Here is a 989,955-nt window from a genome sequence, read left to right as displayed (position 1 = left end):
CCCCACGTCAGCTATGCGTGTTTTGGGGGCGCAATGTAGTGTTTCGGATACGATCCGCCCTTGTGACACCTAGAATGCTACGCTCCATTGCTCGCTGGCAAACCTCCAATTTGGACTTCTGAGTCTCAGTGAGTGACCATGTTTGGGCACCGTAGGACAGGCAGAATACACATGTCAACGCCAAGCAAAATGAAATTTTATTTTGTCAACACAAAGTTCAAATTAGAATGGAACAGGAGACCTTTTTATAGGTCTCTGGGCGGCTAGGGGATATATTCTCTTGAATGATCCAATATAAATATATTTTTACAATAAATTTTGGCTCGTGATACAAAACAACAGAAAACAAAAACCAGTACATATTTCTTATCCACGTGCACGTAAAAAAAACAAAGGGTAAAGAAAGTGTCAGCCGGTTCAGCACATCGGGCCGACAGACGGGCAAACATACAAGTGTATCCGAAGCCCCGCGCCGGCTGGTGCGTGCGCCCGTCTTGGGGTTCCGTAGACAGGTTTTTATGGGTTTCGTTTGTCCCTATCCGTCATCATTTCTGTTTGTGAGAAAGACACAAAATTTTAAAAAGTGTTAGAGGTCGCGAAGTTTTATGAATTAGGGGACCTTTCATACGAGTATGTGTGTGGTGACCGGAAATCGTGGACCACAACCATGAGTTGTGCTGTATAGCCTCCTAAGACCCTGCGTACGATTTTTTGTACATATTCCAAAACTATTTTCAACTTTCATTGAGTAACTAAGGGTTCCAAATTCAAAAACAAAACAAATGCTTCTGGGTCTCAGGACAGGACTCTCAGGAGGATAGAGCAGAAAAAAATCGTTCTTGAATTACTAAAAAAATTACTGAAAATTAGGTCAATATCCTTATCATATACAGACAAGACGTTAAACTAATGAAAAACAATCCTATGGGATAAGTTTAACAACTCCACTTTCGAGTACCTTAGACAATAATCCGCTTCGCGCTTCACCGCCCACGCAGAACTTTAGACGCCATAATCTGTTTAAGAACCTGTTGATTACTTCAACCTTTATGCACTTTTTATTACACTTAAGTGCAGGAGTGCAGCACAGTTCACTGTGAAATACGATGCATTTTACAACTGGAAATATGCTTTTTTTAAAAGGCTGTAAAGCCAGTAAATTAGAATAGGAGAGAAGAAAGAAGAGACTTGCGGCGGAAGATATGGCCGTCGCGCGGGATTTAAGGTTTTACCTAACTCTGTAAATAAACTGTTTAAATTAAAATTGTATACTAAAATAATACTGTCGTGGTATGCAGATAATATACGACATCCTATTACGGCCTACACCATAGGGTTAAAGCGGAAAAAATTTACTTATAAGAGAATTTACCTTACTTTTCATTAAGACTTCGTTGGCATGATTGTTTATATCAATGCCAAATTGCAGCTTTCTAGCCTAAATAGGTAATCCATGAGCAAAACGCGGACGGACAGACGGACAGTCGGACAGTGGGCATGGCGAAATTATAAGGGTTCCTAGTTGACTATACCGAACCCTAAAAATGTTGATAACTGTTGACTGTATCCTTTAGTTTTAAATAACGATTTCTTGAAAATAATCTAAATAATGACAACTGTACTTCACATACAAATTCAACAGAAAATAAAAAATAATAAAAATACGTAACATAAAACATTTCAATTATTCCATTCGTAATCATATTCTTGATTACATATAAAACATACAGTAAATGTATGTCTTGATTCGTTTATCAAGTTTATAGATGTATTTGATACCGTTTTACGATCTTTAATAATAGCTTGTGGTTTTGACTTGACATGAGTAAATTAAGTTGTGAGCTGATGCAGATTTTATGTCATACTAAATATAGGATGTTGCGCTATTTAATGTTCCAGCTACAAAAAGTATTTTTCACCACACCAGCTTGCAATGGCTCTCTTTATTCTTCAAAAACTGATAAGAAATTTGCATTTTATCCACAAGAGTGGCAAAACAATTTGATGCAAATTTTGTAAGTATTTGTAGTTTTTATATTACGTATGTACGTACTTTTCTAAAGTTATATTTATATGACAGTTAAAAACAGCAGTGTTACCACAAGACATTCTTAGCATTAGCACTAACCTGGCACACGCAAACCTAGCTCAATGGACTAGGTACAAAGAGCTACACAGCTTATATAATTATACATGCGCAGAACACCTAAATGTGTTTGGAAGCGGCCAAAGGCACAAACGAAGGCACAGACAGGACGTTAATAGGATTTCCTTTCACTAAACTAACCCCAAAACCTCCTATGTCACTATGCAACTCAAGCCGACTTACGCCCTTTTTGTATTAACTAGCGTAGTAGTTGTATTATGTATATGTGCGCGCTTGGCCAGAGCTAGGGACGACATTGTGGGGTATAGGTGGAATAAATAATTGCTCCGAGTAGCTAGTTGCGGAGGTAGCTTTTAATGAATAATGCTTTTAAATTAGGTCATTTTGACCGCCATACATGTCTTCAAATTTTAGTTATAATATTTAGTATTCACTTTGACTAAATTATTCAATGCTCCATTAACGGCGCTCATCAATTTTATACCTACTGCATCGGACTTGAATTTTACTAGATGGAAAATTTCCCATATTATAATATAATATCTGGGACACCGAGCTTTGCTCGGAATACATATAAATACTCAAAAATGCGTGTTTTTCCCAAGATAAGACCTCGCTAGATCGATTTTGGGAATGCAAATGAACGTCATTAAATATCATAACATACGGAATCAACTCAATATTTGCATCTGATTACTTTGCCCCACATGTGGATAAAATATCAGTTTTTGAACAATCAAGAGAGCCTTTACCAGCTGGTGTGGTGATAACACATTTATACAGTAGTTTCAGTCAGTATCTAGTCTCTATTAGCTAGTCTAGGCATCTAAATTGCATTTTATTTTCACTATGTTCTTATTATGTATGTCTATTGTCTGTGTGTTTACGACTAAAAACTATTATATTCTAAACCATTCTATTCTAAATGTAGGTAGGTATATGAACAAGATCTTAAGAAGCAATGCATAACCAGTTTGGACTCGTGCGCATCCAAGCATGCATTCATGTACGCGGTTAGTCGCCACACTGCGTTTGTGGGCCGCGTGCGATAATGCATTTGACGTGAATGCATTATGATTAGGGATGTACCGACTAGTCGCCGACTAGTCGGGAAAGCCGACTATTCGGCCTCATTTGTAGTCGGCGACTAGTCGGCAAAAATGGCCGATTAGTCGGCACTTCTTAAGTGAGAGAAAAACAGGGCAAAAAGAAATAAACAGCACATATTTTCATAAGCTTTTTACCTATTTTACCCAAATTTTTATTTAGGGTGCTAACAAAAACTTTTGTTCGAAATTATTGACCTTGTGGTCGCTTTTTTATGTCCGATTGTGCGGTCGCCGTATGAAATATAACCTTAGGATTTTTTTATTAAATTTTTTAGCGTTACTATATGATAAATAGCGCGACGAAAGGGTAAAAGGATTGTTTTTTAGTGCATTTGAACCGAACTTAAACCAAACTAATGATCTGGCCGACTAGCCGACTAGTCGGCCGACTAATCGGCCATCCGAGCGCCGATTAGTCGGCTAGTCGGCCAAATCAATAGTCGGTACATCACTAATTATGATTATGCATAATATCTAGGTACTGATGGTATTCGATGTTCAAGCGGCGAAATGGAAAGCTAAGACATCTATTTCCCAACTATAAATGTTACAAAATACAGAGTTAATTTATGTATTATTTTGGAATAAGTTACAATACAACAAACAAAATATTAATGAATTTGACGTGAATTCACTATGATTAGTTTCTGCGGCTTAAAGATGTGTTGAAGCGGCATATGAAGAGAGCTCATATAGAGCTAACGACATGGGAGGCACTAGCTGGTGACCGTCCACAATAAAAGCATACTGTGCAGACGCACGTGCGTGAATTTGAAGCCAGGCGACGCACAGAACTCGACACTAAGCGTGACGAGCTAAAGGCCAGACCACCTGTGGCCATCACATATAATTACATCGGAGGGGTGCTGACCAGCAGCGAGTGTGGCCTGACTCACATTTGCTGGAAAGTTTGGCTATGTCAGTCACCTGAGAGCGCACCAGCGACGCTCTCAGCGGTAGAAAGCAGTCGCTGTGGCCGAAAACAGCTAGGAGAGATGATGATGATGATATGGCGTAACTTCTATTGTAGGTATGGCGGCGGCTAGGTTCTTGTGACGTAAATGCCAAGTATTTTTACTCGTAACCAAAGACCCCAGGTAATGTATTCTGCTGGGTAAACATTGTTTTTATTCCCTGTATGACCCATTTATTAAAACCTTCCCCAGAAATGACAATAACGCCGTACGCCATCAATACCTTACGTGATCCCAGGTGATGGCTTACAGACCACTTGTCTACTAGATTAGGTATAGGTTCTCAATTAATTTTGTAGAGAGACTTGCTTGTAAATGAAGACATCTGGCGTGTTGTTCTAGAATCTAAAGATGACAAAGTGAGGAGATCTGTTTCCGATGCTCCCAGGTGTCGCGATGCAGAGTTTAACCCTTAACGAACTCTGTAATCTGTATTAGTTGAAGCATGTAAGAAAGACGCAATCTTGTCAATTGGAGTTTTGATTGAAGACGATTGTCAGAAATTTTGACTTGCGCCACCGACTGATCGCTCTCATTTTTTCGTATATTATCTACCCTCAATTCGGCAGGATTGAAGAAGACATCAAGACACCCAAACACACACACACACACACATATATTCCTATCCTATTGATTATTCATTAATAATACTTCAATCGTCAATTACGTATGATAAGTTGCATCTGATTGAGAATTGAGATTGATCATTTCGGGGCCTATACGGAGGACCGAGAGTCTCATAAGTCATAACCGATTCAAAATACGGAGTCGTTACATTATGACACAATACATTATGACAATGATGGATGGATGGATGATTGCCTGATTGGTGACAAGAAGCTAACGGGTAAGCTTCAGTATTTGGCCCATCGGCGGAAAGTCGCCAGTCTGTCGGTATTCTACAGGTTGCACTTCGGGGAGTGTGCTCAAGAGCTACACGAGCTTATTCCACCGTCCCCATTCTACCATCGGACTTTTAGACGCACGGCCGGTTTCCATCCTTACTTGGTAGATATTCCACCAATTCGCACGAAGCGCTTTGCTTCCTCGTTTCTTATGCGCACTGCCAAGGAATGGAATTCCTTGCCGGCGTCTATATTTCCGAGCTCATATAACCCGGCAACATCAAATCAAGGGTGAACAGGCACCTTCTGGGTAGGCTCGCTCCATCGTAGGCCACATCTTCGCCTCGGCTAATCTGTGGCCATGAGTAAGCCCATTTATAATATATAGACTTAAAACTTTCTGGGAAACAAACTGACCCCTATATTTTGATATACGATGTGTCGATGTGGAGTCTGTGCAAAATGGTCCAGGCGATGGCCCGACCTCATTCCATCATTGTCGTCGCGTTGGCAGTGCATACACTGTTACTTAGAAGATTAATGCCAGATGCTAAGAAGGAGGTTATGTGTTTCACCATTAAATTTGAAAGTTACGTCTAAGCTAACTGCACCGACTTCAATAACACAAAGTGAATGTCATTATAAACGTCATATTTTCATAGAAATTTGACATGAATTATGACATTGTCGCACTTTGTCATTGCAAATACCATGCATCTATGAAGTTTGATTGACTTTGATGTTATTGCGGTGCTGCGGGTGTCCATGGGCGGCGGTATCACTTACCATCAGATGATTCGTCTGCTCGTTTGCCTCCTATATCATACAAAAAATGATCATACATATTGTCAATTTTGCCAAAAATAGAAAACCTCGACTAACTTTTCTAGATATTCCAACAGCAGATAACGTGCATTTTCGAATCTTTTGTGAGTACTTTTTGATCGCACAAAATCCTTACATCTACAAAATATTGTGTCTAAAAATCAAACACCTAAAAGGGTCAAGTATTGAGACACGCAATAGCTACCCTATGTTGAACTCCTAAATAGAAGAAAATGTTACAATACAGAGCTCTTCGACACTGGTTACTTTATTATGTAGTCCACGTGGAAAAAGGTCGTAAGTGCAAAGATATTCCTAAGCAGATACGGCCTTTTGCTTTTGAAGATTGTATAGTGAACAGAATTCCTTTCCAAGTGCGCAGCGAAGCGTAAAAGATCGTGTTATACTCAAGGAATCTTCTGTATGGTATAGATAGAATATTGTAAATAAACGCAAGGGATAAAGGACTAAAAGTATATGTAGGTAAAGTCCAAAATGGAATGGTGACACGAACAGAGGCCTAACGATTGAGTGAATGGTGATAATTCCATGCATTCTATTTCGACCATTAGGAATTCTGGTCGGATAAGAAATACTTATGAATTGAATAACAACTTCTGATACCTATTTCCGGCGACAATAATAAAGTCTTATTAACCCCTAGAGCGCAAATAAGAATGTTTAATTGTTAACTGTATTTAATAGTACATTATTGTCGAGGTTCGGAAGTAGCTACTTGCAGGCTGAGGATTCGTTTTAAACGGACGACCTTGGGAGTCCGTTTAATTGAATCCGAAGCCAGCAAGTAGCCTTCCAGCTGAGTCATATATAGTGCTTTTCTCAAAGATGGTGCAAGAAATAGAAATATTTTACAGAAGCAACGTTCTAATTTTCACAGAAAAAAGTAAAACCATTAAAAAGATTTGCTTGCCGCCTTAAAAAAAAACGAAGTGTATTTTTCTGCTGAAAATACGCTAACGTATTTGAGACACCTAAATAGTCGCGGTACCAACATTATAATAATAAGTGCTGATCATCTGTTTGGCTGTTTAATGGACCTATGCCTTCATTTGATATGGCCATTTAAAGTTTTAAAAAGTTTGGAACTCGTTAAATAATGGAATTTGTGTGCAACATTGCAGTCCCGAAATCGAGAATGCAATGTTTTTAACTTTTTAATTTTTTGAATGACCATAAAATACGCACTTCGCGACCTATTTTTTAACCGGCAACGTCGACTTTGACGTCCATTTTTGAGAAAAATAAATTATTTAAAACCCCAGGTTAATCTTTACTTTATGGACCGTCGATTTTTGGGGTGGGGAGGGGGGGGAGAGGGCTACCCCCAGTCCAACCCCCATGGCGCGGAACCCCATGGTTATGGAGATATCCATGGTTAAAGTTTGTATGGAATTACCATGAAATAAGGGATTACAGCAAAATTTGAAGGGGGAGGGGGTGAGGGGTGAGGGGGGGCGCGCTTCGCCCGAAGGCCCGCTTCGTCGCCCCTGAGGTCGCGAGCTGACGAGACCATAGCTCGCTATTTGGTCTCGGTCGCTCTCTGACCTCGGGGCTACTCCGCGAGCCTTCGACCTCAGCGGTGAAGCTGTTGGATCTGGGGGTAGCTCCGGCGCTGCGGAAGAGCAGCCCTTCCGCCCTCGCGTGACAAAGCACGCTCACTGCACTCGGCTCCGCAGCTTCGCCTCAGCCGCTCGCCTCGCTCGTTCCCGCGCTCCGTCACGGCGGGCGAGGGCTGCCCTCCCTCCGCGCCTCCGTTTTTGGAATTGCTCTCTAGGGGTAGGACAGACAAGCCCACGTGGATAGTGGGGTGCTCTGATTCGGTTTTTAGTGACCTTGAGATTCTGGTGACCTTGAGATTCTGGGGATAAAAAATTTGGTGACCTTGAGATTTTGGTGACCATAAATTTCGTGACCTTGAGATTTTGGTGACCTTGAGGATGGTGGTGTGGTATAAAAGGTAATATAAATGAACACAAAACAGCACCTTTCGACATCTGCTATGACATTACTCCTTTATTTCATAGTAATTTCATACAAACTTTAACCATGGATATCTCCATAACCATGGGGCTCCGCGCCATGGGGGTTGGACTGGGGGGTAGGCCTTTGCACCCTCTACCCCCCCATACCCAACACTCCCTCCAAATCGACGGTCCATAAAGTAAAGATTAGCCCATTTAATAAACCGAAAGGAAGTGTGAGTTAATATGAATCGAAAGGAACTATAAAGAGTTGCACCGTCCGCACTTGACAGACTGATCAACGTCACCCGGCGCGCCGCGGCGGTTTACTATGAAAATGTCCATAAGTACAATAAAAGTTAGCGAACTCTTTGACGATGACAAACTGTTTGGTGCGACCGACCCTAAGTAATATCACAGAATAAGTAATAGTATTATCATACAGAACGGACACGCACCGCCCCGCCCCGATTCGGATTACCTCGCCCGCGACAGGCCGCGACATGAATGTGTGCGTAAGTCGCTCTACTGAGATTCCGTCAGGATTCCGTCAGAAACTCAATGACGCGTGTACAGACGTGCCGCGCACACATATAAACGCAAATCATTTTTGATGTATGGCGTGTCCGCCCTGTGGTAATAGGTAACTTGACTAAGACGTCACATGCCTGTTTTATGATTTATTAAGTTTTCAGTCAAACATCCTATTCTATATTATTGTACATTCTATATTTTGAAGACAGCTTGTGAAGTGACATAAATCGTGAATCCGCCGTATGTATAAAGGTCTTTACCTCCGGCACAGGGCGGACACGCCATACATCAAAAATGATTTGCGTTTATATGTGTGCGCGGCACGTCTGTACACGCGTCATTGAGTTTCTGACGGAATCCTAACATGCTCTCAGTAGAGCGACTTACGCACACATTCATGTCGCGGCCTGTCGCGGGCGAGGTAATCCGAATCGGAGCGGGGCGGTGCGTGTCCGTTCTGTATGATAATACTATTACTTATTCTGTGCCTCCGGTCTATTTCCACTTTCTGTAGCTTCGAATACCAATATTAAAATATATCTCGAAAAAAGCTACATTTGACAGCTTTATTTATACATACATACCTTCCTGTTGTTTAAATCCTTTTAAAGCTTAATAGCCTGAAGCAGATTTAGATACGATGCTTACCTGTAAAAAAATGTTTGTATTTTAGTAAAGTAAACAATAAAAAACATATTTAATATTATAAAAATTCAAAAGAGGATCTAAAGCATTATCTTATATGTGACGTTATCTATGAAAAGGGACCTTATTGTCGATGGCGCTTACGCCATTATTATTAACGATGCTTCGAGCGCCATCGAAAATAAGGTCCCTTTTCATAGATAATGCCCCATATAGGTACTGTCCAAGTCCAATAAATCAAATTACCCTACAATCGTGTTAATCTACATAACATCTAAATTTAACATACTAACTAGGTTATTTTAATAAAATTAAACGAATAATTCAACGAACATTTCGTTACCAAAAATCTAATTAGGCAAAGTTATTATAACAACATTTCTTATTCTCAATCATCTGCCGGATATTACACAACTTGGTAATAAACATAAGAATTAAAGCTGATTAAGTTTACTTTACTCAACTGATTTAAATATCTTTAGTAACCGCATGTACCCTTAATTTAAACCACTCAACCAATTTGAAAAAACACAAAGCCCTTTACTAAAAATGTCGTAACTGCCTATTATTTAAAAATGCAGATGCGACTTTGTTCTCTAAACCCACAGATGTATTTGAATGCCTTTGAAAAAAAATTGTGGACAGACAAATGGTAAAAACGGCAATAAAATGGTAACAAATGTTAATGGTTAGATAAAACCCGGTTCTGACCCCTGGGGTGCCCGGCCTTACTAATTCATACGGACGCAGCGTGAGACAACATTAACTAATGTCGTTTTAGTTTTAAAATTGTAGTGATGGAATATAATTCAAAAATTGATGGCCCGTTGAAGACAGATCGATAAAGACGGTTTTAACGTAAATGGGGCATCTATGAAAAGGGACCTTATTGTCGATGGCGCTTACGCCGCACAGCGTCGCGCGGCATTGTATTTATATCGGAGCATCTTTAATAATGGCGTAAGCGCCATCGACAATAAGGTCCCTTTTCATAGATAACGTCACAAATAATGGCCGGAATGTCATCGAAATTCTAAATGTCACAGCGTATCAACAGAAGTTTTGTACAGTTATTAATGCCGAAAACTTAAATGTCAACGTTATACGAACAAAAGGTAACTGTTTAGACAAAAACGATGTTAACATTTTATAACCCATTATCTTTTTGTAATAAATATAAGTTGTTTTCGTCACAAAAAATGTCCCTTTGTCTTTTATTTCAGAACGAGTATTCGGTAATATTCTAATACGCTAGTAGTATTATAATATGATAATCTAAATACATACATTCAAATCACATTCCACATTATCGAATATGTGTATTTGTTGAATAATTTCGTCATATTTTGCTTATGAAGAATTCCTGAAGAATTGATGAAGAAGTCCTGAGTATGATAGAAGAAAAGCGATGCTTATTAAATACAATAAGAAATAGGAGAGGCATGATGGTAGGACACCTGATACGGCATGACAAGTTTTTCCTGAACATCTTGGAAGGCAGGATAGAAAAGACAAGAGAAGAAGGGAAACCTAGAATAACTTATCTTAGCCAAATAAAAAATGATACATCGTATGAGGAAATTAAAAGACTGGCACAAGAAAGGAATGATTGGCGATTACTCCACCGACAAGAGCAAAGCTCTTAAGTTATGATGATGATGATGATGATGATGATTTTGCTTATGAAATATTGCATGTAGAAAAATAACAATACATTGTGTCTGATTAGGTATAGTGTAGGTATAATGAGACGAGTTTTATGTAAATATGTAGTTAATCTTGAAAGTATTTTTTTAGATAATTAATATAAAACTTCTCAACAAAACGAAATAAAATCTGTTATTCACAGAATTACGAATTAAATGAACTTTACAAAGGATACCAAACTAATTATTTACCGAAGAATGTAGCAAGTTCTTTCAGCGGGAGTGATGACCTTTGTGAAATATCTCGCAGAAAATGCAGATGTTTGGAAAAGTTGAAATTATGGCTTGTTTACCCGCGCTTTGACGGGTTAACTGCTTAAGTGAGTTTTTCTTGCGGGTTTAGTGTTATAGTCTGACAAAAAAGAATAGGAATTAAAAAGTGGCAACACTGTAGTGTCGCCCCGTTTTTTATATAGGTACAGATTGATTTGAAAGGGACAACACTACAGTCCTTTGCGGGCCACTCACACACCTGCCGCAGGGGCAATACCGGTCGCACGGCGGTCGGAGCAATTTTAGGCTGTTTTCTACACACTAGCCTGCCACTCAGCGTGTAAGTGATAGTCCCGCTGAACGCACGTCGACGAAAATGGCTCCTGTGTTATCAAACTGACTGGAATTGCCCCAATCGTACTACACATGTAACAACCTAGCAGGGCGGTAGATACAATCTAGGGAGCTAGGAAGGTCTTGCGCCCCTGCCGCCCTGCTGCAGGCCCAATCTAAAAATTGCCCCTGCTTCTCTACATACATCACAATTAAGGCAATGATATTATATAACCATAGATAGATTATACTCATACTTGAGGAGCACAAAAAATACTTCCATATTTATTTCTGTACCTACGGAGAAATCTGTTATTTTTTATTAATTTTCTCATTCCATCCATCTTTGTCACACTCGTTGTTAAACATAAGGTCGTCTCTTTCTCTTTCAGTGTGCGGGAGCTCGTTAGCACGTGCACATTTCTCGCTTGTCCAGCCGCGACTAAAGGCAACTTGTCCAATTTGTCACAAGTTAAGCGCTTCAATTTTGGAACGCCTATAACCTATCTTGAGTTATAAATCATTGAATTAAGGAGGCAATTAAGGGTCCAATTCCAATATTGCCCCTGCGGCAGATGTGTGAGTGGCCCGCTTAAATTTCTACTCTTTTTTGTCAGACTATAAATTATGTTATTTGAAGGCAAATAAAAGAAAACGTGAAACTACTTACTTCAACGTTCAAGGTCGTTCAAGGTTGGATTTTGGAATTTAAAAAATATATTTTAAGTTCTAAATAAGTCAGGAATTTTTAATCAAGGGTGATACCTATTAAGTTGAAAGTTTAACTACTTTTACATGGTCAACGTTGCGGGTGGATCTGGAAGCCTAGTCTATACCTATAAATATAATCCGATATAAGGATTAGCTAATCTAAACATTATTCTATCACGTTCTACAGAAAACGCACATTCAATATACAGTTTAATTTGCTAAAAACGCGCTTTGATAATATAACCGTAATTGAAAATCACTTAAGTTAATAAATTAAGTGGCTTCAGCCTTTTAGTGAAACGAATTATTCTGTAAAATAAAATTAGACCGTAAATAAAATATTTAAGTGTGCTTTTAATATATTTAAATGGCGAGAAAGGATTATATAACCTAACTAGTTATATCTGTTATAAAACCCTGGCAGCTCAAACGATATAATAAAATTAATTATTGTGAAATAAAATATGTACCTAGATAAAAGAAAAAGGTTTAGTTTCGTTTAGATATAGGTATTAGTAGGTATATGGAGGTATACATATGTCTGTCAATATTGTCTTTAGCACAGAATAAATAATAGTACTAAGTAGGTACAGAAGACTCACTCTCTAACAAAACGCGTCTGTTACGATCAGGACAGATATGGCCGCTAGGTGGCGACAGCGCCACGCGCGGCTTATGGCTAACCACCAAAATTGGTGTGGAACGGATGTACTTAATGTAGCTACCTGTTGCAAAGCGTGATTATTTCACGAAGACAGGACTGAAGACACTAGAACTTCTTAGAACTGAAGACAGGTCTTCAGTTATAACGATAATAATTCGTGAAATAATAAAATAAACGGATTATGTCGCGTATAATAAATTTAAAAAACATCCCGAAATTACGAGCTTACTTGTGACAAAACACAAAGCAAATCATTCTTCCAACGCGTTATGTTTATGAATATCAACATTGTCAACTATTAGCAACTGTGTAAATATGTAAAACATTATTTGACATATTGCCACAACCCGTAAAGTCAAAGCTAGTTAATTTTAAAACACATTTAAAACACATCTAATAACAGTGCAATACAAACAACATTGTAATTTTATTTTTACAACATAAATAACTACATGAAACGGAGGCGTAGCGACCCAACATGCAACTCTTGTTACAAAATTACGACTACCTACAAATTTACCTAACAATTTCATAAAATAGCTAATTATACGCTACACCTAGCACTCACAAAGGGTCAGGCAGCAATTCAGTCTTTAAAATAGCGTTTTAAAACACAGAAAAATCAACCCTAGCTCTTTAAATTAGGTCACTAAACAACACGCGCGTAATGTAGATACGACTTTACGCTCCACAACAGCGAATGAATGCGTTTCTAAGGGATGTTCAGATGCAACGTTTTCGTTCGTTCTAATATAATTTAACTCTATTTCCTGTAGACGCGACTTTAGACTTTATATCCATAGAACTTAAGTACATTTTTGAGTTTCTTATTTATTTTTGACGCCGTTTCACTGAAGGACGGAGAATGCTTTTGGGACATCGCCATTGAACCCGTGTTTGGTATATCCGCCCTTTTTTCCAAGTACCAGATGTGTACGAACCGCTCCATTGTGCTCAGTACTCGACTGGCTGCCCAATTATGTTGTTAATTTTACAAATATCGACCTTTGAAATGGAACACGCTGAGAATAATAAGCTATTATGGCGGATGAAAAGTTTCCAAGATGGCGGCGCGGCGTAAAGTGTCAGGTTTCCAAGTGAGAATTAACACAAAGCCTTTTTGATGTTTGAGATTTTAATTTGCGAATTCCTACTTTAATGCGACGAATAAATGTTTTATTGCAGAGCTATTTTATTGGCGAATAACACTCCGGCTAAGTGTTATGGGCTAATTATGTTTAATATATTCAAAACCATTCCGTTGAGTGGCATCTTGTTTTGAATAAAGACGAGTAGCGAAGTGGGGTTTGATAGAATTGCGAATTTAATGAAATTTGTATGTTTTTAATGTGTTTAATTGGTGACAAATTAAAACAAAAACAGTAAAAGAACGTCTATAGTATTTCATTCGGAAGTTACAATGGTTAATGAAATGAAAATCAAACGATTTTTTTCATTCAAGGATGAGGTTGGTACTTGTCTTAAAAATAGAAATCTGGAAAAAACGATTTTCGGAAGAGACAGTACACTCTCTCTTGAAATACACTTTAACAAATATAAAACTATGATGTAGTAAACAAGGCACGCATACTAGAAGAAAAGAGAACTTAGCAGTAAAAAACAACTTAAGTTGTACAAGTCGGTACATATATAAAATACTAGTAGTTTATGTGACTGCTACATAATGAAACGCATTAAAATACGAGTGTACACTGTACGTTTATCAAACGAATGAAGTGAGTTTCATATAAGGATCACACGAGTAGTAGATATGTCATCTTATCACAGATAAGAAATTTGTTGTAATAAAACAGTTTTATCTTAATTTTAGCCGTTATTAGCGGTTTTTGAAAGCATCATAGAGGGTTTATTATATTTGTGTAAATAAAATATTTTATAGGTAATTTAAAATGGAACTTCAGTAACATTTAGGGTATTCTTTTTAATTTTATTTTAATCCAAACGTGCATCGAAAACGAACAAATGTATTCAACAAACATTTCTCACGGAGCGCGGAGCGTTAAAAATAAAGAAATAGAATAAATACATCACATCAATCTACTTAAGATCAAATAGATGGTGTAAAACAAAAAGATTCTAAAAACACACATCTCATTAAAATAACGTATGAGGTACATAACTTCTAATCGTTGTTCGTTTTGTATAAATGTTTGTTTCGTTTCAAATAATCGTGATAAAACGATAACACTTAAAACTAAATGTTTTTAGATTTTTGCTTAATGTTCATATTTTTAAAAGACATTCGCTCACTCAAGCCGTGAAAAATTGTCATTCATTTTTAAAACCGAATACACTCACGGCATGAGCAATGCCACCATCATTTTATATAGGTATGTATAATTAAATCGCTTTAAAAAAATACCATGCAAAAGCGCTAAGCTAAAAGTATAGCGATTTATAACGAAACAAACTGAAATCATCTCAAAAATAAAGTGAAACTGTCATACTTTAAAAAGTCCCGACAGACGTGACAAATTGCTTTTAGCGTTGTTTAATGTAATTTCCCGCGTTACTTTATAGAATACCGTAAAATGGTTAATTTCCTACAAAAAGAGGGTATAATCTGTATTCCGAGTGAATACTTTCGTTGAAAAAGGAAACGCAAAAACTATTCAGAGTTAAAAGCGGTTTTTTCTCAACCTAAGGACTGTTTCAATCTGATTAAGCATTTAGCTAAGTTGCCATTCGTTTAATGTTTTACAGTACATGTGTATTAGAACAAATTAAATTATTTTCAGAAGATATTTTAATTTGTTTTTATATCAAGTAGACACACTACTATATAAATTATAAACTTTAAATAAATGTCATATACTAAGAAAAGGAATCGAACCAGCGTCCTCTGCTATCGCGGCAGAATGGCACAGGCACCTGCCGCGATAGCAGAGGACGCTGGTTCGATTCCAGCCTGGGGCACTGGAGGCCTTGGTCACTTTTTCTTAGATATGACATTTATTTAATGTTTATAGTACATGTGTACTTTCCCGCACTAGTGCGGAAATAAGCACTTTCCGTGGCTATGTAAAAAATTTAAAGGGGCATAAGTACTGAAAAACGTTGTACGGTACACGTGCGAATAGGTGATTCGCAACTCGTTTCGATTCAAAACACGACCGAAGGGAGTGTTTTAATTTATCACCACACGTTGTGAATTTCCTACTTTCCGTACTTGTATCGTAAATTAAGAATGGTGGTAAATAAATGTATTGTTCGCGTGATATTTTGTCGGACAGGCATGGAGAGTCGCCATTGATCGCGCGAGTAGGGCAGTATGTGGCCGGAGCGAGCAACATCGCGGCATAGTCTGGCCGAGCTATATCAAAATGAAATTGTAATACCAAAACACGAATTCCTTTATAAATTATTTATTCAGGATTGTCTTTCAGAAAAACTTTTCCCTCGGGCCATTATCTCCACGCACGTATTTTTCCCCGAAGGACAAATGCTTTAATCAAGAAGGCGTTATCAATTATTCATAGTGACAGAGGACGATCCAATTAACCCTAAACCAATAGATCTAATCGATGTGTGCTACAGAACACGTGGGAAAAACTTGCGAAAATGTATCTTAAAGTTGAGGTGCCAAGCTTCATTTTCCTTTGCGACGTTTCGTGGTTTTATTTGAAAAACGGTGTACATGCGTTGGGAAAGATACAAAAAGCAACCTTAAAAGTAGAGGTACTGAGTTTATTTTTAAATAGAACGTGTCAACAGAAACGTGCAAGCCTATATGATGTTAGTGATTTTGGATTTTAATAGTATAGAGGTAGAAATGCTTTTTGATTCAACAATATGATAGTAATGAAATGATAACTCACTTGTAAGGTAATCATTTATTTACAAAAAAGATACTCATACTCATACTCATACTCATTTATTCATAATATTATTATATATTACACGTCACAATTTTATTTACATGAGATAGATTACTAGGTTGTTATATACAGATATAGACAGATATAGGTGTAGATATATACAGTGTATTACTAAAAGAAATTAAAAACTAGCTTAAATCTAAAATAGGCCCTTGAGGCATTGTACCAAGGATGCTGGCGACATTTCCTCGCTGTATCGCAATGCTGATACGTTGTGCGAGGTAGCCGCCAGCTCTTCGGTCACCAGTTACGTCAACCAGACGCTTCGCGATTTCTGCGAAAAACTTATGCGCGCTGGGACCCCATGGACCTAGAGTTTCAACTCCAAATGGTACAAAATGGTACTCTCTACCGAGGCTCTTATATTACGTTTTAAAATTTCGGCGCTTTCCGCCGCCCCGCCCGCTTTTACATTAGTCCGTTGGAGGTGGGACGGTGCCAGTGTGTCTACGCAGGTAGCATCCCACACTAACATCCGTCCCAAGCTCCAAGGAACCAAGGACACCCCATCGGGCCTCTTGCCATCGTCTCTGAAAATGCCAGTCGGCTCAAGAAGAGCAGGCACATTGATGGTGGCAAGAGACCGACGGATTATGTCATTAAGCGACGCATGTCTCGAAAAGCGTCCTGCACTTTTTTGACAAGATAATCCATAGTGTCCCAGTCGGTCCACGTCCGTGCCACAAGAGCATATGTGTGGCGTACACACCGAAACCCCAAGTCGCAAACCAGTCGCCAGTCTAAGGGAGGCCGGATCCAAGAAAGTACCAGTATTGGGCGAAGGATTGGCATGTAGCCAGTAACCGGCTTCCCGGGCTCCGACCGCCAAAAGCCTCGCGCGATCTGGACCTGTACAGTTGTTTAGCAGAGTATTGTAAGCTAAATCACAGTAAACATTATCCCAGCTCCTTTGTGAATTTGGGTTGTCTGGAAATTGTTTGCCTGGGCAAGCAATTTTAAAAGCATTTTTGGCGTCCTCAAAGCCCGCAATCTCACAGTTTGTGGGCAAAGCCCTTAAGATATTTCCTGTGAGACCAGACGTGCTATGAGTGGACGCCAAAAAGGCTGGGGAAGCCACACTGGAAATTTTGCGAATTCCTAAACCTCCAAACCGAATAGGGAGGGACGCTTGAGACCAGGAAGGCTCACTTAGCTGAATGTTTGGAATCGTCTCTAAACTAATTTTGATCAAATCATCTATAGGCGACAGTAAATTTTGATGTTTCCAAAAAGGATAAGGTAAGGTAATAGATATTTTTCTTTTGTTTAAGATTTTCTAATGTAACACGCTGTTGCTATGTCGTGTCGCATTGTCGCATTTGTATCTTCATTAGGACAGGGACTTTGGAAGGCCCTGACCCTCATTTCATAAGTAAGAGGCACAGATGGTCAAATCATAAAAAAACTTCCTCGAAACAATTTCTAAGAAAATCCAACTCTTTTCGCATCACAAGAAAGCCTGCACGTAATTAATTTATCTTTTTAGGGTTCCGTAGCCAAATGGCAAAAAACGGAACCCTTATGGATTCGTCATGTCTGTATGTCTGTATGTCCGTCTGTCCGTCCGTATGTCACAGCCACTTTTTTCCGAAACTATAAGAACTATACTGTTGAAACTTAGTAAGTAGATGTATTCGGTGAACCGCATTAAGATTTTCACACAAAAATAGAAAAAAAAAACAATAAATTTTGGGGGTTCCCCATACTTAGAACTGAAACTCAGTTAATACGTCATAAATCCCCTAAATACGGAACCCTTCATGGGCGAGTCCGACTCGCACTTGGCCGCTTTTTTTTAAAACCTGCCCGCCCAAGGCCAGGTGATCTGATATCTTTTATAATAAAGACCCTTCTAGAGTGGCATTCGAAGTTCAGATATCAGAATGACATTTGAATCATGTTACATATTTAGCTATCGAGCGTCTCACCCACGCCAATACATGATACATAAATATACTACAATCAGCGATATTAAGTTTGTATCAAAAATGTAGTTTTTTTACATAAAAAAGAACTTAATTCATATTTACTGTTGTGAATAACCTATTACTTACATACTTACCTAAGTACCAAATCATGACCAAAACTCAAAGACAAAATTGTAACCAAAAATAGTACATTTTGTATCTCATATTACACACGAAACGAAATAAAACGAACCCCCGTATATTTACAACTGCGACGCGACAATATTATATTAGAATGTGAAATATATTGCAAAAGACGAACCATTGGAAAACGGGTCTTATTAAAAAGGAGTAAAGTTCAATTTTGTTCAGATATAAATGTCGTTTTTATACGTTGGTCGATCACCTTTATTCAATAAAGTTACCGTTATAGTGCGCTCCCGAAAAGGCGAAAAATCGTTCGATATAGCGGTAGATTGACAGGTATATTGTGAGATTTCACTTCCATACCCTGTCACTTGCGTTTTCACTCGTCCATGTGACCTGGAGCTGACGTCCATAGGCTGCGATGACCGTTTTCCATTAGGCGGGTCGTACGCTGCTTAGCCATTAAAGTGGTATATATAAAAAATAGTAGGGAAATTTCGGGTCCTCCGATTTTGTTTTACGGTTAGACTAGCTAGGTTCCAAAGGTTATCTGGAAGAGATCGCTCTTAAGCGATAAGACCGCCTGTTGTTGTCTTTGTTTATGTTCCTGCGGGCTCAGCACGGTTCCATTTTTATCGACTATCACTATGCCCGTCACTTTCGCACTTACATACTTGTTAGAACGTGACAGGCACGGTGATAAACGATAAAAATGCTACCGTGCTACTAGGGCTGTACATTTATTGTAAACTACGTGAGGTTACAATAAAGAGTATTGTATTGTACAAGTAGGTAGTAAGAAGGGATCCAGGAATGTTTTGACATTTCCTGCCGTAATGCAGTCGGCTGCATTGCAGCGTGACATTACTGCCGACTGCATTTCTACCGAAAATGTCAAAATCGATGTTAATATTCGGATTTTTGACACTTGCGGTAGCAATGTCCCGCCGAAACACGGCAGCTGTAATGAGGTGCAGTTTAAATCCGAACGGTATCTCTAGAATGGGGTTGGCAACTGTCAAAGGCTTGCATAGATGGCGCCATCGTAGCTTGCCCCCTTTTTTATAAGATTTGGCTTAAAGGGCTGGCATCCAGGGCATTAAAAAAAACAAAGATTTGACACAATTCTAGGAATTGACAGGGCAATCTATGATGGCGCCATCTGCTAAATACTTCGACCGACCAACCCCATTCGTTTATCCCTATGTGATTGTGTTTCTTATCTATTATGTGATAAAAGCTCTAAAGCATTTGAAGTGATACCGATTCTAAGGCATTAGTCTACGTAACACAAGCTGCGAGACGGACGCCACACTTACTGCACTTAGTGCTCTATAACACGAATGTTTCCAAAGGAATTGTGATATACGAGTACGTACCACTTTTAAAGGCCGGTACAGACGGACTGCAACACGACTGCAACTTGTATGGGAACTGCACGACAACTGCAACGTTATCGAGCAGTCGGTAACGTATCGGCCTAACTTTAATTTATGTAATATAAGTGGTATGTAATGTATGTAAGTTACTAACACATTATATTATAATAATTTGAGTTATATAGGTACGTCCCACTGCTGGGCACAGGCCTCCTCTCATGCGCGAGAGGGCTTGGGCCTTGGGCTATAGTCCCCACGCTAGCCCAATGCGGATTGGGGACTTCACAAAATGCCGGGACAACGCAAAGACGATGCTGATACAATACAACACAACAGTAACGTAAATACCTACATATACAACTGACGCTAAGAGCAGCTAAAGTGGGGATATCCGTCTTCAGTGCGTTACGCAAGAGTTATGGGACCATCAGTACCACTTAAGGTACTAGGTGAGATGAACATTACGGCCCACTTGTACCATTCCACTAACCCGGGGTTAACCGGTTAAACCTGGAGTTACCATGGTTACAATTTGACACTAGGTTAACGGTTTAACCGCTTAACCTCGGGTGCAAGGGAGCCTAAGGAGTAAGTTCGCAAGGACGTAAGGGCCTCTTAGCCTAGTCGGCAGTGACCCTGCCTACAAAGCGGGGGGTTTGAATCCTTGTAAGAGCATTTACTTGTGTGTGTTTTCAAAAAAAATTGTTCCTAAATTATGGATGTTTTCTATAAGCTTTTCTTTTATAATTTTTTCATGTTAGTGAATTATTCTATGGCATGTTTATTTATCAAAATTGTAAAATTATTAAAAAACAGAAATGAGCAACAACAATAACATGGCGCTAGTGCAGGGTGGAGGTAGACGGGTTAGGTAGGGCCGGAAGGGCACCGTCATTGAAACCGAACAAATGTTGGGTGGATTTGAATCTGTGCCACAGGGCGGACACGCAATACATCAAAAATCATTTGCGTTTATATGTGTGCACGGCACGTCTGTACACGCGTCATTGTGTATGTGCGGGTAAGTCGCAGTACTGACAGCACGCCAGAAGTCCGCCAGATTCATGTCGCGGGATGGTCGCGGGGAGAGGTAATGCGAGTCGGGGCGCGGGCGGTGCGTGGCCGTTCTGTATGATAATACTATTACTTATTCTGTGTCTGTGCCGTGTCCCACGGATACACATGCTGGTGGCTCGGATTATAATTTGGGATTCTATAAAGTAGCGCGCGGCGCATCCAACTATCGTGTCGTGACCTCTACTCATGCAATGTTAGTGCTTGAAAATGAAGACCTAGGCTCTAAGAAACATAACAAATGTTATTATGACTCACGACAGTTTAAATTCGAAATTTAAAACACTCCATACCTATAAATCCACCCCGATTTAATTTAAGATTGCAAACGTGTTGAGTAAGTTTTAAGCATTTCAATTCTAAGGTATTAATTACACAATTACCCTGAAATAGGGCAAGTATCACATGACATATATTATACATTCTCAGATAAAAACTTTCAGACCTGCCCCAGGTGACAGCTACTTAAAGTTTTATTTCTCCCAAGAGTCTTTGTATTTAGTTCCAAAGAAAAATAAAAGCGTTTTCATTTATAGATATACTGCTTTGAACTTACTGTGTGACCTAAAGCTTAAAAGCTAGGTATTGTACAGGTTTCAGAGCCCGTACCATGAGTCACTGACAGTGTCATAACTGACTTATACGCTATCGAAAACGTAATTTACTTTCTTAAGTGCGAGTACGAGCGAGGTATAGAAAGTAAAACGCTCTCGATGGCGTTTATGTCAGTGCCAAACTACATGATGGTAGCCATACTGTACTTTTAGGTTAGGAGGTTGGAGACACCACAACTTTGAAATTTTTCTTTATTTCAAACTCGCAACTTTTGGAGTAATAATGATGATGTGGATAAAAACTATCCTATGCTCTTCCCCGGACTTCAACCATACCAGATTTCATCAAAACCGGTTTAGCGGTTTCGGACAGGGTTTCTTTCGCATTTATGATATTAAGTATGGGTTTAGTTTATTTGCATCGCCAAAAAAGTACAATTGGCTAGTTTGACGGGTGCTAAACACATTATTTCAGCAATAAATAAAATTGGAAAGTAAGTAATTTGCAATCGCGTGTCGATTAGATATGAGCGCCGCGCCGGCGCGCCGCCGCCGCCGACAAAATTTTCGCGCCGCCGCCGCCGACGCTGCGCTATCGGCGTGGCATCGGCGTGACCTTGGTAGTTGCTACTACTTTCGGAATCAGATAATATATTTTTAATCGAGTTTAGATCATTAACGGCGCCACTTCGAATAGTTTATAGGCATTCAAAAGGTATTTTAGGCCCATATAATTAAAAAATATTGAAGGCAAATGCAAACTTATCTGTCTAATAACCGCGCTACTAGTCTTGGGGAAACGAAATTAATGAATATCAATTTTAACATCAATATGCTAGTAATAAACATACTGATTTCCTTCCATTTTTATTGTGGAACGTTCCACATTACAATTTATAGATTGTATATATACACTAGACATATGTCAATCACAATGAAAAAATTAACTGTGATCAACTCTGGCTAACGTGAGACTCGAACCCACATCTTTGGATTACCGATCCAATGCATAACTAATTTTGCCAGCTAACCATCTGTCATTTACCGCGAATTTAACCATTGCAAGCATGGTTAAACGTCTTTAAAAGGTATTAAATGGGGTTAATTTTGAGATATTAAGCGTTTCCACGTCCAAATGTCCGGAATCGGGTCTCAATTAAACATGGCCACTGTTCAAATTTCAAGCTTTGCTCTCTCGCAGCTCAATCTTTGGCCTTGCATCGCTCGCATGGAATTAAGCCGCTATCTGAACCTGCAAGTTTTTGGCCCTGTTTGGAGCTCAACTTTCGGCCTGTTTTAAAACGCTTGAGCATTGGTCCTTATCCGATCTTAGCTCCATTGTAGCTGGGCCTTTGGCGTCGCACGAATGCGCCCGCAGGAAAGCTCCAGATCTTTAACACTATGGCTTCAGTCTTTATCGGCCTGCGCCCTCGCTCTGCTCTCTTGGAGCTCGGCCTCGTACAGAAGCGCGCCGCAATCAGTCAGCCAAGTTTACACTTGGCGTTCGATTCTTAGCTGTATGCTTACCTGCAGCTCATCCTCTGGCCTCGCATTGGGAGGCGTCGAAATCAAGTCTTCGGTGTTACATGGAGCTTGGCGTTGGGCCTCACTTTTTGACATAAATCGGTTTTGTTGAATCGATATTGGTTAATGAAGGAGCTCGATTTTCTTTGGACTGACGACAAGACGTTTCCCTGATACAGTCAATCCGCAATTTTTAACTTAGCACAAAAGATAAGGGCCTCGCTAAGATCCTCCGGCCAGAGCCTCGCCAAGATTAAGACCGCCTCTGTAGCCGCGCGATACCGCTTATCTACAGTTTATACGAAATAATTTTTTTTCGTACCATTATTCAATAAATTATCAAAAAAGCGCTGGTGGCCTAGTGGTAAGAGCGTGCGACTTGCAATCCGGAGGTCGCGGGTTCTAACTCCGGCTCGTACCAATGAGTTTTTCGGAACTTATGTACGAAATATCATTTGATATTTACCAGTCGCTTTTCGGTGAAGGAAAACATTGTGAGGAAGCCGGACTAATCCCAATACGGGCCTAGTTTACCCTCTGGGTTGGAAGGTCAGATGGCAGTCGCTTTCGTAAAAACTAGTGCCCACGCCAATTACTATGATTAGTTGCCAAGCAGACCCCAGGCTCCCATGAGCCGTGAGAAAAATGCCGGGACAACGCGAGGATGATGATGATTCAATAAATTATCCTTGAAAATAAAAAAATGCATTTATTTCATAACTTTCTTACAGCAAAAACATGTTTTTTCGGTAAAATTTTGGTTTGAATTCTTTTTTCATTAATCAAAGGTGTTTCAAGGCCACGCCGCCGATTCGCCGCCGCCGCCGACCAATTTTGACCGGCGCGCCGCCGCCGGCTATATGCCTATCGGCGCTCATATCTAGTGTCGATACACTGTATAAAATATGAAAAATGGGAATAATCGCCACCAAGTGCCCCGGACTCGCGGAATCTACTTTTCCGCACACGTGCGGAAAAGTGGTGATTTTGTATTAGTGTAAACATAAAAAAACACTAAGGGTCGGCTGCACCAAACTGTTCGTATCATTAAAGAGTTCGCTAAATTTTTATGTATGGAAAGTTTCATAGTAAAGCGCCGGGGCGCGCCCGCTGAGGTTGATCAGTCTGTCAAATGTGGTTGGTGCAACTGGCCCTTATAGAGTAAAATGTAAATCAATGTACTGACCTGAAATAACAGATTATAAGCCTATTAGACGTCCAAATTCATAAGCACACTTAATGAGCACATTTGTGTGTTGATTACGGACAGACGGACGGACGGACAATACGCAATCCTGCGTAGATTAGAACCGGGAATCAGTTGGAGCTGCAAATCAAATTCGATTCCTGGTGGACCCTTGTTTGTGCCGCGTTTGGATCGGACGAGTAACTAGCTTAGTATTGTATACAAGTTCACTCATCTGCTGAAATCACGGTACTACGGGCAGTTATCACTTATCACGTCAACCGAAAGCACAACGGTCCGTACAGGACAGTTATACTGTCCTTATGGCAATTATTGTAATCGACTAGACAGTTACTTTTTTAAAGTCAACGGTTATGGTCTCGCACAGGCAGCACGGCAGTCATCACGCCAGGCTAAAAGCTCAAGTTGAACGTTCGCGCCAATTTGTATATATAACTAAACATAGACAGTAACTGTCATCAACTCAATGTCTGTGGGCTCTTAAAGGCGTCACGGGCAGTTGTCACATCACACTGAAAGCTCAACTTTCTCGTACACGACAGTTACTGTCTTCAAGTCCATGTTTGTGGTTTGTGGTAAAGGCAGCACGACAGTCATCACGCCAACCGAAAGCGCCGCAAGTGTGCGAGTGAATTCATTACGCACTCCGCCATTACCATACTGTCTAATACAAAATGGCGGCCTACTACTTTAATGTTCACATTTTGAAATTCGAATAATAATTGCTTATTCGTCTTTAATATGGTCCCTGTGTTTTCATCCTCCATGAAAATGGAAGCACTGGTGAGCTAGCGGTAAGAGCATGCGACTTGCAATCCGGAGGTCGCGGGTTCAAACCCCGGCTCGTAGGTACCAACGAGTTTTTCGGAACTTGTGTACGAAATATCATTTCATATTTACCGGTCGCTTTTCGGTGAAGGAAAACATGGTGAGGAAACCAGACTAATCCCAATAAGGCCTAGTTTACCCTCTGGGTTGAAAGGTAAGATCGCAGTCGCTTTCGTAAAAACTAGTGCCTATGCCAATTCTTGGCATAAGTTGCCAAGCGGACCCCCGGCTCCCATGAGCCATGGTAAAATGCCGGGACAACGCGAGGAAGATGAAGATGATGATCCATTTTGAATTTTGACCCGTTGGTATCATATTTAAACACTTGTTACTTGAACTTACTGTAGCGTGTATGTACCTGTGTGTAATTAGAATCCTCTTTACCTATTGCCTATTGGTGTGACTTTAAACCACGCTTACCTGAAACAAAAAAGAAACATGAATACAGAAAAGTTAAAAATTAAAATCGCAGAAAAAATCTTAAGAGAAGTCGCGCGTCAATTACAACGCGTCGCCCCGTAAAATCTGTTCTAGACATGTCTAAACTTATCCCCATGTAAAAGAAAAACACAAAAATAACATTTGGCTATGCACTTAACATATTAGACACACTAATTAGACAGCAAGACACTGTCACTCTTAATCTAAACCTACATTTAACTCTGTCCGAAATTTCTCCATTTTACCAAAAAATCACGTTAAAAAATCTCCATGAAAAATAAGTGCTTGCATTTAAATACTAATAGCGTTCGCTTTTATTTAAGTTTAGTTCAAACATTCATATAAGAATAATACGGAGACACAGGTTTCAAGTAAGCTACGAAATAACAATCCGCAAATGAATATCTTACTCACAACTGTACCTTGGTATAGTCAGCTTGGTGTTTATATCTTATACTGGGTTATGGATTTTTTTATTATATACGAAACGAGAATCGCCTGATGGTAAGCAATTGCCGTCGCCCATGGACACCTGCAACACCTTTTAAGATGGGAGTATACCTACGCTCTGTTTTTAAGCTTTGAAGGTCGTTTTGACGTCTAGTTTTGGCTGTAATTGTAGTACATATTCTCTTGAATCTTATATCTTATCTATTAAGCTACTAGTTTTATCAGCCCGATTAGATTTCTTTTGTATTTACCTATTTTTATCACGATTCGCCGAGCACAGTTTATCCCCAATTTTAAACCCCGTATCCCGCCGCCGACTGTACACTACCCAACAATAGGTCTCAAATGCACCCCGCACATGTCATAATGAAAAATAAACACAGCCGAATTAAATTCATGGTTGATTTAGGTGCTGTGTAAACAGAATGGGAGGAGAGATTAGAACTAGTTGGTATAATAATATAGTTTGGGGTAGAAATATGTTTGGATTGCATATAGCTTTGTCTTGCCCTGAGGTTTTTGTTCTTAACTTTTGGGCGCATCTGTTCGACTGGCAACCGTTTTAGGGTGCAACCAAACCAAATGGACTGACTACGATCTTATATTACCATATATTAGGTACTCCGGGGAAGCGCTGAATCTTCCTCTTTTACTACAATGAAGGCATAATTAGAGTGACAGATAAAAATGCCCGCAATTTGCGAACTTCGATTTTCGCGATTATAGCCCTGATAACTTTCTGACAGTGCGAGCGGTATCGTCTCGCCAATGTTTTTTGTAAGATAGTATATTATCATAATAATTAATGTAAGCATGCTGGTGCTGTAAGTAAACAATTAAACATATTTCACCTTCAAATCAAGGGTGAACAGGCACCTTCTGGGCAGACTCGCTCCATCGTAGGCTACGTCTTCGCCTCGGTTAGTCTGTGGCCATGTTCAGTAAGCCCATTTTCAATAAAAAATATATATATATTTAAGTTTTTAAAATGATACTCCCATTTTTGTAAATGTGGGCGTCATGTCGAGCTATTTTCGCATCAATAAATAATTGCACATTCTGCAATTGACCTGAAACCACATCAAATTGTTCACATATGCACATTGTTCATTAATATTTGTGGCATTATTATGGTGATTATAGTAAGTTTTACTAATTATAAGTAAAATTGTGAGGGTTCTTTCATATGTCCTTCTGCTCGGTAATTGGTATAGGTGGTAATCGGTATTGGTATTAGTGGTAATGATACATAATTACATGTAACAACTTTGTATTAAGTAACACGATTTTGAGGGGAATGTTTTACTAATTATATAGTCGGTATATGACTTTAAAATGACAATATTTCACTGAAGAAAACGTTAGGTTGAAAATGTGAGAAATGTATTTGGTGTACAAAAATTTAAACATAAATATATTTAATGTGTATCTATTATTATTTGGTTACGCTTCTATTATTCAATTGGCCTAGAAGAATTAAGTTCCTTATTTGTAAAAATATAATATGAATAAATTAATAAGAAACGTTTCGTAAGACAAAGATAGGTTCGTTTTAGAACTTTATAATAGTATTGTAGGTACAAGATAATTATCCATAGCACTTTAAAAACTATTAGGTTGCGTACATACATAAATATTAAAATTTAATGTACAAAAATCGCTATAATCTCAATAACTTTCAAAAGAAAATAAAGCTTTACTTACCATTTGTTCATTCAAGCGAAATAAATGTAAAAACAAACATAATCGACAAAATCTTAATAGTAACCAAACGCAATATTTTCTGTTCAAATTGAACGTTCTTTAGCTCTGCGGTAAAGAAAACAGGGGTGGTATGAATGCATTATTATTCTCTATTACATATAACAAATGTGCACACAAATTGAAGTTTAAAAGGTCGTATCTGCTTGTATGAATGTTTAATAACGTTCTTATTAGGAAATCCAATATTCATTCAAGAGAATATTAGATTGTGAGTCTGATTTAGTATTGTTTGCTGAGTAGTACGGTAGGAAGGCCGAAGGAATGATGGTTAGATGGTATATACTTATTAGTAATCTTATACAGGGTGGTACTTTACTATGATCTTTGCTGAAAGTACATTGTTATCTAATTAATTTTCAATCAATTTATTATCATTTTAAAGCTAGGTTAAGTAAAACAAAAAGACATTAATAATTAATTATTTTACTACTATTACATTCCCCGTTTTTGTAAAAGTTCTTCGTTCTGTTCCACCCTGTATATTGCACGCGGCTTATACGAGATTAGAGATCCTGATTTATATATAACTAAGCATTGTTTAATGATTTTGTAGGTACCTACTATTTACCAACATCATAAAAAATATCCAACACATTTTAAAATCGATTTAATTCATGATCGATATAGCAAATATCCTGCATTGGCCGAGACATACTCGTATGTGATGACAAAATTGTCTGCCTTTGTTTTAAAATACCATTCGGTTATTTTATAAACAATGTTCAGTTAATATTTTATTAAATTACTAGCGACCCGCCCTGGCTTTGCATGGGTTGAAAGTTGAAAAATTATACATAAACCTTCCTCTTGAATCACTCTATCTATTTAAAAAACCGCATCAAATTCCGTTGCGTATTTGTAAAGATCTAAGCACACATAGGCTAACCGTCTTTGGAATTCACTCCCTCTAAATATTAGACAAGCTACTAGTAAGTTTTCTTTCAAGCGGATGTTACGTAAGCATTTGCTAAAGCAAGAGTTCGAATAATATCCATCATTATTTTATAAATATGTGGTAGTTTATATATATTTTATTTATTTATGTAATTTATAAGTATAGTTTGCTTTTTTTTAACTCACTCAATATATTTTCTCTCTCTGCACCAATTGAAGGTATCTCTGTTTGGCCCTATGGTTGACTGGTAGAGAATGCCATTTGGTATTAAGTCCGCCATTTGTACATTGTTGTATATATTTTGTGCAATAAAGTTTAAATAAATAAATAAATAAATAGGGACATACAGACAGTGGGAAGCGACTTTGTTTTATAGTAAATAGTCTGTCTTTTGCCATTTTATTTAAATATGTACCTACCTAATTCAAAAGCGTGAACCTATATTTGGCGTTAAATTTTGTTGTTACCTAACTTTTGTACTAACCATTCCATACCCCGATGTTTATTTTATTTGCAGTTGCGCCGTTTTACCCCCAGATGTGGCATTGTTCGCCGAAATTGGATGCTCGATGGAAGTATTCACAAAGTCGTATATTACACAAATGTGCAATATAATTGGGGATGAATTGGGATAAGGTAATACGATTCTCTTTTAGAAGTAGTTTTGGGGGATAATAGGATAGTAAAATAATTATGTAATTCTTGTTATAATACGTTTGGGGTCATAAAATAACTAGCTAAAGTACCTATATTAAATATTTGGTGGATAACGTTTTATGTCGTCTATTTTACCAGTAAAAGAAGTCATATCATTAAGAAAAAAATAATACTTGCATGTCAAAGGCTACTTAGAGATAAAATAGACTAGACTAATGATATGGGTATTATAACTACTAAAGGAGCATACTTTTGTATGGGTATGAACTATGAACTATAATTTGAGAAGGAGAGTACTTACTTAGCTGAAAATAGTTATTAACGATACAAGTGCGAAAAATAGGAAATTCGCAACGAGTAAAAGGGGAGGTTGCGGCAGGGGGAGGGATTGGGACGCTAATGTGCGTAAAGCATCATACCCAAAGGTATCATACTACATTCATAAAAGGCTGGCTATAATTTGTTTGTCTTTCCCATACATTAGAACACAATTTAACCGAATCATAGGCGAACCTTGACACCGTAACGCCGTATCTGAATATCCTTTACACGCATATAAGACACTAGCTGTTGCCCGCGACTTCGTACGCGTGGATTTGTATATTGGTGGTTATATATTTCTACATTAGCTTAGAACATTGTGCAGCAAGTGATTGCGGTAGGACGGTTAATCATTTGTTAATTATTAATATTATACAACGCATGAGACTTTGTCTTTCACAACCTACGAAGTTTCAAGCCCCTAACTGAATAAAATTGTCCTCGATATAATCCCTCTAAACCCCCTTAGAAGATTTTCATGTCCTCTATTTAATAAAACCTACTACCTAACTACCTATTTACGAAGTTTGAAGTTCCTAGCTTTAAATAAAATTTGAACCCTATACAAACTTTCAACCCCTTTTTAATCATTTTAGGGGATGATTTTTTAAAAGCTGAAATGATTTTTCTTGTATTCTAATAATATGCCTTTATACAACGATTCAAGTCCCGCACTCAAAAAAATGTTTGGCCTCCAAACAAATTTTCAACCCCTTTTTCACCACCTCGGGGGATGAATTATCAAAATCTCTGAAATTAGTTTTCTTCTCTTTTGATAAAATACATTTTTACAAAGTTTCAAGTTTGTAGCTTTAAATAAAATTTGAACCCTATACAAACTTTCAACCCCCTGTTTTAACCCTGTTAGGGGATTAATTTTACAAAACGCTAAAATAACTTTTCCTGTCTTCTAATAATATCCCCAAATAGAAAGATTCAAGTCGAGCGTTCGAAAAAATGTTTGATATCCATACAAACTTCCAACCCCTTTTTCACCACCTTAGGGGATGAATTTTCAAAAACGCTGAAATTAGTTTTCTTGTATCTTAATTTAATACCTTTTTGCAAAGTTTCAAGTTCCTAGCTTAATATAAAATTTGCATCCTAAGACGAACTTTCATCCTCTTTTTATCCCCCTTAGGGGTTGAATTTCCAAAAAATAGCAATTACTTTCTTGTAATCGGCTATTATGCCTTTCTAAGAAGTTTCAAAGCATTTGTAATGGATTAAAACTTTCAACCCCTTTTTAATCCTGTTGGGGATGAATTTTACAAAACGCTGAAATTATTTTTCCTGTATTTTAATAATATCCCGAAATACAAAGATTCAAGTGCCGCGTTCGAAAAAATGTTTGATATCCATACAAACTTTCAACCCCCTTTTTACCACCTTAGGGGATGATAATTCAAAAACGCTGAAATTAGTTTTCTTGTATTTTAATAACATATATTTTTACGAAGTTTCAAGTTCCTAACTTAAAATAAAATTTGAACTCCATACAAACTTTCATCCCCCTTTTAACCCTGTTAGGGGATGAATTTTACAAAACCCTGAAATAACTTTTCCTGTCTTCTAATAATATCCCCAAATACAAAGATTCAAGTCCCGTACTCTCAAAAATATTTCATCTCCGTACAAACTTTCAACCCCGTTTTTACCACCTCGGGGGAAGAAGTTTTTAAAACGCTGAAATTAGTTTTCTTGTTTTTTTAATTAATTACCTTTTTACGAAGTTTTAAGGTCCTAGCTTAAAATAAAATTTGCACCCCAGGACAAAGTTTCATCTCCTTTTTTACCCCCTTAGGGGTTGAATTACCTAAAACGTCGCAATTCCTGTTTTTTGTCATCGGCTATTATGTCTTTCTAAGAAGTTTCAAAGCATTTTTAATGGATTCAAACTTTCAACCCCTTTTTAACCCTGTTAGAGGATGAATTTTCAAAAACGCTGAAATTACTTTTCCCATCTTATAATAATATCCCCATATACAAAGTTTCAAGTCCAACACTCACAAAAATATTTGATCTCCATACAAACTTTCAACCCCTTTTTCACCACCTTGGGGGATGAATTTTCAAAAATGCTGAAATTACTTTTCCTGTCTTATAATAATATCCCCATATACAAAGTTTCAAGTCCAACACTCACAAAAATATTTGATCTCCATACAAACTTTCAACCCCTTTTTCACCACCTTGGGGGATGAATTTTCGAAAACGCAGAAATTAGTTTTCTTGTTTTTTAATTTAATACCTTTTTACGAAGTTTCAAGGTCCTAGCTTAAAATAAAATTTGCACCCCAGGACAAAGTTTCATCCCCTTTTTTACCCCCTTAGGGGTTGTATTACCTAAAACGTCGCAATTCCTTTTTTTTTTGTCATCGGCTATTATGTCTTTCTAAGAAGTTTCAAAGCATTTGTAATGGGTTCAAACTTTCAACCCCTTTTTAACCCTGTTAGGGGATGAATTTTCAAAAACGCTGAAATTACTTTTCCCGTCTTATAATAATATCCCCATATACAAAGTTTCAAGTCCAACACTCACAATAGTTATTTGTACAACAAGAGATCAAAGTTTGATATTTCTTCGAGTGCTTATTTTGAGTCCCGTGCAAGCGAAAGATTCTATAATAGATTCACGAGCGTAGCGAGTGAATCTAATTTAGAATCTTGAGCGTAGTAAGGGACTCAAAAGCGCACGAGATGTAAATAACTTTGATCTCGTGTAGTACACAACATTTTTCACCTCAGCAGTGAGAACATATTAGTAAACCCGAAAAATGTATTCCTTCTTCATCACTTACCTCTATTCACTCATGTTTTCTTAAGATATACCAACAATTAAATTTTCACCTCAGCAGCTCGAACAAGGGTACTTTGCTACTTAAAAACAGTGAGCAAAATCGCATTTTGCTCACTGAGTGAGCAAAATCGCATTTTGCTCATTTTGTCTCACTCAGTGAGCAAAATGCGATTTTGCTCACTGTTTTTAAGTAGCAAAGTACCCTTGTTCGAGCTGCTGAGGTGAAAAAATATTTGATCTCCATACAAACTTTCAACCCCTTTTTCACCACCTTGGGGGATGAATTTTCGAAAACGCAGAAATTAGTTTTCTTGTTTTTTAATATAGTACATTTTTAAAAAGTTTCAAATTCCTAGCTTAAAATAAAACTTGCACCCCATACAACCTTTTATCCCCTTTTTAACCCCCTTAGGGGTTGAATTTCTCAAAATCGCTTCTTAGCTCTTATACATTTTATAAATGCAACCTAGTGTCCAAATTTCAACTTTCTAGCGTTTGTAGTTTCGGCTCTGCGTTGATGAGTCAGTCAGTCAGTCAGTCAGTCAGTCAATCAGTCAGGACACGTGCATTTATATATATAGATTATTCTACAGAACGAAACTACCAAAACCTGAACGACGTAACACGTAGTAAGGGGGAAAAGTTGGGGAAAATGGCGCTAGAGGCAATAACTGGTCGACTGTACCCACGTGACATTCGCAGTACAACGAGTTGACAGCCCTGGATGTGATATTTGTTTATTAGGATCAGCAACAGTAGATACAATTTACATACTAAGTATAAGTAACATACTAAGAGACATTTATTATTGATCCGGCTAGACCCCGGATTCTTGTCGCGATCACGTGACAAAAGGGTGATTTGGGGAGTAAATGGAATGGTAGAACAAGATAATACTTAAATTATAAGATAACATAAAAAAGTACGTCATATTTTTTTGGTATACAATTATTTCGTCCCACTGTTCCATTCAGGAAATGGTATATATAATATGTGTATATATTAGAATTAACTATTATCAATGATAATAGTTATCTTATAATTTAAGTATTATCTTGTTCTACCATTCCATTTACTCCCCAAATCACCCTTTTGTCACGTGATCGCGACAAGAATCCGGGGTCTATAATGATCCCCCACTTAAAGGCAATCACAGCATGCATTAAGTATTATAATGTTTAATTTAAACCGTAAGTTAACACTCAGAAAAATACTAAGTATAAATTACAATAATTTAGAATAATTGCCTATATAATACTAATTAACAAAACACCTACTTAATATTAACAATAAATTTTCGACACTACGTAATAAGACATGACTGTTTAAATTAGTTTTCGGCAAAAAATTTCATTTTTGGTACAAGTTTTTATCGCTGACTAATTTTCTTTCCACAGACAACTAATACTCATCTAGACATTTCTAAAAACCCCAAACACAATTAGGTTGCAAGATTTGACCCGTACAAATATACAATGCAAGTTAAGTAAAAGCTTGTAAAAATTGGGTATTTTATGTAAATATTGTAATATTTCCCTTTGGTATTCAACCCCCAGTTTTTTCAATCGTGACTTGCCGTAAAATTCTTTTGACTGTGAAGAATTGCTTTAAATATTTGTGTGTTTTAAATATTACACATTAAATGCCGTACCTAAACAAGTACTTTCCCATAAAAACAGCCTTCTGTACGTAGTTCATACTAATATTTTCTTTGTGATACGACTGGGTGATGCGTATTACAGCAAAATAAGCGAGTTAACTATTATGAGTTGAAATTTATTATCGCAATAACTACTATTAGGGCAAGATACGCTCCTATGTATCAAGTTCTTAAGATTAGGTACTATGGGCTGTTGTTTTTCATTTTATTTTGTTTACGTGTGTGAAGGAGAAAGTATACCATATACTTGTTAGAGTAAGATAGATTTAGTTTTGTTAATTACAAGAATACATCTTCTAAAATCGGTATTTTCAGGCCGTTAACCATCACGGTTAATCATCGGTGTACCATCTTCGTCGCTTAACCCTAAAACAAAAACAGCCAACTCATCCAGCGTATTAAGGGTCCTAGCGCGTAAAGTTTTGATAGCAGATGCTCCGACATTTGACGACGGGTCGGCCCACTTTTATTTAGCTTTCATTTTCCGAACCATAACACTGTTTTTTAACTGGGGCTCTATTTTTATGGCAAACGTTATTGAATGGGTATCGTTATCGAAGATCGTGATATACATAGCCTATTGGCTATATAGTACGAGTAGGTATATACGCGAACCCATTACGCATTACGCATACGCGATGAATTCGTGAAGTGACTATTTATGGTTGTATAATTCCACACTTTTACTAATGTTTTATTTTTATCATATTTTTTGACATGTAAACCGGTTTTATCAAAAAAATTACTATGACTATGACATTAATTATTTCAGTATGAAAATATGACCCAATTTCACATTATTTTGCCATGTCAGGTGCTACTAAAAGTAGGATATTAAATACACAAACTATAAGAATAATAATTTCTAAGGTGGCTTTTCTGTCAATATTTTGATATAAGTACTTATAAGTATTTCTTCGTTGTTGCCACAGGTCTGAAATCATCAGCCGTTGGACAAAATGATCTCCACAACGACTTGTTTAATAACATTGTTCGAGACCTTCCCACGCTGACAACGAGACCCTCAACAGTCACTTTTTACGGCTTTTTAGGGTTCCGTAGTCCACTAGGGTTTCGCCATGTCCGTCCGTCTGTCCGTCCGCTTTGCTCCGCGATCGTTAGTGCTAGAAAGCTGCAATTTGACGTATTAAAACGTACAAAGCGTAAAGTCAGTCCTTTATGCTTGTAATGTACATGTTTTTTTTATTATACTGTTAGCCTATTTGGTGTCCCACTGCTGGGCAAAGGCTTCTCCTCGTTTCCTGCACTCGACCCTGTCCTCGGCATGGTCCCGACCATTTGGGGTAGAATGCGTCCAAGTCGTCCCGCCGTCTCCTTTTTGGTCTGTCTGAACCCCGGCCTGCACCCCTTATGATGATGAATGTACATGATACTTACTAATAATCCCTATTATAGGCTACTATTGTGACAGAATGGTAACTACATAACCCTTCATTGAGCATGGCCCGACATGCCCTTGGCCGATTTTTATGTTTATATTCATACAACGTTTCCTTTTTTGCAAATTAATAGTTAAATTGGAACTTCCCTTACATTTACATCCTGTCTAACGTGTGATTAGATTTGACATTTGACAGTAACCATCTGTTGTCACGGATGGTGACCATTCTAGCGTGCGATCGACTATTTGCCCCTTTTTAGAATTCCGTACCTCAAAAGGAAAAAACCGTAACCCATAGGTTCACTCGTGCGTCTGTCTGTCTGTCCGACCATCCCCCCCCCCCCCTTTATCTCTGAAACTACTAAGTCTAAAATTTTGAACAAAAAAATACACAAAATAGTTCTGTACCTATAGATGACAGGAAAGCCTATTAGAAATGTGCAGTCAAGCGTAAGTCGGACTTAGTGTACGGCAATCGCGAGTCCGACTCGCACTTGGCCGGTTTTTATCAATTAGTTATGGTATTTTAATATGTATTTAAAGATCAGTAAATAAATATTATACGACTATATATTTCATAAGGCTTTTGTTGTGTTGTGAGGAAAGTAAGGGAAATAAATAAAACTTCTGCCTCATTTCGTACGTAAACACATTACAGCCCTAGGTTGAAATACTTGAAATTTAAGATTTACGGACCGCATTGCCTACCTACGTGTTACACTTTTCACGAGCAAGTGTTATGAAAAAAATCTAGTTCTAGATAACAAGTTTTCTGCTATGCCCCATCCGGGTTTCATAATATGACGTGTATATTTTTGTATACTTATGTTATTTAGCATGAATAAATAAAATGAAAACACATTTTTACAAGAGCCAACTTTGCCAACTTTGCGACTTTTCATAAGGCTTGATTAATAATTAATTGTTATTGCCAGTTTGATTAATTCAATTAAATCATTAATTTATGGCTTTCAAGTTGTCAAATATCAATCAATCGAAGGCTTCGTAATCGCTTTTGTGTTCCAGGAAATTAATATAATAACGCTCACAATGCACAAAGGTCGTAAATGACAGAAAAACATCCTGAAACCAGTTTTGCTCTTAGCTGACCTTTTCAGCTTGTAATTTTGTAAAGTTAGTAATAATTAGAGAACAAATAGAAAGTTTATTACCTGTATTAAATGTTCAGAATTTACACATTATTAAATTGTTCAACCGGACTTATCGCGTGTTTAAATTTACGGGTACAACGCCGTCTCCGAAAGGTCGGAGGTAAATCTTAAAACTTAAATACGAGATTAAGTCCCGTTTAACAATTTAGAAATTAATTAATATGTCGTTCTAAATAAAAATATATCTGTGTAAATATGTAAAGTTATATGAAAATCAAGATCAACATTTCATATAAACTCATATCCGGGTCAAAAACATTTTAGAAAAAAGTCACTTCCGTGGACAATATAATAAAAAGTTAACGACTCTGGTACATATATGTCCCGTTTTTCTTATTTTCAGTCTCAAGTACTGAAAAATGTATCGTTGTAAAAGTGCCGCGTAAAAATTTGCTTTACATACCCTTAGCGATGTCTACATGAAAGACGAAAACGAGTTTGTATATGTATATAAAATGTGTATGACCCATCCCTTTACGTTGTGGGCTACTTTCCCACTTACAGTTATACCTACACTTACACCTACACTTATACTTACACTACACTTAACTAATATTAATACACTTATATAAAACATAATATTAATATATACACATATTTATTTACATACATTTTATAAATTTATTTACATTTACACAATAATAATATACACGTTATATTTACATATCGTCCGTCAATTCTTGACGGTGCCAACAAGTCGGGTGCAATGCAAACGCGCACCGCGATAGCAGTCCTTTGTTCAGAGCGGCCGGTTTTGAGACCCGCTCCGTGCCGGCCGGCCATCGCCGCGCCCCGCCTCAGTCTATGCACAGCACTGACGCGAAACGCATGTCGCTTATGACCGCTAGACGCATTACGTTCGCTATCGCTTTGGCTTTTGTTTACGCTATATTTTCTATTTCTATATTTCTTCCGTACTGTTACCTTCTGTGTTTCTATCCTCCGAACTTTGGACATTCCTTCTGTGTTGTATATATTATTGACATTATAATATTTATTGGAGAAAGTGGGCGTTTGGATTACTGTGGCTGAGATACGTCACGCACCCTATCTACATTCCCCATACTGGTGACCCCTGAAGAACACAGTACCAAGAGGATTTTATCAGAAAACCGTACGTAGAAGTGTCGAGTAAAATAGACAAAGGAAATACCGCTATGTCGCTCATCACACAAGTACCGGCGGAAGTGCCTGTTTCCACTGCACCATCCGTCACAACTGCGCCTACCGGTTCCACTACAACGACGACTCCGTCATCCGAAGTTTTTAGAGTCGGAGTTCGACTTCCACCTTTTTGGCCGGAGGAACCCGCGATTTGGTTCTCGCAGGTTGAGAGTCAGTTCGACATAGCCGGCATCACCAATGACCTGACAAAGTTTCATTATGTCGTTAGCCAGTTAGATCGACAGTTTGCAAAGGAGGTCAGGGATATTATCACCAATCCACCGGCAACTGACAAATATGTTAAGCTGAAGAGCGAACTCATCAGTCGACTGAGCGATACTACCGAGCGACAGATCCAGCAACTCCTGCATCATGAAGAGCTGGGAGACCGTAAGCCTTCTCAGTTCCTGCGGCACCTGCAGGCTCTGGCAGCTAAGCGCATATCGGACGACGTTTTACGCATGATGTGGACCAACAGATTACCCGCGAGCATCCAAACTGTCCTCGCAGGGCATCCAGATGCTTCGTTGGATATTATCGCAGACCTTGCTGACAGGGTCCACGACATCGGCCCACGCTGCGCTTGTTCGTCGCAAGTCGCTTCTGCAGGCTCCGAGCAACCAGGCTCCAGCGGTGACGCCTTGGCAAGGGAGATAGCTGCGCTCAGGAGAGAGGTTCGAGCCTTGAAGATGGACCGTGAAGGAGGAAGATCCCGCTCAAGGAACCCCAGCCGCTCCAGAAGGCAGAGTCGTTCCAGCACCAGGTCCCAATCCAGTTATAGGAAATTTCCCATCTGCTGGTACCATTCTAGACATGGCGAAAACGCTAGCAAGTGCGTACAACCCTGCGACTACAAGAAGTCGGGAAATGCCACGGGCAGTCGGTAATGGCGACTCCTGACCGCCCTGTCACATCGCGTCGCCTGTTTGTCACCGACAGAAGGTCGAAGCTGCAGTTTTTGGTCGACACCGGTAGCGACCTCTGCGTCTTCCCCAAGTCGTTACTGCGCGAGCGTCGAGCACCGACGGGGTACAACCTCTCCGCAGCCAACGGGACACCCATCGAAACCTTCGGTTACGCGCATCTTAACCTGGACCTTGGACTTCGACGCGACTTTCCGTGGCGTTTTGTGGTAGCCATGGTTACTAAACCAATTATAGGGGCAGATTTTCTAGCGCACTATAATTTAATTGTAGATTGTGGTGGTAAGAGGCTAGGGCGTATTATAGATAACACTACTAGCTTGTACGTTAATGCTGTGTCTGCTATTAATACTAGTGATATATTTTCTGTAAAGGTCATGAACGGCAGCGATTCCTGCTATCATCAAATATTGTCACAGGAATATCCTGAGATCACCCGACCTGCTGGCATACACCGCACTATACCACACAACACACAACACCACATCCGCACCACTCCAGGTCCCCCGGTATCCTGCGCTCCGAGACGTCTTGCCCCAGACAAGCTGAAGGTGGCGAGACAGGAGTTTGAAGGTATGTTGGCTAGCGGCACGGCACGACCATCAGAGAGCCCTTGGTCTTCACCACTGCACCTGGCGCCTAAAAAAGATAATGGGTGGCGCCCCTGTGGTGATTACCGTCAGCTCAACGCCCGTACCATCCCTGACAAATACCCCATCAGGCATTTGCATGATTTTACCCACAGCATATCTGGTTGTAAGGTCTTTAGTACCATTGACCTCGTAAAGGCTTACAACCAGATACCTGTATGTCCGGAGGACATACCGAAGACGGCCATCACTACACCCTTCGGTATGTTCGAATTTCCGTATATGACATTCGGACTCCGGAACGCAGGCCAGACCTTTCAAAGGTTCGTGGACGAGCTGACACGCGGGCTGGACTTCGTCTACTGTTATTTGGACGACTTCTTAGTCTTTTCCAGAGACGAGGAACAGCACAAACAGCACCTACGTGAAGTTTTTACCAGACTCCGAGACTACGGCATGGTTATCAACGTGTCTAAGTGCGTTTTTGGGGCTCCACAGGTAACTTTTTTAGGTTACCTGATTTCGGAGAGCGGCACCAAACCCTTAGACACGAAAGTCCAAGCCATACGTGACTTTCCACCACCCAAGGACGTCAAGCAGCTGAGGAAATTTTTGGGTATGGCCAACTTTTATAGGCGATTCCTGCCACATGCCGCTCAAATCCAAGCACCTCTCAACGCACTCCTGGGTGGAGCAGTCAAAGGTTCCAAACCCATCAACCTGACCGGCGATGCTCTGAAGGCTTTCAACGAGACTAAGGAAAGCCTATCCAACGCAGCGTTACTTGCTCATCCTGATTGTCGGGCTAAGCTGGCGTTAGTCACAGACGCATCAGACGTGGCACTTGGTGCGGTTTTACAGCAGCAGCTACAGGACCAGGTATGGCAGCCGTTGGCTTTCTTCTCCCGGAAACTGAGTCCATCCCAGACCAAATACTCGCCGTATGATCGTGAACTGCTTGCGATCTACGAGGGTATTAAATATTTCCGGCATATGCTAGAGGCAAGGCACTTCACGATCTATACTGACCATAAGCCGATCAGTTTTGCTTTCCACGAGCGGAAACATACCTGTTCGCCTAGGCAGTTTAGGCACTTGGACTACATATCCCAGTTCACAACCGACATAAGGCACATATCTGGCAAAGACAATGTTGTGGCCGACACCTTATCTCGGATTGAAGAACTGGCGATACCACTCGATCTTTCCGACCTAGCTAGATCTCAAGTGTCCGATCCCGAGCTCGCTGAGTACTTGACCTCGTCATCACTGCGCTTGGTAAGAATGCCATTCCCGGGTAGTCCAGAACCCTTGTACTGCGACGTCAGTACGCCGACTCCCCGACCATTCGTTACCAAGCAGTACCGAAAAGCCGTTTTCGACAGTCTCCACTCCTTAAGTCATCCTGGTGCCAACACAAGTGCTAAGATTGTAGCCCAGCGTTTTGTATGGCCCAGCGTAAGGAAGGACTGCCGAGACTGGGCACGAGCTTGTGTGCCATGTCAACGGTCTAAAGTGAGCCGTCATGTGTCTGCACCTCTAGGCACATTTGAACTCCCTCGGGCTCGCTTTCAGCAGGTACATATTGACCTAATCGGTCCTCTCCCTGTTTCACAAGGCTTCCGCTATTGCCTGACGGTCATAGACCGCTTTACGCGGTGGCCAGAGGTCGTACCAATAGCGGACATCACGGCGGAGACGGTGGCCAAGGCTTTATTGGCTGGCTGGATATCCAGGTTTGGATGTCCAGTAGATATTGTCACAGATCGTGGTCGACAATTTGAGTCCACACTGTTTCAATATCTATCCAAGGCCATCGGCTTCCAGCATAGACGCACGACCGCGTACCATCCAGCATGCAATGGCATTGTGGAACGCTTCCACAGGCAGCTCAAGGCCGCCATTACATGCCATGCTGACGCCAATTGGTCCGAGGTATTGCCTCAAGTGCTTCTCGGCATACGCAGCGCCTTTAAAGAGGACTTACAAGCGTCCTCAGCCGAAATGCTCTACGGCGAGCCGCTGCGACTTCCAGGCGAATTTTTTGACCCAAGCGTACCCGGTACCACTGATGTCACCGATTTTACCGCACGGTTACGCTCATTCGCCTCGAAGTTGAAGCCTACGCCAGCTTCACGCCACAGCAAAGACAAGATCTTTGTGTTCAAAGAGTTAGCGACAGCTGAATTCGTCTTCCTCCGCGAAGACGCTTCACGCGCTCCTCTAACGCCTGTATACTCAGGCCCGCACAAAGTTCTGGAGAGAACTGATAAAGTTTTTAAACTCCTCATTAAAGGCAAACCTGTCACCGTGACCATCGACCGATTGAAACCAGCGCATTACCTGTCCCAAGACTTGAAACTCGCTGATCAGGGGTCGACCACACCTGCCGCACCAGAACACATCCTGCGCGGGAGGCAGCATAGTGACCCTGGGCCAAGTCAGGCTAACGTGCCTAGAACTACTCGTTCGGGAAGGCAAGTACGTTTCCCAGATTATTATCGCCCTTAACCAGGTCTCTGGGGGGGAGTGATGTGGGCTACTTTCCCACTTACAGTTATACCTACACTTACACCTACACTTATACTTACACTACACTTAACTAATATTAATACACTTATATAAAACATAATATTAATATATACACATATTTATTTACATACATTTTATAAATTTATTTACATTTACACAATAATAATATACACGTTATATTTACATATCGTCCGTCAATTCTTGACGGTGCCAACAAGTCGGGTGCAATGCAAACGCGCACCGCGATAGCAGTCCTTTGTTCAGAGCGGCCGGTTTTGAGACCCGCTCCGTGCCGGCCGGCCATCGCCGCGCCCCGCCTCAGTCTATGCACAGCACAGCACTGACGCGAAACGCATGTCGCTTATGACCGCTAGACGCATTACGTTCGCTATCGCTTTGGCTTTTGTTTACGCTATATTTTCTATTTCTATATTTCTTCCGTACTGTTACCTTCTGTGTTTCTATCCTCCGAACTTTGGACATTCCTTCTGTGTTGTATATATTATTGACATTATAATATTTATTGGAGAAAGTGGGCGTTTGGATTACTGTGGCTGAGATACGTCACGCACCCTATCTACATTCCCCATAACGTTATTTCAACATTTGCGTAGAAAGAGAAAATTTAACAGGGATTTGTTAAGTTTTATGAGTATAAACGGGCCAGTCTTTAAACTACAGCGCAAAATCCCAAATAGTAAACAAACGTCGCCATTCCGGTGGCCTGTTTATACCCATCAAACGACTATAGGCCATAAAGCGATCACTTCCAGTCAACAGTTTGTAAAATAAAACCGAACTGAGCCGCCATTGTCATGCAAATCTGTCCCGCGGAGGCTGCGGACTAGGGATTCTTACAATGTTGACTTTTGACGTAAAATCTAACATGGAGACACAATATATACAGTAGCGCAATATAATAGCAGTTTATTTATACTAGAGTAAACTAGACTACTGTAAGACTAGAGTATATTGGGTTATACATATCTAGAAATAGGTAATAGATAGTCATGTTTTGTCGGAGAAGCTACCACCAGTGGCTTATTATTATTGAAGCTGAGTGGCGCACCCAAAAAATTCTACAATTTTATGTAAGTATCACTGTATTTTACTTAGTCAATTTCTAGTCAGTAACTTAACCTAAAATTAAAATGTACCCCGCAAAAGTCTCAACTCGCAGAAAAGTTCTGAATAAAATAACTTCATGTTTGACCCCATTTCTTCGTTTTCTCATACTGCTAAATCATCCGGTCGCAAAAGTTGTAGAATTCATTTCAAACTATACGTTTTCGGAGTCAACACCAGAGTTTTCGACGAATATATGAAATGAGCATGTTTGGTAACTATATACTTTATAGCGATGTGACAAGTCCACTTTTTTTTTCAATTCGAATCATTCGAATTGATTCGGCCGCTGATTCGAATTGAAACTCGAGTTGACTCGACTCGAGGATTCGCGTGGTTCGCGACAAGGCCATATTACCTATGCTTTTCAGCTCCATCGAATAATTGCTGAAATTGTACCAAGGAAATAGAGCGAGTTATATAAAAGTAAGTAAGAAACCACACTGTTTCCGAATATTAAAATTAGGTTGAAAGAACTTTATTTCTCAAAGAAATTTACATTTCGCTTAATGAGAAAAATTACATAAAATACAAGTACCTATATTTATTTTGAATTACAACTGTTGAATTACCACACTATTAAAATTTTAAAACGTTAGAGTTTTGAACTAAAAGTAAAAAAAAAAACATTCGTCCTTTCAACCAGTAAGGTAGAACGTAAACAATCTTCGTAAATGTTTGTGTATCTAAGAATCCTTTGATCGTTAAAATACCGAAGTCCTCAAAAAGGACGGAATGTATATCCCACCTACATGGTCTTGGCAAAACGCATAGTTTGTACATATCCCGAATAAACCGCCCTTTTAGATATTTGACCTATTTTCCCTAATGTTGACTCACAAACAAAATCGGGAGCGGCATTTTTATTTTAAAATATGTTACGGTTTTGATATTGATACAACTCGCGCTGATTGGTGCACGCACATTGCAGTAACAGACGTTAGCCAATATGTCAGTTTGACTCTGTTAAGGCAGTCGTGGTAAGGCTACTAAAGAGATTTTCTCAAGGGACTATTATGGGCAAAGATAATTTAGTATAGAAGCGGATTGATAAAGTAAATTTTGTAGTCACATCCATCGCTCGAAAAGATGGCGCACATATTTTTGGCCTATACTCATGTAAATGGCGCCACTTTTTGATGTTTAACAAATTTAACACATATCAGGGAAAGAATAAGGATCAAATTCAAATGGCGTTCTAAAAGTTTTAGTCATGTGTCGAAAGATGGCAGTAAATTTAATGTGGCTACAAAATTTACTTTCACAATACGCCTCTATTTCAAATTCTCTTTGGTATGGGGTTCTTCGAAAAAATTGTCTCAAAGAAGAGGGGTCGTCAACGCCCGTGCGACTGCAGGCGTCTATAGTAGGTTACGGAAACTGCTTCCCATCAAGCTTCTAGGTATATACCTGTACGGATATGATGGTCGTTTTTGTCTACGTGACAGCGTGATAAAATAAAAATATAAAATAGCGTCTGTCACTTTCTATCCCGCGGTGTTAAAAAGTGACAGTTATTTTATCACGTGGATAAAACCATCCATAATACGCCAACCGATTGCCATTGACATAATGATATAATAATAATAATAATAATTTGAGCCTATATACGTCCCACTGCTGGGCACAGGCCTCCTCTCATGCGCGAGAGGGCTTGGGCTATAGTCCCCACGCTAGCCCAATGCGGATTGGGGACTTCACATACACCTTTGAATTTCTTCGCAGATGTATGCAGGCTTCCTCACGATGTTTTCCTTCACCGAAAAGCTAGTGATAAATATCAAATGATATTTCGTACATAAGTTCCGAAAAAGTCATTAGTACGAGCCAGGATTTGAACTCGCGATCTCCGGACTGAAAGTCGGACGTCATATCCACTCGGCCACCACCGCTTCCGCATTATTATATAAAGAGAGTGAAAACACGAGTAACCCATTTAATAAACTGAAAACGTAAACAGAAACACCGAGCATATTGCGAAAACTTTTCCCATCCTTAAACGCAAATTTATTACGTTTGCGGAAAAATCCCGCAATTTCCAAACAATAAAACGAAAGTGTCGGGAGATAAATAATTTAATTTGTTTGTTGAGATCCAATATCCCTGAAGATTGAGTGTATCACTTCAAATATTCATGGCTTGTCTATTCCCGTGTGTCTGCGATCGATGAGGTTTATTTGGAAATGCTGCTTTTATATAAGTAGGACATTTTTTTCAACCCCATATACAGGGTGACATCATCATTACTGATGATGATAAGCAAAAATGTGTCAACCCACATTCATTTTGCAATAATATGCCAACTCAAAAAATTGACGCTTAAAGTTGACATTTTATTGCAAAATTAATGTGGTTTGACACATTTTTGCTAAACAGCATCCCTTAAGAGTTATTCTCTTGTCGGTGGAGTATCTTCCAGCATTTCTCTATCTTGCGCCAGCCCTTTGAAACTCTTGCGGCAGAGTGGCGCTCTTGTGTCCGAAAGATCCTTTTTGGGTCACTGAGTCAGTGAAGTAGTAGTAGTAGTATGTTAAGTACCTATACAAACATGTTCTTAGTCCCAAAATTCAGCTACTACTTTGTATGGAACGAGTGATCTGTTTTAATGTATGAACTTAACATAATTTACGAAACCTACAAATGCATTAGGTCGAAAACTAGATGGGCTTTATCTAACGGGCTTAAACCTTCTAGGCATGTAGCCAACTGTCTCAGACTATTACCACAGATTACAACGTTACGAGAATTACGCCACTTTAAAAAACCTAAATCATTGTAGAGTAGATATTGATCTGACAGGGTCGCCATGTAAAGATCGTGTCACGTTCTAATAGGTATATTGATACTAATTCCAGCTAATATTTTATGCTAACTACACCATAATTTCCAGTTCTACATCGCTATGTACACTTGTTGCAAGCTAAAGTGAACGCTAATTACAGAGATTGAGAGGTAAAATCACTTTGCTCTTTACACAATAAAATTTATGATTATAACAAACTTTCATTTGCCATATAAAGAAAAGAGATGCAATACGAAAGTTTTAAGAAATCCTGATAACAAACCAGGAAGTAAATTGTCAGCATCGATAGTAATGATTAAAAAAAACTTAATATGATAAGCGTTCCTCGGTCCTAATACATACAAATTATCTTCATTGAAATTTAAATTATAATAAATGGAATAGATATGTTTCTGTTTTGCTTCATTCGATTATAAAACAAAACAAAATCAATTCTATTTTCGATTACCGTTGGTTCAAATTTGACTGCCAATGTTTCTTAGGTCAAAATGAATGTGACATAGCATATCTACAAACCGTTTATACATCTGTGCATTCACTAGCCTAATGTTGAGAATGTCAGCAGAACAGTGGCCAGATTAAAAAGTAATTTACTCGGCTTTTTGGAGTTTTTAAACGAGTGGTTTAACAAGGGGAACGGTGAAAGTTCGACCTCTGCTGAACGGTGGTTCAACGTTAGTTTTTGTTAATAAAATGTCCTGTCATAAGAAAACTTGTTTCGGGTGTAAATGGAATACGGACTAAATTTCAAGCCTCTATTTATGTCCATTATAAGTCTATTATGTCCATCAGAAGAATAAGAATAGATAGTGGTATTTAATGCCTTAGACCGAAAGGGAGTAAGCGCAATAAATTCATATTAAATATATTAAAAACGGGTCACTCACGTATTTTAAGTCGAAAAACGCTCGACGTGAGTGACTCGTTTTTATTATATTTAATATGTCTTTGTCTCACGGAAGTTTTGTTATTAAAATCGCAATAAATTCCATTCATTTTCCGTTTTGTTCTTATCACGTTAAATGTACATTCGTAATTCGGAACGGACTGGAGCTAAACCGGTGCATAATTTATTTAAGAAAATGCGTTATGATGATTTGCGGGACCTACAGCACACTTAGCGAATTAGGAAAGCGGAAATCCAATTAAAGCCTAAAGGCTTCGTCACACAGGCGCGTTTTCCGGGCGGGGCATGAGCGGGGCGCGCCGTTTTTACATATAAAACGCTCATGCCCCGCTCACGCCCCGCCCGGAAAACCCGCCTGTGTGACGAAACCTTAAGCTTCGCTTAATAAATTAGGAGGAATGGAACATTTTGAACACGGAATATTGAATGGAATATAATTTAAAGTAAAACTTTTGGAACCCGTTCAGAATAGTTTCTTCATTCTAAATGATCGAGCTTTATTTTATTACTATAGTGCGCCTTAATAAAATAATAAGTTTTTGGCAAAAATTTCATTTTTAGTACAAGCTTTTATCGCTGACTGTACTTTTCTTACGACAGACAACTAATACTCATCGAGACAATTCTAAAAACCCCTAACACAATTAGGTTGCGTTGTTTCATCACAGAGTTCCTATGGCCACCTCCTGCCTCCATCATCAGATCAGCTCGATGGTACCATAATATTGCATTGTCACCCGACTTACAAAATTTCAGCTCAATCGGAAACCGGGAAGTGGATCAAATTTAACTTGCAAGATTCCATTACATAGTTACATACAGGTCGACCTAATAAAAGTGTGTTAAAAACAGCACAGAAATACAACAAGATAGACAAATGGCAGTGCTATCGCTAAAAAGCGATTTCTTCCAAACTTTGTATTTAAAACAAAATAAATGCATGACAGCATTGTTTAATTTTATACTGCTATGATATGAAAATTATACATGTTTTAGTGATTTTTTTCTATCTAACCTAACCTAACCTTTTAAGAAGTCTGCCCTTGCTTATATAGTCTAGTTTCCGTGTGATTTTACCATGGACATTGCCCTTGATTAAAATGTGTAATTGTAAGGCCTGAGTGGACGCTCGAGTTGGGCGTGCAGCGGGGCGGGGCGTGCGGCGTGCATGTTAAACAAATGCAAGCGTATAGGAGCGGCCTTAGTGCACGCTGCTCAAATCACCTGTGAGCTCGACGCCACGCTGCACGCCCCGCCGAACACTCCGCTTCGAGCGTCCACTCAGGCCTTACACTTATAGGGTGAAGTCAAATATATCAGCATCGAATCGCATTTAGCTGGATGATTTTGGACTCCTCTTCTCAAGCGCAATACGTGTTGCGGTCGGTCTTTAAACCGTTACTAATAATAATAGTTCGCCAATTCCGTTTGCTTCAAGGAATTAGAAACCCGCAATACCATACACAAAGACAAGGCGGTGCCGATGTTCAAGATTCTGCGAGTCGGTCAACCGAAATCAAACCGATCCTATTTAGAGTTGTAACTAGCGACCCGCCCCGGCTTCGCACGAGTTAACAAATTATACAAATATACACGCAAACCTTCCCCTCTATACAGGGTGTTTTCTGTAACAGGAGCAATAAATTAAACTGTCGGCTGTACTCCTCAAACTGACCAACATTTGTTCAGCAACTTTTGAAAATAACTCGTGTTTTGATTTTTATTACACTTTAAAGTTTATTCTAACTTAGAATAAACTTTAAAGTGTAACATAACAAAATTTGCAATACGTTGCGTCTTAGAATTTCTAAGACGCAACGTATTGCAAACTTTGTTATGTTTAAAGCGTGACAAGCAACGTCAAATACACTGATGTCAGCGTATATTGAAGGCAATATTTATTTTGTATGAAAAAGAGGAAGTCTAAAGGATTCATTATTTTTAAAAGTTGCTGAACAAATGTTGGTCAGTTTGAGGAGTACAGCCTTTAGTTTAATTTATTGCTCCTGTTACAGGAATCACCCTGTATAGGTGAAAACCACATGAAAATCCATTCATAGTTTTTGAGTTTATCGTGACAGACAGACGCGGCGGGGGACTTTGTTTTATAAGGTGTATTGATATTTTTGGCACATTTGGTCCGGGGTATAATCAGAGTGGGGAGGGTTATATTTTTTTTGTTAGGTTATTTAGTTCTACTCATTCTTAGGTTTATTTTAGTTTATAATTTGTTTGTTTACTCAATATATTTTGATAAGGGTGTGGTTCAATTTCTAAGAAAAAATCCTTATAAGTTCCAGTATATTATTATCCTTACTAATACATATTAATATTACCTCCTAATAAACGCGAATGTATCTCTGTCTGTTACCTCTTCACGCTTATACCGATAACCGATTTAGATAAAATTTGGTATGGAGATATGTAGTTTAAGGCCCGGTGAAGGACATTTAACAAAATGTGACAAAATTTAGAAAAAAAAACCGTAATTGATTATGATTACGTAAGGTTTTCTCAAAAGGTTTGCAAAAATGATTAACACATTATTATTCCGCATAGGATTAACTCAAAATATTGTTTCGACACACCTATTTCCAGTATTTACACCCAAAACCGATTAAATATCTTAGACAGCCAATATCGAAAGGTTACATAACCATCATGAATCGATTTACATTAAAATTAGCTCAGGAGGCCGTTTCTGTTGAATTAAATTTGTAATGTCAGGCGTGGCTCGCTCCGCGATTTAATCAAGTCGCTACAAGTACGTACCTACAGGTACATGCGGCCCACACCAATTTTGGTGTCTGGCCATAGTAGTTGCCGCGCACCGCTACGGAACGGAAGCCTGCTCGTGCTTGCGCCACCTAGCGGTCATATCTGTCGCAATAGACGCGTTTTGTTAGAGAGTGAATCTTCTGTACCTAGTACTATTATTTATTCTGTGGTAATGTATATTATACGACCTTGAGCCGAGTTATGAGTCACGACGCGCACAAATAAGTTCGAACGAGATACCTAATGAAACGACGGATTGCTCGCTCGCGAATGGTGTACGCGAAATGCTATCACAGTCGTCTTATAAGACATCGCTCGCACTTGTTTTTGAAGTGAAAACTTCTTTAGCGGCGCTGTGCACTTTTTGCGATGGGGAAAAAATGTTAAACTCGTAACAGGTGTCACGTGACCGTAAGACGTAAGACGGACACGTGACCTGATCGAAAAACTGTTCCTTCAATATCATTGAGTTTTTCTTTACTGATTTAAATGCCATCTAGTGAGTTTCGATCTAACTGGTATTAATATAACTCGAGCACTAACAGTGTTGTGCTTAGGGGTTTCAAGTAATGCGACGAAATAACGCTAGATGGCGTTAACCTTAATTATACATAGTGCTGCAGACATTTTGCAATATTGATTGAGTTTTCACTTCTGCCGGCACTCCCCGAGTGCAACCCGTTGTTTTTTTTTTAATGCTATATGGGCAAAATGAGCAGACGCCTGATGGTAAGCAATTATCCTCGCCCATCAACACCTGCAACACCTGGGTTGTGTGTTGCGTTGCGGGCCCTGATGTAAAAGATAAAAGATAGTTTATTCAAGTAGTAGGCATATTATAATGCACTTATGAACGTTAAATAAAGCTACACCGTGCACCGGCTCCAACCCTACGCATCTCGCCTCGAGAAGATTTAAATCCCTCAACTGGTGGAGTAAGAAAACGCTTTGGTTGTAAGTACGCTCTTTTCTTGTTTGAAGGTCGTAAGATGCCTAATCAGATTGTCAGAACGGAATCGGCCTTTAGTATTAATCCCTCCGATTAGTTAGTGGGAATGACAGAAACTAATAGAAATTGAGATGTTCTGGGACCAAATCCGGGCTTTACTGAAACAAGCATCGTTATTATATCTAAAGCTAGTTTGCACCTGCTGTTTGGTCTGCGTTGTATTTCGATAGATCATAGTTGCTTAAACTATCACCATGGTTAACAGTACAATTTGACACTGGGTTAACGGTTTAACCGGTTAACCCCGGGTTAGGTTAGGTTACACGGTGCAAGTGGCGCTTAGACAATTAAGGAAAATTGATTGACCGCGGCGCATTTATAGTAAATGTATAAAACCCCTTTTGATATGAAAAATATTGAAAAAATCCAGCAATACAGTCACCTGCAATAATATGTTACTCTTCGAAGGCCGCAAAAATATGTGACCCACTCCTATGGCTCTACAAAGAAGATCGTGTCACATATTTTTACGGCCTGAAGGACACACCGAAGTGTGTATCATATTATTGCAGGTGACTGTACCTAAGTAAAAAGATAGATAAATTTATAACCAAACTCAATTTACTTTTTATACTTTCTAAATATATATAAGCCATAACAAATGAACAGATTGTCTAGCTCAAAATTACTTCTAAAAAATTCATTCGGATTAATAACGTTGTTATCTTTTGCGATCCGAAATTAAATGTCACATTTATCACGTAAAAATAAATAACGTTTTTAGAGTTCCGTACCCAAAGGGTAAAAACGGGACCCTATTACTAAGACTCCGCTGTCCGTCCGTCCGTCCGTCCGTCCGTCTGTCACCAGGCTGTATCTCACGAACCGTGATAGCTAGACAGTTGAAATTTTCACAAATGATGTATTTCTGTTGCCGCTATAACAACAAATACTAAAAACAGAATAAAATAAAGATTTACGAGCCAACAGGAGTGGTCATTTCTCCATACAAACGTACTCGACTGTTTCCTCCGTGGGTTTTGAAGCTAGAGCAATGTTTTTTTAACACAGATTAATATTGTCAATATCTGTGTCGGACCGTTTTGAATTTTTTTGATATTTTTGTTTTTTAAGGCGATAGAGCCCTTCAAAAATGGCCTAATTGACTATGCCGCAATGAGAGGCGTGGTATTCAAAACTGATATCCATTAGACAAAAAAGCAAAACGGTCCGACATAGATAATTTCATAATCATTTAGATTTCCAAATTTGGTTACGATCGGTTAAGTTTTGGAGGAGGAAATAGTCGAGTACAAAACCTCGATATTTGAGATTTTTACGCAGGATTTTTCGCCTTGTCCTTATCGCACTAGTTTTAGGAGCCGCTTCCGTTAGCGAGACGGGTATATTTACCTAAAATATTTAAATCTCAGCTCCTGTTGGCTCTTAAGTGGGGCTCCCATACAACAAACGTGATTTTTGACCGAAGTTAAGCAACGTCGGGCGAGGTCAGTACTTGGATGGGTGACCGTTTTTTTGCTTGTTTTTTGTTGATGGTGCGGAACCCTCCGTGCGCGAGTCCGACTCGCACTTGGCCGTTTTTTGATTTAGGTATTACCTCAGGATAGGCATTATTAAAAAACAGACAGACGGATATGATATGACAGCTCGTGATATTGGTAAATAAATATATCTGAAACCGTGTATGGTATAATGTGTCATAATATTATGCGTAAACACAGTATTATAGTGGTTAATTGGACACTTGTAACCGATACTCAGTTTATGGAAATTGGTTATTTGATCTTTGGCAATAACGTCCCGATGTATTTTAGGCAAACCACAAATAGTGTACCCATATAAAACAAAAATTAAGATCTTTACCTATTCTTCAGTTTAGACATTCATACTATCAATACTTCCATACTAATAATATTAGGTATAAATGCGAAAGTGTATTTGTCAAACCGATTACCGAGGGATACAACAATTTCTTAAAAAAGGACTACCTAAGACACACCTAAGAGACTTTTATCATTAAACTTTTACTTGCGAAATTAAAAGAAAATATTTTCGACGTTGAGTTAGTACCTAGGTACTGTTAGGCTAGACTCGGCTAGTATCTAGGACAATGGGTAAAACAGTGAAAAGCGGCCCAAGTCGCCCGTTTGCGTATTACCAGGCGTTCGACGTTCCGACCCACGTGGACATTGTTTTGGAAACGCTTTTGCAATCTGCTCGTGTTTGCTTCCAACAATGGCGAAGAAAGAGTGTTGGACGCAGAACTGTTGGTTCGGGTAATTCCTATTGGCTTTTTGAAGTGAAAACTTCTTTAGCGGCGCTGTGCACTTTTTGTGATGGAGAAAAAATGTTAAACTCGTAACAGGTGTCACGTGACCGTAAGACGTAAGACGGACACATGACCTGATCGAAAAACTGTTACTTGATTCGAGTTCTTCTTTATTGATTTAAATGCCATCTAGTGAGTTTCCCTCTAACTGGTATTAATATAACTCGAGTACTAACAGTGATGTGCTTAGGGGTTTCAAGTAATGCGACGAAATAACGCTAGATGGCGTTAACCTCAATTATACATTGCACTAGTCATTGAGTTTTCACTTCTGCCGGCACTCACTGAGTGCAACCCGTTGTTTTTTTTATTTGAATTAGGGAAAAAAGAGAAAGTCCAGGATTGCCGGTTGTCGATAAGGTTGATTTCAAAATGAAGCTATATGGAAATAGCGCCAAATTGACAACCAACAATAAGTAGTTTTTGGTTGAAAATGGCACAATTGACTTCTTAGCGACGGACTAAGCTGTATTAATAAAGATATATTCTTAAAAATATGTTTTATTTTTAACTAGCGACCCGCCTCCGCTTCGCACGGGTTAACAAATTACGGGTTAATTATTATAAACCTTCCTCTTGAATCTATATTAAAAAAACCGCATCAAAATCCGTTCCGTAGTTTTAAAGATCTAAGCATACATACATACAGACAGACAGCGGGAAGCGACTTTATTTTATACTATGTAGTGATTGACGTTCGTCAATAAACGATTTTCATAATAAAAATGTTATTGCCATCTAACCGACGGACTCTTAGTAGTAAAGATATAAGTATACTTATCCTTAAAAATATGAAATTTCATTTTTTAACATACCACTTTAAAATATTCAAAATAAAAAATGGCGGTGCCTCCGAACACAGGCAATTATTTGCTTACCGGGCGGGTCCATCCCCTAAACCATGGCCATGTGTGTTTTAAAGAAATAAAGAATTTTGTATTTGTAAAAAAGAAACCTAAATAATAAACTGTTAAAAGCGCATTCGGCATCATACCTCAGTGCTCAAGTTATTAAGAGTAGGGTAACCACGATTCGCCGCCGCAGCAAAGATTAAAGTTTGCTCGCCGCTGATTGCGCCGCCGTTGCTCTTTATTTGAACGCTGCACTCGCGGGTACAAGTAGGGTGACAATTATAGCCAAAATAATGGGATATTTTTCTTGCTGTTTATTGTGATGATGGTATCCTGTTATCCCTCATAATGGACATAGGGCTCTCAGAAGGGATTTCCATTTTTCGCGCTCCGCCCAGCCGAGGCCAACTGCTAGTAATTTATATTTATTTTTATTTTCTTGATCGCTGAATACGAATGGAGTCGAAAAAAGTTCGTAATAATCTGCCGAAGCTAACTGTGTATAGACTTAGCAGTACCAGACTGTAGAGTGTCCTATAAAAGTCAAATATGATGTTTACAGTGCCATTTTCATTTGTCACTTAAAATTGTGTGCAGAGTTATCTAAGACGGGCCGAATGAAAAGTAAGTACACTTCGGTTCTACGCGTCATGTGTCTCAACTAATGTCACTTAACCTCTTAAGGCCCAACTATACAGGAAACATCCCCAAAATAACATTAGATTTTAGTTAGAGGGAAAATTGAGCGAAACCGAAGAAATGCAAATCTATTCTTGAAAATGATTTAAATTTCATCGAACTTAATAAGCTATATCAATGACCTCGCCCACCCACCTTAGAGTAGGTAAATTGCAATGGAAGTGGTTGAGAATGTAATTTATATATATACGAGTATATGAAATGAAAATCAAGCATATATAATTTGCGCGAGCGGAATAGACAGGTGTACGAACCATCCGAATAATATTATCCTAAAAATGTATTAAACTATGGTAACCCTAAATAATAAGTATGTCCAGGTAGCGCTGACGGCTGCAGAAGGAATTGGCTGAAACTCGTGCAAACACCCGAAGCCTTAGCGAGCGGTGTCTAATATTACAATAAAAATATGTCTGGGAAGTTATGATGAAATCGTACTGTATGTACCTACGTTTAAACCCTTTTCTGGGCAATGTATCTTACAAGATTATTATATTTATTTATAATGTTATTTAGCTTACCTATCTATTGAATAACTTACGGGTGCTTACACTGCTTACGGGTCGAATCGTGGCCAAAATATTAAGAACAACAAAAACCGGCCAAATGCAAAAAAAAGTCGGACTCGCGCACGAAGGGTTCCGTACCATAACACAATTTTTGATTCCTGAAAGTCTTAATAAGTTAAAGTTATGTTAGGTACCTATATGATATATGTAATTCTGATGTTACAATCTACTAGAAACAATGCACTGAAATGCAATATTTATTTAGCTAATAACTCAATAAGCGTGACAATAATAATTAATATTAAAAACACCATTTCTCATCTGCAAAACACTAATTAAAATATTTAATTTATTTTATAACGGGAACAAATCAATTTAAATAACTTAATACATTCTAAAAAATATATACAGTGTGTATATTTTGTCCGTACCATTACACAATTTTTTTTATTCCTGAAAGTCTTAATAAGTTAAAGTTATGTTAGGTACCTATATGATATAAATCTGATGTTACAATCTACTAAAAACAATGCACTGAAATGCAATTTTTATTTAGTTAACCTGTCAAATCCCACGATATGACGTCACCATAAGCGTTCTGGCTCATATATGAGTCGTGGGAGCTGACAGATTAATAAGCGTGACAATAACAATTATTATTAAAAACACCATTTCTAATCTGCAAAGAACTAATTAAAATATTTAATTTATTTTATAACGGGAACAAATCAATTCAAATAACTTAATACATTCTAAAAAATATATACAGTGTGTATATTTTGTCCGTACCATTACACAATTATTTTTATTCCTGAAAGTCTTAATAAGTTAAAGTCATGTTAGGTACCTATATGATATAAATCTGATGTTACAATCTACTAAAAACAATGCACTTAAATGCAATTTTTATTTAGTTAATAAGCGTGACAATAACAATTATTATTAAAAACACCATTTCTAATCTGCAAAGCACTAATTAAAATATTTAATTTATTTTATAACGGGAACAAATCAATTCAAATAACTCAATATATTCTAAAAAATATATACAGTGTGTAAATCTAAAACGGACAATAAAACAAACCAGGCATAGAATTTACCCGTGTAATCATGGATATAGAAGTTTTTTAAGTTACTTACACTTAATTATGACCCCGTAATTAATTTTAGCAAATTCACCAAGCAGCAAATTATTTTGTTAGTACATACTAAAGAAGCTGTCAAGAAACAAAAATCTAGTGAATCGATGTGAGGTAATTTAATGTATACTAGCGACCCGCCCCGGCTTCGCACGGGTAAAAATTTAACAAATTATACACCAAAACCTCAAGAATTGATAAGTGGAAACCGCATGAAAATCAGTTCAGTAGGTTTTGAGTTTATCGCAAACCTAAACAGACATACAGTCAGACAGAGAGACGCGACTTTGTTTTATGAGGTGTAGTGATTGATTGTAAGTTGATAAAATAATGTAAGCCAAATTGATGTTAAGGAATAACGAATATTTCAATTAAATACTCGTACACAAAAATAAATAAATTTTACCCGATCAAAACACGCGCATCGAATGCGCAATTTTATGGTATTGATTGGAAACGCTCAGATTACTTTAAAATTAAAAGCATTCACTTTGAAAATCAGTGATAACGCAGCCTTCATACGCTACACACGTCGCAATGGTGATATTACACACATTCAACGCGAAAATAACTCTTATTTCCTTCGTAATATGGACGGAAGTGGGCGCAGTTGGTGAAAAAGCATACGAAGCTTGCAAAGACTATGGAAAAACGATGCTGGAATGTCATAATGTGTACTATCCAACGTCCAGAGTAAGAGTGCCAATAGACTTGTTGCTTTATCCCCACATGGTATTAGTAGGGTTTCGGCAACCTGGTAAAGAACATGATGAACCAGCGTGGAGATGCGGAGGATCCATGATCAGTGTCGACTGGGTGCTGACAGCTGCCCACTGTGCTGAAGACCCTACAAGTGGACCAGCATCAGTTCTCCGAATAGGTACAGCTACTTTTGAATTTGACGAAGCTAAAGAATTGGAACAAGAGAGAGAAGTAGCGAAGATCATCGTCCATCCTGACTATAAACCTCCATCTAAATACCATGATATAGCTTTAATGAAAGCTAAGCTACCTTTTGTTTTGAACAGGCATATAAGAATAGCCTGTTTACCGACAAGCGAAGAAATACCAAAATTAAAACTAACAGCAATCGGTTTTGGAACAACGTCATCGGGGTCGGCAAAGGGCAGTCAAACGTTGATGAAAGTAGATGTGGATATAGTGGAAAATTCAATTTGCAATAAGTCTATGAAGTTTATGATAAAAAGGAAGATTATAGCTGATGGGATTACTGATAATCAATTATGTGCAGGGGACTATTTACATGGAGGGAAGGATACGTGTCAAGGGGACTCAGGGGGGCCTCTTCAGTATATGCCAGATAGAGTGGATTGTGAGAAAACCTTTCCCCTCCATACTGTGGTGGGGGTGACCAGCTTTGGAAGGGATTGTGGGAGGAGAATGGCCCCGGGGGTATACACTAGGGTGTGGAGGTATATAGAGTGGATAGAGGGAATTGTTTGGCCGTAATAGATTCTTAAGTGCAAGGTTAAAGAAAACATGTTACCGTGGGATTATCAGGTGTTCGAAATTATAGTGATGTAAATATTTCCGACACGCATTTGATGTGATTGACATTTATATGTGCACCGTTTTAGAAAAAAAACATGGAAATGATAGAATCGAAAAGAAATTGTAAAACATATGAACGACTGGCTTGGTATTTGTCACATAATTTAAATAATATTAATTAAATTTGTTTTATCTAAAAAAATACTTAAAATTACTATAAATAATGTAAGGTATAAATTGTTAATATGAGGGGGTTTTTTAACGAGAAATAAAGGAAAATTAGTTTTTGACATGTCTTGCAATTTATCTCATTTACCTATTGCTAAACTGTTCAAGTAAAGTGAAACAAAAACATTGACATAGATATCTAGGGACTGGCTTTACGGGCAATAATAATGAGGCATGACAGGCTGTACAGCGGTGTGAAATCGCTACAACGCGATTGGTTGATGATGATGAGTTCGCATCACGCGCGCGATTGGTTGACGAGTTCGCATTACGCGCGCTATTGGTCGCAAGTTGCGACTCGCAACTAGTCGCGTTAGACTGCACGATTGGCTGGAAGTCGTGGGTAGCACCGCTGAACTAGTACGATGACTAGTGCCCCATTAGTCCGTCCTTAGATATTATACGTCAATTAACAAAAAGCTTTAGTACGTAGAAACCTTTAACACCTAAAATACTGCCTAAAATGCATTTCATGCGACATCTGTAAAATACACTAACCGTTTTACATACATGTTAAGTCTGAAGGATATGAGACAAGAAAATACATATAACACATTCTTTCCATCGCTGAAATATGCAAATGGTGCAGTTGTCTCTGCATGCATTTTACACTTCCAAGCAATAATATCGTGTTACTTGAGAACGTTTTGTAACTTTTGAAATAACTACCTAAGTTTATTTTTATGAAGTCACTTGTGGGCGTTTTTTTTAAAGTTGTCCCCTACACTTTTTTTTCAAATTTGGGATTTTTTATGTTATTTCTACTGAGAATCACGAGCTCTTTCTATCCTAATAGGAGAAAAAAAGTGTCCCAAAATTTCCATACATTTTTCGATCTTTCCATTCTGCGACCGCCATACAAAGTCTATGAAAAATGGTGACGAAATGGAAATAAAAACCTTAGGACACTTTTTTTCTCCTATTAGGATAGAAAGAGCTCGTGATTCTGAGTAGAAATAACATAAAAAATCCCAAATTTGAAAAAAAAAGTGTAGGGGACAACTTAAAAAAAACCCCTCGTATCGTAATATACTATTATATACCTACCTACATTCCTATTGCACATGTGAGTATGATTCATAGTTTAGTTATGAAATACTACAGTATAGGTATAGGTACCAGTAAAGTTAGGTTAGAATTTTGTTGCCGGCACATATTATACTTATGAAATAATTGTGTTTAATAAATATATTTAACAATTTATATTTATATTTACCTAGTTATAAGTTTGTAAATTTCTGTATCTAAAAGTGTTCCAGAATAAATGTTTGTACCACCAGCAATAGATATTTGGAAATTGATCGAAGACATTTAAGCGCTAAATTAATATTATTGTATCTTACTAAAATTTTAATTCAAGAGCCGTAATTGGCTGAAAATAATTCCTTTATAATATTAAGAGCACTTCCTTGTTATATAAAATCTAATCGAAACAACATTTAATATAAACCTTTGAAAACCAAATATTGTAAGTAATATTATAATCTTCAAAATTGATCCTTCTCAAATTATCAATAAGGTATTTTTTTCTTCGTCTTATATTGGTCACTTAAGTCATTTTCGTTTGTGAAAATTGATATTTAACAAAGCTTTAGCTGAAATTCTGTATGGCTTAATTCAGTACGGTTGGCAAAAGCATAACAGTCTCACCTGCGACAAAACCTGAGCCAAGTTTTGTCAACCTTGAAACCGCCTGGGATCGGGCCGGCGATTGTGCGATCGGTGGGAAGGAAATTGTATTTTATATACCTATATTATATTAACTACAATATCGCGCAAAAGGTTAAATCTACTCTCGCAAGTACGTTGCCGGCATTTAAGATGGGAGTACGCTTTCGGGCGACAGTTCATTTTACAGTTCCGATCTGATCTGACAGTTCGAATCCGGACCCCGCCACTGGAGGGCTTGGTCACTTTTTCTTTGACATATATTTAAGTTTATAATAATTATAATCTATATGTCTGACTACTTAGAAAACGCAAACAAAATATACTTAAAACAATCAGATTAGTTCCAAAAGTAGTTTATTTTCGTGATTTTTTATCGATAAGATGCGCCCTTTCTACTTTTTTTCTATTTAGCCCTAAGGCCCTTTGATAATAAGCTTTCTTTCTGGAACCAATATCATCTACAAACAAGAATTTCTCCGAAAACCTTCAAAAAACCTAATCAAAGATTTCTTTCTAAAAACAGACGATGTTCATTGAACTCAAACTTCCAAGGCAAAGAGCATTATGGGAAAATAAGCCATTAAAGTTGGGATCAAGTTTAAAAGTCATCTTATTACACAAAAACACAATTTACAACGTACACGAAAATACGTAATATTCATTTAAACTTCTCTCGTCGCCTGTAGACGGATTTCGGGTGCTGTGCGTACGGAATACGACACCAGAGAATAGACAGTACTATTTAGGGAATAACTAGTACAGTCGCCATCAGATATATCGGAGCGGTTAAGGCACTCACAAATATCTGAGCACGCCTCTATCGTCAGGGCGTTAGAGTGTGTGTTAAGATATTGTGAACACCTTGGCCGCAACGAGGGAGGAAAGTGAAATTTTGGAAACGAGGGTGGTAGGTAACTAAAGACTCGAGTTTGCAATATTCTTACCCCCAGAGTTACACACGTTTTTCATCACACTTGCGAAGAGAAAACAAATTTTAAGCAAAACAATTGTTAAATACGGTGACATTGAAATTGTTAAGTACGGAGAGTTAAAAATCATAATAGGAAACCAAACTCATAAATGAAAAGCATGAACTGAAGCAAGTCTGCCAAAATGGCAATGACAAATCCGACTAGTGGTCACTGGTAATTTTCAACAATAGGTAATGTAAACATAGTTTTCTTTATAACTTTTATAAGAAGCTTGCGTTTTTAATATATTTAATATGTCTGTGTCTCACGGAAGTTTTGTTATTAAAATTACCTAGATATAAGATCATAATTCAAAGAAAAAATTACATTAAAATCAAGGTACTTACTCTTAAAACTAAACACTACTACTAAATATTAATCTAAACTAACAACTAACAAGTAACCTACCCACCAAACTCGCCCCGCGCCCCTCCAGACGCAAAGGAGCCCATCACGCTCGCCGCGTTGCCACGCTGAACCGCGATGGACAACCTTTGCATGAGGAACGACCCGGAACGAGGATCATGACCACTCTGTCTCAAACGCCTGCCCACTAAGCTAAACTTTTATAAGTGTATAGTATTTATACTAATATTTAATAACATTAATCTTTATTGATCTGTCTAATTGTTGTACATATTTATTTGTTGGTTACTCTGTTTTTGCTAGTTTTCTAAACAAACCTTACATCATCCGCTAGATCCAGTTGTCTCACTGCAGAAATACACTAAATTATGGCTTACCTGTAAACAACAAAAACATAAATTAGTAACCGATCCATGTATTATTTATACAAACATCTAGTCTAGGACGAAGATTAATCTTAGTCACGTATTATGAATCAAACATGGCTCTTTGCCTTCAAAGGCAATCTGACTTTATTTACTTGAAGTTCCGATTATATCAATCAATCAATGGTTAATTCATGGCCTTTAATAAATAAATATAATGTGATAGTCTTATACAAATCGATCTAGTCTCATAATATGTTTATAAGTAGGTACAGTGAGCGTCAATAATAGCGTAAGAAACAACGAAGTTTCTGCCATTCTCGAATCATTTCCAAATAGGGATATATGTACAGTTGGCGTTTAAAAGTCACAATATAGATAAATTGACGCGTAATCAGATCCGCTACTATACGTGAGCTTAAATACGTTCGAGTTTTGAGGTTATAAATTGTATGGAGATGCCAGCTGTCGTACACAAACTACGTGAAAAATATTAAATTGTAACCTACACACTGCCAGCAAATTATCTCATTCCCTATTCATATAATTTAGGTTATTATCACTACACTTTATAAAACAAAGTCCCCCGCCGCGTCTGTCTGCTTGTAATTATGTTCGCGATAGTCAAAAACGGATTTGCATGCGGTTTTCACCTATCAATAGAGTGATTCTTGAGGAAGTTTTAGGTATTATTTGTTAAGGTTTTGTGTAACCCGTGCGAAGCGGGTCGCTAGTAAAGTTGTAAAAACCGTAGCCAACCAACCCACATCTGTACGCCCACGCCGTCCCTCAAGTTAACAATCCAGTCCCCCTTTTTTATCGGAGACAATTTTGGGACCATTTTTTATAATTGCCAATCTGCTCCGGGCGATCCGAGGTCCGGGTCGATTAAGATATTTCGTATTTAATTAGTTTTTAAAAACTCTCGAGTAGACGAGTCTGCGAAGTTGGGATAGCCGGTTTTTATTTGATCCTCCTAAAAATCCGTATTTTACCGAAGAAAAATTTGTTAGCTTAGTAGCAGTAGAGTGCTCGCTCCATATTTGGCGTTCCTTACTTATTATAATTAACAATAAGTTGTATGGGATATAGTAAAACGTATTATTGATACATTTTAAATTCAGTTAAAACTTTATAATAACTGTCAGTTTTATCTATGTTATTATTCAGTATTCTATTTGTAATAGAACTAATAGGTAAATACAGCAGTGTTGAATTTATATAGGTACAGTTTCACTACATAATTCCATAAAAAAGCGGCCAAGTGCGAGTCGGACTCGCCCATGAAGGGTTCCGTATTTAGGCGATTTATGACGTATTAAAAAAAAACTACTTGCTAGATCTCGTTCAAACCAATTTTCGGTGGAAGTTTACATGGTAATGTACATCATATATTTTTTTTAGTTTTATCATTCTCTTATTTTAGAAGTTACAGGGGGGGGGACACACATTTTACCACTTTGGAAGTGTCTCTCGCGCAAACTATTCAGTTTAGAAAAAAATGATATTAGAAACCTCAATATCATTTTTGAAGACCTATCCATAGATACCCCACACGTATGGGTTTGATGAAAAAAAAATTTTTGAGTTTCAGTTCGAAGTATGGGGAACCCCAAAAATTTATTGTTTTTTTTCTATTTTTGTGTGAAAATCTTAATGCGGTTCACAGAATACATCTACTTACCAAGTTTCAACAGTATAGTTCTTATAGTTTCGGAGAAAAGTGGCTGTGACATACGGACGGACAGACAGACGGACAGACAGACAGACATGACGAATCTATAAGGGTTCGGTTTTTTGCCATTTGGCTACGGAACCCTAAAAATGGATTATTTATTACTCTTTTCAGTACGGCTTGTTTCTTTAACAAATTTCAAAAGTATACTCGTAGTCCCATCCAGAAGAACGCATGCATACATGTAGGATGTAGGTAAGGTAGGAACAACTTTCCGAGTGGGTCTTTCGTCTTTTTCCCACATTTGCGTCCCATTGCAGTTTTTCACTGTAGAAAAACGACGGAAGTTACAACAAAACTGCAAATGAACGAAATATTTTCCATTAAATCGTCTACAATAATTGAATTTAAACTATGTTGCTTGGACTTCAAGTTTTCATGTTATCCGTAGTGCAAGTTTCCTCACAGTTTTTTTCTTCGCCAAAAAACTTAAATATCAAATTACTCCTGAAATCCTACCAACTTGATTACTGATATGTACATAAGTCTAAAATTTTAAGTAATCTTAAAAAAAACAGTCATAAGTAAAATTTTATTTTTAAAGTCTGTCAGTTACATTTAGATCGATGTAGTGGAAAAGAAAAAAGACTCGTTTAAACATTTATTTCGCAAAATAGAAATCAGTATGCAATTATGCATTAATCTCGCAAATTAATCACTTTTTTCTAATCCCGGGCGTAGTTGTGCAAGAATTCCGGAGTTACCGCGGAATTCCGCTAAGCTGCGCGGTAAACAGATTCTTTCTGAATTGTTGGCGGAAGATTGTTTCGAAAACTTACCGCAATGGGTTTAGAGGTATCGTTTTGTAATGCCTTTGATATATTTAAAAAGTAGGTAAATACAATATTGCGACCAATTTTTTATTTTTTTTGAATTGCAATTACAATATTTGTATTTAGCATAAAATATTTACGTGTATAAATAGTGACGTTTGTGGGTATGTATTTAATAAGGTCCATACGTTGAATGAAACGCTATTTTGGACAACTACTTATAGGGCATATAATACGAAGAAATGGAAAACAAACGTATTTACGAATAAAAAATATTTTTTTCATTCAAACTAATACAGAAAACTTGTAATAATAAAATTTGTAATAATAAAACTTAGGTATACTTCAACTTGAAGATCCTAAATACTTTACTAGAGATTAATTCTATTTGACAAAAAAAGGAAGAGGATTTCGTAAGCATAACATATCATGTGCTTAATAATGAAACTTTTTAGGCGGTTTTTACCGGACAGCAATAATGTAGATGCGGTTATGTCACAGGAACTTCAACCATACAGAACCGTGACTTAGGTTATATCTTATATGGGGCATTATCTATGAAGAGGGACCTTATTGTCGATGGCGCTTACGCCGCACGGCGTCGCGTGGCCGCGTATTTATATCGGTGCATCGTTAATTATGGCTTAAGCGCCATCGACAATAATGTTCTTTTTCATAGATAACGTCACATATAACCATATATTGTTGTCTTAATTAGTATCCACAACACAAGCCTTATTGAGATTAGAGGGACTTAGTCTACTTGTGTAATAATGTCCTATAATATTTATTTACCCATTGCATGGTTGTTTGTTACGCGCCAATCCTTTTTCCGCTACGTTCGATTGATCTTTAAGGAAAACCTTATACAAAATTACAAATACTGTCATTTCCATGCAGAAGTTACTGCTGTTATTGGATGTAAAAAAGGTAAAAGATGCAATAACATCTCGTCATAAAAAGCGACAAATTGAACCTATACTTACTTTCCAGAAGTCATATTTATATTTTTGACTGAGCTTCGTCTGTCAGTCTGTCAGTCATTATTTCAGCTGCTGAAGCGTAAACATTTAATAAGTAGCGGTAAACGAATTCACTACTTGTAGATCGAAATGTAAACAGATTTTTAACGGTATCATCACGTCTATTTCTAGAAGATGGACTTTGATATTTCTTTTGGATATACTTGAGCCTTTAGTTTTAGATTTTGATCGTTACTTTGTTACTTTTGAAAGTTTTGAACATAAATAATAATCAACAACCCTTTTAACTCTTGTTAGGTAAGTACATATGTATGTAGCCAACTTTGTTACTATGAAGTTACTAGTTAAATAAAGTAATTTTGACATAAGATTTTTTTTATTCAGTACCAAGCCGAGAACTACTAAATACCGTTGTATTGCGTTGCTGGACGCCTGAGCGCAGCAAGGAGTACTAGGCGTGAGATTTCTTTTCAGAGTTAATTTTTCCTTTAAGACCAGCTTCTGCTATCATATCTTCTGTGGTTAGGTTTTTGCAATACCATATTTTTGCCTCGGCCGCATTTCCGCTCTGAAACATGTTTATTTTCATGCTTTTGGACTGAAGCCGGGTGTCCATTTTTTCTATGACGCTTTTATGCTTAGTGAAAAACCTAAAAGTGCTTTTTAAGCTTTGATAAACGACTTTGCGGTATAAATGACGATATTACTGCGCCAAAATTAGTAATTCAACGTTAGTTTTTAGTGAGGGTAATTTTTAGAACTAAAATAAGGTCAATGTGGCTAATTCCGTCATAGGGGCTATTCCGTCTACGCGAGTGTACATTTCTTTGATTTTCAATCGCAGGAAAAAAATCGCTGCTTTGTCGATTAAATTATCAATTTTTTTCGTTGTTCGAGTAAAACGTGGACGGAATAGTCTCTATGACGAAATTACTCACATTGACCTTAGGGGCTATTCATAAATTACGTCATTTCAAAATGGGGGTTGTCTGGACATCGGATGATGGTAGCATGATGTAGGAGGAAACGGGGTCATTCGAAGCATGATTTTTGGATGATTTTAGGGAGGGTCAAAAATCGTCAAAAATAGATGACGTAATTTATGAACAGCCCCTTAATGGTATTTTGTTAATGTCAGATAAATTCAAAAATCAGCCTTAATTCCATCAACTTCGAGTCCATTTTCGCTATTACCTGAATTCACCTCATATACTTAATTATGAAGTGAATTCGGGTAATAGCGAATTTCCAGCACTCTCTTCGAAAACAGAAACATCTATCGGTTCCTTGCAAACTACTTGAAATAACAACTAAGTAACTATAGCTAAAAACTTATCTAAAAAAATGGCTATTCATTTAAAATCCTCATAAAATGGATTCTCGAACAATCCGCGGATGATTGAAAAAGTTTAATTCCGAACAGTTCCGACACTTCGGTCTCTCTATCTATATTGGAACCTTGTCAAAGGAACTTGGTACAGGATGGAAAAAGTGGAAAAGGCTCATTAGGTTGCTATTGGAGTGGAAAGTTTTAGGTTTTAATAGAACGGGGAATTGCGTTGTGTAAAGTTTGCATTTTTAATTAAATACCTACACCTACTTAAAACGTGTTGTACGTGGTCATACTGAAAGTTTCTGGATTCTGATCTGATTGATTTATGGTTTTCCCATAGAAAACGTCGACATCTGATCAGCCAAAATGTATGAAAAAGTAAAATAAAAATTCGGGATTTCGGGGTGCCGTAATAAAAGTAGCTCAGTTTAGCGAGTAGAATCGAGCCCTGGATTTAAAGCCCCATGGTCAGAGACACCCTGTATCAGACGACTTATTTTTTCTAAGTGGCCAGTCCAGGAATTTTCAGTATGCCCTAAGTATGTTTTTGTATGTCAGGGATTGGAGCCAAGAATGCCAAGATGACAATAGTTTATTGTCTACTAGCGACCCGCCCCGGCTTTGCACGGGTTAACGAATTATACATAAACCTTCCTCTTGAATCACTCTATCTATTAAAAAAGCGGCCAAGTGCGAGTCGGACTCGCCCATGAAGGGTTCCGTATTTACGCGATTTATGACGTATTAAAAAAAACTACTTGCTAGATCTCGTTCAAACCAATTTTCGGTGGAAGTTTACATGGTAATGTACATCATATATTTTTTTTAGTTTTATCATTCTCTTATTTTAGAAGTTCGGGGGGGGGGGGACACACATTTTACCACTTTGGAAGTGTCTCTCGCGCAAACTATTCAGTTTAGAAAAAAATGATATTAGAAACCTCAATATCATTTTTGAAGACCTATCCATAGATACCCCACACGTATGGGTTTGATGAAAAAAAAAAATTTGAGTTTCAGTTCGAAGTATGGTGAACCCCAAAAATTTATTGTTTTTTTTCTATTTTTGTGTGAAAATCTTAACGCGGTTCACAGAATACATCTACTTACCAAGTTTCAACAGTATAGTTCTTATAGTTTCGGAGAAAAGTGGCTGTGACATACGGACGGACAGACAGACGGACAGACAGACAGACATGACGAATCTATAAGGGTTCCGTTTTTTGCCATTTGGCTACGGAACCCTAAAAACCGCGTCAAAATCCGTTGCGTAGTTTTAAAGATCTAAGCATATATACAGTCAGACAGACAGCGGGAAGCGACTTTGTTTTATATTATGTAGTGAAACAGACCATGACATTGGTCATGCCCAGTACCCGTACCACTTACTTTACTCTGACCCGTACATGAGTCACTGACAGTGTCAAAACACTTATATCTGACATAGAGCTAGACCAAGAAAAGTCTGCAACGAGTTTGATAGCACACGTAGTGTAAGTATTATTTATACGTCATAATTTCATAGAATTTGACGTTTAAAATAACACTAGCACCGCGTGTGCTACTAAAATCGTTGCAGACTTATCTTGGTCTAAAAGAATGTTGGTACTGTTGGTAGACCCTTTAAAAGTTATTTTACGACGAAGTTGTTAGTTTTCTTCAAATATTATCCCTAGAGATACTCATTACTGCTTTTTCTACGAATCACTGTCAACGAAACTACAAAATAAATATTATCTCTCTCGAAAAAACTTGAAAAAGAACTGAAATTCTGTAACAAGCTTTTGGTAATCTCGCAAATAAGAGTATTCTAGGTATTTCGTTTACAATGAAATAGGGTAAAATGTGCAATGTCTCGGAATCCCTTTTGGTGTCTGAGCGCAGATTACATAAGTATAAACTAATGGCGTTATTCAGAAACGGCTGCTAACTTAATCAGTTAATGATCGTCGTTTGTCGCTATCTGTCGTTATGCCATAGAGAGGGACAAACGATGATCATCAGCTGATTAACTTAGCAGACGTTTATGAATAACGGCGTAAGTATGTAAGGTTATTTACGGTCTTTATGGTTGATAGTTTATTCATTTTTAGGGTTCCGTACCCAAAGGGGACCCTATTACTAAGACTCCACTGTCCGTCTGTTTATCAGTCTGTGACCAGGGTGTATCTCACGAACCGTGATACTAGCTATTTACAGTTGCAACTTTTACAATTTTTACATATTATGTATTTCTGTTGCCGCTATAACGACAAATACTAAAAACAGAATAAAATAAATATTTGAGTAAGTACTATACAACAAACGTGATTTTTTGCAGTTTTTTTTACTCTAATATTCGTTAAAATGCTGCACTGGTTTGCGAGTTTTACGTCTGACCGCATGATAGTCACTGGCCAGCCAGCTTTTTCAGGGGAAATAGTTATAGACCGCCCGAATTGAAAGCGAGGACCTACAACTACGTATAATAATAGTAGAAAAAAAAAACCAGAACTACTACCTACTACCAAACGTCCTATCTAGCAATAAGGAGGAAAGAACATGGAATAATAACAATAATTTACATATTACATATCTAAGGAATTTTCTGTTATTTCACGTAAGTAACATATCTGCTGTAATAACGTACCTTAGTAATCTATGCTGAGTCAGACATTTCTAAAACTTTCTTTAAGTAGCAGTTACCAAGATTGGTCTTGAAATGAGTACCGTCTTATAAAATAGTGAGACATCCCTCCTCTTAAATATAGTTAGGTAAATTACTTTTGAAAAGTTTTAGATTCTATGTTTTGATACCATAAGGTCTTATGGCTTAATTAATTTATGGATATTGTTTAATCATATATCGTATTGTGTAACTTTCTGCACCTGATATATAGGTATACTAAAAAATATAAATATATACATAGTAAAAAAGAGATTTGTCTGTCTAGACAAAAACACTGATATGTATATTTTCGTATTATAAAATTCACTTCCAGGTTCTGCATATGCGACCGGAAATGTAATATTGTATCGTCAGAACTAAAAACTTATGATAACATTAGACCAAGATAAGTCTGCAGCGATTCCGATAGCCCAGACTGTGCAAGTGTTATTTTAAACGCCAATTTCTATGAAATTATGACGTATAAAGAACACTTGCAAAGCCTGTGCTGTCAGAATCGTTGCAAAGTTGTCTAAGTACACACTCTAGACATTTTTTAAATGTCCAGTTTAAAAACTACGCCAATAGAAGTTAGGTAGAGACATGCCAAGTGTCATCCATTCCGAGTCTCTTTCAAACTAGCATTCAGCCAGTTCAGAATGTTCAGATGCCTTTCAAATGTCGCCCGTTTTTTATCAAATTGGTCGTTTTTACGGCGCTGCGAAAGTGGTCAATTTGTAAAAGGATTCCGAGGGATAGATTCAGATTTTATAAATTATATAACTACTGATTTGATACGTTCTCAGTTTTTTCATTGGTGTGGTGGTAAATGATTGGTGGTGGGAGGTAATAGAGATGGGTAATTTGAGATTAATATAATTTTAATATGATATTTTATACAGACGGGACGGATACAGTATTTGAGTTTAGGGTAAACTGTAGTTTGTTTACTTGTGCACAAGAATACATTTTCCAAGAATCTGAAAACAGATTTTTGATGTTTGTGAAAGATACATAGATAAAAAAAACCGGTCAAGTGCGAGTCGGACTCGCGCACGGAGGGTTCCGCACCATCAACAAAAAACAAGCAAAAAAACGGTCACCCATCCAAGTACTGACCCCGCCCGACGTTGCTTAACTTAGTTAACTTCGGTCAAAAATCACGTTTGTTGTATGGGAGCCCCACTTAAATCTTTATTTTATTCTGTTTTTAGTATTTGTTGTTATAGCGGCAACAGAAATACATCATCTGTCAAAATTTCTACTGTCTAGCTATCACGGTTCGTGAGATACAGCCTGGTGACAGACGGACGGACGGACGGACGGACGGACAGCGGAGTCTCAGTAATAGGGTCCCGTTTTTATCCTTTGGGTACGGAACCCTAAAAACAACCATTTTTATGGGAGTTTGTACGTACCTACGCACCTACATTTTTCAAATAAACATAATTTTTTCTATAGACAAATTGGTTTGCCCGACTATATTCAAAGGGGTATTACATTTTTAACGTAGAATTTATAAAAGCCTGAATACGCCTACGAGAGTTAACGCATTTCACTCCATTTTAAGAAGCTTTATAGTTCTAGTGCCATTAGATGGTTTTAAAACGAGGGAGTACCTAATAAAGATTGTAAAGTGTGGAATATTGCCTTGTGACTGGAATTGATTGAAGGCCAGTTAAGGATGACACACGCTAGAACGGTCCGGGTCCGGGCCGCGGCTTCCGACACTTCATTGATGGTTTCTATAGAAAACTGGAGTGTCGGACGCTCGGCGCGGACCCGGACCAATGTCTAGCGTGAGTTATCCTTTATCCTTACCAAAAACGATGCCATTACAATATATAGTCTGGAGTTAAATTAAACACAAGTCGTCTCCTTCACGATTTTCGTAGACATCTCTTCTAAATACCTAAAACTGGTATGGATGTGTTCCTCGTGGTCTCTAGAATACGAATTGACCGGTTTTAGTTTATGGAGAGGGGGACGTGTCGATAAAAAGGGGGGGAATGTGGGCGGCCAACCAGCATTGATATTTGTTCACATCTTGAGTCCTATGGGACCGATCGGTTCGTTTCAGGTGTCGTTTGAAAGAGTATTAAACGTGCTATTATTGCTTCATAATAACTGTAGTCATAACTGTAGTCGTTTAGAAAATATTTTAAAATATATGATTTTTTACCGTGCATAGATGGCATAAGTACTGACAAAACATGCGTCTAACTCAATAAATTATAACTTTACCGCAATTAATGTTATTACAAAATATACGAGAAATTTCATTAGCTTTCTAAAAACATAAGGTTTATTGGTGTATGGTATTATATAACCATGTAATGATGAATTTTGTTCAGCATGGGTCACTACGCACTATAGATGTAGCTATTCTAGAGCCAGGCTGTCTTTAGGTAAGAAAATAGGTGCTAAGTGTCGCCTAATTGTTTGTTGGGATTTATATGACGGTGCGCAGTGACCCATGCTGAACAAAATTCATTATTACTTGGTTATATAATATCTTACACCAATAAATCTTATGTTTTTGGAAAGCTAATGAAATGTCTCGTATATTTTGTAAATACATTAATTGCGATAAAGTTATAATTTATTAAGTTAGAACCATGTTTTAGCAGTACTTATGTGCATGCACGGTAAAAAATCATGTTTTCAATTATTTTGAAAATGACTAAAGTTATGACTACAGTTATTGAAAACCAATTATAGTACGTTTAATATTCTTTCAAATGGTATCTATCACGAACTGATCAATAAAAAAAACCCGAGAAATAATGAAAAGTTGACGCCGATCGCCTGCCATTTACGTGACGGCGCTTAGTGACCCATGCTGAACAAAATTCGTAATTACTTGGTTATATAATATCATACACCAATAAAACTTATATTTTTGGAAAGCTAATGAAATTTCACGTACATTTTGTAAGAATATTATTGGAGTAAAGTTATAATTTATTGAGTTAGACGCATATTTTATCAGTACTTATGCCATCCATGCACGGTAAAAAAATCAAATATTTTAAAATATTTTGTAAATTACTAAAGTTATGACTACGGCTATTAGAAACCATTTATTGTACGTTTAATAACCTTTCAAATGGTACCTATCAGCAATTGATCAATAAAATAGAACCCGAGAAATAATGAAAAGTTTACGTCGGTCGCCCGCCATTTACGTGACGGTGCGTAGTGACCCATGCTGAACAAAATTCGTTATTAATTGGTTATATAATATCATACGCCAATAAAACTTATGTTTTTGGTAAGCTAATGAAATGTCTCGTATATTTTGTAATAAAATAATTGCGGTATTGTTGTAATTTATTGAGTTAGGCGCATATTTAATCAGTACTTATGCCATCCATGCACGGTATAAAATCAAATATTTTAAAATATTTTGTAAACGACTACAGTTATGACTACGGTTATTATGAAACAATAATAGCACGTTTAATACTCTTTCAAACGACACCTCACACGAACCGATCGGTCCCATAGGACTCAAGATGTGAACAAATATCAATAATGGTCGGCCGCCATCTTTGCCCCCCTTTTTTTCGACCCGTCCCCCACTCCATAAACTAAAACCGGTCATTTCGTATTCTAGAGATCACGAGGAACACATCCATACCAGTTTTAGGTATTTAGAAGAGATGTCGACGACTTTTCTCGAAACAGGCCGATTTCCACCTGTCTAATACGAGGGGTGATTGGAAAGTTCACGGCCTAAGTATGAAATCAAATCCAAAGATTTTATTTAATATTTTTATTTCTCTACGTAGTCCCCGTCGAGCTCTTTGCACTTGTTCCATCTGGATTCCAAAGCCATTATACCACTTTTGAAGAAACTTTGCTCCAGGCCTTCAAAATAGGTGTCCACTTCTGCTTGGACCTCGTCGTTGGTAAAAAATTTCTTACCGCCCATGTGTTTTTTTAAATTTGGAAATAGATGGAAGTCCGATGGTGCCAAATCAGGCGAATAAGGCGGGTGGGGCACTAATTCAAACCCATAGTTGTGAATTTCTGCTATCGATTTTATTGACGTGTGCACACGTGCATTATCCTGGTGAAAGAGAACTTTTTTTGTCAACAATCCAGGTCTTTTTACTTTCAGATCTTCTCGTAATCGGCGCAAAAGGTTGCAATAGTAGTCCGAGTTTATAGTGGTACCTTTCTGGAGATAGTCAACCATTATTACTCCCTTTGCGTCCCAGAAGACTGATGCCATGACTTTATTCGCCGACAAAATGGCCTTTGCCTTTTTGGGTGGCGGAGATCCAGCACGAACCCACTGCTTTGATTGCTGTTTAGTCTCGGGCGTGTAGTGATGGACCCATGTCTCATCCATAGTAACATATCTGTCCAAAAAGTCTTGAGGGTCAGGTTCAAACAAGTCGAGACAGTCGCGTGAAATTGTTAGACGAGTGATTTTTTGTTCCACTGAAAGGAGCTTCGGAACCCATCTCGCCGACACCTTTGAAAAACCTAATTCGTTGACTATAATGTTTTGGGTTCTTTCATAGGAGATGCCTACGATGTCAGCTATTTCCCTTACTTTTAATCGTCGGTCTTGCATTATCATCTCGTATATAATTGCCACATTATGTGGATTGGTCGCAGTGGTTGGTCTCCCGGGGCGAGGGTCATCTGCGATATTGACTCGTCCCCGCTTGAATTCAGCTGCCCACTTTTTTACTGTCGTATATGATGGACAGGATTGCCCCAATGTACACTGCATATCTTCAAAAATTTGTTTTGGAGTCAATCCTTTTTTATGAAGATATTTAATTACAGCACGTTGCTCCAAATTGTCCATTATGAAAAATCTGTTGACTCTTATTTTTAAATCAGACGTATAATTTATTTTTACAATGTCTTACAATTCAAATTTCGCGGGATGACAACTGAATAATGACAGTTCAAAATGGCGGCAGAAAAAAATTAAAAAGGTTTTTTTTTAATGGTCAGGCCGCGAACTTTTCAATCAGCCCTCGTATAACCTATAACAAATGGTGTTAGGTATATATATGTTAGGTAAGTACCAGTGGCGACGCGTCAAACATATCCATAGGCAAGCCGGGGCTAATTTGGCTTACCAAACGTCCAAAAACAGGCAAGCCGGTGGGAATCGGCTTTTATGGACGCGCCGCCACTGCACAGATGACGCAGAGTCTAAATCGTTGAAGATAAGACATTGAAATTTGAAACACTTATTTTTTTAATTATTGTAGAAGTGTAATAAGAAAGAATATCTGATCTTAATAGTAGTTATACTTAATATCGCTGACACGTCTATAAAAGCTGCAGCATGCACAAACCCTATGATTAGTGCATTCGTTTGAATCTAGGTCATCGGAGTAGGCCGAGTGCATGCGATTACTGAGGTTTTGCGATACCCGGAAGTAAATATGATGCGTAAATTGCTAGCAACATATATCCTTACGTGTTTAGAATAAAATAAAATATAATAGAATCTGTCTTCGAGGTTGGTTAAAAAATTAAAAAAAAGAAAGAATATCGTCAAAATAAGTTTAGTAAAACGAATTTCGTCTTCGAAACGAATTTCGTCAAAATGAGTTTAGTAAAATTTTACAGAAAGAAAAGAATACTATCAGTTATTCATTTTATGTAAAGACAACAAGTTTCCCTCCCTGAAGAGATCCCTAAAAGGGATAAGTTCGCCTTTGTACAAATGATGTGTTTTTTCTTGTTTTGTACTCCTTAACTTGCTCCGGTTTATTTAGGTACTAGAGAACTAAGGCTGCCTGTCCACTAGAGCGGAGCAAGGCAGCGGAGTGGTGAGCGAAGTAAAAATCCACCAATAGCCCAAAGAGGAGCGGAGATTAAATAGATAGATAGATAAAATGTTTATTGGGATGCTGCAACAACACACAATTTACAAATAGGTAGGTAGGACATTACAAACTGAACAATACTAAAATATGTACAAAATTTTATTAAGAAAAAAAACTGAATTAAATTCCATTAAAATTTAAATTAATTTAAAACCGGTCACTTACGTATTATTAAGTAAAACTGGATCGAAACATGTCGAGCTGTTCGACTTAATAATACGTGAGTGACTCGTTTTAAAATAATTTGAATACCGATGTTTGAGTCCCACGGGAGTTGTATAGTTAAAATTGAAATTCTATTGGTGGATTTTTAACTCGCTCACCACTTCGCTGCCTCGCTCCGGTCCAGTGGACAGACATCCTAAGTCAATTATTAAGTACTAAGTATTAGCGAGCCCAAGCCTAGTCCTCAGGGCACAAACCTTTGAACTACAAATTACCCATACAATTACCGTAATCATATTACACCCGCGTCACCCTAATTTAACAACACCTGTATCTGATTAAACTGCAAATCAAGTTAACCATAACTTGGCAGAACTGTAATTAGAAACGGCAAATGCGTCCCAATTAGTTAGTCACCAAATCATTAATGCAATTTGGAGAACGTGGTAAGTATATTGACGGAGATGCAGGCCGATTCGGATGTGCACTGATATCAGAATTATATTTGAACTAGCGACCCGCTCCGACTTCGCACGGGTTAACAAATTATACATAAACCTTCCTCTTGAATCACTCTTATCTATTAAAAAAACCGCATCAAAATCCGTTGCGTACAAGCGAATCGCTCGTAAATAAGATTCAAATATAATTCTAGTTCAGAGTAGTAAGCTAGCTATTAATTTCTTTTAGTAATGCCACTGTAAGTATATATCTTGTTATTAGTATGGGTGCGGCCAAATAAGTGGCAACTCAACAAGCCGCTTTTCATACATTAAAAAAAATCATTTCATTTTCTTAACATAACCGGTTCGGCACTCGGCGAGTCCCACCATGTCTGATTGCATGATAAGACATCTTTTTCATTGTATCACTACATAGTATAGTTTGTAGCTTTCTAATAGAGCCCGAAGGCTAATCCTATTGTCTATTGTTAACTAAAACCGCTCGTGCCACGTGCCACAACCACCTGCATAAAAAATCGGTACTTCGGTTACTGAGTGCCGGCGAGTCGAACGCTACAGAACCAGTCTAAAATGTGTCATCGAGATGCGTAACAAAGGCGCGTTATCGGAGAGCGCACCTACACTGGTTTTTTGAGCGTTGGACTAGCCCGCGCTCAGGTGCCAAATAGAATAATTAGGACCCTTTTTTGCAGGTAAGTAGCACGGGCGGTTTTACTGAACAATAGACAATAGGATAAGCCTTCGGGCTCTACTAGAAAGCTACAAACTATAAACAAAGTCGCTTCCCGTTGTCTGTCTGTCCGTATGTATGCTTAGATCTTTAAAACGACGCAACGGATTTCGATGCAGTTTTTTTAAATAAATAGAGTGATTCGAGAGGAAGGTTTATGTATAATTTGTTAACCCGTCCGAAGCCGGGGCGGGTCGCTAGTACTTCATAATCGTTTCAGCCAAACTTCAGAATGTCCGCTCTCATCTTAACTCCGTGACCAAGAAGTCATAGGATTCGCATATATTATTAACTTGCGCGGACATTGTTGTCCGAAACACAGCTATAACTATCTACATACATTATGTATATGATTTATGAGTCGTTGTGTATTTAGGTAGAGGAATAGAAGCAAATAAACATATTTGTAACTAAAAGAACGTTGCCATAACTGGGGTTTCAGCTAAAAACACCCAAAAAAAGCTGACACAAAAATAACTGTTTAATTTTTTCAGCACCCGCCGGTTTAGTATCCAGTCAGCTTTTAAAAAAGCTAGATCGTGTTTTTTATACAACCTTTTTAATCAAAGTAAAATGGTACAGTTTAGCTGCGTTGTAGAAATTGCAAATAAACGATTGAAAGATTTATGAAATGACAATCACATACATCTCGAATCTAGGGTTGACGACCTCTGTTACACGCCTATAGATCACGTTATACGCTTACCAACCAGCGGGCCGTTTGCTTGTTTACCATCGTCGAAGTATAAAAAAAACACCGAAATCTCATTAGGTAAAGATTTCGTATTTACCTAATTCTTGGCAAACAACAACCTTTACACCTGTATAGCTGTACCACAGAATAAATATGTGACGTTATCTATGAAAAGGGACCTTATTGTCGATGGCGCTTACGCCATTACTAAAGATGCTCGTATATAAATACAATGCTGCGCGACGCTGTGCGGCGTAAGCGCCATCGACAATAAGGTTTTTCATAGATAATGCCCCATATTAGTACTATGTACAGAAGGTTCACTCTGTAACAAAATGCGTATATTACGACAGATATGACCGCTAGGTGGCGCAAGCGCCCAAACGTCCGTTCCGTAGCGGTGCGCGGCAACTACTATGGCTAGACACCAAAATTGGTGTGGGCCTCATGTACTTGTAGCGACGCGACGAAATCGCGGAGTGAGCCACGCCTGGTAACGCAGGCTTCGTAATTTTTTATTATACTTTTATTATAAGTTTTAAGAATCCTTATTCCTACAAGCGAGCGTTTTTTGCAATCTGTTACCATTTTCATTCAAGATTACGACGTAACTATTAGTATTCATTCAAAAACTGATAACGTACTTAAATAATCATTTCTTAAACTAGCAAGTAAGACCGTTCAAGTTGACATTTTCTCTTTTTAAACCTAAAATAAATGAGTTTTCTTGGGAGGCTTTTTCAAAATTTGCAGTGATTGCACTGTCGTTTCGGTTCTCAATTTTGCAGTAAACAAGAATCATTTGGTACATGAATGATTACAATTCAATTCACCATATCATGTACGTGGAGCTAACGGTATTGAAAATCAAAGATTCATTTAAAAAAATTGATAAAATACCTTCCGAACTTTCTTCATTTTTTGGGTGAAAACAGGGTTACATTATATTTTTTTATCGCAAATTGTACTTTTATTTTGCCCTAAAAATAATATTATAGCAAACTATAACTATACGTTAACCCATAAAAAAATAATCATAACTATAGGACCTACCTTGCCGTAAATTTATATTATTTTAAAACACGTATAAATCACGCTGCACCGACGCCGCACGCTCAGTCTCCGCCGAGGCGGCTTAGGGGACGGACCTGTGCTCGATCGTCAGGCGTTCGGTGACTATGGTGCGTTCGTAAACAGCCAGAGAATTCCGAGAAGTGCTGTATACTGCGACTAGATAATCTTGATACAAATAAGTACATTTTTTACACCATATTTAATTTCAACAACAGACTCTCGCTAGGTGATAGGTTTTCAGTGTTACTTGAATACTGGTTAGGTTTTGCATTATTATTATACCCGGACGACCTGGATAATGTCCAGGTTCTCATGATGGAGTCAGGAGTTGGTCACCGAACTCCTAATCTACTCATCATAACTCCATCGTGTTTGGGCGCATTCGATTTGCCTTGACGAGCACCATCTATCTAGATGAGGTCCAGGTTCTCATGATGGAGTCAGGAGTTGGTCACCAGAACTCCTTATCTACTCATCATAACTATATCGTGTTTGGGCTCATTGATAGCTTTGCCCTGACGAGTACCATCGATCTAGATGAGGTCCAGGGCACAGGGCTATATTATAGTTCTTACGAACAGATACTTATCTCTCAAAGAAAACTCAAATGCCTACCGTTTTAATACCTACACAAAAATACAATGGAATGACCTTCAACGCACCGCTCCCCGCACCGCGCGCACCGGCACAAAGCTAGGGTTGCCGACGCTTAGAAATGATTTTACAAATAAGTACCTACCTACTTACCTAAACTATAGATTGTATGAAAGATACCGATGATATAAGATAAAGAAATATAAGTTTTATTAATTGTAAAATAACTATGAGCAAGATAAGTTGCAATAAGTAATTAATAATTATAATATTCCTTTTATCATTATGAATTACTTATAAATTTATTTTATTATTCTCTTTATTTATCTTTTGTCTTAAGTTAGGGTTTTTTTTCCTTATTTTATTATTTATTATGATGAGTGACTGCGAAATATTTTAAAAGGTCATATCTCCCTACAGTAACCGTAGTGTTTACGCCGTTTTATAAACCGCGTAAACACTACGCGGTTTATAAAACGGCGTACTACGTAGCTTGCGACTATCGTAAAAAAATTTGGTATAAGTACTTATATTGAGAACGTCTAATAGTTACTTTTCCTATCAATCGGTAGAGCAAACACGGATTTTTTTATTAGTTTTTTTTTGTTTCTGCATCCATCCACACTACAACATGGTTATTTGTTCGTGAAGAAGACATTTCTTTCGCATACATTTTGGCATATTCGAGCGCTGGCGACCAACTAGCTTGATTTTCTACCGTGAACGGGAAGAGATTCGTAGGTATAAATCCGTGCTCGCGCGGAGAGTTCCATAGGCCTGAGCGCCTACCGCGAACCACGTTCGACGTGTTGCCTCTCTGTCGCACTTGTAAATTCGTACGTAAGTGTGACAGGGAGGTAACACGTCGAACGTGGTTCGCGGTAGGCCCTCTGTCCAGGGTATCTTGATGGAGTGGAGCGGAGATGGCATAATATAAATAATCGGATTTCGATATTGACCCCGACGAGGCCATCAAACAAAAAAAAATGTGGAATGTAGTCAATGGTATCATGGTTTTAAATAAAAACAGTGACTGGTTTTAACAGATACAGGGCCAGTTGCATATCACAAATAAAGAAACATGTTTATTTGCAGTATGGACGGGCCCCGACTTTCCCCTAAAAACAGAAATAGTACAAAAAGACGACAATTTGTGGGCAGCAAAAATGTAAACAAAACTCATGGTTTGTCATGGTTTGTAAAAAAAAACAACGGGTTGCACTCCGGGAGTAACGGCAGAAGTGAAAACTCAATGACTAGTGCAAAATGTCTGCAGCACTATGTATAATTGATGTTAATGCCATCTAGCGTTATTTCGTCGCATTACTTGAAACCCCTAAGCACATCACTGTTAGTACTCGAGTTATATTAATACCGGTTAGAGGGAAACTCACTAGATGGCATTTAAATCAATAAAGAAAAATGCAATAACATTGTAACAGTTTTTTGATCAGGTCACGTGTCCGTCTTACGGTCACGTGATCTGTCGCGAGTTTAACATTTTTTCCCCACCTCAAAAAGTGCACAGCGCCGCTAAAGAAGTTTGAAAATACAACACTACTGCAATGACGAATATTAGTAGTAAGGTTTATTCGGGTAATTCCGAAAATCATTGTAAAATCACTCATATTCCGTTGTAGTAAGAGTCAGCTTTCGGAATTATCCGCCACTATTCGTTCATTCGGAAATACCCGAATACACCTTATTCATAAGAAGAGTGATTGTCACAATAATTCCATGCCAGAGGTAAATATCGTTATTATTTACTCGCCTCTGGTTATATATTATCCCAACACATACACTCTATTGCCTACTACCATGCTTATAAAATAAAATAAAGAGTGCCAATATAACGCTAAAAATAATGTTACTTTGCAATTAAATTGAAAAGTATCAATATTATTCTTGCCTGCGTTGAAACGCGCTTAACGTTGCCGCCCGGCGCGGCGCTCGCGTACCGAGCGCCAACGCCATCTATCGAGTGTTATTTCGCGAAATCGGTGAACGCTCTAAGGAATAAGGCCTCTTAAGTTAATAAAAATAACCGTCACGAATCGTACCGACGGGCTGGTATCCCGGAGTCGCGAGTTCGAGTTTCGCCCGATAAGTGAGTTTTTCACACAATATGCATGAGTTACTCCTAATGTATTTAAACCAACAATTGTTCAATGAAACCGCAGCTTAATCAACTGCATTGTCAGATTAAGGTACAGTTTCGCTGACAATAACCTTGTATTGTCTATTTGGAAATTCAGTATTAACCCCTTAATGAGATAATGCAACCAAAGGATTTAATTATAGCGTTCAATGGGTTAATAATGCCACTGGGACAAAGGACAGTGGAATTTAGCTACTAAATTTAATTATCATTTAATTATCTAAATTCTATGATCGTGGGTGCATCCTTTGGTGCACTTTGCATATAAAGTTATACAAAGCGTAGCAGAAATCAGTACAAAAAGCACTTGACTTAGCGGAATGAATCTGAGCTAAATTGCAATAAATTTTACAAGAGAGCAATTATTGTGGTTTAACAGGGGCACATTATAAATAAAAGTAAGATATGACCGCTAGGTGGCGCAAGCGCGAGCAAGCGCCCGTCCCGTAGCGGTGGGCGGCAACTATGGCTAGACACCAAAATTGGTGTGGGCCGCATTTACTACTTGTTGGTATGGTGCCTGCGACGAAATCGCGGAGTGAGCCACGCCTGACAGGGGTCAACAACAACATGAGGGTATGCTAATATATATTTATTTTCGAGCAAACGAAAGATTCTAAAATTGAATTCGAAAAGTGGAATCTTGAGAGTTGCGAGAGAGCAAGGCGCAAACTTTGCTAACAAAGGAAACACAAAATTAACGATCAAATTAAAATTGTATAATTATCATCAGAATTAATAGGACAAAAAAAAATCACAACGTTGAAATACATATTGACAACGTTAAATCCGCATAAAAACACTCAGATTACAATAATTCCATTCGCACTCAAAACACCTGCATATCGATTCGATGAAACAAACAGGCACATCACTAGTAAGCCGGTGCAAAACGCGCGCTATTAGTGATGCGACATCACGACCGCCGGATTACGATGCATCGGATTTAATATCGATACACTGGCGGACACTGAAATCGGTCAAACAGGAAATATATGTGACGTTATCTATGAAAAGGGACCTTATTGTCGATGGCGCTTACGCCATTATTAACGATTCTCCGATATAAATACAATGCCGCGTGACGCTGTGCGGCGTAAGCGCCATCGACAATAATGTCTCTTTTCATAGATAATGCCCCATATCTTTATTAGGGCTCATTTAGACGGTGCGCGAACTCGCATGTGACTCGCAGTTTCATTACATTTCGTCATTTGATCGGTTGGCTGAATTGATGTCACCTCAATGGTCCGCAATGTAACTTAAATCGTATGTACGAGTTCGCGCGCCGTCTAAATGAGCCCTTAGAGTTATGACAACTCGGATTAAGCTAAAATGTAGTGTGTCAAAGGACCGTCTCCTTTCAAACATAGACATAGATAATCATACTATCTTTGTCTTACACTAGTAGTAGCACCCAAAAGAAAAGGATGAGTATAGTGTTTATGCCCCTATTTACTGACAAATTTGTTTGACCATCTATAACAATAATGCTCACTCAAAAAAATATTAAGCAAAACATTTTTGAATATTCTATAAGTTTTCTTATTTCTTACAAAACCAACTTATGTTTTTTTGAACAAATAAAATCAGGGTATGATAAGGCCAATTGTGGTAAATGCAACTATAGGATAATTGTGTCTATTACTTAACTCTCGAAAACTATTGGTCAGGTCAAGCCCTTATCAGTTGATGCAGGAAGATGGAAGCTCTTTTAATTCACATTGTTTAAAAAAAATAACTGAAATAGACGCGATAATCCCATATTTGCACTTATCCCGTTCGACCTAACTACAGTATGTGTGTGTACAAAAAAAAACAATTTAATTATTGTTTAAATATATTTATGGTTTTGTAATAATGAGTTTTATGCATATTTGCAAACAATTGTAATAGATTATCGGAAAGAAGTATATATTTCTGCTCCGCTGCTCTACTGTATTCATCTAACTTTAAATTTGTATCCCATTCTTTCGGCAATCCTTCATTTTTTACCATAGTCATCAGTTTATCTATCACATGCTCTATTTCCAAGTCTTCTCTATAGATATCTCTTTCTTTATCTAGCAGTATGTTACCTAAATTTTTCCAATATTCAAGCGGACAATTCTGGACGATTATATTTGCTGTGTTATTTATAGCGTGATGATGATGGTTCGCTGAGGTTTTTACTGGTACTGTCATAGCCTTGTTCATCTCTCGTACAAGAAAGCTCCAAAAAGAATCAAAAAAATTATTATTTAAATTGCACCTCTTTTTCCTTATTGTAATATGGCCCTTTGCTCTGAAGCTAAGTTCTTCTGGCGACAGTTTCTTCACACGACTTTTTTGAATTGTCTTTACAAGATTATACAATTCTGCTCGGTGCATTTTGGGATCATGAGGGACTTCGTTAGCACTCAACCAGTTTATAATGTCCTCCTTTGACAGGTCACTAACAAGTTTATCGTCGTCGTTACTTAAAACGTTTTCTTGGAAAATTATTACGCTTTCTTCTGACAGTTGGGGTAAAAGTTTCTCTTCTATCCAATTCGTCATATACTCCTGGCTATTCCCGAAACAGTAGATATAGCCCAAGAGACCTAATGTTTGCGACGCTGCTATAATATACCGAGTTCTGGCTTCAATTGTGTCTTCTCTGTAACTAAATTTACCCTGGTTTAGGATCAGGTTTATCTTGCCTATGTACACTATGTCTTTCTTTTGTTCCCTATACATCATCTTTGTGTATAAAAACCTCTGTCTCTCTACGACTGTTTCTGGTTTTTCGACTATGATGGAAGCCTTTGTTCCTGGTAGCTGTATAAAAGTGAAAAACTTCTTATAACCTTCGTAGTCTAGACAATCTTTCGCTCCTGTAGGTATTTCTAGGAGTTGCGTGTAGTTTTCTAACAGTAGTTTCCGTATGTTGTTATACTCAAAATTGTGTATCATTAGTTTTTGTTCTCTTAACCAATCTTCAAACTTTATTGACTTATTGTCGAGAGAATTTACAGCCGTTAAAGTTTCTTTGGGTACTCCAGTAAGCTTCTGGCACTTGATTAAGTGAGGAGTCTTATCTTTCCCAGGTTGTCTATTAGGTAGTTCACATTGTTTGCTTACATTACTGGCTATGTCCATTTTTTTCTGTATGTCCTCTTTTTTAAAATCAGTTAAATGCTTTTCAAAAAGTTCCAACGTCATTTTTGCTGCCATTTTCATCAACTGAAAAATACAATTAAATTAATTACATATAATGTAGCCAATAATGGTAAAAAATCAATGTTATGTTTAAAATCAAGAGTTGTCACACTGTGCAAGACGTGTTAAAATGCAACAATAAAACAAATTAAGAATCGGGACTTTATATTTATATATTGTTGCGTAAATGTACCATTACTTACTGGAAACATTCCCAATAGTTGCCAACTATCTTACTTACAAGGAACGCAAGTTAACCTTTTGAACGCCACAGTCGGCAATTGACGTCAACGCAAAATCGTGACAACGACGCCAAAGACGCCATTTGCCGTCGATCGTTTTTTGATGAAAATCTACTGAAAAACACCCCACTTTTAGATTGGCATTATTTATTCACAAAACTAAATTTTACCTCCGTGGTGTCAGTGGCACCGCAAATGAATGGCGCGTTTGGCGTTCAAAAGGTTAAAAATGGGCTGTAATAATTGTAATTAGCACATTTGGGCGTTTTTTTTGTTGTCCCCTACACTTTTTTTTTCAAATTTGGGATTTTTTATGTTATTTCTACTCAGAATCACAAGCTCTTTCTATCCTAATAGGAGAAAAAAAGTGTCCCAAAATTTCCATACATTTTTCGATCTTTCCATTCCGCGACCGCCATACAGTCTATGAAAAATGGTGAGGTAATGGAAATAAAAACCTTAGGACACTTTTTTTCTCCTATTAGGATAGAAAGAGCTCGTGATTCTGAGTAGAAATAACATAAAAAATCCCAAATTTGAAAAAAAAGTGTAGAGGACAACAAAAAAAACGCCCATTTACCTTGTACCTAGTTAACGCGCTTTACCCTAACTATAATAGTACATTACGAATATTACGATACAGGTGCGAAAATTAGGAAATTCGCGAGCGAAACGCACGATAAAATAATTAAGTACATTCGAAACTAAGTAAAAAATAACTAAATTTCTTTAACTAAAAATTATTCAAACACCGCTTCTTCATACAAACGTGGTCCCCATTTTCCTCTCTGGATATTAACATCAAATATTCTATTGGTAAATTTATTCTATTTGGTATATATTTTGGTATTTCCGCAATTTGGTAAATTAACATTATTAACCACAGCAGTGCCCGTTCGTTTGTTTTAATTACCTATTAAAAGCTTTTAAATTTCGTAAATGTAGTTCAAACGAAAGGGCATACCTATGGATAATAAGTTAATAACCTACAATAAATTAGGTTAAAATAATTTCCATACAGTTAATATCCAGCGGTGAGCAAAATGGGGACTACGTTTGTATGGAGAAGCGTTTATCCGCTATCCTCTTAAGATAAACACAATTTAAAACATCAAAAGTATCAAAAAGATAAAAATAAATAAATAATCACACACTACTCACCTATAACCGCCAATAACCTCAACAGTACTACGCCCGTACGCAGCGCGCGACCAATTCAAAATGGCCGATCCGACGCGACGTCCGCCAGGCCGCTGACCTCCCCCCCGCCGGCGCGCCGCCCGCCCGCGCGTCTGCACCGATATGTGCTCGACGAATTACGGTGCGCCGATTTGACTGTGACTCATGATTTTGATGTGGGATTTTTTTTATTGAAAAATCAGTTCAATGCACAAAACAATTAAATAAGTAGCATTGTACATGTACTGTATTTTTTTTATTACAATGATTGGTAGTATTAATTAGTAGTCAGTAGCTGCGTAGGGTTAATTACACGGTTCTTGTATAATGAGTCAATACTATATAAATATAAAAATGATTTAGATCGATGGTTTAGGCATTTCGAATTATTATAATCATTTGTACTGAGGCATACTTAGTTAATATCACTTGACTTAACGGAGTTAACGGTTTTTTTTTTATGTACCGTAGTATAGTATTTTATTGCAAGTATTAGCGAAGAACTCCGTTTTAGTTTGGGCATAAATACTTTCGTATGTCTGCACGTTCTCCTCTGCAGATTGTATTTCTCAACAGATAATCATGAAATTTTGTGAGCAGATTAGATAGTTAAATAAATAAAATGTTTATGTAGTTTTGTTTTTTGGAAATTGTTGACATTGGCGGAAATGTGCATAAAAAACTTACTTGAGCGCCAGTAAGGTCTTAACTTCTTAAAACTGTAGTGAGTTCGTTGTAATAAAGTTTTTTATTTATTTTAACATATTTTCGCGAAGAAGTGTATAAAAAAATTACATACACAACATTTACAATCATGTACAATATAATTTCAGAATTTGGTAACTATTATAAATGCCAAGCTGTTACGAAATGTTAGCTCACATTTACTGAGGTTCCTAAAATCAGTATCAGTTAAAAGACGCACTATAATTCGTCGCATTTGCAATAGCCACACCAACGGCGCACTACGTTGCGAACTCGAACGCGCGATTATTACTATAATCCTTTCCCTCTCTAACGTACGGAATAACAATATCCAATTCATGACGACGCTGCGGCTTCTCCGAGCTCAGTTGCGCGGCGAATGCCGAACGTTTCGGACGTTGAACGAGTGACGTTTTCCCATAGACGCGTTAGCTGTATAAAATGGAGGCGGAACCGAGTTCCTCGACACAACCGCCAAGTTATATTAATGTAGAATTTCGAAATAACGCGAGCAATATCGAATCGGCCCGATTTCTCCAACGCATATTGGACAAATCTAGACAAGAGGATATGTTCGTGAGACCCTTGACCGACCCTTTCGAGCGCACATATTTCTACACCGGCCTCGATAGAAGAATTATACGTTTCCTCAAATACGCGGATACACAAATCATAGAAGGGAAGGACATTGAAAGATCTGTAATACATGAGCGATTGGTTGCTATGTATTTGAACTTATCCCGTCTTAGTTTTCAGAGTCTAGTAACTATACCTACAACGAAGAATCTATTCGCAGGTCTGTATGGAAAGATTCCTAAGTACGTTGATATTCGTACGTTTCGCAAATACTTGGCCAAGTTTGAATATGTTTGGTTAAGGATATCCACAGGATACATTGTAATGGAGAGACCTAGCGTCACATTTGAAAGATACTATTACCTGAAGGACATAATGCGATATCGTGAAGAGATCAGAGAAATTTTCTACGTCGATGAAATAGTTGTGACAAACAGTTCTAATCTCTATCCATTTAAAAAATACAATAGTCTGTTGAGAGCAGCTGCAAAAGCAAATATAAATGTATCACAAAGCGTTTTATTAAAACACATATACGCTGTCTCGAAGACTGGAGTCTATGCTATGAAGACTCTGGATGATTTCACCTCATCTAACTTTGCCAGTTGGATAATAGATGATTTATTACCACTGTTGCCAGAGAAAAGTGTTGTTGTAATACAAAAATACGATCACCATGATGACGTTATTAAAAAACCTACGTTATACAGTATAAAAGAAGACATGATAGAATGGCTTGAAAGGAATAACGTACCTTTTAAAGAAGATATGTCAAAATGTGTACTGATGTCTCTAATAGACACCTACACTTCTGAAATTGAGGAGTTCAGTGTTATTGAAAACTCACTAAAGTCAAAAGGTCATCAGTTGCTCCGTCTGCCTGTCTGTATTGAAGACATGACTCCGGCTAAACACCTCTTCGATTTATTAAAACTGAATGCCCACAAAGTTAAAGCAAACGTCAATTTAATTATCGAAAGTGTCCCTCAACCTATGTTAGAGGAGTATGACAAAAATATAGCTGATGTAGAGAGAGATACAATGCAGATAGATATGAAGATGGACGAGGTCTTTGATAGTGTTGTAAAAGGCTTACGATTTAAAGATGAAGATTCCGAAGTGCCGCTCAGTGATAGTGATTGAAAATCACATATAACTTTTTTATTTATAAATTTACTTATATGCCTTCGTGATAATTAAGTGTCACTTTTAACCATGCGTTTGAAAGAGCATGCTGTAACGTAGACCAATGCAACCGTCATGTCCGTACCGATTAGGTATTTTGTCTGTATTCCATACTGATTTAAGATGTATTCGGGTATTTCCGAATGAACGAAAGTGGCGGATAATTCCGAAAGCCGAAATCTTACTACAACGGAATATGAGTGATTTTACAATGATTTTCGGGATTACCCGATTTCCGGAATTACCCGAATAAACCTATAATTTTTCCTGGGAGTGAAACATAATTTTGTTATTATTTCATGTCCAAGTTTTTGAGCTAATATTATATGATGTGCTTTACATCGAAATACATTTTACTGCCTTTTTCACAAACCTGTTTGTTTTAATTACTCTAATATGTAGGTACTTCTCTTTTTCTTCCCTGTTCTCTGGTTATTTAGAAAGCAAAATATAACCAGGTGTATCCCGTAAATGTATCCGCCACTGCACTGCACTGCAATGATTTTAATTGAATAGCGATTGGGCGGCAAATATTATACGCAGTAAAAGTTTCCTTAATCCCGCTTATGTATTGCTGGATTATCTTTTCTATCTCTCGATCGGATGCGGTTCGATTCCCAGTTGGGGATGTATTTCAAATTACGAGAACCTCTTTTTACATGTTGCATAATATTTGCTTAGTTATTTTTTAATGTGTTGGTTTTATTTATTGCAAAAATAACTAGTAATGTCGAGGCTTAATAGTCAACACGCTCTGTTTATTGTGAATTCAATAAATTCTATTACTTGGTGAAATTATTGTTTTAATATTTTACTTTGGCGAAGTGAAGTTATGATTCCCTACGGAAGATAAATATTTTTGCCAACCCTGATTTTAAACGCAACATTGATAACGGCATTTGCTATACAATCAAGTGTAAAAATATGGGTGCACTCATCATACTCAAAAATATGTCCCATTCCCATAGCTCTTACGTCAGCGAATGTGAACTTTTTTTTTCTGCATTATTTTTCTCTGTGTACACTAACCTTTAGGCGACTAGCCTAGCGGTAAGAGCGTGCGACTTGCAATCCGGAGGTTCGGGTTCGAACCCCGGCTCGTACCAATGAGTTTTTATAAACTTATGTACGAAATATCATTTGTTTGATATTTACCAGTCGCTTTTCGGTGAAGGAAAACATCGTGAGGAAACCGGACTAATCCCAATAAGGGCCTAGTTTACCCTCTGGGTTGGAAGGTCAGATGGCAGTCGCTTTCGTAAAAACTAGTGCCCACGCCAATTCCTGGTATTAGTTGCCAAGCGGACCCCAGGCTCCCATGAGCCGTGGCAAAATGCCGGGACAACGCGAGGAAGATGATGATGACACCTTTAGGCTATTAAGATGCATTTTATTAACACTCCTATGGATTATGTTGGTCCGAAATAAACAATTGTTATTTTATTTTTTATGGGACATATTTTTGAGTTAGTTGCATGCACCCTATTTTTACACTTGACTGTACAAAGAGTCTGTTCGGAAAGAGAATGTCGTGGAATGTATTAAATCTACATTCCCCGACTCTTCTCTTTCCGCAGAGACTACCTAGTTTTAATTTTATTTTAAAGTCGGGTGTTAAAATGGTCCCGCCAAACGCAGACCACATAAATGGGGTAACAGTACCTAGAACTGACAGACCATTGATCAACGGCGATCGTTCACACGCGGCGCTGATTTATCGTCACTTTGTCCATGTGGGTCAAACCGGGGGTGCAAGATTTTTACCGGCTTTCCCATTTTAATCCGTTTTAATTGTATACGCTGTCAAAGTGGCTGCCATGGCCAAAATCGGCCGGAAGGATCATCATCATTATCACGTTCTGGGCCGAATTGCTTACCAAAATAGACGGTATCCTCTAAGCTCTGTTTTTCTAGTCATATAGCGGCCATCTCCATACAAAATAATACGGCTAAATATGGATGTATTTTGTATGGAGACGGCTGCTATATGACGGGACCGCTATCTTAGGACGCCAGAGTTCTACCGCACCCCTTTTGCATCTTATATTATCTTCGCCAAGCAATGTAGTCCCTTACATTTTGGTTGGTATGGTTATTTTGTAACGTATTCAATATTTAAATATATAACCGAGTCAATATAATCAATATAAATGGCTTTCAGGCTCCACTCGCAGTTTGCAGTATTTTTTTGTTGGTACAGTTCCGTCGTTGGCGAAAATTCTAAAGGCCCGAATGTATATTTAAATTACGCTCCTAAGTAATTCTTTTTTTCGAGTAATCACCATTTTTTCCATACCGCTCTCAGTATAATCAAACTAATTCTGAATATCACTAAACATCATCAAAAACTAGTATATATCCTCACGAAAACAATAACGCCAATACAAGTTACTTGTCGACAGAAAATTAAACCGCTATCTTCTCTCCAATCAGGCTAGGAATCAAAGAACGTACGATAGATACTATTGTTTCAAACGCCGCCATTTTTGCCGCTACACCGGATCCGGAATTCCGGAAGCATGGCATCCGACCAGAGTAGGGGTGCATATTTGCGGTGATTCTGGAGCCCCGGGCTCTTGGGGTCACCTATTGGAATTTTGGATTTACATTTCTTGTTTATAAATATTATTTGAATTTTTATTATAATCCCTCTAAGGCAGGGATCGGAACCGGTTTTTTGCAAAAACTTAGAAATAACCATATTTTTCGAATTATTTTATACTCGAAATGTAGGACTCAGTTGTGTTTTTAGGTTACGACTTCGTATTATTAGATTGCCCAATTAGAAATGAAGTAATTAGCAAAGAACAAAAAAATACCGTTTCCGTTCCCATACAAAAAATACCGGTATCCGATCCCTGCTCTAAGGGATTCCCTCATGGGATAAGTTCGCGTTTGTACCTACCTCAATTTCTTCCCTGTATGCGCTTGTTAAAATGATTAAGACCTACTACTAATACTGCAACCTTATAGCCGAGTTAGACCAAGACCAAGAAGAAGAGGTTAGAAAAAATAAATAAATGGCAGTTAGATTCAGAACAAGACAAGTCTGCAACGATTTTGATAGCACGCCCAGTGCAAATGTTATTTATACGTTATAATTTCATAGAAGTTTGACGGTTAAAATAACACTAGCACTGGGTGTGCTATCAAAATCTTTGCAGACTTGTCTTGTTCTGAATCTAACTGCCATTTATTTATTTTTTATTCACACACACACACACACCCGCGAACACACACACACACACACACACACACACCCTAAAAGCATAACTCTTACACCTTCTCACCCTCTCTCACACATAATTTTAATTAGGTTTAGTTACTGTTACCTACTCTTTTGTAAGCCCCAAGATACAGGCTCAGCCTAGTGCATGCTGTATTTTATTATAAATAAAGATTATTCTTATTTAATAGTCAGCAAACGAGAAGGAAGATAGGAAGAAGCGAGCGAGTTGTTCTCTTAGGTATTATTGGTGTGCCATGTATGTAAGAAGTGATTTGACTGATCTGGTAGTAAATAGGCAAATCGAATTATTAGGCCATCTCGACTGCTCAGAACGAATTTGCTATCTTTTTCCTTTCCTTGCTATTTCAAAATTTCCACAAGTAGGTATTATAGCTGGTCAAGCAAATCTTGTCAGTAAAAAAGGCGCGAAATTCAAATTTTCTATGGGAAGATATCCCTTCGCGCCTACATTTTTCAAATTTGCCGTCTTTTTCTACTGACAAGATCTGCTTGACCCATTCATATACAACAAAATATGTAAGAAAATTCCCTTGCAAGAATATTCGGGTATTAGAGAAGCAAAATTAAAATTGCAAACTTGGCTCAAAACCCTTTATTACGAGGATATCGAGAGCTTACTGAGTGTAATTCAATAAAAAAAAACACACACACACAACGCCCACACACATATATGTACCTACTCTTATCTGCTTGACTTCATCCGAAATTGTATTTTTATGACCTTTTTTTATGACTTTATATAATTATTTTAATTCCTCGATTTATTTATATTCATGACATTTAATTAATTATTGCAATCCCACGATTTAATTATCCTTTAGCGACATTGAATCAATTACATGTGTTATAGATTGAAATCGAATGTACTAATAATAATCATTTCACTTTATTTATTCGAAAACTGCATGTTGTTAGCTATTAAGCACGTAAGGTTAAACTGTAAGTGTTAATTGTATGCAACAAATAAATAAATAAACTAAAGTACAGTCAGCGATAAAATCTTGTAAAATATATACCTACTCTTACATACACCCGAACACACGGACATTCACTTCACTTACTTTGTATTATAATTAGTGTTAGATTGTTAAATAAGTGTTTAATTAATTCTATTTTTATTTTTAGTTTCCATTTTAACTTTATTCTTATTCTTAGGTTATTGTATATTTTCGCGCATTATGTGATTTATGTGTAATTTGTAGATTTATGACTGTAATCTGTAATTTTATCTTCTGTTTTTGGTTACCTACGATACAGGCAAGCCCTAGTGTAGGAACCAGCTCTGTATGTAATGTGAATATGTTGGGTAAATAAATATTCTTATTCTATATTTTATCTTCTGGAACAACTGTTTTTTTTTTCAAACCCAATTTCGAACAAAATCGAACTCCAAAATCCACTCCACAACACTTTATCTCCAATTCAGAGGCATTCAATGAATCAGCCTTAACACTTGATTTATTTATAGTTTGTACAAAACTCCATCAATCACTGAATCCTAAGAAATCCTTAACCGAACCGATCTCGGGCACATGTCTTACAAGGCCAATATAAATTGAACTCGATATACACCTTAAATTTCCACTAAAAGTTCCTTTTCTGTTTGAGGTGAAAGGGGTGAGGAGGCTCTTTAAAAATTGGTCGGTCGGTAGTGTCGCAACAAGATCGCAAGGTAATTGTGATCATGAATCAATCCTATCTCTATATCTCCCAAACAAATGACGATTGGTTGAGCCTTCCAATGTCTTTAATATACATTGCTTGTTTTGTAGGTTGGGGAAAATTTGTTTTAGATGAGAATCAGCATTGGATTGAGCGTTTATGGATAGTATAGTAATTTGGTGGTTTTGTAGTAAGTGTATCGATGTTAGGAAAGCAATAGTTTAGGGAAGTAATAAAGGAAATTCCGGGCAATTTTCTTATAGGCCTTATTGGTTGTAAATGTGTCTGCAAATGCCTCTTGCCTTTGATATATTATATGTTATTGGAATAATATATTCTGATTGGATTATTGTTCGCTACATTGGCTAACATTAACCTTAATTGTTGATCAGGGGAGGAAAGTGACTAATTCCTGACCTCATTTTGTCATATTATTTCACAGTTATTGTGATATAATATATCAACAACCGGTCTGACCTAGTGGGTAGTGACCCTGCCTGTGAAGTCGCGGTCCTGAGTTCTAATCCCGGTAAGGACAGATATTTGTTCCTGAGTTTTGGGTGTTTTCTATATGTTTATGTATTTGTATATTATATATATCGTTGTCTGAGTACCCACAACACAAGCCTTCCTGAGCTTACTGTGGGACTTAGTCAATCTGTATAAGAATGTCCTATAGGATTTATTATTAATATTTAATTTCACAACAACATCAAGAAATCAGTCAGATGAAAAAAGCAAATAAACTCGCTCGCATTTAAAGAGTAGCGTAATAAAACATGTAACTAAAAGAAATCTTAGAAAATGGAAATATGTGGTATATTTCACCCGTATGGTTGAACATTGTTGTATTCAAAAATGTATCTTTAGAAATTCAGAAAATGTATTTCAAATGTGACAGCCAGGAATGCATGTCGCCCCAACGCACCCTTGAACTGAATTTCATATTTAAAGTTGGGGCGTGTCGCGTGTGTGAATTTACGGTATTTGACGAGAAATATTAGTTCGTAGAGTAAATTTAAATCTGTGAGTTCATCTATAGGTAGGTAGTAGGTAATACTCGGACATTGCAATGGTAGGTGTTACCAAAAAAGTCGAGGTGTTCAAAACGATCTTGACGCGACTTTATTGTTAAGTGAATAAGAGCGTGGTAATTTTGAACACCTCGCCCGCTTAGCAACTATTTTATCAACTCAATGCAATGTAGTAGGTAATTTTGATTAATATTTTGCAGTTAGTATTTTCCTTGTGTTGGTGTAGTGAAAAATTTTGTGTTTCACTCGGTGGCAAAGTTTGTTTAACTCTCGCAACGCTCAAGATTCTATTATCGAAGCACCCGCTACGCTCGCGGTTAAATTTTGGAATCTTTCGCTTGCTCGGGTATCAATATTAGCACGAAGGGTTAAACATTTAAACAACAACTTTACCCGGGGCCCTTGTAACACAAATAACTATTAACTTAAATTTACCTCGGATGTTTAAGAAGTGTGATGAAAAATAAATAATAAATGGATATTGCGATATATCAGATGATTTGATAAAAACGTAGCACTTTCAGCGGAGTCAGGTCTGGTAGGGTATCGCTTGTCGGGCTGGGGGTGTCGCTCTATTTGCTAACATTAATAGGGTTGCCACTACGCGACTAACCTAAAAGTACCTACAATTCAAAACTATGAAACTATCAAAATACAACTATCTTAACCATTTGTGGGTCGCTTTATTTGCTAACATTAATGGGGTTGCCACTACGTGACTAATCTAAAAGTACCTACCTACAATGCAAACTATGAAACTATCAAAATACAACTATCTTAACCATTTGTGAAGGTCTTTCATCATCAGCCGCCTTCTCTCGAATGGACTTCTTCGGAAATAACTACAAATGCCCAAGTCTTTAAATAATTACTTTAAAAAAATAACGGCTCTAACGATTATTAAATTATACAACGGGACTTAATCGCGTATCTAAGCGTTCGTCATTAGTAAATGTAAGCGTAAACGAATATCGACAGTCGATAAATCGAATATCGTTAGTGTTGTGTGTCGACAGAGTGACATCCCTAGTGCGCAAAACGTTCAAGCGGATAAACAAGACCAAGTGCGGGTAGTTCGAAAAACTCGCGCGGTTAGACGATGCTGATGTCAACTTAAGCCAGTCTTCTCCGAGACCACGGGGACAACGCCGTCCTCGAAACGTCGGAGGTAAATCTTAAAACTTAGATACGCGATTAAGTCCCGTTGTATAATTTAATAATGTGTAAAAATCGTGAAAGTTTAAATCAGGGCTCTAACGATTTCGATGAAATTTGCTATATGGGAGTTTTCGGGGGCGAAAAATCGTTCCAGCTAGGTCTTATGTCTGGGAAAACGCGCATTTTTTGAGTTTTTATATGTTTTCCGAAGAAAGCTCGGTCTCCCAGACATTTGTCTTTATGACAAAAGTCAATACCTAAGTGTTGTTTTTGAATGTTAAGTGTAATGTTTCTAAAGTGGATTAATTCTCTGGAGGCGCCCATTGTTGTACTTGGTGGTGTTATTTTTTGGTGGGTATAAAATAAAAAGTTGGTACGAGTATTTATGTTTTGTTATGTCACACTAAACCTTTCGTACCTAGTATGTCTTCACACTGATCGGTGCATCCCTACATTTAAATTAAGCATGTCAACATAAATGCATGTATTGAAAAATTTGAAAAGCGAAAGTTTTACCGAAAGGTACATGAAGTTCTAATCGATTGATTTTTTGAAATGTTAATAGTTTCAGCACAATAACAATTATGGAAAATGAGTTTTATGCGTAAAATTACATTAGGGCAATCAATTATTATGCGACCCCATATAGACCTTATAGGCAATTGACAACCCTAGGTCCGCCGCGAGGTAGCACTTTTGCGCCAGCTCCACGGCTAGCCTAGATTTATTGTTTTTATATATTTCTGTTCTATATTTCTATTTCACACTCGGATTCTCCCGTATTATGTTTAAACGGAGTTATTTATGTGTCTCTGTGCGCTTTGAGATACGGATTAAGTTAAGTAGCTTTGTCCTCTTTGTCCCAGTGTCCTTTATGATCTCGCTAGTGACCCGCCCCGGCTTCGCACGGGTTAACAAATAATACATAAACCTTCCTCTTGAATCACTCTATCTATTTAAAAAAACCGCAACAAAATCCGTTGCGTAGTTTTAAAGATCTAAGTATACATAGGGACAGACAGACAGCGGGAAGCGACTTTGTTTTATACTATTTATCTATTTATGTAGTGATGTCCTCAACACCCACACTAGAATATGTCTAGAGTATAGTTTTTTTTCTACTGACAATTTATTTGCCAGATTATAGGGTAAAGTGAGGCGAATCGAATCAGTCTAAAAAAAATCTGTTGATATTCAAAATATTGCCTCTGTCTAAATAATGTTAGTCTTCATGCAGTATGTGTACCTATGTATCTCTGCAAATGTTTTATTGAGGTTGTGCAATAAGAATTGAAATGATTTGTATTGTATTGCTTATGACTGGCATTTCAGGCTAAAAGGAGATGCAGGGGGAGGTGCAATTTTAGTGCGCTCATATCAATGCAATAGTTCAAATATACGGCTTTTTCATCTTGATCCAATTCGCCCTGTAATCCGATTCACCTCGGTCTACCCTACACGAAAAGCTCTTAGGTATCGCGAAAAATACTCATTGATTTCTGAAAGATTAAATGCTATATTTATTAGAATGGCACTTTAATACTCCGTAATACAGTTCAAGATCTCCTGTAAATTAGTCGGCCGAATATAGGCCAAGGCGAAACAAAGTTTTGAGTCATTATTTGTTACAAGCAAACTTTCAGGAGTTTATTATAATGACACTTCTTGGAGACACGAATTAACCTCATTTACATGCCTTGGGCTTATAGACGTTATTCATAAATGTCTGCTAAGTTAATCAGCTGATGATCGTCGTTTGTCCCTCTCTATGGCATAACGACAGATAGGGACAAACGACGATCATCAACTGATTAAGTTAGCAGCCGTTTATGAATACGCCATTAATATATATCGTAATCTCTGGTTCTATGTTGAGGATCAACATATAACAATTGAAAATTGACCGAGGCTTAGCGAAGGTCTTCGTTTTATTTGGACAAAAATGCTTTCGTATGTCCGGATGTTCTCTGCAGGTCAATTTCTCAACCGATTCCCGTGAAATTCGATTTTTCTGAGCACGGTCTACCGCGACAACTGAACTTCGCAAATTGCGGGGATCTTCCTCTTTTATTTTCATTAAGACGTAATTAGAGTGACAGAGAAAAATGCGCGCAATTGACGAACTTACGATTTTCGCGGTTATAGCCAAGGTTCGGTACCAGGGATGTCGCGGATGCAGATTTCTTGACATCCGCGGATGCGGATGCGGATATTTTAAGCCGCACATCCGCGGATGCGGATGCGGATGTTAAGATTAGGTACTTAGAAAACGTCAAATATTACATTTTTAGTATTTTTTATTAAAAAAAAACGAAACGTTTAGTATTCGAGCAAGAATATAGGTGCGTTATATTTAATAAACAGTAACTTGGCCGACTTTTCTGGATCTAGATGATTTCGTTATAGGTAAATGACGAAATTACCTAGCACTTACGCCGCCGCTAAGACGTTCCTGTACCGACTTGTTCGACATCCGCATCCGCATAAGCTCCGCATCGATTTTATGCGGATGCGGATGCAGATGCGGATGTTGAAAATAATGCGGAAGTTCCGCGGTTGCGGATGCGGATGCGGATGTTCGCAACATCCCTGTTCGGTATTTAGATAGACTTTTTCTGTCGTTTCTTTTTTGCAAAAAAATATTTTTTAACATTTACTTAATTTGTTAAATAATATAGCCATTAATATGTTCCCCTCAAAACCAATACGTCTATCTATTAATCCGAACAGAAACTCCCAACAATATTTCTGCAAGTGGCCATTTTTCTACAAACTTAATATTTCAACGCCTTGACGTGGGTCGGAACCGTTGCCTAAATCCCTTCCTCTTATCTTTACTATATATTTTACTCTAACTTGAACTCTATTGCGTAATTAGTAAAGTACATTTTTAAATGTTAGTGTTTTATAAGATGAGAGGTCTCGTAAGTAGCGGTTTATATTGTAGGTTAGTTTGACAGGTCTAGTGGGGTTGGAGGAATTTTGTTTGTTATTTTTCCCGGGTGTTTTTAGTTCGATGTAGGGAAGCCGGGGGCTTAATGTAACAGGGGTAAGTAGTAACGCTCAATTTTGACGGGGAATTAAAAACATTTTAATTTGTTTTTTTGCTGAATGACTCTCTTATAACTCGAGGAATAACGTAAACACCGCCATTGCCCCGCCAGAAATCGAAGCGAGTGGATGTATATACGAGCTCTGTTTCAACCAGGTATTGAAAAAAACTTACGGGGTAAGTTGTAACAACTCCCAGTTTTTCAAAAATGTTTTACACCAGACACGTGTAAAACATTTAAAATTATTTTGTAATCGGAATTAGTGCTTAGATAAATACTTTACTAACCCTCATACTCAGAATCATAAAATTATACATATTTTAGACAATACAGGCCTTTTACCTAAAACTGTTACAACGAGCCCCCCGCTCCCCTATTGTAGAGAACTGATTTAATCCGCTTGTAGCTTACGAGGTATTTTTATACGTTTTGTTCTTTACCGTGGTTTAATTGTTTGTAACGGTTCTTCAAACAAAAACGTCACTTTTGACAGACATATCCGATCCATATCGTATCTTTAGCAAATTTTTGTCGTACCTAAAAGTTCGAATCAGGGACCGAGAAAACCGAAATTCGCAAATTGCGGGGATCTTTCTCTTTTACTCCCATTAAGACATAACTAGAGTGACAGAGAAAAAATCCGGCAATTGACGAACTTCGATTTTCGCGGTTATAGCCCTAGTAAATTAGTTACACAAATCGTGTCAAAGACCGACGAAGAGAAGAATCGTGTCGTAAATAAAGCGTTAAGCTTTCAGCAGGCGTGTCTCACTCCGCGATTTCGTCGCTTTGCTACAGGTAGCTAAAAGTACATCCGTTTGGCCCCAATTTTGGGGAAAACCATAAGCCGTGCGTGGCGCTGTCGCTACCTAGCGGCCATATCTGTGCTGATCGTAACAGACGCGTTTTGTAAGAGAGTGAGTCTTCTGTACTTAGTACTATTATTTATTCTGTGCTTTCAGTTAGAAATTATTATCTACAAAATAAATCTTGAGCACCATCGGGGACTCGGGATAAAATATGTAGTAATAAAGTACCCGAAAGGATACCTTATATTTTGTCCCGACATTTGAGATTTACGCCTAATAATAAAGGCATTTAGGCGTAGGTACCTTAAGGTGCCGACAGTTACCAAGTAGCTTTTTTATTGTTTTGTATTTTTTTCATACACTTAATCGTTTTTAGGGTTCCGTTCCTAAAGGGTAAAAACGGGACCCTATTACTGACTCCGCTGTCCGTCCGTCCGTCCGTCCGTCCGTCTGTCACCAGGCTGTATCGCACGAACCGTGATAGTCTGTCTAGCAGTTGTAATGTTCACAGATGATGTATTTCTGTTGCCGCTATAACAACAAATACTAAAAACAGAATAAAATAAAGATTTAAGTGGGGCTCCCATACAACAAACGTGATTTTTGACCGAAGTTAAGCAACGTCGGGCGGGGTCAGTACTTGGATGGGTGACAGTTTTTTTGCTTGTTTTGCTCTATTTTTTGTTGATGGTGCGGAACCCTCCGTGCGCGAGTCCGACTCGCACTTGGCCGGTTTTTTTTTTCGTTATAATTGGATACAAGTGCTTTGAATAACTTGTCATTCAGGGCAGGATAAATACGAAATCACAACTTAAATCTATCAAAAAAGTTAAATAGTGTTTTTTTTTAATAAATTAATTGTTACACCTCTGAATTTCTTAACAAAAGTTAAAAGTTTAAAAATTCATAACTCGAAAACTACGAAAAATCTGCTAACATACATATTCTGATAGCCCACGATGAGAGGAATAAAAAAAATTTTTTGGACCTCGAGCTTTGGACCATCCTGTATATCTAAACGTTTAAAAAACACCCTGTATAAGTCTACAGGCTATGCATGTGCACACATTGGTTCGTTAGACCATCCCAGTGCAATTTGTCGCCGGAAGCGACTCCCGCGCCACTCGAGAGCGACTAGCTCAGCAATTCTCCAGTTTCGGACACATCTTACAAATGTATGCATAAAGACAAAGTGCAGAAATATCATAATTTATGTAAAATTTCTATGAAAATATCACCTTTATAATGACACTTCCACTTTGTTCTATTAAAGTCGGTGCATATAGTTAGCGTAGACGGACTTTTTGCGATCAAAGTCTAAGTCAAAATATACTTTATTCATATAGACCTAGCAACAAGCACTTATAAATCATAACTAATTATATTTTTTCCATACTCTATAACTAGCGACCCGCCCCGGCTTGGCACTGGCACGGGTTACAAAAAACCTTAACGAATTATACACCTAAACCTTTCTCAAGAATCACTCTAGTAATAGGTGAAAACCGCATGAAAATCCGTTCAGTAGTTTTTTGAACATACATACACACAGACAGACGCGGCGGGGAACTTTGTTTTATAAGATGTATTGGTACAAGGAATCTTCACTATAAACATATGCAATCTTGCCATACACGTATACACTAGCGTACAAGCTAAATGGGTTTCTTACATACATATAATTTATCTACTAATAGTGCAATCGAACGCTGAGAGCGCGATAAAATACAACGGGAGACCGTGGTGCGAGGATCGTAAATAACTAAACTCGTTTATATCACGCGACAACGATGACAACACGATAAGGTTACGAGTGTTACGACAAAATACAGACTACAGGAGATCGTGGTGCGAGAATCGTAAATAACTAAACGTGTTTATATCACGCGACTACGAAGACGTTGCGATAAAATTACGATAAAAATTTTCTCGAACTTATTGCCCGTATAGTGTAGGTACCTATACATATTTTTGGCATTAGTCCGTATATCGATATTTTCCGACGTGACTGTACCTACAAGATAATATTTAATTACATATTTCAACGAATCAAAACTCGATCAGTGAGTTCTTATACGATACGACTGATATGTATGACTAAGTACCTACTTAAGCGTCCCTGAGACTCCATTTAACTATTTCTACAAGAACAATAAATATTGCCAGCGGAATTCATTATATAAATGAATAACTTATGTCTGCATTGTAGAGTCAGATAATCCAGTTTGGACACAGTTTTTAAACGTAAAAAACCTTTTAAAGCTATAAGTAATATAATAAAATAAGATAAGAATCGTACACCTGTCGTATCATATAAACGACACAAACTACTACTACTTGTGCTCGGTTTAAAAAGCTTTCGGCAAGGATCGTCGGAAATTAATGGGTGCTTTGTAATTGAAAATAAACTATTATTTTATTCAAAAAAGATAGCAAGTTTATTAACAGTTCGTTTAAATGCTACCGCAGTTTAAATAAGTGTTTTTAGCTTGCGTTTGGTTATTAGAGCATTGTTATCGCAGCTTATTTTAAACTCGATTTGTTCTTTGATAATTGGTGAATGTTAGGAAGGTTTTAAAAACAATGGTGTGTCTAGCAATTCTAATTAGTGTTTTTTAAAGTGTTTCCGGGACTCGCTTGATACTATCTAAAATACATACATTAGAAACTATGGTTTAATTACAACTAGCTTGCCATAATTATTCATATTCACATTAAGTTTTCATTGTGCTTGTGACAGCTCTAACTTCAGCAATTTATATCTTCAAAATACCTATTATTTTGGGCAGAAATTATGACTTTCAGCCCAGTGTACCAAACTATGTATACCTAGTTCAGTGCACCAAGGTGAATGAAAAGGTAAAAGCTCCAAGGCCTATATAATAAGAATGTATGCATGTAAACACTTTATCACTACATAGTATAAAACAAAGTCGCTGCCCGCTGTCTTCTGTCCCTATGTATGCTTAAAACTACTTTAAAACTACGCAACGGATTTTGATGCTGTTATTTTAATAGATAGAGTGATTCGAGAGGAAGGTTTATGTATAATTTTTTAACCCGTGCGAAGCCGGGGCGAGTCGCTAGTTGTATATAAAAGTCACTAACATAGATTTATAGTTTTGTTGAGCCTTGTACTAACAATAATGTGGATTTTTTTATTCGAAATAAGAATATTGAATTGAATTGAATAAGACAGGTTAAGATACAATTTCGTACAAAAGCGATATAGAAGCCTATAAGCTTATAATCCTCTTCATGAAAACTCATGTGGTTAATTAAGAAATGCTTTATTCTGTAACAAATATACTATCAAAAATAGCTTCAGTGTATAACCGCCTTATATCCAAGAGCAAGTATCTAAACACATCGGGTAAACATCAACCCAACTTGCGCTGGCAATACCGTTACAGCGCAACGGTTATTTTTAAACGAATTCGAAAGTGCACGGAACCAAGTTCCAAATTCAAATAGATATTATGGCAACAACCGCGTCATTACTCTTCGCGAGTGGCGACGTTCGAATACAGCTTACACGATACAGAAAGATCTATTTATTTATTTAAACCTTATTGCACAAAAGGCGGACTTAATGCCAAAAGCATTCTCTACCAGTCAACCTTAAGGCAAAGCAGAGAGATTGTGGGCGGTGCAACTGCTACTACTACTAACAAAATTCAATATAAACCGCAAAGCTAATTTAAAAAATTTAACACACATATGCAAGTACATCAAAATATACACGATACATATAATATAAATACATATACCTAACATTTAAATATATACAATAAATATATAAATTATATAACTAAAACTAGGAATCCTTCACTCTACCAGCAAAGAAAGCAGCGTAGTACCAGCATTTTGTCTACGATTCGGTTCAGTTACGGCGGTAGTTATTTAGTTTTCCAATATTTAATTTTATTTATCAGCTTACGATGACATTAAATTGTGTGTTAATATTATCAATTATATCACTAATTATTTTTTGAATTAATATAATGGGTAATGTATTTATTTATCAAAAATGTAAAATTATAAAAAAACAGAATGAGCAACTACAAAAACATGGCGCTAGTGCAGGGTGGAGGTAGACGGGTTGGGTAGGGCTGCACCGTCATTGAGACCGAAGAAATGTTGGATGGGTTTGATTGAATAGTTAGTTATTTAGTTGGTGAAGACGGAGCCCTAAGGGCTTAAGACACTTGATATAGCCAAGCGGCAAGCTTTCTTGAGCTTACCGTGGGGCTTAGTCAATTTGTGTAATAATGTCCTATAATATTTATTTATTTATATAGCTCTTTAATTAATTATTAGTTTATTACTAGTGTTTTAAGCGGCTCGAATATCTTTTTGGCTTACGATTAAATAGAATACATTTAGAACAGGTTGACTACCTGTGACTACGAGTGCTGGTCAAGGGCTCGAAAGTCTCTAATCGTTCGGATGTAATTATACTTTAAAACAACCCTTTGAAATTGTTATATTTCTATTATTTAAAGTTCAACATTAAAAAAAAGATATATGGTAATAGAATTATTGTAATTGCTTTAAACTTTTGACAGTAAAACTCAACTGAATTTTTTTATAGCACAGCTATTTTAATATTTTAGTACAAAAGCAAGATTGTTGTTTCGGGCGGAATCTCTTAGTAAAAGTTGTTCAGTAGATACATGTAGGAATTGTAGCTAAAGGTTAAAAAATAATCCTGTAGGAAACATTGTTCAGAACGAATTTTCTGCTCCAATCTACTCTGTAATCCCGATATCCGCAAAGAGGAGGGCCACAGCAAACTTAGATTCAGATATATCACTACATAAGTCCCCGCCTGCTGTGATCGCAGAAACGTATGCAATTCGCTAGGTAAGGAATATCTGTACTTATCTAGTTTGTACGAGGAAACTAGGCTCTCTCTGACTATAACCTAGAAAATGACCTAGAAAAACCGGCCAAGTGCGAGTCGGACTCGCACACGGAGGGTTCCGCACCATCAACAAAAAATAGAGCAAAACAAGCAAAAAACGGTCACCCATCCAAGTACTGACCCCGCCCGACGTTGCTTAACTTCGGTCAAAAATCACGTTTGTAGTATGGGAGCCCCACTTATTTTATTCTGTATTTGTTGTTATAGCGGCAACAGAAATACATCATCTGTGAAAATTTCAACTGTCTAGCTATCACGGTTCGTGAGATACAGCCTGGTGACAGACGGACGGACGGACGGACGGACAGCGGAGTCTTAGTAATAGGGTCCCGTTTTTACCCTTTGGGTACGGAACCCTAAAAATGGTCTTACTAAATGGTTTTAGCTTGTAAGATTTTTATTATTGTATGGATGTTAGTTTGTAAGGTATAGCTGGTCAAACAAATCTTGTCAGTAAAAAAAGGCGCGAAATTCAGATTTTCTATGGAACGATATCCCTTCGCGCCTACATTTTTCAAATTTGCCGCCTTTTTCTACTGACAAGATTTGCTTGACCAAGTATCTATGGGCCTTAGTTGCCTGATAATATATGACATTTAATTTAATTTAATTTAAAGACAACGCGAAGAATACATATGTATATTCACTAAAAAAAATTACTTAGTAACTATTCGATTTTTAGTTGGCTACCTACTAACGTTGTGTTGACCAAAGTCTGAAATAAACGATATTTTATTATTTAGTAAAATTGTCCTTTGCTCGGTTCTGATCTGACGCAGCCAGCTCGGAATTTTATTCAATGTTTACTTCCAACGGCGAACAATCGGAAGAGTTGAAATTTCCCTGCATTTTCATACGGTCGCATTTTCCCGGGCTTTTTACTTTTAAACTGAGTTAAAAGAGAATAAGTTTTTGTTGCCAAGCGCTACTTGCACCATTCCACTAACCCGGGGTTAACCCGTTAAAGCTTGAGTTACCATGGTTACCAGTGCAATTTGACACTGGGTTAACGGTTTAACCGCTTAACCCCGGGTTAGTGGGATGGTGCAAGTGGCCTTAAAGCGGTTTTTATAATATCTTGATTTATGCTAGTTATCTATTTTCTTTCGACTTAAGGATGACTCACGCCAGAACGGTCCGGGCCCGGGCCGAGGGGTCCGACGCTTCGTTTTCTATGACGGGTCATCGGTTACCATGTGATGCTTTCTATAGAAGTCGAAGTGTGAAGTTTGAATTTAATATAGGTATTATAATTTGTTTTCATATTTTTTTCACGATTAATACACTTTCCCGCTTAAGACGCTCTTTCGGTTCGCTTCTTAAGAGTCTTTTACTGTATTTCATGTCACTGTACATTTTTATTGAAATGTAAAATACCCTTTAGGGTAACATTCCCTTTCTGACCGCAGCTGCACTACTGGTAAGTGGTACTGAACGCGTCGCTGTTACTGTCAATTTCCATAGTAAAATGAACAGTAGTGCAGCTGCGGTTGGAAATGGACTGTCACCTTAAGGCAGTGGTTGTTAACCTCGGGGTAAAACTGGTATTTTACGGGGGTAATAAGCTAACCTAATATAACAATACAACAAACGTACACGTTTAATTTTTATTACCATTGGGAGGAGGGGTAAAATCAGGTTTCCTCTAGTCATAGGGGTGACCGGACTGAAAAGATTAGAGGAACCACTGCCCTAAGGCCTACGTGAAATTTTAGATTTTTGAATTAACGAACGCTTAATTCCTCAATTTTAGCACAGGAATTATTAAAGTTTGGCTCATTTGAGCTAAATCCGGTTTAATGTATTAGCATGAGTATTATGTGGCTGGACGCAATTATGTCATTCACTAAATTATTCAGCTGTTGAACGGTTGAATGGTCACGGAAGCACTCACACCGAAGCAATTTAAAAAAAGTTAACCATTTCTGTAACTTAATAAGTTTTTTTGTCAAAAATTACATTTTTGATACACGCTTTTATCGCTGACTGTACTCTTTCAACAAGCATTGCATAACTAGTTAATTTTGCGTAGTATTTTCTTTTATACATATACGGGCATTATATTTAACTCGACCAGACATTTAAAACTATGACTTATTAACACATTCAGTGCCGAAAACCCAACTATTGGGTATTTTATGATTTCGTTCCCAGACCGGACGACCCGATAGTCGGGACCGTGGGGCTTCGCACGGGTTAACAAATTATACATAAACCTTCCTCTTGAATCACTCTATCTATCTGAATGGGTTAAAAAAACCGCATCAAAATCCGTTGCGTAGTTAAGATCTAAGTATAAGTATATAGGGATAGACAGACAGCGGGAAGCGACTTTGTTTTTAGGGTTCCGTACCCAAAGGGTAAAAACGGGACCCTATTACTAAGACTCCGCTGTCCGTCCGTCCGTCCGTCTGTCACCAGGCTGTATCTCACGAACCGTGATAGCTAGACAGTTGAAATTTTCACAGATGATCTATTTCTGTCGCCGCTATAACAACAAATACTAAAAACAGAATAAAATAAAGATTTAAGTGGGGCTTCCATACAACAAACGTGATTTTTGACCGAAGTTAAGCAACGTCTGGCGGGGTCAGTACTTGGATGGGTGACCGTTTTTTTGCTTGTTTTGCTCTATTTTTTGTTGATGGTGCGGAACCCTCCGTGCGCGAGTCCGACTCGCACTTGGCCGGTTTTTTACTATCTAGTGAAGGGGCAATGCGGTGTGAGAGAGGGTTAAATTTATTGCGGTGGCATTAGTCGTGTCTGGCTAATTTCACCTAATTTGGCTCTCGCGGGGCGATCTATTGCCACCGAATTACTGAGTGTGCTTATGCTTAGACGCCATTATGATTTTTTTTTATTTTATATTAAAGGAAAAAATGCCAAAAAGTTACGCTTTCGGCAGGACTTGAACCCGCATCCTCCACAATCCGTGTGTTGCTCTTAACCAATTGAGCTACGGAAGCCTACCAGGACGTCGCAAATCTTTCCATTCCTTCCTTTATGCATACACGCCTTTGGGATGGCGTATAGCGACATCTACCGAAAGACGATTACATCTTTTAACGGCACCGGCTTTTTTTATGTTAACGTGTTTTCCTTTATGCCTAAAACATTGTGCTATCGTTAAAAGACACTCTGCTTAATAGGTACTAAATTAAATTTCATGTCAAACGAGAGGTTTCGTTATTTAATAAAAAAAAATCTAATACTTCAACTTGAAGGTACGCGGAACAGTTCGTATTTAAAGACTTCAGTATTATAAAATAATAAATACTTATCTACATAGAAAACATCAATAACTCACGAACAAATATTTTTAATAAACACAAACAAATATACCCTTACCGGGATTCGAACCCGGGAAATCCTGGGTCACTACCGACTACGCTAGAAAGCTGTCAAATCCTAAAACCTTTTTTAATCAACTGGGTTACTGTATAAGGTAAGGCGCCACGGAATTTAAGCAAAATCAAGATTTTAACATTATCTATAAAATTATAAATGATACTCTTGTAAAACTAACTAAAAATTTACAATGATTTAGTTTTATCGTTTAGTTATGATATTCAAGTTATTTTAAAGCACTATAATAGGTACAGAAAATTACTAATAAGTTGGGTGTAATGTTACATTTCTTGTGCTACTTTTGTGCCTAAATAATGCTTAATAACATTTGAACTCTTGCTTAATAATATGTAACCAAACTTATTCATAAAACAAGTTTATAATTTAGGATTTGCCAGTTCCAATTTATTTCAACTTGTAACCTACTGTAACATCTAAATAACTTTTATAATTTAATAACTAGACACCGACACTTATTAATTAAGACATTTATTAATATAATTTACGAAAATTAAATTCAAGTGGCAAGTTAATACTTCACTTGTCTTACAAAACGGATTAACCATTCAGAAATGTCAATTATATCTAGATATTCTGTAAAATAAAATGTTCTAAATCTAAATTCTTGACTTAAAGAAACTGAGGATTATTTACATGACAATAAACAATAAATATTTATTTATTTTTCTGAAGATAAAAATGGTTTCTTGAAGGTTGTCTGGAAGAAATCGCGTTTTAGCGATAAGACCGCCTGTTGTTTACCTCTGCTTGTGTTTCTGTTTCCTTTTTGTATTGTTTTCTTTTATTAAGGTGTGCAATAAAGAGTATTTTTATTGTTCTTAATCTTAAGATCGTCACCTAGTCAGTGCAAATTTAGCGTGGTCGGAGTTTTTTTTATTAGTTCAAATTTACAAAGAAATAAACTGATCAAAAACGATTATAATATGTGACGTTATCTATGAAAAGGGACCTTATTGTCGATGGCGCTTACGCCATTATTAACGATGCTCCGATATAAATACAATGCCGCGCGACGCTGTGCGGCGTAAGCGACATCGACAATAAGGTCCCTTTTCATAGATAATGCCCCATATTGGCTCAAGCTTATAAAATATTCAATTCGTTTATATTTATGACTAAGCTAATCAGACTTGAGAAGTTTTATAACGTTATTTTGTTTTGACATTTATTCGACTTGAGACATTGGACGGAAACATTAAAATCCGTGTGAAATAAATCTATGTTAATTAATTAAATTATGTGTCTAGGGATTGGCGCGCTAAGTAAATTATTTTTAGATTCGCCATTCAATATAAAGATAGGTACAAAGCAGGTTTATCTATTTTTAATTAATTCATTTCGATATTAGAGTAAAGTGTTTTTAAAGTTCTACAATTTTAAATGTAAAGAGTAAGTAACGCGTCTTGGTTTACCGACTTAAAACTTGACTATTTATTTGCGCAACCATGAATTATACCTCTGTAACACTATCATATTAAAAGTAAAGACATAATTATCGCTTCTAGTTTGATAATTATCTATAAAACGCACTTTCATTTCCGCACCTCAACTACGTGACGCCATAAATGATCCCTAACCATGATTACACCAATTTTATTACACTCCATAAAACTCCTACACTGTATCATAAAACTAACAATTTTAATGAGTTATGAACAAAGAATCTAATATCACAACTTTTTCTTCCACAAAAAAGTTTACTCAATTAACAGTTGGAACCGTGTCGCTGTCAAAAAACGCAAGAAACTAGTATATAACAGCCGCATTCCTACAGTTTATTATTGCGACAAAAGTTCAAATAAAACAACTCGACAAGGCCGAAGAAAATTAAGTACTATTATTGACTTGTACTCAGCAAACACAATCAACGACGGAAGGACGACTCTTTACCATAAAACCTAATATAAAACGACTTCCTGAAAACTACGTCATTCATTCCTCGCTCGCAACGAAAGCTTAAACCTAGCGAACTGTGTCCAGCGCGCAATGGATAGTGCTTTTCCTTATTTTCCAATGGTTGTTGAATAGTGGAAGCGCATGGTATAGGACTTAGATCTAATAAGAGGAGGTGAGACATCTCAGGGCGAGAAAAATCTCGCGGACAATGCAGTGCATCGCCTTCAAAAGGAGCTTCGGATCGTACGATGCGGCTCAAGAATGGACTGGATTGTACGGATAACAAAGCGTATTAGGTTATATATAATACTAGGAAACTCGATATCTGATAGCTTGGATGTCGGAATTATTTGGAATCCTTTTTAACTTAAGAAGCCACGAAATTAGAAAAGATATGGCGCGCCACGCGAATTCGCCGCGGAAGAGTGGCCGTCGGGAGGGTTTTTAGCATTTATCTCAATTACTCTGTAAATATAATTATTTCTGTTTAAATTTTTACTCGTTAGATCCCTCTATTAAATTCCGACGTTTCAGCTGAGCTGCACCAGCTGTGGTCACGGAAAGACTGACGTCCCAGCAAATGTCAATGGAGACATAAATAAAACAACACTGAACTACCCGAAATTAGATTATAAAAATGTTCGGGGTAGACGAAGAAAATTGCAGCTACCCGTTGAAGTTGACGTAATACCCGTTGACATTTGCTGGGACGTCAGTCTTTCCGTGACCACAGCTGGTGCAACTCAGCTGAAACGTCGGAATTTAAGGTAAAAACAATGAAATTATATCGCGGTAGACCCGTTTGTGTAATTAAATATATGTACAAAACGCGAGAATTTAAAGTGTGTCACGAATCCATAAGGGTTCCGTTTTTTGCCATTTGGCTACGGAACCCTAAAAATGTGTAAAAATTAAATAAAAAATCTACGATTTTGCATTAGCTTCCTCTTAACACGGGCCATACGCTTGTTTAGCCACATGGTGGTTGATATTAAAAAAGTTCGCGCCGTGTTGTACCGCGTTATATGTCCAGGCCACCTACACACGGCACATGGCTTTATTTAATAAATGGCAATCGTAACGAACTCAGAATAAAAGAGCAAAAGAATACGAGACAGTGTCCCTGTCCAGCTAAGTCGAAAAGCAAATTCGACGTAGTTACGTAATATGCTTATTATAGCACGGGGTGTCGTAATGGAGTACCAGATGTACTGTAAAAACACATACCGAATCTGTAGCCACCATAGAACATATTAAAGAGGTTAAAATGGATATCGCGCGCAGTTAGTATCGGAACCGGTGTCGCCGCTCGTTCCTCTCCACATTTACTAACACTCGCGCAACGGTAGTAAAAACTTGTGTGCGTGGTGAATGGATACGCCTCCTTTAGACAGATTTGATGTCTGGCTTCTTAATCTGAAGGTTATTGTGGCGCAAAAGGCATGTTTACTGCGTTTTTCGATCGGCGCGGGCGAGTAGCATGCAAGCGTTTGCTCAAAACCGCCGGCGACACGTACCCTGCTCGCATCGCCATTCTAACTTGTTCTGTGGTAGCCACCATATAGTCAAAGGCCGTTTGCTTCTAACGTATATTTCGCCAACGCAGCAAAACATACCACAAATATAAGTAACTCGCTTATAACACAAAGACATATGAAATGAAATCTCCGCTGTGGTAAATAAGGAAATGAACCAATATTTGTCACGATGTTATCGCTAATCATGTCCGACGTTTTCCTTCACGGATATATCCGTGTAAAGAAATAGGTCATGTGGATCGAGCAGTGTTGTGGATAACGCTCATTTCGAGGCTTAAAAACTCGAACCTTTAAGACTCTCGAGGCTTAACGCCTCAAAGGCGGCAAAGACGATTTCTTACATCCATACGCGTAAAATAAATAAACACAATTCTCAAATATAGTCGAGTCTTCAAGACTTTTACGAGTCTTTAGGGCTCCAGCCTTTAAGCCTAAAAATAAGCGTTATTTACAACACTAGGATCGAGAGGAAGTGTCGTAGGTAAAATGCCTTAATGTAATTTACTCATGTAATATTTATTACCTATTGTCTTCTCAAATGGAAGTTTCTTCTGCGAGCCCTGTCCCTAATGAGGGATAACAGGAATGCATCATCATCATCATCATCATTGTCTTCTCAAATCATAGAATTTGAGTATGAAAAATAAGGTTTTTTTAAAATTCTGTCGGTCCTCTTCTACTTTTGTTGATTTTTTTGTTATTTATTTCAAGACGAGGTAACCAAAAGGCGAATTAGATACATACGTCTTAATTAATATTAATATTATTATAATTAATAAACTTATAGTGCTAAATTTACATTTCAGCTATCCATATTACACTTAAAACAACATTAATGAGCAAAAAAGAAAAAAATATTCTAGACACGACTTCGCCATTTGAAAGTTCAACCGGAAATCCTTTAAAAACTGTCGCCGACTATAGTTCGTTTTTTTCAGCATTAGAAAGAACTTGAAAGAAGGTATGTGATTTTGACATGTCTTTTAATTGAAAAACACTTTTAAAAAATCAATAACTTATACTTATGAAAGCAGAAGACTATAAAAGATCGTATTAGATTCATAATTGTTACATATTTGCTGTAACTTATTTTTAAAATGTGTTTTTAAATTAAAAGACACATCAAGATTGTTTACCTTATTTCTAATGCAAAAAAAAACGAAGTATATTGAATTACTTTTTTGTGACATTGAAGGACATTCTATAGAAGCCAGTTTCTCACCTTTTAAATAAATAAATGTAGTATCCGTATCGCCAAATAGTTTTCAAAACATACCTGAAACAGAAATAAATAAACATTAATTCATTGTTACTATAATATTATTAAGAGCAGATGATTTAAATCTTAAACTTCTTTGTGTGATATGTAGCAGTTTTTATTTGGTTCAGGTATTTTATTTATCAACCAAATTACATAGTCAGTTAGACCAAACATGCAAATTATGAGTTGCAAATATACTTAAAACTAATTACATAGTAGAATAAGCTCATCACTAAATTTAATTAACATTAACAGTTGTGGGCGTAGATAGCTAGCTATAGCTCACACTGGCCGGCATATATTTGCGGCATTTGCAGTAGAAACTCTGGGACCGTGGTGCCCAGGGGCCCAAAAACTAGTTCGGCAGCTTTCAAAAAAAATGTTCGAGGTCACCGGGGACCGTAGGGCTGGCTCGTTCCTCGCCCAACGGATCGGCATAGCCATCCAAAGGCGGAACGCAGCCAGCCTTATGGGAACCCTTATATTATTATTGATTTGAGAATTACAATTATAATCTAACAGGGATCGGACCTGGGTGATCTAGCCTAATATATGCATATTGGGCTAGGTCACCCACATTATTTTTATTTATTTTTTAGGTATTCGTTTTAGTTTTGTAGGTAGTTTTAATTTTAGGTTACTTTTTATTGTAAGGGCGTAGATTAGATATTGACTCTAAGTGATGATGATGTCCTCCCAGACTTATCCAACACCTGGACAAATAGGGGCTACCGCGAAAAGCGAAATTCGCAAATTGCGGGGATATTTCTCTTTTACTCCAATGCAGGCGTAATTAGAGTGACAGAGAAAAATGCCCGCAATTTGCGAAATTCGATTTCCGCGGTAATAGCCCAGGTAATATATAAATTCTGACGTGCATGGGCACGAACGTGACTTGCGAAACCGGGTTTTGTTTTAAACTAGCGGGCTGTTTGTATGGTATGGTATGGTATGATATGGCCACAGATAGGTAGTAAATTTTCTCCTCGCTTCGCTTTTCGCCGCATTACCTTTATAATTGATTCAGCTAGACTAACTACATCAGTGATATTAGTTACTTTGCAACCTGTCTAAGTAATATTCTTTATAAAATAGCAAACATTACCAAAGGGGAAGTTAATAAAGGCAACAAACAGAGCCTCCGAGTCAAGATAACATCAGAAGACAATGCCCGTACATAATTTATTATAGTCAGGCAAAAACGTTGCGGCTAGGCCTCAAGTTAAACTACCGGTTGATACTCAAGGCTGGAGAGGATTAAAAATGTACAAACGTTGTGGGTGTAACGGTTGGGATTTAAAACACCAAAGTCCGAAAAATGCACAAAAAACTATATTATTCGAATTTAAAACGGAAAGTAGGTACACATATAAAAAAAGAGGGCAAGAGACGTGCGGCTGGCGCGGAATCTAGATCGGAACCAATTCGGGTTGTTCGGAGATGCACCCCGGCTCCCCGCACCTCTCTCAGCTCTTACACTCTCTAACGCATCTTTGCTGTCGAGACTGCTTCGGGTGGCGTCCGTAGGTGTTGGACAGCTTTTTCGCTACCGGTTGTTACCTATCCAACCCCGCAACACCTAGCCTGAGGGCCTACCGCCAACCACGTACGTGTTGCCTCTCTGTGGCACTTGTAAATTCGTATGTAAGTGGGACAGGGAGGCAACACGTCCAACGAGGTTCGCGGTAGGACTGGTGAGCCCGTTTGAGCGGGGCCAGGTTTCGGAGCCGCAGTGAAGGCTTAAGGGGCCCACTGATTAACAGTCCGCCGGACGATATCGGCCTGTCAGTTGTTCGGAACTGTCAACTTTTTGTTCTAACTGACAGGCCGATATCGTCCGGCGGACTGTTAATCAGTGGGCCACTGTAGGCTGGCGTGTGCGTCGTGCCTGTGTTGGCGTCATCCGAGTGTGTGGTGTGGTGTTTTCTTCTTCTTCCTTGTGTAGGAAGGCTATAATTGATATCTTTCTTTATGGACATATGATTTCCCGCGTAACATGCCATTTTAGATTGCTCCACATATTTTTCTCCGCTTCAGGCGCTTTTTTTATCATACCCCCAGAATATTCTTAAATTTTACTATAGTTAGCTGTCGTGTCCGTCCGTGTGTCAGCAGGCCAAACTAAGTAACACCCCTCGTCACGCGTCAAGCGTAAACCGCGGAAGGGGTGGGCAGGGCCAAAAATTGGTTTTCGGCTCGCCTGAGCGTTTTATTAATTGGTTAAGGGATGCTTTTTATTAACCGCCGCGGGTATTAAGTTTTGTTTTGTATTTTGTGCGGTTGTTTTGTAATTTTGTATTTACGGCTTTTAATGCGGAATGTTGGTGATGAAACAGGGTTTAGGTGGTAAAACTTAGATAAATATAATTATATAGGTACCTACGTATGAAACTAACAGTGACAGAGCCCGCGTGAATGCCGCAACAGTAATGCTGCTGCAGTCATAATCTGAACATCACCTTTAGAAATAACTTCTCTAAAAAAATGGACAATCTTGCACAGTTAGACCTAGCCCTAAACTAAGCAAAGCTTTTTTTTGTATTTACTAGGCGACGATATGCATATAAATAAATTGATACTTAGACACAAAGATTACATTTATAACTCAGGGACATTCGTGATGAACACACAAGTAAGGGCCCTTACCCGTAACCTTCTAAGTCCCCGCATACAAATTATTGTACATATTCCAAAAAATAATTTGAACTTTCATTGAGTCACTAAGGGTTCCAAATTCAAAAACAAAACAAATGCTTCTGGGTCTTAGGAGGGTAATTTGAACCCGATTTTCTTCGGTTACAGAGAAATCTATCAACCACCCGGTAAACAATTTTTTTTGTAACTTAATCTCAAAGGCAGAAGGAGAGGGGGGGGTTTGATATCTTCAAAGGTCCCATAATAGATTGAGCAACGTTTTGGAAGATTAAACGGCGCCGATTCTCAAATAAGCGGAAAGATCCGAGATCGTACCCTCTGACCCGATATGAAGAATCAATGCTTGTTTTCCTTGTCTGATGATATGGGTTTGATAGAGAAAGAGTTTATGACACCTTATTTTTAGTAATTTATTTAATAAAATATTTCTACTGGTATTTTTTGTAAGATGACGTAGAATAAGCCCCCACATTTGTGTACCGATTTATAGTTTCAAGTTTAAGCAGTCGTTTGAGGGTTTACTACGGGAGTGCGACACACGCTTGTGCGAAGTATTGTTAGTGCGACGTATGATTAGGCGATGTACGATTGTACAACATGTCATTTGTGGGAACTATTGTTCGTGCGAAACATTATTAGGCGATGCACACTCTAAAAAAAATTTGGTTGGCCCTATCAATATCTTGATAGTCGTAATCAAGCATCTTGATTCCATACGAGCCTAACAAGAACTTAGACACATCAAATAAAGTAATTCTGATTGCTATTACTATATCTATGTAACTGAACCAATTAAGATCTTGTTCAATATTTACACGAAAAATAATTATGCTAACTAATTGATCCTAGCAAGATCAACTAAGGGCTTGATAATTATTATCATGATAAGTTACTGTACCAACTAATATAAACAAGTCAGTTTAACTAAGATGTAGGTCAATATTAACATGAAGAATTACTGTATTAACTATTTGACCCAAATAAGTTCAACTAAGAACATGATTACCTCGACTAATGCACCTTATTAGCCTGAACTAAGATATTGTTAAATTTGAATCTCAATTGTTTAATCATTTCAACTAAGATGTAAATCAATGTTAACATGAAGAATTACTGTATCAACTATTTGACCCTAATAAGTTCAACTAAGAACATGATTGCATCGACTTATGCATCTTATTAGCAAGAACTAAGAAATTGTTCAATTTGAATCTCAATTGTTTAATCAGTTCAACTATGAAGCTTGTCTAGTACAATATACCATTCTTCATCAATTGTACTAGTACAATAAAACACAACAACAAACAACAAGCTTCATAGTTGAACTGATTAAACAATTGAGATTCAAAAGTAACAAAGTAAAGTTTTATGAAAAGGGGGTAAATGAATAAAACAAAAAATATATATAATAAGATGTTATTTATTCATCTAAACATTTAGAAAACTAAACGTTTTACATTTAAAAATCGAACTTTCTTTTACATAACTTACATATATGTATATTATAATTAACATTTAAAACGGGCTACAAATATAATGACCGTTTGGCGTACAACCGTCGATTTCCCCCTTATGGGTATCCGTTGGCGGCAGGCTCGGGGACGTCTGTCGCCTACACGAGGGTCCCTGTCCCTGGGATGGCCAATGCGCAAAAAATGGCGCACTCTTAGAGAAGTAAAGGGAAACAGTTCCTCCGAAGTCGAGTCCGCAGTTCGGACAGCCGCTGGCGGGGTTTCGGAAGCATGGTCCCGATCGTTTCCCGTGCCTCGCCTTAAAGCCTTGAGGCGGCCAACAGGGGTTTTACTGGGTAGACCTGGGGTCTCATTAGTCCACAACAAGGATTCCCACATAACCATCCCGGCCCGTCCCCGCGTCTTTTATTCCCGCCGCCGCGATTATCACTTGCTCCATGTTGCACATACACTATTATACATTAGGTACACAAAGCAAAGGTAACACGTTCACTGTTCCAGGCTTGCCGTGAAATAAAGGCACAAGTAAAGTTTATTTCGTTGACGCGTACTTGAATGACTAAGTAGTTGAATGTTGAACGTCGAGGCTGAGACTGACTCCCCACTCGCACGGTCACAGGCGCCGCAGGGGCGCGGGCGGGGAGGACCGCGGGTGCACCGGCGCCCCCCTACTTATCTCTTGATTGAACGGATTAACTGATTATTTAATTTAATTATGAAGAAAATCGATTTAACAAATAATTCTTAATAGAATGGAATATTAGTTTCGTAATTAATACAATAACTTGATCATAATGGGATTGAATGTTTTATCTTCGTTGTTCTAAATATTATATGTTTAGTTGATTAAAATACCAAGTCTTATGTAAATCAACAAAGAGAAAATAATCACATAAACTATTAAAATGTTCATAACTATTAACATATTTATCTGTTTTAATTAATTTGTTAAGGATTGAATCAACCTACATTACATAATTATGCCAACAAGTTAATGATAGATGCAAAGTATACAATTGTTAGGATTAATAACATACCTACTTTATTAGTTCAATCACAGATACACTTATTGTTTTAAGTAATCAGGTTTCTTTGATTTATATAAGATCGTTATTGTTATAATTAACTTAACGTCAACTAAGAGAAAACTGCTCTTAGTTGGTCTTCATTTTTTAGAGTGCACGACTATACGATGTGCCGTTTGAGCCAATATCGTTTGTGCGAAATATTCGCGTTTTAACCGTGGTCGCACTTTATTTTTATTTATTTTTACCACAGTCCCACCGCACTAAGTGTTTCTTTTCCAAAAATATTTCCTTCACAACTTAATTAGACGGAGACCCGCTTCGCGGGGCTCCTATTTCTGGGCGGTTTGCCCTTCGGGCATCTGAAGCTACCTAACCTACCTTCTACCTACCTATATTTCCCCCAAGTGTAATGTTTTCACGGAGGTCATACTAAATCAATAGGTAGGTTAGGTTCGTTAGGTAGCTTCAGATGCCCGAAGGGCAAAGCGCCCAAAAATAGGAACCCCGCGAAGCGGGGCTCCGTCTAATTCAATTGTGAAGGAAATGTTTTTTGAGAAGAAACACTGAGACCATGTTAAAAATAAATAGGTACCCGTAGACCCACAAATACTGTCGTGCTCTAGAAGTATAATATTGTCGAGCCGTAATATGTCGCACAATTTAACTTCGATCAAAAATACTGCCGGACTATATTTTGGTCGAATAGTGACATGTCGCACAATATCACTTCGGAGAATTGCAGTGTCGTTAAAAAAATATTGTCGCACAATCATGCATCGCACACTTGGGGTCGCACTTATGTAATAATCCCGTCGTTTGAACAGATTTTTAACATTTCTACGCCTACGAGCGATACTATATATTTAAATAATAATGCCGATGATGATGATGATCTTCCGAAAGGTAGCCAGTTCGAGTCTTGCCCGAAACCGTGAGTTTTCCTTTAATATAAAAAGATTGGTTAAAGTTACTACAGTACAAACAAACCGCCATTATCTAAAAAAATTAAAAAAGTAATGAAATGAATCCATTTGTATTTGTATATGCATTTTGTATTTTTAATATATTTTCCAGTTCGTTCTCGTGAGCCTTGTTGCAGGAACTTGTTATTTTTAAATACTTTAGGTTTTAAAGGGCTCGGAATCGTACGAAAGTACCTTTGGGCCAACCTGTACAAAAATGTTTGGGATGAGATATGCTCCCGAAAATAAACCGCTGGTGGCCTAGCGGTAAGAGCGTGCGACTTGTAATCCGGAGGTCGAGGGTTCAAACCCCGGCTCATACCAATGAGTTCTTCGGAACTTATGTACGAAATATCATTTGATATTTACCAGTCGCTTTTCAGTTTAGGTAAACAACGTGAGGAAAACGGAATAATCCCAATAAGGGCCTAGTTTACCGTCTGGGTTGGAAGGTCAGATGGTAGTCGCTTTCGTAAAAACTAGTACCCACGCCAATTCCTGGGATTATTTGCCAAGCGGACCCCAGGCTCATGAGCCGTGGCAAAATGCCGGGACAACGCGAGGAAAATGATGATAAGATATGCTCCCGAAAATAACATTATTCATGTTGTTATCGCCGCCATCTTGCCGAATTGGCACAGATCCGTCGGACGTTAAAATTCGCTCCAACGGAACCTCGGATTCAGATTTATGCTAGCTCCTGCATAAATTGCAGTTGCCTGCTAAATGTATCCATTACACGTTGACACTTTTTAGGGGGGAGTTCCCCTTGTGCGATTATGTGGGGCAAAATTTTGACGTTGCGCTGGATAAACGACCACATAGACCATAATTTAATTTAGTATCTTTTAGGATGTTTTAAAACTTCGTATTTATATTCATCGCATGTCGTATTGTTTCTGAAAGTGAACCATTGAAGACGTGCACAAGATGCGTTTACCTTTAAATGAGCAATTCTTGTATCGGGATATCGGAAACGGTTCTTAACGATTTCAATGAAATTTGCTATATGGGGATTTTCGGGGGCGAAAAACCGATCTAGCTAGGTCTTATTTCTGAGAAAACGCGCATTCTTGAGTTTTTATATGATCCCAGATATTATATATAATGCATTTTTGACTCTATATATCTCGTTTAGAGCCAAAACAGTGCTAAATTGCGTGCTGTATGCGATTCGCTAGCCGTTTGCGGCATTTGAGATTAAGTCATGACTACGTCGTTTTCAAAACGACTTAATTGCACGTCAGTCGCACTGTCTATAGTTCATATCCCGTTCAAAACACTAAACACCTGTCATCGAGGTACAGAACGACAATCGTGCGTTAATCGCGCGTCAATCGCAACATCGCGTCGGTACCCTAATCCCCCGTGCCCTGGCCGCGGTCCAAGCCAGCGGCCGCAGATGACGGCGCCGCACTCGTTATCGCACGAGTCTCACCCACACAACTATGACCAGAACCAGCGTTTAAGGGAAGACGGATTCGTACTTATAGTTTTCATTCGTAAACCTTATCGCAGCTTTTCCAGTAGTCCGTTAGAGGTTTTCCAATACTCAGTTAAAAACCACTTCGCTTATTAAGTTTTTTTATATTATATTATAAATGGGCTTACTCATGGCCACAGACCAGCCGAGGCGAAGACGTGGCCTACGATGGAGCGAGCCTGCCCAGAAGGTGCCTGTTCACCCTTGATTAGAAAGGTTGCCGGGTTATATGAGCTCGGAAATATAGACGCCAGCAAGGAATTCCATTCCTTGGCAGTGCGCATAAGAAACGAGGAAGCAAAGCGCTTCGTGCGAATTGGTGGAATATCTACCAAGTAAGGAAGGAAACCGGCCGTGCGTCTAAAAGTCCGATGGTAGAATGGGGACGGTGGAATAAGCTCGTGTAGTTCTTGAGCACACTCTCCGAACCTGAAACTTTAATTATTTTATTCTATTCTTCCTGCCCTTATCCCACGGTATGTGGGTTCGGCACAACATATTTTTCTCTTCTATTCTTCTCTATCTTTCGCCACCTCAGCACTCACTCCTTTCCTTCTCATATCCTCTTTCCCACCATCCGTTGTTTTTGGGGCTACCATTCGCTCTCCGTCCAGCAATATTCATCCCTCACATTCTTTTGCCTATGTGGCATTCATCATTACATACAGCAACGCTGACATAGTAACTAACATCCAACGGCCTAATAACTAGTAGATTTAAAAAGACTCCGCAGAATTTTCCGGTCGAACTTGCATAAAAATCGAACGATCTGCAATCAGTTCAAAAACTTGGAAAACAACTACGAATAACTAGAACAAAATGGCCGTCCACATTGAAGCGTGCTCGAACAAATCAAGCAAACTGTAGAATAAATCTTACAAAAAGCTTTACCGACGAAGCATTTTATAATTTCCCCGGGCCTGGGCCTTATAATGGGAATGTTTATGTTTCTTGCGACACTGGGATACAAGGGAAAGGCGTAAATAACGACGCTGTGACAATTCTATGCAAATCGGGCGTGCGAAATGCGGGTTACGCTGGGGGTGCACTGGCGAAGGAAAACGTCCGGAGAAAAGCGGTGGCGGTAGTTAGAACACTAGAGTATGTGGTTTTATAATTTATAAGGTATCATCTTTTTCGCTTTTTCCCGGATTTTTGCCGCGGCTCACGGGAGCTTGGGGTCATGGCATCTAATCCAAAAAGTTGATTGAGGCACTAGTTTTTATGACCTTAACCCTTACCATACTAACTCAGCGGAGAACCTAGGCCTTATTGGAGTCAGTTCGGTTTCTTTACGATATTTTCCTTCACCGAAAAGCGACTGGTGAATATCAAATGATATGTCGTAGGGATTATTACATTTTACATTTTGAAAAAACACACGACAGTGTATCCCCAGCTTAACAATTTTGCTCGCAGTCAATACAACAGCTCTGAGCAAATGACTTATTTATGCACCGCGGTTCCGTATGGCCCGGGCCGTATTTGTTGCCGAATTTATATGGCCCGTGATTGGACCCTTTCGGGGTGCCGTCGTAAGATCTAGGATAAGGGACGTCAAATGATCGTAATGTTTAGTTATAAACTTTGGTGGGAGATTTTCAAGATCATTTGATGTAAACAAACAGTACTGATATTATGATAAGGAATTGATATGCTTTATTCTGAAACCGAACTTCTGATTTAGGACTTCTTAGGTAATGCTGCCGATTACGGTTGCAGTAATGCTGCTGACTGCATTGCTACTGATTTTATTATTAAAAGCTTTTATTTAACTTGCAATGTACCTATGTACATAAATATGTAGTTATCTATGTATTAACTATGTTTGTACGGGTCAAATCTTGCAAGCTAAATTTGAACCACTTTCCGACTTCTAATGAAGCTAAACATTTGCATACATATGTAAGTCGGGTGACAATGCAATATTATGGTACCATCGAGCTGATCTGATGATGGAGACAGGAGGTGGCCATGGGAACTCGGTGATGAAATAAAGCAAAGTAATTGTTTTAGGGTTGTTAAAATTGTCTCGATGAGTGTTAAGAAGTTGACTGTGGAAAGAAAAGTACAGTCAGCGATAAAAGCTTGTACCAAAAATGTTTTTTTTTGCCAACAACTGCACATATGCAGTACATATTAGTATTCCGCCGAATAGTAAGCAATGTTTGACTTATTTCCGAATATTCGGTAAAGTTGCCTTATGCGCCGAATGCCGAATAGTTGCCGAATATTCGTCACAACTCTAATACAAACTTTCACATTTATAATATTAGTAGGACTGTACGGCTACCATCAGTTTGGCACTGACAAAAACGCCGTCGAGAACGTAATTTACTTTCTATACATCTAGCTCGTACTCGCATATTAGTGCAAACGAGATGTATAGAAAGTAAATTACTTTCTCGATAGCGTAAATGACAGTTTTGACACTGTCAGTGACTCATGGTACGGGCTCGTCCTATTCTGGATAAGTAGGATTATTACCAGGTGGGTATGCGACTGACCCATGTCCTCGCATTAACTATGATGCATCATTAATAACATGTAATAACTTGTTATTTTATTGCTAATAACCTAACGGGCATCGAACCTGCTTGCCGTAAGCGACCGGGAAATATTTCTTGCCTTGAGAGTTTGATATCTGTTGATTAATGTTTAATTAATCGTTAATTGTGAGATTGCCTTTATTGTACCTATACATATAAAGTCAATGTGGCTAATTCCGTCATAGGGACTATTCCGTCCACGAGCGTGTCGTTCTTTGATTTTCGATCGTAGGAAAATAAACATTTTGCTTTTGATTGCTGAAACTAAAAGCAATCGCTGCTTTGTCGATGAATCTATCAATTTAGTTCGTTGTTCGAGAAAAACGCTAATGGACGGAATAACCTCTATGACGGAATTAGCCACATTGACCTTACTTCTGTTTTTAAGAGTCACAAAAATGTATTCAAGAGCTTCGTCTATATATTCATTATTCCATCATTGGTTAAATACTGAACAACTTTTGCTATAAGCCCAACCACAAAATCGCGAAACAAATTCCGCTTCATACATTTCAGAGAACCAGTATTTTCTGGTTAAAAACAGGTAATGTTATTTTACTGGTATATAATATTGTACCTACCAAATAAAATTTAAATTAACAGAACTTATCAACCAAAAATTTCTGAAAATGTTATACGTTCAGTCGTTTATTTTACAGTTTCAGGGAACTATCAATTATTGAGGTGTTCCATTTTCCCGATTCTTCCGAATCATGGAACAACACCAATATCCGGATCATTTGTTCCGGATATCACGCGCTGGGGCTCGATTTGACGTGTTTTGATGACTATTCGCCACATGACCAAAAATATATATGTATGACCTTATTTTTATAGCAATGTAAATATGCAAAAATAGGATAGGCACGTATGGAAAATCCATGGATGCTCATATTATAATGAGTGGCATATTCTAATAGATAATAGCATGAATAAAACAATTTAAAAATTATGAGTGTAAATTTTTCGAAACGTCGGATATATTTTAAAATCATCATAAGTACGCGTAATAATCCGTCTAAATACTTTTATTTCATATATAACTATCGCGGTAACCGTAGACAATATTATGCATATTTTAACTTCTAGTTTAAATGCAAAGTGTCCCAATATTAATATAAACACAAGTGCATGTGTCGGGTGCACTGCATTCACTGCATAGCAAGGCATAAACTGCATGGTTATAGTACTAACACAGATGCTATTTTACTATCTGGAATAGACTTCTAAGTTTATCTCAAAACTACAGACACATGAACCTAGGCGCCGCCATACAATGGAAAGCTCATTTTAAAACAACATTCTGAAATATCATGACGTAAACATTCAAGTACAGTCACGCTCCGTGATCGTTACGCCATTTAGGGTTCTAGCTAAATTGGACATTCCATAGCGTAAGTATGGGGGCGTTTTTTTTTTTGTTGTCCCCTACACTTTTTTTCAAATTTGGGATTTTTTATGTTATTTCTACTCAGAATCACGGGCTGTTTCTATCCTAATAGGAGAAAAAAAGTGTCCCAAAATTTCCATACATTTTTCGATCTTTCCATTGCGCGACCGCCATACAAAGTCTATGAAAAATGGTGACGGAATGGAAATAAAAACCTTAGCACACTTTTTTTCTCCTATTAGGATAGAAAGAGCTCGTGATTCTGAGTAGAAATAACATAAAAAATCCCTAATTTGAAAAAAAAGTGTAGGGGACAACAAAAAAAAACGCCCAATTGGAACTACCAATTTGGCTAGGACCCTAAATGGCGTAACGATCCCGTGTGGTGACCTGGTGACTGTACCTTTAACCATTTTTAGCAATGAAAACTAGGTGGGCCAAATTTTTTTTCGTTGATAAGTTCTTCACGCTTACGCCTGTCGTAACGACGACAGACATCTCACAGCCGTATTCTAACAATAACGTCACATATTAGATACTAGCGACCCGCCCTGGCTTCGCACGGGTTCACAAATTATACATAAACCTTCCTCTTGAATCACTCTATTAAAAAAAACCGCATCAAAATCCGTTGCGTAGTTTTAAAGATACATACGGCACAAGAAGCATACATACGGACAGACAGCGGGAAGCGACTTTGTTTGTGGTTGAAACGATACGTTTCTTCAAACAAAAACGTCACTTTTGATACTTGTTTGACACTGACATATCCGATCCATATCGTTTCTTTTCTATATCTAACATTTGACGTATCTTATTGTTCGAATATGGCTGTCATACGCTACGCTACGTGTGCGGACTTGTTTGAGATTGCACTGATTGCTCGCAGCGCTCTCGTTCTACGCGCGTCTTACGCCACGCTTACGCCGACGCCTCGTGTGCTGAGAGCCTTAAGCTCAGAATAATATAACCCTTTTGGATTTCCTGCATCATATCCAGAATTCTAAATCCTTGTTTTTATGTTTTGAGAGCCACAGCGGACTTCCACTTCCTGTTCTTATGTGGAAGCTTTTTACCAGCCCCGGCGGGTTTTGCGCCCAAATTAATATGCTCCAGTCACATTATGACGGTAGTCGTGGCCAGTCGTGGGACTTGCATTAGACAGGCTGTTCCATTTTATATTTCCTGACTTTGCATTTGCAAAGCAAAACTCAAGTAAGTATATAGAATAGTAAAAACGCTTTTAGAAGCTCTTGGTTTGATTGAGGCCATAAGACAGAAAGTACAGTCGCCATCAAATTGAAGATTATAGTCAAATTCGCCAAATATATCGTAAGAAATCTTTTTTACCATAGAAATAAGAGGGTTCCAATATATTTGGCCACATTGGCTGTCTCTATCTATTTGATGCTGACTGCTATTACTACGAGCGATAGTTCACTGGGTGTATTTATAGGGTTATATTATATACCCTAAATTTTTATGTTGCTGTTATTTTTAACAACCTGCCCTGCCTGCGATTTGGTTCACGTACAGACATTAAACTGTACCCATGCTATTACTATCTGTATGGTAATTTTTTTCCAAATTTGTTCAACCATTTTTGTGGGATAAAGGTACAAATATCCTAACATTCAAAAGTACTTTCACATTCATAATACCTAAAAAAAAATTTAGGATTATTATTAAAAGATATACTTTACCTGTAATGCTAAATCTAATACCTTTAAACGAGCAATTCTTGTTTATTTATTTATTTATATATATATATATTTCGGGGATCTCGGAAACGGCTCTAACGATTTCGATGAAATTTGCTATACGGGGGTTTTCGGGGGCGAAAAATCGATCTAGCTAGGTCTTATCTCTGGGAAAACGCGCATTTTCGAGTTTTTATATGTTTTCCGAGCGAAGCTCGGTCACCCAGATATTAGTGTTATTATACATCGAGGGATTGACAGACATACAACGCGTGTTTTCATTTGTATAAAAATATGCTTAAAAAGAAGCAAAATAAACATCAATCGATTTAAATTACTACAAAATAGCCACTACAAAGCAAAATAAGTTAATTTGACGTAGGCGATAAAAAATGGCTGAAAAAGCGCTCATAGTACCCAATCACGATCCTTTCAAGCAATGATTATAAACTATGTCCACACGTGGGTTTAAAACGCTAACTTTATCATCCTCCTATCTCCCGCCTTCGTGCCCTTGAAATGTAAACCTTACGTTAAGGACATAAAGTCTTCAATCCAATGCAAAGTAATATAGATTGAGAGTTAAAGAGAATTATTGGAAATGGCGAGCGGATACCATGAATGCCTAAGGATTGAAATAGCATACAAAAATCGGCTACTATCGGGATCTCAGGCATTTTAACCATATATCAGTGTAGATAAACGAGTGTGTGACACGCGATGTTTTTTAGGTCATTTCATGACAATGTGTTTAAATAAACTTAGGGCTAGTGATACATTTGAATTTTATGTTTATTTTAAGTTTTATCGATGTGAGGGCACGCCATGTTGGATGTCAGTTGCATTTGTTTAATGTCAACATAAAAATGTATATTTAACATAAAGGTAACAGTCCATTTCCAACCGCAACTGCACTACTGTTCATTTTACTATGGAAATTGACAGTAACAGCGAAGCGTTCAGTACCAGTAGTGCAGCTGCGGTCAGAAATGGAATGTTACCCTTAAGGTGATGTTCGGGTGTCAAATGCAACTGCATTACTGTTGCGGCGTCGTTTCTGCGTCAATTTCCTTAATAATATGAGTGACGTTCGCCGCCGCATTGCCGTAATTATGACGTTCATTACGTCACTCATTTTGATGCCTAGACGTCACAGCAGGCATCTGCAGTCGACTTGTGAACGTCACCTTAAATTGAATTTACTTTACTTGCTTAATTCTTGGAACATACATAAATGTTATGAAATTATAACGACGTTCCAAAGAACGTTGCTGTTATGCGCATAACGTTTAACGGAGTAAAATTTATTTCACGAATTAAGATGCCAAAGTAATCTACATTCTCAGTACAAGTGCACCGTCTTTACTCCATTCGTTCCACTATTAAGAAAATCTAAAGACCGACATAAAAGCTTTATGAACCAATTCGAACTAGTTTCCAAGAATCCTGTTTTAAAAAAGGTCGTAAGCGCCAAGGATTTCTATATAAAATACGACCTCTTGGCACGATAGTAAGACGGAAGGAAACAAATCCTGTGAGAGCTTGCAAATTTATTTTTACCAATAAAGCTATAGCCCAATCTGAGGAGCAATCGGGGAAAAACGGGGAAATCTCATTAAAGAGCTGTTTTCATTCGATAATAGGGTTGGCGCGTCGGAGTTTTCTTTATATTTTCTATTTTTTAGGTACAGAAGTTTGGACGAGAACGGTTTCACTCACTGACACCGAGTGAAACCGTTGTCGTCTAAATAGTTTAAAATATGTTTCACAAAAGTTTAACCTCGATTAGGTACAGAAGGTTCACTCTCTAACAAAACGCGTCTATTACGAAAGATATGAGCGCAAGCGCGAGCAGGCGTCCGTTCCGTAGCGGTGCGCGGCAATAACTACTGCTAGACACCAAAAGTGGTGTGGGCATCAATGGCATCATGTACTAGTAGCGACGAGACGGAATCGCGGAGTGAGCCACGCCTGCTAAAACCCACTCATCTCATACTTAATAATAGTTACAGAGTGGGATCCACGGAACACCATAGATGGTGCAGGCATACCGAAAAGGAAATGCGTCAGTCGTTAATTTAGAAGTATTACGCTTTTTTCTTGGAGGTGTAAAGATCGGATCCGTCCGAAAATATAGTCTGTGCGCATAAAAGATAAGAGTCGTGAAATGTATGGGATCCAATACATTCTACGAGTCTTCTCCTTCCGCACAGACTCTACCGCAGAAATTATTCACCATATACATAAGTTTCTTGAAATTAGTTTTTAGTGCACTGCCAACCCTCCAACGGAGACAGCACAGACGGTCTGAGTGAGTCCTCCGCGGAATAGGCTTCGAGATATTCTTTTTACACTAATTATTCACACGATATAATCGAATACGCGAATAGACGGAACTAGTACAAAACTGTACCTAAATAGCATTTATAGCACCGGCTCCGGGTCATTCCTTATGCGCAACGCGGCGAGGGTGATGGGCTCCTTTGCATCTGGAGGGGCGCGGGGCGAATTTTGTGAATAGTTTTTGACGTGACCTAACTCGAAAGAGACATACCTACTCCGCCTAAACCGTTAGTTTAGGTTAAGATTTTTGTGATTTTGTAAGTTTAAGCTAGTTATAAACATATTTTTATATTTGTATTGTTGTAAAAATATTTTTGTATCTGTTTAAAGCACTGGAACGTAAGAGTCATCCAGAAAATACATTAGAATCCGTTTTTTTTTCATGATCTAGGTATCTAGAAGGAAAACGAGCACAATTAAGCGAATACAATCCGCCTATACATATACGCCTTCCGGAGCCTTAGGGCTCATTTAGACGATGCGAGAACTCGCATGCGAGTTTCATTACATTGCGGGTTTTGATCGGTCGGTTGAATTGGACGTAATCAAAAGTCCGCAATGTAACTAAAATCGCATGCGAGTTCGATACCGGCACGATATCGGCCTGTCAGTTAGAACATAAAGTTGACAATTCCGAACAACTGACAAGCCGATATCGTCCGGCGGACTGTTAATCAGTGGGCCCCTTTAAGCTCCAGAGGTACAACAAGCTCGGAATAATCAAATAATAAATAATTGTAATAAGTGGTGAACGGTGTTGGTCACACATACTGTAAACAGTGTTAAAAATACTTTATATTTAAGCCTTTCTTTTAGTGACTGTTTGTTTACCTAAATACATTTAAAAAAAAATTAAAAATACTGTCACTGCAACACTAGAGCCCGTACCATGAGTCACTGACAGTGTCAAAACTGACATATACGCTATCGAGAATGTAATTTACTTTCATACATCTCGTTTGCACTAATATGCGAGTACGAGCGATATGCATAGAAAGTAAATTACGTTCTCGACGGTGTTTATGTCAGTGCCAAACTGATGGTAGCCGTACAGAGGGGAGGGGTTAAGGTGGGAGTACCTATATATTTTTTAGATTTGAAGGTTTAAGTTAACTCTGCGTCGAATATGCAGCAACAAAGTCTAGTTTCCTAGTTTCCGATCTAGGTTGGAAAGTCAGACGGCATCGGCAGTAACTTCAACTACGAGTACTAAAAAACAATTATTTTTGAAATTTTAAGAACTTAAAACTTAGTACAAAATACTATTCCAAACCACTATTTAGTAACCCAGTTACGAAAAGATAAATGCCCCGTTCGGTTAATTTAAAATCAATTGTTCCGGCAAATACCTGGGGTGCTAATGGACCTGCGGGCCCATTATAGACCATTACGACATCACGGGGGCCGAATAAAATACTAGTAGAAACCACTTCAGGGCTGCATTTACACCGAAGCGAATTTGACATAAACTGTCCGAATGTTCGACCTCTGAGGCCCAAGATACACTTGTAAGTTTTAGAATAGAATAGAATATAATTTATTCGTAAGCACAGACAATACATAATATGAAAGAAAACACAAAATAAGATCGAAGTGCCACGAAATGGCCTCATCTCAGCATGTTGCTGGTGGCTTCCAGCGCTGGTCTTCCGATGAGACCATCAAGTGAGAAGAATCACGGAGGGTAACAGACAAGAAGAAAAAGACATCAAATAACGTACTGTGAACAAATAGTAAAATAAAAGTTACACAGAAGGAAGATACAACATAACGACTATATTAAATTAAATTAAGACTATTTTATACATATAAAAGGAGCAAGGGACACAGCTATACTGCTAGCTATGCTATATATATGAGAGATGAATATCGTTATCTTATTCTAACAAAGCTTTGTCCATACTTACGTAAGTAAAATTTACAAGTGTATTCGGGCCTGAGGATACGTAGCGAGGGATGTGTTTGTCATGAACCAATAGAAACACTTCATTTACCTATTCTCGCTCAGCGCAGCTTTAGTGGAAACTGCTCAGCGGAGCGAGGTTTTTACACAAAACAAGTGAAGGTTGTGAGCGAGGAATGTGTTGCGAGGCGCGGACGCGAGCGAAAAACATTAAAAAGCTCCGCTCCCGCCTCACCGTACCCCTCGCTACGCCGAGCCCCCTTGCACAGCTTTGGTGGAAACACGTACTTACAGCCTAAAGGAAAACACTGCGGCTAAGCGCTAACGCTATACACGTGTAACGCCCCTCAAATGACATCCGTGCGTGCGACTGAGGACTAAACACGAAATCGAAAAGGACACGGTGTAACAGACGTCCTCGGTAAATCGCCTCCATTAAGCTGTAAACAAATCGAAGGATCACGTACGGCGGCCATTACTTGCGGCTCCTGCAAATCAGGCGTGAATATACGAGCGGCCCGGGAATGAGCACCTCTGCCGGAGTTTTGCTCAGGCGCGTTGGGCGTTTTTAAAAAATCATCGGGCGTTTTCTCGTAATGCATGTTAATTATAAGATGTAATTTTTTTTTTGAAAAGATGTGTCCCGCTGAGTTTGTTGCCGGTCCCATATTGGGATACCCTCCTCCAATTGAGGGGGGATTTAAATCTTCTCGGGGCAGAGGTGTAGTGTTGGAGCCGGTCGACCTAGCTTTATTTGACGTTCCTAAGCGCATTGTAATTATGCCTACTTGAATAAACTATCTTTTATCTTTATCTTTTATCAAATGAAATATGAGACCATTCGAGAATGATGATGACAACTGTTCAGACCAACTTAGGCTAGAATTAATAGGTGTGCTGGCAATAATTCTAAACCTAGTAAGGATATGATGGAAATTGTAATCGAGATGACAGCGTGATAATAAAAGTGTCTTTGACTTTTCAGTCGCACAGTGATAAAACTGTATAAAGTGTCATTTGCTTTGTCATGTAACCATCAGCGTCTAACAATTGTATCATTTTTGGAAATTATCTACTTAGTACAGAAAAAAAGGTAAAACATTTGAAACCGCTAAATTCTAAAAGATGTACATGTAAGATATAATTATATTAGTATTATAATAAATTGCCTCTATAATTTGCTATAGAACTTCGACTACTAATGATTAAAATGTATAGCAAATGTCTACTGAAGGTTTAAATAACAACATCAAGTGAAAAAGATTACACGGATATTGGTTTTTAAACAAGTTCCCTTCATAATTTGCTACAGCACTGCCCCTACACCAATTCCATATGCATCGGTAGTAAATCATGCATGAATATAAGGAAATGAGCATTCCACGCCGTATCCTATTGGGAGGATGTTTTCCTTAAACTCGGATGTAAGGCTGTGTGTTGAAACATGCGAATGCGTATTTAACCGACTTTATAACGATTTGTATAAATAAAGAATTTTCTCTTTCGATACTCCGTTGTGAAGAAATCAAATATTAAGTGACGCGCTTCTATTGACGTGAATTCGGGTGGCAACTGCTTTTTTAGGGTTCCCCAAAAAGAAAAAAGTTTGGCTTCTCTAAGAAGAGAAAGATTTCAACTGCAACTGCATTACTTCTGCGATGTCGACACGGGCACAGATTATATAATAGTTCTACACGGGCCCGGTAACTGTCAATTACTTACCTTTATAAAAAGTAACGTTCGCTAAGTAGAGCATTCAAACAAATTTCGTTTTATCAAGCAAATTAACGGCGCAGCAGTAATGCCGCAACAGTAATGCAACAACAATTGCTATCTAAATGTCACCCTTACTTGTTTTTGTTGGTCTCGTTTTCAATCTCAGGTTGAAAAAATTTGCAGCTACTGAGATAGTCCTAGCATACTCATAGAATGTGTGTTCTCCAGAAACTTTCTTCCTCGCACAACTAAACAGTGGAATGAACTGTCGCTTCAGGTATTTCCGGACCGATAAGACCTTCAAGAAAAGACTTCTTTCTTAAAAGCCGGCATCGCACTTCCAACCCCACTGGCGGGTCTCCGTTACATAAAAAAACCGACCAAGTGCGAGTCGGACTCGCGCACGGAGGGTTCCGCACCATCAACAAAAAATAGAGCAAAACAAGCAAAAAAACGGTCACCCATCCAAGTACTGACCCCGCCCGACGTTGCTTAACTTCGGTCAAAAATCACGTTTGTTGTTTGGGAGCCCCACTTAAATCTTTATTTTATTCTGTTTTTAGTATTTGTTGTTATAGCGGCAACAGAAATACATCATCTGTGAAAATTTCAACTGTCTAGCTATCACGGTTCGTGAGATACAGCCTGGTGACAGACGGACGGACGGACGGACGGACAGCGGACTCTTAGTAATAGGGTCCCGTTTTTACCCTTTGGGTACGGAACCCTAAAAAGCCAAAAGCTGCCTGCATCAAGTGACACACTTCAGCAAACTAATATCAAGAATCAATATAATACACATATTACACATGCAAGGATTGGTTCCCATTGAACGTCGGAATAACCCATAAAATGCCCGAATTATGATAATACCCATGGGGTGATGTATCAAATGCCGATAATCTTTATGACATTTTGATGGACTGTCGCCAAGTATGGACGCCTATTTTATTTTTCTATTATTAAGGGAAGTTAGGCTCGATCTAACTAGCTAAGTTATTTTACGGAAAGTCCCCATTTTACACCACTTGGGATAAAAATTGATATTTTTTTTTCTTTTGTATATATCGCAAGAACTCGTTCTTTTAGAAATAAACAACAAAAAAGTTCAAAAGAAAATGTGGTCTCCGTAAATGGCCCCGGTGCAAAAGAATAAGTGCAAGTTGCACCATCCACACTTGACAGACTGATCAACGTCACCAGGCGCGCCGCGGCAGTTTACTATGAAACTCTCCATACAATATTTAGCGAACTCTTTAACGAAGACAAACAATTTTGTGCAACCGACCCTAATTGAAAATATGGGTGCTCATACACAATGTGGCCAAATTTAGTACTGGACTTACCTAGCAATTAGCATGTTAGCACAGAATAAATAATAGTACTAAGTACAGAAGACTCACTCTCTAACAAAACGCGTCTGTTACGATCAGCACAGATATGGCCGCTAGGTGGCGACAGCGCCACGCGCGGCTTATGGCTTTCCCCAAAATTGGGACGGAACGGATGTACTTTTAGCTACCTGTAGCAAAGCGACGAAATCGCGGAGTGAGACACGCCTGATGTTAATTGACTCAGTGTACAATCGCTCTTAGAAGTAAGGAGACCCACAGGAGACCTAATGTCCTCGACAAAGTTTCCAAAGTAAAGAGCTAACGAAGAAAAAAGCAAAAACGAAACGGCTAAGGAAAACTCTGGTCAAGATTCTTATTTATTATAATGTATGTTTGTATATAGTTTTATTACACTCGAAGGCCCAACAAAATCCGACTACGCACCTCAAAACCAACCAATAGCAACTATAGCAAGCAGAATACGAGCGAAGATAATAACAGATACCAATGTTAGCTTGCCAAAGAGATTACGTGCCTTATTTGTAGATGGTTTAGGTTGAAATTGGCTTGGTTGGTGAGGATAGCTGGAGCTCATGACCAATAAAAGCTCGCGATGGGCCGCAAACTGTTATAATCAAGGATATAGGTTTATACCCAACTAACAAATTGGTCATAAGATCTGAACCTTTTACGACTGATTAATCGTAGATGCGTCGTAAATAAGCAAGGTTTACAACGTGACGTTGTATAAATGTCATTTATACAGCACTTTAGTTTTAAAGCAAATTGTGCTTAAATCACAGTTGTACAAACGTTTGTATAACATAGTAATAAAGTTTTTATACGACAATTTAGTCATTGTCGTATAAAAGTTTAAACCAAGATCTTTTCCCGGATTTACAACTTCAATATGACATCTTACAGCACTTTGGTCATAGAAAAGCTTTATGACTGACTACTGTACAATTAGTCATAATATCAGCTTTTTACAGCTGTTAAATTGCTAAAATGCCATACAACAGTCATAAACACGACCGTCTTATAGTTAAAAGATAGGGATTACGACTTATAACTGTTAAGTTCTCAATACAGTGTTGATACGCAGAATGTTAAAATTAGATTGGAAAAAGTGGAAGCAGTTCAAAAGGAGCGGTACTTATAGACGCAAGGTTCGTCAGAATTGTGCTTCTTTACTTACTAGCACAGACATAACTTCAAAACGGTTTGTTTCGCCTAGTAGTGTAAGTACCCAGCACCTGCAGCCAAGAGAAATAAACGTACCGGAGAGTGATGGTTCCGTAGATAATTTTTTTATTGAACGTACGTGTGATGAGGATTTCCATGAAAAAGAGAGTATTGTAAGCGATGATAGTAGTGATAATAACGAAAATGATAGTCAGAATATTATTAAAGATTCAGAATTCCGCGCAGAAGTGGCTAAATGGGCTTTAGAGCACAATATCCCGCATACTGCTCTAAAGGATTTATCTTGTATTTTATCTAAAAGACTGCCACACGTATTACCAAAAGATCCAAGAACACTGCTAATGACAAATAAGGAAGACTTGAGTATTACAGTTGTGGATTCTGGAAATTATTGGCACAACGGATTACTACGTCCCTTAAAGGAACGTTTGGAAAAGATTAGTGATGTGCCAGACAATATATCCCTAAATATTAATATAGATGGATTGCCAATTTACAATAGCTCGAAACATCAGTTATGGCCAATACTGTGCAACATTTATGAAATTCCCTGTTTACCAGTGTTTGTTATAGGCATATATGCCGGTGAAAATAAGCCCACTGATTTAAATGGCTACTTTAGTTGTTTTGTGGCTGAAATGAACGGTCTTGAAAATGGCTTAATAATTACCGACAAAAACGGATTGGAAAAAAATATTCAAGTGAAAATAAGGGCTTTTCTTTGCGACTCACCAGCTAGAGCGTTGATAAAAGGTAAATTATATTATTACATATATATTATTTTACATACATACTGTATAAAAACTTCACTAGTGATTTATTTTATTGAAATAAATCACTAGTGAAGTTTTTACCTATACCTAAATTTTATTTCTCGATACAGGCATATTAATACTTATGTTTCTGTATGAACTTGTTAGGTATACTTAGTTTTTATTTTATTTATTTCACTCTGCAAACTTGTATAGTTACTTATTAATTCTTTTTTATTCCGAATTATTTAAATTGGTAATTAATTTTGAGTTATGTTTCAGGAGTTTGCAACTTTAATGGGAAAAATGGCTGTCTGAAGTGCACTGTATTAGGCGAATATTCACATCGAAGCCACACCGTGATATTTACCAGAGTGGGCTGCCCAAAACGAAATAATGAAGATTTTCGCTTAAAGAAGTATGGGTTACACCACAAAAGTGACTCGCCTCTACTTCAACTACCCATCGACATGGTTGAAGATTTTCCTGTCAGTGATTCACTGCACCTTATCGATCTAGGAATCATGAAAAGACTGTTAACCGGCTGGAGGGATGGCAATTTTGGCACGTATGTAACAAAGTGGCGTGCCCGAGATATCGAAACAGTTTCTCAGTTTCTCTTAGGTTGCACCCTACCCAAAGAAATACACAGGAAAATGAGAGCTCTTAATGTATTAGCTTACTGGAAAGGGTCAGAGTTTCGCTGTTTCTTATATTACTTGAGTTTCATTGTCTTGAAAGATGTATTGTGTGGAGAAGCTTATCATCACTTTTTAGCCTTCTTTTGCGCCATAACTATATGTTCCAATGAGGAACATTTCATGTTTCTTCGCTTAGCCGAGCAGCTCTTATTTTTCTTTTTAGAACACTTTAGAGATTTATATGGAGAGGAATGTATGACAAGCAATATTCATAACTTGTCACACATTATTGATGAAGTACAAAAGTTTGGTAAACTTCAAAATTTTAACACTTATCCTTTTGAAAATAAACTCAACCAAATAAAGCAATTAATAAGACAGGGAAATAGCCCACTTGCTCAAATCGCAAAACGTTTAAATGAAAAAAATATTATTGAAATAGAAATGATAAGTGGTATTCAGAAAACAATCCCGTATATTAAAGTGTGCAGAAGTAAAGATGGTCCTATTACAGTTCTTTTTCTTGAAAGTTTTATTTTGTCTACACAATGGCAAAATAAGTGGTTTTTGACAACTACAAATGATGTTGTCGAAGTAAAATCAATTAATAACAGTGAGGATGGTAATATTTGTTTGACTGGATGTTCTATTCAAAATCTCCAAGACGTTTTTAAAACACCAGTAAAATCTTCATTATTTCACATATATAAATGTGCAAGTGACGTTATAATAAAACAAAAGAAAGTTTACCAATTATCTCATATAAAATGTAAGCTTGTTGTGACTAATTATAAATCAGAGTATTATTTTGTACCTTTGTTACATACACTGTAATTTATTTAATAAACAGTTAAATTTAAACAATCACGATTATTTTATTTATTTAGCAGTAACGAGTTATTATGTCGGTGGTGGCACGCTTTTTAATACCAAATTAAAGTAGATTTTTTCTTTGCTTTAGATAGAGGTTCAACGTTGACGTAGACGACGCACTTGATAAATAAAATAAACATATACTTGGTCAAGCAGATCTTGTCAGTAGAAAAAGGCGGCAAATTTGAAAAATGTAGGTGCGAAGGGATATCGTCTCATAGAAAATTTGAATTTCGCGCCTTTTTTTACTGACAAGATTTGCTTGACCGTCTATATCTGCGAGAAAAAAGAATAAAAAAAGTAAAAAAAATTACAGTAGGTATGTTAGTAGTATGTAGGTATGTATGTTAAATTACAGTAGTATGCAAAAGCGTAATCTGCAAAACGTAATTCAAGACCAAAAAAAGTAAGAAATGTTGCCACTTTTTTACTAGCGCTTCTTGTATTTATGTAAAAATATTATTTTAATCGTAGGAGTAATATTACTAATAATAAATAAATTATCTTAGCATGATTATTTATCAAAAGTAATTAACTACCTATTTTACAAACAAATTATTGCAGTGGCAACATTGTCTTACTTTTTTTGGTCTTGAATTACGTTTTGCAGTATAGTTCTATCAATTTACTAAGGAAAAATAAATAGTAAGGAAAAGAAACTGCTGGATTTTTTACTGTATTTGTTTATTCAAAATTATCCGTGGCCTACTTGCTCACTTCTTCACACTCCCTTATAATCTAAATAATTGAAAGACACAGTCGCCATCAAATATATTAATGATATACACCCTGAAGTTCAGGGTGATCAAAAGCAACTGAACATGGACTCTGATAACACCCAGCCCCTCTAGCACATCTTACAATGCCACTTCGATCGCGCGCGATAGAGAATACCCGTCTCTTTTTAAGTGTACTATAACCTGAAAAAGAGGGTAGTCCCACTCGCGCCGCTTCTCGAGTTGCGCGGTTAAGGTGGAGGTTCGCGCCGCGACATAAACAAGCGACCGAGACAGAAGACCGCGACCGGAGACCGAGACCGTCACTTGACGTTAGGCAACGTATAAGCGACAGTTCGCGAAGAGACAGAGACTCTCGCGTCTCTGTCGCCTGTATCTGTCTCGCGAGCGAACTGTCGCTTATATGTTGCCTAACGTCAAATGACGGTCGCCGTCTTCGGTCACGGTCTTCTGTCTCGGTCGCTTGTCTCTGCCGCGGCGCGAACTTCCACCTTTACTAGAGGGGCTGACAATTGAGTCGTGTTCAGGTTTTTGTGAGTAAATAATTCGCTCCGATATATCTAATGGCGATAGTACTTAACTTTTATTAAAAACAGATATACTTACATAAAATAAAACTCAAAAAACAACTATTTGGGTAAACTTTAAACTCACAAACAAAACCCATATTGTGGAAAATTAGAACAATGCTAACAAATTTTATAAATCAATAAGAATAACTAAATTATTGATGGACAATTGTCTCATACAAAAATATTGTACACCTATGTACTAAATGAACATAAAAAAACTTTTTTTTTAACAGAACATCCTTGTCACAATGTTGACACCGTAGGTTAATAATGGAAAGTTGGAAAAAATCGAACAATTTTTATAAATCAATAAGAAAAACTAAATTATTGATGGACAATTGTCTCATACAAAAATATTGTACATGTAAGTACTAAAGGAACATACAAAAACGTTTTTTTTTTAAACAGAACATCCTTGTCACAATGTTGACACCATAGGTTGATAATGGAAGGTTGGAAAAAATCGAACAATTTTTATAAATCAATAAAAAAACTAAATGAATATTTTAAAAGTAGACTCACCATACAGCCAGCAGCAGAAGTTGCTAAGCGGGCGATGTATTCAAATTGATCTTGACGCGACTTTATTGTTAAGAGAATAAGAGCGTGTCAATGTAATTTTGAACAGCTCGCCCGCTTAGCAACTTCTGCTGCTGACTGTACAAAAATAATGGAATGAAATGGATATATACTGAGGGGACGTAAATGAACTTAATTTTTTTATAACAAATCACTATCATCACTGGAATTATTGTCTTGGGTAATTTTATGCGGATCTTGGTCGGATATGTTTGCTGCATTTACTTTTGTTTGTTTAGGTAGATCTGACAACGCTTGAATTTTTTGTTTGGTGCCTTTAGGCCTATTTCTACTAGTAGAGGCTCGAATTTGCTTGCAATTACTCCGGGAGACAGAGTTCCGCAGGACACTTTTAAAAAACATCGTACATTCCTTTTTTGTAAAGTGCTTGTCAGACATTCTGACTAAATCGAAAAAGAAATCGAATATGCGTATGTAAGCTCGAAAACATATCTTTGGTTCTTCTGTTTTAGAGCCTCCAGTCCAAGAACACTGATTCATAAACTCCCTACAAAATATTAAGTCAACAAATATGTATGCATTGTCAGCTCCTTTTCCTTTCTCTCTACCACACACCACAGAAAACTTTTTTACTAGTTCTGCTTTATAAGTAGCATCCTTTAGTTTCATTTCTAGTGTCTCAGCCTCTTCTGCGCTAGTGATTAATTTGAAATTTACTTCCTTCGTTTCAGACGTGACACACTTTTTAATTAACTCGTCGAATTGCGTACTAAGCTCTACCGTTTTAAGAAGAATGTGGTTTTGGTTTTCGCTTAACAGTTGTTGGTTTTGTAGAATTAATTTCTGGTTTTCTAATATTTGTGTCAAAGTTTCGTTTATTTTATCTGTGGTTGTTCCTAATTGTTCTTGATGTGGCGTGGTATGCAGTAGATAATTATAAGTTTCATCATTCATCACCACTTCTTGAGATTTGTTGAGTACTTCGTCTCTAGGTGATAAGAAACCTATTTCTATAGTATTCGGAAACGGCGACTGCTGGGTAGCAGGTTGAGCTGTTGAATTTTCGCCTCTTTCTGGAGTGATAGGATACGGAAACTCCGATACATTCGGCTGGCCGGTTGATATTGTGGCATTTGATGGTGTAAGCGTTGGATTTTGAGTAACTGTTTTCATTACCGATGCCGGACTTTTAATACGTGAACTTTGTTTCTCATAATCCTGAAAATTAAATTATAATATTATCTTTACAAACATAGGAAATCACAATAAGCGGCTTGTATGTGGGATAATTTGTAGTTTTTAGCTAAATAAACATTAATTATATAAAATATTAGTACACTTAAGGGAAGTACGGGCTAGTGCTCGTCACTCCATATAAAAAGTTGCATTTCGAGCTGCATCAGTCGCCTAATCTGCAAAACGTAATTTAAGACCAAAGTAAGACAATGTTGCCACTGCCATAATTTGTTTGTAAAATAGTAAATTCCTTTTGATAAATAATCACGCTAGGATAATTTATTCATTAGTAATTTTACTCCTATTATTTAAAAAAGTACTTTAATTTACTTATTTGTACATAAATAGAAGACGCGCTAGTAAAAAAGTGGCAATATTTCTTACATTTTTTGATCTTGAATTACGTTTTGCAGTTTAGTTACTTTATTATCCTATTTATGTGAAAAACTATTTAATCTCACCTGATTTGGGAGGTGGAAATAGGGGACTACCGCAGCTTGAAATGCAACTTTATATATCAAGCGAACGCCATAATTACATTTCTACTCTTAGGGCTGGTGCCCACTAGTGTTTTTGACGGCGGTTTCTCTGCGGAGCGGGAATTCGGCATGCTCGCGGCGAGTACGGAAAGGTATCTCTGCGATTATTTACCGCCTTCAAGCCACCGCGGTGTCGTCGCGTAGGTGCGATGTCACCGCAGCGGCATGACTGAGACCGTAAATTTTCTACGCGTGCACGATTCCGCGGAGACACCACCGCCAAAAATGCCAGTGTTCACAGGCTCTTAGTTCCTGGGCTACCCAGGCGCTAGTTTCACGAATCTAAACAAACGACAGATACTCACCTCTAAACACTCTAGAGCCAAATTATCGAAGTTTCTGTTATGAAATGTTGTGGGCTGAAGCTTGTGAAGCCTTCTTTTTTGTTTAGCTGGACCTGGGTCTTCATTTTCTGTATCTGCATAAGGTTCAGTGTCCGAGTAATCGCACATTCTCTCTATTTCTTTTTCTGCTTCTTCATGTGATTCTATGTGTCTCCTTTTAACAGTGCAACGTGATTTGAGCCAGTTGTCTTCCGGACCATTATTATCATTTTTTTTTAATTTTTCAGCGTTTTTTTTAGGCCACTTCAAAATCCCATTATCCTCCCAAGTATCTGGAATGCTGGTTAAAACAGATTTCCCCTTTTCCACCGTTTGCACTATTTTATACGGCATGGCTGAAATCATGAAAGCAAAATATGAGCCAATAAGGAAAACGTCAGTGTGCTCGACTCGCTAGTGCCCATTAAATGACACCTATCACCTTTAATGGCATTGACATAATTCTAAAGATGACATGTATTGGGACAGCGTCGAGCTCAAGAACATCTATCTTAGTAATTAAAATATGTAGTAGGACGACGATGAACCGGATCATGCCCCTAGGACAAAGGGGAAGGGGGTTTTCACGTCTAGCTGAGCATTTCTCAAAAAGTTTGTACTTATAACTATTTCGATCACATCTTAGATTTCTATAAAAATTGGTATGCTGGTAAAGTACACGAATCTGAACAACTTCCACCATATTTTCCAAAATGTCCCAGAAAGTTTCTATGAAACATTCCTTTTTTTTACCAAATGTGTAAGGAAATCTGGTAACAAAACAGGAATGTTTCATAGAAACTTTCTGGGACATTTTGGAAAATATGGTGGAAGTTGTTCAGCTTCGTGTACTTTACCAGCATAGGTACCAATTAAAACCAAAGACATATGTAACTTCGTATAAGATGAATAAAGTCTAAGGAAACAACGTGCCTCGGAAACAAGAAAATGTCATTCTCGGATAGATGCCGCACACACCTTTAGCCTAGTCTCGGCTAGATGGCGTGACGACACCGTTTCATATTTAACAATTTTAACACATATGTAGATATCAGTGAATGAACATGGATCAAAATGATATAAAAATAATAAAATCATTCATCATTTATCCATATGTATACATTTTTTAAATCCATAAAATCATTTATCCCTATGTATACATTTTTTTGATAATTTTATACGTTTTCATTTTGAGTTATAGTCGTGTGTGTGTGTGTGTGATGGCAGTAAATTTACTGTGACTACAAAATTTACTATGACAGGACCCCTCTAAAACTCTAAAACAAAAAGAATAGATTACTATCTATTCTCCTCTTCTTCTTCTTTCTTAAAACGGTTCTTTTTGTTAAAACGGTAGAGCTTAGTGCGTAATTCGACGAGTTAATTAAAAAGTGTGTCACGTCTGAAACGAAGGAAGTAAATTTCAAATTAATCACTAGCGCAGAAGAGGCTGAGACACTAGAAATGAAACTAAAGGATGCTACTTATAAAGCAGAACTAGTAAAAAAGTTTTCTGTGGTGTGTGGTAGAGAGAAAGGAAAAGGAGCTGACAATGCATACATACATATTTATTGACTTAATATTTTGTAGGGAGTTTCTGAATCAGCTAGTGTTCTTGGGCTGGAGACTCTAAATCAGGAGAACCAAAGATATGAACTTTTTGAGAATTGCTCAGCTAACGAGTTACAAATTACAAGCGGTAAAAGTCTGTTTGCATCGAGACGTAAGTATTGATAAAAGACTTCCGCTAATATTTTTTTAACTTGTTGCTTCATGAAACGGACCACTGGTGTTGAAGAAATAGACATTAACCTTTATCTAAGTATATCAAGATTCCTAAAAATACGTAGGTATGTTGTATTAGCGATTTGATCGATGCTCCACAGCACATCTACTCCCCACGCGTCTCAGTCGCCAACTAAAACACGTCCTGACAAGCGCTGAGCGCTGCGCACTAGGGTTGCCAACTTTTTTTTGGTGGAATACAGAATTTTCCAGAATAAGGCATCAGGACTATAGTACATTTCAAAAAAATATAGTACTATACGTTTAATGGGAAATATAGTATTTCAGCGTACTATATATTTTTCCAAAAGTATATAGTACGGAGAGCCAAAATATAGTACAATTCTATATAATATGTAACGGTGCGTATAACGAAACGTTATGGCTCCTCTACACGATGGCCCAACCTATTGATCCAATATGTTGGGCGAACGTGTAGAGGGGGTATTGGTGTCGGTTGGCTTATAGCGCGCGGGATGGCGATTTGTTGGCCGTGGTGTCGGTTTTTCGGCCACACATCAAAGGGATTGCGCAAGCGATGGCGGTACACATCTACACGTGGCCGAATCCACAGTGCGTACTCGAACGCTGTCGAGTGCGGATGTTTGTGCTCAGTATCAATTTTCGTTTTTTTTTTTTATTAAAATGACTAGTACGTGATGGCCTCGTTATGGAAGTAATGAAGGAATAGGAAATTTACGCAGACAGTACATTTACAATTTAAATAAATAAATATAACAATACATACTTATACTTAAATAAATGAATATTAGATACATATCTAACTGTATATAGTAAGTACCTACATTGCACAATTTGCACAGCTATGTTGGTAAGCAAGTAACAAAATTAAATAAAAATTATAATATGCTCTAAAATAATTTAAGCAAATTATAAGGTAACATGAAATTATAAAAGATATTTAATTAATTTAATTCTTTAAATAAAATCTAACATTAATTTATTTTCGGGAAGTAGGTATCATCAAAAAACTCTTGCAGCTACTAGGACATTTTTTTGAATTACTTTATGATGCAACGGCTAATGCTTCCACGTCCATCTTGGAAACCAGTTAGATCGGTACTGAATGTGGCCATCGTGTAGACAAGGTCATCTCGTTGGTGCAGCGCTCGGCCATCGTGTAGAGGAGCCATTACACTATCAACCTTCATACTATTTCTGGCACCATACAAATTCAAAATTACCTTTTCAAATTCAAACCCTATTCCAAATTCCATTCAATGATTTTTATTTTCAGTTCGATGACATACTATCTGATCGATCAACATTATAATTTATTCTAACATACTGTACTTCAGTTTCTAAACACGTCCTAAAGTCTTAAAACTGCGATTTTAATAGTGAAACGTAATACATAAATGCTGTGCGGTACTATAGTGTTTGTTTAGTGGCCCTGCACACCTTCCAGATACCTACATTATCATCAAGGCACATATTGTGCCTTTTTATTTACATTAATAAATACCCATTCGTCCTAGATCCTGCCTTTGACTTACTATCATCCCCGTGAGGCTCCATCCACCTACCCCCTCACATAATATAGTACGGTTGGCAACCCTACTGCGCACTGTCCGGCGCCGGCTGTCGCAAAAAGGGCTCCTCTACACGATGGGCCAACGCCGGCCACTCCAAGGGACGCAGCCATGCGGTAGAATGAGATAGCAATATCAGTTGCTGCCTCTAACGCATAAATGCGTCCTTTGGAGTGGCTGGCGTTGGCCCATCGTGTAGAGGAGCCATTAGAATTTATTTTTCTCGTGGAATTACCCATGACGGCTTGCCGTTCGCTCACATCGCACGCGATAGAAAAAAATGGCCATGGCGTCGGGGTTGCGCTATGCGGTGAATCTTCTGTACGTAGTAGGTACTATTATTTATTCTGTGGTATAAACACCTACGTTACGATTGGATCAACTATACAGGGTGATCAATCCAAATGGGTCAGTATGGAGAAGTCAGAAACTATGAGAGATAGTGAAATCTGTTCTTAGGAACCATGGCATCGATTTTAGATTTAATAATAATGGCATTCAATTTTTTTTAAATCCATCATACATAACCGGGATTCGAACCTGGATAGAATAGAATAGAATAGAATAGAATAGTTTATTTGTGTAAAAAAGGGTATAAATCGATGTTACATAATAATTGTTTCCAATCCTTAATTTACCATAATACATGGCGTACAAATATTCTTAAATTACTATCTAAAAAGTCGGCCATTTTGAATTTTTTTAATGTAGTTTGTTTTGTCTCGGGGCCCTCTATGATATTTGGTCGAGCACCCCCCACCTGTCACGCATCTTATAAACGTATAAGTTGTCATACAAACAAATACTACACGCGATTACATAAAGAATATTGACCAGGGTCGAACCCCGGTTATGTATGACAAATTAAAAAAAAATTGAATGTTATTATTCTTAAATCTAAAATCGATGCCATGGTTCCTAAGAACAGATTTCGCTATCCCTTATAGTTTCTGACTTCTCCATACTGACCCATTTGGATTGATCACCCTGTATAGACTAACTACCCTAACGTTAACTGCGTTATGTAATATCAATATCGCTTTACATAAGAAGTGTGCTTACCACGACTTTAAAATTTACATTAGAATAAATACTCGTTATAGCGTCTACGTCAACTTACTGTCATGTCAGTCTGCATGCAACTGTAGTTTACGAGATGCAAACGTAAAATAGTTTACTACACAGCAACTATGATAGTTAGGTCTGAGTACATAGGAGACGGATACGGACATAAAGCCAGCCGTATGCCTGCATGCCATTGTAATATAAAAAAAGTTACATAAATCAATAAAGGACACGTACCATTAAAGAAGACGAGCGACGTTAGTGTTTTGATAACTCGCAACAGATACTACATTCATCGCTAGGATAATGATCATATATAGCGAAAACTTTGCAGTGTTGGCACCAAAAAAAATTAAACCGAATAAGCATTCTTATCATATTATTATTTGTTACGACAAAATGTTCAGGAATAGTTGATACCGTTGGGAAACCACAATTTATACATTTTGCATTTTTTATAAAATGCGTTACATGCCAGGGCCATCTTAATTCAATCAGTAATTCGAAATCTTCTTTCTTTAGGAAAACGTCGACATCCATAAAACCCCTCATTTTTTTTTGTTATTCAATCGTTCTACAAAAAAAGACGAATTACGGTTATTTAAAAAATAAATATCATTTTAAAACTTTTTGAGACATATTCATATTCATTTATTCATAAAGGCATATTCATTTCTCCATATATGAGTGTTTTTAGGTTCACCATGCAGGTTCACCAGGGAACCCTGAATTAGGGCGATGGCGGCCGTATCGTGTCGGCGTACGAGTGTTTAGTCGTAAACTAGTGTTTTTAGTTATAAATGAGTCATATAACTAATCAGAGATAAAAAAATAATTAATTTATTAAATTTAATATATTAAATAAACAATATTTAAAGGGGGCATTAAAAATTTCTTACAAAACCTAGTAACATTCATCGAAAATATTATGTTCGCATGCGTAAATGCGTGCGTCTGATTTGTTATACTTACCCATTTTAGTTACACTAGTAGATGTCATAAAGTACTTAAAATGGTAAAAAGTATAATACTTACTGTTTTTCTTGAATTGTTTGACCCGGCGTTCGATCCATACATTGATAGTACACAAACGTAGTTATGTTATGATTGAAACTGCTTCGCTATTGCACTTCACCGACTCATTTGTCGTACAAACGTCTGCGTTATGATCACTATACGAGCAAATGCACTTACAAAGCGAGAACTTACGATACTTTTCCGACTAAAGTGTCGTTTAATATATTTTTTATGACCGATGTAGGACTAAATGTGCTTGCTTATGACGATTGAGTGACCACTCTACGACTATTTAGCCATAAAAACTGCGCCAAAATCCCGTCATTTAAACGTTTGTATGACTAAAATTGCATACCATCAAGTTGTATGAAAAACGTTTGTACAACATTTATATGACTAATTTTTGCTAGTTGGGTAGAAGAGTCTTCACCGTTTATGTCACCTGGAATACCACCAGACCAGTGTTTTTTTAAACTATTGACACAGTATTTCACGACACGACTAGGGTTGACATATGAAAAATGGAATATACTGACAAAAGTCCTTACCTCACCATAAAAATCCTGACATTTCCTAGACGGTAATTTCCTCAAAAATACGCCCTTATTCCATAACCATTCGTCAGCCATCAGCTCGCCACAATACGCTGTAGTAGCATAACCTTCTTTGAGCAAGCTTCTAAATAGGTACCCTAAGGTTGTCTGGAAGATATCGCTCTTTAGTGATAAGACCACCTGTTGTGTACTATAGTTTATTGTGTTATAGTTTAAGTTTTTTTCATATTAGTGAGCAATAACGTTTGTCCATTAAAAATAATAATAATAAAGAATATTTGTATTGTACTTAGTGATGGTTAGTTGTGGTTTCTAAAAAACCCTGACACTCACCATATCCCTCGCAATCATGACAAAGGACCAAAAATCCTGACATTTCAGGTTTCAGGGGAAATCCTGACGTACACTCACGACTAGCCATTGAGAAATCTTTGAAAGAGGCCGTGTTCAAGAAACGGTCTTACAGATACGATGAAAATTTGTACACTTCTAGTATTTAGTGGACCTATGTGCAAACTCGTGTGGTTGTTATTAAAAAGGGCCCAGAACAATCAGAGAGAGGCTCGGCGCGCTCATTCCGGATCGTATCCAATTACGGCGAGGACTTACGGCAGAAAGAGATACACTTGTGTAAAGACGAAGCACAAGGTGTCATTAGATATTAGGTGTATGAGGAACTTTGTAGAAATATATTCTTTGAGTAAAAGCTAACGTAATCTAGTGCGTAAAAAGCGTAAAAGATAACGTAAGCTAAGGTAGGTACAATAGGCTACATTCCTACTAGTCAAATCAGCTTCTTTTTTAGAACTGTCAAAACGATTTGCTAATATGGAATTTATATGAAAACGAATGTAGTGACGTCACGGTAAACTCACCTACTTTTTATATTTCAATCCGATTTATTAAAAACATATTGTGTTTAAAAATAGCTGCTGTCTATGTTTTTCTAATAATTATCTGGTGCTTTAATTATTTCGTTCACGGTTTGAAATAATTTATATTAAGTACAGGAAACATCCCTTTTACTTTTTGTACTAAAGTTCCAAGAATCTCATTGCCATTGGTACCAAGCTCCGTGACGGTGAGCCATTTAGGGATCTAGCTAAATTGGACTTTCCATAGCGTAAGTATGAAACAACCAATTGAGCTAGGACCCTAAATGGCGTAACTATCGCGGAGCGTGATAGTACGAGCCAGGCTTCGAATCTGGACCTTATAATCTCCCATTCTCCTCATCACAATAACTACATAGTATAAAACAAAGTCGCTTCCCGCTGTCTGTCCCTATGTATGCTTAGATCTTTAAAACTACGCAACGGATTTTGATGCGGTTTTTTTAAATAGATAGAGTGATTCAAGAGGAAGGTTTATGTATAATTTGTTAACCGGTGCGAAGCCGGGGCGGGTCGCTAGTCTGTTTATAAAATCCGATAGCCGTTACAGAAAAGTTTTCAAAACGAACTCGAATCTTTTAAACCCAGCTACGTTGTTGCATCAAAAGCAATATCAAATACAATTTAGCAGGAAAAGTGACCTATTTTCTGACTGCCGACTACTGAGGCATGAATAAAATTATATTTCCACTATGCCAAATAGCATTTTCCGCAGGATCTACCGTTTTACGAGGGAATTGAATCAACTGATTTGGTTAAGCAAGAGTACTCCAATCAACGAGTTCCTTTTTCATGTAAATGCAAAAACAAAGGTCAAAACCATAAACAATCATACCTATTGCAATATCCATTCTAAGTTAAATTTAACCGCTTATTGGTTTCTTGATCTTTCGTGTGAGACAATTTGTAAAAAAAGGCGTATAGTACGATGACGTTAGCACGGTAAAACTACATCTTTATATACACATACAAAACCTTACATACCATGTACATGTACACATGAGTAGGTACACAATGCCACCTAGTTCTTTGAACATCGTAAGTTGTTCGGAAATGTCACAAGCGTTTAACTGACAGGCCGATATCGTCCGGCGGACTGGTAAATCAGTGGGCCCCTTTAGATGCCTGATTATAAAGATTTCATTGTCGAGATTACCGTACCTCGTTGATCGGTCTACAACAAACCGGCGTAAAATATAAAAGGAACCGAAATTTAAAAATCGAAATCAATCCGAAACTTAAAACGTCTGAGGTTCCCCGGGGATCATTTCATTATCCCGATTTAAATAACAAAGGAATATATATCAGGAATTTTAGGAATATCGGGACGTGGCTTTCTAGTTGGTTCAGATCGCAAATTCAAACTCAAAGGAAAATATACGGAAAAGTGGAAACACTAGTTTTTTCCCGGGACTTTAGCTAAGTAAAGGCCTTTAAATAAATAAAAAATAATCTATACCTTTTTAGCCCGGTCAAATCTTAAATTAGTAGGATAATAAATTTACTTAATTTTTCCCGGCTATAAACAAATTGGAGTATGGCCTTAATTTGAGATTAAAGTAGATTAAACATCAAGTTTCCTCAATCAAATTTTATGAATAGCTAATAAGTTTATAATATTTTGATATAATTTAGAAAAACTATAATCCAATAATTGACTTTTAGAATAAAACTCCTGTAGAGGAATACAGGTTGGCCCAACATAGTTTGGTTGATTGATATTTTTATTATGAGCATAGTTATTGTTGATAATATTAACAAAACTTTGCGTTTGTGTATCCAATTCTGTTATATGACTGTAGTTTTAAATTTTAAGGACATGTTGTAAAAGACGTATTAGTAAGAAAATTAATCCTAAAAAAATTTCAACGTAGGGCCACCTCGATAAAAATGTGATGATGTTGGGAGTTTATTTTTCAAGTACATTAAACCTTATTTCTTTACCTTTCCGTCGGTATGATATATGGCCGTCAGATTGTATAATATGTCGGCCGTCGGCATCATTATAGCGTGACGACGCACTTTCAGAGATCGGGGTCAAATGAACCGAAAATTGGACAGGCGAAAACACGCAATTTTCACCGCCTTAAAGGATGACTCACGTTAGACCAAGCCGTGTCCGGGCCGGAGCTTCCGGCGCTTACTTTTCTATGACAGATGACAGGTGATCACGTGATTGCTTTCCATAGAAAACAAAGCGCCAGAAGCTTTGGCTCGGACACGGCCCGGTCTAAGCTGAGTCATCCTTTAAAGATGACTCACGGGCCGTACCCGGGCCGACGCGTCCGACATGTCATTTTCTATGACGGCTGATCGGTGATCACGTGGTGCTTTCCATAGAAAACGAAGCTCCGGAAGCTTCGCCCCGGTCCCGGCCCGGTCTAGCGTGAGTCAGCCTTTACCCATTTTATAAGACTCAGCCGAAAACACCAGTTTTCACCGCCTCAGCATATGCTACGTAATAATAATATCCTATAATATTTATTTATACCAATGCTAAAACATTTGTGAACACTATCCTAAACTTTGTTCGAAATGTTTCAACGCGCACAATGTTTCCAATGTAATGAAATGCTGTTAAACTGCCCCCAACAAAGTGCGAAAGTTGCAGTTTCCAACACACGCCAAACTAAACTACAATTAAAACAACAATACCTCAATTCACGCCCAAAAATGACCGGGAAAAACAATCTCGTTACATGATTTACAGTGTAAGCTTGTACAGTAGGACATACAGTATACATACATCATTGGAGGCGATATTTTTTATTATTGTTTTGGTCTTATGTGTACTATTAACGCTTGGCCAGACACCGAGCGCGACGCAGCGCCGCGTCCGCGCCGCGCGACCGCGGCACATGCTAACAGGTTACTGACGTCAAACAGACTGCGTCCCGCCGGTATCACGCCCCGCTTCTGTCGCGCCCCGCGCCGCGCGGCCCCTTGCGTCCGCGCAGCGCTGCGCCGCGCGGACGCGGCGGGACGCGGCGGGCCGCCGCGTCGCGCTGGGTCACATCAGTCGGATCGGACGTTAGGCAGCGAGCGGTGGCGCGCGGCCGCGCCGCGTTCCCGCGCGGCCGCGCCGCGTTCGCGCGCGCGATGAGGGCGTGTTGAGAGCGCGGTCCGCGCGCGCCCTGTTTGAACAGTCATCGCGTCGGCATCACGCGGCGCTGCGTCGCGCTCGGTGTCTGGCCAAGCCTTTAAGTATATTTTGGCATGAGTTTAATCTATTGGGTAACATAAATTGCGGGTAAAAAATAGAACTTTTGTTTAAAAATAACTGCTATCTATGTTTTTCTAATAATTATCTGGTGCTTTATTTCATGCATGTTGTGAAATAATTTATTTTAAATGCAGTATAATACCCTATCGTAGGATATACTGACGAGGGTTCTTAGTTCCAAACACCAGAGTTTTAAATTTTAAAGACATTGAGTACCTATCAAAACTCATAGCATCGTGAAAAGGTCCACAGGTAACTACGGGTCTACTGTACTCTCCTGTAGTATAAACTAACCCCCCCGGGGGACTGAATTTAATCAACCGCGTAGTTTGCGAACCTATAAAACACTCAGGTGGGCGCAGGGGGGATTATACCGCAGGTTGGGCCCGGTTATTTGGTGACACTAAACTCTAAAGACATGTCCTACAAGGCTCGCAACAAGGAGATTCGAAAAAATTACAAAAAAAACGCCATTTAAATAAACCAATAAGGAACAAATCAAATTACTTTATGAAATATATTTTTTTTTATAGATTACAAAAAAACGCAATTTAAATAAACCAATAAGGAACAAATCAAATTATTTTATGAAATATTTTTTGATTTGTGTTTTTAAATACATAGTCAGACTCAGCGCCGGCCCGAGCACTCGATCAGGGTAGAGCGAGATTAAGTTTTGGCGCTCCATGCTCAGTATTAGGTTCCGTAGTTACCCGCCCGTTTTTTCTAGATATTTGTTTTCACAGTATTTGCCATTTTGGCGCCCCTCTACCATTTGGCACCTAGAGCGGCCGCTCCACTCGCTCTACTCTAGATCCGGGCCTGGTCACACTACTATTATATATTATATCACTACATGGTATAAAACAAAGTAGCTTCCCGCTGTCTGTCCGTATGTATGCTTAGATCTTTAAAACTACTATAGAGTAGAGATAGAGTGATTCATTTGTTAACCCGTGCGAAGCCGGGGCGGGTCGCTAGTAAATTATAAACTGAAATATATCATACACTAAAGAAAAAGTGGGTGGACTTGGTCACTTTTTCTTTAGTGTATGATATCTATTTCAGATTATAATTGAAATAAACCGGCCAAAGGCGTGTCGGACCATGCATAATGGAGGATACCTTCCAGTGGCGGCGCGTCAAACATATCCATAGGCAAGCCGCGGCTAATTTGGCTTACATATTTCCTTTACAACTCTGCTCAAACGGCCAAAAACAAGCAAGCCGGTGGGAATCGGCTTTTATGGACGCACCGCCACTGATACCTTCATACAATTCAAAATAGCGTTAGGTATTTACGAGCGGATTATTTTCAAAATTATTTCACTAGATCAAAAACGATATATCGAAAAGACCTATCGAATAATGTGCTAGGTACATATACGTATGTTATCACTTAAAGTTTTCTTTCGCATTTAGGTACATATAATATCAAATTTTATATATTTATAACCACTTTTTCTTCTGCGCGTTGTCCCAGCATTTTGCCACGGCTCATGGGAGCCTGGGGTTTGCTTGGCAACTAATCCCAGGAATCGGCGTGGGCACTAGTTTTTACGAAAGCGACTGCCCTCTGGCCTTCCAACCCAAAGAGGGTAAACTAGGCCCTTATTGGGATTAGGCCGGTTTCCTCACGATGTTTTCCTTCACCGAAAAGCGACGGGTAAATATCAAATGATATTTCGTACATAAGTTCCGAAAAACTCATTGGTACGAGCCGGGGTTTGAACCCGCGACCTCCGGATTGCAAGTCGCACGCTCTTACCGCCTAGGCCACCAGCGCTTTATATATTTATAACCTAACTATTATAAAACAACTTACCGTTGTCAGTACCTCAACCTCAAGACTCTTGTTTTATTTAGACCACTACACCACTTTCAATTTGGTTGCACAATAACCAGCATATTTAGAACTCTTCAACGTCTTGTATATAACTTAAGGATGGGTCAGGTATTTCTAGTCAAACAACAGATACCTGGTATCTTAAGGCTTCGTCACACAGGCACGTTTTCCGGGCGGCGCGTGAGCAGGGCGCGCCGCTTTTACATATAAAACGCTCACGCCCCGCCCGGAAAACGCGCCTGTGTGACGAAGCCTTTAATGTGCCTCTAATATACAAACATAAGCTGAAGGACTTGTATTTTTGTTATGTTAGCACAATAGCGGTTAAGGGATAGATTACATAATCATAACTATACCAGATACATCACTAAAAAAATGTTTGAAATTAATAAACGATCCCATGCCATTTGCTTAGTGTTTCGCAATTGATTTTGGCTCTCGACAAGTGTAATTTACAGGGTATTTTAGATAAGATTGTAATGTAACAAAACTTAATAAAAATGTATGTCCTTGCAAGAAATACGAGTAAACTTGAAGACTAACTTTCATTAGCGATAACAATGAACCTGACATAACGCTGATAGACCGAACGCAGCCTCGGACGTGCTCGGCAACGTTACCAATGTTACCATCCCCCAATACCATGATGGGAATCTCGTGAAAACCGAGAAGGACAAGTCCAGTAGGTAAGTGCGACTTGAATTCCGTGCGATTACTTATTCTGTGACTTGGTTCACAGGAGAACTGCCATGTGGGATGTTGATTTGACGATCACTGTCCATGTCAGACTACATAATATCCTTAACTTTAAGCTTGATGAACAAAAATAGTTAACGTTTGTGGCACATCTCACTTCTGTTATGGCATTAAGTCATCTGCGTATCTGAGATTGTCGTTGCGAGGAAATGACATACAGTTTAACAGCTCGGATGATGTCGGGAAAAATGGCAACCGGAAGTGTTATTGCGTGGAAGTTTTTAGGTGTTCCCTTCCAGACATGCGTGTTTTGACCGCGTCGGTGGCAAACAAGGATACGGCCCGCCTGTTGGTAAGTCACCGTAGGCTATGGACGTCTGTATCCAGGGGTGTTACATGCGCGTTGCCGACACTTTAAAACCCGTACGCTCCTTTTTATGATGATTCTTTAGTCCCACGACCCCACCACCGAAAAAACCTCCAAAACTACAATTACCTACTATTGGAAAGAAGCAATTGTAAATAAGGGCCCGGCCACATGTCAGCGGTGCGGCGCCGCCGCCGCCGCGCGGCGCGGCACCGCAGAAATCTGCGGCGCCGCAAACCGCTCTGCGGCGACGCCCGCCGCAACGCAAAATTTTGCGGTGCCGCGCTGCGGCGCCGCAAAGCGGTGCGCGGCGCCGCGCGCGGTGCCGCAAAGCGGTGAGTTTCGCCGCGCGCGGTGCCGCCGAGCGGCGTGCGGCGTCGCAGATTTCTGCGGTGCCGCGCCGGTATTTTCTTTTGAAATGATTTGCATCTTCATTCATTATACGAAGATATGGGTTCACCCAAAATTTTCTTTTCAATTGCTTTTTTATTTCTGCGCCTTCTTAATAGCGCTGGCAGTACACCGAGAAATTCAGTAAAATGCTGCAAATGATGTTAAAGGTATGAAAATCGGTACGATTGATCTTTAGGACATTTGAAACAATTTGACCCGAAGCACCATTAAATAAAAAAAGCGGCCAAGTGCGAGTCGGACTCGCCCATGAAGGGTTCCGTATTTAGGCGATTTATGACGTATTAAAAAAAAACTACTTACTAGATCTCGTTCAAACCAATTTTCGGTGGAAGTTTACATGGTAATGTACATCATATATTTTTTTTAGTTTTATCATTCTCTTATTTTAGAAGTTACAGGGGGGGGGACACATTTTACCAGTTTGGAAGTGTCTCTCGCGCAAACTATTCAGTTTAGAAAAAAAATATATTAGAAACCTCAATATCATTTTTGAAGACCTATCCATAGATACCCCACACGTATGGGTTTGATGAAAAAAAAATTTTGAGTTTCAGTTCGAAGTATGGGGAACCCCAAAAATTTATTGTTTTTTTTTCTATTTTTGTGTGAAAATCTTAATGCGGTTCACAGAATACATCTACTTACCAAGTTTCAACAGTATAGTACTTATAGTTTCGGAGAAAAGTGGCTGTGACATACAGACGGACAGACAGACGGACAGACGGACGGACAGACAGACAGACATACATGACGAATCTATAAGGGTTCCGTTTTTTGCCATTTGGCTACGGAACCCTAAAAACGAGATGAGTTATCTTTTTTTGTATGGAATTTGAAAAAACTGTTTTGAAACCTATCGTGTGTGGTATTAAACGAAAGGGCTTTCTGAGCCGATTCCAAAAATATCATATCGTTACATTTCAGTCATTTTTTTTAATTATAATAAAAATAATTTTCAAAACATACCAAGTTTGGGCTTCTCCAGATACAATACCGTTCAATATTTTTTTGTAAAATATACCTCAAATTATACCTAATATCGTCATATCTAACCCTAAGAAAGCAATTTTTAAAATAATTACATGAAATATGTTTTTTTTTAATTTTCAATTTTACAAAGTATGATCTATGAATCTCTCAATTAAATATTTAAATAGAAAGCATAAAATTAATATAAGTATAAAAGTGGTGATTACACGAAGTATCGTAAAAGTACCAAAAAGATACTGCGTGTATGCACAAATACTTTTTTGGGGAATAGACTAAAGACTTGTCTTGACACCTATAACATAGGGGTTTAAAGGTGTGTGTACGACCTTTTAAATGACAAATAAAGGTACGGGAGTAGAAAAAATTAAAACAAATATACTAAATGTGTGGAAGTGATGAACTACTGATAATCTTCAGATGAGCGACAATGAAATTCTTCGTGTAACTCGACAGCTTTATTTACTTCTCACAGTATTTGTAGGATAACAGCAATTGACGATAAGAAAATTAACAACTCCGCTCACGATAATTGAACTAACAGTATTTACATATTAAATAAAACGGTTAGACAAAATCATCAGAAAATAAATCTTTTTCGAGACAGCTCACTGACACACAAGTCAGCAAGGCCTACGCGATTGCGCGCATCGGCCAGTGCTCGCCACATGGCTTCCCTCCAGAGACCGTCACTACGGGCGAGTGTAATCACGGAACCTTACTGTACGGCCAGAACGTGTTTGGATAATTTTTCTATTTACATGTTCACTGTCAACTTTATCTTGGATGGTAGGTTCTTTAGGACGAGTGCCGTCTTCCAATATATAGGCTGGCTTAAGGCGGTCAATCGTAACCGTGACGGTTTTGCCTTTTATCAAAAGCTTGAAAACTTTTTCGGTTCTTTCTATTACCGGATGCGGGCCTGTGTACGCTGGCTGCAGAGCACCGCGCATCGGCCAGTGCTCGCCACAAATGTAAATATTTTCAAAATTGCTTTATTAGAATTAGATATGAGGATATTAGGTATAATTTGAGGTATATTTAACAAAAATAGTAGTTTATGTGACTGCTACATAATGAGAGGCATCAAAATACGAGTGTGGGTTTAACCCTTAAATTGGCATTGTGCATCACCGTGTACAATAAAAAATCCTGTCATAAATATATCGAATTTTCTAAGCTTTTATTATCAGAAACTACTTAATAATGATGTTATGAATAGTACTAAAATATGTGATATGGCAAAAATTTAAAAATAACGTCACTATCAAAAAATCTGATCAAAGCGGCGACGCTCGTCAGTACCTCTTATAAGTTTTATTGAATTTTCTGTGTGCAAGTTATGATTATTATGTTTTGTGTTTTATAAGAAAATGGTAAAGTAGTTGAATAATTGGTCATTTTGTGTGCATAAGGCATAATAATAAAGATAATCACTGGTAAATAGGAATGTACACCACAGTTACCGTTGACAAGTTTGTAAAGATGTACTTACATTCAACCACGGTAACCACCGTGTACGTTGCCATCTACACGGTAAATAAACATAGGTAACCACGGTGTACATTACCAACTTATCTGTACTTAACTTCTGTTTTGAATCTAACGATTTTGCGTGTCCTTGTTTATTTAAAATATTTTTAAACAGTATGCTTTCCTTTCTTTGTCTGTAGTACTTAACACTGTGTAGATCGCATAAGATTTAGGCTTTAATTCCCGTAAAAAATGCATGTTCTGATGATGAATCTGACTGATTCCGATGAGGAGCCCACACGCATTCACACAATTCTATTCTGACGATAGCGGGTCTCTATAGTTTCCCAAAGAAATTTAAGTCATAATGTATTGTTGGTCCGCATTTTCGTTAGTCATAATTTGTTTGGTTCAGACACGCGTTACTTTTCAGGATTGCTATAAAACAAACCTAACCTATATATAGGATAACCTTACGAAAGTCCTGAAAAATTAACGATTTCAGTTTTATGACTAATGAAAATGTATATGACAAACAATACATTATGTCTTAAAACTTTATGTGAAACACAGGGACCCCCGATAAATAATAATAATCAAGCACGATTTAATTCTGAAAGCACGTTGATTGTCTTTCGACCATATTAGACGAAGTTCTACATTCTCCATCTACAGTTATTTATGATGCCTTTCCCACATTAAACTCTGTACAATCTGTAGCCACGCCATCTACCTTTACTTGAACACTCATCGCCATTAACTACTAGGGTAACAAGAGCTTCATATAAACACGTGAAATGTACCAGCCTGAAAAAAAAAAACAGAATTAGATACAGCTTTAGGTTACCTACTTTTAGAACTTCCGGTTTGTGCTATTCGAAGGACGTTGTAAAGCGACGAAGATTGGTAACCGATGAAATGAAAGTTGAGAAACTGTGCAATAACAAAAAAAATACAAATTATTGTGAAATAGAGTCCTACAGACAGTCTTTGGTTTAACAACTTGGGGCATTTTCCTGAGAGTGGACCGAAAAATGTACGCTGCAGATACTGCAAGGAGGGAAAGACGAAATTTTATTGCATCAAATGCAATATGCTCCATTATTTCATCGTTGGAGAAACAAAAAAACTAAATTGCTTTTGATAGTAACACACTAAATGATGTTTTTTCATAATAATTTACATTAATTTTTATATAATATTTTACTGTCTTCTTGGCAGCGGTAACCAGCGTGTACATACAAGAATGTTACTTTCCTTGTTATAAAATTGGCAACGTGCATAGTGATGTACATAGATTTTCTGAAAAACCAATAATACTGGATTTTTTTAAACATTTTTCTGTAGACCCCCAGACGGTATTAAATAAAGGTATGCTACTATATTACTTGTTTTTACAAATTTTTACTCTTGCCAATTTAAGGGTTAAGAAACGAACGTTAGTGAGTTTCTTAATAGGATCACACGAGTTTTAATGCCTAATTATGTACAGTTACATACACTACTTTATCTAAACACATACTTAAAACTAATTAAAAGATAAACTGTACGCCAAATGACGGTGAATGAAAACTTTTTTCACGCATGTCACGCATCCATAGTTTTTTTTAATTCCTAGACAAAAGAATAGAGTTCCTATTCTCATGTCACTCGAGATCAAATATCGTGCGGTTAATATTAAAAAATATACTAAACTGACGTTTCATATCGATAACTGTTTTAATATCTATGGATACTAGAATAGAGACCCACTTGAGTTTTGACTGCTGTTCCAAATTTAAACTCATAACGATACTAAAAATTTGTAACGTTATAACTACTTATAACATTACAGTACACATTTTCCTACTACCATAGATAAGAAAGTTCTCATAGTAAAATTGGTTGTAATAAAGCTGGTCATTTCCTACGGTTTCTGAACGCATTATAGAGCACTAATGACATGTGTGTAGATAAAATTTTTAACGGTATTGTATCTGGAGAAACCCAAACTTGGTATGTTTTGAAAAATATTTTTTATTATAATTTAAAAAAAATGACTCAAATGTAATGATGTGATATATTTTTGGAATCGGCTCAGAAAGACCTTTCGTTTAATACTACACACGATAGGTTTCTAAACAATTTTTTTTAAACAAAAAAAAAGATGACGTCATAACTCCTCTCGTTTTTTTTATTCTCGTTTTTTTTATTTTTTTTAAACGAAAAAAAAGATGACGTCATAACTCCTCTCGTTTTTTTTTATTTGTTGGTGCTTCGGGTCAAAATTGTTTCAAATGTCCTAAAGATCAATCGTACCGATTTTCATACCTTTAACACCATTTGCAGCGTTTTTTGGCGAAACGCTATCGCTATAACAACAGCAAGAGCAGAAAACGTGTGAAGGAATCCATGTCTGATTAAACAACTGGTAGTCGAATTTTATTCTTTACTATGCAGCGTGGCATCGCACGCGGCGCCGCACGCCGCTTGGCGGCACCGCGCGCGGCGAAACTCACCGCTTTGCGGCACCGCGCGCGGCGAAACGCACCGCTTTGCGGCACCGCGCGCGGCGCCGCGCACCGCTTTGCGGCGCCGCAGCGCGGCACCGCAAAATTTTGCGTTGCGGCGGGCGTCGCCGCAGATTTCCGCGGTGCCGCGCCGCGCGGCGGCGGCGGCGCCGCACCGCTAACATGTGGCCGGGCCCTAAGAGCGTTATTCTGATTTTGTAATTAGTTAAAGTTTTGACTTACGACCTACGACCTACGACTTACGACATACGACCTTGGCTCGCAAAGCATCTCACGCGCACGAATAAAAGTTTAGTTTCCTTTTGAAGTCGAAAAACACAACCGACACTTAAACGTACTCGTATATTCATACACTTTACATATGTCACGTACTAGTATGAATACTAATTCGTACACAACACACGTCGCAGACGCTCCGTGGGATGTGCGGTCATCTACAATTCTACATTGTATTAACATACACACACACATGCACAGGGGCACACAAACGAGAGGCGTATAAACATATATTTTGGCGCCGTTTTTGAAAAGCTTGCAACTTGTAATGCAAGCGGATGTCACTTTTTGACAGCTTTTGTTAGAAAGGGACTTCCACTTGTATTACAAGTTACAAGCTTTTGAGAAACGGGTCCGGTTTTCGTCATTGAAATGGGTGCACATAAAAAAGTGATCTAAGTGATAATATACTATATTATAAAATATAACGATGGGAAATTAATTAGGCTTTGGTTAGGTTACTTATACTTCACCACATCAGCCATATTTTCTAAGTCCGCGACATACCTGAAAACAAAAGAAAAGTAAATTAATATACAACATTAATATTGTAACATATTGAAATAGAATTACATATATAACATTCATCATTAATTATGTTACTCGAACTGGACTACATAATGTAGATGGTATAATTATATGTACTCTGTTCTGTATAAATACGCAACGTACGAGTACAACTTCTATACAAGCACCCTACAAAACCCGAAAGCGACTTATGGGGCTCACTGATTAACAGTTAGGGTTGCCAGATGGTCGGGATTCGGCGGGATTCTCCCGATTTTAGCATGTGTTCCCGATTCCCGACAAAGTGAAAATTGTCCCGAAAAACTGCTTCACGTTATAAAACAATAATTTCAAGTTCCGAACTGTCGTCGAGTGAGCAAGCGACCCGCGTCGAGCCCGTAAGCGCGCGCGGGGCGCGCGTGGTGAGATTGGGCAATGGGCAGAGCAGCTGACGTAGTACCAATAATGTAAAATATCGTTGTTTTTAATACATGTGTATCGTTGTTTTAATTTAATTTGAATGGTTTTTTTCCCGACTTAAGGCCCAAAATCCCGATTTTTTTTTATTTTTTCCCGATAATAGCGCCTTTTGATCTGGCAACCCTATTAACAGTCCGCCGGACGATATCGGCCTGTCAGTTAGAACGAAAGTTGACAGTTCCGAACAACTGACAGGCCGATATCGTCCGGCGGACTGGTAATCAGTGGGCTCCTTTAATTTAAAAAACTAATACAATCAACAAGTTTTGAAATTCACTAGTAAATCTGCTTTGGTTGCCTTTATTTTCCGAAAAAATGGAATGTAGAGTATCAAAATGATTGTTGTGAAGCACTATTTAGTTAGGTGGGCGTTTTTTTTTTGTTGTCCCTTACACTTTTTTTTCAAATTTGGGATTTTTTATGTTATTTCTACTCAGAATCACGAGCTCTTTCTATCCTAATAGGAGAAAAAAAACCGGCCAAGTGCGAGTCGGACTCGCGCACGGAGGGTTCCGCACCATCAACAAAAAATAGAGCAAAACAACATGACAGACGTGACAGACGGACGGACGGACGGACGGACGGACAGCGGAGTCTTAGTAATAGGGTCCCGTTTTTACCCTTTGGGTACGGAACCCTAAAAAGTGTCCTAAGGTTTTTATTTCCATTCCGTCACCATTTTTCATAGACTTTGTATGGCGGTCGCGGAATGGAAAGATCGAAAAATGTATGGAAATTTTGGGACACTTTTTTTCTCCTATTAGCATAGAAAGAGCTCGTGATTCTGAGTAGAAATAACATAAAAAATCCCAAATTTAAAAAAAAGTGTAGGGGACAACAAAAAAAAACGCCCAGGTAGATTGTCTAGCAAAATAAACAAAAATCTCACTTAATCCAACAAACCCAGTTTCAACGAAACCCTCTTCACGTATCTTAAAGGAAGAAAAATAACGAAAAATCACTCGAAGAGACCCAAAAAACTAGACCGGCAAATTGATTTTGCTCTGTAGGTCAGCTTAAAGCAAAGTGTATGAAAAAATATGTATCCAGGGTTCCGTACAAAGCATGTCACATGCAAATGTATGCGGGGCCGAAGTATAAGCGGAAGCGGATATGAAGTGATGAAGATTTTTTTTATTTTTTTATTTATTTAATTAAGGTTTACTAACAATCATTTACACCAATGCCACAGAATAAGTAATAGTATTATCATACAGAACGGCCACGTACCGCCCCGCCCCGACTCGCATTACCTCGCCCCGCGACATGAATCTGGCGGACTTCTGGCGTCCTCTCAGTAAAGCGACTTACCCACACATACACAATGACGCGTGTACAGACGTGCCGCGCACATATATAAACGCAAATGATTTTTGATGTATAGCGTGTCCGCCCTGTGCCAATGCTTAACATTAACTTACAAACATATATCCTTATTGAGTAATGTAATAATCACTTAAAGGTAAACTGCACATGCGACAAAGTTGTGATTGATGCCTAAAAGTAACAACAGTGGGTACGTATCCTAAACAGTGACACTATTCTTTACTAAGATAAGACCTAAAATAGGTTTCTGCCATCACGGAAACAGGAGCACATGAAATAGGAGCGATATGTATGTTTTACCATTACTGGCGAAGTGTATTTTTGTATGGGATTTTAAACAGCGCGCCAAGCGGGACGTTTTGGATACCCAACATCCCATACAAGATGACACTTAAGTAACGCAAATGCGTACGTCACGTCACGTCATTACATTTACACTAGGGGTTCTGTACTGCTACCATCAGTTTGGCACTGACATAAACGCCGTCGAGAACGTACATAATTTCTATGCATCTCGCTCGTACTCGCATATTACGAGATGTATAGAAAGTAAATTACGTTCTCGATAGCGTAAATGTCAGTTTTGACACTGTCAGTGACTCATGGTACGGGCTCTGAGCTCCGAACTTAATGTGAGGTTACGATGATAATATGTTGACAGCTCCCATTTTATATATAAGAATATAATCGTCCCTCAAAAAAGACTGACTTGCAGCACAGCAGAATAAATTATTCGCACATCAGAATACTGTTTTGTTATAGAACCATTTCTATTTGCAGTAGTTGATTTTCATTGGGAGTAAAATATGTAACACATTAAAAAGGTTAACAACCACTGAGTTAGGGCATTGCCTTAGAATTCAGATCTCCGCTTCCAGGAGCGCCACACCCGCGGGTCCGAATTTAAATTTCAAACGGGGGCTTATTCCACGAAATGCAAAACGCTACCGACGCCTATCGGCCGACATGCCAAGCTGTGTGTTCTTATAGCTTAGCGAGGAAATATCTCAAGACGGTTTAATTGTCAATACTTGTATTTGAAGAAAGTCGTCCACTGCCGCTCCACAAGGGATACCTGAACTCAGGTACCTATTTCCAAAATAGTTTTCTCCAGTGTATAATCGTACTCTTAGAAGCTATTACCATATTCACGAAATTGACAAATCGCGAATAAAGTGTCTCATATGTGTACCTAATAGGTATACCTAATGTTTATAGGTTAAGTAACTTATTTTTTTTTAATATTGTGTGTTCTGTATTCGGTGTTGTGGCAGTAAATACATCTTCTTCTTCTCATAGAAATCCCATCGAAAACGTCGACAAGCGCCGTTCATTGTAGCCCCTATGCCTATGTCCGGCGGCTAGGGTTGCCAAACTCACTAGAATAAAGCTGGAAACAAATTATCGGACGCGCGCGACATAAAAGTGTGCACAGTCAGGAACATTCAGCGCGCCAGATTTCTGACGGATGTCCGAAGGCTCAAGGTTACGTCCACGGCTTACCTCCGATAGTTTGCACAATTCAGTGTATATTCATTATCTAGATACCTATGAGCCGCGTCCGTCAGCCGCGTCCGATAATTTGTTTCCAGCTTAAGTATTCTAGTAAGTTTGGTAGATTTTTTTAACCACATTGACCTTAGGTACTTACCTAAGGTCAATGTGGTTAAAACCGTCTATAAGAGAAGACCGTCAACTAGCTTGACTCACGCTATCTAAGCGTTGCTAACACAGAGTCAGGACTTAGGTCCGTTGTATGTGCCAAGGCGGGAATTTCGCCAGCACTCCGTTTTTCCAGAAATATGGGCCTGTATGTCCGCATCTGTTTGTCAGCTTAATAATTCTAATCTGTCCTTTCTGTTCCAGAGATTTAACATTGGTAAACTAATGCCCACAATTTTAATAGAAAAACTAAGATTTTAGCCGATTTAAGTACTAATAGCAAGGCATTAATTAATTCGTTTATTCAGTTGAGTCATGAGTGTGGCCACCACCAGTTTGGCACTGACATAAACGCTATCGAGAGCGTAACTTACTTTCTATGCATCTCGCTCGTACTCGCATATTAGTGCGAGCGAGATGTATAGAAAGTAAATTACGTAGACGGGTATAGGTCACTGTTACACGTCATATTTTCATGTGAACTCTTGATAGCGCGATGTAGAACTTCAGACACGCGTTACCGTGCCATCTAGCGTGCAATTCAAACAACAAATTATCTTAAGATTGAACAATAGGAATATAAATCAGGTAAACCTGTGCAAACACCGCTGTCAATACCGTAAGGGTCAACACACACTGGGCCAATTAAGTGCCAAATCCGACCCTCGTCATGGGGAGGAAATTGCCACTAAACCTCCGTGCTTTGATGAAAGGTTTTGTTCGTAAACTCAAGATCTTTAAGTGCTTCTCAAGAATGTTAATCAATTAGTGAATATTGGGATTAGATAAATAAACATAAAATCTTCTTAAGGTGTAACTCAACTCCTGGAGTTTGACAGAAAACTCGAAGGTGTAATTTAAAACCATTTTTAAAAAAGCGGCCAAGTGCGAGTCGGACTCGCCCATGAAGGGTTCCGTATTTAGGCGATTTATGACGTATAAATAAAAACTACTTACTAGATCTCGTTCAAACCAATTTTCGGTGGAAGTTTACATGGTAATGTACATCATATATTTTTTTTTAGTTTTATCATTCTCTTATTTTAGAAGTTACAGGGGGGGGGACACACATTTTACCACTTTGGAAGTGTCTCTCGCGCAAACTATTCAGTTTAGAAAAAAAATATATTAGAAACCTCAATATCATTTTTGAAGACCTATCCATAGATACCCCACACGTATGGGTTTGATGAAAAAAAAATTTTTGAGTTTCAGTTCGAAGTATGGGGAACCCCAAAAATGTATTGTTTTTTTTTTCTATTTATGTGTGAAAATCTTAATGCGGTTCACAGAATACATCTACTTACCAAGTTTCAACAGTATAGTTCTTATAGTTTCGGAGAAAAGTGGCTGTGACATACGGACGGACAGACAGACGGACAGACGGACAGACAGACAGACAGACATGACGAATCTATAAGGGTTCCGTTTTTTGCCATTTGGCTACGGAACCCTAAAAATGGCTTATTAGTAGAGTCTTCTACAGCATGAAAGAATTTGACGCTTATGATAATAGTGTATGAATGTATTCGTTTTGTTATTTAGTTATAGGTTAGTCCTTAATATATTGTACGTCCGTGATGGATAGACTGTTGGTTTCTAATTGTATTATGTCAACATCTTTGTACACAGTTATACATTAAATAATATCTTATCTTATCAATTTACCTACAAAAATTGGGGCATCATCTATGAAAAACCTTTCTCAAGAATCATTCTGTTGATAGGTGAAAACCGCATGAAAATTCGTTCAGTAGTTTTTGAATCGCGAACATACATACACACAAAGAGACAGACGGGGTGGAGACTTTGTTTTATAGGTGTAGTGAAACATGTTGTCGGGTATTTTTCAAGCCGTTTACCTACTACTTACCGATATTAAACTTAAGGACAAACGAGCAAGCGACAACTAAACTTAAGGACATTTATATACTTACTATACTGAAAACACGACAAACCAGGTATTTGTAAACAGAGATTTATGTTTTTCAAATAAAAGAAATAGAAATAGTGTCTCTTCTCCTAATGTAACCCGAAACTTTTTCAAATCTAAAGACCAGTAAAGAACTAGGTACTTTAAGGAAAAAAAAAATTACGTACCTGCAACACAGATTCCTTAAATTTATCACCAGGCCTCGGAGTTTTTTTAGCACGGTAAGACTAAGGAGAGCTATGGAGTCTTTGTTAACATTAAAATTAAGTTCATACTCATACTCATCCTCATTAATTAAGTACAAGTAAATTATGTACAGCTCTAGACCTAATAAATATCAGCGATCATCACAATAACGAAATACGTAACTATATATTCATGACATAATGTGACATCTGATTTACTCATACACATATTTAGGTAAAGAGGTTTAATCATAAGTGGCCTATCACTTAAAAAAGTACTTAAGACATGCAACCTATGATTATAAACATTGGTAATACGTATTCGACATATTAAAACGATATTCCATAGATATTAAAACTGTTTATTATTCATTAAGGTTGATATAGAGCTACAATATTTTAGAATAGTTATGCGTTACTCTTCCTTACGTCTACAAAACAGTTCGTTCACACATAATGGGCAGTATAAACGTCGTAAGTCGCATTCATGGGCATCATTTTCAAGACACCAATATCAATATCTTAACAGTAATTATAGTATGTAGGTACGTTAAGTACTTAAATAAAATATTGGAGCGATGACACTGCAATATGGGTAATATAATAATATTAACATACACATATACATATTATATTATTGGGCATCATTTTCAAGACACCAATATCCTTATCTTAACAGTAATTATAGTATGTAGGTACGTTAAGTACTTAAATAAAATATTGGAGCGATGACACTGCAATATGGGTAATATAATAATATTAACATACACATATACATATTATTACTTTTTTATAATATAACATTTAATTAAATATATGTAAACAGAATTAATTACATATAAGTAGTCTAAGTATTTATAAAACGATTCGGACGAACTTAATTAATGAGGATGAGTATGAGTATGAATTTAATTTTAATGTTAACAAAGACTCCATAGCTCTCCTTAGTCTTACCGTGCTAAAAAAACTCCGAGGCCTGTTTATCACACATACCGTGTGAACGTACATATTATTGCAATTTGTGTCATTTGTGTGTGTTTAAAAGCCCCCCTGATTAACAGTCCGCCGGACGATATCGACCTGTCAGTTAGAACAAAAAGTTGACAGTTCCGAACAACTGACAGGCTGATATCGTCCGGCGGACTGGTAATCTGTGGGCCTCTTAAGATAGAGCAGTCAAGTAAAACGTATTAGCAAATGTAATGTAACCCGAATAAATCTTTCGGAGGGACAGACGGACGGACAACAATCCGAAACAATTAGGGACCTCACGTAACCAGGGTTGCCACAACAGTAAGTTTATGCAGTTAATTTTCGTTGCCACTGAGGAAATCTTAGTTCATTTTAAAAAGAAGAATGGCATTTCAAATATACATTTAAACAGTGTTTTCAATAAAACATGATGGTGTATTTTCTTTACATTCTTTAAATTTCTTATAATAGGTACAGTCAACAAAATCCGATCCACTTCTTACCTCGTCAGATTGACAATCAATATGAAAGTCGCTAAGCACCTTATACTATTGTCACTATGACAAAGTACATAAGTACCGTCAGTCACTGACAGTGTCAAAACTGACATACTGACGTAGGTAATTTACTTTCTTACTATACATCTCGCTCGCACTAATATGCCAGTACGAGCGAGATGCATAGAAAGTAAGTTAGATTCTCGATAGCGTTTTAAAGTCAGTGCCAAACTGGTGGTAGCCACGCATAATTATAATAAAATAAGAATCGCTATTTTACTCCGTGAGTGACAACCCTACACGGGTCGGTCGAGATGAGTGTCTAGTTTGATAACTTTGATAAGACTTGGACTGAACGGTTAATTAAACATGTTTGGGCTGCTGTCAAGACTGACATACTTACATATAAACTAGTACCCAATTAAACAAACGGGTTTATATTTTTATGTTTTTCTATACCTACTTATACGTAAGTACCTCCTTACTATTGTATGTTAGAAGAACTGTTGTAAGGTAAATATATACATTCGCCATCAGATATACGGAGCGGCTAAGGCGCTCACAAATATCTGAACACGCCTCTATTGTCAAGGCGCCAGAGTGCGTGTTCAGATATTTGTGAGCACCTCGGCCGCTCCGATATATCTGATGGCGACTGTACCATATGTTACTAACATGCTTAGTAGACAGCTTTTTATGAAAGGGTTTAACTAGGTACCACAAAAATCATGTTTTGTTAATTTAAATACCATAAAAGCCGGACTTGCCATCCTGAGCCTGTTTACGATTTTTGAGAAACATAAGCACATAGGGTCAATGCGCTAGTTTCCGTCCATGCTCTAGTTTTCGTCCACTTGACAGATTCGCAAATATATTTGTTTTTTTAATTTACTACTTACTTCCGAAATATAATTTTTATGTAGATAGATACCTACATTGTTTTGACATTAAGGATTGCAATACGTACAAACAAATTTGTGCAGCAATATCTATAGGTTTATATTCAAATTTCCTCAAGTGGACGAAAACTAGAGCTGGACGAAAACTATCGCACCTACCCTATGTAGCTGTGTGCATAATGTGCATTTATCATTATCATTCACCTCAACTGTTCTGCCGACACCTAAAAAGATTTCGAGGCTGAATAGGTATTTAGGTAAATATAAAATTATATACAATATAGACATACATATAACTATTTGTAGATATAAGTACATTAACATACTTACAGTCTTACATTGTTTGATTGAAATCATTTAAGACTTGTCATATCTTTAAACATAACTAAAATAAAACTTGTTTCCGTAAAAGTGTGAGACCACAAAACGTGTCCAAAATAATAACCCGGTGTTTATCTGATTGTCATCCCACAAAATAAAGTAAATCGCCAACAAAATCTCCAAACACGATCTTTAACCCAAAACAAATCGTTAATATAATAATGAATTAATATCGTATAAACAAAACAATAACATATTCAGTTAATAATGAGAAGAGCTTTGTAACTAAACACCTACTTAATATAGGAGAGAGATAGACGCATTGAAACGTGAAAGAGCGAACGAGATAAGCATATGTTTGGTAACTTCGTGCGTGCGCGCATCCGTGTATTCCTATAGTGGTTGAAATCGCGCAGACTAGTCGAGCGAAATAAAATCTAGCGTAACATGACCTCGAGTTCCGTATTAGCAACGCGTAAGCCTAGAGCGCGCTTATACTGGACATCTCACTCGCTAGTACTCTGTTAGCGATTACAATAAAGCTCAGACACGGCGTCGTTAAAGCGAGATAGCATCGCGTTCGTCGTGCGAAAGAAAAGGAAGGAAGGATAGTGATTCATTGGCTTTTATCTTGTACAAACACTTCGACGCACAGTTTGATTAATTAGCGGCTGCCTCACTTGGTCGGGTCGGTATATTATGCGTGTTTGAACGCGCAGCTTGCGTTGGCGTAGCACTAACGAAGAACACGCATTTTGGGTATTTAATAAAAGCATTAAACGTAATGGAGGTTTAATTCAAAACAGTTAACAAGTTTAAAATATTGTTTTTCTTTTGGACTATTATATTTTAATGAGTTATGTAGGCGCACTGTAGGCGTTTGTAAACACAGTTAAAACAATCATTTTACCATGTTAGACAGTTAAACACAGTTAGCTAACTATTTGAAATCCTTATTTCATCAAAATTGCCAGTAAAGAGTGTTGCTGTTCGTAATATTAATGGTTTTTTGATCGGAATATTCCGATTGTAAATAAAATACAGCATTTCCTTCTTAATTCCCCTTTTTAACCTTAACCCAATCAAGATGAATGTCAGTTGTAAAAAAAAAGTATCCTCCAACTCTATTATTATTATTCGAAGGAAACGCACCCAGTCAAGAGCACGATATTTATGAACATTATTATATTAAATCAACACCCTGAGTCTTATAATTACGGCATTAGAGTCCAATTTTGATCTTATCCTCACGAGAAGCAATAATATATCTCCTTTCTCACATCGAAATGAGCAGTCTGTTTATCAAAACCTGCGTCCAATATTCTTATCAATTACATTGAATATCATTTTACGATAAATCGGTTACATTAAATACATAGCTTTCGGCTTAAGAGATATAATCCCGATTTATTTAAAAGTTCCCTTCATTGTAAACATTTGTCATTTCGACTATATTATTTTTTACACATTATCCTTTGAGAAGAGTGTGTTTAAAACATTTACAGTACACGTGCTACTTTACCGCATTAGCACATTACGCCAATGTCGAAAATTTAAAGGGCCATATCATATGTAGGTACTGTAAAACGATGTCGATTTAAAACACTCGCTTCGGCCGTGTTTTAATTTATAGCCGCTCATTTATATTTTCTATTTTTCGCACTTGTATCGTAATATACTATCGTGGTTTTCTGTAATAATAAATGTGTTTCAGCAACCTATTCATATGAGAACATATCTTTAATTAATTACTTAAGTACTGTAAGAAACTTTACAGTTTAGAACACTCAAATAACGTTTAAAGACCTTTAAATAAACATTAAAGTATGAAATACTTGTAACCGGCGGAAAGGTCAAAGAAAATTAAACAGAACTAAACTTAATTATATGAGTTATGAATATATTATGCTAAAACAACACAGGGAACCTTTTAGGGTCTGTTACTCAAATATTCAAATTAAAATTACCAAGATTTACCTACTGAAAATCATTCAAGAACAAAAGTATTTTCAATAAAATTTAAAATTTTTGTAGAAACATTAAAACGACAATGACATTTTTGATTTTCATGTAAATTTCTACACACAAAAAAAAAATCAGCATTACATTGGCATTTTTATTTACAAACAAAATACAACACAAATACAATTCTACAAACAAAAACATCTAATCACTTGTAATTTTAGACGAAATTGTTCTTCAAGCCTCTTTGAATTTATTAGTCACTATCACTAAGTTGTACTTCTGAATCTTCTGCATCTTTCAAACGTACTTTCTGGAATGCAGCCACAACAGTATCAAAAACCTCATCCATCCTGATATCTGCTTTTAAGGTATCTTTTTCTGCATCTGCTACATGAGTGTCGAATTTCTCAAAAGTTTCCTGAGGTACACTTTCCGCTATTGTCTCCAGTACTTGATCATTGTCGTTCACTTTACGAGCATTAATTTTTACTAACTCGTAGAAATGTTTTGTGGGAGTCATTTCTTCAATACATTTAGGAAGTCTAAGTAATACGTGACCTTTCAACTTCAGTGAGTTTTCAATTTTACTGATTTCGTCGAACTCAGAAGTGTAGGTATCTATTAGGTCTACGAGCTCACATTTTGACATTTCTTCACTATAAGGCACATCATTCCGTTCAAGCCACGCTATTATGTCTGATTTTATACTGAATAACGTTGGTTTCTTCATAACATCGTCATGATGTTCATAGTTTTGTATTATTACAACGCTTTTCTCAGGCATGACTGGGATTAGTTCATGTATCACCCAATTCGCAAAGTTACATGTCGTGAAATTATCAATAGTCTTCAAAGCGTAAACTCCAGATTTCGATACAGCGTAGACATTTTTGATCAAGGCTTTTTGGATTATCTCTATGCTCGCTTTTACTGCTGTTTTCATCAATTTGTCATATTCTTTAAAACTGTAGTAGTTACAAAGGCCGGTCGAAACTGTTTCGGCAACGTAGAAGATTTCTCTGTTTTCTTCGCGATATCGCACTATGTCTTTCAGATAATAATACCTCTCAAAGGTGACGCTCGGTCTTTCCATGACAATGTTTCCTTTGAATATTCTTAGCCATACATATCCAAGGTTGGCCAAGCATTTGCGAAACATTCGAATGTCTATGTAGTGAGGTATCTTCCCATACAAAGCTGCGAATAGATTCTTTGTAGTAGGAGTAGTATCTGGTCTTGGGGGTAGACGGGACGCGCTCATATAGAAAGCAATGAGGCGCTCTTGTATCAACGATCGCTCGATATCCTTAATATCGGTTGCTTTTAAATTGGTATATTGTGTAAAGAATATTCTCCTGTCAAGTCCAGTATAAAAATGAGCGCGGTCAAGATCGCTGACGAAAGTTTTACAACTTACTTTGCCCTCTTCTTCCGATTTTTGCAGTATTCGTTTGAGGAAGCGGGCCGATTCGATGTTGGTGGATCTATTTAGGAATTCTTGATTAATAACACTGGACAGGGCTTTTGATGAACACGGTTGTGCCGCCATTTTGTGTTAGTAACGCATCTTATACGAGCCGTCGCGCGTTTAACGTCCGAATGGTTCGGCGTTCACCGGGAAACTGCGGGGCGCGGGACGGGACCGAGGGGCGTTGTCGCGATGTTGAGAATACGTGCGCGTTCGGTCTGGCAACGTAGCACGCAGCCGGTTTGACTAATGTAAGAGCGATGAATTTCAGTGCAACCACGGTGCAATTTTTTCCGCAACCAATCTGTCATAATTATTAATACTTATTGAATTTATAATAAGGTAGGTAGGTTCCTACGTAAATAAGTGTCCTTAATTATTATTATCAATATCTGGGTGACCGAGCTTCGCTCGGAAAACATATAAAAACTCGAAAATGCGCGTTTACCTGACCTAGCTAGATCGATTTTTCGCCGCCGAAAACCCCCATATAGCAAATTTCATCGAAATTGTTAGAGCCGCTTCCGAGATCCCCGAAATATAGGTATATATAAATAAACAAGAATTGCTCGTTTAAAGGTATTAGATAGATAGCAAAATGTTACGTAAAACCTGAAAGTGTCTATTTCAGAAACCATTACTTATTACAGTTATTACAATAGAAAATAATAATATTGACATACGCAGACTTAGCGCATATTTTCGCACTAATTTATGAAGTTTATGTATTAAATTAGTATTTATTTAATTTGTCAGCTCCCACGGCTCATATATGAGCCAGAACGCTTATGGTGACGTCATATCGTGGGATTCGACAGGTTAATATATTAAAAACGGGTCACTCACGTAAGTATTTTAAGTCGAAAAACGCTCGACATGTTTCACTTCGTACCGAGAAGTGTCATCAGGAGCTTGCGTTTACGGTGACGGACCGGCGCCAGGGCTCGGTACCGATTTTTTTGTAAAACCCAAAATAGCCCAGTATTTTTAATTATTTTATGCACTTTACGTCGGCATGAATCATGTATTTAGGTAACACTAATTGTCCCATTAAAAATGAAATAATAAACCAAAGAACGAAAAAGAACGAAATACTTAATACCGGTAATTTTTGTATGAAGAAAAAACCGGTTCCGAGCCTTGACCGGCGCAGATTTAATATGTCTGTCTCACGGAAGTTTTGTTATTTAAATTAGTATTTGTATGAAATTAACAAATGCGTCCTCAAATATGTCGCAGCAATAAATATCAAAAATTAACAGCGAGTAAGGAATAAAGGTTGATTAAGTAATTAAGTAAAACCACAGGTATGTTAAATATACACGAATGTATTTCTAACAATTATCATTACTACTAAAACGTAAAAATAATGTTTCACTCATTGGAATCTTTTTATGAACAGTATGGGTTATATACAAAATTGAAAATAAAATTTTAAAGACAATGTCCTTTTTTCAATCGCGTGGTTCTAAACAGTGACACTTAATTATCAAGAAGGCATGTATGTAAACATAAAAAAAGGTTTTTTCACCTCAGCAGCTCGAACAAGGGTACTTTGCTACTTAAAAACAGTGAGCAAAATCGCATTTTGCTCACTGAGTGAGACAAAATGAGCAAATTGCGATTTTGCTCACTCAGTGAGCAAAATTCGATTTTGCTCACTGTTTTTAAGTAGCAAAGTACCCTTGTTCGAGCTGCTGAGGTGAAAATTTAATTGTTGGTATATCTTAAGAAAACATGAGTGAATAGAGGTAAGTGATGAAGAAGGAATACATTTTTCGGATTCTCTAATATGTTCTCACTGCTGAGGTGAAAAATGTTATGTACTACACGAGATCAAAGTTATTTACATCTCGTGCGCTTTTGAGTCCCTTACTACGCTCAAGATTCTAAATTAGATTCACTCGCTACGCTCGTGAATCTATTATAGAATCTTTCGCTTGCACGGGACTCAAAATAAGCACTCGAAGAAATATCAAACTTTGATCTCTTGTTGTACAAATAACTATTGTATTGTTCAATCACTATCACTGAGCGGCACTTCGGAATCTTCATCCTTAAATCGTAGGGTCTGAAAGCCTTTTACAACACTATCAAAGACCTCGTCCATCTTCATATCTATCTGCATTGTATCTCTCTCTACATCAGCTATATTTTTGTCATACTTTTCTAACGTAGGCTGAGGGACACTTTCCATTATTAAATTAATGTTTACTCGTACTTTGTGGGCATTCAGTTTTATTAACTCGAAGAGGTGTTTAGCCGGAGTCATGTCTTCAATACTGACAGGCAGACGGAGCAACTGATGGCCTTTTAACTTAAGTGAGTTTTCAATTACACTGAATTCGTCAATTTCAGAAGTGTAGGTGTCTATTAGAGACATCAGTTCACATTTTGACATATTTTCTTCAAAAGGTACGTTATTCCTTTCAAGCCATTCTATCATGTCTTCTTTTACACTGTATAACGTAGGCTTCTTAATAACGTCGTCATGGTGATCGTATTTTTGTAGTACAACAACACTTTTCTCTGGCAACAGTGGTAGTAAATCATCTATTATCCAACTGGCAAAGTTAGATGAGGTGAAATCATCCAGAGTCTTCATAGCATAGACTCCAGTCTTCGAGACAGCGTATATGTGTTTTAATAAAACGCTTTGTGATAAGTCTACATTTGCTTTTGCGGCTGTTTTCAACAGACTGCTGTATTTTTTAAATGGATAGAGATTACAACTGGTGGTCAAAACTATTTCATCGACGTAGAAAATTTCTCTGTTCTCTTCACGATATTGCATTATGTCCTTCAGGTAATAGTATCTTTCAAATGTGACGCTAGGTCTCTCCATGACAATGTATCCTTTGGCTATCCTTAACCAAACATATTCAAACTTGACCAAGTATTTGCGAAACGTACGAATATCAACGTATTTAGGAATCGTTCCATACAGAGCTGCGAATAGATTCTTCGTTGTGGGTGTAGTTCCTGGACTCGGAGTATTGAGAAGACGGGATGAGTTCAAATAGAAAGCAACCAATCGCTCATGTACTGCAGATCTTTCAATGTCCCTCACTTCTGTGATTTGTGTATCCGTGTATTTGAGGGCAGGTATAATTCTTTTATCGAGGCCGGTGTAGAAATACGTGCGTTCCATAGAGTCAGTCAAGGGTTTAGGCAACATATTCTCTTCCCTGGATTTGTTCAATATGCGTTGGAGGAATCGGGCCGATTCGATGTTACTCGCGTTATTTCGAAATTCAAAATTCATATCACTTGGCGGTTCAGTCGAGGAACTCGGTTCCGCCTCCATTTTGTACAGCTAACGCGTCGATGGGAAAACGTCACTCGTTCAACGTCCGAAACGATCGGCATTCGCCGCGCAACTGAGCGAGCGAGCGCCGCGTCGTCATGAATTGTTATTCCATACGTAAAAGAGGGAAAAGATGATAATAATAATCGCGCGCGTTCAAGTTGGCAACGTAGCGCGCAGCTGATGCGGCTATTGTAAGCGCGACGAATTAAGGTGCATCGATTAGGTTGTATATTATTATATGTATATTATTTTTAGTGAACTCAGTAAATATGAGTAATCATTTTATATTAGCCTGGCATTTAGACAAGTATAATTAATGTATCTAGTAAAAACCAAATATCAAACTAATTTTCTGTAACTACCTAACAAAAAAAAAACTGAAAACATTTTAGGTCTAAGTATTATTTTACAAATTAAAACGTTTATATCATACGTTGTCATTTATAACCATTATCAATGGACACCTTAACTTCTACGTTAACCCATCGTTCTAATTCAAATGCTCTAATATAAAAAATATTTGCATTTTTCAAACCGCCCCTATACATTTATAACAAAAAAACGAGTACCTACTTCTTTCTGGTCTTCAACTCAGTTATGCAAACCGATAATAACTAAGTATGCCACAGTACAAATTATTAACATCACTTGGTATACATAAGCTCTTCATATAAATAACTACATTTTTACGATTAACTAAAATACACACATATATGGATAATTGGATATATTATACCTATTGAATCATTACAAGAACTGTAATTAACACCACGCAACTACTACTAATTTATATTACCGAAAATTGTTAAAAATATCACCATACCTATTTATCTACTACCTACAGGTATACTTATATTGTCCAATAAAGTGTTTCTTAATAAAAATAAAAATCATGAGTCACAGTTAAAATCGGCGCACCCTAATTCGTCGAGCAGCCACCAGAACCGATGCGCGAGCGGCCGCCGCGCCGGCGGGGGGAGGTCAGCTTGCACCGGGCGTCGGCACTCGGCAGCGGCAACGTCGCGTCGGCCATTTTGGATTAGTCGCGCGCAGCGTACGTACGGGCTAGTAGTACCGTTGGAGTTATCGGCGGTTATTGGTGAGTAAAGTGTGTGATTTTCTTTAATTTAGCTGTTTTGTTGTTTTAAATGGTGTTATCTTAAGAGGATAGTTGACGAACGCTTCTCCGTACAAACGTAGACCCCATTTTGCTGCTTGGATGTTAAATTTATGGAAATGATGTGTACACAATTTATTGTATAATAATGAACGGGATTCTTCCATTATTAGTAGGTATTATTCGAAGATTTATAGTTAGCTGTTTAGTAAAGAATCGCCGTTTTTTTAAGTCAGGCAAGGAATGTCATGCATTGTTGAAGAGGTTGACAGTTATGTAACTGCTTGGCAAAAAAGAGTAGAAATTAAAAAGTGGCAACATTGTAGTGTCGTCCCTTTCAAACCAATTTATAGTATAAGCACAGAATAAATAATAGTACTAAGTACAGAAGACTCACTCTCTAACAAAACGCGTCTGTTACGATCAGCACAGATATGGCCGCTAGGTGGCGACAGCGCCACGCGCGGCTTATGGCTTTCCACAAAATTGGGGCCGAACGGATGTACTTTTAGCTACCTGTAGCAAAGCGACGAAATCGCGGAGTGAGACACGCCTGGTATAAGAAACCGGGACGACACTACAGTCACTTTTTAATTTCTACTCTTTTTTGCCATGCTGTAAGCAAGATTTAATTCGTAGCCTTATGTTTTGTGTGGGATTTAGAACAATTAGGACAGCGCGGCAAGCGTTTTGGAAACTCGAAATCCCATACAAAACGACAATTAACGGAAACGCGTACGTCACGTCACGCTTACGAATGAAATTTACATTTACCTATATTTAAATACATCTATCGAATATTAGGTACCTTTAAACGAGCAATTCTTGTTTAGGTACTTATTTATTTATTTAAATATTTCGGAGGATCTCGGAAACGGCTCTAACGATTTCGATGAAATTTACTATATGGGGGTCTTCGGGGGCGAAACATCGATCTAGTCAGGTCTTATCTCCGGGAAAACGCGCATTTTTTAAGTTTTTATGTCTCCCAGATATTAGGTACCTAGTTAATTGCTTATACTTTTTTTTTAATATTTTTGCATTATCGATTGGGAACTACTTATAACAAATATTTTTTTCATATTTTCAACTTTTGGTCAATATTAAGGCTGTATTCGAACAAAACTAGTGGGGAGCATATGTTTATAGTTTGGGCCTTTACGCTGGGGCTGGGCTTTTTAATTTTTTTTTAAATACCTACATAAAATAGTTATTTACCTACCTATAGATGACAGGAAAACCTATTAGAAATATGCTGTCAAGCATGAGTCGGACTTAACGTAGCGTGACGTAGCTACCCTTGGAACGCGAGTCCGACTCGCACTTGGCCGGTTTTTAAAATAACATTTTAATTTTCTATTATTGATCAATTTGATCATGTCATGTTTATTTGTTTCAGTTGGATGAAAAAATGGCAGCCGAAATGACGTTGGAACTTTTTGAAAAGCATTTATCTGATTTTAAAAAAGAGGATATACAGAAAAAAATGGACATAGCCAGTAATGTAAGCAAACAATGTGAACTACCTAATAATAGACAAACTGGGAAAGATAAGACTCCTCCCTTAATCAAGTGCCAGAAGCTTACTGGAGTACCCGAAGAAACTTTAACGGCTGTAAATTCTCTAGAAAATAAGTCCATCAAGTTTGAAGATTGGTTAAGAGAGCAGAAACAAATGATACAAAGCCACAATTTTGAGTATAACAACATACGGAAACTACTGTTAAAAAACTATACGCAACTCCTAGAAATACCAACAGGGATAAAATATAGTCAAGACTACGAAGGTTATAAGAAGTTTTTCACTCTAGTACAGCTACCAGGAACAAAGGCTTCCATCATAGTCGAAAAACCAGAAACAGTCATGGAGAGACAGAAGTTTTTATACACAAAGATGATGTATAGGGAACAAAAGAAAAACATAGTGTACATAGGCAAGGTAAACCTGATCCCAAACCATGGTAAATTTAGTTTCAAAGAAGACAACGTGGAATCAAAAACTCGGTTTATTATAGCAGCGTCGCAAAAGTTTGGTCACTTGGGTTATATCTACTGTTGCGGAAATAGCCAGGAGTATATGACGAATTGGGTAGAAGAGAAAATTTTACCCCAACTGTCAGAGGAAAGCGTAATAATTTTCCAAGAAAACGTTTTAAGTAACGACGAAGATAAAGTTGTTAGTGACCTATCGAAGGAGGACATTATAAACTGGTTGAGTGCTAACGAAGTCCCTCATGATCCTAAAATGCACCGAGCAGAATTGTATAATCTTGTAAAGACAATTAAAAAAAATCGTGCCGAGAAACTGACGTCAGCAGAACTCAGTTTTAGAGCAAGGGGCCATATTACAATAAGGAAAAAGAAGTGCAATTTAAACAACAACTTTTTTGATCCTTTTTGGGGCTTTCTTGTGCATGAGATGAACAATTCTCAGACAATACCAGTAATAAAAACCACAATGAAGAGTCACCAGCACTCTATAACTAACACAGCAAATATAATCGTCCAAAATTGTCCGCTTCAATATTGGAACAATTTAGGTAACATACTGCTAGATAAAGAAAGAGATATCTATAGAGAAGACTTGGAAATAGAGCATGTGATAGATAAACTGATGACTATGGTAAAAAATGAAGGATTGCCGAAAGAATGGGAGACAGATTCAAAGTTAGATGAATACAGTAGAACAGCGGAGCAGAAATATATAGTTCTTTCCGATAATCTGTTAAAACTGTTTGAAAATATGCAAAAAACTCAATTATACAAATCATTAAATATATTTAAACAATAACTATGTTGTTTTTTTTTCACACACGCGCACATCACGTACTTAGGGAGCGTTTCCACCAGAGATGTGCGAGGATTCATAGCGAGTAGCGAGGGATTGTGTTTTTTTTAAGAACCAATAGTACCACTAGTATCACTTCATTTAAGTACCTATCCTCGCTCAGCGTAGCGCAGCGATCTTCGCTTGTCAAAACATACCTTTATATCATTGACAATAAACGAGACCCTGCTTAATGGATGCTACATAACACCATCCAACAAAGGCCTGTTGGGAGGTGTCTCGAGCCCAGAGATGTACAAAATGGTTTTAAAAAAGCATTTAAATACAAAATGCAAAATACTTTTCAGATTTACTATTTCAAATGCAAAATACCAAATAGTTTTGCGTTTTGTATTTCAAATGCTAAATGCAAAATAGGTATTTTCAAAATACTTTTTCAAAATAAAATACCTTTTGACCAAATCTCAGATATTTTTATTTATTTTAGGTATTTATCATGAGAATAGCCATAGAATAGATAATGTTCGTCATTTTCGTTTCACATTGACACTAGTCAGACATAATAGCCGGTTTAGACTCTCGTGGCTCGCAAGCTCGTCGAGCTAATATAATTTAAACACTAACGGCACGGCATAAGGTTTATAACCGAATGACAAGCCGAATGCGAGTGTGTCGAGGCGAGCCACGAGACGCGCCGCGAGCCGAGCCGCGAGTCTAAACGGCTATAAGGCGCGCACTCTGACCAAAGAAAAAAAAAGGGCGCGCATGGCTAGCAGACGCCTCTATCGGTCAAATTCGGCAATACAAGCGTCATTCGTTCTTTTCATTGTGTTTGACTGGAAATGTTGGCTAAACTTAATCACAAAGTATTTTGCATTTTGAAATGAATATTAAAAATGCAAAATACATCTCGAAAAGTATTTCAAATAAAATACAAAATGTTTTTTACTAAAAGGCATTTAAATGCAAAATACAAAATAGGTATTTTGCATTTTGTATTTGCATTTTAAATAGAAGTATTTCAAATAAATCGCATCTCTGCTCGAGCCTATCTCGAAAATATATAGATACCATAGAGAAACCAGGTGTTCCTTCCAATAATTATGGTTACTATGTGAAGCAATCATCTTTGAATTAATCTCATACCTCGCCATTGCAAAATGAACCCTAACATTAATTAAATAAGGTTGATATTACAAATGCGGGGCTTATCTTTAAGGGAGCGAGCCGTGAGTAGGATGGCCTTCAACCTTAAGTATTAAGTATAGTGTGCGAGATAATAAAGGGTTTAAATTAAAGCGTGATAGTGGCAAATGCGTACGGTTCGGCTGGTGGTAAGTGGTCGTCGTAGCGTATCTTTCGTTGAAACAGTTCTTGCGTTAATTTAATAGCTGGGCTTTAACCGCGAAAATCGAAGTTCGTAAATTTCGAGCAACTATCTCTGTCAATCTAATTACTACTTTATTGAAGTAAAAGAGTACGAAATTAGCGAACTTCGATGTTCTCGGTAGGCCCTCTGAAACGACAACTTGCTCGCTTCCATTTAGTATGTATGAGAGACGAGTATAAATATGTTTAAAATAAAAACTGTACTGTGGTGTGGTGGATTAAAAAAATTGTTCGCAATTTTTTTACAACGATTTTATATAAAAATTAAAAAACTCGAAGCGATAACAGGATCGTAATGGTACAGTCGGGTTCATAAATACGTATCTACACATTTTTCACTTTATTGAAATGGACTAAGTTAAGGTGATGAAGTGTATATACATATTTATAAACTCGACTGTACCTGTATTTTCTTAAATGAAATATTCTAAATCCAATCAAGACATGGCACAATTTGCTTTCTCAATCATATTTTACTTTGTCATGTTTCAAAACGTTCTTGGAAAATCGTACTTTTGCAATATTATTTTAAATGAAAATTCTTCATGGCTATTTACGGCATAAAGATAAAGATAAGATAAAAGATAGTTTATTCAAGTAGGCATAATTACAATGCGCTTATGAACGTCAAATAAAGCTAGGTAGACCGGCTCCAACCCTACACCTCTGCCCCGAGAAGATTTAAATCCCCCCTCAATTGGAGGAGGGTATCCCAATATGGGACCGGCAACAAACTCGGCGGGACACATCTTTTCAAAAATAATTACATCTTATAATAATTAACATGCATTACGAGAAAATAAGGGAAAAAATACAATTTAAATTACTATAGAATTCATGCAATTATACACATAAGGTGTAATAGAAATTTGATTTAGAAAATATACATATGTACATGGAATCATACAAAATCGTAGCTCTTTCAGAAAACATATCAAATTCTTACAAAAGGAAAAGAAAATAAAGTTATTAAAAGAAATGGGAAAACATATTATATAAATCTGATTGATTATTATTAATTACCAACATATAATATTTGATGTGCTTTCCTGCTTACCTGAGCTGTGTCACCTATAACTCTATACATAATACAATGTTTTTAATTGCTACTACTTTTTATTAGTTAGTTTCTGGTTTGGACCATGCATGTTTGTCTGTCAAGTAGTCCTCGACTCTGTAATAAGCTTTTAACATCAATGACTTTTTTAAGTAATTCTTAAGAGCTGGAAAGGGTAATCTTAAAGCATTCTCAGGTAACTTGTTATAAAAATGAATGCATTGCCCAACGAATGACTTTTGTACTTTACGGACACGAAACTTTCTGATAGCAAGCTTATTTCTATTTCTAGTGTTAAAGTTATGGACATCAGAATTCTTAGTGAAGGAGTCTAGATTCTTAATAACATAAATAATACTATCATATATGTATTGGGAAGCTACAGTTAAAATATTAATTTCTTTGAAAAGTTCTCTTAATGATTCACGCGCTCTTAAGTTATATATAGAACGAATGGCTCTCTTTTGTAAGACAAATATAGTCTGTATGTCAGCTGCTTTGCCCCAAACCAGAATACCATATGACATTACACTATGAAAATAACTATAATAAACAAGGCGAGCTGTTTCAACCTTAGTCAGTTGTCTAATTCTCCTCACGGCGTAAGCGGCCGAACTTAATTTGTTAGCTAGTGTTCCGATATGAGGACTCCATTGTAGATTTTTGTCCAATGTTAAACCAAGAAACAGAGCTTTATCTACCATCTCTAAGCATTCATTATTCAAAAGTATTTTAGTATCGACTGGTTTAACATTCGGCAAAGAAAATCTAATACATTTGGTTTTCTTAGCATTAAGAAGCAAATTGTTCATAGTAAACCAGTTAAGTACATTAACGAGTGTGCTGTTAATTACACTATAATCGGTAGATTTCCGATCAACCTTAAAAAGTAATGATGTGTCATCAGCAAAAAGAACTATTTCACAAAGATTTTCTACTATACATGGCAAATCATTTATATAAACCAAAAACAGGAATGGACCCAAAATAGAACCTTGCGGCACTCCTAATTGGACTACAGCTCCGCTAGACTGGGTTTTGTTTACAACAACTGTTTGTGTTCTATTGCTAAGGTAAGAAGACATAAAGTTTAGGGCATTTTCTGACAGACCATAGTGTTCTAATTTCAAAATGAGCGTTCCGATAACCCACATTAAACCCTAAGGTCTTAGACTTAATCACTAAAAATGGTCTTAATCTATCTAACTTTAATCGGGCAACCTTCTAAGGCACAATGGTATCTTAAAATTATAGTCTACACTAACTTGCAGTTTCAACGTAAGGTATTATTAAAATGCAAGGTAAAATCAACTTTATTGTAGTGAGATAAAGTTGGGTTTGATTTGAAATTAAAGAAGTCATAAGTCGTTTTTAAAGCAGGTTGTTTAGTAAAATCAAACGTGGGAAATATGTGTACTTGGGGGAAAATAATTGATGCAATGAATTCACAGTAGGTATAATAATAATATATAATTCAAAACTTATTTCATTAAATATAATAGTAATAATAAATGACATCAAATTTCTCCAAATGGCCTCTACGTGTTGGATCTATATCCCCACGCACGCCTTATAATTGGCTGGGCTCGAAAGACCCGAGAGTTTTAAAACGGTGATACAAATAATAATTTGAGCCTATATGGGGCATTATCTATGAAAAGGGACCTTATTGTCGATGGCGCTTACGTCGCACAGCGTCGCGCGGCATTGTATTTATATCGGAGCATCTTTAATAAAGGCTTAAGCGCCATCGACAATAGGGTCCCTTTTCATAGATAACGTCACATATACGTCCCACAGCTGGGTACAGAATGGGTCATTAAATAAAGCATTGAAAATTCAAAGTATTCTAAAAGCATAGGCCTTTGTAGAAAATATCGATAGGTTTAAAAGTGGACAAAATACTGTCTTGGGTGCTTTGCTGGCTATCGATGAGGTCTTGGTGGCTCAGATGGCAGAGCGCTGGAGTATCGATCCAGAGGCCGTGAGTATCACCCAAAACAGTAATTTTTCTTCTTTTAAATTTATTCTAAGCTTCGATCGCAGACGTTTCTGCTTGTTAAAAATTAAAAATATCGATAGGTATTTCTCAGTGATAACACTGATGACATTGCTTAGTACAGTCGCCATCGCCATCAGATCTATCGGAGCGGCCATGGTGGTCAAAATTATCTGAAAATGCACTTTAATCTCTTGATAACAGAGGTTATGTTCACCGTTGTTGGCTGCTCTGATATATCTGTTAGCGATTGTACAGTGGGCCAAGAAAGTGGTCTACCGCCCTACGGTTGAGGTTCGTTTGAACGTCATGAGACAACAAGGTCGATTTACTTTAACTCCGTTAGAAAAGTCAACCTTAGCGATCGTTAGATCTCGCAGAAACCTTTGTCAAAACTGGTAGACCACTTTCTTGGCCCACGTACCTACCATAAATAAATCCCTAGTGGCTAATAGTTTTGGCAAAAATAAATACATGAGGTAAGTAAGTACATTGAACTATGTAGGTACTTAGGTACTTAAAATCAATTTCCTTTTTTTATGTTTTTGAAATATACTTAGGCCTACATATGTGCATATTACTCGTACATATATAGTTTTACCTTAAAGGGCGGAGTCTCGGCTATTCCATTACACGTGTAACTATGCATAACAAATGTATAACTTTCTTCATAGCAAGACAGCCTCAGGAAGCTAAGGATATGAGCGTTTCAGAGAAATGTGTGCAGGTTATAACTAAGTATGTATAGCTCAGGAACTATTTCCTGGAACACTTACTAATGCTAATAACTTGCTCTTACGGCACAACTTTATATTGCTTTGAATGAATAGCTTCGCTGTTTCTAGTGTACGTGTAAGGCCTGAGTGGACGCTCGAGTTGGGCGTGCAGCGGGGCGGGCCGTGCGGCGTGCATGTTAAACAAATGCAAGCGTATAGGAGCGGCCTTAGTGCACGCTGCTCAAATCACTCCTGACCTCGACGCCACGCTGCACGCCCCGCCGAACGCTCCGCTTCGAGCGTCCACTCAGGCCTTACACTAAGGCCCTTAAGGCCTGAGTGGACGCTCGAAGCGGAGCGTTCGGCGGGGCGTGCAGCGTGGCGTCGGGCTCACAAGTGATTTGAGCAGCGTGTACTAAGGCCACTCCTATATGCTTGCATTTGTTTAACATGCACGCTTCACGCCCCGCCGAACGCTCCGCTTCGGGCGTCCACTCAGGCCTTCTTACACTTACACTCAGGGTAGTAGGGTAGTGTGGGTAGGCGTCTGCGCGCAGCGTCACACTGTTTGTGAGTATGCGAACTGAGTATGCTTCGTCACACGGGCGCGTTTTCCGGGCGGGGCGTGAGCGGGGCGCGCCGCTTTTACATATGGGGCATCTATGAAAAATGAAATAATGGCTTAAGCGCCATCGACAATAAGGTCTCTTTTCATAGATAACGTCACATATAAAATGCCGCGCTCGGAAAACGCGCCTGTGTGAAGCCTTTATTGGAAATATTCAATTCAGATAAATTATTGCCTTGGCATCTTTTCTAAGAAGGTAATTTCATATATTTCGCCTGACAAAGGTAAAATAAAGATTTAGGCATCTAATTTCAATTTCATCTTATTGAAATGATCCTACAAGAGCCTCTATTCACAGAACAAGCCCCTACTTAAATTAAATTTAAGGATCAATTTAAATTCCACGACTACATACCAAATTTAAATGGGAAAACAATTTTTCAGTTGACTTAACTCTTATTGGAACTGCTATCTCATAACGACATAATTCGCGAATATTCTCGAAAAATCCGTTATCCAAGCGCTAAGCATACATAAAATGCAAGTCCCATTTTTAAAAATTCCATAAAGATTCACAGGCGAATTTGGACTTTAAATCCAACGCGACTAAGTTGAATTTGAGTTGATTTGCAAAATGCACCGAATTCTACAGGCTTCGATTAGGATTCTTTAATCGAGTAATGCCGTCTGCTTTTCGCGTGCCATTCAAATAAGAGCCTTATTACACGTGTAAGTGAACTTACTTTACTTCGGTGATTAAATTCGTCCACCAGTTTTAGCTTTAGAACGTCGCAGTTACAATTGAAAATTACCGTCGAAGTTCTTTTGTCGTCGCGATGGATTTGGAACTTTATTGTTATCGTGAAAAGGTTTTGTTTGGCTTGTGTTTGTTATAAGATGTTATCCCTTAGGCATGGGTAAGTCGGCTTAGGAAGTAAGTTTTAATTAACCCAAGGTATTGGCGATGGCGTATCTGCGATGCTCGGCGGAACACAGGTTTCAGTTCTTGTGTTTCGATGGGAGCAACAAAGGTTTTGCTTAATTAGGGAGATCGGGATCATTTGTTTATTTATTTGGTTTGTTACGGGTTTTAAGGGTTTTGTCTTGTTCGCTTGTGGCAGGCAATTTTTAAGAGGAAAGCTAACTATTTACAACTATCACTAGACTAATAGCCCAGTAAGGATAAGGATTTGCAAAGCAATTCATTGTAATAGCCTAACGGCGTTATTCATAAACGTCTGCTTAGTTAATCAGCTGGTGATCGTCGTTTGTCCCTCTCTATGGCATAACGACAGATAGGGACAAACGACGATCATCAACTAATTAAGTTAGCAGCCGTTTATGAACGCCATAAGTATATTACTTTATTCTCTTTCGATACTTTTCTATAATTATATGCAATAATTTAAATTAAACTACAGTAAGCATATAAATTAAACCATATATTAAGGCATCCAAATGAAGATACTCACAAAATCGTTTCTTACATTGTATTCGTATATGAAACTACACATCTGTAACCCGATGTGTTATAATTTATGGTCTTTTTCTCGACTACATAATAGTCTAGGTCTCGTTCGTAACTATCCAAACACTGGTTTTTCTCTAAACCCTCCTTGGAAGTCATAGATATTAATTTATCAATTATTTCTTCTAGTAAAAGATCTTCGCGGAGAATTCTTTCTTCCTCTATTTTAAAAGTATCAAACATCTTTTTCCGTTGTTCTACAGTGCAACCTTTTAAGGCATCTATTAATCTACCTACTTCGCCTTTTGAATTTGCTCTTGATCCTTGATCTTGCATATGTTTTATTAAAGGTGTAATGACACTTAAATTTGGGAAGCCTTTTTGTTTACGCAACACTTCGTGTCCGTGCGACTTTATAATCTCTTCCAAAATAACTTCTCTTTCTTTCGTGAATTTATCTACGAGTGTCATTAATTCAGCTTTACGCATGTTTTCTGCAAAGGGAACTTTATTTACGTTTAACCAATCTTTTATCTCATCCTTACTGTTAAGTGCGTCAGGAAATTGATAATCGTCCACTTCTTTATTCATCTTTTCTTCAACTACCACGACTGAGTTTTTCGGCAACAGCGGTATCAATTCATCTTTAAACCAAACGTACAAATCGACTCCGGGCGCTGATGGATAGATATATGTCGCAGCTTTAATTAAAGAGTTTTCTGTAATTGCTGCAATGCACCATTTGCGTACTTGTTTCTTGGGGATGTTCCCATGGTTGTGGTAAATATTGTTATAAAATTCTTCTATATAAACTATGTATTTGTTTTCTGATCTATATTGTCTTAACTTTTTGAAATATCTATTTCTATCAGCGACTCTTTTCGGATGCTCAGTAAGTATGCTATTTTTCGTTCCTGGTAGGTTTCTCCAAATAAATCCGTGATTTTTGAGAGAATAATTTAGAGTTTCGTCATGACAAAATATAGTTTTGAGTTCCAGATCGACAATGAGATTTTCCTTCGTCGGGATATCTTGTTTCTCAAAGTAATGTTCTATTAGGAATTCTCTGATGTCCATGTATGAAAATTTGTTTCGATCTTGTTTGAGTAACATTTGCTTCTGCAGGTTAAATTGCTGAAGATGTATAAATTCCCCGGTTTTCATGGTTTCTATTCGATCATTGAGTTTATTAAAAATGTTTTCATGTATATCGAGAAGAGTAGCAGTAGGGGCCACGGTTAGTTTGATAGGCATTTGTGTGTACTTATATATTTGTTCTGCCATCTTCATTTTTATTCGCAAATCAATCAAATGCGCGTCTTTTACCATTTGTTCCATATGATTAAGTTGAACTTTTTTCATTTTGGTCTTGTTTTAACCTGAAGAAAATAAAGAAATACTTACTGTATAACATTATAAAATAAGTTTTTGGCAAAAAATTTTTTTTAGTACAAGATTTTATCGCTGACTATACTTTTATTCCCACGGGCAACTAATACTCGTCGAGACAATTCTGACCACCCAAAAACAATGAGTATGCGTAATTTTATCACAGAGTTCCCAAGGCCAGCTTCTGTCTCCGTCATCAGATTAGCTCCATATCATCGTAATGTTGCATTGTCATCCGATTGACGTATGCATAATTTCAGCTCAATCGGAAATCGAAAAGTACAAACATATAGGTACTAACATGGCAAGTTAAAAAAAGCTTGTAATAATATTTGTAAAAAGGCCGATAATCGAATAGTCGCCGGAAATTCGTAGCATATTTAATAAATACATAACTTAAACTTCGTTAGCCTAGATGCAATTACAACAGGCACACTCACACGCACACAAACACACCTAACATATCATATGTAAATACATAATGATGTTTTAATACATACATACATATCTTTTGTTAAAATGCCAACTAAATAAAATACTGCATGGTACCTACCTACATACTTACATAATATCTTAAATATCACAACGAACATATATATAAACGCCAGCGAGCGAGTGCTTGCTTATGAATACAATCATCAATATATTCCATTATAAAGGAATGTTCTATGCAAAAATCATTTAAATACAATAAAAAACACGTTATCAACATAAAATAAACAATTAAACACAAAATCTCACCTAAATTGTCCGTAATAAGCCAACGGAGCGTAGAAACGCAGGTCCACCTAGAAACGGCGCTGGGCGCAGACTAATCTGTGATGGCGTCGATCGTTGAATATGAGGGGGTGAAGGCGGCGCAGGGGGAGGAGCGAGGTAACGGGGTCGGCCAGTGGAGGCATTTTATGGCTCCTCTACACGATGGGCCAACGCCGGCCACTCCAAGGGACGCATTTATGCGTTTGAGGGAGCAAGTGATATTGCTATATCATTCTACCGCATGGCTGCGTCCCTTGGAGTGGCCGGCGCTGGCCCATCGTGTAGAGGAGCCATTACAGATGGTGCCAGCATACATTTTACCTGTTACTTATCTAATCCAATAATCACGCGAATAGTGACTGTTATTTTTATTTTTATTTATTTTATGGTCTGGCCCTAGAAAAAAACTAGAAACATGACACCTCGAGTTAAGCGTCGGTATTGATTCATTACACATTATAAAACAAACTCCCCCGCCGCGCCTGACTGTGTGTCTGTATGTTCGCGATAAACTCAAAAACTACTGAACGGATTTTTATAGATGCGGTTTGAACTTGTCAATAGTGATTCTTGAGGAAGGTTTAAATTTGTTAAGGTTTACCCGTGGGGCGAGTCGCTAGTTAGATATATAGGTATGACACAACGGCAGCGTAGTTGTCATGCCGTACTGTCAGAATGGCAAAAATATCTGTCGTCTGAACATCATATATTTTTAGTGAAGTTTATTTATATGATAAAACTAAACCATCTTGTCAAATCTACAACCGCTAGTACTGAATTTTCATCTTTCTCGGTACAACAAGTACTGTTTTGACTGACGTAGCATGACAATACAAACGTTTCCGAAAAAATACGATGGAAAACAATTATTCACTACTTGCATCTGTATTATGTAGCAGAATTAAATATTTATGCAAAAACAAAACCATGTAGCCGAATCAACAACAAAGATAAACTCAATAAAGTTTATTATACCTAACTATACGATATTTCCGGAAAGTATGTCAAGGCCATTAAGAGTATGTAATACTCAATTATAAATAATATAAAACCTGTCGCCAAATAAACCGCAACATTTTATCCTCAACCGAACCCGAACCCGCTACCAATAACTCACACGCACAACGCGTCATATCCCACAGTTATTAGAACTATAAATCTGAGTTAGACCACGGGTTATTAACCCCTGAATATTAGGGGCATTATTGAAGACGACTTAAGCGCCATCTTTTGACGAAGACATTACGCTCTTTTTTAGTAAATACATATAATTGAAGCGACGTAAGCGCCATCTTTTGTTGAAGAAAGTTACGCTCTTCTTTGTAAAGCAATAACGCTGAAATGGTTTTGTGAAATGACTTGGTTTTGTATGTTTGCAAAGATGAAAGAAAAAGTTTAATTTTTATAGCTTCTTCAAATTTACCACACCCTTTTAGGCGAAGCAAAAAATCGTGAGGAAACGTGCATGCGGCTATCATAACCGTTATAAGTTTCTACAAGAACAAAATAAGTGCAAGTAAAATATAAATATAGTACCGTAAAATGGGGTTCGCGGGGAGTGTTGGGTTATGAATGGGGAGAGAAGGGATGAAAGGGGGGTGAGATGGCATTTTAAGGCTACCGCTACAAAAATAATGTATTCCAATTTAAAATGGAGCTATAGTAATACTCATAATAAAAAAAAAATCGATCCAACAATCTTCCAAAATCACCTTTGTATGAAAACCCAACTCACCCCAAATACGAGGGACTACGGGGTGAGGTGGGTTTTCCTGTTTATCGTCAAAGTTATGCAATGGAACTACCCAAAATAAAATAAAAACTAAAATACAAACATCCGGAACACTTATTATAAACACCATTCAGTTTGCATATGTAAAAATAAAATGTTACCGAGGTTTGAATGTCAGTTTTGCACCTACTCACCCCATTTTTCGGTAAACACCTCTATAATGGACGTGGCACCTTCTACTTTTGACAACACACCTCGCCCGATTAGCAACTTCTGCTGCTGACTGTACCTAACTCAAAAGTCTCAAAACAACGTAGCTTCGAAACTAAAAATAGTAGAGTTACCAATCTACTATTTTTTTTTACAAGGGGGTGAAAGGCACACATTTCTGCCGAGGTAGTTTGGTGCTCGAACGCAGTGAGAGCGCCAATAGTTCGAGGCTGAAATGATGCCTTTTACCCGAGGTAAACACTCTACTTTTCATTTCGAATACGAGGAAAGTAAAATGCATGAGTTTTTTTGAGAAACATGACTAAGTATAACTTTTTATAGTAGGTACATTCCGTGAGGCCCTTGAGGGTACTTTCAATTAACAATTTAGGCAAAACTATCGTTATTTATGGAATGGGGAGTTAAATATCAGAATGGAAATTGTATAACAAATTCGTGTACTTAGCCCTTTCAATTGCTTATCGTAAAAAACATTTAAAAAAATCGTACTTGGAACGTAAAATGCTCTAGTGCAGAAACGTATCACTTTCTGCACACCTAACAACAATGACCCTCTTTCAGAGCATGAGAATGAAAAATACATTCCCAATTTACCTTTCCCCATCTCACCAACGTCACACGTCCGTTTCCACGTCACTGGACCTTCAACTTGGCTAAGCATGTTACCCTGAGGTGAGGGTAGTTGTAACTTTGTTAAGGAGTTTTAGAAATTTCACTTGAATGTTTCGGGCAAGTTTGCGAGTTAAGCCGGTTTGGAGGGTTATGTATTTTGTTAATTAAATAATAAACATGTACATGTAACTACGAGGCGAATTATTCTCCTAAGACACTGCGTAGGTACAATCTTTTGTATATATTCCAAAAAATATTTTGAACTTTCATTGAGTAGCTAAGGGTTCCAAATTTAAAAACAAAACAAATGCTTTTGAGTCTCAGGAGGCTATATGTAGGTACAGTCACCTTCAATAATATGTTACACAACGAAGGCCGCAGAAATATGTGACTCGATCTTATTTGTGGAAATAAGAGCGTGTCACATATTTTTGCGGCCTCCGAAGAGTAACATATTATCCTCCTAAGGCCCAAGGTCGTACCTATAGTACCTATTCAGTTCGATGTAATTTAAACCATGTTCTCCAATTGAACAGGGTTGCTTTTGCTTTGGTTCGTTCAATTTTCAAACAACGCAAAATCAACTCTATTTGCTACAGATTATGTTATAAGAGGATATTAGGTTATCTCCGAAACTACTGGGTCTAAAATTTTGAAATAAATACACAAAATAGTTCCTCACCTATAGATGACAGGAGAACCTATTAGAAATGTGCAGTCAAGCGTGAGTCGGACTTAATGTACGGAACCCTGGAACGCGAGTCCGACTCTTACTTGGCCGGTTTTTGTTAATCTATCAAATAATGGTCAGATACTTTCGACGCTTACAGTTTTATTATTTATTAGTCTGATACGTTATTTAAGCTGACAGTACACGTACGAACTCAGGCCTTTCCGTAATCTATCTAGGCATACTAGGCTTAATCTCACGGCACTACGCTTAATCGGTACCTGATCGAATTTCCCTAGCATTCTCAAGGGACTCCCTAGTCCTGTTAACAAGCTAACTTAGTCTGCCTGTATGGCATTGGCATATGTCCTTAGTACCCACTTGTAGGCCAATTCGAACGTAAACTGATATTAGAATGACATCTTAACTGATATCATTCAGTGATCGTGCACTTGCTAGTCCGTACATGAACTGGCGCGGGCGAATCGCGATACCTAAATAACACGATTCAAATAACAGTTTCGATTCACGGTTAGTTTCACCAAACTTAAATCGACCGGGATATGAACCGTGATTACCTACGATTACGATTCAAATATCATTCTGATGTCACTGTACGTTCGAATCGGCCTGTTGTTCGAGTTAGATATACTTTCAATAATCTATTTTTATGTCAGAACTAGATGACAACTATGAAGCGTCTGAACCTTAAGTTGTGGACCTTAAAGGTTCCGTCACACATGCGGGTTTTCCGGGCGGGGCGTGAGCGTTTTATATGTAAAAGCGGCGCGCCCCACTCACGTCCCGCCCGGAAAACTCGCCTGTGTGACGGAACCTTAATTCTCCAGAGGTCTAGTTCGTAATAATTTGTTAACAAGATTCTCCCACAGGAACCTCATTATTTATTTAGGTAAGTAGCTAACGTATCTAGTCGTGGCACAGATTAAATAATAGGTAGTACTAAGTACAGAAGACTCACTCTCTAACAAAACGCGTCTGTTACGAATGTTACGATCAGCACAATATGGCCGCTAGGTAGCGACAGCGCCATGCGCGGCTTATGGCTTTCCCCAAAAGTGGGGCCGAACGGATGTACTTTTAGCTACCTAGAGCAAAGCGACAAAATCGCGGAGTGAGACACTCCTGGTCGTGGTAGTTTTAAACGTATGAAAGCGTTGGCAGTGTAACGCCCAAGATACACTTGTAAGTTTTACATACGTAAATAGGGACACAGCTATACTACAGAATGAGAGATGAATATCGTTATCTCATTCTAACAAATAGCTTTGTCCCTACTTACGTAAGTAAATCTTACAAGTGTATCTCAGGCCTTACGGTAATAAGGGCGTCCGATATGACTCCCCAAGTGAGTCGTGTCAAAAATGCCGTTTCCTCACCGAAAAGCGACTTGTAAATATCAAATGATATTTCGTACATAAGTTCCGAAAAACTCATTGGTACGAGCCGGGGTTTGAACCCGCGACCTCGATTGCAAGTTGCACGCTCTTACCGCTAGGCCACCAGCGCTTCTGAAACTTAAGTATTTAATAAAGTAAAATCTGAATAACTTAAACGTGCATGTACTCATCTTTAGTTTTACTCATCTTTAGTTTTACTCATCTTTAGTTTTTTTTCCAATGTCCAGGATATTGGAAAATACACTGACTTAGTCATTAGACGCAGCACGAACTGAATTAGTTGCACGAACTTCGTAATAGTATTTCGTAATAGTGTAATCTTGGGCATATCATGAAGTGGCGGCGTTTCATGATCTGGCGGGTTTGATGATCGGTCGCCAACATAAACATGTCGTGCGCATATACTCAAAAACCGGCCAAGTGCGAGTTGGACTCGCGCAAGATGGGTTCCGTACCATTACACAAAAAACGAAGAAAAAAAGCATGTTTGCTGTATGGGAGCCCCACTTAAATATTTATTTTATTCTGATTTTAGTATTTGTTGTTATAGCCGCAACAGAAGTATCAAGTGAAACTTTCAACTGCCTAGCTATCACGGTTCATGAGTTACAGCCTGGTGACCGAGAGCCGAACAGTCAGACGGACAGCGGAGTCTTAGTAATAGGGTCCCGTTTTTACCCTTTGGGTACGGAATCCTAAAAACGATTCCGTACTATGCCGCATCTGCCAGAATCTGCCAGTGCCTGTGAGCTACAGCTGTTATACGTTATACCTAAAGCCAATCGACTTGCGATCGAGTTACCCTAGTATCCCCTAGAGGCTCGTACTAATTTGTTAACAAGGTTTAACCAAGCTAGTAGGTAGTATTAGTTGTGTTATCACAAAATATTGATATACTTATGTATGACACCGTAAGATTGGGAACCCGTTAGTTTACAATCTAACGTAGGTTAGGTTAGGTTAGTTTATAATCTCCCTACCGTCAGTCTGTAATTTAACTAGCGAGATTATAAACTGACGAGTGTTTACAATTTTACGGTGACAACTCCAGCCATATATACAAATGGGTTTTCAACCAATTATTATTTATTTATTTAACCTTTATTGCACAATACATGAAGATACAAATGGCGGACTTAATTATATTCATTCATTGGCATTCTCTACCAGTCAACCAATGAGAACCAGAAAGATTAAGTTAAGTGTCTTAAAATAAATGAAGTTTTAACCAAAACTAACTATGTATAGATTACCTAATAACAGCCATACTCTAAGTGTGTTCCGCGGAACCCTAGAGTTCCGCGACACCCCTGCAGGGGTTCCGCAAGAATTTAGAACACTATGCTTTAGTCGCCTCGAAAAATTTTACTATGCCGCCACCGTATTGTAGGGTTCCATCAAATATTTCGCTTTCCAAAAGGGTTCCGTCAAAAAAAAAGATTGAGAACCGCTGGATTAATATATTGATAAACTTACCTACACATATACTTATTACTTATTCGGGCGCACACGCCTCATGTGTGTTCCGAACAGAAAATTAGACTCTATCTAAGAGAAAATGTCACATGTATGTCTAGTGTCACAGACGCACAAACATTTCTACCGGTCTAGCATGAGTTGCGTTCTCGCGCGCGACTCCATACATCTTGCGCGACTTCAAGTATGGACTCGTGCGCGAAAACGCAACGCTGCGTCTTATGTATGGCCCTGGTCTCCTATTTTATGCTGTACGCGGCGTCTGGCGTCAGCGTCAACGTTTTTGAACAAAAAAGACGCTGACGTCGACGTCTAAAACAGACCACAACAGTACATCTCTATAGTAAGCATCGTGACGCAGACGCTGTAAGCGGCCGATGGCGTTTATAGGAGACCAGGGCCTAAGCGATCAACTAGCGAACACAATGCGGCGCGGCGCGGCGGGCTCACGGCGTTCGCGTTCGCAACGAGATCGTCCACGTAGGACACTTCTATAGGTACCAATTGTACCAAAGAATTGATTCATCCCGCGCCGCATCGCTTCGCTTCGCGTTCGCGTGTTGTTCGCCTATGTAGTACGCTGCGTAACTCATAGACCGCCATCTCTAGTTAAAGCCAATCGAGTTCAGATCGAGTTGCCCTAGTATCCCCCGGAGGCTACTAATTCGTTTACATGGTTCGACCGACTGGGTTCCTAACTAATGTGACGCGTCTTCGAACGTTAACTTATGCGTTAGCGTTATTACGTGCTGTGGCGATGGCAGAGTAGAAAGAGTAGTGTAACTTTATGAAATCTTTGCTAACATTGCTGGCTTGTACTTGACACAAAGGGTACGTTCGGTTATGGTTGAAGAAAGCTACACATCCCTACTATTATAAATGCGAAAACAACTCTGTCTGTCTATCTGTCTGTTTGTTACCTCTACACGCTTAAACCACAGAACCGATTTAGATGAAAATTGGTCTGGAAATAGTTTGAGGCCTGAGCCGATCATCACCCCAAGCAGACGACGTCGCGGTCAGAAGCTAGTAGTACAGTTAGCAGCAATAGTTGCTAAGCGGGCGAGGTATTTAAAATTACCTTGACGCGCTCTTATTCTCTTAATAATAAAGTCGCGTCAAGATCATTTTGAACACCTCACCAGCTTAGCAACTTCTGCTGCTGACTATAGGTACATAGTTATACACATGTATCATTTCAATTTTTGTCGTGCTTGTGATAGCACTGACAGTGACAGCTGATAATCACTACATAGTAAAACAAAGAACAAAGTCGCTTCCCGCTGTCTGTCCCTATTACTACGTAGTCTACGCTTAGATCTTTAAAACTACGCAACGGATATTGATGCGGTTTTTTAGGGTTCCGTACCCTATTACTAAGACTCCGCTGTCCGTCCGTCCGTCCGTCCGTCCGTCCGTCCGTCCGTCCGTCCGTCCGTCCGTCCGTCCGTCCGTCCGTCTGTCACCAGGCTGTATCTCACGAACCGTGATAGCTAGACAGTTGAAATTTTCACAGATGATGTATTTCTGTTGCCGCTATAACAACAAATACTAAAAACAGAATAAAATAAAGATTTAAGTGGGGCTCCCATACAACAAACGCGATTTTTGACCGAAGTTAAGCAACGTCGGGCGGGGTCAGTACTTGGATGGGTGACCGTTTTTTTGCTTGTTTTGCTCTATTTTTTGTTGATGGTGCGGAACCCTCCGTGCGCGAGTTCGACTCGCACTTGGCCGGTTTTTTAAATAGATAGAGTGATTCAAGAGGAAGGTTTATGTATTATTTGTTAACCCGTGCGAAGCCAGGGCGGGTCGCTAGTTCTGTATAATTTGTGACTTCACACCGTAAAATTGTACCAAAGTGACTACATATACAGTATACATCTGTCACGCGTGAGTAAAAATAAAAAAAACTCTGTTTGTGTTTGTGTGTTATTATCTATCATATTATGTACAAAATATTGAATATAAAGAGAAAAAAAATATTTAAGGTAAGAATTGGTTTAAGAATCATATAGGTATTACATTTTGCATTACATATAGGTATTACATCATAAGGTAGTACATTTTGAATAATTCGAGACACACTACTTCTTTGTATATACTCTGACAACAGTATGCGTTTCGGAACAATAATATGGTTACAAGTTACCCATCGATATATATCATATTATGTGAAAAAGACGTACATTTGTTTGATTAAGTTATTGAGGGTCTTCTTAACCGCTGACATCGTAAGCGGCTTGGGACCCGCACACTTTTACCCGATTATGGCAATTCCGAAGTGGGTTATGATTTAAGCAGTTAATGTATTACTAGCGAATTTACACAAAACCTTTACAAATTATACACCAAAACCTGCCTCAAGAATCACTCTATTAATAGGTGAAAACCGCATGAAAATTTGTACAGTAGTTTTTGGGCGTATACACCTATACATGTTTTTGGCACTTTGTTAGTATCGATATTTTCGAACGTGACTGCACATAGTGTATGTACATACCGAGAAACATTACCGACCCTTCCTCAGTCGGTTAAAGACCCCAAGTTCATCGACCTAACACAGTGCCCTAATGACAAGATTGAAACACGATAATCGTGCTATAGGCCTAAGTCCTCTGGGCTTGTCGTTAGCAATCACTGCGGGGCTAGCACGATAATTCAGTGCGTGTTGTGTACTACTTAGGTAGAAAGAAGTAGGTAGGTTAGGTACATAAACTGTTTAGACACCACGGTTTAAATCACTTGAATTTTTAGTCGGCGACATGTTTCGGGCCCGTCGGGGGTCCTTCTTCAGGATCGATAACTCGCGGCGGCCGCACTACGTGCACTGACCGTTGTCGTCTGAAACAGTTTAAAATATGTCTAGATAGATACAGATAATAACAATAAATAAAACAATGAAACGTTTAAAACATTGCAGGTGTAAATTTAACTGTACAAACGCCTTAAGTTTCTCAGCCATAGCGGGCTAAAGATCGCAAATAAAAGAGTAAATAAAAGATAATAATTTATATTCGTACATAAATAGTCTGTGGCATAAAGTATATTATAAGAGAAACAGGTGATGTCAGGACCGACACGCTCTTTGTCTTCTTGGATTTTGGTACACTGGCGGACACTGTCAGAGTTAAAGGGCCCATTGATTAACAGTCCGCCGGACGGTATCGGCCTGTCAGTTAGAACAAAAAATTGACAGTTCCGAACAACTGACAGGCCGATACCGTCCGGCGGACTGTTAATCAGTGGGCCCCTTTAAACCCGTATAGGGTTGCCACATGAAAACACGGAATATCCTGACAAAAGTCCGGAGATCACCCTAAAAATCCTGGATCAAAATGTTACCAATTTGTAAAATTTTGTCTACTCCTGATGTAGCTTCCACAACATTTAGTCATTTATATATATTGATTTGTCATGTACCTATATAAAATAGGCACGAAAAACGTTATCGCCCTACCTCTGACACTGTTTCAATGGTCTGTAATAGACTTTAAGGCCAATGATGATGATATAAAATAAGGTGTTTCATTTATATAAAGTCAGTTAGTTCATGACACCTTGAGAGGGCACATCACACTAGTTAGGATAATCTACAAGATTACATAATAATCATTGTCTATCCAGTAAGTAAGCAGGTAAGTAGTTGCGTACATGGAAAGGGCAAAATTCTAACTATAAGTTTTACTTTTTATATGTCATCCATTGATATGTACATATGCCATACGATAAATAAATAATCATGCCAATCATTAGAAAAAAATAATGATTCTCTACCAAAAAGCTGTCTAACTCCTAATAGTGGTCGCATTTTCCCGTTGCTGTGTCGTAACACTCGTAACCCATTTTTGCATGGTATGGGAACTTTCAACTGACGAACCATGATATTGACGAACTGAGAAATGGACGAACGGAGACCGACTAGACGAACGGAGAATCGGACGAATGGTGCAGAATTGAACCAGTTCACAGTAGACACTTAACACGGCCGCAAGTGTACAAATACAGCTGCGCACCAAAATTTACAATCACAGATACGGGGCCGGATTTTATTTGAATAATTTAAGAGGCATCGCGCGCCCGACTCACGATCTTATCGCTAAATAGCGTACACACCCCCTTAAATTGCGGATGTGGTACTTGTTAACATTCGTGGGCCCATTGGAGGTATGAAATCACATACAGGGTGAATCTGCTGTTTTATAGAAAACACTGACATATGATTTGTCTGAATGTATAAGGCAGCAAAGCAGATTTCTTTGCGTTTTCGGGGTTGGCCCAATACTAAAAGTAAATGTTGTTGTTAACCTATATATTCACCCCTCTTTCCGAACAAACAAACCTTCTTGAAGAACTTTACTTTCATTCTCAAGCACTAAAATGGAGATCAATCATTCAATTTAAGTATTGACTTACTTGACTTATTGTCCTATGTCCCCTAGATGGGGCAGAGGGCGTCCACATTTAAGTATTACCTAAGTTTAACGCAATAATTTTGTTTTTTGGTTAGAATTACTAGGTATCCCTACCTACATGGTATACTAAAAATTTCAGCTCTCTAGAATTATCCAGGCCGAAACTACGAGGGTTCGAAAATACGACGAAACGTGCCGGGATAAAGATATGCACTGCCTTTTGCCCTTTGTCTCGTCTTCGAAACAGCTAAACTGTGGAACGAACTATCACCTGACTATACTGGACTGTATTTCCGGACCGATACGACCATCAAACCTTCATGAAAAGAGCACACTCCCATCTTAAAGTCCGGCAACGCACTTGCTACCCCTTTGGTATTGCAGGTGTCCGTAGCCGAGTTGTCTGCTCGTTTGCCTCCTATATCTTAAAAAAATATCTAATAGCCGTATTGGAACAATAAGATACGTCAAATATTAGATATTGAAACGATATGGATCGGATATGTCAGTGTCAAACAAGTGTCAAAACTGACGTTTCTTCAAACAAAAACGTCACTTTTGACACTGACAAATCCGATCCATATCGTTTCAATATCTAATATTTACTATGTCAATTGTGTCATGTCATGTGTTTGTCTGTGATGTCCATAATATTTGTTTGTTTTAGGTTCCCATCAGCCTATCCTTCCACAAAAACCAAAACAACCGAACATTCTCGTTGCGCAAGTCAAAAGCTTACACCTCGACATTGGCAGAATCCAGCTTGCTAAATTTAGCGAGGAGTAAAAGCCATTATAGGGAAAGAAAAAAAAAACTTGTTTTACGTATCTTATTGTTCCAATACGGCTGTAAGTGCCTAATGATGACTGAAGTCTGAACACAATTTAAATATTACCGCATCCACACCGCACACATCCCAGTCCAAACGTTGCCATACCAATAAAAACTCCCGCCAAGGTGTTGAAGCAAATGACGTTTAAGCTGACAAAGAACAGGGTAGATCCGAGATTAGGGCTCATTCTGATATCGGGGAATAATTTAATAATGCCGGCGAAAGGGTGGAAATGTTAATTTAATGAGTGAAGTCTGTTTTATTATGGGACTATAGCTTTAGCTTGGGACTTAATTTCAGGGGTCCTAGCCAAGATGACATTGATCTCCAAACGAAAAAAAAATTGTATCGGGAAGACAGATAATACAATTTCGCGTGAGTGTTTCCATACGTTATTTAAGTATAGATTTTTTTTTATGATATAGGAGGCAAACGAGCAGACGGATCACCTGATGATAAGCGATTACCGCCGCCCATGGACACCCGCAACACCAGAAGGGTTGCAAGCGCGTTGCGGGCCTTTAAGATGGGAGTACGCTCTTTCTTGAAGGTTTGAAGGTCGTATCGGTCCGGAAATACCGCAGGCGACAGTTCATTCCACAGTTTGGCTGTGCGAGGCAGGAAGTTTCTGGAGAAACGCACAGTTGAGGACTGCCAACCATCTAAGTGGTGAAGATGGTAATGTTGTCGCGTAGGGCGATGGCGAAAAGAAGCGGCAGGGATTAATCGGCAGGCGGCAGGGAATTGGCATTTTCTATCAATGATTGTCGTGTTGGCTAGGCCCCCAGCCCGGTTTTTGTTCCCAGGATGAAACACCTAACCTAAGTGATGTTCCAAAATAAAAACTACTTGTGCCTATGCGTAATATCATTCCAATCCATTAGCGGTTTTTGCATTTGTGTGACAAATAAAATTTATAAATACTAATATAATAAATTGTATGAATCTACTAGCTGTTGCCCGCGACTTCGTACCCGTAGATTAGTATATTTTCCCCATACAAACTTTGGACCCCCATTTCACCCCTTTAGAGGATGAATTTTGAAAAATCCTTTCTTAGTGGACCCCTAGACCTTATAAGGAACCTACTTGCCAAATTTGGACTTTCTAGTCCCAGCGGTTTGGGCTGTGCGTTGATTTAAGTCAGTCAGTCAAGTCTTTCACGTTTATATATATATATATATATATACATATATATATATATATATATATTAAATCTAACTTTTTAACCAACAAAAATAGGGAGATTAGCAATGTGTTCTGCATTGTTTTGTGTGCTACGCCAAGTTTTAAGACCTTATTTTCCATAGGAAAAAAATACTCAAAAATTTAAGTGACCTAAATTTCATGTCCTAACCTGTAAAAGCACATCGATACTTAGGTTAGTCGTAAAAGCCATATATTAATGAGGTTTTTATACCCATTTAATAAAAAAGTATAGACGGGCACAATGTTTAAAGGCATTGTAAAAGTTACGGCCATTTTAGTACCGTGTTACTTTTACTAATTCTATTATATTCAAACTGCGGTATAAAAAGTTCATATCTGGGCTTAGCGAATCATACATTTTTTGTCTCACAAAACCTATATAGAGTCGACCTAAGGTAATTTGAGATATTATGTGACATTATGTGTGTGTGGGTGTGTGTATGTGTGTGTGTGTTATGTGATATTATGTGTGTGATATTAGTGTGTGTGTGTGTTCTTGTCACCTACAAAACTTCATTTCGGCGTTTGTCGATGTTTGATTGTCATTTTGGCTAGACCTCCTGGTAGGTAAAGGGTGGTAAAGGCCTAAAAGTAGATATGTACTTAACAGTAACATATACATAATTTGAACATATCGTATAAATCTCGAACATCTCGTGTCGACTATTTCACGATAATCTTACTTACATTAACACAATACATACATCTTCCACGATATTGACAGCCTATCTTACCTGAAAAAAAAAAAACATAAATATAAATAACTCAAACTCCAAACAACTGAAATAAGTAACAACCGTTCCTCAGATTACCAATTTCCCCGCGGAACCCTAAAAATAAATTTCTATACAAAGAAACACATTTGTTACTATCACGCGATGTTTTGGGGTATAATGTATACTTGTCACAGAATAGAACAGAGTGGCCAGTCCTTACAAATTGTGGACACTTGTACAGTCTTCACTAGGGCTCATTTAGACGGCGCTCGAACTCGTATACGATTTTAGTTACATTGCGGACCATTAAGGTTACATCAATTCAGCCGACCGATCAAATGACGCAATGTAATGAAACTCGCATGCGAGTCCTCGCACGGCTCGCACCGTCTAAATGAGCCCTTACAGTCGGTTGCACCAAACCGTCTGTCATTGTTAAAGCGTTCTCAAAATGTTATTGTATGGGAATTTGCATAATTCTCCGTTGAGTGACGTTGATCAGTTTGTCAAGTGTGCAACTGGCCGTCAAGCCGCCCAGACATCAAAACTTATATCTTATAATAGTTATTATTAAGCTTTATCATTAAATAAATTGCACGTTGTATGTGCACCAAAGGAATGTTTACAATCAGCTGGAGTGAGTGGAGTGGTATACTCTTGCACGACTGACGTATTGTAAATATAAAACCACCCAACTTTAGTCCAAAACTGCACCTATGGTCCACAAATTCAACATCAATACCAATATCTCACTTGGATTTTTTCCCCTTTTATAAAAATGTTTAGTATACCTGTGACATGTAAATAATATTCGAGTTAGTTTTTTACTATAGTTGAGATCTTTTGGACTATAGTGCAAGTTAGCACGATGTGACATAATTATATGGTACCGATACCGCTTGTGGTCGTACAAAGTATACCATCTGTGCTATTTACTCTATGTCCTAGGCATAACGTATACCGGTATAAATTACATCGTTACAATCTATTACAGGCGTTTAAAAACGCGCGTACTATAACCTCTATCCGCCCAGAGACCTATAAAAAGGTCTCCTGTTCCATTCTAATTTGAATTTTGTGTTGACAAAATAAAATCTCATTTTGCTTGGCAAGGTTCGACGTACGGGCAACTAGAGGTTAATGCGATCGTTCGTCATACAAATATGGGCTTAATTCGTGTTAAAGTGTGTAATTGATTATGATTACCGGTAACGTTCAGTTATGGATACGTTTTGAAGTAGAAACAAAGAGGCATAAATGAAAAAAAAAACCGGACACCCAATGTACTACAACCGCCCCGGCTTCGCACGGGTTAACAAATTTATACATAAACCTTCCTATTGAATCACTCTATCTATTTAAAAAAACCGCATCAAAATCCGTTGCGTAGTTTTAAAGATCTAAGCGTACATAGGGACAGACAGACAGCGGGAACCGACTTTGTTTAATACTATGTAGTGATTTAGACTAAAATCAGTTCCTAAAAAGCTCCGCAATAAAATAAGGCAACCCATCCATTACGGGATGACTGCGGGCTAAAGCTGTCCATTACCGAATTGAGCTAGGCCGCATTGCAGTGCCTAAATCAACCCAACGCACTAGAATCCTAGCGTGCCACTCATGCTTATAGTTTCAACGCTGTCAGACTAGATTTTTAGATGCCTTTCGCTAAATAGTTTTCGTTTCTGTGCTACTTGTAGATAGGCAAATAAACTTTTAGACCGACGATTTCAAGTCTCTGGCGTTACCAGAAATCTCTCGAGTTACCAAGAAAGCACGTTTCCAATTTAATATTTGTCTACATTTTAGGTCTATCGAGAGATTGTTTTAACGTATAACATACCTAAAATAGGTATAACATTGAAATCGAGTAGGTACTTAACATATAGCTACTTTAAAATAACTAAAAAAATTGGAAGCCGATTAATTACGATTAAGCAATAGCATTCCTTAAATTTTTTATCTACCTATAAATATAAAGAACATTAATCAATCAAAAACTAACCTACATCAACATCAACCTCCACCATTTGCAATCGGTCCGCCATTTTGTTATAAATCACTTTACACGGCCAAGAGCGCTTAAGACCCCCCAATTAGGGTCTTCCCTGAAATTAGTGTCAGCGTGAGGGGAGGGACGAGTTATTACTTTTAGGGGTCATACGAGGGGCAAGACGTGTGTACGATCAAGGTCAACCTTCGGACTTTGTGGTTGGCGATTAAAATACTATTTGATGATGGTTTAATAGTAAAACGGGGGTGTTATAGGTTTATCTCGGTATCAGATTAAAGAACGAACGGAAGCTAGGACTTATTAAGTATACTTATTTATTTACCGACTTTAATGGGCGTTTTTTTTTTGTTGTCCCAAACACTTTTTTCAAATTTGGGATTTTTTATGTTATTTCTACTCAGAATCACGAGCTCTTTCTATCCTAATAGGAGAAAAAAGTGTCCTAAGGTTTTTTTCCCATTCCGTCACCTTTTTTCATAGACTTTGTACGGCGGGCGTGTAATGGAAAGATCGAAAAATGTATGGAAGTTTTGGGACACTTTTTTTCTCCTATTAGGATAGAAAGAGCTCGTGATTCTGAGTAGAAACAACATAAAAAATCCCAATTTTGAAAAAAAAAGTGTTTGGGACAACAAAAAAAAAATGCCCTAATATCGACGCCTCGCGCGTCAGAGCAAGTAGGTACTTAGTTTGGGTTGTTAGAGCATGTCAGATGACAATGTTCCTAGGTATGTACAAATACTTAAAAGCTTGTGTTCTCTTTTTTCTTAGTCGGGTTGTCTTTGCTCGTCACTGGTAACAAATGTTTAGATTATCATCTGAAATCTCTCAAAATACCTTACCATTTTGATGGCCTTGGTAAAAAGTGCAAAAATACCGCAAAAATCTCTATTTTTCACAAAAACGCTCGTATTTCCCGAAAACCTGAGAACCCCTTCAGCCGTATATCACTCATTGTACCCTCTCAGCTCGTAAAAACGTTTTTCCTTTCAATTTGGCGTGTTCTACGAAATTCTTTAATTAATCACCTCTATTATTTACCTTGCGAGGAAGAGTTGATTAATGAAAGGATTAAAACATCGTCTACGTGAATGTAAGGTTTTGTCTTAAAGGTGTTCTGGCAAAGATAAGAGGAAAGGGGACAACCGTTACTCCCTTACTCCGCACAAACGTAGTCGCCATTTTCCTCTCTGGATATTGACATTGTATTGACAAATCTGTCACTGCAGAGCGGGAATTAGACTCTGATCTGACTGAATTAGATCTGTCAAGCAAATCGGTATCCAATCATAACATTCTGTACGATAAATCTGACGTACCTTACCTACCTATGTTTATATTTGCACGTACATCCCTAAAAATTGTGACGTCAGACGTGTTACATATTTTTTAAAGATAAACCTAACGAAAAGGTAATCCATAGATCAGATAAGACCAGGAAAAAACAGAAAAGACGAAACAGGTCAAGTCAACAAACGAAATATATTTGTTGTTAGAATTTTGTACGAAAATTTTCAGCGGAATGGAAAATTCATTTCTCCCTACTTAGTAGGATTTGGGCAAACATGTCTCATTTATTAAAATTATTCCGGCGTTCCCGTAGCGAATTTCCGCTGTTTGCGAATGTATTTTAGTCTTTAGTGATATTGTGTTGATAGGAGTTATACCAGGCGTGTCTCACTCCGCGATTTCGTAGCTTTGCTACAGGTAGCTAAAAGAACATCCGTTCGGCCCCAATTTTGGGGAAAGCCACAAGCCGCGCGTGGCGCCGTCGCCACCTAGCGGCCATATCTGTGCTGATCGTAACAGACGTGTTTTGTTAGAGAGTGAGTCTTCTGTACTTAGTACTATTATTTATTCTGTGGTTATACAGGATGTGTTTGACGTTTTATACTCTGAGAGGAGAATATTATTGAGCTGTTCAGTATGAGCCCTTATTACGGGTCTAACCGAAAAAAAATCTGCTGTGTCATACATTGCTGCAAATCAGATGTTTTTGCTGTTTTTTTTTTCCGCGATTGACCATAATTTTTTTTGATATATAATCTAAATATCCAACCTATAGAATATGTCATAGTCTTTTTTTGCTATTTTATTTAGAAAAATAGTTTCGTATAAAATATAATATAACATACTAGTTAGCGCTCTTTGGCTAGAACGACTTGCAAAATACGCACGTGTTATTATTCAAATTTGTAACATTTTAATTCTGCTAGACAGAAAGTATTTACAGTAGAATACAGAAGCTTAATTTATTAGGTCAAGAGAATTCCCAATTCGATTCTATTTGAAATAATCTTAGAAAGTGTTTAAGTAATATCAAGGATTCCTTTGAGTCAAAGAAATACTAGTACAAATAAATTAATAGTAACTATTAATGTTTACTTATCTTTCGCTCTACAGAGAATCGATTCTCACTTCAAAGGTCCTACCGGGATTTTCTCTTTTACTCCAATGAAGGCGTAATTAGAGTGACAGAGAAAGATGGCCGCAATTTGCGAACGTCGATTTTCGCGGTTGTAGCCCTGTTCCGGTTTTTGTATTGCACACAAAAAATGGAACAATCAAATTGGCAAAGTTAAGTCAAATCAAATCAAGCCAAGTCAATCAAATCAAAGGTGAACAGGCACCTTCTGGGCAGGCTCGCTCCATCGCAGGCCACGTCTTCGCCTCGGCTAGTCTGTGGCCATGAGTAAGCCTATTTATAATATAAAAAAAATCAGATAAAATATTTAAAACTTCATATTTGCCAATATAAAAGTTAATTATAATAAATGGCGTGCAGTATGATATAATAAAAGGTAATTAAAGAATAAAACCCTTTATCTTTTGTGACGGTTTATTACGGCGGCGCCGAAAGGTAGCCCGACGTGGATGTAAGAAAACTTCGATGCCTACGGATGTTTTTGGTAACTTTTCTTATAGTGACTGGTATAGTTATTAGCCACTACATAGTAATTGGCCACTCTTAACAATAAGACTTCTAGTAGTAGTAGTAAACTTTTTATTGTACAAAAAGACATATTAAAAATAACAAAAAAAAAATTAAGAAGTAGGTACAAAGGCGAACTTATCCCTATGAGGACATATTTTGGCTTGTTTCTTTCTGATTTGTCTAAAATTAAAAAAATAGTGATTTTGAATCTTGTATATCGGCAATTCGCACTGCTAAAGTTGAGACTTGAGAGGCAGTAACTCTGTATGCATCACATATGTATATAAAGTGTCATTCTATGGATCCTGCTAACTATGTAAACAACCGCCATATTGATGCTGTCAAAAAATACGAATTTACTAGTGACTTTTGTTTACGTAGTTAGCAAATTCCATAGAATGACACTTTAGTTTAGATAGATAAGTACTAAATTTTTCCTTTCATTGACAGAACAATATACGAGACTTTTTTTTCCAAAGTAGCGCCGATATAGGGTAATTCACCAGTCACCGGCCAATAACTGGCCATCCTAAACTAAAAATGAATTATATTCACATATAAACATAATTCATTTTAGTATAACTTTTCAATAACTGGCCAGCCTTCAATTAGTAGCCACCTTATACTAAAATGAATTCTGTTTAAAGGTGAATGGAATTTATTTTTAGTTTAGGGTGGCCAGTTACTAACAGGTAGCCAGTTACTGGGGAATTAGCCTATTTGTACATTTTAAGCTCTCGAAAACCAGAAGATTAACAAAATGCCACATCAAAATTGCCACCTTTCCGCGCTCGTTGCCATTAGCGCCCTTTTTAATATCCATTCAGGACGAGGGTGCCCTTCGCTCGAGGAGTGGCATTTATCCATATTCTACCCAATGTGGGCCAGTTCATAAACTACGGCAAAGGGCGGTGAAAGGTCCCTTTTGTTAATGTGTGTCTGATATTTTGGGTAAATCTCGAACGGTTGTAAGATATTTTACACCCTGGGGGTGAAGATTTTTTTTGGCTTACTCAATATTTAGAAATTGACATGTCACTTAGCGCCGCTTGCACCATCCCACTAAACCGGGGTTAACCGATTAAATCGTTAACCCAGTGTTAAATTGTACTGATAATCATGGTAATTCCAGGTTTAACGGGTAACCCCGGGTTAGTCAATGGCGCAAGTGGCCCGTGAAGTCGTGATTTTGCATCGCTGAACAATTTTTTCATAGAATTAAAAGAAAAATATACATAATACATACATAAAATATTACAAACAAAGTATGTATACCATAAAAAAAACTAATCATAATATCAGAAACTCGACCTACTTAATGAAATATCTGTCGTTTTTGCCTAATTTTATTTAATTAGATTAAGATAAATTAGGACTGAAAAAATCTTGCTTCTAAATTCTTTAAGGCCTATTTAAGCTGATCTTCTTCTTGATTTATTATTAAAAATGTAAAAAAAAATGTTTACTGAATCAGAAGAAATCTTTTTAAAATATCAAAGATAATATTTTATTCATGATCCATTTTCAGTTATTTATCGTAAAATATCGTATATTTTTCCGTAAAATAACAATAAACTCATAAAATTTTATAGTGTGGGAGAAAAATACACTGGAATTATTTTACAAAAACCAACACAATATAGTCATTATTAAAATGTAATCGTTTGCGTTAAGCTAGCAGGTCCCGAGGCGCTATCTAGGTCTCTATTAACATTCTTTTTCCCGTCATCGCCTCTTGAGTCTTAATGAATTATTCAGGGCGTGATCCGTGGTTTTTCTGTGTGACCTCCCGATCTGTGATGTGCGTTGTCTGAGCAGTATCTTTGACGAGATTAATCAAACTTAAAAAAAAATTGATCCGACTCGTACGGGTTTTTTAAAGACATTTCACTCACGATTCACACAAAAAATACATCATTAAAAATTGTGTAATGTACCCTTGGAATGCGAGTCCGACTCGCACTTGGCCGGTTTTTTAACTATGCTATCTGAAGCTACATAAACTAATTTCAGAACTAGATATACCTTATCCTATTGTAAGTTCGAAGTTTCAGAGCAATCTGTAGTGGTTTTAAAATGAGAATGTAACTACGTTTGTATGGAAAATCGAGCTTGCCAGGGACTCTTAAGCTTAGTGTGGGACTTGGTCAATCTTTGTGAAATTGTCATATAAGTAATCACTACATAGTATAAAACAAAGTCGCTTCCCGCTGTCTTCTGTCTGTATGCTTAGATCTTTAAAACTAGGTACGCAACGGATTTTAATGCAGTTTTTTTAATAGATAGAGTGATTCAAGAGGAAGGTTTACGTATAATTTGTTAACCCGTGCGAAGCCGGGGCGGGTCGCTAGTAATATATATATTTATTCATTTAAAGCGCTGGTGGCATAGCTGTAAGAGCGTGCGACTTGCAATCCGGAGGTCACGGGTTCAAACCCCGGCTCGTACCAATGAGTCTTTTGGAACTTATGTACGAAATATCATTTAATATTTACCAGTCGCTTTTCGGTGAAGGAAAACATTGTGAGGAAACCGAACTTATCCCAAGCCCCAGGGTCTAGTTTACCCTCTGGGTTGGAAGGTCAGATAGCAGTCGCTTTCGTAAAAACTAGTGTCCACGCCATTTCCTGGGATTAGTTGCCAAGCGGACCCCAGGCTTCCATGAGCCGTGGCAAAATGCCGGAATAATGCTAGGACGATAATGATGTATATTTATTTATTTATTTCCACCAAGCCTTGCTAGCACAACGCACATAGCTGGTAGCAGTTAGTTTTTTGCGCGGATAGTTATCGGACGGGCGCCGAATATCGCAGATTCGATCCCGGACCCTCACCGCCATTGTTTTGGCATTCATTGGCTGCCACAGACTAGTCTAGCCAAAACAATTTTGTTTTTTATACTGCGAGTTTTGACAAGTCTGGTTAAGCTAATTCTGCGACGTTAACGTAAATGTGTAAAATTATCATATAACGCAGAAAGAGGACCTTCAGGGAGGACAGGAGAACGAGGAGGAGAGGAGGAGGAGGATGAGGAGGCGGGAAGAGGAGGATCTAGAAGTTGATGCCGATATCGCCCTCTACTTCAGCTGTCACAGATGCAGTCACAATTACAGGGCCTATTGACGTTTATGGTGACACTACCATACTCTGCTACTGCCCAGTGCCACCTGGGGAACCAAGTGAGAATCGTTGATGGAAAACGCCGAAACACAAATAATGCAGAACTGGGGGCCTACCGCGAAAACCGAAATTCGCAAATTGCGGGGATCTTTCTCTTTTACTCCAATTAAGGCGTACCTAATTAGAGTAACAGAGAAAGATGCCCGCAAAGTCGCTATTGGCGACATGTTGTTTCGATAAATAATGCAATGTAGTAACGTAACGTGACTTTCCGTAGTAGTAGTAGTAGTAAACTCTTTATTGTACAAAAAGACATTAAAAATAACAAAAAAATTGTAAGAAGTACAAAGGCGAACTTAAGGCGCAGTATCTGTCATCACGATATATTTTTCTCGATTGGCGTTTGTCCATGTATGGTTGTCATCTTGGGCATCTTGGCTAGGCCTCCTGAAATATTTCCAGAAATAAAACCCTCATTTGCTCAACAGCAGGGTCTCCTGCTGTGTTACTCTGTGGCGTCGCGAGTCTAGATTATACTTTTAAATGCCAAATTTGGCAGCCACCTACCTCGTTAGACTTCGATTTGACGAGCGCCATTACAATTGGTAATATACCTTTGCCAATTCGCAAATAGAGGCCAAGAGCTTAACTGACGAATATATTTCAGTCCAATGTGGCGAAGACCGTCTGTGAGGTAAAACCGTCTGTATGGTTTTACGTCGCTTCTAACTCTTGCGGTCGTCTCGTACACATACTCCACTTAAAAAAGGAGGGTAGAGAAGAAGAAGCGAAGCTCTTCCTTTCTGACAGTATCTGAGCGAAGTACGTATATAAATACTCATACTCATACTCATATTTTATTAATAATATAAATTACAGGTCAGGCTTACATGACTAATCTACATTATAGGTAGATAAATCTATGGAGTTTTTGCCCTATGACGGTCAATCCCAACCAAACATGCCGGTCTTATCCACATCGATCTTACCTACCAATTTCTAAAAATCCTCGCAGATGGTATTTGTCTAACAAAATATGTTTTAAACTGACAAATAGTTACACTATATTTTAAAAGAAAAAGCAATGTAGGAGGGTCCGGATGCCTTTTAACAAGCTTTTATTAGGTCGACCTGGTATGTAATGTAACTATGTAATGGAATCTTGCAAGTTAAATTTGATCCACTTCCAAATTTTGCATACACATGTAAGTCGGGTGACAATGCAATATTATGGTACCATCTAGCTGATCTGATGATGGAGACAGGAGGTGGCCATAGGAACTCTGTGATAAAACAACGCAACCTAATTGTGTTAGGGGTTTTTAGAATTGCCTCGATGAGTATTAGTTGTCTGTCGTAAGAAAAGTACAGTCAGCGAAAAGCTTGACCCAAAAATGAAATTTTTGCCAAAAACTTATTATATTATAAATGGGAGACTTGAACTTTTATTATTAAACTCTAGCCACGTAATTATTTAGATAACAAAAACAATGTGAATGTCAATTTGAGTCAAATTAAGACGAAACAGGAGCTGAGATTTAAATATTTTAGGTAAATATACCCGTCTCGCTAACGGAAGTGGCTCCTAAAACTAGTGCGATAAGGACAAGGCGAAAAATCCTGCGTAAAAATGACAAAAATCGAGGTTTCGTACTCGACTGTTTCCTCCTCCAAAACTTAACCAATCGTAACCAAATTTGGGAATCTAAATGATTATTAAATTATCTGTGTCGGACCGTTTTGCTTTTTTGGCCAATTGATATCAGTTTTGAATACCACGCCTCTCATTGCGGCATAATCAATTAGGCCATTTTGGCCAATTTTGAAGGGAAAAATATCAGAGAAAGCAAAACGGTCCGACACAGATATTGACAATATTAATCTGTGTTGAAAAAATAATTGCTCTAACTTCAAAACCCACGGAGGAAACAGTCGAGTACGTTTGTATGGAGAAATGACCACTCCTGTTGGCTCTTAATACTTTTGTACGGCTATTGAATTTCAAATCTTTACTTTAATAACAACCTAAATTAAACATTAAAAAGATAAGTTTCTTTGAAGACCAATCAATTTAAAATTTTAATAATGTACTTACTTAAAAGAAGCTCAGTAGATAAAGAGAAAAAATATTAAATTAGTGTTCTAAGAAAATGGCTCCTATTTTTGGAATTAGCTTAATTTAATTGTCAAAGAAACCAATTTCACTCCAAATTGCAATAACTACAAAACTAGAATTTAAATTAATTTCACAGAAGATAAAATATTAAAACTTCTATTCCGTAAGAAAATACAAAAGAGAACTATTTCCAACGTTCTTTTAAATAAAATATCATTCTGCAATCCTGTGCTAAAAGACGTAAATACGAGTTATTTCAAACGTGTATACTGCATTTTTCTTTTGAAATAGAGAGATATCTAGGAACAAGGGAGGAAACATTTTGAAAACATTTCCTTAGATAGAGGTATGTATAATGTTAAGGGCAAAAAATATTGTACAAACATTAATATCATACCACTGATTTCAACTTTCACGATTTTTACACATTATTAAATTGTACAGTGGGACTTAATCTAATACTTAAATACGCGATTAAGTCCCGTTTGGTGCAATAATAGTATTTTTTACAATGGTGATATAATGGAGAGCTTTTCAGTCGAGTACCGTGTTTAAGGTACGAGATTGAAAAGCTTGATTATATGACTATTGTATACAATACTTTTTCCACGAGTCAACAAAAAAAATACTTAAGTTAGTAGAAGAATCATATATGTATGTAGGTAAAAAAACCAAAAGTATACCTACAGCTAAGATGCGCGAGCAGCCGCGTTACCTTCATACTCGTACGCGACCCGGCCCCCGCGCCCCGCGCCCCCGGCCGGTTGGTCAACGACACCTTCTCGTAACTCATGAGGCCCTGGTACTTGCTCCGCGCTTTCGATTGGTCAATTTCATTATAGTTGACTAAACTGTATCGAAATGAATATTATAGTTGAGTTGGGGTCCCATAGTGAAAAAAATATGCGATTTCACTTTGGTATACGAAGTCTTAATTCAAGCATTGCAGTCGACGAGTAGAAAAAGAATATTTATTTACTTAATACTCATATGTGTATGTTGAAAACAATAATATTGCTTTGCTATTTCGTGATATTTATTTGCTATATCATGGAAAAAAGCAAATGAATTGTTTGTTTTAATCAATGTAATTTATTTGGATATCCATAAAGTAATTAAATGATTCAATAACTTATGTATATGCTACCGCAAAAACAGGTTTTAAGTAAAACGTGTTTTCCCTAGTCAAAACTAGTTTCACATAACGCTGATATGAAAACTAGTTATAACTAGGTTGACGAAACTTAAAGTCTGCGGAAAGAGAAGAGTCGTGAAATGTATGGGATCCCATTTTTCAATCAAAACTTAGATTTCACAAAGTGCCTCGGTAAATACTAGTTTTTTTTTATACCACATCGGTGCATACGGGCCGCCTGATGGTAAGTAGTCACCGTAGGCTATGGACGCCTGCAACTCCAGAGGTGTTACGTGCGCGTTGCCGACCTTTTAAAAACCTGTACACTCCTTTTTTGAAGAACCCCAAGCCAAGCCAAGTTTAAGCAGTATGCTCGATAAAAAGTCGGCGTTTAATCGTCAAAATGGAAAATTGATTTGATTAAGGAGGTAGTCCTTCAGTTCCGTTTTCTAAAATGCTTACACCCGCAATGTGTGCGCGTGTGTGCCTGTGTGTTTGTGTGTGTGTGTGTGTGTGTGTGCAACGAGGATCCGAAGGCCGTGTCGGAACGGCCGGCTGGGGTGCACTAACAGTTATAAGAATGGGTAAAACTGCCTTAGATATTATTTGTTCGCTGTAAGAGAGTGCGACACAGATCTTTTTACCTGTGGTCATTCATTTGACTTATCAAAAAACAATCGGATAACCAGACTCCTAAGACCTCCATCCAGACTTATAAGTAGGTTTATTGTTGTTGAACCATTTATTTTTCCAGTGACAACGCTTTTTTTTAGAAAATTATCATATTAGCAGGTAAACTACATATGTCAGCGTAGTGAAGTCTCTCTATATATGTATGTAGGTCAATAAATCGTACGTATTTAAACTTGTAACTTAACGCTTATAATGAAATAATATACATAGGTACATCTATAAATTGACGTTACAAAATGTTACATTAATTTGTAACTTATTAATAAAATTTGCTAGTCGCTAAATAAATCGTACGTATTTAAACTTGTAACTTAACGCTTATAATGAAATAATATACATAGGTACATCTATAAATTGACGTTACAAAATGTTACATTAATTTGTAACTTATTAATAAAATTTGCTAGTCGCTAAATAGGTATATACTTGTTGTCGCTTTGTACCATGGAAATCGATGAAAGTTACCTTGTAGTTGTTAGAAAAAATTATGAATGTCCTAAAGGGGCCCACAGATTACCAGTTTGCCGGACGGAACTGTCACCTTTTGCGTTTAAGTTACAGGCTGATATCGTCCGGTGAACTGGTAATCTGTTGGCCCCTTAAAAGGTGCACCAGTATATGTCGAACGAGTTGCCCGCAGTTAAGGGCGCGCGGAGCATAACCGAGTAATTTTCGAACACAACGGACCGTGTTCCTACACGCCTCACGCGGTACATCTATAAATTGACGTTACAAAATGTTACATTAATTTGTAACTTATTAATAAAATTTGCTAGTCGCTAAATAATCGTACGTATTTAAACTTGTAACTTAACGCTTATAATGAAATAATATACATAGGTACATCTATAAATTGACGTTACAAAATGTTACATTAATTTGTAACTTATTAACAAAATTTGCTAGTCGCTAAATAGGTATATACTTGTTGTCGCTTTGTACCATGGAAATCGATTAAAGTTACCTTGTAGTTGTTAGAAAAAATTATGAATGGCCTAAAGGGGCCCACAGATTACCAGTTTGCCGGACGGAACTGTCACCTTCTGCGTTTAAGTTACAGGCTGATATCGTCCGGTGAACTGGTAATCTGTTGGCCCCTTAAAAGGTGCACCAGTATATGTCGAACGAGTTGCCCGCAGTTAAGGGCGCGCGGAGCATAACCGAGTAATTTTCGAACACAACGGACCGTGTTCCTACACGCCTCTAACGCATCCGAGCCGCGTTTGCTACTTGCCAGGAGAAGTACTGGACAGGCGAGTTACTTGCCCTTCGACTCCGGACAGTGCTACACGCATCGAATGCATCTGAGCTGCGATTGCTACTTGCCAGGAGAGTTACTGGACAGGCAGGTTACTTGCTCTCCGACTCCGGACAGTGCTACACGCATCTAATGCGTCCGAGCCGCGTTTGCTACTTGTCAGTAGAGTTACTGTTTAGGTAAGTTATTATCCCTCCGACTACGGACAGTGGTCCTCTAGGCGAGTTATTGAGTTGTCGAAAGGCAAGTGACTCGCCTGTCCATTGGCAAAATGACAAACGAATGCGGTTTCATACGTCCCTAAGGGCCTAACGCCAATATCGAAAATCTTTAAATGCCTCTCCATCCCTCGAATATGCAAGAGCGATAGAGAGGCATATAGCGAAATTTCGATTTTTGTTTTTCGGAGTACGACCGGAACACGGTTGCCCCGCCAGTGTGAATCTATAGATTTTATAAGTAGATTTTATTATTTTTATACACCTGGGGACCTTTTCTCAAAAGCTTGTAACTTGTGATACAAGCGGATGTCACCTTTTGACAGCTTTTGTTAGAAAGGGAAAGCTTGTAACTACTTGGCGAAATGTAAGTATCTACACTAAAATATGTAAAACTATTTCAACTTATATTTGAATAAGCAACTATATCATTAAGTTATTTAAAACCAACACAATCAGAACTCAAGTTATTGCCAACCATTTTGTGAACTTCAATTTAACAATGCATTTCCGTCTATTATTCTAATTCCACGTCAAGTAGCGTAATTAGAGTCTAAACGAGGCATTAAGGCGAAGCTCTAAGAAAGCAATTTGGTCCGAGATAAGCACTGTAGCCTTAATTGCCCATACAAATGGTAGTTTTGTAACACTTTGTATGTTGGTTTAATTCGTGGTTTGAATGTTCTAAAGCAAGTTTCGTTGACAATGTGTGTTAGCTAGGAGACCTAGTTTCGTTTAGAAGTCTAGTGTGTCTAAGTGTGCAGATTAATTATAATGGGAGTAATAATGAGGTTGGCCGGTCGAACAGATGTGTTTTACAGATGGCGCCAGCATGGCTTGCCCTGCCAATCCCTAGAATTGTGTAAAATTCTTGTTTTTTTATTCGAAATTGTATGGCCCGGATGCCAGCCCTGTAAGCCAAATCTCAAAGGGGGCAAGCTATGATGGCGCCATCTATGCAAGCCGTTGACAGTTGCCAATCCCATTAAGGATGTTTTTTTAATAGTTTGGAATGCGTCTTTGGCCACGCCCAAACTATTTTATTTATTTATTTATTGCCAGGCAATTTTGAGGAAGTGTAACAATACCTAAACTTGTTGATCCCTACGGCGAAACATGTAATCTATTGAAAATAAATAGTTATTTACGATACAAGTGCGGAAAAGATGAAATTCGAAACGAATGGCGATAAATTAAAACACGACCGAAGGGAGTCTTTTAAATCGACACGAGTTGCTTATTACCTATTCGCACGTGTATCGTACAAAGTTTTACAGTACATATGGCCCTTTAAACTTTTGACATACACACGAAAAGTGCTATTTTACGCACTAGTGCCATATGTACTGTAAAATAAATTAAACAAAGAAACATAATGGCGGCCCAAAACAGGAAATATAAAAAACCAGTAATGAAGTGAAAAGGCCAAGCTCACCCCAATTTTAATATTTCACATTAATCTGTTCAAAACAAATCAATCATTCTTTATTCTTCGTCGGAAAAAAACTCCGTTTACTTAGGATTTGTTTGATTTATGGAAGCGCAATAATCTAGATATAATTAATATTAATAGTTGTTTTTCTAACGGACATTAGAATATTGATATTAATTGAAAAGACGTCGATGCAAATGTTTTTTTTTTTTCAATTATTATTTCTTGGTCGATGGAATGGTAAGAAAATTTCATTAGAATAGAATCCCCACTGAATTATAAATGTAAATGAAAGTAACTACCTACTCAATCTGTCTGTATATCTGTTACCTCTTCCCGCTTAAATTGCTGAACCGACTTGAGGAAATTTGGCATGGAGATAAACTGAGGCCCGGGGAAGATAGTTTTTATCGATCATCATCATTATCATTCCACGCAGACGACGTCGCGGGCGCAAACTATAGTAAAGAATCATCATAATTTAAGAGCATGACTCCTGTTGGTAGAGTATGCGCCAGTTTTCGTGTTCCTCGGCCAGGTTCTTTAGGTTACAGGGAGGGAGACACGACACTTGCCTTTGCTTGAGTGACATAAAAATTATACAATCGTGACAATTTTTTAGTAAGTACCTATACCTACTCAATGTACCATTTACTTGGATCGTGACATTATTTATTAGAATATGATACACTGGATATTTCAGCTATTACATACTATTATGTATTGTATTACTATACAAGCACCACAAAATAACTGAAGTAAAACGCAATGCAGCCACATGGAGTGTCGGTTTGCAATGCAAACATTCACAATGCTTGCCGAGAGGCGAATCGGGTAGATTAAATAAACATTGGGAATTTGGGACAATCTGATGTGGATCAAACTAGTTCTAAAATAAACAAGATATCAACACTAGTTGACGATATATGCGAATATTATGTGGCGATAAATACGACTAGGTGCCAATCACTACATAGTATAAAACAAAGTCGCTTCCCGCTGTCTGTCTGTCCCTATGTATGCTTAGATCTTTAACACTACGCAACGGATTTTGATGCGATTTTTTTAAATAGATAGAGTGATTCAAGAGGAATGTTTATATATAATTTGTTAGTATTTAATAGAACACATTTTACTAGGTTACAAAAAGGTATGTACAAGCGAATTCCTTCCTTCCTCCATGTTGATTTTCACAAACTTGCATATGACTCTCGTATTTAATTTTGCAATGTATAAAACAGTGCCATTACTTGGATAATGACAGACAACGCAAAACCATTAAAAATTTTTACCAAAAAAATTAAAACTTTGAAGTTTGAAACATTATACATACCTCAAACGTTATACCTAGAGCCTAAAGTAATAAACGGGTTTTCGATTTAAACGTCTGAAAAATGGGATAAGTTCGCCTTTGTACTTTAAATTAATATATTATCTTTTGTAACCTATTTGTAATTCATAGAATTTTTTATTTTTACTTACTGAAAATCGTGTTCAAAGTTTTTATCGACTAAGCGTACAAAGTTTCAGGCAGAGGCGAGTGCTATACCTACCAATAAAAAAGCGGCCAAGTGCGAGTCGGACTCGCCCATGAAGGGTTCCGTATTTAGGCGATTTATGACGTATTAAAAAAAAACTACTTGCTAGATCTCGTTCAAACCAATTTTCGGTGGAAGTTTACATGGTAATGTACATGATATATTTTTTTTAGTTTTATCATTCTCTTATTTTAGAAGTTAGGGGGGGGGGGGGGACACACATTTTACCACTTTGGAAGTGTCTCTCGCGCAAACTATTCAGTTTAGAAAAAAATGATATTAGGAACCTCAATATCATTTTTGAAGACCTATCCATAGATACCCCACACGTATGGGTTCGATGAAAAAAAAAAATTTTGAGTTTCAGTTCGAAGTATGGGGAACCCCAAAAATTAATTGTTTTTTTTCTATTTTTGTGTGAAAATCTTAATGCGGTTCACAGAATACATCTACTTACCAAGTTTCAACAGTATAGTTCTTATAGTTTCGGAGAAAAGTGGCTGTGACATACGGACGGACAGACAGACGGACAGACAGACGGACAGACAGACAGACAGACAGACATGACGAATCTATAAGGGTTCCGTTTTTTGCCATTTGGCTACGGAACCCTAAAAAGGAGCACACCTTATAAAAGTGTAAAATAGCTCGTATTACGTTAGTCGTATACTAAAATTATCGTGTAATGACCCTTAAGCGCTTCAGCGAACAAGCGATCGGAATAACACCTTAAACCAGCGACATTTCGTTCAAAAATATTTACACTGAGCTCAAAAACTACGCGAAAATTCCATTATACCACTCCACGAACATTGGATATTATGATTATTTAACGTGAAATGAATCCTTTTGGGAAATAACGTCTTGCGAACGCTGAAAATTTGATACACTTGGATGAAGGTGGAACGAGTACTTGCTATGCTAAACTGAACTTTAAGAGCTGCGAGATAAACTTTAAGATAGTCAACAGAAGTACAGTCGTTAATGTCGTTATCAACTCCGAGCGGCCCAGGTGCTCAAAAATATCTGAACAAGCACTTTAAAGTCTAGATGAGGATTTCTATAATTATATTTGTGAACATCTCGGTCAATTCGATGTATCTGATGTCAATATGAAATCAAATTGACATTTGCAAAACTCGAAAGACTTTTGATTTCACTTCAACAAAACTCATTCCCGTTTTGGAAAAGTGTAATCACAGAAAGTTTGTTTCATAAACTACTCGCGCAACCACTTAACTTAAATTTATTTACTTTTGAACTTTTCAACAGTTTAATTATTAACTTGGCCGGTTTTATGTGACTTGGCCTCGACTCTACCCGCTTGGAGTTTGCGGGTAAATTAGTGTATTTTGAGATTTTGTTGTTGAAGTTAGGATTTAAAATACGTCACAGATGTTATAGGGTTCGTCTAATCCGGCGGCTTAAACTCAGTAATCGTTGGTACTAAAAATCTGCAATTTGGCATAGGCACTTAAACATAAGTTTAAAGACCTCTAGCCCAGTACGAAACAGGAGGTCCCAGGCAGTGTTGGGCATTCAAGAATAAAATCATTATTTGAATAAGAAATCGTAGGAATAAAATCATCTCGATTTTATTACCGTCAAAAATATTCAAATAATTTTGATCGGGAATAATTCGTATGAGAAAAAATAGAATGAGAATAACTTATTGTTAATCAAATAAATATTATCATGATTTTTATTCGAAATAATATTCCACGAATAAAAATGAAGTCTGGGTACTGATTTGGTTATTAAATTAAAAACAAAAATTGTCATCTTGGCTAGGCACCTTGGGTGCGTAGCCAACATGCCAATCGTTTGCGCTACGACAACGCTATCTCTGTCTCTCTATCGCACTAATATGTAAGAGTGATAGAGAGAGACTATACGCAACTCTACGGAGCGTTAACGTTTGGTATGTTGGCTAAGCACCCTGATCCGTATAGCGGAGTTCTTTAATGGGTACTGTACCTAAACTAAAGTAACAAATATCAAATCAATCCGACTTTTAAATAGAAGGGTGAAAATACTGAAAATCAACTTACAAAGTATAACCGACTGACCTACAGAAATTAACTTAATTCTAAATAACATTTTAATTGAATAAAATATTATTTAGATTAGTCCTACTTCTAGAATAATTATTCCGTTTTTTATTCCGCATTTAAAATAAAAGTCACATGATTTATTCACCTTAATTTTATGCTAAAATAACTAGTGCAAAAATTATTTTAATTCAAATCGATTTGAATAAGAATAAAAATGTTGTTTTTAATCTTATTCTTATTCAAGTTAATTTTTGCCCAACTCTGGTCCCAGGTCAAAATCCTGGTAAGAGAATTTATTTGTGAGTTTATCACCGATATTTCTTTTTGAGTTATGGATGTTTCTAATGTAGGTATGTAAGTATTATTATACTTATTTTATATTAAGTTATTACATATATCGTCATCTATTAGTTAGTACCCACAACACAACTCTTATTGGGCTAGGCCGATTTGTGTAAGATTGCCCCATAATATTTATTTAAGTGGTAAAATAACGAGAAAAAAAAAATCAGCGACGTTTTAAATAAAATTAAACTATATGCCATACGAGATCAGAGATATTATAATACGAATTTCAAATTTGTAACCATTTCAAAATGCGCGGACTGGGTTCCCAATTGAAGAGTGGTTTAAATATTTTCAACACTACATACAACTCGAAAACATTCCCCAAATGTTTCCCTATTTCACGTCCGTAAAATTGTGTTACCAACGTCATTTCATATTTTTCTGTGATGAAACGTACCTCTAGAGGCAATTACGGGACTCAATGAGAGTCCTCAGCTCGATTCACGAGCCAAAGTGTCGACTTCTGTCAATTGTGATTAAGCCAGGCGTTCAGTTTTAACTTGGCGTGTTTTTACAAACGTGTTTTAAGGGAATTTTTGATGGTGATAATGAACGTGTTGTTGTGAATTGGTGCATTACAAGTTAAAATAAAGGTAAGTTGATACATTTTTAGGGGTCCGTACCCAAAGGGTAAAAACGGGACCCTATTATTAAGACTCCACTGTCTGTCTGTCTGTCACCAGGCTGTATCTCATGAACCGTGATAGCTAGACAGTTGAAATTTTCACTGATGATGTATTTCTGTTGCCGCTATAACAACAAATACTAAAAACAGAATAAAATAAAGATTTAAGTGGGGCTCCCATACAACAAACGCGATTTTTGACCGAAGTTAAGCAACGTCAGGCGGGGTCAGTACTTGGATGGGGCGACCGTTTTTTTGCTTGTTTTTTTTTTGCTTGTTTTGCTCTATTTTTTGTTGATGGTGCGGAACCTTCCGCGGTTTTTTAGCATTAGAAAAAGACTACGCGATCTAGATGTGTCATTTAATTGAAAAACGCTTTTTAAAAATCAGTAACTATTACTCATGAAAGCAAAATAATCTAAATAATCGTATATGATTCATAATTGTTACATATTTGCCGTGATTTATTTTTCAAAAGTGTTTTTCTAATGCTAAAAAAAATAACTATAGTAAGCCTTCCTATGAAGCCGATAGTCCTAGATTCAAATCTCAACAAGCGAATTTTTGTGTATTCATATTTGTTCCTGAGTATGGATGTTTGTAACAAGAGCCTTATTATAATATTTAAAACTTTCGCGTTTTGAACACATTAACTCACACTTATAGACGGGTCTATCGCGAATTTATTTTATTACCCTTTATTTACCGACGTTTCAACACAGGTTTCACTGGTCGTGGTCGCGGCTAACCCGCGATAGACCCGTCTATACAAGTGAGTTAATATAATACGAGCCTTATTAATTTCACTGTGGGGCTTAGTCAATTTGTGTAAGAATGTGCCATAGTATTTACTTTTTATTTTATTTTAATCAAAACAGCGAGAAAGTACCGGCCGAATCGCTAATCTATACAGTGTGTGGCCTATAACGCGGACGAAAAATTAAAACGTAGATTCTACTCCTCAAACTAGACAATGTTTGTTCAGCGACTTTTAAAAATAACTTGTGGTTTGTATTTTAAAACACTTTAAAATGTAATCGAACACGCAATGTATTACGAAATTGATTATGCCTGTACAGTGACAAGACTGACGGGCAATGTCAATTAGACAGAATTTAAAGTACATTGAAAATATTATTTAGTTTGTTTGAAAAGGGGACAATTTTAAGACTACATAATTTCAAAAAGTTGTTGAACAAAAGTTTTATTGTTTGAAGAGTAGAATCTACGTTTTAATTTTTCGCCCGCGTTATAGGCCACACACTGTATAAAAGGCTCTAATTTTTAAAATAAAAGAACTTCACTCTTGTCATTTACGTGACATTTAATAAACTCCCATTACAACGTAGTGTAGTAATCAACATTTCTCTTTTGATCCCAGTTAAGTAATGTTAATAAAAGCTAAAAACAAAACAGTACAAAGAGCAAAGGCAATCAGCAAATTCATCCGATTCGGATACAATTAAGTGAATCCGACTGTCCGGAATAGATAGCTAACATAGTTACGAATTCGACTGTACATGCATTTTGTATGGCGACGGACAGAGGGAATTTTTTAGTGTCAAGTTAGGGATTACCTCATTTAGACTCCTCATTACGAACAATGGTTACCACAGTAATAAGGAATAAGTTCGCCTTTGTACTTCTTACCAATTGTATGTTATTCTTTTTGGACAATAAAGAGTTTACTACAACTACTAATACTACTATAACAATATATATTGCTGCTCTTTTAACGCAGCATTCCGATTGTGAAAGCCTTGCTGTGCACCAGTGTACCATTTCAAGATGTTGCATGCAGCGGAAAACGGGCGATGTCACTGTCAATTCGATCCCTTTTATTGGGATTAGTTGTCAAGCGGACCCCTAGTAAAGTAGTGAAGTAATGTATAACCGCTCCAATCGCGACAGCAATGCGGGAACGTTGGTAATTTATAAGGGCAATTGAAATAGCATCGCTAGGTCCCCGTTATACGCAGCGTTTTACAATGTAATACTTTCTCAGCCTAAATTTAAACTTGTAAAGTGTCATTCTATGGAAAACTATGTAAACAAGCCGCCATATTAAAATTGACTCTGAATGTCTGAATGTCAATTTACTAGTGACTTTTGTTTACAGAGTTAGCAAGCAATGACACTTTAAATACTAAATCGCACGCCATTCAGTTGAACCCTAAGGTTCGTATTTCATCTGTACAATGTCTTGGTCCAATATTTATTTACGTCTCACATTTTGCTTAATGAGACAGTTAGACGCAATGCACATTCGACAAAGAAATTGGACAAGTGGAATACGACCCTCACACAATCTTAAACTGTTTACCGATATCTGTAGACGCGGGGTTGTAAAGTTGACGGTGTGAACGATGCAGGTAGTGACCGCAAGTCTTCTTACGTGCTCCATCTAACATAAAGTGATCTGTGCGTCAAGTAGATAGCTATACGATTCGATTTTGATCAAAGGCGGCGAAAAATGGGAAATTTTTGCATGGATACCTTCACAAAGGCCGCACTGACCTTATATTCCAGTTGTGTCAAGCATTCGCCTCTGGAAAACCATTAAAAGTTTTATTTTACTACTTGATACTTATCGTTAGCTGTCTCGATTTGCCAAACATTGCCAGATTTGAAAAGCAATCCTTTACCAAACAGCTTTTGTGTTATAGTAAACTAGCCCGCCCCGGCTTCGCACCGGTAAACCTTAACAAATTATACACCTAAACCTTCCTCAAGAATCACTCTATTGATTGATAGGTGAAAATCGCATGAAAATTCGTTCAGTAGTTTTTGAGTTTATCGCTATATTAACACTTCCACAGTAATTTTTCTGGGATAAAAACTATTCGATCTTCTTTCCTGGGAATCAAACTAAACCAAATTTCATCTAAATCGGTATAGCAGTTAAATCGTGAAGAGGTAAGTTATTTTTGCATTTAAAATATTTTATAGTTTGTCAAGGGACTGTCTCAGTTCAAACAAAGAGTGAGAGAATCATACTTTGTCTTACACACTAGTACTAGCACCCAAAAGAAAAGGATGAGTATAGTTTTTTGTTCTTATTTACTGACAAATTGGTTTGACCAACTATAGTATGGATGCTTACGGTATATATGTACTTAGGTATATGATAAAATGATGTTGGTTTGACGACTCGTGTTTCACAAGCGATGGAAATATATCTGGAATGTCCAGAAAAATACGTGACTAATTTTTCGCTTGGAAAGCTGTTAGTCCAGTCCAAAAGGCAATGTGAAAAATGTTTCGAAAATATGGAAAACTGTGAAAACTTTTCCCCTTTCATTCTTTCATTTTCGTGTAACTCAAGGATGCTAAACTCATTTCTGATATTTAATTTATATGATTTCATATAAATCATTTGAAAAAATTTAGAAAAAAAACTTGGTATTTTATTTTTTTCCGAATAAATGCCAAAATTTTTCTTGTCATGTACGCCTCTCTTCGAATAACATCTCTGTAACTCATGACCAACAATAAATATTTGATTGATTGATTGAGCTTTGGCAGATACGATCGAGGTGAAGTTTTGCTTTAAAAAGGTTGTTTTTTTTAAACTTTTGAAGTTGTTAAAACACGCCACCATCTTTTGTTCTCTAAAACATCCCGAACTTCGGCCATTTCACGAAATATGATTATAATATTGTCATTGGAGAGAAACCAGTATGGTATTGGAAGCGGGCCAACATTTGAGATACGGTCTTCGAGAGCTTGTCGGTCGCTGAGAAAAGGGTGGGACATGCTGCAGGGATGTTATTCCCAAGTCGATCTATGTAAAGGGGTCAACTGATTACCAGTTCGCCGGACAATATCGGCCTATCAGTTGTTCGGAACTGTCACCTTTTGCGATTAACTGACAGGTTGATATCGTCCGGCGGACTGGTAATCAGTGGGCCCCTTTAAGCAGGGGTCACAAGCTAACCGCCCGGGATAAAGTAATTATAGTAAACTTCCAAAAACTTAGGCACGCGAAAAAAACACGGAGATCCCTGTCTCCTTTAAGGACTTTTGCCTTAGGTTATTTTCTCGCAGCTGTTTTTTTTATCAAAGGTCAGCTGAAATCTTGACGCTTAAATTATTACCTTCTGTGATACGAAGTTCCCAGACGTAAAATACATATTTTTTTCCTATTTCAGTCCGTTCAGAGTACGTTTCAGTAAGTTCAAGCAGATTAGCAAAGCAAAACAAGGCAGCTAAACTGTGGAATGAACTGTCACCCGCGTCATTTCTGGACCGATACTGCCTATCTTTAAGGCTGCACTTAAAAGGCACCTGCTAGCCCTCTGATGCTGCAGGTGTCCATGCGCGACGAAGATTGTTTACCACCTGGCGATCCGTCTGCTCATTTGCCTCCTATATTTGAATATATTATAAGTTGAATTTTTAATAATATCTGGTGGTATAAACCAGTTCGACCAAACTTTCATCTTGCCTGTGCTATGTATACGATTGGAATGGCATCAGGAGTTAGAACGGTGCAGTTTATCTCTCGTATAAAGCATTGTAACATCTGTAAGTGCGAAAGAGAGAACCGCCATTCGTTGTGATAAGTGGTAAAATGTGAGACAAATATCACCCACTTCTTTAAGTTTACTACAGTATCGATGTTTCGAAATTTTGTTAAAGCCAGCGACGAAAATATATGGATAGACGAAAGTCTTAGTACATTTTTGACTTCGAACGACGCTCCATATGATGACATTTTATCTGATGTACTTATATCACTGACAGTTATGTCTCCCTGTATATAAAAATTGTGTTTGAAAATTACACAGTAGGTACAAAAAAAGTTGTGATTGGTTAATGTAATTGTCATGTAATTGTCTATTTTCACATTCAGCAAGTATATTTTTTATTATTTTTTCGACATCAAACCTCTAAAGCCGTATTTGATCCTTCAAAATCGGATCTAGATTTAACAATAGACATCAAATAATGATGAGATCAGGGAATCAAAACTTCGCTACTTGGCCTACTTATTGCTTTGGGGGATACATAGCAGAATGTCCAAGGTAGATAACGTTTCTATTTTCCGTGTTCGCGGTAGTCCCCTAGTCCTTTACAACATTCATCAAAATGGCGGCCAATGAATAGCAGTTTAATCACGGCTTAAGCTGTCAGTCTCTAAATTCAAATGGCGGCCAGAACGGTCCGGACACGATAAAAACGGGCGCAATGACAAATGTGGGTCAGTAGCGACGCACCCGCTCCCGGGGGCACAGTGGATACAATACAGTAACCCCCTTATTTATAAACTGTACAATGTGATAGTCAGAAAACGAGCAGATGTGCCGCCTGATGGGAAGCGGTCATCGTCGCCCATGGACATAAGCCTACATCACAGGAGCCTACTTAAGCGTTGCCGACCCTTGAGAACCCTAAATACCCGCTTCTTGATCGCCCTAAATAACCCCATGCCATGTCGTAGTGCAAAGAAAATACCTCAGGAGGCAACTCATTCCACATTCTGCACGTTTTGGGAAGAAACGAGCGAGATGCCCGCTTATTCTTGGTGTGCCAGGTATCTAAGCAGTGAGGATGAACTTTGCGCCAATGGCGGGAGATGCGGTGATAAAAATGAGACGATGGCACCAGATCCAAAAGTTCTTCGGAGCATTCCCCATTGTATAGACGGTAGAACATGCAAAGAGAGCCAACGTCTCTCCGAAGGCTAAGAGGTGAATGATGAATGAATGATTCACGGTTTCGCTCTCACAAAAAAAAGTTTAATCGTATAGTCGAGTTCACTTTTGGAACGTCGGCTTGTAAAGATTGTGAACTCGACCGTCCCTACTGTAACTTGCTCCCATATCGCGAGATGTCAAATACAGCGGTGGTCGGAACCAACCGTTTGAAAAAAAGGAAAATGTAATACACTATTTCTAGAGCCCGTATCGATATACTAGCAACAATTGACTGGAAATGAACTCTATATCTTTGGAATAAGGTATACGTATTGCCAGTAACAGTATCGATGTAGTACAGGAATTTATTGACGCGAGCGTTTTGTAGATTGCCTTTTACTCTGAATGTTCCATCTTGTTAATCTTTCAATGGCGATTTGGGTTACTTTTTTACCTTATCTGGAACGGTTATTTAAAAGTGGAAGCAGCCTGTAAACGTACCACTGCTGGGCACATGCCTTTTTTGAAGCACGACGATCTATAAACAGAAATAGAAGTCATATACTAAAGAAAAATTAACCAAGCTGTCCAATGGCGTATGCCGGATTCGATCTGGGGCCCGTTTCTCAAAAGCTTGTAACTTGTATTACAAGCGGATGTCACTTTTTGACAGCTATTGTTAGAAAGGGACTTTCACTTGTATTACAAGTTACAAGCTTTTGAGAAACGGGGCCCCGGTGTTTTCAGCTTATGCGGCTAACGTCCTGGACCTCCGTCTAGGATATTAGTTCGTCTTTTTTAGCATTAGAAAAAGACTACGCGAACTTGACGTGTTTTTTAATTGAATAACGCTTTTAAAAAATCAGTAACTAATACTTATGAAAGCAAAAGAATGTAAATAATCGTATATGATTGATTCATAATCGTTACATATTTGCCGTGACTTATTTTTTAAAAGTGTTTTTCAATAACAATACGCGTCAAGATTGTTAAACTTTTTTCTAATGGTAATATAAAAAGATAAAACTATACCCGGTCACGGCGGTACCTACCCGGTAATATATGCAGTCTTTGAAAGAACATGTGTCTTTAACCAACTCTGAGGGCAAGTATTACGTGCTTGCACCTCCTATACGAATCCCTTACGGAATTACAATATAGAGAGATATGGTGGCTCTCCCGAACTACCCATTGTTCCACAAACAAACCTTTCAAAAACCCGCACCAAAACTAATCCAGATACAATTCCCCATGCGATAGAACCGTCCGAACGCCGTGCAAGATAAATCTATCAATGCTGTCGAACTAACACCAAAAAGAACTACACACATGTAAAGATATACAGTGTGTAATCCTATACGGGCGATTAATTAAACCAGATATACCCCCTTCTGCATAAACGCGCTAGAAACCTCTTAGCTTAGCTAATAGGTAATCGTTTGTCCTTATCTGTGATTTTGACATATGTTTATGTAGGTACTTACCTATTTGTAAGAAAGGGATTAAAACATAATTTAACAAAATCAGGCCCGTAAAGTTTTATGAATAAAGGGGCTAGAATTTAACTGTGAAATCATTAATTAATAAGTTTTTTTAAGTTTAAGTTACACTTAAAAAAACTTATTCTCTCGTGTTTTTTTTATAATTTACTGAGTAGCAATGTACCTACTGCAAATATTACGAGATGTGTGAAGATGTGTTGATGCAATCGTCCTTTTTGAAAGTACATATATGCTGGTATTTACATACAACATTTCTCTAACTGTTACTAACATGTAAAAAAATATCTTATCATGAACCATTTTATTTCGCCCCTTAACTTAATTTAAATGGCAACGCCATTTTTAAAATTGATATAAATGCTTTAAAATTGAAACAAATATCTCATAAGCCTGTAAAAATTTAATAATATTGTAAATTCAGCCAATTTAAATTGAATCAGAATGGGCTTATTAAAAGTTAACGCGTTGTCGCAGCGAAACACACGATTAATCCTTGTACAGTCGGATAAAACTGGCACGTTATATTTTTAATAGCTCTTTCGGGTTCAAGACATAAGCGGTAGCGATTTAATCTTCGTGGTAACATCGTAAGAAAATTATCCTCCGTACTAAGAGATTATACAAAAAATAAATAACCTACTAAACTACATTTAATCGCGGTAAATAAATACTCGTACAAACGTAATTTTAGTAACTATACCTTTGGTGCACATTTTCAATACTTTGGTATTGTTATTTAGTAACAGCAACGTACCTGAAATCAAAAACGCAACGCAATTAGTTGATGCAGAAAGTAAACTAAAGGAATAAATAAATACAAAAGGACAAACATAAAATCATGTTTCCATTGCCGGACGCGTGAACGCGTACGTTAGAGGCAGAGCGCAGATATACTATACATAATTGGCGCTACAGTATCTCGCGGCGAGATAGACTACCCGTCTTTTTCTAACTATGTTAATTAAAGTGGGACGGGTAGTTTATCCCGCCGCGAGATACTCGCCAATCATGTGCTAGCCCGGCTGCATTTAAAAATGGCGTATCTCTAATTCAATCGATCAATGTTATATCTTATAAGATCAACGTTAGATAAGTTAAGATCTTTGATTATGTAAGTCAAGTTGTTGGACAAATGACCCTTATTTATTGACATTACTGCTTAACGAGATCGCCATAATAGAAAACTACGAATCTTAACACTTGTACCACAAAGTAATGGGAATTGAGATAAATAACTCTATTTGTCTCGCTCGGCCAGCCTCCGGCTCGTAGCGAAGTCACGTGTCACCCTTAACAGGCTTCGGCCTGAAAAAAGTAAGAAAGGAAATTTTCAGCCAGATTTCATAAGTTTCACTCTTGTAGGCGTTGGATAATAATACTTCTTCCTCGCGTTACGCCGGCATTTTGCCACGGCTCACTCTAGCCTGGGGTCCACTTGACTAATCCCAAGAATTAACGTAGGCTCTAGTTTTTACGAAAGCGACTGCTATCTGCCCTCCAACCCAGAGGGGAAACTAGGCCTTATTGGGATTAGTCCGGTTTCACCGAAAAGCAACTGGTAAATATCAAATGACATTTCGTACATAAGTTCCGAAAAACTCATTGGTACGAGCCGGGGTTTGAACCCGGGACATTAGGATTGAAACTCGCACGCTCTCACCGCTAGGCCACCAGATAATAATACTACTTTTCCATAAAAGTGGTATTGAAAATAACTAAAAGACAGGTGATTTTATAACAAATAGTTTATGTTTGTGAGGAATCTAAATTGCCTGGCAATGATTTCATTAATTAATTCAAATCCAGACGGTAACACTTAACTTTGGTAACCCTTCACAATAACGACAATCAGCAGCGAATGACTTCCTAAATATCCCAATTTTCTTGTCTTTCCATAACGTAACACTGTCATTCAAAAATTAACCCTAAATTTTTAAACTCAAGGTCCAATTTCGGCCAAAGATCAGCGTACCATAAAATAATAATGGCCGAAATGCGCACACTAAATAGCCGAATCAAAAACCGAAATTAACTGTCAAATGTAGAAAGAAATTATGGAAATTAGGCTTTGTGATTGTGGGAACCTCTTGTTCGTATTAGGAATACAAATATTTGACGTTCGTTTTTGAAATGGTAATGTGAATAATGAGGTAACACTATAAACAACAGGAGTTAGCAGGAAACCTTAGAAATGTGCTCCATACAGAGTGGATTGTGACATACCTACACAAAAATTGTGAAAAAGAATGATGGTAAATTATTTAAAAACAAATAAGTTTCTGACAAGAAAAAACACATACTAGTGTGAAGCAACGTAAAAAGTACACTTTGAATAGGTACAGTAAAAATATGTTTAGATAGTTTTGCTTAAAATGGTCGCTGGCAAAATTTGAGTTTGGAATATAAGTATAAATAGTAACTACCAAAGGTCTTTCTTAAATATACCTATTTAATATTCGACTCCAAGCCTCAGTTAACGACCAGGTAGACCGCAGGGGACAGATCTGGGGCCACTTACGACACTTTGGTTGATAGGTGGGTAAGTTTTATTTATTTATTTTATTAGTTTTAATTTATTTAGTTTATACTTAATTTTAATAATAGTTTATAAGTTTTGTTATTGAGAAAATTATATTAACTTAGATGTTTTCTTGGTTCGCCAAAGCAAATACTTCTTATCATAAAACTATTTACTCGTAAGTGGTATCCATTACAAGGCTTTTGACATCAACTTAAGTTGAATGAAAATATCTCCGCGAATTTCTCACTATTTAGGACGTCAGTTTAAAGGTCGTCACACAGGCGAGTATTCCGGGCTGGGCGTGAGCGTTTTATATGTAAAAGCGGCGCGCCCCACTCACGCCCCGCCCGGAAAACGCGCCTGTGTGACGAAGCCTTTAGAAGTCCGGTCTCAAGTCTTAAATAAAATGAGAATTTTATTAATCAAGTCGCCTACGTAAACAAAGTAATAAAATGAAGGAAGATCGTACTATGTACAAACAATTTATTAATTTCCCTTCAGTCTTCGTAAGGGGTCAAAGAGTTCACATAAAACAGATAAATTGTAAGATTAAGACGAAACAGGAGCTGAGATTTAAATATTTTAGGTAAATATACCCGTCTCACTAACGGAAGCGGCTCCTAAAACTAGTGCGATAAGGACAAGAGACACTTTTTTGGCTAATTGATATCAGTTTTGAATACCACGCCTCTTTGTGGCATAGTCAATCAGGCCATTTTGGCCATTTTTGAAGGGCGCCTAGCGCCTTAAAAAACAAAAATATCAAAAAAAGCAAAACGGTCCGACACAGATATTGACAATATTAATCTGTGTTGAAAAAATCATTGCTCTAGCTTCAAAACCCACGGAGGAAACAGTCGAGTACGTTTGCATGGAGAAATGACCACTCCTGTTGGCTCTTAAGTACCTATACGTAAAATATTGAACACAAAAGGTCAAAATGAACATTCAAGATTCGTCCTAAAAATGTTGTAAGTAGTTTATAATCTGAAAAGACTAAATACCACTCGTAACATACTTTAAAAAAACACCGCTTTTCCTAGGTTTGTTATTGTATCTTATATAAAAAATTGTGTAGAATTTTATCAAAAACTTTACGTTTAAATTAGAATGTTCCATCTTAGCTCTATAACACATTCAGTGCCAGCGACTCGCTAGGGGAGTTACGGTTACGGTTTTTCCCGTGTTATCGGCTACGCTAGCTCGCGCTGGCACTGAATGAAAGCCTAAATATGACCTTGAATGACAATTCGGACGGACGGACGGACATTCGGAAGATTGCGGGTCACTTCTGGATGAGATTAGCTCAGGACCGGGACAAGTGAGGCTTATACGCAGTGGCGTAGCTAGGCGTGGGAGAAGTGGGCCGTGACGCACGGCCTCGCGGCCCAACGCACGCGCGGGGCCCCTTCGGGCACAGTGAAAGAAAACGCCCACGGCTAAATTAGTTCACGCTACGCCACTGTTTATACGGCCTGGCCACGACATTTCGCAACTGCCTTGGGCTAAAGCTTTGGTTTCCTCCGATAGCGGTGCCGTCATATAGTGGCCGTCTCCATACAAATTACGACGACATCCATATTTAGCCGTATTATTTAGTATGGAGACGGCCGCTATATGACGGCACCGCTATCCTAGGAAAACCGATCTTAAGGCGATCACCGTAGGTTAGAGCAAGACACAGCGCTCGGACCTTTCTTTCCCACCTATGGTTTTCGCCTTAGCCGAAGTCAGTCGCGTAATGTCGTGGCCAGGCCGTAAATACTTAGCAATGGGCGATAAAATGCTGATATGATGATGATAATGATGATGCTGATTAGATTTCTCGATTACAGTAGTCTGGAATATTATAATATAAAGCAAAAATCCCTAATCAAACGGCTAACGTAGTCATCAAAACATAATTATAGCTACACTCGAGTTAATTCGCATCCCTTGGTCCGTAAAATTGTCGAGCAAAACTCCCGCTCGAACTAAAAACGACTTAAGCGCCGTTGCACTTCTAATACTTTACGTCATTCTTACGCTAGCGGTCATGAATGAGATCCTTTTCAAAAAGACATATGTGTTATATGAAATGTGTGCACATACGTCGTTTTGTAATGCACGTAGATTCAATCCCAGGACAATGCGGCTTAATTTTAACTCGGAGTTACCATGGTTATTAAAATGCAAACAGCCCTTTAAGGATAAAATATAAAAAATAATATGGTTTTGTCAACTGTTCCGAGAAATTGTTTTGTTATTAGGTTATTACATCGTGATATACAGGATAAGCTTGAACACCGCAACTTATTTTAATAAACCTGCGCATTTAGGGAGTTAACAATTTTTTTACGAGAATCGTACGTAATATTTATCGTCAATCGTAAGTTATCGTCATCTAGTCCCAGTACTACCAGGCGTGGCTCACTCCGCGATTTCGTCGCTTTGCTATAGGTAGCTAAAAGTACATCCGTTCCGACCCCAATTTTGTGGAAAGCCATAAGCCGCGCGTGGCGCTGTCGCCACCTAGCGGCCATATCTGTGCTGATCGTAATAGACGCGTTTTGTTCGAGAGTGAGTCTTCTGTACTTAGTACTATTATTTATTCTATGGTAGTACCTAGTAGTCGATTTGTGTAAGATTTATTTATTTATCTATGTTATTGAGTAACGCCTGTACCAATATTGGAACATAAACTAACCACACTAACGCCATCTGACACCCGAAATCCAAAATGGCCGAATTCATTTGTCGGAAGCGCGGGCCCGGGGGAAATCGCGCTTTTATTCTATCTATCTGTCTTCCGAAACAATATTGGGCGCGTCTACGGTGTATCGGCTTTGGGGGTACGAGGTGAAATGGTTTCGGGACAGCCAGGTGAGAAAATAAGTTTTTGTCAAAAATTTCATTTTTGGTACAAGCTTTTATCGCTGACTGTACTTTTTTTTCCACAGACAACGAATACTCATCGAGACAATTCTAAAAACCCCAAAATCAATTAGGTTCCGTTGTTTTATCACAGAGTTCCTATGACTACCTCCTGTCTCCATGGTACCATAATATTGCATTGTCACCCGACTTACACACGTATGCAAATTTTCAGCTTCATCGGAAACCGGGAAGTGGGTCAAATTTAACTTGCAAGATTTGATAACAGACTGACAGACACCGGGACAGGTGAAAGTAAATAAAAGCTTATAATAATAAGTGAGCAGGCTGTGAAAACAAAGGTTCCTTCAGAAAACAGTAAAACAGTGACGAATGGAGCTCGACGATAGAGTGATAAAAGTCCGTTCACTTACGGTCATCAACAACATTTTTATCTGAGATAGTCTGAGAGCCTACTCGCGTACGTCACTGTCATTAGCTAGTAAATATCTAGTCATCATGACTGTAACCGACCAGGGCAGGATTACGGCTTCAGGTTCGTTAAGCATGCAAAAGATTTGAGTACCGTGCATTGAGGCCGTGACAGTTTTTTTAAACTTATAACTGCTGATGAATACCAGAACGAATCTTTAAAGCCTGTCAGTTAAACGAAAAAGGTGACAGCTCCGAACAACTGACACGCTGATCTCGTTCGGCGAACTAATAATCAGTGGGCCCCTTTACGACACTTAGGTTGCTAAGATAAGTTAGGCTTAAACAAATGCTTGAGGTAAAGTGGAACAGATCATAAGGACCATTAAATGATCAACAGACCTCGCAATTAGAGTGTATACCCGTGTTCGGACTAATTCCACCTAATTGTCTGGTTTATGGATGGCCATACCAGCGTAATAATCCATAACTGATTTTGTGAAATGTCTCATAAAGATAGTATTTTTGAAAATATACTTACTACATAAGAGCGTTAGTACTGGTAGTCTGGTAAGAGGGTGCGTCTTACAATCCGGAAATCTCGGGTTCAAACCCCAGGCCCCGGCTCGTACCAACGAGTTTTTTCGAACTTATTTAAGATACCTATTATCTATCATTAGATACTTCCCAGTCACTTTTCGGTGCAGAAGACATTGTGAGAAAATCGGACTAATCCCAATAAGGCCTAGTTTATGGTTTTTTCCTAGGATTGGAAGTTCAGATGGCAGTTGCTTTCGTAAAAACCAGAGCCTAAGCCAATTTTTGGGATTAGTTGACGTCGTTTCCCATGAGCCGTGACAAAAAGCCGGAACAACTATAAGAAGATTATGTTTACATAATTTATTTATGTTTAAAAAAAATATGCAGAACCCTCTATTCTCAACGCGATTCCATCCTACTTCTCCCAGTCGGTGTGTATTTCATATCTACAAGGGGATTGCTTTTATAGCATCCACGGCAAACTGCAAGAAAGCATCGAATTTATCGCTTTACCGTGTATCGCTGTCGATAAATCCTGTTCTGTCTGTTCGACACGTGTTTAGAGTCCGTCCGACTTTGAAAGAACAAACTGTGGTGTGGACACACTTTGTTCATTAACATTAGTATTGGCAATTAATTGTCTGGTCATCACCCAAAAAATTCTGACCATTTACCGAAACCTTGGCCAGACCAGACATATGGTCATTTATCTGGATAGAGACAGCAATGGACCGGCAGGCGTAGAAGTACGTAGAAGAAGCCTATGTCCAGAGATCTCAACGAGTGGTCGAAGGTTGTCTAAAACCAGGGTGGAAAGGGATCACTAAATCGTTGCCCAACATTAGGAGACTATAATGTAACATCTCCGCACACTAATTAAAAACTCCCCATTCAAAACTCCACAAAACAACTCCTTACCAACACACTTCCACAATCAACATAAAACAACAAAGTTAATTAGCGACGTTCCTCCAGTAGCGTCGGAAACAATGGCACGTATAAATCTGCGGTGTTGACACCTTTTTGCCGTCGGTACTGACTTATAGAGGAGCCTCTGTTATTCATTATCGTATTGGATTACCTTTCGCAGCGGCGAAGGAAAACTGGTAGTTTTTATGAGAATGTATTACAATATATTAACTTTATCAGCCGTGCTATGCCCAGGTTTACTTTTTGGATTCATTTAACAACAGAAAACGGTTGAGAGAATGATATCCTCAGGTTCGAATCTCGCAGTTTTACCGCTTTACTTACTATGGAAGTTGTATTTATCAGCAATTTACTAATAACACACACGGTCCGCCATTATCGTCCGTAATCAAGCACCTTAATGTAGCTACTCAAAACGCCAAAAAACCGCAAACCCAAAAAATGAAAAAAGATGACTAAATAGCCCGGATTTATCAATCAAAGTAAAATTGCGTCAAATATTCCGATACCGATATGAAATTTCAATATTTTTTTTTTTATCTTATGCTCTTAAAGGAATAATACTCATTATGAAAGGCCTTTTACAATAACACATTCGTAATCAAGCATCTTGTGCTAAAAAACCGCAACGTCAACCGCAAACCGCGGCGCTGCGAAGCTGATTCACGCCGCCATCAATGTAAAGCTTCGTTGCGAGCATTTTATTTATTCTGTATAAAAAAATCCTTAAAAGAAGAAACTGCCTTTTATCCCTACTAATATTATAAACGCTAAAGTAGCTCTGTCTGTGACCTCTTCACGCTTAAACCGCGGAACAAATTTTGATGAAATTTGGCATGAAGATAGTTTGAGGCCCGGGAAAGTATCTACATAGGATAGTTTTTATCAATCATAATCATACCACGCAAAGACGCAAAAGCAAGTTATCAACAAAGGCCTTTTATATAATAACACATTCGTAATCAAGCATTTTGTGCCCAAAAAAACCGCAACGTCAACCGCAAACCGCGGCGCTGCGAAGCAGATTCACGCCGCCAGCAATGAAAAGCTTCGTTGCGAGCTCTAAATTGCTTTTTGCAGTATTAGCTGGGATGATATTACGACTGCTTACGATGTCAAAGGCTTTTGTGGAACATGGTTATTATTTAATGAATGAAAATACTTAGATACTTGAATAAGTAAATAAGATAACAGTTTTGAATAACACGGTTCGTTTAACTAGACTTATATCGACCGGGACATGGACCGTGATTACCTTTTCTATTGTTGACCGTGAACAAGATGCATGTAACTGCGTCGAAATGTCAAGAGCTCGAAAACTATACAAAAGGTGATTCACGGTCCATATTCCGGTCGATATGTCTAGAAAATAAGATAAATTGGATACCTACTAATACCTTTCTATCTGTACGAATGCATGCAATTTCATATCCTACTGGGTTCTGTAACACAGGACATCGTAACTCAGAACCCATGGGTACGAGTATGAATGTATCTTATACGTGTTTTTTGTCAACAAATATTTCTATTTCTATTTCTGTTCTTGGTACGAGTATTTTCGGGTAGAATGCGTCCAAGTCGTCCCGCCAGATGGCGGAGAAAGATCCTTCTCAGTCTGCCTGCAGCATCTATATTCTATGGTGTTCCGCGGCTCCCACTCAGTAACCATTAGCCATTATGTTTTTGTAAAATATAAGCTTGAGCCAAAATAACAAAACACGTGTCCATTATTTTTTCATGTTCTCCAACATATATTGAAACCAGTAATTAACTAGCAATTTGCTTGAACAAAACTCTCTATAGAAGTTAGAGCGTTTTGCCACAATTCAGTACTTTGGAGGCCAATTTCTCCCAGTAAGTTGAGTATGGGCAGCTAAAAAAAAATACGTGTCGGTTATTTTAGAGTACTCTATAACATATATAAAAATAAATCAAATCGGAGCCGGACAGTTGGGTACCCTTCCTTGTTAATCAGTTGATGATCGTCGGTTGTCCCTGGGAGAAACGATAATCATCAGCTGATTAACTAAGCAGACGTTTATAAATAAGGGGTATATGTACGACTCGAGTTCTAGAGCGAATTATTATTTAATCAAAAATACACACGTTCTCATACACAACTCACCTAAAATCGCTAGGCAATGGCAACTCAGACATTCTGAATTAGTAGGTTTACCATCGCGCCGATCTGATTGGCTCGCTTATGTTGCGCCAATTTTGCCCGAACATTTCTACATGCCAATCCGAATATGATTTCTGTATTTGGTGGATCAGGATTTAATTTGGTGTGAGTGTGTTTAGTGCATTTTATACTTTTGTGAGTCAGAGTGGATCCATGATGGATTTCTGCTAGCGATTACTAGTGTGTTAAATTGTTTAGTTTTTGACGAATTGCCGGATGGCAAGCAAATCCGTTTTTCCACTAACTTAGCTGTACTTAATCAGCAACAAATTATATACCTTTTAACTCACATTTATAGACGGGTCTATGTATACGACGGGAATATGTGTTCAAAACGCGAAGGTTTTAAATATTATAATTATACTCGTAGTTACTAAACCAAACCTACCTCGTTCGCTTGCATTCACACGGACCCATGATCTTATTTCCCACCATAAAAAGTAAAACTTCCAATCTTCATTGCTAAATTTCTAAAGTTTTCATAACTTTTATTACTACCAGTATAGAGTCGTAAATAAAATTTACGACGATTCAAACCGTAAGTTTAAAAAAGATAATTCGCGGAGTCCGAGGAGTTATTCGGCTAAACTCTTTTATTAAACGTTATAAGAGGTAACAGCGCGTAACTGAAATCTGAATTACACGGGACGTCGACCAGGAAAGCGGGTTTAAGCTGGGAACAGGTGGGAACAGAGAAAACACTTACGTTGAAAAAACGCGCAAGGTAATTATTTTAACCATTTTTAGGACTCCGTACCTAAAAAACAAAACGGATCACTCATGCGTCTGTCTGTCTGTCTATCCGACCATCCCCCCGCCCTGGCCACTTCTGCATCTCCTCTTCTCTCTGCTTCTGCTTCTCCTTTCTTCTTTTCTGGGCTTTGGTATTTTTTCCTTCGTATACGACATTTATTTCGGTTTATAAATAATAATTCGTCGGCGTTTTCCGAAAAAAGTGGGCAATCTTCACAAATCTACTCTGCGATGCTGGAATTAAAGGGTTTAGGCTCCCCGGAGATTGTCACACTTTCTTGCTCATAATGAGCGACAGGTCGGATAAATGTATGTTTGTTTACATTTACTCCACCAGAATTAACAAGGTGTCGGAGATTTTAAGGCAAAGCCGGCGTTTAAATGGAATTGTGAGCTTTCTTCACGCTTACATGTTTATGTACATAATTATTTTATCAAAAGTTTGATGTAATTAAATTATGTATAAATTAATCAGATTTTGCTAAATATTAAGCGGCTTGCTGTATTTATAATTAGCAGAGTGTGCATTGGATTGGACCAAATGGCGGGAAAGAGTAAGCTTTTGCCCAGCAGTGGAACACTCTTATAGATTATAAAAAAAATCATAACCCTTTTTGTTTTGCCGTAGTCGGATAAAAATCCTTCCCTGCAGTGTCAAAGCATTTCCCGTTGAACGAGACTGCGACAGGGGTTCTGTCTTTAACAGCTGATATTATCTTAGGGGATGATAAGAGTTTTCACTGAACTGTTTATTTGCTGAAGGGGAGGCGGCCGCCTTTAACACCGTGCTCATTAGTGAGTATTTGTTTGAATAACAAAAATAACTAATCATTAAAATCACTACATAGTATAAAACAAAGTCGCTTCCCGTCTGTCTGTCCCTATGTATGCTTAGATCTTTAAAACTTCGCAACGGATTTTGATGCGGTTTTTTTTAATACATAGAGCGATTCAAGAGGAAGGTTTATCTATAATTTGTTAACCCGTGCGAAGCCGGGGCGGATCGCTAGTGTTGAATAGAAAGGGTTCCATGTAAGCATGAGGCAGCACACCTAGTAATTTTTTTTTACGTCGCCATTTTTGTCAGTTGATTGAATCAGGCTCGAAGGATCAAAAATACCAAAACAAAAATGTGGAACGCAAGGTGATAGGTATTCATAAGTGCGACATGTATCAGTCCGACAAGAGGAAGGTTTATGTATAATTTGTTAAACCGTGCTAAGCCGGGGCGGGTCGCTAGTCATATAATAAATCTTAAAATAAAAAGTTTGAACTCCGACTATACTACGACTGATTTTTACGCTTTAATTTAATTTGCAATGTTTGTATGTGTTCAAGTCAAATTTGGTAAGCTAAATTAGACTCACTTTTATTTATGACGAGTAGATTGAGCTGAAACTTTACATACAAATAATGGTACCATCGAGCTGATCAGATGGTGGACACAGGAGGTGGCCATAGGAACTCTGTGATAAAACAACGCAGCCTAATTGTTTTTGGGGTTGTAACAATTATCTCGATGAGTATTAGTTGCCTGTTTAAAGAAAAGTACAGTGTTTAAAGAAATGCCGATCGGCCATTGGTCTATATAGTCATCGCAGTCGATGTAGGCTCTAAAGTCTAGACTACCTCCTAAAAAACCTCTTTAGCAGCTGCAACTATCATCTGCAAAGATTCATTTCATTTCATTTATTCAGTATTGTAATTGTCATGTACATTTAGATGTTACATAATATAGAATCAGATCATGACACCCTGTAAGGGCACACAATAATATGATTATTCTATTGTATTCTATAGGCTAGTCTATAAGGTAACATAATAACATTTACTTATTCGTAATCTTTACGCCGGACCCAATATCATCGGCGAAACGAAATCCCACAGACTTCGCTGGTTCGGGCACCTATTGAGAATGGGAGAGGACCGGGCTGCCAAGAGGGCGTACTTGGGAAGACCGACTGGTGGCCGCCCGGTAGGTCGGCCCAGATGCCGCTGGGGAGACAGTGTGGAAGCGGATCTGCGTCAGCTTCAAGCCGATATTTGGCAGGAAACGGCGCAGGATCGGGAAAAATGGTGTGCTCTCGTTTCGGAGGCCAAGATCCTCTTTGGGTCGCTGAGCCGTAATAGTTAGTTTAGTTAGTTTATTCGTAATCTTATTGTGTAGGTTGTATAGGTAATATTTAATAGGCTAATGGTAAAAGTTGTCAAATTGCATTTTTAGATCCTAATTTCATCAGTGTCAATAACTGATGCTGTGGCCAATGATGATGATGACCAATGATGCCAAATGGGGCCGGGCCAATGGTGATCTTGTATCAAAAATGATAAATTTGACAAAAAACTTATTTTAAACGTCGACTCGTAAGATTGACGGTGTGACAGTCGCCCAACGTGACAGAGTTGGATGTGACAAAGGAAAAACTTTATTTACTTCCTCAACCATGTTTTTTTAGTTTCCTCTCAAAAATAGGTTAAGAAAGAATTAGTGTAAATCAAAGGTTCGGAAGTCCTTGACGCTTCAGATGCTTTGCTTGAAACGATCAGAGAAAATCTTTTAAGTTTGAGTTTTTTTCAGTTTTTTGTTTTTTATCTGTAGCGAACTAAGATAAACGTACTAGTGCTCGATATGCGAATGCCTAATAGATGACACCCTGCTGTCACCTCTATTGACAATGACTTAAGTTTCAAGATGACATGTACTGGTACCGCGTCGAGCATCAGTAAGTTTACCTTGGTTTTTTTTTCTACGACTAACCTGTAATAGGACATATTTTTCTAATATATGAAGATCATAAAATAACCGCATACTATTTTGTTTTCCCATGTTTTGATAAGGACTCCGTTACTTTTAATTACGACCGTTCTTTCATCGCACATCTGCGTTTGAAGACCATTAAGATCTCACCTTTCAACTCCCCAGGTTCATAATTACCCGTATTTTGCATTCAAAACAATAACCAGGGTTGCCAACTTTGAGGGCTATCAGAAACAGGGCTGTCAAAAACAGTAATACACTTTTACGCTCGGGAAGTTTTGATAGATTTTGTGAGATAAATTTGTTCTTATTAAAGGGATTTACGAGTCAATTTTCCTTGATTTCGGGTTTCATAGGGGTTGGTTCTAGGTAAGTCTGCACTTACTTTTAACATGTTGTACTCCTTAATTTTTTTTTTTTTTTTTAAATAAGACAGGTACATTTAATTTACACTTCAAAAATATAGGTAGTTAACTGATTAAACATACAAATTATAAACTAAAATAAACCTAAGAATGAGTAAAAGTAACTTAACAAATAAAATATCACCCCTCACTCTGATTGTCTCCCGGATCAAATGTGCCAAAAATACTGGCCGCATTACCCCGCTGAATACTAATTAATTTATATCTTTTTGATTTAATTTTAACGTACCTGAAAAATTAAAATATGTATAGACAAAAGTGATTGAATAGTAGGTATAATTATTAAATGAGTAATCTGTAAATATAGGTTATAGGTTATAGGTTGAATGGTCAATAGGTACGGTCATTTTAGTAAGGTCAGGTGGTGTAATTATAGACACGGGTAAAAATAATACTAGTGTTTAACACTCAACAACTTATTGTACCTACTTCATTCCTAATATTCCATTTAAAAAGAAGCCTTGAGTGTAGACTTCTTTTATATAAGTATATACCTGGAATTTAAAAACAGAGCGTAGTTCCTTAAATATAATTGTTTTCAATTGCCTATAAGGGATTAAGGTACAGTATACGAGGCACAAAACCCAAAAATACAGCAATTTGCTAACATAACCATTGATTACTGGCAACAGCTGTGCGCAATTTATTATATCTTAATCTCAACCCCGTCAGGCGTGGCTCACTCCGCGATTTCGTCGCTTTGCTACAGATACCTAGCTAAAAGTACATCCGTTCCACACCAATTTTGGTGGCTAGCCATAAGCCGCGCGTGGCGCTGTCGCCACCTAGCGGCCATATCTGTGCTGATCGTAACAGACGCGTTTTGTTAGAGAGTGAGTCTTCTGTACCTAGTAATATTATTTATTCTGTGACCCCGCGGCAAAACCGCATAACCACCGAAATATAGAAATACACAACGACACAGTGAGCAAAGATATAAGATAATGAGCTTAAGAAGGCGCTTATAGAAAATTGTAGTTCTTATACTGAATATTTATACATTTCACGTCAAAGCTAATTACCGTGAAAAATAACCCGTAAACTAGACTGTTTGCAAGGGCTTTTCAGTCAAAACCTTAAAGTTTCCGTCAGACAGGCGCGTTTTCCGGGCGGGGCGTGAGCGAGGCGCGCCGCTTTTAAGCCCCCTCCACACTCGTGCGCGAATCGCGGCGCGAAGCCACGAACGCGAGTGTGGAATCGATTTTCGCAAATAGCGAAATCGACACACTCGCGTTCGCGGATTCGCCCGCGATTCACGCACATAGTCTGGACTGTCTGGAGGGGGCTTTACATATAAAACGCTTACGCTCCACCCCGCCCGGAAAACGGGCCTGTGTGACGGAACCTTTAGGGATCTGATAAGCAAAACTCTAAACAGAAGTATATTTTCAGAGTAATGGAGAACAAAGTTAAAAAAAATTGTCTCTTAAACCTGTATATTGTCAATATGTACTTTTAAGCGTTTTAAAGTACAAGTGATGAGTACCTACAAGTTTCACCTGTGAATTGTGATGAAAGTAGAATATTTTTATAGTAACATTTTGTTTATTAATTCTCATCTATAAGATCATCCTTATCCTATATCCTAGTACCATCTTGAAAGAGTTAAACATGTATTCTTTTCGTCAAAATTCAGCCATAAGGTTGTAATTTTCAATACATTTTCTGCTTCACAAAACAAACAATTTGCGAACGCAATCTTTGATTACCACAACATCTGCGCGCTATTTATTACATCTTAATCTCAACACCCCGCGGCAAAGCCGCACAACCCGCGGATTCCAAAATTCCATCCGTCACGTCAGTGTGACGTCATAATGGCGGCAGTCACTGCTCATATCCTAACAAATGATTGTGCAAGACGAATGACTGAGTGAGGTGCGGTGGATTAAGTTTGCCCCGGTAGCGTCTGCATGAAAATGAGTCGATTTAGTAGAGATGCAACGGATAGTAGTTTGGCCGGATACCGGATACCGGATATCCGGCCTGGACACTGGCCGAATATCCGGTATCCGGCCGCCGGATATTTGGCCGGCGGTACTATACCTATATTTTGAGTTTTGCAGGTGCGCGTCGTGCAGGTTTCGACCTGTTTCGTAGTGAACGTTCGCGCGGACACATTTCTAGGATCGTAACGTAACGAGTTTTATCATGTCATACAAATTGTGATACATAAGTATCACAATTTGCCTTTGATGCATTTCCAATACTAAAGACAAATAACTGGTTTTTTAATATTATCAAACTTAATTAAAATTGTTTTATTAAAGAAAATATTAAGTTAATATTGTTTTAAAAAAATATACTGATTCGATTATGACCGTGACTGTTTTTTAGATTCCATTTTTTACCCCAAAATGTGTTAATTTTACTATCCGGTATCCGACCGGATAGTAGTTCACTATCCAGTATCCGGCCGGATACTAAAATAACGGCCGGATAGGCCGGATACCGGATAGTAACCGGATATCCGGTGCATCTCTACGATTTAGAATGTTTCCGAAAATAAGATGATGACCTATCCTATCTATTCCTATCTATATTTAGATGTACCTATATTTAACAAAAACTATAAGAACTCAATAACACGTACCTAGAACTTTGAATTCACTGAGCTAACAGTTTTGTAATTTGACATAAGGAGTTTGCTCTAAATTAGCGTCCAATTCCAATACAATTTAAAATTCATAATAGGTATTTTCTTTTACCTACTTATTAAAATACTAGTGATATAAATGCCAACAGTACAAGACGAAATCCCGTCGTAAGCAGTTTTGGTCAATATTAATCACAACTTAAATTATAATCATTTATTTACAAAAATGATAATTACAGTGTTATTACTAAAAGAAATTAAAAACTAGTTTAATTCTAAAATTGGCCCTTGAGGCATTGTACCAAGGATGCTGGCGACATTTCCTCGCTGTATCGCAATGCTGATACGTTGTGCTAGGTAGCCGCCAGCTCTTCGGTCACCAGTTACGTCAACCAGACGCTTCGCGATTTCAACTTAAATTGAGATCCAGTAGGTATACCTACGTAACTTTTGGGAATACACTACTTTTTTTCTGTGTATGACCAATTAAGACCGCAGTAAAATATGAAGACAATTCAAAAACTGACTCCTTACTAGTGGTCCAATCATATATGAATCTGTCTAATGTAATGCTCACTTAGTTACTTTTCTCGGGAGACTAGATAATAAAATTATATGGTATCAAATGAAGTAACGCAACAGAACAGTAATTTCAGCTGACTTTACTATTATTTTAACATAAAACAAATAGCAAAACCCTTTTTCTGCTAGTATTTTTTTCTGCTAACGCTCTCTCTGCATTGAAGAGGGAAATCCGAAGAAAACCGAGTTTACCTCGCAATCTTTGATACAGAAAAAAATGATATTATAAGTTACCGCCTTTTGCCAGCTTAGAGTCGAGGCTTTTTGCAGGTGACAGGGCTCTTGGAAGTTATTATAAAATGCTAAAGAGAGGGGTTTCTTTAAAGAATAACATGTTAAAATGCTAACCTATCAATATATTACACAAACAGATTACTTGCTTTACAATAAAATGATTTTCATCAACATGAATGGAATGGAATTCCTTGCCGGCGTCTATATTTCAGAGCTCATATAACCCGGCAACCTTCAAATCAAAGGTGAACAGGAACCGTCTGGGCAGGCTCGCTGCATCGTAGGCCACGTCTTGGCCATGAGTAAGCCCATTTATAATATATAAAAAAAAAACAACTTATTCCCTCAGTAGCCTTACCACGACTGACTTTATGACTTAGCAGTATCAAACTGACATATTCGCTAGCGTGTGCGCAACTTACTTTTTATGCATCTCCCTCATACGCATATTAGTGCTAAACTGATGGTAGCCTAATAGGTGCCTATCTGACAGTCTACCTATGGAAGTTCACGTTTTTCCCGTGCCGTGCGGTTGTCATATATTACTCCAGGCATCGGAATTTTCATAGCACGGCAAGACTAAAGTGAGCTATGGTCTATAGAGTCGATATTAACATTAAAATTAAAGGTATACTCATCCTCATACATACTCATTCAGTGATTACGCCTTAAAATACCTTTATAAACATCTTAAGCATTCGGTTCTAAGTCCATAATTTTATTTTATTTTTAAATTATAATCTCCACGTACGTAACGGAAGCGAAAGAGGTATTTCAGGATCGTAGCAAGTGGAAATCCGTGGTCTCTGCCTACCCCTCCGGGAAATAGGCGTGATTAATGTATGTATGTATGTAATCTCTACGTTAACCTAGCAGAATTTGCAGATGTAGAAACGTTTCTTTACGATGTTTTTCTTTACCGAAAAGCTACTGTTACACAATGACAAAATAAATGCAAGGAGACTGTTGGTTCAATTCCGGCTTGTTATCCAATGACTTTACCAACGTTAAGTAAAATAAATCATATATAAAAAAATGTTGACAGCATATATTAGGCAACAGGTCAAATATAAATCTCACATGACTTACGTTTGACATCCCTATCCTTGACTTAAGATAGACACGCACGACGCGCGACGTCGTGACTATACCACCAAAATACACACACAATAAACCGACCATTGATTTACCTACCTTATTTAGGCGCAATAGCGTTCACTTTCATTTAACTATATCTACCATTGTTAACCTCTCTAGAAGTAGTAACAACCTTTGACTATTGCTAGTCCTTATTTCGATGTATTAAGGTTCAAGTTCAGTTGACCGTGTTCGATGTATACCTCTTTAATGCTGTGTCTGGTTTGTTCATGAAATATTATTTGACCTCAACGATAGCGGATTAGTCCTTAACCGTACGTAGGGTTAAGGTTATAACGGTAATACTTTTAGTTAGGGTCACTTGCATCATTCACTAACCCGGGGTTAACCGGTTAAACCTACAGTTACCATGGTTACCAGTACAAATTGACACTGGGTTAACGGTTAAACCGGTTAACCTCGGGTTAGTGGGATGGTGCAAGTGGCGCTTGAATTTATACTGATACTAGCCTCAACCACAGAATAAATAATAGTACTAGGTACAGAAGACTCACCCTCTAATAAAACGCGTCTGTTACGATCAGCACAGATATGGCCGCTAGGTGGCGACAGCGCCACGCGCGGCTTATGGCTAGCCACCAAAATTGGTGTGAAACGGATGTACTTTTAGCTACCTGTAGCAAAGCGACGAAATCGCGGAGTGAGCCACGCCTTTTTTTTTTAATGAGGGGAAATGCTTTACGCATACCACCCGGCGCGGGGACGAGCCGGGATGGTTATGTGGGACTCCCTGTTGTGGGCTAATGAGACCCCAGGTTTACCCACTAAAACCCCTCTGTTGCCGCCTCGCTGCTATACGGCGAGGTCCCAGGAACGCCGAAGTACTCTTCCGCAACCTCGCCAGCGGCCGTCCGGACTCGGACCCGACTCTTGGGGAAATCACCCCTTCACCTACTGCGCTCGTTTGAGCCACCCCTGCCTCAACGCCTTAACCCAATGACTTTAGACGTGTGTCGATAAACTGCCTCCTATCGTTTATTTATTACTACCGTAATAACTGTGAACCCCAGCTTAACCCGTAGGTGATAAAAACGAAGACGAAGTTAATCTTTAATCTTATGCCAGATAAAAATGATATCACATCATATGTCAAATACCATCCAGTTAGCAGTTTTTGCAAAATAGAGCACCATCAAAACATACGAATGCCGCTAATAACGAACCTCAAATGTGGAAGACATTTAAGGTTCGATATTAAAATTTCGTGAGACATATTTTAAACTGTTTATACGACAACGGTTTCACTCACTTGAATTTTTAATCGCTATTGCACTGATCGCGCACGAGTTGCAGTCGCCGCGAGCACTCGAGCCTGAGGAAGGACCCCCGAAGGGCCCGAAACATGTCGCCAATAGCGACAAAAAAAAATTCAAGTGAGTGAAACCGTTGTCGTATAAACATTTAATGTTCGTTATCAGAGGATTTCGTTTTCAAGTCGTACGTATGGATTCTTAGACAAAATAAATCTTAATTCAAGAGTTTTTATCAAATCAGCAATCCCAGGAATCAAACCCGCTCAAACTAGTTAAATCAAATAATCTAAACTATCAAAGGCAAAGATCAAATGTGGTTCAATGTTCTTTAAATGAATATTAATGTTCGCCATCTTGGATCGTAAAATTATCATTTTTAACAATTGAAACTTGTAACTCAACTTACAGATGACAATCAACCTTAAATATAGGTTGTGATGATTCAAATCGCAAGCGTGCGTAAGAAATGTAGTTAGGTACTGTAGTTTTACTATCTTTTTAATTGTACTTGTGGTCTATTTGGTGAGAAAATAGGCAATTGATGTCTTCATGATAAATCTGACAGGCTGTAAAAAGGAGCAGAGTACGAGTAACCTATGATGTATGATGTATTTAATAAAGAACATTACAGTTTTTAAAATAGTACATTACGGTACAAGTGTGAGTGGAAGTGGGAAAAGTAGGAAATTCGCAACGAGTGGCGATAAATTGAAACACGACCGACGGAGTGTTTTAAATCGACACGAGTTGCGAATTACCTTTTCGCACGTGTATTGTACAATGTTTTACGTTACCTATCGCACGTATTGTGCCAATTACCGTACCATATGTACTCTAAAGGATTTTTAAAATTTTTGAACTTTGTATGCCGATCCGAGAAAAAGATGTGCTTAGGAATAGTATATTACATTACATACCTAGGGCAGTAAAGTACGAAATGTCTTTTCCTGCCTCGCTTCGTCGTCACCTCGGCCGACCATTCGATGTGATCAGGCTTCCTAGTCCCTGGTGCAGACTTAATTATACGGCAAATGATGATGATGGAATTTCCTTTTGCAGAGTTGCTCCTTTTGACTCACAGATTGATTTAGGAAGGGGAGCCAATCGAATTTTTGATACAAAATTTTGACTTCAGGGGGGGTGCCCCCCGAAATTTGTAAAAAATAAAGTTTTGCTATTTGGTCAACTTTGGTATCATTTTCGTGTAACTCAAGGATGCAAAATTCATTTCTGATAATTTATATTGTTTCATATAAATAATTTGAAAAAAAAATGAAAAATAAAAATTTGCCATTTTTTTTTTGGAATAAATGCCAAAATTTTCTTTATTTTAATATATACACAAAAAATAAAAATTTCATGAAATAGCCCTACTATTCCTCGTTATAAAAAGTGTACATATGGAATATTTATTTAAAAAATATTTGAAGAAAAAAAAAATGTAGACCTACTTTCGACCACAAGCTCACCGAATAGTATACAACGATGTATGTTACAGCTATTAGAATTACGGCGTTTGATGATGATGAGATACCTTTTAGCATAATGAGTCCTTGGAAGCCTTAGATCATTTTAGAAAGGAGAGCCACCTTGATTTTTGGTACTGTCGGGATGAAAAGGTTTGGGTGATTTGTCCCATAAATAAATTATGCAAGCACCTGTTTAGGCTTCTGCAATAAGTTTGGTGACATTCTTGAGTAAATCAAAAGGAAGAAATCATTAAGGTGATTAAATCTTCAAAATACAAAATAATGTAAATATTGACTAATATTTACATTATTTTCCTCCGTATAGCTAATATGTCCCTTAAATCGGATTAGGTTGTGCACCGAGCATAAGCAATGTTAAAGAGTGTAAACAAATATATAGGTAGTAAAATCTTTAGAATACGAAATAATGTAATTATTAGTCCATTTCCCTTTTTTTTCTTTTAATTTTCTCGATAATGACACCAAACTTAATGCAGAAACCTAAACAGGTGCTTTCATAACTTTATGATTGTATGGGACAAATCACACCCCACCCTTTCATCCATACCGCACCAAAAATCAAGGTGGCTCTCCTTCCTAAAATGATCTAAGGGTTCTAAGGACTCATCATGCTAAAAGGTATCTCATCATCATCAAACGCCGTAATTCTAATAGGTGTAACACACATCGTTGTATACTATTCGGTGAGCTTGTGGTCGAAAGTAGGTCTACATTTTATTTTTTTTCCTCACATTTTTTAGAAATATATATGCCATGTGTATATTTTTATAACGAGGAACAGTAGGGCTATTTCATGAAATTTTTATTTTTTGTGTATATATTAAAATAAAAAAAATATTGGCATTCATTCGTAAAAAAAAAATTGCAAATTTTTATTTTTTTCAAATTATTTATATGAAACCATATAAATTAAATATCAGAAATGAATTTAGCATCCTTGAGTTACACGAAAATGATACCAAACTTGACCAAATAGCGAAACTTTATTTTTTACAAATTTCGGGGGGCACCCCCCCTGAAGTCAAAATTTTGCATCAAAAATTCGATTGGCTCCCCTTCCTAAATTAATCTGTGAGTCAAAAGGAGCAACTCCGCAAAAGGAAATTCCATCATCATCATTTGCCGTAAATCGCAATGCGCGTGTGCGCCAGGGACTATCCTTATCTGGCCTATAATATATAGTAGTGACTATTTTTACGGGAAGCGGCAACTTTGTTTAACGCAGTATACAGAAAGTTGAAGATTTTCGCACGGAGAACAGAAATACTTATTTGTATGGGAAAGCCTCCAACAAGGTTGTGCTGTCCAAGAATGCAATGACAATGACACATTGGACGAGAATAACCCACGACCTGTCGTCGTGGAGATCTTTGTCTGTCTTTGTCGCCATATTTTCTTTCGACAATTTTCGCTCAAAACCTCTCCAACTAAGTAAATTCATATTTTCTTAATGAGCTATCAAAAAAATAGCAGACGCTACTGGTGATCTTAAGGCTTCGTCACACAGGCGCGTTTTTCGGGCGGGGCGTGAGCGCTTTATGTGTAAAAGCGGCGCGCCCCGCTCACGCCGCGCCCGGAAACGCGCCTGTGTGACGAAGCCTTTAGAGCTGGCAGCTTCCTCGCACAAATATTAAGTATTGCGATACAGCGAGGAAATGCTGCCAGCATTTAAGGCACCATGCCGCAGGGGTATATTTAGTTTTTAGTTATTTATTTTGTGATTAGTTTTTAGATTTAGTTTTTAAGTTTTATATGTTAATGTTTTTGTATGTTTACCGAAAATAAATTACTATTTAGTGAATTCATAATTAATAAATAATAATACCTACACGCCTAATAAATTGATAGGCTATTGAATAAATTCGACATCAAACATTTCTGAGAACTAGTCTTCAATTTCGCCTCAAATATTATTATAGTACTTCAATAATTAAATTACGTTTCTAATCAAACTACATAGTTTGTCAGCGAATTTCTATTTAATATCAAAGCTCTTAGTGAATTGAAGCTTCGATCTAGATTCTAGAATGTGTAAGTTGGGTGTCAGCAGAAATATTTTCAACAGGGCTGCAAGTCTTCAGATTTACAAATAGTTGAGATAGTTTGCTAGGGTTGGCAGACTGTAATAAAACTTTTATTCGCAGAATATAAGTAATGTTTGGAAAAGAAGATAAATTTTAATTCAGTATCACGAAATATCTCGTATATTCCGAGAACCTCGATACAGGTTAAAATTCAGAGTTGATTATTTTTAAAATATTTTTGATGTGCGTTTAATCAAGTGGAGTAATCTGTTTTATAATCATGAAATATAGTTGTAGTAAAAGTACGTGAATACATTTTACGTCAATATTGTGTTTTTTTTTATATAACAGTTTCGTTACTTAGACATAGACAAAAAGCAAGCAAGGCGGAAAAGCAAGTTTTACTCGAGTTTTGCGCTCACTCAGTGAAACACCCTGATTAGATAGATCATTTATTTTCGATCCAGTGACAACCCTAAATAGTTGCAAACTATCGTTACGTTACGCAAGCGAGTGTCGGAAATAGGCGATAACAATCAATTTATCTTATAACTATCAATATCATAGTTTGTTGACGAGACGTTTGTCTTCCGGGATTTATTGTAATGTCCATGGCCAGAAATTATGGGCTCGATTCGGATTTTGAAACAGATATCTATAAGATATCTTTTAGACATCACCAAGATACGATAACGATATTTTTAGGATCTAACCTGTCAAATTTGACATTTCCGCGATTCTGGAGATACTCGAACGATTTCCGCAAGATATGACTTAGAGATCCAATTCACATCTAATAGATATCTAACTCTATCTAACGTAAAAGTGACATTGGTTGCCCGAATTGAGCTGCAAAAGAGAACTAGTTGAAATCTAAGCTATAACGTATCTAGAATGGATCTAGTACGTGTCGTCTCTTGTGAATATCTAGAAGTTCGAATACGGCAGTATGATCGTTGTTCAATATTCTCATGTCAAGTTACTTTAAGTGACACCATAACCTCTTCAAGGGTCTAAGAAAAATACTCACTAACATGTGTGGGTATAAGTTTTATTTTATTACTTTTTATTTGTTTACTTAGTTTCTAGTTCATTTAAAAATATTCCAAATTATACTATAAGTTAATACCTAAACATATTAGAAAAAAAATGCGACAATTTTTTTGTACTTTGATGTCATTTACGTCATTTCAAATGGGGGGGGGGGGTCTGGACATCGGATGATGGTAGCATGACGTAGGCGGACACGGGGTCATTCGAAGCATGATTTTTGGATGATTTTAGAGGGGGGGGTAAAAAATCGTCAAAAATACGTGACGATAGATGACGTAATTTATAAACAGCCCTATTGAACTTAATATGAACAAATTTATTTGATGGCTACTAAATCCCAGCGCATATTTTTTCCTACACATATTCGCAAATTACCTTACTTATTCATAACACAACATCGTACAGGGTTCGAAGCCCGGCAGGGGGCGTGACGATCGTAATATATGACTTTCCGCCCTAACACATGTACGATAACGGATGTTTTAAGCGTGGATTAATGACCAAGGGAGAAAAATAACGGATTTATTTAAATAATGAATAAGTTACGCCTACTCCAATCAAGAATAACGATTAAATTTAAAGTTGATCTGATTATCAGCGTTTGCGCAGACCTGTTTACCTGTTTAAACTCAAAACTATAGTTCGTTTTTTTTAGCATTAGAAATAAGGTAAACAATCTTGATGTGTCTTTTAATTGAAAAACACATTTTAAAAATAAGTTACGGTAAATATGTAACAATTATGAATCTAATACGATCTTTTATAATCTTCTGCATTCATAAGTAAGTAATAGTTATCGTATTGATTTTAAAAAAGTGTTTTTCAATTAAAAGACATGTCAAAATCGCTTACCTTCTTTCAAGTTCTTTCTAATGCTAAAAAAACGAACTATAAGTTCATAAAACTTAGCAAACCTTTGTTAAATTTTGTCCATTTCTAACAAACACAAATGTCAAAATGACAGATAAGGGCAAACGATTATCAAGAGCTTGTTAGACTTAACAATCGTTTATGAATACGCCACAAATATTTACACTGCTACCACGAGTTGCCATTTGACATTTACGTTAGCGACTGCGTGAACTCGATCGCATTCCCTCTCTATCGCACCAGTACACCAGTGCGAGCGAAATAGACTGCGATCAAGTTTACGTCGTCACTAAAGTACGGTTATTTAATAGTTATTTACGATACAAGTGCGAAAAATAGGCAATTCGCAACGAGTGGCGAATTTTAAAGCACAACCGAAGGGAGTATTTTGAATCGACACGAGTTGTGAATTACCTATTCAAAGGTGTATCGTACAACGTTTTACAGTACATTATGGCTCTTCAAATTTTCGACGTAGTTACGTAATGTGATTATTATAGCACAGGGTATCGTAATGGAGCACCAGATGTACTGTAAATGTGTATTATCTACATAAAGAAATAGTTCCAGAGCTCTCAAATTAAAGACAGACTGCCGTATTCGAACTTCAAGATATTCACAAGAGACGACACGTACTAGATCCATTCTAGATACGTTATAGTTTAGATTTCAACTAGTTCTCTTTTGCAGCTCAATTCGGGCAACCAATGTCACTTTTACGTTAGATAGAGTTAGATATCTAATAGATGTGAATTGGATCTCTAAGCCATATCTTGTGGAAATCGTTCAAGAGTATCTCCAGAATCGCGCAAATGTCAAATTTGACAGGTTAGATCTTAAAAATACCGTTATCGTATCTTGGTGATGTCTAAAAGATTATCTTATAGATGTCTATTTCAAAATCCGAATCGGGCCCATAAGGTCGATATTCCAATAACAAGTTAATATGTATAACACTTCCTTTAGGCATAAACATGTCAATTTCAGTTTGTTTCCAATTTTCCTCATTTCTCCAAAATAAAATCCAATTTTTCCTCAGGAAACAACATTAATTAAATCTATTGATTTCAGACATATTTAATGAGGAGGAAAGTATAGACTTTTAATATCAAAGCGATGTGTACTTTGTGTAGCCATCAAAGAAACGGATCTTTTGAGGGTCGCTGCTGAAAACAGGTACGTAACAACAAAAATATAAATAGGTTTAACGATTCCCTTACTTACATTATTTTATCGTGACCTTACTTATCTGGATACTATTATAGCGACCCGCATTCGCACGGATTAGTTAAAATTAATATTAAACCTTCCTCTTGAATCACTCTATATATTTAAAAAAATCGCATCAAAATCCGTTGCGTAGTTTTAAAGATCTAAGCATACATAGGGACAGACAGCGGGAAGCGACTTTGTTTTAGACTATGTAGTGATTGAGTATAACTGTAATAGTGTAAAATCACCGTTATTATAGTTCGTTTTTTTAGCATTAGAAAGAAGGTAAGCGATCTTGACATGTTTTTTTTATAAAAAAACACCATTGAAAAATAAGTCACAGCAAATATGTTAGAATTATAAATCATATACGATCTTTTTACATTATTTTACTTTCATAAGTAATAATAAACTAATTGTTTAAAACGTTTTTCAATATGTTTTAATAAAAAGTCACGCCAAGATTGTTTACCTTCTTTCTAATGCCAAAAAAAGAACTAGGTATAACACGAAATAACTAATATGCTTTTCCCTTCCGTTCAAAGCGCGAATCTCGAAAGTATAATAGGGCCATTTTATTTAAAGTTGTCCCCTACACTTTTTTTTATTTGTGAAATTCTATGTTATTTCTATTCAGAATCACGAGCTCTTTCTATCCTAATAGGAGAAAAAAAGTGTCCCAAGGTTTTTTTCCGATTCCGTTACCATTTTTCATAGACTTTGTATGGCGGTCACGGAATGCAAAGATCGAAAAATGTATGAAAATTTTGAGACACTTTTTTTCTCCTATAAGGATCAAAAGTGCTCATGATTCTGAGTAGAAATAACATAAATAATCCCATTTTTTTTAAGTGTAAAACTTAAAAAAAAATGGCTCAATAACTCTAACCTCTATTTGTAGGTATTTGTATGTCGTGCAGATAATCTACTTCAGTATGCATAAACTGCTCATATGTTATAACAATTCGACTTTTGGATATAGTTAGGTAAGAAGGCCTAAACTACGTTTATATAACGGAAACATAAATATTTTATGTTCATGTTTATTGAACTTGAAATTGCATTTTATGCGTAATAAGGAACAAAATACTATTACCGTTAATTACTTAAGATTCTAGGGAGTGTCAGTCATTAGGTAATGCTAGCAATCCCAGGTCACAGGCCATACGCAATTTATGCACGTAATGAAACCTGATTTTTATCACAAACTAAAAATCGACTCTATTCGTAACGACATATAGTTTAAATCTGATCGGAGGTTCCGTGAAACCAGAAGTGTGAATCTAATTGGTTAGAAATTGAATCTAATGGGCTTTAGAATACGATTTGTTTTTGAGTGATTAAATTAGATCTGCCGTGTTGCATTCTTTATCTTATCAAGCGATGGGGAGCCCAACCTTTTTATGCAATATAATGTCCGCCTGTCTGTCAAAAGTCCGTATGTCTTAAATGAATTTGCAATTGTAATTGTGCTATGTAATCCTCTTACTTATAGTATATCAATTCCTTAATTAAAAAGGACACTCCAGACTTATTATTAATAGCCAAATGTTTCTCACGGCAATCATCAAGCTGTGACATAGTCGTAATTTTATGAATATCTTAAAATGTCTTATGAAAACTGTTTAGATCAAGTAGTTACGTGAAAATATTTAGGACTCATGAGTTTTAAAGAATATTTTCGTGAATAAAAAAACCTGTTTCAACTGACTTCAATAACAAGAACTAGATTCTGTATTCGGATGTAACTATTTAAAATAAGTTTTTGCCAATAATTTCATTTTTGGTACAAGCTGTTATCGCTGACTGTACTTTTCTTTCCACAGGCAACTAATAGGTACTCATCGAGACAATTCTAACCCCAAATACTATTAGTTTGCGTTGTTTTATCACCCAGAGTTCCCATGGCCACCTCCTGTCTCCATCATCAGATCAGCTCCGTCATCATAATATTGCATTGTCATCCGCTTTACGTATGTGTGCAAAATTTCAGCTCAATCGGAAATCGGAAAGTGGGTCAAATTTAGCTTCCAAGCTGGGTCAAAACCCACACTAACTAACAGGTCAAGTTAAATAAAAATAAAAGCTTGTAAGAAATAAAATAAGAAATAAAAGGACATGCTTTAAAGACAGTTACAGTTAGTTAGACTGTTTTGTTTCACCGTTTGTCTCGCTCTTTCGATAACCTAGCTGACCTTTCATTGCGTGCGTTCGAGCAGGTTTTTGTCTCGCATTTCAAATTTAAACCCTCCTCATTTACACTTTAGGTTGAGTTTCGACTATGTGCTGTTAATTTGATTTTGTATGGGAGTGGTGCTTGACAGTTACGCTTTCGTCTGAAGATGTGTGCCAAGGAGGAATGTGTCATGCGTTGTGTTTGTTTACCGGTCTCCGACTTTGTTAAGAGAACTTAGAAATGTATGTTAACAAATAAAAATAAATAAACCTATTACAATTCGTCAGGTGACAAGCAAAACTCACTAAGTACCACCACAAGTTCATAGCCACAGTGAACCATATTAGTACGAAAAGAAGGTTAATTTTTGTTTAAATATTTTATAGTAGGTAATTAGTGACTTTTGCTTGTCACCTGACGACATCGTATAAAAAGAAACTCCCCATTTTTGAAAGTCGGCTTAATATGTAACCTGTGTCATCCAGACTTCATAAAAAACCGACCACGTGCGAGTCGGACTCGCGTTCCAACATACACATGTACTTACATACATTAAGTCCAACTTACGCTTGACTGCACATTTCTAATAGATTTTCCTGTCATCTATAAATAAAGAACTATTTTGTGTGTATTTTTTTTCAAAATTTTCGACCCTGTATTAGTTTCGGAGATAAAGGGGGGGGGGGAATGGATAGACAGACAGACGCACGAGTGATCCTATAAGGGTTCCGTTATTCCTTTTGAGGTACGGAACCCTAAAAAGGATTGTCACCAACAAATACTACAATACATACTTACCGACATACATACATCCTTCTATTTAGCTTCGCCGTTGTCAAGGAAAACCCACGCGATGAATTTTTCGATCCTAATTTGGTCCCAACTCCAGCAACAAACTGTCACGCGTATCATATTAAAGAAGAAGATGCGACAATATTAAAGAAAGCTGTCAGTCTCACTTATCTTTTGTTGTCTCGTAGATACCTACGCAACAGAAAAGTAGATAATATAGTCTGTCCAACAGGATATGTCAGTAGCAATGTAAAGCAAACTAAAGTATGGTATCCCTAGGAAACGAACTAAAAGCAGCAATGTACCTCGAACAACTTGGAGGATATAATCAAACGGAGACGCCATGTCTGTAATTTTCTGTACAAAACAGTCTGCCGATTTTTGCGGGGGAGGGGAACGTCAAATGTATGCGTAACGTAAAAATAGCCATGTCAGATAAACGTCAGTCCATACATTGTGTATGACCGTTGGCCGCCTATTTTCGACAGAGGGGAAAGCCTGTTAATGGCTACTCCGTTTAGTTGTATCCTCCAAGTCGAACAACGATGAAATGTGAACAAAACAGTTCCACAGATAAGATATAAAATAAATGACACGCGATTTTCGAACAATTCAAACGTGGTGTTGCTAACCCGCGATTTTTTAAATTTGCCGAATTATTATACTGAAAAGATTAGCTTGACCAAGTACTTACATATAAATACCTATTAGCTAGAAATTACAGGCACTAAAGAGGATGCCGAAGACCGTGCGAAATGGATGAGGAAAAAAACGAAACCGGACCTCAAAACTGCACTGTGAAACCACCCAAAAAAAGGTCGGCAACGCGCATGTAACACCTCTGGAGTTGCAGGCGTCCATAGGCTACGGTGACTGCTTACCATCAGGCGGCCCGTATGCTTGTTAGTATCCCTAGGACGCTCAGAAGTTAAGGATTAGAGTTGCTACGGGACTTGGATCCAACACGCACCACCACTTCTGTCAACGCCTAGTGAGTCACTTTGTACCCCCACTTGCGTTAGGTGTGACGTATGCGCCATAAAATATTGCAACACTACATCGAGCGTGCATAAACTACAGGGGGCTGCATAGGAGCCTTCTTCTTCTTCTTAGTCAGATGGCGAGGCGTAAATGTGAAGTTTATGCTTCCAATATAGCCCAGAAGATGGCAGAACCTCACATAAACGAGTACTCACCAAAAAGGAACGGCCCCACAAATCAATGGGCGGACTGTACACAAATTTATGACTCCAAATATTTGTTTGGCAAACTGTACGCGGTAAATAAGGCTGTTCTGAAACAGGTGTAGGGTGTAGGAATTAAAGGTTTGCTGGGTGATTCACAAAGCATTTTCAATTAATCGAATTTTATTTTTAGTCAGTTGCGCCTAGCACCCGTACCATGAGTCACTGACAGTGTCAAAACCCACATATACGCTCACGTCTACGTAATTTACTTTCTATACATCTCGCTCGCACTAATATCGAGTACGAGCGATGCATAAATAGAAAATAAGTTACGTTCTCGATAGCGTTTAGCAGCGGAGGTTCACTTCGAAGATCGGCTACGTCAGCCATCTTCGGGCGCACGAGCGCCGAACTAACTAGGAGCTATGGCCGAAATCTGCCGGAAGGATCATCATCAGCGTTTATGTCAGTGCAAAACTGGTGGTAGCCATATAGGTGTCCATTTTCAAGCACTCACAGTACATGTAAGTACATCGACATGTCGTACACGATAGCCGCGCGCCGCGTACATTTTCTCTTGAACTAGAACATGGCATAACTTGTCTTTGAGTCAAAACTATTTGAATCGTAGTTTCTCTGTGAAATCAAATAGGGAATGAGGAGCTCCGTATTAGAATTAGACCATCCACATAGTTCAGATATTTTCCACATCAAAACGCACGTAATGTGTGGAAGGTACGTCATGCCTAGTAGGTAAAGTTAGTCTAAGTTGACTGCACAGTGCCGTAGCGTTCATAAAACTCTGAATCCCACCGGCTTGCCTAAATTGAGATTATTATTATTATTAAAGCCTTTCTTATACGAACTGTTAACATTTCATTTAACCATCATATGTGTATATATATTTCTACATGCATGTTCGTAAGGTCTTTTTGACCTAGGCCTCTTCCGAATCGCCTTTTTCTAATATATTTAAGTATTTGTCCAACATTCTCTTCCATTCTTGTCTATCTATTGCCCTTTCTTTCCAGTCTTTTCCTATTGTTTCTATTAGGTCTTTTTCCCATCTTGTTTTTGGTTTGCCCTTTTTTCTTTTACCAATTTTTGGATTCCAATTTGTTGCTTTTTTTTTTTTTTTTAATTGTATTATTGTATTTATATTATTGAAATAAAATTAAATTTAGGATTTGTTGCTACTTTTGTCCATCTGTTGTTTTTCATCCTGGCGATGTGCCCTGCCCAATTGTATTTTTGTTTCAGTATATGTATTGCCGCATCTATAAATCTTGTTCTTCTTCTTATCTCTGTGTTTCTAACTCTGTTTGATAATTTTATGTTAAGGACACTTCTCTCTATTGACCGTTGACATACTTGAATTCGTTTGATGATATCTCCTGTGAGTGACCATGTTTGACTGCCATATGTAAGACAGGGTAGAATGCATGCGTCGAAGGCTAGTTTTTTAAGTTTCATTGGTAGTTTCTTCTTAAATATATCCTTCATGGACCAGTACTTCTTCCATGTCTGTCCAATTCTTCTTGTTATTTCTTTGTTTGTGCAGTCTGTGAAAGATACCTGTTTTCCAAGGTATATATACTCGTCAACATATTCCAGTGATGTATTCTCTATCTGTATAGTCACTTTTTTTGAGTTGGTCATAACTTTAGTTTTTTCTTCATTCATTTCTAAACCTACTTGTTGACTTTGTGTATTTAATTCTTGTAGTAATATACTGAGCTCAGTTGCACTGTATGCTAATATTACCAGGTCATCTGCGAATCGGAGATTTGATAAATATTTGTTGTTTATCTTGATGCCTTTTTGTCTTTCTTCCCAGTTTAGATTTTTGAATATTTCTTCTAAGACCGCTATGAACAGCTTTGGTGACATTGGGTCTCCCTGTCTTACCCCTCTGTTGATCTGTGTTCACGGCAAATCGCCTAGAATCCATAGCTCAATGTAATTAAAACATATAAAGATGGAAAGTCATTCAATTCGATATTCATTCACCGTTCACCAGTCTAGTCACTGACTGGAAACGGGCCCTGTTCAGAGCCGAAGCTTGAGGCGAGCGCACGCGCCGGAGCGCGCAGGTGAGAGCTGGTCGGTCATACCAGCCCGCCATGTTGTCAGTTAAAAGCCTAGAATATTCCTGAGCCGTGGCGGCCTAGGGTAAATAGTAATTTCGTGTTAGTAATAAGTATATATAGACTTAAGGTGTCCGTGGTATTAGAAATATAAGCCAGTCAGTAAATTCAGTGCTTTTCATTATCGACAACACGTGCACCTAACCTGAAGCAGGTTCCATCATCGTCCCCAGCCGCTAGAGCAGCGGCTGGACTTCACACGGCTGGCCTGGGTGCTGGCGACGGCAGCGGCGCGTTGCCGGAGGCTCCGAGGGGCTGCTCACTGCTACGAAGCCACGTGTCTCCAGGTCAAGAGTATGCGGAAGGCTAAGTACTAGAGACAGCTGAGGCAGTTCCAAGAGTCCTGTTTATATCTATGGCCGTATTCGGGGAATCGGTCTCCATGATCATGTAGCCCACAGGAAGGGTTGCAGGTATCATGGTGGTGGCCCAGTTAAGGTGCTGATGCCGTCATCATTTTGGTGGCCCATGTGAGGGGACCGCCTTTGTAGTGTTCATTTTGGTGGCCCATGTGAGGGGACCCGCCTTTGTAGTGTTCATTTTGGTGATCCCATGATGGGGAAAGAATCAGCACGATAAACAGAAGTCATCAGCACGAAAAAGAAGGATCAAGAAGAAAAAAGAAGGTAACATATCAGCGCGATATTTCAAGGTTAGAGACAACGCCGAAGGTCATCGACGCTCGTCTACGAAGGGAGAAGCGCCGGAGCGGTCGGAGAAAGAGAAGTCATATTCATATTTATCATATTTGTTAAGATTAATCAAGATTTCAAGAAATCAACGCGGGTTGTGCGGTAGGCGGAGAAAACGGCGGGTTACGTTACGTAACACGGCGCACACGCCGCGTCGGCATTTCATCGAGTCAACATAATATCATCGCCTCAAAGTAGTCATCGTGTCAGCATTATTTCATTTTTGTCGTTAAATTCAGTGATATCGGAGCCCGGTGCGGTTGGGTATAATATAGTGCGAAATCTCAATCACAAAAGTGCAAAGTCAATTGGATGGGCGACGGCCATCTTTAAATTCGGAAAGTGCGTTAGAACTGGAAAGCGCTCGCCACGCCATCCTCGGTTGGTTCCGGTCACGTATGCGGTTAACTCTTCATTCATCGTTCGATCCGTTCATCAGTTAAAGACTTTAAGTGTTCATTTCATTCGTTCAGCCATTCAATACTCATTCGTTCCTTTCATTCTAAACGTCATTTCAAGTTGTCAACATCGATCTGTATTGATCGTATTTCGTATTCATTTGAAGGCATTTAAATTGTTTCAACTGTTTCAAGTTAAAATCAGAGTTAGTTGCAAGTGTGACGTAATAATAATCATTCATTCATTCATAGGAAATACTCGTAAGTATTTGTAGCAATGTCTCAAGTTAGTTCAAGTTAATTAATTATAGGTTATCATTCGATCGCGAAGATTGAGTTTATTTCAAATCATTTATAAAGTTGTTATTGAGACATTGTTGACAAAAGGAATGCAGCTGCTTGTATTCGAGGAATGCAATTACGCCGCGTCATCAAATATTTAAATTCAGGTGAGTTAAAACTGTTTATGTTATCAGTGTTTATGTTCAATTGGAGTTTAATAGGATGGTTTTCCTATTATCTTGTTCGCACGTCGTAGGTATTTACGAGTCGGCGGTGTTATTCTGAGAGAATAATATTCAGTTGTTGTTTACATTTAGGTTGTTCAATTTATAGGTTAGTTAGTACCTAGATATATTTACTTACGTTGTCAATCAACGATCATTGTTAGATATTTATATTGTTTGCCTACTATTGTAGTTAGTAGTTGTCAGATTCGTAATTCATATGAAAGTTAAGTCGTAATAGATTGGTATATTTACGTTTGGTTTAAATCATAGTAAGTAGGTATACTTATATTCAGATTTCGATTTAATTGTAAACCGAGGGTCAAGGTTTGCAATATATAGGGAATCAATTCAAGAGCTGGAGAAGTGAACCAGCTGTCATTGAGTAGTCAAAACTTATTTGTTTTTGATAATATTTCAGAGGTTGCGTGTCAGAATAAGGACGTTGTTGAAGGAGCAACGCGACAGTCACTTGGAGTGCTGCTTGCTGCCAACTGGGAGTGGCTGGTCGAGCAGTGGAGTGAAGCAGGAGGTGCCACCTGCGGTGAATGGGGGAGCAGATACCTGTGCAGCTGGTCGAGCGCGGAGGCCGACGCCACCAGCGAGGTTCCGGTAGTGGACCGGGACTCGGGAGTGGAGATCAGGTGAATCTGTTACCGTATTATGCTCATGCTGCTCGAGTGATAGCAGCGTTCAGTACAAAGTGCCTGAGATCTCTAGACCAGGTGGTCTCGAAGCGGAGAACCCGGTCAGGGAAAGCCGGTACTTGTTTCTGGTGCCTATGCGATCATTGTGAACTGGATTGTATGGAGCGCGACTGGTGCGCTTATTGTCAGTTGTCAGCGCATAACTTATTGCTGTGCGACGGGGGCAAAGGTCACGCCGCCCGCCACGTTAAGTAGGTAGGTACATCAATTAGTGAAATCGCAGGGTAAGCGGTAATTCAATTCAAGTTGTTATTTAAGTATAATTATTATCAGGCTCGAGTTCCGGAGGAGGAAACTTAGAGGCCGAAAAGTGCGAGGCCTTCTCACAAGTCGAATCAGTAGGTCAGCTGATCGGCTAGTCATATAACGCGACCTGGGGTAGGTACGCGCGCGCAAGGAGCGCTATCAAATGTTTCATTCATTATATCTATGGGATAGATAATCAAGGGTCAATGTGTGAAGCACACTTGAATAGTCAATTATATTCAATTTCATTATTATGTATTGATCATTAGCATTGTAGTTATAGTCATGTATGTATGAGGTAACAAAAGTTAGTACCTTATAGAGATATCAAGCTTAGGGATTCATTTGGATTCATCAAGGCTTAGTCTGGATGACCCAGATTATCAAGGAAAATGTGTTCAATTATATTTCAAAGATACTCACTGACATTCCAGGTGTTGAGAACAACAGCACCTGCTTCGGTCAAGTCTGATGGAAGTCACGCAGACTCGTCCATCATCATCATCAGCGCAGCAGGAGGACTTCAGTCAAGGACAGCAGTCTCCATGCGGCCTGACTCAAGGGAGTCTTGGAAGTTGGAAGGTGGAACCGTCCGTAGGACAGACGGAGCACCCCAGCAGATCACGAAAGAGAAAGGTCGTATACTTTCCTTACTAAAGGCTTGCCTAGAGGCAAAGATATGGACAGCTGCCGCTGCTGGCAGACAGACCAATGCTTGGCGATCCCAAAGCCCTCGCCATGCTCTGGATTCATTCAGAGGAAGCAGAGTGTACCTAGAACCCAGTTTGCCGCAAAACAGGGAGCATTCATGTGAGAGATGAGCTACTAGGACACAGGCACATGATGATCAGGAAGTCGTGGATGCTTCGCAGCGATAGGCGCTATCAGCTGTTACGAAAGCGGCGTCCCAGGATGTACAGGTATAAAAGTTTGAATACTTATGCCTATGGACCTGCCAGGACTCAGGCAGCTACATCACATCATGTCACTCAAGAGACATGGGAGATATGTCTACTGTCAGGAGTCAGCTTATTCAATCCACTTGTCAAGGTCAGTTCAGATGTAATGCGAGATTGCAAACATATTCGATTGCCGAGGGAGCGACGAATATTTGCTCCGTTCTACATTCAATAGCGACGGAATAGTGAGGACACGGATCATTGGAACATATGTTCACGAATACCTATTACAAGGAAGTTGTATGGTATTTGGAAAATCGTTCATTCGCGTCGGAGGACGGCTGCGTAAATGAAATCAGCTGTTGGAACAGCAGGTTCATTGAACTCGGTGTGTCACGACTCAAATAGGACTCGTCATGTTTCAAATGGGACCCTGCCCATTTATATTTATATTTCAGAATAAACATTCTGGATTCGTCGATGCGACGTCAGATTTATCGTGTAGGTAGTCTGCGATTGTATGTCATGTTTCAGATTCAATGCTACAGTTCCAACCCGCTAATGGCAGATTTGACCTTCTACTAGTTTAGAGTAGTCGTATCAATATGCTTACTCAGTCAAGGCTTAAAATTGTATTTTTCATGTGTTTAGATACCGGGAAGATACATCTCAGGCTCGTGTCACTGCTGAGCCTCGAGGTTGTCGTTGTGGCGTTCACACGGTTTGTCATTCGACGAGGGTGCCCACCCTTAGTCGCATCAATACAGGTACAAGGTTCAATTTCATTTATTCGTTTAATCATTTTTTAATCATCTAATTATTGCTCGATATTTACTTTCAATGTTCGTCACGTTTTCAACTCAACTCACATTCCAAACTATTGTCGAATGATGCTGTAATCAATTAGAATTACTTCAATCGATTCAATGTTAACATAACGGTGTGTTCACCTAACTGTCATTAATTTTCAATGTGTGTTCATATGACTTATGTTAATTTTCAATGTTTTGTTTATCAACTATGAACTGTCACCCCCTCCCAAAGCATAGAAGCTATGTTAACTAGTGATTCAAGGGTGCAGAATGTATTGTCAAATTAGTCAATTTGTAATTCAGAGCGGTAAGATTAAACCGACTCATTTTCAACTTGTGTGTATTAACTATAGAGTATAGTAACTTGTAAGGAATAGTTCATAAGTCATTTCTTTGATTTCATTGCTCATGTTTATTTAATATTTAAGTATGTTCTTCATTCAATGGTGGATCAATTTCATTATTCAATTGTTTATGTTCATTACTAGTACTGATTGCTCTATCATGTGTCAACTTGGTTACTTATACTATGTCATTTGCTTATGTGATCATCATTATTGTTATTATCAATAAGTTAGGGAAACTTTTGATAAAAGCTCATGTAATCGCTCAACTCTGGGGGCCGCCCCGCAGGAATGTTCACGGCAAATCGCCTAGAATCCATAGCTCAATGTAATTAAAACATATAAAGATGGAAAGTCATTCAATTCGATATTCATTCACCGTTCACCAGTCTAGTCACTGACTGGAAACGGGCCCTGTTCAGAGCCGAAGCTTGAGGCGAGCGCACGCGCCGGAGCGCGCAGGTGAGAGCTGGTCGGTCATACCAGCCCGCCATGTTGTCAGTTAAAAGCCTAGAATATTCCTGAGCCGTGGCGGCCTAGGGTAAATAGTAATTTCGTGTTAGTAATAAGTATATATAGACTTAAGGTGTCCGTGGTATTAGAAATATAAGCCAGTCAGTAAATTCAGTGCTTTTCATTATCGACAACACGTGCACCTAACCTGAAGCAGGTTCCATCATCGTCCCCAGCCGCTAGAGCAGCGGCTGGACTTCACACGGCTGGCCTGGGTGCTGGCGACGGCAGCGGCGCGTTGCCGGAGGCTCCGAGGGGCTGCTCACTGCTACGAAGCCACGTGTCTCCAGGTCAAGAGTATGCGGAAGGCTAAGTACTAGAGACAGCTGAGGCAGTTCCAAGAGTCCTGTTTATATCTATGGCCGTATTCGGGGAATCGGTCTCCATGATCATGTAGCCCACAGGAAGGGTTGCAGGTATCATGGTGGTGGCCCAGTTAAGGTGCTGATGCCGTCATCATTTTGGTGGCCCATGTGAGGGGACCGCCTTTGTAGTGTTCAATCTGGATCTGTCTTCCTATTTTATCTGTTTTTACTCTGGCTGTACTTTTTTCATAGATCTTTTTTATGACCTGTATGTAGACTTCTGGTATGTCTTGATTCTCTAGTGCCTGCCATATAGATGTATGGGTAATCGAGTCGAAAGCTTTTTTAAAGTCGACAAATCCTATATAAAGCGGTATCTGGAACTCGGTGTGTTTCTCAATTATTTGACTTAGGGTCTGAAGGTGGTCTGTTGTGGAGAAACCCTTCATAAATCCGGCTTGTTCCGGTGGCTGTTTATTATCTAAAATAGGTGTGAGGCGCTGTAGTAGTGTCATTGAAAAAATCTTGTAGATATTAGACATTAGACTAATTGGTCGGTAGTTTGATATGTCATGTGGGTCTCCTTTCTTGTATAGTAGGGATATATGTGCCTCTGTCCATTGAGTAGGTATTTGTTCATTTTTTTCTAAAATTTTGTTAAATATTTTTGTTAGTGGAACTGCTATTACTGGTTTCATCATATGTATACTTTCATTTTTGATATTATCTGGTCCTGGGCTTTTATCTTTTTTAAGTTTATGTATTGATTTTTGTATTTCTTCAACTGTGAACGGATCTACATTTTGATTTCTCTCTTCATTTTGTTTTCTAGTTGTCTGGTTTGTCTGTTTTAACGAGTATAACTCCTCATAAAAAATTGTGGCAATTTCGTTGATATCCTTCCTGTTGGTTTTTTCTTCTCCTTTTCTATTTTTCAGTTTTGGCATAATTGGTTTTTCTTTGTTTAGAATTTTTTGTGCCTTTTTTATTGTTCCTGATTTTTCTAAATTTTTTCTAATGACATTTAATTTGTAGGTTTTGATGTCTTCTTTTATTTTATTTTTGGTAATCTTGTAAAGGTTTGACAGTTCTTCTCTTTGTGATTTCGTCTTGCATTTTGTATATCTTAAAAGTTGACGTTTTTCTATTAGTATTAGTGTGTCTTTTGACAAAATATTTCTATCCAGTCGTCCTGTATTGGACTTTCCCGCTAAATTTTCTTTTAAAACATCCTCAAATTTGTTGTAGAGTTCTTGCACGGGGTAGGGGCTTTGTCCCGTAAATATGGTTTCCAGTTTTTGGTGTATTTTTCCCCTGAGTTCTGCTAGATTTTCTGGTGGTGTTGTTATTAGAGTTCTGTTAAAGTTTTTCCTAGATTTACGAAGTGTATCTATGCATAAAGTGGCTCTTAGCATTCTGTGATCGCTGTTATGTTGTAGGTTGGATATGACTTCACAGTTTTTGAAGTTTTGTTGGAAATTTGTCGTGATGTAGTCGATCTCGTTTCTTGTGTCGCTTCCAGGTGATATCCACGTCCAGCGTCTACCATTTTTCTTTTTGTATAGTGTGTTAAGGACTTTCAGTTGATTTTCCATTGCAAAGTGAACAAGTTTGTCTCCTCTTGGGCTTCGAGTACCATACCCAAATTTTCCTAAAGCTGCACTTTCCTCTGGTTCTGTCTGCCCTATCTGGGCGTTGAAATCCCCTAGTAAAATTATGTTTTTGTGGCTGTTGGTCATAGCTTCTTCTATATTTTCATAAAAGGTATTTATTTCACTATCACTTGATTTTTCCATCGGAGCATACACTTGAATTATAGAAAAATTGAATTTGTTAATGTTCAGGTCAAGTGAGCATACTCTTTCTGAGATGTATCTGAAGTTTTCTACATAGCGGTTTATGTGCTTTTTAACCATGAAGCCTACTCCTCTTATTCCTTTATTTTCTCCATAGCTGTATAGTGTATAGTCTTTTCTTTCAGCTATGTTGTATCCCATTCTTCTTATTTCCGCTAGGCCTATTACGTCCCATTTAATGTGTTTTAAGGCAGATTCTAATTCTATCAGCTGTTCTTCTTTAGAAAGTGATCTAGTGTTGTAAGTGTTGATATATATGTTTTTTATATAGTTTGTTTTTTCCTGCGATTTCGGAAGGTTGTGGTCGGTAACCCCCACGGTGACCAGCCGGCTTGGGGGCGGTTCTTGTAGTTGTTTTTTATGATTGTGTTGTGTGTTTCCGGCTGGTACTCGGCATGTCTTCGGGTCGGTCTGAATGGGCGTCAGAGAGTGAGTTTGATCTTTGACGCAAGTACTGAAAGGTATCCCACCTCCTTATTTTTGAGTTGTCTGACTTGTTTTTATTATCACTAGATTTTGGGCTCGGGGATTCAGATCTCTTCCTCTTCTCGTTTTCATTGTCTTTCTTATTGATGTTTCTGTTTTCCTTCTTTTTGAGTTGAGCTTCTTTAGACAAGTCCTGTGTAATGTATGTGTTACATTTCATCTTTTTCTTGTTTTTTAATATTTGCACTTTTCGTTGAAGAGTTGTTGTAACCAGTAGAATGGGTCTGATTTTTCCATCTTGTACTTCTCGTTTTCCTAGTCTCTGCATTCTATTAATTTCATCTTCTTTCAGATTCACATCAATTTCTTTCATGGTGGATATTACAAGCGTTTTCAGTTCTTCTTGAGACTCGTCCTTCTGTTCTGGGAGCCCGTGTATTAACAAATTATTTCTCTTTCCGTTTGTTTCTAGGTTTTCTATTTTTCTGTTGAGTATTTCTATTTCGTTTTTAAGTTTTCCATTCTCCTCTATGATCGGTTTGAGTTTTTCATCCACTTTTGCCATTATTGTAGTTGTAATGTTTTCCGTAATTGTTATTGTTTGGAGGTTAAGTTGTTCCTTCATCTTTTCGAGTAAAAGTGACATTTCTGATGTCAGTTGCGCACACATCTTGACGTAAAACGGAACGTTTTTCTTTGTTGTTGAACAAAACGCAGTTGTGCTACGATGTTGGTACTGCTTTTTATTTGCAGATAACCTCACTTTTTCTTGAGATGATATTTGTAATGATTTATCGCTTAAACCGATGTGTTTCTTCTGCACTTTGGTTGGTTTATGAGCACAGTCACACGGATAACTTGGAATTCACTTTATTTCTACCAGATAGTAACTATTTGCACAGTTTTTGATTTAAAACACGGGAGCTTCACTCTCAATCAACTGACGTTTATAGTACCGGAACCGGAATCTTGGAAAAAATTGAGATAGATAAGATAAAGATAAAAGATTTTTATTCGTGACGATCACTAAACATGTACGGGCATGTACAGACAACAACAACAGCAAGAAAAGAAGAAATCAATAAGTGCTGCGCATCAAGAAATGGACCCAACTCAGCATAATGCTTGCAATAAAAGCCAGCGCTGGTCTTCCGTAGGGCCCATTCGGAAACTTCAATTAATCTCAAAGAAAAAGTCTGCAGTAAAATTATTTTGGCAATGCCAGCCAAAACTGTAAGTTACAGGTATGTCTTCCGGAGATATATATTGGCATCTCGGCAGACCCATCTACCGGGCCACCGATGGTGATCCTTAATTGGACATCAAACTTATACACTCTAAAAAAAATTTGGTTGGCCCTATCAATATCTTGATAGTCGTAATCAAGCATCTTGATTCCATACGAGCCTAACAAGAACTTAGACACATCAAATAAGGTAATTCTGATTGCTATTACTATATCTATATAACTGAACCAATTAAGATCTTGTTCAATATTTACATGAAAAATAATTATGCTAACTAATTGATCCTAGCAAGATCAACTAAGGGCTATGCCAATAAGTTAATGATAGATGCAAAGTATACAATTGTTAGGATTAATAACATACCTACTTTATCAGTTCAATCACAGATACACTTATTGTTTTAAGTAATCAGCTTTCTTTGATTTATATAAGATCGTTATTGTTGTAATTAACTTAACGTCAACTAAGAGAAAACTGCTCTTAGTTGGTCTTCATTTTTTAGAGTGTACTGGTGGATTCAATGCGTTTTAGAAACTTTTTGAATAAACCAGAGTTTTACAATATTAGCGCGGAAATAAATATGGCCGATTTTTGCTGTAAATGGCTGAAGGCTTAGCCGAGCAATGTTAATTTCAGTGTTTACAGTATTTCATAACAGTACAAGGGTTATTATGGACATGTATAATGATGCTGATGGTAGGTAGTTAGACTAGTTAGGTACGGTTCCGCGTGTGGCTCCCACTGATTAACAGTCCTCTCGACGATATTGGCCTGTCAGTTAGAACAAAAAGTTGACAGTTCCGAACAACTGACAGGTCGATATCGTCCGGCGGACTGGTAATCAATGGGCCCCTTATAATCTTGTGTTCGAATCCTGGCTAAAAGGTTAAAGACTCTTGGAACTATTTTCGACGCGTATAAAGCCTGTATGCCTAGCACATGGTTGGCGCGACAGTATCTCGCGGCGAGATAGACTACCCGTCTTTTTCTATGTTAATTAGAGAGGGACGGGTAGTCTATCTCGCCGCGAGATACTGTCGCGCCCGCCGCCGTAGCCCGGCTGGTATACGATGTCCGTAGCCTATGGACTATCGCAATATCAATGGTGTCAAATGAGATTCGTATCCCTATACTTACATCATCATCATCCTCCTAGCGTTTGTCCCGTACTGTGACGGGGTCCGCTTTCCTACTTTTCTCCTTCCACTTCGCTCTATCCCGGACATCGGTTTCTGCCAACCCACAGGCGTTTAAATCTTTGGCGATGACATACCTACTTAAAATGTTACACAGCAAATACAGTAAAATTTGGTCCAGCAAATTCAGTACACAGAAATCGGTTCAAAAATATCCTCCCTTAATACCATTCACCGAGCCACATATTGGCTGCATTTAGTATTTAGAGGTAAAAATCCTCCAGAATCGGGAACGGCCACTCCGAGGGCATTAGCGGTGCAATCTTACCGGTGCAGCCGTTATTAAATTCAGCTTTTGATTCCAATATTTATGTTTTGCCATTTTAGTTGAGGATTTGATCATACGAGTGGAAGCTTCTGGTTGTTGAGTGTGGATGGGAATGAAACAATGTTGTAACGATTTCGAACAGTTCTAAATGTTTAGTGTTCTTTAAAAACCACATTTTTGTTTGCTTTCGGAGCGATTAACTACGAGTATTACCAAATATACCATTAAGTATTACCAACTATATAATATTCACTTTAACAAAAAATGGGTCGTGATCGATTTGAAATACTTATCCAATGCCACCATACACCAATAAAACACTCCTACGTGTAGGAGAGATACCCAATTTTTTTTATAATTTTAGTTTTACTATTTTTCGGCGTGATGAAGCACCGATGCCAAATAGGGGCTTCTAGCACTAACCTTTAGTGAGCTAAGTCACGGATGGGCAGACGGACAGACAGACGGACACGGTGAAATTATACTGGTTCATAGTTGACTAAGGAATCCTAAAAATTCTCAGTCCCATTGAAAACATCGACATCTGAACAGCTGAAATGTATGAAACATTTTTTTTTGCCGTATCAGGTTGGCAGTACACATTTCCTCTACAATAATTCCCTTTAGAAAGCCCTCTTACAAGCATAACGGAGAATTTCTGATTTCCCAGTTATGTCAGTTCTGCAAGTCGCCCCGGGCCGGTTGCACAGTGAGCCAGTTCCTCGGCAATTTGTACTATACGAGTACGTTCTATACATAGTACGTATACACGCCAAGGGGATATGGGTTGAAGTAAACCATGCGTTAATGTGTTTCGAGATGTGAATGTTTTTTGTTTTTATTTTAGTTACTAGGCACGTTAAAGATTCCATCCAGAGCCCGTACCATGAGTCATTGACAGTGTCAAAACTGACATAAACGCTTTCGAGAACGTAATTTACTTTCTATACATCTCGATTGCACTAAATTGCGAGTACGAGCGAGATGCATAGAAAGTAAATTACGATCTCGATGACGTTTATGTCAATGCACTGACCATCCAGCCTCTAGACATAGCATAGTCGCGCTACCCCCTCTGCCACACATACGGTAGCGTTACTCCATCTTCGAGTCACGCCTACACCGCTTACTTCAGTCGGCGGACCGGGCTCGGTGTAGAAACTTCGGTAGCTCGAAGAAGTTTTTGCTATCAAAAATGCATTATTGTTGTGTCAAATTGTGTGGCAAGAACACTAAAAACTCTGGTGTACAAAAAAATGGCATTTCATTTCACAGGTAAGCCGATTTTTTAGAGATTTGGATAAAAAAATATTTTAATTTAAGCGTCTCATCAAATTTGACAGCGCTTGAAACTCGATGACGTCTTTTAAGAAAGTCTCTTTCTATCGCGCTGCATCCGTATACATCCTTTCTTGTCTTTTATTACGTGACATTCCTAAGCCCAAACTAGTGATGTCCATATCCATAGAATGTGATTGTTTACTATTGATAAGGTAATTCAATTCAAATCGCATAGGTATTTGCGAAAAATTCACTATAAAACAAATAAATAATATGAGAAGTACACTTACGGTCAGGTACCAATTTTCCCTTGAACATAACCGATATTGTCAATTCAGCACTACATAGGTACTCGTATTACTTTTAGCGATTATAAAAACATTGCAAAAATTAATCACAAGACCAATTTTATACAAAAACACACGGTTGCAATTTAAAATGCATTATTTTGATTCCATTTTTGTTGAGAATAGTGGGCGCCGGTTTAACTTTTTAATTTTTGCTTTTTTTCTGTGTACGACTGCCAACATGGCAATGATACTTGAACATTCGGCCAAATAATTTAAACCTCATTTAGTTAGATTGTGTTAAATAACATTTCATTTACATAATAACAAATCAATATTTGATTTAAACCATGTAATAACTCTTAATAGAATTATACAGGATGTTTTTAATGGGTGGGTATAGTAGGATACCGCGAATACAGGGTGGATTTTCTTTTTGGCTCAGTGAGGGCAGCTACCAGATCCCGTACTGCTACGAGAAAACGGTCTTAAGAGACCTTCCCTCGATTTTAAATTAATGAAGATTGGCATTTACAGATTTTGGAAAAAACATACAGGATACGAGAAAAAGGTAATTTTTGACAAACTTTTTTTTATGCCAATCGATCCCATTCCTATTGAGGATCAAAAGCTTGTATGGGAGCAAAAAAAAATTTCATGCTAGAAAAGCCACAAATCGAGGAAAACTTTTCCCATAATATTTGAATGAAAATGAAAACTTTTATTTTTCACATGCTACTTTTGTATGCCAATCGATTCCATTCCTATCCAGTATCAATAGTTTCCTAGGGGTCGACTTACGGTAATGTACTAAAAAGCCACAAATTAATAAAAACTTTTTCCATACATTTACTAAGGAGAAAATGTGAAATTTATTATGGGAAAAGTTTTCCTCGATTTGTGGCTTTTCTAGCCGGAATTTTTTTTTGCTTCCATACAAGCTTTTGATCCTCAATAGGAATGGGATCTAATTTGAAATCGAGGGAAGGTCTCCTAAGACCGTTTTCTCGTAGCAGTTCGGGATCTGGTAGCTGCCCTCACTGAGCCAAAAAGAAAATCCACCCTGTATATAAAGCCGCAACCCGAGTGATTAATTGACATAATTGCTCTCCCAGAAGGGGGTTCCTGGGGTATTTGACTTTGATACGGTCGTATAGAGGGGGTGGTTTGGTGACTTCCAGAAAAATCCGACTTTTGGTCTACCGGATTATCCGACTTTTGGTCACTAAACGGTGACAGATACGTGGGAGATGCTCGACCAAATGTCATAGAGGGACGCTGACAGTTTCTGAAGCCGCCATTATTTTTTCAAAATGGCGGATTCAAAATGGCGATCATTTTTCAAAATACTCCCAGCGCGCTAAAATTTTGGTCACGAAAACTCGGGGTCACCTAGCTGTATTCCTATGGATTTTTTTTAATAAAACCAATATGGCGGTAAAAATGGCCACTTATTTTTTATGAAAATCTTCAAAGGTGAGAGATAGGTGGGGGGTGCTCGACCAAATGCCATAGAGGGCCCGAGACAACACAAATTGCATTTAAAAAGTTTCAAAATGTACTAACTAACATAAAAACACCTTGTAATACCATGGTTGCAATAAAGAATTATGATTATGATTATGAAAATGGCCGTCTTTTTTTTTCAAGTTGGTCTGAGCGCGTTGAGATTTGGCATGCGGCGAGCTTGGGGGCCCAAGATTAGTATGTGAATTATTTTTTGAAAACACTCAAAATGGCGGCGGACACGGGCAAAGGAAAATTTCCAAGTAGGTTAAGCGAACCCGAAGGGCGAATATCAGGCTGGGAGGCCGAAGGCTGACCCGCCGAAGGCCCGAAGCCTTCACCCCGACTCCCAAGCGTGCAACCCTCAGTAATTTAAAGCGAGGCCGAAGGGCGAGCTGCGTGAAGAAGTGCTTCCAAGCAGGGATGTTGCGAATATCCGCATCCGCATCTCGTCTCGTCTCGCGCTTCTCTAAATCCCATAAGACGCCTTTTTACCAATAGTTTATTTTTAAATTAATTATATAAAGCAGATACACCTGCTAACGAAACCACAACGTTATGGGTTAATGTTTTCGAATGAACGAATCAACATAGCATTCAAAACATGCTTGCATATTATTACTGTTATTACATTATTGACCGTGATTGACAATGTTATTATTCAACGTGTCACATCACTAGCGCCCGGCAGATATTACTGTCTGACGCCCACGTGTGTTTGAACGGACCAATCACGGCACGGGACTCGCTCACCTCGTCCCCCGCACCCCTGTATTTTTGGCAGCATCGGTTTCATGAAAGAATTGGCCTAAGTTGAGTCTAGAGGCTGGATGGTCAGTGTGTCAATGCCATACTGGTGGTAGTTGTACAGGTAAGTTTATTTTTGATGCTTTTGACTTATAGCCATTCAGTCAGATAGGGATACCTGGGGCCAATATGTCACTTTTATTTATTTTCCAAAATAAAGCATTAAATAATATGTTATCGAATTAATTTCGTCTTCGTCAAGTATGTTTATTGATTTTGAAAACTGCTTGAGGCGTGAGTAATCTGTAGTCAATGCTTCAGTTCATCAACTTCAAACTTCAAAAGTATGTTCTTATAAGATTACCTAAGTACTACATTTTGCAAACACAGCCACCCGACACAAATCTTTGCACTTAATGTTATAATTCGTTTTTTACAAACTTTTACTTAGCTTCACCCCGTATATTTGTTGTGATAGGTATATGTTTGTTACAAATACGTCACACTTTATTAACTACAGCAATATTTTCTTTTATCACAGGACAAGTCCCATACTTGTCCCAAATTATTAAGCAACATAGCCACCCTACAGCCCGGTCACGAGCGCCAGTCACGGCTTCATCTCCATTCTCCAATCATAACTATAAACCAGCTAACTGCGCATCGCTGTTTAAACTACGCTTAATTTTTACACCTGGACTTTTAATTGTTATTATAGCCAATCTTTTACTATTTTTCACAAGCTTGTTTAACGTGCACTGTTCCTATGAAATAAGGATCTTACGTTTAAGTTATGGCTATGCGATTGAGATGCGAAATTTACACTCGTATGCAATGTTATTGTATACAAAGGCCCAATTGCACCATTCCACTAACCCGGGGTTAACCGGTGAAACCGTTAACCCAGTGTCAAATTGGACTGGTAACCATGGTAACTCCAGGTTTAACCGGTTAACCCCGGGCCAGTTGAATGGTGCAAGTGGCCCTAATTTTGTTCTGATGATAAAGTCCAAAGTAAGCTAGGAACTGAGTGATAAAAACATCACTATATTAAGTATTGAGTTTGGATTATTTAGACTTGCTATAAGTAGATGCCTCAGGTATTATCAAAAAATCCGACCAAGTGCGAGTCGGACTCGCGCACGGAGGGTTCCGCACCATCAACAAAAAATAGAGCAAAACAAGCAAAAAACGGTCACCCATACAAGTACTGACCCCGCCCGACGTTGCTTAACTTCGGTCAAAAATCACGTTTGTTATATGGGAGCCCCACTTAAATCTTTATTTTATTCTGTCTTTAGTATTTGTTGTTATAGCGGCAACAGAAATACATCATCTGTAAAATTTTCAATTGTCTAGCTATCACGGTTCGTGAGATACAGCCTGGTGACAGACGGACGGACGGACGGACAGCGGAGTCTTAGTAATAGGGTCCCGTTTTTACCCTTTGGATACGGAACCCTAAAAAAGGCATTGTAATGTGTTCTCTACATACAATACATTAAAAAAAACTCTCAATCCGCAGCAATAAAGGCAATGACAAAGTCAAAAAGTAAATAAGAATTGCTCCCGAGTGTATTAAATGGAGATTTCCCGAAAAGCGACAAACGATTCGATTTCCCGTGGAAATAGTGGGAATGAAATAAGGTCAAGTTCAGGATTTAAGGACTCGGGCAAGGGACAGTCCCTTTTATGCGATAAGCGGCGCGTAGTCTAGTGAAAACAGTAGGGGTTTTCCTTAAGACAAATTTAGAGAAAAACACTAATATTGAATAATTTTACGGTTTAGACTTAAAACGATTATTCAATTTAAGTATAATTATAGTTCTAAATACACATTATTAAATTGTACAACGGGACTTAAAACTTACCCTTTGTACAATTTAACCTTTTAACCGCCAGCAATTTTTGATCGAGCGTGCTCGTGGCGCCACCGACAGTAATTGTACCACGCAGAGTAAGGTTGGCATAGTTACGGGAGTTATAAATGTGCTGTAAAAACCAAATCAGATCTTTGTCTTATTTATCAGACTGTGGCGAAATGAGCTGGATATGTAATGTCTTATATATCAGACTCTGGCGGTTAAATGGTTAATAATATAATAACACTTGCAATAAAAAATAAATAATATATAGTTCTAAATTATGTATTTCTTATGACACTTGTCAGGTATCCGAAGGTATTTATTTTGGTCACATATTGTTGTAAACCGTCCTAGAACTATTTTTCCGAGGTAATTTTATCTTCAACCATTTTGGTGAAGCGTCTCAAAAACCCTACTTTTCTTCCTTCACTAGTACCAAAGGTCGATATACTATTCATGTTGTCAGGCAAGTGGATTAAATGATTTTATCGCGCGACTAACGTAGCTGAAAATATATACACTTCTTTTCATTCGTCACTCTTTTCACGGCATTTCAGTACTAACTATATTGGGGACTTTTGATAGATTAAGTAGACGGTGAATAAATTCTCGTAAATTCTGGAACGATTTTTGTGTTTTTGAAACTGGATTTGATTTATCAGCTATATCCAATACAAATCATACCAAGTGTTGGTAGGAACTCGAGTCGAGAGTGTGTCTGAATTTGAAGAACTCAGCTCGTTTTTACGAGACTCTGCGCTTTAAAAACTTCTGAGTCTTTTAAGTCCTGAGTCGAGTCCTTTGTTTGAGTCTTTTTAAGAGCAACTCAAAAGGACTCGAGCCTCCGAATAAAGACTACGTGAATTTTTTTATCGGTTTTTCTAAATAACAGTAAATAAGTTAGGCGTTACTGTATGATATTTGTACCTAACCCACAAATTGGGGCATTATCTATGAAAAGGGACCTTATTGTCGATGGCGCTTACGCCGCACAGCGTGGCGCGACATTGTATTTATATCGGAGCATCGTTAATAATGGCGTAAGCGCCATCGACAATAAGGTCCCTTTTCATAGATAACGTCACAATTATACATAAAGACAATTCATTTCGAAATTGTTCGTAAAAAAACGAGAGTTCTCTAAAAAGGACTCAAATCTCAACAAAAGACTCGGGTCTCTATGAAGTTGGAAAGAATTCGAGTTTAGACTTGATTATAAGAGTCGAGTATTGAAGCAGAGGACTCAACTCAAGTCCTACCAACTTTTATTATGTCTGTCTATCAATGACTTCCATTATACTAGACTCGCTATTCCAAATTATCTGAAAATAACTCTAAATAATGCACTGTCCATGCTCACTAATGTTTTTAAATCAAAAAGGCCGTAAGTAACTTTAAGATGAATATACTAAAGACGTTTTAGAAAACCGGTGTTGTCGTTAGAATGGAAATCGAATCAAATAATTTATTTGACAAATAGGAGAACGGCATTCGTTAATTTATGGTTTCGCGGAAGAACAATCGTAGGAGTTAGGATGGGGCCTGAACGGTAGCGGAGCGGGGAACCCATAGGCGGAGCGACTAAAACCATAAGCGAAGCGATAAGAATCTCCAACTCAGTTAAAGAGAGTCACGCTAGAGTTTAAGCTATTTATTTAAAGGTTTAGGTAAGACTACTTATTCTCATAATTTATTTAAGATATTTATTTGAACAGAATAAAGTGAGGGAATAACCGTCTTGGGTGAGGCTTGAACTCATAGCCTCTGGATCGATATTCTGGAGTAATTTTTCCACTTAAATTTATTCTAAGCTAATAGTTAAGCTAATAAGTTCGCAGACGTTTCTGATTGTTAAAAATTAAAAAAGTGAGGGAGTGCAAATGATAATTATGCAGAGTTTGGTTCGACTCTAATTAGGTATGATTTCAAATACCTACTTGACTATAATTACCTAAACCTTAATTAGACATCGCGAACCCCCTTGGCTCCGTCATTTGGAATAAAATCCACAAACTGAATCAACATAATAAATCTATATTACTATCAAACCTTCTCACAAAATTTCTCGAGAATCGGTTGAGAAATGCGACCTATACAGAGGAACATCAGGGGCCCGTTTCTCAAAATCTTGTAACTTGTAATACAAGCGGATGTCACTCTTTGACAGCGTTTGTTAGAAAGGGACTTCCACTTGTATTACAAGTTACAAGTTTTTGAGAAACGGGTCCCAGGACATGAAAGCATTTTTGCCCCAAGCTGAATCGGAGGCGACTGCTTTCGCTCGTATCTTTGCTAAAAACTGTATCCGTACAGTATTTTAGTGTTCCGTACAAAACTTTGTTCACGGAACACTTATAGGCTCATTTTGGTTTGGTCTTGCAAATCGGTTATTTTGCTTAGGCCCACCTGCACCATACCACTAACCCAGGGTTAAACGGTTAAACCGTTAACCTAGTGTCAAATTGTACTGGTAACCATGGTAACTCCAGGTTTAACCGGTTAACCCCGGGTTAGTGGAATGGTGCCGGTGGGCCTTATACATGTAATGTTTCCTATCCGCTACAAATGTAACGTGGCCTTACCCACTGATTGACAAACACGCAGACATTGTTAGTGGAGATGCTCTTATAATTAAGTACAGTCAGCCGCTGCGGTTAACGGTCGTTAGTGACAGCTTGAATAAAACGCAGACAAGTGTACTTGCCCCGGTTTAGGTAGAGAGAAATGTAGGATTAGATGAATTTGTCTCAGTATACGTTTCTCTTTCTTTATTTGGGTTAGTTTTATTATTTATAGAGAATGATTAGGAATTAGGAAATGTGGAGGCGCTAGAATATAAATTTATATCAAATTTATTAAAAATTATGATGCATTCTTATATTATACATATTATAAAGGATCTATGGTTCAAAATTCATTATGGCCATTATTATACCTGTTGAATATTTGCCGTATTTTTTTTATCTTATGCATATAACGACTTGTCATATTTATTGTACTTATTGACCACATTAACATTAAAATAAAATGTGTATAAATTACTTTCGTTTCGTTTTAAAAAGGGTAAACTAGTTAATGATTCCTCTTTTAACGAACAGTAATTGGATCCTTTTTTGTTGGAATATCACTTCTAATTTTTAATAAGTTTAATTCCCTATTCCGTCACAAGCTCGCCCTCAATCCAAAACTATTTAATACTTACATATACCTAGAGTCTGTGCGGAAAGAGAAGAGTCGTGAAATGTATGAGAGCCAATACATAGCGTATAGTACAAATTCAAGTCCTTTCTGCAGCACATATTCTCTGTTAACCGATGAAACGAGAATTTAGCGCTATGTGGAATGCAAACAGACAAACAACCGACTGAATTAATCACAGAAGACTGGTACAAAGCGGGAATTCAATAGTGGCACGAGTAATAAGACTGTTTAGTCATTAATCGTAATGACAGGAGTAAAAAGAGGGATAACAAAGCGAGGTCGGGGGTTCTATGGACTGTTTAAGTGCAAGTTTTAGTACCTAAATATGTGCATTTGGTCATTATTTTTGCTTCGTATGACATGGATTTGTCATAGTTTTTGTTTCAGTTTTAAGAGCGAACTTAGCGGTCGCCATAGGTTATGCTCTCATTTTAAAACGACTTTCGAAAATAACATGAAATTTGACATGAAGTTTTTGTTGCTAGAAATTGATTTTCTTTGTATTGAAATTTCTAATAGAGCGAGAAATTTGAATGCAGCGAATATAAATGTTGTGGCGTTGTCATTTTCCTTGATAATGACCAGGCGTGGCTCACTCCGCGATTTCGTCGCGTCGCTACAAGTACATGCGGCCCACACCAATTTTGGTGTCTAGCCATAGTAGTTGACGCGCACCGCTACGGAACGGACGCTTGCTCGCGCTTGCGCCACCTAGCAGTCATATCTGTCGTAAAATACTTACGGGTTTTGTTAGAGAGTAAATCTTCTGTACCTAGTAGGTACTATTATTTATTCTGTGATAATATCTATGAGTGACGGAACGATCGTCATAATCGCGGCAGTAATGCGGCGACGAACGGCGAATAGATTGCTAAGATTTTGTAAACTTTCGTAAACTCGGAACTCCCCTTAAAATTTAATGAAGTCCTCTCTGGCTCTTGAAAATTGTCAACAACTCCGGTCGTGTGTGTCCTAACTCGAGTGTGATCTCGAGAGCACGCTGCCCTGAGCCGTGAGGGCTTGAGAGCGAAGCGGAGTTTCTAAACTTGAAACTTTATACTGTTTAAGTAGGCGTAACGTTTATTAAGATGAAGATACCTTCGGTGTAACTACTGATTTTAATTAATTTCTTAAACGCATTGTATAAAGGTACGACTACTAAATACTAATTGTCATGAAATATTTCACACTATATCTACAGGTACCTATTCACCTATTTAAGCTTCCATCTTGAGCACTTCTCAAGTTCGCACCTCACGTGACAAGAATGCACAGATAAAATAATTTCCACGCGACAAACCCTGGAAACATGCAGACTCGCAAGCAAGCCGTCTGCATGTAAAGCGACTGGCGCTTGTTTTACGGTTAATTTAAACTCGTCCGGAGACACGTACGTTTACATATAGGGTGGGGTTCACTGGGTACCTTGAGTTTTGAACTAAGATGGGATTTCTTACATTAAGCCAGCCTTATAGTGGTTCACGACATCGACACTTGCTTTCCAGAGTTCTCGCATAAACGCATTGCTGACACTTGAAAAATCTGTACACACATACTGCTGTAGTTTTCTGAGAAAATCCTCTTCTCTAGGATCCTCTTCTCCTCACACTAGACCGCCTGATTAATTTTCACATCCTAGCAATCACTTCAACATAATTATTTCTGATGCGACCGTTCCTAGAATCCAGAGCGCACCGTATCCGTAATTCACCAAGGCTCTGGCTTGCTGCATGGTATGTGCTGTGCATAGTACAGCGTGAATTTTAGAGTGCACATTGTAAACGATAACTACGGCAAGGTGACAAAGAGTGGCCTGACCTTTATGCAATCGATGAGGTCACACGATACACGCGTCAAACTCCAAGCCAAGGCTTGATTAGGAAGAAAAACGGCCAGTGTGACAAGCGCTTCAACTCAAGCGACTTATCATCAGATCAGAACCACTAGTGTAAATTTCATTCGATAGCGTGACGCGCTTATGTCTATTTTTGTATGGGCTATTGAACAGCGCTCCAAACGGGACGTTTTTAAACTCAAAGTCCCATACAGAATGACACTTAACGAAAACGCGTAGGTACGTCACGTCACGCTGTCAAATGAAATTTACACTAGGGTTACTGGTTTCCACATAAAAAAGTATGTTTAAGAAAATAGATAAGTTACAAGTCGAGCATACTCCCGCGGCGGTACAGTCGGCGAAAAATGCCCGCGCATTCGGCAGACATACGAGTACAGGCGGGAACAGCGCAGCTGTTAACCCTGTTCGTTTATTCTAACCGAGGCGGACTGTACAAATATTTCTAGAAACAAGAAAATACACGCTACACGCCCTAGGTTAGTATGTAGTGCTGTTAGTTATGGAAAAGAGAATAGATAGTATAGAGGGGTCCTGTCATAGTAAATTTTGTAGTCACAGTCAATTTACTGCTATCTATCGACATACGATTAAAACTCAAAATGAAAATATATAAAACTATCAAAAAATATATATACAGGGTGCCCAGTAATTAGTGGATAACCTTCTAACCACCGACAGAGCACCTTAGGCTGGTCCAGAAAATGCACTTATAGGTCTAGTAAAAGTTTCGTGGTTTTCGAGATAATCGAACTTTTCTGTCTTTTTTAATGGCTAGCTCCATACTTCACTTTAATCACAATCTAGGCCATATCTTTGTCTGTAAAGATGTAATAAGCGTGTGTGATACCATTTTAGAATCAGTATTAGATAAACTATTTTTAAGAAAGTTGGCCATTCTGTTCTCCATACATTTTTTTTTTCACCACAAACGATCAAACATATTGAAATTTTTTAAGAAAAAATTGATTGGATTTTTTTGTGTGGCTACCATAAAGCGACAACCATAGGTGGTAACGAAAGGTCCGATCGCTGTGTATCGCTCCAACCTATGGTATTGACATTGAGCGACTTGCGACGGTGGCAGCGATAACCATAGGTTGGAGCGAGACACAGCGATCGGAGCTTTCGTTCCCACCTATGGTTGTCGCTTTATGGTGGCCACACAAAAAAATCCAATCAATTTTTTCTTAAAAAAATTCAATATGTTTGATCGTTTGTGGTGAAAAAAAAATGTATGGAGAACAAAATGGCCAACTTTCTTAAAAATAGTTTCTAAAATGGTATCACACACGCTAATTACATCTTTACACACAAAGATATGGCCTAGATTGTGGTTAAAGTGAAGTATGGAGCTAGCCATTAAAAAAGATAGAAAAGTTCGATTATCTCGAAAACCACGAAACTTTTACTAGGCCTATAAGTGCATTTTCTGGACCAGCCTAAGGTGCTCTGTCGGTGGTTAGAAGGTTATCCACTAATTACTATTGGAGGTTGCATATGTACCTACTGGCACAATATGTTGTAAACCTATTACTGTCTACAATTCGAATGTAATGTCAGTGTCTTGAATATAAAATATATGGATTCTACCCAAAAACTAGCCTTGACTATCTGTTCCACTTATTCTGCTGAAAACCAAGAGTATGGTTCATTAGAGCAGTTAGGTGTTTCATATGTGTTATATGTTTTTTAAATGTTTTGTGATAGGTAATAGAATAATTTTCTAGTTTTTCTTTATATGCGTTTTAATTTGTTGGCGGATTTCTATGTTTGTGTACAGTCAGGCACGATAGTTTAGAATATAAATTTTATTTTATGTACCGAGTACAAACGAGTACAAAAGTAATTATGTTTGTCCGTAATAGTTTAAGAGGGCGTATTGGAGGTTGCATATGTACCTACTGGCACAATATGTTGTAAACCTATTACTGTCTACAATTCGAATGTAATGTCAGTGTCTTGAATATAAAATATATGGATTCTACCCAAAACTAGCCTTGACTATCTGTTCCACTTATTCTGCTGAAAACCAAGAGTATGGTTCTTTTAATAATTACTGGGCACCCTGTATATGGATAAATGATTTTATTATTTATATATCATTTCGACCCATATTCTTTCACTGATACCTATGTGTTAAAATTGTTAAATATGAAACGGTGTCGTCAACGCCATCTAGCCGAACATAGGCCATCCATCCAAAGGTGTGTGCGCCATCTATCCGAGAATGACTTTTTCTTGATTTCCGAGGAACGTTTTTTCCTTAGACTTTATTCATCTTATACGGAGTTACATGTCTTTGGTTATGGTGAGAAAGTAACGTTTGTCATATATGAATATTATGAAACATGTGTTGTAGTTGATCAGTCGCGATTGCGAAGCACGTCTCGGTTGACTGTTAACCTTTTCGCCGCTTTTGACTTGATATTAAAATACATTTATTTAGTGTCCCACACGCCGAGTCGAGCCACAAGTCGAGGCTTTGGTCAGTTGACACCTTATTCAGGGCTCCTTTAGATGGCGCGCGAACTCGTATACGATTTTAGTTACATTGCGGACAATTGAGGTGACATCAATTCAGCCGACCGATCAAATGACGCAATGTAATAAACTCTCTCGCACCGTTTAAATGAGCCCTATAATTCATTGTTACGGCGAAATGGTTAGCCCGGATTGAAGCGATTCTCAATCGTGGTTACCGTTAAGAGCCAACAGGAGCTGAGATTTAAATATTTTAGGTTAATATACCCGTCTCGCTAACGGAAGCGGCTCCTAAAACTAGTGCGATAAGGACAAGGCGAAAAATCCTGCGTAAAAATCTCAAATATCGAGGTTTGGTACTCGACTGTTTCCTCCTCCAAAACTTAACCAATCGTAACCAAATTTGGAAATCTAAATGATTATGAAATTATCTGTGTCGGACCGTTTTGCTTTTTTGGCTAATTGATATCAGTTTTGAATACCACGCCTCTCATTGCGGCGTAGTCAATTAGGCCATTTTGGCCATTTTTGAAGGGCTCTAGCGCCTTAAAAAACAAAAATATCAAAAAAAGCAAAACGGTCCGACACAAATATTGACAATATTAATCTGTGTTAAAAAAATCATTGCTCTAGCTTCAAAACCCACGGAGGAAACAGTCGAGTACGTTTGTATGGAGAAATGACCACTCCTGTTGGCTCTTAATCTAGTTAGAAATTTTGAGCATAGCTGGTTTTTTAATTAGGTTCAGCCTAAAAACTTCAAAGGCTGCAACATCGAAAACATTTTTTTCTCAGTCCCAGTTATTTCAAAGCCCCAAATTTTAAGTTTAAGACTAGGAAAACATACCTACAAGTCTACATATAGACGTACCATAGTTCTTTGTCTTAACCCTATATTTTAGTTACCTAATTTATTCATGTGCCAGTGCCAAGTTCTGGTGCCAACGCGATTCTTTCGCCCCTATTCACACCAACGAAGCTCTGGAAAACCAACACGACGAGTATTTTCCGAATTATTCTATTTTCGTTACGCTCGTGACGAATGGCGTTGCCAAAGAGGGTAAGTAAGATGCTAAAGCGTAAAGCTGTCTTTAGATTTTGAGTAAATTTGAGCAAGACGCAAGTCTCAGTCGGGCTGACATCGTTGTTAATAATTAACCCGTCTAACGCCTTGTCCCGTATACGTCACAGACAATTTGAACTTTAATTTACAATTTCAAGGTCAATTTCAGTAGCAAATTTTAGACACGGGCACAGAATAAATAATAGTACTAGGTACAGAAGGTTCAGTCTCTAACAAAACGTGTCTATTACGACAGATATGACCGCTCGCTATGGCGCAAGCGCGAGCAGGCGTCCGTTCCATAGCGGTGCGCGGGAACTACAATGGCTAGACACCAAAATTGGTGTGGGCCACGCCTGACACGGACGTTCGAGGTACTAGAAACAGATCAATGATCACTGACATTGACAAGGTTTTCAGATTGTTCATCCGACAGACTGCATACGACCACAAGGAACTAAGATGTAAATACACAGTGCCTTTTCATATCTATTTCTTCACTGAATATTTTTTACCTAATTTCTGTCATCTATAGGTAAAGAACTATTTTGTGTATCTTTTTCAATACGAGTGATCCTATAAGGGTTACGTTTTTTCCTTTTGAGGTACGGAACCCCAAAAATTAAGAAATATCCTTAAATCCGATTGATATCCGTTTTATTATGCTCTGACATTCTCTGACATTTCATTTTACTGTATTTAACTTTAACTTTTAATTTTTATTATGATTATTTGATTGTTTTATATTTTTTACTTAATTATTAATTATTTTATTTATGTATTATTGTTTACAATCTGACGATCTTTTTGTGAATTCATGTTATTTGGAAACATTTTGACATTGTTAAATACCATGTAATTTCCAATAAGAAATAAATACATCTAATCTAATCTAATTTATAAACTGAAAAATAATATTGTTCTTCAAATTTTCTATAGGTGTCCAAAGTCAATTAACATGACAAGTTGAACTTACCTTCTGTTATTTATTTGAAAATGCATATAAAAATGTTTTAGTTCCATCGTCTGCACAATACCTATTGAACATTGAAAAGCTTCTATTTTCCTCTCAAACTTGTTTGAACAAGTGCCCCTTAGTCCCCAGGTAGTCAAGTTGTTAAAGCTTAAAGTTCGAGCTATGTTGCAACACTAGGCGTGTCGAATCGGGCCCATGGCTGTGGGATTAGATGGAGGTGGTAACATAAAGTGTTGCTATTAAATCTTAATGACAGGTAATTTGACGGACTATAAAAAATTCTTCTATTCTATTCGTCTTTATTTCCAAGCTCATATAACCCGGCAACCTTCAAAGGTGAACAGGCACCTTCTGGGCAGGCTCGCTCCATCGTAGGCCAAGTCTTCACCTCGGCTAGTCTGTGGCCATGAGTGAGATTATAATATAAAAAGAAATTACAAAAGAAAAATAAAACATTGTATTAGCAACTTACACAAATGTTTTTTGTAGGTAAGTACCTTCTAAGGTGGAAACAAAACATAAAAAAATCACCGCCTGTACTACGTTTTTATAGCATTAGAAAGAACTTGGCAGAAGTAAGCTTGTGGTTCCAAATCGGTATCATTATTAAGTACCTAATTATTGACCATGCTACATTAGATAATTTCAGTTAAAATATATTTATTTCTCTAAGATTATAAACCACTTATACGAGAAACAAACAAAGTTTTAGTAATATTAACATAAATTACAGGTAATCCATAAACGAGCATAACATTTTTTTTAAATAAAAATGGATGTCGGTATTTTTAAATTCACTTAATTCTAACAACTTAGTAACATGTTGGTTAGCGACAGCATTTCATTATTATTAACAATTAAAGAGTCTGATGAAAACTGCACGCGAAAAATAACAACGGGTTGCACTCAGGGAGTGCCGGCAGAAGTGAAAACTCAATGACTAGTGCAAAATGCACTATGTATAATTGAGGTTAACGCCGTCTAGCGTTAGCGTTAATTACTTGAAACCCCTAAGCACATCACTGTTAGTACTCGAGTTATATTAATACCAGTTAAAGCGAAACTCACTAGATGGCATTTAAATCAATAAAGAAAAACTCAATGACATTACATGTAAGTTTTTCGATCAGGTCACGTGTCCGTCTTACGGTTCACGTGACCGTCTTACGGTCTCGAGTTTAGCATTTTTTCCCCACCTCAAAAAGTGCACAGCGCCGCTAAAGAAGTTTTCACTTCAAAAATTATAGTAGTTATAGCAACTGGGCGAGATTCGGCTCCAAAACATCGTTCAACTAAACTTGCTAATTCTGTCACATTGCTGACCAATCCGTTTATTTTATATGCAGTCTCGAGAAAACAAAAATACTAATTTACTCAACGTGTATCATTTAATTAAAAAAGATCCAGAGGATACTCGTGCAATCCAATGTTACCAATGACCACATGATTCAGGAAACTCGAATCACGAGTCCAACTAAGGCCATTTAAGCCACGACCGCATCCAACGATTTCGTCATTGAATGCATTAAGCTTCGGTAACGAAGATCACTTTGGTGCTAGGTGGTGCATGTAAGACTTGAGATCAGCACAGATTTGCTTTCATAAAGAAAATATTCATGAAAACAGCATATTTTTACATAGGTACAACCTCATACTTGTAAGCCTTGTTTTTGAAAATTACAATAAGTCATACCACAATATATCATTTCAGCATCAGTATAAAATTGATACAACAGCAGGGTGGGTAAAAACAGAGTTAGAGGACGAATGGCTCATGCCAGTTGCATCCACGTTTATCTGCACTCATGGGTTTTGAGTACTATATCCCACCTAAATATTTAAGGTCGTGGATTCACACCCGAGCTCGTACTAATTAAGTAGTTTCATAAGAGTTACACGGACCTAGCCGTTGCCATAAAAGCGTTGTGAGTATTGCGGATTGAATACTAAAAATGGATCGCCGAGCAGAGCAGCGTGCATTTACTTAAGTTTTAAGCTTTATTGAAGCTTAAAGCTAAAGGCATCACTTAGTAGGTACCGTAAAGCACAACTTCTGAAATAATTTCGGAAAATGCGGAAAAGGTTGCGCACATAGCGAAGACCGACATTCAGATAATGTTAATTTTCTTCTTTTTATAAAAATAAGTAATTTTGGTTTTAATATCATAGTTTTTTTCATCAAAATTTTGCACCGGTAATCATCCAGTGGACACAAACAAATACATAGATAGGTGTTCGTGTTGTGAACCTAATTGATTCGTGTTGGTTGAGCTGAATTATGCAGCAAATGGGCCATTTTATTTAAAGTTGTCCCCTACACTTTTTTTAATTTGTGAATTTCTATGTTATTTCTACTCAGAATTACGAGCTCTTTCTATCCTAATAGGAGAAAAAAAGTGTCCCAAGGTTTTTTCCCATTCCGTTACCGTTTTTCATAGACTTTGTATGGCGGTCTCGGAATGGAAAGATCGAAAAATGTATGGAAATGTTGGGACACTTTTTTTCTCCTATTAGGATCAAAAGAGCTCGTGATTCTGAGTAGAAATAACATAAAATTTCCCAATTAAAAAAAAAGTGTAGGGGATTCTTTAGAATCGGAGTCTAGAACGACAATCAATGGTCGTCTAAGATCGTGATTGCGTCATCATACTGATGATTGTAATGATGGGAGCGGGTAAAGGAATTCGATTTTGCATCTAATTGCCGATTGTTGATGATTTTAGCTACTGCATTGATTGTTTTATAATGGTGGGCGATCATTGTTCTTAAATCGATTTGAATCTTAGCTACTTTGGATATTGGGTAACTATTACTGGAGGCGTTTTTAAAACCATTAAGCATTGATATATATATCTCAGGACTAGCCTTACGGGCAATAAGAATGGAGCATGAATGGGGCCAGTACAGCGGTGTGAAAACGCTGCAACGCGATTGGTTGATGAGTTCGCGTCACACGCGCGCGGCTCGCAATTGGTCGCAACTAGTTGCGTTACACTAGGTACACGATTGGCTCGAATTCGTGAGTAACACCGCTGAACTAGTACCATTTTTAGTGCACGAATGGCCAGTCCTGAGATACATGTCAATGCCATGAAGTTAAGGATTAAAATTTAGAGCTTTTTTAGCAATTTCAATTTTCAAATCACTTTGAATGTGAACTGAATGTGTTCAACGTCTAATGTACCTACAAGTACCTATTTTATACCTACCTCCTTTTCATCGAAAACTTGATAATTTTCAGTCAATCTACATACTCAAATCTACATTTTTGCATAACCACCTTGTCAGTAGAAAAAGGCAGCAATTTAAAAAAAATGTAGAGGCGAAGAGTTTTAGATTAAAAATGTATCAAACTATCCACGCTATTTCATATAAAATGTGTGTGTGTTACTTTCGGGTCATATAGGTACATACAAAAAGTCCAGTCACAAGATAACTTCTTTAAACATTTACCTACTTTTGGAAAAGCTCTAAGATAACAAATTTCCATAATCTATCAAATTAGAATCAAGTCGATCAAAAAAACAACCTCGCAAAAAGGCAAAATCTTTTCATCAATCTAAACATTTCAAAAAAGCCCTTCCATTCACTCGTCTCTCATTCATTCGTTCATCGGAGCTAAATGCAAATGTAGGGAAAAAGGTTCATTTATCAACACTTTACCGACTGAGTTTCCTTATCTTTAGCTGAGACTGGAAGATATTTTTTGTAAATAAAGTAAAAAACGATCGGTTTCAACTTCTAAGATTTCTCGTGGATTTTGACAGGAGATAATAAAAAAGCGGCCAAGTGCGAGTCGGACTCGCCCATGAAGGGTTCCGTATTTAGGCGATTTAAGACGTATAAAAAAAAACTACTTACTAGATCTCGTTCAAACCAATTTTCGGTGGAAGTTTACATGGTAATGTACATCATATATTTTTTTAGTTTTATCATTCTCTTATTTTAGAAGTTACGGGGGGGGGGGGACACATTTTACCACTTTGGAAGTGTCTCTCGCGCAAACTATTCAGTTTAGAAAAAAATGATATTAGAAACCTCAATATCATTTTTGAAGACCTATCCATAGATACCCCACACGGTTGGGTTTGATGAAAAAAAATTTTTTGAGTTTCAGTTCGAAGTATGGGGAACCCCAAAAATTTATTGTTTTTTTTTCTATTTTTGTGTGAAAATCTTAATGCGGTTCACAGAATACATCTACTTACCAAGTTTCAACAGTATAGTTCTTATAGTTTCGGAGAAAAGTGGCTGTGACATACGGACGGACAGACAGACGGACAGACAGACGGACAGACAGACAGACATGACGAATCTATAAGGGTTCCGTTTTTTGCCATTTGGCTACGGAACCCTAAAACCGGCCAAGTGCGAGTCGGACTCGCGCACGGAGGGTTCCGCACCATCAACAAAAATAGAGCAAAACAAGCAAAAAAACGGTCACCCATCCAAGTACTGACCCCGCCCGACGTTGCTTAACTTCGGTCAGAAATCACGTTTGTTGTATGGGAGCCCCACTTAAATCTTTATTTTATACTGTTTTTAGTATTTGTTGTTATAGCGGCAACAGAAATACATCATCTGTGAAAATTTCAACTGTCTAGCTATCACGGTTCGTGAGATACAGCCTGGTGACAGACGGACGGACGGACGGACGGACGGACGGACGGACGGACGGATAGCGGAGTCTTAGTAATAGGGTCCCGTTTTTACCCTTTGGGTACGGAACCCTAAAAAGAGCCCTTACCATGAGTCACTGACAGTGTCAAAACTGACATATAGGTACGCTATCGAGAACGTAATTGACTTTCTATACATCTCGCTCGCACTAATATGCGAGTACGAGCGAGATGCATAGAAAGTAAATTACGTTCTCGATGGCGTTTATGTCAGTGCCAAACCACAGAATAAATAATAGTACTAAGTACAGAAGACTCAATCTCTAACAAAACGCGTCTGTTACGATCAGCACAGATATGGCCGCTAGGTGGCGACAGCGCCACGCGCGACTTATGGCTTTCCCCAAAATTCCCCAATTTTGGGATGTACTTTTGTACCGAACGGATGTACTTTTAGCTACCTGTAGCAAAGCGATGAAATGCAAACGGGGGTAGCCACATATGTCAGAATGGGTAAGTGTGGCATACGGCTAAGTGTGGCTGGACTTCACATTGGGGACTGTTTACACTTTGATGAATGTTAATTGTTTTGTTTTTTTGTTTAATGTTTATTCTAAGTACATTTCATACTTGCGTTTAGTGGCCGCCATGGCCGTAATCGGTCGGAAGGATCATCATCATCATTAGTGGCCAATGTATATCTTTAAGAGGATCTGCTCAGCCGGGCTAGCACATGATTGGCGCGACAGTATCTCGCGGCGTGATAGACTACCCGTCCCTCTTTTATTAACATAGTTAGAAAAAGACGGGTAGACTATCTCGCCGCGAGATACTGTCGCGCCAATCATGTGCTAGCCCGGCTGGTTACATAATACGAAGAATTTACGCAGGCACTAATTTTATAGAAACGAAATATACCTATAATAAAAAGAAGTTAGAGCACATGAAGTTTTACATATATAACTTTTACTCGCTCTATTTCCATCGTATAACAACTTTTAGCAACGAAAACCAGTACCAGACATAGATATATATGTGACGTTATCTATGAAAAGGGACCTTATCGTCAATGGCGCTTACGCCATTATTAACGATGCTCCGATATAAATACAATGCCGCGCGACGCTGTGCGGCGTAAGTGCCATCGACAAAAGGGTCCCTTTTCAGAGATAATGCCCTATATGTTACATAAATGTTCATGCCAAGTCTCATGTAACTCCAATTGTATGGGAGCGGTTTTTTGGCGGTGGTTTCGTGTGACTCCTTATTAAACCCTCCACGTCAATTCTTAACACATACAAGAAAACACTTGAACTATTACTAACCCTTATTAACAAGGCAAGTGATACCCCACCTACTTCAGCGGTTACATGTGTTCCATTTGTCACAACTCAGACGGTTGAAGGGCCCTACAGACCCCTATACCCCTGTTCTTAATACGGGTGCAAGCGAGTGTGGGGGGACCAGTGTAAAATGACCTTGAGATCCGACTTTCATGGAAATCCGACATCATGGAAGCCGGATTGAAAAGCACGACATATCTTTACAAAAATAAGATTCGAATCCAAAATACCTTCGATTCCTAGCTACAATAAGCTAGCTAACATTTAGCTGATCCGATGATACAGTCCAAGGATATAATATTGAAAACTTTCGCGTTCTGAACACGTATACTAACTCACATTTATATTATACAAAAATACTAACGTATACCTATCAATAATGTTTTAATGTTTTCACTTGTCTGTTTTACGTAACCATCTAAAAATAAGTTACTGACAAAAAAAAATACTTCGTCTAATTTCCGTGTAGGGTTTGCACGACGGATCCGAAATGTATGGGAATATCCGCGGATCCGGATCTAGATCCGGATAATTCCATACATTTCCGATCCGGATTGCAAACCCTATTTCCGTGTCTATCGAGTACTCGAGGCCTTTCTTATGAGCCTTAACTTAATGTATTAATCTGGATATCTTTGGACTCACATTAACTCACATTTATAGACGGGTCTATCGCGAATTTATTTTATTACCTTTATTTACTGACGTTTCGACACAAGGCACGACCAGTGAAACCAGTGAAAATTGGTTTTGTGAGCCTTCAAATCGCCTGTGCTTGGCAAGAAATAGGAATAGCTCGTGATCAGAGCGTTATTTGAAACTGAAGGACCCGTCAAGTGCCTGCTGCATAAGGTTTTGGGGGAGAAAAGAACTCGTAGCATTGTAAGCACATAAGATTTGTCTGTCAATGGTCTGGGGACATGACTTCACATATCGATTCCGTCTTTATTGCATTTTTGACTTTGAAGGAGTTAAAATCGGGGTCCCTTTGTTTCCCATAAAGTTTTAAGTCATAATGTACATACTGTTTGTCATATTAATCATAATTAGTCATAAAACTGAAACGGTTAACTTTTCAGGATTTTCGTTAGGTTATCCTATAGATAGGTTAGGTTAGGTTTGTTTTATGGCAATCCTGAAAAGTGACGCGTTTCTGAACCAAGTGAACTAACGAAAATGCGGGTAAACAATACAATATGACTAAAAACTATTTGGAAAACAATTAGAACTATTAAATAGAGACCCGTTCAAATCTTCTGCACAAGAATTAAATTGAAAATTGAATAAGGGATTCTTATAAATTCGTGTTTTCTGCGGATCTACAGAAATATTTTCGATTAACTTAGATACTTACATACCGCATTATATTTGTTGTAGATGTCATCGTGAATTGCTTACCTGTAAATAAAACAAAATATTAAAATAAAATTAAAATTAAACAGAAACGATAACTCATATTTATTTTATTTTATTAGTACAACATTCACACAAAATCGGATAATAATTGTATACAAACAGCTTTTGGGGTCCAAACGTGTTAATTCAGGTGGGTGTAAAAACGCTAGTTTGTGGGGTCTAAACGACCCGAAAGCGGGTTAACTGGTCATTGAGGGTAACGTTGGGGGGTGTAATGGGGGTAAATAAATAGTGTTCATTAAAGCATTTACGCGTCCTAATTTGAAATAAAGTGTTTGTGTTTCTCTTGGGTGCAAAGTTTGTTTAACCATCGTGCCTTCACATTTCACTTTACGAACCACTCGCAACGCTCTCGTGGTTCAATCTTGCAATCTTTCGCTTATGGTTTAAAAATCTGTTATGCCAGCCACCTGAGAGTTGACGAACGTCGCCGTGGTTGAAACCGACCAGGACAGTATGATGATGATTAGCACGAATAGTTAAACTTGTTTGCCCCTTGTAAAACATATAACTATTTTATATTCAAGAGTAATCAACAGCCTATTTGCTTGTCTCTGCCATTGTTAGGCGACTTTAAGACACTTTTAATTACGAATTAATAACAGCCCAAGAAAAAGACATTCACTCCGCCTCGGAAAATAACTTTCAGAACTCGACTTATAAAATTTAAATTTCCAAGTCCAATTTGAACTTGAAAACACCCATTTCTCTTTGTAATCCTGTCAATAAATAAGTCAGTCCGAAAGTTCACCTCATCAAAATTGTATCCATTTCAACTCAACTCTTATTTATATCTGCATCTATTCATTAAGAGTCCGCTTTACAATTCTCATTATAAAACTTTCCGTAGACGGAGACAAAACATCATTAATCTTGCGTCTCGCTCCTTCATTATAACTTGCTCCGCGGTGATTTATTCGCGAAGTCTGGGGAATTTTATTTCGCGACCCCTGGCTATGGGACGTGGATATAGTTCCGAAAGAATACTAGATATGTCATGTTTTCATAGGACATTCTGGAAAAAATGTTATATTATGTTCCACCAAGTTAAGGCTTAAATAAAAAATATATACAGTGGTACTACGTATTCTTATTTTTTAAAGAAATCTACTAAGGTAAATAAAACTTGTTTCGTGGTAATGTTGAGGAAATATCCATATAAAGTAATTGTATCTAATAAGCTCGCAATAATATGCGAGTACGAGCGAGATGCATAGAAAGTAAATTACGCACACGCTAGCGAATATGTCAGTGTCAAACTGATGGTAGTCGTGCTACTCCATTTTAATTAGCGCTTTCCAGCTAAATTATAGGGTCTCTTAGGTTTCACTTGATTACTTAATCTCTATACTCTCCACCTATGTTAAACTAAGTCGGTTATGGCTAGACCATAAGAGTTGACAGATAAGAAGATGTGGTCTTTAAGTCAAAAACTGTGTTTTCATAACACGTCAATTTCCACGTGTTTACGCGTGATACGCACACATTCATACATATCCCGGATATATGTATGACTCAACTGACAACGGACTGAGCGGTGAATGGCTCAAACCCGAAAATAGGTATAGTATGAATTATCTGAGATGATTTTTTCGGGCTCGAGCACTAATCTGTTAAACAAAAGCCTTTGTTTCTTTTAAGAGCGGTCTTCAGCACGTGCCAAAGTAACCATGTCGTTAAAAAAGCAACTATCGTGATAGTATTAAGGTTCAAATTTATGTGACAGCTAATTCTGAGAACCATCAGGGTGGTCTTTTCTTTGGAGATAACTAAACGCGTTATCTCTGTTTCATGAATTTGAACCATATAAATAGAATGGTAAATTTGCTTTTTAAACGGGTTTGTTCCCGTTACTTATGTAGGGTCTATTAGCAGTAAATAGATGTAAGCACTGCATAAAGGAAACAATACCTTTTGTAGACTAGGGCCCGAGCCCGAAAAAATCATCTGAGATATAATATATTATATATATTATAATTCATACTATACCTATGCCGCGCGCCGCATGCGTCCAGTCCACGGCCTTATAAATAAATTTCCAATCCGCATTGGGCTATCGTGGGGACTATAGCCCAAGCCCTCTCACGCACGAGAGGAGGCCTGTGCGGCACAGGCTGTGCCCAGCAGTGGGACGTATAAAGTCGAAGGATACTAGTTTTAATTGCAACCTCTTCTAGACAACTATGTCCGTGGCAAGTGGGGCATCTGATTAGTCTTTTATCTCAACTCGAGCTCTTAAAACTGCCGACAATCCTTCTGGCCGAAATGTGTTTACAGAAAAACTTACTTTAGGATGCCTTTGTTTTTACCGACTTAGGAATAGATAAAAAGACGGTTAATATGCATCTACTGTAGGACCTATTGTTAACTATCAGTAACTAAATAAACAAGCAACAACGGTTGCACTCCGGGAGTGCCGATAGAAGTGAAAACTCACCTCACTATGTTACCGACGCCCGGTAACACGATACATACGTTTAGCGGAGGTATTCTATTTATTTATTATATATTATTATCATTCTCAAATAAGATCACACTTTTTAATTGACATGTTTATTTACATACTGCCATGACAACGTCAAATTATTTTAACATAGGTAAAGAGTCTTGAAAAGGAGTCCGCAACATAAATGTCAAATAACATTGAGTTTTTCTTTATTGATTTAAATGCCATCTAAATTAAGAGTGGCCACCTTACGCCCCTTACGGTCACGTGATCGCCTTACGCTGTCTCGAGTTTAACATTTTTTCCCCACCTCAAAAAGTGCCCAGCACCGCTAAAGAAGTTTTCATTTCAAAATTTGTTTAACATTAATAAATTAATGAGGCTTAATGGGCCCACGGTAATCTGACCACGATATCAGCCTGTCAGTTAAACGCAAAAGGTGACAGCTCCGAACAACTGACAGGCTGATATCGTCCGACGAACTGGTAATCCGTGGGCCCCTTTACGCGAGTGCAACCCAACAATCGGTATTGGAAAAGGTCACATCACTATAGCGCGGCAAGGACTGACAGATGAGCATCGCCAAAATGGCGGCGTCGTAGTGGAGTTTCCCAAGTTATGTCTGTTCATTATTGTATTAAATCCTTTATTTGATGATAATTATTGTATTATAGTTGGTCAAACCATTTGTCAGTAAATAAAAACCAAAAAACTATACTTATCCTTTTCTTTTGGGTGATAGTGTAAGACAAGGATAGTATGATTATCTCTGTCTATGTTTGAAATGAGACAGTCTTTTGACAAACTATAGTTTAACACTATTTAGTAATATTTTATTCCCATTTTGTTTAACATAGCCTAACGTATATTTTAATTCGTTTGCTAAAAATAGAACAAATCAGCTTGAGCTCTGCAATTTGCTCGTACATAATTTGCAATTAGGCAACAAAATAAAAATCAACATGACAATGCGACTAACTTCATTAAATCTATACCCTCTTCAATTCCCCCGGCTTTCCTGAAAAATGTCGCCAGGGTTGCCAGTTTCAATCGTAAAATACTGGTAAAACTTTAAAGAATGCGTAATTCATATATCGGTTGATAGCAATTTGATTTTTTTTTCCGCCGATAGGTGTTTAAATAGTTTAAAGTGGAAATCGCTCTTGTTCTCTGTATTCCTGTAAACTTAAACCGCCATTATTAAATTTCTTTAACTGGCCGAGCGTTAGGGTGTGCGTTTCAGATTGGACAAAAATTTCGTATGTCCATATGTTCTCCTCTGCAGGTCGTATTTGTCAACCGTAAAAATTTAATTTCCAAACCTGCAAAATTATAATTAAATATATTTTTTGTCGATTTGTATTTCGGATTTTTTTCAAAATGCGTAACCATTGGTGTTCGCGAGATCTACAGGTCACAGAGCCACTACTATTTATTGACATGACACGTAGAACTAAAAGGAACTAAACTTAAGTTTAAACTTATCTTTAATAGATATTTAATTTTTCATTTATTTACAAAACATCCTGATATTTGAATATTGATAGTCAAAAAAAAATCTACATTCCTGGCAAGTTAGGAAAAACTCAATTCTGGCAACCCTACGGGAAAATAAATTAGCATGCGTAGATTGAATTGTCAGGAGTTCCGTTAAGTCTTCTAATTCGGGGAAGTTCTGACGTTTTTATTTTTTTCCTGTTTACGCCAGGTCTGGGGAAAACAAGTGTCGTCGTCCGTTTTTATATCTAGTTTATAGTGCATTGAAAACTTAGAGTAAAGGGAGACAAATGGAATGGTTTTGTATACATGTCGTAGTCAGATCGTATAATCCGCCGTTTTACATTACGGCTAGCCGTTTTACAAAACAGGGGCGTTTTGAAATGCGGCGGTTCGACGATTAGCCGGATTGTCATTGCGATACGTTCTTCAATAAGGCGGCCTACGTTTAGCCGCATCGTATCTACTATTTATATTGCAGAGTGACCAGTTCTTTCGGTCGCCTACGTAACCGGAGTTTGACAATGTTTGCAATTTAATTTATTTTTACCATGGTCCCACCGCACTAAGGAAGGAAATGTTTTGGCAAGCGGGACTCCTATTTCTGGGCGGTTTGCCCTTCGGGCATCTGAAACTACCTAACGAACCTAACCTACTTACTTACCTACCTACGCTTTTTTCCCCAAAGTGTAATGTTTTCACGAACGTCTCACTAAATCAATAGGTAGGTAGGTTAGGTTCGTTAGGTAGCTTCAGATGCCCGAAGGGCAATCCGCTCAGAAATATCCGTCTAGTTAAGTTGCGAAGGAAATGTTTTTTGAAAAGAAACAGTCCGACGAACTCCAGATTTGATGGACACCACAGCGTTTTTCATAGTTTGTTGTTGTTATGTCAGGCAGCGCCACGAGTGTTAAAAATGGGAACTAAAAACTGTCAAAGCGGCGTCTAATGACTCGCTGTATTACATTACGGCTAGCCGCGTTGAAGAACGTATGGCGCCGAATATATTCCGGCGGATTTTCATTCAGCCGCATTCAATCCGGCTAATCGTCGAACCGCCGCATTTCAAAACGCCCCTGTTTTGTAAAACGGCTAGCCGTGATGTAATACGGCGGATTATACGATCCGACTGCGACATACATACAATCAGAGCTGCATTTTCAGATTTGTATCAATGCGATTTTCTTTGTGAGATTACAGATATGAACAGTTTTGAATGTTTCACGGTTAGTTTCACTAGACTTATATCGACCGGGATATGACATAATATCCCGATATGGTGTAATATCAAGAGCTCGAAGACAATACAAAAGGTAATCACGGTTCATATCACGGTCGATATAAGTCTATTATAGACATGAACGTTTTTTTTATGAAGTTCGTGTTTTCCTCAGGATGTTTCAAAGTTTCTAGAAATTCAAAGATGTATGTGAAGTCGGCAAGCGCCGACCGCCATAGGTACTTCTACCCTTGGGACGTCATATTTAAAGTATAGTCTATATAAACGTGTTTAGTCTCGCATTTCTGTCCTTAATTTAGGAAAATTTGCCAGGAAAATTTGAAACGAAAACATCTCCCACATACCTCAATTATCTAAAAAGAGGAAAACTCAACCCAAAATGCAGGGGTAGAAACGTTTCAATTTTATAAATAAGCAGGCATAAGTATCAATCGCGGGCCCGTAATCGGACCTTTGGAATTGCTAACCTAAATCTTGGGTCCGAGGATCGAGCGGTTTTGGATGATGTGGGGTGTGCTAGGAGCTATTTTTTACAGCAACATATCTAAAAATCGTGTACACAAACTACGGTAAATCGTGTGAAAAACTCTGTATTTTAAAAGTTAGTTAAACATTTCGTCTTTGTTAATCGCGTTATAAAAGCAAATCGGTTGTCAAAAATGAGGTGTCATTGACTGAACATTTATGAAAGTTTTTATACAGTATCTATATATCTATCTCTCTAATACCTTTAAACGAGCAATTCTTGTTTATTTATTTATTTATATACATATATATTACAGGGATCTCGGAAAAGGCTCTAACGATTTCGATGAAATTTGCTGTATGGGGGTTTTCGGGGGCGATAAATGGATCTAGCTAGGTCTCTGGGAAAACGCGCATTTTTGAGTTTTATATCTCCCAGATATTTATACTTTAAGGGAGCGGTTTTAAATAACCTGATGCTTTCTACACATACATAGTGGCGTACATAAGCTAGTAAAGAGAACTTTTCTTAACGAAACAATTCGCTTGTACAATATTTTTATGATGTAAGCGACATAAAGTTTTACGAGCTGCCTGTTACAGTAGATGGCGTTCCCGAAACGATTTTAAAAACTTTATAGCGGCGCTTAATACTTATATAAAAAAACATTTACTTTAAGGGTTCTGGAGACGTCAATTCTTGGGATTAGTTTTTAAGCGAAGCCCAGGCTCCCATGAGCCGTGGCAAAATGCCGGGATAACGCGAGGAAGAAGAAGACTTTAAGGGTTCTGGAATCTTTCAATAATTGTAAAAAAAGTCTTTTTTTATAACCATGACGTTGTTAAAAAAGTTTTTAGGTAAGAGATCACAGCAACCAACCAATGGACTTTTCTCTTGTGCGTTGTTAAAACTCCTGTTACATGTCATAAACCCTTATTGCTTTTGTCTCTTCACGCAAAAATAAAAAAATCATAAGTTGAAAAATTCTTATTAGGTTGAATAAATCAAATATGGATATTTATTGAAATAAAATTGTACAGCATTACAGTAAATCGTGTTAACTATCAAAATATGTAACCAAAACCAGTGATGTATAACCATAAGACGAACTCAACTTAATAATACAAAATTAATAAGATTATGCAACGCTACGAAGGCAATTTCTGCCCCTCGAACACGCCACAACATGTATAAAACAAATTGGTCCCACAAAACAGGGAACCCCAAATCTGATTACGCACTTAGGTGGGATTTTTTTTTTAAATTTCGGTTATCTTTATTCATATTCGCTTGAAAGAGCTTATGTTATTAGTTAAGTTATGTCGTTTACGCCATTTTTTTCGTGTTAAGTTTGGAATAAGGGGAAAATTGGTACATTAACGCCGAATGAATAATTCCGGGACCGCCATGTTTTCAGTGCTAATTTGAATAAAAAATGAGAATTCCCGAGAAAATGCTATTTTTTTTTATGCGGGTGCTTGCATGAAAGTGTCAATAAAAACAACCTGTATGAATGCATAATAACTTTTTTATATTCAAGAACGCTGTAAACTGTTTAACATACATAAGAACTTTTATGATTGAAGATTCTGTCCCTCCCCACTAAAAATGGTAGAGAATGCTGTGTGGCATTAAGTCCGCCTTTTGTCACTGTATATTTGTAACTGTGCAATAAAGTTTCAAATAAATAAATGAAAAGGCACGACTTATATATTAAAAGTGCTCGTGATTCTGAGTTTTATCTCTGAATCATTTTTTCTACTTTGCCCTAAGGTTGACTGTTTTTGGGAATTCCTCATAGTATTAAGTTCGCCTTTAGTACATTAAGTTTTGTTATGCAATTAAGATAAAAAAAATACAACAATATAAATAACTATTTAAGTTTAAAAAAAAGTAAACCCTGCTAATCAAAAGATATTAACACCATTTTATATGCTAAAAATGCCTCACATAACTTTTGGAAAGAGCTGATACTCTTCAAACTGCTGAATCGATTTTAATCAAACATAGCTAAAGACTACCGCAAGGAAACTCGCTTCCACATAAAAACCGCATCAAAATCGGTCCATCCGTTTGAGAGCTACGATGCTACATACAGATAGACAGACAGGCATTGGCGTCAAACGTATAACACCCCTCTATTTGCGTCAGGGGTGGTGGATACAGGAAGGAAAATTTGCAGTGGTGCAAAGATAATTTTCCCGGATTCATAAGTTCAAAACAGTGGCCACCCTACTCGCCTGACCTAAATCCAATGGATTATAGTTTGTGGTCAATCTTAGAGACAAGGGCCTGTGCTACTAAACACAAAAGTGTAAACGCTCTAAAAGCAACACTTACCAGAGAATGGGAAAAAATATCCTTGGAGGTGCTGCGGCATTTTGTTGAAAATTTTAACAAACGTTTTCGTTTGTGTATCAAAGAGAAAGAGACTATTTTGAAGACAATTAATTTATGTTGCTTAAAAAGAGTGTAGTTTTAATATTTAACTTATTTCGTACTAGTTACGTAAGTACTTAATAAAATAATTAGAAAAAAACCGGCCAAGTGCGAGTCGGACTCGCGCACGGAGGGTTCCGCACCATCAACAAAAAATAGAGCAAAACAAGCAAAAAAACGGTCACCCATCCAAGTACTGACCCCGCCCGACGTTGCTTAACTTCGGTCAAAAATCACGTTTTGTTGTATGGGAGCCCCACTTAAATCTTTATTTTATTCTGTTTTTAGTATTTGTTGTTATAGCGGCAACAGAAATACATCATCTGTGAAAATTTCAACTGTCTAGCTACCACGATTCGTGAGATACAGCCTGGTGACAGACGGACGGACGGACGGACAGCGGAGTCTTAGTAATAGGGTCCCGTTTTTACCCTTTGGGTACGAAACCCTAAAAACGTTGTCAACGTATTTTTGGGCCACCCTGTAATATTTATCTAAAAGAGCTAAATTGAGTGACGGCGTGGGCGTAACTTGGAAGTATATAAAATCACTGGTTTCCTTTTCAATGCCAAGTCATTAGAGAAGGGTAATGACATTTATCCTGTCGAGATTTTCGTATCTAAAAATATCTATATTATATATCTGAGATAGGTATATTTGGAGTATTTGTGGTGTATGTAAAAAGCGGCCAAGTGCGAGTCGGACTCGCCCATGAAGGGTCCCGTATTTAGGCGATTTATGACGTATAAAAAAAAAACTACTTACTAGATCTCGTTCAAACCAATTTTCGGTGGAAGTTTACATGGTAATGTACATCATATTTTTTTTTTAGTTTTATCATTCTCTTATTTTAGAAGTTACAGGGGGGGGGGGGACACACATTTTACCAATTTGGAAGTGTCTCTTGCGCAAACTATTCAGTTTAGAAAAAAATGATATTAGAAACCTCAATACACACAATACACCACACGTATGGGTTTGATGAAAAAAAAAATTTTGAGTTTCAGTTCGAAGTATGGGGAACCCCAAAAATTTATTGTTTTTTTTCTATTTTTGTGTGAAAATCTTAATGCGGTTCACAGAATACATCTACTTACCAAGTTTCAACAATATAGTTCTTATAGTTTCGGAGAAAAGTGGCTGTGACATACGGACGGACAGACAGACGGACAGACGGACAGACGGACAGACAGACAGACAGACAGACAGACATGACGAATCTATAAGGGTTCCGTTTTTTGCCATTTGGCTACGGAACCCTAAAAAGCAAGCTAGCGTAAGGGCGTTCATCCGTGTACAAGTTAAATATTTTGACCCCATTTCATATAATAACATAGGTAATTAAGGTGACGGTAGAGGTGGGTAAATTTTCAGATTCTGTCAATTTACCCCATTTCACACACAAGCGCACTTCACGCACACTACCTCACTTTACTGGGACAGGTCACTGACCCATCAAGATTTTTTTTAAGATAGCGTTTTGAGTTTAGTGGCCTCCTTTTAGGAAAAGCGTTCCATTGAAAGAAGAAAGAGAAACAATACATTTAATCTTGCTTTCCTTGTCTGTTCATGTCACACGTGACGTATTTAAATTCTAATAATTCATTTGGTTGTTGACAATTTTCTACATTATGGCTTTGTCGAGATACGCGTTTTCTAAAGTTAAACCGAATTAAACCAGATGTCATTAAGTCAGATGTAAAATTTTATTTACTACTCTATACGACTTTTCATAAGGCTCAAAATCAATTAAATGAGAATTTAAATAAATAAAGTTCCGGCAGGGTGCAAAATTTAATTAAGGCGGACAAAATAAAATTTGAAAATATATGGAAACAGTGTTGGCTAATGTACCCCTAATATCTTTACCGATTTACTTTTATGTGGTATATTCGCCTTTTGTTTCACTATTAAATTAATACAATTAAAATAAAAAATATTATACCGGTATTCCACCGGTATTATTTCAGTGCTGAAGCGATTATCTTCGATCGTAGCCTTGATAATGTAGGTGTTGATAGTTACTTACGGCGGTAGGAGCGGCAATGAACCCCGTGCAGAGTAGAACGTGAGGTGCGTTGGGATAAGTGCATATATCTACTTATAATTCTTTGGCTGGTTGGTAACCCTCTATATTTTATTTTTTGTTTTACTGTTATTAGGTTAAGGGAGTTTTAGGGAGTGAAAAAAAAAATGATTTTCGTTTTATGCGCTCGCGTGATTGCCGATGGATTATAATTAGACAAAAGAACTTGTTTTCCACGCATCGAATGTAGATCCCTATGACACTTCCTCCAAGTCTTCTCCAATAATGTTTATACCGTATTTTAATTACCTACCTTAAATGTTACATTTCTAAATATTTTTTTTGTGCTATACATACTTCAAAAAAATCGCTCGAGGCCTAGCGGTAAGAGCGTGCGAATTGCAATTCCGGCTCGTACCAATGAGTTTTTCGGAACTTATGTACGAAATATCATTTGATATTTACCAGTCGCTTTTCGGTGAAGGAAAACATCGTGAGAAAACCGGACTAATCCCAATAAGAGCCTAGTTTACCCCCTATGGGTTGAAAGGTCAGATGGCAGTCGCTTTCATAAAAATTAGTACCCACGCCAATTTATGGGATTAATTGCCAAGCGGACCCCAGGCTCCCATGAGCCGTGTCAAAATGCCGGGACAACGCGAGGAAGATGATGATGATGTGACACATACTTCCAAAAAAATCTACAAATATTTTACGTGACAACTGCTTATAAGTAAATATTATGTAGGTACACTTATATAAAGTAGAAAATATCTTATAGGTACATAATATAAAAACCGATCATGTACGAGTAGGATTCACTATGGGTTCCACAGTTACACATTTTTATTGCATATTTTTTGTTTAAGACCAACTCACCTATTATAGGACATAGGTCTTCCATTAATCTTTTGGCGTTGAACTATTTTTTGTATATGTATTTATGTAATACAATTCTGAGTTAGGTTATGGTACATTTTTGCTCACCTACTTATAATTATCTATTATATCTGATATGTCACATGATACCAAAAATCGCCGCAAAGTTAAAAGTTCATTTATTTACGTTACTCATCTTCGGATCACCGACTTACTACTTCCTTACTTGACATATGTGTACTAAATTTCAATTGAACTAGTCCAGTAGTTACGGTGAAAATTGGCTTTAACAAAATGGCAGACACACGAGTGATCTTATAAGGGAGATTATTTTCCTTGAGTGAATGGTATGCATTTACCCCAATGCACCTCACGTTCCACGCGGCGCGGCGTAATCTGGCCCCTATTTCACCACGGTGACAGGTACGACAAAAACATCACTGTTATTGACGCCATAGGCATCCATGGACTACAGTTACCGCTAACACTGATTTAAACTTTCACGATTTTTACACATTATTAAATTGTACAACGGAACCGCAAAACGTTCAAGCGGATAAACAAGACCAAGTGCGGGTAGTTCGAAAAACTCGCGCGGTTAGAAGATGCTGATGTCAACTTAAGCCAGTCTTCTCCGAGACCACGGGGACAACGCCGTCCTCGAAACGTCGGAGGTAAATCTTAAAACTTAGATACGCGATTAAGTCCCGTTGTACAATTTAATAATACAGTTACCGCTTACCATCGGGCGGGCCGTATTCGTGTTTGCCACCGTCATTGTACCTATTATTAAAAAAAAACTTTATTATATCGGATAAAACAGACATTTCTCTCGCGAAAAAATCTTGTGACAATTGTCACAAGATTTTTCAAAGAATTTTCGGTAAGTCTTGACAGTTGCCGTGTTTCTTGTGACAATTGTCATTAGCTTCGCAAAATAAGAATTTTTTAGTGGCAATATAATGGAGTTTATTTATTAATTAAAATGTTGGTGGCAAACAAGCACATCGCCCGTCCGATGGTAAGCGGTTACCGTAGCCTATGGAGGCCTGTGACGTCAGCAACAGTGATGTCGACAACTGTCGCACCTGTCACCGTGGTCGTGGTGAAATAGGGGCCAGTTAAATTGTTAAAAAAAAAAAAGAAACCGAATAATTATATCGGACTACCGAATTTTCACGAGAATCAGTTGAGAAATGTGATATGCAAAGGAGAAGAATTCGGACATACGAAAGCATTTTTGCCCAAGTTGAAACGGAGACCTTCGCCAACGCTCGGTCAATGATGGTTTAGGTACAGCTAGCTGCAGAGAAAAGGTACCACCCCTGCATACAATTATCTATCTGGTCGTACCTTTTCTCTGCAGCTGACTGTACACCTATAAAAATGGTTGTCCCTGCTGTAATTTTATACCGGTACCGTACTTTGTATTTCAACCGGTATAGTTTTACCTTCAAAACGAACCGGTATTGTATAAATAATAGCGGTACCATACCGCTTATACCGTAAAGAAAGCATGATGCAGTCTCTGCTTTGCACAATTATTGTGTAGACAAAATTCTTATAATCACCGAAACATACATACCTACGCACATAATGTCATTGAAATAAAACATTGTTATTTTATAGTAAATTTATATAATACTCGATATATACACATAACAATAACCAGACCGCAGCGGTATTAGCCTGTAAGCTTCATCTCTTGTCTCCAAATCCGCAAAAACTAGTTAGTACTAAATGCTGGTCTTGCTGTTATTTTATTCTTGAAGATTATGGCTTGTTTCTTGATTATTGAGAACAGCACGTAATCGCACACATATAGACGGAACGAACGGCAACAAAGTAGGTGTAGACACTAAGACTTTCAGGTATTAAACGAATTACGCTTCGTATTAATAGGTAAGTAATATTTAAATGAATATATAATATTCTCTAACGTAAATACAAGATTACAATTGACATCAAATGTCATTGACGTACAGAAGTCATATACTTTTTTTTAATGACGCAAAATTGATACCAGCATAATGAAAATCAATCCCAATCAGTAAAACGAGTCTTTAAACTTTTTTCATTTTAAGCGGGTTTTGAAGGAACAAGTTACTTAAATTCAATTGTAATCGTATTGTTTTAGGATAGTTTACTGCTGTTTTCGATCGTTACGACCTGTAAATAACAACAAATCAAATTTTAAATAAATTTATTTACCCTATTTTTTGAAATACAATTTATCTACTGGTATACATTTTCGTATGCGTATATGATGAAATGTCTAAATAATGTCAAAAACGAGCTACGACGACGTACACGTCTGCTTCGATCCAAGGCCAGCGGCCATCTGACTCGAAGAAGAATTTTGAGTGATGTCGTCAATGTATGGAAATTGTACGAAAGTTTACATTTGGGATTGAATTTCTGTGTTGTATTTGTGAGTAAAAATATAAGTAGATAATAATTTGCTAGTTTGTAACGGTTCAAAATTCTATGGTAACATTGACCTCGTTATGATACTACTGTCGACATCTAGTGGCGGAATAGCTGTCGTCACGGATTAATTTTAACGCCATCTGTTGGCATCCAGAGATACTCGATCAGGTGAAAGTCAACTATATTTCTATATTGTTTATGGTTATTATTTTAACTTTAGATATCTTCTTTAGAGTTTAAATATTTAGGTTTAATAGTTCGAAAATATTGACACGCAATATAATTAGTCTTTTAATTTGTTGTTTTCAAATATTGTTTGGGACATCGCTTGCTACATGGCAAAATTTCTCGACTCCGCGTCATAGACGCAAGCTTTAAAAAAGAATGAAAGGAAATCGATTGTCGAACGCGATCCTCTCATCACTTGAGATCCGGCGGCATGTGAGCGAACAGCGTCGTGGTCTGGAGTCAATTCGTCCTGGGAGGCATCCCTTAAAAACATGCACCCACACTTCGTGTAGCAAGCACACACAAGCATGGCGTCGTGTACCGTGGTTCCTTGAAGGGCCAAATTAAAACTTATTTTTATACACACAGACAGTTTCAATGAAAATCCGGCTTTGATGCCGGTCTATCCATCTACCTATCTACCCATCCACCCATCGGTCCACTCCGTTACTTGGGCACGCTTACTCTTTCTCCGGGCACGTGTCAATGCTGGATGCCGCTGTAGCCTTGGGCTCGTGGTCCATGCTGCTCACCGCGACCTTGGCGTGACTGGGGAGTCAGCCAACTGGACGCGCGCCGACGGTTTCGACGCGTGTCACCGCGACTTTTGGCTGCATCCTCGGCACGCCACTGGAACAGCGTGGCCACGGCTCCACTGCCTTCTGCTACAGACACGTGACTCAGATGTGGTCCAATCTAATCTCTCAGTTAATTTTAAAACTTTAGCAAACACGACAGTGGCCTCTCTATAGACTTTGAATGCTCGGTGCACACTTCAGTGATTAGAAATTGATAAACTTTAATGTAGACTGCGTAACCAGTCTACTGTAATACGTAGGTTGCCCTGAAAGTTTCGGGAATTGGAAAAAATACGCGTTTAAATGAAATAAAAGTACTTTTATTGTTTTTCAAAGTATTCTCCTTTGTGTTTAATGCACTTTTTCATTCTCTGAAACCAGTTTTCAAAACAGTTATTGAACTCTGAACTGGGGGTTGACGAAATGGCCATTTTATAAGCGTGGACTGCTTCTTCCGCGGTCTGAAAACGCTAACCACGCAACCGATTCTTTATTTTCGGGAAAGTAAAAAAATCGTTGGGACTTAGGTCGGGGCTGTACGGAGGATGGTCCAGTAATTCGACTTTTTCGCCCTTCAGATAGTCGTTTGTTTTCTGAGCAGTATGAGGGCTGGCATTATCATGGTGTAGTATAATACGGCGGTTAGGGTTATTTTTTCGCAGTTCAGCAAAAACAATCGGTAAACAAACGCCTATATACCAATCGCCATTGACAGTTCTTCGATCTTCAAGAGCAATAGTCGCCACGTGACCCGATTTGGAGACAAACGTGGCTACCATTTTTTTGATCGTGCTGCGAGAACGAACAACTTTTGTTGGCTTCGGCTCGTCTTCGTAAACCCATACTCGAGATTGGTTTTTGGATTCAGGCTCATATGCGTAAATCCATGACTCGTCACCTGACACAATACTAAAAACGGCAGTTGAGCTTCCTCCATTAAATCTTTTTAGGGTTTTGTGGCACCAATTGACACGGACCGTTTTCTGCTCGTCAGATAACAAGTGAGGAATCCACCGGGAAAACAACTTCCGCACGCCCAACTCTTGCTGTAAAATAACTTGTACCTGACTCATTCCAATGCCTAAAGTCTCCTGAATTTCCCGATATGTAACATGCCTATCTTCTTTTATCAGTTGGCGAACAACATCGATGTTTTGATCGGTAACGGCAGTTTTCGGTCGACCCTCACGTACGTCATCCGCAAGAGACACACGGCCACGTTGAAATTCCGAATACCACCTGTATATTGTCGTCTTCGAAGGTGCTTTACTACTAAAAGCAATAGTCAATCGGTCTCCACATTGTTGTTGTGTTAATCCACTTTTAAAGTCATAATAAATCATTGCTCTAAAACTTTCGCGGGACAGCTCCATTTTCACCAGCGACTCAACGACTTTAAAAAACAATTGAAAATAGAACATTGTTTTTTTTTTCTAAGTGGCCAGTGTTTTCGAATAATGAGACTATGCTTGTAACAAAGAGGTATAACACATGTCAAATATACGTTCCTAAGTATGCAATTCCCGAAACTTTCAGGGCAACCTACGTAGCATTAAGCTTAGATACATAATAATAGCGTAAGGTTATCCTTTGTACTACCTTCTTATACTAACTGATAGTTTTTTTAGAATACATAACTGTCTCAAGCTCAAAGAAATAGTTTACTTTATCTCATTCTAGCTTAACCTTTTTTTTGTACGCTGTACAGCGTGCTGGCGCCCATACCTAGTTATAAATACGTTTAGTAAGTATATTTCTTAAGGAATTTCACAGACGGGTTGTGTGACAGCAAAGCGTCGAACCTACGATCCCTGAGAAACACCACCGATAGTCTACAGCTCAACAAAAGTGACAAAACCTGTTACAATTTTGGCGCCCAACGTGGGGCTACGCTTTCGCTTTTATATTGCTGTCGCAGTCTGTGGATTCTGAAAGAAATCCTTTTTTTTTTGCTATTTTTTTGAGCTCACTAATGCACTGTGCACATCTTCAATTTTAGTTTAAGACGCCATGGTTTGTTCTGCTTGCTTGCCTACAACTTATTTAATACTTTGACCTTTGACTATGTATGTCAACATAATATATTAAAAGCTGATAAAGCTATTTTCTAATACTACAACTTTATAAATTGTGATACTTTTTGCTAAAAACAAGAAACTGTATTTTTTCTTTTTAATTTTGATTATGAAACTCTCTAAACATTGACTACTCTGTACCAATCTGTACCTAAATTTTATCTCAATGATTTAATAATAACTCTGTATGTAAGACAGACTTATATAAATAACTACTTACTGTTTGCTCAAAGATGCACTAATTTTTTTATGTAAAAAGAGACCACTGTTAAGTAAAACTTAAAAACATTATTTTTTCAAAATGCACCAAGCGACAACACTAAAATTAATCTGCCTCCTTTTCCCTCAAATTTGTTGGTCGCTGGTAAATTTCAGGTCTGCAGAAGTCGTTGGTGGGTTATACCTCTCATCGTTGTCTCGCAGCCGTCTCTGGTCTTCTCTGCACAGGTCATCTCCACTCGAAGGTCAAAGTTAGTTCGCTCTGTCTCACTTTAACTATTCTTATATTTATTTATTTATTGCTTTATAGGCCTTGCAATTTAGGGCTAAAGCGTTCTATTTTTATTACCAATACTTACTGAAAGTGAAGCTACTTTCTATGTTCTAACATAAGAACTCTGTACATTTGCTAGTACCTACTATAGTCATTTATGCAAATACCTACTTAATTATATTTTTTTTGTTAAGGAAACTTAGTTCTTAAAGTAATTTCCATTACCGCCTTACTTTTTCTTAATACTCTGAACTTACTTACTATAGTTAGGTCTAAGAAACTAATTTTTTTTTTTTTTCCTACTAGAAGTAATATTTATAAAGAAAATGTTACTCATCTCTATTGTGTTCTAACATGAACATAACCGTACTCGATACCTACTCTTAGCTTTAGATATTATTTTTATCTTACTTTAATAGGTATGTTATAATTTTACCATATTTTTCTAAGCCGTTGGTATACTGTAAACAAGACAACTTAAATATTAATTATAGGTGTAGTTATTCTCTTAAGAAACTTATCTCTTTTATTTTAAGCGATATTCAACAAAGGAATATTGCATAGGTATTTCTCTCTGTTCTAAAATGAACGCTGTACTATTGCCTCTCTGCAAAGTACAAATACCTACTTACTCTTGTAAATACTGTTTACTTAGAATACTGTTAGGTTAGGTCTCACTAAACTTTATAACTTTGCTATCTAAATGTTCCATGAACATGGTTGTAAACAAAACAACAATGCAGGTTATTTAGTTACTTTAATATCACTACATGTTTGAATAGTTTGGCATGGAGCCCACTGTTTACAAAACAAAACATATCTAGGACTTGACTTTTTTATTCCCCATAACTCAATAAAGTGTTTTTGTTATGTTGGATTTCACTTTGAACTCTTCTATGGCTGGTTTCAGTTAGGAAGTATACTGCTGGCTTGTAACTATTGCTTTTTGACATCGATGTTTCGTTGTTGAAGAGATTCGGATATGACTTCGTCTTTTGATGCTTAAGGCGTCAGCTGATTTCCTGGATTCTTGAGTCTTGAATTGAAGGTCAGTTGTTCATTTAATAAAGTGATGTGATAAAGTGCTTTGTGAAGTGAAAATGGTGGTTATAAGTGCAGTGATGTGTTTATCCATGTTCCCTTGAACATTGGAGGAAATTTCGGTCCCATCTGGAGCGAAATTTTTCATTAAGCACTTATATATAACCTTCATTTTCGTTTCTTTTGGCGCTTATGACCTTTTGGAATGGGAAGCCTATACGTCAAGCTATATGCGTTCCGTTTCACGTAAAAACCTAATTGCATCTGTGATCAAGGGTTGGTTTTATGTGTCTTATATTGTGAAAATAATTTCATGGTGTGTTCTTACACATTTTGACACTAGAAAAGGGGAGACTGAGGCAATTCGGTGCTCATCTCTTTTAAAACTCTAATTTTTTGTGATGACTTTAAACTTTAATTGGAAATTGAAGATTTCTGAGTAGGTACGTTCTGCTTGTTGTGCACTGTTTTCTCTCTCTATGAACAGTGTACGGGGATATTGTTTTCACTTCTGTTGGAACAAATTCTGAAGGACAAATACTTACGTAACTTTATTTCTTGATAAAATACTTGACTCTGAATACTTCTCTTTGTATCTCTGATAGGGGACGGAAGTCTTCGGTGTGTTTCTACACATTTGGTACAAAAGGGGAGATAGGGGAAAATGTACTACCGGTTTCGACACTTAGAATAATTTTGTAGTTTATTTTTAATTAGGAACGGGTTTGACTGCTAAGTCGCGGTCTACTTTATTTCATGCATTGGATTCTCGCTTGCGGTCCGTGCATGGGGAGTTCGTGTTATTCTGATGCACATCTCCATGAAGTCGACAAGGGTCGAAATTTTGTTTTCTTCCTGTCTGTACGCCCCACTGTGGTGTTCCTGCAGTCAACTCTTAGCTTTTAGTGGTTGTGGTGTAGGCAAAGCTCGGACGTGCACCCCGCTTAGAATTTTCTTCGCTCGCTGCACCGCCGAGATTTACTCTCCCAATCTTCTCGTTAGTCAATAGTTTCTTGCATGTTAGGTATAAACATATTATAACTTGATAGTTAGCGTTGCATATGCCTCATGGCATGGTGAATATAGTTAGTAGGGTATTAAAAAAAAAAATGTAAGTTAAACATTTTTTTTTTATCTAAGTTAGGTGGTAATGTAACGGTTCAAAATTCTATGGTAACATTGACCTCGTTATGATACTACTGTCGACATCTAGTGGCGGAATAGCTGTCGTCACGGATTAATTTTAACGCCATCTGTTGGCATCCAGAGATACTCGATCAGGTGAAAGTCAACTATATTTCTATATTGTTTATGGTTATTATTTTAACTTTAGATATCTTCTTTAGAGTTTAAATATTTAGGTTTAATAGTTCGAAAATATTGACACGCAATATAATTAGTCTTTTAATTTGTTGTTTTCAAATATTGTTTGGGACATCGCTTGCTACATGGCAAAATTTCTCGACTCCGCGTCATAGACGCAAGCTTTAAAAAAGAATGAAAGGAAATCGATTGTCGAACGCGATCCTCTCATCACTTGAGATCCGGCGGCATGTGAGCGAACAGCGTCGTGGTCTGGAGTCAATTCGTCCTGGGAGGCATCCCTTAAAAACATGCACCCACACTTCGTGTAGCAAGCACACACAAGCATGGCGTCGTATACCGTGGTTCCTTGAAGGGCCAAATTAAAACTTATTTTTATACACACAGACAGTTTCAATGAAAATCCGGCTTTGATGCCGGTCTATCCATCTACCTATCTACCCATCCACCCATCGGTCCACTCCGTTACTTGGGCACGCTTACTCTTTCTCCGGGCACGTGTCAATGCTGGATGCCGCTGTAGCCTTGGGCTCGTGGTCCATGCTGCTCACCGCGACCTTGGCGTGACTGGGGAGTCAGCCAACTGGACGCGCGCCGACGGTTTCGACGCGTGTCACCGCGACTTTTGGCTGCATCCTCGGCACGCCACTGGAACAGCGTGGCCACGGCTCCACTGCCTTCTGCTACAGACACGTGACTCAGATGTGGTCCAATCTAATCTCTCAGTTAATTTTAAAACTTTAGCAAACACGACAGTGGCCTCTCTATAGACTTTGAATGCTCGGTGCACACTTCAGTGATTAGAAATTGATAAACTTTAATGTAGACTGCGTAACCAGTCTACTGTAATAGCATTAAGCTTAGATACATAATAATAGCGTAAGGTTATCCTTTGTACTACCTTCTTATACTAACTGATAGTTTTTTTAGAATACATAACTGTCTCAAGCTCAAAGAAATAGTTTACTTTATCTCATTCTAGCTTAACCTTTTTTTTGTACGCTGTACAGCGTGCTGGCGCCCATACCTAGTTATAAATACGTTTAGTAAGTATATTTCTTAAGGAATTTCACAGACGGGTTGTGTGACAGCAAAGCGTCGAACCTACGATCCCTGAGAAACACCACCGATAGTCTACAGCTCAACAAAAGTGACAAAACCTGTTACAAGTTTAGTTATCTAGCTTTCAAAATCACACAACAACTCAATTACTGTTAAAGGCAAAACTGTAATGCGTGTTGCTCAAACGGAACTCCATATTTTGATTTTTGGATACTTTTAGTGTCGATTTGTAGAGAATTACAGCAAATAAAAAATATTATGCCGTGAAGAGCCGGTACACGGCTTCTTCGTGAACAAATTTACGTATAATTTAATGCAGTTATTAAACCTTTCTTGAACAAATTGATTGCACAAAGTGAGCTCTAAATCGAAAACGTCATATACCGTCCCCTTAAGTAATAGTACTGTATAATTAATTAACACCTAAGTACAGATAGACTCCTTAACTCAAAAAATCTTTTTAATTTAAGACTAGTAAGTATCTATGCATTTCATTTAGCACCGACAGCAACAGTGAAGAGATAGATCGCAGAATTAATATCAGCTGGAGAAAGTTTTGGAGTTTCAAAGAGCTCCTAAAGGGAAACTACAACTTAAACATGAAAAAAACAGTGATGGACACATGCATCTTACCTAGTCTCACTTATGGCTGCCAAACATGGGTGCACACAAATAAAAACAAACTAAAAGTTAGAACCTGTCAAAGAGCGATGGAAAGGAGCATCCTAAAAATAAAACTAAAAGAGAAAGTTAACAGTAAGCACATCAGATCCAAAACAAATGTCATAGACGCATTAGAGTTCATACTCAAGCAAAAATGGAGATGGACCGGCCACATAGCCAGGATGACAGATGGAAGATGGACCAGCAAAATCACTAAGTGGCCAGGACCGTATGGGAAAAGAACAGCAGGAAAACCCAAAACGAGATGGTCAAAAGACATTATAGACATAGCCGGTGAAAATTGGGCAGTTAAGGCCAAAGAGCGAGATAAATGGAAAAACATGGAGGAGGCCTATACCCGCCAGGGGTCCTTAATATAAAATATATATAATGTAACTAAATATATTTAAATTAGAGATTAACACATTTAAGGAATAAAAAAAAGGCTTTAATAATAATAATAATAATCGATCTATCATCACTGACAGGACTATTGTAGCCAATAAGCCTGACATTGTGATAATAGATCGATCGCAGCGCCGGGCCGTGCTCGTTGACATCACCATCCCCCATGATGAGAATCTCGTGAAAGCCGAGAAGGACAAGTCTAGTAAGTACCTAGACTTGGCTCACGAGATAACCGCCATGTGGGATGTTGATTCGACGATCATTGTCCCGATAGTTGTTTCAGCGAACGGTCTAATAGCGAAGAGTCTCGACCAACATCTTGAGAGACTCTCGCTAGGTGGTTGGATCAAGGGTCAGATGCAGAAGGCGGTGATCTTGGACACGGCGCGGATAGTCCGCCGGTTCCTCTCTCTGCAGCCCTGACCACCGGCAGCTTGGGCCTTGCCCCGCTGCTGGCGGCACCCTAGGTTAGGTTTTTTATAATATGTTTATAAGTATTTTGTATTGTTTTTGTAAGTGTTTTTGTATTTTATTTTTATATCCATATTATAAATAACCTAATCTAAGAAATTAAATGAATAAAGGAATAATAATAATAATAATAAATCCCCCATGATGAGAATCTCGTGAAAGCCGAGAAGGACAAGTCCAGTAAGTACCTAGACTTGGCTCACGAGATAACCGCCATGTGGGATGTTGATTCGACGATCATTGTCCCGATAGTTGTTTCAGCGAACGGTCTAATAGCGAAGAGTCTCGACCAACATCTTGAGAGACTCTCGCTAGGTGGTTGGATCAAGGGCCAGATGCAGAAGGCGGTGATCTTGGACACGGCGCGGATAGTCCGCCGGTTCCTCTCTCTGCGGCCCTGACCACCGGTAGCTTGGGCCCTGCCCCGCTGCCGGCGGCATTCTAGGTTAGGTTTTTTATAATGTGTTTATATGTATTTTTTATTGTTTTGTAAGTGTTTTTATATTTTACTTTTATATTCATATTATAAATAACCTAACTTAAGAGGAAAAATAAATAAAGAGAATAATAATAATAACGAGAACTGGCGCAAACCTGTGGTACTAAGTACTGCGAATCGCAAGGCGGCATGGGAGAGTAAGGTGCTACACGGGCGGTTCTACAAGGCCCTCACGGGACCCGATGTGGACCTGCTCGCGTCGGTGAACTGGTTACGATTCGGGGACCTCTTCGGAGAAACCGAGGGTTTTGCCTGTGCAATTGCGGACGAAGTAATGATGACGAACAACTATCGGAAATATATCCTGAGGGACGGTACGGTCGACATTTGTCGGGCATGCCGCCGTCCCGGAGAGTCACTCAGGCATATCATTTCCGGTTGTTCTCATCTTGCTAACGGCGAGTACTTGCACAGACATAATCTCGTAGCCAGGATTATTCACCAGCAGCTTGCTCTTCTATACGGTCTTGTGGACCGCGAAGTACCGTACTACAAGTATTCACCTGTGCCGGTTCTCGAGAATGGCCGTGCCACGCTCTATTGGGATCGATCTATTATCACTGACAGGACTATTGTAGCCAATAAGCCTGACATTGTGATAATAGATCGAGCGCAACGCCGGGCCGTGCTCGTTGACATCACCATCCCCCATGATGAGAATCTCGTGAAAGCCGAGAAGGACAAGTCCAGTAAGTACCTAGACTTGGCTCACGAGATAACCGCCATGTGGGATGTTGATTCGACGATCATTGTCCCGATAGTTGTATCAGCGAACGGTCTAATAGCGAAGAGTCTCGACCAACATCTTGAGAGACTCTCGCTAGGTGGTTGGATCAAGGGTCAGATGCAGAAGGCGGTGATCTTGGACACGGCGCGGATAGTCCGTCGGTTCCTCTCTCTGCAGCCCTGACCACCGGCAGCTTGGGCCTTGCCCCGCTGCTGGCGGCACCCTAGGTTAGGTTTTTTTTTTATAATATGTTTATAAGTATTTTGTATTGTTTTTGTAAGTGTTTTTGTATTTTATTTTTATATCCATATTATAAATTAACCTAACTTAAGATGATAAATAAATAAAGAGAATAATAATAATAATAAGGTGGACTCAGACCGAGCTGGATGCCCTGGATCGGAGGGTCCGATCACTGCTCACCGCGCATCGCATGCTACACCCACGCTCGTCAGTTATGAGATTGTACATCCCACGGAAATGTGGAGGCCGAGGCTTCCTAAACGCCAAGGATCTCCACAACCGCGAGGTGTACAATCTCAGGAATTATTTCCTTAACAACGACTGTGGGATACATCGTGATGTGGTGGCAGTAGACAGGAACCTCACACCGCTCTCCTTGGCAAACGAGAACTGGCGCAAACCTGTGGTACTAAGTACTGCGGATCGCAAGGCGGCATGGGAGAGTAAGGTGCTACACGGGCGGTTCTACAAGGCCCTCACGGGACCCGATGTGGACCTGCTCGCGTCGGTGAACTGGTTACGATTCGGGGACCTCTTCGGAGAAACCGAGGGTTTTGCCTGTGCAATTGCGGACGAAGTAATGATGACGAACAACTATCGGAAATATATCCTGAAGGACGGTACGGTCGACATTTGTCGGGCATGCCGCCGTCCCGGAGAGTCACTCAGGCATATCATTTCCGGTTGTTCTCATCTTGCTAACGGCGAGTACTTGCACAGACATAATCTCGTAGCCAGGATTATTCACCAGCAGCTTGCTCTCCTATACGGCCTTGTGGACCGCGAAGTACCGTACTACAAGTATTCACCTGCGCCAGTTCTCGAGAATGGTCGTGCCACGCTCTATTGGGATCGATCTATCATCACTGACAGGACTATTGTAGCCAATAAGCCTGACATTGTGATAATAGATCGAGCGCAACGCCGGGCCGTGCTCGTTGACATCACCATCCCCCATGATGAGAATCTCGTGAAAGCCGAGAAGGACAAGTCCAGTAAGTACCTAGACTTGGCTCACGAGATAACCGCCATGTGGGATGTTGATTCGACGATCATTGTTCCGATAGTTGTTTCAGCGAACGGTCTAATAGCGAAGAGTCTCGACCAACATCTTGAGAGACTCTCGCTAGGTGGTTGGATCAAGGGCCAGATGCAGAAGGCGGTGATCTTGGACACGGCGCGGATAGTCCGCCGGTTCCTGTCTCTGCAGCCCTGACCGCCGGTAGCTTGGGCCTTGCCCCGCTGCTGGCGGCACCCTAGGTTAGGTTTTTTATAATGTGTTTATATGTATTTTGTATTGTTTTTGTAAGTGTTTTTGTATTTTATTTTTATATCCATATTATAAAATAACCTAACCTAAGATCAGAAATAAATAAAGTGAATAATAATAAAAAAAAAAAAAAAAAAAAAACCGCTCTGACAATGACAGACGTCTCGTAAATTTTATTTGCTATAATTATATTTTTATACGTTTTTATTGTTAAAACTATTGTGTATTTTGCCATCAAATGAACCTTTGACCTGGCTAAATATGTGAAAACATAAAATATCCACTATAAATACGTGTGACTCAAATTATATTCACACGCCACGGACATGACATTTGTTTGACAAAACGGTCAACACAATATTACAGCAAACGGTAAAAAACGTATGAAACAATGATTACGAGGAGTCAAAGACGTGCAGCGGAGTCAACCAACAACGCACGCCCACCACCCCCGCCCGCCTCGTCCAGTTCCTCGTCCACACCGTCGTCAGGCGACGAGTTCGCAACGGCGCCTGACACAGACGGGTCCAGTGACGAGAGCGGGCCGCCGCCGCCGCCGCCACGACCACCTGCGCGACGAGGGCGGCCACCGCTGCCGGCACGCTTGGGGCCTGCGGGACATCCTGCCCCGCCCACGGCTCCCGCTGCCGGTGGTATAGTGCGACGCATGCGATGGACTCGAGAAATGAACGAGAATGTCATGCGCGCCTATTATGGGGCTACAGAGGGGGGAACACAGCTATCCGCCTATCGTTCAAGAATACTGCCTCTGTTTCAGGCTCTTGAACCTACCATCACCGTGTCGGAGCAGCGATTATCGGATCAGGTGCGCGTCATTCAGAGGCTAAAGCGCCTGGATGACGCGACACTTGATCGGCTTCGCCAGGAGGCTCTCTCTGCTCGCGCGGACTCCACCTCGGTGCGAGATCTGCCCGCCATGTCGCCGGATCCGGTGCCCGCACCCGACCTGGCACCGGGGGCGCCACGGGTTGATTTTTGCACCGATGAGGGGGATTTCGCGAGTCAGAATGTGAGTACAACTGCTAATGAGCAACTGAGGAGGACTTTGGAAGAGGCGATTACGCAGTATCGTGCCACAACCAACTCTAGGCCCCGATTACCACGTCTGCCTATGAATAGACGCAATCTAGCGCTAATGGGAGCCCTAAACGCTTTACTAGAGCCACATTTACGGACTAGTAAAGATTTAGATGATACGCACTCAATCATGTACTGCGGAGCCATCGCGGCGTGCCGTGTTGCTCGAGTCAAGTTTCCGGACGCTGAACGTGCACCTAGGACCGTCGGAGGTGTCCCTGCATGGCAAGCGCGGATTGAGCGACGTATCAGCTCGTTTAGGACTCTCATCGCAAAGCTGATCTGCTTCAGGGGGGGCAACAATCGCCCCCGAGTAATGCGCTTTATGAACCAGGCGTTCGCGGGGACGGATATCAGGCCCCGCGACTACATGGCCAATGTCACAGAGCGCATCGACTTTCTAAAGCAGAAAGTCTATGCATGGGCAAACCGTATTCGCCGCTACAGAGAGCGTGTGGATCGATTCCAGCAGAATCGCCGTTTTCAAAGTGACCAAAGGAAGGTATACCGAAAGTGGGAGGAAACCAACCTTCGTGCGTCCGACACGCAGCCACCGGATGCTACTGCCATGACTGACTTCTGGCGTAGCATCTGGTCGGTGCCTGTCGGACACACCGAGGGGGGTTGGATGAGTGTTGTCGAGCGTGAGTGCGAGTCCATCGAATCCATGGGGGCAGTCACCATCAGCCCCGATGACGTGAGTTGTGCCATCCGCACGGCCCAGAACTGGAAAAGTCCTGGGCCGGATGGATTGCACAACTTCTGGCTAAAGTGGTTCCGATGCTCGCACTCGCGCTTGGCAGCACAATTTCAACAAGCCCTCGAGCTTGGTTCTCTCCCACCTTCCTTAACAACTGGTGTCACCTTCCTGCTCTATAAGTCCGGTAGTACCACGGAAGCGAAGAACTACAGACCCATCACATGCTTGCCTACACTATACAAGCTCCTTACATCCATTTTGAGAGCAAAAATCAACGCGCACATTGTCGCAAACAATATTCTGGCTTCCGCTCAAAATGGATGTAGGGTTGGGTCCCGTGGTACTAAAGAGCTCCTCCTCATAGACATGACCATCTGCCAACAAGTCCGGCGGAACAGGGGTGCCTTCTCAGTCGCTTGGATTGACTATAAGAAGGCCTATGATTCGGTGCCTCATTCATGGCTGGGGAGGGTCTTAGAGCTTTATAAAGTTGATGCAGCTTTGAGAGCCTTCCTAAGCGCGTGTATGAGGCAGTGGACCACAGTCCTTCGTCAACCAGGAGGCGGAGATGACCGCCCTGGCCCGCAGGATTTTATAAGGATTGAGCGAGGAATCTTTCAGGGCGACAGTCTGAGTCCCCTGTGGTTCTGCCTAGCTTTGAATCCCCTCAGCACCCTGCTGAAGGATTTGGGACTAGGTTGCCGGCTCCGGAGTGGGGGTGAAGTCATTTCTCACCTTCTGTACATGGATGACCTCAAATTATTTGCACCAAATAGCCGAGACTTGTTGGAGCTACTGAAAACCACCGACGTCTTCAGTAGTGCCATCAACATGGAGTTTGGTGTCGATAAATGTGCGGTTATGCATGTACAGCGGGGGAGGGTTGTAAATTCAACAAATTTACAACCTTCTGAGACAATGTCTTTCAGATCTATCTCTGAGTCAGAAACCTATAAATACCTTGGTATGTCACAGTCGTTGGGTATTGAGGACGAGGGTATTAGACGGTCGGTGAAGGAGCGCTTTTTCAGTCGGCTCACAAAAGTCCTTAACAGTCTTTTGTCAGGAGGCAACAAAGTGCGCGCCTTCAACGCCTGGGTAATGCCCCTGCTCACATACTCCTTTGGCATACTAAGGTGGACTCAGACCGAGCTGGATGCCCTGGATCGGAGGGTCCGATCACTGCTCACCGCACATCGCATGCTACACCCACGCTCGTCAGTTATGAGATTGTACATCCCACGGAAATGTGGAGGCCGAGGCTTCCTAAACGCCAAGGATCTCCACAACCGCGAGGTGTACAATCTCAGGAATTATTTCCTTAACAACGACTGTGGGATGCATCGTGATGTGGTGGCAGTAGACAGGAACCTCACGCCGCTCTCCTTGGCAAACGAGAACTGGCGCAAACCTGTGGTACTAAGTACTGCGGATCGCAAGGCGGCATGGGAGAGTAAGGTGCTACACGGGCGGTTCTACAAGGCCCTCACGGGACCCGATGTGGACCTGCTCGCGTCGGTGAACTGGTTACGATTCGGGGACCTCTTCGGAGAAACCGAGGGTTTTGCCTGTGCAATTGCGGACGAAGTAATGATGACGAACAACTATCGGAAATATATCCTGAAGGACGGTACGGTCGACATTTGTCGGGCATGCCGTCGTCCCGGAGAGTCACTCAGGCATATCATTTCCGGTTGTTCTCATCTTGCTAACGGCGAGTACTTGCACAGACATAATCTCGTAGCCAGGATTATACACCAGCAGCTTGCTCTTCTATACGGCCTTGTGGACCGCGAAGTACCGTACTACAAGTATTCACCTGCGCCAGTTCTCGAGAATGGTCGTGCCACGCTCTATTGGGATCGATCTGTCATCACTGACAGGACTATTGTAGCCAATAAGCCTGACATTGTGATAATAGATCGACCGCAACGCCGGGCCGTGCTCGTTGACATCACCATCCCCCATGATGAGAATCTCGTGAAAGCCGAGAAGGACAAGTCCAGCAAGTACCTAGACTTGGCTCACGAGATAACCGCCATGTGGGATGTTGATTCGACGATCATTGTCCCGATAGTCGTTTCAGTGAACGGTCTAATAGCGAAGAGTCTCGACCAACATCTTGAGAGACTCTCGCTAGGTGGTTGGATCAAGGGTCAGATGCAGAAGGCGGTGATCTTGGACACGGCGCGGATAGTCCGCCGGTTCCTCTCTCTGCAGCCCTGACCACCGGCAGCTTGGGCCTTGCCCCGCTGCTGGCGGCACCCTAGGTTAGGTTTTTTATAATATGTTTATAAGTATTTTGTATTGTTTTTGTAAGTGTTTTTGTATTTTATTTTTATATCCATATTATAAAATAACCTAACTTAAGACCAAAAATAAATAAAGAGAATAATAATAATAATTTTTGTATTTTATTTTTATATCCATATTATAAAATAACCTAACCTAAGATCAGAAATAAATAAAGTGAATAATAATAATAAGTATCTATGCATGCATTTTTATGAAATAAATAGATTAAAGAATTTTTTTACAAAAAAATCCGTTTTTTTTGTTATTTTAAACTAAGGATGTACCGACTATTGATTTGGCCGACTAGCCGTCTAGCCGACTAATCGGCGCTCGGATAGTCGATTAGTCGGCCGACTAGTCGGTTAAACGGCCAGATCATTCGTTTCGTCTAAGTTCGGTTCAGATGCACTTAAAACAATCGTTTTACCCCTTTCGTCGCGCTATCCATCATAATATTATAGTACCTAACGCTAAAAATTTAAAACCTAATCCTAAGGCTATATTTCATACGACCACCGGTCATTCCAATGTCAAGCCGTCATTCGAACAAAATTTTTCATAAGCACCCTAAATAGGAATTTGGGTAAAATAGGTGAAAAGCTTATGGTAATTTGCTGTTTATTTCTTTCTGCCCTGTTTTTCTGTCACTTATAAAGTGCCGACTAATCGGCCATTTTTGCCGACTAGTCGCCGACTACAAATGAGGCCGGATAGTCGGCTTTCCCGACTAGTCGGCGACTAGTCCGTACATCCCTATTTTAAACTCGAAAACCCTCCGATTTTATGAAAGGGGCGATTTGGATTCCTCCAGAATCTTAAGTAGGATTTTCTTGGCAAATCGCCACGAGAATGATGAGTAGTGAAGTTTTCAATAACATACGCTCACGAATGCAATTTTGGACAGGTTAGCTCGGGATTCTTGGGATACTTTCCAAATGGCATGATGTGATTGACTTTTGAAATCCTGTTTACCAAACCCATATCATCACTACATACGTAGTATAAAACAAAGTCGCTTCCCGCTGTCTGTCTGTATGTATGCTTAGATCTTTAAAACTACGCAACGGATTTGCGGCGATGCGGCTGTTTTAAATAGATAGACTGATTCAAGACGAAGGTTTACGTATTATTTGTTAACCCGTGGGAAGCCGGGGCGGGGCGCTAGTACCTATTATAATATACGCCCAGAATTAGTTGACCGAAGCGTAGCGAAGGTCTACGTTTTGACTCGGGCATTTTGCTTTTGTATGTCCGGATGTTCTCCTCTACAGGTCACAATTCTCAACCGATTCATGTGAAATTTTGTGACCAGATTCTATGAGTAAATAATTTTTTTTTGTCGATCCCGTTTTTGGAAATTTTCAAAAATGGAGGAGTTGTGATACCTCGCGCTTAAACAAATAGTCGTATTGATATCATAAGAGTATTTTCTTTTTGAGACATATTTACATAGTAAATGGCCCAAAAATGCAGAAAAATTGTATTGCTGGTTTAGGCGGTATTTAGATATTTAGTTTGTACTCGAGAATGAGTAGCCGAATTTCGTCAGCTTAGCTAAGAACTATCATGGCGCATTTTGTAAACAATCGCTTTTTTTTGTTTGCACACAGAAAGTCTGGGTTCGATCCCCAGTAAGACATACCTTTTTGTATTTTTTTTTTCACTTAAACTTCGTATTTTTTTTTATAAATTAAAATCTTTGTATTGTTGATTGATCAAACCGCTGTGTGGCGCTGTCATCGTGCACGGTCCCAATAAACTATGCTCGCGAGATCTACAGCTCACAGAGCCACTAGTTTTTGGTCTAAACTCCTCGTGGTTACGTACTCTTTCTCCTACTAATTTTAGTGAGTAGGAGGGAGATTTTGTCAGCGACCCGGCGATTCGAAAACTCAATATGGGTTGAAAATTAAAATCATATTTTGAGTATGAAGAACTAATTTGTCACTAACAAAATATTACGCATAATTTAAAATTATTATGAGAGCTCAGATATTCAAGGTTTTTTCTAATTAGCCTCCTTTTACTAATGGATATAATTATATAGACGTACAAATGCTGTGTATGATGTATGCACCGTTCAATGGTGTGCGTGTTGTGGCCGCACACACAGATATATACAATTCTTTTTACTTTCAACATTGATATGATGGACGAATGGATATGACAAAACTATTTCAGAATTTTGTTCACAAACTTTGAAATCTCTTAATAATTCAAGAAAAAAGACACTCAAAACATTTTATAAGCCGCTAAAATAATTACAAATCCCATAATATAACAATGACGAAAACGAACTTTAAATAACCTAATCTCCTAACCTGCTTAATATTCTTAATAACCACTCATTCCAACCGTCACTTTTAAATTGCCTCAATTTTTCCATAGATAAGGTAACTTTGCCCGCTCCGGGGTAATTTTGCCCGCGTGCCCTAAGATTGCGCGTGTCAGAGACAGTGTTAAATCGCCCGGTTATTTCGACCATCCGGCCGTTAACCCTTACAACGCTAGCATGAGGCTTGGCAAATTTATGACAATTGCAACGTGATAGCGACGGGATAGGCAGGTAATTTAATCCGTGTAATATAATATAATAAACTTTAAAGAAGGTATTTTAAATAAGAAGGTTGACAAAGAGAGTGTATAAGGGAGAAGTAGAAGTTGGAAGGGGTAGACCTCGGCGGAGTTTCTCTGATCAGATCAGGGAAATCCTGAAGAAAGGCCAGGTCAAAAGCGAGCGTGTATGAGGAATATTATGAAAGTAACGGAAGCGAAAGAGGTATGTCAGGATCGTAGTAAATGGAAATCCGTGGTCTCTGCCTACCCCTCCGGGAAATAGGCGTGATTATATGTATGTATGTATGTATGTATTTTAAATACCTAATTATCAAGTTTCAAGTTGCAAGTTTCTACTTTGCCCTTATTACCCTGCCTATGGTAATAATATAAGTACAACTGAAAATTAATGAATATGAGACCTGTTTTTGTAACTTACTAACTTAAACCTTTCAAGGTTTTAGTTGGGAGTCTGCCCTTGCAAATAAAGTCTAATTTACGTGTGTTTTTTATGTTATCCTCCCTTAATTATAACGTGTACAATTTTCATATAAAAACTACAATTTTGCGTCAGCCCCGTGCAATGAGCCGCGAGTCGTCGTCATGCTAGGCCCCTCGGGCCGAAGTTCCCGGACAGCAGATAACGATTTAATTAAGTCTTCATTTCCTTACCCTTGGCTAATACCTACTCCAAACAATCTAAATCTAGAGTCACTGGATCTCTTCGTACAATCGCCATCAGATATATCGGAGGGGCCAAGGCGCTCACAAATATCTGAATTCTGAACACGCACTCCAGCGCCTTGACGATAGAGGCGTATTCAGACATTCGATTTGTGTCGTGTGTGTGTTGCGGGTGTCCATTGGCGACGGTAATTACTTACCATCAGGCGATTTGTCTACTCTTTGCCTCATATATAAAAAGAAAATCCTTTGATAATCCATACTAATCCGTACTAATATTATAAATGCGAAAGTGTGCCTGTCTGTCTGTCTGTCTGTCTGTTACCTCTTCACGCTTAAACCGCCGAACCGATTTAGTTGTAATTTGGTATGGAGATAGTTTGAGTCCCGGGGAAGGACATAGGGTAGTTTTTATCCCAGAAATCACTCTTTAAGAAGGGGGGGTGGAAATTTGTATGGGAAATCGATAAAAAGCAGATTGGGTAAAAATAAGCTACCCAAATTACTAACTCCACGCAGACGAAGTTGCGGGCAAAAGCTAGTATAATAAATACCCTCTTATATGACCTAATTTACCTGTCACTTTGAAAAAAGCGGCCAAGTGCGAGTCGGACTGGCCCATGAAGGGTTCCGTATTTAGGCGATTTATGACGTATTAAAAAAACTACTTACTAGATCTCATTCAAACCAATTTTCGGTGGAAGTTTACATGGTAATGTACATCATATATTTTTTTTAGTTTTATCATTCTGTTATTTTAGAAGTTACAGGTGGTAAACTGTGTGTCCCCCCCGGACACACATTTTACCACTTTGGAAGTGTCTCTCGCGCAAACTATTCAGTTTAGAAAAAAATGATATTAGAAACCTCAATATCATTTTTGAAGACCTATTCATAGATACCCCACACGTATGGGTTTGATGAAAAAAAAATTTTTGAGTTTCAGTTCTAAGTATGGGGAACCCCAAAAATTTATTGTTTTTTTTTTTTTATTTATGTGTGAAAATCTTAATGCGGTTCACAGAATACATCTACTTACCAAGTTTCAACAGTATAGTTCTTATAGTTTCGGAGAAAAGTGACTGTGACATACGGACGGACAGACGGACAGACAGACAGACAGACATGACGAATCTATAAGGGTTCCGTTTTTTGCCATTTATTTTTATTTTTATTTAAATAGGTACAATAACATAATGCAGGCAAACAGCATTGTAACATATTTCTCACATAAGCAACTTATACATTACTTACATTACGATTATAATTGTACACAACATTATCATGGAATAATTATTAAGCTAAATACAAATCTTGACTAAGAAAATCTTCTGTTAACAAAGATAATAAAAGAATATAGTATAGTACAATAAATAGTTAACACGATAAAATAATAAGTATTTACTTACAATTTTGGGACAACAAAACATTTTTGAACCTAGGTAAAGAAATGTCTAAAATATCTAAATCAATATCCAAACGATTATATAAACGTTAAAAATTTGGCTACGGAACCCTAAAAATGGCCCTTTAACAGATTGCTTTAAAATATTTTTACAACCACCAGTTTAGCATGGAAATGTTCAATTTAATTATCATTCAGTGCAAAATTATACGTTCCAGGGATATTCAACCTTTTTTGGGCTGACTGTGTTGTCAGGAAAAATACCATTTGGAATTCAACGTTTACTTAATGTAAAGCGACTGACGTTTTCAGCAGACTTCAAATTTAGTATTAATTTAAATTGAATTACAGTTATTTTGAATAGTTATAGCATTTAAAGTGCCAGCTACTTTATTTGCATTAAGGGGCGTTTTATTGCAATTGTGTAATGTTTTTTATTAGGTATATTATTTTTAAATTCAATGTTTACTACACTCACACTAAAAAAAGCGCTGGCTTAGCGATAAGAGCGTGCGACTTTCAATACGGAGGTCGTGGGTTCAAACCCCGGTTCGTACCAATGATTTTTTCGGAACCTATGTACGAAACATCATTTGATATTTACCAGTTGCTTTTCGGTGAAGGAAAAACATCGTGAGGAAACCGGACTAATCCCAATAAGGGCTAGTTTACGCTCTGGGTTGGAAGGTCAGATGACAGTCGCATTCGTAAAAACTAGTGCCTACGCCAATTCTTGGGATAAGTTGCCAAGCGGCCCCAGGCTACCATGAGCCGTGGCAAAAGCCGGGACGACGCGACGCGAGGAAGATGATGATGGTATATAATAGATAAATACTTACAAAACAGACATAAACTCAAGAAAAAATATCTATGATAAACACATGTCATGTAAATGCCCTTACCAGGATTCGAACCGGGACCTCCTATACTGCGTAGGCAGGGTCACTACCGACTAGGCTAGGCGGCCGTTATATTTTAAGCAGTCTTAACTTAATCATCACATATCTCCATAACAAAACATTTCCACTCGCATTTATAATTTGCAAACCCTACACATGTCAACGTAACATATGCCAGCGTTTAGGATCCTTATCTAACATATTAGTGTTATGTTGGAAATGGGGTACTGTGGGGTAAGGGGCATTGAGGTAAATTCGAAAGCGGAGTAATTTTTAATATCTATACCACACCAGAAGCATTCCATACCTTAAGCCCGTCACAGACGGAGCGATAATATCATTAAATATATTAATAGGTATATTAGGCATACCGTAAGATACCGAAATATATCTAAAAGTATAACTAAACACCACACACGACAACGATACCAAAATATATATCGCTCTCCATCAAGCACCTACATTGCGAGAGAGACGAAATATACCAAAATATATCGTAATATACCGAGTTATAACATCTTAAGGTATCTAGATGCCTTGCTATAAGATTTATTTATTTATTTATTTGAAAAATGTTTACATGACCTTACAGACAGATCCAATGCGCCATGAAACTTAACATTAACATATACAACGCAGGTACATATAGCTATTACGAATAACAATAAGGTACACACAAACAATTACAAATAACACATTCACAAATCACTACAGTCCCTTATTACATCTACAATTACACCTTAACGGATGTAGGCCTCGAGATTTGGTAGATATCGCATTATACCAAAATATATATTATAGTTTCGTACGTGGTCTCTGTCAAATAGTACGTAAAATATTATCGCTCCGTCTCGTCTGGGACGGGCTTTATCAACACTAAAGGTGATGTTCGGATATCAACTTCAACTTGTATCTGTAAATTTCCATGATAATTTGAGTGACTTTCGCCGCATTCCGTCACTCATTTAAATGAAATTGACATACAGCGGCGAGAGCAACGAATCAAAATGTCACATTTACGCTACTGCAACGCATCATGGCATCTTATTACAATAAAGTGCTAAGGATTCAGTAGCTACTAGTAATTTTCCACATTATCCCGCTTTCGCACTTACCCCAAGGCACCTTAAATTCATCACTCGTACGAGATTCTTGGGAACCAAGCCTACTGAGTGCGTGTGATATGCTTCTACGTAACATTCGCGTAATGGCGTATATCCTCAATTATTCTACTTGTAAAATCGACCTTAAGTCTATCACATTAAAGTCGGCTTTCAAATGATCTTGGAAGTGGAGATGAGTGCTTTTTGAATGATAATCGTTTAGTTAGATAAGGCTGTGTTTATTCGTGTTGTATATTCAACACAATTCATGCGAGATTGCACGACTAGGCAAAAGGCGTTATTCGTTTTAAAATCAAACATGAAATAGTATGCAAAGGCTCTCCTTATTTTCCAAAAACTGATGAGATAGTTGCATTTTATCCATAACTAGCGACCCGCCCCGGCTTCGCACGGGTTAACAAATAATACATAAACCTTCCTCTTGAATTCCTCTATCTATTAAAAAAACCGCATCAAAATCCGTTGCGTAGTTTTAAAGATCTAAGCATACATATAGACAGACAGCGGGAAGCGACTTTGTTTTATACTATTTATGTAGTGATAAGGGCACAGTTATTAATTAAATGCAAGTTTTAAGTTATTTGCTCATGTTGGCTGATATAATTGACTTTTTGTGAGGTGATGATGTTTAATTGCGTTTATTTGGGATTACTTTGTAATATTTTACAATTCGTATTAACCTCAATTGAGGAGTGTCTTTTCAAAAGGGTTTATTTTTTCTTAGCGGTACTTCTAGAGAGAACCTTGCTCAAGAAAACTTAAGGTCCAATTTAGAAATAGATTCCCAGAAAAAATAAACCCTTTTGAAAAGACACTCCTCAATTAGTGCATGTGGTACCTAATTTTTTTATGTTGCAGTCGGTAACAAAGTTTGAGTAACCACTATTAAGTACAAATTAAGATATGCATTTCGTATAAGTATAACAGAAGAATTGAGCACGAGAATCGATTTATTGATCTTGAACGTGCCCATCAAATATTACCCTATAATACAAATCACAAGAACAAAAGAAAAAAAGCTGTAGTAGCGGAAGTTGTAAAAACAAGGACCTCATCATCAGACAGTTCTGACCAAAATCTTCACATGTTTACAATAAAGTGAACAAACAACTTGAAATTTACTCGAAACATTATTATGTATGACTGCAAGAGAGAAAAGTTACAAATTGGCTGAAGACCTTAACCTACGATGAGACAGAGACTACTACATTGAACTTGACTGAAATATCACACAAACAGACAAGCACACACGCACACACACACACCCACACCCACCCACCCACACACACACACACACACACACACGCGCGCGCGCGCGCACACACACACACGCACACACACACACACACACACACACACACACACACACACACACACATAGAGAGGAATACATATACATTTCTTTTTTGGATTCTTGTACCTATCATAAGTCTAGATTAAATGTAAGTAGTAGCTATAAGCTAGAATTTTAGCCAGTAAATTAGAGTTAATTACCTTAGCATATGTTATATTATAATAGTTATGTCACCTAAAGGAAGAGCGGCGCCACCCAACACAGGCATTTTTGCTTACCGGGTGGCTCCATCACTGTACATTATAAACAAAGTGTATCTTATGTAATAAAATTTTTTTGAATTTTTTGAATTTTTTTTTTGAGCGTTCTATACTGTTTTCTATAGGCGGTACTTCGGGCTACGGACCTATAAAAAAATCAGCGTCCGACATAATGTAAAACATATATGTAACTAAGTAATTATAACACAAAGTACACGCACCTCTAATTTCTTACTGATTGAAAAAACCCAATTATTTAACAAAACTCCCTTCTCATTCATATTAATTAACAGACTCACCTTACAATAGACTCCCCAAAGTCAACCTATTCCCTAAGGACAAAAACAACGCATTCATTCCTTTAATATAAATCCAAGCCATTCTAAAATGTACTTTAAGGGTGAAGACAGAGAGTCCAAAATCGAACAAGCGTGTTCAATTTAAGTCAGACTTCCCTTGTGTCATGAGTAATGATAATGACAGGCACTGACTTAATATAAAAGAAATAGACACACAATGCAGAACAAAAACGTCAAGAAATGTGGATCCCAATGACGTTTCGCACCATTTGCATTGATGATAAAAACGCTTACGTAAATTTTGAGTCAAGATAAATGTTTCGTACAGAAAAGAGCTTAATGTCGTAAGCATTAAGTGTCAAATTTGCAAACATAAGTACCAACACTGTTAAAAAATTTAGTCCGATGGCACTAAACGTAACGTATTTACGTCAAACAACGTCAAACGAGAATAATGAACGAATGGAGTCACTTTGGTACACTTTAATATGTATTACTGTACAGGAAAATATTAAAATTGAAGTAATAAATAAAACAAATTTAATTTAATCGGGAGCTCAAATAAAATTAATTCGTGGTTCAAATTCAAACAAATTAAATTTTTAGTTTGTAAGTATACGTCTTTAAATACTAATTTCCTTGAAATAAATTCTACTTATTAAATACCTGTGTATTTAAGATCTACATTTACTCATAGCACGGGTGCACGGGGACATTTAGATACTGATTGGATTTTTTTTACCTATATACTTTATAAAAAAAATCCTGTGGTTGTCACTGTGTTCCGACAGGTTTAGCATTTACAGTTAGTCGATATGTCGGAGGCAGATCGTAAAATCGGCCATATCGAGATATTCCTAGGCATACCATGAAACGCCGCCATTTCATGATCTGACTAGCGACTACCAGCCATATCGTTCAAACATCAACGTTTGACGATTTGCCTAGCGACGTTTAGGCATATCAAATAGTAGGGTGTGACATTCCTAGGCATATGAAATGTCGGCATTTCATGATCGGCCTAGCGCGACCATCAGCCATATCGTGCAAACTCAAGGGGTGATATGCCTAGGCAGATCATGAAACGCCGGCATTTCATGATCTGCCTAGCGACGACCAGCCATATCGTGCAAACCTCAAGGGGTGATATTCCTAGGCAGATCATGAAACGCCGGCATTTCATGATCTGCCTAGCGACGACCAGCCATATCGTGCAAACCTCAAGGGGTGATATTCCTAGGCAGATCATGAAACGCCGGCATTTCATGATCTGCCTAGCGCGACCATCAGCCATATCGTGCAAACCTCAATGGGTGATATTCCTAGGCAGATCATGAAAAGCCGGCATTTCATGATCTGCCTAGCGACCACCAGCCATATCGAGCAAACCTCAAGGCCCAAAACCACCAGTGGCAAAAAATGCAATTATTTTACGATGCGATCCGTATGAATGAAGCTAGAAATTCGACGACATTTATAAGACATTTTATAAGACAGATCGTGATATGCCTGAGTTAATTTTAGTCAGATCATGAAATGGCGGCGTTTCACGATATGCCTAGGAATATCTCATCAATTATTTGACGATGCGCCCGGTATGAAGCTAGGAATATCAACGAATACATTGGTCTGACCGATCTGCCGCCTCTTTTATAAGGCAGATCGTGATACGCCTGGGTTAATCCTAGTCAGATCATGAAATGGCGGCGTTTCATGATATGCCTAGGAATATCTCGATATGCCCGATTTTACGATCTGCCGCCGACAGATATAAGCCCTTATTGGTGGTGTATATGTCGGAAACAGGGAAATGGGCCAAACACACAAGTGCCGTTTTGCCTTGTTTAAAACTGCATCACCCCTATCTCTTGCTATAATTAAATAGCAGTCCACTTTGCACGTCGCATAGGTTTTCTTGGAAATCTTCAATTTAAGTTTGGCACCATTCGTACACTTTTTAGATTAAGATTTTTAAAAATGTTGGTTTTAAAGGGAGACTATTCCTTCGGCCATTATGACATAGCAGATACCTTTCGCTACTTATTAAAAAAATTAGAAGTGAGTAAATTTTACAACAAAAGAGCAAATTCAATTTTAGTAGAAGTTGTCAAATGCCCGAATCTACCCCTCAAAAGGGGCAGGTTCGTACATAGGTCGGGGAACATTCAGACAGTGCGGGGTAGCTTAGTACATGTTAAATAAAACAGCAAAATAAATATCAAAAATATTTTAATTGCCGTTTTAACATTAATATTGTAATTAACTAAGTGACAAAATCTTCTATCAATAAAAACAAATACCTCTTCTAGGTAAAAAACCATGTAGAGAAAAAACACAACACAGTGTAAACTATACTAATTATTTATCATTTTTAATGTAATTATAATCAGTCAACAAGAGATCAATCTTAGGAACCTTCAGTTATTTGATGCATTAAGCATCTAGTAATCTAGTACAAATATTTTTATATAATTATTGTGTGGGTACCTACCCTAAGTACTAATTATTTATCATTAGGTAATCTAATCAGTCAACAAGAAATCAATCTTAGGAATAGTTATTTGTATGCATTAGGCATCTAGCTATTTGGTGCATTAGATATAAATGCTAGGAAATCTTATTATCTAATTACTGGACATTAAATCGAGTCATATCAATAGGAAATGTGTATAATCTCGAGGTTCTGGCCGTAGAGGCTCCTGGAGATTTCGGGTCAGGAAGAATTAATGCGACATCAGAAATGTCCACGCTGTGTTCGTCTGCAATATTTGGAAACACAAACGACCAGGACAATCCTGGTTTTTTTCTCAAGTACGAGACCTTTAACTCCCTTTCAGAATAATGGTTGATGACTTTTGCTACGTAATAGACAATCGACTTCTTTTTTGCAAATTTCACCAATATAAAACAATTATCCTTAATCGTTTCAGGCAATACAGCAGCATCATAATCTTCTCCTATATTTTCATCTGAAGAACTATCTAATACAGATGTCGAACTTTCCTGCAGACTAACTTCCGATTTTTCAGACTCTGAATCACTGCTTTCTTCTTTTTTCTTTTTCGCTTTTTTAGGCTTTGATTGTGCGGTAAGTTTTAGAGTGCGTTTTATTTCTCTCGCTTGAGCTTTTCTTTCTTGTTCTATTTTCTTTAATTGCTTTGCATTATGCAGGTCTTCCAGTCTATTTTTTTCAGGTGTATCGGTGTAAATTCTAGATTTTCCTGGTTGTCTTCCCTTAACCGCTTTTTTCTTTTTTTCAGCCGTAGGATAAGGCCGAATTATTGCTGGTGTAATTGGACTTGGATTTTCCTGTGACCCAGAAGCCACAGATTGAACTTCATGTGCTCGAGGAGGAGTTTTCTGAGTGACCTCAATTTCTGGTGTAGATCTTACTTGAAGTTCAGGTGTTTCAGAGGTTACTTGCGGGGGGGTCTGAGGTGTAGTAGCTGCTTCTGTGTGAACATTTTGTTGTAACTCGTTACTAGAGGCCTGCGGTTCTTGCATCTGTTGGTCAGTAATCGAGCTATTACCAGACGTATACACCTTAATTGGTGCAAAATCTTCGTCGCTGAATGCCAACTGGTTGAAAGGCCATATCCCTGGCGAACTAAATGCACTCGTGATATTCTTAGCAGTGAACGCCTCAAAGTATGCTAGCTTGGCAATTTTTGGGATATTGTAAATGGTAACCGTTTTACCTGGATTTGTCACGTGCCAATCATTGAAAGCTGTTTTTAATTTGGACTTAAATGGCCCAAACACTGCAACGTCTAAGGGTTGCAGCTTGTGAGATGTGTGTGGTGGGAATGACAGATAGATTATACCATTGTCTCGTGCGTAGTTAATCGCTGCCAAACTTATGTGACTTTCATGATTATCACACAATAATAGAATTGGATTTTCTTTTGTACTCAGTGTATGTTTCTGTATATGCTTCAATACTTCTACAAATATTTCAGAATTGATCCAACCAGTTCTATTTGTAGTCCCAAGACTACCTTCTGGAGCTCCTTCCATAAAGTGGTCTTTATAATGTACTCGAGGAAACACAAACAGTGGAGGAATGGTGTTTCCACTCGCTGAGATAATGCCGCCAAATGTAACCAGCTCACCTCTTTCTGCGGAGACTATTTGTCCGACTTGCCTTTGTGTCTTTGCAGCTAACACTTTCGGAGTATCTAAAACAGTCGATATACCAGACTCATCGAAATTAAATATACGATCTGCAGTAAACCTGTGTCTTTCATATACAGTTTTCAAATTATCGAAAAACTCATTTACAACTGTTTTGTTGAAACCAAAAGCTCTGGCAGCACTTGTGTTTTCCGGTTTTCTTAAACTTAAACGATTATTTCTCTTTCGAAATCCATGGATCCAGTCAATACCTGCCAATCCAGTTTCATCCCATTTAGGTGGATATTTTCGTTTCAATGCTTTGGCATACTGATATGCCAGTGCTCTGACTTGGAGTAGTGTGAGCCCGAAATGCATTTTCGAACTTTCTTCAATGTATTCAATCAACTCTGACTCTTCATCGTTAGAAAAAACTTGGTAACTTGTGAATTTAGACTGATATGTATGGTTCGGACCAACCTCATCACTTTTGTTCTTTATTTTCTTTACTCGACTTTCCAAAGTTGAAGCTTTAACATTGTGTTTATCCGCTGCCTTTCTATACGACAATTTTCCTTCTAAAACATCTTTTATTGCCTGTACCATATCATTTTCATTTACTGTTGTACATCTTGTGTTTTTTTTCTTATAATTCCGCACCATTTTTGCAAATTTTCTGAAATAAAAAAAAACTTGTTACTAGGGGTACATTCGTACAGTCATGATTACGAGTGAGGGTACATTCGTACGCGTATGAACGTGCCCCAGATGTAGGCGTACGAACCTTCCCCGAAGGTCAAAAATAAAATATTTTTACCTATACAGAAAGCATGCAGATAAATACGCAAAATGTGTACTTTATTATGAATATGATAGTAATTACTTACCGTTGGATAATAAACTTATGGAATTTGACACTTCACTTAAGCACGGAACATCCGAGAACATCGATAAATAAATTACTTTGGGTGCGTGAAAACACATAACGTCCTCTCGTGTCGCTCGCGGTGGCCGCACTGACGGCTAACTTCGTGTGATACAGGTCGCTACCGGCACCTACTCACACACACAAAGCCGCACAGATACGGTTGTCCTAGTACGCTGTAGTAGTGACTGTACGTAGGTTCCCCGTGTACGAATGGTGCCAAACTGCCCCTATTATTTCTTATGAATTCCATATAAAAATATAAAAAAATATTGACCTCACATCGACTCAATAGAATTTTGTTCCTTGACATCCCTTCTTTGGTACTAACAAATTAATTTATTCAAAACCATAAAATTACCACCAGATTACATAAATTATGTAATGCTATCCAAAGAACTAACCGAAAGAAATACATTCCATCCGTTTTCCTTGTTTTATCATTGTTATTTTTACATATTTTAACGGCACATTTCGTAATTGTTGACAACTTCACATTTGAGCGTTTCAAACAAGACTAAACGAAAAAGTAATGCATGATCTGTTTTGACATCACTTTTGTGGGGCCATTTTTGGCGGCTGATTGGGTATCCAGTTCTTTATACTATATCAATGATGACAGGTAGTCATTCGTGTAAATATGACAAGGTGACAATGTTATTTGGGCAATGACAGCGTTTCAGCTAAATGAGTAAGTCGATTTAGGCTGTAATGTAATTTATTTGCCGTGTGTAAGGCCGATTTTGGTGTGTAAACTGTGTAATTTTTAAATTTCCGTTAGTATACGGTTCAAAGTCGTAAGTATTACATGTATTTCACAAAAAAAGAACATAATAAGTTTAGTATGTTGTCAGGAAGAAAACTTGATTTGTACTGCTTTTTAGGGTTCCGTACCCAAAGGGTAAAAACGGGACCCTATTACTAAGACTCCGCTGTCCGTCCGTCCGTCCGTCCGTCTGTCACCAGGCTATATCTCACGAACCGTGATAGCTAGACAGTTGACATTTTCACAGATGATGTATTTCTGTTGCCGCTATAACAACAAATACTAAAAACAGAATATAATATAGATTTAAGTGGGGCTCCCATACAACAAACGTGATTTTTGACCGAAGTTAAACAACATCGGGCGGGGTCAGTACTTGGATGGGTGACCGTTTTTTTGCTTGTTTTGCTCTATTTTTTGTTCATGGTGCGGAACCCTCCGTGCGCGAGTCCGACTCGCACTTAGCCGGTTTTTTTTATTGAGTTGCGCAATAAAGATTATCGTTATTTTGTTACATTATGTTATGATAATTTATCTACACACATGTCATAAACCCTGTATGATGCTTTCAAAATCCGCAAATAACGGCCACTGTTTGTTACAACAATTGTCTTATCTGTTTAAATAAATAAAGGAAAAAAGGGCATTATCTATGAAATAGGGACCTTATTCTCGATGGCGCTTACGCCGCACGGCGTCGCGCGGCATTGTATTTTAAATATCAGAGCATCGTTTACAATGGCGTAAGCGCCATCGACAATAAGGGCCCTTTTCATAGATAACGTCACTAATAATAACAAAATCGTTTTTGTCATTATGTTACGAGTACAAGTATGTTATATTAATTTAGCTACGCCTAATTACTAACATACATTATTCTAATTTAAAAATACCTGCACTTGTTTTTGTTTTAATCGCTGCGTGTTGTTCTACAATAAAAGGTACATATTACCGGATAGCACACTATATACTCATTCTTAAACGATGATCTAAAAAAAACTCCGAACCAAGGATCCCTTTCCTAGGGAACGACACATAAAACTCTAAACAAACATACTTAAAAAAGCTGAAACGCAACTCACTCGCGACCCATCCGTTCGCGTTAGCAATAATTAAATTAACCGAGTGAAAGAATGAACGAACGGTGCGGAGTGACGAGTCATTCGTTCATTGTTATTTAACTTGATTAAAATGATGCATTTTTGTTAGCTTTGTCTCTATTTAGGTGATATAAGTTATTTTACAATACATATGTACTTTTCGTATGTGAAAAGTTTAAAGGGTCATATGTACTGTAAAACGTTGTACTATACACGTTCGAATAGGTAATTCGCAACTCGTGTCGATTTAAAACACTCCCTTCGGTCGTGTTATAATTTATCGCCACTCGTTTCGAATTTCCTCTTTTTCGCACTTGTATCGTAAATAACTATTAGTATAAAAAAGCTTTTTATTTGAAATAAATAGAAAAAAAAAAGTTTTTTTTTGTTATAGTTACCTGAGTTTACGGTATCCGTCTTATGAGTGAGTGTAAGACTGTATTTTATGACATCCTACCGATAGATATAAATCTCAACATGATCTCCAAATTTATGTCATCTAAAAGCAATAACGGCTCAAATCCAATAATAATGAGAACCTTAAAGTTTGGGCCCGTCTCATAACAAAACTGCCACACTTAAGGGGAATTAGAGAGATCCTATAAAGATTGCCTCAAAACGCCGTTCGATCAAAATCCTTTAGGACGCGGTTTAAATCAGAAGAGTTGCTACAAAACAGAGTTGTGTTGATATTTTTAGATGATTAAATTTTAAATACTCGTTTGTACAGTTACATAGGTACACTGCTTTATCTAAATTATAAGCTCTCTGTGATGTTTTTAGGGTTCCGTACCCAAAGGGTAAAATCGGGACCCTATTACTAAGACTCCGCTGTCCGTCCGTCCGTCTGTCCGTCTGTCACCAGGCTGTATCTCACGAACCGTGATAGCTAGACAGTTGAAATTTTCACAGATGATGTATTTCTGTTGCCGCTATAACAACAAATACTAAAAACAGAATAAAATAAAGATTTAAGTGGGGCTCACAACAAACGTGATTTTTGACCGAAGTTAAGCAACGTCGGGTGGGGTCAGTACTTGGATGGGTGACCGTTTTTTTGCTTGTTTTGCTCTGTTTTTTGTTGATGGTGCGGAACCCTCCGTGCGCGAGTCCGACTCGCACTTGGCCGGTTTTTTAATTTTTAACAAGCAGAAACGTCTGCGATCGATGCTATTAAGCTTAGAATAAATTTAAAAGTGGAAAAATTACTGTCTTGGGTGAGACTTGAAATGGATATGGGGGAAAGATTTTCTGGCTATGGATGAGGTCTTGGTGGCTCAGATGGCAGAGCGCTGGAGTATCATCTATCCAGAGGCCGTGAGTTCAGTAATTTCTCTATGATGTGTTTAGGAACCGCATGTTACGACAGCTTTTCCGGCATTTGATTACACTGTTCACAATCGACATTTCATTTCGAAGTCAAATCAAATTCCTTTGTTTTTCAGAGATGTCCAAAATTGAAGGCCATTATTAATTGATATTGACGTTAATATTAAAACATTTTCACAGATAAGAAATTTGTTGTAATAAAACTGTTTATTTTTTGCTGGCCGTATCATACCTAGAAGGTTTATGATATGTTTGTTAGATAAAACAGTTTTATCCAAATTTGGCGGGTTTTTTGTGTACATAGGAAAATTAGGAAACCTAGAACTGTTTTATATGTAACTCAAACCTAATTCAAATCGCTAGCTCTTCCAATATACACCACATTTTCACAAGAACATTAGACATTGAGGAGACAATAATCCAATTTATCTGGCAAAGTCGGCGGAGTCGTAAATTTGCCTCAAACTTTGTAAAAGGATAGCCCCGATTTGATGGAGTATGGAGTTCGCCCCGTGTCAGTGGCAGTTCGTGTCAGCATCATTCATTATCCCTTTAATAATGTGTAAGTCGGTGAAAAGTTAGGTAAGTTATTATATTGGAAACGTAGGGAAACACCTAATTTTACTTAGTATTAAACAAGCTTTGCTTAAACGCTTTTGTAGATTAAAAATTTATTTACTATTAAGTTGTAACTTATTCATAACTAGCTTCTGTCCGCGACTTTGTCCGCGACTTTGTCCGCGTGAAATGATGATAAGTTACGTGACGTTATCTATGAAAAGGGACCTTATTGTCGATGGCGCTTACGCCATTATTAACGATGCTCCGATATGAATACAATGCCACGCGACACTGTGCGGCGTAAGCGCCTTCGACAATAAGGTCCCTTTTCATAGATAATGCCCCAATTAATGATAAAAAAACTATCCTATGCCCTTCCCCGGACTTCAAACTATCTCCATACCAAAATTCATCTAAATCGGTTCAGCGAATTAAGCGTGAAGAGGTAATAGACAGACAGCCAGAAGTTAATTTCTCATTAATATTAATAGGGATAAAGTTTACTATATTTGTATAATACAACCAATTATTAATAGGTAGACAAGACATCTATGTACAATAATATATGTTTTTAGGTTCCCGTAGTAATTTTCATTACATTTCAAAGTTGGAATGGCACCCTTGAACGAATTCTTAGAAGAGTCGAATTCGAAACCGTTTTAAGTATAGGTTATTAACCGTTAGACAACTCACGGACGGAGTTCTAAACTTGTCAAGGTCAATCTTACAGCTTTCAGGATCGGGTTGTACTTTAGTCACAGATCATTTGATCTCTAGATGAAGGATACAAAGCACAACCTTTAGGCTAACATTTTGCACCGTGAGTATAAAAGTTTGAGGGTAGGATGACACGGCGCGTCTTATTAAAGCTTACAATTTTGATTCTGCCTTACATCAAAATTGTAAGCTTAATTTTTTTTTTTAGATGAATGTTACTTCAGAGCATTTCCTATCATTTGTACACTCTTTAAGATTAATTAATATATTTTAATTAGTTTTTTTTTAGTGAGTGTGAATATTACAACAATTTTATACATATCGACCTAGTCCCAGAGTAAGCTTCATAAGGCTTGTATTTTAAATTTATAATGTAATTTTTGACGATCATGATGAGAAGATAAACATAATTTTGACGAATATAGCAGTGTAATTTTCATCTTGAAATAAAGAAATCTAATCTAATCTATTGTGGGCACCTACTATACAACGATATACTATATATACATATAATTATATTACATACGTGATACTTATAAACATCCATAACAACTCAGGCACAGAATTAAATATTTGTCATTATCACATAAATAAATGTCCTTAACAGGATTTAAACCTGGGTCCTGCTGCTCCGTAATTATTGTAAGTACCTATAAGTATGATTATTTGTCTGTAAGTTATTATATGTGTCCATGTCAAACTTTAGATGCCTGTTTTTTATCGTAAACCAAAATAGATGCAACCGAGTGCCTCAGCAAGCAGCATATTTTACAAATAAAACATGCCGAGTGGTGGACGCTAATTTCGTCATTAATAAACACTTCGTTGAGTAATTGAAGAGGTTTGGCTAGCATAGACCGTGGGAACTCACCTATGATGTGGTATGCAGCTTCTTCAGGTGCCCCCTGTGCCCTGTTTATCAAAAGCTTGTAACTTGTAATACAAGCGGATGTCACTTTTTGACAGCTTTTGTTAGAAAGGGGCTTCCATTTGTATTACAAGTTACAAGCTTTTGATAAACAGGGTACTGGTCGTGGTTCCTTCGATTATGAAATGTAGTAATCTCATAGGCAATCTCTCAAGCTATTACGGAGCGAGCAGATGCGGCGCGTTTCGATTATGATCGTTGAGAAGAGTATGGCAACACTCGAGCTTCCAGTGTTGCGTGCTTTTAGAAAAGCGTTCAGTTTGTGTCTTATCCCGTTTGGAATATTCTAGTCGATTAAGTATTAACCGATTTGAAAATAATAAAAAGAAAATACGTAGTATTTGTGTGTACATATAGGTACAAAAGTACCGAACACACCTCACATTCACGTGGAGTCTATAAGTAGTCTATGGTTTAACTTCAATAGTCTGTTTTGACGAGGGTTACGGGATTGGATCTGAAAATGCCCGCATGTGTTTGAGAAAGCTGATTTTGCTAAAACACTAATTTTATTATAGAAAGTTAGAAATAAATGGAATTGCTTGTAAGATTTGATAAACTACAATTAAGTTAGACACGGTGTGACTTTCAAGAACGTTAGGAACGTATTTTTACTGAAATGTTAAATTAAAGTCACTTTAAGTTGAAATGACTTAAAGTGAGAAGATTTAAAGCAGTTTACAAATGTACAAGTTGTGTAAAACGAACGCTTCCATATTCAAACAAAATCTTCCTAGAAAAAACCGGCCAAGTGCGAGTCGGACTCGCGTTCCAAGGGTTCCGTACATTAAGTCCGCTTGACTGCACATTTCTAATAGGTTTTCCTGTCATCTTAAATATTTTGTGTATTTTTTTCAAATTTTTAGACACTGTAGTTTACGAGATAAAGGGGGGGAAAGGTCGGACAGACAGACAGACAGACGCACTCGAGTGATCCTAAAAGGGTTCCGATTTTTCCTTTGAGGTACGGAACCCTACGACAACAATGCCCACAGTTACTTAAAGTAATCCTCCACTCGATAACATATCGATAAAGGGAGCCACTTACATGGCCTAAGTGTACATCATCACCAATAACGTGGCGTCAATTGGTCCCTTATGAGGGTCCTCAAACTTTCGGACATTACTTACTCGTATGTTTCTCCAGTCTTATTTACTTTACATATCACTGCATAGTATAAAACAAAGTCGCTTCCCGCTGTCTGACCCTATGTATGCTTAGATCATTAAAACTACGCAACGGATAGTCCGGTTAAGCTTGTAACTTGTAATACAAGCGGATGTCACTTTTTGACAGCTTTTGTTAGAAAGGGGCTTCCATTTGTATTACAAGTTACAAGCTTTTGATAAACAGGGTACTGGTCGTGGTTCCTTCGATTATGAAATGTAGTAATCTCATAGGCAATCTCTCAAGCTATTACGGAGCGAGCAGATGCGGCGCGTTTCGATTATGATCGTTGAGAAGAGTATGGCAACACTCGAGCTTCCAGTGTTGCGTGCTTTTAGAAAAGCGTTCAGTTTGTGTCTTATCCCGTTTGGAATATTCTAGTCGATTAAGTATTAACCGATTTGAAAATAATAAAAAGAAAATACGTAGTATTTGTGTGTACATATAGGTACAAAAGTACCGAACACACCTCACATTCACGTGGAGTCTATAAGTAGTCTATGGTTTAACTTCAATAGTCTGTTTTGACGAGGGTTACGGGATTGGATCTGAAAATGCCCGCATGTGTTTGAGAAAGCTGATTTTGCTAAAACACTAATTTTATTATAGAAAGTTAGAAATAAATGGAATTGCTTGTAAGATTTGATAAACTACAATTAAGTTAGACACGGTGTGACTTTCAAGAACGTTAGGAACGTATTTTTACTGAAATGTTAAATTAAAGTCACTTTAAGTTGAAATGACTTAAAGTGAGAAGATTTAAAGCAGTTTACAAATGTACAAGTTGTGTAAAACGAACGCTTCCATATTCAAACAAAATCTTCCTAGAAAAAACCGGCCAAGTGCGAGTCGGACTCGCGTTCCAAGGGTTCCGTACATTAAGTCCGCTTGACTGCACATTTCTAATAGGTTTTCCTGTCATCTTAAATATTTTGTGTATTTTTTTCAAATTTTTAGACACTGTAGTTTACGAGATAAAGGGGGGGAAAGGTCGGACAGACAGACAGACAGACGCACTCGAGTGATCCTAAAAGGGTTCCGATTTTTCCTTTGAGGTACGGAACCCTACGACAACAATGCCCACAGTTACTTAAAGTAATCCTCCACTCGATAACATATCGATAAAGGGAGCCACTTACATGGCCTAAGTGTACATCATCACCAATAACGTGGCGTCAATTGGTCCCTTATGAGGGTCCTCAAACTTTCGGACATTACTTACTCGTATGTTTCTCCAGTCTTATTTACTTTACATATCACTGCATAGTATAAAACAAAGTCGCTTCCCGCTGTCTGACCCTATGTATGCTTAGATCATTAAAACTACGCAACGGATAGTCCGGTTAATGCGGTTTTTTTTAATGGATAAAGTGATTCAAGAGGGAGGTTTATGTATAATTTGTTAACCCGTGCGAAGCCGAAACGAGTCGATAGTTTGAGATAAAAGGCATAGCCATAAACATGATAAACCAAGTTCAGGAAATATTTTGCATGAATTCTAACGAAAAAAACTGTGTAACTTATGACATGGTAAACCCGTGCGCTTTTAGTATCACACGTGTGATACTAGCTTCAATTTGGGTCGTAGCGACTCAGTATCAGACGTGTGTTACTACAGATCAATATGGGTAAAATTTTGCATCAATTTGTTGTATGATGATCGTTCAACGGGTTATCAGTCCTCAACTGATTGGCCTTCAAACCTTCAAGAAAAGACCATAATTCGCTTTTAAGCGATAAGGCCGCCTGTTGCTGCTTAGCTCGTAATGTTAATTGTAATGTATTTAATATTATTTTAACCGTGCACAATAATAGTTATTTACGATACAAGTGCGGAAAAGAGGTAATTCGAAACGAGTGGCGATAAATTAAAACATGACCGAAGGGAGTGTTTTTAATCGACACGAGTTGCGAATTACCTATTCGCACGTGTATCGTACAACATTTTACAGTACATATGTCACTTTAAACTTTTGACATACGCACGGAAAGTGCTCTTTCCCGCACTAGTTCGGGAAAGTAGCACCATATGTACTGTAAAGAATATATATTTGTTGCGAACGCAACCTTTATATTTGTATAAAATCTCAATACCTATATTCCTAATGCAGTAGCTATAAACGCGGCCGTCGGGCTCGGCTAGATTCGGAAGCTTTTTCTTAAGCACCAATAGGAGCGCTCCACATACTTTGTACCGCGGATCGCGGCCAATTAGAGGCACCTAAATTTAAACCACGTTTTGTACTGATCAAATATTGCAAATCACTCTCTCATCAGCCTTCATACAATAACTACACCACTTCTACATTTAACCGTTTTGGCAAGAACCCTTGTAAACCAGTACCTTTGGAAGATTACATCAGTTTACTTTAAATCGAAGCTTTTTTTCTACTACTACACTACCTACTACTTCCAGGCCGGCAACGCACTTTACAACCCTTCTGCCGGTGTCCATGGGAGACAGTAATTGCTTATCAACGGGCGATTGCTCGTTTGCCTTCTATTTCATAAAAAAAACGTCAAAAGTTTCCTCCTTAATACGACAGTCGATAACACATCGAAGGATAATGAGAGCCACTTATACGTCCTTCTAAGTGAACATCGTCACCCGCCGATGTACATTTGAGAGATCGTTGCGTCAATTGGCCTTATGAGGGTTCTCAAACTTTCCCTTTTTATATTTCTTATTTTTTTGTCAACATCCTACTTTTTTAGGGTCCCTACCTCAAAAGAACAAAACGGCACCCTTATAGGATCACTGCGTCTGTCTGTCTGTTCGACCCCCCCCCCCCCCTTTATCTCCGAAACTACTGGGTCTAAAATTTTGAAAAAAATACACAAAATAGTTCTATACCTATAGATAGATGACAGGGATGACACCTATTAGAAATGTGCAGTCAAGTGTGAGTCGGACATAATTACTTAGTTTCAGATCCCTACGGGTTTTTTAAAGAAATTTCATTCACGTTCCACATAAAAAAATACATTGTTAAAGTTGGGTAATATACGGAACCCTTGGAACGCGAGTCCTTCCTTTTCATAATTGGGGCATTATTTATGAAAAGGGACCTTATTGTCGATGGCGCTTACGCCGCACAGCATTGCGCGGCATTGTATTTATATCGGAGCATCGTTAATAATGGCGTAAGCGCCATCGACAATAATTCTTCCGTTTAGCTTTATCTCCCAAATGTATCCAAAGCAAGAAGTACGGTGTCAGGTTGAATAACTTATCGTTATATTGATGCATGATATGCATTTGTTTTTAGGAAAATCGGGCTTCCTCATTAGAATGTTGTAAACATTTTATTTGGTAACTCTGGATTATCGCTCCAATTCGCGTGTGTATTTTAAAATAGAAGTACATTTACATGCCAAAACATTGCAGGTAAAGTTAAAAACATCGTATTTAGCAAAAAAAAACTTTTATTCCCAATAAAAACGCCACTTACGGAACACCGAACTTTTTTGTCCAAATCAGAAACAGACGCGCCGTTCAAAAGTTTGAGCACCCCTGGCCGCGGCTGTCAAGCGACCGCGCGCCGTGATTGGCTGGAATTGACCGGCAACTAATCGACAGGGCTCGACAGCCCTCGGTCTTGTTTTACAACGTAACAAACGCGCGACAAAAGGTTGATTGCTTCTGGAGTTGGAATCGAACGATATTTTTTTAACTAGTGTACCTATATTCGACAAAATTTACCTTTGCAGAAAGCTTTTTTTATGATATAGCAAACGAGCAGACGAATCGCCTGATGGTAAGATATTACCGTCGCCCATGGACACCTGTCACTATAGAAGAGTTGCAAGACTTATAAGACGCCCTTGCGTTTCCAGCCTTTAAGATAGAAGTATGAAAATTCTTGTAATATTATAGACAAATTATCACAATTCGAAATGTACTATTGGATGATGACTAAATTTCTAACCGTTTTAGCACGTGTTATGTTCCTACTTAATAATTCAAATATATTTATTTCACTAATCCATACACGAGGCACAACATGGTTCACATTACACAAACAAATTTAATAAGCGTACAAAATTTTGGCGACACGTGTATGTACATAGCATAGATTACTTTTCACTAGATCTTGCATGATGAATCAGTTTTTGTGCACTGTTTTTCCACGTTACATCGTTGGAATATACTTGTACAAGACGTTCACCTCTCACCTAAATACATACGGGACAATCTTACAGAAATCGACCTAGACCAACAGTAAACTCCATAAAGCTTGTGTTGTGGGTACTAGACGACGATATACATAGGGTGGTCCAAACCTTGACGTCCAAAAATTTTTTTAGATTCCTCACATCGTGGGCTATCAGAATATACCCCATGTATGTTAACCCCTTTTTTCGTAGTTTTCGAGTTATGATTTTTTAAACTTTTAACTTTTGTTATGAAATTACGGGGTTCCCATACAGGGTGGCTAAAAAATAACTGCATTCCCGTTGCCAGGGAGGTTTTGGGATTATACTGAGCAAATTTTACTATGGGACCAACACCGAAATCGTGAAAAAAAAATTTGGCTTTCATACATTTTGGCTGTGGTCCATTTTCTATGGAAGGGTAAATTTTTTTTTAAGTAAATTGTATGGGAACCCCGGAATTTCATAACAAAAGTTAAAAGTTTAAAAAAAGATAACTCGAAAACTACGAAAAATCGGCTAACATACATGGGGTATATTCTGATAGCCCACGACGTGAGGAATCTAAAAAAATTTTTGGACGTCAAGGTTTGGACCACCCTATAATAGATAGATATAGATAAATACTTAAATATAAACAAAAACATCCATTACTCAGGAACAAATATTTGTGTTGAAAACACAAAGAAGTGCGCTTACCAGGAATCGAACCCGGGACCTCCTGCTTCTTAGGCCCGAGCTACACTTGTAAGTTTTACTTACGTAAGTAGGGACAAAGATGTTTGTTAGAATGAGATAGCGATATTCATCTCTCATTCTGTAGTATAGCTGTGTCCCTACTTACGTAAGTAAAACTTACATGTGTATCTTGGGCCGTAGGCAGGGTCCTCGCAGGGTCACTACCAAGTAGCTAGGCTAGGGGGCCGTTAGATATATCTATTTCATGATTATGATAATAATAAGTGGTGAGCACGAGTCATCTTATGCTCTATCTAGTAGTAAATAGCGATCGACTAAGTACATATTAACATCAACATATTACAAATATAATTCCAAATGTATGCCTTTATACCTAATATACTTATACCATAGAGATAAAATTCAAAAACGTATGTTTATATATTCATGACTCATTTTTCATATTTTAAGCCTCAGGTGATAGGAATTAATTAATGTTTTAATTATAGGAATCATTAATAGCGTTTCAACACTGTAAAATAAATAATCATAAAGCATAATTTAAATTGTTTTGACAGGATATGCAAACCTATTAATTATTTAGGATTAAGGTATTAAAATATTTACATTACAATACAAATCCTCTTTATTGCACAACCTCAGAATAAATGTACATGGAAACACAAATAATACATGAAGACAGAGGTAAACAACCGGCGGTCTTATCGCTAAAGAGCGATCTCTTCCAGACAACCTTTAGGATATTTGTTATTGATAATAGGATAAAATCAAAAAAGCCAAATTTGTAACTCACTGTATATTTTTGTAGAATATTATCAGAGATTACGTTTTACTAGAGACCACTCATAGATACTAATTTAGTACTTTACGAGTAAATGAAGTAGTTACCTACTTACATTTAAAATATTTAGGCAGTTAAATTACTATTTTAATACAAAAACAGAGAAATACTTTTAGCAAAAAATTTGGCCAAGATATAGGGTTGGTTAATTACTATGCATGACCCAAAAATGTTCAGATTGTAATAAAAAAAAATCTAAAACCTCCATATCAAAGCCGTTTAAAAAAAATCTCAAATCTCATCTGTCCCTAACATGTCAATCAAAAACCGGCCAAGTGCGAGTCGGACTCGCGTACGGAGGGTTCCGCGCCATCAACAAAAAATAGAGCAAAACAAGCAAAAACCAACAAGCAAAAAACGGTCACCCATCCAAGTACTGACCCCGCCCGACGTTGCTTAACCTCGGTCAAAAATCACGTTTGTTGTATGGGAGCCCCACTTAAATCTTTATTTTTTTCTGTTTTTAGTATTTGTTGTTATAGCGGCAACAGAATCAGAATCAGAATCAGAATCTTTTTATTTGTATCTTTTTTTTAAATCTTTTTTTGTTGTATTTAAATACATCATCTGTGAAAATTTCAAATGTCTAGCTACGTGGTTCGTGAGATACAGCCTGGTGACAGACGGACGGACGGACGGACGGACGGACGGACAGCGGAGTCTTAGTAATAGGGTCCCGTTTTTACCCTTTGGGTACGGAACCCTAAAAATCACCAATAAGTACTACTAATAAACGATCTCCAATACACATACTTATCGTTCATTAACATATAGTAGCAGACAACTAATGGGTCATAAAATACATGTCGTAAAATAAATTGGTGGCTCATATTCTAAATATTGAGGTCGTTGGTACTTTCATATGATTTCTGCTGCTAGTGAGAGCAGGTCACAGCTATCTGTTAGAGTGAGAAAGTAATATCAGGTACTTACCCAATATTACCTTACAGTAAGGTCAGCAGCAGAAGTTGCTAAGCGGGCCAGGTGTTCAAAATGATCTTGACGCGACTTTATTCTTAAGAGAATAAGAGCGCGTCAAGGTGATTTTGAACACTTCGCCTGCTTAGCAACTTCTACTGCTGACTGTACATATGGTGCTACTTTACCGCCCTAGGGCGGGATTAAGGGCAATACGTGCCTATGTGAAAAATGCCTCCAATGGAGCATCAGATATTTTTGCACGGCTGCCCACAGTCATATATTTATGCTGGTGACTGTACAGTCATACATTTGCAGCACACAGTCAGCAGCAGAAGTTGCTAAGCTGGCGAGGTGTTCAAAATTACCTTGACACGCTCTTAGTTTCTTAACAATAAAGTCGCGCCAAGATCATTTTGAACACCTGGCATACTTAGCAACTTCTGCTGCTGACTGTACTCATAATAAAACATTGTTTATAAACGTAACTTTATAATAATGCAGGTATCTCATTCATTATTTGATTAAATTTTCTTAGCGAGAAAGTTTAATGAATAGACTCCTGACATTCAGAAAGTAAGATCGGCATTCACACCAAAAACTCAAAAAGTCACTCCATTCCATTTCACCGCCCAAGTTAAAAAAAGAATAAATATAAAGCAATTAAAATGTCACCTCGAAACAAAACTTTTATTCCACAAAATTCCGTAAATTTACGCAAAAACCTCTTAATTCCGTTAAGTGGCAAAACAAAGTTTCCCTTTTTAATGAGAATTCCTGGCAATGAATCACGTGGACAATGATCATTAATCATTATTTTTTTGCGATGACGAATCGTGATTTTTATTCGCCGGTGTGAATTAAAAAGTCTGATTGAGGAACTGAATCATTGTCATTGGAACGTCATTGAGGCCGATTCGGTTTTTGTAATTTGATTAGATTTTCATTATTCACATAATCCTAGCCCCCCTAGGCCCCCATACAATCGCCATACAAAGTTACGCTCTCAATTCTCATTTTAAAATTACATTCTGAAATCACAGTCATTAAATTTGACATGAACATTCAAGTAAATAAATACCTATAATACAATAGGTATCCATGTCTGATACTAGTCTTCGTTGCTAGAAACTGTAATACAACAAAATATGATATAAATACTTAAACGTTCATGTCAAGTTTCATGTTATTTCAGCTTGACCTTTTAAAATTAGAGCGAAAATACGATTGTATCGGCTTTTTGGCGGGTTCGTGTGATTCTTCATACGACCTTGACCGTAAGCACAAGCGATCAGACCAACTATCATGGTCGCATTTTTATCACCTGTAACATATATATCACATACTATATTTGTTAGAACGTGACAGCCATGGTGACAAATGATAAAGAGCCGGCCATCTTAGCCCTACAGGAGTCGTCTCATAATTTTCGGATTTCGCTCGCACTTATTAGTGCACGTGAGATGCCTTATTACTTAAATGACAAGTTCGTATCAAAATGAAATTATAACCACATCAAATGGTTAATACAGAATCGGTTCTATTGTCACGGTTGTGGTCGGGTGTGACGTCACGAAACCATTTGTGTAGTTCTGAGAAGATAGAAGCTATTAGTGTTTTATCAAATATTGTCGATGATTCATTATCATTTGTTACTCTGCTACTTTCTTTTGTTCATCGTCAGGTTAAACGATCTGTCATCATCATCATCATGGCGGCCTTTTGGTGATCCAATCTTGGATGTAGGCCTCTTATGCCCGATTCATCCAGTCCCGACCTCCGTGTCGTCGGATGTTGTCCACCCAGCGCTGCGGTGGTCTACCGCTCCCTCGGGTGCTCTAGGCCTCCATTCCTCCATTCATTGTCCAGTGACTCTTACGACCTGTATATTTGCCTCTTAGGCCCTTAATTGTTGCACACTGCAGAATTTAATTACACAGGAATTTCCTACAGTGAACTTTCTGTTGAGGTTTTCACAATAGAAATCTGTACTCCTAGTGTACAATTTCATTCGATAGCGTGACGTGACGTACGCGTTTGCGTTAAGTGTCATTTTGTATGGGATTTTGAACAGCGCACCAAGCGTGACGTTTTGGAAACGTCACGCTATCGAATGAAATTTACACTAGGGGTTCTGTAAAAAATGTTAATGGTTAGGTATTTCATAGTAGCAGTAACAACACAATATTACCTATACATTCTCTATAAATAAAAAACTTATACATCTATTTTTTCTATTAATATTGAATACGAACAAATATAGAAAACCAATAAAGAAGAAACAATAACACAAATGTACCGAACTATCTCACTTTACTAATATAATATATCATCCATCACATATGATCTATATCTGTGAGATTAAACATATAAAGAAAGGCACATTATATGATATAGTGTATGTGTGTGGGTCGTAATTTTTTAGTATCACTATCATGGTTTGGGGATCGTAAAGGGTGTATCGCTTGTAAGTAGGTTTATAGTGAGATAGTGTTTGCTAAAATGTTAATAGCAACATAAGATAAGTGTCCACATGATAGAAAAAGTATACGCGGGTTTTTTTATCTGTTCAATTACTTAGAAACCAACGGACAACGCACAACACTGATTTAAACTTTCACGATTGTTACACATTATTAAATTGTACAACGGGACTTAATCGCGTATGTAAGTTTTAAGATTTACCTCCACTTAACACCAGCCAGATTTAACTTAAGCCAGTCTTCTCCGAGACCACGGGGACAACGCCGTCCTCGAAACGTCGGAGGTAAATCTTAAAACTTACATACGCGATTAAGTCCCGTTGTACAATTTAATAATAAGACAACGCACAACTTTAAACGGTTCTGGACGACTTTGTCACCTATTTCGTCATCTTTTTAAATCATAGGATACAATTCCTAAATCGTCACTTGCCTATCAGCCATATTCGAACTTAACGATACGTGAAATATAAGATATTGAAACGATATGGATCGGATATGTCAGTGACAAACAAGTGTCAAAAGTGACGTTTATTCAAAGAAATACTCGTACGTGAATTCAACGAGTACTTATGTGCGTCCATTTGAAGCTATTAAGTTATTAGTTTATTTGCATATCCCTTTCATGAATTGTATATCCATATCAATATCGTAACCTAACAAAGTTCACAAGCCAAAATTATCCATAAATTAAGCCTCCACAAGCTATTTAAATTACATCATACTAATTCATAATAATTATAAACAAACCGACATTTAAGAACAATCTATTTGATTAACGATAAATCATTTTTCATCACATCACCATCATCTTATTTAGAAACGTAATATGTCACATTTCCTATAAAAATATACCTTAGAGCCTTGATATTCATATTCTTTATTCACAATATTTAGGTATATTATTACATGTCATTTTTATTTTAATAGATTGTATAATACGCCTATATACCGGCCGAAACCCTATTAAAAACAACACAACTCCGTAAAAATATATAAAATATAAAACAATCTAACTTTTCCTCCCGTCCCCAACTTCGCCAATTTTATTTTTATTCTGAATATTAACTAAAACTTCCAAATACTACATTTTAATTACCTACTTAGACTTACCTACCACCTACGCTCATTATAGTTTTACCATCCCTTTTTCAATAAACTAGAACTTTGATAACGGGTTTTGTGTAAAAAATAAGCACCAATCGCAGTAAAGTACACTTTACGCACAAAAAAAACCGGCCAAGTGCGAGTCGGACTCGCGTTTCAAGGGTTCCGTACATTAAGTCCGACTCACGCTTGACTGCACATTTCTGATAGGTTTTCCTGTCATCTATAGGTAAAGAACTATTTTGTGTATTTTTTTCAAAATTTTAGACCCAGTAGTTTCGGAGATAAGGGGGGAGGTATGGAATGGTAATTTTTTGCCTATTTTCTTGAATAACTGCGAAACCATTAATCCTGAAATTATTAAAAAAAATATTTGTGATTCTTACAATTAGCTCTTTCATTTGATATGTAACACGATATAGTTTGAAAAACTTTATTTTATAATTTTCTCATTTACCCTCCAAAAATGGCCTCCATATTTAATATTCATTTGTTTACCTTATGTCCATCTTTGGGTCATAAACTTACATATGTGTGCCAAATTTCAACTTAATTGGTCCAGTAGTTTCGGAGAAAATAGGCTGTGACAGACAGACGGACGGACAGACAGACGCACGAGTGATCCTATTAGGGTTCCGTTTGTTCCTTTTGAGGTACAGAACCCTGTAAACACATATGAAAGAATGTAACTTTAAATCCTCTTAATACTTTTTGTTTCCAAACGGTTCCTTATGCTAATATGTTCGTTATTTGCATAAAACAAATCTCAGTGGCCAATTATATTTTATTTATAATTACTTAAAGCGCGGGAGGTCTTGCCTGCGGTGTGGCAATATATTATTTAATTTAAGAATCGTAAGATATATATCTCGTTTATATGATACCATATATCTTGTCCAAATTACGCCGATTAGAAAGGGTTTTTTATTCGTTTTGGAATACGCCTCAAGGCATCAGTTTAGTTACATTACTGATAGGACAGTGTGGCTACCATCAGTTTGGCACTGATATAACCGCCATCAAGAACGTAATTTACTTTGTATGCATCTCGCTCGTACTCGCATATTTGTGCAAGCGAGATGTATAGAAAGTAAATTACGTTCTCGATAGCCTATATTATGTCTTATCTTATCTTATCTTATTATTTTCGGGGGCCCTTACGGATACACTTCGACCCATAGGGATCTTTTGTGCAATTACCCCCTATATTATATTATGTCATGTTAATATTATGTCAGTTTTGACACTGTCAGTGACTCATGGTACGGGCTCAGGCAAAATGGGGACTACGTTTGTATGGAGAAACAGCCGTCCCCTTTCCTCTATTAAAGTATTCTCAGACATTTTCTCGTTCCGTCCGACTAGATTAAGTGTGCAGCTAACTGTACAACTGCTCCGTTGTCTTAAAACACTGCGAATAACCTTTAGCATGAGCATCGCTATCTCTGCATCGATAGCGATAAGAAACGATAAAGATACGACAGCGAGACGATAACTGGAGATATCGTGATTGCCTTTCCTTGTAGCGGCGTAATGGCTTTTCAACAGATTCTTTAAGGCTTTGCTAATGAAAAAAGTAGTGTCTTAATAACCATTGGCAATGTTTTGCATAAATATATTGACCCCTTTATAATCGTAAAGCTGCCAGCTTAAAATTTATAAATACACACTATTCTTTCGCGAAAAAACTTCGTTACCTACCATTTAAGCGCATGTGAAACGTAATGTTCCCTATCATTTCGATTACATATTTATACTAAAAGGTAGTTTATTTGTGTTTTTTCTGTCTCTTTTTGATGATTTGTTTTGTTTCCGCTACCCAAAAGTTGTCTGGAAGAGATCGCTCGTTAGCGATAATACCGCCTCTCGTCTGCCTCTACCATTAATCAATAAAATTATTATTGTTTTTCTATAAGCTGTAATTTTAACTGAGGTGTGCCAATAGAGTATCCATCTATCTTTTTAAACAAAGGTCAAAATATAAAGAATTTTTCTCTAAATCTACTAACATCTGTACAAAATCCTAAAAACATATTTCAAAAACGTCCGTCCATTTCCATATACCAAATAAACTTGAACAAAATGCAGTTCGTATTTCGCTAAAATAAAAAGCGCGGTGAACCCGTAAGTGGTTCGAATGATTTTAATACGACCCATATCGGACTGTCTGCACACTCTCTAAATGGATGGTTTAGGGTTGTACACATGTACACTGATGCTTGTACCCGCTACATTAATACCAAAATAAGTTTTTCGTTTAAAATGTAATTTTTGATACATGCTTTTATCACTGACTGGCCGTAGACATTCTCAACACAACCGGGAACGTGCTCTGTTTCCAAAAACAAAAGTCTTGAAATTCTAGCTGAGACAACTTATTTATATAGCTTGTTTCATTGCTATCTAGTCGCTAGTGTGCGGTAAGTTAAGTTTACCGTAGCATTACCTTACCTATATTATTGTATAGTTCTTTTACCATTACTTATCATTAACTATTTAGTTACTTCTGTTGTTTCTCCAATAAAGAAAACAAAAACAAAATAGTCATCGGGTCCATTTTAGCAAACCAAAACCCCCAAACCCGGAAAATCTAAATGGTCGCAAACTGTTGTATCAGAGTAATTTGGTTCTTAGAAAATAAAAACTATGTACTTTTTCACGACTTGTGACTTGTGACTTTGCTGTAGTTAAGTAAAGAGCGTTTTCCAACGCCAGTGTGCATACAGGGGTGTTGCGAATATCCGCATCCGCATCCGCAACCGCGGAACTTCCGCATTATTTTCAACATCCGCATCTGCATCCGCATCCGCATAAAATCGATGCGGAGTTTAATGCGTATGCGGATGTGGAACAGGTCGGTACAGGAACGTCTTAGCATCGGCGTAAGTGCTAGACTGCTAGGTAATTTAGTCATTAGCCAAAAAACCTATTAGAAATGAGCAGTCAAGCGTGAGTGGGACTTAATGTACGGAACCCTTGGAACGCGAGTCCGACTCGCACTTGGCCGATTTTTTGAAATAAAAATTACTAAAATGTAATACGTATTTGACGTTTTTTATGTACCTATCTTGACATTCGCAGAGCCTTTAAAATTCCGCATCCGCGTCCGCGGATGTCAAAAAATCGGCATCCGCAACATCCCTGGTGTGCGTTGGAGTGGGGTGCTAAATTAAATTCCAACGTACACATACACAATAGGAATCCTGATTTCTTTCCTCCCTCTCAGATATTCTAATAAATCTTAGAGGTACAGTCAGTCGCGGATGTTACTGTGCTTTCTCAAACATGCGTGGAAACATCATGCGGGTAATTTAGTGAGACGCGCTAGCAATGGATTTTTATACAACATTGCCGGCCTAGCCAACCTCTACCTACGACATTGCTGCACAGTAAGTTACTTAGACGTTCAGGACCGTCGTACATTGAACTCTTACGAGTAAGGGCCACTAGCACCATTCACAAACCCGGTGTTAACTGGTTAAACCTGGAGTTTCTATTGTTACCAGTACAATTTGACACTGGGTTACAGGTTTAACCGTTTAACCCTGGGTTAGTGGGATGATGCAGTTTATTGGTGATTATTAGTTTTAAACTCGTTTCCCCGCATTTGTCAAGAAATTCTCGGCTTGAAATCGGATTGCTAGCCTTGATTCCCTACTCTATAACTACATACCTGTCTATAACTACTATTGGCCGTCAATTCCTGTAATTTCCCGGACTCTTCAGTACTGTACTATTAATACATTGTTGTCGTAATTCGTAAAATGGAAGATAAAAATGGTAATTTATAGAATAACAAGCTGCCTGTTTCACGCTCCGTAACCCGTGAGCTAAAATAAGCGGAAACATCCTAAGTAATAATACATTTCCTTAGTATAAATGTAGAATATTGTATTCTTCGCGGAATTACATCAGTTGGTTACTTTCCAAACAAAGGGAATGTCGCTGCTGTGATATTTATGGATTTGCTTCAGTACCTTAAATACATTTAATAAATATAAACAATACATTTATATAATATATAAGTATTGTACTTACTATTTATATTAGTATACTAGCGACCCGCCCTGGCTTCGCACGGGTTAACAAATTATACATAAACCTTCCTATTGAATCATTTTATCTATTAAAAAAAACCGCATCAAAATCCGTTGCGTAGTTTTAAAGATCTAAGCATACAGACAGACAGACAGGGAAGCGACTTTGTTTTAAACTATGTATACAAAGTAACGATGCAAATTTTAAGTTGGTACCTCAGGTTGGCTGGTGAAATTTACTTTTATAAGTAAGTGATGATTTTGAATGATAGTATCGCCTCTTAATACCCAGAGTCAGATTTGCAGTTTTGAATTTGGAACCTTCTTCTATTCCATTATAGTTCAAAATTTGATTTTAATTTGTCCTTTAAAGGAACTCTGGACTTAGGAGTTTAATAGCGTTCATTTGGATTTGATAATGTTTTAGGTACACCTTAGTATTTCTCTAGTGTTGATCTGATAATTTTTTTAGGTTCACTTGATACCAAAGTGCCTTGAAATATTCGGTGGTAACACGAGGTGTTAAACAACAACTTTACCCCCTTGTGAAACAAATAACTAAGTATTAAAACATTGTAAAGGAACCTATAAGTTACAAAACAAACCAGAAAAAATGGCTGACCGTTTTTCTATTACGCTACATTTTATCGTGGGAGTCGACCTAGCTACACATTTTTCATATAATCCCAATTTGTCCCGACTCTCGACTGTTTCAGGCCGGAGGGTAGATCGGGGAAATTTGTCTCCATTGAAAAACTTTCGATGCTGTAACCCGATATTGTTATAACGCCTTGCTATTTATCAAGTGTTCCGTTTGGCCCCCGTGTCCTCGGTTTAGGGGGCATACGGGTGAGTAGGTTGGGGAGATTTGTCAAGGTAGATGTAGAGAACTAAATGTCCGAGCTTAATGCAGGGGGTCGGGAAAAAAATAAACTGGGTCTTAAAAAATCTATGAAAATCGTAAGTTGGTCTGTCTAAATTATCATATTCAGAGTTAAGTATGAGGTTCTTCAAAAAAGGAGTGTTTGTGTGTGAGAGAGATATTTATCGCACGGTACAGTACCATCAGGCGGGCTGTATAAAAAAACATATTGTATGTATTATAGACGTACAATTTACGTATCCAACGATGCCAATACCGTTTTTGTGTTTTTGCCTTGCAGTTTCCTAAAGGCTTGGCCAGACACAGAGCGCGACTTGGCGCGACGCAGCGCCGCGTCCGCGGCGCGTGATGCCGACGCGATGACTGTTCAAACAGGGCGCGCGCGGACCGCGCTCTCAACACGCCCTCATCGCGCGCGCGAACGCGGCGCGGCCGCGCGGGAACGCGGCGCGGCCGCGCGCCACCGCTCGCTGCCTAACGTCCGATCCGACTGATGTGACCCAGCGCAACGCGGCGGCCCGCCGCGTCCCGCCGCGTCCGCGCGGCGCAGCGCTGCGCGGACGCAAGGGGCCGCGCGGCGCGGAGCGCGACAGAAGCGGGGCGTGATACCGGCGGGACGCAGTCTGTTTGACGTCGGTAACCTGTTAGCATGTGCCGCGGTCGCGCGGCGCGGACGCGTCGCTGCGTCGCGCTCTGTGTCTGGCCAAGCCTTAAGAGTCTTAAAAAACTCCTGTTAGATCAAATCAAAGATTCTATATCATCTTTATCAATTGTTTATAGAGTACAGTAGCGTCCTCGTAGCTAACTTGAAAGCCGTGAATAATAAAAATATGTAAATACATATAAATAAGTTTTTAACTTTAAAAAAAAACAGAGAATTGTGTATTTAACAAGTTTGTCAGTCTGTACGTCCGTGTGTCACACCCTAAGGAAGTCCGTGACGTATATCGCCATCATCAGCTGCGTGATGAGCAGACGCGACACGCATCGTTGATTTCTACCTACGTACGATATGTTAACATTCATACAAAGTTTGGTGGGTACAGAGCTGACACGGGGTTTTAGAAATAATGCTGGCTTATAAAACACTAGCGATCCGCCCCGACACCGCACGGGTTAACAAATTATACATAACCCTTCCTCTTGAATCACTCTATCTATTAAAAAAACTGCATCAACATTCGTTGCGTAGTTTTAAAGATCTAAGCATACACAGGGACAGACAGACAGCGGGAAGCGACTTTGTTTTATACTATGTAGTGATAGTGAAGCAGTGTCCTTCTAGACGCCATAAACATGTTTCTTTTGACTTGCTAAGGTTTGTTTTGCCTTTTTAAATTTGTATTAAATATTGCAAAAATAATCACTACACCTTATAAAATTAAAAGCAAATTAAAGGGGTAGCAACTAGCCCTTATTAAATATTAAATGTGTATATACCTACTTATAAATAATACTAACCCTTAGCTTTAAGTTTAATTTATTTGTTTTAATTTTACTGTTTGTTACTAACAACTATGAAGTCTGTTCTTCGAAATAAAGATATTTTATTTATTATTTATTTTTATAAAACAAAGTGCGCCGCGACTGTCTCTATGTGTTTTTGTATGTTGGCGATAAACTCAAAAACTTCTGAACGGATTTTCATGCGGTCTTCACCTATCGATAGAGTGATACTTAAGGAAGGTTCGTGTATAATTTGTTAACCCGTGCGAAGCCGGGCGGGTCGCTAGTGTTATATATATTGATCTCCTATCCACATGGTATTAGTTTAATAAAGTTGTAAATTCTGACAAGGTGATAAAATACTAGTAATAATGGATATGAAAATGAAATACACGAATGAAATACAAATGATTTTAGTTGTTCCTGAATGAATTTGTGAATTTATTACGTATTTATGCACGTCTCAAGTAGGATATCTATTTTTAAAATACAAAAGAAAAACACGTAACTCCAACAAAATTATATAATCTATATGTCAATAAATAAGGTTAACATTTATAACTCTGTCATTATTCGCAATTTCCTTATGTCAAAACGACTAGGAATTTAATTTCACCTTTTAATATATCCTCAAATGAAATAACGTCAACATAATCGCAATAAATTATCATTTCCTACCGTTTACAATTGTATACTAATAAGCATAATAAGCGATAACTTCTCATATTAAAAAAACATTAGTCGTCTATGACATATGACAAAACCAACATATCTTGAACTCTAATATTACTATTCCGTTCTCCCTAGTAGTTCTGACTCAATAAAGGCGCTAAAGGGGAGGGCGGGTCAAGAGACACCGGTCGTTTTTCTACACAATGCGTACGCCCCCGTATAATATATGAAGGGAATTTTATTTAATATCGTGTTATTGATTTATTGCCTGAGTGAACGCCGTGCCATATTGCCCGAGTTTCCCCTTTAGCTCCGTTGAGCGTGTTTTGGTAAATTGTTGTTATTTGTTATTTTTCATATGGATCAGATAGGAGTGGGTTAAGGTTAGAGAGAATATATACTATTTATATATCTATAGGTGGATTATAGTAATTTATGTCACTGCTACATAATGAAAGGCATTAAAACACGAGTGCGGGTTTATGAAACGAGCTGAAAGCGAGTATCATAATAACATCACATGAGTGTTTGAATGCTTAGTTAAGTACAGTTACATACACTGCTTTATCTACATATATTACGTTATCTCTTTATGATAAAAAATGTAAAATGGAATTGAAATAGTTTATTTCATTGGTGTTGGTATGGTTGTAAATGTGCATGGTTGTAAAAAAGTATGGTCCATATTTTGGTATGAAAAAAAGTCTTTTATATAATATACATACCTATAGGTATCTACCACGTTCCTAGATTTAATCAAAGTATTTCGAAAATCGGCCTTTTCCCAAAATAACTTCAAAGATAATGAATAGAAATTTCCGACTACCCCTTAATTGAATCCGACCGACGGAGCAAAGGCCTAATTGTAACTTCATATTGTTCAAATACTTACAAGGGTTGTTTCTTAGGGGTTAAATTGTAATTTCTTCACCCTTTGGGTGGAGTTTAGTAAGTAAAGAAGACTGGCAACCTCCAGCAACGCCGTGAGAATCGACTTGTAACTGCAATCATTCTCTATAGATCCAAAATGGATCCCGCAGTACCCGCAACATAAGCCTTCATGAGCTTACTGTGGTAAGAATGTCCTATAATTTTTATTTATTTATGTTGGTTGTTCGTCTTGAATATTTACTAGTCCCTGCTTTGGGTAGGATAGCTATTAACTGAATCGTCTTGCGGATAATTTTGTTCAAGAAATGGCATTACTTAAGTACAGTCAGCAGAAGAATATCAATTTTTAGAAGTTGCTGAACAAATGTTGGTCAGTTTGAGGAGTACAGCCTACAGTTTAATTTATTGCTCCTGTTACAGGAAACACCCTGTATACATGTGTGTGTTTACTAGTCGTTAACATCCATGTCAAAACTTCACATATTGCAAAAAATCTGCAGGCTTACGATCCAACCATCCGGTTTATTCTAAGATAAAAAGATAAAGTTAAAAGATGTTTATTCGTGACGATCACAAAACAACGGACATGTTCAGACAACAACAGCAAGAAAAGAAGAAATTAATAAGTGTGCATTACGAAATGGACCCAACTCAGCATAATGCGAGCTATAAAGCCAGCGCTGGTCTTCCGTAGGGCCCATTCGGTGATGCCACGACAGATAACATATAAAGCAACATATTAAAACACTACAAAGGTACACAAAAGGAATTATTAAGAAAATAAACAAAACAAAAAAAGGAAAAACATAAACATAGACAAAAATGTGTAGTTACATAATAAGACGCAATGTTTTGCAAATTTTGTTATGTTTAAAGCGTGACAAGCAACGTCAAACACAATACTGATGTCAGCGTACATTGAAAATAATATTTAATTTGTAGGTATGAAAAAGATAAAATCATTATATAGAAACACCGGGTATAAGGACCCAATGAAATGAGCGTACTCCCATCTTAAAGTGTTGTAGACCATGGCAGACGGTTATTCCTGTCCATTTTTAAAAATACTGAAAGTACTTATCAGGTTAAGCGAAGATAGTGCAGGATTATTAGCAATTGTAAGTACCTGAAACAAAAACGTATGCATTTATCAAAAAAAACTTTAGAACTTATACAGACCCAATATTTAAACACGAGTGCCTACATATCACTACGTAGTATAAAACAAAGTCGCTTCCCGCTGTCTGTCTGTCCAAAACCGTTGGCTGTTAAAACTAGGCAACGGATTTTGATGCGGTTTTATTTAATAGATAGAGTGATTCAAGAGGAAGGTTTATGTATAATTTGTTAACCCGTGCGAAGCCGGGGCGGGTCGCTAGTTATGCAATATTTCTGCTGCAACTTAACCCCTCGTATGAACGCGGACCCGAAAAATAATAACCGGTATAAGGTCCGCCATAAGTACCTATAGGACTATACCTATAGGTACACCTATGTGTATATCTAGAAATGGTGTTAATGTTGTTTCGCATCCAGTAAGTGTGTAGAGTGGATATGTTTTGTTATTCATTGGATTCCGTAGGTTGAATCAAAACGCAACTTGTGCGAAGTAAGGCTGGGGCCGAACAAGACGCGGTTTTACATTTGTGATCAAGACTAAATACTTATGGCCCGTTTCGGATTTTGAACTAGATATCTACTAGTAGTTCGCCCCGAACTGAGAACTCGCGGTTAACCAAAAATTATATAGCGATTGACTTTGTTGCACCTACTTAGGTACTCGTATAGTGCGACATAAAATAATAGAAAATAAATGAGGGCGCCACTTTCTACGTACCTGTCACATTTTTGACGTAAAATGCTTACACATGACAACAATTTAGTATGGACATTTTTGAGTTCCATTTTATTTAATTTCTACTATTTTATGTCGCTCTATAGGCGGCAATGGATCAAAGATCGCGTGGATTTATTGCAAGGTCTGTGGAGCCTTTAACTGATTGATTTAAGCAAAGATTAATATGTATATATAGTTGGCCAAGCAGATCTTGTCAGTAGAAAAAATGTAGGCGCGAAGGGATATGGTCTCATAGAAAATTTGAGTTTCGCGCCTTTTTCTACTGACAAAATTTGCTTTTTTGCATCAATTTTGAAGCGCCATTTACAAGTTTAGCGTTAAGTAATATAGATGGCGCTATTGTTTCGAATAAAGGGCTTCGTATACGGCTGTCCCTCCCCTGGATTTAAGTCACCACCATAGAGATTAAAATAAACTGTATCTGTGCTAAGCCGAAATATTTCTTGTCAAATGTCACATACATATATTATGTTTATTCTATTTTATTTTTATCTTGCTAATTATTTCAAAATGGTAAATTTAAAAACGATATTATAAAAGTGTAAGTCGAGCACTTTCATTTGATACTAAACTCGACCATGTTTCTTGCAAAAAATTGACCAGAATAGCAAGACCCCTCACAAACAGCTTTTTGGCCTTCTAAGCTCTTCTAGCTCAATAACCTCTTGATCGGGCCTGCTCATAATTTAATGACTAAAATATAATGCCCTCGACTACACGTTTACCCAATTTAATTTAAATTAGGACAAATTTACTTAAGTTATTGAGTATCAAACTATCTTCTGACAGTTCAGCTTAAAAACATCGAAATGCCGAGACGTGCCGCTAGCCAGCCGCGTGTTCAAAGTCGAATGTAAGAACTTCGCTTCGCTTCGCTCGCTCGTTCGATTAGACATCACAAAGATACGACAAAGATATTTTTAAGATCTAGCCTGTCAAATTTGACATTTCCGCGATTCTGGAGATACTCTTGAACGATTTTCACAATGTCTAAAATGTCTCGTTATGTATTTTATATTATATATATTATATATATTTTTAGATCTCAAAACGATTTTGAAACGATCTTTAAACGATAATTTAACGTAAAAGTGGCATTGGTTGCCCGAATTGAGCTGCAAAAGATATCTAGTTGAAATCTAAACTAGTTGGTATCTAGTACATATCGTATCGTTCTCTTCTCTAGAACGGATCTTGTTTTCCGAATACCGCGGTTAAATGCAATCAAATCGTATTTATGGTGTCAGTTCTTTTGCTTAGGAAGTTTCATCGAGGCACCTTAGTTCTAAATATAATAATCAAAACAACCGCTTCTGTGGATTTAGGATATAATATTTCACTTACCTGTCAGAAAACAACTACTTTGACCGTTTTTCCACATTTAAGTAAACAGTGAAAAGTCGTAGGTATATTATTAGGAGTGGCTTTAACAAGAAAAATCTCAGAAATTCAGCCTTTTCCAAGGAAGTAACAAATGTATACATTTACGTATGATATCACTATCACTACACCATATAAAACAAAGTCCCCCGCCGCGTCTGTCTGTTTCTCTGTATGTTTGTTCGCGATAAACTCAAAAACTACTGAACGGATTTTCATGCAGTTTTCACCTATCAATGTAATAATTTGTTATGGTTTTGTGTAACCCGTGCAAAGCCGGGGCGGATCGCTAGTTTTAGATACTCATAAAATATTTAACAAATTGTAGACATAACTCACTATCCAAGCCGCTCTATCTTGGGCCCGGTAATGTTAGCTTATAGTTTGTCTTTAGTAACATGTACTCCTACATTGGCTTCGTTGCCTATTCGGAGTGGCGGAATTGGCATACGGCGCGTGCGGGATGTGTGTCTTCCGGCCTTCCTGGCATCGGCGGCGGGGGCCGTGGACCTTGTCACTAGGATTTTATCCATAGATGGTGGCAAGGCGGAAATACCTTTCGCTTCCGATGCGTTGTCGGCCTGGGGGGCTCTCAACCCGGGTGTGTCAATGCCTGAACAGCCGTTCTGTCAGCGTTTGTGGGACGAAGTCGGCATTAAGCGTCTGTTTGACCGTCTTTTGGAGAAGGCTTCTGGCGCGGATAGAGCCATGCTGAACGCGGCTTCGGCACCGGAATCTGGGGCTTGGTTGCACGCCCTTCCCTCCCCGAACTTAGGCACCCTGCTCGACAATGACTCGCTGCGGGTGGCCGTTGCTCTTCGTCTGGGCTGCGATGTTTGTCAACCACATCTATGCATCTGCGGGTCCATGGTGGAGAGCAGCGGGCACCATGCTTTGAGCTGTTGCCGGTGCGCGGGGAGGTTCCCACGTCACCACGCGTTGAACGACATTGTTCGAAGGGCGTTGGTGTCAGCCAATGTCCCGTGTGTGCTGGAGCCGCCGGGCGTTAGTCGGTCAGATGGCAAAAGGCCGGACGGTTTAACTCTGGTGCCGTGGGAGAAAGGGAAGTGCCTTTTGTGGGACGCCACCTGCGTCAGCACATTTGCCGCCAGTCACCTTGGCCGCACTGTGCGGTCGGCAGGAGCAGCCGCTGAGCAGGCGGCGTCCCTAAAGAGGGACAAGTATTCGGGGCTAACGAATTACTTTTTCGTTCCTCTGGCTGTGGAGACATCTGGGTGCTGGTGCGCGGAGGCGAAAACCTTTCTTGGGGAGCTGGGGCGTCGCTTGCAGGAGAGAGGCCTCGACCCCCGCTCCGGGTCGTTCCTGGCGCAGAGGTTGTCCATCGCGGTTCAACGCGGAAACGCAGCAAGCGTGATGGGCACCTTTGCATCGGGGGCGATGCGGGGTGGGTTGTTTGATTAGTTTTTATGAGTAGGTTTAGTTGTATTTATAGTTAAGGTTATTTCTAGTATATTTCTTAGTTTTAAGTATTTTTGGTGATTGTGTCTATTTATCTTTAATGTTTTTTGATTGTAATGTTGATAATTAACGAAGACATATCCTACATAAGTGAAACAACTCCGCCTTAAGTCCGCTGCAGCCTTATCTTCCAATCCACCTTTCCCGATATTCCCCACGGACATCTGCCCCAAAAACCTACAATTTCTTCACGCATGTGAATTTTTTCTTGTTTCCTTTGTCGCTTCTGTTTTCTTGACAAATTATTGTTATTCCATTGTAAGGTCATACAACAAAAAAAATAAAATAACTCAATTTATTCTTGGAAACCATGCTTAGGGATAAACAAAACTTCATTTAAAGATTTCACATCAAATTGTCTTTAAACGTAAGCATTATACAATCTAGGTCTACTTTAGGTCTTAGCTAGGTCTAATTAGATTGCACAAGTATTATCAGTGTAAAACAGATGTAATGAATAATTCTTTTCCTTCGTATTTCCTCGGGAACGTTCGCATTATTGCTACTTCAATCAACCTCAGTACTTTTTGTACCGAGACTGACTGAAATAGCAAGACACGTTCGTACGTTTCCGTGAAAATACGAAGGAAAATAATTATGCACCACATCTGTGTGTTCGTTTGCAGAATCAATGTTGTGTAAGTAAACGTATATTTATACTAGTGCTCGACATGCTAATACCTAATAGATGACACCCTGCTGTCACCTCTATTGACAATGACTTAAGTTTCAAGATGACATGTACTGGGACCTCGTCGAGCACCAGTACGTTTACCTTATTTTGGATTTTAAAACGTACAATAAAACAGTTTATCTATAAAAATACACAAGACATTGACACATTAAGGCCGTGCATCGAAAAATAACAGGATCTTAGAAAGGTGGCAGTGGCTAGCCCCGGAAACAAACAGTAGTGATTTTCGGATATATGTTTCTTGACTATATGATAAGACATTTCGTAGTAGTCGAAACACGAATGCTTAAAATTTTCTCGATAGAAAATAAATCCAAACTTACGTGTTCATTTTTCGGTTTTAGCTTCGTGCAACTAGAAAACACATCCATATCCAGCACAATCCACCTTACAGCAAAGGTTTTCATCTCGTCTTAACTTTCAAAGAACTAAATATTAACTTATTATCCTTTACCGATGGATTTATTATCGATTTTTGATTTTATGAATTCAACAGCAAACGCCCATTTTACGCAGTTCGGTTTCTCTTTCTGTCATGCGTCAAAGTCATAAATGCATTCTTTATGCCAGTAATGTTAGATGGCCGTCGTGCCTCAAAGAGGTAAGACCTATGTCACTTCGCGCAGCGCTCCGAATTACGTAAAATTTTAATATCCAATAAACGTTGAGTCGTAACTCCATTGAGTAGTAACGGAATCGGAGGTAAACCTATGATGGTGCCTTCTTACAGGCCTATACGTTACGCATGTGTGCGTGTTTGCTTAGCTACGTCATGCTACGTCGAAATCTATATTCTTTGTCAGTTACAACGGGTTAGGAAATTTCGACAGATATTGAAATGTATCGGTAGCTGTTTGGTATTTAGCCATCAGAATCTAACCGTAACTTTTTGCTTTATTTTTGTTTGAAAATAAAATATCTATAAGAATATATTTTTTGCTTTTTTTTCTATTGTAATGATAAAAATAAATCTAGTATGTTTCATGCTCAAATAATTTAAAATAATTGAATAAATATTAAAAACTAATTGATATTATTCGTTTTAATTATTATATTATTAAGTTTGTTTGAATAAAATATTTTATTTCAATAATACGAAAAGTTATTATATTTAAGTACCACTAAAAAAGGTCTCTACTTACAAAAACTCACTTGCACGGGCCCGAACCCTTGCTTCGAACCCGTGACCTCCGGTTTGAAAGTCGCACGCCACTACAATTTCACATAAGTAATTAACAATGACATGATACTGTGGAAAAAGTGAATATTACAATGTACTGTGTTACTATCATTTTATAGTTTATTTTGGCTTGACAAGGAGGAATGAGAAAAACGTGCAAAGCGAGAGGATTAAATCTCTCTGTCCCTTTCTTAAAGTAGCCAATCCTAATTATGACATCTGTTTTGATATTAATTCTTTGAACATAATTTGTCGATGTTCTTTTTTATATCATCGAGAAAGATTTTTATTAAAAAAATGTGTTGAATTTATATGTTTTATTTATGTTTTTTTGGCATAAATTTCATTACTTTTGACAAATTTTGATTGTGATGCTGATGACAAACGATTTGATGTGATGTGTGAAACGAACCATGTGATCAACGATTTATCTAATAAAACTTCATTTAGTCGAAAAAAATAGTTGTCTACTACCGGGTGGAAAAAAATTATGGGCCCTGGAGGGAAAGTGCCTTAAAACCTTACGTTTGCTCATTTTACTTAAATGAAACATTATTGTTTTTTAAAGAAACAACTGCATTCAAAGATTTTTGAAGTGAAAACTTCTTTAGCGGCGCTAGGCACTTTTTGAGGTGGGGAAAAAAATGATAAACTCGAGACAGCGTAAGGCGATCATGTGACCGTAAGGTTTAGATGACCAATCATTTAGATGGCATTTAAATCAATAAAGAAAAACTCAATGACATTACATGAAAAAGGTTATAATCTTGTACGGGCTGAAATACGAGGATCTCGCAGTATTATAACTTTATATCACTCAAATATAATTCAATAAAGCTACATCTTGATGAAATCGCTAATAAAAGTGAACTCTAGTACTGGTGAATAAAACTCAAAATATCGTGACCAAATATATTTAGACGCGAGGTCTGCAAGGTAACTTTACAATTTCTATTCGAATTTTAAACAATTAACGCTATAAATTTGAATTTCGAATTTTAAACAAGCTCACTGACCAGCAATTTCGGAACCAAAAGTTTTCAATAGAAAGGAGGATGGGTCAATTATACATAGTGCTGCAGACATTTTGGACTAGTCATTGACTTTTCACTTCTGTCGGCACTCCCGGAATGCAACACGTTGTTTTTTTTTAAATTCGCTTAGTCGCGCCCGGGAATCGAACCTACCTTTTCCACACTGTATAAAAGAACACAAATGCTTTTCTTCTGGTAACTTAAATGTTCTATCTATCTTGGTGATATGTCAATGCAATCAAATAATCTGAAAAAATAATAATAACCCAATTTATGAATTCCGTTCCTTCAGAAAAATGCGAAATGTACGTACAATTTTTAGGGATATCGCACTTTTCCCAGAGACAAATTTAGTTGGCTAAGACACATTTTCACTGATTTGGGGTCTGTACTAAAAATCTAACATAATATGATAAGGACTTAATCGTTTTAAGCTCAAGAGTGAGTTTTCCAAAAGCTTTTTCTAAAAATTATGTCTTTATTAACGTTAGGAGTGCACTGCAGCATGTCAAATGTATGCCAAAATGTCAAGGGAGAGAACAATAAATTAAGTTTAAATTCCACTTCCACTCATCAGCAAAGTGATATAAGTATATCAGCAGTTTAAAGTTATTTTAGATTACAAAATTAGCGCATCAAAAAAATCAAAGTGCATAGAAAAAAAGTCTCCTGAGTCATAATAAAATTGATGTCTCTTGGGTCACTAGAAAAGTCACCAGGGAGAACGATGACCCAAATCACATTTAAAAGAAAATGTAAATTTTGTGTACTACCTACGAACATTTTTCAAAAAACTATGTTTTTATAACATATTAGACCCAGGATAGATCTAATACCTCTTTTCGTACCCCGGATAAAATGGTCGGCGACTAAAAAAGTAACTGAAACGTTACGTTATTAGGTTCACGATGCCGCGTTGTACCCTTGCCTTCGTTGCGATATGTTTGGTAAGTCAGGAGACTTAAAAATGATTATGGGACATATTAACAAATATTTTTTTGAATATATATTAGTTTTAGCGGACTTTAATAATTTACCAGTTAAATTAGATGTAAATACCTTTTTAGTTAATCGTTAATATGATATATTAGTAGCAGTAAAACACTTTATTGTACAAAAAGACACATAAAACATGAAAAAACACACATCCTTCGTATATGGTAGAATATATTTTTCACACTTATAAGTAAAAACCAAAACCGATACGCGATTGGGATACGCTCTTTTTGTATGGGATAAAAAAAATTCTCCTGGGTCACCAAGAAAAATCGACATATTAAAATAATTCAGTTCGTTTTTAAGTTCTAGTCAGATTGACTTTTTGGTTATTTGAGATAAATTACAATAACGCTTAGATTTGAAAAACATGATTTTCTATTTTGTTGCGATCGACCCGGGTAATAAAAATACGGCGAATTTGAACTTTTGTTTGTTGTCGTTGTAAAATGTATTAAAAAATAATGTAGGCACCCCTGACAATTGAAATTCAAAATTATCCAGAAAAAGCGGCCAAGTGCGAGTCGGACTCGCCCATGAAGGGTTTGGTATTTAGGGGATTTATGACGTATTAAAAAAAACTACTTACCTACTTACTAGATCTTGTTCAAACCAATTTTCGGTGGAAGTTTGCATGGTAATGTACATCATATATTTTTTTTAGTTTTATCATTCTCTTATTTTAGAAGTTACAGGGGGGGGACACACACATTTTACCACTTTGGAAGTGTCTCTTGAGTTTCAGTTGTTCTAAGTATGGGAAACCCCCAAAAAAAATTTTTTTTTTCTATTTTTGTGTGAAAATATAATGCGGTTCACAGAATACATCTACTTACCAAGTTTCAACAGTATAGTTCTTATAGTTTCGGAAAAAAGTGACTGTGACATACGGACGGACAGACGGACAGACAGACAGACAGACATGACGAATCTATAAGGGTTCCGTTTTTTGCCATTTGGCTACGGAAACCTAAAATTGAGTGTTTCAAAAAGGCACCCTGTATTCCTTACATACCTAAATAATCTCTTATTCAATAAAACATATAATTACTAAACACTGTGATTTATTTCAAATAAATGCAAATCGATCGGATAAAAGATATTAATACCTACCTATACAACAACGAATACGAGTACAGTCAGCTGCAATAATATGTTACACACCGAAGGCCGTTTTGCGGTATATGTTAGATCTTATTTGTAGAGCCTTATGGCGTGTCACATATTTTTGCGGCCGTCGAAGAGTAACATATTATTGCAGGTGACTGTACCTATGAAAAATTCGAGGGTTAAAAAGCATTTCAACCAAAGCATTTATAATAATAACGACCATGGACGCCTGCAACCCCAGGGTTATTGTAACCCCATAACAATAAGGTTGAAATTTGCATTTAGTGACCGCAAAGTCAGGTGAGCGTAATCAAGTAAATCTGTTTTCATCATATTTTATCAAAAATAATCTCTTTTCTGTTCTTGTGCTATTTTCTTATTATCAATACTCTTAACTTATATGCTATATACGCTGCTGCTTCTATGATGTTAACATCTTCCAAAACAACAATAAATATGCAGGTTTATGAATTAATTATTTTATTGTTTGCTATTATGAACAAGTAACAACGCCATCTGTTTCAACTTTTTCCGAATTTATGTTTCTGGCCGACCGCAGCGACCACGTATAATGGTAGTTAACTTCTGTAACGTTAGATGGTGCTAAAAGGTCACACAAACTTCACGTGCGGCGCGAAGCGTTTCCATGTGTGCGTGTTAGCGGGGAGGGAAGAACTAGCGGGCGTGGTTTACGAAGCGCCAGACGCGGCTGCAGTAGGCCCTTAAGAGCGGTTTCGCACTACGTACGTCCGGACGTACGAGCGGATTCGGATCGGACTTAGTGCGAAACCGCTCTAAAGCGTCAAATCTCAGTGTTTGGGACCCTGCGCATAACAAACAGACGAGCAAACACCACAGAGCCTCCGTCAATATTGGTATGCGTTACCCTTGTGTTTACATTCAGTTGATTCTTAGAGAAAAACAAATGTTTATTTGGGAATCGTTGGAATTGAAGGAAGAATATTCTAAAATATTCTAAATCATGTGTGGCGTCTCCTCCAACTGTCACTGTCGACGACTTGCCACATGATTCTAACATATGGCGTTAGGGAGCTAAACCCTAATTTGGTAGAAACCTACATCGCACTTACGGAGTTTCAAATGTCACTTACTATCAGGGATCGGATACCGGTATTTTTTGTATGGGAACTGAAACGGTATTTTTTCGTTCTTTGCTAATTACTTCATTTCTAATTGGGCAATCTAATAATACGAAGTCGTTACTTAAACACACAACTGAGCCCTACATGTCGAGTATAAAATAATTCGAAAAATATGGTTATTTCGATGTTTTTGCAAAAAACCGGTTCCGATCCCTGCTTACTATATTGGCAAGGTGCGCAGTCGGTGGAGGGGGAAGTGGCGCTGATCGTCACAAACACAGGTAATCTTATGGAATGTCTGACATTAGTACTAGCGGCAGCCGCTTGGACTAATTTTACTCCATAAAATTTAACGTAGAAAGTCTGCCAAAATGAGGGCAGCACCAGTCGTGCACCTAGCGAATACACTCCTTCTGATTACCTCTTAGATGGACTTCGGTCCCCAGGCATAACACTCGCCTGGAGCTACTCTCTATTGCCCTCTCTCTACCTTCACTAAACATGTATAACCCATATATGTTACGCAACACCACACAACAGGCCCCAGGGGTCTATAATGACGCTCCTTGTTAATATAATTGGATCGCAAACTTGTCCTAATGACGTTTTGGTAATTAGATAGTACCATGTTTAACGCGGGGGCATGGAATTTGGCTTTGTTACGCGTAATGTATGGTAAATACGTTTAATTTTAATACGATACCTGAAGTCATTTGTACCAAAGGACTGGGTTCAATCCAATTAAAAATACAGTAACGATTTTTTCACGTAAAAAAGTCATTATGGGTCTGTTCCAAATCCACATACTGACATACCTATTAGAAAGGGCAATATATATTTGATGAAATTTCAGGTAAGGTTAAGTTATAGTTTGTCAAAAGACTGTCTCTTTTCAAACATAGACAGAGAATTATACTATCTGTCTTACACTAGTACTAGCACCCAAAAGAAAAGAAAGAGTATAGTTGTAGTTGTTTTGTACTTATTTACTTACTGACAATTCGGTTTAACAGCTATATTAGGTAGCTTTTTTTTACTTTTTTGCACGCCTGGTTCAAAAGTTAGTGGAGGGGGGGGAGGGGGTATTCACTGTCCCTTTTACACACAAATTCCATAAACACGCTCTTAATAATCTTAATGTGTTTTTCAAAGACCTATCCGCGTTTTATATAAATGATTGTAATTGGCTAGCCCCCCTGAAAAGTTTGCCGACCTCCAAGTTAGGACAGCGCACAAAACAATACAGAAACGGCCTATTTCCCAGCCAAGGCAGTAAACAACTTGCAGATAATATTCCCGGGTGTCAGTTCTTGTTACTTATTAATTTACGGCCCGTCGAGTCGCGCCTTTAATTAATTATCGTGTTATTTCAGCCCTTATTTATTAAATCTGTATTTCCTGTTCATTGTAAACTTAGATCAACAAATATTACATTAGTTTTATTTTTTTCGAATGTAAACTTACACCATACAAGGAACTTATGCGTACTTACTTATGGTGTTATTCATAAACGGCTGCTAATTAGCTGAATCAGTTGATGATCGTCGCTTGTCCCTATCTGTCGTTATGCCATAGAGAGGGATAAACGACGATAATCAGCTGATTAACTCAGCAGACGTTTATGAATAAGGGTATTTCCATTTCTGACCGCAGCTGCACTACTGGTACTGAACGCGTCGCTGTTACTGATAATTTCCATAGTAAAATGAACAGTAGTCTAGCTGCGGTTGCAAATGGACTGTCACCTTAACGCTGTTAAAAGGTAGTTCGGTTATAACTAACAGCAAAATAAACTATGAACTACTATAAACTATACTTTTGATGCTGACTGTACTACGTAGTCGACACAGCCGCACTGTTCGAGTCAGGATTCGAACCCACGACATTCTGTTTCTAAGTCGCCTTAAGGCGTTCTCTATAATTTCCGATTTAAGAAATAAAGTAATGTTATTGTATGTGATACTTAAAACATTAAGCAAATAAATATTACATTTAATATTACAAAACCTCTCCATATGACAGATTGACAGATTAACACATGCAACCTGACAGGCGGCGAGAATTCGCTGTCAAGTGCGATTTTGCAGTAATTAAGTGATTGTTCTTCGTATTTTCGACATAAAGTCATTTTTGTACAATTTTAAACCATATTTTATACGCATAAGGTCCAAATATGGTAAGTCAAGCGTTGCTTGCACGAGTAAGGTTTTAGTTTTTTTGTACCATTTTGAACCTAAATACTATAGCATAAGGCCCACAGTAAGTTGAGTGTTTGTATGAGGATGGTTTTTAGGTTTTCGTTGGGCGGTTCCGTATGTGATTGATTGGGTACTGTAAGAATAAAATAGTATTTTTAAATTATTTCCGTGAAAGGAGGTTGCGTTTGATGCGTTTTTTTGTTTAATTATTATGCAAAGTGAATTAAAATTCAGGTCGTTGAGGCAGTGATTTTTTTTGCTACCACAGTTAAGGCCAGAGCACACCGGGTGCGTGTGCGCAGACGTGCATGTACACGTGTCTGTTTGAAGTATAGTAGTTTTTGGTTGAAGAAATGTTACTTTTTACACTGACAGATCAATCAGATCATATACTAGCAAAAAGCAGAGCTTTGTAAGGGCTCGCGGAGTTTTTCTACCTAAACGTACCGGACCGCGACTTTGATCCGGTCCGAGGCCTGTTCCATGTTCAATCGAGTGGGTACGTAATAAGTCCGTTAAGGACGCAGCTATAAGTGAGAGCAAGAAAGAAATATACCTACTAATTGGACCCCGGTCGCTGTCCGGTACGCCTGTCTGTTACAACTTTTACTTTGTCTATTAAAAACGTGTCCAGACGACAAAATCAAATTGCCAATATCATCCACACGTAATATACAATTTCATAAGCGCTTATTACATCCTACACGGTTGCCCAGTACTTTTTGTAAGGAAGCCAACTGGCTTTCCTACATAATGTTGGGTCAGCGAGCCAATGTCCTTGAATTTATTTATGCGTCCACACCACACAATTGAGCGTAAAACTATCCAGTCTGGACACCTACTGGCGGTAATCATGCTGCTCCGCACATGAACTCACGTATAATTTGCTCTCTTAAGTGCTCATCAAGCTCTATCTTGGGTACTACTCTCCTAAGTGCTCTTCAAGACGGGTGAGATGACCAAAACATCGTGTGCCTATATTGCAACAAACCTGAGTTCCACTAAATACTGCCAGGGTTCAGCTACAGCTCTAATTTGGGTATCCCCCAAGTGCTCAAAAAAACGAGTCGGATGACCAAACCAGCGTTTGCCTATGTTGCACCAAACCTGAGTTCCAATAGGTACTGCCAGAGTTCAGCATCAGCTACCTTGGGTACTACTCTACCAAGTGATCATCATGACGAGTCGGATGTCCAAAACAACGTGTGTCTATGTTGCACCAAACCCGAGATCCACTAGGTACTGCCTGGGTTCAGCATCAGCTCTATCCTGGGTACTACTCTCCTAAGTGCTCATCAAGACGAGTGAATTGACCAAAACATCGTGTGCCTATATTGCAACAAATCTGAGTTCCACTAAATACTGCCAGGGTTCAGCTACAGCTCTATTTTGGGTATCTCCCAAGTGCTCAAAAAAACGAGTCGGATGACCAAACCAGCGTTTGCCTATGTTGCACCAAACCTGAGTTACAATAGGTACTGCCAGAGTTCAGCATCAGCTACCTTGGGTACTACTCTACCAAGTGATCATCATGACGAGTTGGATGTCCAAAACAACGTGTATCTATGTTGCACCAAACCCGAGCTCCACTAGTTACTGCCAGGGTTCAGCATCAGCTCTATCCTGGGTACTACTCTCCTAAGTGCTCATCGAGACGAGTGAGATGACCAAAACATCGTGTGCCTATATTGCAACAAATCTGAGTTCCACTAAATACTGCCAGGGTTCAGCTACAGCTCTATTTTGGGTATCTCCCAAGTGCTCAAAAAAACGAGTCGGATGACCAAAACAGCGTTTGCCTATGTTGCACCAAACCAAACCTGAGTTCCAATAGATACTGCCAGGGTTCAGCATCAGCTCTATCTTGGGCACTGCTCTCCCAAGTGCTCATTCTGACGAGTCGGATGTCCAAAACAGGGTGTATCTATGTTGCATCAAACCTGAGTTCCACTAGGTACTGCGATGGTCCAGCATCAGTGCTATCTTGGGTACTGCTCTCCCAAGTGCTCATCAAGACGAGTTGGATGACCAAAACAGCATGTGCCTATGTTGTATTAAACTCGAGCTCCACTAGGTACTGCCAGGGTTCAGCATCAGCTATCTTGGGTACTGCTCTACCAAGTGATCATCATGACGAGTCGGATGTCCAACCCAGTGTGTGTCTATGTTGCACCAAACCTGAGTTCCGCTAGGTACAGCCAGGATTCAGCATCAGCTGTATCGTACTGCTCTCCCAAGTGCTCATAAAGACTCAAGACGTGTCGAATTACTAAAACAGCGTGTGCCTATGTTGCACCAAACCTGAGTTCCACTAGGTACTGCCAGGGTTCTGGGTCATTATGTTGAACTGCACGTGCACGCCGACGTTGCAATTGGCGTGCAGTCGGCGTGCAGTTTCCATACAAGTTGCAGTCTGGGTGTAGTTTGTTAATACAAACTTCAGTGATTTAGGGCCGATACAGACGGCCTAATATGCTTAAGTATCTTTATTTATAATTTTGGCAGTTCCAAGCAATAGTAACACTAAAACTGTTTCTCGAACTGAAAATACCCGATTTAAGTTTGCTAACACAACATGACTGATCAGTTCATCGACGTCACAGAACAGAACATACGAGTAAATTGACCTCCGCAGTGAATATACAGCAAGATTGAATGTTCCAGTACTCAGAGAAACTTAATTGCTAAATTGGGAATCAAACCCAGCGAAGCGAGATGGGTCAGAATCCAAAATTTTAACCGTTTTTAGGGTTCCGTACCCAAAGGGTACAAAACGGGACCCTATTACTAAGACTTCGCTGTCCGTCCGTCCGTCCGTTCCTCCGTCCGTCCGTCTGCACCAGGCTGTGTCTCATGAACCGCGATAGCTAGATAGTTGAAATTTTCACAAATGATGTAAGTATCTCTGCTGCCGCTATAACAACAAATACTAAAAATAAAATAAATATTTAAGGGGAACTCTCATACAACAAACACGATTTTTTGCTCTATTTTTTGTTGATGGTGCGGAACCCTCCGTGCGCGAGTCCGACTCGCGCTTGGTCGGTTTTTAGGGTTCCGTAGCCAAATGGCAAAAAACGGAACCCTTATAGATTCGTCATGTCTGTCTGTCTGTCCGTCTGTCCGTCTGTCCGTCTGTCCGTCCGTATGTCACAGCCACTTTTCTCCGAAACTATAAGAACTATACTGTTGAAACTTGGTAAGTAGATGTATTCTGTGAACCGCATTAAGATTTTCACACAAAAATAGAAAAAAAAAAAAAATTTTTGGGGTTCCCCATACTTCGAACTGAAACTCAAAAAATTTTTTTTCATCAAACCCATACGTGTGGGGTATCTATGGATAGGTCTTCAAAAATGATATTGAGGTTTCTAATATCATTTTTTTCTAAACTGAATAGTTTGCGCGAGAGACACTTCCAAAGTGGTAAAATGTGTGTCCCCCCCCTGTAACTTCTAAAATAAGAGAATGATAAAACTAAAAAAAATATATGATGTACATTACCATGTAAACTTCCACCGAAAATTGGTTTGAACGAGATCTAGTAAGTAGTTTTTTTTTATACGTCATAAATCGCCTAAATACGGAACCCTTCATGGGCGAGTCCGACTCGCACTTGGCCGCTTTTTTTGTATTCATCGTTGTTAGCACATAGTACATTAGCACGAATTTTAATTTGTAATTTTTCTAACAGATGGCGCTAGTAGTAATACAAAGTGTTTTTCCTTTATTTTATTTTTTTAGGTTTATAAAATGATATTTTTATGTTTGATAACACATCTAGACATGAATTTAAATTACTATGTTAAATTTCAAACTTATAAGTGCGATAGTTTTTCCGTAAAGTGTACCACAAGAATGCATAGTTTGTCGAATAGTGATAGGGCTCGCTTCGCTCGCCCTAATAACAAGTCACAATCAAATTCATAATCTGTTATTACAATCAGCATACGTCTCAGGGATGTCACCAAAGTACGTTTATTTATTTATTTTAATCATTATTGCACAATACGTGAAGGTACAAATGGCGGATTTAATGCCTTAAGGCATTCTCTACCAGTCAACCAATGGGCCAAACCAGAAAAAGATTAAGTAGGTGCAGTGTCTTTTAAAGTAAATGCATCGTATTTCTGTATTGTACATGTTTAGTACGGATACTACAAATATTATAAAATAACATAGCATTATTGCAACTGATAACTTACGTCCAAGAATAATTGTTTATTACCTGTTAACGTATTTGCATACACGGAACCCTAATCTCCCGCTGAGTGATTGCGGGTCGCGGGTTCAAACCCTGACCCGCCTTTCACTAGTGATGTAACATTTGTGTAACCGATATGCTTATATTGGAAACATATTACAATTAGACGTATGTATATGTTTATTGTTATTTTGTTAGTAACAAATGTAACAATTATGTCACGCTGGTTTAAACTTTCACGATTTTTACACATTATTAAATTGTACAACGGGACTTAATCGCGTATCTAACTTTTAAGATTTACCTCCGACGTTTCGAGGACGGCGTTGTCCCCGTGGTCTCGGAGAAGACTGGCTTAAGTTGACATCAGCATCTTCTAACCGGGCGAGTTTTTCGAACTACCCGCACTTAGTCTTGTACAATTTAATAATTATGTCACGGTCAAAATTTGCGTGTTTATTAAGAAAGGATTCTGGATATAAAATACAGGGTGGCCTGTAGTGAACACAAACGACTCATTAGCAATTGAAAATAAGTTTTAATTGGAAAGTATTTTTTTATTAATTTGATTTTTATGTGTGTCAAGGTAAGCCGGAAACTTCTTACTTTAAAAACTACTATACTTACACACTTTTGCTATGTGTATTGTCAAGAATAATCTTTTAACATATACTATGATGTTTTCTTTTGCTTACAGGTAGATCGATCATCAAATTTGATAAAGATAAAGATAAAAGATAGTTTATTCAAGTAGGCATATTACAATCCGCTTATGAACGTCAAATAAAGCTACACCGGCTCCAACCCTATACCTCTGCCTCGAGAAGATTTAGTAAAGACTACTATTCCGTTCCACCCTGTATACTTTTGACTTTCCACTATTTACATAATATTGAAGAACTGGCACCAAAACTGCACACGGTACCAATAAAGTTGATAAAACCACCAATAAATTTATATTCGACAAATATTATGGGAGATTCAGATAAATAGTCCAGGGTCTATTCATAAGAATTAAGATTGACCCCATATCTCATCCACTGAAGCTTCCCTTATGTGATAGTTGTAAATTCTCTTTTATATGACCCTTTTTAATTTAAACAAATTCCAACCTTAAAACTAACCTTTAAGGTTGATTTTCGAATGTTCGCACGATGTAATGGCCGTTACAATGTTACGCAAATTTGAACTGTGGAACTGTTGGAGTAAAGTTTAATTCAGTTTGGAGTGAGATGTTGTAAATTAAGATGAAGATTTAAGCTTTTAGGGAAAGAGTAATTCCGTTTTCTTGGGAATATTGACGGATGTTTTAACAATTTTACAGGTTTGTTAGCTGAAAATCCATACTAATCCATACTAATATTATGTTTGTCTGTTTGTCTGTCTGTCTGTTACCTCTTCACGCTTAAACCGCTGAACCGATTTAGTTGTAATTTGGTATGGCGATAGTTTGAGTCCCGGGGAAGGACATAGTGTAGTTTTTATCCCAGAAATCACCCTTTAAGGGGGTGAGAAGAGGGGTGAAACTTTGTTTGGGAAATCGATAAAAAGCAGATTGGGTAAAAATAAGCTGCCCAAATTACTAACTCCACGCAGGCGAAGTCGCGGGCAAAAGCTAGTTGTTTATATTTTCGATTGAAATAGGGGGAAGGGGGGCATAGGTATTCGGTTCTGACTAGAATCTACCGAAGGGCGAAGGATATACCGAATAATATGCCCTTAAACGGATTCCCACTGTTTTTGTTAACCTTGTACAAAATAAACAACTTTTTCTACTCCAATTAGAATTGAATACCCATACTTTTATATACCCAAAATTTGTCAACTGGGGAACAATACAAATTAATTTATGAAATATTTTTTGAATTTTGTTTTTAAGTAACTAATAGATGTCATATATATTTATGTAATAATGAAAAAGTGACCAAGCTCTTCGGGTAGCCGATGTTGAAATCAAACCAGCGTCTACAGCTTACTATGCTAACGTCCTGACCACTAGACCAGTGGCCACGGCGGTACCCGTCCCGCCTTCAACTCTAATGGCGAGCAGTGTGTGCTTACACCTCCTATACGAATCCTTTACTGGATTACTGTATAGCGAGAGAATCGGTGCTGCCATCTATCCAACTAGGGAAAAAATCAAACTATTTTGATTTGTTGTGAAATGTGTGTGGATTTGGTCACATTTTCTTTGGTTTCCGGTATCTATTTCAGTTTAAAACTTGTTAAAAAAATTCAGTTTACTCGGGCCCACGGTGTATATCCAAGCCCTAAGTGTAAGGCCTGAGTGGACGCTAGAGTTGGGCGTGCAGCGGGGCGGGGCGTGCGGCGGGCATGTCAAACAAATGCAAGCGTATAGGAGCGGCCTTAGTGCACGCTGCTCAAATCCCTTGTGAGCCCGACGCCACGCTGCACGCCCCGCCGAACGCTCCGCTTCGAGCGTCCACTCAGGCCTTACACTAAGTCATCTCGCCTCTACAGACGGTACAATAGTAATTTTTCGAGTCATTGACTCCTTTGTTCCCGGTAATTAGGGGAGGCGGGGCTTAACGGTCGCTGATCGCGTATTAATAATTATTGTCCTGATTTGTCCCGGTCTCCTCTCGCTACTGTATTGTGACTTTGAATATGAAATGTTGTGAGAAATTAAGGTCGCTTTGAAATAACACAAAGGAATATACCAGACAAGTATTAAATAATGGAAAATTTCTGCAAAAGTAGGTATGTTTTTTTAGTCATTATCGGAGTATTGGAATGAAAGAATCTCAGGTACGCGATTAGGTACTCATCACTACATAGTATAAAACAAAGTCGCTTCCCGCTGTCTGTCTGTCCCTATGTATGCTTAGATCTTTAAAACTATACGCAACTGATATTGCTGCGGTTTTTTTTAAATAGATAGAGTGATTCAAGAGGAAGGTTTATGTATAATTTGTTAAGCCGGGGCGGGTCGCTAGTTATTTATATTCGTAATTTACTCACTGTTGGACATATGCCACGCCATTATACTTAATGTCATTGATGGTTGTAATAAGGTTCACTTTTAACTATTTTGGATTTTTGGATTTAAATAAATCAGAAAGACGTGTGATCTTGTACGGGTTTATTAGGCGACTAAAGGATAGATATACATAGAAAGAGAAGGCAGGAATGTAATTGAAAATGCATGCATAGGGTTCAAATTTAACACAACATACCGCCCACCAAAAGGACACTTACGTCCTTTTCATAACCTTACAATAGTACAATTTAAATTGAATCAAATTGACATTATAAAGTTTCAGTATCAACGGGCAACGCACATAATTTAGATATAGATCGTTTCACTATAGCACTACCGGATTTGACACTGTACACTCTAGTAAAACCGTCTTCAGCAGGATGTTTGTCCATGATGCGGCCCAGTGACCATTTGCCTGGAGGTAAGTTATCAGTTTTGATAAGCACTATATCTCCTATTTTAAACTCTTTCTCTTTTTTCAGCCATTTAGGTCTTTGTTGCAGTCTGGATAGGTACTCATCTTGCCATCGACGCCAAAAATCTGCCAACAGTTTCTGCGTGAGTTGCCAGCGTGACAAGGTATGTATTTTACATTCTTTATAATCTGCTGCTGGAACAACGATAGGGGCTTCGCCTATTAAGAGCGCTCCCACAAGGAAAGTCGAAATAATGCAAAATTGATGATATTCCTCGATGACATTCAGTACTTTACGCTCATTATTAGAAATAATGAGTACTTGTTCCAGTAAAATCGTCTTCTTATCTTTAGGAATTACTTTGTAAATATTAGAAAAAGGACTTATTAAATTAGTAATGATTTTTTTTCTGATGGTCGTTTCCGAAAAACCACGTCTAGTACTGAATTGTCAGCTCGTATTTGTAAATGTTGAGAAGTTTACTCTGGTAAAGCTGGCTATTTTGTATTACTAATACCCTGTACTTTAGGAATTACTTTTGACATTTTTCCTAAATACCTTTTAGAAAGAGAAAATCGAAGAAAAACAAACTCAATTTTCTCTCCGAAACAAGTGTCAATTCCTACGAAATTCTACTTAATATCGAAGTAATTTTCATACTCAAGCAATCTGCAGCGTTTGCTTATACTGTTGGTATACATTAGTGTTTATGAAATTCTACTATAATTTTTTGGCAATTTTTTGAAAACGACTCTAATATTACCGATGACGCGCGGTCGTGAGCTCAGTGCCGCGGCAGAGCTTGTAGAGGTAGGACGTGTGTCGGTCGGCTCCGCACGTTTACAACGGCGTCGACGAGGTTTTTTATCGTTGTGTGCGGCAGGCGCCGTGTAAAATGCTATACAGTGTGCGTGACGCTGCGTGTAAACGGCGACTGAGAAACTTTGATCCTACTACTGTGTATTTGGTTTTATATAGTATAGTAATGCAACCGGACCGCATTAAAAATATTTGTAATGACCTGATATTTTATAGGTACTAAATGAAAAAAATGGCTGAATTCAAATGTTTTTGATGACATCTCAGAATATACATATATAGGTCCACATCCACAGTATAGGAGTCTGATGATGGAGCTGGAAGGTGGTCAACGGTACCAGTCAACCACGCAACTAAACCACTTCGTGTTTGGGCTCGTTTGATTCCTCTCAACGAGATCTTTGACACAAAATATAACTCAGGGTCTGATGATGGAGCTGGAAGGTGGTCAACGGTACCAGTCAACCACGCAACTAAACCACTTCGTGTTTGGGCTCGTTTGATTCCTTTCAACGAGATCTTTGACACAAGATAGAACTCAGGGTCTGATGATGGAGCTGGAAGGTGGTCAACGGTACCAGTCAACCACGCAACTAAACCACTTCGTGTTTGGGCTCGTTTGATTCGTCTCAACAAGATCTTTGACACAAGATAGTACTGAGGGTCTGATGATGGAGCTGGAAGGTGGTCACCGGTACCAGTCAACCACGCAACTAAACCACTTCGTGTTTGGGCTCGTTTGATTACTCTCAACGAGATCTTTGACACAAGATAGGACTCAGGGTCTGATGATGGAGCTGGAAGGTGGTCACCGGTACCAGTCAACCACGCAACTAAACCACTTCGTGTTTGGGCTCGTTTGATTCCTCTCAACGAGATCTTTGACACAAGATAAAACTCAGGGTCTGATGATGGAGCTGGAAGGTGGTCAACGGTACCAGTCAACCACGCAACTAAACCACTACGTGTTTGGGCTCGTTTGATTCCTCTCAACGAGATCTTTGACACAAGATAGAACTCAGGGTCTGATTATGGAGCTGCAAGGTGGTCAACGGTACCAGTCAACCACGCAACTAAACCACTTCGTGTTTGGGCTCGTTTGATTCCTTTCAACGAGATCTTAGACACAAGATAGAACTCAGGGTCTGATGATGGAGCTGGAAGGTGGTCAACGGTACCAGTCAACCACGCAACTAAACCACTTCGTGTTTGGGCTCGTTTGATTCCTCTCAACGAGATCTTTGACACAAGATAGAACTCAGGGTCTGATAATGGAGCTGGAAGGTGGTCAACGGTACTAGTCAACCACGCAACTAAACCACTTCGTGTTTGGGCTCGTTTGATTCGTCTCAACGAGATCTTTGACACGAGATAGAACTCAGGGTCTGATGATAGAGCTGGAAGGTGGTCAACGGTACCAGTCAACCACGCAACTAAACCACTTCGTGTTTGGGCTCGTTTGATTCCTCTCAACGAGATCTTTGACACAAGATAGAACTTAGGGTCTGATAATGGAGCTGGAAGGTGGTCAACGGTACTAGTCAACCACGCAACTAAACCACTTCGTGTTTGGGCTCGTTTGATTCGTCTCAACGAGATCTTTGATACAAGATAGAACTCAGGGTCTGATGATGGAGCTGGAAGGTGGTCAACGGTACCAGTCAACCACGCAACTAAACCACTTCGTGTTTGGGCTCGTTTGATTCCTTTCAACGAGATCTTTGACACAAGATAGAACTCAGGGTCTGATGATGGAGCTGCAAGGTGGTCAACGGTACCAGTCAACCACGCAACTAAACCACTTCGTGTTTGGGCTCGTTTGATTCCTTTTAACGAGATCTTTGACACAAGATAGAACTAAGGGTCTGATGATGGAGCTGGAAGGAGGTCAACGGTACCAGTCAACCACGCAACTAAACCACTTCGTGTTTGGGCTCGTTTGATTCCTCTCAACGAGATCTTTGACACAAGATAGAACTCAGGGTCTGATAATGGAGCTGGAAGGTGGTCAACGGTACTAGTCAACCACGCAACTAAACCACTTCGTGTTTGGGCTCGTTTGATTCGTCTCAACGAGATCTTTGACACAAGATAGAACTCAGGGTCTGATGATGGAGCTGGAAGGTGGTCAACGGTACCAGTCAACCACGCAACTAAACCACTTCGTGTTTGGGCTCGTTTGATTCCTTTCAACGAGATCTTTGACACAAGATAGAACTCAGGGTCTGATGATGGAGCTGGAAGGTGGTCAACGGTACCAGTCAACCATGCAACTAAACCACTTCGTGTTTGGGCTCGTTTGATTCGTCTCAACAAGATCTTTGACACAAGATTGTACTGAGGGTCTGATGATGGAGCTGGAAGGTGGTCACCGGTACCAGTCAACCACGCAACTAAACCACTTCGTGTTTGGGCTCGTTTGATTACTCTCAACGAGATCTTTGACACAAGATAGAACTCAGGGTCTGATGATGGAGCTTGAAGTTGGTGACCGGTACCAGTCAACCATGTAACTAAACCACTTCGTGTTTGGGCTCGTTCGATTCGTCTCAGCAAGATCTTTGACACAAGATAGTAGTGAGGGTCTGATGATGGAGCTGGAAGGTGGTCACTTGTACCAGTCAACCATGCAACTAAGCCACTACGTGTTTGGGCTCGTTTGATTTGTCTCAACAAGATCTTTGACACAACATAGTACTCACAGGGTCTGATGATGCAGCTGGAAGGTGGTCATCCCAGACACGAAGTGGTTTAGTTGCATGGTTGACTGGTACCGGTGACCACCATTCAGCTCCATGGCATCAGACCCTCAGTACTATCTTGTGTCAAAGATCTTGTTGAGACGATTCAAACGAGCCCAAACACGAAGTGGTTTAGTTGCATGGTTGACTGGTACCGGTGACCACCTTCCAGCTCCATTATCAGACCCTGAGTACTATCTTGTATCAAAAATTTTGTTGAGACGAATCGTTTGATCACACAGCTCAAACACGAAATGGTTTAGTTGCATGGTTGACTGGTACCGGTGACCACCTTCCAGCATCATCATCAGACCTTGAGTCCTATCTTGTGTCAAAGATCTTGTTGAAATGAATAAAACGAGCCCAAACACGAAGTGGTTTAGTTGCATGGTTTACTGGTATCGGTGACCACCTTCCAGCTCCATCATCAGACCCTGAGTATCACCTAGTGTCCAAGATCTTGTTGAGACGAATCAAACGAGCTCAAACACGAAGTGGTTTAGGGGTCATCCATTAATTACGTCACACGTTTAGGGGAAGGGAGGGGATCAAGAAAATGTGACATGTTGTGACATGGGGGAGGGGGGAGTCACAAACATTGTGATGTCACTTTAGCCTCATCAGTAACCGAAAATTAATTTATATTTTTTTATTCGTTGTACAGTTCAATAATGAGATTTTGGATGTAACTTTCGTTGTGTTATAAAATTACTAATATTTATATGTCGGAGCGAGACACCAGAACGACATATTGCAGTGTTACAGTTCATAGCTTTAAACGCCTGTATAAAGTCGATTAGCAATGTTTGGCTACGTATTATTTGCTTGTAACGAAATAATAAAGTTGCGTAGTGAATAACGCCACCATCTATTGGCGTATTGTTGAACTAAAATGACAGGTAGAAGGCTTTGGAACGTCAAGATGTGTATCTTGAGTGAACGTAGGCACGAGCAGGCAATTTTGTCGTTATGTTGGTAGACTGGTCAGGCAGGTTTACCAACTTGAATTGGAGGCGGGAGCGGTTGGCTCCGCCGCTGGAACTGGCTTCCTTCTTCTTGATCGGACCGCACTAGAGATCGGACGTTAGCCAAGCTCGTGCCTATTCGCTACGTTCCTGAAGGCTTATACCTGAAGGATTATTCTGAAAGCTTATAGATTCTCACGTTCTTTAACCGTTTCGTAAGTGTTTTATTCCAAGTGTTATTTTGATTTCTTATGTGCCATTATAAGCTTACTTTTGTAAAATAAAGAAACTATGTGTTGTTTTGAAAAGATGTGTCCCGCCGAGTTTGTTGCCGGGTTAAATCTTCTCGGGTCAGAGGTGTAGGGTTGGAGCCGGTGTAGTTTGACTTAAATAAAGATATGAACGATTTCATGTGATCTTTTTATTTTTATTGAATCCGATTCCATCGTAAGATCGTTTAGTTATTTTGATTATTTAGTACTGAAATATAGTAGACACTAGTATGGTTAACGAATCCGAATGTTTATTTCATGCACCGGTAGCATACCTACTATTTTGGCTGTGAAGTAATACATCGAGGTACCATGCCCACCACCCGCTATCAATAGCCCCACACAATTAGCCCCCCTCTCCCTCTTCGACATATATATCAAAAATATTTTTTTATTAAAAAAATTATGCCGAGTTAATATTGTCGATTTCGTTGAAAACAAAATTGCCTAAAATGTGACGTCACACCAGGGGGGTGGGGTTTGCAAAATGTGACCAAGTGTAACAAGGACGGGAGGGGTAAAAAAACCTAGAAATTCGTGTGACGTAATTAATGGATGATCCCTTAGTTGCATGGTTGACTGGTACCGGTGCCCACCTTCCAGCTCCATCAGCAGACCCTGAGTCATATCTTGTGCCAAAGATCTTGTTGAAATGAATAAAACGAGCCCAAAGGTTTAGTTGCATGGTTTACTGGTACCGGTGACCACCTTCCAGCTCCATCATCAGACCCTGAGTATCACCTAGTGTCCAAGATCTTGTTGAGACGAATAAAACGAGCTCAAACACGAAGTGGTTTAGGTGCATGGTTGACTGGTACCGGTGCCCACCTTCCAGCTCCATCATCAGACCCTGAGTCATATCTTGTGTCAAAGATCTTGTTGAAATGAATTAAACGAGCCCAAACACGAAGTGGTTTAGTTGCATGGTTGACTGGTACCGGTGACTACCTTCCAGCTCCATCATCAGACCCTGAGTATCACCTAGTGCCAAAGATCTTCTTGAGACGAATCAAACGAGCCTAATCATGTTACTACATGGTTGATTGGTATCCGTGACCACCTTCATCATCATCATCAGGCTTCATCATCAGATGCTTAGTACCAGCTCGTTTCTAAACCCTCGTTGATACAAATTAAAGGTTTTATTATATAGCTAAAATAGTTTCACTATACAACCTATACCATATGCAATGGCGAAAAATGAAAATAAGCGAGTACCTAAGTAAGTACTTACGTATAATTTCTTTTTAGTAATAATGACCTACATAAGTATGTATATTTGCACTGGATTTAGTATTTTCGTACCAAATAACATTTTTAGGACTTTGATATTAAAGTACAGTTAGTGTTGTTATGGTTGATTTCAATATGCTTCACGATCGGATCAAGAATGTTTAATCCATCATTGTTAGTGCGACCGAGGGAAAATGCGGTGGAACGGATCGGCGTACTGAGCTCGCGGGGCCTGCCGCAGCGCGTAAAATACCTAAACTCGCTCATCCCCGAAAGGTAATAGCACTCTTAAGAAATGTCCTGGGGTGAGTATTTCAGCGTTTTCAGGATCTGAGTTATCGAGTGGGCATAGGGGCCGGGAATTCAAACAGGCTTCAGTCTCGTAAAGTACCGTCGTAAATTCTTCAAACGTCAGGTTTGTTGTCAGAACTCTCTTTAAATGGTATTTTATGGACTTGACGCCGGCCTCCCAAAGGCCACCGAAGTTAGGGCTGTAAGCTGGAATGAAGTGCCACTGTGTGCCTTCGATTGCAAGTGTCTCTGCTATTGGTCCGGTAAATTTCAATTTAGCTTCATTCCAGGCTTCAACAAGTTCTTTGTTAGCACCTACGAAGTTTCTACCCTGGTCGCTCCACAGGTGAGTACATTTTCCTCTTCTAGCGACAAAACGTTTGAATGCTGCTATGAATGCTTCTGAGGTAAGGTCTCCAACCAGTTCAATATGAATTGCCTTGACGGCCATGCAAATAAAAATAGCTATGTAGGCCTTCACAGTTTTTCCTCCTCGGCCTTTAGACGTCAATATCTGGTATGGCCCTGCAAAATCTACTCCACTGTGTAGGAATGGTCTCGAAGGAGTGACCCTCGGCTCCGGTAAATCTCCCATGATTTGCGGCTTCGACGTAGCATTTTGTTTTGCACAAGTAAGGCATTTTTGAATATGTTTCTTGACTAAGGACTTAGCTCGCAATATCCAGTACTTAGAACGTAAGTAGCATAGCATTTCAGGCAAAGTGCCATGAAGCGTTCTTGTATGTGCATCAGCAATTATTAGTGGCACTAAAGCGTTCCTGTTTCCCAGAATGATAGGATGCTTTCTGTCTTCGTCTATATTTGCATATCTGAGGCGACCGCCCACCCTGAGGACCTTGTTTTCATCTACGTATGGGGCGAGGGATCTTAGGGAGCTCTTTCCTTTCACTTGTTTATCTGATGTCAATCTTTCTATTTCTTCTTGATACTCTTCTTGCTGTACCTTTTTTATGCAAATATTCATGGCGTTTTGTAATTCCATTGTAGTAATATCCTTATCAATGCCATCTGGATTTTTCTTGCAGTTTAAGAATCTTAGGCAATAGACAATACCTTTAAGTAGTTCAGTTAGGTTATCAAAATCTCCAAATTGTGTACTCAGTGCCTTTTCTTGTCTTTCCAGGTCTTCAATATTCAGGTAAGTTTGAATTTTCTGTACCTTTATTTCTTCATCTGTTGTAAAATCTTCTTGTTTACTAATATTTATTTATTTTTCAGATAACCAGCTCGGGCCGTGCCACCACAGATCACAGTTCTTAAGTGTGGTCAGCTTCATCCCTCTTGAAGCGATATCTGCAGGATTATCTTTAGATTGCACATGGTACCAGTGTTTGTTGTTTAGGTTCTCAACGATTTCTACAACGCGGTTGGCTACAAACGGTTTCCATCTATTGGGTTCTCCACAAAGCCAAGCGATTACTATCGAAGAGTCGGTCCATGCGAACATGTTTGTTGTTGGTATTCTCATCGCTTGTCCAATTTGTTTCATGAGTTTAGACAGGAGTAACGCGCCACATAATTCTAAGCGCGGGAGGGAGATAGTTTTCAAAGGTGCTATTCTCGTTCGTGCAGCGATGATTTTGGTTGTTATTTTGTTCTCGCTTTCAACTCTTATATATACGACGGCAGCGTATGCTCGCATAGATGCGTCGCTAAATCCGTGTATCTGTATCTTTTCTTCTTCCGAGTCTGTTGTGCCAAGCCATCTATCCATCTTTATATCTTTGACATTTTCAAAATCATCTCTTATCTGTTTCCATTCTTCTTCGAGCTCAGGACTGACACATTCGTCCCAAGACACTTTTTCAAGCCATAACCTTTGCATCAGCATCTTCGCCATAACAGTGCTTGGTGCGATCCAGCCTAGTGGATCAAATAGCTTTTGTACATCTGATAGTATCCCACGTTTAGTTATCGTCTTTGGCATTGGTGATAGTGACAAGTTGTATTGAAACTGATCTGCACCAAGGTTCCATGCAATTCCAAGTGCCTTTATAGTTCCATCAAGGTTCAGTTCTATCTGTGCATTCGCTGATCTTTTATCTTCATCGATAGATTTCATAAATTCAATGTTATTAGAGGACCATTTCATGAGTTGAAATCCGCCTTGTTTCAGGATGCGTGTTACTTCTTTAGCTATTGCGATCGCTTCCTCAGCGGTTGCTGCCCCTGACAGCATGTCGTCCATATAAAAGTCTTCTTTTATTGTTTTGATTGCCACTTCGCTGTGCTTGTTTGTTTGTTTACCAAGTTGTTTCTCTTCTTCATCAGTAGCAATCTTCTGAAGTGTTTTGACCGCTAAGTATGGAGCTGGAGCGGTACCGAAAGTGACTCGAAGCATACGGTACTCTTTTAACTCTTCAGACTCGTCTTGTCGCCAAAGAATGCGTTGGTAATTTGCGTCCTCTTTTGTTACCAATATTTGGCGGTACATCTTCTGGACATCTGCCACGAAGCAAACTCGTTTCAGTCTCCATCTCATTAAAAGATTTCTTAAGTCATCTTGTAGTTGTGGGCCTATCATCAGTTCATCATTTAATGAGACGTTGTTTGATCCTTTGCAGGAGCCGTCAAATACAATACGTGTGCGCGTGGTTTCTTTATCGTCGCGAATTACAGCGTGGTGTGGTAGGTATACCGATTTATCTTCTTTTTCCTTTTCAGGTACTTCTTCTAGATGTCCTTCTTCAAGGTAATCATTAATACCCTTTATGTATTCTGTTTTCAGGTCCGGCGAACGCTTAAATCTTCTTTCTAGTTGCATGAACCTCTTTGTAGCTATCTCTTTTGTATTACCATCAAGTACTTTTGGATTCTCAGTCTTAAATGGCAGTTTCACAATGTATCTTCCTTCTTGGTTTCGAGTGACTGTTTTTTCATAGATTTCTTCACATAGCTGTTCTTCCTTGGTATATTTTCTCTTGGTGTCTGTTTCTATTTCCCATAGAGACTTCAGTGTGTCTTCTATATCGACCTGATGGTGCATGACGAGGTAAGAATCTTCTTGTGATGTGCTATCACTCTCTCCAAAAAGAATCCAGCCCAGGTCAGTCTTTTGTGCGCATGGTGTACCTGGTGGACCTTTGACTACTTCTGCTTGCAGTATTCTAGCGTATACTCGGACCCCTAGCAAGAGATCTATGGGTCCCGAGTTGTTGTAATTAGGATCCGCTAGCTGTAATCCTTGTAGATGAGGCCATGGTTGTTGAACAATATGCTTCTTAGGTAACTTCCTGGTCAGCTGTTTCGACATTACATAAGCCTTAACCGGTAGGACAAATGTTTTATCCCACTGTGATTTTATTTGTAGCTCACAGACGTGGTTGATTTCTGCTCTCATGGAACCCAAGCCCGTGATGCTTCCCCTTACATGTTGTCGGTCAAGCTTTAGTAGTTGAGCCGCTTTCTCGCTTATAAATGATTCTTCGGAACCCTGGTCTATTAGCGCGCGCAGTGGAATGATGTGACCTTGATTGCTTCTTGCTTCCACCACAGCAGTCGCTAGTAGTGCTGAATTCTGTCTAGTATTGAGATGTAACGCGATCACTGTGTTTGCTTGCACTTCTTCTATGTCTTCTACAACATGTAATGATGAAGCCAGTGGTTGTGAGGGACTCGTAGGGGCCACAGGCTCAGTCTGCTTTAGTTGATGTAGAAGGGAGTGATGACGTCGGTGACATATTCTACAGGACACAGGTACTCGACATTTTGATGCTGAATGCCCTGGTACTAGACAGTTGTAACATAAGTTGTTATTCTTGACATATTCGCTTCTCTCCGTAGGTTCCATCTTGGTAAACTCCTTGCAGTGACATAATGTATGACTTTCTTTACACATTACACAACTCCTGTTCTCGAAGGTAGGTGTGGCAACATGGCATGTACTTCGCTCCTTGTTTGACTTCACTTCTTTTGTATTATTCGTAAGTAGTTCCAGTGTACGAAACTTGGCCTCTAGAAACTCCTTAAAATCGTTCCACTTCGGTAAGGGTTCAGAGTCACTCTTATACGCATGCTCTTCCCAGTCTTTATGCGTCTCTGGGTCCAATTTCTGAACGAGCAAAAATATCACAAGTGGATCCCAAGAGTCAACAGAAACATTCAGGTTTTGAATGTTGTGTAAGCACTCTGACGTTGTATCTAGGAGTATTTTCAGTTGAGCAGCTGATTGTGTGTTCATTTTACGCTGGTTAACCAATTTCTTCAAATTATTGTTCAAAATTAATCGTTTGTTGCCATACCTTGTTTTCAGGATGAGCCATGCTTGTGAATAATTATCAGACGTAATTTGAATGTGCCTCAGTAATGACGACGCTTCAGCAGTAACACTTGTCTTCAAATAATGTAGCCTTTGTACGTCACTTAACATCTTGTTGTTATGCACGAGTGATATGAATAAATCCTTGAACGCGGGCCACTCTTCGTAGCTTCCACTAAAAGTAGGTAACTCGATCCGCGGCAAACGTACGAAGTTGTTTTGTGTTCCTGCTATAGCATAGCTGGAGTTAGCAACAGAAGTTTCCATCAAAGTTTCATGCATTAAACTTGCAATTCGGTCCATCAAATCTCCTCTGAGTACGTTGTACAAATCTTCGTAAACAAAGAATTCTTCGTTTAAAAAGTATGGTAAAACACCCCTTTGTTCCGTAGGTGTAGCCTTGACCAACTCTTGGTGACTGTGGTTAAACGTAGCCCAGTATTCGTCAATCATTTTAAGCCGAGACTCGATGTAACCCTTGGTTAATCTCTCCTTAGGGCATTTCTTTAGGTTAACTTGTGTTTTCCGAAGCACTGTAGCACTATCCTCAAGCACAGCGAGTAATTGTTTTTGTTTTTCAGTCATTGTTAACGATAAAACACTGCAATTTCACGTACAAGTCTATTAAAACGCCGTTATAACTTTTAGCAATAAAACTTGTTAATAATCAAATAAACTCATTAGTTTGAGGTGCAATTCGTTAGCATCTGCCGGCTCCTTATCTCTGGAATGCGGCTCGCTATTGTTCTCGCCGCCGGGCGGCCGGTGTCCGATGCACTAATTGATCCGGTTCGATTGCGACCATATGATGGTTGTAATAAGGTTCACTTTTAACTATTTTGGATTTTTGGATTTAAATAAATCAGAAAGACGTGTGATCTTGTACGGGTTTATTAGGCGACTAAAGGATAGATATACATAGAAAGAGAAGGCAGGAATGTAATTGAAAATGCATGCATAGGGTTCAAATTTAACACAACAGTCATTGTCATTGGTGTAAAATAAAAATAAACATTTGGAGATATATTAAGGCTTGTACTATGGGTATTAGGCGACTATACTTATGGGACGATATCCCTTCGCGCCTACATTTTTCAAATTTGCCGCCTTTTTCTACTGTCAAGATCTGGTTGACCAAGTATATATAGATACATACCTACACAGATAAATTATGCATGTTATAGTTATGGAACTCATGCACAAAAGTTCGTGATAAACGCACAAATAAATGCCCTTATCGGGATTCGAACCCAGGACCTCCTACTCAATCTGTTAATGTTTTTAACATCACGCACATGGGGTCAGACACGATCATGACTCGAGAAAGTTGCAAAATACTAATGATTAGAGATGCCCCGAATAGTGGTTTTGGCCGAATACCGAATATTCGGCTCCTCTATCGGCCGAATAGCGAATATTCGGCGACCGAATATTCGGCATGACATGCGAACATTTTGAGTCGCAATTATTATGAAAACCGATCGCTAACAAAGCTCAACGTTAGATGACTTTAGCTAAGATATATTTTTGTTGAACAGCATTAATGAATAGAGTCAAACAAAACAGACTCATGATAAAAATAAAATGTTTTTAAATCAAAAAATGCTCAAAAAAGGGTCTTCGTATTTAACAACTTTCCAAGAACACATTTTAAATATACCTACATAATTTTTGGTTATTTTTACTGTGCAATTTTTCTTTTTAAGTAGGTGCAACAGATATTCGGTATTCGGCCGAATAGTAGGCAACATTCGGCCGAATACCGAATATTCGGCAAAATGGCCGAATAGGCCGCATACCGAATAGTTGCCGAATACTCGTGGCATCTCTACTAATGATTCTCACTTTCCAAATAATATACCTACAATTACCCAATAAGAGCAAGATGGTATGACCCTTAACCTCTGCTGTCTCGCTCTAACGATTGCGGAAACGATTTGTCAAGCGTATGCGCAAGTATTACTATTGTTTAGCGCGGCCGAGTCGATTTTTTTACCACGGCGGTGGCAAACAAGCATAAAACCCGGTGGTAAGCGGTCACCGTAGCCTATGAACGTGAGCAACACCAGGGTTGTTGCACTTGTTACATGTCCGTTGCCGACGATTTTCCTGTCATCTGTAGGTAAATAACTATATTGTGTATTTTTTTTTTTCAAAATTTTAGACTCGGAACTTTTGGAGATAAAGACTGGTCATTTTTTGCTTATTTTCTTGAATAACTTCTTAACTGTATATCATTAAAAAAAATCTTACAATGAGCTCTTTCATTTGACATGTAAATGTAACGTAATATATTTTGGAAAACTTTATTTTTTAATTTTCTCATTACCCGCCCAAAAGTGGCCCCCGTGTTTAAAATTCATTTCATTACGTTACATGTCCGTCTTTGGGTCACAAACTTACATATGTGAACCAAATTTCAACTTCATTGGTCCAGTAGTTTCGGAGAAAATAGGCTGTGACAGACGAACAGACAGACAGACGCAGTGATCCTACAAGGGTTCCGTTTTTTGCTTTTGAGGTACGGAACCCTAAAAATAGCCCTTGTCAATAACATGTCGATCAGATATCCAGACATAGATCCAATTGGTCTGATGCATGTTTATATATCTAGTAGATCTGATCAAACGATTCTATATGGACACTTAATATACACCGTGAGCTCGAATAACCCGTCAGATTTTAAAGATGTATTCTTGACCACATTTAAAGACTAAAATTTTATACTTACAACAATTTTTGAAATCGACCGTTTTAGAGAAATTGACAATTCTTGTGAAAATTTGTATCTGTAATAACTAAAATAAGATAAAAAGATAGTTTATTCAAGTAGGCATAATTACAATGCGCTTATGAACATCAAATAAAGCTAACCGGCTCCAACCCTACACCTCTGCCCCGAGAAGATTTAAATTCCCCCGTAATTGGAGAAGGGTATCCCAATATGGGACCGGCAACAAACTCGGCGGGACACATCTTTTCAAAAAAAATTACATCTTATAATTAACATGCATTAAAAAAATACAATTTAAACTACTATCTCTATACATAATACAATGTTTTTAATTGCTACTAGTTTTTATTAGTTTATGGTTTGGACCATGCATGTTTGTCTGTCAAGTAGTCCTCGACTCTCCTAATAAGCCTTCAACATCAATTACTTTTTTAAGTAATTCTTAAGAGCTGGAAAGGGTAATCCTTGGGTAACTTGTTATAAAAATGAATGCATTGCCCAACGAAGTGAAAAACGCATTTTTGGCAGCCACATTTTGTTTAGACATACCTACTGACAGACATTATAGTTTTAAACTTGCAAGATGTACCTGTAAATAAAAAAAAACTTTACTTATTCGTCGTAATGTTTTTTTGCCAAGATGTAAAATAAATAACGTGTTGTGTGGCAGAAAACAACACACAACAAAAAAAATGCCGAATTTTACCAAAAGTCTTAAAACATTATTAACTTTATTCGGTTTGTGTTTCTGTTTTATTTTTGTATTGTTTTCTTTTATTGAGGTGTGCAATAAAGAGTATTTGTATTGTATTGTATTATTACCTACCTCAGGAACGCGTGGTTAAAAATCAAAAGTCAAAGTCAAAATATACTTTATTCATGTAGGCCTAGCAACAAGCACTTATGAATATGTTGGGTTTTTCGTGCCCACGGTGTATAAGCATTAGTAAAAGGTTATCGAGATGAATGGATTTAAGTTAAGATGGGAATAGATTAGTTTATGTCAAATAAGATTGGTATCTGTGTAAGACGAGAACTAGGACCTTTGATCTTATAGAACGTATTTTACCCACTGTAGGACTGAGCTGGAACGAGGCCAAGACGGTTGCTCAAGATAGGAAGGCGTGGAAGGATCTTGTGGAGGCCCTAGGCCTCCAGGGTGCCCTAGGACACCAACAAAAACCTATTAACTATGTACTGACGATATTTTATTACAGACATACCTACTATTTATATTGTAATTTTAGCTCAAGAACATAATTCTAGACATTGTATTCGATTATACTTAATTTATCCTGTTAGTATGTACGTTAGTTTGGGTTAACCTTGGGCCGTGGTCAAACCATAGAATTAGAATAGACAAGAACAACTGTCAATCTTCAAAAGTGCGACCAAAAATGAAATGCAAGTGTGTGCGTAAATTGTCTATGTGAGATCAAAAATAGTGATGTCATGTTACAACATATTAATAATCCGTCGGTGTTTAATTGCTTTATCGACTACTTTTTCAAATGTGTTATTTTAAACGTTAATATTCTACGACATTATGATGTATAAAATAACACCTGCACTGCGTGTGCTATCAAAATCGTTACAGCCTTATCTTAGTCTAACTCTTACTGTGTTGGAAAGTGAAGTTTAAATTTACTGCTAAACATCTGCACCTTCAAAAAGGGTATAACAATCGTTATTATTTGAAGTTGGTTATAAAGGTTAATATCTTAATTATGTCTTGTGAAGAAATGATTACATAGCTATTCATATACCGACAAGTTATCGATACTGTCATCTGAACATTTTGTCAAGCCCTAGCGTAAAGTAACAGTTTATGTTTTTACACAAAATATTTTAAATTATTGAGTAATATGATAAAATATTAGCACACAAAGGAAGAAAAACTTATAATCAACTGTATAAACCGGCTTCTTACACTTTTTATGCTGTTAATTTGACAAAATATCGTTAAGAAAATTTCGCTCGGAATATCATTATTCCTCTGAAATGAGTATTTGCTAGGTTTATTTGGCCCCGTGACACTGAAATCTGGTACACTACAACACACTATCTTCATTGTATGACTTTATCAAATAGTTTTCTTTCGAATTTGTGTATATTTTTCAAATTGAAAATTACGGTGATACGGTCTTGGCCGTCCGCGGCCGTCGTCAAACTCAAAAATGGTCACGTTTTCTCATTTGTAGTCTGACTCTTTCGCACTAATGCGATGTTCATATACGTGATGGCTTCCCTTTCGCACACTTCAGCTGTCTGTCAAGCGCGAGCGCGAGAATGACAAGTCTGTGGGTCAAACTATTAACATTTCTGGAAAATTATAAAAGAAACCTAACCTAACCTATCCTGTTCTACACAACCTATGCAAAATATTTTTGAAAATACTTTCTGTTTCAGCTGGAGAAAAATTATGCGAAAAGAGTTTTATGCGTAACATTACCTACATTAGGAAAATCAATTATTATGCGACAAGATACGACCCCTCCCCACATACCAGTCGATATATCTTTTTAATATTTAAGCTACCAATTGAGTATTAACAGATACTCAACAGCAACATTTTTAAAGCGAGACTCAAAAGCTTTCTTTAAAAAAAGGCATATTATTCTGTAACCGAATTCGTAGCAGATGGTAACATTTAATAAAATAAAAAATGTTTATTATTAGGTATGATTGACATTTTATCAACTGGACCGTATTGTCTGGGCCCTGGGGGCACGGCAGTGCCCCCGCCAAGTCGAGCAAAACAAAGAGGCACGGCCGTACCATCCCTTTCTCGAAGCGATTCAGGCCATTTTCGACGTCCTGTAATTTTGTGCTGACTAAAGCTAGAACCATGAATTTTCAGTGAGTGCCTCCTGGCACTGACTAAAATAACCGACTTGGTTTCACATTAGGTACACATCTCAAAACTTTTTTGTAGTAGAAGAATTGCGTTGCGAGACTTGATCTTTTTACATGTAGGTAATGTTTTTTTCCTTCATATTTACTGATATGACTGTTAGTTTTGAGAATTTTATTTAATTGCATGTTATTTTTAATTTTGTATATATCTGTTATTAAACACAATGTATATTGTAAATTAATGAATAAAATGAAAATGAAATGATACCGACAAAACTTAAGTACCTATACCGGCAGCCAAACTTCCTTCAAAATCCGATATCATAACTAACATGAATCCAAAATAAGCGTGAAACCGGTAAACGTTCGAATTTCAAACCTCGCGACCGTTAAATCGGAACGTCAGCGCAAATCCAGTCGCGGCGAACTCGCAGCCAGATTTTTATTGCTATCTGTGGTATTATAGATTCCCATACACTAGATTTCGTATCATCATCATAACATGTATTAAATGCCAACCATGGTATTACAAGGTGTTATAACATTATGAAGTTCAACATGGACCCTGCTAAAGCGAGACAAATCTTAAAAATTTACGTACCAATAAAATATTACAATGACCAGTTAAAACGAATACATCGTGAAGTTCAGACCAAAGCATTAAAAAAGAATATTAGATAAAGAACAAGAAAAACATTTAGCGTGTTATAAGTAGGACAAGTTTACTTAGATCTCTACATTCTCTACCTACAGTATAGTTGGTAAGTAGCTTCGATATGACAGGCGAAGATGAGAGCTAAATGATTGGACCCATGCAAAGTTGCACACTACTACAATTTTAGGCATGTTCTTTATAGCTTTACATGTACCTATATTCATACGAGCGTGAGTTATCTTACCTTATATATATCCCTGTTTCGTATAACAGAGAGTTCGTTATACCTATGTCAACGATGCCCCAATGACGTTCGAGTGTGAGTGAACGTAAATTGGTCCAATGACGGGCGTTTTAAAGAGCCTTCAATATCAATAACAGATTTCTATAGTTCAATCAGGTCTCCCTGCTCCATCTAGTATGGCACAGCGATCAATGGAACGTATTCTAGACACGTCCCGATCCTCAAATCCGAATCGGTGGCGGTATTCGGAACGCACCCGGGGCGTTCTTTTTTCCAAATTTGAAATTTGAACTCCGCCATTCTTGACTGCCATGATTTATGGGCTGGGCGTGCGTATGTGGTAATTTGGTTTAAAATATTAAGGGGGAGTCTGCTAGTTAAGTGGGAAAGTAATCGAGTTAATGACAGCAAAAAATAATGGGAAAACGTACACAAAAGTTGGAGAAAGAAGCGTATTCTGTACATGGTAAGTAATTAAATTAAAAATATAATTATATTTCGTCTCAGTCAGATCACAGACAGATATTGATCATTTCATGATCACTTCACTTCATAGTATGGTTAAGTTAGGTTTGGACTGAAATGATTACCACATATCATGAAATGATTGCCACTACATCATGAAATGATCAATTCTAAGATCTGGCCACGATAGCGATACATAATAATAAAATTACAATTATGAAGTACTACGAGGTCATCGCAGCCTATGGACACCTGCAACTCCAGAGTAACATTCGCGTTGCCGACTGTACAAGCCTGTACATTGCTTTTTACCCAATAAATTATAGATAAAATTATAACTTCCTACTTACTTCAGTATTTTGGATAAACTGAGATTTTTGTCGTGCCAAAGAATATTAAATTCCACCATACGAGTAATATACATACCTGAAATAAAAAAAAAAACATGTTTAGATTATAATCAAGAAATAAAGCAGACTAAAGAGTAAAGAAACCTCCAAAAACAAACCCACTCTAAAGCGAATTTTTTGGTCAAACAACTCGTTTGCCCTTAAGCATCGGTCTTGAGAAAAAGTAATAATGCATTTAATGAGGCATTTTTATTCGTTTTTCCGGTTTCAAGCTGCCGGTAAAAAGTTTATGCTGTGGCCAGCCTCCGCCACTTTGTATGGAGGTTTTATTGCCAGGTGCCAATAAAAAACCTTGATTTGATGTCTCATTTATTCATGAATCTAGGATATAACTGGATCTGGCATGAGGGGTGGGGGGAAATGACCGAACGGGATAGTCTTATGTATCTTTCAGTAGGAGTAGCAACGAAAGCGCTATTATTGTTTGTCCTTGTTACAGTCTCACATTTTTTTTTACACCACCTATTCGGAAAAGAGCTTTTTATTCCCTGCTAGGAGGGATCAAAGTGGCACTTTTCCTCCCTGCTAGGAGGGATCAACGTAACAAGAGTCCATCAACGTGCACACTAGCGCCACTGCAAAAGAATCGTGATTATTTAAATTTAACGAAATATATTTAAAAAAGGGGGCCGCTACGCACTTTATCTTGTATTAAAGTACCTTTTGAATACATCAAACTAGTTTCTATGTTGCTGGATTCGTCAATCTATAAACTCAAAACAAAAACGGCCGTTTTAACTTAGGACGCATATTGATGGGCTCTTAAATGATCCCAGAGCAGATCAAAATAACCAATTTATTATTTTTATTAAAATTAAAATTAAACTAAATTACACAACAAAATGTACATAATTATGTGCGACACCACTTATTGTATGATTACCATCACTGTATGTAACTATGTAGGTACTATAATATCAAATATCTGGGAGACCGAGCTTTGCTCGGAAAACACATGAAAACTCAAAAATGCGCGTTTTCCCAGAGACAAAACCTAGCTAGATCGATTTTCGCCCCCTAAAACCCCATATAGCAAATTTCATCGAAATCGTTAGAGCCGTTCCCGAGATCCCCGAAATATATATATGTACATATTACATAATATAAACATAGGTATAAGTAAATAAATATGCAAGAATTGCTCGTTTAAAGGTATTAGATAGATAGATAGATTTATTTATTTACAAATAAAACATTTTGAATGGAGTTGATATTATACTCAGTATACCTAATTTTATTTAACAATAACTTTCAAGTGAATTGAATTGAATCATAGATAAATAACTACCTACTTATTTTATTTGTCTATGATTGGGTTGAATTAGAATTAAACAGTGGCCCATTAAAAAAAAAAACAAATTTAAAAGTTAAAACAAAGTAGCGGCTCACAAAATACACTTATGTACGTTCCAAATTGTGTTAAAATATATCTAATAGTTTCCGAGTAAAATGGCTGTGACAAACAGGCAGACAGACAGACAGGACGAAACTATTAGGGTTCGGTTTTTGCCATTTTGGCCCCGGAACCCTAAAAATAGTCTCGAGACGACTTCGCCATTTTGAATTTCCCGTCACGTCATAGACCCATATTATCACGGCCATCATGTCAACTTGCGTTGTAACACAAGTCGGCATAGTGTCAGCGCTTGTCGACGGATGACTAATCTACATTGTCTATGTCTATCTGTGTTATCTATGGCGCATTTGCTAGAGAATGGTTAAACGCGTTTCAAGACTAGTTCTTTAATAGCTGCACATTTAATAAACAAAATAGGAAGTAAGCTCCAAATATGCTAAAAAATGTCCAAATAGATTCTGTTTTTCCAGTTTTTACCTATTTTTGGCTAGTGTAGAACATTCCCGAACCCAAAATCCGCATGCGATAATAAAGGTATCAGTATTACATGGTAATGAGCAAAAACCTAAAAAAACTTGAAACGACTTGAAGCGTCACTTGCACCATTCCACTAACCCCGGGTTTGCCTGTTAAACCATGGTTACCAGTAAAATATGACACTGGGTTAACGGTTTAACCGCTTAAGCCCGGGTTAGTGAGATGGTGCAAGTGGCGCCAAGTTAAAGTTCCGGACTTATCATTGACCTATTTTATCACGGCCATCACGTCACTTGCGTTGTAACACAAGTCAGCATAGTGTCAGCGCTTGTCGACGGATGACTAATCTACATTGTCTACGTCTATCTGTGTTATCTATGGTGCATTTGAGAGTCAATGAGTAACCTTGCGTTTCACTTGCCCAGACAGCTATTGTTCTTTTTTTAAAAGCTTTTCGAGGGTACACTGTGAACTTGGGCATTTTAGGGTTTCGTTAAGAATTACAATACAAAGAAAATGTTTTATTGTAATGTGTTATTTTCAATTAATTCAATGGTAGGTATAATTTAATTTTATATAAATGCTTATATGGTTGTCAATAGGTATGTACTCTTTAGTGGTTTTATGATTTCTATAGGTACATCTAGCCAAATTCAGGTATTTATTTCAAGCCTTGTAAGAAATAAAGCACTAGTTAATTGTTTCAGCAGGTCAGAAAGAACTAAAAAGAAGTGTAAGCATAGGTAGGTATAATAATTCGTGCCCTCTGGTACTACGAAGAATTTACTATACTAATATAGGACTATCTCTCTATAGGAATAATATGAATCTAAGACTTCAATGATAAAGTTTTTTTTTTAATTGAAGACTTCGATGATAATGTTCTTTTTTTAAATATTCCATGAAAATCCTGAAAGTTTAAATAAAAACTAAAAAGAATCCACTATTGAAAGTCGTACTACGAAAATGCTAAGATTAAAATTCCTAGAATAATTCTTAAGTTCGCACAGTTCGTGTTCTTATAATTAAGCTTGACCTTTAGGTATCGATACCATCTACGAAATAATGCAACTTGATGCATACCGAACAACAATGGCCTAAATGTATCGCATTATAAATTAGTGTTTCTTCGTAGTTATGATTAATATGGTCAATATCTTCACTTAAAAAAAACCTTTTCACACCACCTATTCGGAAAAGAGCTTTTTCTTCCCTGCTAGGAGGGATCAAAGTGGCACTTTTCTGTTCTAGCACTAGTTAATTGTGGCTTTGTGAAACGAGCTGAAAGCGTCATAAAAACATCTCACAATAATTATATACACTGCTTTATCTACACACATGTTATTTCGACCTTTAGGTATCGATACCATCTACGAGATAATGCAACTTTATACATACCGAACAACAATAAGGTACTTAAACAATCTTGACGTGTTATGTCTTTTTATTGAAAAACACTTTTGAAATTTTTCAAAAAAAGAATTCAAATTTTTTCAAAAAAAATTTTTTTTTGTGACTTATTTAAGTCACGGCAAATGTGTAACAATTATGAATCATATATGATTACTTATTTACATTATTTTGCTTTCATAAGTTACTGATTTAAAAAAAGCGTTTTTCAATTACAAGACACGTCAAGATCGCGTAGTTCTAATGTTAAAAAAACGAACTAAAGAGAGACAAAACACGTGTCGAGTAGTGTTCTTTTTGGTGGTGGTTTGTTATATTTATTTACTTATTAATTTTAGTAACGGTATTTTTTACGTGCAAAAAATACACAAGCACTGATTGACTAGCACGCACGTCATCTTTTCGCGGATTAGCAAAGTAATACTTTTGTATTATTTAATAAAATAATTCGCTTTGTTCCCTAAGTTGAAATAAATAGCTAGTGTCATAACTAAACTGCAACAATTGGCTACTTTCCTACTAGTCACATCAGCTTCTTTTTTAAAACTGTCAAAACGATTTGCTAATATGAAATTTATATGAAAATGTGTGTAGTGACGTCAGAGTCAACTCACCTACTTTTTACTAAATGACTGTGTCACTACACACATTTTCATATAAATTTCATATTAGCAAATCGTTTTGACAGTTTTAAAAAAGAAGCTGATGTGACTTGTTGCAGTTTAATTATTTACTTCCATCCGATTAATTAAATAGAAATTGTGTTTAAAAATAACTGCTATCTATGTTTTTCTAATAATTATCTGGTGCTTTATTTCGTGCACGGTGTGAAATAATTTATTTTAAGTAGAGGGAAGTACCCAATGGCTGGACGTCGTGACAGCGGACATGCAAGGGAACAATCTCACACCTAAGGATGCCGAAGACCGGGCAAAGTGGAGAAGACTGTGCAGGAAAGCGGACCCCAGGGTTCCAGGGGCTAGCGCCAGCGCTAGGCCGGGAAAACGCTAGTTTGAAGAAGAAGAAGAGGAAAGTACCCAATTAATGTGTATTTTATTACACGTATTCGTGTGAAGCCAATCTCTAAGCTCTATAAAGTCATTAATCAGTAGATTTATTGTTTGGTTCAGTCGAAGGCTAGAAGATTGAATAGTGCTTCAACAATGGATTGTAAGTGGGCGGTGTATCTTGGTTGGCGTACACTGCAACATTACTAAAAAAAAACGTTTATTCAGAAATCTTGCTTACAACTAATTACATATTGGCAAGGTGCAAAGTCGGTGGAGGGGGAAGTGGCGCTGATCGTCACAAACACAGGTAATCTTATGGAATGTCTGACATTAGTAACTAGCGGCAGCCGCTTGAACTAATTTTACTCCATAAGATTTAACGTAGAAAGTCCGACAAAATGAGGGCAGCACCAGTCGTGCACCTAGCTATAGAGAAATATAATAAGACAAGAGTGCTCACTCCATACATCAGTTAGACTATTAATTTCAGTGTCTACATCTAGCATCGAGTAGCGGAACTATCAGTACTGCTACTTGACAACAGATGTAGCACCGACCGGAAAGTCTTATCTCAACAGCATAAGACTTTCCGGTTGGTGCTACATCTATTGTCAAGTAGCAGTACTGATAGTTCCGCTACTCGATGCTAGATGCTAATAGTCTTTTTGGTACTAAAACTGATGTATGGAGTGAGCAATCTATGTACATATTTTTTTCTCTATGACCTAGCGAATATTCTTCTGCCAAACCACAGAGTGGTTTGTTGACAGACGAAACTCCTTTAGGTATGTTTATGCAAGCTAGGTAGTAAACTATGTAAAGCTTTTTAGAAATAAAGTAAGAAAATATATTTAAACTGCACTACGTAGAGAAAAAGAAGACAGGCAGACAAAAAAAACATTGGAAGCTAAATAGTAGAGATGCCACGAATTCAACTATTCGGTATTCGGAATATTCGGCCACTTTGCCGAATAGCTTAATAGAAAAAAGCCCTCTTTTGAGTCTATCTATTGTAGGCAACTACGGAACCCTACATTGCGTATAACCCAGTATGTTTCTAACCAGTTTTTATAACACAAAATAAAAATAAATTGCTATTAGCAATCAAACTTAATTTCGTATGCCCTTGGGTACGACATAGTGGAACAATTTTCCTTTTTTACCATCATATGCAATATCATGTTGTGTACACCTATGATCGACGAATAAAGAATTTGTACATATTTGTATTTGTAAAAATTATATATGTATATGAACCATGCAAATCGCAGCCAACTAAAATCTAAATCCAATTCAAAGTGTATGTTTTGCAAGTATGTAGATATGATGTGTATATATGTCAACGTAAAATTGTAAACACTCGTCATATTATAATCTCGCTAGTTACATTATAAAACGACGGCAGGGAGATTATAATCTAACCTAACCTAACCTACGTTAGATTATTAACTAACGGGTTCACAATCTTACGGTGTCATATACGTACTTAAAAAAAAAAATTAATTTGATAGGATGCAGTGTAACATGTGAATGTTGACACGATTCAGAAAACATTTCGTCGAACAATATTTCGTAAGCGCTCGCGCACGCTATTGTATGGTAAGCGAACAAGCTACACCGATCTACGGGGCTATTCCATTCGCTTACCGAAAATAACGCTCAAGTTTACTATCATTTCGAGACCCATTATAACTGTAAATAAATATCACAGAATAAATAATAGTATATGCGTCTATTACGTTACGACAGATATGACCGCTAGGTGGCGCAAGCGCGAGCAGGCGTCCGTTCCGCAGCAGTGTGCGGCAACTACTATGGCTAGACACCAAAATTGCTGTGGGCCGCATGTACATACTTGTAGCGACGCGACGAAATCGCGGAGTGAGCCACGCCTGATAATATTGGTTGCCAAAATAGACGGTGGGCCCCGGGTAGTAGGTACACCGATCAATGGGGCAGCTTGCTTACCAGCATTCCAGCTGTTTAGCGAATGCTGGTGCTGGTGAGCCAACGGACTATTGTCATTGCGACACCGACACACACTACACAAACACCGCATTAGAGCACTGCCACTGGATTTTATCCTTCACCATTCTATACTATAATCATCATCATCATCATATCAGCCTTTTATCGCCCACTGCTGAGCATAGGCCTCTCTTCGAGTACGCCACTTGTCCCGGTCCTGAGCCAATCTCATCCAGAAGTGACCCGCAATCTTCCGAATATCGTCCACCCAACGAGCCAACGGACGCCAGGCACTCCTTTCGTCTATTCTATAAAATATTTAGGCCAGGTAAATTCGTTAACATTTTTAGCGTTAGTTCAAACGATATGTCAAAATAGATATTAAAATTGAAACATCATTTATGCGTGTATGGTCAAATATACTTCATGTCCTCTTTTATTAATTGACTTAAAATTATCATTTCACCTACTGTTAGAATCTTCAGTACCTACCTAAATACCTACTCGTGTAAACCACCGCCTACACAGTCCGCAGCAGAAGTTGATAAGCGGGCGAGGTGTTCAAAATGATCTTGACGCGGCTTTATTGTTAAGCGAATAGGAGCGTGTAAAGGTAATTTTAACACCTCGCCCGCTTAGCAACTTCTGCTGCTGACTGTACCTGTATATACACCGTGTCTTACCAAGAAATTTAATATGCGACGCTCTGACCACAACAATGTCGATGCAAGCAATTTTGTCACCCGCCTCGTAAGTTTACGACATAGTACAGGGAAAACAGTAGTCGCACAACATTTATACTAAGAATAACTTGAAAAAGCCAAGAGAAAAACAATGTATGGTCTTCGAGCTCTCGATATTTCGACGCAGTTACATGCATCTTAACCCGTGAACAAGATGCATGTAACTGTGTTGAAATAACGGGAGCTCGAAAACCATACAAAAGGTAATCACCGTTCATATCCCAGCGAAATCTAGTGAATATCAGTGAGATTTACGACATTTAGAGGTGACTTTATTTTATATAGGTATGTAGGTATTATACCTACTTAACAAAGTGTAATTTTATTTTCCACCATAGCCGGATATTCTGTGTTGGTTTAACTACCTATAAATATTCAAGAAGTAACCAAAACTACCCATACAAAAATTGCAAATGTTATTTTGGCTAGTCCAGCTGTGGCCATGCGCCGTTAGGGCCTGTTTGACACAGTAAATAGTACTTATGTAGTTCATACAATTGCTTCTGGCATTTAGTGGTAAATGTGTGAACTCGCACTAAACACTAATCAATCTGTAAACAGACCTTTACACACCTTACACATCCATTCATCCTGAACTTCGTGCCTCGCACAGCTAAACTGTGGAATGAACTGTCGCCTGCGGTATTTCCGGAGCGATACGACCTTCAAACCTTCAAGAAAAGAGCGTACTCCCATATTAAATGCCGGCAACGCACTTACAACGCCTCTGATGTTGCGGGTGTCCATGGGCGGCGGTAATCGCTTAACATCAGGTGATCCGTCTGCTCGTTTGCCTCCTATGTCATTAAAAAAAAACCATTTTATTTTCGTAGATAGACTACTCCACTTAAAACTACTCTGACTACATATTAGCAACGTGCCTATACCTGTGTAACTATCTGAGGTAACTATAGTCTTGTAAACTGCTAGCTTAAACAATGTGGAGGCGGGAATGAAGATTGGACGTATGAAATGTTGGGGGCACAATTTGGACCTCTATATACACCGTGGGTCCGAATAAACCGACGGACTTCTGAGATATAAAGGTGGAAAATGTCACAAACTGTTGTACTGTTATTTTGACACTTGTGTTTGTTAAAAAGAGATAAAACTTAACAGAAGCTTGCAAATTCTAAACTGAATAGATGTCATATATTATTTAATAAAATAATTTGATTTATTCCCAAAGTTGTGTGAAGCTTGGTTTTATGTCTTGTTAGATATTCGGGTTAGCGTACGAAATATTTTTCACTAGTCATAATATTTAGGGTTCCGTAGCCAAATGGCAAAAAAACGGAACCCTTATGGATTCGTCATGTCTGTTTCTTTAAAGGGGCCCACTGATTAACAGTCCGCCGGACGATATCGGCCTGTCAGTTAGAACAAAAAGTTGACAGCTCCGAACAACTGACATGCCGATATCGTCCGGCGGACTGGTAATCAGTGGGCCCCTTAAGACAGACTTTGAGTAGTGGCTCACGAAAAAATGTAAAGAGATATGAGCTTCAAGTCACCGTTATTTGAAAAGAACTTCTCTTATAGAGTCTGTGCGGAAAGAGAAGAGTCGTGAAATGTATCGGGACCCATACATTCCATGACTCTTCTCTTTCCGCACAGACTATAATAACATAATAACATTTACGTTGCCAAAAAATAAACTCTCTCTAAAAGAGTTCTTATTCAGGTATTTGGAAGCTTTGGGGCTAAAAGTGGTAACTAACAATACTGTATAGATAACATTAAAAAAATTACATCACGGAAGAACTAGGAAAGGTATGTAGAGTTAGACCAAGATAAGTCTACATCGATTTTGATAGCCCAGACTGTGCAAGTGTTAATTTAAACGCCATCATATATGAAATCAACCTAACCTTCAAATCAAGGGTGAACAGGCACCTTCTGGGCAGACTCGCTCCATCGTAGGCCACGTCTTGCCCCGGCTAGTCTGTGGCCATGAGTAAGCCCATTTTTAATAAAAAAAAAAAAAAAAAAAATTATGACGTTTAATTAACATACAGTCTGTGCTGTCAAAATCGTTGCAGTCATTGGTCTAACTCTAAATAATCATTTACATTTTTCATTTTTTTGATAATTGAATAGAAGTATTTTGAAATAACTTTAAGGGTCGGTTGCACCAAACTGTTGCCATTGTTAAAGACTGCACTAAATTTTATTGTATGGAAAGTTTCATAGTAAACCGCGCGGGCGCGCCGGCTGACGTTGATCGGTCTGTCAAGTGCGGATGGTGCAACTGGCCCTAAAAGGAACCTATAGCCATTATAAATACTATACATTTAATATTCGAGCACCGCACAAGCCTCACCTTGTATCCAATCCGGCCGTACGAAGGGACAAAGCTTAAGGCACCTCCACACGCGCCGTAATTTCGGCCAATCCGGAGCAACGGATTTGCAGTCCCTTTGAGGCCTTGGCCGGGAAATAATTGCATACAGCATGCGACTGTGGTAAAGTCTGCTGCAGTGAATTATCAGTACAAGGTGGCCCAAAAGTATTTAGACTATTTTTTTTACTGTGGCATATTGTTCATAAACAAACGTTTGCGTTTGTGTGTCAAATCTAAACTTTTTGTCAACGTGTTTTTGGTCCACATGTAAAAATCTGGTGGGGGAGGAGGGGGGTTAAATAATTACGTTGCTTTTTATTTTTTACTGACTGCTTTTTTTTTAATCAAGAATCTAAACGGTTGGATCGTTTACGACAAGTTTTAAGGACAACAAAAGGAGTTTTTTAATTTCCACCATACGGGAGACATCAGCACCCAAAAAAAAAAAAAAAATAAACGTCGACATGAAAACCCTATAAAAAAAATTTCAGTCCTTAAAAATTCGATACCATTTACGTTTGTTGAAACTAATCTTAGCTTGCTTAACAGCAAGCATTTTTTCCTTTTTATTATACAGAATGACACAAATTGACATGACTATTTCGAGACTGGAACTGGCGACCATAATAGGCAGGTTGACTGGCAGACAATCTTTTTTTATGTGTCAGCGCTGTAGCGGAATAAAGGACAGCTTTAAACGTGTTTCAACAATGATAGAATAGTGAGTAGAGTTTTTAGAGCACTTAACACAAATAGGGAATGAAAAACTTTAGAAATACGGGTCTGTCTTTTAATGTAATTTCCTGAACCGAAATAGAAAATTAGAGGCATACGTATTTAGTGTTCCGTACAAAACTTTGTTCATAGAACACTTATTTCTTCTTTGAGAGAATACTAAATAATCTTATAATATGATAGTTTATTCCGTTTGGATCTAAGTGAAACAACATGGTACTCATTCATTCAGCCAATGAGGTGTAGGTAAAATATTGTTATTCTATCCATGGAACTATGTCATTTGTGTTTTTTTGTTTATATTTATCTGGTAGAATAAGGTCTGGTAAAATAGACTATTGCACCTTTCCCATTTTTAAATAAAATTAATGCTAAATATCGAAAGTTTAAAATACTACATTTTCACGTTAGTCATACATACACTGACTAATAATAACGATTACATGAACTAGCACTCAAACTGAATTTCAATTGCCAAAACCACAAACGTTTACCGATGACTAACTTTTGCGATTTCAAGTGCGTACCATCGTCATGTAATTGACTGACTGATCGAATATCTTATTGCTTAGAACTTAAGGTCTATAAGTGGTTAGTTAACTGTTGTTGATAGTACAAAACGATTCGTGGAAGTACTTTTTCCTTCTAGAAAGTTTAGTTCAGGGTTTTTTGACGCGACAACAGTAGTTTTAAATTCATGATGCGTCATTACACATTGAATCTGATTTTATTTTTGGTAAAGTACTTTTTGTAAGTACAATTTTGAATTGGCACATAAATAGTTTTCAAATAATTACATACGATACTTATTTCCCCAGTGCCGCATGTTTTAATCCAAAAACTTTTTAGGGTTTCATTTCGTTTGGAATATTCTATTTCATTTTTCTACTATTCTAAATTAGTTTTTTTTTCAATTAACCATTTAGCTATTTTTTATTGTTTTTATTGCCGAAATATCTGTACTACGTGCTATGGGACATGCGTTCGCGTGTTTATAAGTAGAGTCTGTTCGGAGAAAGGAGTACTGGAATGTATTGAGCCTACATTCCACGACTCTTCTCTTACCGCATAGACTCTATTTCATGTAGGTAGATTTGCAATTTTTAAACAACATTAGTAAAGCATCAGTAAACTAGAGCGTGCCAATGACTATTTTCTAAAAAGATTAAGCAAAACTATAAAACGAATAATCACCAAAAATCGCACCGAAACGAATCTCTTTCAAATCTCACTTCAGATTGCTTTTTAAAAAGTCACATAGTAAAAACTGGCGGTTTCAGACTTATTGTAATATCCAGGCAGAACTACGATTTTACCTTAAGCCATTCTAGCATTTACGGCTCTAGATATAATCCCCATCGTAACGTGAAAAATGAAATGGACTTCAGGAATGAATGGACCTTAGTTCGCAAATTGCCGGCATCTCTCTTTTACTCCAAATAACGCGTAATTAGAGTGACAGAGAAAGATACCTGGCAAACTTCTGTGTTCGCGGTAGATCCTCAGATTTGCTAACAGAAAATTCAAAAATCATTAATCGCTCTAAAATGGCCATCGCTTTGCATTTTGCCGACGCTTGGTAAAAAATCCTGTTTTAATATTTTATGTTCTGTGTCTCACGGAAGTTTTGTTATTTGTCAATTATCGATAAAGGGGGATTGATTTATAATTATATCTTCATATCATTAGCGCCGTTTTGCTTGTCGTCAATAAGTACATTTTTGCTCGAAAACGGCACTAATATAAATACACAATATGTATTGCTGTTAATATACGTATCGGCAGGAGAAATGAGGTGATTTTTTTTACACACACAGGCGACATTGACGGAATTAGCCATAATTACATAAAATTTTGAAAAAAAGTACACAAATTAGTTCTTTACCTATATGTAGATGCAGGAAAACATATTAAAAATGTGCAGTCAAGCGTGAGTCGGACTTAATGTACGGAGCCCTTGGAAAGCCGCCGGTTTTTTTTAATTTGGCGGTTAAATTTGGTATCGTACGAAAAAATTATACGAATTTCAAAACATGAATATGAAATTAATCCGATGTGTCATGAATGCACTACATACGGTTCCCAGAATTTCAGTTAATATTTCCTCAATAAACACTATCCTCCCGTTAGAATGACATAAGTATGCGAATGCATCCATTCATATAAATATTTCGTCGTAACACACGCAAACAAATATGCAAATCTGAAACTTATTCCCGCGACATAAGAAGCGTTTTCCCGGCATGTACTTTAGTACGATAAGTTATTTTATATTGTTAAAGGATTTTCGCATACAGTCGCGAAAACAAGTGCTAAACGGCAGCAAGCATACGTTTGTTATAATTCACACTTCTACTCTAAATGTAGAACCACATGAGGGCATCTCTTTCATTCACTTGTAATAAGACAGAGATGCTAATTAGGATCTATGAAGACCGACATTCGGTTAGTATGTTTGATGTTTCTATAATATGTGTACTAGTTTTCTTTGTCAGGAAATGGTCTAAATATGATTCATAGAGATGCGGTGTCTATGTTCCGTATATAAAGACGTGGGAAGTGAAACTTAAGAAGTTATTTGTTATTTGTTCTAAGTTGATCTACAAACTCAGGTATGCTAATTAATTTTAATAACAAAACTTCCGTGAGACAAAGACATATTAAATATATTACAAACGGGTCACTCACGTATTTTATACGTGAGTGACCCGTTTCTAATATATTTAATATGCTAATTAATCTTAGAGTTACGAATACAAACGATTAGTTACGATGAGTTAAGTGTTTTGAAAAAAAAAGAACACCTAATTATATGGAACAGTAAAAATATGCCACGCGTATACTTACATCTTGTATTAAACATGAATCGCATGAAACATAACTGTAAGGTCATTTTAAATTTAAAATTGTTCATCATGTAGCCAACCGATCATTTCATGAAATGATTGCCACATCATGAAATGATCAATTCTAAGATCTGACCACGAAATATACAATGCAGATAAAAAATTCCACACTAATCATTAATAAGAAATAAACAAAACCCAAACAATCTGTGTAACGACCGCTTGCGCGATATACGAATCGCTCCGTACGACCAGCGCCATCTCCCGGACGATTTGTGAAACAACGTTACGCGGTGCAATCCTTGAACTGATTCTTTCAATCCACATGTCGGTCTACGGGACACCTCGAAATTGTCCGTCACTGCGGATGTCGGGTGTCGCGAGACTGGGAAAGTGTCAGACCTGTCGATCTAGACTAGACTTTCCGACAGGAAAGATGACATATTGTTGAATCCGATCGGGGGAAGTATGAATTGTCGATCAATTGGAGATTTGTCTATATTGTAATCAGTATTTAACGTTTAACATGTGGCATGCCTACTTTTCGTTTTCATATGTGTCGACGCGTTTAAAATAAGACGTAGGTTAATTCGCCATTTAGTAACTGGCCACCCTAAACTAAAAATTACTTCTATTCACCTATAAACATAATTCATTTTAGTATAAGGTGGCCAGTTATTGAAGACTGGCCAAGTGGCCAGTGGCCAGTTATTGAAACCTTATATTAAAATGAATTCTGTTTATAGGTGAATAGAATTCATTTTTAGATTAGGGTGGCCAGTAATATGTGGCAAGTTACTGGCGAATTACCCTACATAGAATTTATAGCCTGATGTATTAATTAATATAAGAAGAGTCAAGTTTTAAAATGAGATGATAACAGCGATAACTACATGTTTACAAACAAGATGTAGGTACACACAGCTGGCTACTACGCGCAGTACGGCAATTTAATTATACAAATTCAGCGATTCGGCAAAAGCTTTTCATTGAAATTCGAGCCAAAAACGTCAACCGCCATCTATTTCGATCATGTTATGCAAAACTTAACGAGCTTCCATCCAAACCAATACGGCAATAAACAATGCTGTCGTATTCATTTTATTTCAAACCTGACTATATTTAATTTCTGTAAAAATTGACTTTTAAATCCGACATAACTGAATTTCCACTTTTCTGACAATCTTATTAATATATTCTGTCGTTGACGAACAAAAAACCGTCTAGTCGGGTTATTGGCGTTTATACTTTTTAAAGCGCTGAATAATTAACTTGGTATCAAAAATATTTTATTGTGCTGTCAATGTTCGGACTTGGCGTGTTTTTTTACGTCACGATGCATTAAGTTGTGAGTGAAAATACATCGGACATGGACAGACTTGGCATGCAAGTCCCGAAATTCAACTAGACATTTTAATTAAACACGTTCAATTATTCGTTTTTCCGGAAAGCTTTTCGGCATGATTTATTGAATAAATATCATGGCTAACATGTTTTTCACTTCACTAGGACTGTACTTATATTGGTACAGTCAGCAGCAGAAGTTGCTAAGCGGGCGAGGTGTTCAAAATTACCTTGACGCGCTTTTATTCTCTTAACAATAAAGTCGCATCAAGATCATTTTGAACACCCCGCCCGCTTAGCAACTATTGCTGCTGACTGTACCTACATATGTATGTAAATATCCAAACTAAATATATTTTAATATGGATACTGCCTTAGAAATAATACATTTGAACTATTTTGTAATACATAATCATTTTATACGTATAGCCAATGTTGGCCAAGTTTGAAAAGAGCCTACACTTGATAAATCATCCTATGAGTTCGCACTTCGAATAATAAAAATGCCAACACCATTTCACAGAAATAGGTATTAGCTAAACGAACACGGAGTTTCCAGAAAAGCGCTAAAATGGAGAGCTTTTTAATAAAGCAAGTACCTCGTCGACAACGCATGTTACAAACTTTGCAGACAACCTCCAACCATCTAAACTGTTTGCATGTAACATTTGGACGAAGTTGCGTAAAATAACTCGCTAACAGGTGCCCGAACTTGACGTGCAGCTCTCCCGGGCAACTATTCGGGGATGTCGCAAATTTTGGAGATGCTGTGACAAAAGTAGAATTAATACAGTTTAGATGCGTGAATGTATTTTATACTTGGTCAAGCAGATCTTGTCTGTAGAAAAAGGCGGCAAATTTGAAAAATGTAGGCGCGAAGGGATAACGTCCCATAGAAAATTTGAATTTCGCGCCTTTTTTTACTGACAAAATTTGCTTATCCAGCTATAATTGTAAATACTCTAAAGAAAGAGATGCAATTCTAGTTACTGAGTCAGCTCGTGATTATAGCATACTAGCTTTTGCCCGCGACTTCATCTGCGTGGGATGTGGAATGATGATGATTGATAAAAAGTACCTTATTTCATTCCTCGGGCTTCAAACCAAATTTCATCTAAATCGGTTCAGTGGTTTAAGCGTGAAGAGGTAACAGACAGAGTTACTTTGCATTTATATTATTAATAGGGATAATATAACGAAACTGGACGTATTGTTTCTAATTAATTGTTCATATCATTTGTTTTTATGCAGTATATTTTGTAATACTTACATTACTTACATTCCCACAAAATTAAAAGGGGAATGCTATCACTCTTCGGTCACAAAACCCTAGAAAGTACAGTCAAATTAAGTTAAAACAAAAAATAACGAATCTACATCGAATCTTCTTTATCACGGCACCGGCCAAGCATGAGACGCGTTTGCGAAGTTCGTGCAACTATGTACGTACGTACAAACAGCAACAATCCTAACTGTACATCGATGGACCTTATCACTAAAGGCATAAGGTCCACCGATGTATAGTTGACAGTGTGGGCGATGGTATACTTGCAATCTGACAAACTGTCGCTGTCTCCGTGAACGGCGCATAGAGAGGCCATTTTAACAGGTACATTAACAACCCTGTGAAATATCAAGCTTAGAATAGATTTAAAAGTGGAAAAATTACTGTCTTGGGTGAGACGTGAACTCACGGCCTCTGGCCGTCACTGGGCTCTGGCTTTTTCCACTTTTAAATTTATTCTAAGCTTAATCTGTCAGCTCCCAGTGGCTCATATATGAGCCAGAACGCTTATGGGTGACGTCATATTCGACAGGTTAATAGCATCGGTCGCAGATAGAGTTTGCACGACGGATCCGAAATGTATGGGAATATCCGCGGATCCGGATCCGGATAATTTCATACATTTCGGATCCGGATTGCAAACCCTAGTCGCAGACGTTTCTGCTTGTTAAAAACTAAAACTGTGAAATATCCTTCGTAACTCTGAAAAAGTGACTGTTAAGCTCGATTATCAAAATTCAACTATGAAATTCCTCTAAACACCTTCAATTGATTGTACCTTTTGTTTCCTTGTGCTTCTTAAGACTTGACATTGGTCAAAGAGAGATAGAATATAAACACGATACGTAGGGGATACGTGTTACAATTGGTGCTATGACCAGGATCTACAAACTACAAAGACAAAAAACTTTTTTAGTATTAGAGTTAGACCAAGATCAGTCTACATGTCTACAACGATTTTGATACCATACGCAGTGCAAGTCAAAATCGTTGCAGACATATATCTAGGTCTAACTCTAATAGTTAGCGTGTTATTATATACCTACGAATATTGTTCAGTTTTTACTAGAAATGGTATAACAATGTTAGAAATGAAGTATTTAAAAACCGATCAGCTCTTTCAGCAATTTCCTCCGAACGATTTTTACCGCGGCCGACGCGAGCGTTCTGGCGTATTCTGATTTTAATAATAGGTTAAGAATTATATCTGGATTAAATATGGATCTGACCTGTGAGTGTCAAAAGTGAGTACCAAATCCAGATCTGATTCTTAACCTAATTTTAAAATCAGAAGTGTAAGGCCTGAGTGGACGCTCGAAGCGGAGCGTTCGGCGGGGCGCAAATGCACGCGTATAGGAGCGGCCTTAGTGCACGCTGCTCAAATTACTTGTGAGCCCGACGCCACGCTGCACGCCCCGCCGAACGCTCCGCTTCGAGCGGCCACTCAGGCCTTACACTTAGCTGTACGAATGCACTTGCAGCTCGACGAACTTCCGAATGCAATAAAGTTTTTGTCACGGTATTTGTTGGCAGTACGTGCCTCTATTAAAGCGTTGTGTTCACAATAACGTTGCTAGTTATGCAGTTGGTTTAGGAATATCGATTTAAGCGTTTGCTAGATTCACAAGCAGTATTCAACAAGGAAACGTTTTTGGAACGCAATTTTTAGGGTTCCGTTCCTCAAAAGGAAAAAACGGAACCCTTATAGGAAGGATCACTCGTGCGTCTCTCTGTCTGTCCGACCGTTTTAATCTCCGAAACTACTGGGTCTACAATTTTGAAAAATACACAAAATAGTTCTTTACATAGACGACAGGAAAACCTATTAGAAATGTGCAATCAAGTGTGAGTCGGACTTAATGTACGGAACCCTTCGAAAGCGAGTCCGACTCGCACTTGGCCGGTTTTTCTAAAGGGTTTTTATTTAATAAGTAATAACTAGACTTATAATGTAGTAACTAAAAACATTGTTATTCGAGTATTTAAGAATAGTGCATTGTGTACCTACCTGAACTGAACGTGTAAAAACTCTTTAAAGCCCAAACCTTAAATGAACTAACTATACAAGCTTCATAAAACCCTTTCAAATTAACCAAGCAATGATGCATCTAAAATCCCAATCCACCCCAATTCCAACCTTAACCAACCCACATAAGACACAAATCACCCTGTCAAGTGTCGCTAAAGGCCAAGTCCACATGACGAGGCATTTTTTCCTTCGCGACACGACCCTCAATTAATTAAAGTTTGGATGGGGATCGTGCCTTATCTGCGCATATGTGGACACAGCTTAACGTGTGTTGGAAAAATCTAGATTTATATGAGTCATTTAAGGGAGGGGAAACCGAAAAGTTGGGAGTTATTTTGGCTTATTAAAAGTAATTAAAATATCATTAAAAATTAACGTAACGTAAATTCGATTAAAGAGAAATTTGCGCGAGTTTTAATGGGTTTTTAATAGCATTTTGTTCGGCTTGTCTCTATTAAACTTTACGGATTTTTTGGTAGAATAATTATCGCGCTTCGATCATTTGTTTTTTTTTTAAGTGACTTGTACCTTTAGCAATGTATTTTATTCCGTAAATAGTGGTGACAATCATTTAAATATTCCTAATTGTTGTTTTGGATACCTTTTAAGAGTTGTATTTAATAATACGTTATTCTAGTAAAATAACATAAAAGCTACAAACTACTACTACTAATTTAAGTTACTATACTACATTTAGGAAAAATTATAACGGAATGAAAAATCTTATTTCGCCTATTATTAGGGTCGAAAGAGCTCAAGATTCTAAGCAGATTGAAAAAAAAACCAATTAACTAAAGTGGTGGTCAACTTAAAAATTGCCATTTTCTACATGTATGTTTTCTTTGCAATAAATACTTAAAATCATACTAGCCACGGTCACAAAGTACTAAAGTAGCAAACGATAAACCTTGAATATCAGTCCGTCTGTTCGCACAAAGCTCCTAAACGAGTCGTTAATCAGCCGTGTCCCTGTCGCCGGCTGTCCGTCACGAGGGGCATTACTCATCGGAGGCATTCTGCTCATTTTACTCTCTTGAGAGGAAAATGTGTTCAATCATCCAGGTTTTATAATAAGAAAGTTTATTGATTTATTTGATGTCGATAGCAGACATTAATTGCTGTTAGTAGTTAGTACCGCACGCTGCAAAAGTGTATACCCAATTTAAGAGGAAAAGGCGTTCCATTAGTCATTTCAATAAGAATGGATATTGATTTATTTGACGCCAGACATATGATCGTATAACCTTTAATAAACATTAAGTGCCTGCTTACATAAATAACTAACTTTACTTTAATTTAATTTTTCTGGTTTGGCCCATTGGTTGACCCATAAATATACAGTCCGCCGCATGGTATGCGGTCACAGCAACCTATAGAAAAACTTATACGTAATGATTATTTAAACGAAAATGATTACGTAGTTTAAACTAAACAGAAATACAAAGAGGAATCATCATGATACTTGGCCGGTTTTATAAACGAATGCCATCACTATAATGCCTCTTCATAAACCCAAATTTTCCTCGTTTACGTCCAACGCTTTCCACGAAACCTTTGTTTTTTTAAACCGTTTATTTCTCGGCCATAAAAGTTGTTCAGCCAGTCATTGCTGGCCCTCACTGCCGACATAAAATTGCGAAAGCTACGAAATACTTTCTTTGTCTGTGTATCTGTATATGTAATAGTTAATGTTGTTTAGGTTTGTGCTACATTTGTTCTAGTTTTCACTGGTGTATTATTTTACTATGTTTTAATATTTTATTTATCCTTTTTAGAGAGATCGCTTTTTAGCGATGTGACCGCCTGTGGTTTAACTCTACTTCTGTTGCTGTTTTCTTTCTGTATTTTTAGGGTTCCGTACCGCAAAAGGAAAAAACGGAACCCTTATAGGATCACTCGTGATTCTGTCTGTCTGTCCGTCTGTCACAGCCTATTTTTATTGAGGTGTGCAATAAAAAAAAGCATTTGTATCCTCGAGTCCTTTATATACTTAGAACAAATTCAAAGAATTTAACATTATTCAATAAGGGTCTGAATTTAAAAACAAAATAAAGCCTGAGTACTAAGGACATACAAATAAAATCAACAGAAACATATATTTACAGAGAAGACACATATATTTTACAGGACTAAACACTAAAGTTAAGGAAGTAGATTTACAATTAATTCTGTAAATCACAATTAGATAAATATTTGCCACGAACATTTAAAAAATATGCCATCATGTGTTTTCATGATCATTATCATCATTGAAATAAAATCTATGCAAATATTTCTGCAGTTGGCGCATATCAATGTACCTATTACCTATTCATAATAATATGAAAGAATAAGAAAAGCTTTTGCACGTATTTTACAATAATAAAAATGTACAGAATAGCCCTCCAATCACTTTCATACAAGCAATGCATAGCTCCATATTGAGCAAGACACATTGTCCGCCATTTTGAAATCCACACCGCATTATCTGTATCTTAATCGGTATTTATTGTTTTGACATACATGTCGATTTCTATGTTATACACTCAAAAGGGTTTATGTTTATTGTTTTTAAACCGCACTTACTGCCTTTTAGAAATATAAAGTAACTTCACAACCAAAAAATAGTAAATGCATCTTTTTAAAGCGCACTTACTGCTTTTTAGAAATATAAAGTTTGAAGTTGAGTTGTTAAACGCAGGTTTGGAAGGTGATATATTGGTTCTTGATTAACGATCAGATAATGTCGATATTGTATGTTTAAATATGCGCTTTGACGTTGTCATTTACGGTACCACGCGTGTAGTGACAAGTGTCAAATTGTCATAACAAAAATTAATCGATGGTTTTTAGTAACTGTCGTCTGTCAAGGCTATCTAACTTAACAATGTTGTTAAACCCTTCTAATATAAGGGCGAAAGTAACTATCTGTCTGTCTGTTACCTTTTCACGCCGCTGAACCGATTTAGATGAAATTTGGTACCTATGGACTATGGAGAATTTGGTACCTATGACTTAAAACTATTTGGGAAGCAATAGATACCCTTTCATCAACATTGCACGCATACAAAGTTGCGTGCAGAAGCTTGTTAAAAATATATTTTGCATATAAATACTATCAAGTTTAGGCTGCCTAGTTTCCTACCTAACCACCCAAGCACAAAAGTATAGACAAAAACAACTCCCTTTTTCGTTTACGGTTGAACGTGAACTTCACCAACGTTCACTCTCGAAAAGCCAGCGGAGCGTAGTTTATTTATGTAATAATTAATAAAATGTACGGGCGGCGAACCCATTGTTTTGGTTACAAGATTATCGCATTAGGTGATTTACTGAGAGGCGGGCTTAATGTCATTAATCTCCATCTTGCTGGACGCTGGGAGGGGTCCCCGTGACAAGATTGAGCGTGTTAAATAACCTAGTAAGTGTAAGGCCTGAGTGGACGCTCGAAGCGGAGCGTTCGGCGGGGCATGCAGCGTGGCGTCGGGCTCACAAGTACTTTGAGCAGCGTGCACTAAGGCCGCTCCTATACGCTTGCATTTGTTTAACATGCACGCCGCACGCCCCGCCCCGCTGCACGCCCAACACTCAGGCCTTACGTACACTTACACTATCCTGCACATAGAACTAATTTCTTCGATTTTTTTTGTTAGCCTTGTTTAGTGTCCCACTGGTGGGCAAAGGCCTCCCCTCCTTTCCTCCACTTAACCATCTCGTTTGTACTTTCCCGCCAATCCGGATAGAATCCGTCCGTCTTCTTCTTCGTCTTTCTCTTCGGTTAAATTTAATTAATTTCTTCGATTAAATTTAAATAATTTTAGATAATTAGGAACAAAATTGCATTTCCTTTCTTTCGTTAGATTTCGATTTAGTGTCCTGCTGGGCTAAGGCCTTGTTTTTTCAGTAGAACTGTACAAGAATGTTGATGAAAGGGCGTAGATTACGAAATAACGCGGTAATCACGACAAAACTATATAAAATCAAGCGAAGGAATATATAGACGTTGTTTTGTTTTCATACCTATAAATTAAATTCTAAATCTAAGTAAAATATAGAAACAAATATTTAGTAAGCAATCTCTACTAATATTAATGCGAAAGTAATTCTGTTTGTCTGTCTGTCTGAATTCAATTCGATGAAATTTGGTATGGAGATATGAGGCCCAGGGAAGGGTATAGAATAGTTTTTATCGATTATCACCAACATCATTCCATGCAGATTTGCGTGCAGAAGCTTGTTATAAATATATCATGCAGACTAAGTCGCAGGCAAAAACTAGTACCTATCTAATAAATCGCTACCTTCTGTGACTTGGACCGCCTCTTTAAAATTCGGAATCTCAGTACAAATGATGACACGCAATATAACTGATGCGGTTTCGCCGGTAAAAATATCGCTCTAATGGTTGTTCTGAATAATTACGCCGACTGTACATCCGCTTGCGTAAGTAGTTAAGTACACTCGAAGCGAGAAAGCGCGTGTTGCAAACTCCGTGCATGTTTAGTAGGTGATGAAAACAATAACTGTATTTTTAATGATTACTCTGATTGATCAATCAGAGTATAAAGGGGCCCACTGATTATCAGTCCGCCGAACGACATCAGCCTGTCAGTTAGAACAAAAAGTTGACAGTTCCGAACAACTGACAGGCTGATAACGTTCGGCGGACTAATAATCAGTGTATCGGTGTTTATTCTAATAATTAATCGATTTTTGGGCTAGAGAGTATTCAGTCACAAATTCATAATAATCTACTATCCCCTATACGCGGAACACATATTTTATCGTTATTATCAAACACATACATCATTTTATCGTCAGTTATCAGATCCGCTCCCATGTGAATGATTTCCATAGCACCATCATGCTCTTAATTTTATACGCTGCACCGATCTCTATCGGCTGCAACGTGCAATTTTCGCTCATTGTCTGTACCGGTATTAAATTCGAAAAGTACCGGTAAAGTGTAAACTAACACAGTAAGATATCTTCCAAAAATTATGATACGCGTCCATGCTTAACCTTTTCGACGCCGTGTCAAACACAAAAGCTGTCACGCTGACGCCACGTCACCGAAGTGTCAAAACTGAAATTGAACTTTATGCATATGCACGTAGGTCTATGTTGCTCTGTGGTCTGTGACCGATTAATCGGCCTTTGGCGTTGAACCTACGGTGCGGATATATCGGTCATTGGCGTCCAAAAGGTTAAAACAGGTTTCAGTCAGTGATAAGGTAGCAATGAGCGAAGCGATTTTTTTGAAAGGAACCTACATTTCATTTTCTTTTTTTTTGCGCGGAAATTCAGTTGACGCTAGACTTCTCCTAATTCAATCAAGTAAATCCGACCTAGCAGTATGATAACAGCACCACGCTTAACTGACCATCGGCGAACCAAACCACTAAACTGTGGAATGTTCGTTTTGACCTTTTACGCACACGCAACTCTAGTGTTTAAGGTGTCCATGCATCGGTGACGGTAATTGCTTACCATCAGGCGGTTCGTTGATAAAGTTAATAAATGATCAGATAACAAAGTTGACTATGATATATGAGTATAGATATACTTGATCAAGCAAAACTCAGTAAAAAAAGACGCGAAATTCAAATTTTCTATGGGCGATATCCCTTCGCGCCTATCCTTTTTCAAATTTGCCGCCTTTTTCTACTGTCAAGATGTGCTTGACCAAGTATAGTAACCTATTCTATGCTCAAGAATTGCGCATGAAAACGTGTTTGAAGTTGGACTACTCTAGGTGTATAAACTCTGACACCGGTATTAAAGCATCGATGATATCGCTTTGGCCATGTTTAAATTTTAAATTTGACGCAGTGACCTACATTTTATATGCATTCAGGTCCCAATATTTGAATGAAAACCTGAATACGATTGGCTAAAAAACCACTGGAAAATTGGTATCTAATGACGATTGTTTTTGAAAATTGACCTTTGTAATAATGAGTTAGATCTGTTTCAATTTCCATGAAAATTTTTGATAATAGAAAGCAATTATGTCGTTTATAATTTTTATTTAAAACATGTTTTTTATTAGATCAATGGGTATTAACAAAAAAAAATTGTAAAACGAGTTAAAAAAAATAGGTACATATTATCTATTGAATGTGCTGTTATAGAACATTGACAATTTGTGTCATGAATTAATTATATAAACCTTTGAAGCACTTACTTTTTCACAATAAAATAACTAACCAAATGTAAAATTAATTTACACAAAACCATATTCCATTCAACCTCATTACGGCAACAGCTGTTTTAAATTACTCCACATCGTTACCGCAAAACCAAACATTTTAATAAACACAATTCATCATCAAACTAGTTTAAACCAACCAAATACGCGTTAAATCCTTACCTCACACCGCAACGTAATAGTAAAACAGTTCGTAAAACTAAACAAGCGTAAATGTTTACAAGACTGCCAATAAACCTAATTATACTTGTATAAAATGATGCTATGAATACTGCAGGAACTATTAATAGCGGCCGTCTATTACACCATCTCTGCAGTCGTCAGAGATGGTGTAATATAGACGGCCGCTGGCCTGACGGCCTAGTGGGTAGTGGCTAGGGTTTGCTCCCGGGAAATACCGGTACCGAAAGTACCGGGAATTCCCGGGATTTAGAGCCAAGCAAAGAACCGGGATTTCAAAATTAAAATCCCGGTACTCCCGGGATTTTCGGGACTAAAATTTCCGGTACAATATTTAACTGCTTTCTGTTACTTAGCATGAAATATCATGTTTAATAAAGAAAATAAATATATTTTATCAATCTAAGGCTGATGGTAATACTTTTACGGCTGACCACTACATTAAAATAAATAAAAAAAAAGTCAATGGGTTTGACAATGCCGACAATATAAAATTGCGTAATTTGATACTTTAAGGGCATAAATGTTTGTACGATAAATAATTTTATACGAACAATTAGTTATATCATATTTGTATACTAACTACGAGTAGAAGCAAAAATAGAGACAATTTTGTAATTAATAAAATACTACTTTTAATTCAAATTCAAACACGGTATAAGAAACTCACATATGATAACGATATTTTAAATGAATTAATAATTCTGGCTGAATAATTTCTTGATTTGTCGTATTGATAGTTCTGTTATTATATGTTCGAAGGTCCACCGCCCATTTTGAACGCATGCGAAAATTATCAATTTTTTTTATCCTTTTTCACAAAACGTCTTACATATTTAAAAAAAATCATGATATTGCTGAGCCACAATTCAGTTTTTCCCAATCAACAAAGATAGTAAAAATATCATGTAGTTTAGGAAAAAAAAACAAATTATATTAATGATTGTGTGACGACACATTAAAGTTAGTTAAAGACACATATTATGGTACAAAAGAAGTGTGTACCTTCACTGTGCTACTTTTTTATTGTTTTAAAAAAGATTCGTGGTCGTTTTACGCTTTTTTTTTACTGAAAATTGATGTGAAAACTGATTTTTGAAGGCAGTCCCGAAAGTACCGAAAATACCGGGAAATCCCGGTTCCATTTTTGCCCGGTACCGAAAATCCCGGTTCTTTTGAACAGTACCGGTTCTGCAATCCCTAGTAGTGACTCTGCCTGTTAAGCCGCGGTCCTGGGTTCGAATCCTGGTAAGGGCATTTATTTATGTGATGAGCACAGATATTTGTTCCTTAGTCTTGGGTGTTTTCTATGTATTTTTGTATTTGTATATTATATATATCGTTGGCTGAGTACCCACAACACAAGCCTTCTTGAGCTTACTGTGGGACTTAGTCATTCTGTGTAAGAATTTCCTATAATATTTATTTTATTTATTTATTACACCATCCTGTAACAATAAGTCATTGTTTTACTGGTATTAGGCAGGTTTTGGCCCGGTTTTTTAACCCATAGCCCAGCATTTAGTTTAGTCCATCGCTTTCACACAAGTATATTATTATTTGTTATTATATTTATGTTATTATTTGTTCCTAAGTCTTGGGTGTTTTCTATGTATTTATGTATTTGTATAGTAGGTATCTAGGTATATTATACATCGATTGTCAGAGTACCCACAACACAAGCCTTCTTGAGTTTACTGGGACTTAGTCAATCTGTCTAAGAACGTCCTATACTTAATGTTTATTTATTTATTCCTTTTAGTTTTCAAATGAAGCACGTCAGTTTCCACCCACATACTCTACCAGCTAGGTACCATAGTTATATTTTAGACGACGAAACATTCTTTCCGGTATGCAATAGGGCCGGCAAAAACTGAGCTTTACGAGTCCGACCTACATCGTAAACCGCCAAGAAAAACCAACGGATGTCTAACCCTGTTTCAAAGGGCATTTCAAATGTTTGCGGTTTAGTTAATTTGCTTTCAATGTTTTTTATTTGCCGGATTTAGACTAGTACCGTTTACACTGTTAACTGAATGTAAAGCTTATTGCGAGCTCATAAGGTCCATCGATGGTTAGTTAAGAGTGATAGTACAGATTCTACCTATAGGAAGTGGTTGTTTTGCTGATTTTTATAGTCTGAAGATTCTTTGATTTTAATAATTTGTTTATTTAGATAAGTGTTTGATGTGTGCGCACTTAATAAACGAAGAATTTAATTTGCGCAGTACCTATACGTTTTTCAATAAACACTAGGTAACACGCTCGCGGCCCACTTGAAGGTAAGTGAGCCATTTTATTTAAAGTTGTCCCCTACACTTTTTTTTTAAATTGGGATTTTTTATGTTACATATTTCTATTCAGAATCATGAGCTCTTTTGATCCTAATAGGAGAAAAAAAGTGTCCCAAAATTTCCATACGTTTTTCGATCTTCCCATTCCGTGACCGCCATACAAAGTCTATGAAAAATGGTAACAGAATGGAAAAAAAAAACCTTGGGACACTTTTTTTCTCCCATTAGGATAAAACGAGCTCGTGATTCTGAGTAGAAATAACATAGAAATTCACAAAAATTCTCAAAATTAAAAAGAAAGTGTAGGGGACAACTTTAAATAAAATGGCCTGGCAAAATTAGCAGTGTAAAATGCGCGTTGCCTAACGGTGATGTTCCTATGTCAACTGCAGTAGCTGCCGTTGCGAATTCGTTGATTTTCTTCAAAAATATTTAATATGTGTAGCTTTGTTACACTCTAAAAAAAATTTGGTTGGCCCTATCAATATCTTGATAGTCGTAATCAAGCATCTTGATTCCATACGAGCCTAACAAGAACTTAGACACATCAAATAAGGTAATTCTGATTGCTATTACTATATCTATGTAACTGAACCAATTAAGATCTTGTTCAATATTTACACGAAAAATAATTATGCTAACTAATTGATCCTAGCAAGATCAACTAAGGGCTTGACAATTATTATCATGATAAGTTACTGTACCAACTAATACAAACAAGTCAGTTTAACTAAGATGTAGGTCAATATTAACATGAAGAATTACTGTATTAACTATTTGACCCAAATAAGTTCAACTAAGTACATGATTACCTCGACTAATGCACCTTATTAGCCTGAACTAAGATATTGTTAAATTTGAATCTCAATTGTTTAATCATTTCAACTAAGATGTAAATCAATGTTAACATGAAGAATTACTGTATCAACTATTTGACCCTAATAAGTTCAACTAAGAACATGATTGCATCGACTTATGCATCTTATTAGCCAGAACTAAGAAATTGTTAAATTTGAATCTCAATTGTTTAATCAGTTCAACTATGAAGCTTGTCTAGTACAATATACCATTCTTCATCAATTGTACTAGTACAATAAAACACAACAACAAACAACAAGCTTCATAGTTGAACTGATTAAACAATTGAGATTCAAATGTAACAAAGTAAAGTTTTATGAAAAGGGGGTAAATGAATAAAACAAAAAAAATATATAATAAGATGTTATTTATTCATCTAAACATTTAGAAAACTAAACGTTTTACATTTACAAATCGAACTTTCTTTTACATACCTTACATATATATTATAATTAACATTTAAAACGGGCTACAAATATAAGGACCGTTTGGCGTACAACCGTCGATTTCCCCCTTATGGGTACCCGTTGGCGGCAGGCTCGGGGACGTCTGTCGCCTACACGAGGGTCCCTGGGATGGCCAATGCGCAAAAAATAGCGCACTCTTAGAGAAGTAAAGGGAAACAGTTCCTCCGAAGTCGAGTCCGCAGTTCGGACAGCCGCTGGCGGGGTTTCGGAAGCATGGTCCCGTTCGTTTCCCGTGCCTCGCCTTAAAGCCTTGAGGCGGCCAACAGGGGTTTTACTGGGTAGACCTGGGGTCTCATTAGTCCACAACAGGAATTCCCACATAACCATCCCGGCCCGTCCCCGCGTCTTTTATTCCCGTCGCCGCGATTATCACTTGCTCCATGTTGCACATACACTATTATACATTAGGTACACAAAGCAAAGGTAACACGTTCACTGTTCCAGGCTTGCCGTGAAATAAAGGCACAAGTAAAGTTTATTTCGTTGACGCGTACTTGAATGACTAAGTAGTTGAATGTTGAACGTCGAGGCTGAGACTGACTCCCCACTCGCACGGTCACAGGCGCCGCAGGGGCGCGGGCGGGGAGGACCGCGGGTGCACCGGCGCCCCCCTACTTATCTCTTGATTGAACGGATTAACTGATTATTTAATTTAATTATGAAGAAAATCGATTTAACAAATAATTCTTAATAGAATGGAATATTAGTTTCGTAATTAATACAATAACTTGATCATAATGGCATTGAATGTTTTATCTTCGTTGTTCTAAATATTATATGTTTAGTTGATTAAAATACCAAGTCTTATGTAAATCAACAAAGAGTAAATAATCACATAAACTATTAAAATGTTCATAACTATTAACATATTTATCTGTTTTAATTAATTTGTTAAGGATTGAATCAACCTACGTTACATAATTATGCCAACAAGTTAATGATAGATGCAAAGTATACAATTGTTAGGATTAATAACATACCTACTTTATTAGTTCAATCACAGATACACTTATTGTTTTAAGTAATCAGGTTTCTTTGATTTATATAAGATCGTTATTGTTATAATTAACTTAACGTCAACTAAGAGAAAACTGCTCTTAGTTGGTCTTCATTTTTTAGAGTGTACACAAACGCAAATGTGACGTCCCACGGGTAAAGGTACCTTATGGCCGTTGGCGCTTACGCTATTATTAACGCCGCTCCGCCGCCGCGCGCTATTATTATTGCGGCGCTATGCGACATAAGCGCCAAGTGCCATAAGGTACCTTTTGCCGTGGAACGTCACAAATGTTTGCTAAAATTATCAAGAATATGCGGCAGTAAAAAAAATTTTTCCAAGTAATTTTTAGCCAACTGTAGTGATATTTTGGCTAATTACAAACTAATAAAGGAATACCTGTGAATATAAACCTGTATTTCAGGACTAAATTATCTTAATTGAATTGTAAGCCTGTGTTTAATTTACATTTCCACATAATGTACTAATTCTGCTCCTAATTTCATAATTGTTAGTACTCCATTTATGTAAATGACAATAAATTAACGCTAAATTAGAGAACGCATGGTCGCGTCAGAATTTACCAAAGGGTAGTAATTGACTTTAAATTAAATTGAATTCGAATTCATTCGATATGTGGTTAGGTAACAAAAGTGCTACTTTTTGGTAATTTATATGTAAGTTAGATGTATAAGTATTGAGTAGTATTTTTTAACACCAGACTCCCAATCGGACACAACACAGGCGTCTTTTCAGGTTTATTATAACCGGAATTCAAATGGTTTGAGTATCCAAACTCAATCCGTTTCGACCGAAATTCCTTTTTGGAACTTATGCAAAATATATAACTTAAAATATTGACTAAGTAACTAACTGGCATGTTGTCGAAGGAAAACATCAAAAGCGCATACTGAAGAAGACAAGTGTTTAGATAATTTTGAACACATCGCTTCGCCTTTTCTGCTGCTGACTAGGTATATAAGAGCTAAAATGAAGTTAAGCGACTATATAACTCTTAAATTTACCGCGTCACATGAAAATCAATTATCCATATCCAATAAGTAAAGGTACGGCTTAAGCTGACTTCTCGGGATAGTTAAAAGTTCCCGTATCGAACTAACAAGCCGGTTCCTAATACCTAACGGATTTTGCCTCAATCTATTTGGCTGTCGGTGTATAATGGGATTCTAGACCGAGAGCCGACAAGTAAATCCTGCACTACGTTAGGCATTATTTAGAACTAGCTATACGGCGGCTTCGCACGGATTAAAAAATATACATAAACCTTCCTCTTGAATCACTCTATATATTTAAAAAAAAACCGCATCAAAATCCGTTGCGTAGTTTTAAATATCTAAGCATACATAGGGACAGAGAGCAACGGGAAGCGACTTTGTTTTATACTATGTAGTGATAAAAATATGTGAACGGACACAAGCTCAGGGGGTAGAGCCAAGATGCCAATCGCTACGCTACCAAAACGAAACGCTATTTGTCTCTCTATCGCACTAATATGTAAGAGTGACCTCATCTTGGCTAGGCGCCCAGGAAAGGTAATCAAGTTATCATATAAGAAGATAACCATCCCAAATTAAACGCACATACACATAATTACGAAAGGTCAACGAAGATGACGCTGCAATTAAATAAGACCTAATTGAGTGGTGTGTATTCATAATTTCCAATTACAGGATTTGAATTAAAATAACAAATTAGGAAAGCAACAAAAATACACTAGTGCACGTAGACTAGACAACAACCTTACAGATTGTAATATTTAAGTAATCTCACTTGTAATTTTATATAAATATAGATTATCCCATGTATCAGAACAACACTTAACGTAAAATGTATCCACGAATGTCGTGTCGGTACAAACCCGATAGGGTTTCACGGCACTTTTCTGTTTGATTTATTATAAGATTTTAGTATAAATTAAATAAAAAAATAAAAAAATAAATAAAGATAGATAGAATACTCTTTATTGGCACACCTCAGTAAAAAGATACAAAAGATTGTTTGTTGTTCTTTACAATTGATTAAATGTACAGGCAGACAACAGGCGGTCTTATCGCTAAAGAGCGATCTCTTCCAGACAACCTTTGGGTAGCGGACTTTGAGGGTTTGGGCTTTGGGTTGGTTTGCTTTGGGCAGATAGGTCGGATTCTTATCATAATTACGATTCTTAGCGCAATTGACAGTTTTTAATCCCATCAACATTAATCCCCCTGGTCTCTATTTTATGTAGGTAATGTACTAAGAATACCTACTTCAAGTCCGTCTCACAGACTATAATAATTTAATGGTATCTACGAGAAAAAATTGGATTACATTACGGTTATTTGATTGAAATTTGAGCCTAGAAAATATACATTAGCAAGCAACCGAATATCTCCGCTTGTATCAAATATAGATACAATTTCAATATTTTGCCTTGTAACGGTAAGAAAGAAGCTTTTATACTTGATATTAAAGGTTGTGAAATTGCAGGATTTTAAAGATCACCAACAAAATATAGCTACATTATTCATGAAGGCCTAGCAACAAGCACTTATGAATACCTAGTAAGTAGTAAGTAGGTATTAAATTAAGTACATATATATTATCTTAAGCTATCAGAGCAATTTATTGATGTTAATTTATTCCATAATAATATTGGATTATTATACAAATCTGTTTAAGATCGCAGAGAACAAGAGCACGACTAGTCGTTGTGGATATTCGTGACGTCCTTTATCTAGGGTTACCACATGAAAAATGGAATATTCTGACAAAAATCCGGACGTCAGCTTGTAAATCTTGACATTTCCTGGATGATCATTTCTCCAAACCCCAATGGTATCATTAAAAGCAGTAATTGAGTACGTGAGAAAGATAGTGTCACGAGAAGCGAAAACATGACTCCTGACGTCACAGTGTGAACTCTGTACGTACTATATCATATATGTGATCCAGGTCGTACAGAGAAGGGGATATTTATAGCGACGTAAATAAAAATCAGGCTCGATTCCATTCCATCATGATCTCATTACGCGCAGATGCGTGTAAAATTGCGGGGATTGCCTCACGGCGTTTAGATGTTCGGGGGTGGTACACACCAATGCGTAACATGATACATTTTTGGATTTCACGGGCCTATAAATACCGGTCTTTTGTTAGGCTTGCGTGGGGATATAGATACAACACGTAGAGGCCCTTTGGAGAGCTTTAATGTCATGTAGAACGCCTGCTGGGACCCGTTCACAGGTGCAACAATAGACTCCCATGAACCGGTCTCAGCAGGCATTGGGACTATTGTAGAAAAAGTGAACAGTATACCGGACTATGGATTGAAGCTTGGGTGGACAATGAGACTGGGTTATTGCAAAGATGTCGGACACCTGCCATAACAATGTTAGTACACGTTATCGAGGCAGGCAGTGACTCGCCGCTTACTAGATGGGCTCCTGAAAATGTCGTCGTAAAGACGACATGATAAATTATTATTATTTGGATACTGTCGTGTCCCACTGCTGGGCAAAGGCCTCCCCCCAATTTCTCCACAAATCTCTGTGATCTTAACATGATCCATAGATACCATTTTATACAAAATGGTTTTCAAGCATCAGCTATGGCTGCTTATTCTGGGAAATAAATTAAACGTTCTGTGGTTAATACAATTTTTTCTATAATGTTAATATCCAGAGAGGAAAACTATTGCGTTTGTTTACAGGAGCGGTCAGGTGACGTCTAAATTAATACTTTAGCTGTTGGTCTTTTTGCTTTATATAGATACTAGCGACCCGCCCCGGCTTCGCACGGATTAACAAATTATACATAAACTTTCCCCTTGAATTCCTCTATCTATTAAAAAATCGCATCAAAATCCGTTGCGTAGTTTTAAAGATCTAAGCATACATACAGACAGATATACAGACAGCGGGAAGCGACTTTGTTTTATACTATGTAGTCATAAGGGCACAGTTATTAATTAAATGCACATTTTGAGTTATTTGCTCATGTTGGCTGATATAATTGACTTTTGTGAGAAGTGATCACTCTATCTATTAAAAACCGCATCTAAATCCGTTGCGTAGGTTTAAATATCTAAGACAGACAAACAGCGGGAAGCGACTTTGTTTTATTTATACTATGTAGTGATATCAGTGAGACACTTGGATACATAGAAAGGTACACTTACTGAAATCATATAAGATTTCTGTAATCCGTTTGCTTTCAATGTCATTATATAGTTAAACACTTATAATATTTACTCACTGAAAAGTACACAACAATGCACAGCTCCAATACATACCTGAAACAAAAAAGCCAGTTATTAATTTAAACGGTAATACAGATGATAATAAAATTATGCGAGTGTATTAACATAAGCCACAGTTTGATGCCCTAAGCCAAATTGAAATAAAATGAAATATCGTTTAGTTTAAATAAAGATCAACCAACACAAATAACTGTTACCTATTTTATAAAGATGTTGTTCTACGCTGAGAAAGTGCGAGGAAATTTACAATATTAGAACTTGTAGCAAAAATGATCAGTCGTATCATAATATATCAGACTCTCTGAACAATTTATAAAAACATTCTGAACATCAACAGATTTAATCGGGATTATCGAGTTGTTTCGGTGAGTGAAACCGTTGTAATCTAAACAATTTAACAACAGATTTGATTTCAAAGAAATTGCAGTATATTTTCATTCGTTTCGGTGTAAAAGACGGCCAAGATAACGCGTTTTATTACGTGTGAACGAAAATTTGACACCGCTCTCGTGACGTGAGCACCTGACGATAGCCAATCCAGGTTCCAATCAGTTCGCCTAAGTGGGCGTTTTTTTTTTGTTGTCCCCTACACTTTTTTTTCAAATTTGGGAATTTTATGTTATTTCTACTCAGAATCACGAGCTCTTTCTATCCTAATAGGAGAAAAAAAGTCTCGCAAAATTTCCATACATTTTTCGATCTTTCCATTCCGCGACCGCCATACAAAGTCTATGAAAAATGGTGACGTAATGGAAATAAAAACCTTAGGACACTTTTTTTCTCCTATTAGGATCATATTAGGATAGAAAGAGCTCGTGATTCTAAGTAGAAATAACATAAAAAATCCCAAATTTGAAAAAAAAGTGTAAGGGACAACAAAAAAAAAACGCCCGACTATAGGCGTATTCAAAATTTTGGAGCACCTTGGTCGCTCCGATATATCTGGCGACTGTACTTTTATTGGTATACCTAGTATTTTTTATTTTATTAACAGTTATTTTACAGATGTTCCAATAGGCAGGTTGACCGTAGTTAAATTATAATAAATAAATAATAAAAATAATAATCCATAATATATTAGTCGAACACGTACATGCAGGAACGTGTAATTTAGACTATGTTAGTACTTAACTTATTAACCTATCTACCTACTTTACATTTCGTGTAGTTAAATTATACACCATGTGTGAAATATAAATTATATATAATTTTAAAAACGTAGACCAGCAATATTTTTTTGACACAGCTTTTATTTAATAAATCGGAATGAATTACAAAACGGTAGGTAGGTAATTTAATAGTGTATTTTTTGTTTTTCTTAATAAACTCTCCATAATGGCACTGCCAGGCTTTGTTGCTGCCAGAGCTTAGCTCAGACGGATTCATCAGTCATCACTCAAGTATCGCACGCCTATTGCAATGCAAGTTTTATGTTACAGTCTCGCTGTTCACAAAAAGTTGTCATAAAACAAATGACATCAGTCTTCCAAAAAACACGGTCATCCCCCGTATTCCTTCTTCGATTGATTTAGTAGTTACGCATAATATTACAACTTTAATTTTGCCGTCGGATACAAAGTACACTACATTTCAATGCGTACAACGAGACCTAATCTTCTTAGACGCCAGCGCCACGCCTAGCAGCATATATAAGTTTGTGTTGACTTGTATATAAAAACATCAATTCGCATGCAATGTCTATAAAGTGGGGTCATTGACCGGACTTTAGTGTCCTCTGGCCAGTGTTTACGATGCATGAATAATATAGGAAAATATTCCGTTTTTATATGACAGAAATAAACTGCAATTTGTATGAGTGTGATGAAGTGTAAATATCTAGTTTCATTGGTTTCGTTATGATTGCGTAAATAGCTTATGTTGACAACTCGACACGGAGCCATATTCAATTTAACTATGTAGTTATTTGTTCTGGTATTGTTATGTTATGATAAGATTTTGTCACGACTAGGGACCCGATTCGGATTTTGAACTAGACATCACCAAGATACGACAACGATATTTTTAAGATCTAGCCTGTCAAATTTGACATTTCCGCGATTCTGGATTCCACAATGTCTAAAACGTCTCGTCATGTATTTTTAGATCTCAAAACGATTTAGAAACGATCTTAATACGATAATTTAACGTATAAAAGTAAAATTGGTTGCCCGAATTGAGGTGCAAAAGATATCTAGTTGAAATCAAAACTACCAGGTATCTAGTACATATCGTATCGATCTCTTCTCTAGAACGGATCTTGTTTTCCGAATACCGGAATATATGACTATAGCAGTGCATTTCTGCATACACCAACCGCAATGAAAACCGTAACATTAATGCGCTCATGAAATAATATATGTTTTTCACGTTCAGTCGGAAGCAGAACCCCTAGTGTAAAATTTGCATGGTCCATAGACAACGTTTTTTAATTTGTGAATTTCTATGTACATAATTTCTACTCAGAATCACGAGCTCTTCGTATCCTAATAAGAGAAAAAAACTGTTCCAAGGTTTTTTTCGCATTCCGTTACCATTTTTCATAGACTTTGTATGGCAGTCACGGAATGGAAAGATCGAAAAATGTATGGAAATTTTGGGACACCTTTTTTCTCCTATTAGGATCAAAAGAGCTCATGATTCAGAGTAGAATAACATAAAAAATCCCAATTTTGAAAAAAAAGTGTTGGGGACAACTTTAAATAAAATGGCCCCTATATAGGTATATATATAAATATCACAACTCTTAAACTTTTTGAAACAACATCTTAAAAAATAATGTAGTTGATTTCACAATTCCGTCATTGTCTTTTAAAAGGGCCATAAAAAGTGTTTCACGCCTTTCAAATTCCGGTCGACCAATTAACAGACATTTTTATAAAAACAAATAGAACGGAACAGTATGCTTCGCCATAATGAAATACCTTTGTCAGGCGCCATCTTGGCATAGCTGTCAAACCTCCATTAAACTACAAAAGCGAATTTAGGAGCTGAAAAAATATCAGTCCATTCTCACAAAGGGGTGAGTAAAATTGACAGCTAAATTGATCATAGAAAAGCCTTTGACACAGTTTTGTAGGTGCCTGGTTTTCCGGCGAATGGCGCGACAAAAAGTGACCGGAATCCGTATACATGTAGTGGAGTGGAAACAGAGAGTTATGAGAACTGGAAAGCCCTTTTGCGGTGCAGTATTTTCAGCCAGCAGAGTATTTGAAAAATCTTAGGGCTAAATTACTCTTGGAGGATATAATCAAACGGAGACGCCATGTCTGTAATTTTCTGTACAAAACAGTCTGCCGATTTTTGCGGGGGAGGGGAACGTCAAATGTATGCGTAACGTAAAAATAGCCATGTCAGATAAACGTCAGTCCATACATTGTGTATGACCGTTGGCCGCCTATTTTCGACAGAGGGGAAAGCCCGTTAATGGCTACTCCGTTTAGTTGTATCCTCCAAGAAATTACTTGACAAAACGGTTACCAAAAATTTGACTAGAAATCTTGAGGCCTTTCTCTAGTAAACCTCGAAAAAATCACGAACATAGGTCCTTAAAACTAACGCACCTTAAAACAATTTGGAACAATTTTTGCACAAAAGCTGAGCTGTGATTACCTACTGTAAATTTCATATCAATAATGTTACTTAAACAAGTTAGAAAACTACCTATAATGTACCTATGTAACTATGTATGTTTGTACGGGTCAAATCTTGCAATTTGACCCACTTCCCGGTTTCCGATGAAGCTGAAAATTTGCATACGTGTGTAAATCGGGTGAAAATGCGATAGTATGGTACCATGGAGCTGATCTTATGATGGAGACAGGAGTTGGTCATAGGAAGTATGTGATAAAACAACGCAACCGAATAGGGTATTTTCCTGTATTTAAAATAAATTATTCCACACCATGCATGAAATAAAGCACCAGATAATTATTAGAAAAACTTAGATAGCAGTTATTTTTAATAAGCACAAGTCTTATTTAATAAATTGGATAGAAATATAAAAAGTAGGTGAGTTGACCGTGACGTCACACCAATACCAAATTAGCAAATCGTTTTGACAGTTCTAAAAAAGAAACTGATTTGACTACATAGTAGGAAAATACCCTATTGCGTTTGTAGTTTTTAGAATTGTCTCGATGAGTTGTCGATGTGTTGTTGTTGTTGTCTGTGGAAAGAAAAGTACAGTGAGCGATAAAAGCTTGTAACAAAAATGAAATTTTTGCCAAAAACTTATTTATAATAAATTATTTTACTCCTACTTCTACTAATACCACTTCCAGTATATATAAACAACGTCCGTCTGTCCGTCCGCTGGTGCGTAAACTGGCCTACATCATCCCAGAGAGGTGGACCGCTAAATTAGCCCAGGCTGACCAATGGAAAGATTTTGTTTAGCCCCGTCCTTAGGACTTGTTGGCTTTTCCCCTTCAAATATATTTAGCAGAAAACTTGTCTGTGATATACTTGTAGCACAAAATATATACGAGAAAGTTGCTGTAGACATAACAAAATTTAACGAGTCGGATAAATTTCTAAAGCGGCTCACTGATTAACAGTCCGCCGGACGGTATCGGCCTGTTAGTTGTTCGGAACTGTCAACTTTTTGTTCTAACAGGCCAATACCGTCCGGCGGACTGTTAATCAGTGGGCCCCTTAAGACTTTATCATAAAACTTTGTAGAACTACGTTTTATAACAGCTTTAAAGATAAAGTAAGACAATTAGGCTTTAAATTCCGTTTATTTTATGATGTCTACAGAAAAGACACATAAGCCGGGAATCACCGCACCGGCGATGGATTTTTGAAAACATTTTTTGACCACATTTTAGTAAAAATAACTTTACTTTTCCTGAAACAGGCATTGCTTGCCTCGCATTACTAGACAGCCTCGCTTGCGTTACGCATCTCTTATCACACTCGGCAGGCAAACTACGAGTAATTTCCCGCCCTATGTAAACGGATAAATTAATATAAAAGCTTATTACAACTAATTTAGGAATTCACATCCAAGCCAACTAGGCAATAAAAATCCTAGGTTACTAACTACGAGGGCTGTTTGATAAGTACCCGTTTTCCAAATGTATTAATATCACGGGCCGAAAATATGTATACAATCGTTTTAAGCCATTTTTCAGAGGTGGGAAAATTTAAAAAAAAACAGCATTCTTTTGTTTTTTTCTCATTTGACAGCGATTCAGTGAAAGCGTGAACTTAAAATTGTGAAAATGGAGAAAGAGCAGTATCGGTCTGTAATTAGATTCTTGTTTTTGGAAGGAAAAACATGTGATGAAATAAAAGTAAGAATGCAAGCGGTTTACCATGAATGTGCTCCTTCTATGACAACCGTCAGATACTGGTTTAACGAGTTTAAGCGGGGGAGAACAACCGTCTTTGATGAGGATCGCCCAGGCCGCCCAATTGAGGTGATGACTACAGACGATATGGTTAAGAAAATTGAAAATATCGTTTTAGCCGACCGCCGAATTGAACTTCGAGAAATCGTTGATGCTGTAAATGTTCCAATCGAGCGGGTACAAAACATATTAGAAGAAAAATTGGGTATGAAGACAGTATCGGCGAGGTGGGTGCCGCGTTTACTCACGGAGGAGCAAAAACGGAACCGACTGACTACTTCGGAGCAGTGTTTGGCCGTGTTCAAACGTAACCCGAAGGAGTTTCTGCGTCGTTTCGTGACCGTAGACGAAACGTGGGTCACCACTACCCCCCGGAAATGAAAGGGCAGTCGAAGCAGTGGATTTTACCGGATGAACCTGCGCGAAAGATAGCAAAAATCGTTCCATCGGCTGGAAAGGTCATGGCGACCGTTTTTTGGGATTCGCAGGGTATTATACATATTGAGTTCTTAGAAAAGGGGAAAACGATAACAGGGCAGTACTATGCCAATTTATTGGATGAATTTGACGCTGGGTTGAAGGACAAACGACCCCATTAAAAAAATAAAAAAGTACTGTCTCATCACGACAACGCACCAGCTCATTCGTCTAGAGTTGTGATGGCTAAATTAACACAATTACGCTACGCCCTATTGCCTTACCCCCCGTATTCTCCAGATTTGACCCCATGCGATTTATTTTTGTTTCCCAACCTGAAAAAATGGCTCGGTGGTAAGCGATTTGGATCAAATGACGAAGTCATTGCCGCCACAGAGGCCTATTTTAATGACTTTCCGAAATCATACTTTTTGGATGGTTTATTGAAGCTTGAATATAGGTGGAACAAGTGTATAGAGTTAAAAGGAGACTATGAAGAAAAATAAATGCATATAAACAAAAACAACTGATTATTTTTTTCATAAACGGGTACTTATCAAACAGCCCTCGTATAAACATAGGTTTTAACTGACGCGTCTAGACGTCCTAATAAACAAAGGTGGGGCTGTGCACATAGCCTATGTGGCATATAGGGGGAGAAGCAGCCCTATTTTGAATACTTTACGGTAATGTATAGATAGATAGGTGACAACCCTAAATGAATGCTTGAGCTACTGTACGGTTACCATCAGTTTGGCACTGACATAAACGCCGTCGAGAACGTAATTTACTTTCTATACATCTCGCTCGTACTCGCATATTTGTGCAAACGAGATGTATAGAAAGTAAATTACGTTCTCGATAGCGTAAATGTCAGTTTTGACACTGTCAGTGACTCATGGTACGGGCTCTGTATTCAAGACATACCTACATGTATATTCATATATGCGCTTCGGGTCGATGGCACAGTACAGAATGAGTACATTACGATACAAGTGTGAAAAGTAGGAAATTCGCAGTGACGATATATTGAAACACGACCGAAGAGAGTGTTTTAAATCGACTCGAGATGCGAATTACCTTTTCGCGCGTGTATTGTAAAACGTTTTGCAGTACATATGGCCCTTTAAATTTTTGACATAGGCACGTACTGTCCTTAACGCTCCGTTAACGATTTTAGAGCCAAAATGTAAAATTGATCCCACCAAAAACATTTTCATGTAAAATGTTGCCAAGACGAAACCATAAGGCTCGCACTGACAAAAAGTTATCTCTTGTAGAGCCAAGCTTCTAACTCTACAAGCCCTAACTTCACAAACTCTACACCTTAGTCAAAATAAGTGGCTTGACCGTTTCGCTACTGTCACATGGACGTAAGGTGAAAAATGTATTCACTATTCATTATTTTTTATAATACAATAGTTCTTGGAGTAGCGAAACGGCCAAGCCACATATTTTGACTAAGGTGTAGAGTTTGTGAAGTTAGGGATTGTAGAGTTAGAAGCTTGGCTCTACAAGAGATCTGATAACTTTTTGTCAGTGCGAGCCTTATGGTTTCGTCTTGGCAACATTTTACATGAAAATGTTTTTGGTGGGATTTCACTTCTTTTCGTAAGTTGCTTCCATCCACTAATTTAAATGGTTGCGCGTGTGATTTAAGGTACTATTAAAAATCCTGAAATACGTACCTCGGGGCATCTTTTATACAATCTGCTTTTTACTGATTCTCCATACAAACTTCAACCCTCCTTTTCCCCTAACGCCTTTTCCACCCCCTTTTCACCCTTACGGGGTGATTTTGGGGTTGAAAACTATTCAATGCCATTCCCCATTACAAAAACTATCTACATACCAAATTTCAACTAAATCGGTTCAGCGGTTATTGATTTCCCATACAAAATTCCACCCCCCTTTTCCCCCTTAGGGGCAAAAAATTTCAAGTTTTGGAATTATTTTGTTGTTTGTATCCTAATACTATCTTACATACCAAATTTCAGCTTCCTAGGACTTCAGGAGGTTTTGATGATCAACAGTGAGTGAGTGAGTCAGTGACGAAATTGGGGTATTTTAGATATTAATAAAATCTTAAGTATAAGAGCTATGCAATTGAAATTTTTTACGTTTAATAAGTCCACTATTGACATCATATCCCGAGAATTTTGTTTATCTGGTATAATCCAAACCCAAGTTATGAGGGTTCAAAAAAACGACGAAGCGCTTCGAGAAAAGGTAGGTAGTGCCCTTGCGCTTCGCTTTGCTCGTCTTGGCGGGGGCACTACCGTGCCCCCAGATAGATTTAGTCGTTGAAATTGTACTCCTTTTGTTACGTAATATCTAAATAACAAGTATTGGTTTCTATTAACACGTCTTCTCATCTTGCCTTTTAATAATAAGGTCCCGAGCGTGCGTCACCGGCAATATATGACGAGAAGGGGCAGTTTTTAAAAATTCATCAAAAAATTATAGTTATAAATTATAAAAAATGATGTATAAGAACAGTTTTTTTTATAAAAAATGTTGTAAATTGTTTGAGTGTCAAAATTACGTTAAAATTAAGTCGATTTTCACGAAAAATGTTCACTTGTTTTGAAGTAATTTCTGGAGAAAATTGATTTCGTCTAACTTTCATTTACTCTTGTTCAATATCATATAACAAAAATGTAGTCTATGCAAGTTGGAGTACAGGATATGTGTAATACAAAATTACCATTTTTAGCAGTCCAAACTTTACGAAATTTACAAATAAGATCGACTAAATCAGTGCTTTACGCGCGTTTACCTAAACGTCCATCAGAAAAAAAATCATTACTAATTTAGTGAGTCAGTTTTCAAAAAAATGATCTGTACAAATGCAAGATAAGAAGACGTGCTAATAGATACCAGTACTTGTTATTTCTATTACGTAACAAAAGGTGCACAATTTCATCGACTAAATCTATCAATTTTACATTTTTGCGATTAAAATCGATACCGGCCTCTTAATCGCGGGATAGGCTTAGAGCGGTCTAGGACGGTAAAGTTGCACCATATGTACTGTATTAGTAGATTGTGTCACATGGGAGCAAAATTACATAGGTATTTACGGCGAAGGCGTACTTTCTATATTATAAATCCGAGAGTAGCGAGAGATTCTAAAATATAATTCTGAGCGTAGCGAGGGATTCAAGTGTGTCGTCCAAGATGGAAATAATTTTGCTACCATGTGACGCATACTGCTTTCCATATCACCTATGAGGAAATGAAGTTTAAAAATATAATTTAAGCTAAAAAAAAATGGTATGCAGAAAAATATAAATATTGTGTCCTAGAACAGAAAAGTGTTACTTTGGTTCCTCCTAGCAGGGAAGAAAAGTGCCACTTTGATCGCTCCTAGCTGGGAAGAAAAAGCACTTTTAATTCTAGGCTCATTAAGGTTAGTATTAGATACATTTATCAGGTAAAATATCTCTCTCACTTTATCTAAAACGAAAGTAAACACAAACGCGCACTACATCCATAAATATTTGTTACTTTTTCCATCATAAAATCCATACATATAACACTGATAGCGATGTTTGTCTGTCACCAAACAAACAACACGAAACTATGGAGTGCAAATATTATCACTGAGGCATAGATCATAAAACAATTAAATAGATATACCACTACAGAAGACTTGATGTATTTTTTGCACGTGTTTCTCCAAGATTTACGATTGAAAACGTTAGAAATGAATGTTTTAATTAAATAAAATAGGTAAATAAGTAAATATTGTTTCTCTGGATATTGGACTACACATAAACACGCACGCATGCACGTACAAACACACACACACACACACACACACTTTGGCTTTGAACTTTGCTTTTGATTACATTTCCTAACTCTATTTTAACTAAACTATTTTTATACTTACCGAATAAAAAAATAGACTTTAGCGACTTTTAAGATGGGACTGAAATATCTGCTGGTATTACGTAATCTATAACATTCAAATACGCAATCGTAATCTAGTCAGGGTAGGAAAGAATAGCATGTCTGCCCCTCTGTTAAGTAATCTACGATTGCACACGTATAGTCGGCTAAGTTTAGTTAGCTTGCACTGCCGACTACAAAGCAAACTCTAACTTATGCACCGTGCACGCTATTGCACCGGATGCATTACAAGACGCATGTGAGATGCATTATGTCGGCCAAAGGCAATATTCGGTTGTTATTGTCCATAGAACTCCATTACCAATGGTGTGCCTATTTTAACCCCGTTACCAACCAGCGGTTGTAGCATTTTTTTTTTAATTATAAATGGCTCATGGCCACAGACTAGCCGAGGCGAAGACGTGGCCTACGATGGAGCGAGCCTGCCCAGAAGGTGCCTGTTCACCCTTGATTTGAAGGTTGCCGGGTTATATGAGCTCGGAAATATAGACGCCGGCAAGGAATTCCATTCCTTGGCAAGGAAGCAAAGCGCTTCGTGCGAATTGGTGGAATATCTACCAAGTAAGGATGGAAACCGGCCGTGCGTCTAAAAGTCCGATGGTAGAATGGGGACGGTGGAATAAGCTCGTGTAGCTCTTGAGCACACTCCCCGAAGTGCAACCTGTAGAATACCGACAGACTGGCGACTTTTCGCCGATGGGCCAAAGACTGAAGCTTATATACCCGTTAGCTTCTTGTCACCAATCATCCTCCTGGCTGGCATGGTAGGACTTTTATCACCTGTCACTACGCCTGTCACTTTCGCACTTACATACTTGTTAGAACGTGACAGACATGGTGCTGTGACATGGTGACATGGTGAGAGCCGCTTTTTAACCCCGTTAATCCACGCGTTATAAGACCTCCTATTATGAATGTTTTTATCCACGTGATAAAATAACTGTCACTTTTTAACACCGCGGGACAGAAAGAGACGGATACCGTTTTATGACGCTGTCACGTAGACAAGAACGACCATCATATCCGTACTGGTGAGGTATTCAATTGCACAACTTGTTAAAGCTTAACGCACACACACGGCGGGCGCGGGCGTGAGCGAGCAGATCACTTTGTATGAAAATTTTCATACAAATACAAGTTTTCTTTGCTCTTAGAAAGAAACATGCCACCCCACACTAGCGTCGGCGTCTAGTCTACTCTATGGCTGCTACTCGACGCAACGTTGGCGCAACTGCGCAGCGACGCCATTTTCCAAAGCCCTGACTAGACGCCGACGCTCAAGAGATGCTAATGTGGGCTCATGGTAGCCATAATTTACTAAATTTGAAAATTGGCTAAGTCTGTCGGTATTCAAGTGAGACTAACGAGGCAGACTAACGAATATACACATTTTCGTACATGTACAAAGTATCCAAACGCCCTTTACCTTAAAAACGTACGCAAATGTAACGCAATCACTCAAAACCAAAACGTACTAACTCCACATACCATTTCTATTAAGTCATCTTTATCGGGTAATAATAAGGTTGATTTTTGAGTGGTTTACTTAAGGTATGGGGTGCGTTTTGGAGTTGGTTAAGGGTATGTCTGGATGCACAATGGCGAGGGTCCTTAGGAAGTCACTTCCAGGTGCCGAGTACTGCCGTAAGTGGGGTCCAAAGTAGAAGAGGTTCCGTATTTGAATTTGAAGTCAGTGGGGATGGCCTTAAAATGCCAGTAGATGGCGCTTTCAGCAATTTATTAATCAATTGATACAAGGAATTTGACAACCGGTCAAAACTCATACCTAAAGCGTTATTCAAACCAAATGCGAGCAGACGCGTTAAACGGCTAAATTGATTTAAAATGGCCGTTTTACCACTATTTATGACTATAAAATGGACTTATAGACGGACAGGGGAGTTCATGTCTCAGTGTAAGATGCGTGGCGAGGGATGTGTAGGTATGATAAGAACCAATAGAATCAATAGCTTTAGTGGACAATATACACATCCCTCGCTACGCATCTTAGCATATCTCTGCTGGAAACGCAGTCTAACTTCCTTGGTAATCGCGCGCGAACTATACCTTTTATCTTTAGACTAGCGACCCGCCCCGGCTTCGCACGGGTTAACAAATTATACATAAACCTTCCTCTTGAATCACTCTATCTGTTAAAAATAACCACATCAAAATCCGTTGCGTAGTTTTAAAGATCTAAGCATACATACAGACAGACAGACAGCGGGAAGCGACTTTGTTTTATACTATGTAGTGACTAGTACTTAAGACGATCCCGCTGTAAGCCTATGCCTCATACGCCCGTCTAAAGGGCCCCGCAAGAGGGTGGAAAGAGTTGCGCGTGAAAGATTAATCTTACATGGAAACTGTTTCTTTTTCACTTCCCCCGACGCGCCAGATTGACTATTCGGCACATTTGCCTTAACGCGCCGTGCATATTTGAAGATATGTTTATTTTCAAAGTACAAATTAGAAAAAAAAACCGACCAAGTGCGAGTGAGGGTTCCGTACATTCAGTCCGACTCACGCTTGACTGCACATTTGTAATAGGTTTTCCTGTAATCTATAGGTAAAGAAGATAAAGGGGGGGGGATGGACGGACAGACAGACAGACGCACGAGTGATCCTATAAGGGTTCCGTTTTTTCCTTTTGAGGTACGGAACCCTAAGGCTTTAGGATTTAGCCAAGAAAATAAAACTTATGTATATACAATAAATAAAGCCCTTGAGCACTTAAGTGGCGTACACACCCGCCGCCAAAAGCCGCACCTATACAATTTAAGGATGACTCACGCTAGACCGGACCGGGGCTGGGCCGGAGCTTCCGGCGCTTCGTTTTCACGAAAGCACCACGTGATCACCGATCAGCCGTCATAGAAAATGACATGTCGGATGCCTCTGCTCGGCCCGGGCACAGATGAGTGATCCTTTACGCTGTCATTTTAAACGTCGTGCTTAAATTACATGAAACTTGACATTAACTTTTACGTAACATATATCTATGTCTGGTACTAGTTATCATTGTAAAAAAATCTACTGAAAATTTTGTATATAAAACTTCATTATCATTAGCATTACTCTTCTACTGACACGGACTAAAAATTGCAGCGCAATCATACACCGGAAAATGGTGTAAAGTAAATCATCTACACAATAATCCACAATTTTTATTATCATCAGACATTATAAAATTCAAGCAGCCATATTGTAAAATTAACCACAACAAGCCATAAACGGCGCCATCAAATTTCCTCGCACCCATAAATTCGGGAAGGGTTCACCAAAACACGCTCCGAACGAGATTTTCGTAATATTTTCTATATTTTTCGGTTGCCATCGTAAATTTCCATTCAGCAAGCCCCGAAAACCATAACTATATCCGAAACCCGTTTCGTTGGTTAATGATGATGACCAGCAATATCCCGTTGTGGATTTTGTACGGTTCTGTTTAAATTTAGAGGCAAAATTGAGGATATACATACAAAATGCCACCGACGAAGTCTGACTACCGAGGCGGTAACTTACCTATCGTGTAGGTCGTAATTATTGTTTGACTTGAAATGCCTGTATGTATACTATGTATATTTTTTATTTAACCTTTATTCCACATCAATAAAGGTACAGAAGACGGACTTAATTCCTTGTGGCATTCTCTACCAGTCAACCATAAGTCTAAACAGAAAAATGTCAAGCTGGGTGCTGTGAGAACTGTTTAGAAGCAAACAAGTATTACAGGATACATAACTATTCCTTAATGTTATCATAATATAACAAATAAATACACATAATCATATGTGTGCTAAAAGACATATCTACTTACCTTCTAAGAAGTCTAACAAAACAACTTAAACAACTAATGAAGTTTTGGTGCTGTATAATAAGCATTTTAGATAAGTCTAACTTGAAGCTTTAGTGAGTCTTAGTTCCATGGCTTATAATCCTTACCCAAGATACGAAAATAATGGTTTGATTGCAACAATTTATCCGACTAATTTGTCATTTTGTACCAAATTGATACAAACGCAGTATTGGGTAGAAAACACAGACCAATAAATTGTCATTTTTGGAGCTGTAATTTAAAAAGAGATTAAGTTACAGCGAATAGTATGCTAGAAGTGTTAGGGCTCATTTAGACGGCGCGCAAACTCGTATTTACGTACGATTTTAGTTACATTGCGGACCATGGAGGTTACATCAATTCAGCTGACCGATCAAACGACGCGATGTAATCAAACTCGCAACTCGTTCTCGCCCCGTCTAATTGAGCCCTTAAGAGCCGAAAGAATGGTCACCTTTTTGAATACATCACCTTATTTCTGCTTCTAACCAAAAACTCACCAACCATAGCTCAACTTCTCGTAAACGGAACCCTAAAACATGGAACCCAAATTGACGGAACCCTAATCGACGGAACCCTTTCAATACCCACATTAGTCTAGTTTGAAGCTGGCCACGCGCCAGCCGTTTAATTGATTCAGGGTGCGCGCCAAATTGTGGCCGCGTTTGTTTTGTATTGGTTAAACTGCAGTTTTTACGATATAGGTCATAGCTTTAACGGTAACGTGGAATACATGCATGCATATTGACACATAGGAAATAAAGGCTTCGTCACACAGGCGCTTTTTTCGGGCGGGGCGTGAGCGGGGCGCGCCGCTTTTACATATAAAATATGCGCGTTTTATATGTAAAAGCGGCGCGCCCCGCTCACGCCCCGCCCGGAAAACGCGCCTGTGTGACGGAACCTTAAGACCGCCTGTTGTCTGCCTCTACATTTGCGCCTGTTGTGTGCCAATAAAGAGTACCTATTCTATCTTTCTATCTATCACAAAATTTGTTGGCATCTATCAGCCACGGACGGCCCTGCTGGACATGCCTGCCCTGATAAAAAACCCTATAATGATCGCCACAAACTGCGGTTTGCTTTAATTTCTTTGTATTACAATTTCTAGCATACTTAGAAAAAAAGTACCTACCAGACAGATATATGTTACTTAAATGTTTATATCAAATGTCATCTTATGTATTTCAGAATGTCGTTTAAAAATGAGAGCGTAAATTGTACAGTCAAGTGTATAAAAAATGGGTGCATACAGCTTACTCAAAAAAGTGTCCCATAGATCTTAATTCGCTGACATAAAAACTATGGGACATATTTGAGTATGATGAGTGCACCATATCTTTTAACTTGACTGTAGGGCAGCAGCTAGGTTCATGTGACACTTAAGACTAGATTGCAAAACACTAATTTCCTTCACCAAATATGATTGAATATTTAAAATTGTACTTAAATGAAAACACAGAATAAAAAACGCAAAACAACCTGTTTTAAAATTTCGTTAAACTAATTTTTTTTAAGCTTTCATCTAAATTTTGCAAATTTTCAACTTAATTTACCTTAAAACTAGCCCCAAGCTCGACGGAAGCTGAATTTCCACAATAATGGGGAAATTGCATTTTATAGAATAGCTTGAAGCACCGTTAATTGCATTTTCGTATTAGGCGCTTCATAAACAGAGGTACTACGTTCACATAACTCGCTGCGAACTCGATCCTTTCTTTGACAACGTGAGTTTGAGTCGATGAATCGTTCAATGAATTGCGAAAGGCAAAATATGTAAAGTTCATAAAGTTAATTGATGATATGTAAGGATTAAGGATGAATTTGTAATCAGCACTTTCAGCTATATATTTGCGGCGTTAGGAGTTGAAATCCTGGGGCTGTGGGGCCTAGCGTAGGTACATCGCTTCTTTATGGAGTTAGCAAACCGCCTTATAGAGGCTTCGGGTGACCAATATTTCGCTAGACTTAGAGCATTAAATAATATGGGGCTTTATCTATGAAAAGGAACCTTATCGTCGATGGCGCTTACGCCGCACAGCGTCGCGCGGCATTGTATTTATATCGGAGCATCGTTAATAATGGCGTAAGCGCCATCGACAATAATTTTCTTCCGTTATTTATGTTTTTTGTCTGATTAACCAATAGTAACGCCGCTTATTGCCGGCACTCAAGCGTCGCTATTAATTTCAGTTTGTTCGCCACCAGTAGATTACTGTCTATTGAGTTACAAACAAGCCGTAATATAGTTTATGAACGGGTAACGAAATATTTTCAAAAACAAAACTTGTTTAAAGGCTCCGTCCGTCTAAGGCCCTTCTCTCACGAGGCTACTCTCAAGCGATTTGTGTTTCGTACGCGTATCCTACGCGTCGCTTGTGAGTACCCGCCATATTTATTTCCTACGTTTCGCACACGACGAGACGCGTCGACGACGCGTTTGATATAAGTCGCACGCTACTGTCTTGCTGGTCGCACGCGACTCGAGTCGTATACGCGTTGTATACTCAAGATGGCGGCGGAACAAGTTTTTAATATAAATTTCGTTCAAGAGGTGGAAAATAACCATGTTTATACAATTATAAGCTGCCTGATTATGTAAGAAAAGATATGACAGAAAAGGCGTGGCTTGAGATTGGAAAAAAAATCAATTTGACAGGTCAGGAATTATATTTTTATTTCAATTAAATCATAATTAAATGTATACACAATAATTGGACGAATAAAGAATTGAGAATAGAGAAGAAGATTGTCTTCATCGCTGGAGTCACTAGACATTGTCGTACGAATGTTGTTCCGCAAATGATATAAAATAGTCTCATTTGCGTAGCACCGTGTGCGGAAACGAGTAGCATACCAGTAGGCGATCATGGTTTGCATCTCAGTCGCGTAGCTTTTGAATAGTCTCGTGAGAGAAGGGCCTAAGAGGACTACAAGTAAATCGAAGTCCGCAATGTGAATTAAGTTTAGTCCGAAGAGGTGCAAGGAGAGTTATGTTAAGTTAAAATTAGATCAAGATAAAAAAAAGATCCCATTATTATTATTAGATTTTCATTTCATTTCATTATTAAGCCGCTAATAATTTTACAAATTTAAACTGTTAGAAAAGTGTGAAAGGAGTTTTTATCACTGTGACATTTGTCATGGAAATATGTCTATCACGCGACTATGTCAAAAATACAGTTTATTCAGTTTTCAACTTTTCTGACGGTCAGAAGTTTTAGGAGAAAACTTAGGCAGGCGGTTTCACTAAATAGTACGAAAAATATGTAAAAAAAACCGACATATCATACAAAAAAGCGCCAAAAACATCTCCCCATTCACCCATTCACTACCCCGAACGCAGGTAGTAATAAATCTGCAACTACCCACAAATGGCGGCACAACCTGCGCAAATGAAAGCCTCCTTCGCACAAAGCGGAGTGTTTCCGATGCTTTTCTAGGGTTCCGTAGGCCTTTAATTTATAAATTGTCTTATTCCTAAACTATTCATTTTGAAAACTTTAAAGTTTCGATATAGAAGCTTTCTTACATAATACAGAAGTTTTCTGACCACGGTAAATATCTGTAGTAGTTGAGTGAAGATAGTAATAAGAAATGCAATGGTTTTATGTAAATATTTCCATTGTTATAGCCGGTTTAGACTCTCGCGCGAGCCACGAGACGAGCCGCGAGCCGCGCCACGAGACGCGAGTGTAAGCGGTGGGCTCGCGGTTCGTCTCGTGGCTCGCGCGAGAGTCTAAAAGGCTATTTATAAATAAATAAATATTATAGGACATTTTTACACAAATTTTACGCCAACGAGTCGCATGTCTATCGGTGTTCTATCGGATGCATTCTGGAGAGTGCGCACAAGAGCTGCATGACCTGATCCCACCTTCCCCTTTCCATCATCGGACGTCCAGGCGCGGGGAGCGAATGCACCCGTTCGTGGTTAGTTTCCCATTTGTCCGCACAAAACGATTTGCCTCGTCTTTTTTGGTAAGGACGGCTAAGGAATTCATGGAATACGCTCCCGTCATCTGTATTCCCTGAGAAATATGACCTCGGTCTCTTTAAAGCTGAGTGAATAGGCTATTACTGAACCGGTGAGCTCCATCTTAGGCTCTGTCTTCACTTTCCATCAGGTGTGTCTAGAGCCAATCGCCGATCAGTTTATCATAAAAAAAAAACAAATCGACTAAGCCCCACGGTTATACACATACATACACACAAATCACACAATTATTGTTGTTATACATTGAAAACGTAAGTGACATTTCACACTTCCACAGCCGCCTTACATTTTGTAAGATAATAATTATTTTGAACGTCAAATACTGTTGTAACAACAAATACCACAATACCACATGTTAGTAAACATAAATACGACAAACCCATACAATTTCGAGCGTGTTAAGTAAATACTAGTACTTAAACTAATTTAAGAATTTCATCGTAGTCTAAAAATATTTTCATGTACGGAACCCTAAAAACGTATGAAAGCTCTCGCTATTCCATTTTTTTTTGTCTAAAACCCACAAAACTGACGTCAAACGTATACATAAGCAATGTTTTTTCAGCTGGAAAAATAAAACGATGTCGTGTTGAAATAACGGTCGTATCGATTTGAAAACGCTTAGATTGGGAAAATGGGAAAACAAATTGTTTTTAAAGTCTATACCAGTGATGCTGGATAATCTGTGCTCTAGATTAACAATGGCGATACTAGGTTATTTGCATGCCAGCTAAATGTTGGCAGTATAATATAAAATATCAGAATTTAAGGAAGATATTTTCTATATTTGAATTTTGGCGTAAATTCCACATTAGTTACACACTTACTTATTGCGGAAAATGACAAAAACACTTTCTAATCGTCATTGGAACTTAATGTTTAGACTATTTTGATTATTTTTATTGGTAGTCCTGTAGTACCGTGTCAAGATGATAATCGTTGATACATAAAGCTAATTAAAACTTTAATAATGTACGGAAATAGTCACGTATTACGTACTTCATAGCATCTCTCATCCCAATATTCCCAATATTTTTATTTTTGTTTGGCGTATGTCGTTAGACACTTGTTATCTTAGCTAGCCCCCCTGGGGTAGTTATAACAGCGTTTCTTCAGTTTTCCATGTTGTCACAAGCAATAACACGAAGCTAAAAGCCGTGCATTTGACCTAAAAATTCGAAAACAGTCATTTCATGCCAACACCGAGCAGCGTTGTTCGAAAAGGCGTAAAGGCATTGTATGAATTGCGACATACGCCCTTACGTATGCGGCGACAGTAAAAACCTTTGTTTAAAAAGGCGTAAAGGAACTCTGCTTTGGAAAGGCAAGAAGTCGTATGTCAAAAATCAACTGTGAGGCGGCGTTCCGTAAATACAAATACTTGAATTTTGTTTTTTTGATTGACTAGAATACTTAATCTATATAAATAATGTGCCTATTGAATAATAAAGAGTTTCATTATGTAGGTATTCATTAAGTCAGTTGATCCAGGAACAAGGACCACATTGCAATAATAACTAATATTATGAATGAAAAACAGTTGCCTTTCATTACCTAACTAGATCTATATCACAAACAATATTTGGATAAGTTTAATTTTGAAAGAGGAAACGATCTTTAAACATCAATATTTTTGTACAGACGGCTAACTCAGCTTCAAGAAAAGAGCGCACTGCCGCTTTAAATACCGGCAACGCACTTGCAAGCCTTGGTGTTGCAGCCTGCAGGTGTGCCTGTGGACACACAGTACTTGCTTACCATCAGATGATTCGTCTACTCGTTTGTCACCCATTTCATTAAATAACACAACATGTTTGCTAACGAAACACATATGGACATACGACCGTTTAGCGTAACAGTACCATACGTCGTTCGTAGTCGGTTAAGCCCTTGCGTGGGGTTCTGTCAAAGGTGGCGCCGTCAAAAGTGTACATACAATGAGCGCCGAGGTGCTATTCTCTAATGAAGGCTTGTCACAGTAGATATGGTTGAAACAGTAAGCTAATTTACCCATTGTCCAGAATGCGTTGTAATAACCATCATTGGCAAGCGGACCTTAGCAACGCGCGTTATTATTCAATTAGGACCTCAACTCAAGGTTTAGAAGCTATATCGGGCGCATAAAAATTCTGCTGTTAGAAACATCACCAGTTTTCACTAAATAACTAATCATAATTATTAAAAACTATTGTTATATTATCTTAGAACCAGGGAATAGTAATTTAGATTGTGATTAAAACAAAACTAGACTAATTTAGACTCTATAGTTAGAATGTGCAATTTTATGGAAGTTTATTTATTTATTTATCCAAAATTGGAATTTTTTTAAACCTGACGTAGGTGAGATTTAAACTCGCTCATATTTTAGTTCTTTACACACTTGAGAAAAGCGTTTCCTTTTCCTCTTGAGATAGTACGATAGATGGTTATCGCTTTCTTTTTTAACCCCCGACGCAAAAAGTTATACGATTGTTATACGTTTGACGCCAATATCTGTCTGTGGCATCGTAGCTCGCAAACAGATGAACCGATTTCGATGCGGTTTTTTTACGTGAAAGCGAGTTTCAGTGCGGTGGTTCTTAGCTTTGATAAAAATCGATCCAACAGTTTGAAGAGTACCGATTTGCGTATAGGGTTTTGTTTTATTTTTAATTGAATAGTTATTAGCTCATCGTCCTGTTAGCGGGAAACCGCTAATGCAGAGTGACATTGTTTGAGAAGCAAAATGTAGAGAATACTACTGATTTTCACCTGTGTGCTATACTTTCGTACACAGGTACCGTACAATCGGATGTAAAGGCGTATTGTGCATTTTCGAAAATTGGAATGTTTGCACGTCTCTATTGTTTGCATTCATAATGACTGCATTGAAAGCTTTTCTCTGGTTCTGAAAATATCTGGGAACTGCTTTCCCGTTGTCGGAAACCAGAGATCTATACATTTTGTGGGATACAGGGGCTACCTAATTCATATTCATATTCAATCATTTATTTGCATAAAAACACATAGAAATGCATGCAAATAATTTTTAAAACAGAGATCAAAAATAACCAAAGCAAATCCCATGGCTTTCAAATAGAAATTATGTCACTCTTGGTATAACACCGTCCGATTTTAACACGTTCAAACCTATTTTCAACCTTTTTGCCTTTAGATTCAGATTTGATTGTGCACTTTTTTCCTTTTATGACTTTGTGGTATTGAAGTTATGTCCCCAATAGATTTGGTCATTGAGATAAAGCATCGGGGGTCCATAGCAGTGGTTTTCCCGAAACGCCTCAAACGGATGGCATTCAACGGGATGAGACACGCTTCGACGCGCGGTGTCTATACACTGGGGTTGTACGGGTTTATGCAACAGTGAGCTAAAGAGATAATACAAAATGACCGCTTACTCATTCAATGTCCAAATGATAGATAAAATTGGATCAATGTCAGTTATGTAAAACTAACACAAATATCACATTTTTGGCAAAGTTTCGTTAAGTACAGTCACCTGCAATAATATGTTACACTTCGAAGGCCGCAAACATATGTGACACGCTCTTATGGCTCTACAAATAAGATCGTGTCCGATATTTTTGCGACCTTCGTTGTGTAACATATTATTGCAGGTGACTGTACTATACATGTGTCTTAAGTACCCTACCGACTTTTTATAAGATCTTTTTAAGCCCAGTGCAACTCCTTGTATTGTATAATTTTTTAGATTTATTACGAGAAAAAAATATGGAAGAAAATATTAAGTTCTGTTTTTAGCACATTCGTGCATGTAGGTACATGGATAATACAACGTGATCTTTTTTAGGGTTCCGTACCCAAAGGGTAAAAACGGGAGCCTATTACTAAGACTCCGCTGTCCGTCCGTCCGTCCGTCTGTCACCAGGCTGTATCCCACGAACCGTGATAGCTAGACAGTTGGAATTTTCACAGATGATGTATTTCTGTTGCCGCTATAACAACAAATACTGAAAACAGAATAAAATAAAGATTTAAGTCGGGCTCCCATACAACAAACGTGATTTTTGACCGAAGTTAAGCAACGTCGGGCGGGGTCAGTACTTGGATGGGTGACCGTTTTTTTGCTTGTTATTCTCTATTTTTTGTTGATGGTGCGGAACCCTCCATGCGCGAGTCAGACTCGCACTTGGCCGGTTTTTTTTTCATTCCTCCTAAGGGTCAATAAAATTAATAGTAATACTACTCGCTATCCTCCTCAGCCGTATGTCCAACAAAGGGTTTAAGGTACCCTTTTTTGTGAAATTAGATTGCATCCTTCTATACTGAACCCTTCACTTTTATTCCCTCGGGCATCCCTATTCATCTGTCAATAGTACGATGGACAACCCTGTATTGTGTATATAATTAAGTTTTCCATACAATATAGGTGTTACATGGTCTACTGAGTTTTGTAAAGTACTCTGGTTTTGGCATATTCTGTTATCATTGAAATTGATTTCCTGGTACGATTGGTATTTTGGGGTAAATTTAACGGTGTAGTGACTTTTTTATAGTATAAGAACTATAAGAAGCAAATAAGCATACGAATCGCCTGATGGTAAGCAATAACTGTCGCCCATGGACACCTATAACACCCGAGGTGTTGCAAGTGCGTTGCCGGCTTTTATGATGGGAGCACGCTTGTTTTCCTTGAAGGTTTTGAAGGTCGTATCGGTCCGAAAAACATGGTGACATTTATAAAAATGGAGATGAGTAAGACGTGGAAGTTTATTCATCCAAAATTCATCTGAATAGAAAAAGATGGACTAATGTAAACGTACCAATACTCGACATGCTAATGGCCAATAGATGACACCCTGCTGTCACCTCTATTGAAAATTACTTAAGTTTCAAGATGACATGTACTGGTACCGCGTTGAGCACCAGTACGTTTACCTTATACTTGCTGAATATAAATGCTAAAAAAGGAATGAAACTGCAAATTTTCAGCAAAGTTGTCACACGTGAATACGTGCTGGCAGTATTTCACGTTTAAGTTAAAGTTAAGCTAACTATACAGTTAATGTCACACAATGGTCCGTTTATCAAACGGGTAAATTATTCAGACGCTACGGTTTGGCTAAATAGAAGCTAGGTGTGTATATAGGTTTATTATGAACTAGCGACCCGCCCCGGCTTCGCACGGGTTAACAAATTATACATCAACCTTCCTCGTGAATCACTCTATCTATTACAAAAAAAAACGCATTTAAATCCGTTGCGTAGTTTTAAAGATCTAAGCATACATAGGGACAGGCAGCGAGAAGCGACTTTGTTTTATACTATGTAGTGATACAATACAATAATTATAAACTGTATAGTGTAGTGTAAATATATGGGTGCACAAATCATCTCAAAAATATGTCCCATAGCTCTTATGTCAGCGAATTAAGAACTATGGGCCATATTTTTGAGTAAGTTGTGTACACCCATATTTTTACACTTGACTGTAGGTACAGTCCGCATCCACAGCAGCGGATGTATATGCCACCCTGCAATACTTTTCTAAATATACATATATTTCTACAGTTCGCATTCAGAAGTAGAGGGTACCTATCTGAACGTCTTATAGTTTTTTTTTCCTAGACTATCTGAGTGTCCCACTGCTGGGCAAAGGACTCTCCCCTTGATTTCCACGACTCCCGATTTGGTGTTTCCTCCGGCCAGTTGTTCAGGAAGAAGTCCAGGTCATCCCGCCATCTCCGTTTTTACCTACATATCACTACATAGTATAAAGCAAAGTCGCTTCCCGCTGTCTGTCTGTCTGCTTAGATCTTTAAAACTACGCAACCAGTGTTGTAAATGGTATATACTGGGAAATGCTTTAGAAGGACGGCGAATGAAACACACGTAATTCGAGACTGACATTTATTTGTATCTGCCGGTAGGCGGCAGAAAACCAAAGTACCCACATGTATATACAATATACAGCATTCTCCCCTCATAGTTTTTTTATAATTTAACAACAGCTGTAAGTGAGAGAACACAATAAAAATGACACCTATACCTAATATATATAATATATCAACTAAACACCTTTTATACGCTACGCTAAATGTACCTACAGAAGTACAGACATAAGGAGGAATATTTATATATATCTCAATTTATATACCTACAACTAGTTGTATATCGACACACACGTCGACAAGTAGGTATACAAAATTGAACCTTATGACTATGAACAAAAGGAACATCCTTAGTCGTTTACTACAATTGTAAACGAAAGGATGTTAACGGTGATTACACGGTGGTTAAGTATTAACTTCATATTTAAGGCTAACAGATACATGAAAGTATTAAGTACTTAAGCATTACAATTTTTAAGACTAAGTATAACAAATACAAATATGTATATATTGTGTGTCTAAAAGTGAAACCGAATGGTCTAATCTATTTCAAAACCAAATCTTTGTGGTGGAACGCGATTCCTTTTAGGTCTCGGCACGCGGGTGTCGTCTGGTGGCGGTACATGCGGTGACCGGGTCGGGGTGCGCGCGCCCTCGGGTGCCGCCGCGGGGCTCGCGGGCGCAGGCGCGGGCGACCCGTTTGGCTCCACCGGCGCAGGAGTTGGCTCAGAGGCAGGGCCCGATTCCGTAGCGTAGCTATCGATAGCGACATCGTTAGCTTCATCTGGCACGATCGAGTAATCGCGGTGCAACTGGTCTACATGTTTTTTATATACCTTACCGCCGCTACGAATGTAATACGTTAATGGACCGACACGTTCGCATACGGTACCGGTTTCCCACGCAAATTTATTATTTTTATATAACTTAAAATATACCCGATCTCCTACGGCGAATTCTCTCAAAGAACCTTTTTTATAGTTAATTTGCGCAATTTGTTTACGTCGCACCGTCTCGTTAACAGTAGGCCGCAGAAGGTCAAAGGTCGTACGCACCTCCCTCTTTAACATTAGACTCGCCGGTGTTTTCCCCGTTATCGTGTGTGGGGTCGCTCTGTAAATAGATAGGAAATCTTCCAAGGCAGCATCCAGATCAACGTTATCCCGCATAGCTTTTTTTAATGCCGTTTTAACAATTTTTACGCAGTTTTCGGCGCATCCATTGCTACTAGGTTTGTAAGGTGTCACTGTAATATGTTGAACGCCCTTGTTTTGCAAATAACACACAAATTCATTGCTATTGAACGGCGGCCCGTTATCGGACACGAGTTCGAGCGGAAACCCGAATTGACTAAAAACATGACGCAATTTAGCGATCGTGGATTTGGCGGAGGTACCCGGAACGCGAAACGCTTCGATCCATTTCGAATGAGCATCTACCATAACAAAATAATATAACGTATTATTTGTCAATGAAAAAAAATCGCAATGCAAACGGTACCACGTTTCTTGCGGCCATACCCACGGATGCAGGGGCGCCGGCGCGGGCGCCGCGCGCTCCCGTGCGCACGTGTCGCACGCGCGACACACGCGCTCGATGTCGGCGTCGATGCTAGGCCAGTACACATAGTTGCGCGCCAAACTCTTACATTTCACCATACCTTGGTGAGTTTCGTGCAATTGACTTAATATATGGTCACGTAAACTAGTCGGGATGATTACACGATGCCCGTATAAAACACAACCTTGCTCGACGCTCAAATATTGTCTTATATTGAAATACGGCTTAAGGTCTTCGCTGTTACAGTACAACCAATTTGTTTTAATCGCGTTAGTCAGTTGTTGTAAAATTTTATCCGACGCGGTACTCTTCGCGATGTTTTTGTAGTTTATCGGCGCCGAGTCTTCTACAAAATGTAGGTACGTATCGACACGTGATCGGATATTATCATCTGGAACCGGTATTCTGGACAAACTATCTGCCAAGCAGTTATGTTGTGTACCAATGCATTTGACTTCATAATTATATGCGCCTAATATTACTGCCCATCTTTGAAGACGGCTCGCTGCCATGAGCGGTATCCCTTTTTTTTCGCTAAATATTGATGCCAACGGTTTACAATCCGTGACAAGAGTAAATTTTCTGCCAAAAATATAGTCGTGAAATTTGGTTACCCCAAAAATAACCGCTAATCCTTCTCGACAAATCTGCGCGTAATTCTTTTCGGCGGCGCTGAGCGTGCGCGATGCGTGCAGCACGGCGTGCTCGCGACCATCGGGGCCGCGCTGCGCTAGCACAGCGGCGACGCCGCCTGGCGCCGCGTCACATGTCACCGACGTCGGCCGTGCGTCGTCAAAGTGCGCGAGCACGGGAGCCTTCGCCAGTAGCCGTTTTACCTTTTTGAATGCCGCGTCGCACGCCGAGCTCCACACAAACTCGTTCTCCGTTTTTAAGAGTTCGTATAGGGGACTCAATATGTCGCTCAGGTTTCTTAAAAATTTACCATAATAATTTACTAAGCCTAGAAAAGCTTTTAACTCTTTTACATTGGTAGGCAAAGGTGTATTATTAACTGCGTCTACCTTATTTACTTCTGTATGTAACCCGTCGGCGTCAATAATATACCCGAGATACGACACAGACGTTTGAAAAAAACTACACTTATTTGGAGCAACACGCAAACCGCAATCTGACAAAATACTGAAAACTTTTAACAATCGTTGCCAGTGGTCTTCGAAGTCTACACCCGACACGTTCAAATCATCTAAATAACAAGTAACATACCGCATTCTAAATAATTTATCCATTATTCTTTGAAACTTGTTTGGGGCACACTTAATACCGAACGGTAATCTATTATAACAAAACATCCCGTGTAACGTGACTATAGTACATAACTTTCTCGAATTTTCATCTAATTCGATTTGCAGATAGGCTTGACTAAGATCAATTTTACTGAAATACTTCCCGCCCTGGAGTGACGAAAATATGTCATCGATGCGCGGAATAGGGTACTTATCATCGACTAAAACCGGGTTTACCGTTGTTTTAAAGTCTCCACAGAGCCGAATGTCCCCATTTTTCTTGATGACCGGCACCACGGGTGTCCCCCAGTCACTCCACTCCACGGGCGAGATGATACCCTCGCGCTGCAGCCGCGCCAGCTCGGCCTCCACGGCGGGTCGCAGCGCGATCGGCACGGGCCGAGGCCGCCGCCACACGGGCGTTACGTCACTATTTATATCTAATTTTAATTTAGTTTTGTTAAAAGTGCCAATACCGTCCGCAAAAACGTTCGGAAATAATTTTACTAGTTTCGCACAGATATCCTCACTACTGCGTTTTACGTTCACAGAGTTCACGTTATTGTTATCATTTATGCGCGGGAAGTCTATACCGAAAGCCCTCCACCAATTACGGCCTAGCAACGGTGGACTGGAATTATTATCGTAGACAACCAATTTTAAGCCATGTACGGTTTGGTTACCGAGTTGTACCGTACAAATAATTTTACCTTTTGGTTTCACCTTATGACCACTGTACATTGTTAAATTCGACTCATATGGGTATAGCTTACAATTACCAAAATGTTCCTTATACGTACTAAAGGATATAACACTAATAGCGGACCCTCCACCTTCCATCATTAAAGAAATATTATTGATGTTTACCTTAACCATCCACTTAGTATCCGGTTCCGCATCGGCGTCGCTCAGCTGATAGACTTGTAGGGGCCCGTCCTCAGAGTCAGACCCATCCGATTGCAGTCCATCGATCCCCTCAGTGACAACGCGGTGTACTCTCTTGGGATCTTTTCTAAAACGACACATTTTGGCGATATGACCTACATCACCGCACACATAACACTCACTATTTTTAAACGAACACTGCTGCTCTGGATGCCGTCCGTCACAACGATAGCACTGTCCTCCTGCGGATGTCGACCCTCCTCGGCCGTGGTCGCCGTAGCCTCGACGCTGAGGCCTGTGGCGCGAGCCTCGAGCCCGCGCGCCGCCGCCGCCGCCTCGCTGGCGCGGCGCGCCGCCACCGCTGACCGCGAACACGGGCTCCGCTTCGCCGCGGTTGCCCGACGCGGTTGCCGGTTGCTGAGCCAGCCCCGCTGGCTTGGAGTCTCGAACGGCCGCCTCCAGCGACAACGCCAATTCCGAGGCGCGTTTGAACGTGAGCCCGTCGTCCTCTGTGAGCATTCGCTGTCGAATGCGCTCGCTTTGTAACCCGTAAACAAATTGGTCCCGTAAGTTTTCCTTCAAAATGTTGTTATCCGTAAACTTACAATGCTTACTCAATTTCTTCAATTGTACGAGGTACTCGCTTATGGTTTGACCTTCGGTTTGTTTACATGCCCTGAAGATCATTCGCTCCGCGATTATTGACCTTTTTGGTGAAAGATGTTCGTCAACCAAGGTTACAATTGTATCGAAACCAACCTTTTCGGGCGTCTCCGGGTAGCACAGGTCTATGATTAAATCTAAAGGCTCGGTGCCCACTACCGCAACTAGGTATTTCGAAAAATCCGCAGCTTTTACATCCTGTAAGGTGAACCAGGCCTTCAATCTGCTGACGTAGGTCGACCATACGTCGACATTCATTTTAAACTCTTTAAGGGCACTCAGGTCAGGTTTTTTATCCACAGCCATGATTTTTACACTTAAACACTTGCTAAACACCCAAATTTAATAACCGGACTCGTCGCCAAATGGTATATACTGGGAAATGCTTTAGAAGGACGGCGAATGAAACACACGTAATTCGAGACTGACATTTATTTGTATCTGCCGGTAGGCGGCAGAAAACCAAAGTACCCACATGTATATACAATATACAGCAGTAAATAACGCTTATTTTTAGGCTTAAAGACTATTCTAGATATTTGAGGATTATATTTATTTATTTTACGTGCATGGATGTAAGAAATCGTCTTTGCCGCCTTTGAGGCGTTAAGCCTCGAGAGTCTTAAGGGTTCGTCTTTAAGCCTCGAAATGAGCGTTATTCACAACACTATACGCAACGGATTTTGATTCGTTTTTTTTTAATAGATAGATTCAAGAGGAAGGTTTTTTTATAATTTGTTAACCCGTGCGAAGCCGGGGCGGGTCGCTAGTAAGCTATATAAAGATATGTCTCTTTTTTGTTAAGCTGATAGAGAATAGAATACTCTTTTGTCTAATGTTTTATATTCTCCGGAAAACGTTGAGAATAAAATATTTTATAAATTGTGTTATTCCCAAAAAAAAGCCGTGAGTCCACGTTCATATTCCAATATTTCCGCGTATATTTCCCAACACATAACTCATAACAAACGGGCTCCATGTACCGACAAATATGTACATATATAAATCAGTCAGTGCAGGCCCACTATATCAAGTAACGTGAATTATATAGGAAGCAATGTAGCAGGCGCGCGGATTAACTGCTAGCCTGGCTTCGAGTAATTTTAGGCAAAACTATAGAGAAATAACTATCTAAGCTTATAGGCAGAAGAGGCTAAAAAGATATTTGAAGTGAAAACTTTTTTAGCGGCGCTGGGCACTTTTTGAGGTGGGGAAAAAATGATAAACTCGAGACAGCGTAAGGCGATCACGTGACCGTAAGGGGCGTAAGGCGATCACGTGACCGTAAGGGGCGTAAGGCGATCACGTGACCGTAAGCCCCGTAAGGTGGCCACTCATAATTTAAATGGCATTTAAATCAATAAAGAAAAACTCAATGTTATTTGACATTTATGTTGCGGACTGCTTTTCAAGACTCTTTACCTATGTTCAAATAATTTGACGTTGTCATGGCAGTATGTAAATATAAACATGTCAATGAAAAAGTGTGATCTTATTTGAGAATGATAATTATATAATAAATAAATAGAATACCTCCGCTAAACGTATATATCGTGTTACCGGGCGTCGGTAACATATTGAGGTGAGTTTTCACTTCTATCGGCACTCCCGGAGTGCAACCGTTGTTGCTTGTTTTTATTTGTTATAGATGTTTTCAAACGGTACAATACTATCCCATAAGTAGACATGTAAGAATACTATAAGGTCTATAAGGTTCAACGGGGCTGGCATAATCATGTACTTAACTGATTTAGACTTATTTAGGTCCCTAAATAATAAATAAAATAAAATAAAAACCGGCCAAGTGCGAGTCGGACTCGCGCACGGAGGGTTCCGCACCATCAACAAAAAATAGAGCAAAACAAGCAAAAAAACGGTCACCCATCCAAGTACTGACCCCGCCCGACGTTGCTTAACTTCGGTCAAAAATCACGTTTGTTGTATGGGAGCCCCACTTAAATCTTTATTTTATTCTGTTTTTAGTATTTGTTGTTATGGCGGCAACAGAAATACATCATCTGTGAAAATTTCAACTGTCTAGCCATCACGGTTCGTGAGATACAGCCTGGTGACAGACGGAGGGACGGACGGACGGACGGACGGACGGACGGACGGACGGACGGACGGACGGACGGACGGACGGACGGACGGACGGACGGACAGCGGAGTCTTAGTAATAGGGTCCCGTTTTTACCCTTTGGGTACGGAACCCTAAAAACTATCTAAGCTTATATAATAAGTTGTATGGGAGGTATGGTAACAGTTAAACCCACTTAAAAATTAAGTTTATCTTATTAAAAACAAGTTTCCGCAAAGACTCCTTAAAGTTGGAAAAGTTCTCGAAAATGTATCCAAGACATAACAAGAAAAAAGGCTTACGGCATTAAGTCCGCCATTTGTACTTATTTTTCACTTTATTTATCTTTCATCTTAAGTTAGGTTTTTTTATAATATGAATATAAAAGTAAAATATAAAAACACTTACTAAACAGTAAAAAATACATATAAACACATTATAAAAAACCTAACCTAAAGTCTATTTTTTTATTCGGTAGACTGAAATGACAGTTAATAGTATGAAATGACATTTCATGTTCATACAATTAGCTGTCATTTCAGTCTACCGAATAAAAAAATAGACTTTAGGGTGCCGCCAGCAGCGGGGCAGGGCCCAAGCTGCCGGTGGTCAGGGCCGCAGAGAGAGGAATCATAATCATAATCATAATCATAATATTTATTGATAATATAAATTACATGTCACATTTTATACAGTGTATAAAGATTATAAAGATGTATAAAGGAACCGGCGGACATCCGCGCCGTGTCCAAGATCACCGCCTTCTGCATCTGGCCCTTGATTTGTATTGTGCAATAAAGTTAAAATAAATAAATAAATACTTTAGGAATGGAATGCTTCGCTCTCCTCACAAAAAATGTGACGTATACTTAGGTACTTAATGTGTTTTACAAAGTAAACTGGTTGAAAAAGAGTTCCATGTGGGTCCCGCAACCCGAAACTGTTGGAATTAGGTAGGATTCACAACACAATACGTTGACTAACCTCCTTACATTACTCTGAGGTACCATTGTTGTTTTTATAAACAAAATGTCACTATGAAAATAAACATAGAACTGAAGATACGTTTTTTATTGTAACAGAAACTAGGGGTCTAACCAAGATAATTGATAGGAAACACCAACACTGAGAAAATGAAATGGCTAGAAATAAATAAGTGTTTGCTGTCTACAACAGAGTGACTTGGCTCGGAGGGAGCCTGCAAAGTTCGTTGTTAAAATCAAAGAAGTCAACTAGGTTAACGTAAGTTGGTAAAATGATACAAACCAGTTGGTAAAATTATGCAATTATAAATTTATTAAAAGTAAATAACACGCGTTTGAAAACAAATTAGTACTTGGTTAAAACAACCAAGAACGTTTAGCAATAATTGCTTGTTTGTCAATTACAAAGCTTTATTTCGCATTTTAAATAAGTTTGGTTGTAGTACATTTTAACGAAGCCAAATTAGTACTTTGCTAACGCTTATTTTTTTCCGTGAACGAAACTTAAATAATGTATGGAAATTCTTGGCATCAGGCCCTATAGTCCACGACTATACTCTCAAAAGTAAAGCGAAAAATATAAAGAATTCCCCAGTGTATGTTTTGTACCGGACGGCGAAAAGACTTAACTGCAGACAATGGTCCATATATCACAGTTACATTATTCAGACTCGAGTTAAACCCGAGTTAGATCTAGTACGGGTAATTACTGCTGATGTCTTGGCTGGATTAATATTCATAAGATTCTAGGTTTAGCGCAACTTAGTACCTACATTACTTAGCTTGGGATTTCAGTGCATTTCCCGACTTATTTAGTAACATACCCGAGGAAATCGATACTGCGTAAAAAAAACATTTGTTATAAAATTTAAATTACTAGCGACCCAAGGCTTCGCAAGGTTACACAAAACCTTAACAAATTATACACCAAAACCTTCCTCGAGAATCACTCTATTGATATCGAAAACAGCATGAAAATCCGTTCCGTAGTTTTAGTTATAATGGCAGATCAACCAACAATCTAAACCATTAAAGGTACTTGATAATGATGATGATGTACTCCTTTTATCACTCACTAGCGACCCGCCCCGGCTTTGCATGGGTTAACAAATTATACACAAACCTTCCTCAAGAATTACTCTATCGATAAGTGAAAACCGCATGAACATCCATTTCGTAGTTTTTGAGTTTATTTAGCGAACATACAAACACACAGACAGACGCAGCCAGGGACTTTGTTTTATAAGGTGTAGTGATTAGGGAAATAGGGCTCGCAGAAGAATTAAAGGTACTTAGCGACTTAAAAATCAGCCAAAGTCAAAGCATCAATAGATAACAAACCTACCGCCATTTCATTTTTGACTAAATAAAAATCGATAAAAAATTAACGGCACGTTGCCAATTTCCTATTCAAAATAAACATGCTTAGCCAAAACAACAAAAACAAACCCTGCCAAATTAGCACCGGCATATGTACGCCAAACCACAGTGTTTTTCCTTTTAACCCTTTCGCGGCGCCGACCGCGCAGCGTGTCGAGCAATTATTAATAAACAATTAAAAATTCCGGATTTGGATAACGACGAGCAAAAGTTCGGATGTAAACAGAGTTTGTCAACAGGGAGGGTTAAGGGACACACGGGCCACGAGGATGGCGAACTAAGTGACGAAAGTGAAAAAAATACTATTTTGGGTGAGACTTGAACTCACGGCCTCCGGATCCATACTCCAGCGCCCGGCCATCTGAGCCACCAAGACCTCATCTATAGCCAGCAAATCTTTCCACCATATGGGTGAAGGGGACCCTAGGCTCACCCAAGACTGTAATTTTTCCACTTTTAAATTTATTCGAAGCTTAATAGCATCGTTCGCAGACGTTTCTGCTTGTTATTAAAAATAAAATAAGAGACAAAAATAAGAAAAAGATATGATAAATCACAGAGTAGGTATGGTATCGGACAGAATGATTACGGATAGACTGTGTCGTTACATATAGAAGATTTTTTTCGGTAACAGCCAAGGCATTAACTTACAGCAACTTGCAGCAAAGCACTTACATTTTAAGGCAGACCAATAAGTATGTCCTATCGTATGAAGCAAATTACGTACCTGAAACAAAACATGATAACTTGGTTAAATACGAGTATATGATACAAAAATATACTTACAGCGAATAAGTACGTAGAGTCAATAAGGACGCGTTCGGTAACCGTATAGATGGAATAACCGCCTTACCTTAAGCATTTCTTTGTGATCTGAAGGATACAATGACATTTCGTGACACTCTATTTTCACTATCTTCTTTTTGTGTAATTATGTGTATTGTCTGTGTGTTAACGAATAAAAAACTATTCTATTCTATTATACACGTTCGAAACTTCAGGACATAAAAATAAATGAAACACTTCAAACTCTCGCGGTTTTGTACATGTATTTAGTCATTTGTAATGTGTAAAGTCTAAAGCGATATAATTTCATTTTTTTTTACCTTATCCGACGTTTCAACTGGGTTTCACCGGCTGTGGTCACGGATGAATGACGTACAACACATTATGTATATCGCGTTAGAACATAAGTTACTAAAAAAGAAATAAAAATAGACGAGTGCGACTTTATTTATGTGTGTGTTACTCTATCTGTCAGTGTGTCCCACGACAACGACTAAGGGAGTTTGAACAAAATAAATCCCTTAAACGATGGCTGCTTCGGCATTAATTAATCATCCAATTACAGCCGGCCGTGAAAGGGTTAAGATTTGATGTGTCGGAAGATTCTGGAAGACGGAGACATGTTTGTTTTAACCCTTCATTTGAATTGTTGATTGAGTTTGTATAAGAGGGTAGGGAATTATAACGGAGCGCTAAAGTCATTAGGTATTTTATTTACAAACAGTGTGGGTACCACGAGTTTGGCACTGAGAACGTAACTTACTTTCTATGCTTCTCGCTCGTACACGCATTAGTGCGAGCGGATGTATGGAAAGTAAATTACATAGGCTTTAGCGTAAATGTCAGTTTTAAAGTGACTAAAGAGTAAGTAAATCGACAATCGCGACAACGATTCAGCAACAGCGACAAAGCGACGACAGCTGCGAAGCTGTCATTGTCACTTGTCTTATCGTAAATATATTTTTTCTACTCCCGTACTTTATCTGTCATTTAAATGGTCGTGCACACACTTTTAAAACCCTACCTTATAGTTGTCAAGACAAGTCTTTAGTCTATTCCCCAAAAAAGCATCTGTGCATACACGCAGTATCTTTTTGGCACGTTTTCGATACTTCGTGTAATGACCACTTAAATAATATTGTATGAAATACATTGTTGCCAACCTTATTTTAAATGTCATCTCTGAAAAATAACAGAACCATAGACATGTTTTTTTTTAATTTCATTCATTCTTTTTCCGCCCGTACCCTCCATTTTACCTACTTCTTGAATGAAAAATATTTGTTATTATAATTTTATTTCAAAGTAACTGCTTGGTCGTAGAAAAAGTATTGTATGCAACGTTGTTTAACTGAGTCAAAAAATACTCGTCGCGTCCTTATTAACAATTTTCGGCTTCGCCTCAAATGGTTATTCACGCCTCTCGCCTTTTATGACCTCTCTTAAACAACGGTTGCATAAAATACTATATAAATATAAATAGATCTCAAAGGGTTCAACAACTTATAACCCGACAACGACAAAACTTCTCAAGCAATATGTCACGGCACCGACAACTTGAAACTAACGCGGGAAAGATTTTTAATATTGCATATTGCCAACAAAAACAACAATAAAACTAAGCAATATGAATAAACCGTAACGACCTAAGTCTTAAGCGCTTCGGGTGAGCTTTTAGGGTTCCGTATGAAAGTTCTAGTTTAATCGAGTCAGTACCCTATAACCTGTAAAACTAGCACTTCATTTCTTTTAGAGGTTGTATATTTTTATTTCTATTTGTCATCGTTACTTCGTTTCTACTCATTTCCTCATAGGTTAACTGGAAGAGGTCGCATTTAGGGATAAGTTCGCCTTTGTTGTATTTGTTTTACTCTGAAACTGTGTATCTTGTGTTTCTATCTTATACTATTGTCAACTGTGACAATCATCATCGTCGTCATATCAGCCAGAGGACGTCCACTGCTGGACATAGGCCTCCCCCAAAGAGTGCCACAATGACCACATGAACTGTGACAATATGGTACTGAAATTAAACTCCTTGGCCGTATTAATCTCTGTACCTTCTGTTTTTTTACTAATGAATGTAAAAAAAAACCTACGGAACCTATAACCCGCTCGCCTGCGTCACCCGCCCCAGTTTTTCGCAGCGTCCCCAACTTCGCCAACTGAGGCGTAGTTGTCACATCTGCCGCTGAAACTGATTCCACTTCGGCAAAGTTGCAGTAGGGCACACTAGGCTAAATGTCCATATAATGGGTTGGTGACAATTGTCATTGGAACAGCTGAACAATCTGGCCAACGTTTCGTATCGTGTGCGACAAAAATGGAATAATTGAAACCTGTTCAAAGTCCGTCCTTCGTCATCCATTTAACCTGATATAAATTAAATTGTATCAACTTGAGACGCTAGGCTAGGACGACCATATTTGATAGAAAGAGACGTGAGACGTAATAGAAAGAGATAAAACGTAAATTAAGTAGTTCAACTAAAAGCGAGTGATCTTAGTTGTAATCTTTTGTGTTCCGTACAAAACTTTGTTTACTGAACACTTATGGGATCACTTCGGTCTTGCAAATCGGTTAAATGTGTTTTTACTGTTTATTTTTTGTTGATGCTATTATACGAATTTCCTCTTTGTCAGTAGGTACACGTGTATAATATGCAAAGAGAATAAACCGTTTACCAATATGCTAAAGTGCAAATCTACTGTAAGGCTTTCGTAACTATACTCAAACCTCGGAACTTGTTACCAAGTTGCCTTTCAAGCTATCGCCGGTAACTTAGTTGCATTGCATTTCACTCATTGGCTTGTCTTTTAAACTTCTTCGCCGATTCCTTCAAAATCAATTCAATCGAAATTAATTAAGATTCAAAGTAAAGTTTTCGTAGACGTGAATGGGGTTGTATTGTGGTGTGGAACCTGGCCTAGGGCTTCGTAATTTTTTTGTAGTGTGTGTACTATGCCTCACCCACACACGTACGTAGTTGTAGTATATAGCATGTACGCGTTATTTTAACAGAATATGTTCGTATTTAGACACCAACAGTTGTATTTGTCGCCACTCCTTACATGGCGATCCTGCCAGTGCGGCCTCGTGCTGCACACATGCTATTATGTACTACAACAACGTACGTGTGTGGGTGAGGCATAGTACATACACTACATTTTCTTTAATATATAATATCTATATCATTTATAGTTTGTGACTACTTAAAAAACACAAATTAAAGATATTTGTTAAAACAATTTCATTTGTTCTCAAAGTTGTGTTTTCGTAGCTTGTTTCGTTTTAGATCACTTCCAGTTGAGTGAATTGAGTGCCATTTTACCCCGAATTTAAATTAGGAATACGTAAACGTACTAGTGCTCGACATGCTAATGCCCAATAGATGACACCCTGCTGTCACCTCTATTGACAATGACTTAAGTTTCAAGATGACATGTACTGGTACCGCGTCGAGCACCAGTATGTTTACCTTATAAAAGTTTTAAGGTTTTACTCGGCTCTGGTATTGCAGCTCCCAAACAAATAGGTAACTTAAGAAGAATTGCAATTTATTTAAAATACGAGACAGTTACCTTAGGAATTAATGAAAAACTCTTTTATTTCCTTCGTACCGCCCAAAATTTCTGTAACAAATGGTAGCTTTAACATTCTCTTCTTTTCTTTTTTTTTAATTTTTTGCAATAATTTCCCGGTGATAAGAGTGCTATCACTAAGTAGTTTAAAGTGTCTCATTAAATCCACTTACTTTAATGCACACAGAAAACCGTGAACTGATACTTATAGGAAATTTCTAAAACAGCAAAATCGTGATAGAACTACGAACACTGCAGTTATAATATTAGTTAAAATAAGTCTTGGTACAAGTAACATTAATTTTAGTAAATGTCACAATGGCTGAAGAGCGTGTGTTATAAATCGAGTGGGATCGTGTCTGCAGTCGCACGAACAATGCTGGAATCAAATGATATGTCGGAAGAGGATTGAATGTAGGAAACTATGTAGTTCAGCAGGCGTATTATGAATAGCTTTATCGGCCGAAAGCCTCAAAGGTCGCAAATATGTCACACTAGGTAGTAGTAGGCAGTTTGGGGTGGAAACCCTGGGGCCGTGGGGACCTAGCGCGCGTCGCGTCTATGAGGAGCTGTCAAAGAGCCTTATAGAGGCTTCTGGTGACCAGAGGGCTGGCCAATATTCTGCTGATCGTACCACTACCGATGTGTTACATTCCCAATGAAGCTGACAGTGTTAAACTGACATATAGGTACGCTATCGGGAACGTACCTAATGTACTTTCTATACATCTCGCTCGCATTAATATGCGAGTACGAGCCAGATGAATAGAAAGTAAATTACGTTCTCAATGGCGTTTATGTCAGTGCCAAACTGGTGGTAGCCACACTAGTTCTAAAACTTTAAACTAACTCGATATACTCTAATAGCCACTGCAAAATCCCCCTTATCCCCACATCATAGAAGTTATCAGTATACATGGACCGCGAGCAAAACATAGTTTATTTAATAGGATGCTACTGTGAAACCTCGATATCGCGGTCCTAAAGAGAAACATGAAAAATGCTGTAGACGAGTTTTCGCTTGGAAGATGTTCAGTGTTCCTGCCTGCCTGTGTTCATGGGCGACAGTTGTTGCTTACAAACAGGCGGTTCGTCTGCTCGTTTGGCTCCTACGTCAGAAAAAAATTTACATCTAGATAATCTTGTAAAACATTTGAGACTTCATACATCACGCGTAACTTTACATACTTATGTATGGAGTCCCGTCAGACTCAGTAAGACGTGCTTAACTTGCCAAGGCTCACGGTGTTTTTCAACTTAGGTACTTCAGTAGGCCTAGCACATGATTGGCGCGACAGTATCTCGCCCACGAGATAGCCTACCCGTCTTTTTCTGTATTAATTCAACACAGAGACGGGTAGTCTATCTCGCGGGCGAGATACTGTCGCGCCAATCATATGCTAGCCCGGCAGCTAAATAAGGTTACAATTTTAATTTCATAACTTTTGAACTGTCAACACAGGTCCTCGTTATCGAGGTTCTACTGGCGGTTGAGATGTTCTGGCACAGATATCCAGTATTCAGTAGCATAATAATAAAAGTGGAACGCTGGAAGTTAGTTTGACCAACTCGCTAATTTTCCCGGAAATGCATTGAAAAGATCCCGCGCAAACATGAGTTTAGAATAGTTTTAATAATATTACTGTAACGGAATTTAAACGGAGTGTATTTTATGGCTCCTCTACACGATGGGCCAACGCCGGCCACTCCAAGGGACGCAGCCATGCGGTAGAATGAGATAGCAATATCACTTGTTCCCTCTAACGCATAAATGCGTCCCTTGGAGTGGCCGGCGTTGGCCCATCGTGTAGAGGAGCCATTAGGTTTATTGCAACTTGCAACCCTGTTTGTGGATACATGATGCTTTTCTACAAGTTTTTAGGGTTCCCTACCCAAAGGGTAAAAAACGGGACCCTATTACTAAAGGTGGAGGTTCGCGCCGCGACAGAGACAAGCGACCGAGACAGAAGGCCCGAACCTCCACCTTAAGACTTCGCCGTCCGTCCGCCCGTCCGTCTGACACCAGGCTGAATCTCATTAACTGCGATAGCTAGACAGTTGAAATTTTGACAAATGATGTATCTCTGTTGCCGCTATAACAACAAATACTAAAAATAAATATTTAAGGGGGGCTCCCATACAACAAACACGATTTTTGTGCTCTATTTTTTGTTGATGGTGCGGAACCCTCCGTGCGCGAGTCCGACTCGCACTTGGCCGGTTTTTATTTAACTTGCAATATTTGTATGTTCGCTCGGGTCTAATATTGCAATCTAAATTACGTCCCAATTCGAAAAATGCATATTAATCATTTCGCATAATTGTTATTGTGCTGAAACTATTAACATTTCTGAAAAATTTTATAAGAAATAACCTAACCTAACCTACCCTGTTCTACACAACCTATGCAAAATATTTTCGAAAATACTTTAGAAAAAAACTTTGCTGGAGAAAAATTATGCGAAAAGAGTTTTATGCGTAACATTACATTAGGACAATCAATTATTATGCAACGAGATACGACCCCATGTAAGTCTAGTAATAACTTGTTACTTATTTTATTCTGGATATCCCGATTTCTTATATTTCACGAAGCTGTGGTCAACAGTGCTCGAGTGAGGCACAGATTGATGACGTCATGCGTCCACGTCACGGCGTGCTCGGTTACGTGACATAGGAATAATAATAATAAAATGTTTTGTCTACACATATCATAAAATGTTTTTTCATCACACTCGCTCAGTAAATGTAGAATTGCTTAGCGGGAGTAATAGAAAAAGCGTTTTCCCTAGGGAGTAATGAAGTTTCTAGTACCATAATCAGGGGTCGGACAAAAAGTGCGGATGACGTCAAACCACTTATAGGATGATTTCAAATAGTATTTTTGATTTTCATAAACAATTATCACTTTTCATTTATCAACCTCTTTATTAAACGATATCGCCACTTGAAATGAGTAAGTACGTTTTTGACTGACACATTGTCAATCAGATGAACAATAAATTGACTTCGTTATTGTTTAGCTATTGTATCTTCACGATTATATTTAGCTAAAATTTATATTTACTAATGTATAAGAAAACGCTCTAAAATGTCATCTTTACTCGAATATTGTGGCAAGTTTCGTGAAATTTATTTTATTCACTACATCACCCTACCACCTGTATTATTAATTCCATGGATTTGTTTACGATTATTTTGTTACTTCATTAATACTACTTTGTTACTACATGTCACACGGAAGTTTAAATACAAACTCAAACATCATCCTGTGTGCAAGATTACGTCATTTTTACGTCATCCGCACTTTTTGTCCGACCCCTGACCATAATGAACAGTTTTTTGTCTTTATACTTCATTTTTGTATCGCAAGTGTGATGAAAAACATTGTGTGTAACTCGGGGCGTAATAATATTGCAAACCGTCCGGCAAGCCGTCGCGATTTAACTTACTCTCGTTTGCAATATTTAACTTACGCCCCATGTTGCACAATGTAGTATTATTGAGTTAAGTTAAGGGGCCCACTGATTATCAGTCCGCCGGACGACATCAGCCTGTCAGTTAGAACAAAAAGTTGACAGTTCCGAACAACTGGCAGGATGATAACGTCCGGCGGACTGTCAGTGGGCCCCTTAATAATAACGTCAATATCTTTTATTCTGTAGAGAGCTTAAAATATGTGATTAGTAGAAGCAGCGTATGTAACTGTACATAATTAATTTAGGCATTATGTACCGGTCACATAAAGTACTATTATTGGCCACTACAAATAAACAGTACAGAGTAAGAGTGGAGTATTAAGTGGTAGATTACAACAGGCAGACTTATCGCTAATTAGCGATGTCTTCCAGACAACCGGTAGTGAAACGGCGAACATAGTTGTCACACATGCACACACACACACGTGTAAACCTTATTTCAAAGACTTTTTTTCTAACCTTTTTTATATCCAGCTAATCGTCATGAAACGTAATACCTCCCCAGCCTTTGTATCACACGAAAAGAATAGCCCCCCGCCATACAAGAGTCGATTACCGGCGACGGAGACGTATCGAATACTTTACACATGTGTCGAGCGGTAAAGAATAGGGGCCGTAATTAGGGGAAGCGGTCTATTGAGTGAAAAACCGCCGGTGGCCTAGCGGTAAGAGCGTGCGACTTTCAATCCGGAGGTGGCGGGTTCAAACCCCGGCTCGTACCAATGAGTTTTTCGGAAGTTATGTACGAAATATCATTTGATGTTTATCAGTTGATTTTAGGTGAAGGAAAACATCGTGAGGACACCGGACTAATACCAATAAGGCCTAGTTTCCCCTCTGGGTTTGAAGGTCAGATGGCAGTCACTTTCATAAAAACTAGTGCCTACGTGAATTCTTGGGATTAATTGTCAAGCGGACCCCAGGCTCCCATGAGCCGTGGCAAAGGGAAGAAGAGGTCTATTGCCTCCTTGGGGGGTATAAGTGATGGTATGGGATATAATCGTCGATCAAGGCAAGGTGATTGTGAAAAAAATGGTTAGTCAATGTTTTTGAGTTTTTAAGTAGCAAAGTACCCTTGTTCGAGCTGCTGAGGTGAAAACTTAATTGTTGGTATATCTTAAGAAAACATGAGTGAATAGAGGTAAGTGATGAAGAAGGAATACATTTTTCGGGTTCTCTAATATGTTCTCACTGCTGAGGTAAAAAGTTTTGTGAACTACACGAGATCAAAGTTATATTTATATACATCTCGTGCGCTTTTGAGTCCTTTACTACGCTCAAGATTCTAAATTAGATTCACTCGCTACGCTCGTGAATCTAGTATAGAATCTTTCGCTTGCACGGGACTCAAAATAAGCACTCGAAGAAATATCAAACTTTGATCTCATGTTGTACAAATAACTATTATTCATGTAGGCCTAGCAACAAGCACTTATGAATCGTAACATACTTATAAATTATCTTAAGCTAATTATCAGAGCAATTTATTGATGTTATTATTCCATAATAATATTGGATTATTATACAAATCAAATTTAACACAAATTTAAGAATTACAAAGCCTTAATTTAGAAGGGGCGTAACGTAAAGGAGAAACTGAGCGACGGAAGAAATGTCAATCTCGCGCAGAATGCCGTTGCCGGGATGGCTCACGCTAGACCGGGCCGGGCCCGGGCCGAGGCGTCCGACATGTTATTTTCTATGACGGCTGATCGGTGAATCGGTGATCACGTGGTGCGTTCCATAGAAAACGAAGCTCCGGAAGCTCCGGCCCGGCCCGGGCCCGGTCTAGCGTGAGTCATCCTTAACGGTTTCCAGAAAAAGGTGTACAATTTAATTTTTTGTTTAAAGTAACAACTTATGGGTTATTTCGAATTACGAATGTCTATTTTGACTGCCAATTTGACAAAAAACTGTTTTTTTTTTCGACACTTTTTATTCTTTTTAATCGATAAACCTCGTGAATCTGAGAAAAAATAACCCATAAGTTGATGGTTCTTCAGGAAAAAGTTAGTGGGGTACTTTTAATTGAAAATGTCCATAACTAGGTAGTGAAAATAAATGAAAATTAGACATATTTTCGTGATTTATTATATCGTACCAACTTTTACCTATTAATTTTTAGCTTGGAGTCTACCCTTGCAATTGTAGTCTAGTTTCTTTATGAGTTTTTTCATTGCATTATGCCCTTTATTAAAACGTGTAAAAATTCAATATAAAACTACAATTTTGCGTTAGCCTTTTAAGTTGTTTCCATGCGCAAGCGCAATACCATTGCATTTAGGAGTGAGAATTGATACATGCCGTAAACAAGGATTAACGACCATGCACATAGCCAATGCAATTCTTAGTTACCGAGGGAACAAAAGGCTTTATGGCTTTTGAATTCAGTTATTAGGTCTGTTATGTTTGTTACCCTAATCAACGAGGACTCTTGAAGACGCCGACGGTAATTGTTTGAATTATAGATATCAAATGGGGGTGTGAAAAAATTATGGTCGTTAAAAACGGGAAAGGTTCTGAGACCACCACAGTTGTTGTTGAAGGTAAACAATATCTTATTTGTGTTTCTTTAGTGTTAGGACTAACAAAAATGTTAAAATAACTGTTTCAGTTAACCGGTTATGTAATGATTTAACAGGTGTCCTAAAATTTTCACCAACTTTTACACAAATAGTTACAAAAATTCGTCTTTAAAAATCAATCAACCCTAAACTGCAACAGATGTCATATCCCTAGACCATCAAAGACGCTCGCCCTCCTGTTCGATTCCAACCTCAGCCACCTTGGTCTTGGTCACTTTTTCTTTAGTGCCCACTAATTCAGTTTATCACTACATACTTACATAGTATGAAACAAAGTCGCTTCCCGCTGTCTGTCTGTCCCTATATATGCTTAGATCTTTAAAACTACGCAATGGCTTTTGATGCGGCTTTTTTTAATAGATAGAGTGATTCAAGAGGAAGGTTTATGTATAGTTTGTTGACCCGTACGAAGCCGGGGCGGGTCGCTAGTAATTTATATAAATTAGTGTGACTACTTAAAAAACTAAACCAAAAAAATACTTTTAATCCCTAGTGGCCATTACGCCTAGTTAAATTAGAAAAAAAGATATTTACAGTACATAGGGGCTACTTTTCCGCACTAGTGCGTAAAATAGCACTTTCCGCGCGTATGTTGAAAGTTTAAAGTGCCATATGTACTGTAAAACGTTGTTCGATGCACGTGCGAATAGGTAATTCGCAACTCGTGTCGATTTAAATCACTCCCTTCGGTCGTGTTTTAATTTACCGCCACTCGTTTCGAATTTCCTCTTTTTCGCACTTGTATGGTAAATAACTATTGTACTTTCACTAGTTGCCATTACGCCTAGTTAAATTAGAAACCCAAAGGTATTTTTATTGAATTCAACCGTTAAACCGTTGTCGTCTAAACAGAATTAAAATGCCTCAATGATTGGACTACGCCTGCTTTCATTGGCGTTTAATGCAGTATGAAGTTGTTTGATTGTTGATTGTATTGTGCAGTTTTAATCGCTAGTGGTCATTACGGAGAGTTATAACCTCTAGCCGCCCAAAGACCTATAAAAAGGTCTCCTGTTCCATTCTAATTGGAAACTTTGTGTTGACAAAATAAAATTTCATTTTGCTTGGCAAGGTTTGACGTATGGGGTTAAAGTTTTTTACGGTTTATAACATTCAAATGTATATGAGAATACTGCAACAATTGATTTGATATCGTAGATAATTTACTCTTACTCGTAAAACAAAGAAATTGAAAAAAAAATTACGTATGACTCACCATCTGCTGATGATGATGATGATGATGATGATGAAAAAAACTATCCTATGTCCTTTCCTGGGCCTCAAACTATGGCCATACTAAATTTCATTCAAATCTGTTCAGCGGTTTAAGCGTGATGAGGTAACAAACACACATGACAGACAGTTTCTTTCGCATTAATAATATTAGTAGGGATATACAATTGTTTACACTAATTTATATATTAAAGGAACAAATTGAAAAATTTACGCTTCCGGCAGGACTTGAACCCGCGACCTTTGCAATCCGTGCATTAATCAACTGAGCTACGGAAGCCTACCAGGACCTCCTTTCCTTTTTTTCTTTAATATAAAATTTTTGTTTGTTAAAAATTGGTTAAGTGTATATTTTTTTCATTCTTTCAATAGAGCACATCTTCTATAACATACAATCCGAAGCAGAAGTTATTAAAATTAAGATCCAATATTCGTCACAAAATTGGACCTTAAAATCTAATTAAGGTCGGATTGCAAGTGTTTATTGCGAGGCATTATCGCGGCAGTAAATCCGGCTCGCAGGACCAATAAAACAGAGAAGCGAAACGCAAGCTGGCTTTATAGAGTGCAGGGGCACTATTTCACGTTAAATAAGCCCTCATGTTGAATATAAAGGCTTGCAAGTACATAATAATTAATAAAAATTAGAAAATAGTTTTCTTGCATCGCCACTTTTGTGAGTTGATTAAATCCGGCTCGAAGGCCCAAAAATATTTAAAGCAAGCTAGCTTTATAGAGTGCAGCGGCACTATTTCACGTTAAATAAGCCCTCATGTTGAATATAAAGGCTTGCAAGTACTAATTAATAAAAATTAGTTTTTTTCCGTCGCCAATATTGCGAGTCGATTAAATCCAGCTCGAATGCCCAAAAATACCTGAAAAAAGGCGAAACGCATGTTAGATTATAAGTATTTTACGTTAAATAAGTCCTCATAACATCACTACATAGTATAAAACAAAGTCGCTTCCCGCTGTGTGTCTGTCTGTCTGTATGTAGGTATGCTTAGATCTTTAAAACTACGCAACGGATTTTGATGCGGTTTTTTTTTAATAGATAGAGTGATTCAAGAGGAAGGTTTATGTATAAATTGTTAACCCGTGCGAAGCCGGGGCGGGTCGCTAGGGTTGAATAGTAAGGGTTCCAAGCAAGCAGGCACCTAGTTTTTTTTTTTGCGTCGCCATTTTTGTCAGTCGATTGAATCTGGCTCCAAGGACCAAAAATACCAAAACAGAAAAGCGGAACGCTAGGTGATATTAGTGGTACGTGTATAAAGTTCCACAAATAAATAAAAAATCTCATAGTGTGATAGTGCTAACTCATAATCAAATATTTCGACTTTACTTTCAGGAAATATACGGTCTTCAAATAATCTCTCTAGGTATAGAATCTCTCCTAGGAAATTGGATATACACTGAGTAAATAACTACTACTTTTTGAAGCACATTTGAAACGGATAGGGTCTTTCTTTCTAACGGCATCACTGGCAATGGCATCAGTGTAGGGTGCAGGTTAGGTACAAAAAATACTCAGGTAAAAAAAATGTTTTGAATTGTTCCGACCGCCCCAGTCTGTGCAAAGCCAATAATCCCCAGGGGTTCCAAGGACCATTGACAAAAAAAATGTTTTTTACTTACTACAAATAAAGATACTTTGTTTTTACAAGCCAGCTTTATTTTTCAAAGCACCGCCCAAATAATCACGGGCACTGACAAATAAAAGATAATTCGCAAACTTTTTAATTCCCGAATTATATAATTGACGAAGCAAGCTGTGAAATTGACAAATTGGTTTTAGCGTGGAGGAGTCGGGACCTCGGAACAAACAAGTATTCGCGTTGGTAAGGCTGTGGGCTTAGCATACGATAAGCGATTATGAAAGTTTGGATTTTATTTGACCTGCCGGCGATTCACTAATGACTATCATAACGCCTAAAAACCAGAATGTTCGACGAAAAAGATGAAAAAAAAGACCAGAGATGAAGTAGACCAATCGATTTGTCAAAAATTATCCTAACCAAGATACAGTGCACTTAAAAATTACTGTATGCAATGCATACATACTATGCATGCCAATCACATAAAACGGACCGAGCATTTTAACTCCACGTGAGCCTTAGATACCAACACAAATGTATACCTGAGAAATATTTCCCAATGAGGATACAGCAAGAGTAAGGTCGACTGCATGGTGTTTTTGGGTTACATGCTAAAAAAATATTTATATTGTTTTTGTTCTAAGATATCGAGAGTTCCATTTCTCCAAGCTGATGCGTCAGGTAGAATGATAGAAAAGGTGACAAAAATGGATGATCGACAACGCAGTAATTGCTTGTAGTTGCTGAAACAAAATCAGACCAGCTATCATGGTCGCATATTTATCACCTGTCATGCTATCCGTCACTTTCGCACTTACATATTTGTTAGAACGTGACAGCCATGGTGACAAATGATAAAGAGCCGGCCATCTTAGCCCTACAGCAGTCAAAAGCAGATATGTGCTCTGTTTCCTACGGTAGAAAAACATAAGAAAAATACGCTTGTGTACGGAATTTCCCGCAGACATATTTGCTATCGCCGCCGTGACTATTATTTTGATTTGAGATAACGCTAATTAGCTAATCAAGGCATTAAAATGGTCATGCCCGCTGCTTGTGTGGAAAGTCAAAAGTATGTAACGTACGTGTGGATGTGTTTTCTAAGTGTGGCAGAAGAATGATCTTGCCCGCTGCATGTTTGGCCCCATCCTACCATGTCGCCGCAGCCGCTACATTTGTCTCATTCAAATTCGAGTTACGACACCTAATGCGCCGCTACATCACCCGCCCAACTTTGATGAAGAGTTTCTTACACAAACATTCTGTGTGGAACGTCAAAAGTACGTGGAACGTACGTGTGGATGTGTTTTCTAAGGTTCAGCAGTAGGCAGGGGTAACACGAATTTGCGTGTGTGCTTAAAAATCAAATTAAAAAAAGCGGCCAAGTGCGAGTCGGATTAGCCCATAAAGGGTTCCGTATTTAGGCGATTTATGACGTATTAAAAAAAAACTACTTGCTAGATCTCGTTCAAACCAATTTTCGGTGGAAGTTTACATGGTAATGTACATCATATATTTTTATTAGTTTTATCATTCTCTTATTTTAGAAGTTAGAGGGGGGGGACACACATTTTACCACTTTGGAAGTGTCTCTCGCGCAAACTATTCAGTTTATAAAAAAATGATATTAGAAACCTCAATATCATTTTTGAAGACCTATCCATAGATACCCCACACGTATGGGTTTGTGAAAAAAAAAATTTGAGTTTCAGTTCGAAGTATGGGGAACCCCAAAAATTTATTGTTTTTTTTCTATTTTTGTGTGAAAATCTTAATGCGGTTCACAGAATACATCTACTTACCAAGTTTCAACAGTATAGTTCTTATAGTTTCGGAGAAAAGTGGCTGTGACATACGAACGGACAGACAGACGGACAGACGGACAGACAGACAGACATGACGAATCTATAAGGGTTCCGTTTTTTGCCATTTGGCTACGGAACCCTAAAAAGGTCAATGATCATTGAATTGAGTTTCAGCAGAATAAGTAATTGGTGAGATTGAAGAGTTTAGAAGACTTAGCTGCGTGCGACTGATTTGCATTAAAAGCAGTGCGTAAAAATGACATTTTGTCTTAAGGACCTTGTCACCGCCATACAAACGAAGTTAAGTTACGTTCTCATTTTTACAGACCTGGCAAATAATTATAGTCTAAATAAAATTATTGAAGAGGCCTACCAAATGGTAGGCCTCTTAAATTTTCATTAGGCGACCGTTTCTTTGATTAGTGGAATTTGAGCTTTTGAAGTTTTTGGCGTCAAAAACGTTCGTTAAAAATACTACTTTCTCAGTGCTTTATCTAGAGCCCCTTTGCCGGACGTTGCACCAAACTGTACAAAATTACAGTTCGTAAACCATAGTAATCAGCCAGATTAGCAATGGACCATTGAGCTATGCAATTACTCTGTAACGCCCGTCCATGTTTTTAATTTAGTACGCTGGAGTCTTGTTAGAATGGAAGTTTAAGAGCGGTGTACCATACAAACGGTTTAATTATTGTTTCAAAATAATGGTAGTTCAAGAAGGCCTAACGGTTGTCGATAAATAATTTTGTTATCATATAAATATTTGGTGATTGCTATGTTTTTATGTCAGATTCTAACATCCTGCAACTATTAAGGTGAATATGTTGCGAATATTTACTATTTCCTTTTTTCCATTATTTCATTTAGCCAAATCATAGAAATCGCAACAGCGTTTCTCATCTTTCCTGAATATTTATTTTAGTAACCTAACATAACCTAAGCCATATATTATGCCAATTATAATTATTTTGAACGTTGGTTTGCCAACCCAAATATTCTGCGATAAGTTGATTCGAAAACAAAGCGAAATGAAGTACAGTCGCCATCAGATATATCGGACCGGCCAAGGTGTTCACAATATCTGAACAAGAACTCTAACGCCTTGACAATAGAGGCGTACTCAGATATTTGTGAGCACCTCGGACGCTCCGATATATCCGATAGCGACTGTATATGAGAGCAGCCTATACCGACCAACCCTGTAATGGCTCGGCCACGATATTGAGCGACTGGCGACGGCGGCAGCGACAACCATAGGTGGGAACGAAAGGTCCGATCGCTGTGTCTCGCTCCAACCTATGGTTATCGCTGCCGCCATCGCAAGTCGCTCAATGTTGTGGCCGAGCTGTAAAGCATATTTTGCAGACATTTAGGAGTAGGTAATTACATCAATAGAACTTATTATGTTTTCACCAGTAAGGTTAAAATATTGTAATTACATTGTCTTTGTATGGCTGCCGTAATAATCAAGAACCCATACAAACGGTACAGCGAAACGAAAGTTCGTGAGAACCCAGCGTACTCTCGCTTTCTCCTTGTTTATTTTTAATATTAAAGTATTAAAAATAATGGTTCAATCAAGTCAGCTAGTTTTGCCGGCAAAAGCAATTAAAATCGTATTCGAGTCAACAATAATTTTCTAAACTAATGCTTGACTGTAGAAAATTCAATTTGAAACAAATGCTTAATCAAAGTATGCAATGATTTTCTTTTATTTACTTTCGCGAGAGCTCCTAAACTTTGAAATGAAAAGGTATAAATCTACCTATATATTTACATACGTAAGTATATCAGATTAAAAGTGATTGTGAAATCCACCTCTGTTTCATTTATTTAAGACATCCCAGGTTTTTTTAGAATTCCTCTAGTATAGAACAAGGTATGAATCTACCTATACATACGTATATCAGATTAAAAAGTGATTGTCAAATCCACCTCCGTTTCATTTATTTAAGACATCCCAGGTTAATTAGCGACGTCACCTCAACCGATATACACCTGCCAGACGCCCGGATCTAGATAGTATGGCAAACTAAAACTACACAGGCTTCGTTGCTATTGACCATTATCCGGGGCTAGTTTTTTGTGTACTAGCTCGCAACAATGCGCATTTGTTTGCTAGTAACTTGAACTAACAAACGCACGCTATTGTCAGCTCGTTATTAGTTAATAGATTCCAAAAAATGCACGATGTCACAACTCTCCTGTCACAACTCACCTCGGGTCACCTACGGATCACTTTCGGCGCTCATCAAAGACAAGTCATCACATCATAGTTTACATCAGTAGTTCCGCTAACTATCATTCTACACGCCCGTTTTTAAACAAACACACTAATGGTTGTGTTTACTCGACAAATGACAATGTCCAGGGCTGGAAGATAGGCGTATCACTATGCCCGTCACTTTCGCACTTACATACTTGTTAGAACGTGACAGGCATGGTGACAAACGATAAAAATGCGACCGTGCTACTAGGGCAGGGCTGAAAGGCTGTACAACATATGACAAATGAAAGAGATTTAGTAAACAGATATCTTAATTTTAGTCGTTTCTCTTTGTATATTATGTATGTTTTTTCCCTTTTAATTGATGAAACATCAAAGCGATTCGTTAGTATGCATTAGAAATGTAGGTACTCACATTAAGTAACTTGTTTTGATTGTAATAACAGGTCGTGTCCTATCCATAACAATTCCAGGCGGTCTAGCATGAGTTGCGTTCTCGCGCGCGAGTCCATACTTGAAGTCGTGCTAGACGTATAGAGTCGCGCGCGAGAACGTAACTCATGCTAGGTCTGATCAAATTTATCTTATACCTTTTAATACAATTCTTGTTGGCAGTGGAGACGTCCGGGTGTTGGTGTGCTGAGGCCAAAATTTTCTTGGGTGAATTAGGGCAGCGTTTAAGGGAGAGAGGTCATGACCCTCGTTCCGGGTCTTTCCTGATGCAGAGGCTGTCTATCGCGGTTCAGCGTGGCAATGCGGCGAGCGTGATGGGCACCTTTGCGTCTGGAAGGGCGCGGGACGAGTTTTTTGACTGAGTTATGGCTTTGTTGAGTTTAGTTTTAATTTAGTTTATAGTTTAATGTATTTTTGATGTAAATTTGTTAATTTTCTTATTATATAACAAATAACTACTGATATAAATAAATATTTTTAAATAACAATTTAAATAACATCCTAAAGGAGGACTATGTCAACCCCGTTGTCTTAATAAATTCAGTATTAAAACATTCATTTCTTAATGTTAAAAATTCTTGTTTGTTTATTTATTTATATATATAATTCGGGGATCTCGGAAACGGCTCTAACGATTTCGATGAAATTTACTAATATACGGGGGTTATCGGGGGCGAAAAATCGATCTATCATTTTTGAGTTTTTACATGTTTTCCGAGCAAAGCTCGGTCTCCCAGATATTAACCTATTATTGATTGTAAAAATATGCAGATTAGATATTTAGAAATTTTTCCGGTTTGTCAATTTCCTACAGACCCCTAAAATCGTCCGCTAGACAGACAGACGCACTATATCATCGTATTTGTTTGTTTGCAACCACTAACAACTTCCGCTGCACTGCTCTAATTGCCCGACCTAGTTAGGTTTCTTGTTATTATTTATGTGTATGTCTGTCAGAATGTCCTGAACGCTTGATTTAAATATGTACGTACTAAGCGGATGTGTTGAACTCGTAATGTGGTTAACCCACTTTTCTTATCACACGTTGCTAGATTACGGTCTCCTGAGTCACTCTTAAAATTCTAGGTTTTTCAAATTTAAATGAAACAAACTTGCATGTTATGGTAGATATAAGACCTTTCCATAATGGGACATCTACTGTGCATGTTAGTAGAACAGAGTACAGCAGTTCTTCTAACAATCTATGCTACTATTGTCTCCTCGCTGATGGGACAGAATAACAACAAGAAATAGTTGATTGACCCACGTATTACATATAATGGTACGGACGGAACCCTTCGTGTTTCGAGTCCGACTCGCACTTGGCCGGTTTTTATAGTTATATTAGAGATTCGATGTATAATGACAGCTTAAGAGAGAGACACCACTAGCGTCTTTTGAGCGTCGGCGTCTAGTCAACTCTATGGCTGCAACTCGACGCAACGTTAGAGTCGTTAGAGTTACGTATAGAGTCCGTATTTGAAGTTTTTACGAGGTTCTGAGTTTAAAAAACTTCCGAGTAGGTATTCCGACTTAGATATTACCACACACCACATGTCGCCTTTTGTACAGTGTGTTTTCTTATGTGCAATAAAGATTAAATAAATAAATATTGACACTTACTTTCACATTTTAAATAATATTGGTAGGGAAAAGACGGCATATTGTTGTGTACGTGATGATAACCTCTTCATATTACGGCGCATAACACTTTTCTTACACCAGATTCGAGATAATATTTTGCTCTAACTCTCTCTCTCTCGATTGCAAAACGTGTATCTTTAAATTATGAGTGTGAAACGGTTAAAAATTCTACACTTTTAAATAAAAATAGCCCCAAAGTGCTCATGAATTTTATTCAAAAGCTTCTTTACTCGTAAAGCTCACTAAATAAAGGGAACGGGCGAAGAAACAATGCGTTAAGAGGCGAGAGGCATAATTCCGTAGTTATTCAAATTTGGACGATAACTGAGCGGTGTGGAATACCGCGATTTTGTGCTGGAAGCGGGGTTAAATTACAATTTTAACCGGCAAGGCCATACTAATATTATAAATGCGAAAGTGTGTCTGTCTGTCTGTCTGTTACCTCTTCACGCTTAAACCGCTGAACCGATTTAGTTGAAATTTGGTATGGAGATAGGTTGAGTCCCGGGGAAGGACATAGTGTAGTTTTTATCCCAAAAAACACCCTTTAAGGGGGTGAAAAGGGGGGTGGAAAGTTGTATGGGGAATCGTTAAAAAGCAGATTAGGTAAAAATTAAATAATTTACCCAAATTACTCCACGCAGACGAAGTCGCGGGCAAAAGCTAGTAGTTCAATATTAGCATTTTTAGGGCTGAATTTTGTAAAGTGATAAGTGAAAAATTACGTCTTACCTCCAGAGAGTTTTGAAGCCCCAGTCACAGAATAAGTACTTAATAGTATTATCATACAGAACGGACACGCACCGCCCCGCCCCGATTCGGATTACCTCGCCCGCGACATGAATGTGTGCGTAAGTCGCTCTACTGAGATTCCGTAAGGATTCCGTCAGAAACTCAATGACGCGTGTACAGACGTGCCGCGCACACATATAAACGCAAATCGTTTTTGATGTATGGCGTGTCCGCCCTGTGCCCCAGTATTCCTAGCAAAAAATTCGGTTGGGTATAAGAACGGATAGTACCAATACATTTTTAGGGTTCCGTACCTCAAAAACAGAACCCTTGTAGGATTACTCGTGCGTTTGTCTGTCTGTCCGACCATTCCCCAACTTTATCTCCGAAAGTACTGGGTCTAAAATTTAGAAAAAAAAATCACAAAATAGTTCTTTACGTATAGATGACAGAAAACCTATTAGAAATGTGCAGTCAAGCGTGAGTCGGACTTAATTACTTAGTTTTTGATCCGACCCCTACGGTTTTCTTAAAGACACTTCATTCACGTTCCACATAAAAAAATTGTTAAAAATTGGGTAATGTACGCAACCCTTGGAACACGAGTCCGACTCGCACTTGACCGGTTTTTTATAGAGGAACCGTAAGAATACCTTTTGCACTTTCTTTAGAAGCAAGGCATAAGATGCTTTAAAGTTCCGTCACACAGGCGCGTTTTCCGGGCGGGGCGTGAGCGGTGCGCGCCGCTTTTAGATATAAAACGCTCACGCCCCGCCCGGAAAACGCGATTGTGTGTCGGAACCTTAAAGAGCCGCATGCGGCGCGTGAGCGGGACGTGAGTAGTTTATATGTAAAAGCGGCGCGCCCCGCTCACGCCCCGCCCGAAAAACGCGCCTGTGTGACGGAACCTTTATACACCTTATACGTAAACCGACGCACAACATTATTAGCACCTCGTCAACAATGTTCATATCCATCCAATCTTGGAGTAACGAAGTCTGCATAACTTGGGACAGGCGTGTTTTCATTTCATAACCTAGTTACAATATTAACGCGCTGTATTACGTTCAGAGAAGAGAATAATACAACTTCATATTTGGTACCTATTAAGTGCCTAAGGGCTCATTTAGATGGGGCGAGAACTCGCATGCGAGTTTATTTACATTGCGTTTGATCGGTCGGCTGAATTGATGTAGCCTCAATAGTCCGCAATGTAACTAAAATTGCATGCGAGTTCGGCCTAAGGGCTCATTTAGACTAGGCGAGAATTCGCATGCGAGTTTCATTACTATCCGTTAGATCTGTCTCAGAATCCGGAAATAGTTTTATTTCATGAATAATTAGCGCGGTAACCGAAGACAATACAAAATCGAAATACAAACTCTACGACTGCGTATTACTTGTTGTAAATTAAAAGGTATAGGTACTTAAAGTATTTTATCCGTTTGAAGTTCTGAAAAGACTGGCTAAGTCCCCGAAATCTCGTAAACGCTTGTAATATTTAATGTAATTCATTAGTCGTAATAAATCCGTTCTTTAATCAAAGTTTTATCAACGACCAACCGAGTCCGGTGAAAAAACGCGCTGACTAATGCCGGTCATCCGTCTTCGGAAAGTGCTGTCGCGAACGTAGATACTTAGTTCGGACAACCAGAATTCTAACTTTGCATTTTTTAGGGTTCGTACCTCAAAAGAAAAAACGGAACCCTAATAGGATCACTCGTGTGTCTGTCCGTCCGTCTGTCACGGCCTATTTTCTCCGAAACTACTGGACCAATTAAGTGAAATTAGGCACACATATGTAAGTTTGTGACCCAAAGATGGACGTATAACGTAAATAAATGAATTTTAAATATGGAAACCATATTTGGGGGGTAAAGGCCAAGCCACACCGGATGCGTGTGCGTGACGTGCACGTACACGTACGCGTCCCGCTGCGTTGTAGAATACGAAAACACATAAGAGAGGACACACCGCTTGCGTGACGTGTGCGTGACGTGCGCGTATGCGTGACTTGCACGCAACGCAGCTCCGACGAGACAAACCGGCTGCGTACTGCGTGCACGCGTCCACGTAGCGGAGCGGCAACGTCGCTTCGTTGCGTGCAGTGATGACGTTGTGTTTAACTGCGATCCCTATGAGAGGGCGAACCGAGCAGGTTCGGACACGCACAGCTCGGTGCTGCATAGGTGCTGTGCGTGTACACGCGCAGCTAGCTTGTATTTATTTACAACTCGGTCGGTGCGCGTGCTGGTTTTTAATATGGATTCAGTGATAAAAGAAAAACTAATTAAAATGTTTCGTCAATACGAATGTATATTTACAACATAGCACAAAGATTACAAAAAAATACGTCTTATATAAATAATTTGGCCTGTGGGAACAAATCGATGTTAGGTATTAACCAGGCATGTTATATGTGTAATAATTGCAATGGCGGCATTAGGTGAGCTGCTTCCATTTGCAACGGGAGTCACATGATGTAGGTACTGTCGCAGGAGTATTTTATTTTACTGCACGCATGACTGAGCTGCAGCGTGCACCTGCGTGGCGTGTGCAGCACACTGCGTGGCGTGCGCTGCGTGACGTGCGCGTCACCCGGTGTGACAGGGGTGCTGCGCACGTCACGCAGCGCACGCCACGCAGTGTGCTGCACACGCAGCCGGTGTGGCTCGGCCTTAAATGTGAAAATTAAAAAATAAAGCTTTTCAAACTATATCGTGTTACATATATAAAATGAAAGAGCTCATTATAAGAATCTTAAATATTTTTTTTTTTATAATTTTAGGATAAATAGGTTAACAGTTATTCAAGAAAGGCAAAAAATTACCATCCCCCCCCCCTTATCTCCGAAACTACTGTCTAAAATTTAAAAAAAACCACAAAATAGTTCTTTACCTATAGATGACAGGAAAACCTATTAGAAATGTGCAGTGAAGCGTGAGTCGGACTTAATGTACGGAACCCTTGGAACGCGAGTCCGACTCGCACTTGGCCGGTTTTTTAGTAGCCTTCCTACTGTAACTTAATCAAACTCTTTGAAAAATAGGCCGCAAAAGCGCTTTTTGGCAACATTTTTGTTGTTAGAACGAAGGCCTTTACTAATGAATTAAATCAGCTTTTTGAAACATGTGATCAGCCAAAATGTATGCAATAGTAAATTTTGGGGTTCGTCTCATAGAAAAGTTGCTCATATGGTCATATGGAGCAACTTTTCTCTGTAGCTTGGACAACTAGAATTCGACCTTTGAATTTTTTTGTAACCTTCCTATTCTATTTTAATCAAATTCTAACTTGGAATATAGGCCACAAGAACGCTTTTTGACCACAAATCCCTACTAATATTAAACCTCTTCACGGTTAAACCGCTGAATCGATTTAGGTGAAATTGGGAATGGTAATAGTTTGATGCCCTAGAAAGGACATGGGATAGTTTTTATCAATCATCATGATCATCATCCCATGCAGACGAAGTCGCGGACATAAGCTTGTTTTAGATAATACAATAGGATATAAGAGTACGAGGGTCTTTAGTGATGAGTCAAATGCTCAGTATGGGTTAAAAAAATATGTTTGCAACTCCAGGGCTGTCACAAGAGCGTTGTCGACTTTATAATACTATACAAGAATGGAAGACATTACCTTAATAACGTTTCTGTCCTCCAGCGCCAGTAATTAGTACGGGGCGAAATGAGACGGAAAGCGACAGTCGTTTGTTTTAAAATGGCGGAAAATTAGTGACAGTCGCAGCTGAAAACACTGGAATACTTTTAATAGGGATCCGTTTGTACCAGTGTTGTGAATAACGCTTATTTTTAGGCTTAAAGACTCGAGCCCTCAAGACTCGTAAGTCTTGAAGACTCTACTATATTTGAGAATTGTATTTATTTATTTTACGCGTATGGATGTAAGAAATCGTCTTTGCCGCCTTGAGACGCCTTTGTCGTGTTAAGCCTTGAGAGTCTTAAGGGTTCGAGTCTTTAAGCCTCGAAATGAGCGTTATTCACAACACTAGATTGTACTTTTCATCTGGCATTTGAGCCGAGGCGACTAAAACTATGTTCAAGGATAACAATAACATTTTTATTGCAATCTGTATCAAAATGCGACGACTATGTATGTTATAATATCGTTCCAGAAGGTCCCAATTTCATAGTCCAAAATTAATGACAATATCTTCGTTCAGGAGTGAATATTATTTCAATGTTGTAGTTCTATGGCAAAATCCATACTAATATAATATTATAAATGCGAAAGTGTGTCTGTCTGTCTGTTGCCTCTTCACGCTTAAACCGCTGAACTGATTTAGTTGAAATTTGGTATGAAGATAGTTTGAGTCCCGGGGAAGGACATAGGATACTTTTTATCTCAGAACTCACGCCTTAAGGGGGTGAAAAGGGGGGTGGAAATTTGTATGGAAAATCTATAACTCCTGAACCGATTTAGTTGAAATTTGGTATGGAGATAGTTTGAGTCCCGGGGAAGGACATAGGGTAGTTTGTATCACAAAAATCTCCCTTTAAGGGGGTGACAAGGGGGATGGAAGTTTGTATGGGGAATCGTTAAAAAGCAGATTGGGTAATAATAAGCTACCCAAATTATTAACTCTACGCAGACGAAGTCGCGGGCAAAAGCTAGTATGTTTATAAATTGAAGAAATCACATTGGTGTTTATGTTAAATATAGTAATTAATAATTATGTATTGAACTTGTGGACTATAGTTGAGATATTACTGATATGTGAGTATGCGGTTGACTGGTAGAGAATGCCTTATGGCATTAAGTCCGCCTTTTGTACTGTAATGTTTTTCTTTTGTGCAACAAAGATTAAATAAATAAAATAAATAAATATTACGGTACCTGAAGAGAGTATATGCAAAATAATGTGTTAGTGAATGTTTTAATTTAACTAAGCCTCCAACTCAGATTTATATAATAAAGGTCACTGTTACAGCCCAAAGGCAAAAAAAGCAGTGAAAGAACACCTGAACTCTAATTACAGTTCTCTAATTAATAAGGACAGTTCACAACTTGATCGCGAACTTCGCAGGATTTGGGGACTTCGTAATGACAAGTCAAAAATGGCAGTCATTAAACATTCAAGTTTCATTGTCGGCCGGGGCTTTTAGGCTAATCAACGAGGGAAATAAAAAGTTTGAAAAAATAAGGGTTGTTTTTAAAAGTGGATATTTTATTTGTATTCTTCATTGGCCAATGGGATGCAAATGCTTGTCCATGCTTGAAAGTATATATGTATTGCACTAAACAAGTTTACACGAAGTATACATAACAGAGTAAAATATGTTAGTATAGGTAATATGTACAAAGGCGAAATTATCCCTAATAGAGATCTCTTCCAGCTAACGTTGAGAAAATGAGAGACGTTTGGAGTCGTATTTTACTGTAATTTAATACGATTTGGACGGTAAGAACGAAAAATCGAAGTCATTCGACTAATTTATGATAGAACGTGTTTAGAGTAGTGATGTACCGACTATGGTTTTGGCCGACTAGCCGACTAATCGGCGCTCGGATGGCCGACTAGTCGGTTAATCGGCCAAGTTCATAATCGTTACTTCCCGATAAAGATTACATTCGTATGGCTAATGTAGTAGCTCGGCCTTTTTTGCCGACTAGTCGCCGACTAATCGCTGACTACAAATGTGGCCGGATAGTCGGCTTTCCCGACTAGAAGGTACATCCCTAGTTTAGAGAGACTTTATTAAGTTTATCGTGGTCGGATTTTCAGGAGTTAAATATTAATCAGAAGTACAAAGTATATACTGTGTACAAAGTTTGTTAACCAAAGTTCAAATTAATTATTGTGGTAACCTGATAAGGGTTCAGGTTTTGGAAGAAATAATATTTTAAAATTTTGGGAGTAATTTTAGTCTCAGGTCCGTAATAAGTACCTATTTATGTTAAGGGCATTTTTCTCTTCTTTTTTTTTAGAAAAAATTGTAATCTGTATCATGTATCATCTAAGTATGTATAATATATACATACAACATACATATAATCACGCCTATTTCCCGAAGGGGTAGGCAGAGACTACGAATTTCCATTTGCTACGATCCTGACATACCTCTTTCCGCTTTCGTTACTTTCATAACATTCCTCATACACGCTCGCCGGTTTAGGGTGCTCTTGACCTGGATTTCTTCAGGATTTCTCCGATCTGATCAGAGAAAGTCCGCCGAGGACTGCCCCTTCCAACTCCCTCTACATATAGAGTGATAAGTAGCGTTCAATGACTTCAATTAACGTCCGAAAGTTTTTAGGCAATAGGTTTAGAGAGATCAAATTGGTGTCAGTAATCGTATACAGGGTGGTTTCAATCAGTGTCCATAAATCGATATTAAACTTTCGTGAGACATATTTTAAACTGTTTAGACGGCAACGGTTTCACTCACTTGAATTTTTAGTCGCTATTGGCGACATGTTTCGGGCCCTTCGGGGGTCCTTCCTCAGGCTCGAGTCCTCGCGGCAGCTGCAATTCGTGCACTGAGCGCGCCGCCCGCCTCGTCGCTCGTTGCGCGCGCGCTTACAGGACGGGGGGGGGGGGGGCGCGGTGCACTCCGCAGCCGAAGTTGTCAGGTGAAATTCAAGTGAGTGAAACCGTTGTCGTCTAAGCAGTGTCCATAGATGTCCTAAAAACTAGGTTATGCTCACCTCCATCCTCAGGAATGTTGAGCAACTTCTTGGCCCCAGGGCTAGGCCCGCGGACCGCCGACAGCGCCCTCTGAAGCGTCTCGCTCATCTGCTTCGAGGCCCCACATTGCACTAGGAGCACTAGCACGCAACACTGCAGGATGCAAGGCCGGCCCATCTCGCATTGCATGGACTAGAGGCTCATGCTAGGCTGGCATCTGGAATAGAAAAAAATGGTTATGCTTGGTCTAGCTAATCTTGTTAGAAAAAGGCGGCAAATTTGAATCGCGGGTTAGCAACACTACGTTTGAATTGTTCATGTACATTGCTGCTTTTTGTTCGTTTCCTAGGGATACCATACTTTATTTATTGCTACTGACATATTTTATCATTCGTCATACTTATCTATACGTCGCATCATTCATCATAAAAATTTCACGTACAGCCTCAAAGATAGGCTTATAGTTTGACCTAAACCAAGAAAATATAAATCGACATGCAATTTAAACCGGAGATTTCCATTGCAAGAAAAATGCAGTTATATTTCAATCGTCAAAGGCATGCCGTCGTTTAAACGAAATACCTTTTTTAATACCAAAAGGTCGTATCGTATTACGAAGTTCATTACACATAAGAAATTTTATTTTAACAGCCTATACCAAAAGGTCGTATAATATTACGAAGTTCATTTGCAGATAGGACATTTTGAGGTATTTTTGTGGTTGCTTATATTGATTTCTTGCCAATTACGAGTAGATGGACTAGTTAGAGTAGTTAGACTGTATATTTGTCTAAGCATGCAACGTGTTTTATTAGTTTTTTACTGGTTTGTTGATAGTCAAAACAGACTAAAACGGACATGATGAAATGATTAGATACAAAAATCAACCTGAATGAAGTCGATATCAAGTTTCAATTTTGATAGTTCATTTTCATCATAAAAAAATTTAACTGTTATAAATTATACACTTTGTAAACATATTTTTATTTCGTCCTGTATAATTTCAATTGACCTCTCTATAGCTTTTTTAGCTCTTTATAGCTTTCAATAATTATTTAGCTCACAAGGAACCAAGTTGAGGTTTAAATAAATATTTTCCGTAACTACTTAAAAAGCTTTCAAACTGAAAGTTATTAGCAATTTACTAATGCGACCATGTAATGATTAGTATTTTTTGCAAAAAATAACAATTATGGAAGTAAAATAATATGTAAATAAAACGATTTGTAAAAATAAGTATTGGATTTTTATTTTTGAGAAAATCATAAAAGTCCCTTGAAGATCGAACAGTAATCTTTAAGTTTCCAAAACTTAAAGATAACATTATATCTATAATAATATAAATTGACTTAAGTAAGCCTAACCAGTAAGCTCAAGAAGGCTTGTGTTGTAGTTGGTACTCAGACAACGATATATATGTCGGCGACGGATGGTCCTAATGGCGGTGGGCGCGTGGGGGTAGTACCTAGATGTATTACTTCACAGCCAAAATAGTAGGTATGCTACCAACGCATGAAATAAACATTCGGACTCATTAACCATACTAGTGCCTACTATTATTTCAGTACTAAATCATCAAAATAACAACGATCTTACGATGGAATCGGATTCGATAAAAATAAAAAGATCATATGAAATCGTTCAAATCTTTATTTAAGTCAAACTACACCGGCTCCAACCCTACACCTCTGACCCGAGAAGATTTAACCCGGCAACAAACTCGGCGGGACATATCTTTTCAAAACAACACATAGTTTCTTTATTTTACAAAAGTAAGCTTCTAAAGGCACATAAGAAATCAAAATAACACTTGGAATAAAACACTTAGCTAAACGGTTAAAGAACGTGAGAATCTATAAGCTTTCAGAATAATCCTTCAGGTGTAAGCCTTCAGGAACGTAGCGAATTAGGCACGAGCTTGGCTAACGTCCGATCTCTAGCGCGGTCCGATCAAGAAGAAGGAAGCCAGTTCCAGCGGCGGAGCCAACCGCTCCCGCCTCCAATTCAAGTTGGTAAACCTGCCTGACCAGTCTACCAACATAACGACAAAAATGCCTGCTCGTGCCTACGTTCACTCAAGATACCCCTCTTGACGTTCCAAAGCCTTCTACCTGTCATCTTAGTTCATCAATACGCCAATAGATGGTGGAGTTACTCTCTACGCAACTTTAGGATTCCGTTACAAGCAAATAATATGTAGCCAAACATTGCTAATCGATTTTATACAGGCGTTTAAAGCTATGAACTGTAACACTGCAATACGTCCTTCTGGTGTCTCGCTCCGACACGGCCGTCCTGCGTTACACACGTCCTCGTGTGTGGGTGTATGCATTTGATACTGAAACAAAACATACAGCACAGTATCTCATCGCTCGGTCATTCCTGACCAACAATTTGGGTCTCACTCAAATTACTATTAAAATCAAACTTTGTTTTCAATCAAACCAGAAAAAATAATTGTTCTAAATTACTTTAACAATCCTCAATTCTCTAGTCAAAAATAGTCCATCGAGCAACGACTAAATAAAATAATCATCAGTAATCATCGCCGCTATCTAACGGATACACTCCAATAATCATCGCCTCCATCTGGCGGATACTCTCAAATTTATGTGAAAACAAAACAATCCCAAACATCAAAAACACAAATCACAACAGCTCTAATTAATGAATTAAGCAACGGCTCGACAGTATCACTACTATTGTCGTCAATATCAATTTACGGGGAAATTATCTGGCATAAAAAAAAATTGGTCATATGTGATCTAAATTTTTGTAAGACATCTTAAAATAAATAACATTCTGAATTGATAGTTCCAATTTTACTCGTATGAACACAGTACATAAACGGGAATTCATTTTTAACAAAACAACACCAGTCCTTCGGTGCATTGCCAGTCCTTCGGCAGATACCAGACCCTCGTCAGAAGTAACCATCTCAGCCGCGTAAGTGCTACTCCTCGCAAAGAGCATTCTGCACATAAAAAGCAGACCACGTGCACCTCTTACATGCTCCGGCACTTCTGATGCGGTCACTAAACAATACCCAGTCCATCCGGCATACTTTCAGTCCATCGAAAGCAAAACAGTATTGCCCAGTCCATCGGGCGTGCCTTCAGTCCATCGAAAGCATGACAGTATTGCCCAGTCCATCGGGCGTGCCTTCAGTCTATCGAAAGCAAAACAGTAGTGCCCAGTCCATCGGGCGCAATTTCAGTCCTACGAAAGTACAAGCTTTCAGTCCATCGAAAGCACAAAAAAAATGTTAAGAGAGAATCCCGAAAAGAAAATAAACACAGGCGTTACAATCATGTAACTCAGAATTACTGACACTATCAGCGTCAACTGATCGACTGAAACTGAACATTACTGATCAAAATAACTGAAAATCGCTTTTTACTTTAGCTTTTACAACAGAAACTCGCTCAAGAGTTCTAAACAGATGTAAGACAGCTCAAAATAATCCCAACGAAATGGGAACTGCTCACCAGCTTAATAAAGTATGATGCACGCGACCAAGTCAAAGGTGGTGGCGGTGAGGTCCAACCCAAGCACGGAGGCTGATCCTTTCCGCTTGCCGTTGCCGTTGCTGCGGCAGATTGCGAGAGACACGATGTGGTTCAACATAGCTGGCTGTTACTGAAATCATCATTTGCACGGTATCAGGTTTATCATGTATGCAGGCTAAACTCAAAAGGTTTATGAAATGCAAGGTAGCAGACACAAAAACATGTTTCCAATGTACACGGGACTTCAAAAATCTCAGAATAAAATTTAAACTTCAATGAGTGCGTTTTATTTCATTCTATGAATAAACAAACACGTGTTCCAAAAATAAGTAACACGGTAAAATGGGCCAATACGAAAAGCGACAGCTTATTAGTTACGTTCGACCGTTATGCTTCGCCATTACACTCAAAATAAAATTCACTAATAAACAATTAGAACGAAACCTGTCCTTTTATTTCCAAATCTCCAGTACAGAAGATAATGCACAGCTGCTTCTGTGTCACGGGCGTAATGGTGTCTGCAAGTTCGCTCGGCTCTGGCTGCAGGACACTGTAACATTAATTTTCATATGCGTAGCTCATGTTTCCATAGTATGCACGATTTGTGATCTATCACGGCATTACGAGCAATAATTTGTCGCAATTTTATTAATTACTAAACGTTACAGGGTAAAGATTACATAATCCTTGCATTGGCAAATCAGCAGGATCAATTTCTAACGGTGCATTGTATTTTCATGAAAAAAAATATTTTTTTGAGGGTAGATGCACAAGTGAGCGATGAAATAATATCACGTCGCGACAGCCAATATTTGATTTTAATTAACAATATGGATTTCACATCAAAATAACTTAAGATCACTTAGATTTCAACGGATTTTAAAAATTAATTGTATTTTCAAATCAATTATTGAGGGTAGATTCACAAGTGAGCGATGAAATAATATCACGTCGTGATAGCTAATACTTGGTTTTAATTAACAGTATGGATTTCAAATCAAAATAACTCAAGATCGCTTCGATTTAAATGGATTACAAAAATTAATTGTAAAGAAACGTGGCGATACCAGAGATGACGTCACGTAAAGACCGCTATGCTCGACTGCCTCAATCATAATTCACAGTTTCACAATAATTCTCACCAAATAACAATGAATTACACTCACCATTCAATCAAGGTTAGACACGTGAGCTTACCATTACAAAGTGTCCAGATTATGGAATGTAGGTCACCAGAAATACACCACGCTCCCAGGTGGCTGTGTAAGCAATACATGAAACTCCGCATCCATCCCACTTGCTGATGTCGGCGACGGATGGTCCTAATGGCGGTGGGCGCGTGGGGGTAGTACCTAGATGTATTACTTCACAGCCAAAATAGTAGGTATGCTACCAACGCATGAAATAAACATTCGGACTCATTAACCATACTAGTGCCTACTATTATTTCAGTACTAAATCATCAAAATAACAACGATCTTACGATGGAATCGGATTCGATAAAAATAAAAAGATCATATGAAATCGTTCAAATCTTTATTTAAGTCAAACTACACCGGCTCCAACCCTACACCTCTGACCCGAGAAGATTTAACCCGGCAACAAACTCGGCGGGACATATCTTTTCAAAACAACACATAGTTTCTTTATTTTACAAAAGTAAGCTTCTAAAGGCACATAAGAAATCAAAATAACACTTGGAATAAAACACTTAGCTAAACGGTTAAAGAACGTGAGAATCTATAAGCTTTCAGAATAATCCTTCAGGTGTAAGCCTTCAGGAACGTAGCGAATTAGGCACGAGCTTGGCTAACGTCCGATCTCTAGCGCGGTCCGATCAAGAAGAAGGAAGCCAGTTCCAGCGGCGGAGCCAACCGCTCCCGCCTCCAATTCAAGTTGGTAAACCTGCCTGACCAGTCTACCAACATAATGACAAAAATGCCTGCTCGTGCCTACGTTCACTCAAGATACCCCTCTTGACGTTCCAAAGCCTTCTACCTGTCATCTTAGTTCATCAATACGCCAATAGATGGTGGCGTTACTCTCTACGCAACTTTAGGATTCCGTTACAAGCAAATAATATGTAGCCAAACATTGCTAATCGATTTTATACAGGCGTTTAAAGCTATGAACTGTAACACTGCAATACGTCCTTCTGGTGTCTCGCTCCGACATATATAATTTACAAATACATAATTAAATACACAGAAAACACCAATACTTCGAAACAAACATCTAGGCCATATCCGCTTCATTACACCAATAAATACCTACTCATATATACCGGGATTCGAACCCAGGACCATCGGCTACATAGACAGGGTCACTACCAACAAGGGCAGACCGGTCGTCGGATACATCACATACATATTTACTTACATAAGAACATTGCAAGTTAAATAAAAGCTTGTCACGATACCTAATCACTAGATTGTATACCTTCTATTTTTATAAAGATAGCTCTATTTACCAATACTTAGGGCTAATATTTGCTTTCCCATCCAGGTCTTATCGTAGAGTCAACGTAGAACAAACTTATAAATGAATTGAACGTATTTCTACCTACTGTGTGTCTGTCTGATAAATATATTTAACTTCAATTCTAGCTATTAGAGAAAAAACATATACATACGTTTAGCTTTTCGGACTTTAAGATACGTTAAAAATTTGCTATGGATCGGATATGTTAGTGTCAAAAGTGGAATAGAAAATACCCATGACTCAGAAACAAATACCTGTGTTCATCGCACTAGTAAATGCCCTTACCGGGATTCGAAGCCAGGACAATCGGCTTCATATGCAGGGTCACTACCGACTACGCCAAACCGGTCGTTAAATAGCTTTATTTTAATAAGGACCAATGCATACATCTAGAAAATTAGACAAGAATGTAAGACTTTAAACTCTCGCGTTTTGTACACATATTTAATCACACAGACGGGTCTACCGCGATATAGTTTCATTGTTTTTACCTTAAATTCCGACGTTTCAGCTGAGTTGCACCAGCTGTGGTCACGGAAAGACTGACGTCCCAGCAAATGTCAACGGAGATATCATAAAACAACACTGAACTACCCGAAATTAGTTTATAAAAATGTTCGGGGTAAACAAACAAATTGCAGCTACCCGTTAAAGTTTGATGTTTATTATGTTTAGACAAGAATATAAAAAAAGCTGATTATACTGAGTTTTTAGCCGCTTGTTTAGCTACATTTTTAGCCACTGACAGCCCACAGCCCTCAGCTCACAACAAGACAAGTCTAATAACCCTTTAAGTACGAAATACTAAAGTAGATACTAATTCACTACCACTTTGGAAGGTAATGATAATGATATAAAAATATTTAAGTGGTGCGCTTGAAACGGTAACGCTAACTAAATATTATTTTTAAAGTATTGCAGAACCTTTGTTCTTGGCCCGTGTAGGGTGGCTATTCTTTCGATTTATTGAGGATATTCCTGTAACTTTATAAAATAATGCTGAACGGAAAAGTAACAAATGAGGAAGTTTTAAACAGAGTCCGAAGAAAGCTGTTCCAGAACCATCAAATAGAAGAGGAAACATGATGCCCTAATGAAAACACTTTCATAGGTTTTATTATACATATAAATGTACATTTGCAGTACAACTTGCAATGTGCAACTTTGCTTTAACTTTTTACGGTCGCATTTACGGACGCGACGTCGCAACTGTCACAAGTGGTGATTTTGTACAAAATAATTCACGCTCGAAAAAAACGGCCCGGTAAAAAATCCTTTCAGAGTCGTTTCAGAGCACTAAAACCACGTGTATATTTGATATAACCACATATTTGAATAACACACAATCATAAGCTGAAATATGCTGTTATATCAAGCACACACGCTGCATTATATTATACTAGCGACCCGCCCCGGCTTCGCACGGGTTAACACATTATAAATAAACCTTCCTCTTGAATCACTCTATCTATTTAAAAAAATCGCATCAAAATCCGTTGCGTAGTTTTAAAGATCTGAGCATACATAAGGACAGACACACAGCGGGAAGCGACTTTGTTTTATACTAAGTGATGCAAAAAAAGAATGATTTTTAATTTTTCATGGAAACATGGTGACTGTAGTCGTAAGAAGTTCAGCTCAAAGGGGCAATTTCTAGTTCATTTCATTGCGAACAAACGTCTTCTCAGTAATTTTAATATTTAACTTCTTAGAATATGTAATTCTGAGCAATTCCATTAAAGGATACTACGGTTAAAAGATTGCAGAAGCAACGATTTAATACTTTTATGTTTTTAATGTATTTTATGATGAGTTCCTTATTAAATAACTAACCTATCCTAGGTTAGGTTATATTGCCAATTTGCCACAATTAGATAGGTAGTAAAAACTCCCATGAGACTCAACGATACCTGTACCACTACCACCAGTTTGGCACTGACATAAAAGTCATCGAGAACGTAATTTACTTTCTATGCATCTCGCTCGTACTCGCATATTAGTGCAAGCGAGATGTATAGAAAGTGAATTACTAATGTATAACAAACTGTATTTCAAAAACGGGTATAAATATTAACGTGATAAACATTGGACAGAGCCAAGTGGAGGGAAAGAGGGGAGGTCCCAGCAGAGGGACACACTAATAGGCTATTTAAAAAAAAGTGAAAAATAAAGTACAGAGCCCGTACACCATGAGTCACTGAGAGTGTCAAAAATGACATTTACGCTATCGAGAACGTAATTTACTTTCTATACATCTCGTTTGCACTAATATGCGAGTACGAGCGAGATGTATCGAAAGTAAATTGCGTTCTCGACGGCGTTAATGTCAGTGCCAAACTGATGGTAGCCGTGCAGTAGCCTTAACAATTCCCCGTTTGCATATTCTCGTTAATTAAATAATTATACAGGGTATAGATTTATTTCATTACATTTTTGTACATTTTTTCAAAATGGCGGAAAAATGGGTGTTCGCGAATTCTAAAGCGCATAGAGCGACTAGTTCAACCCGTTTACCGCACACAGTTATACGATAAGTAAATTGACAGTAATAAGAGAATCGAGACTATCATGTCATTCCGGGAATCCGTGATACGGGAATATGAGCTTGCCTGTACGGAGAAAATGATATTTACCTATTATTATCGTGTGGGGTATTTGAGTCATGGACAGATTTTCGAATAGGGAGTATTACTGCAATGTTTTGCCGCCAGAGTGCAGCACTAGCGACTTAAGTATACCATAGAGTAACTGATACATACTGTACCACAGAATAAATAATAGTACTAAGTATCCACATTATTGTGATAAACTGCTCGTTTGATATCTATTTTACTAGATTTTTTTTTTTTAGATAGTACTAAGTACAGAAGTCTCACTCTCTAACAAAACGCGTCTGTTACGATCAGCACAGATATGGCTACTAGGTGGCGACAGCGCCACGCGCGGCTTATGGCTTTCCCCAAAATTGGGGCCGAACGGATGTACTTTTAGCTACCTGTAGCAAAGCGACGAAATCGCAGAGTGAGACGCCTGACTGTACCTTAAACTGTTTTTTGACAGGTTTTCACAGACAATCAAATATGACATTGATACATCAAGGCGGTTTGTTTACAAAGGGCCTACCGGGAAACGCGAAATCGAAACTCAGCTATCTGCCTCTTTATCGCTCAAATATGCAAGAGTGATAGAGAGGTTATATAACAAAACTTCGACTCTCTCGTTTGCGGTAGACCCTAAAGGGGCCCACTGATTACCAGTCCGCCGGACGATATCGGCCTGTCAGTTAGAACAAAAAGTTGACAGTTCCAAACAACTGCCAGGCCGATAACGTCCGGCGGACTGGTAATCAGTGGGTCCCTTTAGATTGTGACTTATTGTGGGAGTGGCGCCCCCTACGCAGACTTTTGCGTAATATTCCCTATTGACCGAGCGTTAGCGATGGCGTTTCAGCTTGGGCAAAAATGCTTTCGTATAACCGGATGTTCTCCTCTATAGGTCGCAATTCTCAACCGATTCTCTTGAAATTGTTGGTATTCGATCGTTTTTTTTGTCGATTCTGTTTTTGAGGTTTTCAAAATGGCGGAGCCGTACATTTATTCAATTTTAAGTTCTGATCGCGAGGTCTACAGCTTAAATTGACCAGCCTCTTAGCCTAGTCGGTAGCGATCCTACCTACGAAGCCGATGGTTTTAGGTTTAATTCCCGATAAGTGCATTTATTTGATGTTCCCTACCCACCTTAGTGAGCCCACGAGCAGGGCGTTCCAGGTTCGAATCCTGGTAAGGGCATTTATTTGTATGAGATCCAATATTTGTTCCCTACCTACCTTAGTGAGCCCACGAAGCAGGGTTCCAGGTTCGAATCCATATGGTATGTATGAATCCATTTGTATGTGTGTTTATTCACACTCATATTTCACATATTTGTTTCTGAGTTATGTCCTTACATAAGTACCAGGAACCTGCATATTACACTGCAGAGAATTCATATTTGTGCAGTTTTCAAGGTAACTTAATGTCATAGGTATGAAATATATTAAAATAACCAGTATAATGTCCGATGTAAATAATGATGTTAATGTATTCTTTTTTTAATTGGTACTAAATACTAATATCGAAAATCGATAATGTTAAGCTTTTTATTTAAGAATGTCACATTAATTTCTCTTACGTGAACGTATGCAAATGATGAAGATTTTTGGTGCTCTACCACTTTTATATCGAATAACAATATATCATCATGATAATTCTAAACAAATCTAAAAACAACTTTTTGCATCAGATACTAGCCCTGGTTACTGTTTTTGAACTAAAAACTCGGGAAGTTAGTTCAAAATGAACTAGTCTATAAAATATCATAACTATTACCTACATCCACATATCGTCTAATACAATAATCGTACATAACATTTAAGCATCTCTATAAAAAAGTATAGCATGGTATCAACACTATCAACTTGCACCCCTCGAGTAAACAACTGGCATTCACAAAATGCCGTACATACCAAGAGAAAACATCCAAACTCCGAATGGCAATCCAACACAGAACACTATACACAACACATTAAACACATTTACACACAAAAATCACTGTTTAACTAATTATAAAAATTTAAAAACACAAACGGGAATGCAGACCGCAACGCATCATACCGCGAACGGGCCAAACTAACCTAAAAGATTCTAAAAGCTGCGTTCGGAACATAAAATTTGACCGGCGATAAACGCTCCATACACCAGAAGCGCAGTGCTCGAAGCTCAAATTAATTGCGGATGGGCAAATAGAAATCAAACCGATTTCAATCTTATTCCGTTTGCATAAAGATCGTCGATAAGTTTGACGGCTGATTGACAAGTTTGTGAATGAAGTAGAAACGGAACGCATCCTTCGTATTGTGTTTTCTACCTGCGCTCGTCCCTTTTTTTTCTCACCGGCCAGCACGTGGAGCCCCCTTTGACAAACTTACGCGTGCATTTTTAAAACAAAGAATGTGAGATACTTCTTTGGAATTATAGTCTAAGTTTGAATAGTTTAACTGCAATGTAAGTTTGTAATTTATTGCGAACTATCAGGGCGGTGCAGAGAAATGCGATTCAACTAAATATACAGTTTGAATGCAGTTCTAGGTATTAATAATGTAGTCCATGGAATTTATTTAGATTGAACACTATGTATAGTTATCATAGAGAAAAACAATACACTCTTTTTGTTGTTTGGGCAGTCGTGTAAAAAATTAAGCTCACTTATTTCTCTATGACTATATTTAGATACAGAGTAAAATTGATTGAATTTTCCTGTTAGAGTCGTTATTGAATGTCATTTATAATAAGCTTTAGTTGCATTAAATAAAATTATACATGGATGTTTAACGGTTCAGATTTATAAAAAAAGTTTCAAGTCAGACAGCGTAATGGTAAAACACTGTGATTTGCACTTTTTTATACTATCACGATTTTTACACACTCGTAATAATAATAAATATTCTTTACTCAAAGTAAACAAAATTTAGAAGAGATTTACAATGTAAATAAAGGTAGCAATAGGCGGTCTTATCGCTGTAAGCGATTTAATAAAACGGGACTTAATTATAAGCGATTAAGTCTTGTTTTAGTAAATACATAATAAAGCGTACATGTAAAAAAAACACAATTACAAATACATACATAGGTATATTTCATTAAAAGCGTACAAATACTCTCTAAGTATCTCTACTTCATAAAAAAAGTTGATTTACTGCTAAAATATCATAAACACCTACTCGTATGTACATGTACGATGATACGTCCAAAAGTAACAATCTCGAAACAACCAAAACAATGTATTTCTCAAACAAAACTAATCATATAATGTCGTTATAACCTAACTGTAGTTTGAACTAACAGTAATACGGTGAACTATGAACTAGTTAAAACTCTGGTCAGCGAGTAATCCGGAGATAAGCAACAATGAATGTTTGCTACTATGTGACAGTTACTGTGCTTTAAACCTGAAATATAACGACGCTGATCAGGCCAATTCGAACGTACAGATGATATCAAAGTGACGTCTAAATAATATCATAGAGAGACACACATACACACAGCGATTAAACTAATAACACCCCTCTTTTTTCGTCGGGGGTCAAAAACAAGTAGACACAATCAGACTCAAATAAGCATTTCAAATCATATTAAATATATTTCAGAAGAGTTTGACTGAGCGTAACACTCACAGAATCAGTGAGCTAGCTCAGTAAGTGTGAGTGGCTGTGAAGGTAAGAGTGAGTGTATTTGCACGCTGCTCGAAAAGGAACTTCTTAATCCGTTTCAGGGAAAGCGGGATAGGCCACCTGTCACACCGAAATGGTTATTTAGTACATTATTTATTTCTTGCGTGCATCTTGTTCGCTTTCGCGCTAAATGAAATGAAATGAAATCTTTTATTTCAGGCAACTAGTGGCCCATACATAAATACCTTAAAAACTAGCATACATATTATAAAAGTATAACTAAACATTACGCAACCCCGCAGTGTCAGGGAACCGGCCGCGGAACCGCCGAAACTTGACACCCTTCGGCCAAAACTCTTCCTTGGTGAAGGTCACTAGATGTTCAGTCGGAACGATCACCACAAACGAATTAAAATTCGCATTGTGTCGAGATTCCAACTTCGCGACCTTCAGGATGAATCCGGGTTTTGCTTTCACGTACTTTACGATATCATCGACCTTCGTAAGGTAGTGTAGACGGGGCACATACAGCAGCGTCGACGGTGTTGCAGGAGGCAGCAAATGGTTGGGTCCGGTCGGTGCGGTACCGCACTGATTCTGACGAGCTGGTTTCCTTCTCTTCTCCACCTTTTTAAAACCATCTTCGTCGCATCGTGACTCCCTTAGAGCTAAGCACTGGGAGTGGGAGCCTACCGTTAGGCGAGTGACTTTCTTGCTACGATCCTGACATACTTATTTCGCTTCCGTTACTTTCATAACATTCCTCATACACGCTCGCCGGTTCAGGGTGCTCTTGACCTGGTCTTTCTTCAGGATTTCCCCGATCTGATCAGAGAATGTCCGCCGAGGTCTGCCCCTTCCAACTCCACCTTCTACTTCTCCCTTATACACTCTCTTTTTTTTAACGGGCCTTAGACGTGTACAAGTCTCGGAATAATAAACCAACAGGAACCGCCATTAACAGGCGTTCCCCTCTGCCAAAAGTCGGCGGCCGCCGGTCAAGGAGGTTATATAAAACTAGTTGCCATACGTCATACGCCATTCAGCAAACGTCAGTCTAAGCGGAATGTTAGGAGCAGAAAATGCCGAATTGTAGCGTTTTCTCCTGTAAAAACCGATCGGACACATCTAGCGTACTTAAAGAACACGTTTCTTTTCATATGTAAGTACTATTACATGTAAATATTATCAAATAGTGCACTAATTTAGCAAAAAACTAAAAAACATTGTCAGTCTGAAAGTGATACCACTTCATGGTACTAGATCTAATTTAGGGTAATATTTAAAGAAGACTTTCTAAATATTCATTAGGTATACCTAACTTCTAATTTGCGTTGCTTATTATTATATAATTTATATAACACATTATTTTTCTATGACACCTTATTTTTATATCAACATAATCCATTCAAAGAAATAAATGGTATAAATCATAAGTAACGTGATATTACCGATCTGGTCATTGTGCTAGTTTCCGTCCATGCTCTAGTCTCTAGTTTTCGTCCACATGACAAAATAAATAAAAAATAGCAAATTAAATATCAAATATGTTATTTGCTGATCAGCAAATAACATATTTGATATTTAATTTGCTACTTGCCAAATACATTTTTTATGTAGATAGATACTCGTATATTGTCTCTACATTAAGGATTGCTTTAAGTCCAAATTTTTGCAGCAATGTAGATTTATATTCAATTTCTTCAAGTGGACTAAAACTAACGCACCTACCCTACTACTGTTTGAAAATTCATTTTTCTCTTAGTTTCTATCGTATATTTTTTATTCTACATGTCCAATATTTGTATTGTATTTTATTTATTTTAAGGTATTTACTGCCGTCATTTTCCATAAATAGGCACTTTTAATTTATTACTCTGGTATCACTCTACCATAGTTAGCGATGGGACACCATAAAAACCAATATCGATAAAATCTATATGAACATTATAAATATATTGTTATTTTGATTTATTTTTTTAGATTTCCGAAAGATGCAATAAATTTTAAACATAAGTAGTTTTCAGCTTACCAAGCCATCGAAAACCTAAAAATATTGCAATATCAGTCACGTTTTAAAGTTCTAAGAACTGCATAAGTAAGTTTGTAATTCCATATAAATATATGCTATTACAAAGTTACTGTTGCAGTTCCTACAAATAGTAGGTAAAGTAAAGGTACACTACGATGATAACCGACTTGGTTTCACATTAGCATTACATCTCAAAACTTTTTTGTAGTAGAAGCGTTGCGAGACTTGCACCTTTTTAGGGTTCCGTACCAAAAGGGTAAAAACGGGACCCTATTACTAAGACTCCGCCGTCCGTCCGTCCGTCCGTCTGTCACCAGGCTGTATCTCACGAACCGTGATAGCTAGACAGTTGAAATTTTCACAGATGATGTATTTCTGTTGCCGCTATAACAACAAATACTAAAAGCAGAATAAAATAAAGATTTAAGTGGGGCTCCCATACAACAAACGTGATTTTTGACCGAAGTTAAGCAACGTCGGGCGGGGTCAGTACTTGGATGGGTGACCGTTTTTTTGCTTGTTTTGCTCTATTTTTTGTTGATGGTGCGGAACCCTCCGTGCGCGAGTCCGACTCGCACTTGGCCGGTTTTCACATGTAATGTTTTTGATGGTTATAATTGACTAAAGCAGACAGTTAAAATTCAGTCAATAAAATATCGACAATATTATCGACAAGTCCCTCGCACTTTTACGTTTACTTAAAACTGACATCATCTCGTTCACGGACAGGGTTGTCTGTGTTTGTTCTTGTATTTGTGTGAATATAGTTTATGCTAGTGTTTGATAATTTTGTCGTGTGCGTGTGTAGCGACGCATGCAAAAAATGCATTAGTGTTTACATTATTTGTGTGCGTTCCTCGCCCCCCGCGCCGAAAACGGCAGAATTTTTCACATAGAAATTAGTGCGTGTCACCACTCCATATTGGATTATTCCTCCGAGGTACAAGTACCTGCTTAAGCTTTAAAATAACCTCCCCAAAGACTGCCTAAAGAATAGAACAGAATTATTTTATTCGTAAGCACAAACAAACGAGACATTACATAATATAAAAAAACATATAATCGCCTCATATCAGCATGTTGTCAGCATGTTAAGGTTTCGTCACACAGGCGCGTTTTCCTGGCGCGGCGTTTGCGTTTTATATGTAAAAGCGGCACGCCCGGCTCACGCCCCGCCTGGAAAACGCGCCTGTGTGACGGACCGTTTAAAGTTGACATAATCATCTTCTATTAGCTGCGCGAGTTTTAAATTACCCGCACTTAGTCTTAATAGTGCAGTACGGCTATAGCTCTAATAGCCGTTGTACAAGATATTATTGCAGGTGTACGGTGTGACAGACGGTCTCGGGCTGCAAATTGCATACGGCTGCATACGGCTTCGCGGTGTAAACGGAGCCAGTTGACATTATAAAGGCTTGCCAGACGTGCATCACATCCGCTCGTTTTAAGTTGTAGGTACACCCCATTCCAAAAGTATGGAATAAGGCTTTAAAAAAAGCGGTTTATTTATTCTATTCGTCCCAAAGCGTAAAACACATGCTAACATGCTAATCCATACTAACATTATAAATGCGAAAGTGTGTCTCTCTGTCTGTCTATTACCTCTTCACGCATAAGCCGCTGAACCGATTTAGTTGAAATTTGGTATACAGACACTGAGTTCCGGGAAAGGACATAGGATACTTTTGGGGATGAAAAGAAGGATGGATAAAAAACAGATTTGTTTGAAAAGTAAGGTACCCGAATTACTTATTCCACGCAGACGGAGTCGCGGGCAAAAGCTAGTAATATATCAGATGCCTGCAAAACTTATTCAAAGTTAACCGACAAGCTAAAACAGCTAAAAATAGCTAAAGCGAGCTACGTACGCCACTAATTTCTAGTCGGGATTAGTACTGCACGAGCAAAACACGGCCTTAATTTGTCGCAAAAGGTTGGCCACCCATGGCTTTGCTAAGCTATACCTACCTCGTTTTCGAGAAAAAACATTTAATCTGCCTATTTCTATAAGAACAGTTTTAAAATTAGAGTTAATGATTGTAATGAGACTAAGGGGCTATTCATAAATTACGTCATTTCAAATTAGGGGGGGCATATTCAAATAAGCATGATTTTTGGATTATTTTAGGGGGGGGGGGTCAAAAATCGTCAAATTTTTTTGACGTAATTTATGGACAGCCCCTAATGAGTAACTTATTAACATAACACTTAATGTACATACCTACTTCAAAACCTATTCTCAACCTCATTAATTCTATTCCAAAGAGCGAGCAAAACGCTATTTTTAGGGTTCCGTAGCCAAATGGCAAAAAACGGAACCCTTATAGATTCGTCATGTCTGTCTGTCTGTCCGTCTGTCTGTCCGTCTGTCTGTCCGTCCGTATGTCACAGCCACTTTTCTCCGAAACTATAAGAACTATACTGTTGAAACTTGGTAAGTAGATGTATTCTGTGAACCGCATTAAGATTTTCACACAAAAATAGAAAAAAAAACAATAAATTTTTGGGGTTCCCCATACTTCGAACTGAAACTCAAATATTTTTTTTCATCAAACCCATACGTGTGGGGTATCTATGGATAGGTCTTCAAAAATGATATTGAGGTTTCTAATATCATTTTTTTCTAAACTGAATAGTTTGCGCGAGAGACACTTCCAAAGTGGTAAAATGTGTGTCCTGTCCCCCCCCGTAACTTCTAAAATAAGAGAATGATAAAACTAAAAAAAATATATGATGTACATTACCATGTAAACTTCCACCGAAAATTGGTTTGAACGAGATCTAGTAAGTAGTTTTTTTTTTTATACGTCTTAAATCGCCTAAATACGGAACCCTTCATGGGCGAGTCCGACTCGCACTTGGCCGCTTTTTTAAAGTCCCCAGTCATTTCTGTTAATAGGAGGGATGAACATTATAGAATCTGTTGAGACTCCATGGAAAAAAAAACGAGAAGTCACCGGCAGCCTATAGATACAGGGCTTTCCTTAAGGTATCTCTGATGGAAGCATGTGGATAGCAAAAAGCGAGCTACGCCACAAATTTTTAGTCGGGATTAGTGCTAAAAGGCCTTAACTTGTCTCAAAAGGTTGATAACCCATGGCCTTTGCTCATGGCTCTTTTAATTTTTTTAATTTTTGGTGGTTATAAATAAATCGTGCTATATCTGCCCTGTGTATACCACTACCACTCTAGCTGTGATTAGAACCACTAGTCAAGAGATATATTAAGCGTAATAGTGTGCGCTAATCCTAAAGTGTAGCCTAAAAGCGGGTCCACCTAGCCCGGGACAGACAAATTAGATAACACTCTCGTAGCTGCGTGTATCCTGGATACGGCAGCAAATTGTAAAATAGGGTATTTGACTACTTTTCTTTATTTATTAGCCTATTAGTGTGTTCCACTGCTGGGCAAAGGCCTCCCCCCTTTCCCGCCACTTGACCCTGTCCAATGCACACTCACGCCACTCCACACAGAATGTATCAACTTATCACGGTTGTCCCGCCATCTCCGTATAAATAATAGTACTAGGTACAGAAGATTCACTCTCTAACAAAACGCGTCTATTACGACAGATATGACCGCTAGCTGGCGCAAGCGCGAGCAGGCGTCCGTTCCGTTGCGGTGCGCGGCAACTGCTATGGTTAGACACCAAAATTGGTGTGGGCCGCATGTACTTGAAGCACTTGTAGTGACGTGACGAAATCGCGGAGTGAGCCACGCCTGCTACTAGTCAAATCAGTTTCTTTATTCGAACTGTCAAAACGATTTTGCTACTATGGAATTTATATGAAACATAGCATGTGACGTCACAATCAAATTACCTACTCTTTATAGTTTTATAAGGGTTTTAAATTAGAAACTGTGTCTAAAAATAACTGCTGTCTACGTTTCTTTATTAATCTTCTGGTGCTTTATTTCATGCATTATGTAAAATAATTTATTTTAAATACAGTCAAATACCCTATAATATTATGATAATAAGGGCGTTTTTTTTTAAGTACCCTACACTTTTTTTTCAAATTTGGGATTATTTATGTTATTTCTACTCATAATCCCATTCTATCCTAATAGGAGAAAAAAAGTGTCCTAAGGTTTTTATTTCCATTCCGTCACCATTTTTCATAGACTTTGTAATTTGTATGGCGGTCGCGGAATGTTAAGATCGAAAAATGTATGGAAATTGTGGGACACTTTTTTTCTCCTATTTGGATCAAAAGAGCTCATGATTCTGAGTAGAAATAACATAAAAAATCCCAAATTTGAAAGAAAAGTGTAGGGGACAACTTAAAAAAAAGCGGCCAAGTGCGAGTCGGACTCGCCCATGAAGGGTTCCGTATTTAGGCGATTTATGACGTATAAAAAAAAAACTACTTACTAGATCTCGTTCAAACCAATTTTCGGTGGAAGTTTACATGGTAATGTACATCATATATTTTTTTTAGTTTTATCATTCTCTTATTTTAGAAGTTACAGGGGGGGGGGACACACATTTTACCACTTTGGACGTGTCTCTCGCGCAAACTATTCAGTTTAGAAAAAAATGATATTAGAAACCTCAATATCATTTTTGAAGACCTATCCATAGATACCCCACACGTATGGGTTTGATGAAAAAAAAATTTTTGAGTTTCAGTTCGAAGTATGGGGAACCCCAAAAATTTATTGTTTTTTTTTCTATTTTTGTGTGAAAATCTTAATGCGGTTCACAGAATACATCTACTTACCAAGTTTCAACAGTATAGTTCTTATAGTTTCGGAGAAAAGTGGCTGTGACATACGGACGGACAGACAGACGGACAGACGGACAGACAGACAGACAGACAGACATGACGAATCTATAAGGGTTCCGTTTTTTGCCATTTGGCTACGGAACCCTAAAAAGGCCCATAAACGCCCTTCCACAAACTTTAAATCCCCGTTCGTCTGTATACGCCACACTAATGAATCTACACTCGCTTAACTGAATTCCGAATTCGGCCAGTCAGCAATATTACCCAATTATAAGTGTTCGTTGTTCGAAACTTCTGCCTCGTGTTATATTTAATTTAAAGTTGTTCGATACTAAGTTAACTGAGTGGCCAGTTGCAACTTTTGAAGAAAATATTGGTATTTTTTAGAAAAGTAAAAATATTCGATTTTTTTCGGTAACCTTAATTTATTGAAATTGACAAGTGCGGCTACCAACAGTTTGGCACTGACATAAACGTCATCGAGAACGTAATTTAGGTACTTTCTATGCATCTCGCTCGCATATTAGTGCAAGCGAGATGTAAAGTAAATTACGTTCTCGAAAGCGTTTATGTCAGTTTTGACACTGTCAATGACTCATGGTACAGGCTCAGCCGGCCTAGCCAAGGTTACAATCGCTATCGCTTCGCCATCGAATCGCTTTGTGTCTCTCTATCGCTCTTCCATATTAGTGCGACAGTGACAGTTGCGTTTCGATCGCTACGAAGCGTAAGCGATTGGCATCTTGGCTACGCGGCCAGTTTGGCATTGACATATATAAACGCTATCGAGAACGTAACTTACTTTCTATGCATCGCGCTCGTACTCGCATATTAGTGCGAGCGAGATGTATAGAAAGTAAATTACGTAGACCGCGTAGACGAGAGCCTATATGTCAGTATTTAAATTCGTAAAACCACGGAGTAAAACCATTCATACAACCAATTTTAAAGGGCCGTAAAACTTTGAACTAAAGCCGGATTACCACCGTTAAATCCTTGTATACGAAGCGCAGCAACAGCTGAACTCGGGGCATAGTTCCGAGTTAAAGTTGAGCAGGTTAACCTAAACTGTACGTATTGCAAGTGCAAAGCCAGCTACTTCCTGCAGAAAGGTCGATATTGGTCTATCGACTTATATTTGGCCCTTAAAGGGGTGCACTGATTATCAGTCCGCCAGACGATATCGGCCTGTCAGTTGTTCGGAGCTGTCACCTTTTGCGTTTAACTGACAGGCCGATATCGTCCGGCGGACTGGTAATCAGTGGGCCCCTTAAGAGTCACACGAACCCGCCGCTAAAAAGGCGCTCCCATACAATCGAAGTTACGCTCTTATTCAAAACCGACAAGATGAAATAACATGAAACTGGGCATGATCATTTAACCCATGGAACGACCACCATACAACAAATTAATGCAAAGCAATTTGACCTATATTGATCTGTAGTAACACACGTCTGATATTGAGTCTCTACGACCCAAATTGAGTTAGTATCACACGTGTGATACTAGGGCGCTCCACGGGTTAAGTAACATATATTATATGTAACAATATCTGGTATTAATTTCTCGTGTAGAACTTTTGCGTGTAAAACGTTTACTCTAGCAACGAAAACGATTAAGTACTAACTTAAGTATTAGCACAGGGCAGACACGCCATACATCAAAAATGATTTGCGTTTATACGTGTGCGCGGCACGTCTGTACACGCGTCATTGAGTTTCTGACGGAATCCTGACGGAATCTCAGTAGAGCGACTTACGCACACATTCATGTCGCGGCCAGTCGCGGGCGAGGTAATCCGAATCGGGGCGGGGCGGTGCGTGTCCGTTCTGTATGATAATACTATTACTTATTCTGTGGTATTAGGTAACTATTAAGTATAAGGTACCTACTAAACATTTTTTGACAACGTATTCTTGAAAGAAGGTGAATTTTTCCCAGAACAAAAAAGTCATGCAACTAAAATTAAAACGCATTCACATACCAATTATTCCAAGCATAATATTGAACCAGTCTAAGTAACGTACCATGTCTATTTGTCTAATTACCATAGCACGAGCCTCGACTATAAATTAAATTGCATTTATATGTAAAATGCAGATTTCGAGTGCCATCCAGACATTCATTATGGGTGTTTGTGGAGCAATCAACGGTATTGTATCGTAATCAATATATCAATTGTGTTCAATTACGGACACATATTTGAATAGACCCCGAATGTACCGTAAAACGTGAAACTAAACACCCCGACGCGTATGTGACGTCGCATAGTGATTTCTTATTGGCAAGGTGCGCAGTCGGTTGAGGGGGAAGTGGCGCTGAATGTCACAAACACAGGTAATCTTATGGAATGTCTTGACATTAGTACTAGCGGCAGCCGCTTGAACTAATTTTACTCCATAAGATTTAACGTAGAAAGTCTGCTAAAATGAGGGCAACACCAGTCGCGCACCTAGCTAATAAGGGCCGATACAGACGGACTGCATCCTGCCTGCAATTTGTATAAGAACTGCACGCCAACTGCAATTTCGGCGTGCAGTTCCCATACAAGTTGCAGTCTGTCTTTTATTTTATTTTTTTTATTTATTTATTCTATACTAAAATCTTATAATAAATCAAACAGAAAAGTCCCGTGAAACCCTATCGGGTTTGTACCGACACGACATTCGTGGATACATTTTACGTTAAGCATTGTTGTGATACATGGGATAATCGATATTTATATAAAATTACAAGTGAGATTACTTAAATTCTACAAGAGTCTGTATCGGCCCGTAGTCTCATTAAAAATCATCACATACTTTTAAATGATGGTCATAAAACATATAAGTGGTGGTGATAAGTTTATAAAATGCATATATATGTTAGTCTGTAAGGTATTTGTAATATGGGCCTTTTTGCCTGATTTAGATTTGTAAATTAATAAATAACTATTAGACCTATTAACTGATTGACATCTTTACCTACATATTTTTCATTCAGTAAAGTTAGGCATATTATGAAAATTTGTATTTATTAAGGCAGGTGAACGAGAAATATATAGCGGACCGATACAGTGTTGTGAGCACAATGCTTGTTTTATATTTATAAATAATTTTAATTTTAATATAGTCGTTATGTTGTATCTTCTTGCTGTGTAACTGTATTCTTATTTAACTATTTGTTTACTGTACATTATTTTTATGTTTTTTTTGTTCTTGTCTGTTGCCTTCCGTGATTCTTCTCACTTCGTGGCACTTTAATCTTATTTTGTGTTTTCTTTTTTATTGTGTATTGTCTCGATTGTTTGTGCTTACGAATAAATACTATTCTATTCTAAATACGATATCTATATAAGATAGAAAACATTGTAAGGCAACAATGCATTCAACATGTCTACCATAAAACTACGAAATTATATTTTGTAAAGTTAAGAAATGACAAATTGCACATAATTGAGTTAATTTCTAGGTTACATTTTCCAAGAAAGAAGAACAGGTGCGTTTGCGTGGTCTACTAAGTATATGTCTTTGTTAGAAATGTATCAATTGTGTCCAATAGTAGGGAGCCATCTTATTATCATAATTTATTGAAGGGTGCGTGGAGTTGATTAAGGCTTATACAGGTTGCTCTTAAATCTCTTAATGTCAGTATCTTGAATCAAACGTTACGTTTCATTTGATGAAAGGGCACGTTTTCTTTGTATGTCACATTTAGTCTTTGTGTTATAAAATAAAGAAAAATAAAACCGGCGAAGTGCGGCCAATCATAAACTCATTGACAAGAGTCACGAAAAATGTGACTTTCGTGATCATTTGGCAACACTGCTTAACATACCCCAAGGATCAGTCCCACTTTTTGAGTTAGTTAATCGAGATTTTGAGATTGAATACTTTTTTGAAAATGTACTAGTACCCTAGAAATAGAAAGTACAAAGGCGCACTTATCTCATTAAGTAAAGTTTTTTTCGTTCGTTTTTACGTTTTTAGATTATATTATTTTACAGGCGTTCACTATTAAATTATTACTACTTCACTAATGAATATACTCTTAAGGCAAATTCGCCCAAATATAAACTAATAATAGCACCTTCGTAGTAACGACCCACTTCCCATACTATCCCTTATCATAATTAATGTTATCTAACAAGATATGATGGAACAAATACCGGCACTGACAAGACATTGATGGATCAGGCCTTATCCACTAGCTTTTCATTCCAAAACCAACCCTAAAACAAATATACAGGGTGTGTTTTAGCTTGGTGCAGGAGGCTTATAAGTTTTGATGTTAAGTGGCTTAGTGCCTTGGATGGTTACTGGCCGTGACTTTACGCTACTTTAAGGTAATGAGGGTGTGTTTAGGCGTAAACTGTGGAAGCCAAACTAATATAAAAGCCAAGGTATTGTTAAGTAATGTGGCATAAATAAATAGCATAATATAGCACCTAAATAGCACTATATATACTGTAAATAAGAGTATCATAGTCATGCCATAAAACTTATTTAGGTGGCTGCGCACACACAATACACACCCTGAAAACCCTTTTTGAAACTTATTCATAAAAAGGCATCCCGCGCACCCTTCTAACTTATGCACACATCGGATTTTGCGCAAAATACCGCTGTTACTGAAGGGCGGGGTTGATTTAAAGAAAGTAAAAAGCTATTGTCCAGAACTACTTTATGTATAATGTCACAAAAAGGGGAAACACATAGAAAACACAAAAAACATAGAGGAAAGAAACTTATTATCACGGGATTTTGGCGCGCAAATTACTTATGTAAGTACGTGTTATCTCTCGCTATGCGCCGCGAAGACTAGTTTATACGCGTCCGCGCACCGGCCGACGCGCGGCGGTGCGGGGTGACCTTCAGCTAGGTGCGGTACCCCTCCCTTCCCCTTGCTCGTCTTGTCGCAGCACGACAGAGCACCGGGGAACGGAGCGTACTTATTATTATTTATTTAAAACTAAATTTAAAATCGGACAGTCGTGCTACTTAACATTACCACCCCCCAGTTGGAGACTTCAATCGACAAATGTACCGTCTGTAGGTAGCACGGCTATTCGAACAACGGGACGACGCAGCGTCCCAGAGGCCGTTCTTATATCTACCACACGCACATGACCATCACTTCCCGGAAACACTTTGGTTATTATGCCACGGGGCCACATATTACGCGGCTGTTTGCCGTCACACAACACCACTACATCACCCACTTTGACGGAGTCCGTTGCCGTCGTCCACTTCTGTCGTCTCTGAAGTGTGGGCAGATATTCTCTGGTCCACCGCCGCCAGAACATCTCGGCCAGCGCGTTCGCCTTCTTCCATTGGCGGCGAGCATTGACGTCAGAGGGATCGAAGGTCGTCATGCGGGTCTCACCCGTCGCTGTCCCAAGCAGGAGATGGTTTGGCGTGAGTACAACCGGCTCGTCGTGATCAGTTGCTACATACGCAAGTGGCCGACTGTTCACGACCAGTTCCGCTTCCAGCATGGCGGTGTGCAGAACTTCTTCAGATGGCGCACGTTCCTTCAGTATGGCATGAAGAGCATTCTTCACGGAGCGAATGAGGCGTTCCCACGTACCGCCCATGTGTGGAGCTGCTGGTGGGTTGAACCGCCATTCAATGCCCTTAGACAAGGCCTCACCTTGAAGTCGCTCGGCGTTCAGGCTTCGCAGAGCGGTGCGCAGTTCTCTGTTCGCTCCTACGAAGTTTGTGCCGCAATCACTTAAAATCATCGCTGGTTGCCCGCGGCGCGCTATCAAGCGGCGCAAGGCAAGTATGGCAGAATCACTACTGAGCGACGCAGCCAACTCCAGGTGAATGGCGCGTGTAGCCAAGCAGGTAAACAACACGCCCCACCGTTTCTCCCGGCGCCGTCCAATTGTGATCTCCATAGGACCGAAGTAATCGATCCCGCAGTTGACGAATGCTCGTCGTGTCGTGGTAAGTCTTACGGGCGGTAAGTCTCCCATCTTCTGTGGTTTAGGCCGCGCGCGCTGCACGCGGCAATATTGACAGCGCGCAACGACTGCCTTTACAGTTGGGCGAAGGCAAGTCACCCAGAACCTCTCTCTCAAATTGTTGACGACGGTTTCGTGGTTCGCATGCAGCGCACGACAGTGATAGTGATGTACCAGCAGCCGCGCGCTACGACAGCTACCTTGGAGGATAATCGGGTGTCTCTCGTCGAATGACAACTCAGTTGACGGCCCAAGGCGGCCCCCGACGCGAAGAAGTTCATCCTCGCCGATGACAGGATCCAGCTTTAGCAGGCGGCTGGACCTAGGAAGCGAACGTCCCGCCTGCAGCGCGCTCAGCTCATCAGGGAAAGAGCGAGCCTGCGCTTGTTTCAATAGAACCCGCTCGGCCTCCTGCAGGATGTCCATAGTTAGTTCGTCCGCTGTTCGCCGCTTACCTCGACACGCGCGTATAAATGCAAGCACGCGTGCAGTGACGCGCACAGCCCGTGTCCATGTGGAGTAGCGTGCCACATCGATGAGCTGATCTGGGCTGGTCTCAGCTGCCAAGTGCGCCCTCTCCAAACGCTCAGGATCAGCGGGGGTTTCGTCATGGCTCCAGCTCGGCCATGGTACCTGTGGATTACAGAGAAAGGGGGGACCCGAAAGCCACATGCCCTTGTTGTTAGGCCAGTCCATCCTGGTTGCTTCGTCAGCAGGATTAGACTCTGAAGGAACCCAGTGCCAGTCGCCTCGCTTACTTAAATTGTCAATTTCTGCTAACCTATGCGAAACGTATCTTTGATAGTCGCGTGCGTCGGAATTAATCCACATAAGAACTGTTTTTGAGTCAGTCCAGAGGTACAGGTTGGTGATAGCGAAATTTAGTTCAGATTTTATTGTCACTGCCAGTCTACATGCTAACACGGCGGCCTGTAATTCCAAACGAGGAATGGATACTACCTTCACGGGGGCCACGCGTGCCTTTCCCCCCACCATAGTACATACCCTATTGCCGCCATTGTCAGTAGCAACCAAGAATCCCACAGCGGCGTACGCTTTTTCGCTTGCATCACCGAAGACATGAAGGTCTACCGCCGCTGTCCGCTGCAGACCGTACCATCGCGGTACGGCAACGGCAGATAGAGCTTTCAACTTACTGAGCCATTCAAACCAGATAGCGGCCTCCGTGTCCTTGATGCACTCGTCCCATAAAATCCCCGACTGCCAGACGCGCTGCATCAGGACTCGTGATTGTATCACGCAAGGGTAAACTAGTCCGAGTGGGTCAAAAATGCTCATAATAAATCTGAGAAATTGACGCTTGGTAGGTTTGATCTGACCGTCAACCAACTCCGCCGGCAAGCGTTTAAACGACAGATCGAATTTCATACAGTCGCTTGCCGGACACCAGATCATACCTAACGTGCGTTCGTTTTCCGACTTGTCTAGTTTAACACGACCCGGCACTACAGCTGGCAGCTTTTCACTCAATTCAGGTGAATTTGTCACCCACCCCCTAATATCAAAACCACCAGCTCGGTGAATGTGGGTGACGTCAGCGATCAGCTGTTGTGCCGTGTCTATCGAGTCAACACTATCTAAGTAATCGTCTACATAGTGTTTATTTTTAATAGCTTCCACCGCCGCAGGATGCGTATTTGTGAACTCCTCGGCATTTTTATTCAACACGTAAATCGCCGACGTAGGACTGCAGGTGGCGCCAAAGATCATAGAGTTCATCACATAAATTCCAGGGTCACTAGATCGGTTTTGGCCGCGCCATAAAAACAGCTGCGCTCCCTGATCGGCCTCGCGAATTTTTACACGCATAAACATGTCAGCAATATCGGCGGTGAAAGCTATTTCACCCGATCTGAATTTAATCAAAACTCCTAACAAAGAATTCATTAAATCAGGTCCACTTAGTAGGTTATTATTCAAGGACACGCTCTGATAAGTGGCGGCACAATCAAATACGAGTCGAAGCTTGCCGGGTTTATTCGGGTTCGTGACTCCAAAGTGTGGCAAATACCAAACGGGACTCGCCTTAATACTGTCAACTTTCCGCGCGTAACCCGCATCTAACAATCTATCTATTTGCTTAGCGTATTCGGACGCAAATTTGGGGTCACGATCCATTCTTCGCTCAATCCCGGCAAGTCGTCTTAAAGTGTAGTTATAGTTATCGGGCATTTCTACATGGTCATGGGCCCACAACAAACCTACTTCCCACTGCTGGGCATTATTTGACACGCGACGACATGTTTTGTTTAATATTTCTAAAGCGCGTTCAGAATTCGAGTTGGCACGTAACATATTAGAAATACCTATAGCTTCCAATTCGAATTGGGCCTTCACTAACTCATGCAAGTCATTATTGTCATCAAACGCGGTCATGCAGTTGACGGATTCAATCTCGCTATCACCAACCCCCCCACCTAACGGGCCATGGACGGCCCAGCCTAAGTAGGTAAGTGAAGCAACCGGGCGACCGGATTTACCTTCGCGGATCTCCCTGCCGACGATGAGACGCCAGTTGTCCTGCCCCAACACCAGCATGGGTTTCGCATCCCTCATCTCTTCGCAATCCAGGTCCCGCAGGTGTGCGTTTTCTCGAAAAATGCGCGCCGGTACAGTTTGTGTCGGCAAGCTAAGGTCCCGCATCGTACGCACGGAAATGTCATGATTGACACCATTCGGGCCACGCACTATCACTTTGATCTTGCGAGAGTTATCGTCTTTAGCAAAATAGTCACGCGCCATCCGTAAATTCAGCGGCACTATAGGACCGTCTACACCAATCGCGAATTGATCGTCCAAAACCGAGCATGTCGCTCCATCGTCCAATAGCGCGTAAATGCAATGTTCCTCTCCTGCACTTGTTATAACAGTCACAGGTATCACTTTTAATAAGGTACTCGCACTTATTTCACCAACATTCGTCAACGTTTCATATGTCTCTGCCGCCGATACTTGAGACGCCGGCGCCGATGGCGGCGGGTTAGGCTGTGGCCCGACCGCGGGCGGCGTAGCCTTTTCTACGTCTTTATGTAACAAGTCGTGGTGAGAATAATTACACTTATTACACCGCTTTGCACGACAATACCTACTTGAGTGTGTTTTCGAAATGCACTTGAAACATAGTCTATTTTGTTTGACAAGGTCCCAACGTTCATCAGTAGGCAAATTTTTAAAATCGGTACACTCACTTAACTTATGATCCGCTTTACACTTAACACACAGGATTTTATTGTCTTTGTGTTCAGTCTTAGACACTGTCGCGATTTCCACTTGAGTATGTACTCGGTGAGTCGCTCCGCCCGCGCGCACTGGGACCGCAGCCTTATCGCGCCGACCGGCGGCAGCGTGGGGTCCGGCGCGCTCGGCGTACGCGGCGGCGCCGGCGCGGTTGGCGGGCGCGATGTTTATACTTATCGGGGCGTAATACGAAGACGCGCGTGTAATTTGACTCAGGAATTCAACAAACATACTGAGGTTTGGGCTAACTCTTAGATCGACGCCGCTATCGATGTCCATGTTCATAGCAAATTCGCCGTATTGCGCTCGTTGATACGGTGTTAATTTAGTTAGCAATTCATTGACCAACTGTGGGTTGTTTAGATAACCCTCTGCCCGTATATTTCTTAGAATTGAAACGCAATTTCGTACCGTCGTTGTAAATTTGCGAATTTCGCGTCCGTCTTCGCTAAGTTTAGGCAATTCACGCACTTTTTTCAACGCGCACTCCAAAAGACGAGTCGGATGTCCAAACTCATCTTTTAGCGCTTTCATTACCTCTTCTGGATCGGTGGCTGTTCGTAGCAGATCTTGTACGGCGGCCTTTGCCTCGCCGACAAGCGCCACTCTAAGGCGCGCCATATTTTCGAATGGTTTATAGGCGTGAATTTCATTCGTACATCGATAGGCCTTTTCAAATCCAAGCCAGTCCGAAGCGTTACCGTCGTACGTCGGTATCTCGTGCGCTTGCCGCGGGACGTGTCTCTTCTGACCCAGCTTGCTGATGGCCTCCGCTAGTCGATCAATATCAGATAGAGGCTGGCTCTTCGGTAGCGGCGGCAGCGGCTGGGGTGACGGCGTGCGCGGCAAAAACGGTGCGGGCGCTCGGGACAGGGCGGCGGCTTCGGACTGCGGCGAAGCCGCCCGCGGTACGGCACGGGACGGGGCGTCGAGGGGCGTGTTGTCGAGCCAGCGCGTCACGCGCGCCGTCACCTCTCCGCTCGCAACACTGGGCGCCGCCTCGTCCTCGTCCTCCTCCTGCATCCGAAGGTCGGCCATCTCCAGGGCCAGCTTCTTTTTAATAAGATTTTCTTTTATTTTGGCCACCTCAAGCTCCGCTTTGTACTCAGCGCGTAAGCGCCGTGCATTGAGGGAGGCCTGGCTTAGTTTCGAGTGTTTCGACGTGTAGCTGGCCACGCTGGCGTCACTCCTTGGCCGCACCGTGACCTCTGTTGCCGGCGTCTTCAGCCCCGACGCCGTCGGCGGTAGTTCACCGTGGCCTTTCTGACCACCCACCGAGGGGGCACGCTCTGGCTGCAAAGATGGCACGTGCTGTGATACGTCGACACCCGACGGAGTCCCCAATCCCGAATCTGGCGGTTTCTCCAACATCGCTCTAGTTTTGCTGCGTGTTCTCCGTTTATTCTCACTCATAGCTAAATAATTTCACTTATCCGAACTCGTAGGACCATTTGTTACTGAAGGGCGGGGTTGATTTAAAGAAAGTAAAAAGCTATTGTCCAGAACTACTTTATGTATAATGTCACAAAAAGGGGAAACACATAGAAAACACAAAAAACATAGAGGAAAGAAACTTATTATCACGGGATTTTGGCGCGCAAATTACTTATGTAAGTACGTGTTATCTCTCGCTATGCGCCGCGAAGACTAGTTTATACGCGTCCGCGCACCGGCCGACGCGCGGCGGTGCGGGGTGACCTTCAGCTAGGTGCGGTACCCCTCCCTTCCCCTTGCTCGTCTTGTCGCAGCACGACAGAGCACCGGGGAACGGAGCGTACTTATTATTATTTATTTAAAACTAAATTTAAAATCGGACAGTCGTGCTACTTAACAACCGCATTTCTATAATTAATTCGGACCGCATTGTCATCCTGTTTGATATTTCCAACTGCCGAGAAAGTCATCGCCTCAATAAACCGTTGATATTCATACAAATGATATACGGCCCAATTCGAACAATGCTTATAATAGTAGGCAACAGAAATACATCTGTCAAAATTTCAACTGTCTATCACGGTTCATGAGATACAGCCTGGTGACATACAGACAGACGGAAAGTGGAGTCTTAGTAATAGGGTCCGTTTTTAGGGTTCCGTAGCCAAATGGCAAAAAACGGAACCCTTATAGATTCGTCATGTCTGTCTGTCTGTCCGTCTGTCCGTCTGTCCGTCTGTCTGTCCGTCCGTATGTCACAGCCACTTTTCTCCGAAACTATAAGAACTATACTGTTGAAACTTGGTAAGTAGATGTATTCTGTGAACCGCATTAAGATTTTCACACAAAAATAGAAAAAAAACAATAAATTTTTGGGGTTCCCCATACTTCGAACTGAAACTCAAAAATTTTTTTTTCATCAAACCCATACGTGTGGGGTATCTATGGATAGGTCTTCAAAAATGATATTGAGGTTTCTAATATCATTTTTTTCTAAACTGAATAGTTTGCGCGAGAGACACTTCCAAAGTGGTAAAATGTGTGTCCCCCCCCCCTGTAACTTCTAAAATAAGAGAATGATAAAACTAAAAAAAAAATATGATGTACATTACCATGTAAACTTCCACCGAAAATTAGTTTGAACGAGATCTAGTAAGTAGTTTTTTTTATACGTCTTAAATCGCCTAAATACGGAACCCTTCATGGGCGAGTCCGACTCGCACTTGGCCGCTTTTACCCTTTGGGTACGGAACCCTAAAAAGACCTAAAGACCAGGTTATACTAGTTTATACACCATTTGACACAACGCGTTATGAACGTGCCTCCTGAATATTTAGACGGCCACAGCTGTGGGACCGTGGCTCATATTTTGATTCACTGGCCGGATCGGCTGACAGACGCACTGACAGCTGACGACCGTACATAAGATGTCTTTTGATAGTAACTTATCGTCCCGTGGTCTGTTTAGTTTGTTTACAATGGAATATATCGCTATATGTATCTACAGATGAAACGGCCAAGAATCATATGTAGACTAGCGACCCGCCCCGGCTTCGCACGAGTTAACAAATTATACATAAACCTTCCTCTTGAATCACTCTATCGTTGCGTAGTTTTATAGATCCAAGGTCCCTATGTATGACTAGGGTTTGCACGACGGATCCGAAATGTATGGAAAGATCCGCGGATCCGGATCCAGATCCGGATAATTTCATACATTCCGGATCCGGATTGCAAACCCTATGTATGACCGACAGCGGGAAGCGACTTCATCAGTCAAACATTGGATAAACAGAAAGATTGAGTTGGTATAAAGTCTTTATTACAGTTATATACTCAGGCATTTAAACACTCGTGTTATGAAACACGCTTCCAGCTCGTTTCATAAACCCACACTCATATTTTAATGCCTATCATTATGTAACAGTCACATAAACTACTATTCTGTAGTCATTGTCAAACTAGATCTAGCGTCCATGTGTCACCGTATAACTACGTAGAAACGGTATCGAGAAGCAGTTGCCCATAACCCGATCTCGGTCATGTCACCCCCCCCCCTGGCAACCCTCCAGATTTCATCCATGAGCTATTTAGATTTTATCGTAACTCCAGTGGAATTAAATTTAGTGCGTTATACAGGATTATGGCTGTTTAGTTGTGGAGAGAGTTATCTGTACGGATAAGAGAAATAAGTTTTTGGCAAAAAAAATCAATTTAGGTGCAAGGTTTTATCGCTGACTGTATTTTTCTTTCCACAGGCAACTAATACTTAACGAGACAGTTTTAACAACCGCAAACATAATTAATTTTCGTTGTTTTATCAGTTTTATCACAGAGTTCCAATGGACACCTCCTGGCTCCATCATCAGATCAGATCCTTCATCATAATATTGCATTGTCATTCATTGTATGTATTTCAACTCAATGGAAAATCGGGAAGTGGGTCAAACTCAAATTTAGCGTCCAAGATATTAAATTTATTGTATTTCAATAATCTCATTTGTAATTTTATACAATGTATGTCTATCCTATATGTATTACAACATTTTTTAATGTAAAAATGTATTCACGAATGTAGAGTCAATATAAACCCGATAGGGTTTCACGGCACTTTTCTGTTTGAATCAATGTAAGATTTTAATTAAAAATAAAAGCTTTTATAAATGAGAGACGTGCGGCGGTAGCACGGTCGCATTTTATCGCTTGTCACCATGTCTTTCACGTTCTAACAAGTAGGTATGTAAGTGCGAAAGTGACGAACATAGTGACAGGCGATAAAAATGGAACCATGCAGCGCCCGCTGCCCATCCCATTGTCACCTCAACGTAGTCATTACCCGGTAAACCTTAGGACGATTGTCAGTAGACACCGCATGTAGCACTAATGACCTCTTTCGAGTTGGCGGCGCGCCAAGCGGCGACAGGAGGAAACCTATTAAGATGGGGATGTAAGATGGATACAGCAACTGCATGTTACCTTCCAGGACATTTAACATTAACAAGTTATTTGAATCTCAAATAAATACGCCAAGCCAGAGAAGAGACTATCTTATGATTAAAATTTAAACCAAAAGTTTCGAGTGCTGTCTATGGACTAAGTGACAACCTGCTGGCTGGTGTGGGTTAGCTGGAAGAGATCCCTATAGGGATAAGTTCGCCTTTGTACCTTTATTTCTGTAAATTTTATGTAAATCTGTGTTGTGTACAATAAAGTGATTACTATTACTACTACTACTACTACTACAACCTAAAATAAGTGTTCCGTGAACAAAGTTTTGTACGGAACACAAAAAAGTATTGGTTAGTCATTTTAAAATGTATCATCATACATTACGTGATTACAATATTACGGGAAGAGTATTCAGTACACATTTACCTGAAACAAAAGGATTTTTATTAGTAAACAATAAACATACAAACTCCAAGTAAATCAGACTAAAACCCTGACCTCATTTGAACAATATCAACAACTCCCAGACCAGGTAACAAAAACAACCATTATACAAACATAACCTATATACCATCACACTGTTAATATAGACCTTATTGCAAAGCCATAAGCTCGACCACTGGTCAGTTAAAATTGATGATGTACATACATAACATAAACATGATAGTTTAATATAAACAATGATTTGGTTGCCAAATGTGACGGGCGGCGAGCCAACTCGGCCGACGGTTAGCCTAAAGGGCTAAATTAGCAAACCGACTGACTTAATATACCCTTCTAGATAATACTGGTTAACTATTATGGAGCAAGTTAATGCTTCCACACGCGACTTCGGCCGTTTGGAAGTAATAACATTTTTGACCCCATTTCCAGCATCTTAGGTTCATTGGTTGAATTTTAAGTATCCTTCATACTCTTCATAGATAGAGCTTCTTTGAAAGTGTTTCAAATGGAACCGATTGCAGCTAGATAAAGCTACAGCACACACTATCCGCTCATCGATCGACCCGTTCGCGCATTAGCCACAACACAAAAAGGTCCCTCCTGTCTTCACAACATCACAAACTACTCCGGGACCTAAAAATAAAACCTCCACATAATGCCTCGCGCTACTTTTTCCATGTGAAACGTAATCAATCTTCCACCTGGTCTTGTGTACCGACGTAAATAGTTAGCTAACCTATTTTAAACCGTAATGCAAGGAGATTAGGTCTAAGAATGATCAGTTGCTGTTAGTACTTGGTTGTACGAAAGAGGGTGATTTAGGTTGGCGCCTGTGTAACATAAGATCTGTAAAGCCGGTGGTTAGTTCTTTGGTAAATTCGCGTTTCTGTTAAGTACTAGTAGATAATGCTGATGGTTTACTAGATTGCTGGTTTGCCGTGTGGTGGCCGGCTTTAGAATAGCGCCAACCCTCACATGGGATAAGGGTGTCGTACGAGGCGACTAAGTCCACAAACGAAGCAAAAAGCTGTTTCGTCACAGGGGAGATGGACCTCTTAGCATTGGCTTGCAATCCATCTAGGAGAAGGATACTCCAAAATTATATCCCGGAATGGAGTTACCGTAAGGCGCGAGTAGGGTCCAACCTGAAATAAGCGGCACATTCCTGCAGCCGACCTGCCTCCACACGTATTGGCTCGCCTTTCCTGTGGGTTGAGACAGTGAAGCCGAGAGGGTAAAGCAGGTGCTGGGCATCCCTGCGTTTCCTTAATTCCGTCCCAGGCGGTGTTAAGTCTGGAGAGGTCATTGTCTCTCCGATTTGCACCATAAATCGTCTGCAATAGACTAGATAACTGTCCAGGATCGGTGTCAGTGGAAGAATATGATTCAAGCTCTGCACCCCAGCAGAGACTGACAGGATAAAAAGAAGAAGAAGACTAGATAACTGTATAGAAGGCAAAACCAACATAATGAATATCTAATAAGATAAGTCAAACGCACATCGCGTGCCAAATGATTTGACAAACATGTTGCTTAAGTGGCCATTTCGAAGATTTGTAAAAGGTTTTAGTTTTAATACTTACTTAGGTACTTTTACTCTTTATATGAGAGATTAATAATGTTGATATATGAGATTTGAACATATTATCTATACTTACTTACCTACATTTATTTTTCGATTTGCCTCACTAGGTGCGATTTGAATCCTAAATGTAAAAAAATCCCTGACATCTATATTATTTTTCTTACACGAATACATAGCTTTTACACGTATTTGTACCTATATTTTTACCTGTCACTAAAACTACTAAAAACTTTACTCTGCCCAATGCTCATAGCACAAAAATAAAACTAACAAAACGAAAAAAACATGAATAATTCAACAACATTTACATACATGGCCGACTCGCGTGCAATGGAATAATAACTCAGCCGTTTAATTGACAAGGACGTCTGTCTGTCTGTCTGTGATGTGCATGGTTTATTTTTAAAGTCGGCTTTTTAATTAGGGCCATAGATTTTTGCCTACGCATTGAATTGCCGCCATCTTGGATCGTGATGAGTGACTGACTGACTGATCCTTCCGGCCGATTTCGGCCATGGCGACCACTACGACTCCTAGTTTGCTCGGCGCTCGTGCGCCCGAAGATGGCTGACGTAGCCGATCTTCGAGGTGAACTCCCGCGCACATTGAGGGCACGTGAGGACACCAGCCACGTAATGGTAGCTAATGGGAGCAGGCTGGCGCGTTTTCAGCTCGTCGCGCTTAGCGTCGAGGTCAACTTTACGTTGCTCCTCGAAATCGCGCACTTTGTTCTGCACCAGCCTGCGCCACTCAGGACGCTGTGCTGCCAAACCTTCCCACTGAGTGATGAGTAATGGATGCAAGACAGTGAACTTAATGATTTTAACCAGTAATTTTATGCTTTTTCTTTGAACTTTTGTTTATTGCTTATGAAATGAGAAATGAAAACAACACATGATACTGTCAACGTTATTACTCATACTCATACTGATTTATTTGCAAAGCCATTTTCCACGTCAAAAATAAAAACATAATAATAACATTAGGAACAATTAGAAATGTACATACATAATTAGTATTAGTACTACCTACACATTATGGTTACAATACCTATAAATAAGTATTACAGTTAAATGTCAAAATTAAAGTAGGGAAAAATAATTAAAATTTATAATTTATACTACATACGAGTATAAGGATTCCTCGTAATTGTATAACGGGCGCTCAGCTAGCCAGGATATTAAAGATATTAATTACCTAGTTTAGAATAATTATCCACTTATACCATTTTTACCTGTCTGTTTAATTCCAGTCTTTCAACAATCACTTGATTCACTATAAATTACGCAATCTAAACCGTTAACTTGCATTTTCATGTCACAAATTCCTAAAATAAAAAAACCGAAAAACCGCTTTTTTCCGCAACAATATTTCCCCGCTTCAAGCCCGCGAACAAGTTTAAAGCACACATTATTATAGCTTAAAGCTTAGATCGCTTGAACCGACTTCAAAATAAAAGACCTCGGGTGGCGGTGTTCTTATTTTAGCTCGGTCTAGGGTTGGACTAATTGCTAATCTATCGATCTATTGAAACTTTCGGTCCTTGGTCGTCAGACATCAAAAAACTAGTAAAATAAATTTCTACCAAACTAGTCTGGCAACCTACGAGCTGGCGCATTTTTTGCGCAAAAACTCATCCTCACTGTGCAGAGAGAGAACGCGGCCAGTGTCCTGAGAACAATTCCTCAGGCTAATTTAGATTTAGACGTATAATCTCTGTTTAAATCTCTGTTTTAATAAATGTTACATGAACCTATCGATGAAAGTAATCGATTGATTTAAACTGTCGATATAAAATATCTGATATTTGTTTCTGTGACAACAAGAAATACTAGTGCCCTCAGCACACGGCGTCGTAATGTAAGAGAAGCGTAAGTGTTACGACGCCGTGTGTTGAGGGCCTAATAGGGTAAAGCTATATTACATTACAACCTTACGCCATTTGTTAGTATATGGTAAATTGTAAGGAAAATACCATGCTTGTTTGGGCCTACTTTTTTATCTATGGTTTAAAGTTATCAATACCGATACGTACCATCCCTAACTTATGCATGACGCGGGATCGCTCATGATTCTTTGCTGACTTCTCCTTTACCTACTTTTTTATCGATGTTTACCGACAAATCCCATCCCTAATCTGCATCCAATCGTACGCATGACGCGGGATCGCTCAAGAAAGTATGCCGACTGTTCCTTTATCTAAACGTTAACAATAAAGTTATCGATATATGTCCCATCCGGCCATCCATAATCTGCATCAAAGCGTGCCCATGACGCGGGATCGCTCAAGATTCTTTACTGACTGCCCCTTTGTCTACCTTCGTAATCGATAATTTAAATGCACTTCACTGTACGCCTTGCTGGTACACTGGAGAGCATTTTATAGCAAATTGAACGGTTTTAAAATATTTACTTAAGCTAGTAAATAGATTTTCAGTTTTTATTTTGTGCCATGGCTTGCTTCTCAGAAAGAACGCCGATTTCGCACCTACGGACACGTAACTTTAAGATAAAGATAAAAGATTTTTTATTCGTGACGATCACAAAACATGTACTAACATGTACAGACAACAACAGCAAGAACAGAAGAGAACAATAAGTGTGCATCACGAAATGAACCCAACTCAGCATAATGCTAGCTATAAAGCCAGCGCTGGTCTTCCGTAGGGCCTTTAGAGGTTACCAACGGCTTTTATCTATGTAAAATTAAATTACTAAGGTAAGAATAAGAAATAAGTCAATAAAATACAAAAATTGTGCCCAGGTGACCTTGTAACAATAGTTTCGGGATTTGATGCAGAGAATGCAATTTTACTCAAAAAAGATTTGGATAAAATGGTCGACATTTTCAGAAAAACAATTTCACAGTAATTCCGGACAACAATGTACGTAGTGGGAAAACAAGTAAACATTAACACAGTAAATAACAAACTCCAATTCAACCGTATACCGTATCACCTGTATGTTTGACAGACGTATCAAATGGAAGTGCATCAAAGGAAGCATAATCAATACAAGCGGATCAGTTTGGCCTAGTTTTGAAATTATATCTGCATTATACGAAACGTGTGGGGCGCAGAGTAGATCGCAGAGGGGACGGTGCGGAAAAAAACGCTGGTAAGTTTTGAAAATGTCTCGAACTAAAGAGTCTATTTAACAATGTCAACAACATTCAATAAACTTAATTTTAAGCCTCGGAGCCTCAGTCTCAGTTTTCAAGCACTAACAGTGCTGAGCACCGGTCACGTTGCACACGTTGCGCTAAAGCCTATTTAAAAAATCTGTGTATTTTCTTAAGCTCTTCAAAGTTAGGTCCTGGAAACGAGAATCTCATTTGGACACTAATTTGTACTATGTACAGTAAAAGAAAGTGACGATTGGTTTATTATGCGTCATCATCGTCATAAGACTCATAAGCTCGACCACGGCAGGTTTGCTGCAGGAACTAATTTGTAGAAGTTGTTGTAACGTTTTTGATTTTGGCGCCGTGTCAAGTTTAAGGGACAATCATCATCATTAGATGAAAGACGTCCACTGCTGGACAAAGGCCTCCCCCAAGGATCTCCACAACGAACGGTCATTCGCTGCCCTCAATCAACGGTTTCCCGCGACTTTAACCAGATCGTCGGTCCATCTAGTTTAGGGCCTTCCCACGCTGCGTCTTCTGGTACGTAGTCGCCACTCGAGAACCTTTCTCGGCCATTGGTTAAGGGACAATGCCTTATATCATAAGTCAAATTGCGCCAAAAGCGGCTCGGCGGTTTTCGAACCAAGTGGTTCTGCTGACATAATCTATGTAAAGTTATTGTGGAAACTTAAACCGCAAATACCCTATCGGAATGGAGTTCCATTTTGCAGTATCCGTGATTGATCCAATGATTCCCACTCGGTGAGCTCGAACAAGGTAGGTAGCTTAGGTAGTTTGTCTACTTTGTCTATCTAACTGTGAACTTTTCTCACAGTTTGAAAAGGGAGTTTTAAAATAGTTGGACAGGTTGGACTACAAGTGCACGTGTAAGTAGTTTCGTTTGAAGATCAATATGATTGACGCCCTATCATGTTGGGTTTGATTGTTTGACCTTATTATGGCACATTTGTACAACGTGACATGACCACATGACCTGTTAAGTTTAAAGTTAATTTTATTCGATAGTGTGACGTGACTACGTATGATTTTGTATGGGATTATGAGTTTCCGAAACGTCCCGCTTGCATGGCGCGCTGTTCAAAATACCCTACACAAATAGACATAAATGATATACTACAATATATTTTTAAATCCGAAATAATCCGTTACAACACAATTAAATTAATTCCAAGCTACTTTACTCGTGGAAATAATTAAGAGCTCTCATCTCAACCTAAATTACTAAATTATAATGTTGTTACAAAACAATGTTCTACTCTAACCTCTCATTAAATAGTTATCATAAGTAACTCGTAGTTATTAAATAATGCTATTACAAAGTGTAATAATAGCAAAAATATAGGTACTGCATAATAACAAATATGTAATAAAAATAGCGTACATGCAAGTGAGTCATGGCAGGCGTGGCTCACTCCGCGATTTCGTCGCGTCGCTACAAGTACCTAAAAGTACATGTGGCCCACACCAATTTTGGTGTCTAGCCATAGTAGTTGCCGTGCACCGCTACGGAACGGACTGCTCGTGCCTGCGCCATCTAGCGGTCATATCTGTCGCAATAGACGCGTTTTGTTAGAGAGTGACGAGTGAATCTTCTGTACCTAGTACTATTATTTATTCTGTACTCATGGTACGGGCTCTGTAGCAGGCGCATCGTCATGTCAAAATGTCATCACGTCTCATAATTATTCCTCTAAATTATTATAGCATACACGAGTCGGTTTAGTTCGCGGCTCGTTTAGCATAGACCAACCATGGCAAGGAAGCCATCTGTCACGACTGTCATATATGTGAACTGTAGCGTCGCGGTGACACGGTGTGGTGTAGGGTGACTCTTGACACCTGTAATTTTTAATATACGAACACACGACATAATACGCTATTCCATGTTTTCCCATATTTACCTAATTAATTAATTTCGTATCTATACTCAGCATCAAAAGTAGCGGATCAACTTAACTAAAAGCACAGAATAAATAATAGTCTAGGTACAGAAGGTTCACTCTCTAACAAAACGCGTCTATTACGACAGATATCGCTAGGTGGTGCAAGCGCGAGCAGGCGTCCGTTCCGTAGCGGTGCGCGGCAACTACTATGGACAGTCTAGAAAAGTAGACACCAAAACTGGTGTGGGCCGCTTGTACTTTAAGCTACACGACGAAATCGCGGAGTGAGCCACGCCTGCAAAATGACATATTAATATCACTATACCTTTGTAGAACAATTCGACTGTAGCACATGCTTTTCAACGCGAGGTATTCGTTTGCAACTTGGCATGGAAAGGCGTTTTCGCGCGGTCATTCACTTTCGTTTCAGTAGGTACCCGTTACTCGTCCTTATAGAACATACTGAGTAAAATTTTTACCATTTATTTACTTCTATGTACTTATAAGTTATGAGAGAGGTGAGAGCATTATTTTTTAAACAATTAATTAATACCAAAGTCTCTATTTTATAGTTTCGTCTGATTTCTTATGTATCTATATGTAATCTTATATGTTATTTAATTATATATTTATGTATATATTATACCTACTTATTTTTTATATTACTTGCATTTGTTTAGTTGTATGAGTTGTGTAAAAGTACCTACTTTGTCTTGTAAAATTTACAACATGATGTTGTACCGCCTACAAGTTATGCGGCTTTGACTGGTAGAGAAACTAGAGAATGCCTTGTAGCATTAAGTGCGCCTTTTGTAGGTTTGTATTTTCTTTTGTGCAATAAAGATTAAATAAAAAATAAAATGTGGTGAAGACCAGCATGTAAAATTTATTGCTGGGATGACCGTCATAGGTCATAAGGCAAGAATGAATGAATTAATGAAATCCCAATCCTCGTATGTATTGTCAGGCGTGGCTCACTCCGCGATTTCGTCGCTTTGCTACAGGTAGCTAAAAGTACATCCGTTCCACACCAATTTTGGTCGCTAGCCATAAGCCGCGCGTGGCGCTGTCGCCACCTAGCGGCCATATCTGTGCTGATCGTAACAGACGCGTTTTGTTAGAGAGTGAGTCTTCTGTACCTAGTACTATTATTTATTCTGTGGTATTGTATACGCACGTCGCTCAGAAAAAAGAGATTCACTCATACAGTGTCATTCTATGGAACTTGCTAACTATGTAAACAAAAGTTACTAGTAAATTGACAATCAGAGACAATTTTAATATGGCGGTTTGTTTATGTAAACAAACAAACTATGTAGTTAGCAAGTTCCATAGAATGACACTTTACTATTCTACCAACCTTCTGTAAGTGTAGAAATTGTACAAGAGTTAAAATCGACGCCACAGCTTGTAGACGGTATTTAGGAAGTCATCTGTCAATTCTGTCATAACTCTCATATAAGTCGAACCAAGCATTCAGCGCGTGCCAAAACCTTATTAAACCCTCCGACAGATTTATGGCAAAACAGACTTATGGCCTTTGTAATAACGTGTCATTTGGCTAAACGCGAATGTACTATCTGTCTGGGAGATTTATTATAGGGCAGATCATTGCCAAATAGACTTGTATTTCAAAATACACCTTAGCTCCATTACTATTGAAACCTATAATTTTGAGAAAACAAATCAAGTTGTTTAAATTGGCGGTTATAGTACATTACAAATACTCAATACAAATACTAAAATTGTCAGTGTAACTTATTTTTAACGAAGTCTAGGTTGCGTTGCTGTATCACCGTCAACTTATTTAACAATGCCAGCTATGCCCAACAGCCTGGCTTAAAAAAACCGGCCAAGAGCGAGTCGGACTCGCGCATGAAGGGTTCTGTACCATTACACAAAAAACGGCATAAAAATCACGTTTGTTGTATGGGATGGGAGCTCCACATAAATATTTTATTTTATTCTGTTTTTGGTTGCTTTATTTGTTGTTATGGCGGCAACAGAAATACATCATCTGTGAAAATTTCAACTGCCTAGCTATCACGGTTCATGAGATACAGCCTGGTGATATACAGACTGACGGACAGTGAAGTCTTAGTTATAGGGTTATAGGGTAGGGTTGGGTAGGATTAACGGTTTTTCTTTACAAAACAGTTGTCTTTATCTAATGCCTAATATGGTAGTGATTGATTCTCTCATTATTAGTAATTACATAGCTGTTTTGTACAGAATTACCGTTGTCTAAGCCAGGAAGGTACGCATGTGGCGTGGTCTGATCTCAAAACATCTTCGAAAGATTCCAACGACGGCTAGAACCTTTCATTCGTTTGAATATTATTTCAGAAATTCGTCTGAACAAAGGTCATTGCTCTGATCACAAGAGTTATATTTATAATATAAGCAGTAAAGAGAACTTTATCGGTGTTATAAACAACGCAAAACTACATGAGGTCCGTTTAATGCATGTGTGGTCCACAGATTTTAGCGGCTACATTAAAATTTTAAACGGTCATTCGACCGGTTAATAAGTGTCTTTAAAAAAACCATTTATAGGTATGAGCCGTTATTGCAAATAATAAAAATGCGTGTGTTTGAGTAATATTTTATATTATAATTGACAGAAATGTGGACTAATACGAATACAAATCTTTTACAAATTGCTCAGTGCATAAGTGCAGTTTATAGTGTTGAGTCGCTCACTCGTGAGGCACCTCATTTGTACCACTCATTTTGTTAATTTGTCGCAGTACTTCGTACCGCAAAAATGTCTTACTTCACTCCTCTATTCATTTTACTTGATTCTAAAATTATCTTTCTCCTAAAAGTTCTATTCTTAACCTCCAGAATTGCACTCCAATTAAATGTTACTATTTATTTATTTATAAAGGAAGTGATGAATACATAAATATGTATATAAATTAAATATTTTTGTCGCCGTTGGAATTAATGGAATAGTCGACGCTGAAAATATGCTAGTACCTCACCTCATTTGAAGTAAGACATTGTAACACCTCATTTTAGAAAATGAGGTACTCATACAAACTCATTTTAAATTGATGTCCTACCCATCACTAGCAGTTTATAACTTTACTGCTCATAGTGCTCATCGAGACATTACACCGAATCCAAATGACTATACGTTATTTTAGTACATAATATTTCCTACTGCCATCTTCGTCCTTCATCATAGGACTTCACTCGAGAATTTTGAAAAATATACCTACTCACAAAAACAATTTCTAAATGTTGATGCCGAAAATTCGCATAGTTGAAACTTTTTGTAACAGGCAGTTTTATCGAAACATTTTGCACTCACCGCGAACATATAAAACGCGTGTAATTGCTACTAAATGAGGCATTTTAGTTTAATGCGCGTTCGTAGAAGTTTTAAAATACAATGACACATACATCAAACGACCCGTCACACTTGAAATCAACAAGCGCTTATTTTAACGACTGAGTCAGCCGAGACAAGTGCTGTGAGTCATCTGTTTGCAATGAATCTGTGATGTTTATTATACAAATATTATAAAGTTTATTTTAGCGACTTATGTTTTTGGAGAGTTGTTTTAAGATGTCAAAATATGTCAATATAAATATTAGCAAATGATATTAATGCGTCGTTAAAAGTCACATTCAAAGAAACAGTAACTTATATATGTTTAATAAAAGAGAAAAAGGGTAACTAATATTTTAAGAGTGTAAAACATTAATGCCATAACGCCCATAACAATGTAATTTTATGTGACAAATAAGTCGTTTGACATTCGTTTGTCATTTATATTTATATGTAATAGTAAAATTATCCCTCGCCAAGCTGAAGTGGGTCTGGGCGGGACACGTTTGCCGTATGCCGGATAATTTGTGGGCTAAAATAACAACCAATTGGGTCCCACATCAAACCTGGGGTAGCGGCAAACCTCGACAGCGTTGGCGAGATGACCTTGACGCCTTTGACAGGAACTTGTTGGAGACGGGTCAAGGCCAGGATACGTGGAAAGGTAGTGGGACACTTTAGGCTCATATTAAATAAATTATAAGTGCGAATTTGTAATACAGTGAAATTATATTTTTTCTTTTTTTCGGATTTTTAATTATTAAAAGAGTTTGAGAAAATTTGTATGAAATCTGGTTTGTCTGGCTCCTAATTTTTACAATAATCAAAAAATCTAAAAGTCAAACGTAGGGGCGTCGCTATGGTTAATATACATCAAATTATATAAAAATATTTTCAACAATGTCAATATCCAGAGAGGAAAATGGGGACTACGTTTGTTTGGAGAAGCGGCCCCCTTTCCTCTTAAGGGTCTTTAAGTATAAGTATGCAGGTTTACTTACCTTTATAATAAATTTTACCTACACCACAAAATATTAATCCAAAGCCGAGTTTACACTAGCACGGCCATTTGTCTTTCAGAGCACCTTGTTGGCTCAGATAATAACTTATAATGTAAACATACCCTTGTTGAAACATGCCCTTACACCCTTCCGCGAAGCCTTTGTAGTTGCCAAAGGAATTTTGCCTCTATTTATTATGTAAACAGTATTTAATAAGGTACTGGAGCAACACGTTGTGTTTTGAAAATAGTTATACATTACTAGCTTTGCTTTTTAAATTACGAGTAGTACACCAGCAGTTAAAGTACAGCGCCTGGATAAAATCTAATGCCAATAATTTTGAGCATAATATGTTTAATTGCTTACACCAGTTAACAGGCAATTCATTAATTTTCTCATTTCAACCCCCCTTTTTAAGGGATGACTTCCGACTTGGAAACTATCCTACTTTTTTTTTTTTTTAAATGGGCTTACTCATGGCCACGGACTAGCCGAGGCGAAGACGTGGCCTACGATGGAGCGAGTCTGCCCAGAAGGTGCCTGTTCACCCTTGATTTGAAGGTTGCCGGGTTATACTTATGGCCTTCTTATTCCGCGGGACTCAATATCTTTGCCAAATTTAAACTAAGTTCAGCGGTTTAAGCGTAAAGAGGTAACACACAAACAGACAGACACATTTTCCCATTTATATTAATATTAGTATTGATTTGACGGAACAGCCTTATATGCCATATATGCGAACAAAAATGTCTGCCAAATTTTGCGAGGACATGAAAAAATAACACATGAAAAGAATACTTTTTCTTCAACTAAAAATGTCACTTCCAATTGATAACAAGATACCTATCAGAATAGACTTCCAGCACGTCTGTTTGGTGCGGGTTGGCGCGCTGCATATGCGGCTTAGCGCGGCTGAAGCTGATATACAGCGTGTTCCATTCCGGAGATAAGCTGAGCATGAATATTAAAGTCGACCGGGCCGCCGTCACACCGAAGGGTAATATTATACACATCACGGACGTTGCGAACATCCCATCCTCATCCGAAACCGCGGAACTTCCGCATTATTTTCAACATCTGCATCTGCATCCGCATCCGCATAAAATCGATGCGGAGCTTATGCGTTTGCGGATGTCGAACAAGTCGGTACAGGAACGCCTTAGCGGCGGCGTAAGTGCTAGGTAATTTCGTCATCCTATAACGAAATCGTCTACATTCAGAACAGTCGGCCAAGTTACTGTTTATTAAATATAACGCACCTATACTCTTGCTCAAATACTAAACGTTTCGTTTTTTTTTTAAATAATAAAATACTAAAAATGTAATATTTGACGTTTTCTAAGTACCTAATCTTGACATCCGCATCCGTGGATGTGAGCCTTTAAATATCCGCATCCGCTGATGTTAAAAGATCTGCATCCGCAACATCCCTAATACACATAATCACTACGTAAATAAATGTATTTTCTTTCTTTCTTCTTTCTTTCTTACACCACACCTTATAAAACAAAAGTACCCCGCCGCGTCTGTCTGTGTGTTTCTATGTTCGCGATTTCAAAAACGAAAAAAGAGGGGTGTTATATTATAAGCTATTTATCTGTATTTCCGAAATGATGTAAATTTGCTCGTTTAAATGATAATTCTACTAAATGTAGTATCTAGTATCCATCCCATATATGTATTAGTATACTTATTTATATAATACTGGATTGTTCGTTTCTCCTTGCACCGTCTTTTAGTGTTTCTGTTTGGCCCTATGGTTGACTGGTAGAGAATGCCTTCTGCCATTAAGTCCGCCATTTGTACATAATTGTATATCTTTGTGCAATAAAGTTTAAATAAATAAATAAAAGAATTCTGTAGGTTACGGTGTGAGTGGCGGTCCCGAGCATCGAATAAAGCAGCCACTTTGCATTTTCGCGCCCGCTGTTTGACTAACGCGTTTTTTAAACCGCTCGTGTGATTAAATTTTGGCTTCGCCGGCTCCGAAAAATAGACCGGAATAGTGCGAAATAGGAGTTTAGGGCTAGTTGGAGAGAAGACGGATGAGAGATTTTGAAATGTGTGATGGTTTTTAGGGTTCCGTACCCAAAGGGTAAAAAACGGGACCCCTAATTACTAAGGCTTCGCTGTCCGTCCGTCCGTCTGTCACCAGGCTGTATCTCATGAACCGCGATAGCTAGACAGTTGACATTTTCACAAATGATGCATCTCTGTTGCCGCTATAACAACAAATACTAAAAATAAAATAAAATAAAATAAATATTTAAGGGGGGCTCCCATACAACAAACACGATTTTTTTGCTCTATTTCTTGTTGATGGTGCGGAACCCTCCGTGCGCGAGTCCGACTCGCACTTGGCCGGTTTTTGATAAATACGGACGCTCTTATTGTTCCGTGCTACTATGTATTTCTATTTATAATAAATTTTTTTTATATGTAATCGAAGGAGATGGCGGCAGGACCTTGACGTCTTTCAGAAAGGTTGGCCTAATATTACAGAATAAAATAATAGTACTAGGTACAGAAGATTCACTCTCTAACAAAACGCGTCTATTACGACAGATATGACCGCTAGGTGGCGCAAGCGCGAGCAGCGTAGCGGTGCGCGGCAACTACTATGGCTAGACACCAAAATTGTTGTGGGCCGCATGAACTTGTAGCGCCGCGACCAAATCGCGGAGTGAGCCACGCCTGCTAATATTGCCATAGACCGAAACGCGTGGAAGAAAGAGGGAGTCTTTTGCCCCGCAGTGGGAGACAATATACAAATCAAATAAAATACATAGATAACTTTATATAGTTGAAGAAATATTATTTGCACCGATGAATGCTATCGCTAATAGCTCTTTTACAATAACAAAACAATTATGCTAATATTAACACATTAAACTTCATTTTGCACGTAAAATGACCATCATTAAGTTATAATCCGATTTTATACATTTTAAACTACCGCGAAAATTCTCATAAAACAACGAAAATTAGTTGCTCCAATCAAATATAAATTATCCGTAAATTATAGAAAATTTAACTACTACGTTATTACAATCGCATAGTCGAGTTTATAACTTTTTGGGAACAAATCAAATTATTATTTATAAAATACTTTGTTTTGTATTTTTTTTAATAGTCACACTACTATAATATGAATTATAAACTGAAATATTTAGACTCATATATTAAAGAAAAAGTAACGAAGCCATCCCAGTCTGTAGCTATCGCGGCTAAAGTATTTTTCAAACTCGATGGGTACGCTGACAGATATACTATTTTGCGAGGTATGGCATTTTTTTAGGTAATAAATTATATGGAGATGACACCTGTCCCTGTCACCCTACCCATCAAGTATGAAAAATACTTTATCGCCATGAACCCCTAGGACACCTCGCCACTGTCGCTGGTAAAAAGCGGTTCACCCGTTGTTCTCTTGGCTTTTCTTTTGTTTAATATTTAAATATCTGGGAGACCGGGCTTTGCTCGGAGAACATATAAACACTCAAAAATGCGCGTTTTCCCAGAGATAAGACGTAGCTAGATCGATTTTTCGCCCCCGAAAATCCAATTAGCAAATTTCATCGAAATCTATAGAGCCGATTCCGAGACCGCCGAAGTATACATATGTACAAGAATTGCTCGTTTAAAGGTATAAGTTGTTATTTTTTTACTATAACACAAAACACTAACATAACAGCCAAAAAACACTAGACCTACTCATAATATTGTGTTCCTGCCGCGTAAAGTGTAAGGTTGCCAAACCTCTACCGAGGGTGCGGGGCGTTAGTCAGCAACGCGCATGCAACACCTCTGTAGTTACAGGCGTCCATAGGCTACGGTGACCATCAGCGGGCCATGTGCTTGTTTGCCACCGACCAAGTATAAAAAAAATATGTACACAGGCGCTCAACTCGACTCATCTACGCGCATGCAAAGTGAATACTCATCCGTATAATTCGCTTGGAACTAGTGTTGGGGTCATTAGTGTATCGAATTACCGTAATTCTAGTGCTGGGAATTAATTTTCCAATATTTAATTATCGTTTGGTAAATAATAAATGGCCAATGTAGTCTTGCTGGTATGATAAATAGCTGTTTGAATCAGGAAGTCAAAATATACGGTATTTTGACGAGTTAGCATCTCAACGCAACATACGTATACGTAGTCCCAAACCCTTTTTAATAAATCTTATATTATACATTTAAACGAGCAATTCTTATTGTATATTTATATATATATATTTCGGGGATTTCAGAAACGGTTAACGATTTCGATGAAATTAGCTATACCTGTGGGGGTTTTCGGGGGCGAAAAATCTATCTAGCTAGGTCTTATCGCTAGGAAAACGCGCTATTTGAGTTTTTTATATGTTTTCCGAGCAAAGCTGGGTTCCCTGATATTTTGCTTAAAAAGAAAAGTATACCTATTCTATGCTATTTTACATGATAAAAATATGTACCTAATAGAAAATCGAAAATTCATCATCGATCCATCTAAAATTCTAAATCAATGAACCTATACAATAGAAAATTAAATAAAAATCCCCAAAACTGGGTTTTTACGCAACCCATATCGATTTACCGGACTCAAACCCGCGACCCCACGCTCATACCACTAATCGCTATACAATGAGCATAATACAGTACAGAACCCCAAAATCTAACGCACGTCATAAAAATGGGGGCACATGTAAAAACAGTCCAAGTTCGTAGAGACATAACGAGACTTACGCCATTTTGGAAAAGTTGGAAATATGACAAGGGTCCGAATGATTAGTCATTGTTTAACTTGGATTTTTGTAAAATCAAAAAAAAATCAACTTTATTGCAAAGTAATAAGAGCTATATTTTTTATGTAATTTGATATATTATTATCTAAAGGTTTTTTTTGGATCAAGTATTATTGATTTTATATGAATGGGCATGCAGATGGTCTTACTAAAGGGCGTACGATGTGCATTGAATAATATTTAAGTACCTGAAAACAAAAGATCATTATTACTTATTAGTATGAAGGCTACAGAACCTACAAAAAAAGGCGTTATTATATTTACCACAAAACGTAGACCCGTACCAGAAAACGTTCACAAAAATATGATATTCCTAATCCGTAATAAGCTTTTAGTTTTTCTTAATTTTTAAGCCAATTTTTTAATATGAATTATTAGCGTTTCCCACATTTCTTCGCGGCGAATCTGCTCAATTCCTACACTAAAAGAGGCAAAAATATGTACAACGTAAAATACAAATTCCTTTATTCATGAAACGAAGAAATACATTGATAAGATTTCAATATACATTTAGAGGAGAAAACAGCTGAAATCGTAGTTTTTGTATGGATAAAACACTAGCAAGTATCTTACTTTCTTTTTATAAACATACTTCAAACATATCTGTTCCATAGATGGCAGCAATAAACAAAAAGTATAAAGTTACATCTCCATAAATACTCGCTTGTTAAGTTGACTGAAACATTTATTTCACACAAATATCGATATAAAAAACCATTAAAACAAAAGGGCCTTGTTGCAACAACTATAATCAATAATTTATTCACTTTTAATGTGCGGTGAAGTGTATGCGGCATATGGGCCAAGTTTCGAACAGTATGGCAAATAAAAATAAACTATGAATCGTGGACAGTTATGATTTTTGTTTCGTTTTTACGACTGTTACCAAAAATGGCGTAAATAATTGGAATATAAGTAAAATATCTTAAGGTGTTTAAGCCGACTATCGCGTATATATTATAATACACGATACTTTTAATAGAAGGTCATACATTTGTCTTGCATTCTGGAATTTCTGGATATTAAATATCTATATAGATATTTATATAGACGTATGATGAGTAAGCTAAACTAACATAAGGCCTAAATAAGCCTCCAACTAAAGGTGTTCTTGAAATTATGTAAGTAGTTCTATTTGTTGGGAATGGGAAGGATCTCGGATAGCAATCGCTTTTGAATTAGCGAGAATTACGATCAAACTTGGCTCTAGTCTCTCCCAATCACATTATCAGATACATAAAGGGTTTTTATTACATCTTCATTTCTCAGAACTAAATTGGATGTCTGTATGCGATACTTGATACCTCTGAAGATGTTATATCCACGATTACTTTCACAAGGTCGCATCTCATCCAAAAAAAACACAGAAACTAACCTTATTGATTAAATAATAAGGTTCATTTTAAAATGTATTTTTTCAGATATAAGTGGTACTTAAAAATATGTGACGGTACGGTATATTTTGTTTTGAATAGCGATTTTATGTCGTTGATTATTTTCACAAGGTCACTGCTTATTCTACATACATTTTAAAAAATGTCCCGTAGTGGCTAAAGAATAAAGTTCATTTTAAAATACCCCTTTTGAGACTTAAGTGATAAAATTATATGTCAATATGAATTTTGTTTTGAATTGAGGAGATATTTGCGTGTAGATATTGTGTTTTACGGCCGAATCGAAGTGCGTGTTCAAAAGGAATTCAATGTAAAATCAACTTTAATTCTTCAAGACACACGAACGTAGCCGCCTTCATACAATCCAAGTTACGCTCTCATTTAAAACCACATTTTGAAATATTATAAAATTCGACATGAACATTCAAATATCATTAGTACTATTTTTCTTTGCTAAATATGTATTGTAATATAAAGAAATTAGAGCGAGTAGCTGTTTTACATACAAAATCTTACTCGCTATATTTTCTTTACATAAATATTAACAATTTCTAGTCATAATGCCATATCAAAATATTTATTTTATGCCACATTCATGAATACCTACTTCGATTCTGATACAGCTAAAGAATTTAATTTCCGAACTATTTCGTAAGTACCCTGTCACAGTGACAATAGTATGAGGTCCCTAGCGAATTTCATACTGATTGTCACTGTGACAAGGTACGAAAAGGGTCAGAAATTAAATTATTTACTCTACTAAAAAATGTTTAATGTCCTCTATGGCAAGTTTCCCGGACTTCCCCTACAAAGTAATTTTGTATGCAGTCCCCAAAGTATATTCTTAAGGCCTCCCTAACATCCGGCAAAAGTGAGTGTACGATAAGTAACAAAAAACACCCCCGACGCCATTAGAATAGCAAAATATCGAGAAATAAGACAATATCCAAGTTCATGTCGGTACATGACGAATGGAACTAATGATGGGGCAGAGACGATGCTTGAATGTTAATGGTACAAGCACAGACATATAATTAAACAGAACACGCAAGCGTGAGCTAACAAACTGCTACAGCTGAGCCACGACAGCGGCAGGCGGCAGGCGGTAGCAGCGAATCGTCATGGATATTCACCGCTTATTGCAGCGTTTTTTCATTTTAATAATAGTATTTTATGCAACCGTTGTTGAAGAGAGGTCAAAAAAGGCGAGTGGCGTGAGTAACAATTTGAGGCGAAGCCGAAAATTGTTAATAAAGACGCCACGAGTATTTTTTGACTCAGTTAAACAACGTTGCATACAATACTTTTACGACGACCAAGCACTTACTTTGAAATAAAATTGTAAATTAAACAAATATTTTTAATTCAAAAAGTAGCAAAAATGGAGGGTACGGGCGGGAAAAGAATGAATGAATGAATGAAATTTAAAAAAAGCGGCCAAGTGCGAGTCGGACTCGCCCATGAAGGGTTCCGTATTTAGGCGATTTATGACGTATTAAAAAAAACTACTTACTAGATCTCGTTCAAACGAATTTTCGGTGGAAGTTTACACGGTAATGTACATCATATATTTTTTTTAGTTTTATCATTCTGTTATTTTAGAAGTTACAGGGGAGGGACACACATTTTACCACTTTGGAAGTGTCTCTCGCGCAAACTATTCAGTTTAGAAAAAAATGATATTAGAAACCTCAATATCATTTTTGAAGACCTATCCATAGATACCCCACACGTATAGGTTTGATGAAAAAAAAAATTTTGAGTTTCAGTTCTAAGTATAGGGAACCCCAAAAATTTATTGTTTTTTTTTCTATTTTTGTGTGAAAATCTTAATGCGGTTCACAGAATACATCTACTTACCAAGTTTCAACAGTATAGTTCTTATAGTTTCGGAGAAAAGTGACTGTGACATACACGGACAGACGGACAGACAGACAGACAGACAGACAGACATGACGAATCTATAAGGGTTCCGTTTTTTGCCATTTGGCTACGGAACCCTAAAAAATATGTCTATGGTTCACTTATTTGTCAGAGATGACATTTAAAATTAAAATTTTAAAAATGACACAATGATGAAAGAGATGACATTTAAAATTAAAAAAATAAATAAATTAAAAAATTAAAATAAGGTTGGCAACACTGTATTTGATTCAATATTTTTTAAGTGGTCATTACACGAAGTATTGTAAAATCGCCAAAAAGATACTGCGTGTCTGCACAAATTCTTTTTTGGGGCATAGACTAAAGACTTGTCTTGACAACTATAAGGTAGGGTTTTAAAGGTGTGTGCACGACCCTTTAAATGACAAATAAAAGTACGGGAGTAGAAAAAAAAATTTATGATATAGAAGGCAAACGAGCAGACTAATCGCCTGATTCCAAGCTATTACCGCCGCCCATAGACACTCGCTACACTAGAAGGGTTGTAAGTGCGTTGCCGGCCTTTAAGATTAGACAGCTCTTTTCTCGGTTTTAAGGTCGTATTGAACCGAAAATAGGCGACAGTTCCACAGTTTAGCTTGTATTTTATAATTGCATTGTCTTTATATTATCCTAACCGGTTTACTGGCAACAAGTTCCCATGGAAAGACATAGCTGAAGCGGTATTTAATACATACGGCCCAATTCGATACAGCTCTATCAGTGTCAAAAGTGACATTTCGTCAACCAAAAACATCACTTTTGTCACAGATATATCGGTATCGTATCGCTTTGACATCTTATAGGCATTGTTCGAATTGGGGCGATAGTAAGTTGTTCAAGTTAGTGTTCATACAAATAACGGCACATGCAATGTCTAAATTTAAAAGTGGGTAAAATTACTGTCTTGGGATCCAGAGGCCGTGAGTTCAAGTCTCACCCAAGACAGTAATTTTTTCCCCTTTTAAATTTATTCTAAGCTTAATAGCATCGAGCGCAGACGTTTCTGCTTGTTAAAAATTTAAAACATGCAATGTCTATTCAGACGTAATATCTGTGGCCAGGAAAAGTATCGGAATCAGTAAGATAAATGGAAGTTTGGTTGATGTGGTATTTAATAGCAGTTCGGTTCGAGTTTGGAGGGCATTCCTTATTAACACAACAACTTTGCTTTTGTGTGCTGAATAACTAATTTTTTTTTCGTGTATTAAAAAGCTGTAGGGTTCCGTAGGTATCTTAAAAGGAGAAATGAAAACTTTTATTTATAGGATAACTTTGTTATCTGTCTATCGTCATTCAATACTTCCTCAAAAACTCGTGAGTATCGAGAGAATAAATGTCGCATAATATTCTATAAAGAACCATTTTTTTAATAATTTGCAATTAAATACAAAAAATAATAATTCGATGTAAAGATGGGTCCACATGATCAAACGCGACTTTTTTGCAACTTGGTCAAAAGTTCTTCTTCTTTCTCGCGTTGTGCCGGCATTTTTGGCCACGGCTCATGGGAGCCTGGGGTCCGCTTGGCAACTAATCCCAGGAATTGGCGTAGGCACTAGATTTTACGAAAGCGACTGCCATCTGACCTTCCAACCCAGAGGGTAAACTAGGCCTTATTTGGATAAGTCCGGTTTCCTCAAGATGTTTTCCTTCACCGAAAAGCGACTGGTAAATATCAAATGATATTTCGTACATAAGTTCCGAAAAACTCATTGGTACGAGCCGGGGTTTGAACCCGCGACCTCCGGATTGCAAGTCGCACGCTCTTACCGCTAGGCCACCAGCGCTTTTGCAACTTTTGACAGTTAAATAAGCCCTTTTACAATATGATAAGTTTTAGCCAAAAATATTATTTTTGGTACAAGCTTCTATCGCTAACTGTGCTTTTTTGCAACAGGCAACTAATACTTATCAAGACCGTTCTAAAATCCCCAAACAAAATTAGGTTGCCTTGTTCTATCACAGAGTTCCTATGGCCACCTCCTGTCTCCATCATCAGATCAGCTCGATGATACCATAATATTGCATTACGAGTATCACCCGCCCTACATAGGTATGTATAAAAATTTTAAGCTCAATCGGAAATCGGGAAGTGGGTAAAATTTAGCCTACAAGATTTGACCCACTTTAACTAACATACTAACAGGGCAAGTTAAATAAAAGCTTGTAATGAGTCTACTCAGAATCGACATTTATGTACATCGTTTGACGGTTTTTAAGGTTCCGTCACACAGGCGCGTTTTCCAGGCGGGGCGTCAGTGTTTTATATGTAAAAGCGGCGCGCCTCGCTCACGCCCCGCCCGGAAAACGCGCCTGTGTGACGAAGCCTTTAATGTTTTTTTTTTATATTTCACTAGCTTAGAACCCCGACTAGCTGTTATTAGAACTCAAAAACAAAAACAAAGCACAAAAAGCCTATTACTCTCGTGAACAATTTCATTTGCCTCTATCGGATAAAATACCTTTGTGAAAAGCAATTATACAATTTTTCCGTCCGACTGTACTTGGCTAGTGCTCGGATTAGTTCGGCTACGAATCGAAAAACGAGGCTTTGGATTTAGTTTTCGCAGATTTTGTATTTCTGACCTGAGGGTACTGCGAAAACCGAATTTCGCAAATGATGGGCATTTTTCTCTGTCACTCTAATTACACCTTCATTGGAGTAAAAGAGAAAATCCCCGCACTTTGCCTCCTCCCCTCGTCCTCCCCTCTGGAGCTGGCGTGGCTCACTTCGCGATTTCGTCGCGTCGCTACAAGTATCTACATGCGGCCCACACCAATTTTGGTGTCTAGCCATAGTAGTTGCCGCGCACCGCTACGGAACGGACGCTTGCTCGCGCTTGCGCCACCTAGCCTAGCAGGTCATATCTGTCGTAATAGACGCGTTTTGTTAGAGAGTGACAGCCATATTCGAACTTTTAAGATACGTCAAATACTAGAGATTGAAACGATATGGATTGGATATGTCAGTGTCAAACAAGTGTCAAAAGTGACGCGTTTGTTTGAAGAAAGTCACTTTTGACACTTGTTTGACACTGACATATCCATTCCATATCGTTTCAATCTCTAGTATTTGACGTATATTAAAGTTCTAATATGGCCGTGTATCTTCTGTAAGTATTATACCTAGTACTATTATTTATTCTGTGCCTGGAGGCGTACTCTAATTGTAATAACAGGTAAATTTGACCTGAATTTGTTACCAATGAATATAATCTGTCAGTATGAAAAGTGACGTTTCTGACTGAAATCTTGGCGTTAGGGAGTTTTATTTTATTTTATTCAATATTTATATAAGTAGCTAAACAAAGTATTATAGGTACCAAGGTTGTTGCGGATGCAGATTTTTTGACGTCCGCGGATGCGGATGTCAAGATAGGTACATAAAAAACGTCAAATATTACATTTTAGTAATTTTTATTTCAAAAAACCGGCCAAGTGCGAGTCGGACTTGCATTCCAAGGGTTCCGTACATTAAGTCCCACTCACGCTTAACTGCTCATTTCTAATAGGTTTTTTTGGCTAATGACTACATTACCTAGCAGTCTAGCACTTACGCCGATGCTAAGACGTTCCTGTACCGACCTGTTCCACATCCGCATCCGCATTAAATCCGCATCGATTTTATGCGGATGCGGATGCAGATGCGGATGTTGAAAATAATGCGGAAGTTCCGCGGTTGCGGATGCGGATGCGGATATTCGCAACATCCCTGATAGGTACAAGTAAAAGTTATGAAGTATATACGTGTTTATTTAAAAACGAATACCTCACTATCTCAAATACCGCAACCAAGCAAAAAGCACACGTTAAAATACTCAAAGCTAAAACGTAACATATACCCACAAAACTATTATACTAACTTCTTTTCGTAGACGGGACAGTCGTCAAACTTAATTGAAAACGGCGCTAGGGACCAATTCCAGTGGAATAATTCAGGCGAACTGTACCGTGTTTTCATTTTATTATTTCTACCCGAAGAAGTTTTCATAGAAATGGTTAATTGACAGAATTTTGCTCCTTTTTTGGTTATTTTCCTGAACTTATAAAAAAACCAGCCAAGTGCGAGTCGGACTCGCGCACGGAGGGTTCCGCACCATCAACAAAAAATAAAGCAAAATAAGCAAAAAAACAAGCAAAAAAACGGTCACCCATCCAAGTACTGACCCCGCCCGACGTTGCTTAACTTCGGTCAAAAATCACGTTTGTTGTATGGGAGCCCCACTTAAATCTTTATTTTATTCTGTTTTTAGTATTTGTTGTTATAGCGGCAACAGAAATACATCATCTGTGAAAATTTCAACTGTCTAGCTATCACGGTTCGTGAGATACAGCCTGGTGACAGACGGACGGACGGACGGACGGACGGACGGACGGACGGACGGACGGACGGACGGACGGACGGACGGACGGACGGACGGACGGACGGACGGACGAACGGACGGACAGCGGAGTCTTAGTAATAGGGTCCCGTTTTTACCCTTTGGGTACGGAACCCTAAAAACTCTACGCTAAATCCACTATCACCAGTCCGCCGGACGATATCGGCCTGTCAGTTGTTCGGAACTGTCAACTTTTTGTTCTAACTGACAGGCCGATATCGTCCGGCGGACTGTTAATCAGTGGGCCCCTTAAAAAAACTATTTTATGCCGAAAATACCTTAAATAATATTGGAAAAGAGCTATACTTTTCAATCTGCTGGATCGATTTCTAACAAACTTAGCTAAGAACCACCGCAAGGAAACTCGCTTACACGTAAAATAAACCACATCGAAAACGGACCATCCGTTGGAGAGCTACGATGCCACAGACAGACAGACATTGGTGTCAAACATATACCATCCCACTGTTTGCGTTGGAGGTTAAAAACTGTAAGTTCATAGTGTCAAAAACGCTTATAAGTCTTATGGCGTAACCTGTCAATGCAACCGCAACCTACATGCATTCAAACAGGGTTTAAATTGGCTCGCTAGCGTTTAAAATATTGGCGTGTGAGTGACATTTTTAAATTATAACCTATGTCGTTTAAAGGGTATCAAGTTTATTAATATAAATTACTAAAAGACATAGAATATAAAACTAAAACTAACTACAATTAAAATAACTAAAACTAAAAATTAAAAATACCTATCAAAATTTGGTGCCCTCGGGAGGGTGCCCAATACGCAGGCAGCGTTCCCGCGCTGGATTGCGATTGCAATTCTCTGCGCGAGAAAGCTGCCCGCGCGGGGGTCGCCCGTTGCCTCCCTCAGCCGTTTCCCGAGCGCCTTGTGGAGTATCTGTGCGCCTCTGCCCCACGAACCAAGCGTCTCGACGCCAAATGCGACAAATTCGTATTGAGCGCCGAGACAGCTGTATTTGGCTGCCTTTTGACGCTCCCGAGTGTCCGCCGCCGCGCCAGCACGCCTGCTGGTCGATGGGACGTAGGACGCCGCTAGCGTGTCAGCGCAAGTGGCGTCCCATACCAACGCACGACCCATCTTCCAGGGAATCAGTGACATCCCGTCAGGGCGCTTACCGTCGTTCCGCACTATTTGGGGCTCCAGAGCGGCGGGAACGCCGGCACTGACGAGCGCCCTTCTCAGGATGTCATTGAGGGCGGAATGGCGAGACAGGCGGCCGGCACCCGAAGAACAGGCGAGCCCGTGGTGACCGAGGCTATCTACTTCAGATCCACATGAAGCGCAGTTGTGGTCGGCACAGACAGCAACTCCTAGCCGGAGACCAGCGGCTATGCGAAGCGTCTCTGGATCTATAAAGGTGCCGGTGTTAGGCGAGGGATACGCGTGTAGCCACTGACCTGACTCTGGCTGAGATGATGCCAGAAGCCTCGCTCGGTCCCTGCCTGTAGTTGTGTCCAGAAGTGAGTTTAGCGTAGAGACTGAAGCTATGTTATCCCAGGCCCTTTGTATCTTCGGTCGAGACGGAAAATTTTGACTCGGTCCAGCTAGCCATGCATTCGAGGCCTCAACCAGGCACGCGATCTCGCAGTTTGTAGCCGTAGAGGCTTTGAGAATATTACCTGCAAGATCGGAGGTGCTATGAATTGAGGCCAAGAATGTCGTTTAAAGGGTTATTACACATCATTTCATATACCTACTCCTAGGTTACAAAATTGACATAACCGTTTAATGTCAAATAGCTTTAGATTGGGAACACATACTAATATCAATACTCCAAAAGGAAAACCCACAGGGGATAAAAACAAAACGAAGCAAATTTGCACCTAAAAATATTCAGCAATACCAATATAACACTTTACATATACACATTTTCGCAAACTCCTATATTAAATACAAAAATCATCCTAAAAGAAATCTTGTTACTCGAGTTTAAGATTCATTTTCGATTGAATGACAACGTGTTAAAAGATTCGGGTAAAAGTGGGAAAGGTGGCTATTACGCACCGCATACAATCCCGGGTGCGTTCCGGCCCAATATTTCCTGGGTATCAAATTTCATCGGTATACTGGGACGAAACTATCAGATTACTTTTGGGGGTACTACTATTGCATGTCGAGAGTTTTTTCGATGAGAGTTAGAGGCGAGTTCGAAATAGTTGTTGATGTAAATTAAATATCCTTCGCAACGCAATTGTCTGAATAAATAAACCGGTCAGTAGGTAAATACAACCTGTCCCAAAAAAAATAAAAAATAAAAAAATGTAAGGATTTGTTTTTAACCCGATTTTTTGATGTTGGGGTGAAGACCGCCAGGCTAAAGTGGGACTGGGCTGGACATGTCTGCCGGATGCATGTTGACAGATGGGCCAAAATAGCCACTAGCTGGCATCCCCAGTGTAGTCGAGGCAGAGGCAGACCGAGAAAGAGATGGCGGGACGAATTGGATGCATTCCAGCGGGATTGGCGGGATCTTGCTCAGCACAGGGAGGATTGGAAAAGGAGAGGGGAGGCCTTTGCCCAGCAGTGGGACACACACATAGGCTAATAAAAAAAAAGGATTTTAATGGAAATTTTGGAGTTAGGGTCATGTTCCTTTTTTTTTTAAGTGTACATGTTAATTCAAAAGTTCCTAAGTTTACTGCCTTATGTGTTGTGTGTAAATCCTTTACCTAGTGTTACCGGGAAATCTGTATGCCACTGTTTTTGGGATGTCCCTATCAAAATGAAAAGCCATCGAAATGCAATACCATGATTGTTTCGCTAATTAACATTTCAGGCCAAAAACGGACGGACGGACTTGGTAAAAGTAAAAATACACACACACACACACACACACCAAAAAAAACTATAACGTTAAAAGAAATCATAAAACTTCCTCGATCATAATTCACTCAACTACCCTTGGTGCCACAATGAGATGTAAATCGTAGCATTATCGGCTGAAGTAAACCTCCCGATCTGTTATCGAGTTATCCCAAAGTGGATTACGTTCGAGAACCCTTGGTAACTGAGGTTAAAGGGTTGCGAAATAAATATAAGGTAAGGTGGATTGGGTGCTGTAGTTTTTGTACTGTCAGCATATCCATAGGGAGGAGGGGGGTCCGCTTGGCAACTAATCCCAGGAATTGGCGTGGGCACTAGTTTTTACAAAAGCCACTACCATCTGACCTTCCAACCCAGAGGGTAAACTAGGCCATTATTGGGATTCGTCCGGTTTCCTCACGATGTTTTCCTTCACCGAAAAACGACTGGTAAATATCAAATGATATTTCGTGCATAAGTTCCGAAAAATTATTTGGTACGAGCCGGGGTTGGAACGGGACATGACATTCTCTAGGTTTTTAATGAGTAAAAAAACACTCAAAAAGTAAGAAGTGTCTTCAAACATGTCGTTTCAGGACAGCTTTGAATTCATCACCTCAATAAACTCACCACCACTTCAGAGCATAAAAATAAAAATCCAACGAAAAAATCTTAATATTCCCCAAACGATCCGCGGTAATACTTCTAAGAACTGTAAAGATATTCCGGGGAAAAGGTTTAATATCCCGGTGTATGTGTTATTCCCACAATCCGGAAACTTTTGATCCCGGGTAAGCCTTTACGACGCATATACAGTATAGTCGGTTAGTATTAGGGAGGATCCCCGGGGACGGGGCATGTACCGGTTTGTTTTGGTACGTGTACCGGTTGTTTTAGTACCCTCACAAGTAACCAACTATGTATTTACAGCGGCATCGTATACCTATTTCATAATATTTGCATTATGCCCAACCAAGTCTTCTTCTTCCAATTTCCGTCTTCTTATTCAAAATGTTATAACGCTTATTTTACCTTTCCAGCTGTCCGACTCTGGAACTCTTTACCAGTAGGCATTAGACGCGCTCAATCTCTTGCTGCTTTCAAAAGACTACTTAAAGAACATTATTTATCTCTCCGGTTTGTGTAGTTCATACCTACATAGTTATTGTTACTCTGTGGCTGCCATGCTGCTGTCATATTATTTTATATATATTTATATGTATGTCTATTTGTATTTCGTATATGTGAAATATTGTGTATGTTTATTCAATGTGATTGTGTGTGTAAACGAAGGCTCCATAATGTTTTTTTGCAACATCTACTTTTTCGATTATTTCTCTGTTTCCGCTACCCAAAGGTTGTCAGGAAGAGATCGCTCTTTAGCGATAATACAGCCTGTTGTCTGCCTCTACATTTAATCAATTTATCTTTTCTTTTGTTATTTTTTACTGAGGTGTGCCAATAAAGAGTATTCTATCTATCTATCTATCAAGGCCAAAAAAATTAGAATTTTTTGAAATCAAATTGGTGGTACGATTTTATTCCATTCGGCATTGAGTCTCTACAAATACCTGTTAAACTTGTCCTTTTATTCATATGTGAATCAGCTCGGTTTTAATTTCAATATGAACATACAATATAAATGATCTATAATTGGCCTACCTTTACATTTTCTTCGAATAAATTTAAAATTTTATAGTTCATGTTTTGCCAGTTTCATCTTCTTTTAATTGCAGTGTACCACTTTCAAACCGGTACACTTTCCCACCCCTACACTAAGCAATGCGAGCATGAAGGGGGAAAATAAGTATGTAATGCGAAAAGGTAGATAAATATGTAAATAATGATGATACTCGTAATATGATTATTGTGAACGAGACGTGGTGCCGTAAGCAGATTGTAACTTTGATCTTACGCACGATCAAAGTCGAACGACAAGATGGTAAAATTATACATCCATCAGATATATCGGAGCGGACAAGGTGCTCATAAATATCTGAACACAGCCTTGAAAATTATAGTCGTCAAAATTTCCAAGAAAAAATAATGAACAGACTGGAATTATAGGACGTGAGGTTTCAAAACTTAGAAAAGGTGACTCATATTTTCTAAAAACGCAGGCTCGCAGACTTAAGCAAGAGCATAGTTCTTTTAATGTATCGTTCTGCCTAATGTTTTTAATAGACTTAGATTTTATTTTATTTTAATTTAATAAAGAACTCATTTTAGTTTATAAAGTTCCTGTCCAGTGCTTTCGAAACCAAGTGGCCTTAATCGAGAACATTGGGCGTAATTCAGAAGTTCCGTACTCAAATTTCTACTAATTCAAATTCCACGCAATAATTTTCATACATTATTGGCGTCTACAAACGTTTGTTATTTCGCTATGCTTGGTATCTAAGTAAAATACAAGAGTATATTTTAAAACAAAGCCTTCGTCCCTTTTGCAACCACATGTAAGCCTCTCTGCGATGGGGTGGCCAGATGTCCTGAATTTTTAGGGACACCCGGATTTCCAGCCCTTGAATTCGGTCGTCGCGAAATTTGAGAAATCTAATGCGGTACAGTACATTATTCTGAATTTTGATTATTAAACAACAATACCTTATAACTGAACACGCGATGCGTAACTGTATAATGACTACCTACGTAAGAACATAGGTGATTTTTAAATTAGAAGGTTATTAAAAAATGTATTTTAAAGTTAATATTTGTTAATGTAATGTGGTAGGTGTGTAGGTTTTAATGGAAATATAAATATGTTAGCTTATATTGATTTCTAGATTTCCTAGCAAATTATTTTTTGTCCCAAATTTCTAAACTATACCTATTCCTATTTTAGAATGTAGGTGTTCCATAAAATAAGAGGTCCGATCTGGTAATCCTATTCTGAGAGTAATTAAACCACTGTTTTTCTTGAGATATTAAGAAGGTTTTTTAAAAATGAGGCATATCTACATATGTCCAAGTAGGCACGTATCCGGGTATTACCCTACTCTTGTCCCGTAAAAAAGAGGTCCGGTCCGATCTGGTAACCCTACTCTGAGAGCAATAAATGCGGATATGCCCGGGTCACAGGATAAAACTAAAACACCCGGATTTAAAGTCCGGGTATGAATTTATTCCCGAGTTCCGTGGAAAGTTGAGTGGGAAACGGCTACATACAGTTATGAGTGTTTTATGTTCGTTCTAAGTTTAAAAATAAAATATGCGGTCGTAAGTTCAATAAAAATAAAGTCTGTTGTAAACTTGGAGGATACAACTAAACGGAGTAGCCATTAACAGGCTTTCCCCTCTGTCGAAAATAGGCGGCCAACGGTCATACACAATGTATGGACTGACGTTTATCTGACATGGCTATTTTTACGTTACGCATACATTTGACGTTCCCCTCCCCCGCAAAAATCGGCAGACTGTTTTGTACAGAAAATAACAGACATGGCGTCTCCGTTTGATTATATCCTCCAAGGTTGTAAACGCATAACTCTGCGTAGAGGGCGTCACTAGCACAGTATACTGAGGGTCTACCGCGAAAAATAAAAATCGTAATTTCGTTACCAGCCTCGCTACCACTCTTGCATATTCGAGCGATTAAGAGGCAGATAACGAAATTTAGATTTTCATTGATATACAGGGTGTTTCCTGTAACAGGAGCAATAAATTAAACTGTAGGCTGTACTCCTCAAACTGACCAACATTTGTTCAGGAACTTTTGAAAATAACACATGTTTTGATTTTTATTACACTTTAAAGTTTATTCTAAGACGCAATGTATTGCAAATTTTGTTATGTTTAAAGCGTGACAAGCAACGTCAAACACACTGATGTCAGCGTACATTGAAGGCAATATTTATTTTGTATGAAAAAGAGGAAGTCTAAAGGATTCATAATTTTTAAAAGTTGTTGAATAAATGTTGGTCAGTTTGAGGAGTACAGCCTTTAGTTTAATTTATTGCTCCTGTTACAGGAAGCACCCTGTATATTAACGAAACCAAACCAACTAAGAGTAAATATATAGTAAAATCAGTATGTTTTAAACTTAGTCTGGCGGTTTTTAGGTATCCTACGTCGGTAGGCTACAACCGCAGACTTCCTTTGACTGAAAGAAGCCACTAGACCTTTAAAATCCAAGATGGGATAGAAAGATATTAAAAAATCTTTAAATGCGGGTTCGAATCCTGGGAAGGGCCATAATTTGTGTGTTTATCACACATATTTGTTCCCGAGTTATTCAATACTCAATAATAAAATTGCAATTTCACGAAGTAATGTGTGTGGATGTTTTCTATGTATTTATATAACGTAATGGACCCTATAATGGACGTGGAACCGGTAATGGGACATAAAACCACAAATCCTCTAAAATAAGTATGTAAAAGTAGTTTATAAACACTGGCAATATTTTACCATAAATAAGAGTCATAGAGCTGTTTAAGTTTGACTTTTTATTAATTTCGGTTAATTTTTAAGAAATTGGCGCCAACACAAAAGTTGTCGTGTCACTGGAAAAAATAACCAGTAAGAATTCTTAACAACTTCGCTAAGAGAGGTGAGTTCATATATTAAATTGTAATTAATTATTACTTGGTGTAAACTAGAATGTGTTTTGTTAATTGCATTTACCATGAGATAAGGTATACAACACATTATGTTGTGACTCTAGAGATGTATAAAAAATAGTAGTATTTTGCCCAATCCCATTATAGGAGCTGTAAAACTGCATACCTCCTATGATGGGATAATTTACATAATGATGCTTGCCATGGCGTAATTTCATGTTTAAACAATACAGAAGTATAATGTAGTTACTCGTACGAACTATGTCAGGAGGTCTTCTCGGACTTCGGATAAATTAATATCGTTTTTACAAAATTTAATTTAACTTGCCCTGTTAGTTTGTATACAGGGTGGATTTTCTTTTTGGGTCAGTGAGGGTACCTACCAGATCCCGTGCTGCGACGAGAAAACGGTCTTAGAAAACCTTCCCTCGATTTCAAATTAATGAAGATTGGCTTTTACAGATTTTGGAAAAAACATACAGGGTGCGAGAAAAAGGTAATTTTTGACAATCTTTTTTTTGATGCCAATCGATCCCATTCCTATTGAGGCTCAAAAGCTTGTATGGAGCTAAAAAAAATTCCGGCTAGAAAAGCCACAAATCAAGGAAAACTTTTCCCATACAATTTGTATGAAAATCAAAACTTTTATTTTTCACATGCTATTTTTCTATGACAATTGATTCCATTCTTATCTAGTATCAATAGTTTCTTTGGGGTCAACTTACGATAATGTACTAAAAAGCCACAAATTAATAAAAACTTTTTCCATTGACCCCAAAAAAACTATTGATACTGGATAGGAATGGAATCGATTGGCATACAAAAATAGCATGTGAAAAATATAAGTTTTCATTTTTATACAAATTGTATGGGAAATGTTTTCCTCGATTTGTGGCTTTTCTAGCCGGAATTTTTTTTTGTTCCATACAAGCTTTTGATCCTCAATAGGAATGGGATCGATTGGCATCAAAAAAAAAGTTTGTCAAAAATTACCTTTTCCTCGCACCCTGTATGTTTTTTCCAAAATCTGTAAAAGCCAATCTTCATTAATTTGAAATCGAGGGAAGGTCTTCTAAGACCGTTTTCTCGTAGCAGCACGGGATCTGGTAGCTGCCCTCCCTGACCCAAAAAGAAAATCCATCCTGTATTAGTTAGTGTGGTTCAAATCTTGGAAATGGCATTTGAGCCACTTTCGGATTTCCGATTGAGTTGAAATTTTGGATACGTATGCAAATCGGATGACAATGCAATCGGGTGACAAAAATGACTAATAACTAGTTTTTTGCCAAAAACTTATTCCCTATTCCAATATCTTATACTGATAGGGTATGCCCATTATAGGGGGCCCATTACTGGATCCACGTCCATTACCGGGGTTCCATTACTGGAGCTTTGGTGTCCATGACTGGAGAAAAAAACCATACTTTTAATTTATTAATTATGTGGAAACTAACTGCAGTATCTTTGATACAACACGCCTGAAACATGAAAGAAGGATAGGATATTCATCTTTTAACAAGCTAAGCGGTAGAACTTTTACATGTATCAGGGAAATATCACAAATACTCAAAATTTCCTCTTAAATGTCCCATGACTGGTGCCGTTACTATATACCTATGTATTATATTTATCGTCGTTTAGTATATACCCACAACACAAGTTATTGAGTTTAGGTACTGTGGTAAAATTGACCTAATATATTTATTTATTTAAATGCTGTACATACATTTTATGCTAAAATTAGAAAATATATCCAAGTTTTATATTAAATACAGGAGTAAATAAACATCAAACGAATAATGTCCCTCTGAAGCAAAAAAACAGTGTTTTGTTACGATTAAAATAAACAAATAAACAACGTATAGTATTAGTATAGTATCAGGATTTACAAAGTAGTTTTTTTTAACTCTACAAGTACCTATGTAGGGTTTGCAATCCGGATCGGAAATGTATGGAATTATCCGGATCTAGATCCGGATCCGCGGATATTCCCATACATTTCGGATCCGTCGTGCAAACCCTATACCTATGTAAATTAGTATAGTTTCTGGCCTTTTTTGAATATCTACATATGTAAAGATAAATAAAGATCCTAGAGATAGTTATGACTATGTATTAACAGTATAAGTGTTTTGGCATATCTAGAGCTGTAAACATATACCTGTATTTATTTAAAGAATAAAGAATAAACAACGTAAATAAAAATTGTTAAAACGTAAAAACTGTTGCCAAATCCTTTGACAGAAACAGAGAATTAAGTTTCATAGGTATCGATTGAAACTGTGATACCAATCGTGAAATGGACAACATTTTGTAAGTATTTTTATCAGAGTTTTACAGTTAAAATGTGGAAAAAATACAATACCTAGAAATTCCCCACTTAATACAGAAATGTATAAAAATGTTGCAAAGAGAAATGTTAAATGATACAACTGAATGAATGAATTAACTAGTAAAATAATAAAATATATAGAAATATTGTATACGGCTAAAGTCTGTGCGGAAAGAGAAGAGTCGTGGAATGTATGGAGCCCAATACATTCCACGACGCTTCTCCTTCCGAACAGACTCTACATACCTACTTATATATTATGCAGCACGATTTGACGCATTCCAAAAAAAACTGGTATAATATTGCCAAAGACCGAGATGCGTGAAAAAAAGAAGGACCCCGGTGGGGAATTATAGTCTGTCAAGCCGGATATGTCAGTAGCAATGTAAAGCAAACTAAAGTATGGTATCCCTAGGAAACACACATAAGCAGCAATGTACATCGAACAACGACGAAATGTAAACAAAACAGTTCCACAGATAAGATATAAATGAAATGACACACAATTTTTGAATAATTCAAACGTAGTGTAGCCAATCCGCGATTTTTCAAATTGGCCGCCTTTTTCTACTGACAAGATTTGGTTGACCCAGTATATATGCTAACATCAAAATCATACAAATTAAAATTCATGATGACATTGCCAGATTGCCACAATTTTAGCCATATTCGAACTTCAAGATTGACACTGACATCATAGATTAGTATATGTTATTACAGTGACATATCGATCCATATCGTTTCTATATCTAACATTTGACGTATCTTAAAGTTCGAATATGGCTGTCTGTCATTGCAAATAACAAATGATATTGCACAGTCGAGCAATAAGTCATTTTACCACGAAACGCGCAATGAGATAAATCATGCGCGTATCTTCTCACCCGATTACGTATCCAGCGAACCAAAACATTCAGCGTTTGTAACCTATTAACCTGCGTGGAACGAAACACATACATCACGAAATACGAAGTACATTTAACCACACAACAAGGGCACCACACCATAGCAAACGTGGCTCACTCCGCGATTTCGTCGCGTCGCCAGCAGGCAAACCTTGGCTTATTGGTGATACTTGGTAATTCGGTGATACTCCGTTATAATCTTACACAGTTCTCACTATGAGGAAATGCGAGCTATAAAATCGTTGGCAGCTGTCAGTTTGGATGCTTGCAATCGGGTTGGCAGCGATTTAATTGCTTACATTTCAGCATTGTAAGCTCTGCGTAAGATAACGCATTATCAGCGAATTACCAAGTATCACCAATAAGCCTAGGTTTGCCCTACATGCGGCCCCCACCAATTTTAGTGTCTGGTGCCATATTACTTGCCGCGCACCGCTACGGAACGGACGCCTGCTCGCGCTTGCGCCACCTAGCGGTCATATCTGTCGCAATAGACGCGTTTTGTTAGAGAGGGAATCTTCTGCACCTAGTACTATTATTCTATGACCATAGGCAAAGGTAGTTTGCTATAACAAAACTGTAACTTCATGGCCAGATTCTTTGCTTGAAATGCACACATACAAACATGAGTTAGCGTGTGCGTGCAAAATTGAAAATCGGCTTGTTATGAAGTCACAGTTTTGTCTTTAGCGAACCACGTTCGACGTGTTGCCTCTCTGTCGCACTTGTAAATTCGTACGTAAGTGTGACAGGGAGGTAACACGTCGAACATTCGCGGTAGGCCCTCTGAACAGTCAACAATTGATATGTGCATCTCTTTTATTAAAACGAGACCTATATATACATTTTTACGCCTATATTTATTTCTAGAATAAGATAAAGCAAACTGAATTGACACTTTTTAAGTAGACTAAGTTCCTGTAAAGCAACTGAATTTCTACCCAGGTTTTGTTACATATTATCCGTAACGTATCTATGTTCAATATACATACTTATACGTATAATATCAATATCACACAACGGATGCTAGCGGTTGACAGGCTTCTTAAGGGGAGAATGGGGTTAGAGTTTCAAAGTCAGTTATGGGATGAGGGTAGCATGTGATACGTTAAATTAACCACAAGAGTTTAGAGCATTAAGGTGCTAAGGTTCAGAGAGCGGAGTTTTTGAAAAATCGTACCGCTTTTTGATCTCGACTCAATACGGTTTCCTAAAATGTAATCAGCGATCTTGAGGATTTTCTCTAGTGACTTCATCGATCCGAATCCTGATTTTTTGACTTTTCTTCGATAGGAAAAAATCCCGAATATAGGTCGAAAATGCACTTTTAAAATTTGCAACAATTTATCACTTTAAGCTAAAAAATATGAATATTGCTTATAGAAATGCGCAATTTTATCTGGGAACTGATTGAATGAGCCAAAAACATGATTACCGCGGACATAATATTTATTTATATTTATAGACAAATAACTTCCAAGACCGGTGATCACGTGGTGATTTCCATAGAAAACGAAGCGCCGGAAGCTCCGGCCCGGCCCCGGCCAGGTCTAGCGTGAGTCATCCTTTAACTGCATTGTCTACTTACGAGTAACATGCCAATACGTCTACCCACTCCTTCTCAAGTTACGCCATCTAACTATTGTTGTATTATTTGTTCATGTGACGTGCTTCTTAAGCATTTTAATAAAGGTTTTATAGTCTATTTATAAGTAGGAAGATTAGGTTTCCTTTCAAGTACCTAAAAGGTTTATGTGGGACGAGATAACGCAAGAACAAACAACAACACTCTAAAGTGTCCATCGGTAGACCTTATGCCTTTTGTAATAAGGTTTCCGAACTGTCAATTAACAGTGTGGGCAATGGTACAGTCAATACCTATCGTTTTTTAGGGTTCCATACCCAAAGGGTAAAAACGGGACCCTATTACTAAGACTCCGCTGTCCGTCCGTCCGTCTGTCACCAGGCTGTATCTCACGAACCGTGATAGCTAGACAGTTGAAATTTTCACAGATGATGTATTTCTGTTGCCGCTATAACAACAAATACTAAAAACAGAATAAAATAAAGATTTAAGTGGGGCTCCCATACAACAAACGTGATTTTTGACCGAAGTTAAGCAACGTCGGGCGGGGTCAGTACTTGGATGGGTGACCGTTTTTTTGCTTGATTTGCTCTATTTTTAGGGTTCCGTAGCCAAATGGCAAAAAACGGAACCCTTATAGATTCGTCATGTCTGTCTGTCTGTCTGTCCGTCTGTCTGTCCGTCCGTATGTCACAGCCACTTTTCTCCGAAACTATAAGAACTATACTGTTGAAACTTGGTAAGTAGATGTATTCTGTGAACCGCATTAAGATTTTCACACAAAAATAGAAAAAAAACAATAAATTTTTGGGGTTCCCCATACTTCGAACTGAAACTCAAAAAATTTTTTTCATCAAACCCATACGTGTGGGGTATCTATGGATAGGTCTTCAAAAATGATATTGAGGTTTCTAATATCATTTTTTTCTAAACTGAATAGTTTGCGCGAGAGACACTTCCAAAGTGGTAAAATGTGTGTCCCCCCCCCTGTAACTTCTAAAATAAGAGAATGATAAAACTAAAAAAAATATATGATGTAAATTACCATGTAAACTTCCACCGAAAATTGGTTTGAACGAGATCTAGTAAGTAGTTTTTTTTTTATACGTCATAAATCGCCTAAATACGGAACCCTTCATGGGCGAGTCCGACTCGCACTTGGCCGCTTTTTTGTTGATGGTGCGGAACCCTCCGTGCGCGAGTCCGACTCGCACTTGGCCGGTTTTTTTTAGCATTAGAAAGAACTTGAAAGAAGGTAAGCGATCTTGACATGTCTTTTAATTGAAAAACGCTTTTTAAAAATCAGTAACGATTACTTATGAAAGCAGAAGAATATAAATGATCGTATTAGATTCATAATTGTTACATATTTGCCGTGACTTATTTTTAAAATGTGTTTTTCAATTAAAAGACACATCAAGATTGTTTACCTTATTTCTAATGCTAAAAAAAACGAACTATAGTAGCGAATAAGAAGTCTGCGTCAAAAGTACGAGTATGTAGAATTGTTTAATAGCTTTACAAAGAGAAATTAATGTAGGACTCATAAGTAAAAAAAGAGCTGACCTTTTTAGACGCATTTTTGGTTTTATTTAGGATTCGTTTATAGTTTTATTTTAAATATACATATGTTATTTTAATATATATGTCACCGTAAAATTGTAAACACTCGTCATATTATAATCTCGCTAGTTACATTATAAACTGACGGTAGGGAGATTATAATCTAACCTAACCTAACCTACGTTAGATTATAAACTAACGGGTTCACAATCTTACGGTGTCATACTCATATATAATAGGTGCCATGCTTTTAGTGTCAGAAATAAGATTACTCGATCTAGGTGCGATTATGGCGGACGAAACTTTTGTAGATTTTTATTCCAATAGGTACCTGAAACAAACAATAAAACAAAATTAATATACATAGGTAATAAAAAAGAACGCAGACTTGGAAACTACAAATATCTTGACAATATGAAGCCTATTATAACTCCTAACAAAACATTTCTATCAAAACAAGAATTTATTCCACAAACATCGAGAATAGGCTTTCAACAACAAGCCTTGTCTAGACTCATTACCAAGTTTCAGGCCGTCTAACTACCCTCATTGTTAGCCTAGGTTACAAAGGTTATTATATTCTAGGTTTAAACCAATTAACCGTCGTTCCAAAAGTTATTGAGAATCGGCTCAAATTAAAAAAGTCAGAACCCCTAGTGTAAATTTCATTCGATAAGTGTGACGAGCGTTCGCGTTTGAGTTACGTCTATTTTTATATGGGATTTTGAACAGCGCGCCAAGCGGGACGTTTAGCAAACTCAAAATCCTATTCAAAATTACACTTAATACAAACGCGTACGTCACGTCACGCTATCGAATGAAATATACTAGGGGCCCCAAAGTATACAGCTCTTTTGTGGTGCGCGTGTCACGACCGCTGCAGGGGACCATCGAGTGCGCCGACTTCTGGCCGAAGGGTGTCGTGTTTCGGAGGTTCCGGGGCAAACTGCCGAATCCGATACAAGACCAGACGATTCAACAGAGCCACGACGTTTTGTCGCCTAAATAGTGTTTAGTTTTTTAAGTATTTGTAATATGGGCCTTGTTGCCTGATTTAAATTTCTAAATAAATATAGCGTAAAAGATAACATACTCTGCTCACAGGACAGAGGCATGTGTACACTGCTTGTACTGCTTGATTTCTCTAGGGCATTTGACTGTATCCATATAGACCTGTTACTGTCAAAGCTCAGCTATTATGGATTCGATATCAGTGCACTACGTTGGTTTCACAGTTATCTCACTGAGCGGCACCAGTATGTAAAACTATGCTCAAATGATGGAACAACTAAATCCTCGGCAAACATGGCCCTCGCAAGAGGCGTACCACAGGGATCGATACTCGGCCCGATCCTGTTTATTTTATATACAGCAGACATCAGAACTCGCATTACACACTGCAAATATCATATTTATGCAGATGATATTCAGATATATATTGCTTGTAAACCATCAGAAATTGATAATGCTATACAAAAACTTAATATGGACCTTGCTAATATAGCGTCTTGGGCATTAGACAATAATTTAATGCTAAACCCATCTAAAACAAAATACCTTATCTTTGGCACCAAAAACCAGTTAAACAACATCAGACCCACTACAGATGTAATGCTATCCGGTGAACCAATAGAAAGAGTATATGAGGCTCGAAATCTAGGCTTAATCATGGACAGCCAACTGAGATTCGAGAAGCATGTTGCTCAAACTGTTAGTAACTGTTTCTACAGACTTAAACTACTCTATAATATTCAACCATTTATTAATGAAACCTTACGCATTCAATTAATTGAAACACTTGTTCTGTCCAAACTAAACTATATGGATTTGGTGTATGGCCCACGTCTCCTATCAAAAACAAAACGACTCATACAGAGAGTGCAAAATGCCTGTGCTCGGTACTGCTTCAATATCCCACCAAGAGCCCATGTTACCCCATTTTTGAATAAACACAATATTCTAAAAATGCTGCACCGTCGCAAGCTTCATCTGGCAGGTCTCCTTTTTGGCGTAGTAAAAGACAAATCCCCATCATATCTGTTCGAGAAGTTGTCATGGATGTCCACTCGTAGGTCACTTGGGGCACGTAATTGCAGTGTACAATTGATGACACCTCGTCATGCGTCGGCGGCTTTCCGTGGGAGCTTTAGGTATGTTGCAACCAAGTGCTGGAACATTATTCCCCCGCCTCTCAGGAACCTACAAAGTGTAACAAGTTTCAAAACCAAACTCAAAATACTTATACTACAACACCAGCAGTCACAGGAGGCATTACGGCATGACACAAGTTGCTTTTAATATAATTTATTTTAGCCGAATATGTTACATGTTTTACAAGCAAATAGTTAATCAATAATAATGTATACCTGTTTTTTCTGTCCTTTCCTCACGATCACACAATGCGTCTGTACTCTGTATGCATACATAACGCATGTTGTGCTGTTGTTGTAATTTCTTTCTTCGCTGTCCCACATTGCAATTGCGCGTGTGGTTATCTTTTTGTAGCTATCTTATGTTATTTATTTCCTTTAATATAATTCCCCTAGTGTACAGTATAAACTTTCAATTATGTAAAAGCATGATCTTCATGGTCAACTGCGGAAACTTTCACATTGACAAAGTAAACTTCACCTCTTTACTTCGTTATGTTGTATCAAAGTTGTATTTGAATTTATCACTTTTGTTGCATGTATGTCTGCACCTAATAGTTATAAAAGTTAATTTCATACGAATGAAAGTTAAAAATATTTTTATCGCGTTGTACGGCACGGCCATTTTTGTCATTGTCAAAATGTCATTCTCAGCTACTGCTGCTGCCACAGACAGTAGACAAGATGGCGCCCGTCGCTGCTGCAAAGGCTGCGTTCAGCTTATGATAGGGCCGTGTCGTACGGCTGCGATCGTGACCCACAAATGGTCTCGCCGGAAGATCAGCGCTGACTTTCGGGTCAGTATTATGCTGAGGCGAGCCCATTTCGTGGTAAACTTTAACGCTTACCAAGTTTTTGAATATTTATAGTTTTTAGTTATACTCTTGTATGTAATTTTAGTTTTAAGTTTATCACGAATAAAATACTTGATTCTGATTCTGATTCTAAAAAAATTCGACAGATAAATAAAAATCAGCCAAGTTACCACACTTGCAATTTTATTGCTAAAATATCGAGGAATTTTTATACATTTTCCCCATCAACATTTAACATCACTTTCTGTTTAAAATGCATTTTACTCGGTCTCTTCGAAGCCATATTTAACAGGGTTTACTACTGAAAGCCTCACCAGATGTCAGCTTACTAATTACTTTATGCCATAAAAAAACCTTTATTTTTTTTATTTCACGCTCTTGCCAAAGAATAAGTATTATTACGGTCGCCATCAGATATATCGGAGCGGCCAAGGTGTTTAGAAATATCTGACCGCCTAGCTAGGCCCACAAGGCCCGGGCGTAGAGGCCTAGTCTAGGCAACCTGGCAATGATTTTGAGATGGGGGCCCCCCTAAATTTTAGTGCCATACCAAATGCATAGGGGCCCTGGGTCTCTAAATCCGGGCCTGAAAAACCTCTGATAAAAGGACGTTTGAAAACATGTTCACATATTTTTAAACAACTAGGTCGCTCCATTATATATGATGGCGACAGTAACAAAGCACAGATTTTCTCCCCGAACATTGACATTTAGCTCTTCAAGTTGCTTTTGAATTGAACATACAGACTTTGAAAAAGAATAGGTACAAATTATTTAATCAAGATACATTTTTATCGCATTCCTGATATTTTCAGTACCACCCTCGTACCAAATACCTCTGTGACTTGTTTTTCGAGCCTCACGTAAACAAGATAAGCATTAAGTTCCAGAAAAATCTTGTGATCGGCAAAAATACTGGCAGATATGCAAACTCGCGAATACGGAGATTGTAAACAAGTCTGCCATCGACGAAAAAAGTCGGGACTTGGAACCCGATACTTTGATACCCAAGGGTGCCTGTCACACCGTTGTATAATATATGTAATATTGAAAACCCTGACATAAAAGCTAACAATAAAATCCTCGTAAGACACAGGGCAATTATGGCGCTTTTGAAATTGGAACTTTCTTTTATTTCTACATGAGTTAAAAACTCGAATCTAATTTGTACTTGTATAAGTACACGGGGACTTACAAGGATAATATGTATTTAGTATTATTATGCCGCGATCAGAAAGGGATTAGAAATAACAGATTTCCATACACTTACGTCAAAATCAATATGGATTGACAGCTATCTCAATCCCTTTCTAATCGCGATTCAGTAATACCTCTGCTCCACCCGTGAGCACTCCATATACTGTACTTATTTACTTACAGGCTACACTGGAAGCATGTGAAAATTGCAGTAAGTTGTCAATATTTAAAGAAACTTCCTATTTTTGAGGATATGGAAACACATTAATTGGTAGATTTTTTTTAAATGATTTTTTTTTGTGTCCCACTGCTGGGCAAAGGCTTCCCCTTTCTTCCGCCACTTATCACGGGTTTCGTGAAAGCTCCCGTCAGTTGTTTCAAAATGCGTTGAGGTCGACTAGCCATCTCTTTTTGGTCTGCCTCTGCCTCGGCTACCCATTCGGTAGTCGGGTTTGGGTACATGTGAAAATTCACAATTCTGTACACCCAGTACAAATTTTATTCAATAGCGTGACGTGACGTACACGTTTGTGTTGTCTATGATTTTGAGTCCAAAACGTCCCGCTGGCGCGCTGTTCAAAATCCCATACAAAAATAGTCAACGCTAACGCGAACGCTTGTTACGCTATCGAATGAAATTTACACTAGTGTGGCTACTACCAGTTTGACACTCACATAAACGCTAGCGTAAACGTAACTTACTTTCTATGCATCTCGCAGGTCCTGATATATTTGTGCGAGCGAGATGTATATAGACAGTAAATTACGTAGAGTCTGTGCGGAAAGAGAAGAGTCGTGGAATATATGGGGCCTAATACATTCCACAACTCTTCTCTTTCCGAACAGACTCTAGAAGTTGGCGTAAATGTCAGAGTTGACACTGTCAGTGACTCATGGAACGGGTATAGGCGTAGTCGTAGATTTACATGTGAAATTTTCCGTCGGCCCATCAATATCGGTGTAACAGCACTCCAATACTCCGATTCCTTAATCTCGATCCGCCATCTTCGGTATCGATTAACGACTCGCGAAATTCGCCTTTCGCGAAATTTACTGGACAATTCGAACATAAATTAAAAAAGATGCGATCGACGATGGGGGTAATTTTGTAATTATAGTTTAGGTTACGTGAAGTGGTTATGTTAATCAGTGAAATTTCTGTTTTTTACCCACGACGAAATGGGCATGGTAATACATAGGTATAGTGTGAATATACCTACAGGTCACACTGAACGACTTTTACTGTAGAGCCAACCCCAAAAACGCAGAAAAAAGCGCAGTTCAAATCAAGGGTGAACAGGCACCTTCTGGGCAGGCTCGCTCCATCGTAGGCCACGTCTTCGCCTCGGCTAGTCTGTGGCCATGAGTAAGCCTATTTATAATTAAAAAAAAAGTTTGAGTTAAAAGTATCTGTTACAATCTAAATGTTCTACATATGTAAACCTATTTCTTATTACAATCGCTACATTGGATGCTGAGTGAATGAATAATATATCTTAGTAGCATATCAGTTCTAAGACTACTCGGCTTGAAATAAGGTCACTTTTGGAGAAAGAATCACATTTGGAGTGCTTTGCCTTGTATCTGTTTAGACGTAGGGTTGAAATCGTATACATTACAATTCGATTCATTTATTTTCGCTAAAGTACCGAAAATGTGACGTTCGGATTTCCACTGCAACAGTAATTCAGCTGCAGCTGCTGCTGCATATTACCTACGAATACTTGATCTACTATTTTTGTATTCTCTTGCAATATAAGCTAAAGTTTCGAGTTTAAATTAAAGGAAAGTTTAGTTTCGAGCGAGATGACATGTGATATGCCTAAAGGGGCCCCTGATTAACAGTCCGCCTGACGGTATCGGCCTGTCAGTTGTTCGGAACTGTCAACTTTTTGTTCTAACTGACAGGCCGATACCGTCCGGCGGACTGTTAATCAGTGGGCCCCTTTACAATACTGTAATAACATTGCAGTTAATGAGTGTATGAAACTACTTATATCCTCAATAATGTACTGTACAATGACGTCACTTTATGGAACGGGCTGGATACCTGTGAGATTCGTGCTAATATGAAGTTCAAATTACCGAAGACACCTTTTGCAACGTAAACGAAACAGCTAACTCACTCCATATCACGTCTTGCCACGACTAGCGCCTGGGGTCACCAAATGGCGGACCGCCGCATCCGAACCGCCGACCTATTTTCTTTTTTTGCTTATTTAATAAACTCAAGGAGAAACGGACTGCGATCGTCATTTTATTTTAAGAACCGGACCCCTGTAGGGCTAAGATGGCCGGCTCTTTATCATTTGTCACCATGGCTGTCACGTTCTAACAAATATGTAAGTGCGAAAGTAGCGCATAGCGTGACAGGTGATAAAAATGCGACCATGATAGGTGGTCTGAAGAAACTAATTGGTGACCCCTAGCCATAGCTAGTGTGTGTTAGTCGCGTTTGAAGTATGAAGCCGCGAAAGTTGTAACAAGATATCCTAGGCTAGGCTATCAAGATATGTACCTACTTCTTACCGCGTCTTACCACAGATCGCGACGAATCATGTGGGACCTAAGCTTTCTCTAGGACGTTCGCAAGGACTGGTCATGCCATTTTTTTCAACCGTCCGTTCACCTATTTTGGGTTGTATTGAGTATTTATTTGTAATTTGTAGTCATAATTTGAGTTTTCTGGTGGTTTTGGTTTTGACCAAACACAATAGTTGTATACAACAATACACAAGAATATTGAACTACTAAAGGCCAGCAGCAAATTATTGGTAAAACTAATGTCACAAAATCAAATTTCACGCTACCACTTTCGTAATGTAAATGCCGCTTTATCTAATACTACACTCTCACTTTAAAATTTGTACACATATTTAGCAAATGAAATTATATCGCGGTAAACCCGTTCATATCACTAAATACTGCTTTATCTGTCTTAACCAATCTGTGTCTTATCTTTTACTACCACACTAAACATTTGATGGCCTGACTTTAAGGCAAGTCTTAACGGCTTGCCAACTCGTCACACTTCGGAACAACACATTTTAGACCTTAAAACATTGTTATAAGCTCCATATTAGCCTGTTGACAACTTTAAATGTCGTCAAGAAGTGTATAAGGTATGTTATTTAATTATATGTGACGTCCCACGGGTAAAGGTACCTTATGGCCGTTGGCGCTTACGCTATTATTAACGCCGCTCCGCCGCCGCGCGCTATTATTATTGCGGCGCTATGCGACGTAAGCGCCAAGTGCCATAAGGTACCTTTTTCCGTGGAACGTCACATATGTGAAAATGTAGGTATAAAATTTATGTTAAGGAATGTAACGGGTATCAGGTTATGCTTTTTTAACCGACTGGGGTCATTTCAGATGTACAGTCGACGTCAAAAATATGTTTACACTTTTGCACCTTACTCCTTTGTAAAAAGGCGAATAATGTAAACATATCTTTTACGTCGACTGTACCTTGCCTCGCCCGCATACATACATACATCACTGGCTCAGTGACCCAAAGAGGATCTTGGCCTCTGATACAAGAGAGCGCCACTCTGCCCTATTCTGCGCCACTTCGCGCCAGTTGGGTATTCCGAGGGCGGACAGGTCTTTTTGGGTTTCGTCACTCCAGCGGTATCTGGGACGACCAGACGGACGTTTTCCACCCGGAAAACCACCCCCATAAAGCCCCCATAAAGTAGCTAAAATTTTGTAAAAATGTAATAGTGTAGAATAATAGACAAACTTACACAATAATGAACAAAATGATGGAATTATGCAACTACATATATAATGCAGCTTGCAACATAACTAGTAAATAATTTACACCCATAAGGCCTGGGGGTCTAGCATAAAGTATGACTCACGCTAGACAGCGCCGTGGCCGGGCCGGAGTTTCCGGAGCTTCTGCCGGACGCGTCTGCCCGGGCACGGCCCGGTCTAGCGTGAGTCATCCTTAACAGGTAACGTAACTTAAATCGACATACGCCAAACGAAACGAAAAAAACCGGCCAAGTGCGAGTCGGACTCGCGCACGGAGGGTTCCGCACCATCAACAAAAAATAGAGCAAAACAAGCAAAAAAACGGTCACCCATCCAAGTACTGACCCCGCCCGACGTTGCTTAACTTCGGTCAAAAATCACGTTTATTGTATGGGAGCCCCGCTTAAATCTTTATTTTATTCTGTTTTTAGTATTTGTTGTTATAGCGGCAACAGAAATACATCATCTGTGAAAACAACAACTGTCTAGCTATCACGGTTCGTGAGATACAGCCTGGTGACAGACGGACGGACGGACGGACGGATAGCTGAGTCTTAGTAATAGGGTCCCGTTTTTACCCTTTGGGTACGGAACCCTAAAAATGTATCGGGACGGCAGATGCTACGAAAAGTGACGTGACTATTTCCATACATTATTTAAGTTATGATTCGCGTTTTCTAACAACGATTGTTTAGTTATCTTGCCTTGCCAGATCGAAAGGCGCTATTATCGGAAAGAAATATTAATTTTTCGGGATTTTGGGACTTAAGTCGGGAAAAAAAAAACATTGAAATTTAAGTAATTGTATTAAAAACAACGATATTTTACATTATTGGCACTACGTCAGCTGCTCTACCCATTACGGCTCGACGCGAGTCGCTCGCTCGCTCGACGACAGTTCGGAACTTGAAATTATTATTTTATAACGTGAAGCTGTTTTTCGCGACAATTTTCACTTGGTCGGGAATCGGGAACACATGCTAAAAATCGGGAGAATCCCGTCAAATCCTGACCATCTGGCTACCCTACCCCTAGTTGACCACGTGTTTCCTTAAACGTTTCAGAATGGGTATATATCCTCTGATTGTGGCCATCATTCTCTGTCACTCTAATTACACCTTAATTGGAGTAAAAGAGAAAGATGCCCGCAATTTGAGAACTTCGGTGTTCGCGGTAGGACCGTAGTTCACGGGTATCGTATTAAATGCCGAATTAAAAGTACTTTTGTTTTATTTGTGGACAGCGGAATTCGCGCGGGACGCGATAGTAAATAAATCGTCTGTTTTCCGTTTATTGCTGAGTTGCGACATAGTTTATATCGGGACCAGTAAAGAGATCCTTCCTTCACCGTAATTATAAATAAATATTAAGGTCAATGTGGCTAATTCCGTCATAGGGCCTATTCCTTCCACGAGCGTATATTTCTTTGCTTTTTAATCGCAGGAAACAAAACCATCTGCTTTTGATTGCTGAAACTAAAAGCAATCGCTGCTTTGTCGGTGAAATTATCAATTTTGTTCGTTGACGGAATAGTCCCTATGACGGAATTAGCCACATTGACCTTATAGGACAATTATACACAGATCGACCTAGTCCCGCAGTAAACTCAATAAAGGTCCCATCACACAGGCGCGTTTTCCGAGACCTAGGCTTGTGTTGTGGGTACAAAGTGACGATATAATATATATAATATATACCTAGGTATTAAACTCATACATATAGTACTCACTCATATACACATATGTATATACTCATATATATAGAAAATTTACGTCTCACTTTCTCAGCTCTCAAAATGTGAGACGCAAATACACATTGGACAAAGAAATTGGACAGGTGGAATACCATCCTTAGACGCACTGTGCCGTGTCGGATAGCAATAGCATATGACCAATATGACCATTACAGATGTGCTAGTACGGTTGGAAAAGTTCATGAAAATTTCAGGTAAAATTCATAGGAAATAAAGAAAATTTTAGAAATGGAACATTTCGTTCTCCATACAAAATTATCTTGAAGTTATCGAAATTTTCATTGTGGAAATTTTGCCATTTCGGAAACTTTTCGACGGCAAATCAGTAATGACCATACTGCGTTTAACGAATATTTACACTGTGTCGAAGTACATTGTGATTTTTAAACGAGACCGCAGTGGCAGCCGGGAATTTGTTTTCAATAAACTAGGCCTGGATTCCGCCATGACACCCGTTTGTTCAGCGCCGAATTACGTATAACTTTGTTTTATATAAAGGATAAAGGCTGAGTTTCAGTTGCAAATGCATTGCAGTATGCCGCGAAGCGGCGGTGCTTGTCGGACGGTCTGCCACCTAGCGCCACTTGCACCATCCCACTAACCCGGGGTTAATCGGTTAAACCGTTAACCCAGTGTCAAATTGTACTAGTAACCATGATAACACCAGGTGGCCCCTGTGACCTAAATCGAGAACTTAAACTTCAGTTCAGTTCTTTAAACACGTTCACTGCCAAAGTAACAACTATAATGTATAAATTTAATTTATTTGTGATGTTTGTTGATTCCACCTGACCTTATTTGATACTTTTTGCTTTGTTTTAATGTTTTAATCTTTAGACTATGTTTGATTCTGATTGTAAAGTGTCATTCTATGGAACTTGCTAACTATTTAAACAAACCGCCATATTAAAATTGCCTCTGAGTGTCAATTAGTGACTTTTGTACATAGCAAGTTCTATAGAATGACACTTTAAGTACAGGTACTAACGGTAGGTGTTTTGCCTGTAGACTAGAGTAGACACATGTACATTTGTACAATGTGGGGTGTAAAATATACACGAGTTTCAAATCCACCAATCAGGTAATCGCCCTCCCAGGAAATGTCGCGTTTGTCAACCCAACGACCCGCGTATAAAGTTGCCTTGTAATATTTTCACCATATCGACTTTCAGGGGGTGTATTAAGTTTCGACATTCTGCAAATAGGTCGTCGTCTAAGCAACGCAAACCGGCGGTTTATTCCAAGTATATCAGGCTGTCAAACACAGGTGCGTAGATTAGAACAGAGTTGCCGTTTTGTGAGAACACAGTTTGGACGAACTTTCCCTGTCAGATAAAACTCAAATTCACTTAAGTAATCCGTAAACGCTAATTAGTTTATTGCATCTAACATTATATACCTAATGGAAATATGGTAGAAAAAACCTGGGTCTTAAATTCTAGGTTAGTTACCCGTTACCCTTAGTATCTATGACCGCTAGTTTGGCCGCCTTTTGGCTACTTTTTGTTTAAGTATTTCGATTATTTTATACTAAAAGTGAGATCTTTAATTTACCTCAGTAAATTACCAGACTTGTGTCAGAATTGCTACAAACAGTAGCAGTGGCAGAAGCATCTAGGAAATGCATCTAGGCACACAAGAAAATACTGCGAGATGGGCTACAACATGTCCGAAGACAGTCAATTTCGCATATATCAATTGATTTGTATAAAACAAATCAATTGTTGACAACTTATTCGGTGCATGTTTCCTTTCATTAAGGTAGACGTCCACAGTCCATTGATCCGTTGCGTGCGATGCGTCCGATGCGTGCAATGCGGCTTGTGGCCGTCTACCTTTATGAGCGTTTTTCCGTCAAGTGCTTCCACTGTTTTATACCCTAAGCTGTACCAAAACCCCTTTGCAAGTAATTGTGGTTATTGTTAGAGACAGGCCGTGAACAGTTTAAAACGCCGCAGGCGAGCCCGAGTGGAGAGCTTGTATACTTTTTAGAAAATTGTTTTTCACAAAGATGAGCATAATTATGAATAATGCGGTGTTTGGAGTTTACAAAGGTTCTTTGTTTCTTGTTGTGTGTTAATTTCTGTTCTGGTCTTTACAAGGTTTTTTTTTTAGTTAGGTACTTATTCTATTTGGTTAATTATCTGTTTTAAAATATACCTTAAAAGTATTTTTTCATCAGTACGGCTACCATCAGTTTGGCACTGACATAAACGCCGTCGAGAACGTAATTTACTTTCTATACATCTCGCTCGTACTCGCATATTAGTGCAAACGAGATGTATAGAAAGTAAGTTACGTTATCGATAGCGTGAATGTCAGTTTTGACACTGTCAGTGACTCATGGTACGGGCTCAGAACCCTTAGTGTAAATTTCATTCAATACCGTGACGTGCGTTCGCGTTTGCGTTATGTCTAGGTATTTTTAACCCCCGACGCAAAGAGAGTGGTGTTATTTAAGTTTAACGTGTCTGTCTGTGGTATAGTAGCTCCCAAACGGATGAACCGATTTTCGTTTAGTTTTTTGTGTCATACATAATTTTATCCCGAGTCATGTTTCATGAAAATCTGTTCAGCCGTTTGAAGATCATAAGCTCTTATAATCTTATAGTCGGGGGGTTTTTTGTATGGGATTTTGATCAGCGCGCGTTACGGGACATTTTGGAAACTCAAAATGCCATACAATCACGTCACGCTATCGAATGAAATGTAAGTCGAATTTCGAATAGACTAACGCATTTTTTTTTCTAATACTAAATCACCAGATTTAAAAAATCTTTGTTAAGATTCAAGCGCGAAATACAAAAATTACACCACAGTCTATTGTTTTTATTAGTAATTGTTGTTATAGCGGCAACAGAAACACATAATCTGTGAAAATTTCAACTGTCTAGCTATCACGGTTCATGAAATACAGCCTGGTGACAGACATACAGACAGACGGACAGTGGAGTCCTAGTAATAGGGTCCCGTTTTCATATTAACTCACATTTATAGACGGGTCTATCGCGAAATTTATTTTATTACCTTTATTTACGTTTCGACACAGGTTTCACTGGTGGTGGTCGTCTTTTAAATGTGAGTTAATATGTGTTCAAAACGCGAAAGTTTTTAATATTATAGGGTCCCGTTTTACCCATTGGGTACGGAACCCTACAAATCAGCAACACGAATCACAAAAAGAAAATCAAAGATATCCACATTACTGGTCGGATTAACTTCGTTCCAATAAATAAAGAAATCGTATATTGTATTTAAACGGGGAACCGAACCGGGAACATTAATCCAGCGGCCATCTTTGTTTTGTCTTTATTTAATTTATATATCGGTCTCGTTCGATTGTGATTCTTGCCGCTTTTAGGGACAGAGACGGACTTGAGTCAAGGATTTGTTTAGGCTTTTTGTTATTTTAGCGAAGTTTGAAAAAATAAGGTGGAAATGGACGATATCCAATAAAATCATGGATTTTACGCCATTTGCTATTGACAAACTGTTTTGCCAAACTTTATATTTAGAGGAGTCTAAGCTATAGTTGGTCAAACCAATTTGTCAGTCAGTAAGAACCAGGAAAACTATACTCATCCTTTTCTTTTGGGTGCAACAAGATAAGGCAAGTATGATTCTCTCTGTCTATGTTTGAAATGAGACAAACCTTTGACTATAAATATCTACAGTGTGAAATAATATTGCAACTTTAGTTTAAAATACGACATTCATGGTTATTAATTATTATGCTAGATTTATTTACAAACATAAACATATAAAAACAGAAATAATACCTACAAAATTAAAATTAACTAAAACTATCTAGATTTTTTTTTTCTGTGATTAAAACATATTTCAACAAATTAATAAATAATTTTCTACTTATTTGTTCACCTCTCAATGCAAAAACATACGATATACATTATCATAACTTATATATGTGTGTATATTTTATCATACTTTCAGTAAGTTTGTGTTATATTTTCTTTACTCAACAGAAGAATGCTTCAAGTTTAGTATTTCGATATGTTCACAGATGCTGGGTGCTATATTGAAAATACAGTTAAGTCTGTAAATAAATATGGACGTTCGTTCAGTATAGTCATCAGTGCGATGATACGATCCCCATCATACAAATATAAATGTATTTTCCTATTAATAAAAACGTCAAGAAATATAATGTACTTATTTAAAGTTCGTCCCTCGCACACACTTATTCACTCCGCACTCATAAATTCTTAACATTTTCATTGCCAAGTCCGTCCCTGTAGCTGGATTTTATTGTCATTACGTATGGTTTATACGATATTGTGCTCACATTTAATCATTTTATTTGACAGCCTGTTTAACAGCTCAACTCGAAATTGTGGAATCTCAAACTTGACACAGATTGAGATCACTGATAGTATTAGGTTCTATGTAAAATGTTTTTGGGAAAAAAACATTTTTGGTACACGCTTTTGCCACTGACTGTACTTTTCTTACCACAGGCAGCTAATACTAATCGAGACAATTCTAAAATCTGAGTTCCTATGGCCACCTCCTGTCTCCATCACTCAATGATACCATAATATTGCATTGTCACCCGACTTACATATGTCTGCAAATTTTCAGCTCAATCGGAAATCGGGAAGTGGGCCATTTTATAGCTTCCAAGTTCCAAGATTACTCACTAACAAACTAAACGAACTTACATACTAACAGGGCAAATTAAATAAAAGCTTGTAAAAATGTCTGAATTGCATTTTTTTAGTTCATAACATCACTGTCCTTTTTTCATACATTATTTTTTCTACTACGCTAAATAAAGCAAAACTAAGCAAACTAAATACTAATATATGAACCTTCCTAGTTTATACAATGTTACTGAAATGAATTGTTATTTTACTCCACAAGGCGGTTAAACTTTTATCTAACTTCTGACGCGCCATGAACCATGTTAAGGCTGCTAACTAAACGTAGAAAAACGTTCAAAGTTCTACAACTTACTTAACTTACTACTAAACAACTTAACTGCATATTCTTTAAATGGCGGATAAGACCTTTTGTAATAGGTTTAAAGCTGTTTTATTTGCTTTAGCTGCAGGCGAGATAAAGTAAGGAGTAGTGAACAAAAGAAATAGTTAAAGATGGAAGTGAAATGTGAGCTCTGTTGCAATTAAATGCTTTCTTATAATAAATTCATATTAAACGTTCTAATAATAAAAACACAACACTTTTTCAAACACAGATTTTATGCAATTAGAACACGTTAAAACTAAATTGCAAAGTATTTTCTAAACGAACGGAATAACCCGTAAATGACTACAGTCTACGGAAGAGTGGAAATAAACTAGGACTAACGATGTATCAGAGAAACAAAAAATTACGACAGAAAAATACTGGCAGAGAACGATTAGACTACGTTAATTGCTACGGAACCATGAATCTAGTATCAGTATGGATTGGGCATGAGTGGGGGAACTGACAGAATGGGATAGTGTTATGTATCTTTCAGTAGGAGTAGCAGAGAAAGCGCTATTATTGTTTGTCCTTATCACAGTCTCACATGTTTTCCTCCATCGTAAATTTAGTATGGTTTATGGTGGGTAACAAATAACCCGACCAAATTACGTAGGTTTATTTTTGATATATTTTCAGGAATGTTTTTAATTTTGTCGTATTGCGTATGTTCTATGTTCACCTCACGGACGTTCGCGTATAGCTCATCTATAGGATCCTACCATCTATGTACGGAACATGTTTTCAGTCCAAACGGTAGAATTGAAAATTCGTAATGTCCTTTTTTGAGTTTTTGGTGCGGTGAATGCTGTTTCTCGTTTCTCTATCTCGATGTACATAAGGACATTGGATAATTCTAGATAGTGGAGTTTGCGCAAAAGAAAAAGATATATTGCAATAGGAGTTAGAAAACATTTAAATAATAACTTAATGACAGTAGAAATTATAGAGTGAGAATACCTAACCTATAGAAGTGTGCCGCGACTGCCGCGAGATTATTGCAGATGATTTCCTGGTGCAAAAAAACGAAAAACTTTGTAATCATTTTAGTTCTCTGGCGATCTTACATAGTACCAGGAACAAAACTTCAATCCGAGAAAGGAGTCATGTCAATATGGCTATAATATTCTGTTAAGTACAGTGGTTAAGTATACATATTTTCCTTTGGTTTTCTTCAAACAATAGATGAAAGATGAAATTTCAGTACGCTCTAACCCTGATATGTTTTCTTCACTCTACATAACATAAAGAGAACTGTGTTATCCAATGTATCAAAAATACAGTGGCGTCCGAATCCTTCAATACAGTTAACAAAGGAGTTCTTTGCGGAGCTCGCAGGGAATGTGAGATGCACCGGCCATTTGACTAAGGCGCTCTCGGAGAGGCGTGACGATGGGATGAAGCATAAGCGGAAGCGGTTAAATTATACACGGTGGCTAAAAAATAACTGCATTCCCGTCGCCAGGGAGCTTTAGGGATTATACTGAACAACTTTTAGTATGGGACCAACCCTGAAATCGCGAAAAAATTGTTTACCCTCCCATAGAAAAGGGGCCAGCCGAAATGTATGAAACAGCTTAATTTTTTTTCTTTTATCAGGGTCGGTCCCATAGTAAAAGTTGCTCAGTATAATCCCAAAACTTCCCTAGCAACGAGAATGCGATTTTTTAGCCTTCCTGTGTAATTACCGTTATATAAAAGACTTTGTAGAAGATAGTCCTTTGTGGAGCTGGCTGAGAATGTGAAATATACAGGCCATTTGACTAAGGCGCTCTCGGAGAGGTGTGACGATGGGATGATGCATAAGCGGTAGCGGAAGCGGTTATATAATCACCGTTATATAAAAGACTGTAAAAGATAGTCCTTTGTGAAACTGGCTGAGAATGTGAAATATACAGGCCATTTGACTAAGGCGCTCTCGGAGAGGTGTGACGATGGGATGACGCATAAGCGGTAGCGGAAGCGGTTATATAATCACCGTTATATAAAAGACTTTGTAAAAGATAGTCCTTTGTGAAACTGGCTGAGAATGTGAGATATACAGGCCTTGACTAAGGCGCTCTCGGAGAGGCGTATCGATGGGATGAAGCATAAGCGGTAGCGGAAGCGGTTATATAATTATCGTTATATAAAAGACTGTAGAAGATAGTCCTTTGTGAAGCTGGCTGAGAATGTGAGATATACAGGCCATTTAACTAAGGCGCTCTCGGAGAGGCATGACGATGGGATGACGCATAAGCGGTAGCGGAAGCGGTTATATAATCATCGTTATATAAAAGACTGTAGAAGATAGTCCTTTGTGAAGCTGGCAGAGAATGTGAGATATACACGGAGGCAAAAAAATATCTGCATTCCCATTGCCAGGGAGCTATTGGGATTATACTGAACAACTTTTACTATGGGACCAACACTGAAATCGCGAAATAATAATTTAAACTCCCATAGAAAAGGGGCCCTCCAAAATGTTTCATGCCAATTTTTTTGTGAATGCAATTGGACGAGCGTAATGGGCACTTTTGCATCTAGAAGGGCGTGGGACGAGTTGTTTAACTACCTACGTTTTTGTCGTAACTTGGTTTACTTTCGTTTTTATTCAATTTAGTTTATAAATATAGTAAAAAATATTTGTTTTTCTATCTTGGACCCCGCGTTGGCGTTTCGCGGGACCTAAATAATGACACAAGAGAATCCGTAATGTCCGCTGCCGGGACAATACTTACACAACTATTTACGGCTCTGAATTCCCTTTGCGTTTGTTTACTTTACTGTTTGTGGAAAAATATACGCGACAACGCGACAAAGCTACAATATAGTGACTACACTGTCACTAGTATATAGTCGCGAAGATTGGTTTGCCGAAATATAACTAATATAAGGCATTGTTTTAGCAGACTGCACAAGGTTTTCCTGTCATCTATAGGTAAAGAACTATTGTGTGTATTTTCAAAATTTTAGACCCAGTAGTTTCGGAGATAAAGGGGGGGGGGGGGCATGGTCTGACAGACAGACCGTTCCGTTTTTTCCTTTTGAGGTACGGAACCCTAATAAACATAACGCACACGCGACAGCTCGTCACGCTATCGAATGAAATTTATACTAGGGGTTCTGTAAATTCCTTTTTTGAAGAACCTCATCCTTCTTTTCCTTGTTCCTTTTTTGAACTGTCTCCACGCTAGCCCACTGCGCATTGGAAACTATACACACCTTTAAACTCCTGTTTCCCTTTACCAAAAAGCACCAGTTAAAGTTAAACCTTCTAAAATAGTTCCTTGTTCATGAAAGTTCCGTGTTTTGTTCCACTCAAATTCGTTTGTCCAAAACTTTGAGCTCGTCTAAAACTTTGAGCGTAGATAATATGACAGTGGCAAAGCGAGGACCTTGTTTAAAGTTTATTCATTTGATTAAATAACTGTTGGAGTGATAAGTTTTTGGCAAAATTTATTTTTGGTACAAGCTTTTATCGCTGAGTGTACTTTTCTTTCCACAGGTAACTAACTCGAGACAATTTTAACAACCCCAAACAATAAGTTTGCGTCGTTTTATCAGAGTTCCCATGGCCACATCCTGGTTTCCATCATCAGATCAGCTCCATTTCATAATAATGTTGCATTGTCATTCGATTTACATTATATGTGAATACATTTTTTAACACCCTAATTGACCGAGCGTTAGTGAAGGAAAAAACGGAACCCTTATAGGATCACTCGTGCGTCTGTCTGAATACTCTGAATGTCTGTCCGACCATTCCCCTCCCCCCCCCCTCCCTCCCTTTATCTCCGAAACTACTGGGTCTAACTTAAAAAAAAATACACAAAATAGTTCTTCACCTATAAATGACAGGAAAACCTTATCTCTTCGAAAATTAACAATGTACATTAGAAATGTGCAGTCAAGCGTGAGTCGGGCTTAATGTACGGAACCCTTGGAACGCGAGTCCGACTCGCACTTGGCCGGTTTTTTAAAGGCTTATCACGAGAACAGCTCACAGCCACTAGTAGGTTTCAGAATAAATCAGGAAAGTCAACCCTAGAAAAGCTTTTCTCATTACTGTACGAGAGCCATCAAGAAACATAAAAGGCACATAAGAGATAGCTATTAACCCTCATTAGATATTTAGTACACTCAGCCTGAATATAATTGACCTACAGACTCGACCTTGGCCGAATTTTGTACCGCTTTGGGAATAAAGGATCTCCTTTTCATCTGAAAGAGATGCCTGATTATGAATGTGTATTCCTATCGATATCGCTATTATTTTAAGCCAGTGATCCCTTCGGGTTGTATGTTCATTCGTTTCGTTTATGATTTACTAGCGACCCGGCTTCGCACGGGTTAACTACCTAATTATACATAAACCTTCCTCTTGAATCACTCTATCTATTATAATATCTTTTTTAAAAAAAGGGAACCGCCTTCAAAAAACCAACCCACTGAAAAGTACAAAATAATTTTTATATGGCACCCCTTTACGTGTCCAGTCCCTATCCCACGGCGTAAAGCAATTTTTTGCCAAAAAGTAATTAATACCTAATAATAAGAAAATTAATAATCATCCGGGTAATTACTTAGTTTTTGAAGTCGGTGCCAAACCAAAATTTTTGAGAACCGATATTTTAGACAACGAAGAACGCTGTACTTACTTGCATTATAAAGACATACTTAGTTTACTCATTAATTTAGTTCTTGTAGGTACTACGTACTCGTATTGTTTTTCTAATTGGTAGTAAAGACTGTTTTTGTTGGTTTGGCACCGCCTTCAAAAACTAAGTAATTACCCGGATGATTATTAATTTTCTTATTATTAGGTATTCATCAGCATACATATAGCATCAGCTCAGATCTATGTATACTAAAACCTTCTCCAGAAGGTAAGAAACACTTTTCTGAAAACCGCATCAAAATCGGTTCAGCCAAACGCGAGATAATCGCGAACAAATATACATACATACATACATACATACATACGGGTCAAACTGAGAACCTCCTTTTTTTGAAGGCGGTTAAAAATAAAGCGCATCAAAATCCGTTGCGTAGTTTTAAAGATCTAAGTATACATACAGACAGACAGGGAAGCGACTTTGTTTTATACTATGTAGTGATTTAGCCTCCTGTTGCCCACTGCCGGGCATAGGATAGGCCACTCTTCGTGTACGATTATCCTGGTCCTGGACTAGTCTCATTCAGAAGTGCTATACCCAGTTTAACATCATCATAGCATGTCAATTTACAAGACCACAAATTATGATCAGAACCCTTGGAATTAGTCTAATGACGTGATTAACACGCTTTTTATGTTGTTATGTTTTCTTGGATATGGCTACCTAGTTTTAGTTTTACCAGGCTTCACTGAAAATCAGCGTCACGTAATGTGTCCAAGGACTCAAATTTGGGACATCAAGCTGAGTGAGTACTTTTTAGCGCAATCCTCTGTTCGTTTTAATATTAATTTGTGTATTATGTTATTTTTTGTACTAATAAATATTTCTTATGTTATCTTTACCAGCCAACTTGACACATGATAGAAATCTAACATACGTAATGAAAGAAGCGGTCTCGTGATACAAATAAAGACAGACACATGTTGTTTAGACGGACGGCTTTGCTATTATTTATATTTTATGGCATGCGAATTCAGGCTTCTGTAACCAAGGGAAGATTATCGGAATCCTATTACTTAGCTTACGCTTTTCGTCCGTCTCTCTCAGTGGTGTATCTCAAGAACCGTATAGAAAGTATATGTAGAAATAAGAAGAAAATGGTAAGAATACTAAGAATGGTAAAGGTAGAAGTATACCCCATATATACAGTCAGCAGCAGAATTTGCTAAGCGGGCGAGGTGTTCAAAATTACCTTGACGCGCTCTTATTCTCTTAACAATGATTTTGAACACATCGCTTAGCAGTTAACTATTGCTGCTGACTGTACCTACTTATAAATCAATTCGCCATTTTTCTTACTATGTATATCCATTAAGTATATGACTTAGGTATTTAGGCATTTCGAAGAGATTGATATTTATTGTTTGAGACTTTATTCCATTATCTCTGCCAAGTTTAGTAAAAAGTTCTAAAATAAACGAAGCAAAGGACATTACTTTAAAAAGTAATGAAAATAAATGTTAAGGTTTTATTACGCACCTAAATATTAATTTAGATACGAAACAACGTGATGAAAATACTCGTTAAAACCCACATTTCTATTTTATCTGAAATATAACTGAAAATTGTTCCACTCGACTTTTGATTATGTTATACCCAAATTTTACGTAGTTTTTTTTTCTATATCACTGTTACAACAGTAGTCGCTAAAACGAGTTAAAACTTAAATTGAAGTTTATAGTTAAAAGTAAGCGCGAGTGTAGATTTTAGAAGAATTTGACTTGGCCTCCGTAGACTAAATATAATTGCCGCTATGTCACCATTAATGTCAAATTTATATGAAAATATGACGTTAATAATGACACTTCCACACTTTTTTCGTTTCTTGTCGGTGCAAAATTAGCTTTTAACATATACTTGTCAACCAGATCTTGACAGTAGAAAAAGGCGGCAAATTTGAAAAATGTAGGCGCGAAGGGATATCGTCCCATAGAATATTTGAATTTCGCGCCTTTTTTACTGATAAGATTTGGTTGACCAGCTATATAAACAATAACTGTACATACTTTAATATAACACGTACGTATAGTGTATTAGCATAGTGCTTAAGATGCTTATCTTATCAACCATCATTTCACGTAGACGAAGTCGCTCGTAAAGATAAAAAAGATAAAGATATATTAAATTTGTAGTGATAAACATAGGTGGACAATAACCACGCCTAAATACATAAACTGACTATAGTTCGTTTTTTTTAGTATTAGAAATAAGGTAAACAATCTTGATGTGTCTTTTAATTGAAAAACACATTTTAAAAATAAGTTACGGCCAATATGTAACAATAATGAATCTAATACGATCATTTATATTCTTCTGCTTTCATAAGTAATAGTTTTTGATTTTTAAAAAGCGTTTTTCAATAATAATAATAATAATATTCTTTATTTGCTTAAAATATGGTACAATGAGTTGGTAAGGATAACATATATCTGTGCTTAAACATATTTTGCTAGTTTAGCATGCAAATGTACACTTAAACTAAACTTAACTAAATAACTATCTAACTTCTACTCAATATTATCTAACATGCAAAACAGGTCATCTGTAGTGTAAAACATCTTATTTTTTAGCCAACGATAAAGTTGTGCTTTAAATGAATTAAGAGGGAGATCCTTAACATTATCAGGAAGAGCATTAAATATTCGTATACACATATAATAACTACTTTTCATGAAAAGGGAAGTATTTGGAACAAAATCAATTACAAGTCTGTTTGGGTTCCTTGTGTTTCTATGATATACATCTTTAGCTTTTTTGAACAGATGTGGGTATTTTTTTACAAAAACAGCTGCTTCAAAAATATACATACATGGTAATGTCAAAATTTCATGCTTTGTAAATAATGGCCTACATGATTCCCGTTGGGGCATCCCACACATTGCCCTTAAACATTTCTTTTGTGCTATGAAAGCCCTAGCCGCGTCACTGGAATTGCCCCATACAAGAAGTCCATATCTTAACTGAGACGCAACATATCCGTGATATGCCATCAGTACTGTGTTCCAACCAGATATGTTGCGAAGTCGTTTCAGAACATATGCAAATTTTAAGAGCTTGTCACACACTGCGTCTATATGGTTTTTCCAACTACAATTAATGTCTAAGGTGATTCCTAAGAATTTTATAGTATCAACTTCCTTAATTTGTGTATTATTGTATCGGACATCCAATAACTTTCCATTGTTTCTTACACTACGGAATTGGATAAATTGAGTTTTATTAAGATTAATAGATAAATTATTGAATTCAAGCCATTCGATTATAGATTGTATAGTATTATTAATGTCATTATTGTATTGCATTTCATCATTGCATGTCACTAGAATTGATATGTCATCTGCAAAAAGCGTACATTGATGTGTAGTTATATCTGGTAGGTCATTGATATATAGCAGAAAAAGGAGTGGTCCCAGTACACTACCCTGCGGCACTCCTTGGCTAATTTCCATGTACGAAGACCTATGATTAACTGTAGTAGAGTTTACAGAGCTTCTTATCTCAACACATTGCTGCCGGTTACTTAAATATGACTTGAGCCATTGCAGAGCTGGCCCTCTTATACCAAGATTTTGAAGCTTTTTAATTAGTAGGTCATGTGACACGAAATAAAATGCCATAGACATGTCGAAGAACACTACAACTGCCGGTTTCTTATTGTCAATATTCCGAATAACACTGTTAACAAGGTTAAAAGTCGCAAGTGTCGTACTTTTATTTTTCTGAATCCGTTTTGTTCTCTTTTTAATATCTGATATTTTTCTAAAAATGACATGATCCTTTTATGCATAGCTTTTTCGAATATCTTAGATTAAATGTCAAGATCGCTTACCTTCTTTCAAGTTCTTTTTAATGCTAAAAAAATGAACTATAGTGAAAGCCCAACAAAATTATTTAGGTACCTATATTTAAGTATGTACATACTTAGATTTATTACCTTTTTTGGAAACACTCCCCTTGAACATCTGGCTTCCAAACTTTCAATGAACATAAAAACCCCTCCAAAAACACCTTATTTCCACCTTAACAAGACCCTCCCAAATTCCGGACCCTTCGCAATAGAATTAAGGGCCCTGATTGAGCCCTGGGGCAAATAGAATTGTTTTTGACAATCACTGGACTGTTCATTATGTACTTTTCAAAGCGACGGTGTTAATTTTTGGGAGTTTTGTAATTGGGTGATAACCTCTAATTAGAGGGATCTATATCTGAATCCCTAAAGTCTTTTCTCCTATCTTTGCATTCCCTAATATTGTTTGTCATAATGATCAGTTGTCCTAACACTAAAAACCCTAATTTTGGTTTCCCTAATTATTGATTGCTTATCCTAATGTTATTAAGCATATTTTCTTTTTTGCGAGGGTCGCAGTTCTAACCCTAACATAACCCACTTTTGTGGCAGCAAGTTCTAAAACCTAACCATTTTTCAGAACCTTACATTATGGAAAATAATAGTTATGACAATTGATCGTTAGGGCATGTGCCCATTAGGACATACCAGTTAGGGCAAGTGACTTTAGGACAAACGTTGTTAGGGATTCAGAATGACACCCTAATTGGAGCCGTTGGAATATTTCACCGACTGTACCCCTATACGGCTACCATCAGTTTGGCACTGACATAAACGCCATCGAGAACATAACTTACTTTCTATACATCTCGCTCGTACTAATATTACCCAAATCTAATATTTAGTTAATTTTGTTTTTATGTATATTGTTTTCCTTTGTGTCATTTCTTTTATATTTTGTAGTTTCACAGTGCCTTGGTTTTATACTGTAATGCTGTGTTACTTATTTGATCAATAAATAAATAAATAAATAAATTACTGCGAACGAGATGTATAGAAAGTAAATTACGTTCTCGATAGCGTATATGTCAGTTTTGACACTGTCAGTGACTCATGGTACGGGCTCTAGTGTAAATTTCATTCGATAGCGTGAACACGTAGTGATTATATTCTCTTTGAGCGTGAAGTGACGTACGCGTTTGCGTTAAGTCATGAGGTGTGGATTTGCGTATTGATAGTTAATTCAACCAGATACGTCTGTTTATAATTAAAACTTTATTCCTATTCCATTAAATAATAATTGTTGTGTGTAGAAATATAGGTAATAAGTTTTTGAGTGTTAAACACTTAGTCTTATTTTTACCCGTGTTTTATATTAGGTACCCCACCTGAGCCTATGTCTATTGTCTGTGTGTTTACGAATGAAAAACATTCTATTCTATTCGCAGACGAAGTCGCGGGCAAAAACGGGTAAATCACTACATTGTATAAAACAAAATCTCTTCCCGCTGTCTGTCTGTCCCTACGTATGCTTAGATCTTTAAAACTACGCAACGGATTTTGAAGCGGTTTTTTTAATAGATAGAGTGATTCAAGAGAAAGGTTTATGTATAATTTATTAACCCGTGCAAAGCCGGGGCGGGTCGCTAGTAATAATTATAAATAACAACTTGTAGGTAAACTACTCCAAATATATAAATTTTCTTCAAGAACAACTTCTGGAAACGTTTAAAGTGCGTCTTTCGTTTGATGACGGAACAAAGGGGCGGGAACTGCCCTCATTAAGGGGTCTTCAGACAGAAATGAATTCGTTCTGAAGCGCAGCCGTTCCACTTGGCAATGTCTTTAACGGAACCGCAGCGCGGACGATACAGTGGTTTCATTTGAACGATATTTTACTCTTGAGAAAACTATGAAATATATTTATTTTCAAATTTTAATTTTTAACAAGCAGAAACTCCTGCGAACCAAAAAATCCAGAAACCAAATCCAAAGGCCGAATCCAGAATGCGAATCCAGAGACCGTGAGTTCAAGTCTCACCCAAGACAGTAATTTTTCCACTTTTAAATATATTTATTTTCAGGCAACAACATGGCCCAAAGTGGCCGAAAACTAGAAACTAAATACTACTAGTACTACTACTGACTATGTAAAACTAAAAAAACCGGCCAAGTGCGAGTCGGACTCGCGCACGGAGGGTTCCGCACCATCGACAAAAAATAGAGCAAAAAAAGCAAAAAAACGGTCGGGTTTGCACGACGGATCCGAAATGTATGGGAAGATCCGCGGATCCGGATAATTTCATACATTCCGGATCCGGATTGCAAACCCTAGTTGTATGGGAGCCCCACTTAAATCTTTATTTTATTCTATTTTTAGTATTTGTTGTTATAGCGGCAACAGAAATACATCATCTGTGAAAATTTTAACTGTCTAGCTATCACGGTTCGTGAGATACAGCCTGGTGACAGACGGACGGACGGACAGCGGAGTCTTAGTAATAGGGTCCCGTTTTTACCCTTTGGGTACGGAACCCTAAAAACAAACAAAAAACCTCGAGCTTCAACCTCGCGGTGTTAAAGTTAAACCTCCTAAGTCCCGAAGTTATTTAACAGATACTTATCAATTTGGAATCTTAAAAAACAGTACACAATTTGATTTAAATTTGGCCTTAAAGAACACCGGGGTTTAGGCGTTTTCCCTGTGGGCATATACTTACCCGTAATACATCACAATTTAGTTATTTTAAGAACATGAATTGAAGAATTTCTTATGATGTCATGTAGCTACAAAATTTATTTTATTTACATCTTTATCAAAATGTCATTAAAAATTAGAAGTTTTAATTTAGAACTACAACAAACGTATTATCTTCAAAATATTATAAAATTAAAGGAGTTTTGATACATAAACCGAGTAAGGCGCTTTACGTGTCACGCCTACATTACTCCGCCGTGTCCGAAGAGGTGGTGGAGTACGTTCGTCGGAAGTCTGGCTACACGCTGAGGGTGCATCAGCTACAGTCGCGTCACTATGTGCACTTCAGTTCATTTGTGGTGCGCGTGCCGCGGCCGCTGCAGGACACCATCGCAAGCGCGGACTTCTAGCCGAAGGGTGTGGTATTTCAGCGGTTCCGGAGCAACCTGCCGAACCCTACGCCGAGTCAGACGACACTACGGAGCCACGCTATTACGTCGTCGCCCAAATCTAATATTTAGTTAATTTCATTTTTATGTATATTGTTTTTTTTTGTGTCTTTTCTTTTATATTTTGTAGTTTCACAGTGCCTTGGTTTTATACTGTAATGCTGTGTTACTTATTTGATCAATAAATAAATAAACTCAAACGTTAGTTAAAATTATCAACAATAAGCCGGATTAAAAAAAAAGGAATTTTGGGCCACCCTGTAAAATGAAACCACTGCCACATACGCTGTATTCCTACTTTGTTTCATTTCGTTTGCATAAGTTTTATAACCCTAAAGTTAATGTTAGTGCAATGGATTCCGCACTTTCTCATTATTGCAGTCGGAGCTTCTGTAGCTCTCATCGAGCTTCAGCGAGCTTATTTCAGGTGCTGGTGTTGTGCTTAATGAGATGCTGTTTGGGATTGGAATCTGATGAGTTTTACGCTGCGTCTTACGTAAGCGAACAACTCGCGAACGCAAAGCGAAGCGGCGCGGCGCGGCGCGGCGGGCTCACGGCGTTCGCGTTCGCAACGAGATCGCCCACGTAGCCCACTTCTATAGGTATCAAAGGATTGATTCACTCCGCGCCGCATCGCTTCGCTTCGCGTTCGCGTGTTGTTCACCTACGTAGTACGCTGCGTTAGGAATAAGAGAAGTCTTAACACTTTCACTGCCATGCGCCCCATTTCCAGTAAAATATGAACACACATAATACGTGTCCTTAGCAGTGAATGTATAAACGCGATAGGTCCTGTGATTGCGATTGTAACACATTTTCTAACCTGACAGTAGCATTATAATATAAGCACGCAAATCGCGTAAAAAAAATTATTTGTTAATTTATTTAATCTTTATTGCACATCATGTGCATTACAATTTATATATGTTACCGGATGAATTTATAGGGGAAAAAAATAAAACATTTAATAAAATGATGAAATCTTGGCTGTGTGAGAAATGTTTCTACAGTGTGGGCTAAATAATTCCTTAATAGATAAGCTAATGCATAATGTTTAATATGCATGGAATTAGGCTATTTTAATTAAATTTGTATGCCAGTTTATTTATAGGCACAATGTGGAGATCCTGTGTACATATAGTAAATAGTTTTAAGACCTCTTTGTAAACTATTGACAAATAAATGATCAATCAATCACAATAGAAATATATCGTACAAAACAAAAAAAAAACATGTCTCGTAATCTTCTCCCAATCCCTCTTTTAGAACGTGATATTTAGCTATTTTAGTTGTGCCTTCATTTCTCCAACAGCGAGTATCAAACCCGATTATTGGTTATTACTTCCGCTCTTCCGTTTTAAGTCCAAATCTCCCAAAAGAACCCACCGGAAATCTGTTAATAGGGTTACGTATGCAGCGACGGAACCGGCAATTAATTCCCTGTTAGATTGAGAACAGTAGACAAGGTTCAGTAGGTTGTACTGGTTATGTATTTAAAATCGATTTTTAAAAGGGGTTTTTGAGTTTTGAGGAATTAATTCCCAGCAAGCATAATACCTTCATTTGGCCCTAAATGCGTGTAATTCAAATTTGCTCAATCCTGCAAAAACTTTTGCTCTCTTTTAGTTTTTTGCTTATAGCTCCAATACGGTACGTCCGACGGAAAATTAGCTCTAATCATGATGAAAATTGATATCTGAGGATCCGAAAGGTACCATAATATGAATTCGTTTCAAAGTTGTAAAAAATGGCCGCCATTTTGAATTTATTTATTTTTATGATCATGTTAAAATTCGAAAACGCCTTTTCACAATCTAAAAAATTAATATAACTAGCTATACGAAAGATATCCGGATTTAACATAATACAAGTATTTACCATGATTTACCCCACCGACCCTCTGTATTACCCTTCTCCGGGGTCGCGCACTTAGTTAAGCCGCGTACAGAAAATACCCCAAAACACGGGAAATACCCTAAAATCGGGGAGAACGCCTAAATCCCCTCAAAGATGGATGGGTCATCGGCAATACGGTTGATTGATATTAATTTGTTACGAGCATAAGCTACCTTCGTAATTTGATTGAAAATCGCGTATGTATTATGTAGGGTGAAAGGGGTAGATTTAAGAAAGAGGGATTTTCGTATTAACCGTTTTACATTGGACAATATCGGTGTTTAGGATTAGGATTCTATCGGCCATTAAGAACTTTGAAGACGCTCGTCTCATTGACCTTGACATTAAACGTCAGTTACGTAAATCCCGGCCGAAACCCTCCTATAATTATACTTACAATAATTCTGGTCAACTTTACTGCGATAGAGTTTTTAAATGTAAGTTCGGCTTTGCCAGCCATATCCTGACCTCACGCTCGTAATTAGCTAGGGTTGCCGTTGCCGATTACGGCATGGATAGCTATATTTAGGATTCTGTATTTATACATTTGGTATAAGAGGATGATAAACGAACTCAAATTAAGTTCTTTAATTACGTGAACTTCCTTATGTGAATCCGATATGTAAAACTCTAAAACAATATTTATTAAATGGTGCCTACTAACTCATTCTAGTTATTTTCCCGAGACTCATCAACGCTACCGGTTTTTAGACCTTTTACGACATCTCACACATTATTAAAATCTAACAAACAATTTAGTCCGCAGGGCGTGCCAACACGCCAACATGTTTAAAACTTTACTTTGCTTGGTTGCGGTTTCTGCAAAAAAATGATGTTTCGGCCGAAGGTTCGCTTTCCGCCAATAAACAGCCGAACCGGCTGCGCCAAAACTGTATTTTCGGTAGTGTCTGGCCGAAGTTTCGTTTTTAGTTTCAGCAAGAAATCATATTTCGGCCGAAGCTTCGGTATCGGCCCAAGCTAGAGCAAACCCGAACTTCCGTTTCGAAAATAAATCCCGTTTCAGCGGACACTTAGTCTAAAGCCAATTCCTCATAACACAGTTACGTCAAAAGATCAATGGCGGCCATAATCCCTTATTACGGACTCCCGGCTTTGTCGGATCACTCACTCAGCTCAGCCAGCCGCCTCAATTATGTTCATATCTGGAAACTGATCTTTAATGTAACCTAGAGTCTAGCTACTGAAATATTACACAAATGTTTGGCGGGAAATTCAAAAAATCTTGGGCTGGTCACACTTTGTGTAGTAGGAATTATAGTTATGATACTAGAAAATATTTTTGATTTTCTGTGCACACGTAAGTTATCTAAGGATATAAGTTAAATATACGTTGGCGTGCACTCAAAGTCAGCTCACATACTTTCTACCACTATGTAAAGTACAGTCAACGATAAACACATATGTTTACACTTTCTCACCATATACAATTGTAACAAGGCAATAAATTAAATGTAGTGTAAATAAGACCTAGCTCGATAATACCGTAATATTAATCCATCACCAAAAAAAATAGTACCATATAGTCAAATATGTATTTTATAGAGCACCAACCTCCTAATTTGTTTACATTTGGTTACGACTTGTAAACATTGCAGTTTTTCGTTATACAACGCTACACGTCGACTTCGCACATTGTCGTAATTATTTACGAGCTTAAATAATAGTTTGCGGACGTTACTCAGTATAGACATTATTAATAGGTATTATTTAAAATAAACCCCTTATAAACCGCAAACAATTTGAATGAATGACATAAATTGACAACTGACTCTTAGCTTTTTTAAAATCATAGACAATTGGTAATACAACAACGAAATATCTGTCAACAATTTTTGGCTAGCCAGACCCTACCTACACATACTGCAAGGAAATGTAAAACATATCGTCACCACTTCAGATTTTACGCCCGTCATAATATTTTATAGAAACAAACCTACTATAACCATATGTGCGCAGCATGGTTCCATTTTTATCGCCTGTCACTATGCCCGTCAATTTCGCACTTACATACTTGTTAGAACGTGACAGGCATGGTGACAAGCGATAAAAATGCGACCGTGCGACCGCCGCTGTTTGAATAAAGTAATGGACAGGATAAAATTACTCAATTTTATCAAGCACTTCGTAACATTCACGCCAAAAACATATACAACCTACGCTGCGCGAAACGCGGTACGGACTTACAAGCCTCGCACTATTTATTTATTGAAGTAAAAACTTCTTTAGCGGCGCTGTGCACTTTTTGTGATGGGGAAAAAATGTTAAACTCGTATCAGGTGTCACGTGACCGTAAGACGTAAGACGGACACGTGACCTGATCGAAAAACTGTTACTTCAATGTCATTGAGTTTTTCTTTATTGATTTAAATGCCATCTAGTGAGTTTCCCGTCTAACTGGTATTAATATAACTCGAGTACTGACAGTGATGTGCTTAGGGGTATCAAGTAATGCGACGAAATAACACTAGATGGCTTTAACCTCAATTATACATAGTGCTGCAGAATTTCGCAATAGTGATTTGAGTTTTCACTTCTGTCGGGACTCCCTGAGTGCAACCCGTTGTTTTTTTGTCGGTATCCATCTTAGAGAATTCAACAACCGGAGTCGACTTTAAGAGCTTAAGGTCATACTCATTGTATGGACTGACGTTTATCTGACATGGCTATTTTGACGTGCCGCTCCCCCGCAAAAATCGGCAGACTGTTGTACAGAAAATTATAGACAAGGCGACTTCGGTTGTTAAGTTTTCTAAGGTTTCCATAGCTAAATGGGCGTTTTTAGGGTTCCGTAGCCAAATGGCAAAAAACGGAACCCTTATAGATTCGTCATGTCTGTCTGTCTGTCCGTCTGTCCGTCTGTCCGTCTGTCCGTCTGTCCGTCTGTCCGTCTGTCTGTCCGTCCGTATGTCACAGCCACTTTTCTCCGAAACTACAAGAACTATACTGTTGAAACTTGGTAAGTAGATGTATTCTGTGAACCGCATTAAGATTTTCACACAAAAATAGAAAAAAAACAATAAATTTTTGGGGTTCCCCATACTTCGAACTGAAACTCGAAATTTTTTTTTTCATCAAACCCATACGTGTGGGGTATCTATGGATAGGTCTTCAAAAATGATATTGAGGTTTCTAATATCATTTTTTTCTAAACTGAATAGTTTGCGCGAGAGACACTTCCAAAGTGGTAAAATGTGTGTCCCCCCCCCTGTAACTTCTAAAATAAGAGAATGATAAAACTAAAAAAAATATATGATGTAGATTACCATGTAAACTTCCACCGAAAATTGGTTTGAGCGAGATCTAGTAAGTAGTTTTTTTTTATACGTCATAAATCGCCTAAATACGGAACCCTTCATGGGCGAGTCCGACTCGCACTTGGCCGCTTTTTTTATTTTGATGTCCCCTACACTTTTTTTTTAATTTGGGATTTTTTTATGTTATTTCTACTCAGAATCACGAGCTCTTTCTATCCTAATAGGAGAAAAAAAGTGTCCCAAAATTTCCATACATTTTTCGATCTTCCGTTCCGCGACCGCCATACAAAGTCTATGAAAAATGGAATGGAAATAAAAATCTTAGGACCCTTTTTTTTCCTATTAGGATAGAAATAGCTCGTGATTCTGAGTAGAAATAACATAAAAAATCCCAAATTTGAAAAAAAAAAGTGTAGGCGACAACAAAAAAAAAGCGGCCAAGTGCGAGTCGGACTCGCCCATGAAGGGTTCCGTATTTAGGCGATTTATGACGTATAAAAAAAAACTACTTACTAGATCTCGTTCAAACCAATTTTCGGTGGAAGTTTACATGGTAATGTACATCATATATTTTTTTTAGTTTTATCATTCTCTTATTTTAGAAGTTACAGGGAGGGGACACACATTTTACCACTTTGGAAGTGTCTCTCGCGCAAACTATTCAGTTTAGAAAAAAATGATATTAGAAACCTCAATATCATTTTTGAAGACCTATCCATAGATACCCCACACGTATGTGTTTGATGAAAAAAAAATTTTTGAGTTTCAGTTCAAAGTATGGGGAACCCCAAAAATTTATTGTTTTTTTTTCTATTTTTGTGTGAAAATCTTAATGCGGTTCACAGAATACATCTACTTACCAAGTTTCAACAGTATAGTTCTTATAGTTTCGGAGAAAAGTGGCTGTGACATACGGACGGACAGACAGACGGACGGACAGACAGACAGACAGACAGACAGACATGACGAATCTATAAGGGTTCCGTTTTTTGCCATTTGGCTACGGAACCCTAAAAACGCCCAAATACTTTATGAACTTTATCTAACGTCCCCCTGATCATTGCACGCCCTAGCATGATATAGGTACAAGTAAAAACGTGACAAAAAACTTGACAAAATGGCTGTTATATCCCCAACAACTCTGAACTCTCAAACTTGTGACGACGCGACGCGATTACCCAAGTCTTGTCCCGAACTTAGGGACATGGGATATTAAAATAATTTCGCGACAACAACATGCGAGGGGTGTGGGAATCTTTATAAGAAATTGTAGTAGTAGTGGTAGTTGTAAACTCTTTATTGTACAAAAAGAAATATTAAAAATAACATAAAATTAGTAAGAAGTATAAAGGCGAACTTATCCCTTTGAGGGATCTCTTCCAGTTAACCTTTGAGTAGATGAGAGGAGATAGTGCAGCAAAATGTACAACAAGGTACCAGAAAGATAAAGGATATAAATATTAAATACATACAAAAATTATAGGATAAACTTACATATATTACACAAAAAGGAATGGGGAAAATACACTAACAATTTGAAAGAAGTAGAAATATATACTTACATAATATATGTATTAAAAGATCTACTACCTTCTTACTACATGCGTCTAAAACATCTTCTAAATTATAATTTACATTAGGTAAAAAAAAAAGTTAACTGCACGTGTGAATACCTACTTAAAACAAAAAATATTTTCATTTTAATAAAACAGGCAAACGTAATTAAAACTTTAATCATTTATTAATCGAAACCGTTTATTGCCGCGATATCAATTTAATTACCTAAGCACTTGTTTCTCATACCTACTATATCATGAAATTCATGAATAAGCGAAGTATTGTGTTGTTGTTGGCAGTGGCCGCATTAGCCGCCACAGTAGTAGCTTACCAAACGCTACAATACGATTTAAACGAAACAAATTTATTATTCGAGAAATTTATCCAAGACTACCATCGTCAGTACAAAAATCCGGACGACAAAGAAATCCATTTCCTGGCGTTCAAGACAAACCTGCAGATCATTAATAAATTGAATGAAATGTGCGAAAATAAGACGGCCTTTCGAATAAACAACTTCACTGATTATACGGTCGAGGAAATAAGTAAACATATGGATATGACTAACATAATGTTGAAAACAAGCATGTGGGTACCTGGTATCTGAAATAAATATATGAAGGGTCCACGGAAAGAACATGTCTAGTCTAGTCACACTAGTGACATTTTGAGTAATCGCGGTTTTAAAGTTTGGAACAATGTTTTGACATTGTATGTATGGTATTCCGTGACCAGGTATTATTTAATTAAAAATAAAGTAGTGTTACATTTATTATACAGTGGTAGCAAAAACTATAACTAATAGTTCATTAAGAGCTTTGAGATAAAAATCTCATTTTCCGAAAAATGTGACTAGACATGTTCTTTCCGTGGACCCTTCATATAAATTTCCATTTTCATTATTTTTTTTGGAAAATAAATACCTATACAAGAGCATGGACTAACCTATAGGACCCGCAATCGCCATTTTGAGTAGCGTGACTTTATATTTAGTTCCCAAAAGTATAGCAGATGTCTCTAGTAGTGTCAAATGTTGCAATAAGTGTGATTCTGTATCAATGCCATGTGACGGGTTGGAATGACAACTATCGTCATGCTCTCGTCTTGCCTCAATGTTGATAATATATTTCGTGAGATGGCGCTTCGACCATACCCCGTACTGAATTCGTTTCATTTGACGCATTTTTTTTGGATGTTTGATATTAAAAAAATATAAATATATTCATTCATATAAAATATAAATATAATAGCATTAGCGATGTCTTACTAATTTTAATAACTCGTAATACATTTTTCTGTCACATAATATTAATGTTACCGACGCGCGGTAACACGATACATTACATTTATAGTACATTATTGCAGAGGCCGGGAAAGAGCAATTCGTGGATGAGTTTCGATTTTGTCGGACGACGCGAAGCGGAGTCCGACAAAGAAGACGAATCCACGAATTGCTATTCCTGCCGAGGCATATATAGTGCTTTTGTCCAAACATGCGAGGAAATAAGCTCAAATAATAATTATTTAAGCATCAAGCATCACTCAAATCGAACCTTCACATCAAGAATGTCAAAAACAATTCCCCTCTAATTAATTTTTAAAAGTTAAAGGCACAAACTTATTCGTTCATTCAATATAATTGTGCAATATAGTTGGTCAAACCAATTTGTCAGTTAGTAAGAACCAGGAAAACTATACCCATCCTATTCTTTTGGGTGCTAGTACTAGAGTAAGACAAAGATAGTATGATTCTCTCTGTCTATGTTTGAAATGAGATAGTCCTTTGACAAACTATAAAAGCTTTAATATTAACACGGATTTAGATCCTTAAAAAATATATAAAAATAATCTTTGATTTTATTAAGCAGTATTCGCACGATCAGACACGAGCACAACGGTCTTGTAAGAACGAGACATGAAAGGCTTACTATCTCACTCTATCCTATAGCTTGAAATGATAGCTGATCGGGTCGTGTAGACGCGGCTCGCGGCTATAATAATTGGCTGTTTACGTTTTTTATTTTTAAAAAGTAAAAAACACTACAGTAATAAGTTATTACTGTAGTGTTTTTTTACTTCCCGTCCGCTAGAAAAGGACAGCGATAGTTTGATTTTTTTAAATTAGAGTTTGACAATAACGAAGATCTTCCCGTACTATTTTTGCTACAATAAGGTGAACATTTCCGAGCATATTGGAGAAAAGTATTTTTACCTATTTGTAATATATTTGATAAAGTTCTATTTTTTTATTGACATATTTATTTACACTGGGTACCATGACAACCTCAAATATTATACTCAACATATGTAACAAGTGCGAGTTGGACTCGCGCACGGAGGGTTCCGCACCATCAACGCGGCCAAGTGCGAGTCGGACTCGCCCATGAAGGGTTCCGTATTTAGGCGATTTATGACGTATTAAAAAAAAAACTACTTGCTAGATCTCGTTCAAACCAATTTTCGGTGGAAGTTTACATGGTAATGTACATCATATATTTTTTTTAGTTTTATCATTCTCTTATTTTAGAAGTTAGGGGGGGGGGGGGGGGGACACACATTTTACCACTTTGGAAGTGTCTCTCGCGCAAACTATTCAGTTTAGAAAAAAATGATATTAGGAACCTCAATATCATTTTTGAAGACCTATCCATAGATACCCCATACGTATGGGTTTGATGAAAAAAAAATTTTTGAGTTTCAGTTCGAAGTATGGGGAACCCCAAAAATTAATTGTTATTTTTCTATTTTTGTGTGAAAATCTTAATGCGGTTCACAGAATACATCTACTTACCAAGTTTCAACAGTATAGTTCTTATAGTTTCGGAGAAAAGTGGCTGTGACATACGGACGGACAGACAGACGGACAGACAGACAGACATGACGAATCTATAAGGGTTCCGTTTTTTGCCATTTGGCTACGGAACCCTAAAAATAGAGCAAAACAAGCAAAAAACGGTCACCCATCCAAGTACTGACCCCGCCCGACGTTGCTTAACTTCGGTCAAAAATCACGTTTGTTGTATGGGAGCCCCACTTAAATCTTTATTTTATTCTGTTTTTAGTATTTGTTGTTATAGCGGCAACAGAAATACATCATCTGTGAAAATTTCAACTGTCTAGCTATCACGGTTCGTGAGATACAGCCTGGTGACAGACGGACGGACGGACAGCGGAGTCTTAGTAATAGGGTCCCGTTTTTACCCTTTGGGTACGGAACCCTAAAAAGGTAAGTAATGCATAAAGGCGTATCCAGACTAGTCAATTTTTCGCCAGTCTGATAAAATTCTCCGATCGAATCAGGCCGAGCGGACGCAAATACCAATTTGATTCCCCGATCAAATAAGCAGGTGCGGACACAAAAATGCCAATTTTCACAGTAATTATCTATGGAATGCAAATTGGTGATTTAATTTGTGTACCTACGTGTGGATGCTAAATGAGATTGGCCAATTAGTGGGTATCCAGACGGGACTGATCAAATCAGTCGATTTGTTCAGGAAAATATTTGGCCAATCTTATCTTGCCTAGCGTCCACACGTACAGAAATTAAATCACCAATTTGCATTCTACTATGAAATTTGTCATTTTTGTGTCCGCACCTGCTGATGTGATCGGGGAATCAAATTGGTATTTGCGTCCGCACGGCCTGATTCGACACGAGAATTTGATCAGATTGTAAAAAGTACGTACAGATCCTAGCATTCCATAGATACTAGCTTCGAAAATTGGCATTTTTGTGTCCGCACCTCCTGATTTGATCGGGCAATCGAATCAGTGAGCCAAATTGCCGTTTGCGTCCGCACCTCCTGATTCGATTCCCTTCCCTTCCAGATTGGTGAAAAATTGACTAATCTGGATACGCCTTTACGTATTTGACGTATCAAAGATATCTTTGAAAAATCGAATATAGGTATAGATCAGTAAATAGGAACAAAAAAAACTATACTCATCCTTTTCTTTTGGGTGATAGTACTAGTGTAAGACAAAGATAGTATGACTCTCTGTCCTAGCGAGCGCAACTTTGAGATATTCTGTCAGAAAACTTTCAAACGTGAAGTAAGTAAACATCGTAATAATTTCAATGAAATCTAATGATATTACAGTATAATTATTCGACATATTTGGACGACGGCTGTATTGACAATTACATTAGCATTGTGGTTTTCAGTTAAAATGAACGTGCTTCTGACGGGAACAGGGTTTTTCGTGCCATAACCCATGAAATTTGGTCGTTACCGGCACGTACTGGAGGTGCAAGACATCTGGCAAGGCGACAGGAGCTACATAATCAAAGCCCGAGTGGTTCGTCAAGCCTCTGTGACGGCGACAGCGTATAAGACAGCCTTAATTCGTAATATCAATCGTCATGTTACTAGAGTAACATGCGATTGTTTATAACAAAAGTGGCAAATTCAAGCAGCATTGCAGCACTAATTTACTACATCAATCATGAAGAGAGTTCCACCTAAACCAGCCAGGAACAAAAATGGGGCAAGCCAAGTGTTCGACAATTTACGAACGAAAAGTATTCCAAAGGGAGATACTTCCACGAAATGTATCCTACATCAAAGAAACACAAGTGTGAACCTTTTCAGTTCGATGTCACAGATTTAAAGGAAGATTGTGCCTTGAAACGTGTACTGGAAGTTGCTGAAATAAATTGTACAGAAGATATTGAAATTTCCGTTAGCAAGGTTGTCGGAAAATTTAGTAGAACAGACTGATATTAATATTCAAAAAGAAGAATGTGTTACATGTCTTGAAAACTTTAGTATTTTTAGAAAAGAGTTTGATGTGTACAAAAGTGAAGCTAGACTAAAAAGTCATAGAAACATTTTTTTTAGTCATAGAAAAAACATTAGAAAAACTTTTATGAAGCAAATGTTGCGTTGGCAGATAAAGACATTTTTAAATTCTGTAGTGACACAATAGAACAATCAATGTCTGAAGAGTGGTACTCGGCGAGGAGACTAAGAATTTCTTGTGTCGGAGTGATTGTTAGCAAAGATCAGCCTTGGTTGTGCACTAGTGTAGATGGTGTTGTTATATGCGATGAATGTGTCAGTGTTAGTAGAAGTTAAATGTCCTGTATGTTGTAAAAACCACCTATTGTAGATTTTGATAAACAAAAATGTAATGTCATAATGTGCAATATTCGCAGTTTGTGAATGATCAACCAGAATTAAAAAGAAGCAAACCATATTAACTTATACCCAAATCCAAGTGCAAATGTATGTCACTGGTATGACTATGTATGATCTCTTTATATATTCACCAAAAGGTAGTTGTATAGTAAGAGTAGACAGAGACAAAGACTTTATTAAAGCAGCAATTTTAATAAGTGAATAATTTTACTTCGCTCATTATCTACGGCTCTTGTATTCTACAAGAACAAACCAAACTTTGAGTGAGAAAAACCAGCCAAAGCGTAGTTTTACAGAAAAAATATAATCAATACAATGTTAGGTAATTAACTTTTCAAATAGTAGTATGTAGTAGTAGTATTAAGTAAAATAATATGTTTAAATGTTGTTAACTCAAAATGTTTATTACTGTTTTTTTTATATGTATAGTAAAGCTGAATATTGCAGTATCACGCTTTGTGAAAATTTGCAATACGCATACCTAGCTGGAAGGCCTGTAAGTAAGGAACTCAACATTTTTATATCTTAGAATCCTAGCATACCTAAATATTAACCTGACCTTATTTGATTGTTTTTGTTTTGTTTTAATAATCTTTAGCTTTAGACTATGTTTGATTCTGATGTATGTATTGTCCCTACCACATAAGCGTTTTGGCATCCTTAGCTGTAAGTTTATGCATGTGACTGAAATAAAGGAATATGACTAATGGTATGTACAGTAGAGTTCATAAATATGTATGCATTTCTTAACCTTAATCCATTGTACTTGACTTGACTGTACATTAGACTTATAAAAATGTTGATCAGTCCAGTGCTTGGACATATTAAACCCTAACCTGACTGACACATTTTCATAGGTCCACGGGCCCATGTTATAAATATGTGGTGGTCAATGCCTGTGGTTCCTTATGCTCCATGTGCATAAGGGTCCTTCAGGCATGAAAAGTCACATAATATTTACAGGTTTTATGTGTGAAATAAAAACAAATTTAAATAAAAATGCAATGTTTTAATAGCTTTTTAAATAATGTAAATATTGTAAAAATAACTGTTGTTTTATTTGTTTGAAAATATAGGTGGTTGCAGGTTTACTAGTACCCAACAATTAACCTTTTAACCGTCAGCAATTTTTGATCGAGCGTGCTCGTGTCACCACCGACAGTAATTGTACCACGCAGAGTAAGGTTGGCATAGTTACGGGAGTTATAAATGTGCTGTAAAAACCAAATCAGATCTTTATCTTATTCATCAGACTGTGGCGAGATGAGCTGGATATGTAATGTCTTATATATCAGACTCTGGCGGTTAAAGGGTTAAACATGTAATATATCATCAATATGATAAAATAACATACTAGAACAAATTAAATTATTTTTAGAAAATATTTTAATTTGTTATTATTTTGAGTAGTCACACTACTATATAAATTATAAACTGAAATAAATGTCATATACTCAGAAAAAGTGACCCTAGCCTCTAGTGCCCCAGGCTGGAATCGAACCAGCGTCCTCTGCTATCGCGGCAGGTGCCTGTTACCTCTCGATCTCGGTCGGTGGTCTCTGTTTTTTTCTGAGTATATGACATTTATTTCAGTTTATGATAAAATACATTTACAGGAATTTTATGTAGTATCTGATAAATTATTAAGTGCTGCATTATTCTTTCGACATGAATTCTGACTCGAGCTATTTTATAAGTTGCATCGGTCACTTCCCTTGTAAATTCACCTTTATTCTGGAGAAAAGGTGGCATAATAATAGTCTATAGGTAAATTAAACAAAAGTCGTCTCATTCACGATTTTCGTCGACATCTCTTCTAAATACCTAAAACTGGTATGGATGTGTTCCTCGTGGTCTGTAGAATACGAATTGACCGGTTTTAGTTTATGGAGGGGGGGACGTGTCGAAAAAAAGGGGGGATAGTGGGCGGCCGACCAGCATTGATATGTTCACATCTTGAGTCCTAGGGAGCGTTCAAGTATTACGTAACGAATTTGGGGGTGGGGGGGTTCTTGTAAAACGTTACGATGCGTTACAAAGGCGGGAGGGGGGGTTTAAACTACGCGTTACGTAACATTGTTTTTTAACCCTTCAGAACTTTTCGCCACTTTACGGTACTTTACGCAACATAATTGTGGCCTTTAGGGGGGTTACAGAAAAACGTTACGGCGCGTTACATGGGGGGGAGGGGGGGTCAAAAATGTCCAAAAATTGCGTTACGTAATACTTGAACGCTCTCCTATGGGACCGATCGGTTCGTGTGAGATGTCGTTTGAAAGAGTATTAAACGTGGTATTATTGTTTCATAATAACCGTAGTCATAGCTGTAGTCGTTTACAAAATATTGTAAAATATATGATTTTTTACCGTGCATGGATGGCATAAGTACTGACAAAACATGCGTCTAACTCAATAAATTATAACTTTACCGCAATTTTTTTTACATGTTTCGGTGGCTGCCATTCCTCAACCCACCAACGGAGCGGCAGCTGACGTCCACGAGGATTCATCATACGTAGCCGTTAATTGGTCATGGAAACCTGTTCGTGGCTCGCGGTCTATAAGTTTTAATGGTGTATGATATTATATAACCAAGTCATAACGTAGCGGCAGCTGACGTCCACGAGGGCTCATCATATATGGCCGTTAACCAGTATACGAGTTTTCACCCGGGAGGCGATGACTGACGAAATTTGTGCCTGGCTCGGGGTCTATTATGTTTTTGGTAAGCTAATGAAATGTCTCGTATATTTTGTAATAAAATAATTGCGGTATAGTTGTAATTTATTGAGTTAGACGCATAGTTAATCATTTCATTACTTATGCCATCCATGCACGGTAAAAACTCAAATATTTTAAAATATTTTGTAATTGACTACAGTTATTATGAAACAATAATAGCACATTTAATACTCTTTCAAACGACACCTCACACGAACCGATCGGTCGCATAGGACTCAAGATGTGAACAAATGTGCTATTATCTATGAAAAGGGACTTTATTGCCGATGGCGCTTACGACACTGACATCGATAAGCAAAAAACGTAGTAGTTTAAAATTGGGGATTCTGGCACATGTTTAGTTGTTTTGATTCCCAATTTAGCAATTAAGTTTCTTTGAATACTGGAACATTCAATGTTGCTGTCTATCCAATGCGGAGGTAAATTTATGTTATGTGACGCTGATGAACTGATGAAGTCATGTTGTGTTAGAAAACTTAAATTGGATTTAAAGGTCCCTTTGTAGTTTTTTATAATTAACTCTTAAACGGTGGCCTGTAGCAAAAATGTTCTGATACATAAGTAATCTTCATAAAATTTTCTACATTAAATATTCTATACGCTTTTTCGCTAGGATCAATATTTAAAAAAATATTTAAGGGAGAAAGTTAATTATAATCAATTGTTAATATTTTTTGTAAATAACTCGTAAACGGTGGCCTGTAGCGAAAAATGTTCTGATACATAAGTAATCTACATAAAATTTTCTACATTAAATATTCTGTACACTTTTTCGCTGGGATCAATATTTAAAAAAATATAAAAGGGAGAAAGTTAATTATAATCAATTGTTAATATTTTTTGTTAATAACTCGTAAACGGTGGCCTGTAGTAAAAAATGTTTTGAAACATAAGTAATCTACATCCAATTTTCTACATTAAATATTGTATAAAAAATTCGGTAGGTTCAATATTTAAAAAAATATTTAAGGGAGAAAGTTAATGGGGGAGTTAGTGCACTGAGTTGTCCCTTTTGTCCCAGGCGATGCCGCTTGACACAATTGTTCCTTGGATCATACTTAATTGATCTGAAGTCTTAACCTGGATATTAACTTTTGGCTTCCCCCCAAAAAGGGAGAGGAGAAAAGTGGTTCCGGCTGTACACTGCGCTCTGTTTGATATAAAACCGCAATCAGATGATTGATTGACATAATTGTTCTCCCAGAAGCAGGTTCGTGGGGTATTCGTCTTTGGTACGGTCGTATAGAGGGCGGCTGGGTCACCTCCATAAAATTCCGACTTTTGGTCTACCGCTTCCGGTCAGAAAAATGTTTGACGGCCCGGCCAAACGGTCGGATTTAGGTGGGAGGTGCTCGACCAAATGTCATATTTTACCCTGGCAGATTTTGACGCCGCCATTTTTTTTTTCAAAATGGCCGACTTTATTTTTTTATTTTTTCAAGTTTGTCCTAGCGCGCCGAAATTTTGGTCACGAAAAGTCGGGGTCCCCTAGATTCCTATGAAAAAATTTTTTTTTGTAAAATGTTTATTTGCGGAAAAACTGGGCACTTTTATTTTGTATGGTAACTTTTAAACGATGGATGATAGGTGGGGGGTGCTCGACCAAATAACATAGAGGGCCTCGAGGGAAATAAAACTGCATTGAAAAAAAATCAAACTGGCCGACTTTTTTTTTTTAAATTTCAAGTTGCTCCGAGCGCACCGAGATTTGGCATGGCAGGAGGCCTACGGCCTTCGGCCCGCCGTTTCGCTTGTCTAAGCCACTTTTACTATTGGGTCGTGTTTAAGCTCCAACTTCCCCCTCTCGTGTAACGCTTCGGGTCTTCGGCTCTACGCGGAGCTCGGCCTTCGGCCTTCGCGAACCTCGACGCTTCGCCAACGCTCGCTTATCAAGACAGTTGACTTGGTAGAACGCTTGGAAGCGCTGCATTCACGCAGCTCGGTTTTCGGCCTCGCTTTAAATTACTGGGGGTTGTACGCTTGGGAGTCGGTGTGAAGGCTCCGGGCCTTTGGCCCTCCGCCGGGGTCGGCCTTCGGCCTCCCAGCCTGAAGCTCGCCCTTCGGGCTCGCTTAACACAGTTTTTGTATAGGATTTTGCTTGGTTCGTCATTCCCGCAGCTTGGCCTTCGGCCTCGCCTAAAATTACTGGGGGTAGGCCACGCTTGGACACTCGGGGTGAAGCTCCAGGCCTAACGGCCCTCCGCGGGGTCGGCCTTCGGCCTCCCAGCCTGAAGCTCGCCCTACGGGCTCGCTTAACCTACTTGGAAATTTGACTTTTGCCCGTGTCCGCCGCCATGTTGGACTTTTCCAAATAAATTTTTCACATAGTATTCTTGGGCCCCCAGGCTTGTCGCATCCAAATCTCAGCGCGCTCGGACTAACTTAAAAAAAAAAGGCCATTTTGAAAATTTTTAAATGCAGTTCCATTTTTCTCGAGGCCCTCTATGACATTTGGTCGAGCACCCCCCACCCATCTCGCACCGTTTAAAAGCTGCCATACAAAATAAAAATTACCATTTTTTCCGTCATCTTGGGTTTTATAAAAAAAAAAAAAATTTATAGGAATCTAGAGGCCTCTATCTCCTGCCATGCCAAATCTCGGAGCGCTCGGACCAACTTGAAAAAATTAAAAAAAAGTCGGCCATTTTGAATTTTTTTCAATGCAGTTTTATTTCCCTCGAGGCCCTCTATGACATTTGGTCGAGCACCCCCCACCTATCACGCACCGTTTAAAAGTTACCATACAAAATAAAAGTGCCCAGTTTTTCCGCAATTAAAACATTTTACAAATAATCTAGGGGACCCCAAGTTTCCGTGACCAAAATTTCAGCGCGCTAGGACAAACTTGAAAAAATAAAAAATAAAAGTCTGCCATTTTGACAAAAAAATGGCGGCGTCAAAAACTGCCAGGGTACCTCTATGACATTTGGTCGAGCACCCCCCCCCACCTAGGTCCGACCGTTTGGCCGGGCCGTCAAACATTTTTCTGACCGGAAGCGGTAGACCAAAAGTCGGAATTTTCTGGAGGTCACCCAGCCGCTCTCTATACGACCGTACCAAAGACAAATACCCCACGAACCTCCTGGGAGAACAATTATGTCAATCAATCATCGGATTGCGGCTTTATATCAAACAGAGCGCAGTGTACAGCCGGAACCACTTTTCTCCTCTCCCTTTTTGGGGGTAAGCCAAAAGTTAATATCCAGGTTAAGGCTTCACATCAATTAAGTATGATCAAAGGAACAATTGTGTCAAGCGGCATCGCCTGGGACAAAAGGGACAACTCAGTGCACTAACTTCCCCATTAACTTTCTCCCTTAAATATTTTTTTTAAACATTGAACCTACCGAATTTTTTTATAGAATATTTAATGTAGAAAATTGGATGTAGATTACTTATGTTTCGGAACATTTTTTGCTACAGGCCACCGTTTACGAGTTATTAACAAAAAATATTAACAATTGATTATAATTAACTTTCTCACTTAAATATTTTTTTAAATACTGATCCCAGCGAAAAAGTGTACAGAATATTTAATGTAGAAAATTTTATGTAGATTACTTATGTATCAGAACAGTTTTTGCTACAGGCCACCGTTTACGAGTTATTTACAAAAAATATTAACAATTGATTATAATTAACTTTCTCCCTTAAATATTTTTTTAAATATTGATCCCAGCGAAAAAGTGTACAGAATATTTAATGTAGAAAATTTTATGTAGATTACTTATGTATCAGAACATTTTTTGCTACAGGCCATCGTTTACGAGTTATTTACAAAAAATATTAACAATTGATTATAATTAACTTTCTCCCATAAATATTTTTTTAAATATTGATCCCAGCGAAAAAGTGTACAGAATATTTAATGTAGAAAATTTTATGTAGATTACTTATGTATCAGAACATGTTTTGCTACAGGCCACCGTTTACGAGTTATTTACAAAATTATTAACAATTGATTATAATTGACTTTCTCCCATAAATATTTTTTTAAATATTGAACCTACCGAATTTTTTTATAGAATATTTAATGTAGAAAATTGGATGTAGATTACTTATGTTTCAAACCATTTTTTGCTACAGGCCACCGTTTACGAGTTATTAACAAAAAATTGATTGATTAATTGTTTGATTATAATTAAGTTTCTCCCTTTTATATTTTTTTAAATATTGATCCCAGCGAAAAAGTGTACAGAATATTTAATGTAGAAAATTTTATGTAGATTACTTATGTATCAGAACATTTTTTGCTACAGGCCACCGTTTACAAAAAATATTAACAATTGATTATAATTAACTTTTTCCCTTAAATATTTTTTTAAATATTGATCCTAGCGAAAAAGCGTATAGAATATTTAATGTAGAAAATTTTATGAAGATTACTTATGTATCAGATCATTTTTGCTACAGGTCACCGTTTAAGCGTGCAACTTCATGTGATGTTGAATAAAACTTTTCTATGTCTATGTCTAAGAGTTATTTATAAAAAACTACAAAGGGACCTTTAAATCCGATTTAAGTTTTCTAACACAACATGACTGATCAGTCCATCAGCGTCACATAACATAAATTGACCTCCGCATTGGATAGACAGCAACATTGAATGTTCCAGTATTCAAAGAAACTTAATTGCTAAATTGGGAATCAAAACAACTAAACATGTGCCAGAATCCCCAATTTTAAACTACTACGTTTTTTGCTTATCGATGTCAGTGTCGTAAGCGCCATCGGCAATAAGCTCCCTTTTCATAGATAATAGCACAAATATCAATGATGGTCGGCCGACATCTTTGCCCCCCCCCCCTTTTTTCGACCCGTCCCCCCTCCATAAACCAAAACCGGTCAATTCGTATTCTAGAGATCACGAGGAACACATCCATACCAGTTTTAGGTATTTAGAAGAGATGTCGACGACTTTTCTCAAAACAGGCCGGTTTCCTCCAGTCTAAAAAAACAATTTCTTTTCCACTTTCATCAATTACATTCTTTATTGCCGGAAATCCCTTATCAGCCAAGACAATATCCCAATTTTTTAAGTAGTCTACTAATCCTGACTCGTTATTTGGGAGACACTTTTTCTTCCACCACATTCTTTTGACTTGAACGATATGAAGCCTCCCTGGAGTAATACCAATAAGCACTTTTGAGGTAAAACCCTTTTTATAGTGTGAGTAGCAATACACACGATTAGCAAAACTTGATGGTACTTCTATACTTGCTCTGTAGGTACTATAGGCAACTCTGTACTCTAGTGTTACTATACTCCGGACGGAAGCATTCTAGCCAAAAAACCAAATTTGATGTAACAGCTGCTACTTCTTCAACATACGGGCAGAATATTCTTGACACTGTTGTTCTATGAATACCGAACAAAACACTGAGTGCTGAAAATGTGACACCAAGTTTTATTTTCATCAAGAAAAGTAGAAGTCTATCTTTTTCGCTCACCATATAATTTATTTGTGTAGTTTTTAATAAAAAGTTGAAGTTGTTAAGAGTAACACCTGCAAGATCTACAAGCTGCGGCCGATTGCATAACAAATTACAACTTGCTACAACTAATATTACAAGCGGAACTCCTTTTCTAATTTAACTTATTAAATAAGGAGTTCCGGTTGTATTATTAGTTGTAGTTTGTTATGCAATCGGCCCCTGTTCGTTGGTTTTAATAAATTAAAATCCAGCAAAATATTTACTGTCAGTTATGGTGGCTAGATCCAGAGAAATACTTTTAGCATTGTTATTTTAAAATGCTTAATAATCTTCGTACACTGGTACTGATATCTACATATTTCTGTTTGAACTTCGGCATCACGTTTTTTTACCATAAAATATGTACCTGTTGCACGTAAACGTCTTTCCTGGATTTTGTACACCTGTATACAGGTCCACTTGACATTCACTATCAATATTTTGAAGTCACACTAACACTATTTTCCAGCAATTCAAAGTCACTTGTATTAGTTGTATTAATAGCACTAACAGCTTCTATTTTTTCGCGTTTCTTCGTTCCATATAACGTTGGAACCTCGATATTGCCGCATTTTCGTCAATCCGTCTTGATTTGTCTCGATTCTTGGAACATAGCTGGGACTGGCTTGTTCATCACTTTCATCAGCCTTTCTACCAACAATAAAGTAAGCACTGCAAATTCTGTCGTCCGGTTTTGAGTGCCATCGGGACTATAACAAAATAATTCACCGTTAAAACTTGATACGTTTACAACATAAATCAAATTTTTGCGTATTTAAGGAAGGTATGATTTTAGAGGTTAGGTTAGGTGACTTACTTTTTTTCTCCTTACGGCAATTATCCATTTATTGCGTGTTCTTGTTTCCACACTACTTTTGGAAATCTATAAAATTTGCAGTCACTATTTCTGCTAGTGTTTACACAATTAACGACAACACATCTTGCTGTGAAGACCATTTTTATCTAAAACATATACATTTGATTGCTATCTGTGACAAAAAACGAAAGTCAGCCCTAATTATAATAATAACAACTAACTCACACAATGACACGTGTACAGATGCGCTGTTCACACATAGAAACGCAAATGATGCGGTAGTATACTCGGTCAACCAGATCTTGACAGTAGAAAAAGGCGGCAAATTTGAAAAATGTAGTCCCATAGAAAATTTGAATTTCGCGCCTTTTTTTACTGACAAGATTTGGTTGACCAGCTACCTAATATTAAAATTATTGCGCCATCTATCCATTCGTTTAAGAAAAACTAAGAACTACACCTTAACAACTACAACGTCTACAACTCTTCTAGTGGCAGCGCCCTCTTGCGGAATGGGCTACACAACCTACAGCCCGCTGAATGACCGACGCCATCTAAGTCTAATACAAAAAAAATGTTTTCTTCCGGGGTACGCTACTCAAAATGGCGATTGCGAGTCCTAATAGGTTAGTCCATGACAAGAGTTATGATTATATGTAGTTTCTACGAAACGTTGAGTTTTTAATTTTTAATAATATCGACCCGCCCCGTATTCGCACGGGTTATTCCGTGACCAGGCAGCCTATTATGGATAGCTTTATCCATCTTTATCCACGTGATAAAATAACTGTCACTGTTTAACACCGTGGGAAAGAAAGTGACGGACACCGTTTTATCACGCTGTCACGTAGACAAGAACGACCATCATATCCGTACAGGTATTATTTAACTAAAAATAAAGTTGTGTTACATTTATTATACAGTGGTAGCAAAAGATATAACTAATAGTTCAGAGCTCTTCATTTTGAGATAAAAATCTCATTTTCCGAAAAATGTGACTAGACATGTTCTTTCCGTGGACCCTTCATATTCATTTTCATTTTCATTAATTTTATTTGGAATATAAATACATATACAAGAGTTATGATTATATGTAGTTTCTACGAAGCGTAATTTTAATTTTTAATAATATCGACCCGCCCCGTATTCGCACGGGTTACACAAAACCTTAACAAATTATACACCTAAACCTTCCTCAAGAAACACTATATTGATAGGTGAAAACCGCATGAAAATCCATTTAGTAGTTTTTGAGTTTATCGCGAACATACATACACACAAACAGACAGACGCGGCGGGGGACTTTGTTTTATAAGGTATCACACCTCACACTCGTATGTATGGTATGCGTTGCCGAACTTTCAACTAAAAAGCTTACAAATAAAAGTATGCGCTTTTTTTGAAGGTTTGAAGGTCGTATCGATCCGGAAATACAGGCGACAGTTAATTTCACAGTTTAGCTGTACAGTGAGTTGCGAAATTGCATGGAAAAATTATGAATGAATTGATTGATAAAGTCTCCATGCACTTTTACGGCTGATGCTATAAAGCAGGAAGTTTCTGGAGAAATGCACTGTTGAGGATTGCTAATCATGTATAGCTGGTCAACCAAATCTTGTCAGTAAAAAAAGGCGCGAAATTCAAATTTTCTATGGGACGATATCCCTTCGCGCCTACATTTTTGGTTTACTTATTTTTAAATACAATTGAGTAACTGAAATGCCCTCTTGTTTCACATAAAGTTTTAAGTCATAGTGTATTGTTTGTCATATTATCATTAGTCATAAAACTGAAACCGTTAACTTTTCATGATTTTCGTAAGGTTACCCTATAGATAGGTTAGGTTAGGTTAGGTTAGGTTTTATGCCAATCCGGAAAAGTGACGCGTATCTGAATCAAATGAATTATGAGTCATAATTGATTTATGACTAACGAAAATGCGGGCAAACAATACGAGTACATTATGACATTTATGACTTAAAACTTTTTGGGAAACAATAGAGATTAGAGACCCAACTGAAATACGAGTACCTACACGCCGTTTATCATTCTCGTGTACTAATACATCTGCTATACATACCTGAAACAAAAAAGGATCATAAATTGTTTGATTAATGATTACTTACTTAACACTTAGAACTACTCAAAAATTGGATAATTTGCATGAGAATGAGAAAATGCTGATTTGAGCAATGCTAAGGCGATTTTGACATTGTTTATTATGTGAATATATCATAACCTAACCCTTCCAACTAAATTCAAGTCAGTATCTTAATAAATTAGTACGCTAGGGACGAATAATGAGTGGACTTAATGCGGGACTCATCGCGGGATCGCGGGATCGCCGGGATATACCGGGATTTGGAGTGCGGGTGGCGCATTGGCGGCAGTTCACCAATAGCGTAACCGCATTATAATTAGATTAGTCAAGGCTAGACTAGTCTAGCCTAGACAGTAGTACTCTACAGTCAGCAACGCTATTCGCTTAGCACCTTTGTATACAAACTTCTATGGGGGTAAGTAGCTACCTTTAAAATTTAAAATTGAATATTAATAGAAAATTTGTTTTATCTGCTCAAAGTGTATGGCTCAACCGGTATTGCATTGTCCTAGCTATAAGTACACTGTTTTGCATAGTAGGTTTTAATGATAATTGTATTCTATAACATTAGTATTTAAGTTACCTGAATTAAATAATTATTCAATTTAATTATTTTTTTCTCTGTAGCTGACTGTAGATATACGGGATATACCCTCCGAGCTAGCTGTTATAAAACTTAAAGGTTACAAAATAGGTAGTTCTTAACCGACTTTGACAAAGTTACAAACATACCAGCAAAGAGACTACATGAGCGTCGTTCAAGCAATATGACTACCCAAGCGAGGACGAATTTTGAGCATATTTCATAACAATATACACCAAAAACTTGGCTAACTTTCATACATAATTGTGACGTTACACGGGAAAGGTACCTTATGGCGGCTGGCGCTTACACTGTTACTTACGACGCTCCTAACAGATACGCTGCTACGCGTCGTAAGCGTCAACCGCGATAAGGTACCTTTACGAGTGAACGTCACAATTTATGTTTTGGAGTTACTAAAAAACCGGCCAAGTGCGAGTCGGACTCGCGCACGGAGGGTTCCGCACCATCAACAAAAAATAGAGCAAAAAAATCGTGTTTGTTGTATGGGAGGCCCCCTTAAATATTTATTTTATTTTATTTTTAGTATTTGTTGTTATAGCGGCAACAGAGAACATTATTTATGAAAATTTCAACTTTAGCTATCGCGGTTCATGAGATACAGCCTGGTGACAGACGGACGGACGGACGGACAGCGAAGTCTTAGTAATAGGGTCCCGTTTTTTACCCTTTGGGTACGGAACCCTAATAAAAACAATGTGTTGTATTTTGCGAAATTTAACAGTAACATAATCTCTAATCATGGTATTATGTAAATACGTATGTATATAATTTGCATGTTCTCAAGTCTATGAAGTTTATTATATTGAGTGTCAAAGTTATTTAAAACAGGTGATAAGTTATAATTATATTAATTATGCTATACTTTATTAGTGAGAAACTTATGAAGCAGATCAAGTTACTGAATTTTAAATATGCGGCTCATTAGAATTATTTAAATTTAGACAAGCTTTTGGTGCTTTTATAATGTTATTTTATTACTATACTTGTCTATTTATAAAAAATACATGGGTAAAAGCTTTAATCCGCCTACGCTTTTTTCGTATACGAGTAGATGAAATATGACAAAGGAAGGTTTTTGGGGACTGGAACAAAAAAAATAAAAACATTGGACAAGTCGTCCATCAAAATTGGCTCAGCAGTTTCGATGAAACAACAGTGACCTACACGTAATAAGTTTACAACTACATAAACTGACATAAACTGCTAAATTCATAACCCTTTATTATAGGGTAAATTGTACGCTCTCACAAATTTACCAAAAAAATAATATTTCTGTTTAGACACCGTATCGTATTGTTCTGTATATCATAGTTTCCTCCCGCGGACGCTCCGTCTGTAGAATACAATATTGGGGTTGTTCAAAAAAGGAATGACTATGCCTATGCCTGTTTGCCACCGACAAATGAATGACGAATAATTAAAAAAAAATCGTAAACAAGTACATTTCAAGCGTAAAATTTAATAAAAAAGCGTTTAATTTAATATAGTCGTTATGTTGTATCTTCCTTCTGTGGAACTTTTATTTTACTATTTGTTCACTGTACGTTATTTAATGACTTTTTCTTCTTGTCTGTTACCCTCCGTGATTCTTCTCACTTGATTGATGGTCTCATCGGAAGACCAGCGCTGGAAGCCACCAGCAACATGCTGAGATGAGGCCATTTCGTGGCACTTTAATCTTATTTTGTGTTTTCTTTCATATTATGTATTGTCTGTGCTTACGAATAAATTATATTCTATTCTATTCTAAAAACAACTTCATTATCCCAAATCGGTTGTAATCCATCGAACTCCTCATAACATTGCGTCCCATAGGAATAAGATTATCACCTAAGTACTAGGGGAGGAAAAGTCAATTATTAAATGGATTTCAATCTACCAAGTACAGACTTTTTGTAAAAAGACGTAAATGCCAGGCTTTTAAGATAAATATACTACCTTTTGTAATTTTTAAAGTTGGGGTAGCTACTGTAGCTACGGAATGCTACCCCTACTTTATCCGAAATTGAGTTTTAGTTTGTATTAAAATTGGGACAATGATAATGATACCTTCGGGGCGATTCAATGTTAGGGGGCGGTTGGGGTAAGTTAAGTAAGTTTGAAATCAATTTTGTAAGCGCTTTTAACAAGTACTTAATCGTAATCGATGTATACAGACAGAGAACGGTAAGAGTTCAGAGGTCCGCGTTCAGGGTTCTGCGTTCTTTAGAATGTACAGTAAGGTGCAGAGATAACTGACCCTCTCAGAAATCTCATACTAACTTCATCGTAAAAATAATAGGCAATAGTAGGATTTGACTGTTTACTGTGGCGTCTGTGACAGACCTTAAACGTTGTTGGGATTCGTCAAATATTGTTTATTTGGAAAATACATTCTAATAAACACTATTTTATATTTGTATTGTAGTCTTCACAAAATATACATCACGTCATATAACTGCACAGTCAATCAACGTATTGTATCCCACCATTCCTGAACCCTCTTAACCAGTTCACGATCGGTTAAAAAACTCAATAACAACATCTCGGCGCATATTTCTTAATAGAATCAACAGTCAATTCAATTGTATTGTAAATCAACTCGGACAGGGGCATTCGTAGACACGTTTACGCACACATCCAAAAGGTTGAACAGAACAGTTGAAAATGACCGATGGAATAGAGAAATAAGCTTAGTGTTCATTTCATACATCAGTTTATTAATAAATAAGTTGTATAGTACTCATCATCGTTTTGACGGCGACTCTATGTGAATAGATAAAGGGATAAGTTCGCCTTTGTACTAATGACGAATGTTATTTTTCGTGTTTTGTTCTGATTTTTGTACAATAAAGTGTTTTACTTACTTACTAAATATTATAGACGTATAGCGTGAGCCCTAATGAGGCTGGTCAGGCCGAACTTGGTCTTAAATACTCTGTTGTTCGCGTGACAATAAAGTTGGCCAGCTGCGTTGAAATAAGTTGTAGTCTGTTCGGAAAGAAAAGACCGACCGACCTCTTTCCGACCGACTTTATGAGAAGTGTGGTAAAACGTATTCCTTATTAATAAGATTAAAACTAGCTTAAAACTTAATATTTATTTGGCTTACGACAAATTTACTAGGTGCCTACATATGAAATTATTCCTTTGGTTTTTTGTTTCATTTTCAAATGAACCGCTGAACTTAAGTTGATGAAACTTTATGTCGAGATAGTTCACAAATATATACCTAGAATACTTCTCATGGTATCAACCAGCCTGCCTTTAATGCCTGATGATGCTAATCAATGAGGCATTAAACTTATAACAAGTTGAACAAGCACAACATTACTTACAATGATAAAATAAAACTATTAAAACGGATTATATCGCGTATATTCAATTTAATTCTACATCCCATCTTCATCTTTTAATAGTTTTATTTCATGAGTAACTATCGCGGTAACCGAAGACAATATTATTACAATGATAATTAACTATGTATGTAACTTAATAATAAAACTATTATAACTTCAATAACTGCTAATGAATTTCCTCAAAACGAACGTATATGGCGTAGGTAAATTCCATAAAAAAATCAAAAAAATGTCACTTTATAAATATCACATATCATGACAGGAATCCATAGCTCATCACCATCATCACTAGAAAGTTCTACATAAAAATCGTAGCCCATAAATATAATATTAGTTATAAGTAAAGTCCTTTTCAAGCCTCCGTACGTATAGTGAATAATTAACTGATCATTCGTAACCCTTACTGCTAAGACATAAGGTATATATCTGACGATGGTCAATATTGTAACTACAGTGTGCATGTGTGTGTGCACGCAGACGCTTGCGCATATTGTTCGTAAACCGGTTACGCGAACTTGCTCGAGACGTCTGCCGTTTAGGCTGCGGATACGGGTAGAGGCAGGAGCGGGAGCGTTTTTAGTAATGGTGGCAAACAGGTACCTTGATCCTACTTGGCCATTAAAGGTAGGGGCGTTAAACACCACCGGTTAGGATTTTCTTGACATCGAAACAATTCAACAGGGGCATATTGGGGCGTAGATCAACGCCAAAGACTAAAGACACATTACAGGTTAGCATACATCGGATCTAAGATAGAGCGGCTTAGTAAGCACTGGTGAAGAGGGTCATGAAGATTCGACAAAGGATAATAATCAAGAGTTATTTGGTTTAGTTGTATAGTATGGCTCTTCTGAGGTGAACTTTTCGCTTCGAACCATAATCTTTCAAACAAAGGCCATTGTCTCTATTATCGCAAACCCGCCAGCTCGAGCGTTAGCACGTGCCAGTACAACATTCATATTGAAAAACAACCGGTATCGTCATAGTATTAAGGTTCAAATTTAATGTCACTGATATTCTAGATATTACGTTTTGGTAGTGTAGGACGATAGACCGCCCCGAAGCGATACGGCACTCATATTATTTTGATACTTAGTGTGGTGTTAAAAATGAAACGTGGTTATCTAATCTAATACCTTTAAACGAGCAATTCTTGTTTATTTATTTATTTATATATATATATATATATATTTCGGGGATCTCGGAAACGGCTCTAACGATTTCGATGAAATTTGCTATATGGGGGTTCTCGAGGGCGAAAAATCGATCTAGCTAGGTCTTATCTCTGGGAAAACGCGCATTTTCGAGTTTTTATATGTTTTCCGAGCGAAGCTCGGTCACCCGGATATTTTATGATAAAGCGTTGTATATTTGTTATATAACAAAATCTAAGGTAACAATCTAAATTTAAGATTAATAAGTTTAACATAGGTATAATCAACATTTTTCCGTGTAGGTATATAAACAGTTACCTACTTACTAAGTACTAGATAAAATCGTGTCATAAAAAATCAGATATAATAAATTTCTTGCAATCAAAATCCAGGGTCACGTAAGCAGATCGTCAAGTTTTTAACAATATCGGGCAGAGTACTTATATAAATAACACGAAGCACACGGTTAGGATATTAGAAACCGACTTAAGCCTGATGTAGGGTCGGTAAATGATAAAATAATGTGCCCCACTACTCATGCACACGGATCTTGCACACCGCTCTTCTCGTAAACCTATTGTATTTACCTATGCAAAACAATAGTGGTCAGGTCGCAAATCCTTATCAGTGTTTTTATTGTCACTATGCGTCGGCATCACATCAGAGGTGCTAATTTCACAGTAGGTATCGTTATTTTAAAGATAAGAAAAAATAACAATGCTTGCAGCTGCACCTTTGTAAATTATTACATTTACCACCGCAAGCTAATAATTTAAATAAAACAATATAATAAATATGTAACCACGTTTCATTTTTAACACCACACTAAGTATCAAAATAATATGAGTGCCGTATCGCTTCGGGGCGGTCTATCCTCCTACACTACCAAAACGTAATATCTAGAATATCAGTGACATTAAATTTGAACCTTAATACTATGACGATACCGGTTGTTTTTCAATATGAATGTTGTACTGGCACGTGCTAACGCTCGAGCTGGTGGGTTTGCGATAATAGAGACAATGGCCTTTGTTTGAAAGATTATGGTTCGAAGCGAAAAGTTCACCTCAGAAGAGCCATACTATACATTGAGAGTATTGAGACCTGAGCAAGCGAAAGATTTACAAATTGAACCATAAGCGTAGCGAGTAGATAACGAAGTGTAGGGTAGACCGGGGACAATTGAACCATTTTTTGGATAATGGTTCCTAGTTCAAAATGTATAGGATTGATATAATTGTGAAGATAATAACGATGGTACTATTGCCCCCGGTCTACCCTACTATTGAGCGATTGCTGCCAACTGCCAAGTAATACACAAATATTTTCATCTCCATAACGCAAGAAAAACACTAAAATAGAAAAAGGTAGGGGTCGTGTCGTATCAAAAACTGAGCGCAAAGGGCTGGCGCAAGATAGGGAAAGCTGGAAAACTCCACCGACAAGAGATAATCTTAGGTAAGTTACTGATGATGACCTAGCTAAAGCGGAAAATACTTAAATTAAAATTAGTAACAAACCACACTCTTCTCGATAGAAAGCAATTTGACCCACTGTCTTCAAGAAATAAAGAGAACCTAGAAAAAAATATTTCCGCCCCGCTACCGCTCATGTCCGTGGTAATTGCGCAGTGTCAGTGACACGCGCCCGCGCAGCCTTCGGCGGCTGTTTAGATACTCCTGGTTCTTATGGCCCCGACTAACTATTTGACTTTACACTTACAAGTAAGCTCATTCTATATTTACCCTGTTTTGTTCTACGTTTGTGTCAGAGTGGGTGCCCCGTGAGTCGAACTGGGGATCCGGCAGACCTCGTCGGCGATGGCGGGATAACTTAGACTCCTTTTTGAGCGACTGGCCAGATGTAGCTCAAAATCGTATCTTTGTACTTGGTTGTACAGTACATCTATCTCGAAGAATTATCTGGAGGACAAATATGTCAATTTTTTTTATGGTATTGGAGGCAAACGAGCAGACAAATCGCCTGATGGTAAGCGATTACCGTCGCCCATGGACAACTGCAACACCAGAGGGGTTGTAAGTGCCTTATTTAATATGGGAGTCCGCTCTTTTCCTGAAGGTTTGAAGGTCGTATCGGTCCGGAAATACCGCAGGCGACAGTTTATTCCATAGTTTAGCTGTGCGAGGCAGGAAGGTTTCTAGACCAACGAACAGTAGTGTTGAAGAGTGACATATGAACTTACGAATTGATCTCTTTTAGGGGTCGTATCTCGCGACATATAAGTAGGACTATTAGGAGCACATATTGCAATGCGAGCTTTTTTATATTGATTTTTATTTTCTACCATTGCTTTTATTTAGGGCGGATAGATGTTAAATTGTGTTTAGTTTTAAGTTTATAAAATACATATGTATTATAGACTCTAAGGTATTTGTAATATGGAGATTGGAGCGGGCCTTGTTGCTTAATTTATTTATTTTTAAATAAAATAAATAAATAAATTTAAATGTAATGTTCCAAACAATACGATTGCTAACACAAAAAGACCAAGTGATCTCATTGCCCATCTATTAATACACTCCATCTAACCGTACATCTGTACATTCGCGTTTCCTGCGTGATTACCTGCGCAGACGCAACCCATACAAAACGAGATACTTTAACTCTCATTCCTACAAACATACAAAAAATTACAAACCCTATAACAATACCATAAAGTTGAAAACGGTATATACATCTTTGTCGTTGACTGTGTGTCTTATGGCCTTTTTGTTTTGAAGTCAATGCACCGGCACCTATAGCCTAGGGATAAATATACGGAACACTATTGTAGCGTTTCGTTCTAAAAAGACACAAGTCATTATTTCTAAAGGATACTTATACACCGTGCGCCTGAAATGCACGATAGTGACTATATTTTTGGTGTCCATGGTTCCATTTTTATCGACTATCACCATGCCCGTCACTTTCGCACTTAAGTACATACTTGTTAGAACGTGACAGGCACGGTGACAAACGATAAAAATGCGACCGCGCTACTAGGGCTGTGTAAAAGTTTGTGTAAATAAAGTATTTCTGATTAAATCACGTTTTACTGTGATGGTTAACACGACACGAGTAAATATTTTGATATCGAAGTTGTTTTTTCTGGAAACAAGATCAATTTAACTCAATTTGTATTGCAAAACCTGGTCACGTCATGAGATGGTAATAAAAATTTGCTAATTCAAGCATCGGAATCCGTAAAAATATTTTTTTCTTATATAGGGGGCAAACAAGCAGGCTCAAGGACACCTGGAACACCAGAAGGGTTGCAAGTGCGTCGCCGACGTTTAAGAAGGGAGTACGCTCTTAGCTTGAAGGTTTGAAGGGGGTTATCGGTCCGGTAATATGGCGGGCGACCGTTCATTCTACAGGTTAGCTGTTTATTTCACTTAGGGCCACTTGCACCATCCCTCTAACCCGGGGTTAAGCGATTAAACCATTAACTCAGTGTCAAATTGTACTGGTAACCATGGTAATTCCAGGTTTAACCCGTTAACCCCGGGTTAGTGGAATGGTGCAAGTGGCGCTTAGGCATTAAAATCTATGTTCGAAGGTTTGAGCTGAAACTCACGGTGTATATGCCGTAATAGAACCTGCTCAAACTTAATGCCTGTAACTCGTGACGGTTCTAAATGGCGTAAATATCACAACACACCCTACTATTGAGCTGTTATGGAACTGATACTTACAGAACGAGTTCTGCAGTGCGTGATCCCGATTTGACCCGGGACTGAGATAATGGGAATGAGAAATGCTTATCCTGTTTAAGGTTGTATTATGTAGTTTATATTTATATTAATTTAGCCCTTTACTGGTCCAAATAAATACCTACACACTTCAATCGCCCCTATAAAGTCCTAAAACTTCTACTAAATTCTGCAAAAAAGAAATTACAAAATGAAGATGTTATGATGGTGGAGAGCTACGATGCCACAGACAGACAAACATACAAACATTGGCGTTAAACATAAAACACCCTCGTTTTGCGTCGGGGAATAAAAATGACACGAAATACTGCTAATACCTAATTTTTCTTTATAACTATTAAAATTTATAAAGAAAATGAAGTCAATAGAGTGAAATATTATGCCTCTACCTCGAGTAGAATGGCGATGCGAGCAGGGTACGTGTCGCCGCAGGGTTTTGAGCAAACGCTCGCATGCTACTCGCCCGCGCTAACCGAAAATGAAGTAAACATGCCTTTTTGCGCCACAATAACGTTCAGATTAAGAAGGCAGACGTCAAATCTGTTTAAAGGAGGCGTATCCATTCACCACGCACACAAGGCGCTAGCTAGTTTTTACTACCGTTGTGCGAGTGTTAGTAAATGTGGAGAGGAACGAGCGGCGACACCGGTTCCGATACTAACTGTGCGCGATAGCCATTCTAACCTCTTTAATATGTTCTGTGATGCCTACAATAATGTAGGACGTTGTCTCCTGTCCTTTAAGGTACGAGACCCTATAGGCGCATAATCGCTCAAAGTCCAAATTAAATGTCAAGAAACAAACATGGCTACTGTCACAAAATACTTGCAAGTATAAATACTCGTATCTGCATGTCAATCGACTGTCATTCGAAATATTTCGATCGATTATAGACCTTAACTCAATAAAATAAGACTTTAAATGGATATTCGAGAATCTTCTTTTATACTGTACCAGTGGTCAGTTGGACAGCTGAAGATCGACAGGTTAAATATTTTAAAACAAAAATTATGTAAGTAAAAAAACAATTACGGCTAAATTTGAATCTTGTTACGTTAGTTTAGAGTTGAAATTTGTACTTTACTTGGTGTTGTTACGCCATTTTGGAATTTAAAAGTTAAGTTAAGCCGTGATCGATCGGTTAAGATGTTTCTTTTAATACTATAAACGTGATTAGTAATGACTATTTTTGTTGTTAAGTAATTGAGAAGCCGAAAGTGAACTATAATTACTACTTTTGTAAGAAACCTGATAACTTGATAAGAGAACAAAAGGCAAACGCTGCAGTTTTTCTATTAATACGCACATATATTTGTTGGTAGTCATATACCACTAATAACTATCATATATGTTCAGTACCAGTATTTCATTTTAAAACAAGCAACAACGGTTGCACTCCGGGAGTGCCGATAGAAGTGAAAACTCACCTCACTATGTTACCGACGCCCGGTAACACGAATATATACGTTTAGCGGAGGTATTCTATTTATTTATTATATAATTATTATTATCATTCTCAAATAAGATCACACTTTTTCATTGACATGTTTATTTACATACTGCCATGACAACGTCAAATTATTTGAACATAGGTAGGTAAAGAGTCTTGAAAAGGAGTCCGCAACATAAATGTCAAATAACATTGAGTTTTTCTTTATTGATTTAAATGCCATTTAAATTATGAGTGTCCACCTTACGGGGCTTACGGTCACGTGATCGCCTTACGCCCCTTACGGTCACGTGATCGCCTTACGCTGTCTCGAGTTTATCATTTTTTCCCCACCTCAAAAAGTGCCCAGCGCCGCTCAAGAAGTTTTCACTTCAAAAATCAATAGGGTTACAACCAGAAAATCCATTTCTGGAATTTTGAGCGAAGGTTGAAAAACTGATGTCGGAGTATTAGTTACTCTATTACCCGATTGCCCAAAAAAGGGGTGTATAGTTTCATTTAGTAGTGATATAATCGTCTGTTCTTTTTAGGGCCCTTACGCACTAGCGGTTAACCGCGGAGGCGGTTGGCCGCGCGGCCAGCCGCTTTTCCAATTTAATATGCAACCGCTTGTGATCGTACGCACTTAACCGCCACAAAATTTCAACCGCGGCGGTTGAATGAAGAGCTGCGGCCCGCTTCGCGGCTGGCCGCCAACTTGTCTAAACGCACTGGCGGTTCAGGGTGCGGCGAGCCGCCGATGAGTTTGTAGCCGACGTATCCGTTCACTACAATATTATTTAGCATGTAGATATAGAATAATTTATTAATAATTAAAAATAAAATACGTAGATTATTTTTTACAGTAAAGCCAGAAAATAACAGTTATTGTCTAGTAACTCGAACCCGATTGCCTAGCCATAAAGTTGCACTATGTTTATTGCACAAGTTGCGACCGCTACTACAAGGTCGACTAGGTATTGTTTTAAAGTTCCTGTAACCTTATTGTATTACTTTATTAGTGTACATCTCTGTCTAGCGTAAAAGGAGTATTGATTATTTAATTGTTGTGTAATTTAGCGTAGTTTTAGTTGCGTGAGAAACTCATCGTACCGTTAGCGGGAGACAGTGGCGATGTCCATGTCTGCCCAAAAGGATACGGGTCCCAGAAGCATTCTATATATTACCCCATTACCCCGACAATCCATTACCAAAAAGTTTGTACGTTTGAGTTGCGCAGCCATGAACATCGACATAGAAAAATTCATTTTTGAAATTCAACAACGAGAAGCTATTTGGAATTGTGAAGGAGCAGTATATAAGAATAGAGATTTAAAACGAAAACAATGGGAAGAATTTTTATTTTTCTTTCGTTGTTTTAGGTAGTACAAACACAAGCTACTATAACACAAGCTACCTCAACGGCGTCCATTTATTTTGTTAATGGCCCCAAGATACCGAGCGGTCCAGCCGCTTAACGCGGTTGCATCGCGGTTTCATCGCGGCTGGCCGCCATAGCGGCCAGCCGCTATATCAACCGCGACAGGCGGCTGGCCGCTCAAACGAACCGCCTAAGCGGCCAGCCGCTAGTGCGTATGGGCCCTTAGGGTTCCTTACCCAAAAGGGTAGGGTTCGGGACCCTATTACTAAGACACCGCTGTCCATCTGTCCGTCCGTCTGTCACCAGGCTGTAACTCATGAACCGTTATAGCTAGACAGTTGAAATTTTCACAGATGATGTATTTCTGTTGCCGCTTTAACAACAAATACTAGAAACAAAATAAAATAAGTATTGAAATGGGGCTCCCATACAAAGTGATTTTTTTGCCGTTTCTTGCGTAATGGTACGCAACCCTTCGTGCGCGAGTCCGACTCGCACTTGGCCGGTTTTTTTTAAAGTCGGAACTGGTACATGATACACGTAAGTCGTGACCGCTCCCGCATTCCCGAAGATTATTATCAGACTGATTGTACTTGGTACCTACTCGTAACGGTATTTGGAACAGGTATTTAAACCTAGTACGGCACTTATGTATCTTGGATTGTACAGCACTTATGTTTTGAAATAGGTTTCTTGTATACTACTCTTTCCGACTAACATCCTTCCTTAATTTGCCTTAAAGTTGAAAATTATAGCTTTTTGCGATTTTGCGCTTTTATGGTCTAGTTCTACCTATAATCTACATATGTTTTTTCTGCTTCAAACGCTTGAAAATTGGCTTAACAGCTACGCTGCGGCAATTACTATAAGTATAACTCGTAATTAACCAAACTTAGCGTAGTAGTTTCAAGGTAAATTTAAAAAAAAACATCAAAAAAATAAATAGCTTAGGTATTTCTTATAAGTTAAAAGAAAACGTCGTTATGCATATTTAAATTTTCATCAAATCGAAGGTAATTGCAAATCCCAAAACAAGTTATCCTAAGTATTTTATTTTAAAATAAAATTCAGAACGCCGGGACCCATTTACAATAGATTTATTATTTGGGTCCCCGCGGCCCTGCGTAAATTTACTCCGGTCAGCTGTCAAACATGTCAAAGTTTGACAGGCGACTGAGGGTTTTGATTTAAACGCGCGAAATATCTGGGAACAACTGAAATATTTTGATATCGGAGTTCATTTCCGGGTAGGGTTTGCAATCCGGATCCGAAATTTATGAAATTATCCGGATCCGCGGATCTTCCCATACATTTCAGATCCGTCGTGCAAACCCTATTTCCGGGGTTTGGAATTTGGATGACTTTCGAAATAAAACGTTTTGGTCATCAATGTTAATTTTGCTTTTTTTGGTTTAACTGGGTTTGCACGACGAATCTGAAATGTATGGGAAGATCCGCAGATTCGGATCCAGATGCGGATTTTTTCGTACATTTCGGATCCGGATTGAAAACCCTAGGTTTAATTCTTCAAGAGCCAAAATACAGATTTTTGAATCCTCGTGCTAAAATCAAAAATACATGTTCTAGTGTAGGTGTATCTACGCTGTAAAAGCTAACTTTATGCCGCCTATGATTTATATTTTCTAACTTGAAGCAGGCGTGGCGTCACTCACTCCGCGTTTCGTCGCTTTACTACAGGTAGCTAAAAGTACATCCGTTCCACACCAATTTTGGTGGCTAGCCATAAGCCGCGCGTGGCGCTGTCGCCACCTAACGGCCATATCAGACGCGTTTTGTTAGAGAGTGAGTCTTCTGTACCTAGTACTATTATTTATTCTGTGCTTGAAGCAATATTGTTCGCGTACGTGTATGTGATATTTTTTACACTACGACTCGTAATAAAATGACGGTCAGAAGCATCATTCTAGTCGATTATATTTTTTCGGATTATTTTTTTGTTTATTAAAGGGTTGCGGTTTAAAAATAAAGCTACTGAAAAGTCTGCAAAGTACTCTTATACAGGGTGCTTCCTGTAACAGGAGCAATAAATTAAACTAAAGGCTGTACTCCTCAAACTGACCAACATTTGTTCAGCAACTTTAAAAAAATTATGAATCCTTTAGGCTTCCTCTTTTTCATACAAAATAAATATTGCCTTCAATGTACGCTGACATCAGTGTGTTTGACGTTGCTTGTCACGCTTTATACATAACAAAATTTGCAATACATTGCGTCTTAGAATAAACTAAGTGTACTAAAAATCAAAACATGAGTTATTTTCAAAAGTTGCTGAATGCTGAACAAATGTTGGTCAGTTTGAGGAGTACAGCCTACAGTTTAATTTATTGCTCCTGTTACAGGAAGCATCCTGTATATTACGTACTGATCCCTGGTTCTTGCCCAGAAAATTTAAATACCCCTAATCCGTAAAATCTACCAAGTCATCATAATCCTAAGACGCCTCGAGTGGCATTTTCAACACTTCAAACACAGTCGCCATCAGATATGTACATCGGAGCGGCCGAGGTGCTCAAAAATATCTGAACACGCCTCTATTTTCAAGGCAATAGAGTGCGTGTTCAGATATTTTTGAGCACCTTGGCCGCTCCGATATATCTGATGGCGACTCTACCCTAAGCCTCATCCTGACCACATTACACTGTCAAACGACCACGACATAAACCAGAATATCTTGACCTCTCACTACATACTATTGTCATGAACGTCGCGGTCAAGTTACAAAAGACATATCTCAATGAATTCACTGACTATTCGTAATCCTTATTTGCAAGGACATAAGATCCAGCAAACGATCACTTGAGTATCGTTATTAAAACAGCAACGTAAGGACCAGAGAAGTTTGAACCCTGACTCCAAAAACGTTACTACTAATGTAAGGATCAAGTTATATTGGACATATGCTGTTAGAACAGCAAAGTTTACTTACCAGATACGTTTGACCCCTGATTGCAAACAGTAACTATTAATTTGAGGATCAAGTTATAGTGGAAATGTCAGTGCAACCGCATTAACCGTCCGTGTCATTACAAATTCTAATATGGCGGCCTTAGATTACAGAGTACACAGACGGAAAGCTTAGTGGCCTTTTGACATATTTATGACCGTATTGAAAGAGGTTTAAGTAAATCATAAAATTACATTAACAAATATACGTAGAGTCTGTGCGGAAAGAGAAGAGTCGTGGAATGTATGGGGCCCAATACATTCCAAGACTCTTCTCTTTCCGCTTTCGTTACTTTCATAACATTCCTCATACACGCTCGCCGGTTTAGGGTGCTTTGACCTGGCCTTTCTTCAGGATTTCCCCGATCTGATCAGAGAAAGTCCGCCGAGAAAGTACTTTTCCCTTATACACTCTATTTGTCAACCTTCTTTCACTCATTCTTTCCACGTGATATAATGTAAGACTTTAAATTAAAATTTTACAATCTGTGATATATTAAACGCCTTTTGAACTTTAGTTAGGCCCCTAACGTTCTGACTAGGTCATTTAGAAACCACTAATGCATAACCTATGCCTATTTGTATGCTGGAGCGTCGATGCTAATGGCACCGCAGGAGCAATTCCCATTGCTTTACTGCAAAGCAAATTGACGACCGGGATTGTAATGCTGTATTTTTACATACATTAATAGCCCCGCCCCGGCTTCGCACGGGTTAACAAATTATACATAAACCTTCCTCTTGAATCACTCTATCTATTAAAAAAAACCGCATCAAAATCCGTTGCGTAGTTTTAAAGATCTAAGCATACATATGGACAGACAGCGGGAAGTGACTTTGTTTTAAGTATACTATGTAGTGATAATCACGCGTATTTCCCGGAGGGGTAGGCAGAGACCACGGATTTCCACTTGCTACGATCCTGACATACCTCTTTCGCTTCCGTTACTTTCATAACATTCCTCATACACGCTCGCCGGTTTAGGGTGCTCTTGACCTGGCCTTTCTTCAGGATTTCCCCGATCTGATCAACTATATTTTAATATCATTCGATGTATTGCGAGATGAATTCGGCAGTAATTTGATGCTGCAATAGTGCTACAGTATAGACGTAGTGCATAATTGGTTTCCATCGTATTTTCTCGGAGACGTTCGTTTGTCATGCTACTTCAGTGAACCCGAATACTTTTTATACAGTGACTGACTGAAATAGCAAGACACGTTCGTACGTTGCCGTGAACATACGATGGAAAATAATTATAGGTATGCACTACATCTGTAATCGATGTTGTTGCCTGGATTTACGGCAGTATTGTAGCGATGAACAGGCCTCTATTGTCAAGGCATCAGAGTGCGTGTTCAGATATTTTTGAGCACCACGGCCGCTACGATATATCTGATGGCAACTATACCGCTGTAACGCTTTGGAATAAGGTTAAAAATCAACCCAACGTCCAAAAAACGTATATCAACACTACCCTTCTTTATCTCTCTTAGACAACGAAACCTCAGCCCTTCTGAAGTGCCCTTTTTTGCTAAAAACGCTTAAAAAGTACCCTAATCCGAGGAGCAATACAAATGAAAAATAGCATGTTAACCGTGGCCCACGAGTCGGCTCGGCCACGAGATAAGAAGCGGCGGAGACGAACCATAAAAAAACTCCAGAAAGGATCTATTAGTTGTGCCATTTTCAACGATGTTACATTTTAAAGGGGCCCACTGATTAACAGTCCGCCGGACGGTATCAGCCTGTCAGTTTTTCGGAACTGTTAACTTTTTGTTCTAATACCGTCCGGCGGACTTTTAATCAGTGGGCCCCTTAATAGAGTCTGTGTGCGGAACTCTACAAGCCTAAAGTATATGTATGTTTTAGAAAGAAAGAAAATACATTTAATTACCGCCACAAGTCCACAACATACTACACAAAGAATGGTGCTGCGAGTGTCTACTGACGACGGTAATCGCTTATTATCAGGAGATTCGTCTTCTTGTTTACTCCTATATCATAAAACAAGAAGACATGCAAACATAAAAAACATTGGACATTAAAATAAGATGCCCACTCAGCATAATGCCGCGGCAATCCATGGCGCTGGTTTTCAATGATTTTTGGTTGACTTATATTAAATATGCGATAGCTGCTTCGGAAACTTTTAATCTCCATGGCTCAGTTAACCAACGAGGAAGTTTTATCGTTATTTGAACAATGTAGGGGGCACCTAATTTGCCTAATGGGTCTCAGTTCGCGAAGGTAAGTGTATGCGGGCAAGCGTGAGCCGTGTTCATAACGACTTTGTTATGAATTTTAACCTAAAAATCATATTTAGGAAGCTCTTTGATCCATACCGCCTTATTTAAAAAGCACTTAAATTTTGACTAACATAAAGGTCAAAATGACGGATAGAGACAAATGATTGTCCTGGGTTTAGTAGTATTGACAGACGTTTATGAATAACCCCATTAGTTATGCAACGCAATTGGGGCAAAAGTATAGAAATTCAAAATAGCGCTTTTTACGAAAGACTTAATTGAAAGGCGTCTCAGGTACTTACCTACTTTAGTTTAGACGTCGCACTTTAACGCAATCGGAACAATTTTTCAATTATGACGAACGAAAGTTATATTACCTATAAATCCCATGTTTTGGTCCAGGTGGACCCTAGGTAGGGTTTGCAATCCGGATCCGGAATGTATGAAATTATCCGGATCTGGATCCGGCTCCGCGGATCTTCCCATACATTTCGGATCACCGGACACCTATAAGACACTTAGCAAATTAATTAAAGCATGTATGATGAGCCACATTTAATTTTAATATAGAGAAAAATATTGAGTGCACCTACTGCACCTAATTACCCTAATGGGCTCGGGAAGGTAAGTGTATGCGGGCAAGCGTGAACCGCATACGGAATGGCTATTTAGTTATAAAATACAGCACAAAAGGGATTGCAGTACCGGTCAAAATCATCGATGAATTGTTTATACATACGTACAAACTTAAATACATAATTATAATCACGCCTATTTCCCGGAGGGGTAGGCAGAAACCACGGATTTCCACTTGCTACGATCCTGACATACCTCTTTCACTTCCGTTACTTTCATAACATTTTTCATACACGCTCGCCGATTTAGGGTACTCTTGACCTGGCCTTTCTTCTGGATTTCCTCGATCTGATCGAAGAAAGTCCGCCGAGGTCTGCCCCTTCCAACCCCCTCTTCTACTTCTCTCTTATATACCCTCTTTGTCAGCCTTCTTTCACTCATTCTTTCCACGTGTCCAAACCATCTCAACATACCTTTTTTCAACTTTTGACACTACATCTTCGTTTAGTCCACACTTTTCCCTTATCACACTGTTCCTAATTATATCTTGTAATCCCACACCACATACATTTCAAATTGAATTGTTTATATCATAATATATTGAATTTTTTTTTTCATTTTTTTTTTCATTTATTTTTCAAAGGTACATATACATAACAATTTTTATAGTTCCTCGCCAAACTGCTTAACATGCAGTTTGTTGGCGAGACAGCGCTCATTTTTACAGTTTTATGCACCTACTTTTTGTTTATATATAATATATATTCTGGCGCAGGTCAGGGCTCGGTGCATTATTGAATGTGTATTACTCGCAAAAGGTTTTTTCTTTTTTCTTCTCTTCATTTATTTTTGTAAACATAGGTCATATACATATAGATCATCTGTTCTTATGCTTTGTGAACTTGTATGTGTAACTAAGTTGGGCAAAAACTTTTTATAATTTATTGTATTTCTATAAGTGTGAACCTATAATTGGCTCTGTGATTCTATTGTAATTTCTGGATATATCTAGCGCTTTTGGTTTTCCAGGTACTAAAATAAAATAAAATAAATAAATAAATAATTTTACTTGAAAAAACCCAGAAATTACCAAAAAACTGGCCTGACCTAAAGGACAGTCTTTTTTTCCGATTTCGTGTTTCCTCCAACTCTAGTATTCTTCCGAGTCATACCATACCTTTGCAAAATACCTATGGCAAAGGCTAGGGTTTCAACAACCATTGTATTTGTTTTTACCAGATTTGAACGCAGGTCAGCATTATTGTAGTTAACTGGTTACCAAGTGGGCTACTGGACTAGGGCTGCCATCTCTAAATTCTCCGAACCCTGACAAAGACTTTAAAAAACCCGGACATTTGGTGTAAATCGAATTTTTTCCACAGACGTGTTCAAAAATAACATTATTAAAAAAACAATCACTTTTTTTAAAAGGGTCCGGGTTTGTCCCGGACGCTTTCTTGAAAACCTCCTCGGACGGCCTCAAAACTAGGACAAATCTGGGGAAACCCGGACGGATGGCAGCCCTATCCTGGACTCATCCTATCTGGTCTTATCTCTGGGAAAACGCGCACTTTTGAGTTTTTATATTTAGGGCAACTAACTATAGGGCACAGTATTTTTATAGTATTTTATGCAACCGTTGTTTAAGAGAGGTCAAAAAAGGCGAGTGGCGTGAGTAACAATTTGAGGCGAAGCCGAAAATTGTTAATAAAGACGCCACGAGTATTTTTTGACTCAGTTAAACAACGTTGCATAGAATACTTTTTCTACGACCAAGCACTTATTTTGAAATAAAATTGTAAATTTAACAAATATTTTTAATTCAAGAAGTAGCAAAAATGGAGGGTACGGGCGGGAAAAGAATGAATGAATTAATTAAATTAAAAAAAATACATGTGTATGGTTCACTTATTTGTCAGAGATGACATTTAAAATAAGGTTGGCAACACTGTATTTCATTCAATATTTTTTAAGTGGTACAGTTTACACGAAGTATCGTAAAATCGCCAAAAAGATACTGCGTGTATGCACAAATTCTTTTTTGGGGAATAGACTAAAGACTTGTCTTGACAACTATAAGGTACGGTTTTAAAGGTGTGTGCGCGACCCTTTAAATGACAAATAAAAGTACGGGAGTAGAAAAAATCCTAAACGCTATGATGGTCATCAAATGCGTCATACTCGATGCATCCATAATTCACATATCTAGTTCTGGAATCGGTCACTTTACGAGGCCACTCGGCAGCTAATGGCCACTAAACTCTTGCGGCTGCATACATTACTGACCAGCCACTTACTAGTAGATGTAGGCTGTAGCTATCATATGAAATAGATAATAACTTGTATAAACAATGTAAATAAAACCTTGAGGAGGGTCAGGTGAGGTAAATATAAAACAAGGGTAAAAAAGGACTAAGTTTTTAACCTTCAATAAATGATTCGATATCATTCCTATTTCATTCTAAAAGAAGTTGTTTAATAGTATTTTATGCAACCGTTGTTTAAGAGAGGTCAAAAAAGGTGAGTGGCGTGAGTAACAATTTGAGGCGAAGCCGAAAATTGTTATTAAAGACGCCACGAGTATTTTTTGACTAAGTTAAACAACGTTGCATAGGTACAATACTTTTTCTACCACCTGCACTTACTTTGAAATAAAATTGTAAATTTAACAAATATTTTTCATTCAAGAAGTAGCAAAAATGGAGGCTAGGGGCGGGAAAAGAATGAATAAAATAAAAAAAACATGTCTAATATGGTTCACTCATCTGTCAGAGATGACAATTAAAATTAGGTTGGCAACAATGTATTTCATACAATATTTTTTTTGTGGTGATTACACGAAGTATCGTAAAAGTGCCAAAAAGATACTGCGTGTATGCACAAATACTTTTTTGGGGAATAGACTAAAGACTTGTCTTGACAACTATAAGATAAGGGTTTAAAGGTGTGTGCACGACCCTTTAAACGACAAATAAAAGTAACGGAGTAGAAAAAAATAAAAATTAAATCTCATTATAATTGGCAAACGAAAGAAAACCCTCAAAAACATTTTGCTTCGTATACCTACCTACTGTAAATACGAGTAAGTCCAAGAACGGCGCGACAAGTCGAACTTTCAACAAATCGCCGAACCGCACTTTTCCAATCTTCCCTGAATTGAGTCCATAAACGTCCCATACAAAGTTAAATCGAAATCTGGCGGACATATATGAGTTTTGATAAGGGTTTGTGATTGGTACATTTTATTCGTTTATTAAACTTGTGCGATTGATGTTTTATAAACGCTATTATAAAATACAAGTTTTCTTCAAATGTACCCACATATGTCTATTTATTTTTGTTTTTTTTTTTAATTTTTTTAATTCGTCCTATCGTTAGATCGTAGCTGTCTGTCTGACTCACTCAATAATTCCATTCATACTCACTACCGTTCATACATTCAGTCATCTATCACTCATTCGTTCCTACGTATACAGGGTGCTTCCTGTAACAGGAGCAATAAATTAAACTAAAGGCTGTACTCCTCAAACTGACCAACATTTGTTCAGCAACTTTTAAAAAATATGAATTCTTAAGACTTCCTCTTTTTCATACAAAATAAATATTGTCTTCAATGTACGCTGACATCAGTGTGTTTGACGAATTAAACTAAAGGCTGTACTCCACAAACTGACCAACATTTGTTCAGCAACTTTTGAAAATAACTCATGTTTTGATTTTTATTACACTTTAAAGTTTATTCTAAGACGCAATGTATTGCAAATTTTGTTATGTTTAAAGCGTGACAAGTAACGTCAAACTTTCGTCGTTACTTGTCACGCTTTAAACATAACAAAATTTGTAACAAAATCAAAACATGAGTTATTTTCAAAAGTTGCTGAACAAATGTTGGTCAGTTTGTGGAGTACAGCCTTTAGTTTAATTTATTGCTCCTGTTACAGGAAGCACTCTGTATAAAAATATCCTACAACAATATGTTACACAACGGAGGCCGCAAAAATATCTGACACGATCTTATTCGTGGAACCATAAGAGCGGGTCACATATTTTTGCGGCCTTCGCAGAGTAACATATTATTGAAGGTGACTGTCCTTCGATAAGGGAAAACTATATTTCCGTAACTATATTTTAAGTTAATTTGATTAATAAAAACAACGGGTTGCACTCCGTGAGTGCAGCCAGAAGTGAAAACTCAATGACTAGTGCAAAATGTCTGCAGCACTATGTATAATTGAGGTTAACGCCATCTAGCGTTATTTCGTCGCATTACTTGAAACCCCTAAGCACATCACTGTTAGTACTCGAGTTATATTATTACCAGTTAGAGGGAAACTCACTAGATGGCATTTAAATCAATAAAGAAAAACTCATTGTGACAGTTTTTCGATCAGGTTACGAGTTTAACATTTTTTCCCCATCACAAAAAGTGCACAGCGCCGCTAAAGAAGTTTTCACTTCAAAAACACAACCCTATGTTTTATTACCAAATATCGAAAAGCCCACAGGTTCAAAATAACCACTTCGTTTTATTGAAACAGTTGCATTTAATCTTGTATCATTTGCGATACGAAGTAAAACAACAGCCGTCTGGTCCATTAGTAACGGTCTTTAATCGCGTCATACTTCACTGATTATTGATGGACCTTATGTCGCAGCAATAAGGTTTCAACTTGGTCATCATAGTTACTTACGTCGTTGATTATTGATAGACCGTATGTCGGAGTGATAAGGTTCAAATTTGGACAGTCTAATGTGTCAAAGATGGTACATTAAGGAGCGTCCGAGGTTGTAATGGTCGAGGATTATTTATCACCTACGCGTGGACTTAGGGCGGGAGAGGATTTGTGCATAAGCGGGAGCGGGGAAAAAATCTGCCGATATCTTTTACGTACTAATTGACTGACTTTTATAACTTATAATACTTACTTTTATGACTTACTTTTACTTACTTTTATGACTTTTATACCACGGGACTTAATCGATTAAGTCCCGTGTTAGTTATAAAATTATGTGTGAGAATCGTGTTAGTTAAAATCAATCTACTTGACAGAGTCCATACATGAAACTGTAGTATATATTTATTTTGGTATCTTACGAGATGCCTTGCGATGTATCGGTCGGTATATTTCGTCTCCCTCACAATGTTAGTGCTAGGCAGAGAGCGATATATATTTTGGTATAGTTGCGTGTGTGGTGCTTAGCGATACTCGCTTATATACCTGTCGTAATCTGTCGGTATCTGCCGATATCGGCCGATATACATATTATCGCTCCGTCTGTGACGAGCTTTATTCGGTATTCGGCCGAATGTTGCCTTATATTCGGCCGAATAGCGAATATCTGTTGCACCTACCTAAAATTACTTACACAATAAAAATAACCGCAAACCACTATATTTAATTTTAGCATGTTTTCTTGGAAAGTTGTTAAATATGAAGACCCTATTATTGAGCATTTGTTGATTACAAATATATTTTTTCTATCATGGGTCTGTTTTGATTGACTCTAACTACATTCACTAGTTCTGAGCAACAAAAACTACCTTAGCAAACGTTGTGCTTTGTTGGCGAACAGTTTTCATAATTAACGTGACTCAAAATGTTCGCATGTTATGCCGAATATTCGGCGCTTCGGTCGAGAGAGGGGCCGAATATTAGGTATTCGGACAAAATCACTATTCGGGGCATATCTACTAATTATACCCGCTACCTCCCGTGGTGAGGTAGCGCCCTAAAATAGCTCTTACCATGTCGAAGAGGCACGTAATGACGCCCGTACTGTGGATATTAAATTATGTGATGTAAGAAGAAAGTGGATAACTTATGGAAAACCTAATATTTATAACATGTACCTTATGTCGGGTTTAACTAAACATTAGTAGACGATATCTTGTATTTATTTATGCATTATGCATAGATTTACTGTATCCGTTACATCATATAATTATGTCTAACTAGCTTTTGCCCGCAGCTTCGCACGCGCAGGAGTTTTTTTTTATGAATTTTGAAAAATCCTTTCTTAGTGGACCCCAAGACCTTATAAGGAACCAGGGATGTTGCGAACATCCGCATCCGCATCCGCAATCGCGGAACTTACGCATTATTTTCAACATCCGCATCTGCATCCGCATCCGCATAAAATCGATGCGGAGCTTATGCGGATGCGGATGTCGAACAAGTCGGTACATGAACGTCTTAGCGGCGGCGTAAGTGCTAGGTAATTTCGTCATTACCTATAACGAAATCGTCTAGATCCAGAAAAGTCGGCCAAGTTACTGTTTATAAAATATAACGCACCTATATTCTTGCTCAAATACTAAACGATTCGTTTTTTTTTAATAAAAAAATGTTAAAAATGTAATATTTGACGTTTTCTAAGTACCTAATCTTGACATCCGCGACCGCATCCGCGGATGTCAAAAAATCTGCATCCGCAACATCCCTGTAAGGAACCTACTTGCCAAATTTGGACTTTCTAGTCCCAGCGGTTTGGGCTGCCCGTTGATTTAAGTCAGTCAGTCAGGTCTTTCACGTTTATATATACCTAATCATATTCCATAAGGTTTTTAAGACTTTCCGCTATAATCCTACATCTTCAACTTGGCCTTTTTTCTGACACAGATTTGTATCGCAATCTCTTTATATAGGGTAGGTAACATACGTTCAATCTTATGTCAGTAACATGTGTCACGGTCACGTATCCGGAGACCTTCAAATACGTTGCAAGGACCCATTTATCTCGCCCCCGGGCTACTGCCTTCTGTACCATTTGCCCAGACGTATAGGGATATAGACTACTCTGAACAACTTTTAACATGGAGCTAACCCCGAAAACGTAAAACCAGGTATTCCATAGAAAACATCGACATTCGCCGAAATCAAAGTTTTGTTTGGTTCAGTTAATCATCACGCAACTGAGAGAATATTAATATGAGAATTAAAATAATTCTTCATAGAACTCTGAGAAGACTAAGGTACCTAATTGACCGAGCTTAAGCAATAAAGGTTCAAAATAGATTGTGGAATTGTACAAAAATATGTACGCAGGGTCTCAGCAGGTCAGAGTTCCCCGCACACAGATGATATTGGCTCGGAACTTGGGTGGCGTGATCTAGTAGTAATGTTTGTCTGTGTAAGACTAGAAGCTTCAAAGCTTTGTATGGAGCGCGTTTATCTATTCAACGAAGTATAATGCCGTCTAGACGTGTAAAAACTGAATCTTTGATTAACCAAGGGAGCTTTTGCGCTTTGTATTGCCGTATGGCAAAAGTCGATTTTATCAATTTGTATTTGTAAGTATCTGACTTAATTCAAGCTTTAAAAAATACTTTCACCAATTTCAATCAGCGTCTTGGTGATAGTTCAGAATATACATTATGTACAACATCACGAAGTATGTTTGTTTGTATATTTTATATATGTAGGTATATGTATGTTTCATGTACTTTTAACATATTATTGTGTGTTAAACTTAAAAAACTATAATGTAGTTAAACTGAAATTAAAGAAATTTCGACTTTCACCACTGGAGGGCTTCGTCGCTTTTTCTTTTTAAAATATGACATCTATTTTAGTTTATAATTTATATATAGTAGTATGACTACTTAAAAAACACATATCAAAATATTTAATAAAATAATTTAGATCTGTTCCCAAAGTTGTGTATAATGTACCTACATATATTAAATTTAATAGGTACACCGGGTGGATTTTAAAATCCATCCTGTATAATACTTATTTTAAAATTATATAAAATCACATAAAGATACCAGTCGCTTTCCGGTGAAGGAAAACATCGTGAGGAAACCGGGCTAATACCATTAAGGCTTTTAGAAAAACAAGTGCCTACGTTGCTTCTTGGGATTAGTTTGCCAAGCGGACCTCAGTATCCCATGAGCTGAGGCAAAAGCCGGGACAACGCCAGATGTTGTTGTTGTTGTCTGTCCTAGGGCACCCCGGAGGTGCATGGCAGGGATGTTGCGGATGCAGATTTTTTTTAAATCGCGGATGCCGATGCGAATATTTAAAGGCTCACATCCGCGGATGCGGATGTCAATATTAGGTACTTAGAAAACGTCAAATATTATACATTTTTAGTATTTTTTATTTAAAAAAAATGAAACGTTTAGTATTTGAGCAAGAATATAGGTGCGTTAAATATTTAATAAACAGTACTTAGGTACTGTTTATTAAATATTTAACGCACCTATATTCTCACGAAACCGTCTAGATCCAGAAAAGTCGGCAAAGTTAGCTTTGCCGACTTTTCTGGATCTAGACGGTTTCGTTATAGGTAATAACGAAATTACCTAGCACTTACGCCGCCGCTAAGACGTTCCTGTACCGACTTGTTCGACATCCGCATCCGCTTAAGCTCCGCATCGATTTTATGCGGATGCGGATGTTGAAAATAATGCGGAAGTTCCGCGGTTGCGGATGCGGATGTTCGCAACATCCCTGGTGCATAGGGCCTCCACAAGATCCTTCCACGCCTTCCTGTCTTGAGCAAACGTCTTGGCCTCGTTCCAGCTCAGTCCTACGGCTGTCAGCTCGTTCTCTATGCTGCGCCTCCAGGTGAGGAAGATGATGATGAAAAATATCAGTATAAGTCTATGCTGATATGCCCTCCGGGATGCCCTAAGACAGACAACAACAACAATATCTGGCGTTGTCCCGGCTTTTTGCCTCAGCTCATGGGATACTGAGGTCCGCTTGGCAAACTAATCCCAAGAAGCAACGTAGGCACTTGTTTTTCCAAAAGCCTTAATGGTATTAGCCCGGTTTCCTGACGATGTTTTCCTTCACCGGAAAGCTATCTATCTAGCTGGGCAGTCGGTCGCCCAATGGTCCCCTACCTTCCCTACCTAAGTTAACTGTAATTACTCACAGAGGAAATGCAATTATATTACACATTTTAATATTAAACGCGTTTCGTTATTCACTAGAAACTAAAACAGCATATACTTACATTTTCACCGCAATTTTGAGTGTACCTAAAGTGCCTCGACGAACAAGTTAATTACTTTACCTGCAACAATAATACATTTCGTTTAACGCATTTTTAAAATTTTACAGTTTTGAGCGTGAAACAAGTCTCATTTAAAGTTACTGTAAATTAAAAACTAGCCCAGCTACCTCAATCAACTATGGTTTTCTTTTTTCGTAAAAATCTCCGTATTTTCTTAAAATTCGGAGCTTAGAGGTTCGAAATTATGGCTTGTTTTGCTCAGTTTCATAGAATTTACAAGAACTATAATAAGATAGAGCTAGACCAAGAAAAGTCTGCAGAGATTTTGACAGCACACGCTGTGCCAGTGTTATTTATACGTCATAATTTCATAGATGTTTGATGTTTAAAAGAACACCTGCACTGTGTGAGCTGTCAAAATTAATCTCTGCAGACTTTTCTTGGCTTAACTCTAGGCACAGAAGACTCACTCTCTAACAAAACGCGTCTGTTACGATCAGCACAGATATGGCCGCTAGGTGGCGACAGCGCCACGCGCGGCTTATGGCTTTCCCCAAAAGTGGGGCCGAACGGATGTACTTTTAGCTACCTGTAGCAAAGCGACGAAATCGCGGAGTGAGACACGCCTGCTCTAGGTAGGTAGATTTTATTTTAAAAATATTTATTTTATCGGCACTCCCATTACCAAGCAATAACATACCAATGCCAAAAAAACCATTTACCTTTTAGCATTTTTTACACAATTCAAGCCTGCGAAGTGGCGGCCTAGTCAAGATACATAAGATATTTTTTATCCGCTAGCCGAGTTTTAGGCTGAGCGTTGTCGGTAGGTAGCTATATGGTAGGTATAGTAACTGAATCATTTTTTATGTATAAATTTCAGAGGTCACGATTGGCGCCCAATTCGCGCAACTACTGACAATAGGCATTACCATTAGGATGATACCTGCCTTGTCATAACAAAACATGTTATTTCTACACAACTTACTGGAAGTTCCGAGTGTTCCGACGCGACGTTTCGGTCCGGGACGGTGCGATGGCATTTCCATACAACTTAACTCCGAGTTAAGACGTTTCGGTCCTAGACAGTGGCGTGGTTGTGTTTAAAACGCGCTTCGGGCATAATTGGTGCATTTGGCTCGCGATCGCATTAACCCACCGGGAAGCGCAGGAACATTATAGTTAACAGTACGCTAAGTAAACAAAATATAGTATACTTACGTATAAGCATAGAGAAATATATTAAGACAAGAGTGCTCACTCCATACATCAGTTTTGGTACCAAAAAGACTATTAATTCAGTGTCTATATCTAGCATCGAGTAGCGGAACTATCAGTACTGCTACTTGACAATAGATGTTATTATGTATATGTCTCTTCGAAAAATTTATAAAAAAAAGTTGCAGTACTGATAGTTCTGCTACTCGATGCTAGATATAGACACTGAAATTAATAGTCTTTTTGGTACCAAATCTTATGTATGGAGTGAGCAATCTATGTATTTTTTTCTCTATGGTATAAGTGATTTCTACTACGTCACCGGTGAGTGCTCAAAGGAATTGTAAGGATTAATCCCTGTTCTACACGACAACATTTCTATCTTAACCACTTAGATGGTTGGCAGTCCTCAACCATGCGTTTCTCCTGAAACTTCCTGCCTCATACAGTTTAGGCTTGCATAGCTCAACATAGTCCTACGTAAGTACAAAGAGTAAATGGTTTTAGCAGAAACATCAGCAGCAAGGAACAAGGACCGCCATATTAATTACGAAAAACCGTTTTATTAAATCAAAAGCGAGGTGTTTAAAAGAAGGCGCACATTTCTGATAGAACTGATAGTTGCTGGAGTAGAAATATAAAGGTTCCCGAGCAGTGACTATTGTCAGTTTACCTTATCATATGTATTAGTTACCAGGGGGCTCAGCACGGTTCCACTTTTATCGACTATCACTATGCCCGTCACTTTCGCACTTACATACTTGTTAGAATGTGACAGGCATGGTGATAAACGATAAAAATGCGACCGTGCTACTAGGGCAGTTTACCTTATCTTATCATATCTAGTCATACATATCGTCGCTATACTTACTCAACCTCATATCTGCAACAATCATTTGATGGAAATGTCGCTTTTCTTTCATTCGGAATACGGGTGTTTTTGTCATCAAATAAGTGTTGCAGATACGAGGTTGAGTAAGTATAGCGGCGATATGATAATGTAAACTGACGACCTAATATTGCACAGATATGGTTCACGGCCAAACTAGGCTACGTCACCAGAAACGACTAATTTCTATGAAAATATGACTTTTCAGCGCTTTGTTCTGTCAAAGTTGGTGCAGAGGTTGCTTGCATACTGTTTTCAAACTGTGAACTGTGCTTTAACCCCAGGGCAAAGATTAACCAGTTTGGCACAGTTTGCGTTCATTGCGGTAATTCCCATACAACCGCGACACTTGAAGGAATTATGGACACTCTGGCTTAATGTTGCTTTGGTTTAAATAAGTGGGAAGGCCACCGGCAAGGTAAGTCATTGAGACGGGCGTTTTGAACGCTAAATTTCTATAGAAATATGAATAATGATGACTCTGTTTAGCCCAATGGTTGACTGGTAGAGAATGCCTCGAGGCGTTAAGTCTGTCATATGTACTCTTTTTGTGTAAATTTGTGGGATAAAGTTTAAATAAATATAAACTAAAAATTATTTAATTTACTTATTGTGTTTATTTCTGGTGGTTAATATGGACAGTGATCTCTACGGGCCCCCAGGGGCCGATTGCGTAACAACTTGTAACTAATAATATTAGCGAAAGTCTCTTTCTAATCAAGTTAATTGGAAAGAGACTTCCGCTCATACTCCATCCATAGGCTCCAGACTTGGTAGAAAATTCATGAAAATGTCAAAACACTCTGTCAAGAGCTTAGAACCCATAAGCGTTTCCTAGGCGACATCTCCACCCATAGACTAGGAATCCTCTAGACGGAGTTTAGAGCAATTACTTCATGAAACCGATGCTGCCAAAAATACTGAGGTGCGGGGGACGAGGTGAGCGAGTCCCGTGCCGTGATTGGTCCGTTCAAATACACGGACGTCACACAAAGATGACTCGAAGATGGAGTAAAACTACCGTATATTTGTGGCAGAGGGGGTAGCGCTACTATGCTCAGTCTAGAGGATGTCTTGTCTGTGTCTCCACCTGTGTTGGAGTACATACTTCAATAAGCTTTCCATACGCCATTGTTGTCTCCATATCCTATTGTTGTTCAAGGATTTATACCAAGGCCGCTGGCTTTGCTCCTTTTAGCACTAGGATTCCTTATTATACCTACAATAATAAGTATAATAACACACAAGACGAATTTTCAATAGTTGTTCGAAAAATAGGAAATTCGCAACGAATTTCAAAACACGATCGAAGGGAGTGTTTTAAATCGACACGAGTTACGAATTATCTATTCGCACGGGTATCGTACAACGTTTTACAGTACATATGGCTCTTTAAATTTTCCACGTAGTTACGTAATGTGCTTATTATAGCACCTGGTGTCGTAATGTAGTACGTGTGCTGTAAAAGTTTTAAATGCTAATTTTGGGGCGACAATGCCGCCGTTTAAAGATTCGCCCGTATTGAATTTTTGAATTCACAATTAAAACGCACTAATAATTTGCGCAACTAAAATAGAAAATCGGTAAAAGCTATACACACAAGCGAGTCTCCACAAAACCGTCAATAATATGTATAAATTCATGTCCTGTTTAACAGAAACAAAATGATTCTAATTATTTTGACTACCGTACCGTATTAAGTAAAAGCGTGAATGAGGCAAATTCCGTTTTTACAAACTGATATGGTTAGTTTATTTTGATACGACCTTAACCTTTTCGACGCCATTGACTTGATATAAAGTTAATACATTTCGTGCCCACACACCACGACTTGATAATTATGTTATATATACTTGGTAAAGCAAATCTTGTCAGTAGAAAAAAGCGGCAAATTTGAAAAATCGCGGGTTAGCAACACTACGTTTGAATTCTTCGAAAATCGCGTGACATTTAATATCTTATCTGTGGAACTGTTTTGTTCACATTTCATCGTTGCTCGATGTACATTGCTGCTTATTGATCGTTTTCTGGGGATACCACACTTTAGTTTGCTTTACATTGCTATTGTCATATCCTGCTTGACAGAGTATATGGGTTGTCTACGTGCAATTTTGGTTTTATTTATTTATTTCTTTCTTTATTTCAAGGCGAGGTAACAAAATGTAAATTGGATACATACGTCTTAATATTAAAGTAAACTTATAGTGCTAAATTTACTTTTTTATATTATAATTTTATATTTAGTTAACAACTAATTTGTAATCTTATAATTAAGGTGAGATCATGGACAGAGATCATGTACTCAACTAGGTATGTGATAATTTAATTACACTGTTTCTAAATCTATTATAACTTAAATGAAAAATGTCTACATCATTACAAATCTTATTGTAAGAAGCGCATATACGAGACAGGGGACTACGTTGTGAAACGTTATTTGTAGCAGCTGGAACTAAAAATTGAGCTGGGTTACGGCATGGTTTAGGGTACACCCGGAATGGTATGATACTAATAAGGTCAGAATCAATTTTATTGTGAATAATTTTATGTAGTAGTAATAATTCGTTAATATGTCTTTGATTTTGCAAACTATTAATTTTGAAATGGTGCAGTCTATTGTTATATGTGGGTAGTTTATTTTGAGTCAATGACACTTTATTACTTCATTAACGTGGCGGCGAAAAGGTTAAGTCTCACTGGCAGGGTCACCATGTCCGTCGACAAAAAAAACAACGGGTTGCACTCCGGGAGTGCCGATAGAAGTGAAAACTCACCTCACTATGTTACCGACGCCCGGTAACACGATACATACGTTTAGCGGAGGTATTCTATTTATTTATTATTATCATTCTCAAATAAGATCACACTTTTTCATTGACATGTTTATTTACATACTGCCATGACAGCGTCAAATTATTTGAACATAGGTAAAGAGTGTGTAAAAACTAAGTATAGGTTTTGAAAAGGAGTCCGCAACATAAATGTCAAATAACATTGAGTTTTTCTTTATTGATTTAAATGCCATCTAAATTATGAGTGGCCACCTTACGGGGCTTACGGTCACGTGATCGCCTTACGCTGTCTCGAGTTTATCATTTTTTCTCCACCTCAAAAAGTGCCCAGCGCCGCTAAAGAAACTTTCACTTCAAAAAAAAAAGGGTCTCCATGTGAGGTGGGACGTGAAGTCAAACACTTATCTCAGGAATATAGGTTTATCTTATCTATGATACCTATTCTAGGGTATATAGTTATAAGGTACATGTGAGAGTGTGTGTATTATATGGCGCACACTACAGTATGATCGTCATCTTGGCTAGCCCCCGTGATGACACCACCCAATGTTGTATCAAACTAAGGGAAATAAAACCTTATCAAATTATTGAATCAGAATTGATATCAATTTTGTGAGTCACAAAGGGAACGAACCGTTTTTAAGGACATATCTTGGAAATCTATTGTTGAGCCTTGCTTGTGCTGTCATTGTAATTTAAGCCTTATGCTCTTTAAAGAGGGTTGTAATTACGAGAACCGTGTTATATGAAATAATGTATTCGGGTGTGTTTGGTTTCTACGAAGTAGGTACATGTACCTTTATTAAAATAGGATTAAGGTAAGTAGTACAGTCGGTAGATGAATATCTCATCATTTTCCTCGCGTTGTCCCGGCATTTTGCCACGGCTCATGGGAGCCTGGGGTCCGCTTGGCAACTAATCCCAGTTATTGGCGTGGGCACTAGTTTTTACGAAAGCGACTGCCATCTGACCTTCCAACCCAGAGGGTAAACTAGGCCCGTATTGGGATTAGTCCGGTTTCCTCACGATGTTTTCCTTCACCGAAAAGCGACTGGTAAATATCAAATGATATTTCGTACGGTAGATGAATATCTATATATGTTAAATTATCCACTTAGTTCTTTTTAGGGTTCCGTACCCAAAGGGCAAAAGATGGTTCCGTACTAATGGTTCCGTCACACAGGCGCTTTTCCGGGCGGGGCGCGAGCGTTTTATGTGTAAAAGCGGCGCGTCCCGCTCACACCCCGCCCAGAAAACGCGCCTGTGGGACGAAGCCTTAAATATTTTTTAGAGAGGACATTTGGGCGTTTTTTTTTGTTGTCCCCCACATTTTTTTTTCAAATTTGGGATTTTTTATGTTATTTCTACTCAGAATCACGAGCACTTTCTATCCTAATAGGAGAAAAAAAGTGTCCCAAAATTTCCATACATTTTTCGATCTTTCCATTCCGCGACCGCCATACAGTCTATGAAAAATGGTGACGTAATGGAAATAAAAACCTTAGGACACTTTTTTTCTCCTATTAGGATAGAAAGAGCTCGTGATTCTGAGTAGAAACAACATAAAAAATCCCAAATTTGAAAAAAAAAGTGTAGGGGATAACAAAAAAAAACGCCCATTTACTTACCTTATTACATATTTGGTTTGGGTTGAACGAGGAACCACCCGTCTTGGGATAATTTTGTACTATTTACGAAATTTTAATTAACATACATCGGTGTAGCATTTTGCATGAAATTTCACGAATCCGTACAGAGGAATGTAGGTATGGAATATCATAATTAATTCGTTTCTCTTTACAAATTGTTAACTGTTTGTTAGAGGTATAATTACAGGGTATTTTTGATAAAATTAAACATATTTTCAAGTCTTATTCTATTAACATGTTAATTAAATTTATGGCGAGTACACTGGTGACGGTGCCAGAGGGCCTAGCCAATATGACGATCGGAAATCAACAAATAACGAAAAGAAAAAATATATTATTTAAGCTTACATACATATTTTCTACCAACGATTGTCATCTTGGCTAGGCGGCCTGATTCGTGGATTAATAATAACAAGAGAGTAAAGTTATATTACTAAAGTCACACATAATTTTCGTAAAACAACAGCCCGAAGCGTCCATTACATGTGCAATAAATTGTGACGTAATGACCGAACGCAATGGCCCGTGCGGCTATCGAGTAACGACATCGAACGTTCCATTTTCAAACTTAACATTGATGGGAATCCGCACACCGGTCCGGGCAACAGGAAACTGAGGAGAAGAGATCACAACCAATATTTTTTTTGTTTTTTTAGGGTTCCGTACCCAAAGGATAAAAACGGGACCCTATTACTAAGACTCCGCTCCGCGACGCGAGAGTTTAAAGTGTTATAAGACTCCGCTGTCCGTCCGTCCGTCCGTCTGTCACCGGGCTGTATCTCACGAACCGTGATAGCTAGACAGTTGAAATTTTCACAGATGATGTATTTCTGTTGCCGCTATAACAACAAATACTAAAAACAGAATAAAATAAAGATTTAAGTGGGGCTCCCATACAACAAACGTGATTTTTGACCGAAGTTAAGCAACGTCGGGCGGGGTCAGTACTTGGATGGGTGACAGTTTTTTTGCTTGTTTTGCTCTATTTTTTGTTGATGGTGCGGAACCCTCCGTGCTCGAGACCGACTCGCACTTGGCCGGTTTTTTAATCCAGAGATTGGTTGTGATCCAAGAGATGTGGATTACGGCGAATGCTATTGGTGGGTGGCCGCATGTCTTCGCTTACTTTGGGAGGGAAAACATGAAAGATTCAAATGAAAAATTGGAAAACTTTGTAATTACGAGGTTAAAAACCGATTTCGATCCAGGATATTTTGTAGAAAGAATCTATTTTTTGCTATTTTTAAGAATTTTCATACAACCAATTTAAATGAAATGTACTTCAGTTTCTAGTAGCTTATTTTTCCATACTGATCGTAAGTAAAAAGTACCTTAACAAAAGTTTATTCGTTAAAACACAAACCGCAAAAATAAATGTACCTAGTACCTATACACTTTCTGTTACAAATTTCACTTCCTAAGAAGCGAAGTTGTAAATATTTCCCCCATTCGTAAACAGTGAAAAGCGACGCTGGTATAACGTATAACATTGCATTAGGGTTGTTCCGCATTCGGCCGTTCATTAAAGTAATCCCAACATTTTTAAAATATCGCGCTTTGGGATGCGGCGTCACTGTTAGCGATACTCTATATAACATTTGTAGTAACCAGGGTTGCGTTTATAAAAGGTTTGTAACCCGAGGCCCTGGCGTGAAAAGGTAGAAATTTCTTAATGTGCCTCTCTATCGCTCAAATATACAAGAGTGATAGAGAGGCATCGTTTTTTGGTGTAGGTCCTCTGTTATAGCTGTTGGCATCCTTTTCTAATAACCATATTTGTTATGATACCAAAGGAAGCAAACAATGAATGAAATTTAAAGGGCCATATGTACATACTGTAAAACGTTGTACGATACACGTGCGAATAACGCCACTCATTGCGAATTTCCTACTTTTTGCACTTGTATCGTCATGTACTATTGAATTACATGGTTTTTATGTTGTTTTACCTACTTATGTTCGTGGGTTTTTAAGTTACACGAGTTTCGGATTCGAAACCAACCAAAATATATAATATCCTATTGCATTAGGATTGCTGTAATGGATCAGGGGACCGTATACGGCCCTTCATTAAAATAATCCCTAACATTTTTAAATATCATGCTTAAGGGTGGAGCGTCACTGTAAGCGGTAAGCTAAAATAATGTTTTAATACTTTGTAGACTTCAGTTTAAATTGTTGGGTAAACAGTTTGTGTTTGAAAAAAAATATAATCCTATTTATTTTTCGTCTTCATAACAAATAAAATAAAGTTGACTGATTGAGAATTGAGACTACAGAACTACCTAGCCTAGGGCTGGCTTATTCCTAGGCCAAAAAATAGGCATAGCCATTCAGCCTGGGAATGTAGCCAGCCTTATGGGGACCCTTCCAAAGGGGGCAAACCTAGGAGAATTATGATAGGTGAGGTGATAAATATGTTTTATTTATTTTATTAGTTTTAATTTATTTAGTTTATAGTTATTTTTTATGTTTTTTACTTGAAAGTAAATAAACAAATTGGTATTTATTTTCTTCTTTCTAATAGGTAGGTTTAAAAATAATATTTTTTCTTTTGGACACGGTGCGTATAATACGTCGGTTCCTCAATCTGCGGCCCTGACCTGACCTGACCGGCGCTCTAGGTTAGGTTTTTTATATTGTACTTTTATACTCACATTGTAAAACCCTAAGACCCAAATGAAATAAAGAAAATAATTACATGACATAATTGCTTTCTAAGGGGCCTGTACGTGTTGGACCTATATCCCCAAGCAAGCCTATCAAAAGACTAGATATGAGCGCCGCGCCGGCGCGCCGCCGCCGCCGACAAAATTTTCGCGCCGCCGCCGCCGACGCTGCGCTATCGGCGTGGCATCGGCGTGACCTTGGTAGTTACTACTACTTTTAGAATCAGATAATATATTTTTAATCGAGTTTAGATCATTAACGGCGCCACTTCGAATAGTTTATAGGCATTCAAAACGTATTTTAGACCCATATATGTAATTCAAAAATATCGAAGGCAAATACAAACTTATCTGTCTAGTAACCGCGCTACTAGTCTTGGGGAAACGAAATTATTTAATATCTATTTTAACATCAATATGCTTGTAATAAACATACCGATTTCCTTCCATTTTTATTGTGGGACGTTCCACATTACAATTTATAGATTGTATATATACACTAGCTAGACATATGTCAATCACAATGAAAAAATTAACTGTGATCAACTCTGGCTAACGTGAAACTCGAACCCCTCATCTTTGGATTACCGATCCAATGCATAACTAATTTTGCCAGCTAACCATCCGTCATTTACCGCGCATTGGGAGGCGTCGAAATCAAGTCTTCGATGTTACATGGAGCTCGGCGTTGGGCCTCACTTTTTGACATAAATCGGTTTTGTTGGGTCGATATTGGTTAATGACGGAGCTCGATTTTCTTTGGACTGTCGACAAGACGTTTCCCTGATACAGTCAATCCGCAATTTTTAACTTAGCACAAAAGATAAGGGCCTCGCTAAGATCTTCCGGCCAGAGCCTCGCCAAGATTAAGACCGCCTCTGATGCCGCGCGATACCGCTTATCCACAGTTTATACGATATAATTTTTTTTCGTACCATTATTCAATAAATTATCCTTGAAAATAAAAAATGCATTTATTTCACAACTTCCTTACAGCAAAAACATGTTTTTTCGGTAAAATTTTGGTTTGAATTCTTTTTTTCATTAATCGAAGGTGTTTCAAGGCCACGCCGCCGATTCGCCGCCGCCGCCGACCAATTTTGACCGGCGCGCCGCCGCCGGCTAAATGCCTATCGGCGCTCATATCTACAAAAGACCGGGATTATAGGCCCGTGAAAGCCAAGGAGATAAAAATAATTAATAAATTCGTCTAATAGGTATAAATCTCTAGCACTAGCACCACACCTTTTCTCCGCCCCACGCTACTTGAACTCATTTACGAAATGGTCCGCGGTGAAATATTATATTTGCCATAATTATAATGATAAAGCCGATGGGGCGTGAACTTTTATGTGCCAGTGAGTTATCGTTGGCATTCAACGGCTGTTTCAACCGAGAACACGACACGGTGTATAACGCTTTGCTAATAATCATGTGTCAAACGTTATTTAAGGTAAAGGAAATTATAGTTGTTCAAACCAATTGGTCAGTAAATAACAACAAAAAACCATACTCATCCTTTTCTGATACGCATCAGACAGACAAAGAGATAGCGTAAGACAAAGATAGTAAGATTTGCTCTATGTTTGAAATGAGACAGTCCTTTCTTCCAAAGAGCACACTCGCAACTTAAAGGCCGGCAACACACTTACAACCCCTCTGGTGTTTCCAAACTAACCACCCAGCGCTATACACTCAGAGGAACGGCATCAAAATGACACTAAATTAAACCCTCGCGGATCGAGCCGCCGCACACCTGATAAATATATAAAAAGAAGTACTAACGCAGAAAATATCACTTACAAGCACAAAACTACAGTTCATATAAATCTGCCAAGAACATTAGCATACACGAAAGTTGGTGTGAAGTTCGCAATAAATTCGGAGCTCCAAACATGGCGCCTCGCTAACCAAAACCAGTGCTCACTCATCATTCACCATCTCAGACACATTGAGGGGCGAACTACTTTCGGGTCGCTACCTTTTCTACCTTTTTTAGGGTTCCGGACCTCGAAAGGGAAAAAACGGTACCCTTATAGGCTCACTCGTACGTCTGTCTGTCTGCCATTGGGTATTTGCTCCGAAAATACTACTGCATGGACCAATTAAGGTGAAATTTGGTACCCAAAGACGAGCATATATCTTCACAAAGTTACGCCGAAGGATTAACTACTATTCTAACTTATCTTTGCCTAACCACAGTACTATATCATTACCACCTATACCTACCATTACTGATTTAGATATTAGCCTCTATCTGTGAAACTATTAAGGGTGGCAGATACTTTTTGACATGTTATTTATTGCTACTGTTGATTCTGAGTGTACTAATGCACGAGTACATATATATCGTCCAATCATGGGTAGTTTATTAATTAACATAAAATTTTCGAAATCGTTAATTTAAAATTTCAATTTAACAGACACGGGAAAACATTTCCATCAATTATTTAATAAGTGTATTGCAATTAATAAATAATTGGACCGTGGAAATTCAAAATAAGTACGAGTAAAAGCTTTAATTATGATGTCGGTTGCATTTAACAATCCTCGGTATTTTTCAGTGCATTTTAAAATGGTTTATTATTTTGTTCTGACCGATATTTCACATTTCTAGCGATTTCAATAAAATTTTAGTGTACTCTGAGCATGACTGTGTTTCCGTCCTGGTGGGTAAGCGACAATAGTTATATGACAGTTGATAGCTGTCAAATAGTGTGAAGATTGTGTGTATTTACCCCCATCACTCTTTGACACATTCATTCATACATTGTATTATATTAACTAACTGCTTGCGTGGATCAGAAGGCTAAATTTTCCATTGATACCACCACTTTGTAAAGAGCAGCTGCTAATTTTTAAGCAGACTAAAAGTCGCTTATTTTTGTCGTTATTTCAGGATACTGTACGTAATGGTACAAATATTTACCATTTAAACATCAAACTACATACTAACAGTCCTGCTCGCCCGGCGTTCACCAGACTAATGACGGTGGAAGCATTCGTTCCTAGCCACATTGTCCGAACCAAACCATAAAAAAACGAAATGACCGTTTTACCTTACGTAGATTTAGGAATAACCCGATCACGAGTCACGCGAGACGCGTAATGACGTGCCGATGTCATTTATGGCCCAAGTTTCATTATGAAAACAAATCGCTCGAGTCGGGCACGACCCAAGTCCCAGTTCCGCCAAACTTCAGGTGTATTCCAAAAGAATCTAGAGTCGAACGCTCAACGATTAACCCCCTTATTCATAAAACAAACCTATTAACCTTTTAACCGCCGTAGACTGATATATTAAGACATAGAAAATCGGGCTCATTTCGCCGCGGTCTGATAAATAAGACAAAACTTCATGTAACTTCGTACCGCCGGCGACACGAGCACGCTCGATGAAAAATTATATGGCGGTTAAAAGGTTACCAAATCATATTAGTCGAATACTTACTTATGGACAGGAAAACTAACAAGTGATTCCTGGAACACAGTAAAGTCTCTGATGTAACCAGACGAATGGCAAAACTGAAGTGGGAGTGGGCTGGGCACAGGGTTCGAAAGGATATTTATCGGATAATTATCGCATTATTATCAAAGACTATAATTATCTGGATAATTTCGAACCCTGGCTGGGAATGTAGCCCTTAAAGACGGCTCGTGGTGCAAGAGGCTGGTAGAGTGGATACCTTGGCACAGGGCGGACACGCCATACATCAAAAATCATTTGCGTTTATATGTGTGCACGGCACGTCTGTACACGCGTCATTGTGTATGTGTGGGTAAGTCGCTTTACTGAGAGCACGCCAGAAGTCCGCCAGATTTATGTCGCGGAGCGAGCACGGGGCGAGGTACTGCGAGTCGGGGCGGGGCGGTGCGTGGCCGTTCTGTATGATAATACTATTACTTATTCTGTGACCTTGGGGAGATTCACAGCAGGGAAGCCAAAAATGATATCAAAAGAAAAGCTGGATCGGAATGGGTACAGAGAACGCAAAATAGACCAGAATGGCATAAATTTAAAAAGGCCATCTCTAAAATTGAAAAGGGCTAAGAAGAAGAGAAGATCAGTAGAATAACTGCTGAATCCGATGATCCTTGCAAGATCGGCATTGACCATCATGACTCGCCCTTAATAACCTTATTTCCTCGCCCGCTTCCCTGCGATATTTGACACTAGTCATTCGTATTACGATTGACAGGTAAAATCTATGCTGGCGCCATCTGTAAAATACGTGCGACACCAACCACATCGGTGATAATGGTGGCTCGCTTGAGCGCCCGACTAGGCTAGAAATGGGAATAACACTTTATGAATAGTTCGTGTTTCGAATTTTCCTATGCGACCTTCAAACTTAATAGGCACGTAGTTTAGAATTAAGTAATCTTTACACCTCTTTGAATTATATATCAGATACGCTAGTCATTTTGAGAAACTCACATGAAAATGATAAGCATAATCACAATGTCGTATGTAAGTATGAAGATTATATGCGCATATATCTTTTTTACATTAACGCAGCAACATATTCGCGAATTTAAGCCTTATCAGAAGCTTTTAGAGTTGCTTTTCCCATAAATCCAAAGGTATGATAAGAATGTTGTTTAACTGGAAATGCCTTTTAAAAGCTTTTGTTTCGCAGAATGAAATCTACGCTAAAATCTAGATTCAGAAATTCGCGAGAATGAGGGTAGATTTAAATTTAGATTCGGGCGATGTGGGAGGCAATGTGTTGGTCGCAAAGTTAGAATAGTTCTAGAATTTAGATTATTTTACTTTGTTGTAATACCGCGTTTGAGAGACAAATATATTAGGTATATTAAAAAAAAACGTTTTTTATTATATAGGAAGCAAACGACTAGACGAACTGCCTGATAGTAAACAATTACTGACGCCCATGGACATCTGCAACACCGGGTTGCAAGTGCGTTGCCGGCCTTTAAGATGGGAGTACGCTCTTTGCTAGCGTACGCTTTTTTCCGCCCGTTCTATGGCGTGTCTGCCCTGTGATCCGGTGCAGATTTATATAACCCTCCATTATGGGGAATGGACACGTAAACCACGATGTTTGGATCTAGTTTATGGCAGGGGAGCGTTTGAGTAATAGCCCTCTTGTTATTAGGCTGTCGTTTCGGGTTTATATTGTTTTTAATGGCGATAATTCAATTATGTTAAACACGCACGTTTATTGTTCTAGATGAGTAGTAGCAGGCGTGTCTCACTCCGCGATTTCGTAGCTTTGCTACAGGTAGCTAAAAGTACATACGTTCGGCCCCAATTTTGGGAAAAGCCATAAGCCGCGCGTGGCGCTGTCGCCACCTAGCGGCCATATCTGTGCTGATCGTAACAGACGCGTTTTGTTAGAGAGTGAGTCTTCTGTACTTAGTACTATTATTTATTCTGTGGTAGTAGTAGTTCTAGGTAGTGCCGGAAGGGACGTGACGTACTTTATTTTTCCAAAAAAAACAACTTTGGACAAGTGACAATGAATTTGATATTGTAGCTGTCGTTGTCATATTGTGGCTTTTGTATTTTTTGTAGTACCTAATGAACACAGCATTATTTCAAAAAATGTACATCAGATGCAGAAATAGTTGATCGCCCTGCATACAAACTTTTATACAAGTTGGGGTCAATCTCTGCCACTAAGTACACGCTATTCTATTGGTTTGTAAATAATCGAGAGATTTAGCACCTTACTGTGTCTCTCCACTTTTAGAATAGAATATAATTTATCGTAAACACAAACAAACGAGACAATACATAGTATAAAAGAAAACACAAAATAAGATTAAAGTGCCACGAAATGGCCTCATCTCAGCATGTTGCTGGTGGCTTCCAGCGCTGGTCTTCCGATGAGACCATCAGGTGAGAAGAATCACGGAGAAAAATTTAGAGACTACTTATACATTGGTAAAATAAAACGAATCCCTACAAAATTGGTAAGTATATACGTATATACCAAAAATTGTATGTGAAATTTTCTAACTCGTTTCCCTGAGCCTCCATGATTTAGGTATGAATTCATTCTTATCCTGACGCAAAATCTGAAGAAATTATGCGTGCGCTGCCGAGTTACGCGTGTCTTGTTTATCTTGATTTTTCCATTTGGAGTAAAACGTCTTTTACAAGTCAACACGAGTATATTTTAAAACCTCTTGAAAACTATTTTAAAACCACAGCTAGAATGGATGATTGATGCCTGGACACCTGTTAGGACACGACGAATTCATAAAAAAAACGTCGTAGAAGAGAAAATCCGAACGAAAAGACGCACTCCTTCCCACTTTTATTCAGTTTAAATGGTCGCAGAAAAAAAAATGGACAATTGTTCTACGCTAATATTGATGCTGACTGTACTGGTGGCCCAGCGGTAAGAGCGAGCGACTTGCAATCCGGAGGTCGCCGGTTCAAACCCCGGCTCGTACCAATGTTTTTCGAAACTTATGTACGAAATATCATTTGATATTTACCAGTCGCTTTTCGGTGAAGGAAAACATCGTGAGGATACCGGACTAATCCCAATAAGGCCTAGTTTCCCGTCTGGGTTGGAAGGGCAGATGGCAGTTGCTTTCGTAAAAATTAGTGCCCACGCCTATTCCAGGGATTAGTTTCCAAGCGGACCCCAGGCTCCCATGAGCCCTATGCCGGGACAATGCGAGGAAGATGATGATGACGTACTATCTCATTTCAGCATCGTCTTTGATGGCGTTTCTTAACATGCTAAACACCACAGAACAAGTTAGAATGGCGATGCGAGCAGGGTACGTGTCGCCGCCGGTTTTGAGCAAACGCTCGCATGCTACTCGGCCGCGCTGACCGAAAACGAAGTAAACATGCCTTTTTGCGCCACAATAACCTTCAGATTAAGAAGCCACACATCAAATCTGTCTAAAGGAGGCTTATCCATTCACCACGCACACAAGTTTTTACTACCGTTGCGCGAGTGTTAGTAAATGTGGAGAGGAACGAGCGGCGACACCGGTTCCGATACTAACTGCGCGCGATAGCCATTCTAACCTCTTTAATATGTTCTGTGCTAAACACAAACAAAATCATCAAATGAATCACTTACAGAACTGTTCTACAAAGGGTTTATGCGCACTAAACCTTCGGATTTACGGTACAGTAAAAGTTACAGCCTCCTACAGTACTCCCTGATGCCTCTTGTGAATTACCTGAAGGGCGTTTTTTAGGGTTCCGTAGCCAAATGGCAAAAAACGGAACCCTTATAGATTCGTCATGTCTGTCTGTCTGTCTGTCTGTCCGTCTGTCTGTCCGTCTGTCTGTCCGTCCGTATGTCACAGCCACTTTTCTCCGAAACTATAAGAACTATACTGTTGAAACTTGGTAAGTAGATGTATTCTGTGAACCGCATTAAGATTTTGACACAAAAATAGAAAAAAAACAATAAATTTTTGGGGTTCCCCATACTTCGAACTGAAACTCAAAAATTTTTTTTTCATCAAACCCATACGTGTGGGGTATCTATTGATAGGTCTTCAAAAATGATATTGAGGTTTCTAATATCATTTTTTTCTAAACTGAATAGTTTGCGCGAGAGACACTTCCAAAGTGGTAAAATGTGTGTCCCCCCCCCCCTGTAACTTCTAAAATAAGAGAATGATAAAACTAAAAAAAATATATGATGTACATTACCATGTAAACTTCCACCGAAAATTGGTTTGAACGAGATCTAGTAAGTAGTTTTTTTTTATACGTCATAAATCGCCTAAATACGGAACCCTTCATGGGCGAGTCCGACTCGCACTTGGCCGCTTTTTTTGTTGTCCCCTACACTTTTTTTTCCCAGAAAAAAAGTGTCCCAGAATATCCATAGATTTTTCGATTTTTCCATTCCGCGACCGCCATACAAAGTCTATGAAAAATGGTGACGGAATGGAAATGAAAACCTTAGGACACTTTTTTCTCCTATTAGGATAGAAAGAGCTCGTGATTCTGAGTAGAAATAACATAAAAAATCCCAAATTTGAAAAAAAAGTGTAGGCACAACAAAAAAAAAACGCCCTGAAATGAGATTCATTATTGGATTCATTTTAATAAAATTATTTGAGAAGTAATTATAATATGTACTACTTAAAATGTTAAATCGCGATAAGTATCGTGATTTTTATGCCTGATAATTATCGTCAGGATATTTATCGGATGATTATCGCGATAATTATCAAAAAGACTATAATTATCTGGATAATTTCGAACCCTGTTCCACGCAGACGTAGTTTATATTATAAATATAAATAAGTACTACTAGCCTTCAAATTCAAACATAATAGTTATTTGTACAACAAGTGATCAAAGTTTGATATTTCTTCGAGTGCTTATTTTGAGTCCCGTGCAAGCGAAAGATTCTATAATAGATTCACGAGCGTAGCGAGTGAATCTAATTTAGAATCTTGAGCGTAGTAAGGGACTCAAAAGCGCACGAGATGTAAATAACTTTGATCTCGTGTAGTACACAACATTTTTCACCTCAGCGCAGTGAGAACATACCTATTAGACAACTTGAAAAATGTAATCCTACCTGCACTCATGTTTTCTTAAGATATACAAACAATTAAGTTTAATTACCGCAATGGAACACAAAAACAAAACGTAATAATAAATTCCAGTAAAATAATATAGAAATAACAAACATTAACTGACACTTCAATCGACCATTTTTTTTTGTAAAAAAATCTTTGTAAGATACGGTCCGAATTGCGGATACGTACTATTTGTCAACTATGGTAGAAATTCTTAAAAGTAAAATAATTAATTTTGCGTGATGATCTGTGTATTTTTTGAGTTCGTTATTTTAATTGTACAATAAAATACCTAAAATATCGTATTTTATCAGTTTTTATCAAATCTTAAACTTTATTTTTATTTATTAATTATTAAGAATTCATACTCGTACGTGGTTTGGAACGATGCGGTCTGAAGTTTTTCGGGGGTCTATTATAAACCGTGAATATACTGTTGAATGTCGTTTTAACTTTTTTTGTCTGTTTCTTTTTGCTAACAGTGTGAAAGGGACAGAGATAATAGAACCCAAGTATTTCGATCTTTTATTAGACCCCGCATGTTGAAATGACATTTGACTATAAAGGTCACTTGAATGTCATTTTGTCTCACTCAGTGAGCAAAATGCGATTTTGCTCACTGTTTTTAAGAATCAAAGTACCCTTGTTCGAGCTGCTGAGGTGAAAAAATATTTAAGGTCAAGTTCAGCTTTGAGGTCAAACGAGTTCAAACTTCAAAGTTCATCAACCAGATTCTGTGAATATAACAAACTCTGTAAAAAAGAATTCAAATTTCCTTTTGAGTGAAAAACCCGTTAAAATTATATTACTCAAGTAATGAAGGAACAAGTTTCACAAAGGTGTAAAGTAAATTAAAGAATGAGATCAAATTGGGAAAGTTTTTTTTGCTATTAATTGGGTTCTTTCAAGTACGAATGTTGAGTTTTAACGAGGTAGGTATACTTAGATAAGGATAAATATCTGGGAGACCGAGCTTTGCTCGGAAAACATATAAAAACTCAAAAATGGCGTTTTCCCAGAGATAAGACCTAAAGTCTATTTTTTAATTCGGTAGACTAAAATGACATTTCATAGTATGAACATAAAATGTCATATCATACTATGAAATGTCATTTTAGTCTACCGAATAAAAAAATAGACTTTAGCTAGATCGACTTTTCGCCCCCGAAAACCCCCATATAGCAAATTTCATCGAAATCGTTAGAGCCGTTTCCGAGATCCTCAAAAAAAATATATAATAAATAAATAAATAAACAAGAATACAACATACCCAAATTACAAAGAAATCGGATTAGTACTTTGGCTGTAATAAAATAAAAATGATTTTTCTTTTTTTGCATTTTTTTTAAATCTGAAGCATTTGAGGCTTAATATTTAAACAACACATACACAGGTTAATAATCCAGTAAAAGGAAATTGTTTTTTTCGCTAAGAGTCCTTAGTCCTACAAGCAAGCGTTTTTTGCAATCTGTTACCTTTTTCATTCAAGATTACGACGTAACTATTAGTATTCATTCAAAAACTGATAACGTACTTAAATAATCATTTCTTAAACTAGCAAGTAAGACCGTTCAAGTTGACATTTTCTCTTTTTAAACCTAAAATAAATGAGTTTTCTTGGGAGGCTTTTTCAAAATTTGCAGTGAGAACTGTCGTTTCGGTTCTCAATTTTGCAGTAAACAAGAATCATTTGATACAGAAATGATTACAATTCAATTCACCATATCTTTTACGAGCGGCTAAGACTATTGAAAATCAAAGATTCATTAAAAAAAATGGATATTTAACCTTCCGAACTTTCTTCATTTTTTGGGTGAAAACAGGGTTACATTATATTTTTTTATCGCAAATTGTACTATTATTTTGCCCTAAAAATAATATTATAGCAAACTATAACTATACGTTAACCCATAAAAAAATAATCATAACTATAGGACCTACCTTGCCGTAAATTTATATTATTTTAAAACACGTATAAATCACGCTGCACCGACGCCGCGCGCTCATTCTCCGCCGAGGCGGCTTAGGGGACGGACCTGTGCTCGATCGTCAGGCGTTCGGTGACTATGGTGCGTTCGTAAACAGCCAGAGAGTTCCGAGAAGTGCTGTATACAGCGACTAGAAAATCTTGATACAAATAAGTAAATTTTTTACACCATATTTAATTTCAACAACAGACTCTCGCTAGGTGATAGGTTTTCAGTGTTACTTGAATACTGGTTAGGTTTTGCATTATTATTATACCCGGACGACCTGGATAATGTCCAGGTTCTCATGATGGAGTCAGGAGTTGGTCACCGAACTCCTAATCTACTCATCATAACTCCATCGTGTTTGGGCTCAATAGATTTGCCTCGACGAGCACCTTCGTTCTAGATGAGGTCCAGGTTCTCATGATGGAGTCAGGAGTTGGTCACCAGAACTCCTAATCTACATATTATCACTCCATCGTGTTTGGGCTCATTAGATTTGCCCTGACGAGCACTATATATCTTGAGGAGGTCCAGGGTCTCATGATGGAGTCAGGAGTCGGTCACCAGAACTCCTAATCTACTCATCATAACTCCATCGTATTTAGGATTATTAGATTTGTCCTGACGAGCACCATCTATCTAGATGAGGTCCAGGGTCTCATGATGGAGTCAGGAGTTGGTCACCAGAACTCCTAATCTACTTATCATAACTCCATCGTGTTTGGGCGCATTCGATTTGCCTTGACGAGCACCATCTATCTAGATGAGGTCCAGGTTCTCATAATGGAGTCAGGAGTTGGTCACCAGAACTCCTTATCTACTCATCATAACTATATCGTGTTTGGGCTCAATAGCTTTGCCCTGACGAGTACCATCGATCTAGATGAGGTCCAGGGCACAGGGCTATATTATAGTTCTTACGAACAGATACTTATCTTTCAAGAAAACTCAAATGCCTACCGTTTTAATACCTACACAAAAATACAATGGAATGACCTTCAACGCACCGCTCCCCGCACCGCGCGCACCGGCACAAAGCTAGGGTTGCCGACGCTTAGAAATTATTTTACAAATAAGTACCTACCTACTTACCTAAACTATAGATTGTATGAAAGATACCTACCTACTTACCTAAGGTACAAATATAAGTTTTATTAATTGTAAAATAACTATGAGCAAGATAAGTTGCAATAAGTAATTAATAATTATAATATTCCTTTTATCATTATTAATTACTTATAAATTTATTTTATTATTCTCTTTATTTATCTTTTGTCTTAAGTTAGGGTTTTTCCTTATTTTATTATTTATTATGATGAGTGACTGCGAAATATTTTAAAAGGTCATATTTCCCTACAGTAACCGTAGTGTTTACGCCGTTTTATAAACCGCGTAAACACTACGCGGTTTATAAAACGGCGTACTACGTAGCTTGCGACTATCGTAAAAAAAATTGATATAAGTACTTATATTGAGAACGTCTAATAGTTACTTTTCCTATCAATCGGTAGAGCAAACACGGATTTTTTTATTAGTTTTTTTTTGTTTCTGCATCCATCCACAATTCCACACTACAACATGTGTTATTTGTTCGTGAAGAAGACATTTATTTCGCATACATTTTGGCATATTCGAGCGCCGGCGACCAACTAGCTTGATTTTCTACCGTGAACGGGAAGAGATTCGTAGGTATAAATCCGTGCTCGCGCGGAGAGTTCCATAGGCCTGAGCGCCTACCGCGAACCACGTTCGACGTGTTGCCTCTCTGTCGCACTTGTAAATTCGTACGTAAGTGTGACAGGGAGGTAACACGTCGAACGTGGTTCGCGGTAGGCCCTCTCTCCAGGGTATCTTAATGGAGTGGAGCGAAGATGGCATAATATAAATAATCGGATTTCGGTATTGACCCCGACGAGGCCATCAAACAAAAAAAAATGTGGAATGTAGTCAACGGTATCATGGTTTTAAATAAAAACAATGACTGGTTTTAACAGATAGGGCCAGTTGCATATCACAAATAAAGAAACATGTTTATTTGCAGTATGGACGGGCCCCGACTTTCCCCTAAAAACAGAAATAGTACAAAAAGACGACAATTTGTGGGCAGCAAAAATGTAAACAAAACTCATGGTTTGTCATGGTTTGTAAAAAAAAACAACGGGTTGCACTCCGGGAGTGCCGGCAGAAGTGAAAACTCAATGACTAGTGCAAAATGTCTGCAGCACTATGTATAATTGATGTTAATGCCATCTAGCGTTATTTCGTCGCATTACTTGAAACCCCTAAGCACATCACTGTTGGTACTCGAGTTATATTAATACCGGTTAGAGGGAAACTCACTAGATGGCATTTAAATCAATAAAGAAAAACTCAATAACATTGTAACAGTTTTTTGATCAGGTCACGTGTCCGTCTTACGGTCACGTGATCTGTCGCGAGTTTAACATTTTTTCCCCACCTCAAAAAGTGCACAGCGCCGCTAAAGAAGTTTGAAAATACAACACTACTACAATGACGAATATTAGTAGTAAGGTTTATTCGGGTAATTCCGAAAATCATTGTAAAATCACTCATATTCCGTTGTAGTAAGAGTCAGCTTTCGGAATTATCCGCCACTATTCGTTCATTCGGAAATACCCGAATACACCTTATTCATAAGAAGAGTGATTGTCACAATAATTCCATGCCAGAGGTAAATATTGTTATTATTTACTCGCCTCTGGTTATATATTATCCCAACACATACACTCTATTGACTACTACCATGCTTATAAAATAAAATAAAGAGTGCCAATATAACGCTAAAAATAATGTTACTTTGCAATTAAATTGAAAAGTATCAATATTATTCTCGCCTGCGTTGAAACGCGCTTAACTTTGCCGGCGCTCGCGTACCGTGCGCCAACGCCATCTATCGAGTGTTATTTCGTGAAATCGGTGAACGCTCTAAGGAATAAGGCCTCCTAAGGGCAGTTTGGCCATGCTTACCCGGCTATACCCTTTACTGTATTTATGATTTACCTCTATATGCTTTATTTAGTTCTCCTATTCCAAATATCAAGCGTTAGACAAGTTGTTTATAATTTGTGATGATGCTGGCCATTAAGATCAAAAGCCTGTCTTGACCTTAAAACCCTAATTTTAAAAAAGTTTATAAAACGCGATGTCATATTTCATAGCTTTTTTCCCTGTTTCGTTTAGTTTTAATAAAGATTTCCCCTCTCGTCTTAACGATCGTGTCGACTGCTGTTGCTTTAAAAAAAAGAAAAAGTTGCTATTTAAGGTTTTCATTTATACCCACTTGTACAGTCGCCATGAGATATATCTGAGCGGCCAGGATGCTCAAAAGTATCTGAACATGCACTTTAGCGTCTTGATAATAAATACTTTGTTCAGATATTTGTGAATATCTTCGCCGCTCCAAAATAAACTATCATTTTAGTTTAATTTTGTAACTTTAGTTTTTTACTTATAATATGTTCCCTTATACAGTGTGTAAGTCAAATACGGGCAATAAATTAAACCAGATATAGAATTTACCCGTCTTATCATTAATTAAGATGTTTTTTTAAGTTACACTTAATTATGACCCCGTGATTAATTTTTTCCACATGTACCGAGCAGCAATGTACTGTAAACATTAAGAAACAAGATGATAATGACATTACGAGATACGAGCTTTTCATAGTAACTGCCAACAAGCGTTGACAGTTACTTTAAAAAGCTCGTATCCCGTAACGTGTGTGGTGTATTACATTGCGGGCCGAATTATTTTGTATGTTTATAATTTTCAATGCATTTCTAAGTAAAATCTATCTCAATATACTTTTTAGGTCCTATGCTAACCACCGTTTAAATATTCGCCCGTATTGGATTTACACACTGTATATCTAAGCGTCCTTTTAGGACATCTTGAAAATTTCCCTGAAAATTCACCGTTAAATTATTCCATTTATTCCAAATTCATTTTAAACAAAACACATTCGCATTCAAAACAGCGAAGTTAGAGATTATTTTACTTGCATAAATAAAATTAAAATGCAAATTGTTGCTTAATAAGCATAATGCAATATGGAGTTAGGAGTTATAATCGTGTTATGTTTACTAAAGTACGCAAATCCACTTAAAATATTATTTTATAGAGATGACATGTTATTAAGCAGCTGTTATGTGATTATGTCTTTAGATAAAACAATGCAACTCTATGTATATAATCTATGTATACTTAATCTTTCTTTATTCATGTCACTTTATTATAACAACTATTAACACAGGAAAAGTAGTGTATTTTGGCGGCAAAATATGTACATCCATGAAACTTTGTTTATGACCTTTATCTTGGCACTTGAAATGAGGATCTGCCGAGTCCTATCAAAATTTAGGCGTCCGAACCCCTTTTCGGGGGGTATGTGCCGGGGGTTCATATAAAAACAATCCCATTTCAGAAACTAGGCAAGTGAGGTGTCAATATCGTGTAATTTTTTGCGCTGAATCGAATGGGACTACATCCATACTTATAGGATCAGTATTTCGTGAGATATGTTAATTTGTTGAAAAATGCTAAAAAGAAGATATTTCAAGTCAAAAGTATGATTTATTCAGCTATAATATAATATTAACTATAATTATGTCTAGTTATTGATATTACGCTTAATTTTCATCTTCGAAATCATCATCATCATCGTTCAAGCAAGCGTGCCGCAGCAAAGTTGGAAGCTCTGCCACCTACTTCTGCAAGTGTGATGCAACACTCTTTCAGAGCATACCATCAAGTCCAACAGTGGCTGGGAAATAAACTGAATCCTGAAGAGTGGGGTTGGAGCAATGGGTTGGAGTCGTCAAAATGGTGACATGTTTCATGTTCACACTACTCTACCACCAGCTCCGGATGAAATAATGGCCCTTATATTTTGCTCGTGCAAAAGTAGATGTACCACTCTTTTAAGTTTCTTGTGTAAAAAGAGGGATAACCTGTTCCTTTGGGGTACACTACATAATTCCGAAATATTTAATGCCGAATTTTAGAATATCGAACTTTATTAGTCCGATTTTTAAATGCTCGATCCATCAAAATTCCGACTGTCGTAATTACGAAGGATGAAAATCACGAAGGTATACAGGGTGCTTCCTGTAACACGAGCAATAAATTAAACTAAAGGCTGTACTCCTCAATCTGACCAATATTTGTTCAGCAACTTTTAAAAATTATGAATCCTTTAGACTTCCTCTTTTTCATACAAAATGAATATTGCCTTCAATGTACGCTGACATCAGTGTGTTTGACGTTTCTTGTCACGCTTTAAACATAACAAAATTTGCAATACATTGCGTCGTAGAATAAACTTTAAAGTGTAATAAAAATCAAAACATGAGTTATTTTCAAAAGTTGCTGAACAAATGTTGGTCAGTTTGGGGAGTACAGCCTACCGTTTAATTTATTGCTCCTGTTACAGGAAGCAGCCTGTATATTTCCGAATAGCAAAAAAGGCGATTTTTTAAAATTCCGAACCACATAATTCCGAATATAAAAATTCCGATAGTGATAAACACCGAATTTAACATTTTCGATTTTTGAAATCACGAATTCCGAATTGTCATTATTCCGAAATTTTGTATTCCGATTTGACGTGATTCCTATTTTAATTATCCCCATTTTTTAAATTCCGAATTTATCGAGTCGTGTTCCGCATCTGCTCCGGCGCTACGGGCAAAGCAGCCCCTTCGCCCCTGCGTAGCAAATCGCAGGCACAAATGCTCGCCTCCGCAGCTTCGGCCTGCTGGTCGCCTTCGGCGACCAGCCTCAGCCGCTACGGCTCACGTTGTGCTCTGCGCTTTGCTACGGCGGGCGAGGGCTGCTTCCCCTCCGCGCCTCCGGCTTTTTACATACACTCTAGGGGTAGGACAGACAAGACCACGTGGATAGTGGGGTGGACCGATTCGGATTTTCGTTAGTTATACATATAGACTTTTAAGTCTAAGTGCGTTTAAATCTTATTTTGAAAATCACGAATTTCATTATTCCGAGTTTACAAAAGATCGAATTTCTGAATAGCAAATTACTTTTTTCCGATCGGTCAATGATTTTTTCGGAATAGACAAATTCGGAAAAAATATTTTCGGATTTTTTTTAAATCGGAACTTTAAGCTTTCGTGCATATGACAATCGGATTTTAAGTTTTCGGTAATAGCATAGTCGTGATTTTCTTCTTTCGTGATTTTCAAAGTCGTAATTTCGATATTTCGGACATATAAAAAATCGGCATTATGAAAATCGAGGTTATGAAAGTCGGAAAAACATATTTCGGAATATTTGGGTGTTCCCGTTCCTTTGTATGCAAAATATGCGACGAGTTTTCTTGCTCCAACCCAGACTTGAACGATGATGATGATGATTTCGAAGATGAAAATTAAACGTAATATCAATAACTAGACATAATTATAGTTAATATTATATTATCAGCTGAATAAATCCTACTTTTGACTTGAAATATCTTCTTTTTAGCATTTTTCAACAAATTAACATATCTCACGAAATACTGATCCTATAAGTATGGATGTGGTCTCATTCGATTTAGCGCAAAAAAATACACGAAAATGACACCTCACTTGCCTAGTTTGTGAAACGTGATTGTTTTTAAATGAACCCCCTGTTCATACCCCCCCAAAAAGGGGTTAGGACGCCTAAATGTTGATAGGACACGGTAGATCCTCATTTCTAGTGGCAAGATAAAGGTCATGAACAATTTTTTATTGATGTACATATTTTGCCGCCAAACTGCCATATTTAGGCTTATTTTACCTGTGCTATATATGTAGGTAAATTTTTCTGTATGATAAAAATGAAATGCTGTCGTTAGTCTCGCTAAAACTCGAAAGCGGCCGGACCGATTTGGTTAATTTTGGTATTGAATTATTTGTAGATGTCCAGGGAAGGTTTAAATGGTGAGAAAATATTGAAAAATTCAGAGAAAGATAGTAAAAAAAAACAATTTTTTGTTTCTTTTTTTAACGGTAATAGAAGTTAGCCTGTCTCATGACATCTATTTAAGCCTTTCTTGCTTGGTTACAACAAGCGTTAGCAGAACAAAATTGGCATCATGCACAATTTGAAAACTATAATTCCCAGCAACGTACTTGAGGCCTTTGCCCAGCAGTGGGAATAGGTATTAGGCTAAATAAAAATAAACAAAGTTTTGCGCGCGATACACTAAAAACGAAACAATATGCAAAATACCTACAAATAACGCATTTTTTCCAAATAGGATCTGAAAAATACTATTATCAACTCTGAAAGTCCAAAAATCGGTCGTCGGCAAAAAAGCATAGACTACTTAACTATCCTGTCAAATTTAGTCAAAGTAGCTATACTTAATCCGGTCACTGACCTAACAATTACAGTTTCACAAACTCCCCAACACATAAATAACCCTCGACAACATCTGCTAAAAGAAAATACAATCACGCAAAGAAAACTTCTCTTTTCCCTCCTAGGCCGGAAAGTACATTTACGGCGTATAATATCGCAGAAAGCATGTCGCTTGGGACTTTCTTGGATAATTTCTTGTAATCTTTAATTAAACCGGTGAGTTACAGCTCCCCATTTGAATAATATTACTCCGATGCAATTAATTTTATCAGTTTTGTTTTAGCAAAACAAGAGAGTGATTTTAGTATAATTGGATGAGGGAGTGCTGCCCACTCGCTGGGGCTCATTGACTTATTCGATATTCCAATGTATATTGTATTTATATTACTTTTGTTCATTATTCTAGAAACGTTCTAGTCTAGACTCGTATTTTTTATACAATATCTTGTCCAATGTTTGACGATCTTGTTGTGAAATTCTTATAACAAAATTCGACATAATACCAATACCAATAGATAGATACCAATGTATTTTTACTTTTTATGTTTTACTTTTATATCCATAATTGTAAAATGCCTAAATTGAGAAGAGAAATAAAGTTATAATAAATTGCTGTGTTATTTTTTAATATTTTTTGTATGACTATTGTTGCTGAACTACTTGAATAAATAATATTTTATTCCATGATTTGTTGTTTGTTTCGTAATAAATAAATATAGCTGGTCAACCAAATCTTGTCAGTAAAAAAAGGCGCGAAATTCAAATTTTCTATGGGACGATATCCCTTCGCGCCTACATTTTTCAAATTTGCCGCCTTTTTATACTGTCAAGATCTGGTTGACCAGTATAGTGACAATAATGCGGTCGTATTATCAAAACACACTCTAGATTTGTTAACCAGTCACAAAAACAGACAACAAAACATTCCAATTCGATCTTTAAAAGCTAAACTAAAGCCATGTCCACACGTCACACTCGTACGCGCTAAAGCCAAGAACACACGAACGCTTTTAAGCCACGTTTGCACTTCCATCGGCGTACCGTCGCCCGCACTGTTAACTGACAGTTCGTAAACTTTATTACAAAAGGAATAAGGTCCACCGATGGCCAGTTAAGAGTTGCTGTTTGCACGTTGGGTTATTTTTACTCCCACTCTTATAGGATAATTAGCAGGATAATGCTAAGTGCTGTGATTATAAAATACCTCGTTTTTTTAGGTTGGCGGCTTGTCTATGTTTTTAATAGGCATTGAAATTGAATGGAGGATAATTATGAAAGAATTTGCTTTTGATTAAGTCTAATATAGTATGTTTTATTCTAGTTTTAAGTCTTTTTTGCCTCTAAGAGTCTTAAGGAATGTGATGTTCCGACATCGGAATTTTTAATGCATAATGTGACGATATATGAATATTTTCCATTTTTTATACCTACTTCCTATATAGACCTTTTCTAGCAGTTTTTTTTTATATTAGATAACACTTACATTCGAATATATCATTGCGTTTTTTATTAGGGTTCCGTGCCAAAAGGGTAAAAACGGGACCCTATTACTAAGGGATCTATATCTGAATCCCTAAAGTATTTTCTCCTATCTTTGCATTCCCTAATATTGTTTGTCATAATTATCAGTTGTCCTGACACTAAAAACCCTATTTTTGGTTTCCCTAATTATTGATTACTTATCCTAATGTTATTAAGCATATTTTCTTTTTTGCGAGGGTCGCAGTTCTAACCCTAACCTAATTGTAGCAGCAAGTTCTAAAACCTAACCATTTTTCAGAACCTTACAATATGGAAAATAATCGTTATGACAATTGATCGTTAGGGCATGTGACCATTAGGACAAACCAGTTAGGGCAAGTGACTTTAGGACAAACGTTGTTAGGGATTCAGAATGACACCCATTACTAAGACTCCTTTGTCCGTCTGTGCGTCTGTCTGTCCGTCCGTCTGTCTGTCTGTCACCAGACTGTATCTCATGATCCGTGATACATACAGTTGAAATTTTCACAGATGATGTATTTCTGTTGCCGCTATAACAACAAATAGATACTAAAAAGTGCGGAACCCTCGGAACCCTCGGTGGGCGAGTCCGACTCGCACTTGTCTGGTTTTTAGATTAAATTAGCATAATAGAGAAAATTTAAATCAGTTGTAGAGATTACTACGTGCATATGCATAAAGTTCAATTTCAGTTTTGACACTTGGGTGACGTGGCGTCCGAGTGACAGCTTTTGTGTTTGACACGGCGTCGAAAAGGTTAATATAACGTTTTTGTTTATTTACTCTGCTAACCTAACCTAACGATCTCCGTGTTCTTGTACATACACAAACATACCTGCACTGAACCTAGGTACTTCTTGTATAAATTAGCACCGCGCAGTTTAACCGACTGCGCAAATTTGCATTAACAAGTTTCACTAATCCCCGGCTAGTGCTCCGTGCAAGTTATGTGCTTTGTTTAATTTCGTTCACTTGTATTAGAACTAGCTTGGAGCTGGTGGTAATTCGCTTACATAGACAGAATTAATTTATTTTAATTACTGCAATTTTTTCCCTAGAGAAAGTAAACTTGGGTTAATCAACTTGTCACACGTTGCTATGGTTACGGTCTCCTGACCTGAGTCACTCTTAAAATTCTAGGTTTTTCGTATTTAAATGAACCAAAATTGCATTTTATGGTAGTTATAAGACCTTTCCGTAATGGGACATCTACTGAGCATGTTAGTAGAACATGGTACAGCAGTTCTTCTAACAATCTATGCTACTATTGTCTCCTCGCTGATGGGACAGAATAACAACAAGAAATAGTTGATTGACCCACTTAATGCATTTAGGAGGTTCAGGCGCTTTATATGTACAGTCGCCATCAGATATATCGGAGCGGCCGAGTTACTCAAAAATATCTGGACACGCACCTAGCGCCATGACAATAAGGGCGTGTTCAGATATTTTTGAGCACCTTGGCCGCTCTGATATATCTGATGGCGTGGCGACTGCATGTGGATACAAATGGATGTTCCCAAATATCTTATTTCGGTTATTGCTGAACGATTTGTGATGAACCATGATGCTAAGACCATCAGTGACCATAATAATATAACTGCTATGACCATCCATGGTACCACCACTGCCACCACCATCAGTGGTGGTGGTAATTTTGTCGGAGGTTTTTAATTTTAAATCTATATTTACCTATTATTTTGCTATGTCACATATTATGTTATTTTCTATGTAACAATATGAACCTCAAAAGTGAAAAACTTATGAAAATATCGTGATTTTGCTGCCTTTTGCTAGAACATGCAATGAGTTTTATTTTAATGTACTTGTCAAAGTCACATCAATTGCATCGACATCACCAATCCAAGTGATAATTACTTAATCGTCAAACTTAGCGAAGGGAGACAACTACTAACACCGTCATAACAAACTCAACTTTATCTCCGCCAAATTAAGACTTCTTTTCAAACGATGCACGAGTATGAAACGAAATTTTTCCTAACCTCCTATCTCTGTATCACATCGTTCAAATCTCAACCTTAACTCCACCTAATTAAGGTTCCTTTCTCAACGATTAATGAGTAACCAATTGACAATGTTCCAAACCTCCTATATCCCTTGCACGCTGATTCAAAACTCAACTCCAACTCGTCGCTTAAAAGCTGCTTTTACATTGAAGTGGCAGTGTTGTAACCCCCACACGGCACAAACAGATCACTCAATTACAGGACGTCACTAAGCTGGCACTAAATCCGTCAGCGGCAATCAGCGGGTTAAGTGACAAACTGCGATTGGTTCACCTGCATTGTTGTTTTCAATTGTGAAAACGATTTTCCATAGTTTACAAAAGAGAAAGAGAGAGAGCGTTTCATATCCATCTCTCTTCTCTCTCTTCTCAGCATATTTGCGTCCACTGCTGAACATATGCCTCTTTCATGGATTTCCATGTTGTTCTGTACGCGGCGGTTCTATGCCAGGTCGGCCCTGCCGTCTTTCTAATGTCGTCCGACCATCTGGCTCGTGGTTTTCCGTCACTCCGGCTTCCCAGTCGAGGTCTCCAGAGCAGTACTCGCTGGCCCCATCGGTCGTCATCCCTACATACATCATATCCATACTTCCATACTAATATTATAAATGCGACGAAATGTGTGTCTGTTACCTCTTCACGCTTAAACCGCTGAACCGATTTAGTTGAAATTTGGTATAGAGATAGTTTGAGTCGCGGCGAAGGACATAAGGTAGTTTTTATCCCAGAAGTCATCCTTTACGGAGGTGAAAAGGGTGTAAGTTTGTACGGGGAATCGATAAAAAGCAGATTGGATCAAAAATAAGCTACCCAAATTACTAACTCCACGCGGACGAAGTCGCGGGCAAAAGCTAGTTCTTGTTATAAAGCAAAAGTACGTTATATGCAAATACGAGAGTTCTTACCCTCAGTCTTGGACAAATACGAACGTGTCCGAGCAAATACGATGGAAAACAGTTTTATTATGCACTACATCTGTAGTGTAGTGTAGCCGACTTAAGACTAAGAAAACCTACACCTTTCGCCCTTTTAAAACCATTATATATTTGATTTAAAACTATGAAAGCCATTTCAAAAAGCCAGTAAATATACATGGCTCGTTCAATACTATGACTCTCGTGTGTGATCGCCTTTATATCCGCTGATTGAAACTAAAACCGCTTATCCACGAACATAAAAGCAGCGTTAGGAAGTTTATTCCACATTCAAACATTTTTATTTCTATAGCCCTTACCCTTATTCAAAATTGAACTTTGAAACAAAGCTGCAAGGTTGCATTTTGAGTGACGCTGTTAAGTGATATAGGTTGTTTTTGAATACAAGCGTTTATATTGGGCTAGATAGGCCACTTAGCACTCGTGCGAGTAGCTAAACGGTTAAGTTATTATAGGGAGGGTTAAACGTTTTCAATTTTACTGTATAAGTAGTTTGAAGTTTTTAAATTGTACATGTTTTTGTGAAGTTTCATTAGGAATTCCTACCAGACTGCACAAAAAAGGATAATGTATGTACATATTTACATACTATAGATTTGGAAATTTTCATTTGACCCTTTGAAATGTTTTGAGACCATACTGTGATCTTTTATGGAAATCTTGACAGAAAGAACAATCCATGTTCGGAGAATTTGCGGAACTTATGGAACTTTATTTTGCCCCAATATCTAAAATTCAATTATCAAACAATAATGGATCCATCAAAATATGTGAATAAATTAGCGGATTAATTATTACGTGTACGAATTAATTATTGTATCGTGTCGACGAATCAAATTAACACGACAGGGTGTAGGGTTACTGCTTTGTAAAGAGCGCTCCGGGTCTCATTAAGAGTTTAGTACCTACTTACTTATCCTCACTACGAGCAAAGACATAATCACAGAATAAATAATAGTACAGAAGTACAGAGGTACAGAAGACTCACTCTCTAACAAAACGCGTCTGTTACGATCAGCACAGATATGACCGCTAGGTGGCGCAAGCGCGAGCAGGCGTCGTTCCGTAGCGGTGCGCGGCAACTACTATGGCTAGACACCAAAATTGATGTGAGCCGCATGTACTTGTAGGTACTTGTAGCGACCCGACGAAATCGCGGAGTGAGCCACGCCTGATCTAGGTATGTACTACCTAGAGGGATCCCGTTGTTTCCCATAAAGTTTTAAGTCATAATGTGTTGTTTGTCATATTATCATTAGTCATAAAACTGAAACCGTTAACATTTCAAGATTTTCATTACGTTATCCTATAGATAGGTTATGTTAGGTTAGGTTTGTTTTATGGCAATCCTGAAAAGTGACGCGTTTCTGAACCAAATGAATTATTAGTAACGAAAAAACGGGCAAACAATACATTATGGCTTAAAACTATTTGGGATACAATAGAGACCCACTAACTAGAATACATTGAGAGCCGATTATTAACTAGTTCACTTACACGTACCCTCCTTAGTTAGCATTATTAATTATCCGCGATAAGGAACCCAATCAACCAGGAAACGTATAGACAACTCTGACAGGTCTGTGTGTGATTTCATGTTAATTAGGAGTAACACAAATTAACAGTATTGAATGATTCACGGTTAGTTTCACTAGACTTATATCAACCCTTTGACAGCCACCCGCTATCTTCAGTTACCCGTGAACAAGATGCATGTAACTGCCTCGAAATATCGGGAGCTCGAAAACAATACAAAAGGTAATCACGGTTCATATCCCGGTCGATATAAGTCTAGTAACACACATTTACCTACCACTTGTGCCAGTCTACAAACGAAATATAGAGATCTAAGATACTTAATATACCTACGTATTTTTGGGCTAGCCTGTAAATTAGAAAATATCTTATAAGTAAGAAGCTTACATGATAACCCAGGTAATCTAATTATTTTTATTAGCTTGTGGTAATCTCCATCTCATCGGGCAAATGGAAATACAACAATTTGATACATCATGCCCAATTACTGTGGTATATTTGTGTAGCAATAAGATATTTCATAACGGTGTAAGTTTTAGCGAGGTACAATAGTCGACAATAACCTCTTGTCATATTAATATAGATACCTCTTTTATAAATGCAAAAGTTACTCACTACCCCAGTGTAAAATACATTTGATAGAGTGACGTACGCATTTGCGTTAAGTGTCATTTTGTATGGGATTTTGAAGAAAGATGAAGACAGAATAGTCAGAGATGTACAAAATGGTTTTAAAAAAGCATTTAAATACAAAATGCAAAATACTTTTCAGATTTACTATTTCAAATGCAAAATACCAAATAGTTTTGCGTTATGTATTTCAAATGCTAAATGCAAAGTAGGTATTTTCAAAGGCTCAGGACCGCTTCGGCCTCAGTTTCATTTCGTCATCTCCATAAATCGTCCACAGTGCCATGTCGTCAGCCTACAATTCCTAAATCGTCACCTTCCTAACTTGCCTACTTTCTGATATCGTCAATACCCCATTTTGTCTAAATTCCTATTTTGACCATAGTGCCAACTCGTCCAATATCTGATATCGTCAATATACCATTTTTGTCTACGTTCCTATTTCGACCAAAGTGCCAACTCGTCCGCGTTCTTTTATTTGAATTGAGAATGTAGAATTAATACTGATTGTCACTTAAACTGTCAGAAGCAGCACACATTTTATTCAAATAAAATATTTTTTCTAGCTCAATAGGTATCTAAGAAAGACAGATAAATAGGTAGTTACAAGTGGTTTTTTTTTCAGAGATGGACAACGAATATAGCCAATCAATACTACTTGGATTTGTAGAGGAAGCTTATCAAGCTGAAACACAAGAGTTTTTCAGGTTGAGATCAACCGATTCTACACCTGACCTGTACGTACATCGTGGCACAGAAACACCTCAGCCACAGTTAGAAGAATTTACATTCTCTGAACTTTTAGTGTACGTGTATTTATTGCCTACAACAAGCAAATCACGGCCTCTCTGAGATTTAGTAATATATAAATTCGACATTTTACTGTTGGAAGTTTTTGATTCAGCGACTGACTGAATTGACTTATGTGTGTCATTGAATCATAGATAAAATTAATGTCAATGTGCACTTCATATCTTCTTAAGTGCTATTTTCCAGCTAGTATGCGGCAGTTACAATTAGTATTTGCTGTTGTCACACTTGTCCTTAACCATAAAGATAACTTTGATGATAATGATGATGTACTATTAGGGCTGCTATGTAGTTGACGAGTTGGCACTGTGGTCTAAATAGGAATGTTGACGAGTAAGCACTATGGACGAATTAGGAGTGTTGACGAATCGGCACTGTAGTCTAATTAGGAATATAACCAAGTTACTACAGTGGCCCACGTAAGAAAGCGGGCGAGATAAGAAAGTGACGATATAGGAATGCTGGCGAATCGGAACAGTAGACCAAATGCGAATGAGAACTACTTAAGAAGTTGCCGAAATGAAACTGAGGCCGAAGCGGTCCTGAGCCTTTTCAAAATACTTTTTCAAAATAAAATACCTTTTGACCAAATCTCAGATATTTTTATTTATTTTAGGTATTTGTCATGAGAAATAGAGACACAATGCCGAGCCGAACAAAAACGTCTAATAACATGGCACCTTATGCATGACATTTTGGTCATATTTATCAGTACGCGTATCAATAAATTCTGTTATTAATAATAATAATACTTCGTCTAATAGCGAAGAGTCGCGACCAACATCTTGAGAAACTCTCGCTAGGTGGTTGGATCAAGGGCCAGATGCAGAAGGCGGTGATCTTGGACACGGCGCGGATAGTCCGCCGGTTCCTCTCTCTGCAGCCCTGACCACCGGCAGCTTGGGCCCTGCCCCGCTACTGGCGGCACCCTAGGTTAGGTTTTTTTATAATATTTTTATATTGTTTTTGTAAGTGTTTTTATATTTTAATTTTATATCCAAATTGTAATAAAACCTAACTTAAGACGAAAAATGAATAAAGAGATACTCACTTAAAATAACGTAAAAAACTAGACTAACGAAAAGAGAGCCATGGCTCCATTTTGTGACTTGTGTGGCCATTTATTTCGGTTGATTGTGCATCTAGTTCTTATTTTATTATTATTACACTTTTCTTTTATTAATAACAACTGGACTGGTATTTTTAAAAAGTGAAAAAAATACAAATACAAAATACAAATGCTTTACTTGTTCGTCGATCATAGGTGTACACAATGATATTGCAAATGATGGTAAAAAAGAAAAATTGTTCCACTATGTCGTACCCAAGGGCATACGAGATTAAGTTTGCTAATAGCAATTAGCATGCACTAAATTAAGATTTACAGGCAGTGTGTATGTGAAAGAAATAAACATCAATTTTTATTTATTACGCTTTTTAACAATACCTGGCGCTGGCGCCAGGCGCTAGCAGGCGCCTCTATCGGTCTAATTCGGCAATACAAGCGTCATTCGTTCATTTCATTTTGTTTGACTGGTAATGTTGGCTAAACTTAATCACAAAGTATTTTGCATTTTGAAATGAATATTAAAAATGCAAAATACATCTCGAAAAGTATTTCAAATAAAATACAAAATGTTTTTTACTAAAAGGCATTTAAATGCAAAATACAAAATAGGTATTTTGCATTTTGTATTTGCATTTTAAATAGAAGTATTTCAAATAAATCGCATCTCTGAGAATAGTGCGATTTTTTTTCTGTCGATTCCTTATTTACGTTACGCACTGAAAACCGAAAATCAAAGTAACTTTTTAAAAATCATCGCCGATCAAGTGATGATCTGGAAAAACGGCAAGGCAATGGAACGGGCACGCACCAAATAAACGATGCAAACATTCAATAATTAATCAATGGCTCGTTTTTAAATAAATGAGCGATCGACGCTGCGTAATTACGTGGAAATCACGTGTCGTCGGTGACCGCGGACACAGGGTGAAATAGTGAGCAGAAGTGAAACAATGGGGTTGGCCGGCCGAAGTATTTAGCAGATGGCGCCATCATAGCTTGCCCGGTCAATCCCTAGAAATGTGTCAATTTTCTTTTTAATGCCGTGGATTCCAGCCCTTTAAGTCAAATCTCATAGAAAAATGGGCAAGAGAATCCTACCTACCCAGAATGAGGAGCCCTTTTAACTGACCAAATTTTATCAAAGTAGGTACTGCGACCCGCCCCGGCTTCGCACGGGTTAGACCAAACCTTAACAAATTATACACCTAAACCTTCCTCAAGAGTCACTCTATCGATAGGTGAAAACCGCATGAAAATCCGTTCAGTAGTTTTTGAGTTTATCACGAACAAACACATACACACAAACACACGCGGCTGCTGGGTACTTTGTTTTATAAGGTGTAGTGATGACGAAAAAAAAAACATAGACAGCAAAATAAAAATTGGCTTTAAAATAAACATAAATGTCGCATTGACTACTGTGGCTCCACTAATTTATGTAAAAGCTTCGTTTGTAAAATTAAAATTTCATTGTGGATGTGTTAAGTCAATCGGGCGCGTGATTCGGTCGGAAACGCGCCTGCAGCGAACGGGTTGATACATACCGATAATGTATGGAAAACGTACCGAAGTTATTTAATTAATGAGGTCAAATAACTGAGTAATACATTATTTAAAAGTTATTTTTGTGGTAAGTATATCTTTTAATTTATCAGTTACTTTTCGGTGAAGGATAACACGGCAGGTAGGGGGCCTAACCTCTAGGCCGGGCTTTATATCTTTACTAGCGACCCGGCCCGGCTTCGCACGGGTTAACAAATTATACATAAACCTTCCTCTTGAATCACTCTATCTATTAAAAACTGCATCAAAATCCGTTGCGTAGTTTTAAAGATCTAATCATACATAGGGACAGACAGACAGCGGGAAGCGACTTTGTTTTATACTATGTAGTGATGGCAATCGTTGGTAGAGAACGCCAATCAAAACTAATAATGTATGGAAATAGTGACGTCTCTTTTCGTTGCATCTGTCATGGCTCCTCTACACGATGGGCCAACGCCGACCACTCCAAGGGACGCATTTATGCGTTAGAGGGAGCAAGTGATATTGCTATTTCATTCTACCGCATGGCTGCGTCCCCGGCGCTGGCCCATCGTGTAGAGGAGCCATCATCCCGATACGTTTGTAATTTTCGTTTGTCGTTTGTCGATCTTGGCTAAGCAAAGTCGTATGATGTGAATCTCCAATCATTGGACTAGTGTGAGCGTATAGCCCAAACCTTCTAGTTTCTAGTAGATGAAAAGAGACCTATGCCCAGCATTGAAACGTAGAAAGGCTGGTAATGATGACAAAGTGTGATCATCATGTACCTAGTCAAGTAGGTTTGTTATGTTACTTTTGTCGATCAGAATCAGATATACCCTATTCGTAATAAAGACCCTATTAGTACCTAAATGTAGCCAGGAGTTGGGTTAACTCGCAGTTCGTACCTGTAACAATAAAACAGTTTTCTTAGTATAATATATACAACACGAACACAATTCATAGTTATTTAATAGATACCTACAACAAAATCCAGCATTAACTCACTGTGTGTAGGTACCCATCGTAAAATGTAAAAAAAAAGTTACACGGCGAAGATCATCTGTTTATAAGATGTGCCAAGATATAACTTGTAATAAAGAGTGCATATTTCCATACACACCCTACTAAACTCAGCAAGGGCAAATGCACCTACGTATTTACATACTCTTAAAATAGAAGAAATGAGTCCTGAGCGGTACAAGTGTAAGGCCTGAGTGGACGCTCGAGTTGGGCGTGCAGCGGGGCGGGGCGTGCGGCGTGCATATTATACAAATGCAAGCGTATAGGAGCGGCCTTAGTGCACGCTGTTCAAATTACTTGTGAGCCCGACGCCACGCTGCACGCCCCGCCGTACGCTCCGCTTCGAGCGTCCCGTCCACTCAGGCCTTACACTAAAGCTAGTGGTGTGCCGTCTCTCATAAGGATCTGTATACTTATTTACAAACTAAAATGGAGATGGGCGGGACATGTTGCTAGGCAGAGTGATGGCAGGTGGACTAAAATGTTAACGGAATGGTGGCCGCTTTCGGATGAAAGAAGCGCCTGGACGCCAGTCGTTGGGTAGACGACATTCGGAAGATTGCAGGTCACTTCTGGATGAGATTAGCTCAGGACCGGGACGAGTGGCGTACTAGAAGAGAGGCCTATGCTCAGCAGTGGGCGATAAAAGGGCTGATATGATGATATTACAACGCGTTCGTGCATTGTAGGCAAATCTACTTACACGCAGGAAGTTTGGAATGAATTTTCGCCTGCGGTATTTCCGGATCGATACGACCTTCAAACCTTCAAGAAAAAGAGCGTAGGTACTCCCATCTTAAAGGCCGGCAACGCACTAACAACCCTGGTGTTGAGGATGTCCATGGGCGGCGGTAATCGCTTACCGTCAGGTGATCCGTCTGCTCGTTTGCCTCCTATATCATTAAAAAAAAACGCATCCTGTGTGCACAGGCCATAAACCTGCAGTAAATATTATTACCCGCATTTAATACGACGTAGATACAAAATAATGAAAATATTATCTACATTCATCTGCATTGTTACCTATGCATCTGAATCACTAGTAAATAATGGGTTTCGACACGAATGAACAATTGATCAATTTCAATACGAAATAAAATCCGATATTCCTATCTGATGACATGAAATAAAGAATCGGCCGTCATCGAGTGGATACAGGTTTTTGTGGAAATGGGATTCAATTACGAACTATAGAAAGGAAAGTAGAGGCGTTCCGTATAATAATATAATCCAGAAAAAATCGGTTCTGGACTTTTCATCTGATTAGTCGAGACTCGAAACCTTAGCTCGATACTAAAGAACGTTCTTACCTAGCTGTCTATAAATTATCGATATTACCGGTACGAAAGAAAACACCTTGAGGAAAACGTATACATATGCTAAGAAAATTATATATGCGAAGTACAATGATAGGTAAGGTAAACGTACTGGTGCTCGACGCGGTACCAATACATATCATCTTGAAACTAAGTCATTGTAGAAGGTGACAGCAGGGTGTCATCTATTGGGCAGTGCCATGTTGAGCACTAGTACGTTTACCTTACAATCCGCAATAGGAGAGAGTGCACTGAGTGCAGACTATAATCCAAACACGGTTATACAGAATGCTTTTGTTATACTGACCAAACTCTGGGGGGTGAATATGTCGGTCACACAGAACAACTTTTACTATGGCGCCAACCATGTAAATCTGCCGTCTCATACATTTCGGTGATTAGACGTTTTTTTTTAAAACAGCTGATTTTTTTAGCGTTTTATGTTTGGACACACTGTAACGTATCAAACCCCATAATGTTAAATAGGTAAATACTTATAAAATACTTCACGGATCCCCAACATTACCGAGCCGTTTATATCGAGTTTACGTCGATTCGTTTAATCGATTATACCTCACGTCATCGAAACGACTTGTCGGTTATTCCGCTCGCGGCACTAAGTGTTACACTCGAGGACAAAATAAAAGGAGCAGTTTTTATCATTTATTTCAGTTTTGGAAAAAAATACTTGGCTTCATATATTTCTGAACTATTGTGCCGCAATTATTTTTAGACTGTTGTTTAAGGGAAAATATAACGCATCAGAACAAAATCTTTCATTAAATGTGTTTTTATTTAGTATTATTAAAAAAAAAACAATATAACTGACTTGGATCACAAGTCAAGTCAGTTAAAACTTGACGAAAAGATCAGTCACTACCAATCAACAAAGCAAATTGAGTTAGACCAATATAAGTCTGCAACGATTTTGATTACACACGCAGTGCAAGTGTTATTATAAACGTCAAACTCCACAGAATTATGACGTATAAATAACGCACTGCTATCAAAAACGTTGCAGACTTATCTTGGTCTTAAGTCTGCAGCCAAAATATTTCACAAATACCCAATTCTTACTCGGGTAAAACCATGACCTCCATTTACAGTACCATAAATACCCGTAAAACATCCCGCCTAAGACATATAACCCCGTCCCCCTCTAACTTAAAAGCTGCCCCGATAAATTTGTCCCCAAAGTTACGATACAGCCTGCGATGTAAAATATTCAGCGCCGATATACGTTCAGGTGGGGAGGGACAGCCTATTTAATTCAAAGAAACAGCACGTTTGGACAAGGAAAAGAGGATAATAGACATTTCCGAAGCCTACAGGTACACAGCTGCAAAAGTGCATACCCACTTATGAATAGAATTCATTCATAAAGTGGATATGTACTTTTGCAGCTCGCTATACAGAAGGCTCCATCGAACAGTACGAATAGATCTCATTTTCACCCGTAGCTAATCTTGTTCATAAGTAGTAAAAACTAAAAAGTAAATTTACGCTCCGAAGCGATCTACTACCTACTGTCGCACGAATATGGAAGAGTGGTAGAGCGGCAAAGCATTTTGTTGTCGTAGCGCAAGCGATTGTCACCTTGGCTAGGCCCTATAGGCGTTCAGTCTTTTAAAATAAAAAAACTGGTATAAGTGGCGCAACTAAATTGTCAGTATGGACAAGAAGAATGACAGTCGTGATTGTTCCGGTACATAAAAAATTGATTATAAAAATAATTCCACGCCCCATGTTAACCAATATTAACGAAAAGTGCGGACGATTGCGTGAAAAAGTGAAGTTGCTTTTTTAGACATCTAACGAATAAGGTGTTCATCTCTGGTGTATCGAATACATGGCAATGGTCATTTAACATCACCGATGTCGACGTTTAATATATAACAGCTGCGTTTTTAGTTCAAATATGATGTTCATCTCTCCTGGTGTCGAGCACATGCCAACGCCACGTTTAAATTAGGTTCAGCGAATGTCGACGTTTTTAAAACAGCTACGTTTTTTAGTTTGTATGAATAAGCTGTTCATCTCCGGTGTATCGAACACATGGCAATGGCCATTTAGCGTCACCGCTGTCGACGTTTTTAACAACGCCAATGGCTGGCTTTTGGCGAGGAACATGGCAGAATACTTTAACACTAAGGAAGAAGTATAGACAATGACGCATAAAATAGGACCTAGTGACAACGCGTGACGCCAATTTCCAGCCAGAGCAATTTTTTTAATGATATAGGAGGCAAACTAGCCGACGGATCGTCTGATCGTAAGCGATTACCGTCGCCCATGGACACCCGCAACAGCAGAGGGCGTGTAAGTGCGTTGCCAGCGCTTAAGATGGGAGTAGGTACACTCTTTTAGTTAGAAAACATCCATAATTAGTAACTCCATGCAAGATGGGTAGGGTTGTGCCGTTCTCGCTCGAGAATATTTCCCATTGTAAACGGAGAACGTTCTCGTGTCAATTTCAGTTAACCTATGTTGTCAGAAATATTTTTCAGTTAGACTTGAAGGGCCAAAAACATTTCAAAGTGTCAGAATAATAACAATGATATTTTGGATAAAAGCCAGCATATCTATTAAATTAATCAATTTCAGTGTCATGTCAAAGTTAGTGTTAAAAAGTTTATTTCACTCCGTAAATCGTCTTTTCTGATGAATTAATTGTCACGTTTAGTTAAAATGACATGTTAGTTTCATTTTAAAACTGGTAAAATAAATCACTTGAGTTTTATAACATGCGGTTTTTCCTGTACAAACGTATTATGGAACACTTTAGATTTTATAGAATCCTGAAATGCTGTATTTTTTAGTTTATGTGACTGATATATAATGAAGGGCATTAAACGATCGAGGGTTTATGAAACGAGCTGAAAGCGAGTTCCATAAACACATACGAGTGTATTAATGCATAATTATGTACAGTTACATACACTGTTTTATCTACTACATATAAGCTCTATAGAATGAGTTGAGGAACCGATTTGTTAGACAATTTTCACAAAAGCATATTTCCATAGTAGCGAATTTTCACATCGCATTTTATCACGATCGCAAAAATTGTTCGTCTTTTTTAATGCAGCGATTTTTCATGTAGCGTTTTTCAATGCTCGTATATTTTACTAGTTGATGAAAACATGGAAGATATTTCGATTAGTTTAAAATTACCCCGCAGCCTAAATTGTCCCCCTGCACCTTACTAATTTTAATATTAAATAGAAGATAATTACGTATTTTTTCCCAATACAATTTACAAATTATTTTCAGCGTTTTTCTTTTTCACAAAACAAAAAAATAACGACTATTTAACGAGTAATATTGCTACAGAACCATATATGTACTTTTTGGGAAGAAAACTAGCCCTTTTCCTTAATATTTCAACTAATGCCCAACTTTCTTTCCTACTTTACGGCAACCTTCACACAAAACGGCCTATCTTCACAGGAAACTCTTGGCACTTAAGCCCTTCTTAAACGGCAGATTTATTGTGTATCAATGCATTAGTAGCACCGCCCCTCCATTTGCACTTGTACACATAAATACTGCACCCTCTCGAGGGAGACAAGAGACTGCGAGTTGGTTGCCGGTAGCCATACAAATGAGTTGTGAAATAACCCATTTTGGTAAACTAAGAGCCGGGATATGATAAAATGACGTAAGGTGCGTTAGGATAACTTCGAAAGCGGGGTAATTTGAAGAAATCAAATATTCTAATAGATATTTATATTTCTCTCCCTGCACTAATTGTAGGTATCTCTGTTTGGCCCTATGGTTGACTGGTAGAGAATGACATTTGGCATTAAGTCCGCCATTTAAACATTGTTGTATGTAATTGAGCAATAAAGTTTAAATAAATAAATAAATATTTCTTTTTCTAGTTCAGTAACTAAGTAGAAGCACTTTCTACTATAGCAATAGAACGCAAGATGCCTTGGTAAGCGTTGCAGTAGCGTAAGGTGTAGGTAACTGATGCAAAAGCATGAAGTGCTTTACATTACCTGCCTTCGAAAAAACGGTGTTCTTTACAAAATAGCTGTCAGTAAAATAGAAAACTTGCGACCATTATCAGGGATTAGACAATTATTGTTTTGTCGAGAACCGGTCGTTTAGGCGTGGAAATGTTGGGCATGATATTAAGCAAGTTTAGTTTCCGGTATCCATAGATCTGAGCCAGTACCATGAGTCATTGACAGTGTCAAAACTGACATAAACGCTTTCGAGAACGTAATTTACTTTCTATAAGTACATCTCGCTTGTACGAGCGAGATGTATAGAAAGTAAATTATGTTCTCGATGTCAGAGCCAAACTGGTGGTAGCGGTACTGGAATATTATTTTGCCGCTTTTCTTATATATATTTCATATAATTAACATATCGCATTCAGATGATTTTACTTTCTTTATGCATCATAATGAATTCAGTTATGCGAAGAGCATAGCAAAGCACTTTTTTATTTGTATGCCAGCCTGCCCTGACAACCCCAAATTCCTCGGAGTCGTAATGGCACCGTCGCCAAAGAGGCTGAAAGATTAACAAACTTCGATTGTTTTTTTTTACCAACATTGCTTTGTCTGATACAAAACAAAACAACCTATTATTTATACTAAAATGCGTCACATAAGTCTTTTCTCTTAAAACTACTGGCCCCGTAGACAACATGCCAATCGCTAATGCTACGTAGCGAACGAAACGCAACTGTCACTGTCGCACTAGTATGGAGAGTGATAGAGAGACACAAAGCGATTCGATGCCGAAGCGCAAGCGATCGTCACCTTGGCTAGGCCGCATGATTTTCTCCCCTTACGATTAGTGAAGAACGAATATTAGTTAGCATTTTAAGTGTATCACAATCGCCTTTTCTATTTTGAACTCTGAATCCAACACAATAAGGTTGGTTTTGCGGTGCTGATAGCAAATGAGATATGACTTAGAAGTTGTTAGGAAATAGGGTGCATATAAAAAAGGTATGATATAGCTTATTTAAGAGTTTAGATAAGGCAGTAAGAAAAAAGTATGAATATGTTCCGTATACCAACACGTACATAATGTAGACTATTAAATTAAGATTAAGGTCTAGTTTTGTACAAACAAATACGAATGATAAGTCTTTAAGAGATGTTATGGTTCTCAAAGTTCGATCATTATGTAGTTTGAAAGACTTGTGAAGAAAGTTTCACAATGCACTGTCATCGACAATGCTCGGGGGTGCAAAATTTATTACAAAAGAATATTTACTTTGGCAACCTTATAGGAATAGTATAGATAGATTATTTTAAAGAGGAAAGGGTACGACGTCGTGTAACCGTTTTTCCATACTAACGTGGTCCCCATTTTCCTATCTAAAAATGAACGCAATACAAAGTAGTTTTACGCAATTTCACATATATACCCTTTCGGTTTCGATGTTTGTTATTAGTGTAGAAGTTTTGTATGTTAAACTTCCACTCGCTCTAATGTCTTTGTATTATAATTTCTAGCACCGAAAACTAGCACCAGACATGTAAAATTTCATGTTGTTCCAAAATGTCGTTTTAAAATCGATTGTACGGTGGCTTTACGTGCGACTCTTACTTATTTAAAATGGCAATGCTATTAAAATACATGTCAACCATAAGATGTACTGTTTTGAAAAGATGTGTCCCGCCGAGTTTGTTGCCGGTTCCATATTGGGATACCCTCCTCCAATTGAGGGGGGATTTAAATCTTCTCGAGGCGGAGGTGTAGGGTTGGAGCCGCTGTAGTTTTATTTGACGTTCATAAGCGCATTGTAAATTTTGTAATATGACTACTTGAATAAACTATCTTTTATCTTTAAAACATCATAATTCATAATTTTGTAGGTTTATTTTATCATGTTTACTTATATATAATATTTGACTTTTCGGTTCAATTTCTCTGTATTACGTATGAATCTCTCTTGCACCAACATTTATGTCTCTGTTTGACCCAATGGTTGACTGGCAGAGAATGCCTTTTGGCATTAAGTCCGCCGTTTCTACATTTTTCTTTGTTATGCAATAAAGTTTAAATAAATAAATAAAACGCTACAATATTTAATTACGTTCCTATCAGGACCCAACAGAAACTATTTACCTTTAGATTAACACAAAGACAGTGTGCTTGTGACGTACAGTTATCTCTCAGTAGCGTCAGCATTACAAAGGGTAATTATAATGTCAGTGGCAAGGATCTACATTATACAATGTTTCAGCAAAATAGTCAAAGGATCGGGAGACAGGTTAAAAGAAAATCATTACTGTAAAATCACCAACTCGTAGTTCAGTACTAAAACATCCACAACACAAGATTATTTTCACCTCAGCAGCTCGAACAAGGGTACTTTGCTACTTAAGAGGCCGGTATCGATTTTAGTCGCAAAAATATAAAATTGATAGATTTAGTCGATGAAATTGTCCACCTTTTGTTACGTAATAGAAATAACAAGTACTGGTGACTATTAGCACGTCTTCTTATCTTGCATTTGTACAGATCATTGTTTTTGAAAACTGACTCACTAAATTAGTAATGTTTTTTTTTTTCTGAGGGACGTTTAGGTAAACGCGCGTAAAGCACTGATTTAGTCGATTTTATTTGTAAATTTCGTAAAGTTTGGACTGCTAAATATGTTAATTTTGTATTACATATATCCTGTACTCCAACTTTCATAGACAACATTTTTGTTATATGATACTGAACAAGAGTAAATGAAAGTTAGACGAAATCAATTTTCACCAGAAATTACTTCAAAACAAGTGAACATTTTTCGTGAAAATCGACTTAATTTCAGCGTAATTTTGATACTTAAACAATCTACAACATTTCCTGAAACTGTTCTTATACATATTTTTTTTAATTTACCACTATAATTTTTTGATGTTTTTTTAAGAACTGCCCTACGTGGTGACGCACGCTCGGGACCTCATTATTAAAAGGCAAGATGAGAAGACGTGCTAATAGAAACCAATACTTGTTATTTAGATATTACGTTACAAAAGGAGTACAATTTCAACGACTAAATCTATCAATTTTACATTTTGGCTCTAAAATCGATAAGGCTTTTAAAAACAGTGTTCAAAATCACTTTTCCTCACTGAGTGAGACAAAATGACATTCGATTCGAGTGACCTTTATATTCAAATGTAATTTAACATGCGGGGTCTAATACAAGTTCGAAATACTTGGACTCTATTATCACTGTCCCTTTCACGTCGTTAGCAAAAAGAAAGAGACAAAAAAGTTCAAACGACATTCAACGGTACGTATATTGACGGTTTATAACAGACCCCCCGAAAAACACGCACGAGTATGAATTATAGAATCTTTCGCTTGCACGGGACTCAAAATAAGCACTCGAAAAAATATCAAAATTTGCTCTCTTGTTGTACAAATTACTTTTGTATACTGAGTACAGATATTTGTTCCTGAGTCAAGGATGTTTTCTATGCATTTAATTAAGTATTTGTATATTATAACAAGCCTTCTTGAGCTTATCATGGGACTTAGTCAATTTGTGTAAGAATATCCCTATAATATTTAAGTATTTATTTATAACGTATTTATTAAGTACCTATCAATATAAATACAAACCTCCACCTCCTTTTTGGTATTGCCTGAGTTTCTTGTTCCATTTAGAAAAATAGCTTGACTTCAAAATGCGACTTTCAAATAATAATCACACCTAAAATAAAACTACCTAATAAAACGGATTATATCGCGTCATTGACATAGATATTATACGTCAATGTATCGCGTATATTGAACTTCTACTAAATCCCGACGTTCGTTTTATTTCATGAGTAACTATCGCGGTAACCGAAGACAATATTAATCACACCTAAATTATTATATTTGAGTTACATAGTTTTGGACCACAGTTGGGAGGTTTAACTTAAACAGCCTTTAACCGAAGGACTTACCTATAATGAAAATTCCCTTAAACCCGACTCGCACTTGGCCAGTTTAAAATCCCTCGCTAATTGGCTGGAGATTATTCGGGAACCAATTAAGTTTAATGTAACAATGAATGATTCATGGCAGGATTAGTACACGAGTACTTCCGTCTTAATTAAATACTAGCAAATTTGATACTTACATGATTTAGTCTTACAGAGGCTTCCGGAAGAGAATAATCCTCAACAAATAAATAATAAATAACTTACTAAAACCGTTCCGTTTTTTTATGTATTTAAGTTTCTAAATCTGTCTATTTTATTATATCGTAATTTTCTACCAGAAATGCTGCTATATATACAGGATTTTGCCTGTAACACGAGCAAATAATTAAAACGTATATTATACTCCTAAAACTATAAAACTTTTGTTAAACAACTTTTAAAAATTATGAACCATTTAGACTTCCTCTTTGTCATACAAAATAAATATTGCCTTCAATGTACGCTAAACATAACAAAATTAACAATACATTGCGTCTTACAATAAACTTTAAAGTGTAATACAAATCAAGACATAAGTTATTTTTAAAAGTTGCGAAACAAATGTTGGTCAGTTTGAGGAGTACATCCTACAGTTTAATTATATTACTCCTGTTACAGGAAACATCCTGTATATATATATATGTAATTACGTATGCTATCCTCGACAATATTGAAGTCACCTTGTAATCCGTGCATTTAATGAATATAAGAGGAACAAAGATTTTGATTTTGGCCCAGAAAGGTGGGCCAAAATGGTAATGAGTGGGACCCACGGAACACAATAGACGGTGCAGGCCGGAATTCAGGCAGACCGAAAAGGAGATGGCGGGACGACTTGGACGCATTCTACCCCAAATGGTGTGAAAATGCCGATGACAGGGTCGAGTGGAAAAAACGAGGGGAGGCCTTTGCCCAGCAGTGGGACACCAAAATAGGCTAGAGAAAAAAAAAAAAAAAAAAAAAAGAGGAACAAAGCTTATTTGCGAATCGCACCGAATCAACAAGCACCCTAATATCCTTAACGAGTTCGGAAGTATCGAAGAATGTTTGATAATAAGGGCGTCCTCTCAAAAATGGGCGTCGTTATACCAACAAATATCCCAGTCGGCATTTCCGGCTCATAAAGTCTAAGGGCGAGGGTTGGCAGTTGAATTTTTTTTTGAAAAATATACATTTATTTTCGATGTTTTGTGGACTACGCGCCCTCGACCAGGGCTATAACCGCAAAAATCGATGTGCGTCATTTGCGGGCAATTTTCTCTGACACTCTTATTACGTCTTAATGAGAGTAAAAGAGAAAAATCCCCGCAATTTGCGAATTTCGGTTTTTTCGGTAGGCCCCCAGTAAAGGCCAAATTTCATTGAAATCGTTAGAGCCGTTTCCGAGATCCCCGAAATACAAGAAATGCTCGAGATAAGCCAATAAAAAAGTCCCCAAAATTAAAAGTGCATAAAAAAACAGGCGCGAAATACTTTTAAGTGCGTTAATACGTAAGTGCTGGTACCTAATGTTTATGTGAAGTTTGTCGGTGTCTGACAGAGAAAACTGGGATTTGAATGATAGCAAAATGAATATTATAGTTGACTAAACTGTATCGAAATGAATATTATAGTTGAGTTGGGGTCCCATAGTGAAAAAAGTATGCGATTTCACTTTGGTATACGAAGTCTTAATTCAAGCATTGCAGTCGACGAGTAGAAAAAGTTCTAATTTAACAAACGTATTGAAATTAACAGTTTTGAATGATTCTCGGTTAGTTTCACTAGACTTATATCGACCGGGATATGAACCGTGATTATCTTTTGTAATTAGTGAAAATACAGAGTTTAAAATTTAAGCTATTTGTAATGAGGCTATATCTATGAAAAGGGACCTTATTGTCGATGGCGGTTACGCCGCTCTGCGGTGCCCGGCGTTATATTTATATCGGAGCATCGTTGATAATGGCGGAATTGCCATCAACAATAAGGTCCCTTTTCATAGATAACGTCACATATAAGCAGGTATTTAGTAAATATTTATGCACTAAGCACCGACGCTAGTACGTTAGGTACACTATGCATGTTGTGGCTTGCAAATATGTGTATGCAAATTCAGAATTTAAGTTTCAAAGTTTAACCCTTGTCACTAAGTTTAAATCGTACCTAGATTCTTAGCTAAGTAGGTACGAGTATTATAGCTTTAAGCACAGGGCGGACACGCCAAACATCAAAAATGATTTGCGTTTATATGTGTGCGCAGCACGTCTGTACACGCGTCATTAAGTTTCTGACGGAATCCTGACGGAATCTCAGTAGAGCGACTTACGCACACATTCATGTCGCGGCCAGTCGCGGGCGAGGTAATCCGAGTCGGGGCGGGCCGGTGCGTGTCCGTTCTGTATGATAATACTATTACTTATTCTGTGCTTTAAGTCGTGTTTAAGTAATAAGTATTCACTAAAATTATAATTATAATTATAAGTGGTTTAACAATTTTGTCCCAAGATTTTATTAGTAGTTACCTAAGTTGTTAAAAATATATTAAGCCCTTAATTTTGTAGGTTATGTAAAGCCAGCTTAGGAACCTTTTAATTACTTTTGTACTCCTTTTATAATTAGAGTTTTTTACTAATGAAATAGCGTCGGCTAAGTCTTAAACTTCTTTTTACTTCCCTTCCTACCTACTTGGCTGAAATATTTAAAAGCTCCTTATTTGGCCTCATTACTTAAGGATTAATTAAATAAATAAATATATACTGAACTAATAGACCGGTGTCCGTATTTAGATGTCTGGCTCTTGGTAACAGCGTTATTTTTACCGTGACACCATTAATACGCAAAATAATGATATATTATTGGTATTTTATATTTTGCTTATTTAAACCTTAATTGCACGATATACTATTTAACAAATAGCGGACTTAATGCCATATAAGGCTTTATTTAACAGTCAATCAATAGATCAATATAAGCTTGTAGAATGTAGTTAGTGCAGAATTGTAGTACCTACCTATATAATTATACAGTAATTGATATATAAAAGCCTCAATTATCTATTAATTGTTTATCTTAACTTAATCTTCGATATTGTCTTCGGTTACCGCGATAGTTGCTCATGAAATTAAACTATTAAAACGAATTAAATAAAAATTTTCCTAAATATATTTTTAAGGAGTAGAATCATGAAAATATGTGTAGCTTTAATTCATAAAAAAACTATAACAACTTTTATGTATACATTGTACGTATTATAAATACGTACCTACGTTATATCAGTATAGCTGTAATTAGAAGTGGCAACCCTAGCGGGTGTCGATTTTCATAAAGATTGTTCGTGAGCCGATAAAGTAAACAAGGAAGACATCAGAAATCGATTGGTCGAATAAACGTCTTTTTTATTCTCTCCGACTAGACTTTCGCAAAAGAAATGGCGGAAATATAGTCCCTGGCGCACACGACAAAAAAGTGCGATATACGGCAAATGATGATGATGGAATTTCCTTTTGCAGAGTTGCTCCTTTTGACTCACAGATTGATTTAGGAAGGCGAGCCAATCGAATTTTTGATGCAAAATTTTGACTTCAAGGGGGTGTCCCCCGAAATTTGTAAAAAATAAAGTTTTGCTATTTGATCAAGTTTGGTATCATTTTCGTGTAACTCAAGGATGCTAAATTCATTTCTGATATTTAATTTATATGGTTTCATATAAATAATTTGAAAAAAATAAAAAATAAAAATTTGCTATTTTATTTTTTCCGAATAAATGCCAAAATTTTTCTTATTTTAATATATACATAAAAAATAAGGCTTCTAAGGACTCATTATGCTAAAAGGTATCTCATCATCATCAAACGCCGTAATCTAATAGCTGTAAAATCGTTGTATACTATTCGGTGAGCTTGTGGTCGAAAGTAGGTCTACATTTTATTTATTTTTTCTTCACATTTTTTACAAATAAATATGCCATGTGTATACTTTTTATAACGAGGAATAGTAGGGCTATTTCATGATTTTTTTATTTTTTGAGTTTATATTAAAATAAGAAAAAATTTGGCATTTGTTCCGAAAAAAATATAATAGCAAATTTTTATTTTTCATTTTTTTTTCAAATTATTTATATTAAACCATATAAATTAAATATCAGAAATGAATTTAGCATCCTTGAGTTACACGAAAATGATACCAAACTTGACCAAATAGCAAAACTTTATTTTTTACAAATTTTGGGGGGCACCCCCCCTGAAGTCAAAATTTTGCATCAAAAATTCGATTGGCTCCCCTTCCTAAATCAATCTGTGAGTCAAAAGGAGCAACTCTGCAAAAGGAAATTCCATCATCATCATTTGCCGTATAATTAAGTCTGCACCAGGGACTAATATGCAAATGTGATATTAGATGGATAAATTACTTCCTTTTTTTTTTATACCACATAGGTGGCAAACAAGCATACGGGCCGCCTGATGGTAAGCAGTCACCGTAGCCTTTGGACGCCTGCAACTCCAGAGGTGTTACATGCGCGTTGCCGACCTTTTTTTAAAAACCTGTACACTCCTTTTTTGAAGAACCCCATACCGTAGACCCTCGGGAAAACCTCGGCAGGGAGCTCATTCCACAGCCGGAGCGTCCGCGGGAGGAAATTCCTCTTAAACCGCACAGTACGCGACCATTTAGGTTCTAGGGTGTGTGGATGAACACCCTGCCGATGGCGAGCGGTGCGGTGATAGAAAGCTGCCGTTGGCATCATGTCAAACAATTCTTCAGAGCACAGCCCATTGTACAAGCGGTAGAACACACATAAGGAGGCAAGAAACCTCCTTCCTTTCCACATTTCATTCATATAATATTCAAGGTGTGTGAAGTCCCCAATCCGCTTTGAGCTAGCGTAGGTACAACCCACTTGTATTACAGTGACTGTATTTTAGATTATTTCTTTGCCTTTTTTACATATATATTTAAAATACTCTACATCCGTTTATTTAAAATAATCAAATATGAATAAAATATGAATTTAGCCGCTTTTAGGTACATTTTAGTGAGCCACAACTGTACAGTAAGTGAGTTTTTTAATAGAAAAAAACATGAAGCTCCTATCATTTTTTTACGAGCAATGTTTTTATACTTAAAACGCAGTACATCCCGAGAAAAGTTTGTAACCCAGATATAATATAAAAACCGGCCAAGTGCGAGTCGGACTCGCGCACGGAGGGTTCCGCACCATCAACAAAAAATAGAGCAAAACAAGCAAAAAAATTGTCATCCATCCAAGTACTGACCCCGCCCGACGTTGCTTAACTTCGGTCAAAAATCACGGTTGTTGTATGGGAGCCCCACTTAAATCTTTATTTTATTCTGTTTTTAGTATTTGTTGTTATAGCGGCAACAGATATACATCATCTGTGAAAATTTCAACTGTCTAGCTATCACAGTTCGTGAGATACAGCCTGGTGACAGACGGACGGACAGCGGAGTCTTAGTAATAGGGTCCCGTTTTTACCCTTTTGGTACGGAACCCTAAAAACAGGTCAAAACAGACGACAAAAGTAAAATTTATATGAAATATGAAACCCCTGTTAGCAAAGTTTCTAATGATTTGACGCATCAAAGAAAATCGAACTCTAATGACACCTAAAGTTTGGAAGTTGGAAATTGATTAAATTTCAGTTATACCTATTATCTCATCGGGTGACCTTCAAAGTTGTGATTTCAAGGAAAACTTGGGTTTGAGGTGGTTGTATTTATAGAAACGTTTTTTTGAAAGCCATTTTGATACCTACCTACGAAATACAGTTTCATATTTTTACTACAGTCCACGAAAATATAACACGAGTCGCGATTTAATTGGGAGTTTTTTAATTATAATGCAAATTAATGTGACTGTGTGTCTCAAATACATCTAGCGCGACTTCAAGTATGGACTCGCGCGCGAGAACGCAACTCATGCTAGACTCCCACTGTAGGCACTAGGCAGTACAAATTGATAGATTTCTGTTTGACTTGGCACCCTCCTGGGCATTTCCCCCACTGCATTAACTACGATATGATCTCAGGGTTGCACTGCACAGGAAACAATTTAGCACCCTGCAAAGTGGGCAGAGGGGTTGCGACTGAAAAACATGAGTGTTAACAATTTATCCTTTTTTAGACCTTTCCTTCTTTCCTTTCCTTTCCTTTTTTGTCTTATTACTAAGGATCCGCTGTCCGTCTGTCCGTCCGTCTGTCTGTCATCAGGCTGTGTCTCATGAAACTTATAAGCTATAGGCAGTTGAAATGTTCACAGATTATGTATTTCGGTTCCCGCTATAACAACAAAGTACGGAACCCTCGATGGGCGAGTCCGACTCGCACTTGTCCGGTATTTTATGATACAGGAGGAAAACTTTGATTGGATGCGTTCATGGACATTATTCATCAAAAAGCGGCCAAGTGCGAGTCGGACTCGCCCATGAAGGGTTCCGTATTTAGGCGATTTATGACGTATAAAAAAAAACTACTTACTAGATCTCGTTCAAACCAATTTTCGGTGGAAGTTTACATGGTAATGTACATCATATATTTTTTTTAGTTTTATCATTCTCTTATTTTAGAAGTTACGGGGGGGGGGACACACATTTTACCACTTTGGAAGTGTCTCTCGCGCAAACTATTCAGTTTAGAAAAAAATGATATTAGAAACCTCAATATCATTTTTGAAGACCTATCCATAGATACCCCACACGTATGGGTTTGATGAAAAAAAAATTTTTGAGTTTCAGTTCGAAGTATGGGGAACCCCAAAAATTGTTTTTTTTCTATTTTTGTGTGAAAATCTTAATGCGGTTCACAGAATACATATACTTACCAAGTTTCAACAGTATAGTTCTTATAGTTTCGGAGAAAAGTGGCTGTGACATACGGACGGACAGACAGACGGACAGACAGACAGACATGACGAATCTATAAGGGTTCCGTTTTTTGCCATTTGGCTACGGAACCCTAAAAATAAGTCCACATTACGAGTATTACCAGGCGTGGACACTCCGCGATTTCGTCGCTTTGCTACAGGTAGCTAAAAGTACATCCGTTCCACACCAATTTTGGTGGCTAGCCCTAAGCCGCGCGTGGCGCTGTCGCAACCTAGCAGCCATATCTGTGCTGATCGTAACAGACGCGTTTTGTTAGAGAGTGAGTCTTCTGTACCTAGTACTATTATTTATTCTGTGGTATTACACGGATTATGAATATGATTGAATTTAACAATCCCGCCATGTATTGAATTATGCCTTATCTGATAGATTTGGAGATAATCATAGTTACACTATTAAGTATCACATTGAGGGGTGCTTATTTGGTTAGGGTAGATTTAATAATAATAGTTACCGTAATACCGAAATGAGGAAATAATATTAGGGATCAATTTTTGCCTTTTTGGCGACAGAAAAAAGAAAGGTGTACCTTTAGTAATTTCGAAAATTGGATATTCCCGAAAATTAAAAATTTGTTCTATAGTTTACTTTAAGGCGCAAAATATATTATATTTATATGCTTACCTGAGTATACACACATATCATAGAAATATATAGTACATATTTGAATATGTATATTAAAAATATATCATTTCACATAAATGGCGCATAATTGCCCACAGGGGAGCAAAGGGTCCTACTTTTACAGTATAGAAGCAATCTAAAAGATTTTAGGGAAAGATAAAAACATACATAAGACTAGCAAATTCTTTCCCTTTGATCTATTCTATTAAAAAATAATTCGCAGACCCGTTTCAAGTCATTATGTTTTCGGCGTTCCGTCCCTCTTTGTCCAAGGGTATCCCTTTGTGACTTCACAATTAGATCTTTAAATAGTGATTCAGGGAAAATTCTTTTATTTCCATTATTTGACTACTTACCTACTTAGGGGACAAATTTAATCAAATTATTTTATTAGAGTTAGAGCTGGTCGAAGACGCTTAATCTTTCAAAGATTGCATTATACTCGAAAAATTGTAATGGGTATTGGCGTAGGTATACTGGGTATTTGGCTGCTGGCTACTATTACTAAGATTCCTCTGTCTGTCTGTCCGTACGTCCGTCCGTTAGTCTGTCAGTCTCCAGGCCATCAGGCGTCAGGGTCTCATGAACCGTGATAGCTAGATAGTTGAAATTTTCACAGATGATACCTACATATACAAAAACAAAATAAAACAAATATTTAAGTGGGGCTCCCATCCAACAAAGGTGATTTTTTTAACCTGTTTGCGTAATGGTACGGAACCCTTCGTGCGCGAGTCCGACTCGCACTTGCCCGGTTTTTATTTCGTGTACCTAATCAATTATCATTTTAAACATGCAACAAAGAGACAGTCAGCCATATTCGAAGTCAGTTTCTTCAAACATAAGCGTCACTTTTGACACTTGTTTGACACTGACATATCCATTCCATATCGTTTCAATCTCTAGTATTTGACGTATCTTAAAGTTCGAATATGGCCGAGTGTCATTTTACATCAACCAATCATTTTGGAATGCAAGAGAACTTCGAAAATAATAAATTCCCTGTCAAAGTATCGCAAAGACGCAAACTTTGCGCACAAAGGGCTCTGAAAGTTAATTAAAATGGAATAAAGTCGTAAATAAAGTTTTGAATTAATTATTACATTGTATAATTTGATTCGTGTGAAAATTTAGTTTGTTCACCTTTTATTTCATACTGTAATTTAATTTGATTTGAATAATTAAGTAGCAAATACTACATATATTTTATCTGTTATCTTTGCTCTTGCTTTGCTCACTGATTCAGCTAAAATTTATCCGCCGCAAAGACGCAAATTGTGGGCATACGAGTAATAACAATTAAATATTCCCAAAACTAGAAACTAAGTTAGCTATATTACGTTAGACTTTAAAACGTGCTTCTTGCTTTAATTAGAATTATTTACAGTTGGAATATTCCCTGGTACAGTAAGCTTGGAATTCTCGTTGTTAACTGTAATTTGGGCCACGTATATTTGCAGGCATTATTAAGGACATAAATCAAGTTTATTTTTAGTTATGCGTTCATATTATTCATGAATCTAGTATAACTGGATCAGGGATAAGGGGTGGGGGGAAATTACCGAATGGGATAGTCTTATGGCTCATTTAAACGATGCGAGAACTCGCATGCGAGTTTCATTACATTGCGGGTTTTGATCGGTCGGTTGAATTGGACGTAACCAACAGTCCGCAATGTAACTAAAATCGCAGGCGAGTTCGCGCGCCGTCTAAATCAGCCCTTAACTATGTGTCTTTTAGTAGGAGTAGCAGCGAAAACACTATAATTGTTTGTCCTTGCCACAGTTTCACATTTTTTTTTATTCTTCACCGTAAATTTAGTATGGATTATGGTGGGCAACAAATAGATTCGACCATAGTGTCGCATTGCGTATGTTTTGCCCCTCACGGAATCATGTAATCCTGCCATCTATGATATTTTTACTGACAAAACTTCCGTGTGACACAGACATATAAAATTTTTTTTTTTTTTTATTTACTCGATAAAAAATACACAGCAATACATTACACATATTCTTTCGTCAAACTGCATGACAGTTTGTTGGCGAACGGTAAGTAACACTCCATAATCTTCCTTAATCTACTGTGTAAGGTATTAAGTAGGTACTATCGGCAATACACTTACCTGACCAGTCGTTAGGCTTTATCTCAATGCAATAAGGTTCAAAACCGGTCAGAGAACTGTTTAAATTAAAATGGATCTTTCGCGGATTTTTAAGCGGAAGATTGCTTGACATGTTTCGCTACATAACGAGTAACTTCAATGGGAGCATGCGTTGGTGGCGGACCGAAGGCGACGTTTGGGACAAGCGAATTGTAAAAAATCTTTGAATGCAGTTTTGTTTATTTTTAAAATTATAATAATATTTGCTTGAAATAAAATCTGCTAGGTTTAAAGGCACTTTCCCTCCAGGGCCCATTAATTCTATTATTAGGTATTTTCTCGTTAAGTTTGCGCGCATTCAAAGTTTTACGAACGAAAATATAATCGAATTTATCAAAAAAATCACTGTATTAAATCCGAGTCTCATTTTAACATTAAAATTCTCCAAAAGTCCTCAAGAACCCCGCCGTGTGGCCACCCTATAAAAACTGAATTGTCGTTTTCCACTCGTCATTCGTCTTAGGCCACCAGTATAGTGAGCTCTAAAGCTCCGTAAAGGTGACTCGAATTATGACTATCGCGCGGCGGCCGATCGTGAAATCAGGCAGATCATGAAATTCATAGGCATATCGTGAATCGTGAAAATCATAGTTTCGTTCCCTGAGTCCACGGTAGCGGGGCTCCTATTTCAGGACAGTTTCCTTTAGGTCATTTGAAGCAACCTAACGAACCTATTAGGTATCCTATTGGTTAAAATGTGACTACTGCTGTCAAAACATTACACAGGAACTTTACGATAAAGTGTCGCAAGTTTTTGAAAATTATAATATTCATATTCATATTCATAATAATATAATTTTATAATTAGGTACATAGGTATGCGAGATGGGTGTCAAACATAAATACATTAATACAGAAAAAATGTAACAATAAAATTCTAACAATGTCATTAAGAAATTAAAAACAATAAGTAGTTAATCGTCGAGCTATTCATCCAAGAATTCAGCAACGGAATAATAGGCCTTTTGGATTAAAAACGACTTAAGTTTTAATGTAAATCCTAAGTTGGTGCGAACGTCTTTTATACTATAACAAGGGATTAATTATGTCTTGCTGTCCTGTCAGTCAGGGGAAAAATATTTTAAATATTATCCTATCCGGGGTTTCAAGAGTGACCCAGGAGACCGTAACCTTGGCAACGGGTTAACAAGAAAAAAATTATTCACCCACAATTTGAGTAAAACTGCTAATTCTATTGAAGTCTAATATTTGTTTTGTGTTGATGCGATGTTTTGAGGTTATTTATTATCTTATGTAATTCCGTCAAATAGTGGTTCACGTGAGACCAACGCTCGATATTAAGTAGGCGTTGGGAATACAGGGTCTGTAAAAACTCATTATAAATAACATGGCGGTGATCGGGACTGTACCAAAGTTTAAATTGGACTAGTCACCCTAGCTGGGATTCCGTAGAATTAGGAATTAAACTGCATTTAGGTGAGAAAGCACTCTTAAGTCGGGTATTTGGTATGATAAATTGCCTGGTGTTGAGAGCTTTTTTTTAATATTTGATAGTAAGAGGGTGTCCATTATTTACCTCTCAGATTTTGGCGATTCAACGAAATTAAGTGATATATAAAAAAATGGACGGCACCCTAATTGATTTGCTTTTAAAGTCTGTTATAATTATATGTTTTTAAGCTACTAATGAATTGAAAAGAAATGACACTGATTTAAACTTTCGCGGTTTTTACACATTAGTAAATTGACTTAATCTCGTGTCTAAGTTTTAAGATTTACCTCCGACGTTTCGAGGACGGCGTTGTCCCGTGGTCTCGGAGAAGACTGGCTAAAATTGACACACAACACTAACGATATTCGATTTAGCGACTGTCGATATTCGTTTACGCTTGGCATGTTGTCTACGCGCTCTGGTATTTCATAGAAATAGGTAGGTAGGTACATAAAAACCAGAGGGCCTACCGCGAACAACGTTCGACGTGTTGCCTCCCTGTCACACTTACCTACGAATTTATAAGCGCAACAGAGAGGCAACACGTCGAACGTGGTTCGCGGTAGGCCTTCAGTCGCGACGCCGCGACGCGTCGTCGGCAGTCGCGACACGTCGCCGAGTTCCAACTTGTATCTTAACGTTCTTTGACGTTTTTGGCGCTAAAAATATTCGTCAGACCAGAACGTTTAGGTATCTATAATACATGATGTATGTATATAAAAATGATATCATCTCAATACTAACTGGCCGATGAAATCTGGCCGAAGCCTATATTTTAAAAAGTTAATTTTATTCGCAATTAATTTCGATAGTATCGGGGCCAATTTGCACGTATCTGCGAATCTGCTCGTTGAGTTTTATGCATACCAAATTCGCTGGGACGCGGAATGCGGAGGAACAGAGGGAGCACTTTAAAAAAAACGCTAAAATTAAAATGCATTCATTTTAGTTATTTTTTTTTATTAGTCACTCACGCGACATATTTCGGAGTGTGCCTAGGCTCTGCGAAACATATCGCGAGGGTGACTAATACGTTAAAAACCAAACATAATTTCATCTTAGTATAACTGGCGACCATTTAAATTCGGCTTAAATTAAAAGCTTGAAAACTTGCTTGGAGACCTTTAAGATACCGAAGGCAGCCACCGGATTGACCTTACACACGGCACAGATAAAGCAATTTAATAGACTATCGAAACCCTCTTTTAAGACAGATAGTCCGATGTTCAAATACTTACTCCGATGAATGTAGAATTTCAAATACATAGGTAGGTACATACATATTTATCCTGGGACTCCTGGGTACTTTGTGGACGGCATGCATACCGTTGCAGACACTTATTAGCTTTCTGTATTATTAGATGATCAAACGAACTTACCTGAAGTGAAGTTCGATCTTAATTATCTTGTCTTCGCCGAGGAGATTTATCCTTTACATGGTAGTTGTCTAGCTATGCAGCAACCTAACGCACAAGTATTTAGAGTAGAAAGAGAAAACAAGATTGTTGTCTCTTTCTCCCATTGAATGCTCCCCACTCGCCACACCCGGGAGCAGCTTCATTGTTTTCAGAGACGAAACTATAGGAACAGCAACATTGAACTTAAGGGGGAAAAAATAAATATTCAAACCAAATGAAATTAAGTGGAGGGAGGGCCCTTAAATCTCCTCGGCGAAGACAAGATAATTAAGATCGAACTTCACTTCAGGTAAGTTCGTTTGATCATCTAATTATCTTGTCTTCGCCTCCGAGATTTATCCTTTACATGGTAGATGTTCAGATTTTCAATGTTGCGTCGTGTAATATAGTTATAGGTAATAAAATAGGACACAAAAGGAAACTCATCAGTAATATAAGCAGGTATTTAAATAATGTATTAATTTTTACACAATCTAAATATCACATTAATACATAACATATTATTCTGGTAACAAATTTGTGTTTGAATCAACAATTGGTCTGTCATAGAAATTTGCAAACACGGCTGATTGCCCAGACCAACCAGCAGATCGTCTTATGACGTCGACACTTACACCATTACGCGCAGCGGCAGAAGTTGAAGCGTGCCGCGTGCTATGAGCTCCGAATATGGAAGTGTCGACACCACTAGCCTGAAGAGTCTGCTTGATCCAACGACCTATAGTCTCGGATGAAGCAGCTCTGTGCGGTTTTTTATGTGTTAAGAATAAACGATCTTCATTATCAAGTCTAAGAGATGATGTAAATGACAAGTATTTATTTAGCACCGTCGGTGGACAGATGTTTAAATTTTGATTGAAAAAAGGCAAATTAAAAACAGGTTGAGCACGGCCGATACCAGAAGTTTTAATCAAATCTGAAACTGTGATTATTATTCGATCATTGTACGATTTAATATTTGTTATTCGAATTAATGAAAGTGTCTGGGTCCTTTGTCCAGACGCTAGCGCTAATAACATGACTAACTTTTTTGTTAATTGTTCTAAATCATTAGTATCATTATCAATGGTTTGTAAGTATTCTAACACTACACATGGGTTCCAAGTAACGTTATAACGCGGGAACACGGGTTTCAATTTAAATATTCCTTTAAAGAACCTTTTAACCTTTTCATCCTGACCAACACTATGAGGAGAAATCAATGAAATCGCTGACCTATGATTATTAAGAGTTCCATAAGAGGCTCCAGACTTAAAACATTCTGTTAAAAAATGTAATAGAAAAGACACATTTATATCATAGGGAAAGTGATTATGAGTTTCGCAGTAAGACCACCATTGCCGTAAACTAGAAGAATATTGAGACTTTGTATTTTTCGCCAAGGAAGCGAGCATAATATCTGCAGATTCTAATGATATTCCTTGCCTGATGAAGGCTTCCCGGATAACACACTCACAGCCAGGGAAAGCTGACGATGAAGCGGGTGTGTTAGTCTGAAAGACGAACAAAGAAGATTTTTATTAGGAGGCAATATCAATATATCACATATAGATAAGGCCTTAAATAAGGGATACCAAGGTTGGGACGGCCACTGCGGTACAATCACGATGCCCGTCGCTTGATCAGTTACAATTTTATTTAGAACCTTCAATATTAAGGAAAATGGCGGAAAGGCATAAAAGAAATATGAACTCCACTCTATCGTAAAAGCATCAATATTGTACGCAAATGGATCTCTTTTCCAAGACACATATAAATGACACTTTGCATTTATCCTTGACGCAAAAAGATCAATCTCCGGCTGACCAAAGGTTTCTACAACCTTTGCAAAAGCATACGCTCCTAATTCCCACTCCGTATCGACGTTAAGTTTCCGGGATTCACTATCAGCCTCCACATTTAATGATGACTTTATATATGACGCGAATATATGTATATTTCTTTTTTCACACCATTTCCAAATCATGTTCGATACCGAATTTAAATGAGGATATTGGATACCCCCCATGCGATTGACGTATGATATAGCTGTGGTATTATCCACACGTAAAAGAATTTCACAACAACTTAAGTCTGCAGCAAAAGATTTTAATCCAAAAAATACTGCTAAGAGTTCTAAGTAATTAATGTGCTTACAACTCTCTGATGAGGTCCAAAGACCTCCTGTCTTTTCACCATTACATGCAGCCCCCCAGCCAGTGGTTGAGGCGTCCGTGAAAATTTCCAATTTGTACTTGTAGTGTTTTATAGGATTTACCGACGATAATATATTTCTCTTCCACCAATTTAAATCATCTATCAAAGTTTCTGGGATAGACATAAATGAGTCGTAATTGTCATTATTCTTTAATAGTGCCAAGTACTTAACCCGTTCAAAAGACTTGGTGTATAACCAGCCGTAAGCCATAGCGGGACACGCGGCGGTAAGCGAACCAAGGAAACGCGCAAAATCTCTGATTCGTATACTTTTTGTAAGCACCATATTATTTAAGCGTTTCAACAGACTCTGACGTTTACAATTAGGTAATTCCAAGGTCATTGACTCTGAATTAAGGACAAAACCTAGAAACTTACATGACGTGGAAGGTGTAAGCTTACTTTTTTTATAATTAATTACAAATCCAAGACGAGTTAAACACTCAATTGTATGATTGACGTTTTCCATACACATCTCTTCCGTATCTCCAAATAAACACAGATCATCTAGGTATCGTACAGACTTATAACCACGAGCCCTTAAGTAACCTATTACTGGCTGCAATATTTTGGTAAAAATGTATGGAGCCACAGACAAACCGAAAGGCATAGCATTAAACTCGAATAGTGAACCCTCGACAAAAAAACGTAGATATTTTTGGTGAGAATCATGAATTGGTACTAATAAATAAGCTTCCTTCAGATCAATTGTAGCCATAAAACATCCCTTTGAAATTAGTCTAGTTGCAGTTCGAATGTCTTCCATCTTAAAGTGATCTGTATTTACGAATCTGTTTAACTTTTTCAGATTTAGTATAAAGCGCATACTGCCATCACTTTTCGGTACTAGGAAGACATCCGAAACAAATTGGCCAGTAGAAGGAAAACATTTTTTAATTGCCCCAATCTCAATAAAATGTGCTAACTCCTGTTTAATTGCAATTAGCTCATTTTTGGAAAAAAGTCTTTTTGGATAATCGCTTAGAGCTTGTTTTGGTTCAGTGATAAATGGGATCTTATATCCTGAAACAGCACGTAAAATAAAATTATCATTCGTAAGCAAACGCCATTCCGGTAAATAATGTCGCAAACGACCTGCGTGTACCTGAGACTGTAAGTCTAATTGCGGTCCCGATCCCGATAGGTTGAACGATGCGTCTGCGGCGGATGACGTCGAGCGCGCGGTGGCGGCGGCGGCGGAGGCGGCGGGGGGTAACGTCGACCGGGCGCTCGCGTCGGTAGTTCGCGCCGCCGATTCACGAGCTGGTGCGGAGGGTAGGTCGTCGGCGGCCCACCGACACGACGCGGGTAGTATTGCCTGGCTCGTTGTTGCCGCGGTCGATAAGGCGGTGGGCCTGTCGAGTTTAACCCTGCGTTTGCAGATGTCGATGCTTGTATAAATTGACTTGTCTTCTTTATGCCCTTTGAGGTGTTTACTAAGTCGCCCAATTTGTCACCGAACAAAAAACTATCTCTTTTCCTGTCCTTAAAGGATTCAATGAGAGATTTATCAACCAGAGGTATAATGACTGATCGACGGGTGTCGGTTTCCGCATAATGAGAATCGGCGATTAGTTTGCCGGCATCATTCAAAGTAGATATCACCTCGGCAATGTCAGGGTTCTTCTTTAATAAATATGTCAGGGCCTTCCCGACAGCCGCAAGAGCTCTCCCAAGCTGATCCTGCTTACCATATAATCGCTTGTCCCGAAGGCGGCAAGTCTCCACCAGCATTGCTGCTACCTCCGGGTTCAGTGTAGGAGCTTTGGCCAGAGGAACATTGCTGGGAAACAAATATTTTTTCAATAACTCCTCCCGCGTTTCCTTTTTTAAGCCGTTTATCAAAATCTGTTGGAAACGACTGGCGATGCCAGGTTGCAGGTCCACTCCAAATTCACCTTGCTCGGTTTCCGTTTCGCCAAGAGCTTTTATTAAATCTGGGTCAAAATTATCCGCGACCTCTTTATTGGCGGGAGAAACAACAGGATTGGTTTCTTCTAAAACCTCAGCATCCACATTCGTAGGACTGAGATGTTCTGTAACAATTTACGAACATAACGTAAAAATAAAAATGTAACAATTATAAAGGCCAAATGCTCGGGCGCGATGATCTCACGCGCATTAAACGGGTTACCAAATATTGCAAAAAAGAGGGTAGCCTGCAGTTGCGGTACCTATATTGCTCTCGGCAAATACCAAGCGTTATTTTTCCAAATTAACAGTAAGAAAGGCAGAAAGCCTGTTCCAATATTCTTTTGAGATAGGTACATAACCCGAAGAATACAACGGGTTTAAAAATATGTATAGGACAAACATTTTTCTACCGAAGAATTCAACGGTAATAAGTCGAATACTGCAAAAGTGGCCCGTGGAATGCAACTGAATAATCATTCGCATAGATGCGTACTGTGTAGGCAATTTTTAGCCCGAAGAATACAACGGGATTTATAAATATTTAAAAATATCATTTCTTTTACCGAAGAATTCAACGGTAAAAGCAATAAAACACGGCGAGCTGAGGGGCCATAATATTAACCTTCGGGTGGCACATCTTCATCTTCACTACTGGAGCTGGAGTATATAATACGCCGACGTTTCGGTCTTCGATCCTCTTGAAACATCCGTTCGTAATCCTCCATTAGCCGGGCCCATTGTTCTTCACCGGTTTCTTCATGACGACGTCGTGACATTTTTACTTATTAAACGTAGGTAGGTTTATTTCACTTGTGCAGTCGGTGCGCACGCACAGACAAGAATGAAGCTGCTCCCGGGTGTGGCGAGTGGGGAGCATTCAATGGGAGAAAGAGACAACAATCTTGTTTTCTCTTTCTACTCTAAATACTTGTGCGTTAGGTTGCTGCATAGCTAGACAACTACCATGTAAAGGATAAATCTCGGAGGCGAAGACAAGATAATCAATATAATCGTTTATTTTTAAAGTTCCAACGCCGTTGTACTCTGTGCCTCCGGTAATACGTTTTTAAGAGATGACGATGGGCGGGGACCCGACGAGGTTTTAATGCATGTATCAGGCAAATTTAGATTTGATCGATGATGTAAAGGCCTTGTTTAAAGTCAAAAGAGTCGTTACGTGACAAATTTATGTAATTTTTGTTTGGACTTTCTGTTTTTATAACGGCTGTGGTGTTTTGTTTTTAAATTGGTTTTCTGTTTTCGTGTGACGGTTTAATAGAGATAAAAGGTTCTGATTTGAATGGCTTTGCTTGTTTTTTTGCTTCATATTTTGTGATGATTTGTTTGTGTGCCTGTACAGAATGGGCCTGCAAAAACAGAGCCATTTTGACCCAGAATTCAATTTTTCAATGCATTCAGAATTTGTGTAAATACATAAACACTTATTGTTAGTTAGCCGAGAAAACGCTTAGCAAAGAAAAAGAGTTGTGAAAACAAATGAGAGGCTAATACACATATAATGCGAACAGCGTTAAAGTGTTGCTATAAACATTACAAGGGCGACGTTCAAGGGACAAGCTTATAGCACTAGACTAAAATAACACATTCATATAGCTATAACTAAAATAATTCACGAACCACTTACCGCACATATAATGCGAACAGCTTTACAATCATGTGTACATTACAAGAGCGGCGTTCAAGGGACAAGTTTATAGCTGAGACTAAAATAACACATTCATATAGCTATAACTAAAATAATTCACGAACCACTTACCGCACATATAATGCGAACAGCTTTACAAGTGTTGCTACAAACATACAAGGGCGGCGTTCATTACTTCATTAGACGTTTGTCAATATACGATAGTCATATTGGCTAGGCCCCAGTGATCCCAAGCAGAAACCTTCGTACTAAATATTGTGCTTCAAATGTCGGACACGCGAACTCCACTATAGTTGCAAGCGTCCATAGGCTGCGGTACCTGCGTAATAACAGGCGGGCAGCACGCTTGTTTGCCACCGTTGTGGCATAAAAAAATCTTGAACCTCAAACTAAGCCTATGACTGAAACCACCGGTTTTCCGCTCTTGCCTGATGCGGCGTATAATTCGATTTGGATAGATGTTACAAAGACTGGCCTGCGTCGTCCGATATGTAAAGTAGCTTTTAAGCACAAGGGGAGCAATGTACATTTTACGGCATTCAACTGAAGCCCCCTGGCATTGTTTGTAGCCTTTGAAATCAAGGCATTCGGAACGAAGGATAGTTTTGGAGTAAAATACATACTTGTTAATTTCTAGAGCATTCTGCAACCTCAGTATTCACTGTATTCAGTATATTTAGTGCATTATGTTTAGGTAGGGCCCGGAATTTTGGGTGCGGATTGTAAGTCATAGTCATTTATTTATAAATATTTTAAATATTACATGTCAATTTATTTAGGTTATAGGTTCCGTTGTTATATAATATTCAAATTAACACTAACAATAAGCCTATTAAATTTATCGATGTTATCAACAATACGATAGTTATTAATTATACTCTTAATTAAATAAAACCTTAAACGATGTAATATCAAACTCTCCGATACGTACTCTTTTCAACGGCCAATGATGAAAAAAACAACCAAATATCGGAAAGTTTAATCCGTTTAAAATGCTTTATTGAAATGAGTAGGTAGGTATAATAGGGGAGTTTCATCTATCAAAATTTAAAAAAAAATTGTTTATTATGTAAAAGAAAAAGATAAAATAACATAACTAGCTCAGTGGTCCCAGACTACGCTAGGCCTGTGTCGTGGTGACCGCTCTTCAGAATTACTAAAAACATACAATTTTGGGGATACCCCAAAACTAGACTTTTCTTTTACATCAAAAACTATGCTAAAATTAATTATGAAATAATGTTATTTATGTAGTTATTACCGTAAAAACATGACAAATGTTTATTATTTTTAATTTCAACATTAAAATCGTAGTTTTATTATCTTTACATAATATATTTGTGATGGACACAGCTGAATGACAATAAAAATTTAAAGTATTTATTCCAGAGTGACTTTGTTTAATTTTTCTTAATTAACAATAACCCATTAAATCACCCTTTACGCCCTATTAAACTTAAAACTACAATAGCGACTATTTAATAGTAATAACTCCAATAATAATACGAGATCTGACCTACAAACTACATGCATGCCAGATGGCAAGCGATGCACCAATACCTCACACACATCTCAAACTTTATCTCTCTTAAAATAAAGTCTAAAATCGTTTAACTTAAACGCAAACGACTTTGGCCATAATACATTAGACCACTTTATTTTGCATTTGATATGACACATAATACTTTGAATTAGGGTTTAAATCGGTTTACACAGGCGGTATTTAGTGCGATTTGTAAGGGCAGCGGGTCATAGTAGGAATAATAGCAGAAGTGCATTTAGCTATTGTAATGCCAGAGCGAAAGAGCGTATGTTGACTTTGTTTCGTACGCACATATGACGGTTTATGAGATTTGTGGCGGATTATAATAAGTTTCAGCAGATGTAAGTGAGGGTGTGGTTGGCAGAAAACCGGTTTTAAAAGATTCATTAGGTACAGTAGGTATACACATGTATCTTATTAGGATATACGTATCAACGTATCAACTAATTATATTCCTTCTTTTTTGACTGTAGATATAGTTTTTAATTAAGAAAATGTAGTTTTATAAAAGGTACAGATACAAACTATAATATTTATGCGATTATTATAAAAAAAAACTTTTTTTTTTTTATATATGAGGTCTCTTTAATTTTTAATTTCATTTTTTACATTATACATATTTGTTATTAAAGTGGCAGAAAGACGAAAACCTTAGAAACGGTAGCAAACAAGCACACGGTCTGATGATAAACGCCAAATGGACATCGCAAACTTCTATAAGTTGTCACAATTCTTATACTCATAAAATAACTATAAACTAGGTAAGTAGGCTTATACGTATTTTGTCACAACTCTTTATATTTTATAAGTTCAATATTTTATATTTTCTTAATATTTACATATACTACTTCATCAATTTTCGACGAAACCTAATGTCACCTGGGGCATAGTCCCCAGGACACTGGCCGCATTTCCCCGCTGTATAGTTAAGCTCAGCCTTTGGGCAAAACATGACTCTGCTCGTAGGTCGCCAGACACCCCAACAAGTTTTCGGTTTTCTTAATCTGAATGTTTTTCACGTCCAAAAACATTCAACGCAGCTGTCGCAAAGTAACAGAAAAGCGTTCAGAGATATACTAAGTCAGGTAATTCAGATGCTGCTAGCGTCTTAAACGAAGTCTAGACTTCTAAAAGGTCGCAAGTATAAATACTATCTAGTTAGTTAAGTTCTTTCGTATGGGTAAATTCTTAACCTCAAGGCTTAACTTCCAAAAGGGCACAAGTGATACGTATTAACAAGTAAATTGAACCCTTTTTAAGCTACCTCACACTCAATAGATGTTGAAAAGGTCTCAAGACTCTCAAGTATCTGGATCTGTCAGGGAAGATGCTCCGTTTCGTGTGAGGTAGAGTAACTTGCTGTCAAACTGCGCGTTATCATATCATTGACATTTGGAATATTAAATAAAGCTCTTAGCATATCTTTGGGGGTTTGGATTATTTTTTAAGACAGATTATTAGTTTAATAATTATTCTGATTACAATCGTTTTCTGTAATCTTCCGAAGTTCTCTCTGCACAAGTTTCTCGAAACTTAATACGGAACGTACGCATATATCGTGAGGCAACCGGACTAATCCCAGTAAGGCCTAGTTTGTCCTTTGGGTGAAGGTTGCAGTCGCTTACTAGAGTTAGACCAAGAAAAGTCTGCAGCTATTTTGATAGCCCACGCAGTGCAAGAGTTATTTTAAACGTCAAACCTGCATGAAATTATGACGTATAAATAACACTTGCCCTGCGTGGGCTGTCAAAATCGCTGCAGACTTTTCTTGGTCTAACTCTAAAAGCTTGTTAAATGCGGTGTCAATTTTAACCTCCTGTCTTTGTATTAAGGATCCCGACAGATTTTTTTTGTCATATTTTTGAATTCTTTTCGAGAACGATTTTTTCTGCTCTATACGGCACAATAATAAAAAAAAACCGGCCAAGTGCGAGTCGGACTCGCGCACGGAGGGTTCCGCACCATCAACAAAAAATAGAGCAAAACCAGCAAAAAAACGGTCACCCATCCAAGTACTGACCCCGCCCGACGTTGCTTAACTTCGGTCAAAAATCACGTTTCTTGTATGGGAGCCCCACTTAAATCTTTATTTTATTCTGTTTTTAGTATTTGTTGTTATAGCGGCAACAGAAATACACCATCTGTGAAAATTTCAACTGTCTAGCTATCACGGTTCGTGAGATACAGCCTGGTGACAGACGGACGGACGGACGGACAGCGGAGTCTTAGTAATAGGGTCCCTTTTTGTACCCTTTCGGTACGGAACCCTAAAAAACAATTGTAGTTTGAACCTACTATATTTTGACCACCACGCATGTATGAAGTTAAAACCATTGCCTTATTTCCCGCACCAACTAAAATGTCTTCAACCAATCCCGAAGAAAATCAAACTGATGTCGAAACCACGAAGATATCAAACTACGCTCATCTTTCACTCATTTACATTAAAAGTTCCAGGTCCCGACCCGAATCTCTCGGGTCTCCTGACGCGAGATTTTTGAGGGTATCCCGGTTTTTAGGGTTCCGTAGCCAAATGGCAAAAAACGGAACCCTTATAGATTCGTCATGTCTGTCTGTCTGTCTGTCTGTCCGTCTGTCCGTCTGTCTGTCCGTCCGTATGTCACAGCCACTTTTCTCCGAAACTATAAGAACTATACTGTTGAAACTTGGTAAGTAGATGTATTCTGTAAACCGCATTAAGATTTTCACACAAATAGAAAAAAAAACAATAAATTTTTGGGGTTCCCCATACTTCGAACTGAAACTCAAAAATTTTTTTTTCATCAAGCCCATACGTGTGGGGTATCTATGGATAGGTCTTCAAAAATGATATTGAGGTTTCTAATATCATTTTTTTCTAAACTGAATAGTTTGCGCGAGAGACACTTCCAAAGTGGTAAAATGTGTGTCCCCCCCCCCCCTGTAACTTCTAAAATAAGAGAATGATAAAACTAAAAAAAATATATGATGATTACCATGTAAACTTCCACCGAAAATTGGTTTGAACGAGATCTAGTAAGTAGTTTTTTTTTTATACGTCATAAATCGCCTAAATACGGAACCCTTCATGGGCGAGTCCGACTCGCACTTGGCCGCTTTTTTTAATGTTACAAGATTTACATTTAACCTACTTTTAAGAACTCAAGTTTTTACTGGAGAGGCTAAAAGTTTTATGACTAGACAAAGTTGAAAGTTGTTCTTGCGTTGGTATTTTTCATCGGTATAATTTAGGCTGATAAATTGATAATATTTATATGTATGTGTTTAAGTGTTTAATTTTATACCTCCCATTACTGGGCACAGGCCTCTTATTTTACAAAAGGGGCTTTAGGCTCTGTTCCCTTAGATGTGCGATAATTTAGGGGTTCATACAAAGTCCTCAATCAAGTAGTTCTTCTACAGTCTACACCAGCGGTCGGCAACATGCGGCCCGCGAGCAGCATGCGGCCCGCGAACCTCTCACTTCTCACTTGCGGCCCGTGAGCCTCCCTGGCTATTTTGTATGTAATATTGACAAACGACAATGTCTGATAAAGTCAAAAATATTAACAAAGTGTGACCCGCGTCAACTTCGTTATCTAGGCCGCTAAAAGGTTGCCGACCGCTGGTCTACACAATAAACAGTTCCTTCCTATTTTATTTTCGAGTTCTTAAAAGTTAAATCGTCATTTCAAGTTGCCAGTATAAACAGATGGCAACAGTGAACTCGTACAAAAGATGGCGTGTGCGGAACACTTCTGCCTGGGTGCAAACTGACTAACTTTTTGACTGACGCTTAAAGCGTTAGAGGGAGCGGATAATAATGACCATTTTTTCGGCGTAAACGATGACTCACGTTAGACCGTGCCGGAGCTTCCAGCGCTTACTTTTCTATGACAGTTGTCAGGTGATCACGTGATGTTTTCCATAGAAAACGACGGGCCGGAAGCTCCGGCCCGGACATGGCCCGGTCTAACGTGAGTCATCCTTAAGACGTGGAGTTTCTAAAGTCGCGCGGTGTTGGTGCCCTGCCTTCATCTAATGGACTGCTATCTCAACTAGATCTGGAAGACGATCAAGGAAGGGCTACCTTGTTGGGGCCTTCTCCTGATGACATATTTTTTTCTGCCATCATTTCCGCTGATCATGCCTTCATCCAACGATCTTATAAAGAAACAAAGACCTTTATTACAGAAATTTACCTGAAATTCCAAACGTTGTGGTTTAAGTTCCTTATTCAGCTTAACGTAACGGATTGAGCGATGGTTACGCTCTGTGAATTTGATTTTAACGAAAGCAAATTGGGATGTGTAGTTCGGCTTTCATTAGTTTTCTTTCAAAGTTTCAGGTCTCACGTGTGACTATTTTGATCTTTAAAGGATTCAGATATCATAGACGATTACTTACGCCTTCAAATCTTTATCAAGAGTATCGTTCGTTTGAAACAAATACTTGTTGAAATTGGACCAGCCTGCCAAAGTTTTAACAGAATCGAGCGTCGTCTGCTACTTATAAAGCGATCCGCCTTGTATCGCGACGGGTTATGGGGTGTTACGTGATTCCTTTTTGATGCTGGGTTCTTCGTGTTGTGTAATCTGGTAGAAATATTGACTTCTTAACTTTCTATGTTCGCAGGAACACATGTGAGGTTGAGAAAAGGGTGACAGATTTACGGCTTATTATTTTTCTAACTTTGGATCCAAAAGAGGTCTTAATACATATTGGTTATGTATGAATATTATTTTGAACATGGTGGAGTAGTTTAATTTTCTCCGTACCGTAAAATGGGGTGAGAGGTGGGTTATGAATGGGGAGAGAAGGTTTGAGAGGGGGGTGAGAAGGGATTTTAAGGCTACTGCTACAAAAATAATGTATTCCAATTTAAAATGGAGCTATAGTAATACGCATAATAAAAAAAAATCGATCCAAAATTCTTCCAAAATCACCTTTGTATGAAAAGTCCTCTCACCCCAAATACGAGGCACTACGGGGTGAGGTGGGTTTTCCTCTTTATCGTCAAAGTTATGAAATGGAACTACCCAAAATAAGATAAAAACTAAAATAAAAACGTCCGGAACACTTATTATATACACCATTCAGTTTGCATATGTAAAAATAAAATGTTATCGAGGTTTGAATGTCAGTTTTGCGCCTACTCACCCCATTTTACGGTAACTGTGCTTTCCACACAGTGATGATATATCCACACTTTGGAATTGCGAATGCCTACCTGATGCTAATAGCAGATGACTGGCACAGTCAGTTATAGATTAAGGTCCTGAAAAGGCAGCCCAAAATTATTTATTCAGGTTAGATTCACTCGATCGAAAGTATATAATCGAAAATACTTAGCTCAAATTGTGCTAGCTCGCCTAGCTCTAAACCAATAGTTTCAATCATTTTGACTCAAAACATTAAATTACTTTTATCCCAAAAGCTTCCAACAAATCCAATACAAACTTCAGTAAATTAAACACCTTACTCTCCGATTGAATTATCACCTGAAATTCGTAATCCGCTATAAATTACTTTTAAATACAATAACGGACTGGGAACTCACATTCCTGGGGCGGAATGCTTGAGTCTGATAAAGAAGGGGCACTTTGGGTATCTTAAAAAAAAACGACTTCAAAAAGGATGAAATAAAATATTATCCTTTTTGAAGTCTATGCGTTACCAACTGATGTTTGAAGTCGGTGCCAAGCCAAGTAGTAACAATACCAGTCAAAAATGGGATTTATAACCATAAAGCTGATTATTTTTGACTGGTATTGTTACTACTTGGCTTGGCACCGACTTCAAACATATCAGTTGGTAACGCATAGACTTCAAAAAGGATAATATTTTATTTCATCCTTTTTGAAGTCGGTTTTTTTTTGTAAAAAGTTTTTATTTTTCCAATTTTAGTTTTAACGCATTGTTAAGAGCGCGACACATGAATGAAAAAAAAAATCGGACTACTCTGTAAAAAGTTATGCGTCATACATGCGTGCGATCATACATAAAAAAAAAATATACGCGTCGACTTAGAACCTCCTCCGTTTTTTTCGTCGGTTAAAAAGATAAATATCTGTGAAGAACACACAAATGAATGCCCTTATCAGGATTTGAACCCGAGACACTACCGACTACGCTAGGATGCCGTTAAAATCCCCACTAACATTATAAATGTTAGTAACTTTGTCGTCCTCTTCACGCTTAAACCGTTGTACCGATTTAGATGAAATTGGTATGGAGATAGTTTGAGGCTCGAGGAAGGACATAGGATATTTTTATCCATCATCATCAGATGACTACTATATAAAAGTGTTTAGTTCCAAACGAACGAAGTCCTGGGAAGTTTCTGTAAAGAATAATTATAAGTCTACCTTTAACGAAAGAAAACGGCAACTCATGCTCTCATTAACAATTAGGTCGACACGTATAATATAATATAATATATTAAAGTCTTAACTTAAGACTATTCATTTCAAAGCGAATACTCTTCTACACAATATACTGAGAGCAGTATTTTGAGTTAAATCTATTCAGCAAAAGCTTTTTGGCAAAAATTTATAGATTTAGTCTGCAACGATTTTGATAGCACACGCAGTCCAAGTGTTTATTTCAGTAATATTTTGAAATATAATAATTTCGTCACAGGTGATGTGCTGATGTGAAAAGTATGTGTCACATGGTAGCAAAATTATTTCCACCTTAGGCGTTAACACTTGAATCCCACACTACGCTCAGGATTCTGTTTTAGAATCCCTCGCTATGTACGTCCGCGCCGTAAATATGTCATTTAGCTCCCTTGTGCCACAATCTATGGCCTAGTAGGGTAAAAACTGTAGGTGTCAGAACCAATAAAAACATTAATTTTGAAGCTTTTATCAACATACTGATAACGGAACAAGTACTGCGTTATCTAAGGAACGGATCTTAATCTATATATAATGGGTTTACATGTCCCGGTTGTAATTATATTCGGGTGAGGTTTTCGACCATATTTTATGGTACAGTGATCAGAGTGTGGTGCAAGTTGAGAGCGGACGGAGATTTTTATATTTCTATTTCAATTTTTAGCCCCCGACTCAATTAGGAGTTATAAGTTTGACCGCTATGTGTGTTGGTCTGTCTGTGACACTGTAGCACTTAGCAATGAGCATAATGCGACGATGCATGACCGTGACAAGACGCAGCAGAAGCTTCTAGTGAACAAAGTTTTTCATAAACGCTCCTCAACACTATTAAGTTACCATTTTTTGCAATTTTCCTAAAATAACGAGGTTACGACATCGGGGCGGTATGCGGATCGATATCCCATCAAATGTGGAGACTGCCTTAGGACAAGTAACTGTGTCTGTCTGTTTGTATTACCTCTTCACGCTTAAACCGCTAAACCTATTTAGATGAAATTTGGTATGAGGATAGTTTGAAGCCTGGGAAGGACATAAGTATAGTTTTTATCGATCATCAGTATTCCACGCAGTATTCTTTCCTTACAACGCGTCGAGCACATCAAGTGTAGGCGGAACGTATCGTCTCTTGTGGAATACAGTTTTTTTCAAATCATGTGGAGACCGCCTTATGACAACGAACTAATATATCCAGCATGCTATACACGCACCTTTTTCATTACACAATATAATTATAACCCTTATTTACCTTTCATCTTCTTCTTCCAGTGCCATCTCCTACCGGAGGTAAACTATCATGAGGGCTATACGAACTTTAGACACAGCTGCGCGGAATAATGAGCGTGTGATCTGTTTGAACCATGTTCGGAGATTTTTGGGCCATGAGTTACGTCTTCGTCCGGATTATATTTTCCCTTGGATCTTTCCTTGGATAAATAGTTGAAGGAGTTCATACTCGTTTCGCATGATATGACCAAGGTACTGTTTTTATTTATACCTTTACTTTACTGTAAAAGTAATGTATAAAGTATTTTTAACTATACGAAATAAACGCTTTCAGCTTGTCCCTTAGACCGTCTCAAGCACGTCAAGCGTAGGCGGAACCTATCGTCTCAGCCGACAGGCGTAGATTCTAATGCTCTTGTAGATTACAATTTTTTCGAATAATTTATCTCCAAAATCTATTTTGATTGTTAATTTCGGATATGGGCTTTTATTACACCGATTGTTACGATAGCCGGGTTATAGACAGGTGGAAATCGGCCTGTTTCGAGAAAAGTCGTCGACATCTCTTCTAAATACCTAAAACTGGTATGGATGTGTTCCTCGTGATCTCTAGAATACAAAATGACCGGTTTTAGTTTATGGAGTGGGGGACGGGTCGAAAAAAAGGGGGGCAAAGATGGCGGCCGACCATTATTGATATTGGTTCACATCTTGAGTCCTATGAGACCGATCGGTTCATGTGAGGTGTCGTTTGAAAGAGTATTAAACGTGCTATTATTGTTTCATAATAACCGTAGTCATAACTGTAGTCGTTTACAAAATATTTTAAAATATTTGATTTTATACCGTGCATGGATGGCATAAGTACTGATTAAATATGCGCCTAACTCAATAAATTACAACAATACCGCAATTATTTTATTACAAAATATACGAGACATTTCATTAGCTTACCAAAAACATAAGTTTTATTGGCGTATGATATTATATAACCAATTAATAACGAATTTTGTTCAGCATGGGTCACTACGCACCGTCACGTAAATGGCGGACGACCGACGTAAACTTTTCATTATTTCTCGGGTTCTATTTTATTGATCAATTGCTGATAGGTACCATTTGAAAGGTTATTAAACGTACAATAAATGGTTTCTAATAGCCGTAGTCATAACTTTAGTAATTTACAAAATATTTTAAAATATTTGATTTTTTTACCGTGCATGGATGGCATAAGTACTGATAAAATATGCGTCTAACTCAATAAATTATAACTTTACTCCAATAATATTCTAACAAAATGTACGTGAAATTTCATTAGCTTTCCACAAATATAAGTTTTATTGGTGTATGATATTATATAACCAAGTAATTACGAATTTTGTTCAGCATGGGTCACTAAGCGCCGTCACGTAAATGGCAGGCGATCGGCGTCAACTTTTCATTATTTCTCGGGTTTTATTTTATTGATCAGTTCGTGATAGATACCATTTGAAAGAATATTAAACGTACTATAATTGGTTTTCAATAACTGTAGTCATAACTTTAGTCATTTTCAAAATAATTGAAAACATGATTTTTTACCGTGCATGCACATAAGTACTGCTAAAACATGGTTCTAACTTAATAAATTATAACTTTATCGCAATTAATGTATTTACAAAATATACGAGACATTTCATTAGCTTTCCAAAAACATAAGATTTATTGGTGTAAGATATTATATAACCAAGTAATAATGTATTTTGTTCAGCATGGGTCACTGCGCACCGTCATATAAATCCCAACAAACAATTAGGCGACACTTAGCACCTATTTTCTTACCTAAAGACAGCCTGGCTCTATCTGGCTACATCTATAGTCTTAGTTTACAGTTTACAGGCTCTGGTGAGATAAAAGTGTTTAAAAGGTTCATCTAGATCTACAGTAGCTGTTTTGGGCGCTATATTGCATGTTAAGCTGCTAGTATTATAGCTTATAGCTCAAAGTGAATTGAACAACCTTAACATTTATATGAGTAATAATCTGCAATTTGCACTTAAGGTTCTAAACGTGTGATAAAGTCTTCTACTTATAGCTTTTTATATCGCAATCGCTACATAACTCTCTTGTATGACTTACAGTCGAACAGAGAAGAGTCGCTATTATAGATCTAAGATCATGTAGTTACAGACGAGTGTTATTTAAATACCGTAGTACATCTTATAACTGTCAATAGAGTCATACTTACAAGCTAAAACTACAATGCCAAACGTCAATGAATCAATAGGTAAGCAAAAACTATAAATTAGACCGTAAAATAAAATAGTAAATAAATATAATATAGATAGTTTACTCAATATTGACCTTATCTTACTATTACTATACTTAAAACCGGACTTCACGGATAGTTATTATGTGGACATACGCTGCTACTCAAATAGTAGTCACTTATTTTGCATCCTGGAGCGTGCGGCGACAAATATCTCTTTAACGCCACAAGCCTCAGATCTCACTAAAAAGGTGATTTTAAATTATTAACTACGGAGTGGGTTTGAAAACGTTTTACGTGTAGACGCGTGAGTCAAATAACAACACAGATATTAAGTACTTCATATGCAGTGGTTTTGCAATCATGAAAGCTACGAACTTAACGATGTTATGAACCTAGAACTGGGCTTTTGTCAAAAGAGTCAAAATATACTTAAGTTTCCTGTGATAAAAAAACAAAACAAACAAACCATCATTTATATCGATATTTTATCATTTTGGATACCTACATTATAAAATGTACTGTCAAACAATAATAGAATGCTGCTGGTCTACCAGGCGCTCGCCGCGCCGTGTGTTTGCTTGCTTGGCGAAATTGGTCCTGGCATACCTACATATATGTTTATAGTTGTACGGTAACTAAACAATATTTTTGGAAAGTTAATAAATAGTTTGCTGATTTTACTCTAAAAATTTCACGCTACAATTTACTACATTATCTCTTTCTCAAATTATTTCAGTCACTAAGCAAACCTCTAAGGTAAAAATTAAACATTTTCTTTAATATTTTTAAAATGGTTATTTTGGGCCTCAGATTTCAAACAATCGAGTATTCACAGAAAATTTAATATGCTTGCAAATGGTATCCACCATGTATCAGAAAAATAGAACCTGAAATATAATGAAAACTCAACGATGGCCGGGCTCCATTTACGTGACGGTGCACAGCACCCATGCTGAACAAAATTCATGATTACTTAGTTATACAACATTATAAAGCAATAAAACTTATATTTTTGGATAGCTCATAAAATTTCCCGTATATTTTGAAAATATTTATTGCGGTAATGTTATAATCTATTGAATTAGAAGCATGTTTTACCAGTACTTATGTCCATGCACGGTAAAAATCATATATTTTCAATTATTTTGTAAATGACTACAGTTATGACTACGGTTATTAGAAACCAATTATTGTACATTTAACATTCTTTCTAATGGTATCCATCACCAATTGATCAGTAAAATAGAACCCGAGAAACAATGAAGTTGAGGTCGGTCGCCCGCCATTTACGTGACGGTGCGTAGTGACCCATGCTGAACAAAATTCATCATTACATGGTTATATAATACCATACACCAATAAACCTTATGTTTTTAGAAAGCTAATGAAATTTCTCGTATATTTTGTAATAACATTAATTGCGGTAAAGTTATAATTTATTGAGTTAGACGCATGTTTTGTCAGTACTTATGCCATCCATGCACGGTAAAAAATCATATATTTTAAAATATTTTCTAAACGACTACAGTTATGACTACAGTTATTATGAAGCAATAATAGCACGTTTAATACTCTTTCAAACGACACCTGAAACGAACCGATCGGTCCCATAGGACTCAAGATGTGAACAAATATCAATGCTGGTCGGCCGCCCACATTCCCCCCCTTTTTATCGACACGTCCCCCTCTCCATAAACTAAAACCGGTCAATTCGTATTCTAGAGACCACGAGGAACACATCCATACCAGTTTTAGGTATTTAGAAGAGATGTCTACGAAAATCGTGAAGGAGACGACTTGTGTTTAATTTAACTCCAGACTATTAGTTTTAATAGATAATTTAGGTGCTATTGTCTCAGGTCAATGATGTTTTTTGTGGCAAAAAAGCTAAACATTTCAGTTCTCACATAGAAAATACATGGATTCTAAGTTTTTACGAGTAGGTATGTATATATTGTCCTCGCTCGCGTATTTTCTTTAAAAAAATAATCTGCCATTTAGAACCTTCGATGCCACACCTGTCAAACCCCTCCTTTTGCGTCAAGGCCTTAAATCTAATTTTCTAAAGCAGCATTAAACAATTTGCATGAATTTTTAAGCATAGTTGAATGCAGCGCACCGTTCACGCCGGTACGGATGCCTGTGGTTACGCATAATTTATTGAGGGGTTACCGGTTACCGGCTCGGGAACTTTCAATAATTCCGCACTCGACTGTACTTTGGGCTATTCTCGTTGAGGAACTTACGTTGGAAAACTTCTAAATTTTAAGTTCCACAGTGACTTCAGGGGTCCGGTTCTTAAAATAAAATGACCGCGGCCCGTTTCTCCTTGAGTTTATTAAATAAGCAAATAAATAAAATAGGTCGGCGGTCCGGATGCGGACCGCGGTCCGCCATTTGGTGACCCCTGTTCTAGGCTGGCTAGCCTAGGGTAGCCAGTAGTGACCCTGCCTACGAATCACTAGGTCCCGGGTTCAAAATGTTTACTGGTAAGGGCATTTTATTTGTGAGTTTATCACAAATATTTGTTGCTGAATTATGGGATGATTTCTATGCATATAATTATTGATATATAACTAGATGTATTATATACCTATTTATATCGTCGTCTAGTACCCAGTACCACAACACAAGCTTTATTGAGCTTACTGTGCGACTGACTACGTCGATCTGTGTAAAATTGACCCATAAAATATATTTGTTTATTTATTTATTATTATTTTATGCCCGCGAACTAAGCTGCTTACCATCTTTCTTACAAATTCCAAAAGTATCGACAATTCCAACACCTGATATAACGGCGAGGAATTGAAAATCTCCGTTTAAACACTTCGTATATATATATATATTTTTTTTTTATACCACATAGGTGGCAAACAAGCATACGGGCCGCCTGATGGTAAGCAGTCACCGTAGCCTATGGACGCCTGCAACTCCAGAGGTGTTACATGCGCGTTGCCGACCTTTTTTTAAAAACCTGTACACTCCTTTTTTGAAGAACCCCATATCGTAGACCCTCGGGAAAACCTCGGAAGGGAGCTCATTCCACAGCCGGAGCGTCCGCGGGAGGAAATTCCTCTTAAACCGCACAGTACGCGACCATTTAGGTTCTAGGGTGTGTGGATGAACACCCTGCCGATGGCGAGCGGTGCGGTGATAGAAAGCTGCCGTTGGCATCATGTCAAACAATTCTTCAGAGCACAGCCCATTGTACAAGCGGTAGAACACACATAAGGAGGCAAGGTCTCTCCTCAGACTTAAAGGTTCAATACCGCTTGTGAGTTTGGGATCATCGACGATTCGTATTCGTACAGCGCGCCTTTGGATTGGATTTGGATTTCTACAACTTGCCGATTTCATACTCGACTCTTTGAGAGAACTATCAAAGAAAGTATTCATGAACTATAGTTGAGTACGTTCCATTGAGTTTTATGACTTCCCATCTTCAAATATCTGCATTATCAAATGTTAGTTAGTTCTCCAGGATTCTGTCGTTTTAAGTCAAAAGTTGTAACTACAAACTCGTGGTGCATTCGCGCATTAACACGACACACTTCACATCACACAAGGTTGACTGGTAGAGAATGCCGTGTAGCATTAAGTCCGTCTTCTGTCACTGTATTTTTTTTACTGTGCAATAATGTTTAAATAAAATTATAAATAAATACATTTTTAGCCACCTTGTACGAAACGAAGGGCTTACCACAAACATCGATGTTTTTTTTTAAGTATAAAGTAGGTACTCATACATGCAAAAAAGAAATAAGCGTTCCATTCCATACTACTTATATTTCCTTTAATATAGTTAAAAAAACAGACTATAGCTTCGAAGTTCCGTAAATAATGTAACTCTAATTACGCCTTAATTCTCTTAAAATTAAACAAAACACAACGAATGTTCCGTCTCATCAACATACCTTATTTATATTAAAAATAGCGTAAGCGCCTCATATTACTCATTAAGTTAAGCTATATCTTTGTAAGGAACAGTGTGAGAAACAAAACAGAGGTGTGTTAATGACGTTCGTGCATGTGTGCGTCCAAATTACGCGGCTACCGTGAAAAATGCAAAACTATTATTTGGATGGTGTTATGCATACATGTGTACCACTACAGCATGGTTTAATTTACATGAGAACACGAGATGAAAAAGGCAGCGGGGGTTTAGTATATATAAAAATTTGCAAGCCTTTACAGAGCCTTTATAAAATAATGCAGTACCTACACATAATTACGTATGTTCTGAATGAAACAGCAATTAAGTCAAGTACCTAGTGACATCGGCGGTCGTGTCTAGGGATTGCAGAACCGGTACTGTTTAAAAGAACCGGGATTTTCGGTACCGGGCTAAAATGGAACCGGGATTTCCCGGTATTTTCGGTACTTTCGGGACTGCCTTCAAAAATCAGTTTTCACATCAATTTTCAGTAAAAAAAAAAAGCGTAAAACGACCACGAATCTTTCTTAAAACAATAAAAAAGTAGCACAGGGAAGGTACACACTTCTTTTGTAATAATATGTGTCTTTAAGTCACACAATCATTAATATAATTTGTTTTTTTTCCTAAACTACATGATATTTATCTTTGTTGATAGGCAAAAACTGAATTGTGGCTCAGTAATATCATCCTTTTTTTAAATATGTAAGACGTTTTATGAAAAAGGATAAAATAAAAAAGGATAATTTTCGCATGCGTTCAAAATGGACTGTGGACCTTCGAACATATAATAACAGAACTATCAATACGACAAATCAAGAAATTATTCAGCCAGAATTATTAATTCATTTAAAATATCATTATCATATGTGAGTTTCTTATACCGTGTTTGAATTTGAATTAAAAGTAGTATTTAATTAATTACAAAATTGTCTCTATTTTTGCTTCTAGTTAGTATACAAATATGAAATAACTAATTGTTCGTATAAAATTATTTATCGTACAAACATTTATGCCCTTAAAGTATCAAATTACGCAATTTTATATTGTCGGCATTGTCAAACCCATTGACTTTTTTTTTATTTATTTTAATGTAGTGGTCAGCCGTAAAAGTATTACCATCAGCCTTAGATTGATAAAATATACATATTTATTTTCTTTATAAAACATGATATTTCATGCTATGTAACATAAAGCAGTCAAATATTGTACCGGAAATGTTAGTCCCGAAAATCCCGGGAGTACCGGGATTTTAATTTTGAAATCCCGGTTCTTTGCTTGGCTCTAAATCCCGGGAATTCCCGGTACTTTCGGTACCGGTATTTCCCGGGAGCAAACCCTAGTCGTGTCGTACCAGTAACTTACGATTAGGGCGTAATTTAGGCACGTTTTTATTAACATGTATTTTAAATTTAATATGTTATTTTTGTTATTTTTTGTGTTATCTATGGTAATTTTAGCCTGAAATAAACATATGAATTAAATTAAAATGTTTTTATCATTAGTACCGTAAAATGGGGTGAGTAGGTTTCGCGAGGAGAGGTGGGTTATGAATGGGGAGAGAAGGTTTGAGAGGGGGGTGAGAAGGGATTTTAAGGCTACTGCTACAAAAATAATGTATTCCAATTTAAAATGGAGCTATAGTAATACGCATAATAAAAAAAATCGATCCAACATTCTTCCAAAATCACCTTTGTATGAAAAGCCCTCTCACCCCAAATACGAGGCACTACGGGGTGAGGTGGGTTTTCCTCTTTATCGTCAAAGTTATGAAATGGAACTACCCAAAATAAAATAAAAACTAAAATACAAACGTCCGGAACACTTATTATATACACCATTCAGTTTTCATATGTAAAAATAAAATGTTATCGAGGTTTGAATGTCAGTTTTGCGCCTACTCGCCCCATTTTACGGTAGTCAATATTAATTATAAAATAATCTTGGTTCCTCATTGATTGCATAACGCCATCCCCACTAATGTATGCCTTTGATTCAGATAGAACTAATAATGTGAACGCAAGCCTGATGATGCCATTACCACACAGTAGCTTTTTTTTGTGTTTGGATTTAGACATTAGAGGCCGTGTCGCGGGGTTATGTATGGTATAATTGGAAGGTATGGTATAACCTAAAAAAAACAACGGGTTGCACTCAGAGAGTGCCGGCAGAAGTGAAAACTCAATGACTAGTGCAAAATGCACTATGTATAATTGAGGTTAACGCCATCTAGCGTTAGCGTTAATTACTTGAAACCCCTAAGCACATCACTGTTAGTACTCGAGTTATATTAATACCAGTTAGAGCGAAACTCACTAGATGGCATTTAAATCAATAAAGAAAAACTCAATGACATTACATATAACAGTTTTTCGATCAGGTCACGTGTCCGTCTTACTTCGTCTTACGCTGTCTCGAGTTTAACATTTTTTCCCCGCCTCAAAAAGTGCACAGCGCCGCTAAAGAAGTTTTCACTTCAAATATTAAAGGTTCTTGTTTATGTTTATCAAGATGTAAGGAATTTTTATATGGTCATAGCCCAATAAGAAAAATAGTTTATTCCGTAATTTTCTGATTTCATTGTAATACAGTTACAAAATATTTGTTATTACATAAAGTGTCTAGTTCTAGTCTATGATAATCGTTAGCTTTCTGCATTTGCAAGGAATGAAAAATGTATGAACATTTTGGGACACTTTTTTATCCTATTAAACTCGAAAGAACTTCTCAAATTTGAAAAAAAAAGTGAACTGTAAAACTCTAAATAACATGGCTCTTTTACATATATATATATTTTTTAGATTAGTATTAAGACTATTAAATATCAAAAACAGGGCCAACATTTAATTAACTTACAAATTGTACTCTAAAATGAGTTAGATGAGATCTAAAAACAAGACGTAGACTTTTAAGAGTTTAAAATAGGAGATTTAGGCCAAGGCTCTAGTCTAGACGTCTTTTAAACCTAACTTTACCGGACGATCGGTGACAATGGCAACAAAACAGTTTTATTTGTGTTTGAGTTTTTAATTTTATCATCAACTTGATCTTTTTGATGCCAGATATATCTTGCAATTCTCAATGGGACATTCCATGTATACATGTAACTAAAAGTGATTTTTATTTAATTTATTTATTTATTTATTTAACATTTTAAATCAGGCAACAAGGCCCATATTACAAATACCTTACAGACTAACATATATATGCATTTTATATAAACTTAAAAAACTAAACACTATTTAGGCGACAAAACGGCGTGGCTCCGTTGAATCGTCTGGTCTTGTGTCGGATTCGACAGTTTGCCCCGGAACCTCCGAAACACGACACCCTTCGGCCAGAAGTCGGCGCACTCGATGGTCCCCTGCAGCGGTCGCGGCACGCGCACCACAAACGAGTTGAAGTGCACGTAGTGGCGCGATCGAAGCTGGAACACCCTCAGCGTATAGCCGGTCTTCTGGTGTACATACTCCACCACTTCAGCAGCCGTGGCGGTGTAATGCACGCGCGACACATACAGCGCCTTACTCAGTGTAGCAACCCGCAAGCCAGAATGAACTAGTTCGGCGGTACCGCACCGAGTCTTACGAGGCGCTGAGCGCGCTTTCTTCTTTCTTGACACCAGAGTGAACTCCTCCTCATCCACACTGGCACCAGGGAGCTTCTCTTTGGGAGCCGCTCGCTCTTCAGGTACCTTCAAAGGTACACTAACCCGGTTCGATGCGACTTTCGGACCGGCGACGACATCCGCGTACACACGATGACGTGATTTGGAGTAAAAACGTGTGGAAAATCATACGATAAGTCTTTAAAAACCGGCCAAGTGCGAATCGGACTCGCGCACCGAGGGTTCCGCACCATCAACAAAAAATAGAGCAAAACAAGCAAAAAAACGGTCACCCATCCAAGTACTGACCCCGCCCGACGTTGCTTAACTTCGGTCAAAAATCACGTTTGTTGTATGGGAGCCCCACTTAAATCTTTATTTTATTCTGTTTTTAGTATTTGTTGTTATAGCGGCAACAGAAATACATCATCTGTGAAAATTTCAACTGTCTAGCTATCACGGTTCGTGAGATACAGCCTGGTGACAGACGGACGGACGGATGGACGGACGGACAGCGGAGTCTTAGTAATAGGGTCCCGTTTTTACCCTTTGGGTACGGAACCCTAAAAATGACATGTTTAAGGAAACAGAAAATAAAGCTTAAAAAATACTTCATTATTTTAAATATGATCGGGTGAGCTATTTTCCAATAAACTTTTGCTTTTATCTCTTTTTGTATTGTACGCAGGCACGGAACCTCCATTGCGTGGTCCGATACGGACTTGGCCGGTTTTTTAACCATAAATAAGAAAAAAACGTTCGCGTTGTGAATTATTCACATGTATTAACTTTTATTTACAAACAAGATATATACAGTGTATTACTAAAAGAAATTAAAAACTAGCTTAAATCTAAAATCGGCCCTTGAGGCATTGTACCAAGGATGCTGGCGACATTTCCTCGCTGTATCGCAATGCTGATACGTTGTGCGAGGTAGCCGCCAGCTCTTCGGTCACCAGTTATTATTCACATTAAATATGCCAATTGCCAACTAATTCAAATAACAAGATCCTGGCAGGGTCGCCATCAAATAACAAGATTGGTACTTGTTATACATACATGTATTTGTCACCAGCAGTGGCAGGGAGTATGTATTGAAACACCTTATATGTAATAGTGTAAGAACATTAAGAACGTTTATTCTCTAAATGCCTGCCTATAATATACATGTTAGGTTGCGCTGACACAAGCAATATGCGTTTATGTTACGGTAAACCAGAGTGCTACCGTTAAACACTGAAAGTGGCTAATTGCCATCTATATATATAAATGCACGTGTCCTGACTGATTGACTGACTGACTGACTGACTGACTGACTGACTCATCAACGCAGAGCCGAAACTACAAACGCTAGAAAGTTGAAATTTGGACACTAGGTTGCATTTATAAAATGTATAAGAGCTAAGAAGCGATTTTGAGAAATTCAACCCCTAAGGGGGTTAAAAAGGGGATGAAAGGTTGTATGGGGTGCAAGTTTTATTTTAAGCTAGGAATTTGAAACTTTGTAAAAATGTACTATATTAAAAAACAAGAAAACTAATTTCTGCGTTTTCGAAAATTCATCCCCCAAGGTGGTGAAAAAGGGGTTGAAAGTTTGTATGGAGATCAAATATTTTTGTGAGTGTTGGACTTGAAACTTTGTATATGGGGATATTATTATAAGACGGGAAAAGTAATTTCAGCGTTTTTGAAAATTCATCCCCTAACAGGGTTAAAAAGGGGTTGAAAGTTTGAACCCATTACAAATGCTTTAAAACTTCTTAGAAAGACATAATAGCCGATGACAAAAAGAAAGGAATTGCGACGTTTTAGGTAATACAACCCCTAAGGGGGTAAAAAAGGGGATGAAACTTTGTCCTGGGGTGCAAATTTTATTTTAAGCTAGGACCTTGAAACTTCGTAAAAAGGTATTAAATTAAAAAACAAGAAAACTAATTTCTGCGTTTTCGAAAATTCATCCCCCAAGGTGGTGAAAAAGGGGTTGAAAGTTTGTATGGAGATCAAATATTTTTGTGAGTGTTGGACTTGAAACTTTGTATATGGGGATATTATTATAAGACGGGAAAAGTAATTTCAGCGTTTTTGAAAATTCATCCCGCAAGGTGGTGAAAAAGGGGTTGAAAGTTTGTATGGAGATCAAATATTTTTGTGAGTGTTGGACTTGAAACTTTGTATATGGGGATATTATTATAAGATGGGAAAAGTAATTTCAGCGTTTTTGAAAATTCATCCCCTAACAGGGTTAAAAAGGGGTTGAAAGTTTGAATCCATTAAAAATGCTTTGAAACTTCTTAGAAAGACATAATAGCCGATGACAAAAAACAGGAATTGCGACGTTTTAGGTAATTCAACCCCTAAGGGGGTAAAAAAGGAGATGAAACTTTGTCCTGGGGTGCAAATTTTATTTTAAGCTAGGACCGTACTTTAACTTCGTAAAAAGGTAATTAATTAAAAAAACAAGAAAACTAATTTCAGCGTTTTTAAAACTTCTTCCCCCGAGGTGGTAAAAACGGGGTTGAAAGTTTGTACGGAGATCAAATATTTTTGAGAGTACGGGACTTGAATCTTTGTATTTGGGGATATTATTAGAAGACAGGAAAAGTTATTTCAGCGTTTTGTAAAATTCATCCCCTAACAGGGTTAAAAGGGGGATGAAAGTTTGTATGGAGTTCAAATTTTATTTTAAGTTAGGAACTTGAAACTTCGTAAAAATATATGTTATTAAAATACAAGAAAACTAATTTCAGCGTTTTTGAATTATCATCCCCTAAGGTGGTAAAAAGGGGGTTGAAAGTTTGTATGGATATCAAACATTTTTTCGAACGCGGGACTTGAATCTTTGTATTTCGGGATATTATTAAAATACAGGAAAAATAATTTCAGCGTTTTGTAAAATTCATCCCCCAACAGGATTAAAAAGGGGTTGAAAGTTTTAATCCATTACAAATGCTTTGAAACTTCTTAGAAAGGCATAATAGCCGATTACAAGAAAGTAATTGCTATGTTTTGGAAATTCAACCCCTAAGGGGGATAAAAAGAGGATGAAAGTTCGTCTTAGGGTGCAAATTTTATTTTAAGCTAGGAACTTGAAACTTTGCAAAAAGGTATTAAATTAAGATACAAGAAAACTAATTTCAGCGTTTTTGAAAATTCATCCCCTAAGGTGGTGAAAAAGGGGTTGGAAGTTTGTATGGATATCAAACATTTTTTCGAACGCTCGACTTGAATCTTTCTATTTGGGGATATTATTAGAAGACAGAAAAAGTTATTTTAGCGTTTTGTAAAATTAATCCCCTAACAGGGTTAAAACAGGGGGTTGAAAGTTTGTATAGGGTTCAAATTTTATTTAAAGCTACAAACTTGAAACTTTGTAAAAATGTATTTTATCAAAAGAGAAGAAAACTAATTTCAGAGATTTTGATAATTCATCCCCCGAGGTGGTGAAAAAGGGGTTGAAAATTTGTTTGGAGGCCAAACATTTTTTTGAGTGCGGGACTTGAATCGTTGTAAAAAGGCATATTATTAGAATACAAGAAAAATAATTTCAGCTTTTAAAAAATCGTCCCCTAAAATGATTAAAAAGGGGTTGAAAGTTTGTATAGGGTTCAAATTTTATTTAAAGCTAGGAACTTCAAACTTCGTAAATAGGTAGTTAGGTAGTAGGTTTTATTAAATAGAGGACATGAAAATCTTCTAAGGGGGTTTAGAGGGATTATATCGAGGACAATTTTATTCAGTTAGGGGCTTGAAACTTCGTAGGTTGTGAAAGACAAAGTCTCATGCGTTGTATAATATTAATAATTAACAAATGATTAACCGTCCTACCGCAATCACTTGCTGCACAATGTTCTAAGCTAATGTAGAAATATATAACCACCAATATACAAATCCACGCGTACGAAGTCGCGGGCAACAGCTAGTATATAATATATTACATAATAATCGAACATTAGAACTATAATAATAGGTACAAGTGGTATATACAACTTTTATTTCACCAACGTATTATTCAAACGGCGAATGTCACAATTTCTAAAATAAAGAGCAAGATATGCGGGGATCGAATGTTAAACCAGTCACAGCTGGCGGACTCGCAGGGATATTTGAAATTCCCCGCACTAGTGTACTTTACATTTTATACGTTCTACAAATTTGTCTTGCTACAGAGTACAGACATATTGCTCATAAATATCGACTTTTGTGTAGCGGAAAATGGAGATCTCGATTTTTCTGTCACTCACGTTGCGTTGATCGACATGTTAGTACATCTTATTTGGTGAAATTAAGTTAAAATATCTAGAGTCTGTGCGGAAAGAGAAGAGTCGTGGAATGTATTGGGCCCCATACATTCCACGACTCTTCTCTTTCCGCACAGACTCTAAACAACATTTAACCTTCTTCTATACTCTCTCTTCTACTCTTAATCTATACCTCGATTTTCACCAAACCGTCAATCCCTTCTCCATGCACTTAGACAAAAAATAATATAATAGCAAAAACGCCCATAAAAAGAATAATAAGACTCCACAAAATTAAGCGTAAAAACAAATAATCGTAAATAATAATGCCAACCGTCCAGCAAAACAGAAAAAAACTCCCTTGCGATTCCCAGTTCGTCAGGGTTTACATCTGATTAAATAATAAATGCTTTTGTCACCCCTAAATCGGGCCTTTAGGGCCACGTGCGCTCGTAAAGATCTTTACTGTTAGCTGTTAGGGTTGTCACTAGTGCTGTTCTCCGGTTTTGCTTGTTCTGAGTTACTTTTATTTTAAGGAAGTTTTTACAAAAACTTTTAGCTTTTACTTTTTTCGAAGAACAAACAATTTTTATTTCGACTCAGAATTACGAGGATTATTGATTAAACACGTGTCCCCAGTCCAGTTTATCATACAAAGCTTGGGAGTCAGTATTGTGACGGTTCATACAAAACCAGATCCCATAGAACAAAACTAGAGACAGGTAAAACCTACGCTGGCGCCATCTATCAAAACCTTTGACAGTTGCCAACCCCATCGCTTTTGTAGTCAACTAAAACAATGCTTTGATTTACTCTAAAATTTTTATCAAATAAAATCACAAGCTAAATAAGATTTAAAAAAAAATCAGAAGCTTTTTCATTGATCGTGTTCGGTTAGAAAAACAAAAGAACGGAGTTAATTCTGATTAGATTTGTATAAATTTGAGTGCGGTTTTACTGCGGGGGAATTTGCAGGTTGGCCGCGTTTACGTTACGTTTACGATCGGGCGGTTTAAGGGAATTCTTAGGTGCAGGCTGCCATACAAACTTTTACAGGCTTAACCACAGAACATATTAAAGAGGTTAGAATGGCTATCGCGCGCAGTTAGTATCGGAACCGGTGTCGCCGCTCGTTCCTCTCCACTTTACTAACACTCGCGCAACGGTAGTAAAAACTTGTGTGCCTGGTGAATGGATACGCCTCCTTTAGACAGATTTGATGTCTGGCTTCTTAATCTGAAGGTTATTGTGGCGCAAAAAGGCATGTTTACTTCGTTTTCGGTCAGCGCGGGCGAGTGGCATGCGAGCGTTTGCTCAAAACCGGCGGCGACACGTACCCTGCTCGCATCGCCATTCTAACTTGTTCTGTGGGCTCAACGTACAGGGGCATTCCACAAAAAGGAGAGGTTGTCGGGGACGTGTCGCATGTGGCATCTACTCTATAATAACCTGCAAAAATATTTATTATATACCGTGAAGAGTTAGTGCACTATTAGGTACTGGTAATTTTCCCTGATTCGCCACTTTCGAAATAGCGACCTAAGAATGCAAGTGGTAGTGACGTTGTCGTCTAAACAGTTTAACATATGTCTCACGAAAGTTTAATCTCGATTATTTCTGTGTTACTTAAGTTTTACTGTATTTTTTGAATTACTCAATAAGTTCGGCTAATTTTTTTCACCAGTGTTTGTATGTTCTGTATACTTAGTTATAAAGACCCCGTCTGTATGCCTTGTCTGACAGTCGGAATCGAAGGACCGCCAGTAAATCGGCGAGGTTTATTCTGGTAACGCGGATTTTATCACCGCGTTCACTGTTATTTGTAACACTTCCACTGATTGCGTTCTTTCTATCTGTGCTCTCAGTCTTGTAAGAACAAGGGTTTTATAGAATACTAGCCTTAGTTTCTAACATAAGAATAAATGGTGGGAGTTCAATTCTAGGTTTATTTTTCACGGCGTTTATTTTTCTGTCTATTCATTGGCTTCTCTCTCTTATTTCGATTTCCATTCTCAAATAACCTTTGAGTAAAATGATAACTAGTTTTCTAGTGAAATCTTATATAAACATTACGAGTATTACCAGTTTCGGTAGGTGTGGATACTAAAGGGTTACAAAAGCATGATGTGATGGTGTGTGTCATTTAACTACAATATCTGTGTCTGCAGCATCTGACTTATAAAATAAATATACTCGTACTAATGGTATTATCACTTCATATCGTGAATCGTGGGAGGTATCGTAGGAATAAGAGGGCTTACCGCGAACCACGTTCGACGTGTTGCCTCCCTGTCACACTTACGTACGAATTTACAAGTGCGACAGAGAGTTCGCGGTAGGCCCTAAGGTTCTGTCAGCCCACGTCACTGATCAGAACTAATTATACCATATATAGTGGTTACACGATTTAAATCTAAAATATCACTCCATTCTAATTTAATAAACATGTTGCCCTCACAAAAATGCCCGTTTAACTAAACTTAGTGTAAACTCGAGCATTCGTTAGCCATGTTCAACATAAAACTATTTAGCGCCACTTTAGAGCGAGCGAGCGAGCCCCACAATATAACGCCACAAAGCAGCGATTACTGTACAATGCATATATACAACATACCCGTCACGGGAACGAGAAATAACCTCTAGCGGCGCACAAGCGAATTCCAACCTTAACAGAAATGTCTAAGTCTTACTTTTAAAGTGACAGGGAAGATTGCTAAAATGGTCATAGTTGTGGGACAAGATGATGCAGATTATTATATATTTATGTTGTCAACATTATGATTGTGACAATGCCGTCATAGGCTTGGATTCTCTTTGAAAGCAGAAATGTCTGCTAAAATTACAATTTAAAATTACGTTCATGTCTTCTTTTTGTACATCTTTCCAAAGCTTTAGAAAATTATGAAATGTTTGGAAATTTTATTGTTATGACTTTCGCGATAACTTACTTGGGAAAGAAATGACTCTGACACAAAATTTGAATTCAGAATTCATCTACAAATACACACGTGGTAACTTGTAATTGTATCTTTCTCGTTTCTTTTCTTGGTTGTCTGGGAAAGATCGCTTTTTAGCGATAAGACTTTTTTACCTGATTGTATTTTCTGTATTTTTTTTCTTTTATTAAGGCGTGCCATAAGAGATTTTGTATTGTAAGTATAGTACCTTTGTGCGGACTTGTCTGACCTACTTTGTCTTAAGATATTATTGCAGGTGTTCTCAGCTCTGAAATAGCAATGTTCCAGTTGCAGAAAATTCTGAAAATTTCTGAAATTATTTTAAACTTAGAAGTTCTCGTTCAGATTAGGCCTTTTTTAATACTACGTCGGTGGCAAATAAGCCTGCCCGCCTGATGGTAACTTGGTAAGGAGTCACCGTAGCCTATGGACACCTGCAACTTCAGAGGTTATTACTCATACTTAATGTTCTTAACTGTTAGCGACTGTTTCATTAAACAGTTATTTGGTCTATTTCAAGTATCACAGAAATCGAAACTAAATGTAAGAAGTTTTGGAAATTTGCAATTTCGAATATTCTCCTGGGCCCATTGCTAGTCTGAAACCGATATCATTTTGACAGTCCAAATCGACTGTAACTAGTAACTTTAACAACTGAGGCGTATATCAATTGCCTCTCCTTTGATACGTTAAACTCACTAATTAAACTATCAGACCCATTGAAGTCCACACGTGTGTGATGTGAGTTCATTCAATTCAATTTGTTACTTAATATTGTACGTCAAGTTAACGTAAAAGAGCGGTTTCGCATTACGTCCGATCCGAACCCGTGAAAATATGGTCCGAATCCGAAGTAGCCGTAGAACTATTTCTATGGTAATTTACGCACTAAGCTACTATGGTAAGCTCCGATCCCCGTCATCCGATTTCGGAAAGAACTCAGACGGATCTAGTGCGTAAATTACCATAGAAATAGTTCTACGGCTACTTCGGAGTCTTCGGACCATATTTTCACGGATTCGGATCGGATTCGGATCGGACGTAGTGCGAAACCGCACTAACGGCGTTATTCATAAAAGTCTACTAAGTAAATTAATCAGCTGATGATCGTCGTTTGTCCCTCTCTATGGTATAACGACAGATCGGGACAAACGACGATCGTCCACGTCCACTGATTAAGTTAGCAGCCTTTTATGAATAATGCCACATGTATTTATTTATTTAGTACTAGCTCCTGCCCGCGACTTCGTCTACTTGGGAAACTATCCTTTGTCCTTTCCCCGAGCCTTAATATCCATACCAAATTTCATCTAAAACGGTTCAGCAGTTTATGCTTGAAGAGATAGAGACAAACCAAAGAAAGTCTGCAGCGCTAGATTAAAAGTAGTTTTTAAAAATCAGTATGCGACAACACCACAGAAAATGGATTAAATAGTCTTGATACTTGTGAAATTTCTACCATATTTACCGTCTATGAAAAAATTAAGCTGTATGCACAGCTTAATTTTTATGGTAAAATAAATTTCATTCCAACAATAGATGTCACTATTAATATGTAGACATATACTAATATTGATAAATAATATTGGGAGAATGTGACATTTGGCTTCATCAAAATTAATAAGCTTTTGTAATATCCGCGACGGCGGTAAATAGGTACAGAGGGCCTACCGCGAACACCGAAGTTCTCAATATGCGAGCATCTTTCTCTTTTACTCCCATTAAGGCGTAATTAGATTGACAGAGAAATTGGCCGCAATTTGCGAACTAAAGTTTTCGGAAAAACGAAATAAACCATTTAAGATAAGATAAAAGATAGTTTATTCAAGTAGGCATAATCACAATGCGCTTATGAACGTCAAATAAAGCTAGGCATTTAGGCTAAAGCATTAAAACAATAAACATATATTAAAAATTAATTTTAGCTTTAACTAGTAGGTACCCATGCCGTGAGCATAAGCATGGAGGTTGTGGGTTCGAGCTCAAAACCCGGCTAGTACCAATGAGTTTCCGAAATGTTAGAGGAAGTTCATAAGTATGCCTATACTATACCTATTAGGTGTGTTCAATTTGCTGTGAAACCTTAGTCTAAACCAATATTATATTATCTAAGTAGGTACATATGGTGAAGTATTAAGATGTTTCATTCCACTTACCCGTCATCAACTCCAAATTTTGTAAACATTGTCGTTTTTCAGCTTGAATCGCCTCGTGCTGAATTTTTACAAGTGTAAAATTATTCGTCATGCGGAAAAGTAACTCCCGCACGCCGGTTTTGTAAGGTTTCACCATGTTTATTCCGTTCATCACAAAACACAATGAATATTTAAACGATTTTGACAAACACATACCATAGTGCATGACGTTTACTGACTGCTTAAAAAACATTGCCATATGTAGTTTTTTAATTCGATGTCAAATTATTGCGCTGCAGACTTTCTTTGGTTTGTCTCTAACAGAAACAGACAGACAATACAGATACTTTCGCATTTATAATATTAACCTTTTGTATCCTGTATACTTATCCCGTATCATCCAGAAGCAAATTTTTGACAAGAGCATACTAGGGATGAGAAAATCTAAAAAAGTTAACCGCGCGATGCTTTAAGCCTGTCACAGACGGAGCGATAATATATATTTATTTTATTTATTTATTTAGAAATTTAAATCAGATTTAGGCAACAAGGCCCATATTACAAATACCTTACAGACTAACATGCCGACAGATATCTTAGAGTATAGCTAAGCGCCACACATGACAACGATACCAAAATATATAACGCTCTCTGTCTAGCACCTACATAGTGAGAGAGACGAAATATATCAAAATATATCGTAATACACCGATCTATAGCATCTTAAGGTATCTTAAGATGCCTTGCTGTAAGATATCGTAGGATACCAATATATATATATATATTATAGCTTCGTGTGTGGACGCTGCCAAATAGTACGTAAAAGATATCGTAAGATGACGTATCTTACGGTATCTGCCGGTATATTATCGCTCCGTCTGTGCCGGGCTTTACGGGCACCTAAATACGAGTATCAGAAGCGGTACGTCACAATCTTCGTAGGCAAGCCGCCTAATATGACCTTTTTCTACTTGACCTCGAGGAATTTCTCAAATATCTAAATAATACTAAATATAACCTGGTTACCATGCATGTTAGCAGGCCCAAGTTGAGAGCTACCCGCTTGCTAAATATTTAACACGGCCGCACGGAGGAACTCATCAAAAATACAGTGCAGCCTCTGTTTTAATTATAAGCCAGTTTGGAGAACGGCTTGTTTAAATACATGCATGTTGTGTTGCATGGGTGGCATTGTACAAAGATGTCGTACTGGGACCACAGATCTAGAATAACGCTTACGCTATAAATTAAAGTGTGCAAAAGCCTTCCCTTTCGCATAACGTATATGAAAAACTACATGCATCACGTACCGTAAAATGGGGTGAGTAGAGTCAAAACTGAAATTCAAACCTCGATAACATTTTATTTTTACATATGAAAACTGAATGGTGTATATATTGTGTTCCGGACGTTTGTATTTTAGTTTTTATTTTATTTTTGGTAGTTCCATTTCATAACTTTGACGATAAAGAGGAAAACCCGCCTCACCCCGTAGTGGCGTAGTGCCTCGTATTTGGGGCGAGAGGGGTTTTCATACAAAGGTGATTTTGGAAGATTGTTGGATCGATTTTTTTTTATTATGCGTATTACCTACTATAGCCCATTTTAAATTGGAATACATTATTTTTGTAGCAGTAGCCTTAAAATCCCTTCTCACCCCCCTCTCAAACCTTCTCTCCCCATTCACAACCCACCTCTCCCCGCGAAACCTACTCACTCCGTTTTACGGTATTTGCATCACGTATATATGAACAAGAGACAGACTAAAAATAAAATAAAATAACTAAATTACAATTGCAATGTGTTTGGGTTAGCGTTGTTCATAACTATTCCTTTCAAATAAAATCTATAGCTTCAGTAGTACAGACGGACGGACAGAGTCGAAACATAAGGGTTCCTTTTGTACATTTTTGGTACGGAACCCTAAAAACCTGATCATTTTTGAGCTTCATAGAGCGGCCGGTAGATACGTGTCACGACCTAAGTATCAAGAAGACATGTGGTTACCGTTACTTGTTATCAAAGATCTACGACATCTTTAACAACTCTGTTTCATTTGGACATGATAAGATAAAGTCCCGATATTAGCATTTTAACACGAAGTATATAAGGTGTAGAATGGCTTGGACACGCCCACACATTGCGTGACCAACGTATACGAGTAGAAGTGTGATGCGATTTGGAATAAAATGTCGTTAGCCAAAGTGCAACCTGACTTGAAGTATGTCCAGTGTCCACGTCTTAAGGTTCCGTCACACAGGCGCGTTTTCCGAGCGGAGCGTGAGCGGGGCGCGCCGCTTTTACATATAAAACGCTCACGCCCCGCCCGGAAAACGCGCCTGTGTAACGGAAGCTTAATATCAGTGACTCCGAGCATGCTCAGTATTCAGCGAGCTGCGTTCGGAGGACCTGAACTCGCGGCGCCTTAAATCTATTTCTCTTCATGTGTTACCTGAAACAAAAGAAAAGTTTTATAATTGGTGTTAGGCTGTTTGTTAAAATCGTAACATGACGAGGAACTGAAATTGTTCCCAAATAATCTGTACTTTTAAGTGTTCATGTCGTATAACAATTTAGTACCACAACGGTAGCAAACAAACGTAGAAACGCCTGATGGTAAGCAATTATCTAAGCCTACAGTCGCTTGGAACTGTAACATTATCTTGAGCCCTATCACTGCGCCGTTTTCGTACTTAAAGTATTCTATTCATTTAAAGTCGGCCATTTTTGAATTCTAGTAATGGAATCCCAGCTTCCCTGATTGGACTACACTTCGGAATTGAGTACCTACTTGTCGTCGGTTCTATTTTGGTGGCGACCGCGTTACAAATCGCTTTAGCCCCGGCGGCCCTACATTAGACCCAATAAGCAACCTTTTTAGGGTTCCGTATCTCAAAAGAAAAAAAACGGAGCCCCTTTATTCTCCCGCCCCCTCCCCCTTTTTTCTCCGAAACTACTGAACCTAAAATTTTGAAAAAAAATACACAAAATAGTTCTTTACCTCTAGCTTGTATGCCACCGATGTGGTATAAAAAAACATTAAAAAATAGTGAGCGTTTTATATGTAAAAGCGGCGCGCCCCGCTCACGCCCCACCCGGAAAACGCGCCTGTGTGACGGAACCTTTAGCTTTAGTTACTTACACATTTTATTCTAGAAGAGTTTTAATTCACTAGGGCAGCTCATGACTCTAATTAGAAATAAGACAAAAATAACAGAAATTTTACATCTAAGAAAAGTGTTTTTTTTTAGGATGAACATTAACACTTCTTGAAAATTAAGTACCCTATCTCAAATCTGGGGGCACGGCAGTGCCCCCGCCAAGTCGAGCGCAAAGCAAACACTGCCGTACCATCCTTTACTGGAACCATTTCGCCGCATTTTCAGGCCCCTATTTGAGAACCTCTGGATAAGACCAGAACGCAGAAATTTTCGTCATCCAGTAAGCTATAATCACATACTTCAAATCCAAAATTTCAAGTCTGTAGGTCATTTAGTTCCGAAGTTAAGCGAAAGCAAAGTTTCGCATTTATGACACTCATTCACTCACTCATGATCATCAGAATAGAACTTAGTACTTCCCATAAACTCAGAGAGCTGAAATTTGGTACAGAGTTAGGGTTTAATGGCCACATAAAGGGAAAACCTAAAAATATTGCAATATCAGTCACGTTTTAAAGATCTAAGAACTGCATAAGTTAGTTTGTAATCCCATATAAATATATGATATTACAAAGTTACTGTTGCAGTTCCTACAAATAGTAGGTAAAGTAAAGGTACACTACGATGTACGATGTGAGTATGAATGAAGATATGTAAAGCATTATGTGCGATTGCCAAGTCATTATACGTATTACAAATTAAAGATATCTTATTGATACGGTTTTAACACCCCCTGGCACTGATTAAAATAACCGACTTGGTTTCACATTACATCTCAAAACTTTTTTGTAGTAAAAGCGTTGCGAGACTTGCACCTTTTTACATGTAATGTTTTTGATGGGATAAAACCTATACAGAACCCTTTATCATCTATATATCTTCACTCGCACAGAGCACTCCAACATTTTAAGCAAAGTGTCCCCTTTGTCCGTCTGATCTACCCGAATTCAATTTATTCACCTGAAAAAGTTTTTATTATAAATATAAAATCACGAACATTCTTTTTAATATTCCCCAGAGTGTTTGAATACATTCAGTTTTTTTAATTATAGATGAAATCTTGGAATTTAATTTGACACTTTAAGCCGAAAGCCTCAAACGTCGCAAATATGCGACACTAGGTAGTAGCTACATATTTGCGACGTTTGGGGTGGAAACCCTGGGGCCGTGGGGACCTAGCGCGCGTAGCCTCTATAAGGAGCTATTAAAGCGCCTTATAGAGGCTTCTGGTGACCAGAGGGCTGGCCAATATTTTGCCCAGCGGATCAGCATTGCCATCGAGCGGGGCAATGCGGCCAGCCTTCTGGGTACCCTACCGAGCGACCACGACCTAGGCCAAATCTTTTATTTATAAGTTTTTATTTTATTAATAGTTATTATGTTTTTCATTAATAAATTTTACGTTTCTTTAAATTGGAAATTGGAGTATTCATTCGATTCCGAAAGAATTTTACTATGAAGCCCAGCCTGTTGGCCAAAGATATTTTTTTTGTTAAGTTGGTTATTTTTTTTTGTTTTTGTATGTGGCATTGTGCATGTGCACCACAGAATAGGGTATTTGACTACTAGTCAAATCAGTTCCTTTTTTCGAACTGTCAAAACGATTTTGCTACTATGGAATTTATATGAAACACTAACATGTGACGTCACAATCAAATTACCTAGTCTTTATAGTTTTAGACGGGTTTGAAAATACAAATTATTTCTACAAATAACTGCTGTCTACGTTTCTCTATTAATCTTCTGGTGCTTTATTTCATGCATGGTGTAAATTAATGTATTTTGAATACAATAAAATACCCTAGATTTAGACCAAGAAAAGTCTGCAGCGATTTTGATAGCCCACGCAGTGCAAGTGTTATATTTACACGTCATAAATTCATAGAAGTTTGACGTTTAAAATGACACTTGCACTGCGTGGGCTATCAAAATCGCTGCAGACTTTTCTCGGTCTGACTCTATTAACTTCGTTTGAAGAAACAAGAATTATCTTCGTGCCCTATGCACTATAGTTCGTTTTTTTTAGCATTGGAAATAAGGTAAACAATCTTGATGTGTCTTTTAATTGAAAAACACATTTTAAAAATAAGTTACGGTAAATATGTAACAATTATGAATCTAATACGATCTTTTAGTCTTCTGCTTTCATAAGTAATAGTTACTGATTTTTAAAAAGTGTTTTTCAATTAAAAGACATGTCAAAATCGCTTACCTTCTTTCAACTTCTTTCTAATGCTAAAAAAACTAACTATAAGCTTGTAAAATTTATAACAATTCATTTATAGAATACTTAGGGGAGTAAGCAGATGTATTCTAGACGTTCTAATTAGACTATTGCTATTGTTCTCCAGCTAATTAGCATTACTTGTACAGATCCCTCGAGTAATCTATAGATTGGCCCCGTTGTTTCATTATAAAACAGAATTTCTGATACACACAGTATTTTTTATGGATTTTAATTTGTATTTATATACTGATACGGTAAAGCCGATGATATGAAAGTGATAGTGTTTTTTGTGTACCTACGGTTTATAGCTGTTATCTAATCATATTTTGCATTTTAAGGTTTAATTTATAACCTTAAAATGCAAAATATGGAGATGACGGCTGTCACCGTACCAAGCTATGTGAAAAATAATAACTTTCATAGTATTCAAACGGATATAATTGATTATACGAAAAATAATCTGTTAATATACATTTATTTGACTGTAAATATTTAGCGATGTGACAGACGGACGGACAGACAGACGGACAGAGTCGCACCATAAGGGTTCCTTTTGTACGTTTTTGGTACGGAACCCTAATAAGCATTCTACCACCATTCTACTAACTACGTTACACATAACATAAGTTCACATAACTATATTTATAGTTACCTATATCAAAAACCCTTCATAAATCTCGATTTCAGTTTATCGTTATGCCGTTAATATAATTTTATTTGACTGAACCTGTTGCATTCTACCACCATTCTACTATGTTACACATAAGTTCACATAACTATAGTTATAGTTACCTATATCAAAAACCCTTCATTAATCCCGATTTCAGTTTGTCGTTATGAAAACAGACCCGTCACGATGTTTGATGGGAAAATATCAATTAGCTCCTTCGCATATGTAAGTGCTCATTAGGAGTTAGGAGTCCAATTTGCCTCAATTTCCATTTGCTTAAGATTAATGTTTGCTTACTACGGAACCCTAAAATCATCTTCACCTAACTATAAACATCAATGGAAATTCAACTTTATGTGTAAGGTATTTAGGTGCAATCTTAAATAGCAAGTCTTCGTGTTATATAGGATGTTGGGAAAGTTATGGAAAGAAATGTTAATAAATTTCGACATGACGCAAATTTGTGACGATAGATAGTTAATGTTTTATGACGTATCTTAAAGGACTGTGAGGCTAATAATAGTGTTGGTTAAGAGACTCAAAGGATTGTCTTCTACTATAGGACTATAATTTTCAGACTCTTCTAATTAAGTCTAAATTCGAGTTCTTTTCATCTTTTTAGAGACCCGAGTCGACTTAAGTCTTCTTCAAAGAACTCAATGTTTTTTTACAAAAATATCAAAACGCATTGTTTTTACATTGGGTTAGGCACAGAAATCATACACTACCGCATATTTTCTTAACTATTATTTTGATAAAATGAGTCCTTTCGAGTTGCGCTTAAAATACTTAATACTCGTAAATAACTCGACTTGGGGCTTAAAATACTTGGCAGTTTTTAAGTGCTGAGTCTCGTAAAAACGAGTCAGAGTTCTTCAAATTTACAACGCAAGTTACGTTTGTTACTGTTTTTCAAATACAAGTTTATTTATACATGTTAAATTATACAAACCTTTTTAGAATTTCAGTTAGTTACCAAATCTTAGCTCTAATTGAATTTAACATGCCACCGGCAGACGTCTAAGTTAGGTACGAATTATCACAGCAAATCGACTATGCTAACCGCGTCGCACGTGTACGTACCTTGTACTAGTTGTAGTGCGAGAGACGGTGGCAAAAATACATACTCGGATCCCTTTGTTTGACATAATTATTGAAAGTCATAATGAACTTAATGATTGTCAGAATATCATTAATCGTAATTCTGAAACCGTTTACTTTCAGGATTTTCGTAAAGTTATCCTAAAGATAGGTAAAAAGGTTAGGTTAGTTTTATGGCAATCTTGAAAAGTTACGCGGTCCTGAGAAAAACCAAATTATGACGAACGAAAATGAGGACTAATAATACATTATGAATTAAAACTCATCTTAAAATTCATACTACATTATAGCTTCACAAAAACTGATATATCACGTTCTGTTGATCTTGTAGGTAGATGCTATAGAACGGTCTCTCCTGGATGAAAAATTCTATAGCAAAGAAAAATATTAGGTATACAGGGTGGTCCAAACCTTGACGTCCAAAAATTTTTTTTAGATTCCTCTAATCGTGGGCTATCAGAATATACCCCATGTATATTAGCCGATTTTTTGTAGTTTTCGAGTTATGAATTTTTTTTTGGAGATAATTTTGGGGGTGAAGTAATTTACTCATAAAAAAAACTATTAGATTTTTTTAAGATGTTTATTCTTGTAACATACTCCTTAATAAATGACGTAATTATTTAAAAAAAATCAGCGTCCTCACGTTGATACAAGTTGTAAAAAAACATGACAGAAATAATTTTTTTACGCTCAGGCATGTCAAGCTTAGATTTTGCGCTTAAATAAAAAAAAATACAAGCTGTTACAAGGACTTCTGCTGATTTTAAAAACTAATAGACCCTAAGTGTTTTAGGCAAAAAAAAGTGACACTTAATAGTCGAAATTTGACAGAATCGGCACTCAAAGGAGCTGAGGTCGAAAGTTCCCAAATTAGTGAATCACAAAAAAATACGGTTTTATTATTCCTAACTTTAATAAAACACAGAAATGACCACGATGAGTCAGTGTTCTGACATGCGATAAGCGAATCATCATTTGGGTAAGCTTAATCATTATCTTAACTGGACCCGTGTCGCGGCGTGTTGTTATCTACAAAGGGTTCATTTTTACCTGCTCCCACCCCGCCGACTACTGTCTCCATACACACTATTGTTTAATAAGTTCACCCCTTTACACACCCACACACCCACCCACACACACTCACACCCACCCACCCACCCACCCACACACACACACACACACACACACACACACACACACACAATCACACACACACACCCACCCACACACACACATACACACACGCGCGCGCGCACACACACAATCACACACACACACACACACACACACACACACAATCACACACCCACACACACACACACACACACCTAACAAAACACACACACATACACACACACGCACCCACACACACGCATTAAAGTGTGTGTGTGTGTATGTGTGTGTGTGTTTTGTTGTGTGTGTGTGTGGGGGTGTGTGTGTGTGTGTGTGGGTGTGGGTGTGGGTGTGTGATTGTGTGTGTGTGTGATTGTGTGTGCGCGCGCGTGTGTGTATGTGTGTGTGTGTGTGTGTGGGTGGGTGTGTGTGTGTGTGGGTGGGTGGGTGTGTGTTATGTGTGCGTGTTTTGTGTGTTATGTGTGTGTGTGGGTGGGTGTGTGTGTGGGTGTGGGTGTGTGTGGGTGTGTAAAGGGGTGAACTTATTAAACAATAGTGTGTATGGAGACAGTAGTCGGCGGGGTGGAAGCAGGTAAAAATTAACCCTTTGTAGAACAACCCGCCGCGACACGGGTCCAGTTAAGATAATGATTAAGCTTACCCAAATGATGATTCGCTTATCGCATGTCACAACATTGACTCATCGTGGTCATTTCTGTGTTTTATTAAAGTTAGGAATAATAAAACCGTATTTTTTTGCGATTCACTAATTTGGGAACTTTCGACCTCAGTTCCTTTGAGTGCCGATTCTGTCAAATTTCGACTATTAAGTGTCACTTTTTTTTACCTTTTTGTAAAACACTTAGGGTCTATCAGTTTTTAAAATCAGCAGAAGTCCTTGTAACAGCTTGTATTTTTTTTTATTTAAGCGCAAAATCTAAGCTTGACATGCCTGAGCGTAAAAAAATTATTTCTGTCATGTTTTTTACAACTTGTATCAACGTGAGGACGCTGATTTTTTTTAATAATTACGTCATTTATTAAGGAGTATGATACAAGAATAAACATTAAAAAAAAATCTAATCGTTTTTTTTATGAGTAAATTACTTCACCCCCAAAATTTTCACCAAAAAAAACTTCTAAAATTCATAACTCGAAAACTACAAAAAATCGGCTAATATACATGGGGTATATTCTGATAGCCCACGACTAGAGGAATCTAAAAAAAATTTTTGGACGTCAAGGTTTGGACCACCCTGTATATGATTTAGTAGGTGAATGACAGAAATAGAAGAAATGTATGTCATATCATAAATAGACATCCAACGAACTGCCTCAAAAAACTGCTAGTTCTCGGCCTACAAACATAACTAAGTAATATGACGTCACGTGTCACAATACGTCGCCGAGCGGAGACAACGGTAACATATGTTATTATTATATGTTATGTATAGAGTGAGCTTTGTTAACAAGGGTATTCCAATTCGATTGTACGTCACAATTGTCAAAACTATGTATAATTACGAACAAAAGCTTTCGGCAACTTAATTAAGAATTGGCGCAAACATTGTTTTTTACGAGTGCGACCTGTGATCCTTTCTTTCATGGGCCAGTCTTTTGATTTCCTCATACGTCGCATTGTTTTTTAATACTTATGTTATTCCAGGCTTTTCTCTGTTTCTCGTCGACGTGTTAATGTATTACCGATGAACAGCTGCCAGGGCTCGAGGCAATAAAGACGCTTCGTTGCTCTAATTGTTTACCTTTTACTCTCTAGTTACTCTACCTCTTTAGCAAAATGAATGTCACTTAGCTAGAATTAAAACCCGCGGTGTAAATGTAAAACTCTAGCACAAAGTCCTCCAATTACCACGGACATGTGGCTCTAGAGCATTTGACTTCGTTTTGCTGAGCCTCCATCTGTAGTTAGTTAGTTAGCTTAGTTAGGTCTGCGATAAACCCGCTTTCTTCAAGTGTTCGTTCGTGGCCTAATTTGCGTGTAGTTTGGGATTTTTGCTGTGAGTTTTTGTGTACAGTCAGCAGCAGAAGTTGCTAAGCGGGCGAGGTGTTCAAAATTACCTTGACACCCTCTTATTCTCTTAACAATAAAGTCGCGTCAAAATCATTTTGTACACCTCGCCCGCTTAGCAACTATGTCTGACTGTAGGTACGAGAAAGAAGTTGAAAATGAATATGCCACATACTGCCCCCTTAAGGCAATTAGCGGTATCTCAAATCAAAATTTAATGCAAACATATATTTTAAATTCTTTATCTTATAATTCCATTTTCAACTATTTTTGTTTTTGAGATACCGCTAATTGGCTTAACGGGGCAGCATAGGTAAGTGGGAAAATAACTCTGGCAATACCAAAAAGAAGATTACCTGTTGAACTTGTGGAACATACATGTAGTACTGGATTACAGTTGGGTGGTGTTCTTCTCAGTCGGATACTCTTGTTAGAGCAGTCTTGGTCGTTGAGGTCAAAGAAGTAATTTTCCGACCCATTTCGTACCTTGTCACAGTGACAATTAACATGAAATCGCGAAACTGTGACAGCCTCAGAAGAATCAGCTGCAATCTCCAGGTAATCTACATGTATAAGTTCTCTATGGCCTCCAGTAGTATTAAGTGGCATATCTGTGTAAGTATTACGAGTATGTGATCCGTGTTAAAGTGCGTAACATGAAACACGGCGACTTTAAGTGATTGAGTGTTCTCGCTGTTTTACATAAGTCGTTTAAGCCGAAAATGAGATGTGTCGCGTCTGCTCAATTTAATTGTAATTTAGATGAGTTGCTGAGAAATGTAACGTATTAATTGAAATTCATGTGACATCAAGCGATAATTCAGATTTAAATTATGATATATGTGGAAGTAGCTTCTACACGCCACTTCGTCTGTGTATAATCGTGTGTCGCCGAAATCATTTTTAGCTTGTAAGATTCTTATTATTGTACGAATGGATGTTAGTTTGTAAGGTATATAAGGGCCAGTGTAAGGCCTGAGTGGACGCTCGAAGCGGAGCGTTCGGCGGGACGTGCAGCGTGGCGTTGGGCTCACAAGTGATTTGAGCAGCGTGCACTAAGGCAGCTATACGTTTGCATTTGTTTTTTAACATGCACGCCGCACGCCCCGCCCCGTTGCACGCCCAACTCTAGCATCCACTCAGGCCTTACACTTAGTTGCCTGATAATAAATGATATTTAATTTAATGATGGTTTTCGCGATAAAAACTATTCTATCAGGCCAATTCGAACGTGCACTGGCGTCTCGCTTGCACTAATACTTGTGCGGATAAGTCTGAGCGAAATGAACGGGCGAATGACAGATAACGGATATGATTCCAATATCATTATAATACTCGTACATATCGGTTTGTTGTCAGTGCCCGGCCTGTATGCTCCCGGCACTAATCTCCATACCAAATTTAAATACTACATTAAGAAAACAAAGTAACAACAGTTAGAGCTACTAATTAAAATAACTTCATTTATGAAAACACCCTTCTTAATACCCGCTTGTGAACAGGGTGCTTCTGAAATGCCATTAAAGTGCACATCTCAAGGGTGCACGGCAATTCTCACCTGAGCATAACTGTTAAATTTCTCGAAAGCCGTTAATGATGAAATTAGGGGGATGATGCAAATGGGGAGGTTTGTGTTGCCAGGTATAATAATAGAGAAAAGTTCATAATACCAAACCAACAAGTATTTTGCATTGGGGATGGTTTAACTCTACTTACATTCTTAATATCTGGGAGAGCTTTGCTCGGAAAACAAATAAATATTTTTGAGTTTAAATAGACGTTTTCACAGAGATAAGATCTAGATCGAGTTTATTAATAAAAGGGTTTGGGACTAAAACTGGGTTATATATATTATTTATTCATTCTACAGCTGGAAATAATCATTTATTTACAAACAGTATCGAAATGCTGATACGTTGTGCGAGGTAGCCGCCAGGTCCTCGGTCACCAGTTACGTCAACCAGACGCTTCGCGATTTCTGCGAACAACTTATGCGCGCTGGGATCCCATGGACCTAGAGTTTCAACTCCAAATGGTACAAAATGGTACTCTTTACCGAGGCTCTTATATTTGTTACGTTTTAAATATAAGCTAATGTGAACTTGATGCCAACCGCCTCCGTGAAACGCAAACGGGTAAACAATACACACGAAAAGTATCAAATTTCTGATTCCCTTCGCTAGCAACCCAGCTCCTTTAATATAGTTCGAGTAGATGACGCGACGTAAGTAAATCAGCACCTTGATGTATGCTTACGACTCGAGAATGTTAATGGAGAAATTCTGCGATATTAACTCACGAACCTAGCCGCCACCATACAATCCAAGTTACCCTTTCATTTTAAAAACATGCTGAAATAACATGAAATTTGGCATGACCATTAAAGTAACCTATTTTAGTAAAAAAAAATCAACTTTTTGGAAAAAAATTACAAGTGAACAGCGAATTGTGATGTGTGGCCACCTAGGCATAAGATCGTCGCGCTTTTATCGTCTGTCATTTGTCGTCGTTACGTTACGACTACGATAGACGACGAAAAATAAACAGTCATTTCCGTATAGACGTGATTTAGCGGCATTAAGACTAAGCTGTCATTGTCCCTTGTCCTAAGCTGTCTTTCAGGGGAAAGCGGGGAACATTTGATCACGTTGAATTCTTGATCGTTTTCTTATCCTAGCCTATCTTACTCTTAAAACCTTCGATGCAGCTATTAGTGTTACTCGTAATCAAAATCAACCATACTTTCAAATACTTTGCATGCAGTCTTTCGACCCTTTTGCGCAGTGAACGTGGTAAACCGAATAAAAATAGCTGTAGCTAGTAATGTACAAAAATTGTGTAAAAAGAAAACTTAGAAATGAAATGGCGTAAATGTATGAATCGCGTCACATTGCATCGCGTCCCTTTTACCGCTCAATTGGCACGGGTAACAGCGAACGCATGATTTGACAATTAAAAGCGTATAATCAGATCTCCGAACGCGAACTCAATTGCCTTAATAAAATAATGGAATTACTCGTCAAATACATTTCGGTATGAACTCGATTATGGCTGTTTAGCATAAACTGTCAGACGACAAATGTCGGTTGGAGTCTAACTTTGGGAAGGGGATTTTCGGTTGAACTAGAAAATGGCGAAGTCTTCTAGATTTTTTTAAAAGTTTTTGCTAATTAATGTTGTTTGAAGTGTAATATTGATAGCTTATTAACTTATTATACAGTGAACTACGTGAAAGTGTGCAGCCAATGAAAAATCAGTTTCGAAATAACCAAAATCTGCCAAAGAGAATTTTCAAAAATTGCAGTCCCATAAAATGTTTTCGGTATTCTTTTGTGCACGTTAATTGTTGTGTTTGTGTACGTCTTAATTTAATTTAATCATAATTATTATAATTTATTATGTAATTAGTTTTAAATATTTTAGATATTTTAATCACATATGGAATATTTCTGGAATAAATTTATTTCATTCATTCATTCATTCATTACCAAACTTTCTTACAGTTAGTTTCGATTTGATATGAAATAGACGCCAAAGAGTGGCGTAAATATTCATATTGTTGTTAAGTTACAAAAAAAAATAGAATACTGTTTGTTATTTTAATCTTTCGAAATTCTCAGAAAACCTATTAAAATTATTGCGACATCTTTTTATACCCGTACTTTCCTTATTCTCGTTTTCTCAGTAATAAATATCCAGGGCTTAGTCCGAGGGCCCGCCACTTACATAAGTCCTGAATGTAAGACATTAATTCTAACTAACTCTCTTTATTAGCAGTAAATGTCGCTAAAAATAAACGTTATTAAATAAGCACTACATCTGTTAAGAATGGAAGTAAAAATCTTTGTCTTATCTTGTCAAGTGACAAGACTAAGTACTTTGAGTTTTTAAAAACATATATTTTGAAGATGACAGTATTTTTTATATGTAGGTACTCGTATAGCTCTGCAGTCTGCAGTTTTGATTGGTTATTCGTCCCATCACTAACACACTTTCAAAGCTTTTTTTAGTAAAAACTGGCTAACATGAATCTACAATGTCACACACAAGGTATAAAATAAAAATTCGTAAGTAATTACAGTTTTTATAAAAAACATCCTAAATTTTCTAAGGTATGCCGGGCTAGCACATGATTGGCGCGATAGTATCTCGCGGCGAGATAGACTACCCGTCCCTCTTTTATTAACATAGACCGCGAGATACTGTCGCGCCAATCATCAGCTAGGGGTGCTGTAGCAACACCAAAGAAAATTCACGTGAACAAAAGTATTATTTAAGTTCCGATTCTCAACTAATGTCACTTCGCTAATTATAGGCCCTTAACTAACTTAACCTAAGTTAACGTTTTAACTTAGGCCTAGCTTGCAGCGGCTCTCACTCCGCTGCTTATATCAAAGTAATCCCTTTCGAATTTCCCCCTCTATTTAAATTTCGAATCCGTCATAAACGTTTCTTTTGTTTGCTTTATGCTAATCAGAGATTGAATATTTAGCGAATTTGGGCGTCCAAGTAAATATTTATTTGCAATGTCAATCGTTGTTTTGTCGAAGATTTCAATTGTTTATTCTGTAGGGAGGTTTTGGAGATTGATTTTGTTGGGTTTTGTTTAAGTAGCTTTTCTGAAGGTCTGTTATCTAATGTCGTTTCTGTACTGCTGTTTGAAACAAGAATCAGTTAAATTAATCTTTTGGCAAAGTTCTTAAGTACTTGAATTGAGTTAAATATTCCTATAAGTATAATATCTTATCTTTATATTTATTTAAGGCATATTCGTATACAGTACTATTACTATTCGTATAAGTACTTTTGCAGATAGTAAGGCACTCGGTGTGATCCATCGGTGGTTGTATTATTAAATTTTATATCTCAAAAATATTTTAGAAGGGCAAGCGGGGCGCACCGCTTTTACATATAAAACGATCACGCGCCGCTCACGCCCCGCCCGGAAAACGCGCCTGTGTGACGGAACCTAAAAATAACGTATAATGTAGGTACTACGAACTGATTCATCCCGCCGTTTGTCTTAAACTTTGTGTCTGTGAAATGTTCGGTGATGAGTTTTAAACCCCATAGCACAACAGAAAAGGCTATCGAATATAAATTAAGTGATTTTAAGTGTCTTTATCTACAAAGAACACGTAGATAAGCGAAAACAATAAAGATTTTAATCATAGAACATTGCCGATCGACGGTAATGCCAGAATGCCAAAATGCCGAGCCGGCATTAGCATAATGCTTCGGCGCTCGAAATCATATCTCACAGGGATCGTGCTAGGGGGAATTACATATTTATCATGAAAATATATGCTAGTGAGTTTGTAATTCTTTGTGAAATTCATGTTTATTTTTCTTCATTTTATTATACTATTACAAATACGAATTATTCAAATTCAAAATTGTATTTCTTTCAGAAAACCTCATAATTGATTTAAATAAACATTACCTATTTTTCTGTCTATCGTAGACGTTGAATCTAAATCAAACAGTAATATATGTTAAATAGAAATAGAGTGAAAATAGACTTTTTCATTAAAAAAAATTAGAATATAAGTTGCAGTAGGCAAGGTACTCACTAGCTAGGGGAAGGACTACGGACTACCTTATGAAATGATATGCGTTTAACATAGGTACTAAAGTCTTAAGTTTCCAAGACCAGCATAGGGGAACTCAAAGGTTCCTTGACATGAAGCTGAGTGGAGACTATTTCAGGATATAACGCTTTATAACCAATCTAATATCAGTGTTATTAGTTAAGTTTCAATTAAGCGTTTTTGAATAAAGCATCTTCTGTTCTAGAGTCTGTCAAACAACTTTGCCAGTAGAAAAAAGCGCGAAATTCAAATTTTCTTTGGGACGATAACCCTTCGCGCCTATTTTTTTTTATTTGCCGCTTTTTTCTACTCACCGAAATGGCTTGATAGACTTATTAACTTTTAAAACCATTTTTAATGCAAAGAAACCACTTTACCAGTCAGTCCACTCCTAGTATTATAAAACCCATCATATTGAAGAATGGCAATAAAAATCTATGGCATCAATATTTCAGAATCCTAGCACGGATTGTCACTTAGCAAAAGGCAGAAGTGGCGCTAGTTTTTTTAGGGTTACGTGTTTTATAAATGAAACCATCGTTATTATATGAGGCAAAAGAGCAAACGAATCGTCCGATGGTAAGCAAATATCTTCGCCCATGGACACCTGCAACAACAGAGGGATTGCAAGTACGACTTTTTCTTCTTGAAGAGCTTGGGTAGATAAGTGAATTGTGATAATCGACACAATTTTAGACTGTACATACATTTCTTTAAATTTATAGTCTGACCAACCACTGTGTTCTATAATGTAGGTATTAGGTATGGTTCACATCATACTTACAAGTAATTATGGACTAAATTGCTTTTGTTTAAAACGTGCATTTAACATGTTCTTTAAATAATCTGAAGTATGATGATCTAAGAACAGAAGACGCAACGTGGGAAGGCCCCAGACTAGATCAACGGACGATCTGGTTAAAGTCGCGGGAAACCATTGGTCAAGGGCAGAGAATGATCTTCGTTGTGGAGATCCTTGGGGGAGGCCTTTGTCCAGCAGTGGACGTCTTTCGGCTGAGATGATGATGATGTGATGTTATAGAAACGGCAGGTAATTTAAATAGGTTGTGAATAATGAACGTTAAAATATGGACCAGAATTGTACTGTAGAAGTAGGTTTATTTATCTGAGTTTGTTACGCAAAAAGACGAATTAGCTACAGAACTGTTCGGATACGAATCGGAATCGCACTTATCCCTTTTTACTCTATGCTTGGTACAGAGCCAACTCCAGCCATAGACGAATCCAATAAGGAACTTAAGTGAACGTTTTTTTATTTCTTTATCCAGAAAGCGCAGGTTTAGCTGGTAAAATGGCGGGTTTCTATTTGCGCTCCTCTTGGCATAATTAAAGGAAAACTTTCTAAATGGACGGTATGGTTAGTATGAAGTAATTTTAAATGATGAGAAGAAACTGTTTCCTTTTTGCGTTGCAAGCGTATTTTTTTATTCACAGACAAATAAATGCATTTAGAAATTCAGATTACATTTTTGAAATTATATTTTTTACATAAGGCCATAAAAAACAACGTGATAACAAGACGCTGCAGAAATAAGGTGGATCCATTTGCACAATTTCATTCATGATTATTCACATTTTTTGAAAAGTCGGATCAACAACTAACAAAGAAAAGTAGCAAAGAAACTTCATACCATTTTGCACTTTTGATAGACATATAACAAATACAAGGATCGAGAGCATTATAAGCAGCTTTGCTGCTGGCAATAATGGCAATCATACGATATATTTTACCCAAACTATTACTCCAAAACTCCTACAGTAACAAAAACAACTCAACTAAGACTTGCTGGCTGAATGAGTTATAAATTCCATTGCCAGTTAAAAAAAAAGTACCACAAAGCTCTATGCTCCACAGATTAGATAAACTTAAATAACCTCAAAGTTCTAAGTTCAAATGAACTTCGCTGCACCAACATACAAGCTTGAGAGGCGTTCTTGCAAACTTAACCCAGCGTGTTTACGAGTTACAATAACGAGCTAACAAGTTGACGCCTACGTGGCGCTGATGTTCTAAGTTGCAGAGGCGTTTTTAAAGCATCATTAACATTGTTAAGTAAGGCTTATTTTATTTTTAAGACTTTTTAAAACGGGTTTTGTGATTTATATGGGTGGTATAAGCTACCGGAATGAACTGTTTTACTTTTGTTGAATTCAGCTCGGCCCAAAAAGGCATTCGGCCGTTTATTCTCTTTATACCATCCTTTTTATTTCTTTTTGGTGAGAAGTACTAACAATACTTGAATTCATTCAGTATTCACTTTCACATGGTGGGATTTTATTAACGATTTCGTGAAAATTTTCATTACTTTGGTCACAAAACATACCTAAGTCGGTAAAAAGAATTTCAAGATTAAAAAGCTTTCATTAAGAATGACTCACGTTAGACCGGGCCGTGTCCGGGCCGGAGCTTCCGGCGCTTACTTTTCCATGACAGATGACCGGTGATCACGTGATGCGTTCCATAGAAAACGAATTTCCGGAAACTCCGGCCCGGTCACGGCCCGGTCTAATGTGAGAAGTTTGCAACGATTTTTAATGCCTTTAATTTAGATTTGAAAGTCGTAAGAAATTGTACGAATATGCAGCCATTTATTAGTTAGATATTTAGCTTTGATCAAGAATCAGTCGTTGAAGCTGAATTCGTAATTAAAGTCTAATACAAATTCCAAATTTGCAAGTCAAAGTAGGTATTTCTATTAGTCTAAGACGCACTAAGTATTAAATACGCATTCGAATTTCGAACCGTAATAGGTATTTAGAAATTATATTAAATTCACTGGCAACACTATATTTAACTGTCAAGGTCCACATTTCGTTTAAAGGTCTCGTAACCTGCGGGGCTGCCGCGAAAACCGAAATTCGTAAATTGCGGGGATCTTTCTCTTTTACCCCAATGAAGGCGTAATTAGAGTGAGAGAGAAATATGCAATTTGCGAACTTCGATTATCGCGGTTATAGCCCAGGCCATAAATAAAATCAAGATTATTACGTAAAAGAAAAGATTTAAAGAGCTATAGATAAACGTTGTTTATACCACTCCTTACCATAGACTAAGTGGTTCTAAGTATTTCCTTTAGCACTTCATTTAGTATTCAAGTCTTTGATGCAGTTTATGCACTAGGACTAAGCAATTATTGATGTAATCATTTAATCGGCGACGTTGTGTCTAAACGTGATGAAACTGCTAATACACAGTATGTACAAGGCAATATTGAAACAATTTATTTGCTCAAACTACATTTTTGAAATCATATTTAGTATATTTTAATAACAAAACTTCCGTGAGACAAAGACATATTAAATATACTGGATCAACCAAATCTTGTCAGTAGTAAAAGGCGGCAAATTTGAAAAATCGCGGGTTAGCAACACTGTGTTCGAATAATTCCAAAATCGCGTGTCATCTGTGTGTTATCTGTGGAATGTGGATCGTGAATGACAGCCATCATCTTATTGTTTACATTCTGAATCGTTTCTATTTCAAGAGAAATTTCTGCTGTCACCATTAAATACCAAGATTATGCATGACCTCAAGCAAGGCTAAGGTGCCTACAATGTACATTCATGCTCGTTGACGGTAAACATTACTAAAATATGAGGTTATGATAATTCACTCGAACTGACGTATGAAGGGCGGAAAAATAAACACGTTTTGGTTCGATGTACATTGCTGCTTTTCTTAGCGCAATTCTGCTCTTTGAGTGTTACATGGTGTTACCCTACTTTAATTTGCAGTACATTGCTGCTGACAAGATTTGCTTGACGCACTATACGTGAGTGACCCGTTTCTAATATATTTAATACATATTTAGTATAAATTAAAAACAGGTGATAAAGAAAGTTGTCAAGAAAGAAACAACAAATCAAGTTAAGTTTTTGTAGAGTTGCAACGCAATTCGAATTAAACTGTTTCTAATAAAATAAAAAACTTTTCTATTCGATCCCTTTAAGAAAAAGAACTTGTGCTGAACATTTTTCTTGCGTGTGAAAAGATGAAAACTTCGAAATTGGCTAAATCCTTGCCAAGTCAGCCGTCAATCATTAAACAGTAAACACTGAATTAAAAGTATTGCTACCTGTAGTTACAGTGTATTTTTTTTCGTCAACAATAAGACTAATTTTATACATAAATAACTCCGACTACCTATCTAACCCCTATATACCTTATACCTACCCTGTTAAACTTACCTATTAAGCTCTGAGCAAGGACATTGGCTACCTTATTTGGAAATCTACCCCTGACGGTAGAAGGGAGAATGATACCTACAACATTACAGACTGAATCCCAATAACAGGAACTGCAGATATTCGTATAAAAAAAACGTTTTAAAAGCGGATTTCTTTATTCCGTTTTTTATTCTCTTAATCCGACATTCCAATGAATAGTCACATACAATTCACGTTAAAATAATTCAAACTGGTTGATTTTTCTTTTTTTTTAATTTAGAAGCCGAACTGACGCGTGTCCCATATGAAGTGGTTCCGGCTGAATCCAGTATCTCACTTTGAAATGCAAATACAGGAACTTCAATATACACGCTCAGGTTGCGCCGAATATCGTGCGAAATGAAAATTTTATATTAAATCGCGTTCGTTTTTATATTAAATCTGATGTACACGAGAACACGAGTATATTCTGTCATTAAACCAGATATTAAGTGTTGTTGTTTTATTTAACAAAAACAAAGTAATGTAAAACCCTCAACTATAGTCCAATACTACAATTATGGTTTACAACACAAGTCCAACACTGAATTACTTAAGTGCCAATACTAATATTACTTTTGATATTTTCTGCAATTAACAAGCGTTGCGTTGTGTGCAATCGCGTGCGATTGCCTAGTCATTGAGTACGTTATAATGTATAAATAAATATATCTAATATTGACACGGCTTTAAATTAGGCTAGTCGGTGGAAATCGCGTTCTGTAGTGTAGTGACTAAAATAACCGATATGGTTTATCATTACACCAACTCCATTTACAATATTTACATGTACTGTTTTTGAAGGGATATGTATATTTAAGTAGCGATTTGTAGGGATATATCGTCAAATATATCAATAAGCAAGCTACTTGGCTTATAGCTTGAATGGTTTTTTACTTTTTAGTGAAGGTAGAGAGAGGGCAATAGTACTCTCTCCAGGCGAGTGTTATGCCTGGGGACCGAAGTCCACTGAGAGATAGTCAGAAGGAGTATATATAGTAATTTACATCTGAAACTCCGTAAGTGCGATGTAAGTTTCTACCTCACTAACGCCATCTGTTAGAACCATGTGGCAAGTCGTCGACAGTGACAGCTGGAGGAGACGCCACAGTTTTATATATGTATACAAGCCGCTGAAAATGGAATTTCTAACACCACGCCATCCTATGCACCTCAGTAATCAAACGAATGTACGGAATAAATTATGTCAAAATGACAGTAGGAACTGTAATGACAGCCTTAGACACCTGAATCGGTAATAACATTCCTGGCTATAAAATTCAATGGGAAACCCGAACAGGTGTCCTTTCCCAGGAAAGCGTATTTGGAAACTGGAAAACATGATACCAATGAGAAATATTCTGTTAAAACGTTTTTTTGGCAAACATTGCATTTATGATATTTCATAAAGCTAATCCATTAAAATTTTTTTTGGCTAAAAATGTTTTTGATACTAGCTTTTAATGCTTACTGTACTTTTTTCCACAATCAAGTGATACTGATTAAGACAATTCTAACAAACAGAAACACGATGAGGTAGCGCTGTTTTATAACAGCCCCTCTATGGCCGCCTCCGGTCGCCATCTTCAGTTGAATGGTAAAATAAGAGCGATATGAATGACTAGCTGTTGCCTGCGACTTCGTACGCGTGGATTTGTATATTGGTGGTTATATATTCTACATTAGCTTAGAACATTATGCAGCAAAAGATCGCAGTAAGACGGTTAATCATTTGTTAATTATTAATATTACAACGCATGATACTTGTCTTTCACAACCTACGAAGCTTCAAGCCCCTAACTGAATAAAATTGTTCTCGATATAATCCCTCTCAACCAGAAGATTTTCATGTCCTCTATTTAATAAAACCTACTACTTAACTACCTATTTACGAAGTTTGAAGTTCCTAGCTTTAAATAAAATTTGAACCCTATACAAACTTTCAACCCCTTTTTAACCATTTTAGGGGATGAATTTTTACAAACGCTGAAATTACTTTTCTTGTATTTTAATAATATGCCTATATACAAAGTTTACAACGATTAAAGTCCCGCACTCAAATGAATGTTTGACCTCTATACAAATCTTCATCCCCTTTTTCACCACCATGGGGATGAATTATCAAAAACTCTGAAATTATTTTTCTTCTCTTTTGATGAAATACCTTTTTACGAAGTTTCAAGTTTGTTTGCAACTTTACAAACTTTCAACTCCCTTTCGACCCTTTAAGAGATGAATTTTAAAAACGCTGAATTTACTTTTCTCGTATTTTAATAAAATGCCATTTTACAAAGACTCACAAAAATGTTTGATCTCCATACAAACTTTTTACCCTTTTTCACCACTTTGAGAGAAGAATTTTCAAAAACGCTGAAATAAATTTTCTTCTCTTTTAATAAAATACCCTTTTAAGAAGTCTCGAGTTCCTAGCTTAAAATAAAATTTGAACCCCATAAAAACTTTCAACCCCTTTTTAACCCTTTTAAGGGATGTACTTTTAAAAACGCTGAAATTACTTTTCTTGTATTCTAATAAATGCCTCTGTACAAAAATTCAAGCCCCGCACTCACAAAAATATCTGATCTCCATACAAACTTTCAACCCCTTTTTCACCACCTTGAGATATGAATTTTCAAAAACGCTGAAATAAATTTTTTGCAGTTTTAATTTAATACCTTTTTACGAAGTTTCAAGTTCCTAGCTTAAAATAAAATTTGAAACCCGTACAAACTTTCAACCCCTTTTTAACCCTGTTAGGGGATGAATTTTACAAAACGCTAAAATTACTTTTCCTGTCTTCTAATAATATCCCCAAATCCAAAGATTCAAGTCCCGTGCTCGAAAAAATGTTTGATATCAATACAAACTTTCAACCCCTTTTTCACCACCTTACAGGATGAATTTTCAAAAACGCTGAAATTAGTTTTCTTGTATTTTAATTTAATAACTTTTAACAAAGTTTCAAGTTCCTAGCTTAAAATAAAATTTGAACGCTATACGAACTTCAACCCCTTTTAAACCCTATTAGGGGATGAATTTTACAAAACGCTGAAATTACTTTTCCTGTCTTATAATAATATTCCCAAATCCAAAGATTCAAGTCCCGCGCTCGAAAAAATGTTTGATATCAATACAAACTTTCAACCCCTTTTTCACCACCTTACAGGATGAATTTTCAAAAACGCTGAAATTAGTTTTCATGTATTTTAATTTAATAACTTTTTACAAAGTTACAAGTTCCTAGCTTTAAATAAAATTTGAACCCTATACGAACTTTCAACCCCTTTTTAACCCTATTAGGGGATGAATTTTACAAAACGCTGCAATTACTTTTCTTGTCTTCTAATAATATCCCCAAATGCAAAGATTCAAGTCCCGCGCTCGAAAAAATATTTGATATCCATACAAACTTTCAACCCCTTTTTCACCACCTTAGGGGATGAATTTTCAAAAACGCTGAAATTAGTTTTCTTGCATATTAAAAATATATCTTTTGACGAAGTTTCAAGTTCTTAGCTTAAAATAAAATTTGAACCCTATACGAATTTTCAACCCTTTTTTAACCCTGTTAGGGGATGAATTTTACAAAACGCTGAAATTACTTTTCCTGTCTTCTAATAATATCTCCAAATACAAAGACTCAAGTCCCGCGCTCGAAAAAATATTTGATATCCATACAAACTTTCAACCCCTTTTTCACCACCTTAGGGGATGAATTTTCAAAAACGCTGAAATTAGTTTTCTTGTATTTTAATTTAACACCTTTTTGCAAAGTTTCAAGTTCCTAGATCAAAATAAAATTTGCACCCCAAGACGAACTTTCATCCCCTTTTTAACCCCCTTAGGGGTTGAGTTCCAAAAACGTTGCAATTACTTTTTTTTGTAATCGGCTATTATGCCTTTCTAAGAAGTTTCAAAGCATTTGTAATGGATTCAAACTTTCAACCCCTTTTTAACCCTGTTAGGGGATGAATTTTCAAAAACGCTGAAATTACTTTTCCTGTCTTATAATAATATCCCCATATACAAAGTTTCAAGTCCCACACTCACAAAAATATTTGATCTCCATACAAACTTTCAACCCCTTTTTCACCACCTTGGGGGATGAATTTTCAAAAACGATGAAATTAGTTTTCTTGTATTTTAATTTAATACCTTTTTGCAAAGTTTCAAGTTCCTAGATCAAAATAAAATTTGCACCCCAAGACGAATTTTCATCCTCTTTTTAACCCCCTTAGGGGTTGAATTTCCAAAAACGTTGCAATTACTTTTTTTTGTAATCGGCTATTATGCCTTTCTAAGAAGTTTCAAAGCATTTGTAATGGATTCAAACTTTCAACCCCTTTTTAACCCTGTTAGGGGATGAATTTTCAAAAACGCTGAAATTACTTTTCCTGTCTTATAATAATATCCCCATATGCAAAGTTTCAAGTCCCACACTCACAAAAATATTTGATCACCATACAAACTTTTAACCCCTTTTTCACCACCTTGGGGGATGAATTTTCAAAAACGCTGAAATTAGTTTTCTTGTTTTTTAATATAATACATTTTTACAAAGTTTCAAATTCTTAGCTTAAAATAAAACTTGTTCCCCATACAACCTTTCATCCCCTTTTTAACCCCCTTAGGGGTTGAATTTTTCAAAATCGCTTCTTATCTCTTGTACACTTTATAAATGCAACCTAGTGTGCAAATTTTAACTTTCTATCTTTTGTAGTTTCGGCTCTGCGTTGATGAATCAGTCAGTCAGTCAGTCAGTCAGTCAGTCAGTCAGTCAGTCAGGACACTTGCATTTATATATATAGAATAAATTGCCATCCAATATATCCTTACTTACTTAAGTAAAGTTTCAGTTCAACTAAATAATGGGAAGTGGGTCTATTTAGTGTGACAGGTGAAAGTGAACAAAAGCTTGTAGAAAACGGAAGAAAAATAATAGAAACAATTACAGCGTGAAAGATATATATAATTTATTATTATATATATCTTTCACGCTTATTATAATAGAGTGTAATCTAAAAAATGCAGAAATTTTGATGTAAAATGTATATAAAATGTAATGAAATATCAAAGCTAACCTCAACGAATATTAGCGAGCTCAACGAATATTAGCGATTTTTATGCGGGGTTGCATAATGCATCGCAATCATAATGTGATTTTCAGTGTTTAGTTTCTATCTTTATAATATGTATACTAGTTTTATGATATTTATGTATGGCCCACTAGTTGCCTGAAATAAAGATTTCATTCATTCATTAGAATCAAATTAGTATTACATTTTACGTTTCTGAACGTGTTCATAGCAATATTAGCAATACTGAGTAAAGTCATTTCCATTTCCATTCCTTGGTGATAGGCGATTTATTTAATAAATGTCTGTTTCACTTTGATGTTAATTATTTAATTGCTGAATAGTCTGTTATTTAAAGAATAAAAATTACAGTTAATTTCTGACCATGTTTTGGTATTATGCAGTCGAATTCTTGTAAAGATAAGAAAAACAAATTTCTGCTTGGACATTTTCGGCATCAAAAAAGCAAAATGGTTGCCCGTTGCAACTTCAGCCCATAGACAAGCGAAAATGGTTTGAAACGATCGTGTACTATGTAGTTTGGAGAAAATTGCGCCGAAAAACGCGAAAAATATGATTATTTACGTTGAAATTTATGAGTGGTACATGCCAGTTACTTCGTGCGCAGCAAAAAAGTAAAAATATCGCTATTTTATCCCGTTACCTCGGTAATGTGACACCTCATTTACGACAATCAACGCCAACTCAACATTTACCAGGCGTAACGCACACCCCTATAAGGTTTCTTTCATTCGTTTTCTTACCATTATTCATTTTTAGGGTTCCGTACCCAAAGGGTAAAAACGGGACCCTATTACTAAGACTCCGCTGTCCGTCCGTCCGTCCGTCTGTCACCAGGCTGTATCTCACGAACCGTGATAGCTACAAAGTTGAAATTTTCACAGATGATGTATTTCTGTTGCCGCTATAACAACAAATACTAAAAACAGGATAAAATAAAGATTTAAGTGGGGCTTCCATACAACAAACGTGATTTTCGACCGAAGTTAAGCAACGTCGGGCGGGGTCAGTACTTGGATGGGTGACCGTTTTTTGCTTGTTTTGCTCTATTTTTTGTTGATGGTGCGGAACCCTACGTGCGCGAGTCCGACTCGCACTTGGCCGGTTTTTTCACCACACCAGCTCGTAAATACTCTCTTTAATCTTCAAAAACTGACGAAAACGTTGCATTTTATCCACAAGGGTGGAAAAGTGATTAGATTTAAATTTTGAGTTGTTTCCTCAACTTTCCTCATATTGGCTGGTGGAAATAATTTATTTAATTTGAATAGAAAACATAAAAGACTGGTTGCAATTGTATTCAATAAAAAAAATAACCTGTCACAAACGAACCATAGAGTTGTCACGTCTCATTTTTGCATTAACGTTCAAAAGCGCGCCGAATATATTTTTCGTCTGTGATTTTCTTTTGTCTATGCTCTAGTGACCCTCTCATCGCCTGCCCTGTGAATGAAGATCTATCATAACGTATATTGTTAGGAAATCTTAAGACCAAGTTATGGTTTTTTTTTAAATCTCGGCCTCGCTTAAAAATGGAATGGCAATCCAGTTCGCCCGCCCGTTGCATCACAATGACAATTCCCCTGGCCTGGCTCCAGATTTTATTTCAAGAGCTTTTACTAAAACGGTTTAAAAAGCTATAACGTCGAAGTTTGACAATGTCGTTAACATTTGCAAGAATTGATCAGTTAAATCAACTGTATTCTTTGCGTGATTTTAATAAATTTAGTTTTGAAAAGTTAAAATACTTGCAGTGATAAAAGATTAAAAAGTGTTTGTGTCCCCAGTTATACTCTGGCAAGATTTCTCAGTAGAAAAGAAAGTCTATACACATTTTGGTTTTAGTGCCTTTTTCTACTGACACAGGTTTGCCAGTGTAGTAAGTTTATTAAAACCGGGCTGTTCTAACGTACTTTGCTACTGAAATCGAAAGCTATAGTTTGTCAAAGGTCTCTAGACAGAGAGAATCATACTATCTTTGTCTTACACTAGTACTAGCTACTAGCACCCAAAAGAAAAAAAAATAAAGCATGCGTATAAATTTCCTGGTTCTTACTGACTGACAAATTGGTTTGATCAAAATTACAATAGAACAGCTTTACTTACTTAGAGCCCGCGCAGACAGAGAGCGGTCTGGAGTTCCGAGTCAAAGCGGAGTTCTGACCGCCTGCTGTGTGCGTTATCGTAAAGACTCACGTACTTACATTCGAAAGAACGCAGAACTCTGAACGCGGAACTCGGAACTCCAGACCGCTCTCTGTCTGCGCGGACTGAATAAATTTACGAACCTGCCACTATCAATGAACGTAAAGTCATTATAAATCAAAATTTATCAGCAGGTGCAGGTGTAACCTAATTATGATAAAGATAATTAAACAAAATACAGTGTTCTCAGTTCTTTCGTTCGCAAAAAGGCAATTCATTCCACGGAAAAAACGCTTTATACCCGCCGGCCGTTCCCGCCACGCCCCTCTATTATAAAAGAACATATGCCCCAAGACTTGTAATTTTCCAACCCCGATACTCATTATTCGGTCCATTTTACGCCTTCGTAACGTCGATTGATATCTAAAAAATTGGAATTTGAAATCTTCATCTGTTATTAAATTCTATAAAATTCATGTAGGTAATAAAATGACAAAGGTGTAGGCAGTTTTTAAACCCCCGACGCAAAAGAGGGGTGTTATGGGTGTGTCTGTTTGTGGCACCGGATCTCTTAAATGGATGTGCCGGTTTTTTTATATTTGTAAACAGATTTTCTAGTTATTATAAATGTCATGTTTTTATAGAAATTTGACGTTTGTGACGACAGTTCCACACTTTATCATTGCAAAGTTCCTGCTGCTTGATCCAAGATCCGACTCATATACCACTTTATTCCCTTCGCAATATTTAATTTGCAAGTTAGACATTTCGACGTGTCATTTAGTACATATCAGCGAATCATCCCGATCCCAACGGGGCACATCGTCCATATAAACGGAAAGCTTTTTGTAAAAACTTCGGCAATAAATCGGGAACCGGATAAGACCGGATTCACTTGTTCTTATATTCCGGCCGAGAGGCTGATTCTGTTTCGAACATTCGATATTTATTTATTATAGTTTGTCAAAGGACTGTCTCATTTCAAACATAGACAGAGAGAATCATACTATCTTTGTCTTACTAGTACTAGCACCCAAAAGAAAAGATGAGTATAGTTTTCCTGGTTCTTTCTTACTGACTGACAAATTGGTTTGACCAACTATATTTTATTTTCAAATTTGAATCTGGCAATAAGGTCCAAATTACAAATGCCTTAAGGTTAGATGGGGTTACGAGAAACGTTGGGGCCAGACAAACATTTGTAAGATTAGTTCCCGTTCCTCCGGATTCTTGTTTCGCCAGATTCCTGTTTCGCCTGATTACGTCACAATCCGACTACACGAGAATCCGGCGAATCGGCAACTTGTCACTTGTATGGAATCCTCATTCTTCTTTTGCCCCTAGCAAAATAAACTATGTTCACCTTGCCCCACATGACCTTATCATGGAAATTGACAGATACAGTGACGGCATAAAGGCTTCGTCACACAGGCGCGTTTTCCGGGCGGGGCGTGAGCGTTTTATACATATGTAAAAGCGGCGCGACCCGCTCACGCCCCGCCCGGAAAACGCGCCTGTGTGACGAAGCCTTAACGCTGATTGGTGCTTACGATCAAGGTCGCATCAAACTACGATTAACACCATATCAAATTCTTATAACGGAATCGGCCTAATGTTCCGACTAAGTTTTACTGGTCCTGAGGGCCTACCGCGAACCACGTTCGTCGTGTTGCCTCTCTGTTACACTTACGTACGAATTTACAACTGCGACAGAGAGGCAACACGTCGAACGTGGTTCGCGGTAGGCCCTCTGAGCTGAGAGCATCAATACGCGACCTTGGTGGAAAATTTCTTAGTAGAAATTTGTTTGAGGAAAAGACGCAGGATTATATGATGATCACATTTAATAATACATATTTTAGATGTGAAGTTTGTGACATTGTTTGTTAAGGGGCTCCCGTATGAGATTGGCTCACAGGGCCGGGATAAGTGGCGTACTCGAAGAGAGGCCTATGCTCAGCAGTGGGCGATAAAAGACTGATATGATGATGATGACGAATATTATAAGATAGGTAGGTATGTGATTTATGTAATTCCATAGCTATAGGGGTAAAAAAGTGCGAGGTACACGCCGCTTACCCGTTATTCATGAAACTTTAAAAAACAAAAGTCAAAATGACAGATTAAGACAAACGATTAATATGTAGCTCAGCTAATAATTAGAAATTGTTGTAGGGCGTTTATGACTAACGCCATTAATGTACGGTGATAGTAAAATAACTTCGACACAGGCGAAGTCGCGCGGGCTTGTATACTTATAAGTCTACGAAAATAAGCTGGTACTTAGCGAGTAATAACATCGGAGCGGAACGCACCGAGAATAGTTAAGTCGGCACTGAATTTGAAACTTTGAGGAAATTCGTATTCATAAAGTGGAAACCCAGAAACTAATATAAAACATAAGCTTCGCTTTAAAGCTGCGAGCGACGTTTGAAACGGTAAATAAATTAAGTGTTCTCGAACTATTCAAAAGATGAGTTGCTTACTTTGAGGGTTATTGAAAATAGTAACGGTTTGAGTGCATTGACATCGCAGAGGTCATTTATACGCATTTTCCAATTTTGATCTGTTCATTAGAATACAAGTAACTCAAAGCAAACGCATTTTCTACAAAAAAAACAAATCCCTACTTCTCTACTTAATAAATGCGAAAGTAACTCTGTTTGTTTGTTACCTCTTCACGCTTAAACCGCTGGGCCGATTTAGATGAAATTTGGTATATACGTAGTTTGAGGTCCGAGGAAGAACATAGGATAGTTTTTATCAATCATCATCATCTCACACGCAGACGAAGTCGCGGGCAGATGTAGTATAATACGAGTCAGATTGATTTGAGAATTTAAACGTAGCGTTTGGCGAATCTAACATAAAGTTAAACTGTACCATACTTTATTGGAAAAATCTTTTAGTTCTGAATAGTCAACTAGTCATAACCATAATCTTATGATAAAACTGCCTAAGTTACGAATCTGAATTAAAAGTATAATAGACAATAAACTGGTCACTGCGTTAAATCTCTATACAAACGAACGATTTCATAACTATTGTTGTTTTGAAATGTTGAGTGCATTAATATAGTTGCGGTTGCAAACATGGCGTCCATTGCATGACGCTTAAAAGATCTAATTTATAACGCACGCAGCCGGCATAGAACAAGAGCTCGCAAAATTAACGTCAATTTCACTTTCAACTGGCAGAACTAGACTACACTTAACAACTTTACTTCCTTAACCGAAAGAAAAACAAACACGCATCTGTTGTAAAAACCGACAAAACCGTATATCTGTTTATACAACGCAGCGCTTCCCTAAGGTCTCTTACATTACGACAGCTGTCAAACAAGTCGGGCAACAAATCTAGTGGCTCATGTAACGAGCGACGCGTGTGTCGTTACGTCACGGCTAATCCTGTATTAAGCCCAATGCGTTCATTCATCTTGAAAAGTAGCTAACGCGGTTCGGCTTTACCGAACTAGAACCTATCAAGTTTGTATTTATTATAGTGAATTTGCGGTAAATATCGGTTACAGCACATCACTATTTATGAAAACAGGCTACACAACTACACATCAGTGCCTGAAATATACTTCTCGCATCCAGGTCATAACTGTTTCAAAAAAAGTAGCTATCTGAATTGGGAACACAGTACACAGAGTTTTAGTGAGAGAGTGAGTTCGAATGAATCATGGCATACAAACAGCATTATTAAGGATGACTCACGCTAGAACGAGCCGTGCCCGGGCCGAGGCGTCCGACATCGACATGTAATTTTCTATGACTCCTTATCGGTGATCACGTGATGCTTTCCATAGAAAACGAAGTGCCGGAAGCTCCGGCCCGGTCTAGCCTGAGTCATCCTTTATTAGCGTTTCAACAAAATTGTTAAAAGCAAACAGATAAACGTAGGGTGAGTGTCAATGTTAGTCGAAGATAAAACGACCCGAAGGCAATAATTGAACAAAAAACTGACTAATACCATAGATTACGATTCTACGAACGACACCGCATTATCTTACACCTACACATGCCATAACCTTATATTTACTGACTTATAACATTTGACTCTTTTAGGATAAGATCTAAAACACGACAGACAAACCGGATTCCAGAAACGTCTCTAAAAAACGTAATTCTCTTTGAGAAAATTCTTAACATTTAGGTGTTATATTTAGAATGAGGGGCGTTCAAAGTGATTCTTTAATAGGGCGCGGCCATTATTTAACGATACGAGACGGATGTGTCAAACTTGGGTTTAAAAAACCGAAACACTTGTCTACAGAAGATTAACTCACTGCAATCAGGAATAGACTAAAGGACGACACACACCGACACATTCTTTAAAGAGCAACCCCACTTATAGCTTATACTTATATTATACTTAGAGTATTGTTCTTTTGGTGGTGGTTTGTTATATTTATTTGCGTATTTATTTTTGCGGTAAGAGGGTGGGAACATTAATTGCATGTAAAAAATACGCAAGTATGTAGGTATAACGGGTTAGCACGTTATCTTTTCGCAAAGTAATATGTTGATTATAATCAACCCCACTAATTAAAAGTGTTAGTCAACTTTCTACTTAATTGTTAGCATTTCTTCTCAAGCGTTTTGATGAATAAATAATTGTAACACCGTGGTGTTGTAAATTTAATTTTATCCTCGTAAGACCCAGGGCAACGTATGCGCTTTTGAATTCTGAGCTTTATTTTATTTCTATAAGAGTTCAAAACTCGAATTGAATTTGTTCTTGTACAAGTACGCGGGGGACACAGTGTGGTTTTGCGATAAACGGGTGTATCTAGTAAAGGTCTGCTTTACCATACTTATGCTTACTAACCACCAGGCGGGCAGTTTGGTTGTTTGGCACAGACGTAGCATAACACAACGCTACGCAATTTAGTTTTACATTAACGACTATTTCTCCAGAGATTACAAAACTGAAAACCATCAAAACCATTAAAATAACTTTAATTTGTTCCTTATTCTAGATAACCTTATTTTCATTTAATCTGTTAAAGTAGATGCATTTATTTCGATCACAAAGCACCGAGCGCTTGCGAAATGCGACAGATATTTTGAGAAAATTCCTTTTAACAAGTTTATCTGGAAGTTCAACGTGGGAGTCGTTTCAATAACAAAACTAGTAAAAGTACAAACACATTTCCGATACAAGGATATTCAATACAAGGATATTTGAATACTAGGTAGGTGCTAAAAGGTTATTTTTATTTTATACTTCGTATCCATACTTAATGCGCGGAAGAATTTTGAATTCGTGCCATCGTCTCGTTTTATCCCTACTTCGTAGATAACCTACATATGAAGAATATTAAGCTTTGCTTCATCATGGTGACAATTGTCACCTGACATTGACAATTCACTGTATCTGGTCCAACAAGTAAATATTGACGCTATGCACCGTTGTTGTCACTTACACTGACAATTTCTTGGACAGAAATGTGTCAGATGTCAATTGTCAAGTCGTTTCTCCCAAGAATGTGTAGAATTTTCCTTTGCGTTACGGCATTATTTTATTATTGCCTTTGAGATGATGACATGGGGTTGTTAAAGACGCGAGTATTCAGGGTTTCCAAGTGTAGTTTTTTCGATGTTGCTTAAAGCTTAATTATGTCCATTTTATGGGCAGCGATGAGCGCTTCCCATCAGGCGGCTTGTCTACTCGTTAGCTATCACATTTAAAAACTTATCTACAACAGAACGAATCCATTAGGTAATTTAAAACAAACTGATATTAAGATTACTTTCAACCTTAACACGAACTTAATTCAATTAAAAGTGCGTGGGAACAAAGAATAAACCCTCTCGTCTCACTCTTTCATTAAAAACGCTTACTAATTGTTTAATGGGCGTTTAATCACGATTTGTAACGCGAGAAGATAGCGGGTTCCATTCCTAAACACCTTTTTTTGTGACGTGGATTTACCTCGTTCTAATTGGTTATTGAGCACAGACCACTTACACTTACTCACGAGGTTACCTATCAAACTGATGCGGCACTCACGACATTTATGTGTGACTGAAACAGCGCTACGCACGTATGAAGCCACTTATGAAGCGCGTTTTTAGTTTCTGTCGTCTATAGGCAAAGCTTTGTATACAATTGTTCTTTTTTGTTAACTAAGATCCCATCAAAAACATTACATGTAAAAAGGTGCAAGTCTCGCAACACTTTTACTACAAAAAAGTTTTGAGATGTAATGTGAAACCAAGTCGGTTATTTTAATCAGTGCCAGGGGGTGTTAAAACCGTATCAATAAGATATCTTTAATTTGTAATACGTATAATGACTTGGCCCTCGCACGGCTGCATAATGACAAAAGGATCATCGTCACCTATTAAAAATAATTCTAATTGAACATAACGCTAGCGCTAATTGCAGTTTGAGCATTACACATATTTTACGAGTACGGTACGAGTAGCATTATGTGCGATTGCCAAGTCATTATATGTATTACAAATTAAAGATATCTTATTGATACGGTTTTAACACCCCCTGGCACTGATTAAAATAACCGACTTGGTTTCACATTACATCTCAAAACTTTTTTGTAGTAAAAGCGTTGCGAGACTTGCACCTTTTTACATGTAATGTTTTTGATGGGATCTCATCTCTTTTTGTAGGCAGTCCTTCTTTTCGGGTACTCATACTAGTGTCCGACCGAAGGTTCGGTTTCGGTTTCGGTTTCGGCCAGTTTCGGCCAAAAAATCATGTTTCGGCTGTAGTTTCGGTTTCGGCCAAAAAACGGCCGAACCTTTCGGCCGGGCCGAAACTTACGAAATGGTACTTCGGACAAAGACCAAAAGTTGGGGAATAAGTAGGACAACAATATTAATACCTACATATACTGATTCATGTATATTAGGTACAGACATTAATTGGTTTATTATAAAACACAATTCCACTAATGAGGGCGCCACTGGATGGTTGACGCCGTCTTAAGAGGCTGTCAATACCTACAAGTGAATGAGATAGCACTGTCGCATGTTACTGGGCCCTGGGCAAGATAATAATAAGAAAACTAGCCTCACTTTTTACCTCAATTTACCATTGGTTTGTGTTCCACATGTCCTCTACTTCAGCTTAAGCCTTTGGCCTCGCTGCGCCATGCTCGGCCTGCGGTCTCGCTTTTGAATACAATGGACATTGGTTGGAGTCTGTGCTCAACTACTTATCCTGAAGCCTTAAGCACGGCTTTGACTTCGCATGAAAGTTCGCCTCAATGGGGCACTTCGGACTTTTTGGCCCAGGTGAAGATCGGTACCCGGCCTTGCGATATTGTTAACAAAAAATTTCGCGCTCGCTGCGCTCGCGTTTTTGGTTGACCCTGTGTCTACATGTTAGCTTGACTGGTGAATGAATAGAGTTAGACCAAGAAAATTCTGCAATGATTTTGATAGCATACGCAGTGCAACTAGTGCAAATGTTATTTATACGTCATAATTTCATAGAAGTTTTGACGTTTAAAATAACACTTGCACTGCTTGTGTTATCAACTTATCAAAATCGTTGCAGAATTATCTTGGTCTAACTCTAGTAATTTTCATAAAAAACTGCTTAAGTAACATCAATTTCAAGGACATTGGGTGTTGACAGCCCCATAATATGTGTGTAAAAGCGGTTTTTTTTCACGGTGACATTTTTTCAACGATTTTAACAAGTCTACAAAAGTTTCGGTTTCGGTTTCGGTTTCGGCCGAAACTAGAGCCAAAGCCGAACATTCGGTTTCGGTTTCGGTTTCGGCAAAAAAACATGTTTCGGTCGGACACTAACTCATACCCATACTATGTATACACATATCATAACTAAACATATCTTCATTCATACTCACATCGTACATCGTAGTGTACCTTTACTTTCCCTACTATTTGTAGGAACTGCAACAGTAACTTTGTAATGTCATATATTTATATGGGATTACAAACTTACTTATGCAGTTCTTAGATCTTTAAAACGTGAGTGATATTGCAATATTTTTAGGTTTATCCTTTATGTGGCCATTAAACCCTAACTCTGTACCAAATTTCAGCTCTCTGAGTTTATGGGAAGTACTAATTCTATTTTGATGATCATGAGTGAATGAATGAGTGTCATAAATGCGAAACTTTGCTTTCGCTTAATTTCGGAACTAAATGACCTACAGACTTGATATTTTGAATTTTAAGTATGTGATTATAGCTTACTGGATGACGAAAATTTCTGCGTTCTGGTCTTATCCAGAGGTTCTCAAATAGGGGCCTGAAAATGCGGCGAAATGGTTCCAGTAAAGGATGGTACGGCAGTGTTTGCTTTGCGCTCGACTTGGCGGGGGCACTGCCGTGCCCCCAGATAAAACATTGAAAAAGTTTCGCGGTCACCACACATTGTAACTCCCATAATGAAAACCCAATCCCTCATTTCAGTTATGTTACTTGTGACCATAAATGCACTGTCATAATTGCTGTTCAGAGCAGTTGTGAGGCGAGGGTTCCCGGACAACCGTGTGATATAACACTCAATAGTAAGGCTAGTGACGCAGAATAAATAATAATATTATAGTACAGAAGATGCACTCTCTAACAAATGGCGTCTATTACGAGTTAGGACAAATATGACCGTTTGTTCCTTAGCGGTGCGTGGCATACTGTGGCTAAACACCAAAATTGTTGTGGGCCATATGGTGGGCCACATGTACTTGTAGGTACTTGTAGCGACGCGACGAAATCGCGGAGTCAGCCACGCCTGCTAGTGGCTTATCATTTTAGGAATAAAAGAGCGTCTAATATGGCACCTGAATGTCAGTGTAATCGCTTCATTCGGAGCGGTGTCTGTATATGGTAGTCTAGTAACTGAATGAAGCTAAGCTCGGTGTACAGTTGCTCTCATTTAGGTCTCAAAGAGACTCAAAAGACTAAGCCTTAAAGTCTTGTTTAATTGCTTCACGCTTAGCGGTTTTTTAAGTGCTGCTTGACAGATGTAAATGTGTTTATAATTTACTGAAATGACAGGTCGCTATACTCTGGCAAGCTAGCTTTATCAGTAGGAAAAGACGCCAAATTTGAAAATTGTAGGCAAGATAAAGTCTATTTTTTTATTCGGTAGACTAAAATGACATTTCATAGTATGAAGATCATGTGTCATCTCATACTATGAACTGTCATTTTAGTCTACCGAATAAAAAAATAGACTTTAGATCGATCTCCCATACAAACTTTAATTTCGCGCCTTTTTCAACTGACAAAGTTGTCTTGCCAAAGTATACGTATATCAAACTTACTAGGTAGCTAGCTCTCTATATTACTCAAGTAACCGATATACACATAGGAAACTATTGATGTCATATATATGTATTATACGATATTCTAAAAAAAATTACGATTTAAAAGTTTTAAAATGAACAACACTCTCCAAGTATTACTCGATACTTCATTGCCAACTATTACTCGATACTTTGCGGTTAAAATCGGTTACAGCACAACACTATTAAAAAAACAATAGGCAACAATGGAACGTCATTGTTCAGAAACGTTCCGCATTTCGCTAAATTAACCTTCTCTAAACAAACCGACAGGCGAGATAAGCAACTAATGGCATCGCACTTTAACTTAAAAGTGCATTGTCCGAACAATATTAGCTTTTAGCTGACTACAATGCAATATGACTTCAGTTCTAATGCTCTGTCAATCCGGCGGATCCACAAGGAAATGGCGTCGAGTATGCTATTCCGAACGATCCTGTAGCCAGCACTGCCAGGATTTATATGGAACTCGGATATCACTGTTATTTTTTTTATGATACAGAAGGCAAACGAGCAGACGAATCGCCTGATGGAAAGCAATTACCGTCGCCCACGGACACCCGCAACACCAAAGGGGTTGTCAGTGCGTTGCCGGCCGTTAAGATGGGAGCTCGCTCTTTTCTTGGAAGTTTGCAGATTGTATCGGTCCATTCCACGGTTTAGCAGTGCAAGTAGGGTTTGCAATCCGGATCCGAAATGTATGACATTATCAGGATCCGGATCCGCGGATCTTCCCATACATTTCAGATGCAAGGTTGCAAGTTTTTGGAGAAACGCACTGTTGAGCTACAGGAGTGGTATAAGTGGTACAACAGACTTCACACGTTAACAAACAATCCACCGTGTTCAATATCACAAGCTCAGTCAACAGCAGTCTTCATAAAGCTAAGATTTAATGAGCGCTCCACACCAACAGACCGAATAGCCCAGACCGCGCAAATGTTGACACTGCGGCCGGCGTCGGCAAACATGCCTCTTGCCGTTCGCGAGGCGAGAACCGAGATCTCGGGCGCCCCAATGTAAACTGACCCTGAGACATCAACATCAACTATTATATAATACATTTATTTATCGCCACAACATAGCACATAAAAATGAAAGGCATGCAGACATAAAAAACACTTGGACGACAACAGTTTTGAATGATTCACGGTTAGTTTCACTAGACTTATATCGACCGGACCCGTGAACATGCATGTAACTACGTCGAAATATCGGGAGCTCGAAAACAATACAAAAGGTAATCACGTTCATATCCCGGTTGATATAAGTCTAGTCTACTTGGACGCTAAAATGGGCTTTTTAAATATATCTCGTATTTCGATTGGCAATTTACTCATCCTGCTTTTGACTGTGACCGGTATGCCATTTTGTAGTACTTAATCGAACAACTTTTTAATGTCTGGGATAACACTCTTGGAATACCTACACCCTTTAAATCGAGTGCGAAAAAGTTTAATACTGTGCGAAAGAGACTGATGACTCGTGCTAGTTCGCATTTCATTAAGGCAGGTCAAAATAACATTGAAACCATTGAAAGTCACACCTACAATTTTCTCATTTCGAATCAATAGTTATTTGTACAACAAGTGATCAAAGTTTGATATTTCTTCGAGTGCTTATTTTGAGTCCCGTGCAAGCGAAAGATTCTATAATAGATTCACGAGCGTAGCGAGTGAATCTAATTTAGAATCTTGAGCGTAGTAAGGGACTCAAAAGCGCACGAGATGTAAATAACTTTGATCTCGTGTAGTACACAACATTTTTCACCTAAGCAGTGAGAACATACCTATTAGACAACTTGAAAAATGTAATCCTTCTTCATCACTCATGTTTACTTAAGATATACAAACAATTAAGTTTAATTACCGCAATGGAACACAAAAACAAAACGTAATAATAAATTCCAGTAAAATAATATAGAAATAACAAATATTAACTGACACATCAATCGACAACTTTTTTTGTAAAAAAAAACTTTGTAATCTTTCTTTGTATCTACGGTCCGAATTGCGGATACGTACTATTTGTCAACTATGGTAGAAATTCTTAAAAGTAAAATAATTAATTTTGCGTGATGATCGTGATATTTTTTAAGTTCATTATTTTAATTGTACAATAAAATACCTAAAATATAGCATTTTATCAGTTTTTATCAAATCTTAAACTTTATTTTTATTAATTAATTATTAAGAATTCATACTCGTACGTGGTTTGGAACGATGTGGTCTGAAGTTTTTCGGGGGTCTATTATAAACCGTGAATATACCGTTGAATGTCGTTTTAACTTTTTTTTGTCTGTTTCTTTTTGCTAACAGTGTGAAAGGGACAGAGATAATAGAACCCAAGTATTTCGAACTTTTATTTGACCTCGCATGTTGAAATGACATTTGACTATAAAGGTCACTTGAATGTCATTTTGTCTCACTCAGTGAGCAAAATCGCATTTTGCTCACTGTTTTTAAGAATCAAAGTACCCTTGTTCGAGCTGCTGAGGTGAAAATTCAATTCCGATTCTTGTCGGTGTAATAGAATATAGAATAAGGCCCTAACGCATGTAAATGTTTTAAACATGTTGACAATGCTCGCTGTGGTTTGAATTGGAATAAATGACTTCATAGTGCTATTGTATTCAATTATTGTAAATGTATGTGTTGAGTTATGATTATGCCTATTAATATTTAATAATAGATGAACTCAGCACTGCGGTCATGCGAGCCTTTAAATGTCACAATCCACTTGCTAAGTGATATCATTGGTTTTTTTTAATGGAAAGGTGTCAATTTTTTTTAGGGACTACTATATATATGTAGTCTGTCGAGCCAACTACACTAGTGTGGATTTACGATTTACCCATCTAACGCATCTTTTAACCTAAATTGCAATGATAGTTGGTCTAACCAATTAGTCACTAAATAAGAACAAAAATAACCATACTCATCCTGTTCTTTTGGGTGTTAGTAAGACAAAGATAGTACGATTCTCTCTGTCTATGTTTTAAATGAGACAGCCCTTTGACAAACTATAGTTTCCAAATTTCAATCGGTAAATAAGTAGCGCAGACCTAAAGTTAAACCACTTCGGCGACTTGTTTGCACCGAGTCTCAAACATCAGTTAAACGAGACGACAGTTCGATACTAGGGTAGGCACTTATGGCCGAATATTTGGTTTCGGCATTCGGTATAGGGACCGTGCGTCCTGTGGCCTGAATCGGAAACATTTTGATAGCATACGCAGTGCAAGTGTTATTTCTACGCCATCATTTTATAGAAGTTTGACGTTTGAAATAACACTTGCACTGCTTGTGCTATCAAAGTAGTTGCAGACTTGTCTTGAACTAACTCTTACATGCGGTTTTCACCTATCAGTGGAGTGATTTTTGAGGAAGGTTTATGTGTACGAGGGGTGTTCAAAATATTCTCGGTATGAGAATGAAAACAAACAAGTACGAAAAGTTTGATATTTTTATTTTTCAATATACTCCCCCCCTATGTTCATACACTTAAAAGATCGATCAATTTTTTTTTTAATCCCTCGTAAAAATATTTTTTATCTTTCGTGTAAAAATGCTCCTCCACTGCCGCCTTCAATGCTTCATCGTCAGAAAATTTATTTCCACGCAGATCCTTTTTAAGATTGGGGAGCAAAAAGAAGTCGCTGGGGGCTAAGTCCGGACTATACGGTGGGTGAGTAACAGTTTTAAACCCACATTCAACAATAGCTGCCTTGGCAATATGAGCAGTATGGACGGGGGCGTTGTCATGCAGAAGCAGAATACCTTTGGTTAACTTTCCTCGCCTCTTTTCTTTAATTACATCCTTTAATTGACGTAGAATGTTAGCGTAGTACTGTCCTGTGATATTTACACCTTTTTCTTTATAATCGATTAGTAATACTCCTTCACAATCCCAAAATATCGTGGCCATGACGTTGCCAGCTGAAGGGATGACCTTGAACTTCTTGGGATGAGCTGAACCCTTAATGTGCCACTGCATGGACTCTTGTTTACTCTCTGGGTCTGGGTGGGTCTGGGTCTGGGTCTGGGTCTGGGGTATTATATATTAAAATAAAGAGTCTAAATTAATTAATTAGCTTTTTATTCAACATGTTTTTACAGTTAGGTTACCATGACAGTCGGCGTAGTCTATGTAACAGGGCGATGGAACGTTCCGTTCCTCACAATGATGAACCCAGGTTTCATCTCCAGTAACTATTCTTTGCAGCACCTCATCAGGATTTTCACCGCACAGGTCAATAAAATCGGAACAACAAGCTACACGCAAGTCTTTTTGAAGCCGAGTCAGCATTCGCGGAACCCATCTTGCACTTACTTTTGACATATTAAGATGGTCATGTATAATATCATGTACGGTACCAATAGAGAGATTGGTTACTTGTGCTATAGATTTTACCTTCACTCGACCATCTTCCAATATAAGTTTTTCCACTTTATCAATATTTTCTTGTGAAGTAGCTACTACAGGCCGGCCAGGTCTAGGGTCATCTTCAATACTCTCCCTTCCGCGTTTAAACTCGCTTGACCACTTTTGAATGGTAGATAAAGAAGGAGCAGACTCACGGTAAACACAATCCATTTCCTCTTTTATGGTTTTTTGATTTTTACCCTGTTTTGTCAAGAATTTTATCACGCATCGATGTTCTAATTTAGTTAACATTGTCAATTCGCACATGATGTTCATGTTTGTTCAGCAATTGCAGAAAAACAAAAGACTATCTCGGTTCGAATTATACTTTTTTTTAATGTCAATGAATAAACCTTAGCGGCCAGTAACGAAAGAAATTTTAGAAGAGGTCGTAAGATATCAATACCGAGAATATTTTGAACGCCCCTCGTATAATTGTATAATTTGTTACGGTTTTGTGTAACCCGTGCGAAGCCGGGATAGATCGCTAGTTGATAGATAAAGTATAGGGATAAATTCTAGTTTCGGTTTCGGTATCGGCCCCAAAACTTTCGGGATACCACTACTCTACTAGTTTTTAAACTCGCAACTTTTCAAGTGTCTTCGACATCTGTTTTGTGACGCTTAACTTTTGTCTGCTACGGAATTTCATTACGATGTATTGGGACTATTCCGTAAATTGGATAATTAAAGCTATAATCATACTTAAATTATACACTTGCGAGTCCGGCGACATTATATTATATTCTATGGCATTATTGATAAACGGCTGCTAACTTAATAAGTTGATGATCGTCGTTTGTCCCTATCTGTCGTTATGCCATAGAGAGGGACAAACGATGATTATCAGCTGATTAACTTAGCAGACGTTTATAAATAACGCCATTAGTATATAAATATTTATTAGATAAATATGACTATACCTACCCACAAATCAAGCCTTATATTATAACTTACTGTGTAAAATGTTCCTGTAATATTTGTTTGTTTATGATGCAAGACGGTGCGTTGTGATTTAATTTCCAAGCCAGCTGGTTTTTTACCTATATCGAAATTACCCTTGTCGTATTACTGCTGTATTACTGCAATATGCACCTAAACTGTACATAAGAATAATTTTTACTGTTTCTTCGAAAATGTTCTACGGGTCATGGAATTGCACTTATTGCACCTTTAATAGAAAAAAAACAATCAAATCTTAAATTTAGAATTTTATCTAGTAATATTTCTAAATAGTATTTTCATATTATAACTTGTTACTCAACTCTTTCGGGATCAAGAGCTAGGGTAATTTCTTAACTCTTCAATATCTTACAAACCCATCGGAATAACCGTAATACACCTAACTCCAAGGTAGGCAATATTGAGACGCGTTTAAATATTGAAGACTGCAACTTTCTGTTTGATTTCTCTGTTGACTTTAAAGTACAATTTATTACAGAAAGAGATTTTCATTAAGCTAGAACTTGTAAAGTTTGATAGACCCAGTATGAACTTACAATACTTATTCTAACTTTAGTACCGAGTTTTAATTTAACTATAAAGTGCTAGAGATAGTCCCATTTGGAGTATAATTGCGCTACAGCAGTTTCATATTTCATCTCCAGACGAGTAGAATAGTGTAACAAAAATCATATATTTAGTTACGTTATTTTACCGCTTAATTTTATAGCGATAGTGTTACAAAAACTTGCAAAAATTAACTTGAAACTTGCAAAGGCAAAGGCAAAGATTAAAGATTATTGTAAAAAACATTAGAGATCTTGATAGTTATGGTACAAATGCTTAGGACAAATGAGTCTTAGGCTAACCATTACATTATGGAAAATAATCGTTATGACAATTGATCGTTAGGGCATGTGCCCATTAGGACAAACCAGTTAGGGCAAGTGACTTTAGGACAAACGTTGTTAGGTATTCAGAATGACACCCGTCTTGTTTGCATTAAAAATGTGACTTAGGATTCTAAAGCTTTGGCAACACTGTAGCCTTACCACGAGATTGTCACTGACATGACACTGACATATTCGCTAGTGTGTGCATAACTTACGTTCTATGAATTTCGCTCGTACTGTCATATATTGTTCATTGTTCTTGTCTGTTGCCTTCCGTGATTCTTCTCACTTGATGGTCTCATCGGAAGATCAGCGCTGGAAGCCACCAGCAACATGCTGAGATGGGGTCATTTCGTGGCACTTTAATCTTATTTTGTGTTTTCTTTTTTATTATGTATTGTCTCGATACTCTCGATTGTTTGTGCTTACGAATAAATACTATTCTATATAAGTGCGAGCGAGATGTAGCCGTACTGGTCACAATGCAAGTCGATAGAAACATGGAAATTACATGTTAAGCTTAGGACTGTCTTTCATAGACACTCGATAGACAACTGTCGTCATTGATTAGGGATAACTGGTAATCCTCTCTAATAAAAACTTCAAACAATAATCTGAGAACTTATTTCAAACAATTCACAACTGCTGTTTTAGCAACTTTCTCCGAAGCAACTCACTGAAAATGAAGAAAACTTGCTATTACAACGCCTTATCTAAGTACTTCGCTAAGTGGATTTAACTTTGTTCTTACGAACAAGCGTTATCTAACTCCTAATTAAGTATTATTTATGATGTATAGTTAGTAAGACTCCTAATTACTTATGCCTTCGCGAGGACTAAGTCGTTCAAAGTCAATGTTTCAATGCCGACGAACTTGTATGAACCGCATAATTTGTGGATAAAGTACGCAACGAGCCAATCCGTGATCATTTTGGCGTCCTGAATAAATTTATTTTCTTTTTCTTCATTTTGTTTGAAAAAGGACTGAAAAAAAAAACTGACTGACTGAAAAAAGGAGGAAGGTCTTGCTGCCGAGGTAGCACATGATTGGCACGACAGTATCTCGCGGCGAGATAGAGTACCCTACTTAACATAGTTAGAAAAAGACGGGTAGTTTATCTCGCCGCGAGATACTGTCGCGCCAATCATGTGCTAGGGGCGCTGGGGGCCTAGCCAAGATGGCAATCGTACATCGACAAACGCCAAACGAAAACGTATCGGGATAACAGATACTACGAAAAGTCACGTGACTAGTTTGATAGATTTAAGTTTCTATTTGCGTTTTCTATAACGATTGTCATCTTGGCTAGGTTCCTGTAGTTCTCAGTTTAACGGATTAAATTAACGAGCGGCTAAAATGTGCATGTTATAGTGTCCCACTGCTGGGCAAAGGCCTCCCCCCTTGATCTCCACCCACAACTCTCGGTTTTGTGCTGTTTCTGACCAGTTGTAACATATATTATAATTATTGTAAAAAGTAATCAATATTGTACCTACACAGTAGGGTACACGCTATTTGCTAACAACCCCTGCTACCGTACAGGGGCTACTTCTATTCATAATGGGCTCAGATTTGCAAGTAAATAATCAATTCCATTCACTGCTTTATACCCAAAATATTAAGGGTTACTTTCCGCCGCGATCCAAGTTCCACTGTTGCCGATTTATGTCGCTTATTATATTTTACACGTGCCGAATAAACACGCGATACATGCCACTTTAGCCTCTATACTCATCTGCTTAGAAACTATAAGATTACAAAGTGGGGCCCCTTTATAGTTCCGTCCCGAACCCTTTTGTCGTCGAGATCGTAAATTATCTATTTAGGTTTGCATTTGGCGATAAATTGGTTTTTATTGTTTGTTCAATCGTGAAAAAACATGTCAACAGTTGCTGCACTGATATTTGTATTATAAATCTTTCTCGGTTCATAATGCAATTTTAGCAGAAAAGCGTTCGTTTGCTGTGGCGGCGAGTTCATAAATGGATCCGATAAGCCGAGATTCATGATCCAAACAGGAATAATTGCCTCGGTAATGTGTTTTTTGCCTCGAGACAAAAGCCGGAGTCACAAATGTCGTATGTCAAAATCGATCAACCTCTCCGTAGGAATTCCGATTGTATCTATCGAGTTATTAGTACACGAACTGTCTTATCTCGGACATCGGATGTACGGATTGCGAGCCGAGTGCTTACCTAATCTGTACGACTGCTATCTTGGGTCATAGGCCAAGAGATACCGTAAGCCGCTTGCTACAAAGAATATCTTTAAACAGCCGACTGTGAGATCTATCTTTATCTGTGTAAGGTTAATTTTCGCTCGAATTTCTTGTTAAAAAGTTTCAACCGATCCGCATTTCGTTGAAGAGTACGTTTTAAAGAACTCTCTATGTGGAGCTCGACCTATTTCCGAACGTGATGGATGGACTCGTTCCTCATTTTATTATCGAGCGTGATCATGACATTTCGAATCTTATTACTTACATGTACGGTCGAAAACTGATTAGTTATGTTAGAATTATTAGTGAAATCATTTGAGGGTATTTGAGAATACTATTTTGAGTCGGCCGCATGTCGAGTACTATCGGGGCTACTTATAGTGAGGGATTTAATATTCCCGGCTTCTGTCAGAGCTGTCGGGTATTTCCTTTCGTTTTCCGGTCCGTCACATCCGGTTGTCCAAACAATTAGTCCATGTTCCCTTTTTGTGCGCCCTTCGCATAATATCGCCGGAGCGTGGCTTAATTTTTGTTAGAGCAAATATTGTTTTTTTTCTGTACACTTTGAAATTTGAAAAGCTTTTTGTTGGTTTGTTGGATTGGGCGAGATATTAAACGTGAAAACGTAGGAAACCAACTTAAGGCTGCATTAAGAAGTTGAAACACTCCGGAGTCTGTTAATATTAAAAATGTATTTTCCTGGAGATTGCAAACTCATCTAAACCACAATGGTGAGATAAAAGGAAACTTCTGCGGGGTAGTTCATTAGATGAACAATTAAAAATTAAAAGATGAGTCACACTTAAGGTTCCGTCACACAGGCGCGTTTTCCGGGCAGGGCGAGAGCGGGCGCGCCGCTATTTCGGTGAAGGAAAACATCGTTAGGAAATCTGCATACATCTGCGAAGAAATTCATTGGGCCAGCGTGGGGACTATAGCCCAAACTCTCTTGCGTATGAGAGGAGCCCCGTGCCCAGCAGTGGGACGTATATAGGCTGAATTATTATTATTTATTTAAATATAAAGCTACAAACTCATAGACAGTGCTATCTTCTCTGCATTTAGTTACTGAGTAACTAGAAAACGCAGTCATTTCTGTTCCTCCGGCATTGCTCATAAAACAATCCATTTCTTATCAAAACGATTCATATTATTCCTGAGGTATTTGCGATAGTTGCTTCCACGGATCCAATAAAAGGTTATTTTTATGCAAAGGCCAATTGAATGTCAACTACATTTTTATAATTCTGTTTCAAGTATTGAAAGGTTTTAAATGACAGAATTATTTTTATGCGCGGCATTCTTACAAGCCGTAAAAATAACTTGTTATTAAGTACAAGATAAGTTTTATTTAATAAACTAATTTATGCAAATGTTTAATACTTACACTGTGAAATAAAATCTTCCACTCCTACTTTTTTATCGTATCGTCTTGAAGTTGTTTGTGTACAAAAGTAGATAAGTACATTTTGACACATATCTAAATGTTATTTAGTCATCATTCGCGCGTGCATTTCGCCGTACTTGTCCGTACATGTATTGGCGCGACCGAGACACACGGGCGAATAACAAAATTACATCATTTTGATGTCAAAATGTAAGTTTGAAATAGTCTCAAGAAGACAATTTGACTCGGAAAACGCTCTATCGATTCTGTGACCCAAAAACGTAGTTCCTTGTTAGCTTCCGGACAAATTTTCGAAAATCCTGCAGTACACGAAACCCAGTCAACACGGTAATACGTTCCCCATAGATTTACATCAGTATGCAACTGTCGCTGCACAAAGGTACCAAACGAACTGCACTCTCCCGATTTTTCCACTCTTTCGTCAAAGTGAACAATTTGCAAAATGAGTGTGAACATATGGGCTGCATACTGATATGGAGAATTGATGCATCACTCGTTGCGATGAATTATTGAGTTGGCGCAAATTGGGTGCATATTGGATGACTTACCGTAGGTGCAACGATGATTCGATCATAATGTAAACGTACTAAAGCTCGGCATGCTAATGCCCAATAGATGACACCCTTCGAAATATTTTTTTTTCCAATATGATTTGGAACTCTGGTAGCCGTTTAAGAAGTGTAGTACTCTTACGGTAGATGTCGCTATGAGCCTCCCTAGGGCTCATATATGGTGGAAATATTCACTGAGTTGGGTACGGTCTTGGTAGCTCAGATGGAAGCAGAGCACTGTACTAGTGATCCAGTGGTCGTGGGTTCAAGTCACCCAAGACAGTGAATTTTTCCACTTTTAAATTATTTCGAAGCTTAATAGCATCGTTCGCAGACGTTTCTGCTTAAAACAAAATTAATTTAGATGACACCCTGCTGTCACCTCTATTGACAATGACTTAAGTTTCAAGATGACATCTACAGGGAACGCGTCGAGCACCAGTACGTTTACCTTAAGGCTTCGGCACACAGGCGCGTTTTCCGGGCGGGGCGTGAGCGGGGCGCGCCGCTTTTACATATAAAACGCTCACGAGCCGCTCACGCCCCGCCCAGAAAACGCGCCTGTATGACGGAACCTTTAGATTATATCCAAATTATTCTGATCCCATGGACGTGTCAAAACATGTTGTTGTATTACAATATTTTGCACGAGAAAAGGCTTCGTCACACAGGCGCGTTTTCCGGTCGGTGCTCACGCCCCGCTCACGCGTCGCCCGGAAAACGCGCCTGTGTGCCATATTCATATACCTGTGTTAGTTAGAGTTAGACCAAGCTTTGGCAACAATTTTGAAAGCCCATAATGGGCAAATATATAATAACACTTGCACAGTCTGGGCTATCAAAATCCCTGCCAACTTAGGTTAGTCTAACTCTATCTTTATGGTGTAGGTATGTAAAAAATAAATTTTCTTAAATATTTTTTTGGAGATATTTTCATAGCAATCATAACCAAATCTAATACATGTTACTCAAAGAATCTGCTGAGTGTCTTTTAAATGTATCCCTCAACTCGGACCAGTGGGACCAGGCCTCTTTACCTATACGAAACGGCGGACTGGGTATCCGGCGCTCACGAGATGTGAGCCTTCCGGCTTTTCTTGCGTCGGCGGCTGGGGTTGTGGACCTTGTCACTAATATGTTATCTTTAGATGGTGTCAAGGTCACAATACCCTATGCCGCTGATGCTCTGTCGACTTGGAAGGCTCTTAACTCTGATGCGCCGGTACCCGAAAAACCTTACCGCCAGCGTTTGTGGGACGACGTCGTGGTAAAGGGGCTACTCGATAGTCTTACTCATACCGCTGCTGGATCTGACAGAGCCAGGCTAATCGCTGCCTCCAGGCCTGAATCTGGAGCTTGGCTACACGCTCTTCCCTCCCCAAACCTAGGCACCTTACTAGACAACGGTTCGTTGCGTGTGGCCGTTGCTCTCCGCCTAGGTTGTGATGTATGCCAACCCCACCAATGCATCTGCGGCTCCTCTGTGGAGAGCAACGGCCACCATGCCTTGAGCTGCTGTCGTTGCGCTGGGAGGTTCCCACGGCACCATGCTCTTAACGACATCGTTAGGAGAGCCTTAGTGGCAGCTAATATCCCCTGCATGCTTGAGCCGCCAGGCCTCAGCCGTTCGGACGGCAAAAGGCCTGACGGCTTGACCCTGGTGCCGTGGGAAAAGGGTAAGTGCTTGCTATGGGACGCCACGTGCGTCAGCACTTTTGCCGCCTCGCATATTAGCCGCACAATGCGGTCTGCAGGAGCGGCTGCTGAGCACGCGGCGTCCCTTAAAAAAGATAAATACTCGGCGCTGAGCGGGTATCTATTCGTTCCCCTGGCCGTGGAGACCTCAGGTTGCTGGTGCGCGGAGGGTAAGACCTTCCTCCGCGAGCTGGGTCGTCGCCTGAGTGAAAGGGGCCTTGACCCCCGCTCCGGGTTCTTCCTGATGCAAAGGCTGTCCATCGCAATACAACGCGGCAACGCAGCGAGCGTGATGGGCACCTTTGCGTCAGGGACAGCCCGGGACGGGTTTTAGTAAGTATTTATTTTTTATATTTTTAGTTTGTGTTTATATTTAAGTTTTTGCAATAAATGTTCACTATCTTTTTTCCATAGATACATGTTTATAAATTAATAATGCTTAATATGATTTCGAAGAACAACACTAAAAGCGTTATTTATTACAAAGCTTGTGGTAGGTATGTATATTGTACACTGAATTCGTGTTACATAAGGCTAATGAGCACGTATTGAAATATTAATATTAAAATACAAACAATTCATGTTAGCAAATATTGCCCAATTAGCTCCCAGCAATAAACCGTATTCACTAACAAACAATAATTAATACAATTCAATGTAAATGCAATTGTTGGTACAATTTAGTTGTTCGATTTTCATTGGTTAAATTATTTAATGGTTGCCATTGTTTGCCAGCGGAGAAATTCAAAAAGCAGTAAAGGGTTCGGCACACAGGCGCGTTTTCCGGGCGGGGCGTGAGTGGGGCGTGAACGATATGTAAAAGCGGCGCGCCCCGCTCACGCCGCGCCCGGAAAACGCGCCTGTGTGACGAAGCCTTAAACAAAATCAAAACTTTAGTTACCTATTATACTTTACTCTTTGACTAGAATCCTGCAGTGCCGAGTTCTGCACTGGCTTTGACAGTACAAAGTGTGTAATTGTCATTACAAACGTCATATTTTTATAGAAATATGCAAATCGTCAGGTGACAAGGAAAACTCAATGATTACCACCACAAGTTCATAGCCGCAGTGAACCATATTAGTACTAAAAGGTTGATTTTTGTTTAAATATTTTTTTGTAATCAGTGAGTTTTGCTTGTCACCTGACGAAATGTTGTGTCTTGTTGTGTAACCACTCTTTACTGTTTATTTCTCGGGTGACCTGAAGAGCCGCAATCGTATGTTCAAGGCTTCGTCACACAGGCGCGTTTTCCGGGCGCGGCGTGAGCGGGGCGCGCCGCTTTTACATACAAAACGCTCACGCCGCGCTCACGCCCCGCCCGGAAAACGCGCCTGTGTGCCGAAGCCTTTAAAGAGCCGCATGGAGCTCCAAAAGCGCGGTTTGCCACCCTTAACCTAAGGGATACTAACATCACAGAAAGTAGACATAATATCTAGATCCCGGGATTTCCATTTCCACGATATTGTGCGAAGTTACGGATAAAGGACTAAAGTTCTTAGGATAGCTATGGACTGCTAAAATGTAGGCTGCTTGAACAACGTTTGAATAATAAATGAGCCCAGACATCGTAAGTAACGTAGTTTTTCTAGGCTTTAGGTTAGATCTAGGCAGTCTTAGTTTGCAAATTCCGGTAAGCAGTATATTTCGTGACATTTTTAGACAGTAGGTAACAAACTTTTTTTTGCTAGTTATGCCTACTTAGCGAAAAAAAATGGTACATATGTAATTTCATTTGGAACACGACTGATTAAACTCACTCAATACATAGTGTCCATTAATCTTCATAAATTAAATCGCGCCTAATTATGACCAAGCTATTCTGCGACTGCGACTATGAATTTTATTACTGACTCTTTTGTAATTTGTGCATGAAATTTTACGACTATAAGCGCCACTTGCACCTTTCCACACTAACCCCGATTAACCGGTTAAACCTAGAGTAACCATGGTTACCGGTACAGTTTGACACTGCTTTAAGGGCCTACTGCAGCCGCGTCTGGCGCTTCGTAAACCACGCCCGCTAGTTCTTCCCTCCCCGCTAACACGCACACATGGAAACGCTTCGCGCCGCACGTGAAGTTTGTGTGACCTTTTAGCACCATCTAACGTTACAGAAGTTAACTACCATTATACGCGGTCGCTGCGGTCGGCCAGAAACTTAAATTCGGAAAAAATTTAAACAGATGGCGTTGTTACTTGTTCATAATAGCAAACAATAAAATAATTAATTAATAAACCTGAATATTTATTGTTGTTTTGGAAGATGTTAACAGCATAGAAGCAGCAGCGTATATAGCATATAAGTTAAGAGTATTGATAATAAGAAAATAGCACAAGAACAGAAAAGAGATTATTTTTGATAAAATATGATGAAAACAGATTTACCTACTTGATTACGCTCACCTGACTTTGCGGTCACTAAATGCAAATTTCAACCTTATTGTTATGGGGTTACAATACCCCTGGGGTTGCAGGCGTCCATAGTCGTTATTATTATAAATGCTTTGGTTGAAATGCTTTTTAACCCTCGAATTTTTCATAGGTACAGTCACCTGCAATAATATGTTACTCTTCGACGGCCGCAAAAATATGTGACACGCTCTTATGGCTCTACAAATAAGATCTAACATGATCTACCGCAAAACGGCCTACGGTGTGTAACATATTATTGCAGCTGACTGTACTCGTATTCATTGTTGTATAGGTAGGTATTAATATCTTTTATCCGATCGATTTGCATTTATTTGAAATAAATCACAGTGTTTAGTAATTATATGTTTTATTGAATAAGAGATTATTTAGGTATGTAATGAATACAGGGTGCCTTTTTGAAACACTCATTTTTAGGGTTCCGTAGCCAAATGGCAAAAAACGGAACCCTTATAGATTCGTCATGTCTGTCTGTCTGTTTGTCCGTCTGTCCGTCCGTATGTCACCGCCACTTTTTTCCGAAACTATAAGAACTATACTGTTGAAACTTGGTAAGTAGATGTATTCTGTGAACCGCATTAAGATTTTTACACAAAAATAGAAAAAAAAAAATTTTTGGGGGTTCCCCATACTTAGAACTGAAACTCAAAAAAAATTTTTTCATCAAACCCATACGTGTGGGGTATCTATGGATAGGTCTTCAAAAATGATATTGAGGTTTCTAACATCATTTTTTTCTAAACTGAATAGTTTGCGCGAGAGACACTTCCAAAGTGGTAAAATGTGTCCCCCCCCCCTGTAACTTCTAAAATAAGAGAATGATAAAACTAAAAAAAAATATATGATGTACATTACCATGCAAACTTCCACCGAAAATTGGTTTGAACAAGATCTAGTAAGTAGTTTTTTTTTAATACGTCATAAATCCCCTAAATACGGAACCCTTCATGGGCGAGTCCGACTCGCACTTGGCCGCTTTTTCTGGATAATTTTGAATTTCAATTGTCAGGGGTGCCACATTATTTTTTAATACATTTTACAACGACAACAAACAAAAGTTCAAATTCGCCGTATTTTTATTACCCGGGTCGATCGTAACAAAATAGAAAATCATGTTTTTCAAATCTAAGCTTTATTGTAATTTATCTCAAATAACCAAAAAGTCAATCTGAATAGAACTTAAAAACGAACTGAATTATTTTAATATGTCGATTTTTCTTGGTGACCCAGAAGAATTTTTTTTGTATCCCATACAAAAAGAGCGTATCCCAATCGCGTATCGGTTTTGGTTTTTACGTATAAGTGTGAAAAATATATTCTACCATATACGAAGGATGTGTGTTTTTTCATGTTTTATGTGTCTTTTTGTACAATAAAGTGTTTTACTGCTACTAATATATCATATTAACGATTAACTAAAAAGGTATTTACATCTAATTTAACTGGTAAATTATTAAAGTCCGCTAAAATTAATATATACCTATTCAAAAAAATATTTGTTAATATGTCCCAAAATCATGGCTCATTTTTTAAGTCTCCTGACTTACCAAACATATCGCAATGAAGGCAAGGGTACAACGCGGCATCGTGAACCTAATAACGTAACGTTTCAGTTACTTTTTTAGTCGCCGACCATTTTATCCGGGGTACGAAAAGAGGTATTAGATCTATCCTGGGTCTAATATGTTATAAAAACATAGTTTTTTGAAAAATGTTCGTAGGTAGTACACAAAATTTACATTTTCTTTCAAATGTGATTTGGGTCATCGTTCTCCCTGGTGACTTTTCTGGTGACCCAAGAGACATCAATTTTATTACGACTCAGGAGACTTTTTTTCTATGCACTTTGATTTTTTTGATGCGCTAATTTTGTAATCTAAAATAACTTTAAACTGCTGATATACTTATATCACTTTGCTGATGAGTGGAAGTGGAATTGAAACTTAATTTATTGTTCTCTCCCTTGACATTTTGGCATACATTTGACATGCTGCAGTGCACTTCTAACGTTAATAAAGACATAATTTTTAGAAAAAGCTTTAGGAAAACTCACTCTTGAGCTTAAAACGATTAAGTCCTTATCATATTATGTTAGATTTTTAGTACAGACCCCAAATCAGTGAAAATGTCTCTTAGCCAACTAAATTTGTCTCTGGGAAAAGTACGATATCCCTAAAAATTGTACGTACATTTCGCATTTTTCTGAAGGAACGGAATTCATAAATTGGGTTTTTATTATTTTTTCAGATTATTTGATTGCATTGACATATCACCAAGATAGATAGAACATTTAAGTTACCAGAAGAAAAGCATTTGTGTTCTTTTATACAGTGTGGAAAAAGTAGGTTCGATTCCCGGGCGCGACTAAGCGAATTTAAAAAAAAACAACGTGTTGCATTCCGGGAGTGCCGACAGAAGTGAAAACTCAATGACTAGTCCAAAATGTCTGCAGCACTATGTATAATTGACCCATCCTCCTTTCTATTGAAAACTTTTGGTTCCGATATTGCTGGTATGGCTGGCTGGGAAATTCAAATTTATAGCGTTAATTGTTTAAAATTCGAATAGAAATTGTAAAGTTACCTTGCAGACCTCGCATCTAAATATATTTGGTCATGACATTTTGAGTTTTATTCACCAGTACTAGAGTTCACTTTTATTAGCGATTTCATCAAGATGTAGCTTTATTGAATTATATTTGAGTGATATAAAGTTATAATACTGTGAGATCCTCGTATTTCAGCCCGTACAAGATACCTACCGTACCTTTTTCATGTAATGTCATTGAATTTTTCTTTATTGATTTAAATGCCATCTAAATGATTGGCCATCTAAACCTTACGGTCACATGATCGCCTTACGCTGTCTCGAGTTTATCATTTTTTCCCCACCTCAAAAAGTGCCTAGCGCCGCTAAAGAAGTTTTCACTTCAAAAATCTTTGAATGCAGTTGTTTCTTTAAAAAACAATAATGTTTCATTTAAGTAAAATGAGCAAACTTAAGGTTTTAAGGCACTTTCCCTCCAGAGCCCATAATTTTTTTCCACCCGGTAGTAGACAACTATTTTTTTCGACTAAATGAAGTTTTATTAGATAAATCGTTGATCACATGGTTCGTTTCACACATCACATCAAATCGTTTGTCATCACAATCAAAATTTGTCAAAAGTAATGAAATTTATGCCAAAAAAACATAAATAAAACATATAAATTCAACACATTTTTTTAATAAAAATCTTTCTCGATGATATAAAAAAGAACATCGACAAATTATGTTCAAAAAATTAATATCAAAACAGATGTCATAATTAGGATTGGCTACTTTAAGAAAGGGACAGAGAGATTTAATCCTCTCGCTCTGCACGTTTTTCTCATTCCTCCTTGTCAAGCCAAAATAAACTATAAAATGATAGTAACACAGTACATTGTAATATTCACTTTTTCCACGGTATCATGTCATTGTAAATTACTTACTTATGTGAAATTGTAGTGGCGTGCGACTTTCAAACCGGAGGTCACGGGTTCGAACCCCGGCCCGTGCAAGTGAGTTTTTGTAAGTAGGGACCTTTTTTAGTGGTACTTAAATATATATAATAACTTTTCGTATTATTGAAATAAAATATTTTATTCAAACAAACTTAATAATATAATAATTAAAACGAATAATATCAATTAGTTTTTAATATTTATTCAATTATTTTCAATTATTTGAGCATGAAACATACTAGATTTATTTTTATCATTACAATAGAAAAAAAGCAAAAAATATATTCTTATAGATATTTTATTTTCAAACAAAAATAAAGCAAAAAGTTACGGTTAGATTCTGATGGCTAAATACCAAACAGCTACCGATACATTTCAATATCTGTCGAAATTTCCTAACCCGTTGTAACTGACAAAGAGTATAGATTTCGACGTAGCATGACGTAGCCTAGCAAACACGCACACATGCGTAACGTATAGGCCTGTAAGAAGGCACCATCATAGGCTTACCTCCGATTCCGTTACTACTCAATGGAGTTACGACTCAACGTTTATTGGATATTAAAATTTTACGTAATTCGGAGCGCTGCGCGAAGTGACATAGGTCTTACCTCTTTGAGGCACGACGGCCATCTAACATTACTGGCATAAAGGATGCATTTATGACTTTGACGCATGACAGAAAGAGAAACCGAACTGCGTAAAATGGGCGTTTGCTGTTGAATTCATAAAATCAAAAATCGATAATAAATCCATCGGTAAAGGATAATAAGTTAATATTTAGTTCTTTGAAAGTTAAGACGAGATGAAAACCTTTGCTGTAAGGTGGGTTGTGCTGGATATGGATGTGTTTTCTAGTTGCACGAAGCTAAAACCGAAAAATGAACACGTAAGTTTGGATTTATTTTCTATCGAGAAAATTTTAAGCATTCGTGTTTCGACTACTACGAAATCTCTTATCATATAGTCAAGAAACATATATCCGAAAATCACTACTGTTTGTTTCCGGGGCTAGCCACTGCCACCTTTCTAAGATCCTGTTATTTTTCGATGCACGGCCTTAACGGTTTAACCGCTTAACTCCGGGTTAGTGCGATGTTGCAACTTTCGAGTGGCCCTAAGAAACAGAGTAGCGGGATAGGTAAGCAGGTAAAGTAGGTAAATAATATAAAGTTAGGTAGGTGTAGGTAGAGTTGTGTCGTTCTCGAGAACGTTCTCCGTTTTATATGGTGAATGTTCTCGCTCGAGAATATTTCCCATAGTAAACCGAGAGCATTCTCGAGGATGACACAACTCTATGTAGGTCGAGAGGCGATATAGAGGACTTCATCTTCTTCGAATTAGGAGCAGGAGCAGATTCGGAGTGGGATTAGGATCCAAGGCTGAAATTTAATAAAAATCGTATTAGTGAACATTTTAGACAAGGAGAGAGTAGAGGGAGAGGGGAGGAAAGTCACTTCCGCTCACCTGGCAACACAGATTCCAGTTGTATAAGGTTTTCTCTAAAAGGAGAGACTAGAGGGTAGAAATGTCAATGGCAATTCGGAAAATTTGAAAAATGTAGAACGATTTCTCAGACAATAGTAGAATTTCGCGTTTTTCTACCGACAAACTGGTTCTGGTCTGGCAAACCCACTTTGTCAGTACAAAAAGGCGCGATATTAAAATTTTCAAAGACAAGCCTTTTTAAATTTGCCGCCCTTTTTTAATGACATAAATGGCTGCCAATCTATTTAAAACATTAAACATTATATAAACATTTAAATCCCTTTGTTTGGGTTATTGATTGCCATTCCATTCATTTAAATAAAATACGACATTCATAGATAGACCACATTAAAAGCCCCAACTTTTTCTACTCTAAGCCCGTAAGCCCTTATAAAATCTACTAAAATCCTCCAGTGTATAAAGGCACACCTAGGTTCATAATCCTAATAACCATTCGGCTTTTAGAGCTAACATTGTTAATTATTTATTCATTAGTGTACGGGGAGTTGGGCTTTTAGCTTAAGCATAGCCTAATATAATTAGGCTAGATCTATTTCAGGGTTTAACCAGTGCTCGTAGGACGGTTTAAGTAGCTCAAATGTAGGTGCTCTTTAAAATAATAACTGATTTAGAACGAAAAATGTTTATATGAATAAATCTATAAGAAAAAACATTATGTCTTATAAGAATGTATAACTTGGTATAGCAGATCTTGTCAGTAGAAAAAGGCGGCAAATATGAAAAATGTAGGCGCGAAGGGATATCGCCCCATAGAAGAATAAGAATAAGAATAGAATAAAGATCATTTATTTCAGCAAAATTTGAATTTCGCGCCTTTTTTACTGACAAGCTCTGCTTGACCAGCTATATGTATTTATTATACTTACTTAAAAATTCCCGCGTACCGAAGAAAGCGAACAGATACGGAGCGGACTAGCGGAGGCTGTATTAGAATCACGATTAAGGTCAATGGCCAGAAAAAAGAAACAAAATGCACCGTCTAGCACTGGCGTAGGTACCTAACCTACTGCATACCTTTAACTTTAACAAACATTCTTGTTTATTGAGATATACCTCTCTAATAAAAACATATCCAACAAGCATCTAACTTATTTGATTTGATTAAGTACCTACCTACGAAGTAGTGAGATTATCAGGTAGATAAACGTAATATATTAACAACATAATCTTGTTTCTGTTAAAACTTACGCGTACGAGATTATTTAACTGCTATTTCAATAACATGTTCATCTACATTCTACTCAGTTTCCCTTTTTTTATGGCAAACAATACGATACAATTAACAATTTCGTCGTTCCTATAGCATGATTGCTTCGACTTGACATTTCCACCCCTCAACTAATAAACACAAAACTTTTATGAACCGAACATGCGCGTTGTGAAGTAAACAAACTTGAACTTTCCAAAAGTTATCTTAACCGATGTTTATAACTCGGAAACTTACCTTGAAAAGTATACGAAGTTATTCCCAGTAGGAACTCCGCCTTAAAAGAAACAATCCAGTTGGATTTAACACAACATTCCGGTATTAGACACAAGCTGAAAACTTGTAGCTTCACACACACTATCGTTACCGCACTTTTTGAGATAAAATTAAAACGAAACACTTAGAAAACACACTTCGAAGCACTATGATAGAATACTAAACAAAATTAGCACTAGTTTAGGCGTCAAATGTTACGTCTTTACACTTAAAAACTTAAAAACCCGTCGTAAACACTCAGAGCAACACTCGGCACGCGACGGCCATCTTCCGCCCGGTAACGGAAAGTTTGAGGTTAGGTTCAATAGAGGGCGCACTACTTGGAAACTCCTCGGTAAACGTATTTTTTTTCCTATTATTCTCATAATTAATTGATTCTTTTGGTGATATTATATTTAATAAGGTCGTAGAAAATGTACTAAATCCTTTATATTAAATAAATTTGTATCTTACCTTTTATTATTATTTTGATCATATATTTTTTTATTCTAGCAACACTACAAGAAATCTGTGTTACTATACGGAAGTGTAAACTTCCAAAATAGTAGAAAACTAGAAGGGCTTAAAAAAGACGTAAAAGCTCTTTTACAGAAATACAAATCAATTTGATGTAAAAAATTTAATAAAAATAAAAACAACAAAAATTCAACAATATACAATTGTTCCATCAGAGACGGGTCATGTTTCATGTGCATTTGTCCAATAAGGGCCTTTTTATCAGAATTTTTGTTGGAATTTCAGCCGAAATGTTTAAAATAAGTTATGCTAATAATCGTGCACGGAAGAGTTGTTAATACCTAATACGTAAGTGCGATATATGTATAATAAAAATAATAGACCTTGGCTTACAAGTCTTACAACTGTATCACCTGTGTTCCTCAAATAAATTTTTACTTTACTTTACTAATAATTGTAGTACATTATTTACTATAATGTTTAGTCTCATTAGTTATCACATGCAGATATCCATTTTGTACATAAAGATTCAGTTTAATTAAGATTTAAAAACATTTTGACTAACGTATTGGTATGCTCTGCTACGAATTTCCTCATTAGGTATTGAGGAGAATATTATACGTAGTTCGTTATAAAAAGCTAAAGTAATATTACTTAAACTTGCATCTTAAAAGAGTTATTTGGGGCATTATCTATGAAAAGGTACCTTATTGTCGATGGCGTTTACGCCGCACAGCGTCGCACGGCATTATATTTATATAGGAGCATCTTTAATAATGGCGTAAGCGCCATCGACAATAAGGTCCCTTTTCATAGATAACGTCACATTTAAACTTTCTTTCCTTTAAGCTTTTCCCAGTTTGTTCTCCGGTGTTTGTGCATAGAAGTTATTGTGTACCGACCTGTGGCAACACTTACTGTCCCGGCCGTCGGCCGTCACTGTCAATTGGCATGTCAATGTCACTTTATTTTCGTCAACAATGTCTTGTCAAGCTAAATCTACATTCATTTTTATTTTAATACCTTTTTTCTTTATGAATAGTTAATTGTTAATGAATTTACTATTTTATTTAAAAGCGGAGTAAAATGGAGCAGTAATGAAAGTAGTGAGAATGGTGAAGCTAAGCTTTAAATTGACAAATCAAATTAGGATTTGGTTATACTGAAGACATTAAAAGCAAATTGTAGTAGTTATAAAAAATTGATTCCTTGTTGTCTACAATTTAAAAATTCGGTACCTATACCCTATTGCCAATAACATAATTATCCATTTTTTCGTGATAACCACAGAGTAAGATGTGATATTATAAATAAATAAATATGTTTATTGAGTTCACACAAAGTAACGTTATTATAACTGGGCTGTGGTGCCTCTTTTAAAGCGTAAATGACACTTGTGTCAAGAGACAACGCTCTGCTGTAGGTGGTAACAGAATTGAAGAGAAGAACAAATTAATGCGTTAACGCAAAAAAAGGCAGAAACTTTTGAACATTTGTGGGTTACGACAATGAATATAATTTAGAAATTAATTAATTAATACTTACTGTATATAACTCGACTTTAAAACATCTTATTCTGTTTCCGAGTTTTTGCCATGATCTGTCTGAGCTATGACTGAGAATTCAATGTCAATAGAGATTTCTATTGCAATCCCTGCAGGACATCCCTGTATTACATTTTTGTTGAAGAACAATTAACTTATTTATTTATTTATTTTTCTCTGTCAATCTGCTGCCGGAGGTGGGGTAGTTCCATTTGAGGCTGGTTGGAGCAGGTGTCCATCACTACATAATGTAAAACAAAGTCTCTTCCCGCTGTTTGTCCCTATGTATGCTTAGATCTTTAAAACTACGCAACGGATTTTGATGCGGTTTTTTTTAATAGATAGAGTGATTCAAGAGGAAGGTTAATCATTTGTTTGCCCATGCGAAGCCGGGGCGGGTCACTAGTAATAAATAAATAAGTAAAATTTTATAGAGTTCGCACAAACTAACTTGCCTCTTTTTAGAGACCTATGATAGGTCCGCCGTGATAATCGCCCGTAGGTGGTAACAGAATTGGAGAGAAGAATAGGTTATTGCAAACACACAAAAAAGGCGCAACATTTTGAACATTTGTGGGTTATGACAATTAATATAATTTATAAATTAATTAATTAATAATACTTACTGTAAATTGCACGATTTTAAAACATCTTGTTCTATTTCCGAGTTTTTGCGATGATCTGTCCGAGCTATGAGAATTCAATGTCAATGGAGATTTCTGTTGTAATCCTTGCAACAGAAATCTTTAAGGTGGCCTATCCAAGGGAGTCTATGAGCTTCAGTCTCCACAATGATGTTAAGTTCACCCATTAAGTGTTAAATTTCTTAAAAAATCAAGTACAATTTCTTAAAAATATGTATAGTTAAATCTTTACCATTAGCCAGAAACTTATAAATTAGTTGAGAAAGTAAGGAGTACTTGTACTTACACAAGTATTCAATATCTCACGCTTGAAATAACTTCTAAGCACTATTAGGTACCTACTCTTAAGTTTTAAGCTCAATAGGTACTTATTAGGACCCTCAAAAGTCGAAAGTGCGACCTCTAGACTAGGTTGGCCGATAACAACGGTATATGAAATTGGAAAACTATTTTGAACTTTTACCCACAATAATCGACAGAATATAGTAGGTAAGGTAAACTGAATGAATTTGCAAATGTCAAATACTGCTCTTATGAAGCAGAGCTCGGGCTGTGCGCCGCTGCTGGGTATTTATTATCATTGATTCTATAGTTCAAAGTTGATAGATCAAAACTTTGCAAGAAAGTGATCAATTAGGTACCAAATGTTGGTTAAGAAGTTGCTAATAAACTTATCGTATATTGCCGAGTTACCTAATAAATAAGTAAGGTAGGTACCTAACAGGTAAGATTGAACCTACCAACCTTTGGAGAAAAACAGCTGCTAGAAAAAGCTCTATAGGTATATGTTTGCTTTAACGCATTATTTTGAATAACATGTACCTATATATAGGCACTTTTTACTTTTCTTTGTAGTCGTACCCGACATCCGATATTCACTTCAGCATATGAAGCATTTTCGCTACATACCGGAAATATGCTACAAGGCAACGATATAGCGCTAAGTTTGTAGGTAGGTACCTAGCTTAGTAGTGCCTGTGTTTTGGCTATTGGTGTATAAGTACGTATAGGTTTAACAAAGACCTAACTAGATGACTTTTTGGTTTTTCGTTCGTTTCTTTGGGTTTTTTGAAATACATAGGAAGAGTTAGACCAAGATAAGTCTGCAACGATTTAGATAGCAGACATAATGCAAGTGTTATTTATACGTTATAATTTCATAGAAGTTTGACGTTTAAAATGACACTTGCACTGCGTGTGCTATTAAAATCGTGGCAGACAGCGTTATCTTGGTCTAACTACTCTAACTCTTATGGCAAAGCTGTGGACCATAGTTGTAGTATTGGACTTATAGTTCGGTGGTTTTACGGTACTTGCGATACCTACTCCTATTTTTCTGTCTCAAGTTAAAAATAGCAAACCGAAAGTAGCTAAACAACAAAACTAATATCGCAGCAATTGAAAAATGGCATTAAAACTGGGATTGAGTTTGGAACACCCTCGCCCCCGGGGCTGGAACTATCGTGGAAATAGTGGAATCGAGTTATTTGTTAAAATTGCTGCAACAATGGCGAAAATGTACACTGATCACAATTTATTTAGCTGTTGAAAAGCACCAAAAGCCAGCAAGAAAACCTAGTTTTACAAGCTTTTATTTAACTTGCCCTGTTAATAATTAATATGTTAGCTCGTGTGGGTCAAATCTTAGAAGCTAACAAAATTTGAACCAATTCCCGATTTCAGATTGAGCTGAAATTTTGAATAGGTATGCAATATAATATTGTGGTAACATGGAGACAGGAGGTGGCCATGGGAACTCAGTGATAAAACATCGTAAACAACAATTATCTAATTGTGTATGGGGTTTTTAGAAATGTCTAATAATTGTGCAGTATTGGTTGCGCTTGGAAAGAAAAGTACCTACAGTCAGCGATAATAGTTTGTACCAAAAAACATTTTTTTTAACTAACTTTTTCATTGTCTTTGTTGATATGATGTACCTACCTACTCCCGTAAAGGTAATGGATTTTTTTTAATACAAACAAAAAAGCTTTTTGGTAAGTGACTGGGATTAAATCTCGTTTTTTTTGTAATCCGTGTAAAAATATTTTTGCGTTTCCAAAAACGAGGTCCATATTTTTTATTTTTTTATAATTAACATTACTCGCCTACGATAATATCCTGTATAATAAATTAACAATAAAAAGCAAAAGATCGTGAGGTAATAATTAAGCATTACGGACAAAAGAACGTCTTCATAATTCTTGGGATTTCGCACGCGATCGGTGATAAATGGGCGTTTTTTTTTTGTTGTCCTCTACACTTTTTTTTTCAAATTTGGGATTTTGTATGTTATTTGTACTCAGAATCACGAGCTCTTTCTATCCTAATAGGAGAAAAAAAGTGTCCTAAGGTTTTTATTTCCATTACGTCACCATTTTTCATAGACTTTGTATGGCGGTCGCGGAATGGAAAGATCGAAAAATGTATGGAAATTTTGGGACACTTTTTTTCTCCTATTAGGATAGAAAGAGCTGGTGATTCTGAGTAGAAATAACATAAAAAATCCCAAATTTGAAAAAAAAGTGTAGGGGACAACAAAAAAAAAACGCCCAAATGGGGTGAAATTAAACAAAAATGGGTGTTATACATGGTGTTGTGGAACGTGGAACATTGTAGGTAGGTATACTAAACAGCGAATATGTGCCAAGGTAGATGGAAAGGTAGAATACTCTTTAAACTGTACATTGCACACCTCAATAAAATATGTAATTTCCGAATAAACTATTATTTGTAACCATAACAGTGAGCTGGCACTGAATGTGTTAATAGCGATTAGACCGGTGTTAAAATTGTAGTTTCGCTTGAAGGCGTATTTGGTCTTGATTGAAAATAGCCAAGAATAGGTCCAACACAGTTATTAATTATGAAGTCATATTGATCTGATCGAATTCATAACTCCGTTAAGATTTCTGGAAACCTTACCAGAAATTCTCTTAGAAATCTTAGACCGCAAGAAGTTGTAACGAGACAACTTGGATTCTACATTGTTGTACAAATCATTTGACTTAGAAGCTATTCGTTGAAGTGTGTTGTTTGGATGACTAGTGTCTTTGAAGTGAGTGTGCCTCTAATTTCTTTATTGACTGACCTCGAAAACAAGTACCAATGTTATTAAAAACGCTTAAAACATATCAGTTGGTAACAGGGATCGGATACCGGTATTTTTTCTATGATAAGTGATAACTAAAATGGTATTTTTTTGTTTCTTGCTAATTATCTATTTCATTTCTAATTGGGCAATATAATCTATATATATAAATGCAAGTGTCCTGACTGACTGACTGACTGACTGACTGACTGACTGACTGACTGATTCATCAACGCAGAGCCGAAACTACAAAAGCTAGAAAGTTGAAATTTGCACACTAGGTTGAATTTATAAAGTGTACAAGAGATAAGAAGCGATTTTGAAAAATTCAACCCCTAAGGGGGTTAAAAAGGGGATGAAAGGTTGTATGGGGTGCAAGTTTTATTTTAAGCTAGGAATTTGAAACTTTGTAAAAATGTACTATATTAAAAAACAAGAAAACTAATTTCTGCGTTTTCGAAAATTCATCCCCCAAGGTGGTGAAAAAGGGGTTGAAAGTTTGTATGGAGATCAAATATTTTTGTTAGTGTTGGACTTGAAACTTTGTATATGGGGATATTATTACAAGACGGGAAAAGTAATTTCAGCGTTTTTGAAAATTCATCCCCTAACAGGGTTAAAAAGGGGTTGAAAGTTTGAATCCATTACAAATGCTTTGAAACTTCTTAGAAAGGCATAATAGCCGATAACAAAAAAAAGTAATTGCGACGTTTTAGGTAATTCAACCCCTAAGGGGGTAAAAAAGGGGATGAAACTTTGTCCTGGGGTGCAAATTTTATTTTAAGCTAGGACATTGAAACTTCGTAAAAAGGTATTAAATTAAAAAACAAGAAAACTAATTTCAGCGTTTTTAAAAATTCATCCCCCAAGGTGGTAAAAAAGGGGTTGAAAATTTGTACGGAGATCAAATAATTTTGAGAGTGCGAGACTTGTATCTTTGTATTTGGGGATATTATTAAAATACAGGAAAAGTAATTTCAGCGTTTTGTAAAATTCATCCCCTAACAGGGTTAAACAGGGGTTGAAAGTTTGAATCCATTACAAATGCTTTGAAACTTCTTAGAAAGGCATAATAGCCGATTACAAAAAAAAGTAATTGCAACGTTTTTAGAAATTCAACCCCTAAGGGGGTTAAAAAGGGGATGAAAGTTCGTCATAGGGTGCAAATTTTATTTTAAGCTAGGAACTTGAAACTTTGCAAAAAGGTATTAAATTAAGATACAAGAAAACAAATTTCAGCGTTTTTAAAAATTCATCCCCCAAGGTGGTAAAACATGGGGTTGAAAATTTGTACGGATATCAAATATTTTTGAGAGTACGGGACTAGAATCTTTGTATTTGATGATATTATTAGAAGACAGGAAAAGTTATTTCAGTGTTTTGTAAAATTAATCCCCTAACAGGGTTAAAAAGGGGTTGAAAGTTTGTATGGAGTTCAAATTTTATTTTAAGCTAGGAACTTGAAACTTCGTAAAAATATATGTTATTGAAATACAAGAAAACTAATTTCAGCGTTTTTGAATATTCATCCCCTAAAGTGGTGAAAAAGGGGTTGAAAGTTTGTAAGGATATCAAACATTTTTTCGAACGCAGGACTTGAATCTTTGTATTTGGGGATATTATTAAAATACAGGAAAAGTAATTTCAGCGTTTTGTAAAATTCATCCCCTAACAGGGTTAAACAGGGGTTGAAAGTTTGAATCCATTACAAATGCTTTGAAACTTCTTAGAAAGGCATAATAGCCGATTACAAAAAAAGTAATTGCAACGTTTTTGGAAATTCAACCCCTAAGGGGGTTAAAAAGGGGATGAAAGTTAGTCTTAGGGTGCAAATTTTATTTTAAGCTAGGAACTTGAAACTTTGCAAAAAGGTATTAAATTAAGATACAAGAAAACAAATTTCAGCGTTTTTAAAAATTCATCCCCCAAGGTGGTAAAACATGGGATTGAAAATTTGTACGGATATCAAATATTTTTGAGAGTGCGGGACTTGAATCTTTTGTATTTGGGGATATTATTAGAAGACAGGAAAAGTTATTTCAGCGTTTTGTAAAATTCATCCCCTAACAGGGTTAAAAAGGGGTTGAAAATTTGTATGGAGCTCAAATTTTATTTTAAGCGAGGAACTTGAAACTTCGTAAAAATATATGTTATTAAAATACAAGAAAACTCATTTCAGCGTTTTTGAATATTCATCCCCTAAAGTGGTGAAAAAGGGGTTGAAAGTTTGTATGGATATCAAACATTTTTTCGAACGCGGGACTTGAATCTTTGTATTTCGGGATATTATTAAAATACAGGAAAAGTAATTTCAGCGTTTTGTAAAATTCATCCCCTAACAGGGTTAAACAGGGGTTGAAAGTTTGAATCCATTACAAATGCTTTGAAACTTTTTAGAAAGGCATAATAGCCGATTACAAAAAAAGTAATTGCAACGTTTTTGGAAATTCAACCCCTAAGGGGGTTAAAAAGGGGATGAAAGTGCGTCTTAGGGTGCAAATTTTATTTAAAGCTAGGAACTTGAAACTTCGTAAATAGGTAGTTAGGTAGTAGGTTTTATTAAAAAGAGGACATGAAAATCTAAGGGGGTTTAGAGGGATTACATCGAGGACAATTTTATTCAGTTAGGGGCTTGAAACTTCGTAGGTTGTGAAAGAAAAGTCTCATGCGTTGTATAATATTAATAATTAAGAAATGATTAACCGTCCTACCGCAATCTCTTGCTGCATAATGTTCTAAGCTAATGTAGAATATATAACAACCAATATACAAATCCACGCGTACGAAGTCGCGGGCAACAGCTAGTAATTAATACGTCGAAGTCGTTACCTCAACACAAAAGTTTTGTGACAAAACTGAGTCCTACATTTCGAGTATAAAATAATTCGAAAAATATGGCTATTTCGAAGTTTTTGCAAAAAACCGGACTTAAATAACAACACCCCTAGGTGTTATATCCGCGTGGCCCTTACTTGAAAACCCCTTTACCTTAGGTACCTAGTAGGTACCTAAGGGGTTTTCAAGTAAGTAGGTACTACCTACTACATATTTGAAGAACTCGTACTGTATTAGTCCTTCGAGAAAACCTATTTATTTTATTGTATGTCTTTCCCATGGCCGAACAATGGTGTTCCGGACCTTTGAGAGGCGTTCGTGGAGCCGAAGCCAACACGTAGAGTCCCTTTTGACACTAACTGGCTAGCTGCCTTTACACTATGCTAAATTAGTGCGCTAACTCAGCTAGCGCTCTGCAAATTGTATAATGTAATGCCCGCTTAGTATTAAGGCTCCGTCACATTAACCCAACAGAAACCGGCAATAACGCACCAGGCTCAAGAGAAAATCGACGACGGCCTTGTATTATTTACGATCACGTCAGATGACATCACGAAAGCACTCAAACGAATGACGCGCGGTAAGTCTCCCGGGTTAGATGGACTTACAGTTGATCACATCAGATACGGAGGCCCCGCACTGTCGCATATGCTGGCCATACTGTTTACGGCAATAATTAGAACCGGTCATTTGCCGCAGGACTTGACAGATACCGTTATTGTACCTATCTGTAAAAATAGGAGGAAAAATGTCGCAAGTGCCAGTAATTACCGACCGATAGCTCTGGCAAATATAATAGCCAGACTACTGGAAAGGGTGTTGCATCAGCTCGCAGCTCCATATTTATACAGTGCCGATAACCAGCTTGGGTTTAAGAGTGACGTCTCAACAACCTCGGCTATATATGCCTTTAAGCAGATAATAGGCTACTATAAATCTAGAAAAACGCCTGTATACGCCTGCTTCCTAGATCTCTTAGCAAAGCCTTCGACAGGGTTGACCACCAACTGCTGTGGAATAAATTACATGAACGGAAAACGCCCACACCTATTGTTAAGGTACTGGAGAAGTGGTATTCCCAGCAGAAGAACGTCGTAAGATGGAAATCTACTCTGTCCACAGCTAGCGGACTAAACTGTGGCGTAAGGCAAGGTGGGAGTATGTCCCCGGCACTCTTCAGCGTCTACATGGATGAGCTTTCGCAGGCTCTGACAAGGACCGGGGTCGGATGTTCCATCAATGGCACAATGACTAACCACATAGCGTATGCGGACGATATGGTCCTACTAGCGCCATCCGTGGGAGCTATGCGTGAATTACTCGCAGAATGCGAGAGGTACGCCAGGCAGCATAATATGACGTACAATGCTGACAAGTCGGAGTTTATGCTTATGGAGGCGGCGCATATGCCCGTACACATACCACCGCTGCTACTTGATGGGGTTCAATTGCGTTAAGTGCACGAGGTCAAATATCTTGGCCATATTCTACTATCCAGTTTAAAAGATCAGGATGACATAGAAAGGCAAAGGCGAGCTACTGCGGTACGGGCGAATATGCTGGCTAGAAGATTCGCCAAGTGTAGTAATGAGGTAAAAAGGCAGCTGTTCCTCAGTTACTGTACAAGCGTCTACACTGTGGAGCTATGGGCAGACTACACCTGCGCGGCGATCAGAGACTTCCGCGTGCAGTACAACAACGCATGGCGAGCGCTGTTCCGTCTGCCGAGCTGGTGCAGCGCGAGCGCCATGTTCGCGGAGGGGCGCGCGCCGGGCTGGGACGCGCTGCTGCGCGCAAGGAGCGCCACCGCCAGAAAGGCGATCTACTTCTCCTCCAACACGCTACTGTCGGCGGTCAGAGAGTGGGACGCCAGTCCGCTGCACGAGCGATGGAGGGCCTACCACAAGCCTGTCGTATCGGGGTCGGGGTGACCCGAAACTCAGGTCCTTAGTAATTAATTGTTGTGTTTGTGTACGTCTTAATTTAATTTAATCATAATTATTATAATTTATTACGAAATTAGTTTTAAATATTTTAGATATTTTAATCACATATGGAATATTTCTGGAATAAATTTATTTCATTCATTTCATTCATTAACGCGGAAGCGTTAAGCCGTATTCAGACGAGCTGGGCAAATCGACCGATTTGATCAGGAAAATAATTGGCGCCAATCGCATCTAGCGTCCACACGTACACAATTTTATGACCAATTTGCATTCCATAGATACTAACTTCGAAAATTAGCATTTTTGTGTCCGCACACGTGCTGATTTGATCGGGGAATCAAATTGGCGTTTGCGTCCGCACGGCCTGATTCGATCGGAAAATTTCATCAGATTGGCGAAAAATTGTCTCGTCGACTCCACTTTACGGAGCGGTCGCGGAGCGGTCGCGGAGCGGCGCGGTAGCAAGGCGGTGATGCCATGTTGAGCGCGGTCGGCGGATTGAAAGCGTTTTGATCGCGGACCCGCGTTGTAAGTTACAGTTTCTTTAGCTGGCAACTGGCAATCCTGTTTCCCGCTTTGTGTCGAGAGCACAACAAAGTTTAGGGTCTCAGCAATGTTTTGTGGAATCCGGTCCTTGTTCACCGGTCTCCTGTTAATTGGATAATTCAATTATATCCCTCCTTCAATCTACTTCAAGAGCTAGTTGCCATGGCAGAATGTATTATTAACCAGTTTCAGTAGTTTTTCGGCGGCTAACGTAGTTTTCTTTAGACAGGCAACAAGTGCGAAATAAATCAATGAAAAGTATTTATTTATCGTCGTCCATCAAACACAACACAGGCCTTATTGAGCTTACCTACTTTGGGACTAAGTCAATTCATGTAAGATTGCCCACAATATTTATATAATTGTAGAAGCAGCAGGAGCGAAGTTTTCCAACAGAAGTGTCTCGGCGTTGTTGACGTCTAGGTACTTACTTAATTACTACTTACTTATATTTACGCGTGTCCATATTCTGTAAAGTAAAAATCGTGGAAATATTATAGAGGGGGTTTTACAAATCAATGGTCGTATATCATTTATTTCGGACGATTCAATCCATATAGTTGTATCTTATAGTTCATAGTTGTAGTATATATTATTTTTGTATTGTAAGCTTTTGTCAAAAATTACGAAATTCGTTTACAGTTTTTTTGATGTCTTTGTTTAGTAACACTCGTTGAAATTCTTTATTATAGAGGCCCAACGGAGCCGACATGTCTTTTTGATAAAGGCTTCTTTTAAATCAGTACCGTAAAATGGGGTGAGTAGGGTCAAAACTGACATTCAAACCTCGATTACATTTTATTTTTACACATGCAAACTGAATAGTGTACCTATATAATAAGTGTTCCGGACGTTTGTGTTTTAGTTTTTATTTTATTTTGGGTAGTTCCATTTCATAACTTTGACGATAAACAGGAAAATCCACCTCACCCCGTAGTCCCTCGTATTTGGGGTGAGTTGGGTTTTCATACAAAGGTGATTTTGGAAGATTGTAGGATCGGTTTTTTTTATTATGAGTATTACTATAGCTCTATTTTAAATTGGAATACATTATTTTTTAGCAGTAGCCTTAAAATCCCACCTCACCGCCCTTTCATCCCTTCTCTCCCCATTTCATAACCCAACTCTCACCGCGAACCCTACTCACTCCATTTTACGGTACCTAGATAAAAAAAAGCTTTTCTTTTGTGCATCCTACTTTATACATCCGTAACACGTGTTACGTTAACAAGCGTAACAATGAATTCATGCAGATACTAAAAGCAGTTGCTGATTTCCACCATTAGAAACCAAACCTCACCGTAACGGCATCAAAACTCCTACCAGAATCTCCAATCAGGTCAAGTATCCCAAAAAACTGCCTACATTTTACGATTACGAGTGGCATTTTTAATAACGCTAGCGCGAATTGAACGAGTGGGGTCGAGGCGTTTTTCATAATGCCTAACGCGCACTCAACTTTTTAGAGCAGAGATAAAAACACCTCAAGAGTTTGACGGCTGACGATATTCTGAGACAGTTTGGGAGCCATGTCTATCATAACGGAAATTATGCTTATTTTTTTGTTGCGATGTGATTTTTCTTGAGTGTCGAACCAAATCTGCGTCTTCAGCTCACGCGGCTAACGTCTTTACCACTTTAGTGTATTATTTACATTAGTGTATGATATCTATTTCCGTTTATAGTTTAGGTATATATATATATATATATATATATATATATATATATATATATATATATATACATAGTAATATGACGACTTAAAAAATACAAATCAAAATATTTCATAAAATAATTTGATTTGTTCCCTAAGTTTTATTAGTCCTGCTATAACTTCATGAATTAATTAGGCTCTAGCTCTAGCTTGAGAAATTGTTACATACTTTAATACATATAATGTATAGTGGCATTTTCTTTCTATGTAAAAACACGGAAAAACTAATAATAATCCAACCTATGTAAATATTTGTGGTCAGAATAAAGGCTTCGTCACAGGCGCGTTTTCCGGGCGGCGCGTGAGCGGGGCGTGAGCGTTTTATATGTAAAAGCGGCGCGCCCCGCTCACGCGCCGCCCGGAAAACGCGTCTGTGTGACGAAGCCTTTACACCGTCTATATTTTGTTTTCCCTTAGGTAAATATTTAAACTAAGTACCTACCTATAATGTACACTTTTACCTACTTAAGGCCACTTGCACCATCCCACTAACCTGAGGTTAAGCGGTTAAACCGTTAATTCAGTATCAAATTGTAATTGTAACCGTACTGGGAAGTGTCAACAACACGAAATGGTAAAATTTATCTCTCTCTCTCTCTCTCTCTACCTGTCTCAAATGTGTCTCTTTATTTTCCTCCTGAAACACTCCACAGAAAGTAGAAACACGAAAAAAGGTAACTTCATTAGCAAACATCCTTAATATTGACGCATTACCCTCTTTTTTTAGGGTTCCGTAGCCAAATGGCAAAAAACGGAACCCTTATGGATTCGTCATATCTGTCTGTCTGTCCGTCCGTCCGTATGTCACAGTCACTTTTTTCCGAAACTATACTGTTGAAACTTGGTAAGTAGATGTATTCTGTGAACCGCATTAAGATTTTTACACAAAAATAATAAAAAAACAATAAATTTTGGGGGTTCCCGTTCCCCATACTTAGAATTAGAACTGTAACTCAATTTTTTTTTCTTCAAAGCCATACGTGTGGGGTATCTATGGATAGGTCCTCAAAAATGATATTGAGATTTCTAATATCATTTTTTTTCTAAATCAATGAATAGTTTACGCGAGAGACACTTCCAAAGTGGAAAAATATGTCCCCCCCCCCTGTAACATCTAAAATAAGAGAATGATAAAACTAAAAAAATATATGATGTACATTACCAATTTACCATACAAACTTCTACCGAAAATTGGTTTGAACTAGTTTTTATTAATACGTCATAAATCCCCTAAATACGGAACCCTTCATGGGCGAGTTCGACTCGCACTTGGCCGCTTTTTTCCCGTTTCATCAACATTTTTTACATTCTCCTATCCCACTGACATACTGTACTCTATTTTCAACTAAAAACATTAAATTGAAATTCTAGCGAACAAATGTTTAAAAAGATGTCGTTTTCGTATAATGACCGTTTGTTCGTCTGGCAAGCTTCTTAAATAGCAATTAAAATGTAGCCCCGGAATGCTGATATAATGATATAAGCGCCACTCCCTCTAACCCGGGGTTAACCGGTTACACCTGGAGTTACCAGTATAATTAGACACTGGGTTAACTGTTTAACCGGTTAACCCCGGGTTAGTAGGACGGTGAAAGAGGTGCTAAGTCAGAAGTTCCAAACCTTTTTTTAAACTTAACAAATCTAAATATTGTAAAGATCGGATAACAGGAAAAGCTCTTCTTTACTGTACTCTTCAGCTTAATTGCAGCATCATCCTTTATCGTACATTTCCACAAAGTACCTGTAATACGTAAAAAAACAAAAATGAGGTCCGTCGGGTGCTCCGCGCTGGCAGACTGATAAATGACCTTCGGGTTAGGGCTGTGCCTCACTCACTGCAGTGAAACTATTCCTCATAAAAATATGGGGAATTTTATAGTTTTTGTAATGTCTGTCTGTGCGACTTACAGTCATATCCCGACTTAGAAACAGGATTGAGATGAAAGAATGTTTCATTCAAGAATATCATGAAGAGTATTCCCAAAACTTGCTGTACATTGCCTACCATGTCTGCCTATCAACCAAATAGCCGTATTCTAGACCCAACTATCATATTATATAAAGTACACTCTGTCTATCTTCTGTTAACTCTTCACGATTATTAGGATCAAATCTGGTAAGTATGGAGATAGTTTGAGGCCGTTTTTCCCATTAATAGGTATTTAGAACCCTAAAAAGTGTCTTATACCTCAAATTATAGTTCTAAATACTGCTAGCTCCTGCCCGCGACTTCGTCTGCGTGCGATTATGATTATGATTGTTGAAAACTATCCTAATATGTCCTTCCTCGGACCTTAAACTATGTCCATAACATTTTTCGTCTAAGTCGATGAACAGGTAACATACAGGCATAGTCACTTTCGTATATATTATTAGGGAGCTGATGGCATTGTACACTACGCTTTAGTACGGTGGTGTTCCCACCTGACGCGCTGTCACCGCAAGGTGACGTTACACGCGGAAATTATCCTCGCTCGTCTATTGTGCATTCTGGGGGGAAAGAAGGGGGGGACCACAAAACTTACGTCTAACTACAATCACACATGCGTGGTGACGGCACCAATTATACAATAGGTACAATAGAATACAAATCCTCTTTGTGGCACAACCTCAGAATAAATGTACATGGAAACACAAATAATACATGAAGACAGAGGTAAACAACAGGCGGCCTTATCGCCAAAGAGCGACGGCACCAATTATGAAACATTATAAATAAGAGATACCTGTAAAATTGTACCTATATTTAATATCATTAACGACCGTCTAACGCAATTTTTCCTTATTTTACCTTTCATCCGAAGTTTCAGTGATTGGACTATCTGTGCGCATGCTAGCGGCTGAAACGTCGGGTAAAAGGTAAAAAATATATGTAGGATGTACCGACTAGTCGGGAAAGCCGACTATCCGGCCACATTTGTAGTCGGCGATTAGACGGCGACTAGTCGGCAAAAAAGGCCGATTAGTCGCCCTATTATTAATTACAGAAAACAGGACATAAATAAACTAAAAAACCAACATTAATCAAATGTTACATGCCCATTTTACTCAAATACGTATTTAGAGTACAAAATGAGCTTGTGTTCATATTAAATTCATGTATAGGTAATTATGTGGGTGTATCGTCACAGTAGCACAGAACATATTTTAGTTGATATTGAAAGCGCGATGACGCAAGGAGCAAAAACAATGTTTTTTCTAATGAATCCGAACTTGAACCAAAGCTACTACAGTTGCCATACGAATATAATCTTTATCGGGAAGTAAGGATTATGAACTTGGCCGACTAGCCGACTAGTCGGCCGACTAATCGCCCATCCGAGCGCCGATTAGTCGGTTAGTCGGCTAGTCGGCCAAAACCATGGTCGGTACATCACTAGTAAAAAAAACAATACACTCGTTTTTTTGGGCAGTCGTGTAATAAGAAAAAATCGCGTTAGACCCGTTAATGACATTAAATATGTGTACAAAACGCGAGAGTTTTAACCTACATAACTAATCTAATATCTGGGAGACCGAGCTTTGCTCGGGAAACATATAAAATCTCAAAAATTAGGGTTTTTCCAGAGATAAGACCTAGCTAGATCGATTTTTCGTCCCCAAAAACCCCCATATAGCAAATTTCATCGAAATCGTTAGAGCCGTTTCCGAGATCCCCGAAATATATATATATATAAATAAATAAATAAACAAGAATTGCTCGTTTAAAGGTATTAGATTAATTAGGTACTGTACCTATATATAGTATACTCAAAGGTATTGAAATCTACCGAATCAACATTGCTCCTTTGTAGAGAACATATTCCTTTATAGCGCGTTCATCACTCATTACATAAATAGCCAACATAATAATAACAAAAACAATACTCACTGTCGAATTGTTCAACTCAAATCTGAAATACAAGCAATATAAGTAGTATTTACTGAATCACAAGATAAATCCTAAAAAAATAACATTACCGGCCGAAGAGCTAAACAGACATTATCATTCGTATAAGTAATAGGGCAGGCAAGGCCATAACTCCGGGCTATCTATTGAGGCGGGAAACGGGAAAAGGTGTTTTTCTCAAGTAATTAATGGCCACATTATTTCCTGCATTTCCTGCGAACCTTTAGCGGATTTTACTAATCGTATTTCTTCCGGGTGTGGATTTGACGTGCGCCAAAATAAAATATTACCTGAAAGATATGGGCGTATAATTACCCCACTAACAAATAAATAACATGTAGCTATGTACCATCCATTATTACACATGGTCCAATTGTGGCTTCCTTTTATTTTGTTATAATAAATTACATATTTGTAAAACACGTAGATAGACGACAGACAATCGATAGTAAATTGACATTTAATCTACACTTATCACGCTGGACAGCACGTGTTCATTTCCTGTTAAAAGTGGGCGTACCAAATGTCCACATTTCAACGACAACCATGAATCTGTACGCATTCATAACACTCTCCATCGTAAGTCTCTGCTTTTGCCAAGAATGTCGCTTAAACACCCGAACACCAGAAATGGAAACAGAAAGGAACTTAAGGAAAAAACTTACTGAATGCTACGCCGAAATTTTGAAGCCCCCGGTCAATAAAAACTCTAACACGGTGGTCGTGAAGATGGACTATCTACTTCAGTCCTTCAATTTTGATCCTAACGAAGAAATACTGACGTTATACAGCTGGAACTATTTCGACTGGCAAGATGATAGATTGACGTGGAAGCCTGAGGATTACAAGGATATAAAGTCGACGCAAGTTTCAAGTTTTGATATTTGGAGTCCGGGGCTGAAGCTGATCAATACGGCAGATGCGGACGATTTTGATTTCTTCTACACGAAATGCAGGTTGAACAGCACAGGCCACGTTAGGTGCGTTATCCGGACAGAACACAAAGTCTTCTGCACATCTGACTTAACCAACTGGCCTTATGACACGAAGAGTTGCACGCTCCAGTTTGACCAGTGGCGACCGCAGGAAACCAAAGTGTTCTTCAGCTTGAACCATATCAGATTTGTAATGCAGGCGTATCAAAATGCTGGGTGGATGATCGCTCGCGAAAAGGTCTTCAAAAATTTGACCACTGGAATACAGTCTGCCGTGAAGTTCGATTTTGAAAGACTCGCAGAAGGCTTAGAAGCTATTATAGTGGTTCCAGGTTTTGTATTAAGTGTGCTGACAGTGACAGCACTCCTGTTGGACTATAGAGACATCAACCGATTAGGGATACTGTTCATGACTTTGATCAGCCATTTCATTTTTTCTAACGAAGTATCCGAAAACGTTCCAAAACATAGTGCCAATACTCCTGTCATATTGTCCTTCATTAGCTGCTCTACTGTTATGACTGTACTTTGCTTTGTATTGTCGTTTTGCTTTAGATATTTGGGAAAGATGAAAACTCAACCACCTACGTGGATTGTTTCTTACAATGATTTTGTATTTGACGGCTATGGAAGATATGGAGTATTTACAAAATGGGAGGTGATTGAGCAAGATGCGGAAGTTAAACCGAATGTAGAATGGGTTAACTTTATTAGTATTGCTAATAGCCTCTGTCTCTTTGTCGTGATTATTACTTATATATATTTGCTGTCGGCTTATATACCAAAGAAGCCAGTTTTCACATTCGTTTTCGATATAGCTTAAGGGAGTTTAAGTAACTTCCGTGTTTTATGAAATATATTTAATAAAATTGAATAAAGTACCTAAATATAATTCTTCTTCTTCCTCGCGTTATCCCGGCATTTTTGCCACGGCTCATGGGAGCCTGGGGTCCGCTTGACAACTAATCCCATGATTTAGTACCTAAATATAATTCCAGACAGTTATTTTATTATCTTTTTTTCACTAACTACCTATGGACTTACATAAAACTAACGTTAAAGTTTACTATGCGATTGGATGCAACATGCCGTTTCGTAAAATTGTATTAGGTATGTATTTGATTCAAAGTCGCATAATTATATACCTACTACCTTCCTTGGACAGCATTAGAGACAGATTTATGATCTTTGGGTAATTTGTCGATCGATAACATGACAAATTGACAAGTCATCTTCGTCAGAATAGAGGCTGAAAACTAAAATACACAATTGTTACGGTTCTAAAGAATCACCAAACAGTAACAACACAATAGTTATTTGTACAACAAGAGATCAAAGTTTGATATTTCTTCGAGTGCTTATTTTGAGTCCCGTGCAAGCGACTCAAAAGCGCACGAGATGTAAATAACTTTGATCTCGTGTAGTACACAACATTTTTCACCTCAGCAGTGAGAACATATTAGAGAACCCGAAAAACGTATTCCTTCTTCATCACTTACCTCTATTCACTCATGTTTTCTTAAGATATACCAACAATTAAATTTTCACCTCAGCAGCTCGAACAAGGGTACTTTGCTACTTAAAAACAGTGAGCAAAATCGCATTTTGCTCACTGAGTGAGCAAAATCGCATTTTGCTCATTTTGTCTCACTCAGTGAGCAAAATGCGATTTTGCTCACTGTTTTTAAGTAGCAAAGTACCCTTGTTTGAGCTGCTGAGGTGAAAAAAGAGTAGAAGTGTTGTGTTAAAGTGGTTTTTAGCTTTGGTCAATACTTGATTTTACCAAGACGGAGAGTGGATCCTGATTTTAAAGACACTTACTCGTATGTAAAGAATAAATAAATTATGTGCAAAAACCAATATGGCTCATATTTCAATCTAACAGTGTTTATTTGGTTGTAGTTATAATTGTTAATATCAATTTGTTTAGATCTTACATGCCTAAACAACCATGAGCACACTGTGAGCACAATACTCACTGTAAAAGAAGGAATGAAATTTAAATTTAAATATTATTTATAAAGTATATCTAAGCCATGTCGGCACGATACGTCGAGTCAGTGAAAACCTACCCCTATAATATAAATAGTAAAATTAAATAAAACATATCAAGATAAATCTTGACAATGACATTAAGTACTGGCCGAACAGCTAAACAGACTTTACCATTCGTATTACAGAGCAGGCAAGGACATAACTCCGGGCTATCTATTCATTCGGAAAAAGATATTTTGATATTTAATATCCACTTATCAGGCTGAACAACACTATATTTATTTTTAGGTGAGAGTGGGCGTACCAAATTTCCACATTTCACCGACAACCATGAATCTGTACGCATTCATAACACTCTCCATCTTAAGTCTCTGCTGTTGCGAAGAATGTCGCTTAAACACCCGACCACCAGAAATGGGAATAGAAAGGAACTTACGGAACAAGCTTACTAAATGCTACGCCGAAATATTGAAGCCCCCGGTCAATAAGGACTCAAACGCGGTAATCGTCAAGATGGACTATTTACTAATATCCTTTAATTTTGATTCTAACGAAGAAATACTCACGCTATATAGCTGGAACTATTTTGACTGGCAAGATGATAGATTGGCATGGAAGCCTGAGGATTACAAGGGTATAAAATGGACGGAAGTTGCGAGTTTCAACATTTGGAGTCCGGGGCTGAAGTTGATCAATTCGGCTGATGCGGATGATTTTGACTTCTTCTACACGAAATGCGGGTTGAACAGCACAGGCCACGTTAGGTGCGGTATCCAGGCAGAACACAAAGTCTTCTGCACTTCTGACTTAACCAACTGGCCTTATGACACAAAGAGTTGCATGCTTCAATTTGACCAATGGCGACCGCAGGAAACCAAAGTGTTCTTCAGCTTGAGCCATATCAAATTTGAATTGGAGGCGTCTCGAAATGCTGGATGGAAGACCGTTCGCACAAAAGTCTTCAAGAATTTTTCAACTGGAATACAGTCTGCCGTTAAATTCCATTTCAAAAGACTGGCAGAGGGCCTAGAAGCTATTTTAGTGGTTCCAGCTTTTGTATTAAGTGTGCTGACAGTGACGGCTCTCCTGTTGGACTATAGAGACATCAACCGATTAGGGATACTGTGCATGACTTTGATCAGCCATTTCGTTTTCTCTAACGAAGTATCCGAAAACGTTCCAAAACATAGTGCAAATACTCCTGTCATATTGTCCTTCATTAGCTGTTCTACTGTTATGACTGTACTTTGCTTTGTATTGTCGTTTTGCTTTAGATATTTGGGAAAGAAGAAAACTCAACCACCTACGTGGATTGCTTCTTATAATGATTTTGTCTTGGATGGGTATTGCAAATATGGCGTATTTACAAAATGGGAGGTGACTCAGCAAGATCCAGAAATTATACCGAATGTAGAATGGGTTAACTTTATTAGTATTGCTAATAGCAGCATCCTGTTTGTAGTGATAGTTACTTATATTTACTTGCTTTCGGCTTATATTCCAAAGAAGCCAGACTTCACATTCGTTTTCGATTCTTAAGACAGTTTACTAGTACCTAGTTACTTATGACAAACAGTCAGTTTATGACAAAGTTAGTCTAGCTATTGAGAACCAATATAATTGTAAAATTCCTGAATTATCAAAAAGAAGCAGACACGAGAATTTACGGAACTTAAATAATCTCCCAACTTTTGTACTCCCGACTTGTAGGTACCTTACTAACGAATATGGCAAAAGAGTTTGGACAAGTGCTCCACCACGCACCTTGAATAGATTTCCGTATGCATCAATAGGTAATATAAAATAGATCGGATAAGCAACTATATAAAAGAATGTTACTGAATAATTTATCCAAGTCTTAAAATGGACATATATAATTAATAGATTTAGCATAAATATATGTAAATGTAATTAATGCATATGAGATCTACTTAGAGTCAACTCAATTAAAAATATTAAAATCTAAATAAAAATAGATTAAGAGTTCTGTTTGTAAACTTTATTATTAATGTGTGCAATAAACAGTTTAATTTTTACTTCCATGTTCCATGTAATTTAATAAAATTAAAGTACATTGTATATAATTCCGGCTTTTTATTTCGAGTTTTTTAAATCAAACCTAGTTATTAGTACTAAACACACATAAAAACAACAAAAAAAAAGTAATATATACGAGAATGTACAACATGCTATAGTACTATCATCATCAATAGTATATAGTGGATCGAACAACGAGCCAAGAGTACCTATTAGGGCTTGCATTCCGGAATTCCGGAATTTCGAAATTCCGGAATCTCGGACTAATTTTACAATTCCGGAATTGAGACCACTGAATATCGAAAATTCCGGAATTAGATTTAAGTACTTTTATTAGATTTTAATACGTATACTACTGAAAATTTCCGAGAAACCTACAATATGCTGTACGGTTACCATCAGTTTGTCACTGACATAAACGCCGTCGAGAACGTAAATTTACTTTCAATACATCCCGTTTGCACTAATATGCGAGTGCGAGCGAGATGTATAGAAAGTAAATTACGTTCTCGACGGCGTTTATGTCAGTGACAAACTGATGGTAACCGTACTGGTGTTATTAGCCGTCACTGATAAAAGTCTGAAGTCTAGCATCATGCATTAACATGCCCCGTTAACGTAACCATATTTTTTTGACTTTTGATACTTGAAGAAAAGCCATATATTTACTTGCCCAGAATCCTACCAACGCGAAACTTTTGATTTAAAATTTATAAACATTTGGATATTTTATTCTCAATTCAGAAAGAAGTTTCCTCGATGGAATTTTTGGATCCTGTAGAAGCTTATATTCTGAATTAGGAATTTAGGAACTAGTAAGGAAAAAACCATACTTAAAAAGCGTAATCTCAATAAGGCTGGCGTTTTTGGCACTAGTCGGCAATGCATAAAGGTAATATGTACCTATAGCTGAATACCTACTTTAATGCATAGAGAACAACCTTTACTCAGAAACAAATAATCGTCATAGCACAATAAATGACCTTACCGAGATCGGAACCCCAGGACCTTCATCTTCGTAAACAGGGCCACTTCCTACATACCTACTAGGCTACGAAGCCGTTATATTTAGACATTATATAAAATTGGGCATGTAACCGATTTCTAGCATCCGTAGTTTCCCCAAATAAATACACCGTATCATTGAAGTGAATAAAAGTGACCATAGTAATAAGGTGCAAAGACGGCACTAAGTACTCAATTTATTGATATTTTTCGATTAATAATACGTCAGATTAGATTTCTCTAAAACAATACTTTCTTTAATAAACGTCTAGTATCAGTATTTCGTATTTTTTGTTGTTTTTGATTAAAAATCTAATAAAAATATGATAAACCCTAATTCCGGAACCAGTTCCGGAATTCCGGAATTGGGAACGAATATCGAAAATCAGTTCCGGAATTGGAAACCGTCCGATATTGCAAGCCCTAGTACCTATCTTCCACCCTCTAAAAGTTTTACATGTCTCCCGCAGACTGTTAAGTAGGTATAGAGACGGTACAGACAGACTTTCTGAATTAAAAACTTAAATCGTGTTATTTTATAATCATTTATTTACAAACAAGACATATACAGTGTATTACTAAAAGAAATCAAAAACTAGCTTAAATCTAAAATAGGCCTTCGAGGCAATGTACCAAGGATGCTGGCGACATTTCCTCGCTGTATCGCAATGCTGATACGTTGTGCGAGGTAGCCGCCAGCTCTTCGGTCACCAGTTACGTCAACCAGACGCTTCGCGATTTCTGCGAACAACTTATGCGCGCTGGGACCCCATGGACCTAGAGTTTCAACTCCAAATAGTACAAAATGGTACTCTCTACCGAGGCTCTTATATTTGTTACGTTTCATGGTATAATAATATACTCCGCCTGGTACTCTCTTCCGAGATTCGCGAATGACCTAACTGGCACTTGCCTACGTCATCATGCTGTTTACAGGTTCTCAAACTTTAAAATGTGGGAGAATTTTAACCAACAGTGAACATTATTTTAACGGCATTAATTTTAAGTTATTCATGTAGAAACATAGTAAAATAAAACAAATCTATACTGCACTTTTCACTCCTACTCTTACAGTTCCGAATAGAGCAGCCAACCATTTTCGTAACAAAACATTAATTACGAAGCTTACGACGTGAAAAGTTTGGAAAACACTGCGACTGCTGACACTGAGCGAGAAGGAAATAACAATTAACACGCGTTCGACAAGGACGGTCGGTCAGGGACAAAATGGCGGATTGTCAAATGTGACAGCGCTATCCTGTGTTGCCAGTAGTGTAAACAGAATTACCCGAACGTCTGAAATTTCTTTCGTGAATCGGAAGATATTGCTAACGAATAATTAAAAATGACGTGTTATTGTAAAATTTAAAATAAAATACATATAAATGAAAATTATTAAATTATAAAGAAATAAATTAACTTATTAACCATAGATATAATGTACCCATGTAACATGTTATGTTGAAATAAAGTGGCAATGTTATTGTGACGTAGGCAAGTGACACTCTGGGAAGAGAAGACCATGTTTTATTAGACCATGTTACGTTTTAAAATATCGGCGCTTTCCGCCGCCCCGCCCGCTTTTACATGAGTCCGTTGTAGGTGGGACGGTGCCAGTGTGTCTATCGTGTAATAGTCCCAATCGTTGTCATTGTTCTCGTGTCACCATTAGAGAATTTAGAGATTTATGATCTTTGGGCAATTTATCGATAACGGGACAAGAGTCATCTTCGTCAGAATAGGTTAACAAAAAACACATCGTTATCTCAAAGTGGGCGTTTAACATATCAAATTCCTTGATGCCAATTACTACAACTAAATAGCAGTATGCCACTAAACATGGCGTCGTACACTTATATTTGTATATTAGCCATTATTATTAAATTTAGTTATTGCCAAGATTGTGCTTTACAGTCCTTATGGCCATCAGAAGTTCCAGTAGAAATGAGGCTGAAAACTAAAATACTTAATTGTTACGATTTTAGAGAATCACCAAACAGTAACACCACAAAGAGAGTAGAGGTAGAAGTGGCTTACATTATACAGATGCTAAAATTTGACGATCAAGAAGAAGTACTTACTATTTACAGTTGGACAATCATGGAATGGGAGGACCCTAGATTGAAGTGGGATTTGGACAAATATAAAGGTATCAAGACTACGGTTTTAAATTTTTATGACATCTGGACTCCAGAATTAAAGAGCAAAAACTACGAGATCGAAGATTCCGAATTGTATACAACTATTTATGAATGTTTAGCGAACAATACTGGACATGTCAAATGTATACAGTCGATTATACATCCTCTTATGTGCAGTTCTGCAATGAAAGATTGGCCGTACGACCGAAAACACTGCTTTTTAAAGATAGATGATGACTCGTGGTCACAGAGCGAAGCAAACATTGTGTTCACAAAATTTCAATTCATATCAGATGAGGACACGTATACTGCCTGGCGGCTGATACATTCACAGAAACATCTGAATTTAACTGGAGATTATCAAGCATCTGTAGAATTTGTTTTGGAAAGAGTGGCAATAGGTCTCGAAGCTGCCATAGTGGTACCAGCTTTTGTGATATCCGTGCTGACTATAATAACGTTCCTTTTGGATGTCAACGCCAACGTGAGGTTAGGAATTTTGTGTACCAGTTTATTGAGCCATTATTTATTTTTAACTGAAGTCAATGAAAGCATACCGAAGCATAGTTTCGATGCTCCTAAAATTTTACTTTTTATTACTGGTTCTATGGCATTAACTTTGATGATCATATTATTAACATTGACCTTGAGGTATTTATGCTCACGTACATCTTCTCCACCTGTTTTAATTACTTCAATTAATTATTTTGTTCTTAATGGATATGGTGAGTATTTGGTTTTCCCAAGGTGGAGCATTAAGATTGCCAACAAAACTGTCTTGGACTCAATAAGTCAACAAACCGAATGGTTTGATTTCTCTAACATTATTAACAGCATTGTTTTCATTGTTTCTGTGATTACTTATATCGTTATGTATTCCATTTACTTGCCTCATGAGGATTACATACCGTCAAGTAATTAAATTCCTAACTGAAAATGCATATGGTGCAATCGTCTGATTAATAATGTGTTTTAAGATTTATGAATGGGCAAATTGACTATCATGATTGGTAAAAATAATTAATATAGGTGTAAAAGTAAAATTATCATTAACATTTTGATTATCAAACTACATCATAAATAATATATATATTAATCATTCATTTTCATAATTCATACTAGCTGAAAACGTCCACTGCTGGACTTTCTTGGGGCGCGAATGAAATAAAGCTTCCATCTCTTATGTATCTTTTCATTAAATGGTATAAAAAGTTACGTTTGCTCAATCGTGTCGTTATCACGTCATCGTCCGTCCACAGCATAAATATCCAACAGTAGACCAGACATACCATCTATCTAATGTACAGAATATAATAATCAACCATGAACCGCTTACAAATGGAGCGGTGTCAAATGACAAACGATTATGTCATGGGGCGTTGCCGTACTAAGTTTCATACAGCCAATTCAGTGTTAAAACAGAGACGATCGAGCCATGTTCTTGCAAACAATCCTTCTAATTTTTCTCGGCATACTTTATGCCTCGTATTCGCAAGATTGCGTAAGGTTGGTTAGCAAAGAAGATGCATGGGATAAAAAACTGCACTCTGATAAAATGGCAAATTATCGATTCAGGCAACCGCCGCGAAACCAGTCCTGTGTTCCCGTCAAAGTGCATTTCCAATTGAAGACATTCGCCTTTGACGAATATGCGGACAGATTCACAGCTAAAATGTGGACTCGTATGATTTGGAGAGATGAACGCCTGGCCTGGTCGCCTCAAGAATATGGAGGAGTCAGCAAGATGGTCGTGCTTGCAACTGATATTTGGACGCCATCATTGAAACTACTTAACAGCGTCGATCCGGACTACTTTAATATGGATATGGAAGAATGCCTCGTCCACAATAATGGGGAAGTTATGTGTGTCCCGGAACAAATTTACGAATCATTTTGTATTACTAAATTAAGAAATTGGCCTTTCGATGTCCAGAATTGTACCCTTCAGTTTGGAGATGGTGATAGACTTTCCACTACCCGATTTCGCTTTAAAGGAAGAGCTATTACGCTTGACGCTGCAGAATATGGCAATGGTTGGAACATTATGCAGAAGGAATTTAAGGAGGACTCGGATTCAGACGTACAGTTATCGTTTACTTTAACAATGGAAAGACAGGCGTCCGGTTTAGTAGCTGTATTGATAGGTCCTTGTGTCATTCTAAGTATACTGACTACGGCATCTATTTTAATGAATGTAAACGATTATATCCGCTTAGGATTATCGTGTTTTAGTCTCATCAGTCATTTTGTATTCGTGTTTTTCATTGACGAGTTTTTACCGAAGCACAGTGGCGATACCCCTGTTATATTATTCTTCGTCCGTGACTCAATCATCTTGACCATAACTTCTGTACTATTTACATTTGTTTTGAGCAAAATTGTAAAAAGAGAAACTGTACCATTTGAATGGGTATCTTTAGTATCAAATAAAGTGTTTTTTAGTTTTGGTAAATACTTGATTTTACCAAGATGGAGAGTGGAGCCTGATTCAAAAGATAATAATGTAAATAATAAAGAGATTTGGACCAATATGGCTAATATTTTGAACAGTGTTTATTTGGTTGTAGTTATTATTGTTTATATAATTTTGTTTAGATCTTACATGCCTAAAGAACCACCAGCTGAATACTAAATGTAAAATAACGAATAAAATTATTTGCACATAAATGTTGTTTATTTAAAAAGCTGTTAGGCTAAGGCTAAGCTTAGTTGACACGACATATACCTACTAATGAAGTAGTACGAGACGGTGTAAACTTAGCAAAATAAATACAAACTCTATATATTTTAATACCTTCAATCATATTTTAGTATCTGTCTCTGTTGTTTAACCTCGTGTTGTTGTGATAAGGGCTAGTATACATAGTAGTATCTGCTATTATATAAAAGTGCACCTACATAAAAAGTATAGCGACCAGGAAGAAAGGTGTTTGCGGCCGGTGTTTCATTTGGTGTGGCTGTCAGGTGACGGGGGAGGTGAGTAATGCTGTTTTTCCGGCGCCTGCTGTTTCGGCACTTGTGCGATTGGACAACCAAATACGTACCTAGTGTAGTTATAAAATATTTAATTTAAAACTTTCACGTTTTTAACACATTTATAGACGGGTCTATCGCGAATTTATTTTATTACCTTTATTTACCAAAATAAATAAATAGGAATTGTTGCACTACGTGTAAGGATAAAAACAAGTTTGTTATGTTATGAGATCTCAGATTTGAAAACAAAAGTGATAGTTAACAGATTGTTTGCATAATAAGGTCTCTTTGTAGATTTTTAATTCGTAGGAATCTTTTTTTTAAATACTTATGGCTATTACCTGGAATTTACGTATGTACCGATTACTCGAAAGTGTTGAGTCGCTCACTCGTGAGGCACCTCATTTGTACCACTCATTTTGTTAATTTGTCGCAGTACTTCGTACCGCAAAAATGTCTTACTTCACTCCTCTATTCATTTTACTTGATTCTAAAATTATCTTTCTACTAAAAGTTCTATTCTTAACCTCCAGAATTGCACTCCAATTAAATGTTACTATTTATTTATTTATAAAGGAAGTGACGAATACATAAATATTTATATACATTAAATATTTTTGTCGCCGTTGGAATTAATGGAATAGTCGACGCTGAAAATATGCTAGTACCTCGCCTCATTTGAAGTAAGACATTGTAACACCTCATTTTAGAAAATGAGGTACTCATAAAAACTCATTTTAAATTGATGTCCTACCCATCACTACTCGAAGGACCGCGCCAGAGCGGTTAGAGCGGTTTTTGAAAATAATTTTATTGTTTGTGAAAGGGTTCTGCGAATTAGGAGCATAGGTACGTATGCTTGCTAGTTGGTCTCATTATGGTTGGTTGACTGGTAGAGAATGCTTTGGCATTAAGTCCACCTTTGAAAGAAAGAAAGAAGAAAGAAAATACATTTATTTATGACAAACACAGATGACAAAAACTTGTTGACAAATATACAATGTATATATATAACCTAAAGAGCAAATGCCATAAAAGGGTCACAACTCAGCATGTAGCTGGCAAGCCAGCGCTGTTCTTCCGTTGTGACCCAGGCGTAGGCCGTTCGACGACGAGGCGGCTATGCTTTAATTAACTAATTAAACAACTGTACCGATATTCGGAACCTAAATATTGAGAGTGGCAACACTGTAGTTAGTCGTATTGTCCTTTTCTAGCATATACGTCCATCTCTCTCCCACATCCCCACCACTTCAGGCAGTTGCGTTTGACAATTTTGACAGTTAGAAACAAACGCAAATTACCTCATTGGCTTGCTGTTTTTCCATCTGGAAGGTCGTGAAGCTAAACTGCTGGTGAGTTTTTGAATTTGTACCCCAGTTTAGCTGACTATATTGAAAAACAGTTTCTAACGGCTTTTGCCGTTCGAAATAAATATTTAAATTTAGTTGTCCGTTAAACTATCTAGCAAATAAAAATGATCCGGAATAGTGATGTGCAAGTGTTTTCAAAGGCTGCCTGCGCGCACCGTGGCTATGCCAATGAAAATACTAAAACACATGGTAGAAAACACATCGAGCTGGTAAAGCGTGCACGTGTCACCATTATAATTTAATTTTATTAAGTCTCTTCCGAGTCTTGTTAGTTTAAATCTTTGTGTGTGTATAATAACGGTTGAAATTATATAATACTTAAATGGTGATGTGTGGAGGTATACCCTTTCAAGTGATTTGTGTTTTCGAATACGAATGGATCGGATAGTTAATACGTGTTACGTAGAACCTACGTGTTAAGGTAGAAGCTTATAGACGTGTAGGTTTTTTATCTGTCCAAGTATCTATCAGCAATTTATCTTTTTATCCCGTTCCGGGTTAATATAATATTGCAAAATTAATTTTTTGGTAATAAACTTGCTGATAAATAACGTGTACCCGAATAGGAGTCGACGATATTTCCGCTCTAAGGGACACAAGGTAACGAACAAACCTACATCGCAAACATTGCATTTATTTTTGTGGAAAGTGAGTACTTCGGCAGTACATAAACTTAAATCTGACTAGACATAGAGAGAGATTAGCATGGCTCTGCGCAAGAATGACATGCGAATTCGTGAAGTATTTCACTCTGTATCTATCAACTTATATCTCTCCAACTAGATCTTTGATTTATGTAGGTAGGTACCTACTTAAATATATAACTTAGCAGGTACTTACAGCTTTAAAGGTTAAGGAAAAGAACTCTTGCATGTAGGTGCTATATGTGCTTGTGTTATTTTGAATTTGAATAACTTGATTATTAATTCTATACGTAACTACATACAAGAGGGTCAATTCTTAAGCCTACTTACCTACCTACATAAATAGTACACTTAAATTAAACGTTTCAAATAAAATCGGAAGCCTGTGACATGGAAGGGCATTAACGATACGGGAATCTTTAGATTGATTCATTGACGAAGACGCATGGTTTGGTTCATATTGTCAAATTATATTAGTTAACTGTAGAGTTAAAGTTTAGTTTTGGCAAATCTGCGCGTCACCGTGAATGACACTTTCTAAAAGTGCCTGTTAAAGCCGGCGTAAAGCCTTTCACCTTGTCGAGCAAGGAACCCGCAACTTAGGGAATATTACCCATAAACTCAGGGTATTTGATTTGAATGATACTTATTCTTAAACTTACGTTTGTTATGGTTCCACCTGCTAAGGTGCGCCTAAGAGAATCTTTTATTCGTTCACAAACTAACGTCAAGTTATTTGTGATGAAACCAATATATTATGTACCTATCTAAACCTGCGCAAGGCTGCCATGTTTACACCTGCGTAAGGTGTGCCAAAAGAATCTTTGATTCGTTCACAAACTAACGTCAAGTTATTTGTGATGAAACCAATATATTATGTACCTATCTAAACCTGCGCAAGGCTGCCATGTTTACACCTGCGTAAGGTGTGCCAAAAGAATCTTTGATTCGTTCACAAACTGACGTCAAGTTATTGATGATGATATTATAACCTATGTAAGCCTGCGCAAGGCACGTCAGACATATTCACAGAAATATAAATGATATGGTCATAACACAGGCGTGCGAGTAGACCACAATCACAAAAATATTACAAAGATTAAGTTGTAAATATCTCTTTTTAGAGAATGTAAAAATGGTTTAAAATAATGTTTTGGGTAAAAATCAGTCGAAATAGGCAAGGCTTCGTTATTAGAGTTTTCATTTTTGTTTACCAATCTATTTCAAGGGTCCCGAACACCCTATTGGCTAAACCCGAAATTGGGCTAATTAACTGTGGTAAAAGTGAAAACTGCTTTCCATTTACATAACATTTCTAAAATTATAATAGGTAAAATAAAAACCTAAGATTCCAGGCCTATCTCGACTCATTTTTATTTTAAAGATGGGAAAAAATCTGTGCACCCTAATATAAAATTGTGGTCTGGAGACGCTAAGCCTCATAACTTGGGTGGCATAGATAATACTAAGAGATTTAGTCACCTAATTTCGACTATAAGCCCAGGCAGAATATTGATAATTAGAATAAGGAGTGGTCAATCCTCCAAGGTCCATACAATCTGTGGACTCTAATTAAATCAGGCTCGGTAAGCTCACGACACGACAGAGCTTACGATTCCATTCTGAAATAAGCTATGTTTACAATATATATTACCCATGGTGTGAAACAAACAGCCTGCTCAAGGTGTACAAAGGGTCCGTTTACGGCCCTATAAACATCTACAAACCTTTGAAGTCTAGGCCTGCTACAATATGACAGACTAGAAATAAATACATATGATCCCAATGTAAGAGCAGCTCACAGTTGCATAAATTATATTTGGCTGGAGAGCACTTGTCTTTCAGTTAACATGTTTACGAGTACCTACCTATGTACACGACATGACCAAGGTTACCTACCTTTTTACATAATTATTATATCCCTGACTGCCATGGTATATTAGGAAAATTATCATGTGCTGGCGGTGCTGCACAAGCATGTTTGAAATAAAATATACAAAACTGGCCTAACGGGCGTTTATGAATTATGTATTTTACACCCTTGTGTCTGTATTGTGACCCTGGAAGTTTTAAACCACCTGTATCGTAAGTGCTCCTATGCACGGATTAAGTTTATAATAAACTACCCATGCCCTAACCTCAAGGGCAAGTGCTTCTATGCACGGACCAGATACTGTTATCACTTATTTCACTTATCATGACTTGTCATAGTTTGATACTACACGTTTAATAAATTTAAGACCGTGGAATGTACCCACTACAAAAGGTTTTTAAAAATAGTGACTGAATGGTTTGCACGAACGGTTCTAGCACAGTTTCTGGGCGGTCACGTCTAGGGCATGACCCTCTAGTTCTCAATTTATACAAAATTATAGCATTGTGATACTGTTCGCTTTGCACAATAAAATTGGGGAACAGGAGCACGCCTTGCGAAAAGGCGAAGCTATTTTGAAACGCAAACCTTTCAAAAATAGATTGAAATATATAAATAATTATGTTTTTGGTGTGGAACATGTAATTGTACACCCAAACAAATGAAATCATTTATTATATGTTAGCAAAACTCTGCCAAAGTGTTAGTCTGTCTCTACAGTGTAACCTGAAGGCATGAATGCACATGAATCTCTTGAAACATGGTGGATTAACTAATTTACACCCCGTCTGTGTCTTGCTCCTACCAAATCCACAAGTTGAGGACCTCAACCTATCTAGGCACCCTTCTTGCTCGAGACCTGAAAAAATAATCTCATGCAGTCAAGTGTCGGAAAACCAGGTCCACACTCTTAGCACTACCGTGAATATATCTAAGAAGTCTGTATACTGCCTTCCAGGAGGCGGGATGTTAATAGACTAGCCTATATAGTAGGCCAGAGATATAGTATATATATTCGACAAAGTGTTGACCCTAGCATTGGATAAAATAGAGGTTCCTCTTAAACGGCATCTGCGCTGTTGGCTTTGGGCCCACGGGTGCCCGGCAAAAGGTCGGGGACCCCATGGTTCCGCACAGTTATTGCAAATAATGTAAAATCACAAAATAAACACAAATTTTCATTTTGGTTAAAAACACATATGCGATGAGCTAAGGTTTCGAATTAAGTACCTTATTCTTAATCTGGAAAGAGAAGACTGAATATTCAGAATTAAGCTATGTCTATGAATGGTTTACATAAATTAAGCCACTTTAGCGTTCAGAAACAATCAAGTTTATGTCTACTAGTAGGCACCAGATAAGGTAAACTACTCATACTGCATATATAGACAATAATGAGTACAATTAAGGTCACTTGATGATAGCTAAACATGAACATAAGCAGAATGAGCTGCACCTATACAAATATCATTGATAAAGCTCTGTGGCAATTCTACATTTACCATTTGAACGCCAAGAGCACCAAAAAGCGTCGTAACTAGTGCCCACATGAGTATTATGATATGGCTTAAGCTCTCAAAGTAACCTTCACAATTTTAAGTAAGGTTTGTTTAGGTCCATTAGCTCGCGTTCGCGTTAGTAAAGCGTACAAACGATTAAATGCATTTTATAGCTATAACCAAATAAATAGCTCACACTGGCTCACAGTCATTAAAAGAATTCAGTAATAGTAGTTTATGCAACAGTGATATAATAAGGGTTCTTAAAATTCAAGGGTCGAAGTTACAAAACGAGACGTAGTCGAGTTTTGTAAAAAAAGACCCGAGAATTTTAAGAACCAATTATGAGCTGTTGCATACATTACTTTTTCTATGACAGCTGCAGCAAAAAAGAGTTATTATTAAAAAAAAGAGTTATTATTAAAAAAAAGGAGTTATTATTTAAAAAAAATTGAGTTATTATTTAAAAAAAAATGAGTTATTATTGTAAATGAAAACATACCTCTTTCAATCAAGATGATCGGAACTTGTATCTTTAAAAAAAATAAAGCAGTTGTATTATACTCATAAGATGACTGCTAGCAGTCATCTTATGAGCCTATAGACAAATCATTCAAATGACATTGCTTTAGATATCACTGTCAGTCATTTAATTGACACATTTAAGTGCTGGAGTAGAAAAAATCATTAAAAGTATTCCCTATGATATTTTATTAAGTACCTACCCAATATTAACTTTGTGGGTAGTGATAGTGATATAACGAATATTTAAAATATTCGTCTACTTAATCCTGAGGGATTCTGGAAATAAGAAAGGTCTTGTCCTTGTTATATCCTGCAACTGCTTACCTTACTAGATAATTATTATCAAATTTGTCAATAATTGGGAGTTATAAATAAAAACTACTCGAGTACTTTATGATTTTTATCTTTTCATATTTTAATTACATCACTCCATATCACAGATGTTGTATGCTCCCTGAAGAGTAGACTGACTTATCTTCTTTTACATAGTCTCACATACATATAATTAAGTACTATAGCACCCTTGTGGTGACCCACTTATTTTCGTTGAAAATTTATAAGTACCTACATTAAATACGTATATAAAATGGAAAGTTAGTATCATAATATAATGGTATATAAAATTGTATGCTTTACTAAATACCTCTCTCCTCACATGTATTAAAATAAAGGGTATACTACATAATTAATTAATTAATTGAACACTCCTAATATAATAATATTACATATACATAATATGTAAGTACATGTATAATCACATTGGCTTGGCGTCTTCCCACCACCAGGCGATAACAAACACGTCTCAATATATTACTTTAGGTTCCGAATATCGGTACAGTTGTTTAATGACAGCGTTTTACACAAAAATAAAACGCTAATTAAATAACTTACCATATTCGGAACCTAAAGTTTTAATCCTGCCTGGTGTAAATATGTATAATTTTGAGACAATGAGGTAATTTGCGTTTGTTTCTAACTGTCAAAATTGTCAAACGCAACTGCCTGAAGTGGTGGGGATGTGGGAGAGAGATGGACGTATATGCTAGAAAAGGACAATACGACTAACTACAGTGTTGCCACTCTCAATATATTACTTTAGGTTCCGAATATGGTAAGTTATTTAATTAGCGTTTTATTTTTGTGTAAAACGCTGTCATTAAAAACCTATAACTATACACTGCAACATTGCGGCAATTGCCGTGTCTACAACAGCCCTGACAGCTGTCACTTGGCGTTGGCAGCTGTCAGCTGGCCACACGTCACGGCCACGTCACACAGCACGGTACAGAACGGCCATATTTGTGCTATGACACAGCAAGCCACGTGTACATACGCTACTTTGGTACGATAAGTTTTTCTTTTGTGCAATAAAGATTAAATAAATAAATAAATCGTACTAAAGTGAGAGTCTGCATGATGTCGGGATCTTGTAGAACAGCGGTTCTCAATCTTTTTTTTGACGGAACCCTTTTGGAAAGCGGAATACTTGATGACGGAACCCTACAAAACGGTGGCGGCATAGTAAAAAATTTCGAGGCGACTAAAGCATAGTGTTCTAAATTATTGCGGAACCCCTGCAGGGGTGGGGGGGTGACGTTCCCTAGGGTTCCGCGGAACACATTTAGTATGGCTGTTGTAGAAAATGTAGAATCTTGTACCTAATATTGTGCAGAATCGCGAATAGGCAAAAACAAGATTGCGTAGAAATAATGACTGTGAAGCATTACGCATGTGATCAACTCAGTTGTGTGGAATTCATATTGTGCAGAATAGGCATAAACAATACCGTAAAATGGGGTGAGTAGGGTCAAAACTGAAATTCAAACCTCGATAACATTTTATTCTTACATATGAAAACTGAATGGTGTATATAGTAAGTGTTCCGGATGTTTGTATTTTAGTTTTTATTTTATTTTGGGTACCTAGTTCCATTTCATAACTTTGACGATAAAGAGGAAAACCCACCTCACCCCGTAGTGCCTCGTATTTGGGGTGAGAGGGGGTTTCATACAAAGGTGATTTTGGAAGATTGTTGGATCGATTTTTTTTATTATGCGTATTACTATAGCTCCATTTTAAATTGGAATATCCCTTCTCACCCCCTTTCAAACCTCTCCCCATTCATAACCCACCTCTCCCCGCGAAACCTACTCACCCCGTTTTACGGTAATGGCATAAACCTCGTATAATCCAGATCTTATACATAGTAACTTTTCGCTCTTGGAAAGCATTTGTAAAGTGAAATTCCTGATGAAGGCCATAAAATGGTTGCACTGTCAATGGTTTAGTCAAGTTATTTTATTTTGTAATTAGGTAGGTACCCACTTTATTAATTTAACTGTTATTTTTTTTAATTTTGTAATGTAGTCGCGTAAGTTTCATGTGTTTTGTAATTAATGCTTATTTTATTTAGTGTTTAATAAGTTATTACCGCGTTTCGTATTATGTATGACTTCAATAAAAGCACTTTTACCCCCAGTCTAGTATAATTAGCATGAATGACCCTATAGGGCAGTGGTTCCTAACCTGGGGGTAAAACTGGTATTCCACCAATCTTGTAAGAAACATCATGGTAAGGCCCTTCTTATTGCGATTACGTATGTTTAGGATCTAAACTGAATTGCTAAGGGATGGAGTTATGCAACTTACATAGCTCCATTCTTAAGCAATTCTGTTTAGGTCCTAAACAGAATCGCAATAAGGACATCATGGTAAGACCCCTGTTTTTTTTTAATTATAAATGGGCTTACTCATGGTCACCGACTAGCCGAGGCGAATACGTGGCCTATGATGCAGCGAACCTGCCCAGAAGGCGCCTGTTCACCCGGGTTATATGAGCTTGGAAATATAGACGCCGGCAAGGAATTCCATTCCTTGGCAGTGCGCATAAGAAACGAGGAAGCAAAGCGCTTCGTGCGAATTGGTGGAATATCTACCAAGTAAGGATGGAAACCGGCCGTGCGTCTAAAAGTCCGATGGTAGAATGGGGACGGTAGAATAAGCTCGTGTAGCTGTTGAGCACACTCCCCGAAGTGCAACCTGTGAAGTGTTGTCGAAAAGGAAGGTTTTAAGTGACGGGAACAAGCCGCCCGCATCATTTGTCAGCGGCTCGCGACAAAAACAACGCTAATTTTAATGCTGCGGCGTTTGTCATTTTTACGATTATTAGCTGCCTAGGAAATTGTTATTCACTGTTTACTTACTGCAGCTTACGAGTAGGTATAGTTTGTAGCTTTCTAATAGACCCCGAAGGCTAATCCTATTGTCTATTGTTCAGTAAAACCGCACGTGCTACTTACCTGCAAAAAAGGGTCCTAATTATTCTATTTGGCACCTGAGCGCGGGCTAGTCCAACGCTCAAAAAACCAGTGTAGGTGCGCTCTCCGATAACGCGCCTTTGTTACGCATCTCGATGACACATTTTAGACTAGTTCTGTAGCGATCGACTCGCCGGCACTCAGTAACCGAAGTACCGATTTTTTATGCAGGTGGTTGTGGCACGTGGCACGAGCGGTTTTTCTTAACAATAGACAATAGGATTAGCCTTCGGGGTCTATTAGAAAGCTACAAACTATACAAATTCATTCACAAAGTCGCCTTGCAATTTAGCGGTTGGGTGTACATAGCAATAACTAGTTGAACCTGTTCTGAGTAACCCCAGTGGGGAGACACTCCTGACTTCGGGCAAATTCGGCTCAGCATTGCGAGCAATTATTAGGGTTGACACAACTTGACGTCCCTTTGCGTGCACGACCACAGATGAGATGACTTGAATTTTGACAATAAATAACCGAAAGGGATAGTGCCATAAGTTACAAAAGGGGTATCATGATTCGACCCTGAATCGCTGTCAAACTTCGGTTTTGTAGGAAGTGTCCTTTCTGTACGATAGTGTAGTACATTTACTTATTCTGTGGCAACCCATGCACATCTCTGGTGGAAACGCAGCCTTATAGGCGATATTACTGCTGTCAATGCACGTACCACGTACAGTGGGTCAAGAAAGTGGTCTACCAGTTTTGACAAAAGTTTCTGCGAGATCTAACGATCGCTAAGGTTGACAATTGTCACCGACATAATATTATTGCAAGGAGAAATCGACCTTGTTGTCTCATGACGTTCAAACGAACCTCAACCACCACACCACACACCACATTTACCACCACCACCACACCACACCACCATACCACACCACACACCACACACACACACATTTAGACCACATTTTTGGCCGACTGTACCTACCTATTCCGTGTCATGCATTTTCTAAATAAGTTTAAATCTAGTGCAAACAACGCTGCAACTAATTTCAGTTCATTGCTTGTTAATAGTCAATTATATACTCGCGAATTTGGAGAGCGTCGAGATTAGGTCACGTCGGCGCATAAGCGGAGCGGTGGGCGGTTTGGTCATTTGACTAAATGGACGTTGGCTATTGCAGTCAGAATAACGTGTTTTCTACGTTTCATTCTTCATTTTATTCCACGGTCTACGATTGTGTATGATGAAGTGCGCAAGCGAGGCGCATTATATATTTAAGAACGTGAGTAGCGTGGATTTGGTTTACCTGTATTGAGAAAATAAATTGGCTTCGTCAGATCACGCATACTCTACATTTTTGTAAGTTATCATGCAATAACAAATAGCTTAATTATTCTTATTTATAAACTTAGCTCACCTACCGCAGTAATATCGAAGTTCCTTAGGTTTACGAACATAAACAAAATTTGTTGTTTTATCTCTATGGCACTGACTTTTTGTTTCCCCTATCTTACAAAAGAAACCTTCATGGGTACATGATAAAAATGCAGCCTTACGCAGTCGGCTCTCGCACTAACAAGGGTGAACTCGTTACAGCGTCTATGAGCATGTAATCAGTTCGGGCGGCTTAGCGACACTGAGCCTAGGCCGAGCGACCGCTGAGAAAACACTCATGTAGAGACAGTTAGACCAAGAAAAGTCTGCAACGATTTTGATAGCACATGTAGTCCAAGTGTTATTAATTTTCATAGAAGTTAGACGTTTAAAAAAAAACGTGTGCTATCAAAATCATTGCAGACTTATCTTGATCAAATTCTAACTCATTATGAAAAGTAATTAATTACTTGGATCAATAGATATTTTTTATCTGTGCCAATCGTTGTCCGCGAAACCAAAATCGACATAATTTTACTAGGGGAATCAATATTAGGCCACCCTGGTACAGCAGATACCTACTGAACAAAACAATATAAGAAGGGAATTTAAGTTCATACCCTAAGCACCTAAGTAATACCTAAAGGATGTCTGGAAGAGATCGCTTTTTAGCGATAAGACTGCCTGTTGTTACAGTTGTTACCTCTGTCTTCATGTATTACCTATGTCCCTATGTGTCTCTTCTGTAAATGTTTTTTTGAGATTGTGCAACAAATATAATTTGTATTGTATTGTAACACAGTTTTGTTCGAGGCTGCTTTCCAACTATATATACAGGATGACGTGTCAGTACTAGTAGTGATTATCCATATTACTTATCTAATATTTTACAAATTAATTAGATAGGTAGGTAACTTCTTTATTGACAACGTTTATCTCACGACTTAGACGAAATCTCAGCTGTCTCTCCTTCTACGCTGATAATCTTTTATGTAAACACTAGCATCCAAACCGGGCCATGTACGCCATAGTTCAGAAAATTGTGACGTTATCTATGAAAAGGCACCTTATTGTCGATGGCGGTTACGCCATTGTTAACGATGCTCCGATATAAATACAATGCCGCGCGACGCTGTGCAGCGTAAGCGCCATCGACGATAAGGTCCCTTTTCATAGATAATGCCCCAATTGTGAACCAACAAATAATCCTATGCAAACGTTGTTAGCGGTCAGGGTTTGGAGATTGAGGATTTGGATTTTGGACCCTTGTTTGAAAAATAACGAGTTTCACAAACATATAGGTACGTAAATAAATAGTTTCCTTATCGCAGGTGGCAGGTGTTTATTATCGCCATTTTCCAATAGAATATAATATGAAATTTATTTATTGTTAAAAATGAAGGACGTTTAAAATCTGCGTTTTGGGTTTCCTTTTTCTGTAAAGCTTGCTCAATCAATAACATAGGTGCAGTCAGCAGAAGAAGTTGCTAAGCGGACGGCGTGTTCAAAATTATCTTGTTACGCTCTTATTCTCTTAACAATAAAGTCGCGTCAAGATAATTTTGAACACCTGGCCCGCATAGCAATATTTAAATTTCATCTATCAGTGACATGTGTGTGTGATTTTCACCTCCAGATTATGAGCACACATTCAACGGATTGATGGACTAAAGTATTTACCTAAATCCTAAAATACGAGTACACGGTGTCGCCTTCAGTATGGATCACACAGAGGCCAATTATTATAAAGGACCCTGACCGAATTTTGAGTCAAATTGATGAATTTTTTTCGAGAATGGTTTTTCTGCTTTATACAGCATAGCACAACACGGATAAATGAATGAATGAATGAAATGAATGGTGCTGTAGACACTCATACCAAGAAGTATAAAAACGAAAGCCCAGAATAGGCTGGAATGGAAAATGCTGCAACGACAGAGGGTCCCCTGGTCCCCTTATGATAAAACACAACCTGGATTGAACCCACGATTTTTGATCACCATTATTCACCACACACATATGGAAGATAAAGGCTCGTACGATTCGTAAGTACTGAAAGCGTTACCTTATTGTATAAATAATTAATGATAGAATTAACGAAATTATGATGTTTTTTAAAATTTACCGACTTCAGGCGGTCTAGCATGAGTTGCGTTCTCGCGCGCGATTCCATACTTGAAGTCGCGCGCGAGAACGCAACTCATGCTAGCTGGTCAGTTCAACTACAGTATGTATAGCGCATAAATGAAAATGCCGTAAAAGTTACCCCTAACGTAGCTTAATCCACAATGCGAGTTAGGTTAATTCCCGTCCGAATGAAGCGAGTTAAAATCTTAATTCGTTTATAGCAGTTTTCTCCACTACGGACTGTTCCTGCCTTCATTTGAGCTTGGGTTGTGGTCTAAGGATTAAAAGACTAGAGGTCATTTGACGTCACCAATCTGTATTTTGCAAGATAAAAGCCGTAACACACTGCCGCACCAACGGAGTAAATAATTATAGGTAGTCTGTCCGCTTTTCTAAGGCTGCGGTCGTACTGCAGACGCCGCACGCAGCCGACAACGTCACGTCGCACGCAGCGTCTGAATGGTGTTGGCGGGGGGACGCCGCACGCAGCGAGCGAAAACGACCACTCCCGAGCATTCTCGAACACACCATTCAGACGCTGCGTGCGACGTGACGTTGTCGGCTGCGTGCGGCGTCTGCAGTACGACCGCAGCCTTAGATCAAGTGCGTCATAGTAAATCTATGGCGAACTTGATTTTAGAAATCGGACAGGCTGAAGTATTTTATCCCGTCCCGTCGACTCGGGGAACGACACATTGATATAAAGTTGTTAACCTTTTGGACGCCAATGACCGATATATCCGCACCGTAGGTTCAACGCCAAAGACCGATTTAATAGGTCACATATCTGACATATCACAGAGCAACATAGACCTACATGCATATGCATAAAGCTCAATTTCAGTTTTGACACTTCGGTGACGTGGCGTCAGCGTGACAGCTTTTGTGTTTGACACGGCGTCGAAAAGGTTAATGATACACGGTTAATTTCACTAGACTTATAATCGACCGGGATATTGACGGGATATCCCGGTTGATACAAGTCTAGCGCGACATTGATTTAGGTACATGTTTCGCGATATGCCTATGAATTTCATGATCAGCGGTGGCAGCATGGTTGCATTTTTATCACCTCACTTTCCCACTTACATACTTGTTAAAACGTGACAGGCGATAAAAATGCCACCGTTCTAACGCCGCTGGCGAATATTACGATCGGCTACCGACATATATTAGGTACGGTTTACTCGTTACTTGCACCAACCAGCTAACCTAATTGAGCGTGCAGTTGAGAAAGCGGCCAGTGGCGTAAATGCGATTTGTCTGTTCTGGAGTCAGGCTTTTCAGTTCCAACTAGACATACATACATCTTATACATCTAACAGCAATATACACTGACCAAAAGTATACCTTATCTCTTTGCATTAAAGTTTATGCATTGAACAGGCAGTAGTTAATGCTAGGTAAAGGTTTATTTTTATTTGTAGTGGTGTAGTTTTTTTTTGTATTATGATATACTTAGGTGGCAAACGAGCAGGCGGATCGCCTGATGGTAAGCAATTACCACCGCCCATGGACACCCGCAACACCAGAGAGTTGTGCTGTGCGTTGCCGGCCTTTAAGATGGGAGTACGCTCTTTTTAGAAGGTCGTATCGGGCCACAAATACCGCAGACAGTTCATTCCACAATTTTCGCTGTGCGAGTCAGGAAGTTTCTGGAGAAACGCACAAGTAAAAAAAAAAACGAAATATAAATATCATAATTATTTAATTATACGTACAAAATTACCTATGTGTATTTGTTACACTAAACATCACGTTCATAACAGTAAAACTCGTCTAAATTTTATTATAAATAACTTTTCTGAAGTAATAAAGCGTACGTATAGCCTGGCAAAAAAGGGTAGAAATTAAAGTGGCAACTCTGTAGTGTCGTCCCGTTTTCTTATATAAATTGGTTTGAAAAAGACGACAGTGTTGCCACTTTTTAATTTCTACTCTTTTTTGCCAAGCTGTAACACACATATTATTAAATATTTTCAACGCCAATTGGTACCCAGGTAATAATAGTTGTAAGGTGTACTTGTAAACATTGTAAATGAACGATTATTCCCACTAGTTACCATAAAGTTGTTACCACTGGTAACATTAGAGGAAAATAATTCCCAAGTTAGTGGTAACTAGTGGGAATAACCCGGATATATGTGTTCTTTATTTGTATTTAGGTACCGCCGAAAAATTAATAAATCAGGTGAAAGATTCACACAATTATTCGAAATTGCAATTTTAATATAAAATCAAGTTATGTACAGTATAATATCTAAAATCAGTCTTCCGGAGTACTGTCTTACAAAATAAATTAAACAAACCAATGTATACTTACCTTATAGAAAGTGTTAATATCTCAATACACGAGATAAGTTGCAAAATATATTATACAAGTCAATATACAATATAGTTAATGTCGAATTCTGTACAAAAAGTAGTTCTTTGACATGGAAATTAGTAAATAATATACCTCGTTTTTTAGACAGTTAAGTAGTAGTTGAAATTGTATAACCTCCAAAATTAAATCTGAGTAACTATGCAGTGAATTATATGTACTGTCGTTTACATATACAATTATTGGACCGCAATATTAGACATCATAGGAACAGCATTTCGGAAGAAAAAGTCAATGACCACTACTTTTGAGGTTAGAAAATTTCTAATCATAAAAAACGGGGTATGAAACGAGAAAATGACATGTCGATTCCCCAATCTACTACAAAATCTGTTTGGTTTTGTGCTAAAATGACAGTTTTGGCAGATTGTCTAGTATTTTTTTTAAGGACATAATACCTCCTTCCTTATCACTCGTTTCAAAGATGACATCGCATCAACAAAGACAGTCCAAATACATCTCTAACCTTCAAACTTCTAGGTCGTTTTTTGCTTGAGAATTTTAGACCAGTTGAGGGGTTAAGTAGCCTCCTTAGGTTTCTTCTTAGCCGAAAACTGTTCTCCCAATATCTTCATAACCTGTGCGTGTGTTTTCCCATCCTTCATCGTCCCGTAGTTTTCTTTGACATACATGGCGAATTCGTTCGCGCCGCCCTTGCGCGCCGGTGTGGACACAACATGGCCGTCTTTGGTTTTCTTGTTGACTATGATCTCGAATGTACCGCGGCAGTAACCGCAGCATTTCTTGGTTATGTCTATGGATTTGGAGTGGCGTTGGATGCTGCGAAAAGACAATGCAAATTAGTTTATGTCCAGTGGAGAGTTCAAATCAATGGCAAATAAAACCGGACAAGTCAGAGTCGGACTCGGCCACCGAGGATTCCGTACTTTTTAATATTTGTTGTTATAGCGGCAACAGAAATACATCATCTGTGAATATTTCAACTGTCTAGCTATCACGGTTCACGAGATATAGCCTGGTGGCAGACAGACAGACGGACGGACAGACAGACGGACAGAGGAGTCTTAGTAATAGGGTTCCGTTTTTACCCTTTGGGTACGGAATCCTAAAAATGTAAACAAATAAGTAACATAGAGATACTACACCGTGCAGTACATACCTGTAGCCGCACTTGGTGCACTTGTATGTGTATTTGTAGAGTATCTCCATGTCGTGACAGCGCGAGATGTCGCCCAGCTCGGGGATGACTCGGAAACCGACCCAACTCGCTTTGTGATAAGGTTCAATTTAGATTGGCATCGATACTAGTACACACCTGTAGCCGCACTTGGTGCACTTGTATGTGTATTTGTAGTGTATATCCATGTCGTGACTGCGCGAGATGTCGCCCAGCTCGGGGATCACTCGGAAACCGACCTAACTTGCTCGGTGATAAGGTCCAATTTAGATTGGCATCGATACTAGTACATACCTGTACCCGCACTTGGTGCACTTGTATGTGTATTTGTAGTGTATCTCCATGTCGTGACAGCGCGAGATGTCGCCCAGCTCGGGGATCACTCGCAGAGCGCGGGACGCCCTGGGGACAATAAGGAATTTTAAATTTTACTACATTTTTTCATGTTTATTCCTATTTCAAACGCTTACCATTTCTTCCACAGCGGCCCATGTCCAGCTCTCAACTCTGAGTCGACCAGCCAAGTCGCAGCATGACACAGCTCAGTGTATCGGGGGGCACGGTAGTGCCCCCGCCAAGACGAGCAAAGCGAAGCGCAAGAATAAGAATAAGAATCTTTTATTTGCGATAAACATTACCAGGTACATCGGTGTTCATGCGATAGGTGGTAGGTTTCATGTTTAACCATAAATGGTATGCAAAATATGTACAAAACTTATAAACTATCATGCAAAACATATACAAATAATGACTCTATTTATAATATATTAATTATTAATGTTATACAAGTCAAGTCTAATTAATTAAATTTCATGTCCAAGAATTCATTTGCACTACCTACCTTTTCTCGAAGCGCTTCGTCGTTTTTTTGAACCCTCTTAACTTGGGTTTGGATTATACCAGATAAACAAAACTCTCGGGATATGATGTCAATAGTGGACTTATTAAGCATAAAAAATTTCAATTGCATAGCTCTTATACTTTAGATTTTATTAATGTCTAAAAAACCCCGATTTCGTCACTGACTCACTCACTCACTGTTGATCATCAAAACCTCTAGGGTACTTCCTGAAGTCCTAGGAAGCTGAAATTTGGTATGTGAGATAGTATTAGTCCACAAACAACAAAATAATTCAAAAACTTGAAATGATTAGCCCCTAAGGGTGTGAAAAGGGGGGTGGAATTTTGTATGGGGATGGATATAAAATAGTTTCAACCCCAAAATCAACCCCAAAATCACCCCGTAAGGGTGAAAAGGGGTGGAAAAAGGGGGTTGATGATTGTATGGGGAATCACTAAAAAGCAGATTGTATATAAAAGATGCCCCCAGGTACGTATTTCAGGATTTTTAATAGTAAATCACCCGCAACCCTTTAAATCAGAAGATTGTCATAGCAACTTACAAAAAGATGTGAAATCCCACCAAAAACATTTTCATGTAAAATGTTGCCAAGACGAAACCATAAGGCTCGCACTGACAAAAAGTTATCAGATCTCTTGTAGAGCCAAACTTCTAACTCTACAGGCCCTACCTTCACAGACTCTACACCTTAGTCAAGATATGTGGCTTGGCCGTTTCGTCACATGGGCGTAAGGTGAAAAATGTATTCACTATTCATTATTTTTTATTATAAAATACCTAGTTCTTGTTATTTTTTATTATGAAACGGCAAAGCCACATATCTTGACTAAGGTGTAGAGTCTGTGAAGGTAGGGCCTGTAGAGTTAGAAGCTTGGCTCTACAAGAGATCTGATAACTTTTTGTCAGTGCGAGCCTTATGGTTTCGTCTTGACAACATTTTACATGAAAATGTTTTTGGTGGGATAAGAGTGTCCCGGACCCGCTGTGGAGTGTCCAGAACTTTTTCTGTCAGTTTTATGGATGAGGTGTTGATGGTCGCCTCGCAAAGTTTTTACTAGTTTTTTTTCATGTTTATTCCTATTTTAAACGCCTACCATTTCTTCCACAGCGGCCCGTGTCCAGCTTTCAACTCTGAGTCGACCAGCCAAGTCGCAGCATGACACAGCTCGTGTATAAGAGTGTCTCGGACCCGTTGTGGAGTGTCCAGAACTTTCACTGAGAGTTTTATTGAGGAGGTGCGAATTTAGTCACCTCTCGATGTTTTCACTAGATTTTTTCATGATTATTCCTATTTTAAACGCTTACCATTTCTTCCACAGCGGTCCATGTCCAGCTTTCAACTCTGAGTCGACCAGCCAAGTCGCAGCATGACACAGCTCGTGTATAAGAGTGTCCCGGACCCGTTGAGGCGTGTCCAGTACTTTGACTGACAGTTTTATTGATGAGGTGCGGATGCGGTTGCCTCGCGCTGTTTTGACTAGGCGGTTTGTTGTTGTACTGGAACGTTAATGGGTACAGGTTATAAACGAATATATAAGGGACAGTATTACAGGTAATTGACTCTGCCATACAAAATATCAAATAATATGACTTATATAGACCGGGATATGAACCGTGATTACCTCCGAGCGCGGTCTACACAACTTTGACACCCGCCCGCTATCTTCAGTTACCCGTGAACAAGATGCATGTAACTGCGTCGAAATATCGGGAGCTCGAAAACAATACGAAAGGTAATCACGGTTCATATCCCCGTCTATATAAGTCTAGTCAAACTAACCGTGAATCATTCAAAACTGTTATCAAATAATATGTATTTTTCGGCGGCCGATCGTAAGATCAGGCATATCGTAATGTTCCTGTGTAATGTTTTGACGAGTGACATTAAACCAATATATAGGTAGGATAGGTTCGTTAGGCTGCTTTAGATGCCCGAAGGGCAAACGCTTTGATCTCGGACTGTCTAGAACACAAAATGACTAGTGTAATATTTTGCCTATATCTCTTTTAGTCTACATCGCAAACGGTCTAGAACACAAAATGACCACATATAGGTATGTTAGGTTCGTTAGGTATCTTCAAATGGCCGAAGGCCAAACCGCACAGAAATAGGAGCCCCGCGGCAGCGGGGCTTCGTCGACATCGCTAACGTAAAGATAAACCGACGAAATGTAGGTAAATAAAGGTCTAAATAATTGTAGTCATTTTGTGTCCGAGACCGTTTGCGATGTGGACTAAAAGGGATATAGGCAAAATATTACACTAGTCATTTTGTGTTCTAGACAGTCCGAGACCAACCCGGGCAAACAGGCCAGAAATAGGAGCCCCGCGTAGCGGGGCTCCGTCGACTCAGGGAACGGGTCAAAGATTTTCACGTTTCACGATATGCCTGATCTTACGATCGGCCGCCGACATATACATATTCACTTCATATTATTGTATATTCTGTGATATATGGGTCTTACCCAGCGGTACACCTGAGTTTGCTGTCCCACACGATGGGCAGGTCGTTATCCAGGGCATTGTCGAAAACCACCCTGTTGAATTCCTCGTATAACCTGAAGTACAGAAAAGCATAAGTATGTATTTATTGTCACACTTGCTCGTAAATAGCACTTAATCAGCACTGCTGATAAACTTCAAAAGAAAAGTAGTTTCGAAATGAAAATTAAATTTAAAATCCGAGTACGTTATAATCTTTCATATATTTATTATTTATCTATTTAAACTTTATTGCACAAATTTACACAAAAAGAGTACAAATGGCGGACTTAACGCCTTGAGGCATTCTCTACCAGTCAACCATTGGGCTAAACAGAGACAGTTTCTTTGGTGCAGGATTATAAATAGTGGCTATGAAAACAAACATATTGTTCCTACATCCAGCAAAAGCGAATCATAGGATGTGGCTGAATATGGTATGCAAGATACTTTTAACACATTCAGTGCCGAAAACCCGACTATCGGGTATTTTATGATTTCGTTCCCAGGCCGGACGACCCGATAGTCGGTATCGTGGTACTACAGCTTTATATGACGAAATTGTTGTGGCCTGGCGCGGATGTCTTGTTTGGCTGGGTGGCAACGAATGTGTTAAAATAGTGCAATTTATTATGAGAGTACTCAGGGTAGGCACAGAATAAATAATGGTACTAGGTACAGAAGACTCACTCTCTAACAAAACGCGTCTGTTACGATCAGGACAGATATGGCCGCTAGGTGGCGACAGCGCCACGCGCGGCTTATGGCTAGCCACCAAAATTGGTGTGGAACGGATGTAATTGTAGCTACCTGTAGCAAAGCGACGAAATCGCGGAGTGAGCCACGCCTGGTAGGGGACAGATAAACGACTTCTATGCATACGAGATCGGTACAAATGATTACAAATAATACCTGCGCGTGAGTTGCTCGCGAAGGTTCTTGAAGTTGTCCCGGTACTGGAACGCTTCGCGATGACACCGCCACGACGGGACGTTGTAGTCTGAAACATTTATATTGTCTTATTGGTATTAGTCCATACATCGGGGTTTTCGGTGCGTGAATGATTTCGTGTATTTATAACTTTGTTTATTGTAATATAATTACCAAACTATGAATTAAACGTAGGTGGTAAGGTCCAAATGTTCTTAGAAATGTTAAATTAGTATAATTTTTTACAGTTTTTACCTGTTATTTGGCTAGTGTAAAACATTCCCGCACCGAAAATCCCGATGTATGGGTATTACAGAACATTCAGGCACAAGTTGGGGAACAAGCTTACAACATCAACATAATCAACGGTAATTTACAGTGCAAACATAACTTGGGCGAAATGTTTCGGAGAGCGGTCTTTATTTTCAAGCACATACACAATACACTGCATGTGAGTAGCGTTCACGACGGCCGCGCATTGACAATGGAGACCTAGCATTTTATACACATAGGGACAGGTATTTTACTTACAAAGAGACACAAAAACTGGTAAAACTAAGTAAAAGTTTATAAAAAGTCAATTGTTACCTGCCAAAGATCCCATGAAAGTCAATTTCTTAACATTGTCCGGAGTAACAGCAACATTTTCAACCCGCTTCACTAAACTGTCCACGTCTTCTTCCAAATACTTCACTAATTCTGTCACAGATTTACCCGGTGGTAATTTCTTCTTGACAGTCGAGTTTACATTTCTCTTGACAGCCGGTTTTTCAGTCTTTTTGACAGTCAGCTGGGGTGTGACAATTTTTTCTGTAAATAATTTCTTTTTTGAAGATTTCTCTCCTTCCGCACCTTTAGTTAAATGTTTTCTGTCGGAATCTGTCAAATATAGTTCTTTAGTCTTTTTCAGTCTTACGTGAATATTTTCTTTGTCACTGTCATCATCATCATCATTAAAGTTAAGTTTTTTTGAAATTCCATCGATGTCATTTTTGTGTGATACAGTTTTAAATAAAGTTGGTATGGACTTCCACACTTCGCCGTAGATGTCGTCAAGTAATTTCTTTTGGGAGTGATGTATTTTCTTTATCGAGCATTTTTCTAGCGACTCGTTGGCTTTGTCTTTGGGCGTTGAGGGTACAGGTTCGGTTCTCGGCGTGGCGCATAATATTTGTTGGGCCGGTGACCACCCTCCTATACTGGGTCTTGGTTTTAAATTCTCTCGAAGAGGAGATTCGTTGGAGCGGTTAAAGGAAACCTGGAAAATGATGAAGGTTATATTTTTAAACAATTCAGTGACATTTGTTAAACAGTACAGTGAAAAATAACTAAGTAATAAGCCCTTTGAACGTCACGCCATCGTCAACCTTATCGGAATGCACGAAGGTTGAAATTGGGCTGTAACCTCTCCATCTTTGGCAGTAAATAAATAAATAAATATTATAGGACATTCTTACACAGACCACGACCACAGTAAGCCCAAGAAGGCTTCTGTCGTGGGTACTCAGACAACGATATATATAATATACAAATACATAAATACATAGAAAACACCCAAGACTCAGGAACAAATCTGCCCTGCTAATAGTAAAAAATAAAATAAAATAAAAATCATTTATTTCGGACCGTTCATTTAGTCGAACATGTACATGTACATGTTATAGTAAGTGCAGTACTTGCATGAAAATCGTCGTTTAAATAAAGAACTTATTCAAAGAGAACAAGATAAACAATTGCATGACTTTTCAACTGCAATTACTGCATATGTTGTTAGCACAGCAGAAATATCTGTGCTCATCACCCAAATAAATGCCCTTACTGGGATTCGAACCCAGGACCGCGGCTTCACAGGCAGGTTCACTACCCACTAGGCCAGACCAGTCGTCAAAGGCAGGCAGTAAAAGGGTTAATTAAAAAGAAGATCTTAATAAGTGTTATAAAATGTGACAACTTACATTACCAGCTTTGCTGGGTTGTCTCACCTCTTTCGGCAAGTCATTTTCAAATTCATCTGAGTCATTAATAACTATCGGAGATTGAAGTTTAGGTGTAGATTGTATCTGAAATAAGACAATAACATGATGATGATGATGATGATGCATTACTGTTATCCCTCATTAGAGGCATAGGGCTCGCCGAAAAATCTTCCATTTGTCGCAATAACAACATAATAACATAGTCTGAAAAAAGTATCTACAGGTCAATTGGTGCTTTGTCAATGAAATTATCAATTTTGTGTGTTGTTCGAGAAAAATGCTAGTAGACGGAATAGTCCCTATGACGGAATTAGCCACATTGACTTTAATAGATCTTTTTTGCCAAGCGAATCAATTACAAAAATTTAGGGTTAAAATTTTAAAACTGAGTAAGGTAAGGTATCTTATCACGCTATAAGACCCAGGGAAGGTATGCTTTTGTAACATTTATCTAATATTAGACTATTACAATTATCTCTAATATCTCTATATATTTCTGTAATAATTACTTCTATCTATCTTTTTGACAGCACATTATTTTAGCACAGCATTTTTAGGCAATGAGTAATCAAATACCAGCTAAAACTTAATTACCAGCTATCAAGATTAGATCAAATTATCAGTCGTTGTTCTAACACTAAAATCCAGACTTAATCATTTCCAAATTGTATGATTGTATTGATTGATTTGATTGTATGATTCCATGTACATATGTATATTTTCTAAATCAAATTTCTATTACACCTTATGTGTATAATTGCATGAATTCTATAGTAATTTAAATTGTATTTTTTCCCTTATTTTCTCGTAATGCATGTTAATTATAAGATGTAATTATTTTTGAAAAGATGTGTCCCGCCGAGTTTGTTGCCGGTCCCATATTGGGATACCCTCCTCCAATTGAGGGGGGATTTAAATCTTCTCGGGGCAGAGGTGTAGGGTTGGAGCCGGTCTACCTAGCTTTATTTGACGTTCATAAGCGCATTGTAATTATGCCTACTTGAATAAACTATCTTTTATCTTTATCTTTATCAAAAAAAATTAAGACTAATGAATTAGTCTTAATTTTTAATGATTTATTGATTACTACAGAAATAAAGTTATTAGGTACAGTCAGCATCAAAAACTGGTAAACAGCTGAGAATTTTAAAATGCTCTCTTATTCGGCAATAACTTGTTAGATATTTTAATTTTTAACAACCAGAAACATCTGTGAACAATGCTATTAAGTTTAGAATAAATTTAAAAGTGGAAAAATTACTGTCTTGGGTGAGACTTGAACTCACGGCCTCTGGCCAGAGCTAGAGCCCTGGCTGGTCTGGGGGTGAGTAGATAGTTTTGAGCATGTTACCCTCTTATGCCCACTTGCACCATTCCACTAACCCAGGGTTAACTTGTTAAACATGGAGTCGCCATGGTTACCAGTACAATTTGACACTAGGTTAACGGTTTAACCGCTTAACCCCGGGTTAGTGGGATGGTGGGTTGGATGGTGCAAGTGCGCCTTAGCTAGATTTGCTGCTGAATGTATAAAAGATTCAAACTTACACGAGGGAAGTCTAGCTTTAACCTATCAAACGAGTCGTCTAGAATAAACACATCAGAACTTCGGTTGGGTTTAATCTCTTCAAGCTTCGTCTTGTTTTTCTTTAATGACAGCTTATTGAAGCCTGAAAACACACATTTTTATACAAATTAAATGTTCAGCTCACGATATATGAGTATGACACGGGGTATTCAACACTTACGGCTTCTAACTTGTGTTTTCTTTGTTTCCATTTTGTTACTACGAAGAAAGCGTCAAAAGTAGAAAAGAAATAAAATAAAATAATTATTTCATGATTATGCTTGAAGAAATTGCGGCCGTTACTTTTGTATTGTATTGTGAGATGACATTGAGATGTCAAATTCAACGCTATATCTACGTTTCTGGCGAATCAGCTGTCAAGAAAAGTGGAATACTGAAATAAATAATTTTCCTGTTTAAACAAATAAGCTAATAGAAAATAATACAATTATGATAATATAATATGTGTAGGTTGAAAATACTTGAGATATTTTTCTTATTAAAAAAAACAGTATCCGTATCACTATCAGTGCAGCATACTCAAAATATTAGTAAAGCGTATAACGAATCGTACGTGTGAAAAGTAGAAATATCTATGAATCAAAATTGACAGTTCTAGTTTATATGCGCTATCTGCATTTTACAACGTGTACTACAACGCTACTGCTTTCGCAAAATATTATTCTGCTATCTGCCGCTAGATGGCATTTCTATTATCTCTACTATCTACCGCTAGATGGCATAGAGGATGCTTCATGTTGCATGTTGTTGTCAGTAAGGCAGGTGTTCTATCGTCGACGGTTAGCGAGAAGCGAGTAACTTACAGCAAGTATTTTCTTCACGGGAGAATGCCAGGACGTCATCGAACGATTAATACTGTGGATGGATGTAGGTAAGCTTCTTCTGCGTGAAGACTTGAAGAGTTATTGTTTGTTTCTGATTGCAGGGGTACATTCTCTCGTTTTAATCTAATTCAATCTGATAGTGATCGTTTATGTATGATGTATATACTATACTGTATGAGGCTGGCAGGCTTCGCCATAGATTAGTAACATGGACCTATAGTATACATATGTTATTTGGGCTTCGCTTCAACTCAACAAGCGAAATCAAGTGCGCACGAACTTAAGCAACGAGTGTTTTGTTAAGGTTAAGGGCCTAATCAGGCACTTAAAACTCTTTAAAAGCACCCAAAATTAGTTCATCCATCTATTCCATTAATTCCAGTAATAGTAGGTATTATGTACGAAGTCAGACTTCTATAGCCCGACGTACTCTTGCAGCGACGTATTGTTGCAGTTACTTTATAAAAATCCGTATGATAACAATGTTTTCACCACACCAGCTCGGAAAGACTTACTTTGCACTTCAAAAACCGATAGTCTGGTCATTCAAAGAGGTAACGCTGCCAGTCTTCTGGGGACCATAACTCACGACAGCGACCTAGGTAGCATTTTTTATTTATAAGTTTATTTCTAAGATTATTTTTAGTTTTATAATGCATGTACAGTCGACGTCAAAGATATATTTACAATTGAAAGTTACAAAAAAATCTTTACATTAAAATAAGTTGCCATGTAATGTGACAAGTACTTGTTTACGTGATATATTACAGTTTTATATTTTCACACAATGTGCCCAAAATATGTTTACACTATTTAATCCGTGTAGTTTGCCCCTTTTTATGACGTATGTTCGTTTACATGACAAGTTACAGAATAATATTTACTCTTAATGTACCAAATTAAATTGCATGTAAAGATCTAAAAGATCTAATGTAATATTTACAATCAACCATACATAAACAGTTTTATACCTCCTGCTAAATAAATATCTTTACAAACATTTGAAAGCTGCATTATAATTTCAAATAATGACAATCGTCGAAAAGAGTACCATACTGTCAAATGGTCTGTTTGTCTCGTTCGTTTAGATGACGTCAATGCTATGTCGAGTATGTAATTCCGATGTTTACATTTAAACCATTTTCAGTATTTTTGATTTTCAGGGTTTCGTACCCAAAGGTTAAAACCGACCCAATTACTAAACCTCTACTGTCCGTTCGTCTGTCTGTCTGTCACCAGACTGCATCTATCTCACAAATAGTTAAAACTTTCAGACGATGTATTTCTGTGCCGTTAACTTTAATAACAAATACTAAAATCAGAATAAAATAAATATTTAAGTGGAGCTCCCATACAACAAACGTGATTTTTTGCCAATTGTACAGAACCCTTAATGGACGAATCCGACTCGCCCTTGGCCGGTTATTTTGTAAATGCATAGATACTGAAGAATTATAAGTTAACCCTTTTCGGCGCCATGTCAAACGCAAAAGCTAATATGAATATTCTTAATATGAATTAATAAAAATAAGTAAGAAGGTAAAAAAAATTATAGCAAGGAGGTTTCATAAATAAAAAGTAGGCCAGAATGAAATAGGTGAATTATAAAGAAATTAGTAAATAAACAGGTGAATTGTGTAAATATGTTTTTGTAGCAGAATGCGTAAAAGTTTTTATGCATCATGAAACGTAAAAACAGAAATGTTGCTCTTGACGTGTATCACGTTTGACACATTAGGTGTAAATATTATTCTGTAACTTGTCATGTAAATGAACATACCTACGTCAGAAAAAGGGGCAAACTACATGGATTAAATAGTGTAAACATATTTTGGGCACATTGTGTGAAAATATAAAACTGTAATATATCACGTAAACAAGTACTTGTCACATTACATGGCAACTTATTTTAATGTAAAGATTTTTTTGTAACTTTCAATTGTAAATATATCTTTGACGTCGACTGTACTTAGTTTAGTTTGTATTTTTATGTCACAATAAATAATTTCATAACTGCACTGTACTGTTGTAGTAACTAATAAAACCGATAGCAAAGTTGCATTTTATTCACATGTGAGGCAAAGTAATCAAATGCAAATTTTGAGTTGTTTTCTTATGTTTGCTGGTAGAAATGACTTTTAAATGATGATTTTGGATGATAAATATTTAATAACATTCATTTGGATTTGTTTTGGTTTAATTTTGTTTGATATTTTACATTTAATATTTGGTTCGGGTTGGTGTAGGCATGTTTGGTGTGGTGAAAAATGTTGTGTTTCACTCGGGGGCAAATTTTGTTTAACCCTCGTGCTTTGAAACCCTCGCAACGCTCAAGATTCCATTTTTCGAACCACTCCCTATGCTCGTGGTTCAATTCTGGAATCTTTCGCTTGCTCGGGTATCAATATTAGCACGAGCGGTTAAACAACAACTTGTAAAACAAATAACTATTAATTACTTTGCCGCGACCATAGAGCTAAATTTAAATTTAGAATATCATGGTGTTTACCAGCAGAACCTTGCCGGCGTACCTTTCATTTCATTTTACGCAATATTTGAGACGTGCCAGTGCAACGCGCATCTGGGTCAAGTGTTAACTTTTATTTATTAGGAAACAGACAAACAAATCGGAGATGTACTATTTATAACCTCAAAACTTGTCCATTCAGCCGCCATTTTCCAATTGTCAATTTCACCCCTGGCCTTAAACTTGGCGCATGCGTATTGAGCGCGTCGCAAACATCGAACTATGGCGTAAATAATCTAGTTTTCACCGAATGCAGCGCCTAGAATGTAGTTATGGACACTTAAAATATTATAAAAAGGTTTATAGCGCTCAGTTTTATATGGTAAAGTTTTTAGGGTGTGAAAGAGTTCGGTTTTTGAATTTGCAGTGTGGCGCGGCAGTGACCTCTGACACCGGCGGCCATATTGGCTAGACACCGCGTTTTAATCGTTTGAACCGTAAATCGTATAAGGTTAGGGTTCGTAAAGGTCTATTAAGGCTGGTCTCAGCTGTTTTCAAAAATCGAATGTCTGCTTTACCGAAAAATCGCCGACATTCAGTTTGACGTCAGTTACCGAACGGCGTGGACGATTTATCCGACCATGTAATGGTGAGTCCGTAAAATACGGCGAAATGTGACTAGAACGTGTAGAAAAGTAGTGAGTTTGTTTTATTTTTACGTGAAATGAGTTTAACAACGTGCTTTTTTTGTTAGAACACAGTGCATAACTGCATACCTAGTGAATGTCGTGTGTAGAGATTTTTTGGATGTTGCATCGATGTATAGATTGGACTTTTTGTTCTTAGAAATTATCTAGATGTTCTGTGAAAACCTAGGTGCCTACAAAAATGTGGACGGAGAGTCTAGAATCGATATTTTGTTCGCCTCGCATGATGACCACGTGGTTTCATACACTGTATTTACTTTACAGTTATAATTTATCCTCCCTATATTATATCATTTTAATTAAGTATCAAGTGGACAACTTATCAAATCGTGGGTTTATTCATTATTATACTGGCACTAGCACTACTTTTTAAATTATGTTTCAACGTTGTGCAACTATTATTAGTTATTTTCGATACAAGTGCGAAAAAGAGGAATTCGAAACGAGTGGCGATTAATTTACAAATTTAATTTACAAAAAGTACTATTTTACGCACTAGTGCGGAAAAGTAGTCCCATATGTACTGTAATATATTAAAGCAGAACAGAAAATAAATGGAAGGAATATCAATGAAAAAAAAAAACTACTTGCCTTAAAAAATAATATTTACAAAAAATAAAAAGCAAAAAATTCTTGGCAGCGGTGGGATTCGAACCCACGCCTCCGAAGAGACTGGTGCCTTAAACCAGCGCCTTAGACCGCTCGGCCACGCTACCACTTAGAAGCAATGTCGAAATTATGACATACTAGCCGTAACATAGCATTCGTTCATTCTATAGATAGAAGACATTCATGTTTATGTAATTCATTCTTTACATGTAATCGGTAAGAACTTGTATGTAATATGGAAGTTTTTAGAAAAAAGTGTACCTACCCAAGTTTTAAAAAAGTGAAAAGTTAATTATAATCACTGTCAGTTTTGTGACGACGTATTAAGCATGAAATCTTTATGGGGATCAACTTTTTGCCTCTATACACTATTCTCTTTGCCCAGGGATTACCCAAACATGCAAAACGTGTTTTCCATTTTCCTCACATAACCGTGATTAGAATAGAAAATTGCTTAATAGGTCTATTTATAGGCATAACTAGGCACACGCGGTTTTCCTGCCCAGCTGGAAAATGTGACGGCTGTGTGTTGGTCACCTTATTTATTGACCCTTGTATCTAGGTACAGTTGTTAAAGGTTACCTAGATTTATCTAATTAGGTACATGGTCTGTATTTCCGGAAGGAAAACCAACTGTACATACAAAAAATACTAAGAGGCATAAAAAGCGTTGGGGCCCGTTTCTCAAAATCTTGTAACTTGTAATACAAGTGGAAGTCCCTTTCTAATAAATGCTGTCAAAAAGTGACATCCGTTTGTATTACAAGTTACAAGCTTTTGAGAAACGGGCCCCTGCGGTAGCCTATCGGTAAAAGCTGTAGTCTTACCAGGACTGCCTTAGCAGTGTCACACTGACATATTTTGATAACGTCTACGTAACTTACTTTCTATAGATCTCGCTCGCACTAATATGCGAGTACGAACGAGATGCATAGAAAGTAAGTTACGCACACGCTAGGGTATTATGTCAGTGTCAAACTGCTGGCAGAGGTACTTGCGACTCAATCCGGAGGTCGTGGTTCAAATCCTGGCTCCAACCAATGTTTTCGGAACTTAATACTTACCTATCTAACAATATGTCATTTGATATTTACAAGTCACTTTGCGCTGAAGGAAAACATCGTGAGGAAACCGAATTAATCACTAAGATTAGTAAACTCGTACTACAAAAAAGTACATGTATGTTTCTATGTAAAGTTGTAAACACTTTATTGTACACAGGTTAAATTAAAATACAATGAAACTAAATATATAATATGTACAAAGGCGAACTTATCCCTATACGGGATCTCTTCCAGTCAACCGTTGAGCAATTGAGTCTAAATTAAATAAGACATGATAGACAAACGACATAAAGTCAAAAGTCAGTTTAATATCTAGATTTCAAGACATTTTACAAGCTAATAGAACTTGTACCAGCTGCATGGCGCCCCGCTTTCTAGCTAGGCTAGATTGCCTAAGCGTTTCTATATTTACCTGACCGTGACCTTACGGACCTCCGATCGATAACGGTTTGGCCTTGAGAGGTCACAGACAGCCCGAGGGATGCGTTGCTAGGCTGGATTATGTATATGCGGCCTTCCATCAGGGATCACCTGAATTTCTGTTGGAATTTCAGATGGAAATGTAGATAGATAGATAGATAGATAAAAACTGTATTCATTCATAGGTACATGGTACATAGATAAAAAGAAGACATGCAGCTTAGTATTTACTTAATTAAACAATAGTTTACAATTTTTAAAATAAAAGTAAATAATACAAATACAAAACCATGTGTCGTGGCAGAGAGAGCGCTGGTGGCCTAGCGGTAAGAGCGTGCGACTTGCAATCCGGAGGTCGCGGGTTCAAACCCCGGCTCGTACCAATGAGTTTTTCGGAACTTATGTACGAAATATAATTTGATATTTACCAGTCTCTTTTCGGTGAAGGAAAACATCGTGAGGAAAGGAAACCGGACTAATCCCAATACGGGCCTAGTTTACCCTCTGGGTTGGAAGGTCAGATGGCAGTCGCTTTCGTAAAAACTAGTGCCCACGCCAATTACTAGGATTAGTTGCCAAGCGGACCCCAGGCTCCCATGAGCCGTGGCAAAATGCCGGGACAACGCGAGGAAGATGATGTGTCGTGGCAGAGAATAGGCGCTGGCTCAGCATGATGATGCGGCAAGCCACATCGCTGATGTTCTGCCAGGACCTTACAAAAATGAAAAGACACTTTCTTATAATCACGTGACGTACGTCAGAACTGTCAAACGTACTTTTAAATAGCTCCGTGTTAATTTCCTATTAAAATTACAAAAGTAGCTTTGCAGCCCACAAGCAGTGAAAATATATAACTAACATTAGTGGTAAACTAAATAAATAGTGTTTGGTGTATAAACATTAACGTGTTAAAAGAAATTATAGTTTAAAATCGACGTATAGTTGCCGAACCGGACTTATATTCGTGCGGATCAGCTGACCGCTGTCAGCCAATCAGCTGTTAACACCTGCGCTCGCGCATAAACAGTGTGCGAGAGACAATCACCAGAAATAGGACTTTATTACTGACGCATAAGTCACACTTTGCAATGGCAGCCTGTGCGGGATGTTTCAACAACTTAGGCGATGAGAGATTTTTGAACTGTCATAACTGCCAAAAATCTTACTGTCTTCTTTGTACAAATTATTCTAATGACTTTTATAAGACAATGGGACCCGCACAAAAGTATTCGTGGAAGTGTGTTGAGTGCAAAAGCTCCGAACCTAGGTTAGACAATACTAATACACCGGTGCGCGGCGACAACGCCAATGTTACTGTGCACAGGGGGGCCACCTGCCCCCGTGAAGCTGGGGCCTGCATGCTCGACAGCTCGGTCATGGACATGTCCTATACTGACAGTCAAGGTTTAAACGACACCACCAGGTATGGAGCTTTGTTGGACACTACCGGTGGCAGCGATATTCAGCAGTTGGTGACAGAATTTCGTCTTTTTCGTCAAGAAATGCGTGCAATGAGTTACGAAATCCAGGCCCTTCGTACGACTATGACAAACCTGACTACAAAGATCGATAAATGTGATGGGCGAATCGATAATTTATGTGCTCGCGTAGAAAAGCTTGAAAACGACACCTCAAATAGTAATGAAAGTCATAACACGGACAAGTCACTTCTGGACACCATTGTCCAATTGAGAACGGACATAAATAATAGAGATCAGGATCTGTTGTTAAACGATTTAGAAATATCTAGCGTACCTGAACAAAACGGAGAGAATACGGTGCACATAGTCACTACTCTCGGCCAGAAACTTGGGGTCACTCTCTCGGAGCACGACATCGTCGACGCGACACGCGTGGGTCGTGCCGCGCAGCTGAACGAGGGTGTCCAGGGTGCGCCGTCCCGCCCGCGGCCACTGGTGGTGCGGCTGGCGCGCCGCGCCGTGCGCGACCAGCTGCTGCAGGCGGCACGGGTACGTCGCGGAGTCACTACGGAGGGCACCGGCCTGCCTGGTCATAACTGCCGCTTTTATGTCAACGAGCGGCTGACTCACTTCAACCGAAGACTATTCCAGAAGGCAAGGCAGCTCAAGGAACACTACGGCTGGCGATATGTATGGACTCGCGATGGTAGGATTTACGTGCGTCAACGTCCTGGCTCGGAATCTCCGCGACATCGCATACAAACAGAGCTGGATTTGAGCCGTGTTTTTGGTACACTCGATATTTGATCTCATGTATAAAAGCTTTGATTTATCATTAGACTTTTTAGCACTCGTTGAAACACTATATAGGCACTCATTAATTACCGCTTTTCGATTGGATACTCTATTTTTGGTATTTTTGTTGTATGTAGACAGATTTCATATTTTTATTAATTGTAAATCTTATATTAATTGGTATTATCGCTGGTTTGTTTTGAATTTGTTTCTTGAGTGCGTTGCAGTAATAGCAATTGTTGTGGGTCACCAAATACGCTCCAAGGGATTGTACACTATATTTTGCCGTTACAATAACACATGTAATGCACTATACAACACTTTTAATTACTTTAAACACATATATCACCACATCCACACGATTATACACACATTACTATCTATTCCGAATATTGAATCAGTATTTGAGGTTATGCTACCGCGTTGTACGCTATCTTATTACTATACCAGCCAAACAATGTTTAATGTGACTATTAGGGATGGGTACTAAAACTAAATTTCTTAAATTAGGTCTCTTTAACGCGGGATCTCTTACAACTGGACACGATGACTTTCTAATTGCAATGGATAAATATGAGGCAGACATAGTCGCAATCAACGAATCGTGGATCAGACAGGGCCAGGAAAAACGAGCGCCGGTAGTCCCCGGATATAAATTTATCAACGCTCCGCGACCCAATGCTATGCGCGGCGGCCGCGGCGGCGGGGTAAGTTTTTACATCAAACACGGTGTGCGCGCGCGCCGGTCTACCCACCCAGTTGCAAATGTGGAACAAATGTGGTTATCTATGACACTTAATCGCCGTAGTTTTATTGTAGGTACAGCGTATCGTCCGAACTGGGTGAATGTTGACTTATTTTTTGATTCCCTGACAGAGTCCATAACTCACTTTTCCAAACATGACTATGTAATTTTACTTGGAGATTTTAATATCAATATGCTTGATACTGGTAATAGTAATGTAGCAAAATTCACAAGCTTTCTCGATTATCTCGGTATGAAACAAGTGGTGACAGAACCTACGCACTACTCAGTTGACAATGAGACTCTTATTGACGTGGTATGTACAAATGCTCCTGTCAGCGAATTGTGGGTCTCAAACATAACGGGTTCTCTCGGCCACTGTATGGTAACAGCCACCGTGCCAATTAAAAAACCCAAAACAATCCCGAAATTAATTACGTATAGGCCAATAAAAGATATTAATATTGCAGAATTTGATAGGGATTTGCAGTCTATACATTGGGAATCTATATTGAATATCCCTTCGGTCGAGTGTATGTTAGATTTATTCAATAAATTGTTAATAACGTTGTATGATAAGCACGCACCAATAAAATCATTAACAATAAGAAAAAATCGTAACTTGCCCTGGATAACTAATACTATTAAGGTAATGATTGATAAGCGCAATAAGGCTCATTTGAAATATAGGAAGTCCAGAACAGATAGCAGTAAAAAATACTACAATGACTTAAAAAAACTTGTTGTTAAGAGCATTTTTCATGAAAAACAATCCTATTATAATACCCAGATAAATTCTCAATGTAGGGATTCGAAGTCCCTATGGAAAAATCTTAAAAAAACGGTATTAGATGACTCTAATAGCCGACAGGGTCTCTCTGATCGTTTTAATGATCCTAATATGATCAATGACCACTTTCTCAATGTTCCTGGCTGTGATAGGGTTTCGCTATCAACAATAATGGACTTTGAATGTAACCGATTTGGGGATTCAATTTTCAGTCTTAAACCTGTCGACGAGCAACAGGTTGGAAAATATATATTATCTGTTACAACGAATGCAGTTGGTGTTGACTCTATCTGTAGGGACATGGTTGTGCTCACATTACCCCGTACATTATCTGTGATCACTGCTATTATTAATAGGTCAATTCTTACCGGTGAGGTGCCAGCTATCTGGAAATCTGCTTTGGTTACTCCATTGCCTAAGGTGGATAATGCATACGAACTTAAAGACCTTAGGCCAATAAGCATATTACCATTCTTATCTAAGATACTAGAAAAAGCTGTTTACGATCAATTATACCAGTATGTAGAGGACACAAATATCCTACCTCAAATGCAATCAGGCTTTCGTAAGGGAATGGGTACCATAACTGCTCTAATTGATGTCGTTGATAATGTTCTTTCTGAACAGGATTCAGGTAAGGGTACCTGTTTGGTACTTTTAGATTTTTCGCGCGCTTTTGACTGCATAAATATTGCCTTGCTACTCTCAAAACTGAGTTACTATGGAGTAGACTTAAAGTCATTAGCTTGGTTTAGTAGTTATCTTGGCGAGCGAACGCAGTCTGTCAAACTGTCAAACGAAAATGGTATTCCTTCGGTTTCTGACGCCAGATCTTTAACCCGGGGAGTCCCCCAGGGCTCTATACTTGGTCCACTGTTATTTATTATTTACTGTGCAGATATAATAAAAAGTATTAATTTCTGCAAATACCACCTATATGCTGATGACGTACAACTGTACTTTTCAACCCGTCCTAGTGACCTAGCCGAATCAATTGACAAAATAAATGCGGATCTGGAAAGTATATCTACTTGGGCTGATAAAAATGGATTATTACTGAACCCTCTCAAATCAAAGTTCATAGTATTAGGTTCCAAATCACAAAGATCAAAAATTTTGGATCTTGATCCAAAGATAAAAATAGGAGGTTCATTAATAGAACGAGTGGAGGAGGCTAGGAACTTAGGTCTCGTGATCGACAGCCAGTTGCGGTTCGAAAAACATGTGAGAGAGTTGGTCAAGTCGTGCTTTTTTCGCCTGAAAGTCTTATACCAAATTCGAAACCTCTTAAGTGAGGAAGTACGTAAGACTCTATGCGAATCACTAGTTCTCTCCAAACTAAATTACGGGGACATAGTGTATGGGCCACGTCTACAAGACAAAACTCGTCGTCTTATACAGCGAGTTCAGAATGCCTGTTACCGTTTTTGTTATTCAGTCCCGCCTAGGAGTCACATTACACCGCATCTAAATAAGGCTTCAATACTTAATATGACATCTCGCAGACACCTACACCTTGCAAGTCTTTTGTTTAGTGTCCTGAACGACAAAAAACCGGAATATTTATATTCGAAAATACACGTTTCTTCATTCCACAGACGACATGGTACTAGATCCACCAGGCGTTGTCTTTTAGAAACACACCCACACAAAACTGTCGCTTTTACAGGCTGTTTCCGGTATCTCGCAACCAAGTGCTGGAATAATATCCCTCCACCATTAAGATGTCTTAAAACAAAACAATCGTTTAAGTTTCATTTTAAAATATACCTTTTAAATAAACAAAATATAGGAATTCCGCACGGGTATTTGGTTGCAGATTACCGGATCTAGTCTGTACCTATGTGTACAATACTTTATGTTATTGTAGGCCGTTTTCTATCCCCCATCCATATCATACTACATATACACTAACAGGCACCACACTTTTACACAATCCGTAGCTAATTTATTATTTAATAGGCAAGTTTCTAAATATTTTTGTATTTTTGTATTATTAATTTTTACTCGATAATCTGTCCGTGATCTGGGTTCTAGCAGAATTATCAGTGCTTCACCCGAAAGAGTGGAGCGTATTACTGAGCCAGAACCCTTTTGTTTTGCTGCAACGCACACAGCACATTTATTGATACATCTTGTTCCTGATTTTAGTTTTAGTTTGATATTGTTATATATTGTTTCTGTTTTTTCTGTCAATGTGTGTATTGTGGCAAGCTAATAAATGGTTTATCTATCTATCTATCTATCTATCTATCTTATAAATCTAACTTAGGTAATGATGCTCATGTTGTGTGTACTGTGCTTTTGTGCATGAGATGTAGCAATATCCGTTCCTGGACTTGTTTTATTTAGTAATTTCTTGACATTTAAGGCAGACTTTGACATTATTGAGATTTAATTTAGATGTCCTTTTTGTATTTGAAGCATAAGGACCCTTCTGTATGGAAAGCCACATGTTGTCTCGCTTGCAAAAGCGCGCTCATCTTAACCTTACAACAGGGATATGTGACGTTTCACGACCAAAGGTACATTATGGCGGTCGGCGCTTACGTCGCGTAGTATATACCGTTACCGCATTAGTATTGGTGGGGTATTGGGGCGTGGGGCACCGCCAATAATGGCGTAAGCGCTGACCGCCATAAGCATAAGGTACCTTTCGTCGTGGAACGTCACATATGATGGCCGGATTTTTATAGCCGATTTTGCGTCAATAAACAATGACTCATACAGGGCCGAATTTCCGCCTAGGCCCACAACGGCCGGGCCTAATAGGGGCCCAGGCAACCTAGCAATGGCTTTTAGATGGAGAAAGAGGCTCCCCTAAATTCTAGGTGCCATACTAAGTGTCTAGGCTCTAGGTCTCAATATCCGGATCTGGACTCATGCTAGAACGATCAGAATCCGGGCCTAGGCTTCTGAAGGCCTACCGTGGAAACCAAAATTCGAAAATTGCGGGGATCTTTCTCTTATACCACAGAATAAATAATATTACTAGGTACAGAAGACTCACTCTCTAACAAAACGCGTCTGTCACGATCAGGACAGATATGCTGGCCTTATGGCGTCACGCGCGGCTTATGGCTAGCCACCAAAATTGGTGTGGAACGGATGTACTTTTAGCTACCTGTAGCAAAGTGACGAAGTCGCGGAGTGAGCCACGCCTGCTTATACTCCAATGAAGGCGTAGGTAATTTAAGTGACAGAGGTTGCCCGCAATTTGCGAACTTCGATTTTCGCGGTTATAGCCCTGAAATTTCTGTCTATGACGATGAAGTGCGTGATGATTTCATTCTCATCAGTCATCTTTGAAAGGGGACACCCGAAGACCATAAATTGCTTCCGTGATTCAATTTTCAGACAACATATGAACAGAATTTAAAAAGGTTTATAAAAATCCCCGAAATCGAGACGTTACAAACAGTACAAATACATATGTACTCATACATATACACACAAGGACATCTCGCAAGGTAAAAACAATGGAGTCATTATAGGGTATGTCCCGAGGATCGAGGTGATCGAGTTCTTCCATTATACGAAGAAGCGAATGAAATGAATGATGAATGAAAAAAGTCTGACAATATTTTCTTACTATTAGAAGTATTAGAAGAAATAAAATTATTTTCAGAAAATATTTTAATTTGTGAAATTTCAAGTAGAAACACTAGGTAGGTACTAGGTATATACCTAAAATGTCTTACACTATAGTTCGTTTTTTTAGCATTACAAAAAAGGTAAACAATCTTGACGTGTCTTTTTTTTTGAAAAACACTTTGGAAAATAAGTCACGGCAAATGCCTAACAATGTTTTTTTTTTTTTTTTTTTAATTTATTTAGAACACAAACAGTCACATAATGCAAATGGATTTTTCGTACAATGTAGTGTATCATTTGTAGTGTAACAATTATGAATCAATACGATTATTTTTTGCTTTAATAAGTAACTGATTTACTGATTTTTAAAAAGCGTTTTGTAATTAAAAACACTTCAAGATCGCTTAGTCTTTTTCTAATGCTAAAAAAACGAACTATAAGAAAAAGTGACCAAGGCCCTCAATGCCCCAGGGTGGAAAATGCCGCTGTGGCCCGGTGGCCTAATGGCACAGGCACCTGCGCAGAGGACGCTGGTTCGTTTCCAGCCCCAGCACGGGAGGCCTTGGTCACTTTTTAGGGTTCCGTACTCAAAGGGTAAAAACGGGACCCTATTACTAAGACTCCGCTGTCCGTCCGTCCGTCCGTCCGTCCGTCTGTCACCAGGCTGTATCTCACGAACCGTGATAGCTAGACAGTTTAAATTTTCACAGATGATGTATTTCTGTTGCCGCTATAACAACAAATACTAAAAACAGAATAAAATAAAGATTTAAGTGGAGCTCCCATACAACAAACGTGAATTTTGACCGAAGTTAAGCAACGTCGGGCGGGGTCAGTACTTGGATGGGTGACCGTTTTTTTGCTTGTTTTTTGTTGATGGTGCGGAACCCTCCGTGCGCGAGTCCGACTCGCACTTGGCCGGTTTTTTCTTAGTAGGTATACAAATACAAATTATTTATCGTCAGAAAGTGAGTAATGGAAATGATGTTTATGTTATATAAAGTGCGTGTAGGTATATGACATTTATTTAAGTTTGTCAATAAATAATTATATAGTCGTTGTTTTATCAATTTCCTATGAGTAAATATTGGTTTTCCTCGAAATAAGAAGGATATTAGCCATTAGTAAAAAAGCTTGAACTTATCTATTCTACGAATCATTTTTGGTATGTCACCGTATCGAAATATTTTATCGTTTTTTCACCTATGACGTAAGTCGATGAGTGAGGATGAGGATTTCCTGTATCGTGTTAAGTGTATTAAGTTGAAAGTGCCTCGATTAGGTATATAGTTTAATTTTGCGTTTTAAGTAGAGATGGCCCGAATATGGTCTTTGCCGAATACGAATATTCGGAGCTAAAACGCTGAAAACAAGTTCATTTATTAGGATTCAGGTCCGCGGTCTGCACTCATAACGTGTTTTTGACCCTTCTTCTCCCGACCGAAAGGAGGGGCTACCGCGAAACCCGAATTTCGCAAATTGCGGGGATCTTTCTCTTTTACTCCAATGAAGAAGTGATTAGGGTAATGTAATAGGGAAGTAATAAGTGACAGAGAAAACGGAAACTTCTAAGACCTGATCGCGAAGTGCATCCGCGCTGACTAGCGGACGCCCTTAAAAAAACCTTCGTTTATTCGGTAAATATTCGGCAATTCGAACCGAACTATTCGGCAGAATACGAACATTGAAAAATATGCCGAATACCGAATAATTACCGAATATTCGGCCCATCTCTAGTTTTAAGATTGTAGGTTGTAGTATGGAGATGACGACATTCATCGTACCCATCCTATATAAAATTAGATATACGGGCTTTTCAGTGATGGTAATGAATATGGGAATTTCCACAGTATGTATAACAATGAAATACCTCATAAATATGAGATTTCGTAAGCTAAGGAGAACCAATGTCAAGTACAATAAGAAGTATGCGTAAGGGTATGTCCCTACTGACTCATGAAAAGCCTCGTCCATTTTCCCTTTAAGAAAATTTATGTGACAGAATAATCACTGTACATGAATTGCCTTAATGTGCATGCTACTGAATAATTTGCATAGTAGGGTCATTCTCTCATTTCGTGCAAATCGGTGAGATTCTCTCGATTTGTAATTTTTCTTTTAAATGGTAAACTTTTGAGTTTCGTCAATTTGTGGATTCATTTATTAACATTTTTCTGCTAAAGGCACCTTTGTAACGTTATTACTTTTCATTTAATAAGGCTACTGGTAATGAACTACGCGCTGGTAATGAATTCGGCCGAGATGGTAATTTTATCAGTGGACGGTAATGAAACAAACTTATGAAATCGAACATAAAAAAACTGCATTTCAAGAAAATTAACACCAATTAAAATCAACAATATTAAAAACATGTGTCTTAAGCACTGCGGAGATGATCAAACCGACTTGACATACACTTGGGGTTGACAATCTCAACTTATAATGTTCAAGCTAGATGGTACATTTACCATTTACTTATCATCATTATAAGTCGAGATTGTCAACCCCAAGTGTTTGTTAAGTCGGTTTGATCATCTGCGCACCATATCACATAAAACATAGTTTTCAAATTTTCAAAAATTAGCATAGACAAAATATATTTAAATCATTCGCGTTTTGTACCTATGTAATTTTTTTCTCTCATTCTCTCATCTCATTCAAACAAACTTGATAAGTTAAGCCGTTTATGAGTTATCGCTAAAAGTTTTCCCTTCTTATTTTATTTAAAAGCCTGGCAACCCTTATTTGTGACCGGATTTTCGCAAGCAACCCTACAACCATATAGTAGTGACCGGAAAAAGATAGGCAACCTAGTTGATTTATATTGTACAAGTTGTATACTTTCCATTGGAACTTATTTCGTTTGTCAGACAGATCGGTGAAATTTGAAGAAAAAATTTTTTTTTCAAAAAATAATTAAAAATAGTCTTGACCATATTTCTTTAAGCAACCCTATTTATTTATGTTCAGGAACATATTTTCTTTCATAATATGTAAGTTTCATACGTCAGACATATCGGTGAAGGTCGACCATCTTAGACTACAAAGGCTCCCCGGTTGGGCTCCCCTATTATCATATACATTTTTAAATGTTGATAACAACGTAATATTTATAATAACTAAGCCTCTTTCCATTAAATGCACTGCCTCGAATATATTATCATTACCTTCTTAAGTCATTCATTACCTTCCCCAGTAAAATTGGAAGGAAAAGAAGTGAATGAAACCGATATGAATGAAGTTTTGGAAGTTTTTGTCGCCTACATCAGTTGGCATCAGACCTTAATTTTGCAGAATAAACCATCTGAAAGGCGACACTAAAACACTTCATTACGTATAATTGTAATAATGTACACTTGCTACTTACTGTATAAATCACGCGATGGCGATGAAGACTAACGAGAACCACACTCCTTCCCGACCCGAGAGATCGTATATATTTTCGCTAACAGCGGCACACGGTCGTCCACTACGAGATCACACGGCCAACTGACTGACGAACAATGTGTTGCATCGGCGGTAGGCGCTATATACCCTCGCTATATAGCAAAATATAGCTAATCTATTTCTCACGTCGGTAATGAAGAAATTACTTGAACCATACACTTATAAGGCTGTATAGTTTTTATTATTTATTTCTAGCTTCTAATATTATACGATTTAAAACATAACTAAATAAGTCATTTATTGAACAAACAACGAATTTTCTATTAGTAGTATCTTAAGGTTAAAATGTAGGTCAAAGTTATATCTTTACGCGTTACATGTAGAGATGAATGAAAAAATTGGGTGTTAATTGTACATATAAAGAAAATACATACCTTTTTAGAATTGTTCATTGGAGAGACATATACTTTAGGCCCTATGTTACAACCTTGCATTAACAGATATTTGAAAACACCACCACATTTTTGGTAAATTTCCGAAAACACCGATTTGCACGAAATGCGAGAACGACCCAGTATTGTTTATTTACATACTTTACTTTTTACCTCCTAACCTTTATTTATATACGATTGATGTTTATACTTACAAGTTGCTGAGTTACCAATCATTAATCGTAATAATAAATTGGGTGTACCTATTTCATTCGCCAACAAACTGTTTCGCAGTTTGACGAAGTTTTGTAATAGTTATTTAGCTATAAATAAAAAAAAAAAATATATATATATATTTATAAATATGACGTGCGTTTATTGTTGGCTCTAGCAAATGCTGAAGAACTGTGGCTATTATTTAACATAGGTACCTACATGTCATTTTATTGCCACACTAAAGGAAAACAAGACATTGCTGTAGTTATTTCTCCTCCAGTTTTTCCCCCATTTCAAAGCACATAGGAGACATGACATGACTAAAGTGAGGCGACGTCAGAGCTAGGGACAGTCAGCAGCAGAAGTTGCTAAGCGGGCGAGGTGTTCAAAATTACCTTGACGCGCTCTTATTCTCTTAACAATTAAGTTGCGTCAAGATCATTTTGAACACCTCGCCCGCTTAGCAACTATTGCTGCTGACTGTACGTTGTTGGGGGTTTATTTGACTGCAGACAATGACAGAATGTCCGCGGTATTCGGAAAACAAGATTCGTTCTAGAGGAGAGAACGATACGATATGTACTAGATACCAACTAGTTTACTTAGATTTCAACTAGATATCTTTTGCAGCTCAATTCGGGCAACCAATGTCACGTTTACGTTAAATTATCGTTTTAAGATCGTTTCAAAATCGTTTTGAGATTTAACGAGACGTTTTAGACATTGTGAAAATCGTTCAAAAGGGCCTCAAGGGCCTATTTTAGATTTAAGCTAGTTTTTAGGGTTCCGTAGTCAAATGGCAACAAACGGAAACCTTATGGATTCGTCATGTCTGTCTGTCTGTCTGTCCGTCCGTATGTCACAGCCACTTTTTTCCGAAACTATAAGAACTATACTGTTGAAACTTGGTAAGTAGATGTATTATGTGAACCGCATTAGAATTTTCACACAAAAATAGAAAAAAAAAACAATAAATTTTGGGGGTTCCCCATACTTAGAACTGAAACTCAAAAATTTTATTTTCACCAAACCGTGGGGTACTTATCTTTGGGATAGGTCTTCAAAAATGATATTGAGGTTTCTAATATATTTTTTTTCTAAACTGAATAGTTTGCGCGAGAGACACTTCCAAAGGGCAAAGTGGTAAAATGTGTGCCCCCCCCCCTGTAACTTCTAAAATAAGAGACAGATAAAACAAAAAAAAATATATGATGTACATTACCATGCAAACTTCCACCGAAAATTGGTTTGAACGAGATCTAGTAAGTAGTTTTTTTTAATACGTCATAAATCCCCTAAATACGGAACCCTTCATGGGCGAGTCCGACTCGCACTTGGTCGCTTTTTTTTAATTTCTTTTAGTAATACCACTGTATATTATCTTGTTTGTAAATAAATGTTCAAAATCCGAATCGGGCCCTGCGACGTGGCTTGCGAGTTACGTATGACTACGTATAACTGTGCTAAATCTTTGAAGGGGGGATTTAAATCTTCTATGGGGCAGAGGTAGGGTTGGAGCCGGTATAGCTTTATTTGACGTTCGTAAGCGCATTGTAATTATGCCTACTTGAATAAACTATCTTTTATCTTATCTTATCTTTACAATAGGCTTCTCTGGTCTTCTCAAAGTATTTTTCACTCGCAACTGTGCTGTCTTGTCATATTACATACTAGCGACCCGCCCCGGCTTCGCAAGGGTTACACAAAACCTTAACAAATTATACACCTAAACCTTCCTCAATAATTACTCTATTGATAGGTGAAAACCGCATGAAAATCTGTTCATTAGTTTTTGAGTTTATCGCGAACATACATACACACAAACAGACAGACGCGGCGGGGGACTTTGTTTTATAAAGTGTGGTTTAAAATTACCTCAAGCGGTATCTACGAAGGGAATAAGGATGTGGCATCTATATCAGTTTTTCAATCTAATCTAATCAAAATCACTATAATAAATCAAAAAATGGCTTATTAAAATACGTCAGTAACATTATTGGCAATAATTATAAGTTATTTTTACATATGTACCTACTTTTATATACCTCTAGCGGCATCAAGAAAGGGAATAAGGATTTGGATACCTATCTAATCAGTTTTTCAATCTAATCCTAAACCTATCAGTTTTTCAATCTAATCTAATCAAAATCACTAATTAATCGTAATCAATCAAAAATTGAATAATTAAAATACGTTAGTAACATTATTGGCAATTATTGTATGTTATTTTTTACATATGTACCTACTTACCGAGGTACTTTTATTACTTAACTCTTAAATGCATGGTGTACGATGCAGCGTACATTACAAAGAATTAAAGATTTATTCAAAAATTGGGACTATTTATAATGATATTAAGAGTGATATCATAAGAAAAACTAATCCGCTTTCCGATTTTTTTATATAAATTTACGCAATATTTTAATTTATAAAAATTACATTCGTTTTAAGACGAAATGTCAGAAAATTTGAAAAATCCAGAATTTGATGATTTTTAATATGTGATATTGGATGTTTTTTTTTTGGGTTTTGTAATTATTTTATATTTAAAAACTCTATCATAGGTGTATCACAAATAGTGTACCTTTCTGGTGATAGTAGGATTTATCATAATTATCATATATCTCTTACTGAAAATTATATATTTACATAAATATGATTTAGCATATGCAACTTCAAACTGATTTCGCAGTGAAAATCGATGTTATAATTTTTTTACCATTTTTCCCATAATCAGCAAACAATTACGTAACACATATATTAATTTCGGGCAAAAAGAAAAAATCATGCATTGGGTTAAGCTTTACTATATAGGTACGTACATTTATTTACACATCATTTATTTCAGGACAAGTACCTACCAAGTGGGAACCCAAATACCTAGGCACATATTACGGTACCTATGGAACGGCTGTCCGTCTCATCATATTTACTTAAGTCTCTAATAAAATTATTTAACTTGTGTTTTATATAGTAACTAGCGACCCGCCCCGGCTTCGCACGGGTTAACAAATTATACACCTTCCTCAATAATCACTCTAAGCCGAAAGCCGTATGAAAATCCGTTCAGTAGTTTTTGAGTTTATCGCGAACAAACAAACACACAAACAGACAGACGCGGCGGGGGACTTTGTTTTATAAGATGTATTGATTGATTTGCACGCTTATGTAACCAAATATTATCACAATCAAAAATAAAAATAAAAATCGTTATCTGTCAAACTATCACGACGGAACAAGCATGTTGATGACATTTTATTCATTTAAATTACAGAAGGTCTTGCAGAATGCCTTGATTAGGGTCATTGCACCAGCTCACTAACCCGGGGTTAAGCGGTTAAACCGTTAATCTAGTGTCAACTTGAATGCGGTAATCATGGTAACTCCAGGTTTAATCGGTTAACCCCGGGTTAGTGAATGGTGCAAGTGGTTCTTAGTGGTTTAAGCCGAATACCAATTCGGCTAGATTCTCGACCGAAACACCGTATAAAACATATTATGAAAACTGAAGTCATTTAATAATGAGAAAAAAAAGAGAAGTGGCCTAGCGGTCAAACAGAAAACTGTGTTCACGTCTTTCCTGTAGACATAAACAAGAGTTAAGGACTATAAAGGTTAATTTTCTTATTTAACCCTTATCCACGTAAAAAGGTCCTCCTTTTATTTAGAGAACTATCATAAAATCATTACTTACATGCCCACAGGAGAGAAAAATGTACAGTTAGCGCTAACACACTAGTTTTCTCTCCTGTGGGCAATAGTTAACAGCTTGTGGGCATGTAAGTAATGATTTTATCATAGTTCTCTAAATAAAAGGAGGACCTTTTCACGTGGATAAGGGTTAAATAAGAAAATTAACCTTTATAGCCCTTAACTCTTGTGTATGTCTACAGGAAAGACGTGAATACAGTTTTCTGTTTGACACGGGAAGAGCGTGCGAGTCGTGCGACTTTCAATCCGGAGGTCGCGGGCTCAAACTAAACCCCGGCTCGTACTCCATGAGTTTTTAGAACTTATCAGAACCGAAACTGGTATACTTATAGTAAATACCACACTTTACTATATACCAGTCTCGGAAACGCTCGTATTTGTCATGCTACTTTAGTCAACCTCAATATTCTTTGTACCGGAAACTGACTGAAATAGCATGACACGTTCGTACGTTTCCGAAAAATGGAATCTTGAACGTTGCGAGGGTTTCAAAGAACGAGGGTTAAACACAATTTGCCCCCGATAAACACAAAAACCCGAAGAAAATACGATGGAAAACAATTATGCACTAGCACTACATATGCAAGCACTTTCAGCGACACACTACACCGCGTATAGACAGACGCGGTGTAGTGTAAAACGCGAACCCATGCATACCTACCCATACATACCTACAGACAGACGTCTGTAGGTATGTATGTTCGCGATAAACTCAAAAAAATTCCCGGATTTACATGCGGTTTTCACCTATCAATAGAGTGATTCTTGAGGAAGGTGTGTAATTTGTTAAGTTTTTGTGTAACCCGTGCGAAGCCGGGGCGGGTCGCTAGTTTACTATAGTATGCTACAGATGTAGCATATTAGAGAACGCACGAACGTCTTTTTGGTGCTATTTATATAATCATGATTATATCAGTAAAGTACCTAATTTCGGATTTGTCACATTGACGTCAATAGATTTTTGGTGATTAACTTATGATCGATAAGATTGTAATCAGTAACGGAATTAACCCGCAGTGATATTTTAATAGATTTTTCTGTGGGCCCATAACCTATAATTGAAATACGTAACGTTAACGTTAACCGAAGACTATTTATTGTGTGACAGAATGACATGACAGCAATTCGTATCAAAAACATATTTGGGACATATTACTATTAGTTATTCTGTGCATATTAACCCCTTTTAAATAGTTTTTATTATGTTCGAATCTCACGGGAGTCTTAATAAAATTAAGCAATTTATTGATGTTAATATTATTACGGGGAGTCTTAATATAATTAAGACTCCCCGTAATAATATTAACATCAATAAATTGCTCAGATAATTATCTTAAGATAATATATACGTAACACCAACACCTAATTACTATTCATAAGTGCTAGTTGAGGTCTACATGGATAAAGTATATTTTGACTTTGACTTTAAGATCTAAATAGGGCTTTATAAATATGTTTTCGCCACACCAGTTCCTAAAGGCTGTCTTGATTGTTCAAAAACTGATGAGACAGTTGCATATATTTTAGCCATAAGCGTGGCAAAGTAATTTGAGGCTAATTTTGAGCTGGTTCTTTATGTTGACTCATGGCTGGTAGAATTGACTATTAAATGATGATTTCGAATGATAAAAAAAACTATATGCTTTATGGGGCTGAAATTTTGCATATTAATTACTAATATAGAGCTACACCATCCATAAAAATTACAAGCCCTGGCACGGCCTTTATTTTTATCTTATGATTGACAGCCCTTGACATGTGTGCCAGTGTTTAACTTATCGACAACCCTATACCTTATCAGACAATTACTGATTGAGCTGTCCACCTGATATTAACGGCACGCCCGTACCTGCGACAGTAGAACCGCGCCGTCCGACCGCATCGCACGCGCCGATTCCAAATTCGAACGTCGAACGCAACGTACTTTTCACGCCGCAGAGAATGTAACTTTTCAAACTGTGAAGTGTACCTATTTATTTTGGTTAATTTTGTGGGTGTAAATAAATAGTTTTAATTTGTTAAAATCCTGTGATATTAGTTTAAGTGATCCAGTGAATAAAAGCTGCAAGTAAGTGTTATTTTTAACTTTTTTAGAGATTTGTGCTTGTATTTAATTCAAGTTTTTTAAGTGTGAAGTTATCAGCTTAGATACATTTTATTTATTTTTGTATACGCATGTTACCTATAATTAAATTAGTTTGCTTGAATTTAATATTAACTATACTAATTTGTAAATTAGCGTAACACGTTTAATTGACGTATACTCATTACTTTATCGTCCACTTATCATGTGTCGTTATTTCCATTAATGCCTATCACTCACATACCAATTTGCACACGCTTGTTGCAGTACAAAAATAATTACAAAAACATTGTGTAAAAACGAATAATAAGTACCATAATTTATTCAGTAAAGTATACACGTTTATAATTAAATTCTATAACATTTTTATTATTCACAAACACGCGTCATATTTTTCACAAAGATTTTCATATACCTATTTGACGACGAATATAAAATACGGTAAAAATGTCGTAAATAGGCTACAGCCAAAAAATAAAAAGATTGTTCAAATTGGGACCGAGTTGAACGAGCAACTACTAATAATAATTCAGAATGTCAAATCAGCCCTACGTCTGGACGCAAGTGTGAGGAAAAAATTAAAAAAACCGGTCAAGTGCGAGTCGGACTCGCGCACGGAGGGTTCCGCACCATCAACAAAAAATAGAGCAAAACAAGCAAAAAAACGGTCACCTATCCAAGTACTGACCCCGCCCGACGTTGCTTAACTTCGGTCAAAAATCACGTTTGTTGTATGGGAGCCCCTTTATTTTATTATGTTTTTAATATTTGTTGTTATAGCGGCAACAGAAATACATCATCTGTGAAAATTTCAACAGTCTAGCTATCACGGTTCGTGAGATACAGCCTGGTGACGGACGGACGGACGGACGGACAGCGGAGTCTTAGTAATAGGGTCCCGTTTTTACCCTTTGGGTACGGAACCCTAAAAACCGGCCAAGTGCGAGTCGGACTCGCGTTCCAAGGGTTCCGTACATTACCCAATTTTAACAATGTATTTTTTATGTGAAAAGTGAGAGAAATATCTTTAAAAAACCCGTAAGGGTCGGATCAAAAACTAAGTAATTAAGTCCGACTCACGCTTGACTGCACATTTCTAATAGGTTTTCCTGTCATAGGTAAAGAACTATTTTGTGTAGGTATATTTTTCAAAATTTTAGACCCAGTAGTTTCGGAGATAAAGGGGGGGATGGTCGGACAGACAGACGCACGAGTGATCCTATACGGGTTCCGTTTTTTCCTTTTGAGGTACGGAACCCTAAAAAACTGGTCCAACTGAATTCAAGCGATCTGGACGCAGAATAGAACGGCGCAGTCACTGAATAATACGCACGATCGACGCATGCGCACTTGTTTTCTCAGCCGGCGTTTCTGGCCCTAAAGTAGTATTTTTGATGACAATGCCGTTTTCTGTTTAAATTTTCCTTTTAACGTTTGCATTTCGTTTTTTAGGTATTCGTTTTAGTTTTGTAGGTAGTTTTAATTTTAGGTTACTTTTTATTCTAAGTTTGGTATTAAAATATTCGTTTTAGATTTTTAAAAGTTAATATAATTATCTGAAAAACGTAATCGTAAAAAAACATGAACAATAGTAGCCACTTAAAAAAAATCTCTCAAAATTTGCTTCTTGAAATTTATTATAACTTTGACGATGAAAAAAAAATAAACGGAGCGAAAGACATATATATATATATATATATATATCATAGAATACACTACGCACGTTATGTTGAGTTCCAGTGGTTTACTTCTATTAAATACACACGAATTATATTATTAAAATTAATTCTGCACATTTAAACACAAAATGTAAATTTCTTTCATAATAACCTAGTGACGTCTGGCATCTTGTCGCATCGAATTATATCGAAAACTATTTAATTATTTGGGATATGTTTTCTAAAAATGTTGGCAAATATATATATATATATAATAAGTTTTTTCTGTGTTCATAAGTTTTTCATAATTAATATAAACAAAAAGTTTTTTTCCAATATGTGACCTCGCTGTCGCAATAGCTGTGATGCAAAAACTCGCCGTCATCTGCTTTATCACATTCTCAAACTCTATTAAGTTACTAAGGGTGAATGACCTCTTATTGAAATTTTAGCTTGAAACTTGTTTAAGCTATTATACACTTTAATGGGTTGACTTATGGTCCTAATTTAATATTTCCGAAGATTAAGTGCAAAGGAGTTATGTTTCGTACATTAGTTTTCTTTTAGAAATTAAACAATAACTACATAATTGCCTAGTAAATGCTTATTGAGTAATAAAAAACTTCTAGTCGAAAGTTATTAAATAAAACTAATTAATAATTATAAAAAAAGCCTATTATTGGTAATCATGTAAGTGGGCGTTTTTTTTTTGTTGTTCCCTACACTTTTTTTTCAAATTTGGGATTTTTTATGTTATTTCTACTCAGAATCACGAGCTCTTTCTATCCTAATAGGAGAAAAAAAGTGTCCTAAGGTTTTTATTTCCATTCCGTCACCATTTTTCATAGACTTTGTATGGCGGTCGCGTACCTAATGGAAAGATCGAAAAATGTATGGAAATTTCGGGACACTTTTTTTCTCCTATTAGGATAGAAAGAGCTCGTGATTCTGAGTAGAAATAACATAAATAATCCCAAATTTGAAAAAAAAGTGTAGGGGACAACAAAAAAAAAACGCCCAAGTACCTAAGTATACTTAATTACCTATAATCAGAAGTGGAAATTTTAATAGTTATCTCTCACTTATTTATATTAGCAGGTAGGCTTTCAAAGATAAGTAATCAGAAATAAAACGCATTTCGATCAATCAAATATATATATGATACGATATTGATGATTATTATCACTAATTGGTTAAAGGTACCAGATTAAAAATTAAACAGGCGCCATTTTTAAGAGGCCCACTGATTACTCATAAATTCAAAATTCTCATATTGCTATTTGTCCATATTAAATTGTCTTTCACCGGTTAGTGTTTGATCCTTTCGCATTTTCTCAAAGGTTAGCTGGAAGAGATCCCTTTTAGGGATAAGTTCGCCTTTGTACATAACATTCTTATTTTTGTTTTGTTTTTGTACGTTTTATGTAAACCTGTTTATGTGCAATAAAGTGACATACATACATACATACATTACTTAACAGTCCCCCGGACGGTATCGGCCTGTCAGTTAGAACAAAAAGTTGACAGCTCCGAACAACTGACAGGCCGATACCGTCCGGCGGACTGTTAATCAGTGGGCCCCTTTAGATGTAAAAAAAGTGTCAGAACATAGATTGCCGCCACCATTTTAAGTAAGTACAAAGTTTTGCATGTGAAATTTCTCTTCGCCCTATTTTATTGTGACAATATTCGAATTATGACCCATTGATAAAATATATTTTGCGCGAATGGATATATTTTGTTGTAGAGGTAAGTACAGCCAGCAATAGTTGCTAAGCGGGCGAGGTGTTCAAAATTAGTCGCGTCAAGATCAATTTGAACACCTCGCCCGCTTAGCAATTTATGCTGCTGACTCCACCATCACGCTCGTGATTGTTAAGCCACTTAGGTTCCTAGCAAAATTGGTTGTTTAATGTGTGGCCAATGTCCAATTTCTATGAAAATCAGACGTTTATAATGACACTGCGTCACTTTGTTCTGTCCTAATCGGTGCCAAGTTAGATTAGACGGGCTGTATTTAATTCCGCGAATATTTCGCTCAGCGGCTAAAGGGGCCCACTGATTACCAGTCCGCCGGACGGTATCGGCCTGTCAGTTGTTCGGAACTGTCAACTTTTGTTATAACTGACAGGCCGATATCGTCCGGCGGACTGTTAATCAGTGGGCCCCTTAAGTCTGGCAATCCAGCGGGGAAACCTCGGAATAATAAGGGGAAACTCAGCTAGCGTCCCGGGGACTATGCCCCAGGCAACTTTAGGTTTTGTTTTGTAATTTATCTTAATAAATAATTGAATATTAAATAAAATTAAAAAAAATCACGTCCGTACCTATACATATAAATAAACTTGGCTGTCCTAAACGTCATCAAACAGTGTGTTTCTTATATTAATAACTATCCTATTCAACTTAATAGAACACAACTGAGAGTATCACGACAATGGTTAGGTACATGATATTATATGTGGTTCAAACACTATCTCCTACAGACGCCGCAATACAAATTGTTCTTCACTACATACGTATAAAACAAAGTCACTTCCCGCTGTCTGTCTGTCTGTCTGTCTGTATGTATGCTTAGATCTTTAAAACTACGCAATGGATTTTGATGTGGTTTTTTTAATAAATAGAGTGATTCAAGAGGAAGGTTTATGTATAATTTGGTAACCAGTGCGAAGCCGGGGCGGGTCGCTAGTCCCCTATAGAAAATACAAAGGGTACGTAGGTATACGAATCGCAGTCGCGGCATATCTTAGGCGCTTTGCTCGAAATCACCATTTTGTAGCTGGATGTATAATAAGCTTAACATTTCTTATTATTTTCTCATTATAAGTATATTTACATTAAATTGAACCAACTATTTTGGTCTTAAGTACCTACTTAGATACTTATCATAATAATGTACATTAATAAAGAAATAAACTAATACTAAATAAAATTAAAATAAATCTATAAAATTGGACCCCTTTGGCATGGTGCCGAAGACGCTGGCAGCATTTCCCCGCTGTATAGCGAGGCTAATACGCTGCGCGAGAAAGCTGCCAGCTCTTCGATCACCAGTGAGGTCGATCAGTCTTTTTGCCAGCTCTTTAAAAAGTTGTAGGGCACTAGGACCCCATGGGCCAAGGGTCTCAACCCCAAATGGCATAAAAATATACCTACTCGGGGCCGAGACCCCTGTACTTATGCATTTTAAGCTTTTCGGCCGCTTTAGCCGCCGCACCAGCTTGGTTACTGGTTCCGGTGAGGTGGGAAGGGGCCAGTGTGTCTACACAATAATTATTTCTTTAATATTCGTCGTTACAAATTAATGAACCTGTAGCAATAGTAGGTACATTATACATACGTAATTATCAAATAAAAATCTAATTTATTGATAAAAATATTTACATGACATTACAGTACCTAACTGATGCGTCACAAAATACTATGGTTTTTTTGCTGACATATTTTTTACGCCGCAATAAGTGATAAATAAACGATTTAATCTTATCAATTAGGTATTGATTTTATAAATGATTGTCAACTGATACGCGAACTACTAGTAGTAACAAACTCTTTATTGTACAAAAAGACATTAAAAATATGATACAATTAGTAAGAAGTACAAAGGCGAACTTATCCCTTTGAGGGATCTCTTCCATTTAACGAACGATGCTATTACGATGCTCCAGTAGCCTTTTAAGAAGTGTAACGCTCTTACGGTAGATGTCGCTAGGGTCCCTTTGACCCATATGGTGGAAAGATTTGCTGGCTATGGATGAGTTCTTGATGGCTCAGATGGCAGAGCGCTGGAGTATCGATTCAGAGGCCGTGACAGTAATTTTTCCACTTTATTTATTCTAAGGAAAGAGCTAGTAGCGCAATGAACTTAGAGCGTTTATTGGACAAATGATCTGTGATTCGGTCCAATTTCAATGTTATTTAGAGCATTCGTTAATTAATAAAGAAATTAGGTAGGAATTAGTTGCTCCGATGATATATTTGATAGAGCAGTTGTTCAGTGAATAATCGTAAAAACGTGGTACACGTATAATTTACAAAATATTGTAGGTACCGCTAATATTTCGGTTCCCATTTTTGGTGAGTTACCGAATAATGGCAAGGATAGTAGAAGTATAGTATAGTGAGGTTGTCTGGCAGAGATCGCTTTTTAGCGATAATACCGCCTGTTTTTTACCTCTGCTTGTGTTTGTTTTCTTTTTGTATCGTTTTATTTTATTGAGGTTTGCAATAATAGTTATTTACGATACAAGTGCGGAAAAGAGGAAATTCGAAACGAGTGGCGATAAAATGAAACACGACCGAAGGGAGTGTCTTAAATCGACACGAGTTGCGAATTACCTATTCGCACGTGTATCGTACAACGTTATACAGTACACACGTACGGCACTTTAAACTTTCGACTTACGCACGGAAAGTGCTATTTCCCGCACTAGTTCGGGAAAGTAGCACCATATGTACTGTAAAGAGTATATGTATGGTAATAGTAGGTAACTAGGTATGGTATTGTCGCGCTAATCCGGCCGGGCAATAAACCGGACATTGTCGAACTATTACCTACCTACTTATAGTTTCCCCGATTATCATCTGGTTTTTTCAAATGGTATAATAAAATAAAGCACTTTATTAGTAATTTTATTTATTTAATCTTTATTACACATACTTAATGGCGTAACATTTTATTAGTAATGTTAGTAAAGATGAAATAATCATAAAACTATGTAAACGGATTATGTTTGATTATATAGTTTAATTTGAGAGGCTTAAATTGAGATAAAAAATTCGTGGTTGTGTTAATGAAAATACCTATTGGCTCTGTATCTCTTCTTCTTCCTCGGTCCTCATGAGCTCATGACTGAGGGTCGCGACCACATGAGGTCGTTATTTTGTACACCAAGGCTCTTCATTCTGGACGATTTTCCGCCTTCCTGATTAACACTAAATACACTATATGTACTTGGTCAAACAAATCTTGTCAGTAGAAAAAGGCGGCAAATTTGAAAAATCGCGGGTTAGCAACACTACGTTTGAATTGAACTGTTCGAAAATCGCGTGTCATTTGTATCTTATCTGTGGACCTGTTTTATTTACATTTCTGTACATTGCTGCTTTTTGTTCATGTCCTAGGGATACTGACTACTGACACATCCAGCTTGACAGACTAAATGCACAAAACGCAAAAATGTAAGAGTGAAGTAAGTGAACAGTCAAGAGGAGCCCTTAAAAGGCTGATCCCATTAATCGGGTGACCGGGATCGAGCGTTCTACTTGTCTCGAATTACGTGTCGAATGACGTACTGCACGTGCCGCCATAATAAGCTACCTAATGTGCAGTGTCACTGAATAAATAATAGTACTAGGCACAGAAGATTCACTCTCTAACAAAACGCGTCTGTTACGATTACGACAGATATGACCGCCAGGTGGCGCAAGTGCCACGCGCGGCCTATGGCTAGCCAACAAAATTGCTGTGGGACGGATGTATGTACTTGTAGGTACTTGTTGCGACGCGACGAAATCGCGGAGTGAGCCACGCCTGGCAGTGTCACAGAATAAATAATAGTACTAGGTACAGAAGACTCACTCTCTAACAAAACGCGTCTGTTACGATTAGGACAGATATGACCCCTAGGTGGCGCAAGCGCCACGCGCGGCCTATGGCTAGCCAACAAAATTGCTGTGGGACGGATGTACTTGTAGGTACTTGTTGCGACGCGACGAAATCGCGGAGTGAGCCACGCCTGGCAGTGTCACAGAATAAATAATAGTACTAGTAAAAGGCGGCATCGTCAAACAGCGGTCTTGACATTACTACGAGTCGGGAATAGAGCAACACTATGACGTCTGTCATCTAGAGATCGGTTTTTGCGCGTGATCGGCGTCGCGTATTACCTAAGTCCAAAACTCTGATTATTATTGTTATTCCCTAATAAATATTGTTTAAAATGGTGCTCTGGTGTTTTTACCCTTACAGCTTCAGAAGTGCGATAGTGGATTCCCGCCTACTACGATATAATTTGTCGAAATTGACATTACGAAATTTACCGCGCGTAGTCATTCCTTGTTTCATTGTTCTAATCGTTAATCTGATTGTAATGAGTAAATGCACCAACACCACTCATCAGTTAGGGACTTAAATATACAAAGTCCAAGATTGGTGTCAAAATCATACCTACAAGAATAGCCTACAAAACTAACCTGTGCCGGCTATTGGCTGGCGTATCGTACCTTTGCCGTGTGTTTTGTGTGTTTTGTGTTTGATTTCAGATACCTATTTCAGTTTATGTACATCAATGATCATGACTGTCAAAAATAAAACATATTGACAGTGTAATAAAGCTGCTGGCATGTATGTATTACAATATTCACAGCAGAAGATCACAAGACATAAGCTGACAGATACCATTAGGTACAATTGAATTTTGATATTGGTATGAATGAAATAAATCCTTGGGATTATAGAGTAACTCAGGTAAAAGTTAACTCAGGTAAGAAGTCTGTCGATCCAACACCTAACAATGCTCCGGGGCCATAGTGGTAAATATTCACTGCCTCACTTATATGTTGTGTTATTTTTGTAATCTATGTGCTTTCAGATACATAACATAATGTGATTAAGTATGTCTACATGACATATTAACAAAATGCTATGAACATTTTGTAAAGTTTGTGTCGTGGTGAGATTTGCATTCAAGTAAAAAGCATATAAAACAAGTTTGGTAATGTAAATTTAGCCTTGATTGATGCTATATGTATGGTGGTATTATGCTTTCATGATTAACAATGAGTGCTATTTAATACTTTATCCTTTCAGTCAAATTAAAATAGATTACAAGTTTTCAAAAACACTGGAATATTGGTTACAACAACAATAAGGAGAAATTACTTGTTGTTTCATATGTGTGTGTGTGTGTGTGATATTACACATGTTTATTGCAACTGAAATAACGCTTTGTTGGTATGTTTTTGGTTTGTGTAATTTCCAGAAATTTGACAGCAATGATTCTTGAATTGAACGACCATACCGTCGTTGAAGACACTAGAGTGGCTATCGGGTCAGGCCTCTGTAATGAACCCGGATGGACATGGCTAATATTTCAAAATTAGTTGGTTATGGATGCCAGGTATAATATGTCCTAGTGTTCAACTAATTCATTATATGGAGAAAATATGTTGATAAGTGACTAATCTCCGATGTCATGGAAAATGAGGTATTTATTTAGAAATCAAATGTTTGTTCATGTTGTACATGTATACTAACGGTCAGTACGTGTTACATTGACTGTGTGTGGTTAGTAAAGTGCGCTTTGTGAATAAGTGAAAGGTGACAGTTATTTGTAGCTGGTTAGTATTGTCTGTGACACAAGTAGTCGCTCCATGTTTCCGGAGCCTCCTCGGACTGAATATTTTAAAAGACAGTTTATATCACATATAACCTCCTGCATCTATGCAATTAACATTAAGCTGCAGACATACTGATAAATAAGGCAGTAAATCATTTGACATGTTGAGAAAATTTCTGTCTGTACATATTATTGATTGGTTCTATGTATGAAAAATCTTATGAATGTTTATACAAATTAATTGCATACAGCTTATAGTATGTTGTGGTTGTTGTTTTGTTCATTGGGATGTTGGTTTAAGTTTGCATTGCAAATATTTATCACAAAATGTCATGTTATAAAATGAACCAAAGACATATATTTAAACAGACTTACCAAACTAATGAAAGTTATTGGCATGACATTGTCAAGTGTTTGAGTTATTGACAATGATAATCATTTGTGTTTTAACAGTATGTTTCAGATGCATTTCCTTATAACAAAACTTTATTGCTGGTGAAGTTTTGACCATAATTTTATAATACTTGCACCGATGAAGTATGATTATAGGTGTTTCCAAGGTTTAATCTTGTCAAAGAGATGGACATATTGAACTAGATACTTACTGAGCTGAGTATGACACTGGTAAAGCAGGTTGTTGCTAATGGTAAGCGAGGTAAATACTTTCAGGAGTCAATATGGATATTGACGGTCTACATGATACATGTCTTTTACATACAAGTGCGACTGGACTCTAAACGTTCCAGTCCGATAAGTGTTTTATGGGTGAATATTAAACGAAGGTAAATAGCTTGGTTAAAGCTTTCCAAAAAACTATTTTAACCCATTCACTGCATACAACCCATAATAATAATAATAATAATAATAATAATAAAATGTTATTTATTTAGGTATAAACCCATTACATTTTACAATAATACAATAAAATTAAAGCTAGGTATACTAAATCTAAAACTAAACAAGTAGGTAGCTACTAATTATTAGGTGCGGCTGACATCTGCATACAACCTGCTACTGTATGAGTAGACAGTAGCAGGTTGTGTACACCACATTAACAATACTGTTCGTCGATTCACTCACTCTCCCGACAAACGACCAGTGCCTTTTACGCATTATAGCGTAAAAGTCATCTACTCTGTTCTCGGCGAACATACCAGACGCACTACACCGCCACGGTAGCCGTAACATTGCACGAAACGCGTTGTTGTACTGTACTCGGAGTCTGTTGAACGATCGTTTCGTGAAATGGTACCACAGCTGACTAGTGTAGAACGCCTGACAGTATGCCTTGAACAGAGTTATTTTGGCTTGGTCAGAACAGTGAGCAAACCGACGCGCCAGCATGTTGCTTCTCATCGCTATAGACCATTACATGAACATTATTATGAACATTGACCGAAGAATATCGTGTCATGAGCTACTTACTGTTTGAAGTTATTGACGGTTTTCGTCTGAACTTGTAGTGTGTTATGGTACCGTTTGCATTAATAAACAGTACACTTTTATTACTTCTGGGTTTCATAAATCAGAAGTTATAAATAATAATATGTTTCACAAATTTTGTGGGTTCACTAAGTATGTATTTCATTGTTTTGAAAAATGCATAAATTGTGGTTTATTATGTTATGAACTCAATACCTTACAATGTGTGCTTGCATGGCATTTAACAAAATTATTTAGTTTTGTGCAGGTATAAGTTAACCTGGATGATGATGTGTTGAGTTATCTACACATAAAATGCACATGCACAGCTGGAGAAAATCAACCATGTGTGTCTTGGGATTGGAAGCTTTATAGTTTAAGCATATGTGCCATGATTTGACTGATTGATCATTATCAATATAGACTTCATGATGGTTGAAAAATACAATTTGTGAAACCTCGATAAGGCGAACCTGGGTAAGAGAGGAACCTCGATAACATGAACTTCTGTTCAGGCTCTAGTGTAGTTCAATGTTGGTATAGTAAGAGTGTTGCCTTTATTTAGGGGCACGGAAGAGGCAAGCCAAGTTGCACATGATCATTTACAATTGGTTGCATAGTAGCAACTGCTTATTATATTATATTTTCCATGTTAAAGGCAAATGCTGTTATTTCAGGTACCGTTTTCAGATTAAGAACTGACTACGAGTATATTCTCAGAGTAGGAACTGAGATATAATTTTATTACACACTCGGATTGAGAACTGAGTGATTATTTTATTTATATTACTTACTCTCGAGTTTGGAATCGAGTTGTGATTTTGTTTTATCCCAGATTTAGAACTGGGTTACTGTTGTCATACTTATGTGTTTTGTTAACAGGTTTGCCGACTAAAATAAACACATTGTGCTTGACTAATTTTATTAGACACTCGGATTGAGAACTGAGTGATTATTTTATTTATATTACTTACTCTCCAGTTTGGAATCGAGTTGTGATTTTGTTTTATCCCAGATTTAGAACTGGGTTACTGTTGTCATACTTATGTGTTTTGTTAACAGGTTTGCCGACTAAAATAAACACATTGTGCTTGATTAATTTTATTAGACACTCGGATTGAGAACTGAGTGATTATTTTATTTATATTACTTACTCTCGAGTTTGGAATCGAGTTGTGATTTTGTTTTATCCCAGATTTAGAACTGGGTTACTGTTGTCATACTTATGTGTTTTGTTAACAGGTTTGGCGATTAAAATAAACACATTGTGCTTGATTAATTTTATTAGACACTCGGATTGAGAACTGAGTGATTATTTTATTTATATTACTTACTCTCGAGTTTGGAATCGAGTTGTGATTTTGTTTTATCCCAGATTTAGAACTGGGTTACTGTTGTCATACTTATGTGTTTTGCTAACGGGTTTGCCGACTAAAATAAACACATTGTGCTTGATTAATTTTATTAGACACTCGGATTGAGAACTGAGTGATTATTTTATTTATATTACTTACTTTCTTCAATGTCTGCTATAGAGCTTTAATTATTATGTGCTCTTTAAGAAGGGTTGTTACTTTAGTCTTGGCAAGGGATGCTATCCTTAATAGGCTACTTCCTGGCGCCGGTAATCGCAACAGAGGCTTTAAGGAGCGGCCTGTTGCTTGTCACTATCCTTGAGAGGGTGGTTGTTACTGGTATTTGCAGTGTAGGCCTTAAGAGGCGGACCATTGCATGTGATATAAGACTATCCTTAAGAGGATGGTTGTTACTTGTATTTGCAGTGTAGGCCTTAAGAGGTGGGCCATTGCATGTGATATAAGACTTTCCTTAAGAGGATGGTTGTTACTTGTATTTGCAGTGTAGGCCTTAAGAGGTGGACCATTGCATGTGATATAAGGCTATCCTTAAGAGGATGGTTGTTACTTGTATTTGCAGTGTAGGCCTTAAGAGGTGGACCATTGCATGTGATATAAGACTTTCCTTAAGAGGATGGTTGTTACTTGTATTTGCAGTGTAGGCCTTAAGAGGTGGACCATTGCATGTGATATAAGACTATCCTTAAGAGGATGGTTGTTACTGGTATTTGCAGTGTAGGCTTTAAGAGGCGGACCATTGCATGTCATATAAGACTTTCCTTAAGAGGATCGTTGTTACTGGTGTTTGCAGTGTGGGCCTTAAGAGGCGGACCATTGCATGTGATATAAGACTTTCCTTAAGAGGATGGTTGTTACTGGTATTTGCAGTGTAGGCCTTAAGAGGTGGACCATTGCATGTGATATAAGACTATCCTTAAGAGGATGGTTGTTACTGGTATTTGCTGCAATGCAGGCCTTAAAAGGCGGACCGTTGCATGTGAGCTTAGATTATCCTTAATAGGCTAATTTTGTTACTGGTATATCTGCAGTGCAGGCCTTAAGAGGCGGACCATTGCATGTGATACAAGACTATCTTTAACAGGCTAGTTTGTTCCTGGTATCTGCAGTGCAGGCTTTAAGAGGCGGACCATTGCATGCGATATGATATTATCCTTAAGAGGACCATTATTTCTACTACCGATAAATGTTTTATCTATATCGTATCGTACTATTTGTTGTTGACCTTGAGAGGTTGGCTTGAGACCTTGTTTACAAAAGGATATTTTAATGACCTTAAGACTGATGATCTCAAGGTTACCTTGAAAGGGTTGCTTGCACTTATACCTTCTAGGGATCGCTGGCGAAGTACCGGATCCAGTAGAGTTGGAGGGAGTGCCTGTTCGAAATACCCAGTTGGAGCGAGTGCGTGCACCGGGCTCCGTGACAACCTTATCGTGAAGGGCCGACTTCTACGGTCGTTGCGCCTACAAGGGCAGTGGTGTCCTAGCCTAGGCAGCTCCGCACATGCATGAGACGTGTCCCATGTTAGCCTCTCACGAGTTGTACGCATTTTTGTGCGTGCATGCGAGGGAGTCTTACATCCTACAACGGAGAAGCCAATTGTGAGTTTGTTCCAAGTCTTTGCTTTTAAAACGACACAAATAGTCATTGTTACGTTAAGCGGTCAGTATGAACGCACCGCTCAATGGAAGGTTTGGGTTAGCTGCATGGGTATACATGCTAGAAATTTATCAAAATCTAATAAATCCTTCAAAGTTATATGACGTTATTCACAAGAAAATAATTTATGTTAAATGGTGTTACAAAAAAAGGGGGTGGTTTATCTACCTGCCGCTAGATGTCACGCTCATCGCAATATTTTATTATTTTGCATAATTAATTAATTGGTATTTATATCCTCTTGGTGTCATATGCACGTGAATTAAGCCTTTTGTGTATTTCAAGCAAGTGCTGAGCAGACTTGCATATCCTAACACCTCTCATACCACGGATTATTTGGTACCTAGCCTGGTCATGCTTTCTTACATTTGGTTCAGTCGGCTTAAGCCCTTACTCCAATTCGACTGAAATAGAACTAAATATCTTGGTGTAAGTTAACAATAACGAAATAGACCGTTTCAACGGAACTCGAGTCGAATTACTCAAAAGGACCAAGGCTTGTATATCGGCTGAGCGTAAAAGGTGCTTGTTCAATTTGCAGAATATTGAACTGGTGGAGGCTACATCCACCTGGTGAAGACCCAGCTTGCTGCGACTGCGTTGGCTGTGGCAGACTTCAGTGGCTGCACTGATGACAGTGACCTGCGGGGCGCTGGTCGGGTCAGGCGATGGCCGAGCTAAAAGGCGGCATCGTCAAACAGCGGTCTTGACATTACTACGAGTCGGGAATAGAGCAACACTATGACGTCTGTCATCTAGAGATCGGTTTTTGCGCGTGATCGGCGTCGCGTATTACCTAAGTCCAAAACTCTGATTATTATTGTTATTCCCTAATAAATATTGTTTAAAATGGTGCTCTGGTGTTTTTACCCTTACACTAGGTACAGAAGACTCACTCTCTAACAAAACGCGTCTGTTACGATCAGCACAGATATGGCCGCTAGGTGGCGACAGCGCCACGCGCGCCAAAATTGGTGTGGAACGGATGTACTTTTAGCTACCTGTAGCAAAGCGAAGAAATCGCGGAGTGAGCTACGCCTGGCAGTGTTAAGAAAAGGGAACGTCATTAACATAATCTCACGCTAAGAGTACTCCTCAATCCTCAATTATCCCAAAAGTAACTACCTATGTCTGTTATCTCTTTGTGCTTAAACCGCTGAACCGATGTACTTAGGTTACCCGGGGAAGAACAAAGGATGGTTTTTAGGGTTCTGTACTCAAAGGGTAAAAAACGGGACCCTATTACTAAGACTTCGCTGTCCGTCCGTCCGTCTGTCACCAGGCCGTATCTCATGAACCGCGATAGCTAGACAGTTGAAATTTTCACAAATGATGTATCTCTGTTGCCGCTATAACAACAAATACTAAAAATAAAATAAAATAAGTATATAAGGGGGGCTCCCATACAACAAACACCCTCCGTGCGCGAGTCCGACTCGCACTTGACGGGTTTTTATCAATAATCATCATAATAACACGCAGACGAAGTTGCGGGCAGAAGGTAGTATTTTTACTAGGGATGTACCGACTAGTCGGGAAAGCCGACTATCCGGCCACATTTGTAGTCGGCGATTAGTCGGCGAAATTATTAATTACAGAAAACAGGATATAAATAAAATAAAAAGCCAAGACTAATCAAATGTTACATGCCCATTTTACTCAAATACGTATTGAGGGTATAAGAGATTGTGTTCATATTAAATTCATATGTATAGGATGTATTGTCGCAGTAGCACAGAACATCTTTCAGTTGATATTGAAAGCGCGGCGACGTAAGGAGCAAAAAAATGTTTTTCTAATGCATGCGAACTTGGATAAAGCCATACGAACGTAATCTTTATCGGGAAGTAACGATTATGAACTTGGCCGACTAGCTGACTAGCTAACTAGTCGGCCGACTAATCGGAAATCCAAGCGCCGATTAGTCGGCTAGTCGGCCAAAACTATAGTCGGTACATCACTAACTTTTATATAATTGAGAAGACGAGAGAACGGTATTACTTCATAATTAATTAACCAACCCAGCCTATTAATTAATAATTTTCCCTAAACCCCATAAACAAGTCGATAATCATCTCAATATCTTTGTTCAGTATATATTCAGTATCAAGGTTTTACCTCGGTTAATAATAATGACAATAATTATTCATAATAGACTAGTACTAAGGTAAACGTACTGGTGCTCGACGCGGTACCAGTACATGTCATCTTAAAACTTAAGTCATTGTCAATAGAGGTGACAGCAGGGTGCCATCTATTGGGCATTAGCATGTCGAGCACTACGTTTACCTTATTACTACAGTAGGGCGTTTTTTTTTGTTGTCCCCTACACTTTTTTTTTCAAATTTGGGATTTTTTATGTTATTTCTACTCAGAATCACGAGCTATTTCTATCGTAATAGGAGAAAAAAAGTGTCCTAAGGTTTTCATTTCCATTACGTCACCATTTTTCATAGACTTTGTATGGCGGTCGCGGAATGGAAAGATCGAAAAATGTATGGAAATTTTGGGACACTTTTTTTCTCCTATAGGATAGAAAGAGCTCGTGATTCTGAGTAGAAATAACATAAAAAATCCCAAATTTGAAAAAAATGTGTAGGGGACAAAAAAAAACGCCCAGTAACATTGAAAGGGAAATCTATTGTCACCAACAGTTTACTAGTATAATTAGATGGTGATCAGATTGTGTTAATTTTTTTATTTTTTTTTTCATTGCCTTGATTACAAATGTAACTCAGATGTGTGCTCAGATGGCAGAGCGCTGAAATATCGATCCAGAGGCCGTGAGTTCAAGTCTCACCCAAGACAGTAATTTTTCCACTTTTTTTATTCTAAGCTTAATAGCATCGGTCGCAGACGTTTCTGCTTGTAAAAAATTAAACAAATGTAATGAATCAGTTAATTGTGTCGAGCTAGAGTCACATAAAGGTATGGAATGAAACATGTCGAGCAAATTTCGACTTAAAATGCGTGAGTGACCCGTTTTAATAAGTATATAATATTCTAACCTCTAAACGAGCAATTCTTGTATATTTATTTATATATGTCACCGTAAAACTGTAAACACTCGTCATATTATAATCTCGCTAGTTACATTATAAACTGACGGTAGGGAGATTATAATCTAACCTAACCTAACCTACGTTAGATTATAAACTAACGGGTTCACAATCTTACGGTGTCATATATATATATATTTCGGGGATCTCTGAAACGGCTCTAACGATTTCGATGAAATTTGCTATATGGGGGTTTTGGGGGGCGAAAAATCGATCTAGCTATGTTATCTCTGGGAAAACGCGCATTTTCGAGTTTTTATATGGTTTCCTAGCAAAGCTCGGTCGCCCAGAGCCCGTACCATGAGTCACTGATAGTGTCAAAACTGACATTTACGCTATCGAGAACGTTTACAGTGAAAAATGATGTCATAGGTACTTATTACAGATTTTTAAAAGCATCTCGAGCTATGCGAGTATGAGCGAGATGTATAGAAAGTAAATTACGTTCTCGACGGCGTTTATGTCAGTGCCAAAGTAATGGTAGCCGTATAGATATTATATATTTTTAATTTTTTAATTTTTTATTTTAATTTAACTGTGTCTCACGGAAGTTTTGGTTTTAAAAATCTATAATAAGTACTTATGACATCATTTCTCACTGCTTCAACGCTGCACCAGCAATGTAGCTGCAGTCGTATTACCTCAAGCCTTAATCGTATTAAGCCTTATGGCTGTCGCCGAGTAAATGAGCCTGCTATTGACCGTGAATGCAGTAATTATGAAATCGTGAGCGGCGCGCGAGTTTCTCTAATTACTAGAGATGCCACGAATATTCGGCAACTATTCGGTATTTGGCCTATTCGGCCACTTTGCCGAATATTCGGTATTTGGCCGAAAGTTGCCTACTATTCGGCCGAATAGCGAATACCGAATATCTGTTGTTTAAAAAAAAACTACACAAAAAAATACCAAAAATTTGGTATATTTCATATTTAAAAAGTATTATTAGAAAGTTGTTAAATAGGAAGACCCTTTTTTAAGCATTTGTTGATTATGAAATATTTTATTTTTATCATGGGTCTGATTTGATTGACTCTAACTACATTCATTAATTCTGTTTTACAAAAAAAAATTCTTAGCAAACGTTGTGCTTTGTTGGCGAACAGTTTTCATAATAATTGTGACTCACAATGTTCGCATCTCATGCCGAATATTCGGTATTCGGCCAAAACCACTATTCGGGGCATCTCTACTAATTACCATAGATTACAGCATCTTGGTAAAAACGACGTATTTTCATATAAAATTCAAAGTGTTTACTACATTTTCTCCTAAGGCAGCGAAGGTCTAAATCTAAACGTCCTGTTTTCATTCAAAATCTGTTTACTTAGGTCTTTTTAGAATGGATAATGCAATAGGTTTGCGGTGTTTACGCCAACTAGTCTTAATTAGTCTATGGTATGCAGTAAATCGTTTGGGTTAGAAATCGGTGGGTTTCATCTCTAGTGATAAATGAGGGACATTATTTCACATTATCAAACGTTGCTACTTGAAAGCTTAACACTTACTTTAACCCTTAGTATCATTGCCCGCTCGAAAAGTCCTTATGGGGTTTTTATTTTGTTGACGAATTTTCGTTAGATTTGAATAAAATTCTGAGCGGGATAAATACGAAATCACAACTTCCCGATAAAAATGTACCTACATAAGTAATTGTCCCTTGAGTCACCAAGTTTTCGTAACTCAAAGGAAGCTTTATTATTAACCTATAAGTTGAGCCTGTTCTTGGTTGAGCTTATTGTGGGACTAGGTATTATATCTATGTGTAAGATTGCCCCTTTATATATTTATAAATATTTATTTTTGTTGACAAATCGACGGATTAGCCACTACAACTGTGTCTAACTCAAGGAGGTCACTCACGGGTTAAGTTGACACGCGTGAGTGACTCGTGTTGAACATTACATTATTATACGAATCTCACTCTTGTGCAATTAGATCGTCTCGAAAAATCAACATTGGTTGGACCTTTACGCCCCCATGATCCGTGGCAGTAAGCCGGGACAACTTGAGGAAGATGATGATGGATCTATACGCATGGGTTCGTATATAACCTCTTCCGCAGTCAAAGAGTTCCGCAACCACAATTGAACATGAAACAAAGCATCGATGTATAAAGTACCTATACCATTAAATATTCCACGTACCTATACAACTCCGAGCATTGTACACACTAAACTGACTATCAAAGAACAATGGATCTTATTTGATTGCTATAATGTTGTAAATTGACAGTTAACAGCGCGATGGTTTATAGGAACTATCGGAAGGTCAGTTTGTCTCAAATTCTATGTCATTAAGCATGCTAGTGACGTCCCGAAGAGTCGTTACATTGCCATTACAATCAAATGTAGGAAACAAGTAAACAAGTCGCCCCAAACAGAAAAACTATTTACATGAACTACGTTCCTGCCAAATTTCATGAAAATTTATTGACAATTCAAGAACTTAGAATAAACATGAATTAAAGTGTACTTACCTGTAGTTGATCGTTAGACCAGACTTCGCTCGGTCCAATAGTATCATAGTAGTAAGTAATAGTATTTCTGACGTTCGGCGGGTTCGTTCTGCGTTCGGTCCGCCAACGCGTGCTACTGTTGAAGCTTCTCGTTATGGAGAGAAAACTGTCGTCTTAAAAAACGTGAGATTAAATATATTTAATGTTTATGTAGGTATATCAAGGTTTTAAAAGACAACACAAATCAACCTGTCCCACAGTAAGCTCAATAAATCGTCGTCTAGTATCCAAAAATCAAGCCATATATCTTAATAAATACCTACTTGAATACATAGAAAATGGATGCATAAGTCAGGAACAAATACATCTGTGATAAACACACAAATAAATGCCCTTAAGAGGCAAAACTTCCGTGAGACACAGACATGTTAAATATATTAAGAACGGGTCACTCACGCATTTTAAGTCGCAAAACGCCCCGACCCGTTCTTAACCCGTCTGTGAGTGACCCGTTCTTAACCCGTCTGTGAGTGACCCGTTCTTAACCCGTCTGTGAGTGACCCGTTCTTAACCCGTCTGTGAGTGACCCGTTCTTAACCCGTCTGTGAGTGACCCGTTCTTAATATATTTAAGAGGATTCGAACCCGGGAGTTCCTTCGCAAGACTAATTATGGTTAAAAGGCAGGCGCTACTGTAATCTGACCCGTGCAATGTTTGATGTAATGATTTGCCATTGTTTGATAACACCGCTACCGTTCGTCGGTCACACGATTTTGTTGATAAAGTCCGCGCGGAACGGTTTTCGGCTCCGTTTTTTAAATTTCCGTTTATTAAAGATTCATAGATTGTTTCATAAAATAAGGGTTCCGTTTTTTCCTTTTGAGGTACGGAACCCTAAAAATAATGAAAAAATTGTGCCGCTGAATTTGGAAACTGGAATAGATGGTGCTGTGCGGCAAACAAGAAATATGATTAACAATATTAACATAGGTTTTATTATGTTTTTGGTATGTATAAAATTGTGTCATCTAACTTAATTATGGCATGGTACGAACTATAGTATCAAAATCAAACAATATGTCAAAAGTATTATATATAATGTTATGTATAAGTACATTCTACCTAGCTTTATTTGACGTTCATAAGCGCATTATAATTATGCCTACTTGAATAAACTATCTTTTATCTTTATCTTTATTCGAAGTTTTTCTTCTGGACAAGCTATATTTTTTCCAGCCCTTACAAAAGTCTGGCACCGAATGTTCTCGTATATATAAACAATCTTAACAACTAACAACATTTTATCAACAATTTCCGTTCAAAAACATTTTGTCATAAGTGAGCGTGAGGTGTGTTCAATAAGAATATCCGACTTTATTCTTCTAAAGAAGAAATATGTGACGTTATCTATGAAAAGAGACCTCATTGTCGATGGCGCTTACGCCATTATTAAAGATGCTCCGATAAAAATACAATGCCGCGCGACGCTGTGCGGCGTAAGCGCCATCGACAATAATGTCCCTTTTCATAGATAAAGCCCCATATTTTCTCCGGCCCTTACAAAAGTCTTGCGCCACGAGCACCCGACCGGAACCTTACGCAAACAACTAAAAACCAATTTGTGAGAAACCGCATTATCTTAATTTCGATTAAAATGGATTGAACACGTACAGTCTGCGTCAGAGATATAGTTAATTTGAACCTTACTGCTATGTAATAAGGTGTAGAAAATTGTCGTAAAATCGCTACACGTGTATTTATTTCACACTAATAATTCTCTAACTAGGTCTCTCTCGGAAAATATAGGGTTTCCTAGTCACTTGTCCATCATTTAACAATAGGCAAAATTATGTTAATATTAGAAAATAAAAAGACTTTATTAAAAAAACCATTCCTTTTGAAACCATAAAGGTTTATGAAATACCTATTCAACGACACCCCACACCGATGTAAGTAAGTACAAACACTAAAAATCTTATTTATATTTTACCAATTTCTCAACGTGGTAGATAATATCGTCAGGTGACAAGCAAAACTCACTAATTTCCACCACAAGTTCATAGCCAAAGTGAACCATATTCATACTAAAAGAATGTTCGAATTTAAACTGTTGTGAGACATGCTAACATTCAATAATTTTACGGTTTAGACTCACTTGTTTTAAGTCACTCGCGCGACATGTTTCGGAGAGCCTAGGTCTCCTTTCTCAAGCACTAACAGTGCGAGCAGCGTTCACGACGGCCGTGTATCGCGTACCTAAAGGAGTAAAGGAAGGTGGTGCGTAAAGGAGACCTAGGCTCTCCGAAACATGTCGCGCGAGTGACTCTAACAAGTGACAAGTGAGTCTAAACCGTAAAATTATTCAATAAAACAATGTTGTTTTTTGTTTAAATATTTTTTAGTAATTAGTGAGTTTTGCTTGTCACCTGACGATATACACAATAAAAAGCTTCTTTTTTATAGTCGGATCTTGTATCTTTTTAGTACATTGTACTAAAATCCAAATTATTTAATGGCTCCTCTACACGATGGCCCAGCGCTGGGCCAACGAGATGGCCATGCGATGGTTGGAACGCAACTACACGATGGCGACATTCAGTTGTGATCTATGGCTCCTCTACACAATGGGCCAACGCCGGCCACTCCAAGGGACGCATTTATACGTTAGAGGGAGCAAGTGATATTGCTATCTCATTCTACCGCATGGCTGCGTCCCTTGGAGTGGCCGGCGTTGGCCCATCGTGTAGAGGAGCCATGATGTGTGCCGAAAAACCGACACCGCGGCCATCCCATCGCCATTCGCCGCGCCATAAGCCAACCGACACCACTACCCTCTCTACACGTTGGCCCATCATATTGGACCACTAGATTGGGCCAACGTGTAGAGGAACCATAATTAATAAGTTCATTCGCCTCCCCACAAAATACTGACGTATCTGCTATAGTCCAATTTTAATCAGTACGTGACTTTCCACGCGTTTCGATAATACCACCTTACTTAATCGATTATAGGCATTGGTAAATGATTTGTCTCAGTACGTAATATGCTAAGACATTTCGATACAAGTGTAATAACGTAGCATACCTAAGTACTAGGTACCTACTTATTTTTTATAGATTAAGCTAGTACATATATTTAATTAACAATAACTAAGCGAAACAAATTTCGATTTCAGCTTCGTTAAGATACGTTTACTTCTCATTTAAATCTATTTGTGTGTAAAAAAAACTATTTTTAAAGACAATAAAATTTTATGTCAGCTGACAATTTTTTTTAATATTCATATAGTCACTCACGCAGTTCAAGTGGATTCGTGAGTGACCCGTTTTATTATATTTAATATGGATTATTACTCGACGTGTTTCGATCTGTTTCATAATCGTTAACTCGACGAACATCTGCACCCTGAAACTAGCGCCCGGCCCGGCGTTTAGTTAAAGGACTTTTGACCCGGTGTGAGTGACCCGGTTAAGATAAATAAATAAATATTTTATTATAGGATATAAAGAGTATGGTAACCAATTGAATGAGATTTTTCGTTTATTTAGAAACTAAACTTAATCTTATTTATATAAAACATAGTACCTAGTTAGCTATCAGCTAGTTTTCTAGTGATACAGACATATAACTCCCGTAGGAGTAAAATGGACTTTACCTCCCGCTGCACTTGCGTGAATATAAATATATATATATATATATATATATATATATATATATATATATAGTCCTCCTCGCCGTGTCCGACGACGGCGACTCCTCCAACTGATTAATCAGGAACATGGAATGCTCGGACATGACTTGCGAAGCCAAACTTAGTTTTGAAAATTCGATTACATGGTGCGCAATGGAGCTGGCCGGCTGAGTTGTAGGTGTAGGTATACGAGGGCTTCGGTCGCGTCTTACGGAGATGGCGCTTAGCATCCAGGTCTTCTAAACGCCGCTGCTCGTATTGGTCTACTATTGCTGCTGCTATATTGCTATTGCTGTATTGGTGGTGCTGGTATTGGTTGGTATTGGAATTGGCGTGAAATAACACGCTTACTGCGCAAGTGTGATGAAAATATTTTTAATGTCACCTACGGCTGTTTTGCGTAGCGCATAATATGCAGCACGTGAGTCGATTCCGAATGACCGTATCGTCTTACGGCTATTCCAGTAACAGGAAAATTCAATTATCTCGTTGGGAAGCATTCAGCAGTTGCGGAAATGTCGTATCCCTTGTTTGTGGTGCAGTTGTTAGGCGGCTGTGGGTAGCGGGTTCGATATAGGACGGTGCGTTAAGAGCCAACAGGAGTGGTCATTTCTCCATACAAACGTACTCGACTGTTTCCTTCGTGGGTTTTGAAGCTAGAGCAATGATTTTTTCAACACAGATTAATATTATCAATATCTGTGTCGGACCGTTTTGCCTTTTTTGATATTTTTGTTTTTTAAAGCGCTAGAGCCCTTCAAAAATGGCCAAAATGGCCTAATTGACTATGCCGCAATGAGAGGCGTAGTATTCAAAACTGATACCAATTTGCCAAAAAAGCAAAACGGTCCGACACAGATAATTTCATAATCATTTAGATTTCCAAATTTGGTTACGATTGGTTAGGTTTTGGAGGAGGACGAAACCTCGATTTTTGAGATTTTTACGCAGGATTTTTCGCCTTGTCCTTATCGCACTAGTTTTAGGCGCCGCTTCCGTTAGCGAGACGGGTATATTTACCTAAAATATTTAAATCTCAGCTCCTGTTTCGTCTTAATAACTGTGACTGCCCTGCCTACCTGTCAGGGGTTGACGAATGGCTACCGGGCTCAATTAACTTAGTTTTACGTATATTACATCTGTGCCAAGTGAATTCATCCGATACCAAAATTTGCACCTCCTATACATTGGGTGACACATACTTCCCGGAGTATCATAAGGTAAACGTACTAGTGCTCGACATGCTAATGCCCAATAGATGACACCCTGCTGTCACCTCTATTGACAATGATTTAAGTTTCAAGATGACATGTACTGGTACTGCGTCGAGCACCAGTACGTTTACCTTAATTGGCATCTATCATTTTAAAGTGTTGAGGGCTAGATATAATATTCATACCTTTGTACTTATTCGATTTCGACCGTGACTATAATCCGAAGTTCTTAAATCCAAAATAGAATGACGATGACGCTGAAATTTATTCAATACTTACCTTTGTTATTTAAAATCGTTTTTGTTAAAAAAAAACACCTAACAATTGCACAAACAAACAAAAACAAATAATAACAACATGGACTACGTAAATAATAACAACATGGCAATTTAAATATGAATTAAAATAATTAATTCCAAAATTATTGACGGTTAAGTACCTTTATAATTTTTGAAACAATAAAAACGTATGTTTTTATGAATGACTTATTTACACAGATTTTAAACGGGTGTTTTTTTAAACAAAAAAAATCGAGTATAACGTTGGAAATAATCCCACTTCGCTTTTTTCGTAAAAACTATTTTTATTTTTTAGGGTTCGTTAGTAAAACATTACGTCAGTCGAGTGACAAAACTTCAATTTAACCGACTTACAAGAAGAGTATCCGTGCGATTAAACTATAGTTTCTTTTTTGAATAATATTATATGTAGGTAACTTAATTTTATCCACAGTTTAGGAAACAGTAGTTTATTTGTCACAATAACAAAATCAGAACAGTAAAGAATATCACCAATAAACTATAGACACTATAGTCCGACAAGAAATTGTAGAAAATAAATGACGGAGTCACTTCCATTGTAACTGTCACATTTTTGACATAAAATGCCACTTCGCTTTTTTTCGCGTAAACATGGCAACAATTTAGTATAAATTTTCTTATTATGTCGCACTATTGACTATACCTATGGCTATTCATTATACTATTAGGTAATAAAACAAAACATCAATAAACCAGTCAAACGTTTCATCAACGTTTTCCCCCTAAATATTAGCTATTTAGTATAAACAAGCTCATAAACACAAGTAAGTAATTCTGTAAAACTATAATGAAATGATTGACTTTGTAAGAACACAATGCACAATAATTTTATTTATTTATAAATGTTCGTCAGTCGATCAGTCGAATAGGTTATTTACTATTGTTTAGCAAATATCAAGTCATCCTATATAATATCATTTATAATGATAAACTTTTCCTAGTAAACAAGTACCTACCTATCTGAAATTATGATCATTCGAATATTGACGATGTCTGTATATGTGTGTATAAACAATGTGTGTCCCCTAACACAACTATTTTCTAGTACATATCGGCCCGATTAAATCATAGTCACATTTATAGTAGGTATTACATAGTAGGGTAGATAGTTACCTACTTAAATACTCGTGGTACAAGTAAAATATACGTATAAGTACGATACAATAAAATATACCTAATGTCCTAATACAATACAATAAGTTACTCTTAATTGCACACCTCACACAGTATCACGTATTTATAGTATTAGAATCGGTACCTATATATGTATAATAAGCACTCAGCGCGATCTCAGATCAAATAATGAGAATCCAAGACATTATGTCATTCGTCCAAATTGTGATATTATTTTAAATAATCCAACACCTAATCTCTTTATTTACAGGCATGGTCGAAACCCCACATGCCATCAAACCCGTGGAAAAGACCGACGACTATTCGCCCCAGCTACACGGCAACCCCATCTTTACTATTAGCGGTAAGTTGTAGTGACATTATAACCATGGTTGAAACCCCACATGCCATCCAACCCGTGGATAAGATCGACGACTATTCGCCCCAGCTACACGGCAACCCCATCTTTACTATTAGCGGTAAGTTGTAGTGACATTATAATCATGGTTGAAACACCACATGCCATCAAACGCGAGGATAAGATCGACTATTCGTCCTAGCAACATGGCTAGTGTTGAGTCGCTCACTCGTGAGGCACCTCATTTGTACCACTCATTTTGTTAATTTGTCGCAGTACTTCGTACCGCAAAAATGTCTTACTTCACTCCTCTATTCATTTTACTCATTTACTCGCGCGCATCACATTAATCTGAGGTGGTAAGTTAGTCACTTCTATATAATAACTAGCGACCCGCCCCGGCTTCGCACGGGTTAACAAATTATACATAAACCTTCCATAAAAAAATTGTCGCTGTTGGAATTAATGGAATAGTCGATGCTGAAAATATGCTAGTACCTCACCTCATTTGAAGTAAGACATTGTAACACCTCATTTTATTAAATGAGGTACTCATACAAACTCATTTTAAATTGATGTCCTACCCATCACTAAACATGGCAACCCCATCTTTACTATTAGCGGTAAGTTGTAGTCACATTATAACCATAGTTGAAACCCCACATGCCATCAAACGCGAGGATAAGATCGACTATTCGTCATAGCAACATGGCAACCCCATCTTTACTATTAGCGGTAAGTTGTAGTCACATTATAGCCATAGTCGAAACCCCACATGCTATTAAATCCGTGGATAAGATTGCCGACTATTCGTCCAAGCTACATTGGCAACCCCATAATTTACTAATACTATTAGGGTATGTTTAATAGAAGAAGAATTAGGTAGAATTTATTAATTTTAAATGAACAAATACCTATATACCATGTAAAAAGGTCAAAATACATCCCTGCCAGGGTTATATAATGTCTCAATAGAGTTAGGTGGAATACATAGACATGTACCTACATATGGATTGGTTTATATCGGTTTGTGTGGCTTTTATCTTTATGCCCTATTGGGAACAAATCAAACTATTTAATTAAACAAGATATATACAGTGGTAATTACTAAAAGAAATTAAAAACTAGCTAATCTAAAATAGGCACTTGAGTGAGACATTGTACCAAGGATGCTGGCGACATTTCCTCGCTGTATCGCAATGCTGATACGATACGTTGTGCGAGGTAGCTGCCAGCTCTTCGGTCACCATCAGTTACTTCAACCAGACGCTTCGCGATTTCTGCGAACAAATTATGCGCGCTGGGACCCCATGGACCTGAAGTTTCAACTCCAAATGGTACAAAATGGTACTCTCTACCGAGGCTCTTATATTTGTTACGTTGCTCTATTTAGTTTACGAAAAAGTTATATAACTATTTGTTTTTAAACACTCATAAAAAAATCAACTGCTCTGCTAACCTTAAGCTGTTTATTATTAAACCAAATACAAATCTCAATTATAATCCGCTTATCCGCATCTGATAACGCAAATGTTTCCACAAAAATGTATTCACTTTTGACAAAACAATGGGCCCGATTCGGATTTTGTAATAGATATCTATTAGACATCGCCAAGATACGATAACGATATGTTTAAGATCTAACCTGTCAAATTTGACATTTTCGCGATTCTGGAGATACTTTTGAACGATTTCCACAAGATATTACTTAGAGATCTAATTCACATCTAATAGATATCTATATAACACAATCTATCGTAAAAGTGACATTAGTTGCCCGAATTGCGCTGCAAAAGAGAATTAGTTGAAATCTAAACTATAACGTATCTAGAATGGATCTAGTACGTGTCGTCTCTTGTGAATATCTTGAAGTTCGAATACGGCAGAATGTACCTAAACTGTTATATGTAATCAGCGCAAAATATGACAATGCAATGTAAGGCTTTCGCCATTATCTACCAGATATGGCATGATAATTATCAATTTTAAGCTTGTTCCAGTTTAAGGTGGTTTTATCATACGGCCAAGGAATTTAATTTCAGTAGATATCAATTTGTACCTTTGTAATTTCATATTGATTGTCACTGTGACAAGGTAAGAAATGGTACAGAAATTAAATTCTTTGACTGTACTGGGGCATTACCATGATGTCCTTATTGCGATTCTGTTTAGGACCTAAACTGAATCGCTAAAAGACGGAGCTATGCGATTTATATAGCTCCGTCCTTTAGCGATTCAGTTTAGGTCCTAAACAGAATCGCAATAAGGACATCATGGTAAGGCCCCTCATGCGGTGTCCGTATGGGTGTCTGTTACCTTCCGTGATTATTTCTCACTTGATGGTTTCATCGGAAGATCAGCGCTGGAAGTCGCCAGCAACATGCTGAGATGGGGCCATTTCGTGACACTTTATTTTCACTATGTTATTTCTATGTATGTCTTTTGTCAGTGTGTTTACGAATAAAAAACTATTCTATTGTATTCTAAAAGGTTATTAACTTTTCAGGGATTGCATTTCCGTCGAAAATATATTTTAAAATTCGTTTCAATTCATTACATTCGTGGCAATATCGTCGCTAATCAACGTTGTTTTGAACCATGTTTGTTTAATTTTTAGAAAGGTTTCCAAATATGTAACTAAACCACACCGTACTCACAGACATTCCTGTATTATTTCATTATGATTATGTTACAAGTTTGCACAACTGTCTCAAACTGTGTACACAATACACATATTGGCAGACGCTGGATTAGTATTAATTGGGGGGGTATTAGTAATGTGTACAGTAAGAGATCATTTTATTATTTAGCCAAGTTACATGAGGAAACATGGAGGAAAAATACGTAGTCGAGATGACAATCGAAAAACCGGACAAGTGCGAGTCGGACTCGTCCATCGAGGGTTCCGTACTTTTTAGTATTTGTTATTATAGCGGCAACAGAAATATACTTGGTCAACCAGATCTTGACAGTAGAAAAAGGCGGCAAATTTGAAAAATGTAGGCACGAAGGGATATCGTCCCATAGAAAATTTGAATTTCGCGCTTTTTTTTACTGACAAGATTTGATTGACCAGCTATACATCATCTGTGAAAATTTCAACTGTCTAGCTTTCACGGTTCACGAGATACAGCCTGGTGACAGACAGACAGACGGACAGTGGAGTCATAGTAATAGAGTCCTGTTTTTACCCTTTTGGGCGCGGAACCCTAAAAACGCTAGACGAACTGTTTTCGCAATTGTATCGTAAATATTAACTAATCTATTGCAATACTAATACGTTGCGTGTGGTATTTTACATTAGGTAGGTACCTATTTACATTCTATAATATTGTGATAATAGCATAATTTAATGTCTTCCATAATATTAATCCCCTACTATCTCTATACCTATCCATAGATACAAATTCGTTGATTTCGTTAGTCGAGTAAAAAAACCGGCCAAGTGCGAGTCGGACTCGCCCATGAAGGGTTCCGTATTTAGGCGATTTATGACGTATAAAAAAAACTACTTACTAGATCTCGGTCAAACCAATTTTCGGTGGAAGTTTACATGGTAATGTACATCATATATTTTTTTTAGTTTTATCATTCTCTTATTTTAGAAGTTACAGGAGGGGGGGGGGGGCACATTTTACCACTTTGGAAGTGTCTCTCGCGCAAACTATTCAGTTTAGAAAAAATGATATTAGAAACCTCAATATCATTTTTGAAGACCTATCCATAGATACCCCACACGTATGGGTTTGATGAAAAAAAGTATGGGGAACCCCCAAAATTTATTGTTTTTTTTTTCTATTTTTGTATGAAAATCTTAATACGGTTCACAGAATACTTACCAAGTTTCAACAGTATAGTTCTTATAGTTTCGGAGAAAAGTGGCTGTGACATACGGACGGACAGACAGACAGACAGACAGACATGACGAATCTATAAGGGTTCCGTTTTTTGTCATTTGGCTACGGAACCCTAAAAATTGATTAATACACATAGATAGCAAAAGATTATAGATTAAATAGAAGATAATATGTAAGTATTAGACTAATTTGTAATGATTAGTGTCATTACGTGTGTTCTAGATTGTTTGAAAGTAGGTATTTGTCTAACTAATTGATTTCTTGTCTTTACCCATCACGGAACAATGGTGTTCCGGACATTAGAGAGGCGTGCCCGGAGCCGAACCCAACACGTAGATGCCCTTTTGATATACCGAGCGGATGCTGCCCTTGTCCGTATCATTGGACGTACGGCCCGATTAGAACTTTAAGATACGTCAAATATTATTTATGTATTATATAGATGTATGGACGTGTAATATTTAGTCCATATCGTATTTAGACGTAATATTTGACGTATCTTAAAATTCGAATAGGGCCGGTACGCAGAGCGCAGAGACTGCACCCTCCAGTGTGTAAGCACTATTGAGAGTTGATGGAAATTTTCATTCCAGTTCATTTTAGATTCCATGATGGAATGCTATTGTGTGAAAGCGATGGACTAAATATTGGGCTGTGATTAAAAACTGAACGCCTGCCTACTAAAACGGTATGCAATTAATGCATTATTGCTTTATTATTATAGTAGGTACCTGTGAATGTAATTAGTAGCTTGACGAATGTAATTAACGTGTATAATATTATTTGGTAGCGTGCCTTGCACGTGCGGAAATAATGATTAGCATTATTATAATACAACTCGAGCATGTGATATTTAAGAACTATTTTTTTTGTTTATACGACTCAAAGTCAAACAAACACCCACGATTTGTAAGTACCTATACTGCCCTCCTAAGCCAAATAGCGCTATCTCAAAAACAAATGATTTTGAAAATGGAATTCTCAGCTATAGAAACTAAAGTATAAGTTAGCAATGAATTTTCTTTTGAGATAGCGCTATTCGGCTTAGCAGGGCAGTATAGAGCGCAAAGATATATATCTACCTTAGTCAATATTTTATGAAAATACTTTACAATTTTACGAATATTAGTTTCACAAAAATTTATTCGAATATGATGATATTTATTTTAATTGTCCTTAAAAAGAAATATTCAAGACCAACATTTCTTCTATATATTTATCTTAAAGAATTTTCATATTAATCTTAAAGAGTTTTCATATTAATTAAAAGAGTATGCGCAATAGCATCTGATCTGCTACTAGCGGCATCTAGTGAGAATCGTCGAAACTACTATGTTTTCGTTGAGGCGTATCAACACTATCAACAATCAGTAATAATCTCATTAGATTCGGGTGAAGAAAAAAAACGTAATGTACTATTACAGTACATATGGTGCACTCGAGTCTTTCCTGCGGTCCAGCCTGCGGCTGTCGTAAAGACCTCGTTTACAATATTTTACTTACCCGTTGCACAATTGTTTGCGAGTAATGTAAAATAATAAACAAAGATGTCCGATATGCATTTGTTTATGCACATAATGAGTGAAGTATCATTTGCACCAATATAATATTAGATTGAGAAGTTGACAGAAATTAAAATATATTGACAAAAACATATTCTTAATCGGTCATTTCAACTTACGTATTTGTAAGAAAGGGGTAAAACATAAATTAACTAATTGCGGGTTGTACAGTTTAATAAAGGGTTTTTTTTAACTTGCCCTGTAAGTTGGTTTGTTAGAGCACAGAATAGGTAAATAATAGTAGTAAGTACAGAAGACTCACTCTCTAACAAAACGCGTCTGTTACGGTCAGCACAGATATGGCCGCTAGGTGGCGACAGCGCCACGCGCGGCTTATGGCTTTCCCCAAAATTGGGGCCGAACGGATGTACTCTTAGCTACCTGTAGCAAAGCGACGAAATCGCGGAGTGAGACACGCCTGGTGTGGGTCAAATCTTGGAAGCTAAATATGACCCACTTCCCGATTGAGCTGAACATTTGCATGCATATGTAAACCGGGTGACAATGTAATATTGTGGTACCATCGAGCTGATCTGATGATGGAGACAGGTGCAAGCCATTGGAACTCTGTGATGGAAAAACGCAACCTAATTGTGTTTGGGGTTTTTAGAATTGTTTCGATGAGTATTAGTTGCCTGTGGTAAGAAAAGTACCTACAGTCAGCGAAAAAGCGTGGACCAAAAATGAAATTTTTGCCATAAACTTATTTGGCATATAAATAATTTGAATTCAAAAATGTATACTTTGCCCTGCACCTGATTGACGCACGCATGATACATATCTTAGACGTTAATTGTACATTTCTTTGTTATCGGCGACATAAATAACTTTTATCTTAATGACGAGTTCGAACCCTTAAAATAATATATTACTGTGATATGAGGATAGGGTGCATTCATAGTTACACTAAGATTCATAGTGATACTATCTCCATACCAAATTTCTTTTATATCGCTTTAGTTCAGGTGTTTAAGTGTGAAGAGGTAAGACAGACAGACAGAGTTACTTTCGTATTTCTATTAGAGTCTGTGCGGAAAGAGAATAGTCGTGAAATGTATGAGACCCAATACATTCTACGACTCTTCTCTTTCCACACATACTCTAGTAGGTATTTGCAACTCAAATTCTTGATGAATGAACGGCCAGGACATATGTACGTAGAGGTTAAATTAGGAAAAAAACCGGTTCTATTGTAAGTAACCAGTTATTTAACGTAGTTGTAGTCATTTTATCCACATGAAATGCCGTTTATGTGTTTATTTGAAATCCTTAATTAAATTAGATAAGGGGCTATTCATAAATTATGTCATTTCAAATTGGGGGGGGGGAGGGGGGGGGGTCTGTACATCGGATGATGGTAGCATGACGTAGGAGGGAACGGGGTCATTCGAAGCATGATTTTTGGATGATTTTAGGGTGGGGGGTCAAAAATAGATGACGTAATTTATGAACAGCCCCTAATGCTGAATGAATTCGGATTTTTTTAGGTAGTTTTATTTTCGGAAATAAACAATAATTGTATTTTATTAAGGTTTTTATGTGACCGGGCAAAATATGCTGTTCGAGTAATTTTATGTGTACTTTTATAAACGAGAAAACTCAGGAAAGCGATTTTTCAAAGAACTGTTTTATAAACGAAATCATTAAAACAATTATTGTCACCCGATTAACAAGTAAATATACTTACCTAATAAATATTAACAAATTTTTTCATTTTCTATAAAGTAAGGAGGTATTTATGTATAATTAAGGTTAACAAAAAACTTCTCAAACTTTTTAACAATCGTGTCGTGGGTAAGGCAAACAACAAATGCAAGATAGAATGTCTTATTAGTATTAAATACAAACACTTGAGGTTTTATTAGCTACATCTACCTTTCTCTGTCACTCTCAGCAGAAAGTGTACGGCGACCGGATATATCTAATAAGCCCCTATCACGTATTCGGATTGTAATGTCAGGTTATGAATTTGAGCTAGATTTTTTGGCTGTTTCTTGTTGAAGAAATTCCACTTTTGACTTGTCAGATCATATTCGTAATAAATCCATATCAAATTTATAACCCGTTATTAAAATTAGAATACGCCTCCTTTACTTCGTCCTAAAAAAGTAAATCTACCGATGCGGGCACGACACAGGCAAAGTATGGCCCTGTACGTAACCGTGACTTTAAAATGTGAGTGGACGTGCCTTATGCAACACTAATGTCACTTGTTAATCAGAACACTGTTTTGCTAGAGCTCGCACGTATCAATACAAATTAAACATTTAATTAACTGTGTTAAGGAAATGCTTTTTTTACTACGATTCAGGAAACACCCGGTCGAATGCGCGCCATTCTTTCTCAGACGGTAGTGGATGTAACGTGGTATTGTGTTTTAAGTACTGATAGTAAAAGTCAGCGAATCACAAGCCGAAAATGTAATTGTGATAATGATAAGTTATTAATGATAAGACGACGCTGGTAGCTGTGAGTGTTTTTAGTGAATAAAGAGTGAAAATATTGCCAAAAAAGGCCCTCAAAAGTTGCTTCTTAGTAAAAAATGCCTTAAAATGTTATTTGTGAGTGTTACCGGTGAACAAATCGTAAAATAAACGCAAAATCTAGGCTTAAAGAGCAATTAAAGAGTCAGTTTAAGTCCTTGGCATTTTAAAAGTAATACGTACCATAGATATATGCCAAAGTGAAGTCACAGTGTTGATAAATAAAAGTGAAGTGTCAAGATGTCGTTGATAAATATGGGCGCTAAATTGGAGATGTTTATAGATGGCTACTTCAATAGGATGAATGGATATAGCACTATAGGTAATGTATAGTTTTGTATAGATTATCATTGTTGTATAAAATTTATCTTGGTTATTCTTCGGTGTATGTACGTCATTGTCCTATTTTATGAGTTATGAGTTGTGAGATTCGCTGTACGGTGTATATCTATACTCCTCTTTCTTTCCTATGATTATGTTTAATATAATTATAAATATTATTATTGGTAACTCTGATGACCTTGACCCCCGTGATACAGGTCGTGCCTAGTGCGGGGTTCATTGTAATGTGCCTGTTAAACTTTTGAATGAATGAAATACTTAGGTATGGTTTTTCTGATAAATCCCTACGAGTACCTACTATCCATACTTAATGTTATAAGTGGGAAAGTGTGTCTGTCTGTTACCTCTTCACGCTTAAACCGCTTGATCGATTTAGATTACATTTAGTATGAGGATAGTTTGAAGCCCGAGGAAGGACATAGGATAGTTTTTGTCAATCAGCGTTACCATCCTACGCAGACGAAGTCGAGGGCAGAAGCTAGTATACAATATTGCCTACCCGACCTTATTGTTGTATAAGTTTTATTTGTTATTGTATTTAGGGAACAAACAAAATATACACACATGACTCAATTTATAATCATGTTTGTTTATAACAGTTTTGAATGATTGACGGTTAGTTTCACTAACAAAACAACAACACAAAACAAAAGGTAATCACGGTCCATATCCCGGTCGATATAAGTAAGGTCAATGTGGCTAATTCCGTCATAGGGACTGTTCCGTCTACTAGCGTTTTTCTCGAACCACGAAGAGAATTGATAATTTCACCGACAAAGCAGCGATTGTTTTTAGTTTCAACAATCAAAAGCAGATGGTTCTTTTCCTACGATTGAAAATCAAAGAAATATACGCTTGTGGACGGAATAGTCCCTATATGACGGAATTAGCCAGTCAATGTGGTTAATTTATTAGTTAATTAGACTTAACCTAATCATGTTTATCGTGCCTGGTGCCATCTAGTAATAATTATTATAAACGAATTTTATTATGGACGTACCGTACATTTGCACAATATTTCGTAAAATACCAAACATTGACCGGTTAAACGTTTAGGCAGAAGCTAAAAATTCAGCTGGTACCGTGCTTATGTCAAAAGTTCAAGAACTAAGAAGTCAAACATTTTTATTAAAGAATTTCGTTAGCGTTTCGCAATTCACTACAGAACTTTTCAATTTCGTCTTCTTTTTAGGGTTCCGTACCCAAAGGGTAAGAAACGGGACCCTATTACTAAGACTTCGCTGTCTGTCCGTCCGTCCGTCCGTCTGTCACCAGGCTGTATCTCATGAACCGCGATAGCTAGACAGTTGAAATTTTCACAAATGATCTCTGTTGCCGCTATAACAACAAATACTAAAAATAAAATAAAATAAATATTTAACGGGAGCTCCCATACAACAAACACGATTTTTTTGCTCTATTTTTTGTTGATGGTGCGGAACCCTCCGTGCGCGAGTCCGACTCGCACTTGGCCGGTTTTTTTTTGTTCTATCTAGGGTTTAAAGAGCCCTTTCGTCTGATTTCCAAAGTTGGTCACCTGTTACAAAATGGTAATTGGTTTTAATCCATTTTTGGTTGTCAGCTTCTATTATTTTTCCTATTGCTGGACAAATGCCTCTCCCTTCTTCCGCCACTTACCGCGGTTAGGTCCATGCTCCCACCAGTCGCTTCAAAATATAGAGGTTTTTAAAGCTGGTGTGGTGAAATTTTTTGTTTCACTCGGTTTGACGCTCAAGCTTCCAATTTTCGAACCACTCGCTACGCTCGTGGTTCAATATTGGAATCTTTCACTTCCTCGGGTATCAATATAAGAGAGGTTGACAACAACTTTGCCCCCTTGTAAAACAAATAACTATTATCAGGTCGTTACCCGCTATCTATATGTAATATATGTATATGTATTTATCAATTATGGAAACATTCCAGCCTCGTGTTCAAAACAAATAATATTTTTCCTCTGGTATCAGATACATACATATAAACAAAGTAAGTGTAAGGCCTGAGTAGACACTCAAGTTGGGCGTGCAGCGGGTACACTTAGTGTAAGGCCTGAGTGGACGCTCGGAGTGGAGCGTTCGGCGGGGCGTGCAGCGTGGCGTCGGGCTCACAACACAAGTGATTTGAGCAGCGTGCACTAAGGCCGCTCCTATACGCTTGCATTTGTTTAACATGCTGCCGCACGCCCCGTCCCGCTGCACGCCCAAATCGAGCGTCCACTCAGGCCTAACACTAAGTTATGCGCATGTTTTACAAATGTGAAAAACAAATGAATAATTGATATTTCGCAACGCTTTTAGGGTTCCGTTCCGTCCGTAGTCAACTAGGAACCCTTAGCGCCACTTGCACCATTCCACTAACCCGGGGTTAACCAGTTAAACCTGGAGTTACCATGGTTAGAAGTACAATTTGACACTGGGTTAACGGTTAACGGTTTAACAGGTTAACCCCCGGTTAGTGGGATAGTGCGAGTGGCTCTTATAATTTTGCTATGTCCGTCTATCCGTCTGTCTGTTCTCGGCTTAGCTCTGTTAGTGCTAATAACCTGCAATATCCCTACTGTCTCTCTGTCTGTTACCTCTTCACGCTTAAACCACTGAACCAATTTAAATGAAGTTCGGTAGTTGAGGCCCGGGGTAGGTCAATAGGATAGTTTTTATCAATTATCATCATCATTCAAACTAGACGAAGTCGCGGGCAGAAGCTATACATACAACTATAATTGTTATAACTTTACCGTAGCAAAGACTGTTTGCCTCCTCATCTCGCTGCCATAACGTTGCATTCATAATATGACAACGACAAGGTTCTAAGTCCACCGGGGAAAGTTAACCAGGTCAGAAGCACCAAGGTTCCGAATCTGTTTTGTTTTGTTTTTATACGCAAGAGCGCTATTCACAACGGCAGCTGAACACTACTCTGTGGCACCACCAGTTTGGCACTGACATAAACACTATCGAGAACGTAACTTACTTTTCTATACATCTCGCTCGTACTCGCCATCATGGGCAGTGCAATTTTTTTTCGTATTTACTTTCTTCTGGCGAAAAAATATTAGTAGTTAATTACATAATAGTTATTTACGATTCGAAACATTCGACATGAGGACATTGTTGTCGAGGAAACGAGTGGCAATAAATTGAAACACGACCGAACGGAGCGTTTTAAATCGACACGAGTTGCGAATTACCTATTTATCGTGTATGTTTGACAGTACATATGGCACTTTAAACTTTCAACATACGCACGGAAAGTGCTATTTCCCGCACGAGTTCAGGAAAGTAGCACCATATGTACCTACTGTAAAAATATTTATGTCAAGTAACACTGGACACGAATTAATAACAGAATGCATAATGTTTGTGAACAGACGTAACAGTAGTAACGGAATGTAGGCCATAGGCTTTCGGTGTACACTTATTTGGCAGTACAGAAACACAATTAAGTTGCTACTGTAATATGTAGGTCTTGTCGTATTCCATTACCAAATATTCAGGTAAGCAATATAAAGTAGTAAATAGAAAGTCCATACATAGTTCGTGATCAGCAACGCAAGCTTCGTCAAGTGGACAATCAATCAATCAATTATTAACTTTAAGATGTTGGTAGGGAGCTGAACTGATGGTAGTGATGGTAGAATAAACGCTTTTAAAAAAAAACAATCAATCAATCAATCATCTATTTATTTTTTGACACAAAAGTAAATCAGCTACAGGCTTCATCACCTACTTTCATGTCAAATGATGTAATCCGCAACAGGCTTTGTGAAACGTAACTACAGTTATAACATAACAACATACTGTCAGAACTAAAACATAATTATAGAGAAAGATTCAACATTCTTTAACGAACTAAAAAGGCTCTTGCTCGAAAACTCATTTTACAATATAAAGGAGTATTTTAATTATAAGTCTTAATATTGTTAATTGCTAGTGTGTGCTAGTTTTTAAGTCCTAGAATAAGTCTTTATGTATATTGCTGTGCCCCAACGGGGTTTATGCTGGAACATGTAAATACTTTAAAATCTTGTAATACCCATAAAACCAATAAATAAATTATGAATTATGATCTTACCGAATTGGGGTTGTTAATATGAAATAGGAATAGTACAAGTTACCCTGTACCGTGGAAACTAGGTAGGGCCCTGGTGTGGGACGCAACGTACGTAGATACCTTCGCACAGTCCCATATCCAGGCGACCCGCAACCAGGCCGGCGGTGCGGCTGACCAGGCCCAGGTTCTCAAGCGCCGCAAATACTCGTCCTTACTTTAGGACTACGAGTTTGCGGCGCTCGCAGTAGAAACACTGAGCCCTTGGTCAGCCGACATGCAGGCGTTTGTGAGGGCTCTGTCGGCACGGCTGATTGACACCACGGGAGACCCCAGAGGGCCTACCGCGAACCACGTTCGACGTGTTGGCTCTCTGTCGCACTTGTAAATTCGTACGTAAGTGTGACAGGGAGGCAACACGTCGAACGTGGTTCGCGGTAAGCCCTCAGGGCTGGCGCGTATTTCTCCCAACGAATCGCCTTGGCGGTTCAGCGAGGAAACGCTGCCAGCGTAATGGGCACCATGCCACAGGCGGACCTGCTGGATGGGTTGAGTATTAATTTTAATTTGTTTGTAGTTTCAGTTTATTTTAATAACATTTTAGTTGTAATCTAATTTGTAATTTATATCTTTTTTTTCGGTTATTTATTGGTTAATGTTTTCTCTGTAAATAAAAGATAATATAAAATGAGTAGGTACATAAATGAGCAATGTTTAAGAATGGTCAGTTAGCTCTATCGCCGCTGGTACCTATTTAAAAAAAAGTCGCTCTTTATTTGTTTTTCAAATCTCAGTAATGCATGTCATTATCTTGCTGAGAATGTTTTATGATCACAGCACTAAGTCTCGGAGTACTTTATGGTGAAAAGATTAAGAAAATTATGCAACAAAAAATAAAGTTACCCTGTTGTTGTGTTTCAACTGATTTTTTAAATTTTAATCCCAACCACAGGGCGGACACGCCATACATCAAAAATCATTTGCGTTTATACGTGTGTGCACAGCACGTCTGTACACGCGTCATTGTGTATGTGTGGGTATGTCGCTTTACTGAAAGTACGCCAGAAGTCCGCCAGATTCATGTCGCGGGGCGAGGTAAGGCGAGTCGTGGCGGGGCAGTGCGTGGCCGTTCTGTATGACAATACTATTACTTATTCTGTGTCTCAACACACAGCTGATAAAAATGTCAAATCTAAATAAATTAAGATCAATCAGCCAGCCTATTATGGATAGCTTTATCCATCTTTATCCACGTGATAAAATAACTGTCACTGTTTAACACCGTGGGAAAGAAAGTGACGGACACCGTTTTATCACGCTGTCACGTAGACAAGAACGACCATCATATCCGTACAGTTTTCGGCGTCTGTCATCTCATCTTCTATCTGTCTAAACTCATCTCGGCGTATCTCAAGTGTTTGTTACTGTCATTTGGCATGCGCAAATCACGGATTTAATGTCCACTTGACAATACTCCTTGGTGGTCAACTGGGCCCGCATACATACCTACCTATTATGCGTCATTGACAAACTAAAGGATGACTCACGCTAGACCGGGCAGGGGCCGGATCGGAGCTTCCGGCGCTTCGTTTTATATGGCAAGCACCACGTGATCACCGATCAGCCGTCATAGAAAATGACATGGCGGACGCCTCGGCCCGGGCACGGCCCGGTCTAGCGTGAGATCCTTAAAAGGGGCATTCCACGAGAATGTCGCTTACGTAACGCTTTCGCCTTGTATGGCAGCTACCTTAAACAAATCCCTAAAGTTCTAGATTATACTGCCAATTTCTTAGCCAAGTCGTGAAATATTAACAGACCCAATATAGCCTACTCAGCATTTTCAGAGGTATTAGAATAATGTCGTTACGTAAGCGACATTCTTGTGGAATGCCCCAAAATGGAGTTGGGAGTGATGGCAGGTAGACTAAAATGTTAACGGAACGGTGGCCGCTTTCGGATGAAAGAGGCGCCAAAGCTATACCCGCGAAAATCGAAGTTCGCAAATTGCGGCCATTTTTCTCTGTCACTCTAATTACGCCTTCATTGGAGTAAAAGAGAAAGATCCCCGCAATTTGCGAATTTCGGTTTTCGCGGTAGCCCCTCTGGCGTCCGTTGGCTCGCTGGGTGGACGACATCCCCACGTTAAAAGTTTAGTTTTTAAGTAGTTTTTTGAAAATTTTACCGTATTCACTTGTCTTTTCCGTTATTTATGAATGTCCGGTTTTTTTATTCTACATATTTAATTTTATTTCATTTTAAAACAGAATATAAGTATCTAAAACACAGGGTAGCAATGTTAAAAGTCGTAAAAATGGTTTATGTTTTTTGTGCTAACACCAACGCTAGTTGGCGTCATACATAAAGTAATGCATTTACTAAGCCCTTTTAAACGAGATGTGTTAGTCTCAACAGTATACATCCATGGGACAAATTGCCCATTCTTCTTTGCAATACTTATATTATTCAGTCCTTGAGCAATAGGCTGCAACTGCAATGTTCTGCCGCCAGAGTGCAGCACTAGCGCAAAGCGTAAACCATAGAGTAACTTATACATGCAACTTATGCCGTAAACAGTTTTTGGCAAGTTTGTACAGATTATTAGTTACAAATACATACAAATAGGTAAATATGACATTGTGCTTCTAGGCGGTTTGTTTAATGTTTACTGATTGTGCTAGTGGTTCCTCCTATGCAGAGTTTTGCGTAATATTCCCTATTGTGTTTTCTTATATTTATTTAGAGCAGTGTTAACTAAACTACAATTATTTTGTCGACAGATGAGAAACTCGCAGACACAGGGGTCACGATGGGGTCTATAAACAGCAACGGGGACCTCTGCGCGGGGGATCCGCCGGACAAAAAGATTACAGAGGCAGACGCCGAGAAACAACCACTTTCTGGCGTGAGTACTTTTACTACTTACATATACAGGGTGTTGCCGGTAACACGAGCAAATAATTAAAACATATATTATAATCCTCAAACTATATAAAACTTTTGTTAAACAACTTTTAAAAATTATGAATACTTTAGACTTCCTCTTTTTCATACAAAATAAATATTGCCTTCAATGTACGCGGCCATCAGTGTACTTGACGTTGCTTGTCACGCTTTAAACAAAACAAAATATGCAATAAATTTGTGTCTTAGAATAAACTTTAAAGTGTAATAAAAATCAAAACATAAGTTATTTTTAAAAGTTGCTGAACAAATGTTGGTCAGTATGAGGAGTATAGCCTACTGTTTAATTTATTCCTCCCCGTTACAGGAAACACCCTGTATGTATTATATAAGCACTGTCACTATCATTATTCCAGGGTCATGGGGTCTATAAAAATCAACAGAAACCTCTACCTTGGCAACCCTCAAAGATGACTGAACTGATCATCTACATATCTATCTATTATCTATCTATCTATACCTACTTCAGAATACATTTAATAATACGAATCTACGAAAACAATCTACTTAGCAAATGATGATGAGAGTGCCTATTGGCACCGTGCGAAGTCGGTGGAGGGGGAAGTGGCGCTGATCGTCACAAACACAGATTATCTTATGGAATGTCCGAAATGAGTACTAGCGGCAGCCGCTTGAACTAATTTTACTCCATAAGATTTAACGTAGAAAGTCTGAGAAAATGAGGGCAGCACCAGTCGTGCATATAGCGAATAGGTAAATGCCTTCACATGCCTTCATGTGCCTCGTACCTATGCACATGAAGGCATGTGAAAAATTCTATACAAAATGACCTGTTTTCTTACCTCATAAGAGTATTTACAGAGCCGCGAATCACGTAACTGCGTGACTGATCAAGTAATTTTTAAATCCATCTGACTATGTGATTAGATAGATCATTACTATGACCTGACCTTACGATTAGATACTCATATCTGGCCTCTTTCATAAATTACTCTTAAAAAAACGTATACAAATCAGAAAAAAATACAGCTATAATAAAAATGTAAGACAAACTATTTAGTACCGTTTAAATGCAAAATAAATAAATTCATACTATCTATGTCTATTATCTTATGGCGGCGATAGCTTATTTAATAGCTATGTTTTCAATGCAAATTAATTATGCTCATAGTATCTTAAAACTGTAAGTATATAGATAACGCGGTCGTAACAATTATTAATGTTATCATCAAGTACCGTAACTAATTGTTTTACCTTTGTTTAATACACGAACTTGAACATATCTCCTTTTGTCAAAGTTAGCTGGGAGACACTGGGAGAGGTCTCTTAAAAGCATATTCTTGTATCTTTAACTTTTTGTTTTTGTGTTTTTATGGCAAACATACATACAACGTAATGTTTTGTCTTTACGAGTATATGTATACACCGATACTTAACCCTAAATGTTACCAAATTTTTTTATAATTTTAAATTTTATGTATACTATGCTATTCAATAGATCAAAGTATATCTTGTCTTGACCTTTATCTTTGTGATGGATTTATAGATGATGGTTATCAACAATGTTTTCTAAGGACTTTTCCCCTTATATTTGCATTATTTCCTATTTTCCTTGTGCGCATTTCCGATGTAAAGTCAGGCGTGTCTCACTCCGCGATTTCGTCGCTTTGCTACAGGTAGCTAAAAGTACATCCGTTCGGCCCCAATTTTGGGGAAAGCCGCGCGTGGCGCTGTCGCCACCTAGCGGCCATATCTGTGCTGATCGTAACAGACGCGTTTTGTTAGAGAGTGAGTCTTCTGTACTTAGTACTATTATTTATTCTGTGGTAAAGTGCGGGTTTTGTTGATGTTGTGACGAGTCGAATTTCGTGAGTTGTCTTGCTCTTGCGTATTCAAGCGATAGAGAGGCATATAACGAAATTTCGCGTTTAGATATTCGCGGTAGGCCTTCCGACATCATCGCCATTTTAAAGCATAACTCACGCTAGACCAGGCCGGGGCGGGCCGGAGCTTCCGGCGCTTCGTTTTCTAAAGGGACCCACTGATTACCAGTCCGCCGGACGGTATCGGCCTGTCAGTTGTTCGGAACTGTCAACTTTTTGTTCTAACTGACAGGCCGATACCGTCCGGCGGACTGTTAATCAGTGGGCCCCTTGAGGAAAGCACCATACGTGTGATCACCGATCAGCCGTCATAGTAAATGACATGTCGGACGCTTCGGCCCGGTCTAGCGTGAGTCATCCTTTACTTTCTGATCCAATATACTCGTATACATCAGGGATTTTGCGAATATCCGCATCCGCATCCGCAACCGCGGAACTTCCGCATTATTTTCAACATCCGCATCTGCATCTGCAACCGCATAAAATCGATGCGGAGTTAATGCGGATGCGGATGTGGAACAGGTCGGTACAGGAAAGTCTTAGTATCGGCGTAAGTGCTAGTCTCCTAGGTAATTTAGTCATTAGCCAAAAAAACCTATTAGAAATGAGCAGTCAAGCGTGAGTGGGACATAATGTACGGAACCCTTGGAACGCGAGTCCGACTCGCATTTGGCCGGTTTTTTGAAATAAAAATTACTAAAATGTAATATTTGACGTTTTTTATGTATTTATCTTGACATCCGCATCCGCATCCGCGGATGTCAAAAAATCGGCATCCGCAACATCCCTGGTATACATTAGGTAAAGCTTCTCGCAATTTACTTAGTGTTAAACTATGTATGTAACATAAGTACATGATTTTGATGAAACTGACGAAGTGTTGACTGAAATAAGTCTCTTCACTTTTCAAACTCTATCCAAATTCATCATTCAACTAGGTACAGTCAATGTTAAAATTAAAATAAAATACAAACACAAACATGAGGACGAAGCGATATGCCCTTAATGTCATTAAGCAATATAAATAACATTTCAAAGCATTTTGTTGTTTTTACTACTCGAGTATTTATCTTTCCATCAATAAAACAGTGTATTGTAGAGTAGATACACTTAACACACATTCTTAATCAATTGCTCAACGGTAGTTTATCAAAGGTTTGCCAAGCACTCCATTTCACTATATCGCTATCGATACGTCACAATCGGTTATCAATTATCTCTGAATTATTCACGCTTTGCCAGACAATTTAATAATTGTTATACGAGTCATTGTTGGATTTTTCTGTAATCTTTTTCATATTTTTCTTTTTATAATAATATGCCGTAAAACCACCCAACAATATTCCAATGAATGAATCTTTATTTCCAGGCAACTATTGGCCCATAGATATTGACGTATAATATCTAAGGCACTAAACATCGTACTAGTTCAGCGGTGCTACCCACGAATTCCAGCCAATCGTGCAGTCTAACGCGACTAGTTGCGACCAATAGCGCGCGTAATGCGAACTCGTCAACCAATCGCGCGCGTGATGCGAACTCATCAACCAATCGCGTTGTAGTGATTTCACACCGCTGTACTGGCCCCTGTCATGCCTCATTATTATTATTACGCTGCACAAACTTCTTCAATGATAATATAACTTGTAGTAGGCGCATCATGCCGCCTTCGGCCATGCTATTTAGAGAGAGAAAGTTTTTCTCAAATTCAGACTTCCGAACGCACGTCACGCAACCCACGCGTGACGCTTCTGTCAAACGTCATTGTCGTTTTCATGCAGCCGACGGCCATTACGTGTCCTAAAATAAAAAGTCTTTTTGTTTATAAAAGGACAAGAAATTCCTTAAAATACGTGGAAAATAGGATAAAAAGTGACCCAATTGTAAATTGGAAGAATAAGAAGATTGGAGAAGAAGATACAAGAACGTACGCGATCAAGGCTGAATGCGACCTCTCGTCGCCATGGGCCGCTATGCGCGGACGCGGTACATATCGAGATCACGATCTTGGGCCTATTCTAGGTCTGTAATTCTATATCATCAAGATTCCTATCTCCGCCAGCGGCGTCGAGAACTAGATCTCGCTCGGTATCCACAGTAAGCCTCGCTCTCTGAATTAGCATCGAATGCCAGCATTCGAATAGTTACTTTTTTAAAACATGTAACATTCCAAAAAGGAACATAAATGGTAAGTAATAGAGTGGTAGTACCAAATGCTAATTTGTTATTTCTATTTAGTGTTGGTGATGTGGTTTTGGAGTTTTATAACTAGCCAACTCTGGTTGCTGACTGTATGGTGGTTGTGCTGTACACATGCATTCTGGAACGCTATTCTAGGCGTATCTGTTTCTAAATGCATAAAATGGCTGTGCTAATCATTTTGGAGTGTTAATTTAGACATCTCTGTTTGATATTCGCACTTGGCAACCTTGGCGTACTACACTAGGTGCGTTCACTGCCAGTAGCCATGGGATATTGTCACATATTCCTTGCCAACAGCACTGAGACATTGCTCATGTCCTACCTGCAAATAGGTAGTGGACCATAAGCCACCTACAAGTCTTGTTAGATAAACTTACCTACTGGGTTTTGTGGCGTGTTACACTCTAGACACAGCTCTTAACCAAATGAGTTAATCATGTGGTATGCCAATACTAGGCCGTCTCTTGATATATACTCATTTTCAAGTAGCTAAATTTAAGTAGGTACTTATTCTAATTCAAGCAAGCGAAGTACTAAGCGAGCGAGCAAATCTTGACCTTGTGGATAAAGGCACCCGAAATTCGAATATTATGGGATTAACCCTTCTAGGACTTTGCTGTTGTTTGTTCGCAGATATATAATTAAGGACATTACAAAATACTCCGCGCTGTAAATAATTATTGGTGCTCCGAGGTGAACCCAGAGAATTACGCTGCGGCTGGCGAGATGCTTGTCAGTAGGGAACAAGGCTAAGTATTGAAATTAAACAAAATCAACCTGTTCTCTAACTGTGATGATTTAGCTCTCAATACAATTGTGCACTGTAACAGAACCATAAGTGACTGCTCATTTTTGTGCGATTGTCATCATTAACAATCTTAGCTAAGGTAGCTGTTCAATAATGAATCCCAATAAATGGCATAAGATGTTTTAAAAAATCTTTTAAACATGCTGTTGACAAGTGATGTATGTGATAAGGTGTGCTAGCAAGAATAACTAATGACTTATAAATTATTGTAAGTCCTAAGAAATTTAATCTTACAGGGCTCAACTACCAATCATATTTTTACAATGTATGTTTTTGATGTTACTTATCTTTGTTTCATACAATAAAGTATTTACTACTTACTAGCAACATACAAAATAGCCTGGTCAAAAGCAGCAATAAGGAAGCGGAGCAACACTATCCTCTCTGCAGGCACAAGGTCGCTCCTAGTCCCAGCGACAGCACGGCCTGGATAAAAGCAGCAATAAGGAAGCGGAGCAACACTATCCTCTCTGCAGGCACAAGGTCGCACCTAGTCCCAGCGACAGCACCAACACAACAGCCTGTGTTCACTTAGAACAATTTTTTATAAAAGCCCTGGTTTAATTAAATTATATACCTTTTTTCATAGCAATGTCATCATACTTGCAAGGATTCTGTCCAGGACATCTCATACAAAACTCCTATCTTATCTGTGCCAGTATTTACAGGTATTCCGAAAAATGGATATTTCTGTAAAATTAACAGTCAAGTACTGGAAAAATATGTGACTTTGATATATGCTGTGTGTACAAAATAATATATGCCTATGATGTTCTTAATGTAGGTACCTACATTTCATACAGCTCAATATTTCGTTAAAATATTTTCTGTACAAAACCCTATGGGAAATAAATACAGATATATTGCTAAGACAAGAAAAATTATTGCATCTAAGCAGTTTTAATACAACAAGAAATTGGAACTGCCATAAAACTAATAACACAAATTGTTACATGGCACTAGCTCCAAGTTGTTTTTACCTGATTCTTGAATTTGGGAAACATCTGTGTTTCATATGGAAATATGAAATTTCAATTTTAATTCCTGTCATTAGACTATTATGTGATTATATATAGATATCTCTCTAGCTATATGTATCGGACCTTTCATGAAGTGTATAAGGTCTAGAGGTCACACTATATCCATTGTTGAAACTCCTTACAATAAATGTTTCTTATACTATGTATGTACCTATACAAGATATATGGAGTCATAATCAAATGGAACTAGCACCTAAATACCTCAGAAAGCTGGCTAATATCTAGATTATTTATTTACCCAATATTTTATAAACTGGTTACATTTTTATAAGTTTATAACTTTGTTCATATAAATGGGTTGTTTGTATAGCTATAAGTTTGGCTAAATGAATATGGCATACACATGTATGTTTAAAGAGCTAAATACTGAATTTAATATATTTTAAAGAAATATAATGCCAATAAATATCACCTAGTGTAATATAAATTGATGGCTAAATATTACGCATTTGAATTTGAAGAATGCAAGAAGAGAAAAATTGCCAAGTTTGACGCAGCTCTAAGAATTGCTTCAGAATAATCGGAGCGCGAACGGAACGTCGCTGTCACTGTCAAATCCATGGGTTGTCATTGTCAACTTATCTCTTCAGTAATATGTCGATTGTCGATCGTCTTTATGTTCAAAGACATTCCTTTCAGATTTATCAGTGTGAGATACTACTGAAAGAAGATAATACAGCTATCTCAACTAATTAAAAACCGACTAGGTGAAATGAAATACAGTATGTTTATGTCTAGGATCATTTAGCATAAGATGAGTGAGAGATGATAAACTATTCGATTTTGCTGATAAAAACCTGCCAAATATGCAAGTGAGAATCCTATAGGTATTAGAAATCAATCTGAGATTGTCATACGAGTTTCAATTCAACAGTGGTTACTCAAATGAGTACGTCTGATTGTCTGTCAAGTTAAACCAGTTTGACAGCACTGGCTTACCTCGAGTATCAAGATCTCGGAGATTTAATATAAATTAAACAATGAATATTTTGAAATGTGTTGCAACATTCTGGAACTCCTCTGATCGAGTTATTAATAGTCGTGCAGATGAAATATGTGAACGCTATACATATACTTACCCTAGTGAAGTAATTAATTAACCCAGATGTTTTTCTACATAGATGCTTTCACATTTTCATGGTTATAAAAAACATTTTATCTGTGCTTTCCTTCCATTTGAAATGAAATTCAAGGTATTAAAGTTCTAGGAAAAGCAGAAGGCACGGTCATTGTACCTACTCAGTTTTACAAAATATTTATATGTTACATACATATAATTATATGGATTTGAGCCCTAGCTTCTCAATTATAAAAACTTATTCCATTAACCGGTTTCACACCGGGTTAACAAGATTCAACATCGTCTTATCCTGGTTACCCCTGTGTTAACCGGGAAGTGTCTTCAGCCATCACTGAAGGAGCGGAGGAGAGAGGAGGAACTTCCGATTGGCGCGACCAACAGTACGGTGGAGTCCCTTGCGCCCAACACCGTCAACACTGGTGTATGTTTTTTGTGGAACAATTAAGCATACTTACATTAATTATTTCATAGCAGCTGTTCGAGAAGTGCTTGCTATTTAATAGAATTATGTAATGAGGAAGCTAGGTATAGAAATATTTTTTTATAAATTGCTCTTATGCCTGTATTGCGGCATAGGCTCTCCTCAAATGATAAGGTGGAACGCTTTATGAAAAACGTTTTTTGACTACACCCACCTCAACCTTAAGTGTGAGCTTGTACCTAATCTAAATCAGTATTTAATTATTTATCAATAATTTCACCATCTAATAAAAATCTTTCATTACAAGATTAAGAAATAGTAAAAAATTACTTATTATTCTGGCTATGGTGATTGCACACAGCGCGCTAAAACCCTATCCTTGATTTTAAATTTGAGAAATGTTGCTATCTTTAACATTTTGTAGGGAAAAAACTACTTAATTTGATATTGAATGAGGTTTGTTCTCAGGCCAAAACATTACCTAGCTGTATGTTACTGATATATAAGAACGAAGAATGTTATTCATTAGTTATTATTTATTGCCGGAAAAATACCTCATCACTTCCCAAACGATTCGTAGATGAATTAAGTCGACTCTTAAAGATACTTTAAGTGGTATTGATATTTCTATTTTTCAACAAACATTCAACCTGTTATGCGTTGGTGTCATATTGATGGAAGAAAAACATTACGTTGGAGTAAGACTTCTGACGATTTTGCCCAATTTCATAATAATAGGGCCATAGTTTCATCCAATGATCTTGTTAGATCCTTAGTTATTCTTTCTTCTATCTAGTTAATAAGAGAATAAGGGTTGCTAAAAGCAGCAACACACTGTTAAGAGACAGTTAAGAGTTGCTTATAGCTATTGAATTCTCTAAAACTTTCATTTTATGCCATCTTTAGATTTTTTGATAGTCCTATACTTCATAATTAAGTTTTTTATTTGGTACTAAGTGGTACTAATAAAATACCCTTTAATAAGGAACAATGTATTATTTGTTTCAACTAGGTATCATATGATAAGCAGTTTGATGAAATGATGATCTCACTAGATCTCTAAATAATGTGTAAGAATTAAAATTATATTCATATTGGAAATAGACAGTTACTCATACCGAACTAAAACGGTAGGTATTTTAAAATGAAATCAAAAATCATTGCTTTCATTGTTCCCATACAAAGCCAAATCAAACTTTGAATACTTATCTCTAAACATCTACAAGTTATATTATCATTGAAGAAGTTTGTGCAGCGTAATAATAATTGGAAATTAAACGAACTTACCTGTAAGTGAAGTTCATTTCAATTATATTAGCTGCACAAACTTCGAAATGATAATCCCTCCCGCCCAGTACCCGCGTTATCCTGCGACAACCAGGGATTCTAATAGTGAAAAATCCCTGTCAAAGTTTTAGACAATTTTGGCTTTGCCGAGTTGGCCAAGCTGTTATATCTGTTGGCATATTCACTGCCAGTGCGAGCTACGAGCGAAGCTGATAATATGTGTTTTTCCGCTTTGTAGCGCCAAGCGCCTAAGAAAAGAGAACCCGCCTAGCGGGTCTCTGGCAGTGAAAGTGTTTTGACTTGGCTTGTTACTCTAAACTAAATGACGTTTGACAGAAGCGTCACGCGTGGGTTGCGTGACGTGCGTTCGGAAGTCTGAATTTGAGAAAAACTTTCTCTCTCTAAATAGCATGGCCGAAGGCGGCATGATGCGCCTACTACAAGTTATATTATCATTTCGAAGTTTGTGCAGCTAATATAATTGAAATGAACTTCACTTACAGGTAAGTTCGTTTAATTTCCAATTATTGCCCGTAAAGCCAGTCCCTAGATATCTATGTCAATGCCCATAAATAGGTAAATAAATAAGTTAAAACTAGCATAGGCACATATTATGAAATATACTCTATGTCTTAAAAACTAAAAAAAAACATACATAATAATGGCTGCGATGCATTTCGCAACCCCGCTATGTCAGGGAGAGGAAGATATAGATAAATCATTTATTTGACAGGGAGACGGCCAATATTACACCTATGGTCCATATAAGTTCAATGTTATTTAAGTATTTTCTGGGTTTTCCTCAGACCTAATTATTCAAATAATAGTCAAACCATGATATTCGAGTTAGTTTTAGTGTGAGTCATCATTGAATATAATCTCAAACAATTCTCAATTGATAAGTATCCGTTATTAATCTATTTCATGATAAGATTAAAATTGCCTACACCAATAATTTTGGCGAAATTCTCAAGTATCGTAGTTGTAAATGGAAGAAAGAAGGGAACACACGTTTGTAATATGCGTAAGTACCTATTATATAAGATAATCTTACACAAATCTACATCCTGTAGGCGCGACAGTATCTCGCCCGCGATAGACGATCCGCCTTTTTCCAACTGTATTATAGAGACGGGATAATGTCTCGCGGGCGAGATACTGTCGCGCCAATTCTGTGCTGTTGGTCCGACTTGATATATTATTTATCGCTCTCAGCCGGGCTAGCACAGGAGTGGCGCGACAGTAACTCACTCGCTAGATAGACTAGACTATATAGGAAACAGTGATCAAGATATCCAGGAGGTCCCTTTACTGTATCGTTGGTCTTTCGTGTCTTCGTGAGCCCTTTCCCTTTTGTCACACGCAAATCAAATCATATCGAGTACGAGTATCTAAGACAGACAATCAGTACTTAAGTATTCTCATCTTCCTTAAAAAATACCTGCAAAAAGTGTTAAACAAGAAAAACTTTAAACTCCTGTTCAGTCGCTCTGTAAACGCTCTAACTAATGACAATCCGCCAATGTAATGAGGTACTCGTAATGGCATAAGTGCAGGAAATGACAGTTTTTAAGTCGCCTCGCCGCGTATTAGATTTTCATTGTGGCGGGTAATGTTTGTGAAAATTACGACTGAAGTAAACGTCGATGTTTTGGTCGATTGTTGAAGTGCATTGCACTTAACAGTGAACAGTAATGGAACTTTGTGATACGAACGTACGCTGTTATAGTGATGAATATCTGCCACTTGATGTGGTTACCCATTTGGAGTTAAGATGATCTTTGGGCTACATTACTACGTTAAGGCTGCCGCTGTAAGTTTTCTTTATGCGACAGTAATGCAGCGACGAACGTCCCTCATATTATCAAGGAAATTGACAGATACAGCGGCGGCGGCGCAGCAGTAATGTCTCAACAGTAAAGGGCCTGATTATCAGTACGCCGGACGACATCAGCCTGTCAGTTAGAACAAAAAGTTGACAGTTCCGAACAAATGACAGGCTGATGTCGTCCGGCGGACTGATAATCAGTGGGCCCCTTAATGCAGCCGAATGTCGCCTTATTATGGCTGAGAAAATTGAAGGCAATTGACTAACAACTTCCTTTGTGTTTGTTTACAGAAAAAAGAGGAAAAATGGTGGACGACAATGATGCAGGTGGCTGTGCCATTCTTCATCGCTGGCTGCGGCACCATCGGGGCCGGCATCGTGCTAGGGCATGTCAGGGTAAGTTGACGTTTCTATTACTTATTAAAAATAACAGTACCTAAGCTCAAGAAGGCTCGTGTTGTGGGTACTCAGACAACGATATATAGACATAGACATTAGACAATAGACATAGACATTTATTCATAACATTTTAAATATTACATCTCAAGCATTATTCAGTTCTTATAGAGTATATATAAATACCTACTGAAATACATAGAAAACACCCCTGACTTGGGAACAAATATCTGTGCTTATCACACAAATAAATGCCCTTACCGGTATTAGAAATACCGACCGTCGACCGACCAGATACAGGACTCAACCGATTCAGGTACTTGAAAAGACCCTATACTGCACCTATTTAATCATTCTGCTTTAGCCTATTGGTTGACCTACGGCATTTCATTCGCTATTTGTGTGTTATTATGTATTGTGCAATAAAGATAAAGTCAAAAAGAAATACAACAACATTCAATCAAATCAGAATTAAACTCGGGAATTGAATTAAAATAATCTAAAACTGATCTGCGTCTAGCGGGAGGTGAATTGTTAGAATAAGATTTTTTCTTTTGACTATCATTGTGCGTGATTAAAATAACTCGACTATTCCAATTTGTTTAAGGGTTGATCACATTTTTAACTTAACTACCTAGTAAAAGTAATAAAACTATGATTGCGGCAATGACAGTTATCAAAATGTATATATGTCACTGACTTAATATAAAAGAAATAGACACACAAAGCAGAACAAAAACGTCAACAAATGTGGATCCCAATGACGTTTCGCACCATTTGCATTGATGATAAAAACGCTTACGTAAATTTTGAGTCAAGATAAATGTTTCGTACAGAAAAGAACTTAATGTCGTAAGCATTAAGTGTCAAATTTGCATACGTAAGTACCAACACTGTTAAAAAATTTACTCCGATTGCACTAAACGTAACGTATTTACGTCAAGCAACGTCAAACGAGAATAATGAACGAATGGAGTCACTTTGGTACACTTTAATAGGTATGTACAGAAAAACCAATTGAAGTAATAAATAAAACAAATTTAATTTAATCGGGAGTTCAAATAAAATTAATTCGTGGTTCAAATTCAAACAAATTAAATTTTTAATAAGTAAGTATATACGTCTTTAAATACTAATTTCCTTGAAATAAATTCAACTTATTAAATAAAATAACTGAGTATTTTAGATCTACATTTACTCATCGCATGGGTGCACGGGGACATTTAGGTACTGATTGGATTTTTTTTATAAAGTCCATACTTTATAAAAAAAATCGGGTTATTTCCACTAGTTACCACCAAGTTGATATCAGTGGCAACTACTAGGAATTTTTTCCCACCTTTTACCACTGGTAACTACTGGGAAAAATAATTCCCACTAGTTACCACCAAAGCGAGTTGGTGGAAATAACCCAAAAAAATCCTGTGGTTGTCACTGTGTTCAGACAGGTTTAGCATTTACAGTTAGTCGATATAAGCCCTTATTGGTTGTCGGAAACAGGGAAATGGGCCGATCACACAAGTGCCGTTTTGCTTTGTTTAAAACTGCATCACCCCTATCTCTTGCTATAATTAAATAGCAGTCCACTTTGCACGTCGCATAGGTTTTCTTGGAAATATTGAATTTAAACATAATATTATTCCTTACGAATTCCATATAAAAATAAATATTGACCTCACATCGACTCATTAGATTTTTGTTCCTTGACATCCCTTCTTTGGTACTAACAAATTAATTTATTCAAAACCATAAAATTACCACCAGATTACATAAATTATGTAATGCTATCCAAAGAACTAACCGAAAGAAATACATTCCATCCTTTTTCCTTGTTTTATCATTGTTATTTTTACATACTTTAACGGCACATTTCGTAATTGTTGACAACTTCACATTTGAGCGTTCCAAACAAGACTAAACGAAAAAGTAACGCGTGATCTGTTTCAACGTTACTTTTGTGGGGCCATTTTTTGCGGCTGATTGGGTATCCAGTATGTTTACTTCAGTAAGTTTAATTAAATGTACTTTTTCATTTCAGAACTGGGAAGTGTTTTTGAACGTGTCAGCTATATTCGTATTGGTGCCATCTCTCTCTGGACTTAAAGGTATTTATATTTACAAACCCTTTCATGACATTAAGGCATTAAATTATGTTTTCCTTATAATATGTATATCTTTTGTTTACAACGCCGACAACAATGATGACAGTTTTCAATATTGTCAAAGACAACACGTTCAAGGCCCTCATAATTGCCACCACGTCGATAACAGTGCCACAGCGTTGCTAGCCACAGAGACTTCAATTGTAGTTCTGGATAAACAAAAAATACTGTTTATTTCGGACCATAATAATCAACAGATCAGTTCCCAAAGTTGACTGGGTTCCGACCCACCTAAGATTGAGCCCTGGCCCTAGATTTTCTTGTGTACCGTAAAATGGGGGGAGTAGGGTCAAAACTGAAATTCAAACCTCGATAACATTTTATTTTTACATATGAAAACTGAATGGTGTATATAATAAGTGTTCCGGACGTTTGTAGTTTAGTTTTTATTTTATTTTGGGTAGTTCCATTTCATAACTTTGACGATAAAGAAGAAAACCCACCTCACCCCGTAGTGCCTCGTATTTGGGGTGAGAGGGGTTTTCATACAAAGGTGATTTTGGAAGATTGTTGGATCGATTTTTTTTATTATGCGTATTACTAGCTCCATTTTAAATTGGAATACATTATTTTTGTAGCAGTAGCCTTAAAATCCCTTCTCACCCTCCTCTCAAACCTTCTCTCCCCATTCATAACCCACCTCTCCCCGCAAAACCTACTCATCCCGTTTTACATTATATATCCGTTTCTTACATTATAACTATAAACCTACACGTAAGTATTGTGAACGCTTATTTAGTTTTCATTCGCTAGTGTTTTTTGAACTGACTGCCGAAGAAAAATACAGTTTGAGGCTTATGGGTTGAAATAATGTTTAATGCAACATTTCATTTCCTAATTTTTTTATAGTCGTCTATCAGTCTTTGCATCCCTGTCTACTTATTATAAAATATTTTTATAATTATGTATTTTCTAAATATTGATTATTTATATCTTGTTTATATCTTCCGAGCTCCCTTATTATTGAATACCTATTTTTGAAGTGAAAACTTCTTTAGCGGCGCTGGGCACTTTTTGAGGTGGGGAAAAAATGATAGACTCGGGACAGCGTAAGGCGATCACGTGACCGTAAGGGGCGTAAGGCGATCACGTGAACGTAAGCCCCGTAAGGTGGCCACTCGTAATTTAAATGGCATTTAAATCAATAAAGAAAAACTCAATGTTATTTGACATTTATGTTGCGGACTCCTTTTCAAGACTCTTTACCTATGTTCAAATAATTTGACGTTTTCATAGCAGTAAGTATGTAAATAAACATGTCAATGAAAAAGTGTGATCTTATTTGAGAATGATAATAATATATAATAAATAAATAGAATACCTCCGCTAAACGTATGTCTGTATCGTGTTACCGGGCGTCGGTAACATAGTGAGGTGAGTTTTCACTTCTATCGGCACTCCCGGAGTGCAACCGTTTTTGCTTGTTTTTTTTTACATATGTTGTACGAGTACAATAGCGCCTCCGCCGTTCTACTCTGTGCTCCCAAGTGCACTGGCGATAAAAATCTGTCATTTGACTCGGCCCAAGATTGCACGATAGGTAATTGCACATAATTGCCCCATTGTTGACGATGATGCGACGAACTTACCCCGGACATTAGTGGTTTGCGCTCGACGCGACGGTTATTGAAGATCTGTCATATAAGATCACGTTTTATCATCGTAAATTATCTTTGAACGATTCTTCTGTAAAAAGTTACCTCAACTGCAAGATGGAAATGGATTGGTCTATAGTCTATCAGGTAATTGTGGCGAACGCATCCTTGATTTGTATAAAATCTCAATATATTCCTAACGCAGTAGCTAAACGCAGCCGTCGGGCTCGGCTAATAGTATTTGGAAGCATTTTCTAAAGCACCAATAGGAGCGCTCCACATATGTAGGATCGCGGCCAATTAGAGGCACCTAAACTTAAACCACCTTTTGTACAGTTTGTACTGATCAAATATTGCAAATCACTCTTTCATCAGCCCCCATACAATAACCACCTACATTTAATCGTTTTGGCAACCCTTGTAACCAGTAGGTATCTTTGGAAGATTATATCAGGGTTTTCAACTTGGGCTTCAGGGTTGAAATACAATTGTAGTTGACAACCCTGATGTAACTTTTAAATAGCAATCGTCTGGGTTCGACAATACCCTGAACATGCAGAGTTCAGATATTTTTGAGCACTTCGGCCGCTCCGATATATCTGATGGCGACTGTACATATCTGACATCTAAGTCTACGTCTCTACGTACCATAGAGAAAAAAATACATAGAGTGCTCACTCCATACATCAGTTTTAGTACCAAAAAGACTATTAGCATCTAGCATCGAGTAGCGGAACTATCAGTACTGCTACTTGACAATAGATGTAGCACCGACCGGAAAGTCTTATGCTGTTGAGATAAGACTTTCCGGTCGGTGCTACATCTATTGTCAAGTAGCAGTACTGATAGTTCCGCTACTCGATGCTAGATGTAGACACTGATATTAATAGTCTGAACTGATGTATGGAGTGAGCACTCTTGTCTTACTTATTTCTCTATGCTACGTACATATAATATAAGTAAATAATACTAATCTTATACCTTTAAACGAGCAATTCTTGCATATTTATTAATTAATTTATATATTTATTTCGGGGATCTCGAAAACGGCTCTAACGATTTCAATGAAATTTGCTATATGGGGGTTTTCGGGGGTGAAAAATCGATCTAGCTACTAGCTAGGTCTTACCTCTGGAAAAACGCGCATTTTCGAGTTTTTATATGTTTTCCGAGCGAAGCTCGGTCTCCCAGATATTAATGAGAAATTCGACACAATTACAAGTAAATTACTATCAGTTTACCATTGACTTACTTTATCTCTATTTTCCAAGGAAAATTTTACAATTAGGTGTGTCTACTCGTATTTCTGTAATAATCATGAATCACACTCATTGTTATTGGCCATATCCGTTATATTGACAAAAGGATTTCCCGTTTGCCTTATCAATTGATATTTCGATAAAGACAGTTGAAATTTTCACATGACACACTGATTGAATCATCAAAAAAATTGGAATGTCTATTGTCTTGCCGAGCTCAGATAAACGTCCTACCCCCTTATTCTTAAAACGATACAAGCCTCGATTAGTTTAGTTAATTAATGTTTTTCCCTTTCTTACATATACATAAATCAAAATGACAGATTAAGAAGAACGATTTATTAATTGATGCTTGTTGAGCTTTTATGGACAACGTGCCACCAGTTTTCGACACCCTTACTAGTCTTACTACAATAGTTGCATAGCTTGAATGGGTTGAACTTCGGTCGTAAAAATATAGTTATTCGCATTACATAGCTATTTCAGTAGTTCCCCGCTGTTGACCTGAATTAGTCTGATAAGGTGATGAATGTGATGATACAATGTATTGTGATAACCCTCAGAAAGGTACATAATATCTTAAGTATCCAGTAGGTATATAAACTGTTAATAACTATTTCTCAAGTTAATCTTTAAGTACCTATATTGATTTATCGTTAATACCTATTTAATACACAGATTATTCCCTAATTGGATCCGATTTTAAATCGTTGGATATACATCTGCAACTTCAAAATAACATTGTATAAGTACCTACTTTTTAGTTAAAACTTGAACTATTTATAAACTGAAATACATATAATATAGGCACTAAAGAAAAGACGAAGCCGGATCCGGCCTTCACTTTTTCTTTTTCTTCATCTATTTCAGTTTTTAATTTATGTATAGGTACTCGTAGTAATAGTGTGACTACATTAAGAACATAAATATTTGATAAAATAATGTGATTTGTTCCAAAACTTGTGTTGAACCTTGAACCCTGAAGTTACCTAACTAAATATACCTAGTTAGGTAACTCAACTTACATGTCCTAACGATCCGACTGATAGCAGCTTGCACTTGCCTCTGATAATGATTTGAGCGTTCTGTATACATCGCAAGCGCACTGTTGATGTATCTATGTACGATTGTAATGTGTATTTGAGTTATTAGTAAACAATACGAAAGGAGTACAAACTCGTTTGGGTTTTGATTAGGCGTCGCTAGAGGTGCTTAGGTATAAGATAAAATGTATCTAATTAATTTAATGTAGGTATAGAATTATATACATTAATCAGTGACTCTTTGTGGTAGGGCAGGGTTAGTTTCTAGTATTATATTGTTTGCAAACTAAGTAATTATTGGTAAAACTTTATTTTTCTTAGACGAAACCTAGTATGGGACCTAAATTGTAACATCCGTATTGTAATTTTTCGTAATATTATTATTATATAAATATGGCAAAATATATGTTTAAGGCCTGCGTTAGAACGCGATGTCAAGAAAGTCTGTTACTTAAACGGAGCGAATTAAAAAAAGAAAACACTAAATTCGTGGTCAAGAGATTAATTTTGATTTAAATATGTATTTTTCCTTTAAGAATAAAATATGTCGTGAAACTTTCCATTAAATCACATTCCATTAAACTGAAATAGATGTCTTTATCAAAGTATTTCATAAATTAATTTGATTATCCCTAGTTGTAAACAGGGACCGTTACCGGTATAACTAAAAATCAAAATATCTCATAGCTTTCACATTATTTCTTTGATATTATAGAATATATAGTATTTAGGTAAGGATAATGATTCATCAGATTAGCTAAATTAAGTGAAAACAATATACATAAACAACCAAGATACCGAAATTGAATACCGGTTAATTTGTATGAAAAATATACCGGTATTCGGTCCCTAGTTGTAAATCACATTTCAATGTGTGTTCACCGCACAACGGAACTCCATACATATTTATAAGTAGATTTAGCCTTTGAGGAAGCCACAGTGAAGCCACATAGGTATAGAGTAAGGGATGTGTGTCCTAGAACTATCCAGCGTAGGTCATCTTTGCTTATAGACTTAGCATACAACTCGAATAAGGTCAATACGGGTAAGTGTCGCATATGGGTAAGTGGGGCTGGCCATCACATTGGGGCCTGTTTATAGTTGGGCGTTTTTCTTTGTTGTCCCCTACACTTTTTTTTTCAAATTTGGGATTTTTTATGTTATTTCTACTGAGAATCACGAGCACTTTCTATCCTAATAGGAGAATGAAAGTGTCCTAAGGTTTTTATTTCCATTACGTCACCATTTTTCATAGACTTTGTATGGCGGTCGCGGAATGGAAAGATCTTTGGGACACTTTTTTCTCCTATTAGTATAGAAAGAGCTCGTGATTCTGAGTAGAAATAACATAAAAATCCCAAATTTAAAAAAAAGTGTAGGGGAAAACAAAAAAAAAACGCTACGGGTAAGTGTCGCATATGGGTAAGTGGGGCTGGGCCATACTATTACTACTTCGCCCTGTGGCCTGTATACACATTGATTAGTGTTATTTGCGAGTTCATACATTTGTCACTAAACGCAAGTAGCAAGTATTGAGCTTACTATGTTTTAGACGCGGCTAATAATCTACATATATTACACACCTACACACATACATTACATACATACATACATCACATTACATACATACATTACATTACATACGTATACATTCATACACGTACATTAATATTGAGCACATTATTACATTATTGAGCAGACAGGTACCTAATTATTTCGCTTATTTGTGTGTATAGTATGAAAAAAAAACGAAACATAATCAAGTAAAAAAGAACTTGAAAGATGACTAAATCACAAGCAAACCTAACGATATAATAATCATACATAAAGACACTTACTGCTCTGGCGCAACGACCCGAAGTGGATCTTGGCCTCCGACACCAAAGACCACCATGCTACTCTGTCCAAAGCCGAGATATGTACTTAAAGATAAATTCTGAAAATGGACGCAATAAAGATATTATGAATTACTAGCGACCCGCCCCGGCTTCGCACGGGTTAACAAATTATACATAAACCTTCCTCTTGAATCATTCTATCTATTAAAAAAAAACCGCATTAAAATCCGTTGCGTAGTTTTAAAGATCTAAGCATACAGACAGACAGACAGGGAAGCGACTTTGTTTTATACTATGTAGTGATGAATTATGAATTATGATTATTTCCTTGAAAGAAGCAGATTTTCTTCTCTTCTGTAAAATCACTCTAAGTAGGTACTAAATATGTCCTTTACGCCCTTTGAACCTAAAGTAGTCGATATGTTTACCTCCAAAGGTTTCAACAAACGTTGCAACAGTGTTACCTACGCACATGCTAATACTTATTCATGAAAAATATTTTATAAATACACCATGATGACGATCATTCCGTTGTCAGCTTCTGTTTTCTGAATAAATACATGACCTTACTGAATACAATGGCCCGACGACCGGTTATTATTTATAATATTTTTCGCACAATGCTGATTGTCTCCCAAAAAACATGTCTTTTTACATTTGTTGTGTTAGTTTTAACATTAGTCACGCGAAAATGTATTTACACGTACGAAATCAGTGGTTACTATGATTTAGAGAATTTAAGTATGGTATTAAATGTTTAAGTGATTATAAAAAATGCATGAGAAACAAAAACAATTGTAATAGACAAATCGAGTAATTATACAAAAGTACAGAACTTCCTCATAAAAAGTTTAGAAAGATAACCAAATTTTAAGGTTTAGCGCTATAGGCAGTGGTTTAGCCTCAAACAATTTTGCGAAATCACGGTAATGTCACTGAGGAATTATGGCAAAGGTTAATATTCGACGTATTTAACCACACCAAGCTAAAACTGCATGGCATTTGCAAAGACAAAATGTGACAATGTCACCATTAATATCAAATTTCAATGAAATGTGACGTTTATAATGACACTTGAAAGATAATTAGTATCACCTATCGATCGCTAATCAGTGCGGATCTTACGAAGGCCTTTGATTTACTTTGATAAAGGACATTAAAAACCATCTATTTGCCATTGCCCCCCAATGTTCAGCTTAAATTAGAGGTTTTGGAGAGAAGCGACACCGGGTATGAGAATATTGTATTTGATTTCATGAATATAAAAAAAATTACACGATTCAAACCTCATCGCTTCTTTGAAGTCCAAAAAAACTGCATAAGAAAAAAAAAACAAAATGATGATCTTGAGATCTTGGGGTCTAAAAAACCACCACATAAAAGGTTAAAAAGTGGTTATTAAAATCCATCTATTTTTGTTCGCAGGCAACCTGGACATGTGTCTGGCGTCGCGTCTGTCCACGCAAGCCAATCTCGGGAACATGACGTCTACGAGGGAAATTCTGTCCATGGTCGTCGGAAACGTGTCGTTAGTGCAGGTAATTAATCTGTTAGTGGTTACTTGGTTAGGGCCTGCGTGAAACAACAAGGAGATCTGTTCTTTCCAAGATCTCGTTTTGGCGGTTATGCTATATTCACATGCAGTAGGGTAATTCGCCAGTAAATGGCCACCTGTTAGTAAGTATCTGGCCACCCTAAACTAAAAATGAATTCTATCCACCTATAAACAGAATTCAATTTAGTATAAGGTGGCTAGTTATTGAAGGCAGGCCAGTTATTGAAACCTAAGCACTCATAGAGTTAAAAGATTTGTATCGTAGGTCCACGTATGAACTCACCTCTTATGCGAGACTTAGCGAAAGCAGCAAAAAAAAACGCTTCGAGCGAATTCGAAAACGAATGATGAGCGTTCAGCGTGTCTGGAATACAATCACAATGTTTTTTTTACCTTTAATTTTTTTCTTTCATGCCATGGAAAAATGGGTCGAAAGAAGAATTAAAATGTCAAATAGCTTTTCTTTAAATTAATAGATTTTCAACCATTCAACCATTGCAGAGCGTATATTTCAACATTCAATAGAAATTCATAGGTAACGAGTTTGCCCCTATAGGCAAGTAGAGGCAGTTGTAACTCAACTATCTTAGACCATAAATGTTATTAACATCCCTGCATTCTGTCTCCAGGTACAAGCGATTGTAGCAGCCACAGTGGTAGCCATCTTCGCCATCGTCATCAACATCATCACCGACAAAACCTTCAACGGGGACTACGTGTTACTCCTCATCTCATCTGCGGTCTTCACCGCGACTACCACTTGTTTTATACTAGGTAGGTGTATAAATCATGTCGGTGATAAAGCGACAGTGGTAACTGTCTTAACATCATCACCGATAAAACCTTCACCGGGAACTACGTACTGCTGCTGATATCGTCAGCTGTGTTCACCGCGACTACCACTTGTTTTATACTAGGTAGGTGTTTATCATGTCAGTGATAAAGCGATAGTAGCAGCGACAGTGGTAACCATCTTAAAACATCATCACCGACAAAACCTTCAACGGGGCCTACGCGGGGACTATCTACGTGCTGCTGCTGATAGGTGTTCAGCGCAACTACCATTTGTTTTATACTAGGTAAGTTCAAAGTAGGTAGGTAGGTAGGTAGTCTTCCTTTTCAGGGTCGTGGACATAGCTTGAAGTTGCCATTATTAAGTGGCAGTGGTCACTAGGCAGAAAAGGTGACGTTCGGACGTCAACTGCAGCTGCATTACCGTTGAGGCGTCGTTATTGCATCCACGGTACCTGTCAATTTCCTTGATAAAATGAGTAACGGAATCAACGTCAACCGCGGCAGTAATGCAGCGGCAAACGTCACTAATTTTATCAATCACAACAATAATATCCTAACGTCACCTGAATGTTCTTAAAAGGAAATTGATAGATACAGCGACGGCAGAAACGACACCGCAAAAGTTGCAGCTACATTTGACATCCGAAAGAAATCCGAAAGTACTGACAACCGTATACCAGAAGATGTACCAAGAGAATCTTCAACATGTTCTTCACCGCAACAATCGAGGATCTAGCCAAAAAGGGTCTGGGCAAGGCCATAATAAGTTTGTAGAGGCATTATGCCCAGCAGTAAAGTTGCCATATTTTAGCTAAATACGATAGTGACACAATAGACGTCGTTGATGATGATATCTCTTCAATTGCAGATTTCGTACTTGTGATGGTAATCATCGGCTCCCACCGTTTCAAGGTGAATCCGGACAACGTGGCCACGCCGCTAGCAGCCTCTATCGGTGACATCGTCAGTAACTCCGTCTTGGCTGTCACTGCGCAGTACATGTACGAGCAGATACGTAAGTATTTGTACCAGATTACTTTCCACATCATCATAGATGTTTCAGTCTTTGAGATAGCAGGTTTTGAACGACAGAGTATTTTTTTGGAACTCTTGGTGAGATTTTAAGCCAATGTCTCATACACGTCAGGATCATGGGCGCAATCACACAAATTTACGAGAAATCTTATACCTATAAAGGATGAAGGTTTTATTGACAGCGTACCTATTAGAGTCTGGTGCGGAAAGAGAAGCCATAGAATGTATTGGTTCCCTTATATTCTAAGACTCTTCTCTTTCTGCACATAAGCGTTCTTGTCGCTGTTGGCAGCATCCGTTTGCGTCCAAAACGTACACACAACATACTTAAATTATAGTATATTTCGTTTAAGAAGCACGCAAACTAAGTATTGGAAATGTCTGAGATATTCTGTATTCTGTATTGAAATATTTGAAATTAATCTTGTATTAAGAAGACACGTCAGCAAACGTTACCACAATGATCGAATTTAAACTGTTGTGAGACATACTAACATTGAATAATTTTACAGTTTAGACTCACTTGTCATGTCGCGCGAGTGACTTAAAACAAGTTTGTGAGTCTAAACCGTAAAATTATTCAATGTTACCACAATGCTTAGAAATAAAGGAAAACTAGAAAAACTCTCTGTCTTCGGCGAGACTTGAACTCTAGATCACTCAGTGGGATCACTAGCCACCTGAGCTACCGAGACTTACCCGATGACAGCCGATGATGATGATTTTTCCTTTATTTCTTAACATTCTGTATTTGTTTGTGTAGATATAATTCCTCCCAAGGAAGAGGCCACAGGCCATGAGGTCCAAGCCGACGTTGGCCCCACGGAGCCCGTTAAAATTGGTATTTGTTACTATATGTAGTAGGTACAGGCCTGCCTAAGTTAGACCTTTTCGTTAGTGTGGTGACTTCATCAATATTATTATTTAGTGTAGCAGCACTGTTGTTGCTTTATTATTTATTTATTATGAGTAGCTTAAGCTATGGATACAATCAAATTAACTATTTTGAGATTGTGTAAGGTAGGTATTTGAAAGTAGAAACGCTACATAGAAACGCTATTTAAGTTTTAAGTTTAATCTTGCATGGTTTTATAGTCTCTTCAGACATCTTACGGCTCGATTCGAACAATGATTATAAGATGTCACTGCGATACCATAGGATCTGTGATATAAGCATTGTTCGAATCGGGCCGTTATTTACCAGGTTGCTAGTAAGTTTGCTACTGACCTTGAATTGTAATCCATTTGTAGAATTTTTGACCGCTCTTCATCTCTACATAGAATTATATACATAAATATATCCTGTTATACTATATTTATTTAGACCAGCGGGCGCAGCATGGTTCCATTTTTATCGCCTGTCACTATGCCCGTCACTTTCACATTTGTTAGAACGTGACAGGCATGGTGACAAGCGATAAAAACCCGTTGCAAGGAGCCTAGTCAAGAGACAATCTTTTACTAGAAAACGCCATGGAAACAATCACAAGCCTTATATGTAGTTCGCATCAATCATACCGACACATTTTTACTTTTCGTCGATTGTCTTGTGTCGGTGAATTCCTGTCATCTTGTCTGATGTCGGAATTCTCTGAACGATCCTATCAGTATTGTTAATTTAATAACATTTGTTTGTCTTCCAGAAACATCCCTGTGGCAACCCATCGTCATCATCTGTGTGTACTGCAGCCTGCTCCCCGTCTGGGTATTCATCGTGTATCGCAATAAACACACAAAGCCTGTTCTAACAACAGGATGGACTCCTGTCATCTCTGCGCTGTTCATCAGTGGGTAAGTTAATTTTTCTACTCCAGCAATTAAATGACTGACAGTGATATCTAAAGCAATGTCATTTGAATGCTTTGTCTATAGGCTCATATTATACTCATAAGATGACTGCTAGCAGTCATCTTATGAGTATAATACAACTGCTTTATTTTTTTTAAAGATACAAGTTCCGATCATCTTGATTGAAAGAGGTATGTTTTCATTTACAATGATAACTCTTTTTATTTTTAAATAATAACTCAATTTTTTTTAAATAATAACTCTTTTTTTTAAATAATAACTCTTTTTTTTTAATAATAACTCTTTTTTTTTTTTTTTTTTTTTTTTTTTTTTTTTTTTTTTTTTTTTTTTTTTTTTTTTTTTGCTGCAGCTGTCATAGAAAAAGTAATGTATGCAACAGCTCATAATTGGTTCTTAAAATTCTCGGGTCTATTTTTACAAAACTCGACTACGTCTCGTTTTGTAACTTCGACCCTTGAATTTTAAGAACCCTTATTATATCACTGTTGCATAAACTACTATTTTGTCATCATCTGACGAAAATTTCATTCACACTAGAGTGAATAGCTAATCATAGCGACTTTTGCCATGAGATCAATGGCTGGTACCTATATCGACCTACCGATACACATACATACATATAATCTCGCCTATTTCCCGGAGGGGTAGGCAGAAACCACTGATTTCAATTTGCTACGATCCTGACATACCTCTTTCGCTTCCGTTACTTTCATAACATTCCTTATACACGCTCGCCGGTTTAGGGTGCCCTTGACCTGGCCTGATCAGAGAAAGTCCGCCGAGGTCTACCCCTTCCAACTCCCTCTTTAACATGTTCCTACCGATAATAAAACCAATATGGGATTGAAACAAGTTATTATTCTATTCTATTAATTAGCCATAATATTTTCCCGCCAAAAGAGCCCAATTCCATACGCGAAAAGAAGGAAGCGTGGGCATGGCCCAAGGGTCATTAACCTTGAAAATTCCTTATCTAATGCATGACTTTTTGCACAGAATCGGTGGTATCGTCCTCGACCAAGCCGTAGACCGTTTCACGGGTTACGAGGTGTTCCAGCCCATCGTGAACGGCATCGGTGGAAACCTGGTCTGCGTACAATCATCCAGGCTGGCGACCCATCTGCATCAAACGGCGATTCCAGGAGTTCTGCCTGAGGGGTCCAGGTTATTGGAGTGGCCTTGGAAGACGCTGTTCATTGGAAGTAAGTGTGTTGGATGTTTCAGCCTAGCTAGGCGACTAACTAGGCCAATCTACACGGAAGGCGGAAAATCGTGCAGAATGGAGAGCCTTAGGGTCGGTTGCACCAAACTGCCTGTCACCGTTAAAGTGTTCGCTAAATTTTATTGTATGGGAATTTTCATATTTCATTTCTCTGCCGAGTGATGTTGGTCAGTCTGTCAAATGTGGTTGGTGCAACTGGCCCTTTAGTCTACAAAAAATGACCTTATAATTATGGTCGCGACCCTCAGGCACGAGGAAACAAGAAAGAAGAAGAAGAAGCTGCTGTGCTTAATCATTCTGCTGAAATCATTTTTGCTGAAGTGGCCGTGGAATATTTTTTCTCCGGAAGACCTATTATGGATGGCATTATCCGCGTAATAAAATAAGTGTCACTTTTTAACACCATGCGATTGAAAGAGACGGCTATTGTCATTATCATGCTGTCGGGTAGACAAATACGACCATCATATCCGTCCTGGTGTACAACCACCAATTTTTGGGACTAGCAGCATCAGAGCCACTCATATAGAGGGCTCCTACCTGGCGCAACGCATTGGCATTGCCGTCCAGCGCGGCAATGCTACCAGCCTTGGCACCCTGCCACAAGGCACGGAGCTGGAGCCAGTTTTTTATTTATAATTTTAGTTATTGTAGTTAGTTGTTTTTTATTTTAGTTTATATTTTTTTGCTTATATTACTTGTTTACTCATATATATATTTCCCCTGTAATCTAACCTCGCCCGTATCATGTTCCAGCTGCCGCAGCCAAGGTGGCGCGCATGCTGCTCGTCCTGGCCGTGTTCGGACAGATCATCTTCATGGTCGTCGCCGACTGGCTCTACATGGGCCACGTGTCTATTGGCTTCGCCTTCGGGATCACGTATCTCATCTGCTCCTTGTTGCAAGTAAGTATTTATCTTATTTACTCCTTTTTCACCTTTAAAGCTTTCTTTGTGTGCTTAATCAGTTACATAAAATTAGTACCTGTAAGCTATTTTAAGGTGTACATCCTAACATCGAATCCCGAAAAACGAGAATCTTTTTCGTAATCTTTCTGCCTTGATTACATGATTAATCAACTCTGAAAGTTTTGTATCAGTTTTGTTTGACTTTACTATTTTTAACAGTGCACCATTGTTCTTCAATATATGTTTTGAAGGATTTCTCACTGTCACAATATTATGAACATGCTCATGCCATTCGAATGCCTATTTTCATTTCTCACTATCACAATTATTATGAACATTTCGAATGCCTATTTTCTTTGGACACATTTTTGTTATTTGGTAAATAGTTAGGATGACGAACTTCTACCACAATGTTTCCAAAGAAATTAGGGGGACAAATAACGCTCTCATATTGACCCCACTACGTTTCCCATTTCAGTCACACGGGACATATGTTGAATAAAAGTTAATCCTAACTAATCTATTTTTCAGGTAATGGTGCTTCTATACATGGCCTACGTGCTAATCCATCTCATGTGGAAACGAAAGAAGGATCCTGACAACGCAGCCATCCCCTACTTGACTGCGTTGGGGGATCTGCTGGGCTCCGTGTTCCTTGGCATGGCCTTCGTGACCCTAGCCGCCCTTGGCAAGGACTATGGAGTGGCTTAGGTTAGACGTAAGTCGTTAGGGACATGATTGTTAATTTCCAGTGAATGGAGGCTGTCCATTAATAAGTAGAGCTTTTAGGAGCAACGGACGGTGTAGGTAGATGCATATCGAAATTGCCTAAATTGTCAACTTTGATGTTTATAGTATTCTGACAACCTATTTGGTTACATTACGTGGGCAAGTTTAATATGTATCAGCATTTATTTTTTTATGTTTCCGATTATTATGATTAATTTTATCCGCTGCTTGACGTTTCGGATCGTCCAAATTCACTCTCCTCTTATACAGGACAGTGGATATGAAATTCGTTTTTAGGAGTTTTTGGTATGGTCACGGACTTTTATGGTTAACTTATTTAGGGTTTTTTATATTGGACATTTTGTAGTGTACGTATTGACAATCAAATTAGCTTAAAAAGCCCTAAATGGCTCAACCATTAAAGTCCGTAACCGTACTGGTTGGACTGTGACAGTTTTTTTACAAGTATAAGTTTTTTAAATGAATTGTTTTTATTATTTTATAGTATACCAAAGCTATGCTTTAAAAGGTATCTGTGCAATTTTTAATACATACCATTATTTTAGTGTCTTTCGTATTTTATTTGGGTTTATTGTAAATATTCAGTATTCAAAATCTAATAAAAGAGACTAAATACAGTATTTTGCTGAAAATTGTGAAATTATAAAGACAATTACGTAGTTTTAGCGGTGCCAACGTTACTTATGTAGGTACTTGGAAACGAAGAATAGATTAGAGGTGTGATATTTTTATAATGTTTTCGGTGGACATACTATAATAATAGAAAAATAGTATTAGAAAGCATTTATAAACACTATTACGCATTAAAACAAGGGAAATGTTCTCTCTTACTTTTTGATGAAAGAGTATTTTCGTGAAATAATAAAACTAAAGCAACATTTGCTTTGACATTATTAAATGGAAATCGCTTTGATAGTAAAGGAATAATCTTGGAACAGCACCTATTCGACTCTGTCTAATGAGGACTCGTGGCATCGCATATCGTCAAAAAGTTTTACAAACATTTGTCAGTTTAAGATTGTAAAATCTACCGTGCTTCAGTAACAAAAATTAAATACCAACGTATTTCTATTTTTTAGACAAATATAGAGTCTGGCACACCAATTTGTCAGTAGAAAAAAATTGATAACCCCCTCATTTAAATTGGAAGTTGGTTAAAAAGACATAAATCACATGAAATCGACCGTTCGCGCCTGTTTTTTTTTTCTTCAAATTGACCGCCCTTTTCCACCGTTTTTTACCTATTTAATTATAAAGTACAATGCCTCAAGGGCCTATTTTAGATTTAAGCTAGTTTTTAATTTCTTTTAGTAATACACTGTATATATCTTGTTTGTAAATTATACACCTAAACCTTTTAATTATTATGTAAAATCTATTTTTTTATTCGGTAGACTGAAATGACAGCTAATTGTATGAACATGAAATGTCATTTCATACTATTAACTGTCATTTCAGTCTACCGAATAAAAAATAGACTTTAGATGATAATTATCGATCTTTTACTAGGTGACTCGCATGAAGGCCTTAAATTAGTCGATTAAAAACAGAGACGTATAGCTACAAATGTGATATTTTGCTGATTCTTCTATAACTTATGACTTTCTGGTTTGCGAAATTGAAAATGGATGGACAATAGGGATTCGGGAGAGGTGAACAGTAATCTTTGTTCCATACATATGTCTTTGCTGTAATATAGATAGGCATTTTATGTAATACTGCATGTTTTTTTTAATTATACAATCGTATGACATATGGCTTCATTCAGGTAATGCAAAATATATAAAAAAATATTTGTAAAATGTAAGCTCAATGATGTTTTTTGCTCATTTTTGACACACACATAAACAGTATTTTAAACTACTACTAACTTCGATGGAATGCCTATTTTATTAAGTTTTAATGAACATCTCCTGAATCACCCCGTCGGTATACGAAAAAACGTTGGTAAAATTATCGTGGAGTAGATTATACCATATCGGAGTAATTTGTTGAGTGTAAATAGATACCTAGTTATAGTTGTTTCTGCTCTAACATGAGATTTGTAATACTTGTATAAGTAGTGCGGTTACCATTAGTTTTAATAGTAGTTTATGTGACTGATACACAATGAAATGCACTAAAACGCGAGTGTGGGTTTATGAAACGAACGAAGTGAGTTTCATAATAACATCGCAGGAGTGTTTTAATATCTAATTATGTACAGTTACAATACACTGTTTTATCTACAGTCTAAACACACGTCAAACATAAGCTCTCAATGATGTTCAGGGACCGTATGTTACGGCCATAGCCATCATAGAGGGTTTATTATATGTCTGTAGATAAAATTAATTAAGTAATGATATCACGTATAACTAGGAAGTTTTATACCTCTTTCCGAGTCCATGATTATTGGTGTTAGCTGATGTTTAATGGATTAAATAAATACGATATTCCATCTATTTACTAAATTTTATGGCTATTTAAAACCTGTAGGGCTAAGAAAGCGCAAAGCAAAGATAAGAACAACAAAATTGGATAGGATATGTTTTTAATTAGAATAATATTTACTATTACTATCATATAAAAATGATATGCTATAAGTACCAAATGAATCATAAAATTTCACTTTCAATTCAATATCCTACTATATATTTAATCGCAATAGTAAAAGTATTTGAAATATATCTAAACAGACAGTCATAGTTTTAAACAATACACAGGTTTTAAATAGCCATATTTAATGATATATTAATCATGGGAAAAACCAGAAATATGAAAGTAAGTTTTTTAAGATCAAGTTTGGTTAATACAATCCGTATCTCTATTCGATGGATGTTAGTTTTAGTGTTAGTTTAGCGAAGAGAGTACAATACAACTTAGTAGACATATAAGAATCCTAAATAATCAATTGGGTAGTATAAAGAGCAATTTTAGAAAATATATAAATGGGTTTATTATGTGTAACAAATTGTAACATTTGTAAGTAACTAACTTTAAGTTTATAAGCGATGATATAAACATATGAATTTATTATTTTAGTTCGAGCTAATGCAAAATCTGACCCGGCTGCATTGAGTTATTATTAATATAGAGTAGCCATACCAAACAATATATGTCGTACCACACGACTATAACGTCGTAAGCGCCGTAAAAGGCATGGCGCTTACGCGTTTAGGCCGCGAGATTCACGCTCCGCTTTTATGGTTTGTTGTCAAAACAACAACAACTCATGGCGCAAAATACTGGTTCTCTGTGCCGTTTCTGTACGTAGTAATAATAGTTCAATGTACGGATGAAGGTTTTTTCTAATTTGGATCATTGTAAATAATAATAGTGGTAATAGTCGAGAGTGGAAGCCCTAAGCGTACGGTGTCAGCCGTCATCTCAATACATATTTTCATTTTAAAGCTATAAATTGTATGAATTGACAGCTGTCGCCGTACCCAAGCTATGTTAACAGTACTATAATTAATAAGCCACTATTATTATATATTAATAATGATATCATGAACTGTAATCAGGCTATGACTAGATTAAGCAAAAATATAGCCAGCTATTCCTTTCCAGTAGTAACTTTTAAACCAATTTAATTAAAGAGGTCTATGAATGACAGTTTCCCTAAAATATAAATGGTGGAGCACAGTAGTAATTATATAATCACTGTCCCTTATAAAGACACAGTAACCTGATTCTGATTTGACAATTCGTTATGGTTTCGATCTTTTTTGATACGACTAATGGGTGCATGCGAAATATAGTGTAAGCCGCGCGTGATATACACGCCGATCACCAAAGCGATCGTCAAAAAGTCGTATTTAAACCAGTTCAAAAACATTACAAATTATTGGATTAGAATCGACCTTAAGGTATATTCTAAAAACATAAATTGCATAGTTCTGCAATTTGCTCACATGAAAATCAATAAACAAATTCTAAAATATATAATTTTGACTACCTCTGACATGGTTTGCCATATTTAGAATCAAAGCTTAAAAAACCTATTTTTTAACTGACACAAATATAATGGCAAGAAAATATAATAGGGAACTTAAGGACCGTAACGTTTAGGTATAGTTTTGAATGAATGATGTGATATAAATGAGATTTTAAAGCTATGTGTAATAGATAATTGTTATATAGTACGTAATAACTAAAATTGTTGAATTTGTGATCCGTACACCAACTCTATTGACTTGTTTAAGTAATTAAATCTTGGATTTGAAAGTAAAAATATTGGTAAAGGCCAAAAAAAATGTGATCTCTAGTGAGTACAAACGAACCAGGGGCTCATTTCTAATATTCTAATGTTATTAGTGTGTTATCATGGCAACCCATACGATTTGACAGCTCGTGGACTAATAATATTAGTCTAATACCGTTCGAGAAATGGGCCCCTGACCATACAATATACATTTTGTTTTGTGGTCACTGAACTGCCAAACGTCAAGTTTTGACAACCGCAGTTACTGCATAATGTACGCAGTCTTACAGCGCCATCTACATCACACTGTCAAATTCGAGGTACGATTTTACACTTCTTACAAATGCAATGGATCTTTCAATTGTCAAAAATAGTAATTTTGGTGTTAAAGTCTTCAGAGTTAGTGGCCAGGGGCTTATTGCGTAATAAAATACAAGCTAATACTATTGGTGATTTTGTATGTCGAAATGTTGTATGGAAAATCACTAATAAATAGTATTAGCTTGTAATTTATTATGAAATAGGCCACATTGTACTTGTTCGTGTTCATTATGTACTTTTTATTTGAATGATTGTTGCTGGCTTCATATAGTCTCAAATTAGGCTACACGACTATTTTGTTTAATTTTATTTTCTTCGGTTACCGCGATAGTAACTCATGAAATAAAACTATTAAAACGTTAGATGTACTCGTAGTATAAATTCAATATACGCGATATAATCCGATATAATAGTTTTATTTCATGTATAATTTTGTAGTAACTCCATAATTATTTCGTACATTACATTTTATAAACATACCTACACACACTAAGTGGGCCTGAGTGGACGCTCGAGCGTTCGGCGGGGCGTGCAGCGTGGCGTCGGGCTCACAAGTGATTTGAGCAGCGTGCACTAAGGCCGCTCCTATACGCTTGCATTTGTTTAACATGCACGCCGCACGCCCCGCTCCGCTGCACGCCCAACTCGAGCGTCCACTCAGGCCTTACATTGGTCCATGCAATACAATAATAATGAAGTCCAGAGTCCAGACTAATCAAATAATTTTACAATACTGTTGCTTTAGGCTATTTGTCATAATATTTGGATAAATTATATACGGTACAGGTACACTATTTTAAATTTCTGTGATGGTTAATGTTCGGCCTCAAATTTAAAATTGCAAGGATTATAAATAATCCCACGTGACAACACTGTTATTAGCTTTGTTCATTTGTTACGTAACATATATTGGCATTATCATTCTGACGGTCTAGCATGAGTTGCGTTCTCGCGCGCGACTCCATACATCAAGCGCGACTTCAAGTATGGACTCGCGCGCGAGAACGCAACTTATGCTAGACCGCCTGGTATTACATTATGTAATCAATACGTACATTACGTACTAATTACGCGTATGTAACTTTGATTTGGCCAAATTGTAGCAATATTTATACATTAGAAACTGATAGCTTTAAGAAAATCAAAATACAACTTTTTAGTTTTTTTTCATTAATACAATCAAATGCTGAAAAAAAAATCTTGTTTCCCGCTTAGGGCTGTTGTTATTTTTGTAAAAAAATATCAGCCAAAATGTGTGTATCTGTCGGCGGCAGATCGTAAAATCGGGCATATCGAGATATTCCTAGGCATATCATGAAACGCCGCCATTTCATGATCTGACTAAGATTAACCCAGGCGTATCACGATCTGCCTTATAAAAGAGGCGGCAGATCGGTCAGACCAATGTATTCGTTGATATTCCTAGCTTCATACCGGGCGCATCGTAAAATAATTGATGAGATATTCCTAGGCATATCATGAAATGCCGGCGTTTCATGATCTGCCTAGGAATATCACCCCTTGAGGTTTGCACGATATGGCTGGTCGTCGCTAGGCAGATCATGAAATGCCGGCGTTTCATGATCTGCCTAGGAATATCACCCCTTGAGGTTTGCACGATATGGCTGGTCGTCGCTAGGCAGATCATGAAATGCCGGCGTTTCATGATCTGCCTAGGAATATGACCCATTGAGGTTTGCACGATATGGCTGGTGGTCGCGCTAGGCAGATCATGAAATGCCGGCGTTTCATGATCTGCCTAGGAATATCACCCCTTGAGTTTGCACGATATGGCTGATGGTCGCGCTAGGCAGATCATGAAATGCCGGCGTTTCATGATATGCCTAGGAATATCACACCCTACTTATTTGATATGCCTAAACATCGCTAGGCAAATCGTCAAACGTTGATGTTTGAACGATATGGCTGGTAGTCGCTAGTCAGATCATGAAATGGCGGCGTTTCATGGTATGCCTAGGAATATCTCGATATGGCCGATTTTACGATCTGCCTCCGACATATCTATAACGACGCCAAATAAAAATAGCTTCCCGGATATTTTTATAATATTGGACTAAATGTTAGTGTTTCTTATTAATTACCATTTACATTTATTTTGAGCTATGATACATTGATTGTGTTTTAGAAAAGGCTCTTTTCTTTAATCTTGTTATTCAAATCTAAATGTTATAGGTACCTAGTGTAAGTATATTCAGAAGGTCTCCAAAATGGATTCGAGCCTTTTTTTAAACGCTATTTTCTAGTAGAGTAAGCGATCTATAACCTATAATTATGAATTCTGTGATATATAGCGTTATTTTAAGTTATTTTGTATGTGAATGCGTTAATATGTAATTTTATTTGAAAATAAAGTGAATGAAATTATGTTGGATTTTATTACAAATTAGACTCTCCTTTGACAAAATTATGGGTTTCTTATGTGTGTGGTGGTTACAGATCGTTGTACAGAGCAGAAAAAATGCTCTTGAAGAAAATGCAAAAGGATGACTGAAAATTCGGTCAGCATCAAAGGGGTTATCCATTAATTACATGACCCCCCCCCCCTAAACTTGTGATGTAATTAATGGGTGCCCCAAATTATCATACACAGAGCATTATTCATAAACGCCGTTCAATCCTCAATTAGCTATTAATCGGTGTCTCTGTCACTTTGACTTATATATTTATAAGAAAGGGGTAGGTAAAACATAAATTAACTAATATAGGCTTGTATAGTTTTATGAATAAGAGGGTACTAAAAACACAATTTCCAGATATAATTTGATCGCTTCGCTAACAGATGGCGTGCCCGTCACGATTTTAGCACACGTACAAACCACAATATCGCAGTTGTAGTTAGAGAAAATTCCGCTAGATGTCACTACTGGCAACATTATGAAGCCCTTATATTTTTCTATTGCTTTTCGCATGAAATTCATTTTTTTGGGAAATACATGATTAAGCACGAAATTTTACTAAAGGGTAAGTTTCGAGACGTGGTTAAATATCAAATGATATTCCGTACATAATTTCCGAAAAACTCACTGGTATTTGGTACGAACCAGGATTTGAACCTGCGACTTCCGGATTTCAAGTCGGAAATCATATCATATCCTCTCGGCTACCACCGCTTCATCATTGAAACAATTTATATAAATAAATTAATTTCATTTCATTTTATTCGTATACATGTATATACAATTAAATTAATGAGAGCAACGTACTCTCTTAATTACTGACGCCGCTATCCTAAATAGCGAAAATAACGAAAACTCTAGTGGCGAAAATTCAAAATAGGAAAAAGCAGAACAAAGGAGGTTTTCCTCAAAGGATAGGTGGACAAGGGAAATTGCATTTACAAGCAGAAAATATTTCACGCTCTCCCGGCCGAAACCGACAGGAAACATCAAAACGAAAGGCACATGTTTATGTTAAAGTCGTTTTTAATATAAGCATATTTCTTTATTCAAACTACATATACGTGGTGTTTTTCAATCTTTGGTCATACTCATACTCGCTCATACTTTGAAAATCCAGCTGGTACATTTCAGAGGCACTGGAAATAAATGGCATACTCGTCGAGTCGTCGTAATCCTGTAGTGATTTAATCTAGGTTGTATTTAGATTTTTTGACATATACCTAAAGTGTCATTCTATGGAACTTTTTTTTTTTTGTTATTTAATTGGATATACTTATTGTAATTAAAATAAATAATATAGGCATGTGTTTTAATGTTAAACTGTATTATTTTTGTATTTTTTGTATAATCTATGGCCATTTTAGTGTGATATAAACATTTTGAATTGAATTGAAAACCTCTCTAGTCCTTGCTATTGAATTTAAATTCCTACAATTCTGAAAAGCCCTACTTTAACTTTAAGGTTCTTCGTTTTCCAACTTAACGCGCCACCTGAAGGCATTAAGTATAATTAAGAAAATTTTACTTTTGCCGGATATTCTCTGAAACTGTGTCAATTTACTTGAAAACGTTACCGACATACCGAAAGTCTACTAATTAAAAGCTATTAAAATACTTAAAATCAAAGAAATCGAATCCAAAAATACGTATTTAATAAAGATTTGTTAGGAACATTTTTCTTACTTCCTCGTATTTTTTGCAATATGTCGTTGAAATTATAACTACAATCATTTAACTAAAATAAAACGTATCTATTATCTTCAAAATATTCTTCTCAAGCTTTGTTTGATACACAAACTCAAAGGTTCGTTAAAATTATCAATTGATATTATGCCGTAGATTTTTTTTTGTCAACGTATTTTTTTGCCACCCTGTAAAAATGTTAACTAACAATCGAATGACAGTTCTTAATTTGGAAGTCATTAAAAAATCAATATGATTGCAAGGTCCTAATTCAGACATTTGAAATATGATTTCACAGGTCTCTGAAATTTCTGTCTGTCTTTCAGAGGTCTGTGAAAGGTATTTCAGGATTTCGGTATCTTTGGGCTAACATATGCACCCAAATTCAGGCTACCCACCCTGAAGTCAGCCACAAGCACTGAATCCCCTTACCCTCATGCCCCTCTTTCCGACTTATGCCATTAACAGCTGTTATAATATAAAACGTTGTACTAACCGGAAAAAGCCTAAATCTGATTAATATTCCTGAAAAACAGGTCAACCGTCCTTGTCTTTTGACAACTCTATAAGGGACTAAAGTAATAACTATACCTAGATATGTACAATCCAGGTATAGCCAGCTGTTCTCTTCGAGGGCTGATGTGGACCTGAGAGTTAGTCCGATCGTTATTGGAGATGTACCAATAGAAATCCTTCCTTAAAAACTGGTTTCGTTCCCGCTTGGATTGTGAAGCTATCTCTCTCTGGTAGGGGTTAAGAGAAAGAGGAAGGTATGTAGGTTATGGAGAGTGTAGTTAGAGGGAATAGATGATAGGCTAGTGGTAGAATTGCGACGGGCAGCAGGGCGCCTGCGCGCCCGCGGCGAATCTCTCAGTCCGCCGCCAGCGACCGCCTTACGCGCCTCGCGCGCCCAACACCTAGCCACCCGCCGTACTATTTTAAAACAACTCCACCGCGCATGCGAACTATCGATCCGCCTTACTCCAAATGGTCCCGTATCTAGGTTAACCGGCTAAAATTAAAGGTGCGTTCCAAATTCAAGGTTGTAACCGCCGGCGCAGCGCCGAAATAGCGTTATTGTGCTCGGAAAATGGAAAAATATGTGCTTAATGCACTGCGCCAATAAGGGCGAGAGTATCGTGGCCGGCACGCATCAATGGCTGCCAATTATGTAAGAATCGTCGTTTGTTTCGGTGTACAAAAGTGCTCCTAGAGTGACTGTGATCGATAAGCAATATTTACTATTCGTTTCTGGATCCACTTGGTCAGTAAGTACTTAAGGATAAATATAATCCAAACCCCTGTCCCGCTAGCATACCTTTAGAATTCCCCTTCGAAAGCCACGAAATCGATTTGCCCGACTAAAATGATATCACTTTCAGTACTCAAGCCAGACGCGAAAGTGTGTCAAATGTATTTATGTTCGGTGCAAGTTTAATTTTGAGTAGTAATGTGACAATGTACGAAAAGGCGGCACTCGCCTATTTTCGTTAGTAACCTAGAAGATAGCTTGCCGTCGACTCACTCTTACGACAGATGGCGCTACAGGCAACTATTGACTTTCAGCAAAGTCTTACAAGCATTATCTGTGCTGTAACATTTGAATCTCATAAAAACTACCCAATTTACATCAAAAACTAATGTAGACCTTATTTCTACCAGATAAGGTATAAAGTCGTCTGAAAACTTGACCTCTCTTAATCCTCTTTTCCTTGTAGCTGCCATTTCTGAAAAGCACACTTTACATGCCTACTTTCCAAAGCTCATATCTAGTCCAATCGAAAGCAAAATCAATCTTATTATGTGCGCCACAAAGTTCAATTTCCATGTACGAGTTATGGCTCAAAATTCAGTCGATACAGACAACTTCGCGACTATGATCCCAATAATATGTACACACTTAACTCCGACACAAAGCGACTTTCCATTAATTTGGTTTTGACTGTTACATGTACCCACTATCCATGTCAATCGAGTGTCCCTGTCAAAAGGAACTCTGGTCTACTATGGAACTGTGTAAAAGTAACATATAATAAAATCGCTAGTAATCACTTACTGTCTGTCAGTTTGACATGGTTCTTATAGTGGTCTAGGGTTTCATTTGGTTGGGACTACTATTTGAGTTTCTTTATGTATAATGTAACGTTTTTTAATAAAAATCAACAGCACTAGCAATAGATTCGGACCATGCTAACATGGCATGGCATTTGCAATGACAAAATGTGGTAATGTCGATCATGATTAATGTGAAATATCTATGAAAATATGACGTTTATAATGACACTGCCTCACTTTACTCTGTTCAAGTCGATGCAAAGTGAGCTTAGATGGACTCTACGTAAAAACTTAGCTAAAGCCCCTCTAATATGAGAAGTCGGGTAGACATACACTCTATATTGCTTTACATACATTACTCAGCCAAGAACTTTGAGTTTAAAGACAAACAGGTCATTTGTTTAGTTTTTTTTTGTAAACTGTACCAACACAACTACCAAGAGGAAATATATAACTATACTATACATACAGACCAAGCAAAATTTCAGTTTACAATGTACCTATATACAGGGTGCCCTGTAATTAGTGGATAACCTTCTAACCACCGACAGAGCACCTTAGGCTGGTCCAGAAAATGCACTTATAGGTCTAGTAAAAGTTTCGTGGTTTTCGAGATAATCGAACTTTTCTGTCTTTTTTAATGGCTAGCTCCAATTAAAAAAGACAGAAAAGTTCGATTATCTCGAAAACCACGAAACTTTTACTAGACCTATAAGGGCATTTTCTGGACCAGCCTAAGGTGCTCTGTCGGTGGTTAGAAGGTTATCCACTAATTACCGGGCACCCTGTATATAAATACTTAAATAGTAGAGAGAATCAGAATCAGATATTTATTTGCTAAAACATGGTACTAAAGGTTATGCATAAATATTTAAAAAACAACTAGGGTAAAGGCACCAGTAGTCAGCCTTATAACGACTTTTTTAAGTTTGAACGTTCGGCATTTCTACAGGATTAGTCGGATAATTAAAAAGATGACATGGTTAGATCAATTGTTTATCATAGTTTTAAAACAAAATATTTAAAAAAATAACAATCCTCTTTATAATATCTCTAATTAAGTTTAAACAAAAAGTGGCACTTTTCTCCAGTAGTCAGCCTCCAAAATCCAGTAAGCAGCCTCTGTGTACCCAGTACTCAGCCTATATAAACTATTCATAATAATTAGATCAAAATCACTGATATTTATATCAAAATCAACGATATTATAATATTTATTTTTTCTTTATAATTTTTGTTATCGTTATTGTAGTTAGTTGTAGTTTTTAATTTAAGTTTATAATTTTTTGCATATATCAACAATGTTATAATATCTATTTTTTATTTATAATTTTAGTTATTGTTATTGTAGTTAGTTCTAGTTTTTAATTTTAGTTTATAATTTTTTTGCATATTATACGAGTATGTATTACTTACCTACTTGTTTACTTATTGTAAAAAATCTTATAGGTACATACAATTTTTATGACACGAAATTTGTTGGCCATAGGTACTTAATTAACTAACACTATTCTTGCAAACTAAGAATCGCAATATTTATTTTCTAATAATTAGTCCGTCAAAAATTAACGAGGTAAATCAGGTAATATATAATTATGTTCCTAGTAAGTATTCGGTAAAAAATAATTAATCGAGTCTATGCAGATCTACTAATTATCATTAATAAACAAAGTCATATACCGACCAGGAAAAAGCAAAAAGAAAGTTATGTATAGTTAACGTTAAAAATATGTATACACTTTTGAACCTTATTTCAATGGGATAGGGTTTAAAAATGTAGACATATTTTTGGCGGCGACGTACCAAGCAAGGTCAATGGCTGAGTACTGGATCCGCGAAACCCAGTGCTCAGCCGCATTAAAACGTTATTTCAAATGCGGCTGACTACTGGGTTTTACTTTAAATTGACTAGAGCATGCCTAACTAAATTTGAAAATGTAAATTTAACGGTCCTAACGGTCGCATTGGCTCGAAAATAATAAAATAAACGAATAACCCAAAGGTCAGCCGTGGGGGGCTGGGCACTGGATTCTTTGGAAAAAAGGGTTATCCAGTGGCCAGCCCCCACAATTTATAAGTAAATTATTGATATTTTCATTCAAATATAATGCAATTTAATAGATAAACTAATAAATAAACCAATCATTAACAAAAACAATAACTTTTAACATTAAAACATAGTTTTTCTTGCCTGTTAAGAGAACACCACGTGCAGTAAAAAATATGGCGGACATGACACAATTGCACTCGTCGACAAACAGCACCTGTATGAACGAGTATATTTCTTCCCCCCGTTCCCTCACCGCACCTGTCGTGTGACGTATTAACCAATAAGGAATCAAAGCTCCTATTTGAGTACTCGCGATTTGTTTAAACGAATATACCAGATATTTATGACCAATAAACGACTCAAAAGGCTGACCACTGGTACCCGGCTGGCCACTGGTGCTGTTACCCTAGGTACTTACATACATGTTTTGTTACAAAAACATGCTAATATTTAAAATGTCATGTGTATCGCATGTTTTAATTACTCATACTAGCTATACCTACTCTAAGTGACTAACAAACTTAATAAAAATAATTTGATTTTCCCCAAGTTATTAAGAAAAGAATTTTTGTAAGTTTTTTACCTATACCCTGGTACTATTGAAATAAGCACAATTAGCACAATTGTCATAATCACAGGAAAGAAGCTCAGAATTGGAGATAATGAAATCATTTATGGAATTAATTAAGTCAACTTCGGGAAATCAAACGTAGGATCATTTACAATCGCATTCGAGCGTTCGCGTTATCTATTTTTGTATGAGATTTTAAACAGCGCGCCAAGCGGGACGTTTTGGAAACTCAAAATCCCATGCAAAATGACACAACGCAAACGCGTACTTCACGACACGCTATCGAATGAAATGGAAGGGGTACGGAGCATGAAATTATTTACTCAAGACACAGAATAAATAATAGTACTAAGTACAGAAGACTCACTCTCTAACAAAACGCGTCTGTTACGTTACGATCAGCACAGATATGGCCGCTAGGTGGCGACAGCGCCACGCGCGGCTTATGGCTTTCCCCAAAATTGGGGCGGAACGGATGTATTTTAGCTACCTGTAGCAAAGCGACGAAATCGCGGAGTGAGACACGCCTGTTCAAAATAGAACCATACGTAACCGTACAAACCAAATTCATTTACGCGCGTGACGTCAGTCAAAGGTATCTAACCCTACTAAATCCTCCCCTTTTGGGCGATTATCCCTTAAACCATTCCATGTAACATGAATACCAAGCGAATTGAATAGCTAACGGAATTTGTATTAGATCATACAGGGTGTGGGCAGGCGTGTCTCACTCCGCGATTTCGTCGCTTTGCTACAGGTAGCTAAAAGTACTAGGTACATCCGTTCGGCCCCAATTTTGGGGAAAGCCATAAGCCGCGCGTGGCGCTGTCGCCACCTAGCGGCCATATCTGTGCTGGTCGTAACAGACGCGTTTTGTTAGAGCGTGAGTCTTCTGTACTTAGTACTATTATTTATTCTGTGGTGTGGGCTAAAATGAATTTTCCGGGTTAGAAGGTTTGAAGGAAAGCGTCTCTAATTTTCAATGTATTTTTAGTTTTGTCTGAAAGGCAAATTAACGAAATAGGGACCCTTATCACACTTAGATGACTCACGCTAAAACAGTCCGGGTCTAACAAAGCAGCTTTCTATAGAAGCATCACGTGATCAGCGATCACACGTCATAGAAAATGACATGTTGGAAGCCTCGTCCCGGACCCGGACCGTTCTAGTGTGAGTCATCCTTAAGAATGCAAATTGTAGGCCAGTTCGAGTTTTAGTTATTCGACCTGTACGGATATGATGGTCGTTCTTGTCTACGTGACAGCGTGATAAAACGGTGTCCGTCACTTTCTTTCCCACGGTGTTAAACAGTGACAGTTATTTTATCACGTGGATAAAGATGGATAAAGCTATCCATAATAGGCTGGCTGCTTCCGATTTAATAATGATCTGTCAGATGTCAGATTATGGTTGAAGAAATGTAATAGGGCAACTTGACTTGGCTTTTGTGTTAGAGGCCCTCACTTTGGCCATAGAGAAATATAGTAAGACAAGAGTGCTCACTCTATTTCAATTTTATCAAAAGACTATTATTTTCTTGGAGGATACAACTAAACGGAGTAGCCATTAACAGGCTTTCCCCTCTGTCGAAAATAGGCGGCCAACGGTCATACACAATGTATGGACTGACGTTTATCTGACATGGCTACTTTTACGTTACGCATACATTTGACGTTCCCCTCCCCCGCAAAAATCGGCAGACTGTTTTGTACAGAAAATTACAGACATGGCGTCTCCGTTTGATTATATCCTCCAAGATTATTTTCATAGTTGACATCATCAAAGTCTAATTAATGCTCAACAACATAAGTCTTTCCGGTCGGTGCTACATCTATTGTCAAGTAGCAGTACTGATAATTCAACTACTCGATGCTAGATGTCGACTATGAAAATAAGTCTTTTTGGTACAAAAACTGATGTATGGAGTGAGCACTCTTGTCTTACTATATTCCTCTATGCTTTGGCAGGACTTTTCCCAGTGCCCTAGCCTCAGCTCATCTTAATCGGGGGTAGCAATGTGCCAAAGAGAATTTTCAAAAATTGCAAAAGTTGCCATAAAATGTTCTCGGCATTTTTTCCACACGTTTAAATTGCTAAACCTTCTTACAGTTAGTATCGATTTCTACGACTTGAAAAAGATGCCAATGAGTAATGTAAATGTTACATGAACCATTCGTCAACAGGCAACGGGAACTTTCCAAGTGGAAACCTGCATGAACATTTTCTCATAAAAGTTTCCAGAAAGCATAGAGGTAAAAATACATAGATTGCTCACTCCATACATCAGTTTTGGTACCGTAAAATGGGGTGAGTAGGGGCAAAACTGACATTCAAACCTTGATACTATTTAATTTTTACATATGCAAACTGAATGGTGTATATAATAAGATTAATAAGTGTTCCGGACGTTTGTATTTTAGTTTTTATTTTATTTTGGGTAGTTCCATTTCATAACTTTGACGATAAACAGGAAATCCCACCTCACCCCGTAGTCCCTCGCAATTGGGGTGAGATGGAATTTCATACAAAGGTGATTTTGGAAGATTGTTGGATTGATTTTTTTTATTATGAGTATTACTATAGCTCCATTTTAAATTGGAATACATTATATTTGTAGCAGTAGCCTTAAAATCCCATCTCACCCCCCTTTCATCCCTTCTCTCCCCATTCATAACCCAACTCTCCCCGCGAACCCTACTCACCCCATTTTACGGTACCAAAAAGACTATTATTTTCATAGTCGACATCTAGCATCGAGTAGCGGTATTATCAGTACTGCTACTTGACAATAGATATAGCACCGACCGGAAAGTCTTATGACAACATTAGACCCTTTCGCCTTTGTACTAATGACGAATGTTATTTTTCCTGTTTGGTTCTGATTTTTGTACAATAAAGTGTTTTACTACTACCATAATAGTCTTTTTGGTACCAAAACTGATGTATGGAGAAAGCACTCTTTTTTTACTATATCGGGGACTACACAATGTTGTAGTTTTTATATTGAATTTTTACACGTTTCATTGAAGGTCAAATGCGATGAATAACTTACGGAAACTAATTAATCATTTACGGAAAGTAGATTATATTTGCAAGGGCACCTTAACCTTACCTTTTAACCTAACCAAAACCTTAAAAGGTTAAAGTGGTCTCGATCATAGAGAAATATAAGTTAAGAAACAGTGGTAATACATCAGTTTTCTTACCAAAACGTTATTTATTTGTTACCAAAACGTTATTTACGAGTTATTTCGTAGTCGACATCTAACGTCAAGTAGCGGACATTATCCACCACCACTCTTTAACATTCTTTCTTAACTTATATTTCTCTATGGTCTCGATAAAAAAAAATTACGATAACATGTCTAATTTCCATTTATTTTTGTTGACATACCTTGCATACCATAACAGTATAATTTTAGTATAAATAATACCTAGTGATCAACCAAAATTGTAAAAAAGACGTATAATTTCAGAGAGCCTGAGATAAAAGTTAAAAACCCGCGCAATGGCCATATCTTCCGTCGCAAGTTTCGCGCGGAACGACATATATTTTAGTTCTTAGCTTTACGCCTTAATATAGTTATTTAACAAAAGCCTGAGCCCTAAACATGAGCCATTAAAAAAGTAATAGCGTTAGAACAAAACGGTTGTGTAAGAAATCCAGGGGCCGGCAACCTACATAGGATACGACCCCTGACATTTACCGCGGGCAGGGGTCACCAACCACGCAGAACTTTTGCTTGCTATAATTTTACTATGCAAATTGCAAATACGTATAATTGCTAGCACGCTAGTTTTCACTTTTAATGTGTATTTTTTAGTGATTCATCGTTTGAGAATGGTTTACGATGTATCGTTTATGGGGAGTTAACATACGTGTTACGTTATTTCAGTGTAGGTAATAAATATACCGATTTCTTACGCAACATATCAGCTTACATATTATCGCACTAGTGCGGTAAAGTAGCACAATATGTACAGTAAATGTAGTTAGTTAACTACCTCAGCGTAGCAACAAAGACGTCATAGTCTAGGAGTAGGTCCATAAAACCGGAGTCCCGTAAAGTTGATTTAGAATCGCACCCAGACAGCAGTCTATTGTACCTAAGTTAAGATGAAAGAAAAACGACCGAGCGCGCGAAATATCTATAGATAGGATTTGCATGACGGTTCCATAATGTATGGGAATATCCGCGGATCCGGATCCAGATCCGGATAATTTTATACATTTCGGATCCGGATTGCAAACCCTATCTACAGATGTAGTGCATAATAATTGTTTTCCATCGTGCTTTCTCGTTAACGTCATGCTACTTCAGTCAACCTCACTACTTTTTGTACCGAGAATGACTGAAATAGCAAGACACGTTCGTACGTTTCCGTGAAAATACGATGGAAAATAATTATGCACTACATCTGTAGGCTCTGTTACTAGAGGTCGATTCTAATTTAACAATTTGTTAATGGGTTTGAACTGGTTTTGAAACGGCCTTGGCTATTAACTTTCACTTAATTTCGCATGTACCAATCAGCGCTCGCAGAACGTATCAAAATAATTTAAAACAATTTAAAAAAAATGTTGAATATGAATCGGGCACCTTGATTCGATAGACCCTTAGTCGGGACGACAATCGCAATTTTAGAATCACAAAAGCGTGACAATTCTTCTGTGTTGAGAACCATAATCTCTAACAAATATGATTAAATCTCCATGTCATGAGCTGTTATTAAAAAAGTCGAATAGGTACCTTCTCCTTAGTCTAGTTGCAATAAGGTCACAGTCTAGTCGTAGGTCCATAAAAACTCGACATCGTTGTAAACTTGATTTAAAATCCTTCAAACTATGTACAGTCGAGGAAAATAAATTCTTGACACTTCGACTCTATTTCAATAACGATAAGGTTTAAAAATCACATATCTTTGCTTTCGTAAATGTACGGTTACGTTACTATAAAACATAGCTTCACTACACAACAGTTCGTATGTTCTTTTTGATTTCAGCGAGACTAAAATTCATTTAAAATTCGAATCACTCCATCGATCAATCTTCCGCACCGTATAAAAGTTCAAATAAAATCCGCTACTCGACAACAGATGGCGTCACTTCAACATGGCCGACTTTTATTTATTTACATACCGTTTTAACGTGTTTTCCTCACATTGTAATGTGTAATAAAGATTATATTTATTTTTCGAAAATCGGTCAAGAGGTAAATACGAAGACAAAGCTTGATGGCTCGTAAATTGACGGCTATTTGCGGATTAAAGTTTTTAGTAGCTATTAAATAAGGTTTTAAAAGTAATGGCGGCAGTATCCGGTTATTTGAGGACTTACGTACATCGTTTATTATTACGGAGCTAATTTGATGCTGCCGTATTAAAAAGTTAATGAAAATGGCCTCTATAATTTTTCTTTTGCCGGAGTCTTTACTGAGGAAATTGTTTTTAGCAAATAATAAAAATCACAGAATAAGTACCTAATTACAGACGTTTCTCTCGCTTTATTTTGACGTTTAACTACTCAAGTTGGTATTATAGTTACAAAAACAATTGTTTGTAGGTACGCATTTTGAGTTACCATGTGAAAACCGTCAGATTAAGACAATGCGCACAAATAATTGCCAGATTATTAATTAGCACAATTATACCATCATTACCATCAACGCGGCACAACCTAACCAAATCCACAATCTACTTAACACAACACAATTTGTAAGCCTTAAGGGGCCCACTGATTAACAGTCCGCCGGACGGTATCGGCCAGTCAGTTGTTCGGAACTGGCAAAATTTTGTTCTAACTGACAGGCCGATACCGTCCTGCGGACTGTTAATCAGTGGGCCCCTTAAGCCCCATTATGTTTGCCATACGAATAAATAAATAAATCCCCATTAAGTGCCCGAAGAATTGAGTGATTAGCGGTATAAAAAAAAATCGAAGCACGAACATGCATTAACAAGAAAATTTAATCTATATAATAGCCGGTTGTATTTACTCAGAGCTTCGCGACACCGCCGTTTTACCGCAAGTCAATAATTCATACTTAAAAGATCCCTTTACGTATTATGAAATCGACATTTGCATATTCCCACATCATATTAAATTAAGTCCAATACCTTTGAGCGCTATCTTTTAAATGTCAGGCTGTAACCTTTGGCATTTTCCGTTAGATGGCATTGGCAGGCGTGTCAAACCAATGAACAAAGATCCGCAACGCCCAGCCGATGTTCCCATTCGTGTTTAGTTTCGATTGAACTGGTGACAGGAGACGGGTATAGTTATAGTGGTCGTATACAATACAATAATAACAATGGTTTATCACGAGTCTAGTAAATTTCCGTGTTCGAGCGTATATGGGTGTCCGAACTTGTAGATACGTGAATACGCGCGCTCAATTGAATTACTCAAAATTAAATTAAATTAATTAAAAATATCATTTATTAAACATAAGTATCTGTTTTACAAGGGACCAAGTTGTTGTTTAACCCCTCGTCACAGAATAAGTAATAGTATTATCATACTCGTACAGAACGGCCACGTACCGCCCCGCCCCGATTCGCATTACCTCGCCCCGCGACATGAATCTGGCGGACTTCTGGCGTACTCTCAGTAAAGCGACTTACCCACATGTGCAGATGTGCCGTGCACACCTATAAACGCATATGATTTTTGATGTATGGCGTGTCCGCCCTTATGTGCCCTCCTGCTAATTTAATATGGATACCCAAGCAAGCGAAATACTCCAAAATTTAAACGCGAGCATAGCAAGTGGTTCGAAAAGTGGAGCCTTAGCCGTTGCGAGGCTTTCAAGGCACGAGGGTTAAACAAACTTTGCTCCCGAATGTAACACAGATTTTTTCACCACACCTACGCGAGAAAAATACTGTGATACCTATATTATAAATCAAATTCCGATGAATATTGTTAAATATATATCATTAAAAGTCAATTTCACCCGCCAACATGAGCAAACAAACGCATTAGGTAGATAAAAAAAGCTATAGTAAAACTTCAGAATCGGATTTCTTAGAGAGGCATAAGTCATTAGGCTATGACTCATCTCATAGCAATCAATTTATAATAAATATAATAACATAAACATGTATACTTATAGTGGAACAATCCCCTAAACACGCCCTATTCGAACTCGTTTAAACTTGATTTATCGATACACAGCCGTTTCTTCCGTCCACTCTAAAGTGACTTAAGCGCCGTACAATCTCATGTACAATACGTCACTTTTACGTTGGTTGTGGAACAATTCTTTCGAGAATGCCTATAAATCATGCACGCGTGGAAAACACTCGTTTCTCGCTAAACACGTCTGGAGAGGTGAAGGAGTCGTTTTTGACTTTTGCAAATGGGAGGGTGCCTAGCCAAGGTGACAATCGCTTGCACTGCGACAACGAAACGCTTTGTGTCTCTCTATCACTATTCTATATTAGTATTATCAAAGTTACATTGATTAAGATGCGTAAAATCTAAGACAATTTCGTGCTTTTAATTTGACAGGAAAACGAGATGGCGCTGTACGGCTCCATACATTTTGCGGTAACTCTTTGTCAAAAGTTGACGTTTGACGTGCGTTTCGTTCGCTACGGCGGAGCGTAAACGATTGGCATGTTGGCTACGCACAAATGTGTGCCAGATTATCTTTAAAACCGAGACTATATAATATACTATATTTTGATTCTATACATAATCTACTATATTCTAGTAACAATAAGTAGACTTTAAGTGTCATTCTATAGAACTTGTTACTTGATAACTATGTAAACAAACCGCCATATTGAAATTGTCTCTGAATGATGAATTTACTAGTGACTTTTGTTTACATAGTTAGCAAGTTCCATAGAATGACACTTTATGTGGCTTTCTTAGGTACTATACTCATCAAAGGATGACTGACTTCGTTTTTTATAGAAAGCATCACGTGACAGCCGGTCACTTGTCATAGAAAATCGGTAATAAAGTTTTTTTTCTTAAAAGAAAGTCGCTCAAGATGTCTACCCACGTTTTTCAAAGTGCCTATCGCGAAAATCGAAAACTGGAATTTCGTTATCTGCCTTTTAGTTATCGGTCTTGGATATTCGAAGGCATAAAAACTTACTTATAGAGGCACCAGTGGCGGCGCGTCCATAAAAGCCGATTCCCACCGGTGTACCTGTGCACCTGGCAGGGTGTGTCCTGGCAGGGTCGCCATGTACGGACGGCGTTAATCAAACAACAGCTTCGATGAAGATCATGATTTATTCTGATCTAATTGGGCAAGATACATGTTTTTATATGCAATGCTTACGTACTAAGTATATACTACACCACACCGGCTTGCCTGTTTTTGGACGTTTGGGCAGAGTTGTAAAGGAAATATGTAAGCCAAATTAGCCCCGGCTTGCCTATGGATATGTTTGACGCGCCGCCACTGAGAGGCACATAACGATATCCTGATTTTCTATTTTTGCGGTAGACCCTGTTTACCTGGAAATTTATTTAGCTACGAAGCGCTACGCCGTAGGCCGTAGCATAACTTTTCCAGAATGTAGCACGATGGTCCGTAGAGGCGACAATTATAACTATTAAATTAAAAAAAAAAATTTAAAAAAAAAAAAAAATTGTGGCTTTCCGATACATAAGTAGTTCGGTTTTCCTCGATTAGTACTTCTTTAGTTTCCTTTACTTTTCTGGTTCGAGCTCATATCTATTTGTTTTATGATATATATTGAGTATTTATTTATTTATTTAATTTAGGTTATATTTATATATGTACGCTTTATTTTTATTTATTTAAGTATTTCTATTTATGTTTATGTATATTATTTGTAACAATGTGTATTCAAAACTTGCATTTCATTAACTTTAGTGATTGTACACTATTGTTTTGTTTGTCATTCATCGTTACTTCTGTTTTGTTTTATTCGTTTCCTCAAAGGTTAACTGGAAGAGATCCCATACAGGGATAAGTTCGCCTTTGTTGTATTTAATTTACTCTGTAACTATGTTTCTCGTGTTTTTATTTCTATGTGCAATAAAGTATATACATACATACATACATACATAAATTATTAAAGAAGGACATAAGGAATAAATTAATGATTTATTTCATAGAGTCTGTGCGGAAAGAGAAGAGTCGTGGAATGTATGGAGTATACATTGTACGATGTATACATTCCACGACTCTTAAATATATTAAAAACGGGTCACTCACGTATTTTAAGTCGAAAAACGCTCAAAATACGTGAAATACGTGAGTGACCCGTTTTTAATATATTTAATATGTCTTTGTCTCACGGAAGTTTTGTTATTAAAATTCCACGACTCTTCTCTTTCCGAACAGACTCTATGAAATGATATTGACTTTAAAAACAATTTCTTGTCAAATCGCATGGCATATAGCGAAAAAGACAAACCACATAAAAACAAACAACCGCCACTTGGACCTTTTTTTCAAACAATTTTTTTATTCATAAAATTAGGGGATTTTACTTTGATGACAACTGAGGTAAATGGGCATTTTTAAACCAATTAAAATGGGTACTTTTTGCTGAGAGGGACAAATAAAGTTACATCTTATTTCCTTCCCGCTTTTATAAGCAAGATGTCCGGCGAAAAAAGATACATTAAGGTGCCGTAGGTTCAGAGAATAGAGTTTTTGAAACCGCCGTTTTTGGTTCCGCTTTTTAGATCACAAAACGGTTGGTAAAAAATTGCAATCAATCAATAGCAATCTTGTGGATTTTCTCTAAAAACCATCTTCAGCGATTCGAACTCTGGTTTTTTTAGACATTCGCTCGAAAAAAATAATCACGAACATAGGTCTAACACACTCTTAATTTTTTTTAACAATTTATGTACGGAAGCTAAAAATATGATCTAAAAATGCGCTTCTAAAATTCAGAGGGAACTTTGACTTTTTTTGTTAAAACTTACAAACTAATTAAAATTCAAATCATGATATCCGCAGTCTCGAGCACGCACATCCGTCTCGCTCACGCTTACGCTCAGTGAGAGCGAGAGAAGAACCCGAACCTACAGGGCCTTAAAGACCTTGGTGGGACCCCCAGCAGGAAGCGTGTACTTTTAAATAAAATTAGAGTTTCAACAAATATATCAACTCTAATTTTAGTAACTAATGGCTAATTAAACCTGATGTTAGGTAATTAAGATCAAACACCGACTTCCGGACTATAGTTACAGAACGACCGTGATTCAATATTGTGTATAAATAAACAAGTAATATACAAAATATACAAATATTTGCGCCCGACCGTTTGCTGTGAGCTGGGGTTTAAGAAGAGAAACGGTTTGTTTTATATCATTTTACTCAAAACATTCTAATACTCGAGTATGAACTGAGAAAGATGCATTTGTGTGGCAAATTAAGTACATAGTCAGGCGTGTCTCCGTGCTCCGCGATTTCGTCGCTTTGCTACAGGTAGCTAAAAGTACATCCGTTCGGCCCTAATTTTGGGGAAAGCGATAAGCCGCGCGTGGCGCTGTCGCCACCTAGCGGCCATATCTGTGCTGATCGTAACAGACGCGTTTTGTTAGAGAGTGAGTCTTCTGTACTTAGTACTATTATTTATTCTGTGACGTAGTGTAAATTATTTTCTCAAGTTATTCCCGCATGTCGGAGGATCGAGACCATAGACAATTGTTCGCCATACAAAAATCCACTTTAATTACTGAAAAATATGTAGGTACATGTAGGTAATATATATGTGTGAGCATTTATAAATCGGGCAAATCACATATGAAACAAATCAACTCTATTACATTAAACAACTGCCTAATTCCTCGAATAACTTTAGTTAACGTAGCAATTAATATAATAGGTAATTAAGAGCCCGTTATCGATTTTAGAGCCAAAATGTAAAATTGATAGATTTAGTCGTTGAAATTGAACTCCTTTTGTATTTTTGCGACTATAATCAATACCGGCCCAGTGCCAGGCGTGTCTCACTCCGCGATTTCGTCGCTTTGCTACAGGTAGCTAAAAGTACATCGGTTCGGCTCCAATTTTGGGGAAAGCCATAAGCCGCGCGTGGCGCTGTCGCCACCTAGCGGCCATATCTGTGCTGATCGTAACAGACGCGTTTTGTTAGAGAGTGAGTCTTCTGTACTTAGTACTATTATTTATTCTGTGTCAGTGCGCATAATTGAACTGTTAGGTATTTCATATTTCACATGTTCCTAGTCTCGTATTATCGAATTTATTTAGCACCAATGATATTATTTCGGAACATTTTGTGACATGATTATTTAACTTAATGTTACTCTAGTAACTTTTTTCATGAATTATATATTGTTATTTTTATTTCGTAAGTACTTTTTGACAGAGTACCTAACCCATTTTTGCAAAGCGTTTTCATAGAAATGGGTCAAAAAATATGTCTTCTATTTTTCCCTATTCAGAACACGATACCGAATATGCCCTTAAACGGATCCCCACTATTTTTGTTACACCTTGTATATGTCACCGTAAAATTGTAAACACTCGTCATATTATAATCTCGCTAGTTACATTATAAACTGACGGTAGGGAGATTATAATCTAACCTAACCTACGTTAGATTATAAACTAACGGGTTCACAATCTTACGGTGTCATATATATAGTTTTCCTTAAATTAAACACTTTCCTAATAAAAATATAAAAACAAGAAAAATACCTATCTTTAGATTCAAAACGAAAACTTTAATCTCGCACATGCCATCTTGTAATATTCAAGTACACGAGTGCAAGTAATGAAATCCTATTGTTGACGTTGACATTTCTCTATTCTCATAAACACCCCCGCGGGCCTGTAAGATTTAATCAGGAACAAATGCAGCCCGGGCCGGGGCGTCAAGTGGTGCTTGCGATGAAAGTAATAAGATATCCGACAGTGAGTAGTATGAGGGCCCGATTCGGATTTTGAAATAGACATCTGTTAGATATCTTTTAGACATCGCCAAAATACGATAACGATATGTTTAAGATCTAACCTGTCTGACATTTGCGCGATTCTGGAGATACTCTTGAACGATTTCTACAAGATATGGCTTAGAGAATCCAATTCAACGCGGTAACGCAGCGAGTGTGATGGACACCTTTGCGCCAGGGGTAGCGCGGGGAGGCCTCTTTCAGTAGTTTTTATATTCCTTGTTTTATTTTAGATATATTTAGGGTTGTTAGTTTTCATTTAGTATTATTCATAGATGTATTTTAGTTCATAAGTTATTTATTTGTCTTTTTACTGTCTTTTTCAATGAAATAAATTTTTTATTCACATCTAATAGATATCTAACTCTATCTAACGTAAAAGTGACATTGGTTGCCCGAATTGCGCTGCAAAAGAGAACTAGTTGAAATCTAAACTATAACGTATCTAGAATGGATCTAGTACGTGTCGTCTCTTGTGAATATCTTGAAGTTCGAATACGGCAGTGAGACAAGCCGGATTTGAAGTATAAAAATGTTAGCTTTCTGACAAACAATCCCGGGCGTGTAAGGTTTACAGCGTTTTCACAATGTCCGATTCGATATCGGATCTCGGATGACCTGACGAAAGGCAGCGTCTAGAAAGTGCCCTATCTATAGCATTAACCCTTATTTATTGGTTATAATCTTGTAATATAAATATATTTATTTAAAAATAAAATCTTATACCTTTAAACGAGCAATTCTTGTTTATTTATTTATTTATATGTATAATATCTGGGTGACCGAGCTTCGCTCGGAAAACTTATAAAAACTCGAAAATGCGCGTTTTCCCAGAGATAAGACCTAGCTAGATCGATTTTTCGCCCCCGAAAACCCCCATATAGCAAATTTCATCGAAATCGTTAGAGCCGTTTCCGAGATCCCCGAAATATATATATATATATGTCGAAGAGGGAGAAGGGCTAAATGTGTGGGGCTATTGATAGCGGGTGGTGGGCATGGTACCTCGATGTATTACTTCACAGCCAAAATAGTAGGTATGCTACCAATGCATGAAATAAACATTCGGATTCGTTAACCATACTAGTGCCTACTATATTTCAGTACTAAATAATCAAAATAACTAAACGATCTTACGATGGAATCGGATTCAATAAAAATAAAAAGATCACATGAAATCGTTCAAATCTTTATTTAAATCAAACTACACCGGCTCCAACCCTACACCTCTGACCCGAGAAGATTTAACCCGGCAACAAACTCGGCGGGACATATCTTTTCAAAACAACACATAGTTTCTTTATTTTACAAAAGTAAGCTTCAAATGGCACATAAGAAATCAAAACAACACTTGGAATAAAACACTTAGCTAAACGGTTAAAGAACGTGAGAATCTATAAGCTTTCAGAATAATCCTTCAGGTATAAGCCTTCAGGAACGTAGCGAATTAGGCACGAGCTTGGCTAACGTCCGATCTCTAGCGCGGTCCGATCAAGAAGAAGGAAGCCAGTTCCAGCGGCGGAGCCAACCGCTCCCGCCTCCAATTCAAGTTGGTAAACCTGCCTGACCAGTCTACCAACATAACGACAAAAATGCCTGCTCGTGCCTACGTTCACTCAAGATACACATCTTGACGTGTACCAAAGCCTTCTACCTGTCATCTTAGTTCAGCAGTACGCCAATAGATGGTGGCGTTATTCACTACGCAACTTTATTGTTCCGTTACAAGCAAATACGACTTAATACAGGCGTTTAAAGCTATGAACTGTAACACTGCAATACGTCCTTCTGGTGTCTCGCTCCGACATATATATATAAATAAATAAATATATAAATAAACAAGAATTGCTCGTTTAAAGGTATTAAATAGACAGAGATGTGACTTATTTGAAATACTTGTATTTAAAATGCAAATACAAAATGCAAAATACCTATTTTGTATTTTGTATTTAAATACCTTTTGAAGAAAACTATTTTGTATTTTATTTGAAATAGTTTTGGGACCTATTTTCTATTTTCAAAATACAAAATACTTTATAGTAGGTAGGTAATGTAGGTAGGAGTTACAATCTCTTCTGATGTTACAATCCTGGCAACTCTCTCATTCTTTTAACATGGAACTGTTGAATCTGTTTAGTAACGTCGCACATAAAGTGTAATCTTGAGTGTTGGGAGGGTTTCAAGGCACGAGAGGAGAACAAACTTTTCTGCCCTGGTGAAACACAATCGAGACGTTTTCATCACACTAACGAGAGGCATTATACTAGCTGTGAAACATTACAAAGTAATGCTTTTAAAAGTTGGCCGATATAAAACATCATTCATACCTACATCCTACCGGTTAATATGAGCAACTAGAAATTTGCACTTTAGATATGGGATTGACTTCAAAGAATAAAGAGAGTCTTTTCAACTCGGAAATTCCGAGTAATACTTCTTAATTCAGACTAGGTATTCACTACTCAGAATACCTTTTATTGAAAAGTATTTGTATTTTAAAAAAGTATTTTGAAAATACCTATTTCGTATTTTGTATTTAAATACAAATTCAAAAACTATTTTGTATTTTGCATTTGAAATAGTATTATCAAGGAAGTATTTGTATTTTGTATTTAAATACTTTTTATGAAGTATTTTTCGCATCTCTGTAAATAGATAGATATATTTCGGGGATCTCGGAAACGGCTCTAACGATTTTGATGAAATTTGCTATATGGGGGTTTTGGGGGGCGAAAAATCGATCTAGCTAGGTGTTATCTCTGGGAAAACGCGCATTTTTGAGTTTTTGTATGTTTTCCGAGCAAAGCTCGGTCGCCCAGATATTAAGATTTAAAGTAGAAAAAAGTATATATATAGACTACGCCTTTTGGCTACCTAATTTATTGTAGAATTCCCAAAATCGAATGCTTATATTTTGTTCTCTGTTTCAGGTACGTATTCAAGAACATGTTTCTCACTCCAACGGGTCTTATTCAGAACTGACAAGTTACTAGAACAATGGACATCAAAGTAACCAACATGGAATAGGAATGTTCAATCAAAGTCCGTGTCTCACTCGCAATAATATGTGTATTGCTACGACGAGAATGTCATAAGTAAGTCTACCACATAATATGTCTGTCTGTTAACGCTTAAGCGTGAAGAGGTAACAGGCAGATGAGGCAGACAGCACACTTTCGCATTTACTTATGTATTGATTTACTTTTTGTGAATCTATTAAATAATAGTAATACTTATTCGCGTAGTCTGGGGGCCGATTTTTGAATTTTTTACCGCTCGATTTCGTGTATTTCGTTCAATAATATCTCCTCTACTAGGTGGTCAATACCACTAGATTCCAAATTTCTATCGCGGGTATTTCAAAAATCAGCATTTCGCCGTATTCCACCGATTTTCGAGTAACGAAATCGAGCGATCGAAATTCAAAATTCGGCCCCCTGAACTGCTATCTACTTTTGATGATGACCGTGCCTATTATTTAGTAGCTGTACCTATTGGCAATGTATTAATGGTACTGAAGACTGAAGTATTGATTCAGTTCTGAATAAGATCCCAAAGCAGTAAGTATGAAATCATAAAGCATAACCAGGAATATAATATGAATATGATCACGCACCATATTGCGGAATTTCACTGAAACTATTTTTTTCATACTAAACTGTCCTGTCACCCTATACATGAGAATAACAGCGCCCTCTTGACAATGATCATATATTTCTGGTCAAGCTTTACGGGTCTATTATACGGGTATTAGTAATTTTTAGACTTCTCGTAAAGCATACGTTGATAAACCCTGAAGGAACGCATCACACTTTTTTATTCACTGTAAATCCCTGTAACTAGCCAATCTAATTCCGTCTTCCGTCATACGTCCTATTTATACGTCGCTCGTCACTATCGTCGGCATTATCTCCCATTAAAATAGCTTTTATAACACGATTTTTGCAAACGCGTCATAGGTACTGTGTCTCAAACGCGTCATAATAGAATGAATTTTATTTTTGCTATCGAACGCGGCGCTAGCGTCGATGAGTAGGCTCTTGTTTGTAAGTATTGTTTTTAGTTCAGATATTATCCGTGGTGATGGCATGTGACGTCATTTGGCGTGGGGCCCTGTGACGTCACGTGCTGTCAGTAGCTAAGGTGTTATGTAATGAGGTGAATATTTTATTTAAATTACGTTAAAGCCGGAGAGTTAGTGTGACAATCTAGTCTAGACATCATAAAAAGTGAGAGTTACACGTTGCTTAGTTTTTTGTGTAATTATGTACGTAAACGTTTATATTTCAACGCACGGACATTGTGACATCAAAATTATATCGTCGGCAGTCTTTTGGCTGAGGTCGTAACTCGCTGAAACTGTATTTTCGGTTGTGTCCGACCGAAGTTTCGGTATCTTCGGTATGAAAATCATGTGTCAGCTAAAGGTTTGGTTTCGGCCGAAACTAGGACACTAGTTTTCATTTTGTCATTATAAAAATCGCCGAAAAATGAGAGGTGAAACTCCCGTGTTTAAGAATCCCAAAAGGTCTAAAACACCACATCATCATCATCATCATCATCATCATATCAGCCCTTTATCGCCCACTGCTGAGCATAGGCCTCTCTTCTAGTACGCCACTTGTCCCGGTCCTGAGCTAATCTCATCCAGAATCCAGAAGTGACCCGCAATCTTCCGGATGTCGTCCACCCAACGACACACACACCACATCACCCGTGTGTAAGTCCTCCTAAACGTTTAAATCACATGTGCAAGTCTCCTAAAGATTTAAAACACATGTGCAAGTCTCCTAAAGGTCTAAACACGACATCACCCGTGTCATCATACCTATCCTAAAGATCTAAAACACATACATAAACTTGCGCGTAAGCACAAAGATCACGTGAAAGCGCGCGCGCCATGACGTGGGGTCCCGTGCCGTGACGGGTGTGATGTCACATGTATTTGCGGCTTCGCTGTGTGACGACGCTAATTAATCCATGCCAGGGAGACATTGTATTTATTACACCATATGTGATCAAAATATAAAATAGTATTTATAAATAAATGGCAGCATGTAGCGCTCGCGAAAAAAATAAAAGAAATCGTTGCTCCTACTCAGCTGGCATCTTAAGCGCCACTTGCACCATCCATCTAACCCGGGGTTAAGCGGTTAAACCGTTAACCCAGTGTCAAATTGTACTGGTAACCGAGGTAACTCCAGGTTTAACCGGTTAACCCCGGGTTAGTGGAATGGTGCAAGTGGCGCTAAGTCGCATGAGTTTTGTTAGGTCTGTAGAAGCCTTTGAGTACTTATACCAAATGAAGATTATATTAGCAAAGTTGTAATTGTCTCGCTATCTCTTCCGCAGTGCGCGCGAGCACATGGCGATCTATTCCGGGCCTGGGGCTGCGCCAGCGCACCGCTGTCACCCAGATAGCTAGGGTCCGCGGCGGAACTGAAAACAACGCGATAAACTTTAAGAAGAAAAGGGAGGGGGAAAACCTCCTTCTTTAAAATGTAGCACTCTATGGGGTTACTATATAGAATTGTGAAATACGACTTATAAATAACCGTATATAAATATACACAATATTATGTCATCTAGATAGCTAGGGTCCGCGCTGAAATTAACTTTGAGAGGAAGGGGCGCGAATCAGAGGGGAGTCGTATACCACCTCCCTTCTTTAAAATGATAGCCCATGCTTACGGGGATCTAAAAATAACTAGGTGTCATCTAGATCGCTAGGGTCCGCGGTGAAACTGAAAAAAAAAACACTTTCAAACTTTAATTCGACCACTAAATAGTGGCGTCTGTACACGTTAAAGGGTGCGATTTACGGCAAATGACTATTTGCTATTAAATTAATAATTCTATGAAAAACCCCTGCCTTTCCTGATTATACAAAGTAAACGCATGTGGTCTGAAAAAAATAAAATGTAGACCTACTTAGCCCAGGTAAGTATGTACATATACATACAATCAATAGGCATGATGTACGTAGATACTTTAACTTGGTACCTAATGATACAGTTACGACACATATAAAACCGATATACTTATTTGTATATAAAACGGTACCGTAAAATGGGGTGAGTAGGGGCAAAACTGACTTTCAAACCTTGATAACATTTTATTTTTACATATGCAATGGTGTATATAATATAAGTGTTCCGGACGTTTGTATTTTAGTTTTTATTTTATTTTGGGTAGTTCCATTTCATAACTTTGACGATAAACAGGAAATCCCACCTCACCCCGTAGTCCCTCGTAATTGGGGTGAGATGAGATTTCATACAAAGGTGATTTTGGAAGATTGTTGGATCGATTTTTCTTTATTATGAGTATTACTATAGGTCCATTTTAAATTGGAATACATTATTTTGGTAGCAGTAGCCTTAAAATCCCATCTCACCCCCCTTTCATCCCTTCTCTCCCCATTCATAACCCAACTCTCCCTGCGAACCCTACTCACCCCATTTTACGGTAGCTAGTTTCGGAGCCTAGTTTTAGGCTAACGCTATTTGCCTGTGCCGATGTGTTTGCGCGTGGCGTCCTGCAGGCATTACTCACAGTCAAAACTTATAAGTTAGTTAATATTTTAGTAATATTTTAATATTTCATTTTAATTTTAATTTAGTATTTTTCAAAGCTTTTATGAGACATTTTTCTTGAATTAAATAAGTACAATACAAGACAATAGGACTTTACAGTCATCACAGACGTTGCGATCAATCGCAGACCTGACGCTACAACAATCATCGGAATCCTCTAGACGGAGTTTAGAGCAATTATTTCATGAAACCGATGCTGCCTAAAATACTGGGGTTCGGGGGACGAGGTGAGCTAGCCCCGTGCCGTGATTGGTCCGTTCAAAGACACGGACGTCACACAAAGACACTTTGCGTCGAAAATGGAGTAAAACTACCGTGTATTTGTGGCAGAGGGGGTAGCGCTACTATGCTCAGTCTAGAGGGTGTCTTGTCTGTGTCTGCAATAGATAAAATGTCTAATGGTGATGATTAGAAACAAAAAAATCCTGCAAAGTTATAGATACAGTAGAATCCGTTTATTATGACTACGCTTATACTGACCAACCGCTTACTATGACGTAATTACTGTGCGAAGTTTGGTTTTCATATAAAATTCTTTGTGAGAAATTTGGATAAGATGACTTCGCTTATACTGACAAATCGCTTAGGGTAACAGCACCAGTGGCCAGCCGGGTACCAGTGGTCAGCCTTTTGAGTCGTTTATTGGTCATAAATATCTGGTATATTCGTTTAAACAAATCGCGAGTACTCAAATAGGAGCTTTGATTCCTTATTGGTTAATACGTCACACGACAGGTGCGGTGAGGGAACGGGGGGAAGAAATATACTCGTTCATACAGGTGCTGTTTGTCGACGAGTGCAATTGTGTCATGTCCGCCATATTTTTTACTGCACGTGGTGTTCTCTTAACAGGCAAGAAAAACTATGTTTTAATGTTAAAAGTTATTGTTTTTGTTAATGATTGGTTTATTTATTAGTTTATCTATTAAATTGCATTATATTTGAATGAAAATATCAATAATTTACTTATAAATTGTGGGGGCTGGCCACTGGATAACACTTTTTTCCAAAGAATCCAGTGCCCAGCCCCCCACGGCTGACCTTTGGGTTATTCGTTTATTTTATTATTTTCGAGCCAATGCGACCGTTAGGACCGTTAAATTTACATTTTCAAATTTAGTTAGGCATGCCCTAGTCAATTTAAAGTAAAACCCAGTAGTCAGCCGCATTTGAAATAACGTTTTAATGCGGCTGAGCACTGGGTTTCGCGGATCCAGTACTCAGCCATTGACCTTGCTTGGTACGTCGCCGCCAAAAATATGTCTACATTTTTAAACCCTATCCCATTGAAATAAGGTTCAAAAGTGTATACATATTTTTGACGTTAACTATACATAACTTTCTTTTTGCTTTTTCCTGGTCGGTATATGACTTTGTTTATTAATGATAATTAGTAGATCTGCATAGACTCGATTAATTATTTTTTACCGAATACTTACTAGGAACATAATTATATATTACCTGATTTACCTCGTTAATTTTTGACGGATTAATTATTAGAAAATAAATATTGCGATTCTTAGTTTGCAAGAATAGTGTTCGTTAATTAAGTACCTATGGCCAACAAATTTCGTGTCATAAAAATTGTATGTACCTACCTATAAGATTTTTTACAATAAGTAAACAAGTAGGTAAGTAATACATATAATATGCAAAAAAATTATAAACTAAAATTAAAAACTAGAACTAACTACAATAACAATAACTAAAATTATAAATAAAAAATAGATATTATAACATTGTTGATTTTGATGTATGCAAAAAATTATAAACTTAAATTAAAAACTACAACTAACTACAATAACGATAACAAAAATTATAAAGAAAAAATAAATATTATAATATCGTTGATTTTGATATAAATATCAGTGATTTTGATCTAATTATTATGAATAGTTTATATAGGCTGAGTACTGGGTACACAGAGGCTGCTTACTGGATTTTGGAGGCTGACTACTGGAGAAAAGTGACACTTTTTGTTCAAACTTAATTAGAGATATTATAAAGAGGATTGTTATTTTTTTAAATATTTTGTTTTAAAACTATGATAAACAATTGATCTAACCATGTCATCTTTTTAATTATCCGACTAATCCTGTAGAAATGCCGAACGTTCAAACTTAAAAAAGTCGTTATAAGGCTGACTACTGGTGCCTTTACCCTACTATGACCTAAAAATCCTATTTTCATGAAATTATGTCCGGTTATACTGACATTCGCTGGTTTTCGTGGCCGTCCCCACGTCTTTCCCTGCTACGACGACAGTTGGTGGACGACAGGTGTTTAAAAGTTGTTTAGCTTTGATTTTCGGTGAAGTTGATAATTGGGACAAAGTTAATATAACTCATGTCTCACAAAGGAATTTGAGATTAATTTGAAAAAACAAGAAGAACAAAAATAAGAAGTTATCAAATATGCTTTATATGACATCCGCTTAGTATGACGTATTTGTCACTTCCCTTCGATGTCATTATAAGCGAATACTCTACTTTGAATTGCACCAGAAACAAAACATCTCAAGAACATTAAAACGCAGCTTATAATTGATCTAATTTGTCGGCGGAACCTTTGAGCCACATTACATTATTCAGATCCCTCCATAATGGATGGGGTTCCGTCCGTTTGAGTGCATGAAAAATTTACGGAACCCTAATCGCTTTTGACGGGGATTAGCGATTTGCCGAGTTAATTAGGTATACGAAATTGATGTAACTTTAATGGTGTTGCTGGCGTTTCGTTTATCACTGGATTTCGTATGCATTATTATAACTTTATGGAGAATAAGTGGAGAATAACATGTTATTTTACCTAGATTATACAGGTTGTAAATAAATAATTAAGGTACGAGGGGGAAGTGGCGCTGATCGTCACAAACACAGGAACACAGGTAATCTTATGGAATGTCCGACATTAGTACTAGCGGCAGCCGCTTGAACTAATTTTACTCCATAAGATTTAACGTAGAAAGTCCGACAAAATGAGGGCAGCACCAGTCGTGCACCTAGCCATAGAGAAAAAAATACATAGAGTGCTCACTCCATACATCAGTTCAGACTATTAATTTCAGTGTCTACATCTAGCATCGAGTAGCGGAACTATCAGTACTGCTACTTGACAATAGATGTAGCACCGACCGGAAAGTCTTATCTCAACAGCATAAGACTTTCCGGTCGGTGGCGACATCTATTGTCAAGTAGCAGTACTGATAGTTCCGCTACTCGATGCTAGATGCTAATAGTCTTTTTGGTACTAAAACTGATGTATGGAGTGAGCACTCTATGTATTTTTTTCTCTATGACCTAGCGAATATTACAACATTACATTCATTTAATTTTAATATTGCAATTTTTTTTTCGAAAAAACAATTGAGAAACCATTATGATTTGTTTGAGCTTTAAGGATGACTCACGTTAGACCGGGCCCGGCCCGGGCGAGGCGTCTGACATGTCAATTTCTATGACGGCTGATCGGTGATCGTATATATCGTCGTCACAGTCGTCAGGTCTATCAGCCAAACATTGACAGAATTGGCTACTTTCCTACTAGTCAAATCAGCTTCTTTTTTAGAACTGTCAAAACGATTTTCTAAATATGGAATTTATATGAAAACGTGTATAGTGACGTCACGGTCCTCACCTACTTTTTATACTTCAATCCAATTGATTCAATAGAAATAGTATTTAAAAATAACTGATGTCTATGTCTATTTTTCTAATAGTTATCTGGTGCTTTATTTTGTGCACGGTATGAAATAATTTATTTTAAGTAGAGGAAAGTACCCAATTCTCCGCCACACCAGGCGTGTCTCACTCCGCGATTTCGTCGCTTTGCTACGGGTAGCTAAAAGTACATCCGTTCGGCCCTAATTTTGGGGAAAGCCATAAGCCGCGCGTGGCGCTGTCGCCACCTAGCGGCCATATCTGTGCTGATCGTAACAGACGCGTTTTGTTAGAGAGTGAGTTTTCTGTACTTAAAACTATTATTTTTTCTGTGGCCACACCAAAAACCACTATCTTTTAATTAGCACTTTTAGGATTCTCTCACTGCTGACACGAAAGCGTTAAATCCCTTTTCTCCTTCAGTTTAAACCCGGTTCAATTTAAAGCTTACGCCACCACCCTTACCCACAATGATGTCCGTTTAATTACGTAATTGCCGACCGGATGTGCAGGTGTCATGGCCGCCACATCCGGTCGCCATGCCGGTTACTTTAATATGCACGTTTTGACGCGCCAGCCCCGGGGGCAAGGGAGCAAACTTAGCCTTGTATGAATTTTGTTTTGTTTAAACTAAAGTGGCGGTGAATCTTGTATTTTTGAGTAGTGGATAAAATAGGTTAACCACATTAGCTCGTAAAGGCTCTCTTTATTCTTAAAAACTGATGAGAAAGGTGCATTTTATCCACAAGAGTGGCAAAGTAAACTGATGCATATTGCATAAAAGATGCAAAGTATATAAAATTCACACTACAATAGATAAGATGAAAACCAACTTAAGTAACAAGTGTACTCATTTATGCTCATGAGGTAGTAACTTTGTAATCAGGTTACTAGGGTAGCCTTTGTAAGCCAGTTAATGATAATGCATATATTATAGGAGCGGCCTGCACTTGGTAATTTAAGCGGTTATCACACTGGATGCGATTCGCACGTCGATCCGATGTGCGCGCAGGATGTCGCTATAATACGCGCATAGCGTTCTCCCGCTCGAACATCGGAGCTACGTGCGAATCGCAACCAGTGTGATACCCGCCTTAACGATCCGCATACGGAATAATGACCCCTATTTTATGACCCGGAAGAGCTATAGCGTCATCGGCGTCAGTCGTAAAACGACTATTAAAATGTTTTCTTAGGGAAGTGGATGGAATATTTGGTATGGATGTTGAGTGATGTGAGAATTTTATTCTTAGAATTAAGTGTTAGTCATGCTTTCAGAGGATCCTGTAGGTATTCAAGTGAAAAGTAATAAATAAAAGGTTTAGTTACCGTTAAATGGGGTGAGTAGGCGCAAAACTGACATTCAAACCTCGATAACATTTTATTTTTACATATGCAAACTGAATGGTGTACCTATATAATAAGTGTTCCGGACGTTTGTATTTTAGTTTTTATTTTATTTTGGGTTTTAAATTAGAATACATTATTTTTGTAGCAGGTAGCCTTAAAAATCCATCTCACCCCCCTTTCAACCCTTCTCTCCCCATCCATAACCCAACTCTCCCCGCGAACCCTACTCACCCCATTTTACGGTAATAACCTTTAGTACAACTACAAACTCTTTAATTCATATTTGTATAATAAGTCAGCATCTTCAGCATCAAAATCGGTTGATCATGAGAAAATGCATTCCACCTGTAAGGTTGCACTGGGTGTAGCGTAAAAAAACCCGGTTAAGTGCGAGTCGGACTCACGTTCCAAGGCGGAACCCTTTTTAATAATTACATCCTATGTAGGATACCCAATTTTTAACAATGTATTTTATTATGTGGAACGTGAATGAAATGTCTTTAAAAAACCCGTAGGGGTCGGAACAAAAACTACGTAGGTAATTAAGTCCGACTCACGCTTGACTGCACATTTCAAATAGGTTTTCTGTCATCTATAGGCAAATAACTATTTTGTGTATATTTTTCAAAATATTAGACCTACTGTTTGGAGATAAAGGGGGTGGGGAGTCGGACAGACAAACGCACGAGTGGTCCTATAAGGGTTCCGTTTTTTGCTTTTGAGGTACGGAACTCCAATTAACCTTTAATTTTTTATAACTTAGCGATGTCTACAAGACTCAAAAGCATAGAATAAAATGTATGTGCGAGTACGATCCATTTTTACCCGAAATAGGGGAAGCTTGACAACCTCGCCTGACCCAAAGAAATAAACACACCGTTGAGGCCTACTGCATGAATAGTGTATGGAGAGTACACGTGGCCGTGTGTTGAACGCACTGTCCACTGGTTTCATGGCCAAGTAAAGAAAAAAAATCGGTCAGGTGCGAGTCGGACTGAAGCAGCCGAAAACACCTCGCGTGATTTTTGCACAACCCCTTAGCAACTTCTGCAATTGTACATCGTCAAACACCAACCGAAAAGAAAAAATGTTACTTGAAGGCATTGCCCTTTGTGATATACATTCGTAGCATGTATGTTGCATACTGCACATAAAACGCATTAACCGCTTATCGAGCTTAGGTTACATAAAACGGCTTTCAGCCAAGTGCACCCCTGGGGCTGCATCGCTGCATGCTAATGCATAGATGCATTTTACTTATGAAATATTTATATATAAATATATTGGAGGAATGACATTCAAGTGTATGACAAAGAGGTTTTGACACATATTTAAATAATATTCACATATCTATACCTAAGAAATTTAATGGGTAATGGCCTGTTAATTTTATTTATTTTAACCCGCTGTATAAAACTGTAAAATATAAGACTTGGGCATAAGTATACATTCTTGACTTTTGTGATTGTTTTGACGCGGTGGACTTTGTTTTATAAGGTGTAGTGATAGTGATACATTCGAAAATCATTGGGTGATGATCCCTTCATTTCCAGTCGTATAAAACAAAGTAATTAATTCCACAATGCCCATGCAAAAACCTACAAATATATATAGTTAATTATATTACAAATCTCCAATACATGGAGGGCTCGTAGCGGCGCCGCGCCGGAGCGACCTTGATCCCGTTTTCCCCCCAACCCACTTTACACCCACCTCCCCTTCGAGATGACCTAACGCCGAGTCTCAAGATCCTTTGGTATGCTTTTGTGGGGATTTAGATTAAGTGGTGTTTATTAGACATTAGGGTTTAAATTCTGGAAAGGGGTTGTAAAACTTCCGTAGTACTCAATTTAGAATCATACCGTAAAATGGGGTGAGTAGGGTTCGCGGGGAGAGTTGGGTTATGAATGGGGAGAAAAGGGAGGTGAAAGGGGGGTGAGATGGGATTTTAAGGCTACTGCTACAAAAATAATGTATTCCAATTTAAAATGGAGCTATAGTAATACTCATAATAAAAAAAATCGATCCAACAATCTTCCAAAATCACCTTTGTATGAAATCCCATCTCACCCCAATTACGAGGGAATTTCCTGTTTATCGTCAAAGTTATGAAATGGAACTACCCAAAATAAAATAAAAACTAAAATACAAACGTCCGGAACACTTATTATATACACCATTCAGTTTGCATATGTAAAAATAAAATGTTATCGAGGTTTGAATGTCAGTTTTGCCCCTACTCACCCCATTTTACGGTAATTATTATTTATGGTGTTAATATTACAGGTTGGCTTATACTCCCAACCCGCGCGGCCTACAACCTACAATTTAATTTAATAAATTGCAATTTTAGTAATTATTGGTGCCATAAGCGCGCATTTTACGTAACATACAAATGTAAGACAAATGTAAGAGTCAAACACATTATATCGGATCTTTCCTGTAGACATTAAGTGAATCTAAAGCAGATTCTGATGTTTAAGGTACACGCCTTACAGGCGGGATACATTTTTTCAGTACTTTTGACTCAAGAAAAACGTACCCCCATACCCCCATAAGTGGCCTTTTTCTAACAGAAATATAAAACATAAACATTTAAAAATACATAAAACGATCTAAAATTAATTTACATCAAACTTTTGTTTTTACAAGAATTTGAATGAATTTCTTGCTTCGGCCAATGTAAATGTTCACTTGTTTCTCTTGGCGTCTACACATATACGTTTGGAGACCATTCAATAACGCTACACACCAGCATATGTTGACCCATTCATATCCCCCTACAGACCCCTTTTTGTACTAATTTTACTGGGTAAAGAGGGGCGAACGAGGTCGTTTTATAGTGGACAGTACGTTTTTTTGCAGTTAACTGAATTTTAAATTTAATCAAGGAATGTTTTCTTTGTTTTATTGTGGTGTTTTAGCTTGATTGCTTTTAAAATAGGAAATGAATGTTAAAGGGAGCGTATTTATGTTACGTTCCGGTGGTAATCAGTTTAGTTCATGTTTTTAGTAACACACAGTGTCGGTAATAAAGAGCTATCGTTCATTGTGTGTTTACTTTGGTAATAGAAATCATATTACATGTAAAAATACATAGCCCTGCTATTCTCCTTAAGTCACACTTATTTCAAAAACATGTTTACTGCTAACTTGATAAACTCGATAGGTAACATAACACTACACCTACTTAACAGTCAATACAAACCATGGTTTTTTATCTGGTAGTCGCAAACACATACAAAATACAACTTGCTACATAAAACAAAACAAAACATCACTAATTAGTTGAGAAACAAAAGTTACTAACTACCCACAAGACAGACAAGCGAATCCATGATCATTTAATTTTAATCTACCTACCCTCAAAATTATTTAAAACAAATTAATAAGAACGTTTGTACCATAAAAAAACTCTTTAATTATTTCATTTCACTAAAGATATTTAATTGAGTAATTTTATATTAAATTTGTTTGTTTGTTGTTGTGTTGTAAAACTCAATTAGCCTTTACTTTTTATTTCTATCCATAGACAAGATAAGACGCTTAACTTCACACGCCACATGCTAGATGGCGTCATCAGGCAGCGATGAACGATTTGCGTCATGAATAATAAAAAAGTTAAATTAAAAAGTTTTTCACGCAAAGGAGCAACGCTATTGACTCATTTGAGATATAAATATAAGAAATAAAAGTTTTAGGGCTTCAAAAAGGGTATCTGAATTATATTTTTGTTTTATATATTACTACATCGCGGTGTAGAAGTATTTGTACTGTCTGGGGTCATAGGTAATATTTTGGATTATTTAGCCGGGTGGTCCGTTTCTTCAGAGTAAGCCAGTCTTTGGGGAGCTGGTCTGAATTCCCCAACGCTTAATGTTTCCATACAAACACCTGTCTTTCTGTATGTGTTCGAATACCCATGTTTGAAAAAAAAATCTGGCACTTGACCGTTTAGAGAAGTTCTCAACACCACTCATGGAGAATGCTGACCACTTTTTTACTTTTTAGGGTTCCGTACCTCAAATGGAAAAAACGGAACCCTTATAGGATCACTCGTGCGTCTATCTGTCCGTCTGTCACAGCCTAATATTTTCTCCGAAACTACTGGACCAATTAAGTTTAAATTTGGTACACATATGTAAGTTTGTGACCGAAAGACGGACCAAACTAATAAATTTTATAATTACCTGGAGGCCACTTTTGGGGCACAATTAAAAAATGATTTTTTTTTCAAACTATATCGTGTTACATATCAAATGAAAGAGCTCATTGTGAAAATCTCAAATATTTTTTTTATATAATTTTAGTATAAACAGTTTAGGAGTAATTCAAGAAAATAAGCAAAAAAATGACCCCCCCCTCCTTTTATCTCCGAAACTAATTACTTAGTTTTTGATCCGACCCCTACGGGTTTTTTAAATGCAATTCACTCGCGTTTCACATATAAAAAAATACATTAAAAATTGGGTCATGTACGGAACCCTTGAAATGCGAGTCTGACTCGCACTTGGCCGGTTTTTTTATTTTAAGTAGGTAAGTAAGTGTTTCTTTATTCTCACTGTTTTATTAACATCAGTTTAAAAAAAATTGTGTTTAATTTTTGTCTTGTACAATTTTTTTTCGAAAGTATGAGTTTTGTTTTAATTATTGACATGTCCGATTTTTTTATGCAATGGTTGAAACATTCCTTAAGTATTTATTAAAGTACAATAATTTTAATTTATTTATTAAGATCTAACTCAAAGAAATTGGATTATGTCAATTCTTATTAAATAACACAATCCAAATTTTTAATACAAAATGGTAAAAATATCAAACTTTTACTTGACGCGACAGTAAAATACAGAGAAAAAAAAACAAAACAAGACATTACCAGTTAAGTGATCGTCAAATTAAAGATTAGATTTCATTTTGTTTTTTTTATAACGTTAAAAGTACATATATTATAATTTTATAGACATCAACCTTAGTGTAATGATAATGGGTAATGTTATTATAAGCTTTATATAATTTAACTTTACGGTTTAACTCACGTATGTTTAGTCACTCGCTCGACATGTTGCGAAGTGCCTAGGGAAATATTATTGACTTACGTACGAAAACATATTCTTATTTCATTATATTTTTCACCACACCAGCTCGGAAAGGCTTACTTTGCACTTCAAAAACGGATAGCAAAGTGCTATCAGTAATTCACATGTAATCAAATGCATAGTTTGAGTTGTTTTCTTATGTTTGCTGGTAGAATTGACTTTTAAATGATGATTTTGGGTGATAAATATTTAATAACATTCATTTAAATTTGATCTGGTTTGATTTTGTTTGATATTTTACATTTAATATTTGCTTCGGGTTGGTGTGGTGAAAAAATGTGTGTTTCACTCGGGGGAAAATTTTGTTTAACCCTCGTGCTTTGAAACCCTCGCAACGCTCAAGATTCCAATTTTCGAACCACTCTCTACGCTCGTGGTTCAATTTTGGAATCTTTCGCTTGCTCGGGTATCAATTTCAACTTCAACTTCAACATTTATTCAGCGGGCACTTTTACACGTCAACATTGAATTTACATACAAGCAAAATAAAAATAATAATACATCAACAATTATTAAATACAACTACAACTACACGAGCACGAGCGGTTAAACAACAACTTTGCCCCCTTGTAAAACAAATAACTATTTGTACCATATTTTATCCGTGAGTCACTTTATCGTGACTGCGACAAATCAGAGGGCCTACCGCGAACCACGTTCGACGTGTTGCCTCTCTGTCGCACTTGTAAATTCGTACGTAAGTGTGACAGGGAGGCAACATGTCGAACGTGGTTCGCGGTAGGCCCTCAGATCTAACCCGACATTATTTATGACCAGAGGTCAAGGCAGAGGGAACACACTATATTTTCCTTCTGACAATTATTTCTTCACAATAAATAAAAATACTCTTTATTGCACACCTCAATAAAAGTAAACAATACAAAAATAAAACAGAAACACAAGCGGAGGCAAACAACAGGCGGTTTTATCGCTATAAAGCGATCTCTTCCAGACAACCTTCATTCAATACGTAAAACATCACGTTTCAGACTTATTTAATATAGCCTGACCAGTAATATATGATAATTGTCAAGAGGGCGCTGTTATTCTCATGTATAGGGTTACAATTCAGTGTAGTATGAAAAAATTAGTTCCAGTGAAATTCCGCAACATGGCGCACTCTCAATAGATCCTGGTTCACCTATACGTAAGTAATAACCTATGATCAAAGAGTAGCCCAAAGGTATGGTGCAATCTTTCCGAAAGATGGCGCACCATACCTTTGACCTATTCTCGCCTAGATGGCGTTAATTTCAATATAATTACAAATTAACACATATCAGTGAAAAAATAAGGATCAAAGTCAAATAGCGTTCGAACGGTTTTAATCTTCTGTCAAAAGATGGCGGTGAATTAACTGTGGCTACATAATTTACCATGACAGTAACTCTCTATAAAATCTATACTCATTGCTATGATCCATGAGAAAACACCCCTTTATTATATCGCAAATTTTGTGCTAGATTAAAAAGGTTATTATTTCAACAAAGCAATTTAACGGAATATCGACTTTATACGTGCAGTTATAAGGTTGAAATTTAAAAAGAATACCACACGAGCTTACAGAAGTTTCATTGCAAAGATCGAAAAATATTCATGACATTTGAAGAGATCGTTCGTCTTTGCGGACTTCATACTTTTGAAGGTTATTTGCTAACAACCATATGAATAAGTCAGAATCAGAAGTCGGTCAAGGTCAAATTATTGGCGATTTTTTTATATGGAGGCGTAGCGCCTGCTACGTAAGCTACGAATTATTTGCGCTTTGCTACGACTACTAGACTACAACGTCTACGAATTGTAAAGGTGCTACGAATAGCTGTGCAATGCAACCTAACCTCAAAGTTCAAAATTATTTCAGTATAAAATATGGTTATGCATACCTACTTACTTACGTACAGCAATCGTGTATTGATTTTGGTGATAAATAGAAATTACCAGGTGTTCACTAAAGAACGAGTAACGCGTTTCTAAATGAATTTTTCATTAGCTGCAAATTTCCTCTTTAGTTCACTGCTTAATGAGCTATTAGATGTAGCTATAATGTTACACTTTAAACGACATCAGAAAAAACCTCCATACATCTGATAGGTACATCTTTTTGAAGTACAACCGGAAATCCCGTATTTATTTAAAAATGAAACTTTGATTTGTCATAAATAAATCTTAAGTCAGATTAGACTAACCTAATTTCCCTTGTTCCAGGTTACCGTGACACATAACGCCTTATGACGTATCGGGACGGCCATAGAATGTCGCTCACACACAGCCTCGGCAGATAATACGCGCGTTTAACGGACGTTAAAGTGGACTTTAGTAATGTGGCCTTACGTAGGGTGATGCGCGGCCCGCGCCCACGGCCCGGAGTCTGACACAGACGATAAGGTAAGAAACATTACTAAATTATAAGTTATTTATAGGTAGAAATTAGTTCTAGTCTTGACGTAAGCAAACACGTGCCCTGGGTGTTGTATATGTATGGTCATGCAGCAAAACAATGTAATCGTTGTGACATGTGTCAATGAATTTCATATATTGGTTACATCCATCGAGTGTGTACACATAGGTACTTATTACAGGACGCGCACGGTTTCTGTATTAAAGTGGACTTTGGTAATTAATGTTGCTTTATGTAGGTAGACTGATGCGTTGCTTGCACCCTCGGCCCTGCGTCTGACACATACGGTAAGGTAAGTAACGCATAATTGGAAATTAAACGAACTTACCTGTAAGTGAAGTTCATTTCAATTATATTAGCTGCACAAACTTCGAAATGATAATATAACTTGTAGTAGGCGCATCATGCCGCCTTCAGCCATGCTATTTAGAGAGAGAAAGTTTTTCTCAAATTCAGACTTCCGAACGCACGTCACGCAACCCACGCGTGACGCTTCTGTCAAACGTCATTTAGTTTAGAGTAACAAGCCAAGTCAAAACACTTTCACTGCCAGAGACCCGCTAGGCGGGTTCTCTTTTCTTAGGCGCTTGGCGCTACAAAGCGGAAAAACACATATTATCAGCTTCGCTCGTAGCTCGCACTGGCAGTGAATATGCCAACAGATATAACAGCTTGGCCAACTCGGCAAAGCCAAAATTGTCTAAAACTTTGACAGGGATTTTTCACTATTAGAATCCCTGGTTGTCGCAGGATAACGCGGGTACTGGGCGGGAGGGATTATCATTTCGAAGTTTGTGCAGCTAATATAATTGGAAATTAAACGAACTTACCTGTAAGTGAAGTTCATTTCAATTATATTAGCTGCACAAACTTCGAAATGATAATATAACTTGTAGTAGGCGCATCATGCCGCCTTCGGCCATGCTATTTAGAGAGAGAAAGTTTTTCTCAAATTCAGACTTCCGAACGCACGTCACGCAACCCACGCGTGACGCTTCTGTCAAACGTCATTTAGTTTAGAGTAACAAGCCAAGTCAAAACACTTTCACTGCCAGAGACCCGCTAGGCGGGTTCTCTTTTCTTAGGCGCTTGGCGCTACAAAGCGGAAAAACACATATTATCAGCTTCGCTCGTAGCTCGCACTGGCAGTGAATATGCCAACAGATATAACAGCTTGGCCAACTCGGCAAAGCCAAAATTGTCTAAAACTTTGACAGGGATTTTTCACTATTAGAATCCCTGGTTGTCGCAGGATAACGCGGGTACTGGGCGGGAGGGATTATCATTTCGAAGTTTGTGCAGCTAATATAATTGAAATGAACTTCACTTACAGGTAAGTTCGTTTAATTTCCAATTATTATTACGCTGCACAAACTTCTTCAATGATAATATAACTTGTAGATGTTTAGAGATAAGTATTCAAAGTTTGATTTGGCTTTGTATGGGAACAATGAAAGCAATGATTTTTGATTTCATTTTAAAATACCTACCGTTTTAGTTCGGTATGAGTAACTGTCTATTTCCAATATGAATATAATTTTAATTCTTACACATTATTTAGAGATCTAGTGAGATCATCATTTCATCAAACTGCTTATCATATGATACCTAGTTGAAACAAATAATACATTGTTCCTTATTAAAGGGTATTTTATTAGTACCACTTAGTACCAAATAAAAAACTTAATTATGAAGTATAGGACTATCAAAAAATCTAAAGATGGCATAAAATGAAAGTTTTAGAGAATTCAATAGCTATAAGCAACTCTTAACTGTCTCTTAACAGTGTGTTGCTGCTTTTAGCAACCCTTATTCTCTTATTAACTAGATAGAAGAAAGAATAACTAAGGATCTAACAAGATCATTGGATGAAACTATGGCCCTATTATTATGAAATTGGGCAAAATCGTCAGAAGTCTTACTCCAACGTAATGTTTTTCTTCCATCAATATGACACCAACGCATAACAGGTTGAATGTTTGTTGAAAAATAGAAATATCAATACCACTTAAAGTATCTTTAAGAGTCGACTTAATTCATCTACGAATCGTTTGGGAAGTGATGAGGTATTTTTCCGGCAATAAATAATAACTAATGAATAACATTCTTCGTTCTTATATATCAGTAACATACAGCTAGGTAATGTTTTGGCCTGAGAACAAACCTCATTCAATATCAAATTAAGTAGTTTTTTCCCTACAAAATGTTAAAGATAGCAACATTTCTCAAATTTAAAATCAAGGATAGGGTTTTAGCGCGCTGTGTGCAATCACCATAGCCAGAATAATAAGTAATTTTTTACTATTTCTTAATCTTGTAATGAAAGATTTTTATTAGATGGTGAAATTATTGATAAATAATTAAATACTGATTTAGATTAGGTACAAGCTCACACTTAAGGTTGAGGTGGGTGTAGTCAAAAAACGTTTTTCATAAAGCGTTCCACCTTATCATTTGAGGAGAGCCTATGCCGCAATACAGGCATAAGAGCAATTTATAAAAAAATATTTCTATACCTAGCTTCCTCATTACATAATTCTATTAAATAGCAAGCACTTCTCGAACAGCTGCTATGAAATAATTAATGTAAGTATGCTTAATTGTTCCACAAAAAACATACACCAGTGTTGACGGTGTTGGGCGCAAGGGACTCCACCGTACTGTTGGTCGCGCCAATCGGAAGTTCCTCCTCTCTCCTCCGCTCCTTCAGTGATGGCTGAAGACACTTCCCGGTTAACACAGGGGTAACCAGGATAAGACGATGTTGAATCTTGTTAACCCGGTGTGAAACCGGTTAATGGAATAAGTTTTTATAATTGAGAAGCTAGGGCTCAAATCCATATAATTATATGTATGTAACATATAAATATTTTGTAAAACTGAGTAGGTACAATGACCGTGCCTTCTGCTTTTCCTAGAACTTTAATACCTTGAATTTCATTTCAAATGGAAGGAAAGCACAGATAAAATGTTTTTTATAACCATGAAAATGTGAAAGCATCTATGTAGAAAAACATCTGGGTTAATTAATTACTTCACTAGGGTAAGTATATGTATAGCGTTCACATATTTCATCTGCACGACTATTAATAACTCGATCAGAGGAGTTCCAGAATGTTGCAACACATTTCAAAATATTCATTGTTTAATTTATATTAAATCTCCGAGATCTTGATACTCGAGGTAAGCCAGTGCTGTCAAACTGGTTTAACTTGACAGACAATCAGACGTACTCATTTGAGTAACCACTGTTGAATTGAAACTCGTATGACAATCTCAGATTGATTTCTAATACCTATAGGATTCTCACTTGCATATTTGGCAGGTTTTTATCAGCAAAATCGAATAGTTTATCATCTCTCACTCATCTTATGCTAAATGATCCTAGACATAAACATACTGTATTTCATTTCACCTAGTCGGTTTTTAATTAGTTGAGATAGCTGTATTATCTTCTTTCAGTAGTATCTCACACTGATAAATCTGAAAGGAATGTCTTTGAACATAAAGACGATCGACAATCGACATATTACTGAAGAGATAAGTTGACAATGACAACCCATGGATTTGACAGTGACAGCGACGTTCCGTTCGCGCTCCGATTATTCTGAAGCAATTCTTAGAGCTGCGTCAAACTTGGCAATTTTTCTCTTCTTGCATTCTTCAAATTCAAATGCGTAATATTTAGCCATCAATTTATATTACACTAGGTGATATTTATTGGCATTATATTTCTTTAAAATATATTAAATTCAGTATTTAGCTCTTTAAACATACATGTGTATGCCATATTCATTTAGCCAAACTTATAGCTATACAAACAACCCATTTATATGAACAAAGTTATAAACTTATAAAAATGTAACCAGTTTATAAAATATTGGGTAAATAAATAATCTAGATATTAGCCAGCTTTCTGAGGTATTTAGGTGCTAGTTCCATTTGATTATGACTCCATATATCTTGTATAGGTACATACATAGTATAAGAAACATTTATTGTAAGGAGTTTCAACAATGGATATAGTGTGACCTCTAGACCTTATACACTTCATGAAAGGTCCGATACATATAGCTAGAGAGATATCTATATATAATCACATAATAGTCTAATGACAGGAATTAAAATTGAAATTTCATATTTCCATATGAAACACAGATGTTTCCCAAATTCAAGAATCAGGTAAAAACAACTTGGAGCTAGTGCCATGTAACAATTTGTGTTATTAGTTTTATGGCAGTTCCAATTTCTTGTTGTATTAAAACTGCTTAGATGCAATAATTTTTCTTGTCTTAGCAATATATCTGTATTTATTTCCCATAGGGTTTTGTACAGAAAATATTTTAACGAAATATTGAGCTGTATGAAATGTAGGTACCTACATTAAGAACATCATAGGCATATATTATTTTGTACACACAGCATATATCAAAGTCACATATTTTTCCAGTACTTGACTGTTAATTTTACAGAAATATCCATTTTTCGGAATACCTGTAAATACTGGCACAGATAAGATAGGAGTTTTGTATGAGATGTCCTGGACAGAATCCTTGCAAGTATGATGACATTGCTATGAAAAAAGGTATATAATTTAATTAAACCAGGGCTTTTATAAAAAATTGTTCTAAGTGAACACAGGCTGTTGTGTTGGTGCTGTCGCTGGGACTAGGTGCGACCTTGTGCCTGCAGAGAGGATAGTGTTGCTCCGCTTCCTTATTGCTGCTTTTATCCAGGCCGTGCTGTCGCTGGGACTAGGAGCGACCTTGTGCCTGCAGAGAGGATAGTGTTGCTCCGCTTCCTTATTGCTGCTTTTGACCAGGCTATTTTGTATGTTGCTAGTAAGTAGTAAATACTTTATTGTATGAAACAAAGATAAGTAACATCAAAAACATACATTGTAAAAATATGATTGGTAGTTGAGCCCTGTAAGATTAAATTTCTTAGGACTTACAATAATTTATAAGTCATTAGTTATTCTTGCTAGCACACCTTATCACATACATCACTTGTCAACAGCATGTTTAAAAGATTTTTTAAAACATCTTATGCCATTTATTGGGATTCATTATTGAACAGCTACCTTAGCTAAGATTGTTAATGATGACAATCGCACAAAAATGAGCAGTCACTTATGGTTCTGTTACAGTGCACAATTGTATTGAGAGCTAAATCATCACAGTTAGAGAACAGGTTGATTTTGTTTAATTTCAATACTTAGCCTTGTTCCCTACTGACAAGCATCTCGCCAGCCGCAGCGTAATTCTCTGGGTTCACCTCGGAGCACCAATAATTATTTACAGCGCGGAGTATTTTGTAATGTCCTTAATTATATATCTGCGAACAAACAACAGCAAAGTCCTAGAAGGGTTAATCCCATAATATTCGAATTTCGGGTGCCTTTATCCACAAGGTCAAGATTTGCTCGCTCGCTTAGTACTTCGCTTGCTTGAATTAGAATAAGTACCTACTTAAATTTAGCTACTTGAAAATGAGTATATATCAAGAGACGGCCTAGTATTGGCATACCACATGATTAACTCATTTGGTTAAGAGCTGTGTCTAGAGTGTAACACGCCACAAAACCCAGTAGGTAAGTTTATCTAACAAGACTTGTAGGTGGCTTATGGTCCACTACCTATTTGCAGGTAGGACATGAGCAATGTCTCAGTGCTGTTGGCAAGGAATATGTGACAATATCCCATGGCTACTGGCAGTGAACGCACCTAGTGTAGTACGCCAAGGTTGCCAAGTGCGAATATCAAACAGAGATGTCTAAATTAACACTCCAAAATGATTAGCACAGCCATTTTATGCATTTAGAAACAGATACGCCTAGAATAGCGTTCCAGAATGCATGTGTACAGCACAACCACCATACAGTCAGCAACCAGAGTTGGCTAGTTATAAAACTCCAAAACCACATCACCAACACTAAATAGAAATAACAAATTAGCATTTGGTACTACCACTCTATTACTTACCATTTATGTTCCTTTTTGGAATGTTACATGTTTTAAAAAAGTAACTATTCGAATGCTGGCATTCGATGCTAATTCAGAGAGCGAGGCTTACTGTGGATACCGAGCGAGATCTAGTTCTCGACGCCGCTGGCGGAGATAGGAATCTTGATGATATAGAATTACAGACCTAGAATAGGCCCAAGATCGTGATCTCGATATGTACCGCGTCCGCGCATAGCGGCCCATGGCGACGAGAGGTCGCATTCAGCCTTGATCGCGTACGTTCTTGTATCTTCTTCTCCAATCTTCTTATTCTTCCAATTTACAATTGGGTCACTTTTTATCCTATTTTCCACGTATTTTAAGGAATTTCTTGTCCTTTTATAAACAAAAAGACTTTTTATTTTAGGACACGTAATGGCCGTCGGCTGCATGAAAACGACAATGACGTTTGACAGAAGCGTCACGCGTGGGTTGCGTGACGTGCGTTCGGAAGTCTGAATTTGAGAAAAACTTTCTCTCTCTAAATAGCATGGCCGAAGGCGGCATGATGCGCCTACTACAAGTTATATTATCATTGAAGAAGTTTGTGCAGCGTAATAATAATACACTTACAAGACGCCAAGACGAGCAAAGCGAAGCGCAAGGGCACTACCTACCTTTTCTCGAAGCGCTTCGTCGTTTCTTTGAACCCGCATAACTTGGGTTTGGATTATACCAGATAAACAAAATTCTCGGGATATGATGTCAATAGTGGACTTATTAAACATAAAAAAATTCAATTGCATAGCTCTTATACTTAAGATTTTATTCATATCTAAAAAACCCCAATTTCGTCACTGACTAACTCACTGTTGATCATCAAAACCTCTAGGGTACTTCCTGAAGTCCTAGGAAGCTGAAATTTGGTATGTAAGATAGTATTAGTACACAAACAACAAAATAATTCAAAAACTTGAAATTTTTTGCCCCTAAGGGGGGGGGAAAAGGGGGGTGGAATTTTGTATGGGGAATCAATAACCGCTGAACCGATTTAGTTGAAATTTGGTATGTAGATAGTTTTTGTAATGGGGAATGGCATAGAATAGTTTTCAACCCCAAAATCACCCCGTAAGGGTGAAAAGGGGGTGGAAAAGGGCGTTAGGAGAAAAAGAGGGTTGAAGTTTGTATATAATCAGTAAAAAGCAGATGTATAAAAGATGCCCCGAGGTACGTATTTCAGGATTTTTAATAGTACCTTAAATCACACGCGCAACCCTTTAAATTAGGGGATGGAAGCAACTTACAAAAAGAAGTGAAATCCCACCAAAAACATTTTCATGTAAAATGTTGCCAAGACGAAACCATAAGGCTCGCACTGACAAAAAGTTATCAGATCTCTTGTAGAGCCAAGCTTCTAACTCTACAAGCCCTAACTTCACAAACTCTACACCTTAGTCAAAATATGTGGCTTGGCCGTTTCGTTACTCCAAGAACTATTGTATTATAAAAAATAATGAATAGTGAATACATTTTTCACCTTACGTCCATGTGACAGTAGCGAAACGGTCAAACCACATATTTTGACTAAGGTGTAGAGTTTGTGAAGTTAGGGCTTGTAGAGTTAGAAGCTTGGCTCTACAAGAGATCTGATAACTTTTTGTCAGTGCGAGCCTTATGGTTTCGTCTTGGCAACATTTTACCACGGATTTAGAGTTAATAAACTGGATCGAGTACATTGACCAAAAAGTGTGTCCACATGAGAAGTCAAACTAGAGCCCTGCATCTCGTTCTAATTAGGGTGACCATAAGACATCTGTATGTGGGATATTAGGATAACATGGAATATATCAGTAGGGTGTGTCATTTTCTAAATAAAGTGAAATTTTAAGTGGTCAGGTTTTTTTTTTCATTTGTAGTCGGCCTCTTTCGCACTCACTCATGGTATGTTCATAAAGGTAGGCTACCCTTTTGTCCACTTCAGTTTTTTTTAAGTATAAGCGTCATTGAAGATCTGTTTAGCAAATATGACGTTTTTAGGGTTCCGTAGCCAAATGGCAAAAAACGGAACCCTTATAGATTCGTCATGTCTGTCTGTCTGTCCGTCTGTCCGTCTGTCCGTCTGTCCGTCTGTCCGTCTGTCCGTCTGTCTGTCCGTCCGTATGTCACAGCCACTTTTCTCCGAAACTATAAGAACTATACTGTTGAAACTTGGTAAGTAGATGTATTCTGTGAACCGCATTAAGATTTTTACACAAAAATAGAAAAAAAACAATAAATTTTTGGGGTTCCCCATACTTCGAACTGAAACTCAAAAATTTTTTTTTCATCAAACCCATACGTGTGGGGTATCTATGGATAGGTCTTCAAAAATGATATTGAGGTTTCTAATATCATTTTTTTCTAAACTGAATAGTTTGCGCGAGAGACACTTCCAAAGTGGTAAAATGTGTGTCCCCCCCCTGTAACTTCTAAAATAAGAGAATGATAAAACTAAAAAAAATATATGATGTACATTACCATGTAAACTTCCACCGAAAATTGGTTTGAACGAGATCTAGTAAGTAGTTTTTTTTTTATACGTCTTAAATCGCCTAAATACGGAACCCTTCATGGGCGAGTCCGACTCGCACTTGGCCGCTTTTTTTTTAAAGTTGGTGCCTTTTTTCTATTGACGGAAATGTGTCCTACCTATAAAGAATCGATGTCATATATAAACAGTTTAACACACCTAACAAAATATTATGTATAAATGAGAGTCTGTAATGTTTAAGGAGTTAAGCACTTTGGTTTTAAATTTTGGCAATTGAAGGGATGTTTACAAAAACAACATACCTGACTACACTGGTTGACACCTGAAACGATTAACAATGTATGTTCTTAAAAAAGTGTCAACCGGTCTAAGCAGTTATGTTGTTTTTGTAAACATCCCTTCGATTGTTCTACAGCAAATCTTAAATTAAACATGCCGAAATAAAGACATAAGGTACCTATTATGTTAAACTTACTTTTACATTACCTACGTTAATAATAACTAATAAGAATTCTGTGAGACCGATTCAAAACGTGCCGACATCATAGTCACCCTAATGAGTTTGACAATGTTGTCTTGTATTTTTATAGTAAAATGTAATAATTGTGGCTTTCTTGTGAAACAATATTCCACAATTAGCAATTATTTCACTCCAACAACCTTTAACACAACATTTCTTCACAATTTTTAAGAAATTTCGCATTCACGTGTTTTGAAGAAATGTCATCAAGTTGGGGATACCAATTAATATTTAAAGTTACTACAACTTCTACCATACTAAAATTTAGTTTTTTTTTTGCTGTGTATGCGCTTGGTTTAATCAGTTAATAATATTGGCATCATAATTATTTACAAATTACTTAAAAGATATCAGAACTGTAGTCTGAATATAGCACTAAAATTGTATAAGAAGGTAATTAAATTCAGTAGTTTATTGATATAATTTCTACCATAATGGTATCTTTTTAACATTGGCAACATGTGCGAGTGAGACACAGGGCTCGGGTTTTTCTATCTCAAGTGGACCGTTTTCTCTAGTCTGGTACGAACAACTTTCTGTCTCGGTGATAAGGTTCAAATTAGTATGGCAAAAAAAGTGACAACTCGCTCCAGTTTAAAAAATATAACTTCATGCATTTTACATGAAAATGTTTTTGGTGGGATATATATTGCAGCTCACGATTCCTTCACGGATAAGGTAACACTTTTATCGTATATCTCGTCATGCGTCACTCTTACACACAATAATAGTTAGGTAGATCAGGGTAGCCACGGCAACATACGGACGATAAAATCATAATCATCATACTCGCTATTGTATGACATAATTATCAAGGTTTTTGGTTTTTTGTTAAGATGTTGGGGGACTTGGCGAGTATCAGGGTTTTTAGAAAGTACTAGTAGCTAGCCAAAATTATATATCTAAACAGTCTTTTGTCTTAGATATTATTATACAGTAGTCTACAGTAAATTACCCAGTTCGCTCGCCATTTCCAAGAAACCGCGAAAGGTGAAAGGTGAGTCGTAAACGTCGGAACAAACTTTCTTCTGGAAGCATCCATCTCCAACTAAAAGGGACGCGTTATTTCTGGCCGTTTCTTCATTAATATCATTAGTAAATATTGCGATGTAACATTCAAAGAAGTAAAGGTTAAATGTCGCAGTCCTGGGGGCCTAGCCAAGGTGACAATTTTTTACGCTACGATAATGAAACGCTATCTGGCGGTCTAGCATGAGTTGCGTACTCGCGCGCGACTCCATACATCTGGCGCAACTTTAAAGGGCTTATTTAGACGATGCGAGAATTCGCATGCGAGTTTCATTAGTAACTACAATCACATGCGAGTTCGCGCGCCGTCCAAATCAGCCCATGGACTCGTGAGCGAGAACACGACCATGCTAGAACGCCTGTTGGCAACTGTCAAAGGTTTGCATAGATGGCGCCATCATAACGTTCCCCTTTCTTTTGTTCTACGATATTTGGCTTAAAGGCCCATAACATTCCAAAAAACACAAGAATTTGACATAATTCTAGGGACTGACAGGAAAACCTATGCTGGCGCCATCTGTAAAATACGACGCGTTACTATTCCGCACCACCGGCGAGCATGCGATAAAAACGGGACAAGTGCGAGACGGACTCGCCCACCGACGGTTCCGTACTTTTAACTTTTAAGTAGGTCTTAGAGTAGGTATAAGCGGCAACTACATCAAATTCAACTGTCTAGCTATCACGGTTCATGAGATACCTACAGACAGACAGACGGACGGACAGACAGACGGATAGACGGACAGAGGAGTCTTAATAATAGGGTCCCGTTTTTAACTTTTTACCATTTGGGTACGATACGGAACCCTCAAAACCGGTACGCATACGACTCGTCACTGCTGCGATTCCGTACCGTCACCGTTTTTAAGCAGCGGTGTGGTCGCATCTTTACGCTGCATTTAGTGTAAGCAATTACAAAAATTAGATAGCTAATTAGATAGCTAGGTAGGATACACGATACACATCCCTAAAAACACAATCTAAGATATACCCAGCGAATCCATCCATCTCTGTCTTATAGAGCCGTCGGCACTCGATAGAATGAGACGTGTATATTCGTATGTAGGGGTGTCATCAATCGTGGTGTCAATCTTAGGTAATTTGTCGACTTGGAAACTGAATATTAAATATCGTTCTATCATGTCACAGCTAAGTGTTTTATGTTGCGATATCTACATATTGTAGAGGATGATACCTAAATGTGTTTATTGACATAATATTTACCATTCATCTGATTTCAAACGAACATACATACCTACCTAAGTACATATTACATACCTACTGACAGGGCAAGTTAAATAAAAGCTTGTAATAACAAACTAAAAAAAAGTAGGTATATAGGTATAACGAATACCTTCAATCTTCCTTCTAATCTAATCTAATCGTATTTCAAAGTCGATTTCAATAGTTTTCCACATAATATACTTAAGATAATTTTACAACTGGCTCATTAAAAATGTAAATACATAGGTATAATATTTCGAGGATTCCAAATTCGAAGTTTATTCATCTTTTTTCCAGTGGCTCCCAAACTTATCGCAACCGCCCCGAGTGGCATAAAAATAAAGTTAACATTCCCGCCTCGGGCAAAATTAATTCGCATACCCAATTTTGTACAATCGAATTAAGGACCTATTTTGTTTTTGTGTTATTCGAATTTGGAATTTCCGTCTATTTTTTTCCTTATTTACATGTGAAGCTGCTTCTTAATTTGTCCCCTAGCAACGTGTAACTTTCCATTTAGTACCTATTTTGTTTTTGTGCTATTTGAATTTGGAATTTCCTTCACTTTTTTTCCTTATTTACATGTTAAGCTGCTTCTTAATTTGTCCCCTAGCAACGTGTAACTTTCCATTCAGTACCTATTTTGTTTTGTTTTTTTTGACATCAAACTATTGATTATTCATTAACATACAACTCTTTCAAGTTTCGCTAGTGTTCACGGTGTTTTCTATAACTTATAATTATTTTGTAACAATCTAATTATTATTTCTTATTTATAATAACAAGAGACTTGGAATTTGGCTAATAAAAGTATCACCCTTTTAACATTCCAATGTCAAGATTAATTAATCATCCCTAATTAACAATATCAGTAGTTACATTCTTTCTTTTGAATATTCGAAGTTACATGTAGGTATATATTTTTATAGGAAGTCTTACTTAGGTTGTACTGTAGTCACTTATCGGTATATCCGAGGAGAGGTCAATAATGGTTTTTAAAGAGTGTAAATCAATTTAAATACCAGTTATCACCCAAATTACCACATTCCAAACACTTTGTTCATTAGAAAAATCGTCTGCGAATCCATTAAAATAACGAAATAATACTTCCGAGACATGCAACTTCGGACACTAACTATGCTTATCGGCTTTATGCACCCAAACAGTGTTACAATAGAGTTGATTTTTCATTGTAAGTGGCCGGTAGTTTCAGCGTTTTGCTAAGTTCTGAATTCGTGTAGTCGCGGCGCTGAAAAGCGTTTGTAGCCGCTTAATGCCAATTGACGGTCTAGCTTTAGTCATTATGAGAATTCGCTGCAGCGCTTAAAGGTTGTGGTGCCGATCGATGCGGCGGTGCGCGCGCACTCTATGACGTCATCGTCGCCGGGCGGGCCGGAATACCGTTTTGAATTGGACGAAATACAATAAGATGTTAAAACATTATTAGGTTATTTTATGAGGAGTAATTTGTCTTTTCTTTCAATTAAGAGCTGTAGAGTGAAAGGGGGATGTTTTGCCGTGTAAACTGTCGTGCTGTTGAAAGTATTGCATTTTACATTTTTCATATTGTATCCTTAAAGGTTTCGTTAATTTGTATTTGTGCCAATTTTTAGGATTAGGTTCTTTTAAGATGCAATTGGGAAACTTACTATTATGAGAAGGAAAAAACTTTAAACATCAAATTAAATTACATACTTAATTATTTATACAATGGTTCTCAACATGTTCTCGTTCTAAATCTAAATCAATGAGTGATTTTCCTATGAATAGAAACGTGTAGGTGCACTCTTGTTACTCAGACAGACAGATCAGTAAAAATATCAATAAAAATGAAAGTTTTCCTTTGTTTATTCACATTAGAACTCAACTGACCTACGGGAAATTAATCTAGAATTCCAGTTAATGTTATTATCCCGGAATTTACATAGATGGCGCCACAATCTTTGTACGCCAGGTAAATAGATTACGCATACACTGGCGATTATCTGAATCGGTAAGAGAACAAGAGTTATGGAAATGCCAGTTGAATTGAAATTTTAGCCAATTTATTAGTTACATAATATTTAAAAAATAGATTCGTTTTACGTTTACATTTAAGTTTTACATAGTAAGTATGTAAGTAAGTAAAAAAATAGTATAAGGAATTAAATAAATTTAGAAACAAAAGAGTCAACGTTAAAAATTATTATGAAAAAGTGGAAATTCTTTGTGTCCAGCGTTGTTTGACTCGCGAAACAAAAATAATGTAGGTAGGTACAGGTACCTATCCACAAATGATAAATTTAATGCCATTCTCTACCAGTCAACCATCGGACTAAACAGAAACTTTAAATAATTATGCCAGGAGAAAAGTTAGGAGATATTTAAATCATTACATTTGTAATAAATACCATCTAGGCTAACTTTGCACCGATTTGATCAGAATAATAGTGTCAATAGACAAGGTCAGTATAAATAAGCGCAAAAATAAGCTACGAACGATGCCAGGTGAATAATATACTTTTATAACTTAAACTAAAAAAAATAAGCTTTTAAATACTACAGTACCTATCCTGTGATTCCCATTAAATTCGAAGCCACATGCTATAAATTTTACTGCACAAAGCATTTTAAATTGAAGTTTATGTTTGAGCTTCCGTGTGAATTTCATGGTAGTTATCTGACCGTGCAAATAATTTAATTTACCACTGACGTTTTAACTGTTTGCTTTTGTAATAAATAAAGTACATATATTACGGTTTAAACGTATAAATTTAAAACATATCTGTGTAATGATTGGGTTAAATATACCGTTTTAACTTAATTAGGTAGGTTTTGTTATTGTTATTAGTGACATATTTATTTTAATCAAGCCGGTATATTTGTAGCATTAACGCCTTAATTGGCTACCGACAGTGAGTTTTCTTTTGCTTGAAAGTGTATGTAGCATATATCAGTGATACCTATTTACCGTAATCAATATAGTACGCTCACTACAGTTAAAGATAAGATCAGTATCTTAACAGATTAGTATGAAATGATAAAATACTATTTAAAGATAATTGTTTCACAATAAGTTTCAGATAATATTTTTTGTATCTACCTATTTACGACCTGTTTACTGGACATTTAACAATATAAAGTATAGCTTACATCGAAATATAGATAGTTAATCAAAATATTTAATATTAAATCTTTGACAGATACCTGCACACGGAAATGTCTGATGTGTTGATCTAACTAAACATAGATCTTCAGACGACTTCAGACTAGAAACTAGGTTTACGTATTTATTCATTAACAACGGAAAAATAATTATTTCGTTGTTACGAGTAATGAATAAAAAAAAAACTAGAAACTAATTTTCCTAAGATGAGGATATAGTCGATGCGTCTGAAAAAGGTTGTAAAAATATGTACCTATGTACATTTACATTTCAATTTTTTTAACTTAATATATATATTTTTTAAATATACTTAGTGAAATCTCTCAATGATATTTAATAAGAAATTAAAATGCTGAAAATGCTGGTTAGATCCTAGCCATGCAATCGAGGTCACTTTGACTCTGTAAAAAATATTTAAATTTTATAAATAACTATTGTTTATAGGAATTAATATAGAAGTCAATAAATATTTCTATGCAGTTAATTCACAAATTTATAGCAACGATTTAAAAAATCCGTAACAGTTAAATCACGATCCGAGTTAGTTATATGATCCACGTGTGTTTAATTGTGATTGAGCAAAACCATGTGAGTCAATAATCAATGTCAATCCATGCGTGTACGGTGTACGCACGTTTCATTGTGTGTGAATTAGAATTACAGAGTTTGGCGGAATAGTGTAAAGCTATGCACATACGAACTGGCAAAAAATTAACTTTTTTTTCTATTGCTGTTTATTTGAACAAACTTAGAAATAAATGCCTGGAGCATATCCGGATCTTTGTATGATGTAAATTGATTTGTAGATATATTGTCCAATGTTAATTCACACACGTACGTTATTTAACAATATTTTAATTAAAATTCGTTAGTATTTGCCTTTTATTTTGATTATTATGTTTGTTAGAGTTAACATCAGAAGCATTTTATGTTAGTATTTTATAGGTGTTTTCCGCCATTGATGAAACTATGTTGTCTTAAAACTAAGTACATAATTCAAATAATAGTCACACTTAAGTTAATTTTGGTTTGGACCAATGTTTGGGGGATTTTGGACTATAGTTGGGTGGTTTTACGGTGTTTGATTAGGTTAGGTACCTAGAAAAAAGTCGTCACGTGAGCAACAGTCCTTATTCCATTAGATCACGTCTAAATTGGCAAACAATACGCAGACTAAACAGCGCAGTCAATCCGTGTCTGCGCGGGCCATAATAGTATATACAAAGAAACATAATTATAAAGACTGTCAATATCTTTAGATGGCGCCTGCAGGGCCAGCGGCGCCAGTTAATCATTGTACGGAGCCACGCCGTTTTGTCGCCTAAATAGTGTTTAGTTTTTAAGTTTATAAAATGCATAGGTATACGAGTATATGTTAGTCTGTAAAGTATTTGTAACATGGTCCTTGTTGCCTGATTTAAATTTCTAAATAAAAATTGTAAAAAGACTCACATTTGGCATAACGCTTTGACCTCCGCTTACCAATACCATCGTAATGGCATCTACTACTTATGGTGCTAAGCTTGAGAAAGAAAATACATTATCTATTTAAATAGGTATACATTATACTTATTTAATAATAAGTACGATTCTTAGTACAAATAGCTCAAGTCGGCCGAATTTAACAAATGGATTTTAATTACCATTTATGTGAGATTAACATTTAAGATAAGTGTAAGATTCGACTGCACA

The 989,955-nt window shown here is 37.8% G+C and overlaps 16 protein-coding genes, 3 long non-coding RNA genes and 2 other non-coding genes across 26 annotated transcripts; 14 read left to right on the top strand and 7 right to left on the bottom strand.

Moving 5' to 3' along the window:
* Window positions 1–37,886: 37,886 nt before the first annotated feature.
* Window positions 37,887–38,780, top strand: LOC134658514 (uncharacterized). Its single transcript, XM_063514200.1, has one exon. It carries the CDS (start codon window positions 37,887–37,889, stop codon window positions 38,778–38,780), a length of 894 nt encoding a protein of 297 aa, XP_063370270.1.
* Window positions 38,781–56,384: 17,604 nt separating this feature from the next.
* LOC134658426 (serine protease snake-like) lies at window positions 56,385–57,645 on the top strand. Its single transcript, XM_063514107.1, has one exon. The coding sequence runs from the start codon at window positions 56,586–56,588 to the stop codon at window positions 57,516–57,518; it is 933 nt and encodes a 310-aa protein (XP_063370177.1). The 5' UTR covers window positions 56,385–56,585; the 3' UTR covers window positions 57,519–57,645.
* A 24,555-nt stretch (window positions 57,646–82,200) lies between these two features.
* Window positions 82,201–85,028, bottom strand: LOC134658416 (uncharacterized). Its single transcript, XM_063514098.1, has 2 exons — window positions 84,962–85,028; window positions 82,201–83,582 (listed from the first exon to the last, which is right to left on the bottom strand). The coding sequence occupies exon 2, from the start codon at window positions 83,577–83,579 to the stop codon at window positions 82,206–82,208; it is 1,374 nt and encodes a 457-aa protein (XP_063370168.1). The 5' UTR covers window positions 83,580–83,582; window positions 84,962–85,028; the 3' UTR covers window positions 82,201–82,205.
* A 1,035-nt stretch (window positions 85,029–86,063) lies between these two features.
* Window positions 86,064–87,403, top strand: LOC134658475 (uncharacterized). The gene has a single exon (XM_063514159.1). The coding sequence runs from the start codon at window positions 86,126–86,128 to the stop codon at window positions 87,401–87,403; it is 1,278 nt and encodes a 425-aa protein (XP_063370229.1). The 5' UTR covers window positions 86,064–86,125.
* Window positions 87,404–135,782: 48,379 nt separating this feature from the next.
* LOC134658423 (uncharacterized) lies at window positions 135,783–138,915 on the top strand. The gene is made up of 2 exons (XR_010097701.1): window positions 135,783–135,815; window positions 138,697–138,915. It is a non-coding gene; the product is annotated as an uncharacterized LOC134658423 (long non-coding RNA).
* LOC134658422 (uncharacterized) lies at window positions 137,421–139,559 on the bottom strand. The gene is made up of 2 exons (XM_063514105.1): window positions 139,339–139,559; window positions 137,421–138,476 (listed from the first exon to the last, which is right to left on the bottom strand). The coding sequence occupies exons 1-2, from the start codon at window positions 139,483–139,485 to the stop codon at window positions 137,439–137,441; spliced, it is 1,185 nt and encodes a 394-aa protein (XP_063370175.1). The 5' UTR covers window positions 139,486–139,559; the 3' UTR covers window positions 137,421–137,438.
* A 15,246-nt stretch (window positions 139,560–154,805) lies between these two features.
* Window positions 154,806–669,205, top strand: LOC134658333 (uncharacterized). Its single transcript, XR_010097696.1, has 2 exons — window positions 154,806–154,853; window positions 668,944–669,205. It is a non-coding gene; the product is annotated as an uncharacterized LOC134658333 (long non-coding RNA).
* On the bottom strand, window positions 169,006–170,397 carry LOC134658550 (uncharacterized). Its single transcript, XM_063514235.1, has one exon. The coding sequence runs from the start codon at window positions 170,309–170,311 to the stop codon at window positions 169,016–169,018; it is 1,296 nt and encodes a 431-aa protein (XP_063370305.1). The 5' UTR covers window positions 170,312–170,397; the 3' UTR covers window positions 169,006–169,015.
* On the top strand, window positions 174,615–177,456 carry LOC134658421 (uncharacterized). Its single transcript, XM_063514104.1, has 2 exons — window positions 174,615–174,639; window positions 176,057–177,456. Exon 2 carries the CDS (start codon window positions 176,069–176,071, stop codon window positions 177,446–177,448), a length of 1,380 nt encoding a protein of 459 aa, XP_063370174.1. The 5' UTR covers window positions 174,615–174,639; window positions 176,057–176,068; the 3' UTR covers window positions 177,449–177,456.
* On the bottom strand, window positions 387,014–390,649 carry LOC134658474 (uncharacterized). Its single transcript, XM_063514158.1, has one exon. It carries the CDS (start codon window positions 390,647–390,649, stop codon window positions 387,014–387,016), a length of 3,636 nt encoding a protein of 1,211 aa, XP_063370228.1.
* LOC134658331 (uncharacterized) lies at window positions 542,695–666,202 on the top strand. The gene is made up of 3 exons (XR_010097694.1): window positions 542,695–542,814; window positions 548,800–548,868; window positions 666,004–666,202. It is a non-coding gene; the product is annotated as an uncharacterized LOC134658331 (long non-coding RNA).
* A 28,777-nt stretch (window positions 669,206–697,982) lies between the features above and the next one.
* On the bottom strand, window positions 697,983–699,842 carry LOC134658473 (uncharacterized). The gene is made up of 2 exons (XM_063514157.1): window positions 699,689–699,842; window positions 697,983–699,188 (listed from the first exon to the last, which is right to left on the bottom strand). Exons 1-2 carry the CDS (start codon window positions 699,840–699,842, stop codon window positions 698,272–698,274), a joined length of 1,071 nt encoding a protein of 356 aa, XP_063370227.1. The 3' UTR covers window positions 697,983–698,271.
* Window positions 699,843–803,812: 103,970 nt separating this feature from the next.
* LOC134658436 (neuronal acetylcholine receptor subunit alpha-3-like) lies at window positions 803,813–805,147 on the top strand. Its single transcript, XM_063514117.1, has one exon. It carries the CDS (start codon window positions 803,917–803,919, stop codon window positions 805,126–805,128), a length of 1,212 nt encoding a protein of 403 aa, XP_063370187.1. The 5' UTR covers window positions 803,813–803,916; the 3' UTR covers window positions 805,129–805,147.
* A 1,483-nt stretch (window positions 805,148–806,630) lies between these two features.
* On the top strand, window positions 806,631–807,839 carry LOC134658472 (neuronal acetylcholine receptor subunit alpha-3-like). Its single transcript, XM_063514155.1, has one exon. It carries the CDS (start codon window positions 806,631–806,633, stop codon window positions 807,837–807,839), a length of 1,209 nt encoding a protein of 402 aa, XP_063370225.1.
* Window positions 807,840–811,061: 3,222 nt separating this feature from the next.
* LOC134658471 (neuronal acetylcholine receptor subunit beta-2-like) lies at window positions 811,062–812,405 on the top strand. The gene has a single exon (XM_063514154.1). It carries the CDS (start codon window positions 811,170–811,172, stop codon window positions 812,403–812,405), a length of 1,236 nt encoding a protein of 411 aa, XP_063370224.1. The 5' UTR covers window positions 811,062–811,169.
* A 378-nt stretch (window positions 812,406–812,783) lies between these two features.
* Window positions 812,784–814,150, top strand: LOC134658551 (acetylcholine receptor subunit alpha-like 2). Its single transcript, XM_063514236.1, has one exon. It carries the CDS (start codon window positions 812,919–812,921, stop codon window positions 814,113–814,115), a length of 1,197 nt encoding a protein of 398 aa, XP_063370306.1. The 5' UTR covers window positions 812,784–812,918; the 3' UTR covers window positions 814,116–814,150.
* Window positions 814,151–816,484: 2,334 nt separating this feature from the next.
* On the top strand, window positions 816,485–816,588 carry LOC134658557 (U6 spliceosomal RNA). The gene has a single exon (XR_010097707.1). It is a non-coding gene; the product is annotated as a U6 spliceosomal RNA (small nuclear RNA).
* A 13,425-nt stretch (window positions 816,589–830,013) lies between these two features.
* Window positions 830,014–838,731, bottom strand: LOC134658430 (germ cell nuclear acidic protein-like). Its single transcript, XM_063514113.1, has 9 exons — window positions 838,654–838,731; window positions 838,454–838,575; window positions 836,885–836,989; window positions 835,518–836,187; window positions 834,912–834,999; window positions 833,984–834,076; window positions 832,824–833,015; window positions 830,951–831,058; window positions 830,014–830,298 (listed from the first exon to the last, which is right to left on the bottom strand). The coding sequence occupies exons 1-9, from the start codon at window positions 838,682–838,684 to the stop codon at window positions 830,037–830,039; spliced, it is 1,671 nt and encodes a 556-aa protein (XP_063370183.1). The 5' UTR covers window positions 838,685–838,731; the 3' UTR covers window positions 830,014–830,036.
* A 3,251-nt stretch (window positions 838,732–841,982) lies between these two features.
* LOC134658294 (solute carrier family 41 member 1) lies at window positions 841,983–929,712 on the top strand. Of its 6 annotated transcripts, none has more exons than XM_063513915.1 (13): window positions 841,983–842,433; window positions 887,343–887,435; window positions 902,501–902,625; window positions 913,487–913,591; window positions 915,630–915,696; window positions 922,914–923,026; window positions 923,673–923,817; window positions 924,707–924,853; window positions 925,637–925,714; window positions 926,517–926,664; window positions 927,679–927,884; window positions 928,661–928,809; window positions 929,344–929,712. In XM_063513915.1, the coding sequence occupies exons 2-13, from the start codon at window positions 887,345–887,347 to the stop codon at window positions 929,521–929,523; spliced, it is 1,554 nt and encodes a 517-aa protein (XP_063369985.1). In that variant the 5' UTR covers window positions 841,983–842,433; window positions 887,343–887,344; the 3' UTR covers window positions 929,524–929,712. The 6 variants fall into 6 exon arrangements, with proteins under 6 accessions (XP_063369985.1, XP_063369984.1, XP_063369987.1 ...); XM_063513914.1 differs by lacking the exon at window positions 841,983–842,433 and adding an exon at window positions 861,431–861,742 and having other exon boundaries at window positions 929,344–929,711; XM_063513913.1 differs by lacking the exons at window positions 841,983–842,433; window positions 887,343–887,435 and adding exons at window positions 861,662–861,725; window positions 887,441–887,550 and having other exon boundaries at window positions 929,344–929,708.
* Trnal-aag (transfer RNA leucine (anticodon AAG)) lies at window positions 843,126–843,207 on the bottom strand. The gene has a single exon. It is a non-coding gene; the product is annotated as a tRNA-Leu (tRNA).
* On the top strand, window positions 845,476–846,878 carry LOC134658450 (uncharacterized). The gene has a single exon (XM_063514130.1). It carries the CDS (start codon window positions 845,673–845,675, stop codon window positions 846,810–846,812), a length of 1,140 nt encoding a protein of 379 aa, XP_063370200.1. The 5' UTR covers window positions 845,476–845,672; the 3' UTR covers window positions 846,813–846,878.
* Window positions 929,713–989,955: the final 60,243 nt, after the last annotated feature.

This window comes from Cydia amplana, chromosome 22, assembly GCF_948474715.1.
Source record: "Cydia amplana chromosome 22, ilCydAmpl1.1, whole genome shotgun sequence".
NCBI classification, from domain to species: domain Eukaryota; kingdom Metazoa; phylum Arthropoda; class Insecta; order Lepidoptera; family Tortricidae; genus Cydia; species Cydia amplana.
This window is presented reverse-complemented; position numbering and strand designations above follow the sequence as displayed.

What these genes read in the sequence shown, in the direction of transcription:
- LOC134658474 (XM_063514158.1), bottom strand. Translation starts at nt 390,649, where the DNA reads ATGACTGAAAAACAAAAACAATTACTCGCTGTGCTTGAGGATAGTGCT.
- LOC134658472 (XM_063514155.1), top strand. Translation starts at nt 806,631, where the DNA reads ATGAATCTGTACGCATTCATAACACTCTCCATCTTAAGTCTCTGCTGT.
- LOC134658421 (XM_063514104.1), top strand. Translation starts at nt 176,069, where the DNA reads ATGGCAGCCGAAATGACGTTGGAACTTTTTGAAAAGCATTTATCTGAT.
- LOC134658471 (XM_063514154.1), top strand. Translation starts at nt 811,170, where the DNA reads ATGCCACTAAACATGGCGTCGTACACTTATATTTGTATATTAGCCATT.
- LOC134658551 (XM_063514236.1), top strand. Translation starts at nt 812,919, where the DNA reads ATGTTCTTGCAAACAATCCTTCTAATTTTTCTCGGCATACTTTATGCC.
- LOC134658294 (XM_063513915.1), top strand. Translation starts at nt 887,345, where the DNA reads ATGGTCGAAACCCCACATGCCATCAAACCCGTGGAAAAGACCGACGAC. An exon ending in TACCACTTGTTTTATACTAG is followed by an intron (nt 923,818 to 924,706) that starts GTAGGTGTATAA and finishes CTTCAATTGCAG; the next exon opens with ATTTCGTACTTGTGATGGTA. An exon ending in TCATCTGCTCCTTGTTGCAA is followed by an intron (nt 928,810 to 929,343) that starts GTAAGTATTTAT and finishes TCTATTTTTCAG; the next exon opens with GTAATGGTGCTTCTATACAT.
- LOC134658473 (XM_063514157.1), bottom strand. Translation starts at nt 699,842, where the DNA reads ATGTCACGACGTCGTCATGAAGAAACCGGTGAAGAACAATGGGCCCGG. An exon ending in TGAAGATGTGCCACCCGAAG is followed by an intron (nt 699,189 to 699,688) that starts GTTAATATTATG and finishes AAATTGTTACAG; the next exon opens with AACATCTCAGTCCTACGAAT.
- LOC134658416 (XM_063514098.1), bottom strand. Translation starts at nt 83,579, where the DNA reads ATGAAAATGGCAGCAAAAATGACGTTGGAACTTTTTGAAAAGCATTTA.
- LOC134658436 (XM_063514117.1), top strand. Translation starts at nt 803,917, where the DNA reads ATGAATCTGTACGCATTCATAACACTCTCCATCGTAAGTCTCTGCTTT.
- LOC134658514 (XM_063514200.1), top strand. Translation starts at nt 37,887, where the DNA reads ATGTCGCTCATCACACAAGTACCGGCGGAAGTGCCTGTTTCCACTGCA.
- LOC134658550 (XM_063514235.1), bottom strand. Translation starts at nt 170,311, where the DNA reads ATGGCGGCACAACCGTGTTCATCAAAAGCCCTGTCCAGTGTTATTAAT.
- LOC134658426 (XM_063514107.1), top strand. Translation starts at nt 56,586, where the DNA reads ATGGTGATATTACACACATTCAACGCGAAAATAACTCTTATTTCCTTC.
- LOC134658422 (XM_063514105.1), bottom strand. Translation starts at nt 139,485, where the DNA reads ATGTGCGATTACTCGGACACTGAACCTTATGCAGATACAGAAAATGAA. An exon ending in TGGCTCTAGAGTGTTTAGAG is followed by an intron (nt 138,477 to 139,338) that starts GTGAGTATCTGT and finishes TTTAATTTTCAG; the next exon opens with GATTATGAGAAACAAAGTTC.
- LOC134658450 (XM_063514130.1), top strand. Translation starts at nt 845,673, where the DNA reads ATGGCAGCCTGTGCGGGATGTTTCAACAACTTAGGCGATGAGAGATTT.
- LOC134658430 (XM_063514113.1), bottom strand. Translation starts at nt 838,684, where the DNA reads ATGGAAACAAAGAAAACACAAGTTAGAAGCC. An exon ending in GAAAACACAAGTTAGAAGCC is followed by an intron (nt 838,576 to 838,653) that starts GTAAGTGTTGAA and finishes GTGTGTTTTCAG; the next exon opens with GCTTCAATAAGCTGTCATTA. An exon ending in AACCCAGCAAAGCTGGTAAT is followed by an intron (nt 836,188 to 836,884) that starts GTAAGTTGTCAC and finishes ATCATTTTCCAG; the next exon opens with GTTTCCTTTAACCGCTCCAA.
- LOC134658475 (XM_063514159.1), top strand. Translation starts at nt 86,126, where the DNA reads ATGGAGGCGGAACCGAGTTCCTCGACACAACCGCCAAGTTATATTAAT.